The sequence below is a fragment of the Camelus ferus genome, chromosome 8 (genome assembly GCF_009834535.1).
Source record: "Camelus ferus isolate YT-003-E chromosome 8, BCGSAC_Cfer_1.0, whole genome shotgun sequence".
NCBI lineage: Eukaryota > Metazoa > Chordata > Mammalia > Artiodactyla > Camelidae > Camelus > Camelus ferus.
The window spans coordinates 40,315,531-41,447,132 of NC_045703.1; the positions used below are offsets into that span (position 1 = coordinate 40,315,531).

The 1,131,602-nt window shown below is 37.0% G+C and overlaps 2 protein-coding genes, 10 long non-coding RNA genes and 2 pseudogenes across 20 annotated transcripts; 9 read left to right on the forward strand and 5 right to left on the reverse strand.

The window, feature by feature from the left end:
* The first annotated feature begins 566 nt into the window (after positions 1 to 566).
* LOC116665370 lies at positions 567 to 48,276 on the forward strand. The gene is made up of 5 exons (XR_004321962.1): positions 567 to 649; positions 1,514 to 1,566; positions 18,860 to 19,052; positions 30,962 to 31,139; positions 48,002 to 48,276. It is a non-coding gene; the product is annotated as an uncharacterized LOC116665370 (long non-coding RNA).
* Positions 48,277 to 54,007: 5,731 nt separating this feature from the next.
* NKAIN2 (sodium/potassium transporting ATPase interacting 2) lies at positions 54,008 to 908,973 on the forward strand. Of its 7 annotated transcripts, XM_032484810.1 has the most exons (10): positions 54,008 to 56,165; positions 56,245 to 56,436; positions 346,904 to 347,032; positions 462,472 to 462,609; positions 528,269 to 528,349; positions 762,876 to 763,076; positions 794,110 to 794,169; positions 881,975 to 882,035; positions 902,213 to 902,294; positions 906,492 to 908,973. In XM_032484810.1, exons 2-10 carry the CDS (start codon positions 56,383 to 56,385, stop codon positions 906,499 to 906,501), a joined length of 816 nt encoding a protein of 271 aa, XP_032340701.1. In that variant the 5' UTR covers positions 54,008 to 56,165; positions 56,245 to 56,382; the 3' UTR covers positions 906,502 to 908,973. The 7 variants fall into 7 exon arrangements, 6 of the variants coding, with proteins under 6 accessions (XP_032340701.1, XP_032340703.1, XP_014418853.1 ...); XM_032484812.1 differs by lacking the exon at positions 794,110 to 794,169 and having other exon boundaries at positions 54,008 to 56,436; XM_014563367.2 differs by lacking the exon at positions 346,904 to 347,032 and having other exon boundaries at positions 54,008 to 56,436.
* On the forward strand, positions 66,341 to 76,223 carry LOC116665369. Its single transcript, XR_004321961.1, has 3 exons — positions 66,341 to 66,351; positions 72,526 to 72,530; positions 74,904 to 76,223. It is a non-coding gene; the product is annotated as an uncharacterized LOC116665369 (long non-coding RNA).
* LOC102508066 lies at positions 132,970 to 134,100 on the reverse strand (annotated as a pseudogene).
* LOC116665371 lies at positions 199,391 to 218,092 on the reverse strand. The gene is made up of 3 exons (XR_004321963.1): positions 216,814 to 218,092; positions 200,184 to 200,189; positions 199,391 to 199,401 (listed from the first exon to the last, which is right to left on the reverse strand). It is a non-coding gene; the product is annotated as an uncharacterized LOC116665371 (long non-coding RNA).
* On the forward strand, positions 265,755 to 270,126 carry LOC116665374. 2 transcript variants are annotated; one of them, XR_004321967.1, is made up of 3 exons: positions 265,755 to 266,326; positions 269,391 to 269,392; positions 270,114 to 270,126. It is a non-coding gene; the product is annotated as an uncharacterized LOC116665374 (long non-coding RNA). The 2 variants fall into 2 exon arrangements; XR_004321966.1 differs by lacking the exon at positions 265,755 to 266,326 and adding an exon at positions 267,789 to 268,414.
* Positions 323,131 to 332,255, forward strand: LOC116665373. Its single transcript, XR_004321965.1, has 3 exons — positions 323,131 to 323,140; positions 324,800 to 324,806; positions 329,065 to 332,255. It is a non-coding gene; the product is annotated as an uncharacterized LOC116665373 (long non-coding RNA).
* Positions 423,876 to 441,161, reverse strand: LOC116665378. Its single transcript, XR_004321971.1, has 3 exons — positions 440,328 to 441,161; positions 430,191 to 430,198; positions 423,876 to 423,886 (listed from the first exon to the last, which is right to left on the reverse strand). It is a non-coding gene; the product is annotated as an uncharacterized LOC116665378 (long non-coding RNA).
* LOC116665376 lies at positions 614,272 to 625,725 on the reverse strand. The gene is made up of 3 exons (XR_004321969.1): positions 625,658 to 625,725; positions 624,004 to 624,009; positions 614,272 to 614,286 (listed from the first exon to the last, which is right to left on the reverse strand). It is a non-coding gene; the product is annotated as an uncharacterized LOC116665376 (long non-coding RNA).
* LOC116665372 lies at positions 692,491 to 707,942 on the forward strand. The gene is made up of 4 exons (XR_004321964.1): positions 692,491 to 692,501; positions 694,148 to 694,152; positions 701,349 to 701,356; positions 704,370 to 707,942. It is a non-coding gene; the product is annotated as an uncharacterized LOC116665372 (long non-coding RNA).
* LOC116665377 lies at positions 813,870 to 838,476 on the reverse strand. Its single transcript, XR_004321970.1, has 3 exons — positions 838,022 to 838,476; positions 817,286 to 817,290; positions 813,870 to 813,880 (listed from the first exon to the last, which is right to left on the reverse strand). It is a non-coding gene; the product is annotated as an uncharacterized LOC116665377 (long non-coding RNA).
* On the forward strand, positions 820,043 to 824,185 carry LOC116665375. Its single transcript, XR_004321968.1, has 3 exons — positions 820,043 to 820,052; positions 821,588 to 821,589; positions 823,381 to 824,185. It is a non-coding gene; the product is annotated as an uncharacterized LOC116665375 (long non-coding RNA).
* Positions 908,974 to 925,133: 16,160 nt separating the features above from the next.
* Positions 925,134 to 925,719, forward strand: LOC116665391 (annotated as a pseudogene).
* Positions 925,720 to 1,000,387: 74,668 nt separating this feature from the next.
* Positions 1,000,388 to 1,117,804, forward strand: RNF217 (ring finger protein 217). 2 transcript variants are annotated; one of them, XR_004321972.1, is made up of 7 exons: positions 1,000,388 to 1,001,405; positions 1,072,153 to 1,072,386; positions 1,085,721 to 1,085,885; positions 1,101,880 to 1,102,081; positions 1,103,927 to 1,104,411; positions 1,106,595 to 1,106,666; positions 1,108,085 to 1,108,137. XR_004321972.1 is itself a non-coding variant. In XM_032484816.1 (6 exons), the coding sequence occupies exons 1-6, from the start codon at positions 1,000,533 to 1,000,535 to the stop codon at positions 1,108,156 to 1,108,158; spliced, it is 1,620 nt and encodes a 539-aa protein (XP_032340707.1). In that variant the 5' UTR covers positions 1,000,388 to 1,000,532; the 3' UTR covers positions 1,108,159 to 1,117,804. The 2 variants fall into 2 exon arrangements, 1 of the variants encoding a protein (XP_032340707.1); XM_032484816.1 differs by lacking the exon at positions 1,103,927 to 1,104,411 and having other exon boundaries at positions 1,108,085 to 1,117,804.
* The last annotated feature ends 13,798 nt before the right edge of the window (positions 1,117,805 to 1,131,602 follow it).

The following is a 1,131,602-nucleotide window of genomic DNA, read 5'->3' on the forward strand; positions in this document are numbered from 1 at the left end:
TGCAGATTGCAGGCAGAACATGGCGCAGGCTTCACTTCCGGGGTAGGGGGAAGTTAACAGTCACAGGCGGAAATGACGTCTGATTGGCTAATCAGTTACCAGGGAAACCAGCAGGGGGACGGCCGCTTACCACCATGGCTTTGATTAGCATAGTGGAGAGTTCTGATCTAAAATTCGGACAATCACTACCTGGAGCCTGGCAGGAGTATATAGGAAGGTCAGTCATGTGAGTAGGTGTAGGTAAAGCAAGCACTGGAGGAACAGAGGAGGCACAGAGAGCGAGAACAGCCAGCTTGGGTGGCCTAACCATACAGTACCCAATTATTCAATTAAAAACTAAATTGAGGGGTGGGGTATAGCGCAGGCTTAACATGCACAAGGTCCTGGATTCAATCCCCATGTTGGCAGCCTTAAGTGAGTAGGCCGTGGGACCCAGGCCAAAGTTCACAATAGCTTGCACCTGGTCAGAGGTTGATGTACGCATGCGCTGGTAGCATGAGTAAGCATTTTGAATACTACGCATGTGCCAGCATTATAAAAAGGACAAGTGCGCCACGCTGTGGGGTGGGGGTCATCTTGTTGAAGTAGAAGACAGTGTTGAGCGCCACCGCCGCCGCTGCCTCACACCACCTGCTTGTGCTGGAGTAAGGTACTGTTTCGCTCCATGTCTGCTCCTCCTGCAGTCTGTTTCCCGGCATGTCGGCTCCTCACGCATTTTTCCAGTTGGGCAGCTCACCTAGAATCCCTCTCCAGCCTGCCTCGGCTGACATCCCAGTACCTCCATTAAAAAAAAACCAAAAAACAAAAACACAAATTAGGTGTTGTTATGAAGGCATTTTGTAGATGCGGATAAGATCTACAATCAGTTAACTTTAAATAAGGGAGATTATCCTCAATAATCTGCGTGTAACTGATCCAATTAGTTGAAAGTCTTTAAGAGCAAACTGAAAATTCCGAGGAAGAAGAAATTCCATCACAGGATTGCAGTTCCTGCCCGAGAGTTTCCAGCTTGTGAGCTGGCCTTGCAAATTCCGAACTTCCTAGCCCCTGCGATCATGTAAACTAAATCCTTGAAATAAATTCATACACATATATATATGTTTGTTGGTTCTGTTTCTACTCATTTTGTACTATTGGTTCTGTTTCTTGGAGCAACCTGATACAGAATTTAGTTTTTTAATTTAATATTTGGCCTGGAAGCAACTGACATAGTAATAGCCTCTCTGGCATTAGCTCAGTGCCTTGAAAATTAATTTATAGAACACACCTGCAAATGCTAGTCTGCCAGTCATCAATTATCCAGTCCGGAAGACAGCTGAGAGAACCTAGTCTTTGTTTTAGGGTAAGTGGTCCAAACCTCTTGTCCAGCTGATACACGTATCATCATCTATATAATTAGAGCATGTCTCTGATACTCCTGTTTTTAATATGTACCTCTAGATTTGCCAGTTCCTTCAGAAGATAATTACCATCTCTATTTTTGAATCAGTTTTTTTTTCACTCCATACTGCAGGTCACAGTGCTGCATTTCAGACATGGGAGCCACAGCCTGATCAATTCCACTAGGTAGGTCTGGCATTTTCTGATCCACAGCAAATAACAGCCTTGCCATGACGTGGTTCTTATACTACGTCATGATTCATTAGTTGCATGTTGAATAAAATGCTAGCGCTGTCAACTGTCTCTTACTTAATATAGATTTGTGGTGTTTATCTTTCACAGTATTCTATAAATAAAAAGGCCTATTTGATTGAGTCTTTATATAAGGTATTCTAAGTTATCAATTGTCCAATTATTATAATGAAGTAAAATATGCATTACTAGTAACACTACCATTTAGTGTTTCAATTTAATAGATTGAGTTTAGATTCAGAAAGCCCTCAATTTAAAATGTTAGAGATACCACTGTTAACCTCATTGATTATATAAGACTGTAGGTGTGTGGTTCCATTTGATAGAATGTCAGGTGTTGGATAACTTGCTATGTTATTGTAACTCAATTAAAATAATGAATCATTAGATTCTATAACCAAGACAGAGGACTAGAGAATGAACAACACTCCAGAGTCCTGGCTTCATTCCCAGCTCAGTCAATATCTATTACAAATAATCTCACCTGCCTATTTCATTTTCTCCATCCATATATCACAAATGCTTAGAGTTACCAAGTTAAGCCCTCAGAGCAAGTTGTAAAAATTAATAAGTTAATGGTTTTAAAGCAGTTTGTAAATCCTCAATCATAACTTACCATGCAAGGGTTATGATTATGTAGTTACTATTTAAGTAAACAACATAAAATCACATTTAATCTTGAAATAACTGAGCAGATAGGACTGCCATTGTAACACACACACATAATGGCTAGCTTTTTATTTGCATATTTCTGAGACACATTTGAAAGACATAAAAAGGCAATGATTTGCATGTGTTAGCACAAGGTGAAAATGAGAATAAATTCATTATTTGCAAATTTGAGGTCATTACCTGATGGAAGAAAGTTACCTGACATAAGTCAAAATCCGATACAGAATTTAGCATTTGTCTGCAGGACTAATGCTTTAAACTATCTACCAATAGTCCCATAAAAATTCTACTTCTCTCAGGAAAATGTACCTTCAGTTTCATGAAAAACTTCAATGATTATTAAAGCTGATGACCTTTCACATTCAGGTTCCCAAGTATAAAATCCTTGACTTCTTTCACATCAGGCCATAGACCAGCATGCCTCTTCACAGGCTATCATTTTCTTTCTTACAACTAATTTAATTGGATAATTTTTAGTAATATGGGATGAGAGATACTTCAATCAAAAAAGATAAAAGTTTTAAAGTTAAAAAAAAAGCATGACCTTTAAAAGTATTAGAAGGGAAGAAATCTTTGGGAAGGAATTTGTAAGAAACATTATACAAATTGCATTAAAAGATTTAGATAAAAGAAATGTTCATGAGAGAGAATTTTTTTTACAAAGTGGAAAACTGCAGTAAACCCAAATAAGTGACAAAAGAGTAAAAATGAATTAGGTTTTGTGCATATAAAAATTGCTGTACAGCTATTAAGTTGCTGATTTTTTAATACTTTCATACTGTGAAATGCTTAAATGTGTTACTATATAAAAAGTACAGGATACAAAATAGGATAGTCCATAATTTAAAAAAATATTTATGATATAGAAGAGCAACTGTGAGGAAATAAACCAGAAATGACAGTGAAATTATCAAAAATTTTTATTTTCTTTTTTATTCATCTTTAGATTTTTCTGTTTTATTTTTCAAACATTCTTTGTTTCTATAACATCTCGAGGAAAACCCATAAATTTGTGATGTGTCCATGTTCATCAAAATTTCTGCTTTATTTTTATGATGCCATTTTGATAATCAGTTTATGTATTTTCATTTAAAATGATGTCTTTAGCTTTCTGTTCACTTAAAACTTTTAAATACCTCTCACTTCTGTGCTTCAGGAAGCCTGAGAATTTCCTAAAGTCATCAAAATTAAAACAATGTATAAATGAGCGATTTTTGATCTATGACATCTTGCTCTCCTATTCTCTAACAACTTACAAAATAAATTATTCCAGAGATGTGTATTGACCTCCTACTATATTCCAGTTGCTATACATCAAAACTAAATTCTCTAGATTTTTGCTTGACTGATTTAAAATATATTTGAGAATGTTGTGGTATTCCTTGTAATTTGTTCTAAAACATGTTTTTAATCTGCAATCGTAGATACTTAGATTGGCTTCTCAGGCTTTATTTCACATATCTTCTATTTGAAGAAGTCGGAAAGCCAAACGTTGTATTTCAGACTTTCAGGTAGCTCAAATTCTACTAATTAGATACACTTCCACAAAAGCTGGAAAGAGCAAATGAGGTGGAGGTAATCCTGTGATTACTGGCTCCCACCACTGGTTAGGAAGGCCATGCTTTCCCTGTAGTAGGTTCCATTACCCATTTTCAAGAAACAGTACAGTGACTTGACTTGAACCCTAATCCCTAGCTCCCAGGATTAGGTGTCTGTTCTCTGACACCCTTGTGTCTAGAGACTGTCGTGAGGCTGACCACAACTTCAGACCTAGTCTGGTATAACTGGTGGTTACATCAGGCATGGTGGCTCCCTAGTGGGTCAGTTTTGTATTATTTTGGGAGTCATTCCAAGAACCTCAGCCTAGAAACTGCTGGTTTATCCCACCTAGCAATTTTGCAAAGCACTTGAATCCCTGTGTTTTATAATGCTGTGTTCAAGTATCTAATATCTAGAGTGGTTTCTGTCTCCAACATTAAACTCTGCCTGATTATTTTATTTAGCTATTTTACCCATAATATTCACTGAAATACGTAACAACAAAAATTGAAAATGAAACCAAACAAAAATTTTTTTTCAGAAGTCCTCCTTATCTTCATAGTTAAGATCTGTATTTATTAAAATGTCTACTTGAGGTATATTTTCAATCTCTAATTTTAGACAGATAGATGGATAGATAGGTAGAAAACAGTCTCCTGTATCATGAATATAATAATCCTAAAGACACCAAACTTCATGCAAACAGTTTCATAATTCAAAATTATGCCCTATGATAAACATGCAAACAGTTTCATAATTCAAAATTATGCCCCAGTATTCAGTCCCACTGGAAAACTACTTTCTTTGGTCTTTGGAGATTTATGGTTGCTGAATTATCTACTAAAATATTTTAACGTCAGTAAATGCAGCTAGTCATAAAGTAAATGCCAGCGAAATACAAGAGGCTATTTGAAATACTCCGTATATTAATAATCCTAAAAAGTCAAAGATCCTTACGCACATAAGTTACATAGAGAGCTTGTAGAGTTAATAACCAAGTTAAGTACATGTATTGGCCAACAAATCAAGATTTCTATCCAAAGAAAATATATATTTCTTTTTCAATTTTTAATGTTAGTATTTTAAGAAACAATAGATTTTAATCCTCACCACCCTATCAATTAACTTTCAATTCGTTACTTAGAAAGAGTAGTACTATGCACAAAGATTGACTTGTGAAAATACTATTGTCATGTGGTTTGATCAATCAGAAATTTAAAATTATTTGCATACATTTCAGTTATAAATCAAAAAGGAAGCCAAATGCATAAAAGCCAACAGTGTAAACATCAACTGAACTGATATCAATGCATAAAATAGTAGTCTTAAAATAAAAATCATTTTCAAATGTCCATTGTGTAAATTCAAAAGTGAAATTTATAAGCAACTGCTGATTCATTTTCAATCCAAATGTTAGCTGGTATTTAAAGACTCTAGCATCTATGAAACTTCTTTCTAAAGATTATCACTTAATCTCTCCCCAGAATTAAGTTTCACTAATGTAATGATGTATTTAAAGAAGTATAAATTTCATTAAATCTGAATTATTATATGACTGTCTGACTGCAAACCTAAACTAACTCAAACTAACTTAGAAAAATTGTTTACAGTCAGTTACCATATGGACTCCAGGGGTGAATTTTGGAGTTAAAATTCACCAGATAAAATCAAGGACAAGAAAGTCAATAAATAAGCCTGCTGTCTTCATTGCCTGCTTGTAGCTTACTGGAATAGCCTCCCAACTGGTCCTTTTCTACCCTTCTCCAACTACATTCTGTCATCTGTTACCCATGCAGCAACCAATGTCATAAGTGAAATGTCACAAATGAAATCATGTCCTTACTTTCCTCAGGATCTTCCAGAGATTTTCCATCTCATTCAAGTAAAGGCCACATTTCTTCTGTGGCCTCTAAGAACCATTTAATGATCTCTCTGATCTCATTCCCCACTCAACCGAAACTACATCGCCATCCTTGTCTCATACATGGCAATCACTGAAACTGTTAGGTATTATGTATCTCATTCTCTTAAATACTGTACCTATTCCAATTTAGTTTATATTCCACGATTAACAGATTATAAGTTGTTTTCAGTTTTCCACTGTTACAGTAAATCCATGTTCATGGCATGCATGTGTGCTGTTTTCCTTAGGGTATATTACAGGAAGTAAGATTGCTAGCTTGCAGGGAATGCTCAATTTAAATTGTAAAAGATACTGCTTTTCGAAGTAACTGAACCAATTCATACCCACCTGCACTATGAGAGTTCCTCCTTTCATACACTCTTACCAATACTTGATATTGTAAAACTTCTTAATCTTTGCCAATGAAAAGAATGAGAGGTGATGTCATATTATTAATTTAATTTTACCTCATTCTTGCTCTGTAACTTGCTCACTTGTCCATTTTTCTAATTTTTTATGTTTATTAGGAATTCAGTACCTGTAATTGAGTACTATTCTTTTTTGTCATGTATATTAAAATATTACCCCCATCTACCTATCTTTTCACCTATTCTACAGTGGCCTCTGTCATGTTCTTTTACTTTAGATGTAATTAACTGTGTTAATCTCCATTGTGTGTTTTGCTTGTATGTATTTTATGTTGGAGACAGTATTCTCTATTACTGTCTTCTAATAAATATACTGATTTTTGTTGATGGTCTTTAATACATTTAGAATTTATTTTTGTGAAAGGTGGGAGATAGTGATTTGAGCTTACTCATTTTTAAATGGATAATGAATTATGCTAAATTGACTTACCAAATAATCCACCATTTCCTGCTGACTTTATACACCAATTTTATCATCTACATTTCCGCTGTATAAAAGTTTCCACTTTTAGTTTTTATTGATTGTGTTGCATTGAATTTTTATTTACTCCTATTGTAACACCACTCCATTTTACTTATTATGGCTTTATTATACATACAGTACTTTATATGTATTTGGTTATCTGCAAGGGAAAATTTCCCTTTTACATTTCCTTCTAAACATTTTCTTGACTTCTGAATTTAAATTTCTAAGACATCATCTATGTATAATTTGTGACTGTATCAAATTTGTAACTTAGTTTTGGCTTTATAACATTGAGTGTTTCTACTCAAGTTCATAGTATACTTTTTCATTTATCTAGATGTTTTTCACTGTCCTCAAGTAAAGTTATAACATTTTCTCCATTAAATTCTTTCATAGTACAAGATCACAAGAAGGATAATTCTAATCGTATCTTGTAAATCAACTCAGAAAAGTCAACAATAAGATACGTCTTAAAAATAATAATTTGGGCATAGATGTAAGAAGACTAAGTCATTTGTATGGGAAAGGAAATCAGGCTAATGTTAGATTTCTTTACAGCAACAATTCATACCCATTTAATAAAATGATGTAATTCATAATTGCATTCATGATGCTCAAAGGAAGAAAAGTATCAATCAAGAATTTTATATACTATTAAGTTGATTTTCAAGCATAAAAGCCATAAGCAAGTAGTTGTAAATTTGTAAGAACATAGATTTTTATGACCAGTAAGATGTTACAAAGGTAAAATCAGTACAAAAGTCTAACTGAAATCCTGTGCACTTAACTAATAAACTATAAAGAGAAAAGTCAAAGCCAAACTTATTTAAAGATGTAGGAATGATTTATGAGGTCACACCATGGACTGATATTCAATTTGGCATCATTGGCTGTAATTCTAAGACTACACCTTTAACGTGGGCAGCCTTTTTGCAGATACAAGTGTACAGATGGTTTCAAAAGGGCCTTGCAGAGGCCTGGTGTGTAGATGGTTCAGCCAAAACCCATACCCGTGAGTCTACAAATAACTTATGCAACTCTCATCTCTTCTTGGGAGAGTGACATTTTCTTGATCTATTAATAGGTTCTTAATAGCTTAACAAGTGTTCCCATCCAATTATTCTTCAAATAAAGTCTAGATTAGAAAAAAATAAAGTTGTTTTATTCAGAAAAGTTCACAGATAAGACTAATAGATTAAATTATGTAATAAGATAAAATTATTTGTGAAGAATTATAATTTTCCAGCAATGACTTGGTATAATGGGGGACTATAGAAGTAATAGAAGTATTCCAAATCTAAATAAGGAAGAGACTTTTAGTCTATAAAATCAGTGTACAAGAAGAATTGGAGAATTGTATCGACAACAAAGAAAATATAATTTTTAAAAAGACACTTGAAAATAGCATCAAAAACTGTAAGAAACCTAAGCTTATAGCTAACAAAAGTGTGCAAGGCCTTGTATAATAAACTTATAAAACTTTATTTTAAAAAACTTGAGGAAGACATACATAAATGGAGAACTCTTTTACATTTATATATTGGAAGATGCAATATTGTAATGATGTCAATTGTCCCCAAATTTCATCTCTAGATTCTACTACATTCTACTCAACATCCCTACAGAGTTTTTCATGGAATTTGACAAAATGATGTAAGAGTAAAAAGCTAAGAATAACCAAGATAAAAATAACCCTTAAAGTTGGGAAATGATACTGGTATAAGCAATATTGTTTCCCTTATGCCAAAGTCAAAGCTAATTATAATTCTTTAATAATTTAAAATTGTGATATTTACACAGAGTTTGAGAAAATAATCAGAGAAAATAGTAAGTAAAGCTTAGAAAGAGACTCATACAAATTAGAAACTATGACAAAGAGATATTACAGATCAATGAGAAAATAAATGAACAATTATAGACAAGCTGAGTCTTTTTATGATGTTTGCTTTGTCTTGAGTATTTTTCTTGCCTTTTGTCATGACATAATTTTAGGATGAAAGGCAGACGTTTTGTATAGAGTAGTAAGAATTGAGATGAGTAGTCCTCTAGTCTGAGGATTTATGTTAATCATGGTAAGAGTTGAGCTTTGTTTAATATTTGCTGTAGCTTCAAGTGCTAAAAGGTTAAAATCCCTCTAGTGTCCTCAAGTTTATCTCCCCTACGTTAGTTTGCTGGGGGGACGATAACAAAGTACTGCAGGCAGGATGGCTTAAACAACGAGTATTTTCTTACAATTCTGGAGGCTAGAGGTCCAAGGTAAAGGTGTCTGCAGGATCGATTTTTTCCTAAGGTCTCTCTCCTTGGCTTTTTGATGGCCACCTTTCTCCCATATCTTCAAATGATCTTCTCTATGTGTTCATGTGTCCTAATCTCTTTGTATAAAGACACCAGTAATACTGGATGAGGGTCTACCTAGATTGCCTCCTTTCACCTTCATTACCTCTTTAAAGGCCCTATCTTTGAATCAGTCACATTCTGAGGTGCTGGGTTTGTCTTACTTCAACATACAAACTGGCGGGAAGCGGGGCAGACCATTCAGCGGATAGGCTCCCTCTAGACTTTTGTTTCTTCTAAATACTTCCAGAGACAGTCTGTGTCTTGTAGTTTGTTCAGCTATAATCCACTGTCCCTGGAGCCTGTTGGTGGTGTGGTAAGGTGTGGAGGGGGAGCAGTGTTCTATAATCTTCTAATTAAGTCTCAGTCTTTAAGTAACTTTGTGTCTCTGGCCAGTGACCATCACAAGTTTTTCTTTATCACGCCTTCCTCTTTCAGTGAGACTAGGAAGCTCAAGAGGGCTGAAATGAGAAGAATGCCCTTTTCCCATGGCTCCTTGAATAGACTCCAATAGTCATTTCCCCCAAGAGAGTACAGTGTTGTGATGGGGAAAACTATGGGTCTATTTCACAAAGTTTATTCTACCTCTACCTCTGCAGGAACTAAGCGGGGATGTTTCTCTGATTTTCACTGTTAATAACTGGTGGGGTTTTTTTTCGAGTTAAAGCCCTTGAAAATATGAACTCCCCACCCTGCTGCCACCAACACTAAGGCTTCAGGAGTTTCTTGCTTTCACACTAATCCATACTGAGCTTCAAGCAATTTGTCAACATTACCATTTCAGGATTTCTACCTATTTATAGCTCCAGCAGCTTCTGTCCAGATAAGCAGACTCCAGCTGTGATTCTTTGGATTTGCCCTTCTCTCCAGATTTTAGGGTGATGCCCTGCAGCCTCAATTCTTTGATGGGCTCAAAAAAAAGTCAGCTTCAGTGTGTCTGGCTTTTTCTTGTTGTAGAGACGGAACTGATGATGTCTAAACACCTTACATGTTGAAAAAGAAACCAAATCCCCTAATTAACTTTTTATTTACAATTCAGAGGTTATTTCCCAGTCTTCATCTTCCTTGATATCTCTGAGGCTTTCACTGGGTGATCCTTTCCTCCTCCAGTGCCTGTCTATAAACTGTTCGCTGTCTGCAATGAGATAAGGAGCTTGCAGCAGAATGTAAATCTACTACATCAGTAAGCACATGGGTTGCTTAGCTGACATTCATTTTTTTACAGCAAGGCTTCCTTGATGTAGAGGGAGAGTGTCCTACACTCTTGTATAAGTCCCCTGCCCCATTAGGGACTCGTTCACTACCAGTTTGCTGATTGGCTACTTAAAGCAGTGCCACTGAGCCTGATAGCCGGACATATATTTTCTATACTGCTACCTGCGTTACGGAAAATAGGGCATACAAATTCCCAGTCCTTACATCTCTCTTGATGTGTTTGTTCTCTGATTCTGATGTATAGGCCATCTTCCAAGCCATATACACCAGCCTGAGAAGCTCAAGAGGGCTGGTGGTCCAGCTCCAGGGCCAACATTCATTGTTCTTTTCATATGTATTCTAAGATAATACATTTCTCAAACTGCTTAATTGATGAAATGAGTATTCTTTTTCTGTCTGAATGAGAAATTCCTGATATTTTGTTGGCAGGACTCAGTGTTATAGCCTATATATTTAATATTTAAAATTAAAACTATGTAAGTGATGTTGTATATTTTAACCACAGTCAAAATACATGCTGAATTTATATCTTAAGATAGTGTAAAAAGTTGTAAGCTCATGGATTTGTTAACATATTTATGAAATATTAGTAAATATTATTAGTCAATTATTCTCTTGCCTTTATAACCTAAGAATTTTATTATGATATACCTGGAGCTATCAAACAGTTTCAATATTCTAGAACATTCATTTTATCATTGCTATTATATATTGCTAAAAACAATATAAGCAACCAAGTAAGTAAAAATATTCTAACCTTCTAAACTAAAAATGTCTGATAGAATCTGGAATATTTCCCAGAAAGAATCCATTGAATGCAGGTTACCATGGTGATTAGCAAAAATGTGGAATGAAGTTCATTTTGTGATAATTGCTACATATTTGCAGCTGAAGTGCATCTTTCAGTTTCAGTCTCAGACTTTGAGACCATAATAATAGCTGTAGAATCTAAGTTGTATATTTAAACCTGTAATATTGTGCAGGGGCATGTTTCATTCTGTGGAGATTCTTTTTTTGTGGTGACCGACATGGTAATCTTTAAAAGCTTATCCCTATTTATTGGGATTTCCATATATGGTTCATTGAGATTATGTTTGATTGATTCTTAAAAAAAAATAGAATTTATAATGTCCCCAGATCAATTTAAAGATAAAAGGAAAGCATTTTATTTTAAAATCCTCTCCCTTTAGGGAGAAAGCTGAATTTATTTTTGAGGCAGCTGAGTGCTCCTGCTTTGTAATTATTTCTGAAGAAGTTCATGGTCTAATGCCAACTGTTGTGGATTAATAATAAGTTTTGAAAAATGTTGCCAAAATCAGAAAGTTGGTGCTTTGAAAGCCATTTTAACTCTTTGGAGCTAAGTGAAAATTAAATATAAACTGTAGCAAATTGCTGGGGGATCAGTATGTGATATTGTAATTATATAAATAAAGTCAGTCAAAGATTCTTAATAATAGGTACAAAATAGCAATGTCAAATTCACTTTGTAGTAAATACTACTTCAAGTTTGTGAAATGTTTTGATTTTAGTGTCTGTTTTTTCTTAATTCTTACAACCCTCTGAATAAAAATAATATTGAAAATAAAAATAATAACATTCATTGAGAACTTACTATGTCACAGACATGATTCTACATATACTGACTCATTTAGTCCTCAGTAATACTGAGAAGTAGATCATTATTGTTATTATCTTCATTTTATGGATGATGAAATCAAGCCACAGAGAAATGAAGCGATTTTCCTGATGTCACACAGGGTAGGACAGAGCGAGGAATCATACTCAGAGATGCTGACTCTGACTGTATACTATCCTGCTGATCTGAAATTTTTTCTTCTCAATTTATAGAACCCAAAATTAAAGGCTCAAACAAGCCAAGTACCATCAACGTTACATAGTTATCAAATGGCTGAAATGGAGCCGAACTTTGTTTTCTAAATCTATCACTTCATCACAGCTTATGGTCTTCCTTGACTGAAATTCAAAAATAATGTCCTCTACCTGGCTAGTTGGGAAATAAAACAAGCTTAGTTCAAACTGCTTGTTACAGGTATAACCTTCTGACTGGACTCCCCTATGTCATAAGTATATCATATTTGCCCTTTCCATATATTAAACATACAAAATGTAGTATTTATTTATTGTAGTAATTCATATCTCAGGAGACTAAAGGGAGGAAGTGTTATCTGCTATATAGTTATGTATCACTGATGTATTAGCAATGATTATGTATGAGATATATCACCAATATATAAGGATTAAAACCTCAAATAACCAGTTTGCCATTATTAACAACTAGTTCACCACTTAGCATTTCTTATTTTAAAAATTTTGCCTGAAAGTAAAAGGAATGACCTTTCACTATTGAGAAACCTATGGGAGTCAGCCTATACATGTCATAAGGAATTTTCAGTCTGATTGTAATAGTCCTTTGAAAATTAAGAAAAAATGAAAGGAAAGTGTAGCATTGCATAGCTTCAGAGGGCTGAGAAACTAACTTCTTCATGTGATTAGCAGAATGAGGAAGGAAGAATATTAGAATACCTAAGTCTGATCTCTAATAAGCAGCATGGAAGTAACCTTACCCACAAAGTGGTTCAAAAGTCTGGCATTGTGTGTGTGTGTGTGTGTGAAATAGAAGAAATGGAAAGTCATGTCCAAATTTTTAAAACATCAAAACAAAGATAAACAAACAAATCAGAAAAAGGCTGTATGTCATCCCAATCTAGTAAAATGGTCTACAACAGGACGATACAAGGGTCCTGACTGAGAAAAGCAGTTACAGGGCTCCTAGGCGAACCAGAGGACCTGAGCCTTGTGACTCTGGCAGACATATCTAAATACTTCAAATACATTTTTATGTTGTTTTAAATTTTAGGTTAAAGTCAATAATAATCACACACAAGTAATAATTTTTGACTCTGCAATATATTTCATGACATTAAAAGAACAAAGCACTACTAAAACAGCCTCCCTCACAGGTGCTCTATCAGGGATAGCTCATCCAGCATCTATTTAAGGATGTCTGTTTACTTTCTGCTCATGATTATATTTGCATATATCCTAGCAGCATAATTATTTGGCCATATTTAAGAAGAAAATTAGTGTATTAGAACAAAATATGATAAACGTGTTTTTACTGATATTAAATATTTTTATAAAATTAAATTACAGCAACGTGCATAATAGTAGTGAATTTTGATAACTCAAATTAAATACTAAGGTTCAGAATCCTTAATCTTCACAGTGAAATAATTGCAAATGGGAACTCTTTTTAGTACTGACATAATAAATACTTTACCTTTGAGAGTGCTGTGATTGCCTTATCATTAGTGAAGTAATAGGTTAGCCAGTTACTAAATGTCAATCAAAGTCTATGAAACATTTTACAAATTAGTCCTCACTGATATATAAGGATTAAAACTCCCAAATTATAAATTTGTCATTATTAATAACTAGTTGTCTACTTAGCATATCGTTTTTTAATTTTGGTTGTTTATACCCAAAAAATCATTATTGGGCATTGCAATTAGACAAATTATGAAGATTCTTTAGGAGGATTGATTAATATGAAATTCTTTCTGCTTTTATAGTGCCCATTGAGCAAGAATATATTAATTCCTTAGGTTTGGGAAGTACAGGATACACTTTACATTGGCTGAGAAAATAATACAGACTGTTGTTACTCCTCAAATTTGCCAATGACATTTTAATATATAATGTTCCCTATAAAACACATTAAAATACAACTGAACATGTTAAGGAATGACTTCAAATGCTTAAGACATTCAATAAATACAGAGCAGAAATTATGAAGTTATTAAGGTTAATTTCACTACTAAAATAACATGCACCATTGAATGCCTCCTTATATTATTAGCCTATCTAGATGAAGTTGCAAGATTTTTTTCACAGCCCAAGATTTATTGCTGATGTCACAGATAATAAAGTACAACAAATCCTTGTCAGATTGTAGCTAGTGGGAGGTCTCCAGACCCACCCATTAGCTGCATGAGTCATTCCCACACGCCCATCTCACAAAGCTGTGATTCAAGTCTGTGCCTCATCAGAATCGCAAGTGAGTGTGTATCACCAGCCTACTGTTCTCAGGAATAGAAACGCCAAGTGTTAAACTGGCATATGATAAATACATGTTTATAATTGAGACGGTTTCAAAAGAAAAATGATATTCTTTCTGAGCATAAATAATTTAGTTGGCAGAAAGAAGGCTTTCATGAAATACTAAAAACAAACATCATCCAAATTACTACAAAAGTGTAGTACGCATTAAATAGTTCTCTTTCTCCTGTGAGTTTTCTTAAAAAATCGCCTCCTCTGTTAAGTGTTCCTGACTTCCCTCTAAACAAATTAATCACTTCTTCCAGTCTGAATATGTTTCCTTAGCACATCTCAGTATCGGTTTCATATTTTATCTTACTGTGTCTACCCTCAGAATTTGAGAATGTCAACCAGCACAGTAATGTTGTCATATTCATCTTTGTATTTCCTAGTACATTGCCTGAATGTATCACTGCCTATCAGATTGAGTCATTCACAGCAAGCTCTACTGGGTATAGGTTATTAGGCATAAATAATTTTCCTGCCCCTATTTAGTCCAAGAAGATAGTTAGGTGTTGTCTGTAGATTCAGAGTATAAATAGTGGTGTTTAAATACATTTTGCTCAGTTTATCACACTCTCTGGATACCCTGCACACAGATACACAGAAAGATGATATGTATGTCAGAAGAGTATATGTCGATATGGCAGTAGAAGATTCCCTTCAAGAGGAGATGCTGATAGTTTATCTTTGTTTTCTGGTTTCTCTCTAGATGAAAGATTTGCATGTTTGCACTTTCACAGAAGACATAGTACTGTGGCATATTTCATTCTTCACTGTGGATTTATGTATTATGTTTCATTTTCTGTCATGATTCAGACAGTTAGATTTTTTTCCCTTCTGTGACTTCCACATGTCAAGTTGTGATAGCAGGAAGCATTTAGATTCTCCCCGACTATTATCCACCCCCTCACCGGTACCTGCTGATTGCTAGGAAAGAGTGACGGTCTGGACCCACTAAAGCACAAAGGTCAGACACACTCTCTACTACTGAGTCCTGACACTAGGTCCTTAATCAGTAGAGATTAACTGTCATGATTTAATGATTTCTTGTAGTTTTTAAAAATAAAACTACTCATCAGAGAGGAATTCTTACTATGAACAAATTGATCAGAATACTTCTTTTCTGGATTGAAGGAAACTTTGAACTTCCTCAACAGGCTTGTCACAGGAGGAGAGCGTGAATGATGCAATTCATCCTTATCTTCCTGACCTCATGCACTGATTAATTCTGCCATGTGGTTATTTTTAAAGCATCATTAAGAAGAAGAGTTCCAACTGATCCCTTTTCAGTATGTTTTTCCATTATACTTATCATAGCAGGTAGCATTTTGTTACACTAAATGAAAAAAATGTAATAATTACCATTTCATCAACCAATGAAATATTTGCCCTTTCTCTTTGAAATGCTGAAGGATTTCCCCCTGGAATTTTTATTGTAACAGACATGTAATTCTGAGATGATTTTTAGTAAAGAAAGTTTTTATTTTAAACTCCAGAATTTTGACGCTTCATTTACCAACTATTCAGAAATCCTGCTGAGTTGGCACTTGCTTGGCAGCCTAGATGCAGTGGCACTATTGTAGAACCACTTAGCTAATTTAGAGAGTTGTACAGTTTAATTCAACATGATATTTAAACAATATAGAAGCTTTTCAGAAAGAGGAAAATAACGAAGATCTGAATTTGTATCACGCTAAATTATACTAAATATTGATATAATGCCACACAAGCAGGGAGACTTTTGCTGTTTTTCTTGTCAACCCTCACGAGAATCAACATTATCTGTCATTTATTTCTTTGAACTATTTTCAACTTATGTTTTTCTTGGCTATGAAATAATAATTAATGAGCACTTTCTGGTTCCAGAAGTGTTGAAATGTATTTGGTTATTTTCAGAAATACTTTCTTAAAGCCTTCGTTTTCAAGATTAGCAGTAAGAAAAAAAAAGGAGTATGTGGGCTAATAACATAATTTACGTGGATGATAGATATTTGGATAGGGAGATCAATGTCATATAAAATAAAAATTTAAAGATATGTGTAATTTTATATTTAGTGATACAAATATTTTGTCAATTGTCGCTTCAGTAGGTTTAGAAGTTTGAGAAGTCTGAGAGAGAAATTTGCCTTTTTGACTATCCAAAGTTCTAATGGCAAATTGATTCAGATGGCCAATTAGCAGGAGGAAGAAAGACTACCAATTTTTTTTAACTGAAGCAGTATCTAAGTGACTTATTTGTCTAGTTATTAAAGACAAAAAAAAGCAGATGTTAGTTAAAATATTTGTATATTTGTTGATATTCTGTATAGCTTCTTCAGAGTTCTTAGTGACCTACCTAAGATGGCACATAGGTCTCTTCATAAACTCCAGTGATAATCCTGAAACAGGATCTTTACTGTGTACCAGAGTCACCTCAGTAAATAAATATGGAAACAGCTCGGGGTCTGAGAGTGTGATTTTTCTGATCCTAGGTGTTACCTGCTAGAAAGGTTGTGCAATTCTTTCTATATAAAAATCAAGAATATTTGTCAAGGCTGGTTGTGGGGATGGAGGTAAAGGTATAGAATGTTTTCTTATCTGATCTATAGATGTTGGAATCTGAAACTTATTTAACCATGGGTCTTGTCAAAAGTTAATAATTTTCCATCAGCAGTAAGATTAATCATAGATTTCTTTTGCATTTTGAAGCCTAGCTCAATAATGATGGAGTAATGTTAGTGGGAAAAAAATCACTGTTTTGAAATAGAAAATTTTATGAGACAGTAAGAGATTTATAAGCTGAACAGGTAATAAAAATGAGCTTAAAAAGATGAAAGAGCAGGAAGATCAGAACCATGATGCATATAACGGTAAAATCCATGAAAACGGATTATTTTGTAATTTAATCTTTTGCAAAAAAGAAAAAAATATATAGAAAACATTAAAATGGTTGTTTAAATTTCATGTGTGAAACAAAACAAGTTTGTTTTATATCTGAGTTTTATCCCTTCCATTTAATGCCATTGGCCCAGAGAAAGTCTGAGAACTAATAAGCTCTGGTAGAATTGCCTCTTACATACAAGTTACGAATTAACCACAAATAATAATAATGATATTTGACGTTTATTGAAGGGATACCGTGGGCTCTATATAATCACATTTGATCCTTGCAGAAACCTTATGATGTAAGTATTGTTTTATTGATGAAGAAATTGAAGCTCAGGGAGATTGTTACTGACAGGCAGTAAATGACGGAGATAGGAACCAAAATAGATCTAGAGTTCATGTTCCTAAGCTACACAAGTCTGACTCTTCTAAGCAATATCTTTGAATCAACTGCTACAATAGGAAAAAAACAATTGAAATAAGCTCTAGAAGAGCAAGAGTGGAAGATAAGGAGCCAGTTAGGAGACTATTTTGTGGTTAGACCAGGCAGGGATAAAAATGGTTGAGACTAGGGTGGTAGTAGGGAAGGCAGTGAACGTTTATCAGGTGTAGAATACATTTTGAAGATGAAACCAAAAGGATGTGCTGCTTAAACGTAAGTGAGAGCAATAGAAAAGTAAGAAAGAAATTTAAGTCCAAGATAATATTTTTAGACTGGGATTTATGATGCAGTTTCCTGAGATGAGAGCATTTGGGGAAAAGCATGTTTGGTGGAGGAGGTTGACCATCATGAGATGAAGATGATTAAATATCCAAATGGCTATGTCAGCTAGATCTAAAAGTCTGGGGTCTTGGGGAATGGTCAGGCCTGAAGATGCACATTAGGGAATCAGTGACATTTAAAGCTAAAGGAGACATCTTAGCAAATGAATGTGAATGAGAAAAATCTGAGAATAGAGCCTTAGGGACCACCTGAATTTAGAGCAAGAGAAAAAGATCTCATTGAAGAGCCTGAGAAAAAGAGATCAACCAGGGAGTTGGGAGACCAGAGGACAACCTCGTCATGGGGCCTCTGTACTGAAAGGAAAGAAAGAAGACAGCAACAGGAGAGTCCTCTTGCTCTTCTGTTGTCCTCGCCATCACCACTTATATTGCAGAAACTTTCTTGAATGTTAAAGTAAAAAGCTATCCAAACATCCTTTTAGAGGAAACGTTTCATCTGTCTTTTTTTTTAATTTAAATTTTTATTCAGATCATTGTAAAGTCACATGCAGTTTTAAGAAATAATACAGAGACATCCTGTTCCTGTACATACTACCATTTCTCCCTGTGATAACATCTTGCAAAACTAGTACAATATCACAACCAAGTTATTGACTTTGACATTATTCACAAATTTTGTTCAAATTTCTTGGGTTTTGCTTGTACTCAGTGGTGTCTTTCTCTGTATATATTTAGTTCTGTACAATTTTGTGAGTTTATGTAGCTACCACAAGAACCAAGATAAGAATAGCTCTATCGCAAAGATCCCTTACATTATTCTTTTACAACCATCGCTAACCCCTGGTTATCAGTAATCTGTTCATTTCCAAAAGTTTTGTCATTTCAAAAATGTTATATAAGCAGAATCATACAATACGTAACATTTTGTGACTTGATTTTTTTTTTTTTTTTTTTGCTCAGTGTAATTTGCTGGAGATTCATCAAGGTTGTTACATCTATCAAGGATTCATTCTGTTTTATTGATGAATAGTATGGATGTACCACAGCATGTTTAACCATCCACCCATCGAAGGACATCTGACTTGTGTCCTGTTTTTAGCTATTATGAACAAAGCTACTATGAATATTTGCATATAGGTTTTTTTTTACAAAGGTAATTTTTTACTTATATTGCATAAGTGCTCAAGAGTTTAAATTACTGTGTCCTATGATAATTGCATGTTTAGTTTTTTATGAAATGGGTAAACAGTTTTTCAGAGTTAGTGAACCATTTTATATTCTCATCAACAATGTATGAATGGTCCGGATTCTTTGCATCCTCACCAGCATTTATTGTTGTTGCTATTTTCCAATGTTAGCCAGCCTGGTAGATGCATAGTGATATCTTGTTGGGGTTTTAATTTGCATTTCTTTGATGACTAATGGAGGAGAATATCTTTTCATATGCTTTTTTGCTGTTTTACTCCATTTGGGGCTGCTATGACAATACTATAGCAGGTAGTGTAAGCAACAAACATTTATTTCTGCTAGTTCTGAAGGCTGGGAAGTCCAAGATCAAGGCACTAGCAGATTCAGTGTTTAGCCAGGGCCCACCTCTTGTTCATAGACAGCTGTCTTCTCCTTGCTGTGTCCTTACATGGTGGAAGGGGTTAGGGAGCTCTCTGGGGTCTCTTCTTTGAGGGTACTAACCCTGTTCTTGTAGGCTCTACCCTCGTGACCTAATCCCCCCCCGCCGGCCCCACCTCCAAATACAATCACATTTTGGGACTAAGTCTTAACATATGAATTTTGGGGGACGCAGCTCTTCAGTCTATAGCATTTGCTAGCTGTTCATCTTTTTTGGTGAAATGTTTGTTCATCTCCCTTGCTCATTTTCTAATTGGATTTATTTTAATGTTGAGTTTTAAGAATTCTTTTTATATTTTAGATACTCTCCTTTGTCAGATACATGCTGAAAATATCTTCTCCCAACCTATATCTTGTCTTTTCATCCTCTTCACTTGGCCTTACAGAGAACAGGAGTTTTAATTATGATGAGATTCGATTTCTCAATTTTTTTCCTTATGGATCCTGAATTTGGTGTCAATTCTGAAAACTCTTTGCTCAATTCTAGATCCAGAAGATGTTTTCTCCTCTCTTGTTTTCAAAAAGTTTTACAGTTTATGTTTTAAATGTAAATCCATGATCAACATAAAATTAATTTTTGTATGAAAAGTGAGGTTTAGTCAAGAGTCTTTCTTTCTTTTTTCCTGTGGGTCTTCAGTTGTTCTAGCCCCTTTTGTTGAAAAGGCTAGCCTTCCTCCATTTAACTGATTTTGCACCTTTGCAAAAAGCTGATTGTGGGTACTTATGTGCGTCTGTTTCTGGGTTTGCTATTCTGTTCATTGATCTATGTTTATCTCTCCACTGTTTCTTTGCTAAGATTTTTCTGTTTTTTTCATTTGCTTTAAAATGATACTGTAATTAATCCTTGAAGCATAGTTATGTTGATTGCTTTAAAATCTTGTCAAATAACTCTAACATCTGATTTATCTCAGTGTTTCTGTCATTTGATTTTCTTTTCTAATTCAAGTGGTGATTTTCCTTGTCCTTGGTATAATGAGTGATTTTCAGTTGCATCCTAGGTATTTTGTTTATTCTGTGTGGAAACTCTGGGTCTTACTGAGTGAGATCTTTAATTTTTTCAGGCAGTCACTTTCTTTAGGCTTAGCATGCAGGTCCGGGTCTCCTTTGTTGGGCTGTTATTCCAGTGACAGAGCTTTGAGCATTTTATTTTGATTTGCTTGGTTTATCTTGTGGCACTGTGGCCCCCAACTTATCCTGGTGGTGGTGACTGTGGTTAGGAAGAGATTTCCCTAGTCCCAGCTGCCCACTGTCTGCTGGTGAGTGAAGGAAGTCAGATCTGCTAAGGTCAACTTTCTTGACTCTTGGCAAAAGAGGTCAGCATGTAGTCCCAAGATTACAGGAATAGGAGTCACAAGCTGAGTCAGCTCGGAAGACCTTTCCCCCAGAAATACCTCCTTTCTTGTTTTCACTCCTTTTTTTTTTCATTTCTTATTTTTCATTTTATTATATTTTTCTTGTGATTTTTCCACTGGAGCACTTAGGAAAGAACCTCTGCAGCACTTCAGAAAGGGATCCCTCTTCCTGTTCTCACCTTCCAGTCCTCCTCCCACACAGAGCTCAGCCATTGTGGAGGCACTTTGGCCAGTCACCACTGGCCCACACACACACTAAACCAGAGAAGAAGTTTACATGTATTTTAAGATTTGGCAATGCAGAGTTTACATTTCTAGTGCAGAATATAAAAATCAAGCACACACACAAATAATATAATTTCAGATATAGTAAGTGCTATAAAAAAAAAAAGGAAATGATACACACAGTGATTGGGTTTGTGTGTGTGTGTGTGTTTGTAGCTAATTCAGTAGATTTCCAGAAGGGCTTCAGAAATGCTATAACCTGAGGAGAATTTGAACTTGATGAGTTTAAGGGACAGGTAGGAAGGTCAGAGGGGCTGGTGTGTAACTTTCCTCACATCCATGGAACAAAGCAGCACTATTAATCAGGACATGACCCTTTACCAGGGCTCAGGTTAGTTTCTCTGACTTCATCAGACCAACACCAACTAATTTCATACCTGCTGAAATTAACCTTCACAGCACACCTTGTTACCATGATGTTTTCTGAAGGATAACTGAATTTTAAGTGGCTTTTAAGAGGACCATACCACTTAGGCAGAAATGAGAATAAGCTGGGCAATGAGACAAAGGCATATTCTAAAAAAGGCAAAAAACCCCCCAAAACAAAAAAACATTTCTTGGCATCCTAGACAAACAAAATGATTCAAAGAACTGAAGGGATTGGTAATGGAAACGAAAAAAAACAGATTCAAAATTATGATGAGTAGTTATATTGCATCCAGCCAGGATCAACTTTTCATCTAGGAATGTTTTAATTCGAGGTTTAATAGTAATTGAATATATGACAAAGACATGATCAAAAATATGTAATGAAAGTAGTTCTATTATGTACTTCTGTATTCATTCAAAATAAATTTTTTCTGTAAATTCTTTATTGTATTTATAAAACTACAATATAGCTTGGCCTATACAAGGAATAAAAAAGAAAGTATAAGTTCATTTATTCTGCAAACCTTTATTGAACACTAATATATACTGAACATTGTGCTAACTTTATATACTTTATCTAATTTAATGTCCACAAAATGCTTTTTAGGTATACATTACTAGTACACACTTTTTTTCAGATGATGAAACCAATCAACCGTTAAAAAATGGCTGAGTAGGAGTTCGAGTGCATGTGGTCTGAATCTAGAATCCATTCTCTTTATGACCAGGCTATATTTTCTCATTATGTAGTATTAGTAGTTTCTGATCTCAAGGTATTCAAATTAACGGAGAAGACGGACAAATGAAAAATGACAGTACATTACAAAAAAATACATTCTATAGGGTGATATAGAGGCATTTGGAAGGAGTGAGGTAACTAATAGACTTGTTGAAAAGCTTCCTGAAAAAGTAGACTAGGAATTGCTATCTGAGCAAAAAATGGAAATTCACCATAGGATCAGGTGGAAAAAGCATTGTAGGCAAGAAGAGTAAAATGTCTATTACAAAAGTATGAATCTGAGAAAGAAAGTATTAGGGGAATGGAAATTTCTTAGGGGAAAAGTAAGAGAGGTAAAGATGACCACATTAGAGAAAGTTTTATGTGTCCTGTTATGGAATTTTTAAACACTAGTGGCTGTTTCTAAACATTAAAGGATCTTAAATAGTGGAGCTAATAACAAATATATTTGACAGCAACGTGGAAAATAAATTGAAGGAGAGAAACCATAGGCACATGGAAAATAGTAAGTGATTGCACTAAGATATTGGCGAGTGAGAAGTGAGAGAAGATTCCAGAGCTATTAGGAGGAAAAAGCCTTTTGACTTAGAGAATTAATTAATGGATAACCCAAAACAGAGAGAAGACATAGGATCAAAGAAGAGATTTTAAGAGAGCAAATCTTTCACATACTCACAGGTTAAAATGCAAGAAGTTCTGTAAACACAGTGCCATGGAATTTGGCACAGCTGAGCTCAAATCATGACTGTACAGTTTTCAGATCATAAGATCATATGCAGGATACTTGAATTCTACAGGCCAGGGTTTTTTTTTGTTTTGTTTTGTTTTGTTTTAATTCTCTTCTTAATGCCCTTCAGTTAGTCCCCATGTGCTATCACTTCTATTTCTTAAAAACAGTTTGAATCTATAACTTCTTAGCCTTTCTGTTTATTTTCTCTTGCTGGAACTGCAGAATGCTCTTAACCAGTCTTTTTGGCCTCTAATAGCTTCAAAATAAAGAAAGATAATAATTTTCTTTAAAGAACGCTGGCTGCAGTGTGGACAATTTGTAAAGGGAGATGAGAGTTTTCCAGGGAAACTAGCTGGGGTTATTGAAATATTCTAGAAGTGGCTTGATGATTCAGAAGTGATTAGAGAGGTGTACAATGTGGATGGATTTGGAAGAGAGAGTTCTGGATGATATGGGAAGGGAGAGATGTGTAGAAGGTGACTCCTTGATTTCTCATCTGAGATACTGGATGGAAAAGGACCAAATGGGACAGAAAGTTGAGTTTGGTCTTCGACAAACTTATGGAAAAATGACTTTCAGAGCCTCAAGTGAATGTAGAGAGGTAGCAATTGAGTCTGAATCTCAGTTAGGGCAATACATGTGGTGTCACGAGTATATAGGTGCCTGTGAATTTATAGATGACTATTAGATTGCCAAGCAGTGAGTATAAAATGGGACTATGAACAGACAATGACATGAGAAATGCCAACATTTAACGGTAAGTAGAAGAGGAAGAACCTGCAGTAAAAACTAGCCAGAAAGGTAGAAGAAAAACAGAAAGAGTAGGTGTCATGGCAGCTGCCAGAAAGAGTGTTTCTGGAATAACAGAGTAATCCACAACACTGAAAGATGTTGAGCAGTGAAGTGAAAAGAAATCTGAAAAGCCTACCTATTAAATTGAGCAATACGATTGTTATTTAAAGGCGTTCGTGGGTGGTTTTCCCATGGAGTAAGAAGTGTGAAAGTGGAGAGTGGGCTGAAAAGTAAGTTTGAGATGAGGAAAAGGAGACAGTAAAAATAACTTAGAAAGAGTTGAACCATAAAGAAAAGGAGAGAGAGAGAAACTGTGTTCTCTTCGCACACAGTTGATGTAAGAAAAGAAGGCATTAACTTGTGATGTCCATCAGTGCCCAGCTGAGCCATCGTAGTCTGAGATAAAAGCAAATGTGGCATCCCTAATATACTTATCAAAATATCCTCCCATATTTTGACCCATGTGTTAAAACTTAATAGAAACCTTACAGTAAAGTAGAACGACTACACACCAAGCCCCATGCCTCCCAGGCTGTTCACACACCATTGTGAACCCTCATAAACGCACCTGTGCGGGGACTTGGGCACCTCCGGCTGGTTGGAAGCCTGTTGTTTATGTTGCACAATGATGTAAAGTCCTAAAGCAAGCACCCTATCTTTATTTAAAAGGTTGATATTTTGTTTATTATGATTTAAAAAATAGTACCTTAAAATATCGTCTACGTTAATTACTGAGTTTGTTGACACCCCTTTTAACTTTGCACCTCAACTGACTGCAATACCCACCTCACTTTAACATCCATCCTAGTCTAAAGGAAAGGACATCTGGTCTGACAAATATGATTAATAGTGGGGCTAATAGGATTAGGACCACTCATGACAATTTAAGAAGTATGTTAAGTGCAGATGGTCCTTAGAAAGAACTGTAAATAGTGATGATGTAGCTAAAAGGGATGTGTATATTAAAGGAACATTCATTTATTCATTCGAACAGAAAAAACATTTAAAAGTTTCAAAACTCTACCTTGAATTTTAAAACCTCCATATTTACTTATGACCCAGTTCTTTTTCTAAAGAGTCCTGTGGCCTAATTGAATGTTTTTTCCTCCCACACTTTGTAGGTGAGAAATCAGACCTGAGTTAAGAACCCTCAAGTTATAATATATTCTCAAGTGAGAAAGAGGATTGCCTTTCAATGTAAATTAATTAGCACTTAGACTAAGATTGGGTGGAGGGCTACAATTCAATGTCATTTTATTATTAATGTTGAGTCATGTCAATAAAATTCCATCTTACCTCAGAAATAGGTGCTTGATTGTTTCTTTGGTGCACAAAAACACAGTAATTGTACATATGCATTTTTTTCCTTAAGGCCTTATTTTCCAAGTTATTAAGCCTTAAAATACAAACAGTTTTGCAGAGGTCTTTTGAACAATGCTTTTAGTGGTTTGTTTTCATGTTGCTCATCTGTATCAAGCATTTTGCTAGAATAATGTTTGGTGTTAACAAGTGTATTACAAGTCAAACTTGGACCAGCAGGTTTGCTACTTGGTGATTCTCATCCTGGTCTCCTACTCTACTTAGGTACATAATCTGTGTAGAGAAAGTTATGTACTTAAGGAACAGGTGTCCTTTTCACTAAGTATCCCTTTGGTTTGTAAGTCCAAACTGTTCAAAGTTGTTTGCTTTGGCATATGCCTTCTTTCTTGTTTCTTTTAATTTGTATGCATATTCTAGATTATTGATATACATAATTACACATATCCCTAAAATTAAAATCTTACTTAACATCTCAAATGAGAAACCTTTAAAAATTTACTCCCTTGTCACATCTGACATTGTATTTTCAAGGCAATATGGCTTTGGACAGCCCAGCATATGTCCTTCCATTTGCTGGCGTTGAAGGGAGTCAGTAAATAATGCTCATGTCTTCTCCTCTTGTGTTCAAAACTGGTTGAGGGATCAGAACAGCAGCCAGACAGATGGAGATAAATATTTAACATTTTATTTTTCTGATAAATGCTCATCAGGAAAATATGTCTTTAGCTCTGTACAAAATGGACGGTGCTATCCCAGAATTCAGCAGACTTACCCACCCAGAGGTTGCACTAGACCATCCCAAACCACTCCTGGGGGTAGGGGTGGGGGCTCCTGTCCTATAAAATATACAGCATGGAGAGCAGCCCACTTTCTTGTCTGTGTAATCTGTCAGGAAATTCACACTCCTCTCTGGAAGGGAATGACTAGAGATACAAAGATTAGGAGTAGCTCTCAGAGTGTGGTGAGAAGATCTCTGAGGCCTCGTTTGAAGGTCTGCAAGGTCCTCCTTTTCAATCACATGTCTGTGTCGTTCTGGACATTCTTCATTCCACTTCAGCCAACACAACACATTGTGTCCAAGGGAATGAGAAGCAAATCTGAAGACCCAGCTATCTTCCATTAAGTTCAGTCATTAAAAAGATTTGCAAAAAATGTAAAGTGATGCATCTCATCTCACTAATGTTTTGGTTTGAAAAATGTAGTCATTTTATGAAACTATGTTATATATATTAAAATATAAAAAATTTATTATTGCTATTTTAAATGATTTAGTAACTAAGTATTTTTTAAAGTAGATTCTAAGTTCTTTATACAGACAACATAACCCGTGTAAACAAAAGCTCTTTGGTGTCCTCAGTTGTACTGAAAAGTGTACCAATGCTCTGAGATAAAAAGTTGGAGGAAGATAGTTCTAAGGGAAGGTCCTTTATTTGGAAGCATGAGGAGTGGGAAATAACTCTCCTTTGTTTCCTTTTTCTTAACCTGAAGTGTTAGGGATATTTGCTTGTGAAAGAAAAGTACAAGTATTTGCCAAACTTCTTTTTGAATAGATCTTGGTAGTCTTCAACGTTAGCTCATGGTAGATATTGACTCTGTCCTTGACCAAACCCTCTCCTTGACTAGGTCTCACAAGTGGCCTTCTGAGTCCATCTTGTGTTTGCCAAACCTGCATTGCCCAGGCTTAGCAAGAATTCTGCTAAGTCAGTTTGTCAAGAGTCCCCCTACCCTTAATACCTGATCAAGTACCATATCCCCTAACTTTGTCATCTAAGTCCTTGACCTGCCTTTAGCGAGAATTCTATAAAGCCAGTATAGCAAGAATTTCCCTACCCTTGATGTCTCCTTTTAGTAATTTTCCATCCACTGGTCCCCATCACCCTGTTCCACACCTCTCAATCCCCACTTGGCCTTACTGTATTTGGACTTGAGCCCAATCTCTTTCTCCATTACACTACTCCGTTGCAATAGACTTGAGTATCAAGTCTTCCTGACCATTTTAACAAGTCAGAATAACTTTCTCTTTAATAATATCTGGGGTAGACTAAATTAAAATTTTATTTGTGACTTTTCTTTTCAGTACTGTGTTATTGGCTGATGTTGAGGGACATTATGAAAAAAACAAGCAGCTAACGAAATGAAAGTTTTCCCCTGAAAACTTTTGCTTCTTTAACAATTTTCATACAAAATGTAATTGAGGTTTTTTAAATTACCATATAGTGGCATCTTTGGTAGGGCTCAGGAGAACATGGTACTTATTTTAATCTAGTGCTTTTCCTTACATTTAAGAGGTTGTCAGTTGAATTGAGTATCATCATTCACTCTTCGATGGCTGCTGCAATCTTCTGTTAAATGTACTGCCCAGCATAAGGAAGTTGTACGCTAGCCTAATTCCTAGTTTATTAATTCCACTCTCATTTTCCTCTCTATTCATATTCATTTACTCTCTCACCTGTGCTCTTATTTTTCTTGCTTTAGTTTTTTAAGCCATCTTAAATCTCTTCCAGAAACTAGCAGATTTTCAAAAACTGATTTAAAAATAGCAAGTTGAGTGAATCACGTGGGCTAAGAAAGCAGTGGTTTTGAACTCATTCCATATCTAATCTATATTATGTGTTATTAATTTCTCCATATCCCTGGGTCAAAAAAAAATAAATGAAACCAGGTAAATTTGCAAAGCTAATGTTTTTATACTAATTAAACATGGGGACCTCAGGGGTTTTTTGTTTTTTTTCCCCATAATTACTCAAGGATGCTTCTGTTACAGAGTACTGCCACTTTTTCATTTGGAAATTTTTTGGATCAGTGATATAAATGCAAATATAAATGAAAAGACTTAAAACATCCAAACCTCTAGCTTGACTCATTTGCTAAAATATTCTTCCATATTGGCCTTTTTTCTCCCTCTACACAAAAGGTATTTATTTCTTTATTGAAAAACTCATTACATATGCTTGTGCGATGTCAATTAGCCATGGTGTAACAAGAATTTTATGTTTGAGCTACAATGAATTTCTAAGGAAATCTGTTGTTTGCCAGGCTGAAGCTGCAATTGGAGAAGATCCAAATCATTACCTAAATTTACATTCTATTGTTATGCATGAATCTTTGTACAACTTCCTATAGGGTATTTAGAAATAAACAAAGTTTTTTGATTTTTTCTCTTTGCTTCTGTTGTACTAATACCTTTTTATATAGCTCATATTTGGAGGTAAAATCTAAATTAGGAAAGAAAAAAAGCAGAACTAAGTCTCAGAAGGAACTCTACTTGGAAAGAAAGGAAATTGGCTGGTGGGAAGCAGAGCAGCATCAGAAGGGAAACCAAAATCAAAAGTAACACAGTAAAATCTGTGCTTTGCTTTGAGAGTCTGTTTGCATCATTTGGGATGCAATTAAGTTAGCCAGTTATGTCTACATTTTTTTGCATGTGAAATCCATTCTTTAAAAATACTATTTATTTTACAATGAAAAATTAAGCAATTGAGAAAATACCATTAAAGGTTACTGTCTCACACTGTGTCCCCGAGAAAACGGACTCTGATATTGAGATTTGTATGCAGGTTTATTGGGGAGGGCACTCCGCAAATAAGCTTGTACAGGAGCAAGGGCAGCAGTATTGGACAGAGGCAGAATTTGACTGAGATGTAGGTACAACAGAGGCCTCAGCCTATCCCACAGCGACCTCTGGATCTGGAATATTGTTGCCCTAAAACAAACAGATCACCAGTTATTTCAGCTAAAAAAAAAAAGAAGTTTATTTGGGATCAGCAGAGAATTGTAATCGAGGTCTGCAACCGTGGTAAGACTTATGCAAGTCCCTGCATGCCAAGGGAAGGAGAACTCTTTTATAGAAGGGAGAAAAGGCAGTTGGGAGGGCTGGAGTAAACAGTCTATGGCTTTTCATTGGCTGAGTCCTTCCCAGGAAAGAAGGTGAGTCTCTCTTCTTCTTGGGCTCTGTTATTGTCACAGGGTATGAGAGCACCCCATGTTCTTCCCCGACTATTTAATTAGGTTTTTCTTTATTAATTTTTACCATATACTTTCAGAGTTGTGCCAAATTATCTCATATCGAGGCAAGAGACAAGTAAATGAGCCCCCAGCATGGTCCAGTCATTAGATGAGAGCTGACTGGTGTAAGGAGACCTAACCTCAGGCCAGGCAGCTCCTTTCATCTGAGGGCAACTTAGGGGGAGGGACTCAGCTCTGAGCTTTCAGCAGGCAGTGATCCAGGCAGCTGGGGTGGTGGCCTCCGTTGGGGGCAGGAGGGGACGGGGTGGGGAACCTGAGGGACACACCGCAGCATGCACGAGCTGCTTCTATCCACTTGCTTTGTGTAAGTTCAGTCCATCTAGGAACATTTCCTTCGGGTTTCTGGTTGGTCTTTTTTCCCTGGGAGATTTTTAAGAGGAAGATTAGTAAGATAAAGTATAGCTCCTACTGCTACAGCTGGTTTTAAGGCAATGACTGATACTCCTATTTTCTCTCCTCTGCTGTCCATTATGGATTTCCTCTGCCTAGTACCTCTGCTGGTCTAGCTGCTTACCTGGGGCGGAGGGGGAGCGGTGGGTAGCACTGATCTTCTTGAGGTATCTTTATTCCAGATCACCATACCCTTATCAGGCTCTGGCTGCTGCATTTGCCAAGTATTTCTCACAACTGGGCAGCAAAGTTCTAAGAGATATGCCTTGGATGCTAAGCACTTTCTCCCTGCTTCCTTTACAGAACAGGGAGCCTACCTCCTCTTGAGGGTCAAGGTTAATTCCACCTGTGAGAACGGTGACTCAGTTCCTTCTTTCCTGTTAGTCTCATTTCACAAGGAGCCCAAAGTGACTAAGCTGCTGCTGCAGCTCAGCGTTTAACTGGACATTGCTCTGTTCCCTGATGGAATCAGCACATCTAGACCTGCAGAGCCTAGACATGCAGGCGAGGGAAGCACACATTCACCAAGTGACTCCCTGAGAGTGACAGTAAGCAGGGCTACCTCTACCCTCTCCCCGTGGCTCCCAGACCAGAGACAAGTGTTGTCCCTGCTGGGGGCACAGAACCATATAAGGTCAGTGATTTCTTGTGTACAGTAACCCCCTTATCCATGGGAGATACGTTACAAGACCCCAGGGGGTGCCTGAAGCTGTGCATAGTACATATATAAATCCTATATATACTATGTTTTTTTCTTATACATAGATACCTAGGATAAAGTTTAATTTATAAGTTAGGCACAGTAAGAAATTAAAAATAACAACTAATAACAAAACAGAACAATTATAACAATATACTGTAAAAATTATGTGAATGTGGTCTCTCTCTCAAATATTGTATTGTATAGGTCTAATTCCTTTTCCATCTTAATGAAGCACTTAGTCATTCACTGTGGCTGTAACTTTTGCAGTTTGAGGAACCATGGCAAAACTAGCACACGTTGCTTTTTCCTTCTTCACAATTTCATGGATAGAACACTCGTTCTTACCATAGATCTTAGCAATTTCAGAATAAGACTTTTTTCTTATTAAGTGGAGAATGTTCACATTTCCACTTAAAGCAAACACTTTACTCCTCTTTGGCAGATCTGAATTGTCAGCATCACTATTGTTGTGCGTTAGGGCCCTAATTAAGCGAAATAACAGTTACTTGATCATAAGCACTGCATTACCATGACAGCCAGTCTGACCACTGAGATGACTACTCAGTGACTAAGGGGCAGGATGTGTTGGACAAAGGGATGATTCACTTCCTAAACAGGACAGAGTGGGAGGGTGTGGGTTGGCGTGAGATTTTATCAATCTACTTATAATGGCACACAATTTAAGACTTATGAATTGCTTATTTCGGAAACTTTCCATTTAATATCTTAGGACCATGTTTGACCACAAGTAACTGAAACTGAGGAAAGCAAAACTGTGGATAAGGGGGCACCACTGTCTACTGCGTCCTGGAGAATGATGCCCCATCCTTGCAGGATGTAGTCTCCAAGCTGGCACCTCAGAGGCTTTTCCATCACTCTGTCAGGCAGCTTCCGGGAGATGCTGTGTGGTAAGACGGGTGGACCCTATAGGCATGTGCCCACAACCTCACATGTGTTATTTTAGATGATGTGACTGCATAAAGAGTACTGACCACTCTCTAAGCCTAGAATAGCGGTGCTGGCTGAGGCCCTACCAACAGAAAAGGGTTCAAAGTAACCAACTTAACCCCAACTGTCTAGTAGATCTTCTGAAAGAATGGTATCATCTGGGAGGGCTCAGCATTAGTTTCCTTTTCTGGCAGATTGGACATGTGGCAGCAGCGGAAGCTAGACCGTCTTTAGTAAGAGGGCTCCTGTGCTGTACGGCTCATTCAGAGCCTCCATTCCTATCACTACAGCTACAACTTTGATGGGCCCATTGTGCCAGCACTGGGGTGGCTGATGCCAAAGCATAGCTGATGTCAACTGGTTGAATTATTTTGTCACATTTATTTTTTAATATCTTGTCAGGTTCGGGTACTCTTTGAAGGACTTGAATACGTGATACCAAATACTCCAGGTCCACTCCCCTATGCCCCTTCATCCACATGCCCCTTCCCCAGACATCCTTGCCCTTGGTCTCCAAATCTTTCTCCTTGCCACCTAGCTATCGTCAAATGGCCATTGTTTCATATAGTCTAATCTCACACTACTCTTTCCTTGCAAAGGGGATAACCAAGTGCACCATTCAAAGAAATGTCTGTTGGGGAGCATTTCCTTCACTGCTATCTTTCTGGCCCTCCCTTGAGCAGAGCTGAACTGTAGCTACTCTTCATTTTCAGGTTGTAGACGCACAGCAAACCAGTCCATCCTTAAAAGAGCTCAGTCATTTTCTCTTGTCGTTTGATCTTATGAAACCCCTCTCTCCCGCCATGTAGTCATAGATGTTGGCCAGTGGAGTGCTGCTAATGTGACAATGGTGGGTGACATAGGAGTCTGGGCCACTTGTTTTTATGACTTACTTTGCCTTTGGGTCCTAGATGTCCCATTTCTATTTTACAGTGTATTGCTGCTGGGCTAGCCTAACGTGGCTTGATGCATCTGACAATTTCCAGTTCAAGATGGGCAGGTCTTACAGCACAGTCATTTGATTGATTGTCCGTGGTCAGGTGCTCCATCTTAGGACCTAGTAGCAAACCAGGGACTCTTTTTGAGTGTCATATAATTCTTTCCTGTAGATGACGTGTCTTTGCTTCAGAACTCCAGGTATTTATACTGTAATTGTTAATTCATTCTCATCAGTCTGACCTCTAAACACTGGAAACCCCAGGGCTCCCCTCTCAAAAAATACTTTTCTATCTATACTCAATTTCTATACTGTATCTTCCAATTACGTGAAATTAAATACCATCAATAATTTGAGAAGTTTCACATTTTTAAATTCCTTTGGGGAATTTCCCCTAAGCCCCAGCCTGAAATACCCAATTGCCTATTCAACATCTCCACTTGAATATTTAAAAGATACCTCAAAATCAAAATGATCAAAATTAAACTCTTCATTCCTCTTTTCTGTGTCTCCTTTCCACTCCCTGAGTCTTCTTTTCTCTTCCATTTCACACCTCATTCATCAAAAGTTTCTCTAATTTCTTGCTTTGAATTATACCTGATATATGAATATTTTCCCCTATATCTACCACAAACATCCTGTCCAAGCCACCATTATCTCTTGGATTATTGGAAAACATCCTACTTGGTCTCTCATCTTCTCTCCCACTGTCCTTTAAGTACCCAACACCAGAGTGAGCCTTTTACAGTATAAGCCAGATTATGTCCCTTCACAGATCAGATTCTTAAATGGCTTTTTATATTTGGATCAGAATAAAATTTAAATGTATCACTATAGCTCACAGAGCCCTACATGATTTCGTGCCCTGCTATTTCTCTGAATTAATCTCATTCAGTCTGCTTTAGTCACAGAAATTCTTGCACACTCTAAGCCTACTTCCACTGCAGGGCTTTGGCTCTTGTTCTCTTTGCCTGAAGTGTTCTTCCTTATAACTCCTGAAGCCTTTTTAAATGTTTTTTTTTTAAAAAAGATGCCTTTCCTGACCAACTTACATAAAATAATACCCCATCACTGTCTAGCCCTCTTATCCTAACTTAGTTTCCTTTACCGTGCCTGCTGCCACTCGACACCCCTTGATGTACGTTTACTTACTTCCTTTTTTCTTTACTTATTTCTTGTCTATTTCTCCTTTCTAGAATATGAAATCCACAAACAAACTGGTCTTCTCTATTCTGTTTACTTTGGAATCATTGTGCCAAAAACCAGTACTGAGCCCATAGCAGGATCTTAATATGTATTTGTTCAGTAAATGAATGAAAATAACTAGTATTTCTCATAATTCTGGAGGCAGTAAGTTTGAGATCACGGTGCCAGCATGGTGGGTGAGATCCTTCTTCCAGTTTACAGACTTCTCTCTCTGTCCTTACATGGTAGAAGGGACTAGGGAGCTGCCTGGGGTCTCTTTTATAAAGTGTACCAGCCCCATTTATGGCTCTATCCTCATGGCTTAAGCACCTTCCAAAGGCCTCATCTCCTAATACCATCACACTGGGGATTAGAATTTCAACATATAAATAGGAGGTTGCAACAAACATTCAATCATAGCAAATAGTATACAAATACTTTCTAATTTAAGGCTCATGAGCACTCCATGAAGTACATGCTTGTACACTCTCCCATCCAAGAGATGAGCACTCTGGGTCTAAGAGAGTATAGTGAATGGCCCAGTGGCAAATAAATGTTGAAGTCAGGGTTGTCAGCCAGGTTTTCTTACTCCAGAGTCATGTTCTTTACCACTGTGGTAGGAGATAGAGTGCGTTAGTTCTGAACAGAGTATTGGGAGCAGCAGTCTGTCATCTACTGAATATCACATTACTTCAGAATTTACCCTCAACTGGGCATTCCCTAGCTAAGATCTCACTGATGCAGTTAGATAATTACCTATGCTCAAACTATAGCAGTTCTTTAAAATAGAAGGTAAAGAATATTACCCTTGATTATAAAGGAGAAAGTGCTGGAAGTAATTTCATTTTTAATATCATGTAATATGTTTGAATCTGTTGTTATTCTAGCTGATAATGCAGTAAAATATTTTTTTGAGCAAATCCTTGAGTGAAAGCCATGCATATTACCATCATTTAAGTTGGGTAAGAAAACTTCTCAAACAGAAGAGAAATACAGCCATTCCACCAAGTTAGCAACAGCTGGGTAGTAAAGCACCAATGGTATCTGTTGTTAAATTGCCTTTTAGGTGTTTATTTTTAACATTGGAATACCCAAGACAAGGAAGATGAGATGGAATTTAGGAAGTGTCTGAAAAGTTCTTTCAATGTGCAAAGACCAGCACTGAATCCTTTGGTGACACAAAGCAGTTAAGATTTGATCCCTGGCCCTCAAGACGCTTTATTCCATAATATTAATCTTTGAGCAATCTAACTTTGTAATTATACATGAAAGGAATCCACACTAGTCCCACTAGTCCCTGGAAGGGATGGCTTTGTGATCGGAGGCTTAAAAAAAGAAATTGTGTTGGGCGACGTGGGCAACTCAAATCATTCATTGCGATGTAAGTTCTGATGCACAGCGCAGGCTGTTTTTTGTTGTTCTTAGTCTAATAGCTTCAGGCATAAAGCATTAGCCACATGAGGTCACTGTTGTTCATACATGAATTATAACTACTGTATAAATTTTGATTCTCCTGGTTGAGTAGTCTTGGGATCTATGACTTGAATAAACAATGTGTGTGTGGTGGTGGATGGGGACAGGGTAGGATACTTCAGAAAGCATACTTCATGTAAAGTATGTAAAGCATAATTTAGGAACACATTGAGCTTAGTTATATTCTCTCAAATCAAGGACTTCTTTTATAGATAAATCAGTGTTTATTTTGAATAAGTCCAGAATTTATATTTTTAGGATAGTTTGACTAAGGAAACAGATTTATCTGTTTATTTATTTATATTGAAATATTGTTGATTTACAATGTTGTGTTAGTTTCTGGTGTACAGCATACCTGGTGATTCAGTTATACATTTATATATATATGTATATTCTTTTTTGTATTCTTTTTCATTACAGGTTATTACAAGATGTTGAATACAGTTCCCTGTGCTATACAGTATGACCTTGTTGTTTATCTATTTTATATATAGTAATTTGTACTTGCAAATCTCAAACTCCTAATTTATCCTGCCCCTCTTTCCCCTTGGTTAACTGTAAGTTGGCTTTCTGTCAAGAAGACAGATTTGTTAATGTATACAAAAGCTAACTTGGTGCTTAGACTAATTTTGAAATTATTTGCATATGAGACTCAGTCATTTAGTCTTCACTGGTGGGTTTGAAAGAGCATGCTTAGTTTCATAGTCTTAGATGCAGTCAATTATTATGGAGTATCTTGAGCAATATAAGAAGTGAATTATGTAGATAGCTTATTTTAAATCCATGGGGCCAAGACATTGATTGTGGAAAAATAGTAGCTGCTAACATAAGTTGTTACTTCCTCATAATCAGAGGTCCATTTTGAATTAAAGACACTTCAGAATTAAGGCATTTTGAATGGTCACAATGGTCACAGAAATACCAGGCTTTCCAAACAACGGAACATCCTGGATGTACAATATATTACCAGAGGACTTCAGAACCGTTCATGCATGTGCTTGTGCGCACATGTGTGTGTAATTCTCCCACAGTGCCACCAACACTGATTCTGTCAGGGTCACCAACAACCTCAGTGACACAACGTCCAATGTACCTTGCTTAGTTCTCTTTTTACTGGATCTCTCAGGAATCTAATACAGAACTGACCACTTCCTTGTTCTTGAAATACTGCTCCTAATTCTTTTCCTACTTCAGTAGCTGCTCTCTGTCTGTGACACTCCTAAATCCTGGTTTACCTTAGGTTTCCCTATATCCTCTTCTCATGTCTCTCTACTACCTCCGCAGGGATCTGATTTATTTCCATTTTGAAAATACCATCTACATGCTGATGACAACTTAATTTATACCTGCAGCCCAGTTTTTTTTTAGCTCCAAACCAGCTAGCAAATCCAAACTGCCTCCTGTCACACAGACGTTGCACCTCAGAACCAAGTGCATTCCTGTCATGGGGGAAGCATGATGGATATTTCTTGAGCAACTCAGTGAGTTGAGTGTGCAGGCACATCATGCGTGCACCAGCTCAGATACAAGTTACTTGTGTTGGGGTTACCTTAGTTCACGTCCGTGTTAAGACTTCCTGAAGTATCACACAAAATGTAATTGTAGCCTATGTGGAAGAAGCAGCCCCTAATATTCTTCTCTGTGTCAGTATTTTCTGAAGATCTTTAGTAAATCACATAAAATATGCTATCTTATAACATAAAATATAGAGAGTCATAGGGACTGGTAATTGAATTTCTTCCCCCACTTGGTCACTTTTTCATATTCCTGTCCAAATTTCCTAACATCTTTTCCCAAATCTGTTTTCTCAGCTGCCTTCAGAGCTTCACTGTAAAATAGGATGCTTTATTCCATATATTCCCTCTCAAACATTAATGAGAAGAAAGAATAAAGATGCTTGCATTCTGTAGTAACCAGTAATGAAAAAGAGTATGAAAAGGAATATAGGCATGTATGTGTAGGACTGAAACATTATGCTGTACACCAGAAATTGACACAACATTGTAAATTGATTACACTTCAATAAAAAAGATGCTTATATTCTTATAAATATTTCCATTGATTATTTGGCATCTGATTGTTTTTAGAAGACTTTTGAAAAAATAAATTTACCAACTTGATTCAGTGGAGACTTGAACTATGGGATCTTTGTGAAGATTAGAGATACAAAGAAAAAAAAGAAACATTATTTATTAATGAGAGTATCATCCAACATGTTAATATTAGTACCATGTGAGATAAAACTAGTAGACATGTTAGATAGGATAAAATGGGTCTGGGACTTCTTCAGGGCATTTTCATTGTTAGAGAGTCTACCTGCCTATTCATTTCTCTTTTATGATTAGTAGGCTAATTAATTTTGAAGGGCTATATTTGGCAAGCTCTTATTAAAGTAGGATTATGTCATCTCGATTGTCTCTTTTATGGGACCAGAGATGACTAATGAGAAAAATATACTAACTTCAGATTCTGTTAAAGTTTTTTGCCTGATGAGTTCATTCTAGCTGGTTATTTCCAAGGCTTATTTCAGTCACTAATTTTTCCACTTCCTGTTTCTGTAAATTATGGAATACTGAACTTCTTATTACTTACTACTCTTCCATAAGGTTCAGTTCAAGCCTGTTTCTACTTGTAAGTTCTAAGCATTAAATTTTCACCCAATGCAACATACGCTGAAGTCATAAATTAGGGCACTTGACTGTTTTGTGTAAATATTTGGAAGATTGACACTTCTTAGGGTTAAAAGTTATAAGGACACCATTACTGACTACTATTTTGCATTCTCTTGTAATACCTACAACATTCCTGGATGTAAAGTGAACAATAACACATTATAAATCTTTTTTGATTTGGAAAATAACTTACTCCTTTCCTGTTCGGTAATAAATATACTCCCTTACAAAGAGGAACATTTTTCACCTTTCAAATCGGTGCCATCAATTAGAGACAAAACCTATAACATGGCATTACAGATAACAGCTGTCCTTCATGGAATTCTTTTTTTCATTAGTCTCAGACATTATTGCTAACCTAACTGACATCCAATTAAAGACAATGGGAGGCAGTAATCTCAGAGTCTTCAAAAGACTGTTGGTTATTAACAGCTGTGTGGGTGTGTGTGCGCATGCGTGCGTGTGTGTGTCTGGGTTTGCCAGTCCATGTTTTAATACATACCCATGTCTGTTCATTGTTGGTAGAAGAAATAAACAGATGCTGTTCCAATAGAGCTATTTTCTTTCTCTCTGATTTTTAGATCAGAGTTGCCTGATTTCTATTTTAGTGCATGATCAAAATTCATATGCTGTGTTTGCTGTAAGATGTATCATAGGCACTGTGGTAAATTCTACTATTATTCCCAATATACATTGCCCTCCCTGTAAGAGGTTATAGTTCCATGCTCTATTGACATTAGTTTGACCACATGACTTGCTTTGGAAATGATGTTGCCACATCCTAGCAAAAGCTCTAAGAGCCATCCTGTGGTTCTGCCATTGATCATTTTTTTTTTCCTGCCAGCACACAAAGAGTATTTAACATGAGTGAGCTGTATTTAAGTTGAAATATTAGAATAATAACAACGCATTCTACCCAGATAAGGCCTGACCCCTCAGGTAGAAGCTACATGATGCAAGGCTGTAGCTGACCTACAGTTGAGATGTGAGATATAACCAATTAAGAAATAACCTTTTACTGTAGAAGCCACTGAGAATTTCAGGACATTTGTGAATACATGACAACTGAGTGAAAGCTGACTAACACATGCACCCGTAACTTCAGCATAGTAGGCCATAACCCAAACCAAGGGCTGTTCTACTATAGCTGCTTAATTCTCTGACATTAAACATATCAATTAATATAGTTTATGGTTTCCAATGTTTCATAATAAAATAGAGTGTAGTGAACCTGGTCAGCAAGAAGGAATGTTTTCCAGTTCTTCAGATCCCGCCCTGCCCCCCATGCATTCAACTGGCAATAAAGTATCCCCCTCAAAAGGCTTGAATGTTCAAATATTTGCATATATACTTTCCTTTTGTTCTGTAATTAGCCTTGCTCAGTTCTCAAACAACAATGCAAATGAGAACTACTATAGGCCGTATATATACAAAAAGTAGTGTATTTTCTTTATAAGTGGCTTAGAACCCAACCTATAACCACGTTGTATCTTCCCTGTATTAGTGTTAAAACTAATGTTTTGTATGTTGTACCAGTTTAGTGGACTAGAGGTTACAGGAGGCAATTTTTATAACATGTGCAATTTAAGAAAACACATTTTCAGTTCTCAAAAACCCAAACCAAAGTTAGTTAAAAGCCAGCATTATATTCTCCAATGGAGCGTTGTGTTGTGGCAGATTATACTTTTTATGTAATTATCTTTCTCAATTACCATTTGGTTTCTGGAATTTGGGCCAGAATGTCCCCAGAGTCCTTTATCAGTTTAACTAACTCTGTGCCAGTTGTGTGCATCTTGAAATTCTGTGAAAGCTTCTCTTCGTTAATATTCAGGGACGTGCTGATTTGTACTACGGAAGGCAAAAAGGAGTGGAAGTTCTTACATGCACTCTAATCTGTGTTCTTTAAAAAACAATAACTAGCAAACATGTTTCCCATTATACCTGCACAGTACTTCAGTTTTGTCAACATTGATTCAACAGTTACTGAATACCTAAATTGATGAGACTGGAGACATTCAGAGATACATAGAGCTTACATTTAAAGAAGAGAGAAAAAATATTTTTTATGTTCAGCAGAAAATAATCTGTAGTAAGTATCATAGGAGTGGCATAAATACACTAATGAGAGAAGACTGAGTGAAAAAAATGAATTAATTCAAATTGAGCTTTGAAGGGTGGGTTGACTTCAACAGATGGATATAAAGAGTGAATGGAGGGGTCCCTGTGTGATGGTTGTACTCTATCAGTTATAAGCATTGAGTTACCCTATAACTTGTCAAAACTGGGATACTTTTGACTATTAAAGGGGGCATTATTAATAATTATTCTGGGATAATGTGCATTAACTGGTTTGCTTTGGACACACTGATATTTATGGCCAACCTCCTTAGATAATTTGATAAAAGCTCAGGACACTAGGTTAGGAACCCTTGATTATTATGTACCCCCCAATTCTTGAGGAGTCCTCCCCCAAAACTATCCTTTTCAAATTATAAATTATTCCTTTCTTAGCGGCTTTGAAGTCAAGCACACAGAATCTCTGAGTTTCGAGGGTTTTCTTGTTGATTATACGGAGCATGCAGGTCATACAGCTAATTGAGGTAACAAATGAAACCCAGTCTCCTGCTCTAAGAGCATGCAGGGTGAAGGTGCTTTCTCCACCCTTGATTTTAGTCCAGTGAGCATGGACTTTAGATTCAGAGAGACATAAATTGAAAGTTTAGTCTACCACTTATCTGTGCACCTTTGGGTAAATTATTCTCGTTTAACCTCAGTTTTTCCATGTCTAATTTGATGCTGTTGTGAGGATTAAATTGGATGAGAAATGTATAGTGCTTTTAGCCGAATGCAGGTCGAACAATACATGTCCATGAGCAATATTTTATATCATTAATCTCATTACTTCCCAGCAATTCCCTAACTCATGGCAGCGAAGAACAACAGATAAAATATCTCTAGCCCTGACTTCTTCACCCTGAGATCCATACACATATATCCAGCAGCTTACTTGATATCTCAACTTGGTAGTCTAAAGGACACCACAGACATGGAAACAAGCAGAACCATTTGTGCAAGATGAAGCCCAACTGGGTCCTCCAAAAGTCTTCTTTATCTCTGGATATTGTACCCCGTTCACCTAGATGCTCAGGATAAAAATGTAGGAGTTACCCTTAATTCCTGGGGTTGCAACCCTACTCACACCCCATATGTTGTTGTACATAAGTCCTCTTGACTCCCTGGATTTCTCAAGTGGGATCACACCTACACCCCAACAAGGACAACCCTGAATAAGCAGTTATCTTGTGCCTAAGCCACTTCAATTGAGTCTCGTCTGCTGTCTCTGCAATCCTTTCAATCAAAACAGCCAAAGGGAAAATTTAAAAACTGAATTCTGATTATATGCATTCCTAACTTTAAACACTCCAATATATTTTTATTTTGTTTTTGAATAATTTTTCTTTTTTAAATTATGGCCTACAAGTTCTCCTTTCATGATCTAGGTCCCATTGACCTCTCCAGGTCCATGTCTCCTGCTTCTCAATTCCTTTCTGTTATATTCTAGTCACTCTGGTCACCTTTCTGCTGGCTGGATTTGATTAAGTGTTTCCTCTCAGGACCTCTGAAGTTTCTATTTCTTCTACATGGAGTCCTTTCTCCCTAGATAAGATCATGACTACCACTTCATGTTATAGGTCTCGTCAACTTTTATTTCCTTAGAGGAGACTTCCCTAACTGTCCTCCCTAAAGAAGGATTATCTTATCTTTGTAAAACATTTTTACTGAGTGTTCTTATCACTACCAGCTAGTAGCCCATGTATGTATGTGGTATGCATTTACATGTTTGTTTTTTCTCAGTGTAAAGTAGATGCCAGAAAGACAGGGACCATGGCTTTCCACTACAATAATTCCAGTATCCAGAATGTTCCTAGCACATAGGGGCTTCTCAAAATATAGTTACTGAGTGCATGACTCTGCTCTCTATTGTTTCCTAACAATTGATTGATTATCTTCATACACAGGCATTCATAAACCTTCAGTAATAGCTTAGAGAATACAACACAAGCCTTCACCTACAACTTTACAGACCAAAAGCATCGTCCTGAAGGAATAAGTTACTGAATCAGTGTCGCTTGGTGTTGACATGGGTGTAATAAATAGTGTCAACTGAGAAATAATACAATAAATAAGACAACTCAAAGCTAACATAGCATCTTTAGTACTGATAAAGTTAATATTAGAGAATATGTCAGCAGGAAGGTGAGGTTCCTGACACTGAACTGGACAGTCTTACTTAACAAGCCTCAAGCATGGTTGAACAATCAAAGCCTCCCCATACAGAAGCCGGTGTGTAAAATTTAGGGCCTGGTACACGTGGGCATGCTGGCTCCTTAGAGTGAGGAGTGCCTGGGCTGCACTGGCCCAGTTTCTCCTTTTGAACTTACCACTCAGATTAAGCCCCTCCACCTCCCCTGCAGAGGAAGAAGTGAATGAAAGCCCGGAGACAGGCAGCAGTGCTATAACCATGGAACTCTCACCAACCAACAGAAACCTAAGAAGTGATGAAGAGGTACCCCTCACCCTCAGTCTATCACTAACACCGTCACTTTTTTTTAATACATTTTTTTTTATTGAGTTATAGTCTGTTTACAATGTTGTGTCAATTTCCAGTGTAGAGCACAATTTTCAATTATACATGAGCATACATATATTCATTGTCACATTCTTTTTCACCATGAGCTACCACAAGATCTTGTATATATTTCCCTGTGCTATACAGTATAATCTTGTTTATCTATTCTACATATGCCTGTCAGTATCTACAAATTTTGAACTCCCAGTCTGTCCCTTCCCACCCCCCTCCACCCCTGGCAACCACAAGTTTGTATTCTATGTCTGTGAGTCTGTTTCTGTTTTGTATTTATGTTCATTTGTCTTCTTTCTTCCTTTCTTTTTTTTTTAGATTCCACATATGAGCAGTCTCATATGGTATTTTTATTTTTCTGGCTTACTTCACTTAGAACGACATTCTCCAAGGGCATTCATGTTGCTGCAAATGGCATTATGTTGTCAGTTTTTATGGCTGAGTAGTATTCCATTGTATAAATATACCACATCTTCTTTATCCAGTCATCTGTTGATAGACATTTAGGCTGTTGCCATGTCTTGGCTATTGTAAATAGTGCTGCTATGAACATTGGGGTGCAGGTGTCATTTTGAAGTAGGGTTCCTCCTGGATATATGCCCAGGAGTGGGATTTCTGGGTCATAGAGTAAGTCTATTCCTAGTCTTTTGAGGAATCTCCATACTGTTTTCCACAGTGGCTGCACCATACTGCATTGTAGGAGGGTTAAAATATATATATTTTATTAGATTAATGTTTATATATTACCTTTTTTCATTCTTAACTCTTTAAAAATTTTTCACTTATCAGGAAAGTACAGGAGGTAGAACACAGTGTTTACTACTTAAGGTGAACTATCTGTCACTTTAAGGAAATTTTGTGATTTTTTAGGATACCTTTCAAAGATATGCTCCTTAGGAATTATAATAAGACTAATATTTGCAATGTATCAGAGGTCAATATTTTTGCTCTTATAGGCACTTATATGAAAGCTGAAATGGAGAAATTACCCATTTTTATTGAAAAATGATTGCTTGTCATGAGTAAATTTGGGAGCCCTGCATTATTTACCCAGCGTGATAGCAGACATTAAAACGATCATTACTAAAAGGAGGTCTTAGCTTCAATTTTCTCTCCTCTAAACATAACAGAATATATTGAACATGCAGAAGAGCTGTGAGCTCAGTGTGAATTTCTGTTAGTAGTACTATTTTTTTCAAATTTGAAACTAAATGCTTCCAAAATGTCTTTGGAATTTTATGTTACTTTAGTTTTCAAAGATCTTAGCATCTGTCAATGGAGATTATCACTTATGCAAAGCATCATGATGGATGATTAGTGAAGATATTAGTACAATGTTAAGGTTTAAGGAGTAAATGAGGAGTTTGTTGAGAAGAGGCTGTGACACATTACCTCAGTCTCATCCCTAGAGAAAGATTGGTACCATCATGTTGATTCTGCTTTTTCTGGCCACTTTGTGTCCTGCAATTACTCTTCAGTATCTTTCCGACTTTGTGTCTCTGTCAGATGGCTCCTACTAAATAAATCTCATGCCATATATCACTTTCTCTTTCAAATTCCATGTGCAAGTCCAAGAGTGAGTCTCATTGATTACTTCTGTGGTCCCTAGCAGGCAGATCAGGATCTCTTCCCTGTGTTCCTGCCCAGCAGATTTAAAATAATCCTGAGTTTGCCTCTTCGCCTCCTCAGATTATTATGGGATAGCAAATCATCTCACTCCGGGCACACATGATTCTTAATCCAATAATCCAAGTTGTTAAACAACTTGAAGGCCCTGGAATTTCTGCTGAACTCCACTGAGGCACTGGCCACTCTATTTGAACAAAGAGATTGTCATCAGACCATGAAAGAAGTTCTAGATATTAATGATAATAATGACTTGTTTAAGAGCACAACAAACCCAGCTCTTGGTGTTCTAGGCCGTAGGAGTACCACATTGTTTAAAGTCAAGGGGGCTAATATGGCTACTTAAAAAAAGTGTTAACTACCAACTATCTCAGAAAAAAAATCCCAGGTGCCTCAATAAAATACCATGTGGTATGTATGGTGGCCTCTCAAATATATAGGCTGCCCATTTTTCTGGATCCCAGTTCTGTGCACTGAAGCAGTGGAAACATAAATGATGCAATGATGTCTGTGGAGAGTCAGAACCATGGATAAAACCCACACCTGCTGGCAGTTCATGTTCCACCAGAAAGGATCTTGGGCACTCAAGTGGATTTAAAGTAATATCACCAGTGTGTCTTCAGTCCACAATGTGTGGAAGGATGTGGTTTGAATCTGACCTTCTCTATTGACTGTGAGTGATATTACAAACATTCTTTGTAGGATCTGTGGCTATGTTTACTTGCCGTTTTGGAGTGGTATGGTAAGCATGCTTGCAAGTAGGAAAGCATCAGTTTGGTGTGTCTTTAAGCAAAGCAGTTACTACACATTCTGTAGGCTTAAAAAATGGTTTTCTGGCCTCGGACATCTTAGATGTAAGGTTGCACATGACGGTGAAGTGAACTGAATCCACTATCGAGTGCTGGTAATGGTAACTTAGTAATAGGTTTGTAATTAAATGCAAGGGTTGTAAGAGGGTAAGAGAAAAAATAGGAATTAAAAATGTAAAAGGAAATATATATTTTTCCATAATTATTTAATATTTCCCAACAATACCATGCAAACGCTTACTTACCCTGAGGCCTTGGAAATTTTATATTATTTCATTTAATTTTTCCAGAAATCATATGATGTAAGTGCTATGTTATTGTCATATTACAGATAAAGTTACACAGATGTGAAAAATATTAAATGAGATGTCTAAAGCTCCATAGATAATAAACAGCAAAGGGGTATATTGAATGCAGGCTTGACTGTCTCCAAAACCCAGGTTTCATACACTGCCTAGCTTGGCATTGGTGATTTTTTCCTAGTAGGTCTGTGCTGGAATCAGAAAACTGGACTTTGAGCCCTACTCTGACTCTTCTAACTCCTTGATCTTCTGCAAAATGCTTAATGTCTTCAAGTTTTAGTTTCCTGATCTGTGGAATGAAAATATTGGTTAAGATATAATTCAGATAATGATTTCAGATACATTTGTGAGAAATGAGTGAGAATGTACGTAAAGTGATTAGCACAGGGCTTAGAACCTGATAAGCACCCAATAAATTGTAGATGAAAGAATGAAAGAGAAAGAGAGAGGCAGAGAGAGAGAAAGAGAGAAAGAGGAAGAAAAGAAAGAAAAAGAAAAGAAAAGGAAAGGAAAGGAAAGGGGAAGGAAGGAAGGAAGAAAAGGAAAGGAAAAAGAAAGGAAAGGGAAAGAAACAGAAAAGAAAAAATAAAATCTAAGATTGGGTGTAAATCAAATGATGTTAGATTACAACAAGGAGTTCATCTTTTAGAGGAGCTCTGTGACAATATTTTATAAATATTGCTACCTAATTTTGAGTTAAAAACCTGGATTTTCACTTTTTTTGAGTGCATATTCATTTTCCATGTTAATGTTTTACCTAATGAGGCATTGTATTATTTGGATTCAAAGGTACAGAAAACTGGAAGACACTATAGCTTCTATGACACTGAGTCCTTCTGGTTTTGAGGGTGGCAGGTATTATATTCTGCTTGACTCTGCAACAGGATATTAAGCAGTGAAAGATGGAGTCAAGCATGGCGAGAGCACAAAGAATTTGTTCTGCTTTCTATGTGGGCAACAAAAATAAGACTTTGATGTCATAATCACAGAATATCTTTATATTAATAAAAATTATGTCAAAATATGTGTTTTTAGTGTATGAATTTTGTTCTAAGACTATATATGAAATATTTGAAAAAGTGAATTTTTTTGCAGGTAACCTTGAAAATACTTTGTGTATTGTATATATTTGTTAATTACAGCCATTACCCAATTTACTGAACATGAGTACCATCTACTTATTAAGCTTTTATCTTTAACAATACAGTATGATTTTTTTTTCATGTACCTGAATATACAAGGCATTTTTTTCAAAGAAATCAAATCTTCAATGTATGAAAAAATCGGTGCCATTGGGGACCAGAGGTCATGGGACCAGGTGGAAGGTCAACCAGCTTATGGTACTTCTCCTTCCAGCAAAAAACAAATAAACCAAAAAAAAAAAAAAAAAAAAAAAAAAAGAAGAAGAAAACAAAACAATTCCTTTCCAAAGTTTAAAATTTGCTCTTACTTGGTTAAAGTTTTTTTTTGAAGAAAAATCCACTTTTAAGACCTCTTTACAGAAACCACTATTTGGTTAAAAATATTTCAAGCATAAGACAATATGACAATATCACCATGTAAAATGTGAAAAAACTGTAATTAACATAAGGCATTTCACAAAGTATGTGACAATATGAATGTCACTTGGGCAATCAAATCTTGAAGTCCTGTAGGAGAAAGCACTTGGCATTTGAGCTTTATAGGAATCATAAAGTGTTTATCATAATTTGCTATTACTATAACCCTGCTAGAATGAATACAAGCAACTCTAGGAATTATAAACTCCCAATAATTTTATTGTCTTAAATTAATTATGGAAATATTTCTCTTTTCCCCCCACATCATAAACAAATTCTATAGTTTATGATTTTAAATGGCACTTCTTGAAGTCTAACATTGATGCCTAATTATATATTGCCATTGAACCAAAAACATTTAATTCCTATCTTTTCATCCAAATAGTCACATCCTAATGGGAATATATTAAAAACCAAATAAGTTATGTGTATAAGTATCTTCACACATCTGAATACATTTAAGCTTAAGGTATAATGAAGTTATTGAGAGACAAAAATGTGTTCCATGTTTTATTTAGAAATGAAGCTCATGATATATTTGGATCTGAGTATGGTGATACATATGTGACTATAACAAGTGACAGGAAAAGCATATTTTTTTAATTCTTACAATTCACATATTAAAATATTTTGCCAAATGATGTGTAGAATTGAATTCATCATATACATTTCCCTTGGCAAAGGGTTTAAAAAAACACAGAGAAAATGGAATTATCTAATATGTTATGTTAAAAATACTCTTCTGGGTGTCTTGGCCTTAGTATGTACAACATGGAGCAGTGATTTCTGGCTTGAGCTTTTGGTGGCTTCCAACATCGATACTCCCTTCTTTCCCATCCATTTTATGGGATCTTCCTGGGACACAGCTCTTGTCTTCTCTACTCAAGAACTCTAATTGGCCCCTTATTGCCTACTCAATAAGGTCCAGCTCCTCAGATTGACATTCAGACTGGTCATTCCAACCGTGTGGCTCTCTCTTCTCCTCCAGGCTCCTTGCTTAGCTGTAGCTAAACTGACCTACTTGCTGAGTCTGGATCTGTGATTGTTCTGCCTCTAAGACTTGAGCCAGCTTCAGTTCTCTGTTCCTGGTTCACCCAGGTGGCAGCAACTTTCCCTCATCAGAACTGCCATAGTCCTCAGCCCTCAGCTCAACTGATTCATGGCTCTTAATAATTTTTCTTTTTTGCTCTGATCATTTTTAGCCTGTCTCCTAACCTTCCAAATGTTAGCTGCTAAAGGCACCATCTGTGTTTCACTTAACTTGCAGCCCAACTTGCAGCTATGAACAGGTGTGACACTATTTTTCCCTTTCTGCTGGCTGCTCTCTCCCTTAATCCCAACTTCTATCAGTGTCCCTTCTTGTAAGAAAGAAGACATCATTCAGAGGAGGGTTCTGAGTAGGTAGTGAGAAGAAAGGGAAACTCACCGCTTTCAGCCATTGAATAGGTGATGGAAAGTAGATGTGCGGCAGAAGTAGGAATAGCAGACAGACAGAAAGGTGTTTCATGGTCTCTTCCCCACCTGTTCTGGATGAGGCTGAAATTCCTGCATGGTGGGTGTAGACTGAGGGCAAAGTCTAAAGGAGGACTGTCTTTGCCTCATTTCCCACCCCCACAGCCCCAACATGGGCAGCAACATCAGAGTAAAACTGGCGAGATGAAGTGGTTGGACAGAGTGAAGGCCTGGGTACAGTTCTCCAGTGTCTCCTGGACTCCTGAGTCATGTGGACAGTCTCCAGAAATCCTCTATGGCCCCACAGAGGAAGCCTGAGTCAGGTTGGCAGTGCTGGCTGGAGAGGTACAATGACAATGAAGAGAACTTGGTACTGGGCTGAACAATATTATGAGTAATGAGAATTTTATCATGATTTGAAGTTAGTGCTTACGTGGTTTTGCCAAGAAGGCGTATGTGAAGACAAAAATACTGTGGGATGGAGGGATCATTGGCTAGGCTCCCCTCTCAGGACTATTATCAGAAGGTATCAAAGGAACACCCATATTTTCCACAAAATGCCTGGGCAAAGCGTCCTGGAAGCACTGAAGAATGACTGTGTCTTTACTGTAGTTCCAGGATGGGCAGTAGAGGCTGAACTGATTTACAAAGAAGCCATGGTCTTATACTCCAGCTCCTAGCAACAGAAGGTCAACCAGAAATGCCTGCTCCCTTCATCCACCTCCAGATTTACAAAGAGAATTTCAATTCAACACCCCACCTTCTCCCTCAAAAAGGAAAACAAAAATTTGATTAGAATATTGTATTTATATTACTGAACATCTGAAATATAAAAAAAGACAAATGTGTTTAGGGATTTATTTTTCTTCCTTTCAGAAGCTTAAAACATGCCACTGTGTAAGGATTTTGAATTAATCCTATTAAAAGTAAGTGTACTACATCTACTTTCCTGACATTTCTCTCTCATTTTCTCATATTCTATTAAATCGGTATTTATTAGTCTTGTAGAAGGATAAACTGGGGAAAGCATAGAAAATAATTTATACAGTAACTACATTTTTAGTAAAGATACTTTTAAGCCGTGCAATAAATCTTAATTATATAGAAAAAAATGTAGAGTACATATTACTATAGTAAATACTACTAAAAACTAATCATTTGTTTAGTATCATTCCGTTGAATGGTTTAAATACTCTACTCCTCATCTTGCAGTTGTAGGAAATGAATTCCAACTTTTAACTGGCTTCTGAGAATGTGAAGTCATTTGAATGGATGAAATATGTTCTTTCTCCTTACCTCCTCCAGACTATGAAACCCAAAGTCAAATTATTAGGAATCAGTTCTTATTCTGGTTAATTCAGAGTATCACTTTCTTTCATATTCACTCAATAGGTTTCTCTGAGCTGTTAGTATAAAGTTAGCTTTTTTTACTGTGACACAATAGCATTAATGCCTAAATTTTAATTTTTACTTATTTCAATTTTCAGGGTACAGTTAAGTTCCCTTTAATTATGATGCAGTGGTTAAAACAGGTTTGGAAACATGGCCCTCATCCTCTTTGACGTTTCTCCATTCATGGGGTGGGCACCAAGGTCTCCCCCACCTCTAAGTGGGGTGGGCTTGTTGTGCCTTCCTTGGAACTAACAGATTACGGTGGAAGTGGAGCTGGGTGACTTTTGAGGCTGGGTGATAAAAGGCAGTGCAGCCTCTGCCTTGTCTGCTGGAGCCTCGTGATTGGAGCCCTCAGCTCTGACTACTCTGAGGCAGCCATGCTGTGGGGAAGCCAAGCTGCAAGGAGAGGCCACATGTAGGTGATCTGCTCTGCAGTCCTGGCCTTCACAAGTCTTTCCAGCCTGTGTGCCAGGCGTGTGAGGGAAGGACTCTTCAGGTAATCCCTGTCCCCAGCCAGAGCCACCCCCGGCCTTGGAGTCTTTACAGCTTATGCCCCAGACGCTGCGGAGCAGGGAAACTTTCCCCCTGAGCCCTCTCCAAATTCCCAACCTATAGAACCCTTGAGCATAATAAAACCACTATACAAAGCCTTTATGTTTGGAGAGGATTGTTACACAAAAACAGCATCAAGAATTCTTGGCTTATTCTTACACTTATTTCTCAACTTTTCATGTTGAAGAAAAAATCAGCACAACTTAGAAGAAAATAAAAAGATGAAAATATGCATTTTCTAATCTCTGACAAAAGTTTTCATTCCTAAAATTGCATATTTTTCAATGAGATAATTTACTGAACTAATAATGACGAGCCTTATTATTTGTAAAATAATTTTATTAATATGCCTTAGAATACCTCATGACAAATATGATTAAAATGTGAAACATATTTAAGTTAATATGTGCAATTGATCACCAGCCTATAGGTACTGAGATCTCGGCATATTCAGGGCACTTTACCCAATCTCATGAAGTTTACATCGATCACAAATTTAAATAATTTAATTTAGAAGGCTATAACCCAAATGGCATTTAATACAAAAACATGAATGATTAGGCACTGATCGTAACACAGCTCTGATTTTTATCGTGGTATAATCTGTCATCTTGGCTTATCAACATCTCTGAAGGCCAGCATTTTGGTCACATAGATAAATGGATTTTTACTGTTATGGTCTGTACTATAGAATCTGTCACTGGATAATATTATTAGAAATTGACTTGAACTTTCAGGAGGAATCACCAAAGAAAAGTGAGAGTCAGTGTGATATAAAAGCCATGGACCATCTTGGCATATTTAGTAGGTATCTAATAAGTAATCACTGTACAAAAAATGCAAATTAAAATGGAAGATGAAAAAGTTCCTTGAAAATGCTAATATCATTACTTACAAAGGCACAGGGGAAATGGCAAGTACATTCCGTACAGATGTTAACTGATAAAAGTCCTCAGAGGAATTCGGTTTTTATTTATCAAAAGTGCCACAGTCTTGTCCATTCTTGGTCTCACACATTCACCTCTAGAAATGTATCCTAAGGAAATAATCAAAACACAGGAGATAACGTGCCTACAAACTTAATTCTCAAATGTATACTATTGAAACATAGGAAGCAAACTGTATTGGTTTTCTGTTGCTGCTATGACAAATTATCACAAATTCAGTGGCTTAAAATAACACATGAATTGTCTTAGTTTTGTAGGTCAGAAGTCTGACATGCGTGTCAGTTGGCTAAAATCTAGCCATAGGCGTGAATGCATTCCTCCCGGAGGCCACAGGAGAGATTCTGTTCCCTCAATCTTTCCAGCTGTTAGAGGGCACCTACATGGCTTGAATCATAACCTTCGTCCTCCATCTACAAAGCCAGCAATGCTACGTTGACTGTCCTCCCACCTCGCATCTCTTCCCTGACCCTTCTTGCATTAGCCTCTCTTTCTCCATAAGCCTGGAACTGTTAGGCAGCTCTCCCCATCTCAAGGTTCTTAAACTTAATCACATATTCAAAATCTCTTTTGCCATGTTGGGTAACATATTCACAGGTTCTGAGGATTATGGTGAGAACATATTTGAGGGGCCATTATTCTGCCTGCCATAAAACTTTTATTTTCAAGAAAAGGATATGAATTAATAATTGGGATACTTGCTTACATTTGAATGTAATACAGTCATTATAGCTATGTTGTATGCAGAATAATGATAATTAACAATATTAAAGTGTTGACTATGGGCCAGGCATTGTTCTAAAAGCTTTACATATATTAACATAACTTAAGCCTCACAACAACTTTATGATATATGTGCATCGTTACTCCCCGCCCGCTTTTATAAAGAAGCTAAGACACAGAGATGTGACTTGCCTCAGGTTACATAATTGGTAAGTGGCAGAGTTTAGACTATGAAGTTGAAATGACTGCAGAGTCCATGAGCTTACTAAGTTGGACATGTGTTCTTGATCTATTGTTAAGTGCAAAAGAAGTAGATTAAGATACATTATGTATGATATAATCCCATTTTTAAAAAATACATTGGTTTGTGCAAAAATGACAGATTATCTCTGGGTGGAAGGATTATGAGTGATTATTTTATTTTTTATTTCAAAAATACTGTTATTTTCTGAATAGCTGTTTCCAAACAAGAAAAAAAAAGTTCGTTTGCATAAATATTCAGTGAATTAAATTTGTTGGTTTTGCGGCTGTAAAGTTAATTGCTGCCTTTATGTTTTCAAACTGTAATGAATGGAGACTGAGTAAAACTCAGAGTGAAGCTGCTCAGTGGCAGTACAAAGCCAGGCTTGAGCTTTTGCTCCTGCTGAAGTGACTGAGGGTTGAACAGACAGCAGTTCACTTAGTGGCTGTGTACCTATCTCATTCCATGTGCTGTTGTGAGAGGTAAATGAGATAACAGGTGTGAAATAACCTTGAAATGTGCTCTACAGCAGGATGCCAAGGTCACCTTGGAGATGTGGAATATGTAACACATTCTCCCCGCAGAAACAAGAAATTAACAGTAGCTGTGTCACCAGACTAGTCAACCAAAGCCCTTAGCACCTTACACAGCTGAATAGTATACGATTTTACTTCTAAATGAAAGTGCAATTGCCATTCCAGTTTGAGGTCTCCCTCTGCACTGTGCACATCTATAGGACAGTTGGGACTCTCTCTTGTCTTTCCCACTAAGGCGCCAGACATAACAGGAAATGGAAGGGGAAGGGTACGGCCACCACCATAAGGAACGGAGCTGCATCCCTAACCAGGCGCCTTTTCATAAGGCACTTGAGCTAAAAGATGTAATGTGAATTAAGTTTAGAGATAATAAAATATGATCTCAGTAGGGCTGGAAAAAAAGAGACAGGAATATGTGTAATCATCCTTCTAAATATTTTTAAGTCATAACTTCCATGTGGAATTCTAAAAGAACTAAGAACAAGTACAGTAAAATACCAAATGAGAGCACAACAAAGAAAAGCAAATTTGGATGCCCCACAGACATGCCTTCACACTAATTCTGCCATAGAGAACATGTGCCCCTGTGATCAAGGTTCAGCAGCCTCCCTTTATTCATGGGGGATGCCTTCCAAGACCCTCCGTGGATGCCTGGAACCACTGATAGTACAAAACCCAATATATGAGGGTTTGAACCCCGAACACGAGTGCCCTGACACCGTGACTGTCAGTCTACTAACTGCTAAATAACTGATAGGGGGTAAAAGACACTGAAGGACACCTAGACAAGGATGATTCATCTTCCAGGAGGGAGCAAGTGGGTGGATAAGAGATTTCATCATGCTTCAGAAAGGCCCACAATTTAAAACTTATGAATTGTCTATTTCTGGTAGTTTCCATTTAATACTTCAGGACTGAAATTGACTGTGGGCCACTGAAACAGTAGGAAGTGAAACCATGCATAAGGAGGGGAACTGCTCTACTTCCTTTCTCTACACCTTAGTTTCCGTACCTTTAAAATGAGCATTGTACCAACTCACCAGTTTCCGGAGTAATGAACGAGACGATGTAAGTGTAGAATGTAAGGCAGTGGGTGCACGCAGTAAATGTTCAACACCGAACATGCTTCTGGTTTATTCTTCCGATAACACAGTGCCAATGGTGCCAGATCATGAATAAAAGCCCTTGAAAGATTGCCTTCTTCTGGGCTTCTCCAGAGGCAGCCCTGCCACAAGGGTTTGAGTGAAGTGGCTTATTTCTGAGCTGATCCCAGGAAGTTTCCGCAGAGGAGTGAGGAAATGAGGAGGGAAGGGAAGGAAGCTAATTCAGAGTGCATGAATGAGCAGGCTACCGCCGCTGCAACTGTGAGCACTATGCGTTCCCTCCTGCGGGGGAGGTTAATGGTGTAGACGGGAGCATGTCTCAGGGTTTCACATCTCTGGGTTAAGAAAGCTGGGGAATTTACCCACCAACTCCCACCAATTATTGGGTGAGGGTTGCTCTTGAGGCTTACCTTCACTACCAGTCAAGTACCTCCTGTGGGTAGAAAAAGCCTGCAGACAGTCCCAGGTGCATGCAGAAGGAAGATGGCCATATACTGAGTCCAGGGACTATGGGTGGGGTGCTGAGAGTCAGCTACAGCCAGCGTTATGCTTTCCTTTTACGTGTGCAGCCTAAAGACCACCCAGACTGTTGCTGGCTGCAGGGAAACTAATGCAGGATTCCAGAGAGATCCACAAAAATGCACTGTTGCAATTACGAATTTAAAAAGGTAATAGGATGCTTTTCACAACATGGCAGCAGCTTCTTCAAGCACTAGAAAGCATCAACTTACAGCTTTCTTTTTGCTTGGCAATACAAAATACCTGCATCACCAGCAACTATTGGACAGCTAACCTGTGTGTAACAACAGAATAATAATAATTAAAAGAAACACTGCCCCTAGATGCCTCTGGCTTCAGTCTCACTTGCTAGGGCCTGCGATGGCTAAGAGCACATACTGAGCCCTTGTAATTTGACTACACTTTGGAAGACACTGCAGAGAAAAGTCCATTTACAAATGGGGCGATTAAAAGCAGACAGTCTCATTATAGTAATAGAATACCCACATTCTATAAACGTAACAAATCAAATCCCTTTCGGTTGTCTACAACTGACAAGTCATTTCTGAAAATTCAGTTCCAGGCTTCTGGAGACTAGGGTTCCATTCACTTTCTTTATAGTTAGTCATTTTGATATGTCAAAATATTTACTCAAAGGAAGCAGTCATTTGGGATCCTGCTTTGTGGTTCCCAGCATAACATTATCCTACACAAATACCACTTTATCAGTAGGGCCAAATCCCATTTCCTAGGGAAAGCTCTTTGCTCCATGTGGTTTCATCAGTCTTAATCTCTTAAGGGGGTGTGGGAAGACACTGGCTATACAGTTTCCTACAGCGTTCTCTTATCAATTTTGCCACTTCATACCAACGACTCGGTATCTCAGCGGACCTCTACATCACATCTTCACTTCCTGGGAAAATTGGTTAGAATTGCTTTAACAAGTGACCCAGGACTATAAAAGACCTTGACCCTCGGTTCCCGAATACCTAAGCCCCAGGGAACGCCACCTGGACCAGGTACTTCGCTCTTCAGCTTTCGACCCGCAGGTGGCAGCAGCGGGCTCCGAAGCGTGTCTCTCCGCAGGTTACAGGAGCCAAAGCACAGCTTCTGGCCGGCGTTCCACAGCAGGGGCTGGAGCATCCACCTCCGGGAATCCACGCCCAGCCGGGACGGTCCTTGAGGCTGAGGTACTTGAACACAGAAATTGTCTCCGATCCTTTAATTTCTTGAGCGAAAACGAACAACAGTTTGAAGCAGCAAGGGTAACTCCCTAATCCCTCCGGTTCCCAGTTTTCCCACCAACTCCAGCAGCAGCCCGGTCCCTTTTCCGGAGCAGGGTCTATTCCGTAACTCCCCACGCTCCGGCCCTTGCAGGTCCTTGAGAGGCGGGTGCCGGGCGGCGGGCAGTGAGTCGGCGGCTCGGCGTCCCTCCTCCTCCGACCCTTCTGCCACTCGGCCTTCCCGGCCGGTCGGGATCCCAGGGCTGCACCCTATTTCATCACCCATCCCCCTTCCCTAACCCTTCTCTTCGTCCCTTTCCCCCCAAACACACACACACACACACACACACACACACACACACACACACACACACACACGCACGCACACGCAGCTTGCTCGCGCACCGTGCTCCGGGCTCGTCTGCAGGAGCAGAACCGGCACAAGCCCAGCAAGCTACGGACATGCTGCCCGGACTCTTCGCTCGCGGTCCCCCATGCCCCCACCGCCGCAGCCGCCGCTTCCGCGCCGCTACTTCCCGCCTAGACACCGCAGCCAACAGCCCCCTCAGCAGCAGACCCGGCCAGGCCGAAAGAAGTTGACGCTCTGGGAGGGGGGCGGCGGGGAGCAGGTTGAAGGATTTGTTGTGGAAGGATTAACACATCTGGGCGAAGGGGAGGGGCAGCGCCGCTGCAGGACGCGGCGCGGACCCGGCCTCACTGCGCGAAGCAGCCGCCGCCGCAGCCGCCGCCGCCGCCGCCGCCCGGTACCGCGGAGACCGGACGCCCCCGCCCAGCCCGCGCCCCGCCCCCGCCCGCGGGGCCCCCGCAGCGCCGGGCGCAGAGGGGCCGCGGGCGGCGCAGGGAGGCGGGCATCGCGCGCTTCTGTCACCCCCGGAGCCGGCGCGCGGAGGACGCGGGGCGAGCGCGCGTCGGGCGGCGGCCGCGCTGGGGGGCGTGGGGCGAGCCGGCGCGGGGAGCGGCGGGGGCGCAACTTCGCGGCCAGATGCCCGAGGGCGCGGCGGCGCTGCGAGGCTGCCGCTGCTGCCCCTGCGGGCCCGGGGCGCGTCTCCGCAGGCGGCGCTGCCCGCGGCGCGGCGTGTGCACCGAGAGAGTGAAGGTATGTGTGGCGGGCGCGGCTGGAGCTGCCGCCGCCACCGCCGCCGCGCCAGCAGGTCCTAATGCCTGTCACTTCCCAGGACGCTGGCAGCAGCAGCCCGGAGCCCCCGAGCCCTCCGCAGGTTTGCCTGTCCTTCCCCGCGATCTGATTGGATAAAGTGGGGGCTCGACGGTGGCCGACGTGGGACAGTCTGGCTGTGGCAGGGGTCTCGGAAACCATGGGTTATTGCAGTGGCAGGTGCACGCTTATCTTTATCTGTGGCATGCAACTGGTAAGTGACACTTGGGTCCTCTTATTCTGTAATGTGCCTTTGAGATAGTGGGCAGGGGAGTGCAGGAAAAGGTCTGCCTTTGATTAGAATGGAAGAAAAAAGAAAAGGTGACAGATATATTGCCTATATTTCAAATGATTTCAGAGAGACTCACCGTGGGGTACAGGAGAGGTGAGGCTTTCCGTCCCCACCTATTTCTTTCCCTCTGAAGACAATTTGGCAGGTGCGGGTTAAACTTGTCTTTAATTTCTTTAAGCAAAGCAAGATGTAGCTCTTGTTCTTTTATGCTTTGCGTTCCTATTAATGTAACAACGTGGTTGTCACAGAATTTACTATACAGGTGTTAAAACAGAGAAATATGGAATTTTTGACTTTTCTTCTGTATACTAATTTTTGCAGTATCTTTGTTTCTTCACTGACGTGTGTTTTTTCCTAAGGAATATATTGTCTTATAAGTATTACGCTCTAACAAACCACTATGTAGAGCAGATGGTTACCTTACAGCAGTCTGATGTACACGACACACTGAGTTTTAAAAGTATGTAGATTGAAGAGAAATACTTAGATGAACTCAGCAACAGCATGGCTACAAACTGAACCAGTCGCCTTCAAATCACAATTATTACAAACAATTATAAGGAAAAATATTGTATCTTACATTACATGTATAATTGCTCCAGAAATAGCTACTGTCGTCTGATCCCATGGGAAGGAGAATTATGTGTACTTTTTGAGGAATGTTGTACAGTTGCAAAGAGATAAGGAGCCAATAATGGAAAATGTCATGTCACTGAATTTAAATTCCCTAAGGGCAATAGAAGGAGGGGCCAAGGATAGTTTAGAGGTGAAAAATACACCACTTTAAGTAGTTAATTTGAGGTGGGAGGTACTTGCTCCCTCCTGTTATCAAATAGCTTTCCTTGGAAAGAATGTATTAACTTGAATAGCCACCCACATTTCCAGCAATTGTTTTATAAAGGCTGAAAGGACTACAAGACCAAAGAAAATTTCTGAGAGCCCCATCAGTAATCAAAAGGGCAAGGATTTGCTATTGAAACTGACAGAAGAATTTCTTAAGTGTTCTTCATTGTTTATCAGTTGTCATTAAACCCACGAGTGGTTGTTGTTGTTTGGTTTAATATTTAGCTGAAGCAGTGCTTCTAGTTGCGTATTGTCTCAAGGATATTCTTCCTTCCCAGCAAAGTTGTCTGATGATGTATATTTTGATCTGTGAATTACTTATGCACTTGGCTGTGAGAAAAAGAAGATGGAACTATAAATATAATTTTAAGAATGTAACATTTTCTCAATGACGTGTAAAGCAGTCTATTTTTCTGTACCACATATGCAGTTAAGTTCTATAATAAAGGTTTTTTACTCTTAATGATAAAGCTAATCAGAACAATGAGAGAGCTTACTGTGAAGCCACCAGTAACGCCAAGTGTGCCAAACTGTATAAACATTTTCAAAACATTCTCATGTTCATACGTGATTCAGAAAATAAGACATTTGCTGATTCACTGTGTAAAAGGATAAAACTGTGAGAATGAGTGGGTTGGGAAGAGCATTCTTATGTTCTTTACAACTTTCAATTTAAAAAATGATTTAGCTTTTTAATCATTTAACATAGTAGGGCTTTATTATGGTAGATGTAGGCATTAGATCTGCAGGGCATTTTGTGTGATGAATACAAACTCCTCAGGAACTTTAACAGTTTTAGAAAAACATAAATATACAAATGGAAAACTGAATATACATAGTAGCATAATAAGGCTAAAGGTTTGTGTGTGTGTGTGTGTGTGTGTGTGTGTGTGTGTGCGTTTATGTGCATGGATATATGCAATGGTGTGTTAGAGAGGTGCTATGTCACTTATGAAAGAAATTCTGAATCCAAGCTAAATTCTCTAACAAAATAGAAGTAGCTGTAATGTAGAAGTGCTCAATCTAAGCAAGTGTAAATTTGAATCCTACATACATTTATGTTCTATAAGAATCATGTGATATTTCCCATTCAGACTTTATATGCCACCAGGCTAATGTAATTAGCAGCCATGTTAATGCAGATGTAAAAGAAAAAACAACGGTTGAAGAACATCCAATTGATTTGATAGGGTGGAATGATCACATTTAAAGAATTCCAGAGGTTCTTGGTAATTGTTGCTTCTTAGAAATATAGTATTTAATTTTAAATAAATAATTCTTTTGTGAATTAAGAGTTGCAAATCACTGCACATGCACACATGCACACAATGGAGGGGGTGTTTATGTTTTTCTTTGCTCTTGATAATCTTTAAAAAAAACTTTATGTATCTTTGCACTGTTATGAGTAAAGTTTGTTTTGTAAGTAGCCAGGTTTCCAGAATAAGTTATGACTCGTGTACTATTGATGGACACAGAAGTTTAACCAGTTTACTTCTGAAGTGTTCACTATGCCTTCTTGTAACATTTGGGCATTGTTTTGATAGCTGTACAGTAAAATTTTAGATTTAATAAAATTGAAGCCAAAATAGTCTAAGATAGAAACTTTATTAAGTTTCTTTGTTGAATAACTGTTAAGTTTCTAGAAACATTTGACTCCAATTCTGTAAGTAGAGTGTTTGTATTTTAACTAGACTTAAAAGAATATTTATGTCTATATAAACTTGCAGCTAACCTTAGTAGAAGGTGAGGTAGCATTTGTATTGTGGAGATGGGCACCTCATTCGTCAGTATGTTATCAGAGCAGACAGTGTTTCATTCGTTACCGAGTGAAGGACAGAGACAAAGTCTCCAGAGAAACTTACCTGTCAGGATTCTTTATCTTTGCTTTTAATTATGTGAAATGTGCATTTAATTTAATGTTTAGCAGACAAGTGTGGATAACATACATTATTTTAAAAACCAGGAAATCAATTTGTAAGACAAGAAATTAGGATTTCATACCATAGGGACCTAATAGAAAACTTACATTTTATGAAAAAGTGTCTGTCTCTGTGTATCATACATTAAAATCTTTGAGCTAAATGGTTACTCCAACTTCAGATTTTTGGATGATTCCTATGAAAAAGGGGTGTGATCTCTGGAAACAGATTTGCTGCATGTGCAGAATCCAGAGTTTAAGCTCATAATCTCAAGAAGGTAATTTTCTTTTTATCATTGCTGTCCTTAATGCTCAGAAACTGAAGATGTTAGATAGTAGCAAAAATCATCACTGTATTTGCAGGCGTGACTATGGTGGTACAGGACAAGAACAATTTAACTTCTTATTTATGACTTTCAGCAGTTTGTGAAAGAGTTTCTATTTCTTTCTTCAGTGTTCAGTTGAATCAAAGAATACTTTATATAAATGTTGGAAAAAATTACTCAGATATCTCAGATATTTCTCAGTGAGAAGTCACTCAGTTATAATATGGGAGAGCATAATTTATTTTAGTTTGAAAAGACAGCTTTGTTTTCAATAAGGAAATTCAAAATCGCCCACAGTTTTGTACATCAGACTCCTATATGGCACAAAGCAAACGTGTCATAAACTGTTGAAAGAAAGTGCAGATTTACATTGACCAGATTAACACTTGAGAATGCCATTCTTGCCATGTGCTCTATGAACTATTGCTAACTTGGAGCAGGTGCAGCTAACAATTAGGTTAACACACATGTGTGCAGCTGTGTGGAGAAGCAGTTGAAACCATTAAGAATGATCAATTGCTTTCTACGGCACAGTTACTAGGCATTTTTGGAGGTACACATTTATTAGAGAAGGCCATGGATACATAGATGGATGAAGTAAAAATTTTATCATAATTATGAAGTATTTCAGTGGCGTCGATTGTGATTTTATGCAGCGTTCATAGTAACAAGGTCTTCGGCTTCTTAAAATAAAGCATTGACATGAAGTAGCTTGAAAAGTGCAGGTGGAATCTTTTGATTTTCCTAGGGTCCTTTTGACAAGTCTGAAAGTTCTCCAAAAGTGTAGAATGTTACCTGTCACAACCCTTCCTCTCAGAGAATTTAAGGTTTTAGAATCAAATGCCCTCGGTGATAAAATCTTGAGGTCGTTAGCTGAACTGATTCATGGAGAAGACTAAACATTTCCACATTGTATTTCAGAAACTTGTGATTGAAAAATATGCTAAGAGTTTGCTAGGTTACAAGATGATGATAACTTTCTTCCTTTTAAACACTTTCTTTTTCTGCAGCCCAATATCCTCATGTGTGATTTTTGTCTTTAATTTACTCTTTCACGGTAATTCAGCACTACTCTTCTCTGATGTTTATCAAAAAAAGATGTAGAAACCTCTTCCAACATCCAGCTCTCTTGGTTCACAAACAAGTGGCAGCTTCTTTTTCATACACCTGAAATTTCATAGAACCAGTCTCTGCAGAGCTGTTTCCCCTTCTTTCTGAAATAAAGACTTGGATGGGCAGCATCCCCTGTGCAGAATGCCAGAGGCATCTCTGGCTTGGGGCCCATATGTGGGCAATGGCCCAGATATGCAAATGGGCATTGCCACCAGCTTTTCCCTCTGATGCTGCTTTACTTCGGGGTCAGATTCTCCACTTGCCCAGTCAAGAATTTCAGAATGGCAGCCAGAGATGCCTTAAATAGGAAGTCTTTATTTCTTGGTCTGTTTCTATTCTCTGCATGTGCGTACTTGACAGAAATAAAATCTGAGACAGAAACATGGAAATAAAAAATTAAAACTATGGCTTAATTAAATATTTGTATATACGGTTGTCTCTTGGTATCCGCAGGGGATTGTTTCCAGGACCCCACCCCTGTGTGGATTTTGCCTCTGGTGCTCAAGTCTCTTATGTAAAATGGCAGTCAGTCCTCTATTATCTGTGGGTTCCACTGAAATTTTAAAGGATTTATTTCAGTTATTTAGTAGAATTTCAAGCAGCTCAGTGTAATTTTTCCAAAAATAGATTTGAAATTAATATTGCTGATAATTACTCCCCTATTTCCATGCCTTTTAGTGCGCAAATGTCAGAAACCAAACACACAGAGGAGAACTACTTCAATTCTGTGATTTCATGTATATAATGAATTCTTCCAATTTCAGTCACTTTTCCCCCTGGAAACTTGATTATTGTTTATTTTAAATACAGTAAAATACATAGTCCCTCAAGAGACGATGTATTTAGGGTCCCTTTTCTCACCATAACAACAATAGAAGCAAATACTGTGTTTATACCTAGATCACTCCTATTGGTGGGAATAGAAGTGTGTTCATTTGTTCATACCACCCCCAGGAAATTGAAGGCCATTTTAAAATTATGAAAGCACAAGATAAAGTTGTATCCTTTTATTTCTCCAGATTGGGGTAGACAATAAAATTTGTGATCTGATTTTCTCTCCTTTTGATGTGTCACTTATGTTTAGATTAGTAAGCTCTTACTATTTAAAGGACTTATTTGCTTCATCTTCCTAAAATCAGTGTTTTTTCTTTTTTCTTTTTTCTGCTTAAACTCTAAAACAGGTACTGGGTCTGATAGAAATTGTCATAACATTTAATCGAATACAAGCTGTGGACCTTACATTTTTTCAACCTGCAGTAGGAATACAGTGACTTCTAATGCTAATAATTTTTGCCTTTTTAATTACTTATGGATCCTACATGCAAACTTTAAAATCCCTATAAAAACTCTTTTTGAAAAGTTACAAGTAAACTGATTTTTATGTATTCTTTGAAAAAAATTAGTTTTTATAATCTGTTACGCTTTAAAAATTCAACTTTGTAAAATACTTAAAAAATAGTGAAAACTGTTAGTATTTATTGGACTCTTGTCCTGGCCAAACGTCTAAACGTGTATTTTATTCGCTGATTCCTTTCCAATAATCCTATGAGGTAGCTAATAGATATCGATATCCCCATTTTAGAGAGGAGGAAACAGGTTCTGAAAGTTCAAATAACTTACTTAAGTTACCCCCTAAGTAAGAGGCAGAGCTTTTATTCAGACTCGGGTCTAATCTGACTTTAAGCTGGTGGAGGTTGTGCTACTGTGTCTGTCACATCCACATACACCACGGAACGTGAAACGATGTCGGTAGCTTACACCTGATTTACTGATGAAGGCAGTATCGTCCACCTGTTGATTCCCATGCCAACGCTGTAATCAACACAAGACCAAGCAGGCCCAGAGAGGAGGCCTGATGCCCGGCCCCTGTCCACACCTGGCTGGCCCAGGTGGACTTGGGGTTTCAAAACTTTGGACTGCCACCGTGTGGACTAGAGACTGAAAGGAGAGGGTACTCTTGCAGGGTCAGTGTCCCCTGCCGTTCCCATGAGATTTCAAGTATGCCCTAACACTGCAAAGCACGCTTGTAGTTCTACCTTAGAGAAAGAATCTCTCATAAGAAGACTGTGTTTCTGTCATTGCTAAAGAGTGGAAAAAAAAGTTACAGCTAGTCTGCATTTCTGGCCAATCGTTGAGAAATAAGCACTCAATAAGGACTTGGGCACTTTGATAGGTATGTTTAAAAAAGATTCCATGGGAAGGAGAAATGTACTCATTTTTCTCAAATTCCTGTTCTTTTTGAAACAAGTCCCTGATGAATGGCTAATGCAGGCTTTGCCTGTTTTTCTTATTTTCTTTTTTTAACATGCCCCAAATTCTAAGTCCATCCACATCACTATTGGTGAGAATATTAGTTAAAATTATTGTGGTTGGGAATAACTTCAAGTAATAGGGTATTTAAAATGTGCATTGTATTGACTATCCTAGGAAATTCTGGAGCTTAAGTGTGCATCAGAATCACCTGCAGGGCTTTTCCCACACAAATCAGCAGGCCCCACCTCAGTGTTTCTGATTCAGTAGGACATGGACCTTAAATTTGCATTTCTAATGAGTTCCCAGGTGACGCTGAAGCTGCAGAATTCCTGGCCTAGAACATAGGTCTTCATTTAATGATTTTGCAGGAGTGCTTGAACCTGTTTTTGAAATTCTTCAACCCAGCTAGATAATTAGCTCATTTCTCCCTTTTGCCTGTTACTGATGTGAAAGAAAACTTTTCTTTAGGACCAAGTGTGCCTATTTCTGACTTCTAGCTTAGTCCTATTCAGAAGTTTAAATAAGGGAAATGGAAGGTCTTTTCACAGCATTTGTGTCTTTGCGATGAATACAGAGAGGAAAAAAATCTGAAAGCGATTCAGTGCCTCCATTCCATCCTCTCTATGCGTGGAGGTGTCAGCCGCTGCTCTTTGCTAGCCCAGCCCCTCAGTCTGAATTTCTGGAATAGCTTCTGGCTGTGCTAAGCTCTGGACTAAGTGAGAAGGCAGATTTTTCTAGACCTTGTCTAGAGCTTCCATACAGGAACATGAAGTAACTGTGACTTTGCTCAAACCGTTTGTGTTCCTGGGTGCTGTTTCCTCATTTGAAAAATGGAACAAATAATTCCTGACCCATTTACCCCACGGAATGCTTGGGAGCATCCAAGAAGATGTGCTTAAACTTCACATGCAACAGCTTCACAAATGGGAGGCTTTACTGTTGTGTTATTTGCGATACCTAGAAAATCTTTGTAATTATTAATAGTTTAAGAGCTGTTCATCTACTGAGACTGGGAGTAGTTGCAGGGATGCCTATATATCATTTGACCCTTGTTGCAAAAACTAGTTTCTTTGTGGAAACAATTTTTTTTTTCTTTGCCTACGCATCATTTTTGGTGGGCTGTAGGAATAAGGATTACAACACTGGGTGCTAATAGCCTGAAATAGATGAAACAATATGCTTACGCTGATATACCTACTCTAAGTGCTCATTAAGGATTACACTTAGATTTCTCAGACCGGTCAGCATTTCTAAAACTGCATTCCGTGGGTGCTAGTTCTGCAAAATGCTCCCCCTGCACATGAGCTGTGAGGTTAAAGTTGTGGGGCACTATAGTCATTGTCCTCTCTCCTGCCCCCAAGGGTCATGATGCCTGTTAGCATATCCACAGCTCCTAGAAATCTTGCACTAAAGAAACTCCTGTTTAATTCCATTTAGGTCTGCAAATACTTACAGTGAGTTTGCAGTAAACAAGGAACCTCTTTTTCTGATATCCCCTATTGAACTAGTATTTTCAGGAACACTTTTCAGTGAATTATTATTCTGGGCTAGTGATGCAGTCTAAAAGTCCAACAATGTTAAATTATTATCTGAGTAATATTTAATGGCTAAAGATTCAGTTTGGAAAATGAAACTCTTAACCCACTAAACAGGTATCTAACAAGCAATAATACATAAAGACGTTAAGAATGTCAGATATCATTATTACATAATTAAATGAAGGGAACCTTGTTTTCAGATACTTGGCTATTAATTTTTATATGTTTTACTGAAGTTTCTTGAAATTATGTCTTGGCCACTAAAATCACGACCCTTAACTTTGAAATTCGATTAGGTCCAACTGCTGATGTCCCAAAGAGGATGATGCATTGTAGTAGGTTTCCAAGGATGTTTGGAAATTCAGAACCCCTGGGGGAAGGCATCTGCGGAGGCACTTTCTCTTAGAAGCAGTGGAGAGGAGCAATGCCTGTATCCTACATCTCAAACCAAACTCACTCTTCCAGCATCATACCCTAAGCGTTTGCCTTTGCAGGGCCAGTGGTGAAGAGTCCTCATACTGACTTGTGCTTTCTGATCAATGCATACACTCTAAAACAGTAACACATTTAAAACACCCCAACAATGCTGCATTCTTTGAAAACAAATGAGTCTTAGTTTGGAATGGAGGAGTCAAATCTCTCCTGCTAACAGAGTTCTTTGTATGCATCTGTATGGTGCTAATTACACAACAGAATAAGGAGATGTTTCAGATCCTTTAACTGACAGCTGTGTGTCAAGTGATGGACGGGTCAGTGTTATGTGACTTCAGTGGTAGGGAATTCATATGACCCTACTCCATGTGGGCTTCTAGCCCTAGGAGAAATACAAGGCTCATGTCCCAGAGTCTCTGATGCCATGAGGAAAGAAAAGGTGGGGAGGACTTTTACAGTCTGCAGTGAGAACATCAGGGCCTGCTGGTGTGCTGCCTTCTGTGGTCTTGGCCCTGGAGAAGGGCTCTTTCTACTGCCTTGGCATTGAGCAGCCCCTTTGTTAGGGCGCCTGCAGTGGGAGACAGCTTGATCCTGGAAGTCGTAATTTATCCCTGTGGACCTCATTCTCTTAGTCTGTGAGACAGAGATCATGGGCCCTGCAGGAGATGCTGTATCCAAGTGCTGCCTGTTTGCCCTGCTCTAACGCTCTGAGGTGCAGATATGAGATTAGGGTCTATGATGTGTTTAACTCTGGGTATTTGGAAGCAGTTGAGCGAGCTGCCTATTTGAAGGATTTAGAAGCTGTTGTTGGTTCGATAATATACAGGTTGTATATGCAAGGTCCTGGGTCTCTTTTTCCCTTCTTTCTTTTTTTCATAAAGCTTGCTCACAGATTGGGTGACAGTGAATCTATATGCGATTTTCTACAATATTGGCGCTCTGTATAGGATTATGTATTTCTTACCCTTCTCAATGAATGGACTTTCATTGTTGTCCATCTTTCATAAAATGTGGTTCCATTTTATTCAGTCAAAAGATGGTAGTTAAATTATGACTATCAATAGTACTTCGGGACCTAAGTTTTGCTTTTCTTTTGGCCTGGTATTAAAGGCTTTCTACTTTCTTCTATAGGATGGGCAGGAGTGGGGCAACAGGGGAGGGGCTGACTCCTGAATGTCTAACAGTTCAAAAGCAAGTAATACTACTTAAAATGATATGTGTGTGTGTGTGTGTGTGTGTGTATGTATATATATGTGTGTGTGTATGTATATATATATACATACACACTAGCGAAGTCTGTGAAGTTAACTGTGAATTCATTAGTGAATTTTCTCAAGAACGTACTTTTGGTTTTATCTAAAATATTCCTGGGAAGCTCCACAGGCTCTTAGGTGTATGGGACAGTGCTCTCCCGGTTTACCATTTTATAGACTATCTCAGAATAGATTTGCTTTTGTTAAAAAAAAAAAAAACTGCCCTAAAAATCAGGGAAATGGTATAAGTTTAGTTTACATTTATTAAATGTAAATCTTTTAACAGCAGCATTTTGGTGACCTTTAATTATATGCCTACTTTATTTTAATCCTTAGGGGAAACCTGTTGGTTTTCACTTTTTCTCGTCGAGGATGAAGTAGTGATGATCACTCTGTTAACTGCAACTACTTTGACTCTAGGGTTTTGTTAAAAATCTTAGCTTTTACCTTATGCTGAGAGAAATAAACCCCAGTGATTTTTCTTGGAGATTTATATGGGAATTTGGAGCAGACTTTACACACAAAATAGTTCTGTTGCATGTTTGCTGCTGTTAGGCCCATCTTTTAATCTAATCTTCAGTAATGTGAATAAAAATGATACCTGTTGAACTTTAAGGGGAATCCATGGGTGAGAAATGTTAGCAAAGTCACAGGCAGGGGCAGTGATCTTAATTTACAGGAGGAATGTTTGAGTTGAAGTGTAGTTCTGCCATAATAAAATATCTTCTTTTACAAAATAGATCTCTCTGAAAGTCTTTCTGATGGACTAGAGTGCAGCCAGTAGATGGCCCATTACCAGTCATGTGAGTCACGTGCTGAGAGCCAGGTGTTGGGCAGTGGAGAGGACCAAGTAAAACCGCAGGAATTAATTCCTAACCTGCAGTGCTGTGTTCCGGTTATGATCATTTAAAGATGAATGAATGAATGAATAATGGGAGGAAATTAAGCGATTACTAAATCTGCTTTATCAAGTAGGATTTGTGAAAAGTCCACACATGAAAATGACACATTTTCATAAAGACACATCTGAATAAACTAAGTGTATATTTTTCTACCCTTTTGGCAATTAGAACATGATCTGACTGAAAGGGGTGTTCAGCTGTGTTCCTGTCATAAATTGATCGAATGCCTAGTGGTTTTAATAATTGAAGATTATTTTAAATTGCAACCTGATCCTTATTATTTATTAGTTTACTGAGCCATACAGCTTACTTAGTATATGATAGTAGTTAAAAAAGCTGTAATGTTCTCTGTTTATGTGCTATAAGACCACATTTAAGCTGACTGTAAATCAGATTGGTGTTGGTGAAAAGTAGGTGTAGACATAAACCTGAGCCATCATGGTCCATTTTTTAAAAATTTATATTACAATTTTTGTAATATTCATATTATGTAGTTTATCTAGTGTGATTTGAGACATTATTTAGATATTCTTTTTTCTTGATATTCTTAAAGTTAGAAAAAAAGTGAATTCTGTCTTTATATTTTATATGTCTGAAGCAGTAGTTTCTAACTTTTTTGTGTATCATGCACTCTTTGAGAATCTGTTTGAAAGCTATGAACTCTGTCACCAGAAAAATACCCATCCAACTTGAGGAGATTTACAAACTTCTCAACCTGATCCATGAAACATAGGTGAAAAAGCCCTGGTAAAATTGTTTTCTTTCCTTTTTTTTGGGCGGGGAAAGGTGGATCTACAATTTCATCAAGAGCTTCTGCGTATCAACAATATTTATTTATATGTGTGTTTATTATTGAAGTATAATTTTTGCTTATTAGTCATTTAAATTCATCTACATTGAATTCAGGAACATTTGAAGACATATGATATAAACTATAATATATTGGTAAGATATATGCACACATATGTAAGTACGTGTGTGTGTGTGTGTGTGTGTTTAATGCAAGGCAGGAGAAGCCAGGCGTGGATTTGGGCAGTGGAAGCAAACTGGACCTCTGTCAAAGACAGTGAAAGATATGAGAACACATCTGGTGTAGATCCCTGCAGTATGATACAGAATGATTAGAGAAGAAAGAGTGAGGTGCCAAGGAGATTTGGGGGAAGGCACGAGTGATCTCCTAGTAGGCTGGTCGCACAAGGTGTGAGGGGCTGGGGTGTGATGGGGGGATTTCGGTAGCTGGAGGCTGGAGAAAAGAGAATCCCAAGAGGAAGAAATGACGGAGGCAAAAAGGGGAGAATGAAAGAGCGTATGTGTGGGACAGTGAAGAGTCTGACACACTGGCAGCTGGAGGAGAAATGGGAGCTGAGGCTGGGGGTGGGGGTGGGGTGCAGATTGTAGATGGACTCGAGCACTTTGGGAGGGAGTTTACACCTTGTAGGATTTGTGCCTCTGTAGATGTTCATTGTCAAGGTGAATGGCCCGGTTCCCTTATAGATTAAGAAACAACATGATGTTAAGAGTGAGGGCCGAGGTTTGGGACAAGCCCTGTGTGGAACCTGAGGACCAAGCCACAGTAAGGTAAGGGATTGCTGAATTCATCAAAAGCCTTAGTGAAACTGGATGGTGTGCATTTGTAGGGGAACCAGTTACTTCTCTGTCATTACCCAACTTTTTAAGAATTGGAATGGGAAAGCAGCATTGGTAGTTTCCTCGTTCTTAGATTGAACAGAACCAAGGGTCTGTGAGAGCTCTGAGTGGTCGATGAGAATCAAATGACCGATCAGCTGTAGGACTGAGTGGGAAAGACTGATGTCAAAATAGGAAGGGGTAGTTAGATTACTGGAATGTCATTGCAAACCTTTGAAAATAAGATGATGGGCACAGCAGCAGGGAGATAATAGAAAAGGTGACAGGTGAGGTGCTGGTGGGAGAGACAGCAGACACAGAAGTTTAGGTCTGGGAGGAGAGCACTCCCTGGGTGATACAAAGGCCCTTAATTGGCCACCACGTTGAGTGGAAGGTTTTGTTTCCTCAAAGGATGAGCGGCAGCGGAGTCCAGCTGATAGAAGACCTATCCTGCTGTATTTTGGCCTTATTAAAAATGATCAGAAATGTGGGACTGAAAAGGAACACAGCCAGGAGGGAACAAGGGTGTTGTGGGGATTGTAGATATTTGTATAATTTGGGGAGAGCTTGGTTTAAGCAGGTGATTGGAGCTAGAAAAGAAGGATGGTTAGGGAGAGCCAGGAGGCAGCTAGGGCAAGAAGGATGAATTGGGAGGAATGGAAATGTTGGTTTAATGAGTATATGAGTGGAGTGATTAAGGAAGGGAAGAGGCAGGCTGCAGACAAAGCTGTTTCTCAGCTTCAGCAATATTGCCATTTCGGACTGGATGGTTCTCTGCAGTGGGGGCTGTTCTGTGCATTGTGGGATGTGTGGCAGCCTCCCTGGCCTCTGCCCACCAGATGCTGGTCGCATCCTTCCAGTTGTGACAATGAAAAACGTCTGCAGACATTGCCAAATTGCAGAATAGCCCCCTCGTTGAGATCCACTGAGCTAAAAAAAGCAAGGTGCGAGAAAGAGCACTTGGAAATCAAGCAGGTTTCCTCATGATACAATTTTACGTTGTCCAGAGGACAGCGGAGGCCATCATGAAGGGAAGGCTGGAGCCCGGCCGCCATGGACCTGTGAGAGTCCTGCCCTGTGGAGCACCGTGGCCCTGGATCACAGTCGTCCCCTTGATCTATGGGTATAGAATCTTCGGGAAAGCAACCTAGCCATCTAGACATTTTGAGAGCTCTCTAGATGATTTTATTGTGTTTCCAAGCAGCTAGTAAGTACAGAGCAGGCTGGTGGGTTAGCAGCAGTGAAGTTCTAGGGACAGCGGGAGGAAAGATGGAGGGGATGGGAGGTGGTTTGAGACATCCACGAGGGAAGGGGAGTGCCGAGAAGGCATTTGTGGGCATATCGACGGGAGAGGCAACACGGAATCTAGACTTATTTGAAAGCTACTTTTTACGGTCAGTTGTGTGCTCAGCCAAGCTTTTGCATTCTTGGCTGTTTTGCTCGGTTTAGCTTGAGCCAGGTGGATGTTATGTAAGACTCAGGGAATGTCATCTTTCCTTTGGTGCCAGTAAAGACTATCGATGATTATTTGACACTTCTAATTTGTCCTCTTCTGGATCTGCTGGTCTGCTAACATGTGCATGTAGTATGTATATCTTTGTGAAATTTCTTAGTTATGAAAGATTTCAGATAAGGAATACATCTTAATTTTGAGGTAAGTGTGTAATTGTTTACATCAAGAGTGAGGTGTGAGAAGTTTGGGGTCAAGTTATGAATTCTTAATTCAGTAAAAGTTCTGGATACACGTTAATCATGATTTTAACTTAAAAATTAAACAATTTTTAAGACTAAAGAATTGGGAAAGTTTTCCTTGCTCTGCTGGAAACACATGCACACACACATACGCACAAATGGTAATTCCTGCCCTTCAGGAACTTGCAATTAAAAACATTATTTGTATTTCTTAGGTGAGCCCACAAACCAAGCATTTTAATATTTGATATCCTGATTCACCAGAAGGCCCAGTCTTTGCTAAAGAAAGTATAGTAAAACAGCAGAGATTCAGCTTTTAAATTTTCCCCTTAGACTGTGTCATTTCTCTTGTTCCAACTTGACTTCTTTTGGTAACTCAGTCTTGGTGCACTCTACTCCACATGCCTGGAGAGGGGAGTAAATGATAGGCTTTGTGAAGTTCCTTTTAACTTGATTTTATGATTAAATCTTGCATTTAAGAATTGCCTCTTTCTGGGAGATCCAGGCTAGAAGGCGCTTGTCCAGCTTCATATTTGTATAGTGATCAATTAACACAGCACCTTACGCATTTTTCTTTAACACGGTCCAGAGCAAAATAGCAGGAATAGAGGCAAGATTACAAAAAAAACCCCCCAAAACTTAATGAACTTGGAACCAGGTGTATGTGAAATTTTTCTTATTTGCAGTTATGTGCCATCCTCCTCAAGACGTACTTGGATCCTTTGAAGGTTTAGGTGTGTGAAAGGAGTGTGTGTGTGGCGAGAGGTGTAGTGGGTGCAGGGTGAGAGCAAGGGGGAAGATAAAAATGATGCTGTTTATAGGAACTGACTTAGGTGTTCTGGCTATCTGTGTGAAGAGGGAAGTGGGTTTTCTTAGAATACACTCTGCATTTAGTGCATTGTTCTTCTGGATGTGGTAGGTTTCTCTTTAATGGGATGATCTGTAGTACTCAGGGTGAAAAGCGGAGCCCACGTAAAGCATCAGTGCGGAATGAAATAGAGACAGAGAAAGGAGAAGCCTACTGGATTCACAGGAAACCAGTGGAAGCTTAGGTAGGCCAGATTGCATTTCTCCCCCACTGGAATTTAGCCAGGACACACATTAGTGCCTGCTACTTTCTGTCTAGCCTAATTAAAGGATTGTGGAGAACTAACAAAGTTGGCTGACTTGCAAAAGTCAGCACTTGCTAGAATTTGTAAGAACTAAGTGCTTAACAGTACGACCTGATTTTTCTGCTGGGGTCATCTTATTAATTAAAGTTTTCCAATCATCTAATTAGAAACTACTGTCTGAACTGAGTCTGGAGGATTGTCAGTCTTACTTGCTAATTTAAAGAAAAGTGGACACGAAGAATAGCTCTCAAAGCAATGCAATGGAAAGCCAGATTCTGGACATGCCTTCAGAGATGCCCCAGGCCAGGAGGGTGATTATTCAGGCTGAACTTCCAGTTGAGACATTAAAGGGACACCAGTGAGCCAGCTTTTAAATGTAGAAATCTGTGCCAGCCCCCAGATTAACTCTTGGACTAGAATGTAAGTGCATGGTGGAAAGCTGGAAGGCGTGACCAACGTGAACACGACTGATTGAAACTACAAGCAGTTTTTTCACTCACGTCGTGCCTTATTTTTTTCAGCCCGAATAATACTTTGTCAAAATAGCAGAAAGAGAAGGAACAGTCTGATAAGATTTTAGATGGTTACCTGACACTTAAGAACGTCTTCTCTCAGAGAGAGAAAAAAAAGTAGATAAAATATTCTGTGTGTTTTCTAAAGGTAGGGTCCTGTAACTGAGATGTCACATGTAAGTCCTTAAAAACCTGGAGTTTAGTTGTCATCAGTGTCTTTACATTTACACCATGCTGAGGACAGTGCTGTATCCAAAATAAATTAGTAAAAACCTTTCAGAACATTTATTAAATATCTGCATGGCACTCACGGGACTAAGCAGGAGCTATTACAGGAAGGGCGAAAAGGGTGTGGCCGATGCAAAGATGCTTGGGTCAGTGGATATCTGGTAATTAACCATAATTAAAATAAACTAATCATAGTTTCTCATTCTCCCACTTAAGTAGCCAAGCTCGACTCAGTGTTTCTCCAACAGCACTAGAAAATGAAGTTCTGGTACAATGCTTAGGACTACCGTAAGTACTGGTACTTAGCTCTTCACAATGGAGCAAAAAGGATAGGAGAGGACTTTTCATTTTTGTTGGGAATTTAAAAGGACGCTGCCTGTATTCTAGCCACGTCGATCAATTCTCTAGACACGTATTTGCAGATGCATTTCCCATTTATGTGGCAGCCTCAGAGTCCAGCATTGTGGGACACAAATGCCCCCTCAGCCTTTCCACACTGACCACCCAGATGCTTCACAGCTGAATAAATCACGCCCGCATCCAATCCAGGTGGCTCTGCCCAACCAGAAGCTCCCCACAACAGCCATTTCGTAGATCATGGGAGTGGATCACAGGTGACCAGAGTGTATTTCTTTCTGTGTCTTGTGGCTGAATTGAATTTTTAAAAATCTGGTAGAAATTGCTTTAGCAATTAGTTGGGCTGTGGTTGCCAACCCTTTTCTATTTAGCAATCCCCCCTCAACAATTTTTACTTTGTTTAAAGCTTAGAGGGAGATGCTACCTTACCTAATATTTAAAAGTTAAAATATTATGCCTATTCCTCTATCAGAGACTTTTAAATAATACGTGACAAGTTAAAATCACAACTATAGTTCTCTGTCAAGAAACAATTAGAAAGAGGATACTATAGAGGAAAAAACACCGTAGAGGAAACCACAAAGGTCACAGACCATAGAGGAAAAAAATTCTAGCTGTTTCAAAATGATTTGGCCTCAGAAACAAAGCAGCTGATGGTTTATACCAACAATGTTGCTCAGGGCTCATCTGGGCCATTGTTACTGTGTTTTTAGTGAGTAATATTACACGTCAGCCAATCACGTATTACTAGATCATCACATACATTTCCAATGTACAATAAAATAAAGAACGTTGATCCCAAAGGGTAAAAGTGAAACATTTGTGAATCCAATGGATATTTATTTATATCTATATGCATGTATATGTATACTTATGTATACACTTGCATACATATATGTCTCATCAGTTTTTCTTTTCATTAAGAGATTGAAATAAGCCTTTAATGAAACCTGGCTTCTTCATATTGTCCCTCACAGTTTTAGATCAGGCATCTTATTTTTAGCCTGGAAGATGAGAGCAGCTGTGTCAGGCCAGGTGCTGATAAAGTGGATGTAAGATACTGCTCAGATGGAGAGCGCAAAGGGAATCGGCGTCCCTTGATTTGATCCTGCTGGCTCTGAAATTTATTTTTTGATCTGGCATTTGACTTTGCATGATACCCAGAGAGTTGGGAATCACTGAGCCCTGCAGCTGCAGGGTATATATAGACAGAGACCCCATGACACTACCTCACACACCCAGCACTCACTATTAGCTGTCTCTGTAAATGGACGATTCTGTTGTGTAACAAAAGCCAGATGTTTGTCTTCATACTGTAAGAGAGGACTGGAATCTGAACCCACTGTATGGAAGGGGATGGGGCTATGGTAGGGGTAGGGAGCCATTAAATTAAAAAATCCTGTTTTCTTATAAAGTCTTCTTGACCCTGAATGTATATATGGATAAAGTGATTTTAGAATCCGATTAAGATTTTTAATATTGTTCTTAAAGCTGATAGGAATAAAGCTAGCTGAAAACCCAGGAAAAGTTATTATGCATAGAGTGAACTGAATGTGAATATTTTTCTACCATCCTTTTTTATTAGATTTTTTTAGAGTGGGAAAAACGTATATGTAATTGAAATAACCCCTTAAAATAAATTAACTCTTTGAAATCCTAATATGGAATTAAAAATACTTCTTGGAAAGTATTAATTTGTCTCTGTTACCACATTTAATGAGGTAATTTACCGGATCCAGCAGGTGATTTACACTAATGTCATAGTTCTTTGCAGTGGGGTAGCTGTGAAAAAAAGTTACTCACAGGCTTCTGACAACTCATTTTTATGCCTCTGTTGTCTCCTGATCTTTTTTTTTTCTTCCTAACTTTGGGCATTTCTGAAGGCCTAGCTCCCTTTTGGCTGTTCTTAAGTTTTCCCTGTAGAATTATGCATTTTGGAGTGGATAAATCAGTTAGTCAGTACATAATGATTGAATACATACAATGGGGTTTGTACAGAGCTTGGAGTTAGGGAATAAATAGGGAGAAAAAAGTTTTCCTCCCCTCTCTGAAGTCCCTGGCAGAGTCTGGAAATTAAACTATCAAAGACAGAGCAAGAGGAGAAAAGCATGCAGATTTATTTGATATAAGTTTTCCGTGACACAGACACCTTCACAAGGAAAAGAAGCCCTGAAAAAACAGTTTGGCCAGAGCATATGTCTGCTAGGCTGGATGGAGAGTGGTCCACTGTGTGGAAATAGGATAGATTAAGGAGCGTGAGGTGAGCAGAGTAAAATGGGGGAAGCTTGATAAGACCTGTTTGTTAGGATTCTTCTTGGCGTCTCTTCGTCTTCAGAGATAAGAATGCTCTTTTCCTCTGGGTATAGGGAGGGCACCTTCTCCGTGAGGGTTTTATGACCTGTTTCAGGGGAGAAGGGTGAGGGGAAAGTCAGAGTGACCTTCCTTCTTCTGCTGTTTTCTCAGACGCCTTCAGACTAAATTAGTCAGTTTGCCAAGGTGCCATATACTGGGGTAGCATGTCAGGAACCCCATCAGTTTCAAGAAAGAAGATGATGTGGAGTATTCCTTCCATCTGGTCAGCAGGACTAAAATGATTAGACTATCTCAGGGAAGGTTCATTGATGTGGGAAGTCTAGTTGAGTGTTGAAACATGGATAAAATTTAGATGGTTTAGCATTGGAGTTAAAAAGGGAAGCATGGGACTGAGTTGACCTGAGACAGGCTCCTCTCGTTTAGACTGAAGTACTGATGTGGGTGTAGTAGGGGTTATGGGTGGATAGTTAGAGTTAGTTAAGATTATGAATTTTGGAGTTTAGTGTTGTTTTTAAGAGCTTAGCGACTGGAATCAGATTTGAAATACTGACTGTAGAATTTATGTCACGATGCACAGATTGCTTAACTTTTCTGTGCCTCCCTTTCTTAGTCTGTACAAGGAGAACGACAATAGTATTTACCTGAAGGGGCTGTTGGGAGAATTAAAATAATACATGTAAGATGTTTATAACAGTCACTGGCACCTGATAGACCCTCAGTAAGTGTAACTTTGGTCACTATGAAGAGCTTTGAAACCTGACAAAGGAGTTTACGTTTTAGGTGATAAGTGACAGCCAAGAGTTTCTTTATTATATAGTGACGTCTTCAAAGCAACATTTAATGAAAAACAGGTAGAAAATCTAGGACTAGTTCACATGGAGGAAAGCTCCAGTCAGGGAGACCACCTCTGCAGCTGCAGTAGGACATGCCTGGTTTTAAGATAATGAGAGCCTAGGGTAATAGCTACAACGAAAGTGATGGGGACAAAAACCAAGGCTTGTATCTATGGTACACGTGTGACGTCACAGTCTCTCTGTTGATACAACAGTATCTCCAGCTGAGGTATGAAGAAATGGAAACCTGGTGCTGGCTTTCATCATGTGGTGAGAGTGGACAGACAGGGTTCACAGCTGATACTGGAGGATCTGTAAAGAAGCAGTGGTTGAGATGGAATCACAGGGTGGTTGGCTAGAGTGGATGAGAGGGTGCCGGGTTGGCGTTCTCAGGGATGGATGGGGGCGGGCGTCGGGGATGGTGGTGGGGAGGAGTGACCGTATTGGGAGACCAGCAAGTTGGGAGAGGAAACCAGTTCAGTGAGAATGAATAGAAACTTGTTTTGAATTCTTTTTTTTTTCAAAGATCAATACTTTTTTTTTAATTGACATATAGTCAGTTTATAATAATGTCGATTTATAGTGCACAGCATAGTGTTTCAGTCATACATATGCATACATGTATTCCTTTTCATATTCCTTTTCATTATGGATTACTACAAGGTACTGAATATAGTTCCCTGTGCTGTACAGTATGAACTTATTGTTTATTTTATATATAGTAGTTAGTATCTGCAAATCTCGAACTCCCAATTTGCTTGAAGTATCAGTAGTGAGGTGACAGAACTGCCATCCCTTCTTACCCCCCGTCCTGGGCAGTTGCAGCATTGGTTTCAAGGTCAAGCATAGCAACTCCAACTTGGGTCTTTTCCAGCTAGTGGGAGACAAGAAGAGGTCTGGGTACTATGCTTTCAGAAATGCCGCTCATGGGATTTGAAGAGGGAAAGTAATTGTTGAAGAAAAGAGGAGAGAAGTACTTGGAAGAGCTGGAGAAGGACTGGGTAGTGTATCATCAAGGGGTGACAGAAGAGTCGGGAGAAGGACCACCCAGAAGGGTAGCACCCTGAAGAGAAAGTCAAGGAGAAGGGGGGGGGGTGGGCAAGCATTTGGATCTGAAATGCTGGGAATTTTTGATAGAACGGCTTCATTAGAATGGGGAGAATCAGTGTGAGGGATTCAGGAGGAAATAAGTAGTTAGGAAAAGAAGGCAAAATACATGGAACATTTCTTTAAGAAGATAAAAAATCCTGAACTGAGAGGTAGGGGCCTTGGAGTTTAGTTCTGGATTTGCCATTAACTGCATGAACTTGAAAATTGGTCTGTTACTAACAGAATTTATCTGCACGTAACTGAAAGTACTAATTTTTACATTTGGGAAGCACTTTTGACTTTTTGGATAGTCTTAATGTATAGAGTAATATAAAACATAATCAGGACCCTGAAAAGAGGTGGAAGAGGCCCCCGAGCATCCAGGCAGACCCGCCTCACAGAATCCATGCATGAAAGCCCGTGCACTGTGCAAATAAGAGATTACAGCTAATACACACAGACATGATTATGATTTGATATCATAAACCGTGGCGGGCCATTTGACGGGGCAAAGTGAAGAAAGAGCTTTACTGTAGGTGCATTGAAGGCAATAAAAACCATTAACTAGTAAAAAGCTAAAGGGGCAAAGGTAAGTCTAGCAAGTATAAGAATTAAAAAGTGTAGCAGTTTGGGGGCATTTTGGGGGGAGGGTACCATCAGCTCCGATCCACCTGCCTCGCCTTTGACGGCATTATTACAGGAGCTTGAGGTAGTTTAACAGTTCAAAAGTTACTGTCTTATAACCCAGTTAGCAAGCGAAGGGTTTGAGTTTCAGGACTAGATCTCCTGATTTGGAGTCAGACAGCAGGCTGGCTGCCTTTCTGCTTCTCTCTCTGCCCGAATGTAAAGTTGAGTTCAGTGTGCTCTGTTTCAGAAAGCAAGGAAGTCCATGTCCACGATAGGCTTTTTGAAAGATTTCCAGTCATCAAGGCTGGAAAAAGGATTTTTAAAGAGATAATCTGTTATTTGGGAAATAGCAATTGAATTCTTAAGATATTCTAGTTTAGAATAGATTATTGACCCTAGTTACTTGATAAGATTTATCTAAAATTCTGTTTTCAAAGTATGCTAGTATACTGGCACCTATTTTGAACACAAAAGTAGGTATCAGTGTAATAACCTAATCATGAAAAATGCTGAGACACCTCGCCCCAAATCTGCCAAGTACTGCATTTCAGTCTCTAGTTGTTGACAATGGGTAGTTTTTTTCTCCGATACTATTAAAGGGATCATTAGACGCTTCAGGATGGCTTAAAGTGGGCATGTTCAGATGCCCTAAAATTCCAGTTGAAATTTGTTTTGAAAACCACATAAACTGGCTCTGTTGTATAATGCAGTACCTTTGGTTGCACCAAAGCACCTTATCTGTGATCTATTAAAAGCTCCCACTGGGTGTGTTTAAAGACTTCCTTTGCTTTAAAAACAATGATAAAAACCCTTCTGTAGCATTCGGAATGATCTGTGTTTTCAAACAGCAGCCCATCTCATTTCAAGAGATGGAATAAGTATCATTAAAATGGTAACTCAAATCAGTCAAAGCACTTTTGTGGAAGATTTAGATTAAAAGTGATTAAGAACTGCTGTGGTTTGCTGATAGACACTTTTTTGTGTTACATTAATTTCCCCATTTGAAAATAGATGACTGCTTTTAGTGCTTTAGGAGAACATTCAGTATCCCCTGAAATGCGTGGGTTTAGTGGGGTGATCCCATTATATGGTGTCAGTGGCCTGAAAAGAAGAACACTGCTGCTAGAGGACAGCCCCCCAGGGCCGCGCTCTCAACATCAACGGACCCACAGCAACGACTGCATGGAAGAGACACACTTGCCAGCTTTTGCCTCTGAAATGGCCAAGAGAAATCTGAAGAATGAATGTGACTAGTTGAAAACCCTTAAAATATTGTTTTGAACAGACCTGTTTGGATGTTTGGTGTTGAAGAGTGTTAGTAATCTTGGCAAGAGATCAGGCAGATTGAACCAGTGAGTCTCCTGCCCCAGATGTCTGCTGTGCCCCAGAACAGCTCTGGAATAGTTTTGCAGCTTTTATTCATTTGCCTAATTTAGGCTGCTTCTGGGACATTTGTGCTTATGTATGTAAAAAAAGCAATACCATTCAACTGTGTGGTAGCTTTTGCTTTTAGTGAAGTCAATGTCAGCCAATCAGAATTATCAGGTTGTCCAGTAGAGTTGAAAACTAATTATTACTTTGTGCAGCAGATCTTTTGAATAAATCCGAGTTAGAAGAATATGGAATATGTGAAATTACTAACTTATGTGTACTTTTAACAAAGGTATCATTGGCATTTGAACATTTTTTTTAATGAAATGGTATTATGATTAACATAGTAAAATCTAGAAAAATTTAAAAATGTTTTCCAAGATCTTTCATATTTTGAAAGGGCAAAGGTTAAGTCTGAAGCCAGAAGATGAGGATAAAGGAAGAGAAGAGAAATTTTGTAAAAACCCAGCATTGTTGTCGATTAAATTTTTTGGGGCTTGTAGAATTAGGGTTTCAAAACATCGCAGGATAGCAGCCTCATGCATTGTAAATTGCAAAGATGTATTGGACTTGTTACTAGAAATGAAGTTTAAGTAAAAAAAAAAGGATGACTTGTAACCATTTAAAAAGTTTTCTCATATTTTAAAATATTGATCAGTAACACACAGGTACCTAATTAATTCCACATGTATTATCTTTAAGCTTTGAGGGAAATTTCTGGTAATAAACCGCTGAGACAGAAGGCTGCAGCACCCTGGGCTCACCCTCCCAGTCTGCTGGTGTATCCCTGAAGACTGCTGTTTGTTGTTATTGCTGAAGAAACAGCGAATGTTGGTTCTGCTATTGTAAGTTCTGCGGTCTTTCTAACAGGACAGTGGAAGAAGTGTTGTGGGGCACAGAACTGGCAATCTGCAGGGTGAGCTGGACAGTTTTCATCAGAAATCTTTGGAGCCTGCTAGTCAGGGTCAATATATTTCAAAGATCCCTTCATCAGCCTTAGGTACTGAATATATATTGATTCCTCAGCAGTGTGCTCGACCATTTGCAAGACACAGAGAAATCTAAGACAAGGCGACATCTCTGAAGAAGTTAAGCATTCACTTGATTCAGAGGTGTATCATCTGGAGACACCTGGGACAGGCTTGGGAATGGAAGGGAATTGACAGGAAAGGCGTGCCCACTGTGCCTGGGACACCACGTTGAAACTATTTAATCCAAGCTTTAGGATGTGTGCATGGGGTTATTAACTTTGATAACTTGTTAACCCTGAGGCAGTCCTTTATCTTTTATTTATTTTTTTTTGAGTATCAATTTGGAAAATAAGTATCTTACATTTACTAATTAAATATGATGTTGGACCCTGATTATACATGGAAGATCAACTCTCTCATTGTACAGTTGAAATTATGAAGGTGCAGAGGGGTGAGGAGACTTTAAGATGATCTTATTCCTTTATTATTTTATTAATAAACCACATATTGCTACTGAAATTGATTATAATGATGGAGGTTAATGAAAGAATAAAACATTGAAAAGAAGTATTTCTCCAGAGCAGCTCTATGGGGCCTCTTGCTGTAACCACCATGAGGTACCAGGGAGCCACTGTACTGGGCCCTGGTGCTCCCCATGGGAAAAGCAGACAGGAACAGGGATGTCTCTGCCTCCATTTGATGTCTGATGGCCAGCTCTGAGCCCTGGGTTAGAGGTTTGAATTTAGAAGCAATTAAAACGTCATCTCCATTTTCAGGCTGCAAACATTATTGAATTATCTCTTGTGGGTCTTACTTTTTCCTCTGAACATTTATGAAACCGTCTTTCAGGTGTAATTTCAATAATGGCTGTTTGCATCAAGAAGCTACAATTATTTTAAAAAGTAAAGTTCTAAGTACTTCATTAGAATTTAAGTCGTTTTCTCCCTTTATTTCAGAATGAACGGCATTCAAGTCTGTTAAGTAACATATTCACAATCGAAAATAATCTTGCCAACATGTAGTGTGTGTTTGTTCTGTTTTCTGAGGAAGATATCATTAGGGTTATTTCTTGGAAATGTCTGAAAAACATGTGTGAGCATGACTAGCTGTCTAAACCAGCAAATTAAAATGCTCTTTTAATGGACAAAAGGCTAAATGATTGCACCAAGGTTCTCACTTTTACTTCAGCTAATTTTAAAATTACCAATCGAAGACGTGCATTTTGCTAAGTGAAATCTGCTGTACCTCTTTTTTTGTTGCCTGAAAGGAAAGACAGTGTTTAATCTTCTGCAAAGTTTAACACTGAAATAAAAATGAGGCACTAGGGTAAGGATGAAGAGGTAATTGTGATAGACTGTTATGATTTATAATGGCATAAATTAATAAAACCTTGCCAGTCACTCTTTTCTTTATTTTTTATTTAGGACAGCCTGCTTCCTTTTATAAGAAATGCTGCTCAGGCCCAAAGCAGCTACCCTCCTCTCCTAAGTTACTGTTGGAAGCTTTTTCTCTTGTACCTGTGAACCCAAAAGGAATCTGAAAAGCAGATGTAACTGAAGGTTCATAACTTTGAATTTTAGAGAAATATGGTAAAACCTTTAAGCTTTAGAAATAATTTAAAATAAGATCAAGAGATTTTATAGGGCATCAAAATGTTCTCTGTTTAAATCTTTTACCTTCTGAACTTTACCATGGAACTCTAAGCCAGGGATTTGTAGAATTTTACCCCTGCAATAATCTTTACTATTTAAAAAAATGCAGCTTGCTTTGCAGGCCACGCCAATCCACCATAATTGTTTATTTCAGCACTTGCATAAATATGCTTCAGGTACTTCGGCAAGTCCTTCAAACAATTGTCCATTCTTTGAAGTAACTGTTGATGTTTTTATGTCGTGTTTCTTCTGCTTTCCTCCCTCTTTGTCTCCCATTAAACTTCTGGGAAAAGGAATGGAATCATTACTTCTCCCCCTTCATTGTCCCTGAGCATTTCTCATTCACTGAGAAATGCCACTATTCTCCTGGGTAATAAAGTGAAGATTTTACATGCAGACCCTTAGGTAATAAAGTTGCCTAATGCTATTTTATTTCAATTCAGTTACAGAAGAACATTAAAAATGTGTTCACACTCGGACACTTGTAGAATTAGGAAATCAGTAGGAAAGATGACATTATGGAGCGATTTCCCTGTCACATTCAAAAGAGCAGAATGATATCAGTGTCCTGTAAGTGTGGGATTTGATCTCACCTGCTTTACAGACTAGTAAGTTACCCTCTTACTGTGCTGTGGATGCTGCTGGAAGATACGAGACTTCAGGGTCAGAGACAGGAATGCGTTATTCATGGCACCACAAGCAGCATAGGCTTCACTATGTGAATTAGAGCCCCATGTGTTCACGTCCCAAAGAGGGGACAGAGGGGGAGATGGCTCCCTGGTCTAGCTGGATGCTACACACACCATAGGCTCACATCACAATGGAGTAACTCTAAAGTCCCTTTACCAGACTCCCTTTCAGGCAGGAGGCCATGTGCTGGTTTTGGCCAGTAGGCTGTAAGGAGAGGTAATGTGACTTCTTACCAAGGGAGGGGATGTAATTAAAAAACAAACAAACAAACAACCCCCCCTCCATAGCAGCATACTTTAAGTTATAGTAGACACAATGGAGAGAGGCTGCGGGAAGAAATTGTTAGAACCTCTATTTCTAATTATTTTAATTTCTTTTTTTTTTTGAGGGGGAGGTAATTAGATTTGTTATTTATTTATTATGGAGGTACTGGGGATTGAATCCAGGACCTTGGGCATGCTAAGCACATGCTCTACCACTGAGCCATACCTTCCTTCCCCCTTAATTGTTTTAATTTCTTTTTAAAGGAAATGTCTGTTTTGTATGACTTTTATCATGTGTATATTATTATTAGTGTGGTTGAATACAGATATAAATAAGCCCATTTACATATTGAGATATGAAATCAGCCAGTTTTAACTGGTAGGTATGTATGATAAAAACCATTTTGAAGACAGCTGACTCAAAAGATTTTTTTTTTTATTAAACATATTTATTGAGTGTCTACAATGTGCCTGGAACAGATCTAGGTGTTACAGTTACTTCAATGAACAGAACAAAGATCCTGACTGTCCTGGTGGGGGAACTTACATTCTAATAAGTTCGTGAATAAACAACATAAGGAAGATATGAAATAAATGCGATATACGTATAAAGTATGTATTATGTTAGAAGTTAAGTGCTATGTTAGATAGAAAAAGCAAAGCAAGGAAGGAAGGTGGAATTTGCTGTGTGTGCCACTTTATGAAGGTTGTCAATATGGAGAATCCTTTGCCTGGCCTAGAAGACCATTCTTTAATCAACCTACCAATTCATTGTTTAATTCTTTGTGTTTGCCATGAAATTTCATTCTTCATTTGATTTTGCTTTTCTCTTTCTTTGAAATGCCACTATCCCATGCCTGGACTGTTTAATACTCTAATCTTTTGTGATCCTGCTTGAATATCACCTCCTCTGTGAAGCCCTCCCTGCAGCTTCCATGCATCCTCTGTACTTAGGGAGTACTTCAAACTTGTACTTAACGAGTACTTAAAAATGATTCTGGCTTCCTATTGTTTTTCTCTATCTCAAAACAGTAAGCTTCTTGAGGGCGGACACCAGGTCTTGTTTGCCTCTGTATTACCTGGTCTAGTCAGTGTTTGTTGAATTAAGTGCACGATTTTTAAATCATTGGTTAAACTTAATCAAGATGCACACAGGGTGGGTCCAAAATTGTGTTGGCAAAGTTCCATGGAAGCTACAGCGACACTGTATTGCTGACTGAAGAGTACTTGCATGGACAGTGACACTCAAATAACAAAGAATGTGAGTTAACAATAGCTTATAGGGAAGAGGTTAGCACACTGGAAGTTTTCCCTTGGGAGTAAAATACGGTGATGTTGGTTCGCAACCTGGGGAGTTTCCCAGTTGAAATCGGAATCAGGCCCCTGTACGTGGAGGGCAACGGGAGACCAGAGACCACTCTAGATTGGTAGGTGGCAGGTTTGTTTTGGGCAACCAGATGAATAGATCTCTACACCTGCCTGCCAGAATCCTGAGAGTTTACAGAGAGGCCTTATGGGGCTCAATCTTGTATGCTGTCTATATAGTCCCAGCAACACATGACTGTCTCAAGGCTGCATCCCAGTGCAGGAATGGTGGGCAAAGCGTTCATCCCAAGGCCAGGCGAGCAGGTGAAGAGCCTCTGATTGCTCGGGTCCAGCTTGTGGGTCAAGCAGCCATCACGTCCTCTCGATGAGCTCCTCCAACAGGTGGTTGTCGTGTTGAATAGCTCTGAAGAGCCTACTTAAAAACCACAAACATGAAACAAAGTTCTGATGTCATTATTTTATGCCCTTCCTCTGCTTAAAACCGTCAAACTGTGTCTCACCACTTCTAATTAAGTCCAAAATCCTTCATGTAGAGCCTAAGGGGTTCCCGAATGATCTGATCCCTACTTAGCTTTTGGTCCTCTTACCTGCTTACCACATTGTCGCTCTCTTACATCCTAAAATGTCTCAAGCTTCTTCCCATCTCAGAAGCTCCATGCTGTACCCAGGTCAGGAATGGTCTGCCCACCCACCCTCACTGTAGCCAGCCTAGCTCCTACTAAGCCTTTAGGCCTCTGGTTAAAAGATCCTTTGTGAAACTCCCACTGACTCTCCAGCCAGGTCCAGTGCCCTGTTATAAGCAATCCGATGAACATTGCGTCCATGTGCTCTGTACTGTGCCTGGGATATAATAGATGCTCAGTAAATATTCATGGAGTAAATACAGGAATGTGTGGGGCCACTGAACTATCACTGAGTAAATACTTCTGGATGTCAGTAACCATTTAACTAGTAAACGTCTATAAGAAGAAAATGCTTTTATACTTCTATACTGAAGTCTTCTCTACTGTTGAACTATCTAAGGGTCTCTCCCCTTTTAACCATGTTTTCCCTTTAAACAATCTGTATGCCTACAGCTTTAATTATTACCATTACCCAGATGACTCTTAAATTAAAATCTTCAGCCCAGAGTTCTCCCTTGAATTCTAGATCTTGTATCTAATTGTCTATCTGACAGCTTCCCATGAATGTCTCAAAGGTACATCACCCTCCATGTCTTTGTTAGGATATTGCTAGCTCTTGTAACAAACGGAGTCCCAGATTCCAAGGGCATAGCATAATAAAGCTTGGTTTCCCACTCTTGTAATCGCCCAAGTCAGAGCTTCTCGTTGGCAGGCAGCCTTCGACACGGTCATTTGTAGGGAAGCTTACTCCCTTTCACGTGTAGCTTTAGTCTCTCTTAAGGCTTGCAGACTTTTGCATGAGGTCAGGGGACGGGGAACAAGGAGGTGGGAAAACACATGCACTTCTCAGGCTTCCTGGCCCAGTACTACTGTCTGTATTCCTTTAGTGAGAACTGAGCGCATGGCCCCAGCTAGATGGAAAGGAGTGGGGAGGGCTGGGAAAGACAGTCTTTGGTAGAGCGGCTAATTCCTATGATAATTCCCTGCTGTGAAATAAGCACCAATTTTTTACTGACAGCTAATCACCTCTGACACATTCAACATGCCCAAAATTCAGCTAATTTCCTGAAGTAACCAAATAGTCAAGCCAGCAGATAACAGACAGCTCTCCTCCAGTGTTCCTTATTTCCAATAATGCCACATTTCTGCCTAAGCTGGAGACATAGGTATTTTTCTTGACATCCTCTTTCCCTCAGCTCTGTTATCAAAGGGGTCTATAATTCGCTATTTTAATTAATGACCCCAAATCTGGGAATATAAAGAACTTTAAAGGTTAGGGAAATGAGAGTCAAAAGCCTCAGACTCATCCCTGACTCTTTGCTCACCCCATGTGCAGTCATTACCAGGTCCTGTTGATTTTGCCTCCTGAATATATTCCAGTCTCTTTTGCAGCCACTGTCCTCCCATAGACCACAGAACAGCCTAACTGTTCTTCCCATGTCCTCTGGCTCCCTCTTGTCTTCTTTACACTGTGGCCATAGTGAACATTTAAAATGCAGATCTAATCGCATTATCCCCCTTGCTGTTAACGCTTCAAAGCCAGCGTATAGCTCTTAGCATAAAGGCAAAACTCCTTAAAGTAATTTACAGTGACACCCATATCCTGGTTTCTACCTCATCTTATTTTCTGTTATGATTTCCTCTCTTCTCTAACCCCACTGTCTTCTGGTGTTCTCCATAGTCCTCTGCCTCATTTTTAAAATTCTTTCCTCTTTTTCTAACTAGTTAACACTTACATATTCTTAATATCATAGTACATAGTCCCTTCCTATGGAAATCTTTTCCTGAACTCCCTAATCGGGTCAACCTCACCCATTAAGAATTTTTAAAGTAACTTGTATTTCTCTTTTGTAGCACTTGTGATAATTAAGTTGTCACATTTCTTTATGTGATTATTGGATTACTATCTTTGTCTGCCACTGGATTTTATTTTCTTAGTGGACAGAGGTTTGCTCAGTTTTCTCTCTCCAAAATTTTATCACTGCCTGACAAGTGATCAGTTTAATACATTTTTTTGAATGAATGGATCAGTGAATGGCAAATGAATGAATGATGTTGTGTATCAGGTGGTGTTATTAACTGAGGGATGAGGGGCCAGTATCTTTACAGGCATAAAGAGGTACTGATTTAAGAACTTAGACCATCCCTGATATTTTGGTAGATATAGGGTTTTCTCAGTTGCATATTTAAGATTTATTTATGGAACAATGCAGGTCTCAAAAAGGTTAGAGCATAAAGACTTAGAGATTTACATTGGATCTTTACATGGCTGAAAATTTGTTTTTCCCATCTCACTGTTTTCTTAGGAACGTATGTTGCCATTGTGGTGGGACATTCTACAGATAGTGACATCCTTAGTGTCTTTCTGAAGTATTGCGTTTATCTGTTGTGAAATAATATAGTTGCAATCTCATTTCCTAAATATGTATGTTTATATGTATCTGTGCATATTTATTACATTTGCTGAAAATAGTGTCATATGAGCTGCTTATGCGATGTTTAAATCTTTTGAAGCTATAATAAGTGTGGTAATTATGTGTTCAGTTTTCTTGAGTCTTCTGATCAAACGTTTGATTATGAAGTCTTGATAAAACACATATTTCTAGTAACTTGGCCTTTAGACTACATTTTTCATGATGCCTTTTGGACCCTATAATAAAACAAAATAATTTTTTTTTTCAGATTGTTTAATCAATTTGAGGTTCAGAAAGTACAGATTTTCTATAGTAATAAAGTTTTTGGCGTCTATATGCTCTTGCATTTTCCATCCATTTTTTCCTTTAATGCACAAAGTAAGTAAAGTCATGTGGAAGGTGACCACTTAGCTTTCCCTGTCTCCAGAATTGACTGTATGCTTTGATCATTTGCCTCTGAAAGAATGAGTATTATATAAGAAAGCATGGGTAGCTTTTTCATTAAAAAAAAATTCTTTTAAACTTTTCAACAGAGTTTAGGGATTCAGAATGAACTATAGCACTTGTGAACTGTTCTTTGCTTTCAGAATATAAAGGTCTTCTTTCTTTAAAGGGAATTCTATGCTGTGTTGAAATATCAGAGAACTCTGTGGCATCTGATTCCCTGTACTCTGAGCTATTCTGGAAAGACGGAATATTAGTGTTGCTTAAGGTTCTCCATGACCTGATGTTGTTCAGTATCTCTCTGTCGAACTGAAATTAAAAGGCACAGTGTGGGAGCTGTGAGTTTCAGCTGCATTTGGGGACTTACTGAGGACTGTAGCCTGGGGGACAGCCTCTCAGATAGCTCAGATAACTGTTCCAAAGAGGTAAGGGAGGAGGTCAGCACGTGTGTGACTTTGGAGGAGGGGTACGTGCAGTCAAGTGCACATCTTGGTGGAAGGTAACTGCTAGTCATGAGGCACAGGCATCTTAGTTACTGCTTTTAGTGCTTCTCTAAATATGGAAAGAGGCAAGGAACGGAGTCCCTAAAATTTTATCCTGAAAATATTTAGCTATCTGAAGGCCTGTTCTGCCAGTTTTCCCAGAGCACAGAGTGCCTCATTCGGGATCTCTGCCCTGAACTCCCTTCAGAGTGTGTTGAAGGTCAGCGATTGCAGTGGCTGGTGACTCAATCCCTGTAGGACGGGGTGGTGAGTGACATTCTTTAGTTGGTGTCTGTAAAGTTAGGAAACCTCTTGTTCGTGGTACTCACAGTGAACTGGGCTCGAACCTGTTTCCTTGACTTAAGATATCTCATGGACTGATGTAATGTTCCAGGGCAACTAACCCTTGTTTATATCAGGATAGCTTGTATAATAGTTTGGAAGGAATAAGGAAGAAATTAAATTTATGTGTATGTTATATGTAGCTTCATTTGAAGTGAAGAAATGAAATAATAATATTCCATTTAAAATTCATTAGCTCATTGCACTGATTTCTCCCTGTATCCAGTTTTATTCAGTCAGTTGTTATTATTATTGAAACCAAAACAAAAATAGAGAGGCTCTTAAATTTTTACCCTCCCATGTTTGTTAATCAAACTGATCAATTTAATTATGCTTAGGTTTCAGCCTAAGAACTTACTTTTGGTATACATTTCTTAAAGCATCCTGTCATAGTTGTTAGTTTGTAATAAATAGAAAATGAGGTTAATCTATCACCAATCTCCCTGTCTGTCTCTATATCCATCCATCAGGAGAGGTCGGCACTTACGTCCTTGGATGTGCTTTCCACTCATGGCAAAAGAGTAACTTCTTTTTCATGGATACTTTTTCCAGTACATAAGACAAAGTAAATGTGGTTTACCCGTCAGTTTTTGGAAGTGGCTCTCTTTGTGTAAGCAGAGACATCATATTGCATAAATGGGTGTATTCTTTATTTTACGGTTATGACCTTGTAGCTGATTGTTAAGCTGGACTTAAGTGGAAAGAACTCGTGTAGTTCCTATATGACAACTGGTTTAATGCCTGCAACTATTGTCTAGAATTCTGTGGATTTCTATATCTCTTGAAGTGTTATTTTATTATACTGTATTTATTTTTCTGCCCAAGCTATGGAAGGTTCCTATATGGGGCTCCCTCTGACGTTCATGATTATGAATGTGGTGGAAGAAAAATCATTTCCCCTCTACCCTTCTAGGTTCTTGGCTGAAACAGCCACTGTAATACAAGACAGATTAACAAGAGAAAAGCAAACATCTAATAACATGTATGCGACCTGTATTCATGGGAGGTAGCCAGGAAAACTGAATAACTCTCCGAGTGGTTCAAGCTACCATTTTATATGCCATCTCTAGCAAAAGCAAAAGAGAGACATTGGGTGGAGGGAAACAGTTATGGGAGTTTTTCAGGAAAAGCACAGTAAAAAGGGTGTGGTGGTTATGCGGGTTTAAGTCAGTGCCTTCTCCATTAATAAGAGTTTCTGGACATTTAGTCATCCTTGTCTTCCAGGTACAGACAGGGAGACGCTCTCACAGATGGAGATTTCCCTTATAAATACAAATGCCTGTGAAAGAAGTTTAACTTCTACACGGTTTTCAGAGCTGCACCTGTGTCTGCTGTCTCTTAAAAATAACCAGCCCCCCCCAAATCCATATGCAAAAGAGGCGTATTTTGGAGTGGTGTATTTCTCTCCCCTTCAGGAGGCACTCTGTGGTTTTTCTTCACCCTGCATCTCTGTTGTGAATTGTGTGTATTTAAAAGCATTGAACCATACACTCATCTGTAAAATACTGATAAAGATATGCGTCCTCCCTACTTTTACTGTATTTTTGGAAGAATCAAAATTATACACTGTAACAAATAAAATAAATAGCCGTGATTCACGTTAATATTAATAAATGGTCGAATAAAAAAATGAACGGAGAGAAGGCACAACTCTTCCTTACCGAAAAATATCACGTAAGATATAAAGATACTCCCCGTTCCGGAATGTGAAGCTTAATTCCCTCCCCGTGAATGAAGGCTGGAGACAGTGACTCGCTTATAAAAGAAAATGTGTGGAAAGAAAAATAGTGACTTTGCAGCAGAGAAATCTCTATTGTAAATGTAGGGGCACATGGCATGTTGATACCACATACCCTCTGATATGATGTAACAGGAAAGACACTTCACCTCTGTGGTATGCTTCCCCCAAACCCATAACCCTCGTATGATCATGGGAAAAACATTAGGCAGATTCAAGATTCTAGATACCTCACCAGTGGTCTTTGAAACTGCCGAGTTTTTGAAAAACAAGGTAAGATAAGTAACTGTTACAGATTGGAATGAGATAAGAACACAGGATTACTAAATGTAACGGGGTATTCTGGCCTTGATCTTGGAACAGAAAAAGCACGTTAGTGGAGAAACTGGTGAGATATGAATTAAGTGTATGGTTTAGTTAATAGCATTGTACTTATGTTATTTTATTGCTTTTGACAAGTGCACCATCATTATGTAAGATAGTAACATTAGGGGAAGCTTGGTGAGGGGTATATAGGAACTCTGAGATCTTTACAACTTTTCTGTAAGCCTAAAGTTATTCTAAACTAAAACATTTATTAGAAAAAATGAATGCCTCAAGAAATAAGACAAGTTCTAGCTTATTTTTCTGTCCTCACAAAAGATATGCCCTTAAATAATCATGATAAGTGAATGAATAAATGTTGACATATTAAAACATGATCTGAGAATATTGAATATTATATCTGATGAGGTGTTATTTGTTATATTTATTCATATTATAAAATTAGTTTGTGTTCAGTATTAAGTATAGAGAAGAAAATAAAAATCACCTACATTTTGTTTTATCATCTAGAAATAAGTAGTGTTAACTGTTTACACTTAATAAAACCACTGTGTTTTTGGTATGCATGATATTATAAATATTTGAGTTACACTGCACATTTGGTTTTATGCCTGATTGAGAAATATTGCATAATTCCAATATTCTTGGAGAAAGTGATTTTTAAGAATGTATAACTAGACCTGACATGTCAAAGAGGATGTCTTATTATTTGCTTCCAGATCCGTTACTCCCACAGCCTCACATCCTCCCATTCTGCTAGTGGAAATTCCCCCTTCTAGTTGTTAGACCAGACATATGGGATTCATCCTAGGCAACTCTGTTTCTCATCTACCCACATTCGGTCCATCAAGAGATCATGTTGGCTCTACATTCAGAATATATACAGAACCCAGGGTGGGGAGGTATAGCTCAGTGGTAGAGCCCATGCTTAGCATGCACGAGGTCCTGGGTTCAGTTCCCATTACCTCCATTTAAAAAAATATTAAAAAAAAAATCCACAGTCCAGCTATTTCTCATTTCTTCTGCCGCCGCTCTGATCTGAGCCAATCATCCTTCCTTTGGATATTTGCTCAATTTCTACCCATGTGACATTCTCAACACTGCAGTCAGAGTGACTGTGTAAATAAGAATTCATGTCTTTCCCCCATTCAGAATCCTTCACTGGTGTCCCTTATCACTCGGAGTAACAGCAAAGAACTTACTATACTATGACATTTTTCTTTCTGAAAATTTCCCCTGTTCTATTCATTTTACTGTTGGACTTTTTCTTACTTAGAGGAAATCTGAGGCAGTTTGCATTACTGTTCCACTGCGGAACATTCTGTTCTGTGGAAAGTGATGCGAAAACTCTCTCATTATATTCTGTCCAAGAAGTCCTTGTGCCTGGCAGTAGCGGCACTGATTGTGGGAAGTTTTGTAGATGGAACTGGCTTCAATTTGACAGGGAGGGCAACTTTATTTAAAAAAATGCAACTCTACCTGGTCAATACGGGCTTGAGGAAGCAGCAAGACTTTGAAGCAATGGCAGATAATAATAGGAGGAAACATTTACCCTAAGTAATATTTTTCGGAAAAGATTGGCTAAGTACCTAATGCACTGTTCTTAGAAATGAGGTGCCAAAAATGTCTTTCATGAACGCAACAGTGATTTTTAATTTTCTCTTTTATCTCTGAGATAAAGAGATCTGGATTAAAGTAAATACAGTGTTTTAATAAATGAATAGGGAGGAGCTAAAGCTCTGAAGTCAACCTTTTTGTTTCTAACAGAGATGAGAAATTAACTGAAATGATTTTGAATGCTACTTCATAAAATCTCTCCCTTATGGATCTATACCTTTCAGCTTTTATTACCTCATAAATTCTGCGGGATGATTTATATAATTGAACAGTGTCCTTGTCCTTCCATTGTTGATCAAGAGAGCAATAAGCCAGCCTTTGATATAAAAGTTATAATCTTATATATCCTGCTGCTGTCTGAATGAAGGAAGTCGTTTTTTATTATTTGAGTTATGTCAAATTTCTATTCTTAGGAAGGCTTTTGATTTTATATTTGAAAAAAGCACACACAGCAAAATGCCATTTGATAAGAAATAACTAATATATTTATTTCATTTCCCATACAGAGTAAAAATAAATGTGCCTCAGGCAAAACAGTCTATCAACAGAGACACAGTGAGCAAACACAGCACACGGAGGGATCATTCTGTTAAAGCAGGGCTTTTTCTTATTACAGTTCTACTCAGGGGGTGGGGGATCTGGGAATCTTTTTTGAAGGGGTAATTGCCTCTCAAACGTACATTTGAAATCAAGTGTCTTACAAAGAGTGTGGGGTTTCACTTTATGTGTCAGAAAAAGGCAATTTACCTCCCAAGGTTAGGTGAGAGAATTATCTCTTTCTTCCTTTGCATGTATAAGGTTGCTTCGAGCAGTGAGCTTTCCTGGTTGTGGGTGAAGCCCCGGTGTCACACGTTAGCCTGCAGAATTGCCTGTGCTACCTGGCTGCCAGCCCCATCCACCTGCGGGAAAGGGACTTGTCATTTCCTGTTTGGTCAGCTCCATAGGCTGGCAGGACAGAGCACACCCTTACATCTTAAAATTGCAGAAGGCAGAAGTGTCTTGAAAGGTCATAAGGATACTTCAGAACGTGAATACTCAGAAAAAGAAAAAAAAATAAAGAAGCCGTTTCAAAGTAATTTTTCCCAGTGGTAAAATTTATGATTAATATAACTTTTTTAGTAATGTAAGGGAAAATATAATGGAGTTGTTTCAAATGCTTTATAGACCCCTTATATGTAAAAGTTCTACTTTACTTTAACTTGATTTAGGGAACGTCTCCACTTATGAAAATATTGGTAACAGACAATCTTTAGATGCTTGTGTGTCTAGAAAGAGTGTGCATATCGATCCTACTCTTTCTGTAGGGTTACACCCAGACAATACAAAATGAGCATGCATCTGTTTATTTTTTTAAAGTTCTCAAGAGTTCCTAGTTCCCTTTAGTATCCCAGTCTTTTTCTGACTTTCAAGATTTAGTTTCATTTTGATCCTTAAAACCCCCCAACCCCGCTTTCTTTCTTTCTCAGTACTGCTATTAGCTAATAATTCTACTTTTAATAACTGAATGGTTTAAAAGTGTCTCTAATCTCCTTTTTCATTCACAGGGTATTTACTGAGAGCTTATTAACAGAGAAAATATAGAAATGATTATGAAAGGTGTTCCTATGCTCAAAATGTCACTTTTCAAAATGACAGAAGAACCTCTTAAAGGTTTTAAGCAAATTTACCTGGAAAAATGATTCAGACATCAAGAAAAAAAAATACTAAACATAACCCCCTTAAAGACAAATTGACCATTCAGAAACTTTCCTTATAGTTGGACATGACTAAAAATAAATTGGTTTGTTACATTTTTTGTTTTTGTTTTCCATGTTTTCAATTACATAGATTTTTAACATAAAATTTTGGATAAAATAATAACCTCTAAAACATTTTTCTTCAGTAGTTTCCTTATAACCCATAGATTTCATTAAATATGGCAGGACTGTAGTTGACAAATGCTTTGTGTGTATCTTCACATCTAAGGATGGATGTTTGTGTATGTTTAATTACTACTATTATACAAAGAGTACTTAGGCAAATGATGTATTCTTTATGTGATTATATGATGTTCTAAAAATATTTACTTTTTTAAACTATGAAAGTTGTATTCATAAAATTTACATATAAATTATATCTCTTGTGCCAAAAAATTATACACACATAGGAAAAAACTGAAACCCTCAGTTTCTCTTTCACTTAGAGATGGATTTTAAGCTTGCAAAAACTCACATACTTATACGAAAAGGAGTTTTAGATTGAGAGCAAACTTACAATTGATTGATAAGTTTGGTTATATTTTTATAATATAAAAACCTAATTACAGTTTTACAATTGCAACTAATTGTTTATATAGTTATTATCACCCTCAAAATAAAAAACAAAAGAGTTCTGGATGTCAAACATCTAACATGGATTTGAGGTACTTTTCCTGTTTTGAAATACACATTATTAGCCTTTCATGGTACTCAGAAAAACAAATACATCATCTAGGCTTTTATTGAATATCCAAAATGTATTCTGGTTTTGGGGAACAAAGGGGAAATATGTGCAGTAAGACTTCATTTCATCATTCTGGGACTTGCATGTGGTGGAAAGGAACCCCTTCATTAATTTTATTTGGTACTTGAATAATTTATGTACCCCTCTTCAGTGTTTCCGGTAGGGCTGTTAGAAAAATATTCAAAGTGTATTCTAGATAGTATTTTATAGCTTCATGCAAAAGCAAAATGAATTATTTCTTTTAGACCATTAGAATTATTACTGTTCTCTCCATTTCACAATTGGCTAAGGTTGCAAACCTGTAGAACTTCTTCCTTTTATGTGTTTTAAGTACAGTGGCAAATCCAATACAAATCCCCAAACTCAGGTGCCTTTGGACCTTAGCACAACGGCTCTTCTGCACCTGCACTAAGAGAATTGTCCAGTCTGAGAGTTGTGAACTGAGCAGGACATGTATACAAATAGAAGAAGAAGAAAGAGCCTAAACTTTTTTTTCTTTTTTTGGACCATGTCTTTGGAAACTTTAACACAGCACTCTCATTGGGACCAATTTGCAGGTAAGATCATCTCATAACAAGGTACTTTAGATATTCTTAATTAAATTCTCTTGGATGGAGTCCAAAGTAAACTGGCTTAATACCCAACTCTGCTATATAGAGAATGTCATGAAAGTGAGATGTCAGAGTATAGTATATGCTTTTTAAGGCCTAGTAATTAAATCTGGCCAAATAAGGCTGAAGGGAGTGACCTGCTTTACTGGCGCTATATAATACATCTCCTTTGGAAACCAAGCGGGCCTCTGCCCTTATCACAGCAGGGAAAGAATTCAGTTATGACGGTAATTCACACCTCAATAACTTTCTTTTATGGCATCCATCCATCATCAACAGTAAGGCTGTCCACAGGATGAGGAGGTTTCTCAGATGTGACAATCTGGGGAGGGCTCCCATCTCCTGAAGACAGTAATGCAGCCAAGAGCCAGAGGAACCACTTCACTTCAACCACTGCTGAGACAGTCCTAAATAACCCTCAACACCCAGGCTGCTGAGGACTTTTAGAACATTTCGGTCATTTTCATCAGCAAAAGGCAAAACAGCAGGGCTAACAGTAGTGATACCCAAGGGATCCTCTATCATCAATAAGACCTTGGCTTGAATTTTCTTGGGTCAGTTATTGTGCAGCCTTGCCAGTCATGAATTTTTGGAAGCAGCTAAAGCATGACTTTTATAGAATGACAGGTGCAAGATGGGTTCTGAAATCATCATAGAGAGCTCAATGTTATTGGCCACTAAACTGTTGAATATTCGTAGTAGATAATGGCAAATTCCATGGTAGATGAGATGAAAGTGTTAATTAGCCCACTGTGATTTTAGGAGTATTTATCTAGTAATATATCAATGGCTATACAGTTTTGGTCTGTTTCCCTACCTGGTATGATGGTAAAATAATGCTGACAAGACAAACAAACCTTATTCAGTTTATTTTCACACATTTTACACAAAATTAATTTTGGTGTATGTATTAGTCTGTGCAGGCTGCCGTAACAAATACCAGACTGGGTGGCTTAAATAACAGAATTTATTTCTCACCATCCTAGAGGCTGAAAAGTCCAGGATCAATGTGCCCACTGATTTGATTCCTGGTGAATGTTCTCTTCCTGATTTGCAAGTACCTCCTTTTCACTGTGTCCTCATATGGTGGAGTGAGAGGGACCTCTGGTGTCTCTTTCTCTTCCTATAAGGGCACCAGCCCTTTCAAATTAGGGCCCCACCTCTATGATCTCATTTAACCTTTATCACCTCCTCACAGGCCCTGTTGTTACTGAATCAGGTTTGTTTACCCAGCGCACAGCAAGCCAAATGCTGAGACACTGAGGATTACAGCAGGCAAAGGGCTTATTTGTGAGGCAGCCAGGTGAGGAGAGGGGAGAACAAATCTCAGATCTGCTTCCCTAAAGGTGAAGGGCTTGAGGTATTTATGGGATGAAGAAGCACGATGGTTTTAGGTGTGGAAAAGGGTGATCGGAGATAGGGAAAAGGTGAAGTAATGTGTATTCTGCACAGATGTATCTGAGTTACATGATTCTTCATGGGATACGTGTTCAAAAATGAAGGTGCTTGGCTTGGTCTGAAGGGGGACATATCAGCCCTCCGATATCACAGCTGTGAGTAAGAAATTCAGGTTTCAGGATGTAACACTAATGTCTTATCTGCAGGAACTTTAAGCCAACTGGGTATTTTATTTTTCTGGTTACTCTCTGATGTAGAATAGACCTAAATAAATAGGCAATTTCAGTGTAGTGTGCTAAATGTTAAAATGAGGAGGGGTTACAGGATGGTATAACAAAGTAGTGGGATAGCCAGACTTGACTTGGAGACTTGGACAAAGCTTGTTGATCAAACTGATGGTTATTTTAAATCTGGAAGATGAAGTCGTGTTAGCTGAGGAGTTGGGAGGAGAGTGATTCTGACAAGAGGAACTGGATATACAGGACATATTGAAGAATTAAATGTCTGGCTATAGCGTGGGTTGTCAGGGAGGAATTAATTCTGCCTGGTTTTTACTAACATCTTCTAGGTATTGGAACTTGGATTTTGAATCTCCATTTTTGTAGGTTGATTTTTCTCCACTCTCTGCATCTCTTGCCCAAATCCCCTTTAGCTGCTGGTCTCTACCAAATCTCTTATTACATGCCTCCCCTCCTTGGCCATTCCTAGGTAGCTAACATATATATGTGTTTTCTGAACAGAGGATGTAACTTTCAGGCTATGTGGACTGAGATTAGCACCAGGCAGATTTTAAGGGAGAGGATGCAGGGCTTCATCATGGACATAAATGTGCTTGATCATGAATGGCATTGTCTCTGGGAAGTAACCAATCTAGGGTTGAATGCAAAGCTTACATATTTATTCGTATCACACGGGCAGCATAGAATTTTCATACTAGAAAGAAGCTAAAGAGGCCACCTGACCTCAGCTTTGCTGTGTGAGTCTAACAGATTTGATGCTTTCTAAGGTACCACTTTGAGTTTCTTCTATATCACATATGGCTTCCGTATTTATACAGTGTTAGAGCTATATTCTTCGTCAAGAATTATTTACAATTTAGAACCATGTGAGGAGATACTTGCTCTTGTTGGCAGGCCTGTGGCTAAATCTCAACAAGTGAAGCTGGACTAGATACTTATTTTGAGTGGCAGAGGGAATACTGAATGAAGGAATTAAACAAGACCCAAGAAGAAGTCTGAGTTAAGATGTTAATTGGAAGACCACTTTAAATCCCAATTGAATAGATACCTTCTGATTTTGGGGTCATTTTGGGCTTTTGAGACAAATAGATGTTGAAATGGAATATTCTGATTATAGGTTTATATACTCGGAGTATAATCAGTATGTGTACTTTTTTTTCCCTTTGCTGATAGCTTGCTACATTTCTGAATTGGATCTGAATACAAATACTATCAAAAGTGTTATCGTCTGTGGAATGAAACAATTCAATAATATAAAGAATTTAGTCATCTGTGATAGTTTAAAAAAAGGCATGGAATTCAAATAACTTAAAAGCCTTTTGACAGGAATAAAATGTAAAAACTTCCAAACATTTCATAAGTAGATATGCAGTCATCAAAAAGAGTAATACAAAAACGACATGAGAAGTAGAGATTTAACAATTTTTGCTTTATATGATGTATTTTCCTTTTATACTTATGCCAAATATTGTATTATTTATCTCAAGTGAATTGTGTATTTTGTGTTTCTCTTCATTTTCTTGATTTTTATTTTATACCTGTACTTCTGATAGTTATAAAGAAGAGGCCATATCAATGATGAGAAAAGGTTCTAAATAAAAAGACTAGTTTGACAAAGTTATATAAAATCTTGGTTTCTCTTATTCAGCTTATATATAAACCAGTTTTTTTTTTTTCTTTTCAGCCTCCTCAAGTACTCTCCATTCTTCTTCCATGAAAGCTTTACCAAGTCTCTCTGACTCATGCTAATCTCTCTTTTCTTTGAATTCTGCCCACTATAACTATGCTTTTGGAAGCTCACATTTTTACTTGAATATTTTATATGCATCTTATTTTCTCAACTAGAAGGGGACTATCTTTTTTGCTCTATGAATGTGCTACACTTGGAGCAGAGCTCAGTGTGCTGAGTTGGAATTAGACTTTTCAACCCTGTCATTTCTAGGTGTATGTAAACCTAGATGTGACGGGAAAGTCTGTGAAACTGGCCAGAATGAATGGTTTTCCTTGTTAACTTAACTCCTTAGAGGCTAAAGGTACTGCCCTCCTCCTGCCAACCCAACTAGGGTAATGCTTTTGCCTCATTGCTTAAAAATGAGCCTAATATTTGCTTCTTTTCTTATCAGAACATGGGGCCAAGGAAGGGAGAGCTGAAGGTCGCTATGCGCTCTCTTTATGTAATATCTCTACCCCATGGGCTTTTCTTGAAATCATCTAGTCTAACTTGGAGACATCTGTTGCATAGACTTCTAATCCTTTGTGATCTATGTTTTGCCTTTTAGAGGTGATATTATCTCAATTGTGATGACATAAGCGATCAGATGTTAACAGGAATAAAAATGATGTTTATATCAATATTTCATCAAGGAAAATTAGGTTCACTCAGGATGTGAGAGCAGTAAATTCTTCAGAGAAAAAAGTAGCAAGCAGTATTTGCACCTGGGTTCCTTGCCGTCAGAATATTCTTCAAACCCAGACTTCCTGGTGAGGTTGCTAATGGAAAGTACTGTTCGAAATCTTTTTCCTAGATTGTATTTCCATCCCATTAACAGACACACACACACACACACACACACACACACACACACACGTGCACACACCTGTCTCTTGATTATTCTTTCTTTCACAAATATCTAGTGAGTGCTCACTCTGTGCCAGGCATTCTGTGCCTTGTATCCTTGGAGATGGGGATACAAGGATGAACATGCCCTTAGGGGTCATTCGGTATAGCACTGTGTAGGATGGTTAAGAACTGAAGGAAATTGTTGTCTAGGTACAAATTCTTTAACTCAGAGTTCTAGACCTTGATTAGCAGGCTAATAACTCCCAAATGTGCTTGCATCTTTTTAAATCAGCCTGGGTCACCACCATGGTCAATGAATGTGTATCTACCATAGTCAAAGTACTCACTCAATGAACATGGACAAGAGGAAGCATGTTCTACAGTCTTTGAAGGCTTTTATCACAAACTGACTTGGGAGAATTCTCAATATGTTCATACCAACTTGCTGAAAGATGATAGGGATTAAATCTACAGTAGTAATGAGTTTCTTCTCCTTAGCTCATATTACAGTATTTCAGTCAAACCAAAAAACTTAATGTACACAAATTGCTGCACTGTTCAGCAAAGGGATGTGAAGGATGTTATTATTATTAATATTTTTACAATAGACTTAAGTTTTAGACGAATTTTAGGTTCAGAGCAAACTTGAGAGGAAGGGGCAGAGATTTCCCATATACACCCTGTCCCCATTTGTACATAGTTTCTCCTGGTATCAGCATTTCCTTCCAGAGGGGTACATTTGTTACAATTGATGAACTTACATTGAAGCATCATAATCACTCAAAGTCCATAGTTTACATTAGGGTTCACTCTTGCTATTATGAATTCTATGGTTTTGGACAAAAGTATAATGACACGAATCTACCATTATAGTACTATACAGAGTAATTTCACTGTTCTAAAAAATCCTCCATCTTCCACCTGCTCATTCTTCTGTCCCCCTAGGATGTCATGTTCTGATGCATCAAACCAAGTGGGATGTTCCTTTGTAGGCAGAACTCTGTGCCTGGAATTAGGAGTTGTGTCTTGGTTCTACTAGTTATTATAATATGACCCTGAGTATATCACATAAAATTTCTTAGGATTTGTTTCCTCTTCTTTAGAATGATTAAAATAAATATAATTTTTATCTCATAGAGATGGTATTTGTGAGAGTTATTTATAAACTTACAGGAATTATACGTACATATCATTGTGTTTAACTGTTGGGCCAACTGTCACCCCAGACACTCAATTTTAGCATTAAAATTGATGTATCTCAAATTCAGATCTATCAGTCTTAAGTGCTGGTTCTTTACACTGTCTACATTAAGAACCACTTGACTATACTTCAATTTGAAAAAAAGGACAGAAAAAAGAACCACCTGAAAAGCTTTCAGAAAAGACACCATTGCCGAGGTAATTGGGATGGGAAGGAGCCTAGGAGTCTCCATTTATTTATTTTTTTCAAGCTCCCATGTGATTGCACTGTACAGTCAGGATGAGAATTGCTGGTTTAAGTGTCAAATCCTTCAAACATGAGAACTTTTATAAATGGTCAGGAAGAAACATTCTAGTGCCTAGATAATGAACTCCATTTGTAGCCAAAAAATAAATAGGAAATATTCTTTATCAGAAAGCCATCATAACGGTGGAGGAAGGTGGAAATAGTGCCTCGAACAGTATGACGCTGTGGTTATGAAGCTATATTCATCAATGCCTGGAAACATTTTACTGTTGTCTTGTGGCTGAAAGATGAAAGATGCTTTAGAAACCTGTACTGGAGCACATAGTTTGGATTATTAAATAGCCATATACAGCAATGGGATGCTAAGGAAGAAGAGATAAGGAATCTACAGACTGACACCGACTTCCGTGTGACTTTAAAGTGTGAATGTTTATACGTTGCCACGTTCTGTTTAAGGACTGGGGGTGATCTGACAGAGACCAAGGGCATGTGCTCACTTTCAGAGCACACCCACATTTCAGAATAGACAGAATTCTGTGTAGTTGGCCATAGTTTCAAGATATTTCATACCGGCATCTGTATTTAGAGAGGAAGATGCTGTAAAGCAGAGCATCTCTGCAAATTTTGAAGAGGTCCCACTTCCATTCCATCCATAAAAAACAGAAAAGCTGTAGGACTAATGACATTTCTACCGAATTATTCAAGCTAAACTTTGAAAACCATATGACATGGCCTCTCATTTAAAACCTTCCAATAATTTCTCATTTTCTGTCAAATAAGGTACAAGTTCATTTTCTTTTTTTAATTTTTATTTTATTTTTTAATTTTTACTTTTTTTTTATTGAAATATAGTCAGTTTACAATACTGTGTCAATTTCTGGTGTACAGCATAATGTTTCAGACATATATACATACATATATTTGTTTTCATATTCTTTTTCATTATAGGTTACTACAAGATATTGAATATAGTTTCCTGTGCTATGCAGAAGAAACTTGTGTATCTGTTATATATATATATATATATATATATATATATATATATAATATATAATATATACACACATATGTTAGTATCTGCAAATCTCAAACTCCCAGTTTATTCCTTCCAACCCCCTTCCCTCCCTTAACCATAAATTTGTCTTCTGTGTCTGTGAGTCTGTTTCTGTTTTATAAATAAGTTTCTTTATGTCTTTTTTTTTTTAAAGATTCCACATGTGAGTGATGCCATATGGTATTTTTCTTTCTCTTTCTGGCTTAGTTCACTTATGACAATCTAATGACAATCTAATCTTAATTCACTAATGACAGTCTCCAGGTCCATCCATGTTGCTGCAGATGGCATTGTTTTACTCTTTTTTATGGCTGAGTAGTATTCCCTGGTATAAATATACCACAGCTTCTTTATCCAGACATCTGTTGTTGGACATTTAGGTTGTTTCCATGCCTTGACTATTGTAAATAGTGCTGCTGTGAACATTGGGGTGGATGTATCTTTTGAATGAGAGTTCCCTCTAGATATATGCCCAGGAGTGGGATTGCTGGATCATATGGTAAGTCTATTTTTAGTTTCTTGAGGAATTTACATGCTGTTTTCCATAATGGCTGCACCAAAATGCATTCCCACCAACAGTGTAGGAGGGCTCCTTTTTTCCATACCCTCTCCAGCATTTACCATTGTGGCCATTCTGACTGGTGTGAGGTGATACCTCATTGTAGTTTGGATTTCTGTTTCTCCAACAATTAGTGATGTTAAGCATTATTTCATGTGCCTGTTGGCCATGTGTATGTCTTCATTGGAGAATATCTTGTTTAGGTCTTCTGCCCATTTTTGGATTGGGTTGTTTGTTTTTTTGTTATTAAGCTTTATGAGCTATGTATATATTCTGGAAATTAAGCCCTTGCCAGTCTCATCATTTGCAAATATTTCCTCCCATTTCGTAGGTTGTCTTTTTGTTTTGCACAAGCTTGTTTTCTAAACATGCAAGGGCTTTTGAGTGAGAACTTGATTTCCCTTTACTTTGCTATATTTGCTCAATGAGTCCTATTCTTCTGTTTAACTTTCAGGAAAACTATCTCATTCATTTTTGTATCATTTTTCAATTACCCTTAGTAATCATAGAAATAATCTTATTTATAGCTGCCTGTCTCTGTAAGCTGTCCCTGGAATGGGATTCATGTGAAAGTGGTTCTGGATAAAATCGAGTTGCAGGGTGGGGAGGTAGACATGGTATGGAAGGACGACAAGCAAGGTTTGCGATTTCTAGGAGAGTCCCACAGAGGTGGAGGTAACACGACTCGGTCTTGCAGAGTAGTTCTTGAGATAGGTGAGGCATACCATGGAGTTATCCCAATTAGGAGGCACAGAGACTGCAGTGTTTATATCTTCATCCCTTTACTCATTGGCTAAGGGCTCAGGTTAGGTGCTGGCACTCTCCATGGATGTAGGCAGAGCAGTTCTGGCAGCCTTGCAGGCAGCCTTCCAACAAGGAGCTACAGTTGCTGTTGTTGTGGGCAACAGTGCATTGGAGCTGGTGTGCAGAAAGTTGGTAAGGGGATCCCAGGGGATTTGGGCAAGGGTGCCATATTCTTTTAACTTCTCTGTTAAATTACTTCTTGGATTAGAAATTTTTTTGAAAGTAAAACTTTGTGTTATGTCATTTCTTTTCTTTCACTAACCCCTATAACACCTTATCCAAAATATTAAAAAGAGTGCTTTTATCAATATTTATTCAGTGATACGTGGATGAGTCAGGGTTTCCTTTTTTCCTTTTATTCTTCCTTTGAGTGCTTCTTTATATCTGTGCTGGTCCTATATATCAAGCTACAGAATATATGTGCTGGGAGTGCTATTGGATGTGATCAGAGCTCCCTGGTGGTACTTGTTACAGAACACCCCCCTGGGCTCAGTCAAACAGCAAGGATGGCAGGAATCCAGAATAGCTGTTATTAGGGAGCTGACCTGAGATGACTGAGGGTGAAAAGGACTAAATCATATCCCCTACATAGCTGGGAAAGACCAGAAGACAACTGCTGATCTCAGCACTTGCAAGTTGCCAAATTATATAAATTTTCTGAGCTATGGGCCAATGATGGGTCTACAAGTTAAGGTCACCCACAGAGACCAGCATTTTGAATTGAGACAGTGAGTAACCAAGGGGCACTGTACCCATATTCATTGTGGGAAATAACCTTTTCACTGCTGAGTTGCTCTGACTCTTCCTTGCATGAACCACACCCCTTTTATTTAGTAGAAGCTCCTCTTTCCAAGAGTTCACGTCAAATTTTCCTAGTCTCTTCCAGAACTTTACTGTAGATACACATTGTCATTGAAAACCCCTTAAGGAATTTTGGGTGTATAGAGTAGATATGGCACTTCAGAAAAATTTTTGGAATCAAGGAGAGAATAAGTCAAGTGTGTGCTGATAACAGCTTTAATTTAATACAAAAAAAAAAAAAAGCTGCAGCATCTTTTAGAGACTTAGAATGTTAATGCCAAGCACTCTGTAGACTGGTATCCTTATCACGTTGAGTGTCATCACTGATACATCCTAAACAGGCACCACGACTAACTCATAGCCAGCATTTTCTTATACTATGCACCACGCAGTTATAATAAATAAAATTCTATATTTTAATGTGAATGGCAAAAGTTGTTTGATCAGTTTCCTACAACTGGTTAGTTTTACTTTGGGGGAAAAAAAGATTTCTAGTGTGACAGTGGGAATGTAGTAATTACCCCTGTGTGTGTGGGGGGATAAGAAAAAACATCTTACTTCACTGTAACTTACTCACCGTGAATGGATATGTACCAAAGTTTAGTAAAATGCCATGCTCTTTTTATACATACTTTACCAATCTACAATAGAAAAAAACTCAATGGTATCTTCAGCTTGCAGGCAAAGTACATGATAAAAAAAAATTTCTGAGTAAGAATTTCTCTGTTTCTCAAGTGCAGTGGTCACAAAGAAGAGAAATACCTATAGGAAATTTAATATTAATAAAAAGGAAAGCAGAGAATTAGACCTGACATTCCATTCATTCAGTCCACAAACATTTATTATGCCATAATGAAATCTTGGTTATTGCATTATCAGATGAACAGAAACAAAGCACTATGTTAGACACACTAGGCTTTTTATTATATTTATGAAAACATAAGGAAAAAAATACAGGTGACACTCAAGTATTTGGAGTAATGACAAAAAGGAGGAGAATATTCACAAGAGAGAGATCAGCCTTGTGAAATGATTCATTTGTGTGATTTCTCATGTTTATCTGCAGTTTACCTTTGCATAGCGTTGTAAAGGAGAATTTTCCTTTTCTGATTTTTCTTGTAGAGCAGGGTAAGGGGTTTAAAGGTGAACCAGGAGGGGAATTTAATTTCAAAGATGTATGGGAATCAATGCTTTCAAAACAAAATTTGAAATACACTTTGCCATGCCTTTTTATGCTGCACAAAATCCATCATTTATAAAGCTACTGATTTTGACAGTGCCTCTCTGCAACACAGGACATAACGCAGAGCAATCAAAAGACATTTTAATTTTTAAAATGCTCTCATCTGCTTTTCCATTGCCTTTGGTAGCTTATACAATTTTAGAACACATGCCGCATGCCAAGTTGTCTGGCTTTATCTTCTCTATAGAGGAAAAATGTCACCACAGCAGTGTTGACTCTTTGCTGGAAATGGAGATTTTCCGTGGACCAGGCTTATTATGGATATCAAGATATTAACAGTTATGATTATTGGTTAACAATAATTGCTGCACTTATGTACTTTTTACATGCCAGGCGGTGTGCCAGATGCTTTACATACATTATCACCTTTTATCTTCAAAGCAGCCTTCCAAAGTAATCACCAATATCCACATTTTACACATCTGGAAGGTGAGACTCAGGGGTGTACAAGTAATTTGTGCAAGGTCCTGGCTATTACTGGTGAGCAATTGAAGGTCCAGACACCTGGGGGATGTTCTGTAGTCTGGAGAGGGTGTGGGTTTTCCCGAGCTTTACTGAGATGGAACCGTAAGGTCATGAACTTAATGAGATCTTCAGGCCTCTCCTAGAAAGATGCTGCACACTGAGGCAGAGCTATAGTAGCTCTGGTTTCCTGGGCGTTTCCTTGTTGGGGGCAGGACCCCAGGGACTGCTTCTTTTTTCATCCTGACCTGGACCTATCACTGAAACAGAAACATTCTCTTTACAGTCTTTGGAGCAGCATTCATACCTCTCCTTTGTCCTGAATGTTGTTGCAGTCTAAAATCAAAGTCAGCCGTGTGGAGATGAGTTTGGGAAGTGATAAAACTGTACACAAAGAAATAGGATAAACATATCCCTTTCCATAAGCAAATTTAATATCTTCAGCGAAATTTACGTTAAGTCTGAAATCCTCATTACTCGTTGCCATAGGTTTTCAACTTCCTGCACTGGTGAATTTTCCTAATAAGATCTCATCTCTAATTTTCATGAAGTAAAATATTGTGAACAAATATTATTGCCCTTCTATCACAATACATATGGCTGAGGCAAACTTAGTGAAAAATATTCTTGGATGTTTTAAGTCTGACATTTAGAAACTGGGTATCACATAAAAAATACTGCCAAGGTGACATCATATTTCCTGCTGTTTCTGAAAACCAATTCAAATAGCAAACACTTAAATTTGTATTTTTATATGAATGTCATTCAAGAGGGCTTTGACTGTTGCAAAGTGATCAGGGAGTGATGGGTGAAAAACGATATTAGCTAGCATTCTTTCTTTGTGTCTCCCTACTTCTCAGAGCACCGTACTTGCCACCTGTCCTTGTCAGGCTGTTGCAGACTAGCCTGAGTCACTGCTGTGCCCTGTCAGCCCTCCGTATTGTGCTGCATGTGCCCTGTCTGAGGATGATGGAAATGAGACAGATACGCTGGTGTTTGTGCATTAAGGAGGCAGTTCCTGAGTGACAAGGCTGTTTGTGTACCAAGCGCAAAAATATTGCCTGATAATGTCTGAGTTCACGTGCATTCACTGTAAAAACTTGTGTAAGTGCCAAGAAATTAATTGCCTTGCTTAGGCTTCTGGTGACTCGATTAAAATGATGGCGTATTTTGAGGAATTTTAGGTGGGCTTATTAGTTGTACTCTGCAGGGTGTAAATGCATTTTTAGGCAATTATCAGGGTTATATGGTTTTGAAGTTTTACAATGAAGTGCATTTTACCCATCTGTAGTATATGTCAAGATTTTATAATTTCTAATCACAATTATTTAAAGACAACAAATTAGAAACAATAGATAAACTGTTGCCTATACTCTTGATTTCTTTAGATTTCTTACTTTTCCGTTTATTGTAATGAGCTGTCAAATTTATATGGCCTGTTTATTTTAAACCTTGGAATAAAACCTCTCCTTTTTTTTTTTCAGATATGTAAGACTAATAAATACTTGAGAATTAACTAGAAGTCTCATAATTTTTCTGAAAACTTTGTGATCCTATAACCCTAACATTATAGGGATGTAAAAAATTTTATTGTTAAACTGAGACACAGTCTGGAATAGAAAATGTATTTTATTTATGACTTCACTTTCAGTCTCACAGAACCTATAATCTGAACTTGTGATAATCTAGGTGTCATTTATCCTGTTTTAATGAGCGGTAGTTAATAAGATCATGGGTGTTGAGATTATCATTTGATATCATGAACATTGTTGGAGGTAGCATTTGTAGACAAACATTTCTTTCTTCACAAATGTACTCTGGACTATAGCATCTAAGAGAATTGAGGTTGCTTTTTGGAGAAAATGCTAATAAGCAGAATCTTGCCTCAGGGTGCCTGGTTTACAGATTACAACATAGCAAAAACCATTTAAGGAGAAATTGTTAATGGATTGGAAGGAATGTAGTGTTTCTCATCAGGTGTTCTGTTGACTACCTGTGTCCATATCGCCCCCTGTGCTTGGTAAGCGTGCACGTTCCTGGCTGCATGACAGTTCTACGGCTGGGACCAGACACTTGTAACGTCCAAGCCCCCGGGTGATGAAGTGCACTTCAGTTTGAGAATAGCTGGTGTCTTTCAGTGCCCTCCTTCTCTAATTGAGTAAATTTTGTCACACTGGCAATATAAATAGCTTTGTGATTTCTGGCACCTAAGCAAAAAATAAAAAATGAGAGAGAGAGACTGAGATACCTGATTTTCCCTTTCTGACCACAATAATCAGATCTAGATTTAATTCTTCATCTTCTTTCTAATACTTTTTATTTCTCCTAGTTGAAGTATGATATTCTTAATGTATTATTTATTTAGTTTTTGGTAGGGGGAATATGATGGGCTACTTTAGCAATCCAGGAAAGCTGTAGAACCTCTGTCCAGAACAATGCCCGTCACGTTTTTGTGTACAATATCAGGAGTTTATAGAACACCTGGGGCTCATCATGATCTCCAAAATAAGAGTCCCTACGCCAGTAGGATCTGCCTCATAATTAATATAAAACAAGTCTGTGATTTAGAGATTTATTTTTTTCCATATATGGTCATTGTTGGACAGTGCAAGCAAGGGCTTTTCCTTGTGGACATTATTTGCTTGCAGTCTGTACTGGTTCCTAAGGAGCTATAAGGATGTAAAGTTGTAATTATGAAATTAACAAAAAACCTGAACTATACAATTCTTTAGATAATTCATGGTAGCATCAGTTGTGTAAATGTGGTTACATTTGTGCAACAGGCCATGGAAATTTGAAAAAATTCTTCTTTTTCAGTTTGTAGAAAGACTAAAACCAGAGAAAAATTTATATTAAATCAGAGCATATTTTCATATTGACATGAATGTATCTCATAAGAACTTATGATAAATTTTTACATGAGAAGACTTCTTTTTTCAGTTCTTTTGGATAAATACCCAGAAATGGGATTACTGGATCATATGGTAGTTATATTTTTAATTTCTTGAGGCATCTTCATGCTGTTTTCCATAGCAGCTGCACCATTTCACATTGCCACCAACAGCAAGGGTTCCAATTCCTCTAGAAGTGTCTAGAAGTATCTTTTGATACATTGCTGTATTCTGTTTGCTAATTAAAAAAAAATCTGCCTGTGTATTCTCTGATTTTGTAAATCAGAGGATTGATTATATATTTAGTGTTATCAAGTTGTTGTATTATATTTATGCTTGCCTTAAAAAATTGAGAATTTTTTTGGTATTTTTCTATGGTCTAGAAACTTTAAATAATGTTGGAATTGTGTGCTCTTTAAAGGTTACAATATAATTCTTCTCTGATAAAAAGAAGACATTTTTTATGTTCAGAAATTTATTTAACACAGGACAAAACCCACAGTTACCTCGTATATATAGCTCTTCTGAAGGTTCAGCATGCTTAAAGAAGACATGTTTAAATAAATATTTCTTAGGGAAAAAGACCACACGTATCGAAGCACAGAGCTATCTCTTGTATTCATCAGACTCACTGCAGGTCAGAAGATCAAAGCTTCTGCTGTCATAATTTCATTTAACCTCTCCAAAATGTAGTCAGCTGTCCCATGTGTCAGTACAATTGTATTTGAAGAGTGAGAATGACACAGATTATTGGCCTGACAAGGCTAACCTGCTAAACAAAGGTGTATCACATTACTTGATGACTTGGAAAGATAGTGTGAACGCATTGTTTCTTTTGTCCTTTTGAGAGTGCGTTAGGGAGGTGTGAAACTGATAAATGAGAAGTATCCACGCATGGGAAGAAGGAATTTAAGTGTGTTTCCACATATTATGTACTCAACTGTCCTTTCTAGCATTATCTTTTTAATTTTCTAAACCTATTTTACAGATATGAAAATTGAGGCCAAGAGTATTTAAGGGGAAACATAATTAGCTCCAATACATGTGTACATTTAAGGGAGAAGATCCCATGGAGTTACAGTGGGACACAGGCCAGACCTCATTAAAGCATAAAGTGTTGCATTTAGATCAGATAGTTCTCTTCTTGGTAGAAGAACTTGAGCATCTAAGCTAACGGTCTTCAAGTCAGAGTTTGTGGATCCAAAGAAGACCCTGTTGGGCCAGTATTGGAAAATAATGAGCAATGAGCAGGAAATGAGGTTTATCCACTATTGAAGGGGCAGAATTGTGGAGGCCGGTGAGGTCAAAATCAGAAATTTCTGGGAAACACTGGGTGTTGAGCAGGAGGCTTTAAGTAGCAGGGCTGAATAAGGTAATGGGAATAGCTCTGAGGACGGCAAACGTTCAGGTAGGTGAGCTCATTCTTTTGAAAGACATTCATACTCAAAGGGTAAGACTTTCTCTATCTCTTTAAAAGCATATACATAAACATACATATATTGTCTTATTATTTGCATGTGTATGTTTGTAAATTTGTTATTATAATTATATTTAGTTACTAGAATGCTAGTTTACTATTTTGAACAAAGAAATACCACACAGGACACGATGACATGGTTAAGAGCTCATTGTTGTTGAATGATGTAAGAAATTAAATCACAAATAGAAGCTATTCTTTTGAATCACTATAAAAGTTGACTGTCACTGTGAATAGAATTACAAACTCCACATGATAAATGCATTCATTCCATATACCTAGACCTACATGGGATCCAAATCATAATCAAAAAAGTATGTGATGAGTTGGATGAGTCAATAGAGCTGGTCATGACAGACATACTCCAGTGGGGACCACTGGGTTCGAAGACACGCTGTGGCTTCCTAAGGTACAGGACCTCATTTTAAAGAGACAGTCCAATTCGGGACTTAACAGATTCCCCCAAATCTTGTCCGGCAGCATTTTTAAGAGTGTGTGGAGAAGGAATAGTTTAGCAAATGGATACTCATTTGTTTTGTTTTCTCCTCACCATTGCATCTGTAACACTCTCTCATTAATCACTGCTAGGAGTGATCAGCTAGATGTTTGCCTGTTTGTTTGGGGAAGCAGGTTTACCTGCCAAAATGACCCCTTTTATTTAGTTAGAGGACACAAAGTGTCTGATTGATCCTTAGTGCTGCACCCAGTGCCCTAGGAGGACATGCTCTGTGTTCCTGAGGAGAGCACCTGGTCCATGCTCTCACCCAGCTTCCGTGGAGCATCTCCATGCCCACGTGCACAGGTTGGTGAACAATCCATGTATACAAAGTGATGGCTCCATCTCCCCTGAAGAATGAAAAATATGCCAGGAGGTATCCAAAGAAAATATAATCACCAGAAGAAGTAAACAGGGCTAGGGTATAGATTTGATTGAGAATCAACTGCACCAGTGTGTTCCGGAATTTTTAAGGGAAATGTCCATAATAATCTCTAGTAAACTCCCTGGAGCTTTCCATATATGAAATGATCTTTCTCTCCTGCCTCTCCTCTCTCACATTCTCCTCGCCCTTTTGTACTTCTCTCCTTATGTAATGTCTCTTTGCCTCTAATTTAATCCAGCTTGGTGTTTGTCTCCTTGAGGAAGCTAATAGAAGTAAGAGCTAGCATTCTTGGAGTGCCTGCAGTGTGCCAGGGGCATTGCCAGATGCCTTCCCAAAGTCTCTCCTCCTCACCCCAGCACTGCCTGGCGGGTGTTCTTCACAGATGTCTGGTGGGGGACTGGAGGCTTAAAACAGGTGATGTGGTTCCACCCTGACCCGCTCCCAAACCTGTGTTCTCTCCAGATCATGTCCCCTCCTGTACCTGTTCAAGAACTTGGGGCCAATGATGATTTCCATGTAAGTGCTCAGCTGACAAACCTTCTGAATCTACTGTTCACCTTTAGTAAGGACTTCTAGTAAATCATGAGCAGAAGCAGCAAATGTAACATAAACTGAAGCCAGAAGCAAGTAAGAGGAAGCCCATTTTATTTTAGCAGCATTTCTTCGAGGTGGGGAGCACAGTTTCCTAAATGTCTGTTCAGGGCCTCATATTCTATTGTGTGTGTATCCAAAACGAAATCAGTCTATAAAGGGGCAGTCAGGTAAAATGTATTCATGTATTTCAGGTTAAAATTTATGCTGCATCACAAGACGATGATGTCTCATTAGTTTATGACCCCGGTGATACACTATTGGAAGACATTTGGAAGTGACACGATAAAGGCAGATTTTATCATTTCCTAATAGAAACAATAACCTGAAAGTCACACTGGATTTTATTGAGATTCTACCCTAGGTAACATTAAATTAAGTATTTCTGTTTATAATTCTGTTATCTTAGAGGAGATATCTAGAAAATGTGTCAAATAATCTAATAGATAATTCATTTCACTGTTTTCGTCTGTGTAGCAAACACCAGGGTATGAAATGCAACTTTCAGGTTTTTTTTTTTTTCCCTCCAGCTTGTTCTCCTGTCTGGGCTTTAGGCATTGTTCTTTCACACGTTTCTGGTTAAATTTCCTTTCTGTTTTAATTTCCCTTTAATTTATTTTGATACCTGATTTGCATCAAAATCTTATTTCTGCGATAACACTGCCAATTAGCTGTGTATTACAGAAGTGAGGGAGATTAAATAAAGTTAATAGATTTGATATCATGCATTTGATAATTGGATGTCAATTATATATCTGTATGTCTGGGAACAACTTTGAAATGAAAAAATATGGTTCTAATAGTAGTAGTATACCCACCTGTATCCTCCTAGAAGTTACAATTTAGTCAAGCAGTTTTCAATCCAGATTCCAGCTTTGTCAAACTTACTACAGTGTAAGTTGTGTGTCTTCTGTCAGCCTCAGTTTTCTCACACATAAAATGGGAGGATTGTTTATTTCTTGTCGCAAGAAGTGAATGACATAAAGTGCGTAGGAGGGTGCATGGTAACCCTCATGTCACAGAAGCTCGGTATCTCAGAACTGTCACTGACAGGCCTTCCCCAAGTGTCCCTGCAGCCAGCCCTTTGCAAATCCAGTTTTCTCTTCTGTATGAGTTCTATTGCTGTTGCTCATTTTGACTGTCATCAGTTTATTCCAGACCCTTATCACTGCTTGCCTGGGCTATGGTCATTGCATCCTAATGGGCCATCCCGTGTCCTCACTCTCCCGTCTCGGTTCACCCTCACTGCTGTTGGATTACCATTCATCATAGAATAACACAGCGATACCCTTACCTTATTCAGATTCTACCTAATCCTGTCTTGTGCCTATTGAGTTCAAATGTAGCATCTTAGTATTCATGGCCTTCTATGATGCGACCCCCCCCAAGTCTGTTCCCTACTGGTCCACTGCATGTGCTCTGTAACCCAATAAACTGAACTTCTTATTTTCCGTTTTTCTTCCAGATTCCTTTCTTTCGCTTCTGTAGTTCTTTCTTCCAACAATAGCCATTCTTACTATCCGTTTCTCATAATCTGCTTCCTATTGGATCCCACAAATGTATGTAATACCATCTTCTTTGAAATCTCAAGACTTTGGCTCCCATTCCTTCATGGCATATATTTTATCTTTTTCTAGCATGTATTATAGTCAGTCATGTATCTATCATTTTCCTCCTATTATACTGCATTCCACATATACTTCCTACTATACCAAGCCCTCCATGGATAAATTTACTGTTGAGTCCCTGGGAGTAACCAGGGCAGTACGCATAGCATGCGGCCAATGAAGAATTGTTTAACTGAATAGCTGGATCTCAAAGCCCTCCCTCTTCTTCCTATTAGTTCTGTGAGTTTCTGTAGGTATACAAATCATAATAATAAACAAAACATCTTTAAAATGGTCATTTTCTAACGCTAGGTGGCCTCTGCAGGAATCCGCAAGGACAGTGATGTAAGGTCAGAGCTCTGTAGACGTGGAGAGGAAAATGGTTATATTGAAAGAGCTTCTAGTATAATAGTATAAAACCTGAATAATGTGGATTTTTAATTTCTAACTGTATTGTAATAGTTCGGAGGCTGTCTGCAGTGTCAGTGTTTGTCCTGGTCAGGGTTACAGGTAACGATAACAATTAATACCATGATCTGGACTTCAAATTTATACTTACTGCTCTGCCATTTCTTACTTTTACTTCCAAATGAAGTTTCAGTTTGTACCACCTTATTTTTATAGACAACATCGATGAACTTTCCATCTGGACTGGCAAATTGGAGAACTAAGATGTAGAGGGATGAGAAAGCCTTCTGACCTCTTGTGGAGTTTCCAGCTAAGATGTGGGCAAATGATCTCACTCCTGGGGTGATTGTTGTAGCTACAGCATTAATCGACAGAGAAGCTGATTTGTGTTCAGGCCCTCCTGGCCTGGGGGCAACACGCAGAGCAGAGTTGGTACATTCCTTGGTATCTTCCTTGCCTGAAGTTCCTCCTGGGTCTAGAACACCAGCCCCTATGCCCCATGCTCTGTGCTGAACGGCAGTGCAGGGTGCTGAGGGTAAACTCTCCCCATCTCATAATGCAGGCTCTGTCTTCCTCTCTATCTACCTTGACCTTGTGCATCTCAGCTACGGAACGTGATGCTAATTCACCAAAGCCCAGTTATTTCTGCCAGAGCCATAAAGCTGTGTCATAAATTAAGTTGTATAGTTATCATGGGAAGTATATTTAAATGAAGACAGTTCATATATTTGTACACATTTTTTGTTTCATCTATAAAGATCAAAATATTAAAGCAACATGATAGTTTCATAAAGACAGTTTTTACGTCCTCGAGCCTGAGTTTGTGTTTTCTTTTTTGTTGTTGTTTGTTGGCTTGTTTTGTTTTTCTTTTGTTGCTGTTGTCGGAAACATGAGGAAGGCATAAAATAAAATTGGAGACCTGTCAGTATCTCTCAGATTGCTACGACCTGTCTTAAATATTATAAGTAACGAAGCTGTAATTAGTTCCAGTGCTGTGAGCTTTATACTGTAAATAAATTGGTAGGACAAGGTGGATAACTTACAGAGTGAAATTTAATGATCCTGTCCCCTCTGTTTCAAAATTAAATCTATTATCTTTTCATCTCTGGATTCTTCAATTCATTCATTCACAGATATTTATTGATTGTCTTCCGCATACCAAGTGCTGTTGTAGGAGCTGGAGGTATCGGAGTAAACAAAACCACATCCCGATTCTTATGGAGCAGCCCGATTCTTGGGCTGCTTTGACTATTAATGCCATCGACTGGGTGGCTTATAAATGACAGAAATTTGTTTCTCATAGCTCTGGATGCTAGGAAGTCCAGAACCCAAGGCACCAGCAGATTAGATATCGGGTAAAGGACCGCTTCCTAGGGGCAGTCCTTTTGCTGTGTTTTCACGTGGTGGAAGGGGCAATGGAGCTCTCTGGGGTCTCTTTTGTAAGGGTACTAATCATTCATGAGAGCTGCACTCTCACGGCTTAATCACCCCTCAAGGCCCTCACCCCCAAAAGCGTCACATTGGGCAGTTATGTTTCAATATACGAATTCTGGAGGGACACGACATCAGACCATTAACAGGATCTCACGCTTTGTGGAGCAGAGACGCCCTAAACAAATACGCAGCGTGGCGAGGAGTTAGAAGGAGACTCGGAAGGGGAGGTACAGTTTCTTTTAGAGCAGTTAAGTCAAGGCATGTGTTTTTGATAAGGTGACATTTGAGCAAATTCTGAATTATGTGAAGGAGGGAACCATCTGGACATCTGGAGGAGGAATGTTCTGGGCAGAGGGAACAGTAAATGCAAAGGCCCTAAGATGGGACTCTGCATGGATAAGCTAAAAATGTAAAAATATAGTAAGAATAAAGATTAGATAAATCGAACATATTCACTATTCAATTTTTCTCTTTGCCTCTGAAACTAAAAAAAAAAATGCTAGCTGAATCTCAGTTAACCTCCTATAATTAGTTATATAGAACAACTGGTAAAAGCATTTTTAGCAACCTTTAATAATTAAACTTCTACACAGCAATATTCTGGTTAATTATCGTTTGCTTTTGTTGAGGCTTTATTGCATTTTTATGGTCATCTGTGCTCCAAGAATTACTTTCACATTTGTCTCTGTTCCTTTTAATTATGTTAAATGAACTGTCCTAGAAAAGACCAAATATTCTTAGTACCCTTTAAGTCAAAAAAGAAAAATATTGTTAGGAATCTCTTAAAATTGTCAATAAGTGTAACACAATTTCTTTTGATATGAGCAATGCATGGCTATCGACAAATTAATATATAAAATGTCTGTTGTATCATTTATGAAATCAGTCTCTTGGAACTTTTGATAATTTAATCCTGACGCTTAAATTTTTTTCAAAGCAATAAATATTGCAGAAGTTTGCAAAAATCATTAAATGTTAATAAAAAGCTTTGTCTGATACTATATCAGGGTAAGATGTCTTTAATTTCAGTTCATTCTGAAAGAGTCCTGATGGAAAGACAACTATAGAATAGCGTCTATTCTGGTAATAAATGTTTTTACACTATGTATTAAGCTATGGGGAATCTCTACCTCTTCTAAATTTTTCTTATAACCGTGCTTTCATTTTTACAATTGATTCAAAACAAGAGTTAGAGTAGAGATAGATACATTGTATTTTACTTATTTTTGTTATATATTTTATTCTGTATATAGAATAAAACATTTCCAGATATCAGCTTTAATAAATCCAGCTGTGAAGTCTTCTTGATCCTACCTCCGAAAGATCGCTTGACGTTAGGTATCTGTCTTTCATCTCCACTGTTACCAATGTATCTTATTTACTCTCACTTGGAATATTATTGTAACTTTTCTTCAACATATATGATTCCCCATCTTAAAATCTAATTAATGGCTGCTTATGCTGTTGGGAACAAGTCCTTGCTCCTCAGCAGAGTATGAGATCATTATTTGGCTGCATCTGTGTTCTTTAGTCACTTTTCTTGTATTAGCCTTAAGAAAATCCAGTGTATTGGTGGATCAGTTAAGAGAAAAACTTGTGAAATCAAATTACTTGAGTTCAAGTCTAAATTTTATGTGGATTGCACAAGCCTTTGTTTCCTTATGAAAACTATAAGAAGAAAAGTATTTACTTCACCATATTGTTGTTAAAATAATGTTTATTAGTATAGCTGGCACATAAATAGGTACTCAGAAACATGGTAGCTGTTGTTAATTATTTGTCTTTTCCAGGTTGTTTTATGCAATTTCAAATGTGTGCCTTTGCATAAACCATTCCCCAGTCAAGAATGAACTTTCTCACCTTCACTTTAGTGTCCAGGATTTAGCTCAAGCATTTCTTCTTCTCTGAAGCTTTCCCTAAGCTCATTCCATCTCAGCTTCTTTCCCCTGCCTCGCATTGTGTTTCAGATGAAAGCTTTTATGGTGTTTGAGCATCCTTCTACTATTCATTGTTATAAGAGTTCTAATTGTTGGCTCATTCTGTTCTTCATTGAGGTTGTGAGCTCCTTTGGGGCAGGGTAATGTCACATGCATCTCTTACTCTCCAGCATCATTGCCCAGAGTCTGCTGGTACTGAGTAGATTTTCAATTAAAATTTGCAGAAAAAATGACTGATGGAATAAATTAATGAAAATTTTGGAGATACGTGTGTGTGTGTGTGTGTGTGTGTGTGTGTGTGTATGTATGTGTATGTATATGTATGTCTAGCAGGGACTTTTTTGTTGGTTGATTTTCCATTTCAAGTGCTTTGGTACATATTAAGTGATTTTTTAAATTATCAAACTGCTTATGATATTTTTCTGAATGCTAAAAATGGAAGTAAATTTATTCTTTCTGACTACAAATAAGATGTAATCCCTAGTTGAAAATGTCCAGTAAAACATGCATAGAAGATTTGCTGGTAGTATCACTGATTTGGTTAATGTGAACAGACAAGTAAAATGGTTTAGAGATTAATCAGTTTCAAAATTATTTGTAAATATTTGCCTTTAATTTGTATTACATGAATATATGTAAACAGAGAAAAGTTGATTACAAACCAAACTATCCAATTGGTTTCTTCACTTAAGATCTTTCACATTTGATGTAGAAATAGTTATTTCACCACCTGTCCCACTCTACCTATACTCAGAACTCTGAGTAATATTAGGAATTAATAATCATGATAGGATAAATGGTAGAAAACATCTGGTCAGCTCTTATTTGTCTTCCGAAGATGGTGAATAGTTAAAAAAAATTAAAAAGAAGAGATAAACAGAAAAGAAGAAAAACTACCTACAAATAAAGTATAATATTTTCTCAGAAGTTTTCCTGTCCCAAATAAAGTCTGTTATTATTTAGTCTTTAAATCCTAAATGTCTAAAGAACGGAAAAATTTGAAAACTTAATTCATTTAACCCTAAATCTGAAGCACTTGAAAGACAAATTAGAAACCAGGGATATGTGCTTTCAACCAAAGGGAAATAAAACATCGTGGAAAATGACATCTGCTTTCAGTGCCTTTGTCATTAAACCCAGTGACTATATCCATGAAATCAGCCTAAACTTGCCCATTCTAGCCCTTTAATTGACTTTTATCAGAAGGCGCTCGATATGTTTAAGTATGAAAAGGTACTCTTCTTCTGCTGAGGTTATTACACTGGCCATTAGCTATTTACAGCTTGAAAGTTTGGAAAAGATTATAGATTTTTCATCTTTTAGTCTAGCCAACAACAGAATGAGTGGTTTCCCTTCTTCAACCCTTATGTCCCCTTCCAGGACACTAAGTTCATGCACAAATCAGAAAGCTAAGTTATTACCTCGTTATACTTTCATCAATTCTGGACTGCAGTTTGTACATAAAAGAAATAGGAAGAACATAATGATTCCCCATTGTTAAGTGGGAGCTGAACAAATTGCGTAGTTCATCATCGACAGGGACAGGTTTAAGTCGCCAAATTCGATTCATGACTGTGCACTTTCAAGTGCTTTCTGCTGGGAGGACTTTGGGGGAGCATGTGATTTTCTAGTTTACCTGTAAAAAGCTTCCCCCGCGAGGGGCTTGTTCTCTCCTCATGACACCCGCATGCCACGACAGGGCATTTGCTTGTAGTTGGTTATCAGGAAAAGTCAATACTTTGAGAGATAACCCTAGTAAAAGCCAGAGGAAGTCCACTGACTTACCAGCCAGTGCTACAAGCCATTCTGTTACATGGCAAAAAAAGCCGCTGTCTTCATGGACTAGTGGTAGGGCTTGAGTGTCCATAAGAGTGTTTTCCTCCGTGCCGTATTTTTTTAAGTGGAAAGTGTTTTGACAAAACTTGATAATCTCTCCAACATCTCACGATGATTAATTATAGAGTTGACAGTAGAGTGTGATGGTGGTAGAGAGCTCTGAGTCTAGGTTCATGAATTTTCAGCTAATTCAGCAGTTAACTTTTTGACTCATGTGCCAGATGCTCATCTGAGTACTGAGGATATGACAGATCAGAAAAGAGATAATGATCTTTCTTCTTACGGTACCTACATTTACTTGACGAGGCAGACAGTAAACAATATAAATAAATGAGTTACGTCGTATCTCAGATGGAGGAGTGTGGTGAAAAAGATAAAGCACCCAGGAATTAGGGGATGCTAGTGCGAGTGCAAGGGAGAGAATTGGTTTCTATTTCCAATAGGGTGGTCATGGAAGTCCTCTTAAGATGTGATGAGATTTGTACAAAGACCCAAAGGAGCTAGGAGAGCGGGCCACTTGGATTTCTGGGGAACAAGCATTCCCACCAGAGGGAACAGAAGTCTTTCTGGGTGTGAAACTTCGAGTAAAGACTGACATTTTCTAAACCTTAGTTTCCTTCTCTTTAGTATGGGGACAATTGTAGTATGTTCCCACCTCAAGGGGTACTGTGAGAATTAGATAAAGTATGCATTACAGATACACAGTAAACACTGGATAATGTGAAGTATTATTATATTGTTACTTGGAAATCTAGAGTTTCTCTTTCAGATCGCTTTGTTGAAAGCCTTTACCTTTTGATTAGTGCCCTGTGGGATTCCTTGTTTGAATTAATCAGCTATAATAGAAAAGCAGTCTACTCTTTACAGTGGATGTAAATAAATACTAAATGCTCCAATATTAGATGAGAGAGAAATTGCCCAAAGCTCTTTTTTCCCTTTTTAAAAGTTTCATTTTACCAGTTACATATATATGTGTATATATATAAACGCTAGATTTTTTTTCTCACCCCTCTAGTCCAATTTTCCAACCCTTAGAAGCAACTATGTTCAATTCTTTTAGCCATTTCTTTGGATATTTGCTCCCACATATTTAAGGAACAGTGCTTATGTTGCCATGTCTTGATATTTTAATTTCAGACATTATCTATTAATTTCCCAGTATAATTAATGAAAATTTGGCTCCATTATGCCATTGTAGATGTACACTTTTGATACCCCATCTTACCAGTGGTTAGATAAGTATTCAGTGATTGTGTTTTTGTGACTATAGAGTGCTATTAAAGCTACATAATATCTTTCCTTTCTTTTATGCTCTTTTGTTAATAATTGCCTTTTTTGTTGTTAATTTGCTTCACTTGTTTACCACTTCACCCTCAAATACTCTCTCAGAAATATAAATTTCCTTGCAGTGTTTCAACACTTCGGGAGTCCTCTGAGTTTCTTCTTGGAGACACTTTGGTGGAACGTTCCAACCAGCCAGTGTTTGGCCTGACTGATCTCTGGCTCTGAGTCAGCTTCAGAGCCAACCTCTGTCACCAGCGCCTCCTGGAGGCCCTCTTTGCTGCCTCTCTTCTGTTGGATTCTGTTTCTGGAATCCTACATATTCCTTCTCCTTGCTTTATCCTCTTGTTTTAATGGAGTACACAGCCAAGAGCTTCCTGGGAAAAGGTGCCCGAGAGATAAAGTTTGACACCTTTCATGTCTGCATGTGTGTTCCACTCACATTTAATAGTTGCCTGAGTATGGAGTTACAGTATGGAAATAATTTTTCCTTAGGATTTTGGAGACATTTCTTTTGTGTATTCTAGCTTCTAACATTGCTGTTCAAATGTCTGATGCCGTTCTGATTTTTTTTAAATTAAAATTTCTTTTAATTTGAAACATTTATGTAAATATCCATTCACTTGCCAGTATTTTTATTAATTAGGCAAGGTCTTTTCTTTGAATAATAAATCCCTGATTGAATTTCCTTGTCAGAGTCTAACATGAAGCATACCCATAATTCATCATCTATAAATTATGTCTCCTTTTCTTTAAAGTGGAGTAAATCCTAGATTTTTCATGTTTCCCACAGCCTTTTACCACTGAAATACCCATTCCCAATTTGACAACTTTTTAAGCATGCTAAGCTACTCATGGGACTATGTAATATTTTTAGCTGTCCAGGAAGTGAATCCTTGTTATACCATCTAAGATTATTATTGGATAATCGTATGTTTGCAGAAAAATTAATTCTTTTAAGCATTTGTTGAGGGCTTACCTTGTGCTAGGCACTATTTTTGGTGCTGGAGTTAACACTTTGAACGAGACGGATAAGGCCTTTACTCTTAGGGTGTGTACATTCTAGTGGGGAGGGAACAATGAATGAATAATGAGTAAAATGGAAATATCGGACAATGATAAGAACTGTGAAGAGAATGAAATGGAGTGAATGATAAGAGAACACCAGGGAGCTCCTTGGACGTTCAAGGAAGACCTCTCTGAAGTGGTAGTATTTAAGCTAAGGCATGAATGGGAACAAGCATGGGAAATTCTGGGGAAAACTTACTCCAGGAACATGGAACTCAGGTGCAGAGGGAGGAGTGAGCTTGATGGGTTACAGGCTCTGCGAGAGGCGGTGTGTTTGGAGTGTCAGAGCGAACAGATGACGTTCTGAGGACGAAATGATGAAAGCCATGGGAACGGATTTCGTGTTTTAGCACCTTGTTTTAAGAGCCATGGGAAGTCACTGGAGAGTCTTAAACAGAGCAGTGACATGATCTGCTTTAATTTTTGAAAATTCCTCTAAAAATTTTATGGAAAGTTAACTGTTTATCCAGATCCTCTTTGTATTTCATGACTGATGATTTTTGCCTTTTTCCTGGTTTTAAATTTTATTTGGTTAAAATAATTTTTGGCATACAGGAGGAGGAAGGAAAAATTTGCTCATATTATGCCATCTGCTCCTTTTTAATTCCTTTCAAGAATACATTGTCTTATTGATGGCAGTTTCATTGTCAGAGACACCGTGACGTCCCACGTTTCAGCACTGACCTATTGTCCTGTGACCATCAGTGCTGGCTTACTGGATACTTCCTTCTCTGTCATGGAGACCTTCCTGCCAGGCTTTGGGAGAGAGAGCCTTTCCTTCCCACTTCAGATGTGGCTAAAACTTGGTCTGAATTCCTAAATCCTAGTCTGCGACACGATTTTATTGTATTACATCTTTATCTTTGTAGATTCATAAACTATGTCTAATTTAAAAAATCACATTATAAACATTTCAGATTATCTGATTTATCTAAGTAATCTCTTGTCTTTGAATGTCCAGCCTTGATTTCGGAAGCATGCCCCACTGTTTACAGCCCTTTCTGGGAAAAGACAAGATTAGGGGGAAATGGAAGTTCTGTATCATCATTACTGAATGCATTTCAGTAGCCTTGTGAATTAGCATAGTCCCTAATACAGGGCCTGAAGGCACTTATTTTGGCATGAAATGAAATAATGTATTAGAAACAAAAATATTAATGCAATTTACAAATGTAACTCATTGCTCTAAAAATGTATCTTTTCATAAGTATTGATTCTCATTACAATGAGATACAACAACATTACACTGAAAAAGGTTCATAAACCTTGAGTGGGTGTATAAAAACACTTTTACTGCATCTTTAGATGATAAAAATGTCTACTGTGGAAATTGGAAAAATACGTAATTTGAAGAAGAAATTAAAAACAACTTGTAATCCCAGTGCCAGAAGCCAACTATGATCATTATTGGGTAATTCTTTGATCTCTTCTCTCTCTACATATATAGGTGTATGTACACACACATCCATGTAAAATGTATGAAAAATGTTTATGACTACACAAAGGGTTTAAGAATTTGAGATTAGAGAGTTTACGCTTTTTATATCCCAATTTTCCATATAGTTGTAGATACATTGGAAAATTTGATGATTGCATCATATTTAATATACCACAGTACTTTTACTGTCTCCCTATTTAGGGGTATTTAGGTTGTTTCCATTATTTTTAGAAACTTGATTTGTTCTATGATAATAAATGATGTTGAAATGAATAGTTTTAAAAATATATACTTAATAACATTTCTGATTTTTCCTTATCATAAATTCTTAAAATAGAATTCTTTGGTTAAAATGTATGAACATGTTATTAAAGGTTCCATTTATGTATTTCCAAATAACTTTCTATATGCATAAAACATAATATATTTTGCAAATTTTTGGTAATTTAATACATTTTAAAATTTAATTTGCTTATTTGCCTTCCTCTGGTCATTGATGAGGTTAAATCTTTTATTATATACATATAAACATATGTATTTCTTCTGTGATTGCATCCATGTTTGATTATGTTTCTTATTGGGGTTTTCATTGGGATAGTAATATTTTAATTATTCATTTGTAAGGTAAGTACACCTTTCTCATATTTGTTTAAACATTTTTTTTAATTGAACTTAACTTTAAATTTTCTCCAAACTGTTCTCGATATGTAGACATTTTAAGATACTTGTATATAATTTGTTTGCCTTTTTCTTTACAACTTTATTCCATATTGTTATGCTTAGGAGACTTTGAGGTGTGAACAGTGTTACTTGTCTTCTGTAGCTTTATTTAAAAATTTAATCCATCTAGAATATATTTGATATAATTTGGAGACTCTAAAACAGGATTTTATTATTATTTTTTAATAGGTAAGCTTTTCCAGCCTCATTTGTAGAATAATCTAACCTTTTATGAAGTTTTTTTTTTTTTCTTTTAGTTATTACTATTATGACATACCAAGTTCATATGTACTCCTACGAAGTTTCAGGGCAATCTCATTTAGTTATTCTGCTATTCTGTTAATTCTTATGTATGACCACATTGTTTTAATTGTCACTGTGTGTTTGTATCTACACTCTCTAGTCATTTTTCTGATATGTTTAGCTAGTCTCTGTGAATTTAATCTACCAGATAAATACTGCTGAGATCCCTAATTATTTTTCTCACTGAAATTTCATTAAATTTTACTGGAAACTATTGCTATGCTCCCAGAAGTCTGCCAGCTCATACATATCTTCCACCCCAAAATATGGGGTAATTCTCCATTCTTGCAAAATTAGCTTTAGATTTCCTCTGTAAAGTTATATTTTAGCCATATATTTATCCCATTGTATTTTGCTAGAAAATTTTAAGTCTCTTATAATTTATAGCTGTTTGTGTTAGGACTTACTTGATTTACGTTTTAATTAATTTTGCATATTTATAGGATAGACATTAATTTTTGTAATTTGATTTTATTTTCTTATTCATTTAAATGTATATTTTATACTTGTTTTTCTCATATTTTCAGGCATAAAAATTACCTGAAAATATCAGTAATATTATTTTCTTGTTTCCAATACTTCTTTTATTCCTTTTTAAATTTTTGCTTATTTTTATTTTTTATTTTTTAATTGAAATATAGTTGACTTACAGTGTTGTATTAGTTTCTGGTGTACAGCATAGTGATTCAGTTATACATATGTATATGTATACATATTCTTTTTCATGAAATGAAAGATTACTGTAAACCATTGAATACATAGTTCTCTGTGCTATAGGGTAGAAACTTGTTGTTTATCTATTTTATATGTAGTAGTTAGTATCTGCAAATCTTGAACCCCCAGTTTATCCCTGCCCATCCTGTTTCCTCCTGGTAACCATAAGTTTGTTTCCTTTGTCTGTGAATCTGTTTCTGTTTTGTAAATAAGTTCATTTGTGTTTGTTTTTTTTTTTCCAGACTCCACATATGAGTGATATCATATGGTATTTTTCTTTTTCTTTCTGGCTTACTTCACTTAGCCATCCATGTTGCTGCAAATGGCATTGTTTTATTCTTTTTTATGGCTGGGTAGTATTCCATTGTATACATGTATGGTATTTCTTTATCCATTCATCTGTTGATGGACATTTAGGTTGCTTCCATGCCTTGGCTATTGTAAAAAGTGCTGCTGTGAACATTGGGGTGCATGCATCTTTCTGAATTAGAGTTTTTGTCTTTTCTGAATATATGCCCAGGAGTGGGATTGCTGGATCATCTGGTAACTGTTTTTTAAGGAACCTCCATACTGTTCACCATAGTGACTGTACCAATTTGCATTCCCAGCAGAGGTGTAGGAGGGTTCCTTTTTCTCCACATCCTCTCTGGCATTTATTATTTATAGACTTTTTGTTGATGGCCATTCTGACTGGTATGAGATGATACCTCATTGTAGTTTGATTTACATTTCTCAAATAATTAGTGATGTTGAGCATCTTTTCATGTGTTTGTTGGTCATCTGTATGTCTTCTTTGGAGAAATGTCTATTAGATCTTCTGTACATTTTTTGATTGGGTTGTTGGTTGTTTTTTTTTTTTTTTTTTTGATGTTGAGCTATGTGAGCTGCTTGTATAATTTGGAAATTAAGCCTTTGTCAGTCGCATAATTTGCAAATATTTTCTCCCATAGATTTTTTTTGTTTTGTTTGTGGTTTCCTTTGCTGTGCAAAATCTAATACTTCTTATTTCTGTTTCGTATCTGATAGCATTGGCTAAAATTTCTAGAAAGTTATCAAATGACAATAAGAAAAATATTTTTGTTTTGTTCCTGATTTTATCAGAAACATATATTTTGTTTTCTCTTTTAGTATGCTATAGGCTTAGTATTATTTAAAATACCATAATTTTTTCTGTGTTTCTTTTCCTAAAAAGTGTGTTTATTTTTCCAAAAGACTGTGTTCTTTTCATCTTTTAATTTCTAAAGCTTTGAAAAGCAATACTACATACTTATTCTACTGAGAATTTATATTAAGTATATTCTTTTTCTAACTATTGGCTTGCTTCTTGAGAACTGAGTTGAACTGTTGGTGCTAAAGAGCTATTAGAGTTATGCCATCAGTTCAAGATCAGTGGAACTCAATATAAATAATCCAGACATTGTTTCTGAATATGCTTCAAGTCATTTACTCAGATAGATGTGTTGCCTATTGATGAAGAATGGTTATCTCTTAACAAATATATGAAAACCAAGGGTGTAGTTAATCCCAAATGCAGAATTTTATATTGTATCTTTCATGCTTTGTCCCACCCCCATCTCATATTAGGGTGAAGGCTAACTTGCTATAACAAAGAAACCCTGAGATATAGTGCTTTGAGAACATGTACATTCTTACTGCTCATGTAATAATCATGAAGGGAGTGGTCCAAGTTATTGGCACAGCTCTGCTCCTTTTGGTTATTCAGGAACTCAGGTTCCTTCTGCCTGTCTTTCCACCATCACCTGATGGCCTAGTCACAGCTGGAGCATGAGCACCTCAGTGTTCTAGGAGGACTAGGAAAGACAGAAAAGGGGACACATTCCAGGCCCAGAAATGCCACATATCTCTTGTGCTTATGTTCATTTGAGGAGACCTTAGTACCATGAGAACACTTGCAAGGGAGACTTGACATTATAGCTGGGCAGCTGTAGCTGTCTTACTGGTGAAGGACAGAATGGAATTTGATGGTCATGTGTCAACTCCCATCACACTCAAAGACTGTGTATTGGACAAGGACAATTTGAGCCTCAGTGTATTTAAAGAAACCTATAAAGATAGAAGCACAGAAAGTTAGCATTGCCTTTATTTTAGAACTACCAGTTAGTTGGAACTTGCAGGAATTAAAATAATACTTAGACAATATATCTTGATATGCTTTTGTGGAATCATGTGGGTATAATCAAAAGTTGAATGCTGGCTTTCAGAAAGTGTAGCCTTGAACAATAAAGATATTTACATTAAAATTTTTCCACCTCATTTTGTGTCTTCAATCCCTATTTTAATGTAAAAAAATGTCTTTGACAGAATGGTAAATATTTCCCGAAAAGCATCTAATCTGAAGTGTTTTTTTTTTTTTTTTGTATTTTACATCAGCTTTAGTGTGAATGAAAGGAATTACCAGATATGATTCTGCAGATTTCCATCAAAGTCACATTAGGAAATCACAGAGCTGTGAGCAAGGAAAAGACCCAACAGGGACAACCAATGGGGTGCTGATTAGGCTGTGGCTAGGGATTTCATTGTAAAGAATGAGTCAGAAAAATAGAAACAAGTTTGTGTATATCGTTTCCGACCACTGAATGGGAACCTAGGGTGGGCAGAAGGAGAAGCAATATAGTATGTGAAATGAAATGAGGCCATTTACCATGAAACCTGATGTAGTGTATCTGGTGTCTAATTTGGATTGCTCAATAGGGAACTAGCATGATTTTAACTCTATGAAGAGATATTAGGCAACTGATTGCATAGAAAATGCATTATCTTTCTTTCTTAAGGAACTGTTTCTGGAGTCTGTTCTGTGCTTTTTATACCCGTTTAAAAATGTTTCCTAGTTGTACATTTTATACACAATGCTTCACTGTGGTAGTGAAAAAAATACTGCAGTTCAAAACATGAAATCATATTAGGATAGTTCTCTAGTGACTAATATGACAGAAATATGACACTAATGTTTTATTCTATAAACCATTATTATGATACACACAAATATAGACATATTAGATTGTACATAGACCTTCAGTCATACACGAGGGAGCTAGAGTGACCAGGATACTTCCAGACATTTTTCTGTAGATCTTTATTAAGTTTCTGTGCTTAAATTCTATGTTTCCATTACTGTTATTATTGCTACTCATAATATTATTATTAAGATTTAATATATCATATTACTAAAATAGAAGTGACCATACTGAAAATTTTGGGTTAACTTTTATTTGATGAATTATATTTGAATTCATGTATAGAATGCATAGACTAAATGTTTTCTCACACTACTTTAGAATAGGACAATAATTTCACTTTGGTTTTCAGAGATCATTTGTGAGTCTTTATGTAAAATGAAAAGAAGTAAGTAATTTACAGGTGCTGTCAATGAATGTTAATGCAGAATATCTTCTATATTGTTGTGAACTGACTTTAGTAATAACATAGTGCCTTATTTAAGTTAAACTTATCTTTTAGTCAGTATTCAGACAAGATTTATGCATATGTGTATATGTTTGGGGGACATCTTTAAAAGCTTACTTTTTTGTTAACAAAAATGCAGAACACCTTCCTTTAATTAAAAAAAAGTAAATTTTCTATCATGTTATTGGAATAATTGTGTAATTAAAGTTTTGCTAGCTAAAATCTTATGGCACAAATTTGTTGTTCATTAGTTGTGATGATTTGTTTAATGGTATTTCAAAAGAGCACACCAAACCCTTTTAAAAGTTAAAATAAAGAAAAAGAAAATGAAAGCCAAACAAACTATGTAGATATAGTTGCACTTCACATGAATGTGTCTCATGATGTTCAGTAATTTTAAAATACATCAAAATCAGCCAAAAACTAAGTTAGTGAGACTTTGAGGCTTTTTTTTGGGGGGGGAGGGGTGGATCTGAATTGTGTATGTGTGTGTGTGTATAAATCCACATGTATACATTTCTTTCTTTCTTTCTTTCTTTTTTACAAAGCAGAAGTTTTTATTTTATTTTTTAACATTTTTAAATTGACTTATAGTCATTTTACAATGTTGTGTCTAATTCCAGTGTAGAGCACAATTTTTCAGTTATACATGAACATACATATATTCATTGTCACATTTTTTCTCACTGTGAGCTACCACAAGATCTTGTATATATTTACCTGTGCTGTACAGTACAATTATGTTTATCTATTCTGCATTTTGAAATCCCAGTCTGTCCCTTCCCACCCCCTACCCTCTTGGCAACCACAAGTTTGTATTCTATGTCTATGAGTCTATTTCTGTTTTGTATTTATGTTTTTAATTTTATTTTTTTTAGATTCCACATATGAGAGATCTCATATGATATTTTTCTTTCTTTTTCTGGCTTACTTCACTTAGAATGACATTCTCCAGGAACATCCATGTTGCTGCAAATGGTGTTATGTTGTCAATTTTTATGGCTGAATAGTACTCCACTGTATAAATTTACTACATCTTCTTTATCCAGTCATCTGTTGATGGACATTTAGGCTGTTTCCATGTCTTGGCTATTGTAAATAGTGCTGCTATGAACATTAGGGTACAGGTGTCATTTTGAAGTAGGGTTCCTCCTAGTTATATGCCCAGGAGCAGGATTCCTGGGTCATACAGTAAGTCTATTCCTAGTCTTTTGAGGAATCTCCATACTGTTTTCCACAGTGGATGCACCACACTGCATTCCCACCAGCAGTGTAGGTGGGTTCCCTTTTATCCACAGCCTCTCCAGCAGTTGTCATTTGTGGACTTTTGAATGATGGCCATTCTGACTGGTGTGAGGTGACACCTCATTGTAGTTTTGATTTGCATTTCTCTGATAATTAGTGATATTGAGCATTTTTTCATGTGCCTATTGATCATTTGTATTTCTTCCTTGGAGAATTGCTTGTTTAGGTCTTTTGCCCATTTTTGGACTGGGTTTGTTTTTTTCTTATTAATTTTTTTTTCTTAGTAAGCTTATATATAAAGCTGCTTATATATTCTGGAGATCAAGCTTTTGTCAGTTTCACTTGCAAAAATTTTCTCCCATTCTTTAAGTTGTCGTTTTGTTTTACTTATGGTTTACATTTCTTTCTTTTAAGGAAATAAGCATAGGAATTAAGAAGTAATTAGAAAGACTGAATGTAGATAGTGAAAAAAATTTTCAAACCAGTTTGTGTGTATGTCTGTCTGTGTGTATGGTTTGTATGTTACCGGCTAACAACTTTCCTGAATGAATCCCTTACATTTTTAATTTTAGTCCAATTAATACACCAGTAACTTGGCTTAAGTAAGACACATTTAGAAATGAAAAGTAATGACAAAATTGGTCGCTATTCCTGCATTCTTGTAATTCTGATAATCTGTCCAGATACTTACTAGGTTAACAATGAACAGACAGTAAAAGCAATTCATTCTAAAAAATTCATACCTATTGATCATAATATGAAATAAAGCATTCAGCTCAGGGTAGAGACTGGTTACGAAGTCTGTGATAAAATTAACATAGTGCCCTGTTGTACCTTAGATTACCGTTAGAGCTGAGCGACTGGTAATGTGTCAGGTGTACTGTTATCATTTTGGGTGACTGAACAGTGTATTTCTGTATAATTGATTGTATTAAAAATATAGCTCATTTTGTTGTTTGTTTATCTGTGTTCCATATACCTATTCGATTTCTCATTATCTCAGATGCAAGAAGGAAGCAGTTTTAACCTGTTCTGTTCACAAAGTTTGGTCCAGTTTTAAGTGACAGAAAGAGGTGATGATGTCCTTTTAGATCGTATTTTTAAGATACCTTGTTTGATTTTGTGCCTTTTTATGGGTTTACTCACATAGCAATGTGCTAGCATTTTCTTATGCACATTTACCCCCAGACCCTGTATTCTGGATACCTTTCTTTCTGAACAATGTCAAAGGTTCCGGTGTGATTTCACTTTTTAATCAGGCTGCAAGGACAGCTGGCCTCTGATAGGATTACTGGGTAACTTTGTATGAGGTTTACTTCTGATTAGCAGCTACACTATTTGACCTCCTAGAGCTTTAGTGTCTGTCTCTTATTAGTTATTTTGATGGTCCCTCTATAACAAGTATACTGTAATCATTTCTGACATTGGTACTGAGAAGAGAAAAAGATGTTTAGATTGAAATTTTTGTGTTGATCAGATTTTGTAAACGTTTTCTCAGAAAGTTTTAGCTCGGAAATAATATTTAGCTTTAAAAATTTCAAGTTTAAATAATTCACGTGGTAGAGAAATGATCGTGGCTACCGAGTTTTAAGAGCTGTTAGTGATGAATCTCTAAATTCTAAATTTGAAGCAAATATATTTTCTGTGATAGAGGAACAGCCACTGTTGTAAGGACGTACAAGAAAGAGACGTTTGGATTGCTGCGCTATAGAATATTGCTTTTATATTAGTTTAGGAGACAGTTGGCCTGCCATTCAGAGGTCCTGTTTGGTTCATCATTATCTGGTACTTTTTAATGAATGTTGCATTTTGTGCACAAAGACAAGAAAATAAACTCCCAAATGGCTCTTTCTTTTAGTTTGTCTAGGCTAGGGTACTTTCCTAAACTTGTACTTCAGGGTGCTGTAGCCACATCGGTCAATGAAGAGTGAAAAATTCAGCTGATAGAGTAATGATCAAAAGAAAAAGTAACACTCCCAGGAAAAAAAAAATGGCAAGGCTATATAGGCAGTTCAAAGAAGACACAGTACAAATGGTTAATAAACAGTTGACAAGTTTATATTCACTCCTAATAAGGCAGACAGGTTAAATCATTTTTATCCACAAAATTAGCCGGGATAAAACATACTCTTCAGTAGAGGTGAAGAGTGTATGTATCAGCTGATGAAAGAAAAGGTCCACACAACCTTCATGTTGACAGTTTGGCAGAAATTAGTGTAGTCTTTGAAATGTTCAGAACCTTTTGATAAAGGTATTTTATTTTTAGGAAAATATACAGGACAAAATATAGATGATGGTTTGTTTATAAACATATATTAATAGAGTACTATGTTACTCCCACATGAAAGCATATTTTACAGTCATTAAATATTTTGGAATAATATTAAAGAATTAGAATATGCTCAGTATATAATGTGAAATAGGAAACAAAGACATCAAATATACATCTTACTATCTAAATCTTATAAAAATAGATGTACATAGGAACAAATCTGGAAGTAAAATAGAGAATACTGCCTGTTTTATGTATCTGGGATTATGAGTTTCCTGCCACAACCATGTGTTGATTTTGGTGTAATAATGAAAATTGCATATAAAATGAAAAATGGAAACCAAACTCAAGCAAATAAATAGCTATTTTTTCCACCCAGAACATGTTGAATAGAAAGAAGGAAGAAGTAGATAGTTAATTTTTGATGGAATTGTCCATTAAGATAGCCCATCAATTCAGTAAAAAGGAAAATCAATCAGTTGGTCAGTTCTTTCAAAACAGTAAAACATCTTGTCAGTTGCCCCAATGAAATTATTCCTCAATTGACTATATTGACTAACTACTTTGCAGTTGTGTAGACATATTTTTGAAGAAAAATAATATTGCTGAAAAATACTTAGTCAGTGAAACTTAATAACAGGGCACGTGGGAAATCATTAAAATGAATCCTCTTGCTTCACAGAGACCATGTATTGTGATGCAGATTGTATTGATTTACTGCGAATATCTGTATAGAGTTGGTGTTCTCTTCAAGTGAGCCTGTGTATTAAAATCGGTATATTATAAAAGTCAGAATGCAAGTTTGCTTGACAGCGTTTTATTGACCAACTGAGCTAGTTAGATTATCATGTAAGTTGTTGGATCATTTTTAGATTTCTTTCTAGCATCACCCAGGAATTCATTAACTAATTACATCCTCTATTCTCTATCCCTAGTGGGCATTTAGAAGAAGTCTGGGCAGTTCAGTACTTCTCTAAGCTGCTTGTACTGATAGTTCTGTATTTGTGATATTTAGTGGAAATACATTATCCAGGTCTACATTCAGATATAACATGCTGTGTAGTTCCCTGTGGTTAAGAAGAAGCTCACTCTTGTCTGTTCTAGCTTGAAGTGTTTGGCTTATTCACCTAGTTTCTTTACAACAACACTGTTTGACACTTATCTTTACGTTGAGTAGCCATTTTCAACATTAAAACCAGATAGAAAAATCAGGACTACTTAGTGGAAAGCTACAACAGAGGGCATTAATTCTAAAGCAGGTCAAGCTGTGTCCTTGTCTGCGTACCTTCAGCTCTTGGTATCTTTAGTTTTACAAGCCCGGTTGTTGGCAGTGTGTTCATGCTCTTAACCATTGTAAATAAATTTCAGGTGAACAGCTCTGAATTACAGAATTTTAGAGGAAGAAGATCTCTTAATAAAGAGCTTCCATTTCCTTAGTGAGGAATAAGAGGTCCAGAGAATTTATGGAGATTGTGTAAGGTCAGATGTACTTCGTGACAAAAGCAGAATTAGACCTCTGTTCTGTTGCCCTAGTATCCATTATTTCCCCCTTCTTTGAGAGGCTGAAAGGAAAGCCTCTCAATAGCAGGGTGATTAAGACCATGGACTCTGGAAACATACTTTCTTGATTTAAATTCTGGCCCCATTCCTTGTTAGCCTTGTGACTTTGGGAAAATTACTTTACCTTGCTCAGTCCATCAGTTTCCTTATCTGTACAGTTGTGAAGCTTAAATGGGTAAATATATGTAAGGTGTATAAAATAGTACCTGGGATAAATTAAGTGCTCTATAATGTTCCTTAATGTAAGTATCAAGAGGAAAAGCAATCTAGACAAAGAGGACACATTATCCTTTATGTATATATGTCATTTTAATTAATTAATATTAATTACACAATGTTTTAGTAATACTAACTTAATATAAAGGAAATATAGGCAGCATATCACATGAGTTATAAAGATTATCAGAGATCTTGTATGATAACTTTACTTAATATCTTCAGCTCGTAAATTTTTTTAAGTTACCATCAATAAGAAAATTAATTGTTTTTTAAAAAAATCCAAATGCTGGTATTGTCCAGAAAAATTTAACAGGTTTATTTATAATTGTTACAAAGTTGAACTGCTGAAACTTGTTCACTGAAACATTTTGACTTGCTTTAATGCTTCATGTCCCCGCATTTATATTAAAAATTCACACACAAATAAAAAAATAGAAAAACTGCCAATACCTGATTTCTGTCCCCTAGTTTTCCACTTGCAATCATATACTTAGGTACCTTTTGACCCCATGTGGGGAAAAATATCTAACGTTCAGAACTACCAATAACAGGAAGAGGAGAATTTTTTTTTAATGAATGAAACATTTCTATCATAGTGGATTCTTAAGCACGTTCATTCTCCACGAATGCAGCGTGCTAGCTGGATGTCTTTTGGCAAAATTGTTACACGTTTAGCATGGATAGCACACAGGTTGATGTCTTCAAGAAGGCCAACCAGATAGACCTCACTTACCTCCTGCAAAACACCTATAGCTGCACTCTGGAAGCACAGATCGGTTTTGAAGTCCTGAGACCCTGGAAGGGAGGTTTGCGAATCAGAAGTTCAATGGACTTCTGATACGTCTAATTTCACCGCGTGCCACGGTACCAGGCCTGTAACTATGAGGTTTCTTCACCCCTCCAGTTGATGGCGTTCTCTTACGAGCGGCTTTTGTACCCAGTTGCTTCCTCGGTGTTTTACCACCAGTCAATTTGTGGGCAATCTGCTTTGGACAAGCCATGGTATAAAGACCTCCTTACTTACCCCTCTTCTCCCAGCCCGTAAGTTTTCCAAACATACATTTTTTTTTTTATTGCTTAGAAACATGTTTCATTTGGGGCTTTTTAAAATTGATAGTTTTTAATATGTGCTTTCTGATGCAAAGAGAAAATGTTATCTTACCAGAAAGTGTACAGAGGAACCATAAGTAAAAAATAAATACTGAGCTATGTCTAAAACTGATAATGCTTATGTTCTGTTCCTTTGTGAATAAACATTTGACAATATTGTATTTTTAGTCTCTTGTCTTTCCCTTCAGTAATCCCTGAGAGATATTATTGACATAGTCTGTTAATAATATGCAATCAATATTAAAGTTTGTATATAATACCTTAATTTATGTAAGAATATTTTTCTTTGTTCAGACTTTTTCAAAAAGCAACTGGTATTTGTTTCCTTTGGTTTGAAGACTGTCTTTCTGCCTAATTAGAGGCCAAATGACCCTCTACATTAACTCCTTTTTTAAATGACCTCTGTCTGCTGAGAATATTTTAGGGATCAGTTTTGACTATTTCTCTTAGGGACCGTCCACACTTGAGAAAAATAGCCTCAGGCCGAACATTTTCTGTGCATGTTTGAAATGGTAACTTCACCATCATGCAGCCTTCACATTCTTGAGCTATTTTCAGCTCTGGCTGCTTTTAAAACAGAATGGAGAGTGAAACAGCAACTACAGAAGGGCGAGCCGGATCGTGCACTTTCAAGTATAGACCTGGCCTTAAAGAACAATCTGCTGAATGGCATTGAAAGGATAAGACCCCAAAGAGATATTATTTTCTCTATTTTAATGCTTTCTGAGTGCCTTGAAAGTGATGCTTGACCTGTATATCATAAATCCAAACCAGAACATTTTAGAAGAGTCGTTTAGATCTCAGCTTTTCGTGCTTCCGTTACATCCCCTGTATCCCCTGTTAGTGCGTATCATCGTGTTGTTAGTTAGACTGAGTGCTTCCTAGGGGGCATTTTGAGTTGACATATGTGGAGCTAGTTGATCTGAATGGCATATTCTAAATGAGGTGTCCTGCTTAAAGTGACTAAGAGTGGTTTCAGGGTGACCATTATATTTTGCCCTTTTCTACCCCAGAATGACCTGAAATGGAAGACAACAGGGTTTATTCTGTTGAGAGTGAATTTCTTGCTCTGCCCAAATTTCATTTTCTTGGTATTTTTTTTCCAAGTACCAGAGAGAGGAAAGAAGAATCAACTCATTTGCTAATAGTGACATGAGCAGGCTGTCTCCATGGGAATAAAAAAATTGAAAAAATGCAAATAAAAAGAGGAAAAATAATTTGGGGATGGCGGGGAAATTCTCTCATCCTGGATCATGATTGAATGTCCAATACACCTCAAGTAAAAAGAACTCAAAGGAAAGGCTCATTTCTGGCTTCTTTTTGAAATAATAGTTTGTACAAAACAGAACATGGTTAAAAAAAAAACACTGAGTCATTAAGTTTAAAATAATATTAAATCAGCTCATGGAAGTTGGGGATGTACTAGAAGTTAGGAGGAATATGATTCATGCCACCTGACCTCCATGTATTTTCCTATTTTGAAACAAATTCTGTTCCTTCCTGACTTTTTGAACCTACCCAAGACATAGAATTGTCATTCTGGGTGCTTTAATTTCCTCTTATTTGAGGATTGGTTCCTGCTATTTTTCTTCTGACTTGTAAGCCACAAAGATGAAATAAATTTTATGTCATACTTGTATGACTACCATTCATCTGTTTCTGTTCATTGATGAAAATCTGCCATTCCTCTATGGTTCGGCCCATTTGCTGGTCCATATTAAAAGTCCTCTGCTATAATTAAAGCAGATCAATTTGGATGATTTTGAGCTCAGATGCCAGAAACCCCATCTCTTTCTGGCTTTCAAAATAGAGCAGCTTATTACCTCACATAAAACAAGACATCCATAGTTGGAGTGGGTTCTCTGGTTGAGTGATTTTGACTTGAGAATATCATTAAAGATTCAGATTTTTTTCTATCTTTTCTGCTCTGTTGTCATTGGTATTTTGGTCTTGTGCTCAGGCTGGGTCCTCTTGTAGTGATAAGACAATTCCAACAGAAACTAAGGCAGTGTGTTCTCTATTTATAGGATGTGTGGGCAAGGGCTCAGGGGATAGTGAGATAGAGAGAGAGGTCATAGAGCATCTTTCAAGACCTTAAAATCCTTTTATTTTGTCTGACTGAATGTGTCTTGGACCACAGTCAGAAATGGGGAATACCTAGCTATATGTGGCTGACTTAGCATCACCGTCTAGGGCTGGGGACACAGTTGATGGAGCAAAATGGAATTCTTTAGAAAGGAGGAGAGAAGGAGTGGATGTGACCACAATGATAAGCCTCAGCAACAATCCCAGGACAAAAATAAGCTACATCTTTCTGTGAGTCTCTAGTCAGTATTTATTCTCAAATTTCGTCGTCAACATACTGATAAGTTAGAAGACCAGGTATTGAGGGAAATGCCACATCTCTTTCTTGCTTTATTTTCTAAATGAAGTAAAGAATGGATACAAAAAGAAAATGGAGATGAAAGTAATAGCCTGACTATTGGTTGTCATAAATACGTGGTTCCCTCATAACATAGTATTCTGGTAAACTGTATGATATAGTGAGGTTTCTACCGAAAACCCTGGTGGTTACTCCTTTGGAACAGATCTGTGGTCAAGGCCAGCTTTTCAAGGCTTAACCAATCTCAGAAAACGGGAAAGAGAGAGCATTGTGTTCTTTCTTTTTCAGGACAGGACGATCCTACCCAGGTGTGCCTAAAAAGTGAAAGAAAATAATGAGCTGCCTGTTACATCTGAACACAGGCAGGTCACACTGCATTATGTACTTGACCTGAGCTACACAGGAGCAATGACCTTTAATACACAAATCCCATCTAACAGAATATGCTTCATTGACTGTCAGGCTTTCCCCCTTCAGATTAGCTGCTACTCCTTCCTGGGGAGGACCATGCTCTTTTTTACAGTCATAGAGGGGGTGTGGAAACAAGTCTAGACTGTCTTCTGACAGATGCAGCCAGCACGTTAGTGAGCGCGTACAGACTAGGATGTCCAGATCTTCCCAGTGTATCTGCCTGGTGAGGCTCTTCATCCTGGCCTTAATTCTCACACAGCGCTATCCTAAGAGTAAGGGTTCCAGACGTCACTGACTTCAGTTTTATCTCCTCGACGCTGGTGGAGCTCAGTCTCCTAGTATTGTTTCTGAAGTCAAGCTGGACAGCAAGCAGAAGGCAAAACAAACTGAAATTCTGTGGTGCTAATTAGGAAATAACTAAACGGATTTTGATTCTTTATACTGGATATAGGGCATCCTTACCTGCCTCTGTTTTCAAACAATTTGTGGGCAAAAATTTCCAGCTTGCATGGCGCTTTCACTGAAGCGCATTAGTAGAAGACAACGACTTCTTCTGAAAGACTCTCTCAGGTCGACTTCTTTTTTTAGTGTATTAAAAACCAAATAAATGGCCTTAAAGCTCTAAGGGAGTGCAGATATCTGGCTGATCCACTCGTTGTAAGGGATGAGGATGCCTATAGCTTGAAAGTGACTTGTAAGCCGAGCATCCCGTGGTTGCGTCGCGGTAGAGCAAAGCCAGGGATGTGGCTTATTTGTCCCTTTTAGCTGGACTTAGGCAAATATTCAAATGAAAAGCTATGATGGGACCATTGAAAATAGAGAGCTATAATATACCAAGATCCTTGGTTTTCATACCAGGATCATTCTATAAGATTTCTGGCAAGAATTATCCCAGAAGGAGGATGCCCATTTGACCAGAGCCTCCATTCACAGAAGGCCTAGAATTTTAAATTTAGATGTTTCACTTTAATTTTTCTCTGGGTTGTATAAGAATAGTATCTAATGGTTTTAGGTTAGAAGTGTTAATATGTTAATATATAAAAAATTGTTTTAAACTCTGCCTTGGCATTTTTTCCTATCTTTGATGTATCAAGTATGTCAAAAATGGCCGTTGCTGGAGTCTCTCTGAGGCCCTGAGGGGTCTTGTCCGTGGCCATTGGCCACAGAGCCAGGCACGTGCTGCTCACTGTGTGTTGGTGGTTGGTTCTGTGGTTGGACAGCTCTCACTGTCAGAAATTCCAGCTGTCCAGACTCCAGCCTTTTGAATCGTAACAGGCTTTCAGATTTGCTCAGGACTCAGCAATAACTAAAGAAAACCTAGAACCCGTTGCCTTGTTAGTGAAACAGAAGAAACAGCAACGGCAGAGAAGCACACGGGCTGTGAAGATGAGAGAAGATTCGCGGGATGGTGCACAGATTGGCTGTCGATATTTTTAAAGGACCTGTGAAACCCGGGAAGCATTCAAGGACGGGGCTGGGGCTGAAGCTACTGAGAAAAGCAAAGCAGAGGAGAAAAAAGGAAGAGAGTGGGCGAGGGGGAGCAGCAGCAGTGGAGAGAGAGAACCAGGGACGGCGACAGCAGAGGGTGGGCTTTCTGAGGAGGGAGAACCCAGAACCCCAGAAAGTTCTGTGAAGAATATAGCATCTCTATAGTGCAATCTGTGGAAGGGGGAGGGAGCAGGTCATGGAGGAGGAGGTACTTAATCTCCAAGGTCAATCAGAAGCCATGGCAACCATCGCAGTTCAGCACTTTATACACGATGAACTTGACTGAAGCATTGTAAGTTGTGTTTTTGATACCACTGTAATGTATCAGTCAGGCTAAATTGATTGAAAGAAAAAGATCCTCAGGTTACCTCAGGGAAGGGAAAAGCAGTGCATTTTAAAGGAAAATGCAGAGTGGAAGTAGGTCTTTAAAGCTCGTGGGGCTCAAGGCATCTTTAAAGATGAATGTGTTTCTTCTCTGGCCCCTTCACCTCCCTCCTCCCTATCCGCTCCTCCCCCTCCCCTCTCCTCACCAGCAACTCTGATTCCCTCTGCACATCTAATTTATTCTCTGCTCACCACAAAGTGACTTCATTCTCCTCCTCCTTTCTGTATCTTTTCTGGTCCTTTCAAACTTCAGATTACACGTGGCATTATGTCATCATTAGCTCACTGCTAACCGTCAGTGTTTCTTGGTGTTTCCCCTTACACATTTCAAAAATGAAGAATCCAAATGGCTTAGCTCACCCTTTCAGAGCCATGTAGGCTGTGTCATATGCTAGACTGTGAGTCACCTGGCCATTCTTCCTGGTGTTGATTTTAGGGCCACTCACCTGGGGGAAGGGCCAGGGTAGGGTCACAGTGGTATGAAGTGTAGGTGCTTAGGCAGAGGGAATCAGAGTGATTGGAATGAGAAATTAACCAGGAGAGATTCTTTGCCATCTCTCGTGCAGGCTTAAGCTACAAGGTATTGTAAGAAAATGGGCACCAGTGGGGTAGAACAGAGCTGAGTCACAGTGCTGTGGAATGCAGTGGGTGCCGCAGAGATTCCAGACTTCATTTATAAAAGACAAGGCCAGACACAGATGAAAGTTGTGTTAGCTATAAACGAACAAACAAACGTTTGAAAGGTTGATGAATCACTGTAACATTCATTCGCCTCCCTTATACAATATCAAATCTTAGAGAGGCAGCTGTTCACATTTTTGGGTGCCTGGTAAATCATCTCAAGCTGCTGTGGATACAATATCATGCGTACGACAAAATTAGGCAAGTCAACTGTGTGTTACACGAGTGGCTCATTTCGCCTGATGTTCTATTACATTTGCAGCTGCCTCTGCATCTCAGACACGTAACATTAACTGATGTTCATAATGATAACACGGAGTCATTAAGGAAATGTTGTATTATGTCTGGTACAGTAGACTCGAGGAGTACGGAGATGCAGTGGAGAAAGATCTGAGACTTAACAATACCTGCTGAACTGCAGACGCAGAGAGGTGAGCTGCTTCTGCCTTTGCCCTTAAGCAGCAGAATTCCCGTGAAGCAGGCGGTCATACCCGTTTTACAACTGAGAACATGTGCTTAGACAGGTTAAGTAAATTGTCCATAGTCAGAGATCCAATTCCATCTTACTCCAGAACTTGCCCTCTTCCCTTACTCTGCAAATTTGTTCAATTTTTTTTTAAATAAGAAATTTTCAAGTTGGTATTTAAATCAATTACTCTTAGCTAGTCAACCTTTGTTTTTCAACCAGGTTTGGGATTGTCTGCAGTTTGACAAGAGTATTTTCTCTATCTTTCTTACAAATCGCTGATGTAAACACATAAACAGCAGAGTGAATCACAGACCCCTATGTTGCACTACTTTTCCTCTCACTTCGGATTGATTCATTAATCATTGTTTAGGTGCAGATTGTTCGGGTATAAATTCCTGACCCTTGGGGTGTTTTTTTAATTTCCCCCATCTTGTTCTTCTACCTTGTCCACAAGATGTAATTAGAGACTTAATTAAATGCCTTGCTTAAATTAACGCGCACCAGGTCCACAAGTGTGCTTCATCTGTAATTACCTGCTCTTATTAGAAAATCATCATCACCATCGTTGTCATCATTGACATCATTGTCTCATGTATCTTGTGAAATCAGTTTACATGTGTAAACCCCAGTCTTAATTGTTAACTGGGCCTCCGTCCTATATCTTAGAGTTATTTTTAACTTTGATGAGCCTCAAATTCCATGGCTTGGAATGTTCAGGTTCTCTCCAGGCTTTCTCTTGAGACCCAGCAGGGCTCACTCCTAGGACCTCCTTTGCTTCTGTCTCTCTCTCTCAGCTGACTTTATAAACTCAGGGGCAAACTGAAGACTTGATTTCACGGGAAGTCCACTCAGACTGAGCCTTCTGAAAGGTTTCAGGTCCTGGGAAGGTCTGTGTGCACTGAGGTAGGTCAGGTTACATATTGTGTTCCGTCTGCCACGGTGCTGGTGTTGGCACTTGCTCCTCACCTCTGTTCTCATAATTGCCCAGGGCTTCAGTTCCTTCTCTCCCACCCTGCCTAGAAATTCACCTCTCCCTGGTCACCACACATAATTTCTATTGCCAAATACTCCAAAGTCTTTAGCCAACAAAGGCCTTGCTGTTTACGCTCTCTATTTAGAGTCAGTGTTCTGTATATAATAAAACCTTTTTTGCATTATATATGAATTCATTTAATTCTGTGAGATGGGAATTGGTCACATTTTGCATATTGCTAAACTGAAGCTTAGACAGATCAGTTGGCTTTTCTCAGGATCCGTGACACGTGAGCTGTGAGACTGAAATTCGGATCCACGTTTGTGGCTCAGGCACATGTGTGAGCCTTTGAATTAATCCATCTTCTTATCTCCTGAGCACAGATTTCCTTCCTTTTTCCTTCTCTTCCTTCCTTCCCTCTTTTCTTCATCCCCCCACCCCCCTTTTTTTTTTGCTCTGGCTTTCTCGTTCTCTTCTTCTCACAGCACCGGGCTGGATGTGCAGGGAAGAGACATCTAGGAATGTCTAGGGAAGAGGCCCCTGCCCTGGGTTCAGCCCTTACAGGTCGAACCCCCAGACTGGGAATCAGAACATGTGTTCTCTCACCTTTACTTCATATACCTTCCGACAAAAAAAATCTTGCACGATGGAAAAGAGTGTTCTTACTCTCTCTAGATCAATTTCTCCTTTAAAAAAATTTTCCGCCAAGCATTAGTGATGAGGAAAAGAGTCCTCTACAGTCCGGTTAACCCTATGAACCTCTCAGTTCTTCAAGTTGAGTTTCTGACATGGAAAAAAAGAGAAAATGAAGCAATTTGGAGAATACTTTCTCCAGAGAGTTTCCTGGTTTTAATGGCTTTGGCTTCTTGCCTGATCATATTTTTATGTCAGAAACTGACTATTCTTCAGTTTCTCTCTTTACAATACATTTAAAACAAATTTCAATCAGTCCCTAGGCAAAAGGATCCCTTAGAGTAGCACGGAACAGCAAAAGAAAAAAAATAGTAATATTTAAAATGATCCACTTAAGTAAAAGACTGAACATATTTATAAGTTTTAGTTTTATATTTGATTTAATTTGAGGTTGTCTTTGAAAAGATGGAAGATAATAGCAGCTGAGAGGTTACAGTTTTGATTTAACAAGTGTTAGTGTTATATCGTCATCTGATCCATCACTTCCTCGATTGTCTTCTTTTTAAAATGTCTTTGATGTTACTATGATTGGCCTTTGTATTTTTCATAAGTCTCAGTTCATACTGAGCTGCAGTCTCCCTAGTAGAACTCTTACAAGTTTCTGATTTTATTTATGTTCATTGTTTTGTGTTCCTACTGCTTTGTTGTCATATTTTCATGGTGAGTTTATTAGAAAGTAGCCAGTGAAATAGCATTTTTTTTTAAAGTTATTTCACTTTCTTTTCTCTTTAGGATTATTTTCAATTAAACATCTGTATTTGCAGTTTTAGAAACCCTTTATTTTAGAGCCTTGCATGGTGGGATTCAGTTTAATATTTCTTGATTTTTTTTGGAAATGTTTCATACATTCTAACATAAGTGGTTCAGTGTGGCAGACATGTCTTTTGTTTTCAGTTTGCTTTTCCCCCCTCTAATTTCAGTAGGGAATGGTCTTATTCTGAGATGTTTTCATTGCACAATCAGTATTTCCTTATGGGTCAGAAATAAATTTATAGTAGACATTTCCCTTCCTGCTGCCTCTACATATCAGTCATTTTTATGCAAAGAGAGTGAAAATTTATTGAATGGGGAACTTTGAAACATCACACAATTCTCTTTGTATGTTGCAGGCATATTTCATGTCTTAGAATTGAGACTTTTGTTCATTCCCGTATTATAAACGAAGAAGTGTTATAACTGGTCTAAAGCAAGTTTCCAAGAGATAATTGATTAATAATTTTAGAGAACTGAGAGAAAGAGAGCTTAAATTGGCCTTTCCTGGGATACAGTCCTTTCTTTACCCTGAGAAATAAAGACTTTAAATAAGGAGATTGATATTAGTTTTCTTGGTATAGTCTTACTTATATTAAATAAACTTTTGTTTTAGTTGGCTGTTAGACAAGTTTAGGAAGATAAAAACTGTATAGAATTATTTGTGCCTCTATGGAAGCACAGCCTCACATTTATGATCTGGAAATCTAAAAGGGTGGTGAGTAATTTAAATACTGAAGGACACAATTTATCAAATGGTAAGTCAGGTGCAAAAATGGCCTTGTAAAAAGATGACTTTATTAAAGGAGGAAGTAAGCCCTTTAGGGACGCCCCTGCAGCTACACACAAGTGGAAATAGACAACACCACACAAAACTTGGGTCTTACTTGGGATGAGATGGATTTGTTAATAGACACGAGTGGCCCATAGGAATGGAAGTTTCTGTGTTTATTGCCCCTATACACGAGAAGTTGTACTACTCAACCAAACCAAAGTAAAACAAGCTACAAAAAACTTTCATCTTATTTTGCATTAAAAGAGGGATTCCAGATACTAACTACTATATATAAAATAAACAACAATGTCCTACTATATAGCACAGGGAACTATATTCAATATCTTATAATAACCTATAATGAAAAAGAATATGAAAAGGAATATATACATTTATAACTGAAACACTATGCTGTACACCAGAAATTAATACAACATTGTAAACCGACTATACTTCAAATAAAATTTTAAAAAACGGATTCCTACTTCTAGTATGAGATAGGTGGTTCAACTACTTCAAAATCTAAGTTGTTGATATTAATATGTTGCACTATTATTTTCATATTAAATGTCATTCTCAAAAGTTTGACTTGCCTAATATTGATATTGAAAGAGCACTATTTCCAGTTATGCAATTAATCCTAATTAAACATTAGTACAAAATCTGGAAGATCAGGAAGTTTTTAGTGCCATCTGAATCTTATACTGCAGAATTAATTTAACAACCCTGTTTGGGGATAATACATTCCAAAAAGAGATTTAAAGAAGCGTCAATTTATTCGAAGGGGTTCTATCTGCTTCATATGCATTCTTCAGCAGTATTCAGGAAGCAGCTGTCAGATAAATTATAAAAATACATGATAAACAAAACCAACTCATCTTTTTAATTGATTTTAATCTAACTTCATCTAGGCAGCATAATGCTCTTCTCTGATAGTAGGGTGAATAATATGGATGCAATTACTTAGCAATTCACCACAACTTAAAAATATACAGAGCCTTCATCTATTGCTAATATAGTCTAATGTCCACAGTGGCAAATTATTGGTGGGAGCTTTTGAAGATCAACAGATAATTAGTCATACTGCTCTGTTCAAGTTTAATTTCAAGAAACAAAGGAGGAGACTTGATTACTGGTAGCAATGACTTATGGGAAATTGCAACTGAATAATTTATTGATTGATAGCGACTGAAAGTCATTATCCTCTGATGGCTGTTCGAACCACTAATGTGAAACAATGCAACTTATGTCTGTCCCGAAACCCCTGCCTTTTTAGCTCTTGCTTAATTGTTGCATTTATTCCTTGCAGCTAAAATTGGAACATAGATTGAAAAGTCATGACACCAGACTTGATTTTTTGCAGGAGAAAGTGCTTTTCAGTTTTAAATGCCTTCTAAAATAAGAAAGAATAGATTTTATTTAGTTTTACCTGAAGAAGTATTAAATATTAAATGACGACTAGTCTCTTGGTCTCTCAGTGTGATCACGCGCTTTACTAATAGTCAACATCAAAGTTTAGCACAGCCTCTTCTGTGTGGAAATAGTTGAGAGTGGCCTGTGGTATTGCTGTGTACCGCAGAAAAAGAGAGAAGGTTGACTCTAGCAGCTGTCATGTCATTTATTTATCTCTTGTTCAGACTTAGTTCTCTCTCACTTCATAGCAGTTGGCTAGATTTTTCTAGAATTTTGTTCTGCTTACCATGAACTGTCAGGAATACAGTACGCTTTCAGGATAGAATTCACAAAGTAGACCTAATTTTCTTGATAGATCAAATACTGGCAATATGCAGAGGATCTAATCTAAGTATAGTAAATGTCATTTATCAATGGAATTTGAAACATGGTTAATAAACACTAATTTAGTTGCATTCTAACAATGTGATTAAAAACTGATGCACTGAAAGTTGTCAACTGATGATTTTCACATTAAACTGTACACAGCTATTCCAATCCATTATATGGAATTTTCTATGAAGACAACAAGAAAAAAAAATCAATTAAATGTGTCTGATTTAGGAACCAAACATGGACAACTTTTATTTTCTAACAGATTTGGTCCATAATGACAGTTTATCAAAATGTCAGCAGGTTATGGGGGTGCAGTGGCAGGGTATCTTTGTATTCCTGTCATCTTCAGATTGATCAAGTGTTTGTTATCTGCCTGTGTTGTGTGCAGAACTTGACCATTATCATAAGAATAATAGAGTAGAATCTTGTTTATCTATTCTACATTTTGAAGCACAGGGAAATATATACAAGACCTTGTGGTAGTTGACAGCAAAAAAGAAAATGTGACAATGAATATATGTATGTTCATGCATAACTAAGGGATTGTGCTCTACACTGGAATTTGACACATTATAAAATGACTATAACTCAATAAAAAATGTTAAAAACAAACAAACAAACAAAAATAAAGGCTCTTCTGTAACTTTAAAAAAGAAAAAAAAAAGAATAATAGAGTCATCACCTAATAGGTCCAGCTAGTTGTTTCCCAGGTTACCCCCCTCACACCCTTGAGGCGTTCTTCCTTCTTCCTTGCTTTAATGACTTCTCACGACGTACAAGGACATCTTAAATGTAACCCTGGATATTTTTCTCCAGAAGAGTTATATATGGGAGTGTATAGGGAAGAGTGTAATTAAGTAGTTAATAGCTTTTTCACTCAGTGAACATGTTCATGAACCTGATATGCATTTGTTTTGACATCTCAGAAATGACATGCTAAATGACTTCTTTGGCTGCTAATTAGCAACACTCCATCTAAAATTTCCAGTCAAATTTTCCCCCACTCATTTGGATGCAAGGCTAACTAACTGAACTGGGGATGAGAAGGAACGAACAGGTTGGAGGGGCAATCTGGTTTGACCTGTTTTGTGGGGTGTGTCCTGTAAATCTTCATCCATCTGGGCTATAATGACCAGTAATTATATTTTTTTCAGAAATCAAGTCATGAAATTAATCATGTTATTTATATATGTATGAATAATTGCTGAAGAGGTAATTGCTCTTTTATAACTTAAAAAAACCTAGAAATTGGAAACATTGCCAGAAAAATTCATCCATCCCTTTTCTGAGAAATGTTTGGGTTCCTATCAATAATGGGAAGAGTCTGAGATTCTGTCCTACTTTCAGGCCAGCAGGTTAGTGTGCAGCAGCAGTTTCGTGACAGATGCTGGCAGAAGACAGGGTGCTTCTGGATCTTAGACAAAGACTATTTCTCACAGCACAACAAGCTGTAGAAACTTTATGATCCCTCCAAGTACTTTGGGGATAACACGGATAGGCTCGCCCAGTAGACGTAAGTTGGTCTGAGTCACAGCAGAGGAATTCTGAATTTAGGAAATCTGAATCTTTTATAATGGATACTGTGTGAATCTTCCTGAACTTTGTTACGGAGAAAGCTCATATCTTGATTATACTGGACAGTCAACAATCCTGCCCTCTCTTTCCCTGGGAGACACTAATTGTCTTCTGAGGCAGTTTACTAAGGGGGAGTTACTATCTCTGCTCTCAGTATATACAGAAATAAGAGAGACCCATGGCTGTCTAGCTCCCAAGGTACCACTGAAGCGCTAGGGATTGTGCTGGCTGGTGTAAGAGGATGACCAGGACAGACCAGGCTCTTGATGAGCTTGTAGCTTGTGTAAGGTATGTATTTCTGACTCAGGTAAAGTAAAGGGAGTATATGGAGAGCAACGCCAGTGGAGATGAATGTGAGCCATTTTTACCAATAAAATTTTCTAAATAGTTTAACTCTGAATACTTAAAGAGGAGAATATCTTTAACCTCAGTTTGAATTAATAGTCATTATCATCCCATCAAATTTGAGTGCTGTTCATCTTTGACTATATATGTGAACATACATTTTGATCTCATATATTGTGAGTTTAGCATGTATATCATACGTATATACACACACATATATACACACACGTATATATACATATCAAATTAAGGTAGATTTTGGAATTGTTTTTTCCTTTTCAAACAATATAATTTTTTAATTTTTTCAAATTCCTACTATTCCTGGCTGTGATTTTCCATTAACTGTCTATGTGAAAACTGATAGTACTGAAATTCACAGCCTACTATGAAAAATCAGTCTCAACTAGTTCTTGAATTATATAGTAATAAATATATCTGTATAAAATTTCCCTTCATCTCCTTTTTTCCCCCAAATTTAAAAAATTGTTTAACCTTGTATAACTTTGCATAATCTTCCAATGACTTTGGTAAATTAAATTCTGGTGAAATTATCTACCTTAATTGTCATCACTTTCTAAGCACAAGTTAAAAAGCTTACCTTTGCCTAAAATATATTCATTACCACATTCTTTTAACCTTACTAGACTTTTATCCCTTCCCATTGTATCTGTCTGCGTTAAATGAGATCTTTATAGTCAAATTTGATATATGCCTTTTGGTAGATTATTATGGAAATTTTTGTCTGATGATGAGATTTTGCATCAAACTACTTTATAATAATTTCTCATTTACTCATTATTATTGGATAATAAAGTATTCAGGTTTAAAAAACATTCTGGTGGAACAGACATTATTGGCACATATATAGCACAACAGAACATTTACAATACATTTATAACAAATTTTCAAAGGACTCAAAGACAAGTATGTTTTAAACTAAAGTTATGATTTAGTATTTCTCCTTCATTGCATCTAGTCTCTCATTACGAACGATAGTGATTTCTAAATAGTTGTGAAAAATCTAAAATGCTTGACCAAATCTTTACTTATCCAGTATTTCATTTACTATTTGCTCATTTCTGCTATTAGTATTGTTACTGTCATGTTTTACTTTTAAAAGCCTAAATACAAAATTCATAGGGAAAATAATGGTCACTTCTGTTTTATATTTATTAGAATTTCAAATGAATAGAAATTTTAGTTAACTAAATTTTTGTGTGTGTATATATATATATATTTTTAAATAGATTGCAAGTATTTAAAGTTAATAAAAATGTGTAATGTCATAGAACTGGTGGAGACCTGAGCAGTGATCTGTCCTAACAACTTCATTTTACAAGAGAGGAAATTGGGGCCCAGATAGGTTAACAAACTGACCATTGGTTTCCCAGACTGGTGTTTAAAGAGCTGAGACCAGAACCCTTCTGTCTGACAGTTCATTGCTCTTTCATAACGTTATTACACTGAGTCTAATATGACATTAATTATAAGACGTATTATCATTTCACATACCAGTAAGAAAGAAAAAAGAAAGCTTTTCAATAAAATTATGACAGTTTTATTAATGATAGTCCCACCCAATTCATGAATCCGTCACATCTGTCCCTCATTGCTTTGAAACATTTTTTTCATCTATTCTGAGGGATCAGGCAACTTTATCCTTCCGTCAGCTGCACTGAGAGGCATGTGAGACAACCCTTTTGCACAGCTATCAGTAACGAAATGTAACACAGCTTCATGTAATTGTGGATGTCTTTCTTATGTTTCATGGAGCACATGTTTGTTGCTTTGAAGGAAAATCAGTAACTGGTCATCCTTCCAATGAAGAATATTTTACTAAAACCAGAGTTATATTCTGTCCTTTGTTGCCATGAATTTCAGTGTAAACAATAAGTTTTGTTTCAGTGATGAATTGTACTGTAAATATTTTGCAGATATTTTAAACAGCAGTTAAACTCAACACATATTTTACCAACAGTGCACATGGCTTAATCAAGAAGACAGTTTGCTTAGCTATGACCAAGAGTAGGTAACTGCAGCTGTGTAATGTCCCTTGTTTGTCTTCCTAGCATTTAAAAGATGGTACCAATTTTAAGAGGCATCTTGATTTTGGAAATGCTAAAATGTAAAAAACTAATTTAAAAAGAAATCGGAGTTTCGGAATTGGTGAAATATATTTTCCTAAGATTTGCTAGAAGTATACTTCAGAATATGCTTGAATAATATTTTTACGGAATACTATGATTTTTATACATTGCCAAATCTACTAGGTTGCTTATAAATGCTCCCTAATACACAAAGTTCTATGTTTGGTGTGGTGCTCTTAGAAAATTTATTTACATATAATGAATGTCATAAATGACTGAATTTTTTAAGTTGAGAGTGGTTTATTCTTCATTATTTTTCAAAATTGAAATATATTTTGAAAGAACATGATTTCAAAATCATTAAGCCACTCAAAGCAGTTCTAATTTATATAGTGTTTATCTGAATTATGTTGAATATTCCATAATAAAGAGTTTGATTATAATTTTTTTTTTTAAAACAAGCACTTTGGTTGGAATGTACTGAGTCTATACAGAGGACAGGAATTCAGTTTCAAATAAGTTTTCAGACTGTTTCTAGCTCACCAAGTCATAATTACTATTTTGACAGTTATGTCTCATAGACATTTATTTTAATTGCGTATGTTAGCAATTCATTTTGGCATGACAGTCTCTGCCATTGTTGTGTTGCCGAATTATGCTTACAGAAACGATGTCAGAAATTCAGCATGTGGAGAACAGTAATTAACCTGAAACATCAATTAGCTTTTGTGAATACAGATGTCCTATGAATACACTCTAGTTGTTTTTTCTTTTTTAATTAAGTGTAAAATTTCGCTAATCTTAACTATCTCCTCCACCCCCTATTTCTAACCCATCACTAAGTCTTCATGATTTCCTTCCTAAATATGTTTGGACCTGTCCTCTTTAATCTTGCCATCACTACCCTCATGTATCTTTCCACCCTACCTAGCTTTTCTTGGCCAGCTCCCTCTGCTTACACAAGTCACTTCAAACAGTGCCTTCAGTGACCACTCAGACCACGTTAGGTCTTCTTTATATATTCCAACAGAAACTTGAACTTGTCCTACATCATTCTCCTCACAGAGTGCAAACATACATGTCTTCGTTTTAGTAGGATGCCTGTGCTGGCCCACACTGAGCTTCATAAGGGTCGGGATTCTGTCTGTTCACCACAGTTTTCCCAGGCATTGGCACAGCAATTGGCAGAAAATAAGTGTCCAACAGTTACTTGTTAAAAAATGAATAACTCTACTTCAATGAATGGCTGACTATTCAATCTGGGCTAAAGGGAAGGTGATTTTTTAAAAGAAAATTTCACCATGAAAAATAACATGAGCAGTACGGTCGTCCTTTTAAATGGGGTTTGAGGAGTTTAACACCACATCATTTGGAAATGCTCTTAATTAAAAAACGCACCTTATCATTTGTGAGTCAGAAACCTTATATATTTGGTTGGGCACTGCCACTTCCTGGATGTGTAAAGTTGAGCAATTAATTAGCTTTCTCAATCTGCTTCCTGCTCTACCTGCTCTAAATGTTTTTCTGGCTTATTGTTAAGGGAAAATGAGCGGCGTTTGGGGTGGGGTGTGAATGATAAAGCACTGTTTATAAGGTTTAACTATTTAAGTATGCTGAGCAGATTCCCTGGCAGCCACTAATTTGAGTTTTACAATATCCTTGAAAATAACTTCTAAAATGTCTTTAAAATGTTCTGCACTTCAGATTTTCCACTAATTAAAGCTTACTTCCTTAGGATATCATATATGTTTGTTTCGTTAACCATCAATTGTATTGAGGACAATACCTTCGATGTATGCTTTTAAATTTAGAAGTTTCAGCCCACTTGAAGAAGAACTCATAATGAATATAAAATAACTTTAAATTGAGGCTGTTTTCTGCTGTCCTATAAAATCGTATTAAACCTTTCAGCTCTTTCTTGCAGCTAAAGGGTAGTCATGTAGATTACAGCGGACAGGACATAATTAAAGTTAGTACAGTGACTGTTTTAATAATATATGTGTGTTCAGCCCAAGTGTTGATTAGACTTTTATCCAGATTGCCATGTTTGCATTTTGTATACATATGTACCATATTATATGCATATTTTTATAAATACACATTTAAGTACAAGGATAAGTATAAATTTTTCTTTTAATAACTTAACACTTTTGAAAACCTTTTGATTCTGTCCATGTCTTGCTATGCCATTATCTCATGCAAATTTGGAGAAGCATTTGGAGTGCAATGGTCAAAACCCTGTTTGATTAATCTTTATCTTTAGTGTTTTACAATAATAGTTTACAGCAATAAGCACTGTGTTTCACCTGTATTACAGTAAAGTAGTGATATATAAATATATATGTGTATATATCCCTCTGAGAGCATATTTTCCCAACAGAGCATCAACCATTTGACAGACATTTTTCACTGAATTTATTTTGTGTTTTGAATTAAGTTTATAGTTTAGGTTATGTAATAGTATATTAGATACTAAGTAAGATTAACCATGCATCTTACCTCCTGGATGGCCTGGAATCATTAGAGCTCAGACTCTTTTCCCCAAAATGTAGTGAGTTATATTTTCTTGCTTAGTAAACCAGCTCTCATGTTTTACCTCTAATTATGGTAACTAAGTTGATTAAAGGTTTTTCTTATTGCTGAAATGAATAATCTTTTTCCTGTGTCAAAGATATTGTTAAAAGAAACATAAGTCTAATGATTGGAATTCAGATATAACATGCATTTTATAATACATACTAGTTTATATACTTTGAAATTTGTATGTGTGTAATAGTGCAATTTATGTGTGATGCATTGTTATTAAATCCTAGCATTTAACCCTGAATCCATTTCAGTCTGAGTTGAGTTACCAACAGGTTTTCAGCCTGAATTTTATGTTTAAATTCTAAACTAATATTGTATTGACTTTTGTACGTCTTCTCGTGCAAGTATCTGCTTGAGTCCATTAACCACTGCACTTTAGCTTAAGGGTACGTGTTAAAGGGGTTATATGTTCTTATTTATTTGCATTATTTGTATTATTCTCCAAGTTGCAACCTGTAGGTTTCTTAGACATTCCAATAAAGGCTTCTGGAAATACTGAATACGGTATTATAACACCTGGTGGTACAGGCCAATATGTAGTTTCATTCCCAAACATGATGGTTAATTTCATGAAAATGCTTATGAGAATATTGTTGCAGAAGCTATGGTTTGCAGGAACCTTACATGTTCCCCCAGGTTACAGTGCTCCCCAGCTCATCCAACGTAACTTGCTAACACGCAAGGGGTGGTTGACAGTGCGGGTACATTATAGGAATGGCTTTAAACCAATGAGACGTGATGAAACATGAAAACTAATAGTGCCTAAAATCAACCATCTAATTAAGAAATAACCAGAGGATCATATTTTTAATGACAATGCTGGAAATAATTCAGGGAATACCTTGTTCTTTTACAAGTGGTTGGAGTTACTGGGAGGAGAGGGTATAGCTCAGTGGTAGAGTGCCTACTTAGCATGTATGATGTCCTGAGTTCAATCCCCAGTACCTCCATCAAGAAATAAATAAATGAACCTAATTACCTCCTCCCCTAAAAAAAATTTAATTAATTAATTTTAAAGAAAGTGGTTGGAGCTACTGAAAGAAAAGAGAAAGTTTTTTTTTTATTTCTCTCCTGTGATTGAAATTTTTGTGATTATAGGTTAATCTTTATTAAATATAATTAATGTCACAATTCTTCCCATGTCCAAAATGAAGATTTTGTAAGACATCGTATGAGTCAACCCTTAATATTTATTACATGCCTGTGGCCTGTAATGAATTATTTCATTTCATCTTTATAATAACCCTTTGTGTCCATCTGCTCTGGCTACTATAACAAAGTACCACAGACAGTGAGGCTTAAACAATAGAGATGTGTTTTCTCACAGTCCTGGAGGCTGGAAGTCTGAGGTCAGAGTACCAGTATGATCTGACGAGGGAGGCTCTCTTCTGGCTGTATCTTCACATGGCCTCTTCTTTGTGCTCACATGGAAAGAGAGCTCCGTGCTGTCTCTTCTTATAAGAGCACTGATCTTATTATTTGACCAGGGCCCCACACCTATGGCCTAACTTACCCTTAATTTCTTCCTTGGAGGCCCCATCTTCAAATACAGCTACACTAGGGGTAGGGCTACAACATATGAACTTTGGGGAGATAATAAACATTCATTCTGTAACACCCTCCAAAGTAGGTTCTGTTACAGTCAACTCCAATTTACAGAAGAGGCAATTGAGACACAGAAAGTTTGGTGATTTGCCAAATGTCACATAAATGTTGGATTCAAACCCAGGCTATCTCAGTCAAGTCTCATGTCCTTAATCATAACTTTATCCTCTGCACTGGCCCGAGATTACACAGAAAAGGTTAAAAAGTAGAGCTATTCTATGATGTGAAGGATAGATGAAAACAGGGTACTTAGAATATTCAGATGTCTTACTTAAAGTTATAGGACTTGTAAAACTGCTCCAGTCTAGAATAAAATTGATCATGCTTTCTAAATTCTCTATGTGCTTTTTGTCTCCACTGGTTATTTTTAAATCAGCCTTCCTCAGAGGAGAGCCTATAACAGGTTTCAAGCCCACCTCATAACTTACTGAATCAGGATCCCTGGGAGAGTGGCAGCCTGACATTGCATTTTGAGAGTCCCCCAGACACCTCATATGTACTCTTAAGATTTGAGAATCACCATTCCTCAAAGAGACAGCCAATTCAAGTTGGAAGACATATGTTTGAAAGTGACCCATATTTGAGTGAGGCACTTGCTTAAAAGGGTGGGAAAAGGGTGACATGCACCAAACTCTTTAAAGACAGCTCTCAGCTCTTGGAGAGTGATGAAAATGTTAGTTTTCTTAATTGTGGTGGTGGTTTCATTGGTGTATACATCTGTGAAAATTCATCAAATTGTACATCTGAAATATGCATAGTTTACTATACAGGAGCCATACCACAATAAAGGTGTTAAAAATTTAAAAAATTAAAAAAAAATTTTAAAAATTAAAAAATAAAAAACAAAACTAAACTCACACACACACACACACACACACACACACACACACACACACACACACTAAAAAATAAAGACAGCTTTCCAAGGAAAATATATTTAACTTTTAGGTAATCCGTTCCTACTGCCAGCACTGCCCCTCATGTCTCTCACTGTTTGCCTTGGATATTTTCCCAGACCCAAGATTTGGGTCCATTTCATGGTTGCCATTTTGTTAAGTCTTTTGTCCACCCACTTACAAGAACAAGTGTCAGACACAGGATATCATGTACCACTTCACTCAGGGCAGAATCCCTTGTCCTCCTTTTTCTAACTTTGCTATTCCTAATGACCTAGACAGTGGTAAGTCATCCACTTGGCTTGATTTGAGGAGAACTGACAAGCTCACCTGACTCAAAATTATTTGAAAGTTTAATGCCTACAGTTACTCATGGACTGCTTACATTGCATGGAGCACTTATCCCAGGATAGACTCCAATCAAAGTTCCACAATCAGTTTGAGTGGGAAACATGTCAGTTTGGTCTCCATCTTGGAGATTAACAGTGCACATTTAGCATAGTAACAGCTCTAAAAAGAAAAGAACTTTGTCACTGTAGTTTAACCTACAAATTTCCAAACTTCTTGCTCCCAGAAACCATGTTTTCTGTGCAGTTGTGCTGATGTTTTGAGGAACTAATGTTCTGTGGACACGTTTTAGGACTGCACTGAGCTGGTGTGTGCTGGTTCACTGGTGGAGGCTTAACATCTCAAACATCTTTTTAAAAATATAAAGCGCTTACCTTGAGCAGTGGATGGGAGGGATCTATAAATACCTCTTCAAATTTTTTTTTATCACAGAGAGTTTAAAAGATAAGCTAGCAGAGAGTACAGGACAAGGAGAACTTGACTGAGGGCAGATGTATTTTGAGATGAGAGGAAGCATGAAAGAACTAGAATTGAAATTTTGGGTGTAACCAGGGTGATTGTGGATGTTCTGAGTTAACTCCAGTCAACTTGGGAGGAAACAGATGGAAGTAGAATTCAAAGAATGGAGAGGATGAAAGGAAAGATAGTTAAGAAGATGAGGGATTTAAAGGAAGATTTTTATGCTGTTCACAATTTTTTTAGCAGCTAATCCTGTCAGGAAGGTTGAGAATTGAGATGTAAATATAGGTGTGTGTGTGTATTTGTGCTTGCATTTCTGTCTGTCTGTCTATCTATCTATCTATCTATCTATCTATCTATCTATCTATCTATCTTTCTTTAAATTATTCAAGTTAATCATATCAAGGCTCTAAACTTACAGTATGATGTCAATATCATAGTCCTCTCTAAAACTTTCTAAAATTGAGAATTTGCTGAACAAAAGGAGCTCTAACATCCTGCTGTGTGTGAAGACAAGAGCTCAGTCATCAATTAGAACCCAGGGAGCTTTTATTTCTACTTTTACTTTCATTATCTTTCATGCCTGTCCTTTTTATTAGGGTTCTTAGAACCCATTTTTCTGAAGACAGACTTTGAAACTGTCTGTAAACTTTTTAAGAGGCAAGTTCTTTAATAAATTGAATGAAAGCAAGTGAGGTAGGATCTCATCCCCTTTTGATTCTTCCATTAGCGTAAATATAATATACCAGCAAAATTCATATGTATTTTAAGTTGTGACTATACTGCTGGCATCCTTTATTGGCAAATACAGCTTTTTGAAGTAGATATAAAAGTATATTTCCTAAGAACACATCCTGAATTTTAGCTTGAAATCACAAACCTTCCATAGAATGTGTCCTTTCAGGCAAAACTCCAAAACATTTTGTAGTCTATGTAAAAGTTTATAGTAAAACTGAAAACTTTTAAAACTTCTCAGTATTTGCACGTGTGTCCCAGCAGTGTACGACAATGTATGAATGGCGAGTTCTACCCTGCATTTTCAGGTTGGCACACTCTGCTTCTGGGAGAGTCTCCTTCTGGGTCTCTTTCCTTTTTCACTTGTGTTTCTTTCTCATATCCCTTCTCACGTCTCCCCACTGTCATTCTGTTCATCAAAGCCTGCCCTCAAGAAAGGAGCTGATAGGCGACTTCATAATAAGTATTAATAACTGATAAGGTGGGGCACATTACCGGAGGAATTCATTATATTTTATTAATGTTAATCCTTGAATCCAAGTGAATTAAGTTCTTTTTGTAAAATTTTCTCCACCCACGATGTTTAGGAAAAGTAAGCCTACAGTTGTTTGCTCAAGCCAGCTGGTACCAGCTCCTAAGAACTGATGGTTAAATTTTGGGAATGGTTGTGAGCTGGTTGTTAAACACAGCCAGTATTAAAAATATAAACTTATGAATAATGAAATCATGTTAAAAACAAAGATTTTACTGCTAGCTTATCATGTCCTAATTATGCTAATTATTAGTATTAGCTAATTATTTCAACACTATCTACGCTCCTGAGGATGTTTCTGTTTTATCAGGGGCTTGTATAGTTGCACATCCCACCTTTGCTCAAGTGGCATTATATTGGTAGCTTGAAACTGGCCATGGTAGGTGTATTTACCCTGGAAATTAGCACATACTCCAAATCAGAGTTTGCTGATTGTCTAAACTTAAGAAAGTCCTGGAGAAAGTGTTAACAGTGCTGATTCAACTTTAAAGTGTGGTACAGCTATAGGTTTTACATTGTTTAATAGCACAAAAATTAAGGAAATATTCTCTTAGTATTTGTAAACTATTATCCAGTTCAGTGAAGAAGTCACTCATGTGGCTCTGATGCAAATTTTCTTCTTTTCATTTTCTCAGTCTTCATTAAAATAAGAGACAATATCAAGTAACAGTTACGGTGGAAATGCCCTGTTTGTCGGTTGCAACCACAGGTTAGCTACTGTGGTGGTTAATTTTGTGTGTCAAATAGGCTAGTCCATGGCACCCAGATATTTGGTCAAACATTCTTGTAGATGTTTCTCTGAAGTTATTTTTTAGGTGAGCTTTAAATCCATAGACTTTGAGTAAAGCAGATTGCCCTCCATATGTGGGTGGACTTCATCCAATCAGATAAAGGTCTTAATAGAAAAAGACTGCTCTTTCTCAAAGAAGAGGGATTTCTGCCAGCAGACTGACTTCAGATTGCAGTATCAACTCTTCCTAGGATTGCTAGCCTACTGGGCTACCCTGCAGATTTTGGATTTGCCAGTCTGCACAAGCATGTGAGCCAATTTCTAAAAATAAATCTCTCTCTCTCTCTCGTATGTCTCTCAACACACACACACACACACACACCCCCTGTTGGTTCCATTTTCCTGACAAACCCTGACTGATATATCTACTGTTTCAAGAGTTTGGCAAAACAAACTAAGAGTTGTGTGCAAATCAATTGGCTATATGGAATTTGCAATAAATAGCATTATATATTTTAAAATTGTGTGTGACTTGTGTGCTGCATGCTCTGACTATATCTAATATTTATTGTAAACTTATATATGCATATATATGCACATTTTTTCCTTAGAGATCTAGGTGTTAAATATTTAGCAGCAAACCAGTGATAAAAGTGTGTATGAGTTCTCTTAATCAGATTGTCTCTGTGTATGTGAAATTTGCTTTTAAAAGTTTAGAGCTGTTTAAGTTTCATGTTTCCCCAAATGTTTCCCAAAATATTTTTTCACATGGGGAAATAAAAATCATCCTTATCCAGTATTGTTAACATCAATTGAAAGACATACAATTTTTGTTTTCTGAGTATGGAGCAGCTAATATTAACTACATCACATCTTTTAATGCAAAATTCGAAAATCAATTAACTATGGCTTAGTAAATGTAATATTTTCACCAAAAATGCTTTTGGGGTACTAATACTGCAAAGGCAAAGTTCGTGTGTGAACAACTGCAGGTGTTCAGTTTTCAAAGCCTCTAAAACACTTGAACATTGAAACCTACATGGCGTTTCATCTCCTGAAGAGAGATACAGTTTGAGTGGATTCCAGAGTTGTTTGAAGTATGTGGTTTCATAATGCACCAGCATTTCAAATTCAAGATTTAATAATCTCTCACCTGCTAAATCATTAAATGCCCTTTCATAACAGGAAGCTGTAGTACCATTCATTTCAATGGCCGCCATGGGATTATATGGTCTTAAGCCATTGATACTGATAAAGAACTTGCAGAACATCAGGGAAAAAAAAAAAAAAAAAGGAAAGAAAGATCCTACTTGGACTTAATATGTTTTTGCTTCTTCTAAAGGCAGGAGAATATTAACTTTAATTTATTCAGTTATGCATTTTTTTTCAACCTGCAGCATTACAGAATGTGGAAAGTAAAACGAATAGATATGCAAAATAGTAGTAAGCTCTTTGTATGAAGAGTGCTTCCTTAATGTGCAGTTATTGATTTTCTTTGTGTGACTTGACTTTGCAATGAATATGATGGAAAGACAAAATCAATATGAAATAAAATTTACATAAGGGCAGTTTTCTGTGTGATACAGATTTTATGCAGTTCTAGAGTATTTAGGTTTGTCTTTGGAAAGCAGCTTAAAAGGAACCGTGAAGGTGGGAGGGTATAGCTCAGTGGTAGAGTGGCATGAGGTCCTGGGTTCAATCCCCAGTACCTCCATTAAAAAAATTAAAAAAAACCAAAAACAACTAATTACCTCCCCTCACTAAGAAAAATTAAGGAAAAATAAAAAGAAATACATGAAGTCAGTGGCAGCAACACTGTGGCAGAATAAGGACTTTATTTCTAGAATGATGATGATAGAGTCCTGCTCTATAATTGCCACTTGATAGCGCTGATGGGTTTTAAATTGGGCTGATTTAGATGGGAATACTTTAAATAGCCATGGACCTTAAACCCAGACCTAGAGCCAGTGCTCCCTGATATTTGTATACGGTGCTATGAACACAATGTTTCTGTTGCTATTATTTCATTTTAGATGCACAAAAATCTAGGATACAAGAGAGGATAAACAGGTATTAACTGGTCCCTGTATTGCGTATGAGAAACCTGGCAGAGAGTGAGGCCATGTCAGGTCTGAAACTAAGGTTTCTGAACTCTCAGCCTTACTCCAACCACCCAGTCTAGATCATCATTTTCCCCGTGACATCCCAACCAAGAATAAGGAAAACAATTCTGATTTCTTAAATCTTCCTATAGAGCCCACATTCCCATCTTGGCTACATCTATTCAATTGTGACAGGTTCAGACTGCACTGAATTATTTAGCTTCATTACCCCCCTGTGTGTATCAAATGACTATAAGGAACAAAAGTAGGAAATTAGCCACATCTGTATCATTACTCAAATCAACATCTTTGAAAGTCGATAAAAATGTGCTAATATCATTGCAAAACAAACCAGAAAAGAAAAAAAAAAAATACCAGTACATATGGACAGTGTTTGCAGTCTAGGAGCCATTTGGTTCTTTTTCAGTCCTGCTTACCAGGACTTAGCATGTGACTGTGGAGGAGTAGTTAAGAATAAGCGGATGAACAGCTGAAGATTTGTTCTGTTGTAATAGTATGTGTTCCTGTGCGAGGATGGAAGGAAGAATGGATTTTCAGGGCCGAGAGTAAGCCAGAAATAATTAGCTGAAGTGAGAAGCGAGAGCACATAACAGAGAAACTCCAAGAAGAAAGGAAATCACAGCATCAGAGGGGCTCTTCAAAGTCACCAGTCTGCCCATTTGCAGAGCACTCCCTTCCGCAGCAGCCGAGGGAAATGGGCAGAGCTTTGGGGCGTGCTCTCCCTTTAGAGACAGCCCTTTGCATTGTTGGGCAGCTAAAAATTACATATTGTTTCATACATTAAAGAAAAACTCTGCCTTCCTGTAATGTGTACCTAATTCTGTGATTCTAGAGTAATTTTCTGGCTCTGCAAACAATCGGCAAATGATTTGTGTATTAATTGATTCATCTTCTCCATCACAGAGTCAATATTTACTGAGTACCTATAGTGTCTTGGAAATTATGCCAGGTGCTGCATGTATGTAGCTCTTTTTCCATAGGACAAAATTTCAAATATTTGAAGTCCTATAGCCCTGAAAAAATTTATTTCATTTCTCAGATGATGTAATTCCATGTCTTTCACTGTTCTGGCCTCTCCTGCTTGCGTCCAGTTTGTGAGATGGTAAGGGGGAGGCAATTGCTGGACGAATAGATGATTACTGGACATATCTAGTGCAAAAGAAAGATTTCTTATTTCATGAACTGCAGTATGCCTTCTCACTGCAGGAGGTCACATAGTGTGTGTATCAAACATGAGAAGCTCACATTCTGGCATTACCACTTTGTGGTCATTATGCCATTGTTTTGTTTTTAAAATTGCCTCCTGTTGATGCATTTTCACAGTTTATAAACTTTTGAGTGCTTTTGTTTTAAGGTGTATGTCTCTTATGCAGTGCCTGTTAATTTGTCTTAGGGTTTCTGACCTTTACTCTTCATTACAGAGACACCTGCCTAAATGTTTCCCTTTTTTTTTTTTTTTTTACTCAGAGTGAACTTGTCCAGAAACTTAATTCTTTTTCATTTCTTAAGAGATTACCTATTTGAGAAATGTTAATATTTTCAGTTGATAGGCAACTTATGTAAATAGCTAAACAGGTTTTCAGACTCCTCAGTTGCTGAGTATTATTTTAAATTTATGCTATGTAGGCTTTAAGAAGAAATGCCTATGAAAATGGAAAACAGAGAGCTTATGGTCAGGTGATGAAAATAAATCCTTACCTGGATTAAGTCTCATCTGTATGTGTTGTAAATTGTTAGCGAATGAGCTGATTTCACATATGGCAGTTCTTTTGGGCTTTAAGAACTTCTGGTGCTTATTAATTTTTGTAGCACTTTGTCCAGATCCAAAAGCCCCACCGATAGCAAGCTTTTAGATTGATGTTGTAAGCTGGCAATTTTTTCAGGCTGCTTCTTACCGGGTGCCTAGTTCTAGCCTTTCCTGTATACAGCTTTTGGTCTGTTTGGGAGCAGGAAAAGAACAACCTAGAATTTGGGATAATGTGCTATCATCATAGTAAATACTATCTGACTATTTTACTGTTGATTAGGCTCACTTTTCTCAATGTACGTGAATTACAGTGCATAGGAGTCCAATCTATGTTGTTTGCTAAGTAGTATTTTTCAATTACTCTCTTGTTCTGAGAGTCTGTATTGGGTAGAAGTGATGGTTAGGTGGTAAGTAGAAAACTAATATTTTACTGAATTGGCCTCAGTTTACTTTATTGAAATGTAAAGCATAATTTATTTCTAATGATTTTGTTTTTGTTTATAGTTTTTACTTTTTTAGTTAAAAAGTTTTCTCCAGCTTTATTTAAGGTGGCAGTTTTCCTGTTACTCTTTTTAAATGTTGTCTTTCTTTTTAATTTATGATGTATTCTTTTTACTTTTATTCAGGCATAGTTGATTCACATTATTACATTAGTTTCAGGTGTACAATATAGTGATTCAAAATTTTTATAGATTAGACTCATTTAAAATTATTATAAAATATTGGCTGTATTCCTTGTGGTATGCAATATATTTTATAGCCTATTTATTTTATACATAGTATATATTGTACCTCTAATCCCCTACCCTTATCATGCCCCTCTCCCTACTCCCTCCCCACTGGCAACCACTAGTTTGTTCTCTATATCTGTGAGTCACAGATATTTTTTAATATATTTAATATATTTATGGCATACAGCATAATATTTCAGTCATACATATACATACATACATTAGTTTTCATATTCTTTTTCATTACAGGTTACTACAAGATACTGAATATAGTTCCTTGTGTTATACAGAAGAAATTTTTTTTTAATCTAGTTTATATATAGTTAGTATTTACAAATCTCAAGCTCCCAATTTATCCCTTCCCACCCCCTTTCCTTCCTGGTTATTGTAAGTTTATTTACTATGTCTGTGAGTCTGTTCCGGTTTTGTAGGTAAGATCATTAGTCTCTTCTTCTTCTCTTGTTTTCTTTTTTAGATTCCACATATGAATGATATCATATGGTATTTTTCTTTCTCTTTCTGGCTTACTTCACTTATTTTGTTTTTAGTATTAAAGAAATTTACTGTACTGTTGTTAGAACTCAGCTAACTCATGGTAAATTCCAGATCAGATGTTAGGTAATTATTCATTTTATTTATTACACTGGGCTTATTCTTGGAACATGCTTAGCTTCTTTCAGTGGGTAGTGTCTAACTAGAAAGGAAGTGTAGCATTGTGGCTAAATAATGGGGTCTGGAATCAGAGTACTTGGGGTCTTCCCTGCTGTGTGATCCAGTCAAATTTAATGCCTTTGCGTTTCATTTTCCTCTTCTGTTAATGGGTCTATAAGAGTAACTTCTTCCTAGCGTTATTGAAAGGATTAACTAAAATAATATGTGTAAATAGCCAGGTTAATGTTAGTTAATATTATTTGTTTGAAGAAACAAGTTATTGAATTCATTCACTTAATTTTGGTTATGGGAAAAATAAAACAAAGCAGATAATTCTGACAATTAATAAAGCCTGTGGGTGTTTTAGGTTTTATTAAAATTGACATCTGTAACTTTTTAATATAAGCTTTTTTTTTCCTCTCAGTGATTCCAAGGATGTTATTTACTTGCTTTGTGAGAAATGAATTTTGGTTTTTTCTTTTGTTTTGTGCACTCACTGTATTACTGTCTCTAAAGAAAGCCTTTGACATATTTAACACATAGATCAGATTTTTAATGTCCATTCATGGAAGGCAGACATATCCATGTAAGTCTGATCATAATCTGAGAGAAAGAATTTGGTAAAGCAGATAACACATGGACTTAACAATATCAAGAATCTTTTTTAAATGTAAACTATGTTAACATCGCAAATATACAGATGCTTAAGATTCATAGTAACTATGACATTTTAAAATTTTCTTGTCAAGCACCATTCTGTTTGTTTGCAATTAAATTGGAGAAATGCATTTGACGATTACTTAGGCCAGCAGATAGACGAAGACTTCACCTGTGAGGACAGTCGGAGAGTAGGATTGCTGTGTGACAGCCAGACTCATCTTGTGAAACTCCACTGCGCCCTTGCTCTCTGCCCTGTCTTCACTTGCATGGCTTAGTGGTATAAATAGCCACTTTGTATTTAATCTTGCATGTGCATATGTGTAGAATATCAGAAAGAACATTGAATTTACTATCTGTGTGACTTTGAGTAGGTCACTTAACCAGCTGAGCCTGTTTCCTTGTCTATAAAAAAAAAATCATCTTTCCATGATCACGTATCATAGATTTTATAGTAGAGATCAGAGTTCTATAAGGAGTGATATGTTTATAAAGTGATGTTACTTCTGGAACTTGTAATCATCTGCAGAATTTATTTTTTGCCCAAGGACTATTTTTTATTTCTATAGTGGAGATTGAGCATTACAGTAGAAAGAGACTAGGGATAGAATTAAGGAGCCCTGGATCATTCAGTTAAGATCTGTGTCTCCCTCCATTGCTTCATCTGTTGGATGAGTGGATTGGACTCCATGTTGTCTGCTGGTCCTGTCTAGCTCTCAGTTTTAACTGTGATACAGTTTCCTGTTGTCTTCTTAATTTTCCAGGAATTGTTTCTTGCCTAAAATCACAAAATGAAGGAAATGCTTCTGCTCTTTCTACATACTTCAAAAAGAATGAAACTAGGCAGTAATGCATTTATACTTGAAGATCAGATTATATGTATGTGTGTATACATATGTAAACTAATACATGTGTGTTTTTATCTGCAAGTAAGCCTTGTATTTAGGCTTGATTAATAAGTAAAATGCCATAATTATTATCTTATTTTATAATTGAAAAAGCATAATAAAGCTAAAAGAAAACATATTTGGGAACCAGAATATAAAATTTCAACCAATTTTTCATTCAGAATGGAATTTAATTTGATTTTCTAATTACTTGGCTAAATGACCATAATTTCTATTATAGGTGCTACTACACTGGGTATGTTTATTGAAAGCACTCATTTTCCTCATAAGTAAAATGTATGTTTGTTAACTGTGTGAATTCTTTGCCCTGGAGAAGAAAGAAAAGAAATCAATCAGCTCATGTTTTTATGCCCAATGCAAATTTTGAATATAAAACATTGCATTATAAATAATTTGTATTCAAGAAAAAGACCTCAGGATCAAGCCCCAAATAAAAAATGCTCTGGATCCAGGAACACCGGTGGTGTTTCAGAAACGTCCAAAAGCTATACAACAAAGTGGATTTGACTAGAACTGTTTTCAATTTACACTTGCCTCCTGGGTATCTGTTCAAACCTGCTTATGAATAGACTGAGTGATTTGTGGAGGGGGTTTGTTTTTTGTTATAAGCTGCAGCACTTCCTCGTCGCGTTATATATTACGCTGCAAGTTGTCCTCTGTAAATTAAAAAAAGTCATAAAGATAAAAATGCAAACTGGTGTTTGTTACTTTAGCTAGGTTTGCACCTGAAATAGTTCTGAAATCATAACTGTGTGTTATTGAGGGTGCAGGGGACATTTCCGGTGAACTTCTTTCTGCTCTTAGCATTTCTAGGTTGCCTTCTGAACTGTCTGACTGATTGCTTAGTTTTCTTCACTGATTGTTCTTTTCTGCTTTTCTCCAAGCTCTGGCAGCTCACATCCTATTGATTCTTCATCCTCTTTGCTCCTTGCTCTGTTCTGCTCAGGCTTACGCATGGTTGGAGCCATGCTCTAGGAAAGACTAGCTCCTTTATGGATGGCTGGGAGAATATTTACAACTGTCTTTGGGACATTTCTATTTAAATGACCCACAATTACCTTTAAGCAGCCTGTGTTAAACCTAACTCTCTCTTCATGTCTCCAAATTCCTGCTGCAGTGTTTGCTACCTTGGCTTCGTGAGCTCAGAACTGAGTGAGCGTCATGATTTCCCTTTCTCTCTACCTCCCACCAATACTCTTTTCACATTCCCTTTAGCAGTATTGCCCAAAGTTTTTTGGTCTTTATTTTCAAGGTCGTTGCTTTGCTTTAGACTGTATCAGTGCTTTTCTGATCTAAATTAGTGGCCTGCAAAAGCTCTCCTTACCCCTAGTTCTCCTCCAGGCCACCTTTGAACATATAGTCAGATCAGCTATAACCTTGTTGCTTAAAAGGTTTGTTTTGTCACTTAGTCTTTTTTATTTAATTGAAGTATAGTCAGTTTACCTTGTGCCAATTTTTGGTGTACAGCATAAGGTTTCAGTCACATATATGCATATATTCCTTTTCATATTCTTTTTTATTATAGGTTACTACAAGAAATTGAATACAGTTCCCTGTGCTATACAGAAGAAATCTGTTGTTTATCTATTTTGCCACTTAGTCTCTAAAGTCCTTCATAATCTGACCCAAATCCATTTTTTAACATTTTTTATTGATTTATAATCATTTTACAATGTTGTGTCAAATTCCAGTGTAGAACACAATTTTTCAGTTATACATGAACATACATACATTCATTGTCACATTTTTTTCTCTGTGAGCTACCATAAGATCTTGTATATATTTCCCTGTGCTATACAGTATAATCTTGTTTATCTATTCTACAATTTTGAAATCCCAGTCTATCTCTTCCCACCCCCCACCCCCTTGGCAACCACAAGTTTGTATTCTATGCCTGTGAGTCTATTTCTGTTTTGTATTTATGCTTTGTTTGTTTGTTTGTTTTTTAGATTCCACACCTGAACGATCTCATATGGTATTTTTCTTTCTCTTTCTGGCTTACTTCACTTAGAATGACATTCTCCAGGAACATCCATGTTGCTGCAAATGGCGTTATGTTGTCAGTTTTTATGGCTGAGTAGTATTCCATTGTATAAATATACCACCTCTTCTTTATCCAGTCACCTGCTGATGGACATTTAGGCTGTATGGTAAGTCTATTCCTAGCCAAATCCATTTTTGACGTGCATTTTCCCCTCTCTTGGACCTCCCGTTTGTCCTAACGTGGAGGACGCTGCTAGTGGTCTATCAAAACCTATGCTATTCCTCCTGGACACAGGGCAAGACTCTTAGCATTCTCTGCAGTTCAGATGTGGCCATATGGTTAAGTCCGTGGCAATGAAATGGAAATAGAAGTGATATGTAACACCTCTGGGTTTACACTCTAAGACATTTGTACATTCTCTTTTTTCCTTTCCCTTCCTGTTGGCTAGAATCTAAGGCAACCATTTTTGATGACGGAGAAGAAAGTGATGCAAGGAATTTAACTGTCTTGATGATTTCTTGGGACTGAGCTGCCTCCACTAACCTTGACTCTCTCTCTTGGTATTTATTCTATGGACGTGAAATAAGTTTTTTTTTTTTTAAAGCCACTAAATTCTTTATAATCTGAGACTTCTAGACAGTATTTTTTAATTTTTCATTCTGTTTAATTCCTGAGAATTCCGTATCTTTGCAGAATGGAGATCATCAAAAAGCCTCATATTAGTCAATGAAATTATCACCAAGAATAGCAAACTTTTTTTGTAGACATGCTTATTTTATATTCCCATATGAGGGATTACCTCTTTTTTCATGATGAGAGACTTGAAACTAACCTGGCCTCGATCACTGAACTATGTCAGATCTCCGTCTTTAGTATTCCTGTGTTAGGATATCATTTACATTGTTTTAAATTGTTTGAACAGACCAAAATAGAACAAGTTTTTAGTGAGAAGGATGCTTATTTCTCAAGTAAAAGTTTAAAACAATACAGGAGGATAGAGCAGCTCTGTTCTACAGGGTGTGTCTTCAGTCTTGTGGTTCTGCATTCTTGAGTGTATTTTCATATCATCACCACTACATTCTCTTGTCGCTTAATGAGAGGGGAGGAAGAAGTGGAAAGGCTCAACCATTCTTGCCATGGCCTGTAATTTGCAGGATAACTTCTGTTCAGATCCCATTGTTCTGAACTTAATCATATGACTACACCTACCTGCAAGGGAGACCAAGATATGTAGTCTTTAACTGCAAGGCTGTGAGCACAGTTAAAGCTTGGTTCCTTCCATAATTATAAGGAAAAAGAGCATGATGGGTATTGGGGGCAAGCTAGTGATATCTGACATACTGCATGGCTGTATAAAATCTGTAAAATTACCTGCTAAATCTCTCCAAAATGGAAATCATTTCTTCTTCTAAATATTCCTCTCCTATGGTCTATTTGATCTTTGCAAGAAGCACCCGCATCCGCCTAGTCAGCAAAATGAAAAAGCCAAAACACCTCCTTATTCCTCATCCCCACATCTGATTCGTGGCACATTGTATTGATTCCATCTCATTAACATCATGTTCACTCTTTTCCTTTCCTCCCCTCTGTAGAGATTGTAGTACACGCCTTCATCATCATTGTCATCATCTTTCTCTTTGACTGTTACAATGACAGGGGATCTTTAAATGGTATTGAGCTTTAAATATCGTGTCCCTCTAATCCATCCTTCAAAACCATAACAATCTTTCTGTTTAAGTATGTTCATTTTGCTCCTCTGTTAAAAGCTCTTTAATGGTTCCTCTTTGTCTATGCAGTAAAATCCAAAATCCTTAGCCAAGCACTAAAGGCTTTCCATGGTCTTACCCTGTGTTTTAGTATATTTTCATCCCGTTGTAATCTATATATTAGCCTTTCCGGAGTCCCAGTTTTCTAACTGTGACATGCTGGGAAAATCTCGGGTGAGTTTGCTCACAGATTTTCCTCTTCCTAGAAAGTCCTTTCCTTCTGGCAGTAAACCATCTTTAAGGTCAGTCTTAACATTGTTACTCTTGTGAAGACTTTCCTGATTCCTGTGTGTCTCCAGGTTTGACTCAATCATTAATGTCTACATTGTCTCCTGTACAGTCATTTACAACCAGGATAGTGTTGGTCACATTCATGTCGTGGAGACAGAAACAAGGTTAAGTCTATACGGATACTTATATTATATGTTTATTTTGTATAGATGTTAATGTAAGTATTGGATTGGGGTCTTTTGCATGTATTTATATGTCAGTCACCTCTATTTGACTGAGAAGTCCTCAGGAGAATATTCTGTCCCTTAATCATATATGAAGGCTCAGAAATTAACATAGTTTCTGAAATGTAGTAGGTATGTGATAAATGCTTCCTTAAAGATCTAAGAATATACTCTCCAGTACTCTTGGTGGGAAAGTGAATTGGTACAACCACTTCATGAAACAGTCTGACAATGTTTACGAAAGTAGAAAGTAGTCTACCCTAGACCCTGTCATATACCCAACAGAAATGCTTGAGCATGTTTGCCAGGAGACAGGCACAGAAACGTCCATAGCAACATGGTTTCTGATAGTTGAAGAATGGGGAATAAAGCCCAAATGTCTGTCACTATCTGAACAGATAAGGAAATTGTGTTTTATTAGTACAATAGAATTGTATATACAAGGGAAATAAATAAACTGCAGCAACATGTAATAACTTGGATGACTTTCCCAAACAAAAACAAGCAGAAACAATGACTACCTGCCCCCTACAGATGATCCTATGTGTATAAAATTATAAAAGAGAAAGTACAATGTCAGAATTAGGTTAGTAGTTTCTCTGGGAGGTGGAGGAGAGGGTAGTGACCAGGAACAAACAAGAAGTTGGGGTTCTGGTTTACTGAGTGTTGTATGTCCTGACCTGGTAGTTGGTTGCAGGTTCTTTGTGGTAATTCATTGAACTGTTCTATATTTCTTCAGCAAAAAAGGTTTAAAAGTGAAAGACCAAATGATTAATATGCTAGAGTAAGAAGGATTTAGAATGGGTCAGTTTTAATTTGTTTCCATGGCTTTCTGAATAGGTGTCCTGAGACAGACCCTCTGAGAGTCACCTTCTCTGAAAGAGGATGGAGAAGATTGATCTCTGGTCTGCAAAGTTCACTCCAGCTCTGGCATTCTACGCAGAAATTAGAAAGAAGTGAAAGGACTTTATTTCATGTCTTTCTTGAGACTGCCTTTTGCACTAGCTCAGGGTAAATTAATAGAGAAAATTCCAACTTTTTGCTGTGTTCATGCTAAGATCAAGTCAAAGTTCTGAGACGCTTTGACAATAGACAGCCTAAACGATAAATCCATTACAAAGTATTTACACTGCTATTACTTTGATTGTACTATAGATGAAATAAATTTCCCAGTTGACATAGTGAAAGATGTGTACCTCCCTTCCTGCAGAACACAGAGCACATGCTGTGTAGATCTTTATGACTTATAATCTACAAGTGATCACCTGATGGGGACTTTATAGTGAGGATAAACTGCTATAAATAGGAATCATCAGCCTTGATAGTTTCAGTCCATCCAATATTTAGAACCAAGCCCAATGCACAAACTCCTCAAAATTGGAATGAAAGTGAAATAATTGTTCTCTGGATCTGGGTAATGATGATAGTTGACACAGTTGAATCATTTCCAAGTATCAGCTCATACTTTAAAATAAAATGCAAACTGAGATAATTTTAGCAATTAGGAAGAAATTCTCAATTATTGGATATCTCAGAAGAATCAAGTTTTGGCCAGAATTATTTGTATAATTATTTTATTCATAACATGTTAAGTGTATATTTGGGTTTGAATTATCCAGATCACATAGTTATTTAATCTGCTTTTTTCCAGTTTTCCTTTGTCCTTTGTCCTCATGGTAGAATTAGGGATAGAATGTGTAAAAATCCTGCTTTTTTTTTTTGTTTAATTATACTGTATACTCAGTGATTAAACCTGACTCCGGTCCTGTCGTCTACAATATATCTTAAAGGAAAATTTTCTGTAAAATTCTGGAAAGCTAGTGGGGAGAAAAATGACTTATAACTATGAAGTCTCTATTTGAATTCTATAAGCATAGCTTCTGTGGTCTCTTGTTATGTAAAAATCACGTATTAACACACTATTTAGTATTATAAATCTCCTAGAATGATAGAGAGAAATCTTCCCTTTAAATGTTTGTAATACTTCTCCCCTCCTCTGTCAGTCAGTTAGGGAATATATATTGAAAGACTACTCTGCAGACTCATGGAAGGACACGGATTAAGAATAAGGTATGTCTCCCTGTCTTTCCGCAGCCTCTAGTCAGGCACAGATAAGACTCAGAATTAAAAATAGCCAGAGAATGGAGTAGAAGGCTGTATAGGAACATGCAGAACAAACTATGAGGATAATAGAAATTGAGGAAGGAGGGTAATTACTGGGTATGGTTCCAGTCTTAGCTGATTTCAAGAGGAAGAGCAGCTCTTAAAAATAACTAAGTATATTCTTCCTGAGAAGAGGGGTGGATTCACGGAGGCAGTAGGCAGTCGTATTGATCTTTTCTCTGTGGAGGTTCTGGGGCTGTTCTTACCTTCTCTCTCAGTGGGTGAGGTTCCCTCTTCACTCACTGCAACCTTCAAAGCTGTCTGGCTGAGTTCCTTCATCTAGAACAGTTCAGTCTAGCATCTTCTTCTTCCTGACATCGCTCAGTGGTTCCACATCTTCTTGCTCCTTCCTGCTGCTCTTTGAGGAAGAGGTATTAATATTTTAATTCTTGGTCTCTTTTCTTCCCATTTGAAGACCATCCCAGAGTAACCTTTTTAGATTCTTTCATTTCTCACCAGTGAAATATTTACATGGCACTTTGGGATTTAAAAAAATTTTTTTTGCCTTACTTATATGTTCATTTTATTATGACCTTTACTAGATTCTGCTTGCTATTTAGTTAACAGTGGAATTGTAAATACATTCCCCACCGTGAACTCCCTGAGGGCATGTGTTTTCATTCTTGTTTTCCCTCATGGTACCTTTCATATAGCAGATTCGTACTGTTGGATCAGTGAGACTGCACAGGTGCTCATGGTTCATGATGTTTTTCTTTTATCTTTCCTTTGGTTCATCCATCTATCTGTTCCTTGATGATTCAAAGGATTGTTAGTTAGGTGGTCTAAAAATAATATACAACATTAAGATAGAGGTAAAAACATAAACATATATTGATAATGATCACACATTTGCTTGAAAAAAAAACTTTAACTTGATTCTGCTGACCCAGCTCACCTTGCCGCTCTTCTGTTTAACTTTATTCTTACCAGGCACATCTTAACAATGTGCAGTATGACTGCAACCTCTGTTTTATCACCACCCACTCAACCTTTAAACTCTCTCTAGTCTGACAGTTTCTGAAAAACTACTCTACTGAAATTGCTCCCTCCAGGGTCGCTTATGAATATATACTTAAAAATCCAAAACACTTTGATTCACATCACATGCTCTTTGCTCTGTGGCGTACAACACTGTTCTACACAATTCTGACTAAATAAATCTGCTTTTAACTTGGTTTCACTGAGAGTTGCTCTCCTAGGCCTCTTCATACCACTGGCTCGTCCAGCTCTGTTCCAAGGACTGAATCTCTTTTTCCTCTTGCTTCCTAAGCAGCGGTGTCATGTAATAAGGCTTATAAGGCATTTGCGACTTGCATTCTACTTCTGCTATCTTTTCTTTATGATTCTGTTTAATTCGATAGAGAAAATTTATGTCCATGATGGTAGCCAGATTTCCCTTCAGTTCAAATGTGCCGCCCAACAGGTCTGTCTTCCATTTAAAAGTCCACATGTATGAAGTGGAGACCTTTGACTTCCTCTTTAATTCAATAGCATTATTGTGAGCCTGCCACCAAGGTTTTGACGTTTGGAGACTTTTTTATTTTTAATTTTTTAAATTGAAATATAGTCAGTTGCAATGTGTCAATTTCTGGTATACAGCATAATGTCCCAGTCATGCATGTATATACATATATTCATTTTCATACTCTTTTTCATTAAAGGATATTATAAGATACTGAGTATAGTTCCCTGTGCTATACAGAAGAAACTTGTTTCCTATCTATTTTTATATATAGTGGTTTTTATTTTTCCTTTCCCTGCCGTTTTGAGTCACCAGTGCTTTCTTTAGATGCCCTTTTCCTTAACTTCTTCCTTTTCCTTCTTCCCTTTGTACTCACATTAGTGAAGAGACGTCTTCATTCCTCACTTTTCTGTTATAAACATTTCCAATGGGTCTTTTTGCATTTCTGTTATTTACTTCAATCGGGATTCTACATATTAAACTTCGAAATCTCTCCCTCTTCAAGTTCTTTACTGTCTCTGTCACCTACACCAGCACTTCTCAGCCCTGATTATCACATTTACCTAGGCAGGGCCATCCCTGTAATTTGTAAGACCCTGTTCAAGATGAAAATGTGGAGCACCTTCTTCAAAAGCAGGAAAAAAAAATGCCATTAAAGGAACTAGACTGTAAAACTTTTTCTGTTCTTCCATGGTCTCTCAACTTGTCATGGTGTTTTTAAAATTTCTATTTCATGTTGTGCTAGGTAAAGAAAAATTAAAATTGCAAATTATTAGCATGGATTTTACTGGTCATCTTTCTATTGTAAAATGACAGTTTTAAATGCCAATATAAGGCCGTTTAACTCATATACAGAAACATTGATGACAAACATTACACAGTTTGTGTTTTGTGGTTTGTGTGTGCATATGTATTTCTTCCTTACCAGAATAAGAGAAATGGCTAAACAAAACTCACTCAAATGCTTTTATTTAACTTTCTGAGACACTTGCGTTTTACTAACACTCTCATTTGGATTAGAGATGAATAAGGAAGGACTGAAAGGAAAGGAAAGCATAGGTTGCCCTATCACCTTCTTTCCTCCTGTGTCGGCATCTTCAGTGTGAATGGTTGACTAATACAGAGAAGTAGTGTGAACAAGAAGGGATATGACAGGGTCCCTTGATGGTTTCTGTTGCTTAAATGCCTTTCATTGCGTTCTTCTGCCCTCATGCAAATTCTGATTCAAGCAGAAAACATGGCCTCTTGGGGGCTGTCAGCACCACCATGCACTCAGTCATGGATGGAGTCGGATTACCTTATATTTGCTTTGAGTCTTGCTGAGCTCCCATACATTTTGAGTCCACTGGAATACAGCACTCATGGGCCATTGGGAACTCTATATATGTATGGAGTGACAAAAAATGGCAGCAGATAAAAGATTGATAATAAAATTACTAAGAATTTCATGGTGGCTATGGCAAAGTCTTAAACTAAGAATGGGACCCTGTGAGACTGCTTAGGTCACATGCTCATAAAGCCGGTTTTGTATCTGTGGGTCATTTTAAAAATAGTCTCCAGTCCCAGCCTCTGGGAATCAGAATCTCTAGAGTAGATCCTAGACGTGAGTAGTTGAAATTAACAACAGCAACTTCACAAGTGATTCTGTGAGCTGATGTAGAAGTCCATATTCTCTTAGGCTAGCGTTGAAAGGTCTTTATAATCAATTCTTTAACTGCTTAATTTTATCATACTCCTCTCTGCTTTGAGCCCCTTTCTGTGACTAGGACTGTTTGATGTCTGGTTATATTTCCTGTTTTGGTTTACCCAGGATGGCTCTCACCATTATCTCCAATTTCAGTGTTCACCCTCTTCTCACTACTTACGAGCTTTGTACCATCCTTTTTCTCAAATACATATCAAAGCCTAACTTCTCTGTAAAATCTTCCTCCACTATTCCAGCCCATGGTGAACCCTCCTTGCCTCCGTTTTTATAGGTCTTATGTTCTAGGCCATTTATTTTATGTGCAATATTCTACAGTGGGCCATTACTTACCCTTTTATGTGCATGTTCTTTCTTCCTCACTATATTCAGTGTGTCCTGTGCACCTGATCTTCTGTTGAGGTTTAAAATAGCCATGCCGGGGTCTCAGAATTGTGCTTATTCCTAGAAGATCTTAAAGAATAAATAAGTCTAACAAATAAGGTAGCTTCCGTTTCTAAGTTTGATGGCACCCAAGTCCTTTTCAGAAAGGAATTATCACTCAGAATTGATTTTTGTCAGTCACTATAGCAGCACTTTTTAAATTAATTATTTTCTGAAATTTAAATAAAATCATTGAAATTCATCTGAAATGTGATGTTTGAGCAGCACTGTCACAAGTCTCTGCAAGAGTTGTTAAATCTGTTATCTACAAGGTTCCTTTCCAGCCCCTGCCTGCAGGTAACATTTGGGTGGTTTTCCTAAAAGGTAGAATTTTCAAAAAAATTAACAATCACTTTTCAATGAATTAAAAAGATAACTTTATCAGGCTTGTTTCTGCAAACTTGACTTAAAGCCAGAAGAAACAGATATAATTGGAATAGTTTTTTTCTATCTTTCTTGATTTTTAGCTGAAAACAAGTGGCAGGAACCTGATGAAATAATGTTGAGGAAACTTACACAGTAATGTCTTCCCTGGGGAGGAAGTGAGAAGTTATGAAGCTGTGTCCAAGTGGTTCTCTTACAATTTCTATAATTACTGTCAAAGCCATTGTATTATAAAGTGAATTTGAAAATTAAGGTATGTTCCTCTCCAGCAAACCCACACACATTGCATGCATGTGAAATTCTTATGATGAATTAATTAAAATAATCTCATCTTTTGATAAATTATCAGCATATCTAGTTAATGCCTAAGACCTCCCTCTAGTTTGAAAGTTATCTTATGATTCTATGTTTGTGTAAGTGTAGGGGTAGATTTTTTAAAGCTTAGTCCTAAGGAAAATTTTACTACATGTCATTTAGAAGAAAAGGTTTATTTTTTGAGACAGATATGTTCTAATACTATATCAAATTTAGAAAAAATAAATTATATTTTTACATATCAGTTACCTAATGTCATCCAATTGTATAAATAAAATATCTCTGAGTTCTGGTAAGTACAGAATTCTCTTCTATTTAAATGTTAATTGTCTAACCATGTAAGTTGTGCTATATTGATGAGTGCCAAAAGCATCCTGGAAAGTTCTTTTGTGATTTTTCTCCTCGATCATTTAGGGAGACTGGTGGACAGTCATACTAGCTATGGCTCTGCTTTTGTTCATCCTTTCTTTAGGGGGAAAAATAGACAAGAGAAAGAGTGAAAAGAAACACATCCTTGCCGTGGCATTTTATGATATTTTTACATTTGAACATCTGGAAAGCCTAAAGTGACAGTGACAACCAAATTGACAGAGCTGCTGACTGCATCCACAGTCACACACACACACACACACACAAATACAGGCACTAAAAGCACCACTTTAATTCTGAAAAGCTCAATAGAGTTGCTCCCCATTTTGGCCTTGAAGATAGAAAAGGAAGCCACATTTATTTTGAAGATGCACTCTGAGTATTGTACATCACACACATTGGAAAACAACAGTTCTAAAGAAAGAAACAACAGTTCTAATGAAATTACAGGAAAAAGTGAAGAGAGCAGCTGCAGAACCAGCTCTAATTGCAAATCCTGGATGGATTTGATAATCAAATGACTCCTCTGCATAAACTAGGAGTGAAATAGCAAAACATTAATTACTCCTATTATCACTTTTATATATCGAGATGTAGAACAAAATAAATGCATAAACCATTTTAAGGACAGAAATCTAAAGGAAAAGTAAAATTTCCATATGGAAATATCTGCAATGGTGATGAAAAGATGTTGCAGGAAGAAATGACTCCTAAAATAAAATGCTGACAGAAATGAAATAAAAGTTACAGATCTACAATATGCTGTTATTTAAAGAAGTTATTCAATGAGGTAATAATAGAAAGATAGTATTTTAAATGTTTAAAGGAAGGCAACATTACAGAGTGTCTTAGTCTGTTAGGGCTGCTGTAACAAAATGCCACAGCCTGGGTGCCTTATGAGCAACAGGAACATATTTTCCACAGTTCTGTACAGGTGGGAAGTCCCAAGTCATGATGCTCACAGGTCACCTTCTGGTAAGGACTCTCTTCTGGTTCATAGTCAGCACCTTTTTGCTGTATCCTCACATTGTGGAAAGGACTAGTGAGCTCTGTGGAATCTTTTATAAGAGCGCTAAGCCACCCTCGTGACCTAATCACCCCTGAAGGCCTCGCCCTCCAACGCCATTACATTGGGCATTAGGATTCCGACATGTGAAGTTGAAGGGGCACAAACATTCAGACCATAGCTGAGGGAAATGACCTGGCTAATTGGCAGGAATTAAACAAGACTTCTGGTGTAAGGGCTAATTGTGCTAAAGTACTGTTATTTGTGTGGCAATACATTTTATGATTTACCTCTAATTGTGTCTGAAATTTAACGAGCTATGTTCCAGTGTGAGCAATGACAGGGGAACAAAATGAATTGATTTTATAGAACATGGTCTTTAATACTGTAATTCTGGAAGAAATAACTCTTTGATCTACCAGTTTTCTGAAATGGAAATCTGTTCATGAAAAATGGGCATTCTTTTATTGTTGCTAGAATCTGCAGACTGGTTCCCACGTAAGTTCTAGAGAAATCACAGCTAGCTCAGTGACGGTAGTATGCCCATCCCCACCCCCCAGCCCCCGCCAACAGTAGCCAGTTCTCCATGACAAGGAGCAGCAGACCATTGCTACCACCATCATCACCACCACAAAAGGCTTTGCTGTTCTGACACGGGGTCCTTGGAGATGTGTGTTATATTGATTTTTCAGTAAGAATGTTTTGATATAATGGTTCTCTGGTCCTTGAGAAGCCCCATGTCTAGTCCCTGATCCATACATCAGAATCACCTCCTAAACTATTCTGGAGAGCATACTTTGAGCTAGAGCAGATTTATCATTAAATCCAACTTAGCTCTCACTGGAACTGTTTTGATTTCTAGGATTTCTTTGTTGATAAGAGACACAATTGGATCTTGAATCTAGGTGTTCCAATTCCAAATACTGTAAGCTTTCATTTACTCTGCTAGTCAAATTTGAACACTTTCTTTTAAAATTTGAGATTTAGACAACTCTTGGAGAGTGGATTGTTCCAATTTATATATTAAAACCATTAAGAATACACCATTGCATATGAAAATAAGGATGCCATTTCCTAAAAATTGGTCAGTGACCACTCAAGGACTAAGAAATGTTTGGTAGGATCTTGTATTTCACATTATGAAGACTTGACGATTCATGGATATAGACAGAAAATACCTGTGTTCCTTTGACCCATGGACTCAGAGCTGGAGGTGCCATTAGGTGGTAAACTGTTGATTGCTAACTTGATACTCATTTCCACTGTCTTCATTCTTAATTGAACTCAATTTGTTTTGGGTGGTAATATGCCCGACACAAGCAATGGTTTGTTACCTGTTTCAGTTCATCTGCACGATCTTTTTCCTAATTTGTGCAGCCTTATTTGCAGGCGTACATGTCCATGTGACCCCATCTGGCTGCTGGATGGGTTTCTCAAGGAGTGTTTGTCTTCTAGATGAAAGGGGTCAGATGTGGCCAGCACTGTCATTTCTGCTCCCCTGTCTAGTGCCTTGAACATAGGTCTGATGTACAGAGTTTTATGAGGAAACAAATTGGAGGAAAGGCCAAGAGAATCCCAGAAATCTCAGCTTTGATATTTTTGAGTTGCTAAACTAGAACAGCAGCCACCTAGTCTTCTTTTGTGGAAAAATAAACCCTGATTTGTTTAAGGTACTGTTAGCTGGGTTTTCTGTTGCTTATAGCCAAAAGCATTCCTAACTAAAATCACATGGCTTAGAATTGAATAAGCTCATTTCTAACACTAAGGGAAGAGATCAAAGGGAAAGGATAAATGTCCTGAGAACTCACTCTAAAAATTGTTTTGATTTCTTAGCAGTTGATTTGAGTGCTTTGTACTTCCCTAGGATTGCCCTTACAATTCCTTGGTCCAGCGCCCAGGGATGGAACCATCTGTGGTTGCCGTGAAACAAAATTCTTTCACAAGGGCAACCATTAAAGAATGTAACTCTTTTTCTGAAGGAGACTCAGAGGATGACCTACATCTACTGACTACTGTAGACCTGCCTGATACCAAGTGTCCATCTATTAAATCATGGAAAATTATGAAACTTGTCTAATTCAGACAGGCTCTGCTGGACTGATATATTAGGACTTAGACAGTAAAAGTTAGTGAAGGAAGAGTGAGCATTGGCTATGCAGAATGGACCCATGTGGACGGTTAATTCTTAGAGGAGCAGTTATGACCAAACGAAACCCAGGTCCACACTGCTAAGCAAAGACAGTTTGCTGACACCTGGATGTGGGGAAGGAAAGTACAGCATTTATTGCAGGGACCAGCAAGGAGTAGGGGCAGCTCATGCTCAGAAGACCCAGACTCCTTGATGATTTTCAAGGGAACGTTTTTAAAGGCAACATGAGAGTCTGAGGGCTGCAGGATTCATGACCTTCCTCTGATTGGTTGGGGGGTGGGTAACAGGGTGGTGTTTCAAGAATCTCAGTCACCACCCCTCTAGTTCCAGTCTAGTGCTGGGGTCTAGTGCTTGTGTTAGCATGTAGTCACCGTCCTCCACCTGGGTGGAGAGGGTAGATCTTACTTCCTGAAGATGACTCAAAAGAGATCTGTCAAATTGTCATGTACATCCTTTGCGAAGGAACTGTGTGTCTGTTTTAGCTGAACTATTGTCATTACTTTTTTCTTTTAACTGCTTTTCCTTTGTTTCTGCATTCCTTCACTTCCCTAATTAGTAACTGCCTGTGGCTGCTCTTTGGATCTCAGGGAACCTAGGAGACTAAAGCCCTTTTCTACGAACAGGAAATGGGGGACATGGAGCAACTTTTGTACCCAGGGGTGCCCCATAGGATGCTGCTCAGTTTCACAGTCATCAATCTGCCTAGAGTATCAAAAGAATATAGTAAAGTCCAGGCCTATCTATGAGGAAATAAAATTTTGGTGGCTAGGATAAAACAGAAGTAGGTTCCGTGAAGCAGGCAGTGGTTCTGGGATGTCAGGTGGGCCTTGTAGCTATAGTTCTTTTCCCAAGCAGATCACCAGGCAGACTTTGGAAATTTAAACAAAAGCATCTAGGTAATGGGTTAAAATGTCTGGAAGGATCTAGGGTAGACTGTTAAGGTTCCGACCAAGAGAGTTTGGAATCTGGATAGGTCTCCAAACTTGATGAAGTCATAGAGTGTCAACCAGGAAACTGAACCAGAGCCCAAAGATACAGTTACTTACCTGGGGAGAGTGGTGAGGGTGGTCATGGGTGGCTTTTAGCACACAGATATCAATTGCTCAGCAGGGCATAGAAGACATTAATACACAGAGGCACATAAACACCTTACCCTCACATTTCTAGGTAACACCAGAGGGGCCACTTCTGTGTTCACACAGCCAATTTTCTGTGGGGAGTCCATTCCACGGAATGGGGATGCTAACCCAGCACTGCTTGTGTAGTTTATACATAGGTCGTTGGCTTCCGTATGTTTTTAAATGTGACCCATAGATAGACATATGAAATTACAAGACATAAACTAGAAGTGAAGCAAGAATTGCATGGCAATAGTTAACTTTACTGTGAATGAAGTCCTATGATATTTTCATTTTACTCAATTGTATTATAATAGTATGTGGGGGAAAAAAGGAGATCTTGATCCACAAAACTGATTTCACGACCCACTAATAGGTCGGGCCCTACAGTTTGAGAAGTCTGGCTTAGTTCCTATGACGATTTATTCTGGATATGCGATTTTTGTATTCTCTCTTCGGTTTTCTTTGGTTCCTCGAGTCGGGATTCCTCCAGCCACAGTTGCTTCCAGCCACTGTTCCTGCAGCTCCAGGATTCTGTGGTGTCTTTCATAAGCTTTCCCAAGAGGCTCTCCCCAGTCCTGAACTTCCTGAAGATCTTTACCTAACGTTCCTCAACCATTTTCTGGAAGGAACCTGGAGCCATGTTAACATAGGCATGTTGACGACCAGTGCTATGCACTTTCCTTGCTTTCTGTTAGCAGGTCTAGTCTGTATCTGTCTGTCATTATAGGTGCAAACTGCTTGTCAGAACACGAATTAAGTGGCGGGAGAGACACATTAGCAAGAGAAACATACGTTGAAGGAAATACTCCACCCAGAATAAAGTTGTGGAGCCCTATTGACTGAGAGTGTTAGCAGTCTGGTCCTCATGAGCCAAAAGTGACAGTCTGCCAGGCTAACTACCATTGGCTGAAATAGGCAGAAATGCTTAAAGCACAGGAAACGTTCACATAAGCTGTGCACTGCATGGCTTCCATTTATATATACGTATGGAGTTTTTTGGGAAAGTATTTCAGAGTCTAATATTAAAATTATGCAGCACAGCAGTTCTAAGCAGAAGGTTTATTTGATCTGCCCTGCCGCGCTGTAACTTCTGGGATCAACATCTTCAGGCATTTCTTACTCTGCTTCAGAGTTCAGAGAGGAGTCTGAAGAGGGAAGTGAGAAATTCTCTGGTGATTTCCTTTCTGCTGTCAGATTTTAGACATGGACGCATGAAATGTTGCTGGACGCTCCTTCTCTTCCCAAGACCTTCTTTGCAGAGTCTGTCCTTGGCTTCAGCTTCAGTTTGACCTCATCCTACTCTGTGGTTCTGCAGACCAGCCTGAAAGCATCAGAACAAGATGTGGTACTATAAAATAGCTAATTGACTTCTGCTAATATCATCACTTTACGTGTGTGTATAAAGTTTGATCACTTTATCTTTTTTTATATATTGCTGATGCATTTTTAGAAGACCTGTCCCAGTGGCTTCCTGGTCTGAAATTTGTTACTAATTAGCACGTGAGAAATTACTTTCCTGTTTATGAGTCGAAACAAAAACCAAGCATTTTGGAACAAAATGTTCATTTACCTTCTAAACCCCCCCCACACACACACACCCCGTGCAATAAAGCCATTATATATATACATACACAGTGCAATAAGAATAACCAAAATAATAACTGATATTAATAGAAAAAGACATACAAAGAGATTTAATAACTAAATGAATACAAGTGAAAAGTGTTTTCCTCTGTATTATTCTAGAGAGTGAAGAATTCCTGTAAGAGCATGATAAAATAAATATTGTAAAAATATGTGTCCCTGGAGTACAGTTCTGAATTATACTAATGAGATACTGTTTAGGGATTTCGTAGACCAAGTTATATTCTTTGATTTTTTTGCTGTCACAAGGCTGAATTTTGCCCTGGAGCTCAGTATTATTTTCTGCCATGTGTTAATTTCTTGCATGAATGCCTTATTTACCTTCATTTAGACTATGCCGCAGGTGGAATGCAAGCAGTACTTATTGCTGATAAAATTTTGTTGGCCGAAGCTGAAGGACAGCTCAGGGTCTTGTCTAGCTTGAGGATTTTATGACCATGAGGGCAATTTTGAGGTGTGATTTGTCATCATAGAAGATTGGCTTCTTAAATATTATCCTGTGAGTCATGATTTAAATTAATAAACTTTCTCAGTAGCTTCGGAACATTTGGTGTCTGGTTTAAGGACCCTACTTCTTTTTTTTTAATGTAATTTAAAAAAATTTTATTGAAGTATGGTCAGTTTACAACGTTCTGTAAATTTCTGGCATACAGCGTAATGTTTCAGTCATACATATACATTCATATATTCCTTTTCATATTCTTTTTCATTATAGTTACTACAAGATATTGGACATAGTTCCCTGTGCTATGCGGTGTAAACTTGTTGTTTATCTATTTTATATACAGTAGTTAGTATCTGCAAATCTCAAACTCTCAATTTGTCCCCTTCTCACCCCTTTCACCCTCTGGTAACCATACGTTTGTTTTCTGTATCTATGAGTCTGTTTCTCTTTTGTAAATAAGTTCATTTGTGTCTTTTTTTTTTTAGATTCCATATATAAGTGATACCATATGGTATTTTTCTTTCTTTTTCTGGCTTACTTCACTTAGTATGACAATCTCCAGGTCCATCCATGTTGCTGCAAATGGCATTATTTTATTCTTTTTTAAGACTGAGTCGTATTTTATTGTAGAAATATACCACAACTTCTTTATCCAGTCATCTGTTGTTGGACATGTAGTTTGTCTCCGTGTCTCGGCTGTTGTAAACAATGCTGCTATGAACATTGGAATACAAGTATCTTTTTTGAATTAAAGTTCCCTGTGGAAAAATGCCCAGGAATTGGATTGCTAGATCATAGGGTAAGTCAGTTTTTAGTTTTTTAAGGAATCTCCATACTGTTTTCTGTAATGACTGCATCAAAATACAATCCCACCAACAGTGTAGAAGGGTTCCCTTTTCTCCACACCCTCTCCAGCATTTATCATTTGTGGACTTTTTAATGATGGCCATCGTGACTGGTGTGAGGTGACACCTCACTGTAGTTTGGATTTGCATTTCTCTGATAATTAGCAATATTGAGCATCTTTTTTATGTGCCTATTGGTTAATGGCCCTGCTTCTTATTTAAGACTTTATGGTGACTGCATCTGTGTTCATTCCAGCAACTGCTTATTTATTTAATAATTGAGTCAGGTACTCTTACTAAACCATTGTTAGGTTTTAGCTGCTAGGATATATGCTATATTTTTCCTCTCCTAAAGCAGCCAAGTCATTATGTGTTATTCAGTCCTATGTGCCTTACAGAATTTATGGCCATAAAGTTTAGAATGTGGTTTGCTTTAATTCAATTGCATTTGCTTTGGTAGTTTTAGTAATTACATGTTTCCGTCAGGAGTAGCTGGAAGGGAATACAGTTGACAACTATTATATTATAATAGGTTGACAGCCACTGGGCTTATAGAAGAGCCTAGAGTTATCTGTGAGCTATAATTAGTAAATGTGCACAATACATCTAGATTATTTTATGATGCTTCTCATCCTTAAATATGCCTGTTATTCTTTCCTCAAATACTTGTAACCTGGGATAGATACATACAACTTGCTTTCGCCCTATGTGGTAAAAGAGTGCCTTAAAGGGCATTTCTTATGACTTGCATTGTTATTTGAGTCTTCAAGAAAAGTACTGTTGCAAAGGTATGATAGTACCATCTTTAAGAATCCTAGTATTCCTCTGGAGGTGAGGCTTGCTTTATCCCCTTGTGGAAAGGGGACATGCTTTGAAGTAGGTAGTCTTAGGCTCAGGGTTTTTTTTTGTTTTTGGCCCCAGCTTTACTAGGATATAATTGACATATGGCATTATATAATTTTAAGGTGTTGATTGGATACACTTGTATATGGCAAAGTGATTACCACCGTATCAGTAGCTAATACTTCCTCCTATCAAGTAGTTACTACTGTTTTTTCTTGTGGTGAAAACATGTAAGGTATACTCTCTTACAGTATTATTATCCATACTCACTATGCTGTGCATTAGATCCCCACAATTTGTTAATCTTGTAACTGAAAGTTTGTACCCTTTGGCCAGTATCTCCCTATTTTCCACACCCCCAGCTCCTGGTAATCACCATTCTATTCTCTGTTTCTCTGAGTTTGGATTTTTTAGATTCCATATATAAGTGAGATCATACAGTATTTGTCTTTTTCTGCCTGGTTTATCTCACTTAACATAATGCCTTCAAGGTCCATCTGAGTTTCTGAAAAAGGGAGGAATGCCTTCTTTCTCATGGCTGAGTGTCATTGCATGTGTGTGTGTATGTGTGCGTGTGTGTGTATTACATCTTTCATATCCACTCATTCATTGATGGGCACTTAGGTTGTTTCCATATATTGACTATTGTGTACAATGTGGCAGTGAACATGGGACTGCAGGTATCTCTAAGAGATCTTGATTTCAGTTGCTTTGGATTACGTTGGGCCCCATTTTTGGCTCTGTGTCTAAACTCAGCCTCAATGTTCTGGTCTGTAAAATGGAAATTATGCCCACCTCATTAGGTTGTTGGGAAGATTTCAGGAGAAAATAAATGAAGTATCTGACACATAGTAGGTATGCCATAACTATTAGTCTTTCACCATGAACAGAGTCAAGATGACGTTAGTAGGTAGTTATCTCTACCTATTGAAAACTAGATTTTAATAAAGCTTAGCTTGATTGGTTATCCCACTGTTCTAGGTGTGCACCTGAACTGAATAGCTAGACGAGTAATTTAGAGATGCTTTATGGAGGTCAAAACACTTCAGCTTGATAATGCAATTTTCATATATTTATCAAATGCTTAGTGTTGTAATAGCTTTAAAAAAACAAACACAAACAAACCTTCTATTCCCAGGGATGTGTTATTGGACATCATTGAGTTTAAGTATTTACCTGTCAAATATCTTTGAGTGGCTTTTTAGATAAATATCTGTAGACACTAATTGATTCCAAAGGGACTCTTTGAAGTTCACTCTAAAATCCTATGGGATAACTCCAGTTTCTTTCAAAATTTTCTGGGCCTGAAGCAAAAAACAAACAAACAAACAAACAAAAAACAGAAACAAGTATCAGCCCTTTCTTCCTTCGTGTACTTGTGCCTTCCTCTTGTTTGTCACTTGTTGGGTGCCTTTTCCCCAATTTCTGATGCAAGCAGCTTTATCTTCCAACCTCTGTTCCAGTTCATCCCCACCCAAGGTAGGATTGCAAATTAAATCACTTCCAGAAGGGTAGTTACTGTAGTTTAGACAGTGAGGATTACGAGATTCTCACTTTAATCCTAGTTAGACTTTAGATCTTGTCCTACGTGAATGGATAACCCCCAACCTTCTGCTTGAGTCCCAGCTCTGTCCTTTTTGCACCTTCCCCCACCATGATAGCCTTCTGTTGTAGCCTTTTATCCCTCGACCAGTTCACGAAGTTGCCTAGAATCGTATCTTCATAGTGACAAAGCCTTTCTCACCAGCCTTCCTTGGGGATGCTGTTGCAGCCTTGTTCCATATCCTGCTCTTACTAATGCCTAATGGAGAACTGTATTCCTACCCCAGCTCCACTTGGTCTCAGTAGCAAACACTATGATGAAGTAAAACAGAAAACCTGAGAAATTAGTCTCTTGTTTACTAGATAATTTATTTTTGGATACAGAGAAACAATGAAGCAATCCCTTGGACTTGCTGTTTGTGCAGATACACTGCATTAAATATCCCTTCTCAGGGTTATGCCTCATGGTATCTTCAAAACTCTTTCACTGAACCCTGAAATTTAGGTTCAAGATTCGGATTTGCTTTACTTTATTGAGGTCTGTTACCTTTATATTTCTGCCACCTGGATATTTAAGGGATAAGAACAATATCAAATGTATTTTAGAAAAGTGTCAAATCACGGATGTATACATGTGCAGACGTATATATAAATTTTGTATGTGGAAACCTCAAGATTTATGAATCATATTTTCAGTATTTGCACAAAGTTGTAAAGAAAGGGAAAATAGTGGTGGTTCATAAATTGAAGATATTGTTAATACTTCAGATGATAAACCAGTAATACTGAACTCTAGTTTTTTTCTTCCTCACTTCTTTTGTTTTGTTTTTTTGTTCTTTTGTTTTATTTTCAGTAAAACTGCTTATAATTGAGAAAGCAGTTACTTTGCTAAACTCCCCTGATCTGATGGTCGGTATTACTAAACTTACTAATAATGGTATTGATGACTATATCCTGAAGCTAACACAATGTAGAACTTTATCCTCAACATCTACAATTCTCTGTTTCTGGGTTGCTGGGGCCTCTCCAAGGTCAAGATTGCTCCAGCTACTTCCACTGTTTAGACTTCTGGTATATTAGAAAATACAGACATGTCTACCATTCTTAGGAAAACTATGGTGTATTGAGCATTTTAATATGAACACCTCAGTTTATTCCCTTGTTGCACTATATCTGGGACTACGTGGTAAAACTCAAATAGAGATCACAGCCAGGTCTAAATCCAAGGTCCTTCGAGAAGGTGCTTCCAGGCTAAATGGCCTGCTTAGCCCCCTCGGTGTTAGCCCCAACTTCTTCCACAGTGACTGTGTGATGATGAATGTGTACCCTTCGGTTTCTGCATTTACCACAGATCTGGTGGTACCTCTGAGGTCAGCCTGGAGACTGCATTGTCGCCACCATGGCTTGGTGCATCCTGCTTTAGTGTATGAGACTCCCTTCCTTCCTTCTCTCTCTCCCTGTGTTTCACCAAGCAAACCTTCATGACTTGTGTTGCTGTGAGTGAGCCTTGCAGGTGAACTATTTCTACCCAACAATTGAATTTCTGAGATAATCAGTTGTGTCAAATTGAAACTTTTAATCACATATAATTCAAGTGAGATTAAACCATATTTAGAATGTTTAACCCTGATTCCTGTTGGGAAAGTCAGAAAGAAATCCATTATGGATGACTGAGCCTTCAGCACAATTTCACCCTCAAAATTATTAGACTGTATTTTATGATAACATCTGTTTCAGATACCGTGTCATTTCTTTAAACTGCATATTTTCCTTATGTCAATATCAAGTTCATTCAACTTTTATTATGGCATTGGAGAATAATGTGTAATTAGTAACAGTTATTTCAAAATCTGTAACCACCTGTACAGTCTTATTTGCATAATAAAAAGGTAGGGTTATCAGCTGCACAACAGTGTTGCTGTGCTTGTGTAGGTTAATGAGGAATTTAGTTGGCAAGTAGAGAAAAGTAAAGTATTTCTCTAGGAATTAAAAAGAACCTACATTTAAATAATGATTTTAAGAATGAACCCCTATAATTTCAGAGGCATGCATCACTAATTTCCCTGAAGTGGTATTCTTTGCCTATGTTTTTCCTGTAAGTGTTGACTGTTTAAAATGCTATTAAAATATGTTTCTTTGAAATACTTTGCTCTAATGTGCCTGATGGGGTGGATGTACTTTAAATGAAATTTAAACTTTATTTTTTAAATCTAATTTTATAGCGAGCTTCAAAACTCTCACTGTGTTAATGAAATTATCACTGTGGAAATCTTACATGTTTCCCTTAAGGAATTTGAAGTCTTTTCACCATTTTTAAGATGATTTTCCCTAAAGTATTAACTGTGTTGCTTCTGTCTGATGATTAAGTCCTTGACTGTATTGTGCAAAGGAAAAACAATTGGAATTGGGGGCAACCTGCTGAATTGCTGCTAAGCTCTAAAGAACAAGTTAACTGTGATAGAGTAAAACCTGTAAATTCTGTAATAACCTGCCAAATTATTTAGATTCCTAAGAAATCTCTACGTTGATTTCCTACCCCCCCTTTCTTGATGTTTGATGAAGTAGAGAAGTTCAAACCAGTGGTATCCGTGTTCTAGTATCAAAGGGAGAGTAGTAGCATCAATCAAAACATTGATTGACAGTTCCTCCCTACTAGGAAACGATCAGCCTTGGAGATTTGAGATGTAATTATACCTAAAGGAGACCTTTCGTCCTGGAGTCTCCACTAAGCTCCTGTGAATCTTGTCCCTCCAAGCTTGTTTCCTACATTCAAGGAAAGGATGGCGTATCAGACCCGGAGAGGCACTTGTACCTGGACGGCAGTACCTTCAGGGTTCAGTGCCCTGATTGATGTGACAAAGAGAAATGGCTGCGTAATTCAGTTATTCTAGTGCTTTGTCTTCAAGGTCAGAGTTCTAATCTAGCATGCATGTTATAGCTAATATGTATCAAGGTTTACATCATACTTGGACTTTTTCTGAATCTGACTATGACCCCTTTCAGCTTAAACTGAACATATGTGACCATGCTTATCCATGAAAAGCCAGGTCGTTTGAAAAAAAAAATTCGCATGGAGAGAGAGGTAATGGCATTTCAAATATTTTCATGTAAAATTAACTTGTTTTTGTGCCTCTCAAATATTCTTTCATGTTTCTTGTCCTCTGTCTACACTGCAAGAATGTTATTTAGATCCTGTGTTGCAGGTGGCTTTAATCCAAGACACTGTTAAGGACTTTAGCGCATGTATCCGGCATCATCTACTTCTTCTAGCCATCGCCAGAGAGCCGCAGGCATGAGCAGCGAGGGCTTTAAGAGCTCCTCATCAGCCCCGCCCATCCCCTTACTCCGTCTGCTGCAGCTGCCTCAGCCCCAGAACCTCCTATACGCTGAGTCCAGAGGCTCCCAGGCCTCTCTCTGGCTTGTGTTTTTGGTGGGTGTCACACTACCTTGTCCTTTTCTGATCTTCCACCTCAGTATTTGAGCCCTTCGTACCTAGGAGCTGAACTTTCTGACCAGGGAATAGGGAGCAGGAGAGTGTATTAAGAACTTTTCCAGTAAAGCAATCTGGAAGCAGAGAAGAAAATACTGGTTTGGGGGAAGTCTGTTCCAAGACCTGTTATCTGTGATCTGGGAAGCGTCCTGAGGGGAAAAAAAACACAGATGGGGAGAGGACAGAGAGAAAGAAAGAAAAGAGAAGAGAGGAGAGACATACGTACGTAGTCAGAGCTGATTAAACACACCAATAGTAGCTCAATCGGCCTATTGAAGCCAGCATCCATTGTATGACACACTTGTGGTTGTAGGGTAGAAGAGACATAACCGACTCAAGGAGATATTGAGGAATGGTTTTTAAAAAGTCCAAAACTTTGATGGCTATGCAAATGTGGAACTGATTATATTAATTAATGAGAACTGTTTGTCATTTGTAGTTAATTGTCATGTCACAGACTAATTATTATGGATATCATGAATGCAATTTATTTGATTGTTGTGCTAAACTTTGTTCATAATATACTCAGTCTACCTCTGCTTTCATGCTCAGCTGCTCAGAACTTAAATATGTAGAACCGTTTGCATGAGACATCATTCCTTCCTTCAGAGTCTTCATTACTGACATCGCTAGGTAGAGAGGACTGATGAAAGCTGCAGACAGCTACCATGTAATCGTGTTATCCGTGTAAAATTACCGAGGGGTAAATTTAAACTTTAGTATTTAAAAGCATTATTCCATTCATAAATCTGGTTAAAAGTGAATATAAATTGTTGTATGTATTTCTTTAAATACACCTGGAAGCTTCACTTGAAGGAAGGAAGAAAAGAAGGGAGGAAGAAAGGGAAAAAGGAAGGAAGGAAAAAAAAAAAGAGAAGAAAAAGAAAGGAAAGCCAGGGTTTGGTTCTTGTTTCACGAGTGGCGGTTATTATTCTGGAAGATGGATGAGTCTGTACATCGGAGTATCCCCTCCCTTGCTGCCTCTTCAGTCCAGTTCTGACCCGTCATAGTCTCAGAATTTCCTGTGAGCAACCACAATTCCATCCAAGTCAGAAGCTGAATCAGGAGAAAGGAAAGGCTACACATCAGATCTGAGACAGCAGTTATTAGTGTTTCACTGAAGGGATCAGTGTACTGTCTCTGTAGGTCAGTACTGAAAGAACAAAAATGAATTCAGCTAACGATTTCTATGAGTCTACTGCCAAGTCTCCGTGTAAAATCAATCTTTTTTAATACATAAAACTTTGGGTCCAGTTTGGCTGTGGAAGCCCAGCATACCATACAAAAATACTGTCAGCCTATAGAAAAAGGTTATTTAAAACACTCCACCAAAACCCAACTTAAAAATAAACAAGTACATCTTATCACTTATTGCAAGGATTTCTTTTTCCTTTTATTTTTTGTCTACAGGAGATGATGCTTGTTCACTAAACTTACTGTGTTAATCATTTCATGATGTATGTGAGTCAGATCATTGTGCTGCACATCTTAAACTTACAGAGCTGTATGTCAGTTATAACTCAATCAAATTGGAAGCAAGAAGGTTTTTTTAATTTAAAAAAATACACGAATAAGTAAATCATCACTATATTGTATTGCTAACTCTCTAATCTTTTCAAAAAATGTCAGCCTGGAGCTACTTTTTTAGGACATGTCTGAACGTTATCATCAGCACTGGACACAGTGCTGGTTACATCATGGAAACTCAAGAAAAGCACATTGAATAAACAAATACAATTTTGTGTGTGTATATATATTTTTCAATAAATATAACATTTTTGGTTTATGTTATATTTAATAGATGTAGATCAAATTAATTGCTTCTGAAAAATTCTTTAATTTTTACTAGGTAATTATATGTCTAATCATTATCAAGGTTCTTTAACGTTAGCATCTTAGTTTCTTGATACAATTTTTGTTTTCAATTTAGATGTTTACAAGTGTCTCCAAGTAGTATATCCTTGAATTAAACATTAGGAACAATCTGCTTTGTGCTATAATTTATTCTTACAGGAACTGTGTCTTTACCATGACATTGTTTAAGTTAATACATTACTCAAAAAAAAAAAACAAAAAACCTTGTTTCTTAAAATAAGAGGTTAAAATATAATTAAAAAATTAAATTTCTTCTTAACATTAAACCTTAGTATTTTCATTATATGATTTTTTTTCACTGAGATTCTAGTCTTTTAAAATATTCAGTGTGGGCAGGACACTATCATGGTTAGGCTGGATTAACTGCATTTTAGAGAAGGAAAACATATCTATCATGGTTAGGCTGGATTAACTGCATTTTAGAGAAGGAAAACATATAGGTAATTGCAAAGTACAGTGTGTCATGATACTGGTAGCATTTTAGGAGTGGAAGGGGTATATTTGTTGCCAGTGTGTCTTCCCTTAATCATAGCTATTGTCTTTCCAAACTTCTGACCTGAAAAGGCAGAAAGAAGCGAGGTTTTAGGCTGTCAGCTTCCCAATAGCTGGAAAACTGGGCAGTGTAGGTAGGTACTCTTTGGCCCTTTTGATGACTGCTGTATGTGTGACCTTGGACGTTGAAAGAGCTTTTGTAGGGAAAAAAATAATTTGCAAGTTATTAGAAAAATAAACAGGTTTATCAAATCTGACGCCATGTACTGTTCCATCCTTTGTCCTCATCCCCATGACAGCTGCGGGCAACTCCCGGGAGACCAGAGGCCCCAGGGATAGCTGTGTGTGTTCTGCTCCCTTCACTCCATGTGGAGTCATCTGCCACTCCCAGGCCAACAGTGCCCTGTTGGAGTACTTAGTATCTGAGTCTCCTTGAATTTTAAAGTTCCTTGAGTTGGATTGAAAGTTGTTTTAAGTAGCTCTCTTCTCTGTCCACGTATCTTTCTTTTCCAACCTGATGTAAAACATGCCCGGTTTAAATAATGGCCCCATTGAAATTAGATTAAGTTCATTGTTTCTCCACGGCTTGTAAGGCTGCAGTTGGCCTGGACTTGCACACCAGCACCTGCCCCAGTGCCATCTCTATTTCTTCTTATATTCCAGCAGTAAATAATTGAATACAAATAGAAGATCAACTAATATACTACATCAGAAATTTATTTGATGACAACTCTAAACTTTGTCTGTCAGTCAGCATATCCTATTGGTTCTACTTTAGAATTATTTCCCAGATCCAACTACTACTCTCTGTATGTCCAGCGCTTGGTGCAAGCCAGTCTCATTGTTTTTCTCCCAGATTTCTGCAGTGGCCCCTGTTTCCATACTCTTTCTCTCCTGTCTTCCGCAGCGTAGAACCACTCATCTTTTAGAAGCATGATCAGATCATGTCACGCATTTGATGAGAACCCCCAGTGGCTTCTAATTATATGTGACTCTTCTCTGTGGCCTACAGGATCCTAGAGGACTTCGCCGCTGCCTTCCGATTTCACCTCTTAGCCCTCCCTGTCTGTGTCTCGCTCCAGTCCAGCCAGGTAGTGTTAGCCATTCTTCCTCTGGGAGCTTCCCAGTTGTTGTTCCTTTTGACCAGAATATTCTTACGCTAGCCACTTACTTTGACTCTGTTTTCTAGTCAAGTGTCTTCTCCTCAGAAGGCCTTCCCTCTCTGCAATAGCGCTCTGTATCCCGTCAGCCTGTGTCACTTACCTTATTTTAGTTTTCTTTAAAGCGCTTGGCACTGGCTATTGTCTATTTCCTCATCTGTGTATTTGTCTTGAATATAAGCTTCTCAATAGCAGGCCTGTGGGCTGGATTGTTTACTTTATCTTCAGAGTCTACAGCAGTGCCTGGCACGTAATCAGTGTAATCAGATAAATATGTGTGGAGCGAGTGATTGAATGCTTATTCTTCATAAAGTGGAAGAGAAGAAACTGTCCCAAATGAGAAAAGAAATTCCAAATGGCCAGTCATTTCCTTGGAATTTACCGGCAATTCTTCTTGAATATGTGGTTTACCTCCACGAGGCATTTTCTTTGAGACCTACCCCAGAAATGCTTTCAGTCCTAGGGAGAAATGTTTACTCCCGTTATCAGTTTGGTGGGAAGGCACTGGGAGAACGAGAGAGGGAAGAAAAGAGTTCGTGAGAGAGAGTTTATGTATACAGGAGGCCTGTGGGTCTAGAAAACGAGCCAGATTTTGCCAGGTATCTGCATGGCAGAAGAATTAGCTAGAGGATGGCATTCTTCCTTTGGGACTATTTTATGCGTTGATGCTGCAGGGTCCTAAGTTTGCTGTGGCCTGAGGAGTAAGCCTATCTCTGTAAATGCCTCCTTTAAGATTAGGGCGCCGTTGTGGAGTTATTTGGTACAAGGGGGATTCAGAAGACATTGAACCAGAAGGCTGCGACTTCCTGCATGTGGCCAGCCTGCATTTCCAGGAGCCCTTCAGGTGACTGGTGAAGAAAGGAAGAGAAATGAGAAACGGATTTCATACTGGCGACCACTGTGCTCACTTTACAGCGCTTATTTTCAGAAACTGGTTGTGGTAAAAACTGCTTGTCTGTCCTCGAACATGTTCCTTCAGTTCCTCTTGTGATTGCCAGATGGGTGTATTCATACTCCTTTCTAAAGGAAGAAAAGGATTCTCCAGTTCAAATCGGGTTTTGTGTGTTCTTAAACCGGTTAGCATCATGCAGAAATATATTAATAGAACTATGAAAATACTTGCAAACTCATTGTCTAACTCAGGTTTCAAATGACTAGAGTGACTAGGGAAATGAGATTTTTTTTCTCCCCCAAAGACATATTGTCATAGCTCAGGTGGCTATAATGAGATACCATAAACTGGGTGGCTCATAAAACAACAGAATTTATTTCCCACAGTTCTGGAGGCTGGGAAGTTCAGGACCAAGCTGCTGGCTGATTTGACTTCTTGTGGGGACTCACTTCCTGCTTGACACAAAGCCATCTTCTTGCTGTGGACACATCTCACATGGTGGAGGAGGCAAGTGTCTCTTTTATAAGAGAACTAACATCCTTCATGGGGAATCTATCTACATGACCTAATTACCACCCAAAGCCTCCACCCGCTAATGCCTTCATGTTGAGGGTTAGGATTTCAACATATGAATTTTTGGGAGGACACAAACATTCATTCTATAGCATATATCTCTCTTGATCTGCCTTTCGCCCTTTACCTTTTATGTGTGGGCGTGGATAAAACATAAAACACGGTTCATAGTGAAGAGCTGTGGAAATCTAGGGACTGAGAACAATGTGCATTTCTAAAGAGAGAAACTCTACAAACCCCAGCCGATTATTGTCATGTGAGTTTGCTGTGATGCAAGAGTGTATAGTTAAAGGAAATAAACTGGAAATATTATGTAAAAATTGTATATTTTAATGTTAGTATCTAACTCTACTTTTTTAAGAAAACATTTGCAGGCCTATGCTGTGCAGCAGGTCAAGTGAAAGGCACCTGGGAGCTACAATTGGCTTGTGGCCATCATTTTGCAGTCTCCGAAGGACGTCTACTGGGCACGTGGATGTTGGCCCCTCCGCATGCCCACTGTCACCTGTGTGCTCCACAAGCCCTTGCTGTTGCTACTCACCTTGTGGAGGGACCACTCCTCCTACAGATTTTCCCTATTCCTCTTCCCTAAAGCACTCAGGAAGGTCTGCATCACTAGATAGGCTTTTCTTAGAGGCTCCGAGTTTCTGTCCAGAGAGTACCTTCTTCTGAGCTCTCAGTTGGATCTGGTGGGCACAGGTACGTGGAGGACCCTGCCTCAGGTGTACACCTCCTTGAGCCTTGAGCCATTCTTGAAATGAGGGCTTTACATGATTACAACTCTAACGTCCTCCTACAGTGGCCATTCAAACAGCTCTTCTCTTCCCCGCCTGTCCCCTTCATGTGCTCTCCCCTCTTCCAATGCCTGGGACACAGGCATTTGCCATGTGTATTTATCACATAGAAGCAGTGTCCCTGCTCTGCAAGGTAGAGGCTCATATTATCACCATACATGAGAAGCCCTCTAGGCACTGGACCCTGCTACTGCCTGAATGAACATTCCTTAGATTCTTTTTCTCCATGAGTGAGTGCCATGACAATGGACTTCCCTGATAAGTGGTCGGGAGGGTAGGTGATTCTAGCCTTTGTTTATTCTTTTCAGGGATTTCCACCCTAGGTAATAATGTCGAAGTCTTTTGGAGCCGAGGCAGAGAGAAATATGTCTTGAACTCTAGTTCATAATTAAAAAAAAAATAGTTGTGAGTAGCATAACCTAGCTTGACTATCTTTTCCAAACACTGCCCTGGTAGTATTAGAGGCATATGCCGTGGCTGATGCAAAGCAGGAGATGTGTGTGCGTGTGTCTGTGTGTGTGTGTGTTTCCCCGTGTACAGTTCTGTAACTTGCAATTGTAGCTATTGCTCTTGGTGATCGGAAATGCGCATTGGCAACTGTAAATCTGGAAGTGACATTCTAGTAAAGAAGACAAAGCAGGAGAAAAAAACATAGTGCCATAATGCATGAGTTCCCTCCTGTGTCCCATTTTCTACAACAACAACAACAAAAATAAGTCTTAAAACTGCGCATAGAGCCTTCCTTGTCGTATACTACTATTATTCTTGATTCATTAAATACGTCGGTGGCTGTAATCAAACTTGTTTAAAGCTCACGTGCTCATGGGCTAGAAAAACACTTTAGAAGAAATGTGAGCAATCAAAGCACACTTGCCAGCATATTATTATTGGTATTTTTCAGCATAATGCAGTTTCTGTTCTAGTCTACTCCCCTTTCTGAACATTTTGTGTCTGCAGGCATATACAAATGCAAATCCCTAACAGAAGTCTTATTATGCAAGCGCTAAGGCTATATTTGCTTGCCAGAATATTCATAATATTAGATGCCTTGTGAAAGCCATTTTATTTTTATGACTGAGATTGTTTTGGAGAGATAATGGTTTGAATCAAAAATGACCACTGCTGCTTACCATTTGTGGGATGATATAAATTCTTTTCTCTGTTTGACAATAGCTAAGAACTCAGGTAACTCATTTTTAAAGTTTTTCCTCCTTTCAACACCTTCTTATATTATTGTGTTAATATTGATAAGTGTCAGTGTTGAACTTCTGTAATGAAGGACTGCAATGACACCTCACAGGCTGGACACCTGTCCAGCTATCAGGGGAAGTGAATGTGATTGCAAACCACCCTCCTGCCCCTCCTTACCACACAGTATCCTGTTCTGTTCTGTCCTATCCTGCCCTGTCCTAGCCTATCCCATTCCATTCTCTGTACACACACACACACACAGACACACACACACATACAAAGGAGAGAATGAACTCTTGAAAATGCTTTTTGCCCATCCTGAAATAACATTTTCTACAAAAAGAAGCTGGTTCTTGAACCTTTACACTAAGTCCGGAGTCCTATTTGAGTACATATCCAGACTCTCCCACACTTGTGGGACCAGCAGGCTAACTTATGTTAAAGTTCTGCAAGTCGCAGCTAGACTGTTAAATGGAAATAGTAATGTAGATTCTTTAGAGAAATACAAAGGAGAAAGGATGTAAAACAGAGGATGTGATTCAATTTTAAATAGGCAGTCGATATAAAAAAAATTGATGGGAGTGATCTTGCTGAAAGGATGATTAGATTTATAATCTGTTTTAAGTTATATGGAAGAAAATGGAAGGGACACATTAAAAGGTTCCTAATCCTTATAACAGCATTCCATTTTAGCGACAGGATGTTTTGGAGTATACATTATTACACAGGAAACAAACTGAAAAGAAAAAAAAGCTTTATCTTTAATTGGTTTTTCCAGGACCTGTAAATGTTTTGTCTTTATTCAGTGATAACATACATTGAATACTCTAACTCTTATTTTAAAATGAGGGGTTTAATTTTTTCTCAATAAAAATAAGACGCTTATGTACATTTATTGTGCATGTGTTTACATGCATGCATATGAAATTGGCAGTCAGATCCAGTATAACGCTTTCTTGTTAATGAGAAATTTGACATGCTTTTCAGAAATTGGCTAATTAAAATTATTTATGGTAATATAACTGCCCAACATTTAATCACTGTATTATATATTACATATGTGTGATATATATATTATTATATATGATCACAAAGCCATATTATAACTAATATGCATGTGTATGCATGTGATACATATGTGTATATATATTTGAACACAGCTCAAATGTCATTGGAATGCTTCTACTTGGTACAGGGAAGTTTTGAGAGAATAAGCAGTTATTCAGAGAAGTCACATAGAGTAGTAGTTTTGAATATACATATATACATACATATAATGTGTGCATGTAACTTAGCAAAACTTAGCATGTAACTTAGTTGAAAGTCATCATTATTGACCTCTGTTACTTCAAAACTGTTGGTGAATAGAGATTCAGTTATTTTAAGGATGTACAATTGGAGATTAAAGTATACTTTTATAACATAGTTGAAGTATGCCTGTAGGTGATTTATTGAAATTAGTACTTCAGTGAGACAGGAATAGATAATTTAAAAAGAAACCACTTAAATCTCTTCATCAAAGAGCTTAGACATTCATATTGTTCCTTTATCTCTTTTTGTACTGGGTGTTAATAAAAACAAAAAGATAAAATTATTTTTATATGCAATCTAACCATTTCGTAATTAATCTTAAGAGAACTAGGAAATAAACATTTAATTTTTCTGATTGAAAACATCTAACATTATCACACCAACCAGAAACTTAACACCTATTTTCAAATCTTATTTACACTGGAAGAATATGTGGCTTTTCATTTGGGTGTTTGGGGAGATGTGTTGGTGTCGTGGTGTGTTTCATATGGAGTCCCACCAGTCATCACTCTAGTCTAGAATTTAGAATTGGTGTCTGAAGAAAAGTCTTTGATGGAAGCATTCATGAATTTTGGGAGAGCACATTTGACTGTCATTTCAAAGTCAAATGTTTTCCCATTTCCTTATCTCTCCTTACGGAACAGTTAGGAATCAATGAATTTTTTTTTTCTGAGTCCTGTCTATCCTTATATTTTCTTGTTTCTACTGTCTCAGACTTACGAGCACTTTAAGACTTTAATTATCTGTGCCTAACATTGGGGAGTTTCTACTTTTACCGTTTCTTATTTTTTTCAATCCCTTCCTTCATTGCTGGCTGATAAATTCTGAATTCCACCTTTCATCACATATTGGATCCCTGTTATTTTATTCTTGGTGATTGAAGCTTACAGTGGTGGGTGGTCTTTGCTTCATTCAGGAATTCATTGTACAAGTGGAGAAAAAACAGTGATTTTACTGATGTCGAAGCCCTAAAGTATATGCTCTTAGGGTAGCGCCATCCTCCCGGGGCTGAAGACTTGTGCGTCACAATCAGCCGCTTACGAGACACACTCTTTAAGTTGCATTTTTGTGACCAGGCTATGTTTTGTGTTCTATGGTGGGAGGAAATAAAGGGAGAAAAGGTGAACTCGAGAACCAAAAGTACGACTCTTCCCTTCAAGTCTTCAGCAGAAAAGTTGAAGTGATTACTTGAAAAGAAAGAGCCCACCTTTGAACACAGCTCAGAGGTTGTTGGAAAGTTTCTGTTTGTTACAGAGAAGTTCAGAGAGAAAAAGCCATCATCCAGAGAGGTAGCACAGAGTAGTAGTTTGGATCCTGGGCTCGAATCCTGACTGTATCCCTTATCAACTGTGTGACTTCAGACAAGTTGCCTCACCTCTCGGTTGTAAAATGAGTGTAATAATTGCACCAATATTACGGTGTTGTCATGAGGATTAAATCAGTTATTACTTATGAAATGCTTAGAAGAGAACCAGCACCATAGTAAACTTGATAGATATGAATAGAAGGTAAAGAAAGAAAGAAAGAAAAGAAAGAAAAAGAAAGAAAAGAAAGAAAGAAAGGAAGGAAGGAAGGAAGGAAGCAAGGAAGGGAGGAAGGAAACAGATATTCAAGGAAACTTCCTTCCATTATGGCAGTTTCAAGTTCCGGTACTAGCTTTCCAAAATAGCCCATCTGAATTCTAAGAAGGCCCTCAATATAATGTTGTTGGTTAAATATTTAAATAATGCTTATTATAACTAGTTATGTGTTCACTTTTAGATAGGTCAAATTTATAAGGCAGCAACATTATAATATTATGTGTAGTGTGTACAGTTTTATAGTGCATTTGGGCCCCTGGTATAATCAACATGTACTGTTCATTTATGCCCATTTTATAGGACTAGGACTATAATGATGATATTTTAAAGTATTATACAGGCCTAACATTGTTCTGTCTTCACCTTTATAGCATATTGTTGATCATATCTCTGATTTATTTGAAAAACAAACCTTGTTCAGGAACACAATATTCAATTACAAAATTACTCCTAGGGGAAAATACAAGCTGTTTTGTGCTGTGATTTCCAAGAATGCATTGTGGTGTGAAGCAGAAATTACCTACATCAATTTTGCTTTCTCTTATTTATTTGAAAACTATCTCTGCCTTCAAGTTTTACCTTCTTTGTTCTGGTAGCCTTGAATTTACTACCTAAGTCTGCATTTCATCATTCATATACAGCTGTCCATTCATCCCTTGATCCTTCTGTTGCCTTTTTTTGAACCTCTTCTAGTTTCATGTGATTTAATTAGTATCCATTTCCAGCATCAGCAGCATTGGATTGCTTTATAAGGCTGTATGAATGACCTCTGATGACTTTAATGTAAATCCTAGTCCTTCAGTTTAGATACAGGAAAACTTTGCTTTCAAGTGGTCTCTGCTATAAAGACCTAAGGTCCTTCTCATTCCTATGTCGTATCTCAGTGTCCTCATTTCCTTAGAAAGGACATGGAGATGTAGAAAGAGCATATATAAAAGTTCCAAAAATGATTAAAAATTTGAAAAATAAGTCTTAAGCAAACATGTCAAATGGATTTGGAGTGTTGCCCAGCCACCTCCCTGCCCCCACATTCATCCAGTATCCATCGAGTTCCCTTCAGCCCATCTGGAGGCTCAGCTCCACTCCTGGTCCTGGAGTCAGGCCAGCCCACACTGGAAACTCAATGAGCCCTGCAGCCATTTTTTACTGAACAGATCGACGCTAAACATGTTTCCTGGTCCTGTTGTCTGAGCTCTTGCCTTATTCCTTTGCTCGTGTTCTCACCTTGTACCCATCACCAGTCTCCTATCTTTTTGTCCAATTTTAAGTCCTTGCTTAAATGTATTGCACAGGTAACCACTGTTTCCCCCTGGATTTTGTTGTTTATTGTTACTGAGTCCCAGTTTTACGCTGTCAGTCTTCCTTTTAGGCAGAATATCTGTGTCTTTAGCTGCCACCGAACTCAGTGTTTGGAGTGTCTTGATGGTACATGTGGTCTTTTTGTTTTTAAGAGATCCATCCGTCCCTAGCTACTGGAACAGGTTAATGTGAGATCCTTCTTAGCTCCATCCTTCTCACCTATGTTTAATCCAGAAATATCCTAAGATAGCAAGAGATGCTGAAAATCAAAGCTGGACGCTGATAACTTGGACTTGCTTGTTGAGGAGAGACAGTATATTCATCAGGAATAGGTGACTTTTAGTTTATAGTGAAATGTAAGATTAGAAATCTTACAGCATTTGGAGATCTAATTTGATTGAGAGATTAGAACTTGAAATTTCAGCGTGGGAATCATCACACTTATTACCCTTACCCTGAGCCCATGGTCCGAACCCTCTGTTGTCTCCCAGTTCTGCCAGCATTTTGCTCCTAGTCCTTATCAGAGTATTCAAGATTGTTGGTAATCAGTATTCATTCCTTTAACCCCCCACCTGCTTCATTCCCCTACTCATATCTTGTGATCCAGTAAAACTAAAGTACTGCTTTATTTCCCAGATCCCTCACAATAGCTACCTTGGTGCCTTTGTTCATTTTGTTGCCTGTTCTTGGAATTATCTCTTCATTTCTGTCTGTCGGAATACTATTTGGCTTTTGAGGCAGATTTCAAGGGCCGCTTTGTCCGTGATTCATTTCCTCTTTTCTCCAATCAGATGTGAGCTCTTCCTCCTTTGAATTCACATAGTAATTTGTGTTGGCATCTTTTATTGAATCGATTCTTAAACTTTGTCTTGCATTATTGGTGTACAATAAAACACAATCTAATTAATTAGGGGGCTCAAAACATACTTAAAATGCCAAAATGCTTAAAATGTTATCACCCACACTTGGGAGATTAATAAACTAAGTGTAGGCAAGCCCAAGGAAGCTAATTGGCTTGTAGTTCTCAAGGAAGGGCTGGCTGCTAAAAGTACCCCTTCCTGATCTTGGCTATGGTTTTGGTCAAAGCTTGAATATCAGTGGTGATGATTCTGGATCCTGTGGCTGGCTGGAGTTTCCAGGGCAATGGTGGCAATTTCAGGAGGCTTCTCTTTGGTTAATGCCCTTTTATCAGCCTGACCCAGGGAACTCTGGTTGGGAGAATCCTTAGAACGCAGGCAAACCCTCTTCTTTCTCATTATCTGAAGCTCAGTTGCTTATCATCTTCTGACTAGTTGTTCTCTTCCCCTCCACATCTATTCAATCTCTTTCCCCCAGAAGACAGAAACTTTCATTCTAACCAAGATTTTCCTCTGCTACTTTTAGGAAGGGACCTAGGTGATGTGTAGGAGACAATTACAGTTATTTAACGTGGTAAATGGCTTCACTGACAAGGTGCCTTTTCATAGGGTTGTACTTCATACTTGATGGGCCAGGGGATTGTCTCTGTAATCCATCAGCAGGTGGCACAATGCATGGACACACTTTGGGGTCAGTAGTTTGTTATCTGGATTGAAGCTGAGACTGACCGAGCTCTCCAAGCAGGAGAGTTTACAGACAGTGGATTTTCCTAGGAAGAAGTCTAGGGGCAGCTTAGTGATGTCAAAGAAGCAAGATGCTGCAGCTCCTTGTTCCTGTAGCAAAAACACCAAACATAGTTGAGCAAGTCACTTAATTTTGAGTCTCAAGATTGTATTTAAAATGCTGATCTTAGTGCTTATTTCTCACTCAATAAATATTTACTGATCACCTATCATGTGCCAGGGGCTGGGTGTTAGGAATACTTCAGTGAAAACCACAAATAGGGTTCTAGGTCTTATTAAATTTGAAAACCTGAAATAGGGTTATTATTTTATGCTTTAACTATTAACACATTAAGGACATAGATTGTATAAATCTTATAAAAATCCTTCCAGTCCAAAAGAATAAAAAAAATCCTCTGACTTTCAGGGATGATTATTACAGGAAAATCCATACTTACGTTCCCTTCCACCAAGACTCCTGAAGTACTTGTCCAGCGAAAAGTAAACACAGGCTGCTCTTATGTGTAACTGGAATAGGCAACATTTCTTCTACATGTTTGGTGAAGCACTTGGGTACCTTCCTCATCCTTTCCCTCCAATAACTGCCTTATCTACCAATACTGTGAGCTCCAGCTCCACCCTCAGAAATACTTTGTGTGTGTGAGTGTTGCACCCGTGTATATTTTAAGCCATATTAGGAAACTCTGAGGGTTTTCTCTGAAATAGAAAATACTTTTCAAGGGGTAGAACACATTAAATTGTAGTCAGTTATGAATATAATTAGTTTCTCTGATTCTTCTCTTCATGACACCTAGCCTAGATCACTGGGCAGCCAGCTAGTAACGCGGCTAAGCACTGGGCGGGACGGGGGTGCAAATACCATTTGTGCATGTAAGAAACTTCAAAGTTACCCTCTTTTTACTCTACTACTCTCTATTTTATTTTTTGTTACCTTGTCCTATTGGTAATTTCAGCTTTTAGCGTCCTTATTCATGTTGGAAGTCCACTTGGCCAGAAATGGGCCTGGGAGTCCTAACTGGCTTTTCCCTTCCATCTAAAGGCCTTGGTGGAGCACAGGAGTTTAACGTGGTCCATCACCCGTGTTAAACACGCTGACAATGTGTCTGTATGTATACACACACACACGTACATACATAATACATAGACATACAGACATATATGTATTTGTAGACAATATTAGTTCCTAGCGTATACTTTCTACTTATAAGCAAAACAGCAAATTATAGGATTGAGACTCTTTTTCTTTTTTATTGAGCCAACTCTCTGAATATGAGCAAACCACCTCGAGTTACTGAAAGTGCCACGAGGAACGGGTGCGCTCGATCTCCATGGCATCGCAACACTTAACTAATTGTGCCTATAAAGTGACTCTCTGAGGGCTCACTTAAGAAGAGGACAAGAGGGTTCAGGTGCCTCTCAGGCTGTAAAATGATGAATTCTGGATGCACATTTTCAACAGATGGACGCAGCGTTAGGAAGGCAGCCATGAAAGGCAGCAGGTGGAGGAGGCAGCGGGAGAGCACTGCCACTTGCAGGAGCACTTGACATTAATTACACCTGTTGGAATTCTCGCCCAACCTTTTGTTTTCAGATGTGTTCCGAATATCATCGCTGTGAGGATAGAGGGAAAAGAAAAGAAGCCGAGGATTGTAAACAGGAAGTGGAGCGCTGGTGCTGTGAGAACCAGGAGAAAGGGGCTGGGCAGGGCCTCTCTGGCTTAGGGCCTCCAATTAATCACACGTGCAAAAGAGGAGCCAGGGGCTCGATTCCTCGTAGCGATCCGGATGGCTCCATCTGGGGGCTAAGCAGGACGGTTTACAAATTGAATTGTTGAAGCTGGACTATGCACTTAGTACTTTAGAAATTAAACAAGTTCTTCCATGTCTGAAGACATTATATTAAATATATACATTTTTCTTTTTGTATATCTGAACACATTTTAAAAATACTTTGGGGAGGCCATTTGATGCTTTTCTTAATGCTTAAGATTCTTCATTTATTGGTGCCTATAAAATTGGATCTGAACTTCCCCATCAAGCTGTGCCTTGTCAACCAGCACAGCCTGCGTCTTCTGTTACATTGTGGCTCACACTGAGGCTCCGCTCATGACAAATGATGACCCATTGCTTAAAATTGCCTTTCTTCTTGTCTTTGCTCCTGCCTTTCTTTTTCTCTGGAGTGCCCTTGTCTGCTTCTCGATTTTCTGCTCATCGTTAAATGTCAACTCAAGGGTTAAACCTGCAGGGAAGTGTTCAGTGATTGTCCCAGACAGCCTCCAGCCTTCCTCCTCCCCAAAGTCACAGGACCTGCATTCCTCTATATCATACCCAGCGCGTTGCAAGGTCATGGGGCTGCCTCTCTCCCTGTCTTCTGGGCTGTGAACTCCGCAAGGAGAGTCCCATTTCCACTCTTCTGTAAGGCTCCTTCTCTCCAGCTCTTGTTCTATCACTTACTAGTGTCTGAATAAATGTGGTTTGGCTAAAGATTGGACCGCCTTCTGTAGGTGAAGTAGCTTTAAGAGTATCACAATTATCTTCTGAGAAAATAAGCTGTGGATTTCAATATGATCAGTTATCTTCAGGTTTTGCTCACTTTTCAATAAGGCTTACCATGATTATGGTGCTATTAAAAATAGCCAGCACTCCCTTACCCCTTCCTCTAAAGATCTGTGCGTGGTGAGAATTTTGCTTGTCAGGCTATGAAATAATGGGAAGTAGAACATACATTTTCATAAGGAGGAAGGGGCAGAGTTTAAAAGAGAGATCTCTTGAAATGAAGGAAAAAAAGATCATCGAATGGAAATAAATATAACGGTGAAGAAATGGGTAGAGGTTAATAGTGTATTCGGCTGCAAGTATACAGAAACATAACTAACGGTAGTGGTTGAATTTTCTCACCAACAAGACTAGCACAGATTTATGCATGTATAAATGATGGCATGGTTGCATCAGCTCAGAAATTAAAGCCAGCATCTGTGCAGTTTTTTATTTTTGGTTTTTGGGTTTTTTTGGTTTTATTTTTTGGTTTTCCCTCCTGGTTTCAAGATACCTGCCAGAGCTCCAGGCAGTGGGCCCATTTACACAAGGAGGATGGAGATAAGGGAGGATAGTCACACTTGGATCTTTAACCTGTTTCTCAGAAAAGCAAAAACTTTGCCATAGGGTCCACTCTCCAGATAGCTGCCGATGCATAGAGTGGCAGCCTAGTGTCACAAGGCCTCCCGTGGATACAGGAAAGCTAGAGAAAAGGAAAGTTTTGCTTTCTCAGACTCTGTGGTGGAGGGAAGAAAAAGAAACAAAGGATTTGGAATGGGTTTTGGGCTACACAATCAGCAGTGTCTGCCACAGAAATAACGGGTGCATAAAATGAACTGACCAAGGGAAGTAAATTGAAAGGAGACATTCACTTATGGAGGGATATGCGAGAAAAATAAATAATTCCATCGTAGGATGAATTAATACATATTGATAAAAATGCATTACCCTTCTGTATATATCAAATATGTAATATCAAAAAACCAAACATAGCGTGATAGGAAACCAGGTATGTACATTATACTACTCATAGCATTAGAAACATAAAATAGTACTGATTTTTTTTAATGGATCTGTTTAGATATAAAAGTATAACAAGCCGACTAGAAGCTACGCACCAATTCAGCCTCATTTTGCTTACATCGGGAAGGAAGATGGTAGTGGAACTGGGGAGAGGAACAAATGGGACTTCAATTTTATGTGCATTTTCTTTTCTATCATTTTTAAAAACATATGACTAGTGTGTATTTGGGGGTTCGTTGTATATGCTACCTTTTAATGTATTATTAAGAAAAACCAAAGAAACACATAAGAGTTGAGATACGGTTGTTACTGGAAATAAATTTAAAGGAACTAAAATAAAAACACAAGTGGGACTCTCATCGCCACAAATGCCTGGGACACAGAGATATTATTGCAGGAAATAATATCGAATGAGGAAGAAGACCCAGAATCAGCCTTGAGTTACTTTTTTAACTTACTGTCTTTCAAATTCAGTTTTCTCATTTGCGAGATAAGGATTATGTGTTAAATTTATTTTTCTCCACTCTTTAGCAATATTGATCTTTTAAGAATATTAGTCATTTTGTAATAAAAGACATGATTTAAAAGATCTTTACTGTCTAGTAATAAGCTGTGGAGGTCATAGGTTTTATAAAGTGTCAAAATGATTCATTTATTTGATTCGTATTTATGATAGTTTTCTAGTTGGGGGAGAGAGAGAATAAGAGTATACAGGGTATAAATCCATAAAGCAAAAAATGTAGCGGGGTTAGCGAATGCTCAGAACAGGGTGACAGTAGGGTTAAACAGTCTAATTTGGATAGATACAGTTTCTCTGACAAGGCAACATTGAGCATGGAAAGAATATAATAAGAAAATATTTTCCCAAGTAGTATGTGTCAAGGATGACTTTAATCATATATATGTTGCATATATGTTAATTATAATAATTTTCGCTGCCCTGTGTTTTAATACAGGATTATATGTGCTTCATTGGAGTTTGCCACTTCTTATTGCACACACAGTGCTTCTCTTAGAAGAACTCCTGTCCAGCTGCGATGGACACTTGCTGTACTCTTCAGCCAGTCTCTTTCTCTCAGTTTGGATGGAAGCCTGTGGTCTGGTCCTTCCACATTTAATATTCTAAGCAGACATCCCTGGAATACTATGGTGAATGTACCTCCTTTAGGAAAGCTGGTGCCCTCATCACCTCTGTTGTTAAGCAGTCATTGGATATACAGTGTTGGCTGGTAGGGTTTGGAGAATTTTCTTATCAGTTGTCTCCTGCAGAGTGAAATGTAATGAGATCCAGGCAGGTTGTATGTCCTTTTTTCACTTGAAAGTTTAACTCTTGTAATATTAACTCAAGATTAATATGGTTGAAAGTTGATATATTGTGAAAAAGGCTTTAAAAAGGTTAAAAAAGGGCTTTAAAAGTTAATTGTATTCTGGAATGGTCTGGAGAACTAATATAAATTATTATCCAGATTTAATCAATGTGAATTTTTAGTTTGTCTTTGATTTTAGGTCATCACAGAACTCAAGGGGTTCTTGTGACAAATAGCATAGTGGAAGGTTAATTGCAGAACAAAAAGGTCTTAATTTGCTGTGAAAATTGGCAGTAGGAACTAAGGTTTAGCATCTGAGTAACTGAGAATACCCACTTAGCTCAGTGTCTGGAACATGGATATTATTGAATGATTGGAAGGACACATATGTGATTGAACTGTGGGACTCTTTGCATGTTGTAGGAAGCTCTAGAAGACAGGAGAGCACAATGTTAGCTTGGAGTAAGCCCCCCCTTGACCTATTAATATTGACACAACTTTATTCCTACTCAGAAAATATCCATCAGTGTTAAAACGCACGAACATTTTTATGAGCCTTCATCGTTTCCTTTTTAACTTCTAGATGGAAGTCCCCTTCCCTGAAGTGCAGATCCCAGGACCATAGATTCTGGCCTATCATGGATAGATACATGGTTGTTGTGAGGTCTATGTAGATGATTGTGTACACATACAGTGCCTGGAATAGTGCCGGATATGTAGTAAGCACACAGTATCTATAAAATTAATAATTAATATTATTAATCCAATAAACCAGGGACTTAATACTATCAAATCAGAGATCAATGTTTTTTTTTTTTGTTGTTGTTGTTAATGGAGATACTGGGGATTGAACCTAGGGTCTTGTGCCTACTAAGTATACATTCTACCACTGAACTATACCCCCCACTCCGAATATATTTTATAGCTCTTATATTTGCTGCCAGATTTTCTTTTTTCCCCATGTATCAAAACAAATAATGTCTGTTTGAAAAAATCTAACCTATAAAAATTGACCCAGCAGCATTCTGGCTTCATCTATAAGCAGCCTTCTCTGTACTGCAGTGTAATGTGGGCAGAAGGCTTTTCTCTTCCTGGTACCATAAAGTCTAACCTCACCATCAGAATTTAGTGCTTTCTGTCTCTGCATGCATGTAGTTAAGTTATACATACCCCTAAAAGCTATTGGCTTATTATTGGTAGTTAAAGACAGCAGGTAATATATTCCTGAAAGAATGAGAGACAGACTAGGATTTGAGATATGAAGCAAATTTTGGGAGGGGGAGACACCAGGAGGGAGAGAGGAGATGATAAAAGGTAAGAAAGGAGAGCAGTGGGTGTTACACAGACTACATCCTTCTTGTGTCTGGAGCAGGCCACGGCCTGTCTATGTAGAAGATATGGTTACCAGTTACCAGTGGACAATTCACGGTGAAGATTCCTAGATGTCACATTCAAGGATAAAAATCGAAGTTTATCACCATAGCAGGATGGCAGTTTGCTTCCTGGGTTTCTAGGTATTCATAACTCCAGATTCACAATTTTTATTCACTGATACTATAAGTTGTTTCAACATATGTACAAATACAGCTATTCTGTTAGATTCTTGGCCAGAAATATTTGAAGAATTGTTAAGGAACAAATCTTTTCCTCAGATAACATTGTGATAGCTTCAGAGCCCTAATAATAAAGGAAAACTATTTAGGAAAGAGAAGTTCCCCCAAATCTAATTATTTTTTAAAGGAACGAGGTGTATCCTAAAAATCAACTTAGGAAAAAAAGTTCATGAAATTTTTGATATTGACAGCTAAGAGACAGGAAACTTTTACATTGTAAGAAAAAAGAAAAGTGAAGGCAGAAGTGCTTCCACATAAATGATGGAAATGAATCTGTAATACCTACCCATTCATCTATAGAGAATGTTATTAGATCAGAATGGGAACATCCTAATAAAGACAGGAAATTGAATAGGTACGTTATGAAGCATTACAGGATGCACACGAAATGAGCTGGATCTTCTGCGGCTGCCTGAGGTGAGTGTCGTTATAACTTCCAAAATTAGTGAAACTGTAATTCTTCTAAAAAAGGATATTTTCCCTTAAAGATGAGAACAAGTCAAGAAATAAGGTCTTTTTGTGATAAAACTTTGGAGGAAGGGGAACAGGAGGCTTTCTCAGTTCCTGCTGTGTTTCTTTTTTCCTTTAGATTAAAACTACATCTATTCAAGGGGAAAATGGCCGTATCTGTTAAAGTAAAAATTAACATAGTTCTCCCAGGTATCTTTTGCTGGTTTCAAAGAGGCTGTGAGATGTTCAATGGAGATGGTAGACTGTACATGTAAGTATCAGATTCTGTGAATAACAGGAGACAAAGAGCTGATGTCCAAATGTTAGCCTAGTGTATTACCACATTGGTTTGGGAGTTTTCTGCTTGTGTAGGCAAAAGTTTGGCCATTGAACTGAAGAATGTGCTTTTCAGAGTAATCAGTTCTTGTCAGGGAAAGGTCAGCTGACTTAGAGGTAAGATTATGCAGGTGAAGGGGGAGAGCATCAGTTAGGACCCTTGACTGGGAAGTGGTATCATGGCAGGCATTATCTTCTATTTTCTAACAAAAATTTCTAATACAACTTAGAGAAGACTACGTTTATTGCCTGCACACCTCTTATTAACATCTTGTCCTGATTCTCAGAGAGTATGTCCTGCAGAAGGTAAGAGGAGATAAAGCACTTGTAACGTTCATCATAATGAAATGTCAGTGGCTTGACCTCGGCAGCAACACATCATTAAAGAATTAATTTTCTGGACCTGAATCCATTTATTTCCCCATTTTAGCTTAGGTTTGGTTATTAAGAGGAAGGAAGAGGAAAACTAAAAATGGAAGCAGAAAATAAAGTTTTGAACCTGTCTTACCAACAACCCATTCTACATAATATGGAAAACATCGAACTACTCCTTGGGTATTCTTTCTATAAGGTTAAATAGATAAAGTAAAATAGAAGTGTACAATTCTAAGAAGTAACAAGTGGTGAAAAAACTGGGTTTTGAAGAAATATTATAATGTATTTTTTAGAAGAATAGAAAGACTCTGGACATCTACTACTCAATTTATGTTTTCCTTTCTTCATCTGAATGTGAAAAAAAAAAGTATGGCATTTTGTTATTTCCGCTTGGATATGAGAGTGCATAAATGAATCACACGACGACTAAAAGATGTTCTCATATACAAGGAGAGCATTCTGAAACACTAAAACTTAATAATGGACTTAAAAAGTAATTTTTTAGAAAAAAAAATCTAGGAAAGTTACTGATCCATGCACCATTTATTAGTCAGGCTTCTCAGAACCGATAAGATGGTGTGTAAGTATATAGAGAGAAAGAGATTCGCTATAGGGAATTGGCTCATGTGATTGTGGGAGCCGGTGAGTTCAAAATCGGCAATGTGGGCTGGCATGCTGGAGACTCAGGATAGCCAGTGATGCAGTTATAGTCCACAGACAGTTTGCTGGAGGATTCCCTCTTGCTGGAGAAGCCATTGTTTTTGTGCTGGTCAGGCCTTCGACTGATTAGGTGAGGCCCACCCACATCATTGAAAACCATCTAAGCTACCCAAATTCACTGATTTAAATGTTAATCTCATCAAAAAACACCCTCCAGTTAATGCCTAAAGTTAACCACCATTGCCATGTATTCACAGATGACAAAGAATTAGGATGCACTACCTTGCTTCACAACTGTATCAGAAGCAAAGTTTTCTACAAGAGGAATGAGTTCAAAGTCATAGTATACAAAGCATAAAAAGTTGTGAATTTTTCTCCCTTCCATCATTTCAGTGTCATCACCAGTACATTCCAACATCCAAGGATTCAGAAGAATATATAAGAAAGTGGGCAAGGACAATAGCGATGCTCCCTCTCCTCTCTCCACCAGAGCATTTTGGTCTGACTTTTTCTAGCTTAGAACAATTGAAAAGCAGATACCGACCTGGGGTATTAATATACCATTCAGAAATGTGTTTTAGCATGAACATTAATGTTTACTTGAATCCAGAACAGCCAGCTTTCCATTAGTGGGTTAAAAATTGAAGAGAGATAAAACTAGTTCAAGCTTACAAGGACTGTGCATGTCAGGGTCGCATTTTAATCAAACAGTTCTCTTTCTTGAGAGGAAGGCTATAACTCAGTAGTGAAACTGTGAGATATATCTCATTTAGAAAAGATACGCTAACGTGTAGGACAAACTTCCCCGCTAATTACCTATATCTGATGCAAAGCCCTTTCTCTAACAGTAAATTTAATGAATGCTAGAGGGTCTTCTGATATCCCGGTCATGTTTGCACTTCAGACATCTTGGGCAGTCGGTGCAGGAATAACAATGGGTTAGCAGATATTTTTTCCTAAATGCAGAATGTACATCCCTTGCATAGAAAAACTTGCATCATTCATATTTCTATGTCAAACACTTGATTCATTTGTCTTCCTTTTATCTTAACTCCCATTGGATGAAAGCGTGTATTTATATTTAAATTTATTTGAACAAAACTTCAAGTTTCACAGACGTACAGTATATTGTAGGGAACCTTTACAGAGTGTAGCTCATGTGTTTTGAGGAAGAAAATGCAATACTAGATGGCATGATAAGCAAATATAAAAATATGTGTATCAGTTTAAAATATAAAATGCTACTTTTCACTAACATTTATCATTTTTTGGTATTACCATTAAAAAAAGACCCCTCCTTTTACTTATATCTGCACTATACATTTATTTAAAAAGCTTAACTTGTAAGAATCATTTTTTGTTTGTTTATGTTGGATACATACCAAATAAGATCTTGAATTTACTTGTTGAATTGCAACCGGACTTTGTTGGTTTTCTCACATTATATTTAGATCAATAAAGTGAAAAGTCCCAGAAACCTGCTAGACTCCAAAGAGTTTGTTTTTCAAAGTTAGTTAAAATAGAAATTAAATGAATTACTAGTATGTACACCATTTTCCCTCTTGAATTATGAGTCTGTAAAGGCATTAGAATTTGCAGCTTTAAATCACTTTAGAGTTGTCAATTAAACTTCATACTGTGGGGCAAAATGTAAATAGAGTGTAGACTGTTAACAATTATTAATAGGATATCCATGCAAATTCAAGCATCAAAACGGTGAATCTTAGTCCTAACCACCTGTGTGGATACTTGATCTCATCATAGTTTCCCAGAAAATAAATGCATTATTGAATGACTTAATTGAAAACAAAACAAAAAGTAACGTGCATTTTTTTTCTTTCTGTTTGGTTTTTAATTTCTAAAGTTCAAATACGCATGTGTCTGTGTATGAGTAAAGAAACTCATACATATATTACACATGCCCATTTACGTTAGTAAGGCTTGTTCTCAACTGAATGACTGACTTCTACAGGGCAGAGTCATTTGTCAATAAGTTCATGAGTTCAGTGTTTATCCAGCCAGTTAGCTTCATAGTTAAATAGCTTTGGACTGACTGTCTTCTCAGTCAAAGATGACACATTTTTATCTTTAAAACTTTATCACAAAGCATATGTAGGTAACGGATTAGGACTTTATCCTATAGGTATGGTGAATCATTGCACTTTAGCAAGGATTTAATTATGGACTGAACCCTTTCCTTAGGAAATATACTCAGATGAAACACATAATTATTTATCACTTCCAAATGTAAATTCTGAACAATCATATTTGTGACTGTTGCCCAGTATTACTGTATGAGAAGTCCTTTTATATTCTTTATCTCTCTCTCTTTTTTTAAAGAAGGATTCAACATCAATTTTGATTTATACCAGGTAATGCCAAACTTTCAGAAATGCTTCTGTATTTAAAAATATTATTTTTGATACAAATTTAAAACCTTGTTTTAAAAGCTATCATTTTAAGATAAGTCTTGTAAGTTTTGGTGAGGTGATGGCTTTTTTATCATCAGATAATTGAGCTCCAGTCTTTCGAGGTAGTGTGTATGGGGTATGGGTGTACAGACGTGTGCACAAACAGTATATTTCTGACTTAAATTTTCTCCTGCTCTGCAGGAAAATCTTTAAGATCTCTTGGGCTTCACCAGTATTCTGAAGCATCTGAAAATCTTTAGTTCTTTTAGATACTAAATGATATCAGAGCCCAAATCATCTGTAAATGCAGTAATTTATGTCATCCCAAATTCCAGAGAATTCTCTTTAGCTATTTCATTGATTTCTGTCTAAGAAGGATGGCTTGCCTGGCTAGGACTGAGTACAAATACTGTTAAAAGATAAAACCCCATCGTACCATATTATTTTGTCCTTCATCTGTGCCCTGGGTCAAGTTATGTTCCTCACTGTCCCATGCCTTTCGGAAAGTTCAGTTAATTCAAAGAGATGTTGTATAGAATGTGGTTTTCATTCTCTGCATCTCGGTAAAATGTTTTTGAGCCCACGCTGGTTACAATGGGTAATGGGGACCTGACAATGAAACCTGAGTAGAGGATTAGCTCTTGTTTGTGTTTATGTTTTTTTTTTTCTCTCTCTCTGCAAATTAAATGTCATCCAATTATCTCTTGCAACTACCTACAGACTTGTTAGTCAACACTATGATACAGGTATTAGACAGTGATTGGTCTAATTAGTTTTGTGGGCATTTGCATATTCAGAGAGCTCTTAATAAATTGGAGATATTTTTGAACTTGATGTTCCTATGGACTTTTTGTATCCTTGGAGATGCTTTGATAATTGTTCTTAAGATTTTTATATGTTTTATAATAGAAGCCAGATCCTTATTGCTGATAATAACATAGATAAATACTTTGTTATTCCAGTAACACCTCCAAGAGTAAAACAAATTTTCTGGGCATCTCCTGAAATACATGTCTTTTTATTTGAAGATTGGAGGTTGTGAAGCTGTTAATGAGATATGGAAGGGGCATTTTCTAAAAGTGACAAGTTATTTTAATCAAAAAGGTCATGCATGTCAGATAGCATTATTGTTTCCTGAAGAGGCTGGACTCTGCCTAAGTCAGTGAGAATTAAGATTTCAGTTATACACCACTAATGGGTAGGACAGAGAGTGAGTGAGGCAGAAGTTTAAAACCTAAGTGTTACTGAAACTTCTTGATTTACTGGCATCACTGCTAAGTACCCTGTAAATGTTAGCATTTTACACCGTGTCACTAATGCCCAAGAGTAAAGCTACGTTAGAATTACAAACAGAAGGCATTCTACAGTCTGAGCAGCAGAGTTAACTTCCACATGAGATTTGAATACTAAAATGAGTGTCATCTTTGAGGAGGAAAGGCTTTTGAGTGATCAGGTCGGTTCTGTCTAATTATTTAAGTGATAACGTATTCTCTGTAGAATGTCTGATCCTTCAGTGGACTTTCATGATGCTCAACTGGGATCCAAGAATGGAATAAAAGATCCTGGGATTAAGTGGGATCTATGTTTCTTTAAATTATCTTCTTTGTCTGCTTATCCTTCCTTTCATATCGCTGTTCATACAAGTGGTGGATGCTGGTTAAACCAGGGAGAGACTTCAGTGGTGAAGAACCCTTTATCATACAAGTCTGATGAAATGCATGCAAACGTTGTAATGTATGTAGCTAGCTTAACCCATGCTGAAGGAGTGGTGTCGTCTCGTCATGGAGATTATACCTAGACCAGAGCAGTCCTGATTATTTAGAGAGCCTTTCTGACTAGAAATAGAAGATGTTTTCCAGGTAGGAGACCCATGTACTTTGGCATGCCCCACGATGCTGAATTCTAGCTTAGCATAATCCCTCCCTTGGTAAAGACTGCTTTCTGTTGGTCACTTTCTCGTCCCAGTCACTTTGGCTCCATCAAATATGGAAATCAAACCTAATATCCTCAGGAGAGGGAGAACAGGGGTACTCCTGTACAGCTGTGGAGTTTTCGCTCATAATATAGGACTTGGCTGGCGCTTCTTCTAATGGCAAAAGGAGTCAACAGAAGGTGAAATATTGTCCAAACTTGTTTATTGAAAATGATTTATTGATAAAAGAGCACTGGATGTTGAGACAATACTGAACCAAATAAAAGAGGGTTAAGTCTAAAACATCATGATTTTCCTGAGGGAGGGGTGTGTGTGTGTGTGTGTATGTGTAGCTGGGAGAGAGAAAGAGAGGGAAGAAAGGAAGAGAGAGGGAGAGAATGAGAGAATAAGAGTAGAGCTAGACCAAGCAGACAGAGGGAGCAGATGGTAGCGAGGGGATGTTTGTTTTGGGGGGTCAAGATCAGTATGTCTTACATGGTTAGTACTTATTGAAGTTGGTCGTATCAGAGTGATCTGGGGGTGCTGATTACAAATGTAAGGAGCCCTGGAGCATTGAAACATTGTATGAAGGGTCAAGTTAAAACTATATAACCCTTTCGGGGAGATGGGATCAGTTCAGTGGTAGAGTGCATGCTTAGCATGTACAAGGTCCTGGGGTCAATCCCCAGTACCGCTATTAAAAAAACAAACAAAACTATATAACCTTTTTGATAAGTGGAAACATTTTCTTTCAAAATGTTTATCTATCAAAAATATAAATGCTATGTGATCTAATTTTTTTTTTTCTGGAAAAATGTTTCCAGTTTGGCTTTCCGCCAAGTAGGCTGACATTTGCAGAGCTGTTGTTGGCTCTGACTTGGGCATTGGAGGTGTGAAGCTGCAAAAAAGGCAGACCCTGATCAATCTTCAGAGGAGCTGTCACCTTAGGGATTCCTGGACTGTAGGATCATGTGCTTTTACTAATATTGTACTTGTCCTTTAGACTGAAATGAATACTGTATTAGACTTAACAAAATTTTGTAGACATGCAAAGAGGGTGGGGTTTCCTGATTCTGAAAGTTTTGAAGAAGAGCTCATAGATGTACTTTAAGGTTGGCTGTTAAGCAGAGATTTAATTGTATTGAGTTTAGATGAGAAGGAATCAAGTTATGATATTTCAGTTTGTGGACATGTGTGAAGAAGGCTGGCAAGGATGCTGATCTCATTCCGCTTGTGCATCTGTATGGCCTTGGGGTTGATGGGAGTAGGAAGGTGGTTGGGTTTGGGGCTGTTGAAGATGGAAATGTAAAAGCATACTAAGAATAGGATTTAAGAGCCCAAATTAAGCTAAGGAATTTGAACGTGATTTATAAAGAGTGGGATCCATTAAATATATTTTTCAACCAGAGGTGACCACTACTGTTCTGATGGAACTGTTTAGAGAGATGAGAGAATGGTGGCCAGGTGGCAGGAGACAAGTTAGAAGGCTATTGCAGTAATCCGATAAGAGATAGAGTTGCCTGACCAAGGGTCACCAGCGTGGAAATGCAATAGAAACAGAGCCTTTGGGCCTCAATTTAACCCCAAATTGAAAGAAATGCCCTCCTTCCATTTCTCCCTATCCATCTCACTCCCTTCTTCTTTCCCTTTTTCCTCTCCTCCGTTCTTTCCTTTATTTTTTCTTTCTTTTTCATTTACGTATTATTACTCAGTGCCTGCTGTGTGCCAGGCTGTGGGAGTGTGGAAGGGAGTGGATCAGAGATGTTGCCACAAGGTCTAGCTTGGTGGAGTGGTAGGGCTATTAACTGTGACAGGGAACGATTTAGGAAAAGAAACAGTTTTGCAGCAGGGAATAACATGACTTTGAATTTGGACAGATTGATTTGGAAATGCCTGTGGGACTTTCTTATTGAGATGCCCGGTGAAGAGCTGAAAAGCTCCCTGAAATTACTGTGGCGTGTGGAATGAATGGACTGCCTATTGCTAGGAAGGGACATGACTTGGCCAGATGGCCTTGGGTCAGATGTGTTAGAGGGAACTCTGATGAGCGATTATTAGTGATCTTGAACCAAGTGGGATACAGTGTCCCTCCAACCCTACAAATCTGTAAGACTGCAGACAGGCATGTGTACGTGTGCCTGTGTGTATGAGAGGGGGACACACACATACACCCCTTGGTTTCTTTTTCTTGTCTGTGACCATATCTCGTATCTTAAGCATTATTATATCTGTTGTTTTCCATATCACTCCTTTCAACTTTATAACCTCTAAAGTGAATGATGATGCCTGGACTATGAAATATATCTTAATATTCTTTATTTCCCCATTAGCCAGTTGTTTAATTAGCAGGTATTTGCTGCAACCTAAATATCATTTATTACTTTGTATTCTCAGCCAAATGAGGGTAAATAGTTAAGGATACGTTTTCCATTCACAATATTAAGTATATTAGGATATCCTATTATAAATTAAAACTGGACATTTTATGCAGTTGTTCTTGATGAATTTTTGTTGTTGTTGTTAATTTGCCATTAATAAGAAATAAAGGTGAACCAATATTTTGTCAGAGACTCTATTTTCTAAAGTGAAGACTCAAGTTTTATTATTATTATTAATTATTATTATTACTGTTGTTGCTCCTGTTAATTCTTCAGTTGACACTTTTCTGATAGTAATTATACTAACATTTTTACTTCCAAGGCTTTGGCAAATGTGTGAAATGGTATGCTATTCATAACTTCAACATATGTATAAATGCAATAAACATCTTACATAAGGTTCTAAAATGCAGCACTGACCTACACTATAATACCAAAAAGAAAAAAAATGATATTGGGTCTGCCATCTTATTTTTAGTTTTTACATGTACTTCTGAAACTGTTTGCCTCCTACATGTGAAAATTAATTTTAGATCCTGTGAGGTTTTTGCTGGATTAGGTTCCAGTTAAGCAATGTAAATTCTTAGGAAAGCTGTTACTACCATTCAGTTATCTTTCATGAATTTGATAGGTGAGGTAAGATTTAAAATTTTGACCTGGAGACCAATTTTGCACTATTCAATTCTCACAGTTCTGTGAAAGGAATCACTTTGGTGATTACTGAATGATTCATAGCAGTTGATACATATATTGATCAAGATAAATATAAAGGGCTTTTTATAACAGTTAAAATAGATAATGAGTTAACATTTAACAAATAAAATAAAAGATAAAAATTATAATAATTAATACTATTAATGGAAGTATAAATTACAAAGAAGACTTCTGGATAAAAATCTGGTAAAATGTGTCGAAATTAGTGTTAAATTGCAGTGAGAAATTTTTTGACTCAGTGACCTGACTTGAGGGATCTAAGCAAATAAACGTACAGGTGATCTAATACATATGTACCAGGATCTTGATTGCACCATAAATTCCACTGGCAAAAGATTCTATCAAGCTAATTAATAAATATGGTAGAGTATAAACAAACTAACAAAAAGTGGAATTCTACAAAGTTAAAGAATGAGTTAGATTTATATGTACTGACTTGGAAAAGTTCATGACATCCTATTGAATGAAAATAAATACTATATGTATGGAGCTATCCCATTTATAAATATATTTATATGCATTCAAAGTCTGGAAAGATACACACCATCTTGGAAGACATTCCTGAAAAAATTGATGTTTAACTGAAACCAGAAAAGGAAGGATTAACCAGGGAAAAATTAAGGCAGAGGGAATAACATCTAAGAAAGCCTGCAGGCCAGAGAGATTTAATGTATGCAAGAAGCTGAAAAAATTAGGTATGAATGGATTGTAGAGTCTAAGAGAGGTTTACCTTTGGGGTTGGCATTATACATGCAAATTTGCTGTCTACTTTATGCGTTTCTCTTTTTGCTAATGAAGATATTCCTGTTTCGCACAAATAATTAAGAAACTAGCTAAATGTATCACAAAGAAAAAATGATGAAACATTTTAAATAGGATACAGAAAAATAATAAGAAAAGACAAAAGAAGTTGTGAACAGTTAAGTGAAAGCCTAAAAGAAAAGCATAACATTGTATATTAAGCTGAATTAAAGGAGAGGAAAAAGAGGAATAGAAACAGTGATTTCAGAAAATGAAGATACTTCTTTTAAGTAGGCTTAAATGGGAACATTAAATAAGGCAACAGTGTAAATCTTTTAAAATTACACTCTTATAATAGAAAGGACCACAGGAATATCTGGATCAACATAGCTGGGAAACATTTAGCACGTTTAGCTGCGCTTATTTTCCATGATTCTTACAGTGAGGCGGGGGGGCCTCAGCTTCCCCTGGTCGATACCTTGGGGCAAAAGCAGGACCCCGTAGTCTATGTTAGTGTTTCCCTTTTTCCATTGCTTCCAGTCCAGGAATTCCCTGTAAATTCCTTCCAAAGTGTGAGCCAACTCCATATCAGTGGTCCTAATCTTGCCTCCATCTTTGAATCTCTGGGAGAGATTTGAAAAAATTTCAATGCTCAGGCTGCACATTTAGGTGAATCAAACCGTTATCTCTGGCACTGGGGCCCAGGCAGAGTTTTAATGCTCCTGGGTGATTCTCGGGTGCAACTGGGACTGGAAAATCACTGTTCTAGGGAAGTTCAGCCAGTTGACACCATCAGTGTATGAACAAACTCAGGGGACAGCGTGCTCAAATGCATAATTCCAAAGAACCGAGTCAAAAACTAAGAATGAGAGGTCTCAAAATCCACCAACTGCTTTGGTGGTGAGGTGTCGAGGGTGTGGCTGTTAGAAAGGTGTCATATGCAAAGTGAAGATGGAGTCTTTGGTGGAGAGATACTTCAGCTATAAAATACAGGTGAGATATAAGATTAAGAAAATATTAACTATGTTAAAGATAAGTTTCTAGGACTCTGTTTTCTCATCTTTAAAATGAGAGTGTCACTACTTCATGAAGTTGTGGAAGTTAAATTGAGAATGTTTATAGAAGCAAAGTACAAAGGGTCGTTCACTCATGGTTCAGAGGCTCAGTAAACAGAATGAGAAATAAGGAAACAGAATCAGTGTCTTTCATCTTTTAGTTTTCAAATGTAGTATAGCTTCAGTTCTTGGTTCTCCATCAAGGAAGTTTATTTTCTGTTTGGTGGACACTCGTGGACTTTGGCTCACAGTGCAGAGCCAAAACCGATAGATAGACAGGGTATGTATTGCCTTGGATGGTGGAGGAGTAGTGCCCTTTTGGGCGTTTTGAAGGTATTTCCATCTCCCTAATGGTGCATCTGAGAAATGCACATATGTTAGTCTCCTGCTGTTGTGTAGTAAGTTACCGCACACCTAGTGCCTGGTGGAGGAGGTCACCAAGGGGACATGACCCTGGGTGACTGTAAGCTGGACCTAAGCAACCGGAGGCACCTTAGCCCCTCTCCTGTCCTTCGATTGTCTGCTCCGTCCACCGTTCCCACACTAGGAACTGTTCCAAGGACATAGCCTTGTGAGAGTAAAGTGTTGTCGGGACAATCTGGACTGGGTACGTGACTGAGCCCTGTTAACGCCTCTGTAGAAACTTTTAAGATTCTGGCAGGCGGGTGCGGAGATCTCTCAGGCCTAGCCTGCCCGAGACAAGCCCCGTAAGTAAGTTCCTTTTCTTGTGAAACCGCAACATGCGAGTCTGGAGCGGCCTGCCTCTTCCTTCAGTTTCTCCGTGCCCTCCACGTTCCTGGGGGGCCGGTTTTCAAGCCCACGACACCTTAAAACACCTGTTTACAAGCTCACAGTTCTGTAGATGAGATGACTGGGCTGATGAGGCTGGCTTCTCTGCTTCGGGTCTCATGAGGCTAAAATCAAGGTGTCAGCTGGGCTGCATTATCATCTGAACTCGAGGTCCTTCTCCAAGCTCCCAGGATTGTGGCAGAGTTCAGTTCCTGGCACTCAGAGGGCTGAGCTTTTTCTTTCCTTTCCGGCTGCTCTCAGCTTTTAGGGGCAATCTGTCTTCCGTATCAGGTGGTCCCCTCCATCTTCAAAACCAGTGAGGAGGATTTCCTTCTCCTGCTTCAGACCTGTGACTTGCCGTCTACGTGCAGATTTAAAGGGCTCACGTGATTGGACAAGGCCCACGGGGAAGACTCGTGCTTTCTTCACGTCAGCTGTACCCGGTAACCTAATCACCCGAGCGATGCCCACCGTTTTCATAGCTGTGTCTCGTACCAAAGATGGAGATGATTTGACAAGGGTGTGGGTTGTTGAGAATTATCTTAGAAAGCTGCCTACCCCTGCACACAGAAAGGGTGTGTGGACTGCAACATATGTTAAGGTGGTTTTAAAACAAGGCAGGAGAAGACGACCACTCCTCTGCTTTATCAGTGAGTATCGCTTTTCATTTGACATTGCTGGAGAGGGGAGGTCTGCCTCGATTTAGTTCCTGTAGGAAAAATTGGGGAGAAAATCACAGAACGATATTAATTCATAAATTAAAAATATAAACTTTCTTTGCTTTGTGATTTTAGTGTCTAGCAGAAGCCATGTGCTCTCTTATTTCTTATTTTCTTCCTTAGTAAGTAAAATTTCTCATACAGTTTTATCTCATGACAAAGATATGCTAAAAATCCAAATAGAAAATAAACATTTTTAAAGGAGCTACGTTCTACAAAGAAAATTTGACACACTCTCGGTTTTTTGGAGGTTGCGTGGTTGGTACATTGTGTGTCCTAGCTGCCCTGTGTATATCTGGTTGTGTGAGTTCCGTGGATTTGCCACAGAACGAGAAAAGCCTCAGTTTCCAGCCTCGTAAAGCTAGAAAACTGCTCAACACTGCATTAAGTCCTTGGCTGGTTTCTTAATAATCCCCTGTAACTCTTTAAGAAGTGGTGTTTGTAGCCAGGAAACATTGTTTAAGTTTGAGCCAATTTTCTATTTCTCAGAACCCAGCTATGGAAATATACCTTATAGTTGTTGTCCAAAAATGATAACTGAATGGATAAACGGGTATTACTAATAATGCATTCACTGCCTAGTTTGACTGATACAGTCTTGCTGAGGAATGTAAAAATAAATCCTGGCATTCTCTGGAAGATTTCTGCATAACTTGTCTTAAAAACGACTTACTTGTGATAGATATTTGAACCAATAATGTGTGTGTGTTGACTTGCTGATAATAAAACGGAGATCCTTGGGAGAGCTTTCATTTAAAGGTATTTGATTCAAACGTACTGTATGATCCGGGTTTACCTACCGCTATACTTCTAGGGCAACTGAACGTATCTAAATGTAATATAAATTGCTATCATGCTGTTATGTAGCTTACTTTAAACTGGAGCGTGCATACCGTGGGGTTATATGAGGATTTCCCACTGGTATATAGACTCAAAGCTTTGAGGATACCCACTCCCCAAAAAAAGAGTGAGAGAGAAAGAGAGGCAATTTAGTTGTAGTATTGACAGTTGGAATGGCTCTGATGACTGGGTAACAAATCCATTTGCAAGTAAGGTTGTTTACAATTCTCTACTTTAATAGAGTTGTCAGCCAGTATATGATTAAAATAATTTTTGATGAAAGATCACTGACTTTTGGCATGTAACTGAGAAGGAGTTCAAGCATTTGAGTGACATTTCTACAATGGAAGGAGTTTCTTCCATTTCCATCTATTTATGTGAACAAAAAATCACCACAGTTACAGTAATAAAGACAAAACAAACTAAAAAAAAAAAAAAGGGAAGAAAATTGATGCTGATCCCTGTCTCCTTTTAGCACTGAGTAATAGTCACCCATGGAATACATGAAATAAATGAAAAAAAGCCAAACTATCCATGTCATTATGACATTCATTTCCAGTAATTGTGACCTTTGTTTAATAATTATTCATTGCAACTTGAGATACATTTGTGTTGATAATTGTGCTCTTCAAATAATTTATAACTCAATCCAGAAGAAACCTTTTTTTACACTTAGAGTTATAATGTCAAGAGGAATTTTTCTAAACGTCATTTTTACATATTTTTATTGCAGAGAAATATGATCAATAAAAAAAAACTTTCAAGCATAAAACTTAACCATTTTAGGATAAAATTCAATGGGGATAGAAATCTGAGTTCAAAAAGAAATAGGAACAAAGTCAAATTTCCAGCTGTAAATAGGATCTTGTTTATGCAGTTCTCACTAGTATTTAGATTACTCTGGATTATTAAAAGAATTGTGTAAGTTTATCCCAAAACATTAATATTTTAATGTGTTAGAGCTTATACCCCTTGCTATTTAAGCTGGCTATTTAAGCTATTTTTATTTTAAGAAAAAAAAATTAAATGCCAACCTCAAAGTCTGTGAGGGGTGCATAGTTTTATAAAATTACTTTAGAAGGGTACATTAAGTTTGAAGACCATGACTACTGTGGAAAGTCCTGCAACTGTTGGCTTTCTCAGTGCTGCAGTAAAGGATTTAGTATAGGGGCTGAGGCCCCAGATAGCTCTGACACTGACAGCAGCTCTCCTTTCTATGAACTTCTGTGGCCCCTCACTACTCATCCCAAACGTTTGATGCTTTTTGTGTGTATGATGTCAACTCAGAAAATTTGGGTCATATGTTAGACTGGATGTTGCTTACACTTTGAACAAACTCTTAATACACCACCAATACAGTGTCACAGTTGGTTTCAATGCAATAATCAACCAGTTGGATTTCAAGTAGTGAAATCATCTGTTTCATTAAATGTAAGTACAGTGTCTTCCAAGTCATAAACTTAAGGTCATGCTCACAGATATCCAGAATGCTTTTGTGTTTATATATACCATATATTTTAATAACAAGGTGAAAATGGATAGTACAAGCAATTAATAGCAGTAAAGCAATAAAGCCAAGTTCTTCATATTCTTAATTATGTGAAAGGTTAATTGGGGCCAATTTTTTATCTGAAAAATGTTCATTTTTATTAATGTTTTATTTAAACAGTTTACAACTCTGCGGCTGTAATTTTGATTAGTGTATGCTTAATGAGTACCTAAACACTTGATTCCTGTGTTTCCTGAATGGTTCTGTACTTTAGGACTAGTTCTGCTATTTGAATTCAATGGCATAGAGATGGTATTTGAAGTCATGGGCAGGAATGAGATGCGGTAGGCAGGAGTGTCCTGGAGAACAGAAGTGAGGTCCTCTGATATTAAATAATGCTGGGGGAGGAGAAGGTAGGCTTGGAGGGACCTTGGGAAGGATAGCTAGAGGAGAAACCCTGGAGCTTGTGGGGATTTCAAAGCAACAGGAAGAAACAGTGCCATGTAATACTTAGCAATTAAAATGGGGGATGACTATTATCACTGGAATTTTTTAACTTAAAATATTTTCAAGGTAATACAACTTTGTAAACAGACTATATACCTCAATAAAAAAAAAGTTTCCAAGGTCATGAAAAAGATCAAATGGGGAAGGAAAAGCCTCAGTTTCTGCAGGTTGGATAGATTAAAAAGCAAGATGGGGTGGTCTTTTGTGTCCTTTTATAACGTGGTTGAGTCCCAGCTCTGTAGCTTCCCAGCTTAGCGAACCCAGGAAAATTGCATAAACTCTCCAAGCAGTTTATCCCAACATGGTTAAACAGGGCTAATCATACAGCTATCTCAAGGGTGTGTTGTGAGTATGAGCAAGATAAATTATATAACAGACTTAGCATACTCTGTGGCATATAAAAATTCTACAGTTGTGACATATTATTATTAACTTTCTTAAAAGGGTTCTTAAGGCACAAGGGTATTCATCTATCACTATCCACATCATTTTCTGTCATTGTTATACCATGCTAATTAATCTAATTCATTTCATTATAGTAAGTGGCAATACAACTGGGGCATGAAAAACTCATTTTGATCATTATAAAAGAATCAGTATGGTAGCAGCTCTTCAGTTCAGCAGTCTGACCAGCATTCGATGAAGATCAACAGGAGTCTATACATTTCAAAATTTATAAAACACATTAATATATCTAATGTTTTGTTCTTTAATGTACTGAAAAGGAGTTTGTTTTCAGGCCTCAAGATAGGTATGGGTATAAACTATAAAATGTCTTTTATTGGCATCCAATTTGCTTACTTGCTAGCCTTAAAAAAAAAATTAAAGATTGACTCTTGCTGTTGATAATACTAATACCACAGATTAAATGAGAGCCAACCAGGTAGTTATTTTGAAAGTCAGTGCTTCTAGGGTGATCCACATCCAGTCTGCATTTTCCGCAGAGTTACAGTGCTTGTAAATTTTATTTACGATTCATATAAGCTTTTATGTGCCAATATTTTTTCAAAGGACATCCTTTATGTCCGTGCGCCTGCCCTCAGTTATACTGGTAACTGTCCATTTTGTATTAAGGATCACATTGGAAGTAGTTTTTATGATATTTCTGAATTATGAAAGAATTTCATTCATTTTCCAATAGGACTGTGCTGCAGCTGAAATATATTATGGCTGTGCTCTAAGCTAATTGTAGTAAAAATCATCATTTGGGTGACCTTCCTTGGTATTGAAGTGGCTAATAAAACTCACTTTGTCTTGGCCAAGTGGAGATTACAGGTACGGAGCCAGATTGCCCGCAGTCATCTCTGCTGCTTCCCCAGAGAGAGTTCAGACCGTTGGGAAGTTTTCTGTTGAGACTAGAATATGTTTGTCCTTGGGCAATAGTGGCTCTACATTTGGTTGTTCTGCCTACAGGGCTCCCTGAAATAAATTTCAGTTTGGAGAAGGGAGAGGGATGAAGAAAACAAATTTTTTGTTTGTTTGTTTGTTTTTTTGTTTGGTTTTTTTTTCCCTGGATTCTGAGACAGCATCCGCCAGCCTGCTCAGTGCACCTCTGGGGACCCTGAAGAGGGCATAGAAAGGCTGCTTTGTTTTTGTTTGTTTTGAAAATCAATTTGCTTCTAAACTTCCTCAAATATTTACTGTGGATGGAAGGAAAGAAATTTTTTTTTCCTCTCAATTTTGCCTTGGGGAGGAAGCATTTCTGTACTCTCTGTAACCCAAAAGGAAGAGTAGGATTAGTGTGTCTGATCTAGACCTAATTTACCACTTTATTGTAGGTCGTACTCAGCTGCTCTGTAAGCAGATATTTTCCCCAGGGACATGTTCCCCAGGGGGCAGTAAGCTCTCAGCTTACAGCAGGGAGAAAGGCATGATCCATTTAGAACCACTGCTGTCCTCTTATAACCTCCCCCTACCCCACCCCACAATGGCCTGCATGCAGATAAACTCCAGGTGTCTTCTTTCTCATCTTGTCCCTTGCCTTAACTAAAAGCAGCATATTGTTGTTGTTTTTGTTTTAAAGCATTAACTTTTGATTTACTATTAAACGTGATCTCCATCTGTATATATTGAGTATGTGTCCTATGCGTGTACCTGTGTTACTTTTGCAGAAATAATTTAAAACCGATGAACTATGTTAGTCTCTGCTTTGTTATCCTAACATGGTCCTGGGAAACTTTGTCTTTTGCCGTCTGTATTTGTAGTATGGCATATTTGTGGGAGGGTTAAATGCGACCCCCCCCCACACACACACTTTTTAGGTGAGAGCCCAACATAAGGAAGGACCGGCTTGATAAAAAGATCAAATTCTGATTTTTATATGGACATGCATTTTTTTAGTTCTCTACATAAAAAGCACAAAATGGGGAAGGGGATTTGGTTCATTCTGCTAACATTTGGTGAATGTCTACCACATGCCAGGCACTGCTGGCAAGGCTGGGAACCCAAAGGAAAAAAAGGCAAAACCCTGTCCCCAAGGACGTCACAGTCCACTGGGGAAGACGAGTTACAAAGAGTTACTTTTAGAGGGAGGCAAGCATCATAGACACCAAGGATGAGGGGGAGCCTGCCAAGTGACTAAAGGTGACACAAGGCAGTTCCAGGCAAAATATGTAGAAATGGGGAAGGGTAACAAAATACCTGGAGTTGAGAAATAGACAGAATCCCCTTTCACATGACTAAATTGTGTGAGCTTGTCCCCTGATACGTAAAAATAGAGTTAATAATTCTTGTCTACCTAAGGGATTTCCTGAGGGGTAAGCAGAATAACTTATGTGAGGCAGCAAGCCTGGTATGTCGAGTTGCTCGAAAAAGGTGAATTCACTTGTATTCCTTACACTAGTCCTTTAATACTGAGCAGACTGTTTTAAAGTTGATGCAATTTAAATGTGATTGGAAATGAATGAGTAGTCAGATGAATTGGCCCTTTTGTGATGCAGTGAACTCCATCATATAAAAGTCCAAGATAGCTATTTTTTTTTAAAAAAAAGTGTTTATAATTTATCTTTCTTGAGGATTTTCTTGGTAGATGCTTTAAAAGTTACTGAACTCCCAAAGGTTCAGTCCAAAACAGCCACTTGGCTGAGTATACATGGTCTCTGCCATTCATTATTATTGTCTTTGTTATTATTTTAGCCAAGGATTCATGAAATGTATGGCTGGAATCAAGTACCAAACATACTGAGATGAATTTATTTTGACTCTTCAACAGATTAGTTTGTAATCTTGATAAATGGGAAGGTTTTACTTTTAATTACCATCTTCATGAATCAGTGAGATCTAGCTATGAAGTCTAAAAGCTTGTATCTTAACATTTGAAGCAACAGAGGAATATATGAGAAGGGAAAACAATCAACATATATAATATAAATATTTTTCATTAAATGTTCAGTTATTTTTAATCCTTCCTTCCCTCCTTTCTTCCTTCCTTCTTTCCTCTTTCCTTTCTTCTTTCTTTCTTTCTTTCTTACCTTCATTGACTTGTATTCTTTTGTACTGAAAGACAGAATAAATCTCAGGTCTACTAATAAGGATAAATAGTAAACAATTCATTTTTCCCTAGTAAGGCCCTCAGGATTTGGTCATTAATGCTGACCATAGCCTCCGAGTCTCAAAAAAAAAATTCAAGTCAGTATTATGCCATTGTACTCTTAAATAACAGATTATTTTCCAATTAAAAAATGGTTTCCTTAGTAGTTAGAAATTAAAAGTTAGCTAACAAGCTTGTAATATATTAGTACATACTTGATAGCAAATTTTATGTTCTACATTGAATGCTTAAAGTTCAAAAGTTACATTTTCTTAAAGAATTTCAAATTATCAACTAGTAAAGTACTAATAAAAACTTTCCCGTATTTCATTGATTAATGCCTTTGCCTTACTTACGTCTGGGATATCTGAAAACGCTCTGCACTTACTCACATGATTATAGATTATAGATTGTTTCTCTTTAAATCTGAACTTGATTTTTTTTGAGATTAGCACATGTGAGAAATTTCTTAAAATATATATCTTGTCAAATCTTTGAAACTATTTCTAAAAGAAAGATCTTCTGATTAAGAGGTCCTTTGTGCTTTGTTTCAGCATTTGGCTGCTTAGTTTGACAGATCATTTTACATTACTAAAATGGTAAAATACATTTGAAACTTTTATAAATGGAAACAGAGCATTTGAATTGTGGATGCATCTGATACCATTATCAAATGAGCTTTTTAGCTATACAGATTTGTGTTCCAAATTATATATATAAAGGATACTGGAGATTGGATATAATGGGGCTATGCATCTGTGACGCATAGCAGCTTTCAGCACGCGTCAACCGTATCAGTAAATCTAATCTAATATGTGATCAGAAGACGAAGGTATTATATTAAGGCATTTGAATCAAATTCTATTTATTTTAGGCTTGTGTGTTTTTAGTAACCCCAGCTTTCATAGATACCATGCATTAAATACGACCTCTTTTAGGCATTTTCTCATGTAATAGTTCTGTGACTGCTCTCTGTAAACATGGCCAAGTGGAAATAGCCTATAAATTGTTCATCTAATTCATTGCTGCTCATTTATGGCTGCACCGTGTGGTAGGAATCCAGAAACATCAGGTCTGCTGTTCTTGTAACATTCAAGTGGCCTCCAGGTGATAGGCAGAGCCAACTGTCTTGGCCCAGGGCCAAACCACAAGGGTCCGGTCAACCAGCACCACTTAGCAAATTACTTTGAGGCAGTGAATGATCTTACGTGGAACAAGAAGGGATTTTGCAAAGTGGGTATATTTAAGTTCTCCTGTCTGTGAACCAGGAGGTGTCACTAGCTGGAGTTCTTTGTTGAAAGAATAATTTGCTTTTGGGCCTCCCTAGGTTTCTTCACATGGAATAATGAGAACCATTGGGTACCGATCTCCTAGCCTTCATCCTACTTCTCTTTATACTCCACACCTCAGTTAAATTTCTCTGCTTTCCTTTTGCTTTTAATTTGTTTGATCAAGTGCATTTATGTTCATTAGAATTGTGGGTTTTGCTCTCTAAATGACTCACATTGGTTAAGTTTTGATACTTTGAAATACAAAGACATATAGGGGGCCAAAAGGCAGCTTGGCCAGTAATATAATTTGTTGGTGTAAACAGATTATTTAATATTGAGTCTTTCAGTTATATATTCTTCTTTTACTTAGAAGAAATCTCCCAAAGAAAACAATAGGTATTTATATAGTCTTATTGAAAATCTTTATGTACCATGTTAAATAATAGAGAGTAATATGCATATAGGCAGTGTCAACTTAAACGGTGAAAATTATGTCCTCTTTTTTGTGCTGAACTTTGGCTCTTGCCAACTTGGTTCTCTAAAGCAATGGAAACTGGAGGAAGCTATGCTGTATTGTATGCCTTAAAAATGAAAAACTTAAAACAGAAACCTCATTAACTTCAAAATTAGGGACAAAATCTAGACCCTGAAATCAAGATGCACTTGGTAAGATCAGCATTCAACAAGACAAGAATTAGCTGGAATTAAGGCTACATTGTAGGAGGCATGTTAAGAAGTTCCACAGAATTATCATGGGGAAGATTGGCAAATCCAAGTTTAATTCATGTGGGGTGTTGGCAGTGACATCTATTGGAAGGTATTTCAAAGAGACATGGTCAAATTAGTTCTTGTTTTTGAGGAATTTATCATCGAAACATATAAAACATGTAAAAATGCTCATACTACAAGGCAGTAATACTCTGGACTATAAAAATGGTGACAGGCATAGTCACTAGTTGAAGGCAGTCTTAAAAAGTTTGTTCATCTCTGGCCTAAACCCCAGACCCTTTGAACCACCATTGTTCCTGATTGATTTGAGTTAACACTAGACTGCCTCCTGAACTCCATGGTGGTACCAGAATCAGACTATATTTTGGTGGGAACAACCAAAAAGATGAAGAAAATACTCCGCAATTATTCCTTCTCATCTTAAGTTTGCTTTTAGTTTACATTTTTCAAACTTAAAAACCACCCATTTTTGACACTATCTCCGGTATTTAAGACTTTATAGCTTTAATTTTATTTTAATAAACTTAAGCATTTGCTTGCTTTTTAGGAGCTAGGCATAGGCTCCTAAAGTAAATAGTTCATTAATTTTTATGTCAGCCTTGGTGCTATTTACATGCATACAAATGAAACTAAACTACCCCAGGGAAGCTGTAGAGGGTCGGTTTCAAATCCATGAATTAATGCAAATGGTAAGGTTACATCATCTGGGTATAAGCTATAAGCTTTGGAGAATGGAGAATAAGCAATCAAGGTAAAGTAGTCCTAGTGCCTGCATTATTTATGAAAACGAGACCTGAGCATTGATATTCTAAGGTGCTGTTATAGGAGGCAGGGCTACCTTTGTGCAGGTGCACTAGAAAGGTCCGTGTGTGTCTAGGATCAGCTGCACATGTGGGCAGAGTAACTGTTCTGCTGCATCTTTATTCAGAGGAAATCCACAGGGCTTTCATTTGACCTACTATGTTTCCAATTCTTTTTTTTTTTTTTTTTGCTTTCATATCTGAAGTCCCTACAGGTTGAGAGCAATTGTATTTCATTCATTGTAAGTGCCATCAATTCAAAGATGGATTACTGTATTCAATACACCACTAAGAAAGGAAAAGTACTTCCAATTAGAGGATGGCTTTTCATAAACTGAAGATTCATCCCAATATCAACATTGTTAAAATGTGAAAGCTAAAATATCACCTCCGAGTTGTTGAATTCCAGTACTGCTTTTATTTTGTCAAAAGTGCTTTCCAGCTTGGAGGTACAGCTGAAACATTACTTTCAGAGGACTGTCTCTGTTAAACACAGACAATACCTTCAGGGAATGAGAGGTCAGAGACTCTCTCCCATTAGCATATTAGAGAGAGAAATGTGGGAATATTAGAGCTTCATCTAATAGGGTGCTTAGTATTCCTACCTCTGTATTTGTGTCTTCGTATATTTAATTGCTGCCAGTGGGTCTTTGTATGCTACAAATACGTATAAGAACAATTCAGCAGTGTTTCACATACTGGTTATTAATATAATTCTTTAATTTTAAATTTGCTTAAATTAAAAAAAAAAAACAGCTCCGGGCTTCTTAGTAGAATGCCATAATAAGATGTATTTTAGGAACTTGGTTAATAAATAACACAAGCAAAAACCCTGATCTACTTAACATCTCATTCTATACCAAAAAGCCACTTGCTTAAGAATATCAAAGTGACAACTGATGGCTCGGTAAGGATACAGTAACAAGGAATATCTTCTCCATCCTTAAGAGACTCAGAATTTCAATTCTTGCCACACATACATCTACTTTGTTAATGAAAGCAAGAAAGTCCACAGACAAGTTGTAGTCCCCCAAACTTGAATTTTAATAAATGGAAATGAGCCAGAAGTGAGAATAATCAGCTGAGGATCCAGGGCAGAATACTGTCTGGTATTTGCCTTGGAATCCATCCGCTTGTGCTTAGCTGTAACGCAAGCCTCAGGAGAAGATAAAACACAATTATTGCCAGAATCTGGCAACTAACAAACATAGTCTATAAATACTTTGGATTTCAGTGTGGGGAGCAATGTAAACTCCATGAAGCCAGATGAAGAAAGAAAATGGTCCTGTCGTCTCTTTTCCATTTTATTTCAGCTCCATGGATACTGGTTTATTTTTCCCTCATGCGTCTAGGAATCTGGGTTTTAAAATTATCTACTAAAAAGTTTTCTATTGGATTTTTTAGCCATTAAATATCAAGATACTGAGCATATTATTCTCACCAGTTGATGGGTTGCGTTCTTTAGCCCAAACATTCGTGAATTGCCAATCAATTTCCTTCATATTGGCAGGATAAATCCTGTCATTTGTTATTTTTGTTGTTTATGAAGAAAGGAGTACAAAATTACACCAGAAGGACAAAACACTTATTGTTAGTTAGTGGCACTGCTATGAGGTATCCTCTGTCTCATCATAGTGTGATTCCTTGGTTAATTGTTATTCTGCTTTATTAAACTGTAAAAAATCCATAACGGTAAACTACTTGTTTGTCATTGAAGTAAATACTAAATCACCAGCCTTTAGCACACAGCCTGGCACATAAAAGGTGGTCAGGATATTAAAACCTCATGCTTTGGTTTCACTAGTATTGACATGTGATGAGACATCATTTCAGAATGCTCTAGATCAGGCCACATTGGAGATACCATCTAGTGATGCTGAGAATCTCCCAGTATAACCTGGGTTTTCGTTGCCTTGTAACTTTGTTTTGTATATTTTATTTTCCCTTCATTTCTGCTCATTAAAGGGAATGGCTTTTGAGTGTCAGATTAGAAATTAGACTACGTAAAGAACTATTTAGTTCTGAAAACTGTGACTAAAGCTATGTCTATAAAGAGAAAGTGGCAAAGGAGGTGGGCAGTTTTGGAGTAGAGATGAGCTAGTAAGGTCAATTATATGAGAAATGCAGTTATCTTAGAACTATTAAGACAATTGATTTAACTCATTTGCATATAAATATTTTCATATAAATACTTTCAACAGTCACAAACAAGACCAGGTAACATACTGTTTCTTAAGTTGACATCTTCCTTCGTGGCAGAATTTCATACACTGCTTGCTATTTATAGACATCTTATTTTTTTTTAATAATCAGAGTATTTTCTAAAAATAGTCCACTAATGTTCCAACTAAATAAATATATATGAACATATATATGAACAGGTCTAGGAAGAAGCAGAGAAAACCTTGTGCTGGTGCTGATGACTGAAGAAATGACAAAGAACCAAGTCTTCCTCTTTGTTTTTAAATTTATTCTCCTATCCGTGTTCTTCTTTTTTTTTTTAACTACTCACTTAATTCAGACTGTCATTTTTTCCTGAATTATTTTTTTAAGTGTTATCCCAACCATAATCCATCTTGCATATCATCAGCAGTTGAGTCTTCCATAGATCTGCTTTGGCCCTAGAGTTTAGGTTCTACCTGCATTACTTTGGCGTTTAAGGTTGTTCAAAACCTGGCCTGGCTTGCAGGGCTCATTCTCATTTACCTTTGCTTCATCCAGAAGAAGTGCTACATTTTTCTGCTTATTGTAAAAAAAAGAATTAGAAGAGTAATCATGAAAACAGCTTAGTGAAAGAATTGACAACCTTTGCAGTATTATACTGTGTTTGAATTTGCAAATCCACTGAGAATGAGACAGGCCTTCATATGGATTATAAATAGACTTTGGCAGGCTTTGAACTGCCCACACTGCATTCTAAGCTGTGAGCAGTGCTCTGCCGGCATGCTGGACCAACTTCAGCTCTGATGCGAGTTATAAAGAACACAAGGATGTGTGGCCCCGCTTGGAGCATGATGTTAGCCAAGTGGGTAAAATGACCTCATGATTGGACTTTCTCCCCACACTCCTTTCAGAATTATTCTGGTATCCCTTTTTGATCTGAAGCAGGTAAATTCCACTGTTCTTTGTGGAAATAATATTTTATTATTTAAAAGACCAACATGAGGCACCAAGATTCATTTAATTGCCATTCATCTGTGGAAAGAAGAGTAAGATCAGGGTTGTAGATAGAGATCCAGAGTCACGTTTTTGGAGACTTACTAATGGATGGCATAAATTTGGACACTTACATGTGTTAATAGTTTCTAAAAGGCACTCATGGTAAAATTGAATGATCTTACATATTCAAAATTAATATTGTATTCTTGCCCTGGCTATATATGCATAAAGATTGTGTTAATATGTGCTCAACATTAAAGAACCCAAATACCACCTTTGATGGTGCTGTCATCTCCTACCACTGGACATTCTCATCTTTGGTAATGCCAGGCTTGTCCAGAACTTTCTGATGAAATTCACTTGTTTACCAAAAACATTTCTTCGGGGTAACTAATGTGTGTCTGATACTGTTTAAGTAACTGGGTATCTTGTCTTTAGGGACATTGATAAGATGTGTGATTTTTTTTTTAACACACCGAGACAGGACAGATGTGGCAAAGTAAGTGAGAATGACCTAGAATATATCCTGTTGGGCCAAACAGATGGGATGTTGGGGGAAGTACCCACAGCCTCTGCCTGCTGACTTCAGAGATTGAGAGAAGTGACTAAGACAGTGTACAAAGGGTGCAGCCTTCTCAGGGCAGTAGTACGGCTGCAGGGGCTCTAAATGGGGCCGCGGGGATCCCAGAGGGGGACTGGACCTCAGCAGTGGGACATCCAATGATGCCCAGGTATCAGTGAGGCAGAGGATCACTCTGAGGCTTTGGCCAGAGCTCCAGACTTCAAAGACAGCATGCTGAACTGGACTGGAAGTTGAGATAGGAAATTCTAATACTGACTAGAGCTGGAAGTTCATGGAGAGAGTGTGTGGACTTCTGTGTGCATTTCCATAATTTGTGTGGACTAGAACACTGAGCTAGTTCCAAAGCAAGTAGTAACATCTGCTAATTATTTTCTTAGTCATTAACTTTGTTAGGTAAATGCTTTCCCATAATGGGTACATGAACCACATTTAGTATCTTAGAAAAACTATTTGGCTGCTACGCCCATCTCAAGTCTCCTTTGGGGCCCTGCTGTAGCCACTTGGGTGGTGTGGTTGTGGTCCTGTTCTGATGCATGAAGAACCAGTCAGAATCATATCTGTTTATTGAAGCCCAGGAACACTAAAAGACATATTTATGAGAAAGAAGGGAACTTACTTGAATAACTACTTGCCAGCAATAAAATTCGAAGAAGGAGGGACGTTCAAAAGGAAAAGAAAAAGAAGAAGGAAGGAAAAGCAGGCTGAAAAGGGGAAGGGAATGAAAGAACAGACGTTTATCGACCACTCTGTTTCAAAAGTAAATAAAAGTTGAAAGAATGTTCAGGAAAACGGAATAACCTATTTCCACTTATCTAGACACATAAATTCTTCCTTGAATATTTTTGTCAATTTTTTTTTTACAAAAAAAATGTATGGGATGACTACACACATTTGCAACTGTCTAAAACATACTGCTGTAAATGTGTTCTTAGAAAAGTTAACGTGTTTGAACTTTATTTAAATTTAACATATTTATATGCACATTATACAGTTTTCTGTATGTATCATTTTATATGTGACATGTGCTATGTCACAGACATTTAAAAGCCTCGCAGTGTTTCAAGAGGGAGCTCTGAGGTGCTCCCTAGAGGAGGGATAGTTGAGATTTTCGAAAAGATGAATTTCCAGCAGGGACTTTGAGAACAAGTAAAATTTACACAGGAACATATTCCAGGGAAGAGCTATGTCCTGAGCAAGGTTTCAACACTCCTGGCTTTTTCAAGCCACGCTGAGCACACTGAGATGGAGGTCCCAGCACTTGTGGGAGAGAGTTGTTGAGTGGCCCTAAGCCAGCCTGTGCAGGGACAGGCTGTCATGTCCAGTTGGCATGTAACTCTGTAAGCCTCAGGGAGTGGAGGACAGGAGGGGTGCATTCGTACTCTTTCGGTTTCTCCCGATAGAAACACAACTCAAGTTTAGCTTAAAATGTAAAAGGTAGGATTTTATGGGCTCACAAAACTAAGAAGTTTAAAAGGAAAATTGGCACTAGGTCCCGCTGAGCCAAAAAAGCTACATGAAAGAACATTAGAAATCAATTCTCCCTTTCCTCTTTCCTCTCCTGTCCTTTCCTCTGAGACCCAGGGGAGTTGTGCCCTTAGTGCTTGCGAATTCAGAGCTGTTGTTCTCTAATTGTTCTAGCACAAATCGATACTTGCCTCTAATTGGACCCGGCGGAGTAAAGTGTTCCAGTGTCCATACACAGGCCTGAAGCTGGGAGTGGGGTCAGGACACTCCAACCAAGTGGACTTAGGAGAGCAGAACTCGACTCTCCAAAAGGAAAAAGAAATCTTTTATCAGAAGAGGGTATGGGCCATTGAAATTAAGAGAAGCCATTCTGAGTTTCTCAGCAGAATGTTGTGAGTAACATAGCTCTAGTTAACTGACCTAAGCAAATTTGGAGCGCTTGGGAGGGAGGGCTTGCTCTTTGTCTGGTCCAGAGACTGGCAGTGAGTTGAAGATCGCCATCTTGGAAGTGGATACCTCTGACGCGGATGCCTGGACAATCAAAGCTGAAGTCAGGAACTTGCGTTATAAAGAGGATAGCCGACTGTAGGGCTTACCCTACAAGGGGTCGGGTGAAAAAGCGTCCTTGACATAGAGGGACACAGGGCTAATGGGGGTCTGAACACGCCAGCCTGATGGGCGGGCACATCATTCTAACACATCACTTATATTGAACAATTCTTATTTCATCAGTGAAATGCGAATTTTTTGCATCCCTTAAGCTCTTTGGTGTAGGCGTCAGTAATACTTGAAGTGCTTCATTTGATGATTGTGGGGCTTGTTTTTGTTCAGGCCACATCAAAGGCTAATCATTTTGACAATATGGATTAAAGTTGAAAAATACACACATCACAAATTATGATTGGTGGATCATGATATCAGTTTACTGGGTCATAACCACATTTTCCAAAATGAAACTATAGAAGATATCAAAATAGAACAGAGAATTTTAAAATAAAACATTTAACAAGTGTAGTGATGGTTTCGTGGAACTTTAGTTTCAGGTTTTAAAAATCTTATTTGTTCATCATACAGTGTATTTTCAGTGGGCCATAGTTAAAAATGTTGTAAAAGCCACTAATTTAAAGCATGTGGGTGTTTCCCCACCCCTACTTGGTTACTGGCATAGATGCTGGTTGGAGTTTAGTAAATATGTATATTTTATTACAGTTATTTTACATTATGTGCTTTTTAAAGTTAGATTTGAGTGTGTTTATATTGCATCTGTATATTTTTACACAAAATGCCTCTCTGAATTTATCAGAGAATAAATGAGAAATTGAATTTATTTAACAAAATTATATTTAAAAGCAGTTTGGAATGCACCAGTTTTCTCTCGCACTCCCTCACTGTTACCTGTTCCCCTCTCTCTCCCTCTCTTTTCTCTCTTGACTGGTAAGTAGTGAAATGCTGAACACATATATATTATCTCATTTAATCCTCTCCCCAAGGGGTTTATTATTAACCCCACTTTACAGATGGGCATAGCAAGTCTTTAGAGTCTTGATAGTCACTTTTCTAAGGTCACCCAGTTAGTAAGTATATGAACAAGCTGGAAGTTGAACCAGACATTTTGACTCCAGAGTCTGTCATCTTTATTGACTCTTTTTTTTTTTTTTTTTAAGATTCAAAAGACCAAGTTGGATCCCTGGGTCAATGCTTTTTGAATCTGTTTTCCCAGAACACAGGGAAAGAGAGCACTGGGGTGTCTCCACCCCACTGACCCGCACTCTACTCTGCCAACTCTGTGTCCTTGTGTCCCTGGGGCTTTGAGTTTGGGGATCACAGGTGAAAATGCAAAGAAATGAATACAGATAAAAGATTGAAAGGGAGCTGTGCACCTGACAATTCAATAAAGAGCAAATGGACAGTGGCACATGGGACCATACCCTGTTTAAAACCCTTGTCCACCATGTCCTGCTGGCCATGCTGACCCAGCGATGACCCACATGTCAGCCCAGGGCAGAAGGTACAGCTGGGGTGAAGAACCCCAGGCTTTGTTGTGTTTTTAAACTCAAGCTCTCCAATGGCTCTGCTTTGGTCAGATGATTTGAATGGTGTCAACTGGGAAATGTGATCTTTCATCTCACGCCTGCTCATCTTTCCTCCATGCTCTGTGCACACTGCCTGCCAGCCCCGGGTATGTTTACAAACGCCAGTTCCTTTTTTCTTAACAACTAAAGAGTAGAACCTGTGTACAAACCCAACAAAACGTAAACACTTCTGTTCAAAGAGAACCAGGTAATCGTAGGTCATGTCTTCTTTTAGAAAAAGAGAAAATCTATATTATGTGGGTCTCTTTCTAAAATATTAGAGAATCTTTGTCAATGTGAGAGGCATTGTTGTATCTTTTATTTCCTAGAGAACTCGGTGTGCCCCACAGCCCTTTGTGTAGGAGAGGAGATGGGCTGTGGGAAGCAGTCTCAGAGAATCAGCACAAATCCCATTAAGAAGTCACTAATTTAGAAGTAGCCGGGACTGTGGCAAAGTGTGTTTGCTTGATGCATATTTATCGAAACTCGTGCTGATCCCCTTGCTTCTAGAGGAGATACTCAATCACTAGAAATTGGGTCAAGCTTTAAATCTTATCTGTGTCATCCTGAAAAGTGACCCTGCTAGATGGCTGTCTGGGCACCAGAGGACACGCTAAAACAGACACTTGACCGGCCAGATCAGGGAAGCTGGTTAACGCAGCCCAGGTGGACAATAGCACAGGCGATCCTCAGGGAGGCCCTTCAAGCTAACAGATGGGCACCGTGGCATGTGGCCAGTCGCTGTGGCTCTTCTTGGAGAAAAGGTGATAAACTTACCGTGAGGTTTGCGCATGTGTTTTAAGATGGTTTTCCATATCTCTGCCTATGAAAGAAAAACACACATTCAGGTTTAAAAGAAATAAAACATAATACTGGACTCCACTAGATGTGTCAAAATTAAGGCTGATTACAAACTTACGCTGAGCTGTTGTAATCCTGAAATGCAGAGCTTTGTTCTTTCCCTTCTCTGGTTTAATCTGGGGTGCCTACTCCTCAGTGCCCTCTCTCTTTCTGTATCTCTTCTTTCTTGCCTCTGTCTCTTCTGTCTCTGTCTCTTTCTTGTCTCTGTCTGTCTCTCTCTTCTCTGTGTGTCTCTCTGAAGAAGAGTCCCCAGTCTACTTGTTATCTACCTATCTACCTGCCTCATCTTTTCAGTTGATACAGAGAACTTATGTTTTGCATATATAAATGGTGAACATTCATCAGAGGTGATTATTGCATTTTATGGCAGACTCAAAGTCCGGAGTAGTCTGCTTTATTGCTTGTCCTACCACAGATGGGGTGCTTCCTTCACAAATGTGTGGAAACAGTGGTAGGTGGCAGCTTAAGAGGTCCAGCTGCTTCTACCACTCCATGCCTTGCAATGCCCTATCTTTCTCCCTCAGCATTGAGACCTGTAGATTATTCTTTTTCCGGATGGGTACTCGTGACTTTCACTGTTTATATGTCCACACTACTCCTTATACCTCAAGCAGAAGTTAGCTTATGGTTAGGTGCAGTCAGCTTTCCTAATTCTACATTTAATTGTTTTTGGTTGTTTAATAAAGCAAATAATAAGAATATTTGGGAATAAATCCAGGCAATACATGGTACTGAGGAGGCTTTAAAACCACTTTCCCAGTGGTTTTTGGGAAGTGTCCATTTTGGAAAGTGTCTGCAGTCTCCATCTTTTTCTGTCTTTCATACACACACACACACACACACACACACACGCTCACACACACACACGCTCACACGCTCACAGTGGGTGCACTTGCCCATAAATCTCTTGCTCTATTTCACTAACAGTTCATGTGTCCTGACAAATAGACGTAAGCAATTTAAAGGGGATGGTGTCCTTTTTGTACCCCTCTTCAGTACTCAAGAATTTAAAATCAGAGTCGTCAAATACGGGATTAGCAGTACTATACACACGTAGACTCACTCACTTATTGTTATGGTCTCATGGCAGTTCTCAAAGTATGATTTGTGGACCTTTCAAGGGAGCCAGGAAGCTCGAACTGTTTTCCTATTAATACTGAGACGTTTCCTTATTCACCTTGTTGACATTGGTACTGATGGTGCAAAAAGGAACAATGACACAGTCACATTAGCATGAATCAAGGCAGTGGCATCAAACTGCACTAGTCACTGTGTTCTTTACCACCATGTGTTAACACTGTGTGTTTAGAAAAAGGCATTTCACTGAAATCCTTGACAAAGCAGCAGAAATTATAAATTTGTTAATCCTTAACCCTTGAGTAAACATCTTTTAATCTTAATATTCTGTGTGACAAAATGGAAAGCATGCATAAAACACGTTGGCCGTGTACTGAAGTATGATTGTCTGGAGGTAAAACACTCGTGCGGTTGTTTGAGTAGCGAACTGAACAAGACAAATTTTTTCCCCCATATCACATGCCACTTTTACTTGAAAACCGATTGACAGACATGCAATGATTATTTAGACTTGGCTATTTTCAGACATTTTCTTGCAAATGGACAAAGTAAATTTGTGACTTTAAGGAAGACGGTATTTGTTGTCAGTGATACAGTTTGAGTGTTCAGTTTTTCAGTTTTGGAAAATGTCTCTGCCATGATGAGTTTGACAGCCTCCTAGTAGTTGTAGATCCTTATGATGAGATGGAAGGTAATATTACTGAATATGACTTTTAAATATTGTTAAATGAAATGAGTCATCTTTTGGAAAACCTACATAATTCAGCAAACCATTATTTTCCAATTACCAATGCAGAATATTACAAAGTTATTCATGGATGAAAAAAAATCCATTCAAAGTGCAAGATGTACCAACTGACTTTTCATGCTACAAAAAAAGTTACTAATATAATTTCAGATCAGCATTGCAACTTAACTTTATAAAAAGCTACTTTCAATTTTTGATGTAGTAGCAAACATATTAAAAGGCTATTCTGATGTTCCTTTACCAACCACATGTCTGTGAAACTAGATTTTCTATATTATCTTCAACCAAAATGGCAAGTGGCTTGGAGAACCAAATATGAGAATTGGAATTCCTTTCATTAAATCCTGTCATTTTAAGATATGCAAAAAATAGAAAAATATAACACTTTTTCTCACCTATTTTATTTTATTTATTTACTCTTTTTTTAACATTTGTTATTGATTTATAATCATTTTACAATGTTGTGTCAAATTCCAGTGTAGAGCACAATTTTTCAGTTATACATGAACATATATATATTCATTGTCACATTTCTTTCTCTGTGAGCTACCATAAGATCCTGTATATATTTCCCTGTACTATACAGTATAATCTTGTTTATCTATTCTACAATTTTGAAATTCCAGTCTATCTTTTCCCACCCTCTGCCCCCTTGGCAACTACAAGTCTGTATTCTATGTCTATGAGTCTATTTCTGTTCTGTATTTATGCTTTGTTTGTTTGTTTGTTTGTTTTTAGATTCCACATATGAGCGATCTCATATGGTATTTTTCTTTCTCTTTCTGGCTTACTTCACTTAGAATGACATTCTCCAGGAACATCCATGTTGCTGCAAATGGCGTTATGTTGTCAGTTTTTATGGCTGAGTAGTATTCCATTGTATAAATATACCACATCTTCTTTATCCAGTCACCTGTTGATGGACATTTAGGCTGTTTCCATGTCTTGGCTATTGTAAATAATGCTGCTATGAACATTGGGGTGCAGGTGTCATCCTGAAGTAGGGTTCCTTCTGGATATAAGCCCAGGAGTGGGATTCCTGGGTCATACAGTAAGTCTATTCCTAGTCTTTGGAGGAATTTCCATACTGTTTTCCACAGTGGCTGTACCAAACTGCATTCCCACCAGAAGTGTAGGAGTGTTCCCTTTTCTCCACAGCCTTTGTCATTTGTGGACTTTTGAATGATGGTCATTCTGACTGGTGTGAGGTGATACCTCATTGTAGTTTTGATTTGCATTTCTCTGATAATTAGTGATATTGAGCATTTTTTCATGTGTCTATTGATCATTTGTATGTCTTCCTTGGTTTCTCACCTATTTTAATTTTGGAAAACAGATTTTTTTCATAAATACATTAATATATAGTGGGTTTATTTTTGTTATTAAATATGTATTTAAAATTTTCTAACTTCTGATATGGTAAATTTCAATATATATAACTTAAATAAACCACTTTTGGATCCTCACTACAAAGGGATTCTAAGACCAAATAATTTTGAGAACAGCCAGTCTAACATTTCCATATTAAACTACTTGATTTTTTTTTTAACAACAACATACAGAATTGTCACGGGTGATGATGGAGGTTATTCAGTCAGCAAAGAAATTAAGTTGATTTAATAGGAATATACAAAGTCAGGTAATCTTCTGTAGAAAGTAGTATCTTCCAATAGTCTGACTACATGAAATCTCTTCAGAACAATGTCATCATGCAAGGTAGAGCATGAGCCTTTCAATAGGGCATCTCCCCTTTTCATCCCAAAGCCAGAGCGCATCCAAGAAACAAGACTGGCATCTGAAGTATACCATTGGCTTGATGTTTAAGTGAACATCCCAGGTTTTGAGTCAGCCTCTTACAGAACCCAAACTATGCAATCTGTCCTTTAAAATTTCAAGGAAATACACTTTCTTTGGTGAGAAACAGACATTTCCCTCTGAACATCAGAGCAGATCACTCTCATTTCTAATTGAGAGCTTGCTGTCTGCAGAACTGAAGGAGTCAAAGACTTTGTAAAAATGACCTTACTCTCCCCTGAACACAGATCAGAGTAGTCCCTGGGCCTTTTTTCATTGACAGGGGTCTAACCTACTCTCAATACTGGTGGTCAAAGTAAAGTATGAAATAATAACTGAATGAGCATCACTTCAGTAGTTCATAGCTTGGCCTCGGTGAATTTTTTACATTTCTTTCTTTATATTTTAATGTTATAGGTAAATTATTTTGTATGCTTTCATTGTAGATTTAAGAGAATCCTAGGGACAAATTATTGAATGAGTTGGGTGTGTCATACCAGAGCCCTTTCAAATAATAATTATATTTTAGTGTCATAGCTGAGAGTGTTACTCGGACTCAAACACGAGCTCTGTCACCTTCTGTGGACAAGTTACTTAACCTTTCTTTGCCTCAATCCCCTCACTTGTGAAATAGGGATAAAAATGGTTTGTACATCTAGGGGCTTTTTGAAAAGTAAAGCTCATGTGTGCTTACAGTAGTGACTGGAACATAATAAGGAACCAGTCAAATTATTTAGTAGAGTAACAGCTAGAGTGGTAGCACTTAAAGTGATTCTTTCTGTTCTTAGTAATTGTGTTTAAAAAAAAAAAAACAAAGTGGAAAATGGCTGCAACTGTGTTTTTTTAATTTTGTCATACAGGTTTAATCTTCAGGATGATGTCATAATTTATTTTACTCTTATATAATTTTTATTGACCTCCTTACTAATACATTTTTAAAGAGTAATCCCTATTCAGCATCTCCACTTTTTACTGCCCTTAACTCTAGTTTGTTGGTTAAATTCTTTTTGACCAGATTCTGCTCATAAGGTTGTATGGCGACTGCTCTCACCAAGTTCGTAATGACCACCTGTTGCTAAATCCAGAAAATTTGCCTCACGACCAGTTGGCTTCCATCTGCCCATTGTTGAGCATCTCTTCCTCCTTTGGTTCTCCTGTTTCTCTGGTCCACCTTCTCGTGTTGGCTGAATTCTGTCTCCACTCACCCACCCAACCCTTAATGATGTTTTCTGGAGCCCGAAATAGGAGGTCATCTTTTATTTCTCTTTTACACACTCTACCTTTTTTTTTCCATTTGGGAAATACTGTTTCATTGAGTTATATAGATCTTCCAAATTTTGACACATTTAATTATACAATATCAAAAAGTGACATTCATTAGTGTCACCACTTCTTATCAGAACAGTTCTTCCATATCAGGAAATTATCAAACTTCTGGTGGCATATACACAGTTTTCTTTTTCTTTTTTTCCTACTGAAGAGCTTTTTTTTTTTTAACACCTTTATTGTAGTATGGTTCCTGTATAGTAAACTACATATATGTTAGATATATAATTTGATGAATTTTGACAGATGTATACACTCTACCTGAATGATGTCATCCTTCCTTCTATTTTGAACTATTAAGTATTTATTCCCCAATCTACATTTCTGTCCCAACTTCCACTCATATTTTTCACTGACTGCTAGTCTTGTTTGAGTATCATCCCTTCACCTGATCCATTCAACATGTGCAAAACCTCAATCATTATCTCCCTTCCTCAGCCTTGTTTTATACCCCAGTCTTGTGGAATTGTCATGTACTGAGCCTTCCAAACTTAGTACATCTTTGATCTAACACTCTCCAAACGCCCTCAGGTTTCATGGGTCATCAATTCTTATAGACTGAATTCTTAAACTTTATGACTATAGCTCAAATCAGTCTCCCTCACTTTTTCCATTGGCCCTGCTTGACTTAACCTTCATCAGATTTTAATTAAAGAATTGTACATCCTTTCTAACTAGTATGTTCCTAGTACCACATTCTTGCCATTCAAGTTCAAAATCCACACGCTTCCTTCAGGGTATATTCCTTGGTGGTCTGATCAGACCACTTCAGTTTTTTTTATCAATCTCAGTAGGCTCCCCATTACACACAGGACAATTCAAACCTGTGAAAAGTTGTTTGACCATCTATTTTTCCCTCAATTCATAAAGAAACCTATCTTTTTTATTTGTTTTTAAACAATTAATTTAGATATATGTAGTTGACCTGAAATAAAATGTACATAAATTACACTGTCTGATACATTTTGACATGTATATGCAGCCTTGGAACCATGACCACAATCAACATAAGGAACCTACCCATCACCTCCAAAAGGTTCTTTGTGCTCCTTTGTTCTCCTACCCTGTAATCTCACCAATCCCCACCCCTGGAATAACAACAGCGATCCTTTGTGTGACTATATAGTTCCCACTTCTAGAATTTTAATACGAATGGAATCATGGGATTACTTCTGCTTTTGTCTGGGTTCTTTCACTCAACATAGTGATTTTGGGACCCAGTCTATATTGTTATACATATTAAGAGTTCAGTCTTTTTCTCTGCTGAATATTATTCCATTCCATGGATATACCACATTTGTCTATCTAGTCACCTGTTGATGAACATTTGGGTTGTTTCCAGTTTGGAGATTTCAAAAAATAAGCTTTTATGAATATTCCTATACCATTATTTTATGGATGTATGCTTTCTTTTCTCCTAAGTAGATACCTAGGGATGGTAGGCTGGGCTATATGGTATTTATGCTTTACTTTTTATGAAATACTTTCCCACCAGCAGTGTATGAGAGTTGTAGGTAATCTGACTCCTTGTCAGCACTTGAAATGTTCAGTCTTCTTAGTTTTTAGCCATTTAAACAGGTGTCTAGTGGTATCTTATTTTGATTTCATTTGCATTTCCCTAACGACTAATGATATTGAATATCTTTTATGTGTTACTTGCTATAGTCCTTATTTGGTGAATTGTCTATTCAAATATTTTGTCCATTTTTAATTGGAAATTTTACTCTGAGACTGAGTGTTCTTCATGTATTCTACATACAAGTCTTCTGTGAAATATTCATTTGTAAATATTACGAGACTGTCTTTTCATTCTCTGAATAGTGTTTATGAAGAATAAATATTTAACTTTATGAGGTATAATTTATCAATTTTTTTTCTTATATAGACTGTTCTTTTCTTGACTATTTAAGGAATCTTTGCCTAACCGAGAATCACAAAGGTTTTATCCTATGCTTTTGTCTAGAAGTCTTTTGGTTCTGAGATTTACATAGATATGTTCATCCTTTTTCATATCTTTAAGATAGGAGAAACCTAGGATGAGGGAAGGCAAGGAGGAGTTAGTGAATGAGTTGTTTTCTTTGTAAATTTAAGTTTTATTGGTAACAACCATATTTAAAACAGCCATTCCTGATAATTTGTGTAGTGGGCAGAGTAATAGTCCCACAAAGACTGTCCATTTTCTAATCTCCAGAACCTGTCAATGTGTTACCTTACATGCCAAGGGGGATTTGCAGATATGATGAAGGTTCTAGAACTTGAGATGGGAAAATTATCCTTGTGGGCCCAGTCTAATCACATGAGTCCTTAAGGGTAGAGAACCTTTCCTAGCAAAGATCAGAGAGAGATACAGTCACAGACAAAGGATTAGACAGATGTGACCTTGGTGCCTTTGAAGATGGAAGAAGGGCTTTAAGTCAGTGAATGCAGGTGGCTTCTAGAAGTTGGAAGAAGCAAGGAAAGGGAATTATCCTCTAGATTCTAAAAAGGAATGCAGCCCTGTGGACAGCTTGATGATAGTCTGAGGGGTCTTTGTTGGTCTTATGACCTATAGATCTATGAGATAATAAATTCATATTTTTAAGCCACTACATTTGTAGTAATTTGCTACAGCAGAAATAGAAAACTAATACAATTTGCATATTCTCCTTTTTAATCTGTTCTTTCCATTAAACAAGGAAAAAAACCCTTTTTTTACTTAGCAAACTTTCCCCTTTTTTTCAACAAATAATAGAGAACTATAAAATTAACATTCATTGTATGAAAATTAGAGTACAAGGAAAAATTTAAATAATAAAATAGACCTATGGATATCCTACCATTAGAGATAATATCTACCTAACAAATACATATAAAACAAAAATGGCAATGTGCAAAGTCTACAGTATTGTCAGATACTCTTTTCATTCAATTATATGTTGTGATCATCTTTCTATACCAATGTTTCTACAGGTTTCCCCAACAAGGCTTCTAATGTTGGACATTGACATTATTTACAATCCTCTGCTATTATAAAAATATATAAACTTACTGCCTTTAGTATTTAGAAGTTTCTTGTTTCTCTCCCTTCCTTCCCATTGTTTGTTACATGATTAAAATATGTATCAAAAATCCTGTAGAAAATTTTAAAAAGTATAGATAAGAAAATAAGTTACCCCTGGCTTTTGATGTCAAAAATCTTGTGTTTTTTTTTTTTTTTTGATTTTGGTTTTAGAGCATATATTTGAATTAAACAGTTTTAGTATTATTTAACAAACTATGATCAAATTTTTATGTCATTATTTTGTAAGCCTACATTTTATTTAACAGTATAAACATCCCATTATTTGTTTAACATACCTCTTTCAAATTTTCATTATTTTTGATACTTTTAGTATTTCTGAAATCAATAGTCTTATGTAGAATTTTTACACTTTATCTGATTAGTTTCTTAAGATGACATTTTTAGAAGTACATTTCCTTTTCCAATGAAATGTGTACTTTGAAGGACTTGGGTTCATATTACCAGATTATGTTCAAGGAAATTTTAATTTGGATCATGGATAGCAAAGTGTGAAAGGCATATGCTGTCTGCCTGCTCAAATACAATTTCTTCCACTTTCTTTGCTTATAGAATACACATTATATTTGGGTGTTGGCAGCTTAGGGAAAAAGATGTTTACTCTTTCATGAGGGTAAATTCTGACTGGTATAAGCCCACCATGGTTACATGGTTAGCCCACTTCCCTTTGTCAGTGGTTGTTTTAGAGATGAGACTGTAAGCTAGTTTTGGCCAAAATCTTTTTTTACGAAAAGGTTTATTTGCTTTTAAAAAGAGGTAGAGTGAACTCCTTTCCGTCTCCAAACTATATTACATTTATCAACATTTCTGATAGTTTTTCTAAGGTTTTAAGTTTTAATTCGTCATTCGTTTAAATTTTCACATTGAGTCTTGGCTTCTTAAATCCCATCACCATGAAGTCACACAGCTTGACTCATGCTTGAGAGGATCTTATTGGATCATTTCATAGTTCATTAAAAGAACTGCGTTTTAAATGGTTCAGCTGAGAATAAAAACCACCATGAGGTGCTGCAAAGCTGTTCTGTAAGTTTAGCATAACTACCCAGGCCTCTGTTTAGCCATAAAATCATTAGCTGTGACTGGGTCATTAGTAGTGATAACATCTCCTTTGGTACGTACATCAGTCCAAAGATGTTCCGTTTATTTTACCCTGTGCATCTCAGAGAAGGGTCAGTATTTATGAGCTCTTCTCTTGAGAAAGTACCATTCCAGGTGTGCTATTGTTAAGCATTCCCCTAAGTACACTGGGTGTTCTCTGATCTGTAGTGACCAGGACTGTGGATGGATGTGATCACTGAATTTCTCTCCTGGAATAAACCTCTTTGTCTGTCTCTCTTACTTTCTCTCTGTCATCTCCTCCCAACCTGTGATCTCACCACTTCTTGGTGTGCTATCAATCTATACTGCTAAGGTTTCCCTAGTCAAAATTCTGTCTTTTATATATATATATAATATATATATAAAATATATATATATATAAATATATAAATATATATATTTAACTCTGATCTGTAGATTCAGTGATCAATTTATAGAGCAAGTTGCAAATTTAAAAACATTACTTAGAGGGGAGGGTATAGCTCAAGTGGTAGAGTGCATGCTTAGCATGTGTGAGGTGGTCCTGGGTTCAGTCCCCAGTACTTCCTCTAAGAATAAATAAGTAAACTGAGTTACCTCTCCCCACCAAAACAAAACAAAACAAAACATAAAGACTATTTAGAGCTTTCCCGATTTTTAAATTTTAAATTTTATTTTAAATTTTATATCTTAAAATTTTAAGGCAACAGTTTTGGGGTTACTACTATTTAATAAATGGAGTAAAAAGTGCCAATATCAGACCTCTCTTAGCAAAATTTACATGTGCAAAAGAAACCAAATATTCTCTTGTAATTATTAATGAAAGGCCAAGGGATCAGGAACAATTTTTTTTGAAAAATTGGCAAAATTACAACTCTTGAGGAAATTTGTTACAGCTTCAAGAAATTGTACTGTCAAGAACTAGTTAATCATAAACATGATTGTATTGCTGGATTTTTAAAATGTATTTATATACAATGTTTGGTGTACCTTGATTCACTTGGCAGTTTGGTACATGCTTTCCCTGAAAGCAGTGATCAGTTTTTGCTCAAAAGAGATTGAACTGCTGTATGAATTCATGCCACTGTCCACAGTGCTAATAAGTTTTGAAGAAGCTGAAATTATATTTTTAAGTTGACTTTGAAATAAAATTTCTTTGCTCAACTTTCTTCCCTCAAATAATATCACTTTATCTGATGTTACTGATATATCACTTTCTCTGAGGCTGCTTCCCTGGACCACAGGCCTCTTCTGTATACATAAATTAGTCACCTCTGCTCCACCCCTGACCAACAGCCACAACCATCACTCAGCTACGGAGATAACTTTTTGGCCATCTATTTTGTTCCAGGTGTAGTTTCAGATTCTTTACATACCTTTTCTTTTAAAGTCCCTACAGCATCTATGTGAGGTTAGTTTTTTAATTATTTCTTTTTTATAAATTAAATAACCAAAGACCAGAGATTTTAATTTATTTGCCTGTTTAAGGTGCACATTGGAGCCAGTATTTGAAGCCAGGTCTGTACTGCTGCAAATGCCCAGTGCTTGTATCAGAGTTAGAGGACTTACTGCGAGCCTGTCAGCATGCCTGTGGAAACACCACACCTACCCACTCTGATACAGTTTCTCATCATAAAATGTAACCAGTTAGTGGCATGAGATTTGTCTTAACATTCCCATTTTAATGTTCTAACGTTCCCACCTCTTAAAATACAATATTAAAGTGAGACTTCCTTGATTTTTCAGAGTATAATTCCTGACTCCTTTACTATGGAGGTGAAAAGAAAGCATACTGAAGGAAATATTTTTTAATCATTTGAATCATGAAAATCTGTGAATTTTTTTTGTTTTCTTTTATGAGTGTTTGATCTTGCAGTTCAATTTAAATTGTCAAGTTTGAAAACATAAGATTTGTTGTTTTTTTTTTTTAATAAATCCTCATACGTCTGTTTTCTAGAGTAGTAAAATCTCGGTCACTCTGTACTTAATGTCATTTTGTAGGGGAAAAAGGGGGTATCTTAGTAAAAACTTAGTATCATGGATCATCTAGAAAAGATAAAGACTTTGGATCAATTTCAATAGAAGGGTGTCTATTTGGAGGAAATTGTAATCTAATATTAGAGATGTTATATCTAGAAACTCATTCTGATGAAAAGCAATGTTCAATGGAAGCTGTTAAAATGATAGTAAACTTGAATAGCCTAGGTGCTGTAGAAGACAGGCAGCTTATTGCTTATTCATTCATTCTCTTTAATACTGTTGTTCACTTCAGTTTGAGATAATATCAGCACTTTGAGTGCTCTCTCTGTTCCCTTCCTAATATTCAAACAGATAAGGCAGCAGGAAGCAGAGATGACTTTTTTCCCGGAGATCCTGTGAAACATACGTCTGGACCTAAGCTGTCTGTTACTTACTCTTCGTGCTTTCAAAGGCCAGTGTGAAAATGGGTCATTCTCTCCTAGTGAAGGAGCAAATCTTTTTCCTGCCAAAATGAATGGGTATTATATCATTGTTCATTGTCTTTTGCATATTAATATTAGAATAGAGTTTTGAAACTTTTATTGGATCTATTATCTTAGCATCATTTCTCTGTGTGTAAGTTCTCCAGAATTGGAGATCAGGGTCAACACTTCCCGATGTTCTAAATTTTTGTATTTGTATCTTTAGAATAGGCTAAAATAGAAGTAACATAAAAACTGAGTTTTCTGCCCCAACTTCTATATGTTTCAGGAAAGGATTTGGTATATATTATATTGCTGTATGAGGACTATTTAATCTTTTGAAGGAGGGTAAAAACTAACATGAGAACATTTCTTTTGTATTGACTATTAAGTGAATTAATGAATTAAGAATATTCATTCAGCCAATACTTGTTGAGCACCTACTATATTCTGGATAAAGTAATTCCTGAAGATACGGCCTCTCAAAAGCTTGAAATCTAGTCAGAATTCTTACCTATATTATGTCGTTTCAATTTGTATAACATGCATTTCCCACATTGTATCTCTTAGTAACTGAGTATATACACTGAATATTTTCCTTTCAAAAATCATCAGAGATTTTCTCTCCTAAAAATGACTCAGAAAGAAATGCAAGTTTTATGTTTATTTACCTTACATTTTCTATTGAGTTTTTGAATTGTGTAAAGATTTGTATTTTTTTTTTAATTGAAATATAATTGACATACAACATTATATTAGTTTCAGGTGCACAACATAACGATTTGATATTTGAATACATTGTGAGATGATGTAAAGTTTTGTTTTAAAAAGAAAAATTAATTTTTAGATATTCTTGCCTTACAGGTTTGCTATATTAGCATATATTTTGTATGCCTTTGCTGGGAAATTAATTGAGGAATTCTCCCCCTCCCCCTAATTTACTGCCTTTAATTACATCATCTACATTTGCATGAGATTCAGAGTTAATTGAATGCATGTAGAATCTAGTCATTTCATGATCATACTGTTTAACTGGGTAGATATAAAAAAATTGAGTTCCAATTCTAGTGGGTTTAGACATTTTTGACCACTTACTTATTTTTGAAATGAAATAAAAGAAGGATAAATGACAACTTATTCTACTCTTTTCCAATTACAAGCATGGGTTAGAAAAGCCAAGTTCAGTCAGCTAAAGATGAGTTATCTACAAATGAGCCTACTTGGAAACAGATTAGCAATTTAAATGACTAAGTTAATAAGATCCAATTATAGCTAATTTGCCCATCCTTTCTTTCTCCTGCCCTCCCACAGACTTCAGAGGGTGAGTGCCTTGCATGAATTCCCAGAAGCAGTGGGGAGGTTTGCAGGGCAGGCAAGTTTGTGAGGAAAACATGCAGCCACATTTATTACACCTGCTGCAGCGTCATGGGCTCTGCTGCCCCTACATACACGTGTGTGGCTACGTGATTTTTTAGTTAAAATATGTGTGTGTGTGTGTATATCTATATATATCATATAAAGTGTATGTATTATGTCATGTATGTATAATGTGTGTGTTAATATATAGCACATATGTAATTGTATTATAGAATGTGTGTATATCATATAATGTGTATGTAAATATATGCATATGCAGATACACAAACATATGCTAAATGATACTATGCTTGCTTGCCTTCCTGTCTCACCTCTCTGGCTTAACTTTTCCTAACTACTCTTTCAATTCACACTTTTCCCAGTGTGCTGGCATACCGCCTGTTTTACTGTATATTTCAAAGCATTTTCCCCTTATTTTATTTGATAATCACCTTCTACCTTTCAGCTATTAAATCCTCTTGCACTATGCCTTATTTTGTTTTTTTACATGTACTTTTGTTCATTTGTATATTAACATGTATGCCTCTGAAATGTTAACTCATTGATGTTAGTAACACATCTTGTTACGTTATTTAAGAATGTTAGTGTTAACAGTATTAACGTATTTAAAAGAAGTTGAGATTCTAGAGATTTTCTCAACATTTCAGTATAGATTAACTTTACAAGTTTTTCATTACCTCTGCTAAAATACAAATACTACTGTTGCTGAAAAAAGACACTTATAGGTTTGTATTACAGTTTTGAAACTGAAGAGCTACAAGATGTAAAGCCACATAGCTGGGCTAAGCATTATTGTGAAAAAGAACAAGTGTGGTTTCTAGAGTTTACGAGCAGCCTCTGTTAGTTGAGTACCAGGTGGGATCAGAAAAGGAGAAAACTTGATACAGAAAAGCCGCCTGAAATTAATGTTAGGGACACAGTAGAACTATAGTATCCTTAAGAACTCTTAGGAAGCAAAATGTTTTAAGTTAAAAAAAATAAAAATAAATGGGATTATGGGGTACAATTAGTTTTTTAAAATGGGATACTGAAGGTTTGTTAATGAGAGAAACTATGTCCTGCACTCAGACGGTGTCCAGATAATCTTTAGTATAAAAAGAGAGTTTCCAGTTTTCTGATTAATTTTTTTAGCATGATGTATCATTTATTTTAGTCAGTAGGTTATATTCCCCTGACTCAGGAAGTAATAAACACTTACTCTATATATTGAATCAGGCCTTCCAGGTTAGCCCTCAAAAATTTTGCTAGATATAATAGCATACACATATAGATCACTTATATTTTAACATTATTGAGTAGCTTTTTATAAAATAATATGAACTAGAATGCAGAGAGTGAATTGTAGAAAACACACCTGCTGAACGTGGGTGTCCCCCACTGCTGCACTGCATAGTGAAAACAAGTCCTCTCAAGCCAGAGAAGACATTTTTTTAAAAATAAGGAAGAGGAAAAATTAAACATTCTACAAATTAATGCAAGAAGTTGTATAAAATAACATATGGACTTGATTGATATACACTCATTGACTTATTTTTATGTTGAAATGATCAGTTTTAGATATAACAGGCTTTAAGATGATCAATTGTTTATATGATATTATGCATGATTATCAGAAAATAACTATGAAAAGTTAAAAAGAACTCACAACTCTGCCATTTCAACAGAGTGCATTTCCTAATTAAATTACTCAAGTATATTTTATGATTCATTACTGGTGTGCATCTATTTTCTAAATGGCCCACGTTCAGGATAGGCTGTCTGGGATCTGTGTGTATAGTACATCTAGAGTACAGGGAAACGAGTTTGGCTTTAACTAATCTGAGGCCAATTTCTTGGTAGTTTTGTTTCCAGCTCACTAACATAGACTCATTTTTCTCTCCATCTTTTCTCTGTTTCTGAGGTTAAAGATTTGAGGTAGCCATCATTCTTGTGTGTGTGTGTGTGTGTGTGTGTGTGTGTGTGTGTGTGCGTGTGTGCTCACCTCACAGATCCTGCTAAGTATTGATTGTCTGGGACATGCAGTAGATGAGACAGGAGATTGCGATCTGTGATACAGGAGGATCTTTCTGGTTCCAGCCCAGGGTACCCACTGTGCTTGGGAAACAACATCACACAGTTTCGAGAACCCCCCTCCCAGGTTCTTTGTAGCAAAGTCTAGATAAAAAGCAGCAAATGAAAGAAACAAAACAAAACAAAAAACCCACAAGGAATGAATACCTCAAATGAGTGGCGTTCTTTATTTTTTTTAACCTTTTTTGAGATCATTCAAACACATTAATTCGGAAAATAATGCCTTCATGTTTGTGTTTCTCTAATATTCTAGTAACCAGTTTACTGGCTCCTAGGGAAGCTTATTTCTGTAGTAGCTCAGTTGATTGTTAATGCCTTACCAAGATTACCTGGTTCTTCAATTCTCTTTTCCTTTTATAATTAGGAAGCTGTAATGTTTAACGGTGTGTCCAAAGTGTGTCTCATCTTTGAATAATGCCAGACATTTGGAGTAAGCCTCGAAAAGAATGGTGAATCTAGGACATCTTTGCCACTGCTCCCCTCCTCTGCTTGTAGCAGGCACTCGAACTGTCCAGGCGCCACAGCTGTCCGTGACCTTGTGCTCACACAGACACTGCTGATCAGTGTTGGCATGCACACACACAAAACTGTTTCAGATGCCTTTTTCTGTAAACGTGTTAAAACTTTTTCATCCTAGAACAAAACCAGACCTTGAGCCCACCGTGTGCTTTGCTTACTGTCCCTTCACCGCTCCCTTCCTCAGCTCAGCTTCTTGAAGGGGCGTCTACACGAGCCGTCCCAGTGTCCTCACCTCACATTCACTGTGTCACTGCTCGGGCCGCTCAGACCTGCCTCCTGTCCGCACTGCCCCACGGCAGCCATGGTGGGGGTCCCTGATAGTCCTGAGACCACCGATTCTGCAGCTCTTAGCCTCCTGCCACCTCATTTATCCATCCACCTCTTCCTCAGCTCCTTCTTCCCGCCCCTTCTGTTTCTCTTCCTGCTTGTCTTCTGACAACTCGCTCACTTTCCACCTGTCCTGTGTTGGCCTCTCTCGGTGTTGTAGTTCTTACTCACAGCTTGAAGGCTCTCCAGTCTGCAGCCCCTACCTTAGCCTCTCCTCTGGTATTTACTTAGTCTTGTATCAAAGTTGCTGGTGGATGCATCTTCTCCGACAGATAGCCCACAGGAGCCCCCCATGGCATTTATGCTTCCTCTAATCTCCCGTTCAGGGGACCCCGTCGTCAACCACTCGGGCGGGTGTGCAGGACACAGGCGTTGCCCATCATCGTCGCACATCTCCACCTCAGCTCAGTCAGCTGCAAGTTCCAAATGAACTCCAAGTGGTTCTTCATTCGGTTCCCCCTTTCCATTTCTTGTCACCACTGCCCTAAGTCGAGGTTTATAACCACCTACCTAGTATCTTAACTTCTCATTCTGTTGCCCTCATTCACACTCTTTACTTCAGTTAAAGAAAAAAAAAACATATCTTAAGATCCAACCATGCCATTCACCCGATCAAAATCTTTTAATGCCTCCTCGATACCTGTAAAATAAGGACCAGAATCCTTAGCTCAGGCCATGCAGCCTCCAGGATGCAGTTCTGACCCCAGTCTTAGGCTGGACAGGCCCTGGAAGCCCTGTTCTCTCCGCAAACTGTGGCGTTCCATGAGTTTGTATCTTTACGCTTAGCGCTGTTTAGAATACCCTCTCCTATTTTTCCAGTCTAACTTATTCGTCTTCTAGGATTTTATATATGTCTCCTTAGCTCTATAAAACCTTCACTGAGGCCTCAGCCTAGCCTAAAATGCTCTTCTCTAAACCTCCATGGCACTTTTTCTTTTTTTGCTCCCAGTGGGTTGCATCATACATTTAACTTAAAGGCTCCAGTTTCAGAATCTAACTCCCAATGTGGAGTGAAATAAGACCTGACCTGTAGCATCCAAGAGCCTGAGGGAGTGGTGGCTATTAGGTGGGGCCACAGTAAGTGACATCAGTGTGGAAAGACAAAGAAGTATGTGGCCAATTCTTTGCATCTTTCAAAGTTGTAGATCTAGTAAAGATTTAGATCAAACCCAGCAAACATTTGTTGATACGTGCTGTGTGCCAGGCCTTCCTTAACTTAGATCCTTGTCAACATATTGTCATATTTTAAATCTCACAAAAAGAAAATCAAGGTTTTTCTTTAAAGAAGTGAGTTTTTTTAGTATTAAAATAGAATCAAGCGAACATGCAGGCTAGTCGGGATTCTTTAAAATCTTCCATCTTCCCATTCACTTAGTAAATTAATAATAAACTGCTGACCACTCGGTCATTTCCACAAAACCTGTTTTCGTTGCTTCCTTGAGCCCTACTCGGCGGTTCTCACAATGTTGAGTGCAAAATCCTTAAGACGGTGACAGTGTACAGGGTGTTGTGTACTGGATTCCATGGGTGACTTAAGGAATTTACAAGGATATTTTTGTCTCTATGCACCAAATGTGCTTTCTTTAGGAACTGGTCTCACTTAAGACGAGACACCACCTACGGTGTAGCTCTGACCTGTCAGAACTAGCTTTGGGGCAGACAGCTCCACTAAACATTATGCAGGATGCTTCTGGTGTTCTCGAACATATCCTTATGTAGTTCTGTACCCGTAGAGCCAGCTTAGTGCCTAGAATGAGCTAAGTACTCGGTAAATCTTTGTTCAACTCCACTAAACTGGGGGTCAACACTACTAGTACCCAAAATGGAGAAGAGCCGCCTGCTCCCTTCTCTTGATTGGTAACTATGCAATGATTCTTGCACTGTTTCTAGTGTGGAGACTCTTATTCTGCAAGACAAACCAACCAGGTTCTCTAGTGTGTGGTGACAGAGCTGACAGAGGGCCAGGATGAAAAGAAGCAGCACTTTGGAAATTATTTTCTGGAAGAAAGCAAAAAGGGAAAAAAAAAAGAGGCAGCTGAACCATATGTAAGGGTCATGGTGGGGATGGAGGGTGGGATGGAGGTAGCTGTGGGTAGATTTAAAGAAAGTAACAAAGACTGATCAAGCACAAATATAATGCCAGGTATTTAGGACTCTAGCTGACCAGTGTGACTATCTGGTACCTATGTTTCAGTACAACAGGAGATAGCCAGGAAGTAATCACTCCACTATCATCTTCACTAATCTGTGTCTACATATAGTGTTGATCCCCCATTTTTAAAGGTCTTTAGGAAGAAATTGATGATTATCTGTCTGTGGACTTCTAAAACTTTATCTTCTGGAAGTAATATCTTTCTATATACCTTTCAGTTTCCCGTTGTCATGTTTACTATTTGATAAAAGTAGATGAACAGGTAGATAGATAACTCATTCATATTGGAACCTTCAGTAAAAGCCTGGGGGAAAGGCACTATTTCTTAAATTTAAAAGCAGGGACCACAAAGCAATATAAAAATGTTTAGGGTCACCATGTTGATGTAATAGTGGAATAAAACTTTTTACATCATTTGATTTTCCCAATTGAAAAATAATAAAATTAAAAAAATAGGAAATTCAAAGGCAGGATTTTTTTTTTTTTCTGAAACATATGACTGTTTAGTTGTTCCTTCACTGTATTGTCACAGCTACAAACCGATGAAGGTTATACACTGAGAGCATAACAGTATTTCCTTTCACGTAATGACTGTTTGCCTAGTGCCCTATTTTTGTATATAATACTTTGTGTTAGTTCTCCAGGAAAAAAAAAAAATCAATTCAATGTCATTGATTAACAACACCCAGCCTACGTGTTTTAGTAAACTGAACCACTTTGCCTGTTGCTGGCATGACAGACGGTCTTTAATATAAAATGTTGAACCAAAGGAAAGCAAGCGTGTTTCTCTTTTTTATCAAAAATATAGAGAATGGGGAGGCAAGCTATTCACAATAGAAAAAGTTTAAAAAGAAATGGAAATCACTTGAGGCATTAGTCATTTACAAGCATGCAGGAGTAGCGTATTGTCTAGTATTAGGGACGTGAAAAAGGTTGAGATGAGTGTTCTATTATGTAGAGGAAAATGTGTTGCATTAATGCTTTAAAATAACTTGGATGATGATATAAAAAACCAGTTAAGTTTTGAAATACCTGTTGGAACATATCTCAGTAAAGATTATTTTGCCCTTCTCATGTTAGTTATAACACTTAAAAGATATTTAAAATAAATTAGTGATATATAAGCAGGTGGAAGAAAGCCAGCCATTGTATTTTAAGCAGCTGCCTATTTGGAGCCCTAGGACATCCATTGTATCACGTTATAAATGTATTTCTTAATTAGCATCCAGTGTAAGATAATCTGAGAATTGGTTAACAAAGGTTAAATCACATTTGGGACATTGAAAGGAAAACTGATGAACAGATTGTTAATGGCTGATTCCATTCTCACTAAGAGAACATCATCCCGTCAAAGGGAAGAAAGGCCTTTGCATTATTAAAAGCCTATTCTGTAACACTGTTGGGAATTTGGTTGGGTCATGAATGCTGGCAGGTTGTCAGGGAAACAGGAATAATGCAACTGAATGTATAGTCTACTTGCAAAATCGTTTTAGCATGGCTACTTTTGATTGTCTAATAGCTGTTGTGGAATTTCTAAAAGTAACATTAATGGAAAGGAACATATGTTCAGGTTTAATTACATATACCTCTCTGTTGTTATAGTAATAATAAAAATATTTCTCTAGGTATAAAGTATTATGCTTACAATCCAAAGTGAATTTTTTTTTCACAAGAAAAGGTTGAAATTTGTGTTTTGACGATTAACAGCATGTGCTATTTAATCATTGTTGATATTGGTATAACTCACCTATTATCATATGGTGACTGAGTTTCCTCGTAGTCGTTTGAGGGTTTGTGTTAAAGTCAGCCACATTCATATTCTCATGATCTCTTTTTTAATCACTGCTGCTTAGAAAGAGGCCTGGGAGGGTCTCTATCCAATGTTTGTTCTCTGAGAAAAGCTGACTTTATGCTAGCATGATGGGACCCCAATAGTACCTGCAGATACATGAAAATGAACATGTTGTAAATAGCTTTATTTATAAGTACAAATAAATAGCTTTATTTATAAGTACAAATGTTTATAATGATTCAAATTGACAAAAATACAGGAAAAAGAAATTAGGCCCCTCTTGCAAGAGACTCTAATAAAATCTGAGGCTGGAAGAACACTATAAAATGACTCTTCACACATTAGGATGTGATCTTTCCAAAACCAAATAAAAAATCTGACCATAAAGTTAACATGTTTAAATTACGGATCTAAGGGCATTTGCACATGAGCTGAGAAAGCCTTGACATTACGTGATAGTATGTTTGGTGGATATAGCAAATGTATCTTGAGGAATACCTTTTCCCTCAGCTTGCTCAAGCAAACCTTTAATATCTCTTTGATACTTGTAGAGTAAAACTGTGATCTTTACCCTCTACCTGGTGTTCAGGCCCCTGCATCAGCTCTCCTCAGAGTCACCCCCAGACACTCTCCTCCAGTTTCCCTGTGCCTTATTTCTTCAGATACGCACTGTTTTTTCCTAGCTACCCCACTTCCTGTGTAATTCCGTGCAAGTCGCTTCGTCCCTGTGTCCCTTTGCTTTCTCTCTGATTTGGTCTAAATAATAGTGATGATACACAAAAGTGCTTAAAAGCTGCTAGCTAGTTATCATCATTATCATCCTCAACTATGTGGTTGATTCATGCTGTTTCTGCCCCAAATGCCCCATATCCCTTCACCACCATTTGAACCATGACATCCTCTTAAGGAAAGAGTGACGCATTTTATTTAACATTGTGCAGAAGAAATTCAAGACTGTAGCTTTGATAACGGTATTTATCAAGACTGGAAATTCACTGTATTTTAGTATTGCTTGTGAGATGGAAATAATGTGTGGGCTTCCCTTGTCATAGCAGAGAGGACAGACCAAGAGCCCAAGAGCAATTTGTCAACCGGGAGTATTAACGGCGGTATTGGAGGGAAAGCAACAAGGGTGCTGGAAACGTGTTTTGAAAAGCGGGTCATGGTGATAATGTAAAAACAGGCCTAGAATTACTTGGTATTGAGAGAATAAATAATGGCTATTGTCTCTTCCTCAAGATTGATATTATGTGAAGACTGTGTAATTAGGAATTCTCTATTATACCTCAGCCCACATGTTCTATCCATAATATCATTGATCTGATAGCCACAAAACCCACATTGTATCTAGCAGGCAGGACTTTTCTCAAGGCCAGATCTTTGGGTAGGAAATCTCTTAGAGTATATGTGTTGGCACCATGATCTTGACTTTACCTGTTTTCCTGTTTACAAACTGGTATGGCCTTTGAGTTAGGTATTTTGGTTTGAAACACGTGTATTCTCCCATTGGACTCAGCTCACAATAATTTCACTTGTTTTCCGCCCTCTCCCCCTTGCTGAAGTTTTAGGGAGATGGGTTGTAAGTCTCCTGGTTACCAGTCCCACTGCAACTTCTCTACAGTCTAGGCCAAATATTTTTATACTGTGTTTGTTTAAAAATGAAAACAGTGCCTTTACATCCTGCCTAAGGGGACAGTTTCTTTAGAAAGAAGAACCTTTTTCCCTCTGAATATAACAGATACTTATCTTTTATTGCGGGAACTGAATGAGCAGTTCATTAGCTAATCTCTGTCTTATATATCTATTTTGGTGCCTTTACAAACAAAATATTTTACAAGCTCAACAGCAGTAAAAGAAACTCCTGACCTTGACTGTTTTTTGAAAGCCTGGGTAGTTAAACTACACCCCACAGCAATCAGGCGTCAGAATCATTTCTTTTCTACTTCAAAAGTGTGTATGTGGTTTTTTTAAACTGCTAATGAAAGCATTACAAAGATTAGCTTTTGAAGTGGTGAGCAGCTTTCATTTATTTTCCTTCTGGTATTCCCTCTGCCTCCAGCTAAAATTTAGAACCTTAAAAATGTTGCTCTTCGGTGCTAAATTCAGTTGATGTTCTATCAAAGTGCATTTGGATTATCAAAGCTCCGTTCTTATCTTGCAGCTCAGTATTCCTGAGAGATCGCTAGTCAGGTTAGAATTGACAAGCCTGTGTCTGGTCCTTTCAAACTAGGATGCGCTAGGTTCCCTGCCGTGGGCCTATCTACCTGGGCTGGTTAACCCCCCTGCTGCCATACAGGAAGAGGGACGCCCACACTAGTGACAAGCAAGGGAGTGTCCACTTCCAAAAGGCAAAAGAGCAGCTTCAGCCCTTGATACGATGGGAGAGATCCACACAGAAATTATCAGCAGGGAGAGATATGTGATGGCACAAGCAGATTCACAAATCTCTGGAAATTTGGAAACTTTCTGCTGTATTGCATTTACTACCTAAAGGAAAAGGCTTTTTTTTTTTTTTTTTGGATGGAGAAATTTGGAGGTTAATCATTCCAGTGGCAATTCATGTCAATAGTCTTTCTCTTCTTGAATGTTGTAAATTAGCATCAGTGAATTTTGCTTACATAATGTTTCATAGATGTCATTTTTTTTTTTCTGAGTCTTCATAATTACTGGCTCCTGAAAACTTGTGTAATTTGGGATTTCTTTGAAGTTGTCTCCTAAAAAGAATTCTGCTACATTTTAATCATGAAATGAAATCAGATTAAACCAGTATCATCTCCCATACACATGAAAACATCTTGAGGCACATTTGAAACTTGGGTGATTTTACATAAAGGTTTTGTTGATCCTTGGATGTCACACTGTAGTAACATTTATCCAAAGACTAGAAGAACCAACTGGGTTTTGGAATTCTGTAATTTTCTGGGGTTATGATAAAATGGGTACATTTCTGTAGAGTGATGGGAGCAAAAGACAACTTTAAAGGTCTAAAAAGAGCATGGTGGCCTAAGAGAGGGAAGCACCTGGCAGTATATGAAAGGTCCACTATGGGGTAGAAGTTAGAAGGGACACAGGATCATATGGGTGTACTTTAAAGCAGACCTGTCTTGTAAAAGTCAGGGTCACATGATTTCCTCAGGTTGTCTGGTGAGGCCTGAGTCTTTGATGAGTGTGTCCCCTGAAGGAAGAAGAATCATGTGCTTGCTTGAGTTGAGGACAGTGAAAATGGGTTTCAGAGATTTCTTCATTTTACGATCTTGAAATCAGCAGTTGACTACAGACTTCACATTAATTTAGGTGAGGCTGAAATATGGTGGGTATTATAGAGAAATAGCCCACGATTCAGCTGATGGCAAAGTTTCACTTTGACTTGGCTGGTCATTATAGAATCTAGCTTCCCCCGGAACTGACCAGGACTCAAACTGCATACTTTGAAAAGGAAATATGAGACTCAGGAATGACTGTATCGAGGTATTGGCATATTTAATAACTTTATATATTATACTGTAAGTTTTGAGGTAAAATACAAGAAATCACTGGTGGATGCAGAGTCCTGATTTTTAGCAGAACATATTGATGATGAATTTTCTACTTTCCTGCCACCCCTCACTCTCTGTGCTCTTCCAACACATGCGCGCGTGCGCGTAAGCACGTGCCACTGCCTATGAATTTAGTGTGTAGTTCCTGTACTGTAACTGGCTCAGATAAGGATAGATTCAAAGGTAATTTCTCTTGATATATAACTTTAATAAAATGCCCCCAAGAAGTTTCATTTTAATAGGTAGGTACATAAGATCTCGGTACCTTTATTTAGGACTGTGTACGTATTGATACTTTCTAGTTTCATCAAAAGCAAATTAACAGAGTTCAATATTTTATAAGTTATTGCACTTAGAATCAAGGGTGTTTAATCAGCACTGTCTTCCCTCCCTTAGAGGATCTCTGACAACTCTGACAAATTTAAATCGGTCTCCTTTGCAGATAAGTTTTCATGGTCATGAATAATAGGAGTATTTTTACTCTCATACAAAAAGGACATTCTTTCATGAGCGTTTAAACATCTGTCAGAGTTTTAAAGTATTTATTAATGCAGGCTTATTTTAAAAATACAAAAAACCTTGCTAGATATTACCAGTGAAATAAAGAATTATAATTTGAAATAGCAACACCTAGAGATAACTCTATAGATAGGCCAGTATGTTGGTTCTATTTGCAACATAAGATCATACTGTTTTAATTATTATGACTTTATAATATTACTTAATATTAGATAGGGCAAGTAGCATTCAACAATCTTCTATTTCAAATATCAAGGCTATTTCAAGTGTTTTTGAAATTACAAAAAAAAAAAAAAAACCCAACAGTTTCTCTTTGAATACTGGAAATGTATTATACACTCAAATGTGTATGTGTGTATGTATACATATTTACATACATTTATAATATTGGTCATTCATTGACAAATATTGTTTGGTTTTGCCTATACTTAATCATAACATATAAAAAGCAATCACTTTTCTAAACTAAAGAGAAGAATTTCCTCTTCTCTACAATTACATGCCCAATAGGATAGTGATTGAATAAATAAGTAAATGAGTGATTACTTTTTATATGTTAATTGTAAAACCCTCTCTTGGCTGAAATTACATTTTTCTAAAAATAGGTTTTTAACTTTTTTCTCTTAGGATATTTACCTACACTCAGTTTCTACCAAAAAAAAAAAAAAGGCTGTTTGTCTTTATTATTTTTATCTTTGTTTCTTTCTATTGCCTGGTTGCAGTGGCCAGTATTTCCCAGACAACTGTAATATTAGTGGACATCCTTACTATAATAAGAATGCTTCCTAATATTCATAGAATATGAACTCTAGCTTTGGTTGAGATACACATATATACGTCTCCAGCCTTACCATCTCCTCCAACACATATGCATGTAGCAACTTATGTGTGTATGACCTGGCTCAAGAATCCATTTGTTCCTACATAAGAAGTTTGTATGTTCCTTTTTTTCAGGACCTAGCTGGGGGCTAACCTATTAATACATGTCATTTATTAACTGTATTTCCTAATGGGGAATCATTTTTTAAGTGAACCTCACTTAATCATGTTTCATCATTCTTTTTGTTGTTGTTGTTTGGCTTGTTTGTTTTATTAAAGTATAGTCAGTTTACAGTGTTGTGACAATTTCTGGTGTACAGCATAATGTTTCAGGCATACATATACATACATATATTCCTTTTTGTGTCCTTTTTCATTATAGGTTACTACAAAATATTGGATATAGTTCCCTGTGCTGTACAGCATGAACTTGTTCTTTATGTATTTGTGTATAGTAGTTAGTATCCGCAGATCTCCAAATCTCAACCTATCCTTTCCCACCTTCTTACCCCCACTGGTAACCATAAGTTTGTTTTCTATGTCTGTGAGTCTGTTTCTGTTTTGTAGATAAGTTCATTTGTGTCTTCTTTTTTTTCTTTTCTTTTTTTTTTTAGAATTTTTTTAGATTTATGAGTGATATCATATGGTATTTGTCTTTCTCTTTCTGGCTTACTTCACTTAGAATGAAGATTCCCAGTTTCATCCATGTTGCTGCAAATGGCATTATTTTATTCTTTTTTATGGCTAAGTAGTATTCCATTGTATAAATATACCATGGCTTCTTTATCTATTTGTCTGTTGATGGACATTTAGGTTGTTTCTATGTCTTGGCTATTGTAAATAGTGCTGCTATGAACATTGGGGTGCATGTATCTTTTCAAATTAGAGTTCCCTCTGTATATATGCCCAGGAGTGGGATTGCTGGATTATATGGTAAGTCTATTTTTAGTTTTTTGAGGAATCTCCATACTATTTGCCATAATGGCTGCACCAAACTACATTGCCACCAACAGTGTAGGAGGATTCCCTTTTCTCCACACCCTCTCCAGCACTTACTGTTAGACATAATCAGTATTTTGTAGACATTTTGATTTTTGTTGTTGCTTTTGTTGTTTTCTGATTTATCACCATTTATTATTACTATTTTTATTATTATATTAGCATACTTTTGCTAAATATTTGCTAAGTATCAAATTCTGTGCTAAGCCCTTGCTTGATGGCATCACTGACCACTCCCTGGACATCTGTGATCTAGCTGTTTTCAGATAAAGACTCTGAGACACCTATTGACATTTGTCATTAATCATGTGGCTCTGTCAGGGCTAAGCTTCCTGGGTACAAATCATGAAAGCCGTGTACCAGGAACAAGTTACTTAACAGTATAAATCTCCATGTTCTCATCTCTAAAAAGGGGATGAAAGTGGTACCTATTTTAATGAAATGAAAAGTAAATGATATAATGCAAGTAGTTTTCATAGAAACTATGATGCTGCTGATGATGTTTGTCCAAGGTCACGGAGTCAGTGAATGGCAGAGAGGACCAGAGCCTGATTCCAGCGTTCAAGGTCTTACACTCCATTTTGTACCGCTACTGCTGGATTCCACTTCCAGTTTGCTGTTTTGTGTACTTTTACTCATTTGGATAGCTCACAAATTAAGAGGTGAATTTGTAATTATGCATTAACAGGCCACATTTTAGGAAGTCAAGTGAATATGTTTTTGACTGAGCTATTGTTGTAGGAGCATCCTCTGCTTTATTGTTATTTCATTATCTATTGTGCCTTCATTGGCCTTTGATTCATAAGTGTAACCACCCCTCCTGTCAGTGTTATCAACTATGAATGGCTTATGCTTTTAATGATAATTATCTTCATATCATTCTCATACTATTGTTAGAACATTGCTGCCTTATGGGCATAGAAACTGAAACAAGAAAGGAGACTTCTGTCTTTTAAAATTGTGTTGGATAAACAGAAATCCTGAAAACTTGAGGCCAAATTGAGTTTGCTCAGACTAAATGCAAGTACTTATATTTTGTTAATTTTATTCTATTGACTTTTTTTTGGATTTGTAATCATTCAACATTTAGCACCGGTTTCCAGCTTTGAAATACAAACTGTTTTAAATAGATTAATCTCATACCAGCTAAAATGAAGTAAAGTTTTATTACAGTTCAGAAGTTGAAAATCCTTATATTTGTGACTTGAGTTCATTTTACTACTGTTTTGCTATAAAATATTTACACTGGACAATATAAAATAACATTTTTGTTGCTATTAATAAAGAAGAAATGTTGGCTCAGATCTCTGCAATGACTGAATAAAGAGGGAAAGAAAACAATTTATGAATATGTTCATCACTTTCACAATCTCTCAAATTGGGATAAAGATGAAATCATTGAAGTATGATATATGAAGAATAAGTCTGTGTATGTATATAAGTATATGTTTATTAAATAAAACTAAGTTAATTTTTTGTCTAATCAGTAAGTACCCATTGATCTGATTTCCCAAAGACTAATTTGTTTTCTGCAAATTGGCTCTTTTTTAGTTGGTTAAATCATTTGCAGTAATAAGGTGTCCATACCCTTCCTGACTTGGACAAACCTAAAAAATATATATTCTTGCTACTTCTCAGTTCTAAACAAACTGGAGGAAAGCAAACAGTCTTTGTTTTCACCATGTGAATGATATTTGGAAATCCCACATTTTGGTAATGTTGCCGGGATGGGGAGGGGGAGAGGCTGCTTTGATGACGTTGAGCTCACTGCTAGAGAGGAAAGCTTGGACTCAGTTGTGGCTTAATGAATGAGAGTGAGCCAGCGTGTGCGTTGAATGAAACAGAAGGGCCCTTCACTTATCCCCTAGTATATCCTTGTGCCCTTACTAATGTGCTCAGTAGCACAGTGAGCCACTTTTTACCAGGTTGTTTGCTGGCCAGTGTTGGAAGCCAGAGGAGAAAGAAGCATGTTCAGAGAACCTTACGAGGATGGCAGAGATAGTGATACCTCTCCTGACTCAACATGTGGTTCCTACAGCTCTAGGACGTACGCCCAGGACCACACCGGTGGCTGGCCCAGCCGCTGGCTGCTCAGGGCTCTAAAACCGCACTGCGTAAGTCAGAAAATAGAAGCTCAGCTCACTTTATAATTCCTCATTCTGCTCTTGACATAACTTGGGAAATGGAAATTGGTTTCAATATTCACATCAACCATGTCAGGGGGAGAAAATCCACAAACACATCTCTGAAGAGGATAGTTGTGGTCAAATGCAAGTTTGTGTGTCTGACACACAGCAGGGCCAAACAGACTGAAATGTTGGTGTTTGGAGCAGAGAAAGGTTTGTTGCCGGGCTGAGCAAGGAGAATGGGCGGCTTATGCTCAAAAGGCCCAACCCCCCTGTTGGTTTTCAGGGAAGAGTTTTTAAAGGCAAAACTGGGGTGAGGATTGCAGGGCACATGACTTTCTTCTGATTGGTTGGGGGTGAGGTAGCAGGGTAGTGTTCCAGGAATCTCAGTCATCAACCTTCTGGTTCCAGCCAGGCTGGGGTCTGCGTGCTTGTGGTCAGCATGTAGTCACCATCCTCCACGTCGGTGGGGGTCCTAGTTTCTGTAGGAAAATTCAGATATGCGTCGGATTGTTAGCTATACTCCTTCATAAGGAACCGGGAGTTCTAACCCAGATGTCCTGTTAACTGCTTGAACCTGCTCTTTGGAACTTGGGGAAGGCCTCGGAGACTAAAGCCTTTTTTTTTACCCCTACAAACAAGAAATGGGACACGGAGGGGCTTTTGTACCCAGGAGGGTCCTGCTCGGTTTCATGTTTACTGCCTGTCCACCCCTGTAAATTTCGTGGTGCAGCTGTAGGCCTTGTACTAATTCTGAGACCTCAAAGCCCACAGACAGCTGAAATGGGCAGTTTTAGGCCACAGAACTCTTGTGTGCGGCATAGAGCTAGTTAACAGGAATAAATTGTATACTTTACTTTCTAAATATTTATGCTTTTAAAAAAACTATTCAGGGTCAGAATAAATTTTTAAATGACCTGAAATACCAAGTGTCCAAGTGAAAGCTAGAAAAACTATATTTTGAAAAATTTATAATCATATCCTTGTAAATTAGAATTTTCTTTTTGAGAGGAATTTCTCATTCCACTTGGATGAATGGGAAACTGTCAAATGAAATTAATTCCAAATAGAATAACGTGCTTTGATATATTTAGCACGTGTAATAAATCCCTTATTTTGATGAAGAATTAAACATTTCTAATAGAAAAATGTTTTTTACCTATCTCTACTAAAATATTAGGGAGATCACTGCAGGAGATTTATTTGAATCAGTGGTAATTTAGAAACCTTTCCAGCTGTCCACCGTCTGCATTCTACCCTAAATAACAGCAACTAATCTAAAATTTATATTTTCTACAGATATCAAAGGTCTTTTAAAGAGGTTAAAAAAATCCAACTTTGCTTATAAACTTATAATGTACAAGGTATCCTGTAGCCTTTTGGCAGTCAAGATCCATTTTGAGAATATTTAAAATAATACTTCTTAAAACAGAACATGCTTAAACACCTGTCAGACCAAACAACCAGATGGTAAGTGAGATCATATGGCTTTAGATTTATGGCTTTTAAATATTATGGAGTTTGAAGAAGACTTCTAGCAGATCCCTTGATCTCAGCTTGTATCCCTTGAATGCTCAGCTCTCAGACAAATCTATGTTGAGTATTTAGGATGTACTGGACACTATGTCAGACACTGAAGATAGAAGGGAACGAGGTGTTCTTCCCTTAAAGACAATGCATTTGGGGAGTTGTACAACTGTGGGTCGTACATATCATTAAACACTGACTTCCCTGGTGAATGGGAAACAGGACAGCCAATAGTTGACTGCAAAAGGCCGGAAATGCAACAAGTTCTCTGACATCTAGACAAGCATTCTAGACACAAAACTCTGCTAGGTGGCCATTGGATGATAGAAAGAGACTTGGATTGGCAAGCAAGACCCTGCTCTCTGTCCTTTATCTGCCATCTGAGACCTTCAGCAAATTACTTCATGTCTTTCAGTCTTAGTATCTTGCACACAAAGGAAGACGTTACTGTCTCTAGGGCTCCTTGTAAAACATTCAGATCCTGATTTTTTTTACCCACTTTATAATAGCATTAACCAGCCGGGTTGCGTTTCCTCATTATTATATTGTAGGCTTTTACAAGATAGATGTCCAGGTATTTTGAATAGACAGCATTTATGACAAAATTAGTTTTAGGACCAAAGCAAAAGTAGTCATTTTCAACCATAGTAAAACTCTAAAGCTTCTGCAAGAGAAGGCAGTAAAATTCCCCAAATATTAAAACCTCAGAAATGGTTTCCATACAACACCCTCATCGCTCTCCCATCTCAGAAAATGTCCAGTTTACTTCAGGGCCATCAGCGACTATCTTTTGAAGTAGTTTCCACCTTGTTAACTGTTGCTCCTTGGATAAGATACTTCTTTGAGTGTGGGCGGGAGCTGTGAGCGACCAGCCCCGAAGACCGGAAGTTCTCTTTGAGTACTGGACCCATCCTCCTCACTGCTGTGTGAGACACACATCTGCTGTAACACCCACTGCTGGGGCTCGGGGCTCCTGAAGGGCTCTCCCAGCGCTCTGCTCTTCCCTCGTTCCCTGTGCCTTAAACAAGGTCATTCGCCTAGACAGAATTTAAATGGTACTTTTTGACCTCCTACTTTGCAGGTCAGTTGCTATGGCAGAGTACTGACCTTTCTCCAGAGTGCTGATCACTTACTGTAGTTTCTGCAACATCCTCCAGTAACCACTGAAAGATGTTAAGAGTGTAGTTTTCTTACCTGCAATGGAGAAATGAACTCAGAAGGAAACTTCCTTTTAATCAGTACAGCTGAAGTTGACTTTACATAATCACTGTAAAGAAAAGAAGTCAGCCTTCTGCTTTTCACCCCACCTCGACTCCTTCAAGCAGCCTAAACAGGGTTGTCTGATTCTTTGGAAGAGTAGCAGCTTTACCTTCGTGCCTGGAATTATCCAGTTGAGTTAATTTTATAGGCTCATCAAAAAGCTGTCTCTCCATTAATGAAGTTCAGCTTCGTATACAGTTATTTCTTTAAGTCAAAGCCATCCTACAAGTATGTGTGTATACAGACACACATACACACACATATATCCTGTAATATGCAATATAATGTATGTTACATATTGTGTATACTATATATTCTAGTATGTTTCTTTTTCATGTTTTAAGAACATTGTTCATCATCCTTTCATATCATTAGAACTGAATAAATACTGTTTGAACTGATGAGTGAATGAATGAAAGAATGCATGTCTTCTTGCTATGGAAAAATGGGAAGGTTTTACAGAATTTATGTAGTGACATAGAGAGGTAAGAACTTCTTGATTTTACACTTCTAGTTTGTGTTAAACACATTTAAAGGGAGAGGAAATCTTTATAGATGTGGTTATAAAAACACAGTTTTCACTCTCTTGTTTAGAAAACAATTTGTGTCTGCCCTTGTTTAAGAGATCAGTGAAATCCTTGAAATTAAGCACTTAATGCTTATCAAATAGCAAGCAGGGACCACAGCCTAGTAACCTTCGTCTGCAGCGGAGGATTAGAAATGAGGCTAAGTGGTGATTCATGGAGATGGTGATTATGTGTTTTCAGTTTGTTCCAATGTATAAATGACATTTAAACCATGTTCTGTAATTTGAAATTGATACATTATGGTTTTAAAAGGTTTCTAATAGTAATCTTTATCAATCTCTGCCCTTTTAGTAAATATCTAATGTTTAGCTTAATAGCTTAATGATCTTTTGATATAGTATTATAGACTCATGTAAGTTTAAATTGAAATAATTAAGAAAGCCACAAATATGGTTTAAGAATTTAAGGTCTGTCTGGAAATTGAAACTTATAAGTGTTTTGTGAGTCTCCATTTTAACCAACAAGTACAGAATACATTAATTAGCAGGTATTCTAATAGTAACTATCCAGTTCCAAAGAAGGAAAAGAAAGGTATTTCACATTTTTTTCCTGCAGGTTTTTAGGAATTTGGATTCAATGATAGGTCTAGTAAAACCTGATTTCAGTTGTGGGCTTAAATCTATTAGAGTGAAGTTCTTATCTTACAAACTCATCAGTCTTTTTACACACACATACAGTATCCTAATATACAAATAATACCTTTCTTTTTGAACTGATTTAAAAGAAAAATGATCCTACCTAGTTTAAGTCAATCATTTATCTGAGTCCTTGGGGGAAAATGATACTATTTCTCAAATTGTATTCCTAGAACACTAGAGTTCCACCCAAAAAGTATTCCATAATGAAACAAGTTCTGTAAATGATCAAAGCTGTTACTGCTTCCTGGAGAATCTCAATACCCATTAGCTCATTTAACACTGAAAAGGTCTTCAACAAAGAAACTTTAAGTTTGCTTAACCCAGAGTTTCCCAAATTCTCTTGATCACTTGACCCTTCTTGATTCTGCATAAGGCTTTTTAATGTTTCTTATGGTGGTAGATGTCAGAGAAGAATTTGAATTAAATGATAAAGAGTTGATCTTACATGTTTGTTTGCTTAGCTTTTCCCTAAGTGTGTGGTAGAGAAAAAGTGCTCTTTAAATATAAGGAAGGCACTTTTGTTATTGTTTTTCTTCAAATACTTTTTTTTAGAGCAGTTTTCGGTTTAGAGCAAAATTGAGAGGAGAGTGCAGAGATTCCCCACAGCGCCGCCTCTCTCCCCACATGCAGCTCCCGTGGTTACCAGCATCCCTCATCAGAGAGGTTACGGCGGATTGACATGCCGTCATCATCTCAAGTCCATATTTACCTTAGGATTCACTCGTGGTGATATACATTCCATGGGTTTGGGCAAATGTAGGACATGTCCATTATTATGATATCACAGAATATTTTCACTGCACTAAAAATAGAAAAGTGTCTTTTATTTAACTTTGTGCCATGGACACAGCTTCCCAGTTTAAAAAAAAAATGGACGAAGAGAGAAGGAGGGAGGAAGAAATGGAGGTAAAGGTAATATGTGGGTCAAGTAGTCACGGAACCAGGAAATACATTTCAAATCCTGTCTAGAGCAGTGCTTCTCACGATGTGACCCCTGGCCCAGCAGCATGAGACTCACCTGAGATCTTGGTAAAAATGGAGCATCCCAGACCTGTGGAATGGAATTCAGGGGATGGTCCCCAGCAAGCTGAGACTGAATCAGTCGTCCGGGAGATTCTGACGGATGCCACACGTCGGAGTCCACCGGCCCACAGGTGTGATGCTGGGAGAAGAGATTCAGCTCCTCAAGTGTGGGAAGGCCAGCTTTGAGCTCAGGCGTCTCCTTGCGATGAGTGGGCTCCCCCGCCTGGTCTCTGAGTGCTTGCCGAAAAGCTGTCAGGGAGTCGAGTCAGGTAGTTCTGTGGTGTCTGTCGTGATGACAGAGGGTATACCAAGCTGTTCAAAATACCATCCCTGCTTTGTAAAAAGCTCATTTCTTTGTCAGACAAAGCTCTTGGGACCAATCTTAGGTTTGGAGCAAAAGGCCAATACCTGCACTCTTTCTATTTCCTCATGAGATACTTTCCTGTTAACCATTTGTAACCTGGTTGCTGTCACGGAAGACCTTCTGATAAGTACAGTTTGTGAGCTGAGAGTTCTTTGCATTTGTCTTGTGACATCCTTTCCTTCTAGTAGGGCTGTGACTGCACCACTCCATGTGCAGCTGTCAGATCCCCTGCCCTCTTCTAAAAACAGGCTGTACTGACAACAGCTGGCTTCTATCTCATCTCCAAATTCCATGTACTTGTCCCTTTGTTGAAAGATAATCTAAGCTTGCTTTTCATGTATCTACAATATGTGGGGAGAGCAAAATATACAGTAGAATAAGGTGCGGAATATTTATTCTAATAATGTACCAAAGAGCAAGCTGTGTGATCTTAATGAGGCAAGAGCGTCGTCAGGGTCCCACAGTACCACACTGAGGCAAGCTGCATGGAGAACAGAGCTACTGGCCCAGCTATCAGGAGGCATTTTAAGAGGCCCTGCTGTAAATCCAGCCAACTCATTTGTCATCCACTCTTAAAGACTCAGGGAGGGTGTTAGTTCTGGCACCCAAGATATTTTGGTTAGTGACCAATTCCTTCCTTAAGCAGAGAGCAACATACCCAGCTAATTCTTGGGACTGGATTTATTGACAGGGATAAAGAGAGAGTGGAGACCTTTGATCAGTCTGTCTCTTGGCATCCAGCAATATTTACACTATTGCTATAGAAATAATCAAAGCAGTGGCTTGCCTAGGAAGAGGTGTTACTTCTCATTGTGGTAGACCCCCAGAACACCTCTTCCAGATCTCGGGATCCCAGGTCTGTGAATAAAACACCAACTAATTCCAGCTGTTCTTAACTTTGTGCTGGATGTATTTGAGTATGTTCACAGTGATATGCTCATGACTCTCAGTTATCAGCTATATTGCTTTAGTCTTGGGCATCCTTGATATATTTGTAGGACTGAATATCAGACTTTCTGACACACTTGTCTCCATAGCTTCCAGCGTCCCCTTCTGACCCTCCCGACCCATCAGAGCACTTCTGCACACACCATCTGTCTGTGGTCTGTAGATGCTTTCCTCCTGCTTCTGAAGGGAGATATTTCCCTTAACATTAAGAATATTAAGCCATACTCTAGTTGTAGGAATCAAACTATTTTTGTGATCTATACTAAGTTCTTACTCTTGTCTCTTTTATTTTCATAAACATACCTGATGCTTGAATTGCTTCTTCTGTGGACTTGAAGAGAATTTCTTTTATAGGTTGTACTTCCATTGCCCAGAGGTTACCACCATTTGGGCTATTTGTCTATCATTTTTTTCTGGGTGCATACTCACACACTTTATATGTTTGAATATAACATAATACCCCGATGGGTATTCTGCTTGTTCTGACTAACATTATGCATTGCATGTTTTCTCACATATTGAAAAATCTTGGTAAATAGACTCTTGGTGTCTCTATCATCTGCACCATATGGATGCACTTCAGTGATAACTGATGCTCCTAATGATGTCTCAGAAGTGCTGTGTGATCCTAACGGACCTGGTGAGTCATCAAAGAAAGACTGGATTATATTTAGTAATATTTGTGCTTATGATCTATTTCTTTTTAAATTACCATTTTACACATGGCATGTAAGTCATTAATTATACTAAACAGCATACTTAAATAGCATATTTGATAGCTAAACAAAGTCACATACAGTTAGAGACTTGCAAGGGTCATTAATGTCTCATCAATGTTCAAGACATTTTGTGGATTTATGCAGGTTTGATGACTGCTTGGATTATAAATGTTTCAAAGAGAAATATTTAACAAACAATGAGTTGTTTTTAAAAATTAACATTAAGTACATTTTTGAAGTTACTGTTATTCCAGAAAATGGAGAGATTTTCATTGAAGAAAATAGCTAAGATGAATAATTCCTTGAATTGTCTCTATTCTTTGCGCTGATTGATACAGACAGGAAAAAAAGGGACAGTCTGAAACTACATGGTCTTAATTCATTATTACATTGCAGAAAAAAAGAAGAAGCAACTAAGTAGATGTATACAGTTAAATGTAGATGTCTACTAATAAGTTCCTCAACAAAAGTAATGCATTTTCATTAAATTATAAAGTCAAGAACACATAGAATATATTTAGGTAGTAGGAACACAAAGACAGATGTCCAAAACTTAGGAAAACATCAAAAAAAAAATCAGAAAAGATGTGAGCAGTATTCAGATTAGACTTACGTGTCCTCTTGTAGCTGAAAAGTACAAATCTTTATGACATTTCTAATCAATTTATGCCAAAATGAGATTTCTAAACCCAGGAAAATATATTGGAATGATCATTCAACACACTGTACAAAGAGAAAATGACTTACAGTTTGAGGACGTGAGTTTTTGGGCAAAAAATGGATCAACCCTTTCATCGCTCCTTATATTTTTAAAATTCAAATGGGCCCAGCTTCCGTGACAGCTTTGTCTTCAAGCCCTTTTACTTTATGGCACTGTGAAATTCACCAAGGGGTGTTGAAAGGATGTGAAAAAGTTACAAGGTGGAAGGGAGAAAATAGTATGGCTCCGTATGTATCTTCTGAGGTGCTGGAAAGCGAAACTGAAGGGGAAAAGAGAGCCCTGGAGCAGGGTATGTGATGAGTGAAAACGCTTGTGTTATCTGGTGTCTTGACAACGAAATACAAAAGAAAAATTGACCATTTGAGTTACTGATTCTATCTTGACGTGCTCTGGATGGGCCCCCTCTAGAAGTGAAAGTGCCTCTTACTGGATGGGGTGGGAGGAGACACTCCAGGGGGGATAAGTGTCTGAGAAAAGCAGAGAGATGGCAGCAGCCTGTGATTTATAGGAATTGAAGCAGTTGGGATGTAACGTAGGCACAGTGGGCACAGCGCAAAGACACCTGAGCTCAGATGACAGAGGCTTTTGTATGACGTAGCATGGAGTTTGGACTTTCCAATATTCAGTGGAGGGCCAACGTAGGATTTTGAATAGGGAAAACATTTGGTCAGATTTATGTTTGGAGAAAATTTATTCTGATAGAATTATATAGGACCAGGAGACCTGGGATAGAGTCACAGCATTGAAGTTAATCATCTAGATGGTAGAAGAAGCTATGAAGGTGGCTGAGATGGTTCCATGAATGTACTAAATTAGCAGTGAGGCAAGACAGCCTGGATATCACCTGCTTTGTGAGTACACGATTAAAAGGCTTCCATATAATTGTTATAACTAGAATGAGGGAGCTGTAAATATTTCAGGAAGAATTTTCTCTGCCAACTACTGTTAAGACAGTATCAGCGGACATTTCTTTCTGACTGATCAATCTTCCCTTCCAGTAGTGGGAAAATGTGCCAGCATCTACACAAGACTGACGGTTACTTCTGAGAATGTGCAAGAGAATAAAATGCCTTTGGGGTCTAAATTCTTGGGGTTATTTTTGAGTCTCTGTGATGTTTATCAATTAATTGAAAGCTATTTTCATCCTTGATATGAAGAATTATTGGAAAGTTCAGCTGTCAATAGGAAAATAAACAAAGGAAAAGCCATGTGATTTGAAGACACACAGCAAAAGACTTAATCCTGTTACAGTAATTTTCCTAAGTGCATTTCTCAATCATGTTAGGTCTCTATTCTGGACTCTATTGATCATTAAAGGCTGAAGCACTTAATGAATTGAGCATGACTTATAGTATGAATTTATCAAATGTCCTTGAAGAGAGTAAGTAGAATCTGCTTGAAAACATACTTTTATTGTTCCATTTATTAGGTCACATAATTTTTAAAGCACACTTAATTATGGTCAGTATTGACTTTGGAGTTGTCATGGCCTTGGCAGTTTTTGAGTCAAGTCTCTATATTTTATTTTCATAATTGCAGAAATTCCAATATTTAAAATTACAAGGAAGGACTCTTACAGAGCTCTTTTGCGTCACATGCTCATTCACACATGGCATGGCATAGTTTCTTGCATATAACAGGTGTTAAAAGATGAATACTAAGTGATTATGATAAGTAGGGCCTGATGGATTCTCAACTAAAAACAGTTTATGGAAATGTTCCCTAATACATGCCCTAAAATGCAAGGGTGGTTCAGGAAGTCCCTGGGACCCCTCCTCTCTGATTCTTCCAGATCCCTCCCAGACACTGGGATTCTGAAGAGCACCTGGAGGCACAGCTGATAAATGGAGCTACTTCATTTATCTGTCCATCAAAGCCTGTGTCCACCCCTCAGTCTGAATGTATTAAATAATATGCCAAACAGTGTGCTAATTGGAGACTGAAGAGTGTTGTCCTTGATCCCACTGAATTACAGTTCTGTGGAGCATTCATACATTGAAGCAGTAAGTATAAGGACAATGAGTCTTGCCAAAGAAGAAATTCACAGTGGTAGTTTTCTAGTGGAACATATAACAAGGAGATTTCACCTAGGGTAACTGATCAGGGCCCTGGGTGAGGTAAGTGTCTACAGAAGAAGTAAAATATATAATCTTGCCTTCAGGGGAGTTAAAGAGAAGACCTTTGGTTGCATCGTCCAGGCATAATAAGCAGGGTCAGTAGCAGGGTGGGTATCTGTCTCACTTTCCCACATTTTAATATACTCACTCCATTACTGAGAAAGATGGATGTGTCAGCAGGTCCCCTTCAGCCTGGCCTGGGGCTCAGTGGAATTCCTTGGAAAACCCTACCAAAGAGATTCGCTTTGTGGTCTGTAACTTGACTTTCCTCAGCTAGTAATGTTTAACTAAGTTAAATTATGGTCAGTTTGTGCCCTTGCCCTTAACACAAAGAAGGCAGACTAAATTTATTTGTTTTCACAGTCATCTTTATTCCTTGGTTATGTAGGGCTATTTATCCACTTAAATCCAATACTTAAATATAGCATATTCAAAAACATTTTAATCTTTCCTAACTTTCTGAAAGCTGAGTGTTTCAAATGACACAAAGTCTAAAAGTTAGGACTGGGGTTGGGAAAAACCATTTATACGTACTGAATCAGCAAGAAGTTTTAGGAATTTTGCAAATGATTAAGATCTTAACATACTTACACTTTGGTCCTTTTGTTGAGGGAAAGAGAGATACATGTGAGTCAAAATAACTTAAGGACAGGCTTTGGAAGGAATCTGTTTTAACAGGTTAAATTTATGGCACATCATAGTTGTCAATAGAAGTCCGATTTATTTTACAAGCTTCTGAAATTATTTTAAGTGAATTCCTGTGGCTAAAGTCTTGTGTTTTGTGCATGCATTTGAGTGGATAATATTTTAATGATCATCAGGGTGAACTTTATAGACACTTTTTGTCTTCTGAAACACCCCCTTAGAGCCTCTCTGCATGCATTAGGATTAATTAGATAATGTCTCCCAGGTGCTTAGAGCTTTTTGGAGAAAGGGAATGAAGCTTTGTGTTAAAATGATTATTACTGACTTCAAAGACAGCTATATGAGAGTTCAGAAAGAACTTTTTTTTATTAATAGTGACTCATAAATACCATTGAGGGATAGCATTGTGTGATGTTACAAACGATCATTTATTCTGTTAACAAGCCATTGTCTTCTTTTCTTTCACCATGAGTCATCTTGGGGAAGGAACTAGGAGTGTGTGGTACCAAATACAGGGTGGGATGCCATGAAGGGGACCAAAATGATTTGGTCTGATTGGTTAAGCTCATTTAGGGGAATGCAGTGACTTTAACCTTGGCCTCCTGGTGAGCATTGGTCTGGTGGTACTCAGTGAAAGGCCAAACATAGATGAAGCTTACAGCATTTAGCTTCTTCCAGGCATAAGGGAAGTGGAAGTGATGTCACTAAAGGAGGGAGCTTAAAACAGTCAAAAGTAGCACATGACAATAGGTCACTCTCAACTGCTACTGACTGGGTGGGTGGGTTGGCCGGGGGAGGGGAGACTACCAGACTAGATGATACAGAATATTTAAATTGTGGCAGTAATAACATTTTAACAATAGCTTTGTATAGCACTTTGAATTTCACAGAACTTTTATACAGTGATTTGATATGCAGAACAACTCTGTGAGGGGGTGCTGTTATGTTCATTTTTAAAGATGACAAATCTGAAACTCAAATAACTTAATTATCTTTTTCCAGATATGGGTAACCATACTCATAGCCACTCAGATAAATATTTTCATCATCATCCTTTAAAACAACAGGATACCAGAATATCACAATCCAATGGTGTATTGATCTCAGAAGAAAGGGTTAAAATTACAGACTGACACTTTGTGCCTATTCCCCAGACTACGTTATTTGTGATGACTGCAGTCAGATGACCCAGACCCTTTTGCAAGTAGTTCACAAATGTGAAAAAGCACGCCCTACTAGGAAAACAATGTGGAGGAGCATAGATTTTATATATACACACACACAGGTGTATTTCTAAGCATTTTGCTTGAATACTGTTTTAATGTTTCTGTTAGAGAGCAAAAGTTCCTGGAGAGTAGAAATTAAATTTATGTAGATGTTTTATTAAATGATTAACCCAAAGAAATTACAATTTTTGATAAAGGATAGCCTAATACAAAAGTTACAAAAATTAATAAAACATACAAATACAATAAAACATACAAAGTAATAAAATGCTTTTGCCCAAGAACACAAAAATATAAAAGCTGTATGAAAAGGATGAAGCTGTCTGTACAAGGAACAGTAATAGATGGCAGAATGTGGTAAATGCCCAAAATGACCCACCAAAAAGTGCTCAGAGGCATCCAGAGAATGGTGACGACCATTTTCGTTAACTTGAGGATGACGACAGTCAGGAGACGAAGGTTTTTTTTTTAAATTTTTTTACTGAGTTGTAGTCAGTTTACAATGTTGTATCAATTTCTGGTGTACAGCACAATTCTTCAGTCATTACATGAATATACATATATTCATTTTCATATTATTTTTCTCAATGATCTACTATAAAATCTCGAATATATTTTCCTGGGCTATACAGTATAAACTTGTTTATCTATGTTATATACACCAGTCAGTATCTGAAAATCTTCAACTTCCAGTTTGTCCCTTCCCACCCCACCCCCCTTGGCAACCACAAGTCTGTATTCTATGTCTGTGAGTCTATTTCTGTTTTATATATAAGTTCATTTGTCTTTTTTTTTTTTTAAGATTTCAGATATGAGTGATATCATATGGTATTTTTCTTTCTCTTTCTGGCTTACTTCACTTAGAGTGATGTAGGAGAGAAAGTCATACTAGAAGGCATGTGTGAGGTAGCTTTTACATCTGGGGCTTACATCCTTTGATTCATCTTGGACTCCAGTGGTCTGAATATAAAACATTGAAAAGGATGAACAAGGGAAGACTCAGAAATTAGAAGGGAGGCAAACTGAACAAAGAGGAAGAGGGGAAAGGGATGGAGGGAAGGCAGTGAGGGAGTCAAGGAGGAGGAGAGAAGGGGAAAGGAGACGTTGAATGAAGGAGGTAGAGAAGGAGCAAAGATGATTAGCTTCTTAAATTTAACATCTGGGGCACTGGTTGGCACAGGTATGATATATAGTAGTAGGTAAAAATGCCAAATCAGAGGACAAAGCTGGCAGCTCAAGACATGAGGTGCGATAGTGGTTGAAAGCAAGAGACTGAATATTTTTAGACATACCTCTTTTTGGCCTCTGACGTCAGCACTTCATTGGCCATTGAGCATGCCTCTCCTAGACCAGAACCGTCTGCAACGGGCGGTTTGCTACACCTGGAGAGGTGCAAGCAGAATTGTTACAGTGTTAAGTTCCTGAAGTCCTTGTCAAAGGCAATTTATGATTCTGGCAGCTCCCCAAGGAGAGGCAGCATTATTATTTTGTTTAAACAGTGTTCACTGCTTGATCTTTTGTGTGCTGTTAATTCACAATGAAGATCAGTTTTCTAAGGAGTGGATTTGGTTTGCCGAATTATTAGCTCATTTTTCAAGATGGTCTTCTCTCTGTGGTTAGGTTTGAAATGAGTGGAGGAATGAGCATATGAGATTTTATCTGAAGGGCTTGAGGAGAAAACTTTGCCCAAGAAATATGAAAGCTTTACTCTGGGTGAGTCTAGCGGTTCTGAGATTCTGGGAATAGTGAGTTCAGTGTGTTAGACTTGTTATCCTTCCAGATTTCAAAGTCCCTGAGGATGGAGAAGACAACAGTAAGATGGATGCTTACAAATGTAAGGCTGTTGGAAGATAATACAGTCTGTTTAAAAGGAAGTGAAGGAAGTAGTGTAATAAATTGATGGCATGGATAGAAATAATTAATATATTTGGTAAAGCATTTTAGATCTATTATCACTGTTGTCTTCACAAGCACTCCAAAGAGAAGTCAAGCTTGGAAAGTCATTGGGATTTGGATAAAATTACATCAAGTTCAGGTGGTAGGTTTCAAGGCATTTCTGAGTCAAAGCCTTGTTTTTCCTGTAACTTCACATTGCCTCTTAAGGAAAAGTTACTAAAAGAAGACAGATGGGCGATCAAGTAGAGAATTCTGCTGTGTCAGTGGACTGGTCACTGGTAGAGGAGGCCTGGGGGTGTTAGATAGGACAGAGCTAGATGAAAATGAGTTGTTGGAAATAGTAGGATTTGCATCTAAGGTTATATCAACAGCGGACGTAGGGAAACAGCATTGAGCATGAGACAAGGGGCTTTGTCACAGAGGAGGAACATGTATGGGCACACACATTTCATTTTATAAGTTTACTAAGTACTTTTTAAAATTTGGTAAATATATTGCAAGAGTGTTGCTGGGTTCTTCTAATCCTGCTGATAGTGTTACTAGGATAAGTGATCCAACTATAAAAGGAGGAAGTCTAAAATACCGACAGGGACTGCCTTCAGTCCATTGGTAACATCCAGCCAACATGTCAGGTAGCGCTTTCTCTGCCCAGGACTTCTGGGGACAGCACGGTCTGCATTTTGGGCAACTTCTTCCTTCCCCCCACCCCCTAGCCAAAGGGCCAAGATGGTTGACTTTGCCTCTAAGCAAACCTGATTCCCTGTGACCCAGATTCCTGGTTACCGAGCTCAAGAAAGCAATGGGCTCTTTATCTACAGTGAGCATTTCCTAGAAACACATACACACCCCACACAACACAACACACACCAGGCTTTCCTTTCAGACTATGAGAAGCAGGGTGGGAGGTGTGGGCAAGGGACCCTTCCTGCATTCAGGTCCCTGGATCCTTGGTTCAAGTGAGGCTCCATCACTGCCCTTCCCATTGATTAGAGGAACCAACCGTTTCCCCCTCTGTTTTCTTGCGTTTCTGTCACTTATGATTAAAAGTGCTCTGACAAGAAAAAAGACCAAAGAATTTTCTTGATAGAATATTTCAATGTAATTCAACAGTAAATAGTCTTTATTAATATGCCATTGAATGTTCATTTTTAGTGAGAATGAATAATTTCCAAATTTGGTTTAAATTCAGGTGCAATGTATTTCAAATATGATTTCACCTAGATTGTCTTATATATTGCCCAATAAAACAAAACAAAACAAAACAAAACAAAACAACCCTGCCACCTGAACAGAATTTGTCTTCTTTCCTCATAGGGAGGTAAGAGAAATAACTTATCTAAATTTCACAAAGGCTTCAGAATGACTTTCTCCCAAAATACCACTGCATTTAGTTGCTATCTCATGAAATTACAAAAGGCAGCATAAAAAGAATGCATAATTTAAAATATAATAACACTATGGCACTATTGAATGAGTAATATTTTCTTTTCAGACACTAGCACTCTGGGAATCTTTTAAATAAAAACAGTAATTGTATCATAGACTGATAAACCTATTAGTTTTACAAGACTGAAGTTAAAAATGGGCAGGCAATTTGAGAATTAAGTGGAGGGTATTTAGTTGTCGCTTGTTTTTTCTAATTACCCACTGCTTTAGTACACTCAGCAAGACGGTTCACCTTTGAATGAACTCCTCTCTTTTGTCCTCAGAGACTAGACATTTAGGAAAACAGGGAACAAGGGTCTCCTTAGTGAAGTCATGACAGCTCTAGGTGGAATCCCTGATTACTGGATAATTGTGCAACTCGAGAATAACACAGCACAGCTAATCACCATGACCTTCAAGCCCAGGAAGAATCTGAAAATTTTTGCAGAATGTAAGGCATGTTTTCTCGTTGAGACTGACTTTTGTTTTTTAAATCACTTCTGTTATTGTGTGTTGAAATTAACAAGAAATGTGCATCATTTTCATCTGTTTTAGACTATAAATGCCAGGAAATGGGATATTCAAAAAGGAAAGGAGACAAGAGGAATAGCCCCCAGTACCTTAAACTATATGATCTAATATGGCAAAATTTGACTCTTATGGTTGAAATTGTCTTCCGTTTTCTCCTAACTCCTTTCTTGATGAACACCATTTCTCCTATCTGCATAACGTGAGATAACTAAGCAGAGCATTTGCTATGCTCTGATTTTGAGTGTTTGTGCCACTGATTTCAGATGAGCTGATCCAGTGCCCACATTTCTGCAAGTACGCGACAGATTCTGTGCCTAAACACAACCTTGCAGCAGATTTGGCTGAGCAATGCAGGGTAATAAAAGTAATGAGGCCATTGAAATCCCTTTAGCTTTGTGCTGATGCCTGGAAACTGTCATTTATTTTGTAGTGCCTTTAATTCAGAAGGGTTTTTTTTTTTTTAATTCTACACCATAATTGGTACTCCAATTTTTTTCTCATATTAAAAAAAAAATAATGAAGCTGTGTATCTTGTTGGTTGTTAACAAGCACTGATCGTGATTTTGTATAACATTTTATTTCCATTTATTTATTTTGGTGTTATCGTCACAAAAAACTTAAAGATCCTCTTTGGGACAGACAAATGAAAGATACAGGTCAGTTCTCGTGACATTTTATGCACAGAAGACTGAAAACTCACCTCCTTCAACTCAGCAATGCTTCTTTCCCCCATTGCAGTGCATAATACAGACTCTCTAAATATAGGTGAGTAATAAATGTGCATCGTTAATAATTAATAGGACTGTAACAAAACACAGTATCAGCATAATCCTCTAAGACATTGATGGGTACACGTTGCCGCTTTAAATAATAGCATGAAAGGCAGTGGCGCTCTGCAATATGGATTTGCCATAGTAAATGGGTTTGTGTTACTGTATATATTTTGTTCTACATACCCAGTTATCAATAATCGTCTTCATGCCTCGCAAAGGGCAGCACAAGCAGGGAAAGAATAATTGCCACTCTTCATGGAGCCTGCTTATTGATGAGGTGGACACAAGTAATATTTTTAGCCTGCTGGCTGTCCATCTGTAAGCAGTTTCCTGGAGCTATCACTTCTCCTTTCTCTGGAAACTGCTATGGCTCTGTCTGTCCAAGGAAAATAATGAGATCCATCTATCAAGAAAAAAAAATAAACAGTAAACCCTATACCTTCCAATTAATTTGTGTTCACCTATGTTTACCTATGTGCATTCAGTAAACTATCCATCATGTTATATGCATGTGGAGAAGTGTATTTCTCAAAAGGTTGAATCCATTAACCCTTTCGCTAACTAAATATATGGGCACCCCTTCCAGCTAAATCAGAGACTCGTGAAAATCAATCCTCTCAGAAAGCTCATAAACACTCAGCTCTGTCTTTCCCATGTGTCCCTAGTGTTGATAAATATGCACGCTTAATATGAACCAAGCAGGTTGTTCTCATTCATTCCTCCAAACTAAGTGTATGTTTCTCCTTAAGTGCATCTTTGATTTTAACGCCACTCTAACATTTGCAGAAATTGGCATGGATTGAGCAGCTTAAATCAGCAGCTTCAACTTGATTTTTTTTTCCTTTGTTAACAACAATTTAGTGGAAAATGGTACTGTATATCAACAATCAAATGGCATCTTTTTTCTCCTCCTTTAAAAAGTAAATGTTTTTCCAAATAAAAGACACTAAAAAAAATGTGTTGGGCAGTAACTTGTTCATAGGATTTTGCTGACATTTATAAACGATTTGAGCTTCACTGCTGCCTTGTTGCTGGCAAGAAGATTCAATAGGGAAAGTGGCCTTGGAATTAAGTACCATCCTCTTTTTTTATCCATCTGTACTTTCAAAATAGACAGCCACCATTAAATAAATACTCCTCTTTTTTTATCCATCTGTAGTTTCAAAATAGACAGCCACCATAAATAAACACTTATAAAATGCTTTGAAATTGTGAAGGATTGTGGCAGAGTGTACTGAAAGCTCCCAATTTAAAAAACAACCTGTGTTCCAAGAATTCATTTGTAAAGAGAGTTACTTGAAATGCAGAACCTCTAATCCTCAATATAGTGGTAAAATTCCCAGCTTAATGCACTCTAAGGATGGAGTATCATAGATTTAAGAACATGGAGTAACTTATCTGGATTTTGTTTAACTTGACACCATTTAGTTACAGATACAAGGAGAGTGAGGGAATTCGGGATTTGCCCACAGGACAACTGCAAAGGCAAACACAGTTATTTAACTGGTTGTTAAAAGAGAAATGCAAATAATAGATACATTTCTACGTAGAAATCTAGTGCTTAGGTGGAAAACAGGTTTCACTTGAGGAATATGAAGGGAGCAATTATGTTTAGACCTTTTAAGGAAAACTAGAAATATTTGAGTGTAGAGGTTGAAAGGACCGTTCCTTATTCTGTGCAATCTAATTTTTATTTTTTTCTGGTATATAACTAGGTTATAGTCATAATTTTAATAGAATGTGGGAAAAGAGACATAAAGAGAAAGCAAAAGAGAGTAATAAAGAAATAAAGGAAATCTAAAAATATGCAAGAATTAAAAAGATGACAGAGAAGGAAGAATGTCCCTAGGAGGGAGAGAACGGAAGTGTATTGTGATATTACTTAGCAATTTGGTTAAGGATGTTGGCCCCATATCTAAGCTTTCTGCCACTTTCTAGCGTGGAGACCTTGGGTGATGAGTTCCTTAGATTTGCCTCTGTTTATGACTCTGTTTCTTTACTGTAACGCATATATAATATTAGTTTGTAGTATCATAGAGCTGTTGTGAGGATTGCCTGGTCCATAGTAAGCCCCCAGTAAATGCCAGCTATTATAAGGATCACCATCTCTTTTATAATCTAAACAGGAGATCATCAAACAACCACCCTTGGACCACCACCTGTTTTTGTATGGCCCATGAGCTAAGAATTTTATGTTTTTAAATGATTGGAAGAATCAAAAGAAGAATATTTTGTGATACTGAAATTGAATTTCATATGATGTTAATGTATCCACAAAGTTTGATTGGAACACAGCCACCTCCGTTAGTGTACATATTGTCCATGGCTGCCTTTGTGCTATAGTGGCAGAGCTTCATTGCCATCTGGCCTACAGAGACTACTTGCACTTGGGCCCTTTATGGAAAAAGACTGACAACTCTGGTCTCAACCCAGATACATTTGAGGGTGAATGAGGCAACAGGCACAAACTGAGCCAGCCAGTGAGTATGGTCACCTTTAATATATTTATTATGTGCAATAAGAATTAAACATACGAGAATTGTGGGTGGTGAGAAAACTGATAAAAAGCATATTTTATGCAAATGATTTCAACTAGGGTAATTTATTAAAGTATAAATCTTACTGTTTCTCTCCTTCCATTAAATCCACCTACCATTCCAAGTAGAATAATATCCAGACTCATTCTGTACAAGAACCTGTGTAATCCAGTCCCTGCCTACCTCTTGGATTTGTTAACTAAAATTTCAGGAACGGAGATCCGATTGAAATAAAAGGGTGTTTATTTGGGACTTAAGACTGCAGCTCAGGAGGCACGGATTCAAGAAGCACTTGAATTGTGTTCCGCCAGACTACAAAATGGGGGAGACTCACAGGGGCAAAACCCTCAAGGTTGCAGTTAGTTACATGAATTGTTTATCAAGGACTATAATTGGAGCTGGCAAGAAATATGGGTGCTTGTTAAGTCAGGATAGGCTGGGGTCTGAAATGGTTGCATAGTTACAAGGGGGAACAACCTTGAGACATAAGGTTGCAGCTGGCAGATTTGTTTTAAGAAAGGCAGGGTTAGGTGTCGTTCACAGAGAGCTCAAGTTCTCAGTGGTGCCGAGGACATGTCTGAGATCAGATCCTCAGTCACCACCAGACTTCATTTTCCTTTGCTTGGACTATGATTTCTCCATTATAATTTGTTTGCCATCAGACACCTGTTTCAACAGCTTTCCCCATTGTTCACTGTACACGGGTCCTGCTCACTTTTCTGTTCCAGTAAAGGAACAAGCTAGTCAGGCTCTTAGGGCCTTTGCAGTGCTCCCTGCCTGGAACGCTGTGTCCCAAACTTTTGCAAGTCTGGCTCTATTTAACCGCATCTAACCTGGCATCGACCTCCATTCCATTATTGCATTTCAGCTCCTCAAACTGTCACTGTCAGAAACTGGGAGCAGAAGCCCCACGATAGCCAGGCTTTGACATGTCGTCGTGGCCTCTGGCGCTTACTCCTTACCCCTGTTCCTGGCACAGACCGGGTGCTCGGTCCCTGTGACTGCGTCCTCCTGGCGCTGTCGGCATTGCTGCCACTCCTTCTGTGCGGAGCGTATAAGTGGTTCCACTGGCTGCTCTTTCTCATCCTGGTCTTTGGCTCCAGATGGGTAGTTTGGCCTTCACACAAGTTTTAGTCGAAGTCGCTGGTCTAGATGGACTCTCTGGGCACAGATATCTCTTTGATTGCTTTGTTTCTGTCATTTTCTTATTTTTCTGTCTTGCCTGTGCTGGTTTGTGTATACATCTCAGCAGGCCTTTTCTAATGTGGTGCTTCCAAAGACAGGCCTTATTCATTCATCATTTTCATCCCTTGAGGAATAGAGAGGAACACAGCACCTTGTAAAAGAAGTAGCTTCCTTTGAGCTTATGCTGCACTGTTTTCAATTTTGGGGTCTATAAGAGTTTCCATGATTAAGGTGTGAACTCTTGTAGGCAGAGGTCATAACTTTTCAGTTGTATTTCTTTGTATCGGGCACAGCACTGGAGCAGTCAAGGGCATGTGCTCAGGGAATACACATGAAGGAAGAGTATGGTTAACTCTCCATTACTCTCTGGGCTAATGGAATAAGCAGGAAAAACAGACATAATAGAAGATAATATTAAAATAATTTGGCTTTCAGAGACATCCTTTGATCTAGCCAAGCCAGCTCTTGTGCCAATCACAGGTTTTTCTTATTTGCATTTTTGTTGGCTTGGTGATCAATTTGTACTGTCAGTCATGGAAGCCAACCTTACATCATATGAGCCTCTTCAGTTGTTACCAGTTGACTATGGTGCTTGAGAAAAGGGGGATAAAAGTTTCCCCTGTTTCTTGATTTGCAAACTAGCCCCGTACACAGGAGGTAAGGAGAGACCTTAAGATAGAGTCAGGCCACTCCAGGTTAGCAGGTGGCAGGTTTCATAAACAAGGGAACTTACTTATTGTCTTGGGTGGCTGCAGGAGGAGGAGATACCTGAACCCTCCCACCAGAATCTTAAAACTTTATATAGAGACCTTCACTGGGTTCAGTTCCTATACCATCCAGATGGTCTCTGCAGCACCTTCTTGTCTCTAGGCTCTGTCCTTGAACAGTTCCGAACGTGAGGATGCTGGGTGGAGCACACCTTCCAAGGACAAGGCTGAGGGTTAGGAGCCTTCCGTTGCTTGATGCTGCTCGCAGGTCAACCAGAGGTCATGTCCTCTTGATGATTTCCTCCAGGTCTGTTGTACCCACCCCACCCTCAGTGTCCCCCAGCTGAGGCTACATAGAAAAGAGGAAAAGCAGAAAGAAGTGCAGTTAGAGTAGTGAAATCTCCTCTAACTCTGGCAGAATCAAGAAGAAAGCCCCTGGTTCATTTTTTAAACATTTCAAAATGTACCTAATGTCAGAGCTTCCCACTGGACGCCACTCACCAGAATGGCGGCTGCGATGAGAGGGAGTATGTCTCCTTTACTTCACATACCATTTGCTATAAATCCAGTGCCTAGAACAGTAGGGGATCAATAAATATTCATCACATGAGAGAATGACTTTCACCCTTACTTCCTTGCTGGCTTGCTCATCCAGTAAAGTTTAGCAGACTCTGTAGGTAAAAATTACAATTTTATCTTCAACGTTGAATTATAAAATTCTTCAGAGCAGAGCTTTAAAATATGAAACTCAACAATAAAAGAATTAGGCAATATGCAACACATGGTTCTCTCTGGGATGTTGTCAAATGCCTTGGCATGAAAATATCTATCCACTAAAAACAGAATGTCATCCAGCAGTGTAAAAATGCCACAATATGAGAAAGACTTGCTGGACAAAAAAAAAGAGCATTGCTATCATGATTAATGAAAATATGGCTTTTTATTATAAGTACATGTAGTTTAGGAGCAAGCTTTCGGCATACATAACACTTTGAAAATTTCATGTGATTTGATTAAAGATCTCCAAGCTTTGAAAGATAGTGATTAATACAGGGCTTAGAAAATTGCTTTAAACATTTATTTCTCTGATTGGCTAAGATCACTTACAAATTGCTGCACATGTTAGGTATTGATAGCACATGCATCTTGAAAGCAAGTAGAAACCCAGCACCTTTTTAATGCTAGAGATGGGGGAGATAGTCTCAACAGTAATGACATTCTTGTAGGTGTTTGTAATGATTGGTTCCTGAACAGTTTAAAATGTTACTACATTTTCATTAACCTTCACAGGTATTTTGTGGGGAAAGTAGAGACAAGGCATCCTTTCCAAACTTTCTCAAGAAGTCTTTAATCTTTCTTTCTGCCCCGTTTTGTCAAAAATTAGATAATGCATGTAATTCCATAGTGAGGATTCCATTAACTGAGATATAATTTAACTGAAGAAGACCTTCCCCTATTAGGGTCCTTTCTGAAAAGGCAAGCGGGCTTGGTACTCAAACAAAGTAAGTGGAGAATCGTTCAAATATTTCTTCCCGTCCTACTCTTTAGATCCTTTCGTGTTTTAATAGTTATTTTTTTAAAGGTGATTTGAATATTGGGAGATGTACTATCCCCAGGCACTGTCTACGAACTATTGATACAGCTCACACTACTTAGCAACCTTAGACAATTAGAACGGTTGCCAAAGAAGAGATCGATTATAAAAATCTCAGGAGTGAGTCCATAAATACACAATATCAAATGTTACTTTCGGCTCTTTTACAAATAATACTCATTCAGTTAAAAAATTTAGTAATGTCTAAATAATCTTAGCCTTTTAAAAAATGCTCTTCATTGGATTATCAGGATTAAGCCAAGGGAAGTGGAAATAGACAGGAAGGTGCAGAAAATCACAGAGTATCACTATGTGTGTGTTTCAGCTTAAACAGGGCAGGCACTGGAACACCTTTGGTGATGGAAAACAGTCACATTTATTCTACCAACCAAATAAAACCACCATTATACTAGTAAAGCAGTTCTTTCCAACCTGTTACTCAAAGTAGCTTTGTCCATTAAGGTGTTATGTAAATATAAATAAAAATATAAACATAAACATACATGTGAGATTTGCTAACCAGTTTTTTTTCTTTTAAGATTAAAGCCTAAATTGTTTCTACATTTTACACAGCCTTTAAGATCAAGACTTTAACATCAAGATCCTACTAGTTTTAGCATATCCTTCTAATGGGGAAAATACCATGCATTGTTAGGCAATCTTCCTATGGTAGGACATTTCCTTTTCCCTTCATTTTATTGCTATTATAAATATTGTGACAATGAATAGCTTTGTGTCTGTGCATGTGTATATTTCTTCAAAATATGGTATATTTTCCTTAGGGTAGAGTGAGTTTCAGGAATGGATTATTGTCAGTGACTCCCTCTATGACTTCTGAAACATAATTCCAATTTATATTCTAAAATAACTTTTGTCATCAGCAGTGTAGGACAGTTAAAACTTATTGAGTTCTTATGTGCCAAGCACTCTTGTGAATAAACTGTTACATGAATTAGCACTGAATTCTCACAGCAGTTCTTAAGATATATGGCATCATTGCTCTCATTATACAGAAAGAAATTGAAGAATTGAATTTGAAGGTATTGTACCCCTGAGACGTTAATTAACTTGTCTAAGGATGCACAGTTAATAAGTGGTAATGAGAGTACTCATTTCTATGTCTTTTTCAATATTGGACAAAATATATTACAGTTTATTTTTGCGAAGGTAGTGGGCAAAATAATATTTTTATGGTGTTTAACTATCCTTTTTTTCATTAATGACAACTATTTTCTCTGGTTTTGTTTCCAGTTTTTTTTCTTATGAGATTAGTTATCTCATAGGATTGTTGTGGGGAGTAAAATTAATATATGTGAGGGATTAGCCAGTGTCAAAAGTGATCATTGGTCTATACAATGAACAGTGGCTTTTAATGTTGTTATTTTTAGTGAGCCACTGAGGTGGAGTGGGGGTAAGACAAAAATCCCAAACCATGTATCTAGTTCGCTATTTTGTTTTGTTGTGAGACAACTGGTTTTCTAATTAAAAGGAAATTAGTCTTAGTTTAGTTCTTTTATTTTATATATAATTACTCCTGAAATTAAGATAAATTAGTGTAGAGCTAAATGTAATTACTGGAATAGAATAGAGAATTGAAAAGTTTTCTGACCTCCCATCCCTGGCAATGAAATACATTGTAGCACACACTACAAATATATTTATAGTTATTTATACTGTACTAACATATTGTGTACTGAAAAACATATGAAAAGGAAATATAGTAAACAGATTGCATAGGAAATGCATAGAATTTTATGTGAATGAATATTTTAAATCATTTTATTTTCAAGTGTTACAGAATATTTGTTTTTGCTACAAATTATATTTTATAAGAGCCATATCAGATATGCCTAGATTTCATAATTTTTACGGGCAAGGAACTCCTACCAGATCTGTTGTTTTTTTTTTAATTATTTGCTTTCACTTGCTTTATTTAAATTGCTTTCAGTCTGTGGGTTTCTTGGCAGAAATATTTTAGGCAATTTTTGAGGGTGGGGTTTGTCAAACTAGAAAACATCCATTTCTTCCAGCACCAACAAATGGAAAGATGTCAAAATATTCTAGACTTCAATCTTCTCAAGAAATTCATTCTCCTCAAGATAGCTCTAGGAGGTGACTTTTGATGTCGGGACCAAGTGAGAATGCCAATTTAGATATAAATATTTAAAATATAAATATATATATATATATATAAATAAATGATGGAGACCATTTGTATATATACATATATAAATACATACATATAAATGGTGGATAAAATGTGCAATGTTTAAACACATGCAATTTAATGAAATATATGCATACCATATTTCATGATTTTAAACATAAGAACTTCAGTAGGTATATGGTCGGGGTGGCTGAATAGCTTGAATGGTCTGGGAGCCCAGAGTGGGGCCAGAGGCTGTAAATGCGATTAAGATGTCAGTAGTTAATGTCAAACTGTAGAGGAGGGATGCTGATGCAGATTATGGAAGGACTTGGACCGCTGTCCCCAGGTGGTCCTTGGGCATTTTACAGACCAAGGTTTCAGTCCAATCCCTGCCATTAAGAAGGTGTATATTACCTTGGCGGGTGTTAAGCCTCAGTTTACGTACGTGCACAAAAGAAGGTATCAGTCCTCACGGAACTGCAGAAGAATATTCAGCTACATTGTTTCGAGCAGATTCTAGCAAATCGTAAGTGCTCAGCCATCCTTGTTGTTGTGGGCAGCGTAGTGTGGAGCCAGGCTGCCCGGTTCGGATCCTTGCTCCACAATGAACACTTGGGAACCTGGGGCTTAGCACTTCCTCTCTACACTTCATTTCCCTCAGTGGAAGTGGCAATAATAATACCTACTTTACAGGGCTGTTATGAGGGTCAAATTCAACAAGAGTACTTAGAAGTGCCTGCCATTCACCTAATAAACACTAAATAAATGCTTCCTGTTAGTAGCCTTATTGTTTTAATAGCTTCCAGTGTTAACAGCCTCGGAAGAAAAACATTCTCTCCTCTCTGGTTTATCATCGTCTCTCTTCTCTCCATCTCTCTGGTGACATAGGGTGGCATTCATGATATTACATCTGGAAATTTGGTTGTTTGAATTCAACTCTGCCTGGCTTGGACCAAGCAGTATCTCTGGGCGTTAATATGGAGCTTGGTCTGGCTCCTCAATGCTTAGTAGCCCCTGGTACTGAGTCGGTTGCTCTTTTTGATGAACAGAAAAGTGAGACAGTTTTGGCAGGTGAACCATGAAAATCCCACAGACTGGCTTTTATGTGTTCTTCTTTTCTGCACTGCCGTAGGCACTTCTACTCACAGACTAACCCAGAGCACAGCCTTTCATTATTTCTACAGAAGTGAAGATCTTCACAGTATTTCCTTTAACTTCCTAATCTTACCCACCTGCTCTTTCCTCATCTCTCATCTCATTCCTCTTGGTGAACAGACACACATGCACACACGTGAATCCTCAGAAACTGAAGGGCTCCAGTGACTTCCAGTCGGTTTCCTGAGACTCACCCGCGCCTCCCCACAGCATGCAGGTACACCTGCTCCTCCTTGCCCTGGGCGCTTCCACTGGATATATGTTGCTTCTCTCTGTCTTACTCAGATGTCACGTTATATACAGTTTCAAATTTTTTTCACTTGAAATCCACACACTTTTTAAGTTCTTAAATACCAAGGGCATAATTTAAAAAGCTTTCATAGTTTCTGATAGTACAGTGAAGTGAGTGTGTGTATGTATAGATGTGTGTTTATGTAATATACCTCTGCATGTATGTAACACACATCTGCATGTATGTAACACACATCTGCATGTATGTAACTTCTCGGGCACGTGGGAAAGTGAGAGCGTAAGTGGTTGTCTGGGTGGAGGGACACAGCGCAGGAAGGGAGGAAGAACGGAACTTAAGTTACACACGACTTAGCTTTGGACCATTAGCTCCCTGTACCATCTCAGCTTTATGACCACCTTCTCCGGGTCTCAGTACCCAGGAGTCCGAAATGTTTGCCCCACTGAGAACAATGCATAAGGGTGTGACCTCTTACTCTGTCCCTGCCACTTTATTAGAATGGTATTTTTCTGAGTTCTAGGTGTATTTGGGACCTGCAGATAATTATTTTTATTTTCCTGTGTCCCAAGCCATGTGATCACGGTGGCACCCTTTGGTTCTCCTTGTTTGGGTGTGCCTCCTGATTGCTCTGGCAGGAATGTGCACAGCTTTAGCTAATTAATTGCTTCGACAGAGCAGTAAAGTGTACTTACCTAGAATGCACTTCCAGCCAGTGCCGTAGATTTATTAGAAAAGAGTTACGAATCTTGATTCATAGCTCGAATATGCATAAGCACATTTGAATTAGAACTTTTTAGAAATAGTATGTTAATAATCCCTCAGCCATAATTGGTCTTAAGTACATTAGGTATTTGAGAACTAGAAACAGCAGGTCTTAATTGTAAAAATAAAATTATAACATATGATTTTGCCATATGTGTTTATATGTACAAAGCTTGTTATTTAGAATGGGTTTACTTTTGCTCCTGCAACCACTTTAATAAGCAGAAAAGCATATAATCCTTCGAGTGCAGAGCACATTGTAAGGATCCTACCTTGAAACACATTGACACAACTTGAAAGTCTATTTCCACTTGGTGTATTTTTGTTTGTGTTAAAAGCAGCAAACCCTCCAACTCCCAGCTTGAGAATATCTTAAATACAACATGCCCTTTATTTGTAAATATAAGCCAGCTTTCCTGGGCCGGAAGAGAATCTCCTCTCTCTGGCTGATGTGTGAAATGTGACAGAGGCATCTTATAATGGGCATTTTCCATGAGCATACTGTGGCAGGTTTCTCCCTATGTTTTTAATCTGCTTTCTTGTCAGCTACACAGCTCCTTTCAGCCTCTTCCAAGTTCTTGTCTCTGGAGTCTGAGGCAGACCGACAGAGCAGGTTGGACTTCAGTGCGGCAGCTGGGCATTCTTCCTAGAACAGAAACAGTGTGGAGAGCCTGAGTTTTGAATCACGTCTCTCTCATGCTCAGCCCTCACAGGAAAACACTGGTGTGGGTAGCGTGATATCTCGCCACTCTGTAAAGACCATTTCCCTAAGTCTGTCTGTATTTACGTCTGCTTTTGTTCCTGCCCTTCCTCTCCAATCCACAGGCTTTCCTTTTTCCAACCACAGTCCATTATGGGAAACCCTGAGCCTCCCTGTGCTTCACTTGGATGTGCTCATTATAGCAACAGCACACGTGCTAGAAATAGAAGTCTGCGGGTGAGACACCTAATTACCGAATTACAATGAGAATCTCTAAAATGAAACACAACTTAAAAACACTTTGTACTGAACTGTAGTTGTTGGACATTTACCCAAGCAAAGCTTTCATGCAGTTTCTTTCTTTCTTTCTTTTCTTTTTTTTTTTGTATAGCAAGACCTTGCATGCTGCTCCATTTCTCTGTGTGTTACAGTGGGAAGGCTTGGACCCTTGATTTCCCATCTCTGTTCTGCTACTAGCTAGCTCCATTTCTTTTTTGACATGTAACTATATTAAAATGTACAGTGTAATGATTTGATATATGTAAGAACTGTGAAATGATCACCACAATAAGTCTAGTTAACATCCATCACCTTACATAGTTACATATATTTTTTTATGTGATGAGAACTTAAAGATCTACTTTCTCAACAGTTTTCACGTGTGCAATGCAGTACTTACTGCTGACCATAATCACCATGCTGTGCAACAGCTCCCCAGAACTTTATCTTGTAACTGGAAGTTTGTATCTTTTGACCACCTTCGTCCAATTCCCCCACCTCTTTTCCCTCCTGCCTCTGGCAACCACCAATCTGTTCTGTTTCTGTGAGTTTTTTTCCTCTTTGATTCCACGTATAAGTTCATACAATGTATGTCTTTCTCTGACTTATTGTACTTAGCAAAATACCCTCAGGGTCCATCCATGTTGCTGCAAGTGGCAGGATTTCTTTTCTTATGGCTGTACAATATTCTAGTATGTGTGCAGTATGTGTGTTTGTGTCTGTGTGTGTGTATTGGATTCTTAGGTTGTTTTCATGTCTTAGCTATTCTAAGTAATGCTGCAGTGAACTTTATTTTGATATAGTGGTTTTGTTTCCTTCAGCTGTCTACCCAGAAGCAGAATTGCTGGATGATATGGTAGTTCTGTTTTGAAATTTTTGAGCAACCTCCAAAATGTTTTGCATTTCTTATTTTTTAAATTTTTTTATTAATAGTCATTTTACAATGTTTTGTCAAATTCCAGTGTAGAGCACAATTTTTCAGTTATACATGAACATACATATATTCATTGTCACTTTTTTTTTCTCTGTGAGCTACCGCAAGATCTTGTATATATTTCCCTGTGCTATACAGTATAATCTTGTTTATCTATTCTACATTTTGAAATCCCAGTCTGTCCCTTCCCACCTCCCCCGGCCCTTGGCAACCACAATTTTGTATTCTATGTCTATGAGTCTGTTTCTGTTTTGTATTTCTGTTTTTTTTTTTTTTAGATTCCACATATGAGTGATTTCTATATTTCTTCTTGAATTCATAAATTCCTCAGTTACAATCTTAAAATAATGATAATGATATCTACCTCACAGAGCTAATGTGGGGATTAAATTAAATCCATTAACTTATCCATATATTTATTGGGAACCTATTTTGTGGCAGGTATGTAAGTGCCAGAGGTAACAGGAACAGAAATTCCACTTGGGGAAATGGACATGTCAGGAGAGGACAGTAGTATCCCATGCCACACAGTCTAGATCTTTGTGTCCTGACTCGTGTAATCCAGAAGGCGATGTATGAAATAGGCATCGTTATTCTCAACTTACAGGTGGCAAAACTGGGGCACACAGAGTGACAGTGACTTACCTAAGGGCACGTAGTTAGCAAGTGGAAGATGAAGGATACAAACCTAAGCGGTCTGGCCCCACCACTCAACCTCATCTTTGCTTCTTTGTGGGAGCTCTCGAGAGCCTATGGGGCTGGCAGGGCAATTAGTTGGTGGATGTGGGCAGCATGGAAGAATATTTTTCAGCCTGAGGAAAAACATCTTCTTGCCCATGGAGCATTTGAACTTCTTTGGAAGAACTTGAATAATCATGCATCTGAAGGAAGGGGCCCTTCATAACCAAGTCATATGTAGTTTTCTGAGGGGCAGCTCAGCAGATAGTCAAGAAAGGAAGCAAGATGGCAGCCGCCCCTGAGGAGGGACCTTTGAGAGATGAGGAGTGGATAGTGGAGGCTCTAACCCATGTTGTTGGGTCCCCGGGGCCTGGGGCTGACGTGACACAACTTGGAATGCCACGGAGTAGAACCAGTGGTAGGTTAGTCTTGCTTTATTTTAGCTCTTGTCAGTAGAGCCCACAACTCTGGCTTTTTTGTTTCCTTTTATAATTCAGTTACCTATAGGGAGCATCACACTTTGAAAACATCCTTGGCTCTGTCTCTTACATCTCAGGAATTCTGGGTAACCATTCTGCAAACACAGTTGACCACCACATCATCTGTCTCTGTTTTACTGCAGATGGAGTTTCATCTTTATCACTCAGGTTCTATTCCATTTTATTACCTCTTTTTAACATTTTACCTTAGAAACTGTTTCACAGTCAGCTCGATTCCACAGAGCAATGACCTGGCAAAATTTTCACATCTAAACCTAACTTCATTAGAATTGTTGGCTAAAAATCCCTGAGCTTCAGGAGAATTTTGAGTGTGAGGCCGTACGGCTGACTCCCTAGGTAATGAGGGTCATCACTTGGGGCAACAGGCCAGCTCATCTGGCTGCTGTGGGCAGGCCAGTCAAGAGCATGCAAAATCAACCTGGATTCAAGGCATTCAGGAAAGTGGCTCCATTCTGTTTTTTATACCTGGGTGTGAATTTTCAATTGTGTGGTTCAGGGGGCCACAGAAGGAAGGCCGGCTCTAGCACAGAAGCAGGTCCTGGTGTCTGATTAGACAGGTGGCCTGCACACGTGTCCAGGTTGGGTCCGTGGCTTGCTCAGTTCCCGGTTTCCTGTGGAGATGTGGCTCAAGTGTGGCAGGATGGATGAGAGCCATAGGTACAGGTTATGCTGCTATTAATACTCCCCTAGTAGGTGCCACCTGCCTCAACCAAGGGCATCACAGATGGCTGTGGTACCTCAGGAGCCCACCAGGCGGCGTCCTTTCCCTTCAGGCGCTCATGCCAAATTCCAGGTGGTCTCTTGTGAAAGGGACCTCAGATTCCATGCCAAGCTGAGCTGTGACCAATCATAGTTGTATCTGTCATCTATGACATTTTCTACACACTAATGGATGTCAGTTCCCTGGTACAAAATGACACTGAGTCATTTTTATTTTAAGCTGATAAATCGGTTCCTACTCACATTTTACTTTCAGCCACACCCCTGTGAGAACGTTTTTTTCTTTGAAGCTAAAAGCCTATGTCTCATTTATATCTTCTCACCTGTAGCAGCCACGATGCTCACTGCTTTCCTTCAGCTAGGCCACCGGTGAGCTTCTGCTTTATTGATTTACATTGTCAAGGAGGAGGACATTTTCCACATACCCCTTTTGAGTTCTTTTGGCTGGTCTAAGAATTAAATGGACACAAGACAGATTAACAGAAGGAAAAACAATTGAATTTGTACGCACGGAGGTCTCATAAAGATGGGACCCCCAAAGTGACCAAAGCAGGCTGTTTATTTATTATTTTTGGACAAAGAAACAATTATATGTGAAGGTTTAACAAAGGGACTTGTGCTTGGGGTAACAGACGGATGAAGAAGTAACTAAGGTTGTTTATACAGCGTTCTGAGCCTTGAATTCCCTGATTCTGGTGATAAGGGTGCTTTCTGTCCTCCTGGTACAGGGGAAGATACTTTCACGTTGTGGATTTATTTCCTACTTTCAGGGAAAAAGCAGGCTTCAGAATTTTTTTTTTTTTTTTTTTTTTTTTTTGGTATCATTTTTCCCCACCAGCTATTTCTCAAGTAACTTTAATTCAAAATAATCCATACGCTGTTGTGGCAAATGTTGGAGCCGCTTACTCTGAGCTCTAACGTTATATACGTTTTAGGTAACTAATGAACTCGTTTTTGTCCAGAGCATCATGTACAAGCGCACATCCCTTTCTAATTCTCCCAACCAGAGGCTATGCTGGGCCTCTAACCACGAGCCAGAGGCTGCGTGTAAACAGCCCATTATATAATGCAGTGACTTCTAACCTGCCCTAAACTCCTTGAACTTGTTTCTACCCCTGCCTTTTAGTGCTCAGACCTAGATATGTTTCTTCATTCTGGATCTGGGTGTGCTTTTTACAGAGACATCACCAGCCCGTATAAACTGATCTTCCACCCGTGCCTCACCTGAGCCTGCTGTTAGCCGCACTAAGAATCCTTAGCATTTATCCCTGGCTGCTTATCCTGAATGGCATCCTGGAATGGATTAGAACTGGATGAGGTTCTAGAGCCGTGCTGCTGAAGTCTGACTTCCAGCTTTGTTCCTTCTTCTAAGCCCTATCTGAATATATCACGCCTATGTTCAAACGCCTACGAATGGCCATCAGACATTTTGTTGCCTGTTAGAAATACCGTTATCCTCTGGCAGTCACAGCCCATGATTTGGTCACAGCCATGTATACCATTGCTTCCCTCCACCTGCCCCATACAGCAGACCTCTGGCCATTCGCTTTGTTCCCACTGTTTCTTCTGCCTGAATGGCAAACTCACTCTGTAGAAGTGCCGATAGGTTTTAGATTCCTCAAGGACTATTTCAGAATATACCTGTGAAATAATCTCTCTATTCACCCAACCAAATTTTACTTCTTCCTCATTTGACCTCCGTTCTGTTGTTGCCACCCTCACCATCATCTACTTTATAGACTGTTATTCGTTCATTTGTGTCATCTATCCCTGCTTTTGTGGAACTGATGTCCTTGCCCTACTTGGATCTCCATTTAATTTGTAGTTTCCTTAAGGACTGGGACAATGTCAACATTATTTTTAGTCCATCTGTACTGACTCTGTTAGTTCATTTGCCCCAGTAAATGTAGCCTGAAGTGGACTTGCTTGAGGTGGGTTATTGACTAGTCCTCTTAAAGACTTGTGAGGGAGTGAAGGAAGAACGATTGTGCAGAAGATGTTGAAAGCTTCAGCCAGTCCTCCGAGGAGCTCTGGGGCTTCAACAACATTTTGTGTTCTCCAAACGGAGGCAGTGAGGCTGGACTTTTCCATCCCCATGGCGGCCAGTCATTGGTGGCATCCAAGAAGGGGTTGTAACCTTGAGAAAACCCAGGTAGTTCCTGAGAGGGACTCTACTCTTAGCTGTCAGCAGCCAACACTCTGAGCTGCAGCTGGGGGACTGAGTGCTTTAGTCCTAAACAGGGGCCAGTGCAGCGCATGACACCCACTGCCCTAGGACACGTATACATGCAGGTCCAAGGTTCAGGAAATCTGTGCTAAAATGCATTGAAACCGATTCGTAAATGTCTTACATCTTCTAATAAAGGATATTTAAATATCTAGCATATCGGAGATTTTATCACTGCGCCTAAGCAGTGTTGAGAACAGTCTGCCGAGCTATGACCTCACGTACTGTAGTGACTCTGGGTGAAGGTCTACAGAGAGCCCCAGGCTTCTCTCTCAAGTTAAGACCCACAGCCAGCAGCCTTCTGGGCTTTAACCTTCCCATGATAGATGTTTGCACACCTATATTTTGTTAATTAAAGTCATTAGTTTTACCTACTTCCCTTGTATTTGCAAGTTTGTGCCCTTCTAAGTTGTCCCCGAGCTCACTGATACAATGTTGATCAAAGGAACAGATGCCCCTAAGTTTTATAGCTACAGATGCTGTAAGACTTTGTAAAGCAGAGTTTATGTACACGAGTTTGGCCATGACCTACAGAGGCTGTAAAAGACCTCATGTTGCTCTGCCCTCCCCTCTCTCAAACAGCTAATTCCCTTTGGGAAGCATTCTATCATTTTTAATGTAATAGTAACTGTTCCTTGATGTCTAACTTATGTCACGAATCTTGTAGCTATATTTATGGAAAAAATGATACTTGTATCTTTCTACCACATGTTTTGATCTTTGCAGTGGCTATCCTACTGCACGTGTCTCCAATTTAACGTCTGATTACACACTCCACTGGCACCACTGTCCCCTACCCACCTACCTAGAAGAGGATCCAGATTTTGTGAGGCTAAAAGGCTAGAAAATTTAGGGTCCCTCTTTAAGAAAAGGAATACAAACCATTTTACCTTTCATCATTTGATAAAGCATATTATGCTGGTGATCTTAGGAACTCCCAGGGTTGATGATATGCTTGCAGGAGAACTCACGGGACTCAGCACATAATTGTACTCACAGCTTCATGGCTCTGACTTACTATAGTGAAAGGATCCAAGGCCAAATCCAAGGAAAGAAAAGGTTCACTGGACAAAGTCCAGGGTACACCAGGCACAACGTGCACGAGTTCTGTCCCAGTGGAGTCACACAGGATGTGCTTAATTCTTCAGGCAACAATTGTGACAAGTTGGAAACATTGCCCACCAGGAAAAGCTCCTTTGAGACTCAGTGCACAGGCTTTTTACTGGGAGCTGCAGACATCCTCTGCCTAGCATGCACCCAAATCCCAAACTTGAGGAAGGAAAGCAAGTGTTCAGCATAACTCATTTTGTTTCTACAAACAATTTAGGTGCACTGAACCACTCTTATTTACAGAATGATGGAAACCCTCATGAAAGCTAAGTTCCCAGATACTAGCCAAAAGCCAGACTTGCCAACAGGTCATTACACAGAGAGGGGTCTTAGGCCGGCTAGGTTAACTCCTTCCCGTTCACATATAAACGTCTGAACCCACTGCTATGGCTCCTTCCAGGGCTTGGAAATGGCTGACGCATGTGAGGAGTCCTTGGAGCTGAAGCTTCGTTGTCTTCAGTGGTAAGGGCTTCTCTGGTTCCAACCACGCTGAGACCCTTTCAGTGCTAAACTCACTGAGTTCTCGCTCGGCTCTGGCCTTTGCACATGCTAGTGTCTTATCCTTAATCGCTCTGGCTCCTTTTTTCCCGAAATTCTTATTCCCCACTGGGCTTGCAGCTTAGCTGCCACTTCCTCCTGGAAGTCTGTGGATCCCATGGTCCTGATTTATTTTGCCTCCTGCTGTGAACCCATCGGGAACCGTTCCCTCCTTAGCAGAGTCCTTTGCATAGAGTATTACAGTTATTTAATCATGTTCCTCGATGCTCCATGAGAATTGACCTTCTTGAGAGCAAAGCCCATTTATTCCTTCCATCTGTACTCCTGTGCCTAGCACTGTTCCTGGCATATAGCAGATTTATATTAATATTCATTGAATATTACTCACTATTACTGACCATAACCCTGCAAGGAGTCCTCCATTTGATATTAATTTAAATATTTGGGTTAAGTTTTGAGATGGGTGTCAAAAAGCAGTATTAATTGTACACTGGTAACTTCTGCTACTGTCTTCAAACCTTTTGAAAAACCTCTAGGCAGTATTCCACAGCAGCAAATAATCAACTAGAAGAAAAACCTAACAGAGTCACAGGGGAGCTATATGACCAATATAGACTTACTAATGAAAGGCTTGGTAGGTATTCATGTGACTGTGCCACAGAAAGGGCGCTGCTTGGTACTTCTCTCTTTTTTGGTAACATTTAGTTATTTTTCATATCTGTGCATATAAGCGTGTTATCTTAATTGACAGTAATCAGAGTTAGATTAATTTTACTAATTTTTCAGAAATCTCCAAAGCCCATTACTAAAATAGGCATTTTTAGCTGTGTTGTCATCATTTTAAGGCACCCTTCAAGATCTGCTGTAACTCAGGCAGACCTACTGAGAACTCACTCAGTGACTCAAATTTGTGTCACAGATCATTTCTGTAAAACTCAGTGTGGTACTTTAAAACTGCGTCTGTTGTCATGTGGAATACGTACACACACGTGTGCGCGTCTTTATTCATTCATGTATGCGTAAGACAGAGGTGGGAAGAAAGACCATCTCCTGACCCGGCATCCCACAGGCAGGCTCTCCATGGGAGGAGCATGAACGCTGCTGGATGCGGGGGCAGGTGGTGGTGTCGCTAACCCTCAGCATTCGCTGCCAGCAGACATTAGGATTGAGAACGTATCTCTTGAATCTATCATTCATAGTTTCGGTTGGAAATAGTTAATTCTGAAAGAATTTGTGACTGAAGGAGATCATAGGAGGCTGAGGATTCAACGGCAGCAACAAGTTTCCCAGGAGGCGAGAATATTCAAAAGTTGAGGCAGGCGTCAGGCATCTGAGCTGGAAGCAGGGCCTCCGTAAAGGGGGTGATGAGCTGCTTGGCTGGAGACGGATGGAAAAGAGTGTGGAGGTGACTGACATTCCTGAGGGCCCTTTTCACTTGGGTTTGTTTTAAAGGCTTTTTCTGGTGGCATCGATAATTACTGGGTTGAAGGGCTCTGTCTTGCTGGCTGTTTATGAGCAGAGTACTAAGCAAAAGAGAAAGCCAAGTGGAGGTGAAGGAAGGTAAATAAGTAAATCCACCCTCTGCCGCCATCTGTGTAGCATATGCTTCGGATGGAACAGCTGAAGGTGAAAAACAGATCATTTAATATGGTTGACGTTTGTAATATAGGAGTTACAGATGTTTTTCCTTTACCAACACTTCTCAGCTGCATTAAGACTTCACTTATGTGGGGTTGTTCTTATGTGTGAGACGGCAGTCCAAAAAACTGAGTCTTCTGCGTTTAGGCTTGGCCCTTGAAATCTCTGTGAAGGTAAGGGTAAATCTGGAACACAGACATGGGGGTCCCACCTTCCGGCTCTATTGTCAAGCAGCTATGCGGCGTCACAAACGTTGTGTGCTCTCTCACCCTTGGTTAGCTCCTTTGCAAATGGGAGATCATAAACTCTCAGATGCGGCCATGAGAAGAGTCAATGAATTAAGCACTCAGTAGGCACCTTGTAATAATTTACTGATTGAATGTCTGTAAAGCACTTACCACACAAGGCGCATAGTAAGTCCTAAATTAACAGTATGTTGTCGTCTGCCTTGTTAAATGGAGTGTACTTGAGACAAAACAGAGCCATCGTCTTGAGCGTCAGTTGCTGTTCTGCAGTGCGGCAGTCATGAGCCTCCTGCATTGCCGGAGCACATTAGGACAATCGTGTGTAAGCACCAGCACACACGCATGCCCACACATACCCAGTGGTGTTTTGAATCTTTAAATCTCATCAGGAATTATTCCTTCACTCATGCATTTTACTTTGGTCGAGGTTTTTGTATCCATCGTCTCATTCTTCTCCTGTTTTGCTGTTTATAAGCCGCTGTTCGATTGGAAACCATGTAGGAGGCTTGATAGAACTGTGGATAAGCTCAAAATGCACGGTTTCTCAGGAAGAGGGTGAGAGGTTCAGTTCTGACTCACGTGGGTGAAGTTCAATGCATTAGCCACAAGACATCTACCTGATCTTCTCTGTGGCCTTGTAAAATGACTGATTGCTGGGTTTAAAGCATTTCATCAGTGGAGGAGCCAAATAAAGTAAAATTACAAAGTTTGGTTTTCTCATTGCTAGTGCAAGGAAGATCATATAACAAATTTAAAAACCCTTAATTCAGTTTTATTTCATCATGAAAAAGTGAGCTTAATTATGGAAAATACCTTAGCACTGAGGCTAATATTTCTTTTAAATTTGCACTTTACTGTATGTGACTACTAATTCCATTTTTGCCCAGTCTTCTTTATTCTGTTTTCCTTGAGCATATGCACTGTGAGACTAGAATGTAGTTTGTTTCTTGTCAAGTTGGTAGAGTGGTACGTTTTTAAAAGGGGCTGAGCAGGGGGACTAATGTTGAAGATGTGAAGCAAACAGATGTTCTCATAGAAAGCTAACCATCTTAATATAATTTTCCTGTGCAAATGGGCTATTCTTTGCACTGTTAGACTTTTACACTTACTGCTTTTGATCAAGATTTGTCCCAGCTGAAAATGATCTCTTAAAGAGTCACTGTGCAGTGGCACTGTTGTTAACACTTTACAAATATTAACCCACTGAATCTTACAAAAACCCTTTGGAATAGTTGCTACTATTGCTAATGAGTAGGATCTGTAAAATGCTACTTATTTTACAGACGAGGCAACTGTAGCACAGAGAGGTTAAATAACTTGACCAAGGTCACACAGCTAATAAATGGTAAAACACAGGCAGTCTAACACAATGCATTTAACTAAATCTGTGAATTATCTGCAAGAAACAGCAGATTGAAGAACTCTTATCTTCCATATGTTGTGATCTTAGTCTAAAGAAGTTCTTTTTTTTTAATTCCCATGATATTAAATATTTTCACCAGTTTTGAAAATAAGGTACTTAATTTACCATTGACACATTAAGAGAACAAACCAAAGATGACTATGTGGTACTTGCATGTGTGTGTGTAATTATAAATCAAGTAAAATGGGGATTTTATTTTTTTTAAATAGTAGATTATAGGTTTAAATCTTGTATTCCTGATGAAATCATTTAATACTTTATTTTAAAAATCATTTATTAAATTAGTGAAAATGTTGAAGTTATTTGTGTTGCATTTTTATCAATGTGTCCTGAATAATTTTCCTTCTTCCTCTTATTATCTGTGTTAATTCCTCATTACTTGTCTTTAGCAGACATTAGCAATGGGGGTAATCAAAATGGTCAAACTTCAAATTAGTCAATATTGACAAAACTTAGCAGATTGGTGCAAGATTCTTCAGTATGAAGTAGACATCACCAGCAAATATTTTTTTATTTTGAATGCTGTTCTGTCCTATATATGAAAATATAAATTAGAATTTGTTCCTCATCTATGTATGTGTATGTGTGTGAGAGAGAGAAGGAGGATGCATTTTAATTTTGAAAGTATTTATGTCCTTAGTTAATAACGTGATCACTTGAAAAAGAATGAAGTGTTCTAATTTTTCATATAGCTGGAAGCAAGGTATGGTTTACTGACTTGTAACCATCCTCGTTTTTTTTCTGCTTAGCAATTTCACTAAGCCGGCATATAAACAGATAACAGGCTGTGTCCATTTAAAACTTCTTGTTGTGGGCACGCCATTTATTTTGCTAAGCCTATAGCACTGGGAAGTATTAATAAAAGCACAATTTACCCTAAAGTGACAGCCTTCTGAGACACAGGAAACCTGCCTTTCTCCTGTCCCCGAGAGAAGGAAATACTCAAGGCAAAATTAAAGCTAGTGGATAGAGAGGAAAGAATTATTCAGGTGGAAAATACACACACAGACATGCGCGTGCACACACACACACACACACACACACACACACAGATTTGTCCCCAGAGAAATGGGGGGAGGAACGGGATTAAAGACCCAGAAGATAAAGGAAGCTTGGATATCAAAGGATTAAAGAAGTGTGAAATACAGATTAACGCCCACAGGGAGCCTGCCTGATGGAGAAGCTGGGACAGGAGGTTAGCTCAGCAGTCTTCAGAGGAGTCAGGCCTCCGGGGTGGTTCCCTCCACTGGGCATCTTATCTAAGCCCACCTCGGCCAGTGTATTTTCCCATCTCTCCTTGGAGTCTGACATCTGCACGTTGCAGATCCCGTAAGATTTGCCACAGGCATTTGCTTAGTTCTTCAAGGTCTTTCATGAAAGGCTGTCTGGTTCCTAGAAGGTTAGAAATGGTTAGTTGTTCTCCTGCAATTTCTTTTGTATCTACCAGTCAAAATCCACTCAAGGTGCACTTTTATTTTTTATTTAAATACTTCTGATGGTCAGTGATACTCTTAACAAAATTGAATATCACTTTTTACATTTTACTAAATTCTTCTTGTGTATCTTAAATGTTTGTTTTGTCGAATTCCAATTTATATATAATATGCAGATAGACTATAGTTGATGTTTGTTATAATCTTCTGACAGCCATAAAAAATTTTCCATGAGTATATATTATACCAAAATCATTGTAACAACTAAATACCTCTATTAAAAAAAAGAGAAAAAAGGAAGAAAATCAACTGAAGATAGTGATCATTTTAACTTAATGGCCTTCCTTGATTGAATCTAGCTTCATGAGCGCACACACTACTACTAGCAAAAACGTTTTCCCCAGCTCATTATGAGACCTTTTATCTACTTTCTCTTCTTCCCTGCATTTCTATAAAAGATACATTGTTTGGAATAAACATTCTGGGAATATGAACTCTTAACATTTTTTCCAGTACCGTATTGTCAGGTATATCATATTGCCAGAAACTTCAGAGAAATCAGGAGGTCTTTATAAAGTAAATTTTTGATCGTAAATTAACTTGCCTACATCACTGTAAATATCACCATAATATTAAAGCTGCATTGCAGGGCAGTTGGTTTCAAGGATTTATTTATTCATTGACATATGATAGTATAGGTAAAATAAGAATAAACTTTCTGGTCTTAAAAAAGAATTATTTAGTCTGATATTAAAATATTTAGTAGCATATTGATGTTCCTATATGCCACTTTTACTTGGCACCTCTATTTCAAACTTTTTACTTACCAAGGAACTCTTGATGATTGAGGAACTTATTTTATTTACCAGCATAACTGCAGAGAGTATAAGTATGGTGTTCCATATAGTAATGAGATTGATTTTATATGTGATTGGTTGAATCAGACAAGACATTCTGAAATAAGATTATGTTACTAGTTTACTAACATGTCCATATTTCATCTATTTAGGGCTTACCTAAGATTTGATTTGTTTTTATATAACACATTCTGCTTCTGCTTTCTATTAGAATTGAATGGTATTATCTTTAGCATGTCTAAGTATAGTCCTTGTGATATAATTTGGTAATTATTCATAACTCTGTTTTCTTTTGAAGATACATTTTATAAAAGGAACTTAAAGGGAAGGAAAAAATACTTGCTTATGGCTTTTAGTCAAATATACTATATTTCAGTACATTTGAGTTGAATTTTCCAGTATAGCCATAGAATAAATCTTTAAATATACTATGAAGGTTATTGAAAATACTGAGAATCACAAATTTGACTCTTCAAGGCCAATTTGCAATGTGAATCCACAGGACCAGAATTTACTTAAAAAAAAAATCCAATGAAAACATGTCCTATTGTAAGAGGTCCAAAAAATGTTGGATGGCTTTTTTGTTGGATGGCAATATTAGTTGGATCAAATACTAATTATTTTACATTAAATATCATTAACAGTTATCATTAAATTAAAATTCTGACCTCTTTTGTCTTGATAGCTGTATGAGGATCACAGCTAGGTGAATAGATCACACAGGTAGATATGGTCCAGCCCCTGACTTCAAGAGAGACAGAGGAATAAAGCCAATGTCAAGTGTGACAAAGGGTATGGAAAAGGAGTTCTAGGAACTCAGAGAAAGAGACAAATAGTCCAGCCTTAGACGCCAGGGTGGCATGGCAGAAACCACAACCATGAGTAGTGAGAAAGAAATGGAGACTTGAGCCGGATTTTGGATTTTGAATTGGTGGGAAGGACTGAATCTGAAGCATTATTCCTCAGATTCTGACATCAGTGATCTTTCCACTACATTCCTGTGCTAAGCATCAATGAAATTCAAAGTGTTATCATATGAGATATTTACTAGATCCTTTCTTTCCCCAGTTACTTAACATTACGAGCTATTGATGTAAGTGTGCAACTTAATTTCAGTCATATAAATGTAGGTAAGTCCTATTGCATGCAAGAAATTTACATAAACTATAGAATTGGTTTCTATTATGTACTTGTATATAATTTAAGTTGATAACTGTATTGACTTTTGCTCGTTTGTTTTCCCATTGTGGACTCTTTTTATTATTCATTCATTGAGAAATAGAAATTTGGATAAAAAAGCTATTTTATTAGAACTTATAACATTTAGAAAAATAAAATAAGTTATATACTTGCTCCAAATATTTGCTCTTAGCAAATGGTCAATATTAAAAAAAAATGTAATTATTAAAATTCTTCCAAGTTTAGGGAGCCAGTATCACAAGTTTTTAAAATCCAAATTTCAAGTGCATTTTTCTTATAAGTCAGACTCTCTATTAGATTTTCTATGTTATTTGTATCTGAATAGGAGCTCACAAAATAGAAATCAATCTAATTTTGTTGAGAATTGGAAATCTTATACACGTACCCACACACACCCTGTATGTCCAACTTACACAGTCATATTAACAAATGGTATTTATGCAAGGAAAATTACTTAAGATTATTACTTAGCTTTTATTATTATAATAAATAATCCTCATGCCTTTCATATATATTAACTGTTTCATATATATCAAAGAAATATATTCAAATGTAAAAAATATATGTGAAAAATATATTTGGAAGAAAATTAGACTACTTTTTGATTCTTAATAAATTCATACTAGAAAACATACCTTTTTATAAGCCATTATATCCAAGAAGGAAGTTACATCATATATATTATATATTATATGAACTAAACAATATATGCAAAACGTCTAGTAGAGTGCTTGGTATGCAGTTATGCTCAGTAAGTGGTAACTAGTTTTTCTGTCATTGTTATCATTGTCTCTTTTTAAAAATAAAAATATCAGCAAATACTATATGTGTAAATATATATATATATGGAAGATGATAATGGCTGTTTTATTTCTCTCTATATCCCAGATTTCCCTAAATTTTCATGATATAAAATTTATATTTAGCAATGGTTCTTTCATTAATATATACCCTTTCATTGATATTAACATGCATAGATTTCAAATCAGTCTATTAATTTTTATCAAAGTCTTTGACTCTTTCCTTTCCTGTTCTATGCCAAATTCAAGTTGGGATTAAATCTCAATTACTGGGTCTCTGCAGTTCAAATATTTGCAAAAAAGGCACACATCCTTTCTCAAATGTGCTAGTTGTCTGTAAATCTAGGAGAGACTGTGATGACCGTCATGTCTTTACAATTGACATGTTTAATGGCACTTCTAAAGGCCCTAAGGTTATAGGAAGCAAGATGTTTTCACAAAATTGCAAATACCAGCATGGCTGTATCCTAGAGTGAAAAGCAGGGCACTAAAGAGGGACCAGATCAAAAATGACCTTAGAAAACATAATAAAGTGTTTGAACTTGATCCTGAGAGTAACCGGGACCAATTGAAGGTCTTAAACAATGAAGTGACGAAATTAGATTTTCTGTTTAGGAAAGTCATTTTGGCTGCCATGGCAAGGATCCCAGTAGATAGATTATTACAGTCATCTGCACAAGAAATGAGGATGGCCAGTAGTGAAGTGGTGACCATAAAGATACAGAGGAGAGTATAAGCATTCTAGCTGCTTAGGATAATTGTATCTGGAGTGAAGTAGATGTAGTGGGTTTAGATGAGCTCAGGTTGCTGGGTGGAGTAACGTAGTGGGTATGTTCTATATAGGAGAAGAAAAAGGATTCAGAACAGATTGAAGTGGATAGAGGAAAGGTATGCCCTCAGTTTTGAACATTATTTCTCTCAGACCTCAGACCAACACTGTATATTCTCCTGTACAACTTTTATGGGTATTATTAGTCTTATATTTCTACAGAGCCTGACAGTTTCCAAAGAGGTTTCACAAGTGCTGCCTCATCTCCATGAGATACTATGAGAAAAGGAGAGAATGCCCCTTATTTATTTACCTGTAGAAATCAAGACTCAGCAATCAAACACATACAGATTGACATGTCTAAACCTGAAGTCAAGGAAATTGTACTGTAATCAACAAGAATCTTTTTGGGTTATGAAAGTTTACGTGAAGAGAATGCAGCAAGATTTATAAGGATCCTCTCCAGTCTTCGCAGAAAACTAAAAGGAAAAAAATATGCTTAACATTTTGCTAATCTTGCTGAGAAACCCAAAGAGCATTTTCCACCAAAAAGCAGTGCACAGCAGGTGAATGCTATGATGATATTTGCTCAAAGAGTTTAAAATTTGTTAAAAGGAGTCTCACACCAGGATCTTACATGTCAATTTTCTTCATGCATTTTTATAGGTGAATTAGAAATGCTGTAAATAGTGTATTTTGTAGTGAAAAACTGACACAGTGTGTCATCCTCAGTGATGTGAAAGCATACTCAGGGAAAAGCTTTTTAAATAAGATTATGATTACAGTTCAGTAAATTATTTTATGTTCATCAGTTGGAATTCATATTTATGTGGCAATGGGGATGTTTAATGCAACAACTGAATTTAAAAATCCATAAATTTCCCAGAGGTTTATTTCTGAAAGAACTTTGAGACCTCCAGTTTATGCTAAAGAGAAATGAAATAATCCTGAATTTGGCATTTAACAAAAATGCATTGAATAACAAGTTAAAAAAATCATTGTATCAGATGGTATGCACAGTATATACCCTTGCAGAATATCTCTTTGTATCTCTATGGTGGAACTGGCTGGGGAAATAGACAAGTTTGAGGAATAGGCAACAGGTGGCCTTTTGCATCTGGCAGAAGCAGACTTAGGCCCAAGTCCCAGATCTGCCTGTGTCTGGCATGGTATCCTTAGTGTTCACTTTGTTGATGTCCATTCTTTATGAGGAAAGTAAGGATAGTGATATATACTTTATATGGTGTTAAGAGGATTAAATATTGAGGGACCAATATGTGCCAGGCACTGCTTTAGGTGCATATGATGCTTAACTGAATGAACAAGGACACCTGCCCTCCTGGAGACCCTGTACATCAGGAGCTCCACAAAGTGCCAGCACGAGTGCTTAATACATTTTATTTACGAAGAGGGTATAAAGAGTTAGTCAATCTGCTCTTACTTTTATGGAGGAAAGTTAGTTTCTTTATAAATCTCATTCATCTCCATATATCTTCTAATTAATTCATTTCTGGATGCAAATACAAAACTAAAGACATCATATTCTTCCTCCTGGGTAATCTGCTTTCATACTAAACACCATCAGTGTCCTTGCATTCTGGAGGTAAAATAACTTTCAGATCCATCAGTTTTCAAATAGGAGAAGGATTTTCATTACTATAGGTCAATAGTGTTCAATTGATCCAATCACCACTTCATGCTTAAAGAAATACTTCATGCTCTAAAGACTCTATAGATTTTAAATTACTCATTATCATAGGTATTTTCACATCTGTTCTAGCACCCAGCTCATATAAAAATTTCATGATGATAATGGTTGGACTTTTGTGTTTGAGTATGACTGAGAGCTGTACTGTGGAGTCAACTGGCAAAATAAACTATACCTTTCAAATGACATTTTTTGGATCTATATTCATGGGCTGCCTCCCTGATTTTCTGTAAAAAAACAGTGGCATTAGACATGACAGTAAGGAGCTGGAGAGAGCTACATAACTTCAAAAGATACTGAAGCGGTATGCTTTTTTGGTATAGATATTTGTTTTTTCTTCTTGTTTTGCTTCATGTGGGTATTGTAGAAATTTTTTTGTTTGTCTTTTGTTGACAATAACTATTACCAAGTATGTGTAGTACAGTTTAAGCTTTTCAAAGTAAATCCAAGGAGTGTAGTTAAAATACATTTGCTGGGTGTCAGTACAGATCCATGGACATTTAGAGGATAAAAAAGGAATACTATGAACAACTCTATATAAAAAAATTTGGTAACATAGATAAAATGGACCAATTCCTTGAAAGACACAATTTGCCAGAACTCACACAAGGAGAAAATAGATGACTTGAATATGCCTGTTTTTATAAAAGAAATTGAATCAATAATTAATAACCCTCCAAAATAGAAAGCATCAGGCCCAGATGGGTTCACTGGTGAATTCTACCAAACGTTTAAGGAGAACATGCCAATTCCCTACAATCTTAAGAAGACAGAATTAGAGGGAATATGTTTTAACTCATAATATGATGTCAGCATCACTCAAATACCAAAACCAAAGACATTATGAGAAAACTATAGACCAATATCTTTCACAAACATAGATGCAAAAATCCTCAACAAGATATTAGGAAGTCAAATCCAACAATGTGTAAAAAAATTACATACCACAACCAAGTGGATTTATCCCAGATATGCAAGAATGGTTTCACATTTGAAAATCAATTAATGTAATCCATCAAATGAACAGACTAAAAAGGAACATATGATCATATCAATAGATGCAGTAAAAGCATTTAACAAAATCCACCCACTGGTGATTAAAAACTCTCAGCAATGTAGGAATATAGGGGAACTCCATCAACTTGGTAAGGAACATCTACAAAATCCTACAGCTAACAGCATACTTAATGGTGGGAAATTTGAAGCTTTCCCAATAAATCAGGAGCAAGGCCAGGATGTCTCCTCTCATCACTTCTCAACATCTAACTGGAAATTCTACCTAATGAAATGAGATAGGGAAAGAAACAAACCTGTCTTTGTTTGCAGGTGACAGAATTGTCTATGTAGAAAATCCAAAAGAAATGACCCAAAAAAAAAAAAAAAAACAAAAAAACTTCCTAGAACTAATAAGCAGCTATAGCAAAGTTGTAGGATACAAAGTTAATACATACAAGTCAATCATTTCCTACATACCAACAATGAACAAATGGAATTTGAAATTAAAAATGCAATACCATTTACCTTAGCACCCTCCAAAATGAAATACTTAGATGTACATATGTTGCTAGATTTATACCTCTCTATATGAGAAAAACTACAAAACTCTGAAATAAATCAAATAACCAAATAAATGGAGAAATATTGAAAGTTCATGAATAGGAAGACTCAATATTATTAAGGAATCATTTCTTCCAAACTTGATTTATAGATTTAATGCAACCTCAGTAAAAACCCAGCAAGTAATTTTTTTGGATATCCACGAACTGATGTTAAAGTTTATATAGAAAGATGAAAGTCCCAGAACAGTCAACATTAATATTGAAAGAGAACAAAGTCGGATGACTGATGCTTTAAGACTTGTTGTAGAGCTATAGTAATCCTGACAGCAAGATATTGGTGGAAGAATAGAGAAACAGATCAGTGGAACAAAAGAGAGAGCCCCCAAATAGACCCACATAAATATAGCAACTGATCTTTGATAAGGGAGCAAAGGCAGTTCAATGGGGAAATGATAGTTTTTTTCAACAAATGATGCTCAAACAACAGAACATCACATACAAAAAAGTGAATCTAGATACAGACCTTATGCTCTCCACAAAAATTAACTCAAAAATTACAGACTTAAGTGTAAAACACAAAACAATAAAACTCCTAGAAGATAACATAAGAGGAAATCTAAATGACCTTGGGGTAGTAGTAACTTTTTAGAAACAATACCAAAAGTAAGAGCCTTGAAAAAAATGATTGAGAAGCTAGACCTCATTAAAGTGAAAAAAAAAAATTGCTCTGTGAAAGATATTGTGAACAAAATGACAGGCTATAGACTGGGAGAAAATACTTTGTTAAAAAAAAAAACAGATAAAGGACTATTATCTCAAATATAAGAAGAACTCTTCCAACTCAACAACAAGAAAATGAAAACCTTAATTAAAAAAGGGGCCAAAGGTCTTAACAGACATTCAATAAAGAAGAGTATACGCCTGGCAAGTAAGCACATGCAAGATGCTCTACATCATACGTCATCAGGGAAATGCACGTTCAAACAACGGTGAGATACAACTGCTCTTCTATTACAATGGTCAAAATGTGGGCGGCTGACCCCACCAAATGGTGGTTGGGATGTGGAACAACAGGAACTCTCACTCATTGCTGATGTGAACGCAAAACAGTACAACATTGGAAGACAGTTTGGCAGTTTCTCACAAAGCTGAACAGTCTTGTACCGTATGATCTAGCAATCATGCTCCTTGATATTGAAGATGTAGGTCCACACAGAAAACTGCACATGGAAGTTTACAGCAGGTTTATTCATAAAAGCCAAAACTTGAAAGCAACTAAGATGTGAATTGGTAAATAAACTGTGATATCTACAGACAATTTATTATTCAGTGTTAACCAGAAATGAGCTATCAAGCCATGAAAAGACAGGGAGAAACCTTAAATGTCCCATCAGAAATACTATATGATTCTAACTGTGTGACATTCTGAAAAAAGGTAAAACCATGGAGAAAGTAACAAGATCAGGGGTTACCAAGGATTGGGGAAAGGGAGGGGTGACTAGGCAGAGCACAGAGCATCTTTAGGGCAGTGAACTATTCTGTATGACACTGCAGTGGTGGATACATGTCATTATACATTTGTCCAAATCAATAGCATGCCCAACACCAAGCATGAACCGTAATACAAACCCTGGACTTTGGAGGATAATGATGTGTGATTTATCAATGTAGTTTCAGTAATTCTAACAAATGTACCACTGCAGTTGGGGATAATGATAATGAGGGAGGTTTGCATGTTTGAGGGCAAAGATGAAATAGGAACTCTATATTTTTAGTTTAATTTTGCAGCGAACCTAAAACTGCTCTAAACAATAAAGTCTGTTAGAAAAACAAGAAGAAAAAAAGAAAACACACAACTACTTATGTAACAGTAGTGAAAGAGTTCCACATAAAAATCCTGTGTGCTGTGTCTACCTCGAATATCTTAACCAAATTAGCACAGCTTATTAGCAGCTGTAGACATAAATAGTTGGCATGTGACTTCCTTTGGGGAAAAATGTTTTAGCTGTACTCTGAGATCATACACAGTTGAAAATGTTAGTTAATACTCTTTGAAGATTTTATTACAGTGGAACCCACTTAATTCTCATATCCCAGTGGAATCCAAAACTGTGCAGCTTAAGTATTTGCCTCAGTTATTAGAGAGTGTTTATGTTATGTGTATTCAAAGTTTTGCTTTCCAGATTTCTTTCAGAATAAGCAGTATATGTTAGTGACACATCCTTAAAAGCAGTTGTCGTAAAGCAGGTGAGCAACATAATGTTGTGAAAGGTCTGTATGGCACAGAAATATGTCCTGCAGAAGAATACATTCAGTTATTTGCAGAAGAAAATCTTTCAGATGTTTCTGCTGCTGATAATTCAAAACATTGACAAGTAGCTCTACTTGAGGAAATGGAAACCTGACAATCTCAGAACTGTACCTATCAGTCCAGTCACTCATTAACTCACCTACTACCAATTTGGTTACTAAAAAGGTTTTCATTGTTCCTAAAAAATGATTTCACTCTCACGTGCTCAATACAGTCATCTCTAGTACCATTATTTTTTGTAGTAAGTAATGGAACCTGATCAAAACAGAAATACAGAAAATTATTACCAAGTTTAATCATTTAAGCAGAGTCCGTAGGAAGAAAACAGTATTGATGTATTGATTGAGTATATAAGATGGTGAGTTGATTTACATATGGTACATTATTTATTACCGTTTGTGTTTAGCAAAAGCATCTAGTAGGATTTAAATGCTTAAATCTTCTGATCTCACATGTATTCTTGAGTTTATAAAATTCACCAGTACGTACCTGAATACATGATTTGTCTATGTTATTCATTAGCATTAAGAAACTTCATTTTCATGTGACTTAATTTTAGTATACTGATGGGAAATGTTGGTGTAGATATTATCTGTAGGAATTTTGTAAATCCAGGACTTTAACCTTTTGAAAAATGACCTCTCTTTCCTCAAGAAGTGTTGTAAAATTGTGGTAAAAATGGTTGAAGTTAGCTATGATATAGTAATTTTCACTGAATAGAAAACAAAGTCAGTTGCCATTGGCTTCATTGATACATGTCATCTATGTCTTGACTTACTTCTTTTGAAATTGACACTTAGGTTAGTTACTTTCAAGTTAATTGATAATGTGCACTATGCTTGATTAAATTAACTGCAGTGCACAGTTGTGGTCTGCTTCTTCAAAGTGGGCTATCTATAATGATATGAATTACCTTGAAGTCACCATTGATTGTCCATGTTAATGCAGAGGGGCAGAGTTAATTTAAGACAGCATACATTATTTTTATTATAAAATAAGTGGTGTACTTTTTATGTTGAATTATAGCAAAACTGTTTGTTTTGATGGTTTGAAATGAAAGAAGTGATTGACACGCTTTTATAAGAAATACGCAAACTCCCATTTCTAGTGAAGAGTATTTGAAAAAATGCCCATGACATACTGTATGTTGATCAAATGAGCTTATCAAGTTATATACTCATTGTAGAATTTTGACGTTAGTGACAAAATTACTCCAATAAAGGCAGGCTATTATCACTCAGTTGTCAACTTATGGAATATATCCAGCAGGACACACATAACAAGTTAGATCACTTGGTGGTTGTCTTACTTTCTTGTATTCATCAGTGCTACTCAGTGAGCCTTTGTTTACCACTTAATTTGAACAAGCCACAGTTCTACCCAGCAAATGAGTGCTGGTCCTGTGGCTGGGCCTGGGAGGCATGGTCATTCCCCTTGACATGTTCAGCATCTAGTAACTCGGTTGACACTTGAGGGTCCCTGCTGACTGACATTGTGCTCTTTTTGCATTTAGTTTGTTCTATGTCTTTATAATCTGTCTCTTAGCACTTCTTTTATTTCCCTTTTTAACCCTACCATTTTAACCCAAATGCCATGCTCCACCATACTGGAGCACTACCACTTCACCGGTAGTTAATACATTTCTATTTCTTTATGTTCTTGTATAGATGGTTCCCTCTCTCTAGAATATATTCCTACTTCCTGCTCCATACAACCAAACCAAGGCACAGGACTATCACGGTAGAACTCTACAAAGAATCCCCTAACACTAGCTGCCTGCCCTTTTTCCCCTAGAAAGAAGAGATTGGCCAACTTTCCGGTTTCCCACATGACTTTATTCATACACATATAGCACATTCCATGATAATAAATAGAATATATTAGCTATGTAGTAATTGTCAACCACTAGCATTATCTTGGCTAATTTTCAGTATCACCTTATGTAGTTAATAGTCTTATCCTCTTTCTATGCATGAGAAATCTGAATTACACAGTTTGTGTAAGTTTCTCAGTCATACTTGGCTTTTAAAGTGTCTTAGTCATCATCCAAGTCAAAAATTTGCTTCCAGAATCATCTGTCTTAACTAGCTTGCTACTGTACATCTACAAACTGTGTTACAAGTAGTTATATATGTATACTCCATTATATCTTTTTTCCTGCGTCTCAACTTTTTTTAAATTGGAGTATAGTCAGTTTACAATGCTGTGTCAATTTCTGGTGTACAGCATAATGTTTCAGTCATACATATACATACATATATTCATTTTCATATTTTTCATTATAGGTTACTACAAGATATTGAATATAGTTCCTTGTACCATACAGAAGAAACTTGTTGTTTATTTTATATATAGTAGTTGGTATCTGCACATCTTGAACTCCCAATTTATCCCTTCCCACCCACTTTCCACCCTGGTTACCATAAGTTTGATTTTGATGTCTGTGAGTCTGTTTCTGTTTTGCAAATAAGTTCATTTGTGTCTTTTTTTTTTAAGATTTCACATGTGAGTACTATCATATGGTTGATATTATATGGCATTTTTTTTTCTCTTTCTGGCTTACTTCACTTAGAATGATGAGCTCCAGGTCCATCCATGTTGCTGCAAATGGCATTATTTTATTCTTTTTTATGACTGAGTAGTATTTAATTGTATAAATATACTACAGCTTCTTTATCCAGTCATCTGTCAGTGGACATTTAGGTTGTTTCCATGTCTTGGCTATTGTAAATAGAGCTGCTTTGAACATTGGGGTGCAGGTGTCTTTTCAAATTAGAGTTCCCTCTGGATATATGCCCAGGAGTGGGATTGCTGGATCATAGGATAACTCTATTTTTAATTTTTTAAGGTATCTCCATATTGTTTTCCATAATGGCTGCACCAAACTACATTCCTACCAACAGTGTAGGAGGGTTCCCTTTTTTCCACACCCTTTGCAGCATTTATCATTTGTGGACTTTTTAATGATGGCCATTCTGACTGGCATGAGGTGATACCTCACTGTAGTTTTGATTTGCATTTCTCTGATAATTAACGATATTGAACATTTCTTCATGTGCCTATTGGCAATTTTAAGTCTTCATTGGCGGATTGCTTGTTTAGGTCCCACATCTGAATATTGATTTTCTTAACCTCAGAGGATTGTATTTATATCTCTGGTATTCAAAGTACTAATAAGCATTTAATAGATACTTTGTGAATACTTGCAGAATTGTTGAATAGGCAAGCTATAAGTGTGTCATGTCTTATAAAAATGCTTTAGTAATCTTGTTTTGAGAAATTCATAGAAATTTTACTTTTGCCTTCAGCTCTTCTAAACATAACAAAAATATAAAACAGAACCTTTAGCTGTTAAAGTTTTGGTATGAGGACAGAGAAAGGGTCAGAGAATCTTTAATCTGAAAGAAAATTATGTCAGAATATTAAATACTAACTGCAAAATTTGGTGTGTGTGGTGGGGTGTAAACTTTCTGACTGCAATAATTTTGATTTAATGGGAAAATAGTTATAAGAAGTTATAACGCCTCTTGTGTAGATCAATAATGTAGCTTTTACCCTGTTCCGAGTGGTCTGAAAATTGTCCACCTAGAAGTGTCAGATTAAGTGACAATTGCTATAGTGGTTGAGACCAGAGCTTTCAAATCAGCATCTTCCAAAATCTAAGCTCTGTTGTATATTCAGAAAGACACTTAACCTCTGTGAGCCAGGACCTGCCACTTCATTCTCTTCACCTCATGAAACTAGGATAAAAATACAGCCTACTTCACATTTTTTTTTGTTAGATTAAGTCACGGAAAACTCAGCGTATTGTCTTCACATATTACTTGCTGAACTATAATGCTTATTCAATGTATTTACTAATAAAATATAGATAATAACAATATATACCTCATAGAGTCATTTGAAGAATTAAATGAGATAATGAACGTAAGACATATACAACTCTGCCTGGCACATATGCTATAAACCCGTGGTAGCTATAAACCCTTATATTATCAGATAAACATTCTTAAGTTCTTCCAGTTGCACCCTGCTTTAAATCTGAGTCATAACAATCTGATAGCCTATCACACTTTAAATACACTTTTGAATTGAAAATTAGTATAGCACATTCCTGTGATTGTTAATATGGTCTGTGTGACCAAAACTCAAAGTAAAAAGGCAGATAAATTGAATGTGAAATAAACATTAAACTGATTTTAAGCGATGCCTGAGCAAAGCATTGTGGGGTCTAAGGAAGCTGTATGCTGCATTAAAGTACTGAGACCGCATTATAATCCAGCAGACAAAATAAGTAACTCAGGGCTGTGAATTGAGAAGATTATTAAAGCAGGCATGTAAAGACTTGAGGTCTTACCTGGAAAATGTGAGATGTGATTGGCCAGAATTTTCCTTTAATGGTATATTCTAGTTTACCCATAAGTTTGCACCCATATGTTTATGTCAAAGAATGTGAATGTTTAAGTAAAAGAGATGAGATAAATTGTAATTATTAGTAGACTATCTACATTGATAATGGGAAAACTGAGCTTCATTCATATATATGCACATATATATACACATATATATATACACACACACATACATACACATATATATATATGTATATATATAGCCTCTGAATATTGGGTTTTCCATCAAAGACAGTGGGGAATCTGAAATAATATTGTTTGTCCTACAAATTGGTTGAATGTTTGGAATAGAATATCATTATCAAATTCTGCATCATTTACTGTAAGCCAGTCACTTGCTGCCTCACAGAGGGAGCTCCAGGCTGAAGCATTGCTTCCCCCGTTCGACATTCTCCTGTATTTGATCCTCACTTCGGTAATCTATTTAATATAGTGTTGCTGCCTCTCACAAGTAATGTTTACATCATGTCGCTTATTTGCAGTGGTTCCCTTTTCCATGTGCATCCAAGTCCATCTTCCTATCTTTGGCTCTTTCATTTCCTTATTCTTTATTTCCCATATGGCAGACAAATCTTTCATTCTTCCTCACCTTAGACGTTCTGCTGCAGTCAAGGATCTCACAGGCAGACTCCCTCAGGGCATCGCATTCCCGCATTCCCTGCTGCCTAACACTGTTCACAAGTTTGCGTTTTAATTTTCCTGGGGCTGTGTGCTTTGTTAATCTTAAATGTCATTCTTTTTACTTTTTAAATAGTTTAGTCTTCTTCCTGTCTGCCTGTCATATGCCCTTTTCAAAACCCCAAGTACTTTTTGAAGGAATCAAAACAGCACTTACAAACTTTAAATTTCGATGGCCCACATTTTATATTTTATGTCTTGTCCAAGGTGTGAGAAATTGTGGTTCTCAACATGTTTGTGGTTGGTTTCATCTCCAGACATAATGAGAACATGCAGAGATCATCAGAGTTTAGAAAATATATAAGAAATGATTTTCTATAAAAGTATTTTAATGATCATTGTAATTTACCATCTTTTATGATCTCTTTGCTGCTGATCTTCAAAAGGACTTAGAGGCAATATTTTAAAAGATTTTTTTCTGTAGTCCTTTCCTTTATGGAATACTGTTAGTTTTTTTTTTTTTTTTTTACTTAATTATATTACTACAGACTTTGCCACTACGTAACTATCTTACTCGAGCTTACATTAATCAACTTTAGAGTGACCTTGAGTAAGCTTAATTAACCTCTTTTGGTCTCACTTTTTTCTTGATGGGGTTGGATGATACCCCAATTCCTTTCTAGCTCTCAAATTTTGAGCCTTTTTAAATAAAATTCTTTCTGCATGTGGAATTCATCTCAGTCCTATCAGTCTGCATATTCTTGGTTTACCAGAGTGAGTTATCAAAAACTAGAAGAACTGGAAAAAAAAAATCACCTGAATAGGGCTGATCTCAGTAGATATAAAACTATTAACCATTTCCACATCATCAACCTCTATTGTCTTCAGCACTTTGGCTTGATTAAAGATTTCCCTCCCACTGATTTTTCTGTCTATTTAATCCACTTAAATTTGCATCATTTTGTTTTCTTTTATCATCACTGCTTGCAACTTCCTGCCAGTATGAATTTTAAAGTCTTATAGTCCCTAATTCTCATCTGCTTAAATGTTATAAATTTTATGCAGATCTCAGCTGCATGATTCCCTCTGGGTATTTTCTTAAAAGTTTACTTGAAACCATTGAACGCCACTCCCTTCAAATCTACAAATTCAAGTGTGATTTGATACGAATGTCTATGGAAACATGATGGATATAAGAGTAGAAAAATACATGTTTGGTCCCAGGTTGAGAGAAATTTGATCTGTGTGCAGTTTCAGATAAGCAGGTTATTGTTGTGATGATGCTACCGAAAAAGTAAGGGTGAATATAATATTGTAAATGTAGAGCTCTAAAGGCACACTACCCAGGCTCCCGGCCAGGATCCACTGCTTACTAGCTTTGTGACCTTGAACAAGGTGCTTAACCTCTGTCTCGTAGGGTTGTTATGAGAATTAAGTGAAGTGACATACGGTAAAGCAGCTAAAGTAGCACCTAGTACATAGACAGCCTTCAACAGATGTCAGCTGTTGTTGTTGTTATTCTTATTAACACAGGGTAATCCTTTACATAGAGAGTGGGGAAAAGACAGAGCTTTATTTCCCTAAGATTCAGAAGTATGTATTCTTCAGTACACCTATCTAATATATGAGTTTAAATAAATGAAGTTTCATATACAAGCCATGGTTCTAGCAAAATGTATAAGATGGGAATATTGATTATATTCCTTTCCTTAGTCTATAAGAATCCTAAAGAATAGGAAAATGCAAAATTACATAAAGGAGACCACTGAGGCTAAGACGAGCCCGCCTGCCACCTCACTCCTGCTGTGCTGCACGAGGCTTCTCATGGAACACATCAGAAGACAAGGACATGAAGGAAAAGGGTTGTTTTTGCATCACCTGTCTTGTTGAGATTCTCCTTGTCTAAAAGAAACAAACTGATATATAGAAATCAATGTTTATGTGATTTTAAGGACCTGACTTTAACTGAGAAGCAAGTCATTTGATATATGAAACTGGGTTTTTGTCTTTCTTATGTTTCTCTGTCAGAACTACAGAACTACAGCAGAACTGTAGGTGATCTCAGCCTGTCTCATTAAAACCATGATGCAGGTCTGTCATGTTGCACCTGCTTGCAACACAGCCTTAGAAATGTTCATCTTCTCCCCTTGTGGGTATTTTCAGTACTTTTATTTCTACTAACATTCTACCATTTAACACTCTTATCAGAGAACTAGAGATTTGTTTTCTAGTTTTTTTGTATACTTAAGTTTCTTTTAGGGTTCTTTTCTTCATATAGATTAAAATTATTTGAGGATCAGAGCCTTATCTTTTATGTCTTTTAAACCCCTCTTATTTCCTATCCAAACTCTGTAATATTTTTTAGTTAATATTTGATGTAAAAAATTGGCATAGTAATTGTGTCTTTAATGTTCCTTACTCCCCATAAATTGTCTTTGCATTGATTCTCAGGACAATCATGGTATTAAAAAAAAACAAAAACAAAAACTACAGAACTCTACACATTAGATGTTTTTCTTTATCTTCCTTTTTTTTTTTTTTTTAATAAAGACTAAGAATGATGTCATGTCAACCCAATAGTTCTGTGAAAGACTGAATTATGGTAAAGTTAAAACATGTTGGCTAGGTGAGTTTGAACTTTTTAACCTGCTTAGATAATGTTCAGGCGCTCACCATCCATTCATTGAATCTAATTTTATAAATACTGCGTGTATTCCTTGTTTTACGAATACACTTATTAATAAGACCTGTGCAGGTCCCAGCTGAGCAGGAGGCCTACAGTCTTGTAATGCATTTTGAATCCACGTAAGCCTTATGGTGCTCATTTAAAATTTGTGTATTATTTACATGTACTTATTTTTAATTAAATGTGAGTATAATTATGTTGTTATAAAAATCTATGTATATCACCTTTCAAAATTATATGTGAATAGAACCATTTAAGCAGAATGTGGATGTTGCTCTTTGCAAACTAATTTTAATAGATACACTCAAGTTACACTCAAATGTATATTTCATATTCTGTATAATTCTGATGGATATACTAGGCCTACAAGTTTTCTGATAGCATCTTCCATTTACCACCTTTGTAAGTGTACAAACTTCTGTTAGATAAACTCTATGAATATACATTAAATATCTCCTTGGGGCCTCCTTTTTAATTTTATTGCTTTGTAACATCATATGAAGTGATCATATTTTTTCAACAAGCTGGTTTGCCTTAAACATCAAGCTTTCTCATTCCCCTGGGTCCTGTTAAATATACTGTCACAACAGCTTGGCTAATGGTTGAATATCAGAATCCAAAGTTGCATTATCTTCGTATCCATACATGCATGTGACCAGGTACACATGTGTATCCCTGGGCCCAGGGATGTCTTTGCTGTGGCTGATTTAGGAGAACATCTTATTAACCTAAGAAGATCAGGCAAATTATTCCTCTGTGAGCAAGGAGTGAAGAGCGGAAAGCAAAACTGTAGGAAAACCTTGGAACAAGAAAACATTGATCTAATGAAGTGAATAATAGTTTTCACATGAATAAGTAATTGCAGCATCTACTTGCTACTCTGTTTGATTGCAAGGACGGAGGTGAATTATTAAAACTACAGGATTTTCATTGCATTTCCTATAATGTGATATTCTCTAAAATATTGTACAGGATGGCCGAACATTATCAGTCAAACGGAATTGTCAGTTTCTCTTCTCTTTCTTTAGCTGGTTGCAGTCTTTCCAGCTATTCCATGGCCTAATTGGAAAAGTTATTTCTCAAAGGGATGCTCCTCTAGAAACCACACTGCTTTGATGTTTTAATGAACAAGTCTATGGCTCTGTAGACAGACCGTCCTGTTCTGGGAGCTCCATTCTTCACGCTTAGGTCCTCCTAATTCTAAATTGTTTTTAGTTACAGTTAAACACCGTGCTGCTCTACAGCTTTGATCATATTATTTTGGAAAAATCCTTCTTATCTTCTTCTGAAAAAATTCTTACCATCTTTGAAGGTTTACTCCATGCTCGTCTCCCCCAGGAATCCTTCACTGAACTCCAGACTGGGCTGTAGATACATTGTCTTCACATTTCACTCATGTTATTAAAACGATCCATCATGAGTTTGTTCTCTTCACTAGGCTTTTTAGTCCAGGACCTGGAGCAGTTTTTTATTCATATTTAGACTTTAAAAAAATATTTGTTGAACTGAATATGATTTAGGCAAATAGATGAAGCCCCGACAGGACAACTAAATAAGAAAGCATACTTTAGAGCTGATAAGTAATTATACTTGAGATTGTAGGCGCCTTCAAGACCCCGAACAACACAAGAAGTGTCAGTGAAGTTATCTTTAATTTTCCTTCCAGAATATAAGTGATGACCTAACTTAAACACATGTTGAAATACATGTAAATTTCATTTTTTAGGTATTAAGAAGTAGAGTTTTCCAAATTAGATAGATCTAGTGGATTAAAAAAATAGCCCATCATTTTTTGTTTCTTTTTTAAAATTGAAGTATAGTTGATTTGCAATGTGGTGTTATGCTATTTTGCTGGAGTTTAAGTTTATTTGTAAGTGACCAGACTGCTCAGTTAATTGTTAGCTATCGTACAGTTGGCAAGTGTGTCTCCTTAAACCAGAACTCTGGGCAGCAATGCTAGGTGAGGCCAGCAGCCTGGCTAAATTTCCAAACAATGAAAAGTTGATAATTCTACACCTGGAAATGCTAACCCATAAAATTGTCCAGAGCCTTATGCTTTAGACACTAATTGTTAAAATGTGGACATGTTTTGTTTGTGCAAAGTTTATACAGGACAACTGTAGACTGAAGGAAGCTTTACTGCGGGAGGAACTAGCCTAGTCCAGTTGCAAGTTCAGGGCAGAGGACCTACAGAGCTGAGGTACGTCTAAGCTGCGGTCTGACACCTGGGGTGTCATTTGGCACTTTCTCAATCTGGCTGAGGGATGGACTATACACACTATCATTCTTTCCCCTCGACTCGTCACCTGGAAGTGAGGAATCATCTAACTGGTTTCGTGAGCCACTTTGGAGGGTGAGACCAAGGGAACTCTGTAGCACATTAGCCTGGTGAAAGAAGAAGGGAGTATTTTAGTAAAGTGAGGGGAACTTGCATCCTGAAAAAGGTGACTAGGTTGTCTACATGGTTTCTACATTGGGTAGTTATTTCCTGATAAGTAATATGCATTTATTAGAGTTTTGTGGTTGTAATGCAAATTAAGAATTACAATGCATAATTTCCCGCATTACTTAATATGTGATAAGTGTAAGCTCCTTGAAGCCAGGGACTGTGCTTTATTTGAATTTCTTTTTTTAATATATTTTTATTAAAGTATAGTCAGTTTACAATGTTGTGTCAATTTCTGGTGCACAGCATACTGCTTCAGTCATACATGAACGTACATGTATTTGTTTTCTTATTCTTTTTCACCATAAGTTTTTTACATATGAGGAATGCCTCAACAGATTCAACTGTTGTATACAAAATAGAGCGTGTCCTCTGTGATTCCTACTGGAGTATAATACTGAGGAATATACCACACAATATATTTCCAGTTAGTCTCAATAATAGCCATTCCATTGGTTTCATAAAATTGCCTGGGGGAATGGATTTCAGGATGGTCTTGTAAGAATTGGCAGTCCAGATAATTCTTTAGTGAAGTTAAAGACATTGTATCAACAGAAAAAGAAATGTTTTTCCCCCTTAAATACTGTATTTGGAAAGAATACAGCCAGATTCTCCAAGATGAAAGATGAAACCACTGCCACAGTTGTGGTTACCTATGGCTTTATCCATCATAAAAGCAAACTGAGATAAATGTAGTCTTCTGGTTTTAGAAAACTAGAGGGTATTCCAAATGATAGAGTCCTAGTTTCATTATTAAAACCTTGGGAACAAAAGATATGATATTTTGAAGAAAAATACATATAGTAAGTGATGTTTTTATACTTTTATGGTTATAAGCATGAGATAATTGATTATCTAATACGTGGTATGCCCTTTAGAGATGTTATCTCATTTAATCCCTTCAGCAATGTGAAGTAAAGACATTATTGTTATCTGCCTTTCCGATATTTGAAGACTACAGATGCCAGGAATTTAAGTAAGTTAGTCGTGATTGCACAACTTCTAAATGTTAAAAATGAAATTTGAATTTAGGTTGCCTAACCCCAAATCACAGACATTCCTTTAAACACCAAATTACATTCTCTTCAGATGGGAAGAAACCCAAAAGACATCCATGGATTGGATTAGACACATTCCTTAGTTATAGACACCAAATTAAAGATATTGTTCAGTCTTTGCAGCTTTTTATTTTTTATAAACATTAAAAGTCAAATCCTTTCTTTCTCAATAAACAGCTGTGTGAAAGAAACGCCACTGAGAAGCTAGCTGGAAGGGAATGAGATTAAAACAGTGGTTTTAGGGGCAGAGTGAGAGTGGGGTGTAATTTTGCCTCCCAGGAGACATTTGACAGTGTTTGGACATATTGTTGACTGTCACAGTGTGGGGAGGGGGGAGGAGGGCAAAGACAGGGAGGACAAGTGCTACCGGCATCCAGTGGGTAAATCCCAGGGATGCTGCAAAGCATCCTCTGATGCACAGGATAGGCCAAAACAACCAAGAATTTTTCAACTCAAAGTGTCAATAGTGCTGATGTTGAAAACCTGGGATAATGCCTTTGGATGGGACCTACACATTATTAGATTCTTTTTTTATCTTGTTTGCTTTGATTTGAATTTGTATTGGGTTAAAAGATCAGTTACCACCAGTATTGCTGCCTTCTGGGAGACTGATCATCTTCCAGAAGAGACATCTTAATTTTTAAAAAACCTTTTTCTTGTGATGGGATTTTAAATTAAATGCAAGTTAAGGAAATGTTCTTTTACATGTTAAAATTGAACGTGGTTTATTCCTTACTGCAGAAATTTCTTCCTCATTCACTATCTGACAAAGCCACTTATTGTTTCTCATAAGATTTCCTGATCCTTGAGACATAAAGGGATGCTTGAGTGCTTCCTTTGAATTAGCAGATTTTTGAGTATATGCAGGACAAGTAATGAAGGTAGAAAGTAATTTAAATCTAAAAAGAACACTATTAATGAAGTTTATGTAGAAGGAAAATGCTTTGGAAGTTACTATTCTTTAGAAAAAATTAGTCTGATCGTGTTTGAAAAGTAGATACAGATATATAAAATTTATTTTTGCCTTCCAAATATATATGTGTGATTCCTCTCATTGATACATACTGAATTTAACAAACATTTAGTGCCTAGTGTTTATAAAGAGCCAACAGACATCTGTTTAACAACATCTTCTAATGGCAAATTAGCAGCAAATAGAATAATTTATGTGAATGTTAATTTAAGTCTGTAAATAGAGGCTATGCTCTTTAAGATGTGACGATATCAATGTTAAAGGAGGTTTTCTGTCATGCATTTGCCTCATATGCTGTTCCTAGAAAGTGACAATAAAGATCTCTTGCTGCTATGTGGAATGTTGAGGTCACAACATCCATTTTTAGGAGGAACCAGGAAACTCAGTGGCAGGCAGGCCTTGGATAGTTGTGCTGCCCCTGGACTTCAGGCCCCTTGCTTTGTAGAATCTTCCCTCTCTGACTACCTGCACTACCACCGTCTCCCCACCACACACACACAAACACACTTCTCTGCTGTATTGATTGCAAGCTCTGCTTTCTGCTCAGTGTCACAAAAATTGCCGAGGCACGGGAGCTCAAAGAGCTCAAAAAGCTGCCTACTTGGAATTTGGGGTGGGGACAAAACATGAGAAGGAGATGGCAGGGTTATATCTGAATGAAAATATCCTGCCATTGGTGATATATTTACTGGTGCAGTAGAATTTTGCTCACATTTTACATCGGTTGGCTTTTTACCCCATTGACATAATAAGGTCTATTCTGATGTCATCCGATTATCGTGTAGTACCCACCAAACGCATAGTAAAGCCATATGCATGTATTTCAGAAAGCAAAGAGGAGACCATGCCAAGGTGAGAGAGTTAACATAATAGATCTTAAGGTTGGTCCTTGAGGCCCCCGAAGATGGTCACCTAGACATGAAAGTATAGAGGAGCCATCTAGTAATCTGAGACAAAAATGATTATTCTCCCTGAAAGTGATCTCTGAAGATCTACCAGGTACCTGAGGAAAAGTCCTGGGAGAATTTGGCCTCAGACTTGGACCAGCCAGGATGTATTGGTCACCATCCCATTTTAGGTCACAGCTGGCAGGAGGAAAGACTGTCCTTTAGAAATAAAGACTCCAAGAGCAAATCCTCCAGGAAATCACTAACATCCAATTAGCTAGATCATTGCTGACACAGAGTGTCAGGAGTCATCATTTCTATTAAATTCTTGGTGCACTTGACAAAACATTTTTTCCTATCTACTTTCTCCACTGAGACTGAGAACCAACTGACTCTTAGTTTGTTATGATGGAGCTAAAATGTATACGATGGTCCTGGGATGAGGGTGCTCGGGACGGGATGTAAACTAAGATGGGATTCAGTGTTCTGGGGAAGTAACTTACTGGGTGGTGCAGTCATGGGCTCTTGGATCAGGAGGCAAGTGACTGACTTCTGGTGAGTCAAGCTGACCTAGGTGTCAGGTCTGGCGAGCCCTCAAGCCCAGGTGCTGAATGTACACAAGTAAGCTGGGTGGAAACCTACTCACTAAGGCAGAGCAAGGACCAAAGAAAGATGACTTGTTTGCAGAGCCCAAAGCCACCAGGTGTTGTTGGCACACATTGTCTGGGGCCAAACTTCCTGAGTCTCAACTCTAGAAGCTGTCAGCACTCAGATATTGGAGTAAGCAGGGAGAGTGTTCAAAGGATGGCTCAGCACTCGGGATGCAGGAGGGTGGCAAGACTTGTACCAAAAGAATTGACAATTTTAGTACAGGATCCGGCTTCAAAGAAGAAGGCTGTCTGGTGCTAGGCAGACTCTCACCTGAGAGGAACTAGTGGGTACAGTGGAGAAGGAAACCAGCTCCCAGAACCCACAGACTGGAGCTACTCGGGTACAGGATCAGAGAAACCCAACATTGTGTGTGGCCATGATCCCACTTCAGTGCTATGGGTCACCTGGGCATCAGCCTCCATGGTTCAGGTGGCCATGAAGAAGCCTGGGCCCAAGCTTGGGGCCAGACATTGTGGCTAAGAACTTCCTGCCTGAGTTTGGAAATCTAAGTTCATTCTGGGCTCCAGCTCCCATCAGAAATGAAGGGCCAGGAGTTTGGATGCAGAAGCTTTCAGGAGGTGTTAACCTTAGAAACTGGAAATGATTTGATCCAAAAGGCGAATGAATGTGATGCACTAAGGAAGACAGAGTCTGGAGGTGGGGAAGCTCTCTGGGTGAGTGGTGGCAAGATGCCCCAGGAGGGAAGGTTGTGATCGCAACACAAGCTACTTTCTGATGTCAGTCATTGGGCTTACGTTTCTGCTTTAGATTCATTTGTATTGATCCACAGTGATGCTCAAAGGAAGCATGTGACTCTGGGCACACGACAATTCTCTGAAGCGTGTCCTCGTTTGTGAATATATTGTGCTTCTTCAAAGAGCCTTTTATAACTCTTCCATGTTACATCGATTGCTTCCTTTTAAAACATCCTGTAATGCAGCTGGAAAAATGTAATGGACAATTTAAACAGTCCTTGCTTAATAGTCACTAATTGTTTCAAATATGTAACTCTTGTTTTCCTAGAACATTGGTAAGAAGGGCTGTCCTGTTGCTTTTGTTTTTTCTTAGGAGAGACCTAACACAGTGCCAGTCTAAACATGTGATCAAAACATCCCTGTTATTTATTAACTTTTTTGTCAATCGATTATCTGCAGAATTCTGCACATTGCCTGGAAACACTTCTTAAACATGTGACATTGTACTCGGAAAACAGTAGTTTGGAAGTTTGTAGACTAAAAGTTCTAATCCTAAGACTTGAACAAATAATGAGGATTAGGTTATTTATCTGTAAAATAAAGACACTGTGAAGTGTATGTGGTCAAAATGGCTCGTGCATGAAACAGAACTAATTCAGATAACCTGGACGGACTGAAATGGGAGGGAACCAGGCATTGCTTCTAATCCCATTTTCAGTAACATTGTGTAATATGATCTACACTGCAGTTTGACTACAGGAAAAATATGATGTGAATCAAAATGATTTTCCTAAATGATACCAATATGTGGGATTTATTTTGAAGAGTTTGTACATGCATTCACTTTTCCAGAAAAAAACAATGAAAAAGTGAGCTGTGGAGAAGTCCTGTGCAGTATGAAAACCTATATCTGCATTGTCTTCTATTAATTTAATACTTCACAGCATTTTACTATCAGTATTTTTAGTAATATAAGCGAATTAGAATTATCTGGGAAGTGTTATTATAGAGCTAAAGATCGTCTGACCCTGTAATTCATGGAATTATTTTTCTGATAATGACTTCAATTTTATTTCAATGGCAGTTACTAGACGGAATAGTCTTAGAATCATAGAAATCATTACTTTGCATTTTAAAACAAGTATTAATTGACTATGAGGCATAACGGTACTTTTTTCTTATTTTCAAAATGATAAATAATGGAGGAATAAAGCAAAAGTGACCTAAACCTCTTTCTTCTTTTTTAGTCACATCATGAGTTTAGATTTTCTAAGAAAAAAACCTAAACTCTGTAACTTACCCTTTCACTCTCCTTTTCTTCAGATTTTAGAAGTGGCAGGGAAGGAATGGTTTCACTCCTGGCTAAGTTTTAGAGTCATTATCTTCATGGAGAAAAACTTTGAGATCAGCTTGAACTCTGTTATGGTCCTTTCCTGTGGCCTCAGGGTTTTAGAGGAGCACTCTTGTTTTGTTGCCGGGGTGGATGATGATGGTGGTGATGATGATGATATGATGTGATATTTCAGTATTAACAAAATTAAATGCTCACTTGAATATTTTTTCCCCATCAAGAACGGCATATTTTTATGTTTCTATAATTTTTCATCTCAGGTTAAGAATGAGATCTCTTTTCCAGTGATTAGATATGGATTAGGGAATTGTGAGTTTTTTGCATTTTCTTCATTAGCACATATATTTTTTCTAAATTTCCAAAATTTATGTATGTATATCTGAATTATATATACATATATACATATATAATTATATATACATATATAATTATATATACATTATATATACATATATGTTACATTAATGTTAATAAAAATAAAAATTATTTTTAAAAGCACCTAAAATAAAGGGAAGAAAATATAGTAATGGAGATTTGTGAATTAATGTAGCACTCATACTAAGGATCAACCTGAGAAATTAATTCAATCAGATTATTTATCTCTGCTTAGTTTTATGATTATTGCACAACACTAATCTAAAGTAGCCAAGGCATGCCACTAGCATTCTTTCCTGTTGTAGCAGGGTCTCCCTCTGGCCCTGCGCTGTGACACATGGAGCTAAGCAGCTCCCCCTCCTCAAAGTCCATTTAGATGCGCTGATTAACATGAAGACTGAGACACCGCGGCAGTGGAGGAGACAGGGCTTCTGTCCACAGTTGAAGTTTAGATATGTACAAACATATCTGACGGGCTGTGGTTGTGGGGTACTTGTGATAAAAGCAAGATTTGCAAAGAGAGAAACGTTCCCTGTAAGGAATGAGTCTGACATAGTCAGCAGCGGGGGATCGCTGTCTGTCGCCACAGGTACGGTGACCCAAACAAGTATAATTGTGTAAGCAAGAAAAAAGAAAAAAAATCCCACGCTTTCTGGGTGTAAGTCCAAGCAAGCCTGCTTAATCGTAGCCCAGTGGCAGAACGTGTTTGCCCTTCAGAAGGGCTCTTATGGCACAGAATAGGTTGATAGCAGTGTTTGCCTGCTAATTCTGGGTCTAATCTCTAGAAATCTGCACTTTGGTGGGTTTAGGGGCTCACATAGAGCCACTGGGGCCAGTGAAGCGGTCCTGATTTGGTTAGAAGGGGATAACGGTAGCATCAGTGTTTTTACATTGACGGTGATGGAAGAGCAGCAAGAACGAGGGACTGTGTGTCAGTGGTTCTCTGGCGTTGTGGCTGGCATACGGCGACCACCAAGATGCTAGTTGAGGCTGCAGTCCACCCAGAGTGGTCGGGCAGAGAGAGGAAATGTGGCAGAGACTTGACTCTGATCTCCGGAGAGGCACAGGGGCTTTCGTATCGCACGGTAGACTGTTGCTTTATAGAAAGAGGGGTTTCAGGTGCTCACAATTAGACTCTCCAGTGTCAAAATTGGCAACCAAATATTTAACACAAGTAGGAACCCTATCACAAGAGTTATTCAACTTATACGTGCACAGCATTTGTCACTGTTTTCTTATTTTAGCATTTCTTAAAGCCAAGTCATCAGATTGCGAAGGGGAATTCATGAGGATAGAAAACGTGATTGTGCTGTCCCCTTTAAAATTCCACATAAGTGATAGTAATAGCAAACACTGTTGAGCACTTTATATTCAGTATCTCACTGTATGATCTCCACAACCTATGAGGAAGATATTATTTTATCTGCATTTTATAAATGAGGAAAGTAAAGGCAGAGAAAGCTTCAGTAACATGGCCAAGACCTCACAGGTAGCAAATGATAGAAGAGGGATTTGAACCCAGTTAGCATGGGCTCAGCCTCCATGTTAAGCTCCCTCCTGGGAGAAATACATGACACCAGAACATGTTATGTGAGTATCCCATGGCATGTGCCTTTGAGCATTAGTAACAAATACACTGTACTCCTTGAATGTGTTAAAGTGATTTATTTAAATCAAGATGCTATCTTAAGTTCCCTGCTGTCTAATGCTGGTGCAGAGTGACCTCGACACAAGCTAACACTATTGAGTAGCTGGTGGTTTCTGTTAGCAGTCGGTTGACCATATAATGCCCTGGAATGAGTGGAAGAATTGAAAACATTGCTTGGGAAAAACTCTTTCTTCTTTACGAGTTTGGGTTTTGTTGTTGTTGTTGTTCTTGTAGTGTTTGGGAAATGTCTATACTTACTATTGCAATATGCTTTCATTAAAGACCAAATAAGACCACTTATATTTTGTATCTAAGAGAGACTAAGATAAATTTGCTGAATGATATCAGTACAGCAATTGATAAGTGCTTTGACTTTGTTGTACTGCAATAAAAATCTGATTTTGATATAAACTTAAGAGCATTGATTTTGTTGCCCCAGGAAAGGTAGAAAGATATAAACTTGGTAAATAAATCCAAAATCAAGGTTGATTATTCTAATTAGTTAAAGCTTGAGGAATTTCTCTGGTGACCAGCTTTGTGACTGTCCTTTGCTGTCTACATCTACCCCTACATGTTAATGAAGAACAGAATGAGGACGCTGGAGAAACAGTGATCATATTTATAGACCCATCCATCCATTCACTTATACATTAATTCATATTTACTGAGTACCTTCTGTATGTCAGGCACTATTTTAAGCTATGGAGTATAGCAATGAGTCAACAAAATGCAAAAATGTCATTGCCTATGTAAATTTTTACATTTAAATGTGTGATGGGAGCTCCAAAAAACCTCAAATGAACAAATAAGCTATACGGGTACATTAGTTATAGGTCCTGTGAAAACACAAGGAAGGAAGTGGGATCGAAAGTGCTGAGGGCCCGCAGTGTTATGTATAGAGCTAGGTAAGGCCTCGTCCAGTAATCGACATGTGGCAAAGACTTCACAGGTCAGAGGACGTGTTATTCAGATATGTGGGGAGAGAGAAGAGAGAATGGCAAGTGCTAAGGCAAAGCAAGCAGCCCCAAGTGTGGCTAGAAGTGAGTAATAGGGAGCTGGTCAGATGTGAGGCTGGAGAGGTATGGGGTAGAACCAGATTTTGCAGAACCTTGTAAGTCATTAAGGGATGTTGGCTTTACTTCTGAGAGGGACAGTCAAGGGAGGGTTTAGAGCAGGGCTGTTCCATGACTTGGCTTGTTTCTTAAAGGGTATGATTTTGGTTGATAGGTAGGAAACAGAGTGTAGGAAAAATATGCTGTAAACCCATGGAGACCTACTGCAGTAATTCAGGCAAGAGGTGATGGTAGCAATATTGTGCTCAGTTTCTGGATACTTGTAGGTTTATTGTTGAGATAAAATCTGCTCACAATGGTAGTGCAAATCATTTCTTAATTGTGTAATTTCGTGAGTTTTGGCAAGTGTAACCACTCTCCACACATGCAAGTAACTACCCAAACAATTTATAGAAGGTGACCATGGTCACCATGCCTGCAGTTGGCCCCTCACCCCCCTATCCTGTCAATCACCATATTGCCAAAGGCAACCACTGTTATGGTTTCTTTCCCCATAGATTAGTTTTGCACATTCTTGTGTGTGTGTGTGTGTGTAGGATAATACACTGTGTACTCTCTTAAGTCTGGCTTCTTTCAACATCATGTTTGTGAGATGCATCTATATTTTTGTGACCACCAGTAGTACTATCTTTTTATTGCTGAGTAATATTCCATTGCATGGATATACCACATTTTATTTATCCAGTCCCTGTTGATGGACACTTTAATTTGTTCATAGTTTGTGTTTACTATGAATAAAGCTACTAGAAACCTTCTGTGATTATTTTTTGTGGGCATGTTTTTCTTTCTCTTGGGTAAAAACTAGGAATAGAATTGCTGACACACAGGGTAGATATATATTTAACATTTTAAGACTCTTCCAGTTTTTCAAAATGTTTTAACAGTTATACTTGCCCCAGCAACATATGAGATGTCCACTTGCTATGGATCCTTGTAATACATTATTAGTCTTTGTAATTTTAGTGGTTATAATATATAATCATGGTGTTTTAATTGGCATTGTCTGAATTTTCTTATGGAAGAATGAATAGGATTTCTTGATGATTTGGGTATGGTTATGAGAGAAAGAGTGGAGTAAAAGAGGACTGTAAGAATTTTTGGCCTGATTAACTAAAAGTTGTATTGTCTGTTAACTGAGATTGGAAAGACTGAGCTAAGACAAGATGGAAGGAGGGGAAAGAATATCAAAAATCACATATGGTATATGTTATCCTACTAGGTAAGTTCAGGTGGAGACGTCAAGTAGAAAGTTGGTCTGAGAAGTTAAGTGCAAGGAAGATGTCTTTTGGGGAGTCATGATGATACTTAAAGCCACGGGATTGATGATGCCACTAAAGAAGAAAGTGGAAGTGGAGGAAGTGGAAAAGAGATTAGTTCTAAGTACTGAGCTGGAGTGCTTCGCAATTAGATCCATTAAAAGAAACCAGGAGACACTTTGAGATGAAGCAGGAAAGGAAGATGAAAGGAAGGAAGAAACACACAAAAGGGTGGCCCTCCTACACCCAAGACAAGAGATTTCAATAGAGAGGGAGTGATGAAATGTGCCCAGCGTTGCCTAAAGGAATGCTTACTGCTACTAAGGCCTTCGGGGCACAGGAGGTGGTGGTCAGAGAGTGAGACACTGGAAGCTGATGGTCCTCTATAGGGTTCCAGTGGGGGACAGGGAGTGATTGTGGAAACAGCGGCTCTATGAGGCTAAAGGACAAGATCACAGGAAGAAAGGCGTTTAAGGGACAGAAAGGCTAGTGTGTTTGGAAGTACATTGGAACAAATGATGCACAGTTTAGAAAAGTTATATATATCAAAGTAGAATAATAGGCTAAATCTATCAACCTGTCAATTAACAAGGAAAAAAAAGGAAGTTCTGAATTTAGATCTAATATACTAACTGCACCAGGAAAGTCATGATTTAACATTAGACTGTATATACAGAACTTAATGGATTTAGCTGACGGCATACTTAGTAAGGGTTTGCCAATTAGATTATCGATAATATTTTCCAATAAAGTTTCTCAGAAACAATTTGCTAAAAACATTTTCAATTTTAATCTGCATTCAATAATAGCAACCAAAATAAGGAAAGCTATTCCACTTTAACATATGTAAGCAACATTTGTGAAAGAACCATGTTATTTCACTTATTCCATATAGAGCATATCAAAGGAAGAGCGATCAGGGTTATGAGAGAATTTCAAACCATGTCACATTGATGACCATGTTGACAAACACACATTTTCATGTATTTCCCTTAAGAAAAATTTTTTTACAGTAAGGAAAAACAAATGAGTGGGATTTAATATTTTTCCTTGAGAAGTCATGATGAGAAAATATAGAGATACCCCTTTTTGACAGCAGTAAAAAGTTTTCTGTTTTAATAATTCATAACAATGCTTCATTAGCAAGGTAACCCTTGAAAATTTTTGAAAATGAATGAACTTGAGTTAACCTTAGAGAAAAGGCTTATATTTTTCTGGAATCTAAGACATCATCAATTATAAGTTATACCATTATTTTATGTAACAAGTTTTTTTGTTGCCATTAAATCTAAGACATGACTTCACTTTTAAGACCCATCCTGATTTCAGAAATGTTAGAATATGAAAAATGTTTAATTTATATCAATCATAGATAGTAATTAAAAACTACAGTATTTCAACTTCTTGTTTTTAATAATGTTGGTGTTTTAGTGTGCTGTGTATCTTTCCAATAGCCCAAATTGGCATAAAAAATGTATTATGGAAATCCTAAACTTTTCAATGGAATAGCAAATTTTTTACACAAAAATTGTACTTTTTATTATAGTTAGAAGTTCTATGTATTCCCTAAATAAGTTTTTCAAAACATACTTAGCTCTTTGAGATCAGTGACAAACTCTTGCTGGAATGATATCAGTTATCCAGGCAAAATGCTATTCGTGTTGCACTGAGGCCATTTCTTCTGACTATTAGTTAGAACATGGAGGTTTTATAAAGGGTGTATACCATGGATCCTTCATACTCCGTCTGCAGGACCCTCAGCAAGTCTGCACTGAGAAGTCCCTCTGGCTGTGTTGTAAAGTAGTTCACGCTCTTCTTCTGCCTTCTGGCTTACGGATGGATTCTGTCAGCATGTTCCATCTGTATCACCAGGAGATCTTGAGGTCACGTTAGACGATCACAGGAACAGCACGCTTCTGAGATGTTTGTGTCATGTTGATTAATGTGACATTGTGTTGTAACTTACGTGCTAATAGCACATTATCTTTTAAAAACAGCTGAATTAAGGATATTTCAACTTTAATTCAGGCTCTTTTATGAATAAACCTAAACACTTGGCTCTAACGATACAGTTGGATGAACACTGTTTCTGTGTGAATAGCCAGGAGAAAGCTGGATTTGAGCCGCAAGTCATCTCGGTGGAGCATAAGGAAGTAGCACCTGAAGAAGTAGCTGGGAAGGAGATGTTCCTTACAGCAAGACGGGTGCTAACTTGTAGGCTTGATGCTTTTCTAATTACTGAATGCCAGCTACATGGAATCGCAGCGGTTACACGTCCATGATTACATATCACATGAAAGGAAAATGATAAAGATCCAGGCATTATTTAATCTTTCAGTTTATACTTCTTATGAATGAAGAGAAAAATAATTTTTCAAAATTTCTAAAATTCTAAGGACTTTAAAACAGACTTCCCTGTGGAAGTATTCAGAAGTATTTGCACGGGAGTATGTGGGAGCGACATGAAGTTCTGATTAGGTACATAAAATGCCTTCTTGATTCGACTATGTATTTACTTTTCTGATTTGTTACCTGTCCATTATGATGTGCTGGTGGGAGGTGGGGGTGGGTGAGTCAGGTGCTTTTCTGCAGTACTGAAATCGAAGTGAATTCAGTTTTGGTTCAGGTAGAGAAAGCTTTCACAGAAATATTCTCCAGGTAGGTATAATATCAGTGCCCTCGCATATCGTAGTGAGACTTATGGAATGAAGTTCAGCAGTACTGATTACTCATCTCTAAGCAAAACTTGAAGCAGCTTCTCCCAGGTGATCTCTCGGAGGTGTTAGATAGCATCTTTCTTAGCACTTGGGATTGCCCGGGAAGCCAGCTGCAGGGCAGAGTGATCAGCACCATCCTCGTGTTTCATTTGGCAGTGAGACAGACTTGACCTGCACATCTGCCCGTGTCCTACTCTAGTCGGGTTTTAGTAACATCCGTGTGATTCTATATTGGTGTCATCCCCCCTTCCACTTTCTGTGGTGTTGCCTTATAAAGCTGCCATTGCAACATGGATTCTGCCTTAAATCTCATTGGATCTCCGGGTACAAGTGCTTAACTCTATGAGGATGAGACGGCCGTACCTTATAAATGGTCTTACTAACCAGGGAGTGTGATTCTCTTTCTCCTCAAGATACAGCTGCAGAATCTTTCAGCTGAGGTCTTTGTGGGGTCAGTGTGTTTTCCAGAGGTTTAAACTGAACCCTGGGCTAGGGCATGATGCAGTGACAGGGGTGGATTCCTGTGATAGAGCAAAAGATGCCAGTGTCTTTTTTTCAGGCCTTTTCTACATAATGGATACTCTCATTTATTTATGTCCATTGTTAATTTTAAACAATGAGGCATGGCCAAAATAATGCACGCATTGCAATAACATAAAATGAAGAGAGGAAACAAAGGAGAGGGTAGGGTTAGTGAGTTGAAAGATCTGCTCAGCAGTGTAAGTTAGAGGACGGCAGTTTTGGCTTGAAAATTCCCAGCTTCTGAAGGAAAGATTAAACAAATTATTTACAGGATTTGAAGCGGTCACGCTATTAATGTAAACTAATTTCTCACGAGGGAAAAACAGAGACCTTTCCTTGTGTTCCAACTATAGATAGATTGTTCTCACAGAGTGCACTGTGATGAGGTTAACATCCTCAACAAAACCCCTCCAGTGAAGTACAGTAAAAAATTATTGTCGGCATTTTTCGTATTATCTACATTTAATATGAGCCTGTGAGTGATGGAAACGTGGAACCCAGTAAAAACGCAATTGTATGAAGGTCTGTAAAAAGTGATCTCTAAGGACAAAGGGTTATGACAGTCTGATTTTGTTCCCAGTATAAAAAATTAGAAATCTGCAGCAGAACTTGGCAAACTCATCCCTGTAGGCCAAAGCAAATATTTTTGGTCTTGTGTCCAAATGATCTCCGTCACAACCATTCAGCTCTGCTGTGTAGCATGGAAACAGCCACTGGTGGTGTGTAAATGAATGGGTGTAACTGTGTATCAATAAAACTTGATTTACAAAGTCAGGCAGTGAACCAGGTTTGGGTCATGAACCTCAGTTTTCCTGCTCCTGATCTGAATAAATTAGGGCTTTATTCACTTGGAAGTTTTCTCTGTCTCTGTAATTCCTCAGAACGAAAGTTTAATAAGCATTAGAAAGCAAGGATTAGAAATTCAAATGGGTCTTTCAATTTGAGAACCTGAGACAAAAATTCTATTACCATGTAAGGGTAATGTAGGGTACAGTCTCCAACCGAAGTCTGGCTTGACATCTTCAGGTGAAAAGTAAATCATTCAACCAGAGCTTCCTCACCTCTGAATAAGTGAGGTCGAGTGAGTAGAAGTAATCAGAGTCAACATTTTTTGCCCCAAGTTCCACACTGTACTGAAAAGTGAATAAATGCTCATAAGTGTCCACCCAGGAATGGCCAGGTGTGGACCTCGGTGGTTCCTCCTGCCTGATCTGTGAACTTGAGCAAGTTACCTCACCTGTTTGTCTATAACTTGACCTTCTTATCAGAAAACTGGGCGTAGTAATTCCTTCCTCACAGGTCTGCTGTGAGGCAAACTACGTAGCCATTAGCTGAATGATTCATACGCATTAATAGATAATACTTTGGGCCCTTGAAGTCTATGCCAGAAGCCTCAAATTGTTGGCCAGGGGATGGTGTGTGACATGTGGAACAATTTAATTGGCCAGGCAAAATGTGGGCTGTATAAGCACCTGAGATACAAATACGAAAAAACATATGGTGACTATATATGGAAATACGGATCTTAGGGAAGAGAAAAAGAAGTCGAAGCTCTGGCTGCCTTAGGCCTGTAGTGTTGAGCGGGAGTGATCGGCTGTGCACGTCAGCAGGGCATGTGGCCTCCTGTTTGCGCAGCTCCCACCTGCACAGCCCGCCTTCCTGATGCTCAGGCTGGGCTCTGCTGATGCTCATAATCCAGTTTGTCCTGCCACTTTTCTTTCGCTGTGCCCAGAAGGATGAGAAATCCTGCTTAGTACCGTGTCTACATCTTTTCTTTTTCTTCTCTATACGTGGTCCACTTTATTTTTCACATCACATGCATGGTTCTTGTTAGGACCCCAGAGAGCAGTGTCTTAGAGAATACATAAACCAAGAAGTTAATATGAGTTCTGTGGTAAAAGATTTCCGGTTAAATGAGCTTAGAGATGCTGAAAGAAGCAAAGAAACCAGGTGGCTTTCCTGTGGGCCTCTCCTCATTCTTTAATATATTAATATTTCTGTCTCCAAGGCAAGAATGCACTCTTTGGCTTTCTTGAATTGATTTTAACAAAGAAGAAAAATTTAAACAATCATCTTTTGATTTTAATGCTTCATACATCTATGGCCACTTAGCCATTGACCACATTTCTCCCATAGAGTGTGATTTAGGAAACACTGCCGGTACCATTCCAAAAATCCCCATAGAACTTGTAATTTTAAGATGAACATTCTAGATATATTCATTGCAAATAGTATCCACTGATTATCTGATGACCAAACCTACTTTATACTATGGCTGGCTAATAATAGTATCAATAGATAATAGTAAGAGAGTGAAGATTAAATGAATAAGTATAAGCAGTAGTGAAGTACTTTGCTGGATTGTCTCATTTAATACAAGAATGTGAGGTGGTTCATCTCATCCCTGCCCAACAAAGGATGAAAATGTGGCACAGAGAGGGTACACAGCTTGCCGAAGGTCACACAGCTACTGAGTACGGCAACCAAGACCTTTAGCCCTTACTCTTAGCTGCTGGACTCGACTATCTTGGCTCAATGCAGTGACAGCTGGAAAACATCTGCCTCAAATTATATGTAAATTAGTGTGATCTTAGACCATGTGTATTTCACTTCATAATTATGTATAAAGATAAACTGCCTATTGGGAATAATACTAGCTTTTAAGCCTTAAACTTTAATAAAAATAGGAAAGTATACGTTGACCTTTCATTTCTTTTTTTCCAAGACACACATCTGGCTAGTTCAGTAGATTCATAGAATTGCGGTCAAATTTAAAAAGAGGAGGTCATGAAACATAACTACTTAATAGTTTTAAAATGTTATATGATCTGATGAGGTTGTTTCTGAAGACACTGATACTCATGGACCTCTTAAGGCACAGATTTCCTGTATCAGTTCCTGAAGGTCCTGATTAGCCTCAAACTGCTGTCTGTGTGAACCAATAAAGGCCAAGAAAGTTCAATAAAAGCTGCACATAATCTAATGGTCCTCAGAAAGGTGATAGAAATTTAATAGTGCTTAATAAAGAAATAGATATGCCTAAATCCCCTTTGTCCTCGTGTCATCACTGTCCACCTTTCCCTGGAGTCTTGTGTATGGTTTTGCCCAAGAGGTACAAACTTTCACTTAGTTAAAGGGAAAAATATGACAGAGTATTGGAAAGATGTTCAGTGAGGTCCAACAATTGTCAGTAAGTTAGAAGAAAACATTTGGTGGAGAACAAATACACATAATAATCAAAATAATAGTTCTAAGTATACAGATAAATACACAAACATAAAAATATACATATATACATGCTGCATTTCATGGATACCAACATACTGTTCATTGTAATATACAGCATTGATATAATCACAGCTGTTAATAGAAAAGATAAACATTGTATCAAGCATGCAATAACACTTTTTGTAAGATACATTCAGATTTCAGGCACCATAAGAATTCAATAGTATCTTATGACGGAGTCGGCTGAGATGGAATTGATGGATTGTTGACTAATAAGATGTGGCAGTTGGTAGAGTGAGAGAAAAGGAGAAGTTGAGGGTGGTTCCTCAGCCTGTAAAAGGCACGGGTTGGTGGATCTGGGTAGCAAATTGAGATTGTAGGGCACCATGAAGTTTATTTAAGGAGTTCTTAATAATAAGCATCAAATTGTAAGCCTTGTTGGATTAGTTGGGGTTCCCTTTAACTGGGTCACCCTCTAATCATGCCTGATTTGTCCCTCTGATGTATTTACAGGTACTGAAGATGGATGGACATCATTAGGTATCTCTTATTATATTGTCCCACAAATATCTTAACCATGAGTTTTTCAGAGTAATATTTTTCCATTCATGTCTACAGGGTGATATCTATTTGAAGATTTCACGACAATGCCAAAGGGTTCATGTTTCACTGATATTATTCCATTAAATCAAAACATGATTTTCTTCCAGAAAAAGAATTTTTTCTTAAAAAACATGAATTTTTCTAATTCTGAAAATAATTCATGGCAATTGAAGAAAATTTGGGAAATGTTGGTAAAAAAGATGACTTAAAGTCATCTATAATTGCACATCTGCCTACCTATAACTACTTAATTTGAAATGTTTTTAGTCTTTTTTTCTTTATGAACTTTTTTTCACATAAAATTGAGATCGTGTAATATATATAGTTAAAATTTTTTCCCATTTAAAATGGATACTGTGAACATGTCATTATTTTTTTAAAAAAAGATGTTTAGTCTGTGTAGAAGAAAGCATTTATTTCATAGTTTATCTCAATGAAATAATTGTTTATTTCATACAACTGAGACTCATGTTTATCCATGCCATTCAACTCACTTCAGAGAGGAGAGTTTTATAACACATGGTTTTAAGGAAAATCTACTGCTGTATAAAAACTCAGCAAGAGGAAAGGAGAGCTAATTACTACACATCTAACTTGTATTTTGTAATGTTATATAATACAATGAGCTCAGATGACTCCAGAGATTTACAAATTTGAACAAATTAAATTGTACAGGTTGCAATTGGCAGTAACAATCTAAAATTCTGTATTATGTCTGAAAAACTGGTGACTCCCTGTAATTTCAAATCATTTCCAGAAATCTCCTTAAACTTATATTTTCTAGAGAGTCTCTGGACCTTAAAGATCAATAAAAATATTGCAAATTGATAAAACTCTTCAAGTCCTAAGTGTCTACTTCTGAGGAAAGATGTCTCTATAGCATCATAATTCAATATTCTCTTCCCAAAGTATCTCATATCCATGCTGATATTTAAAAAGAGAATTGCTTAGAACTTTTAGAAATGAATTTAATTAAACTGATTTATAGCACTTATCATTGTGCCCATGATTTCCAACTCCATTTAATAAATATTAGATACCATATTTCAAAATAAGCTTCTTTCTTTTGCTTGACCATTTAGAATCTTTCTTAATATAAATGTAAACTTGTTTACTGGCTTGCCAGGGTGCCTCAAAATCTACTGCCTTCAACCATCAGGTAAATGTGTTAAAGGTCACTTTAAAATTTCTGGTACTGGGCAAATAATAGCTGCTTAGTGAATACATGATTGACTACCTGCCAGAAGGCTGCTGAGACAGCCTTCAAAAAGGGATGGGGTGGTATAGAGCCTGGTGGGTAGATCTGGGAGGGCACTTAGGGCACCATGGTTATGTTGAGGGAGGGAAAGCACCTGAAAAAGAACAAGGCAGACTCAAAAAGGAGCCAGAAATTCTAGTATGTAAAGACTAGCTCATTCTTGTTTTTCCCAGAGATGGTATTTTTTAAAAAATACTCTTTTCTTGTGATTTTCCATTTTCTGATCCATACCCTACATATATTGGGGAATTTTTTTTTTGCATGGATGTGTATTTCTTGCACATTTATAATAGACTCTCAGACTGTCCTTTCAGAGATTCTGTCTCAGTCATCAAGCAATTGATGAGAAAAACTATCTAGGATCTATTTCTGAAATTGGATGGTGACAGATTAAAGGAAATAGCTTCTCATTTTAGTTCTGATAATGACTTTGTAGTCCTAGTTATGCTTTAAGTTGACTTCATGGATCACATACTGCCTCACAGCAAGGACTGGGCTCTTTCCTGTGTGTAGTTGGTGACTCAGAAACACTCAAAACTGCAAGGAGATGCCATTGCATTTTAAGACAAAATTGATTGCCTAATCAATGTTAAGAGACATTGAGAGAAAGATCTAAGACTCGACTGTGGTTAATTGGATTGTCTAGTTGTTCTCACAATGCAGGATATTGATTCATCAATATCACTGGCCACTTAGGTTGAACTATTACAGCCCTTTCCCTATCTATCTATCTATCTATCTATCTATCTATCTATCTATCTATCTATTTATCTATTTTTCTATAGATATCTATAGATAGATAGATATATGCTTTACCTTATTACTGCTTTTCACGTTTGGAAGAAGCTATGATGCTATGATTCTTGGTTGGTCTGAGAATGTTCATGATTTATTGATTTAAAGAAAATAATGGAATCTATCAATCTCATTTTTATTTATTTCTAATTACAAAAGGGTGGATTTAATTAAAACATTACACTTGAAAAGGTGCTTTATTTTTGTTTATACCTGGGGGGAAAGAAAGCTTTTACAGCATCTCCATTTGTCTATCAATATATGCAGCTTCCTTGTCTTTTCTTTATTCCAGTAGTTACCTCAATAAATCACTTATTTTTAATGTCATTTATAAAGATTGTACGTTATTGCATTTCCAGTTACAAAGCAGCATTAATGGGAAATTGTTAATGGAAACTTGAATCATCTAAATTATCCAGAATTTCAAAATGACAAATCTATTATTTATTATGAATAATAGTCCTACAGTTTAATATAGCTATGATTTTTTTTTCACACATGATAATCATTCAGCCTGATTCTTTGCACAGTGCAGGAGGAGACAAATGTTACCAAGATAAGAATGTAGATTTTTAAAGATGCCTTCTACTCAGTTCTACATAAAGTCCCACTTCTCATGTTGTGAACCATAACAGAAAATCAAGTTGAAATAATTTTTAGTTTAGTTTCTTTTTATCAGTTTTTTCCTCTTCACTTCCCTTATGCATCACTTCGTGATTTAGTAAATATTGTTCTAGTCAAGATATACAGATGGTATTTACTTTGGAAGTATTATGGAGGTTAATGAATCTGGGCTTGTTTTTATCATTGTCTACAGTTTGCTGTTCTTTTCAGTGTTGCTACTATTACTTTTGCCTCTCTGTACTTCCATCATGAATAGAGCTAATATGGAGTCAATCTCTGCCTTTGTTTGAATAACAGATAATATGCATCTGTTATATCTATCCCATTGTGTCACTGAAACATCCTTTTTCATTTAGATTGATCTTTGAGACTAGGAGTTTATACTTATTGAACATCACCCATAGCTCAGTCATCTCACCTTTCAGCTGTAATAAGGTTTTACCTGCTAGATTGTCAATTCTAAATATTTTTGAACATTAGTGGCTATAAAGGATATAGAAAAAGGCCTTTCCATAAAGAGAAAAATTATATACAAAGTATTTTTGATTGTTACGGGGGATTTACAACACCTTCCTGTGCTTGAGTCACAATTCAGTTTCTGTGTGTGTGTGTGTGTGTGTGTGTGTGTGTGTGCACCCGCACTCATACATGCTTCCAAGTGCACACTGTGTGTATGGATTATTTCATTTTAATCGCATGATAACATTACCTACATTGGCCACTTCTCTGTCTCTCTTTATTCTCTTCTATAAATCTCAAATTACTCTTTAATGTGTGTTTATGAGCTATCAATTTTTATCCCCTCCATATTTTAAGAAAGCAAACACAGTTAAGTCTAGATGACTAATGGGATGATGGGGAGAAGCAGGAACTGATAAAAATTAAATATGGAACAAATGATTCCCCTTCAGAGCCGTTCTTCTAAAATAGCCAGTTATCATGAATAAAAAGCAGCATTATTAAACATTTCTTTTAATAACATTTTATACTAGAGATATGTACCCCTCTACTTTGAAAGCCATATTTTATCTATAGCATGCTTCAGCAGGCATTAACAATTTGAGAGAATATTTAAATTCTAGAACCTGTTACAGAAAGGGAGGAGTCTTCTTTCGTCTGCTTTTAAGGTGTTGATATACACACACATATATATTTAAAAAACACAAAAGGTAATCATTAGTAAAAATCTATGTCTTCATCATTTCTGGGAACATTCTTTCATCTTCCTACTCTCCTCTGACAACACTGCATTCTCAGGAGAATTCGCATGCAGTGGCTCTTTTCTCTTATAGTGCTAAGCATCAGGGAAAGGTTGGTATAATCCTTATCTCTCATTGCCACTGGCTCTTCCAAACATTTCTCTCTCCTTCCCCCACAAAGGCATGTAGCTGTAGGTGACACGTCATCAAGTGAAGTCACCCATGATCTTTCTCGTTCACCCCGAGGTCACATTGCCCCATAGTCTATAGAGTTTAGCCTTTGTCTCAATGGCAGTCTCTTCAGTGCTACTCTTGTCATTACTGTTGTTGATTTCCACATTCAGATAGATGACCCATCCAGTTATTTAGCTTCACAGGTGGACTCACTCTCTTCCCATGATCCTGTCTCATCCTAACTCAGGCACTCACCCCAGAATCATATCCTGCAACTGCTCCACAGTCTCAATTCCAAACTTCCTAATCTCTGGTCACAATATTATCTTTCCATCTTGTTTCCTCTGGTACTCTATCTCCAGAGTGCTTCAATTACACTGGGAATCTGATCCTATCAACTTTTCACGTATCTCATCTTTTTCTTGTCCTCACTTTGCAGCAAAGGTGCCATGGTTTCCTGGTCCATTCTATTTCCTACTTATTAAAAAACTTACTTGATTTTTTCTTGATTTTTCAAACTTCTACTATCTCTTTCCTCACCTTCTTATCTGGCCAACTTGGTTCTTGCTTCACTGAAAAGCTGAATCTGTCACAGACTTCCACAAGCTTTTGTCACCATATTTAAACACATATCTGTGATTACTCTCTATCCACTATTGATGAATTGCAGACTTCCGTATGAGCTCAAATGGAAGTCTTACTCCAAATGTCTACTAGAACCGATTTTTCCTGCTCAAGGATACTGTCCCAGCAAATTAATCATTACCTGGACCTCCAATACAATAGACAATGCAATACAATATATTTGTTCATGGGTTATTTTTCAAAAATCACAATCATTTACCACTATGTGGAATGAAACAAATTCTGTGTTTTTAAGTTAGAAGAATATATGTTATCTACAGAAGATGATATTTGATTTTTTTTTTTTTTTTTGGTTTAGACTTTTTTTTTTTTAGCATCAGTGATGTGAGAGCTATTCAGAAATGGCTTCAGAGAGGTCATTCTTGATCTGGACATTTATGGACGGATAGACTTAGATATATGGAGAGAAAATCAAAGCAGCCACTCCAGGCAGGAGACACAGCATGAGCAAGTGTGCAGTGGTGTAATCATGAGCCAGTGAGCACGGTGTAATCAAGGGTCAAAAAGAAAGTCTGACGAACTAGAATAGAAGCTTCGTGAAAGAGCTCAGGAGAGATGATAGGAAAGGAAGCTTGAATCCTGCTTACTGATGGCCTTGACTTTCAGGATGAATTAACTACTAGATTATAGTAGAGCATCCACATGGAAATATCTTCTAGTGAATTTCGTATTTTTTGAGCTGAGATTGGGTAATAGTGTACACTTAGTTTCACGTCTCCTTCGGCTTTCTGCTTACCTTCCAAACTGAGTTCATGTGTCATATTGTAAGACTGCGGGAAAAGTCATTGGTGCTGGTTTGGTCGACAGTAAGGAGAAGCCTGGGCTTCTCCAAGTTCTCCTCACCCCTTCAGTGAGACACACGAGGGACAGACCTGGTCAGCAAAGCAGGCTTACCCAGGAAACAGGCTCAAAGCTTGAGTTCAGTTTACATTTCAGCCTACCTGGGCTTCAGGGTCCCAGGGGGAGACAGCCGGCCCCTGGAGAAGGGACTGGGCCCTGTAAGTGAGGAGGCTGATGGTTGCCATTTCATGTGATGACAGCATGAAGACCCGAGAGTTAAGTTTTTTCCTAACCAACCAGGTCCCATACCTCACCCTCTCTGACTCCATCGTTAATATCCAAGTCTCACAACATAGAGCATCGGCGTCCAGTACAACTTCCTCTTATGATGGAAATATTCTATAATATATGTGGATGTTGAATGCTTGAAATGAAATGCAACTGATGAACACAGTATTTTATTTTATTTAAATTTTAATCTAAATAGTCACTTGTGCCTATTCATTACTGAATATGGCAGAGCAACTAGAGAGCTAAACTCTAGCAAACTAAGTACATTAATGAGCACATATAATGTACCTGACCTAATCTCAGACCTTTACAGACACTAACTCATCTCATCTCCATAAGAATTCTAAGGAGTCAGCATTATTATTTTCCCCATAATAGAGAAGTGAGAACTGAGGCAGAGAGAGGGTTAGCACAGGAGGAAATGGCAAAGTCGGGATTTAAATCCCAGGCAGTGTATCCTCATAGTTCAAACAACTGTGTCTTTTCATCTTTCAATCCTAAGTTCATCTTGCTCTTCTTCATGTCTTACCCACATTCATTCATTCATTTGTGTATGGTATTACCATGTCTGTTTACCCATAAGTCAGTCCTCTTGAGGCTTTTTCTTTTCGTTTACCACTATCCCTAACACAGCACAAGCTCTCTTAATGTGTCAATCACGGACTAGCTCCCTGACCATTATATCACTCCTCCAAAGCAGTGCTTCTGAAACTGAAGTATGCACCAGAATCACATGGAATACAAGTGATTGTTTCTGATTCAGGAGGCCCAGGGATGGGGCCTGAGAATTTGCACATTCAACAGATCTCCAGGTGAGGCTGATATTGCTCGACGGTCTGGTGACCACACTTGGGGACCCACTGCCCTAAACCATGTCCAGCTCTGCTGTCAGGCTAATTGACTTTACAATAGAATCGTTAATACCTTTAAAATTATTTTAGCTAAAGACGTGATCTTCCGTCATTATTTTGTTTTTTTGTCTTGTATATTGCACTATGTGTAATCTCTTTTTGCCAAGAGACAAAAATCCAACTGAAAATAATGAGGAAAGGAAGGGAAAGAAGAAAGGAAATAAGGAGGGAGGGGAGATGGAAGAAGGAAGGGAAGGAACCAAGGAAAGTAAAGGGAAAGAAGAAAAGTGATTCGTATTTATAGAACCGAAAGGCCAGATGTCGATCACATCAGACCCTCGAAGTTTCACCCAGAGATTGTCCCCTGGTACCACCAGGACAAATCTGGCAACAAAGAATAATATTTGAGGAAAATCAAATTAAATGTTCATGGTTGGAGTGTGTGCTTTTCCTTAGATCCCACCAATCCATTTTGTTTTACAGACACTCCTTTACACATTTATACCATCCCCCTGTCAGTTAAAGACTCTTCAGTTTGCAACTCCAGGTTTAGAACAACAAAAACTGGCATCACGATGGATCACTCCCCATCCAGCTTTTCCTTCCTCAAAGGTAGGCTGTCTTGACATGGTGATGATGCTGACCTTTGTGGGCTTCAAGCTTCCATGATTTCTGTCATGGTAATCTTAGTGAAAGGCGTATGGCGTTTCCCGGGTAGAACTAGCCAAGATCCGCGATTAGGTCTGACTGGTGTAGCTCTAGCCGCATGGTCCTCTCTCTGACGAGGGGGGCTGGGGCTGGGGGAAGGGAGCAGACCCTAGAGGAAGAGTGTGGGGAATCTGGCTACCCAGAGTAAAACTAGGGTGCTGTTACCTGTGCAATGGGGACAGGACTCTGCACAAACAAATGTACCAGATATGTCCACGTCACAGGATATGAACCAGAACCATGTTTTAAAGTGTGATGTTGGTAATATTGTTCTTTTCCCCTGAAATACAGTGACTGTATATTTCATCAGATAAACCTATCCATTATTCATGGTATCTATCAAAGTCTCATCCATAAAAACCTGTTGTAACTACTGCCTGGAATTAATGTTTTTCCCTCCTTTACTGTCACATTCTATTTAAATATCTCATGTGTACCAGATATAAAAATAACTTTGTATCTAGATATTTTCTCTTTTTCTCCCAACATATTTCCAGGTATTTGTAAATAGGAACAGTTTTAATGCATTCCTACATACTGTAGGAATAAGTGAATTAAATGTTTGTGTTCATTTTCCATTCATTTTTTGTAGAATTTTGATTTCTAATATGTAGATCTAGGACCAAATATCACTCTTCTTGCTCATTTTCAGTCTCTTTGAATTACTACTTGAGTGCAATAATCACCTGTCTTGTAGAATGATTTTTACGAAAAGATTACGATTGCATATATAGAAATGTATAAAATATATTATCTGGAGAACAGGAAACAGTTTAATGTGTGTGTTTCAGGTGATGGTGGGTAGTAGAAACTGATACACGTGATCTTATCTGGGATGTGAAGTCAGGATGATTCCCAAAACACTGAACCAAGCTGCTTGTTTTGTGACAAGGGACTTGCATACCAGTACTTACCAGTGTCCTATTTAATTTTGGCGTGATGTCTGTCCAGGTCTTATTACGGTTTGCTTAAGACCATCAAAACTGATAAAGGCACAGTAAGAACTGTGCTAGTTATTAGTTTCCATGATTTTTAGGATATCTTAAAATTATGAACCAGATTTCCATTAACTTTACCTTCCATAAGAAACCCTTACCTGAATTACGTTTTAAAATTATGTCTCCCACCAAATCATATGTTGGTAAAAGAAGGAGCTATGTGAGATATGTATTTCTTACCTAAAACCTAGTTTATATCACTCAGTATCCTTTATGTGAGGATTCACATGATGTCACTTTTAGAAATAAACATAGCTGGAAACAAGTGGTCTTTCTGAAAAAACTGGTATAGATATTTAATTCAAAAAATAAAACTTTCCCATTACAATTGATTAAAAAAATTCAAAATTGAAATTCATGTATAAAGAAAATTATTAAATTACTGAGATTTATGCATAAAAATCTTACCTTTTATCTTTTTAACAACTATTTAGGGTCTTTTTGTAATTTTTTCTGAAAATTCTCTGGAATTGTTTACACCTCATTCTTCCTTAAATTGAAGGATGCAGAAGAGGGGAGAGCAGCTGTATTTGAGAGGAGCAGGGTATTTCTACTCCTTTCCCTCCCTCTTGGAAAATACAAGTTGCAGCCCCAAGTAAAGTTTATTAAAATCCAAATTTTATGGCCAGAACATGTCTGCTTAATTTTAAGATCTGTGTCTCATAAGATGGCACATTTTCAAAAGTTAAGATCTCATTAATTTCCATTTTATTCACTGGAAAACAGAATCCAGAAGAACATCAGCTGTAGGCTGCAGCCAACACTTCCTGGTTGATATCACAAGTAAAATTCATTGAAATAAGAAGTGGGAACTTCAGAAGGAAACTGGCAATACTGAAATTCTTTAATCTGAAACCAGTTATAACACAACATTAGGATGACGAAGCACAGCAAGGCATCACATGTTACTATTAGACATCGATCTTTGCCCTTGAGATCTTCCTTTTGAGTAGTCTAAAACGTTGCTATGGTTTCAAGAATAAGTTCTCTATTTTGGTACCAAGATTAATGCAAAATACATAGTACGTAGGTTTCAAAGCTAACGATAGTTCTGTGAATGATTGAAAAGCATGAAGTCACGATACACATCATATTTATTCATCATTAGAAGAATTGTTGACAATTCTCTTAGTGTGAGGCAATTTGCTATCCATTATCAGATGCTGGTAAAAACATTAAAAAGACATGATTTATGCAGTAGGTTTTATGAGCTGTGTTATTGAGGTGTTGCCTGCCTTTTCAAGAACAATCCAAACAGTGTGCTTCCTTTTTCCCTCCACCAGTTCCTACCTAGTGCGGGTTAATGGACAGAACATTTGGGACCAACTGCCATCTTCTTCATTGACCAGCAGTGTGACTTGGGCCAGGACACTCTCTGGACTTTAATTAACTGGCCTCTAAAATGAGGCATTTGAGCCAGCTGACTATTAAATTCCTATCCAGATGCTCTGAAAAAAAAAATGTTTATCTCTCTATTATGTTTTTATTACCCAAATAGTGTACATTCATTCATTGTAGAAAATATTTTAAATTTCAAAAAGCAAAATTTGAACAAGGGAGGGGTATCTGCAGTTCCATTCTGCAATATAAAATGTTTTGATTCTATCATCATCCTTCTAGCTTGACCCCAGGCATCAATCAATTCTGTAATAATTTATTTCTGCAAACCAGAGACTCATCTCTTGTCATTAAAATATTTTAATAGTATGGGGATAAAATTATAGCAATTCAACGTGAGACCCTCAGCTTTTATAGTCTTTCCTACAGAGAATAGTAATTATTCAGTTAGGCCAAAACTTGTAGCGGCCTCTGCTGTGTGAGATGGTTCCCAGAGTTTGTACTGAGTTGACTGAGCAAGGGGTTATTGAATGTTGAGCCGCTAGGGAAGCTGTCCCTGGCATTTATCATTCAAAGATATCAAGAGGCTTTCACCTTTGTCTAATCAGAGATGGGAAAAAAAAAAATCAAGATATGACCTTAGTTTCCTGGGAAGAGTGAAGATTACCCATGCATATTTCAGGGGGATTTACAATAAAAAATATGTTTTGCTTTAAATGTCTTGGACTGTTAGTTTAAAATGTTTTAGGCAGTCGAACCCAAGCAAAACAAACAACCAATCTTCATAAATTTTTTCATTTTGTGGTGGATTTGAGTTTCACACAGTTATAAAAACTCAAGTATGGAAACGTAAAATACTGCCGGGAAGCTCAATTTGGCTGATGAGTCTGCCTTTCTACCCTACGCAGGGAAGCTTAATGTTGCCATTGATAGTAACTTAGTTGCTTCTGGTTTAAAACTCAGTCAATTTTGGGTTAACGTCATCAGATTTTATTCTATTTCCTTGCCCATTCTTTCCCCCTCCCCTGGGAACTTAGGGAGTTCAGGAGTGTTTTACTAAATAGTGTAGGTGTGGGAACTCGCATGCAATTGATTCTTAGTTATCTTTTTTTGTTGTTGTTGCCAGCTTTTTTTGAGGTGTGACTCATCTTATCAGATCAAAAATGGTTCCCTCAGTCCCTGTTGCATCTACTGCTGAAGAGCAGTTCCCACCCTGACATCCAGTTCTCAGGTCCATATGCACCATGTCTCCTTGGACCCAACCTAAGTGTCTCTTCAGATAATGTTGGTCTGTCAACCACTGCACAACTCTTCTGACGTCTCAAAATTCTCAGCCTTTCTCCCTATAATATGTTGGCTTGTACAGGACTTAGTGAGGCTACGTTCAGCCTCTATCTAGGCACTTTCCTCAGATAATGATTTTTCACCACGTAGGTGCCATGTAAGTTGCAAATTCTCTGTAAGACTTGCAGTATCTCACACAGTATCCTGGACAACTCTTCTTCTCTGGGATTACACCCAAACTTATTGAGATATGTATTGGAGTTTCAGTACTCTTGCCTAACCTTCATATTGGATTTCTACAGTGGGAAGGGCTCTGGGACCCACCACCAGAAATCTTCTAGATCCTGTAACATCACTATTTTTTCTACGCATTGCTGAAATTTTTTTCACCTTTTGATGAGAGAATATCTCTTAGATAATCATAAATTACTTTCCATCCTATGTTTTAGCTGTGATTACTATATTTTAAGTCTTACAGGACTCAGAAATGAAACAAAAACAACTTTTTTCTCTCAAGTTATTTTCTGATACAGACAACCATGACATTCAAGAATGTTTGTTGCTTCTAAATACTTTCCCACATCCTTTAAAGAATGGAAAAGCTCAGAACATAATGATTGTTCTTATTTTATCACCTCTTCCTGAATGTAGTATATTTATTAAAAGAAGATGAGGAAAGGGGAAAAGTAACTGAAGAAAACACACAATTGGATATCAAAATGTTACGCTGCTAAAGTTCAACTTGTATATTCAATGAGTGTTTGAAATATATTTGTTTTAATTTTATTTTAAAAAATAATTTAAATTTTATGATTTTTATTTTTAAGAATGGAGAGTCAGTTTATTATGTTGTGCCTAAAGGAAGGAAAACAATACTTGGCTCACCCATTAGGGGACATCTATATTCTAACCATAGCAAACCCTATCATTTATAGAGTGTTTATTCTTTTCTCAGTTGCTATTTTTGCATTTTATAAGCATTATCACAAAAATAAATAAATAAAATATTTTTCTCTTCCATTTTCTGACTGAAAAATTTTGCTTAAAGAAGATGGAGTTAGCTAAGGTGAATCAACAAATAAATAAGAAAACAAGGATCCAAATCCAGGTCTCTTAACTCCAAAATCCATGTACTTAACAATTATGCTGTATTCCAAGAAGATGACTCAATCTCCTAAATCTTATTATATGCTTTCCACAAATCTTAGGAGAAGCAACAACACCTTACATCTTTAAAATCTCCGTAGCACTTTTCAAAGACCCAAGCACAGTAGTAAATATAAATGTTTGAAAGTTTTTAAGTTTAAAAAAAAAAAAAACCACTCATGATTAAAATAAACTCTTCAGTTAAATAAATATACTCAAATCTACATAGATGAATCTCACAAAAAAGAATATTAAGCAAAAATACAAATAAAAATACGTTCCAATTCACTTCAAAAATTTCAAAGTGGGCAAAACTAAACATATTATTTAGGAATACATAAGTGAAAAGCATCAAGGCAAGTAAGGAAACTATTATAAAATTCAGGACTATGCTCTGGAGAAAAGAAAGAAATGTGACTGGGGAGAGGGTGAGGAGAATTCAAAGGTAATATTAATATTCCAGCTCTTCAGTTGGATAATGGTTACAGTGGCATTAGATTTATTTTTGTCCTTTGAGTGCCTAATCTGTATTACATCTGTTCCTTTTTATGAATGATCTATTTCATAATGAAAAGTACCATTGCCACCCAATTATTTGTCTACTGGAAATACTTTTCAAGACTTTGTAGGATGGTCATAGCATTTGAGATGCTCTGGCTGTGCTTTAAATTGGGGTTCCTCAGTCTCAGTACTGTTGGTATTTTGGGCTGGAGTTTTTGTTATTGTGGGAAGGTATGCTATGCATTGTAGTACATACGGTTTGCGGTACCTTTACCCACAAGATGCCCATAGGGCCCCCTTCCTGAGTTTTGAAAACCAAAAATGTCTTCCAGTATTGCTAAACGTGCCTTGGTGTGGGTGGATTTGGGGGGCAAATTTCCCCCTGGTTGGTGACACTGCTTTGAAGTCTTGTCTTCCCCAGTAATACTTGTGTTTTTCACTGGCTTCAGTACATTTGTACTGCACTTGTCACACTCTTCATTATGTGGTCGTTACTTATTAGCGCCGGATGGAACATGCTGGGGATTTGGAGAAAACATTCCGGCTAACCTTTTCCAGCACATTGTGTATTCTTTCAGGATACACTGAGGTGTGACATTTGGATCCATCATGATGAGTGGTCAGGTCATCCTCACTAACCTGAGAACAGTCAACAACAGCAGTTATTGCACCTTTGCGTGGCTGCAGGTTTACTTTTGACCTGTGGTGGTGAAGGGTCAATTCTAGAGAACAAGCTGTACCACACATGAGCAAGTTGCAAATACAGAAGTGAAAGCAAAAAAAATCAACGCAGAATAATGATAAGATTCAGTTTCTGCACAGAACAGAGGAGATAAAAGGACTAAAATAAATGCTCAGATGAAAGGTTTGCTTTTCCCATAAGAGTTTCAAAAGAACCTTGAGAGTTGATTACACAACCTTATATATTTTGAGATTTAATTAGGTAATGTCTAGGAAAAAAAAGAAAAACAACTGAGCTCCTCAGAGAAAGATGCTATCAAAGTGACTTTTTTATTGACTGTGGTAATTTTGAAACATCTTCAGCTGACGCGTGTTTGCCGTTGAAGCTTGTTCATTTTGCCTCCACAAGCTAGTTCTTTAATCCTTCAGTTTAATTGGCCATTACTTGCACTAGTAAAACTATCAGCACGAAGATATTTTGAAGTAATAGAATACTTAAATTTCAGTTGTTTCTTTTTTCATATAAAGGACCATGAATATTTACATGTATAAAGTCCCCTCCCACCTCAGCATAGAAGCACATAGGCCTACAGTACCCTCTGGGCATAGCTTTTCTCCCCTCTGTAGTTTCTATTGCAATTCCCCCATATATTAATTATGGTTACAATATTTGATATAACTATTCTATAATCATTCATTTTCAGTTTTTAATTTCTGCTCTCTAGGTGTCCTGCCTAAATGTATTTGAATAAAGGCCTTTATTTGTTCATCCATTTAAGTCCTTTAAACATTCAGGAAACCTCTATGAGGCATCTACTTTCTATAAGGAATTATGAGATTCCCTGCATCTTCATTAACACTATATTATGAAATTTTAATAATTGCAAATTGGTAGGTAAACATTTCTCATTGTTATCTAGACATATATTTAGTAGTATATGAGTCTGACCTTTTTAAATACATTTCTAAGTGTCACCTGTAATTATTTTTCTGTGAAATCTCTATTCTTGTCCTCTGTCCATATTTTTCTTGGATTAATGGCATTAATCGACTGAAACTATTTGTATGTTACTGAAGTTAACCCTTTGGCAGGTGTTTCTTTTGCTTGGGAAAAATAATAATTACTAATTTACTCCTCACAACAACACTATCAAGAAATTATCCTCATCCTATTAAAAAAGAGGAACCTGAGTGTTAACCTACATATGCTGCTATTAACAAAGGAAATCTGTTTAGAATCTAACACTTGGATAGGACAGTGAAATCCATAGTAATACATATGTCGACTTTTACTTTCTCAAGTGTATTATTTTTTACTTCTGAATTTGGAAAACAATATCACGTTGTGAAACATGAATTTATTTTTGCAAGTCAAATTAAAGGTGATTTGTATCTCAGAGTACTTTTCCATAGATTTTTTGTGTTTAGATTTCTTCTCGTGGCCTTTGTATTCTAGAATAAGTAAAGAATAATTTGGCTGTTAAGGTAATGTAAATAAAGAAATCATAGTGAGAACCAATCTGTTAGAAAATGAGGAATAAAATCTATCACTTAACCAGCATAATTTCTCTAATGGAAACTTCATAGCATCTCTAACAGAAGATTGATTATCCATGTACATTTGGCAGGGTTGTAGCAGGACAGAAGGAGGGAGGAAGACTACCATTTATTATAACTAGCCAAAAGTTGCAAAATTAATATACATTCTTTCAATATTAACATGAACCCATTTTACCTGATTTTTAATTCCTTTATTGAGGTATAACTTACATAGAGGACTGAACACAAGTCAGAGGTTTACTACTGATCAATTTTTACCTGTGCATATGCCCGTATAACAACTCCCCACATCAAGAGTCACAACTCTTTCAGACCCCTCCTTCACATTCCCATATAAATTTCTAATGGACAATTGGATTATTTCCTATAAGGGGGCTATGATGCCGGGACATATGCAGTGATTTATGATGGATGTCTATGTAGTGTAATTGCTGAGTCATAGGGGTAAGTAGATAATGCCAAACAATTTCCCAAAGCACACTCTCAGCAGCAAAGTATGAGATATCTATTTGCAATGCATTCTTTTATTTTTATTTTTATGTTTTTAAAGGTTGTCTTTTTTGTTTGTTTTCTGTTATCACACTATATTTTTAATTTTCATTTCCCCAGTGACTTACGATGTAAGCACTTTTTAATCATTCTGAATATTTCATGAAGTATTTGATTAAGATTTGCTAACTTTTAAAAATATGATTGACTGCCTATATATTGATTTGTAGAAATGTTTAAATACATTTATGTATGTGAGATATGAGTCTTTTATGTAGTGTTTACTATACAGTTGCCTTTTTACATGATACCTCTTAGATAACAGACATTCTTAATTTTAATGCAGTCCAATGAATCATCTTTTTATGGTTCATATTATATATGTTCTGTTTATGAGATTCTTGTTTACCCAAGACCATGAAGATATTTCCCTATAGTTTATTTTTTCCAGAGAATGTATTATTAACTTAATCTTTCACATTTCGGTTTGTGATCTATCTCACATTATTTGTGTGTGTGTGTGTGTGTGTGTGTGTGTGTATTTGTGTATGTGTATGTGTGGTTCGAGGCAGAGTTTTTTTTCCCAGATACCCAATTGATTCAACAACTTATGTTGAAAAGACCCTTTGTCACTGAATTGCTATGACCCTTTTGTTGTAATTATAAGTGACTGTGAATGTAAAGGTCAACTTCCAGCCTCTCTGTCCTGCTCCAGTGGTCTAGCTGTTAATCCTTGCCCCACCACCACATGATGTAGTTAATATAGCTTCCCAGTAAGTCTTGAAATCTGGTGACGTAAGTCCTGCACTTTGTATGCCTCTTCAGAGATTGCAGTGGAACTCTAGATACTTTGAATTGCCACATTGATTTCAGAATTAGATCTTCAATTTCCACAATAACAAGAACTGTAGCTATCATAACAACAACTGACGTTTTGATTGGGGCTGCACTGAATTTACAGACCAAGTTAAGAGATAATTAACTTCTTAACATTACTGAGTATCCCAATTCATGAACGTGGTATGCCTCTATTTTTTTAAGTCGTCTGTAATTTCTTTCAGCTAGCATTTTGTAATTTTCATTTTTGTAGTCTTATAATATTTCATTACATTTGTTCCCCAAGTATTTGACACTTGTGGTATGTTTTATTTTGGTATTTTTCCTTAATTTCCCAAGAATTTGTTTCTGGAGCATAGGTGTAGATAGGTATAGTCATTATTTTTGTACTTCAACCTTGTTTCTAGTGACCTTATTAAATTCACTTAGTTCTAATTGTTTATAGATTCTTTTGCAAATAAAATCAGTTTTGCTTCTTTTTTCAGGTCCTTGTGTTTTTTTCTTATTACACTGGTTAGAACCTGCAGCATAATGTTAAGAAGTTGTGGCAATAGTGTGCCTTCTTGTCTTGTTTCCAACCTCAGGGGAAAAGCATTCAATATTTCACCATTAAATATGATGTTATCTATAAATGTTTTTGTAGATACACTCTATTGTATTGAAGAAGTTTCCCTTCATTGATTTGGTAAGTTATCTTGATTGATAATTTGGAAATCGCATTGTTAACTGAAAAGATTATCAGACAGATAATAATATACAAATAATAAAATCTGTCAAATAACAATGTACAAAAATAGAAGCATTCTGTTGTAAACTCACATAAAAGTAAATGTTTCCAAAGATGTGTGAGAAGGTTTTGGTTATATGGGTATTAATTGGGAGAGATTCATCGATATGTGACTTTTAATTCAAACTGTAAATAATTTATATACAGTATCTTGTCACGATGCAGGCAAGCAAAAAGTGGAAACTGCATGATGAGTTCTGGCATTTCAGAACTGCTGATTATTCTAGACTAGAAGCCATTTGAATTTCAGCCACAAGGATGTGACACATTTTTGAAAATATGGACTTAGTTTTTGTTTTTGCTTTATCTGTCATGGCTATCCTCACATCTAGCAGGGTGCCCAGAAGATTGCTCAAGAAATGTTTAGTGAATGATAGAATGAACAGATGGATAAGGAGATGCTTAGAATTTATGTTTGGAAAGATCGAGAAATGTCAATAATGAGAGTCTCATTCTAGATCAATGATAAAAGTGTATACATACAATGTATGTTGTCTTTTTTGCTACGTTGTGTCAGAGAGGCAATTGTGATATGATTTAGCAATTACGTGATATGGAGATAAATGGAAAAAACAATTTGAAGGAAAATAAAAAGCAGACTATGCTATGACTTCTGAACAGTTTGGGGAACTGACATGTGAGGATAACAGAAGGAGATAATGTATAGTGATTGGAGGATTCTTAAATCTGCTACTTTCAAGTGTACAAGGACATGGGCGTTAATGAAAAGATGAAATGGCATGAACTCATTCCATGTTACCCTATATACCTTTAGTTTTAAATTGCACCTTAAAGTCCTTTGAACAAGGCTCTAGTAACAATGAGACACTCAGAAATGCGAATGTTGGGAAGGCAGGGAAAGAAAGAAAAAAGGGATAGCAGTCCTGTTTTTCTTAAACTTTGATCTGATGATGCAGCAGAGTGAATGGAGGTTGAGTTGCTTTTGAAAAGGAGTAAAAGGCTGTTTTTGACAACAAGTGCATTGTGAGCTGGGGGCTTCTATTTGGGAGAAATATTTAATTTTAGAAATGTAGAAGGATTAGGCTAGGCACTGGAGAAGAGGAGGCAGATCACTGGATACTGATGGATGACGAAGGTGTAAGGGAGAGCAATAAAGGGAATGGACTTCATGTTTCTTTCTAATTTATGCAGCTTTTCCCAGAGCAGAGGAGGCAGGATGTAGGGTTGGTATCCATGATTTGTGCGGGCATCAATATTTACTGAACTGAACACCTTCCCTGCACCAGAAACTGCTCGAGGTACCAGGATTTCAGCAGTGAGGAAAACACACAAGCTCTGTCATTCTAGGGAAAGGAGAGAAAATAAGCAATCCAAGATAAATACATGAGCAAGATCATCTCTGAGTGAAAAATGTTGTAACAATATTAAGAGGGTGATGCCGTAGAGACTGACAGCTAAGGACTTCTTTAGCTTGGGTACTCAGGGGACTCTCTTCTGAAGATGTGACCTTTACGATGGAAGGTGAGTAGTCAACAATATAGTAGGGAGCCGGCCGAAGAGCGTGCCAGGCAAAAACAATAGCAAGTTAAAGAGCACTAAGGCATTGTTTAGGGACCAGAGAAATCCAGTGTATCTGGCAAAACGTAAAGTCAGCGAAGTAGCATGGCTGGGATTTGCAGGATACAGGCAGATCCCATAGGGCGCTGTAGACCATCGGAGAGAGTTGGGATCCAGCTCTTAAATCAAAGAGACAATTATTGGAAGGCTCTAATCAAAAAAGTGAAGTCATTCCAGTTTACGTTTTAAAAGATCATCGGACTGCTTTGTGGAGAATGCAAAAGTGGAAGTGGGGAACTTAGGCAGTCAGAGTAGTGCACGTGAGAAATAAGGATGGATTTTGACTAAAGCAGTAACGGAAAACATGCAGAATTTCCTGGGATGTATATTAATCAGCAAATAGGAACTGAGCTGTCTGTCAGGTAGCATGGGAGGTGTTTCCAAAAAGAAAAAAATAAGTAAGCATGCATGTATTTTTTTCATGGAGGGGTGTGTGTGTGTGTGTGTCTGTCTGTCTCCCTGAGCCCAGTGTGTTTCTTCCTTTTTATGAATCACAACTATACCTACTATATACAGATAATTTGATCGTATATTAAGGGTTTTTAAAAGCTATTTAAGAAAGTTAAACAACTAGCTTTTACTTTGCTTTTTCATTTTTCGTGTGTGATACATTTTTTGTCTGTCATTTTTCATAAATAAAAGAAGTAACCCTATAAGTAGTAAGACTAAAATTGTTTTTTGAGTGAAGTTTTTACCCCAACCTAGGGAGCCGTTGTTGAAACTGAAAACCTCGTTCTCTCAGAACTGACGTGTTGGTGAAGGGCCAAGCTGTCCTAACTGGGTGGATCTACTGAGTGTTCTCCCTTTTGTGTCTTGTTTCCTCCATTTTTGATCATGTATATATGCTTTTCAAACTCTCCCACTCATGGCTGTAATATGCAGCCTCTTGAGGGTTTTTTTTTAAATTTATTTTGTTTTTATATTGATTCATTAATGTGAATGGAAATTAAACTAACGGGGGTATGGGAGATTGTTTCATTTCTTTTTAAGTTGTGATTTCCTTCTGGTAGTTGCTTTTTTTTTTAATGAATGCATACAACCTGCTTACCATTGTAAAGTGGGATAAGCACAGAGAACAAATTTAGCTGGAGATGGAAGTGATCCATTTGTGTCCACATTTACTCAACCTGCCCACATTTGTCGTTTTGTGCCACAGTTTACGTATCAGAGTTCCTGCGTGGAATCCAGGGCGAAGAATCTGTCTAACTCGTTTTCCCACTTGTATTAGTTTGCTAGGGCTTCCATTACAGATTCTGAAGCCTGAGTGGTGTAAACCACAGAGACTTGCTTTCTAACAAGTCTGGAGGCTACACTGCCAAGGTTCCGGCAGGCTTGGTTTCCTCTGAAACTCGCTCCTTGGCAAGCAGCCGGCTACTGCTTTGCTGCCTCTTCCCTGGCCTTAGTTCCCGGGGCACAGGTGTCTCTGGTGTCTCTCTGAGTGCTCCCATCTCCTCTTTCTGTAAAGGCATGAGTCAGCTTGGATTAGGCCCCTCTATAACAGCCTTATTTAATTTAATCACCTCTTTCAAGGCCCTATATTTAAATATAGTTGCGTTCCAAGAGATGGGCGTTAGAGCTTTAACAGATGCATTTGGGGAGAGATACAATTTAGCCCATAATCCCACTGAAAAATGGAATGAAACAAGTTAAAATTGTAAAATCTCTAAAGTTCTGGCGTGAGGAGGGTGATGTCAGGCACCTTCACTGGTGACATGCACTATTTTCTCCTCTCCCTGTCCAGATACAGAGCAGCTGGGGGGTTAACCCCAAGACCAGCCCACCTGACATTTAAATCTCTTTGACTAAGGAAGACCATACAATATCCATCTTGTTGGACAAAACACAACTTAACTTCATTGAGCATTTATAGTCCGGTACCCTTTCCTACTTGGCAAATCCTCACATTGCATAGAACTTGTCCATCAGATACAACTTTAATAGCTGTTATAATAAGTACCCAACCCTGTGTTTCAAAGAAGCATATGCTTTGGGGGTCACAGAGGCCTGAGTTTATATCCCAGCTGTACCACTTACTTGATCTTCAGCATCAGTTTGCTCATCTGTGAAGTAGGTTTGTCTGTATGCACCTCATAGGGTTTTGATGGGGAGTAACTGAGATGACACAGATGTCAATCCTGGTGCACATATGTATGCTGCACAGATTTTAGGGCAATTAGGATGCAAGGCTATAGCAGACTGCTATCTTTTACTCAATCACTCACTTCTAATTCAGTTTCCCTTGTGGGTGTTTCCATAATTTGTTTATCATTAAACTTAACAATAATATGAAAGGACTTTACGTTTTTGCCACAAGGTATAGCCAGATTCAAAGTAACAGAGGCCTTCAGAATTTTGTGTTAGGTTTGTCATAATTCCAGTGTATACAGACAGTGGTGGATGAACATCTTTATGTATTAATCATTTATTGTCCTACCTGAAGGAAAATTTTATTTCATTGTGACAGGATGTGGTAAAACCACTCAGGGACACTCAAACCCGAAACAACTAATATTTATCATAGTGGCTTATATTGTGCATTGTTCTTGCCAGTTCTTAGCAATGCCTGCCCTTGGAGAGTTGTGTGTATTTGGCGAGAGAAAGGGGTGGAAGAAACTGGGTCATGTCCAATGTGGCTGGTGAACTCACCTGCTGGTCTCAGAGCCATGGAATCAGCAAAATTGAGGAACTAAGAAACAGGATTTGAAGTGGCCTCAGAAACCCAAGAGCAAGAGGCTGTATTTACCACAAATTATACTTACTTAGGTATGTCCAATCGCAAACTGTGCCTATGGAAGAAAAATATAGATAAGCCTGACCTTGTGATACAGCTGACCAGACGGGGAAGCTGCAAGTATTAAACCAAGGGCTTGATGATGGGGGGAGAGCGTTCGGTGTTCCTCAGCCAGCCAGTGTTCGCCTTCCCCTTTTCTCTCTTACTACTTCTTTCTGAAGCCATCAGGGAACTTGGGACTTGGCAAGGATGCTGATTCTAACTAAGCAATGAGGCTCATTTAGCAGGGGGAGGGGGAGGGCCATAAACACTAGATTGCATGTCCCGTCAGAGCGCGATCAGGAAAAGTCTTCCTTCAAGATAATATACCTAGTGGGAAATCCATTCAGTTGAGCGAGGTGATCTGCAGCAGAAAAGGGACAGCGCTGTAGGGTAGGAAAAATAACCCCGCACTTCATCTACACAGCAGTCTCTTCTCTTTTACACTAAACGCTAAGAGCCCCGATCTATTTTCAGTGCCACTCTCACACTCAAGCCAAGGCCCGATCGCTCCCAAGTGCACTTGCTGTATTACAAGCTATCAAGAGGGTACAAGAGTAATTCCACCAGTAAAATATATTTAGGTTTTCTTTTGGAACAGCTGTATTTGGTCATAATGCTATTTCTCACATTAAAAATTGTCATCATTACATGTTACCTACTGTATGTATGCATATATAGTAAATCGGGCCTCTGAATACATTTCTAATTTACATACAGATGTTTATATTTAAAGCCAATGTTTTTGCATATATACAAGTCCACTAGAATAACTATAACTGTTGTTGATTAATTAGAATAAAGGATACCAATGTTACTGTGTTGATTCTAAACTACCAAATCTAGAAATTTCAGATTCAAGAGAAGGGTAATTTATGTATGTCTAGCGTGTATTATGCATGTTTTCATAGGGGTTTTGGGAATATCTGAAATTTCAAATGTATAATCAAACTACAATGAAATGTTAGTTTTATCTGTCAGGTATCTGCTTTCCCACAGGACTTTCACATGAACAGATAGAAACTCCTTTTGTTTTTTCCCCCCAAAGTTTGTTATTGAAGCATAGTTGATTTACAGTGTTATGGCAAAGTGATTCAGTTATACATATACATACATACATATATATATATATATATTTTTTCTTTTCAGATTCTTTTTCATTATATGTTATTACAAGAAATTGAATATAGTTCCCTGGGCTATACAGTAGGTCCGAAACTCCTTTTTGTGTGAATTTCAAGGTCCAATTATTCTCTGGTAAAAGTCACTCAGCAGGGATTTCTTAGATATAAAATTTCTTTATATTGATTATTAATTAAACTCTTTTTATTCACGGTTTTACTGACACTAAATGGAATTATCTTCGAAAGGACTGCTGAGAGTTGTTCCTATGTTATTAAGTTGCAGATTATTACATTGATAGAAAATGAATCCAAAAGTGAGCTGACTTTATCTTTTAAAATTTCTGCTATTTTAATAATATTTTAAATATATTTTAATGATAATACTCATGCCATTGGGAATAACAATGACTCTAAGGTTTTCCCTTCATAAATTGAAACCTAAAGTTTATATATTGAAATATTGAAAAAAGTTTATATATTGAAATATTGAAAAAAAAATCATGCCCAGGACATGTTTTTTAGGAACACCAACTTTCAGAACATGTCTAAGAGATTTAAATTTTAAGATTCTTTGAAGTTTAATAGGGACTCCAAGATTGTTGGGATAGCCTTAGAAAATAAAAATTATATTTCAAATTTCTTTTGGGGAGAGGTCAGAGAGATCTGATGTTAAATCTCAGTGGTACCAGTTACTTGATTTCAGGCAGGTCAGATGATTCTTTAAGTGACACTATCCCTGGTGACGTACTGATATTAGCATGAACCTCATCCGGTTATGTGGGGATTAGCTGAAATGACATGTATAAAGTACCGACACACGTAGTAAGCACATCGTAGGAGTAACAGCAGTTAGAGTGGGCTGGTGGAGGGCTGCTATCTTGTCTCTGATCTGTCATCCACTTATAATCCAATTTCCTTTGGATCTTTCTATTTTTGTGACATCAAGAAATAGACACTCACCAAAAGAGATAGTGTTAAACATGAATGGATGAAGGGTTTTTGTTATTATTGTTTTTACCCTATGGAAGGGAAAAAAATGGTACAGATAAGGTATCAATATAGAGGAGTTGAACTATGTACATGTATAACAGAAAAAGGAGTAGAAATTATGCTGGGTGCCAGCTATAACATCTCACTTTTCCACAACTGTTCAGGTATTCAATTTCCAGAATGTTTATAACACTTGGAAATATAGACTTAGTATTTCTAAGTTGGGTAGTTGATGAACATTGATCACAAACTCAAGGTTGCCGTGGGCCACAGGTCACGTAAAGATGAGAAGTCCTGCTGGAAGAAGTCATAGGGAGTGAAGGCTAACTGGAAGGCTGGCCATCGTCTGTGGCCTGCCAGTTTATACCGTGGAGTGGCATTTAGGGATATGTAGTACCTTTTCTTACCAATCTTTTTTTTTTAACATTTTTTTATTGAATAATAGTCATTTTACAATGTTGTGTCAAATTCCAGTGTAGAGCACAATTTTTCAGTTATACATGAACATACATATATTCATTGTCACATTTTTTTTTTTCGGTGTGAGCTACCACAAGATCTTGTATATATTTCCCTGTGCTGTACAGTATAATCTTGTTTATGTATTCTACATTTTGAAATCCCAGTCTATCCCTTCCCCCTCCCCAGCCCCTTGGCAACCACAAGTTTGTATTCTATGTCTATGTTTAAACAGTTAATATGGTAATACTTCCCCAGATATGAAATCCTTTTAGGCAAAGTTCTGATGCATATGAATTTATTATTTAAATAAGAATGTTCTTAAATCTAGTAGAAATAAATTTTGCTGTCCAAGGCTGTGTTGCAGTTGCATGCTGTGTAGCTTGCAGTAGCCTGGATTTCTGACTCTACCCTTGTCACACAGTTGCTTCCTAAAATGTTGATCACATTTATACATCAAACAAAGTATGCTGTCTTCGATCTTTACGCTATTAATATTGGAACACAAGTTGATGCTTGAATCACCTATGCATTAATACAACATACTTATTAATCTGTGTGAATTAGAGTAATTAGAAATTTGATTCCTAAATATATTTTAAAAACACAAGCAAGTGATTTTTTTTTTCCTCCTTGAGGAAAGAAGTGAGTGTACTGTAATTAGAAGCTAAGCTAAAATAAAAGTTTCTGGTAAATATGCTCAAAGTACAGGAGATAGTGCTACTTGATACTTGTTTGTGAATCTACAATGTGTCCATAAGAAATGTTTTAAAGAGTTAAGATCAGCCTTTGTAAGCCTTTGCTAAAGGCTGACAAGAACATCTCATTTATGTTCTTTTTATGTACTACACTATATTTTTATTGTAACATTAAAAATGCAAGAATTTTCACAACTTTACTCCTAACTAGGATCCTCCAAAAATTTCTCATATAATTCAGTTTTTAAACAGCAAAATATCCTAACACAAGAACTTTTCATATTTATAACCCATGTAAATGGTAAGACATCTCATTGGCTTACAGAAGTCTTTCATATCCTTTTTTTAGTTAATCTCATAAAGCTGTGTTCTATAATTTTACCGTTATATCTAGTGCATTTTCTTTGAGGATTCATTTCATTGAAGAAACTTGGTGATATTGAAGGTAAATCTTAAAAGGAGAAACAACAGCAGTTAAAGGAATGAAAAGTAGAACCTGTGAGTGAAGATTAAAGGAAAACGGGGTCATTTAGTTTGGAGAGAGGTAAAAATGGTCTTCAGTTATGGGGCAGCTTTAATACTGAAGAGAAAGAACAGTCTCCATTTACGCAAATGATGAATTAAGATATAATGAACCGGAAATTGAAGGAAGACATATGAATGATCAGGCTGCTATAAACAAACTTGAGGTCATTTAGTGTAAATGAACTGAATCCTTAATCCTACTTCTTTGACTCAGTCACAATGGGTAGTATTTGGATTTTTTTTTTTATCCCTTTCAACCTGTACAAAAACATGTATGTAAAAAGTTTCATACATTGTAGAGGGGCTTTGTGAGGACTCTTCAGTAGAGACAATTGTAGAAAAGATTTTAACAGACACCTTAGCGCACTTACTTCAGTACCTCAAATGGACTTCTCAGGTCACCTCTCGGTATGCATTCATATTATGGCATGAAAATCAGAAAACCTGGGGTAAAATAGTGTATGTGTTGAGGCACCCCAGGGAACTCACAGGAACACCCAGTATTTTATTTAATTTTCAAGAGGGATAGCGATACTAGACATCTGTGAGACACCACAGAGGCTACCATCACCAGATAGTCCAGATTTAACGTTAGAACTCAGTAACTCCTTTTGATGATCCCATGGTTTGGAGAAGCTAGGTCTTCAGTCATTCCTGTGCTAAAACAAAACAAGCATCATGGGGAAATCAGTGTGGAAAAAGGTGTAAGGCTGATGGTGTCAAATCTGATTTCAAGGTTTAAGAAGTTGCACAGCTCCTAACGGGCACACATATATTACTAATTGTGACTATTTATGAACAAAGTAAACATACTGTTTTCTCTTTCCTTCGTGTGCATTAGTTTTTCAAATGGCTGCTAAGGGTTAGCTCATAATTACTTATAATGTTAAGTTGTTTGGACTTTAATTATTAAACTGAATTGTTAGATTTTTGTGTTTTTTTTTTAATTTATGAGGTGCTGTGAAAAAAATTACAAATCACAAAGGTCACTGTGAAACCAGAACATTGAGAAAATTTATTGTCATTTAAATTTGTTTTTGTTTTATAAGTACAGTGTACATCTCAAATTCTTCATAATTTGCCTACAATGATAAAAGTATGGGTTGAACTCAATTATCATACATTTGTGACAGAATGTGAGATTTAAGGCCGCAACTTAATTGTTCCCTTCAGTGACCTCCATGGTCAGGAGGTGCTCTTTCTGATATTGTGGCGTTTTGAAGGTTTTTCTTATTAATTATCATTGTTTTGCAAAGTCTAGATTCCTTTATTACTTCTTTAAGGCAGGAATTTCACAAATGAATAATACTTTAGAGGTAGCCTGTGTCCTGTTTCCATAGCTCTTGTCTCTATGGTACAAGCAAAAAGCATCTATTGAGACCTTATAAAAATTTTAAACAGTTTGAAATTTAAAAAATGCTTTTAGGTATATCAAGAAACTTTTTTTTAAATAACAGGTTTTTGGTTTTTTTTTTTTCAAATTAGAGATGGAATGTCCCTAGAGGGAAAACTAGAATCACTAATTATATGTTTAATAAAACATTGCTAATAGGCAGGAATATTCAATTCTGAATTAAAACTTACAGTAGTGAGAACATTTGAAAGGATGTAATTCTACAGTTTATTCAATTTGCTCTTTTGTTACATATTCCCAATATGCTGGGGTGTTTGAAAATGATAAGTTAGTAAAGTGTAGCCTCCAACTCTCAAAGTCATTTCATGTGTTTTGACTTCAATGATGCATTGCAGATTCATTTATTTTATTTAATCAGTTGGCCTCCGGAATTTGAGTCCTGAAGTATTGCAGGGTAAAATTTATCAAAGTATGTGTGACCGTAGAGACGGACTCCCAACCATTTCCTTCTCTTTTGAGAATCCCAGTGCCACGTGGTGCTCACAGAAAAATCAGGCGTTTATCCTGCCTCAAAGCCAAATTACTTGCTGTTACATTTGAATCAGAGGTGAAGAGTTTGAAGTGAAATGTAATTAGTATATGTTCTGTCTTATGATATTTTTGCAAATCATGCCGCTTGAACATTTAAATTTTTTAATGATAACGAATAAGATTATATTATATCATTGTCAGTTTGAGTTACTGTTGCCATGTATGCTGGCTGTAATTCTCTGTAAAGCCTGTTAGGGTAACTGGGGGACTAATTACCTGAAATAGGTCACATGCAGCTGACTAGTACAGATGCTGTCAGAGTTATCATATTTTAAACTCCTAAAAATGGTTTGGCATTGTGGGTGTTGAGACTGCAATAGAATCATTTTATCTCTCATTTATCTTAGCTTAAATCATGGTTAAGAATTATATAACAGTGCAGTAGGAATACTGTTGTGTGTATACTGAATTTTAAAGGGAACTTTTTTTGGCTGTATAAGGAATATTAAAAACAGTTAAAATTACAGTTACCTACGGGTTACAGATAATTTCCTCTTATGTAAAAATATGATATAATGCATATAACAGGAGATAAAGTCTGTTAACTTTACTTTTTTTAAAATTTGTCATTGCATATCAAGAATTGCATATCTGTCATAAACCATTCTTTGAATAATATGAATGTTTTAAATACTGCCTGTTTGCTGACCACTTAGATTTATACATGTTTGAGTATCATGAAATTAGCCCTAATAGCAACATTTTATCTTGAAAGCAAATGCAATATGTAGTAACAGGCTCTTGTAAATGTTATCAAGTGTATTAAAGCTAATTTCCTTTGTAGCCATGTCATTTAAGGGTTGAAAGGTGGAAGGATTTCCTAGAAGAGTGGGAACACAGCCAAATGAGTTTCTAAGTTGAAGCTTTTACCATTTCCTCTTGATGTATCTTCCTTCCTGTAAATCCTCACCTGGCTTGTTTCCTCATTGCATTCAGATTTCAGCTGAAATATCACCATCCTGTTTTATCATCTAATATTTTCCACCCACCTCTTTGCACTCCATGCTCTACATGGTTTTATTGTTTCCTCACAGAACTACTTGGCATTATTTAATTGTTCATTTATTTTTCTATTGTGCAGCTGTCTCTCATTTCATGGGTATAGGACCTTTGTCTTGTTCAGTAAACCTGGAATAGTACCTGGCATATAGTAGGTTTTCTAGAAATACTTACTGAATGACTGAAAAAAAGATGCTGTATCATTTCCATATACAGCTCTCTTTACTTAGCCTAACTTGAATTTATCCCCAGTAAGCAGAAGGCATGCAGGGAGAAGTATCTCTGGTATGTGGCAAAAGATGTCTGACCAGACAAAATCATTAAATTTAATAGCTAGAGTTGGATGATGAAAGTGTGCAGTAACTCATTATAGAAAATTTTTTCTGTATTGCATCCTGTTCACACAGTGAACTGATTTTATCTTAAATGAGGAGATCTGTGGCTTCTTGGATTCTACAAAATCCTTTGATATTTTCTGTAAATACAGTGAACTTGGCCTTAAAGAAGCCACAGTTTATGAGCAGTATATGGATTTAGACCACAAAAGTGTAATTGCAAAGAGAACAATAAGTGTTCTAGTTCCACGGATGTTCTTAATACACACTTCATGGTACCTAGAGTGTTTATACCTAGCTAAACTGACTAATGGAGTCACATCCTTTGTCTTTTTCAATAAACTGATCATTTGCTAATAGAACTGATCACAATTAACTGGCCTGTACTTCATGAGCCTTTCCTAACTCAAAGCTGAAATTTTGACCATAGTGAAGGAAATTTGGTATAATTCTTCAGAAGCGTTCACTGTTAAAAAAAAAAGTTATAATGCTGGATTTCTTTATATAAGGAAATTTGATTTATGTCTGAGAGAGATAAAAATAATAAAGATCCTCTCACTAGATTAGCATTTTTGCCACTAAATATAGGTTTTATCACAGTTTCTACAGCCTTATCTGTATCACTGAATCTTATACCTTTTTATAGACATAGTGTCTAGGAACTTTATTTTTTCTCTTCCTTTTATAAAAGCATGATTAGCCTTTAAATAGAAATGAAAACTGGTTGGGTTTATTCTTTTTTTCCCTTTTTTTTAATAGCATCTTAAAAAAATTGGGGGGAGGAGATAATTAGGTTTATTTATTTACTTTATTTATTAATTTTTTTTAATGGAAGTGCTGGGGATTGACGCCAGGAGCTCATACATACTAAGTGCATGTTCTACCACTGAGCAATATCCTCTCACATTTGAGTTTATTCTTAATATTCCTTAACATGAACCTTGTTCTACTCATTCATCGTAACATGCATTATCATAGCATACATAACATTCGTTTAATATACATTTAGCATTTAATATGTGTATATTAGCATACACAATATACGTTACATGTGTTACGTTTAACACATGAATGGGAGTTTTACTGGAACTGCTTTTGTCTTCCACACTCTAGCAACTTTAAAATAATAATCTAAGTGCAGTTATAAAGTGACATAAGCTACCCCTACCTCAAAAACTCCTGCTTACAAAGATTAAATATCATACAAAGTTGAGCCTTAAAGAAGTAACAAAAAATGTTATGCATACAAAATACCAAGTTGATTCTTTACAAAATACTCTTCAGTCCTGTGGAGAAATTCAAGTAGAAAGCTGCAAAGTGACAAGAAAGGAGGATATAATGTTCTAACTGCTACAAATCCAATTCTTTCTAAAATAAAATTGAATTTAGGTGAATGTTGGTTTCATAGTTTAGTAGATGTTATTTTATCTTGTTTTCTCTGAAAGTATGGGGAAAGTGAAATAATTTGAATGTTTCCATGTGATTTTTTTTTTAAGTTTTTCAAGGTTAATGCAGTAGAGTTGAGCAAGCATTATTCGTGTCATAACTAATGGAAGGTTCTCATTTTTCAGGTTTTTAAATTCACCTGAGATTGACAGCTTGCTAATTATTGGTTACTAAGGTGATAGATATTCCTTTGAAAACAAGGGATTAATGCTTTTAGACTGAAGAATTTGATTCTGTTTATATTTCTAACATGCAGTAGAGATTTGTTTATCTGGCCATTTTAAGGCTGAAAGAGATGTTATGTTGAAAAATTTATTATTTCTACATTATAGTGTCATTGCAGCCTGTTTTGTGTTAAACAGAGGAAAACTGAGCATAGGCGTTCATAGAATTTAAAGAAATATTTGATATGTGCCAGATGACATCGATGATAAATAGATAAATAAAGAATGCTTTAAAAAGCTTCCACAGAAGAGTTCCCACAAAAAAACGAGCTAATTAGAGTCTTCACCTTGTACAATGTCAAAGAATCTTAGCTTTGGAAGGAAGCTCAGGGATTGTCCATCCCGACTGCACACTACAAGCATATTTTAGTTCAAAGGATTAGTCATCATTTTAAACCAAACTTCATTAAGCTCCTCCTTAAATCCAAGGCACACTTCTAGATTCAGGAAAAATGAAGGAAAAAATACACCTCTCTGTCTTGCAGGAGTGTATTGGTCAGGACAGGCTAACTATATAAAATACATCTCCTTTTGTAGCTTAACACAATAAATGATTATTTCTTTTCACACCAGAGCAGGTGCAGCACTCTGCTCTATGTAGTTGTTCTGGGATTCAGCATCCTTTTCAATCAGGCAGTACTCATACCTAATTCCAGAAAGTCCTGTCCATTCCACTAGGGGATGGGCAAAGAGAGTGGGAACAGGATCGCACTGGGAGATGTTTATGCGCCAAGTCGAGAAGTGCGTACCGATTCTGCCCACATTTGATTGACCGGAAGGTACCGATGCCAACCAGCACAGAAAACAGGAAAGGAAGCAAGTTTGGTGCCCAGGCAGTAGAAAAAATGAGTTTGGTAACAAATTAGTCAGTCTCTCCTACAAAGCCTTTGCAGATTACTAATATTGCTAAATGATTATCCTCTAGCTCCTTTTTAACCTCTTACATGTCACCACTTAAGTAAGAAAGAAGAACCATGTATGTATGATTTTCAATTAAATCTGGGGATTTTAATAAAAATTCCAATTAGTAAAATGATTCTTCTCTTACTTTTCGAGTACCTGTATCTGACTTATTGAAATAAGGTCATTTGCAGTTGAAGCAATAAATAGAAAATGTTTTAAAAGTGTCACTGTCACTTGAGTTATTAAAATATGTGTGATGAATGGTATTAACACAAATGATTTTTTTTGCACTTTGAATTCTATTAAGCAGCAGTTACTGTGTGGTTCTCATCTAGTAGACAACTGTGAAGTGCTTGTATAAACCTGTGGTTCAACCTGGGTGACAGATAATACACTCACACATGCTGGACAGCACATCTATAAAGAGGCATTACCGTTTATAGAAAAAAATTAAAAACATTATGCTTCAGGCAAGGAATGTTATAATAGCCAAAGTCAATACTAAGACAGTCCAGATGATATTCCAAAACAGATTTGCTTAGTTCATCTGGCATAAATTTCAGTAGTTGAATGCCCCAAATATATTCGTAAGTTAAAACAAGTACTTAAAATATGTAACAGGAGCTGCACGTAGTACAGACTGCTCATACCTAAAGGGAAAAAGACAACTGCATATGTTTGGGATCTGATTGATTCACCCGTTTCAATGACCACCCATTTATTAGGTACATACATTGTTCATATAGCGTGACCTTTATACAATGGGAAGTTAGTAATAAACTTATCCACATGCCCCCAATGTTTCACTGTTTCCCTTCTGTTTACAGAATGAACTGCAAACTCGTAGCTTGTCATTCCAGATTTTCTTCAATCTGGCCTCACTGTTTTCAACAGTCTTCTCCAATCTGCTAAATAAACTTGTTAGTCTACAGAAACTGTTTTCCTGGTGTGGCTGTATTCTCATTCTCTCTCTCTGTCTCTTTTGTTTATCACATGTGTAAAGTTATCATGATCTGCTTTTAAATATTCCTTTTAGGTAATAAGGCTCCTATGTCATGTTTCTGTCTCATCAGAAAACCTTTAATTCGTGGGGTTTCAGGACTAGCCCGTCTTTAACAACTAGCTCGACAAGTTTTTTGGTGGATTCTTTGGATTTACTGTATATATAGGACATGTCTTCTCAAAAAAAGAGATTGTTTTACCTCTTCTTATCCAATTTGGATATCTTTTATTTCCTACTACATTGTTCTGGCTACAACTTCCTGTGCAATATCGAATAGGAGCAGTGAGAACAGACATCTTTTTATTGTTTCGGATCTTAGGAGTCTTAGGGGGAAACATATGATGCGTTTAAATAGTGTTTCCAACTGAACTGTTTTCCCTTCCTTATTCTATAGTAAGAATATTCCTATACAAAGAAACAAATAAATAAATAAACAAAAGCTTTATAGAAGACAAGCTAAGCATGGAAATTTGGGGCATGTTAATACATAGTTTAAAAACAAAATAATATGTCTGTGTCACAATGTATGATAGAGGACATCACATTATAATTTAACTAGAATTTGATTATTAATGAGATTGACTATCTTTCCTGTGTTTCCTGCATGCATTCTTTGGTCAATTTGTTATTCATATATTTGTCTGTTTTTCATTTTTGTGTTTGTATTTATCCATTAATATGCAATGTTTAACATTAAGACTATTACCTGTTGCCTATTTTATATCACCTGAAAGTGTTTCCAAGTGTGATTTATATTCCAGTTGTTTTTTTAATGCTTTTCCTTATAGTTTTTAAACTCTGTGGCATAAAATTTATTCCTCATTTTATTGTTTTGGCTTCACATTCTGCTTTAAGTGTACTATCATGATAAAATAAAAAGTGAGTAATGTCAGGATGTTCTCTCAAAGTATTTTTGGAAATGTTACAAAACCTTGAAGTCAAAATCCAGGAGAATTTTAGACCAATTACAATTAATAAATTGACAGTAACATTTTTTTTTAAATCTGAGCAATTTTAGTGTTCTCGGAGATAAGTAGATTCAAGAAGCATAGACAGAAACAGTAAATTTTATCTCACATATAAGGTTTAGACATTTCCTAATAAGGGAAAAACAAAGTCTGGAACATGAACTGCACAATTGTGAGTTTAGAGTTTGGTGGCTCCTGACTCAGTGTGATTTCCTCAAGACTGACACTTCTGTGGTGACCCTGCCACAGTTCTGCAAGTGACCACCATTGGCATCCTTCTTTGTGGCTCAGATACTGATTTTCAGAACCTCTTGTTAAAACAAATATCTATGACTTGAGCATATTATCACTTATATAGCATATAACACTAACATATCATACATTATTATAATTATCTGGAGAAAATGGGAAGTATAATAAAAGCTAATCCTTGTTTAATCAGACCTGATTTTATTTTTTTTTAATTTTTCTTTATTTCTTTTTACTTTTTTGTTGAGTATAGTTGTACAATACAATATTATATGTTATAGGTGTACAATATAGTGATTCACAATTTTTAAAGGTAATACTCCATTTATAGTTATTATAAAATATTGCTATATTCCCCATATTGTACAATGTATCCTTGTAGCTTATTTTATACCTAATAGCTTGTACCTTTTAACCCCCTACTGCTGTCTGCCCCCCTGCCTTCCCTCTCCACACTGATAACCACCAGTACTTCTCTATATCTGTGAGTCTACTTCTTTTTTGTTGTATTTTTGAGATTACACATATAAATGATATATTTGTCTTTCTCTGACTTCTTTCACTTAGCAAATGCCCTCCAAGTCCATCCATGTTGCTGCAGATGACAAACTTCATTCTTTTTTATGGCCAAATAATATTCCATTGTGTATATATATCACATCATCTTTATCCATTCATCTGTTGATGGGCACTTAGGTTGTTTCCATACATTTGCAATTATAAATAATGCTGCTATGAACATAGGGGTGCATGTATCTTTTCAAATGAGTATTTTGGTTTTGTTTTGGTTTTTGGATATATACTCAGCAGTGGAATTGCTAGATAATATGGTAGTTCTATTTTTAGTTTTTTGAGAAAATTCCATACTGTTTTCCATAGAGACTGCATGAATTTACAGTTCCACCAATAGTGTGTAAGGGTTCCCTTTTCTTTACATCCTTGACAACATGTGTTATCTGTGTTCTTTTTGATGCTAGCCGTTCTGACAAGTGTTAAATGATATCTTATTTTGGTTTTGATTTACATTTCCCTGATTATTAGTGATGTTGAACATCTATTCATGTGCCTATTGAACGTCTGCATTTCCTCTTTGGAAAAATGTTTATTCAGTTCTTCTGCCTATTTTTCAGTCAGGTTGTTCTGTAATGTTGGTATGAACTGTTTAAATATGTTGGATTATTAACCTAGTATTGCTCATATCATTTGCAAATATTTTCTCCCATTTAGTAGATTGTCAGACATGATTTTAAGTGTGCTGTATACATTAACTTTTAAATTGTCACATCATCCTTTTGAAACAAATACTATGAAATAGCCCCATGTTATGGATGAGGAAACCAGGACATAGCATGGTTGAGAAAATTCTTCAAGGTCACAAAGCTAGGCTGTCAGAAAGCCAGTATTCTGACCTAAGCAGTCTGGCTCTAGACTATGCTTTCCACATGACTGGCTCATTTGGATTGGAAGAGTAATTCAGGAAATGTTTTGAGCACAATGTGCTTAAATAGAAAAGATCCAATTCTGACTAGAATACAAAGAATGAATTCAGATTTTTAAATATAGTACAAAACTAAGAACTTTAAGTAACCTATACCAGGTATAGTACTATATTTGGTGAGGGAATGTGCTTTTGCTTCAGATATTGATCATTGACCCAACAGTTGGTACACCACATAGGTACTAGAACATTATTACAATTAGCAAAGATTGTAATAGTGTTACCCTGAACATAAAAATAAAATAATAAAATAAAATAAATTCCTAGGTCAGGAATTTAAAACCATGATGAGGAATTAAAATATTGAACTGTCATGTTACATATAACATTTGTGCCAAGTCATGACCAGGTCTAAGCACAACTTAGTAAAGACCAATGAACTACAGACCTGGACATACCAGAAGGGAAAAGATTACTGATACAGGCGATGCAGACTTTTCTTATCTTATTGAAAACTGAGCATTTCGTCCATTTATCTCATGTGTGAGCAGTGACGAATTTGGAATTGGAAAGAAGTGAACTCAAATACAGTGAGTTTAAGTTAGCTGTCTTAAAGTGTTATAGCGCCTGTCTTATTTTGTAGAGATAACATAAAGGCATGTAAAAACAATGGACAGAAATGTAAAGCTCTATACAATTTTAATTAATTCAGTAATTAAAGTTTAAGTGGAGAGCCAGAGAAGTTACAAGAGGGAAAAGGGAGGGAAGCAGGGAAGGAGAAAGGCAGTGAGGACAGCAGAGGGACCACAGGGAGAGTAGTACAGTACTCAGGGTGTATTTTCTCCATTTCACTGATGACCCCTGGGTAGACCCTGGATATTGGATCTTTTCTCCACAGTCTTACATTCTGAGGGGAATTGTTATTGTGACTGTTACATTGGTTTCTTTTCCTGTGAAGTGATGTGCAAACATCAAAGAAGTTTCCTATTAGAATCAAAGTACTCCTCAGTTGGAATCCTCCTTAAATAATAGATGGCACTTGAAGATGTTAGTTGTCATTTTTAATAATTAGCTGTGTCTAATTTTGGCAGCAACTGAACTTTTATTTTCTGTAAGAGCTTGACACACTACTTGATTTAGAGAAGCAAGGGATTTAAATATTGCACATTGCTTACAGCCACAGATTCTGAATAAATGTCCTACTGCCGTGCCCTGTATGACACTTTTTCAAATGGATTTTTGCCTTTTCATAGGTAAATGGATAGATATGTGTAGGTGGGTAGATAAATTAATTGATAGATCAGTCTAAATAAGATATAAACGTCTAATTGAGTTTTGTAATAAGGAATCACTGTATAATTGCAGATTTTTAAAAAAATCACTATCTTCTTATGGATTAAAATAAATAACCCATAATTGTTACCATACTGTACCATAAAAAGGGGCTTCATCTTGTCCAACTGCATATTCTTGGAAGTTACCAGCAAACTATTTTAAACATGGCAGCTTCTCAATAAAGAGTTGCTGAAATGGATTGATATTTTTTACTGTTATTATGCAAGTGATTTTCATGAAATTAAATTTGCTTGTATTTGCATATGGGAAATTTTAGTTCTAGGTGGTTTTGCTTAATAAGAAGCCAATAATTTACTTCCAACTTTGCTCCTTGTAGGAGCTTGCTCTCAAACAAGAGAGACTTGTTTATATCCATATTTTAATATTTTGAACTTGAAACTAAAAGGCTTGATTGAGAAAGTAATTCAGTTGGCAGATGGTTATTATATTTTATATAACACACATTCATAGTGGATGTCTATGCCAGGCACTGTTCTAAACACTTTAAGAATTATTGGGAAAGTATAGATAGATCAAGCAGATACATGTAGGAAAACATTCAGTTTATGAGAAGTCTGAAAATATGCTCTATGCTCTATTATTTTCATATTTCCAAAATATAGCTATTAATAGATTCCATGTTATTTATTACAACTATGAAATCTAGACATTACTAGAATCAAACTGTTAAATATGAAAGATATATTTTTGCAAGATTAGGAATTAATTATCATCATTTTAATTTAGCACCTGTCCACTAATTCATGACCTTTACTGCCTTTGGAAAATGTAGATAGGGAGTTTTGACTGTCTGCCCTATGGGAAGAGCCAAGGTAGGAATCTCTTGGGTAGATTTTCACGTTGGAGTTAAGCGGTCAAAGATCCTTTTTTTTTCAGGTCTTGGCATAAAAGAGGCTGAATAGGTTTATAATAATGGAAGGAGGAAATAGACATCCAAATTTACAATCATAAGCAACTAGTGAGAATTTAGGAATAAATTAGTGATTACACCTCCATGATCTTGTTCAAATACACACATACACACACAAATATAAATATTTATACTTACTACTAATTTAGTGCTTATATATTTTGTTCTATTCTTCTATTACTAATAAAAGTAGAGCAACAAGTTGACCTGATTTATGTTAGCAAGCTTCATAAATGTGATCAGCAAAGAGTAAATCGTTAGACTGAGTATAGTCTCTGTATTGAGTCTGTTAATGACATTTGAGAACTTAATCCTTGAATATAAGTTTCTTGCATGGCATGAAATCTATTATGTTCTAAAGAATAGTCTCATTTTCTTGAGGTATAAATTTACTTTTGGTAGTTGATGGATCATGACTAATTTTGATGTTAATGTTTATTAGAATTTCTGCCTAAAATTCCTTTTCCTAAACATTGCCTCTTTTTCCTTCAAAGCTGTAAATAATTGATGTAGCATCTTTTGATGGTTTTCAAGAGTTCATTTTATATCCTTCCTAATTAACTGAGCTGCTGGGTTTCACCCAGGAAATTTCATGTCCTACAAGTTTTTCCACGTAACTATGAAGTATCAGAATGTGGTAGATTATTTCATTTGCAGATGCATGTATCTCATTAGAAAACCCTGTTAGTTTTTCACGATTGAAATTTTACACTGTCACCTTCAGTACAGAAAATGTTTTTCTTATGATGCATGTTTGATTGTCATTTAAAACCTCAGAACTAGTGATGAGTACAGACATCTGCCACCATGCATGCAGACTGATAATGACTTTATTTCTACTTTGGCCTAATGCGTATCCTGTCAGATCATCAAAACAAGAAAAGGAAGAGCTGATCAGACAGTAAGAAATGGCCAGATGCTCACAGAATGATGAAAAGCCGTTGTCTCTTATCTTTTAATATTCAAATTATGCAGAGAAAACACTATTTTGTTAGAAACTTTAAGAAGAATCTAACTTATGAAATGTGTCTGCTGCTTTGAGAATATGTTAAGCATCTTGGTCTCAAAATGTCTGCTTCTCTTCAGTTCCCATGTTCATTCCCTCCTCTATACTGTCAGGTCTTCAGCAAACTAGGTGATATCTCTGTCTTGGAACGCTGAGGATCTCAAAGGTTCCCATCTTTTTTAAAATCATTTCCCTGCACTTCATTTTCCACCCAGGCTTAACACATCTATTCAATAACTTCATGACTTTTAGACTCTTCCTTATGCCTTAGTCTGTCATACTCCTTCTAGCAACATTTTGTTTTATTTTGTTTTTATGTCATACTGGGCTGAATAATCAGCCAGTTAGCTTTGTTTTTATCATTACCTAAAGTCCACCTTGATCCACTGATCTTCCACCACTGGTATCTTAGCAGAGAGCTCTGAGTATCTGGTGTTATCTGTCCGTACTCTCCTTCCTGGAGGGACATTGCCCTTTTAGAGTGCTAAAAGAAGTAATAGGACTACACTAGTGGAGTCACTGTAAAATCACTTATTTTCATAATTAGTTGATTTAATTCTGGAGGGAGAAACAACTTATGCAGGTCTATACTTTAACTATGGAGCCTAAAAAAGATGTCCTCTTAATTTGGGGGAGGGGGGTGGAAATCTAAGCTCTAACAAAACATCTTTCCTCACTACTCAAATTAAAAAGACTGGGCAAACCTAAAATACATTTTTGTTCAATATAGACTTACATAATTATATTTCTTCAACAACTGTGAACCATGGATTTAAATGGATGGAGCAATAGACTGGGGATAAGGGAATTAATTAGTAGAAATTGGAGTTAATTATCATACAGGGTACATCTATTCCTATCATTGGTTGGAAGAACAAATGAAAGCATTTTCTTTACGTTAAAATTTATGACATACTAATTCCTCTATCTTGAAATACATCATTTACTTGATGTTTGTGTTCATTAGCTTCCAACATAACAATTTGAGGGTAAAACCTATCTGTGTTTGGGCTATGCCAGGGCCCTTTGACTTTGAAATGACATCCATGACAAAATGCTACTATATTTAATATCTTAAACTTCAATTGAACTCTTTTATATTATGGAACTCTCAGATACATCATTATCCTACAGTAGCTTTATGCAAGTAAATTACTCATTTTGTTAGTACTGTATCTAAAACAAAACATTCTCAATTTTCACATAATGCAGTTTAAAATGAGCTTTGGTTCTTTGGGGAATTCTTTAAATTGTAGAAGTTATAGAAATACCCTGCGTCAGCTACAAAGCCCTAGGGATCTTAACAGAGATACATCCCCCAATGAAACATAAAAATAAAGGCTGATGCAAAGAATGTCCTTTGTGCTCAAAGAAAGAAGGACTTTATATAATGAATGGTAAAAGATTATATCTAATATCTGTTTTATTTTGTCTGCACTAAATATAATGAATGGTAAAAGATTATATCTAATATCTGTTTTATTTTGTCTGCACTAAGTTGTCCTATAACAAATCTGAAGAGTCTAATCTGTATGATTATTCCACTGAGCACTTTGCTTAGGAAGTTAACTCCAGAAAATTCAGGAATGTAACAGTTCTTCTCCCTTAATATATTTTCAAAAATAGGCATTATGTGTATGTAAATGTACTTGTTATTTATATATATATATATATGAAAGCTCATAATGATAGTCCAGAATTGTACATCTGCTTCTTTATGAGGTTAAAAGAAGCTGTTTGTTTATTGCGGCACCTCTTATTTGGAATTAAGTTTGGTGAATTCCTTGTGTGACAGTATTGCATATTTTATAGAAACAATACCAACATCAAGTAATTTGGGGAAGACATATGGAAAATCAAATGGCAAAACTTTCTCCTTAGATTGTAATTCCCTGTTGAAAGATAAATAATACATACTATATTTTGGATTTTTAAACTTTTGATCAGGAGTACCATTTGGAAATTTCTCCTGTTTGTTAGGTGGCCTTTTCATTTTGTTGATGGTTTCCTTCACTGTGGAAAAGATTTTAAGTTTGATTAGATTTCATTTGTTTATTTTCACTTTTGTTTCCCTTGCCTGAGAAGACAGATCCAAAAAAAAATATATATATATATATTGCTAAGACCAGTGTCAAAGAACATATTGTCTATGTTTTCTTCTAGGAGTTTTATGGTTTCAGGTTTTCATTTAGGTCTTTAGTCCATTTTTAGTTAATTTTTGTATATGAGGATTTTCTGATTTCATGCTTTTACATGTAGCTGTCCAGTTTTCCCAGCACCACTTATTGAAGAGGCTGTCTTTTCCCCATCATATACTCTGGCATCCTTTGTTGTAAATGAATTGACCGTACTCTGGAGAATTTATTTCTGGGCTCTCTATTCTGATCCACTGATCGGTGTGTCTGTTTTTGTGCTGGTACTACACTGTTTTGATTACTGTAGTCTTGTAGTATATAGCCTGAAGTCAGGGAATGTGATACCTTAAGCTTTGTTCTTTTTTTCTTAAGATTGCTTTGGCTATACAGGGTCTTTTATGGTTCCATACAAATTTTACAATTATTTGTTCTAGTTCTGTAAACAATGTCATTGGTATTTTGATAGGGATTGCATTAAATCCAAAATACATAGAGAACTCGTATAATCAATATGTTAAAAAAAGAACATGATTAAAAAATGGATAGAGGACCTGAACAGGCATTTTTCCAAAGAAGACATACAGATGGACAACAGACACGTGAAAAGATGCTTAACATGATTAATTATCAGGGAAATGCAAATCAAAAATCACAATAATATATCACCTCATACCTGTCAGAGTGGCTCCCATCAAAAAGACAAGAATATGGAGAAAAGGAAACTCTAGTATACTGTTGGTGGGAATGTATATTGGTAGAACTACTATGGAAAACAGTGTGGAGATTGCTCAGAAAATTAAAAATAGAACTATGATCCAGCAGTTCTACTCCTGGATATTTATTGAAGAACATGAAGACTCTGATTTGAAAAGATACATGCATCCCAATGTTCATAGCAGCATCATTTACAATAGCCAAGATATGGAAGCAACCTCAGTGTCCATCAACAGATGAATAGTTAAATAAGATGTTGTGTATATAGTATACAATGGCATGCTTTTTTTTTTGTAACTCAGAAATAAAAGCAGAGAGTTTGAATCTATGATTCAAATATAATCATTGTTAATACTTGCATCAGAATCATTAATGGCATTTGCTTAAAGACTCAGGATTTCTGGGTCCTACTACATACATGTTGAATAAGAATCTCTGGAGGCAGGGTAGAGGAGACTGCATTCCTGACATTGTTTTCAAGGAAAGTTTGAAGACCACTTTTGGAAAAGCATATTTTTGCCTACCAAAACAGCTTAGTTGACTTTATGTTTCTCTGTCAACCATCTCACTGCCTGCCTCTTATTCTTTTTAACCTCAATTTGCCACCCATATTTCATGCTTGTGAAATCACTTCTTACATCCCACACAACTGTTCTTATCAAATTCAGTGTTCCTCTGTCCAAACCATCTTACTCCTCTCGACCTTCCTTCTAAGAATTTTCACTAAGCCATTTTGAATTCTTGCCCTGTTGAGGAATATCTACATGTCCTTAACTATTTCCACAATTGTTTTAACAAACCTTTCCTTTTCCTTAACCAAGACCTATTCAATAAGAATGATGCTATTTGACCTGAAACATGCTCAAAATGAAACTGCATATTATTACTTGTCTCTGGGTCATGGAATCAATAGACCATCATGGCTTTCTTTGTCTTCCTACCATAGATTTAATAACTGTATTCTTCTACAATACTTCAAAAAACATACAAATAATATAATTATTGAAGAAAATTAAAATGTCCCATGATTCTAGGGCTGAGAGCTAAAAGTATGTTAAAACTCATTGATTCTACATTTCACATGAATTTAGTCCTATAGCCTTGTAAGAGATTCAACCAGAAAAGCAAAACCATTAGTCCAAAATCCTTAAAGGCATGCTGTCAGAGAAGAGAAGACTAGAACTTTCAAGCACTGGCTGAAGCTTCTGGTCTACAGGGGTAATTTGTTTTCTCAGGGAATCTTAGATCTGCCTCCCAGCTTATTAAATCAGGCTAACCCAAATTATCTAAAATAATCTCCCTACTTGAGTCAACATATCGTGGACTTTCATCATATCTAACCAATACTTTCACAGCAACATCACAGTTAGTATTTGATTCAGTAATGGAGGATGGCAGTCTAGCCAAGTTAACACATCAGAAAGATCATCACAAGCAAAATGTGAACTTCTATTTATTTGACATGGTGCTTTGTGTATTGGTGTTTGTAGTAAATTGTTGACTAAATCGAAGTTCTTATGCATTTGAAATGCCTGCTTAAGTTTATCTTTTTTCTGGAAATGATTCCTCCAGAGAATACTATAAGCCTATGATATGCTGGTGAGCCTGTTCAATAGTTTGATAGAATTTATAGCTGTGTTTCCAGTCTTTTAATGGCTTTCTCAGAGTCATCAAAATCCATACTTAAATGCCATGTTCAATATAATTAAATATTTAACAGTTGAAGAAAATCTCTTAGCTTTGTCCTGATTCTTCCTATAACTGCTTGATTAGGGGAAACACAGCTACTTACAAAGAGCTCTGGGCAGTATTTAAAAAGCATTATTCCTGAAGTATTTATAATAATTTGGAGAAATGTTTTAACTAAGCATCCAATTTCCTAGTATATCACTGATTCACATGACAGCCACATCATCATTTTTGTTGTCAATGGAAAGCATACATACTTAGGGATTCTTTTGTATTAATAGGTGCTAACATGAAAAGGAAAAAAAAATTCCACGCTATCAGAAATCATCCAAGTAACAAAACATGAGATTGTTGAAAAAATATAATAATTCACAAATATATACACGATAAGTTTGGTGTAAAAAATAGGAATGTTTTTTAAGGGTTTTGTCTCTGAACCAGCTGTGTCCTTTGACCATTTAAATGAGTACAACCCACAGAAATGGAACTCCATATTGGACCAAATTCTTTTTTGCTTGTTAATGTTGCAGAAAAAATTGCTAACTGTGCAAATGTGGTTATCCAGTTAAAAAAAAAAAAGAATGCAAAACACTTGATGCAAAACTGTCCTGGGGCAAATTAATAACAGCAAAATGCCAGAAACAAGCATGTCTTCCCTCTTTTGTGGTAATTACCATCCTTTTGCGTGTTGTACATGGAGAGAGGAAAGCTTTTCATCGTTGTTCTCCAACTCAGACGTGGTAAAACAGGCTGTCAGGAGCACAATGAGCCTTCACATCATGGACACTTGGTACTTTGATGCCCATATTATTTTTTGAAGATATTCCTTTTACTAAAAACCATGAGGATCAGAGGGCAGTTTTCCTAAAAATGTAATTATGCTAGATGTATTAACTATGGTTTCCTTGTTCCCAAACTCCCTGCACATGCACACAGACACACAAAATCTTTACTATTTCAAGAAATAGTAAAAGACTGAGATCTTGGCCTGTGGGTTGCTCCTCTTGTGGCTTTTTCTTCAAGGAGACCATCTCCAGTTTGTAAATTTTATATTGAGTTAGCAGATCTTCCCCCGCCCCACCCCATTTAATCTAAGCTTCTATTTCTTTACTTAGGTATAGGCTTAATTATTACCTATTGCAGGGATTTCTAGAGGCTTAATGAGGTGAGGTGTGTAAAGCACTTGGTGAATTATAAAGCACAACCCAAACGTTAATAACTGTATTAGAAGATTTTAACCACGCAGATGAAAAGTGAGGCATACAGTCTTGTACGCAGATGTTTGGCATCTTATAGACAAACCATTTGAATGACTGATTTTTCTCACTTGTCTTGTGGAAACTTGACATCACATAACTGTTTTGAACATACTGGAACGTTTTGTCAAGTAGTAACTAGTCTGGCAGGTTGTTTTGTGAAGACATTTGTTGGAAGAGTGCGTTCCTTTTACACTGGCCCTATAATTGACATTTTAAAATTTCCTTTTGCTTTAAATATATTTAGTATGGCATATTTTGGGGAGCTGCAAATTTTAATAAGCATATACCCAGATTGTTAATAAGCTTATACAGCGGTAAGTGATTCAGTGTAAAATAGAACCAGAAATTAACCATCTTCTCAGATGACAGGGTGTCAGACAAGACAAATTACATGTAAAATTAAGACACTAATAGAGAATTTATTTCTGACACCTCCTACCCTGCCATTTCCACTCCACTGTTTGTTAGATATGTGGTCAATTTTTTTAAAATCTTTTTTTAAACTTTATTTCTTTTTAGAGCATTTTAGGTTCACAACAAAATTGAACAGAGAATAGAGATTTCATATTTCCTCTTCCCTCTTTACGAGAACAGGCTCCCCAACCATCAGCGATCCCCCACCAGACTGGTACATTCGGTACAATTGATGAAACAACACTGATACATCATCATCCCCCAAAAGTCCATGGTTTACATTAGGGATCATCCTTGGTGTACATTCTCTGTATACTAACATTTATCCACCGTTATACTATAAGGCATGGTGGTTACACTGCCCTGAAAATTCTCTGTCCTCTACATATTCATCCCTCTCTCTCTACTGCCATGCTGTTGGTAACCGCTGGTCTATTTATTATTTCTGTAGTTTTGCCTTTTCCAGAACGTTGTGTAGTCAAAATCATACTAACCTTTTGGATTATATTCCTTTGGAGACTGGCTTCTTTCACTCAGTGATACACATTTAAGTTTCTTCCATGTCTTTTCATGGCTTGATAGCTATATACTTTTTAGTGATGAATAATGTTTCATTGTCTGGATGTACCGCACCCATTGAAGGACATCTTGCTTGTTTCCAAGTTTTGGCAATTACAAATAAAGCTGCTGTAAACATTGATATGCAAGGATTTGTGTGATGTACATTTTCAGTACCTTTTGATGAATACCAAGCGGTACAATTGCTGGATCATGTTGTAAGAGTATGTTCATTTTCTAAGAAACTGCCAAACTGTCTTACAAAGTAGCCGTAACATTTTGCCTTCCCACTGGCAGTGAATGAAAAGTTCTTGCTCCTTATCAGCCTTTGGGGTTGTCAGTGTTCTAGATTTTGGCTGTTTTAATAGGTGTGTATTGATATCTCATTTTTGTTTTAATTTGCATTTTCCTGATAACATATGATGTGGGGCATCTTTTCATATACTTATTTTCATATACTTATCTGTATGTCTGTTTTGGTGAGGTGTCTTTTAAGATCTTTGACATATTTTTTAATTGTATTGTTTTCTTATTGTCGAGTGTTAAGAATTTTTTTATATATATTTTGGATAACAGTTCTTTATTGGATATGACCTTTGCAAATATTTTCTGACGATATGTGTCCTTTTACTCTCTTGAAATTGTCTTCCAAAGGACAGAAGTTTTAATGTTATCAGTTTTTGAGTTCTATCTAAAAACCCCAAGGTCATCTAGATTTTCTTCTTTATTATTCTAGGAGTTTTGTAATTTTGCATTTATATTTAGGTAAATGGCCCATTTTGAATTAATTTTTGTGAAATGGGTAAGATCTCTGTCTAGATTTTTTTTCTTTTGCCTGTGGTTGTCTAGCTGTTCCAGAACTGTTTATTATAAAGACAGTTTTTCTCTGTTGTATTGCCTTTGCTCTTTTGTCAAAGATCAGTTGACTCTGCTCTATTTCTGGGCTCTCTCATCTGTTCCATTATCTATTTCTATTTTTCACCAGTACCACAAATTCTTGGTTACTGTAGCTTTATGGTAAGTTTTAAAGTTATGTAGTTTTAGTCCTCCAACTTTGTTCTCCTTCAATATTGTGTTGGCTATTTTGGGTCTTCTGCCTCTTTTTATGCTATGGTCTGAATATTTGTGTCTCCCCCAAACCTTTGTGTTGAAACCTAACCCCCAAGGTGATGGTATTAGGAGATGGGGACTTTGAGAGGTGATTAGGTCATGGGGGTAGAGCCTTCATGAATGGGATTTGTGTCCTTATAAAAGAGGCCCTAGAGTTCTCTCTCACCCCTTCCACCATGTGATGATATGGGAAGCCTGCAGCCCTGAAGAGGGCACTCACCCAACCTTGATATACCCTGATCTTTGTCTGCCAGCCTCCAGAACTGTTAAGAAATAAATGTATGTTGAATGTAAGCCACCCAGTTGATGGTATATCATTATAGCAGCCAAAGGAACTGAGACGCCGTATAAACTTTATAGTCACTTTGTTAATATCCACAAAATAACTTGTTGGGATTTTAATTGAGACTGTATTGAATCTATGGGTCAAGTTGGGAAGAACTAAAATCTGATCCGATCTTCCTATCCGTTAACATGGACTATCTCTCCATTCATTTCTTTTTTGATTTCTTTCATCAGAGTATTGCTGTTCTTTTTCATATAGTTCCTCTAGTTGTGTTCATCTTTAAAGTGTATAAAAATTTCAAAAATAAACTTGTATCTAAGATAATGCAAAAAGACTTGAAAAAATATTTAATTTTCTATATAATTAGAGTTACATAAATCAATTATTTCACAAACTCTGGAACAATAAGTAATAATATACCTCTCCTTGCACATTCTGGTAAATGTATATAAAATGAGTTTTTGAATCTCTTTCAGTCTGTGGATGTGTGACTGGGTTATACCATATTTTTTTGTTAGTTGTTTTTCATCTAGGTGGCTTCACCTAGTCTAAAATAGAATTTTCTTTCTTTTATGGTTAGTGTTTTTGAGTGTTGTTTCTAAAAATCTTTGCTATCTCAAGGACTCAAATATTCTGTTTAGATCCATGATGTATTTCATATATGGAATATTTAGAGTTAGAGACTGAAGTTCTTTTTCCCCCTTTATTGAATTACCCTGAGATTTTTATTGAAACTCAATTGACTGTATATGCCTAGGTCTATTTCTGGACTATTTATTGTTTTCCACTATCTTATGTTTGTCCTTGTGACAATGCTATACATGAGTGTTACAGTAAATCTCAAAATCAGGAAAGATAAGTCCTCTAATTTTTTCTTTTTAAAAATTATTTTGTCTATTTCAGGTCCTTTGGATTTTAATATCTCTTGTCATTTTACAAAAAAAACTTGCAAGTATTCTAATGGGAATTGCATGGAATATGTAGTCTTCCAGTCCAGGAGTACAGTATGAGTATCTATTTAGATCTTTTAAAATTTCTGTCAGCAATGTTTTACAGTTTTCTGAGTATAGGTTTTGACATCTTTTGTTAAATGTATCATAGATTTTTTGGTGTTATAAATTATATTTTTATTAGTTAAATTTGAAATTTTTCTACTGTTAAAGAAAGGCTTTTTTTTTTTTTTTTTTGCATATCAACTTTACATCCTACAACCTTGTAAACTTATTTACTGATTCCAGTGTTATCGTCTTAGTACTTAGGCTCCTTTACAGAGAAGGTCATGTCACTGGAGAATAAAGTTTTGTGTCTTCCTTTCCAAAATTTACGCTTTTATTCCTTCTGACTTTATGTCTATTTTCATGAGGGTTTTTGGTCTGTAATTTTCCTTTCTCATAATGTCTTAACAGATATGGAATCAGGGTCAATATTGCAACTCCTCTGTTTTCTGAGAGAGTTTATATAAAAATGATACTGTTTTTTCTTAAATGTTTCATAGAATTCACAAGAGCCTGCACCTTGAGTTTTCTTTGTATGGAAGGTTTTGATTGCAAATTAAATTTTTGTAATATATAGAGCTAATGAAATTTTCTGTCACTTGTTAGTTTTGATAATTTGCTTTTTTCTCCCACATAATCTTCCGTTATATGTAAGTTATCATATTTATTGGCCTAAAGTTGTTCATAATATCCTCTTTCCTTTTGATATCTGTAAGATCCAAAGTGGTTGATATTGGTAATTTTTATTTTCACTCTATTCTGAATTATTCTTGCAAATCAAATTTATTAATATTTTCTATGTTAATTTTTCTCTATTATTTGTCTGTTTTCTATTTCACTTATTTTTGTTCTTAATCATTTCTTTCTACCCACTTACTTTAGACTACTTTGTTCTTCTTTTACTTTCTTCTTAGAGTTTTAAATTAGGTCGTTGCTTGCAAACTTTTCTCCTTTTCTGCTTTATCATGCAGTCATTGATAGTGGTATTTTATTATCATTCTATTGGAAAGATTTTCTAGTATTTCATTGTGATGACTTCCTTGATTCATGAATTATTTAACGCTATGTTATTTACAAATTATTTGATGGTTTTCCACACATTTTATTGTTAGTGAGTTCTAACTGAATTATTTTGATCAAAGAATGTATTCTGTAAGATATCAGTCTTTTAAAATTGTGGATTATTTTATGGCCAGGCATATGGTCTATTTTGGTAAACATTTTCTTTATACTTGAAAAGAATGTGTATTCTTCTGTTGTTGTGTGCAGTGTTCTATGAAAGTTAATTAGGTCAAGGTGATCAATATTATTGTTTAGATGATACGTATCCATACTGATTTTTAGCCTGTGTGTTATCTCAGGGTCACAGAGTGGAATTTTAATATCTGCCATTATCCCATTATCACAAAACTGTGATTTTTGTCCATTTTTCTCATTAGCTCTACCAGCTTTTGTTTAATGCATTTTGAAACTCTTATTAGATTATATACACATATAATATTATGTCTTCTTGATTAATTGCCACTTTTTTCATTATTTCTCACTCTCTCATAATATTTTGTCTTGATTTTATTTAAATGTTAATAAAGCCAGACCATCTTTTTTGTGTTTACTATGTGTTATTTCTGCATGCACTGTTACTTGAGTAATTTATAAGATATTTGAAATATTTTTTCCATTTTACTACATATAGTGGGAAGGAAAAAGAGGAGTTAAGAATTACTCTCACATTTTTGATAAACTCTCATTCACACTGGAGGATGAGAAGCAAGAATTCTTGGATTCAATTTTGTACATATATAGTTTGAGATACCTGTAAAATATTGAAAAGAATATGTCAAGGAGTACCCTGCAAACAAGATTGTGAGAATTAGAAGTGAAAATTTCATATTATTTGTTTTTAAATATTATTTAACTTTTTTCATGTTTAATCTTTATGTGTAGCAATGTAAAGAGATGGAATGAATTTTTATTATTCAGTTTCTATTAAATAAATATTTATAAAATAAATTTATAATTTAAGTTAAATAAGAGTAATACATTTTTACTGTATTTATTATATTTCTTTGAATAGCTTTTCTGTCTTCCTTCAAATATAGTTTTAAAAGTAAATCAGCCTCTACAAATAAAATGCTTCTGTTCCATAGTGATCATAGAGCAAAGCAGTTCCATTTTGTGTCTCTTCTGTGAGATCTCATTAAATCTAGATCAGTTTTCATAGAATGCACCTATCCTAAAGATTACTTTGTCAGGTTTAAGCATAACAACTTAACTTGTATTATTTTCTTAAAACTAGTTACCTCAATGAAGTGTATACAAATTTGAATCTCTTTACAATGAGAAAGAAATTCAGTGTTTTTCCCCTTCTATTCAGTATCTTGCCCAAAAGATATAGCAAAATGTTCATTCAAACACTTGCACAGCATTCGATTTAAGAGTTCCACATACAAATATACTTCCTTGAAAGGATCCCTGAAGACTTCTCATTTGCATTTGAGTAAACTGAATCCCAAAGAGTTGAGTGATTTTTTTGACAGTGAAGTCACCATAGGGTGAGACTTGAGTAAAGCAAGGTTTTCTCACTTTTCCTCTCCTATTTTATTTTCCTAACAATTTCTCAATGGAGGTTAATTTTTGCACGACCTAAAAAAGTTATGGATCTATGAGCTATTGAGTTGCAAGGTTAATTTGTTCCTCGATGAATAACTTTAAACTGCTATTGTGTGTGTTTTATATTCATTTCCCTTTCCTTCACTCTCATCTTATCTCACCTAATTTGCTACTTCCAGTTTGTTTAAGAAACATTGATATTAACCCTAATTTCTCCAATATATAATTTTCCTTTAATTTGTATCACAATTTCTTCAGTCCTTAATGAAGATATATACATATGTTACTAAAAATTATGGGTTTAAGAAAATCTGCTCCTTTATAACAAATTGGTGATTAAACCTCATTCCCAGATTTGAGATTCCAGTCTTGTTATATCTAAACATATTTTTGAAATACTAGCTCCTTTTCATTTATCAATGACTATTCAAGACAAGCAAAGGGTTATCTTGAATAAATAAGTAATTATCTTACCAAGTAAACGTAACTCGAAGTCAACACTTGACTCTTCTATATATTAGCAAAATTATTAATCATAGATAACACAACAGCAACAATTAACATACGTTGAATGCTTTCTAAGTTATTTATAATATACACATTATTCATCATAACAACTCTATATATAAGAAAAGTACTATTATATCCCCATTTTATAGATATAGAAACGGATGATTGAAAAGACTGTAAAAATTACCAATGTAACTCATATAGTAAGTGATACAGTCATCATTTAAACAGAGCTGGTTTTACCCCTGAGCCTGAACTTGAGTCTTCCAACTACCATGTTTCTGCTACCTGTTAATCCTGGAACAGGTTTCAACTTGCTTGTTTGTATACTCAACATTTGCATCTTAGACAGGCAGATTGTTATTTTTTTTGCACTAACATTCTCACACATTCAATTTTACACTAGCTTTTAAAAAAGGTCTTTACTGTCCAAATTCCCAAAACATTTGAAATCATATATTTTGATGTTAATTATTTTTGCAAACTTCATTGAACTCTGTTAGTATTGATCATCAAACAAGACTCAAAGTAAAATATATTTTATCATGGTCATTTTTAGTTCATTTTATAAAAGCTTTCTTTATTAATAAGTTTTGACTGTTACACGAAGTAACTGGACTAAAATTTGTGGACTTTTCTTACTACACACAGTTGAATTCATTGCCATGAGATACAGGACTATGTAAGAAAAATATTCAAGAATTCTTCATTTAAGTAAGTAAAAGTATTAAGAGGTGTGTTATCTATAATACAGAGGAAAAATAAAATATTTCTCACTTGTGGAATAGTAAGCTTATTGGTGTCCTTGTCAATGTTCTTTCTAATTTTCTTAGCAATGTGTTTGTTTAAAAGGTACAAAATATGAAAAATATTTCTTTTCACAACTGAATTCTATATCCAGCTTTTATTTTAAAGTGTTGTATGTATTTTTTAACAAATTTTTTGTCCAAAATTCAGAAATGTTGGTAGATTTCCTTCCCCTTTTCCTTTCTTCTTTCTTTATCCCTTACTCCTATTGTCTCTTTTTCTGTCTTCTTCTTCTGTGGCTTTCTGTGTACTACATTCTTTATATTGATTTTTGAAGTCAAATTCATTGAGATTATTTTCACAAAGTAAAATTCAGCCTTTAGGGATTACTGTTACATGAATGTTGACAACATATGCAGCCATATAAATACCACTACAGTTAAGATAACCGAATATATTACAATCACACGAAAAAGTTCCTCCATGTCCCTTTGTAATCAGTATCCCTTTCCCTTGACAACCCAGGAAACCACGGATTCATTTTTTATACCTAGAGTTTTGCCTTTTTCAGAATGACACATTTAGTCTTATATGCCTGTTTTGTTGTCATTGTTGTTCTGTTTGTTTGTTTGTGGGGTTTTTTTTTTTTTGCATTTTTACATTGCTTATGAGATTCACTATATTGCTCTATTTATCAATGCCTCCTTTTTATTACCGATGCCATTCTATCATATGGCTGTAGAAACTCAGTAGCTACTGATGTATACGATATTTACCTTTGGGGATGGGCAGGTTTCAACATTTGCCAGGCCACTGGTGTGGTAGATTGAGTCACTCTGGTTACGAATTGCTGGGTTTGGGTTTTGACATTGATATGTTTCCTGGTGGTATACTGCTGGCTTGAAATTCCTCTCGAGATGGGCTATCTCTGCCTTGTGCTTAAGGTGAGAGCTGGGGTGATAGAGGGTCTTCTCCACCCTCACCTTTCTGTCATCCCTGCAGATCTGTAGCACAGAGGCAGCGTTCTGCTGATGTTCTTGCTTCCCCAGTGGTAGACTGCCGTTGCCTGGTACCCCGTGATAGGCCTGTGTTGTGGGAGCAGTGGTTCTCTGTTGTTCTGGCTCAGCCATCGTTTGGGGAAAGACTTGCACCCTGAGTTCTGGCTGGGATTTCTCAGCATGCCTACCACTCTTCCTCTTGTCAGTCAGACTCCCTTGCCTTGTATGCATCTGTTGTTGACTTTGACCTTGAATGAGTGTTTATGTTCTTTCTTCAGTGATAGGAGATCTAAGCTTTGAGTAGGGTATAGGAGCTTAGATCCAAGACAGTTTCTTGCCCCTCCCTTAAGCCTAGAGGGTTTTGTTTTTCTACTCTTTCCCCACCCACAATGCATCTTTGCTGTCTCTCTCATGTGTTTTAAGGCTTTTGTTTGGCATAAAAAAAGAGTCTGGAAAACTACAAGGCATTTGGACTTATACCCACAGCTGCTGACCTCCTCCAGAACCCTGCCCTACCTAAGATGTCTTTCTTCAGACTCCTGTCCTGCCTCCAGTCTTTCTAATGAGCACCAAGTGTACACTAACTGGAGAGAGTGTGCAAATGAGTTTAGACTCCCCTTGTGTCTAGGATCTCCCAGTATTCCAAATGGATACACTTAGCCCAAACTTCTTGGTCTCCTTTGTTAAAGTTTTAGCTAATGTTGTTCGGGTCTCACTTATGGAGGCCCTTGCGTCAAGCCTCCATGTTCTCTGACAGGCAAGACAGTTTGTGAGTCCTGTATCTCATCAGAGGGGCTTGTCTCTCTTTGGAATTCAGATTTCTTGGTTGCATGATGACTACAGCTTTCTGATGGATTCAAGAAAATTTATTTTGTAGGAGGATATCTGACCTATTTTCATTGTTTGGGTGGGAGGGACAATTTTGCAGCTTTCTGTATCCTAAGTAGGAATCTACACCCTCCTCCTTGTATGATTTCATAATCCACTTTTTAATTACAAATATATTCTAAGCAACATTCCTTTATAGTAATGAAGTGGGGTGTCACCCAATTTATTTCATCAACATGCTAGTTTTGGATTTACTTTTCAAAGCCTTCTACTAAAATTTGAATTAGACGACAGGATTATACTTCACACAAATAGTAGCAGTGACAGTACCTTACCTAAAATGTGGCTGCATATAATTCTTTTGAACTGAGAAGTAAAAGAAAAGGAGGGGGTTGGGGAGGAATAGAAAAATCCATTCCATTAGTAATAAGTTTCCTTCCAAATGAGTTGGTACAATGTGGTCTTTTAAAGAATCATGACAGGAGAGTTTAAACTCTGGCTGTGGTCCCATGTCCTTGCCCTCTGCAGCAGATTTCTTGTCTGGAATACACATTAAGTTTTCTGCTTCAAGGATGACCAGTATTCAGGGCTCACATTCATTCTCACTCCTAAATTATGTGATGCTGCTTTTCCTCGTTTGACATCTTCAAAGTGAAAAGTGTCATTGCCAGGGAAGCATGAAGATATAGTCAGTCCCAAAGGCTGCCTTGGAAAACCTACAGAAAGGTCTGATCTTATTGCAGCAAAAAAAATAACATGAGAGAAAAGTATTCACATGTATTTCTACATAAAGAATTTGCTCTCTCTTAATCGTTTAAAGATCACCTTTTGTAAAATTTTATAATATGGGATGGAACTGTATGAGTTTAGCATTTTGAATGCAATAACTAGAAAATAAGTGATCCAAAAATTAACTCGGTGCTTAGAATTTAATCAAGAAATAGGAGTTCTGTTTGATTTAATTGCTAAGACATTATTTTAGCAGAGTGTACCAAAGCATATTTCATAAGACTAGTGATGGGTCAACCAAAACAAATATGTGTTCAAGGAGAAATAGAGTCTTGAAATAAATATTCCTTGTTTCAAATCTTTTATAAATATTATACTTTAACATTCTGAAATCCTCTTTTAAGTGATTTTAAAAATTTAAGTAGGGATGAAGATATAAGGGAAGTTAGTTAAAAATCAATAAAGAAAAGACCTTGTTCACAAATAGCTAAGACTTGAACGTTGCGTGCTTTATGTAAGCTCTCTCATATTTTGATTATCCGCATCCAGATGACAACAAAATAAAGTGAACTATGAATTGTCAATGAACCCTTACCACCTGCTTACTTACTTTCACTTGCCTAAGGCAGCCCATGGCTCAGGAGATAACAAAATAGTCATTTTGTTAAACTCGGGAATATTTTTTGTAAGAGCATAAATATTTAAACTTTTCATAACCTTTCTTCAGGTTAAGGGGAAACCCTGTCTATCGCGTAGAGTAAGGAACAGGAAAGTGCTGCTCTCAGGAAGGATTTTCTTCCTTACTCTTTTGTTCAGTGTCCCTTATTCCCATTTGAAGTACTATGTGTTTATTATTTTCAGATTTTTATATTCAAATAAAACACTCAAATTGCATTTCTAAAACAAGTCTATTACGGTAGGGAGGGCATAGCTCAGTGGTAGAGTACATGCTTATCATGCACGAGGTCCTGAGTTCAATCACCAATACCTCCAGTAAAAAAAAATTAAGTAAACCTAATTACTTCCCTGCCCAAGAAAAAAAAAAAATTTAATTCTCATCCTGGGTCCTGGGTTCAATCTTCAGTACCTACATTAAAAAAAAAAAAAAAAAACTTAATTACTTCCCCCATAAAACATTTTAAAAGATAAGACAAATGGATATAGTATTTCTCTGCTTTTCCTTTAAACCACAATATATTTACATTGCCAATCAAATCATGAGTATCTTAGATAAATTTCGTGTGTACATTTCCTTTTCCAAGAATTAAGAATTAAATTATAAGAACAGCACAATAAATTGTGCCTAGTCTTTTCTCAATGAAGCTTGTCCAATTATGTGAGTGCACTGTACTTTGAAGTTCATAATCATTACCTTCTTTTTCTTCTAACTTTCAAAAGTGAGGACCTGATTACTGCCATACGACTTGTGCAAATATTCCACTTTGCAATATGTGCTGCATATAAATGTGCGGTTTGTATAGTAGGGGGTAAAATGGGCAGCCTCCCTGCCATCTGCGTGCTAATTAACCAGTGTCGAACACAGTCTTGTCATAGGAAGAAGTCATCTTCGTTTCTACAGGGTGCAAATTATGTTGCCAAGAAGATCACAAGGACAGGGTCAAAGTTGGCTGTCAGCAGTGGTTCTTGATTTAGTTTGCACTTTGAAAAGTTGCAGTAATTTTCAAATAAAACATAGACTAACTGTACTTCTTTATCTGTTTTACACACCTACATAATAAAGTTATAAGCATAAATAAAAAAACAGTCCTTTTATAAACTAGTATGTATTTTTAACTGGCTCTTTTTCTTTTAGCATCTTATTTTCTCTGAGACTTAACATACCTGAGGGAGGGGTTAAAATATTACATTAACTATACATAGAAACGTACTTAAAATAAGTCTGTATTTATGGTTCTTTTGCTTTTCAGCGCTGGGAGATAGATGGACCAAATGCTCAATTAAGTAAAGTTTAGCTTTAAAAAGCACGGTATTTGTAATTTTAAATTCAGTGACCCATGAATTAACTCTTTGGTAAAATAAATAATAAAACTTAAACACTTTAAGGCATATATTAGTGTTAAAATTCAAGTCAGCTCCAGTGATTCTAATTAGTAGGAATCCTAGCTGGAGAAGTACTTAAGGGAAATTAGTTACCTATTGTTGTTAACTATAATTTAAAAATTTAGTTATGTTTGGCAATGGATTGTTAGCAAACATGAATGTACGCATATCTGTAATTTGTGCCCTAGTCTGCCAATAGTGCTAAATAATTGAAAATGAAATATCACAACATTTTGCACATTATGTCAACATAATTACTCTCATAATTAAAACCTCGGAAGAGTTGGGAGGATAACACTTTACTCCTGTGGGCATACATAGAGGAATAATATTATTCCTCACATCTTTTCAAGCACATGCTACAAAGATGAGGGAAATAAAAGAATTCTCATCAAATGGTAGCTAAGTGGTCTGCCTATATTGTTATATGATTTATTTTAAGTGAAATGTTTTCAGTTTGGAACTTAAAATGTTGACTTGTTTTCTATGAAAGTGGGAGAAGAATTATGTTGAACAGAATAACATATTATTTATTTTCTGTATGCCATTTTTCTTTGGTACGTTTTTGGAACAAATCTCCATTAACGTTTGAGTTTTTTTAAAAGTATATTTTATCAACAAATGTGTTTAGCTATAATTTTTATACTACATGTAAAAAATATTTAAGACTATTTTTGCTTATGGGAAAAGTGGCAGTGAGTGATACGACTGGAGAAACACTGAAATATGCTTATCCATAAAATGAGTATTCCTAAAAAATATGAACCTTTTAACATGTAGGACTATTATTTTGACTTAAGGGGCTCTGGAATGTCCCTGAAAAAAAAAAATAAGAATGTGATATTTCCCAAGATTACACGTTCTTCCTTTAAGCTAAGCACCCATCAGTACATTACTTTATTCCGAAAAAAACTCACTTGAGATACCAGTTCCTCTATTAATCTACCCTTGTTCCCAGTCCTCCTTAGTATTAGTAGCACAGCAATTGGTTTATAGTCCTCTAAGGACAAGGACCAGGTCCAATTCTCTTTTTCATGCCCCGGACCTAACAAAGACCGTTAAGTGCACACACTCATGCTGAATAAATGAATAAAAGAACATAAAGCCATTAACCTGTTAAACTGTTATTCTAACATAGAGAAAATCCTTGAGGGAATGGGTTTAAGATAAGATCTGGATGAAAGGTCTTATCCTGCAGGGAAAATGTCCAGATTTTGGAATTAGACAGGCCTGGTTTGGAACTCTGGTTCCATCATTTATTGGCTGTGAAAAATCATTTAACACCTCTGAATCTCAGTTTTGTCTTTCTAAAGAATAGTGCCAAATTGTTTGAAGAGTTGGACATCTTGTTTCTGAAATGCCTGAAAAAGTGCCTTCTTTCACACAATACGTTCTTGACAATTGATAGCTCTTTTTTAATGAATGAAGATTTCCAGACCTAGCAAGAATCACAAGAGCTTCAGGAGAAACTTATAAGATGGATTACATATAGGATTCTTGTAGGCTTTTTGTAGCTTTTCTTAGCTGAAGACATGAAAAGAAAGAAAAAAATGATTGGTGGTAGCGATCTGGGCTTCTATGAGAGTGCTACTATGGCTGTGTGATCTCGAAAGCAATATCATAGGCACGTGATATATTTGTTGGTTAGAGTTTTAAATAAGCTTTATCATGTATTATAGCTTTGTCATGTAATGCATCATGTCTGCTTAAATGTTCAAAACAGAATATGAAAGCAGAATGTTACATGTGATTTAAAATTTCCCTTCCAGCCCCACTAGTCTGTTTGGTATTTTGATAGATGTTAAGATACATTCCCTATAGAATATGAATACCAATTAGAATCGTAGTTTGCTAGTTGGTTTGTTGAGGGGTCTACATGGTGCTGGAACGTTATTCCTTATCCTGGCCCTTCTACCCATGAGATTATCAGTGATGTCCAATGCTTGATTTCAGAATGGAGAAGAGCTGAAAAGGGAAGAACCATGTATTGTGTTAATAGGCTGTTGTCATTGAGAGAGCTATGTTAAAATTGTGTTTTTATGCTGTTTCATGGGACTATCAAAGGGGTCATCACAGGCTTCAAAATGTATATCCCAGGTAAAATTCAAAATATTAATTAGGAAAATACTCTAATTTTCTTATTTTCCCTTCAGAGAATTTTATTGCAAATTCTGCCTATCTTAACTCTGATAGGTAAATCTAAATAAATGTGCACAAATAGAAAGGACATTAAGAATGTAAGGGTGATGTGGATTGTTTGAATGACTAGTTTAGTTCCGAGGATACATCTGTAATTTGCTGTTATGGAGAACATCCAAGGTATTCCCGCTAAACAGCAATGGGTCAAGCATTTTCTGAAAAGGTCATAGTGAGAATTAGAGAGAGGATACAGTATGAAACCTGGGCAAATTATAGCCACTCATAACATTATACATTCTCTTTTTTTCTTGAAGTACCAGCTTAGTAGGTGTGAGTACAATGAAGATGAGATATCCAAAAAGTAACAAATTGAGCCCTCTTTAAAAGTGGTAATAAGATCATTTAATAGATGTGTAAAACTGCTAAGTGATTTCATAGAAGTATTGCCTCACTTCTGAGTGGATCATAAACTCATAAGCAAGGATTTAACAGGAGATCAATACTGTTTTGTGGTGTTCATGCTACTGCAGACTCTGCTCCAATACAAAGACAACTCCAGTGCAAACCATGCATTTAACTTTTTGGCTTCATATCCTTATCCTGCTTCTCTTATTGCACCTAAACTACAGACTTCAACGACCCTATGTCTGATGAAAGAGAAGTCAGTTGCTGATGCACACATTCTCTATATTTGTCTCAAGATGAATGAGGGCATAAGACTAAAACATAAATTCTAAAGTAAGAGACACTCTGTATGTTGTAAAAGTTTGCTGCAGTAAATCATTGAAATTTAGTGTAAGAAAAAAATCAGGAAAAAAGACAGGTAAATAAAAATAGCTTTATATTAATTCATGATATGTTGGAGAAATGGTTTTGATAGAGAAGAGAATAAATCACACACATAAACAAATACAACTGAATTTCTATCTAACCTCAGTTTTTCCATATTGATAATTTGCCCTGTACTGAAAACACATATATCATTTAAAACTAAAAAGTTACCTTCAGTGGAATTTATACCATCATTCATACCTTCCAAGGTTATAGAGACCAAAGCATAGAATAGGCAGGGAAGGACAAAGGCAAACAAATACATTAGTACCATTTATTAAGTGAACCCTGTTTGTCAGAAATTGTAAATATCAGCTTATTTTGTCTTCACAACAGCCCAATTACTTGGGTATTATTAAGAAACATGAAGGAAAAGTAAAAACAGAAAACAAGATAAGTTGAACAAACAGCTGGTTGTATGTTAAAATTTCTTATTAAAAATCAAAGACTTACATGTTGGGTCAAAACTGTATACTATTTATGCAATTTGCAAGACACTTACATATTAAAATGACAAATGTTACATATAAATGGTGACAGATGTATAGCAGATGAACACAAACATGAAATGAAGAGTGGGCATTTTAATATCAGACAGCATAGGATTCAAGAACACCATTAAATGTAACAGAGAGGATATTTTGTATTGATGAAGGAATCAACTATATTTGAGAACCCTTAAGAATTTTTATGTATTTTATAATGCAGTATTGTAATATATTTATTTAAAAATTGGATAGAATACAAGTAGAAATTCTCAGAATCTTAATGGTAGAGGGAGTTAAATGTTCCACACTCAGTGTTTGAAAGATCAAATTGATCAAGAAAAAGAAAAAAGAAATGAATACTTAAATATTTTTGATTATATAGTTAGTAAGGTTGATTATATAAATATATGTTAAACTTTTTACTTTAAGAATGATTCTTTTTTAAAAAGAATTGTCAGTGGAAAAATGCAAAGACATATTTGTTAGTGGAATATAAGAAAACTTGGAAATTTTCTGAAAAACAAAAATTATATAATCATATTCACTGGCAACCATAAATCAAAACTAAAAATTTTTTAAAGTAGATTTAAAATAAAGATATCTAATAATTTTAAAATTAAAAACATACTTCATTAATATTTATCTTGGAGAATTGTTAAAATTTAACAAAAAATCTCTGATGTTAAACAATTTCACATGCCAAGAATGTTGGTCAAATAGTCACAGGTTTTCTTAAGCTTTAACCTAATACAGTCTAGCTCAGTCCAAACTGGATTTTTATATGTTTCAATATGAAATATTTTAAAACAGAAGAAAGTCTAAAAATTAACATAACGCTATCACAAACTCACCACTCAGGTTTATATAGTGACATTTTAACATATTTGCTTCAGGTAGCCTTATTTTTAAGAAATAAAAGATTATAGATACATCTGAATTTCTCTCTGTAATCTCTTTCTCCTGTCTTACTCCCCAGTAGCTGAAGCAGAGTGGTGTTGGCACACAATGCAACAAATAAACCAATGGCAGTTAATATAACATCTAAAAATAAAACATTTACATATGGGGGCCAGGAATAGGTCAGATCTCTTAGGTTTTAAATCAGATGGACACTTTTAATGACTTACTTTAAAGATGTAACTGACAAAAGGATTATGATAAAACATAACAATATGCAAAATTTCTATTTGAGACCATGAGCCTAAGAGGTTACTTCTTTAGAATAACTCATTAAGTGTGATATTATTAAACGCAGACAATAATGATCAGTACCTACATATTGCTAAGGGCAGGCTTGATTCTTTTATTTTTTCTTTATTTGGACTAAGTGGTAATATAAGAAATGGGACAACTATACTAACCATTGGATGTGATGAACTAGAGTATAGTTGTTAATCAGGAAATATATTCTAATATCAGACTTAATGTCTAATGTGACCTTAAAATTGTTCATGATTAGATTGTCAGCATATTTTAGTTACGAAAATGAAACTTCTCTCAGACAAGAATGAACTGGAAATCACAAAATTCAAATCCAGGTTATATCTGGTGCTTACCAATTGTTGCTAATGTGGAGTGTCTCTTACTCCTCCAGAGAGTAGAGTTCCTTAGCAGAATACTATAATAATATAGACTGTTTGCCTAACAACTATAGGGAATATTATGAAAGAGATTTTTAATATAATTAACTTTACTCATATCAAGCACTTATCCTCTATACCTAAAAAAATAAATAAATAAAAAATAAATAAAATAAAAAGTACCTATATAAGTACCTAAAGTGCCAACTTTTATTATTATTATGGTATTGATTCATTATAGACGGCAAAAACAAATAAAAAGAAACATCCTGGTTAACCATTTTACAATTATACACTGCAGTGTGTTAGCTCATTTGAATATTTTCCAAAGGATATACTGAGAAAAGACCATAGGCCAGACAACCATGCTAGTTGAAGTTAGTTGTTAAGATGAATAAGATATGGACAATACCCTGGGGAAGGTCACAGTTTATCTGGATATGTTCCATGATTTGTTTTTATAGGAAATTTCAAAATTGTAGTAGTGGGTTTTTTAAATGTTTGGACAGCAATTATAGGCTACTCTGGGTTATTTTGCACTGTCTTCAGTCCTAAGAAATAAGGTCCCTTAGTTGGCATCTCGCTGGCAGTCTTACATAATCCTTATGTAATGCCTTGACAGTTCTTTGTGTCATCCTTCTGTGTCTTACTCATGCATTTCAGAATTCATATTCTGCTGGTACCCCAAGCCACTCACTTCATGTTTAACTCTCCAAAAGGCATCTCAAGTGTTTGATTTTTTTCACTCATTCATCCATGTCCTTTACTCAGTCTTCAAAATCGACTGTTCCTCTCTATCAGTCTATATATAAACCTATAAACCGAGCTGCTATTCTTATTCACAATGAGTGGCTACTAGGTTAACTTGTGACTCTTCTAAAGATATTTAGATTTAAAGAAGTTTCTTTGTGACATCATATTTTAACTCAAGGGCATGGATCTCACAATAAGAAAGTAAAGAGGAAGATATCTTAGGGCTGAAGTCTTTGAAAATCTCTTCAGAACATAGCCCTCCTTGATGTATGAATCAATCTAAATTTGCCCTACACATTTGTTTGTGTAAGTATACATAACTGCTATGATTAACAAAAAGTATCTTTAATGTCCCATGCTTTTTCTTTTTTTAAAGAACAGATTTAATGTTATCTATAGTATACTTTAGTATGTGTGCAAAAGCAAAGTAAACAAATGCATGCACTGGAATAAAACATGTGTTACTCCCCTAATTCTGATTTTCCTGAGGTAAATGGTCATAAATGGTCACAATCTAGAAATCCTTCTGGAAACAGAGACATACAACCCAAGTGGGAACCTATAATTCCTTCGCAACTCCAGCAGTACATTTTGAAGTGTGTGTAAGCACCTCCAGCACTCCTGTCTCTGAGTGTCATGTGTAGCCATTAAGTGTAGCTTTCTGTTTACTGTTCACGCATCCTTAAGCACAAGTTCATCCCTGGGGACTTAACCATTTGCAGTGCCAGTAGTCTCATTGTATATGTGTTTCTTTTAATTTTTTTAATACAGTGGTCTTTGATCTCAATGATGTCAAAAGCAAAATATATAAAATAAAAAAAGGATTTAGGGTATGAACAAACTAGAAAGTAGTTTTTTTTAACTGAGGAAACACAGATCCTTTAATAAACCAGAAAGGTTTCCAGTTGAGAGTATACCAGATTCCAAGAATGCTAAATTTAAGAAATTGTTCTTTGATATTAATAAACTCTGCCTATGTGTAATATTGGTGTGTTGTAGGCTTCCAATAGACCTTAAAAATTTTAAACACTACTGAGTACTATATTGTTATTTTTAGTTTCTTTATTATCACTCTTTTTTTCTGAATCATCACAATATTAGAAAAATTTCACTTACATGGATTCATATCCCCTACCTTTTTCTTCTCAGAGTCGTATTGCTACTTCTGCTCACAATTCATGTTTTTCTTATTTTTGTGCCTTTTTAAAGTTTTTTTTTTCCTAACCTCCCTTTTAAAGATGATCTTAAAGGAGCTATGTTCAAATGATAGGAAATAGAAAACAATCCATAAAAACAGGGTTAGCTCAGTGACTGCAGTCAATTGGCCAGACTAGTTTCTGCTCTCAGAAATGGAAGGATTGGATCTCTATGTGATATAATGGTAATATTTCATTTGTTATCATTAATAAGGTAGTAATAAGATGGGATGTTATACAATTCCAGTTAATAAATCGAAACAACTCCAGTTATATTATATCATATTATATTATCTTTATGTTGTTTTAGACAATATTTTAGCCTATGCAATATTTAATTTAAAACATCTTTATTTCTGTTATATTTGGGTGATTTTCTGAAGAATTGTATTTGAATGGAACTATATATATATATTCCCCTGCATGCATAGGGGAAATGATTTAAAATGTAACTAGAAGGTGACACTATGATAAATATGACAGTAACAATAAAAAATTAGATGCTATTCAATATTTATTGAATTTTCCTTGATTCTTCAAAAAAGAAAACCCCCAATTTTGCCAATAAGATGATCTTGTTTCTCACAGCGTATAATAGCCTCTCTCATGGGAAATTTCAAAAAAGCTTTGAACATAGTAGGTATTCAGAAAATGTTACAGAACTAAGTAGATCTGATCTTTCAAGTCATTCAGATTATCTCCCCAAAGTTGTTATTTTCCTGAGTCTACATAGTTTTCTTCTGGGATAATAGAAATCATCAACATTTCAGAGTACTTAATATTTGCCAGACATTAGCACAAACTGAGTTTGGCAGGAAGTAAGATAAAGGTATATTTTAAATTAAATCACTTTAATTTTTGGTGGCATGATCCACCTAGATCTTGCAGCTGTCTAGTTCTTTGCTCCCTTCACACATGGACTGAGAGGCTCTTTGAGGTCTTGGTGGGGCAGTAGCCTATTCCTAACAGGATGATTCGTCAGCAAATAGATTAAAATTGGGATTTAGGTAGGAAACCTGTGCTTTCAGTCAGTGAATAGAGGGATGGCTATTCATATTTGAAACTATAATTGATCTTTGGATTTTTGCCTGTGCAGTGACAAAATATTTTAATGGAAAATATAAAAAGGCAATAAAATGTGAGCTTTGCTTAAATAATGCTAAGTGTACAAATGTTTCACCATTTCTGAAAATCAAGTTGATCTATTCACTTTCCTTTGGATTTTGGTATTGTTCAAATACAGTGTTAGTCATGTTTAACACATGCTTAGAACAATGGGCTTTTGTCTCTAATGGAATATTTTGTGTTTGTTTAGCCCAGTTTTGTGAGGTTTGCAGTTTATTGACTGAGAATAGAATACAACCACTTGTTTTTAATAAGACATGAATAGTACACATGGGAATGCATTGCTTTTAAAAAGTACCTGTTCATTCAGGTGACTTTTAGGACCTAGTTCAGTTCTCCAGTGACATTTGCAATGCCTTGCCTAAACCATTCATTCTAATCACCTTGTCATTATGTGTGGTTTTATTTTAAGCACATTTTAAAAATTAATTATCCTTCCTATTTTTGTTTAAAAAATAATATATGCTTCTCTTTTAAATTATCTTTAATGATTTCAACTGAAACCATCTAATAAAGAGGGGGAAAGGGATGCCTTTAAAATGCAGTAATGCTGAGGCTTTCATGAACCATAGTCATTACAGAATACTTAGTATAATTTGGTCAGTCTTGAATCATGTCTCAGTAATATTAGTTAATAGAGCATTAGAGAGTTTTGCTTTATGACGCTCTCACCAGGGGAGCGGCTTCCTGGCAGCTACTGGGAGGCCAGCATCCCAGCGAGGCCCCGTGAAGGCCCTGCTCGGTGTCAGTGAAGCACAACTGGCATCTGGAACCGGCCACATCTGTCCTTTCCTAGTCGTCGTTTTAGATCTCCACAATTCCAAGTCAGAAAATCTTGTCTTGTTGCACTGTTAAAGTTCAGAAGTCAAATATGTTATTTTTAAAGAAATCTAGTATGAATATTGATTCAAATATTAACATTGGCTTCTCTGCAGTATCTCTTTTTCACGTAAAGAGAAGCATTGGATCATGGATTAAAATGGTCCTCACAGTGTTTAAAGCTTTATTTACTTTTCTGATTATTTTACTGAATATTCATTTGATTTTGTAATTAAACTCAAAATCAGGAAACTTCCGCTCTTCTTTAGAGTAGTAAAGATTTCAGGAATGGCATTCATGCAAGAAAATGAGAGAACAAAAATCAGTTTATTGATAGCTCTCCTCTGGGCATGTTCATGATGGAAATTAAATTGCTCAACATTTAAATCACTATAACCTTGCATATTTCTGTGCCTTTATTCACCCTCCTTGAAGCAGTGACGCCTTCTGCCTGTGGGTCTTCATTCTCCATATCCAAGTCCTACCTATTTTTTTCAAATTCAGATCTTGCATCACGTCAACCTTAATGGGATGCTTAATGATGTCCCCAGCTGTTAATAATCACCTTCTCTGAATTTCTCTTGGCACAGTATCTGTACCTTTTATGGTATATATCACTTTTTAACCTTTCATTGTAGTATTTGCATACCTCTGTCCTTTCTCTATTTTGGTTTTCTTGAGGGCAGATTTTGTATTTTATAAATCTACATTGGGTACTCAGTATTTGTCAAGTAACAACAAATGAATAAGCTATATTAAAATTACATTAGTTACAGGACTCAGTTAAATATAGTTGTGTACAAACATTTTTATTTTTGTTCTTCCTCATGAAACTCCACTAAGATTAAAAAAGAACCCTAACATTAACACCACACCCACTAGAACAAAGAGAATAGATGAGAAATGAAAGGAGAGGAGGGCGAGAAGCACATTTTTAAACATGGAATTTATAGAAATTAAACAGATGATCAGAGGGAGAAAGCTTTCAAATAAGTGCCTACATTGCTATTGAATATTTAACAACTGGCTCTCTAGAAAAACTATGCATGTGTATGTGTTCTTACATTTATTAGTACAGTTTATAGTAATAATAAAATAATATATTAATAGTTAGCATTAAATAATAAGTAAACATCCTTTTTGTAAAATCTATACAGTAACTTTATTCTCACGGAATGTTTTTGTTGATTTTTGCGAAATCCTGGTATCCATAGCCAATGTATTGTGGCAGACAATGCACTGGTCTATTTCTTACATGAATGGTGTTGACATTTATCGTTACATGAATAAGTAAATTAGGCAATGAGTACATCTGTGGGAACTTTAACTGTTAAACAATGATGTGGGCAAGTTCCTTGTTGAAGTGGAATAGCTTTTAAATACTGGAAGAATGTTTCCTCAATTTGTTATATATTATTCACAATGTAATACTCCAGAGATGCTAACATTTTAAATTTAATCTGTATTATCCACATTTTCTTCATCATTCTTACATCTAGACAATTGACAAAACAATTAATCAAGTACCAGCTTGTGGCCTTTGCCAATTTCTATGTTGTAAACACTCCTACCTTGGTCAATTCCAAGCTATTGAAGTGATGTCACTGGATGTGAATTTGGGAAGAGATGTGCAATAGCTCACCATTATGCAGCATCCTCATCCACACACATGTCCAGTTCAATCCACAGTACCTCCATTAAAAAAAAAAGAATAAATAAATAAACTAATTACCTCCCCCAAAATAAAAAAAATTAAAATGTTATTCAACCACACACAGAATAGATGTAAATAATAGTAGTAAAATGGTTAGTAAAATAATTAGGAAGTGATGAGTTTAGAATATATATTTATTTTGCATACACATATTTATGTTTTAATATAATTTGACAGTACATCATATAATATGTTAATAATTGCTGTGTTTAGCAATGAACATGCACAATTCCTGCTTGAACACATTTGATCTCACAGAAAATGGGCTTGAAGGTGGGAAAGAAACAGGCTAATGATTAGAAAGGCTTTTCTAAGTGTTCTCCTCCCTACACCCCCATGCATAGCCCCACCCCCATCCACAGCCCCACCCCCATCACACCAGCAGTCAGGCATCTATCCGTTCTGTTTCTGCAGGAGCAAGCTGTTGTCTGTGTCCATCGAGTCTAGTCAGTTTTCTAGAGCTTCACTCGTTAGTTTAAAGAGCCAACCGAAAGGAGCAGCTTCTAAGAAAAGCCTGCTATATATGAAACAAAAATACAAAACAAACAAAAAACAAACTCACAGGCAAGAAAAAGAAGTGAGAGGACTCAGTCAAGAGATGCAGGAAATGTTTGCATGACACAAGAGAACGATGCTACTGGAAAAACAATAATCATAGATCATTTTTAATAAGAAAACCGGAAAAACATTTTGGAATTCAAATTTCATGGCTAGTTATTTTTTAAAGATCAATAGAATATTTGAGACATCAACCAAAATAAATCTCTCAGAATGTAACCAAATCGTTTGAAAAATAAGGGATGAAAGATTTTTAAAAATTAGAAGATCAATCAAGGCGATCCCATATCTAATTTATTGCAATTTTATAAAGTCAGACAAGAACAGAGGAAAGTGATTTTCACACAATGCACGAAATAATTCCAGATTTAAATAATAAGCATCTCCAATATGAAGAGCTCCATCTCTGTATGCTACATATTATAAATTTTAAAAGATTTACACGTGGTACATCATTTTGTCACATCAGAGTCACTGGATCTTTAAAGTGTCCATAGGGAAAAAGCAAAGATTAAAACTGAAAACGGGTATGACTGAAAATAAGAAAAGCTTTTAGTTTTTGTACTGAATGTTACAAGTCAACAAAACAAGAAATTTTAACTAAAGAAAAATTATTCTCAATATAGAATTTTACACCTGACTTAACCATCATTAAGAGAGTATAATAAAGATTCTCTCACATATTTAAGTTCTGAACATGCTTAGCTATAAGCTGTTCTTATTTAGGAAGCCACTGTTAGGTGTCCTCACAAAATCAGGCAAAAAGACTTGAGACTAAGGAACTAGATGATGACACCCATTAGGCTGGGTAGTCCCCAGACCACACCAGTAGTACCCAGTCTAGGTAGGAGCATTATTGGGAGTTAGGGATGCTAGGAGATGTCTGTGAAAGTTTGAAAAGAATTAGGGGTTGAAAACCAGTGAAATCTAAAGGGAAGAGAAGTTCCTCAGGAAGAATTCTAAGTACAGTCTGTCTTCATTATTCACTACTTCTGTATTCGCAGATTTGCCTATCACTACAGTTGATTTGTAACCTCAAAATCAATACTCATGGCACATCTGCATTCACTTACAGACGAGCGCCGAGCAGTCTGTAACTAATTTGAGTTGCTTGACGTGCACATTCCCATTTGAGATCAAACACGTAGATATTCTGCTTGTTTTTGCTCTTGTAACTTAAGTGTCCTTTTCTCTGTGTATCTAGTGCCATTTTTTAAAATATTTTTTGTTTGTGATTTCACTGTTTCACATGACCTCCAAGTGTAGTGCTGAAGTGCTATCTAGTGTTCCTAAGTGCAGGAAGGCTGAACTGTGCTTCATGGAGAAAATGTAGGTGTTAGAGAAGCTTCATTCAAGCACTAGCTGTAGGGCTGTTGGTTGTGACTTCAGTGTCAGTGTTTCAACAGTATCATTAAATAATTAAGGTTGATTGATTGCTATGTTGTGACAGAAGTCTTGCAAGAACCTAACCCTGTATTGTACCCAGGAGCAATGGTTCAGTGTCCACTAATTCTGTGTTTGCAGCTACTTTATAAAATGGAACTATGGCCAATAACAATAATTAATTGTATATTATAACATATGATCTGACAATGAACAGTTTTTGTTAATAAATATAAAAATATAAATTTGATGTTAATATGATTAAAGTGTGTTAGATAACCAAGCTGAGAAAATGGTAGAAAGGAAGACAAAAATAGAAAATAAATAGGCAATGTCTAAAATTAATGTCAGGAAACACTAGTATAAGCATAATTTTTGTAATTACGTACTTTAATATCAGGAGAAACAAAGACTTGAAAGTGGTGGTTTATGGAAGCAGACTAGGAGATGGGAAAGAGTGAGGTAGGAGAATGTGGTTTGTAATGTAAATTTTTGAAATTACATGTGGTTATAAATCATAGGTAAGTATTTGCTTGAGAGAAATAAATTGATATTTAAAAAATTTAAAAATAAAAACAGTTTTTGATAATATAATTAAAACTTAAAACACAGCTACACAATTAAAACTTTGGATTTTAAAGTAACAGGCTTTTTTGTTTTTTTTAATCTATGGAAGGAAAGAAAATTTGTTTGGAGGTTTTATTGTTTTGTTTTGTTTTTCTTTTTTTTGGTGACACTAAAAACCATCTGTAAGATGTTATATGATTGCATTTTTTAAAATGGAGATTAAATATTGATAAATATATATACACATTTCTGCGTTTTGTATATTTGCTTTGTTTACTCAAAAGCATTTTGGGTGTTTGCTATTGTGAAAGCATGACTATTGAGATCGTTATCTTACCTTAGAATTCCAATTTACACTCTCAACTGCATGAATAAATGATCCTACTGGATTTAGTCTTCCATTGTGTCGTGTATTACAAGGCAGTGTTGCATCTTGGCAGAAATTCCGCTGGCAGATGTAAAACTCAAATTTACATGAAGTATTCTTGCCGGTAGCTTCTAAGATATACATAAAACTAAATCAATTGAGCTTCACATAATGCCATTAACACTATTTCTATGGAATAAGAATGGAAAATAGCTTGGTTGAAAGTTCTGAAAGCTGCATTTCCAGAGGAACAAAAGGAAAAAGCAACTCTTCTAGTAAAAGATAATTGGCAAAGTGATATATAAAAAATGGAAAAGGCATTATTGGCTTGCAGAGTGTTCTAAAAATACCTCATTCAGTAAGTACATCTTGCTAGTTGACACACAATTATGTTAATGTAGTAAGAGTTGAAGAATAATTTAAATATAATTAGGGCTCAAAAAATAAATGGCATAGAATATGAAAATTGTTTTCCTATTTGTGGAGATTTTTTTTTTACACAAATGAAAAATAAAAGTAAAAGTAATCTGTAAATGAAAATTCCTGCTTTATTTTCAGTTTGGTTTGGGTTTATTCTTGCTTGGCTGATGAAGATGATGAAACAAAGGAGTTTCATTTTGAATTTATTCTCTAATAAATGACATTTTCCAACATCTTGTTTTGCAAAAAAAAGAATGAAAAACGTTTCTTTATTCTTCATAAAACACCTTTTTTTCCATGCACATTTATTTTCATGCAGTGTCTGGAGCTGCATCCATAAAAGAACAAAATAACTGATTGAAAAGGAGAAATTTAGTTTACCAATGACAAATAGCTAAATCATGATATAAAAATCACATTATTTGATATTTATTTTCAGTGGGTTTATGGACTGTTTTAGGGAGTTGAATTGTTTTGACATAACCCGTGATCAATTTTAATATGAAATAGAAAGATTGAATTAGTAAGTTCTGTGAAAAATCACTAGACTGAGTTTCTTTGTTTCGTGACAGTACAATTAAATCAAGTGTAACTCCTGGTGATAGCCATAAAGTGGGCATGCACAGCGATCCATTTCTAGAACTCTATTTCAGATTTAAAAAATTATATTAAGACTGTTTATTTCTTAGCTCATTCAGCAAACATGTATTGAATATGCACTGTAGTTCAAGGATCTACTAGATGTCGAGGATAAGGCAGAAGATAAATAAAATCATGAGAAATACCACAGTGTTAATCTTGCTATGATAGGGGACTGTGGGAACCTATAGGAAGGAGATGATGCCTTGAGTCCTAAAGGTTGGCTTTCAGGTAGAGTACATTTTGAAGCCTTAGAAACAATATCAGTGAAATGATTCAGGGGTAGGACATTCCTATTTATTCCAACACCCTTACTTATAGCCTGATTTGAAAGATAAGGGATAGGTGAGCAAATTAAAGAACATAATAAAATGAGAGGAAATATCAAATAAATTATAGATATGAAAGATAAAGGAATGCAAAAAAATAGTATGTGCTATCCTGTGTTTCATGTTACATTATCTCATAAGCATCTTTCCATGACTTTAAGTTTGGAGAGCACCAAGTGGAAAGGCTTCCTAATCTACGGTCTTGTTTTGTATGTGCCCTCACATTTCACCATCCCCTTTTGTTGGCCATGTAAGTTATTTACAAAATGGTACTGATATATTTTGTGATGATTAACATATGTATATGTACACATATGTATAATACAGGCAGACCTCAGAGATATTGCAGGTTCAGTTCCAGACCACCGCAATAAAGCAGATATCACACACGTTTTTTGTTTTCCCAGTGGATATTAAAGTTATGTTTACACTATAGTCTATTAAGTGTACAATAGCATTATGTCTAAGAAAGTATGTACATAACCTTAATTAAAAATACTTTATTGCTAAAAATTATTAGCCATCTTCTGACAACAGGGTTGCCACAAGCCTTCAGTTTGTAAAAAAAGTTTAAAAAAAAAACAGCATAGTATCTGTGAAACATAATAAAATGAGCTATGCCTGTATATATCTTGTGTGCCTTCTCGATTTTTCCTAAAATCGTACAATTTTAATGATGTCATCAAAGAATATGGCCTAAGTCCCTTCTTATTTATTGATGAATTGCTTCTAGTAAATTTGTCCCAAATTATATGTAAAGAGTTGTAGCAATATATGTGTGTGTTGATTTGTTGATTGTCTTTCTCTCCCACCAGAATGTAAGCCTCATGAGGATGGGAAGCTTTGGTTTAATTCAAACAGGCCTGGAATACTTCCCAGAGTATAGTAAGAGGTCCATAAATACTTATTTGCTCAAATGAATTAATTTTTAAAGGAATTAATTTTAAGCCAAACTATCCGCATATTTGGATTCAAAATCTCGCTGATCTGTGTAAAATAAGTAATCTTTCTTAGAGAGAAACCAAAATAATTAACACAAATTTTCTTCAAAGGAATGTATCTAGATATGACTCCAACCAAGTGCTAAGAATGGAAACTATTCTGGGGGTGGAATTTAGCTTTTAAATAGAAAGACAGGTAATTAGAAGAGGGAATTTTCAGTAAGAGGTTTTGGGACTCAGCAAAACTGACTTGTATAGAGCACTATATATTAGCATCACAGAACAGGCTGTTGGGTATAAAGGGTCAGAAATGTTGCTAGAAAGTGGATCACAGAATTCTGTGAACCTTAATTTCATGTGTGTAGGGGCTATAACCATCTGGAATTATGATGCTATCTTTATCTTCTTTGCTCTCTCTTCTGTTAAGGGTGTTCACAGGAAGAATTAATTTTTAGTAAGATGCGTGTTACAGAAACACTACTATACATGTTTAGAATTAAATAGATTTTCACCATTAGAAAGAGTATTAGCTCCAGCTTATACTGGTTGACTGAGATTACTTTGTTTGCTTAATATTGTCTTTCTATCACAAAATTGTTTTCTGAGAAAAATATGCTCTTGGACAGGAATCAATCAGATATTTTTATGCCTTTTCACTGAAAAATTAGTATCTCCTAGAGGAGCATTTGTTCTCTTTCATTCTGTCTTTTACGTCTCGATAGGAGACAAGACCTCAGTTCCTGTTTTAACATTATATATTTTCATCAGAATAGCTAACTTCTACCTGTCCCATAAAGAATTATATGGATAGGCAGCTCGTGATGGATTTTTAAGTCCAGTTGGTTTAAATAAACCTGTTAGAAAATCTGTGTTATGATGCAAGAGGAACAAGGAAAGGCAAGTGGTTGTTACAGGGTGAATCCCTTGCTGACAAGCCAACACAGGTACAGATATGATAGCAATTTGCCAGCCTGCCAGAGTGCAATAGCAGTTGTATCTTTGAAGCAAATATTCTACACTCATGAAATACAAAAAACATGCGAAATACAGAAGAATAGTTATCTCTGATTGTTAAGGAGCTTTTTATCTAGTAAGGAAAAGATAAGTATACCCCCATAGTATAAGTCACTTGTGTTTTTGTTTTGTTTCCTTCTTTTGTTAAATTCAATATTGCTCCATGCTGAAAGGGACAAGGACAAGACTTATGTAGGATCCAGGGTGGGGCGGTTTTGCATTCATGCTTTACCTAAGTCATTACCTCATTTCATTCAGTATTAGTTGCATCCATCAACAAAAAGAAATATATTGTCCTCATGGAGATTACACCCTAGTTTGGGGAAAACAGATAATAAACTAGCTAAAAACTTAGCAAATTATTAACTAAATACATATAAACATATATACATACATATATACCATCATAATAAGAAAGGTTGTGTCCGATGGTAAATAGTGCTATGGAGGAAAGGGAAAGAGGTGGGAGTATTGGTGGGAGTGGATACAAATTTAAATTGAATAATCAGGGAATGCCTGACTGAGAAGAGGCATTTGGGTAGAGAGCTGAGGGAGGAGAGGGAATGGGGTGAGTGAACACTTAAGGAAAATGGAAATAACAAGACCATAGACCCAGCAAGGAGGTTGATGAGATTACTCAGAACTGAGCTCTGGTCACCCCACAGCAAGAGGTCAAGTTGATGAGGTAGAACCAGCAAAGGAGACTGATGAGGAGACAGAGTCCCAGTGAGGTGGGAAGAGACCCAAGTGTATGGAAAGCCAAGTGAAGGTGTGTCAAGGCAGCGTCACTATGTCACTTTCTGCTAAATCATGTAAAAGACTGAGAATCGACCTTTTGGCTGTGCGACAGTCAGTGATGATGGCAAGAGTGCTTTTTGTTCCACGGTGGGAGTGAAAGCCTGACCGATACACGTTCCAAAGAGAGTGGGAAGAAAGAAATGGTAGAGAGAAGGTATAGCCAGTATTGAGGAATTTTGCATGATAGAGAATTTTGCTGCTGTAATTGGAGGGGGAAATGGGCGCAAGAGTAAGCTTTTTTGCTGTTGTTCCTTTTGGGAGGAGAAGTAAGGGTATCTTCGTGTGCTTATCGGAAAGATCCAGTAAAGAGAAGGACGATTGATGATGCAGGAGAGAGGGAAGAATCACTAAAGCAAGATCCCCAAAGCAAAGTAAAAGGGAGTAGAATCTAGGGTGTGACTGGGTATCCTCTCCCCACCCTTCCTGAAATCTTTGCTTTTGTTCTGTTATTTATACAAGATGTTACAATTGTAAAAGCATGTGCAAGAATTCCATTAGGCATTTTTCTGTGATTTAATTCTACTTGGGACTTGACATTAACAGATAGATAAAGGAACATAAACCAATTTTCTTTTTGGACCACTCTGAGGGTTCTATACAAAATATAAAGTTAGCTTTAGTTTTTTGTTTTGTTTCTTTTGGCAGCTTGCATGGACAAATTGAACTCAGTGTTGTTTTATTTTTGCTGTCCCATTTAGACATTTTTTTCCTACTGAGATTCAGTTAGAACATTTGCTTCCAGTGAATCATCTGCTGACTTGGGATAGTTACCACCTATTAGTACATGACAAAGACAATGAAAATATTGAGATCTGAAGAGAAATACAGAATGAGAGTATTTACTGCCTGTTTATATTCATGTCCAGAAAAAAAAAAAAATGCAGATAGAAAATGCTGAAAATGAGATGGTCCCTGGGGAGGATAGTTTTGTTAATCTAATTTGAGTTGTTAGGAGTATGGGATTTTGGAGTTTGTTATTAATTGAGCTTCCATTCTGTCACAGTCAAGAATAAGGCACTGTTGGAGGGTAACACTTTTGTGTGTGTGTGTGTGTGTGTGTGTGTATGCATACACACATACACAGCTGCATGCATGCATACATATATGTGCATACCTTCACATGTGTACATATTTGTATCTATGTTTTAAGTAAGGGTAAACTATTCTTTTATTCTTTTGTTTTTGTTTTTTTCATTTGACTTTTTTATTGAAGTATAGTCAGTTTACATGTGTCAATTTCTGGTGTACAGCATAATGATTCAGTCACACATAAGCATATATATATTGGTTTTCATATTCTTTTTCATTATAAGTTGCTACAAGATATTGAATATAGATCCCTGTGCTATACAGAAGAAACTTCTTGTTTATCTATTTTATATTAGTTTAGTTAGTTTCATTATATGATTATTCTTTTTAGTTAAACTAAGTAACTGATTCTTTGAAAACATTCAGTTCCATAAACGAAGCTGGTAATATACCAAACATCACAATTGTACTAAAATATAGCCGTACTTCAAATGAATTATTTGACCCAAAGTCATTGTGGGACTGGTCCTGCTAATATACATGAGGGACAAGTCATTAAAACATACATTGATTAATGAAGGCTGCTTTTGTGTGTCTTTTGGAAACATCAGTTTAGGTGGCCTAAGCCAATAGAATCCCCTGTCTGAGGACTGCATATTTTTCTCAGTCTTGTGTTGTTCCTAAGTGCTAGTAAGCAATTTGTAACTCCCCAGAAATAGCCTAAGTACACCTGCTTGGGAAATACTGTTCTGGAAAAAAAAAATCATTGTAATTCTGATTGATGACCAGCATAGCAAGCAGCCTTTCAGATGCCTCCTTTTCAGCCTTGAATAAACAAAACTAGAGAATGATTTTTGAATTCATTTTCTGTCCAAAGATTTCAAGGAATTTTGTCTTTTCAAATTACACCAAAAAAATGTCCCTAGATGTGGATCACTGGCATTCACAGAAGTGATGTCCTCAGTTTTCTGAAATCTCTGAAAACCTTGAACCCGTTCTAGGCATTTAGGACACTTTTTAGTGTTTGTGGACATTAGGTATAGTATTTTAGGATTTTCCACCCCTTGAACTAGAATAAATGCTGACTTGGGGCTATAAGCTACTTTTCTCATCATATTCAAGTCAAGTACCACACTAGGCCCTGAGGTAACTAAGAAAATGAAGACTTCCTCTCTAGGTTAAAATGCATATCTAGTCGTTACAGCTACTAATCATGTATTTATTCTTTCATTCATTCTGTACATGTTTGTAGGGCATTCAGCATGGATTGCTTTGTGTTGCGCTATCCATTAAAAATAGAGATGAAATTTTAAGATATTCAACTAAAATGCTTCCAACTCTTTGTTGTGATAAATTTTCTCCTAATTAAAACATAACTTTCAAATCTTTTAATTTATTTTTAGGAGGCCAGGTTTCTCAAGAAAAACAAATTGATAAATTTACCTTAATGGTACTTCTTTTTTTCTGAGGATAGTGTGAAATGGCAGCAACATTTTAATTTTATATCTGTTTTTATTTCCTAGTCATTTATGATACTATGTCCTTATAAAAGTTTCATACTGTTTTCTTCTTGATTATCTGAAATCATGAGACTGTTTCTGTTCTACTTGATTATTACTGTCTGCTCTCATTTTATAAAATAATCAATTTTAAACATTATTTTTCCCTAAGATATTCCTGCCATTCAAAGAAAGTCTTTTAGAGTCACCATTAATTTCAACTTGGCTTAAAGATCAGAAAGTAAATTACTTCTCTCTATAACTTGTAATTCGGAGTCTTTATGACATTACAAATCATGTGCTATTTTCAAGAGTCATAATAATGTATTTGCAATGAAATTGAATATGGAAAATATACGTATCAATATTACAACATTTAAGATACTCATTTTACTGGTTATTTTCAGGTGGGTATACTACCCCTACAAAATATAAGCCATCTACTAGTGTGCAGTTTTTTTTTTCCATTTCAGTTGAAGAATTTCTTGTCCAGATGCCCAAATACCTCTGAGACGTGGGAAGAATTATGTCACACCAGCCAGAAAACCCTTATCAAAACAAAGCTCTTTTCTCTGGTGGCGTGAGGTATAGGGTATGATGAGTGGTTCTGTTTTGCTGTTTGTACACTGGTCATTCTAGCAGAGGCTAGTTATTAAGGAAACAGATGGGGAAACATCAGTTATATTTTGTGCCTTCTGCTAACTATAAAATGTTGGGAGACTTGGAAAGCAGAACTAAAATAATTGATGGCGTCAAAGAATAAGTCAGGTGTGATAGGAGACAATGGATATTCTCAATTCTAGCACAGGCAGGATTTTTTTTTCACTACTAAAAGCATTGGAATAACCTTTAATTTGTATTTTTTTCCTCTGTAAGCTGTTAGGTCAGTGGGTATTTTGTGAACTTTTTTTAAAAAATTACTTTCATGTGAACTTGGCAGTTGACTATCTTCCGGGAACCATTTACTTATTTGTGGAATACATTGGTAGGTTGTAAAAGAACTCCCAAAACCAAGAGGTCTTTTAGTAGTAAGTCAGTGAGATTTGATATCCTTTCTTGGTCAGAATCTTTTTTGTTGTTATTCATAGCAATTTAGTTAATACATACATTTCCAAGAAGTGGTGTTTCTTGAAAATAAGTTTATTTCCTGCAAAATTGCTTTAGTTTCACACGATTATACACGTGTTCTGTCTGATATTCAAGACCTGGGTGTCCTTCTGAGAATTCTATTGCTGAGTCATTAACAACAGATAATGTGCCACTGCTGTTATCAAAGGCATGGCTTTCCCCCAGTGATTAGATCTAATTCCTGTCCACGTTGTTGTGAACCTCTGACGTTTTCCTCTTCTTCCTCTCTCGTCTTCTTCATATTCTATTTTTATTTTATTAGTTATTGACTCGACACTTGCCTGCATCCACTTATTTGACAAGTCATTGTGTCAGGGACTAGACTTTGGGCCAACCTCCGTCCTTTGCTGACCACAAGAATATGTGGTGTCTTCTTTTAACAAATAAGAACTGTTTCCAGCAACGCTAATAAATCTTCCAGGTAAGATGTTAGGGGGTAATTAGGGAAGTATTTCAACTTTATTTATTGTGTTAATACTTTTGATGAATTTAGCACTTACACACAAGAGCCTTTTAGTAAGAAGCACTTTACAAATATCTGAGTTCTCCCAGTGACCCTGTAAGAAATAGACATAGAGTATTTACAACCCCCATTTCACAGGGGAAGCTGCTGAAACCACATATTTTTATTCTTGTGTGCTTAACTCTTTGAAAGGAATGTCTCTTCAGATTTGGAAGATTCACCATAACTGCTCTCCTGAAAGCCAAAAAAAAAACAAAAGCAAATAATACTCTGCATCTGATGGCCTGAAGTCAAACCTCTTTATTGAGTGTATTTAAGCCACTTAAAGGGACTGATCGCATATTTCTTTTTACAGATCCTTTTCTTGTTGATTGTGGACTGATTTTTCGTACAGTTTAGACCCTGTGTAGCTGAGGCTTTTGCTACGAGATGATTCATATGTTTGATTTTTTTTAAAGTAGAACTATAACTTTGCTGTCTTGCAAAACTATTTTAATACTGAAGCTGGCATTTACATTTACACACATTCCTCCAAGGATTTCAATGCCTCTGTGTTTATGTAAGCTCTATGACTATTTTTCTTTTAATCTGTTTTTTATTGTAAAACAGTTAGAATATTTGCAGATTCAAATACCCTTAAATTAAAGGGGTGGTATTAATACCAGTGTTGTAATTTTAGATTTAGAGAGCATTCTTACCTCTAGTAGATAATCATAAACCACCCAGTTTTCTGAAGATGCCACAAGTTTCATCTGTATCTGCTTTTCATTAATGACCTGCTGTTTTGGGTGGACTCAGCTCCCATGCATCTTTCCCAGCCCATCCCTGTAGTGACCACTTAGGCTCAGTGATGATTTCTTAGATCATGGGAGATAATACGTCACAGCTGAGGGAAGGTGGGCTCTGGGCTAACATGGAATACACAAGTAATCCCGTGGTGGAGGGAAGCAAAGAAAATAAATATGGGACTAACCATGGTAGTGGCCAGTTTCCTGGCTCCTACTTGCTACAGCATGTACTGTCCTTCTTTAAAAGCCTGTTCCATGCTCAGCAGTCCTGTTGAGTGGGAGCTCGTACACTCCAGAAAGCAACTCTGCTACCCACTTGTGTATTTACTGTAGGTGTATATCCAGCCCTTACCCTTTCACTGAAATCAATCTTTAATATGCAACAAAATCACTTTTAAATGAGATGGTATTTTTAAAGTATTCACCAGTGCAAAGATGTATACAACAGAAAAAATATGTAGTGTCTAATGTCTGATATTTTTCATTCCACTGTGGGTAGCTTTTTATCACAAAAACATAGGGGAAGACATGCTAATAACCAAACCCTTATATTATGAGTTGAGAGACCACATAATACTATTAGTCAAATAATAAACAGAGCACAATTGAAGGTGTATTTATTACATCCTAGTGGGCACAGAGTTAGGAAACGATGTGTAGTGACAGAGAGGTATCCAGAATACTTCAACGCATTTCCTACAATAGCCCAGCTCAGATGAGCATATTTAAAGATAGTAATCTTCTGACTGGCAGAGAAGATGGAAGAACAGTAGCAAAGGGTAAAAGAAACGGGAGAATGCAAGCATGTCACGAGTTAATAGCTGATGAATAAAGGGAAACGTGTGGTTGTGGTGGGCAGCTATTCACTACGGAGTAAGTGCAACCAGTGGAAGATTCACTTCATCTTGTCTTCGTAGTAGATGGACTGCCTACCAGACAGTCTCTAGTACGGGGCTTTAATTCTAAATATGTCATGAAAAGTTGTCTCACAATGTATAAAATCATACAATTTTCTAATAGTGTATCATGTTCACATTATTTCCAAGTATTTTCAAAAATATCTGCATATATATATCTATATCTGTAGATAGATAGATAGATGTTAATGCACATAGACACACATGTTTCTGGAAAGAATAATTAAAATACATAAAGAAAAGACATGAATTCATTTCTTAATTAGATCCTACCTTCTCTGTTGTCCCTCTTTTAACCTCTATAACTTGTTACAATATAACATTTTAGATATCAAAATCCCTTAACTTTGTTTTTATAGGCAAATATGATCTAGACAAGAGCTCCCAAACTTCTTTAAATCTGTCATCATTCAAGAATTTTCTTCCCTTCCCTTTCTAATTTCTCAGGGTCGTATTAGACATGCCAGCTGTGGAGTCTTCCAGTTCCCTAGCGATCCCTCTGGCTATGACTGACGGGACTTCAGTGGGCAAATAGCTCAAGGGTGTTTCATCCATGGGGTACTCAGTGACCTATAAGATGGCCTGGTTGGAAAATATTTGTTGAATGAACTAGAAAATGCCAAGTGAACACAATGGTTATTAGGCTAAAAGGAAATATATAGAGAAGAGCCATAACAGAGCATATGCCATGAAAAATCATGACAAGCCTAAGTACTAAGGAAGGCAGAACTACAAGTGAGCAGGATCTTTGAGATAAGATATGTATATAAATTCAGTGGAAAGAACAAGCCGATTAGAATTAAGAGAAACAAACAGTTCTTAGAAGCTGAAGCACAGTACAAAAGAAACTGGCGATTAAAGGAAGAGACACTGATCCTTAATCCCAGTCTGTGTTTATTCTAAAACCCATCCCCGTTTCCCTGATTAAGTCTATGTATTTTCCTCTGAAATTTGCTTAGATAAATATCCTCCAACGGCACTGCTTACGAATGTTGTAATTCAGAACACTGCAGGAATGTCATAACTGTTGAGGAAAAACAACCATGTTTGGAGGAGACTGCAACTACTATTTTCCAATATGTTATGATGCTGACAGGTCTTCCCTCAGTCTCCTCATTGTACAAACTTAAGAAGACGTATAGATCCCTCCACCTTGCAACTAATATATGACAGTTTTATGTTATTTGTAATATTGGGAGATTACATTCTTTCCATGCTGATGTTTTAGAGAAGGAAGACACAAGAAATAGACTGGGTGGGACCTTTAAATGGAAGAAGGCAAAAAGTCTGAACAATTGGGGTGCTTTGGGAGCCAGTCTGGGTCTGAGAAAGAACTACTCAGTCTTTATAGTTGGAAGGCTTATGAAGTCCCATAGTATTAGCGCATGTGTTCCCATATCAAATTCTTTGTGTTATACATCACCTAGTAGACTGTAATGTTAGTCCTCTAAAATGATCCTTCTTGAGCCAATGATAGAAAACAAAGCTGCCTTTTTATGAGAAAACAGAAGTTGTTCTATGTTTAATTTTGATTTTGAGAATTCTGCACAGATCATCGTTATGTAACATCATAACATTTGCTGCACTAACATGGAAACACAATAGATTGGATCCACTGCCTCCTTGACAAGAGCCATTGCCTCCTGGATACACAGGTGTCCTAGCTCTGCAGTTCTGTTCCCGACTGTGAGCCCTGATGGTGACTGTGATGCTGCCAAGGCAGGATGAGTCAGATCTTGCCTGTGACCCATCTTCCTATTCCAGGCTTCGGATGGAGCTAGGAATATGCTTGTTTCTTTGTATTTGTCTCCCTTTCCTCAGGATTCACACTTATGTATAAGAAAACTTAGTGGAAATGGGTCCAAACAAGTCATCTCTACTTCCTTCACATTTTAAGATGTGATATACTTTGAATCTGTATAGGTTTTATTCTCCATGTTCCCAGGACCTTTGTAATTTATGACCTTTTTACTTTCATGTGATGTCAATTCTAAATGCCCAGCAAAAGTAGACAGAGCTCCAAAAAATTCTGAAATAACCTAAGTGAGATCTTCTAAAGCCTCCCCATTTATATGCTAAATTATGCACACTTGCTATTCTGTATTAACATGCCCGAATCTTTCCAATAGCATCACCATTTGTTTTTAAAGTATTTCCTTTATTAATCAATGAAAGCTTTGCTTTTAATAGTCAGTTTTTAATATCATTCACTTTTTCCTTGGTGTCTTATTAGGCTTTGCAGCTCATTCCCTTCTTCACAGTTTTCCTGGAATTTGGGTCACATCTGTATGCACTCTGAACTTCATCAGGCCAACCTAACTCTCCAGCTTTCTCCAGCTCTTCTTTGTGACTGTTCCGTCCTCTAAGGAGTCTCTGCACACTTACTTTTCAGCATCAGGTTTGTCCAAACATTTCTGTCTCTGAGGCATCCTTGAGTCTGAATATGACACTTCAATGCTATAGTTCCCCAAATCTTAATTCCTCCTCCCTTCACACATTTCCTGAAATGCTGTTTCTTTCACAGTCCTTTTTCGGGCAAATAAGAATTTAATTCAACGTGAACTTTATGAATCATCTATTTGGATTCAACACAAGGCTAGCTGTGGCCTCACAGTCATTGATAAGCCCTTAATAACCAGGAGGTATAGTTAGGAAAAAATAATTCTAAATAAAATGAGAGAGCTCAATTAGAGGTGCATAATCATGTGCTCAGTTCTGCTATGTGTACCATGTATTCTTTTTCTTAATTGAAGTATAGTCAGTTACAATGTGTCAATTTCTGGTATATGGCATAATATCCCAGTTATGTATATATATACATATATTCATTTTCATATTCTTTTTCATTAAAGGTTATTACAAATATTGAATATAGTTCCCTGTGCTACACAGAAGCAATTTGTTTTTTATCTACTTTTATAAATGATGGTTAGCATTTACAAAAGTTCGTTAGAAAGGTAAGTACTATATCCTCATTCATCTCTCTATATTTAACCAATTGCCCATCACGACCCTAGCCTTAAAGCCACCACACAAGATGGATATAATGCATGTCTCTGTACGTACTGATAGAATGTTAACCATTCGCATACTTCATGTTCGTATCTGTTAAAACATTTTTCTTCATCCTCCACCAGTGTTAATCTGCCTGAGGTAATCAGCTTGTATGGAGTCTGTCCATGTAAGCTCTACTAACGGTACATTTAGCTCAGTGCTCTCCATACATTCTAAATCATGTTCTGTAACTAACAAAAACATCGTAAACATTTAAAATTTTATTAATTGAATGAAGAATGTTGGATTGCCAACTTTTCATTACAAGTGCAGTCTGTATTTTGATACTTATAACAAGCTTTAATTATCATTAACTTCAAGAAGAATGGTTCCCCAGTAGTGCCAGTCTTTCCATCATGCGACTTAATAAGGTAGAGTTGTGATGCTGGCTACCATTCAGATGGTGACAGGTGGCAGAGAAAGCACACAATGGAATTTTCCATCTGTTCTCTACTTTCTATCCAAGGCTGAAAGGGCAGTGTGTGTTTTGCTATATACTGTTCAAACACTTTTCTCCATCTAAACACCATTTTTTCTTTATATACTTTAGCTTACAGGAGACTTATAAATCGTGAAGGTCAAAATCACATGCTCATCTTTCCTCACCTTTTTTTGAAAAAGCTCCCAGCATTATTCCTTATGAACAGCTGAATTCTGGCTTGGGCTTTTACGCTTTATCCTTGGAAAATATCTTCTAAAAGATTTACAAAAAGCAGAATGTATGTATCCATAAACAGTAATACATATAAATAAGATGGGTATACTTCATACACACTGAATTGTTGAAGACATTAAAGACAGCCACACTTTGTTATTACTAATAGTTTTGTATGGTTTAGATTTTGATGGTACTCATTATGGAAACAAGATTATAATACTTACAAAGAACATAACTTACAATAGATGGAGGGCTGCCAGTTTTAAATTTTGCATACAAGGGGAAATATTGTCTATTTTAGATGAGAATGGTGAGCTTTTGAATTAAAATTTTAGTTCTTTTCCTATTTAATTTTCCATGAGCCTTTTTAAAAAATATAGGCTATCTGTACCATTATAATGCAGTAAAATTTAAGAACCATAAAGGAGGCAGAAAATATGTTGTTATAAAATTTTTGTAGGGAAATTGCCCTTCTTTCTCTGAATAATTAGGGAGTATTCTTAGATAGCAAATAGTAAAAATATGTACATATATTTTAATATGTTTACTTGTAAGTAACTTTATCTGAATGAGTGGGTTCAATCTAGTAATTCTATTTTTTAAACAATTATTAAATACTTTATATATATATTATATATATATATATATATATATATATATATATATATATATATAATATATAAAGTCTTGTGCTATGTGCCAAATAATGTATAAAGTTAAGACACTAAAGGTTTTTGAAAAGATAAATGATACATTAACAGAAGAGTACTTTCAGAAGATTCTTCTGGTGTGAGGAAAAATGGGTTGTGGGGCTGAAAATGCAGTGGAGAAGAGGGACATGTGAAATAAACATCGGACACATTGCATGTTTAGGTCTTGGCAAGAAGTTGGCTATGTGGGAAGAAGGAAAACTGGGGTATATTTGACAACAGTTTCTACTGACATGGAGAGTGGAATGGTAGACATAGGTAGTCAACTGGCTACTGGGTTTGACCTAGAATATAAAATTGCTTTTGCATGTGTTGCATTTAAGACAGAGGTGTCTATTAGGTACTTGTGATCACACCTCTGACAGTCAAAAATGAGGGAAAAAATTGGATGATCCACCTGAGTATTCTAGGTTCATACATAGAAACACACGATCTGAGAGAAACTGTAGAAAAACAATTCAAATTAAGAATTTTGACAACTTCTACATAATGAATCAAGAGAGAGTAATCTATGTAGAACGAGATGTGTTAACCTAGTAGGACCAGTAGAGAAATGCACATGGTAGAGATCAGGCATGGACTTTGAGGAACTGGGTGTAGTTGGCAACGTGAACATCACAAAACGGTTGAGGAAGGGGAGTCTTAGGAAGGTTCAGACTTGCTGTACTGAAAGTCAAGAATTACTCAAGGAAGAACATTTTTCATTTGCAATCCTGGAACCAAACAAATTACAATTGGTTAAGGAATGAGTGACTAGTTGGCAACTGGAGGCTGAGGTGTAGAAAGTGTTTATTTTTTGTTTTATTTTGTTGCAGAAGGGAACAATAGGACAAGAAGTTAATAAAATGCTATTAGAAAAAACATAACCAAAAGAACTACACCCAGGAATGCTAGATGTGTGTGATTGTGTGTGTGTGTGTGTGTGTGTGTGTGTGTCTGTATGGATGTATAAACAGCTTTCCAATGGAATATAGCGTTGACGAGGTGGGAGGAGTTCTTCCACAGGCAAATCAGTGTCTAAAGAAAAAAAATACAAATACGAAGAAAATATGGTTAAAATAAATTAAAACTTATGGGGCTTGAATAACATTATAGCAATGTCTTGGTTGTATGGGGCAAGAAAAGGATTCTTACATAACCCTGATATTTTGAACTTGCTAACTAATGAAAAGATGATGCTATTATTAGGATTAGAAGCACAAAGAGGGATTGCATTGAGGAGAAAGATGATGTGATTGCCTTGGGGGGTGGGGTGTTTGAGGTGCCATGAGGGCGCCTGCAGGATACGTCCAGCAGACAATTGAATGTATGTAGCTCAAGGGAACCAGCGTGTTCCCAGAGACTCATTTAACAGTCATTTGCAAAGAAGTGAGAGTCGAACCCATGAAATATGATAAAATGAAACAAATGACAAAGTGGAGAAAAAGAGACGGGGAAAAAGCTCAGTAGTACCTTGTCATTTTCTGACATCTGAAAGGTAGGTAGGATGAAGCTTAGACAAGGGAGAAACTGGGAAGAAATGGGAATTAGGGAAAGAGAAAATCCTGGAGATATTCAAGACAACTGAAAAAGGAGAGATTTCAAGGAGATGACAGTATTTAATTATAGAAACATAGCCAAGATATTAAGAATCAAGGAAAAAAATTTTAAATATGTAATCTTATGCTTTTTAATGTCATTTGATGCCTTCATGAGAGCTATTTTAATTAAGTAGAAAAAAAGGAAGCAAGACTAAAATAGGTGAAAAGTGAATGTCAGGCAAATAGCAAATGTGGAAGTCACTGAATATAGACTATTTTTTGAAATTTTGATTGTGAAAAAATACAGGGTAACTTATAAAAAGAAGGTTTTGAAATATAAAAAAAAGTTAGTTTACCATATAGAGAAAAATCTTTAATAAGCCTACCTCTGCATTATGTTTCATCACTATCAAGTGTTACATTTCCTTGTATCTGTCACACATTTTCACTTTTATTATGGTAGTGCTTTTTAAATGGTGATATTAAATACATTTTACAAAGGAAGGTATCTTACGGTGGAGGCATTTATGGTTATTCTTCCCATGGAAAGCTTTCCTCAAGTATAGGAAGCACGAGAAGGAAAACTGAGGAGAAATAGAAGATAAAAGTGAGAAAGAGGAGTGATCCTCAGAAGGGATTTGGTGAGAGAGGTTCAGGGACAGAAGTGGGTTTGCAAACAAGTGGGATATGTTCTGAAACAGAAGGTTAAAGAGGAGAGAATGGAGAGGAAGATGTCGAAATTGAGAAAGATGAGGAATTTGGCAGCCAGGATATTGGTAATGTCACCCTCATGGATCTTAAAATCGATGAGATTATTGGAACCATGGCCTCCATAAATGTTGTTGTTGTTTTATAGTAATTGTTTGTGTGTGAGGACTGTATGAATCCTCCAGTCAAACTCTCATCTTTATTGATTTGGCTTTTCCTACAATCACTCTGCAGCAGCAGAACAGTATCCTAGATTATTGGATAAGGTGAAACTTTCAGCAATTCTAGTTTGTTAATTGCTTTTCTTATCTATTGTAGACTCTGTGCACAGAGTCACCACGTTACGTACAAGGGATTTTACAATCACATGCCAGATTTTGGTTCCAAAGTACTATTCATTTCTCAAAATATCATGACAAGTCCTTTGTGAGAATCAGCAATATATTATCATTTACAATGGTGATGATATGAAAAGAGTTTTAGTATGCCATAAGCATATCTGGTGCCTCCAAAAGTTTCCTCCCATGTTCTTTAGTTATTATTTTATGTGTATGTGTGTAGGACAATCCCTTAACATGTGAGATCTACCCTCTTAGCAAATTTCTAAGTATTTAATACAGTATTGTTAACCATAGGCTTTGTGCAGTACAGTAGATCTTTAGGACTTACTCATCTTGTATAACTGAAACTTTATAATCTTTGACTAATATTTCCATGTTTTCCATCCCCCCAGCTCCTAACAACCACTATTCTATTCTCTGGTTGTTTGAGCTTAACCATTTTAGATTTTTTCATGTAAGTGGTAGCATGTAGTATTTTTCCTTCCGTGTCTGGTTTATTTCACTTAGCATAATGTCCTCCAGCCTGTAGCAAGTGTCAGAATCTTCTTCTCTTTTAAGGCTGAATAACATTATTGTACACATATACCACATTGTCTTTAACCATCACCTGTTGATAGACATTTAGGTCGCTTCTGTGTCTTGACTTGTAAATGATGCTGTGGAGAGCATCATAGTGCAGATAACCTCTTTGAGATCCTGAGTTCCATTCCTTTGGATGTATACCCAGAAATATGGCACACAGGACAATGGAACAGAATACAGAGCCCAGAAATAAACCCATGCCTTAACGGCCAGCTAATCTGCTACAAGGTTGCCAAGAACACACGATGGGGAAAGCATAGTCTCTCCAAAATGGTATTTGGAAAACTGGATATCTATATGCAGAAACATTAAATTGGAACATTTATTTTGCACCTCAACTACACACAAAAATTAATTCAACATGGATTAAACACTTCAATGTAAGACCTGAAACTGTAAAACTTCTAGAAGAAAGCATAGGGAAAAAGCTCCTTGACATTAGTCTTGGCAGTGATTTCTTGGATATGACACCAAAGCACAAGCATTACAAAAGCAATTATAGAAAAGTGAGACTATCAAACTAAAAAGTTCTGCACAGCAAAGGAAACCATCAACAAAATGAAAAAGCAATCTACAGAATGGGAGAAAATAATTGCAGACCGTGTAACTGATAAAGGGTTAATATCCAAAATATATAAGAAACTCCTACAACTCAATAACAAAGGCAGATAACTGACTCTAAATATGAGCAAAAGAACTGAATAGACATGTCTCCAAAGAAAGCATGCATATGAAAAGGTGTTCAGCATCACTATTCATCCCTAATTACCAAATAATTGCAAATCAAAACCACAATGAGACATCACCTCACACTTGTTAAATGGCTTTAAAAAAAAAAGGTAGCAGGTGTTGGGAAGTATGTGGAGAAAAGGGAACCCTTGTACACTATAGGTGGGATTGTCATTTGGTACAGGCATCATGGAAAACAGTATGGAGGTTCCTCAAAAATTCAAAATAAAACTGCTCAGTAATTTTAAAATCTACAGCTCAACCACTCTCTATCCATTCCTGCTGCATGTTTGCTCCCTCCTCAAAGTGTATTTTAATTAAAGTTCTACTTCTTTGGTGCATTAATTAGACAGAGATAAGCCAGAACATTTTTACTTTGGAAATATGTCTCACGCTATTTCTCAGATATTTGCTCTTGGTCAATCATAGTGACATTTTCTTATGTTCTTTTTTTTTCATTGAAGTGTGTTTCTCTTAGCTTTTAAACCTGATAGTATTTTGAGAGACATTTAATCCATGTGGTTTATCAGCTCTTACACATCCCATTTTGTCACTTCAGTGTATTATAAAAGTTCTTTGATTCAAAAGATACTAAGCAGCTTAGTGAGTTTTTAAAGTGTCTCACTCTTGGGAGAAATAAAATTTGGCAATTTATACCAATTCCATAATTTTGACTTGATTTAGCACAGAATTTAGAATCCACAGGAGTGGTATATATATATATATTTATGGTTTCATTAGCTTTCAATCTTGCAGTTTAGCTGCTACAAGTTACTAGGCTATCTACATTTGTTAAAAAATAAAGAAATTCATACTATTCCCCAGCTTGAACTTGTATTTTCCCCTAGCTGACAGATAAACCAGAGTAAAAAAAAAAAATACTTCTAATGCTCCAGTAAGAGATATTCAAAATAATAAAATTAACTTCCTCTGAAATCCAAAGCTTTACCAAAGCATAATACAACATTGTGTCAAGAATTGGCAGACCACGTCTGCAGTTTAATGGTTGGGACTTCCAACTCAGATAGCTCTGAGCTTGAATCCTGTCTTTGTTATTTACTAGTTTCATGATCACGAGCGTAGTTTGCATCCTTTCTGCACCTCAGTATCAAAATCTGTGAAGGGGACATATTACTAGTACCTCTCTCATAAATCTGTTCTGAGGTGAATGTGAGAAAATAAGTGTACTTAAAGCAGAGTCCAAAACAGTGTTTAGTGAAATGTTAATTGCTAATAGAATTTATATAAGCTGGTTAAAAGAGTACCTGGTAAATGGTCACAAAATGATGGTTGGTAGAAGTCTCAGATAATGAAATGTCCTTTCTCCCCTGTACCCTGCATCCAGCATTCCTCTTCAAACCAGTTTTTGTTTGTTTTTTTATCTCAAAGCTGCCATTCCCTCTACTTCGTAGTCATAGTTTCAGTTTTCATTACAGTTTATTGGAACTAAGAACATAGTGTCCCAATAGTTCAGGGATTTCTTATTTATAGTCTGTTCCTATTGCATTTTTTTCTCCAGAGTGCCACTGGGTCAGTCATTTTCATGCACATGTTTAAGAAGGCACGCTCTTGTTCAAGAGACATTGATACCTCTCCACTGTCTGTTGAACATAGCAAGTATGTTTACCATAGCATTCACTATTGCCCAACCTGAGTCATGTCACCATCACCAACCTCACCCCTGCCTCCTGTTTCTCAAGGACCAGTGACCCTGGATCTCCTCCAGGTGTTCCTCCAAAACAGGTTGATTTTCCGCACCTCTGAGACGATGCCCAGTCTGCCTTGACCAACCGTAATTCACTTGTCCCCGTGTCTGTGTTTCGCAGCCTCATTGTCTTTGTGACCTGGTATTTTGGGGGTAGTCTGAATGAGTCAGCGTTGCCTCAACACTTCTTCCTTAAAGGTATTCCCTGGAGAAGCAGTGCAGTGGACCTGGGTTTAGGTGGCAGGACCTTGCGTCCTTATACCACTCCCCGTTAGCAGAGGGACCTTTGAGAAATTCTCTCAGTGATCTGAGAACTAGTTCTTGCAATTTTAAAAAAAGAGACACCAACTGTTTTCTCCCTCCTCACAAGGTTGTTCTGGGGAATTGGGCTGAATTAGTTTTTCTCTTGCTGCTGTAACAAAGTCCCACAAATTTAATGGCTTAAGACAACACGGATTTGTTATCTTATACTACTGTTGGTCAGAAGTTCAACAGGAGTTTCATTGGGCTAAAATCAAGGTGTTGGCAAGGCCATGTTCCTTTCTGAAAGATTAAGGGAACAGTCCGTTTCTTTACCCTTTTCAGCTTCTGAAGGCCTCTGAGGTTTTTGCACATAGCCGTACATTTTAGAATCAACAAGAATGGGTCATCACGCTCCCGTCTTTCTCTGCCATCTTCTCAGGCTGTCATCTCTCTGACCTCAACTGGGAAAGGTTTGCCACTTGCAAAGGCTCATATGTTTAGGCTGACCCCACCCAGAATCCAGAATAATCTCCCCATCTTGATGTCCTTAATGTTAATTATCTCTGCAAAATTAGTTTTGTGATACAAGGCAGTGTACTCACAGATTCCAAGGGTTGAGGCATGGACATTTGAGGGAGACATTATTCTAGGTACCATAAATACAAAATGACGCATTAACACGAGCAGTTACCAGTGATGCAGTGAAGAGCCAAAAATGTGCTTGAGAGTAACATTTGTTCATCCCTTAGTGTTCTGACCACCTGCCATACCTATATTTCTTGCCACCTGCCATAATTTATTTTTCTTTTCAGGAATATGAAAGTTGAGAGTTCTGTTTGCGTTTGTATGTGCTTAGACATTAAAAAAGGTGTTCTCTGAAAACAACTCAGAAGATACTGACTAATAACAAGAAATGATAGTGAAGTTAAAAAGGGGTTTGAATTCTTTTATTTTCTACAAATTTTATTCAACCTCGTAAACCAGAGTGTTTCATTTAGTTCCAATAATACAAAACAATTTGAGTGAGCAGGTGTTCAGATCTATATGGTTTTGCTGGATCATGATGTGAAACACTTGGGGTTCTCACGTGAAAGGAGGATTCTCCTGATGACGTGCAGGAGGTGAATGGAAGGTGACTGCTCTTTCTGTGAGAACAGCAAGAGTGGGCTTTCTCTCCTACTTTTAACAGCAAGATTGCCTAAGGATGGAATCTGAAGTGTGTATTCGTGTGACGCACCTGCTCTTCTATTTCGTTCTGTGGATTAAATTACATATTAATGGGAAACTCACATAACTATATTTTGTATGCATTCAGCAGACTGAATTGGATCACATAAGTTTTCCTTTGCTGTAATGCAATCATCTTTAATTTAAGGATTTACTATACTATTGATTTTACCAAATCAAGTAGGAAGATGATTCTTTCTAAGGCAAATTAAAGAACTGTAAGATGTAACTGAAATAATTAATGCACAGAGCACCTTAACAAAAATTGAATGTTTTTATGCTCTTAAAAATTGTAGCCTTTGCTTCATTAGAATTATGAAGAATTTCCTGTGAACATATGTAATAGGGAAAAAAGAAGACATGAGCTCCGCAATACATTATGTTAACAAAATTCTAATAAAGAGATTATTTTTCTAATAATTTTGGTGCTCAAATGATAGATTAGAGTTCAGGTAGTATTCTTCCATTAATCTTCCCTTGGCCTCAGCTTCTTCACCTTTAAAATAGGATTGAATAGAAAAAAAATAGTTTTTGAATTACTTTCCACTTAGATGGAGTGTCTTGGTGCTTGGGCAGAGCTCACTTAGAGGAGTTCTTATGCATAGAATGTCCATTGTTAAGCGATGACTTAATACACTTGTTTTTTTTTTTAATAAATCCTGCTTTTCCCCCATTTATCTCATGAGTACTTTGCTTATATAGTTATAGTTCAAAAGTGACTTAAATAATTATGCTCATTACTTGTAAACACCAAGGATGTTTTCAAAAGCTTCTTTGAAGGCATGCTTTTCTGCCTAGAACACTATCACAAATTCCTTAGTCCCTGTGATACATTTTTCATTAATTAAATATAAATGACTTTATGTTTAGCTATAATTTAATGCACACAAGTGTAATTTGCCCATAGTAGATTGAGGGGTAAAACCGTATCTTTGTTACCCTTGTGTAATGTCACTGAACTATTTCTAATCAGTACACCCTAAATCCTAACCTACAATGCATTGCTTGGCTCTCCAAGGCATGTTTCTTGTCATGCAGGCTCGTGATCTAAAATCAATGTTGTGCTAACGTTGCACAAAAAAAGGGAGGAATCATAGGAAACATCCTCCTGTGCTAGATATTATATAACCTCAGAGCCTAACCATCCCTGCAGAGCATCAGACTCTATGTGCAGATGTTAGAAAATAAAGTGAGAATAACAGGCAAATGGATTAAATGGTTTGATGAAAAGATAAAGGACATCCTCAGGTCCTAAATTTCAGTAAATAGCGAAGGGGGAACTGTTTGGTCCAGTCCTTAAGGCAAGGTATCATGAAGTATAAAGGCAGAGCCCATTGACACGTAATTAGTACAGTTTTTAAGTGTCTACTGTGTGGCTGTAGCACCTCTGTCAATGGATTAGCCTCCTCTGAGAAAAGTGTGTTTCAGACATGAAGTGATGGCACCGGGATATGAGGTTTGCTTGACAACAAAGTACCTGCTTTTTCCTCTTTCAGAGTAAATGGATTCTACAAAATAGAGGTCATTACAAAGAATCAAAGGATGTTCTTGATACTCAGATTAGAAGCGGCTGCTGGTGGCAAAAGACTCTTTCTAAGGAGAGGTGTGGGGGTTTAGTTTAGTTCTATAGGTCTCATTGCATTGGATCAATAAAGTAAATATTTTATACGTGTCTATTCATATTTCTAGATTCCTTACTAAGAAGATAGGATGAGGTTTCCATTTTCCACTAGTATGATGGATTAGATGTCCTGAGCAACTCTTATTGAACAATAACATGCTGGATAAAAATTTTTATAAAATTTTGTTTAAATGCACTGGTTGGGCAACACACACACACACACACAAGAATCCAAGAATACTGAAATAAAATGGGACTTAGAACTATGGAAGTTGTGTGAACACCAAGATTTCTTTCACCCTGAGGGTTTTCACTGAAGTCTCATGACCTGGAGTCTATATTTTAAAGGCTGCCTGAGGAGAGGGCAGGAGTGAAGACATAGAGTTAGCCGAATGTATGGGATCTAAATCGAGATCGCAACAAAAAGCTGGAAACCCCAAAGACTGCCTCCTTGTATAGGGTGAAGGAGGGCCACATCCCATCATATAGAAGGTGATAGCAAAGAAACTTCCCTTTCTCAACCTGGATGCAGAACAAGGGGAAAAGGTGTACTTTGAGAATCATAACCACAGATTTTGGGTGGGTGAGGATTCATAAGCACACAAAGCTTTATGCTACTTTTTAATCCAAATAACACCACCTATTTGAGGAGCAGAGATGAATCTCATGGGAGAATTTAACTTAAAGTTGTCCTTTTTTTGTTGTGCCACCAGCCAACAGCAATAAAGCATACAGTTCCTTTTGCAGGGATTCAGCTTTACCCTGGTTTCAAAGAATTACCATAGTTCTCATTAAATGAATAAGAGCAGTTTGCAGAATACACCAAGTTAACAAGACAATATAACTGAGAATGTGCAGAAACAACAGGCCAGGGAAGCAGATCGATAGAGACTTCGCATATTGGAAATGATGAAGTACGAAATGCATACATCTTCTTGGTTGAACAAGGGGCAAGAGACTATAAAGAACAACCAAGCAGACCAAAAGATTATTAAATGGAATAAAATTCAAATATAGTAATGGAAGTTAAGAAGATAATAACGAATTACAGCAGGCTAGACAAAAATAAAGATATGAAATCACGTCCAGGAAAATTGATTCAGAGTAATAATGCAGCATGAAGTCCAGGGAAATGACAAGATGAAAAATAGGAAAGGAGAATGAGAAGATAGGCAGGATCAAATGAAAGGTTCTCATCTATGACTATTCAGAGTTCTAAAGACACTGATACAGAGAAAAGGAGATAATGAGAAAGTGTTTAACAGAAGTTTTGAAAGATCCCAATCCTAAAATGTATTAATCCCAAAGAATTCCAAGAAGAATAAATAAAAAGATAGTTTTTAAACTGGATGTATCAGAGTAAAACTGTAGAATCCAAATACAAAAAGAAGATCTTGAAAACTTCCTGGAAAAAAATCGTTTGGTGTAAAAGTATCAGTAACTCAGCTGATGGTAGACTTTCCAATAGCAACAATGTAAATAAGAAGACAGTGCCTTCAATCTGTTGAGAGAGAATCATTATGAATCCAGAATTCCATACCCAGGAAAACTGTCTTGATAGCATTAGGTAAAAATGAAGATCTTTTAACAACCAAGAAGTGAGAGAATTTATACTCACTAACACCAAAGGAAAGTCTGAAGGAAGTACGTCAGATAGAAGGATTATGCTCACAGGTTTACGGGCTGAAGTTTAAGAAGACAGAGTGAGTGATGATACAGGCAAATGCTGAGTAAATGGAAGTAAACATTGAATGAATACAAACTAGTCCTAATCTCTAATTCATGAAGAGGAAGAAGAGCCGGGTGGTGACAACAGTACGTATGTTGGAAAGAGCTGATCGGAGGTCTTGGTATTTAAAGACTTGGTGTTATCTGAAGGAAGGTAAAGATACTAATTAAATTTAAATGATGGCAAATAAAGTATGTGTTCTAAAACAGCAAAGGTAATTTTTTAAAAAAATAAACAAGGGCTAGACTTTCTAAACAGAATGAAAACATGAAATGGGGAAAATTCTATTCTTTCAAAATAGGGCAATAAACAAGAAAAGGATAGAAATAGAAAACATAAAATAATTTTGTAGAAATAATAATAGCAAGTTTTTAGAAATAATATATGTAAATTGACTAATGCCTCTAGTTAATAGAAAAGAATTGTTGGACTGCATTTTTTTTTTAACAATTCAGCTATATTCGGTCTAAACTTAAAATATGAGGAGACAGAGACTGAAAGTCTAAAGGACAGGAGAATACATATCATATAAATTCTATCCAAAGGTAATATAACATATATCTCTATTAGTCAAATGACGTAAGAATGAAAAAGGCATGTCAAATCTAGAAGTTATTTCAACAACATGACCGCCACCACAATGAAAAGATTAATTTGTCAACTACATAAACAGCATCTATGAAAATACACTCAGCTAAAGAAATGAACAGGCATTTTACCAAAGAGGAATTTAAAATTGTTAATAACCACCTGCGTTGATATTAAAGCTATTTAGCAATAAGGAAAATGATTATTAAATCTACACTGAGAACCCATTATTAAACCACCAGATTGGGGAGCTTTATAAAGCCAGTCAATGCTGTTGGTCTCGTTTGCGTGCACTATATTGGCGATGAGTGCTCGCGAGGATATGGAGCAGAGGGACCCCTCCGCCTCCTCTGGTGGGAATTCAAGCTGACAGAACCCTTTGGGAAAATGTTTGGCATTCCCTAAAAAATATTAAAGATTTATGGGTCCTACTGCCTAACAATTCCACTCCAAAATTTGAAGCCTATGGAAATGCGTGTACCTGTGAAGAAGGTATATGTAAGAATATTTCTGACAGTGACACTTGTAACAGTGGGTTTGCATGTGTGTGCTTATGCATGCTTACACACACACATGAATACACGCCCAAAGCTGGAAACCATGCAGAAGTCTGTTAACAGGAGAAGGGATAAATACACATCGTATTCATTAGTGAAATGGATGAAAATCTACAGCTAAATGCATGATATGACCAATATCAAAAGCCTAGCAAAAAGAACAAATCATAGAAGGACATCTCAGCTGCAAATCATTTTATAACATATAATACAAGCTTAAACTAAAATATATTATTTAGTGATACAAACATAGGTGGCAGAAACTATTGAAAAGGTAGTAAAATCATTTAAAAATTTTCAGGATAGTTGTTTCCTAAAGCAGGAAGATGAGATTATAAAATGGGGGAGGACATGGGGGGCTTCTGAGTTACTGGCTATAATCTATTTCTTAGTCTTGATAAGTGTTTTTATTATTTAAAATACATATATATAAAAATAAAAATATATAAAGGATATATTTTTATTATTTAAAAAATATATATAGTTTATTATTTAAGATATAATATATATTTAAATAATACATATTTAAGATATGTATATTTAAAATATGAAAAATATATAATTATATAAAACATTATTTAAAATAAAATATATTATTAAAATACATATTAAAATGTATATTTCAAATATAAATTTTATTATTTAAGATATATATATATAAAATATATATATTAATGCATAGCATAAACTTTTATGTCTAATTCACAATTAAGCATGTACTAAAGGAAGTTAGACATGTAGTACGTTCCAAATTTATCATAGTATTTCTTCACTTTTCAGTGTTAGTGGTTAAAAGCAAAATCTCAGAAACTCTGGGTTCAATTTACTACCTTTGTGACTTTTGGCAAGCTCCTTGGCGTCTCTGTGCTTCAGTAACCTTATCTCTAAATTGGAGGTAATACAGTACCCAGTTCATGAGGTTTTTATGAGGGTCACATCAGTTCATATTTGTAAGCACTCAGAGCAATACCTGCCACAGAGCACCAGCTATATACAAATTAGGTAAATAAAATTTATAAAAGTAAATCCACTTGTCTTCTTTCTTGCACAGTTACATATTTACTTCTCAAAATCAGTAGGATAATAAAGATAGTGAAAAATCAACAGAGATTTTGGTTGGTTATGCACTGAACCTATAACCAGTTTGGGGACGAATTGACCTTTGACAATACTGGGCTCTGCAGTTCATGGTTGTGGTCTATCCCTATGCTTATTTAGGTTAGACATTTCAATAATGTTTATGAATTTCTAAATCCATTGCTGTTGAGATGATATCTTTCTCAAAATGTTGTTTTAAAATACTTGTTGTTGCTGAGTATAAATACCATTTGCTTTTATATGCATCAAATTTGCTAACCACACATTCTAATTCTATTAATTTTCTGGTTTTTTTTTAAAATCTTCTGCATAGGAAATCATGTCTTCTACGAATAGTGATAATGTTATTTTTTCCCCAAATGAAGGAATTGAAAAAGATAAGATGGGGAAAGAATTATATTGTTAGAGTATTCTCTGACAAAACGAAGATTCAGTATCAGCACATCCAGGGTAGTTTGTTAGCTTGGAGGTCGCTTTACCTGCTCCCTACCTCTTGTGGTAAGAGCATGTGTGTGTGTGTTCAAATCATTACTATTATTTACTGTGAAAATCAGAAGCGAACCTTGACTACTTTCCAATCACATTTATTATAAAATTTGCATGACGAACGTGGACGCTGTTTGAAAGATTGCAATGGCATACCCATTTTCTTCTAGGAGACGTTTGATAACTCACTCTATGACTCTAGAATTTGCGTGTCTTTCTGTATCATCGTTTCAATGACATTTGTTGTTTGTGTGCAGCTGTTATTTTATTAAATGTTCTACTTTCAATTGAAGTCATTTTCCCAATCTAGCAAACTCTCATTCCTGTTTTGTTCTGTATGGCTGATGTTGGAGGCCATCCCTAGGAGACCAGCATCTGCCAAGTATCTGCTTTGTAAAGATGCGGCTTTTAGGAAATGGTAAATTGCTTCCTTCTTATTTTTAGGGGGCCTAGAGAGTATAGCAGTGCTGCGTATATTGATTTGTACTTCTTCCTTTTCTTCTGTGGTGGGTTTTATTGGTTTCACTATAAAAGCCAACATCATGGTAGTTTTTTAAAAAATGAGAGGCTATGACAAATATAGCTATGGTGCAGCCCGAGATAATGATTTTGAATAGGAAGAAGCCCTACAGGAAGGACTTGGAAGTCTTTATATTACTCCATCTTTAAATGGACATTACAGTTTGATGCAGTTTCCTCTTAAGCGCTGCTTCTCTCTTTCCTTAAATATTGATACTTGAAAGTTAAAAGTAGGTAATAAAACTCTTTAACCAAAGAAGCATTACAAAACAACAGTGCAGCCTAACCCATGCCTCATCTTTTCATGAACATCTAATCATTACTCTAATGTAGTCGCCTCTATTTATAGTCAGCTTTTGATTGTGCTTAATATGCTTTCTTGTTAAGCCCCCTGACTGCCTTAGTCCTCACACTGAGTGGAATTCTCTAAAATTGAGGCCAGGTGGTGAATTAGACCCCTTGACTCTGATAGTGAACTGGTTGTGTCCGGTTGTCTAAAGTGCTTTTCTGTTCCGTTGTGTCATTTGTGTTTCCCTCCAGAGTGATAATTGCTCAGGCCACATTGTGGCTCATTTCTTTATAATGCCCAGAACAGTGCTTTTTCAAGGGAAGGAATTGCATGTTTTAGTGCCGTGATAAAATGCAAGAAGGCATGCTGCTGTAGTGCAGTTGGCCCCGTCTTGTGTACAGCTATGAACATTCGTATTTATGGCAATCATTTCACACTTGTATATTTGGAAAACAGTAAAATGTTTATGTGCTCGTATACCAGAATTTGTGAATTTTCCATATTCTGCTCAGGATAAAGAACACTTGTCTAATTTCAAACATTTGTTTGAACAGTGTACACCTTGGGGGTGAAGGCAAAGTGGTTGTCTACATCTTCACTCTGTAAAGATAACGTGCATGTTAATTTGAACAAGGCAGAGCTGCTGGGTAGCCACGTGATCCTTCCATCTCACAGAGGATGCTGCATTTTCATGCAGACAGGCATGGAGCAATACAAGTAAAGCTTTCATTTCAGAAATTTGTTGCGGACAGAGAATAAGAGGAAAGGAGGCTCACCTGTGATCACCAAGTGAGAGAAATCCCATCACAGTCAGTGATCAGAATGTCCAGAGTCCTTTTTGTTGTCACTGGTACCCAAACAAACCTTGTGAAGTCCTATTGCTCAAACCATCTAATTGAAACCATCACCCTAACTGTAGTCAGTTACAGGACACTTGCTTTAAAATACATCCTTACTTGTCCTTTGCTTTAGAGATCCCACAGCCTCTGTTCTGTTTCCCCTTTATCTACCCACGTCGTAAACACTCCGTGGTGCGGGTTTCCTTGCTCAGCCTGCTGCTCTCCAAAACCTTTCATTATCATCAAGGAGCAGCATCACCTGTCTTCTGAGGCTCCTCTCCACTGAAGAAATGAATACAGAATAAAAAGTTTATTTCAGATATCTAATTAAACCATCCCTTTACAAGAGTTTCTTACCCCTTGGAGTGTTGACACGCTACTCTATTCTCAGCAAGTCAGTTGGCAGGAAGGAAACTTTAATCCTTGGGCTCTGAGATCATCATTTGGGCAAAATACTTTGAAGATAGGGAGGTGTTCCTGCGGCAAAAATCCAAAGGTCTTCACCCACAGATACAGATCAGAGATTTATCTTAGGAAAGCTGCATTGGTTTCTGATGAAGGGTGGTTTTCCTTCACATAGTTCTGTGAAAAATGAGATAGTGTGGAGAGCCCTTGCATGTCGATGTATAATTCATAATCTTGTTAAAGAATGTGTAGCAGTCTGATCAATCTTAAATGTAACCAGCCACCACTGCCATTTCAGAGCCCGTTGAAAGGTAACCCAGGGACTAGATAGAAACTGACAATCATTAACACATTTCTGTAACTTCAACACCACTACCAGAAAAAGAGAAAAAGAAAAGAAATACAATCCTAAATCTAACAGCTGCATACCAGAAACATTTTTTCCCCAATAGCTTAGCATGGCTAGTAAGAGTATTTGCAGATACTAATTACTATATCTAAATCGGATCAACAACAAGTCTACTGTATAGCACAGGGAACTAGATCCAATATCTTGCAGTAACCTATTATGAAAAAGAATATAAAAACGAATGTATGCATATTTATATATGACTGAACTATTATGCTGTATACCAGAAATTGACACAACATTGTAAACTGACTATAATTCAATTAGAAAAAAAAGAGAATATCGTCAGAATTCAGCAAATCTTGGTTTCAAATTTCTCCTCTGATGTTTGGTCCTGTGTACTTTAATTGAAATATCTATGCCTCAGTTTCTTCATCTTGGCAACAGCTTAATAGCCTATGTTTTAGGATTCTTGAGGAGTAAAGCAAAGGTAAGTATTCCAAATCCTGATGCATTTTAAACACTAATAAACAATAGCAAATAAAATTTATGTGTGGATGTGTCAAGAGGATAGAATTCATCTTCACATTATTTTTTCCATAATGTCTTTCCTCCTAGGATAAACAATGTCTCATTAGCATTCTTTTCTTGATAAAAAGTTACGTAAGAAACAATACACAGCAGCATTTAAAAGCAACAAATTCTTTTAGAAGTGAGCAATAGAATTGTGTGCCTGAGATTGCTCATGCTTTTACTCTTAGGCTGTGTCACTGAATGAATTTCTTTTCCAAAGGATCACTTTCCACATCCCTGATCAGGCTGGTCATCTAAAAAAATCCAGTCCATTGTCAAGATGGATGAAAGCAGATGACCGACGAGTTTTGAGCTGATGTTTTTTATCACCTCCGTTATGCTATAGTCAACTAACCAAAGGGGGAAACACGCTCTGTGAGTCTCTGCCCTCGAGCCTGCCATGCTCTTGCATACTCTTCTTGAAAATGCTTCATTGACAGAACCCCTAACTGATGGAGCCAGGTTCCAGGTCTGTGGTTTACGATTTGCTTCAGGAATCAGGCTGCCCAAACTTCCTAGAGCTCTCACAGCCTCAGAGCATGGAATTCATCCTGCACATCACCCAGAACTAATTTATGAGACCAGTATTTTCAGACCAGTGAATTTTCTCTTGGATTATACCATATTTAATTGGAGTCTTCATGATTGTCAAATTAGAAATTACTAGTGTTAATGAAAATTCCTTAATTTTCCTGAACCATTTTTAGAGATCTATTTGAAATAAAACAGGATAAAATGTGACTTACATAAGGCCTACTTATATTTCCCAGATATGAGAGAATATGATTTGAAATATTGCCTGTGTTAAAACCTAGCCCACACCTTAAAGCACTCACAAGTTGCCAGTGGTCCTCTGTGCACCTGACATAGGTTTGCTCATTTAATTCTCAAGCTGCCATATGAAGTAGGTGCTACTGTGATACTGAATAACCTGAGTATAGACAGAGGAATGAAATCCGTCAGTCACGCAGTGTTAAACAGTGAAGCTGGTAACATGTCCCCAGAGTCGGCCCTCGTACAACTCTGTACCTGTGTATATTTGCATTAATCAGTTGTTCCATTATGCCCTACTTCAAAAGGAAATGAAGAATCAGAACTTGCATCATGGATTGGATCTTCATTCATTCTTTAATTTTTTGGTGCAAACATTTAGGTCAATGCAAAAATATCCAATCATAAAGGCATTATTTTGTTTTTTAAAAAAGGCTTTGTTTTCTTAGCTTCTTGATTCAGTGTATCCAGGGAACCATGGAAAGCAAAATAATAACTTGAAACTATATAATATCTAACAGTATAAAATTAACAAGACTTGAAGCTATGTGTTGCAAAGATTAAGAACATGACTCTGAACCAGTTAGACCTTTAGGCAAGTAACAACCTTTCTGGGCACCAATCTTCTCAACTGTAAACTAGAAAAAGATAGGAGCTCCCCCTACATAGGACTGGTTTGGAATGGAAGTAAAATAGTGCACATGTAGCAGGTATGAATCTCAGGTGCACATGGGATCTATTCTTTACTTTCTACAAAACAAAATCAACAAAAACCTGAATTTCTGTTTTGAATTTTTATTCTTCTTAACTGGTGGAAAATTTAACCCAAGTCATTTGAGGAGTTCTCCCCTCTGTGCATTCTCGTCAAGGCTGCAGTAGCTTTGTAGAGTCAAGTTATTTTGAGAGCAGTGGCAGTCCCTCTGGTGATATTTATCAGGTTATCAGGATAATTGAATAGTTGATACTTTCTCAGTTTTCTATCAGATCCTTTGCAAACCCAGATTAAAGCTGAGCCTTCCGTCCAGGTTAGGGCTACTGCATCTAACTAACAACAACATGTGGGGGTGGAGTGGAGAGGGAGGGGTGGTCACCTCCAGTCAGTAAGTCGTCTGTTCACTCAGTGTCCCAGTGACGCATCCATCATCGCTGTCCACCTGCCTCCTCACGTGTGCTGGCTCCCTGATAATTCCTCTTCCGATCTTACCATATTTCCATTGTCATTATGTAACTTTCTTCCAGAGATCTCTCACATCCTGTGGCTTCCCCATCCTGGATGGAAATGCTTTCTATTTTGTGGTGGTGGTGATGTGTGCACTTGCAGGGGAGGACCAAGGCAATCTAGTGCTCATGCATTCTCTGTCTTATAAGGACTTAGCCTTTTGAACACAGAGTCTCAAGCAACTCCCTGGCTAATTCTAACCCTGTCTCTTTCATACACCTGTGTGAGGGAATGATGAGAGCAGGTGAAACAGGGAGGAGGATGTTAAAAGAGGAAAATAAAATAGAGGAAGGAGAGAAGTACAGACACATATCTTAAAACATGATATTACTCAATATTGCTCAAAGGTTTAACCTAAAGATGTCAGTGTTCAATAAACGATTGCTTTGGTTACTACTCCTCTTGCTTTCATTGTCATTATTGGTAAATAATGATTGGTAGGTAAATAAATAAAGAAAAACAGACCAGAAGACAGGACACATGCCCTTAAAATGAAGCCTAAGGCAGAATGGGTCCACCTAATTCTCCAAGGGGAGCTGATGCCTGGTGATTCTTGACTATCCTTACTCCTGCCTGAGGTGGGATCTCCCTCTAGACACTGGTGCCTTCTTCCCTTTCATAATTCTTCAAGCTTATACACGAATATAGTTTTGTAGATTCATTCTAAGGATAAGACATCCTAACACCAAGGGGTTTCTGCTTTCTGGCAAAGTGTAGGATAGATGAGATTAATGATTAATATTCTTTATTGATTCTCACTGGTAATGATTTTGTTGAAGATAGTGAACCAAGAGATCGGTAATGCTTATACAGCTAGTTATAGTTAGAACAGAATCGGTAAATCACTATAGTAGCAAGCAAGTACTCTTCCTAATTTTTAGCTTGTTATTTCAAAAAATATTTTCTTATTATTACTGAGATTCATTCAGTCCTTCAGGAATGTGTACTAAGCACCTTCAAAGTGTTAAGCACCGTTCTAGGCACTGAGAATAAATTAGTAAGCCAAAGAGGAAAACCCTAGCCCTCATGGTGCTCACATGCCAGTGGGGAGGACAGGAAATAAACAAGACACAAAGGTAACGTACACAATGTGTCAGCAAGTAGTCAGTGCTAAGGAGAAATAATAAAGCCGATTGGGGAGGTTCAGAACGCAAGGTGGGGGTGAGATTGTAAATTTAGATAAAGTGATTAGGAAGCCCTGAATGAGACGACGAATTTTGAGTTAATAACTGAAGGCAATAACGGAGTGAGGCATACAGGTATCTGGGGAAGGGTTCTTCCAGGCAGAGAAGACGAAACATGTGAAAGCGTTGAAGCAGGGGAGTATCTGCTGTGTTGGGGAAGCTCGGAGCCCAGCATGCTTGTAGCGGAGTGAGTTCAGGGAGAGTTGTAGGTGGAATCAAAGAGGAGAGAAGTGGGTAGCGAGCCAGGTCATGGAGGGACTTAGGCCGTTGCATTTATTCCCAGATGGAAAGCCTTGGAGAATTTTGAGTGGAGGGTGACATGATCTGAATATTTTTTAAGAGGATCACACTGGCTTTTGTCTTGAAAAGAGACTGCAAAGGAACAAGGGCATGAAGAAAATTTCTAATTTATGAGCTATTATAGAGGACATTTTAATGTAGTGGAGACCCACTGAATTCTAATTCTATAAATTCTCCTTTTGTTTTACTGCAATCTGAGGATCTTGCAAAGTGAAATTCTGACTTTTACACTTGTAACTACTTCTACTCGGTACTCAGTGATTGGGCTGAGGGTGGTAAGTGTGAGATGCGGTTCCTGGCACTGAGAGTGAAACCCTGATGAACCGAGAGAACATCATGTTTCAGAAACCATGACAGAACATGTAAGTAAGTGGTCAGGCTTCTAAAACACTGACAGAGAAGGAAAACAACAAAGACTGGCTGCAGCGTTCTGGCTGTGCAGGTCTCCGACAAAAATGCTTGGGCCTCGAATGTCGTCTACAAATATTATGTATATGAGAAATATCCAAATAAGTCTTTGGCCCAATCGTCTTGTTTCATTTCTGTTTGTTTTCTTCTTTTTTCCTTCTCTCCCTCTCTCTTCATTGTGAAGGGAAACTAAGCTTGTTGACATCTATGTCGACAGCATAATTGGGGAGTTTGCCAAATCGCTAAATTTGTGGATGACTATCCATTTTCCATTTTGGGATGATCAGGGAGTGCACACTTCAACAGGACTAGTTACATCTTTGGATCTCTCAGACCACGATGGAACTACCTTAGTAACAACCTGACTGTCATGGTTATGACAAAATGGGCAGACTGCAGCTGTTAGGTGAAAAGCATTCCACTTTATTAGTGATTGAGGTTTAAATGGGCAAGTTGAGAGGAAATAGCCTTAATATCTATGCTCTCTTTTTCCCTCCTCAGCCTGGGCTAAGTGGCCCTCTTCTGTGTCTATCTAATACCCTGTGAATAACTGTGTTAGTGGAAAGTGTCAAAATTAACTAGGAAGGGGCCTGGGCTGCTTTGCCGTTTCTTCAAGGGCAGGGCCATTTGCGTTTCACACCACAGTGCCGGCCAGACATAAACGTTTTTTGAACTGAATCATTGAATTGGGTGTTAATATGGTACTTAAAGAAGTTTCATATGGAAAACAACTTGGCATTGAATAAATGCTTTTGAGGGTCAAATATTTGCCAGATATCAGTTACTTCTCACCCAAGACTGCATTAAATTCCATTCTCATCCTGGAAGAGCTCACTCCAGTGATGGGGAGAGATCTGAAAACTGATATAGTGGGATGTGACCATAGCAAGTTTAATCTGAGACATGGGCAGCCCAGTTCAGGGCTACCTGACTCTCTTGAGACTGTGACAAGCTTCACTGGAAGTTTGACCAGTATCTTGAAGAGTGGGTATTGCTTGCCTGGTGAAGAGTGGAAAATTCCTTCCAGGAAATGTGCACGGGATATGGAAAGCTGTGAAGGTATAAGGTGAAATGTATCGTTGATTCCTAAGAGAAAGGTTAGGCTGTGTTTGTGAGCTTATTGGGCAAGTGGAATGAGAACTTCAGCCAGAAGCTAACGGATATTATCAGACGTGAAAACAAGTTTGACTGCAGAGATCTAGTGAGAACAGAGTGAAACTTAATAAAAAAATAATGGATTATGATTGTATTTCAGAAAGGTCATTTTGGTGGTATATGGAGGTTGGATTAGAAAAGGAAGAGACTGAATACTGAGCGACCAGTTAAGTTAATAACAAGCTATGATGGGATATTACACAGTGTGATGTTGTGATTGGAATGTGGACTCTGGATGCAGACTATCTGGATTTGACTTAAGGTCTCCATGACTTTGTGCAAGTTACTTAACTACTCAGTGCTTCAATTTTCTTATCTATAAAATGGGGATAATGATGAAACCTACATACGTTTTAGGTATTAAATTAAGTAATGTATATAAAGTGCATGAAATATAGTTAGCACTTGATAAGTTTTATTTATTGTCATCAATATCTCATTCAAACGCCATAAAAACCCCATGAGGGAGATGCAGTGTTTGTACCCATTTTACAGATATGAATACTAAGGCTTCCAGAATTTAAATTATTATGATGGTCGATCACTGCATTTCATGTGTTTACATGTTAAATATGCATTCAGCAGGTCACAAGATGATGGGTGAAATAAAGGTTTCCAATTTATTAATACCTATTAATGGATTTTGAATTCATTGGATTTATTATATTTGTGCAATTATGAAACTGCTCACTCTCTTTACAGTTGCTATGAATTCACGAGATTAGGATGGAACTTAAGTGACCACATGATATTTTTAGAAAATAACATTTGGCACACTAAAACTGAAAAGTATAGACTATAAATGGTAGCATTTGTTCACTGGCCTTGCAGAGCAGAGACAACCCCCATCTGCCTGTCTGGGTGCCTACCTCACAGCTGCCCACTGAAGAGGCACTCTCTGGAGACCCTCCGTTTCACAATATGGTCATGTTCTGACATTTTAACAAAATTGCATTTCTTGTCAAGAAGAAAATAAAATTCATCATGTGGTTAATTCCTAGCTTTCTATCAAACTAACAGCCCAGATGAGGTCAACATTACTCCTGGTTTATAAATCATATGATCTATTCTGCAGTGTCTGTTTGTTTTTCCATTTGTTTATCATAACAGGTGACAACACCATCTGCCAGCTTTACGAATGTTGTATAGCCCCCACGGTTCTTTTCAGACATGTAACTCTTTGTCATATCCTTCCTCAGACAGGCGCAATATTCCTTGGTCAATGAGGAAATTCAAATTTGAGAAGTACCTATGCTTTGTCAAGTGCTTCATAATGGGTGAGGTTTATTTGTTTCTGAAGTGCACACAATAGAAAATGGCAATTTTGAAGCCGTTATAAGTTGCAATTTCAGAAATGTTTAGAAGGAGCTCATAAAAATCTGTCTTCTTTGTAGAGAATGAGGGATATAGGTCACCTCATGCATAGGACCTAACTATCTCTTAATATTTCTCTTAGCCTTTGCAGTTATAAGTTTAATGTCTTGCATTTCCCCAGCTCACATGGGTTCAAGGCATCCCAGCTTCACAGAGTAAAAACTTCTTTCCATTTTCAAAATACCAATGTATATGTGTAGCAGGGGTAAGTGGAATGACAAGCTATTCAAAATTGGAGAGTTATGTTAAAATTATGCATTTGACTTTATCTAGTAGCAACTTGTTTAAACCCTCCTTTCAGATCATAAATTCCGCAGCCTCTAGTATGCAGATGTTGTATCTCAGCACCCTCTATGTGCACTCGTACCGCGGCCTCTGTCAGGGCCAAGTCTGAGAGGTGTCCTGCTCAAGTCAGGCTCCAAAACATTAACTGGACAGTGTGTGTGATGATAAGCCATAGCAGGAAAATATACATCAAACTTTTAATACTGATTAAAGATTATTACCTTTTTTCTTTATATAGTTCCAAATCCTAGTTTGATTTGTGTGTGCAATCATGTTACTTTTCTAATTAAAAATAAGCCTAACATAGAAAAAAAATCTATAGTTATTCCATCCAGCCATATACTTTCGATGAAATTGCTCTGTAAAATAGATATAAAGTCTCCTATATCACTAAATCTCAATTACGTTATGGAATGTGAAAACTGACATGAGTCAGGAACCTTCGAATGAGATTGAACTCCAGTGAGAATGGAGGCTGAATAGCAGGTTGGAATGCCTTATCAATTTTGTACTTTTTGAATTAAAAAAAAAAGTTTCAGCTTTATTGAGGTATGATTGACAAATTAAAAAATTGAACACATTTAAGGTGAACAACATGCTATTTTGATGCGAGTATACTTTGTGTAATGATTACCACAGCCAAGCTAATTAACATACCCATGGCATCACACAGTTACCATTTGACCTCACATAGTTATCATTTGGTGAATTCTTGAATAGTTCCAGCACCAAAGTATGGTTTTTAATTTTTGGTTGCTATTTTGAAAATGTGTAACTTCTATAATGTTGGCTAATATTTAAAATCAATAGTATTTGGGCTTTTGTGTGCCAGCTCTATAGTTGGGGAATAAAACATTGCTCTAGCCCTTAATATATTGAGTCTAGGTACATATCATGTTATAATTTATACCTTTTAATTTGCATAGTCTGTTTGTTGATAGAAGTCACTGCATTAATGTCATTATTTCATGCAGTCAGGTCCACACACAAAGTATATGGAAATATAAATTGCATGTATATTATATACATAGATATAGACATAGGTTATATACATGTAGATAATAGAAACAGAAATAAATCTGGATATATACATATGCATTTCCAGAATTCATTGAAACCTATGGTGTTTGATTAGCTTTTAGTAGCTTCATTCAAATATCCTAAAATTAATAGAAAGATATCTTACATAATTTTCATTATGTTGGTTAAACTTTACCTTATGTCTGTGTTTTTGGTTCATGTTTTTGAATTCTCAAGAAATAACTTCATTCATGAGTATTTCCAAAACTACAGGCAACATTAAACAATTTAATTTAAAAATTATCATTGTCTTAGATGTATTAGAATATGGACACATTATTTTCTTACAGTTTTTTCCAGTACTATTGTGTACCAAAGTAGCTCAGTGAGCTCCATGCAGGACTTCTAGCACGTATCATTACTGTAAATATAGCCAATTTTAAAGTATAATTCAAACTTAGAACTTTTAGAAGGGATAAATTGAAATAGATAGCTGAAAATTGTCAACATATTTTGAAACAAGATAACAGAGGGGAGTTCAGGCAATGTTGCTGCCTTTTATCCACAGACCCATGATTATTTTCCTATAGAAAAACCATCAGTGCAAAGTAATTAGTAGAGTGTGCTTTACTGACCAGGCTGCTTTCTAATTCCCACCATGATGCTGTTTGATTCTCTGTGCGTTTCCGGAACTATAATTACAGTGAGGGTTTAGACTTTGCCAGGCCAGCAAGGTGATCCACTCTCTTGGAACAGTTGGGCACGGGAAAGAGGCAGGAGAGGACAGCACCTTGGTGATGTCACACCAGGAAAGCCTGCTCGTAAGTTAACTGTTGAGATTGTGACTAATGGAGGACTTGGCCGAGCTCAGCTGGAGCCCGGGGACTGAGGTCTGGGACTCACATTGTTCCCTTCAAAGTGGAATGTGAAATGTGATTGTCAGCGAAGCAAATAAAGCCAGTCAGGGAAAGTTAAAAGCAAAAAAAACAACAGCAACAAACCCTGGGATTAAAAAGTCAAGGTAGCAGGAAACAGCATTATTTCACGACTTGGTTGCAGTTTTTATTGTGTCGACTTGATTGTTCACATGTGAAACAAAACGCTTTTTGCATTACTTAAGGTAATATATTTTTTGGAAACTAAATCATAAAATTTGGTTTGTGACCTGTGACCCATGATACCCGTAATGATAATTTATATAAAGAAACAGTTTAAAGATTTGTATTGACAAATAATTTCTTACAAATGTTCTGTAACTTTTTGAGTATGATCTCTCTAACAGGTAAAACATTATGTATCTGGCTGGGACATAGCTGGCTTCTCAGTGTTAATGGAAGGCTCTCTCTCATGCACACACACACAGATGTACACATATACATATACATATATAGTTTTACTTGCTATGATATTTTCTCCTAACTTTGTTGAATTAGATAGATAAGCTTTAGACTGTTTTTCAAGAGTTTACAGTACACAATAAGTTTAATGGAAATTTTTGCCTTTTTGCCAATGACATTTTACTACTTTGGGCAAACCGTTTCCCAAGATATGTAACTGGTTAAAACAGAGATAGAAGAAATCTTTGAGGTATACAAGACTCTTATACAGATCAAAGTTTCTCAAACACTGTTTGGCATATTGGGGTAATATCATATGGAGAGAGAGTGTGGATGTCAGTCATCAAGTGTACCTCTACTGCTTACTTTTTTTAAGTAAGATATGTAATTTTCAGATTAGTCAGTTATTCATCCATCAAATGGGAATTTTGACATCTGTCTTGAAAGTTTAAATAATTATATGAGATACCAACTAACAGTGTCTGTGTGTATGTGTGTATATATAATATGTATTGGTGTATATACACACACACAATTTACAATTCTTGGTCTTAATCAACACACAAGGGAAAGGGCTGCTTACTCATCATTTTCAAGCATTTCTTTCTCTTCTGTGGTTATCATACTTGAAGAATAAAGAAACTTCAGTGTACCCCACTTACATCAACTTGTATAGCATCCAGAGAGATATCAATAAGGAAACATTGGACTTAAAAGACACATTAGACCAAATGGACCTAATATACAAACAGAGAGCTATCTATAGCTAGGTATAGATATTCCATACTCATGGATTAGAACAATTCATATTGTTAAAATGTTTGTACCACCCAAGGCAATCTACAGATTCAGTGAAATCACTATCAAAATTCCAATGGCATATTTCTCAGAACTAGAACAAATAATTCTACAATTCGTGTGACACTACAAAAGACCTTGAATAGACAAGACAGTCTTGAGAAAGACAGCCAGGCGGGCGGTATTGCGTTGCCTGACTCCAAGCTAAAATAATTTAAGCACCATGATGATGGCACAAAACCAGAGGCATACATCCATGGAACAGAATTGAAGGCCCAGAAATAAACCCATACACGTATAGTCAATTCATTCATGACAGAGAAGCAAAGAACATACAATGGAATAAGGACAGTCTGTTCAATAAATGGTGTTGGGAAAACTGGATAACCATGTGCAAAAGAAGCTAGGCCTCTGTCTTTCACTATAAACAAAAATTAAATCAAAATTGATTAAACACTTCAATATAAGACCTGAAACCATAAAATTCCTAGAAGAAAACATATGAGTGGTAACCTCATTATCATTAGTCTTAGCAGTGTTTTTGTGGACCTGACTCCAAAGATAAGGAAAACAAAAGCAAAAATAAACAAATGGGACTACATCAAACTAAAAAGCTTAGGCAGAGTGAAGGGAACCATTACCAAAGTGAAAAGGAAATCTAAGTAATGGGAGAATTTCCTTGTCTTTTAACTGTAAAAAGTTAAAACCATTTTCATGAAGGAAGTCAAGAATGCTTCTGGTTTCTACTCTTCTGGCATCCCTTTGCTCCATAGTATGAGATATTGGTCCAAATTTGTCTTTCCTAAACAGTATAATGAATTAAGCTCTAGAGAATTATTTAAATGCTTTAGATTATGATGTAATGCAGTAGATATGTTATTTACTTTATACACAGAATTATAAGAAATGTGTTGTGTCCCAGAACAAGGGTAGAATACAACCTTTCCTTTCGACATTGTGTCAATTAATCTAAAATATTTTTAAGACAGTGAAACATACACACCTGACACACTTTACTTTAATTCAGACTATAAAAGGCTCTTCTTTTGATGTAAGACTAAAGACTCTTCTGTGTGTGTGGAATCAGTAACTGGCATTTCCTTTTTATATACAAAAATCCATAATTTATTGTCTATGGATTTTTTTGTGTTGGTTTCTTCACAGTGGAATAAGAACTTAAAGACACAAAATCATTTGGGAAGATATTTCTTTTAGATTTCTTCATTGTTTTTATGAATATCCTTTAGAAATTCACTCTTATGCCTTATATCTTTCCAAAATGTTAAATATAGTTTTTATTTTTTAAAAAATCTTTATTTTGCACTCAGTTAATTGCATATGTAAAAATTAAGTTGTATGCTGGTACACATTACAAGGACAACTCATATAACCACATTTGAGTTTGCATTTGTAACTGACACTATATAAACAAGTAAATCAGGTGATGGGAGCAAACACATGCAGGCAGAACTCTCAGCATTCAGTTCAACCAATCAGAACAAAAGCATGTGGGAATAGTCTGGCAGCCTATTATTTATGATGAAGTCTTGCTGAACTTCTACTGCTTGACACTGAACTCAAGGCAACAGTAGAAGATTCATATTTGTAAGTAGTTTTTTGCTTTGGAAAGCCCATAAGTGATTTGAACCACTTAAAAAGGTTTAGCATCCTAATTTTCAGAGTTGTTGTCTGATTTATCCCCCATTGCCAATAGAATGAAACTGCATATCACTGGGAAATAGAATACCTAGCATTGCAAGAATATGGTACCATGCTGAGAGCTACATTATGTGGAAAGAACTCCATTACTTAAAAATTTGTATTAGGTAGGTGTTTGATGTGGTTTCCTCAACTTATTAATGAACCCACTGAAAAGAAATGGTATGATGAGTTCATGAAACTAAAAATTAAAAAAAAAATTTGAAACAAAGTATGACAAAAATGTATATATACATTTGTATATGTATAACAACATACATGTGATACACAAATACACACATATATTCTATACAGACATATACATTTTTAGTATCACATGAGAGGTGATATGATTGTGGTTCAAAGCTTGGACTCTGAACAAATCATTCTTACCAATCAATAGTCATAGTTCTTTGAGAAAATTAATCTCTCTCTCTGCCTCAATTTTCTCATTTTAAAAGGATGATAATAATATTATCTACCTCATTAAATGAGCTCCTATGTATAAAATGCTTGGAATTGTGCTATGAGTAGTAAGTGTAGTGTATAAAATATGTGTGCATATGACCAGAGAAACCATGTATATGATTTAGGAGTGCCTGTAATGCTTTGACTTTTTAAGTCTAAGGTATGAAATATACTTCATAGCTTAACAAAATTTATCATTTTAAGCCTGTACCAGTTATCTGTGCTACATTAATGGAGTCTATGGTAGAACTCCTAAAGCTGATGGCAAATATCATCTCTTATTACATTCAGCCATGGACAGCCACAGACACCTCCTGTCAACAGGACAACAAATATCATGACTGCCTCTTTTCAGAACAGCATCTCCATATCTGTGTTGAATTCAATAATATGGTTATTTTGAAGGGCACAGAAGACATGGTATTTACCATGCCAGAAATAGCGTACCTCATGACAAATTCTAAAATGTGCCTGTAGCCATCTGAAATGGTATTCTCTTGTATTCCTACTTGCAATTTCTGATATAACCCACTGCCACAGTGACTGCCAGTATATGGTAGTGATCTTGATAACATTTCTGCTTTCATTTCAACTCTTGATTGGCCTTTAGCAGTCAGAGTAAGTGAGGCTGTCATTCCATCTCCCATCCTTATGAAATTGAATTTTATGAAAGAGATGTAACCTAGAGTTTGAGAGGTTTGATTGACATCTTCCATATGGCTGCCTCACTGTAGTCAAAGAAACAGTGCCCTGAAGTCTCTTCTGGTGCCTTCGTTTAAGTAGGGGAAGAGCAAATGGGAGGGAAAGAGCCGGGAAAGACACCAGAGTGCTGGACTCTGTGACATCCACTCTGTTCCCCGTGACAGTAAGCACACTCCACCTCCAATCCTGTACAACATGTGCTTAACATGGAACACTGATGACAGGAATCATATTATTAATTCACTGCCTTAAATGGGGAGGCCAGGGGGACTGGAGTGACATTTTAACTTATTTTGAATTCACAAAATAAAAATCTTTACAAATATACACAAACATTAGGACCAAAACTGAAAGCTGCCTAGACATCGCTTCTCTGATAATGATATATGAGGTCTCTTTATCAGCTTTTCAGAAAAAAAAAAGATGTGTATCTGCATTTTCACCTAGTTGACAAATTTCAGATTCTCCAGATGGCAGCTTTAATATGTTTAATACGATTGTGCTGTTAAAAAATAGCAATAGAATTTTCTCTAGAGAAAGTCATTTGCTATGAGAAAGCGATACCATATGATACATGAAAATAAGAACATTGCAAGCTATTTTTATTATTTGGATTTCACTGAGCTCTTAATGAATAACAAAATCAGTAGTGAACAAACAGATGATACCACTGAGGAATTTAGCAACTTATTCTACCCAATTCCTTAAGTCCTTTATTAAAATAGTCATCCCATCCCTCATCTGCTTTTCTGTGTATCGGTAATATGTCATGTCGTGATGTTTTTTGTTTATATACACTTGCTAGGTGGATCAGAACCAGATATATAGGTCACAGCAGGGGTGCCATTTGAATACCTGGGCCCTCTTGAGAGTTTTGAGAATTTCTGCCTTAAGAACCATTTCAGATATTTGCGTATCTCATAGTGTAAGGCTAGTTCGGCCAGGCAATATGAAAATTGTCTGATTCATCTTATCCCAGTCCCACACCTCACTAGTGCCTCAAACAGTACTCGGCATTGCTCAGTACCTACAATACACCATCGGTGCTCACAGGATGCATGATTTAAAAATCCAAGGCCAAGGTCTTCTGAATATTGGGCATTTTCTTCCTATGTTGTGAATATTTAAACCATTTGTGCATTAGCTTGACCCTAAATCAGTTAAGACATTTTTGTTGGCATACTGGAAACTCAAGGTCAGATGGATGCATTCTAACTCATACCTGTCATGTACTTTGAGGGCTCCATGAAAACTACCTAGAACAGCTGTCATTTTGATGTGTTCTGATTCTTCTGGGAAGTTAAATTTCCACTGAGTAAAATGATGGACTCTGTGGAAAAATCAAAACAGTGATCCATCTACCAAAGGACCTGGACTGTAATCTTTTTAGCTCATTTTATATGAACATAGGGAGACTTCAAACTTCATAAATGAGAGTTTGGCCACTAAGGTATGAAAGCTCTTCACAGCACAACTCCAGATAGATGTCATTTTGCTGTGACTTTGCAGGATTATTAGTCTACCAACTGCATCAATAATACACATTTTCAGTGTATTTTCAAAAAGGTTCTGTCTTAACTGTAAACTTGTCTGTGGAGTACATTACATAATTTGTAGAAATAGAGTCAAAATAATGATGATTATTTTATGGGGTTGTCATAATGATTCTGTGAGTCAAATCATAGAGCTATATATAAAAATAGTTGCTAGTATATCCTTTTGATCTTTTGTACTGAAAACAAATTTTTTTTATGTTTACATGTTTAATTAGGGAAGTATTGGTAGTGAAGCAGAATTGATGCCCTTAAATTTTTGAAATTAGTACCCATAAGGTTCTAGTGTGTTTAGCTGTAAATTGTTTGTGGCTGAAAACATGGACATTCATATTAGAATGACTAGGATTAGATCCCAGCTCTATAACCATGGTCTTGAACGATGGATCTATTTCCTCATCTATACAATAAAGATAATGTTAGATAATCCTTGTAGAATGCATGATTTAAAAGTAAGCATAAAAAATTTTAAAAATTAAATAAAGAAATCAAATTTTTAAGTAAGCATTAACTGCTAGATTAAAGTGTTTATGAGATTGACTGGGATATAATAAACACTCAGTGAATTTTGAATAATTACTATACCAGAAACCAAACTCACTCTTTATTCAGTCAGAGGGCAGAGACATGTGCTATCATAAAGAGGTATTGTTTATATTTTTAAATCCTTACTACTGAAAATCAAATGTTTAGTGATTACACACACACACACACACACACACACACACACACAATTTGGTGTATGAACACACAGAACAAGCAATCATTTGACTTGGTAAGTTCAGTTCAACAACAACCAAACAATAGTTTTATTTGTGTTCTAATGTTAACTTATTGTGCTACCTTGTAGAATATTTTCTGTTTTTTCAGAATCTAATGTAATACGCTAGTCATCAACTTGTCTTTTGATAGCATGAGTGTTCACTATGAAATAGTTATAAATTGCTGTGCAGAATGAGCAGCTGTGAGAAATAATAAATGATTCCGTTATCAAAACAGCTAGAATGTTAGCTGGCATATTTAGAATTATATATAAGTGGCGGTATTACACAAAACAGTGGAAAAGGTCCTAAAATATACTATTTGATTCCTATGTGGGTCAATTAAATAACCCTATTAATTCAACCTCAGAAATATGTGACTGACTCTGCATTTCAATAAAGCTCTGTAGAAACACCATGTATTGTGTTTTGGTAATGCAGCGTATAAGAAAATGTACTTTCGTAAGAAATGTAAACACTTGTTTTCATTTAGTTCCTTTGAGCTTATGCCAAATCTTCACCAGAACTTTCCTTAAATCTTTACTTTGCAGAACTATATGGAGATAGAGTATTTTTTAATATATGTTGATTTTTATCCCATTTGAAAGATGAGGAGAATGACAGAAAATAACAGAGGAAATGATTTTTTAAAACCGTTTTTTTTAGCATAGTACTACAAATAGTACTACAATAGATTAGATACATGGGATATTGAAACAAGCAGGAAAACATTAAGAAAGACCCCTTTGAACAGGGGGTTAATTGAATAGCTAAGGTTATCCATGTCTGCCATGTTATTATTTGCATTTGTGACCAAGAGAATGAGAAATATGTGACTATCTCTAACTGAAATATTCAGTCAAGAGTATTAGTCTAGGATGACGTTTTCACTAAAGTCTAGTATCCAAATTGTTGTTTGACAGTTTGTTGAAATATAAGCAATAGCAGCCATTTTAGGAAACAGCCTAGGCATTTTAATAAGTATTCTATGTACATTATTTAATCTTCATGGAGTCTTTGGAGCTATGTACTGCAGTATCCTCATTTTGTAGATGAAGAAACTGAGATTCATAGATTAGGGTACCTCTTGTGGTAACATAGTGAATTGGAGTTCAAACATGATTTTCTAATTGTAAAACTCAAGTTCTGAACCACTATGACACATTGATTTCTATTATAATCAGAGCCATTGAAGCCAAATGTCCTTTTGGTGGTATTTTTGTTGTTGTTTTTTAATTTTTTTATTTTGCTTTTAAAGAAAAGCAGTTATGTGGAAGGAGACAGAAAATCCTTGGTTCAATTGAGTTAGGATAAATTGTTATTTGTGACCCATTTTTACCAAACATCTTAGAGTTTCATTTTGTACCCTTTAGTGAACAAATACATATACACCAATATACATAAACACACACACACACTTGAATAATTCCTGTTACTTAAGAGTAGCTAAAACTCTTTAAGTAAAACTCCGTGCTTAGTTTTGTCCATATACATGTGTAATCATTGCAGACCCTACTTCAAGTGTATTCTCTTCATTTCATATGTGAATCAGATAGATCACTTGGTGAAATGAAAGAAATTTGTCTCTAGTATTTCACCTGCACATCAGCACCCCAGCAATGTTGTAAAGACCCAGAATACCTCTGAAGTCTTTTGAGCTTCCTTGGGGATTGGCTTAAACAAAAGAGATGCCAAATTGTCTGATTCTGGAGCAGACAAGTCCAGAGTACGCACAAGATTACAGCTCACTGTAGGAGACTGCAGGGGAGGGTAAGTGACCAGATTGCGTTTGAGGTCTAGTGTGGCAAGATCCAGCAAAGGGGCAGGATAAACACAGACAGAATTAGCAGCTTTACGGGAATGAGCTGACAGCAAAGACAGAAAATGCTGCACCAGGGAGTCAGACCCAGGAGAAACATAGATCCGAGGCAAGATCGCGGGGCAGGAACAGGAACATCTTACTGAAGGAACAGATCGAGTATATGGATCAAGCAGGCAGTACCAGAACTATTTCTTCATCTTCTTCAGTGTTCTTTAAAGTTTTCTCTGGGACAGGAAAGAGGGAATACAACCAGAAATAATAAATTGACCATACTCTACTGGAGTGTAGGGGAAACAGTTAGCAGCAATTTCTATCGACAAAATTCTGACAAACGGATAGCACTACTCTATGTCTGCTTGGACGTTTATCTAAACTTTCATTGTCCTTATGAATGAAATAAGAACTTTGGACCCATTGTGGGAACTTTTAATGCCTATTTTAATTATCGTTTTGATTTTCCCTTGTGTGTCCTATTTTTTTATACTAAAAGCTAATTTTACTAGTTATCTTCTGCAAACAACTAAAATACAAATCATTTCTTTATTGATTCCTGAAATTTCACAGTATATGTGTTACTAACTTTTAAGTAACTTTGTCGTTTCTTTTTGTCTTTGATGTTGCAAAGAAACTTTGAGTAGGGGAACATACCTGCCTAGCATCTGAATCTGAGTCTACCTTATCTCTTTTCTCAGAGACTTGAGAGTTGAGAATGGTGCCAATTAGGTTTTTGTCTTGTCACAGAAAGAATTCAGAGACGAGACAAAGAGGTTAAGAAATTAAAGCGAGGATTTATTAAGGGCTGGATAATACACTCTTAAGGGGAGAGTGGGCAGGCTCAGGTGAGCAGCTGTGCTGAGTTTCTTTGGCAAGTTGATTACATAGGGTATAGAAATGAATGGGTGAAATATTCACTGGGGAGGGAAGGGTTGAGGGTCGTATGTATTCCCTGATTTCCATCCCAGCTCCACCCTCCTGAAGGGAGGAGGAACTTTCGTCCTTTAGTCTGGATCAGAAGTGTCACGGTGTTGATGCATGATGGTACTTCTAATCTGCAAGGCTAATTTTATTGTATTGAGGGTATAATGAACAAAATGTTACATTCAGACACTGTAGATTCCTGCCCTTTTCCACTTTCTTTGTTGTCCTCCAGGCCATTTGTCACCTCAAAGTGTGTGATTTCTTATCAATCCAGTTCCTGCTTTTGTCTGTATCCCCAAGGACCCCCTGCTGTTTACATGCTGTATGGTTTCCTGCATTTGGCCTATGTCCCACCTTTTTTGCCCAGGTCTTGCCATTTGGCCTCTGTCCCCCTTTCTCTGCTCATATCTAGCTATCTGCCTGCTCTAACAAGAAGATCTGAAACCTTACGTTCCTGAAGGGGAGAGGAGACACAGAAAAGGGAGAAAGTACAGAGAGGAGAAAAAGATACCCATAGATAAGTGCAATTTCAATTTATAATTTAGCAGAATTATAGTAGAAATTTAATTTGGTTGTTTCTAGCATTTAACAACACACTCATCTTTTTTTTAATCAAGGAACCCACGCTCTATCACAATAGAATAAAATCTTATTGCTTTTCTCTCAAAGACCATGTTTAAGTTTTATTTAGGATTATTTGTATAACTCACAAGTTAAATTTTAAGGACATAAGAAAATTATGGCAATATTTGGGAGAAAAATGTACTGAGAAATCTCAGTTGTAATTAGCAAAATGCAATATCTCAAGGAAACCAATTCCACATCCCACCAGTTGAAAACAACTATCTGTAAATATATAATTAGAGTTTTTAAAGAATACATATTTTAATATATTCACCTGCATGTAATTTCCTTGTAAAAAAATTAAATGACAATATCTACCAAGGAAATATGAAGACTTTCCCATTTGCCATGCAAGCATTTGAAGCAGATTTGTTTCAGATTTAATACTCTCCTACTAAGAGGTCAAACTTTATTTTAACGAACTATTAACTTAATGGGGCCCAGTTTTCTCAGATGTAAATTGTTGAATGTGGAGTGAGTCTCTTCCAGTTTGAAAAGTCAATTAATTTATTTATCATGAAGACATTACACAGATATGTTTTATGAACACTTGTGGTCATAGAAAGTAAGATAAATTTTACTTAATGGTACTTAGCAGAAAGGTTTTTGAAAACTTTTTGGCTTAAGCATACTCTACTAGAATTACAGTACTGTAAGAATTCACAATTACTAGAATGCAAAAGAGAAAAGTAAATTTTCTCTCTTATCAGTACGTATGTACATACCAAAGAATAATTAATAACAGCTGTTACAGTGCTTGACATTTTACAACTAGAATTTGACCCAGAATTTCCAATTTTGGAGATCTAGCCTCTGGATATAGCAACACACATATGCAGGGTTGTTTAATACACCCGTGTGTGTAAAACTCAAAAACTGGAAACAGATTAAATATCTATTAAAGTGGACTATTTAAATAAGGGTATAAGGAGGTAGACCTATGAATGCAGAATGTGTTAATGTAGACAAACCTCCACAACACATTACTAAGTGAGGAGGGCAAGGTGAAAAGTCATATTTACATTGCAATCTCATTTATAAAAATAAAATGAAATGAAAAGAATATATATCTGTGTGTATATGTATGTGTGTACATATGTGTGTGGGTGTGTGTGTATATATGTATAACAAGTATACACCTATTTGCTGGCGTCTACCTAACAGTGTTTTCCTGAAATCTATGAACTTTACTGTGTTTCCCTAGGTTGACACAGGTTGCTTTTGGGGGGGAGAGAGTAGAATTGGCTGATTTCTTCAGAGTTTATGTGTCTAAATAAATGTTGAGCCTTATGTATGTTTCAAGGCCAGTGCAACCTTTATAACAGGATCAGAGAATGAGGGAAAAAGAAAATTGAACTCTACATCAGTTTATAAATACAATGCTCTGAAATAAAATTGTATTTAACCTGAACTGAAAATGTGATAAAAATAATGTTCTCTTTCAAGGAGAGATTTTTCTCAGAAAAAAATGATAATTGAACCAGGCAAAAGCTGTCAATATAAGCATTTACGTTAATGATCTAAAAGAATAACGTGACAATCTCTGATGCAGAAATAATCATTGACAAAGATTAGCCTCTATTTATGTCTAGAAAAAGCCTCATAAAAATAGTTGTGGAAGGGTACAGAATTCTTTGTGGAAAGCAGCAAGTTATGCATTTGTAATGGTCTACTATGCAGAAGCCAAACAACAAAGAACCAAAATTTATATACAGCAAAATAGACTTGCATGAAAGAGACATACTCCATACGACTTCTGTGATCTGTCTCACACACAGACAACAACAGCAGTGTTTCCCAGGGCCAAATGCATACGTGGTGTCAGGTGTTTGAAAGGGCATAAAGTAAGTATATTAGAGAGAGTCCAAAGGGCAAGAGGGGATAACATTGCAGACATAGGTTAAAGGAGGCAAATAAGAAAATAAACAAAAGAAAAGAAAACAGAGCTCTGCCTTGACCAATGGTGATATAATTTCATGAAGTGACAAGTATGATCAAAGAGATTCTCTACACTAATCCAAAATAAATAAGTTAGGTAAAAAAAAGGTAGCTTATACCTGTACCCAGCATTGGCTGCCAACAGAATCTCTGAAAGCTTGTTTTTTCTCTTTTTTCTTTTTTCTTTTTTTCCTGGACTAAATGTGGGTTCAAGAGCAGGGACACAGCCCGAGTCTTGCACAGAGGCCTGCATATACCACTTCTGAGACCACTTAGCCATTCTACATCTTCGATCTCTTAGTCTGAAAAATAAGACAGTAATATCTACCTCCCCAGGTTTCATGTAGCATCAGTAAGACCATTTATGTCTGCAGGATAGTATGAATGCCTGGTACATCGTAAGTGTTTTAAGACATACCCACTCTCTTCCCTCCAACCCCACAACCTCCTAGTGATTTCATAGTTAATACACTTCCTGTTGGAAGGAATTCTTAGGAAAGACTGCACCTACTTCTGAAAGCTGTTACTCCGTTTATAGTCACTGAATTTTTCAGAAAATCTTCCAGTCTTCAGCCCTCGCTCTAAATAACAGAACCTGTGATAAAGCTACGTAGGATGGCTAATAGAGCCAGTCAAAAAGAGGGAATAAAGCAGAAACATTATACGTGAAGAATGGCACATTAGCTTATTTGGTCTGCAGAACTTCATGAGCAATGTTTGATGGAACTATTAGTTCTGTCATAGGAAAAGGCTGATAAATGTTTATGCAGCTTCATTTTAGCCTTGCAGACTTAGCAAGTATATTATTGTCTATATATTTGTTACAATTAACGATGGTACTGCTATTTTCTTCCATAATTAGAGCATTTATTGGGAGATTTCCCGCTGTTTGACTGATGCGCTTCATCCTCTCTACTCTTTCCCTGCTGTGTCCCCACAGTTATGATGCTCAAAATTTATAGAGTTTAGATTCTTCTTGCTGCTGGTTTACATTTCTACTTACTGCTTATTCATAGGATAAGAATAAGAGAGTTCTGCTTTGGAGGGAGCTTTTACATAGATGATTAGCAACAGTGCTCTGAGAACAACCACTTAGCTTTTGGTAACATTGGTTGATTCCAATAAGGCATGTGTACTACTGCTTAACATCACAAATGGGTCTCCTTGATGAGAAGTGTTGACTGCATGGTAACAGTTGAAGGAATGTTTCATCAGGAGACAAATTCAAGGTTTACGAGCCTGGGGTTACATGCAATGTTCTATGAGTGTTCATCAATTAGAATATTGTGTTCCATTCTTGGGACTCTGGTGGGTATTCTGGATTTAGAATATGAGGATAGAACAGACCTAGATCCTCTCTATGTCTTTTTTTTTTATTCACTGCCAAGACTAAATGAAATGAAGATTTGACTAGGCTGGGCTATTACTGTTACAGCGTTGCTTGGCACCCAGTGCGCCTTAGGAAATAGAGGTGTTGTGCAAACAGTTGTCATGAGTTTATTTTTTGTTTCAATACCTGATGAGAAAATGTGCTGTCAGTTAAAGAAATGCTGTGGGAATAATGATTGTTCAAGAAGTCTTCAAACTGGGCTACAGGTATTTAATTTAAAAGCAAACAGTCTATTTCAAGAGTTCGTATGTCCTTCTGACATGAAATATCATTCAAGCAGAGTGATAAAGCATGGTTTGTAACTTAGGGGTTTTAAAACAGTTTCTTTTAAAAGCCAACTGAAGAGAAAGTGTTGACTCTCCTTGCAGAACAGCAGGTCCTCTTACAGCGTTTCACTCTGAACAGTTTGTCATCGTTCCACCTGAGGGCAGGCAGGAAAAATAATGCTGAGTTTAACTCACACCATTCCCTTTTGCTTTGTTAGAACTGATGAGAGTCTTTTACCAGCTCTCCAGGTGTCATTTGTCAATGTAAGATGGCATTTTGGTACTGCTGGCCAATCTCAGAGTTTTTGGTTGGTTGCTTGGTAAGTGGGCTGGTTGATGGGTGTTACTTTTCTCTTCTCACTGCTCAGATTTTACATATGACTTGATTGCAAATTTGTAAGCACAGATGAATATAGAAGACTTTGAAATGCCTTACGTTTCTTATTTTTAGACTTATGCTTTGTTTTTATTTTTGTTTTCCATTGTTTTAATTTCCTTTTAGAGCCCTTCTTTTTCCTGGTTACTATAGGTAACTGGATATGATAAAAAAAATCATATTTGATTTATAAGCTAAACTATTAAGGTAAGAAGGACCCTAGACATTAGTCAGTCTTACATTTTACAAACGAGAAATCAGATCCTCGGAGAAGGGAAATGATTTACCCTGGGCACCGCAGCTGCTAAGTGGCAGATCTACATTCAAAATCTGGTCTCTGGACTTGCAGAAGAAGTCTTTTCCCTCTGTATCAACCCCATTTGTTCTATTTCGAACATATATAATGACATTTGAGCAGATCCTAACAACAAACCCTTCGTGCAGACGTAATTTCCTGAACTTGCTGGTTGATGACTTTAAGTGTTTGACAGTGCATGTGACAGTATAATTTATCCTGTGACTGCACAGATGACATCCTGTGAATACTACTTGATGCCTCCATAAAACCATCCCTGAAAGGATTGTTGCTGTTTCTGGATCCACAGCTTCCATAGTCTTCCATTGAAATATACCTGAAAATGTCATTCTCACATTTAATAAGACAAATGCCAGATATGGTAACACAGTTATAATTGCTAATTATAGCATCAGTGTGACGCTTTTTTCCTGTCACCACTGTGCTTATCTGTATATCCTGTTTTGCTGTTCTAGGTTTGTGTGCTGGAGAGGCAAATATTTGACTTCCTTGGATACCAGTGGGCACCTATCCTGGCAAATTTTGTACATATTATTATCGTCATTCTTGGTTTATTTGGAACTATTCAATACAGACCTCGTTACATAACAGGAGTAAGTACCCTTCTTGCCTTTTAAAAATTTTACTGAAATAGAGAAAGATGTGCAAACTACAAATGTCTCGAACAATTATATGTATACCTTCTCCTTAAAATATGTATTTGTTTACGTAGTTTCAGATTGTATCTACAGTAATCAAGAATGTCAAGTTTAAAACACTTGGCAGTGAATGTAATCAGATTGTATTTTCATAAATTGCATTTTTGGCAAATATTTGCTTGTAATTACAAGCAGAACTATGCCCTTAAATGTATAAATTATAAAGTCATGGCTTCTGATTTAACAGATTTTAATGGGACTTGTTCCCATTTTAAATAACTATATTTTATAAATTGAATAAAAGTAGTTTAAAATTGATACAAATGAATACAGTATTGCTGTGAAAATGTTAATACATGTTAGAGTTAATATTTGACATACTTGAAAGCCAGAATAGTCAGGACCATAGTCTCTGTGTTCTCCATAATTCTCTTTTTGGCTCAGAGAAAGAATTTTGCATTCCCACTCAAGTTAAACTTACTTAACATAAAAGTGAAATCCAACTGTGTTACAGTTGCTATGGGAACCATAACTTAGGATGCTTTTTTTTTTGCTTTCGTATGTGCCTCAGATCTCAGCTATAGCTCTTCATTAATGTAGGTTTTTTTTAGTTTCATCATTTTTTTCTATTTCTTCTATTTTTGTCAAAGGAAAAAGCTATAGGCATTTATTTAAAATTATAAAGCAAGTTTGTGGTAAAGGCGTTTTTATAAGATTGTGCGGCTAAATAGCCGCCTTATTTGACACAAACCAGCAGGCTTTCTCGGATTTCACGAAGGCCTCCTCCACATAAAAGGTGCCCTCTTATGACCTGTTCTCCCTGTCATCTGGAACCCAGATAAAGCTCGCTGATGCTGAAACAGGCAACGTGGTGGCAGCTGGGACCAAGGGGTCCACTGTCTGGCTAAGCTGAGCGAGAAACCCATGGTTTTCTCCTCTGGGTGCATTTCCAGAAATGAGTGTACGTCACCTCTAAGGGTATGTTCTCATGTAAATCTTAATCTTTTTTACGAGGCTACAAGTAGGATGTGTTCTTTTGCAGAGTGAAGTTTTTCAATGCCTAAGATAAGATGGTAGTGTTCATTTTCTTTTATAAATTGTGATTTGAACCAATATAAGAAAGGTAATAACAGTGCTTGGGAGTGGGTTTTCTGAAATCATACCAAGGGTGAAATCTTTCATCTACCAAATTCTCTGTGACTTTTGATAGCACAACCTTAGTTTTCCTACGTTTAAAATGAAAGTAATAATTATATTAACTCATATGCTTTAATTGATTGGAACACTATAAACCATTACGTGAAAGATTCTCAATTTACCTTTCTTCTTTCATTTGGCTTTGAGGCTCCTTCATGATTTTTATCCTTATAAATAATATTGCTCTGAATATTATCATATAAATATGTGTCATCTCCATTTCTGATGAAGTCCTGGGATAAAAATCTAGATGTGGATCAAAATGTTTGAACAGTTTAAAAACTCGAAGTTTTGTTTTTTTGTTTTTTTTTTGAGGAGTAAGTGGGATATTCTATAAAAATGTTCTTAGCACAATCCTTGGTATTTAAAAAGTGTTCAGTAAATGATAGGTATAATATTTTCCTGATTATTGTTTTCGTTATCATTTGAAAATAATACTGAACTGTATAGACTAGTAATAGGCTGAGAGGCAATTTAAAATACACCATGGTATTCTAAGCTGTTAGTTGAACTCCTTCTGCCCCTTTTATTTGAAGCTGCTCTAGCTCTCAGAAACTTTTGTGGGATTTCTGTGTGCCAAATTATAATCCCATCCCCTTAAATAAAATACATACCCACAAAACTTTTCAAGGCTGGACACACTGTCTAGTATTACATTAGAGTTAGGATGCCATGAGACACCTTTAAGATTGTTAGAACTTTCATGTAACTGAGAGCATCTCTGAAATCTTTCTAAGGTCTTAACAGTGTGTCTTTGAGCCACTTATTTGATTTGATCTTGGTTTGCAGACAGCACTCTGAGTTTGATCTTTTCTTTGAGACAATGTCTAACTTGGAAAATCTTTTGCCAGCTGGAGATGCTGTAAACGTGAAACTTGCATTTTCCAACGTATCAAGTCCTGAGTTAGCAGGATAGCCTCTAAATTCAAAAATGGGATTATTCTTTCTTTAGCTCATCTCTCTTGTGATATGTTATGTGTGGCTAAAAGATGACAAATAACACTGTCAACTGTTTGCTTGGAAATCCCCTTAGCCAGGTCCACAAGCTTACAGGCCTATATTCTACCTTCCAAGTTACTGCAAGCAATAGTTAAGCTAATTGTTCCAACAGTGATTATTGTGAGTCCTCTTCCCTCCCTCAAAGCCAGCTTCTTTACTGCTCTTCCTGTCTTCACTGATAGTCTTCTTGCTGCCCTTCTGGACTCCAGCTGCCACTTTGTCTCAGAATCGATGCTGCGTGTTCTAGGTTTGTGTTATAGACCACTCAGTTTCTGTTCTAGTTAATCTATTTCTGTGCAATTTCTGTATAACAAACCATTTCTATGTAATAAAATTTATGGAATCTAATGGCCATGACACCATGTTGGAAGTCAAAAGGACATTCAGGAAAATAGAGAATTTGCCATAAGAATGGAATTTAGATTTTTCAGTTTGCCTAAAGGTGGCAAAAGGAATTACAATGAAAAGAAACTTGAATGGGATCAGAGATGACAGAAATTTTGGTCAGTGAAGGATCTGGGTTTAGAGGGAAAACACATCATGGGGGATGAGCTGTAACTAACACTGTGCTGCTCCAAATAAGAAGTGTCCACGGGCACTCTGTACACTGGAGACTTAGGTACTAACAACGAAATTTACTTTCCTCTCCCCTGAAGATGTAGGCTTTTATGATTTCTCTATTTGTCATTTTATATTGCAATATAAAACAATTTGGTATAAAAATAGAGATATGCAAACACTCATAATTTCCCAACTGAAACTTAGTTATTGATATTTTTGCATATTTCCTTCATGTATGTGCAACTGAAACATTTCTGATTATTACATCTTAAAATGTGTCTATTTAATGTGATAGCTAACAATTTTGAAGTTCATATGGCTATTTCATTGTTCATTTAACCTTTTACACTACTGTTATATATTATACCATATAACAAAACATATAATATATATTATGGTGTGTTATATATTATTATATATTATACTATTTCCATGTTTTTATAAAAAATATTTCCCGGTAATCATTGCCATAAAAAAATACTATCATCTTCATTTTGATTTAATTCCTTAGAAGAAATACCTAGGTATAACTAAGTGATATGAATAATTTTAAGCCTTTTAGTATATAATTGATAATTACCTATTCAAAATCATTTTACTGAATTAGCCTCTCATCAGTGTACAGCAGAGTCTACTTCACTACACTCTTGCTAACCTTTTTCTTGCTAACCTGTTTTCATATTTTTTTTAATCTGCTTAGAGAAAAAAATGTCATTTTTTTGAATTGAATTTCTTCTCTTTATTGAGTTGGACTTTTTCATATGTTCATTAACCATTTTTATTTCCTTTCTGAGGGGTTCTCATTTGGTATTCTCCACTCATTTTTTTCCCCCAGAGTCTTAGCATTTATCATAACGATTTTTATATATGGATCACACAGTAAAGATATTTACCCTTTAAATATCATCAATTTTCATTTTGATTTTTATTATTTTTCTCTTATTAAAATTAACTCCTTTTCCCTTTATGATATCTTCTGTTGTTTTAAATGTCATTTTGAAAAGCATAACTCCTCATTATCTTTAGGTTTAATTTTGTTAAAACCAAAAGGCAGATGCCCTGAAATAGAGTCTAAGGAAAAAGTGTCCCTTTCTATACTTGCTATTTGTAAAGAGTTTCAATTTATTGATGGGGTATTTTACTCTATTTAATCGAAAATAGCCTCCCCTCCAAAAATGCATGTGGGCATCCTTTGAAAAACTGCCACAGAAACAACAAATAAAATTTAAAGAGTATTGGTAACAAGTTTTGTTTCCTTTGCTAATCTTCTCTTTCATAAGAGCAAAGAAGAAATATTTAAAAATTTAAAACAGTTAATTGGAACAAGAACTCATTAGTACCCTTTGAGGGCCTCTGGCATTTCAAGGAATATAATATGTTGAAGGAAAATTAAATAGATGATTTTAGTTCCAAGCAAAGGAAATCTGAAGCAAAAATCCATAGAAAGCTTCTGTATTGTATAATTCTCTACAGCATCAAGAGTCCCAAAGAAAAGGCCAGATTAACTCTGGTGAAATAATTTATAAATAAATACATACAAATGGCTCCCATGAAAGCATTACCTTATGTCATAAATGGAATTGCCCAATTCATCTTCATTTGGGCTAAAGACACTGGCAAGGAGAATATGATTTGAGATATCCAGTGGTTATTAGTTAATGACACACACACACAAAAAACCTTAATGAGTTGTACTGCTTTAAATTGCCTAAGAATAATCTGAGGAGTGAAAAGGTTTCTCACTGCTAAAAGCACAGCAGGTTTTTGGTGATATTGCCGCAGGACATGTTGCCATAACTCATAATTTTCTTTTTCTGTTTTTTCTTCCCTCCCTCCCTCTGGCCTCCCTCCCTCCTTTCCTTTGTTTCTCTCTATTTAACCAAGTTATTTTGAAAGAAAAAAAGAATACCTTCTAGCTGGGACCAAATGGCTTGATCAGTGAAACCCAATCCCAAAACTAGAAATAAATTCAAAATAGGTGAGAATCCATCACTCAGAGTTCATAAAAACAGAGAAAATGACAGCATACCAAAATCACAGTGGTTTTCATAAGAATCACATTTCTTTTTTTTCTTGCCACTTTAGTGACCCTCCACAGATGCTACTAGATGCTTTTCCTCTACAAGCTTTATAAACTTCAAAACTTTTGTCCAAACTCATATGGCTAGGAACCAGCAGAGTCAGAATGTAGACCCCATGCTCTTAACCAAACCCCTGCTCTTAACCCCTGTGCTGAACTGCCTCTCAGGTGCACAGCTCAGAGGGCCACAGTCTATCTGACAAATGAAGACAGGTTTCGATAAGTTGTGGGCAAATTCAAAATCCATCATGGCATTTGAATTTGAAGAGCATTTAGATTTTAAATCATAGTCTAGCATTCCCATATCAAGGACTGTGGCTTTAGCTCTGTATTTAAGTGAGGAAATGACTGTGTATCTCAAGAACTGAGAATACAAAACCTTTAGTGATGGACATTTTATTTTTGCAGAAGGACAATATCACAGGGTATGCTTAATTTCCAGAAATAGTGAGTTAGAATGGTATTTTTTAAATTTTCTCATAGCAATCAGCACTTTGATGATGGTGATTCACATGTATGCATATGTACATATGTGTATATAACATAATTTATATCTAATGTATGTTATCATTATATATTAATTAAGGATAAGGATATCTCTTTCCACATTTGTTATTTGCCGAGTGCTTTAAATAACTAATGAAAGAATTTTGTGTATGTAATTGAAAAAAACACCCATATTATATACCAAAAGTATGTATGGAAGTATATTATTATACCTATTGCAGAGTTTTTCCATGACATCAGTTCAGGCTACAATAACTAATCCAAAATTAAATGAGAGGGAAAGATTGGGACTGGTTTCTGTTTTGTTTCCGAAAACAACAAGAGAGTAAAATAATGTACTTAAAGCTAATTTCAGAAAGCAGGGCTGCGATGGTTAGAAAGGGAAGGCAATATTCATGAATCTTCATTCCTTGGGTTTTAAAAATAATGAACTATTAGACTGTGTCATTATACCTCTACTCATTCTTTCAAAGTAATAAAGAATTAAATACTTCTATTAGTTTACATATGAAAGTTTAGATGGATAACTTTTGATTGTCACTGAGCACTAAACTTTGGTTCCTCAATTTGGGCCATTCTGTTTTGTTTTGTTTTTACTACAGTTGTTTTTTCAACGTATTATATGAGCTTGTCAATGAGTGTTGCTTTGCCAGTTGACACACATCCTTTTTCCCTGTTGAGGGAGGGCACAGCATAGAAAGTCAACAGTGAGGCATTTTCAGACAAAGCATCACCTGCTTTGACTTCCTTGAGTTCCGCTTTCCCTTGAGCCAGCATATCAAAGGAAAGGATCCCCGTGTCATCCTGGGCAAGTCTTGAGGGCCACGTGGTGACTGGAGCACGAGAAAACAAAGCTAAGACCTATTTTATAAAAACATTCTGATGTGACAATTTGAGAAATGTTTAGACTCCTTAGAGAGTCTGTAAAAGCAAGTAGTCACAAACTCAATTTGTGTTGGGAGGAAAAAAATGCAACATTTCTGAAAGCACTATTTATTGATGATCAGCCATGATTTGAATTTTGAGGGTTCATGGAGCTCAGGTCCCCATGGGACCAACAGCAATAGATGAGGAGTACCTTCCATTTGCCCTGTTTCCAGGTGATTGTCCTTCTTTCACGATAGTAATGTTACCTCCCTAAAAATGTGTGTGCTCCTTGCAGTCATTTCTAGGAAGTTATTAATCTGTGTTTAGGCAGTTGTTTTGACTCTTTTATTACATTTTTGTAGGAGAAAAAAAAAGTCCAGAAGAAAATGTATTACAGCTGAAGCATTAAAAATGCACACTTTCTCTTTAGGACAGAAAATCAATATAGATTAGAGATGAAAAGACTTGAGATAGTAGTAAATTAACATTGCCTCTAATGACTAAGAGTAGTCATGAAAATAAGTCTTTTCCCATAAGCCTGGGAGGGGAAAAAAAAAATCATTACAAGTTTTATGGATTTAGCCTGTAGTCCTAAAATAAATGTAATAATGCAACATGGTGAATGCAATTTATTCTCAAAAGGATGTGTTCCCTTAGGGAAGTGTGGGCCATTTATTCTACAAGAAGATTCTTTGTGTTCACATTCTGATATTAGGCTGTGACTAAAGATTTATCGAACATGGCAAATATAAGTAATTATATCTCAGCAGTCTAAATTCATGTTTGTGAGTCACCTGATCATTTTGGAAAAAAAATTGAGAAGAATCATGTGGTTTTATATATATATATATATATATATATGTGCACGCACACACACATACATATATGTATGCATTACCTCACTAAAATTTAAAAAATCAAATTAATTCATGAAGATTTATTTAAAATGAAAAAGTAAAATGTGACTTACGTAAAATAAAAGTCCTAGTCTTTACCCTTAACTGCTGTTCTTAATCTCTTTATAGTTCGTCTGTGGTATATATATATAGAGACATCTCAGAGGGTCTGTAAAAGCAACTAGTCTAATTTATTTTTGAATCATGCCTTGCTTTGTTTTTACAATCCCTACCAAGCCCACTCCTCCCATCTCCCAGAGTTTGTTTTTCTTTTATTCTTGAAAGTGAGAAAACAGTTTGTTTTTCTTACTATATCCTAAGTATATTCCAATTTTTACTCATTTTACCTATTGTTTGATATTCATTCTACTCGTATTTTGGAAACCCACTGCTTTCCTGTTTGAATTTAGACCATGTGCTTTACATTTGACCACGGTTTTATCTGCAGCTTTTTGTTGAAGGCTGTGCCCTTCTCCCCTGGAGAGTTCCGTCTCAGGACCCTCTCCTGCCCCCACCTACATCAGTGGCTCTCTGGGCCTGTTGCATCTTCCCTGCGCTCCGCCCCGCCAAGTTAGATCCGAGCTTTGTTAGATCTGTGTTTTCTTTCTGATGTTCTTCACACAACTTCCTGAAAAAGCATGTTCACAAAGTAAACTTTCCGAGTTTAGCCTCCCTTCGCCCGTGAGAAAGAGTTTTACTAGATGCAGAATCCGGGGTGAGAGTCATTTTTCCCTCGAGCACTGGAATAATTGTTCGGTTGTATTCTAGGAAGCAGTGTTACTAATGGGAAGGCTGCTATCAAGCTGTTCTTCATAATTTTGTAGATAACTTTTTACAAATTCTTGAAACATTCATTTCATACTTGTCTTACCATTTCCAAATGAGGGGTCTAAGTGTGGACCTAATTTAAAATTTTGTAGGCCCTTTTGATTTGAAAATATGAATATCTTCAGCTGTGAACTTTGCATGTATCATTTTGATGATTCTCTATGCTTTAGACATTTGACTTTGTCATCCCCAGAAAATTTCATTTAACAGTTGTTTTATATTATAGCTGTTTGTTTATTTACTTATTAGAAATTCTCTCTCTTTTTTTTTTTTCTCTAGTAGAGTTAATACTTGGCTGGTTCTAAATGTGGTGGAGGGATTACCCTGTTTTCCAGCCCACTTTTACCTTCATTGTTGTTCATACATTCCTTCCTCAAGGCTCCAGGTTATAGAGAAATCTGGCTGGAAGTTAGGCTTCCTTTGTGCCTCCCCGCTCCACCCCAAACACATACTGTGGACTGCCGATTGTTCCACTCTGCTTCTGAATCAGTACTTAAATGTCTGGTCCTCTTCTTCCAGCAATTGGCTGAAATAGCTCTGCTGCTGATGTTTTACTGTTAATAACTGTAGGACTGTGCAGGTTGCATGCTCACTTTGCCTTGTTGAATCAAAAGTTGAGCAGTAACCATACAAGTGCATTAAACATGGTTTACTTTGGAATCATTTTCTTTTTTCAGTGAGATTTGGGCAAATGGCTTTGTTATACAAAGGTGTGAAAATCCAATGACTATTAGAATCTCTTCACCCTTTAAAAACCGTTAAGTGCCTATTATATGGTAAGCTCTATGCTGCATTCAAGGCATTCCATAAAAACAAAGCTTCCGAATGTTTACATTTTAATGGAGAGGGAAAGGAACGTGTAACCAAGTAAACACTTTTCATAAATCCTATGAGAGAAGTATGTACAGGGTATAATAAGACCCCGAGAACAGGTTGGGCAAGTCAACCTGAGGACTGGGAAGTTTCAGGAGACGCTTCATAGAGGAAATGACACATGAGCTAAGACTTAGAGTATGAGTAGCGTATCAGTGGGAAGACAGGAAGAGGGGAGAATTTCAGGTGAATGATAACAGAAGTGAAAGCATGGAGGTGTTTAAAAATATAACTGTATTTTCATTAATTTTTATTAGATCCACATGGATGCTTCACAGAGGCTGGGCTGGTTGAAGATAAGAAAAATTTGTAGACAAGGACCAGATTGTGGAGAAAATACTTGCCCATACTGAATGGTTTATATAAGACATTCTGTAGGATTTTATGTAGGTAGTGGTCCTAAGTGTCTAGATCGTGGCAAGGAAGGGGAAGTGAAAAGACAGATGTATTTGTAGATGTTTTCAAGAAGAGACTGGGAAATGGTGGAGCCATTTGACAAGGCAGGGATTAAAGCAAGAAGGATAACAACTTGGGGGAAAAGTTTAAGAACTCAGTTCTGAACTTTTCAACTTCTTATTAGTTACATGGGTGTGACCAAATATGTTTATGTCCCAGACCCTTTGGAGACTGTTCCTGAATCATTTGACACCAATTTTAGATAAAAATAGTAAATGTTACTTAGTATGTAGAGGGAGTGATTTTGTCATCTTAAACTAAGAGTGCCTCTAATGAGTATCTTTATTGGACATCTGGTATGTTAAGTAATTAGTATCAAAATATAGTTACACAATTCTATTTTTCTAAAATTATAGTTAGTATTTGGGGGGAAGCCTATATGTGGTTACCCTATGCAGAGAGTTGTATCATGTAATTACTTACGTATACATTTTACAACCAATTTATTTTGCAAGTTATGCCAGCCTATATCTAGGCATCCTGTTTTGTTTTGGTTTGATTTTTGTTTTTTGTTTGTTTGTTTGTTATGTTTTATTTTAATGACTAAAGGAGTTTGACTACATGCACTGAAAATAATTGTCTAGCTTAAAGTGAAATGCAGCAAATTTTTATGGTATAGATTTTGTGGGACACAGATTGTCCTTTTGTCTGTAAGGATAAACCCAATATTTTCTGTAGAGCAGAACCATGATTCTGCGGTTGACCTTCATTAGCCTGCTTGTGTGCCAAAGTGTGGGTGGTTTAGTCAAGTACAAGTTTGTCTGAATTCTCAGCTTCCTGGTATCATTCTAACCACCAGTCAACTGTCCATTAAAATCCCTGGGCCCCCAGTTAACCAGTATTACAGACTATCTGCATGCCTAGTGCTTTTCAGGAAAACCTCAAAATCACTGCCACTCAATACCTATCAAAAGTTGAGATAAGAAGGATGATATCTATGGAGAATCGTCTAAAGGATAAGTGGTCCATTTGTTCTGCCGGACTCTGTGACCCGTCCCACACAAACAGCACTTCACACGTGTACAGCATCAGTTTAGGATTTGCAAGATAATTTTTACTTCTGAATTGCATTTTAGCAATATGTCAGTAAAATTACCGTAAGTGATTTTATGAGAAACAGACTTACGACATTTATTTATTATAAAGATATCAACAGACTCACAGAAAAATGTCTCTCTTGTATCTGTAGGGGAGGAAAACTTCTTTTCTCTTCTCCTATTAGGATTAGAGTTGAAATCACTTTTTTTTAAAAGTTAATTTTTTGAGAGAGATACTTCATGAGATGTAGGGTCCCCATCCAACAACTTAGTATCCCCTTCATTCTAATTTCACTTGTTTTAATTTGATCTTCAATAAGACTTTGTGCACTTTTTCATATAGATTTTATACTTTTCTTGTTAAGTTTATTTCTGTATATTTTGTATGTTTTATAACAATTGTGAATGGAATATTTTCCCCTTTCTAAGTGCTTATTATGAAAATAGAGAAAATATATTGCTTTGGTATATTTATCATGTTCAAATTCTCATATTTAAATATCACAGCTTTTTAAATAATATATTTAAAAATATTTTATGTCTAATATTAGTAGTATTTATTTTATATAGGTATCACCTGTAGGATAATTGTGCTCACAAGACTCTCTAAGACAGAGTTAAATATAAGTGGCAATTGCAGGAATCTCAGTCAAGTTCCTGAATTTAAATATAAAGATTTTATTATTTCACATTTTATTGTGTGATTGCTATTAGTATTCATTAAATAGCCTCTACCATATTTAAATAGTTTCCATCAATTATCAAGAATGGTAATGCATTTTATTAAATGTTTTTGAACCTACATTAATGTGATAATATTTCTTTTTAAAATTTCAGATATATTCAATTAAGTTGATAAATGTTCTAAGTATTAACCAAACCTTCCTTTACTAGACTATACCATATTTGTAATATATTATTTTTTGCTTCAATTACTAAATTCTATTCTGATATTTTTAGTTTAATTTTTTAATATCTTCTTCAAAAATGAGATTGATTCATAGCTTTTCACTTATAATATTTTGAAAATTATATAAGCTCCATAAAATAAATTGGGGAGATTTCCTTCTGTGATCTGGAATAGTTCAAGTAGGATTGGAGCTGTTCGTGTTTCCTAGAACTCATCTGTGAAATCGTCTAGTCCTAGTACTTTCATGAATGGGAACTATTTAATCATCTTTCCAATCTATTCTACAGTAATTGGTCTGTTCAGTTTTCCACTTCTTGCATGATTTTGATAATATAAATTTTGACAGAGCATCTATTTTCTGGAGCCTTTGTTTTATGTTATTGTCTTAGAGTTCCAGTAATATTTGATTTATTTCTTTTTAAAATTTCTTCTTTATTCCTGGGTTGTCTCTTTTCTCATTCCTTTTTCTTTCTCACTCTATGTATTATTATCTCTGAATAAAGGAAACAGCTAATATCAAATGCATCTCATTTCTCTTTTGCCCTCTTCCCTTACTCCACAGGAATAAAAGGAGGCAGGATCTTGACAGAGAATGGGTATCACCTGTAGGATATTTGCCAATTTTGATGGTAATACATGTAGCAAATTGATAATGTGGATTTATTACTTTCTTGATTTGGGTTTCCATACCTTAGTCTGTATGTTAAATAACAATTATAGACAATCATTTTAAGAGGAAAAATAGAAGATGCGACTGAACAAAGGATTCAGCTTCAAGTTATTTAATTCTGAAATTCTCTAGTAATTTTCATTTTACCCTGTCAATAAAATTGACACTAAATAAACAAATAGTATTTGAAGGTTATAATAATTATAAAATAATTTTTGTATAATATTCTCTATACTGTTGATTTTAAAATAAATCTTTCTTTGCAACAGTGTCACAGAGTACTCTGAAGCCGACCCTTCAGATACCTTGTGAACAGCTTTAGTTGCAAGATGCTTTTTGATTGCCCAGCTGTCTCCTTAATGGAATAGTTGTCATTTTCCTGGTCATCTCTGTGCTGTATTTGTAGACATCTTGTCAGTACTTTTGGGAAACATTGACTCATCTGGGAACTCCATGCTCAAGAACATGTTATCTAAACTCCAGAGTTAAACCTCTGCCTGACTAAACCTGTCATTTTCTGAAAAGCAATGGAATCAATTTCTTTTTTTCCTTCCCACCCACCCCTTTTAAATGCACCACGTATGTTGAAGGAATTTTATAAAAGAAATGTTTTGCTACATGTATGAAACACATTTATTCTAAATTTTTTTTCTCTGGGGGGCACCATGGAGTGAAGAATTGGCAAGTGTGTGCAAGAAGACGCCCCCTGATGTAACCTGTTGTTTTCTAAATAATTTCATTTCACAGCCCAGTAAAATTGGAAACAGGAGACATCTTGAATTTTAGTTATCTTATCATTGTTTTGAAATGTTAGTGTTTGATGAAGGGCTCAAATACTTACATTTACACTTAAAGTTACACTTTGAGTGTTTGTGTCTAAAACTTTATAATGAGGACAAATTATAATTTGGCACAGTTGCCATTCCATCTTCTAAAACCGTTGTTTCTTCTTCCTCCTCATCCTCTTTTGCTTGTTCTTCTTACTACTTTTATTATTTCATTAGTATGATTTTAATGCAGGACATTTAACCAAAGGCATGGGAATGTGTGTGGACATTTTGAGGGGTGTCTGGCATGGTGATATTCACCTAGCAACTTAGTAAAAGTAGGACAAACTTAGCGCCATTAGCTCAGTCTAGAACAATGATGTGAATATACTTTTTCGTACCAGTCCTGTGCATCAGTACAGAGTGAGTGCTGTGGGCATGAGACTCACTGATAAAGAAGAGGTTAAAAATACATCAGTCAATTTTAACAATCTTGATACAGTTTTATTCAAGGGGAAATCGGTGTCATTTGTAATGTTTTCGATGCCCCCACTGCTGTCAATGCATTAGGGTTGAGCGTGAATGAATTTCAATACTCGCACACTTGTCTTTAGATGTCTAATACTCACCCATATTCCCAAGGCAAAATATAATTAAGCCTTTTCTGAACTAAGAAATACATGTTGAACTTGGAAAAGGTTTCAAAAATTGTATTTCTTTTTCACCAAAGGCAATTTTCTGGTTTGAACTCACTTTCACTGTTCTTCAAATAATAGTAAAAATAAACAGGACTTCAGGAAACATCCATCATTTAGCTGGTGATTCCTCCTCCTCTGTAACATTGCTGCCCCCATCCCGACCATTACAGTAAAAAGACTATCTGCTATTGTATAACTCTACCACATTTTCAATATGCAACATCACTGTTAATACACAAAGAATAGCATTATTATTTTTTTACAAATTTAAAGATTTTTTAATTTTAGCTTTCCAGTATGATTTAGGTAATGTATCATTATTTCCACCAAATTGCTTTTCTTTAGCACTGATCACCTTGGATTCAGATTTACTTATGGTTAAGCATCCACTCAGTCTTTACTTCTCCTTGAATATCAGAGCATCATAAACTCAATTTTTTCCTGCTAGTTTGCTTTAAGTCATAGTGATATATATACAAAATAAGATACATTTGAGGTTTATAAAGCAAGAAACACTGCCACAGACAGCACTGCTGGGCAAAAGTATCTTTAGTTATGTTTTCTCTTAAACTATATTTGATGACCCTATTTTATCTGATAGTTCTTGAGAATATTTTATATTGTAGTTTCTATTGTTTCCTTTACCATTTTATGCAGCTAGATGTATACAAATGAATGCCTAAGCAGAATTATATTAAAATTTGGATTGTAGGAAAGTTCATGAGTTCAGATATTCTCATGAAACATGCAAAATATTTATTAATTGACTGGTGCAAAAACTATATAACTAAAAAAGAAAAAAAGAAACAGACCACTGAGTCTAACTAAGTCTATAGAGCAAAGCTAAAATAAAAGTAAAGAAAATAAACTTGTGGATATATATAAAAAAGAAAAACTATATAACTAAAAATTGCATTAAAATCTGGTTACATAGAAGTTAGAAAAAGGTGTACAAAATAATGGCAATATGCGACACAAATAAAAAAGCATAAAGAACCTACAGCCAGCATAGTACTCAACGGTGAAAAACTCAAAAGCTTCCCACTAAAATCTGGGACAAGACAAGGATGCCCACTATCACCACTCCTATTCAACATAGTCCTGGAAGTCCTAGCCACAGCAGTCAGGCAAGAGAAAGAAATAAAAGGGATCCAAATTGGAAAAGAAGAGGTAAAAGTGTCATTATATGCTGATGACATGTTACTATATATAGAAAACCCTAAAAGGTCCACACAAAAGCTACTAGAGCTGATTGAAGAATTCAGCAAGGTAGCAGGTTACAAAATTAACGTTCAAAAATCAGTTGCATTTCTTTACACTAACGATAAATCAACAGAAGAAGAAAGTAAAGAAACAATCCCCTTTAAAATAGCACCCAAAGTAATAAAATATCTGGGAATAAATCTAACCAAGGAGGTGAAACAATTATACACAGAAAACTATAAACCATTGACGAAGGAAATTAAAGAAGACTTTAAAAAATGGAAAGATATTCCATGCTCTTGGATTGGAAGAATCAATATTGTTAAAATGGTCACACTGCCCAAGGCAATCACAGATTTAATGCAGTCCCTATCCAATTACCCAGGACATATTTCACAGAACTAGAACAAATCATAATAAAATTCATATGGAACCATCAAAGACCTAGAATTGCCAAAGCATTACTGAAGAGAAGGAAAGAGGCTGGAGGAATAACTCTCCCAGACTTCAGACAATACTGTAGAGCTACAGTCATCAAGACAGCATGGTATTGGTACCAAAACAGACATATAGACCAATGGAACAGAATAGAGAGCCCAGAAATGAACCCACAAACTTTTGGTCAACTCATCTTCGACAAAGGAGGCAAGAATACACGTTGGAATAAAGACAGTCTCTTCAGCAAATGGTGTTGGGAAAACTGGACAGCAGCATGTAAAACAATAAGCTAGAACACTCCCTTACACCATATACAAAAATCAACTCAAAATGGATTAAAGACTTAAACATAAGACAAGATACAATCAACCTCCTAGAGGAAAACATAGGCAAAACATTATCTGACATACATTTAAAAAATTTTCTCCTAGAAGAAATAAAAGCAAGAATAAACAAATGGGACCTAATGAAACTTACAAGCTTCTGCACAGCAAAGGAAACCAGAAGTAAAACAAGAAGAAAACCTACGGAATGGGAGAAAATTTTTGCAAGTGAAACCGACAAAGGCTTGATCTCCAGAATATATAAGCAGCTCATACGACTCAATAAGAAAAAAATAAACAACCCAATCCAAAAATGGGCAGAAGACCTAAACAAGCAATTCTCCAAGGAAGACATACAAATGATCAAAAAGCACATGAAAAAATGCTCAATATCACTAATTATCAGAGAAATGCAAATCAAAACTACAATGAGGTATCACCTCACACCAGTCAGAATGGCCGTCATTCAAAAATCCACAAATGACAAATGCTGGAGAGGCTGTGGAGAAAGGGGAACCCTCCGACACTGCTGGTGGGAATGCAGTTTGGTGCAGCCACTATGGAAAACAGTGTGAAGATTCCTCAAAAGACTAGGAATAGACTTACCATATGACCCAGGAATCCCACTCCTGGGCTTGTATCCAGAAGGAAATCTACTTCAGGATGACACCTGCACCCCAAAGTTCATAGCAGCACTATTTACAATAGCCAAAACATGGAAACAGCCTAAATGTCCATCAACAGGTGACTGGATAAAGAAGAGGTGGTATATTTATACAATGGAATACTAGTCAGCCATAAAAACCGACAACATAATGCCATTTGCAGCAACATGGATGCTCCTGGAGAATGTCATTCTAAGTGAAGTAAGCCAGAAAGAGAAAGAAAAATACCATATGAGATTGCTCATATGTGGAATCTAAAAAACAAAAACAAAAACAAACAAACAAACAAAAACAAAGAGTAAATACAGGACAGAAATAGACTTACAGACAGAGAATACAGACTTTTGGTTACCAGGGGGGTGGAGGGTGGGAAGGGGAAAAAAAAAAAAAAGCATAAAGACTCTATCAAACGAATCTCATCAAAATACCGAGGTCTTCATATTTCCCAATGTGATCTGTGAATAAATTATACAGCAGTGAAATAATTTTAAATTAATATTTACTTTTCCCACAAACATTAGGAGCAAATAATAAAATTATGAAAATAAGAATTATTTAGAAGAAAAACATTGAACTAAAATCCAGGATCTGTTTTCAGCTTTTTGGTGTACTATTTGCACACAGGCAAAAAAGGAGTCGTCTTTGGTTAGGCAAAATCTTTCACGGTGTACTTTGTACTAAGATCTGTCAAACTAGCACAAGGGTAGTCCCTCTCTCCTCTTTCTTCTTTTTCTTTCCTTTCTTCCTCCTCCTCCTCTTCCCTCTTTCCTCCTCCTCCTCCCTAGGAAATACTGCACATGTTTTACTAGAAATTCATTAAACCAGAAATAATGACAATAATAACAATTACTGTGATGCCTAATACGTGATAATATTCACTGTAGTGGAAACTTTCATGTATATATAGATCTTCCTATGCCTTCAGCATAGTCACTCGAGGTAGCATTTGAATTTTATAGAGGACAACTGATGCTCGGAGAAGCTAAGTAACATCCCCAGAACATCAGGTTGCCTTTAGGTCGAAGATCTGGATTCGTCCTAGGTCTATCTGTTTTCAGAATTTTTACCTTTTCTTCCAAGTTACATGGCCTCTCCAAGGAATGAAAGGGCACACAACAGTGAATCACACACAGCTTATGACACAGAACACACACCCAGGCAAACTGCTAATGACATACTAAAGTCACAAGTGGTGTCTGGTGTTAATTACTAATTCCCACAGCTAACACGTCACTGAAACCTTGAACCACAAACGGTATCTGACCGAATTCTGCCTTCCGACTCCTGCTGGGCCCCAATTCTGCATGCTGTGCTTCTGTGTACATGCTTCCGAGTATCAGCCTGATTACTTCTGATTTCAGAGCTGAAAGAACAACAGTAAAGAATACCTAGCATTTACATTTCCGATTCCTTAAAGTCTACAAGAAAATCATCAAGCAACAGGTTCACAGACTCTATTTGTGTGGCTCTATTACTGCTCCCATTTTTTTCTGAACAGATCTTTCTAGGTCTGTAGAGTTGTTGTGTCTCCCTCCTCCAGTGTAGACAGATTCAGCTAATACCTGGTGCACAATGTGGCTTTTACTGAATTGTTGAGGTTATAGATTTGAAAAGCCTTGCTGGCTCAGTAGGTAGGAAAGGAAACACCCCCTTCACTCTCTGTGCCTCATTGTTACTTCCTGTTAGCAGCCCCAACTGTGGCTACACATTGTTTTCTTCTCTTTTCTAGAAGTTTCTTGGATTACACTGGGGCAATTACTTCAGTTTCTTTGAATTTATTAACCTGTAGAATGGGATGCTAAGGCTTACTCTATCCACCAAGAGTAGGTAGAAAAAAACCTTATAAAGTATAAAGCACAAATACTTGGAATGCTGCAATAGGAGGCTTCTGCTCCTATGACTGATCAATGGCATGTCTATTAAGAAAATTATGTTTCTCTGCATAATCGAATTCCATGTAAATCAACAGTTTCCCAGGGTGAGAACCTGAAAATGCTGCTAAGTGACAAATAGCCAAAGCCAAGTAAATAGCCAAAGACCTATTTTAAGACCTATTTTAAGTGTTGTTTTGGTTTGATATTCAAAATGCAATTTAATGACTACTTACTACATTATTTTCTTCAGTGTATTTCCACATAGAAAGTACCTCCTTCTTTCCTCTTTAACTCACAAAATGCTTTCCTGCATTTCAGCCACTTTGTTTTGCCATCTGAACATTTTCAACCTCTCTAATCATATTAAAGTTGAAGGGCTGCAAGGTCTATTAAGAACATAAAGAAACTTAAGTGTAGATTATGTTATAACCCTCATGTACCATTTACCCCATATGCTTTTATTCTGTGAAGAGCCTGTACTTTTAATACTGTTTTTCCTTTATATCCCCTAGTACATTTGATTTCAAAATTTATCTTTTATTGTCCCTACAACCTATTTTTAATAATTAGAGTTATGGGAGTTTGGTAATTATATCCTTACATGGAGAAGAATAATTTTTAAGAAACACCTCTTACAAGCTCTTTTGTAGAGGTAGACAGGGATACAAAGATGATATTCATCAAATATATTTGAGAATTTGCAAAATAATTATATGATACTAGTTGAACAGATTCACATATTTATATAAGCATATTTACAGCTCTGCTATCTGGACAGAACGGACCATAGTAAATAAAGAAGAAAAATTTTGATATTGTTTTCAGAGGAATCAGAATATAGATGAGTCAGCCCTTATAAGTGTTATATATAATACATTTATCTTCTTTCATCAGTGACTATATCTCTTCTCTCAAAAATTATTGATACATTTTCCAAAGTCTGTCTTTACATGGGGTTGTGGAGTAATGAGAGATGGGGCAGCTTTTTTTTTTTTTTTTTTTTTTTTTTAGTAAGTGAAATCAGTTTAGAATTGCTGGGCTTTGATTTCAGAAGTAGAAAAGTTAGAATTATTTCATTTCACTTATTAAATAATAAAGTTTCAATTTTTAAAAATGCTATGATGGAAACCATTTTTGATATTTAGATGATTTTTCACAGCATAAAATTTTGTTTATATGATATTGGTAACAATTTAATTGTTAAGAATATGGAAGCAGTCAAGCCCCCTACTGCTTTTATTTTGTCTTGTTAGTAATCAACAGTTAAGGAAATCCTGACCTGTTATTATACTTATATTTTCATCTAGTTAGCTTCTGTTTTATACATTGATGGCTGTGACATATAGTAAATAGGAACTTTTATTTTAATTCAATCTCATATTCTAGGAAATAGGCAAGTCAAAATATACATTCTTGGGAAGAGACAGGCTCCCTGTTTATCACCATAGAAACAATACATCTTTAGTTCTTCCTGTTTTTTGCTCCCCTTTCTTCCTTACAGATACTCTCAAGCCTGCTGGTTAATATCATCATCGTCTAGTGGGTCCATTATAACCATGATACCAAAGTAAGTTCAGGACAGGTAATTCTCTAGTCAACAGTGTTCATGTTGTTTCAGGATTACTTGTGTTCTTTTTTCTTTAGCTTTTGAAGATAATAGGTTTGTACCTTTCTTAATTTCTTGGTAAAGCAAGAGGATGTTAAATTTGTGGTGTGGAAGTTGACTGCAAATAAATGAAACACAATTTTTTTTAATAAAGGAAAAAAATTAAGCTCCGTTCTGAGTAAGATGATTTAACAGTATAACATTTTTTTTTCCTTTTGTCTTTATAGGTTCACTTTCTTCAGAGATATTTTTTAATATACTTTTAATTCCTTCCAATTCCAGCATTGTTTTTGGATCTATCTATGTATGTTATAAATTGGTTTACTAATATCCTTACTTTGTTCCAAAATTAATTAAGATGACTTTCACAGTACAAACCAATCTTTTCAATTAACTTCTCCTCTTTGAATTCTTCCAAGACTCGGAGCTTGTGTAGACCATGAAAGACTGAGCTGTTTTTAAGTGATGAGATCTCAGGCATCTGGCTAACAAACAATGAGTCAGTATGTAAGTGTTTTTCTGTCACAGATTTCCTTAACTCTTCAAGTTGCTGGACAGAATTACCATCCCTCAGATGAAAGAGTTAAGACTCCTTAAAACAGTGGTTCTTAGAGCATCCCCAGGCAACTGTTAGCAATGCAAATTACCTATAAGCCCCACCTGCTGAGTTAGTAGCTGGAAGCGGGAGGCCACCCTGCAGCTTTGAAACAAAGCCCTCCAGGTAAATCTGTAATGTAATGATTTATGACATCTTTTTTGAGGGCTGACTTAGAAGAGGTTTTTAGTTTGTTTGCTTTGCTTGTTTTGTTTTCCTGCAATATATTTCAGGAAAATAGATTTTTTAAATTAATCTGTAAATTGATCAGTCACTTCATTATTTTTATTTATGATTATACTCTTTTAGGTGTCTTAGCTAAAAGTAAGGCTCTGGCTTACTTTTTTATAATTCAGGTACTGAATATTTTCTCTGCTTTCCTAAGAAGGGAGAGGAAGAGACTGTCTCACTGTTGTCCTGTAGGAACCTCCTCTAGAGTCACAGCCTTCGGAGCAGTTTATACCTAAACTAACTTGGATTTTACTTGGTTTTGCTATTTAAAAACTTAGTGTCATCAGAGAAAAATGTTCAGTCTCGGAAATGCAAATTATATAAAAGTGAAGACAGCTTTTGGCAATGTTGAATTACCAAAGGGAAAGCCTTCAGATGAAGGCAGTCGTTACTACCCTATTAGGGCTCAAAGCCTTCCTGTGTTTTACTCTCAGCCCCACAGGCTGCGGGCTGCCAGGCCCTGGTGACAGGCTTTGGCTCCTGCGTTTAGGATTTCAGCTACAATTTAGCAGACTTCAGTCGGTCAGGTCATGGTTACCCTGACTTCAATAATTTACTTTCTGCTTTTTTTTTTTCCCAAGAGCTCCACCTTATCATCTGTGACAAATCCTCTGACTCTGACTCCACAGTCAGACAAGGGTATTTTCTGTTTTAGTGAGAATGGATATATGAAATTTAAGTATTGTGACTATTAATATTCCCATAGCAATCAGCTGATATTTGTTTCATTATTTAAATTGACTCCCGTTGATATTCTGATTTGCTCTTTTGTCAGTAGGATTTGTCACTTAAATCATAAAGTGAATATTCTGAGAAGTAGACAGTTTACTGTCATATTGAAAGGCAGGTCTCCATGACTTTCCTCTTTACCTTTAGCACAGGAACAGTGATTTGTAACTGGCATTACAGATGATTACTTCATTGAGCTATGAACACATCAGAAAAAATAATTCATGTCAAAGTTTACATAAAAATATTCAATACATTTGATATGTCCCTAAACTTGATCCAGGTTGTGGGGATTTAACTAAAAGTGATGGTGTATATTTGTCTTAATTCTGTCTACTAATCTCACCTCTAAAATGTTAGTGAAGAAGAATCTGTTACATGCACACCTCTGTTGATAGTATTTTGAACTTGGTTAAAAAAAAGTCCCGGTTACGTATTAACTTGCCCTCGAAACAAATATTGCTGAACCAAGTCTGGCTGATATAACAATGCAGCTTGTGCTGTTAAATCATAATCCTTTAAATATGGAATGCTCATGGGAACTCTGCCACCTGCCGAGGAACAGAATTGCCATGGTTTTACATGTACTTACTTACTTGAAATTAGGTGCCTCTTGATCTCATCAGTGTGCAACAAAATAAAATTATAGGTTTTTTAATATCCAAATTATAAGGACTCCAAATTCACATCCACCTAGATTAGAGCAAGGTGCAATTTCTTCCACTCCATCATGCCCTCTCATGTTATATCCCAGCATGCCCAGGGCTGCTTACCCGTGTCCCAGAAGTTATCCTGATTATTTTACCTCACTGATGATGTCGGTACTCAAATACACTACAGCATGGCTGAAGGACCACGCAGTCTCTACCAGGAACAATGGGTGTGCCATTCAGTACCACGACCCGCTGCAGCAGGATGACTGCACCCAGACAGTCCAGTTAATCTGCCCTTTTCCATCTGTGCTGCTGCCATAGCTACTAGGGGACAGAGATTAGTGTCCCCAATACCTGCTGTCACAGAATTACTCCAAGCCTCCTCAGTCACTAGGGTAGGTCCCTGCCGAGTGATTCAGGTTTTGATGCCAATCGGTCCTCAAAGAGCCCCATCCAGCTCTACCATGCCCAGTCTGCCCTGGACATGTCAGTTGCCTGTGCCAAGTATTGTGACTGTCACCATTCACTCAGCTCCCTAAGGCTCCTCCAGAGTGCCTCAGGGAGGAGGGTTAGAATCAGGGCAGTTAGAGCTTCTTCTTAGACCCAGCACTTCCCTCTGATTTCTTCAGCCCTAGCATTGCACTTGGGTCACTAGTCCACATTTTTCTTATGTTGAGTTTCCTCTTAGGACCCCTGTTTTCCTTCCTCTCATTTATTGTTACCTGGAGCTACCGTAGTACATCAGGCAGATTCAAAGGATATTGATTCTCAGATGGAAAGGAAGTGGATGGAGACCCTTTCAGTCTCCATCCTCTCAGGAATGACTTTAGCCTATCAATACAGTGACTCTTATAGATTCCTGGCGGTGGTGGGGGGATATTGAATAATTTACGTACTAGCCAATAGCATATAAGTATTTGCCTTTGTTTGACCAAACTAGATCTTGTTATAATTTCACTTTCTCCACTGACTTTAAATGAATTTAAGTGTGTGCTTGGCTCATATAACTAAAAGATTGTATTCACAGAATTAATGGAGTGTCTGCCCCAATAGTACAGAGACCTTCCCTCTAGCCAGATAGCCATTTTTATTCTTCAATAATTTTAATGCCCAGCCTCCCCTGCGCAGTCTATAAGCCAGGGAGGTGATCCAGCAGAGCATCTGAACACTAACCACATGCCTCCTGAATAGAATGGTATTGGTCAGTAATTTTTATGACTTTCTCTCCATATGGGAAAATATTGGACATTTGTCTGAAATTGCCAGTTCACTTAACATATTTTTCCGTAAAAATCATAAAATGTGATAAGAGTCATGATTTTTTGCAGTGTGAAAATAAGGATCTGGCTCTTATTTCTGCAGTGTGTTGGCTTGCCCATTCCTATCCAAGACAGATAAACTCTTTAAGCTTTGCCTTCTTCTTCATACCAGTTATTAGTTGTTGTGAGTATGGAATGAAAGATTAATATTAAATTTTGACCATGTGCCTGGCACAGGTAGGCTCTCAAATGATTATGTATCACATTAAAAAGTTTCATTTCTTTGTCTGTTTCAGCACCACCCTTGACCATGCTTTGCTGAGACTTAGAGAGTAGCAGAGACGTATCATCTAGGAATCAGAAAGTCGTTGAACTAAGAGATAATCAAAATTCAAAATTAAGTCCTTTTCTGAATAGGGTTCCAATACTCTTCTTCCAGACCTTTATTTAAAAATGTTCTTTACGTATCTCCTAGTCACGATTTTATAACAAAACTTTGAGTAGTAATAGACGAGCTTTCCTCCCCCTCTTTGTCTCTTTCCATTTTTAATGTTTCCATTATGATTTCCAACTTTCAGGGCTTAGCAGAAAAAGGACCACTGCTTTTTCAGACCTTGCTTCTTGCCATGGGTACCATTAGCAGGAATGAAACATTTTCAATCTGACACTGAAAAGCAAGATAAATAACACGTATGGTTGTAAACTGTGGTACTAAAGTTGTTCCAAAATGTCCATTGCTCACCATTTCCATAATTTACCTATCAACAACTCTATTTATTTGAGGATTATTTTTATGGGTTATTGTCTACACTCAGGCATAGATGATAAGGCCACATGCAATCATCTGGGATGACAGAACCAAAAATAATATGTAATTTTAACTGTAAAACAATAAAGATCCCAGAAAAACAGCATCTCCTTTTTTGTGAACTCAGCAGATAATGCGTGAATTGGTAATGCTTGGAAGTATCGAAGACCATTGTACAGTGAACGAGCTATCAGTAGAGATGCGTTGTTAAACCATTTTAGAATAACACAGCCAATGGTTGCATGTAGTGCTGTAGTGAGTGCCACAGGAATTTAGTGGAGTCCTCAGAGAGTCTTGTGGTTTTAGTATGCCCGGGGCTAAGGGTGTATCAAGTGTCTCTCCAGAGTAATCATGTGTGGTAGTTTTTGGAGGGGCCTTGTGATCACTAAAGAAAGTCTTCCAAGTTGCTGAATTGAGTGAATAAGCATCTTAATCCACTTAAATATTTTTAGATCTAATTGAGTATGGAGGCAATGGGGGCCCTGTGCCAGGCGCAAAGAGGTGCTGACACTCTATTAAGTTTAGAAAACACCTACGGAGAGTCGGCCACCACCGGGAGAATACAAGGCTTCTTTGGGAAGGGCTTTAACTGCATTAATAGCAACAGGAATAGTAAGCACAGGAGAGCTCAGAATAGCAGTCCCTACAAGACATAAATGAGAAAATTAGGGAAACAGAATTGTAGTAAATATGATTTCTAAAATTCTCTTTAGGAATCACATAGATTTCTATGAATTTCCCATCACCTATAATTTGAGTATTGAAACTGATAAAATGTGAACCTTTTAAATATTACTAGATTCCAGAGTGATATTTTTCCATTTAGATATATTTTTCCTATATTTTCTCTAAATCAGACCATTGCTCTGAAAAGAAAAATGGCAGTTTTAAAAAGCTGATCTTCCTAAATGTAGCATTTCCAGGGATCTTTCACAATGTACATTGTGTTTTGACAGTAGTGAAGACAAGCAAATTTGTTTGAAATAGTAAGGAAAGCGTTGTTTTTATGTCATAAAAAAAGAGACCATCATAGATATCAGTGTGCATATATTCCAAATTCCATAACCTTTCTTCAACATTTCCCCCACAAGCATACACTACCACTGTTGACCTGAAATATATAGACTGCCTGTTACTTCTCCAGTAAAGATGAGTCAGTGGGCATTGGCAGAGAAATTACAATTTGTGGTCTGCAACCATGGTGAGCCACTTTAAGTTCCTGCATGGCAAGGGAAGGAGGACACTTTTATAAAGAGGAAAGGAAGTTGGGGGTGGGGGGCTATGGTAAAAAGGAGTCCAGGAGTTTTCATTGGCTGAGTACTTGCCAGGAAAGAAGAGGAGTCTTTCTTCTTCCTGTTGGTCTTGGCTATTGTCAAAGTGTGTGAGAGCTCCCCCTTCTGGTCTCCTGACTCTATTTAGTTGAAGATCCTGTTAATTTTTCACACCACTTATTTCTAGTTCTAGTTCTCTTTTCTGTTATCCTCTATTTTTTTCTATTCTGAATAAGGACTGACGTTAATTCTGTTAAAATTAATTATTCAGTGAAAAGTTTCTTAAAGTTGTTTACTAAAATCTATAAAAATGCTTAATTTAAAAGTATAACTCACCAATTAAGAGTGTTGTACTTCGTTAAGTGAAAAGTTTCACATTTCTTTCACAGTAAGAGGAAGATTTCAAAACCTTTTCTGATGTTGCTCTATGACTGTGGCATTGCTCAGCTCAGCCTTCAAGGGGCATAGCTGAGAGACCTAGCATTGGCTGGATGTTCACTTGGCAGAAATGTAGGATAGAGGATTCACACACTGGCAGCATGCTTGGAAGAAATGATATTTAGAATTCCTTCCACCTGCAAATCCTCTGATTCCTGTATTTCTGGATGTTATAATGACTTTTTACAAAGTTTTCTTCTGTGACACAGACAATAGATTGCAAATATTTTAATGAAGATTTGTCTGCTAATCATTATTTATTGATTATATTGTTTTTATGATTTTTTGAATATACTAACATGTCAATATGGGTGATGCTTTAAAGTCATCTTATACGTGGAATAGCGTTGTCATTCAAACTAAGAAACTCTATGATTTTTGCATAGTTAAGTCTTCACTGTTATCATCAGGTGAAAATTAATTAAAGCAACATACACAAAAAATGATTATCTATCATATTCCAGTCATATACTTTACTACATACAAGGTATACAATATCTAAAATATCTTTTTCAACTTCAAAAGGCTCACACAACAAATAAACAGTAATGTCAGGTACCATATTAGAGAAACATAAGAAGAAGAAATATCCACGCTTCTCTTAGGGAGCTAACAAAGATTCTGTAGAGAAGGTCAAATTTGGGCTGTAACTAGCAGAATGCGTAGTATTTTGGCCAGTCAGGAAAGAATCTAAGAAGGAAATCAGATTATGCAGAGGCAAAGAGGAAAGAAAGAACTTGTCACAAGATTAAAAGGACTCCTGCCCAGGGCTTCTGAATTAAAGTAGCAGGAGTCATTTGGGCTCTTTCTTCTCCCTTCCCCCTTCCCTTCTTCTTATCCCTTCAGGAATCTCGGGCTTCTGATTTTTATTTAGTTCCTGCCAATCGTCCTTGCTCTTCAGGGTACTAATAGATGATTTCTACAATCACTACTCCTACCCCCAACACCAACACTGCTGGAACTCCAAATTAGTTTACTTGATTTTCACAATCAAAATCCACAAGCATTTATTGAGCAAAAGCATTTTGAAATAAAGTATTATATGTTTTAAGGAAGGAGGTCTCTTTACTTTTCTGGTATGGTAAATCACTTCTTATAACTCAAGAGTTGACAGGCAAGAAAATTAGGGAGCGGAGCTTTGGAAAATAAATGTTCTACATTGGATTCCAATTTTCAGCTTTCACAGGCACAGGAAAGACTAGGTGGCTAGGTAACATCTCACTAGCCTTTACATCTGTAAACTGCAAATAGCCTTTATAACCTATATAACGTACTCCTATGTGAATATGTATATTTGATGTGTATAGGAGAAGCATTGTGAAAATGAAAGCAAGAAGCTTTTACCATTTAAAAAACAAAGTATGGACCATAACTCCTCATGCATAAGGTAGATCTGTCAGGAATTTTAATGTGAACAAGTGTCATTCCAATCTAAACAATTTATGATTAAAGAAAAACAAATCTGCCATGACTCAGCACTTTTACTGATCAATATAATACCTGCCTTTGAAATTTATATGCTGAGGGTTTAAATGTACAAATGAAATAGGTTCCAGATCACCCTAATGCTTAGCCATGGAGCCATGGCATATGTATTCTTTATTATTATTATATTATTGCAACTTCCATTCATTCCATGTCTAACAATTGTCAGGAGTTTTACACAAGCCATGCTTATCTTTCCAATATACTAAGTGGGTTCTGTTATCACAGTGAGGAAATGGACACGCCTTAATCTTAACTGGCTCAAAGTCACAGGATTAACTAGTACTGATTATGATTACAGATACTAGAACAAGTCATTGTTTCTCAAGATATTGGTGAAAATCAGAGGCCCATAGTTCTGACATTATTCAAATAAAGTTTTGTCTAGTGTCAGGGAACTTGATGGACACATGAGATTATTTTGAGTATCCTGATACCAGGAATGCACACAGATCTCAACCCAAGGTCAAGTCCTTGATGTATGTGAACCTTTATGGGAAGTACTTTTGTTTTTCTTGTTCATCATTGGATATCAGTTTATATTGTTTAAATATTAGTGAATATATTACATATATTAACATATGAGTATGTCAAAAAACAAAAATTCAGTCGAGTAAATGTGGGAATCTAATTGGCTTTATAAAATGATTCTTGAATCAGGCAGCACCCCGTCTAGTAACTAGAAGGGTGCTCAGAGGACCAGTGCAAAATGGAAGGCTTTTATAGAAAGGGGTGTGGGGTGAGGAAGTCACATCAGCAAAGGAAAAGAAAAGGTTATTTTGGGTCAGGACATCTTTTAGGGGAAGAGGGAATGGGTGGGGTTTTTTTGTTTTCTTTTGTTTGTTTTTAAAATTTTTGTTGTTGTTTTGCTTTTCTTGGGGCAGGGGAAGGAGGGAGTAATTAGGTTTATTTATTTATTTATTTAATGGAAGTGCTGGGGATTAAACCCTGGACCTCTTGCATACTAAGCTTGTGCTCTGCCACTGAACTACACTCTTCCCTTGTTTGTTTGGTTTTTAATCATACAGATGGCTTGTTTCCCCCCGCCCCCCCGGGGGCTGGAGAGGGTACAGGTGACTGACTGACTACTTCGTTGGTGCTGACCAGAAAATTCCAAACTGGTTAAGATTATATTTCTGGGAAAGGTCAAAACTGCAGTTGGGTTAGGTATTAATCTAAGTTTGGTATCATGGGCTTTAGTACAAGTGACACAATTTTGGGCTTGTGATTTTTCCATTTAAAAAACTATATACATGCACATAGTTATATACATAACATACATGTATGTATATGTCAAACTTTTGCTGCTAATTTAATTTAATCTAATCTTTATCACTAAATAGAAAATAAAAATCAATAATTTAATTTTTGCTATAAAATGTGGAGGACCTCTATATGAAAATTGTTTTTCTGACATAAATTCAGTACATATCTTAGTTAATATGGATCAGATGATTCCTCTGATAGCAGATTATATATTGAATAGGAGAAAAGGCAAATGAGTTGGATTTGCCCATGCTTATTTTAAGGCAGCCAGCAGACATTTTAACAATTCACTAATAAAAATAAGCTGTCAAATGTCCTGGCTAAATAAAGGTTTAGAAAAATATGATTTCTTGAACAGCTCAGGTATCAGGATGTGTAATTAATGTGCTTTTGTTTAAATTATTGTTCATCAGTTTATTTCTTATTCCACAAGGAACTATTTCAAGAAACCTCTAGGGAAAAGTGGTAGGTGGGTGAATGGGATTGGATATTGTTAATGGATGTTTAACAGTTTGAGGGTTTGATGAGCTCAGGTTGAAATATTTATATTTACGGGAGAAGAAACCATTAATCCATCCTGTACAAATAGCTTACAATCAATAACCATATGTATCCTGTGGTCATCACTGATGGAAGTGGAAAGCTTTTAATATACATAAAGGTTGACAATTATAATTGAATTTCTTGTTCTTTATTACCATAATCCATAGGAAAATATCTTCTTACAGCAATGCAAATTACTATGTTTTGAAATTATCTACTAAAATATGCTGCAGTTTTTGTACTTTTAAAACTGAATGTGTCAGAATACAAGTTATTCAAAGTGAGCATTTCTCAGAAATTTCATATTAATCTTTAACAAATTTAACAAGTTTGTTGAAACTAAATATAGGTATTCTTTCTAAATATAATAGTAAAGTATCAGAACTTGTCATTTCAACATATAATATGTGAAGCATAGTAGAAAATGTATTTATAGCTTTAAATGAAAACTATAAGCAACTAGTCCACCATGAGTTATAGACTGTTGTGTTACTTGATAGAGGATTCATCAAACCCCATAACCACAATGCTTACACACCTAAGGAATAATATTTATCTGCTAAATATACACCAAGTTTACATGAGATCTAAATATAATCAAAGTTAATATTTAGTAAACAGATATAAAGTTCAAAACTGAAATGTTTCCTGAGTAATTATTGACCCAAGTCTGTTATTCCCCACAACAGTGAATGTTGGAGTGAAAAACAAAGGTTTGCTCTACTTTAGAAAAAGGTTCAGATTCAATTATTTAATCTTAGCATTCTCTTGCCTATTTTAGGAAAATAGATCGACATTCTCTTCTTAAACGTTTTCACCCATCTTATGGTCATAGCTGGATATTAGAGTGATATCTTACCTATTTCATTTGCACATTTAAACTCATTCATGTGGGATGTGGGCAAATGAATTCAGGGCCAAAATCTCCTAACAAGGAAAGGACAACACTTGAGTCTTCCATACAAATCACAGAGGATTTAACAGATGGTGTAGTTGAATCCATTATGCCAACATAGCCTTTTATTTGAAAATTTGAACTATTACACACTACTACAGAATAGTAATACCTTTTGACTTAAAAAACAGATGAGATTAGAGAAACTGAGGAAAAGTACCCTTCATGGTAGATTTTAGCTTAGAAGTCTGGCTTTTTTTTTTTTTTTTTTTTTCTGGAAAGAAGAAATGTATTAAATCTAGAAGAATCAAAAGTTTATACTAAATACAATAGTCAAGACATGGAAGCAACCTAAATGTCCATCTGGGTTACTGGATAAAGAAGTTGTGGTACATTTATATAATCGAATCCTACTCAGCCATAAAAAAGAATAAAATAATGCCATTTGCAGCAACATGGATGGACCTAGAGATTGTAATTCTAAGTGAAGTAAGTCAGAAAGAGAAAGAAAAATACCATGTGTATCAAACATATGTGGACTCTAATAAAAAGAAAAAAAGAGGACACTAGTGAACTCATCTACAAAACAGAAACAGACTAGCAGACATAGTAAACAATCTTATTGTTACTGGGGAAAGGAGGTGGGAGGGGATAAATTTGGGAGTTTTGAGATTTGCAAATGTTAGCCCCTATGTATAAAAGAAACAGATTTCTTCTGTATAGCACAGGGAACTATATTCAATATCTTGTAGTAACCGTTAATGGAAAAGAATATGGAAATGAATATAAGTATGCATATGCATGACTAGGACATTGTGCTGTACACCAGAAACTGACACATTGTAACTGACTATACTTCAATTAAAAAAAAAAGTTTATACTAATTTAATTTATAGAAAGTTAAAGTGGGCAGGGAACTTAAGAGTCCTCAATTCCAAACCATTAATTTTAGATGAATTATTGGAAGCTGAAAAAGGGTAGATCATTTTGCTGAAACTGTACAGAGCTTATAAAAGACTCAAGCCTAGAATTTGTTCTCTGGTAGTTTTTCAAGTATACCAGGCTATTTGAAGTTGTAAGTCACACCAAGAGCGTTTTCTAAATTAAAAATCTGTTTGGCTAACTTATTACTTTGCAATAACAACATGTTTATCTCTGAGATCAAGTTGGCATTCTAATGACTAATGAAACTATAACTTTATGTTCACTTCTCTTATTGAGGTTTTTCATTGTCTATACCTGCTAAATTTTTTTATTTTATTTTATTAAGTCTTCCAACTATCATTCTGACAGCTTACTTTGCATATATTTATTTAAACAATTCATTATTATTTGCAATTTCTCTCTTTATATTTCTTGATTTTCTACCCAGAATCCTGAACTAGACACTAGGAGTTTAGAGTTTAGAGCTCTGCTACAAAATAAGTGTATGATCTCAGGCAAAACTACATTCTCAAGGTCTTTTTTTTCTCAGTTGTGAATGGATTGAGTTGAAGAGTGTGATTCTATAGACTTATTACAGCCACAGGAATTGACATAGTATTTTATAATTCTTTGGCATTTTTATTGGACCCTTTTAATGACACATTCCAGCCTTCCTTGATCCATGCACTCTACCCCAGGATGTTGGTCAAATGACATTCCTTCTCTCTGACTTTCTCTCCTTTGTTACTTACATGTCTTTCCTCTCTTCTCAGCGTTTACTTTTGGTCTCTTCTCACTTTCCTTCTCACTCCTGGGATTTACAATCTCAAACAGTAGTAAAAAAGGTCACACTACGTAGGTAACCTTTTTTGGATACATGGGTCGTTTTAAAATACCTGTTCTTCATAGAAACTTTACATTCGTCAGGTTAATAGGGCTTGGTGAAAAGACATTGGGTTCATTACAGAAGCATGCAACCAATTAAACGCTAAAATGAGATCAAACCACTAAGCCAAACGGAGAAAAGTGCATTGAAAGGATCATATCCATTTTGCTAGGGTTGACGTGGGGTAGAAGGTGATTTACATGACTAAGCTAGCACGTTCACTTACACAGATAAGTTTTGTTGTGATTTTAGTTTTACTATTTGTGCAGGGGCACTGGGAGGGCCTTGAATTGCCATCCCTGCTTATAATGGCATTGCTGACATGTCACTAGTGCTGACTTTTAAACTTTATAAGGCAACTACTTTATACTCTGTTTTGAAGCTGTGATTAGAAAGTTAATATTTGAAATACATTTGATGTGTTACCAAACAGAATGGGGGCTGCAGATTCTTTTTTGTTGTTGTTGTTGTACTTACAATTCACAGAAACACCAAATATATCTCCCTGAGTTATGTTCATTAGAATTGACTACAAAATATGATTGTTTCTTGGAAGCCAAGAAACATACAGAGCAACTGGAACATGACCATACAGTTTTCACAGGATGAATACATTCATTAGGAAGTGGACTTAAATCTGAAAGTAGCTATTCTATGAAATATGACTAAAATCTCTACTGCAGTCAGAGGTGGTTTTAGTGAGGAACTACGGTCTTGACTCCTAGATTCTCGGGGCCCACTTCTCGCAATCATTTTGACCAAAAATATTCAGAAGATAGAAGTGTCCTTGGAAGATAGAAGTGATACTAACAATGAAATGAGAGGCAAAAGGGAGGCAGCAGAATCAGGTGGAACTCACTGACCTGAGGGTGAAATGCCATGGCCCTGGGATTACGTCACAGTGTCTGGCATTGAATCCTTTGAACAAAACACTCAAACAAAAACTGTGTTTCCTCAAATATGAAGTTGTGCAGGTATAAGGTTTTCAAATTTCCTTCTATGAAAGTTTGAACAGCCGATTCCCTTTTTCATCAACTTATTAAAAGATTTTACTATAGAGAGCCAAGAAAAGTGGAGATATTCAGGTGAAAACAGAAGGAGGGCACAAGAGACCCCCCCCTACTCTGTGAGATTCCTCAGGGGCACATAGCAGTGGCTTCAGGACACCTCCGTGGGGTCTGGGAATACTGAGAAACCCTGATTTTGGACAGGATCTTATAGTAACACTGACAGATGGATAAAACTATATCCTATTTCAAAAATATGCGGAGAAGAAAATGCCACAAACTCCCATTAGAAATCCATTTTAATAGAATTAAAGGTGTAGCAAGAAGACTCCCCAGTCATCCAGCCTCACTGCTGTCATGTGGTGCTCACCTGCACCCAGTGTGGTAACATTTCTGGGCCGCCCTGGAAGCATTTGTATGTCCACTGCCACCATCGAGAAGTATAGATTTGTTTTCATGTTTTTTAAAATAGGGAATGGCAGATTAGCCCATTTCCAAAGTCCATACCTCCTACATTAATTTATGTGAAACCAAATGTAAGCAGAAAGCTAGAAGCAAATAGGAAGGAACCATGGAGTTAATAAGGTGTCAGGCATGTTTTGTTATTGGATTTTCTTTTATGTGCTCGGTAGAGCCCCATCTTAATTGGTATCTCTAGTGATTATAGAGTCATGACATGTTCACCAATGTCTGAAGAGACCTGCATGCAGACAACAGACCCCTGCCTGCCTGATGAATCTATTCCTTTGAGTCTATTTTCATGTTTTTTAAAAATATGTACTATTTTTTACTTTCAGAAGTTAAACATATGTGTTATCAAAAAATGGAAATGGCATAAATAAAGCAAAAACTTAGTCTCCCTTCGCTCCCACCCAAGTAAGCCTGATAACCACTCTTAGCCACGGTTTACTTCTAGTTTTAAACTTAGAGAGAGAAATACAGAAAACACACAGAAACACAGAATTATGCACTTTTTATTTGTGTCATTTCAGCAATCTCACCGTGGCAAAATCAGCCTTCATGGCAGAAAATCCACTCTGGGTCCAAGTCTTTTAACCTCTTCTCCCAACTCCAACTTCAAGGGACTGAGGGCCATCAGCAGGTTGCCTGCCAAAATGTCCTGTTGAATGAGATGCCAGCCTCTCTTTGTTGTGATTATCTCAATCTCTGCAAGGGATTCTCTTGGACCTCCCAGGGGAGGTAGAAGTTTGGGGAAAGCTAGGGCAGTCTCTACCTAGACCAAGGCTTCCTCTTCAGACCTTCAGCTTCTGCTTAAAGAGGCTGGAGGAGAGGACTGAGGTGAAGATTGAGGGAGTAGAGGTGGATGGGCTGCCAGGGGTATAGAAACCCATTGCTTTTGCCTTTTTTAGAATGGGAGGTACTTTCTCCCTGTCTTTGTTTCCTAGCATTGTCAGATAGTGCAGACTACTGGAAAAGTCTTCCTCAGCATCCATTACATAAGCAGAAATTAAAGAAAATCACAGAGTGATTTGCTTTGCCTTTTAAAGCAGAGTAAGTCATTCATGGAAAATGAGTCAAACGTGCAGGACTTTTTGTTTGACACTTTGTGTTTGGTGCTTTCTTTGAACAAATTGCCCCTAAATATTACTCCTGGGAAGTTTGGCAGATGACAAGGGTTAGAAGTTTTCTTTGATTGTGTTACAGGGAAACATACTCGAGGTGCAGAGCGCTGACTGGGAGGTGCTGTGGAGACACGCCTACAGGGAAGTCAGGGAGGCAGGACAGGGCAGAGGGAGAAGCTGCAATGCTCATCTTATGAGGATTTCTGGAGCAGCCATAGCCCTTCAGAATTGTGCCACATTGAGGCAAGGCAAGGCTGAAGCCTTTCTTTGCCCAGTTCAGCCAGTCAGGCGCTGAGTCCTGTCCCCATGAAAGGGATGCAGCCTTGGGCAAGGCAGTTCCCTGAGGCCAGGGTCCATGCTCAGTGAGAGACTTAGCCATGAGCCTCCCACAGACAGTATTCCCAGGAGCTGGGCGAGTGCCTTTACCTACAGAGGGGACGCAGAAGGACACCACATCCGTGTCCAATGGTACAGAGAGTGATGAACTCATTCTAATTTTCCATTGGAATAAGTTGCTTCTGTTTGAACATACATTAATCAGATATCCTATCACATGAGTGCCTGGGACATAGTGTGAATATATCATTTTATATAAGGAGGCCTCGCCTCAGTTTCTCCAACTATAAAATGAAAATTCTCACTGGGATATTTAATATAACGATCATATTAGTTCTTTATATAGAACATGATTAATATAAGCTTGAAGTGGTAACGGGCATAACATAGTATTTTCAGAATACTATTATTAATGAAAATCCCTATAGTTTGTGTTTTGGGAAGGGCTGAATTTCTCTTATAGATGATAAGGTTGATGCATCTACATTTGTAAGACCTTCAGGGCATCCAGAATCAGCATGTCTGGCATCTTGTGCTTGTTAACTAATCAACAAAGCCATCCAGGCTTCCCTGGCACATGGTGACAAAGTGACAAGAATTCAGAGATAAAGCTATGGAGTTTTTCCAATAGGATGTTACAGAAAGCAAATGAGCAGATACCGTTTATAGAAAGAAATAGTTACAGTGTTAGAGAAGGTAGTGAAAACACTAAAAGCTGATTTCTCTCAGGATAGCAGCACAAAAAGAAAACCTCATAAAACTGAAGAAACTCTTACAGTTTTGGAAGCAATTGACATGTGTAAAATTATTCATGGATCAAAAGTTGCTAAGAGCCTAAAATCTTTTCTGGTTTCTAGAGAATCAACATATTGAAGACATGACTTCAATTGTAAGGGCTTAGCATATGAATAGAATTGGCGGAGGATTAATGTTCCGAAGTGCTGAATCTCCAAATATAAATTATACTGCACCGGCCCTTTTCCGCTGATTTCAGTAGAGAAAAGACACTATCCTGTTAGATGTCCTTGTTTTGCCTCCCAAAATAACACATTTAGTGCAATGTCCAGTCCTTTTTTGTATTCTGGGAAGAAATGGAGAATGTACAGATGTATTACCATTAACTCTTATTTGCTTGTATCTCTTCTTATTCAAAACAGATCTTATTTTCCTGTTAAAATTAAAACAGTTATTTGAAACTCAAAATTGATGGGGTCAACCTAACTTAAAATATTTCTGTCACAAGATGGGTGATTTTTTTTCCTTAAATATTGCATCTGGAAGGCTCCGTATCAAGAAAGAAAAGTCAACAGACTGAATTGTAATCAACTAGCCATTAAATTTTGTATTCAATCTCAATTACTGTAGGTATATTTGTAGGAGACAGAAACAAACATCAACATATAGAAAGAGATGATTGATAGGTGGGTGGATAGAGTTAGTGTAATTAATGTAAATAAAGCAGGCTGTATGTTATATCCACATCTGATTCATTAAGACATGCAATAATCTTCACAGTCAAATTTTATATACTGAGTCTCTGAAAGTTATAAGGTTAGAGAAGTAGGTCTTTGAGTTGCTATTCATGAAAACTATAAAGATAAATGAAAGTGGAAAAGAGGGATATTGATAGTTTTATAAAAATCACAAGAGAAAGTTAAGAAAAAGAAAAGTTAGGGATATCAGGTAAAATTTCCCAGTGCAATTATAACATTCTAGAAAAGTCTCTAGTTGTTAGTAGCAGATATGCTACTAGAGAGATCAGTTAAAGTGCAATAGAGTGACTTATTCCACTCTGAGTACCTTGCAGAATTTAAGGAGTCAGGTGGGCTGGGGAAGCAGCATTATATTTGACATGCGCTATGTTGCTCCGTGTTTTCCCACTGGCGATCGTGGATGGGAAGGAGCAGCTGTGGTTCACCAGCAGCAGGGCTCTAACTGAAGTAAATTTAAGGAGACTTGTGCTGAGCTCTTGCGGAGGCAGAGTTCAGGAGAGGTGCCTGCAACTTAGAGAAGGCAAGCCCTGGTTAGCATTATTTCCAAGCTTATTAGAACAAGGCACTGTTGTCTTGTCTCAAGTTTGAATTCTGATTTTCATATTGACGCATCAAGCACCTCTTGAGGTGTAACTCCACTCAAGTCTTTGAACTGAAGTCTATCCTGAACAAACTCTTATACGATATAAGGAAGAACTTCTTCTTCGATTTTGGGGTTTATTTTGTTGTTGTTGTTTAATTTCAGAGAGACCAGTTTGGACACTAGGTACTAATTCAGTGTTTCTAAAGGACTGCTTGCATTTCTACTACTTAGATGACATTAACAACATGACAGGAGATATGGCTAGTGCTGTACGAAGCGGGCTGTTCTCATGGCTTTGAACATGTGTGCTGATCTGTGAATTCATCACCATTTTCCCATCCTATGATTTTTACTGGGGTCATTGAGTTAGGTTATGATAAAAATCATTCTTTGTCATTTCATAGGTAATATTTTTACACCAACTAGATAGGAGAGAAGAAAAATATCTGATTTTCATAAGTTGCAGGTCACATTCAGAGAAATAATAGAGCAAAATATTCTTTCATATATTTTGATCATTAAGTTACTGGGCTATTCACAGCTTGTGGAACTTTAGTTGACAAATTCACCAACAGTCTCTCAAGATTGACTCAATATACTTATGAGCACTTTTCCAAATATGTCTGATACGTAGGCCCATTTTTTTTATAACACTAGTAAATGGTGCCTTTTACTTTTTCTGTAACTTTCTTGTTTAATGAAGTTTGCTGGTTGGATTTGTTCTGATCATCCTTAAATCCTTCCATGCTGACAGTTTTAATTAAAAGAAAAAATTCCAATCATCTCTGTAATGCCAGAGAAATGCTAAGTAAAAATCATTTCTATTCAGAATTTCAGTACCATCTCCTCTGCTAAAGCCTCATGAAATAGTTTTGGCATTTATAGAGTTTTTCATAGATTGCATAGTAAATGTGAGCAATGCTTCTCCTTGTAAAAGAAATATTATCCAGGACCTGAAGACATCATAAATGTAGTAGAAATGAATACTGATGTTTTGTTCTTTTATTCTTGTTATAGGTTTAGACCCCACCAATTCTGAAATTTTGTCAGATTTTCCATGATTTCCCTCAGCCATTCAAATAATTACTTACCTTGTTTGTTGACTGTTATGTCTGTTTCTGACATTTACTCTAAATCATCTTTGGAGAGAGTGAAAAAAATATGGGTTTTCACTTTAGCAACATTTTCCTCATCTACCAATAAATTGTTCCCAATAATTCTTAACATAGGGATAGCCTCTTGATAGACTTTGGAGTGTTTCTTTTTTTTACATTTAATGAATATTTAAGATATTTAAGATAGTGTCTTAACCTGATTGTTTATCCTTTATTGTTGATTTTAAAATTTCCCCTGTCCCTTCACATTTATTTTCTCCACTTCAATTTATTTTTCTTTGACTTTCAACTTTTCAACGTAACTAAGAATCTGATGACCCAATCAAAAGAAATAAAAATGTCTTTTTAAATCAAATGGGAAAGTTGTACTGAGACTAAAATGACAGAATCATAATGCTCAATGTAGAAAAACAGGGTGTAGCCCAGTTACAGGAGCAAGTAGTTTAACTTATTTTGGTCAAAGCCTGACCCTCACGTAAAAAGGCAAATTATTGCATTTCATACTCTGACCCCAAGGAAAAGAGATCGTAAAGCTCACTGAGTGCACAACTCTGGAGTTTATACTGAACCGAGAGGCATTAGTGAACATTTGCTTTATTGGAGTTTTTCTTGTTTACTATAATTGTAGGTATTTAGCACAGAATTTTGTTAGAGGTGCTTTGCTTGTTTACCTTGAGCAGTGGTGGGCTATCCAGGCTATTTCTGGGCTACAGGTCCTATTAAGGTCAACGTGCCCTGTTGAGTTAGCATACACTGTGTAGACCAAACTGCAGTCTGTCCGCCCAGTCCCCAGAAGGAAGTGATAAGCCTCCATCAACCCATTTTACGAATAGGAACACTATGGCCCAGAGAATCTGTGACTCTCTGAAAATTATAAAAACAGTACATAGAAAAGCACACATTTAAATCAAAATCAAACTTCATGCCTACTTGTATTTCCAGTCATAGCCAAAATTTCAGCTTGTTTCCTTTCGGTATTCAACGGCTGATTCCATACCCATTTTGCCAAAAAATATGGGGACATATTTTATCAGCTAACAAATCAGAGAGGTCTAGTTACCTCCTCACTTTCAGCAACAGAAAATCCTGAAGACGTCGAAGACATGTAGAGAACCCATATTGCATTTCATTGCTGACAGGGTGATTTTTGTTAGATGATTTATTTAATGTTCCCTGAAGTATGGCAATATAATTAACTATGCCATTATCTTTGCTATAAATGTTTTCATTGCTTAGAAAATTATTCTATTCTTTTTGAATCCCAAGTATTTTTTATTTGTTTTCCATGACCTCCAGTAACTGAGGGTGCTAAAATATTATTATACGTGCTGGGCAAATAAATATGTCCATTCATTTTAAGTATCTTGCCCTTTAATTTCATTGAGTTTGTCCCCTCAATCTCTTATTATGCATCAGGGTACAAGGGCAGAACAAACTCATTTTCATTCTGCCCTTTGTTATTTTGAAAAATCAAAGTCAACTCTTTTTATCTTCCATTTTTATGGATTTCTAATTCTGTATTTTTCATGTTTAGTTTTAAGCTTTTTAATTAGTGGCAGCCAGATCATTCGATAGTGAAATCAGCAGCAATAAACTAACGGTTTAAAAAGAAGGCTTTAAAAATTATGACCAGACCTTTAAAAAAAAAAAAAAAAGGTGATCAGCTCCAATACACTGCACTTTCACTATGGGATTTGTGGAGGATCCATTTGGCTCATGAGCCTTATGCCCTTGAATAGAAATCTGGGTTAATTGAAGCAAAGCTGAACTTGCTCTTTTGCAAAATATGTGCAAGGCTACTGCTCTTTTAATTGCTAAAATCATCAATACTGTCTTGACATTTGGATATATTCCCATTTTATTTAAAGCGTCAGCTGTTTGCTCTCATATTTAGTTGCCTCTTGCCCTATCAGGTTTTTGAGTTAAATTTTTATCCAAAATGGCACTTATCTCTAATGTCATAAGAAAAACATTCTTGTAATTGCTGTCCAGTTCCACAAAACCGAGAGCCTAGTTCAAATGAGAGAATTTTTGAAATGTTTCTTCTTTGGAAGGTCTTTAAATTAAGAAGAGATAAAAAGCAGTTGAGTAATGACATTCTGCAATCCTCTACACATTCCTAAGGATAAGATTTATTCTAAACCAAAAAAAGCTACTCCCTTTATTCCTCGTAACATGTTTCCACATATGAAAATCACCCATTCACTTGCCTGCACCTCCCCCAATAAACTGAGCTCTTTGAAGGCAAAATGCTTATTGTTTATTGCTGTAGCTGCAGCTCTCAGCCCAATTTATGGACTCAATAAATGTTTGTTATGAGAATAAATATTTAGCCATAATGGTGAGAATGTAGCAAAAATAGTTGACCATTTTGATTTAAAACATTTCATCCATGATAGTCAGTGAATACCCTGAGGTCCAATGACTGCCTTATCCATTGTTTGAAGTGGTGAACTTGATGGAGCTGTGAAGACTTTTAGGGTGCTTGTGGGTTCTCAAACAGCTAATAGTTTCTACTCTAAACCAGAACTGCTTTTGTGCAGAGGATGACAAATGAGGACATTAAAGGCAGCTTTAGCTAGGAAATAGAGACTTGTTGGCTCACTGAATTTGGAGGCGACCTGAGTGAGTCTTCACATTGACAGCAATACATTGTTAGGGCCCTAAGTGTTTCCAGTGCCTCCTGAGCTAACTTCTATCACCTGATCTAAATAACATACTAATTACTAAATAATCTGTAACTATCCAGCATTTCCATGCTGAGTATGGACTATGAGCCACGTGAGAGCAGGCAGTGTATGAGGTTTTGTCTCAGAGTTAGCACCTACCAGAGTGCCTGAAACAAGTGATCAATAATTCAGTATTTCTTGGGCACTTGGTGAACTGCAGAATGGCTGGAATACATATTTTCACTGAAATCATCCAAACCATGTCAGTCTTGCCTTCCTTTTATCACTTTTTTTGGTCTCTTCTTTCACTGATTACTTTAAAATTTTCCATGACCCTTTTACTGTTTTCCTAAGAAACTCATCAGGGATAGGTTGATGGCCAAGATGGTGGAGTAGGAAGACCCTGGGTTTACCCCGTCCCACAGGTACATTAAAATTACAATTGTAGCAACTCTTCAGAAGAATGACCTCATGATTACCAGAAAAGATTTTCCATAATTAAAGCTATAAAGAAGGATTGCAGTAGATAGACATTTGGGGGCAGAGATGTGACATAGTGAAGACCCACACCTCTGGGTAGGTTACCCGAAAATGGGAGGATAATCACAATTGTAGAAGTGAGGGGTCTGAGCTCCACATTGAGCCCCACAGCCTAAGGGTCACACAACAGGAAGATGAGCCCCCAGAACATCTGGCTTTGAAGGCCAGTTGGGCTTCTGTGTGGGAGAGCTGGAGGAAATAGAGACTCCTCTCTTACAGGGTATGTGCAAAAACCTCACACACTCCCAAGTCCCAGCACAGAGGCAGTAATTTGAATGGAGCATAGATCAGACCTACTTGCTGATCTTTGCGAGCTTCCCAGAGAGGCCAGAGGCAACCGGGCCTCCCCCTGGGAACACAGATGCTGGCAGCAGCCATTTCTGGGAGCTTATTCTGTCTTAAGGACACTGGCCCTGCAGTTGCTATTTTGGAGTCCTCCCTCAAGCCTATTCGTGTCCAAGGATTACTCACCCACCAGGAGGCCCACACCAGTCCCAGGAACTCCTAGGCCATGTGGGGACCCAGCCCCACCAACTAGCAAGCTGTCAGACACTGCCCAAGGCACCCACAGTAGTCAGCCCACCAGCAACAGGAGGTCCCATGCAGCCCCTACATAGGGGCACCCCTAGAGCATGTAGCTCTGGTGGCTAGAGGAGGGTGTTCTGCTCAGTCCCATAGGATGTCTCCTACATAAGGCTATTTCTCCAAGACTGAGAAATGTAACCAGTGTTACCTAATACATCAAAATAAACACAGGGAATTAAACAAAATGAGGAGATGGGGTAATATGTTCCAAACAAAGAAACAAGACAAAAACCTTAGAAAAAGAACTAAATGAAATGGAGATCTGAAGTCTTCAGGGTAAGGAGTTCAGTGTAATGATCATGATCATAAAAATGATCAAAGAAATTGAGAGAAGAATGTATGAACACAGTGAGAATTTTAACAAAGAGAAAATATATAGAGTTAACAGGGCTGAGGAATACAATAACTGAAATAAAAAACACATTAAAAGGAATCAACAGTAGATTAGATGATACATGGGAATGAATCAGTGAATTAGAAGACAGAGTAGGAGTAATCACCCAAACTGAACAGAAAAGAGTAAAAAGAAAAAAGAAAAAAAAAAAAAAAAAAAGGATAGTTTGAGAGACCTCCGAGACAATATCAAGTGTATTAACAGTCAATTATAAGGGTCCCAGTAAGAGGAGGGGAGTGCAGAAAACTTATTTGAAGAAATAATTGCTGAAAAATTCCCTAATTTGGGAAACGAAACAGACATCCAGGTCCCAGAAGCACAGAGAGTCTCAAAAAAGATCATAGAGCCACATATTAATAAAATTCCAGCCAAAATATAAGCACCTTATATTTGAATAGACATATTGTGCTAAAAATCTTTATAAACCAGGTTCATTAGAATATATTCTTTGCTTCTTAAGATGAAAATATTTATTTAAAAAGAAAATTAGAAAGCATTACACTTGAGTTTGTTCATTTTGTAAATTGGCTCAAATTAGTAAGCATCAATTACTGATTAAAAAAGATAAAATAGATTTTAACTTAACATTTTGAATTAATTGTAGGTTCCCAGAGGTTGCAAAGATAGTCTGGGGATCTCCTGCATCTTTCACTCAGTTTTCCCTAATGGTTTATATATATATAAAATGAGACAGTACAATATCAGAAATGAGAAATTGACATTGGCACACTGTGTGGTTCCATACCATTGTGTTACCTCTGCAGATTTGTGTACCTACCACTGTAATCAAGATGCCAAACAATTCCATCACCATAGAAATCCCTGTCATGTTGATACTTTATGCTCACACCCACCTTCCTCTTCTTCACCATCCCTTAACCCTAGCAATCACTAATTTGTTCATCTTTGTAATTGTGTCATTTCTAGTATATTGTGTAAATAGAATCATTTGTCACCTTTTGATATTGACATTTTTTTCATTCAGCATAAGGCCTTCGAGATCTATTCAAGTAGTTGTGTGTATCAGTAATGTGTTCCTTTTTATTTCATGATATGTATGTACCATATGTATTTCATGATATGTGTGTACCTTAGTTTGTTTAGCCGTTCACCCATTGTTAGGACATTTAGTTTGATTCCACTTACAGGCTGTTAACATATAAAGTTGCTATGGACAATCATATACAGGTTTTTGTGTGGACATGATTTTTATTTCTTGGGATAAAGACTCAGAAGTGTGATTACTATATCAGATACTAAGTAGTTTTTTTTGTTTTCTTTTGTTTTTGTTTTTTAAGAAATTGCCAAGTTACTTTCAAAGTTGCAGTCCAATTTCACAACCCTACCAGAAATGTGTGAGAGATCCAATTTTTCCACACCCTCACAAGCATTTTGTGTTATGATTTTTTTAAGCTTATCTATTCTAAGATAATGTAGTAATATCTCATCATGTAATATCTCATCATGTTCTTAATTTGTACTTTCCTAATGTCTAGTGATGTTAGTAATGTTATTCTTGTGTTTTTTTCCCCTATCTGTATATCCTCTTTGGTGAAATGTCTCTTATATCTTTTGCCCATATTCTAATCGTGTTGTTTGCTTTTATACTATGGAATTTTAATGGTTATTTATATATCCTAAATATAAGTTCTTTGTCAGATATGTGGTTTGAAAATATTTTCTCCCACTGTGCGTCTAATCTTTTCATCCTTTCAGCACAGTCTTTCACAGAAGAAAGTTTCTAAATCAGATGATGTCCAATTTATCCTTTTTTTTTTGAATCATGCTTGTGGTATCATCTAAGAACTCCCTACCGAGTCCTTATTCCCAAGGATCTCTCTCCTACCCTGTCTTCTAAAAGTTTTATAGATTTATGCTTTGCATATAAGTCCATGATCCATTTTGAATATATTTGTGTAAATGTGTAAGGTTTAGGTTCAAGCTCATTTATTGCCTATGGATAATTTATTTGCTCTCATAACATTTGTGAAAAGACTTTCCTTCCCCAACTTAATTGCTTTTGTACCTTTGTCAAAAATTAGTTGGATATATTTGTGTGGTGCTTTTTGTGAGTTCATTGTTATGATCCATTGATCTTTGTGTTCATCTCTCTGACAGGACTACATTGTCTTGATTACTGTAAATATATCAGTATCGTCATTCCTCTCACTTTATTCTTCTTTTTCAAGTTTGCTTTAGTTATTTTATTTAATTTTCCATATAAATTGTATAATAATCTTGTCTATATGTACAAAAAGATCTTGCTGGGATTTGGACAGTAATTATTTCAACTGCATTAAATCTGTAACGAGGATAATTTGGAATCTTCCAATTCATGAATATGGTATATCTCTCCATTCATTTAGATCATCTTTGATTTCTTTCATCAGCATTTTATAATTTTCATCATATAAATTCTGTACATGTTTTTATAGACTTACACCTGAATATTTTGGGGTTTTTGAGTGATTATAAATGGTTTATATTTTAAATTTTTATGTTTACTGCTAGTATACAGAAATACAAAATGTTTATTTTGTAGCCTTTTTATCTACCATAACTCACTCATTATTCTAGGAGGATTTTTGTAGAGTCTTTCTGAGTTCTGCATATGCCATCATGTCATCTACAAGTAGGGGCAATTATCTTCATTTCTGATCTTATTTTTTAATTAACTTTTCTTATATTATTCTTTTGGCTAGAAATTTCAATACTTTGTTTAATAGGAATGGTGGGAACAAACATTCTTGGCATATTACCACTCTTAGAGAGAAAACATTCAGTAGTTCACCATAAAGTACAATTTTAGTTGTAGGCATTTTTTAGATGGTCTTTATCACACTGAGGAAGTTAACTTCTATTCCTGTTTTTTAAATCATAAATTAGTGTTGAATTTTGTCAAATGCCTTTTTGTATTAATTTGTATAATCATGTTATTTTTACCCATTAATGTAATGGATTACATTGATCACTTTTTGAAATAGCCTTACATCCCTTGAATAAACACTAGTTGATCATAGTTGATTATTATATTTCCATATTGCTGAATTTCATGGACTAATATTTTGTAGGATTTTTACATCTGTATTTATAAGGATTTTATACAGTTTTATGCAATTTTCTTTGTTTCTGTCCCTTTGTTTTTTCATCTTTGTTAGTGTGTTTGTTTTTTAGCACTGTAGTCTGGGGTTTTGTTATCAGGGTTAATAGTGACTTCATAGTATGAATTGGAAAGTGTTTCCATATCTTATATTTTCTGGAAGAAATTTTGTGGAATCAGTGTTAAATCTTCTTTAAAGTCTTCTTTAAATGTTCTGAAGAATTTTATTTGTGAAGAACTTTAAATATTCTTCACAAACTGGAATAACTAAAATTAAAAATACTGGCAATACCAATTGCTGGAGAGGATCTGCAGCGAATAGAATTCTCATGCCTTGCTTGTAAGAATATAAAATGGTTCAAACATTGTAGAAAACACTGTAGAAAATAGTTTGGCAATTGTTTTTAAATGGCATACTCTATGACCCAGTAATCCCACTCCTAAGTATTTATCCAAGAAAAATAGAAAATTTATGTCACCAAAAAGTCTTGTGCATGAATATGGATAGCAGCTTTATGCATAATACCTAAAAAGCAGGAAAGAAAACAAATATCTATCAACAGATTAATGGGTAAACATATTGGATGTATTCATAAAATGTAATGCAATAAAAGAGAACAAACTACTGACACATGCAATAACACTGATTAATCTCAGAAACACTTTGTGAAACCAAAGAAGGCAGACATTGTACCCCTTATGATTCCATTTACATTACGTTCTAGAAAAAGGAAAACTGAGCTATACTGATAAAATCAAAAAAGTAGAATCTTATGTTGGGGGTGATTATTAGGGGTGCTGCTTACATGGGCTTATACAATTGCCAAAATTAATACAACTGCATGCTTAAAATGTATACATTTTGTCACATATAAATTTTATCTCAATTTACAAAAGTAATACTTTTACTGGTGTATTTCTCCTTTATGTTTAAGTTGATTTTGGTTTTCAACATGTGGAATTCAGTTTTATTTTATTTCAAGAAAGTGTTTATTGAATTAAGGATTTAAATATTCTTCTATTCCTTTCTTTGATTTCATTCTTTGGTGACTCCTGTTTTCTCTCTGTGTGTGTATAATTTACTTAAATCATTTTGAACTCCTTCTTTTTTGTATTTTATCCTTTACACTTTTCTATACATCACTTGTTTACTTTATAGTCAATTTTATTTTTGACTATGCATCCTTCAAGTCTATCGTCCTTTCCGAAGGTTTTTTTCTTAATCTTCCTTGAGAACTGTCAGTTCTTTTATTTTGCAAGTGTTTTCTTCTATAATCATCCATTTTCTGAGCTTTTCTATTTCTTTGATTCCCATTCTTTCTCTGGTCTATTTTCTTAATTTCTTTTATTTTATTGTGGACAATTAGAATTTAGCTTTTCCTTTTGTGGCTACATGTTTTGGTGGTGATTTTATTTTCATCCTTTTTTCCCTCTAGCTTGAATAAAATAGAATTTCCAAGACTTTTAGGAAGAGGCTTCTGTGAAGAATGCAGAGTTGGATCAAAAATAGCTTTTAATGCTTTACCACTCTAGGAGTGCCTCTCCTCAAATTATGGTCTTTCTGTGTAACCATGTCTCTGTCTCTGAGCTATGCCTGATTCAGGAAGGTTAACTTTTTAAGATAACCTTGTGATTGAAGACAGAGGTCCAATCTTTGGATGGTAGATATTGTAGTTACAAGCTTTTGGGAGATCTCCTATCTCTTGACTTACTCCCTCTAGTATTTATCTCTCTCAGTTCCAGTATTCTTTCTCTGCTCATTTTTGTTTGACTTCCAGTGATGTTAACTCAGTGTGAGGTTCTGTACTTCTAGACATTTCTGATACTCTGGAGGTAGAGTTACCAGATAAAATATAGATGCCTGGTTTAATTTGATTTTCCAATAGAAAACAATTTTTTGAGTGTAAAGATGTTCCATACAATGTTTTATTTGCAGAATCAGGTAATTGTCTCTGGAGGATATACATGGCCACAGCTATATCCATGTTCCCCATCTACCTCCCTTCCCCCACTAAATTACCTTAGCCACTCAGTTTTTGCACCCACACGTGACTCCCCGTATTTGGTTGACGTTTCCAAAAACCTGAAGCCCAGGATTATGTTCAGTGTGAGGTCCTTGACTTCTAGAGATGGGTTTTATTTATGATTTAGAGGTTCTGTGGCCCATGGGATTTATCAGACATTCCTTTTCATTTCCTGTAACTTCCATTGCTCTGCTCTGTTAATGGTTTGGCCACATCCACCCATAGTTTGAGGTTTATATATGGTGAATCTTTGTCAGCAAGTCTTGTTGAAGATGCTATGTATTTTCTTTCCCTACCCTGGTTGATATGTTTGGTTTCTAAAGAAATGTTGGAAAGAATAAAAAACTGCATAGTTACATCTCATGTATAAGCCAGAAATCCAGAACCAATAGCTTTTAAAATGACAATGTTCCTGCTATTTTTCCTTGTTTATATGAACACAATTGATTTTTTATATTGATCATCCTTCATTGTTTAACTCTTAATTAGTTCTAATAATTTTTTTCTGCCAATTCTCTTGTAAGTAATCATATCATCTGTGAATAATGAAAGTTTAGTTTTTTTTCTTCTTAACTTTTTATTTATTTCTTGTTCTTTTGTGCTGCCTAGGTTATATAGTATAATGTTGAACAGGAAAAGTAGTAGCAAGCATTCTAGTATTGTATCTATTCACTCAATTTTGTAATGTGAATCATAATGGTACCCACTTGATAGGATTGTTTGAGGATTGAACAAGGCAATCATGTAAAATTATTTTATCAGTATTTAGTACATATTGAATTGGTAATAAATGATAGCTATTTGTATCTTTAAGCATCAATACAAGCATTGTATATTATACTCATTAAAGTATAAAGTGGAAGAGATAAATTAAAGGGCTTAGGAAATAATAATTAGAATATGTATGTGGATGCCTTCACAAACAACCATATTACTTTGGGCTACTCTGCACTGAGAAAGAGAATATGTTTGGAATAAAAAAATAGATATATAGTGATTTATTTAATGAATTGTGGTTTTTCATATTATTATCTTCAAAAATAGAACTAGTCACTTTTAAATATTTAAAATAATAACTAATTTTAAAGTACAGGATATTATCACTTCCCTTACAGTATGGGGTGAGCATATGATTTTATAGGTGTGTATGGGAAGTGAAAGGACAGGAAAGGGAAAAAAATCTAAATGGAAAGGAAGACCCAGCTGAAGAAGCCAAAAGGGAATGGAAAAAAATATTGTTTAGGAACAGGCTGTGTGTACCACACACTGGGGGCAGCTTATTGAGATTATGGTACAGATGTTATTAATATGTTATTGGACATTTGGACGGTATAACCTTTAAATGGTCATAAACTGTGTGATTTTCTAAAATATCTGTAATATATTTGTAAAATAATAGGGTGTTTTAGATATTGATCATGGCTTTTAAATTTTCACATGTAGTTGAGCCCTATTCTTGCTTATTTCTTATGGTGTCATTAGTATTTCATTTATGCTTATGGTATTTTCATCAAAGTGATTTATGAAGTCTCATTTTTTTGCTGAAGAAATTCAGAGGGCTTTTTGTTTTTCTATAACCTGTAGTGATTTCAGCACATAGGTCAGCTTCCCTGGGATACCAACCCAGAGGCAGAGGTTTATATGCTGCAAGTTTATGGGAGTGTGCTCTTAAGAACAGGACTGAGTTGAAAAATTCGAACTGCAATGCAGTTGCAACCCTTTTGTGTTATGGGGTACTCTAAAGCCATGATGATCTTTCATATATGTCCAAATTTGGGAGCATGATGAGCAGACCTTTGGATTCCCCTGTGGACCTGTCATTGGATATATGCTGCCTATAGGAGTGGGGACAGGACCTTGAGTTAGGCAACTCCATTTAACCAGGGGGTGATTACTCTAGAGGGACTTAGCTGTGAGACATTAACTAATCACTCTGAAAGAATAAGCACTTAATGCTAAAGGGAGTGATCTAGGTGCAATACCATGAATTTCTTGCACTCCACAGATCCATCCCCTGCTTCAAATAATACTGTCATCCCATCTAGAAACATCCCCTCTACTAGTTGGTTCTTTTTCCAAGGTAAGCTTATAAGATGAGTGGGACAAACTTCTGGAGTTGGCCTTGGAGCATTCTTTACTATTCATTTTGTCTAAATTCTCTGGACTCTCAAGGATCTTTCTGTCTAGGTGGCTTACCTACTGGTGTAATCCAGACCCTCAGCCCTAAGGGATACAAGTCACTGTTCACAATGCTTGCCATGGCTGCTTCTCTGATACATTGCCATCAAAACTGGGTAGGGAATTAGTAAGAGATGCCCCACTGTTTTGCCAGGGTGCCAAACATATTATTCCCTGGCCCCACTGATAACCAGCATCTACTGCCCCTGTCAGGATGATGACTCTTTTCATCGCTGCTGGTCTCTTGAATCAGAGAATCAAAAGTGATTGGGTGGCAGCCGTAGCTTACATTTAGTGGAAATTTTGCTTTTTCATTGAGTCGGAGCATTTCCCTTTGGAAGCCAAGACATATAGATCCACAAAGGCTAACTTGTGGGGACAGGAAGCAGAAATTCTCTAAATACATCACTGTGAGTGACAGTCAGCAGAGGCACTCCTGCTTTTACTCCTCCACTCCCAGACTCATGTAGTCTACCTATTGGACACCCAACACCATATAATAGTCATTCAAATAGAGCATTTACTACATCCTGAAGGAAGACACTTAGCCTTGTACAGTATCATCTCCAAGTTAGCACCTCATCTGCATATTCAAAAGCAAGATGGGTCTGTCTGTTATACTGACAAATTCTGGGTGCTATGACACCAGTAGATCCCATAGGCATTTGTTGACTTTCACCTTTCTTAACTATAAAGTGTGTCCTTTGTACCAATGCAGTGCTTTTGGGGATCCTGTGCTGGTGAATCAAACATCCTTTAAGAGCTCAGTTAGTAAGCGGTTCTTCCAAAGCCTATAAGAAGGAAAGACAATCCATGCTTAGAATGTTTCAGTTTATGCCAGATAAATCCCTCCCACTTCTAGGGTAGAAGGGGTCCAATGTAACCATCTGTTACAGACTGGCTTTTGGTCTTCTCAAGGAGTAGTAACACAGTAGGGACTCAGCATTGCCCTGTTGCTGACGGGTTAGTTATTCATTGGTGGCTAAATAAGTCATTCCAGTTCACCACTAGTACAAAAGTTAATAGTTTCAGTACTACTGTATTCCAAGAGCTATCATTGCACCATCTATTCCAATCGTGAGGTCCTCATTGCCAGCCATCAGGATCTAGGTCCAAAATTCTCCTTTAACATCTGCTTTCCAGGACCACTCCAGTTTTCAATCATTGTTAGTCAAGGTTTTCTGGTAGTAAACTCTGACGTGGGGATTCACTTGCAGGTCATTTATAGGGGAGTGTTCTCAGGGACAACACCTGTAATGGAGTGAGGGAAGTAAGGCCGGTCCGACGAAGTTGATCTTCAGTACAGCAGCATCAGAAGCCTCAGCTGATCCCACGTAGAGCCCTGAAGCTGCACTGGTCTTTCATAAATGTCCAGAATTGAGACAAAGCCTGGGAGCTTTGAACTTTAGCAGTAACCACTCATGAGTTGAAGATTACTCCTGGAGGTGAGCATAAATCATAAGTAAAGTAGCTCATTTTGACCAAGGGTAATTACTGAGAAGGGCTTGGGTGTGAGCTATAAAATTCTGGCAGCTGGACAATGATTAGTGCTTCACTCCTAAAGGGTCACCCGGGCAGTGCCCACCCACCAGACAGTATCCACCTCAGTGAGTTCTAAAATGCTTTATTTGAATTCTATTTGTTTCAGATACATGTTTGTTACCCTGATATTTTATACAGAAATAAGTTTGTCCTGAAATACATTGATGAAAAGTTTTTCAATCTACATATATGATCTATTAGAATAGTATCATTTCTATATGAATGCAACACTATTAATGAACCAACTATAAATAGGGCACATGGTTTTACAAGTAATTCAGATGGATTTTCACCATTCTTCACATTCACTTACCTTGTAACACATTGTGTCCTTACATTTACAAAGCATGTGTCTCTGCTAAGATTTATGTTCCATAAACAATGAGCAGAAAAAACTCTAAGGAGTCTATGTGTGCATTCAATGCAAGACCATGGCCTTATTAGTAAAGTACTCTAAACACTTGGGCTAAATAGTCATAGATTTGCATACTAATTTGATGAAGATACAATAACTATTTTAGAGCCAAATATAAAACTTGATTTGTTAGATTGATTTGGACCAAACTCAATTTTACCCTAGAGAAGGAGAAAACATTTTTAAGAAGAGCATAGTTTTTAAAATTTTATCGTTGAGTCCCATGTTTAAGCTGACAATTAGTCATTTTAGCCATAGGGTGTTTTTAAAAAATAAACACAAGATTGAAAGAAACTCATATGTATAATGAGACATAATTGTCCATTGTTGAGACTCGCAGATTATTTGACCTTGTTTTCATCTTTCTGAAAAGTTAATCTATATTAAGCCCTCATTCAAAGGGCATCTTAGTATTACATGTACATTAAAATATACACATTTGGGGGGAATCATTTTAACATATTCTCCAAGGCACTATCTACCAACAACAACATAGTTGATCAAATAATATCAGTCTTGCAAAGAATGTATCTACTTGATGGCCATTAAGAAGGCTGATTTTTTTTTTTTTAAGACATACTCCTTAAGAAATGGTGAATGCATTCTTTACAAAAGAGTTCTTGTATAATGATACAAAAAGTGCTTGCCAGTGCTAATGCTTTTGGTTGATACCACTCTGCAATCATTATATCCAATAAAAATGATTGACTGTCTTAAGCGGTTGACATAAGGGGTGAAACATTCTGTTTATTGCTATCGCCATTGTTGGACTAGCCCATGGGCACTGCAGCTAACACTTGTTAGGTGAGAAAGGATATATTTCTCTGGAAAAAATAACAATAAAATCACCTTGCATTCATCCAGTAATATTAGTTTCCAAATTAGATTGAAATACCAATATTGTCCAGATTATAGAGGTAGATTCATTATGGGGTTAGGGTTTAAACCCAGGTCTCCTAACTTCTACATATACCTCTCTATGAAAAGCTGATTTAAATAAATAATCATAACAATTTTATTTCTGTAAATCAGTATAGGCAAATTAATGTAGCATATCAAAATATCTGAAAATTCAAAACAAAATACATGTGTCAAAAGTCAGCCTGAAAGATGCTGTTAAATCCAGTGTATTTAACATACAATGGGTTTATAGCACTTAGCCCTTGCGGGAAATTACTTGACAGTTAAAAATAGTTTTTTAAAAAGTGAAAACCCCAGTATTAATGCGTCAGGTTCCTTTTGCTGCATAACAAATTACCACAAACTTAGCAACTTCAGGTAACACCCGTTCATTTATTCTGTCACAGTTCTCTAAGTCAGAAGTCCAGGTGGGCTCGGCTGATTTCTGTGCCTAGAGTCTAAGGGGACAGAAATCAAGATAGTGACTGTCCTGGGCTCCTGTCTGGGGCCCCTGGGGTTCAGTTTTCCTCCAGCTCATTCAGGTTTGGGGTAGAATTCAATTTGTTTGTTTGCGGGAATGAGGTCCTCATTTCCTTCTTGACTATTTGCCAGGGATTGTTTTCAGCTTCACGTGCTTTGTATCTTTGTCTTCTCCTGCCACCAGCCAGAGAAAGCTATCTGCTTCGCAAGACTCGTGGGATTAGATTAGGCTCACCAAGATAACCTCCTCATGTCAGTCAACACTGCCTATGGCAAAACAGTCATGGGAGTGATAGTTCATCGTATTCACGGGTTCTGGGGAGTAGGGTGGGACATATTTGAGGGGCCATCATTCTGCCCACCGCAGTTAAAATAAGAAGTAAAAAAGAAACGAATTGAAGAAAACGGCTCAATTAATTTTTAAAAACGCACTTTGTGAATTAGTATTCCATTTATGAATCAAAGTTTGCTCTTAGAATTAAAGACTTAATGAAGAAGGTAAGCCTATAACTTTACCTTTATGTTCTTAAAAGCCAGAAATGAAATCAAAAGGACGTACTGGACACTATTACTGTTATTTTCAGAATATCTTTTACACAGTGAAAAGATGCATAATTTAAAACTAAATTATGATCTTCATCGGACCAAGTGCTTGTAACAGACTTTTCCCTTTTAAACCAACTGATTTAAAAAAAAAATTCCTATCACCATGATGATTCATTTTAGCTGTTATGAGGGTAAGTGTTTTATAATATTTAATGCTTCTGTCTTAAATAGTGTATATTTAAATATAGATATTTAACTAATTAAAAGTCTAGTGATTTTAAGCCTTCTTTCTAACATTCAGTTACTAACATTTAGATTTGAATATATGGTTATCTCTTTAAGAAGCTTCATTTCTCTGGGCTTCTTAGCACATTGGAACTCTTGATCCCAAAATACCAGTATAGCAAGTAGTATTCACCAGATATGGCATGACTAAGCTTTTACTATTGATAATATCCAACCACGGGAAGACAGTTATTCATAAGATACATACCACATGAAATATTGGTAAATGACTATCTTGTCACTTATGTAGGCAGAAAAAAATTTCCCAAAAAATTTTGATAGAAATCTTTTTATCCAAAAGCAAGTTAGGATGTTGTATTATTGTATCAATTTTAAATGCTTGGAAGATCTTTATACTTATCCTACACTTAATCTAATGTCATACAAAGGACCCAAGAGGGATGAAGTTTCCTTAATGTGTCAGCCTAAAATAAGACCAAATATAATATCTATATTATTTTTGAGCTGTATAATATATACAGGTATCTGTTTGAATGCTTTTAAACCAAGCATAGCAACTAGACATTTTTAAAGGTTATATTAATAGATTTACCATACCTCAATTAGGACAATTTACATATTTTAGACAGTTGTTTACTTGACTATTAGACTTGCTTTGAATTTGAGATGAAGGCAAAGGGGACAGAAAAGCTAAGAAGAGATTAAAACCTTTCTGGTTGAAGGAGACAAGATATTTTCTAATTTTAAAAGGAAGAAAAGTGGTAGAGTATGCTTACTCAATCAAAATTCTTAACTGCCACATAGCTACCACATCTTAGTGAAGCACATTTATATCAATTTTAAAAATGCCATTGTTAACTTGCTACTTTTAATTCTTTACAGGGTCCTGTTTTCCTTGATTTAAAATTCTTAATATTTCCATAATATTTTCTTCTTTCTCAAATCATAGATGTTTTACATGTCCAATGAAACAACTAACATTCTGTGTGCTACTTTTTCTCATTGCATATTTCTTAAGTTGAATCTTGTACATTGTTTATAAAACACTCCATTTGATTTGTGTGTTTCCTCCATGCATGCTCTGAAATCTTTACTTTCTTTGGGTGTAATACTAAATTACTTCTCTATTTAGTTTAATATATAGAGTCTTAGTGAAGCAAAGGGTTGAGTACTTCTCTAGGAAACAAGAGACACATAAGAAATGTTAAATAGTAATTATTCACTTCTGTATATAAAGGAAACAAAAAATTAGGATGTGCATAGGTTATAGTAGCAGACAACTCTGCATTCTCCCCATTCTCTGCTAAAAGAATCCCAATATTGTCCAGATATTTGGATGGGCAGAGATCTCAGTGGGGTCTGATTTTCTCTTAGGTCAAGAGGATGAAGTATAACTGGTATAAAACAAATATGATAATCCTAATCCTCTTTGCCAGTGATTGGGCTCAGGAAAGTAGGCTTGTGACATAGTTCCACTTAATGGGATGTGAGGAAGTCTGCTTAGTGTACCTGGGAAGTTTTCTCTTTCCTGAAAGAGCAAAGTGTTGCAGAGGAAGTGATATTTTCTGCTCAGTACCCTTCTGCTTGCAAGGTGCGTTAACTACGTGAGAATTTAAAAGAAAATCCCAAAGGTATAGCTCTAGAGCCATGGAAGCATGGAGGTAACAGCAGCCCACTTCCAGACTTCACATATGGGAAAAAAAAAGATTTTGAAAACCCTAGTATTTAAACCACCTGTAGTTTACTGTTCTGTTACTTGCAACCTAAAGCATTTCTAACTGATGTTGTGATTTTTGTTTTGCTTTCACTTTTATCCATCTTACCAAAGTGATCCTGAAGCTGATAGACTTGAGCCCTGCTTTTGAGATAGTAAATGGAAAGCTTTTTGACAAATTGAAAAAAAAAAGTGCTTTTAAGATGGGAAAAAAAAACTATGTAGTTTTTCATAAGGATCCATGTACAGATATATTAGTATCTATAACTTTGGAACTTCATTCTCCACATAAATATTGCAATCTAAAAAATAGTAGCTAAACACCTAGTTCAGAATACGGTACTATAAATATACATTTATGTTTGCAGGTGGCTACTGAGTTGAACATTGTCTCATTGATTTGTCCTGATTTTCTACAATTGCTACACAATTTATTGGATCACCAGTGTGATATTCAGAACCACCTTTTAGATGACTGTATGGAGTGTAAAGACTTATACCATACTGAGCAGGTGGATCAGGCAGAGTTTATTTTTGATGCATGAACAAGACCATCTTTTTGAAAAGAAAATGTGTAGTGTATACGTTTTTTTTTCTGGGCAGAACTTCTCAACAGTGTTGCAACTAATAGTTGGCAGATGTGCTGGTATGTTGAGCTCTTCAGGAAAGTAGGGTGTCCAGAGGCCCTGAGTCAGTGGCTTTCAGTTGCAAGCCACTGCCTTTGTTTATATCATCTGGCCTTGCAAGTAGGACCATCGTCTATGTGTGCCATGAATTCTCTGATAAAGCACAGTTGAAAGCCTGTAATTCAATATATGGATGATAATTCATGATTTTGAATCAATTATTTGTTATAAGGAGAGGGAAGTCAACATTTTGAAGTATCCTAGGGTACATTAATCGACTAGAATCATAGATGGCTTCAAAGTGGTCAAAATAGTCATAAAAATATATGCATGTGGCTAAAAGTAATACATTCCACTCAATCTACTGGGTCAGATATGGCCATATTCACTCAGGGTTAAATGCTAATAATTGTTAAATTGCTAAAAAGTGCTACTGAAGAGTATTTGGATTGACATATATTAAGTAATTAGTAATTTAACACCTTTCTAAATTTTCAAGGTAATTATGATGGCTGATAAATTTAGGGCTGCTACTTGTTTATTAGAATTTTTAATATCTTAATGATATCATGCAGTTCATTTTTCCAACTAAGTATTATCAATCCATTGAAATTGATATTGATTATCACCTGCTTTTCTCTTTCCTTGCTTCCAAAGTTAGTTGTAATAAACCTTTACTTGAATTGTATCTTTCTCCAGGTATTAAACTCATTTTGACAATTTTTTTTTAAAGTCTGTAAATATTCAGGACTCTAAGTATATTGATTACTGCATCTTAAAACTTTATGCAATAATTTCTGAAAACATAAAACAACTTTATATTGTTAGAATGTTGGAAATATACTACAAACAGTTTGAAACTCATAAAGCCAAAATACTTCATTTCCCATCAGAGGCTTGTTACAGGAATTGCATAAGGCATGTAAGTAAAACAAGGTATTTATATTTGCATGATATTCAGAGATTAGCAATAGACTACTGCTGAAGCTGTGATATAATTGCTCCAAAAGAGTGGATCTTAATTTTGAAGATAATTGCATTTCTCCACAAGTATTTAGGGTTGCATTTCATTGATAGGTCAATGGAAGAAGGAAGGGAAGATTTGGATGGGTGTATTAGTTTCCTGTGCTGCTATAACAAATTCACACAGACTTGGTGACTTAAAACAGCAGAAATTCATTCTCTCACATTTCTGGAGTCCAAAAGGCTGAAGTCATTATCACTGAGCCCGACTCAAGGCTCAATACCTCCAGAGGCTCTAAGGAGAAATCTGGTTCTTGCCTCTTCCAGCTTCTGGTAGCTATAGGATGCCTTGGCTTGTGGCCACATCACTACAATCTTTAAATGTGTCTGCTCTCTTCATATTTTCTATTTATGTGTGTAAGCTTTTCATCTGCCTCCCACCTACAAGATATACATGATTACCTTGGGGCTACCCAGCTAATCCAGGATAATCTCCCCTCACAAAATCTTTAGCAATCACATCTACTAAGTTTTTGTTTGTTTGTTTTGCTATGTAAAGTAACATTCACAAGTCCCAGGAATTTGAATGTGAATACCCTTGGGAAGGCCATTTTTCAGTCTGCCATTTTGTGCACAGAAAGTTGGGGACATCAAAGTAATGGAATAAAAACAGTATTAGATATATAAAAATTGTTGAATTCACATGATAATTTTTTTAATGAATTATATTATCGCCTTGACTGCGATCTTCAGATTCCTAGATAACGAGAACCAGGGGCAATTTCATTTCCTTTAGTGTTGCTGGGCTAGCTCAAGAAGCTTCAACCCAGGAAAAACCACTCTTTAGAGTTCTTTAACTGAGATTTCAAAAATCAAGATCAATAAATATGACTTCTAAATTATTTGCTGATTGGAAAAAAATGAATACTGCTGTTTGATGTCACTTCTAAGCACGAGGTGTGAAAATGTGACAATATTTTTCAGTAGATTGAAGGAGATCTTTTTCTCTCACATATCATTTTAAGATCTATGTATTACATGTCTACATCTTAAAACCCTGCTATATGAACAAATATACATAAATAAAATTAATATTATTCTTAAGCTGCACAAATTTCAGCTTTTAAAAGTGTAGACTGGTATTTTCTCACTAGTTCTTATGTTTTATTAGCCCTTCAAATCTCTTATTTGCTATGTCAATTAGAATATTCCAATATAACTTGATTTATTATTATTTAGTATCGAAAGTTCTTTCAGTGGAGTTCTTCTAGCCTTAGGAGTGTAGGGCTGTAAATATCTTTGAAATATTTTGCATGATTTAAAAGGAAGGAAATTAGTTATATACAGGTGTCTTCATGCTGAATGAGTATCATTGTTTTTTCAATCAAAGGGAATTATTTTTCTACTTTTTGCTTCAAGAAGAATAGAATGCCTTTGGGGATTCTGTTTTTATTTGGAGTTGTGTAAAATTTAATAGCCATGTTTATATGTTCATTAAAATAATGCCTGTTGGATATTCTAACATTTATAATCTGTCTTAGAAATAGCCCATTTAAGCAAAATCTTTTCAGGTATGATTTAATATGTCAAAGTAAACTAAACATTTTTTAAGCAAAATCCAAATTTATGGGAATTGAACAAAATAGAACAATAAGAAAAGCACAAGAACTTAAATAATAGGGAATTAGTTGAATGTTTCCTAGCACATCGTTGAACTGCAACATATGTTGCGGAATACTCAGAGACATTTTAATCATGTGTAAAAAAATCAGGTAACAGAATATAGAGCAAGGGATACCTATTTAATTTAAACATATGTAATTTAAACATATATTCATAGAAAAAAGAATGGAAACATGTACACTAAAATGATACCAGTGATTATATCTAAGTATAGAATTTTCTTAGCTTCTCATTTCTGATGCTCAAAATTTTAAATATTTTCTACAGTAAGAAATTTCTGGGGCAAGAGGATATAGCTGAATGGTAGAGTACATGCCTTGCATGCATGAGGTCCTGGATTCAATCCCCTACCCTCCACTAAAAAATAATAATAAATAAATAAACATAATTACCTCCCCCCAAACCATAAGATTTTCTTAAAAATTAAAAAAACAAATTTCTATAACTGAAGGAAAATTTAATAAATTATTATAAAATGAACTAAAAGCTATATGTTTTAAAATATGTACGTAAACAAAAAATCACAAGCACGCTTGAACACATATTATAGCAGTATTGGTAAAATAAGAAGGTAGAAATCTGTCTTCCTCTATGATCTGCAGCATGATGTATAATTAGAATTGGAATTTTATCAGATTCTGACTGATTGCTTGATCAGAGCCTTCATCCTTGGTCAAACAAATAATTATAAGAGTATTTTACTTTATTTAGTTATCTCACTTAAGTGAAGATCTTTATAGCATGAAGCTGATGTAACAGGATTTATGAATTAGGAGACAGTATTTACATCATGAAGCAGACAGTCATTGGTCATAAGATCATCAAAAATTAGAAAATAAGCTGCTTTTGGGGGGCCACTTGTGTTCTTTTTTATCCTAACAATAGATGAGAAAGTTACGAGAATGCCTCAGCAGGTTAAATGATGCTGCTGTTGAAGATGAGGAAATAAAGCGAAAATAGAATTAACTTTGAGCAAAAGATGAATATAGTCCAATCATTTTCACCAGGGGTATTTGTTTTGTGAGCATACATTTATATCTATTAAAATATTTTCATGGTAAAATATTAAAACACTTGATTGTTAATAATTCTAAACTGTTGCTTAAAGGAGTTGTTTTTTTAAGACATAATTTGCTAATACAGTGCTCCTTAGAAGTGCTTCTATCACAGTTCATTAGACCTGATTACCTTTACACTTTTGTACTATCAGCAAAATATCAGTGATATTGGTGAGCTGATGTGAGTGTTATTTCCCGGTAAAAATAATCATACCTGAAACCATTTCCATAGATCGCACCAACTGCACATTGATGATAAACACAAGTTGTTTTAGGGAAGTTAAGTCACTCAGTTACATCCTGTAATATTTCTCTCCAGCATCAGTTGTAGTCACTTACCTCCAGTTGGTGCTTAATAAATATGAACTGATTCAATGCCACAACTCCTTTTCTACTTTAAGCATTTATTAAATAACGTGACTGATGCTTGGATTGTACTAGCCATTTGTATCTTCTAGTAATTATGATAATATTATTGAATAATAGTTTTCTAAACTGTAGTAGTTTTTAAGAGAAAGTCACTAATATAATTTAACTGTTTATATATATTTACATGTTTCATTCTTTCTCTCTCTCTCTCTCTTTCTCTCATCCTCTCTCACTCTCTCATACATATGTTATACTAGGCTTTTTGTGTGTGTATGCTAACAAAAATAGAATCTCTACCCTCAAGAAGTTTGCAGTCCAACTGCAGCCTAAATGTATTATAGGAAAAAAAAAAAAAAAAGAATGGAAAAAAGGAAGGAGGAAATGAAGGAGAAAGAAAACAAATAATAAAAAAGAGAAATTTGTAAGAAAGATACTTCTTTGAGAATCCAAGAAAAATCATTTTCATGCAGAAACATTTTTAAAGGTGCAAGTTAAACATAATTAGAATAATAATATAGTTATTATTCAGTATTTAACTTAGTAACGTTTTGCATGAGAAGTTCTCTGGTATCAAAAAAATGCCTAAATAAAAAAAGAATTTCCTTTGAAAAAAGTAATATTTTCTATTAATACATTATTCCAGTATTTCTCCATCTCCAGACATAAAGGAAAAACAGATTATAAATTTTAAAATCCAGATACACCAAAAATTTAATTTTAAATTTCCATTTCAAGTAATGCTTGCTTCTGAACCATTAAAATTATAAAGGTAACTCTGGTTTCTCCAGAAATTGATTTTAGAATTAGTATGAATTAGTGAGAAAGATAGGAAAAATCATTTGTTTTAAATAATAGCCTCATTTTACCAGAATCTTTTCGAAGAAGGAATTATTTGAAATACAATGCCATAAAAATTCCAGTTTTTCTCAAAGTGGTTTATAAATTGAATGTAATTCAAATAAAAATGGAAAAACTGTATCTGTGTATGTGTGTACAAGAAAATTTGAAAAATTGATGCTAAAACTCATGTTTTGTGTATGTTAAATATGCTTTAAAAATAAAAATAAATACGGACTTCAGGCAGCTTTATTTTAAGAGAGAGAGAGATGGAAAACGGTGGCACTGTCATTAAGATGTGACTCATTACTTTCCAATAAAATGTTTATCAGGCTTTCAGTTTGAGGCAACATCCTTCTGATTATTATGTAATAACGACAAAGTCATACAATGGTTGCTATACCTTGTTTCTGGACCTGGCCAATATTTTGGCCTCTCATGATTGACAGCCTTAACTAACTTTCATGTTATACAGCTAATTTGACTTTGTCATTGTGTTACTTAACCAAACTTGGGGCCGCTCACCTGGACACAGCAAAGCCAATCTGCAGACACCAGGCTGTGGTGAAGGGAAATGCAGCATTTATTGTAAAGGCACCAGCACAAGGACAGGTAGCCTGTGCTCCCAAATTCCCTGAAGGGTTTCAGCAAGATTTTTAAAGGCCAGGTGAGGGAGAGCGGTCGCCTGTGTGATCAGCTTGTGCACAGATCTCTGGTTGGTTGGTAGCGAGGTAACAGGGCAGTGTCACGGGGGTTATATCAACCCTTGGACTCCAGGAGGCCTGGGGGCTCTGTGCACATGGTCATCATGTAGTTAACATCTTCCACTTGGTGGAGGCTTTCGCTTCTGTAAAACAAGTCGGGAAATGTGCATCAGATACTTCAGAGAGGAGATAAAGCAGAGACCATGGCACAAGGGTCTGCACTGAAGGCCCCAGAGGGACCTGCTCAGTTACAACTGGAGCCCCAAATACAACAAGGAATCCATGATGATTCACTTCAACCTTTTTCAGCTGGTGATTTTAGCCATTTAGCTGGAGACTCAAGTTGAATCAACCTCTCGCCTGGTCTACTTAGTCCTACAGAAATCAACCCTTAAAAAGTGAATTTCATCATACAATGAATTAGTCTATCATCACAGATAATATCTCATAGCTTAAACATAAAATGTCATTTTTTTTACAAGAAAAGTTTAAGCTAAAAAAAACATAGTCTTATAGCAGAAAACAAGTTACGTGCTGTCTGGCAAGTGTGGTACTTTGTTATCATGTTAGCTGATCTCTCCTAGGCAGGACATCATTTTCAATTATATTCAAACTGAGCAATTGTCAATTATATCACATCAACTAGCTGTAGCACCTGGGAAGTTAGTACTGAATCTTTACGCTTAAATAATTATGCTGAGCAATTTTAAGAACAGTGTGAATGACAGAGTTCATTGACAAAAGTCATTCATAGGCCAAATTACAAGGGAATGCAAACTCCTCATCGATATTTAGACAACTAAGCACCATCCAATTAGAAAAGATTTTATTTACATAAATGCCACTACTAAAATGAGAAAAGCAAGTACAGAAAAGGATAATAAAAAGAAAAGGGAATGAACAAAGGAAGTATAAGAAAGTTAAATGAGAGAAAGTTAATGAGTCAAGTTAAGTGAGATAAAGTTAAATTAGGTAAAACCCTTCCTTTGGATAATGATCCAAATGCAGGACTACCCTCTATAGCATTGGTATGGGCATCTGTGTGTTATTAAAGTGCCACACCACTAAAGATGCTAATTCTCTTTTGTAAATCTCTAATGAAGTAGAGTGTATTGCAGGCTAACTGGTTGGTAATGAAGTATGCAATAAAATGAAAATAATGCAAGTAAATGCTGGATTACTGTAGGACAAATGGGACAAAAAAGAACAAAACTGTTACTAGTAAATGCCGTGAAAGAGCAACTCATAAAGTATGATATAGAAAATGCTTTATAATTATGTAGTGTGGCTAATCAGAAATAATAAATTATTGTTTTAATGAAGCCAAATGAAAAAAGATTTGTTTCATCCATCAATATTAGCATTAATGTATCAAAAAAGAAACTTATTCTAGGGAAGAATATGTTTCATGCAAGTTCATTTAGATGGAAAAATATTTTGCATAAATTAATGTAAAACGTATATTTTTTAGTATTCTAAAGAAATAAAAATGTGGAGATTACTGACGTATTACTGAAATAAGGAGAGGAGATGATGTAACGTAATTATCATAATAAAATAGCAACATGTAGTAAGAACTCAAACGTTGAGTACTTTCAAACATTCTGTCAATCCATCTCCATATAAACCACATGAGTTTGCTACTATTACTAAGACTGTTTTACATTTGAGGAAAGTGAACTGTAGTGAGACTCGAATGTAGCCACAGAGCTCCTAAGTGACCCAGACTTTTGGTCCCAAGTTCTTCTTAATCTCTACACGCAATTTATTTGCATGTAACCTATTATCTTACCTATCTTTCCATAAAATTATTAACTTTGGTGACTACAGCATAAATTTTTCAGCTCAAATTTTTAACAAAACTAAGTATAATTTACATTTGCACATACACATACATATGGCTATAAGTAACTTTGTACGAGTGATATTTAAATTAATCTGAATGAAAATTCCAAATTCTCATTATGTATTTAATATATAGTGAAGTAGTGATTATAGCCGTGGGTACTACATGGATACAGAGAATATTTTCAGCATTTTACGATCTTAGAATATAATTTCAGTTGCAAAATAGAAAAGCTATACCTTTTCTATTGACATTCTTTAATGCCTCATTAGGAAACCTGCCTACCAATGACAAGTTTTCAGGAATATTTAATGTATGTAATACAGTCTGTTTCAACCACCCTTACCAAGTATTTTACTTATCCTGCTACTTTGGCTTTTAGTAAATTGTGCTTATTTAGCTCTCCATTTAAAAGTAAGGTAGGGAAAGTGTGCCACGAGGAACAAAGAACATGATAAAACACTTCGACCAATCATGTTTTCTTTCTTTCTTACAAACACTTAAACCAAATCACAGGAACTTATGGGCACTTTTTCCCCCTTCACCTATTTACTCTTAAAGTAGGACACAGCGCTCCATTATATTCTAAAACTAATACCAAAATCTGAAAAACAGTCCAATAAGTTTAGATTTTAGCATTTAAAAAAATTTTGTGAGGTGAATTCACACCTTATAATGCTGAGCAAACTTAGATGTCTCATGAGATCTCTGTTCTAGAACTGAAGTTCCTTACCACAGCCTGTTCAGCTTCTTGACCCTATTTCCAGTCCACAGCCCTCACCTCCCAAACCCCTTCTTTTGTCTTGGACCATTTAATTTTGCCCTTACTTTATTCTCACTGAGCAATGCACATATTCAGCAGTCAGATGAACACATCACCTGGAAAACAGCTGAGTCACAATTTATTATTACATAAACTCATCATTTAGGGCTCTCAGTCTTCACACTACATAAATGATCTTAGTGTTCTCATAAAAGCCTGATCTGGGAGGGGTGGAAGGAGTTTTGCTTCTGAAAATAGTTAAGATTTTCTCCAGGCTGTGCCTCATTCAATTATTGACTAACAAAGTGTTTTCTGGGTACCTTTTTTGTGCAAAGTACTAAGTTAGCAACGTGGGGATATAAACATAAATTGAAATAATTGTTTTCCCTCAAGGAGCTTATCATTGTGCACTGGAAGAAAATACACAATTAGATATAAGACATTTGGAATGAAATTTGAGGAAGCAAGATCTTATTGTAGTAGGAGTATGCTGTTTCCAGTTGGATATCACTCATGAGATGATATTTATATTGACCTCTGAAGAAAAATGAAATATTGATGGGTGGTAAGAGGAGTACCTTGGGAAAAGAAAAATTATTAAAGGATAAAGAATAACATACAAAATGGCACAGAGGTGAGAAATATCTTTCCATGTGCATGGAGCAGCAAGTAATCCAATGTATATGTAATCCATAATGATTTGAGAGATGAACTAAAACACGTGTCTGGAAAGATAACATGGCACAAGATTATGGAGGTCCTTGAACTATAAAATAAAAACTTTGGATCTCACCATATAAAGAATGGGCACCATTGATATTCATTTAGCAGAGGACTGACATGGTAGCCTCTTGTCCCGTTTTTTAAAAATTTACACTTGCAGCTTTCTTTCTTTACGGCACCCCCACCACTGTAGCCCTTCTGACCCCTTACATTTTTATTTGGTAAAATTCGTAAGTCAACTTGGTCCACCTCTTATGGAAAGTGGAAAGTTCTGTTAAACTTTGCAGGACTACCTTCTCTCAGGATAGGTTAACCACTCCTCCCTGTCTTCCTTACTTGAGCTCAGACTACATATCTTTTTTTATAATTCTTGTGTAAGAATCGTCTCTTTTCTTGTCTTTTCACTTGACTTGAATTCACAGAGAATTTATCATTGGTTTTTGTGTCTTCAGTGTCTGTCTAGCATGTTTCCTTCTAGGGGCTTAATAAGTTTTAGTTAATTGAATGCTCAGGACTATGTCTTGGTAAGAAAAATCTGTTATTGGTGAAGAAAGCACACTGAATAGACAACAGAATAAAATCAGGAATAAAAACTAGATGATCAATGTAATGGGAGATCATGAGAGAAAAAAATAAGAAGGCGAAGAGATCAATGAAAAGAAGATGCCAGAGAGGGAAAGCTGATTAGATGGGACAGAGGTATGAAGACTGATTTGAAGATGACCCTAGATAACTTGTGGAAAGATTCTATGTTATCGCACATGGGGCTGATCTTGCTAAAGGAAGATGAGGGTTCTCTTTCTGACAAATTGTGGTTGGTATATCTGTTGGGGCATCATGTTTGTAGATGTGTGGAAACCATAAGCATTCCTCCTTGAAACAGAAATGTGGGATACTGTTTCTTTTGTCTAACCCCCCCAAAATAATTGTCCCTAAGCAAATTTGAGCTGTAATATTGTAAGCGTTCATAACAGTGAAGAAAAAAAATCAAACTAGAGATAAATGTACATCTCATCCTATTCCCTAGAAAGAAGCAATATCTAGTATTTCCCACTCATCTTAAGATCTGGTGTTCAAAAGTTCAAGTTCTATTTAAATCTTACTCAGCTGATTCAAAATTAATTATACGTTATTTCACTCTTGCTTTTCTGCAGTATGCTGTCTGGCTGGTCCTCTGGGTTACATGGAACGTGTTTGTTATCTGCTTCTATTTGGAGGCTGGGGACCTCTCAAAGGTAATTTGCCATCTGATTTGCCTGAGTCATCAGTTTTGTGTTAACAAGCCTCTTCCTAAGTAAGGCAGAGTCTCACCCTGCTCTTGTCACTTAGATGCACCTCGAATGAAGGTAAATTGAAAGGTGTCTTCCTCTACCTCTCTGCATTTCTCCCATCCAAGACATGTTTCAGTGTGTCATTAAAAAGTGTTTTTATTATCTTACACAAAACTAATGTGAAATATTGATTATTACAATGACCATGCTGTGTACTTTTAAGATATTGACTGATGAGAGATTTCTGAAGCAGAATAGGAATTTTTTCAGAGATAAAATCTTGAAGGTTTTTGAAATCACTTAGTTTGCTTATTACTCTAAAAAATTTTTCCTGATTGGACCCAAATAGTAGCATAATAATTCAAACAATTAATGGGTTTTATTTGAATAAAATATTACCAGAGGGATGTAATTTATTTACATAAATGATATAAAATAGTCTAGGAAAGACTTAAAATACTTTTTCGTTTAGGTTTCTTTATTTTGTGCTGTCCTCATGTGAGTGTGTTTTTGTGTTTGAATGAGTGTGTTGCTTTTATATTTCTAACATCGATGGCTTTCCTACTGAAATAATGCCGTTTGTAGAGTTCTAAAACCAACATCCTTCTGTCGGAACGCCATTGACAGCATATAAATCAAATGAGATAATCCATTCAGAATAGTAATTAATCTTGTTTGAGACACTTGAGAGAGTTGTAGACTTGTACTACTTCATACTGACTTTCAAAGATACATATTGTAAAATGTTCTTTTACCTCTCTGTCCCTTAGAGCAGGAAGACCCTGTGAAGATGTTGACATTTTTAAAGCCCAGAGATGATAATCTGCTTTAAAAGGCTAAAACAGCTAAAAAGTTGCCAGAAACTACCTTTGCAGGACTATGTATCTTGTGGGGCAGGGGGTGGGGATAATGGTAATACACATTTATAATCTAGCATCCAGGAGTTTCAAAAATCACACTGAGCATTTTCAGGTATGTGTATTTATTATTCAACTGCAATACTGAATATAAATAATCTTAACTTTTTTTTTTCTTTTCAGTGGAAAATGATGAGGGATAAAATAAGAGGTTAATGTTACAGTATGAGATAGACCCAACGTTTTTGGAACCTATAGTTTTATAATAAGATTTTGGACAAGTCCTCACTGTGGCCTCCTGCAAAATCTGCCCTGGTGGATGGCCTTTCTGCGATTCTTGCTGGGCATCGTGTTGCACGCTCTTAGCAGCAGGTAGTCCTTTCCCAAAGATGCCGTGAACAATAAAAAGGAATTGTTCAAGCAGATCTAGGAAGGACACTTAATTTCCTACTTCAAACTCACATTCCCTCTATGCCAGGAAAGCAAACGTGCTTCCCGAGACTTGAATTCCTTTACCCAATTTATACATCTCTGCTGTATAATCCACTTTGTTCAAAGAGATTCCTCACTAAAATGACTTATAATGACATTTTTGATTTTAAATAATCACCTCAATAATTGGAAGACAGGTATTCAGGCTTAAAATGATCCAGCAGACCAGAGAGTTTGTTTAATATTAAAAAAAAAATGGAGAGAGATTTGAGCTAACCTGGCTGCACAAATGTTCTGTGATTTTGCTTATTGTTCCACACGATGACTGCAGGCACAGAATAAAGCTTGCGATCTCGTGACCTTGGACATGGGCATTGAAACCACAGTGAGGGCACATCCTAAACATTAGGGTTCAAGACAGTTACAACCCAAACGAGTAAGAATTCTTCTGATGCACATAGGCAGGTAACGACTCTCCCGTGGCAATGAAGCAGTTAATAATAGTTCCTTTACTTTTCATTTTATAAACCAAGGCTAGGCTCTGCAGAGCACGTGAAAATTTAGTAATTTCCTTTTAACAAATAATCTAAAGGAAAACCATAAAGGGCAAAGTTATATTGTTATCTTTACCGGTTTTTCCTCCCTTTCCTACTCAGAGGGTTTGAGAAAGGTGTATTTATGCCGTTTAATTCTTTAGCTTCTGCAACTGCCTCACATTCTTCAAGTAATACAGTGCCAGAAGGAAGCAGTGGTGATTGAAAAATGTACCAATATATGAAAGCTCAAAAATGGGAGTTCTGAAACTGCTGATAATACTTAGATTACAGAATATAAACTGCTTTTTTTTCCCTCACCTCACCAAAAAAATAAAATCGTTTGACCATATGAATGGGTCAGTTTGTTTGAGGCTAAAAGAGAAATATGGGAAGTAGAATCAGGGAGGAAATTCTGTGGTTTTTATATAGGCGAAAGAAGTGTATTTATTTCCGTAAAACATTTTGTAAAGAGGTGATTCCTTCATAATAAGTATTGGCAAGAAGTGATGAAAAGAGGTAAAACAGTAAGGCAAACTTTAGTCATCCCTTAAAGGTTAGAATTTTGTGCTGTCATTTTCCAGTGTCTTTCTGCTTTTACTGATAAACTGCCTCCCATGTACTTATAAGAGGGACGGGTGTTAGCGTCATTAACCAACCTGGTTAGGAATGAAAATGACTTAATTACAATAATATGATACACAGGACTGACCTGGCTGACCTTCAGTTCTCTTCGTACACATAACTGTATAGATAATACATTTTGTTCATCAAAAATTCTATGTGAATCCAGCATTACTATTAAATTATCAATTAATACATTTTAATTATTATACCCATGAGATTTAAGAAAAAGTAAAACAAATCAACTCGAGAAACTGCTTTTAAAAAATTTTATCTCAGTGATATCAAAAAAATTTTGGAATATCATAAGTTAGTACATAATATGACAGCAACAAATAAACATATATTGCATAATAATTATTTCCACATTATTTCCATTAATGGTTTAGATATTAGTGTTGTAACCAAATATCTTAAAACATTCTACAGTGTGTTACTTTCTGGGATGATATTTTAATAGATGTTCTGTTAATGAAACAGAGATGGCATAATTTATAACCCAAAGTGTTTGCTAACTTTGTAGGCAGCTGCCTTTGAGTATTGAATGTGACCTGCTCTATTGGGTTAATAGTTTTGAGAACTCCTAATGTAAATAGTCTTATTGTTCTGTGGTATTATTCTGGTTAGTCGTGATTCTCTTGCTCACAAATCAAATAGAGAGAAATAGGAACTAATTCCAACTATCTACTTAGTTGAGTAATTTTGAAAATAGAAGAGATCTGCTATTTGTTCTGTAGTTAACGTCAAAGTACATTGTTAGAAGGAAAACACATAGAACACGGCAACTCACCTATTAGGTACATCAGTTGGGAAAATGAAATTTATGAAATAGTTTTTGAATAGTTATACACAGGATAAAATGAGTGCTCTTGTGGTATCTGAAAAAACTGTATTCTGTTGAAATTGGTATTACAATTGTAAATTACTCATAGGCTGAGATTCTACACTAACACTTTTTTTATATGACTCTTTTGAGATCTAGGTTTCTACTTTTGTAAGTCATGGGCACGGTTAATAAATGATGTACTGCCTATCTTTAGAAATAAGGCAATTAACTTACAGATCATGAAGGAGTAACCAAGGGATTATTTTACACTTAAAACAACCCAATTTGTTGGTATTTAACCCTTTGATACTAGGGATGCAGGTATATATCTCTCAGGCTTCATTATATTGTCAGGAACTTATCTTGTTAAACATAGCCTAAAGCAATCAATTAAACCTAATGAATGCTTTTAATAGCAACGTCGAGGAAGCTGTCATGTTTTAATAATTTTGATAGTTGCTTCTGAGATCTAGATATAAATTTTTATTTAAAAAAATTGGTATATAAAAAGGCCATGTAAGAATGTGGCCTATTTAAGCTTTGAGGAATGAAAGTCTTGCAAATGTAAGAGACAGGAAGAGGAAAAAACCTGTCATACAGTGTAGGAAATAGGAAATAAATCCTTAAAACCACATGCAAGTGCTGTGTGGAACAATGTACTATTGCAACAATCCCAGTTTTATTCCTTGTATAAAAAATGAATTATTCATTTGAGAGGCATCTGCTGTTTGGATATTTTCTTCTCAGTGAAATCAATGCTTGTATCAAAATTTGCTGTTATGATTTCATATGGAAAAAGGTGGTAGGGAGAGACATCTGTTATAGTCATTTTTTTATTTGAATTGATGCTGTTCTTCAAAAAGTAAAAAATCTTTGCAATTACTAATGAAGAATACCTCTGATAATTGACTTAAGGCTAAAAGAGGTAATTAATTAGATTCATTTTTTAAAATATTTTACTTTTCTTACTATAAAATGCAGGTAGTCTAAGAAAACTTCAATTAACTATCTCTAAATAAATTAGAAAAAATTTATTTTCCAATCATCAATATTGATTTTTCTTTCGGATGTAGGGTAAGTGTACTACATGTTATTAACAATTAAATATGATATAATTTCCCCCCAAAATAGAAACGAACCAACTTATGATAATTTGGCCAAACTGTAACTGCCTCTATTCTCTTGTTTCTGTTAATAGTGCATTGACTTAAACTGCTCATTTTCTTCTTCAGGTCTCTTTTGTTTGTTTACTTTTTTCCACTTCCTTTTAAGACCCCTAAAATGAGGAATAGGGTCTTTGGATATTTCTGTTTCTCTGTTTACAGTCTTTTACTTGAAAATGCAATTCACTGCCATAATTTAAACTATCATCTCTACACATGTATCTACCAGATTTGTATCTTCAGTCCTGACCTTGTTGCTAAGTTAAAATCACACATCTCCAACTTTCTGCTTGTGTCATGTCAATTCCATTGTCACCTTAAATTCAACATGTCCAAAAAGATTTATCATCATCCCCAAAGAATCCAACTGCCTTAATTCACTTCTTACTCAGAGAAGAAGAGAAAAAAAATGCAAAATTCATTTCAAAAAATAAATAAAAGAAGAAAAAAATTTTTGTGTTGGAGAGGCTACAGAAATCTTTACAGATTGACCATGAGATGAAGCAAGAAGCACATGTTTTTATTATTTACATAGTGTTTGTGTGTGTGTGTATGTGTGTGTGTTGTAAACCTTGGACAACAACAAATCAAAAACAGTAGAGATGTGCTGAAGTAATGATACTTGGGGAAAAGACAAGGTAACCTTTAGAAGGTGCTATACTCTGGGGGCATTTGCTGATTCTGGTTGGAGAAGGAGGCTAAGAATCCCAGCTTGAAACCCACAGAAGGTTATTTCTGGGCTATGTATAAATCAGCATAGCTTTAAGGGAAAGGGCCTCCAACACACAGACGATTTTCTTGTTAGGGCGTTTGATGAATTCTGTATAAGGCTGAAAGTCTAAATGGAAAGATTGAAAAGCAGAGTTAAAATTTTTTGACAATCTTACAAAATGGAGATTGAAGATCAGAGAGGGGCTATGCAGAATAAACTAGAGTTACAGTTGAGAAATCCTGGGTAACAAGTCAGGCAGAAAGGAGAGGTACACTAAACATTACCAGGGCTAAAATCCAGGCTCAACTCAGCACAGTCCTTGAGTGAAATAAAGCTAATCAGCCATCACTTTTTCTGTCTAGCATAGGGAAAGGGAAAAATACCCTACTAGAAAGATAGCATCGTCTTATAATTTATTTATATGGATGATATCAGGTAACTGAAAGTTCCTACACATGCTAAAAGAGAGAACCTCAGTACTAAGAGTGAAGAAAAAAATAGACAATGGAAACAGACCAACAGGTGACTCAGACATTGTAATTACCTGGTAAGTTCTTAAAATGTTGAAGGAAAAAATGGGAAAAACTAGAACTAATATATTGAAAGGTGAAGAATTTACCCTAAGAGGATTGGAATCTAAAGAAAGAATAAAATGGAAATTCCATAACTGAAAAAATGTAATATTTAAAATTAAGAACACATTAGCTGTGTTTGATAGTAGATTTAAAATGGTGGAGGACAAGATAGGTGAACTGGAGGATGATGGGTCAATAGAAAATATCCAACTGAAGCCCTGAGAGAGGTTGATAAACACAAAAAGGTAAGAATAAAACTATTAAAAGGATGTCAGAAACATATGGGACTCAGCTAAAGATGCAATATACAAATAGTTGAATCACTTGAAGGAGAGGAAAGATAGAATTGGACAGAAGCAACATCTGAAGTGATAACGACAGTTTTCCAAAACTGATTACATCAACCCACAGATTGAAGAATTTCAGATCTCAAGTGGAATAAATATGAAGAAAATCACATCCAGATGTAGACTCGTAGCACTGTTGAAAATTAAAGTCCAAGAAAAAAATCTTAAAAGCCACCAAAGATAAAATACGTATTACCTTCAAAGGAACTACAAAGAGACCGACCGACAATTGACTTTTCAACGGAAATAGTGACTCCAGAAGGCAATTGAATGGCACCTGTAATGTGCTTTAAAAGTGACAGCCTAGAATCCAATACTCTGCAAAAATATTCTTCAATAATAAAAGCGAAATAAAAGCATTTTCAGACAACAAGAACTAAGATAATTCATTAGTAGCGAACATGCACTAAAAGAAATACTAAAAGAAGTTCTTCAGACAGAAGGGAAAACATCCTAGAGAGATAAATGAATTTTCAGGAAAGAAAAAAGATAATAGAAAGGATAAATATGTGAGTAAAATAACACAAAATCTTACTAGTAAAATCTTTCAGAATTCATATTTTGTAGAACTAAAATGGGTGACAACAATAATACAAAAGGTTGAAAGGAGTGAAAGTGTTCTAAGTTTCTAGCATTATAGAAACGGTAAAGGTAATGTTTATATTAGATTATAATATTTCAAAGATTAATAATTTCTAGAGTAATGACTAAAAGAAAGCATAGGTACCAAAGACCAACTATGGGTGAAAAAATTAAATAGAAATAACTGATTAACAAGTGGAACTAAGGAGAGAAGCTCACAAAAAAAGGGCAGTTCAACAAGAGAAAAATACCAAGATAGATGAAATAATCCCAATATATCTATAATTATATTAAATGTAAATAAATAAAATACTCCAGTTAAAAGACTAAGATTGTCAATCTAGATGAAGATACAAAACCTGTGTATATGTTGTCTATAAGAGATAAACCTTGAATATAAGTATTTAAATTAAAAAGTTTAGAAAATATATACCATGGGAACACACACAAAAAGTGTAATAATTTTCATATTACACATAGTAGTGTTTAAGGCAAGAAGCATTACTAAAAACTAAAAAGAGGGTACGTCATAAAAAGGTCAATCCACATGAAGATAATTGCCATCAGAATTACGTGAATAAAATAGCTTCAAAATATATACAGCAAAAATTGACAGAATTAAAAGGAGAAATAGCCATATCCACAATCACAGTGGGAGATTTTAAAACTCCTCTCTGAATACATCAATCAGATCAAAATTCAGAGGATGTGAAATATATACATAACCCAGCAGACTTAATTGGCATACATAGAATGCTATACCAAAAAATAAATATGAATATATTATTTTCAAAGGCATATAGAATATTCAGTTATAAAATGATTCAAAACATAGAATTGTCAAAATATAGGACGATTTACCATTATTTAGCCAGCATTCCCTGACCACTGTGGAATTAAGCTAGAAAACCTGATTGCTTAGAAATTAAGCAGTACACTCTCAAATAAATTATGGGCCCAATAGGTTATAATGAAGATTAAAAAATGTTTTGAACAGATCAAATCTTGGGGACATGAAGCTAAAGAGTTACTTAGAGTAAACTGTATGGCCTTCTATGTAGATATTAAAAGAGAAGAAATGCTGAATAATTAATGATCTAAGCTTCCGTATCCAGAAGTTAGTACAGGAACAGCAAATGAACTCCCCCCAAAGTAGAAGGATTGAAATAATGAATATTAGAGAAGAGCTCAATGAACATACAGCAGGAAAAAAATTAGTAAAGCCAAATTATTTCTTTAAAAATGTTCATAAAATTGATTTTTAAAAACCCTATCAAGAAAGATCAAGGGAAAATTAAGTAAAACCATATTTTACTAATATTACAAAGGACCATATAGATTAGGTAGTGAGAGAGTATATTATGAAAAAGATTAAGCCAATACATCTGACAATCAGAATGAAGTGGACACATTTTTTGAAAAATACAACTTAAAATAAATTATGAACCTGAATACTCTTTTATCCATTAAGGGCCTGAATCATTAATCAAAACCTTTTGACAGAAAAAAAAATCATGTCCACATAGCTTCACTAGTGAATTCCTAAAAACATGTAAAATTGTTATAGTAAATTTACACAAACTTTTTCAAAGAATGAGATGGGAATGTCTCCCATCTCATCTTATGAATCCAATATAACATTTATTGGAGACATATGTGATTGTCAAATAACTTACAGATTACTGGATTAAATGTTTTTAGATGTTTCTAAATAAACCCATTTGATACATCATAAAACAAATGTTAACAGGTTGCTCTTATCAATGTATTCTAATGACCTGTTTGCTTAACTGTCCCTTCTTCAATGTAGGGAACATGTTTCATTCATCCTCAAGACAAAGGGAAATGCCAGATATATGAACAGTGTTCACTGGGATGAAATCAAATTGTAGTAAAGTAGATTTCAGTAACTGTCTAGCTCCCCCAAATAAAGCTGCTGGAAGTGCTCCCTCCTACTGCACTGTTGCATGGAATCTGCATCTGTCAGGGCTGTGCCCAGCGCTCTGTGGTAGGAGGGCAAGGAAAAAGCTGAGCAGCTGGTCAGTACTTCTCCAGAGTAACGATCATATGAATCATTTAGAGGTCTTTTTAAAGTACAGGTGCTGACTCCTTTGGCGTGAGGCCTGAGTTGTTTTACCCCTAACAAACTCCCGCGTGATGACGTTCTTATTTGTTCATTGAATATTCTTTGCTTTGTAAGGATTAAATTACCTGGGACCTTTAGACAGAGCACAAGGAATGTTCCTGGTTTCTGGCTTCTTTCTATTACTTAACACTGACTCTAACCCAGGTGTCAAGTGAAGCAAGAAACTGGATTGTCCAGAGCTCTGGGGAGAATTTGTGCTTCAATTCATCTTTTAATACCCAAATCATACATATTCTTCATTTATGTGGCAGAATCCTTTCCAGAAACCTCCCCATACCTTTGTACACAGTATAGCTGACTAGACCATGAATGGCCATGCCTCTGATTTTATTTTATGTGCATACTTTTCTAAAAATTATAATTGAATTTCCAGAAGCTGAGGACACCTATTCCCAGTGTTACAGAAGTCTTATATATACTCCATGAAGCCCTCATTGAGAGTCACAAAGGTACTGAGAATTCTCGCTTGGATTTCTGCCTTCTTACTCTTGTGGTTAAAACAGTGTAAACCATTTCACATGCCTACTATTTCCTCTAATACTTGATTTGCTTTCTCTTTCTCCACAAGAGCTAGATGGCATACACAGTGTCTGTGACTCTGGTAAATTAGCTGCCCTAATTTGTACTTTCTTACTTTGATGTCTTTCCCTCTTGGTAATTCCCCCATCAAAGGCCCCTGTGGGTGTTAAGAATCTCATCCTTTCTTTTGTGGGGCTTAAAAGCATCTTGCGTATTGAAAGGAGAATGAACCTTCCACACGGTAGAATCTCCGTGAGTATTAGTAGAGTCTTGGGGCGTGAGCAGGCACTGTTTCTATTGGGTGATTCACAGGCGCCATGCATGTAAGATGTTGGTAGAAGGTCTTCCCGCAGAGCAATGAGAACAGTCAACCTGTGCTCCCTGGAATAGCAGAATGGTCTCCAGGTATTGACTTGACTCCTCTGGGTCTCCATGCTGCTGGCAGAGTTCAACGTGACAGCCTCAGAATGTTGACTCTGCTGCTCTCCACGTTGAAGAGCTTCTACTCATTCAAAGGCACATCCTCTCCCCGCTACTCCAGCTCCTCCTAATCTGTTCTCCCTAGATTTGGGCTTTTTTGGCCTTATCTGTTCTCTTTCTAATTCATTCTTAATAAGTACACTACGTGCAGTTTTCCTTACCCAAACTTTTTTCAGTTAACCTTTTATTTTCTCTTATAAATCAAAAGCTTTGGTTTCAAAGCTTTTATTTCTGATGTGGGCTTTGAGAGTTTCTTTTGGAGGTCAAAACAAATGATTAAGCATCAACCACTTTTTTTCTTTTTGCATTCTTATTAAAACAATGGTTTAATTCTCCTTGAAGCAAGAAGGATGTCACTGACTCAACAGGTAAAGTTTGCAAAAGTTAAGTACGGAAAATAAAAGCACAGAGATAAATATTCAAAGATAGCATCCTGCTGGAAATAAAAAGAAAACAGATACAAATGTGGTCTAAGTAATTGCCATCCCTTTTGTCTTCAAAGCCTAGTCAGGGATCACCTAGAACAGCAATTTTTTATTCTGTGCCACATTAAAACAGCTATGCTGTTTCTGGGTTTATCATTCAGAAAGCCGTGTAAAAATAAAGAATTTGTTTGCATTAAGAATTCCATGGCTTTAAATTTAGAAATATTTGGATTTAAAAAAGAAACTGAAAACCACTATAATTTTTTTTAAAAACTATGAAATAATTTGTCTAGATTAGAATGATCTTGTATTAAGTGGGCTCTTAGATCCTGAAATAGTGACAGAATTTACTAAAGAATTATGTCCAATTCAGGATGGTCCACCCCAGCCCTGAGTGTGTTTTCAGGCTGGGATAACCTTATCAAAATCCCCGTCTTCAATGTAAAGCATCATCCTAACATGACCCCTGGAACTCATTTGGCAACTAAATTGGGATTGACAGTTGCCAGATTAGCTTTGGAGGGCAGAATGTCAATCTCTTTGTCTGTGAATTCACTCAGGGACAATTGATGCTTTGATGAACTGTGGGAAATTATAGAAAAATACAACTCAAGGGATATTAAATAGTGAAATAAATCAATTTTTTCTGCTTCTAGCAGCCAGGGTTATTTGGCCAAAAAGAGCAAATAAGTTCCATGCCTTTGATATGGTAACAAACCTCCTCTATTCTGTCCTATATTTAAAATTTACATGGAAAATGCAGTTAAACATTTGGATCAGTAGTTCATTTCACTATAGGTAACCAGGGAGCAATGTTTAGTAAATACCGCGATTAGATGTAAAGCAATACAAAGAAAATGAGGCTCTTTGAATCTCTTTCCTGATTGAGAACTGTATGAAGAAATTTTAAAATATTGACGTTGCTCTACATTCCAAAGTAGCATTCGAAGTGTTACTCCCCCTTCTCCTCTTTAAAGATTCGTTTTCAACATTTAAAAAAGCAGAATGTGTATACAGCCTGATGCAGCCAGAAAAGTAGCTTAGAAGGGTAAAAGGAGGAGGGTGACTCACTGATAAACAGCCATTTATAGAATTATAATTAGGTTTTTTCCTTCATTAGCACATGTAACCTGCTAGAGGAACGAGTCTAATGGTAATTGCAGGACTCTAGGGTTTTCACACTCACAGGTAGTATAATATATAAAACTGAAGTAATTAGGAGGTATTTCAAGAAATGTCATCCTTTCTCATGGTGTAAAAACTAGGCATCTTATAGTGAAGGAGCTGCATTGATACCATAGAGACACTCTGTCCCTCTTCCACTCTGCCCGAAAAATCTCCAGTGACAGGTCCTCAAATCTTTTATTTGAATCACAAGTGAGAATGAGTTTGGTGCTCTCAGTTAGTCCCGAGAGGGGAACCAATGTCACACAATTTGGCACACTCCGCAGTTGCTCCTGAAGAGAGCTGTAGCTGGCGAGGCCCTCAGAAGGGCTGAGGTCCCCATGAGGGTGCGCCCCATGCACTAGATTTGTCAGGCAGCCTGCGAAATGGATGGATTGGAGCTTTTGCACTCCCAACTTCATGAGCGCAAAAATTAATCCATTAAACTTTCTGTACATCCAGATCCCCTACTGCTGACTTTTTAACGCATTTATATAGTATGTTAACTGTGGCATCATAGCGTGAGGCGTAATGAGTCCAATTCTTCTTGTCCTTTTGCTTCCTGTTTCCTTCTTCTCAATGGGGGAAAAAAAAAGCTGAGTTTAATATTGCCAAACAACCAAATAATCAGAACTACTGGGAATTTTTTTCTCTTTAAGATATTCCTCAAAAGTTGTAAAGCCAGAAGCACCATTTTCAAAACAAAGATAGCAGAATATTATCTAATCAGCATAATGAAAGATAGCAGAATATGATCTAATAGAATATTATCTAATAAACATGTTATCTAATAGGCATAATGGATGTGAATGTACAATGTAAAAAAATTCATAATTGCTTATGCAATGATAAGAAAAGAGTGTTTTGCTGCAATCTTCTAACCTTGGAAAGATGGGCCCCCCCGTCTGTGACTAATTACATCATTTATTAAAAATGAGAGTTGTAGCAGTTTTATAGGTTTCTTTTAGAAAAGTGAAAAAAAGAGAGGAGAGTGTATAGCTCAGTGGTGGAGTGTGTGCTTAGCATGCACAAGGTCTTAGGTTCAATCCCTACTTAAAAAAAGATAAACAACCCTAATTCCTTCCCCCCAACCAAAAAAAAAAGCCAGTCCAGGTCATGCGAGAAAAAAAAAGAAAGAAAGAAAGAAAGAAAGACATCATAAATGTGATTTATAAGGGTTATAATATTTTCCAGGTTTAGATCACTTTCCTGGTTGTAAGTATTTTATTTTCTGAATGATTCCATTCTCTTGAGTATTGCATAAGATCAAAATCTCTCTACGGGGGCAGAAGGGACATGATCCCATTTGGAAAAGATTATCAAACAGTCAAACTAAAATGCAAATGAAATGAAAACCCTAGTATTTTCCCTGACAACTCTGGAATTACTCAATCTGAAGACATAGGTAGTTTGAAAAAGGAGGAAAATAAAATTGCATATTCAGAAAAAAGAAGAAACTGGAATTCACTGGTGCTACAAAAAACTCTCACGACAAAGTAATGTAAATGATCATACAAAATATTGTTAATGAAAGAAATTTAGCCTTGGAATTTCACATTCTCACAGAATATTCTGTAATCCAAATCATTATTTGATCATGTTTTGGACCAAATTTCAAATTATATTCTCCCAGAATGTGTTTGAAGGAAAAACAACATGGAGAGGAAAGACTTGGAGCATAGGCAGGCAGTCTGTCTGTGACATCTATCACCTCTTAGATCTCCAGAGTCTGTTGGATCTGCAATTGTTTTTCCTGAAGCTCTCCACTTGCTGGAGGAGGTGCCCTTCCTAGAGAGAGGGATGATAAATTGTGAGAAGAATGAGGATTGGAAACTGAATATTAAATATGGCAAAGTGGAAGTTATCCTTGACTTTGCAAACAGTGAATTTGGCAGAGGAATACTAACAAAAGCTTTATTAAAGGAGCTGAGGTGAGAAAATGAAGACAGTAAGTACAGCCAGCTTCTTCAAGGATTGTAAGGAGTAGAGAAATAGGGCTGCAGCGAGAGACGGAGGGACGTCTAGGGAGGTTTGCTTGTGTTCATATGCTTTGTTGAGTGCAGATATTGTAGCACGTTTGCATGCTGATGGAAACAATCTAATGAGGGGGAGAAATGATTGGTGTAAGAACTAAGTTCTTGAGTAGCTGAGAGAAGACAGGGTCCAGTGCTAAGGTGGAGGGTTTGACCTTAGATAGGAACAGGGACAGTGCAGTGCATCTACTGCAAGGAGAAAATTCAGAGCTGATGGGTATAGATGCAGGCAATCTGGTAGACTTGGTGGTGAGACAATAAACAAACTCTTTCAGTTGTTTCAATGTGCTCCAGTAAAATAAAAGGCATGAATCATCCATCTGGGTGGTAAAGGGGTAAGGAGTCAGGGATTGGGGGGGGGGGGGGGTGCGGAGAGGAAGTGTCTATGGATGGATTGAGCCAGGAGAATGGACTTAACATTGATTTTCTAATAATAGTGATAGGGACATGCTGAGCCATCAGCATGGTTGACAAGTGTTACTTATGACCTATGAAACTTAGAGATGCTGGCTGGTTAGGCTGAGCCGCAGTGCTGTAAACCAACACAGCCATTCGCCTGTAACTGTTACTGCTTTAGCACCATGTTCTTTTGAACCACTTAAGCAAATTAGACTCAGAGAACTGACTTTGAATAAGCTTATTTAGCGTCAGCTTTCTATATTATTTCTCTACAATGAGGTTTTAAGTCATGTTTGTTTTTAAACAAGTTATTGGTAATTAAGAAGCAACTTTAAAGTGTCCTGCCATAGCTATAATTAGAAACTGGGACAGAGTGTTATGTGCAAAGTTGTAAAAGCCTTACACATATATATTGGGGGGGATATCTGGTAACAACCTAAATATCCAACAGTTAGAGTATGTTTTAGTAAGATATGAGTTACCCATATGTGGCTTAATTTACCGTCCTTTTAAAATCAGAAAAATAGTTCTAAAGCTATAATAAGGAAGATTCTTCTGTAGGAAAGCATTTAACACAATGGCGTGCAAGGCACCATCTGAAATGACTCCTGCTGGGCTCCGCTGCTTCTTCCTGCCCCTGTGCACCTTGCAGCCTCCTCTCCAGCCTGCTCCCTTCTGCTGTTCCTCAACCCTCCGTGAACATTCTTGTCTCAGGTCCTTATTATGGGTAATTTCCTCAGCCCAGAGCCTTGTTCTCAGACCTTTTCATGCCCGAGGACGCTTCATTTAGGCCTCCAGTAAAGGGTCCCCTCTTCAAAAAGATCTTCTTAGACTATTGGGTCAAAAATGGCTCCTCCAGCTCTCACTTCTGTTATCTATCTTTACTTCTAATGATAGCACTTACCGTAGTCTGGCATTTCTTCTTACATTTATTTGTTGACTTGTGTAATGTCTATTTCTCCCTTTAAAAAAGGGGCTTTTCTTTTTCATTTTTTCATTTGAGTCTTCTAAGCACTGAGAACAGTGCCAGTAGGTGCTCTCTATATATTTGTTACATAAACAGGCTAACAAATTGATCAATTATATGCATTAATTAAATGAATATTGCATTAACGTGAATTAATGAAGTGGTAACACTTTAATAAGCTCAATAAAGGTATTACTGTGCTCTGACATCTGCTTTTGCTCAACCAGATGGATTTCATCTCATTTAGGTATCAGTACCTATTCCAAAAAGAACTTTCACAGATTCTACATAACAGATGAAGAATCAAACCAGAAAAAATATTGAGGTAGAGCAGATGATAATTGGAAAAGCTGTTTCTCATTCAGCCAGGGTAATGATATTCTCTGTTAGCTTCCATCAGTTCGTGAGACGATATGGTTGATACCATCATCATCTTAGGAAGTGAAAGAAATGCAGAATTCAGGAAGAAAGGGGAGAAGGACATTTTCTGAATGAAGAAGCAGAGAACTCTCTAGTCAGAGGAAGCACCTCTTTCCTCAGAGCATGACTCCCAGGCCTCCATCAGGAACCTAATGGCTCAAAAGCTTCAGGGCTGCCTTGCATTTTATCTAGAACTTAATCTCTAGGTTAAGCCTTTGCTCTTGGTTCAAATATAGACCCCCCGAGAGACATCGCATCTACGGGTGCATGTGCGTGGCTTATACTGGAGTCTGAATGTAGAATGTAAGGAAGAATTCTGATTGTAGATAGCAGGAAAGGCCATAGGAACAGTGAACAGTTTTAAGATTTGGGGAGGAATTTGAAGATATTTCAGAGCCCCCTAACTGGAGATATAATACTGCTTAAACAAAAAAAGTTACAAATTCACAACTCTGACAAAAACCAGGCCCTGCTAAAACACAAATCACATACCATATTCACTTCCTTTGAGCCACATGCATACATGCAAAGACATACAAAATGATTTCCTTTTATCCAAGTATGATTAAATGAGATTCGGAAAATGGCTTCTCAGTGAGATTATTGTAATACATTTGAGTCAACAATTTTTACAGCAAAGAACATAAGTTGTTTTTGATCTACTGTTTATTTTTTGGTTTGAATAATGCAAAATGTTTTTATAAAAAAATGGGCAAATGCTAAGCAGATAGAACCCCACAGTGTGAAATACATTCGTACATTAAAAGATTGTATTAAATACCTCCTTACAAGGAGAATTAGTCTCGAATGTGTGCACTATATATTTCCTCAAAGCAAATTTAATTTGATCCATATTTTCAAATTTGAAGGTTTTTTTCTCTTTATTAAATCCAAGAACACACGACAGGGATAAATGTTCTTATGTCAGTGCCTATAAGCTTGCCGCACATTTAAATGCCCTCCTCACAACCAGCTCCATTCTTCCCAACACAATACAAGACAAATAATAAGATGCCTCTTAGAGCCACGTTTTTAAAGAAGTATTTGTCTAATATTAAGTATAATTTATCTTTGATGTTTAGTGTTTTATGGGAAAATGACATAAAAATCCAGGCTATTAATGATGTTTGTTTTTATCTAGAGGTGTTCTAATTTATAAAAGAAGACATGTTGCCTTTAAAATGGATCTATTGGTTAAATTTGACCTTACTTCCCTACAAATTAACTTCTTAATCAACAAATCCTTCTCAGTGAAGGAACTTTGGTATTGTCAGCACTGTTGATGGATGCTTGGTAAACAATATTATATTATGTCATTCATTTAATATGGGTTTTGGATTACAAATAAAGTTTCCTGATCCATGGAGCCAGCAAAATGTTGCTTTAGCAAGAAGTTTAGTCAAGCCTTATAGATGGAAGACATAAACTATCACTAAAAACAGGTGTCATTCAATGTCAGCATCGTCTTTGACATTGGATGCTTTGAAACAATGTTTCAAAAATCTTCATATCATGTCATTCACCAATATTCTATCATGGCAATCCTCAGTTCCTTTCTTTTTGTCAATAAATATTTTTGAGCATTAATCCTGTACCTAGGCCCAAGGGTCATGGCAACAAGCAAATCAGACCCAGGTCTTCTGCTCATATTTTCTAGTCTAGCAGGGAAGATGAGTAATTAAAATGTAATTGCAGTGCTGTGTGATGAGTACCATAATAGAGCATGTATAAGATGGAAATGACTTTAGGACCTCACTGAAGTTCAGAGAAGGACTCTAAGAGCTCGCATTAGACCCCAGCCTCCTTTCGTTTACATGTCTGGGGTGTCTGTGCCTTCTAGAATCAGAGAGAAAAGCTGGGCTTATCTGAACTCTGCACGTGTGTCAACCATGCCCCTTGCACCAGCACTGATGCCCTCCTGGTTGGTGGGGATGGAGATGGCGAGGCAGCTGCAGTTTGGATTTGTGGCACTACACAGCTGTGTGGTTTTAAATTTCTGTTCCGTTAAAGACCGAGGTAGTCATGAGCCTGTCCAAGCAGGGGTGGCGAAGTAAGGCCTCCTCATGAGGTAACAGGGCTTGTGCAAGTCCTTCCCTGGGAAACGTGAAACCCTTCATGAACCCGGCTGCAGCAGAGTCACTGATTTTGCACAAGCTGCAGAGAAGGAATGTGTTACCTGAACTGCCGGGGCTATCCTCAAGGTCAGTTCTGTCGTGTAGTGGGAAGGCTGAAGCCTCTGGTCTAGCTGCCAGCTTGGGTGCTGGAGTAGACACGCTGATTCCACAGGGAAAGCAGTGTCTCAGCTATGCCTGATGGAAATTCCTCATGCTCTGATAGGTGCAAGACCCAAACAATGTGGCATCTATCAAACATCGTTTTTGCTAGTGGAGGCTAAACGCAGGAGGTCTAGATCCTACCACCTCTGATACTCAGATCCACTTCCTCCATCGTCTTTTTTTTTTTTTTCTTTTCACTCTGTGTCCTCTTTCCATCCTCAGATTTTTACGTCAATGGCCCTGTGCCCTTCTCTGACCATTGGGCATTGGCTAGGCTCATGCTGGTCTACCCTGCCGGGTCTCCTGTCATTGGATCTCTGTGAACCGGGAATAGGACCCTGGGATATTAGTGTTCTGCTTTAAATCTCAAGAGACCTGACCTTTTCAGGCTCCATATCACCTGGCTTCTCTCTAAGTTTAGCCAGTGGTGCTCTTCTGATTGGTGGAAAATTGGCAAAAAAAAAAAAAAAATGAGAATCCATATATCTCATTTCCTCTCCCCGAATGCCAGCGATCCTAGGCATGACCCCATCTCCTCTGTGTCCTGCTGGTTGTACTTAACTGTGGTTGCAGGTTCTAACAGAAGCCTCCGGTCGGGGTTCCATCAGCACTGCCTCTGTTCTCTGTCTCCAGTCTGGAACTGGGAGTGGTTTTCTGTTCCTGCTAGTTTTTGCTCGTCCTCAACATTCCCGGTGCCACTTCTCCATTCTGCCATCATGTATGTAATCAGTTCCCTTCTTTATAAATTCAGTTTACAAAACTCCTAGAGTACTTTCTCTTTTTCTGATTGGACCCTAACTGATACAGGTTTTAGATATAGTAAAGATTATGGCACAGCAGTTCAAAGCAGAAAAAAGGCAGGATATTACCTGTAGCTTTGAAAGAAGTCTGGGAGTGCAGAAGCTTAACTCTCTGACTGCAGAATCAATGCTGTACTTGCTTATTTCTATAATAAGAAAAGACTCCTAACAGAAGGAAGTGTACCAGATATCCATTTAAAAGTTATCAAGAGCAACAATGTCACTTATGCATTGGAAAGACATTATGAAAGGAACCTGCCTTATCTTTGTGAAATATTATTCTAGCCCCATTATCTTGTAAGATCCCAATGTTCCCTATCTCTGGTAGTAATTTCTGTTAGTGTGACTTTTTAAGTTTTAAGGAAATAAACAGAACTTCTAGGAGAAGCTGCCAGAAGTTTCACTGAGCTTACCAAAGGGATGGGTAAAGGATGAATTACTAAAGGGGAGGGAGAATTTTACTTTTCAACTTAGTATATTTTTGAAACTATTTTTACACATTTTTACTCCATGCACTTATTACTTTTCTCATAAAATTGCAAGAAAGAAACCCTGAGAAATCTGCTGCATGGTTGGATGTTTAATGTAAGAATGAACAGAAACGAGGCTACTTGTGTCCCGGGGATTCAGTGAAGAGGCAGGTCTATGGCCACATCTCATTTGTGAAGACCTGCCTTCTCTTTGTTCACTCACATTTAGAACTTCCTTAAGAAGTAACTCTGGGCTTATCAAGAAGCTAAGGCTGAAGAATTCCTCCTGTTGCCTTACGCACGTACAGCTGTGATATGAGAGCATTCTAGCAACAAGATGATAAGATATTTCCCAGGGGCTACATTTCTGGCCCCACTCCCTTACACCTGCATGTGATGATATAAATAGTTTACACTAATGGAATACAAGCAGAAATAATGTGTGTCATTTCAGGGAAATGAATTTTTTTTTTTTTTTTTTTTTTTTTTTTTTAGAATCAAGTGTGCTATCTAGCCTCTTTCTTCAACTGGCTGGATATAGACAAAATGATGAGGTCTTAGCAGAGAACAGTGAAGCCACAATCTAGGAGCCAAGGTCTCTGAGTCATCATATGGGGTGGTGGTGCATTAAGTGTTATTTGAGAACACCTGGGGGTTTCAGAGATCCTTTCAGGAAGTTTGCAAACTCAAAACTATGTTCTTAATAACACTGGAAAAAAAAATCAGTGATATTAGTAAATGTGACTTTTTGATATTGTGTAATAAGTTAATATTTGGGAGATTGCATAACTCAACAAACCAGTAATTTCCAAATGACCCACACAGGATGTTACAAATCAACCAGGGGTAAAAGATCCATTCAAAGTGCAAAACACCAACAGATATTAATATAAAAGAGTATGAATGCTCATTGATATGGTCCAGATTCCACATTGCAACTAACCTTTAAAAACTACCACCTGTCAAGTTTGGGTATAGTATCAGAGAAGAATATCCACTTGTGTTTGATATATTCATAAATATCTGAAAGGGCTGTGAAATTTCTCTTCCCTTGTTCAGTAGCTTTCATTGTGAGACTCTGTTTGTAATGTGATAAAACAGCATATATTACAAGAGATTAAATGAAGAAACACGCATGAAGTCCAGCTTCTTCTATTAAGCCGGAAATTAAAGAAATTCACAAAAATGTAAAACAACATCACTCTTCTCACCATATAACTGTTTGGGAGGTTTGAGATAAAAAATTTTGAGACCCACTGCTGTGGAAGAAAACCACTTGTAGCTCGGGAACTGTTAACGGTACAAGAAATAAACTCGAGTTTGAGGCATTGTATATTTTGGGGTCTACATGTTACATCATTTAACTATATTCTAACTAAGGCACACCCTTGGGGTCCCCACTGCATATCCAAGAGTGAGATATCATACATTGAACTTGTCTGTAGCACCTAGTTGATACAGACTTGAATATCTTCATGTCTACCAGTAAGGAGAATCGATTGATGTTGCTGAATAATAAAAATCAGCAGAAAGAAAAGGTCTTGAGAACTTTTAAAAATACTAAATACTTGTGTTCTTTAGGGACAAAAAGTAATTTAATTTCCACTTAATGCTGGTCAGGAATTTTCATCTGTAAATGTTACTTTTAAGCCAGACATATGTATTTGCATACTATAACATATGCATTGTTCCAGCCTAAGCTTCTCAGTGCTTTCGTATGAGCACACATATTTTGTCCTTATCCCCTCACTGTAAGGTAAAGTATGTCTTCTCTTTGTTTTCAGACACTTCAAATTAATCGATCACCTTATTTACAGTTGTAAATGGTGGAACCAAAATGGTGTGTTTGCATTTAGAGGTATCTTAGGCTGTAGGTAGTTTTTAGGAACAGTATTTCCTTTGATCTCTTTGTCAGATTTATGATTGAGGTAATGCAGATACCTAATTCTTTTTGCATTCATGTAAAAGGTATAAGACAATTGCTTTACTGTAATCCTATATCCAATCAATATATTATTTAAAAGACTACTGACTGTGGGAAGAAGAAAGTGCAGTTTATATTGTTTATATCCTTGATGGATGCATCTTCTCCAAGAGGAAAAAAGGGAAAAATTAATTTATGGGTAATCTATATTTTATTCATTTTCCAACTTTTCTCTTTCTGTCAGTTGTAACTGAAGTCATCAGCAGATAGGCGCCTAGCCAAATTGAAACAAATGTGGGCTAAAACTCCTCTGTCTGATGGGTTCAGTCCCATTCCGGGACAGCTCTGGATAAAGTGCTCATGGCTTGGAAGATTTATCTTGAGGATATGCTCTGATAGGTCTTTTCAAATCTGCTCGAGCTACACAGTATTGAGGTGGTTCATGTCATAAGATTCTCTGTCAGAAGCTCAGAGCTAATGACAGAGAATGTAAAGCAGGCAGGTTTGGTGGAGCTATGGAATTTCTCTGTCCTCAACTGTGTCCCACATGCAGAGTAAACAGAATAATCCTCTCATAGCTATTAAAGGGACTAAAACATGCTATATAATGTAATGTCCCAGGAAAGCAACAACAGTGATTTCCTCTTATAAGTTTCAGATTTCATATTGTCAACTTTATTTGGGGGCGATAACTTAATCATGAATGTAAGTGATCCTTAACCATTGTGAGGGAAAGAGCATGCAGCAAAATTATGTACAATCTGTTGCTTGTGTCTTTGATAGAGTTAATGGTTTTTCTGGCTGAGGCCCAGAATTATCCTAAATGGCTGAGATATTTTACAACGCGTTGGTCTTCACCACAATCCGTGAGGTAAATGTGGTATTTCTCATCTTCCAGATGAGGAAACCAAAACCTAGCAGTTAGCAATCTGCCTGATCTCCTTCACCCGATTCTGTTGTTCCTCCATTAGTTACTGCCATTCAACCAGTCCCTCAAGCCAGAAACTGGGGAATCCACCGTGACTGCTCCCCCACACCCCCTTCCCACCGCAGGCATTAAGTTGTAATGCTTCTGCTTCCCTCATAGCATTACCAGAGATGATGACCATCTCCACAGTTGCTGGCTGACATAAATCACCAACTCTTCTTTCTTTTAATGGTTCAAAAGAGTTATTCATTTGACCAGATAGTAAGTTATCATTCTTTTTTTTTTTTCAAATTGTAGTATAGTCAGTGTACAATGTTGTCAGTTTCTGGTGTACAGCATAAATCATCAACCCTTTACTGACCCACAGATAAACTTTCCCAAACTTTTTTCTGGCTGCCTGTCTGCCTCCAGTCTACTTTGGACACTAGGAAGAGGGTGATCTTTCTAAAAGGACAAATCGTATAAGGTCATTTACCAGCTTGAAACACTTCAGTGGCTCCCTGTTAGCTACAGAGTAAAATCAAACTCTCTAACATGGCATACAAGACCCTCCACAGTTTGACCTCTGCCTGTGTCTACTTTCAACCCTCCCTGACCTCCCCACCTCCTGCAGCTCCTGTGCTTACACTCCTGTCTCACCGGAGGGATGGACAGGCTCTTGCCGCCACACACATGCTGTTCCCTCTGCCTGCAATGTCCCTTCATCCTTACTTCTCTTGGCTAAACTCTAACCGCTCACTTGGCTCCAGTGTCAATCTCCAGGGAAGTTTTTCTGATGCTCCTCTCTTATGTTTCCACCCCATTCCAGTCTATACTTGTCATAAATTTACTGCTCAGCTGTTTTGTTTTCATCACTCTATCTTCTGTACATGGACTTGCATGAGAAGCTTGGACCATTATCTGGCTTGTCTTTAAACCTTGGCTCTTCCCCTTAATATATGAATGAGACTTTAGTTGCTCTTTTCTCTCTTAGGCTCACCATTAGTAAAAAAAAAAAAAATATTGATTATACTAACTTCAAAAAGTTTATGTAAATCTGACATAGTTTTATGGGAGTAACATTCTTAGTTATGGGCTCATATAGTGATTCAATAAACATGAATTATTAGTATTACCTATTCTCTGAGAACATAATAGAAATAGTTTTATCCCAATGAGCTGTCTTCATAGTACTTATCATTCTCTGAAATTGTCTTGTCTGTATGTATTAAATATCTGTCTCCCTAGACCCAGAAACTAAAATTCATAGAACAGTGAACTTGGTAAACATATTCACTATTATAATCTCATCACCTCGCATGTCATGGGAAATCAATATATGTCATTTGAATAAATGAAAAAAACAAGTAGAATATGGCAGCAACTTAAAATATCTGACATGGGCAGGGAATTGAGAAGTATTAAATTGGATTAAAGACACATTAAAATATTGTACAAAGTTACTCTGGATTATCTTCACCAAGAATAAATGGTGCTATATAAGAGTGTATAAGATTATATTGATAACTTAATGTCACTTAATAATTAAATTATTGATAATTTGATGTCACTTGATAATTAAATTGTGTGCCTCTTTGTCAGGTCCAATCGATAGCCCACATGAATCACAAAAAGTATTGAGGTGAACAAGGGCTAATGTTTTAAGGGCAGTGTTTGCTTGTGATACACAGTTGCTTACAGTGACTTGACTCTTTTACTCACTTTTTAAATTCCTTTTAACTTGACTTCTAGCTATAAGCCATTGATGTTGGTGAATGGCCAAGACTCATTAATTCCACTTTTGCTGACTGTTTAAAAGTAACATCCCTGAAATTGTAAGGATAGCATCCAAAGGAGAGAATAACATCATGGTACCAAGTATCTGGCCAAGTGAGACTTGTGTCTCAAGTGGAAAAGGCTCCACACCTGGGTACAAGGTATAAAAGTTTCTGCTGGACATTTTTAAAAATTAAAAAAAAATTTAATTGAAGTATAGTTTACAATGCAATGTCAATTTCCAGTATACAGCATAATGTTTCAGTCATACATGTACATACATATATTCCTTATCATATTCTTTTTCATTATAGGCTATTACAAGGGATTCAATAATATAGTTCCCTGTGCTAAACAGTAGGACCTTTCTCTTTGTCTATTTTATATATAATAGTTAGTATCTGCAAATCCTGAATTCCCAATTTATTCCTCCCTACGCTCTTCCCTGCTGGTAACCAACCATAAGTTTGTTTGCTATGTCTGTGAGTCTGTTTCTGTTTTGTAAATAAGTATATTTGTGTCTTTTTTTTTTTTTTTTTTTTAGATTCTACATATAAGTGGTATCATATGGTATTTTTCTTTCTTTTTCTGGCTTACTACACTTAGAATGACAATCTCCAGGTCCACCCAATATTGCTCTGCTGGATGTTTTTGAAGGCTAGGTGTAGGACAAGACCATCAGCAGGACTGGGCATGTCAGGGTGCTTTGAAAGGAGAAACAGGAGTCCCTTCCCCACTAACAGCCCTCTCACAATTCCTTGAGTCTGTTTAATGATCTGCTGGGAGGCTTCCCTCCTCTAGTGTCTCTCTGTACCCACGCAGCCAGACTTTGTCTCTCAGCAATGCACGGTTATAACTGCTGATAGATCTTTTTAAGGATAAAGATACCCAGAGTCCTGGCCAGACTCATTGAATCAGTATCTCCCAAAACTACGAAATTGAATTTTTAATTCTCTGTAACTAAAGTGATCATAAATTCTGTTTGCCCTGCTCAGTCTTCATCTTCCCTTGTTTTTCTACTGTAATTCACTCTAAACATGACCTGGTTTGGAAATAAATTCTTTGTCCACCTTATCTACAGGCAATTCTGTTGAGAGGCCAAGATCAAGACTTCCTCTCAACTACTGTTTCTCATTTATATGCTCTATGTTTATGGCACTCTTGCTAAAAACTTCCTTTGATATGTCATATATATATATATATACATATATATATATACACACACACACACACACATACATATACATATATATACACATAGACATATGCATGCATAACTGCATATATATGCATATTTTGACTCCGATTTCACAGTAGAGAAATGATAAGCAGGCAGTGATGTTGTTTTGGTTCCTCACTATTTTATTCTATAAAATGAAGTTTTGGCCTAATTAAAGTTTTCTTCAATCACTACAATTCTTGCAGAGTGAACGAAAGGACTCCCCTGCCCCCTTGCTTGAAACTGAATTCATGAACGGAACTGCTTCAGAATGTTTAGCACCAGCGCCTAGTCATTTGAACGAAGCATCAGACCCAAAGGGCAAGGAATAGTATGCTAATGTCTGGCTGATTACCTCATCCTGTTTACCCACTGCTTTGTGTTCAGTGATGGCAAAGATTAGATGAAGCTTGAAATGACAAAACAGGCCACACAAAAACTGAAGCGTCTCAGTAACAGAGTGCCAGTCTAGCATCTGTGGACAGCTCTGTGGTTTCAAAATTGGATTTTTCTCACATCTACAGTGCCAACAACTAAATCTATAGGTTGATGGCTTAATCTATATACAATTTGAGTAAGGCCACTTATTTCCCACCTTTTAAAGATGGGTTAATTGGTTTCTAAGATTGAAAACCTCCGGGAAAAAAGTCAAAACAAACTGTGCCTTGTTTATCTCTGCATCTCTAACCTCAGCCCCGTTTGAGACCTAATTGGTGGTTAATAAATGCTAGCTGAATTAAATTGAGTAAATTAATAAACGAAAAAGCACTGCTCTAAGTCAGTAGTTCTCAACCAGGAGCAATTTTTCATCCAAGGGGATATTTGGTAGTAACTGGAGACATTTTTGGTTGTCATATCCAGGGGAGGTACTATTAGCATCTAGTGAGTGGAGTCCTGGGATGCTTCTAAATACCCTACAAGGCACAGAACAGTCTCTCACAACATAAAAATGTCCAACCCAAGATGTCAGTAGTGCCTTTGTGGAGAGCTCCTGCTCTAGATCGCTACTCTGGATCTGGATTACTTCTGATTTTTCAACTTTAATTATCAATTTTACAAACTTGTTTTCCTTCTGTAAAGCAAAACCAAAAACTGCTCACAATCTGATTACTACTGGATAAAGACTAGTTTCATTGACTTGGCCATCAGGACACTGAGAATTTTATTACACCCTAACCTACTGCCCTTATTTCCTATTATAACTCTTCAACTAGATCCATCCATAGTGGTGGTTCTCTGAACCACACACACCTGGAAGACTTGTTAAACCATAGACTGCTGAGTTTCTTCCCTAGAGAGTTTAGCAGGTCTGGGGTGGGACCTAAGAATTTGCATTTCTAAGGAGTCTCTTCAGCGGATGCTGCTGATCCAGGTATCACTCTTTCAAAAACACTGATCTACAGCAAGATGATCCACTTCTTCACAAAGTCCTCAAATTACCGTGCCTCTCTCCATCTTTCCAATTATTTTTGATGAAGACTGCTGGCTTCCCTTTGTAAATACAACCAGTCTTCATTATTAGTGGATTCTATATTTCCAAATTTGCCTACCCACTAAAATTTTTTTATGACCCCAGAATTGATACTCATGGTGCTTTCATGGTTATTCATCGACATGTGCAGATCACTGAAAAAAAATGAGTCATCCAATGTTCATGTTCTTAGCTGAGGTTGAACAAGGCAATGCTCTGCTTTTGCTTCTCATACTGAAAACATGTGCCCTTTTTTTTTTTACAGTCTATTTAGTGCCATGTATTTCTACATTTGTGTGCTTTTCGTTGGTGATTTTTCTGGTTAAAATACCCCCCAAGCATATTACAGAAGTGCTGACTAGTGTTTCTAAGCACATGAAGACTCTGATGTGCCTTATGGAAAAAATGCTTGTGTTAGATAAGTTTCCTTCAGGCATGAGTTATAGTGCTGTTGGCCATGAGTTCAATGTTAATGAATATATATATATATATATAATTATTATATATTAAATATGTTATATTATTATCATATATAATGATATATATATTATATGTATATATAATAAGATGTTTTTAAACAGAAACACACATAAAACAAGATTAATGAAAATGTGACAGGGGCTCATAGGAACCTAAGCCTGTTTTTCCTGTAGGAGCAATGATTCAGTATTCACTAATTCAGTGCTTTAAGGGACTTTATAGAACATAACTACTGCAAGTACAAAGTAACAAATCAACTGTAAATAAAGCTTTCTCATCCACCTTCCCCATTACTTTTTCCAACTGCCCTGTACACAAAAAGCTTCCTTTCTTTATGCTTAAAAATCTCCTTCCCACCTGCAGGATTCTTTAAGCAATCAAGGACTCCCCTGCAGCAATGCACTTGTCACTTTGTATTTTTTTTTTAACATTTTTTATTGATTTATAATCATTTTACAATGTTGTGTCAAATTCCAGTGTTCAGCACAATTTTTCAGTTATTCATGGACATATACACACTCATTGTCACATTTTTTTCTCTGTGAGTTATAACATTTTGTGTATATTTCCCTGTGCTATACAGTGTAGTCTATTCTACAGTTTTGAAATCCCCGTCTATCCCTTCCCACCCTCCACCCCCCTGGTAACCACAAGTCTGTATTCTCTGTCTGTGAGTCTATTTCTGTCCTTTATTTACGCTTTGTTTTTGTTTTTGTTTGTTTGTTTGTTTTTGTTTTTTAGATTCCACATATGAGCGATCTCATATGGTATTTTTCTTTCTCTTTCTGGCTTACTTCACTTAGAATGACATTCTCCAGGAGCATCCATGTTGCTGCAAATGGCATTATGTTGTCGGTTTTTATGGCTGAGTAGTATTCCATTGTATAAATATACCACCTCTTCTTTATCCAGTCACCTGTTGATGGACATTTAGGCTGTTTCCATGTTTTGGCTATTGTAAATAGTGCTGCTATGAACATTGGGGTGCAGGTGTCATCCTGAAGTAGATTTCCTTCTGGATACAAGCCCAGGAGTGGGATTCCTGGGTCATATGGTAAGTCTTTTCCTAGTCTTTTGAGGAATCTCCACACTGTTTTCCATAGTGGCTGCACCAAACTGCATTCCCACCAGCAGTGTCGGAGGGTTCCCCTTTCTCCACAGCCTCTCCAGCATTTGTCATTTGTGGATTTTTGAATGACGGCCATTCTGACTGGTGTGAGGTGATACCTCATTGTAGTTTTGATTTGCATTTCTCTGATAATTAGTGATATTGAGCATTTTTTCATGTGCTTTTTGATCATTTGTATGTCTTCCTTGGAGAATTGCTTGTTTAGGTCTTCTGCCCATTTTTGGATTGGGTTGTTTATTTTTTTCTTATTGAGTTGTATGAGCTGCTTATATATTCTGGAGATCAAGCCTTTGTCGGTTTCACTTGCAAAAATTTTCTCCCATTCCGTAGGTTTTCTTCTTGTTCTATTTCTGGTTTTCTTTGCTGTGCAGAAGCTTGTAAGTTTCATTAGGTCCCATTTGTTTATTCTTGCTTTTATTTCGTCTAGGAGAAAATTTTTTAAATGTATGTCAGATAATGTTTTGCCTATGTTTTCCTCTAGGAGGTTTATTGTATCTTGTCTTATGTTTAAGTCTTTAATCCATTTTGAGTTGATTTTTGTATATGGTGTAAGGGAGTGTTCTAGCTTCATTGTTTTACATGCTGCTGTCCAGTTTTCGCAACACCATTTGCTGAAGAGACTGTCTTTATTCCAACGTGTATTCTTGCCTCCTTTGTCGAAGATGAGTTGACCAAAAGTTTGTGGGTTCATTTCTGGGCTCTCTATTCTGTTCCATTGGTCTATATGTCTGTTTTGGTACCAATACCATGCTGTCTTGATGACTGTAGCTCTACAGTATTGTCTGAAGTCTGGGAGAGTTATTCCTCCAGCCTCTTTCCTTCTCTTCAGTAATGCTTTGGCAATTCTAGGTCTTTGATGGTTCCATATGAATTTTATTATGATTTGTTCTAGTTCTGTGAAATATGTCCTGGGTAATTGGATAGGGATTGCATTAAATCTGTAGATTGCCTTGGGCAGTGTGACCATTTTAACAATATTGATTCTTCCAATCCAAGAGCATGGAATATCTTTCCATTTTTTAAAGTCTTCTTTAATTTCCTTCATCAATGGTTTATAGTTTTCTGTGTATAATTGTTTCACCTCCTTGGTTAGATTTATTCCCAGATATTTTATTACTTTGGGTGCTATTTTAAAGGGGATTGTTTCTTTACTTTCTTCTTCTGTTGATTTATCGTTAGTGTAAAGAAATGCAACTGATTTTTGAACGTTAATTTTGTAACCTGCTACCTTGCTGAATTCTTCAATCAGCTCTAGTAGCTTTTGTGTGGACCTTTTAGGGTTTTCTATATATAGTAACATGTCATCAGCATATAATGACACTTTTACCTCTTCTTTTCCAATTTGGATCCCTTTTATTTCTTTCTCTTGCCTGACTGCTGTGGCTAGGACTTCCAGGACTATGTTGAATAGGAGTGGTGACTTGTCACTTTGTAATGCCCTGCAGAGCTGGGTTTGTGTTTTATATTCTTTCGTTCTCTCCTTTGTTAAGCATAGTGCTGGGTACTTAATGGGTGTTTACTAAATACCACTAGATAAATTAATTCAAATGCAAATACGTTGTCTCTGTAGAGAGACTTCACAGTGTTAGCATGGATTAGTTTGCTTATTCCACAGAATCAAATAAAGCCCTGAGGAAAGAGGCCACCTCACAAGTCAGTGTTAAAGGATAAATAACAGAATGTATTTTTCCCCCTTTGGCAAAAGGTTAAGTCCTTAAATCCTATTTCTTTCTTCCCTCTTCTCTCTCCCTCTTCCCTCCCTCCCTCCCTTCTCTCTCATTCTCTGTATGGGTTTGAAACAATTATATGGTTCAACTGAATTAAGTGCTTTTGCAGCAGTGAACCTTATTGGCATGTCAGAAAAGGGGAACAAATCAACATGACACTAATTGCCAAACAGTGTACTCATTTTCCTTCCCTGTGCATTTCTGGATTCTAGATTTAGTTGGAGCTGGACATTTGGCCTTGGAGTAGAAACCTCCCATAGGTGGATATTGCTTACGGAAGAGGTCATGGTAATGGTTATTCCTGGGCTGTGGAAAAACTGCATGGGGGGGTCACCATCTTTCACCCTCTGAAGACACTGGAAGGCTTAGATTATGCTGACAGTGTCAGCCAGACAGGATGATGTAGGGCCAACTGCAGTATACCTGGTAGACTTCCCACAGCTCTGAAAATGTATAATGTTCTTTCATCTTTACCATCATTGCAAAATTCTTTTTTCCCTTTAGTGATTTCCCTCAAAAGAGCTCATATCAAAAACTCAGAGGCGGCTGGGTTGGGGGGGATGTAGCTTTCGTGAGCTTATTCTCACCTAAGACTGAAGCAGAAGATTTTAATGAATTTTTCTTACTTGAGATAAACAGGGTTAATATTCCAAACATGAACAAAACACATGAATACTGCTGGAGCACAAAGCAGTCAGAGCTGATGCCAACCACAGAGCGAGCAGGATCCCAGAAGCCCTGTGTTGTGCTAAGCATGGATTGTAGTCTCTGGATCCTTAGGAGGGTGTGGGGGAGGCGTCTGAGAAGAGGAGCCAGGACAGTGGCACAGCACGCAGGGAGCGCGGGACAGCTTTGCACAGTGCTGCTTACTAACCGTTTGGGAAGTATTTCAATATTGTATCAATTAGACAGACTGAAGCGAGCAGGCTGGAGATCAGCTATGAGGACAGGTTTACCAAATCAGAGCATTATTCTGTCTGAGAAGTGCTAACCAGAAGAAAACTGGCTTGTATCCTTTAGGACGCTATCTGAACACTAGAGTTGGCATCTGCCTTTTCCAGTGGGACAAATGCCATCTGCAGATGAAAACTGTTTAATGCAGACAGAAGCCTGCTTCATGTTTTCCATTCCAGTCCCAAGGTTAAGTGAACAAAACTCTAAGAACAGAAGTTTAAGAACTATTCACGATGGAAGAGATTTGGAAGGGCTCAGCACTGTAATTTGCAGGGAAGTTAAACGTAGTAGAATCACTGAGGCGGCTTTTCATTGCACCTTCCCCAGAAGGCGGCCATGTGCTTCTCTGTCTCAGGGCCTGTCTGTGAACTGGTGGGCGTGGCCACGTGCACGGGACTGAGGTCGTGGATGAAAGCATGAGAGGGGCAAGTCCAGAATTTGTCTATTGATTAAGGAAGGGACTAGTCTGCTCCTGGGTCTATTATCATAGACTCTAGGAAGTTAGGGCATGTGGCACAAGGTCATTGCAAGTACTAAGGGGAACTAGAGAAAAAGAAACATAGAAGCATCTGAAAAATATGTTAAAAAGCCAAACTTAAGGAACTGTTGGGTATTATGATGAAAAATTCTTCTTAGTTGATACAATATGTTTGAAGGAAATTTTCACTTTCTGGCCCTGGTTTCCATGAGATGAATAATGGCACTGCAGCACTGTGCTGTGCACAGGGGTAGACAATCAATACATGCACACTGAGCGATGAAAGCCATGCCACCCAGCATAAAACCGTGCAAATGCCAATGCTCACCGAGAAGTAGCGGTTAAAGCTCCCAGATAGACGCAGACTGCAGTGAGGGCTGATGTTCTGATAATTATTCTTGTCGCACACATACCTGTCGGCTGATGAGGCGATGTGTTTATATGTGTGGGCAAAAGGGGTTAGCAGGGATCTGTAATCATTCTGGCTTTCTGGCTTTTTGTTTTCTTAATCTGTCATTGGCAGTTTGGCATGACATAACCTTTTGAAGTCCAGGACTCTGCCTGTCGTGTTCACCAAGTCCTGACACAGGGTAGCTACTCAACAAATATTTGTTCAGTGAACAAGGAGCCCTTTAACAGCTGGGAGCATATACCTCTGCAGAGCAATAGACTCTGAACGTTCTGAAATCACTTCTGCTTTCTTGCCTCTTGAAATCCGAGAGTCAGAACACAGAGAGGGAACACTCCATCCAGTCAAAATTCCCCAGTGACTGTAGAGCCTAAGGTTAAATATAACTTTTTCAAGTTGTCTTCTAGGAGTCAGAGTTCTTAGTTTCAGCTCAGTGGTCCCAGAGGAAGCTCAAAGAACAGGGGAAAAAAATGTGATAAGACTGAGTCTATTTATAAATCACTTGTGGGGCTGCACAGAATGTGGTCAAAACTGGAACTTGTTGTGGTCTTATGAACCCTCAACAGCCGTGTTTTTAACCCTCCACCTCCCTACCTCAGGGAGAGGGTCTGATAGATTCTGTTGTTACTAATCTCTGTTTAGCAATCCGGCCCTTGTGATCGTTTCTTTGAAACTAGAGCCTCAAAGTAAAAACTGATTTATCTGGTTCCGTGATGCCAGGCAACCAATAAAAGGTCCATCAAGTACACTGAACATCTGTGCTTCTTTACATAGGGCAGGACTCAGGGCAGTGTGTCTGTCTATTATGTGAGTGGTATTTATGTCTTCTTTTCTGACACCGTTACTCCACCCCCATATTGAAAGCACTTTAAAAACTGGAAAATACATTCTGATATATTTTAAATTTCTAATTACTTTAAGACAGTTAGACTTCATTCAGGGCAACTGGGTTCTTAGAATAATAGTTCACACAGACTGTAAGCTTTGCAAGGACCCTCTGCTCTGGTTTACCGTAGTATCTAGTACCAACTCTAACGCTGTGTACGCTGTGTACGTAGTAGATACTCAGTAAGTAATTGCTAAATTAACAAATGAATGCCTTTTGTGATGCTTCTGTTTCCTCCATTGCTTCTTAGCTATGGACACAGAAGAATAAACTGAACAGAAATGACTCCTTAAGGTTTTAAATCATATGCAAACAGAGGTTGGTTTTTCAGTCCTCGAAAGATCAGGTGAGAACTTTTCTAGCAGAAGGCATAGTGAGGAGTACTTCTGTTGCTCTGAGCTGAAGAGTTTAAGACAGCTTGATGGTGGCAGTCACCATCAGAAGGGCTGTCAAAGCATACTCACTGTACTTGGATTTTTCATGGCTTTGCCCCAATCACATAGAAAAAGTATATTTATGATAGAAGAGAATACAGTTCTTCCTTCTATTGATTTTTGAAGGGCGGAACAATTTAAAAGATGTTACATTTGACAGAAATGTCAGAAACTTAGCAGAATTTTAAAATTATTCAGTGAAAGCCTGGAGGTCTTATGAAAAATAGGTTCTCTGGTCTATGGTTAGTCATTAGCTGGGACGCCAAGCTCCTAGTCTTTTGTTATGTCCTCCTTCTCTAGAAAGTTTGCTCTTTGTGCCTTTTTTTTTGGACCTTGCTCCCTGTCAGACTGTCATTAAGTAAATAAAACTGAGAAGTTGGAAACAGCTGTGATTCAATAGAGCATTGTTGGGGTTAAAAGTAATGAAAACCAGGTTAGTTTGACTCTCTTACTTGAGCAACAGGGAAAAACCGTCAGGCATGTGAAATCAACACACCTCTAATTAACTTATAAAGCCCTACACAGTTACTCATTTATTGGCATTACTGTTTGTTACAAAATGGTCCAATACATGAGATGCAACTGTCAGCTGATGAGAATAATTTTTATGGCACTTAATACACTATGTTTTATTTCTTTGTGGAAATATCTCATGTAATCTCCCTTACATGATATTTATATATTAACAAGACTATGGGTAATGGAAAGAATTAGAATCCAAAGATCTGGTTTCTAAGCTAAAACATTTGCTAGGTTTATGATATGGACAAATCATTTTCCTCTAATTTCTTTTATAAAATTAAGACAAACATAATACTCAGAGCACTTCTGAAATTTCAAATATGAAACTGAGTGATTGTTGAAAAGAATTCCATTACTGTAAATAATTAAAGGAATGAATCATAATGAAATGCCAGGTACTGGTAGAACTGGTGAGAAGTTAAGTCTTCAAACCTCACCTGCCTGCAAACACTCCATACCCAGCAAAGAGCACCTGTAAATTCCAACTGGAGCCCAGTATTCATCACACATATGTAATGGCTGTAAAATATAGTTGTACAACTGTAATAAGCACATGTGTCCATTATGTGCCACTCAGTGAGAATTTTGATATTGTCTCATTTAACCCTCACTATACACATAAAAAGTAAATGTCATCTCCCCACTTTATAAATGAGGGAATGAAGGCCAGAAGAGGTAAAATCAGTTGACTAAGGTTAGACAATTTCTTTGCATCAGCGAAAGAATGAAATCCAATCTTCTTAAGTCTAAAATCTATGCTATTTCCTGGTATACTCAGGGCCTAAACACCTTAAGGATGCCAACCTAGATATTATGTTCTGGGCATAGCACTTATATTGCCTAATATTTCAAGAGCCATATCTTTAATGTGTAGATGTCTTGTTTATTTTTGCTTTATTCTAATGATTCATTACTCTGCACAAATGACTTTGGAAAATCATATGAAGAAATTGGGCTCCATGAGCTCATCTGTAAAATGGCTTAGTTCTGTTCTCTCTAGCTTTTCTCGTTCTATAATTCTGGTAAGGGAATTTTATAAGCATACTTTCTCAGTCAATTTCTTCACTTTTTCTTGGCTTCCTTTAACAATATTATAGGATCAAAAAAATAAAATAAAACATGACCTCTTAATATAAAAATGCCCCTTGTATTCATCAGGGTTTTCCAGAGAAACAGAACCAAGAGGAAATATACCTTTGTTTAACCACTATAGCTATATCTATCTGTCTAAAAGAATATTTATTATAATTAATTGGCTTATGCAGTTATGGAAGTTGAAATCCCAACATCTGCAGCTGGCAAACTGGAGAACCAGGAGAGCTGATGTGTAGTTTCAGTTCGAGTCCAGAGGCTGAAAACCAGGGGAACTTAGGGTGTAAGTTCTAGTCCAAGTGCCAGCAAGCTCAAAGCCCAAGCAGAGCCAATGTTTCAATCCAAGTCCAAAGGCCAGAAAAGAGTGTCTCAGCTCAACCATCAGGCAGGAGGAGTTTCCTCTAATTCAGCCTTTTTGTTCAATTTGGACCTTCAGCTGATTGGATGGTGCCCCCTCACATTAAGGAGGACAGTCTGCTGTACTCAGGTTCCTGATTCAGATGCTACTTCTCTCCAGAAACACTCTCACAGAGACGCTCAGAATGATGTTTGACCAAATGCCCAGATACCTCATGGCTTAGTCAAGTTAACGCATAAAATTAACCATCACCCCCCCACCCCCCAGAATACAGCGCTTAATTGTTCAGAGACACTGTCTCTGTCCATGGCTTTGAAGACATCAGGAAGATGAGTAACAATATGGGCTTAGACTTCCTGAACGGCAGTTTGATTTCTCCAACCCCTCCCCCTGCCACAGAGGGCCAGAATAAGACCTTTCAGTGGGCTACCATTAGAGACAATTTATAATATTTTTTTTGGTGTATAATTTAAAATTAAAAAAAAACCACTAAAACAAAAAATAGGTACAAAGAAATGGAAAGAAGTCTGATCTTCTCATGAAGATTATTTCAATGCTTAAGTTTTGAGGGTGTGCCCCTATTTTGCTGATATTCTCAAAATGCTTAATCTGTTCTTTTGATAGTCAGCACTGTCCTCTGTTCCTACAGAATGACCATCCAGACCCAATTTGAGTCTTAGGCAACCGAAGGCAGAAATCTTGTGTGAAATGCTTTCATCTGTCATTTGTTGAATTTTAGATTTTTAAAAATTTTTTTGAAAAAAAAATCTTTCTTTTTATTTAACAGAGTGTATGCTTTATTTGTAACTGATATATCTAACAATTTATTTCTAATAAGTGACTAACAACACTACAAATTCACCAGATGCAGTAGCAAACATGTAATGTTGCATTCTAATATTCCAAAAGAGAAAAAAAAGATTAATAAAAGTATGATGCTCATGGATATTTCTAATACTGCCTGACTTGGAAAGATAAATATCTTGGCCACAACTGATAATTTGGCATGTGACTTACAGGAATGTAGAATTAAATCCCTCCCTCAAATTTTAAAAGATAATTACCCCCATTCCATTTCTAGGTGAAGCGACATCAGTGATTTTTAAATTTTCATTTGATTAGTCCCTTGACTAATGCTTAGTTTGTCTCTCCAACATCTACATGTTGAAATCTAATCCCTAATGTAATGGTATTTGGCAGTGGGTCCTTTGGGAAATGGTTAAACCACGAAGGTAGAGCCCTCAAGAATGGTATTGGTGCCCTTAAAGAGACTCCAGAGAATTATTTGGTCCCTTGCACTATGTGAGGATGCAGGAGGAAAAAAAAAAAATCAGCTCTCTTGAATCAGAAGGTAGACCTTCACCAGACGTAGAATCTGCCACAGCCTTGATCTTGGACTTTCCACCCTCCAGAACAGTGAGAAATACATTTCTGTTGGGTATAAGCCACCCAGTCTCTATGTCATCCTGTTAGAGCAGACCAAACATACTAAGATCACTGCTTTCTCATACAGCATGATATGTGGAATGTGCTAAGTATTTGAATGAATAGCTGCTGACCTTGCATCACAGGCAAGTAGGTGTAGTTACATTTCATGCTGAGAATATTACCACATGCTCTGTACAGAGTCTCTGCATGGGGAGTATAGATCAATCTTGCGGGGGTATATGTGTTCATTTATTCACTCCATGTGCTCAACAAATATTTACTGAGTGACTACTATATGCTAAGACTCTAGGTTCTGGAGCTACAGCAGTGAACACAACAGGCAAAACCCCTGCCCTCAGGAGCTTATGTTCTACTTGGATTTCATGGTGCTCTGTACTTGCATACACCTTCCCATGCCCCAGGTGCGGCCAGAAGGCACTCTTGTTTTGCCCTCTAGAACTCCATCTTATTAAGCACTGGAGGTTAGAGGTACTTCTCCATTCTAAAGAAAACAATGTATGCCTCACAGTACTTTGTTGGACATGCCATTTACACCATGTAGGAGGCAAGGGGAATATTTAAAATAAATTGCAAATAAGGCTGGAATGTTAAAAAGGGAAAGGTAGTACCAAGAGATGAAGAATAATTTTTGGAGCAGAGAGGGTGTCTGAGGAATGAGAAAGGAACTGGAGAAAAATAATGCAGGGAAATGCATGGAGGTTTGAGTAAGCTTTATTACCCAAATTTGATAGAAGGGTATCAGCTGACTAGTGGAGAGACTTCAGGGGAGTCATTTTAGTGAAATACAATAGTGAATCAGAAAAATGTGATTTTAGCTATGTCATTTTGGTTTAATTAGAGGGGAGAAGGCTTAGAAGCAGAGCTGCTGATTCGGAATATGTTTCAGCGATTCAGGCCAGAGATCATTAAGAATGTGTAGAGACGGAAAGGAAGAAATAACGGTTAGAGATGTTGTTGAATGAAAATTATATGTGGGAGGAGTACGAGTACGAAGAATCAAAGATGTCTTACAGAGTTACTCATCTTAGATGAGTACATCCCACTGTGATGGAAATGTTACATAGAAAAGAGAGGAACTTAATTTTTTACAATTTATTTTTAACTCTACAACAGGCATCATTGAGACTTCTTTATGCAGAAGTGTTAGTTGTCATTGGAACATTAGAACTTTATGTTTTTTATAAATTGTGAAGATACTGAAATGCATTATAAAATAATTTCATTCTTTAGCTAGAACAGGAGCAGTTGACCAAACCACTGACAGTACTGGTTGACATTTCAGCAGGTCTCATCAAATAAGTATGGTCTTTTGTTTTCTATTCATGTCTGTGGGATAATTATGTAACATATCCCTCAATATAATTCTAAGTAATCACAGTAAGAGGAATTATGCTGATGATTTGAACATTTACAGCATAGTGTCCCTCCTTTGAAATTTCGTTCAAGGGAATTAACTTAGAATTTGAATAAATTGCATTATAATTTAAATAATACAGATAAATATAATTATACTTTTTCAGCAACTAATGATAGTTCTTTACTGTTTTCTAAAGCGCTTTATGGTAGAAATCAATTCAAACATTATTCAGTGCTTACCAATAGTAATGATCTCTAATAAGAGTAACAGTGATAAAAATGGCTTTTAATGGCTAACAGCTGTTGAGCATTTATTGTGTACCTGCCATTGGGCTAAGTGCTTTGTCTCATTTCATAATAGATGTTGGTTTTGTCCCTGTTTTATGGATTGAGATACTGAGGCATGGACAGTTTATTTATTTATGTATTTATTTATTCTGGTGATTAGGTTTCCATTGGAACCAGGTTTTGAACCCAAGAATTTGCACCAGTGGTGCTGAAATGAGGTTGGGGGGAGAAGGAACTTAAAAAACTCAAGTTGTATATATGTCAAATATTATTCTCATGGAATTTTTTTTATCGATCCATATGACAAGCATGTCAGGTAGACAGGTGCTATTATCTCCCTTCAAACACAAAAACTTGATTCAAGAAGATTAATGAATTGTCAAAACCACTGTTTTTAACTTGTAGAGTCAGAATTTAAGTGCTCTTCGTGTGTGTGTATGTAGTTTTTAAATGTTTTAAGTTGCATGTATCTTTATGTTTATGATGTTTGTCAGTCCTGGCAGCTCTCCAACTTACAATGGGTGGGATCTACCTAGTGTTTTTGGAATCTCTTTTAAGAGTTGAAGATCAATTATTTGGGATTCTTGAATCTTTTTTACTGGATTCCTCTAGGGCCAAGTGGCAGTATCCAATTCTACAGGATGCATTAAGGAATAGGGTCATAGGGTTTGCAGAGAAAGTTTCAGCAACCCATAGAGCCTTCCTGTGATGTTAAACTTGGGTGAGGCCATTTAGGTTTCAGATGGGTGAAAGCTCTCATGAGGTCAGCAAGATGGGTATTCAGAGGGTAGAGAAAGGGTTTAGGTTGTGGGGAAGAAGGATCAGGGAAGCACGACGTACCAAAACTATACTGCAAGTCTTGGCAAACTACCTCTCATGGTATCTAAGTGCAACCAACAGACGGGAATTCCTTAGTGAAGCAGAGGGCAAGATTAAAGGAAGGACAGCTTTGGCCAAGTTATTAGGCACAATGAATGGTCTCCTCTTTATGAAAACTATTCCTGACAAATGCAGGTAAAGGAGACCATTGGAAAGACGCAAGTAGCATGCTGGGGCCAAAGGAATAAGAAACTGATAGCATGGATCAGTTAATCTTTTTTTTTTTTTTTTAACAACTTTTGTGGATAAATGCTAAATATTCTGAAAGGGGAGACATATATATGTATTTTTTAATTTGTAAGCTTTAAAAAAATGCCTTCTCATCATTGATAAAAATAAACTAGCTGCTATGTGAGAAATATTGGCCTTTATCAGAATCATTATTTTTTTCTGCCTAATTCTACACTGAGGCAAACTGAACATTTCTGACTTAATTATGCATACTTCAGAGGGGGCCATCGGACAGATCAGTGATTCTCAAACCTGCTACACATTAGAATCTTTCTGGGGAATTTTAAAAACACCTGGGCCACACCCCAAGAGAGCCTGATTTAATTAGTCTGAGCTAGATTTAGGCCATAGATTTTTTTTTTTTCCCTTAAGTTGCCCGTTGATTTTAATATGCTGAGAACCAATGAGATGGATAAATGTCAGCACTTCAGCGCTAACTAGTACAAAACCGTATTTTTTCATAGGACCAGTGACTCAAAGCATTGAGCAAAATGCACACAGTAAGGATGGAAAAATTGGAAAAATCAACTATATTACCAATTTTTTATTTGTTTGTAAGATTCTGCTACTTGGCTTGATACAATCACAGGAGAAGAGAAATACTTGGCATGCCGTGAATTTGGCCCAGGCTGCTGCATCCAACATCCTTGTAGGAGAGGAAACTTTCTTATTCGAGGTCTGCTGTAATCCAAGTCTGCCTTACATGGATACTCATACTGCTTTCACCTTAACAACAAAGAAGAAGGAAATCATACAATGTCAGTAAATTGTGTTTAAAAACTATTTTTATTTGAGAAGTTAACGCTCAAGCAAAAATGTGAGTATGTGCAAGAAACAAAGCAAATTCTTGTGCAAGCATCATCCAGGTCAAGAAACAGGAAAAAGATAACATCTCACAACTCTTCAGTGTTCCTTCCCCCAAACTTACAATGATATCCTGACATTAATGGTAATATATATTTCCTTTTATGAATGCTTTTTATGGGCTAAGCATTGCTAAACTCTATACTATTACTGAACACATTCATGTATTTTTTTTTAAAGAATAAAAGACAGGTTTTTGATAACAGTTTATGAGAAATTACTCTTTTCTGTCTGGCTTCTTTCAAATATCATTATGGTTGTTTGAGTTAACTCATTGGTTTAGTCTTTTTTTGTTGCTGTAAAATATTTCACTTTTAGTGCATTACAGTATATGTGTCCCTTTGACCAAAGGGACATCATCAATAGATGTATGAGATACTTCTATTCCTTTTCACTGACAAAAATACTGCCAATAATTTCTTGTACCTTTCTCTCAGTACATAGGTTGCTTACACTTCTGACAAGTATATAACTTAAGAGGGAAATTGCTGAGAGGGCCTGGATGAGGTAGAAGGATATCTAATTTAGAAGATAATGACAAACTGTTTTCCAAATTTCTTGTACCAATTTACACTCCCACAAGCAACATATGAGCATTCTGGTTGTTCTACACCAGAAGTCTGCAAACTATGGCTTGCTGGCCAAATCTGTCCTGCCACTGATATTTAAGAATAAGAGTTTTTTTGGAACACAGCGATGCTCATTCATTTACACATTCTCTTTGGCTGCTTTTGTGGTACACAGCAGAATTGAGTACTTTTCTTTAAATTGAAATATAGTTGATTAACAATGTTGTGTTCTTTTCAGGTGTACAGTGAAGTGATTCAGCTATACATATATACTCTTTTTTCAAATTTTTTCCATTATAGATTATTACAAGATATTGAATATAGTTCCCTGTATGTACAGTAGGTCCTTGTTGTTCATCTATTTTATACATAGTAGTGTATATATGTTAATCCCAAACCCCTAATTTATCCCTCCATCCCCCTTTCCCCTTTGGTAACCATAAGTTTGTTTTCTACGTCTGTGAGTCTGCTTCTGTTTTGTAAACAAGTTCACTTGTATGATTTTTTCTAAAAAATCCCACATATAAATGATATCATATGATATTTGTCTTTCTCTGTGTGACTTACTTTATCTAGTATAATCTCTAGGTCCATCCACATTGCTGAGAACTGCTTTATTTCATTCATTTTTATGGCTGAATAATACTCCATTATATGTATGTGTATATATGTATACACACCACATCACCTTTATACATTCCTGTGTTAATGGCCACTTAGGTTGCTTCCATGTCTTGGCTATTGTACATAATGCTGCTATGAACATTGGTGTGCATGTATCTTTTTGACTTAGAGTTTTCATCTTTTCCAGATATATGTCCAGGAGTGGGGTTGATGGATCAAGTGGCAAGTATAGCTTTAGTTTTTTAAGGAACCTCTATACTGTTTTCCATAGTGGCTGCACCAATTTACCTTCCCACCAATAGTGTAAGAGGGTTCCCTTTACTCCACACCCTCTCCAGTATTTATTATTTGTAGACTTTTTGATGATGACCATTCTCACCACTGTGAAGTGATACCTCATTAGGTAATTTTGACAAAGACCATATAGCCTGCAATGCCTAAAATACCATCCATCTCTTGACAGTTAAAGTGCATTGACCCCTGCACTACGTCCTCAGTCACTCTCGGTGTTGTTGGCTTTTCATTTTGCCATTTCTGATGGAGATGTAGAATTTCATTTTGATTTATTTGCATTTTCCTCATCACTAGTGATTCTTTTTTTTAACATTTTTTTAATTGAGTAATAATCATTTTACAATGTTGTGTCAAATTCCAGTGTAGAGCACAATTTTTCAGTTATACATGAACATACATATATTCATTGTCACATTTTTTTTTCTCTGTGAGCGTCATCACTAGTGATTCTGAACACTTTTCCGTATCTTTCTTGGTTGTTTGGATATCTTCATTTTGTGAAGGTCTCTTGATCATTTTTCTATTGTTTTCATCATTTTCTCATTGAGTTCTTTATAAAATCTGGTTGTGAGCCCCTTGCCAGTTAGACAGCTCTTACTTTCTCCCTCTCTATGGTTTGCCTATTCACTCTCCTGAAGATGTTTTCAGTGACCAGAATTTCTTCTATTTTAAAGTAGCCACACTGAGAATTTTTTATATTTGGTTAGAGTATTTTGTGTCCTTTTTAAGAAGTTGTTCTTTATCCCAAATAATAAGTATTCTTTGACATACTCTCCTAGAACAGTAGTTTTTAACTGAAGGCAGTTTTGCACCAGGGGACATTTGTCAATGTCTGGAGACATTTTTGGTTGTCACGACTGAGGATGTACTACTGGCATTGAGTGCTTAGAGTCCAGGGATGCTGCCAGACATACCATAAGGCACAGGACAGCTTTTCAATGAAGAATTATCTGGCCCAAGTGGCAACAGTCTGCTGTTGAGAAACCCAATCCTAAAAGATGTATTCACTTTCCTTTACTTACATTATCTGTAGTCTGATAAAGAATTTTATGAATGGAGTGAAGTAGTATTCAGGTTTCACTTTTTTCCGTATGCATTTCTGATTGTCCTAGAATGAATTACTAAAATGACTGCCCTTTCCTGTCACATCTGCTTTGTGATAAGTCAAGTGTTCATGTATACAAATTTCCCTGGGTTTTCCATGCTATTCCAGTAGTCTACTTGTCTGGCCTTCTGTCCTTGTACTAAAACGCCCTCTCTTAAATTTACAGTTTAGCTAAAGTCCCTCTAGTAGTATAAGTAGTACCTTTATACATTCTTCCTCGTTAAGAATTTATGTAATTTATTTCCATTTTAATGCTTTTCTGTTGGGTAGCATACACATTGTATTTTAATATTTTTGCAGGTGTTTCACATTTTGATACTCTTATACATCTCTTTAAATTCCATTTTCTAATTATTTATTTCTAGCATAGGTTTATGAATTTGGATTTTTCATGTGCATTGATCTTAAATCCAGCAACATTTCTAAATCCACTAATTCTAATAACTTACGTGCAGGCCACGTTGGTTATCATACATTCACAATGATATAATGTGTGAATAACATCAGTCTTGTCTTCCTCTCTTCCTCCCTGCTCAGTACCTTTTATTTCCTTTTCCCCCTTCCTTCACCACTTAAGAATTATTCTGTAAAATTATTTCAGTATAGTCAACCATATTTAGTCAACACACTCTCTGTCAAGATTATTGCCTTGACAGTTAGGATAGAAGTGAAATTTCCTAACCAAATACTTCTTTTATCAACAATCATTTAATGAATATTCACTACATGCTAAGAATTCTACTAGGCACCAGTGAAACCACAGTGAGCAAGACATGATCCTAGGACTCAGGGAGTTTACACTTTGGTAGGAGGAAATAACTAAAAACAAATAAATGGAGAAAATAAATTGCTTTATTCTGTATATATTCTTCTATGTCAGCTTTTAGTTTACTCATTTTCGTTTCCATTGTGTGTAATCTGCTATTAAACATATCCTTTGAGTTCTTAATTTTGATAACTGTACTTTTCAGTTCTAGGATTTCAGTTTGGTTCTTTTCAAATTTATTTTGTCCTTTCCTTTATTATCTCTATTTCTGTGTCAAAATTCTTAAATTTGCATTTTATTTCTTATATATATTTATATATAAAACTTTAACATTTAAGGCACCTAAATATTGAGAATATTGGGTGTGTTTTTATTTTCTACTGTTTCTGTTAATTCATGTTTGCCTCCTTGTATATCTGTGTGTGTGTGTGTTTTTACATTTTTATTAAGACTACATTTTTTTAGAGCAGTTTTAGGTTCAGAGCAAAATTGAGGAGAAGGTATAGAGACTCCTCATATCGCTGAGCCCCCAAATGTGCATACCTTCCCCCATTATCAAAGTCCCCAACCAGAGTTGGTACATTTGTTACAATTGATGAACCTATAATGACATAGTCACCCAAGGTCTATAGTTTACACTATGGTTCTTTCTTGGTGTTATACATGCTGTGATTTTGGATAAATGTATGATGACATGTACCCATCATTATGAAATCATATATGGTTGTTTTAAAATATGTACCAGATATTGTATCTGAAAATATTTGTAGAAGTAAATTAGAGTCTAGGATGGTTTTATCATCATTTATAGAGGATTTACATTTGTTTCTGTTAGTTTTCTGGGCACTAGCAATCCTGGATCACCTTTACCCGTTTTTAGAAATGAAGATGATTGGAAGGTAAATGACTGTTCCTGAAAAGAACTCTACTTCTGGTTAACTTTTATCTTTGTGGGGTAGGGTGAGAGGGGGGATTATTTGAGATCTTAATCCAAAGGATGGAGGGTTCACTACGGAACACTTCTTGGTGACCCCTGAACAACATCACTGTGCCCAAGCCAAGCCAAGAGAGGCTGCTAACATCTCCTCTCAGCACCCATCTCAGGGATCAGCAAATGCCTGCAAAGGAGTGGTGCCACCAAGTCCCTGACGTGTTTTTCTTTTCTAAATCCTTACTCAGTAATCCTTCCCGACCTTGTCAGATCTCAGATCCCTTCAGGTGCTTTTATAACTTGTTCTGTTTTTCTGGAAGTACTCAGTAGGAGAGTTGGTCAGAGTTACCTAGTTCACTGTTACTGGAAGGAAAGTCTTCAAGAATTATTTGTTTGTATAAAAGATGAAAGAGTACTAGAATTAAATTTTCTCAAAAAGCTTATTTTTTAATACTTTATATATACTTTCAAAAGTTATACAGTAACTATGCCCTATACATATTTTAACCACATTAAATTCATATTGATTACATTAGAATTTAAGATATGTTTAATTTTTTACTATATAATTAAGATGTAAATCCTGTATCCAGTATATCAAGAGAGTCTTTTAATTAATTTCATTCTTAATGAAATATACTTAGTAGGGAAAAATTATTTGGTCTTCATCCTCCCATTGCAGTGTTAACACCATGAAGTCCCGGATTATGTCTTTTTTTGTTGACCCTTATGTCCCAGTGCATAGTGGTATCTACCCTGGTCCACATGGGAAACTCAAATGAATATTTGTTAAGTAAATGAATGCTGTTGTTCAAACTATTTGTTTCTATAATTATGCCTACTGCAACAGTTTTTGACAGGTTGCATGCTCAATAAAAATGGTTGATGATCATACTGGAAGAATTTTCTAACATAAATTATAGGCATAGTTGAGTGGAAGGCCATTTTTCACGATTTATTGGGTTCTAAATATATGCAAATATATATCTTTTTTAGCTTAAGTTTTACAAAGTATGGTAAAAACCACAGATAATCTCAATGATACTTGGATTCTTGACAGAAAATAATAAATATGTTGCTAGAGAATTCATGGGTTCTTATCATAAGTCTGAGGAACCCATGGAAATGGTACACAGTTTTTGTGGGACAATTTTCAGACCTTAAAACGTATTCTCTTCTTTATCCAGATATGTAAGAAGGAGTATTTATTTTTAAAGCCTTAGTAGTGAAGTTGTTTCACCAAGATAAATATAGAAACTTTTTTATTATTCTAAAATATTAGGAGACACAGATTGATTCTTTTATTAGTGAAACAGTACAGAATACCCCTGAAAATATTATTTAAATTCAAATAATATAAAGATTAATGCATATTTCAGTGCCAGACCTGAGACTTCTAGGACAAAGTAGTATAAAACAACAGCAGAAAAATATCAGGTAACATGACTTCATTACTAGGCCTTTGAAAGAAGTCCTACCTGTCTAAAAGTAGAATTTTTCTTAAATTAAGTTTAAGATAGGCTAGCCTCAACTTAACTGGATTCATTGTAAGCCTGTTCCTTTTACCCCATCCATTAATTACTGCCACTGTGTGTGTGTATGTGTAAATCTATATAGTTTTTTTAAAAGCTTGAGGCATAATTAACATACAATAAATGTCCATATTTAAATGTACAATTTGGTAAGTTTTGACATACGTACATACCTGAGAAGCCATCACCACAATCAAGGTAATGGATATATCCATCACAACTAAAAGGTATCTACATATCCCTTTGTAATCTTCACTCTTATAGCTCCACACACACCTAAGTTATCCCAAAGCAACTGTCATTCGTTTTTCTATTACTATAAATTAGTCTGCATTTTTCCATTGTGGTGATTATGCTAAATCCATAGGTAAAATTTGTGGGAATTGACATTCTAATAATATTGTGTATTCTGAACTACAAAAGCCATAAGTCTTTCCATTTACGTGGGTTACTTTCAGTTTCTCTCAGTAGCGTTTTGTACCTCTAAGCATGCAAAGTCTTCACATCATTTATCATATTATACCTAAGTATTTTGTATTTTTGACCATATTGTAAATGATATTCTTACTTCACTATCTGGTTGTCCATTGCTAATATATAGAAATTCAGTTGATTTTTAATATTTAATTTGTATTCTACAATCATACCATCTCATAAGATTAGATCTGGTGATTTATTTTTTACAAATCCTTTAGGATTTCACTTCTTCCTCTCCAGCCTGTGTGCTTTGTTGTATTGCTTGTGTGTTTTATTGCACTGCACTGGATAGAACCTCAGTACCATGTTGAATTAAAGTGCTGAGAGTAAATATCCTTATCTTATTCCTGAACTTAGGGGGAAAGTATTCATTCCTTTATTGTTAAATTTGATGTTAGCTATAGGCTTTTGTTAAATATTCTTTATCTGGTTGAGAAAGTTTCTTTCCATTTCTTCTTTGCCAAGACTTTTTATCAAAATGGGTAAATAGACTTTATCAAAAGCTTTCTCTTCATCTATTGAGATGATCAAATGACTTTTCGTTTTTGGTTTGATAATATCATAAATTACGTTGATTTTTATTTAAAATTCTAAGCAAATGCTGCGTTCCTAGGAAATTGTCCATTGTATATAGTGTTGGACTCTATGTGCTAAGTTTTGTTTAGAATTTTTCTTTGTATATTCATGAGGGATAATTGTATGTAGCTTTCTTTGCTTATATCACCTTACTTGAAGGTAATCAGAGTGGACAAAGGTTGCTCATCCATCTCAGGATTTCTTTGGCCCAGAATTGTTGAGCAGAAATTCCAGAGACTCTTTCATATTCTCTGTTTTACTCCCTCTTCAAATGCTGCTATATGATAATCTGAGGTAGCAGGGAATTAAAAGACAGACAATTGCCCGATTTCCTTTTCTTTATGTCCATTGTTTTTGGAGAAAGTACAAAGTGGTAGTGAGGGGAATAAGATTCCAAATCAGTCAGAGTTTAAATTCCACCACTCTCACTTCCTGAATGTGTAATACTGGACAAGGTGCTTAACCACTTGCTCATGACCCAGTCTCCCATGTGTAAAAGTCTAGCAAAGTGAGAGGCAATATTAGTCATTTAATAAATGTCAGTTCCATTTTCTATTTCATGGAAAACAACTAAGAAAAATCTTACAAATTTGAAGAACCAGAGTAACTTGTAAAGCAAAACTACTTTGAAACCAGGTTAAGACAAAATTCTGTAAGGCAACTACATACCTAGTCTTTCTTTCTTTCTTGAACATGAAATTGTACTTTATTATAAAAAATAGGTAGAATCTTTCAAGGCTGTTTTTACACATCAATACCATGGGACTCTCTGAGGACAATACAGCATTTTGTTAGAGTAACTAAACGTATTACTAGAGTTTTATCATTTTGTTAGAGTAACTTTCAAATGGGAAGTACATGCATTACTATATTGGTGAGCATCTAATATACAACAAATTAAAAATATTTTGTAATGCATGCTAATAATAATGTGCACTTTTTCCTTGTTCAGAAACTAAAAACATTTTCTCATCCCTTGAATCCAAGAGAACAAGGTATTCTGTTTCTTTGGATTCCCAGGACAATATGTTATCCCAGTGTTGCTCATTGATGTGCCCTTAGCATTCTTATCCCACTTTGTCCTGGGCTTGAATGATGGATTATTTGATTTGGTTCTCTTACTAGTGCTTAATCTTTTGCATATGTGAATGATTTATGTTATATATAATCTACATCAAACTATTGATGAAACGGCTTTACGTCTTTCCCATATGCTTCTCAAAATTCTTCCTCTGTATTTTTGTTTAACTAAAATGATTCTCTGTGAATGAGAATCCATCATCTGTGTACCCATATTCCATACTGTGATTGGCATTCACTCTGACCATTTAACATTTTTTTTTCTGAGACAAATTGGGACCAAATAAGTTTAATGTTACCTTTAAAAGCAGCTATGCCTCATGAAGGAATACAGCCAATCATCACACTTTCTCTCCATCTTCTCGGCTTTTCTGTGTGCATCTACTTGATTATCCTTTGCCGTTCTGCGTACCCCAAACTCCAGAGCTCTGTTACTTGTAAAGTTCCTCCACTAATCTATTAAAGTTAGCTTTGTTAGAAGCACTGTCTGTGTATAAATGACTCTGAAGTCACACCTGATCACCTGCTGTACCATTTTACGCCTCTAATACCAGATTAGTGTTGGGGAGGAGGAACTTTTCTCTACCCTCTTAGATTCCATGCAAATTAAACTAACGAAATACAGTTTAAGAGGAGAAAAAGCACACAATCTTTATTAATACTTATGTGTATGGGACTTTACAGAAAAGAAGTGCAACTCAATGAAGTGGTTAATTCAGTGATTATATACTCCTTTAAAAAGGAAAAGAGGTTGAGTTTCAAAGGAGGCTACATTGTGGGGAAATGACTAGGAAGTATGGGGGATCTAGTGGAAGATAAGGCTATTGTAGTAGATTTTGTTTATGCCAACTTACCTCAGTGTTGACTCTCTGTCTTTCACAGTGAGAGTCACTCTCCTCTGCCTGGTATGAGGTGGGGCACCTTCTTTAAAGGGAAATTTATGCCCTGCTTTTAGGCAGATAAGGGGAAGAGCTGAGACCTATTCCTACATCTTTTAATCTTGAATTGCCTTCATCTTAAAAATAATCCTTATGCTAAAGCGGCATATTTTAGGGTGGCATATTCTGATCCCTCATCAGTCATGACAAATTCCGTAAAATTCATTGTGAAATGAAACTCATTAGCTAAGGGGCTTTGTTCATTGTAGTTTGGTGGGACTGTTATTAGCCAAGCAATGTACACCCATTGCTGCTAGGGAGCTAGGACTTTGATTTGGTTCAGTTAAACACATGTTAAAATTTGCAAATGCACAGTTACCTAAGACTGACGGTTACTGAATCCCAAATTTTATGCCAGAAACATGCACATACAATTTGGTTAAGGAGACTCCTATCTTTTCCTATGATGTGGATTAACCATTGTTGTTACTCAGAAAGCAACAAGTTCCTAGTCTTGAAATGACCCATTCATTCAGAAACAATAGAAGACGTAAGATAATACTTCATTGCAAATAAATAGTCTACATCTGCTATTTCTTCCTGCCTGAATTACTTTCCAGGTCTGGCAGTGCTTTAACCTTTCTGTTGCACAGGTTAGTTTTTGAAAGTCCCTCATCTTACTACAGAGAGGAGCAGAAAATGACCTTAATTGTGATCTCATTGTATTTATAATACCTTTAATTGCAAATACAAGATTCTGAAGCCTGCTGATAGTGTGAAGAGGTTGCAAACTGTCTTGTCAGCAAGATTTCTCCCTTTATGTCCTGGTTATTCTGGAATATGATCATTTGAACAGAGTGTTCTTATAAAGGGAAGATGAATTGATGAAGAAGAATTTAAAAAATACTACAATTAAATTAGCCAGGGTGAATTAAAGATCATTAAACTCTGTAAAATACAGTTTAAAGAAAAGACAAATCAAACAATAATTTTAGAAAAATAGTTATTCGAAAAGACAGGTTTTGATGACAGCTTATGAAAAATTAAATCAAATAGTCCACCAGCTCTGTGGGCATTAATGCATTATGAAGGAATCCCTTTTGTTCTGACAGTTGAAATAGGGAACTATTTGCTTTGTCTTGCCCTTAGTCTCTCCATCGTTGCCTAGAAACCGAGTCTCCTAGAGGCATTTGCCCATCAAAGTGCAGTTAAGGTAACATATTTGGTTTTCAGATAAGAGATAATTATAGAAAGAAGTGGAGTGAGGGTAGGTTAAACAAAATGAGTTTTTTGTTTATGTGTAGGTAGAGTCTAAATTTGCTCACAATACTTGAGTACAAATACAGAAGAACTGAGTAGAATTACAAAGAAAAGAATAGAGCTATAGGGTAATTTCTTTCCTAAGAGAACAAAAATATAAGCTTCACAGTAGTTAAAATTGTTAAGGAACCATGTGTAGAAGCTTATTATCTGCACAGTAAAACAATTAGCAATTGACTGTGTGCCAAGCACTTTCTCTTTGAATATTCCAAGACTGCCCCAGATTGGTTCAGATTGGCCAACTATATTGCTTAATCCAATTGCTTTCTGGAATCACAACAAAGACATCCAAAGAATCTGGACAAATGATGAGGTTCTGTTTGTATGTGGATTATCTTATATTGTTTCTGCTTCATTTGGCTTTTACATAGCTTTATATTTTTTCTAATAATATAGAATTACTAATAAAGCACTGTGAAAATAAAATTATAATTACACATTCTGCTGTCTGGGGTTTCCAAGCAGAAAAAAAGTAACTGCCTACAACAAGTATTTCATGACACACATACATAATATTATATTCACTTCCTGTATTTATCCCCCATCAGAGTTTTAGGCAATAAATAGCATTTTGAAAAAAACTTTAGAGGACCAGACAGTGCTGCCACTGTGAAAACTTGAAAAGATGTATACTCTCTTTCAGTTGGTCCCATTATGCTTGACAAAATGTTGTGAGTGGTTAATCAACCTTGGTTTTTTCTTCAGAAAGCAAGGGCTGCCTACTTCTTCCAACTGCTGTTCACATGGAGGGCTTGGCTATTACTGGCATTCAAAAGACTACTGAATCTTGTAACTGCCCTCAAATTTTGGAGAAGGAGATGGTTTTTACTTCTAACAAATGGTATGTATTAAGACCCACCTGGGGCATTAGTAGTAACTGAACATGCAGATGACTTCTGAGAGTTACCTAAAATCTATTCCTGTGAAGCTGCTTCTGTGGGGCATGTCTTTGCATGCCATCCATGCACATTAGAAATATGCTGACTTCTCTTACAAAATCCTTTGTGTTGAATCCAGCAGCATTTATCACAGTAACTCTGACATGGACTTAACTGTAACATTTCTAATAAGTGCTTCAGTAAATGGATTATCTCCTGTTCATTGTTCTGGACTAGTAGGGATAATCTTTTGGGATTCAGTGTTGTAACTCATACCAGGGTTAAAGTACAACAGTGAACAGGCAACATGAGTTCACTTTATATGGACTATCGCCTGTCATCCTTCACAAAAAAACTCTTTTCTTTTGTAATACTAAGGCTGAGCTGTTGTGCATTATCAGATTTATTCATCAGTGCCCACTGCTTCTATACATGCAACTCAGAAGACATTTCTCAGTTACAGAGATGGACTCCATAGAGCAAATGACAATATACTAATAGTAGTCAAACAGAAGTGTTTACTACATAATGGGAACTGTTAATTATGATTAACACATGCCTGGCACTGAATTGTAAATCATTCTAAATAAATTAATGAATTGAATTTAAGGGGAGAGTTTGAAACAAGATACAAGTGAAATAGCCCTGTAGAGTGACAGGAAAAGCAAAAGTATGACTTGGTGTGGTAGGATTAAATAGTTTATAATATCAACATTAAATGATATTATTGTGATTTATTATTAGTTTCATTTGCTCTGCCATTTGGCCCAAAACACACACTTAAACTGAACTTGTTATTTGAGTGGCAGCTGAATAGGACACACTGATGACTGGCTTCTTTGGGAACTGTCTTAATTTTATTTTACCAAATTGAAAAGACAACAGTAGATAATCCACATACTTGTAAGGGCCAAAAGAAAAGGACTGCGAAAACCTGGAAGGCATTTATAAAGATGGAACATACAAAGAAAGATGTATCTCATTGCCGGCATCGCCTGTTGCTGGTGGATGCAACCAGTGTTCCAGGGTCTTGTCCCGTCCCAGAAAGAATTCAGAGACAAGATGTAGTGGTTAAAAAAAGTAAAGTGAGAATTTATTGAAGGATGAATGTTACACTCTCAAGGGGAGAGCGGGCAAACTCAGGTGAGTGGCTGCCCTGTGTTTTTTTGGCAAGTTAGTTACATAGGGTGTAAAAATGAATGGGCAGAATATTCATTGAGGAGGGAAGGATCTGGGGTCATATTCCCTGAGTTTCATCCCAACTCCACCTTCCCAAAGGGAGGAGGGATTTTTGTCCTTATTTAGTCTGGATCAGAGGTGTCATGGCGTCGGTGCATGATGGGTACTTCTGATCTGCAAGGCTAATTTTATTGAAACGAGGGCATAATGAGCAAAAGGTTACATTCGGACACTGGAAATTCCTGCCTTTTCTCACCTTTCTTTGTTGGTCTCCAGGCCACCCATCACCCCAAAAGGTGTGACCCTTTATCAGCCCAAAGTTTCCTGCTTTTCTCTCTGCCCAGGGACCCCTGGTGCTTACACGATGTGTGTATTTTTGCATTTGGCTTGTGCCCCTCCTTTCTGCCCAATTTCTGCCATTTGATCTGTGTCCCCTTTTCTCTGCTCATATCTAGCTACCTGCCTGCTCTAACATAACCAGGGTTTATTTAGCTACTAATTCCCTTGTTTAAGTTATTACTATGTGCTACATCAGAAAGACTATTTTGGGAGGGTCTTTGTTTTGAATTTAAAAGTGAGATTAGCACACTCAAATTAAGCTTAGTAGGTTATTCATGCCTAACTAATGAACGAACTGAATTTTGTCTTTGGCTTTAGCCTGTGAAGAAAACCAAAACCAAAACCATAACAACAAAAGTAGCTCACTTGCAACCTGGATCAGATATCCTCTTTATTTTACAGTTTTCAACTGTGTTGGGATTGCGTTGAGACAAGACGTAGCAGTGCCTGTGTTGAAATTGTTTGTCTTTTAAGGTTCAGTGAAAATCCTGTGAGGTTCTGACCTTTCCCACAGATAGGATGTGTCTGAGGCTGTTTCAGTATTTGCTATGAGTTCCTCAGGATCCTATTATAAATGGTTGAGAAAATCCCCAAACCCTCAACTTCCTGTCATACAAAAGAAAATTATTTCCAAAATAACAAATAATTCCCAAGGTATATGTGAGAACACACATACATTTTAACAAACTAGTCGAGAAAATATTTGGATTTAAGTGCAATTTTTTTTTGCAGGTCCAAACAGTTTAAACATTTCTGTTGCTGACACTGATGGTCAAGTACAGATGCCACCTGGGCTCTTTCCTGTGAGCCTTCAGAGAGATGAAGCAATACTAAAAACTGCATTTTCCATTTTTTTCACTTTTTAGTGATGAAACCTATTAAATGTTTGGGTGGACTATTACTTTGAATATTAATTGATAAATAATAAGGAGAAGAAGAATTTGCAATCATTGATCTTACAGCCAGTCAAGCATAGCAGGAAAAGAGGGGACTCTGGACTCAGAAAAACCTAGACCTTGTTTTTGTTTTTTTGTTTTTCTTCTTTTTTTTTTTCTTTTTTTTTAAATTTTATTTGAGAATGACCTGGACTTTGAAATGAGGTTTTGTTTCAAGAGGACAGAATGCTAAAAACATATTTTCCTGAACTTTCTAAAGACATTTTCCATATCTCCTCATTTACTTTCTGTCTAGATTCTATGGCAGTATAACATTCCTTAGCTCAACAGAATGCCTCTTCTATATCCCTACAAATAGTGGAGCCAGCGGTTGTTCCATTGCCAGTTACCATTCAGCGATTTTATTGTTGTTACAGAATTGTTTATTCTGGAATTCCTTCCACTCATACCATCTCTTAAGTACCATAAACTAAGTTTGTAAAGATAAATTTCCATGCAGTCAGTACTTCTTATAAAACAGAAAATAGCATCAAAGAGCTGGAGACATGTTTCCCTCCAACCCCAGATTTCTGGCAGTAACAAAGATTCTTCCACACTACATACAGCGTTTCATTAACAGTGTCACTGGGCTGAGATGCCATATCTGAGGGACCAAACGAAGTAGGCTTGGATTTTTATTTAGTCGATGGAAGCAGCTGCATTTCTGTTTGAATTGCTCCCTGAGCTCTCCTGCAAATATATAAAAGGATGTTATAAATAAGTTAGGAGTTGATGATCCTCATTTGTCAGGGAGGGCAGCCCAAGTGAAAGCTGCAGGAGGGAAGAATAGAGGCAAAATATTCGGAAATCCTTCATAATTGTAGAGTGAGTTAATCATTCAGAGGATATTCTCAGGGAACCTGAGGAAATACTTAAGGCTAAGGATAATATCTTGTCTTTGGAAGAGATAGAAAGAAAGAGATACATCGTTTCTAAGTTAGAACCAGTATGTTATAACGTGAGTCTCTGGCATTACTACATCAGTTTTAACACTGAATGACACCTCAGCCCTACCCATATGTGCATCTGTGAGTGCGCATGCATGTGCCCGTGTGCCTATGTGGAATTGTGTATTATATACAAAGAACAGAGAATTTGCGGAGTGTGCAAGGCTTTTACCATCCAGCCCTTACTCACTTGTTCTCCCAGAGCATGGCTCAAACTTACTCTCTCCTGTACCCCTCAGAAGCCCTCCGGTTTCAGCAGACCCAGTTACTTGTTTATTCCCTAAACGTGAACTTTTGGTATCCATCTTGTTCTCATGCATGTGAACTCATGTTCTTTTTTTTTTTTTGAATTTCCATTTCCATTCTTTGATTATCAGTTCCGGTGTTGCTTTATCTGCAATATCTTCTCCAGTCTCTCTAGGCTGACGTGGGAACTCCCTCCTCTGTGTTCCCACAGCATTCCATGCGTACTTCTGTTGCGCCCCGCCATTCACCAGAATCACTGGAGTTGGCTCTTTCAGAAGGAAGCTTTCACAGACAGGAGTAACATTTTATCTTTCTTTTTACTGTTGGTGCTAAGCCAGGATTTGGCATTGTGGTTAGTGTTCTTTATAGGCTTGTGGAATGAATGAATGAATGACTAAGTAAATAGATGAACAGCCCTGGAACGTGGGACCTCAAGAGGCAGAAAACAAGTGCAGTACTCTGGGGGACTTTAATGAGCTGATGCTGGCACTGGTGGCACAGACATTAGTTTACCGTGCTGGTCTCTGGCAGCTACTCCTGTCCTTGCTGCCAGGGCTCCTCGTGTCCCTCAGCCAATCCTGAATTATTGCGGAGTCTGGCTTTGCCATCATGTGAATATGTTTTTTTTCAAAAAGTGCTTGATGTTGGAAAGAATCAGCAGCAGGAACTGAGCTAAAATAAGATGATCTGCATGGTCGAAGAGACATTGAAGTCAGGTAGATGAAATCAGGAAATGAAAAAGTCCAAGGGGGAAAATGTAAAAAGAAAAGAAAAGACTATGAAATGAAGACAAATATTTTAAAGTTTTGAAATACTTTAGATAAAATATATAATGTAAGTTACCAAGTTCAGTTATTTTTTAAGGAAAATAAACTTTTGGAATAATTCTTTGATGCAATTTACAATATAGAGGATTGATCCATTCGGGTTAAAAAAAAATCTTCATTTATGCAATAATATTCCAGAAAATAGCTCAAGTTATTTTTTTAAAAAAAAGTTTCTCTGGAAATGTATGAGCATCATAGAATCACTCTCACTTGGTATGTGAGATCACCTGTTCCCAGTATCTACCACTGTATAGCAGCCTACCCCCAAATTCTATAGTTTGTTGATTTACAACAGCAGGTGTTTTATCATTACCTCTTATGGAGATTGGCCGGACTCAGGTTGGCTCTTCTCACTTGGGTCCTTCACGTGACTGCAGTCTGAGGGTGAGTCAGGTGGCAGTCGCCTAAGGCGCGTTCCCGTCTGGCATTTCAGCTGCGAGCGGGCACCACCTGGGCATCTCTTTCTGTCTCCTTGGAGTATCTCCGTGCGGTTTCTCCCACATGGCAGCTCCAGGAGTAATTCTGACATAGTGGCTTGGAGCTCCAAAGGTGTGTATCCCCCGAAAAGTGGAGGTGCATTTCCCTTATGGCTTCAGAAGTCATGCAGTGTCACTTCCACCATATCTGTTTATCAACCTTCACAAAAACCCTCTCAAGTTCAAGGGGAAGTGACAGAATCCTTCTCTTGATGGGCAGACATTTAAAACCATCATATGCTGGTTTTAAGTACAGATCAAAACATGCGCACACACCCACACACAATTCATTCCAAACGTTCAGTTACTTGGGTGTCATGGATTTTCAATATGATTCAGACATGCTTTTAGAACTGCTCATGTCTTGCTTATGTGCATGACCTCCTTAGGCATTTAAATGGAACTTTATCAAGTGAAAATGACAATAAATTAGAATGAGATAATAACTTCTTTATTGCCTATTTTTAGAGAGACTAGTTCCTAGAGAGATTTTATAAAGTGCATACGATTGCAATGGGATTGAGACTCACTCTGACACTTTATCACAGGCAAAGGTTGCTTGGGAAACAGAAACTGCCAACTGTTTTGCATCCAGGGGCTGGTTTGATGGGATAACTGATTTTTCCCGGTCCCTGTTCTCTACTTACTCACTGCAGTATCTCTGGCCAGATTTCCACGTGTAGATTTTATATTTATGCCTTATTTTTGGCTCTCTTCAGAAAAATGACTGGAGCTACTATCACTCCACTGCAAATCAAAATAAAACCATGAAAGCCAGAACAGTCACCAGGATTATTTTATTAAAAAAGATAATTACTCACTATTCATTGAGACCGCTACAGATGACCCATGGCAGTGTTGTCAATCTTATTTTCCCCATTTTTGTCCCCTAAGGATTCCCTCTTCTATGAAGTTTAATACTGCAGGTGTCCTTATGTCTGTTTGTGTTATATGCATATTTGTGCTTCATACGTAAAGGTGAGTAATAATATCCCCTCCCCAAGAATTGATTTTTCCTCTTTAGGGGTGAGGTCACCTCTGGTGAAATGCATGCCCTATAGGTATATCTTTAATCTAATGGTACAGTCGTATGGAGTCAAGTTCCAGATTAGATGGTCAAGTAGAACATTCAGGTCAGAATGTTCATGACATACCATTAGCCATAAAGGAGAGTTTAATGCTAGGATCGTGAGTCCTGGAATGTGATTGTCACACCACACGTGCAGTGTTTTCTGTCTCGTTACTAGGGTGTTCAGTTGTATGATATTATAGATTTTCAGTGTATATCTTGAATACAAGTTTGTGTAACCTTACATTGTGTTGAGCATTTTTAGAGGACTCTCTTCAAAATTATGCAGTTTGAATGAACCATTGACTAGAGAAAGGTTTAAGTTTAGATTACAATGAAGGTAAAATAAACTCACTAGACTTCCAGTTCCTGTGGCCACCACTAGGAGAGTCACTGGTCTGCCTGGTGGAAAGACTGAATTATCATCCCAGATTGGACTTAAACTCACTCCACTTCGAGGAGTCTCCTGACCCCTTCTTCCCTCACCCCAACAACTGACCACCCTTCCTGTGTCTCAAATGTACCAGATGCCCTTTGCGTGCATCCTCCTTGTAGATATACCTTCCCAACTCCCCACTCCAGACCAATGAACCTGGGAGCCCCTAAATAGTCCAACATCTCCGTTGTTTTGCTATCCCTATTTGGCAGCAGAGTGACGCACTTGTAAAATAGTTTTGAAGTAAGGAAGGCACACTGGTAGGTTGTTCTAAATAAGTTTAACAGATTTTCTTCACAGTAAACCTGGTGAGGCCTCAGTATCAGCTCCCAATGCTCTGACCCTTCTCACTCTGAAGACAACAGGGCTGGAAGCAGGTAGAAGCAGCATTAAACTGGATGGGGTATGTTAGAACAAAGGCATAATTATATTCCATAACTCCATTCTCCTCATCTTTGTCTTGCTCTGGAGGAAAAAAAAATAAAGCTGATGGGGGTCTGTCAAAGGGGAGAGAATTTGTTTTTAGTTGAGTCGCGATTGTATTTTTATGGTGGCATTAATGTCTTTGGAGGGACAGTCCTCTTCAGCTACAGGATAGAACTTGTCTCATTTTCTATCACCAGCCTCTACGACTTCATATAGAATTCCAGAATTCTGATAAACTGTCATGTGGAAAAACGATAAAGTGATTTATGCTCAATTTTGCTGGAAGGAAAAAATGCAAGGGCTGTCAGTCTGGGTCTTGAGAACAAATGAGTTACAGTTCATGAGGCAGCTCAATAAGGCTATCATTTCCCATCAGCTCCCATCACTGACAGCCAAGATTTACTAGCTGGAGAATGGGAAGGGGGCTGAGATTTGGTGCCAGGTGAATCGGCACTATTATTCTATCAGCCAGGCTCATAGAGACGTGACGCTACCATGAATATTTGATGGTAGTGTCTTCCCAGAAATGCTTGTGAAACACAGCATTACTTTTTTTCCATTTGCCAGGAGCCTCTCCACTCTATCCACGTGCTTTTTTTTTGAAAAATGACCACTTGTAAACCACAAAGGCATTTGGGATTGTTTGTTTTTGCTGCTCCAGCTGGTGGCGTGCTCCTCTTGGCAGCCTGTGCAGGCGGTACTCTAATTCATTGTCTACCGTCCTCAATGGATGAAGTGAAAAATCCCTCATCTACCGAGATGCTATCTCCATCACATCTGTCATTATCCATCTGATACGGTGGCAGTGAGGGGACAGCCTTCAAGCCCCTGTGTGCTCAGAGAAAACAGACTTTGATCTATGGCATTTGCTGTGTTCCCAAGGAAAACAAAAGGTGGAGAGGTGGAGATAGATTTAGATCAGGCCTAAAAATAGTTCCTGTTGATTTTCTTTGAAGTCAAAATATATAATTTTGTAAATTCTAAACTGTTATAGGCCTCTTGCCTGAGACATTTGTTTTCAGTGGGAGAAGAGCCTACCTTGGCATTTCATATGGGTTGGGTTATTTTTAAAAGAAAGCACGTTAAACTTTGCTCTCTGGAGCTAGGAAAATGTATTTCTAAAATCTCTAGGGGGAAGTTTAGTGTTTCTTTTGCTTTCAAAATCATCTCTAGTTGACTTCAAATAAGCCTTATCTATTTCATTCTTTCCCCAATTGTAATCTTTGGCGTACTAGTTCAAAAAGATAATGAGAGGTGCTTTGGGAACATATGGGAAATTTAAGGCATACAATAAGGGGGAAATTTTTGAGCTACTGGATATTTTGTTTGCCTTTCTACTGGCACTACATAAGCAGATTGCATCATTGAATCATGAAATTTTAGCTTCTCTTGAGAAATTAAAATTCAGTCTAGTGAAATTTTGAACAAAAATATGTTCCCCTATGTGAGTACGCTGCTGGCCGCTGACCACCCATTGTTTCTGCACTGTGAGTTCTTTCATCTACGAGCAGTACACGTTTAAGGCTGCCAGAGCCGGGTGCTTACATGGGGCGATGTTGTGAGACACGCAGAGTCAAGGAGGCAAAGGGCGGACCGAAAAGTCGAAGCTAAGAAAATAAAAGTTTTGAGTTTTAACTCGTTTGTTCATTTGTTCAACAAACAGTTATTCAAGAAATATTGTATACATCACTGTTCTTGCTCATCTGAATAGAGTTTTCAGTTTTGTAGCTTATAAGTTAATCAAGAGGGACAGAAATAAAAACAAATTATCAAGAAAAGTTTCAGAAAGTCACAGACACTGGGCCAGAATGAATGAAAGCGAGGTGAAGGAGTGACTGGCTGTTGACTTCCATCTGGGAGTCAAGGACGTTTCCCTGAGGCTGTGACTTAAACTGAAAATTGAATGACTAGAAGGAATATGGCATCCCAAGCTCTCCAGGAAAGGCATTCCCAGGGGAGGGATCGCTAGCACAGTGCCCTAGGGTAGGAACTGATTAGCATGTTTGAGAAATCAAAAGAAAGTTTGAGGTCAGACCGTGGAGGTCTCAGTAAGCCATTAAGTTGGTCTAGAGCCGAAGCCCTCAAGTTCTCTTTCTGACCCCTGGGAGTCAGATATGTTTAATAAGCTTCCTTAAAAAGGAAAAGGAATGTTTTTTTGATGAGTACTCTGAACAACCATTATAGCTAATGTGAAATGAGTGTTTATGACGTGTCAAATATGGTTCTAAGTGCTTTATTTATACAGTAAATCTTTACATCCTCACAACAGCCCTATGATGTCAGTATTTTTATTAACCGTCTTACGATACAGGAGGAAAGAGAATCAAAGAGTTTAAATGGACTTTCCAGCCTCACAGTCAGTAAATGGCTGAGCTGGAATTTGAACCTCGGTGTTTTGACGCCAAAGCCCATGTCCTTACTGGAAGATTTGTCACAGACTGAGAGGAAGTTTTTCCTGGATTTTTTTTTTTTTTTTTTTCTGAATGGCATGTGACTGTACAACTTTGCCACTGAGATCAAACAGTAATAAAGTGTTACGTTTTTCTCAAATGCATCTTTCATAGGCTTAATGAATCCTTTGTATTAAAAAATTTCAAAACCTAACCTTTTTAAGAGACGACCAGAGAGATCCAGTGGGAAGTCTGGTCTTCAGAAATACAAATTATAAAATGAAAACACTGGGTTGCATCTGAGTAATTACTTTATAGTTCTTTAATTCAAAATTCCCAGTGTAAAGTTCTCAGTGGAAGAATTACTGGATTTTATCACTTATTTAAACTTAAGCCAACCACAAAATTGATTCAAATGATAGGCATTAAACTGGCAAAATTTTATTTTTATTTTTAATCCATGAAATTTTATCTTTTTGCTTTATCAACAATTAAAATATTTTATGCCTTAAGTGCTTCCATTTGGTACATTGATGTAAATGATGTGCTGAGTGTTGTTATAGTCTACATACTTTTATTTGATGACAAAATTTCGTTTGTTAAAACTAGTCCCAAAAAAGACCCTCAAATGTTCCTTTGCATAAGATCATTTGAGATGCTCCTCTTAGCCCTTTCTTAGAAGAAGTTTAAGTCAGAAATGAGGATTTTCCAATTAGAATCAGTCTTCCAAATCCATAAATGTTAGTTTTTCTACCATTAAAATATCTTAAAATACAGTATGGTTTTTTACTTATCAAATTCAGTGCTGATCCAATTCATAATAATCAGTAATAGGCGGCAATAAAAAGAGTTTCAAGTTTGTGTCCATTCATACAAATAAATGACTGCTTTTCAGAAACGGAAACATACTTGAATAAAACTTCCATTCCCAGTATTGGAATTTAGATAGAAGGAGATTTCTCCTGGTGCCTCTTCCCTACAGCTGACTCCACTCTGCCCTCAAGGTGTGTCCAGAGTCCCCACCACTTCCCCCACCCCTGCTGCTGCCACCCTGGTCCCAGCTACTGTTATCTCTTTCCTGTCCTCTCACTGGTCCCTTGCTTGTATTCACAATGCAGCAGCCAGAGTTGTTACTAAAGTCTAGACCAGATCATGCCACTCCTCTGCTAAACACCCTCATATGGCTTCCAACTGCCTCAAGGAGAAGTCTGCAGTCCTTCCTTGATCTGCTGCATCTCCCCAACCCGTGTACACCTTACTCTCTCCTCTTCTCACTCCACTTAATCACCTGGCCTCCAGCCCTCCAAGCACACCCTGGACTCACAGACTAAGGACTTTTCCACTTACTGTTCCCTCATCTTGGGGATGTCTTTCCTCTAGGAAATAAGCCTGACTGACTCTGTAAATCAAATAGATGCTAAATCCTGGGCTTAGGAGAGGCTTGGTCCTAGGCTGCCTCCTTTTTTTCTCTGTTTTTTTTGTTTTTGTTTTCCTTCATGCTATCCTGTGTGATCTCATCCACATCTGGAGCTTCAGCTGCCTCTTACTGATCTGCTCAGATGATTTCCAAAACTGTATCTCTAGCACGTACTTCTTTGCTGAACCTTAGAATGACATAAAAAACATTTTACTTGCCATTTCTTCTCAAATAGCTAATGACATCTCCAAAGTTACAGTATTAAACAGCTCCCGATTTTCAAATATATGCTTCCCCTCTGAAGAAACCTGACGTGGTTTGCATCCAATGTTCCTTATTTTATGAATGGAACCACCAGTCACCTGGTTGCTAATCTAAGAACAGGATTCACTGCCTGCTCCTCATGTTTATTCTAAATCTTGCTACAGTTTTCACTTGCTAAATATCTCTCAGATTTATCTGTCTGCTTGTCTTTAATCACTACCTTCTCTCTCTTTTTTTGGCATGGACTACATGAGGCCTGCACATGAGTTTATCAGTCCTTACTTCGTCCTATGATAGTTGAAATGTTTTTGCCTTATCTTATTATCTTATTATTAGAATCAGTATGAAGCCCTTTAAAAATCCTCCAAACTCCAGCAAGTCTGGATTCTAAATTCTTCTTCCCTTGCTTTATTTTTTCTTTAGTCAAATCTACTATGTTTTGGATATAAGACACATTGTTAATTAATGGGTTGTGGAGGGAAGGAAAAACTTTCTTTTACTCTCTTAAATTCTTTGGCCTGGCCTGAGAATTAAACTGACATAACGCAGATTAATAGGAGAAAAACATACAAATTGTATTAAATATTTTTACATGCATATGAGATTCTTCATAAGGAAAATGAAGACTAAAGAAGCAGTTAAGACCAAGAGGTTTTATACCTTTTAGACAAAGAAGTGATAAATTTGTAGAGAAATAACCAAAGTGGTTTGGGCTAGGGGCAATAAATTGTGGGACAGTGGAAAATACATGAGGAGAACTAATGGAAGATAAGGATTATTTTAAAGGGTTTGTTTGTGCAGATCCATTTTGGCATGGACTATCAGTCTCTGTGATAAGAATGTTCTTCTTTTCATGGTACAAGAAGGGCACTTTTCTCACAGGAAATTTTACGACCTGCTTTTAGGTAGAAAGGGGGAGGTCAGAAAGTCCTTCATGTGTATGCTTGTTCTTAAGTGCCTTCGGCTGAAAATAATCAGTATGCCAAAGCAGCATATTTTGGGTAATATGTTCTCATCCTCAGCTTGCCCGATGAGATGTCTGAACTCGTGACTACCATATTATTCTCAAGCCATACCTGCTGCACATTTCAATTTGCTATCAAAACTGGGCAGTTGAATACCATGAAATGCTCGTCTGGATCACCTGACTTCCCAGTATATTGTCCTAGATCCATTGTGTATCATCAGTTGACCTTTTCCTGATGATCAGTGTCATTTAGCCTTTCTAGGACATGGATTTCTCTCTTTGCTTGCTAGTTTTTTGTTCTGTTTGTTTGTTTGTTTTTTAGAACAAGGAGTCCTAAGTAACTGGGCAAAACCTAAAGCTTGAGACCTAATGGGAATTTTATTGTGTCCTGTGGTGTAAGTGTACCCTCTCTGAGAATTGAGACCTGGAAATCCATGCAGTCTAGAGTTGTGAGGGTGAGAAACACAAATCCCCACACCCCCAGTTGTTCACTGGGAATGATGGTACGTGGGACCATTCCGGCTTCAGCTCTCTAGTTTCCAGACACATGAATTCCAGTTAAAGGGGACACACAGTACCATACACTTATACATATACCATAAATTGATCCAGAGTATACATTGTCATTCTTTCAGGGTGTCATCTCCAAGATCATGTTTAACAAGTCATTGCTTCCCTCTGTAAACCTGGCAGCTTCTGAATGGCTAGTATAGGATATAGCCAGTGTATCTTAGGGTTTATACCTACTACTGTCACTCGTTTCCTATACAGTGGATCAGTTCATCCAGTGTGATTTTATGCAGGATCCTGTGTCAAGAATCAAACCCTAGAAATATTCAGATAGTGGTGCTAAGTTCCTGCAGATGGGAAAGAATAATCTATTTTCAGAATATGCCTGAATTCCAATCAAGGTGAATGTGAGAATTTAAAGCATGTCCACAAATTCTTTGATATTCCTCCATCTAAAAGTAGAATCTAATATACCTTCTCTTGAATATGATATGGCTTTCGTCACCTGCTCCTAATGAATAGAATGTGGCAAAGTGAGGTTGAGTGACTTCCAGAGCTAGGTTAGAAAAGATGATATTTTTTTGCTTTTGGGACATTTGTCTTTGGAACCCATCACTATGCTCTGAGGAGGCCAAGCAGCTTCATGGAAAGATCCCATGAAGAAGTTTCAGCTACAGCCTTAGCTGAAGTTTCAGCTAACAGTCAGCATCAACCACCACGAGTGAGTGAGTGAGCTTTCAGGTGATTGCATCCCCCAGCCTCTGAGTTGCCCTAGCTGATGTGTAGTGGAACAGAGAATAGCTGCTGATATATGAGAAAAATCAATGTTGTTATTGTTTAAGCTACTAGTTTTGGGATGATTTTCTGTGAGACAGTGGATAACCAAAATATTGAATTACTGCCCATTCTAGGTGGAAAGGGTCCAATGTTGCCACCCTTCTACCATATTCACAGAATGTCTTTTCAAGGGATGGTGCTATATTAGGCGCTGAGTATTTTCTATTTCTAGTAGATTGAATATTTGACAGTGGCAGTAGCTAAATAAGTCTTTGTGAATAAAAGCCTGTGCTCCTGGACCCATGAGTAGCTTCTGCCTCGGCCGTCAAGACCCTGCTCCGAGTCTTAGCGCATAAAGCTGGCACTTGGGGTGTTTGTACTGAGACATTCTGTCTGCTTGGCAGATGCTTTCTGGTGATATTAATGTTAGCACAACGATCTTTATACATTGCGCCTATTCTCGTTCGCCCATCCACACCCCTCTGTCCTTGACCTCCTTATCCCTCACCGTCCAGCTTTTCTGTTCCAGACCCCTAACGAACCAGGCAGACCATTCGCCACTGCGCGTGAATCAGTATGTGCTCTCACCTCGAGCCACTTGCATTTCCAGAGCGATCAACCACGTACTGCAAACGTGCTAATGACTGGAGAATTTCCTCCTACTGCTGTGTTTTCCAGGCACGGGCTCAGTGTAGTTAGTGCTTGTTTTTGTTTTGTACTCACAAATGAATGAGCCAATCCATTCATGGTCCAAGTTTGACCTTTTTCTTCCTCTTTCAGCTGATTATAAGGGGCCTCCCATTTAGCCATATCAGCTGAGAGGTACTGGTGCAAAACCTGTGGATGGCCATGGGGTGTGGGATGCCTGCTCATGCATCTGGTAACCTCTAGTCTTATTCATGCCCCTGAAGTACTGCTTTCACCGTACAGTGGATTGTCACTGGGCCCCTACCTAATTTATGACTTAGCAGTTCTGATGGAACCCGATCATGGTAGGCACTTCTGACAGCATAGTCATGTTGTGTTCCCTGTTCAGGCACTTCATCTCTTCCAGGTCCCAGGAGCATCTCAGAGGCATAGTCTTACATTTTTGGCATGGTCTTGTAAATGGTATAGTTTTGCTCCAGGACCCTAAAGATGTATGTTATGATTTTTTTTTTTTTTTGAGTTTGCCAGATATCTCTGGTATTATAAAGTCTTCTGGATCCTATGGTCCTAGGGACAAGACCATCTACATTACTGCCTGAATCTGCTTTAGGTCCCACTCAAAGCTGGAAGCCTTTTTTTGTCATATGGTAAGTGGGTTTGGGTTGTATTTCCAAGTATGAGATATGTGACGTTTAGAGGATGACGAGGGCCACAAGGTGTCTCTCTCTTCTTGGTAGTGATGGTTGCAAGATGAAATAATTTGCTCCTTACTTTCGGGGAATGTCCCATTTAGCCATAGACCATTGGAGTTCTAAAACTTCATTTATGTGTTGGGCCGCTCAATCTTTCTAGGGCTTATTTCTTATCATACCACATGTAACTTCCCAAGCATCCATTGTATTTGCTGTTTTTCCTCATCTGTTTTGGTTAGCATATTATTGATATGGTTCCGTCAGTGTAGTGGATCAATGTGATATTCTTTTGGAATCTCCAACAAACCAGTTCCAGTCAGACTATATTTTGACAAAAGCAGGAAGAATTCACATAGCTCTGGAGCAAGAGAATAGATATATAATATGCTATTTCTGATTCTCATTTCTGATTGGGGTAGAGAAGAATATATATGACCTTCCAGAGGCAGTGTTAACTGTTCTAGCAAAGATACCATGTTTGAGATGGTGGCTGCAACTGGGGCTACCACTTGGCCCTTATGGCTTTCCTAGAATCCAAACTCATGAATCATATGGAGGTGTGATAGAGCCATCAGAAGGGTGGCTCTAATCTTTGCTATTTCCTGCAGGAGGTGCTGCTGTTTTTCATTTATGTTCTTGATAGAGGTGTCCACTTGGACTTCCTCTACAGTAGTTCTCGCCCCACATACCATGGAGCGTGTTTGGAATTTCCCAACGGCAAAGACTGTCCATCCCAGCTGTACATTCAGGGACTGGGTAAACGACCCTCACAAGGTCTTTGCAGATGCTATTTGTTCTCTAGGGATGCTGTCCATTGCCCTTTTTGCTTCTTTAATTCTTATTTATACTTTAAACCTCAAGTGAGAGAAATCTTCCTGAATAGGTAAATTCTCACATCATGTTCTCTTATATGGCCTGTAACTCTCCTTTTCAGTGTATAGCAGAGTTTTGATTTTATCATTATTTGCATAATTATTTGAGTAATATTTATTTTGCTGACTAAACTGTAATTTCACTGAAACGCAGGGAGAATGTTTGTATTTACAGCATCTACTGTAGTACCTGGCATGCAATCGGTATTTAATGTCAGCATTTATATAGTTTATATAAAAGAAAAACATGAAAATATTAATGTATCAGGAGGTGCACTAGAATTTTGATTAGAAACTTCAAATTCTGTCTCACAAAAATTGATTTATAAGACCTCAAAATGAAAAAAGAAATTAATTAGTGCCTGGTACTAATTAATTTGTGCCAGTATCGATGGCACAAATATTTTTGACAATGAATGGTGTCCAGATTTGAAATATTCCACATATTTTTGCCAAACTCATGTTTAACTAGCTTGAATAGCTCAAAGTCACTTTAAATGCTTAACTGAATGATTGTGCTGTAATGGCTGAAGCTTTCAAACTATCTTTAACCATAGGACACACATAGAAGATTATTTGAAGGAAATCAGAGCAAGCATGTTCTATGTGTTTTAAATCGTTTATTTGGTCAGTGTATTCACTTATGTTCAATAATAACTATTCTAATCTAAACTATAAAACTTTCTTATTTAAACATTATATCATTGAATTTCTTATATTAAACATTATATTATTGAATTAGGTCTTCATTCTATATGTGGTATATTATATAACATTCTAGGACATATTAAATGTAAGAACATGAATTTCTAGCTCCTAAGATTTTCGCATCCCAGTGAAATTCCAAACCCAAATTAGACAAAAAGGAATAATTTCTTATTGTAAGAAGTGTCTAATTCAAAGAGCATTTTGGATATTGAAGAAATTGAATAAATTTCATATTTGGAATAAATTCTATAAATATTTTTAGAGAACAGCTTAAGGATGTATGTACAAAATTTATAGCAAAAATTATACATACACAAAGAAACTGAAATCTGTAACTTTCTGTAAAAGGAGTTGTTAAAAACAAATACTACACACATGCAATAGAATATATACCACATTTTATATTTTGCAGATGATGAGGTCATTATAAAGAGTAGAGTAGATAAATCAGTTACAATATGAAAATTCTGCAACATGTTTTTTAAGTGAAAAAGCAAGGTGCAGAGCAACACTATGTAGATTTGTCCTTTCTGTGAGAACAAAATTTTCTGGAAAGGTATATAAAATTTGCTAATACTTCCTGGGGAAAAGATTTGGAGTTGGAAAAGGGAGGATACCATTCACTTTTTAAGAATTTTTTTGCCTCTCTTTACTGTTTGAGCTTTTATGTTGTACATATACTACTTTTACTGTAAAAAATTACTTTAATGTTTAAACACTTTATTATTCCATTACCTCAGAAAACAAAAAAATTAACATAAACATTCCAATTTGTGTTAAGGAATGAAGTTCTAAAGTGTTATCTAAAAATACTTTATATTTTATTTATCAGATCATTCAATATTTGATTTTCTCTGAAAGAGTAGCTTTCTAAAAGAATTAATAAGACTCTACCATTGTTTCAGTGTTATACATGCAACCAAAATTTTCCTCAATTCTCATACCGCTGTTGGGTCAGATTTCAGAATCTCATGCAACAACATTTTGTTTGTGTTTAACACCTCTAATTTTTTCCCATAGCAACAATGACATAATAAATGCCAAAGGAAGCATTGACTGAAAACCAAGGATTATTGCCAAGTGTTGGGACATTAAAAAGAAAAACAAAACCAGAAACAAAAAGCCAGGAGCTACTACCCATGTTTGGCATGCCATCAAAGGGTGCTATGTGGCCTCCTTGCTGTCTTTGCAAAAAAAAAAAAAAAATATATATATATATATATATATACACATATATATATATCTATGTGTGTGTGTGTGTGTATATATATATATATATATAAAAGATTGCCAGTGGGCCACTCATTTGGCTAATTCTTGCTGTTCGTATTAGAACATTTTTTGCTTTGTAAGAATTCATCAATATCAAAACAAAGAAGTGTCATTTTCATTTAATTTTATATGCATTCAAAATAAGGTGGGGCAAGAATCTTTGTACAATAAATTGCTTACTTTAATGTGAAATAACTGCACAGCTTTCGTCTTTTTGGGTGTCTTGCTCTATCTGGAGTGCTGCTTACTGAGAAGCGGCAGGACTCACATCTTGCTTATTATTTTATTCCCATTGTCTTGAAAGTTGTTATTTTGTTGCTTAACATTTGCTTCCATAAGAAGGTTGCATTCGTGGGGAGTATTTGGTAATCACCAACATTTCTAGTGGTTCATGATAATTGAGAAATTTAGATCCCCTTTGACAAGGGCAAAGCTCAAGCCTCCCTCTCCAGAACTGTATATTCAAAATATACATGTTTTGTAAAATTTCATAAAATGTCAAGTGCTGTATGAACTTGGACTGGAAAGGCAGTGGGGTCTCTGTGACATCTCGTCGCCTCATTTACTATGTATGGGGTGACACCTAGACTCCTTTTCATGGCGTGTACGACCTTTGGTGACCTAGCTTCTACCAGTTGTCCAATGGTTTCAGCTAAGGACATTTCTGTCCACCAGGGGACCTATGGAAAGGTCTGGAGACATTTTATTTTCTTAACTATGGTGGTGATGGGGGTGAGAGGGAAGATGTTCAACCGGCAGTTAGTGGGTAGACCCCAGAATGTCTGCTAAACTCTGCTAAAAATACACAGGTCAGTCTCAAAAACAAAATTATCAGGTCTAAAAAGTCAGTAGTACCAAGGCTGAGATATACTTACTGGACTGCTTTAACTCCTGCTATTTTCCATATCTTGCTCAGCCCCTAAATCACACAGACCACTTGCCATTCTCATGAAAATGCCCTCTTTCTACAATGCCCTTCCCCCTTGACCACATAGTCACTTATGTTTAAAGTATTTCCTTTCGCGTGACCCCTCGTCAGTGTTTGCATAGAACTCTTGTGTGAATGCCTCGATGTAATGCTGTATTGTAATATTTACTAGCATATATATCTTGCCTACCAGGCCTTGAGCTCTTTCAGGGATACTGAAACCCTAGTGCCTGGCAGATGGTAACCACTCAATAACTATTTGTTGACCCGTAACAGAATAAAGACAAAATTTTAAAGGTTAAAATATATTCGAATTTTGATTGATGTTTTCATGAAAGAAGGGTAATGTTTTTGACAGTTATTCTTGTAATGGATCTAGGAGGTGACTGTTATGAAATCGGTAGCAGTGAGGGAGATGACCTATTACAGGAAATAAAATTCCAATCACGACAAAGAAGTGCTCTGTTTGCAAGTTAAATCAGAGCCTCTGCAGTTGCAGGTGTTTTCATTATGCAGAAGATGTAAAATACAGTGATTGGATGGCACTCTGGTAGCCCAGAGATGACACAAGAGTAGGTCGTAGAATCTTAATTGCCTTCAACTCTTTTAAGCATTCTCCTATCCTGAGGTCATTCCACCCTGACTTCTGCTTAATAGCCTCCCATTTCTGCCAGGCACAGTAACTCTGGGAGCTTCTCTAGGACTGTAAGTTTTTACATTCCATTGAGTTTGTGGACATGTAACTGAAACTCATTCTTTTCGTTTCTCACCCCCATGGCACACATTAACACTGTGACCCGCTGTTTCCGCATTGCTCTGTAAGGGGCCATCACCCCTTCAAGCCATTAGGGTGCCCTTTGCACTAGAGTAAATTCACTCATATGATGTGTGAAGCGATGCAGTGCATCAGGCTCTCCAGTTTCTCTAGTGCTGGCATCTATTTTCCATTTCCATTGCAATGCTGTGTACGCCCCACTTGTCAAACACCCGGTCTGAGTTCAGGCTCTGCTGTTTGTCCACTGAATGACTCTTTGCATGTCACTTGCTACCTTGTGCTTCAGTTTATCTGTAAAATGAGGCATTGGATTAAATGTTCTCTAAGATTACTCATAGGTCCAACTTCCTTTAATTCTGTGATAAGTATTGATAAAGGAAATCTCTGCTCAAATTTTGCATGTGCACATGAGGGCTTGGTCATGGCTTGACGCTAAGCCTAGTTGATCTTCAAACAATTCATCATCGGACCTTTCTGAGAACTAGGTTAATTTATTGCCCACCCAAATGAATTTGCACTCAAATAGGGATTCATACTAAGAAAGACTTGCCAGTCCGCTATAATAACCAATCAAAAAATGCCTTCTTCTATTTGGGGGGAATTTACTCCTTCTTACCCTGTATCTAGTCCCTACAATCCACATTCAGAGGGAGTGAGTAACCAACAGAGGGACACTGCCCTCTTTTGCCTGGCAAGTTAATAAATTCAACTTCTAGATAAGCTTATTTTGGGGTTTGGTTATACTTCCACAGCGTAGAATCAGGAAATATTGAGCTGAATATATAGGAAGCTACAGATTTCCTTTACTGGGATGTTTTTAATGCATCATTAACCATTTAGTCTCTACTGGCTGTCCTGACTTGAAGAAACAGTGAATCCTGAGAGCAGAATTGGGGCCCTGAGGCATAGATCCAAATCTGATGTTAACTTTTTTTAAAAAAGCAAATGCCTGCTAATTGTCTCTGTGTAGAGTGAATAGAATTCTTGATCAGAATTTAAAACATCAATCCCTGTCCCTACCTGCTCTACTGACTTGTACAAAAAGACATCTGGCCTCTTTAAATTTAAAGATTGATTGTTTATGCCTTAACTCATGCCTGATCAAGCTTTTTATATATATATGGGGGAAAATACATATGTAACCACTTTTGAAGGAGAAGGAATTATTAATTAAATAAGTCTTAAATAAATGGAAATAGATACATAAGGCTACCTTACTGAATACATTCCATAATACTCAGAGGCATCCACATAAATATGTAGGGGACTCTCTTAAGGAATTTTTTTACATTCAGGTTAAGCCTTTTAAAAAACTCACAAGAATTCAGATAAGAAACCAGTTTTAATATAAGAAATATTCAGTGTTTTAGTGTTTTTTAGTGGTAATTCATAGTTTTATAAAGTAGCTGTCTACCTACGGTGTGCTTCCAAAATGGTTTCCATAAAATATAATTTAATCTGGTTTCAATGATTTTCTGTTTCTATAATGGCTATATTTTGGAAAAGAACGATTTGCAAAACAAAGCCATATCTAAGGAGGAATCAGTAGCCTTAGGGCTGAACAACGTGCTCCAGCCAGAGCCCAGGATATCTTTCAGATGTAACCAGCCAATATTGTAAGTAGAAAGCAGTAGAGAAGCATGCACCATTTTTGCACGTGACCAACAATATAGATAAATGACAAATCTAGAGATTGAAAAGTCAACGAGTTATTTTTCAAGCCAGGAAAAGATGGACATAAATTAGTGCAGAGGAAGATTAAGTATTGTGGTGCTAGAAAGGACAGTTTTATGCTTAGACCTTGTGAGTAATACATCCCTCAACTTCAAGAAACTTTTACACGTACAGTTACACATCAAATTTCAAACTTGTGAATTATTATGAAGTTTTAAAGAGGATATCCAGTGTAATGTAAAATAACTGTTAAAATAGTCCTGATAGTCTAGAATACTTAGATGACCAAATACGTGGCACTGTAGATCATATCAAGAAATGATATTTGGATTTGGGTTATAAATTAGCTGCAAGTGCCAGATTGACTGTATGGTGTTGATTTTTGGTTAGATTGTTTTATTTGCTTTATTTTTCAATCCACTATAGCCAAAGATTGAAGTAATTTAAACTGAATAAATTTGACTTTAAATAGGTACAATCGGTAAATTATAATCTCCAGAATGAATCTTCAGCTTGCGATGCTAATTTTGGATTTTCTTATTGTAATTGAAGGGAAGAATTGCTTTCACATGGGAAGAAACAGATGTTTTCAATATCAACTCTTCACTCAGTTGTACTTGTTTTCTCCCTTTCATGTTTATCCTCGTTACCACTTCTCTCAAAATACAACATTTAGATTTTATGATCCACTAAACCAACCAGTTCGAAGACTACCAAATATTAATAGAATAAATTTTTGACCTATTTTTATTTTCTATTTTCTACGTCATCTTATATCACAGGAAAAACTTTAGAATGTGCCTGTACATAGATATAATTTTGTATGTTTTCTAAGTGTTAAAAGTAGGCTATTTGCAATTCTTAAAACTTTGCTTATTTTAGTATGAAAACTTCCTTCTTGTGTGTGTGCATGTATGATAAATTTTTGATATCCAAGTTTTGTATGATTAAAGATATTAATCTAAACATTAATAATCCACATCAACACTGCCATATAATAAGACATTCTTATTAATAATGTAAGCCTACAGTTATAATTGTCACTCTCAATTCTGTAAGGATGATGACTTTTTTTCCCATAACGAAAATAAGTTCTTCACAATGGAGAGCAAAAGAAGAGACAATTTCACTTAATAGATTCTGCATATCTTCATAGAAGTATTAATTGATTCTGAGACTGGTTAAACATTTAAATATACAGTGGAAATACCAAGCTATCAATTTCTTCCTCACATTTGAACCTGAGGTTGTTAAGACGATTGAGCATTTTTTTCACAAAGCATAATTTTAAGTTAATTTTGACCAAAATAACTTAACATTTCTACTCAAGGAATGATTTTTTTGTTTGTTTGAATTCCATCAATTGCTTACCTCCATGTAATTTAAATATTTAAATATGTATGATTCAAATTACTTAAGGTTTGTAAATTTGCAACCTAGGAAGATAATATAAAAAGTCAGTAATGATTCATAAAAACTATTTAACCTAGCTATGCAGGAATACCAAAAAAAAAAAAAAGGCTAAGACATACAGCAATAAAACCAGAAATAGAAAAAAAAAAAATCTGTTGAAATAATACAACATTTTAGCCCAGGCACACTTTCTATAAAGTAATTTTATTGTGATTATTCTAGGTCCTTCCACATGAAATAACTTATCTATATTCATTGAAAGAAAAGTCAACTGCATTATCTGTAGGGACCTAGTGGATTCATATTTATTTTTCCATTTTATTTTAGGTCCATTGATTTTTTGCTCCTTGCAAGTGTTTTATTTATTTTTTTAATAACATGCCACAGTAGATGTTTAAGATGCAACATTGTGATGTAATAAATTTGCTGTTTGCCTTTGAGACTCATGAAGACAAATAATTGTATTTCCAAAAAAACTATTCATTTAATTTAGCTGTATAAAATGGATTATTGATAAATGGAGGTTATAAGCCTCTAATTTTGAGGTGATCAGACCCTATCTAGAGTGATGTTTGCATTTCTTGGTTTCCCATTTTCAGATATTCATAAGCAAGTGATGCTCAGAGAAAAATGGGAGAGAGAGCAATTGTGGTTTAGAAAATATAGCTCATAAAGGACAGTTGAAGCAAGTGAATATGTACAACTTGGAGGCAGATCAGTAAGAGGAGCCTTATGCTGGTTTCTTCAAATATGTGAAAGGCTACCATGAAAAAGAGTGACTAGATTGGTTTCTTTATACATGACCAAACCTATGACTGCTAAACAGACAGTGGAATTTCTAAATGGACCCTAAGTTCATCAGTCTAATGGTGGACATCCTAACAGTGGTGTCCAACAAGAAGAGGGTTTCAGGGGAAGGGATGGATTTATTTTTGTTTGTTTAAATCTTTTCCCCAGCTTTATTGGGATAAAATTGACAAACAACCATTATTTATATTTATGATATGCAATATGATGTCTTGATATACATACACATTGTGAAATTCTACCATCTAGTTAATTAGCATATCCATCACCTGACAGTTACCATTTGTGTGTGTGTAGTGAGAATATTTATAATCTGTTCTCTTAGGAAAATTCAAGTATAAAATACAGTATTTCTTGTACTGATTTTCCATCTGTCATGGAGGTGGTAGAAGAGATGTACTGGGTGAACCCTTGAGATCCCTTCCAACTCTTAATTTTATGCATCTGAATTGTATTGAGATAAAAGGATCAGCGGGTGCTGAATTTCTCCTTTGCAAACCTCAATCTGTTGACCAGAGCTTCCCTCTACAAAGAGAAGTGAGCCCACCCCATAGTGTGTGCAAGACAACCCGTTGGGATGGAGCATGAAAGCATTAAAACTCCAATTAGGATTTATTTTATCTACTTTTCTACTTCTATATGTTTTAATGATCAGTAGACCATTAGTACAGGTACACATGATTAAGATTTGTAAATGTTTAAAATGTATAAATAGCCAAAGTGTTTTCATTGATAAGGATGTGATATAAAATAAAGAAATAATTTGGGGACCACACAAATGAAGATACGAAGTAGAGGGAAGTTAGTTTGGAATAATTGCACTGGAATTTCATGTATCTAATGACAGAAATAGAGTACGACTCATAGACAACTTAACCTTCAGATTTTTAAAGTTTTCAAGTTCATGCCACTAAGACTATGCTAGGATGAAAAACTGAGAGCACAGTGGAAGGACAGGTCTTGTTAGCCGTATTAATGTTAATAGGTTCATACACTGTCACAAAATTAATTGTGTATGTAAATTGGGATGCAGTAATAATGGCATCGTAGATGAAGCACTACCCTCTCACATCTGGGGTCATTCTACATCTAACCCAAGGTTTTAACCACAATTAGTTTAGTGGTTTGGGGTTATTACCTGCTAGGCAGTAATTCTCCATCAAAATGAATATAAAGCACATAATTTATCACAATTAGGCTTAATTGGCTTAGTCTTTGTTCAGTAGATGCCAAGAACAGAGACAGCTTGGACAACAATTCTCATCTCAGAACCCAAAAAGGACAGTTTTAGGTCATTTCCTGACAAGTTCAGTGATGGATATGGTCGAATTTCACTCTCAAGTATTCAGAGGGCATTCACATCTTACAATAACATATTTAATTTTGTCTTCCTGAGAGTTATTTACTTTATTTTTTCTTGCTCCAACTTCTTTTCTCCCTCTTCTCTTCACTTGCATTCTCTCTCTCTCTCTTCCTCTTTCCTTCCTTAACCCCTCTCTTCCTCCCCCACCTCTGTCTCTCTCTCTCTTTCCTTCTCACACACACACGCACACGCACACGTGCACACACATACACAGTTTCCAAAGTCAATCAGGAGACTCCAATCAAGCAATGAATATACAAGAAAGAATATGACTGTAACTGTGTGATATGCAATTTACGTAAATAAATGTCACTCTTGCTTTTATATTGAATATGGAAAGATTTTCTACATGATGAGGACAAAAAAGTGAACATTTTTAGCTAAATGTTTCAAAAACATCCTTTCCATTATTCAGCATTCTTCACCCAAAGACTATTAAAAGAGAGGAAAAAACAATCATTTTTAGTTTTTAATATTGAGAGCTCTTGGCAGAGTTGTTAGAAGTACTGTTACCTACAGTACAAATGACATTGGAATTTTATATCATCTTTATGATCAAGTGTTTCTGAAGTACTTAAAGTCAAGAGAAATCAATGAAACAAATTATTGGATGAGGGCAGTGGATTTTCCTCATCTACAAGGATACAGTTTTTTTAAGTCACACATTGATTAAGAGATCTAGCACCACCATAGTTGAAGAAAGTGTTGATTTCTCTTTCAGGTGTATGTAAGACAAAACACTAATATTAAGTATATAAAAGTAAATGTATTGGGACTACGCTGAGAAAAAAAAAAGACCAAAACAACTTCAAAGCCAGAAAATCAGGATCAACACTATCTAGTAAATATGTTATCCAGTGGCTGTGCCAAAGATTGTTCCTAACTAAACCAAAAGAGCCTACTTATGTCAATATATTTAACTCAGTATGTTTCCCTCTTTCAGAATTACTGGTTTACATGCTGACTTTCTTGGGTACATGTAGACCAGACTATGACTTAGATCTAGACCACTTTGAGACCTGTGCGTAACATGGATGGTGATTATATTAAAAGGATGTTTGTATCTAGTTTTCATCATAAAAATAATGTTTATTTACTTGTGCTCTTCATGTATACTTAAGTTCTCTGGTGATTACAGTATAAATAAAATTTTAGAGTGTAAGGTGAAGTGACAGATGCAATGCCTTATACTGATGTAAGTGATAATTTTTGTATTGCTTGAGGTGAATGATAGCACATAGGTAAACAAATTGAGGAGAGCCATGAGGATTTTATTTTCTGAAAACTTGCTCAGAGAATGACTGAATGATTGTCATTGTGTTGTAGGACAAATGGCATGAGTGGACAGTGGGTGGTGGTGTCTTGTCATGAATTGGAATGTATATGAGTAAAACCTAGAATTCTATTACCATTCAGTTTCTTTCAGGACAATTTAATAACACAAAATAAATGATATTCTCTTTACTCATTGGACATTGCATCTAAGTATGTCCATAGATATCACCACCCCACCCTGATAACACACAAGTTACCAGAAAAGGAGAATGAAGCATAGGCAATCTGATTTTGTCTATTCTACACTCTATTTCTGTCAACCTGTAACTATTTAGACTTTTAAAATATTAAAATCAAACACATACAGTCATCTTAGCACTGTCATGTGTGTTGAAATCAGGTTTATGAAGTTTTGAACTTTACCTGCACAGGTTACTCAGTCATGTTCTGAGACAAGTGCATACAGTGTTCATGTCGGGCATCACTGAGAGACAATGAATATTTCACTTTTGATAAATACAAATGTACCTACTGTCTGGAAATAGTCACTATGAAGATGGTGGGTGCCTGCGAATAGGCTGGCCCTTGAACATGAGCTGCCCAGCCCTCACAGATGGGTGCAGCCCCTTGTCAGTTAAAGAATTTAAGATGAAACACTTGAAAACAAAAGTACTACTGGCTGAAGTACAAACACACTTAGGAAATACAAATAATGTTGTTCTAGTTTATTAAACAGTATTGAACACTTAGAGAAAATGAGCAAGTGGAAAGTGAATAGTTTATTCTTCAGAGAAGCCCTGAATTTGTAATTCAGCCCTCAGCTGTAAACAGTGTTCATCAAGGAAACGTATGGATGGGAAACCACTATGATGACGTTAGAGAAAAGCCTAAGAGTTCCCATTTGCATTTTTGATTTTATTTCTTTTAGAAATAAAATAATATTTCTTCTAATTATAATAGCAATAAGTTTAGTATTAAAAAATGATGGAAAAAATACTGCTTACCCCAGCCCTCCACGTTAATAATGTTAGGTTGGCATGCATCCTTGTAGACATTTGTGTACATCCATATAAGTACACAAACATAAACAAACATATAATGTAACAGCTGTCCCTTCAGGCTGATTAGCCCCATGGCTGAAAGCCCTCTGAGATTGCTTAGTAGTCTAAAAATAAAATTAAAAAGCCCTATCTCCTTCAGTGCAGTCTGGACAGATTCCTCCCCAGATTTTCTTTTCTTCTCTTTTCTTTTTTTTTAAAGTGAAGAGCTGCTTGGCAGAGTGATGGAGGTGGTGAAGGGGTGGAGACACTGCAGTGGAAACAGCATCAGGGGTTATTTTAAGTTGTTTTTTCTTTCTGGTATACCCATATGCATATATATATATATATATATATATATATATATATATATATATATATATATATATATATATATATATATATATATATATATATATATATACACATACATACATACACACACACAAGTGTCACCAGACATACACGCAAACTTTTAAAATAATAGTGCATATCTGTTTCTGCTTGTTGCTTATTGCCCTTAATACATTTTGGACAGTTTCATTGTCAAAACATGTAAAACTCTTTCTCTCTGTCTCACCAATGGATAGTATTTCATTAACTACAATGTACCAAAGTTTATTTTCATTTTCCCTTTTTAGTGATCATTCCATTATTCCTGGATTTTTGTTATTGGATACAACTTTAAAAAAATCTACTTTTATGTGAATATACAGTTGACCGTTGAACAGCTTGGGGTTGTTCTCCCATACAACTGAAAGTTCACACATTGCTTCTGACTCCCCACAACTTAACTGCTGATAGCCTGCTGTTGACTGGAGACCTCAACAATGACGTGAACAGTACTGGGTGTAATGAGCCTTAAAGATTCTTATGACCCTTAGATCTAGAGGCTGAATTAGAGATACTATGTTTGAGGGGAGGCAGACCATTTCGACACCTTCGGAACTCACAGGGTTCTGGGTGGCCAGGGGCATTGTCTGATACCAAAAAGCTTTAAGAGGTAATTTATTACTGGTACTTCTCAACTTCAGGGACAAGGCATGGATAGAACCAATTCAGAAAAAGCATTCTTGCTGTCCACGCATCCTTGTTAAATAATCAGAAACTGGCAGCTGGTGATTCTCTTTCCCTTCAAGGCTTGGAGTTAGCAACTTTATAGATAAGAGCAGTCCTGTTCATAAACCTGACTGTATTTCCACAAACAGTCGGGTTATCCTGTCCCTTCCTGCCTTCAGTGCTGGTGCTCACTTCTCTTTCTTACTAACAAATGTCCTTTGTAGCAGTTTTGTTTTTTTTTTTCCTAGAAAATACACCTTAATCTGCATTAAAAACCTGTCTGGTCAGATATCCTTTCTCCTCAGTAATTTTCTTAATGGCTCTGGGAACGTGTCTGCTGCTTCTTAGTCAGCAGAAGCTGCTTCTTTTATCTTGACATTTTTAAAGCCAAACTTCTTTCTAAAATGATCAAACCATCCTATGCTGGCTTTAAGTTCTCCAGCTTTAGCTCCTTCACCTTCCTTTTGCTTTAAGGTGTCATATAATGACTTTGCCTTTTCTCATATCATATGAAAGTCTGTAGGTAGCCTTTCTTATAGCAATCCTGCACCCACATAATAGCCACATTATTAATATGAGATAAAAAGGTATTTCACAGAAGTATGAGGTTTTCTCATCTGCCAGTGTAGCTGCAGCTATGACTTATGCTTAGAAATATCCTCTTTACTCACATACTACAGACAAATTTCTCCTGTGTGTTTGTAGTACTTAACTGGTTTGTTGGTTAATTCCTGGGTCCTTAATCTCTCTTATCTGTTGTGGTATATGGTATAAAATAGGGATTTACTTGGGTCAGTATGTTTAAAACATTTAGATAAGTACCTGGGACATTGGAAGCTCTCAGTGAGTGTATTTTAATTTGTATTATTTACCTTTTGGATTAGGTTAAGTTGCAACTCCTTGTAGGATCTGCTCTGTGTACTGCTTTCATAGGAAGTAGGGCTATTTATTAGAATGAATGCTGGCAGAAAATTGTCTAGATTCTAGATCTTTCTCAGCCAGTTACTAGTTAGTAACCCTGCTAAAGTAACTTAGTGTCTAGGCCTCAGTTTCTTTCCTGAGAAGTCAAGAATCAATCTCCCTGTCGTTTCTCAAACTGTCTTCTCCCAGGCACTGATTGTGTCGGGTGTTTGTTTATTTTAAGACAATGAAAGTGAAATAAGTGATAGAAATGCTGGATTAAAGAAAGAGAGACAGGTGTGTATGAGAGAGTTTTATTTGCTTTTAACAATGTGCCTTCTCGAAGCCATTACAATTATATGTGTTGTGAATCGACGTGTATTGTACAGAATTTTTTAAACTTATCTAACCACCTACCCTTTTTTTCCCCTCAGAAAATCCCACAAAAAATAGTAACTTGTGAAAGGCTGAATTAAATGATCTCTGAATCTCCTTTCTTCTCTAATGTTCAGGAAATATCATATTCTGAGGCCAAGCCATGCTATGATATGCAGATCTTGATTTCTCAAGTTATTCCACAGGATGTATATACTATTAACACCCATTTTCAACAATGACAGTATTTCTTGGTTTGGCTCCAGATACACATGTAGTAGTTAACAGTGTTAATTGCGTCCATTGCCAGCTGCCAAGGAAGGTGCTAAGCATACAGACACATAAGACCAGGTGCCTTCCTTTAGGACCCCGAGTACCTCAGCATTGTGTGGGGAGCACAATTCACTTCTTAATTTTAGAGCCAAATCCACTTAATTGAATCAGTTACTCAGTAACCTTTGTGCGTGAATGGTGCATAGTGTTTTAATACCGCAAGATGCTAAAGGGATGAATTTTGTTGGTTTTTAGAAAATTACCTTTTTTGCAGTGTAAGAAGTATTTATGCTTTGTCTTTTGATAGCCTTTAAATTGGGACCTAAGTTGTTTCCGTATCATATTTGCTTAAAAGAATTCTATTTTCAGAGCTCTGTATTTAGTATGGTTTATGTAGATTTACTGCCGACATTTCTATGGAAGTTTATGGCAAAAATAAAGCATCCAATTTATTGAAATATTACAGAGTCATTTAAAAAGTAAATAAGCCATATGATCAAGGAGCCATTCTGTAGAGCTGTTTTGTGACTTAATTATTTTAAGGGAGAACATAAACTCAACGCAAATCTAAATAAATCGGTAGCAGCAGACTTAACATTCTTTTTTTGTTGAAACTCTGACAGGATATTTAATAGTAGTAGGAACTGAAAAGTGTACCATTGTTTTGTGCACTCTTAAAGGAAACTACAGCAGTGTATTGGATGAAAGGAGCAACTGTAGGACTGTAGCTTTTAATCTGCTGTGGGGGTCTGTACATCACTCATTGCAAACACTATGACCCACTGAAAGAACACGGTACATATCTGTTCATTCTGTACCATCCTCATTATCATTAATGAGACTCGCTATGCTTACATTTAAAATGAGCTACTCTGCAAGAAGCAAAATTAAAAAATACATATATAGGGAAAAATACAATCTAGAATCTTGATAGTGTCAGATATAATAAGAAAAACTATAGGGCTATAATGTTCTGAGGTATCTGCTTTTAAGACTATTCCTAAACAATACACATCTAGAGATTTGCAAAAGATAGTTATCCTACTCTCAAAGCTGAGGACCAGAAAGAAATATGTCATCCTTGACCCTCACAGCTGCCTACTGGCAACATGTTTTGAAGTCTTAGCACAGTTTCAAGTGATCAAATGCAGAAAAGGGGCCAAGCAGACCCTTGATCCCTACCATAAAGAAACAACCATTGCAGGGACTGAATAAATTCCTTCCATAAGTCCTCATGACTTCTGACTCAGACCTGTGGGTCAGGCCACCAGATTAATGGTCCCTGAAATTTAATGATCTATAGTGAATGTTGACTGACTTTCTAGTTTTTGATCACCAAAGGCAAGTATAAAGTGGAAACATTAATATCCTCCTGATATTGTATCTTAGAAAATTTATTCTAAACATTACAACTTTTTTGGCCACTGAGATGTAGAAAGAAAAAGTCCTCAGGGACAAATAAAAGAACAAATTAACCTAGGCCTTGGGAGACTGATTGGCTCATTCAGTCCTATGTTTGTGACTTCAGTAGCCTGAACAAAGTCCACAAAAAAGCCAATGCTTGGCTCCTGCGGCTTACTTGTCCTTGAACAAAGCATCTTGCTGATGCATTGTAATGTGAATTGCATTAGCACATTTCCATTAAAATGTGACATGATATGAAAAGATTATAAGATTGCAAATCTTTGGCATACTATCTGGAAAAAAACTGAGGATAAGTGTCATGTTAAAAATCTCGTTCTCTCACTATTATAAGTGGAGTAGTAATCACAAATGACAACTTAAAGAGGATTAAAAAAATCTTGCCACCTAAGTGATGATATTATCTGTGTTCTGAATAATTTTACTTATAACAGGTATTGTTCTGTAAATTTGTCTTATGATCCATATTTTCATTATGAAGAGAGAGCATTCATGTTCCTTAGGATTTGTTTACCCTGATGCTAATATTGCTTCATCAGCTTTCATTTAATTGGTATAATACAACTCATTTTCTTACCTTTAATGTAAAATGTCCTAGATCATTTTGCTAAAGTTTGTGTACTATAAGCAGTGTACAGCTGGATTTTATTTTATTATCATTTTAAACAGTTTCCATCTTTTAAGAGACAAGTCTAATATTTATATTTATATTTTTTATTATTATTGATATAGATGACAATTTATGTGAATCTTTATGTAGATGTATGTGTTTATGCATTATGTTCTTTTTTAATTTTCTTTTATCTAGTCCCACTTTATACTGGATTTGTGAGTTTTTTTAATTTCCCTTTTCCTTCTTCCAGTGGTTTGGAAGCTATGTATTCTATTTCTTTTTCCAGGTTTACACTTAATGTGAGTACTTACTTAATAGGCCTATGGTTGATCGTTATCACTGTGTTCTTTCCAAGTAATACGAGGAATGAAATTTCTCTAACCCTAACTTTCACACACCCCACTCAATGTTATCTTTTTTGTTTTCTAGTTTCACTTTTTAAAAGCTCTCCAAATTAGTCATTTGCTTTTACCAATGTATTGTTTTTGCACTAATCAATAAGTTGAATGATTAAATTGCTCACAATTGCTTCTTTCATTCTATTTCTTCATTCTGAGTTCAGTTTTCTTGTTACTAAAGTACATCCTTTAGAAAGTTCCTTACATGAGGGTTTGTAAATGGTAATACACTTTTGCCTCTAAAAATGTCTTTAGTTAGTCTTCATCCTTTTCAATGCTAGCTAGCTGTGCAGGGTATGGAATTCAGAACTGATAGGCTAACAATTATCTTTACTCAGAACTATTCACATATTTCATTCTGTTTTTCCCTTATGGTTGCTGATGAGATGCTACTGCTGCTGTCTGTTTCTTCATCATGATATTATGATGATGTATTTTTATTTGTTTTGCTTTTAAAGGATTTTTTGTTTGTGTTCTAAAATCTCACCGTGGTTTCCTAAAAGTGATTTGTTTTGTTATACTTGAAACTTGGCATGCTACTTCAACTTGAAGTCACTTGCCTTTCTTCAACTCTAAAAATTAATTGCGCATTTTCTGAATGATTATTGCCTCCCTTTTATTCCGTCTGTTCTCACCATCTGGAATTCCTATTAGATGTGTGTCACTTCAGCTTCTATTTCACTTAACCACACTTTCGTATTTTCCCTCCCTTTAATTGTCCTTGCTGCATTCTGGGTGGTTCCTTTGGGTTTCTAATACCTAGAACTTTTCCTTTCCTTCTCAGAAATATGGTTTTTTTAAACTTTTAAAGTCAAATTTTATTCAGCATTTCTAGGTACTGGTAATAAGAGAGGGGCCATTTGTATTAATTCAGTATGCCATGATGCTAGATTTAGCTGAATTCTTTACACTAAGTAGTCACACAGGATGTGACTTCATGCTACGCCCAGATGTCAAAAGCTTCTGAAACTGCAAAACTCTGCCAATTCCTCGATCCATCAAAATCACCCTGACTTAGGAAAGTGCTGAAAGTATAAGATGACTCAACAAAATTATTGGGCACGTACAGGATTTTCTCTTTAGTGTAGCCTAATTATAACTCTTTGAGAACTGTGCACGTGCATGTGTGTGTGTGTGTAGATACATGCATATATACGAAAAGGTTCCTTTCCTTCCAAATTTCCCATCAGTTGAGGAGATGCAGGCTATGCTGTTCCATCTTTCTACTTCTTTCTTGTGCATGTTTTCCTCCTCCCCTAAATTTGATAGAGAACTTTTGATTTAATACTAGACAACCTTCTTCTTAATCTGTTTTGTGTTTTAGCTCCTCCTGCATTACTTTTAGAAAATTCTCTTCCTCACTCCCTATTTTGACCTCTCCATTCAATTTATAAGAAAAGTGTCTCCAAAATGATGGCTTTTTGTACTTTAAAAATTATATATACATTTTTAAACTGTAATTTTTGAATTAGAATAATGAAAAGCAATACTGTCATCATGAAAACCCTTGAGAATGCCTTGATCATTGGAGTATTGACAGGAGTTAATTGGCCAGTGTACTTAGAGAGGGAGGGCTTAATTTCACTACCATATTTTTATCAGGAGCTTTGGGAGAAGTAAAGGTAAATTTGATCTGCTACCTGCCATCTAGGGCTTTATACTAATAGGAAAAGGAACATTGAAAATTAAAACAGAAAGTTTGAAATTAAAGGAAAAATTATATAGCTGTCATCTACTTTTAATCACTTAGAACATACTCATAAATCTCCTCTGGTTCCCAGTGTTTTTGTTTGCTTCTTTATGCTTCATTAACCTCAATCCTCTGAATTAGAGACTTTGAGATTTTCTTTTTCTTTCTTTCTTGTTTTGTTTTGTCTAAGTGCTGATACGATAGCAATACTGAATTCTATCAAAAAGACATAATATTTCAGCCACAGCATAAATTCCAAATGTTTTCAGTATGCTTATCTTGGGAGAAATCTGTCATTTACAGTCTTAGTTCCCTGAGAAGGTACATTCTGGCTTCTAAAAAATGACTTTCAAAGAAATTGAGAGAACGGTGGAAGGGAAGAGAAGGAAGGAAAGAGAAAGTAAGAGAGTGCATGTGATGACAGACAATATACTGTCCAAAGAGACTGAAAATATCATAATCCAAAACTCTCAGTTTTAATCAGTTAAGCTTAACTTCAGAGGGTAGTCTTACTTTGTTGTTAATCTGAGCATTTTTTAAACCAGTACATTTAATAAGCATTTAGAAAAAAATATTTAATAGGCTATATGCATTTACTTCAGAGTATAGACCTCTTCATCCTTTTCCCCAAGTACTGACCTCCCCCCGTAGGACAAAAAGCATCACACTCCCCATGTAAGATCCCTGATTTTTACTTCCTGTTCAACCTTCGTATTGGCACTTCCCAAACTGGAAGTAGGTACCAGCGTTCAATAGGAAATACCACTTCTATTTAACTCAGGTTGGCTGGCTGCACTAATCTAGAACAAGCATCCTGATAGTTCAATATTATAACCTTCTTTCACATCAAATTTTTGAAGTACTTCTTTGACTTTGTTACGCAGTGTGCTTATTTAGGATTTTAGAGAAGAGGACTTCATCTACAAAACATTTCTTGCAAAATGTTTGCCGTATTTTAATCCGTACATTTCTGCATATCTCTACTGAGAACTATATTGGAGAAGATGTAGCATATGAATATTATGACTTGCAGGGATCAGAAAATACTCTGACTTATGATTGAAATCTGCCTAATGGAAGTAAAGTGAATCTTAAGAAGAAAATCCTGAGCCTTTATCCCACAACTCTGCAAAACATTTCTACGCTGAACCTCTGAGCCAGGAATGGAAGAAAATATAGTGATTGAAGGCTGTCAGCAAAGAAAATCAGCTAGCGGAGTGATGATTCCCCGTACAAGAAAAAGACTTCTCTGAAAACAAACTCACAGATAAAGACACATATCAACATTTCCTGTACATCCTCTTTATTTCTAAATCATGAATCATACTTCTTTAACAGGTTGCCATCTTTGTTAATGGGATAAGTGTAACGTTTTACACGTTTGGCTGACAGTAATTGGCAATTTCATTAAGAATCCCAACTCAAGCACAAATCCCTGGACAGCACCAGGAATCCCTGGTCCTTGATCTAAGGCAACTAATTTCTCCAAGTTTTGTAAAAGGGAGTCACTTATAGCTAACCATGATATTATAACTCTTATAATACGGTGCTCAGTGAGAGAACAGGCTACTCCAAGTGGCAAAGTGTTGAAAACTGAAGACTTTTATATAAAATTATAAGCTACTTTTAAATTGCTGTCACAAGGAGCTTGAAAAATAAACACCAGTAATTCAGGCTTAAAATTATAGTGTTCAGTTGTTAAAAGGTCGCCTGCCCTTGGCCTCATTCCCACTTAATTGGGACAGGTTAATCCTCTTTTCTGTTCTTACAAGTTGGAATGAAACTAGGATCTCTGTTAGTGCTCCTCATCCATCAAATCTTGTGACCTTGAAAGAAGATGCCAGCTCTCCTTCTCAAGAGAGAGTCTGAAAATGAGAATTAAAATAGGGCTTCTCAGTGGAGACCCATAGCAACATGTAATAAGACATGTAAAAAAAGATCCTATCACTGCAGACATTCTGTAATATTTCTCAAAGTAACATATGGAGTCAAAATGAGAATTCATTTCATCTCATAGTAAAAAAAAAAGTAAAAGATGTTAAATCTTCTAAAAATCAACTAAAATCGTCTGAGAAAATTTTTAATGTAAGTCAACAATTTTGTAATTTGTTTCTTTTCTAGTCTTATAAAAATTTTACACCTCAGAGTATGAAGTATTTTAAACTCTGACTTTCTAGAAAGAATCCCCAAAAGGATAATAGAGATATTAGCAAAAGGTGTGAGTAATGATGTAATTTTCATTCTTGTAATTTAAAAAATATTAAAAGGTAAGTGGACATTTCTAAGTAACCCCAGGGAGGACTGCTTTTATGATAATAAATGTACAATTATAATAAGTATATAATGAGCACTGCCATAGCAGCAGTATTGAATGTCTAAGAATCAACATTATTTCACTGTTTTCAGTGTATTAAGGAAAATTCACATGATCCCAGAACACTGTGGAAAATTTATGAAAGTATCATTTGATTTCACAATAAGCAACCTGTAGAAGTGCATAATGTTCACCAGGTAAATTCTTATTCCTCTTCTAGAATTATCCAACCAAAAAAAAATCGTGTGTATGTGTGTGTGTGTGTGCGTGCGTGCGTGTGTGTGTGTGTGTATATATATATGTATCAGGACTAAGAATGAGTTTCATGAATTTAAGACTAAAGGGCTTTTGATACAATTGAGGCCTACAGAGATTTAGTCTGACTAAATTAAAAGAAAAACAGTATTATTGTAATTTTATTTAATAGCAGCTTTATGTGAGACCATTATCTGTGAATAAGACTCCACTACAGGCAGGTGTTCTCCATGCTTCCTGTAACTAAAGCCATACATGTGCATCCCCACATCTCCAAAGTCAGTGTTGTTGTCTATTTACAAGTTGCTCCATTTACAAGGAAAAGCCAGACAGTGCTCTCCAAAAATGACTCAGGGTCTAGGGAAATTTAATGATAATCCAATGCAAGATTATCTTTCCGTTAACATTGCAATAACCAATCTCACATACACCGATTTATTATTAACTATAAAATTATCTGGGAAGAGCAAGTATATTCTTAACATCTGGTCCAAATAAAACATCAAAAGGATAGTAATTATAACATTTATGCTTTATTCATTTTAAAAGAAAGTGTTTACTGTGAAAATATTATTGGAAATTTAATCAGTCAAAACTCAGACTGGGTCAACTCAGAAAAAATCCATATTCCAGTTTCACTACTTTCTGGCTGGTGGCCTTGGGAAAATTACTTAATCTCTTTAAACTTCAGTGTCCTCATGTATAAGCTTGTGATAATAGAACCTACTCATCAGACTGTTGTAAAGATTAAATGTGAAATGCTACTTGGTTAAAGTAAAGAATGTAGTGCTAAGTACATAGTAAGTGTTCAATAAATGTAATTCAAAATTGTTCTAACTTTATTTTGACTCTCACATGGAATAATATGAGTATGTCTTAAGAATCCAATGCACAGATTTTATATCTTCCAATATTGATAAAGGAAGCAACCTATTTTAAACTACTTAAAGCCTCAGTAGGATTTTTAAGATAAACTTGAGCAGGGTGATGTAGATATGAGTGATCTCATAGCCCAGACCAATTAAGTGTTATAAATATCAACCAAAGGAAATAAAATGATAGCAAAATTCTGAAATCTTGATTTAGAAGATTCCTCAATGAGCAGAGATTATGCTGATAGTGAAAGGAAAGAAAGGGGGAGGATAGTAGTGAACATTATAATCTAGAATTGAGGAAATGATAAAAATATAAATAGCTAAATTTATTGAACATTTATGTCATGCTCCAGCAAAATTATAGTAAATGCCTTACACGTATTCTCTTATTTAACTCTTCTAATAATCCTACCCTTTATTTCAGAGGAAATAACTTTAGATATTTAGATTACACTTTTCAAGGAGAATTCTTTTTTTAATTGAAGTATATTTGATATATAACACTGTGTAAATTTAGGGTGTGCAACATGTTAATTTGATACATTTATGTAATGTAATATGACTGCCATTGTAGTGATACTTGTCATCTCTATCACATTACATAACTATCCTTTCGTTATAGTGGTTGGAATAATTAAGTTCTAGTCTCTTAGCAAGTTTGATGATTATAATACAATATTGTTGTCTGTATTTGCTATGCTGTGAATTAGATTTCTAGGGTTTATTTACTACTCAGTGTAAGTTTGGCTCTTATACAACATCTGTCCTACCCATCCTCCACCCCTGCCCCACCCTAGTCCCTGGTAACCACTGTTTCATTCTGTTTTTACAGACCTGGTTTATTAGGTTTCTCATATAGATTATAAAGTTACCAATACTTGTCTTTCTCTGTCTGATTTGTCTCACTCAACATAATGTGCTCAACTTTCATCTGTGTTGTTGCAAATGGCAGGATGTTCTTCTTCCTTATGGATGGAAAATATTCCGTTGTATAAAAGCTTTCGCACAGCAAAAGAAACAATTTACAAAATGAAAAGACAATCTACAGAATGGAAGAAAATTTTTACAGAGCATATATCAGATAAAGGGTTAATATCCAGAATATAAAAATGACTCACAAAATTAAATAACAACAAGAAAAAAATCCAATTAAAAGTGAGTAGAGGAACTAAATAGACATTTATATCAAATGGCGAATATATGCATGAAAAGATGTGAATATCTGAAGATCAGGAGATACAAATCAAAACCGCAGTAAGCTATCAAGTCACACCTGTTAGAACAGCAACCATCAAGAGGATAAGAGATTTAAAGTACTGGTGAGGATGTGGAGAAAATACAGTCCTTGTACACTATTCAAGTTTCAACCATTATGGAAAACAATTAAAAATAAATCTACCATATAATTCAGCAATTTCACTCCTGGATATATATCCTCAAAAATGAAAATAGGGTATCAACTAGATATCTGCACTCCTATGTTTACTGCAGCGTAATTTACAATAGCCAAGACAGGAAGACAACTCAAGAATTCTTATGCTGATTAATTCATCATTTATTGAGAGCCTAATATGTGCCAGATGCCCAGTTAGATGTTAGGGTGGCACTGACTATCCAGCTCTCAAACTGATGTCCATAATAGTATTGTTTATCTTAGCTAAAGTTTGCAATTCAAACTCTTCTGATGTTTTGTTCTACGGTGGGAAATGTCTTTACCTAAACTGTTTTAGCTCAAATTGCATAAAAATAACAGTTATTACTCTACTCTCTTAATCTTTGTGTTTATAGGATGCACATATATTTAGACTTCTGCTCCACTGATTTCATAATTTGAAAGAAAAATAAAAACATGATAACTCTACTAATTATTTCCATTATGCATTTAGTTCTATCAGATACTGAAAAACAGTATATAAGAAACACTGACTAATGAAACTTGTATGGGTGAGGTTGCTTTTGGAGTGTGGAGCTTGCATCCTGAGGCAGAGTGCAATTATACTGTAGCAAATAAATAAACTGGCATTTTGAACCAAACTATGTATGAGACTAGAAAATGTTATGACGTAGGAGCAGGTAGTTTTAGTAAAATTGAGAGGTGGCTTATCCTTTTGATAATTTAATTTTTATCTTTTAATTATGTAAAAGCTCAAGATAAATTTCTGTCTTACTTTCCAACAAGATCTAACCTATTTATAACAATTCTGCCCTTCAGGGCCACCCACCCACATCATATAACTACAAAGACCAATATTCCCAGATTATAGTAGTTTCCCCTTATCCCCAGGGAATATGTTCCAAGACCCCCAGTTGATGCCTGAAACCATGGATGGTACCCAAATCCTATACGGTTGACCCCTGAACAACACTGAGTCATCAATTGCCCTGCACAGTCAAAAATCCATGTATAACTTTTCACTCTCCCAAAATTTAAATAATAGTTTACTGTTGACCAGAAGTCTTACCTATAACAAATGGTCCATTAACACATAATTTGTGTGTTTTATGTATTATATACTGTATTCTTACAATAAAGTTAGCTAGAGAAAATAAAATGTTATTAAGAAAATCATAAGAGAGAGACATTTGCAGTACTGTATTTATTGATTCCATAGGTTTACAACATCTGTTTACAAGGTGAATTATCTGCCAGTGCCTACATCAATACTGTCTTACATGATATAAAACGCTGTAGATGTTACACATATACTAACACTAGACATCAAAAATGAAAAGATAATGTGAAAAAGAAATTCATATTTATTTACAGATATAATGATTCAGGAATTGATAATGAAGAAGCAGCAATATGATTGCTTTTTGGTGCCTGGTGTAGCTGATACAATTCTTCCACAGTATTCCAGTTACACACTAATGAGTAAATCATTATAAAATTTTATGGCATATATTATTATAGCCATATTCATAATACAATATTGGAAACATTGTTACATTTTTAAAAAGCAGTCACCTGCCTGTGATGATAGGCTGATAAACAGTTCCTCCAGTTAGAGAGGCGTACAATACAGTAATGTAATTCTTTGAAAGCAAAGTTATAAAACAGTAAGAAAACTAACACATTATTAATTGTATATTAAATATCACTCACCTTATGCCTTCATAAGGATAGACTATTATCTATATATGTTTTTTATACATTCATGACATAGCTAGCGTTTTCTTAATTTTTCCCATATTTCTAGGTCATGCAGTTTTTGTCTGCAAGTTTTTTTCAAATTGTCACAAATCTGCCAAGATTTTCCAAAATGTTTATTGAAAAAAGCTCTGTATAAGTGGGCTTGTGCAATTCAAATCCATGTTGTTCAAGGGTCAAGTGTATGTGCTATATTTTTCCCTATACATACCTGTGATAAAGTTCAATTTATAAATTAGCACAGTAAAAAAATATCTAAACTGCCAGCATCACTGTGCCTTGGAGCCGTTATTAAGTAGAATAAAGTTTACTTAAACACAAGCACCGTGATGCTGCAGCAACAAGTCAGACACCCAGGACGATTACTAAGTGACTAGTGGGCAGGATACGCCAGACCAAGGGATGATTCACATCCACGGCCTGGGCTGGACAGAGCAGGAGGGTGCAAACTCTCACCATGCTACTCAGCATGGTGAGCAATTTAAGACTTATGAATTGTTTATTTCTGGAATTTTGCATTTAATATTTTCGGACTGCAGTTGACCACAGGTAACTGAAACTGCAGAAAGCTAAACCACAGATAAGAGGAGATGACTGGATACCACTGGATGGTGTTTCTGGAATTGCTCAGTGTAGCAGCCCTGCTCGTGTCCATGTGCTCTGAATATTTGAATTGTTTCCAAGATCTTAGTTTTTTCTCAGAGTAGCTGTTGCCTACAAACGTTCCCTTGGGTGATTCCTCCCTTCCTTCTTCCCTCTCTCCCTTTCTTCCTTCCTCCCTCCCTCCCTTTCTTCCTTCCTGTGGAGCAGTGTGCAAAGTTGTGGTGTTACAAAGTTATAGTATTTTGGCAATAAATTTTAGAACAAAAAGATAAAACAACTTAAAACTCAACTAGTCTATGAAATATAATTCTGCTTGGTGAGGTTTTCTTTTTCAAGATATCCAAGATCTTCGTGATGGAATGGATATATATTAATAGACCCATGGTCAATATAATCATATGACCCTTTAAAGAAATCAAGTCATCTCTTCCAAATAGTACATTTTAATTGATTAATGCATGTTATCTCCTTGTATCTTTGTACTCTTCCCTCCAAAACCAGATGGTGAACTTTGTCATTGCAGCCAAAATATAAGGGTCTAAGTTACATGTGTGAGTGTGTGTGGATGAATATATTCAATCTGTACATATTCAGGGAATGAAAAGTAATCTCTGTGGTTCTAAATCGTACCAGTTTTATTCAGGGTGATCACGACAATCACTGCACATAACAAAGGCCTATTCTGGTCCTTTTTAATATTTTTGCTAATGGAAACAGTGATATAATATATTCTTGTGCTGTGTACCTGCTTAGAAGTGTGTTTAAAATTGAGCAGCGTTTCATTTTAAAATAGAAAAGTCACGCTTCACCCAAACTCCGTGCAGAGCCCTCCTTATAGATCTTATTTTGTCAGTTTTACAGGGGCAGCTTTTTACAATAAGGATCCCAGAGACTCCACAACAGAATATAAAATGTGGGCTTAACATGAGGGAGAGGAGTGATACCTATTTCTCATCCCCATACTGTGGATCCTGAACTGGTCTGGAATTACACATGATTAGGTGTTCTGCTCTCGGTCCCCTCTTCTTATCTCTCTGAAGACAATAACCCTGAACTCCCATGGCCCTGAGAGTGAGTGCATCCTTAGTGCTTCGGGTGTCCCACCTTCGTCCAGGCTCTAATGGTGCAAAGATTCCAAATAGGAAAGGCTTGAACTAGTCAGTGAGGTCAGGGAAGGATTCACTGGGGAAGTGGAACTTAGGATAAGCTCTGAAGGATGAGTAGAAATTATCTAGGTAAGGGGATGGAGGGAGACTGTTCTAGGTAAAGTAGAATGTGCAAAGGTCCTTTGGTGGCAGCGAGGATGACAAGTATGAGGAACCAAGTATAAGCCACTGTGACCAAAGGACAGAGCATTCTCTGTACATGTGAGAGATCAGACAGGAGAGGATTGCAGGAACCCAGTCAAGCAGAGCTGTGGAGCCTCATGAAGGGTGTCACTTTTTATATTAATTAAAGGGAAAGAACTTAGGCAGAGTAGCTCTATCTTTTGAAAGTTACCACTGAAGCTGGAGTGTCCAGGAAGCATGGGGTTGGGTTCCAATCAAGGGGGACTTGCAGGAGTCTAGACAAAAAATAGTGATGTTGGATACAGCAAGGGCTCTTTAGGAAGTGAATCAAGAGAAAGACTAAACTGTGTAAGAAAGTTGAAAGAGGTGTGACGCATAACTGTGATTGCAATCAGAAGAGATACGGTAGGTCAATATATTGAACACACATGGGCATGCACAGAGAAACAGAAAATCTTTTCTCTGGTTAGAGAATGGCTACCCAGTCATCATTATATTTGTAATTGGGAGAAGATAAACTCAACGAGTCCCAAACGTGAAGATGTTCTCCACGCTATGTAGCAAATATTCTCATAATTTTAAATGATCGGGATAATATTAGTCGAGTGAAAAGATAGGTGAACTCTGTTATTGTAAAACACAATCCCTCAGTTAAACCATTTTAAACTCACTTAGCTTTACTAAAATAATATTTTTTGTCCTTTATTCACTCTTTCCTATTTAAAACAAGGGTTGATGAAATACTGCCCAAGGTCAAATCTGGCCCTCAGTCTGTTTTTGTAAACAAAGTTTTATTGAAACACACCAGACGCATTCGTTTACCTCTTGTCTGTGGCTTCTTTTAGGCCGCAAAGGCACAATGGAAGAGTTGCAACAGAGACTATGTGGCCTATGAAGTTTAAAATATTTGGCCGTGCATGGGACCTCAAAACACTAAATTTTAAATACATAATAACAAAGTGTATTTTTGAAAAACTATATTTTCTGCCTTAATATGAATTTCTTGTTTCCTTAGAACAAACATAATTTTGTATATATTTTGGGGGCCCTGGAATAACTATCCTTCTAGTCCACCATTCTTAAATTACGCTTTCTGTTGTTTTTCTCTTTTTCTAATATATAACTCATTAATCAATCTCTGACACATTCAGAGGCGGGCCTAGTCCCAAGACAACTGCATGTATGTAACTCTCAATTTTTATAGTACACATTTCATATTAATGCATTAGCTGGCTTATTAAAATATTTGTAGAATATTTGTACTCCAAAATGTATTCTGAGGCTAAGTGATTCAGTGAGGAATAAATAAAAGCTGTCCTCCCAAAGGTAAAAACAGAGCATCGACACTGCTGAGAGTCTACCTTTTATGCTAAGTACTCTGGTAGTCTGTGGATCCAAGGAACTCAGTGAGAACTTCTGTTTAATAATTTAGGCACAAATATATAGATATAGAGAGATGGGAGCTGACCAGGAGGTGAGAAGGATGAGATGGCCAGATTACCATTAGAGCAGTTTCCACAGGAAAAACTGTTACAAGTACGGTTCTTAGTAAGATTGACTTTGAAACAAAGTGCTCCTTCGCTTTAGAATTTGAGAAAGCACTGCACTATCTAATAAGATACACAAAATGCAGTTCCTAAATTCAAAAACATTTATGGCTTTGCTATTTATTTCATTCATTGTAGTAATCATTTTTTGAGATTTAGGGCAAATTCTTAAAGAGTAAATGTTCATGTTTGCTGGTACTTTTCCTTATATTAATGCTCTACAAATACACTAGACTAAATAGAACATGTAAAATGCTGTTGGAAACGTCCTGTGAGAATTTTGTGTTCTTCCGTATGCCTCATTGCAGAGGAATTAGGTGGCTGTCCTGAAAAGAAACTCTGTGGACCTTTTGTCTAAGGCTGTGGACTTGTGAGGTACCAGTCCACCCTCATTCCCATATCCAACCATTCATGTAGAACTCACAGAATGTACCATTATCAGTTATGCTAAACTTTGTGTGAAAACCTGGGAAAGAGCAAAAGAAAACAAAAAGTTCTTAAGACACAGTTGGTAAATAGAGTCATTAAAAGCAGCAGTTATAGCCACAGATAAAAGAACAATCTTCAGGTACTAACCTGTAACAGCTCTTTTCAACTACACGCACATGTATGAGAAATCATCAAAGTCAGCATTATCATCTATTAATACAAATCACTGTTGCCCATCAGTGGGAGCCAAAGTATAGTATCAGTAAATATTTATGCTTTAGGTTTTCTTAGAGTTGAAAAAAGAAAAAAATTGTTCAAGGTAGTACCTGTCAAATTTCATTATTTCAGTGGTGCCCTTTCCCCTTTGTGAGCATTTTAAGTTCTTTATCACAAAGAAGGGAAAGGAAATAAACAAATTGAGCAAAATCAACACAGACTAAATTAAAGCAAACACCCCCTGAGCTTGCTTCTCCTAGGGTTGGGCTCTATTTCCCATGAGCAGGCCATACAAGCTGATTAATGCATCTCTTTGTCCCATTTGGGAGAATTAAGTGATTCTTCAGAGACACCCACAGCATTAAAAAATACCTGTGATATTTGTCCTCAGGATATTTGTTGCAGCAGTATATATGTGATTGTGTGTATGCATGTGTGTGCAAAACCTTCTTTATATGCACATAGATATTTTCAATTAAAAATGAAAAAATATAGATATTTTAAAGAAGGCCAAAAAAAGTATGGCTAACACATACTAGGTATTAAATATTTGATAAATGTTGGTGTCTAAGTAACTTTCTTTGACATAAATTTTGTCAATAACTGTGTTTACAAGTTGTAAGCGACAGAACTATTTTGGGGACTCTCTGTGACATATGTTTCCTATACATAGCTAGAGGAAGATTTTATTATTCCTTACATATAGGTAATCTGTTCAAGAGTAGATCCATAGTTCTTTTGATCCAATCGACATCAAGGAATACATCGGTCTAGACTAGAACATTCTAGAGCTATCCCAAAATAAGTTCTTTGAAAGTTTGTGGACAAACTTCTCAAGTCATAAGAACTGGATATTAGATATGCCACACAACTGATTTTGACATGAAGAGAAATCACCAAAATTAAAAGATGGATTTCAGTTAACACGTGCATCTCTCTTGTGTGGGCCTGAGCAGGATGGCCTCACTGTATCTGTCTTTTTCTAATTATGAATTATTTTCAGTACCAGGCATCTAGAGCACATGTGTCTGGCTTCTGCTAAGAATCAGTCTAACACTTAATACTTATGCTACAGCATAATATCACTTTCTAAAACAACCTAACAGTTTTTTTTAAGCCAAGCAAAATGGTGAAGCTTGCAAATTTAACAGCACCTAAAGATAGAAAATGTAAAAGACCTGTGGATTTTCTTCCATGAGTAGATGTAAATGCTAATGAAATGTTCCTTAAAACACATTTAAATGAAACCATGAGCTGCCTTCCACGAATATATGAAAGTTCAAGAAGGACTGAAAATGCACTGCCATTGTGATAAGACCGAGTACTGATGGTGGACCACGTTCTCAGGCTCAACGTAGTTTTCCTTCTCCTGCATATTAATAATGACAGGTGGTGCTGGAGATAATTTTAACCAGATTATGGCGAGCTGTAGTTCTGATTCAAAGACTTTTTTTTTTTTCACTGCTTTGCTTGAATAGAGTATGACTGAACACACTTTAAAATTCATTTCTTTCCCAAAAGCATTTGAAGATTTTTGTGAGAGAACTGATGAGACACTTGCTTTCTTACATAAATAAATAAATAAGCAAGCAAGCAAGCAGATAAATAAATAAATAAAACTTTGAAAAACTTAAAGCACTGATTTTTAAAGGGCTTCTCAGACATTTATGTGAAGATAGCTTTTTCTAATTCCGGAATATGAAGACACCTGTTCATAGAGCTCCCAGATCTGAAGTGTGTGTGCGTGTGCGTGTGTAAAGAATGCATAGAAAAAGAATTTCTCATCCTTGGACTTTAAAATAAAGCTTCTCCTAATTGGCAAGATGTGGAAATCATTTCAGCCAAGAAGTTAACACTATATCTCTTTGGTGTTTACATCTTACAAGTAAGCTAAGCTTTGACTAGCATCTTCCTCTTGGTCAAATTCTGAGGTATGTGAATTTCATTTACAAGGCTTGAAGGAAGCTTTAAATCAATCAAATCTGTTTCTTTTACTGAACTCAGGCACCCGTACATGCACGTGTGTGTGTGTGTGTGTGTGTGTGTGTGTATGCACATGTTTGAGAACATAAGGAAAAAATAGACTCTTCTGATTTTTGACAGGCACGTTTAAGGCATGCTCTAATGTGCTAAAGCAATCAGAAGCAAAAATCTAATCAAAATTCTCAGATACCAAGTTTGGAAACCAATTAAATATTGGTCAGTGTTAGGACTTTACATTGCTCAGAAAAGAATTTCCTTTCTTAAAGCAATGCTATGTGCATTGTGATAACAAAGGAAGTATATGTGAAGACAGCATCAAATCATCGTAGTTCAAGTCACTTATTTTTACTTAACAGTCACTTAAATCTTGCTTACTATACTCTAATTCTTTGCAAACATGAACTCACTCAATCCTCTTAATACAATGAGGTGAAGACTATTTGCACCCCTATTTTATTTCTTTTAGGCACATGACATTGAAACACAGACAACCCAAGTTCCTACAGTTCATGAAATTCTGGACCTCAGATAGGAATTTAAGCAACCTTCTGTTTATTGCAATTATTCTGACAACATCAAAATCTTTATTCTTAACTACATACTTAACCTCCTTAATCACTGTCACCCTTTGAGCTGAAAGCACTTTATAAATTCTGGGCCTGGAACTTCCAACCAAAATTAAGTAATCCTGAAAAAGAAAGGAGAAAGCTATACCACTCTGCATTAATTCTTTCTGCCAAACATCCCAGCTACTTAAAAGGCATGCCTTATAAAGCTCTTTCAAGGGGTGATAGATTTGCTTTAATCCTTAACCAAAGTAAGAAGAATGTAAGAGCTACTGTGGGTATAAGTCTGAGTCCACAAGGGCTAATAAGCTAGCAGTATGCCTTAGCGCTCCAAAGCCCAACTTAGCTTCTAACTCGGACCCTCCCTTTCAGGGTCCACACCAGGTTTCTGCTCTATCCCTGGAGTCTTCCACAGTGTCGAGTTGTTGGGGAGGAGGAGGGAGTTGGACCATCTGCTCTTAACCCATACAGGTTATCAATGAGATGCCTGTTTTTCCAGTTCTAAGAGCCTGTGGGTTTTCTGCTGCTTAGTGATGCCTGCAAGAGCCAAGAATCCTTTGCCAGGCTGCCTGCTTGGGGGTGTCTGTCGCGCATTTCCCCAGTAGTGCTACGCCTGCCTAGTCTTCTCAAACAGTTTCTCTCTCCCTCTCTCTGTCTCCCTTTCTCTTTTGATGTTTGGGAGAGAATTCCAGTGTTTTCTCCCATGATCTGCTCAGAACTTTCTGAAAGATGCCAATAATTACCCGTTTACAAAGACCTTCATTGCTTTGAACACAATCCAGGGAGACTGACAAGTTATTTTGAGCTTCTGCCCTGCTACAATTTCTTCCTTGAGGCAATGAGCACAAAGCCAATTTATCTGCTAACATGGGTGAAAAGTGAAGAGGAAAATTCTAGCCCAAGCGTGTAAGTTTCCTTCTACAAATATTATACTCATCTCAGAATGATTGCCCTTCTCTTAAAGAAAGCACAAAGAACATTTTTTTCTAAAGCCCAGCTTTTAGAAGTTAAGTTTCATATATGTTGTATTCACGGGTTTAAGAAAAGGGCTTTTAACAGAAGGGTATTTATCCTAATACTAGTTTCACTGTTAGATCAGAAAACAGTGTTTGAAAAAAATTACTGTATTTATCAAATAAAAAGTAGGTGATAACATTTGGCATACAGATCTGTCTTTTTAAAATACCACTCTCACATGAAAGGAGCCAAGGGTTCCTTGAAGAAATGGCTGATTCTTGGGTTACAGCAAGAACATGCGAGATGAGCCTGAAACACCGAGTACGCAGGAAGTAAGAAAGTGTTACATACACACACACACACACACACACACACACACACACACGCACACACACACACCAGTGAGGGCATGTCAGAGGGATATAGGAGCTAACAGAAAGAGCTCCAAATGGCCAAAGCTGGAACAATTTAAGCAACAAAATAAATATTGGATTATAACCCAAAGTATGAAGTAAATATTGATGAGTCTGTACCAATTTAAATAAGTGATTAAGTAGACAGGTTAGAGAGAACAGACCTGTCTCCTGAGCAGAAGAACCGCAAATAACATTTGTGGATACTATGCCCTCCAGGAGGTGGAACAAAACTGTCCGTTCTCAGAGCATAGGCCGTCCACAGTGACTTCTGTCCACAGTGACTCCCTTCCAGAGAGTATGGTATGGAAATGCGGGAAAAAGTAACTATACAGTGAAGACACCTGACAAATACCATCTCAGCCAGGTGATCAAGGTTGCTATCAACAGCCATACATCGTGCTGGGAGCGTGTATTCTTGACATGATGTGATAAGAAGGGTGCTTTCCCTTTGTGGTCTTCCCCCCAGAAACCACATTACCTCAGTCTCATCATAAGGTTGACAGATACACACAAATTGAGGGCCATGCTGCAAATTGTCTGACCAGTGTACTCAGAGCTGTCAAGGTCATCCGAAGCAAGGAAAGGCTAAGAAACTGTCGCAGTCCAGAGGATTATGTAGAGATATGACAGCTAAATGTGACTTGGTTCTCTGATGGGATCCTGGAACAGAAAAAGGAAATTAGGTGAAAACTAAGGATATCTGAATAGAGTGTGGATATTGGTTATAAGAACATATTGGTATGTATTCAGTAGTTGTGACGAATGAACCATGCTGATTGATGTAAGATGTTAGTAACAAGGGACCTGGTTGTGAGGTATACAGCACCTGTCTGCACTATCTTCACAACCTTTCTGTACACTTAAGGCTTTTCTAAAATAAAAGATTTATTTTAAGAGTCCAAATGGTAACCAAACAATCTAACCAAACAACATATGGGGTGGAATGGGGCACCTCACTAAGCTCGCCCCACCATGTTGTCTCAGCAAAGGTGAGCCCCCCAGACAGGCCCTCACACACTGGTGTGGTGCAAAGAATTCTGTCACTGGCAAAAAGCATGGCCTGGGAGAGGATTAAAATGAAAAGCTTTAAATTGTAATGTTTCTTATTGAATCACTTATGTGCTTAAATCAATATATGGCAAGAAAGTAAAAAAGAAAATCTTCAAGCAGCATGTTTTCTTTAATGGTAGTTTGGCTTCTTTTGTTTGTTTGAGGGTCTGTCATAGAATATAATTTGAGAGCTTATGGAGAAATTATAACTACTGTTAAAGTTACTTTTTTCCTATTCAGGCATGTAAAGGAATACTAGTGTGAATTTTGTCTTCTTTTTTTTAAAGAAAGAAAAACAAACAAACAACAAAACCCGTAGTAGATTGAATACTGATAAAGGTACTAAACCCAATTAGACAAAACATTAAAAACCAAGAACAAAAACCAAAAAAAGAAAAAAAAAAAAAAGAGCAAGCATTCTTCTCCTTAGATGGAATCACAGCTGTGCAGTGCTGGGACACTAATGCATTCTGCATCAAACAGATTACAGAGGAAAAGACACTCTTATTTTGGATGCAGTTCAGAATTTGGCATCGTCTCTCACCTTTTGAGGCCACTCGCTTTTTTGTGCGTTACAACGCGTAGACTTTGCTCATACCTTGTTAAATGCCCGTTCAGTGTAAGTGAGGTAATGAAGGTTTTGGGGTTTTTTGTTTGTTTTTGTTTTTGAATGTCTGCGCAACATATTGAGAGGCTTTTTCGTTTCAGGACTTAAAATATTTAGTGAACAGGTGGCTTACTGCCAGCTACAATTTACCACTCATCAGCTTTAAAGAGAAAAAAACTCAAGTTCAACATCCGCTGCTCTTACAGCCCCTTCAAGGCCGAGGTTTGTAGGTTTGCAAGTACATTAAGAAAAGCCTATAGTGTGTGAAAAGACAAGAGTATGTGAAACAGAAGGAGCAGAGATTGTTCAGATAGATGCCAGTGTTTGACCTTTCAGCTCATACCTCTCTATTCTCGATGATTACTAGAATTTATAGTATTTTCTAACTGAAAATGCAACTCTAGGCTTGCTCTCCCTCCAAGATGTTGTAGTATTATTATTATCATCTCATCATAATTAGTAATGGTTTATTTTTATCATCAACTTTATTAGAGGTAGGACCTTAAATTCCTGCCCTTGAATTTGCTTTGAAAAATTGTCTCTAGGGATATTTTTATTCTTAAACTCTTTGGTGTTCTTTAACTTATTGTTATAGATATGTTACTAGAAAACTGTAATTTCTGACACTGCTTGATAGTGTGAAGTGCCTGTCAATGACAAATTTCTGAAACCCAGTAACTTTAGGGAATCTAACAAGAATGACGCTTTAAGTTCCTTTATGAATGGTCAGTTAATGTAAGACTTATACACATCAAAGAAGAGACTTTGCAACCCAAAGAGTGTTCACAGATGCTTGTAAACCCTTATGGGAGGTGACACTGGACACTTAGAAGAAAATTGTTTATAAATGATTTATTTCCTGGCAAGTTAAGAGTTACCAAATTTTTGTCAGGTGGGACACTCCAAAGGAAAGAAATTATCTTAAGAATTATGACAAGTACTCTGGACTGTGAAGAAGAAAATCTTACTCCCAGCCTCGCACTGGCATTGTATGACTCATAATACCCTTGGGTCTCAAATTCTGCATCATTTTTAAAGAATTGGGGAAGAATGCACTGTTAGATCTGTTCCAGCTGTAAAAATGTTTTATTCTATAAACGCAGATAGGTTTGTTCTCTACAACATAATTAGTGCTATGTATCATTTTGTGAAATCTGCTTAAGAGTAGTTGAATCACATCTGCCATTATCGAATAGAAAGTTGCAATTCACTTTAATCTATGACAGTATTTTAATCAGCTACTAATAAATCAATTGTTCTAAATTCTATTTCCCAAATCTTTGATACCGACTTTTATCAGTAGGGAAATTTAAGTACAGAAGTGTTTTCTATTTCAAAGATTTAATGAAATATTATTTTGAAAGGTTCTTATTACCAGGTAACTTTATATCAAAGCAAGTCATAACTGAACTTCATTCTTAAATCATTTTCTCTGACTTTGAAAAATTCCTTTACATATTCACTAATAAATAGAGAAATCTTGAAATCTGTGTATCCCCAGCGACCCGTAAGGTTTTTATAGATCATGCGTGTTCTCAAGGAGGGGTGCTGTTTTCTCTGAAGACAGCAAAGATTGGTTTATTGAGGAAAGATAAAAAAACAATTTAGCTATTATGATTGTTTAAAGACTTTCAAAGAGCCTTCGTACATAAACAGATATAAGTATATCAGTAGTATTACAATTTTATGGAGACTGATTAGAAAAAAAAAGTCTCGATGGTTTGTGAGGGGGACAATAAGGAAGAAAAAGTCATATCACTGAAAAGCCAAAGCAATTTAAATATATATTTTTAAACCCTCCAAAATGTATCTGGGTTAGAAAGCATAGGGCCAAGTCTCTTCCCAAAGCAAATTAAACTGCCTGAGTTACAAAACTTTCAAAAATTAGACTTATAATGAGCATGCAGACAGACCTTTAACTCTCGCATTCCCTTCAAGGACTGAACCACACTAACAGGAACCTGATAGGAACTGAGTATGGTTGGCACTTCATCATTGACTTTAGTTTAAATGATCTCTTTTTGGCTCTAAAAACAGGTTTAGTCTGGTGTATTTCTAAAGTATGCAAAAAAAATCCTTTATAATTTAATAGCAATAGGATGTCTACAACGTTGGATTTCTAACAGTGTGTCCAGCTGCCTTTTGAAACACAAGCAGGAACTAAACCAAACTCTGCGACACACAAGTCACGCTTCTCCATCTCCACTGGGTGTCTGTGTGGACTAGTGAACTCCTGGGAGTTTTACTTTCTGACAGGTGAACTCTTTGAGAGGATCTTTTCCTTTAATTCTGTTTTTAAGCAAAACCTAAGGGAAAGTAACAGTTTCCATCTTCATAACTTATTTCATTTTGTAGGTATATTTGAGAAAATTAAGAATTTTCTTATACTTAAAGACTTGCTTCTGTTGGTGCATCATTATCAAGGAAGATGTGCAATTCTGATATATTTGATTCTGTTGAAAATACATACAGGTGGTGTATGACCAAATGGTTTCGTATGACAGCAATTTTCCTTTTATGTTATTTAGGTTAAGCGTTTTTGCCGGTAACAATGGCAATCAGCTCTACTCTATCAGAAATGCAGTATGCACTCTGTAATACCAGTCATACTAACAAAGCATCAATCAGAACCGCATCATTGCAAAATGCTTCTATCGCAGTGGGTCTGTCAAGTTCTGATCATGTGAATTTTGTTTTTGCCAGCATCACTTCATATGCCATAGCCATGAAAGAGAGAAAGGAAAGAAAATATGTTTTGCATCTAGGTGTCATATGCATTTCACTAAGACATAATCACATCCAAGAAAGTGGGAATTGAGTCACAAAACAGTAAGTGCGGGTAATAGAGCAAATCAAGTCAGAAAATAGGGTGAAAATAGCATTACAGCTTATCTTTCCAACTCTGAGCATTAAGACTTATATCTCTTAGCACTCATATTTTCCACCTAAATGAAGGTAAATATATTTTAAACTTTTGACTTCCTAATTCAGACCTGGGAAAAGAGAGAAACCTGCTTAGTCTGTACTTATGACTAGAAACATGTCATGCAATAGAAAAAAGAAAACAAATATGAATAATGAGATAAACTATGAATAAGAATATAGATTCTATAATCCGTCACAGTTCATAAAATTGGATTTTAAGTCTGTGTAAGGACAGAAGTGGAAACCATATCGGAATCTTGATATTTTAGACTCTCTAAAGAAATGAAAATTATGTAGAGTAGCAAAAAGAAGTAACAGCCAGGATCATAAATAAATAATTTTATTAAATGGTGTAAATAATATTTTATATAAATCAAATAAAATTAGATGAGATGGCTTTTTAATATTTTACAACCAATAGGTATGTTTACAAAACCAAAATATTGATTAAAACTACAGATAACTTCCCAGCATTTTGCTATGACATCTTCAACAGCTCTAGAGCTTAGGACAATTTCGACAGTTTTACATTAGAAGTCAACGCAGGACACGTCAAGAATCCTAGACTAGAGTCACTGGTGCACTAGCTAACTGCCAGAGTGACATCTCTTGGTAAGTTTCCCTTTTTTTTTTTAAAAGGAGGTAGTTGGACTAATGCATGTTTCTGAAATCATTAGATCATGGCCAGGTCTGAAAAAATGGTATTAGCTGTGGAATGGTTCCTCAGAATAATCCACATGCTCAAAAATATTTTCATTTCAAAAAGTTTCTGTGTGTCCCTGGAGCCACTTTGTGGAAACTTCAGGACCCATTGGTTTCATGGACAAAGGATTCAAGGACCTTGAATTGGAATTACTTTAAAGATTTCTTTCATCTATGATATTTATGATCTGTGTTTCTAAACCAAGTTTATTCCAAGTACCATGGATTGTCTAAACTTGTATTTTGAACCAGAAATCAAATGGAATCTTTTTACTTTATTACCTTTATGATATACAATACATGTGGATCCAAGATTACTCAAGGAGAAGTCAACCACCCAAATTCAAGGGGAATCTTACATATGTAATTGGTTAAACTCTGAAACTCTCTGAGTGATCCAGAATCACAAGTCCGTTCCTAAATCATTCTCTGCTCCAATCAGAAGGCCAGGTTATTGTTTAGTTTTTTTTTTTTTTAATTATTGTTTCTATCCCTCAATCAGAATTTCTGGGCTTCCAACCCCATGTGGAGGTGAAAAAGACAAGTTACTAATATCTGGCATCAACACCTTAGACGGTAGTAAGAAAAAAGATTCTGTGGCAGTTATAGACTTGAGTCAGAATTCCACTGCTTTCTTTTGATGGTTGGGTAACTATGGCGATTTAATTTCTGCCTCCAAACTGTCATTTTCTTTACTGTAAAATAGAGTATAAACCTCCAAGGCAGGTTTCTATGAGATAACAGATTACAGGCATACCTTGTTTTATTGTCCTTTTCTTTATTGCATTTCACAGGTATTGCATTTTTACAAATTGAAAGTTTGTGGCAACCCTGCAGTGTCAGATGATGGTTAGCGCTTTTTTTGTAATAAAGTATTTTATAATTATAGTGTGTACATTTTTAGGCATATTTTATTGTACACTTGATAGACTACAGTACAGTGCAAACATAACATTTACTTCTTATTTTCTTATTGAATATATTTGATTTACAATATATTGGTTTCAGGTGTTTAACATAGTGATCCAATGTTTTTATAGATTATACTCCATTTAAAATTATTATAAAATAATGACTATATTTCCCTGTGCTATATTTCCTTGTAGCTAATTTATTTTATATAAAATAGTTTGTATCTCATATTTCCCCATCTCTATCTTGCCCCTCCCCCTTTCCTGTTCTCACTGGCAACCACCAGTTTGTTCTCTAAATCTGTGAGTCTGTTTCTGTTTTGTTATATTTATTCCTTTTTATTTTTTTTTAGAATCCATATATAAGTTATAATATATAGTATCTTTATTTCTCTGTCTGACTTACTTCATTGAGCATAGTACACTCCAGGTTCATTCATGTTGTTGCATATGGCAGAATTTCATTCTTTTTTGTGGCTTAGTAATACTCCATTATATATATACATTACGTCTTCTGTATCCATTCGTCAGATGATGGACACTTAAGTTGCTTCCATATCTTGGCTATTGTAAATAATGCTCCTATAAACAAGGTGGTACATGTATCTTCCTGTTAGTGTTTTTGGTTTCTTTGGCTATATACCCAGGAGTGAAATTGCTGGATCATATTTTTGTTCTATTTTTAGTTTTTTGAGGAACCTTCCTAATATTTTCCATAGTGGCTGCACTGATTTACATTCCCACCAACCCTGTACTAGGGTTCCCTTTTCTCTTCATCCTCACTACCATTTGTTATTTGTGGTCTTTTTGATGATAGCCATTCTAAGTGTGAGGTGATATCTCATTGTGGTTTTGATTTTCATTTCTCTGATTAGCAATGATGAGTATCTTTTGACATCCTTGATGACAATCTGTGTATCTTCTTTGGAAAAATGTCTGTTCAGGTCTTCTGTTAACTTTTTTTTTTATATTAAGTTGTATGTGTTATTTATATACTAAGGGTATTAACTCTTTTTCAGTCATATCATTTGCAATTTTTTTCTCCTACTCAGTAGGTTGTCTTTTCATTTTGTCAATGGTTAAACATAAACTTTTCTGCCCTGGGAAACCAAAAAATGACTTGCTTTATTTCGATATTCACTTTATTGCAATAGTCTGGAACTGAACCTTCGATATCTCTGACATATGCTTGTACATACATGCACACACACATATATACATATGTATAAAAATCTTCCGAGGCAGAGTTTTTCAGAGATAAAAGAATATATACAAAAATATATATGTACATGCATACATGTCTGAATGAGTATACATAGGTGTGTCTATGAATAGACAAGTATACTTGAATATGTACATACATGTGAACATGTGCTCTGTGTATATGTTCTAGCAATGTGCCCAGCATATAAAAATGCCCTAAACAAGATAGCTTATACTGTTCTCAGTAAGGCCTCTGGTAGCATATAAAGCACCTTGTGTACATAACAAAATAAAGCTCCTTCTGAATGAGTACATTATCAAAAGATGCCATTGCCTCCTGGCTTATATATATAAGCCAGTCCCCAGGGCTACTGGGTTTCAGCCATTATTCATGCCTTAAGCTGGGCATCAGAAATGGCTCTGCTAGATATTAAGCTTCTCTCGCTCTACCTCTTGTATGCCATACACCACTAACTCTCAAAGGATGGTCCCAAGAGCAGAGCAGCATCACTTGGAAACTTGTTAGAAATACACATTCTCAGACTCCACTTTTGACTCCACTTTCTGAGTCAGAAACCCTTGGATGAGGCCAGCAATCTGTGTTTCATCAGCCCTCCAAGTGATTCAGATGCTTGGTAAAGTTTGAGAATCACTGCTGTACACCAGGTTCCACTCCCCATTACACCCACAAGTGATAAGTAGTTTGAGAGAGCAGACCTCCTCCTACTCGTCCTTCTGTTCCTTCTCCTCTTCTCTGTACTTCTCAACCAAAGAGGATTTACCATGCCATGCTGAGGAGCTATGAGGGCATCTGTGTATTCTAAAGAATAAAAGTTTCTTCAGCCTGGTGTTATACATTTTATTTCTTCTACATGTTGCCTCTCCTACATCAGACACCTGGTTATGTTCTCATGGGGTTCCCTCAGGTGACCTCCTGGCTCTCTGATCTCCATTTGTCTCTGCCTGAACCCTCTTCTAAGAAAGCCCTGCCTATGAGCTGGTCAGTAACTCAAATCCCCATCTGTAGAGTGAAGCATTTGGGCAGGAGCATATCTTCAAGTCAATATCAAAGCTCTTGCTTTCTGTCTGGGGTCCTAGGAGTTGTACAGGCAACTAGGTTGGTGCTGTGAAACCCGAAAGAAGTACAGTGACCTGGATGAGAACTCTGCCTCTTAAGTCTAACAAGTGTGGATTTCTTTCCTAGAGTTGAGGGGAAGTGTGATATCTTACTTATTGTCTCTGACCCACCTTCATCTTTAACAAGCTAACTCTAAAGATTGCTGAGTTTCCATTCTCAGTGTTGGTGTTAGCTCTTAACCCAGGGCTCTTCTCACTCCTCCCTTGCTTGTTATAAGGAGTAGAGAGTAATAAGAGAGTAGGGACTTCAGTAAAACAAAATGAAATAGATTGAAACAAAGGAAGTGTGCTGAATATTTCCTAAAACTCCTTTGCTAGTCAGCTGAAAGAAATATGAAGTTTGTCTCCTCAACATCAGAATGTTACAACAGCAGAATTTCATAATGCATTTGTGAAATATTCGGTGTAATAAAAAAGGACAGGTTATAAAGTAGAAATAGAAATGAGAAGTAGATAAATGTCTCCAACAGGGAAATACTGAAAGAGAAAAAAAATAAAATAAAAAACCTCTTACTCTTCTATTTTGAATGTGTGCAATGTATTTCTTTTTGTTTGTTTTTAGTAAGATTATTTTTTCACATTTATTTGCTCTTCTCCTTTACGTTTGACTATTGATCTTGGCTTTACCAATTTTCTCTCCTGCTTTATACTAAGATAACACTTTTAAAAGCCATACAACACCATGATATGAGCTACAAGTCTATAGGTTGTGTGCCACCCATTCTTAATGTTGTCTAACATTCCAGGAATTCCTGATGTTTTTCATTACTATAGTCAGTAAACTTTTTGAAAGATTTTAGGACCTATCCTTTACAAAATTTAAAAAAAAAAGTTTATTCTTAGTTTTATCATCTTTTCTATTTCCCCACGTACCCATCCCCTTCATGCAGTTGCTTAGTTCCTCAGAGAACCAACTGGGATACCTCACTGGATGTGACCAAGTCCAGCTCTTGTTTGCCTACCACCTGAATTGCGATTTTTCATCATATGTATATTTCTTCACAAATCCTATTTCTGACTACTATGATAATCTAATTTAAGCTCAGATAGCGGTTTAAATGTATATTTTCCCAAGGTGATAGATAAGTCTTCAGTAGTTAATGCATAAAGTCAGCTCAAGACAGGAATCAAAGGAAGCACGGGGAGGTTTACTGGGCCCCTCCCAGTAACTTTCAAGCAGTGTGCTTTATTATAACTTGGGAATTTAAGGAGTTTATGCTAAATTATTTAATAAAACAAATCATCATAGAAAAAAACTGATATCCCCTCCCATTCATAAACAGTATTATTAGTCATTGTGCCCAGAGGTCTCTAAATTTCTCACTTACGTTCTTGATATGTTTATATTCTTTGTTTCCAATGATTCTGTCCATTGAGGGTCTCTACTCTAGAAGCTTATAGTCTTCTGATTTACCAAGGTCCTTTCAATGCACAAAACCCATCATACCATGCAAGAAGATGAGACTCCAGCCTTATGAGAATAGCAATTATCTGGTTATGGAGACAGCCATTTGGTCCAAGAAACTCTTCCTTTTAGAAAATTTCTGAATTATGCAAATATGCCCACTCTTAAAATTCCAACAGTTTAATTTACTAAGAATTTTAATATATTAATCTTCGCAAATGACATGACCTTTTAACAAGGGATTTCCAAGGAGTGACTAATAGGAGAATTGCAGAGCATGTGGCAAGTCCATGAGGAATATCTGTTTGAACAGTTGGATTTCTCTTTTCCAGCAGTAATTGTTAGAGATTTAATATATCTCCTTATAAAAGAGAAATGACAGGATCCTTGCATATTGGAGATCATGCTCTTCGTACCTTAATGTTTCTATTTCATATTTAGAGGTAAACAAGAGGTTTCTTTTATAAGGTTCTTATAATGCCTTCGTGGTGTTTTGAAGTAACAAGACTATAAGAGAGCTCAGAGAATATCTATTCCCAGGGTATTAAGCCCCAGAAAGTGTACTTGCCCAAGGTTGCAGAGGAAATTAACAATGTGAAAGCATCGGACCTCTTGCCACGTCCAGTGCTCTGCCCTTTACCCTGTGATTCCCTTCATGTGATTTTGTTTTCCTCTCTTCCAAGAGTTATTCAGAATGATGTTTGTTTATATTCTTGGTGTTAATGACAATGTCAGCTAATACACTGGAAATTTCCTTAAGTAAGTTAACAGCCATCTATGTGACATTGTACATCATTAAATTGAGAAAAAAGTATGACTAATGCAGCATGCGTCAAAATTAATTCTGTCATGAACTGCTGTGTGTGAGTCATAGAAGCCACAATACTGTATTTAGAATAATAATAAGACAAGGAATAATGGCATCCTAAAATTTAATGAGGTAGTTTAGTTTAAATGTACATTGTTAGTTTGTGTCAACCTACTGCCCATTGCAAGCAGCACATTTTTTTAACAACCTTGTGCAATGGGGCTGTAAATTACTATAATTAAATTAAGCCATAACCTTATCCAGGCAATATGAGGTATTCGTACTTTGTTTCTGTAACCATATTATCTGCTCAGAACAGAAACCACAGTGGAATAAAAAAATCAAACAGCTCAATCAACCATGTCATTTATAAGTTTTCAAAAGGAAAATAAAGTTGCTTGGGATTATCAATCCATTTTCCAGGTATGTCCATCACAAATCTCTTGATGTAAGCAATTACCATTTAATGCATCTCTGTTAACTGGTTGTTAAATTTAAAAGCAGAGCACAGTGTGGGATAAAAATGCTTGCCTCAAATAAGCATATCTGCATGCCTTTTGGTTTTTTTCCAATCTCATTTTAAGATTATAGGCAGATGGAGAGAGATTACTAGTTTGATTTCATGGGATGGTAGAGATTCTGAGAGACAGCTATGAATCCTGGAAGCAATATAATGAAATTAGCTTTTTTTGATTACTACTTCATTATAGTTTTCATAAAATTTGTGTTGTGCTGGGACTTTTGCATGGATTATTTTACTGGGTATGTGCTGTTTTCCCCTGGGCACAGTAATTAGAGTTAGAAGGGGGTGCGTGTTAATAAAATGGGGAAAAAGGATTAATTATTTTCTCCTCTCTGTTGTTTGGATTGTTTGTAACATCTGATAGCATTTGTCATATATTATAACCAGTAATATATTCAGGTCTGACTTCCCAATAGCGAGTAAGTTCTTTGAAGTTGGAACTATAATTTACTTCACGACTGTAAGTGGCTAGTGCAGTACACAGTACAAAATAAGCTCTCAATAAATATCTATCAAAAGGATAAAAGTTAAGGAAAGAAATGAGATTTTTTTCAGATGTTATGGTTTACAAACTCTAAACCTTATTTTTTCACTTTTAAGTTCTGGAAAACTTCCTTGTGTGGGTTAAAAGTCTTAGTAGTGGGAACTGAACAGTCATGTAATTTGTACCTTCCACCACCACTTTTAGTGTTGAGAAAATTAGGACCGCAAATTTTTGCTTTTAACTCCTGGTTTCTGATCACAACTGTTGCCTTGTCTAATTCACTCAGGGTATTGAAAAACTATGGATGGAGGAGTCAACATATATATTCACAACATATTCACATTTCTTTATCACGGTAAAGAATATTGATCTCTAAGAAAATTACCGTACTGTGTTCCTGACCCTCTTTTCCATGACGGATACCAAGTAGGGCACAGTTGAGATCTTTCATGACCTCATTGTCTTTGCACTTCACCTTTTAAAGTTATATGTAGTGTTACAGTCACACAAGAACTGGATTTGACAACAGAAAACAGGAGGTGAACAGATATTTCTAGAAATATTGAATGTCTGTCTCTGGGACTGAGCTATGTTTTGACTAGTTATAATCTTAAGGCCAAAGTTAGATTGTTACTTGGACCTGGTTACACTTTGACCTTGTTCAGCAGAACTTCAAATGCATAGTATTAGTTGTAAAAAAAAAAAAAAAATTCAGCAAGAGTGCTTGTGAGTCAATCACAGTTCTTGGAACATCCTGAAAGAAACAAAAACAAAACAAGAAAGAAAACAGGTCAGTTCCCAGTAGAATATGAGTTGATATTTTATCATCATTAATGAAAAGAGTAAGGCCAAATGAGTTGTTTCTAAATGGAGTTATATGCATGTGCCAAGGGATTGTGGAATTTCTCTCAAAGGATAAAGAATATATAGAATCATACATTTGTTTTTTTAATAATGCTTGATCATGTTCACTGTTCATTGTTATCACATTAATAGCTAATAGTTTAAAATGTGAAAAAAATTGTATTTAAACACAAATAATCAAATGTTCAGTAGTGGGATTATGTTGCTTTGTACATTATTCTCCCAAGTGGTAAAATAGCAGATAGTAATACCATTAATTTCAGTCGTGTGAGTTTAAATAAATCATGATGTACTATTTATTTTTCTTGTCATTGAGTATGTCAGACAGGAGGCTAATTAGTTTGAAAAATCTCATTTAGAATATCTTCTACTTTATAATCCCTATGCATGGAAATTGACAGTGTTTAGTAAAAGAGAACTCAGTGCCATGCCATTAGGAAAAAATTGTTCTTGTATTTATCTTCCTGTAAATCAGAGCAACGAGCTGGAGACCATTTTGTCTAATTACTATATTATTCAAAATTGATGATGTTTTCTAAGACCTGGAGATTATATTTGATATTCAACTGAAGCTCTAGGAGGGAAGATATTTTCTGGAAAGAGTTCATTTTTTTTTAGAAACAACTTACTTATTTTCTCTTATTATCATGAGTATATATGCCAAGTTGCAATACGTTATTTTTTACATTTAGAAAATTCTTACTGCAATGTTTAGGTTGAAATTCCTTAAAATTAATATCTTCAGAGAAAATAAATACCAATTTTTAGAAAATGGTGAGCCCTCATTAGTAAGCCAAGCATTTGATAAATGCTAGACATGTGTTATCTATTTATTTTTCAAAAATAACTTATAAATAGTTACTGTTATGTCCATTTTACAGATGAGAAGATCAGAGTCACAGGCCAGTGAATGGGAGGGACGGGATTAGAACTCACTGTATGACACTAGTATGACTCACTAGTCACTAGTGTGACTCAAGAGCTTGAGCTGTGTAGTATTATGCTGTCCTTTAGCCCTGAATTCTATGTTTTGTTCTCAAATCTACTAATTTATTCATTGGACAGTAATCTTTATGAAATTCAATTCTTTGATAAGATGGGTAGCTTAGCACTACTGAAAAGAAATGCTGTGGAATGTTGTTGAGGTTGCTATGAGAAAGACACTATTGTGTCCTACATTTGGCATGCAAATGGCCATAATCTTTTCTAAGGGCAATTTGGAAATATGAATCAAGGGCCCTAAAAGTTTTTGTATCCTTTTCTTTTTTAACTTTGCACTTCCGTAGCTGGTAACGTATCCCAAAGGAATAATCACATAAATGATTTATGTGTATCCTATAACCATCTTTGAAGAGAATGTTCAATAATATGTTCAAATAAATTTAAGATTTATAAGTTACTAGATAAGTTGATATGACAGAGAATGTCATCCATTCCAAAAAGCTCAAGTAATGAAGTTTGTACCTGAGATTCGTGACAACGTATGAAAGTCACAACCAGTTGACTGCTTTGATTGGTTGTCTCTAGGAAACGTAAAGTGTTGTTTTAAAGAACAAAAACCAAAGAGTAGCATTTGCATAAGGACATGTTCACATTTGTCTGGGGAAGTCCTCCGGAGCTTAGATTAAATTTAAAATGGAAAATTAGGACCAACAGTCATGGTGCGTGGAGAACATGAAAGCCGATAATGATGACAGATTAAAAAAGAACGAGATTAACATCAGTAAAAACAAGAGAATAAAGTAGAGGAAAAGCCTTTGAATTTGATTGTAATAGCTAACCTGTTACTGGCATGTATAGCTTACAAAACCTTTTAATATATTTTCATGATCTTCACACAACTTTGTGCAGTATGTATTATCTCTAAAAGAATAGTTTCATTAGTGTCACTGGGACAGAAGCCAGATTTCTGAGGAGTGGGCAGATAATTTAAATTGATAAGTAATATATTTTTGCATGTCTTGGTATTATGTTTTAGTCTATATCCTAGAGTTTTAATTAATTTACTATATGCCATTCCTTTGATCCTTACAATAGGCTGTCCTTACAACCTGTGGGATATTCAGTGTAAAATAACCTTATTTCACAGATGCCGTATTCAAATAATTTAAGACATAATTTTTAACATGCACACACATATGTCAAATGTAACTTGAATCATCCAAGATCAACTTGAATGAAAATGAACATACTGAAAATTTTTGCCTCCAGTCATTTCCTGTCCCTTTAGTTTCTTGGGAACAGCACACTGTGATGGTCAACAGACAGACTTGCACACCAAAGGGATGAGTTCAGGGAAGACGCTAACCTCTGTAAGCTTACTTTTTCATCAGTAAGATGGAGTTAAGTATGGTATGTATTAATAGGGTTGTTACAGTGATTAAATTAGAACATAAATGTGAAGGATTTAGCACTATACCCAGCACACAGTAAGTATGCTTGTAAAATATTAGCTGTTATTATTATTCTTGAGACTATTTGAGGGAAAATTGAATCAATCACACATTATTTTATTACAATGGAGCTTTATTAAAGCATAATGAGCTAGATCAGAAGCACATAAGAGCTTATTTAGCCTGAGTATTGTGCTTGGCACATATTAAGGCTTCAGATGAATATGTCAATTTATTGACAGTCAGTGAATTTGACACCCCTAACCTATAGAAATGTCATAGAACTATTTCTCCATTATAGAAATGATAATAAGAAGAAGTACACTTTAAGCATTATCTCTGTTGGGAAATACTCCTGTGGGTTCAGGATAATATAAATTGAAATAGGTTTTGTCTTGAACATCCAAACCGTATTAGATGTGCTATCATATAATTGACTGATAATGATCAGGAAGCATGTCCTCTGGGTTTCTTCTGCTAACGTTACATGAACTAATTTCTATGGTTAATAGCTAATTGTCAGTTGAAATGACTTTTTCCCTGTATTTCTTGAAAATTCCTTGACCATTACATATAGGGACTATTATTTCCTATTTCTACATCTTCACCTTATTTATACCATCTGCTATGCTAGATGTGTCTTCTTTTTCCCTCTCTGATAAATTCCAACATGACTAGTCCCATGAATCTTTCTAGAGAGAACCTTGTCACTGCCCCCCGCCTCCACCAGTAGTCCATAGCCTGTCGGTTGACACAGCCCCTTGCTACGGTGGGAACTAAGGTAAGAGCCTCCCTGGAGACCGGGCTGGAACTTTTCTTCAGATGAGACCACATCCGTACGTAGCTATCCCCACTCCTATTCCGCTTTCTCCATTCCTCCTCCCCGGAGCGCATTCTTTCTAGAAATCACTTTCTCAAGAATCTCTGTCTCAGGCTCTGCTTCTAGAAAATGTAACCCAAGACAACTTTCTGACTTCTCTAGACCTCTCCTTAGACAGCAGACTCCATCATGGATGTGCCTGTTTCAACACCTCTATTGTAATGCAAAATGCACTGATTTAACTGCCTTCCTTTACTTACAAGACTGAACTCCTTGAGAGAAGGAACTGTGTCATATTGTCTTTGGATTCTTAAAGTTTTGCATAGTGCCTGGCACACAGTTGCTAAGTAAATGTTTGTTGAGTGAATAACTCAAAATATGCTCCTCTATGGTAGCACTAAGATTGCATCATTTTAAAATATATTTATTCACATGCACAAGAATATTCACAAATGCCTTTAAATATAAACAGAAGTATTTCAAGTATAATTAAGATTCTAATTTTCAAAACAAATCTTACACTGCTCCTTAAAATCTGAGTGTTTGGCTTTTATTAAACCTGTGACCTTTTAATCAGGATTCTCATGAACTTAATATAACACTTAATGGGAGAATACCACACATGCAGTTTGATAAACAATATTGTGTAAGTATATATGTATATATTATTTTTATTATTATATAGTGGCAAATAAATCTTATTGAAGTGAATAGTGAATTCCATTTAGGTTGAAATACAATAAGAGGCCAAAATATATTTAATTTTGAACTGAACTCCAAACAACATAATGTGAGTACCTAAAAGTCATTTGATTGCCATCTAAAGTTCTTTTGTATATTTTAAGTGAGTACATGTTTGTTTTTATGAGTGTTGCTTTGATTGAGGGAAAACCTGATTCTGAAATCCATATTTCTTTAGGAAAAAAATAAAAACAGGCATTAGCCTTAGCAAACTAGGAAAGTAGGAAACTCATTATATAAATACTTTTCCAAAGTCATTTTATTCTCACTATTATAAAAAATACTGTATTTAGGATTTTAAATATCTCTCTGTAATTGCAATGGAATTAATATTCTATAGTGATTGGTTAACTCTACGCCTTATGATGATGTATAATAAATGCCTATTAACTATAATTGACTAGAAAGGAACAGGAAACCAGCATGTCTAATGGCTAATTTGGGGTGTTCTGAACAAGCACTTATATATTTTCAGTAATTCTGTACTCAGATGACAATATTTCTGAAAGGAAATGAAGTACACTGATTATCACAAGCAATATCTTAGGGTACAGGTTTATTTTCTCCTTTGTTTCTCTTTTAATTATACAGCTTTATTTTCTTTAGGTTTGAAAAGTATTCTTCAATTAAAAATATCTTCATTAGATAAATTGACTGAGAAATTGTGCTTCTATATTTTCAAAAATTTTTATAATCAAAATGCGGTACAAAAACTTTTGGTGTTTTGTTTGTTTGCTTTTTCTTGGCCATCCCCTGCCTTCAAGTGGTGTCTCTCAAAGTCTAATGTGAGTATGAATCACATAGGATCCTGTTAAAATGCAGAATCTTACTGAGTAAATGTGGATGGTGGCTTGAGAGTCTGCATTTCTAAGTAGCCCCAGGGTGGCGGCAAGGCTGCTGGTCTGCAGACCACACTCGAGGAGACAGGTCTGAGTTGCTTATCCTTTGCAGACCCAGACTTAGTCTTTACATGAATTCTTTCCAAATAAGGGAACTTTTGAATGATTTCAAGGGATGATGCCTCTGCAGAGTTACTGTGACGTTCTCCCTGACTTGGACCTCTTAGCAGTTGTTCAGCATCAGCATTTCATTTCTGATTCCTTTGCCTTTCCACCAGGGATGGTGCCAAAGCACAGACAACTTGAGCAGTGACCCTCTAACACACTGGCCTGCAGCAGCGGCTTTTTCAAACTTTGGTGACATTTTGTAGCTACCAAGAAAGTGCAGTTGGCACAATGTATAGAAACTTTTCTATGACGAGAAGGCAAGATAGTTAGTGGCAGTTTGACAAGTCTCTCTGCATGAAAACAAATTAAGACGCCTTGACAGCTCTGAAAAAGCTGTTCTTCTTGGCATTTTGCTTCTTCCAATGTTCTCCGAGCATGTTATCTCAATTTCTTGTAAAGCTATACTTACAGCCCAGGAATTCCTTTAGTAGCCAAGTCACACCTCAGAGTTCTGTCAAGTTGTGAATAACCCTCAAGGATTTTTATTTCCTTGTCAAACGTGCCTGTATAGTATTCCAGCCATCATCCCTTTCGTCTCAATAAAACTTTTACTTTCCCAAGGCTTTCACGACTCTGATCTTATATCTTCTTATCTTCCTACGGAATAAAATAGTATAGATAACCCTTTTTTACATTCAGTGACACAATAAGCAGTAATTAAATTCCTGCTACAGGCTAGGCTATGATCAGTACCAAGGAAGATATAAAAATGAGTAAGTCATGGCACTGCCCTCAGAGAACCTATAATGTAGCAGAGAGAGAAAAGCATGCATGTGAATTGAAAGGTAGAAAGGGATAAGTGCTTCAGTGAGTTACATATCACATACTAGGAGAATTTATCAAAGCGTGTGATGATTTCCAGCCCAGAGCAGTCTGTGGGAGGGTAGAAGTCCCCATAGCACGGTAGCTTCATAGCTGGACTTTGAAAATGAGTAGAATTTAGAGCTGGGGGTAGGGGCAGGAGCTACACATTATGGAGCTGGGGAACTAGGGCTGCTGCTTGAGGAGTAAGTAGAATGCCATCTATTTTTATCGTGGCTGCGGCTGTTGTATTTGAAGCATGAAGAAAGCGGGTTGACACTGGAACATAGATGGGTGATGCTGGAAAGAGGAGGGCTTACACTTGTACTCATAGCCCTAAAAGTCTTCTTTAACAGCTGAGTAAAGTGAGGGCCCAGAAGAGGAGAGAACTGGAGTAGGGTCAGAAGGCTTATAAAGGGCAGTGCTGTATCTTCAACCCAGTACTGGGGCTCCCAGTTCTGCACTCAAGAATAGTGCTGTGGTAGAGCCTAACTCTGCCCCTTCACTGCAGCCCGAAGGCCCCTTCCCAATCCTGGAGGCTCAGAGGAGGGAGGGAAAGACAGTCACTTCACACTCCAGGGAAAGTGGGTAAAAGGCAACAGGTTTTTATCTGAAAAAAAAAAAAAAAAAAAAAAAAAAAGTATCATTTAACACTCATTTGGTTTGCCTTAGGAACTTTTTGTTCTAAAATAGCTAGATTTCATGCAGCCCTTTTTGATGTATTTTTATTTTTGTAAAACTACAAGCTTTTTTTTTCCTCTCCTCCTGCTTCAGGTGCATTCCTTTTTACAAGATACATGACTTGCCACCAAAAAAACACAAATGTGTAAATTGCATTTGGCTAGCCATCATATTTAATTTTTTTCTTAAACTGTGTTATTACCTCCTAGGCACTTTCTGCAGCACGTTTGTTCAAAATAGATAATACATCATCACGGCTTTTCACAGCAAAGAGGGAGATTTTAATGAAAATGCCACTTTTAATAAGAAACCTCAATAATACGTGGTCTTGCTTGTTCCAGCTGAGATATTAATGTCTGGCACTTTTTTCTAGAATTCAGTAACAAAAACGTGGGAGGAGTTTGATTTGAAACACAATGCAAAAGAAGTTGGAAAAATAATTGTCTTGAGATAGAACATTCAATGTATGTAAAGTAATATTCTCAACATTTACTGCATGCTATGTACTATTTCTTCTGGGTTTTTTTTTTTTCCTTATTGATACCCAGCCTTAAAGTTAAAAAATAAAATAAAATTAATAGATAAAACGAATAATTGTCAGGCAAGTTTTAATGAATATACTTTTATGAAATTTTAATGAAAAAACATTTCAAATTTTAAGGTATTAGATTTATCTCTAGAAGAAGAAAATAGGCAAAGATTTAAAAATCTTCACTGTTCTGTTCTAAAGAGGTTTGTCTCCACACTAAGGGAAACGTGAGCATCTCAGTATGTACATATAAGAAATCCTAAAAATGTCGATTTCCACTTTTTGTTTTTTTCCCCCTCTCCAACCCCACCAAGTGGCCATATAAACTGTTCAGTAAGAAAATATACAGTAAAGAAGGACAGGATGGGTAATATACCTTCCCATTTTTTAAATAGCCTAAATGAGGAAGAAAGGCAAGAATGTTTGAAGTAGGAGAAAGTTACAAAAAAAGTCATTCATTCATTCACACAATGATGAGTGTGCCAGGTGGCAGTACTGTGTATCAGGTGATGTGTGGCAGAGGGGCAGTGCAAAGCTTGGCAGGGGCCCTGCTAGAAGGGCCTGGAAGCCAAGAAAGCAGATTGAATTGTATTCTCAGTCTGGAAGCTTTAGAGTAATGGGGCACAGAGAAATGCCCTTGACTGTTTGTGAAGGGAAGGACTTGGCAGGAAAGGAGGGGCAGATATAAGCATGGATATGCTGTAGAAACTAGCAAAACTGAGGTGCAGAGCTCAGTGAGCACTTAGCATGCGATTGTTAGCTGACGGAGAGACTGGGAATTTCACAGGATAGGGGCTGTGTCTGTTTCATTTACTGTTGCCCTCCTCCCAGTGAAGCACATGGAGATCTGGCACACAGTAGGTGCTTCTTATGTATTGACTGCCCCAACTCTCAAGTTGATAATTGGCTAATAGTCATTCTGAAGCTTTTTAAAAATGTCTTACAGAAACATTTTGAATTCCTTGTTAAACATTCATTGTACTGCATTTGATAGTAATTATTACCAACTGTAAATGAGTTATACTAAATTACTACTAAATTATACCAATTGAAACAAAAATAGGCAAAAGAAGAAAGCAAGTGAGAAGTCTAGTAGGACTTCCACTGAAGTCACACATCACAAATTCTCAGAAACATCTCTTTCCTAGGAGGGCAGAGGTAGGGTTGTCCTGAATGATAGAAACTACACAGCGTCTCAACATAACGACCCAGAATAGGGGATAATTATATTGGCTGAAATATGGTAGAGCTCTCAGAAGTGCATGGAGCCAGATACATACATTGCAAAACACATAATCACAGTTGTATTAGTGTTCTGATAGTGAAAACATAAATTTTTGTCAAGATAAAAATCAAAGAAAATCGGAATGTCTTCTTGGGGAAAGATTTTTCTATCATGTCTGAGATTATCTTAGCCATTCTTACTATTCTCCTTTTCGCTGTATGTCAGTGTTACTCACTGTCTGATAGTCTCTTATTTTAAATGCTATGGGTGGTACTTCGGACATTTATGGTAATTAATGTATATTTTAAAATAATTTTTTTCATTAAAGTACTGCTAAAACAGATTGTTATTAAAAGGGCATTGGATAAACAAGGATAACAGGATTTATACCTGGCTCATCTACTAACTTACCATGTCATTAAGTAAAATCTTCACATAAAGAGAGACTGGATTAGATGATTGTTACAAGTCTTTTTAGGTGTAACATTTTGTAATCCTAGTCATAAATTCTGAACTTTTTAAAATAACTTTTGGCTTTCCATTTTTATAGGCATAAATATATATATACCCCAAATACTTGTAGACAAGTCTTATTGGAAATTGTGGCTCTTGTAGTCCATGCAAAGATAAAACAGAAACAAAAAACCCCACAAGTTAAGAGAGTTCCATATCCAAAGTGGGCTTAAGAAAAGTCAAAAGTTAACAAATTATTAAATTACCAAGTCATTTAAATAATTTTCTTTATTATTATCCCAGCTATCTTATTCCTCTTGTGTTTCTGGCTGAAATGAAGACCATATTACGGTTTAGACAGCTCATCTCAGACACATAGGCCAACTTATTACAGCCAGTATTTTTCTCTGTAGGTGAAAGATGGGTAACTCAGCTAAAGCTGGAAGAAAACCTTTGCACCCCTTCACAAGGCTTTGGGATTCCAGGGGATAAAAAAGGTCAAAAATGGAAGGACCCTTGGTCTCAGTTAGATTTATGAGTCTTTGTGATCATATCCAAAGCTCTGTGAAGGATTTATATAGCATTATGTATATGGAAGAAAGAAAGACTCTCTAAGCCAAGAATTCCCACTACTGTAATTTGTTTAAAAATATACTCTGCTTTCAAGTTTAGGTCCCTAATTATTCTCCACATTCACTTAGTTGGACAGAAAAAGAGTATGCAAATAGAAGTCATTACCTGAGTGTCTTTATGAATATATCTGGATGAGCTTTTTCTAAGCTATCTTTCTGAAAGTGGTAGTATTCCAAGAGTTACAAAACAGTCCTGAATGAGGTGATGAATGGCAAAGGCTTAACACAGTATCAGAAATATAGTCTACATGCAATAAATGTTACTAATCTTTATTGCTGTTGTTATATTGTGCTTTTAAAAGAAGTGAGGGAGCTTTGTAGTGAAATCAAATACAATTTATTCTGTCTCCCACTTCATTGTTAGCATATGAAAGTTTCTGAAAAACTTGTTTACATTTTTTAACTATTTTTTTTCCTCAAATGTGAACAGTCTTGTTTTCAAGGGATGAGTTGAGAGCCAAGTTTGGGAAACATCGATCTAGCAAAAGCTCTTGAGTAAAAACATTTCAGTTACTTGTGTATGTACTGACTTACTGCTACATGTCGGGGCTGCAGCAAAGAAATGAGACAGAGATGCTAATTTTAAAAAAATGTAAAATGGGAAAATAGGACTGATGCACACAAAATAAAGTTAAGATAATACATGCTGGAGTGTTTAATACTGAGTGCATTAGCTTGTGGGAGATAGAAGAAAGGATTTTAGAGTAAAAGTCTGATTGTCATGATTTATCAAAATGGGGGCCTTGAAGGAGAGATTGAATTTGAGTGCGTCTAAAGGACTGGGAGTTCCACTATACGCAAAGGTTTGGACACAGGGATGCTAAATAACTAAGAAAACTTCAGTGATGAGCAGTATTGCTTCCTATAACATAAAGCAGAAAAGTGAAGTGATGAAGCAAGGCTTCATGCAGATTCCTTCAAAAGAGGCTGATTGGTTGAGCTGAAATTGGCAGTCATAAGAGACACAGAAGACCTTCAAGTTGTCATCAAAGAAGTCCTGGCCCATGAAGAACCACTGCAGCCTAGAGGGGGAGAGGAGTGGTTCTGGACACATGTGCTGGTCCACACGCTCCTTCCATCACTTACTGCATGAACCTTGGCTCATTTGTGAACCTTCAGTGACAGTTTTCCTTCAGCTGAATGGGGATAAGGATGTTATCTATGCCATAAGGTCATTGCAAGGTATAAATGAAGTATGTGAAGCAGTGTTAGAACAGTGTATGCCACATAATTAATGTGCCACAAATAATTTAGCTCCGATTAAATGTGATGGAAGGGAAAGAAAGGAGAAACACTTCAAGGTGTTAATTAAATAGAGTATGTGAACTACTGTAGTATGGGAGATAGTCCAGTCTACTGTCTGGCAGCCCCTTACTCCTCTGATGTTGCTACCTCCCCGCCCCCTCCATACAATCAGTTTTCTACTCTCAGCCAGAGTTACCTTTCTAAAATGCAAATGGGATGACTCTATTCCCCACTTCAGTGGTTCTCTGCAGCCCCCAAGATCAAGTCTAACCCCTTGACATAGATCTCAGAGTCCTGTTTGTCCTGACCCACCTCTCTATTTTTTTCTCCCACCACTCCCTTCCCTACAATCTTCATGCCTGAAAGTGCCATGAACTCCTACTGGAGGGATAGCCCCCATGAAGGAATATTCCCCTTTCTTCCTTTGTCTGGTTGTACATATTAGCACAGGGCATATACTATAAATTTAGAGACATGGAGACCTTTTGCAGTTGTGTGTAAAGATACCAAGAAATGACTTGAAAGAGGGTGGTGCGTAGCAGCATGCCAAGAAGGAAGCTTTTCTTTCAGATGTGGGTTGTCTTGGTTACACTGCAGATTAAATGTGGGATCATTTCACGCTGTCTCAGAGTTATATGTGCATTTTCCCTTATGCTACAGTCCTCTTAAATAATAAGTGATGTATATTCAGACGATAAATCGATGTATGATGAAAAGTCCCCCTGCCACCCATTGAGGGTCCTTCCTGCAGTGATTCACTGTCAGTTTATTGTGAATTCTTCTAGATAAACTTTGTGCATTTTGAGAGAACTATATACATATGCAAATCCCCCACTTACAGAAATGTGTAACTTGTTATGCCATCAAATCTGTCAATGTTTTTTGAATTAAGAAGTCCATGGTTGGACTTTACTTACTCTAAGGTTGTAGGAAAATATTCTCATCCAAGCTAGTACATTTATGGGTTATTTTTATATTTAAATTTTTGATGCTTGTTGTATAAGATGTAAGATGTTGATCTAACCTGACTTTTTCAGAAGTTTTACTATTTCTTTAATAAATCCATTATTTTGCTACTGATTTGAAATGTTCCCTGAATTTCAAACTGCAGTCTTACATGGACTTTCTTTGCTGTTACATTGATCTGTTTAATCTATTCATGTGCATCACCATTCTTTCAATGAGTTATGCCTTATAAAATGTTTTACCATCTGCTAAGGATAGTCACTTATTTTTGCCAGCCTTTTCCAGAATTTTCCTGCAATTCTCACTTCTTATTTTTCTAGATGAATTCCAGTATCTTCATTTCTAAGCGAATACTAGTATCTAGTATCCAGGATTAGAAGAAAATTCATGGTGTTATTAGAATGGCATTAAATGTAGGCATTAATTTTTAGATAGATAGTTAACACCTTCATAACCCTGAGCTTCTTGTCCAAGGAAATAGTATATCTTCTTATTTTTTCATTGTTCATTTAAGGATTTTTACATGGAACATTGCACATTCCTAGTTTGTCTTGTTACCGATTTTAATGAAGCATTTAATCAATTATAACCTTTAACTAGTGTTTGTAGATTACATTGAGCTCTCTACCCATGCCCAAAATGCAACCAGTCAAGCCAAGTCTAAAACAAACATTATAGGGATTTTATCAAAGACTGCCACTTTCAGAAATTGCCTTGGGAAAAGATCCTCTGGATACATTCACAGGTGTCCCCAGGCTATGATTTCTATTTGGCACACTCTTAGTTTTGTAATGTAAATAATAGTGATAAGGTTACTTGTGCTGAGGTGAAAAGAGCCCAAAATTACCCCAAAATATTTTCTACTTACACAATATTGAGTCAAACAAAAATTTTCACAAAATAAAAACTAGGTGAGTGAAGCAGTTTGTATAGATAAAAAATGGTATTAGGTAAGGAAGACGTACAGTAACATTCAAATGTCCTTCTGTAGAGCTTTGTGTCAATCAGAAGGCCCCTTAGTTTCTGTATGAATTAGTAGTTCTTCCCTTAAAACAGAAGTATATATCAAATATCCACCATATAGCAGTAGCTGTCCTAGGTCCTGAAGATACAAGAAGAAAATCTGATTCAGTCATTGCCAATGAACATTTCATATTTTTAAGAACAATAGTCTAAGTCTTCGAAATTAGAATAAAATATTTCTGTTTGCCTTTTCAATATCATAGCAGAGCATTCTGAGGAAAATTTGACATTCTAAATGGGAAGATAATTTTGTTTGATTTGCTGTGTACTATTGATAAGGGCATAGATTCTAATAAATTATGTGTTAATCTGAGAAGATTGATAAATAGTAAGTGATTTTTTTTGTGCAGTAGAGCTGTAAATGATTTCTAATAGGAAATCACAGAGATTGTTTTATTACTGTCCCAGCATTCTTTATTTTTCACCACTGAGAGAATATATATATACACACATATACATATATATAAAACCAATATGTATATGTATAAACAATGTGTATGATTGTATGAGTCACTTCCAGTTTCTTGTACCCTCCTTTGAGCCAGCTTTACTGTTCTGTTGGTTCCATCATTAATACACTAAATAACCATTGATGTATGCTGACTATATTTTTGCATGAGAATGATGTTTTGAACTTTATTAGAATTATACTTTAACAACATTGATAAAGCTTCATTTACTTTTTTCTTTTTTATACTTGGGCTGATTTCCAGTACCACTGCAAAAGAATGACAGCATGTTATTTAAGAAATCTTGACGTTAACTTTTGCTTTATAATGATTATAAAATCCTTTAAAATTCTTTCACTGCTTTTTGAACACAAATAGATGGAGGAAGAATAACTCATCGATAGCATACTCATGTTATTGTTTCTCAACACTGAATTCTAAATTTTAAAATGAGAACATTTTAAATTATTTTGAGCACAAGCTAGTCAGTTTTCATATAATCAACTATGCCCCATCATATTAGAATAAAAAATACAAAATTGAAGTGAGCTGAGTTGAAAGTATCCACAGGCATTGCACACAGCAAGAGTAAGGCTATATGTCTAGAGTGTGCATTAGATCTTTTGTAGTGGGGTTACAATCAAAAGAGTTTAAAAGCCAGTGGTTTAAACATCCTTTGCTGCAGACCATTACAAGATAAGTGATTTTAGGCATATGAGTCGACTCTGGAAAGTATGAACTGAATAATCATGCCTCGTTTAACATCAGAGGACTCAGAGGGGCCGGGGTAGCAGCTAAGGAAGCTGTGCTTTCTGCCTACATCCTTGCATGTCCTTTATGTGGACACATTGTCCTATAGGATGAGCATTTTACTGAAGGACTTGCTCATCAACTCTGCTTTCCAACTCTGGTACTTATGATGCCCTGATCATGGAAACAGAAGGGAAGTCTTTATAAAGTCATCCCAAAACTGTATCATTACATATCAGAATATAACTCATACAAGGTGACAGTTAGATCTAAACTGAAAATTAAACCTATGCCAACAGGTTCTGACATATGTATTAGAGAAATAAAAACTAAATGAAGTCCCATTCCACATTTGAGGTGAAAAAAAAAATGCTCATGCTTATCTGTATTTTATATTCAGTGAGTGTAGTGTGGAATACTCTGCTTTATTTCACTTTCCTAATGTATCCTTGAAGTTCAAGTAGCATTTGGCCTTCTTCAATTGAGAGAGCTCTGCATAGCTGGTCTAGCAAATTCAATGTATTTAAATGAAAATATGTTATAAAGCCAACCAGGGAAAAGACGTCAAGTGTCTCTTAATATCAGAACCTCTTCCACCAAATTGCCACTCATAATTGTGGCACAGACTTTTACTTTTGTGTAGAAAGAAGAAGCTTTTGTTGAAATAATTCCATACTGAGACAGCTCTTTAATTGAGAACTACTACTAGTCTAGAGATTATGTTCAAGGCCAGCATGAGATTCAGGATGGTAAATGACCTGCCTTTTTGTAAATGACTAAGTTCTATCACCATATTAAATCTGTCAAATATTTTTAAATCCAAAAAAGGAGGGACATAAGTTCAGATGCTCTTTTAACACAGTGAAATTTTCATTCTGTCATCACTTTCTGGGATAGTGGCTCTGGACCCACAGGGAAGCATTCTGGGTTCAAGTGAGTGGAGCATGTGTTCAAATCACCAGAGGTATTTTTCAAATTATTTTGGCCTTCCCCAGAATTTCTGTAGGCTCTTCCTTTAGCTAACTGCCTGCCCTGACACTCAGCACCTCTAATGACAGCTTTAGTGAGCCACTCTGAGGATTGTTACCCTCTGGTATGTTCAGGTATAAAACAGAACCTTTCATTTTTCTAGTATGGAAGATATATTCAAAAGTTATTCTTGCTTTTTTATATTACCTTATATCTGAACTGCATCCTTGTCAAGTTCAAATTTGGAGGTGGTCAAAGGAAGTGTTCCATGAAGCTTTGCTGTTGAGAGTGCAAAGCAGTCAGGGCTGATCAAGTGCACCTTAATGTGCAGTCTCTCCGCAGGAGTGAGAGTGGATTTGGCACATCCCAAAAGGGTCAGTGAATTGAAGAGCTGTTAAATTTGCCAGAATGGCCCCAATTGAGCTTTTCATGCCTTTCTTCCCTCACAGACAGTAGAGTTTAACTCAATGATGGCAGTCAAGTTTAAGAATGTTTTTAGGGCAGTTGCAAGTGGAAACTTTCCCAGGGCAAAGAAATAATGAGCTCCAAAGCCCAGGAGACATTGTTTTAGCAGAACTATTTTCTCTGTAAACCACTGATATCAGAGTTCCATGTGGGAGGAAGAAAGAGGGACAAGGTTAAGAAATACATGTACTTCACTAACTATTTAGACTTCATATGTGTGTGTCTGAAGATGTTACTGGGGCTTTTGCAGGGTACTTTTGGCGATGGTCTAGAAGGCATCGCTACTCAAGATGTGACCCCGCTGACCAGATGCATAGACATTACCTGGGAGCTAGGCAGAAATGCAGAATCTCGGCTCCCCCTCCAAGGCTCCTGAATCAGGATCTGCAGCCTTAAGATCTCTAGGGGACTCATGTGCACACTGAAGCCTCCAAAGCTGTGGTGGAAATGACATTGCTCTCCTGCTACTACAATACTTGCTAAAGTTAATTGCTGCAAGGATAAAATAACTGAAGAAGAAAGAATAAGCATTTTAAAAGTTCTTTGCACACGTTACCAGATTTCACCTGGTAGTGCAAAATCAGAAGGGCTAACTGGTATTTATTTACACCAGCAGAGTATGAAAGAGTCCGTTTCAATTTAATTCTTGTCGGTGTTGGGCATTATTACTATTTTAGTTGTGAAAGTTGCAATTTTAATCCATATGGTGTATGATGAGGTAAGGATCTAGCTTTCATAATTCTTAAATTGTTAATTGGTTTTCCCAGAATCAGTAAATGAATAAATCTCTTTTTGTATGGAATTGAAATGCTGCCTTTGTTATATTTTTGATATAGAGTTTTAAATTTTGAATTTTTTTCCATGGATATGTCTTTCTATTCTGACATCAGTACCATGATATTTTAATTATGGTGATTTTATGCCAGGTTTAAATATATGCTTTTTGGTAGTTATCTTATCCATATTGTACTGTGTCTAAATATTTCTCATATTCTCAGCTATAATATGAATCCCTATAGCATTCTATGTATATTTTTATAATGAGTAGAGATATAAAAGGGGTTCAGCTTTCAATATCACTTATTTTATAAACACACAGTAAAGAAAGAGGATTTGATCATAACACTCAAAATATTAGCATTTTTTCTATTATTCCACTACATTCTGATTTCTCTTTACCGCATTTGTCATATGAGGTTCAGTGAGACAACAAAATCTGCTGAATCCCTGCATTGAACATGACACCAAGCCGAGTGGCATGGTAAAAAAGGGATTCAAAGTGAGGAAAAAATAAGGAAATAGAATTTAGGGGCTCTGCTTTTAGGGAGGTTGCAATATAACCAAAAATTTAAGTTAGATTTAAGACACAGATTCAGCTACATGTGAAAGTACCCAATTAGAGGAAACTAAATGAACTTGTATTAATTTTCTAAGGCTTCTGTAACAAAAGATCAGCAATCTAAACAACAGAAGATTATTCTTACACAGTTTTAGAAACCAGAAGTCTGAATTAAGGTGTCAGGCGAGCTGTGTTATCTCTCTTAGCTTCTGGGTGTTACAGGCAACCCCTGGTGTCCCTTGGCCTCCAGCTGCACCATTTCAGTCTCTGTCTCCATCGTCACATGACTGTCTTCTCTCTGTGTATCTGTCTCCATGTGGCATTCTCCTCCCTGTGTCTCTTCTCTTACTAGATTAAGGGCACACCCTGCACAAATATGACCCCATCTTAATTGATTCCATCTTCAATGACTCTGTTTCTAAGTCAGGTCACATTCTCAGCTACTAGGGGTTAGTACTTCCAGGTTTATTTTCAGAAGACAAAATCCAACCCCAAACAGAGTTCTTTAAGGCAAAAGGATGACCCAGATGAGACTGAAGTTGTTGATTGCTTTGGATTCCCTAACAGGAGAATCACACAGTCTTACCACTGGTAAATAAGACAATAGAAACCACATAAGAAGGATTTCCACACCCTTCCTCACCCCAGCAGATAAATACAAATTCAACTTAATGATCGAGGGGATATGTCTCACTGAGCAATCAGCATGAAGACAGTTCCATTGGTGGTTAAGATTCAGGAGAATATGCTATTATCAACAGGAGTTAGAAATGGTGGAGGAAGGAAAGAGTTAATGAATAACTGCAAAGGTTATGGTCCTGGAGAACTGAAAGAAGGCAATGCCAATTCTATGGATGGGTAGTAAACTTTACCCAAGGCTTTGGGGATATACGCTTTGTTTTGTTCTTCTATCAATATAATTAACAGACTGCCATTTTATAGGTCATTGTTAGTTATTGTTAATTCCTTTTCCTGTGGCTTATCTGGCTAGTTAAAACTCTATATTTTGTTCCAGTACACTTGCATTTCTGAACAAAAGTGTTTTCTAAGCCCATGACTTGTCTAACTATCTGCCACTCACTCAGGAAATTACCACATTTACACGTATATCCACCCAGTAATTTGCGAGTAAGATGCCAAGGTGCTTGATTAAAGCAATTAATTTTCTCACATCATCCTTAAAATGGGCAAGATGCAGAGCCAGGTGGTTTGGCTGATGTCTTCTAAGTCTACCCTCAATTATTTTGTTGTTCTAATCATGTGATTGAATACATTTCTAAAAAGCAGCATATTAAAGGGCTGCATCATACAAATTAGACTTAAAGAAGCTATAACCGAATAAATATAGACATTAATTTTAAGCTCTTTCGAAATGAAGATCCAAGTAAATGGCGATTTGGGATTTGGAGTTGTTCTTTAGAACAAGTGTCGGAAGAAACATTACCTAACCACCGAGACGTACACAAAGGCATGTTATTCTAAATCTATTCAAACCAAAAAAAAAACTTTAACACATGAACAATTCATTTAATCTCTGTCATTTTCCCATTGTTCCCTGACTAAGGACAACTCCCTCAGAGCAATAATTACCGTGGTTTTTGAAATTTAGTAAAATCTTAGAGCTTTGGTAAAAGAAATGATAACATTTATAATTATATGGAATGCTGGATCTCATAGAACTTTAGAAATGACCAAGTCTAACAGTTAATTTTTTTTTCAAGTTCCTTCAATCTATTTTTAAAGACAGAATTTCACTTGTTGTCTAAGGGAATTTGAATAAGATGTTATATTCAATACTGTTTTAAATTACTTCGAGAAGTTATCTGAGTCTTTTCTTTAACCAGGACCTTTAACATCATGGTAGAATCTGTATGACATTTTGACCTATATATAATTGATCAAGAGGGATCCAGTGTAATGCTTAAATGCACTCTTCCTCATAAATGCTAGTGACTTAATTTTCCCAAAATGTTAGAGTCTGCATGCCATCTTTATGGAGTTTAAAAGATTCATGCTGTCCTTTACGCATTTGATATTTACAGTTGAAAGGCCTGTATCGTAAGCAGTCTGGTTCACAGTTAGGCGTTTAACTTGACATTTTATAAAGTATGGACATTTGAGTTGTCAGTCCTTTCAGCTTATTTTCAGCTAATTATGAATTAAATGATGGGTATAGAGGCTATGCATGATATTTTAATTAACAGCTTTTCTTGTCATAATTGTTTTTTTATCTGACTCCTCAAAAACTGAATTTTGTTGAACAACAGTTCTATTTTTACCCATATCTAGAAAATATTTCAGGTAACTCCTTCCCACAAAATATTGAGGGAAAATTCTAGATGCATATTTTCAGCATTACCTATTAAATATATGTAAAATGAGTTTTTAAAATATACATATGTGTTTGATGATAAGACAATAACTTCATCTCAATACGCATATATGTTCTTAGAAGACCTGGAAACAAGGTTCTGCATATATTCTGATAACTATGTGCTGCCGAGGACAGAATCAATGGTACCAGTTTCAATGAGTCACACCAGCAGTGCTGAGATTGAAAAAAACAAAGCCCAATAATGCATCCTAGGTCCTCAGCAGGATAAATGTAATTGACTTACAGTTTATTTCCTGACCAGAGACTGGTTTTTAAAATCTGCAAACTTATATCTATGACATATCTTGAGTATCTTAGTTTAGAGATTATAAATGCAACTTTAGATCAAGTAGAGAGAAAAATAGGCTAAAGCCATTTTTAACCTTAAGTCTGGTAAAAAACATGATGAGTTCTACCCTAGAGCCGTTCTGAGAGCTGACTGTGCCCTGAGTTTAGGGTGTTTTTCTTCAAATAGGACAGAAAATCATGTCCCTTTGTACCTTCTTCTAAAGACTGCCCACACACGAGAGCCCAAGGCAATTAAAAATAGAAAAAGTGATTCCCTCCGTCCGGTTTGTGTGTGGTTTACTCAGTTTCTCCTTTCTGTGCATCTCTAATACTACCCCAGTGAATCCTGCCTTCCTATTTTCTTTAAGTACCATTTTTCCAAATACTGTTCTCAGAAAATACCTGACAAAAATAATTCACAATAATAATAATATGAATACAAACAACTGAAAGTAATTCAAACTAATATGTGAATGAGTCATCACTTTTCTAGGTGGTACTTTAATAAGTGTCCATCCTCTGGGTCTTGAGAGACTTCAGGCATGAGCAAGCCAAGGGAGGAAATACTTGGGGTGATTAAGGGGTCATCCTTGTGCTCCCCAGATTCCACTGAGTCAATCAGCAACAACAAACAAGCAAGGAAATGGTCACCAAACCTCATTTTGCTGAACCCCCTTTCCAAGCTGTTGTCCCTTGTAACGCAGCAGCCAAGTACGCTTAAGGAGAGGGGAGCAATTATTTCCTCAATTTGACAAATGCAGTATGTCAAACATGCACCCTTGCTGACCCTCAAAAGGGCTCACTACTTTTGAAGTAATTCTCCAAATGTATTTATAAAACCATTCATGTGTGTGAAAAAGCGAGAAGTTCAAAAGTAATTTCCTTTTGCTCTCTCTACTGATTTTATTCTTGAATTTGCCTTAGGGATGATTTATGCCAAGTTCTACTTTAATTTAAATGTGGCCTAACTGATCCCTTGGCTAACACAGCTACGTAAAAGCATTTGTATACAGATCGATTACAGTAGTCATCCTTTGGAGAATAATGGAAAGGACGTGATTTGACAATATGCACAAGTCGTGTCACAAATTGCAGCTTCACAGGAAGCAGAATGGCCCCCAAACATGCCATGGGGTGGTCATCTTCCTATTTCATCTCTCCGAGAGGCTCCACTTCCTTCCACAGATTTTTCAACTTCATCTCTCATTGACAGACCAGAGAAGAGTTTAACCAAGAACGCGTGTGCTTTATGTTCCACTAAGACTAAAAATAAATGTAAATGGATGAGAGGCGAGGCCCGAATAAACTTATGTTGAACGACTCTCAGTTGCTTAAATTATCTGAATTTTAGAAAGTAGTCAGAGAGAACAGGAAGCCAACAGTGAGTCACAGAGAAGTAGCCATGAAGAAAATTAAAATAGCTCTAAGAACATAAACACTGGAAGAGCATCCTCCCACTGAGCAACAGGAGCAGGACTCAATGCAGAAGTCAGCCTGCTGCCATACGGTCTCCATTTACAGCCACAGCCGGTCTAACCAGCGCCCCGCGACGCAGACACAGCCGCCTGCACCCAGACCCCTACAAGCAAATGTGGTCTGTGTCTCATTTTGGTGGGGGGATGGTGGAAACCTGTGGGAGGACTGTCAACAATGGGTGAAAGTTGGTGGGTCACTCCAAGAATTTTGCTGCAGTTTGTATGTTGTTTTGTTGTTACTGGCCAGAGGGACATTTAGTTAGGAGTGCGGATAGATGGTAGTCCCAGGCTTCTAAATCTACAAGATGTTAAAAAAAAAATCAAGATTTTATAAAAGACTCAAAATTGAAAGAAAGACAATATTTATGGCATCCTGAGTCTCTTAAGAAAACCAGCACAATGACAGGTGTTTTTCCAGTCAGAGTTCATCACCTGAAAATGCAGAAATGTTCTCCAGGAGATAAAAGCATTATGTATCAGATGAAAAGAATCGCAAAGTCTTTAGTCTGGTGTTGTGGCCACAGAAACATCTTGTCAATAGCCTAAGTATTATAAAAAAATATTAAACTGCAATGATGTGAAGAGTTTCTAATATATGACTAAGGTATGTTGATTCACAATTTCAGAGATATTTGGAATTTTCATCTCGTATTAATATTACTTATACCCTAGTATTAGAAACATTAGAATTTCTACTAGGCAAAAATCCTGTCCTTAATTTTTCCTTTCAAACACATCTGTGTAAGAAGGTGCCTAATTTGGCAAGTGCAAAAAGTACACAGCAAAAGACAAAGCCTCCCCTTACACGTATTAGCATTTAGTGGCAATTTAGTGATTATATCAAGAGGCTATTTTCTTGGTGTCATTGGGGACTTCTTTTAATTCCTTAGTTTAGCCTCAAATAGAGACTCCCTTTTTTTCTGTTTGAAGCAATGATCTTGTTCAAGACCATTCCAAGCAGAAATGTCATCCCATATGGGTTGTAATCATGCTTACCAGGACCATGCTTACCAATGAATACATTTAGGAAAACCACTTTGCACTCCCTAATAATTTTATGTGGGTTAATTAAAGCTCTAAAGGCAATAAAAGAAATATTTAATAGGAAGAGAATCACAAAGTGTCTATTTGAGAGGCACATGGAAAGCTGAGAACCATTTTTGCCTTGATGAGCTATTGAGCTGGTTATATAAATAGTTACTGTTTTAATCAGTGCTAATTCTATATCCTTTTATCTTACTAGCTCCTATATGGAATCATAATTCAAAATGTGGGAATCATGGACATTTCCATGAAGGATTCTTTAGATCTATAATGTGTGCTTAATATTCTGTTAAGTGCGATTTTGAAGATGAAGATGGCAGGCCCTGCTCCAAGCAGTGCAGAATCTAGCAAGGGTGAGAGATGCGAATTAGGCTTCATTCCTGAAGTGCCTGAACGAAGACATCCATGAGCCAAATGTTACTGGCACATAGAGAGGACTAGCAATCAGAAACATATCACAGGAATTGGAAACACATCACACATGGGCATGTAACTGATGTGGGGGATGGCTCTGTTAATTACACATGGGAGAATGTATACTGTCCAGCCTATGGTTCTTACAAATAATCCATTTTAGAACTGGGCCATCCTTGAAGATTTTGAGTCAGCTAGGATTCTGAGAAATCAGCTGTTGAGGTTCACTGGAGATTCATAATGGGAAGGTTGGAATGGAAATATGATCACCCACCCCTGGAGTTCCCCCAGAGCCACCAGAGCAGGCTGATGACCTCTGTCCCACAGGTCCCTTTCTTTAGGGCAATGGCTTTCAAACTTAAGTTTGTAAATGGATCACCTGGAAGATCATTAGAAAGAAAATTTTCAAGTCCCACCCCAGACCTACTGAATCAGAATTTCTAGAAGACACAGGAATCCTCACTCTCATAAGCTCTCTAGGTAACTCTAGGGCAGGCTAAACACTTCAGTGTTTGTTTTTCAGCCTGAGTTCGGGGTAGATGGCTGATAGCCACCAGATTCAAAAGTTTCTCCAGTAAAGGGAGTTTGAAGGATTCATGCAGTAATTTAGTAAATATGGAATTTTCAGTATAGTCATCCCCTATATCTGTGGGTTCCACATCCATAAATTCAACCCATGAATACAGAGGGTCGACTGTACCAGGACATTTTATACCAGGAACTTGGGTGGGAATCCTGGAGCTAATCCCCCACAGATATCGAGGGATGACTGTCGTTGTCCAAGTTGGCTGTGTGTTGGGTGGCTTAAGAAAAAACACCCTGGATCTCACCCCTGGAGTTCTCACTTAACAGTTTCAGAACTTTTAGAAGCTCCCCAGATCATCCTAATCTGCAGTCAAACTTGATACCACTGCAAGAAAGTGGTTCACCAACCTCTTCCCACGAAGATCCTATGGGAGCTGGCAAAGGACACAATTTTTGACAGCAAAAAGAAACAAAGGGAAATATATATTTAAAATATATTGAATTTTTTTCCTGGGTTATGTAGCATTTTTGAGACTTCTATCTAGAGATATCCCTAAAGAATCTTACTCTGTAATGACTGAGCAGCATAAATATTTCAGGAAGATTAAGGGTCTATCTAGGATCATTATTGACATTATACTCACGTTTATCAAAACCTTGAGGCATCTGAATAAACTGTTCTCTTTTCTTCGAGGCATTCCTACTTCCTATTTCTTCACTTTTCCCCTTTTTCCTCATTTTCCAACCGTTGGTTGTCCCCTGCTCTACCTTTAGCACCTGATAATCTTATTCTGCCATCACAGAATGATTTCTTTCGGAAGCTTCAGTATTCTATGATCGCACTATTAAATATTTACTGAGCAACTCTTTTGAGGGTCATGGTGATTTTCATAGTCATATGATGATCTCTTCAAATTTCTTTGAAAGTTTTTTTGCGTTCCTATTACATTCCAGGCACTGCTGTAGGTACTTAGGAAACAAAAGATCCCAAAATCTTGCCTTTGAGGGAGCTTAACTCTGATGAACCAAGGGGCAATCAATAAGCAACATGCAAGACAGTATAGAGCATGATAGAAAATATAGACTATGATAAATGCTATCAAAAGAGAGAACAGAATAGATTAAAGAAGATGGATAGTACAGGGGTGAGGAATGGGAATTTTACACGGGGTGTTTAGGGAAGGTCACATAGAGAAGGGAAAATCTGAGTCAAGACTTGAAGGAAGTACAATTATTTGAGGGAAGAACATATCAGGTAGTATGTTTCATGAAAGATTGGACAACAAATACTTTTTAATGTTTTGTTTATTACAGTAAAGAAAATAGCAATGCTTCCCTGATCACTCTAGACTGCTCTGCTCCCATCTTTCAACCTGTTCCATGTTACTAGATTTTTTTAAGCTAATGATTAATTCCTGCCTTAGGATGTTCATTTTTGTTCATTTTCCGTGGCGCACCTGGAAATCACAAAGTTCATGTTATTACTGTGTTGTCATCGGCAGCGTCTCAGCAGGCATTTACATTGTCTTTCACCAAACACATTAACAGTTTTCAGCAGCCCAAGGTTGTGTGTATGTGTCTCTCTGTGTGTGTAGGTTTTAGTCACACACAGAGTACCCTAATGAGATCTGTATCACAACCAGTTAGACACCTGTGGTAGAGTCATACCATGTCCCAAATGCTCTTTTCCTCTGCTCCTTAGAGTTCAAACCAAATCACCTAAATCAAGTCAATGTGGCTTTTGACTAGAATCTTGGAGTTGCATGGGGCTTTACTTTTTGGCTCAAACTGATTTTTGTAAACATTGGGTACATAAAAATATCTTCAGACATAAAATTCAGTTAATTAATTAATCTCATAAATTTATACTGAATCTACTCTATAAGGAGCATTTTGGCTAGCTTTTGCCAGCACAGAGGATACACTCTGAGTTAGCATTACTTCCCATGCGCTCTAAGGAACAGCCCCCACCCTCAGTTTTAGAGGTACCTTGGGAAGCTTATTGTGATTAGATTTTCACATTACATTTTTCTGGTAATTATATCTTAAAGCCCTTAAGTTCAAGTGAAATTCACAGAAGTCACAGGTGATGCAGCTAAATTATTGGTCATGAGTGTATATATAACATTGGAAATAAATCTTGTTTTATCTTCAGTAATTAGAAGTGGTCCTTTAGGGAGTCACTCAGAAACTAAAGAGGGAGCAGCAATATAAAACCTTCTTTAGGGCAGAAGAGTAGTTTAATTTATAGTTCTATCTTTATTTGGTACAGTAACTGATAGGCTTCAGATTGCATGTGCAAAAAAAAAATATGATGTGTAGTCCCAGAACTGACTTATTTTTTGTTTCCCAGATTTATTCCCAAAGTACTCCAAACGGCACTCCCATAGCAATGCCCTTCATCAACAGTACTGATCAGTTTTGTTACTCAGGCTTTGAGGGAAATTGACTGCTGGCAGAGTCAACTGGGAAAGCAAGGCCGAGGCTCTGCTCCTTGCCCCTCGGCCGTCCTGCCTTTTGCCTCCTAGACAGCTCTGACTTATTTTGCAATGTTCACCCAAAGTGGTTATTCAACTGCAAATTTCTATAAAGCAACTATTCAGAAGAAATATAATCATTATATTTGATTTTGGATTTCAAATACAAATAAGTGTTAAATTATTTCTACTTATTATTTTGTTGTATTTACAAGAGAGAGAGAATTCTAATATTTACCATTCTCCATTTAAACTTTTTTTTTTTTACATGAAGCTTTCTAGGAGATTCAGATAACACTTGATTTGAATTAATTTAAACATTCATGTTAAATTTGCGACATTTTTATGTTGTTAAAAATTTCCAGGAGGACTACAGAGAAAATCTACTCAGACAAAATTTATTTTAGATTTCCAATGAATATGTTCTAAAATGCATAGTTTAGATTTTTATTTCTTTACAAATTTTATTGTATCGTGAAGGGTAAGTCCTTTGTTTGTTTGTTTTCAAGGAGCAGTTAATTATATCATGATACTAATTACGTGAACTTGGGCAGAAATTCTCTCTGCACATTTCGTTGAGGTGACCATATTTGGATAATTGGCAATATAAGAATTCATAAAGCCTAGGTCATTGCTATAGTAAGCAGTGTAGACTCTAGTTAAAAAGAAAGAAAGAAAAGGAAAAAAGAGGCTCAGGGCTTCAGATTCTAGTGTGAATGAAATGGAGGACATTCCCTGCAGTGTTGTGCACATATGCTTCTTCCTGCCAGGATCATCCTGACAGTACTGAGCACGTGAAGAGAGACACACAGAGTGAGGGGACACTGAGAGATCATCACTTGATTCAGCTGATATACTGACACGTACATCTTTGTGGTCTTCGGTACCTTAGACCATGTTCTGATAGAACACCGTTCATCCAGCAAACGTTTAGGAATTCCTAAAAGAAGGTGAATTCTTCTTGGACCCAGAAGAATTAGAAGAACCAGGATGGAATTAGTGGATGAGGGGGAGAGGTCATCAAGACAGGTGTGGACAGACAATTCCCTCAAAATCAGACCAAGAAATACAAAGCAGAAAGTGATTGAAGAAAGGATACGGGTTGTGAGATCAGTGAAACAAAATCCAGAAACTAAGTCAATGTCTTAACCAAAATGACACAGAGATGGAGGGAAAAAAAAAGGCAAACGAAGGTACTACAAAAAAAAAAACCAAAACCCAAATAAGTAAATAAGTACAGGATTTATATGGGTTTTGATGGGTGAATTAAGGAAAAAAAACTTGCCTAGAATGTCTCTTAGCAGGATGTAGTCCCCAGCTGGCAGTCAAGAGAAACTGACCGTGAATTGATGGAAATATGTGTGGGTTAACAGTTGGACTGAGCATTCTAGGATAATAAAAACAGCACAAAAATATTACACTGTTAAAGAGAATCTGTGTAATTTGTAGGTGTAAAAAGTATGAAGTCAGAATCTCATATCTGAGATATAGAAATCACACTCTTACTTTCTCCAGCCTACTGAGAACAACGTCACTGTAGCTAAGCAACTCAAAATTTCTGCATAAACATAATGATCTCTACAGATTTTGAAAGCTTAATTCAAGTTTCCAGAGTCTGAATTAAATTAAGAATCACTACAATGTTGAAGAATTAATAAGTACCTATAGAGAAGATGAATCCCGTATCTGCAATAGTGCTTAAGTATTTTAAAGGAATGTAAGTAGTAAATTTGAAAGTCAGCAATTCTAGTTTATGGAGGACATAGAAGAAGAAATCTATATTTATATCTTAATACTTACATATCTTACTACTTACATATAGACCCCCAAAAGAAGAGAAATAATATATAAAATATTTGTGTGCTTTAATCAGGTACCCAGTGCCATATCAGGTTGTTTATAGGCATGGTCTCATTTAATCTGTAAAACATCTCAATTGAGGTGACTATGACTACACATTTCAGAGATAAGAAAACTGAGGCTAGAGGGTTCGAGCAAGGTCACAGGCTGGTGAGTGTCAGAGCACAGCTGCTGCAAGCACTTTTAACTGCTTTATTAAACTGCCTAGCCAGACAGAAAACCAGAAAGGCCAACAAGAAAAGGAGCCCTCCCTATGTATTCTCAAAATGCGCAATGTATTTTTTAGGAAGGAATGGAACAAGAGGCTAAAAGGCGGAGTGAGCCCTTTCTCATTTCTGTTTATTTGTTTTTCCTCAGTGATGCTTGTGATCCTGTTAATGTCATTCTCGATTAAGATGTTTGTTGTTAAGATCTAGGTTGTTTGTCTTCAATGAAAGATAAATTTCCTTCCATTGACCTCTGTGAGGTCCCAAAAATTACTGTATAGAGAGTTTTCTTACCAAGAACTATGAGTAGACTACTAATAATTTCTAGTAATTTTTAAATTGTTTAACATTAACACCGAGTTTATTTTAAAATTGCAGTACTTTTATCAACTCTAGTAACCCTAACCACTTTCGCAGTTATTTTTAAAAGATTACAGAGGAGAAGAAGACTTGAAATGTATTGCCACTCGACTTATGCATCAGCATATTTGCCAACATTAGCAAGTACCATAAGAAAGAGAAACATCTCAAATAAGACAGTGACTTAAAATGACAAAATTGTAGTCTAAGCTTTGGAACTAGTTTTGTGGGTTTGCTAAGTCACTTTACTTCTCTGAATTCTTATTCATTATTTACATAAAGGGAAATCACTTCCTGTTCCAATTTCTGTGACTTGGTTATCATATTTCCACAAAGAAGAAACTGGAAATTAAATAATTTGAGCAATGAAGATACACCTTTTGTTGATTTGACCTGAACAAAATCATTTCAATTTCTGAGGAGAAGATAAACAGAATCTTTAAACCCGGACCCCTAAATAGTCAGTTTCCAGTTGTTCATTGCTGCCATGTGAAAAACAATTGATTTTTATGTTAAACTTGTATTCTAGGTTTTTGCTAAAATAACTGATTATTTCTAGTAGTGTGCTTTTTGTAGATTCTTAAGGCTTTTCTTTGTAGAGAAATCATGGGGTCTACAAATAGTTTTATTTCTCCCTCCCAATCTCTATTACATTTATTTATTTTCCTTGCCTTATTGCACTGGCTAGGACTGCTCGTGCAATGCCAAATAGTAGTGGTGAGAGCAGACATCCTTGCCTTGTTCCTCATCTTAAGAGAAAAGCACTCAGTGTTTTGCCATTAAATATGATGTTGGCTGTGGGTTTTTTCTAGATATTCTTTATTAGGAAGTTTCCATTTATTACTAGTTTGCAGTGAATTGGTTTTATAAAGGGATATGAATTTTGCTAAATGCTTTTTTCTGCATTTATTGGGATGATCATGTGGTTTATATTCTTTAATATTTTGACTATTCATTTGCATTCATCTCCCTAAATGTTCCTTTACCATATACCTTGGTATTTAGCATAGTACCTGGAATATAGTAGGAAATTAATGGATACCTATTCCATGACTAATACATGAATGCTGGTCACTGTGCTAAGTGCTCACAGTTCCCTAGGCTACATGCTTTGTTTCCCATCTCTTAAGTACAGCTCTTGTTTCTGCAAATATATGAAAACTAATTTAAATTAATTATATTCATAAGTAATTGAGAATATGATTTTCTCCTTATAACTCTGAAATCAAGCCTAGGTAAAATATTTTGTATACAGGCCCAATTATTCCCTTGAAATTCTCAAGTATAAGAAGTGAATAGTAGACACAGTTCATGTGTCTGTACTAAAAACTACACAAGCACAGAGATATAATGCTCTTTTTTAGCAAATTAATTATTTAGAGGCATGTGTATATGTTTATATCTCAGTGTGTATATATACATTTTCCTGCCCTTAAAATCATTTTTTTTTCCCTCTTCAATGAGCCGCCTTCAGTTTGGTTTCCTAATCACCAATGGAAAATGAAACCATATCTTGCTTAGTGAACCTTTCTCAGTAACAACCCACCGGATATTTCTACTGCTTCTTGGCTTTCTGCTCTCTATTTATTTTCCTCTCCTATACAACTCACTTGCTTATGATATCTTTTATTAGGAATGATGGATTGTTTTGCTGAATTGCTGTAAACCATTAAATGATATTTTTCTGACCCAGAGTTCAGTGTATAAAGTCACTAACATATATAATGGAGTATCTATAAAGTTATGTTATATTCTCTAGTAAGAATAGTGTGGAAGTAATGTAAAACTGCTTTCATGTGATCTAGGATATAAAATGTTACTACTCAATCTCATATATGCTCTTCATTACACACAACATGACATTTAGTGTAGTTGTGAGGGCTTCTCACAGGAGAGTGTGATGAAATACATGTCCTGAAGTGGTGAGCATTCTTTCGGGGGTAGACGCATTAATAATATGGCTTGGGATGTGGCTGTGCACATGAATAAATATAAAATGCTTCGGTGAATGGAGTGTTACCACTGAGTTTATTCTCCAGCTGGGTACTATGATTTTCTTGTCAGCTTATAGTGTCACCTACTTAAGTGACAGGAAACCTGTGGTTTCCTCTTATTTTCTATTACAAATGGAAGCCTAGAAAGATGCAAACTATCCACAGGTTTTGTCTTGTATATGAATTTGCGATTCTGTAGGAACCCTCTGATTGATCCCTGTGCAGGGTTTTCTTTTAGTTCATTAGTTTAAAATAAATGCTTCCGTTTAAATCAAGATGGAAAATCTATTTCAATAAAACTCGTTTCCTGTTACTATTTCAGGGGAGAAAGGGCATGTCAGTTTTATGACGGATTTTTGTAGGTTAACAGAGAATTACTTTTAAGTATTGTTTTCTTACAATCTCACTATTCATTTCCATAATCCTCTTTTTGGTTAACAATAGCCGTATTCCATATCACAAAACAAGTTCAGGATTATGTTCATATGTTTTACCTGCCTCATAGAAATGAATGGAATAGGTCCTTTCATACTGTCTGGTACAAGAAAATGATTATCATTCTACTCCTTTGTGCTTCTTTCTTACCATGTTTGTTTGTTTGTTTGTTTTGGGCAATATCATTGTCTTTAGGAGCCATAGAGTATGACTATACCCATACAGAATTTTTCTATAAGAAATACCATTTTCACACTTTTCCCCGAGGATTCACTGGTAATGAGAAACAAACGAGAGTCGTAATGAAAAGTTAGGGTAGAAATGAAATAAATATGGTGGATACAATGACACCATCTAATCACTTTATTAGTGTAAGTTACTTACTGTGATTTGAAAGCTGGCAGAATTAAAAACACTTTAATAAAATTTTATCAGTTTGATGTATAAAAAGGAGATTATCTCCTGAGACATATGTGAAGAAGCGAAACTATGCTCTGTTCTCTCTACACAAACTCTGGCCAACTGACAGAAAACATAGACCAGAAGAGGACAGGAAAGAAAGTGGGGGGGAAGAACAGTATTCATAAGGGTTTGAAGCATGGATTATAGAAGTATTACCCTGATCAGAAGGTCTTCAAAGAAGACACAAATCTTCACTTATTACATGTGTTTAAAAAATATTCCTACTGTAGTGTATCTGTAATATTGTAAAGCCATAGCAAACAACACTCTGTGGATTAATCGGTGAATTAATTTCTTAGCTCTGTAGTAATCTAGTTCTGCATGAGTGGAACAAAGAGAGCTGTATGTAGAGAAAGTCTGGGAATGGCATGCTTTGTTTAGAATGTTCCATAAATGACTACTTATTTAAAAGAGCTTAATAATATTTTCACTCAGCAGTTACTATTTTTTTTCAGATGTTGTATATAGAAAAACTGAGTCCGTCTTGACAAGGTGGTATTGATTTGGCTGAAACAAGATCAATAGGTATTACAGTTACTCAGTGACTAGGTTATTAGAAAAATAAATTTGGATTTATTCTACCAGCAAATAAGCACAAATTTTTCAAGAAAAGCTCAAATTTGTTTATACATTACAGTGTATTTATTGTTCATTTCAAAATACAAATAAGCCTTTCCTAATGTTGTAAACTTTTTTTATCAAACACTACAATTATGTATTTGCTTGGAGAAATGTTGTTGGTCTACATAAGACAACTTTATATAATTTACTGTTACAATACTGCTTAATGTATCAAATTTCACTCTGCCATTTTACCAAAAGTAATGAAAATAGGAATGTAGTAATACTACCTTTTTATGTAAAGCTCACACTGTACATACATATCTCTATCCGCAAATGTTTTTCCAATATTTTCACAAGCACTGTTGATTTGTGTCCCAGAAAAACCTCCAGAAAAAGTAGGGTATCATTAGCCTCTTGTTTGATGAGTACATTTGAGTGACAAAAATTCAAGGGAATTTCTTAAACTGACCGAGCCAGTTGGTGACAGACGTAGACTCCTGATCCACTTTCTTAAATTTGCATGTGCTTGTCAGACTCCCTAGCTTTTTACATCCCCCTTTTCCCCATGACGTCTCTCTCTGCTTAATTGAATAAGTGTACTTTTTTCACGTCGTAGTGATTACCGTAGGCAATTTTGACATTATCACTGGCTGTCTGTAGTGTAAGATGCAAAGGAGCTAGCGTCTGAAGCTCCAAGGCTGAGGAACTTTCAGAGGCATTAGGGCTCTCCCCAGTCCACGCATTTTCTGTACCTGGACAGGAAAAGCCCCACCGCGGCGAGGCTGCACTAGTGAACAACAGCCCAGCCGGCAAGCATTCCTCAGGGTGAGACTTGCAAGCTTTCTAGACTTGGAAGATGAGAATTGCAGTTAAGTGACACAACTGGTTTCTGAAGAAAAAGGATGGGTTTCTTTTTATGCTCTGTGGGAATCTTTTGTAACCCAGTGAACCATTGACAGAAAATGAGACAACAGCTTAGAGAGAGACAGAAGGAGAATGTGAGGGAATATCTGAAAGGTCACCACCAGGACCTTATACACTGTATGTGTGTGTCTCTCTGGGCTCAGAATTGATTTTTCTATTAATTAGAATTGTCTGTTTATTTCACATAGGGAGTGAGTTTTAACCTTTTTTTACACTATGTAAAAAAACCCCAAATGAGATATTTTCTGATAAAATTCATATCTATTATTAATGGCAGAAATGGTTTATGAGTTGCTTTTTTCATGTAACATAGTAAGTAAAACAAAACTAGAACCTAGCCAGAAAGTGAAATTAGCTCTTTGTACAACTTTTAATTTAGTGATTCTAGCATCTTCATGTGCGTTATAATAATTTGATGAGAGGTGGAAAGAGACGTATGTGACCATGACATTCTCCTTTTTTAAACATGGATTAGAATGTTGTCCTCTGTTATAATAATGTATAAACAGAGGTTAGTTTTAATTTCTCTACTATAAATGTATAGGCATTGAAGGAATATAATTCAGAGGGGTTTTTTGTTGTTTTGTTTTAAAATATTAAGCTATATATGCAGAAAATACAGGGTTAAGAGTGAGGACTTTATTAAACACTACATTATTAGAGGTTCTCTGAGGGTAAAAGATGCTAAGAATCTGGAATCTGTGATTCCCAACCTGAGCAGCTTTCAAAAAAGTTATATTGGGAAAATGAAATAAATGAAGAAGAAATGGCTTAGGAGAACTTACCAAGTTCTGTATCAGCACATGCAAGGCAACATAGCTCCAGGATGTTCAGAGCATGCAGAGATACAGCAGTACTTGAAAAAAAAAAAAAAGGAAAAAAGGAGCGATTGATAAAGTGATGGATCAGGCTTAACCAGAGAGGTGAATTTCAATTCAAATTTTGAGGTAGGTGTTGCATGTGAAGTAGAATGTGGAGTGGGTGCGTTCTAGATAGAAGGAACGATGATATACATAAAGGTGCAAGAGCAGGGCATGGTGAGCCATGTGAACGAGATCGTCAGGAGAAGCTAGGATAGAGGAGTGGTTCTGAAAACGAAGTTATAAACCTGTAAGGCAAGTGCAATTAGCAGGACAGGAGATGGGCAGAATTAACAGCAGACAACATAGGAGGTTAGGTTAATATGGTTAGGAGTTTAGAGTTAATATGGTAGGCAAAGGGAGCCCTTGAAAAGCCTTGAACATGACAATTACATGGGTTAAATACATCTTACTGATGAAAAGAAAAGGGTACTTGATAAACTGAGTACCATGTGAGGTTCTTTCTTTCTGCCAAATGGAAGTGGAGAATGACTTTAGGCCTTTTACATGATAATTGAAGCTGAGTATTAGAGGACTTAAAATAAATAGAAGGAGATACACATCCAGGAAAAGGATAATAGAAGCCAATAATAGGTTATGTCTGATAGAGTCAGAGACAAGAGAATGGTTAAAAAATGAATCTGTGATCTTTGAGGCCAGGAAACTAGGAGGAAGCTGCAACTGCAAATAATCAGAAATTATGACTCTGTCAACTAATTTATTAAGCACCATCTTTAGAAGGCAATATGTAAGCATTATGCCTGAGTCAAAGAAAGGTAGGGCAAATAGCATTTTCTTCATGACTGATGGAGAGGTGGGAGGGGTGTGTGTGTGTAAGGAGTTATATGTTAATGTGTAATACTCAACTATCAACACAGTAGCCACAAAGATAGAACCTCAGTACTAGTCTTCTGGTCTGATTTTTTATTCCTTATTAACTTCAGCTGTTGTAAGAATAGGTTTTGTGTACTTTGTGTCTTGAATTAAGTACCACAGCACTTAGCAACCATGGTCATCTAGAAACCTGGAAGTTACTACTATAGCATTCCTTCCTTCCTGTAGAAAACTGGAAGTAAGTATCCTACCCAGAGCTATCTGTTACATAACCCACAGTCTAATGTAATTAGAACAAACAGGCAAATCAATACAGGGTCTTGTATTTACAGAATCACTGAATGCATGGTCAATACAGTTCCATGTGGAATAAAAGCAAGCCACAATGAAGTTTTAGTTGGGTTTTTTTGGAGGGGTAGGGTATAACTTGAATTATTATTCTTTTGTGCTTATTCTGGCGAAAGTGTCACATGACATTTAAGAATGTCAGAAAAAATGTGATTTTCTCCTTGCCATTGTGTTCTTATTCTCAGCCCTGTTCAAAACAACTGCTCTGAAATACTCAAAGTGCCTAAAGCGTCACTGTCTCTCTTACAGCAACACCGTGTACTGTTCCCGAACTTCTCTAAATGACCAGCATTTCTAAGGCATATCATTAACACTAGAATTTGCTCCTGATGTTTGTTTCACATTATATACGTATTTTTTCATTGTGGGGGTTAAATGATGGATTCCGCATTCATCTGTTATATGGACAACTTACTTAAATAAAACTATTCATTTAATCATAAATTTAGCTATGTTGATTGCATACAGTAACCCATAGCACAGAGTCCTGCGATCATGTGGGAAAGGCAAACATTATAAAGCATGATGAGTGGTATGATTTTGCATCAATAGAGAGCCATTGGGCCACTAAAGTGACACAAATCACCCAGTCTGAGTGTAGTAGGGTGGACAGGAATATGCCGGGGAAGGCATAACATACCCCTAAACTGGAGGCTGCACAGGGCAAGGGAGCTGGACGGTATTTACAAGCAAATGGTGAAGTTGGTGAGTTCAACAGCCACCAGATTATGAACTATCTTACATCCCAGGCCAAGAAGTTTACACTCCACCCGAAAGGGACTTGGAGGGGAGGAGCGTGAGGAGTGTGGCATGATTAGCTTCACGCTGGGGAAGATCAGTGGCAATGTGAGATCTGCTTGGAGGGAATAGACTGGAGTAGTGGGATCCATTAAGAGGCTGTTAAAGCAGTGCACAGAGAGATGCTGATGGCCCGAGCAGAGACAGTACCAGTGGGACGGAGACGGAAAGACGTGTTCAACAGCTGTGAAGAAATGAGAATCAAAGGGAATCTAGGTGTTTCTGCTACAGAAAGTATTAAATTCTTCATTCTATCTCGACACCTTGCTTTGTCCTCTATTTACCTGAGATTCTTTTATATATGCTGATGGATATTTTTTCTGTTTTTATTAAACAATGGGTCAAATGCCGTGGTACAGTATTTTGTCTTTTTAAGGAAACATCTACCAGAAGCTTGATACCTTGCAAAAATGTGCTAAGTATTTGCTCCCTCAAGGTAGTTCCTTAAATATAATTGACTTAAATATAAATGTCACTGGATTATTTTAGCCCATTGTCCTAAAAAAATCTGCTACCCTGTAATAGTTTCAACTGGGATTATCACACATAGAAAAATATGATCAAGTCCTTGGGGTTGTAATTTTCTCTAAGATCTGTGCCTGGGGGGATATGAAACCATCAAATTTTTGGAGGATTAATAACTTTCTATATCCTCTAAAGAAACCAAGTATGTAGAAATCCTCAAAGGAAAACAATAAATTAGAAAAAATGTCTTTTCAACTGTACCGACTATTTAATCAAGTAAAAAGATGAGCTGTTATTCACGCTGCAGAACCTAGCAATAAAAATCAATGACCAACAAAGATTATCTTTTTTTAAATTAAGAGATACCATTAGGATAAACTAAGATTACAGACCCATAGAATTTTAGAGTTAGAAGGGATCCCTGAAATCAAGTGTTCATACAGAAATATTTAGTTAGGGATAAAGCTAGAGCTTTTGTGAATTTAAAGAGTCCAGACAACTTGGAAAACATACCCTCTATGCTGAAAAATGTAGTTTGGGGCATATTTCACTATAAAATTATATTCATGTTTGACTCAATTAAATGATTGACTACCATGGCAATAGCAAATTATATGTTCTTTTTAGATAAAGAAATCATCTGTTACACCTTTGGTACTAATCTTAGTGCCTAGCATCAGCTTCTGCCTTCACATTTGCTGTTTAGGCATATGTAACAGAAACTCACCTCAAACTAGGATAAGCCGTCAAACAAAGTTGCGGGCAGGGTAGTGTAGGGGATGCTCATGTTACCAGAAAGCCCAGGGCCCAGCTGGATCTAGGCGCTCAAGCAGTGTCACCAAGGCTTCACCTCTCTTTTTATCCCTCTGCGTTGGCTTCTCTCTCAGGCAGGTTTTCCTTTCAATCAATCAGCAAAATAACTCAGGAAATTGAAACCAGCTTCTCTTGCCCAGTAGTGGCGGAACACTAAGAATTTGGTCTCCTTGAACCACCTGGGGCCACCAGAGCCAGATTTACTTTCCCTTGAAGGCTCTACTCAGGCCGCCCTGCAGAGCGGCGCTGTCTGAGGGAAGGAAAGCTCTGACTGGCCAGGTGCAGAGCACACGCGTACTCCTGGTCAGCAGACTAGCACCACCTGGAATGAGACTTGGTGGTTCCCCAAGAAAAGCACTGGTGGCCTTAGCAGAAAGAGAAGGAGCGACGGCTAATGGTCTGGTAGAAACATCAGATGTCCTCTACACTGCCATTTTGTGATTCTCCTCCTTCCTTGTCTTTACCATTCATGATTTTTTCCTTGTCTCTGTGCCAACTCTTACAAACATCAAAATCAGCTTTATCGAGTTAGGGCTTTTTTCAGACCAAAACTTGTTCCTGATGAGGAAATGCCCCTGTTGTCCTAATCCAGACAGGTACTTCTATCTCATTCTACATGCAATCCCCAAATCCTTGGGTGGCCAGAGCTGGAGGTTATTAGAGACAGCATGAGAGAGTGGAGAGGCATGGTGAGGTCATGGCCAGTGCGCTGATTCAGATTCCAGAGACCAAGGTGCTAGTTCTAGTATTCACCACCATGGGGTTCCTCTTGTCCATAGTGAGGATGCTGGGATCACAATGATCTCTTTCAGCTCTAATGTTTCATGATTCCTGCAAAGAAAATAGGTGTGTGTCTACAATATAAGAGTTAGAACCACATCAGGTTTCTTCTTCCTTCCCCATGGTCTGACTAGTCCCCTAATACGTGAACCCCCCTTCTATGGTCTCTTCTTGCTTAATGCTCAGGCTGGGTCTTCCTCAAATGCAGAAAATGAACAAAGACATATATGCAGTTAGCTATCTGGGAAGAGACCCCAGGGAGCAGGAATAAGGAGCCAGGAAAATGAAATAAAGAAGGAGAAAAGCTAATAAGAGGGTGAATTATTGAGTTCTCAGGGTAACTGGGGCTAGATCTTACCAGGACCTTCTGAGGAAACTATAGACTGCCTGAGAGTGACAGGGAGAAGCATGTCCCTGTGGGTCTCGCCGTGAACATAGAGGATTTTCCTTTGGGGCACAGACATTCCTGCTCACACAAAAGATTCCAGGTCAGAAAATAAAAGACAGGAATGCACATCTGAGACAAGATGATGTCAGCATACAGTGAAGCCTTATTGGAACTGTCTGCTGCCACCAGGGCTGGAGTCAGAAATGAGGCCAAGAGAATGTGAGGTGGAGACCAGTTTTCCAGTACACCAGCCTTGCTCCCTGGGTTTTGAAAGCTCCATCCCATGCATGAAGGTCTAATGCCGATTGTCTGCTACACTTTAACACGTCCCTCACCTGGACACTTAGCTCTTTAGCGACTGGCCTGCTCCTGGCTCTTTTGTCTTTTTTTGCTTATCTTTTCGTAGTCTCTCCTGGCTTAGCCAATCCCTTGCACTTAATTTGATGCTGCTCCTGAAAGACGTGATGTGTCCCAGGCGAACAAATCCCCGCCACTTTGACTAATGTGGGTTACCTGTAGTCTCCTGGTTATAATCATTATTCTAAGAAAAGGTCATATGCGTATTCTATGCTCGTATTCTCTTCTGCTTCTATTGGTCTTCCCACTTAAATACCTGTCTCCACCAACTCTCTAAATGATCCACATCCTTCAAAGTTTAAGTCATCTGAGTCTTTTTTCTCACTGGAATCCACATTGCTTCTGTTATAGTTCCTTCAAAATTTCTTGCCTGCTTCCATTAGTAATACATACTTATCACTAGCTTTCTCATATGTTCATTTTAACTCAGGTAAATCATAAGGGCTCGAGGCATAGTAAAGCACAATATATTTTGTATTCACTTGAACACCTTGGTCAGTGTTGAGCAGGTTATGGCAATTTTAAAGTTTCTGCTGATTAGTTGATATTGCTTCCATGAATGGGGGAGGCTAGGTTAGTGGCGAGAATTTATATCTTCTTCCACCACTAAGTGACTGATGGCATTTTATCAGTATCTCAGGTTCTTTATCTGTAAGTGGATCTAATAAGAGTACTTGACTCAGAGTGTGGAAAATAAATAATGTATGTGAAGTACTTAGCCTGGTGTTCAGCACAGAGATGTTTGGTCCTGCATTTATGGGCTATTATAATTGCCCTTAAATAATAACCACCAGCGCTTCTGTGGTGCATGTGTTTGGGTTTTTTTTTCCCCCTAACTAATTAGGTTGAAATTAGCCAAATTAGCCTATTGCTTCATGGAGATTAATAGCTGATTATGAAATGCATGTGAAGCCAAGAATTGATAGCTATTTTTGAGAATGATATGTATGTTGGTTTAGATTTCAGGATACCTTAGTGTTTTGTGCCAGGACACAAAGATTGGAATATGTAAGAAAGACGCTTGGACTTCATTCACATGATTCCTTCTGCCCAGAGTCCCCTATCTGCTTTCCTTCACTTGTCCCATTTCATCAGTCCTTTCATGGCCACCTCCTTCAGGAAGCTTATTCTTTTCCCCAGCCCACATTGTCATCTCCCACCTCTTACTGCATTTGACAGTCTTGCCATAGTATTTGGCTCTTACCTTTTTCTCTAAGGCTTTATCTGTACTAATTATATTTTTCCAACTAGATTTTAAGCTGCCCCAGGGCAAGGATCACATCCAATCCATGCTTTATCTAGGGCAAGAGTGAGGACACCACTGAGTCCACCAGAGACTCAGAAAAGACTGGCTGAGTGTTTTACTAATTAAATCACACTGAATGTCTAAATTTGTAGTTCAACTTACTAGTTTATTTGTAGTCAGTACTCGAGTCAGTAGTTCTATTTCGAAATGCTGCACCACTGGCCTTTAAAGCGTGACAGTTGTGCTACAGAGTGTTAGTGGTGTGGAATCTCTGAATCATTTATTGGAATGAAAAAGTAAACAAAGCCAACGACTTCCTTTAATGAGAAAGCCTTTGAAATTACAGTGCATGAATCACCAGGTTGCCCTTCAGAAATACTGGATTTTTGCCGTTTAAATGCTCTGAACCCAATAGTTCATTAGACTTACTGTCACTTCCATGTGCCTGTTTACACCGAAGAATACAATGATAACACCAGTGACCTGAAATAATTGCCGTGGAAGTTTGCTTCTGATGAAAGTTCAATTTTTGCTGAAGGATGCCTGGAGCTCCAACTGCTGCACTGACAGCAGCCTGCGAGTCTCTCTTTTTCTGGCCTCGTGAAGAAGGAATGGGAGCAGCTCAGGAAGACAGGCCTGTGAACGCCCTCCTGCCCTCCTCACCGCTTGCCTCCGGCCTGAAGCAACAGTTCTGGCTTAAGGAAGTAATGAACCATGATTCTACTTTGTGATAAGGCAGAGGATGCTGACGCACCACCTAGTGATGGGCAGCTGGTCCCGGCCGGTCAGAGGGCAGGTCTCGGGGGGACTGCCCTTCCACGGAGCGACACAGCAGAGGGCGACGCTGGACTTTACGAGTGGAAGAGAACCACTGAACTGGAAATCGCTCAATAAAACATTCAAACTCCCAAGTAATGACTATCGAACGCCAGAAACACATAAGAAAAAAGGGAAATGAGAAAGAATGGTAGAACTGGAGACATGAAATGGTTTCTCTTTAGCAGGGCTCCCTAAGTATTTTCTGCCCTGGAGCTCTTCCACTGAGTCTTTACTGTGTATGATTTATTCATTTGTTTACACCTTCAGCTGGCCAGCCCTGGGCAAAGCTCCTAAAGTAGAAATCATCACTGCAGCATCCTCCCCAGGTCCTCTAGCCGGGGTCATCTTAAGCCTCCTCTGTGACCTCGTGCTGCCCCCTGAATGCCCAGGTCCTGTGTCCTGTCCAGGGATGCTCCAGAGGTGTGCGGGTGATTCATGCCCTGAACATTTGCCACCTCTTTGACCCCTTCCACGTACATTGTCCCCATTCCTTTCGAGCCCTGCCAGAATTAGTTAGGACTCTCCCAATTGCTACTAACAGAAAAATGCATGAGCTAGCTAACCCGAAAGGAGAATTTATCATAAGGATGCAGGGATGTTTCATGCACTTCAAGGGCTGGGGAGCTGCCAGGCTTCAAAGACTGGAATTGCAGATTATCAGGCTCTCTCTCAGGCTCTTTTGCTGCATCTCATAGGATTTCAGTTCCTTTTTTTTTTTTTTCCTCTCTGTCTCTGTGAAATACCGTCCTCTGTGGAATCCATGTGGCAAACAAACAAATAAACACACAGGCAGAACAAGTGGGAAACAGAAGCCAATAAGCATGACTCACAGCCAAGTACACATTACACAGCTAGCAACCAGGGGCAGGGTTCACTCATTTGAAACTTCAGCTTTATGAGAAAAGGATGGGTGAGCTATAATCATAAAGGCTGCCCTTGCCCCGACTCCAAATGCCAAACTCAGCCACCACCTCTGTGACCACAGGGAAGGGAAAAAGCAGTTTCTATAAAACAGGGGCAAAAGCAAAAGGTGGTCACTTTTACATCTTTGTCTACAAAGCCACTGCGCTGCTGTGTACCCACAAGTAGACACTACAAGCTCACTGCTACTTCATTCCTGTTAACAAAGTGTTTCAGAAAGAATGTAGGAAAATTCTCCTAAATTGAGAAGAAGAAATTAAATTTCCTCAAATCATACTGAGTAGCTGGAGTGTTCCTCTTTTGACCTTGATTTAGCTTGTTTGACATGTGATAAAATTGACTTAAATAATGAACATCCACAAACTCATTACTGTCCCCTTCTTGGTGAAATCTGGTTGTAGTGCCCCTAGGTGTAGCCCCACAGATTTTCTTTCTTCCATGAACTCTGTTGCTTGCTTTAGTAAATGTTGTATTTATATTTTAAAAAATACACATTTTTCACTTTATTGGGCACAATAGTTTTTATACACACACAGGTGTATGCATGTGTATCTCCATGGGCATTAAAACAGGTGTGTTGTTCAAATCTCTATATTTACTGTCTTTTGAGTGTGCCTGATTTTTCAGTTTCTGACTCTATTAACTGTTGATTTGTCAATTGCTTTGTCAAATTCTGCCAGATTCTTTCTTCCTGTTTATCTCTCTGTCTCTGTATTTAGCCATGTGTTAGACACAAGTTCATGATCATTGTATCTGCCTTGTAAATATTCCCTTTTATTCATATGTACTGTGTCATTTTACCCCTGTTGGTGCTTTTCGCTTAAATTCTGTATTGATTGAGAATAATACAGCTACATTTTGGTGGTAACTAATGCTCTTGTTACTAGTATTTACCTGGTGAGTCTTTTTAATTACTGTATTTTTAGTATTTTTATGTAATTTTATCTTTTTAGAGATGTGTTTTTTAAGCAGTGAGTGGAATGATAAATAATATCTTTTTTATTTATTCACTTTTATATTCTCTGCTTTTAAAGGGGAGTCAAATCTGCTTATATTTGTTGTCATTATGGCTATATTTTCACTTATTTCAAATGGTTTATTTAATGCTATCTTTTCCCCACCCTTTTGCAGACTATGGCTAATTAAATTTAACACGTTATGTAAGTTTAATTTTGTATGTGCCCTGTGCTTTCTTAAAGACCATCTTTTCTTCTGTGTCTATGTTTCCTCTGGATAAGTGAATATTTTATATATATATATATATATATTTTTTTTTTTTTTTTTTTTTTTTTTTTTTTTTGCAGAGGAATGGTCTGTAGGGATGACTACCTTAGATATTTTCTGAGATAGCTTTAATTTGCCTTCATTCCAATGATAGTTTAGCAGGGCAAAAATATCTGAAGTTACTTAGCAGTACGGAGACATTACTCTTTTCTTCTAGCATGTGAAAAAAAAATCTGTTTTTGGTCTGATTGTTGCCTCTTTGCAAATAATCTTTCCTTTTCATCTACGGCTTTCTTTCGTTTTCTTTTTTTTTTTTTAATGCTGAAGGTCATTTTGTTATATTTAGATGTAGCATCCACCTACTGTTTGAAAAACACTTTTCAAACGCAATTCAAAAACACATCCATTTGGAAAATCCACAGTTTTCATTCTTCAGATGTTGTTTCTCTACCACTGCCTCCATTCTCTTGATTGAAAACTCATTTTTGCCTTTGAAAATATGCTCATAACGTTAATTGTGTCTCAGCTGCTTTCTAGTGTAATTTTAATGATTGTGTCTTTCCGTGCTGTGTTCGGAATTAATTCTGCTGGGCTATATTCTAATACATTTATCTTCTCATTTGCTTAGTTAAACTATATTTATCTATATTTAGTTCCTATTTACTCCATGAGAATATTTTTTCAAAATATTTCATTGCGTATTTTATAATCAATTGTTCCTGTTTTATTTCTGCTTGTGTTTGTTTTTTAATATTGCTCTATGCTACTGGAAGTGACATATTCATTTGTCACATCAGAGTTCTTGTAATATATTCCTTTACATAATCTCTGTCAGCCTTTTCCATGAACTTTATTTCACTTGGAATGAATGGTAAGGCCAGGGTCCTATTTTAAACGTCTACATTCCTGATGCATCGCGTAAGTTAGACACTTAGTAGTGATTCAGAAAAACGTTCAATGAATAAAGTTATCAACGTCCTATTTTTGTGTAATCGGAGATATTTAATGTTCGTCCAGAGTTTAGGGCATACATAGTTCACTACTACTCTTGTTCAGTGCTAAGAGAACTGTGATTTAGGATCATTGCATCACTTTTCTCAGTTAAACAAACACTCCTGAGTCAGAGCCGTGAGTGAAGCAAATGTCACTCCCTCTGCCTTTATCCTGTTCTGCCTCAAGATACTCTTTTTTCGTTCAGTCATTTATTTATTCAAGCATGCATGTACGCTTTCATTCATTTTTAGGATCTTTCTTTTACGTGTATACAGATTAATCAAATCAATTATCTGGAATAAATTATCCACTTAGCATTATATTTTATAATATAAATTAAATCTAGATAATGTATTTGTTACTTTAAAATAAATAGCTTGTTAAAATTACGCCAGAACACTTTAAATTATGTTTTAATTAATTTATTCAGTTGTTTTAATAAATATATTTAATAGTGATTAAAGAAAGAAAATGACAAAACCCATTATGGATTTTCAAGCCATATTCTAGTCAATCTTAAATTTGTTGTTTAAACACCAAGGTTTAAAATATTTATGCATTAAATATGCTCAGTGTCTTCTGTAGCAGAAAGGATGTGGATTTTACATTTGATTTCTAAGCAAATTAATGATGTAACCCAGAAAGCATAGCAGAATATAGTGGGCTATAAAGAAACCAATTTAAGTAATTTGTGCAAATACTTAAAAGTTTTATGAATTAAATTTCAGACAAATTTCCTATGACAAGGCAACTTCCTCACAGAGCACAGCTCCAGTCATTTTGATGTACAGATAGGCAATTTAAAAATTCAAATTAAGAAATTAACGTTCATAGGTCTAAATCAGCCAATTTTGCAATTTGCTCTTTTCTTTGAAAACAGTTTCCTTCAATTAAATATGCCAGCACTTATCAATCTTTTTCTTCCCTGTTATCACTGGTGATTTTTGCACATCTGTAATGATTCCCGTTCCTTTTCTTTTAAGGAAATATTTTTCACTAGAGTGATGGAGAACAAAATTACTGCATTCAGGCAGACCTAAGCTTCAATCCTAGCTTAGCCATATGCTGGCTATATGGTGGCATGTAAGTTACACAACTTCTTTAAGCCTCCATTTACAAGTCTGTGAAATCGGGATAAGAATATATACGCCACAGTGTTTTTATGAAGAGAAAATGAAATAATGTGTTATCAAGTATTTAGAACTCAATAAATTTTACCCTGCTCTTTCTAGTTATTTCCACTTCTACACACACACACCTAGACACCTTTGTACTAGCCTGTATTTCTAAAATATGGATACTATTACCAAAGACTATTTAAAAAAACATTGTCTTACTGACTTTAAAAATCTTCTCCAGAGGAGAACTATGCAACATTTTAGCACGTCAGGCAGTGTATTTTAGAGGTTGACATCTTGAGCATTTCAGTCAGACATAGAAGACTGAGATAGAGGACAGCATGAGCAACGAATTTAACTTCTTTAAGCCCCAATTTCCTCATTTTTACAATGAAAAAGATAATGGAACTATATAAGTTGCTGAGTGGATTAATTAGTGTAAAGGGAACATAGTAAGTATTCATTTAACATAACTTTCTCAAATTATGACCAATATAATAAAATATATAATGTGTGTGTGTGTGTGTGTGGGTGTGGGTGTGGGTGTGTATATAGCCTATAAAACATATTTTGGAAAATGTATACAGAAAGATGCATTTGGGAGAAAGTACGTGCTTTGCTTGGTGTTAGAGCTAATACATTGGCAAATGTCTTAAATACTGTGACATTCAACTGTGAAAACCAATTATTACACAATTAGAAACCTCCTCAATTAGGGAGAGATTAGGTCATGTTTCTAAAACACACACCAGTATTTTCTGCCAATCCCATCTGTGACACACATTAGGAGACCCCAGTTAGCAGTTGCTGAAGTCATTTTCCTAACACTGGCATCCGTCTCCTTGGAGGCATCCGTCAGAGACTTGTGTTCACATCTTTCAAGTTGCATCTGGATAGGACCGATATGTGATCAGCCTCTTGCTACATTTCATTGACAGACAGTATAACATTTGCTTTTCATTCTATCTTTAAGCTTGTTTGTAATAAATAAATGCTTCACTAGGTATATACCCATTCTTAAAATGATACAACCATGATGACTAAGTATATTGACTATCTAGAAAAGAGATAATTATATATTTAACAATTTACCATCTGGGAATAAGAAATTTATTTCAGGATTAAATTTTAGATATAAATAAAAGTGACCATGATTTTCAAAAAATAAGGAATACAGATAAACACAGTGTTGTAAATTTAAGGTAAAAGGAAAATGGAATGCTTTCCAAAAATATACTATTTATCTTTAAGGGGCAGCCTTATTTTCTTAATTTAATGGTGTAGTCATAGCTACACCATTCATTTTAGGTTAAATAAAACTAGGATTTAAAAGTCAAAATACTCTAGCATCTCCTGTTATCTTTTAGGTTCAAGGAGGATAACGTATGGTGGTAGGCAAGTGTGAAAAAATAAAAATACTTAACACTGGTGTACAATTTTGTAGTTTTCGTATAAATTATTTCATGCCTCTGAAAGTTTGATATTTGTAGCCTCACTTAAGTGAAGAAATAGAGGCTTGGATAGGTGTTTTGGCCAACTTGTAAAAGATGGAGCAGACAAATGAACTCAAATCTGGTCCCAAGTTCTGTTTAAAGACCTTCACTACTGTCTAACAAAAAATTAAAAAAACAGGTCACACTATGGGGTTAGATTAGAAAAAGGCACTTCTCAGTCTTAAAATCCTCAGCGAAATAACGACATTGCTTGTCTAAAATGCTAAAGGCAGGAGAAAAGATTGGATGACCTCAAAAGGGTCTTCACAGACCCAAGTCAAGTGCAAGAGCCCCTCAGCTTTGACTTTGTCATATGTTCATGGTCATCAATATAATGCAATAGTTATTGAATTCTTATTTGACTAATCATACTAAACTGATCTATGATACTAAAGAAAAATATGGCTGTAAAAATCCATAATATTTATAAGAACTAAACTTTTAAAAGAAGAATAAAATAAGAAGTAATAAAAAAATAAAACATGTGTTCACCAGACATTTTGATGAATAGATAGTCTGAATTTCTAAATACAATAATCCTAGATTGGTCTCCTTTATCTAAGTACTTCACAGCACTTGATAAACATTAAATTAGAGCTTTGCTCAGCATGGCTGCTTGGTGAATATTAAATAATAATAAAAATAATCAAAATACCACTGTGAAGTCAAAAGAATATTTCTTTTTACTAGCTATTTCCCCCATGTTCACAATTTTAATAGAACTTAAATGGTAGACACTGCATACCAACTGTTCTAAAAATTAGGAAATGTCGTAGATGTTTTGACATCTTAATCAAAATTTGTATTCCATTTTCCTTGGGAAACTCTACATGCTGTTATACAACTAATCTTTTCACTACCTAACCAAATAATTAATACGTTTACAAGAACATCATAAAATATAGATTAGTAAATAACTCATTATGTACTTAATCTCAATACCAATTGCCTGCAGGCTTAATGAGCTCCTTCATTGTAATAAGGAAACTGATGTTTATTTTTATTAGATAGAACTTCAAAACAAAACACACTTTGCCAATCTATGACCCAATTTGACATTTAATAAGAATTTTCAAGGAGAAAATCTTGCCATTGACTAGTGTTAGATGACTTAAATAAATATTGTGTAATAGAACATTAAAGTAGAAAATTTAGCTGATGAGCCAAACACAAAAGATGTTGAGTTCTGAAATGGTACAATTCTGTATGTTGGATTTATAGAAGTGGTACAAAACCATGCTAAGTGGATAGGGGGTGAGATGATGGGATTTGAGAGGAGGTAGTAAAGGAGATATGAGTGGAGTAGGAGGACAGTCCCACTCCTCCAACGGAAAAGGATGTGGTGCCCTTGAAGACAGAAAGGCCTTCAGCTGGAGACTTGGAGAATTCGAGCTGTGAGCTCTGCTATCAGTGGGCACATTGGACTAGCATCTAGCCCTGCCCAGAAATCTCTAAGAGGAAGACAAGTCAGGTAGCACTGACCAAAGAGTGAGAAGAGTTGCTACTACATTGGTATCAACCTGCTCCCAGTGTTTGTTGAGGCAAAAATGCACCCTTGTCTTCCCAGGAGAAGATGCAGGCCAGTCTTCAGAGAGAACCAGCTGCAGGTCACATTAGATTCTACCAAATGAGGTCTCCTAGGGGTTAACGGCTCTTGGTAGAGAAGAAGCCGCTAGTAGAGCCTTAGAATCCCGGAGTGGAAGAGAGTACATTTGCACTGGTCAAGTAAACTGCATTGTGAGAGACCCACCATGGATTGGGGTCCTTGAATAACTCGCAGAGACTCAGCTCCAAATAGCTCTCAGACCCTGAGACCAGGGAACCAGCCAGTGATGTGTCAGTCAAGTAAGAACTTAGCCTCCCTACTTCTCACCCCTCATCTCCAGCTGCAGGAGGGTCAGAAATCTCTTGTTTCAAGATGAAGGATGAGGAGCTGTGAAGTAAAGAATGACCAGCCACTCCACTTCCCGACCTTGCCAGCCCCAGACTCTCCCCACTAGCAGGCACAACTGTGGAACTTGTAAGCAACAGCAGTTTTGCATGAATATGAAGCTTTTGAAAATTACATGGAACTGGGCATTCTAATTGTGGAATTTAATTTGGGTTTTACCACTTAGCGTGAGCTTTTTAGTGACTAACAGAGAGCAGAAATGTCACAGAAGAGCCTGTGTTCTAATCCAGAGGCAGGGAATGTTTTCCTCACCTCAATAAATTCGGAGTGACAATAGGAAGAAAAACTTAGATGGTATCTGATTAAATTCAGTGACACCTGCCTGTTCAACATACCCATTACAATTGTTGTATTTAAATAAAAATAATTTACTGATATTTTGAAAACTTTCTAAAACTTGTATTTCCTAGCTTTTAAATTGAGAACTATGAGGTTAAAGAACCAACATTTTTAAGTACACTTGAAATCCTAGTACTCTCCAGAAATTATTTATTGTATTGCTAGATAAAGATGAACATAATGTGATGACAAAAAGTTCTATAGGTAGATCCTTTTAAAGCTGTAAATGACAAATCAAGCAAATCATGGAGAAATCAATATTTCTCCTACTCTGGGCAGTGACATAAAACCCTTCTATTTGGATGCAGTAAGGTCTTCTCACTTCCTTTAAAAAGGAGAGGGGGAATGCTCAAATTTTACATCAAATAAATTGCCTCCAGAGATTTGCGACTGAACACTTACTGTGGCACATCTTGTGTATGCAGAGTTGCTCCAATGCCTGCCCTGAAAATAGCTAAAACTTTGAGTCGCTTGCTCTTTAAATGAAAGCTAGAAGCTGTTTGACTTGGAAATAATCTCTAACTCTTAGAAAGGAGAGCTAGCTTCCTTTCATTAGAAATGATGGAAATAACAGAATGCTATTCTCTTCTCCCTGCTAAAACTGTAGCCCCTTCCCATAAAGACACACAGTGGATTAAATCTCTGCAAGAGACAAGATCACTGTTGGGATAACATCAGATATATTTCAGCAACACAGCTAGTTTCTGTCAGCCAAGTCTTATGGTGAGGTTCTTAACATGACTGAGACAGCTTATAGCATGGGTTATTTTGTCTTTTCTAAGTGTTTGCTCTTTGACAAACATCAACTTATTTAACTATCTTTTCCTCCATTTTCAAGTTTACAGTAAATAACCTGGAAAGAGTACATCTCTAGGATATACGTGTATTTACTATATTCTTTTGTATTATAATTTATTATTAAAGCTGATTCCTTACCTTTGAGTGCACCCATCAAATGCTAACTACTTTACCCAATGACACTGATATAGTTGTTTATGTGCAATGTACTAAATGATGGTAATGTAATTGGTAAAATTGGCTTTCACTTACCCGCAGAACAACTACAAAATGAAATGACACAAACATTAGTCTCAGGAATTCTGCCATGAAATTTGATTATTTGATTCTGTGTTAGTGACAGTTACTGTATATTCTAGTGACACGTTAGAAGTAAATAGCATCATTTAAAGACTGCTCTCTCCAGCTATTTTTAATGTTTTGTTTTGAACAAGGTTTCTCAGAAAAAAAATAACAACAGTGCAGAAAAACACCAATTTGTTGCTTTCTGATTTCTTCATCTTTATTTCTGATCACAGTTCTGCTTTATACATAGAATGAAACAGTATTATGGGTAAAGAATAACATGTGCATCAAGGTGCAAGCGATACTGTTAATCTCATACACACAGCCAATTTCAGATTTATGAGCCAAGAATACAGAACTTAGCACAAGCAAACTTAATAGAACAGGAATAGAGGAGAGTGTAAGTGTGGTTTTTGCCCCTTTAGTGTGGTCCCTTGGTGCCCCACCAGGGTTCTTGAGTTTCCAGACTCGGCAGGCGATTACAGGTGATAGTCTCCATACAGACATTGTCCGCTGAGAGTTCTGACAACTGCTGACTTGTTGAGAAACTGCTTTTTATGTCACCAGCAAGGGCATATTCTCAAACTCAGTACTCAGGTATCCCTGAACAAGATCTCAAGTTATCTAGGACGTGTGTGTGTGTGTGTGTGTGTGTGTGTGTGTATCCATCCTATCTCACTTAATGTATTTTGAGCATGTCTTTATTTATTGAACTCATTGGGAGGCTCAATAGAAGTAAATATAATTCTGTCCTGTCTTTGGCAGTTCAGGCTGCTATAACAAATATCCCACAGTTGGGTGGTTTAAACAACACACATTAATACTTCACAGTTATGGGAGCTGAGAAGTCCAAGATCAAGGTGTTGGCAGAGCTGGTGTCTGGAGAGAACCTGCTTCCTGGTTTGCAATGTTAGACTCTTGTATCCTCACCTGGCAGAGAGCAGAGCGGGTGGCATCAAGGTCCCTTGTGTTTCTTCTTATCTAAGGCACTCATTTATGAGGGCTTCACCCTCATGAGGGAATCGCCTCCTCAAAAGCCCCCACCTCCAGATACCGTCACATTTAGGGATTAGGCTTCAGCATGCGAATTTTGGGAGCACGCAAACATTCCGTCCACAGCACACCGTCAAGATATTTGCAGCCAAATTCTAATTACGGGTAGAAGAGAGGAACTCACCGTGACTTTGAGAACTCAGATAAGTCATCAGTGAGCAGGAAATAGTGAAAGTAGGCTTTAAAGTGGTGCTTTTGGTTGAGATAGTGGGGATGGAAACAAGAGAGGCAATAGTGAGTAGGAGAAGAAAATTCCAGGCGGAGAAGTGAGCAAAGAGAAAGTGGATAACTCATTGCAAAACATCCGAAGGCACATTCTCAGCCTCACAGACCGGGTACGTGGAGCCCTGAAGCTTCTGAGTGTGAAGTGCACAGCAATCTTCCCTTGCCTGGTGGACAAGTCAGGCCAGCTCAGTACACGGAATTATACCTGAATAGAAATGCATCCCTGGCAAGTTACAGGACTATTGCATATGAACATCAAGACCTTTTTCACATTTTTGTTTGGATATAGAAAATGTGGTTCTTTTTAGAACTGATCATGTGAAGAAAAAAGTTTTTTTTTTAATTTTGAAGAGAAACAAAATAAGGAATGGTTATTCATTGTAATGGTATTAGAGAAATGCCTAAAATGCATTTGGACAAGAATACCAGAAACTGTTAGCGTATCACCTTTTTTTTTTTTTTCGGCTTTGCTATAATTCTTGATTTATTCATAGTTCAAGTAAAGTAGGAAGAGAACATTCTATTGCTTTTTGGTGGAAGTATCTAACATACTCGAACTAATTGAATACTATGGAGTATTATTCTAAGTTATGTTTTACTGTAGCATTTTAGATGTTAATGTAATAACATTTGCAAGACTTGACCATTCGATTATAAATACATATAGAAAGTACTTTAAAGTCTGGGACATTGCAAAACATCTATCTTCTGCATTTGCTCAGCCAGGAGCTTAAGAACAAAGCTATTTGTAACAGCTGGAGCCTATAACTGACATTGTAATACACAGAGGCAGTTGTTTAAAAATTGTACTTAAAGCCCTGTGGTATACTATTTGTTATATGTTTTTGTCTCCTGAAAATATAGTTTAAAAATGTTCTTTAAGAGTCAAGCAAGGGGTGGAAGTCAGTTTGTGTTCTTGATCTCAGGCAGCAAGAGCAAGTTCTAATGTACCTGCAGCCCCCATCCCTCTCTTTCCATTTATAGTGCTGCCAGTTTAACTCTAACACTGCTGCCTGAACTAAAGCACAGGAACTTAATTAATTGCTTCCCACTCCCTTTCCACACGGCCCCACCCCTGCTTTCTCTACACACATCAATAACAAGCAAACTGAGAGCCATTTATTTAGGTCAGTGAAAAACCACAAATTTCTTTTTGATAATGTCACAGATCTCCTAATGTTTCTTGGATTCAGCATTATTCTTATATGAAATTTGCAATGAAAGTCTCAAAATGAACCATCAGAGGTTCATGATGCTAGCCATGTGATACTTCCTCTTTCTTAAGGAAGCAGAGGATATTATTAACATATTTGCCATGTTTCCTAAGCAAAATATGCCAAAGAATTGATCCAGTCCAGTATGTATTATATCTGTGGAATCACTTGTTAGGGAATAATATAGAAATAATCTCATCCTTGAAATAGTTTATTTGTATAGGGCTCTTACTAACTTATCCTATTATCATGTGTGGCCTGCTAAATATATTAGGAAGAAAAATATGTCTTGGAATTACCAATAAAGTAACAGTAACAGGAAGCAGTAACAGGACTGGATTGGGCAGGGAATGTAATTATGTTCTTCCAGTGGCGTATGATCATCACCCTAGAAAATACTGAAATGATCGTATCTTGCCTTCCCTTTTACTGAAAAGGAAATGATGAATATTCCAGAAATGTAGCCACAAAACTCAGGTGCCCCCTCTGTCTTCATCCAGCCCTTATTGCTGAAGAAGAAAGCCAAGATCCTTCAGGCAATCGAAGATTGTCACTGGTGACCATTTTAGACGATGGGTCCATCCAAAGTCTGACTGAAGGTGAGGAGGTGGAGTCAGGAGCCCCAGGCCACTCTTTCAAGCAGCTTTGCTGTGTTGTAGCTGGAAGAAGATATTAGGACAAAGGTGGCTTTTAAAATTTGTGTATTTTGAAATAATTTTAGGCTTAGAGAAGAATTACAAAATAGTACAGAGTTCCCATACGCCCTTCATCCATCTCCCTCTTATGTTAATATCTGATAGAACTAGAGAGCATCCCTCAGTTTGGGTTTGTTTGCTGTTTTCTCATTAGATTGAGGGTGTGTATTATTGAAAAGGGTACCACAAAGATGATATGCCCTTCTCAGAGCTTCTAATCAGGGAATACATGATGTTGAACTTTATTTCTGGTTATTCTGACCATGATTACTCGGCTAAGGTGGTGTCTTCGCCACGGCCTTCCTCTGTAACGTTACTATTTTTTGCTTTGTAATTACTGAATGTTTTGGGGGAGACACTTTGGGAACCATGCAGGGATGCTGTTTCTCCTTAAACGTTTGTGTGTAAGTTTTAGCCTCATCGGTGGATCTTGCCTGTGACAAATATTACTGAAGAGTCCTAGTGGTACTTTTTGTTTTCCTCATTCATCCTACATTTATTACTTGGAATTCTTCCGTAGGAAAGAGATGTCACTTCCCATTTACCCAGGTAGCTCATTAGTTACTCCAGTATTTATATATATCAGTATGAACTCCAGAGTATTGACTGTATTCTTTGGCTTATAATCCAATCCTGTCATTTATTCTGTTACCCCCTTTGTTTTTACTTTAGCCATTGAAGGCTTTTTCAGGTTGCCTCTTAGGACTTTTTCATTTGTCCCAATCCTTTTCATTTTTCTTTTCTTTTTAAAATTTATTTTCTTTTCTGTGTGTGTGTGTGTGTGTGTGTGTGTGTACGTGTGTACTTGTATATGTGTACATTTACTCATCTTCTGGCACCACACGATGTTCAGCCTGTATTTTCACTAATTTAGGCCTATGATTAACCAGTTCTCCAAGGAGCTCCAGTTCTTTTTATTGAAGAATGGTATTGAGAAAATACTGTCTGGCCCTAGGTGTGCTCATTGTTACTGGAGTGTCATTGCTTCTAGCCTCAAGGATGACTTTTAAGATGAAAGATAAAAGAGTTTTTATATGTATCTTTTTGATCCAAAAGCAAGCAAGAAATTGACTATGCAGGACTGGTAATACTTTTAGGAACAAAGTCCTTGAGAAGGAAATGGTGATGAGCTTCAGAGCATAGGTGGAGGGGTTGGCCTTTGATAGAAACTGGGACACTATTCATTGTAAAGAATAGAAGAGAGAACATGGGTTCAGATTCAAATAGATTTTTATTTTGGTAGAAAATAAGAAAATTCCTATTTCCTGGTGTTGCTAGTGATGTATTGGGCAAGATCTTTAGTTAAAAGTAAAGGAGGACACAAATGAACTTATTTACAAAGCATAAACAGACTCACAGACATGGAAAATAAACTTATGGTTTCCAGAGTAGGGGAAGGGGGTGGGAAGGGATAGACTGGGAGTTTGAGATTTGCAGATATATATAAAATAGATATATATATATATATATTTGAGATTTGAGATATATATATATATAAAATAAACAAGTTTCTATTGTTTAGCACAGGGAATTGTTATATTCAATACCTTGTAATGGCCTATAATGAAAAAGAATATGAAAAGGAATATATGTATGTACATGTATGACTGAAACATTATGCTGTACACCAGAAATTGGCACAATATTGTAAACTGACTACTTCAATAAAAAAAAAAGTAAAGTAGGAAGTGATGGAAGATTGAGGAGAGAGAAGGTGCTGGAGAACATGAAATCTAATATATTAAATAATTAAAGTAGAATTGCAGAGCATCGTGGATTGCCATTTTGGGATTTGTGCATGAATATAAAATGTCACAGCATGGTTGTCTGATGCAGGCATGGAGTCAGCAGATAAATTTGATTAACCTAGAACTGAGCTTTTTCCAGGTGACTATAATTGAAAGGGAAGTGGGCAAAGGAGGTGAAGGTTTTTGTAAGTCAGTGTTCCAGTGTTGTAATGGTGAGCCATGGCATTAAACTAGATAAGGGAATAAAAAGGATAAAATGATGTTAGTGTTATCAGTCTGTTGTCATGGGAAAAAAAATTAGTTTTGTTTATAGCTATGAATTCATTTACATAATTTAGTTGATGACTGTGTAACTGAAATATGTATCAGGATCTTTCCTTTCTTTTTAAATAGAGTCCACACCAGCAGTGCTACCATCCTCTCTAAGACTTTATCCCTTGACCTTGTCAGTCGACCTCCTATCTCTTATCCGTCTTAGTCTTTGAGTCTTTTTTTCTCATCATCCTCCTTTTCTACCAAATCTCGGCATTACAAGACCATTTCTCCAGTGAGAACACAATCATTTCCTGAACAGTTAAAGCACACACAAAAAGATACTGCTTTCAAAGTCACAGACATCTCACCCAAGTTTCTGTCAGGTGACACGATATTTAGCTTGGGAATCACAGTGCTCTTCCACAAGGTCACTACAATAACAAACCTGAGAATTACTGACAGCATCATTGCCAATATTCTATCTGAAAGCATTTCCTCCATCCCAATCAAGGTCATATACATGAAGCCAGAAAAATAAAAATAAAACCTATTCTGTAGGAGACTCCATTAACTGATCTGAAAACAAATTGATGAGAGGATGTGGTTTAATTTTTCACTAGTCAGAGTCATTACTTTGTGAGACATGTTTGGTCACCTTTGATGTGTCAGCTAAATGGCTGTTTCTAAAATTACCTTGACCATTATTCATGAGAGTGTTGGTAATTACTCAGTGGTTAATGAAGTTGGTTTCCAGTTGACGGTCGTTAGAAACTGAGCGTGACCCGTTGCACAACAGAAGTCTCAGATACGCCCAGCCTCTGCTCACTGGACTCGGTTCTGACCCGAAAACACTATTAATAGCTCTGAAGAGAGAACGTTTGCTAAAATAAACATTGGTGTGCAGAAGCTTCAATTTCAGTTGTTTACTATTGATACTACTGGTATTATTCTCACGTTCTCTCTTTGCTCTAAATCCTATATGTACTTTAGGGTATGCAGTAGTTTTATATCTGCCCCTCTCATCTGAACTTCAAAGTCTGTGAGGGTGGAGACTTCCTTGGATTCTAGAGTCTGGGTAATGCTGGATGCACAGCAGCCACTTAAATTGGAATAAGGCAGGCAAGCACTTCTCTCATATCCGAAGTTAGAGGAGCTGGGGCACTCTTAAGCTCAGGTGCTTTAAATCTAAGTCACTCAACAACTCATACCATTTCTTTCTACACACAACTAGGTGCACATAGGGTCACAGTATTTTAGATGCAGAAGAAACATCAAAGCCCATCTATCCTGGCATATTCTTTTACATAAAGGAATAAAAAATTATCCAAAAGAGTTAAATGAGTTTCCCAATATTACACAGCTAGTGTAATCAAGCCAGTGAAGCCACTGAGCTGACTATATAGGAGAAAAATACTGATGCTCACTTGGCCAACAAAAAGCAGATTTTGAAAAAAAAAATTACTTATTTCCCAATCGATAGCTCAGACCTTAACATCTCAGTGGTTTAAGGTTAGGCATCATACTGAGTCCCAGAATGTATTTACAAAACTAGGAATCCCTAACAATTTAAAAGAGATGCTACTTTGGTGCCATTATTTGCATAATTTTATATTTCATTGTCATTTACTTCAAACTTCTCAAAGACTGTGCTTTAGAAGGAGAAGAGAAAGATAAAAAAAAAAAGAAAACAACAAAACCCTGTTTCTTTCCTCTCCTTGATTGAAAGACAAAAACAAAAAGTTTCCTATGCAATTTTTTTTTAAGGAAACAAGAATGTCTATAGAGTTCCAAGTCCTTTCTTTGTGCTCAAAAATGTTTAATAACAAGTGGAAGAGAAATTTCAAAATCAGAATTCCTTTGGCAAAATATCTTGAAATTCAACATGAGTCTTTGGGCAGAACCTCAAGTGATTTCAGATTTGTTTTCAGAATTTAGTCCAGGATTCTGTTATGATCCCTAAATTATAACAAGAGGGACAGAACTAATGTTTATTGAATTTCTACTATGTGCCAAACACTTGGGGGTTTTATAAACTTACCTCACTTGATCCTCACAGAAATCCAATGAAGAATATATTCTGGAACATTAGCCCTGTTTTTCAGCTGTGTTTACATCAGAGACGTGGCTTGACTAATGCCATACGTAAAGCAGGATTGAATTTAATCATTAGTCTGTCCAACTGCAAAGGTTTTACCTGGTAGAAAGTATTTAGATTCAGCAAACACTGTTTTCCTGCGGGAGCCTGGGGAGGAGGCATAACTTGACAGGTGCTTCTTAAAACACTATTTCATTAAATCACCAGAATCCCATCTTCTCTGTCAGATATTTAATAAATACACTGATATTTCTTTGTGAGACTGGAGTGTGCCATTCTACCAGAGGAAAATGGAAAGATAAGTGTTCTCCTTTATGCCAATGACAAAATTTTACTATCATGAGCCAAGAGGATTCCCCAGAGACAGGTCATCTTGGTGTATCGCTATAGGCAGAAATAATAGCTCAACTTTAGTCATGTCAAAAACTACAATTATTGTCTTTGCTAAACTCTCTTCAGAATTCAGTTGGTCAGTACCAAATCACTCTATCAAGCTTGTGAACTCATTCTCTTCCCCGGGGGTACATTTCATGGCTAACTCCTCCCGGCAGGCCCACCAAGAAGCAGTGCTGCTCTAAATCAGACGTTGCATCGAAGCCCGGCAGCAGCTTTTCTGCTGCTGGTGTGGGGGACCCTTCTCCCAGCGTGAAGCGGCTTTGAGCCAGGAGCGTTTCTGCCGTGTTCTCTGATGTGAGTGTGGTGTTCCAGTCAAATGTTTATCTAAGGGCCCAAACCAATCTAAACTTTCTCCTGGAGAAGGACCCTAGGCTGACTCCAAGTAGCCTGGCTCTCTGTGCTTCTGCACAGGGGACCACCAGAATTGAAAACTCTCCTTGACTTACTCTGAGTCAGTATTTTTTCCGTGCAGCCCAGATCTTGTGTGGAACGGTAAACTTACTTTCCGTAGCTGGTGCTAGCTTTTCCTCATGAGCCTCACCATAGTGGGAAGAAAAGACACATTGCAAAATTGGCAGTGAACGGTATCCATTTTTGGTTAACAAGGGTTTAAATTTGGTACAATGTTTGCCAATTCAAAGTTCAACTCAAGACTGGCACTATTTCTCCTCTCTTCTTCCCACTTCCCAAGATGATTTCTGCACTTTAGGGAGAAACAGTACAAAGCTCTTAGGCATAGAGGCAGGCGAGTGGAGAGTCTCTGGTTTTGCCCTGGTCTGTGTGCTGGTCTGCTCTGTAAGGCGGAGGCGTAGTCTTTCTGTGCATCCTGCTGGCCTCTACTTTTGAATCCCTCAGGTTGATGTCATCTCTTCCTTCAGGGACTTTGGCCATCACCTCTTGTTACCTGCACACAGTAGGTCTGATTCTTATTCGGCTCCTTGGACATCCCACAGTGAAACCTTCGGACTTGGGGTGACTTCTCTTGTGAAACCCCTATCATGTTCCCCACCTGGAATCCCAGTTTCTTTCTAGGGATTTTTTTTTAGGGGGGAGGGAGGCTACAGAGGAACCTCTAGATCACTTCCACACTGTACACAAGCTGTTGGTGCAGGCTACCTCGGGTGGCATGGTACTTAGTCTCCAGATGCCAAAGAGAATAAGATGAAAGTTCCTCCTGCTTTTAGCTTTCTGTTAAGCCAGTCACACAGCTAAGCCTCTGGGACTGTGGACACTGCTGCCTGTGTCTCTCCTGCCTGTGTCTTACAGTCCCCAGAGCTGAAGAAGTGGACCTCCCCGCCTATACTATGTGACAAGGACTTAACCAAGGTTCTATCTACCTCTGACAGGCAATAAAATTCTATGATATGCTCTCTGCCTCTGCCATGTAAAATTCTACCATGTGGTTAGCTCTTAATGTAGAAACAGATGGTGAAAAAAATAGAAAATCATATTCTCTTTCCCTTGATCATGGATTTTAAAGCCATGTATTCCTGTAACTCAGGAATTCTCTTCTGTGTATCTAACTCATAGTTCCATCTCTTTGTTCTCCTTTGTGTTTTTGTTTCAAGTAGCCTTATTTTCCCAAAGGCAAATGAATGATCCTTGTTTAATAGAAGGCAAATAAGTTTAAAAACAAAAAATATATTAAGGTGTTTAGTCAGGGAGGGTATAACTCAGTGGTAGAGTGTGTGCTTAGGAAGTACAATGTACTGGGTTCAATCCCCAGTAGCTCCATTAAAGAAAGAAGGAAGGAAAGAGAGAAAGAGAGAAAGATTACCTCCCCTCAAAAATGTTTCTAATAAATAAATAAATTTTTTAAAGGTGTTTAAAAATGTTACACTAGATAATTCAGAAAAAACCTATCTAAACTGCTTTCCAAATTATGAAATTATACGGACCAATCTGCTGTCACTAAAGGAACAAAAGGAAATAAGAAACACAAATTATCTCCTACTTAGGTCCTTTTAAAAGCAGACCAAGAAATTACTTATCAAAGTTAACTAAAGGTTGTGTCACCATACCTCCAGACTTTTATCTATGTGATAAGTTAAATCATCAGCTAGTTAAATCGCATACTGTTTGACCTTTAGTGAGTTGTTTAACTGGTGCTCTTGACTTTTATCAGTAGGAAAGTCATAAACAGACTTTTTACAATTTTGCTTCTGTTGTTTCATCCATTATATTATTGAGTTTGCTATGTGAACGTGTAGAATCTAATAATAGGAAAACATCTGTATCTTTTGAGAAATTAGTTTACTTTTACCTGACTTTCTCCTCGTTCTGTTAATGAGTCTGTGTATTACTTCCTATTTCCACTTTTCTCTTGACTTGCAGGAAACTCAAAGATGAATGTGGCATTTAATCATTCCATATTTTTTCCTTAGGAAGACCTATTAACATTATTCCATAAACGTTCTTCTTAGCCATTGCAAACTCTTGAGGTGTAGGTAGGATATAATGAATGTAAAATTACCTATAAAATGTAAATTTGTGTGTAAAATTAACCTATAAAAAACTCCAGGAGATATGTATTATATGTTTTACAGAGGAGGAAACTGTAATTTATAAAATTTCATAGCTTGTTAAGATCTTGTCACTGGTAATTGGTAAGGCTGGGTTAAGAATCTGGCTTTCAGACTCTTTATCAAGTGCTCCTGAAGCTCTACCAAGAATGTTTCCATTTTAAAACAAACAAAACTCCACCAAATCTTAACTGTTCAATTTGTAGTGTAAAAAAAAAAATTGAGAAATAATTTTGAAAACGTGCTTATAAATGTTTGAAAAATCATATTCTTTTTTCTTTACCCTTATTTCAAAGTAACTTTCATGATGTAAAGCTTCAGACACAGATACCACATGCATATTATTGACAATTTAAGATGGAGAAGATTCATACATAACATTAATATAGGCAAATGTTGATGACTTTTCTTGTGTTGGCATAGATTGTCTCCAGTTAATCACGGTGACAGCAGTCCCATTACAGAGGAAAGCCTCTACAACGTGTTTCATAGAACAGTACAGAATGGAAATGTAGACTTAACATTTGAAACTTTAATATCCAGAGTACAAAGAGGTAGAGATTTTTTTCTAAAGATGGCTTGCCTTTCCCTAGGAAAATCTCCTGTGGTTACATTTTGCTTTAGAGTCCCACACTAAAAAGGCACAATTTTCCTTTATCAAGGTAACCCTACTTTTCCAATTGTGTCTGTGCACAAAGGCTCCCTTTTGATTCCAGTAATTGTGCTGATTAAGGAAAGCAAAACAAAACAAAACAAAAGGCCCAAACTTCTATCAACTGAGTTTTTTAAACAAATTCTAACTATCCCTACAGACAATATGAACCTTGATAGGAAAAGAGAGAAGAATTAAGTAGCACTCTCAGTGACGAGTTCCCACCGTGGGACTTTCTGCAGGATCCTGTGTAATCTGAGCTTTTTAATGTTTATTTTGCTTCTCCTCTGAGATAATCCTGCTCTATTTGAGGTCAGACATAAAGCCTAATTTATGATGCCTGACTGCTTTAAGAAAACTAAAAGCTTCCTACATAGTTCTTTTATGTACGATTGTTTAAGGAAAAGGCTTTCTTATTAGAAACGCTTTTCCCTCCATTATTAACAGTGTATCCCTTTGACTTAATACTACTAGATTTCTAAAGTGACTTGTTCTGATGAAAAATGAAGGTGCTGTGATTTTAAATTATCATAGAAATGTGAGTTTAAGTATTAGTAATTATCCCAAATTTGCACATGACCTAGTAACTCACACATTACATGACATAGAATGCATTGCTTTTTAGATCAAACAAAAAAGTCAGTGTAGTATCCTTGTGCTTCAGAATCCATTAACTCCATTAGCTCTTCTATCCCAGGAGAATGTAGTCTAAATCCAAATCTTTCTCCATGCAGTTTATGATGGTGATGGGGTCTGGGTGGGGGAAAAGCAACAGATGATGATGCTACTTAAAGATAGCCATACATATTGCTTTTATGTCTTTGCATCAGGTTCGTCCTGTTCATGATTTTGGTGCATTTCTCATGGGTCCCACGAACGTATTCAGACCACCGTGGGCATGAAATCCAAAATCTAGATGTAACAGAAGATCCTTGGTTGAAAAGATATATATAAGCTGAGGCTCATAGCAACATTTAAAATTCCAAATTAGTCACCTCACCTCCAGACTCTTCTTTCTACTCCATTTTCCCCCCACATTGGCCTTCCTTCCCTTTAAAAAGTCTAGTCTTCTGGCTTTCTAAGTTGATATCCCTATTAAACCAGGAAAATAATTACTTTGATTGTAATTCATGTTGATGGGACAACTCACCCAGATATTTACATTTTTATTCCTTTAAGCTCTCTTTGTGGAATGAAAGACCTGGTCTCTTGTTCAAGATATCCTAAGTGGTGGTGGGCAGGAACTGGAGAACTTTCTGGTTGTCTCAAAAATTGTGCTAGGGTGTAAACTTGCTGGCTGGGGATGGTTCTGTTTCATCAGGTAAGGTCCTTAAGTGAAACTGGCTCAAAAAGGCAGCGGGTGCCAGGTACAGATTCTTTTCCTTATTTCTCTCCCTAGCTTAACACATATTTACTGGCTTAATATTTATTGAGCTGATTTGAATCAGAAAGTACCAAAGTAGAGTGGAGGATGGCTGACTATGGCAATGACCAATACAAATTTAGTCTCTGCCTTCATGGATTTTATACAAAATCTTATGCAGAGAATAAATAATGACAAATATGATGAGTGATATGAAAAAAAAAAAAAGCAGGTGTTACGGGAGTGTATAGCAGGGCCTCTAGCCTAGGGTTGCGTGGTCATAAATAAATGTTGTCCCAAAGACGTGACACACTGAAACTAAGATGACTCTCAGGTGCTGTCTCAACTAACCCCTTCTCAACATGATCGTGCTGAGATTGTCCCTAGGATTGTTTACAGATAGCCCAACTTTCTCTCCTTCAGGGCACATGAGAGGGCTGTACTTCCTCTCGGAGCTAGATGGGGTGATATGATTCTGTTAGGCCAATAAAATGTGAGGGAAAATGACATAGATCAGCTCCAGGCAGAAGCTTTAATGGTTGGCAAATGCTTTGTCACATTCTTTCTTCCTCCAACCTTGTTACCATGGAGTGGATACCAAGTCCTGGGTCTTCCTGGGTTTTGGTGTGAGGACAATGCCAATTTGGAGCAGAGCCCCCAGCTAGCCTATGACGGACAGGAAACAGGAGTGAGTAATAAACCTTTGTTGCCTTAAGCCACCGAGATAATAAGGCTGTCTGTTACCACAACATAACCTAGCCCAGTCTGACTGATACATCTGCCCACATTTCAGTGTGTGCTGTCTCAAGTCCTCTAGCTCAGCACCAGTACCCAGTCAAAGGACCTTTAGGTCAGAAGTTGAGATTAATGACTATATATGGTTTTACAAACGTGGCATTGTGTTTTTGAGTATTGTATTATTTACTAGCAGGGCAATATATCATCATCATTAAAAGCATGAACTCTTTGCCATTGTGAATTTGAATCCTGAATCTCATACTTGTTAGCTGTGTGGCCTTGGTAAAGTTATATAACTTCTCTGTGTCTCAGTTTCCTCATGTTTAAAATGAATATAACAATGAGGCCACCCATGTGTATGTTACAAGGATTAAATGAGAACAAGGCTTGGCACATAGTAATCACAATATAAGAGTTGGCTATTATTGTTGTAACACTAAATTCATATGAAAAAAAATCTCACCTTCAAATTCAGAGGTGTAAACTATAGTGATTTTTGGTTTTTATCACATCATATCTCAAAGGAAACACTGGAATAGTCTACGCAGTATTGTTCTTTCTTGGAATCAAGACCTGAAAAATGACATAGAATGTGTATATCATTTAATGCCAGGATCATTTGAAACTTTCCACGTCCTGAATGTGACTCTGCTTTTTAGAAGATGCCTCAGAAGTAGGCAGATGATTAAGGAGGCATCAGGCAGACCCAGCAACCTTCTAGACCCAGAGGTGATGCGAAGGCAAGAATTTCTAGGCAGGTCACCTAGAAGCAGAGGCTAAATTATCTGTTGTGCCCTCATCAGCCTTGATGTGAGTCATTGTCTTGCTTCGGGGCACAGAGCAACATTGACGCAAGCAGAGTGATGACTGGAGGAAAGTCTGGAGCAAGACAAACTACGCTACCCTAGGAGAGACCTTAGGACCCCAGATGCCTGCAATACAAGAAGCTGTTGGGGGCCCAAATCTGTAACTGAAATAATCAGTTTTAACAGATTTTCCTTCAGCAGTTTAGCCAACATATCTATAGAGTGTATATAAATATCCCACAGCCATTCATCATTTCTTTCCGGTGACATTTGCAATCTCATGTTTTACGCAGCCAGCTATTATGTTAAACCTGGCCAATTTTGCGTTTAGGCGGCATTGTGAAGTGTCGCAGCATTTGATGTAATGGCATGATTGTAAATTGCAATCTGGTCTGCGGGAAAAAAAAAATTTAAAAAACATTAAATTTGTTTTTGTTGTTTAGCTGTGTGTCTCTCTCTCCTCTCCCTCTCTCTCTTTGTCTCCCTCTGTCTCAGTACAATTCTCTATGTAACAAGGCTTAATGAGAGAAGGATCACAGTGGTTAAGATGTACTATTTTTTATTTTTCTTAATCTCTAGCTGGAAAAAAAAAAAGTAAGATTTACCCCACAAGCTAGAGCAAGTGGGAGGCAGTTTTTGTGTAAAGCCGTTGCATTATTTTAACGCTAAATGTATTCTGAAAGGAGACAAGTCTTACATTATTTTCTGCTGAAATAGCCCATGTTTTTAAAAATATACTGGGTGCCTCTTTTGTACTTTGGACTATTAACAACAAGCAGATCCATCCGCAGCTGTCAGCTCTCTGGAAAGCAGTCAACAAATTCATGGCCATGAATTCTTCCCATAATAAGTCAAAGTGATGCACATGGCGCCTTCCATTCGAGTGAACGGACCTCAATCTGGGCAGATCTCATATTTTATCTCTGTGCTGTTTTAGTGTCTGCCATTGTAGAGAAATTTGCCATTAAGATTTAAGTCTCTGGGATCTGGTGCCTTTGGGAGTTTTCTGAAAGCTCAGTTCATAGTTATGTAAATGTGTAGTGACTTTTCAAGTTACTTCTGAGAGTCTAACAATCAACATAAATTCCTTTAAATTTCAGCATTTGGAAATACACATAATACTGTGGAATGAATGCTGGATATGCTAAGTCATCAAAAAGAGAAGTTTACCACTGTAGAAAGAGTAAAAAGGTTTTTCCCTCCAGTCTAGTGCCATTGAGACACCATCTCATTCAAATAAAAAATGAAGTGCAAATTCGCCAGTACCTTCAGACCCCCTTAGAGCAACAGTCTCAGCCTGCAATGGAAGAGGCACACATGAAACTGACTTTCCTCCATGGCTTAGTTTAATTCAAACAGAAGAAAATAAATGGGTAGTGTCAAATTATCTGACTGGACTGGATGTTCTCAAACTTTTTTGGTCTCAAGACCTTTTTATCCTCTTAAAAATTATGGAGGACCACAAAGAGCTGTGGTTTTGGTATTGATTACCATATTAAAAATTAAAATGCAGAATGTTTAAAATTTTTATCAATTCATTTTAAAGAATAAAAATAAGCCTATTAGACTTTCTTATAAGAAACATATTTTCATGAAAAATAATTATTATCCAAAGCAAAAAAAAAAAAAAATCATGAAAAGAGTGGCATGGTTTCATCCTTTGCAAATCTCTTTACTGCTTGCTTTAGTAGAAAATTGTTCATTTTAATATCTGCTTCTGCATTTACTCTGTTGCAATATCATATATCAGGTAGTTTTTGCAAGACTCTACTGTCCTTTTAGCAGAGAACAACAACAAAAAAAGGGCAAATGAAGTCTAAGTATTTTAATGAAAATAGTTTTGCAGAAAGGGTCCCTGGATCACACTTTGAGACCTCTACACTAGACTCTAGAGATTTCTAAAAAGATTTGAATCCCTGGATAATTTGTGAACATTAGTATTATTTTGATTAGCTGTAAAATGAGACCTAAAGCAACAGTAGCACTAATCAAGAATAAAATATTTCAAGGTAATCTTTCTATTTTTAAAATAAATTTGCATTCAGTTTTCCACTGCTCCTGTCTTTGTACGTCACCTCTCTGAACCTCCTCTCAGATTGCGTCTGCTCTAGTTCATACCCTCCTCTCACCCTTTGCAGGATAGAAACACGGTTGGCGTATTTATAAGTAGCAAAATGGTTGCAAAAGGGAAAGATGTGCATCTTGTTAGAAACTGATTCTCCACATTAAATATACACGAAGTACACAGGACCCACATGTTTTCATTCCAGTTACTATCTCCCCCAGTTTTCTCATACTGACTCTTATTGCTTACAGACTATACAAGCTTCTCACATTTCACCACCCAAATCTCAACAGTTTATATAAAAGCTCCCACATTTCCCATTTTTCCAACGGTTCCCATAAGAGCAGGAGATTTTTCTGGGATCGGGGGTTGGAGGGTCGCTGAACTCAGGGAGAGTCTCACAGGGCAGTAGAGGCACAAGAGCCAAGGTTCTGACCCTCTGCTTTGCATGTATAGGAACTTGATTTTTTGAGTGCAGGTAGAATTGACCAGACTCAGTGGAATGTTCAATATTAACCTTCCCAAAGAGACTGAACCTACACCAGAATGCCAATGCATTACATTTTACTGAGCAATATGATTTCCAAAGAGACTTCAATCATTGCATTAGCTGGTTCATTCACTCACTTTAATACAATCTCTATGAGATGCCAGCATATAATCAAAGCAAAGGAAATCAGTGGGATTGTCTAAATGGGTGTTTTTTATCAGACTACTGTAATCTGATGTGTCTGTTGCCACTCTAAAAAGATATTGTATCTCAATGTGATTAAGGCCCAGTTTTCCCTGGGTAGTGCTAAAGATTTAATCTTCCTCTTTCAATTCACTTCTCCCTTCATCCTGTGTGAAACCACTTAGAATTCCCTGAATTTATAAGGCTGTTTCATGCCATCCCTGCATCTTTCCAGAGTTTGTTAGACACTGACCTCATATGATTTGCCCTTGCATAGGTTTCCTTTTGGTGGGTGTGGGTGGTGGATGAAGAGGCCTGAGATGAGTGAGACGGGAAATCTTTCTAACAATGGCTGCATCCAGGATTTCCATGGAAGCGTATTAAAAGCTTGATTTCAAAGGGTAAATGCTTCAGATCCCATTCATAGGATAGGATATGTCTCTAACATGTTTTAGCCAATCTTGAATATATTTAATCTCACCAATGAGTGCTTCTGTCTCATATTCCTTACGATAAATAAAACACAGTAAATTCAGCAATAAAAATATATTAGTTCTGCTAAGCCTGTAGTCCTGATCAAGATCTGATTAATGGAAGACTTTCAGTACCACCTCTGGAGTACGGCTTTTCTAATAAAACTCTACCACTGGAGTGAGGATTCTCTCCAATCCTGATTGCCCCCCAACCTGAAACTTAAACCAACCAGCAATTAGTATCAACCTGTCTGTGTGCAAAAATTTTAAAGTAAATTACAGATAAGGCAGCCCAGTTCAAGTCCTACCTCCTCCTATAAAGCATTTTCTTCCCTTTTTCACTCAGCCCCGCCCTACCCCAAGTCCAGTAGAGAGGCAGGTTCCTCTTCCTGGAAAGAGCTCAGTATAGACCTTTATTAGCACTCACCGTTCTGAGTGGGAGCTCTTCATTTTGTCAGTTTGTGCCTCTGTCTCTCTAATTAGCTTGTGGGTAGAGGCAGTGCTGTACTTGCTGTGTTCTGCGGGGGCAGGTAGCAGGTGCTCAGAAACTGTCAAAGGCATGAATCAGTGAATTAATTGCTCTGGGGCTCCTCTTTTTTGACTCAATGAATCCCTTTTTCCTCCTGTTGACACAGTATTTCCTCAGATACATTAATACAATTGATTAGCTGACATCACTGTTGGCTAAAGTGTTTTCCTCAGCAGGATAATAGAATTAAGCAATGGAAGGTTTTGGTGGTCAAAAATGGCTGTGAAACCCTGAGTTAAAGTTTTACAAGACTCTTTACTGCAGGACTTCTTAGGATATAATGCACTAATATGTATTTGAAATCTTTTCATAGATAGTTTATCTACTGCTTATTCCCCGCCCCTTCTCCTACTCACTCCACCCTTGCAATTTGGTTTCCGATTCCCTCATTTGATTTAATCTTCTGTTTTGGGAGTGATCGGTGACCACCACTGCCAAGACCAGTGACATTTTCCTAATCTTCATCCTCCTACAGCACTTGTTGTTGAAACACTCACCCTGTGTGTTTTTTCTCTCTTGATTCTTATACTATGCTGGTTCTTTTGTTACCTTTCAGGACTGTTTGCTGTGTGTTCAATGGATTCTTGTCTTTCTCCCAGCATACGAGCATTTTCTCCTTTCTTCTCCTGTACCTTTTCTTTCAGCAATGTGTAGTGATTTTTCAATACAGCACCATTTGCTGAGGACCTACTGCGTGCCAGTCACTGGATACAGTGATTAAACAGAATGTTACCCAACCATGGCAGACTCACAGTGACTGAAAGTAAACAATCACTGAATTCCACTTGGTATCTGTAGTAAAGGAATATATATATATATATATATCCCACGAAGTGTGGAGGAGGTACAGGGAAGTAATGGCTCACCTGGTGCCTGCAGGGGATGGGTGTAGCAGGGGTAGAAAAAGAGCAGTTCAAAGTGAAGAATGTCCAGGGAAAGTTTCCCAAAAGATCACCAAGAAATGAGTCAAAGTTCAAACTTCATAATGTGGCTGTGCAAGAGGAATGGAGTCTAGAATCTAACTGTGTCTCTCTGTCCCATTCCTGTCTCAAAAGACAGGCCCCTCAAGTATTACTGAATCAAGCCTCAGTCTGCTCACCCTCGCACAGTAAAGCCAATCTACTGAAACCAGGTTGTGGCGATGGAAAGTGTAGTTTATTGTAAGGGGTCATATAAGTGGTCTGGGACAGCCAGTGCTGAAAAAGCCTGAGCTCCCTGAAGGGTTTCAGGAAAGCATTTTTAAAGGTCGGGTGAGGGAGGGGCATTGCAGGGTGTGTGATCATCTTCTGCACAGTTCTCTGATTGGTTGGTGGCGAGGTAACAGGGCAGTGTCACAGGGGTCATATCAATCCTTGGACTCCAGGAAGCCTGGGGGCTCTGTGCTCATGGTCATCGAGTTGTTAACATTTTCCACTTGGTGGAGGGTTTCGCATCTGTAAAACAAGCCAGGAATTGTGCATCAGATACTATTATCTCGGTACTTCAGAGAGGAGATAAAGCAGAGACCATGGCAGGAGGGTCTGCCCCAAAAGCCCCCCCCCCCCGATCCTGCTTTGTTACATAAGGATGTGCCACAGAGACGCAGTCCCAGCTGAGGTGTTTACCCAGTGACATTCTCCTTATTTACCTTGTGGCCTGAACTTTCTGGCTCTCAGGATATACATTTAGACTTTCTTATGTTGGCAGCTTTCCATCCTCCTTGCCAGGATGAGCTTTATTGGAACCAAACAGTATCAGATAGCGGAGGCAACTCTTGATCTCACAAAGACTAAATGACCACTCTAACTTTGGAAACAAAAATAGTTGGAGAAATCTAGAAAATGAAGGTTTAGTTTTTCAAATCAGATTTCTGATCCCAAATTAGGGACCAGAATAAGGGAAATGGAATAGAGAAGGCAAAATATTTAAACCCTTCATCTTCCATAAGTGGAGTGCTTAAGTTATTGTTTGGCTTTCAAATTTTAGAATTAAATAAATATGGATTTAAGAAGATTCATGAACAAAACAAGTTTATAACTAGTAATTTTAAAATGACCATCTACTTTTCCATATCATTGCAGAACAGATAGAAAATAAAACTCTTTTCTTTATAAAAAGACAAAAATAGGGGGGAAAAGGCACTAAAACATGCTTTAAAGCACAAAACAAAGAAGGACAGTCAGATCATATTTTTACAGTAAGCATAAGCAATTTAAACTTCTTTATGAGAGGGTAAGAAATCTCAGATTTTAACATTTTGGTTTTAATCCAGTCTATTCTTTACAAGAGATATAATAAATAAAAATACATACAAGTTCTATATACAACATAGGAAATTGTATTTCAAAGAAACATGAACAAAAAGGGGCTAGGAAAAGTCCTATCTAACAACAAAGAATTTAAGACCTAAAGATTTTATATTTTAAAACCTCAATAGCATGGTATAGTCACAAAGAGGTGAAACAATATATTGCACGGGCTTTTACTCTTGCCGTAATATTGTTTGGGAAGTTCTAGCCCCAGCGTATGCCCTTCCTCAGTGTTTCCTGTTGGAGTTGGAACCAAGATCTAAAAGACCAGAAGGATATCTTACCCCGTTATTTCTCCCGTGTTCCATGCACTGAGACCTATGATTCCCTCTTTCCTGACTTTCCGCGATTCACTTCCCGCTTCTGCCCTCTTGTCAAAATGTTGAAACTGACTCCTCATATCTCACCTTTTTTTCTGGGCTTTTGAAATGGCCTTCTTCCCTCTAGCCTTATCTCCATCTAACTGCTAATGTAAATTCTTGACAAAGTAATACTTCTCAAAGGCAAAGCTGTTCATAGTTTTCTTCCTGTTTTTAATCTTTTTATTGCTTCGTGGCAAGGAAATTTTAAGGTTGATTTTAAGACAGAACAACCCAGTGGGATCCCTGTCAGATCTGAAGCTGAGGCCTGGCATGACATAGACAAGTACCCAGCATCATGTAACAAATACCAAATCTGCAGACGACAGACCGCACAGTGTGAGATTCATGGATGTTGCAGTGATGTTAACTTCTCCTTCTAGATAAAGTGCGCCACTCAGATCCTTCTGTCAGTGCAGCTAACTTTATTCAGAGCCAGGCTGGGTGGAAAAGCCACTTGTGCCTTCCAGCTTGGATAACAAAGGGGTCGAGGCCTATTTGCTCTGCTAACGGAGGCTTTTCCACTTGTGTGCAGTTAGATATAACCAGAAGCAGTTCCTTCAGCTTGGGTATAAATTGGAAACGCTCCATGCATTGGCATGAACAATCTTAGGCATTGAGGGCAATTTAAAAAAGCGAGCGAGAGAGAGGCGAAAAATCAAGTAGCAGATGTCAAACCAGAGACGGCACGTCGAGCAGGCAGCTGCGGGGCAGCTGCTTTCTGTCTGGAGAGCCCTTTGGAAGTGCTTTTGAGGTTCTTCAAATATTTGATTAGGATTTCATGGATGTTGATGCCATATAAGGAGCTTTAACATTTTAGTGTTCTGTTTCAAGTTTGTGTTTTTTTTTTAATTCTGCTAAAACAAAATAAAACTGTGGTTTAAAAAATATACTGGTGAAAATGGAAAATTTATGGGCTTTAGAGTCTGACTGACCTGGGTTTAATTCCAGGCTTTAACTGGCAAGTGTCATCTTGGGCTCCTTAACCTCTCTCAACCAGAATTCCCTCATCTATAAAATTTGACACTTATCTCATGGGGTTATTGGAGTGACTAATTTTTTTTTTAAGTACACAAAATGCCTAGTGCCTGGTGAAGGGTCGATTAGTTAGTTTTCACTATTTATCTACCAGTCACCATTGTAAGACATGCTGAGTCACACATCCATTCACGGTGTCTCTGAAGGGCAGAAGGATTAGCGTTCGCTCTGTGAGCACCACAGGGTCGGGATACCACAGTATCAGTGTATAAAAATCTGCCATAGGCCTGTCCTTGAGATACAAGATGTAAATGCCAAAATATTTCTATGCCCAACTCATCAAGAGTTACACTGCAAAGTTATTTTTCTGAAAAGAAGGAAAGCAAACAACTTCCTTTTGTAAGCTTGTTGCTTAAGCCTGGACTTCTAAACCCTGGGGAAGATGGCAGTGCCTAATTCATCCTGGCCTCCACGACCTAGGGACCGCCACGATCCCAGGAGGTACTTGTAAACCCCAGCCCTTCTGCGATGGATTTTCTTAGATCTGTGAAAATCCTTTCCATTGTGTGTTATTTCAGGTGTGTACAATCATCATAGCTTGGATAAAAATGTAAATGCCTCCATCCAAACTGTCCTCTCTCTGAAGGTGGCAGCTGCAAAGTTGCTGTCATGGTGCAACGTTTAGACACCAGCAGCCGTGGGAGCCCCAGGCCTTGACCGCTTCTAAGGTGTGTGTCTTGCCTTCTGAAACCTCCTGACTTTCCGTTTTCCCTTTGAGCCATGACTTTCTGTCACCTGCCTCTGCAGTGAATGTGCGCCCTGTCAGCTGACACAGCTCTGCTATCTCTTGTGAGCAGACATTTCCAGTCTTGTGCCACTAGGCCGGTTTCCCATGCCTCCTGCTAGGGAACCGCTTGTGCCTGTGAACGTTGCCTTCTAAGGAAGGTTCTTTTTTTCATCTATGTTTGGGTAGAGTCCTGAAATGGGGCTTTCGTGGATGTTTCTAAAGCTGGTACTGCTTCTCTTTTATTCTTCTCGCCTTTTCAATATCCGAGGCCAGTGTTTCTCAGTGTGGTCCGTGAACCCCTGCAGGTCCCCAAGACTCCTTTTGGGGGCCCCTGAGGTAAAAATTATTTTCTTTTGAGTGCTAAGATGTTATTTACCTTTTGCACAGTGTTGATATGTGCATTGGAAGTGCAAAAGCAGTGGTAAATTAAACTGCTGGCCCAGACAGACAGTGGCACTAAGTGTCCTGGTAAGTACTGGCGTCTTCACCAACCTGCATTTACAGAAAAGAAAAGGCCAATTCCACTTAGTGATACCTTGGATCAAGCAGTGAAAATTATTAATTTTATAAAATTTCAACCCTGGATGACACATCCTTTTAGTGTTCTGTGTCACAAAATGGGAAGTATGCATAAAACATTCCTACCATGTACTGAAGTATGGTGGCTTTCTGGAAGGAAAAGTATTTGTCTGATTGAACTACAAGCTGAACTAGCCACTTTTTTCATAGAAAATGATATTTACTTTAAAAAACTAACTGATGAAATATGGTTATACAAACTTATGTTGTGCAGACATTTTTTAAAAAAGAACAAAAATACCTGTTACTTGAAGGCAAAAATCTTAAATCTGATGCCAATGATAATATCTGAACTTTCAAGCAAGAAGTAGACTTTTTCTTTTGAAACTTACATCAACCACAGTGAGCATGACAGAGATTTATAGAGATATAGAGATTTTGATGCGATCCAAAAATGTATGACTTTTTGATATCTTACAACGAAGTGTGTCAAGATTTTTGAAAATCTGAAGAATTCAGTAAATCAGTATGTCCCAAATGAGCAATATATGATTTCACAAAATTGTGCATTGGGTAAAAGACCCATGTAACATGCAAGATAGACCAGTAAATTGTACTGTAACAAACATTGGGAAGTTCACTGTTAGGGTTGCAAATATTTGTACATTGCAACTAACCTTTAAGAAACTAATAATTATTGACTATAGTATTGAGTCAAAAAAGAGCCATTCCTCAAACCATATATAGAAGTGAAGTCAAAATGGATTTTAGGCCTAAATGTAAAACCTACATGACTTTAAATATAAAATTTCTAGAAGACAACATAGGAGAAAGTCTTCATGAGCTTTATTTAGGCAAAGGTTTCTTAGAGAAGACACCAAAAGTACAATCTATTTAAAAAAAAAAAACTGTGAAAATTGAACTTTGTCAAAATTTAAACCTTCAAATATGGAGAAGCAAATAAAGAGAAATATTTTCAAATTATATATATGATAAAAGACTTTAGCCAGACAGTAACAAGAATTCTCAAAGCCAAAAATTAAGAAAGTAAATACCCAGTTAAAAAAATGAACAAAATATTTGATCAGCCACTTTATCAAAGAAGATGAACACATGGCAGATCATCATATGAAAGATGTCCAAAATTATTAATCATTGGAGAAATGCAAATTAAAAGCACAGTCAGTGAGCTATCACTACAGACTTAGTGAAAAGGCTAAACTGTTTAAAATGAAAAAGAAAACCAACAATGACAAGCACTGGCAACTGTGCAAAGGGAATGAAACTCTCTCACACTGCCGGGCGAAATGCAGGTTGGCACAGCCAGTTTGGAACGCAGTTTGTCGGTGTCTAGCAAAGTTCAATATGCAGTTACCATGTTGTTGTTGGAAAATAGGTACTTGCCTCACACGGGAAAGAATTCACGGCATAGGAAAGTGAAAGCAAGTTTATTTAGAGAGATACACACTCCATAGACAGTGCGGGCAGTCCCAGAAGGCAAGAGAGAGAGTGACCACGAGGCTTGGAGTTGTTAGGTTTTATGGACTCAGTAATTTTATATACTAATGAGTAGGAGAGCTATTCCAACTACTTTGGGCAAGGGGCAGAGGTTTCCAGGAACTGGGCCCCTGCCTACTTTTTAACCCTTTACGGTCAGCCTAGAAACTGTCATGGCACCTGTAGGGTGCTATGAGGCTCAGGGTCTACTGGAAGTTGAATCTTCTGCTGTCTTGGTTCTAACCAATTTGTCCTGTCCTCAATGGCTGTGTCATTTCTTCAGTGGTTGTGCCCTGCCCCTTCCCTCCTGTCTCAATGTGACCCAGCAATCTCATGCCTAAATATTTGTCTAAGTGAAATAAAAACTTATGATCACACAAAAATCTGTGAATGTTAATAGCAGCTGTATTCATAATCATCAATGACTGAAAAAAAAACGTATTTCTTTTAACCATACTACTTCCATACAGTGGAATATTACTTAGCAATAAAATGGGACAAACTACAACATGGATAGCTCTCAAATGTCTGATGCCGAGTGAAAGAAGCCACACTGCAAAGGGTTCAGTCCCGTTGATATGACTCCATTTATATGACATTCTGGAAAAGGCACAACTGCAGAGGCAGAGAACACACCTGTTGTTCCCTCGGGTAGGAGGAGGAGGTGACCACAAAGGGGCACAGGGGGATTTTGAACTGGAGGGTGGAGAGTGATGGAACTCTGCTATCTATTGACTTGTCAAAATTCACGGAATTACACTGAAAAGAGCAAATTTTGCTGCATGTAAATTATGTAGTAGTAGTAGTAGTAATAATAATAATAATAATAATAATAATAATAATAATAATAATAATAATAATAATAATAATAATACTACTACTGGAAGGAAAAGTAAAAAATACAAAGGAGGGAGGAAGGGGCAAGGTAGAGGGAAGACCCCAATCCCAATTCCTCTTTTATTACTGCTAAGGCTAATAGCAGAGAATGCAGTGTCCATCTGTAGGCAAGTTACTGAAGTCACAGACTTTGGTCAGCAAGAGCCAGACCTTACTGCAGGGCCAGGCTGCTGAGTTTAAGCCCATTGAATGACTCATGCCGATCAGAACACATGCTGTCTGCAAGTAGACTCCAAAGAGAAGGCTGGGGCAGAAGCTGACCTTCAGGTACCATGGTCTTCTCCCAGACCTCCAATCAGGTAACTTGCTTCACTTCCATTGGAGGAGTAGGAGGTAGGGAATGAGGCTGGATTGTTCCAGGGAAAATCTCTCTTTGTAGGAAACAAAAATGGGAAAGAAAATTTCTCTGCTCATATTGCCAAACACTTTTTTTTAATGAAAAATTTAAATATATTGGAACCTAACAAACCATAACTAGCAGGGCTTATAAAAAGAGGATTTTTGCAGCAAGTGCCCAATCCTCCTAATAGCACTATCTCTAGAAAACTCCTTTTCCTGCAAGAAATCACTAAATGAGCTTTCTCTATTGCTTACATGTAGCCCAAGTAAATTATGTAGGTTCCACTGTAATATCCCCTTGACTACATGTCATTTAAGTCTCAGTGACTTCTCATGGTCTCAGATTTTACAGCAGCCCAGGATACATCTGTGTAATTATCAATGAATAGTGCCTAATACAGCATCATGGACATAATATAATTAATTAAAAATTACTTCTGTTAAAAGGATGGTATAGCTACAAATATGTATCTCCTATAATTTAGTTTTCTTCATCCATCACCTGACCTCCCTCTGCTCCCAAGAATTTGTTAAGATTCTTTACTAAGATTCTCATAATTTAAGAAAATTTTTATTTTAAAAATATTCACGCACAATTAGAAATTGGAAAATACAAGAATTGTAAAATATAAGGCCTGTGTTAATCATTGTTATGGTAATCATCATGCACTTAATTTATTGAACACTTTTATGTTTTCTTTGAATTCACTATTTCTGAATTTTTGCCTCCATTTTAAATGATACATCAGGTTTTCAAATGAACCAGTAGGACGGGTCAGCTCAATAAATGAAATTCACTTTCAGTTATGTAGACTAATAACTGGGTGAGCTATGGTAAGTTATTTGGGACTTTGGGCCCATATATCCTTCTCAAGAAAGTGAGCCCAGAGATGCTCAGAGGTGCTACCAATTTGGGATTGTGATGGAGCTCCTGATTCTATTACATGCATCACAGACTTTCTAGTGTACCCCCGGCTGAAAGCTCCTTTAAAATAAGCCTCGGGGACCATAGAGAGATTGATCATTTATCTGAAATAATGTTGTTTCTGTGGTTTAGTCTGTTTGTGCAACCTCTGGAAAATATTTCCTATCTTCACTTATAATAAAAAAGTATTGTTCACAATTGGGAGAAACGACTTTGGTGACCTATTTTGGGTATTTTCTCATTATGGTAAATAAAATATTATACTTCTTTAATGTCTTCTTATAATGGTGCTATTACGTTCCTTATTCATCTGTATATAGAATAGATACATCTCTCTACCGTACAATCATTTAAAAGCAAAAGGCAAAAGATATACTCACGAATCAGAGAAATATATATATTTATACAGTTAAATATAGCATGCTAATCTTTTATAAATCAATATAAAAGGAACAGAAATTGAGCAAAAACGCTTTAACAGAATATAGGTCATTTTGCAGAATGTCTTCTTTTCACTTGTTAAAGGAGGGCACTAGTTTCTGAAGCACTAGATTTTATTCAGCATAAACCTTTTCAGCTGCTGCTGGAGAATTCTGTAAGTGAATTTCCCAGATAACTGAACTAGAATTTCAATAATCTTCAAAACTACTTGCTTAAGCTCTTTTCCCCTGTGGGAAATGTTCTAATATTCATTAAATATTGTAAGATCATCCCTAGTAAAACAAACAAACAAACAAAAAACATTGGCCACAATTTAAACTTTTTTAATAATTTGGGGTCACTATTAAATATCCCATTTCCTCAATTTTAAGACTTCTTCATACTAGGGAATACCATTGCAGCCAAAACAAGTCTTCCTAAAGAAATAAACTGATATTAAATACACTAATTGACAAGATGCATGCATGTCAATTTCAAACATTAAGACATGGAGGAAATTACATCTTCAGTTGCAGACTATGAATTCTTAAAATGCTCCCCAACATGCAGCAAAATGCTCTTGCTTTTGGTCCTCCTCTCACTCCTCACCAGATGCTCAGTTGTCACGTCTCACCTTCATTGCCTCCAGGGGTAAATGCCTGTCCATTTCCTCCTATTTTGCTGCTACCCTGAGCTGCTGGCTATGAGTTGAGAAACCCAGATCACAAATTAATCAATGATTATGTGCTAATTGTAGCAGTCAGTTTCTTCCAGGAGACTTTAAGGCCATACTTTAGTGCTGAAGTTTTGGGACAATTGCTTCTGTGCTTAGAGATTTCGTGTCATGTCCAGTGTCAGGACTATGTTCCAGTGACCACGAACTTGCACTTTGGAGGAAGAGCGTGTTAACTGCATTAGGAATTTTGGAATAATTTTTATATAGACTACTGAAGTTTGTACAATCCCGTGCTCTCATCACTTGAAAGAAATTTATAAAGTGTCAACACTATAGGTGTGCATTTCAGAGCTGACTCTATCAGGAGGTATGCTGGGATCTCAGGGACAAGGGTACGTGGGGTGGAGGGGTGCCACCTTCACCTTGCTGTAAGGACCAGTGGCCTTGAGGCCCCTGGCACTGTGCCTTATATCTGTGGCAAGCATTATGGTGATGTTTCCAGAGGGTGGAAGAGAATGAGAACTTAAGTCAGAGGGGAAATGCAAGTCTTGGGTGACTCTCAAAGTCATGAAGGAAGCATTGGCATGAGTTCTTTATAGCAGGACTTGAGCCAGTAGCTTCTTGGAAGTTGAAGAAAGGAGGGAACAACTTCTATCACCCCAGGGACAGTAGATAACAAAGCTGGCCAAGGTCTTTAAGCTCCACAGAAGCAGGCCGTGGTTCCACTTAGGTGGCTAGGTTCCAGCTGTGATTAGAATCCCTGAAGGGAAACTCTGGAAAGTCCCAGTTTTTCTAACTGCATCAACAAGATAAGAGTAGAGAATATAATCACTTACGCTGGGATTTCTCTCTTCTGTGAGACAGACACCAGGTGTGTCAGCAACAGAGAGCAAACCCAGCCATCACCAATGAGGATGAGCGGTCGGGGTGGGGGTCTGGGTGTGGGGCCCTGATCTGCTTTTTGTTCAGGAGCAGGTCAGTCGGAACTTGAAGGTCACGGACACTTGTACCAGACCTTCCTTGTGAGAACTTGGAAAATTCTAGAGAAGTCAAGAAATGACAAACATGTGATAGTTTTCAAAGTTTATGGTGTCCCAAACTGGAATGTACCATCGTTGTGAGGGAAAACACGGAGTAACCAAAGTTCTACTCCTGGTCCGGGGCAAGAAACTCTTGAGGGAAGGCAGACAGAAATGCCCATATGACAGGTAGGGAAGGAACTTACCTCACTGGGTGTGAAGGGTAGAGAGGAAAACTCTCGGGAGAGTATGAGATTGAATATGGAAAAGATGGAAAGATGAAGGAATGAAGAACTGTGGGAGCCAAGCCCTCCAGCCAGTATATTCTTTTGAGGATGTTCCACATCCTTTAGTCATTTGCACCCATACTCTGCCTTTTGGTCCACTGAGACTGGTTTGTCTGCTCCTTTCCCTGTCTCTACTTACCGCTGCTCATTGCTCATACAATTTTCTGCCTCTCTTCTGTTACCAAAGCAATTTGAAAAGATTTTTGTTGTTCCTGTTTTTGATACTGTTGTGTTAAGGATATTAATAAAACAAATAGAGAACCAGATACGTAATAACTATTTTTCTCTGCTTTCTTTTCCCCATTGTCACTGTATGTTCCACTGTCATTTCACATATCCTGTGAATAAAGGAACTCTGCCAAGCTCTGAGGCTAAAAAAAGGGAAAATGATTGCAGTGTCCTCTTGAAACATATAGTCTAGAAGAGAGAAGTGCACAGAATCACAATGAAATGCCTAGTTGTTACAATATTAAGTGCATTCTAAGTACATCAGAAATCTAGAAGAAAAAGCACTGGTCGAGGTCATAGTATCAGCAAACTGGTCACAGAAAAGGAAATTCTTAGCTGAAAACCAAATCAGAACAAACAAACAAAAATCCCCACCACAACCATCACCGACGTGAACAACAAAACAAGAATGGAAGTACACCAAGTGTCTTAGGTCAGGTTCCCTAGAAGTCGAGTTTGGGACAAGGATTTGATTTGTGGGATTTATTAGGGAAGTACACTTCAAGAAATGCCTATCACAGAGTGAGTGAAGCAGGAGAGGGAATGGATGAAGAGTGAGCAAGGATGTGGTCTCAGGTAAAGCCCTAACCAGCTTAGAATTTTAGTGACCTGCCTAAGGTCACATAGTTAATAAAGAGTAAAAACCAAGGGTAGAACTTGATGAATAAGAAAAAGAAAATACACTTTCCCCCACACCAATCTTTCTTCTGCAGAGAATAGACCCAAAAGAGTCAAGAATTCATGCCTGCTCAACTTTGATGAGGATGAAGCAAGGTCACTTTAATGAAAATGTCCTTAACTTAGAGTTTGAGCTAAGTTTGGAGTCTGCTAAACATTGTATTCATTAGGCTTGATGGCAGAAGAAAACAATGTGACCAACAACAAAAATACTTTGGGAATTGGCCAGATTTTAGAATTTTAGATAGTTGTTTTTACATGATCACAGTCTAACATACATAATATTTTCTTCACTGGTATCTGTTACAGGCCAGAAAATACTTCAGTGAGGGTTTACATTAATACATGGTTAATGTCGTTGGTGAAATGCAGGAATTGAGGACCCTCTGAACCCTGGAAATACACAGGTCACCATTTAAACCATAATAGAGTTGTTCTGCATGATCTTTTCCATAATTATTTTGATTCCTAACACTTAACTGTGGAAAGGGCATAAATTGACTATAAGGGAAGCCAAAGTTTGCCTGAGCTATAAAGCTTTGGAAAGCTCTGCTTTAGGGAATTTTAAAGAGATCTAATTCACATTCTCCTTTCACCCAGAGCTAAGTTGCAGAAGCAATGAAAATATTTATTCCAATACTTGGTCCCAAGCCATGCTAGCAAAATGCCCACCTAACAATGCGGTTCTCTTACCGTACAGTGGTTAGGTTTGCTCCTGCAGTTGCCACTTTGTAGCTATGCCAGTTTAAGCATGTTTCTCTGTTTTAGTTTTTGTCACCTGAAACGTGAAAGCAGAATATTCCAGGTAAAGTGCTTGGACAAATTCTGGGCATATAGTAAGAACTCAGAAATAACTACTAGCCATTCCTCCCCCAAAATCCAAATAAAATTTCCTCCAAGGATCTTTATTTTCTTTTTTCTATCAGCAAACCATTGTACTGTTCCCTCTGGCAACATCTTCTCACTATTGCCCATTTGTTCTCTGCATCCTATGCCTGTGCCCTCTGGAACTTCACTTTGATTGTATACAAATTCTTCTAAACCCTTAGTTTCTTCCCCAGAGAATTCTTAACTGAAATTGAGCTTTATTTCTAATGGCTATACTTTCTGTTCAGCCATCCAAAGGAGGGGGCTTTTCTGTGCCTCACCTAGCAAAAGGCCAAAAAGGTGAGGAAAGGAATAAGGGATTCTCAGCATTCTTATTCCTCATGACCTTGGTCTTTCACCCTCTTCCCTAAAACCTTTGTTTTCTCCAAGATTTTTGCCCTCTGTATGTATCACTCTGCATAAATATCCAAAGTGTGAACCTCTGCTGATCTTTTTCCCAGTCTTATCCATTAGTTTGAGAAGGGGAAAGGAAGGGAGCAGTGGACACAGAAGGAAGAAACTGTCTTTACATCACCTTCCAAAGGGCTGAAGTTCATCGTCCTTCCAAAGACAAGGAGGCACTTCCTTCCAAAGTGAGAAAATTGATAGAAAAATAGAATCAGTTCTTAAACAATTTTCTAAGCTAAGAAATTTGAACTTTATTCTAAAAGGTATAAGGAGCTACTCAAGAGTTTTGAACATCAAGGTGAAGTAATCAGATTTGAATTTTAAATTCCTGTGACTACACTGTGGAAGTTGTTACAGAAACTATTGCTGCATATGACTTAACGGCTCTACCTAATTAGGCTGGAGATAAAGGGAGAATTCGAGAGGTATTATGGAAGTAGATTAAGGAAGACATGGGGAAAGCTTAGGGTATTAGTGGGAAGGAAGCCTGAAGTAACCTCAGGGTTTCTGTTTTGAGCAAGAAGGTAAATACTAATGCTATTATATTTTGTCATAATTAGAGTTCCTAATATATGGGGTTATTGAAAGGATTAAATGAGCTAGTACAGTTAAAGTGCCTTAAACCATTCTTGGCATGAAGACTTCTATGTGCAGAGATGCTGACTATAAAGAGGAGGTTAAGGTTAGTGTGAGGGAGAAGAGGGAAGGTAAGAACCCATGATCAACTGAGTTTCAGTCTTTTTGAGTTAGAAGTGGGCCCCCTCTAGGATGCTCGGTCAGATGTGCAGAACCTAACACTCGACTAAACAAGTTAGTCTGGGGCTATGTATTGAAGAGTCTTAAGTACAGTGAAAATCATTAATTTAAATCATTAAATCTACCTAAGTATAAATAGAGTGAAATGATGATTGAACTAAGAACAAAGCCCTGAGCAAATCAATGTTTAGGGAGGAGGCAGAGCCAGAGGAACCTAAGACAGGTGAAACGTGGTAGACAGACGTTCAGAGGATAACCGCAAACATTGAGAGAGAAGAGTTCAGAAAAGGAGGGAATGTCAGCACTGCAAAGTGCTGCAGAAATTTAATGAGAGTAAGAACTGAAGTGTGTGTAACGAATTCGGTCAAAAGGGGGATGCTGATCAGTACACCTGGGGTTATTTCCATGGAGTAACGGGATGCGGTGCCTGATTTAGGCATGTTGAGGTCTGTGGAAGAGAGGCAACAAGAGAATGAGACTTCTTTCTCCAAATTTTGGTTGAGAGAAAAAAGAAAGAGAGATGAGTGTGGCTAGAGGGAAATGTTAGTTCTTTTTTTTTTTTTTTTTTTAACTGGAAGGATTTTAACTCTCCTGTTTTTATTTGTGTATGTGTGTGTGAAAGAGCAAGGCAGAGGAGAGCAGGGGAGACTGGGGACAGAGGACAGGATGGAGATTCAGAGAAAGGGAAGAGGAATGACATTAGACAGGAAGAAGAGCACCTCCGCCCCGTCCCAGGAGGGAAGGTGAAAAGATAAACACAGGTAGTGACATAAATATTGTTGCTAAGGGAGAAAATTGAGATACTTTTCTCCTGACGGGCTCAGTGAAGTGAGAACCAGAGTCATCGACTGAGAGACAGGTGAAGAGTGTTGGAAGTTTGAAGAGAAATCTAAAAGTTGGAAATAAACGCAGAATAAAAGAAGAGCTATCTAGGTTGATGGAAGAAGATTTGGGGACAGCCCTAAAGACCCAACTGAGGTTAGAAATCATCAGTTTCTGGTGGCTGCTTTTCACGAGGTCTGTTGTTTTCACCGTGCAGCTTTCTTCTTACTGCAGATGCCTAGGATTATTGCTCCGACTCCTTGCCTAGATTCTGATCTCTATGCTTTTCCACTTTACCTGGACCACTCATCTTTGATCTCAGTCTCCCAAGTCAACTCCTTCTCAACACTGCTTCAGTCTGGGGCTCCAGATCGCTGATCTAGCCTTGTCCACAGACCCTGCCTGCCCTCTCCTGGTCGTGCGTGTTAACACTGCAGGACCTGACTTCTGATCCACCTGATGTCCTGACAACTAACTGCAGGCTAACTCTTGCCTGAAGACAGGCTCCCAGCCAAGCTCCTCCTGAGAATCTGAAAGAGCAACCCTTTCTTGAGCAAGTGATCACCAATGTTGGTCTGATGAAGCCTCGGGGCATTTCTAGATATATCAGGGAACTTCTTGAAATTATTTTTTTTTTCAGTACAATGTTAAATTCACTTTAATATCTACACTTAGGGAAAAGAGAAGGAAAAATAAAAACCAAATTAAACATGATAAGGAATGCAACTTCTAATAAAATTTAGCCTCTTTTTGATAATAGGATGTTGTGTGTTCCTTATTGACATCTTTCCCACCCAGGTAAGTAGTGAGTAGTGCAGAGATTACAGCAGAGCTTTGAGAATGATGGAAGGATGATGTTACTGACTTCTCCAGAGTCAGTTTCACAGAAGGTCCATTCCTTAATGTACAACTGCCAAGGTTCCCAGCAACTAGAGAGATCAAACTGATTTGGCCATCAGATATTTAAAGCAGGGGTGGGGCTGGGTGGGGAGGCTGGGAGGGGAGGAAGGGGAGTTTGAAGAGCTGTCCAGTTGGGAAAGTGCAGTATCCAAAGTGGCTCTCATCTCATGCCCTCCCAGAGGCTGGGCCAGTTGTTGTCCTTGGGAAAGCGCATGGGAACCCCAGCAGAATTACTGGGCATGTTTGCTTGCCTGCAAGAGAGAAAGACTGATGTCTTGGCCTTCCAGATGATGTCTGCTTAACCTTGGCTTTAATGACTTGCCCAGTTACTATCTAAATTTGTGGAGGAATGTTGGTAAGGAAGGTAGAGGTCATCAAATATTACCCTCTAGAGGTCCCAGTGCCCCAAGTGTATGTGAAGTGAAAATTGATATGTTTTCTCAGCATTGGGTCCTAGACTGTGGATGGGATTAGGAATTGCAGATTTACAGGGTAAATAGAAAGGTTTACACTTTTCTGTGTGAGCAGTATGCTGGGTTAGAACCCCAAGTGGTAGTGGCTGCTTGTTGTGGCTGAATGTCAGAAGAGACAACCTATGCTCAGGAAAGTTGCCTGAGACTGGGTCCCCCCAGGAGCAGAGCGTACTGAGGTCCCTGCCCTCCCCCACAACAAACCCACGTACAATACGCAGGATTAGCAGAGCAGACCGACAGAGGGCACGGCGAATCTGCTATCTTCGGTTATACTAAGAGTGTATTTCTTCTTTCTTCTTCCCATTAGTATTAGGCAGGGTTCTCCAGGGAAACAGAACCAATAGAGTGTGTATATAAAAAGTGATTATTATAGAGAATTGGCTCACACAAATGTGGAGGCTGAGAAGTCCAGACCTAGGTGGTACAGTTTCAGTCTGAGTCCAGAGTCCTGGAGAGCCAGTGGTGTAAATTCCTGTTTGAGTCCTAGTCCAAAGGCAGGAGTAGACTGATGACCATCCTTGAAGGCAATCCAGCAGAGAGAGCAAATACTCCTTACTCAGCTTTTTGGTTCTGTTCAGGCCCTCAGCAGACTGGAAGAAGCCCACCTACACTAGAAAGGGCTGTCTGCTTACTCTATAATTCTAATGTTAATCTCATCCAGAATCACCCTTATGGACACAGCCAGAAATAATGTTTAACCAAATATCTGGACACCCTGTGGCCCAGTAAGCTGACACATAAAATTAACCACCACACCATTCCAATTCCAGAAGTTTAAAAATGAACATAATTTGTCTTCATAATTAGTTAAAACTCTTTTAAAGGCTGACAATGACTAAAAACCTCTTTAATGAGACCATGATGTTAAGGGAGCTATGCAATATTTGGGACCTACTTACATTAAAGTATTATTTATGATTTCCCTGAAATTCAAATTTAAATGAGCATCCCCTGTTGTTTCTGGCAACCTTACTACTTTCTCGTATACCAGAATGAATGATAATTTGAGTCAGGAAATTAGACAGGTATGCTGATTTCATTCTTTTGATAGCCTGTATAGGAAAAATAAATTATAGTTGTACTCTGTGTTGTGGTGGAAATGCATTGGGAATAGCAGCCATTTAATGCTTGTGGTTAATGAGTTAACATTTATGTGAGACCATTTAATTGTCCACCTCAGAGTGACCCCCGGAATTCTAAGGGACTTTTGATATCCAGATTTCCAGTTCAGAGAGAAATAACAGAAGTGAAATTCTGACTTCCTCTAACCTTGAACAAATGGTTTGAACTCATAAAATCATAACGTTTTAGAGCTATAAGGGATATTAGGAATCATCATTTGATTAAAACGACTTGTGCTTTTAAATGAAAAATTGCTGGTTTTACAGAGGAGAAGTTATTCAGATGATCTTTCAGCTCTGCTGTCTGACATTCAATAGAGCAGAGCGTCTGTGTCTTACTATCAAACAGCTCTAACCATGCTGTCAAGTACGACTTTTTAAACCTGTCAAACAGTCATTAGTTCTCCCTTCTTAAAACATCTAACTTTGAAGCTGTCTAACTTTCCCTGAGAAAATTCAAAGCATACGTTCGTTTTATGAAAAATTACCTAGATAGTGACTTCTTCTTTAAAAAGTACTTCTGAGAAACTACAGATGAAACCATTTTAATTATTACATTTCCAGGAAAAAGTAGTTGTGAATCTTGCTGAATGGAATGGCTCTATGTTTATTGGTTATATCTTTGTAAATAATGGAATGTTTCATATGATAATTTTCATCTTTTTTTTTTCATAAGGAATCAGGAGCCTAACACTTCTTTGGTTTTATCAGGATCCATAAAATTGTCAGCTCTCCATCACTTCATGAATCAATATTTTATGTCTTAGGATGGTGAATACCTCTTGGGCGAGGGTTAGAAATAAAAATAGGCAGAGTAGTTGAGATGCCATTTTTATAAAAGCTGCTCTTTGCTCTTCTCTGAATATCATTAAATGGCTAAGAAATAGCCCACAAGGCACCAAGCAGCTTTCTTTTGCAGCCAAAGAGAAGCCCAGCTGTGAATGGCAGAGCCCATCTACCTCTCCTGTCCTTTCAGCTCTGCATGATGATAAGTGACATCCTTGGGGTATGAGGAAATGTAGAATATAAGGCTCTGGAATATATGAGACAAACTTTGTTTGTGTCAGAGGCTCTGTCTAAATCAAAGTGGTGCAGAGCATCAAATAGCCTGTTACAGGGTCTGGCAGCATGACTTCTTGAATCTTTGCTGGTTAAGGTTTCCAGAGCTCCCGGATGGATTTCATTATCCTGGGGAATATATGTGAAAGCAGAAGGATTGAGCCACTGTTTGAGTGAGAACCTTTACAGTGAGCAAAAGAATCTTAACATTCACTTCAGCAAACCAAGCAGCTGTGGAGGGACTGCACACCATCACTGCAGTAATGGGTGTTGTTTATAGGAGGCTGTAATAAGTGACTGCTTATGGACACCCACAGATTAGTGAACATTTAGAGGTTACCATCCGGCTAAGTTTTAAATGCCATCCATGTATGTAGCTTTTTCAAGTGGAAACAACTATTTTTCAAGGCAACCCATAAAAGCATATGAAACCAATGGCATATTTATGTGCTCTTATAATATAAGTTCAGTCAACCTTATTGAACCTAAATTTTATTTTTACGAAGGAAATTTATTTTTCAATCATGATTTATCTTGTATTAAACACTTTATGTGACAGTGAGCTGCTCCAGAACCCTACTAAAGATATTTATTTTCAGGAATCCATGTTTACAATTCATTTTTTGTATCCTCATTTTTATGTTTAGTCCTTTAAAACAAGATAATTTACTTTGAAATTATTTCAGTACTTGAGGAATCCATGGGTAGCAGCAAATAGGATTCAAAGGATGAAATCTGTCTAGCCTATATTGGATATTTGAATTTTTACAGTTGCAGAATATTTTGATGAACCCCTTTTATTTTTATTTGTCACAGAAGAAATTCCATGTAAACCTGTAGATAATAATTCAGTCACATATTTTGGCAAAACAAACATTTTTATGGGTAGAAGAGTAAGAGAATTCTCTCAGTTTTGACTAGAAATATTTTTGTCAGTAAATAACAGTGCCCTGCATTTCATAAGCCTTCTCTATATTTTTCTTAAATGAATCAGCAAAGGAGAAGAACCATCAGACAAATGATAATCTAAAAAAAAAAATCACAAATGGTATTATTACTAGTATATGAATCACACACTGAAAGAATTGAGCTCCCACTGCAGATGGCAGTTTTTGAGTCCCCAGTGAGTTCCATTTTGAAGGTTCAAATCATGATCATATAGGTAGGGAGGATAATATGGCATTCAGTTTACAAAAGAGGAAAGAGAAGAAATTTAAGTCACTCTGATCAATGCAAGTTCTACGCATAATGCTCTGTCAATAGACACGCCATGTGGCAGCTCCAGTTGAATGCTAATCCTTCCATTTTAAAAAGGTTACATGGCATGTTAGCTTCATGACTTCCATTAAAGCCAAAGGGAGTTATACCATTACCATTCTTTGGAAAGAATGCTCTCTAATGCTATTGATTTTGATCTTTTGAACTCAAGCTCTGATGCCTGTGTCCATTGACAACTACCCTGCCTAGTTCTTACAAGATTCTGTGCTACTGAAGTGCTGGATTAGCAAGTAAGCTACTTTTTCAAATTAATCAGCTTGTCCATCTGAGACAAATGTTTTTATCTTAATACTCTTAGACATGCCACATTTCAAGCTTATTTCCCATAGTTAATGTATACAGTTCAGAAGTGCCAGCCATGGGTTTTGCAAAAGTAAATGGAAAGCTTAGCTCAGGATGAGGGAACCATAGTGACATGGTCACGTTTTTATTGTAGGAAGTGCAGTATGTCTGAACAGTAGCTGTTTGATTAGTAAATGTGGGTGTCAGGGCAAGATAGAAAGCAGAGGTACCAGCTGGAAGGTTACTGAAGATATCCAGGCTGCAGATAATGGCAGTGGACTGGGATCTAGGTATTGGAGATGCAGGGAAAATGAAGGAATTCCAGTGATGCTTAGGTTGTAGAATTGACATGGTCCAGGCTTGTAAAGCAACTGAGTGAAAAGGGCATCACTGACAGTCAGATAACGAGGACTGGCGGGCCATGTAGCAAACTGGAGCACCCCACCCATGGAGGCAGCAACAACTCAGGTTCAGCCATTTATTCCCAAGCAGGAGTTTAGAACTAGTGCTGTCATTCCTTCCAACTACAAAATAAGCCCCACATTTGGATACTGATGTGAATCTCCCAACTTCTAGGTATTAGGACCATTGTGTAGGCATCAGAGAAATTGTCTGGAGGCTAAATCTGCCCATGGGCTGCCATTTGGGGTCCTCTACCTTTATCCCTGGCATATGATCAGGACTCACTAAATCTGAATATACATTGGATGAATGAATGACTAAATGAATGAATAGAGTGCAGTGGCTCTAAGGTTTTATGTGGTCTCATGTGCTTGCAATTTTAAAACTGAATCTATATCAGTACATGTTTCATACAAACTGCATTTGAGAAAAAAATCCTTTTTGATAGGGTAAAGATTAAATAGCCTTTACGATTTCTTCACGTACAACTTGTGTTTATATTTTGTATTTAACATCTTTTTACTCTGGTTTACTGAGGCAGTTTTCTATTTGTAACAGGTATAAATGATAAATACCTAACAGCTACTACCAGGGTTCTCTGAGCAATATCTTTTTAGGTAACACATCATAAGCCATTTTTAGAAAAACTTTGAGGATTGAAATAAAGGCCTTTATAAAGTGCTCTGCATAAGAAAAAGAGAAAGGAAGGCAAGATTATGAGAAGGGAAAAGAAAAGAAAACGCTAAGGAAGAGGCCAGAAACTATGACAGTGAAGGAAGTTTTGATTTAATTTTATTTTCTTTGGGATTAAACTCAGGCATTGTTGACTCACTTTTCTTTTTCTAATACATGTATTTTAGGATTCAAATGTCCTAAATACTTCTTTACCTGCATCACTCACAATCTGCTATGTAGAACTTTCATTGTCCATAACCTCCCTGAAACCAAGTCCTTCTGCACCCCCCCCCCCATCTCTGCAGGGTCCTTATGTCACATGTGCTTGCTGCTCTTGATATTTAATCCAAAGTCAGCACACCTAGGAAGTCTTCAGCTACCATCATACATCATGAAAGGGTCCCATCTAGTGACAAAAACACTGAGCAATGGAAATGAAGAGCATGAAGATTAGACAAGCTTGTGCTTTGTAACCAGGATTTACAGAGTATTTATGATATGTACTACTTGATTTCACCTTTGTAATTTAATCATCACAAAAACCCTCATAGAAGATATGATCCCCACTTTGCGGAAGACAAAAGGACAGTCACGAAGATTAAATGAGCCCAAATTATAAAAAATGTTTAAAAAAAGAGCGCCCCCCCCAAAAATGAGCCCAAATTCACAAAAGCCCCATAACTTTATAAGATCTCGTAACTCCATGTATCCTGTTACTTTCCCTTCCCTGCTTCTGAAAATGATTCTGCATGGCAATTTCAAAGGAAAATGGTGCTCTTATCAAATATACATGAATATATTCATATTACTACTGTCATTTGAAATGGTTTTGTTTATAGTCAATTTTTATATTAATTTCCCTCAAGTTTCTGCATCTCCATTTTCATCACATATATTTTAGCTAACAGTATATAATTCTCTTCAGAGAAATAAATCAAGAATTACTTGTTCAACTGTCTCATGTATATAAAATTCAGAAATTACTTCATCAGTTTAGCTTTAATTCTGTGTCTGTATGTCAGCTCAAAATGATTTAAGGTTATAAATTGATAGAATATTTGATAAACCAAGGTACATCAAAATTCACTTTTCCTCATTGAGTTATTCCACAAATCAGGGTTTTCATAGTTTCACTTCCCTCTTCCCATTTATTATATTTACATAAAGTGACCATATAATTTATTGTCTGATCTGGTACATTTTAAGAGCAAAAGAAGGAACAAGGAAATGGGACAATAGGGCTAAATAGACTCTCCGGAGAAAACCAAGGTGCATGGTCACCTGAGACTGAAGTCACATTACAGCAATGAATATGATTGTTTCCCTTTACCTAAACTCAAGAGGATCAATCCAAGATCATTCTCAGCAATGCTGGTCTCAGGAAATAAAGTGTCATCAAGCTTTAACTTCACAGGGGCCTTAATCACTTTCTCAAAATAGTCTCAGCTAATGGGGTTTTGCTGTCATTGGAGGACAGCAATGTCATAGCTGTAGGTCTGAGATATAAACAGTGTATAAAATACATTTTTCTTTGAGGATCAAGGTCGTAGCTTTCTCCCAAGGGCTAGACCAGAGCAAAGCCTTAAGCAGTATTTCTCGTACTCCTCCTAGCTCAGGACTACTGGATGATTTTTAGACCCCACCCCACACCCACTGAGTTATAAATTCTAGGAAAAGGCCCAAGAACCTGAAATTTTAACCAAATCCATAAGTGATTCATAGTCACACTACATTTTGAGAACCACTGATTTATATTGAATACAAATACTAAAATGTGATGCAATTCCTAATTGCTACGTTCTTAATCCTTTCCTTCGTTTATTTGCAATCTTAGTATCAAAACTCTCCACTAATTTGCATTTAATCCATAAATTCAGATTAAATTAAAGCATTTTCAGGCTTTCTAAAATTCTTTCTTTCCCAGCGTCTCTGTCTTTCCCTCTCCCTTTCCTTCTTTCTTTTCTTTTATTTCTTTTCCTGCCTTCTTTCTCTTTTAATAAGAATTAAATAGGTCATTATTAGCTCTTTCTTTCCATGCCTGATCATTTCTCCTCATTATTTCCACCAGAAAAAGATAAAATGTGTTTTTAATAAATATTAATAAAAATATAAAATGGAAAAGTGACAATACACACTCCTTTCCCCAACTGAAAGGTACTCCTCTAAGCGTTTTATCTATTTGAGTTGAACAATGAAATCCACTCTTGCAGTTACTTTACTCATTTGCATGTAACGCTCTAAGAAATCTGTTGGTTACAGATTTCAGGACTCTAGTCTCAGTGGCCTTACCACCTGGCTTTGACAGTGTTCCGTACAACAAAGCATCATAAGACTTCAGGGCAAGAACTCTGATGATTCATCTTGTATCCTGAATAGCTCTTAGCAGAATGTCTTGTACAGGGAAGACACCCATTAATATTTGTCAGATGAATGAACAGAGGAAAAGAAAAACCTGGGCTTTTTCTTAACGTGTCACACTGGCCTCAGGAGTGAATCCAACACATAAAGAAACTCTTTCATGGCATAAATCAGAATAATCACCCCTGCTCTGTGTGGATTTCTGACAATATTTTTAACAGGAAAGTTTAATCTTTGTAAGTGTTATGACTTGGAAAATAGAACAGAATGTTTTGAAGAAACAAATAATTTGAAATATTGCCAGGAAACGTATGGACTGGTGGTTGTTATTTTTATTCCCTGAATCTCAGAGAAGGTTGGTAGGATACAGTTAGGGAACTTTGAGAGTACTTACTGAATCCTTACTGTTAGCAAGGTACTATTTAAAAAATTTTTAAATGACATTAGCTAATTTAAAAGAGATGAAGTACATGACATATTTCCTTCCTCTGTAGTGTGCAACCTTGATGGGAGGCAAGATTCAGAGCATAATTAAAGAACAGTGTAAGACTGTGTACGACTAAGTGCTAAATTGTATGTAATTAAGCACATTTTTCCTTAATAATTCTGAAAGAAAAGAAGTCAGAGGGGGAGAGACTGATGCTGGCTGCCAATATAGTGAAGCATGCCAAAATCAATTAAAGGTGGAAGACACGGGATTTCAAACGGTATTATGGGGAAGATAATGGGGGGTATTTCCCCAGTAAAATTTTTATCTCAAGCGTTCCATGTAAAATGATGAGAAAATGTGCTTCTATATCATAGTCTTTCTCTGCGTATTATTTTAAAGAACCCCCTATTTCATGAATTTAGGACAGGCTACCGCAGCTACCTAAAAACAAACAAAACAAATCTGATTTTCTTTAAAAATGTCTGTGTTTGCTGACAATGCTTGTTCTGAATGCCTTTAGTTTACAGAACAGAGGCCAGTCTTTTTGGTGGAGTTGCTATAGCAGGAAGTGCCAGGTAACCTGTGCCTCCAACAGTTGTTTTCTGTGTGATGATCCTAATGTCCACGTCTTTTTCCTGAGATAAATGTTTTAGGGATACACAAGGTTTTGAAAGATAAGAGTCTGGATTTTAGGAAAGAATTTTTAAAAGTAAAAGTCTCACGTTAGGTTGGTGCTATTTTTTTTCATCATTTAGGTTTTATACAGATTTGAAATTTCCATTTGTCCTGTATTATAAATCCTCCCAAAGTGGCAGTACCTCTTCTCACCTCTTACAACTATGTATTCATAAATATTCTATTTCTTGGAAATGCCTTGATCTCGGAGCAAAGAAAAGGAGATAACATCCCAGGGCTGACTTTTCCCAGAAGACTTCTGCTTTTTTTTTTTTTTTTTAATTTCATGCCAACTTCATTTTCTATCCAAAGGAGACATTTTTTTACAGGGGGAAAGAGCAGAAGCAGAAAGTTGAATAAGTTCAAAATCATATCTCTACTTGCTCTGTTCATTTCATTAGTAATATCTCAGTGCTGTAGTTTTCAATACTGTAGCTTTTTAAAAAATGTAACTATTAAAAGAGTTTTGCATTACTGAACAGTTTCATAAAATTTTTCAACAATGTCTTTAGTTGTACACCTATAAGAGATATCGAAAAAGAAGAGAACTTTTCAGTGAGGAAGAAAGTGAAAATTTCACAATTTCTAGCATTTAAAGTAGGTGATAAATGCATAATAATAATATATCCTAAAACATACTCTAGTAGTTTAGATAGATGGAATGAGGAAAAGTGGAGAAGTAAAAGGAAAGAGAACTTACGGTAGTTTTATCCTCATGAAGTAAGTCAGTAATGGTAATAGTAAACAGCAGTCATAAAAGTGAATCAGTGAATCACCAGCTCTGTTCTTGCTCCTTCGAAAGAAAGGGTTTAGGATCCATACTTTTGAATGACATTTCAATAAAGGACCTCAGTTAAATTGGTTAACAATTAAGTAGGGCAACCATCGGCTCACATAAATGGGGAATTAACTATCGTTTCCTAGGCTGCTAAGCAGATGGCACTGTCAGGTCATCCATCAAGGTAAGGTTGAACTGTCAGCAGCAGAGAAAAGTGAAATGGAGGGGAAAGTCTGAAGCTCCTTGGACTTCAAGTTGTTTCTGAAAAACACAAATTAAATGGGATAAAGAGAGAGAGAAGTGAACTTGGGATGCCGTGAAAACCCACTGTCACTTATAATTTAGATCAGTTTTACAATAGTTCAGTGTCTCTATAAAGATACTAGACTCTAATGCTCATTGTAAATGATTGTAGAGCATGATTTTACTATATACCTATGACCTTCAGCTTAACTGCTGCCCCGCTTGATGGCAAAGCATAATCTTTGTTACGCACACATACATGTGCGTGTGTCTGTATGTGAATAAGTAGATGTCTATGTGTATGGAGATAGGTAGATGTATGGATATAGATGTCTTTCTCACAATCATGAGCTAAAGAGGGAACTGACTGTGATAACTTTATGTTTTCATTACCAATTGAATCAAAGCTTTTTGCTTTACTATGATCTTCTGTCAACGTTGTTTGTTTTCCTTCTACCATTAGTCTATAAGTTCCTTAAAGGTAAAAATATTTTACCCATGTCAGCGTCTCCCTACCCTCAGTGCTTAATATATTATTGGCACGAACCAGGCACTAGGGAAGTATTTCATGGATTAAACTCAATTGCCTTCCTTATCTTTCCCCTCCACAAGATGGAGGTAATAAATGGTAATATATTGAGGGGAGAAAAGTGTAACCATCTGAAGTAGCAGAAGCAACAGAGGGCAATAATTCAAATATCTTCTAGGGCTAGGCAGGCAACGTAGTCACGAAAAGGGACGGTGATTAGAGTGAAAGGAATGTGTCTTCCCTAAAGTGGGCTGTGGACATTCAGTTCCAGCTGATTTCCTACAGAACCCTATGCTGCCAAATCTTCCAAGTTTTGCAAAGAAGCTAGCTATTCCAATATTTATGTGGAAACTTCTAATTTTTAAATATTGGCTAACAATTTAAAATATTTTTTTAACTGCTGCTTTTGAACCCCTGCACCATGACCGCTGGGTCTTAGAAGTACTGAAGTTTTAGCCTGGGAAGTTTTATGTGTTTTAAGTTTTCTAGAGAAACTTAAAGACGTTTTACTTGTAAATGTCTCTTCATTTATTCACTAAGACAATAAATCTTGATTTTAATAGGAAAAAATAAAAGATAAAGTAGTTCTGTGGCTTACATCCTACCCTGGACCTGACAATTTTCGCTCTCGCTCAGGGAAGCGGAAAAAGCCTGACCCAGAGGGTCAAAATGTTCATTAAGCAGCACTGCTGGCCACAGGCAGGTGCCCAGAGATGGTAATTCTTCACCTCACTGTCACCTGGCTGCAGGATGGTAGCGTTAAGGACATTTGAGCAAGGAAATGCATATGTCCATGAAGATTTGTCAATCTGTGTGTAGTCTCATAATGGCTGAAAATCAGCTGTCTCTTATTTGCTGTTATGGTTTGTCTGGCGAGACACTGGGTTGGGGAGTGTCTGTGGTTTAAGAGCTGGGAAACCTCAGTGTAAGTGAACATAGGAGCTACTTGGGGAGGAGATGTACGAGTGAGGCAGGAAACCGGGATGCCGCCTCTAATTTCACTTGTCTGGAATGCGAACAATGCTTCTACTTACCTGACCAATATTTCTGCTCAATTTCAATGATTTGATGAAGAAAAAATACTGTTTCTCACACCTCCAAGAAAAGGCAAAAATCCTCTTATGGCCATATTGAGAGAGGGAAAATAAAAAAGGAAAAGAAAGATTGCCAAAATAATCACTGCAGAGCTTGAGGCTAAAGTCAGTTTTACTTTATTCTTTCATCATTCACTCTAGAATGGTTTTTTAGGAGGTTTTGAAAGAATCTGTGATGAAGAGAAATCATAGACTCTCCAATGGTTAAAAACTGTTTAATAGAATATTTCTAAAACTCATTCAGTTGTTGGGCTGCTAGAAGTCATGATACAGGGGAAGTTTAAAAAGACACCTGGAGAACTTGGCATGTGGGATAGGAGGAAGGGAAGATGGATGACCTGGAGTCTCCAGTTCTGTCCCCTCCTGGCCTTCTGATTCCTCCCTTGCCTCCATCACCGGTGGGTACCCAGCCTCCAGACACCCCACATGTCTTACTTTTCCATGACATAGCCCATCCCTTTTGAACTCACATACTCTGCATCCATGTGGCTAAGACTCTCCTCTATCTGGACACGCCTTTCTTCACCTTTCAAAACCCATCTCCTAAAAGCACTGGAAAGAGACAGAATGGTGGTTGAGAGTTCAGACTCTGGGGTTAGACTGCCTGAGATTTTTCTCCGTCTGCATCCTTTGCACTTGTGTGACCTCGTGCCTCAGTTTCCTGTCTTTACAATAAAGACGATAATAGTAGAACCTACCTCACAGGGCAGCTTGGAAGTTTAAATTACGTAGTAGCTGTGAAGTACTTGGGGGCGTTCTAGCCACGCAGGAAACACAGAGTAGGGCTAACTGTTGTCCTTCTCTCTCGCATCTCTTCCTCCATGAAGCTCGCCTGAGCCCCAGGCCAAAGGAAGTTCACAGCACTGTCAGGCAGCTGCTTTCTAAAACAAACTGCTATGTTTGACCTTTTACTAACAAATGCTTAAGACGATGTACTGTACTATCTACTTACATATCATCCTAAGCTGTGGGCTACTCAGGGCACAAACAAGATTTTATGCTTTTGTTATATTATCCAGTACTCATCCCAGTGCCTAACACTTAACAGACACTCACAAAAGATCAGCTGGATCCTCACCATCTTTCACATCTTGCATTCGGATTAAATATACATCGGAATGAATACTGTGTTTCTGTGAGTTCTGACTTCATAAGTGTCACAGCACGGGGTGCCCTAACAGCTTTTCCAGGGAGACATTATCTTTACTGGGTAAAATGTTGGTTCACGTCACCATTTCACACACTCTTGCTAGTAAACTGACTCTCCCAATTTTGAATACAATTTTATCCTGCATTTTGCTCTAAGCTCATAATATCAATGCTGTTGACTTTAGTTTTCTAGAGTGCAAGAGGATCATTGGAGCCTTATCTCCCAAACACAGCCTTGCTCTGTCTCAGTTCACACTGAAAGAGGAAGCAGGTAACAACTTTACGTACTTTACTTCCCTGAGATCAGTAAATGTGACCACACTGTAGGTGAGATTAAAAATGAATAAAATTCTAAGTGGTACTTCTCCTGATGCAGTATATTTTATGTCTTTTCTGCAAGGAAGGTGCTTGGCCATCAATAGAATATTTATAATTCAGAAAAGATGACTCAGAATAAGTTACACTGTAATATTATACATCACCATTGGCCTATTTTAATAAGTATACACATAAAGGATAGACTTTTCTTACCATTTTTGAATTCCTGACTTCAGTCTAAAAAAACTCTTACTTGCATTAAATCAAAGGCCATTTAGAAAAATTTAGAGAACACTATTTTATGCCTGAAAATATTTCAACCAAGCATCTTTAACTGTTTCTTAATTAGAAATAACTCATTTAATATGATCCAAATTCTACTTCTTTTTAAATAAATTTTCATTAGTTTGTTGTGATTAGTTGGTTATCTTCTTTAATGACATTAAAGAATTATGAATTATTAACCTTTGAGAAGAAAGAGATAAAGAAAATAAATAATATGAAAAACAGGTTCAGAGGTGAACATTCTGTTTTAAATTGTAGACAGAATAGATAGGGTAGAATGCAACAATCATCTGTGTAGATATGTCTCACCAAGGAGATACAGTTGGCCCCACCTGTCCACAGGTTTCACACCTGCAGGTTCAACCAATCATGGATTGAAATTTCATGATTTTGCATTTGGTTGGTTGAATCCACAGATGTGAAACTGGTGGGCAAGGAGGGCCACTCTGTTCATTGTGCCACACTGCTTTATATAAGGATTTTGGTATCTGTAGGAGTCCTGAAACCAATCCCCCACAGATAACAAGGGCTGTATTTATATATAATACACACTAGCAGAAATTCTGGTCTCCTTTCCCTTGGATGTTTATAATATAAAGAGCTTTGCTAAGACAGCTTGCGTGTGGCTCCCTCTTGAGGCCAAACTGCACCTGCCATTCTCTCCTGCGATCCCCATAATCTGACTGGGACTCAAGATGGGGGGTGTTTTGAGTGCATTACTGTCAGTACAGTTTAGAAGGTAAATTATTTATCAACTTCAATCTCTACAGGATGTGTAGGCATCAGTGGATTTCAGTCTCGCAGGTGAAGAAACAAGCAGTGGGTATTTCCACTGGAATTTTTTCTCACTTCTTGGAACTGCCATCCATTCTCAAAGTTCGTATGAAGACTGTTGTTTATACTTTTCAGTAAATATTCACCTCCTTCCCATAATTTATAGGTATTTTGGTTTGATTATATAATTCGCGCTGAGTTTTCATTTGAGTCAACCCATGTCATTGTAATAGATGAAGGTCTTATTTAAAGAAACACAGTTTTTATCTGAAAACTGCTAGGAAAAAAAAAATCAGGATCAAGTACTAAAGGTTTCTCTGCATTAATCAAAGAAGGAAAAAAATTTCTTCCTTATTATTTGTGATGTAGCAGCAATTTATTTTAGATAAACTAAATTCATATAACTAACAGCAGTATTGCCTGGTTTGATCTGTTTAATGTGCTCAAGCTGGGTGAGAAATATTAAAAAACAAAAATATTCAAAAGATAGATTTACCAGCCTGAAGAATACAGGGTAAATCTCTAGGGAAATCTAATTCTTGAGGTCTTATGCCCCTAAGGTAGCAGAGAATAGGGGAGGCTAAAAGTCAGTGGACCCTGACTTTACTTTCCAGTATGTATAATTTATATATTGTACTCAAAATTTCTGAAGCAGAACTTTTCTCTCCTATAAAGAGAAGCTATTGAGTTAGATGATCTCTAATGTCACTTTTATGAGTATATGGATTAAAAGGAAAAATAAAAAGCCTGGGAAAGATATAATCACATTACCCAAAAGTAAGTAGAAATCTTAAAGAGTATTTGGTTTCAAATCATTTCCAACTATGTATCTCTGATGATAAGGACTGATGTGGTTATTATCTGTTATCTGCATGGGAGAGTCTGGAGGAACATCTGAGTTTTGGGAGAATCAACCACAAAAATGAGATAAAGAGGATAATCTTTGGGGAATTACACTGTCAAAGTGACATGTTCAGGAGCTGAAAAATACAAAAGTCACCCAACAGGGAGCAGGTGGTTCTCACACCAGCAGGACTGGAATGTAACTTTTTGAATGTTTCAGTATATCCAAAGCATGAATGTGCAGTAGTGGAATTAATCAGCCTTCGAAGAATAGAAAAAAGGAGAGTTAGTGCACAAATGGTGGCAGAGCCCCTGCAAGCATAATCCAGTGGGGAGTGAGAATGAGCACTTTAAGTATTTCCATGTCAATAACAAGATCATTGTGAGATAAATACATCAGGTTATCTTACCCTGGTGCTCTTAGACCTTCCATTCATCTGACTCCCTTTGTTCTGACTTCCTGCTCACCAAGCTGCCTTCTGATTATAAGCTAGTATTTCATGCATGTCTGCCTTCTGGAAGAAAGCATACTGAGGATTCGCACTTTGAATATTTCCTGTGCCTATCAGTGATTTCTTGTGGAAAATTAAAATGAGTTTCTGATTATTATTTGACTTCTCATGTGCTTGATCACAGGGAAGAGATAATGCCAGTGCGACTATTCTTGTCTATATAAGTGTATGTCTCATTATAAATTAATAAACAAGCACTCCATTCTTATATGACATTTAGTTAACATAAACTGACACTTAGAGCACGAAAAGTCATAGATGCCAAGAAATGTCTGGTCATCCAAAGCAGAAAGCCAGATTTTAGGATGAGGCAGTTAATCAAGGCACTACCCAGGGAATTCTTACCCAGACCTGGTTGGCTTTTGTTTAGATGGCACTGCATTCATCAACCGTTCTTTTTTTTAAATACAGAGAGAAGATCCACCAAGAGAATCTAAATAATCTGATTTTATGTATGTCAGCACCCAGTTAATTTTGGAGTAGGAGGATGCCCAAATAGGAGGGCACATTCAATATCTTTCAGGCTATACTGACCCAATATATGTAAAGACTTCAAGCAGAATTACGAAATAATAAATATTTAATTTCTTTGTTTTTAATTCCCCACAAGAATGTAAGAGGAAAGGCTTGGTTTTGTTCATCATCCTTTGTTTGGTACTTAAAGCAGTGCCTGAAACACAGAATATGCCATTGAATACCTGTGGAATAAACAAATGGGGCTATTCACACTGGCTACTATTTCAGTCTTTCAGCTTTATTGCTACACCAGTTTTAAGCAGGTAATCTCAATTCCGTTGTTTCTGATGCAAAGTATGTCATCGGAAATCTCTTTATTTTTGCTTTTTAGCAGCTTATCTATGAAATGCCTAGATGTGGTTTTCTTTGTATCTTTCCTATTTGAATTGGTATGTCTTTCCCCAGACTTGGGAAATTTTCAGCCATAATTTCTTCAAATATTTTTCTTCCAGTGCAGTCTCTTTCCTCTCCTCTTGGGATTGCAATTACGTGGATATTACTTTTTGTTATTATAACACAAATTCCTAAAGTTCTTTCTGGTCGTTTTTCTCTTTTAGCTTTTTCTGTTCTTCAGTTCCCTGACTCATTCATCTGCCATCTTTATTCTGATATTAAGCCTGTCCAGTGGGTGTTTTTCCCATATATTGTATATTTTAGTTCCAGAATTTATATATATATATAGCTTTTCCTTCTCTACTGAGATTTCCTATATTTTCATTCATTATGAACATATTTTCATTCCCATCATTAAGCATGGTTATAAAGGCTATTTTAAAATTCTGTCTGTTAGTTCCAAAATTTGAGTTATCACAGAATTGATTTCAGTTGATTTTCTCCCCAGAATGAGTAATATTTTCTTGAATCTTCACATGTAAATTTATTGTGGACTTTAACCTGGCTATTGTCATTTTTATATTGTGGAGTCTCAGAATTTTGTTATCTTACTCTGAAGAGTGTTGACATCTCATTTATGTATTAGTTTTAATAGTCAATTAATTTGATTGGATTCAAACTGCAAATCAAATCCCATCTCTTGAGAAGTGTCTCAAATCTCTATTTTGTTCTTTAATTCTTCATTATACAGCTTGGAGTCTGCCCTGTGCCTTTGTGTTTCAGGGCACAGCCAAGAGATTTTGGCAGATTTATACATGGAATTTGGGGGTTTCCCTCTCGGGTTAGCTTCTTTTTTTGTATTCTCTCCCTATTTCCCAGCATCTGTGGTTGTCCTGTACTTTGTCCTCTGGTTCTTCTGGCCAGAAACTCTGAATTTTATTAGAGTTTTATATATTGCATGCAATATGCCATTCCCTTCGTCCAAGTGTCAACTCTTCTCCACTTTTGACTGTGTTTTTTTCACTCCCTAGTGCCTTCAGGCTTTTTGTATTTTGCTTAAAGTTTATTTATTTGCAAAAGTGTTGGTCTGGCAGCAGCTTACTCAACTATTTTGGAAACCAAAATATATCCCTGTTGTTTTCATTGAAAGTATTCAACACATAAGTCCTATTTTTGGTAAATTCTTATTACTTCTATATCCTATTCTCTGCTGTATCTTTTTTGGGTAAAACTCTTCTTGCCTCATATCTATATTTAGAAATCTTGCTTTTTACCCTACACACCACTGGCAGATTATCCTCCTTGGTACACCGCTGTGGCCATGTTACTTCCTAAAGATTGTGCAAGAGAATGACTCTGGTTGCGATATGCCCTTCTTCAGAAGTGTTCAAAATCTTTTAATTTCCTAAAGAATAAAGGCCAATAATGTGATGTGATGGATAGGACACAGTCTTTTGAGTCATGTAAATCTGGGTTTGAGTTCAAGATCTGTCACTGTCCATATAACCCTAGGCAAAATATTTATCTGAATATTAGTTTCATCACTTTAAACAGGGAGAATAATATCTATCTCAAAGAATTGTTATGAGAATTGATAGATATGTTACAAATAAAATCTCTCTCTTAGTGCTTGGTACATAGTCAGTGATCAGTGACTGGTAGCTACTTTAAAATAAAAGACATAAAACAAAACTTCTTCCTTCTGGATTCAAGTTCTTTTGTGATCTCATTCCAAAGTAGTTTCCCATCTATTCTCACATTAAAAAAAAAAATTCATCTACACAATTCAAACCACACTGTTCTCTTTAACCCAAACATGTCTCATGCTTGCCCAGTACAATAACATTGTTCAAAACCATGGTTTTTTTTTCTTTTCTTTTCTCATTTCTACTTGATGTATTCCTAAATATCCCTTAAGGGCTAGCTTAAATATAATATCTACACTGGAACCCTCTATAATCTTCCTTTCTTGGAAATCTCTTCAGCAGAATTTTACATTCCTTATGTATCTTTCAGGTTCTAGCTCATATTATAGTACTTCATAGACATATGTTAGCTGCCTTATCTGCTGAATTATTAGCTCCTTCAGTACAAGGACTCACTCGTGTCCAGTACTTTTGCTAGATGAGTGAACAAAGAGGATATACGCTGCTTATAAAAGTCATAACTGGGATTGTAAATTCAAAAACCTTAGTGTGGTCATACAAATGGCAACTATTATAACTCTCCATGATTTGAGTGCCATGTATTAGAAGAATTGTATTGAGGGGACTTACTAATATATATGGGCTTAATAAAAGATTAAATTTTCTTTGTATTTATAACTATCTGTGGATAATTCAAATCTCCAGCTGAACCTAGACATTCAAATGGAGAATTCTAAGGTATACCTGGGCTCCAGGAAGAGTCTAATTAAGGCAACTTTGGAGTGGGTAAGGCAGAGAATGAAGTATTTGTTTCTTGCAGTTTGATAAATGAATACAGAAGCAAATACTTTATTCATAATAATGAATGTAGTGCATAACAGGGCACAGTTCCTGTGCAGGTTTCTATCATCAATAGCACCTGTTCAAAAGTCACTAATTCTTTAGTAATTCTCATTGAATGACTCTGGTAGTAAGATATTATATTATCTTGTTGCAAATTGTTTGAATAAGAAAACAAATTCTTTTTCCTTTTTTTTTTTTTTTTTTTTGGCATTTCCCTACAAATTGCTTTCTTATGTCCATGGTTAGATACTTAGATGTTCCTGCCAGTATATTTTGCTTTATAAGGTTGTTCTCCAAATAAGACAAAAGCCAATAAATCTGAAATCCTCTTAATAATGAATCTAAATTTTGAAAGGAACAAAACATACTACAATTCCAAAAGACAAAGATAGTTATAAGCAGGTGGCTATGAGAAGCAATTGTCATAGGTTATTTAAATAACTTGATGAGGTTGTGGGGAAACAGCTGATGAAAAAATGGTTTTGAGACTGTGGCAGGGCAAGATTGTGGGCCCACTAAATGCGAAGGAGTCAGAGATAAAACTGGTTGATATAGTATGCCCATAAAGCATTTTTTCTGAATAGTTCATTGCAACATTGTTAATACATTAATCATTTTCTGGGCCAGATGTTTCTGTGTAAATGAGTTTTTTAAAATAAAATACCGGTTTCCTTTTGGTGAATTTAAAATTAAAAGGCACTGAATCTAAGATTTCTACAAATTTTTTTAATACAAAACACTTCCTCTCCTCCCAGAATTTCCCGAAAAGGTTTTCACATTAATCATCACATTTAAAGAAGAGAATTACAATGCATAATTAGAACATGAATACAAAGTTATTTTTACTTTTGATTCATTACCTGAGGATCAAGGAGATATGACAGGTACCTGAGCTGGGGTGGTGGGGTCCCATTTCCTCAGGTTTGCAAAGATTCTCAACCTGTGCCCTGTTAACAATTATAATTCTCTTCCTGTTAAAATGGAAGAGAAGGTTTATTACCAAGTAAGTCATTTTTTTATACTCCTTGGAAGCCAGTGGGACTTTTTGAAGATTGTGGGTAAAGAAAAGGTTTTACCAAATTAAGAGATATGTTTCTTCCATTGCTGCAAATTCCTAAGCTTCAAATATCTTTCTTTTGAAACTGAGATAGAATATTTCATTTTCACAGTATAATCTCTGAAACAAATTTAATGGATAAGAGAAGCATTCAATTCTTTGACCTGGTCATTCCACTTCACTTACGGGAAAGAAATCCAAAATGCCTAAAAGAAGTATTTTTGGTTAGAAACCAGAATGCATACATTTTGCAAAATCCTCTTACTTTTACAGAGGCAAGTATCTCTGAAAAGCACTACTTCTTTGGTGATGAGAGCTTCAGTGAGATGCTAAGATGACAAACTAAAATCCGACAAACAGTTTGTCCTGGGGAACAAGGAATCTTCACCAGTACATCCCCTGCATTGAATTGTACCTTCCAAACCCGCAGTATGAAAAATAATTGCTAGGAAAAATGTGTGATAATTGCCAGTGTATCCTATCTCTTTTTAGATGAAAAACTGTCTTTGTGCTAGAACTGGGAATCAGGGTGACATCATTGCCAACAAATGGCTATAGATTTAAAACCTGATTTTAAATTCTGATTCTGCCATTTATTTCTAATATAGCCTTACATTTCCTAACATCCGTTGGGTTCCTCGCCTACTTGCTAGGAGGATTAAATGAGACAGTGCCTGCTACCTATCAGGCCCTCAAATAAATAATGTTAAATTAATGATGTTTTAAAACTGCCTGGCTCATTATAGATGCCTACGAATATCAGGCCTTTCCCTTTGATGTGACTGACAATGAACAGAAACAAATGACACGATACCATAGACCCAGATAATTTCTGCAGACTTCGATTCTTCTCTGACCCACAAGACATGACCTTTGGGACAAGTATTAGTTAAGTATTTATTGAAGCATCTTTATTCTTCAAACCATACAGGTACAACCCACATATATGGTGATTCTATTTTTCCAAAATTTCTGACATATTTTATCTTTATTTTTGGTTTACAAACTTTATCCATCCAAATAACTGTAGCTTATTTATCCTGTAAGAGTTATAGATGAAGTATTACTCACTTTGTTTTAAAGATGAAAAAAACTGAAGCTCAAAGTAGCAAACACAGCTACTCAGTGGTAGAAAGAACTGTCTTATAACTTGAAATCCATTGCTTGCTCTTGTGCCGCACACGAGCTTCAGATTCCCACTGTTCTAGACGTGTCTAGGGTCATCATAAGGATCTCCAGTATTGTATGTGCCATAGGGGCTGGGACCTAAAAAATGTATAATTTGCACACAGTTTAACATCAGCTATTAATGTAGCACTAATACCGTCCATAAACTAAGCTGGAGGGTTTAAGGATAACACAGTCCGTTGGCCTGCCTCATCTGGAAGACTGTGTCTTTTGGCAGTGTGGATGGGCAAGTTAAATTTATTAGTCTCTAATAAAATAACGAGCTCGAAAGCTTGGAGGGGTTTTCACAGAACAAAAATAAATGAGCGTAGCCTAGTAAGGCTAAAAAGGTATTCTCCTAACTCCTGCTAAAGAAAACTAGTAACAGTTTGCCAGAGGAACAAAAACAAGATTAGAAGCTGTCTCCACAGAGGTAGTGAACTTCAAAATCTTGACACAATAAATAGGCAATACTTAGGGTTGCTATTTAAAGTAAAAGCCTTCTTTGTTTTTTGTTTTTTTCCTTTCCCTACAAATCCTGTTTGTGAGGTAGCTGTAAAACAGTGGTTCTAAACTTTGACTGCATATTTGAATCACCTAGGGAGTTTTAAGAATATAGTGAGGCCTGAATCTCACTCAGACTTATCCATCTGGGAGGCTACTGAGTGTGGGGACTTCCTAAGAGCTGGTCAGGTGGTTCTAATGTGGAACCAAGGCTGAAAAATCACTACTCCAAGGCAATTTCTTTGGAAAAACATTGGTGGAATTCCAGGACACTGATATTTATAATGTATACACTTCATTTTAGGAACTGTCTTAAGTGGCTTTACATAGTATACTAACACTCTTTGGGCTAAGTGTCTTGGACAAAATATGATTTTAGCAATTGTAACTAAAAAACTCTAGAGGGGGTTACAGCAGAGCTGAATTCAAAATCTTAGATCGTGTAACTAATGTCTCACTTCTGTCTCAGTCTTGGTTTCAATTTTCTGGTTGTCTCCATTCTAAGACGAGGTGTCCCTTCAGAGCCCGGAGATAAATCAGCGACTCTCAGTCCTACCTTCTTCTCGCACTGGAATCTGTAAAAGAAGAGCAAGGGTTTCTTTCCCAGACTCTGAGCAGAAGTCCCGTTTGCTCTGCGGGATCAGAGACTATTCAGAGCGGAGGCTGGCGCTGTACTTTACACCCAGGCCTGTCTGATGATAGGGCACCTGTTACCACACATCACTGTCTCAGGAAAGGGTTATCGGCTCGATTGCAGGGGAATACTTCTCACCTAATGAAGAATTTGAGAATTAATAAGCCCCTGCTTATATCTGAAAACCTCTCCCCACTCTGTAGCTGGAGGCACTTCCCCTCCTCACTGCTCTGCATTTATTTTTCTTCCCTCTCCTTGCTCCAGACCTGATTCTGTCCAAAAACAGGCCACGGCTGTGTCCTAGGCTGAGAACCTCAGGGACAAAAATAACAACCTACATATTCTTTGGTCCTAAAGTAATCATTTCTACATTTATGTTTTATAATGCCCATATTCATTTCCTGTGGCTCTGACAAAAAAAAAAGAAAAAAATCACAAACAACGGAAGTGTTCTCTCACAGTTCTGGAGGTCAGAAGTCTGAAATCAAGGCACAGGCAGGGCCCTGGCTTCCCTGGCTTCCCTGGCTCTTCCTCCCTCTCTGCTAGCTCCAGGCTTCCTTGGCTTGTAGAGCTACAGCTCCCATCTCTGCCTCCATCTTCATGTGGTCTTCTCCTCTGTATCTCGTGTCTTCCCTTCTGGCTCTTACAAGGGCATTTGTCACTGGATGTAGAATGTGCCCAAGTAATCCAGAATGATCTCACCTTGAGATCTTGAACTTAATTACATCTGAAAAGACCCTTCCCCCCCCCAAAAAAGGTCGTATTTATAGGTTCTGGAGATTCAGATATGGATATATTTCAGGAGTCCACCATTCAACCCATCACAATGCTCCTTGCCCTTCAGCTTATTTTATGCTGGGAAGTAAAACATGTTACAGGTTTTCACTTGAGAACTGTTCTTGGCTCGCCACATGCCTCAGTGTGCTGCAAGGGAAGGGGTAGGTTGGACACCTCATCTGCAGGGAAAGGGAACACTCACTTGTGAGAAGAGGAAACTCCCTACGCAGGCAGAGCTTATCAGCAGAAGACAAAAACAAGTTCCTCAGGGCTTAACACACAGCACTGAACTTAAAAATGTTAGTAGAAAAGGAAAAACAAAAGGAGGCTTAGTTCCTTAGATCTTAGAGTTGTAGAGGATAATGACTGTGTGTATTAACAGTTAGTTATAGAAAATTTGAAGATGCAAATAAAGAATGCAATCGTATTAAAACTTTTTAAGTCCGCGTGCCAGGAATTCAACCCAAGATGGTTTAAGAGGAAAAGAGGGAAGGCATTGGCTCATGAACTGGAAAATGTAAGGAGCTGGTGCTGTCTGCAGGATCGGCAGAATCCAATGACACAAGATATGGACTTATCAGGAATTTGTCTTTCCTTCTCTTCATTTGTTGTCCTGATGTGTTTCCTTCTGTGTTGCTGCTTCACTCTTAGACATGCTCCCTGGTATGGTAGGAAAGATGGCACTAGGTTTTCTCTGCAGGTTTTCACAATCTTCAGTATATTCAGTTTTGGAAAAAGAGACACTCACTCTTCTGAGGTCCACCTCAGCCCACCAGAATGGGCTCTGATAGTTTCTACTTGAAACAGGGCCTTCCCTTTTTTACAAATCACTGTGTTTAGGAGGATGAAGTACTGTGATTGGTCAACTTAACATCATGTGGCAAGGCAGTTACCAAAGCAAAAGTAGTAACCCTGTTATCAGAAAAAGGAAAAAGGGGTGTCAGACAGGTAAATATAAACAAATACCTTGTTATATGCTCTTAAGAAGAGAAAACCTCCTTGGACTTGTGTGAAGTGAAGACATCAGTGTAAGGGATCAATAAAAGTAATTAGCGAGCTGACTTACAGATAGCAAATTCCAGATGTTGGAGAAAAGAAGAGAAAAAGGAGGGCATTTTGCTTAAATGATGCTCCCTGTAAGGTTGATAGGATGAGTGCATGGTTTATTCGGTCTAGAAGAATGAAAAGGAACATGGGAATAAGATTTAGGAGATTTGGGACTTCCATCTGGTTGTGCTCCTTACCAGGAGATACTGTAATCTCTGTGGCGTTAAGACTCTAAGGGCTACACAAATCAGAGAAGATAGGAATAGAGTCAGCTCAGTTCTAATGCTTAAGTATTAATTTACTTATCATGAGATGGTGGGATGATTTGAAAAGAGAGGAATAAGTTTAGCAAAAGGTCTTCTCATAGGCATACTTTTTTTTTTTAATCCCAACCATGGGGAGGCCTTACAAATTATGGTCAGAAGATTGTTTATTCTCTAAACTTTTCCAGAAGCAGGGAACAGAATTGCCCTTTTTAAGACAGGACTTCTAATTCTGGCAATATGTTGTCCTCAAGAAGTTTGATCCTATTTGTGGTATGTGTTTGTCATATTTATTAAAATTAGAGATTTGAATTCTGAAAAGATCACTAGAGCAAATGGTTATAGGTTATTTAAATTAAAAAATGAAATCCATCATCGTATTTCCTCATTAGTTCTTTTAAATAGACTAAAGTGGCTCATTTCTATTGCTTAGTGACTTAAAATGTTCCATCTTAACTTCTTGATTTCTCAAATATGGCTTTTCTATATTTATTTTGTTATAAATGAAAAGAATGAAATCACTAAGATGCATCATTCACATATTAAAAATACCAGGTAGGAAGAAAAGTCATTTCCTTGAGCATCCCCCGTCATATTGATCTGTGTTGGCCTCCTCCATCTTCCTGACACTAAAGTTTCCTTCATTCCGCTTAGGCAGTAAATACAATCATCAGAATGTCTAAACGTAAATCGCAAAATCATAGTTGAGCATAATTTCTTTCATTCCCTGGGACATATCCTCTCTTAAAAATCTAATTTTTAAACCACGCAAGTTCTATGGGAGATTGGACAACATGTGAGTCTCTTAAGTCAAGTTCCCCTCACTGCCACAGCAGGGGGCTGGGTGCCTGCAGCAGATTCTGCTTTTCCCGAAGGTTGTGACCCTAGTGACCAGGGAAAGAAAATGCTGGATCTTATGATTCAGGCATGTGAAATCATAGTCCCTTGTTTTATTTTTTATCTGGTGAGAGGTAGTTGCTTGAAATGATAGCAAGCTGGAAATATCTTGTTCATTTAATAATACCAAGTAGTTGGGTGTGAACCAGCCGTACATCAAAAGTGTTTTTCAGAATTCTTTGATAGCTTATCTCACTTCACTTTGTACAATTTGAAGTTACTGTGAAAGGAGAAAATTTATTTTCATTGAGCACCTACTTTGGTCTCACAGAAAAACTTAAAAATATTATCCACATTTTAAAGAGGAAGACAGAAAGGTTAATTAACTTGGCTAAGGTTACATAGGAACCATCAAATGCCAGATTCAAGTCTCATTCCAAAGCCCCTACTCTTTTTACTGTGACACACTGTCTTCTTTAAATACATATCCAGAATCACCAGATTTACTTTGTGTTACCACTTGAAAATAGGAAAAAGAATATTTTTTGCTTTTTGCATGAATTTCTAAAGTGGAAGTAATTGCCAGGATCTGAGCTAAGAAGAAATACAGCGAACTAAACGCAGAGGTGAAGGACCAGATTCGAAAAGTCCCATTGTGTTGTGATCAGCTCTGAATTAACGAATTTCTGAAATTTCTGACAAAATATGCAGCAAATAAATCACTGAGTCACAATATGACCATATGAAGAAGCAGGTCCGAGGATACCTGAGCTGTTATTATCAACTTTATACAATGGAGATTCATGGACCAAAGAGGCAGCATTTACAGATCCATGTATTTCACACACAAAATTGAAAGATGTGCTAACATCTAGGACATCCATTCTGTGAAATGGTTCATACCTCCTTAAATGCTTCCCTTTTGTAAGTAGTGGTCTGAAAGAGGAATTCACAGATATCAAAACAAATGACCAGCCCCATCTTATTCTGTGAAATGCAGTACTTCCTTAAGAGTGCTAGATTATATTGGGGACCATTGGCCAGGCAGGTTTTTTTGTTTTCAATTTAATAGGTTTAATAAGGGCCGCTACATACAACTGTGCATACAGACCTGCCCCCAAGGCACCTGCCTGAAGGGGTAAGTGGAGGCTGAAATACAGTCTTAGTTTTGCTCACCAAGCCCCATCTTTAATCAGAGCTAAGCTAAGCCAGAATCCTTGGGGCCAGGGGGCATCGTCGGGTTATTACAGTGATCCCTGTGTGCTGGCTAGAGGATGCTATGTTATAGAAGAACGCTCATTTGCAGTGAAAAAGCATAACCAACACATCAAATAGTGATATGAATTTACTTTTCAAAATAAATTAATTAAATTATAAGTATATGTTAATTACAAGAAAAATATTAAGAAACTAGTGCAAATAGTAATAAGGCAAACCAAGGAAGATATTTTGCAAGTAATTAAAACTGGGAAATCACTGGTACTGCCGGGATACTATGAACTTTGGAGTAAGACAAGTGTGCATTCATCAGGTCCTGGTTGTCCTTTAGCAAGTCACTTGATCACTTATCTTCAGTGGTCTCTCATTCTGTGTAAGAATGTTCTCTCCAAAGCACTGTAGTGAGAATGAGATGAGATAATGTCAACAGATGTCATTTCCATCCATCACCTTTCCTTATGCAGGGCAAGTCTAAATCCTCAGTCCTCCAAGCTGGATTCCTAGACTGTGTTAACTCAAAATCCCAGTTACATGTGGGAATCATATTCAGAAGGATGCCTTCCTTATTGGTTCCAAGGCAGGCAGTCCTCTTGGCCATTTCTGCTTTTGTCCTGTGATTCACATCTCTCCTATAGCACACCCCACTCACTGGCTTATTACCGCCACAGTGATGCCCCAGGGGCCGTGTGCATACTCACACACTCACACTCACACATTTACACACACACTCATATATACATGCTTGCATGTGCCCACTCACACATATTTACACACTTGTGCCCACACATACACACACATGCAAAAGCAAACCACTGTAGCCCCAACTCACCATTTCTTACTTTCTTTCTGAATTACTTTGTTCACTTTGTACCTTCGCCCACAGTTCCCTTCTTACTTAAATCTTCTCTGTTCTTTAAGGCCTAGTTTAAAATATCAACTCCTTATTACGCCTTTCATGATAACTCAACCAGATGTGACCTTATCTTCAAAAGTGGTTTTGTTTTGTTTTTTTCATCTTTCCTAAGGTTACAGCCATGGTCTCCCTGATGATGTAATTGCTTGTGCTGTTTGACTGCATATCAGATTGCACAGTCTTTGAAGGCTATAATCATGTCTTATTTATATTTTATCTTTCCTAGTGATGGCCTTCATTATCTAGAAGAACTGTAATCTCAGTTAATTTTCATAAAATTGTGAGGTCCTTTCAAGTTCCCAGGAACCAAGACATATTTAGAATCCTAATGACGTGGGGATGGATGTTTTAGTAATACGCAGCTAATTTTACCTGAATGTACTATGTTCAGCCTGGGCAAGAGACAGAATCTAACCGATTCTGTTGATCCTTGTCTAGTATAAGATTTCCATTTGTATAGGTTATGGATTTTGGGTCTCACACTCAGGATTCATCAAAAGTGGGCCACAGGCATGGTGGGCCCTTGGAGTGTTTTAGACTTCTGGTCAATACTTGTGAAAACTGGCCCTCCTGTTTCCATGCCCCAACCTGCATTTCAGTATCACTCAGCTTGCAGGCGTAAATTCAGCTGACTTGCATATCTTTACAAAGGGTAACAATATAAAACTGTTCTTATTTTTATGAAATATCCATGTGGATAGTACTACAGAGAAGATGTAGCATGTGCCTTTGATTTCATCCTGTGGAGTTATAAAAACTGTGTGCATCCTCCAGATGGGCAGCTCCGGATAAGAGAGGTGTGACCGAGCCACACATGCTCAGGCCCTTTGCCAAACTTCTCCATCAAATAAGGCACTCTTCATGGAGCTGGTAGGGCTAAGTGAGAGGAGAGACAGACATGCAAGGGACACGTCTCCCATGCGTCTCCCTGAGGAAGAATGGAACGGAATTTCTTTCATCTCTGAAAACTGAAGAGTGGCAAATGAGTACATTTTCTTTCCTCCTAATTTATTGAGTTCTAGGAAGTTAAGCCCCAGGGAAATAATCATTCCAGGGGAGGGGATCAGAAGTCAACTGGAACAGTCCTTCTGCTTTCACTTTTGTCCCAAAAACTAACTTTTGAAAATTTAGGCATTTTCCTCAGATACTGATAAACAGTTTATCTTTTATGTCTAGAAGGTTCTGAAATGATTTCTATCAGACTCCACTAGCCCCCAAATGCATACTCAGTCCTATTTCCCATATCAAAGGATGCCCCCAAAAAACTAGTGTATCAAGATGTTTTTCTTATTTATTTTGGCCCATGGGAAGGGATAATTTACCCATGTGAACAAGAGAAATGTTGTTTTCTGTTTACATTGAGGAAGAAAATAAGTACCTTGGAGCTTAAGAGAAGTAAAGCTGTACTTACTTGGGATCATTAATCTAACTGAACAAAAGTTTATTTTTCTTTAAATTGAAATACAGTCAGTTACAATGTATCAATTTCTAGTGTACAGCACAATGTCCCAGTCATGCATACATGTGCATACATTCATTTTCATATTTTTCATTAAATGGTATTACAAGATATTGAATATAGTTCCCTTAATTCAGCACAAGTTTCTTATTCATTTCCTTTAGCTGCTTTGTTTGTGGTTTAAATCTTTGAAACCTTTTTCATCATTAAGATATAGCAAAAAAGTTATATGTTTTCCAGCAATCCATTTTAGTCAAAAGGAAAGGTTAAACCAAGTTATAAAGAGACAGCACTCACATGACAATTAAATATTCATTCTGAGTACATGAAACCTATTGACTCAATAAATGTCAACTCAGAATGTACACTAGACAATTGCAGTGTCCTAGAGACATTTATGCTGGTAATTAGTTATTGAATATATTAGACCAGGTTCTATGCTGATGCGCATGGGGTCTTGGAAAGCAGTGGAGCGCAGAAGGACTATAGGCCCAGGATTGGAATCCAGATCACGCTGGCCAGAAGTTACAGGTAGGAATACAGCTAGCCTGGGAAGGTGTTGTGTAGGTACTGTGACTCCGTGTACGGAGTCTGGAGTGTTGGGTTAGAGTGGAGAGGAGAAGGTTTCGAGCGGGGTAGGTAAGCCAATATTGTGTTTAGAGACGTGTAGAGGTAAATGTAGGCTCCTTGCACTCAGGCAGAGGTCAGGATAGAGTGGGTGATGGGGGAGAGTCCTCTTGCATCTCCTCTGGCTGAGACTGAGAGGGGAAACGTTGCACGTTCTGGAGTTTCTCCTCAGAGGAACCCAGGCGCGGACTGTGCCCGCACCAAACCCCCTCCTGTAGCCCAGGCTCGGCCTGAACTCCCAGGCGCCGCCCCGTGGACAAAGTGACAAAGTGGAGTAGCAGGGGAACAGGATCTGGGCGCTAATCCTGTAAAAGCATGTCAAGACTATTCTTTGCTATAGAGGGAAGTGTCTCAAAGTGATGGGAAAAGTTTCTCAGCTTTCTGCAAATTTCCACTTATAGGTAGGATTCTTCAATTTAAAATGGTTAATTATTACAAATTGCCAGAAGTCTCCTTATTTCCATATCCTGCAGAATTTTACCACTGAGACCAAATTCATCCTAATTCAAGGTAACAATTCCTATTACACTTGTCTTGTTCTCAGTTATCTGGAAAGTGATCATTATCTCCTCTGTATAACGGAGTGAGAGAGCAACGTAGAGAATGATGGCCGAGGCCGTGAGCTCAAATTTTCTCATTCATAGTCTTACTTTTCCCACCAGCCCTGCTATCTTAGTTTCCACTGGTGAACAGAGCAGAGAAAGTGCACAATTATCTGGATAATTAGGCCAGGAAAAGAAAAAACATGATTGCCATGAATTACATGAGCTCTTTCAAAATTTTCCTGGACATGAAATATTTTTAATCTTTTCTTTTCTCTTATTCTCAGTGATCTCAGACAGGCGCATACATCTTTCTTTATGGAGAACGATTAACGTGGACTCAACTAGGGAGAAATCAAATGATACAGTTAATAAAAACTAAAGCTTCAATCCGTGCTAAGTGACAATGTATTACCAGGAAAAATTAATTACTGCATTTCAGAGTGAAAGGAGTCAGATATGTCAGGTTTGAATTTAGCCTTAGGATCTACAATAAATTTCAGTTCTTTTGTGACTGGATTTTTTAAAGTGCAAAGTTACTCAAAACCATGTAGCTATGTTCTAAAATGGCAAGTAACCTTTATGATATTCTAACTAGGTTAAATTCTTAAATTGCTTGAGTTTTGTAGGACTCTTTTCAGATTCAGTGTGTAAATTCAAGTCATCCCCTTGGTTCCAATTGTGACCAATCACTGGTGAGAAATTATCAAAAGTATTCCTTTTCATAAGAGTGTTTAAATGATTTTGATGCTCCTAAAGAGATTCTCCAAGTGTCTGATGCTGAGAATTTATATGTAATCATTGTCAAGTACAGCACAGTATATTTAAGAGCTAAAAGGAGTAGTTGTCAATAAAGGCAGATTATTAACAGGTTGGGCATAAACTAGTCATTTGTCGACTTAAAACTATAGTTTATTTTTGTAAGTTACTTCATATGAGCTAGATAGAGTGATACACTCAGAAGTTTACATTCGCCTGTCTATTTCAGTGGTACTGAATAAACCTAGGCAACAGATAATCATATCATATACGATCTTTAGTTTCTCTCTGCTCTCATAATTACAGAATCATTTTGAGGGAGGAGACTGTAAGTTTTGAGTGCAGCCTTCACTTATAAAGGACCATCCAGTCTATGCTTGGATACCACTAGCCACAGGAATTCATTACTCAGAACACCACCCATTCTATTTGGGAGCACTTCCAATCCTCAAAGGATTATCTGCCTTATGTCCAGATAAATTCATCAGCTTGAATCATTGGCTCCTCCCATAAATTAACTATAAATGAGTCTGATCCCTCTGATTTTTTATATATTTTTGAAATAATTGAATGCAATTATAAGGATCCTTTCAGTCTTTTCCAGACAATTCAACACAAATTCTCGCAAAATTCCTCATATGATATGGTTTTTTAAAGACCCTACAACTACCTTGGACAAAGTCAGGGTGCAGTTTTGTGTCTGTTTTCAGATGCAAACTCTGAAACAGTCTGACCAGGAGGGTGTAAATAATCCATTAGGTGAATGAGAAGATTAGATATCACACTTCATTGAAGTAGCTTAACAAAATCCACCCGTGACTTAAAATTATACCATGATGTTTTTCTTTATGAGATTTCCAGCCTTGCTTTGGACATGCTAACATGTATGATGTAAATTCAAATGGCCCCTTTGCTTATGGCTATGAACATTCGGACGGGGAATTATTAAGCTATTTCTCTTTTCACAAGACTTCTCAAATCATTTTTTGGTCCTCTTAAGAAGATAGTCATCAATAAATAGAAAAGGCCATTTTGATAAATGATAATGCCTCTCTGTAGGCAAAGTGAAGAAAGAAAAGAGTTGGAAGGAATCACATTTTTTTAAATAAGAGGGACCAAGTTGTGACCAATGCTGCTGCAGTGACAGCACCATCCACCCACTTCATGCTCGTCTTCTCACCACTGCAGCAAAATTATTGAATTGTTTCTTTCCCCATAGTTGTGTCCCCAGCTTCTACTTTGATGTCCCCTTATACTTCTGGGAAGAATATCCCCTCTTTGTAAAGGAGACTAAGGAACTAAATGCTCTCTCTATAAAAGTAAGGATGAATATTTTTCTGTTTCTCAATGTTTTTTCTACACAGTGACTTTTCCACCAGTAGCCTCTTGGCCTTGTGTGCTACAAAAGCTACAAAGAGCTCTTTGGAAGCAGTCCAAATGAAATAGATACATACACTTACAGGTGTTTTGTTTAGACTTAGAGGTTTATTTATATTTGTCTCCACAAATTCTAAGCAGTATTGATCTATGTACTTGCCAGGATAAAACAAGACAAGAGACAAATCTTACTACTTAAAAAAAAAATTCTCTCATGAGAATAAAGAACAACTAAAATATCTGTAAAAGCTTCTTCATTCCAAATGCATGACTAATATAACTCTACTGTAAATACCGAGTGCAATGAATTTTGGATCAGTGTTGATAAACCACCTAAGAGGACATGTCAAGGTCTTGTAGAGTGCCGTGTTGGTTTCTGAATAGCACTTGGAAAATTTTTAAATAAATTGTATGAATTATGAATCCATCTTTTTTTTTTTCTGGAACATTCTCCTAAAGAACACCAAATATGGTGTTTTGGCAATGATTGATTAGGTGGCCAAGAGAATTTCCTTAAGAGGCAACAAAGCCCAGTGGGAAAGCATGAAGTCAGACAAAATAGGTTTGAAACCTAGTTTCATCCTTAATAAAAATAACTTGATGCAGGTATATATGCACTCTCAGCCTCATTTTTTCTTTTGTTAGATAAGGATGATAATCTCTCAATTTCTAAATGTTGTTGAGGTATATACTAGGTAATAGATGCGTAAGTTTTATTTCCTTTCTTTTTTGCAGTATATGTTGTATCCTATTTAACAATAAGCTAAAGAATTTATGATGGAGTAAGAGATGTATTTATCTTCAAAATGAAAACCTTTACAGAGACTTTACAAAGAGAAATTTTCTGTTAATTAGTGTCATTTCATCTCTAGTTATGGTCAGTCTCAGTAATGGAAAAATGACTCTATGAAGTCCTGCATAAATAACATTAAGGCTTGACTCATGTCCCTCTTGCTACCATTTTTGCACATTTCCCATGAATTGTTCTCTCCCAGAGAATGAATGAAGAAGTGAAAGGACATAAAACTTTATTAGCATTCCTGGTAATAAATTTAACTGAGACATTTTGAACTATGTATCAAAATATGATTGGTCTCCCAATTCAATTCTGTTGACAAGTTAAAGTCTTTGGAGGCAAGCTCAGATATTATCCAAGCCAGAATTTCCAGTGCTAGGAAAATGAGTGTCAGTACCAGGGGTGGGCTGCACGTGTAGGTGGGGTAATGATGGCAGTAATGGTGGGGAACAATTGAGGACACTGCAGTGTTCCTGAAATGTTACCAAGCCTTCAGTATCATTAGCACCACTGTGCCTCCATGTGGATTAAAAAAATCCACATAAATGTGCTTCTAAAACAAAGGAAATGGTGGCCTTCAGGTGAGTGCCAAAATGGCAGTAACATCTTCACTTGAGATAGCTATCCTGGTCTTTGCCTCCCTAAGCCCCTAGAGTGAATGCAGATCACTTTCCAAAGCTCTTAGACAGGAAAGGAACACTCGCAAGATAGGAAAAGTTACCTACAGGGTGGGAACAAACGAGAAAGTGAGAAAACAGCAGGAAAAGCTGCCTGAAGAGGTTTCAGTACATCGAAGACGATAAAGTCAGTGAGAAGTTGATCTTTCATTATTGCAACCAGCTGAGAAAATTCTGCCTCTAGCATCTGCTAGTAAGGGTGTGAAAGAGAAGGGAGAAGACTCATTTTGCCAAACTCAGTTTCCACTCATAGCTGATGAGTCCTAACTTTAGAAGTAAAAAAATAATCAAGACTTTTGAGCCTGGAGGTTCTATTACCTTCAACATAGCTTGGCAGCTTCTTATTGAATTCTTTCTTTTCCTCTTCATCTCTTCCTTTCCTTTCCTTCCCTCTCTCCCTTCCTTCCTTCCTTCCTTCCTCCCTCCCTTCCAGCTCTTTCAGAACATTACAAGGACCACCTTAAAACAAAACTCTTCTTATTATAGATGCAGAGCTAATATGCATTTCTCGAACAGGCACTGTGACTACATTGGAGTTTAACATACCCCTTGACCCTCAAGAAGAAAGCAATGGACCAAGATAATTTTGCTCTTTATATATATAAAACAATGAAACCGTATAATAATAATGATATTTAAGCATTTTACTACACTAAATCTTTTATGAATATTTCTACATAGTGGGGCGAAACATGTTTTGTTTTTAAGACTCTAGATTTTAGAAATCCAAATATCATCAGACTTTTCTCATCTGATTTTAGAGCAATGGTTATAATGTTTTTCATGCTCACAGAAATATTTTCTTAACCCTTTCTTGAATAACTAATGACAGGAACCAGGAACTGGAGTTAACACTAACTATGGTGTCATATTGAATTATGATCCACAGTCAGCCAAATCCCAAAATTATCTATAGCTGAGGATGCCAGAAGAAAGTAGGGGCACAAATGCATAGTTGATATTCCATCTACTTTTCTTAAGTTCATCATATAATAGGATGAATCACATCTTTGGATTTTGGAGTTGTAGATGGAAACTTCCTTCTGTTCTGAGCCACATTCCTATAGCTGCAACATTCATTCAACATGTTAAATAAAGTGTATTTGTACTTTTGCTTATCTCCTCAAAACCATATTTTCTCAGTTCCTACTTCCTGGCATCTTGAAAACTATGATTTGCTGTCCCTGATTCTCATGTGTTACCAGGATAAACTCAGTGTTAGGGTTTTTATACGTATGAGCAGGTTTGCATAGATGTGTGCATGTGTTAACAGAGGAAAACATCTATATTCAGGTTTAGAATGTTAAGTTCACCAGCTGGAAATAAGCCACAAATGATGATAATTTTGAAGAATTATTTAGGATTTCCCATGAATTAGTATCTACATGTAGATATTGGCAATGAGATGTAACACAGTGCTTTCTGATGATATTTTAAACTTTAATCCAGTGTTTATTGGTTGTAAATAAATAAGAGTTCACTGAGAAAAAAACAATTCTTAATGTCAAGTGCAGCCCTCCTCACTATCCCAACTCCTGCATCCTGAGCTAATTATAGGTGTCACTCAATCACAAGGTCTTCTAACTACTTCTCTTAGTCCCAGTGACTAAATATATATCCTTTTATTAATACAAATATATTGACCTTCCAAAGTATGTTAGTGGTTGTTAAAGTTTGCTTCTTACCATTAAATTTGCTTGCTTCGCATTCCTCTAATATCATCATCAGAATTGTGGTTTAAGGAAAGGCAAATGCTGACTAGTTCCCATTCCTTCTCTGAGAGTATTAAAGCTAAACGGTCCTGGTCCTACACCCCGGGACTCTTAGGGAACTCAGCAGAATAGTCTGGGGTGATCAAGGTCAAGCATTGGTCACAGGATCTGTGTCATCACCTCCATCGTGACTGTTGTGTAATACAGCACCTAAACTGGTCTCACCATGTGTTTCCTGCACTGTCCAGTCCAGTCCTGCAGGAGACTTGATGGTTTATTATAGTATCTCCTGGTTCATGATTGATAGTGCCAATGTCCTGTCACTAATCAAAAATCTTTCAATAAGCTAGGATGCTTGGTCTGGCACTTAAATCACCCCCAATCTGTCCCCAGCTTTTCTTTCCAAAGCATTTGATACTACTCCTTCTTTCAAACTTTCATCTCATAAAATTAAGACCTACTTACTTGCCCTTAAATATACAAGTATCCTTAGCTCTACAATTTTGATTATTTGGTCCACTCTACTTAAAATGGTCTTTTCCCCCAGACTGTGGACCTATCTAACCTGACTTACTTTAGGCCCCAGCTAGAATTCCCATCTCTAAGAGGCTGTCCCACCAGAGTCCACAGGCATTACACCCTCCGAGTTCCTGTACACAGATTGTCCCCATCTCTCATTAGGTACCTACCAAATGCTTCCTTGTATTGTTATGTTTTGTCTCCACATCTTGTTCCTCAAAAGCGACAACAGCCCCACAATGTTAGGGATTGCACTTTAGGTCTCTCCACATAGTTATGGCCTGGTAGAGTGCTTTGCATATGGTATATGACTAATTAATATTTCTTAGTAACTGTACTGATCACTATAACCTAATTGTCATTTACTAAGAAGTGTGATTTCTTGCCTTTAGATAGTAACTAAGTAATCTATAAATAGGAAAATGTCAATTTTCAATATTGTTCCAAAAGAAGAACAAAGTAATAGAAAACTCTGGAAATGAAAGAAAATATTTCAGATTTCTTAAACTGCAACTCAGAGCTTCTCACTCTTAGTTTCACCTTCTAATCTCTGCACAGATCCTCCATATCTTACTAGTAGAGCAGATATATGTTTCAAATGCCATAAACTGTGAAAGTAAATTTTAGTTTTTTGTTGAAGTTCTTAGTTGTTAGTAGTATCATTTTCTCATTTACTTGCTGACCTTTTTTTTTTTTTATCAAATGCTTATTATTTGGTGAGTAATTAAGCTTCTTGTGTTGACCTGAATATGTACAACCCCATCAGAAACTTTTAGTGCTAATAGAAGCTTTCATGCAACACATCAGACCCTGCTATTTTGGAAAATGACAGGACCAATGATGGGGCCCTTTAATCTGAACTTTTTGAAGATTTACTAAGAGAGATGAATAAATACATTGGTACAAAGGTGCTTTTTGTCATTACACTGATCTGGACATATAATTATTAAGGATTTTTTAGATATAAAATTTTTTGAATCTTGCGATTCTGAGCCTATCTGTTTTGAATTAGGAATTCATAATGTACAAGATTTAGTTTGTGGTTTTCTGCCTTATTTTGTGCCATCAAGACTCATTCTTTGTCTCAGAAGTCCTTATAATTTTGAACTCAAACTTACAAAATATATGGGAATTAAATAATCTATTGATTATGCGTGGAGCATATCACACTCAGGAATTTCTTTTACATTTAAAAGAGGACTTCAAGGAAGCCTTTCTACTGTCTATTTTACAAGCAGGAATTTATATTTTGTGGTTAAAATAATGCACACATACCCACAGAGACTTTTTGTTTAAACGTCTACAAGGTAATAAATAAGGATATAAGATAATGCCAGAAACCTTCCGTTAATGATTTCTGGTTGAATATATGTACTTACATTTCATCCTGAAATTCCACCAAGTGATATTAAAGAATAAAAAAATGAAAAACACATAGTAAAAAGGACAAGAATTGTCAACAGTTTTTGGAAGATAGAACATAGACAGAGGATTAGCAAGTGACTTAGCAAAGTGGAAAAACCTTAAAGTTTTGATCATGCAGTGGGTTCCACTGTACAGATTTGACCTATAAAACCCTTGGAAAGTCAAGATTTAGAGGTTGAAGGAGTATGTGAGGTACAGGATTGAAAATGGTAATGAATTGAATAATCTGTTCAAGGGGCAGTTAGACTGGCCCAGGCTCTCCCTTTAGTCTGTGCAACCAGGCTTCTCCTCTGAACAAGGAAGACTCTTGAAGTTCAAGTCACTTGAGCTAAGTTTTTGACTACATGAGCTTTAAGTTAAAGACTGCATACTGAAAAAAAAGTCAACATGTTATGTAGACAGACCATCAGCTCCTTCCCAGTTCAGACTAAGGATGCTGTAGTCTGGTGTCTACCCCATATGTAAACTGGAGGTCCCAGAACGAAGTCCTACTGATTCCTACAGACTAAGCAATTGGAAGGCACTCCCCAGTCATCATATGTGAAGGAAACCAGCTGACCACTAATGCATTACAAACTGCCAATCAAGTCTTAGTTTCTCTTTGGTATGAAAGGACAACATTTATGAAGGACTTCTAAAGAGCAGCTCTAACAGGAAAATAGGAAATAGAAAATTTCTCAGGACATTCCCACTAGCTATTCCCTCTGCTTGGAGTGCTCTTCCCAATGTCTGCTCTCTTTACTCCAACACATCATTCAGAACTCTGTGCAAATGCAAAATAACGTGATATCTTTTCTTAAATTATTATCTCTAATATGGTGTTACACTCTCCCTCACACCCAATTCTTGGTCATTCTAATTTCTTTACTTAAGTTTATATTTCTCAATAAATTAATCACTATAGATATTTTGATATATTTATGTATTTGTTGTACATTTCCCACACCCCAAAATGAACACTCATAAGGGTAAGGACTTTGCCTATGACACATAGTAGATCCTTGGTAAATATTGTTTATTTATCTGCTTAATTATTTAGTAAAATAAGTAACTTGCATGAAGCAAAAACAATGTAAGAAACATAATTTTAAAAGACTACATATTCAGAGAACTAAGAAAAGTTATAGCCCAGAAACAATTCAAAAATATTAACTATACAAAAGCAACAATTAGAGAAGAATTAACTCTTAAAAGTTCAAAATATTACAAATTAAAGATATAGTTCAATTTAAGTGTGGGAAAATAGATAAAGAAAATTACTTTCCAAGTAAAAGAAAATTTTGGTAAAAAGAAATGTAAGATATGAACAATAGAAAAGAAAAAAATAAGAATGTAAGAGATTAATCCTGGAAGTCAAATGTTGGACTATTAGGAGTTCCTATAGTAACAGAAAAAGTAGAGTGGAAGGAACAATGAAAGATATAATGCAGTTATTTTCTAGAATTTAAGGAAAGGGCTCTTGGATGGAAAGGCCTTCCAGATGCTCTATAAACTAAGTGAAAAAGAAACTCATCAAGGTATTGTCTTGCAGAATTTCAGAACTTGGAGCTGAAAAGATCTTCAACATTGATAAACCTCAAAAATATAATATAAACCAAAATAAGTCATAGAGTATATATACATTGTAAAACCTAAAAATCAGCATTTTATATTATTAATGAATGTGTAAATATTCAGTAAAACTACAAAACTCTCTCATGAAAGTAATAATACCAAAATCATGATAGTAATTTTCTGTGGAGAGAGAGACAGAAATCATATTTAGGAGGATTACATCATCTATATGTGTAAAATTTTGTTTAGAAAATGACTAAGCAAAAATAGCATAAGATTTAATGAGACTGAGTGGTGGGTATAATGATATTATTATAATATGCTCTACACTTTTTTGATGTTTTTGAAATATTTCACTGTTTAAACAAAAGACACAAGGGACCAGAAGAAAGAAAAGAGGTCACATAAAAAATTGCAGGAAACAAAATTTATCAGATATCTTAATTGTAAAACTAGAAGATAATGGAGAAATATCTATCCAGCAAGAGAGCAAACAAATGAAAAAGGAATTGATTGATTCTGAAGTGTTAGATCATGTAGAAATTCATATTGAATGAGTACATACAGTTCTATAGGTCAATTTAAAAATACTAGTGACAGTGAAAAATATGCCACAAAAAATGGAAAGGAATCAAAAATAGAAATATAATTATAAAAATCCCCAAATATTTGAAGATTAAACAACAAATTTCTAAATAACACATCAGTCAGAGAAAAAATCTCAAGAGAAACAAAATTATTTTGAACTAAATGTAATGAAATATCAAATTTTGTGGGATGCAGTGAAAGTGCATAAGGGAAATTTATAGAATTGATTGCATGTTTTAGAAAAGAAGAAAGATTTAAAATCAATAACTTAAGCTTCTACCTTAAGATACTTGAAAAGAAGAGCAAATTAAATTGAAAATAAGCGAAAGAAAAGAAAAATATAAATTAGAAAATAAATAAATATAATTGAAAACAAAAAATCAATAGAGAAAGTCAAATGAAAAGATTTTTGAAAAGATCTTTGAAAAGATCAATAAAATCAATAAGCCTTTAGCCAGCGTAACTAGGAGAAAATTAGAGAAGACACAAATTACTAATATCAGAAATGAAAGCAGGGGCAACACTACAGATCCCATGGACACTGAAAGGATAATAAAAGAATATTAACAACTCTATGTCTACAGATTTGCTAACCTAGATGAAACAGGCACATTTCTTTAAAGTCACAATCCTCCAAAATTCACACAAGAAGAAATTTGAATAACCCTACATCTGTTAAATAAATTGAAAATATATATATATGCATATTATTAAATTAATAACTTTTCAAAACAGAAAGCACCAAGCCCAGACGGGTTCATTGGTGAATTCTATCGAGCATTTAAAAGAGAAATTATTCCAATTTTCTGCACTCTCTTCCAGAGGATAGAAGAAGATGGAAAACTTCTTAACTCATTCTATGAGGCAGCATTAACCTAATACCAAAACCAAAGACATTACAGGAAAAGAGAACTATCTATTGATACCTTCTGTAAATACAGATCCAAATATCCCCAATAAAATGCTAACAAAATGAATTCATCAATATACAAAAATAATTACATGCCTCAACCAAGTGGGATTTATGCAAGACTAGTTCACCATTCAAAAATCAACTAACACAATCAATTAACAGACAATTTTTTTTGGCCACTTAGTAGGTAGCTTCAGCCACAAGATTTATCAGTCCTGAGTCAGAAACTAGTCTACTGTATCTCCCACATCCCAAGGGATATTTGAAGCCTTTCTCAATGAGCTTGAAGAGAAATAAATTACCCTCTCCCCACCACCACTTTATGGAGACAATGAGACTCATAACAGCTTTCTCCAAAGGAATACCCTTTCCCATTTCCAAATTCGCTGACCACTTCTGCTCAGCCCTTTCCTATGTCTGGTGTAAGTAAACATCAATATTTTCTATGCAGGATCTGCCTGGTCAATCTAGCACCTCGTTTGGGAGTGAGAGTAGTTGGCATCTATTATCTGGTGGCTCTACCACTGAGACTGAATAACTCCTTTTCCACCATTCCTCTCTGTTAGGATTCATCTTCCCTCATGACTTGCTGAATAATAGAATGTGTTTGATGCGTTCTTTTTAGCCGTTCTCTTCCCGGAAGACAGCACTTGTCCATGTCCTGCTGATAGCTCCACATCTGTGCATGTGATTTCAGGTCTCTACTGCAGAAACTTCCTTTCCTTCCATTTGAAGCTGCACATCACCTGAACCTCATCTAACAAGTTGCTGATTTACTGTCTTCATCCTTTAATAATCTGCTAATGATATTTTCTAAGAAATATTCTGACCAACTTTGCAGTAAGAGTTGGCAAGATTGGAAAGATCCTGATTTTCTAAAAAAAAAAAATGAGGGAAAAGTAATACTGTGTTTTATTAAGTAAAGGTCTTACATATTTTAACACTAGCCACAATATTGTGTTCAATTTTGCCAAACTGATGTATAATTTTAATATTTAAAATGTGCAAAAGGTAAATATTCTGAGAAAAAAGAAAATAGCAGATTTAAAATAAGATGAACTTCACTTGATAAAATAGTTTAAATCACTCCCTTTGTAATATTTACAAGTCCTAAAAACTGACTCTCCAGTGTTACAATTAATGTAAGTCATTGATAATTTTACTAATAAATATGTTTATTTATATTATTGTAGTGAGGCAGACCTTCATAAATGAAGTCAATAGACATAATTTTCAGGTGGGACTGATAGTTTTACCTTAGATGCTTTCTTTCTGCCTATAAAATACAGCAAAGGGAAGGGGAAAAAACATATTTCAAAATGGGAAACTCAAAGCCAGTCAGTCCAAATAAGCTAACTAACATTTATAAAATAATTCTCATTCCTTATAAATTGCCTTTTTGCAGGAAACAGACCTAATCCTGACTTTTAATATTTCAATGCACCGATCTTGGTGGATGGAGAATGGACCAGGATGTACGGTGACATCAGTGACACCTGCCCCCGACTGGGCCCCAGAAGACCATCGCTACATCACGGTCTCAGGGTGTTTTCTGGAGTACCAGTACATAGAAGTGGCTCACAGTTCCCTCCAGATTGTCCTCGCAGTAAGTGTTGACAGCCAACCATTCCTTCTAGTGCTTCTGGAATTGTTTCCCTTCTGCGCAAAGTCAGTGCACACAGTCGGAACCTGTGGGTAAAATGTGGCTGTTTGCTTTTCCTAACTAGTGCCACCTTTAATAAGAATTTGTCAGGTTAGACCAGCCCGTGCCCTGGACTGAATGTGCCGATTTTCTTCAACGATCAGTAAGTAGACTTTAGTATCAACACAGCATTTTGTGTAAAAACTCCAATCAGTCAAGGTTCTATTATTTGGCTTTTCGTAGACTTCCAAAGATGCTGGAGGGAAGATCAGAGAGTTTTCACAACTAACACGGTACCATACCCTAACTTACAGGATTCAATGGATATCTTCTTCCTCGGTATTTCTTTCTGGCTGTGCTGCTAGTCCTTTGAATTTTCTTCTCCCTTTCCTCCATCTTCTTCCTAGATTTCCCCCAGGTACTACCCATCACCTTTTCTGACCTCCCTTCTTTTTACAAAACAATTCATCTTTTCCATAAATTCTACTTCTAGACCATCATGCCCCCATTTTCCATAGTATTATGCTGATAAAAAAACCCTTCCTCTACAAGAAGGCAACAGAAGTTAGAAATAGCTCCTTTGTATTTATATATTTATAGAACATATTTGTTTATTTCTGTGTTACATGAAACATATTATTTACCCTGCATCACTATGGAAAGAATATAAATAAACATACCCCCTTCTCAAGAACTTCCACTAAGACTAAATGCATAATTTTGTGGGATTCATAAGGCAACTTTATTATACATGTCTCCATTTATTTATTACAGATTGTGTATGTGTAGATCTATGTAATTTTTCTTAGACTCCATGTAGACCTGCAATTGATGTGCACAGTCTTACAACTGTTAACAACAAATAATACAAGTGGAATCTGCTTTTTACTTCTGCCTTTAGTTAATTACTTTGAGAATGATATTAACTCACAATTCTTAAATAATAAGACATAAAAGGTTCTGGGTAGAATAGTATAAATTGGTTCATGTAAAATTCTTCTGGAATTAAAAAAAACTATATGGGGGTGTGTGTATGTTAGATTATGTAACTAATATATAGTTTTTAGATTTTTTAAAATGATAAATATCTATGTAACATTTATACACACACACATATATAATTACAATAGGCTATGTATGCTATTGCTAGTAAACACTTCCAAAATCTCTATGACCAAAAATCACAACTGTTTATTCTCATGGGTCAAGAAGAATCACTGTCACTAAGGAAACAAGGCTGGTGGTAAAGCCATCATCTCAATCGTCATGGGGTTGCCATGCCAGAGAGCAAAGGCAGATCTGGAGTGCCTACATTGGCACGAAACAGCTCCTCCTTGGGAGAAGCTCATTGTTTATAGCTCATTTTCTAGAACTAGGCACCCAGCCCCACCCAATCACAAATTGGCCAGGAAGGAGGGAGAACTGTAAATATTTGGAGAGCAGCATAAATTCTACAATATATGAATTATGTTCTTGGCTAAAGCAATGAATGATCTCTCTTGAATCTGTCCAACCTGAAGCACTTCTTCATAATATTTTTTTTAAAAAAACCTTCCAAAATAGTTTTAAACTCTAAAACTGTTCATTTTGATTCTCTTAAAGTAAAGATAAGTTAGATTTGACGGGATGGAAGTAGTCATTTCATTATTTAAAATTCATTTACATGAAGTATTCATTCTCATATAGGAAAAGTAAAATATTTCTGGTATTTGGCGGCAGATAAAATGTCTTCATGTATGTGTCAGAGAGGAGTCTTAGGTAAATGATCCCCTCCTTGGAACTCCCTTTTTTGCTGTACCCACACTTTTTGGAAAACTTCCACTCATGTGTCAGGGATGCTGTAAACATATAGTTTGTTTGCATAGCTGGCTATATGTGACTGTTTTGGAGAGTTATTTGAATTAATGTGTGTATGTATAAGCTATATTCACAGACTTAATGAACCCCACATAAAGTTTTGGCTCACAGGTAATCTAAAAAAAAATACATTTGGACACAGAAGCATATGTTAAGGCTGACATACTGTCCCAGGAAAAAATATTTTTACATAAGTAAAAACCATCTGTAAAGACATAGAGGCTAGAGTACAAAGAAGATGGATGGCATGTCCCTATGAGCAGATGTGACCAATATATCAAGCTGCTGGCACTCACTTTTCCTGTCTACATGGCCCCCAGCTGAGTGGAGAAACAGTCTGAGAGGCCATCACAGGATGTGGCACCTTCACCTCTCCCCTTTCCACCTGGTCTGCCTTCTAGGGGCGTTCTTTTGCTATGCTGACTGGATAACCTGAAAGAGTATGTTAGTGACAGCATGCCCAAGCCAACTTCTTGGAGACGTTTCAACACATTTTCTGTCTCTGGGTTTGCTATTGTCTAACCAGCCTTGGGCTGGAAGCATCTGCCATGCAGAAAACTTAGCTAATCTTAACTAGAGTTTTGGAAATGCAAACCAAAATGGGGCTTGTCTTGAACAATTTGCTCCACCTAGTGATTGGAAGCGTCCCAATTCAACGTTCCTATAGTCATTGTGATCACTTCTGCTATCCTGTTTAAGGGCTGAAATACGGCTTGATTCTCTACATCTCCCCTTTATGTGTTACCCAAGTCATCTTCCTGACAATCCAATATTTTGTTCCATCCAGTGGACACTTCCTGAGTGCCTGGCCCCTGCTGGCATCTAGAAGAAAAGATAACAGGATCTCTGACCTTGAGTATGTCATAGTCAGAAATGGGCATGGTTCCTCAGGGTACAAACCAGGTGCAAACAGACACATTTCGGGAATGCAGTAGACAGAGAATACTGTTGGTGCCGTTGCTGGCATAATCGTGGCTTCTTAGTTGCATCCTGACTTTGTAACGTCAGCCAAACTCTCGCCTCTCTGTTTCACCAGTCTTTAAAGCTGCCCTCCCTCTTCTAGGATAACTGGCTTAGATCTGCTTTCGTAAACTGCTGCAGTCCCAGCCACTGCTTTTGGTTAACTCCAAATCTCTTTAGCTCTTTTTCTCCACCTTCACTCAGCCTCTCTTTCACAGCTTCCTGACCCCCAGCAAGCCTGTCACCCCATTGTTCTGTTTTCTGCCAATCAACTGCTAGCTGATTTTGAAATTAGCATTTACAAAGCCCAAATTTGCATCACACATGCATAAGATATCTCCCATCTCCAGCCAAAGGAAGACGAGTATAATATCCATATAATTGGGAAGAAGGGCCATTAATCACACAGCCTCTGACCGAGCAGAAAGGACTGCCAGAACACCATAATGACGAGCCAGGTGTGAAATTTCGAGTTTCTCCTCCTCCAGGAGCATTTTCTTCTAGTTAGGATCAAATATCGCATTCAAAAGGAATACAGGTGTGCAGTTTTAATAAACCAAAAATTAAAAAAAAATTCGTACTTACAAAATAGATAAAATAAATATGTTTGGGGAGAGCCAGGGAGGAGATTAACTAGAGAGATGGTGCTGTTCATATTATAAAAAAATTAATCCGATTTCTTCAAACAGTGTGTAATGGCAACTGCACGGTTTACAAATGCATTCAAAGGAATTAAATCTTTTGACTTGTGTAACAGTCCTGTGAGGGCAGCAGGACAGATTAAAAGCCTTCCTCAAGATTTCTTAGCTAGTCAATAGGGAGGATGGACATACTGACCTAAGTTTTTCTCTGGTACAAATGAAAGGAAATAGGCTTAGACTTGCATGCCAGCATCAGCTGATGGACAACAGATTCCTGAAACCCAGAAATGCAGACTTCTTCAGTAGCAAAGGATGCCATGATTGATTAGCTATGTCTGCCACAAGTGAGGGGAAGAAGGCGTGTAGATACCTGATATTTATTAAGCACACATTATACCTCACCTCCTGTAACCAACAAAATGAAGAGGGAGTCTGTTTTACAAAAAAATATAATAAGTGAACCATTAAAGTGAACTTTTATTACAATAATTGAAATAACTATATTTTGAAACATATATTAAAATTCCAAATAACTCGTCGGAAAGCAAAAGCAAATACTTAATCCCTTTTTCTCAAGCTACCTCCAGAGGACCAGTATCTCTAAATAGAATATGAATCTCTCCAATCAAAATTGCTGGGCTCTGTTTTCCTTTATTTCCTTTACTTCTGACGCACTTCTAAGTTCATAGCAGATGAACTATTATTTTTTTTTAGGAGACCAGTGGAGGATATTGGTAAAAATATAAATAATCTGACTATTTCCCACAGCCATTAAAATTGGCTTAGGGATTGTATACAAGTTATCAGAGGAGTCATGGAAGACTTTAGAAAAGGTTCTGGTTTGCTGTTCATAGCTAAAAGTAGATTCACTGTCAAGTTTATGCTTCAGTTATTTCTATTCCCTACTCATAACTCTTTGTACTTTGTAAAGTGCATAAAATGATGGAAATCATTGTTCAACATACTGTGGTAAAAGATTTTGAAGGTAAAATATGTGCCTTTCAGAAGGATGGAGTCACTGATGTTTCCACTTATTCCCAGTTAATGATACACGTTTGCCATTTGGTTTCTAAGACTTGCCTCGGAATACCATTGGTAAAGAAATTTGCAAAATTTCAAATGCCTTTATCCAAGTTGCCTTGAGGTTGTGTGAGCATGGCACACGGTGTTTCTCTGGATGTTGCTGAAGTGTGTTACGCACGCATGAGGGTGAAGGGTCTAATTGCTCACGCTAAATTTTACTCCTACAATCTGGAAGCACTTATTCTTAGAGGTTTGATTGTCAAAGATTTGGGTTCAGGTCTTCATGTAGCCTAGAATATTGTTATTAAAGTGGTAAATATTAAATCTAAGCTGTGAACTCCTTTTAAAGGGCTAGGTGGGGCAATGGTATGAGCTGCTGCCCAGCTATTGCTGCATTCAGAAATGCAGTGGTTGCAAAGTGGATATTCTTTGTTATATTTATTTGAGTTGAAAAACTAAGATAGATTTCTTAAGACAAAAAGTAAGTTTGATGTGGTTGATTTATTTCACAGTGAAAAATGATTTAGCCATTAAGGTTATGTTACTGGTTTTTGCCATTTTTCATAAACTAAATTAGCCAGACCTATAGCTCCATAGTTTGATAAAAGTACACTCAAAGCACATATTTTTTTAAATTGACATAAAGTATTATATCAACAAATATACTGAAATTAAATAATATTTCCCACACACTTTTTATATACATCATGTTAATCTAGATGCCTCTAAGAGGAGTTAGGAGTGTAATGGTTGTTTTATGTCTTGGTGATATTTTTTGTATATTGCCCAGAAGTTACTGTTGCAAATTGGGCAATTTCCAATTCTTTGCTTTCATTAAAATGGAAAGAAAACCTAATAGATTTGTCAGTTGTTAAATTATGTGAAATAATTTTTATGATAGATAAATATGTAAATGTGGGACCCAATTCAGAAGGATTTGCAGAAGTTGGGTGATGTCATTATAACAAAAGGCCTTCAATACTTGTCTGTTTTTGAGAGAACAAGACTTTTCCATACTTAAATCTAAAACAAAAACAAACTAGAATAGAATTCATGCTGAACTCTTCCTCATTCTAGTATCAATAAGAAATGCATTTCAAATAAATTTGTATCCTTTATGTAATGATTTTGATCAACATTTTTCATAGACTACAGTGTTTTGATCTATTCTGTAAAATAATAATTGTGGTGATGGCTCAAATAAGAATATACTTTTATGTTCTCACTCCTTCAAAAAAAGGTAAATATGTGAGATGATGAATGTGTTAGTTAACTAGATAGTGGGAATCCTTTCATAATGTATATGAATATCAAATCACCACAATGTACACTTTAAATATCATAATTTTATTTGTCAGGTATACCTCAATAAAGCTGAAAAAAATTTAAATGTCAAAAAATCCCATTTTTAACACTTAATGCCTTATGGACATGGGAAAGAATGATCAAATTTAAATTTATACATATTCGATTTTACACATATAAATTTATATATATATTATATATATAGTTGTCTAGAGAAGTATGGTAGAATGATCAATATAAAACTTTCAAGTAAATAAACATACTACATTAGGTGATAAATCTATGGAAGCAGTGGTGTGGAAATACAATTTCAAAAAGAAATAGAACTACATAAAATTTATGATCATTATAGAAAAGTATGTACAGATGTTTTTAAATGAAAGTAAGTGAACTCCAAATCATAGTGGTATTTAAATTCCATTGGATGTCTTTATGAGTAAATAATATCTCTCTTTAAAATATATTAATATTGATAATATGCCAAAATAAATAGCGCTTTTGAAGCCATTTAAACTAATGATGAAAAATATCAAACATGAGTCTCAAATGTACATAGTTTCAAGTGAATATTTAAAAATTTCTTTCAGGATATATGGGAGCAGAAATGTTCCAAGATAATTATTCTGAAGCAGGGGCTCACTCTTTCTCTTTCTTTCGTTTTTTCTTTCTTCTTTCCCCCACAGTCCCCAAAGACAGAGCCACGGAGTGGGGAATAGGCATTTAATCATTAGGGAGGGCTAACAGCCCTGTCCCCTGTCCCCTTAGAGCTCCTACCCGTCCCCCTAAAACAGTGGTTCTAACACTGGCTGAGAATAGGAATTACCTGCCCAATTGTTTAAAGAATTACCATAACATAACGTACTTCTAGAAAGTTTTGTCCTCAGGCATTGGGTAGGGCCTAGATGGGTATATTTTTTCAAAATTTTACCAGAAATATTAGTCCCAGACCTTTCTTTTCAGTACTGATTCGTCTAACGTCCTGAATTGCACAGAAACACAAGGTGTTTGGCCAGGAAGATGATTCTATATGCTAATGTGGTACCACAGCTCTGGCTGTTCCATCATCTCCTTTCTGGGCTTTCAGAGTCCTTTCCTTTCCAGTGCTGCAGGGCCAAGCCCATCACATTGGTAACCTGTGAATCTGTGTAACTACACTGTGTCTACTATGTCTCCACACTGTAGAGCTAGGACTGCAAACTGAGTCTTTTTTTTTTTTAGAAGCAGCAGTTGATCTTTATTTTCATTCTCTCTTTTTTTAAAATTGAATCATCGTCAGTTTACAATGTTGTGTCAATTTCTGGTGTACAGCATAATGTTTCAGTCATACATGTATATACATTTATTACTTTTCATACTGTTTTTCATTATAGGTTACTGCAAGATATTGAACATAGTTCCCTGTACTATACAGTAGAAACTTACTTATCTATTTTATATATAGTAGTTGGTATCTACAAATCATGAACTCCCAGTTTATCCCTTCCCACCCTCTTTTCCTCTGGTAACTATAAGTTTGTTTTCTACTTTGTAAAGTCTATTTCTATTTTGTAAATAAGTTTATTTATTTGTTTGTTTATTTATTTATTTATTTTTTTAGATTCCACATGTAAGTGATATCATACGGTATTTTCCTCTCTCTTTCTGGCTTACTTTACTTGGAATGACAATCTCGAAGTCCATCCATATTGCAGCAAATGGCATTATTTTATTCTTTTTTTAAATGGATGAGTAGTATTCCATTGTATAAATATACCACAACTTCTTTATCCAGTCATCTGTCAATTCTCATTTTGGTTGTTTCCACATCTTGGCTAATGAAAATAATGCTGCTATGAGCTTTGGAATCCATGTATCTTTTTGAATTAGAGTTCCCTCCAGATATGCTCAAGAGTGGCATTAGTGATATTGAGCATTTTTTCTTGTGTCTATTGGCCATTTGTATGTCTTCATTGGAGAATTGCTTGTTTAGGACTTCTACCCATTCTTAGATTGGGTTATTTGTTTTTTTGTTATTAAGTTGTATGAGCTGTTTATATATTCTGGAAATTAAACCCTTCTAAGTTGCATCATTTGCAAATATTTTCTCCCATTCCATAGATTGTCTGTTTTGTTTATGGTTTCTTTTGCTATGCAAAAGCTTATAATTTTAATTAGGCCTCTCATTTGTCTATTTTTGGTTTTATTTCTATTGCTTGGGTAGACTGCCCTAGGAGAACATTGCTAAGATTTATGTCAGAAAATGTTTTGCCTATGTTTTTTTCTATGAAGTTTATAGTATCTTGTCTTATGTTTAAGTCTTTAAGCCATTTTGACTTTATTTTTGTGTATGGTGTGAGGGAGTGTTCTAACTTCATTGATTTACATGCAGCTGTCCAGTTCTTCCAACACCACTTGCTGAAAAGACTGTCTTTGCTCCATTGTATATTCTTGTCTCCTTTGTCAAAGATCAATTGACCATAAGTCTGTGGGTTTATTTCTGGGCTCTCTATTCTGTTCCATTGATCCATGTGTCTGGTTTTGTCTCAATACCATGTTGTTTTGATTACTGTAGCTCTGTAGTATTGTCTAAAGTCTAGGAGGGTTATTCCTCCAGCTTCATTCTTTTTCTTCAGTATTGCTTTGGCAGTTCTGGGTCTTTTGTGATTCCATATAAATTTTAGGATTATTTGTTCTAGTTCTGTGAAGAATGACCTGGATAATTTGATAGGGATCGCAATAAATCTGTAGATTGCTTTGGGTAGTATGGCCATTTTAACAATATTAATTCTTCCAATCCAAGAGCATGGGAAATCTTTCCATTCATTTAGGTCATCTTTAATTTCCTTACTCAACATTTTGTAGTTTTCCATGTATAAGTCTTTCACTTCCTTGATCAGAGTTATTCCTAAGTATTTTATTGTTTTGGATGTGATTTTAAAAGGGATTTTTTTTTTTTTTTACTATCCTTTTCTGACATTTCATTGTTAGTGTAAAGAAATGCAACTGATTTGTATATGTTAATCTTGTATACCGTTACCTTGCCATTTTTTTTTTATCAGCTCTAGTAATTTGTGTGTGGAGCGTTTAGGGATTTTTATATACAGTATCATATAATTTGCATATAGTGACAATTTTACCTTTTCTCTTCCAATTTGGATCCCTTTTATTTCTTTTCCTTGTCTGATTTCTATGGCTAGGATGTCCATTACTGTGTTGAGTAGAAGTGATGAAAGTGGGCATCCTTGTCTTGTTCCAGATTTTAGTGAGAAGGCTTTCAGCCTTTCCTCACTGCATGTTACACTGGCTGTGTGTTTGTCATAAATAGCTTTTATTATGTTGAGGTATGTTCCCTCTATACCCACTTTGATAAGAGTTTTTACCATAAATGTGTGTTGAATTTTATCAAATGCTTTTTCTACATCTATGGAGATGATCATGTGATCTTTTGTTGATGTAGTGTATCCCGTTGATTAATTTGCATATATTGAACCATCCATGTGTCCCTGGGATGAATCCAACTTGATCATAGTGTATGATCTATCTTATATGTTGTTGATTCTGTTTGCTAACATTTTGTTGAGAATTTTTGCATCTGTGTTCATCAACGATATTGGCTTGTAATTTTATTTTTTTGGTGGTGTCTTTGTCTGGTTTTGGTATAAGGGTGATGGTGGCTTCATAGAATGAGTTTGGGAGTACTCCCTCCTTTTCAATCTTTTGGAAGAGTTTGAAAAGGATTGGTATGAGTTCTTTGTATATTTGGTAGAATTCCCCAGTGAAGCCATCTGGTCCTGGACTTTTGTTTGCAGGGAAGTTTTTTATTGCTGATTCTATTCACTTCTAGTGATTGATCTCTTCAAATTATCTATTTCTTCTTGAGTCAGTCTTGGTGGACAATGTATTTCTAGAAGTCTGTCCATTTCTTCTAGATTGTCCAGTTTGTTGCCATATATTTGTTCATAGCATTCTCTTATTTTTTTTTTTTTTTTATATTTCTGTGGTGTTGGTTGTAATTTCTCCATTTTACTTCCTTATTTTATTTATTGTGTCCTCTCTCTTTTCTTCTTGGCAAGCCTGGTCAGAGGTTTGTCCATTTTGTTTACTCTTTCCAAAAACAGCTTTTGATTTAATTGATTTTTCTATTTTTTATCTCTATTTTATTTATTTCCTCCCTGATCTTTATTATTTCTTACTTTCTGCTTGCTTTAGGATTTGTTTGTTCTTCTTTTTCTAATTCTTTTAGGTAGTAGGTTAGGTTGTCATTTGAGATTGTTCTTGTTTTTTTGAGGAAGGCCTCTATTACTGTGAAATTCCTTCTTAGGACTGCTTTTGCTGCCTCCCATAGATTTTGTGTGGCTATGTTTTCATTGTCATTTGTCCCAAGGTATTTTTTAATTTCTTTGATTTCATTGTTGACCCAGTGGCTCATTAGTAGCATATTGTTTAGTCTCCATGCAGTCGTTTTTTTTCTCGTGTTTCAACTAGGTTGATTTCTAGTTTCATGTCATTGTGGTCAGAAAAGTTGCTTGAAATCATTTCTATCCTCTTAAATTTGTTGAGGCTCCTTTTGTGCCCGAGTATGTGGTCTATGTTAGAGAATGTTCCACGTGCACTTGAAAAGAATGTATATCCTGGTTTTGGGGTATGTAATGTCCTAAAAATATCAACTTAAGTTCAACTGTTCTATTGTGTCATTTAGTATCTCCATTGCCTTATTGATTTTCTGTCTGAAATATCTGTCTAATGATGTTAGTAGGGTGTTAAAGTCTCCTACTCTTATTGTGTTGCCATCAATTTCTCCCATTTTATATTTAGGTGCTTCCATATTGGGTGCACATATATTAAGGAGTGTAATATCCTCTTCTTGTATTGCTCCTTTTATCATTGTATGGTGTCCTTTATCTTTTTTATGGCCTTTGTTTTAAAGTCTATTTTGTCTGATATGAGTATTTCTACCCTGCTTTCTTGTCATTTTCATTTGCATGAAATATTTTTTTCCATCCTCTTACTTTCATCTATGTGTGTTCTTTACCCTAAAGTGGGTCTCTTATAGGCAACATATTTGTAGGCTTTTATTTTATTATCAAATCTGCCACTCTGTGTCTTTTGATTGGAGCATTTAGTTCACTGACATTTACAGTAATTATTGATAGATGTGTCTGTATTGCCATTTTAAACTTTATTTTCCAGTTGATTTTGTATTTCTTTTTTGTTCCTTTCTTTTTCTTTTTGCTTTTCCTTTTGTGATTTGATAGTTTTGTTTTGTATTAACTTGGTTTCTTTTCTTTTTGGTTTTTGTGACTCTGTTGTAGGCTTTTGATTTGTAGTTACCCTGTTTTTCAAGTATTTAACCCATTACTATATCTATTTGCTTTAGACTGGTAATCATACAGGTTTATACACATCCTAAGAAGAACAAAAAGAAAATCTACATTTTCTTACTCCTTTCTCCCAAATTTTATGATTTTGATTTCCTCCTTTAGATCTCCATGTTTATTCTCTTAAACAAACTGAGTCTTCTGATTCTGGTCCAATGTCAAAAACTGTACAACAGTTTTCTGCTTAGGGTAAAACTGCTTGCTGCCTGCCGTGGAAATGGACAGAATGTTAAGCACTCATCATCTTTCCTAGCTCCTAGGATGGGTCAACAACTTTGCTACTTGGCTTCAAATATTAATATGCTCTGCTCCAAATCTTATTCACTTGGGTAACCAGATATACAAATCTACTTGTCAATAAAAAAATAAATGTGATTTGTCTTTCTGTAACATCAGAAGAGTTTATACAAATGTTCACAAAAATAAGGAAAAGAGAACCACATCACAATTGTAAACAAGGGATTTTTCCAAGGGACAAAATTGCTTAATTAGGAGAATGAAGGTGTTAAATAGATTCAGGAAAGGACTTTTCTTGGCACAGTTGAATGCTGCGAAACATATAGACAGTGTTCCACAGAGTAAGTTTAAAACTCCAACTGGATTTATCCCTAAATAGTAAGAAATATCAAGACTAATTGATACTTTTGAAATGGGCACATGTTTACATTTCTAATCTATTCTCAATTCCTCTAGACAATAACAAATTCATTTGAACACTCCCTTCAGAGCGTAACACCTTAATGTCTCAGCCACAGATGTCAATCAAGTTTTGGTAAAAATAAACCCTGAACAATCAGTTATCATGCCCTTTATTTTATTTTGCTTTATTCCTGAAAGGTGACCTTGTAAATTGGTGAGTAGTTCTGTGAGTCTGTGAACAAGCAGAACGCAAGAACTTGAACAGCCTCTAAAGTCAAATTAAATCTAAGTTTGTTTTTTTTTTTTTTTTTGCCTTTAATATTCACTGGTATTCCCTACATGCAAATTCAGAAATATCGGGTAAAATATTCACAGTCTGGGAATAACAATCCTTAAATCTTACACCCAGCTGTATAATAAACTATTTTGTAATTATGAACTAAATGAGATAATGTCTAAGAAACTGCCTTAAAACAATAAGGGTGGTATTATTTATTTTCTCCTTAGCTCAGTTTCTTCCACTGCTCATGGAACATACCTTTATTTTTTCAGGCTAACTCACAGTGATGTGCAAAAATGAACAAAATCCTACTAAGTTTACTTACTCCCCAGATACAACTGTGATTCTTAAAGCTATTGTGATGCTATTTATTGTCCTGACACACTGGTCTACATAGTGGCAAATTTTATCCCATATCAACCATCATCATCCATGTGCAATATCTGCTTCTGTATGTCATGTCTGAAGCACTTGCTTACCCCTAACGCATAAAATCTCTTGATCTATGACAATGCTTAGAAACATCATGGAATAAAAATACCAGTGGTAGTGAGGATTATAGCCTGTTGCAAATCACCATTAATTGGATTTTCTTGAATAATATTAGATTTAAGTCAAAATTATCTCCATAAAATATTGTGCATTGAACCATGTATGATCCTATTTCTTACATTTAATTTTATAATCATAAAATTATTTCAGAACAAAATAAGTATATAAAATATAATAAAATAGAGTATTTTTTGAAAAGCATGACAAGCTTTTGAACAAGATTACCATCTTCCTTTATCATATATAATATTATTGCTTTTAAAATGTCTTCCCGGTCATGATCAATTATTATGACAAAAAAAATTTTTAAGAAAGAAGTCTTTGATGACCATTCCCTCTTCACAGAAACATCTACACACAGTTATAGATAGAATAATAGTAGAATGTGTTAATGTTTTCAAATAACAGCAAGGCATTCTCAAAAGTAGGATGTAAAGATGATTTATAATGACAGATATAATATGAGGGATAATTTATTGTTTAGCATGTTATACTTGAGTGAAAAAGAACAAAACTATGGGCAAGCACACTTAAGCTAAATATTGTTTACACAGTAGGAAAAAAAAGAGCCAACTGTAATGTTCCTTCTGTACGCTTTGCTTTTACCTATCCTACAAATTAGATTTAAACCTGTTGTTCTCAACCCACACATCCTCCCAAACAACCGAGTCTATGATTCCCAGTTCTCTGTTTCTCTTGCCTATTCCTGTCCTTGTGGCTCCATGGCTGCATTTGTCCTGACTCTATTTGTTCCCCTCTGCCATTTGTCCCGACTCCCACCCATTGTCAAATTCCTCGCAAACAGCAAATCTTCGAGTCAACATCACATCTTTCCATATACGTATGTTTTTCCCTTGTCTTCTTCTCCTAACAATTCACAATATTTTATTTTATTGTACTTAATAAGGTGGTTCTTTCTCACATGATTATTTTGATTAATGCTAACTGCAAATATGGCTCCATCCATGTTAATAACCCAGTGCATTTCTGTATCACTGAATTTTAGAAAAATATTAGTTATTTGATGGCTGTAAGTCAATATTTTTTTCAAATTTTCTTTAGAAAACCCTTTCTAGTGTTATATTTTACTTGTTCATCTATTAGATTATAAAATCTGTTCCTCACAAGCCCATTGATGTTAAGTAAGATTTACAGTAAGCAATGCCTTGCCAAAGGTTAATCGTCCTGACTCTGTCATCAGTGATCCCTTTGTCCCAATTAGTTCATATAAATCTTGAAATTTGCAGAGTGTTTTTTAAAGTTTCATTCAATGGGAAAAGTCTAGAGTAATATTAATGAAAATATAAATTTGTGTATCATTATTTTAACTACAGTGTGTATTTTCACATACAAATTATTCTATTATATTCACCAATAATAAAATAAACAGGATTAACTCTGAATGCCCTGCCAATGTGTCTCTAATGATTACTTGATCATTTAAGTTACAAATAAAAAAACCTTTGAAAGCCCTATTTAAATGTATCTACTTGAACATTTACCTGAAATGAATCTTCACATTTATTTTCCTTTTGTGATCCATTACAGTTTTTTTTTCCCCTTTAAACCCCATATGCTTACAGATGTTAATCTCCAGAGAAGCATAATGATTCTCCCAACAAAGGCAGTTTGTTGCTTGGCTTTGCTTGGCTGAAACCCAGTCAGAGGCTTTGATGACAGATAGTCTGCTTGTCAGCTTTGCTTCATGAATCCAAAGAATATGGAACTTATCAGAAGATGAGCCTTGAGCACTGCCGGTGCCTCTGTTTGGGCCCTTCCATGCTAGCTTGGCAGAGGTCTCAGTCTTTCATCATGCGGTTCACTGACAGAAGGAGAAGGGAGCTGTTGCACTTTTAGGTGCCACTCTGCAGACTGCTATATTGCAAAATAAACAAACAATATATTTTTAGGGCACCACCTGCAGCAAGCAGCTGTACCAAACAGAGCAGAACCACGAAGGATGTGATTTGTTCCATTTAACGTGAAGCCTTGAGGTTTGAGAAGAAAGGGAGGAGAAGGTTCTATGTATACAACCCACACATCTGCAATTTAAACTGAAGCTGATTTTCTCTTTTAGATAGGAATTGAGGTATCATTATATCTCTCCCCCTTCCTCACCCGGCAACCTCTGGTTGAAAACAATTCTATTATTGGGGTTATAACTGTTAACTGAGAAAATCATTTTTCTCTGCCAGTAAACTTCCTCTTCCATTCAAGGGCAATTTTCTCTCAGAGCAACCTATACTTAAATGCCAACATCTGCTGTATCTAAGCTGTATACAGAATGGTGTCTGGCATTTACATGATGCCAATGACATGATTAGATTAACTCAGACACTTGGCTTACATAGAATTTTCTTCTTATCTATAGGTTTCATCTATTTCAGTCCGTCTTTGGGATCTGTCTGCCTCTCTAAACATGCCACACAAGTCCAGAACACTCTGAAAGCTGAACTTCTAGCTCATATTATAATTGACAATCAGTCTTTGTATTAACTCCTCTCTCTCCAGACATAGTGCATCATGATAAAATTCTATCATGTCTGCATTGTCTGAGTACCTAGAACTTTGAGGCTGATGCAAGGGATATTTTTAAGTACTTGCTTTCCCCCCAGATTTAGAAATCTCCTCATTCTCTTAATGGCTATTGATTCTGACCTCAGAAACCAAAGTCACCATTTCATTTTGAGTTCTAGGTGAGCTGGGATAAACATAATTAAATTATAGATGATTCTGGAGGCAATCCAGGTAGTTACAAACTGAGGTCATTTTAAGTACAGAAATAGTTACTTTTAATATTAGGTTGTCCACCAAGAACTATATAATAACTTTTCTTTTTTCTTGACAATGAGCACATTTTAAAGAGAAAGAGAAAACTCCTCTGAATATTTGAGAGGTGAACTAGAATACCATTCTTACGTCTCCCACCACTGATTCGTTTCTTAAATGTAGAAGGAAAAGTTTGTTATACATTTTTTGTGCCTCATTAACATCTTTGGTAGGACTTGTAGATATTGCTCTAGGACTCAGAGAGATTAGATGAAGGAATTACAAATCGGCAATGAGGCATGATTTTAGCTAATAGCAGAAATCAAATCTTGTGAGCCAGGAAACTTAAGTTACCTTCATTATCATCACGGTCATCATTAAGATGATGACTTTTGAGAGTATTGGGCACAAAATAAATTCCTGCCAAAGTGTCTCCAAGAATGTTTATGTAGGCACTGCTTCCATCTATTTCTAACATATTAAAAGGAATTTTCTGGAAAAAAATTCCGAAACTAGGTTTTGCTAAAGTATGTTTGCTTCTGAATCCTCACCAGTTGTCTTTCTAGTTTACAACAATGGGGCAGTGCTTTTCACTGTATGTTCTTGAAACTTTGGAAGAAGGAAAAGAAATATCTCCAGTTCCAAAGAACAGAAGAGGATCTTTAATTGTAGCATGTTTATGTTACACAAAACTGAACATCAGATTGATCTTGAATGAGTAATTACAGTATATGGAATCTTTCGGGGCTCTCTGGCAAATAGTAAAACAAAAGAGAGAGCATAAGCCTTCATGACTGCAAATCTTGTCCCTGTAGAGTCTAACTTAAAAATGAGAGCCTTGTCCAATAACAAACACAACTCTGCAAGAATGTCCAACTAACTGATTTTTAGTCTGCCAATATTGGAAAGTTCTCTCTGAGCCAAAATGTACTTTGATTATTTAATTGAAAATATATGGACATTTCATAACACCAAGACCAGAGAGTGGATGAAGAGTTCAACAAATTCAATGATTAATTTTGCCCCCATAACAACTCAGGCCAAAGCTGGGAATCTCCAATTCGCTGAGGGATTTGCTCCTGTATTCCACAAATGGCATTGTTCACTCTGGCTGAAAAAAAGATGGAAAATCATATCCTCAAACTCCTGTCTCAGCAAGTTTGCCCAGACTCCAATTCAGCAAAAGAGAAACCTGCAATGACCCTTCGTATCCTCTGTCTGGGATAAGATAGCAGGCCCATGATGCAATTTGATCACAAATTACACCCATGATGTAATCTCATTTCACTTTTATTTTGCTTTATTTTGTAATCAAAGGGCAAGTCTTTAAGTAGATAAGAAACATGAGTCAAAGGAGATTAAATAAAGTGACCTCCAACTAGATGCTCTCTGTATTAGTCATTTATGTTCAGTGCATAGGGATCTTGGGAAGAGTTCAGCAAGATTTAATTACCTTTATTAAAAATGTTGGTCATTCTTCAGATCCTTTCAGAAGGGAAAAAAAAACCTTTACACATCTAGTACCAGCTTTATATCAGGTCCCATTTGGAGATTTACCTAAAAAGTAGGCTAGCACTGGCATTTTTCTTTCCTAGGCTCCGGGCTCATCCTCAGCATCATGGTACAGCCTCCTTTCTCCCTTTGTCCTTTCCTGTTAACTACCCACCCCGCAGTGCAGCTTGCTGATGCCCCCAAATGCCCACAGGTCAATCAGGAAATGATCAAAACGACAACAAATCCTAATGTAGCTCTCCTCTCTAAGACCTTAAAAGCTAAGAGAAGTAAAACTGAAAAGTTTCTCCATAATCTCAGAATGGACATTGTTAGCCTGTTTCAGTCTATTCCCTTAGTTAATAGGAAACATAAGAATCTTTCCATACACTTTGCAGAAATTCAGGTTTTACTTTCTGTGAGCTCTCTAGGCATACTCTGTCCATTTTTCAGATTAAAAAAATATTCGTTAGTTTTAAAGCATATATTCTAAAAAAAAATCTTTTTGAGGTCATTATTATTCCAGTCTTTCCCTTATCTTTTAGCTTTATGTTTTCTTCCATCATGCCAAATATTTTATCTTGATGTGGTCAAATTTATCAAATATATTCCTTTAAGGCATGTGTTTTTTTAAACCTTACTTAAGGAATATTTTACCCACCTAGATATCTTAAAAATACACTCCTATTTATTCTAAACAAATATTCTAAACATTTGCTTTTCACACTTACCCTTTTAATTTATCTTGAATTTACTTTCCGTTTTTAGTGTGATGCTTGAATAACACCCAATTGATTTTTTTTCCCATAAGAATAGACAGTTGTCCTAACATCGTTTAGTGAACAATTTTTGTTTCCCTGCTGATTGCTAATTCTATTATTTTCATTTAGCTATGTGCTTGGGTTTGTTTCCAGGCTCTCTACTCTGTTCTGCTGCTCTGACTACGTCTGTATTTACGCCTGACTTCTTTAATTATTATAGCTTTGTAGTATGTTTTGATATCTGATAGGAGAACTCCTCATTCCTTGTTTCTCCTTCAGAATCATGTAGCTCTTCATAGGCTTTCATTCCTCCATATGAATTTTAGATTAGTGCATTAAGTTCTGTGAAAAACAGTATTGGAAGTTGCGCTAACTTTCCAGACTGATTAAGAAATAAATAATATCTTATGATGTTAAGTAGAGACAAATTCTTTGTGTTATTATTGATTATTCCAACTATGAATGTCATATCTCTGTAATTTTCAGGTCTTTTATATAGCAACAAATTTAATAATAATCTCCACTAAAGACTAGCACAGCTTTTATTGTATCTAGCAGACATCAATAGGTATCTGAAATGTTATTAGAACTATGAATTTGATTTTTTTAATTCTATTACTTCTTACAACTGTACATATTGGGATTTAGAAATAATTTTGATTTTATGCTCAGCAACCTTCATGAACTCTGTCATGTTCTAAAAGCATGCCAAACATTTTCTTGGATTTTCAATGTAGGTGGACATAGCAAGTAATGATAATAGGTTTCCTTCCTCTCTTTTCCTTTGACTTACGTCTCTGTGTGGTATTCTTGTATTTGCCAGCGTGATAATGAACTGTAGACTTAACAGCAGGAATCTGGCATGTTTGTCTCATTTTTGGCTTTTATTGTAAGTGCTCTAAAATTTAGTATTAAGGATGGTATTTACTGGGGTTTTTTTTCTGGTATTATACTCTTTATCAAGTCAAGTTTCCTTCTCTTCTTTGTTAAAAATAGTTGTGAAATTATTGTACATTTCCATTTACCTTGATGATCATATAATTTTTTATCTTTGAATCTTTAATGTGGTTAATTATGATAAATTTTCTAAATTGAACTATCTTTGCATTCCTCAGAAAAATCAGGTATTTTCATTTTGTTGTTGTTTTGTTATAAATAAATAGATTAACTATGATGTTTTAATTGACATATTTAATCTATGTTTATAGATTAAATTATCTATGATTTTCTATTGTACAATCTGTCACTGTATTAGTATTAAGGTCATAGTGGAGTCTCAAAAAGCATTAGATTTCACTTCCTCTTTTTCAAAAACCTAAAAGAACTCATGTCACATAGACATTTTCTGTATATTTGAAATTTATTAAAATCACCTGAAGAAAATTTGGCCTGCTACTTCTGTTAGAAATGAAATAAAAATGCAGACTTCTTACTATGAATTTCATATATCTAATTGTTATATATATATCTTCATATTTTCTATCACTTCTTGAGACTACAGAAATTGGTAATTTATGTTGTTCTAAAATTTTTTTATTTTATTGAAATTCTGAAAATATTTGGAAAAATATTTTATACTGTCTTATTTTTTAAATATGTAGCTCATACGTGATGTTTTTTACTATTACTGTGTATTTTTAAGCTTCATAAAATTTGCTTTTAGCTTTATTATTTACTTTAACTTTTATTGTATCTTTTCTGCCATTATTTTTCCAGTTCCTTGAGGTGTTATTGTGTCCTATTATCTTCATATTTTTCTAATTTAAAAATTTTAAGGATAATATTAGCTGCTTTACCAAAGATGTGTTATATAATAATGTTTTGTCATTCAGTTCTAAGCAATTTATAATTTACATTAAAACTATCCCTTAGTTTATGCCTTAATTTGGAGTTTGTGCTTTGGGTTTTCAAACATAAGGGAGGTTTTTTTTTATTTCAAAACTTTTATTTTATTTTGGTCAGATAATTTTTTCTTTGATATTTCTGTTCAGCCTACATGACCCTACAACATGGTCAATTCTTATAAATGTACCATATGTGTGTATTTTTTTTTTAGATAATGTGTATTCTTTTTAGATTGGATGCAGGTTTCTATATCATCACTATCATATACATTTACTTATTCTATTGTTTAAACCTTTGATACACCCTAAATTTTTTTTTAGTTTGCTTAATATATCAGGTGTTGATAATTTGCTAAAAGCTTATACTGTGTTTATGAACAGATTGTTTTTCTTTACAATTCAGTAATATTTGCTTTATATGTTTTTAATTTATTTTAAAATTCTAAACATGTAACATAATGATAATTTCTTCATGGATTATTTATTTTATCATTATGAAGTGGTTCCTTAACTATTAATGTTTTCATTGAATTCCTTTGGGTCTAGATTTAGTATTACCACATCACCTTTTTCTTAATATTTGCTTACAAATCTAAATCTATTACATTAATTTCAATATCATTGGCATTATATAAACAGTATACAGCAGGATTTTAAAAGTCTTAGGAGTTACTGAGATATTTATCATATTTACCATCTCCTTTTGTGTTTTTGATTTACTATGATTTTCTTTTGTTGTTTTTACTTTTTTTGAGTGCCTTATTTGGATTTTTTGAATTTTACATTCTTCTTCTGTTCTGTACTTAGGGAGTTATATTTTCTAACTTGCTTTTATTAGTGGTTAGCACTATATTTTACCCTGCGTCCTCAGCAAAGCTGTATATAAACAGTACATATACATTCAGGAGTAGCATCTTCCTGAATAATACAATGCATTTATAATGCTCTAAGTTCCCCCAAACACTCTAACCTTCTGTATCCTTTGATTTGCTGTCTGTTATTTTATATCTACTTTATTTCTACAACTTTTCTAATTCACTGTTACTTTTATTATTTTTAATTCTTTATGTTTTCCTGCATGTTTTGAATAACTCTGTCTTGTATTGCTTCTTAGTGTCACACTCCATTCATCTATAATCAATTTTCTTGTTGCTAGTATATCATTTTTCTGTCTCTAACAAGCTTCTGTGGGTAATGAATGTTCAGTCTTCATATATCAAAACCATTGTCTATTTTATCCTCACTTCTTAATGATAATTTGTTTGGTGTAGTATTCTAGGTTGATAGCTATTTTTCCTAAGCACTTAAAACAATTATTCTATTGTTGTCTGGCATTAGTTGTTTCAAAGAAGCAGTTGGCTCTGAATCCACTTGTCATTGCATTATAGGTAATGTGTCTATTTCCTTCAGAAGCTTTAAAAATGCTGTCTTTATCTTTGATATTCTGAAATATCACTGAAGGACATAATTAGACACGGATTTTTAAAACTTATTTTCTGCTTGATACTCAGAACTTGCCTTTTCACGTCCTCCTTTAATTCAGGAAAATGCTACATCATTTTCTTTTCAAATATTGTTTTATATTTTCCTCCAGAAAATTCATTTGTGTGTTGGTGCTTCTTGTACTTAACTTTTATTTCATATTTTTTAACATTTTTCTCTCTGTGATGGACTTTTTGTTTTAGTAGGTGTATTTTTCTTTTATATAATTTCCTTTAAATAAATTTATATAAATTCTTTTAAAAATCTGCTCCATTTGTTAAATATTCTTCTTTTGGTTTTTCTTCCTTTTTTGCATATTTTCAATGTATTCATTTTAAAGCATACTTTATTTGCTCTGTTATCTTTAGGTAATAGATCTAGACACTAGGCTGAGGATCCTTGTTGTATCTGCTATCTGTTCCACAGCTGGGGGTACCTTACACACTTTGTAATTAATTGCTGTTAGCATCTCATTATCAGGAGTTGTCTTGAGTAAGACTCTACCATTGCTTTGACGTGGGAAGGCAGTTTTGTGTTTACCTAGCCTAGTGTCCTACAGCTATGTGTGCGGTTCAAATCTAGCCCCCCTCTTTATGCATAGCTGCAGTATAGGGCTTCAGTTTTCATGGTGATTGTGTTACCGAGTCTAAACTCATTCTGCTCGCCACGCGACAGGCCAGTAAATCGGGAGGCAAGGTGTTGGAGCAAGGAATAGTGACTTTATTCAGAATGCTGGCAGACTGAGAAGATGGCAGACTAATGTCTTGGAGGACCGTCTTACTCAAGTCAGAATTCAGGCTCCTATTATACTAAAAAGAGGAGGGGGTGTGGTTGGTTGTTGCAAACTTCATGATGTAGGAATTCTTTGTTCTTGTAGCTGTCCATGTAGATCAGATCATGGTGCACCTGTAAAACCTCACAAAACAAATATTATTTTCCATTCTGCAACTTGTTATCTTTACGTAAGTGCAAAAGTGTTAATATCCTTAAAGGTCAGAGCCTTGAAAATAGGCTTTCCTGTATATTTCAGGCTAAAGGCAATATTCTTTTACAAAAGATGCAGAGCTAACAAGACTAAGCCTAGAAAACAGGGCACAGGGTTAAAGCCAAAGAAACAGATCTACTATGGAGTCAGATTTGTTCTTTTCTGTTGCAGCTGGCCCTATCCACCTATAATCCAAGGCCACTCCTTAAATTAGTCCCCAATCATGGTCAGAACTGCCATATTCCATCTCCTCTCTTTTTGAAACAAAGCACACTTCCATCTCTTCACTGTACTGGAGTCTTTTGATCCCAGTTCCCGTAGTGCAGTGAAACTCTTTTTCTTAGGGTGCATATTTAATCTCCATACCCCCAAAGATTAAAACTTTAGCTCCATTCATTGTGATGGTTTTAATTCCATTGTTCACTAGTCTTGAAGCTTTCCTTTTTTTTCCTTTTAAACTTAGCCATGACTTTCTTTTAATTCCATATCACCTGAGGGAATTCCTATTTGTGTTCCATTCACTATATTGACTAGAAACATCTTATAAATGACTACAATGATTTTGGTAGGAATTGTCCTAAAATATGTGACGTATTTTCATGATTTTTTAAACAGAGGAAAGTGGATATAATTCTATCTTTTAAAAAAAAAATTGTTTTCCAGCCAGATATAAGAGAAAAGAGTGCTGTCTTCAGAGACAATTAGGTCCTGTCTAATATTAGGCACTGCTATTTCGCTCTTGCCACTTGAGCAAATAACAGTACAGTTTCCAGTTTCTCCATCTGCAAAATGAACATTATAATATTAACCTTAAAATATTTTGCATGCTATTACAAATATTATTTAAAAGGTTTTTAAAGTTTTTTTTAAAATTAAAAGTAACATCTTTTAAGCAATTAAGATACTACGTAGTAGACTTTCAGTAAAGACATCAGTTATTTAATGAACTGTTTTGAAATACGACAGCATGTTCAAGGCCTATTGAAAATGTGTTGGAATGCTTTTCTTGAATCACATGGCTATAGATAGGAATTTTTGTGTCCTTATATATGGTAGCTATATTTTTGTCTGTCATTTTCCAATAGATCTGTCATAATTCACTTTTTGTCATTTGAGTTATGTCTGTCTCATTTGACCAAAATCATCTTTTTTCTGCTTATCCAGCTTCTATATGTTTCCTATTTTTAGTCTTCTGTGGACAGGAAAACTAAGATTATCAGAATTATTTTTAAAAAACAATGATTCATTTTTAGGTCACAGAATGAGGGCCATCCCAAAGAAGAAAATGCATAGGATTGGTGAAGTGTTTCAGATGCTGAAGGTGTTTTTGCACATTTCCTAACTTGTGACTGTATTCTAGTTAACGCCCTTGATTAAGAAGCAATTTAAGAGTAAGTAAAGTGTTTATGTATAGAAATAAGACCCCAACAGTACATATTTCCTTGTTACAGATCTGTGAAAATCTCCATTTTGCTGGCCCAACAATTAGTGGCTGAGATTGCACTGGAATCCAGTTATATTCTACAGCCCTATATTCTTTCCAAATCCTTGTATTGTTTCTATTATTCACCTACTATCTTGTTAGCACTGTAAGAAATATGACCTAGGGGTCTATTTACATATTATTTATTTTCAAGGCCAACTATAAAGCAGTAGAAATTTGTTTTAACATCTTTTTCCCATCTTTTCTACTTTCCACTAAGAATATCATCTTGTTTAATAGCGATCACACCACTTAACTGCTTTCTACCATCTTTTTGGGAAAATGTTATTTAGGAAAACACCTCTGAATGAATATAGATTACATGTTCGAATCATCTAAGTTCATAGAATAATAGTTTGATGCATCATGTTGGTATATTGTTAATCTAGCAATTTAATTGGTGTTTTCAGATAACTGTCTTTGCTGCCTTTGGCTGATGCTTGCTATGGGATGATGTCTTTTCCGGAGGGGTTAATTATGTTGTGATTGTTGTTCCATCCTGGTTACTTTGCATATGGCCAAGGTATATGCGTAGTGTATGTGCTCTGCTGCTATAGATAGGACTGAAGAGAGGAGATGGAGACATATGGGGATAGAGAAAATGAATGCTTGAGAAATCTATAATTGGATATAATTTAGAATCCCTCTGGTTTCCTTTCCATGTGAGAAAAACTTCTGTGTTTCTTACAATTCTATCTTTTAAGCACCCTCACCTATAAACAAGTGAGAAACCAGAAATAGAAATAAAGGCTTGAGAGATCATTGAAATTCAGACTCGATATCTTGAGCACCGGTGAAGCAGACAAACTTGCAGGAAAGAGAAACACAGTGAAAGAAAGGAATGGAGGGAGGGGCACAGTGATGAGAAAGGCGGGGGAGATGTCAGAGAAAGGGAAAGAGGAGGGCAGACACTGGCAAAGAATGCAACGTGCACGTCCTTCCAGAAAGCGAAGATTTACTTCAAACCCCCAAAGCATGTATATACATGGAGTCATCCAAGCTTTTCTCTTAGGAATAAAATTTTTCAGTGGCACATTTAAGTAAAATGGTGAGCAGATTCAGAGGACAAATGATCATGAAATGGCTAATCGTGAAATAGCCAGAGGACTATGACCAGAGACACAGCAGATTTTAATCACTAGCATCCCGTGTAGAATGGAGAAAGTTAGAGTCATAAGTTAGAAAACTTTAAAACGGCTATTTGAAAGAGATGCTGATACCATACACTTGAAAATAGTCACAGTATTAATTTGTTTATGGCCTGTAAAAGGGTCACACTATTTGACGAGGGGCAAAAACATTAAAAATCTTTTATTAGCTGAAACTTTAAGACTATGTGACATAAAGTCCCTATAGTAGAGGCCAATATCTTTGTAAGAACTCACAACTATAGGGCATTATTGTATCAGCTCGGTATTGTCTCACAAAGAATTGTGTAAACAAACTAATATTTAAAGTCACTTCAGCCCAGAGAGGAAACTACTCCCAGCACCTGTGATAAAGCACAAACACAATTTGCTGACTTGACTGAAAATTTTTCCTCTCGATCTCCATTTTAAGGGTAGTATAAATCCATGTTCGCTAATAAAAAGGTTGACATATTCCAACTTAAAATTATGACCAATTCTCATTAAAGAGCTATAAACTGGATAAAACAATGCTTTTTAAAAAATATTTTGTGAACTGAGATTAAGAAAAAAAAAACCTCCCTAATCACTCTACACGGGGAAGGCCCAGCTCAAAGCATTACCTCCACCTTACTCAAGTCCTGTACTTGGCACAGCAAACTGCACCTGCCGAGGCAGCAGCCCCCACAGAGCGATCCTGTCGTGCTTTGGAAGCTGTGGGCGGTGAGAAGTGTTGACTGTGCAGTCAGCATATGTCAGGCTAAATTTTCAGCTCTACGTGAAGAATGCACCCTGTTCTCTGATCACGATCAGACTTGATTTCCCACCCACCCTCTTCCCTCAAACACATTTTAGAACAAACGTAAGTAAACTCTTGACAGGTGAAATGTCACCTGGGCCATGCGCTGAATCAGGATGAGCTGTAAGTAGAAAGTGTTAATTCACTACTGCAGTCACATCCCATTGGCAGGAAAAGGATCACCTATTCCCGTCCCTTTTGATGTCACCATGGGAAGCAGGAACTTTTCTGTTGCTCTGGGTGACAGGGTAAGTTAGATATTTCAGTGTGGACTCAATGGGGACTCTTTAATGAGACTTCTTCACATCTCCACATACTATTTTTTATTATTGAAGTATAGTCTGTTTACAATGTTGTGTTAATTTCTGGTGTACAGCATAATGATTCATATATATATATATATATATACATATATATATACACACACACACATATTATATATATATGTATATATATACACACATTCCTTTTCATATTCTTTTTCATTATAGGCTATAACAAGGTATAGAATACAGCTCCCTGTGCTACACAGTAGAACCTTGTTATTTATCTGTTTTATATATACTCGTTAGTATCTGCAAATCCCAAATACCAATTCATCCCTCCACCTCCCCCTTTCCTCTCTGGTAACCAAAGCTTTGATTTCTATGTCTGTATCTCCATATACTTTAAAGTGCCTATGTTCATCTGAATAACCTCTTTATCTAAATCCGAATCCCTTTGTCATTCCTGTGCTGCCCACATGTCAAAATTTCCCCCAGGAGTTTAATAATGCATCTACCAAGCAGATTCCACATGAAAGGCTCAGAGAGATAGGAACCCCATCTAGAGGACAGTGTGTGAGAACTGGGCACCAGCACGTCACACACTGTCATCAGCTCCGTGGGTGGGTACTTGACCAGAGTGCAAGCACTAGATTTGATCTCCCTCCTGCTTTAGCACATGAAGAACTGACACCAGCCTCTGCTCAGTCACTCAAGCATATGCACTGGCTTCAAAAGCAAAGACAAAAGGGGCAGCTGTTCTTATTCCCAGCAAGTGGGAAAAACAGTCACTATTCAGAGAGATCTGGGACTTGGCACTAAATCATGAAACCCACATGTCTCTGGCTCCTTTACATGGGACTCTGAGAGTATCGTAGAAAGTTGGGGCCCCCTGTGATCCAGGAAAAATCACTGCATTTCTAAAGAAGAATGGGCTCTTTACATGTGAGTCCCCATATAAGAGGCAATTAAGTTTCAAAACAATAAAAACATACAAACCAGCGAATTAGGGAGGAGTGCTTCTATCATAAAATTTTTTTTCTCTCTTGATAATTCAACCAAAGTTTGTTTCCTTAGTGATGTAAAGTGGAATTCAACATATGAATAAAGTTTCAGCAATGTACCAATTCCACAAAATTGATTATACTTGCAATCTGGTATCTTCAAAGGCAATAAGAAAATAACTATATGTCTGCTTGAAGTTTTGCATTTATACAAATCTACTGAAAATATTTTGCATTTTAAAAAATAATAGAACTGCAGTTAGGAGCCTAATGACTTGTAGTGGAGATTTCTTAGCACTGGGTCTATCAAAATGTGGCCTCTGGATCAAGGAGCATTAGCAGCACCTGGGAACTTATTAAAAATGCAAATTCTCAGACCCCACCCCAGACCACTAAGTCAGAAATGGTGTGATGGGCCCAGCAATCTGCTTTAACAACTCCTCCAGACAACTCTGCTGCACACTAAAGTTTGACAACCCTGCCTTAGCAAATGCGAAATGTTAACGAACAGTTCCCATCGTATGTTATTTTGAAACATTTTAGGGGGACCGTGAATAGAAAGAAATTTCATAACACATATAAAGAACCCATCAAACAGAAACCAGAATGAAAATTTGATTAATCATTGCAATGGGTTTCTGCTAGCCAAGAGGGTGAAAATACAAGTTGCTTAGTCTGATACATGAGGTTCTTCACAATACGGTCCCTATCTATGTCTCTAGCCTTTTTCTTTAGGAAGCCAGTCACTTCATCATATTTCTGAGCTCCCGATACATTTGGACACATCTGTTTAGAGGTTTAAAATCCACTAGGTTGGGGACTTCTGAAGTTAAGAAACTGGCAAATTAAATAAATAATTAGGTGCTTGGAATATTTCTCATATCACACAAGAAATTTGAAGTAAACATATGGAAGGCTACTACAGAGACCTGAGCAGCATAAAAGTTCTGCCTATTTCAATCCCTGTGGAGAGGGGAAGGATTCTACTTTAAGCTAAAAGATACAGAATAATTACAATAAATAGTAAAATATACATTAACTATGAAATGTAGTTGTTTAAGGCAAAGTATTTCTCAAAGTATGATCAATCTGTCATTGTTCAAAAATCAACACAAAAGAATTGTAAACCATATTATATATGAAATTGTTCGCAAGAAGTTGTACAAAACAAGTCATCTGAGTCATACCACAGAGGACATGGAAACTGGAAGACATTTTCCAGAATTTTTCTGGTCAACCCGTGATGGCAGTGAAGTGACTTCAAAAGGATGCTTTTCAAAGAAGAAAGCCAAAATATGGAGAAAAAACCCTAAAGATTTTTAGGCTCCTCTAGGAATTTCAATAATCATATTGATCACATGTAAAATTCATAGATTCTCTTCCAGAATCTACTTGGCCCTGGCTTCCTCAGGAATCCATAAAGGCAAAGTTTATTTCTAGTCTGAACTATCCTCCAATCATTATATCTTCTCGTAGAGGGGGTCAGTTAATAGCATGGACTTGATGATTGTATAGATCTGCATGCAAATCATAGCTCTGATACACATTAGCTCTGTGCATTTGTTAAATATGAATATCCTCTGATGTTAGCATTCTCATGGTTTTATTTATTTATTTATTTTTAAAGTATAGTTGATTTACAATGTTGTGTTAGTTTCAGGTGTATAGCAAAGTGATTCAGATATATATATATGTATAAATGTATTTCTTTTCAAATCATTTTAGCTTATTACAAGATATTGAATATAGTTCCCTGTGCTATATAGTGAGATCTTGTTGTTTATCTATTTTTTATATTGTAGTGTGCATATGTTAATCCCAAACTCCTAATTTATCCCTCCCCCATACCCCGTTCCACTTTGGTAACCATAGTTTGTTTTTCTATGTCTATGAATCTATTTTTGGTTTGTAAATAAGTTCATTTGTATCATTTTCTTTAGACTCCACATATAAGTGATATCATAAGGTATTTTTCTTTCTCTTTCTGGCTTACTCCACTTAGAATGATGATCTCGAGGTCCATCCATGTCGCTGCAAATGGCATTATTTTATTCTTTTTTATGGTTGAGTAGTATTCCACTGTATAAATATACTACAGCTTCTTTACCCAGTCAACTGTCAATGGTCATTTAGGTTGTTTCCATGTCCTGGCTATTGTAAATAGTGCTGCTATGAACATTGGGGTGTATGTATCTTTTCGAATTAGAATTTCCTCCAGATATATGCCCAGGAGTGGGATTGCTGGATCATATGGCAACTCTATTTTTAGTTTTTTAAGGAACCTGTGTACTGTTCTCCATAGTGGATGCACCAATTTGCATTCCCACCAACAGCGTAGGAGGATTCCCTTTTCTTCACACCCTCTTCAGCATTTATTATTTGTAGACTTTTTAGTGGTGGCCATTCTGACCAGTGTGAGGTGATACCTCATTGTAGTTTTGATTTTCATTTCTCAAATAATTAGTGATATTGAGCATCTTTTCACGTGCCTGTTGGCCATCTTGATGTCTTCTTTGGAAAAATGTCTATTTAGATCTTCTGCCCATTTTTTTGATTAGGGTGTTTGTTTTTTGATATTAAGCTATATGAGCTGTTTGTATATTTTGGAAATTAATCCTTTGTCAGTCTCATTGTTTGTAAATTTCTCCCATTTTGTAGGTTGTCTTTTCATTTTGTTTATGGTTTCATTCACTGTGTAAAAGCTTTTAAGCTTAATCAGGCCCCATTTTCTTATTTTTGCTTTTATTTCCATTACTCTAGGAGAGTCATGTTGTGATTACTCCAAAAAAATATTGCTGCAATTTATGTCAAAGAGTGTTCTGCCTATGTTTCTTTCTAGTTGTTTTAGAGTATCTGATCTAACATTTAGGTCTTTAATCCATTTTGAGTTTATTTTTGTATATGTTGTTAGAGATCATTTTAATCTCATTCTTTTACAGACAGCTGTCCAGTTTTCCCAGCACCACTTATTGAAGAGGTTGTCTTTTCTCCATTGTATATTCTTGCTTCCTTTGTCATAGATTAATTGACCATAAGTGTGTGGGTTTATTTCTGGGCTTTCCATCTCATCTTTTAGAATGAGGGTAATAATAAAAAAAATTTGGAGAAATCAAAATGAAAATATATATAAAGAGGTGCCTAGCAAAATATACAAATACACAATATTTTAAAATCTCTATATAGACAATATTATCAAAGCTTCTTAACTAGAAAACTTCATTTAGGTCAAATTCAGGCTAGAAAGGACATGAGAGATATTCTAGTCCAACTCCCTCACATTATGAATAAGGCAAACCATGACTGGGACAGGTAATGTACCTTGACTACTAAAATACAGTTTTTTTTTTTCTTATTAGGCCAGAAATTTCATCATACCATGGTGTCTGCAATAATTATCTACTGCTACTGTATCACCTTCCCAGAAATGAAGCAGCTTAAAACAACACACACTTATTATCTAACAGTTTCTGTGGGAAAGAATTCTAGCATATGTTGGGTTTGTCCTCCACTTCAGAGTTTCTCACACAGTGATAACCAAGGGCAGTGGTCTCTTCTGAGGATTGGTTGAGGAAGGATTCACTTACAAGCTCAGTGAGGCAGTTCTGTGGGGATATAGGACTGAGGGCTTCTGTTTCTTGCTGGCTGGCTGTCAGTGGTCTCAGCCTCAGAGGCTGCCCGCATGCAATCCATTGTCCTGTGGGTCTCCTGTTGATGGACTAATTGTGTTCCCCTCAAAATTCATGTTGAGTTCCTAATCCCCAATTTGATAGAATTAGAAGGTAGGGTCTTTAAGAGGTACTTAAGTCATGAAGGTGGAGTCCTTGTGAATGGGTCTAGTGCCCTTATAAGAAGAGACACGAGAGCTTGCTCTAGCTCTGTGTGCTCTCAGCCATGTGAGGATACAAGAAGTTGGTCATCTGCAACACAGAAGAGGGCACTCACTAGAACCCAACCATGCTGGGACCTTGATCTAGGAGTTCCAACCTCCAGAGCTGTGAGATATAAACTTCTGTTGGTTATAAGCCCCCTAGTCTATGGAATTTTGTTATAGAAGTGCAAACTGGCGAAGATACATCTTTGTGTAGGCAGTCCACAACATGGTGGCTTGCTTCTTAAAGCCAGCAAGAAAAGAGAGAGAATCCTGCAAGGCAGGCCCTACAATCTGATGTAGATAATTGTGAATATGCAATCCCATACGTCTCATCACCTTCACTATGTTCTGTTGGTTAGAAGCAAGCCACAGGCCACACTCAAACCCTATGTAAGACCGTAAACTGGGGCCGGCCTGGAGTCTCTGCTACAAGAGCTTATAGAGCTTCAGTTTATTCAATACTCCTGCTCCTTCAATACTGACTAATTCTTTTCTTGTTTCTAGCAGTCAACTGACTATTACTTTTCTGGAAAACGGTTTGATAGCCAACTTCATTCAGCACAGGTCAGTTGTCCTCTACCTTGAGAATGAGTGTCCTCTGGATACAAAACATTTCTAATGTCTCCAGTTTAATGATGTCACTGATTTTCTGTTAACTTTCTTCTGTTTTGCTGTTTTCCAAGTGTTAACAAAAATAACAATATAGCTGACTGTCATTCTTTTGGCCCATTCAGTGCTTTACCTCAGCAGATTTTACATTTACATCCTTTTACTCTGTCTTTAAGTTTGAATGTGTCTTTTTGAGCCACATGTTTTTTTGATTCCTCAGGTCTTCTTAACATTAAGAGAATTCTTCCCAGCCCCTTTATGCTCCTGTTGATTCTTCCTACCTATCCTTCATCTACGATGCATCTCAGGTTGAGCCTTCCTCCCTTTCGCCATCCTTGCTCTCTCATCTCGTCTCACTTGGGTGGTTTTAACAGCGTTCTTTTCCACGATACTGATTCCACTTCCTCCCTCTTCTGTTCTGTCATTCTATACATCTTAGTCATACTTTTCCTCCTAAGAACTGTGTTCATATTGTCACATAACTTCCTTTTGCCTGTCATTTCAGAATCAAATATTTAAGCCCCACTGTCTATTTACCTTATGCTACTCTCTCAACTTCTTGCAAAGGAAAAGGATACAAAACAAAAGGCTGCAGATTAACTGGTAACTTTTTATATTTCCCTTTAACATCCCCCTTTTCCAAATTGCACTATAGGAAATTTTACTTTTATTCCAAGCATGGAATTAAGCTTGTCTTTACCTCCATATTTGTTATGCCTCATTCAGATTGTTCAAAAATCCCCGATCACCTCTACCAAAAGGTAGAAATAGCCTCTCCATCCCCATTGAACAGATGGTGATCTCCACTCTCATCACTACACTCCTGGACCACTTCAACTTAATTTTCATTTAACCTCCCTGCTCTCAATTTATCTCATTTCCAATCAGCACAAAATACTGCTGCCAAAACCAGCTTTATTGCCTGCCAGTCCCCAAATTCTGTTTGCTCCCTATCACTCCTGTATAAAATTCAAATTCTTCACAATTGATTTTTCTGGCCCTTCGGATGAGTGGCTTTACTGGGAGTTCAGGGAAACCCAAGTCCATGGCCTCTTATGTTGTTTCCATCTCTGTCCCTTATCTTCAGGTTGTGTAGCCACTGGTTCCTACATCAATTCACTAGCTTGACATTTCTCTTTTCCCTTCTGCATTATGCAGGACTCCTTTTTATGCTGACCCTTTAGGAACTCCATCCTGACCACATAAGCCTAGAGAAAAATTATATACCCAGAATTATCCATGGAAAAATTTGATCTATTTGATTTTTCAACTCTGAAAGATTCACCACCTCTTGTAATACAGAACAACCAAACAACCACAGTCAGGAAACACACAGTGGAAAAAGGCACGTAGTGACAAATTTTAATGTGCTTTATAGTTTCTCTTTTGAATATAAGTCTTAAAGAACTCAGATCACTGCTTTCTAACCTCTTTCCTATGTCTGGTGTACTATGATTGCCCTATAGTCATCAGATGATCAAAATGTAGTTAGTTATCTTTTGGTACTTAAAGGTACAGGATAAAAATCGGGAATGTGTTATTTGGACAAAACTGAATGTTTAGCTATCTCTTATTAAAGGGACCTAAAACCACCTGTATTATAAAATGTACTACATTTACTAATACACTTGCCCTTCTTTGAAATAGTGGTTTAACTCCTATTATAACTAGTAAATCATAATTCACTAATACATCAGAGAAGTAATATTTCATGCCAGCTCTACTTTTTAATATTTTCATGAACCATAAAAATAGGGTGGAAGGAATAAGCAAAAATATCTTTTCTATTTTTTCTCAGATTTTTATGTGAACAACTTCAAATTTGTAGATGATGTAACAGTCACTGAGTTAAAGTATTCATATTCTCAAAAAGGTGCTATTTGACCCTCCCCCATATCATAAAATAAAAATAAAGTTAACTGAGTTAAGTGGGCATGAAATAAAATTACTTTTAAAAAATAAGGTAGTTGTTTCTCTCATAGAAACTAAGATTTTTTTTTAATGAATATGATGAAGGCCCTGAGGACCCCATGTATTAATATCACTTACTATGAAAAAGTCAGTTATGGGGGGCAGACTCCAGTATTAACCCAAGATAAACTATGCATTTGATATGGGAAACATAATTGTTTCATGGTTTTAAATACCCAACATGCTCGTTGGAGCAATTAGTATAATTTGGACTCATTACAATGAGGGGGCCACATCACAATGCAGGTGTTAGGAAATCATGATCTAGCCTGTGCTTTACCCTGTATGTCTCTCTCAAGTCACATTCTTAGAAAAGCATTCATTTGGAAGTCACCAAGGTCAGGAGAGCATCATTTTGTGTACAAATATACAACCGGCTGCCCTTGGGAGCATCTTCAAAGGCAATATTACAAGGTGTTGTATGTAGTATTACAGGAAAAGGCTCAGAAAATAAGGGAACTCAGATAAGGAACACTTAACTCACTTGAGATTAGGAAAACAAGGGTGAAGGTCCCTCTGACTCAGCCTTGAAGATGAGAAGTAGCTGTCCAGGAGCAGCAGGTAAAGGAGAAAAGAGAAAAGCCAGTGTTTGTGTGGCTGGCACATAGGGACTGCTCTGTGGGACACGTGCCACGAGAAGCCAAAAGGGTCCAGACACACTGGACATGGATGCATGAGCACATCCTTCTTTCCAACCCCCACTATTTGTACACTTCATGTCTAAGGACTTGTGGGGAAAGTACCCTAAGAATCCAGGGGGACCTGGCGTGAGAAATAAAGTTCCTAAGTTGCATCTGTTTCAGTCCGACCTACCTTCTTGCAAATTGTAAGATGAATAAAGGTCCATTTTAAAAACAATTTTTAAAACATATTAAAGAAAAAAAGGAAGGGAAGCAGATACTATTGCCATGAAGTCGGTTATCCGAAGTGATTAGCATAAATCTGCATCTCATACACACACACCGTTATATCAAGTGTTTTAGGCATTTGCTTAAAAGCACTTCTGTTTGTGTATATGAACACTTAATAGATGAAATGTAGTTAAACAAGTATATGTGTGTGTGTATATATATGTGTTTGTGTGTGTATATATATATATATAATCTTTAGCAAAAAAATAATGGAATGTCCTGCACCCCGGCATCCACAGTTCTGCTGTCTTGGCACACATGGTTAGTAGGAATAGTAGTGGAGGCTCACTCATGCAATCATTTTAATGAAACCATCACAATCAGGCACTCTGCAAAGCAGCATTTCATTCTTCTGTCCATTAAATACATAGCTCATCCCTTTCAACTCTGCATAAATTGCATAGGCAGTGTTATTTACCAATTGGAACTGGCAGCATTAAATTAGCACCGGCTGATTACTAGACTTTTGTCCAGTGAACTTTATCTTCCCCCATTGAATCCGCTTATTGTTGCTATTCCTGCTTTGGAACATGACTTCCCTAGAAAGCATTTCTTCATTCAGCCTCTGTGCTGGAAACAGACAACAGCTTGAAGCCAGCAGCTGCTGTTGAACAAAGCAGGTAGAGAGGCAAGAAAGGCTGCTGAATCCATAACAATAGGCACATCATGACATAATTACCGTAAATCCCCACAGTGACCTGCACACATTCAGTGCCATATGGTTATTTTTGGTGCTGGAAACGTGTAGCCGGGAGCCATAGTTTAATCCAACCACTTTCCACATTATCTGGCTAGCATGAAATTGATTTTTTATCCAGAAAATTAACATGAATATTTATTGACAGAAATGAAGATTACATTTGCACAGTCAGCTAAATGTGCCAATAACTTTAATGAAAATGTTTGAATTTTGTTTTACCTGAAATATATAAGTAGGTGACTAAAAGTTTCATCTTCTTTTTTTGAGTTGGGTTTGTTTATTTTGTTTTCATTTCTAGTAGTACTTTTATGATATGCAATGCATGCCTTTGAACCTCTCTGCCCCACCCCCTTTTTTTGGAGAGTGCTTTTTCAGCAGTGCATGGAAAGACTGTTCTCTGTTCTCTTAATGTCTTCATTTGACTTTGACCAGGTTAATAAGATTTACTGCTACTATAGCCTGCCCAGGAAAAACAGATTGTCAATATGGACAACACCTTGTGGTCTGTCAGGAATTAATAAACTGCCCTCTCTACCCTGCTTCTGAAAATAACTTATTCCGCAGAAGATTTAGATACATACAGATGTCAGAGTGGTGAACCAGCCTAGAATCCCAGCTTCCTAAACTCACTGAGGGGTTTCCTGGGGCAAGTCTAGTCTTCCCTGCACAATAGAATGAATCTCAGGTAAATATAAACATTCCACTACTTTGTTATAAATATTTTTAATGCAGTCCCACCTATTGACTTGATTTGTGAGAACTTCAAGGGGATTCAATATTCTTGTTCTGTGCATTTATGAAGTCACTAGTCCCGTCTTGATACCAGTGGCCGAAACAACCAAATTCTAGACCATGTCCATCCTAAGCCAAGACTCCTAGAGGACTCTGGGCAACCTTCCCTGTGACTTAAGAGGGAATTTACTTCCAGAAGACTATGGTGCATAAAAATTACCCCATTTTAGAATCACATTAAGAGAAAATGAAAATGGAAGGCAAATTTTGCTAACGTGGGAGGACTCAAAGAACACCTGGCTCATAGAAGAAAGGGAGCCAGAGGCAGAGTTCTCTCCCTGCCCTGTGTCCTAGCCACGCACCCCAGTGCCCGGAGGCCTATGGGATTGAAAATGTGCCCCCAGGTGGATAATGGGCGTTCCCCTCTCCCGCCCAATAGTGTTACATGGCAGGCTTTTCTTGGGCCATCATCATGGGACGCCAAACAAATCCCCTGTAACAGCAGCAAACACTTAACTCTCTTTGTCACCCCAACAAGCTAAATTACTGAAACTGCAACCACTTTTAAGTCTTTTTTGGAGAATCAAAGAAACTGACATGTTATCTCATGAGCCTGAGTGAGTGTGTGTGTGTGTGTATAAATATATATATATATATACAAAAAGAAGTAAGAGGGTCTATTTCATGTAGGAAAAAATCTAGCAGTGTCTGTATAGATCAAAAAGACTGAAATAAAACAATTTAGGTAATTTGTTCAACAGTTGGCAAAACCAGGACTCATTTAGGCCATTGTTCTTCCTTTGTCACTTTGGTGCGTGTGGGCTCTAAACAGACTCACTCAGGACGTAGTAAGTAAGTGTCTCAGTCAGCAAACAAGGCTAAAAAAAAAAGGAATCTTTTCTTGTCTGTTGACTCATTGCATGACCCTTAGTGAGTTATTTTCACATCACCTCCGTCACCTCCATTATAAACTAGAAATCATAATATTAATCAGTTTTCTCCCAGGGCCTTCTTAAGCCTTGAAAAGCTTTTTTTTAAAATTAAAGTGCAGTAAAATCACTAAAAGTCTAATAGTCAGAACACATAGCCTTAGCTTCTGCAGAATCCCTCGGCTTTATCGTGGCCAAAGCAAATCAACTAGATTTCAGAATGCAAATGGAAGTGACTGGCCAAAGGTAACACACAGGACAAGAACGGTGGCAGAATGTGTGGGACTCAGAAGAAAAATAAGGAGAAAATGTTTTGTGTTGATAAAGGTAATTAAATTAATTAGATAATGTTTCTGGCTTACTACTTGGTTACTCAATAGATTTTTAATCTAATGGCTCATTAACTACCTAACACCTAACATAGATCCTGAGTTCTTAGCTCATCATTTGTTCCGTTATATGAAATATTTATTGTTTTTATATTACAGCTATAAGTACACTTATGTGTGTCTATTACACTAGAGCTCTCCTAAATGACAAACATCATGACACTTTAATACTTAGTCTGCATAAGCAGCGCTTTTGTGAAACACGGTAGAAACTAACACAGGATCTCAGGCAAAATAAATGTAGGTTAACAGGCATTTGTTACTCAGAGCACTTAAGCTAACATTTCCTACCTGTATTGTTTCTACGCCAAATTGCTAAATGTTATCATTCCTATCAAGCTACGGATAGTACTATTTCTGTTGTGAACTAACAGAAATCAATACAGGATTATTTCAGGAAACACTTCTGTTGCCGATAGATTAAACAGGTGTTCCAGGTTCTTGTCCCATCCCAGAAAGAATTCAGAGACAAGACGTAGTGGTTAAAAAAAGGTAAAGTGAGGATTTATTAAAGGATGGATAGTACAAAGGGAGAGCGGGCAGGCTCAGGTGAGCGGCTGCCCTGAGTTTCATTGGCAAGTTAGTTACATAGGGTGTAAAAATGAATGAGCAGAATATTCACTGGGGAGGGAAGGGTTTGGGGTCGTATTCTCTGATTATCATCCCAACTCCACCTTCCCTAAGGGGGAGGGAATTTTGTCCTTATTTAGTCTGGATCAGAAGTGTCATGGCGTCAGTACATGATGGGTACTTCTGATCTGCAAGGCTAATTTTATTGAAACGAGGGCATAATGAGCAAAAGGTTGCATTCGGACACTGGAAATTCCTGTCTTTTCTCACCTTACTTTGTTCTTCTCCAGGCCACTTGTCACCCCAAAAACCATGATCCCTTATCAGCCCAAAGGTTCCTGCTTTTCTTTCTCTGCCCAAGGACCACTGCTGCTTACATGATGTGTGGTTTCCTGCATTTGGCTTGTGCCCCTCCTTTCTGCCCAATTCGTGCCATTTGGTCTGTGTCCCCCTTTCTCTGCTCATATGTAGCTATCTGCCTGCTCTAACACTTCCTCTAGAAAGAACCCAGGCCTCAGTCTGTCCTGCTCTTTAAATTCTTATATCTCACAAGCTGGCAGTACATGGACTTGTAAGCTGTGCATCTGGTCAATCTCAATGGTCCGGAAATGACATCTGTGTGTCCTACACTCAGAAGTCTTAGTGAGGAGGGGTTGTGCCGTCTCTGATTTGATTAAAAGTACACCTGTGACCATACAGGTGATGAAACATGAAGTGAATACACAGAGACAGATGGATTAAGATTGTCACAATTGTAAGTTTTACTTGATTATCATTTTCCCAGGTTCCAGGTGATTTCTATATTTTTATGGCTTCACTCGGCTCAGGAAGTCCCAGTGGACCTTGAGACAGAAGAGAGATGCTTCCTGGGTTTTGTCTAGGCCAGTTTGCTGTGTGGGCACTTGAGAGAGTTGTGCTGTGAAAAAGCAATTAGCTTCTTGAGGCTAGGGTGCCATTTAGAATATCTAAGCTACTGTGCTACCTCGTAAAATTGACCTTTTTAATTTTTTATGTCAGAAATTTCCACTAAACGTGTTAGCGTAAAAAAAAAGTACAGCTTCAGGGAAAATAAGAAAGACATGGGAAGGAATCATGAACGGCTGTGCTACCCTGAGGAAAAGCTGAAACCATCTCCACTTGGATATAATAAATACCATGTCATGAAGTACCCTGTGCTTAATTTTTAAATAATTGGTATCATTAAGTAACATAACAATGACATAGAAACACCAGGTCTGTGTAAGAAGCAGGCAGACAGTGGGTCTTAGATTTACAGCCAACTTACAATCGTGCAGGATAATTGCTTTGCTCTCTAGGAAGAGGTCCTTTTCTCATTACTTTTGACTGTCACTTCTATGCTGTAATCATCTTAATGTGATAGTAATTTATGTACTGTATTTTTCAGAGCTGTATCAGATTTGCCATTTTCATTTCCCTGTCCAACTCCAATGTTTCAGCAGCAAAAAAACAAGTCACTGTCAATAGAAAAAAAGGAAGGGACGCTCTTTAAGAACAGAAGAATTGCCCCAGAAGGTCATCCGAGTCATCCATGCAGTCTACAGTGCTGTCACTGCCAGTAACAACACAGAATATTTTCTAGAATGGTGTAAGGGGAGTGTAGGGTAACACTGGAGAGTTGTTACCTGTGTTCCAGTCCTAGCAACCCCAATTATTAGCTGTGGGACATTGCGTACACTTTTTAACCTTTTGGTGTTTCAGCTTTCCTGTCTGTGAAATGGGAAAGCAATCTAGTTGCTTGTAGTTATATATGGACCCCAAAGATTAGTGGTTTAAAGCAATAATGTATTATCTCTGAGGGTTCTGTGGGTTGATGGAGCTCGGTCAGATGAAGGGTGGGGCTGGGGCTGCAGTAGTCTGGACTGGGCATCCCAGAAGGGTGGCAGTTGAGGCCAGCTGCCACTGGGGCACAGCCAGGAGGTGAACCAGAGTGCCTGCCTACTCACCTACTCCGCATACCTTGAACTTCTCAGCATGGCAGCTTAGTTTGGAGGGCAAGAGTATTTCAAGTGGGTGCCTTCTTAGAGACTCGAGAGGAAGCTGCAAATCTTTTATGACCTAGGCTTCTAAGCCCCAGATTCATGGGGTGAAGAATTAGACTCCACACCCTGACAGAGGGAGTGGCAAGATCACTTTGTAGAAGAGCATGTGGGCTGGGAGAGGTCATTGCAATCAAATTTGGGAAATAAAATCTGCCACAGGCTAATAATTACAGCATCTACCTCATAAGGCTTGGGGGAGGATTAGATGAGTTAGCAATACCAGGCCAATATTTAGAGCAGAGCCTGACGTATCTTGAGCTCTCAATAAATGGTGCATATTAATATTGCCCTCTAAAGCCTGGAATATTTGTCACTGTGTCCTGGTCTCTTTATCCTCTGTGCTATTTGTAACTCTGATCATTTTTTCCAATATTTTGAAATTAACATTTTCAACCTGTACCAACTCTTGCAGACAGGGGAAAAGAAACATTTACTGATTTTTCAGGCTTGGGTGAATATGTAATCATTCACTCTGTTCATATTCTTCATAGCCTATCAGTGGTGTAAATTTTCCTCTTGAGCAGCTTTCCGTATTGCTGAGTCACAATACATTCCTCTGTGCCCTTTTCCAGCACTCTGTCGCCTCTAGCTGTGAGGACTGATGATGGCATGGGGAGTCTCTGTTCTGTAATGGGTCAATGCCAGTAGTTTATCAAATCTTACTTAAGTGATGAAAAGGTGATCATATTTTAAAAAATTGAAACAGCTCTCAGGCCAAAGCATAGTATTTTTATTTGAACTTCACATTGCTGGAAAAAGAACTCGATTTAATATGCAAAATCTTATTCTTATAGTCAAAAATACTGCCAAAAATATAATAAAGATAAACAATGTTGATAAACTACATTGGTACAATCTTATTGGTGTTAGATCTAAAAACAAATAAAGGGAAAATTAAGTTTTCTTTTTCTTAAACTGTGCTATTTAAGTAAGACTTAGAATCCACCAGAATTCTTTGCCCATAGCAAATAGAAAAAGGAATATGTGTCTATAAAAATGATTCACTGATATATTTTTAATTTCACATTTTGATGACTTCCAACACATCTCATTACTATTATTCAGAATAACCTATTTTCACTCTTTGAGTAAGTTACTCTAATCATTGTTCTACAGATGAACATTATGGGAGTTAGATGAAAAATCAGGCAAAATCATGGAAGTCACAAGGGAAAATAAACCATGCATTAAATATTTTAATAGGACCTCACCAAGATGTGGGAAAGAGCATTTAAAAATATACTTCCCTCTGAATTGATTAGTATTACTTTTGTTCTCTCAGAATCTCATTAATAGAAACCCAAGGTGTTGAGTTACATCAGTAACTCTGCTAAAAGCAAATGATTCATCATAACTGAGAAATTAAATTATAGTCACAAGATGGAGCACTTTATGTCTAAAACACAGTTCAGCCTCTTGTGAATGTCAGATAATTGACTAGGGCCCCAATTTGCAAATTGTTAGCACAATTTTCTTTTTACCAGACTTCTTCAAAGATAAACTAATAATTAAGCTAAATGATAGAAGCCACCACTGACCAAAGATGTGAAAGGGTGTCCCCCAAAACCAATATAAGTCAGCTTAGTGACGTTTACCTAGAAGCTGGCTTACAGACATTTAGAATAAGTGACATGTATGATACTTTACAGAGACTAAACTAAAGGAAAAAGACGCACCTCATTTCCCAAGCTCAGATAACATAATATTAGGGTACTTTCCTTGGATTCCAAGGAAAAGAAATTCTCAGGCTCTTCCTGCAGAAATCACCTTCCTGATATGTAAATACTGAAATTAGAACATTTTTTAGATAGTGCTTTACAATTTTGAAACTGTGAAGACTGAATTCTGTACAGCTTCAAAACTAAGCTTATTGTAAATTATTTTATTTACTCATGGAGTACGGTCATCTAGAAATTTTAGCATAGAAAGTAAAAACCTGGTTAATAAAATTAAATATATATACATCTATAAGCCAGACCACATACCTATAAAAAAAATCTGGACTGTAAGTTTGGAATTTTATTCCTTTTTTATAATGTCTTATCTTTGTTTTCCTTTATTCATTTCTGTTGTAATATTTTAATGATAGAAAAGGAAAGTAAACTGTGTCATCTTATAAATTCTTTCCTAGGGACATTTCATTGACCATGACTTCTTTTGTTTGAGCTGCTTCACCTCAAACATCTGTCCATAATATGGGTTTTATATCTATTGTTGAAAAATAGTCAGATTAGTTATGTATATATTTATTTATGATTTGTTCTCTGCCTACTGAAAATCTAAGAAAACTTTATAAAAACCAAACACCACCACATAATACCATCAAAAAATAAATGGAAAAGCAAGTAATTAAAAGAAACAGAAGTTAAGCAGATATAATTGCTTAACTGGAATCTATTACCTATAACATTGATTTAACAATAGTTTCTGAGGGGAAAAAGGAACATGATAATAAGTGTGAACAAAATATTCTTTTTTGAGTCAACGTATTTTAATATATGTTGATTTTCTTTGTGTCATTACCAAAGTTTGAGTTTTTTGTATTTTTCACATTAAAAATCTGGTAGCTTTTGGAATTGCTTTTGGCCATCACCAGTTCTGCCATGAGGACCATTTACTTTATGTATTTATCAGGATTATTGCATAACCCAATAAAAATATCTAAATAAAGATGTCACACCATTTTAGGATGCTTTGTGAATGAGATTAGCTCTGTCTCTCCATCCCAAATTGGACTATGGATTCATGCTGACCTCTGGAATTACATGAGCCCACCCAGTATGGCTCTGGAGAGTCAAAGACCTTGAACGTCGCTATAGTTTGATCCGTTTGGATGTTTAAAACAGTCCCACTTAGAGAATAGTTTAAAATTGGGTTGATGGGGGAGTCGGGAGTATAGCTTAGTGGTAGAGTATGTACTTAGCATGCACGAGGTCCTGTGTTTAATCCCCAGTGCCTCCTTTAAAAAGGAGAGAAAAGAAATATTAGGTTACATTTAACTGACAGATACAAATAAATGCAAGTACTGCTAAATATACATATCTGCCTGTATACCAAATATACATGATAAAAATGCCATAAAATATCCAAATCAGACACACATAGCATTCTGAACCGCTTTAGAATCCTTTCTGAATATTTAATATTTATTTTCTCTATAGATAAACAAAAAATGTATGTTTTAAATTTCATGAAAATCTTCACCTTAGATATGAAAGTTCAAATTTATGGAAGTGACATATTTGTACTTAAATGTATAAGGACAGACAACAAAAAGACCTTTGTTGACTTGAATCATTAGTGTTTAGTAAGCATTGTGAATTGTCTTCATGAATCTCGTATCTAGCTAACATGAAGAGCCAGAAAATTCTTGCCAACATTGTTTTCATTTTCTTTCACAATAGGGCTTCTTTAGATACATTCCAGAGTTTAAGCAAAGTGTCCAGAAAAAGGCAGTTTGTAGCCAAGAAAATGTGGAGAAGAGGGAGAAAAAAAATAGACTCATGACACTTTCCAACTTTCGTATTCAATTCATCAAACTCCCGATTCACCTGCCTTGATGCTAGTATTGTCCTTTTCCTGTTAAATCAGCAATGTTTATTAGCTTTCTGGGAGCTGCAAAATGTAAAATGTCAAAAGATAAACTGACAGCACAAATGCCCTGGTACTGGTCATTATATCTCTGTGCCCCAGCGACAGTCAGAGTCTCTGGTCATTAAAAATGCAAACATGGCATTGAAAATACGTGAGATTATTTCAGTGCTATGTGGGTAATTTTCCAAATCGAATCTATTCCTTAAATGCATGGTTTCATAAAGTTAAATTTGGCTCACTGCTCTACTGACATGATAACATTTTTATTTAAAAAAGAATTAAAAATAAGCTCTGTGGGTTAGAAGTCATCTCGAGCTCATGTGCTGAATAGGGTAAATATTGCATGCAAGAAAAAGGCATTACTACTGGTTTCCATCATTCTACTGGGTATATTTAAATTCAGATTCAGCCAGTACTGTGCCTGTCAGGAAAGTCATAAGCTTTTTTATAAATGTATTGTCACGAAAAAATAAAAACTGCTTTCTCAAACAAACCAATGATCCTTCAAGACTGTGGGAATCTTCAGAGGTGGGTATAACTCTCCAAAGTGAGAACAACTGAAAGAGGGGGAAAAAATTACTGTGTGGGAGAATTCCTTCCAGATCTCAAAAAGTCAGCATAATTTTTGAAACATGAGCAATAATCACTCTTTATCATCCTTTCCTTTCTTGGGCAACTTTGGAACCTGTTTGCCTAGGATGACTTTGTATAGCAGAAAATTCTATTTTCTTGAGTTACTTAATGCACACATTTCTTTGATTTTCACATGGTGTTTTAATAACATTAATTCCTGCATTCAGTTGAATGCTGTACCTTAAGCTGTGGTACTATAAGCAAGAGAAAAGTAACACTAGAAGATTATACATGCCTTAAACTGGCAGCTCTGACAAGTGTGCAGAAAATAGCTGTTAGTCCCAGGAGCGCAAGACTAGTCATCAGGGTTTGTGCCTTTAGCTGAGGAGTAAGAAAGTGACCCCACACGAGCTCTGACACGTCTGTTGAGATAAGCTATCTTGCCAGAATACAAATGTGAGACATAATTGAGAACCTACCGAGAATATAAAACGTACTAACAAATATTTACTTCTGATAGTTTGTGGGTAAATCGGAAATATGCCAAAAGAGATATGGATATATGTTTAGTAAATTCAGTGTCATATAGGGAAGAAAAATACTTTGGAGCATATAAGTGCGATTTTTATCTCTACCATTTGAGTTTTACCTCTGGACCAAAAAAAAAAAAAAAAAATTTTAAAGAAGAGGGAGAGAAACAAAGAACTGACTATATAGATACACATATTTGGTGCTAGAAAGCAGTATATTTGTTTTTCTGGACCATGATTACAGATAACAAAATGGGAATTCCTAGAAAATATTTGTGTCAATCACAAGGATGGTCCAATATTCCTTTTGGGATGATGCTCACTAAAGCATGGAAGAGATTTTGAGGGGAGAAAAATTCACCACCTCTCTGAATTAAAACCAATAAGAAATGTGACAGAGATTAAAGCATAAAATTAATGTATTTATTCAAACATTTGCTGAAATAATCCTATGTAATAGAGACAGTGTTAGGAACTTCCTAGAAAAACATTAGAAAAAAATTAGAAGAAATGAAGCTCACTGGTCATAAATGCTCTAACTACAATATCTGTATTCCAATTCATGGAATTTAAATAAACAATGTAAGTTGAAATAGGTAACCACAACTGACCAGAATAGTCTATGACTAGTGAATAGCAATGGAAGGCTAATTTTTTCCTCAAAACATCATAATGAAGAAGGAGTGTATATTCCAATATATAACTATAAGGGGAGACCATAATCATCTTACTGTGGGAGAATAATGGATATCATTTGATTAGGAACACAAGACAAGCGTGAGAGCGAGCGAGAGAGAGAGACTGAGAAATAAGTGACCCCACAATCCTTCTGGTTATGTGGTTAGATTCTCCTAATACCAGTTATGAAACAAAATATCTTAATCCTGACAGACTTTCATTATCTGGATAGCTATGATAATTTATATCCTGATAGAACTGGAGGATCTAAAAAATTCGCTACTTACCTTCCTGATGATTTTGCTTGTCAACAGAAAGAGGAAACAACAGGCGGAGTGTTATCTGCACTCAATTCTGGCTACCCAAGAGGAACCAATTAACAGTAAAATGGAAGCATGGCAACTCTCTGCGAATGTGATAATATTATCTTAATATTCGTAACAGCTATGGAAAGAAATGTGTGATTGAGTCACAAATACATCCTCTGCTCTTAAAAATGTTTCTGCTGAAAGACAGATAGGAGCCAATGGCCAAAAGCTCTTACACAAATATTGCTCAGAAAGAAACTAGATGCACCCCAGAACAAAATCTTGATCATACTAAGACATATTTGATAATACTAGGGAGAGTTAGCTTAGTAGATGAATGATCTGGATGCGAAGAGTTCTCTGTGAAGTCTCACTGAAAAGGAATACATATAAAAGATTGGAAGTACTTTAGTTATTATTAAGTAGAACAAGCTACAGCCTTTGAAAAATAAATAGAATAATAAAAATGACTTTTTAGTATGTTCAGAACAAGATACAAATAAGAGAAATCTGCTGTTAAGATGGTTGACAAAGTGGTATCAGATGACATGGAAAATGCAAGAAATTCCAAGCCACTTTCTTGTTCTTGTCTTCTTTGTTATGGACTGATGTGAGGAGAGAGAACCTTGGTAAAAAAGAATTGAACCCTGGGTGGATAAAAGAATATCTAGAAACTCTAAATATATTCAAGTCTCTTGCTTAGTGAATTGCATCCTAGGGTATTGAAAAACTTTGTGAATGAGATTGCTGAGATGCTATCAGTAACTTCTGGGGAATTACTAGGATATAGGCATTGGGAGATTAGAAACAGGCAAACTATGTACTAATTTTCAGAAGCTATAACAAGATTTTTCAGGGAAAAAAAGACAAATAAGCTTTTTAGAGTCACAGTAAAATCATAAGACATACTATTAAACCTAGAATTTTGAACACCTAATGGAGATGGTGATAACTAAGGCTGAAAATAGTAGGGCTGGAAAAGAGTTTATGGAAATAACTTAATTAAGCATGTATTATATATAAGAAAAAAAGAGAAAAAGTCAAAGATAGCATTAAAAGCTATGAAGCAAAAGAGCTAAGCTTAGTGAGAATGTGGACTCACTAAACTGAGGTACCTACAAATTCCTCTACATGTATTGTTGACAGCCTTTGGGTCTTTAAAGAAATTGATGATAATGACAACAAAAACAAGGCAATGATGACTTGGCGATGATGATGATGATGATGATGATGATGATGATGATGATGATGGTGGTGGTGATGATGGTGTTGGTGATGATGGTGATGGTGATAGGGCCAAGGATCCATGAGCTCCTGAGAACAGGAGCCATTTTTGTTTTGTCCATTGTCATGGTTCAGTGTTTAGTACTTAGTAGGACATCAATATGTTTTAATTTAATTACATAATAACTAATAATAACTCTGTTCAAGAAGTTTCTAAATATCTTACAATGCTTTATTTCACTTCATCACATGCCTTTAAGATCAAGGTAATATTATTACCTCTATTTTACAGATGAGAAAATAAGGCTTAGCCATATCCTTAGTCAAGGTCACCCCCAATTAAGTGGGGAAGTTCTAATTCAAATCCAAGGCTTTCTGATTCAAAGGCTTAAGCTGCCCACTGTTATTATATCTTTTATGCTACTGAGCAACATTCTATCCTGCCTGATTCTACAGCAGCTGAGATAGTTTTCTTTGCTCTATAAATGACTGGAGGGAAAAAAGAGTAAATGACAGGAGATCCAGGTAGAGAGGTACCAGAAAATCTGGAAATTCTAGAGAACAAAATGAATAAACTGACAGGTTCAAAGAAATTCAGACTCAAGGAGCTGGATGCAGGAATCAAGGCTAGTGGAAGCAGGTAGAAAACTGTCACTGTAAATAAGAGGCCAAAGAGCATGAAGGCACTCAGTGTGGCCACCACAACCACGTGGCACCAGATCGTCACTTGACCCTAACACTTTACTTGGGATAATGAATGCCCAAATGAAAAAAAAAAAAAAAAAATAGGGTTAAATTAAATTAAACTAAATTAAATTAATAAAATGACTGAACTTGTTAAAGGGAGTTTTCTCTTTTTATACCTTGTTTTAAGAAACTCTACTGTTAAATGGAATAGCATCACATCTAACTATATAAGAAAAGAGATCAAGTTTCACGGTAGGTAGTGAAAAAGAGGCTTAGATCTTAAGTTACAGTGTTTGAGGGTTTTTTGTCTTAGTTATACTTGAAATATTTATCTCTGCCTTATGTAAAGAAATAGTAGAGATAGGGGAAAAAACTCCAATATATACATGACAGAGTGAACATTTAAAATAATAACATTAGTGTACATTTATGGATGCTATGAATCAAACACTCCAAAGCAACACTTTACAAAGCTCATTTAATCCTCACAGCAATCCTCAGATATAGGTGTTATTATGATCCCTCTTATATAGATAAGGAAATTGAGGCTCAGCAAGATTAAATTCCTTCTATTTGGTCGTGGCTATTAAGCAGAGAAGCAAACTTTCAAATCCAGAAAACTCTTAATCACCCTAATAATAATAAACTGGTATTAAGCTTTGTTCCCTCCTAAGAAAGCCTGTAAGAATAGCCTCAGAGTATGGGATAGGATTGATATGGTTTAATAGAGATCAAATAAAATGCCTCATAGATTTTTAGTTGACAGCCAGTCTAATAGGGGTCAACATGTGCTGAAGATTTCAAATAAAGACAAAACAAGTTTAAGTGCATTGAAATCTTTCAGAATTTCAAACAATAGAGGTGGTTAGCACTCACCCCTCACATTTGGAGTACTGTGGTCACTTCTGAACATCACATGTTAGGTGGAACATTAGGAAATGGAAATACAACTTAAAGATGGAGATGTGGAAGAGATTTTCAGAGCCATCGTGCATGAAAAATCATATCCTTGAGCCGAGTAAACTCAAGAGATTAGGTTGACTGTCTTCGAATATTCGAAAGGCTGTCACCCGGAAGAGGTGTAAGGTTTACTCTGTGTAGTTCCAGGGGTAGGAGGCAAAATTTTACGCTGAATGAAAAATAATTCTGATCATCAAAACCACTTCAAAATATAATGCAAGTGAGCACTCCATCATTATCAAGATTCAAGGAAACATCTGGTCACCTGCCAGAGATGACTATGAGGAGGATAAGCAAGGGACCTGGAGGAGTTTTATCTCCAAGAAGCCTTTTTGCTCATTTAGCAAATTTGAAATTGACTTGGACAAGGTCTAGCTGTTCCTGAGGCCCAACTACATCATCCTCAAGAGCTTCTCCTGAATGAGTCCTTTCTGTCAATGTAACTTTTCCTCCTGAAGATCGTATACCTGACCCTGACACGTCATTTCCAGCCCTTTCAAATGTCTGCTTTGTGAACCCCTTCAATTGCTCTACCTTCAAGGGATTGAGATGTAATCTGTATAACTGCTGAAGCTGAGGGAGCTAAATCAAGCTAAAGCCTCTTGGTTTCCTTTAAAAAACAGCCCAGAGTTATGAATAGAGCCATAAGCACAGTCATGAGTTATTCAACCAGAGGTAGCTCTTTGATTGATAAATCAATTTTCAGGAATATATTAAATGATTAATGAATCTGTCATATCAAGCTAGGACACTTGCTAATTGTTTTCAAGGTTCCAATAAATGTAATGGCAATTAATTGCACCTGCTAGAATCCACTTCATGCTTGGAGCTGGCATGGAGTTGAACGTTCATTTTTCACTGGCGAAAAGACCTTTGTCTATGCTGCGGCTTTCTCCACACCTGCCTGATATAGAAAAACAATATGTGTGTTCAGCAGACTCCTGCTTATCAATGGCTATAAATTTAAAGCCCTTGCAGTCCTTTCTACAAACAAAGGTGAGAAGAAGTTTTGCAGGGCACCCAGGGAAGAGAGTGGTGTACTTACAAATCTAATTTCCATCTGCGTGTAGTATATTGTGGCTCCCTGAGGCAGGCCTTGATATCACAAAAGCAATTTCTGGCAGATTGGAAGGATTATTCCCTTCTGGGTTTCCAGCATCTGACAGGAGATCAGAGTGGAGGTCCTCCTCTCCAGGGACTGGCAGCTTCATGAAGCAGATGGGACCTGACAGGTTATTTCCAAGAAACGGAGGCTCCGAAGCAGGAAGCAGGTATGCCTGACTGAGTAATGGGAGTCTCCTCATTTGAACTGGGAGAGCCAGAGCCCAGCTGTGGCAGGCGGCATTTATTCATGTCAGAGGAGCGATGCCAGTATCCCAGGACCCTTGAGAAAACAGAATGGTTCAGGGTGCTGAGCACCCAGGCTACGGAATTCATTAGGCAGTTTCACCCTGTTAATGCCATCCACTTCCTGCAAATGCTCTGAAAAAGTGGGTTTCATTCCATTATACCCGGTGCCCTTCACCCTTGAAGCTCTCTCCAGGACAGACAGTTTCCGTTTTCTTTTCTCCTAGCTGGGTCACGCCTGCTACTTTCCCTAATTTGTAGCTTTAACTACTATATATAAAATAGATAAACAACAAGGTCCTAACGTATAGCACAGGGAACAATATTCAATATCTCGTAATAGCCTATAATGAAAAAAGAATATGAAAAGGAATATATATATATATATATATATATATATATATATATATATATATATAACTGAATCACCATGCTGTACACCAGAAATTAACACAACATTGTAAACCAACTATACTTCAATAATAATAATAATAATAATAATAGAATGAGAATCAGCTGTAGAGTCTCTCTCCACCCTCCAGAACAAGGTGCAGCAGGCTTGGGGTGGGGTGAAGGGGTCAGGGAGGTCACATGGCCTGCCAGCCCTAACATGGTTGCTCGGCCACCTCTTTGAGGAAGAGGTGTCTGGTACTCTGTATATGGCTAGGTTAAGGAAATATGGCTGTTAAAGGAGATATGCCCTGAAATAATTTCACTGCACATTTTTTTGCCCAGAATAAGAGCAATGTCTACAAGCAGAGCCCTTGTTTGGGCTATTCCTTGATATTTTCCTGTCAACTTGATAAAGTTTCTTTTTGTTTCCTCTTTTCATGGCAATAGGCTCTGAAATCAAGGATTTGAGGTCTATTGGTAAACAAAGGTTATTTTTTAAAACACACACATGGGGATAACCTAAGATGCTAAAAGAAGCTAGACACTTGTATAATTAAGACTTCATCTTGCTTTGTGATTATAGTTCAAGGTTCAGGACATAATATTTAGGTAATGGACATTCTTTTGACTTCTGCACATATCTACTGCACCCACAAGGTACAGGAATTACAGGGTAGTTTCCACCTTGGGTTCCCATGTAAACTTTTATATATTACTCCCTAAAGCAGGGAAGCTGGGGGGAGCTTTATGAATGGGCAGAGCCAGAGACACTTGAGTCCAAACTGTGGTGTGAGGAGCACTAAAACTGCCGAGTCTGAGAATATCAGCTGTGATCCTGGAATAAAGAGATGGTTCCTTAGGAAACATGCCGTTGCCCCACTTCAGTCTAAACACAACTGAATGCTGATCCCTTTAAAACATGAGTTTTATTGTATCGCTCCTCTCCTTAAAAGCCTGCAGTGGCTCCCCCATGTTATTTCGTTACAGCCGAAGCCAAATTCAGTGTGGTGTCTACATCACCTTCATTATCTGGTTCTGTTATCTCCGTGCCCACTTCTCCTGGAATGTGCCAGGAGCACGCCAGTCTTAGGGCTTGGCCTGGGCTCTTCCCTCTGCCTGGAACTCTCCCCCTCGATTATTCCCCATGGCCTTTTCCCTCACCTCTTTGTTTATTTTTTTAAGACTTTATATTTTTTTTTAATTGAAGTGTAGCCAGTTTACAATGTTGTATTAATTTCTGGTGTACAGCATAGTGATCCAGTTATACACATATATACATATGTCTTTCTGTATTCTTTTTCATCATAGGCTATTACAAGGTATTGAATATAGTTCCCTGTGCTATACAGTAGGACCTTGCTGTTTATCTGTTTTATATACAGTAGTTAGTATAGATTCCCTCACCTCTTGCTTTCTTTTTCTCCATAGCACTTGTGCTGTCTAACATACTATATATTTTGCTAATTTGCCTTGTTTATGGTCATCTTCTCTGCTAGGTGATAAACTCCATGAAGGCAGGAATACAAAATACAAAATACTTTGATTCTCTGCTGTATTCCTAGCATCTGGAACAGTGCCTGGCACATAGTAGGCCTTCAGTAAATATTTGTTGAGTGAATGAATGAATGAATGAATGCCATCATATATGTGTAGGTGTAGCTAAACAAGTGTTATCTTGTAAAATTGTAGTGCAAGGTAACATCTTAATCAAAGAGAAAGGTGCAGAACTGTTGTACACACATCTAGTTTTGAGCCCTGCTCTGTTACTCTCTCATTATTGTTTAATTTACTCACAATTAAAGTGGGATATAAAAAGCTTGCAGCTTTTCTAAGAATTTTTGAGATAAATTGTGAAAATTGTTTTATAAATTGTACTGCTAGTAAATGTTCATTAGTCTTCTCTCCACTGATGTCACCTTATATAACAATACATTTTCCCAGTGTTTAAGGATATTGTTGAGACCCAATAAATACATGTGATGTATCAAGTGAATGGCACAGCAATTACTCAAAATAATTTGGAATTCCTCCTTTGGAGAAGCCAGATATTGATTTTTGAACCCAAAGGGCATTACTCACTGTGATTACTAGTCATATTCATTTGCTTTGAATTCTAATAACTTTTGAAACCCCTCAAAAATAAAATTCAGCCCCTAAAGAAGTTATTTCCACTGTTCAAGAGAAAATATCAAAACTTTCTAAAACAATTCCAGAGTGACAGTAACAATCATTGTAATAATAATAAGCACTACAATCAATAGACATATTTAGAGCATGTATAGATCCACCCTGGGTAACGACCTTGAAAGGAATAGCACTAATTCAGCCACATTATATTAGCAAGTATATCTCTCCCAGCAGGATGATTGGGACGCTACAATTAAAAGCCTGTATTTATGAATTAATCGTGTGTTCTGGGATTCATAAACACGAGAGGGTGGCGCACTCCCATTCTGACCATCAGTAAAGCACTCTGCCTGCTCTATAGGAGGAAGGTCAACGTTGGATTTTTTTCTGTAAAATAAAAGAGTAAAGGGGAGTGAGGAGGGAAGCTGACTGTTCAGAATTCTAGTAGAGATGTGACTCCCAGGCATGTTCACAAATGATCTCTGAGTTACATTTTATCTCTGAGGACATATCTACTTAATATTGTAGAAGGAAGAAGAATCCTGGGATTATTGTGACATTTAATAACCAAATTATTTTTTAACAACTTATTGAGACATAATTCACATACCATAAAATTCATCCATTTCAAGGGTACAATTCAATGACTTTTAATGTAATCACAGTTGTGCAACCATAACAATAGTTTAAGTTTGGAACATTTTTATCACTCCAAATAGAGGTCTGTGCCCATTAGCAGTCGCCCCCACCCCCATCTCTGCCTCCCCAGCCCCTGGAAACCATAAATCTGCATTCTAGCTCTATAGGTTTGCCTACTCTGGATATTTCATGTAAGTGTAATCATACAGTATGTGATCTTTTGTGACTGACTCCTTTTATTTAGCATAAAGTTTTTAAGGTTCATCCATGTTGTACTATATCAGTACTTCATTAATTTTTATCAGCAAATATGTTCCGTTGCAGAATGTGCCACATTTTGTTTATTCATTCATCAGTTGATAGACATTTGGGTGTTCCTACTTCTTGGCCACTCTGAATAATGCAGCTGGGAACATTTGTGCGTGACTTTTTGTTCATTGTCTTTTAATATCAGGTACTATGAGAAAAATCATAAACTTTGCAACTATGCCATCTAGCACTCAAACCCCAATTTGCTGTATGGTTTTGCATACAATGTTTAACTTCTCTGTGGCTCTGTTTCCTCATCTGCAACATGTCCTAGCAGTAAATAAGTGCTAAGAAAATGATGTTTATGTAGGAGATTCAAAAAACTTACGAACATTTTATCCTGTCTGTCTTCACAGCTATCTTACAAGATGGCTGGTTGAGAAGGACTTCTCTTAGTCAAAACAAATAACCTAAATTTTGTGGTAAAATTTGAAGAACTAAAAAGCTGCAGTCCATAATGTTTGTTAATACTGTAAAAATTCAATTTAACATGCCATTTTTGACAAATGAAAATGACTGACTAGTAAAGATTTAAATATGAGTTTAAATGTAATTTTATTGCATTTTTTGTGTGTACTAATTTATCAATGTAGAAGGAAAAAGGAGAAATTGTGGTGTGTTTTATCATCTATCTTAGTCACATAGACTATTTTTTTCAGTAACATTCTTAGGATAAATTGCTAATTTCTATTTTGTGTCAAAATCAATTTTTATGTAGCAGACTTGGTCTCAACCTATTCCATAAAACTGAAATTTACTATATTCAAGTGCTGATGACAATGATTCAAATTTTAATAGGAGAATATATGGGAAATGTTTTTCTTTCTTTTTTTTTTTTCCTGACTATGGTACATTAAGTCTCCAGAGGGGGCAAATGTTTAGCAACATGTTACTTATCACTATGTGACTGTATTAGAATCTAACTCAGAAATGTCTTTTACAATCAGCAATGACTTCTTCCTGAATTGCTCCTACCAGGCAGTCATAAGCAAATTCTGTACCTTTTGAGACAATCTGTAGACAAATAGTTTTCTTTATTTATGATCTGCTTTACTAAGGTAAAGTCAGCCCAAGAGGACTTTTATTACTTTCCAAGGACACCATCATTTTTTCCTCCCGTTTGTACCCTAAAGAGAGCTTTCTCTTCCTGGAACGTAAACACCACAGCAGACCTATAAACCAGATATTTCTGTTCATTAAACCTATCCTGCTAATCAAGAGAAATAGGGAAGTTTGTGTGCACTGGCACACTATTAATATTGAGACTTATTCTTTCTCGTTCGCATTATAATGGAATTGTTCCCCCACTGGTTCATTCATCACTTTAAAAAATTAAGCCAATTTAGAAATATAATTTGAATGTATAATTGAATTTGTCAGTTGATCTTAGCCTTTACAAGTTAATCAAATAACAGAGACTTAAGGAAGTTTCCCACACACGCTCTCTCATTTATGGGCAGCCAATCATCCCCTAAAGAGAATGTCAGGTTCTTTTAGGACGTTATGTTGATTAGATCTTCATTTTTTCTCTTTAGAGGACTGAATTATTTTTCCCCAGCAATCAGAATTCCTGCTATCAGTCAAACTGAAAGAAAGAAAATGGCATCATTTTAGCTAAAATATTAGAAATGACAAATAAGTGAAATATGTTAACGAGTGGAAAAGAAATGTGTAATTAAGCAGTACAAGGACCACATGTCAGATTCTTCTATAGTAATAGATGGGTGGAGAACTTAGACTTTTTGCAAAGACCAACATAGCTGTCAGGAAATTTTAGTCCTCTTTATGATTCCCTGGACTCCTTGAGGACTTCACACCTCAATCAGCAACTGACAAGTTAGTTGTTGTTGTTTTTCACTAAATATAGGAGAGTAGATCGATTAATTGTAAGCTCTGGCAAATTAAGTGGAACAAATTATAATGGGAAAAAGATATATGCATGGTTTAAATGATGTAAATATATGCAAAAATAGGTTTATTTAGGATCTTGAAATATCTAAATTGCTACCTTTCAAATACTCCTCAGCCCTGTGTCAAGCACATTTTGAAATTTCTAGTGGCAATGTGTGCCCTTCTGAAAATAACATCTACTTCCTAGTGTTCCAGTGGTGCACTAGGTGTAGAATACTCTTTACATTTTCTCTAGAGACCTAGGAGGCTGGCCAAGATGAATGCTTTAGTCCTGCTTTGTGCGTGCAAAGAAGCACCTTGGCTCTAGATGACCTCCCCTCCCCAGAGCCCAGAGAAGCTCGGGAGAGAGACTGTTCCATTTGGAGGAAAGAATGGGATGATCTAGAAGCTTCAATATGAGAACATTTCTAGACTCTCTCCCAGTATTGGAATTTGTGTTCTTTATCCTCAGCAGTATAGTGAGATTGCCAAAGTTACTATGTCAAGAAATATTAGTCACCTTTTTGTTCATAAAATCATTATCATTAACTCATTTTATGAATAAGAGTGTGCAGGGCAAGAGCAATGACATGAACCTCGTTTTACATTTGGCATTTCTGAAACTGATAATAAAACATTCAGCATTTCAGTGCTAGCACAGGTCCAGTCACATGACAGGATTTTGACTATGATACCCACCCATTTTCTCTTAGGTCTTGGGAGTATGGAAAGTTGGAATGTCTCTCAGACATTTTACCTAATTCACTCTCTGATGCAAAGTGCACATGAAAAGATTAAGGATATCGCAAACCTACCAGGTGCCAAGTTTTACCTGTGAATTACAAATATGTTTTACATATGTTATGTTACATTCAATTCTCTTGGGTTATCAACATTTCTCTCTTCACTGAGTCCTTTCCTTCAGTTTAGTCTTTTACAAGACATTTCCTTTCAAAAAAAGAAATCCTTTTATCTTTGTTCTCCTTCCAACCACTGTCCATCCCCACTTCCCCTTCACAGCCAATATAAGATAAAATTTACTGTCTTAACTGCTTTTAAGTGTACAGTTCAGGAGTGTTAAGTACATTCACATCAATGTGCAACCAGCCTCCAGAACTCTTTTCACCTGTACCAAATAAACAACTCCCCCATTCCTCTTCCCCAGTTGGCTCCTGACAAACATCATTCTACTTTCTGTCTCCATGAATTTGACTACTTTAGGTCCTATTAGTGGGATCATAAAATATTTGTCCATTTGTGTGGCTTGTTTTATTTAGTATAACATCCCCAAGGGTCATCTAAGTTGTAGCATGTGTCAGAATTTCCTTTCTTTTTAAGATTGAATAATATTTCATCATATGTATATACCACAGTTTGCTTTTCCATTCATCCATTTCATCGTCAATGAATACTGGTGTTGCTTCCACCTCTTGGCTATTGTGAATAATGCTACTGTGAACATAGGTATACAGATATGTCTTTAAGACTCTGTTTTCAATACTTTCGAATATATATCCAAAATGAAATTTCTGGATCATATGGTAATCCTAGTTTTAATTTTTAAGTAATTACCATACTGTTTTCCATGCTAGCTGCACCATTTTACATTCCCAACTGTGCACCAGGGTTTCTCCACATCCTTACCAACACTTATTTTCTTTCTTTTTTTATAGTAGCCATCCTAATAGCTATGAAGTAGCAGTTCATTTTTAAACCTATGATTTTAGACAGCCTTTCAAAGTGTGGTTTGCAAATGCCATACTATCAGAATCACTTAATTAACATATTAGAAACATTCCGATTCCTGAATTAAATATCTGGAAACTGGATCTCAACATATTTTAACAAGTTCCTCAGATGATTCTCTTGAGGAGTTTTGACATTGAACTCAGTTCATTGGATGGATGTGGTGTTAAAGCAATTCAAGTTAATAAAGAAAACACCTCGCCAGTCCTATAGATACTGTGTTGAATAGAACACTTGCTATCAAAACTCACTTTTAGTCTGGATAAATAGAGAATCCATGGAAATAACTAATAATTTGTCAACCTCTTGATGTGTAATTTTGCAAATATAACTAAGTCCTTGAGCCACATGGGGACACTTTACAGTGCTTGTTGAATGTTACTGTTATCACCACTGAATTGATGGAAAATTATAAGCACTTTCATTATGTTCATTTTATGAGCGTGTGTGTGTGAGTGAGACATATAATGAGCTCTGACTTACTTCTGCACTGGCAATGATTTTTATTTGTATCTATTTCCTTTCTTTTGAACAGTACAAGTCAGAGTTGAAATTTTGGCTCTTTTCCGATGTTTTGAGTCCCTCACACTGACTACCACGCTAGGCGCTGTTCATTTTCTATAAACAGAGTACACAGTGCCTTAGACCTTAGCTTTTTGGGAAGGTGCTTGTTTATTATGAGAGAAGACCTTAGGAACCAAAATGAAATTGTGTCCAAAGTGACAGCAGGTAGGGACATGAGCCGAACAGGAATAAAATCAGTTTCCACTGTGTATGAAGAATAAGCTAAAAGGTGCTTAATGTCAAGATTTGAATTAAGAAGCTTTAGTTTAGGCCAAAGGATTTTTAAAAATTCAGACTACTTATACTGATTTTGCATCAGCAAAATTAGATTTGTGAAATCATGTATAAGCAGGCCCTTCACTTCCAAAATACTGGGCATCTTTCCAAACCTAGTCTTCAAATTTATTGTGTTTCTGTAGTTCTTTGCTGGTACTTTTGTGCTTCTGAAACCCGGTCTGCTTTCAGCAATTAATAAAAATGTTATGGGTTTTGATTTGCATCACTGCAGCATATGAACTAAATTACTTTTCATCTGCAGGTTTAAAGCAGAATAGAACTCTTTGTGATAAAGTTTCATACTGTTCAGCTATGAGTCACTGAACCGTGGAATCCAATGAGCCAACACCAAGGCAGCCAGGAAGAGTGGCTGTCTTTTGTTCCAGTTTATATCATTCCAGCTAAACAGTCTGCTCTTCTAGGAGGTTTTAAATGCTAAGCCCCTATGTGGCTTTTAGAAATTGATGAATAATTTTCTGACCAAAGCAACCACTGAGCTATACCAGAACACAGCAAGGGATGGCCCCACGACTTGTCTGTCATAGCTTAACAAGTGCAGTTGCCAATTCAGTGTGGAAAACTTTGCTCTCAGGGGTATTTAAAGAACAGATATTAGAGGTGATGATTATCTTTACTAGGATATAATTCACATTCTCGGTTCAGTGCCTTCACCCAAGGGTAAAATCAAAGTTATTTCTCCTTCTACTGGGTGTCCCTGCCTTTCTTCATTGCTTCTTCCATTTGCTCTAGTTCAGTTTAATATAGTTACTGTCTCAACATCATTACAAAGATAGGGAGCAATTCATTAATAATATAAGAATTAAGGATAGAGATTATGTTTTATTTATATGCATACCTCTCGGTGTTTGGCACAGTTTGTTACATGTAATAAAGAATCAAACTCTAAATGCATGAATTAATTAAGCAGAGTTTGCTGGGTTAGTTTTGTCTTGGTTTTAATAGTCCCCTTTGGTCCATAAATCCTTTCACAGACCTTGGCCTTCACTTTCTTGTTCTTCTGAATAATCTTCCCTAAATTCCTGCAGTCCCAGGTTGAGATACTCTCTTTTAATAGCTATTTTATCCTCTTAGAATGGAAGAATCACTTATAAAACTGAAATGATTTTTGGTGCAACTCTCTCACAAACTCCGCTACAATTTGCCTAAAGTCTACTAGGAATTCTGTCTTCTCCCTTTCTTCTCTCTATAGCTTTTGGCTTAGACCCACTTTCTGCATTTTTCCAAATGAGCCATTATGTTCACTAGCTGTCTTGAATTACCCACTGTGCCTCCCATCACCCACAAATATCCCACTCTTAGGTCACAATTTGGATGCTGGCAAACTGACTCGGGTGTTTGCTTTGAGCTATGTTTGAGGGCTCTCACCACCCCAGAATATTTCTGTTCCCTGTTCTGTTTATAGTTCCTTTTCAAAAAGAGGACTTCTGGTGTTTCCTAGCTTTCCCTGAATATCATATGCCAAGTTGATTTTCCTTTATCACCCATCCCTGGCTGTGACAGTTCCTTTAAAGCAAGAGTATTCCACAGGGTACAAGGGGGTTGTGTTCTGAAAGTCTAAGCAGGTCTTTACACGCTAGAACACTACTCCAAATAAAAACTAAGACGGAAGCTTTGTGGGGGCAGGGACTTCTTTTACTTTCTTTATTACAGCTAGAGCTAATCATCTACCTGCCTTACATGCAAGAAGAGATCTTGAATCACTGCTTCCTCTGTGTCTATATAACAATATAACACTAGATCGCGTCTATGGAACTATAAGCAGTGTCTACATAACAGTGTCTGTAAAGTCCACATACAATAAACACACAAGAAGTACTGAATTAACGTTGGTTGTTAGATTGACTATAATAAATGAATCTCAGGCAATGCTTTAAAGGCCTACTCTACTTAGCCTACATGCAGGTGCATCATCATTCTAATAGTGTCATACACTGTAACCTCCATTTATCAACGTATTTCTCATGAAAAGTCTATAGAACTTCAAAATAGGTATAAAAGACATGCATCTTTCTCTGCTACAATTTTAGCACAATGTCCAGCTCTCCCTTTACTGTCTCTATCTCTCTCTTTATCTCTTGAGTGGAAATAGCCTCCCTCAATCCTACTGAACCTCTGGGCATTCCAGACAGGAAGAGATCATTAGAACATACTAGGTACCGCAGAAAAAAAGAGCAAGGAGTGGAGATTTAGGTTTTTACAGGGAGATGAGGAATAGGACAGAGTTTGGTGACATGAGAAACAGGAGGGAAGTTAAGCACAGGGCTAGGGCTGGAGGGAAATAAGAACAGAAGGTTGGATCATGGTGATGGATGGAAGAGGGGATATTTGCATGGTCACTACGTGCCAAGACTGAGATAAGCATGCTAAATGATTAGCTCATTTAGTCCCTATAGGAGTCTAGCAAATTTGTATTATTACTCCCTATTATATAGATGAAGAGACTGTGACTGAAAAATATCCCTTTTCTGTAGTTCCCCATTAAAAAAATAATGGCACAGGTGAGTACCAGTAAAACCGTTGCTAATGAAATCTGAATAGGATCGGTAGATTGCATCAATGTCAGTATCCTGGTTGTGATAGTTTACTGCAGTTTTGCAAGATATTACCTTTGGGGTAAACCATGTAAAACAATGCACCCTCTATTTTTAGGAATTCTTCATTTATTTTAGGAATATCTATTTATGTTATAAATATTAGCCCTTTGTCATATATGTTGTGAATATTTTTACCCAGTTTTTCATCGGTCTTTTCTCCTTGTTTATGGTGTTCTTGGTGATGGAAAAAAATTTAATTTTCTGTGGCCAAAATTATTAAGAGTTTTTAATTATTATGCCTGGAATTTTGAGTCATAGAAAGCCCTTCCCTACACCAGTGTTAAAGAGCAGTTTACCCACGTTGTCTTTGGTACCTGTGTGGTTTCATTGCTTACATTTAGATACCTACATCCATCCATTCTCAGGATATAGTGCAAGTTCAGTCTCTTAGGAAAACTGCTGAGAGGTTTCGAGATGACATTTTTTACTCATTAGTCATGAAAGGTTTTCTTAGCACATTGATCTACGCACATTTTTTCCCTGCATGATCAGTACCAGATAACTAATGGTATTTGATTATTGCTCCTGCAGGCCTTCCACAGAAAGAATGCAATCAGGAACAAACTTTCAATGACCAGTAAAATTATCATTAGTTCCCTAGACTCATGGGATCTTTGTCAGAGCTGTCTGGATTAGAATGTGGTTTTAAATTCACATGAATTTCTAATGCAGACAAAGAGGTTATCAACTGGCTCCTTTTTAAAAATCTTGAGGAATTTCTACACTGGAAGTATGGATTATATTATCTGTGGCTGTTTTGGGGGTTTGGCTTGGTAAGAGGAAGACAATAGTCATGGCAAAGTAGATCATAAAGTCAAGAGCTTTGTGGGCACCTGGTAAGCATTCAGCTCACCTTGGATGAGAAGTCAGTATTTTGCTAGCAACTTCTCACCCCAAGTACTGATTTCTGCTCTACGTATATTACTACATTATGTACAGCATTTATTTTAAGAAATATATTGCATATTACTTATCACCACTTCTAGATGTTGCAGAACAACGCTTAGTAGTTAGGGCAGTAGATGTGGCAATCCACACATCATTAGCAAATTGCCATTATTTAAGTCATACCTCTCTCATAAAGAACAGCAATATAATGAGGTTGAGATAAGGGACTGAGCTGAAGTAGAAATAAAACACCATAAATAACAGCATAAAGTAAGTTAAAATCAATTTCAATTTCTAATGGATCATTTGGGAATCTTCCAACTTTAATATCTAATTTGCTTTCCCAGTGAATAGAGCTAAATACAGGGAAATCTTTATATTTATTTTGCTGTTCTTTTGAAATTTACATTGTATAACAATGAAAACTGTTACAGGAAGTATTTTCATAAAAAATAAACATATACATAGATATAAAATATTCAACAGAATCTTAAATTTCCACTATCATAAATTTTAAGACTATAGCAATAATTATAATGAATTATTGAAGTCAAAACACTTTTATCATCAACTAGGATTAGAACAGTATATTGTAGAATTATTTGTATCACAAACAGAGGTGGCTCTTACAAATCACCAATACGCACAAGAGGAACTTAATTTCTTCAGCATCCAGTTCAACTTTAACTTTTTATGAGTATATTTCCATAAGAAATCCAATGTAGCCAACTCTTGCTTTTTGCATATTGTAGTATCTTTGGAGCTGTTTAATCCAAGGTAGTTCCTGGAACTATCATTCCATCTCCACCTGTTGGTTGGTGTGTAGAAAGAATGCAAAAACTACGTTAATTTTGCCTAAACTTGAAGCTACACATTCTCAGATCAGAACGTTAAAGATAAATGTAGTAAGTTAAATTTAATTAATTATGCAAACCAATTAGTAAGAAACTAGCTATTTTGGCAATATATAGCTATGATGATTTTCAAAGTTACCATAATTACAAGAGTAATTTTGACATTACAAAATGGATCATAAAATGCATTCAAAAGGTTAACACAATTCATATTTAGATTATCTCCCTTTGGATTATTTATACTACTGATCCCCATATATAAATGTGTTTAATTGATCCTTGGGTATAAGTTAAAGTGCTATAAAATTAAATATTTTGATAACAACTTTCTATTTGGAAAATAACCCAATATCTGATTAACTGGAATGCAAGGATTTTGCCACCTTTAAAATGGGTATTATTTCTATTTATTATAACAATTATTTTAAAAGTTAAGATAACTACTACACACAGAAGAGAGTGGCTAAGAAAATTTTTAAACAGGCAAACCAAATTCCAACATGGATCTGAAAAACAGGAAAAATTTGCTGGTGAGAATGCAAACTGGCATGGCTACTTTGGAAAACAGTTGACAATTTCTCACAAAACTAAACAGTCTTGCCGTATCATCCAGTAGTCATTCTACTAGGCATTTACCCACCTGATTTGAAAACTTATGTCCGCACAAAACCTACACACTGTTTATAGATGCCTTATTCAACATTGCTAAAAATTGGAAGCAGCCAACATGTCCTTCAATGGAGAATGGATAAACAAACAGTGATATGTCCAAACTATTGAATATTATTCAGAATTAAAAGAAAATGAGCCACAAAAGGCATGGATGGATCTTAAATGCATATACTAAATGAAAGAGCCATTTAGAAAGGCTGTGTACTGTATGATTCCGATTATATTGCATTCCAGAAAAGACAAAACTATAGCACAGTGAAAAATATCAGTAATTGCCAAGAGAGAGTGGATATAGGGGGTAAAACTGAATGGGTAAATTTCAAGGGCTACTTGAGGTTGGTGAGACTATTCTTTATGATATAGTAATGGAGGATACATGAAATTATACATTTGTTAAAACCCATACCATATTGCAGCATAAAGAGTAAACCTTAATGTATGAAAAAATGTTTTGAAGGTTCAGCAATGCCAGGAAGAAATGCAGCCTGCGAGGAGAGAATTGAACCATTACAAATGTATGAAACAACTTCACTGAAGGGAATGGGGGAAAGGTGCTAAGTAACTTTGGAAATGAGTCTGTGAGACTGAAAAAAAAAAGAAACTGTGCATAAGCATTGTACTCTAGTTGATAAAGTTGCTTCCTGAGGGGGCAAAGTTTAATAATTCTGATATTGCTACACATGTGTACTGAAATTGAACAATTAAGAAAATGGCTGTAGATAATAGGAGTGAGATTTCTCACTGCAGTAGCGGGAGGTTACAGATAAAAGAGAAGAGAAGATCATTAGAATGATCTAATCTATTAGCGTTGGCGATATCAGTACAAACCCCTGTTTAGCTTAATATAGATACATATAGTTATATATATAAATATATATTCAGTTATGCATATACACACATGTATACATACATACATATACACATGTTAGTATATACACATATATTTCCTTGCTGTTAGCTAAGAGGACCTAAAGAAATGACATGCCCATAGAAATGAGTACATCTTATGCCAAGACACTAGCTTCTAATCCATTCCCCACTAAGAAAAACCAGGGTTCCTTGAAAAAATAAGTGATTCTAGGACTGGGACAGGAGATATTAAGTGAGCCTGGAATACTGTGTAATACCAAAGTAAGGAAATGTATACATATGTTTAAAACCAACAATTGGGGGCATGTTAAAAATGCAAGCACCAACTATTAATGGCCAACGTTGGAACAATTTACACAATAAAATAAAGTAGTTGTATTAATCTGGTCTGGCTGCCATAATAAAGTATCATAGATTAGGAGGCTTAAAAACAGGCACTTGTTCTCTCACAGTTCTGGAGGCTGGATGTCTGAGATCAGGCTGCCAGCATGGTCGAGCTCTGGTGAGAGCTCTTTTCCTGGCTTGCAGATGGCTGCCTTCTTGCTGCGTACTCTCATGGCCTTTACTCAGCGTGTGCACACATTAGAGAGAGAAACTCTCTGGTGTCTCTTCCTACAAAGGCACTAATGCCATCAAACAAGGTTCCCAACCTCACTACTTCATCTAACCCTAATTGCCTCCCAAAAGCATTGGAGTTTCAACATATAAATTTGGGGGCCAGGGGCGGGGAGAGCAGACACAAACATTCAGCCATTCAGTCCATAATAACAGTGTTGGATTTTAATCCTCATTTCCCATATCCAACAGGTATGTCAATTCCACTCTAAATTTCTCTCTCTTGGATCTTGACCCTATTTGCTATTATCTCTGCTGGGTTTTATTATCTCCCCTTGAACTACTATCACAGCCTCAGAACTGGGCCCCCTGCCTTTAGCCTTGTCTACAATTTGCTGTATTTTGCAAAGTGAGCCAGAATCACCTCTTTAACTATAGCTCTCACTATGTTGCTCCTTCACTTAAAACCCTTCAATGGCTCCTCCCTACCCAAATTCCTTAATGTAGCCATTTACAATCTGACCCCAGATTACCTTATCAGTGGTTTCCTCCCTTTCTCCCTGACAGAACACAGACATCCTATAATCCAGGACAAAAGCAGTTTACATCCAAAGAGAGCTTCCAGAAGAGACTTTCTAACAGATCTTGACTGACACTCCAAGAGTAGATAGTAGAAAGTAATGAGGAAAATTGGTGGAATGTCTGAAAAATTAGTAGCAGGCAAATGATAGACACCATCTAGTTCAAGGCACAGAGTAAATGGGTAATGTTCCATAAGTATTTATTGAAAAGAACTGAAATCAGTTCAAAAAGGTGGAAAATAGAAATAAGAACATTTCTGCTTACGTCATGATTCATGGGAAAAGATGGTAACAATGTACTTTACACAGAGCATGTGCTTTATACATTTTGCATGGAAATTCTCTTTCAGACTTTTGAAAATACTTTACATGATGTGTTTAGAATATCTGTGAAGTTTCCCCCATCCTTATTCCTCTTGCCTTCTCTACTGTTCTAGAAAGGCTGACTGGCACGACCATTATAGGACAGAACGGAATCTGATGGCATATACTTATAGTTTCTTGGCCACCACAATGTTTAAGTAATAAAAATTTGAGCAACCATTTTAAAAATGGAGAATTCACATTTAAATCTGGATTTCTGGCTTCCTTTGAAAAATGTGAAGATCTATGATTCAGAGATTATATTTATGCACAGCAACATTCTGTGAGAAGAGAGTGGTACTTGCAGCTGGCCAAATCCTCTCAAATACTTACCTCTCTCGCTTCTGTAGACTTTTGAGTTTGAGTCAGACAGACTTTCATGAGTCTTGATTCTACCAGGTACCAACAGGGTGGACCTAGGTGTATTATATGAGCTCTCTGTACCCTACTGTCCTCAGCTGTAAAGTTGGGATAATCATCTCTCAAAAATAGTGTCATTTTTGTGATGAATAAGTGAAATGGTTTCTGTAAAGAATTTTAGCATACAGTAATCACTCTAGAAACTTTAGTTACTTAAAAACAATGCCACTGTCCTTTTGTTTTGTCATTACTAACAAAGGTATAGAATTAAAAATAAAAGTAATAGAACGTTGGAAGAAACAAACTGCAGATTAGTTTTCCTAGGGAGCATGGTTCTGCTATTAATATTAGACGTAAATTTGGAATAAAGGACCGAAATCCTAAATCATCCTCTTAAAAACCGTTTTTATGATTTCCTTCATAGTTACTCACTATCCTGGTCCTAATGCCTGGCTAGTCACTTTGTTGTCTCATTTGATGTTACCATTTCCTCCATGTGTGCCCTAAATATGAATATACCACAGTCATGGTATGCTGAAAACAATGCAAACCAGCTCATAAAGAGTCACTTGTTAAATTTTTGTGAATTTTGCAACCCAGTGACATCAGCCATGATGGGATTATTTATACCATGGAATGAGCAAATGCTGGATATTAGGACTTTTTTTTTTCTTGGAGAGTGTGGTTAAACATTTATCAGCACACCACTGACCCAAGTCTTAACTGTGGTTTTATGTAAGTTTCCTCCCTTAAGAAATCCTTTCATCCTCATGGTTTCAACTCTCACTTAAATTCAGACTTCTCCCACATCTCAAACTAAAAAGCTTCCGCACGACAAAGGAAACAATCAACAAAATGAGATGACAACCTACATACAGAATGAGAGAAAATATTTGCAAACTATATATCTGATAAGAATTAATTTTCAAAATATACAAGGAACTCACAACTCAATAGCAAATGATGATGATGATCCAATTAAAAAATGGGCAAAGGACCTGAATTAACATTTCTCCAAAGAATACATACAAATGGCCAACAGCTTTATTAAAAAGTGTTCAATGACACCAATCATCAGGAAAATACAAATCAAAAGCACAATGAGATATCACCTCATACCTGTTACATGGCTATTATTTTAGAAAGAAAAGAAGATAAGTGCTGGCAAGGATGTGGCGACAAAGGAACCCTTGTACACTGCTGGTGGAAATGTAGACTGGTATAGCCATTATGGACAACAGTATAGAGGGTTCTTACAAAGTTAAAAATAGAACTACCATATGATCCAGTAATCCTGCTACTGAATATACATGAAGGAACTGAAATCAGGATCTCAAAGAGAGACCTACACTCTCATGTCCATTGCAGCATTACTGACAATAGCTACAATATGAAACAACCTAAATATCTATAGACAGATTAGTGGATAAAGAATATGTGATACACACACACACAAAATTGGATATTATTCATCCTTTAAAAAGCAGGAAGTTCTGTCATTTGTGATGGCATGGATGGAATGGAGGGCATCATGCTAAGTGAAGTAAGCCAGACATAGGAAGACAAATACTCCGTGATCTTATTTATATGTGATATCAAAAATAGTCAAATTCAGAGAAGCAGAGAGTAGAATGATGGTTACCAGAGGCTGGGGGGAGGGGAAAATTGGGAGGTGATGATCAAAGTGTACAAAGTTTCAGTTGTCCAAGTAAATAAGTTCTGAAGATTTACTATACAGTACAGTGCCTACAGCTTTCTATACTATATCATATACTTAAAATTCTCTAAGTCAGTAGATCTTACATTGTGTTCTTACCACGTATACATACTAATGCTAATGCTAAAAAATAATAATAATGAGGGTGGGAGGAAATTTTGGGAAGTGATAGTTTTATCTATGACCTCGATGGTGGTGATGGTTTCGTGGGTGTATATCTACAAAGTTACTGAGCTGTATACATTAAATGTGTATAGCCTTTTTAAACGTTAATCATACCTCAGTGAAGTGGTTAAAAAAAACTTAGCCTTAAACTCACCTCTTACCTCCACTGTTGTGTTTAACAACCTGGTAAATATTTCCACATAGACATCCCGCTCGGGACTCAGCATTACTGTTTTTGTTTCTTAGGGCTGCCATAACAAAGTGTCACAAACTGGTTGGCTCAAAACAACAAAAAATATATTATCCCATAGTTCTGGAGGCCAAAATCTGGAATTTAGCCACGCTCCCTCTGAAACCTGAAGGCGAGAATCCTCCCTTGTTTCTTCCTAGCTGCTGGTGGTGGCCAACAAGTCTTTGCATTCTTTGGCTTAGAGCTGCCTCACTCCACTCTCTGCTTCTTTGTTACGTGGCATTTCCCTCTCTGTGTCCAAACTTCCTTCTTCTTTTAAGGACATCAGTCATATTGGATTAGGACTCACCCTACTGACCTCATCTTGTCTTGATTGTTTATGCAAGACCTTATTTCCTAATAAGGTCACATTCACTGGTACTGGGGGTTGGGATTTCAACCTATCTGTTGAGGGGACAAAATTCAACCTAAAACAATGGCTAAAACCAGACTTTCAATCAAATAATCTCTTCTAGATTTACTCACTTCTTCCAGGTTATACATGTTGGTGACCTTTCTGAAATCTTCATGTTCCTGGTTCTCCATTGTCTGCACCCACTCATCAGATTCTTTGTAGTGTGCATACTATGCTAGTGCTTTAACTATCGCAATAATTCCCTAAAGGTCTTTGCATCTACTGCCATCTATCTTTCCTCCCAAGCCAAACTGCACTGCATTTTTACCACCCATCCTTTTCAAAGCATTTTAGTGCCCACCATATAACATTTGAATGCCATAGGCTGGTTTGAAAAGCTCTCTACACCGAAGCCTTGGTTTATGTTTCTTAGTCACAGTTTTTCAGATTCACTCAAGGCATCCTGCTTTTCAGTAAAAAGTGCTGGACTTCTTCCATGACCCTTCACCAAAGCCCGCAAACCTTTTACTCTGAATATGCATAGGACTTATTTTCCAATTCATTCACTTGGCTCATGTGACATAGAACAATTTGATTATTTATTCTGTGCCGTTTACGCCCCCATTCCTCACCCAAAGCTGTAGGAACTTTAAGGCAAAGACTTTGTTCCCCCACCCAGGCATCCTTCCTTGCTACTGGTAGACATCTGTAGATGCTATTTGGTTCTGTATCAAGATTGTTGTCAGTGAGGGCGTTAGCGGGAGGTTAAATGGGTGACCTTAGGGTCAAAATATTAAATGATCTTATGGGACATCACAACTACTTCAAAATGACAAGTCTAAGAATTGCTGAAATACCATATGTAGTAAATTTTTAAAGATGAGAAAGTAGCTAATCATAGCTAATCACTCATTATGCATTCACTAAGGGTTTATTTTCCCTACTATGGGCCTGGTGCTGTATTAAACAGCAGGAATACAGCATTCTTCCTTCAGTTATCTCCCTATCTACAGAGAAGATCAGAATTTACATATGCACATACAAGATATTTATAAATATATATATATATATAAATGTGTTTATATGCATGTATGCATGTGTATATACACACAGACACAGAGAGAGAGAGAGTTTTTTTACTAACTTTTCAAGGAAGGAGGAATAGTTACACTGCTCTCTCTTGTATAGCCAATGCACTTGCTATATAGCACTCTTTGAAATATATGCAAATAAAATTTTACAAAGAGTCAAATCAGATAGGAGCTGCACTATTCAGACTCATGAGATTCATATTCTATTTGTTCCCCCCTGTAGGAAAAATCCACAAACATTTTATTGTTCTTCAGAGAAAAATATTCCATTCAAGTTGAAAATAGTTTAAATTCACAAGCAAAATGAAAGTAAAGCATGAGATTTCTTTGTAATGGGCCAAGAAAAACTCCTAAAGCACGATAGGAACATATTTTAGAGGGCATAATTCAGGCTAGAACCACAGAGAGGTTATTAAAAGTGAACATTCACAGAACATAAAATATACTTTGCTGCAGAAACTTAACAGTGGTGTAAATGTGGAAGTTATACAGGGCATTGTATTTTGAAAAGATCATAGGACAGCAAAGTCAAAACAGAAAAGACATCTGCAGTATACAAGCCTTCAACACCCATGTGCTCTGTACATAAATTCATGGAGAGGACTGGCCAACATGAGGAACATGAGGCCAGGAGTCAAGTTCATATTTCTCTTATCACCAGCCAAAAACTTAGGCAGGTTGGCCTTAAGCTGACAGCTTTCTGTACTCCCTGTAGAGAAATTCTTATTTTTAACAATACCCACATTTTGAAAGAGATTAGATTATTATTTTTTTCTCTTCCTCAGATTAAAAAAAAAAAAAAAGAAACACAAACCTTTACATATATAAAGAACCAAACAGGTCTAATTTAATTTTCTCAAAATATAGATGAGGAAAGGGAGGCCCAAGAAAGTCAGGTGACTTGCCTGAAAGAGTGATGTGATGACTGAATCCACTGTGTGTGTGTGTGTCTGTGTGTGAGAGAGAGAGAGAGGAGCTAGTTACCTTAACTTTGTGTGTACATATGGATATATGCATACATATACTGAACAAACAGGTATATGAGAAAATAAATATAAATAACACAAAGCAGAGCTAATATACAATTACATAATGTGGCTTATATGCTTCATTCATTAGAAAAACAGTGGAGATATATATTGTCATATCTAAATCGTATCTTTTTTATTTTTTTATTGACGTATATAGTCAGTTTACAATGTGTTAATTTACGGTGTATAGCAAAATGTTTCAGTCATACACGTACATAATCCTTATCTTTTTTTATCCATTGTAGTTCTGTCTCTCTCACTTATTATTTGTGTCCTATCTGTGTACATACCATATCATCCTGCATTAAAATAATTATTTCCTTGAAACTTGGATTTTATTTTGATTGTCCTACATTCTCTGTCCTGCCTTCTACAGTAGCTCAGAGTTGAAGGCATGAAGTCCAGGTCCTTCCCCACCTGTGCTTCAGTGCTTCTGGTCAGCCCTTCCCACGGCTGCTGTCAGGCGGCTGCTGCAGATGCTCGACTGTGCAGGGCATACGCTGCAGAATGCCTGCACCTGCTGTGGCCTGGACAGCCTTCTCGAGCTGATCTATGTCTGCTCTCTGTGCTCGGACATCCCTGCTCAGTCTCACTCTGACCTGTAAGGGGGACCAGCTACCTAATTTGGAAAGCCCCATGTAAAATGCAAAGGCAGAGATCCTTGTTTAAAAATTATGAAGAATTTCAAGACAGAAAAGCAGTGTAAGCCAAGTATTGGGTCCTTCTGAGCATGAGGCCTTGTGTGACTGCCTGGATCTCATGCCCATGAAGCCAGCCCTGCCTGCAAGGGTGCACAAAAGGGTTGGAGTGCTGTTATGGCTTTTGGCAAGAATAGAATTGCTTCCAAGCTAAATACAGCCTACTGTGCAGAAGCCATTGACTGAATGATGCTTCCCATCTCGCCTTACTGCGCATCCCCCCTGCTGCCCTGCCATCTGGGGTATTGCTCTTTGGCTGTTTCTTGTGCATTTCCACATAGGAATCTCCGGGGCCAGAACTGAAGTTGCCTGAATAATTCCATGTGCTTTTCAACTCGATTACCTTTCTTCTGATTTTTGTTGATCTTGAGATAATATCCGTGAAACTCTCTAACACAGTCCTTGGCATCGAAGAGATACTCAGTATGACTTTTCATTAAAATACTCACAGATTCATAGACAGATAAGAGAGGGACCTAAACCAGCCTCCTCATTTTCCAGAGAAGCAGATCCTCTAGAATCTGTATCTGAATCGCTGAATCATAGATTAAGATGCTCAAAATCACAAAGAATTCCTGACACAGCTCACCCCACCCACCATTTCTCTTTCCTTTTGCCAAATGCTCGCCTTCAGGGAATTCTGTTCCTCCTTGATTCTGTGCTGGAAGTTTTCTTATCCCAGTTTTAAACCTGTTCTGCTTGGAAGTATGATATACTTATTTTCTTCTCCATTATTACCTGACTATCTTAAACATAAAGAAGCAAACACTATAATTTTCTTTACTCAGCAAGTCGTAAGTGAGCAATTACTAGGCATTACACTAAGGGATGGCATAAGCCCACGAGAAAATATCAAAAGGGCTCGTGATACTCAGAAGCGTAATGTAGCCATGAAGCAGCTAAGTAGCCCTGGAAGGCAGGAGATAATTGCCTGCCAAATGTTTGTTAGAGAAAATTACAGGGGTCCACTGATGAGGGAGGGTGAATGAGGGGAGATGGACTGGGGAGGACCTTCTGGACTCCCAAATAACGGGAAGTACACATCAAGGTGGTGGGGAGGGGCTAACTACAGGATTAGGGGCCTTGAGACCAGTTAGCATGATTGTTCAATTGACAGTGGAGCTGTTTGGTGTTTTTCTCCCATTAGGCTTACATGTATTTTGCAAAACAAGTGAAGTGAAGGACTGAAATAAATCAAAATCTTTTCAAGAAAGCAGAATTATAAAACATTCAATAATAAAGGATTCTATAGTGTAGATTTCTAATTTTCGAGTCCTAAGAAATTGCTGCCTTCTGATCTTGATGGAAGTTAACCAAGCACAACATTAACCTTGGTAAGAAACAGCCCAAACTGTATACCAACACATTCACAGCTACCTTTTCTCAAAAATTCCAAGATGGTTAGAACTGTGTGAAAATGTATAAGGAAGAAGAGGTAAGAGGAGCCCTTCTGAGAAAAGAATTCTTATTTTCACCTATAGCCCACATTTATAACAGCAGCAAACCAATTGCTTGGGCTTAACAGCATGATACATTCTCAGTTACAGTTATCCACACACATCAGCCAGTGATAGCTGCTCTGTCAGTATCTTCCAATCTGGCTTAGCTAGGGAACGATTAGAATATGTCATCTTGTCACGGTTAAAAATAAACCCTTGGAATTTAGAACTTCATACAGTTTGTCAGCTGTATTTAATTGAGTTAAAGAAGCCATTCCACAGATCAAATCCCAATGGCATTATGATAACATAATAAGTAACAATATGCACAAACACAGAGGAAGTGCAGGGTAATGGAAATATATGAGGACATAAATACTTCAAGGGAAAGAGGAACAGTAAAATAAAATGTGATTTAAGGTTCAAATGGTCTGTGAGGGCTAATGAATGTGGTCTAACACTGAGCCTAGATCCTGTAGAAGAATAATCTTGGTACTGTATTTATCTCCATCCATATCCTATTTGATATTGGCATTAGATCAATTAGCATCAAACCTTGAGTATTAAAAAAGTTGCAGAAATATTGGCTATGATAAACAGTAAGCTCAACTATTTTTTAAAATATTTTGCTATGCTAGGCATAATGCCTGCCATTTTAAAAGTTGTTACATAAGCAGTCTAATTAAATAAGTCAAGATAGTATGAACACAGTTCTTCCCCTTGGGTAATAAAATATAACAAGGGAAAAATGAAAATACCTTTTAAAATAAAATAATTTTTAAACATTTTTTATTGACTTATAGTCATTTTACAATGTTGTGTCAAATTCCAGTGTAGAGCACAATTTTTCAGTTATACATGAACATACTTACATTCATTGTCAAATTCTCTTTTGCTGTGAAATAAAATCATTTTTAATCTCCAAGAGTGGTTCGATAATGTATGGCTTCAAAAAATGCATTCCCTATTTTTAGTCCACAAAGCAAAATCATAGTATTATCTTGTAAATGCAATATTTTGGGGTCTAAAAGTGGAAAAACAATGGAAATTATATTGTTACACAATTTAGCAATATGTCATACTGTTCTTATCAATCACAAATTTTGCAACTTCTCTTCACCTAGACTGTGCATCTATGAAGAGCAATTACCAGAAGACCTTAATTGGCATCCTGATTCTGAGAGTCATTTGGGGAAAATCACTTAATCTCTTTCAATCTCATTTTTGTCATAACAAAATACAGCTCAACATCTCTATTATAACATTGTTACAAGAATTAACAGATAAATTGTATGAGAAAATGATCTGCAACTTGCAATGTATTGCACACATTAGTGATTATTTATATCTTTGGGTTTTTTAATGGATTTTTTTCACAATGATTCCCAGTGACTTTCAACTCAAAATTATGTTCATTAATTCTTAAATTTTTATTTTTACATAATGCTTATGACTACCAAAAACAATTACTGAAAAATGTGTAAAAACTTATCATCATCTATTCATATTTTGATTTTTGAGGTATTGGCAGCCAAGCATGGACCGAATTTGATCTTAAGCCATTTAGAAGTTCTGTTTTCTTCCCTGTGTGTGTGTCTGTGTGTATCACCCTTCACAGGTAACTGGGAAGTGACTTACAGTGGTGGCTTACAGAGTATTGTGGCCAGAGGCCCTTTCATACTGTGATCATTGAGAGGCATCCCTGGTGATGCTTGGGGCCAGCATAGGCCTACACATTCCACTGTCATTGAGGCATATCTCTGAGGGTACTGGGGGAGGTGGAAGGCATGAAGGCTTAGTTGACTGTGTTGAGGGCCTGAGAAGAAATGTAGGGGCACCATACACAACTTGAAGATGGGTTGAGTTTATGATCTTTTCAACCAGGCCACGAATGGAATCAAAGGCTTAGCACCAGCAGCACCCTGACTCCCAGGCCAGCAGAAGAACAACACACTTCATGACTCCAAAAGAGCCTGGGTGTTCCTGCTGCCTCTGTGGGAGATGGTCGGTTCTCCTAAAGGGACCTCATGGTGTCTGAGTAGCCCCCTCACAATTAGTGTGTAATGGCAGAAGGAAGGTGGGTGGGAGACAGGCTGCTCCAGTCATCAAGGAAAGCCTGGGACAGCTGTGAGTGCCCTGTGGTCTTGGGGGCGCTCCTCCAGCTTAGTTTTGTCTGAGACAAAGGGGCCGAGAGAGGCACCTGGTTAATGGCTGGTGCTTCCATTCGTGCCCAGACGTCAATTATATTTCCTCTAGTGTTCCCTTAAAGGTTCCCGTTCAAAATAACCAAAGGTTGGTTACCCCTCTTCTTCCCTTTCCATCATCTCAGTGTGACTGAAGTGTGCAGTGTATTATAATAGCTAGGGAAGGAAAAGTAGTAGTAAGGAGCCGGTAGTGAAGGCATGGTTAGTTCATAGCCCGCATAGTCTACACCCAGAGAATCAATGTGTGTAAGTATTTATTTATTCCACCAAATATTTCCTGAGTGCCTAATTAGTACTAATCACTGAGGGCCAAAGAATACATTAGAGAACAAGACAGACAAAGATCATACCCTCTGGAGCTCACATTTCAATGAAGGAGACAGAAAATGAACATATACATAATACAATGTCAGGCAGTGACAGGTGCTTTGCAGACAAATAGAGAAATGTACAGAAACAAATGAAAAATGTTGGGAGGGGTTTGATCTGGAAGGGCAGGGAAGACATCTCTGATGACATTGGAGTGAGGACCTGAATAAAGTGGCAGTGAACCATGTTAATATCTACGGAAAGGAAATTCCAAGCTAAGAGGAAAGCAAGAGTAAAGTCCAAAGAAGAACAGGAGTTTGTCATTCTCAGGAAACTGCAAGATGGCCAGTGTCTGTGAAGAGCTGTGAGTGAGAAGCAAGCCCGTAGGTGACAGATCTGAGGAAGAAGCCAGATCAAGTGAGATGGTGAAGGCTGTGATAAAGACCCACTAGATTGGATCTAATTATATAATAGGAAGATTTTTTTTTTTAAGATTTTGAACCACAGTGTAAAGAATTCATTATGCGAAGAGTGGAATTCCAAAGGGATACCAGTTTGGATGCAGTCAAATTTAAGTTAGCTGAGAAAAGATGATGTCTTAAACCAGAGTGGTAAAACAGAGGAGCAGCAAAAAAAAAATGTTCAGATTCTGGCTATATTTTGGGATTTTCCCCCAATGGCCACATGAGAAGAAGAGAAATCACAGATAACTCCTAAATAGATAACAGTCAAATAGTGATGGTATTTATTTAGACGGGAGAGATGTGAAGGAGCCGAGTCAGTAATTCTGGACTGAACACAGCAAGTTAGATGTCTACCACACAGGCCAGCACAGATGTTCAGCAGGCAGGTGGACGTATCAATCTGAGCTCAATGGAGAGGTCGGTGCTGGAAAAAAGAAAATTGGGGTTCATCAGCATTTAGATCCAAAAGATTAAATATTAAAGGATAATGACTCAGTTTTGCCGTTAAAATTCATTCAAAGAAGAAGTAGAAATATGGCTGAAATTGTTCGCTGGTGTTACAGGAGCTACAACTCAGGATATTTAAGTAATAGAGATAAATGCTGAAAATAAGACCAGCATGAATCACAAATACTGCGCTACCCAGGCTCTGACTTATCCGCTACTGAAGTGCAAGGCCCCTCAGACAGGAGCGCAATGCGTGCTTATCTCTGACTAGAAACGCTAAGTCAGGTGAGAACCAAAAACGAGGGGCTGAACTTGCACTGAACCTCAGGGCAAAAGCAGCTGAGGACGGCTATTGTCATTATGTATCATGATTATGATTCCGTGTTGCACCTTCTTCTTGCAATCTGCGAAGGCACACTGCTTTATAATTGATTTTACTAATCCATCACAGCCTACTCTCTTTGTGTGCTTTTTGGTCTCTTTGATTGTCCTAATTCATGTCTATTTTATCATGTAAGCCACTGTGATCCTCCTTAGAATACAAATCACAGAAACAAATGTTTTGTAATAAGCAAGTTGAGTCAGTTAGTGGGTAAGCAGTACAAGTTTAACTTGATCGGTGAAGGGTAGAGGCCTCTGGAGGTTCACTGACTTGCCTTGTGCCGCCAGCAAGCCAGCAGCAAGCGTGGAGCCCTCATATCCCCACAGGGTCAGCATCAGGGCTGGGATGCTGCCCTCGCTGACTCCTGACTTCCTGTAAGCCACGCCGTAGCTAGGCTCTCAAATGCAGCAAACAAGACCTCCTTGGGATCCTGTGCGCCCCTGGCTCTGATTTTATCACTTAGACAGATTGCCTTTACCTGACTCCTTCAGTCACAAATACACTGGGTCCTCCCCTCCCCAGCAGCTTCCACTGCAGTCCCCTGACGTGTGCCTTTTCAGCCCTCCATCACACCCTGACCCAGAACACCACCCCAGCCATGGGCCTCTGTGTGCCTGGGGTTCTGCTCCCTGGAAGAAGGTCAGATTTTAAAAGCACAGAGCTATTTCTTTCAAAAGAGACGATGGAGATTTTATAACATGATCAAAATATTAAAAATATAACTCATTCAAAAAGTCAATTCCTTCAGAATTCAGAAGCGTTGGTCTGAGCCTCCAAGAGGAGGGACCGTGTGAGTGTTTTTCACTGCTTCATACTTGGCTTCCGGCATTATGCCCGGGCCCGTTGTGGGCCATTGATAACAGGCACCGTGGCATCTCAGAGGCAGGCATCGTGCAGACTCTGGTGTCAGATCCAGTGGGACAAACCGTAGCTCTGCCCCTTCCTGGCCATGTGACCTTGGCAAACTACCTAACCTCGCTGTACGGAAACATCCTAGTCTGTGAAAGCAAAGAGCACCTGCCCCAAAAGATTTTTGTCAGATTCAGTAAACCACGACACAAATAAAACTTAGAATGCCATAAGCCCTCAACGTGTTGTAAATATTGAAGATGAATCATTTAAGATTTGAGAACAATGTGTGTGTGATGAGTTAAAAATCCCTGCCTCCCCATTTATTCCAGCTTTTATTTATTTTTTAACATTTTTTATTGATTTATAATCATTTTACAATGTTGTATCAAATTCCAATGCTTCAGTTATACATGAACATATATATATTCATTGTCACATTTTTTTCTCTTTGGGCTACCATAAGATCCTGTATATATTTCCCTGTGCTCTACAGTATAATCCTGTTTATCTATTCTACAATTTTGAAATTCCAGTCTATTCCACCTTTTAAAGTTGTGCCATGTGTGGAAAGATGTAGCCAGCTGTTTCTGCTCTCTTTCCTGTTTCTCCCCTTCTGTGAATTCCTTGACCCTTGAGAGGCCGTGTTGACATTAGAGAAGTTAGAGGTATTGTATTGGTAAGCTCTCTGCTCCCCAACCCAAAGAAGGGGATATTATCCATTCCTGTCAGTCTATTTAGCTTACTGTTCAAGATTCTCAGACATTCAAGGCAGCCAGAGGAGATGAGGGGCGGTGGACTCACTAAATTCACAGACAAAGATCACAGCCAGAAGAATGTGTTTGCAGAGTCAATGGTATTTATTAACTTATAAAAATGTTAATAATGACTCATTTATCCACTTCTAGTGAAAAATAAAACTACCCAGCAGACAAGGTAATTGTGACCAGTTGGTTTTATTAGGAAAATTATTGGGAAAATATACATTAAAAAGCAAGTTACAGCAAGAAAAATTTTTATTTCTTTTTTTTTCTGCTTTTCTCTTTTCTTTGAAGATGAGCTTGGAAACAGAGCACAGTGATTATTCTGATTAATGGCTGATGGAATTGTAACAGGGTGGCCTGATTCATCCCTTTGTACTGCAGGGATAAATCAGAATAATATTTTTGGTGCCACTGCACACAAATTTTCCTGTCTTATGTACTTTTGTGCTAGAGGAATACAGACACATTCTTACCCTCTGGACTTTTATTTTTATTAATTTGGTGGGAAGAGGGGTGGATCTGGATTACAGGAAGACCATTTGAGTCACTTAAGATGGTGAGTATATATAACTTTCCTGGTTACATTGTAGTAATGCCTCCATCATATTTCATCCAAATGACTTTGATTGAACTTGTGACTTTCTAAATTTCCTCTGCTACTCTGTTTAAAAAAAAACTAGTAGGTCTACATCTGTTTATTTTTTTCTGTTTTCTCTCAAACTTTGGGGGTATGGAGAGGTCCTACTTTATACCCATGTAATGGCCATCAGACATTTCCAGAAAGCTTGTAATTTAATAATTAACTCTCAACCATCTCGAAACCAAATAACATAACGCATAGTCCATTTTATGCATTTGGGGTCACAGAGGGGCCCCGTCAACTGATTAAATGGTGATGCACATCCTTTCTATTAAGTTAACAATGGTGATGATTAGGGAACACAGAGATTTCAGCAGAGATGTTTTTCAACATCTTCTTATCAGCACTTTCCTATTGGCACTAAAGAGATAGATGCTATCCATTTAGAAACATAAAACTAAAATGTTTTCCAAGAAGTGTCTTCAAGATGGTGAAGTTCAAACAGGGGAGATGTCGTCCTTGGCTACATGTTAACTCCATTTTCCAGTAAAGGGCAAAAGTCCCTCACAATTAACAAAGATTCTATCAACTCATAAAATGCCTGGCTTGGATGCCAACCACTTTCAGATTGCTGCGAGATCTTTGGATGCACTTCTGATTTTTTTTTCCCCAATTAATTTTCTTCAGACACCTATTACTATAGTGGAGAAGATAAATTAGTCTAATGCAGGATACTGTAAAATGTTCAATTACTGCAAAAGATATGGCCAGGTCCCAAAGGAAGGAATTTAATCAAAACTAGATCGAAATGGGAAAGTGAATGACAGAATATGTAAATATTCTCACATAAAGTTAAAGATGATTTGACAAAAAGGCTTAAAAATGAAAATATCAAAGTAGATGTACAAACACGTAGAGGCATTCAATTTGTCCATCACCTCGTGGGATTTTAACAAACGTTTAATGTGACAAAATTTCTGAGACTTAAATTTAAAGATGAATCTAATATTTAGGATATTTGTCATTAGTGGAAATTTTATAGGTATCAGAAATTTACTAAAATCTTGTATTTTGAACTATGAATTTCTAATACTTTTTAAATTGTCCTTGTTTTTCAAAACAAAAATTATTGTAGAATTAAAAACATGATAATATTACAAATTTTCAAGTTTCTTTCTTGCTTTTAAAAATTATTTTAAAAACTGTTTACTGAGATCTGTGGTAATATCAAATTTAGAACAATCATAGATACTGAAATAAGAACACACATATCTCCAAAAAGGATATGAATGATTCTCTTATTTCTCAATTGTATTTATGTATATTCTTTACTTAGACATTGCTGTGTTCCAAAGATCAGACAAATCATTAGTCCATAAATCCATATAAACATTCTCTCTTAGATTCCCCAGTTATCAAAATGATAATAATAATAATAATAATAATAATAATAATAATATAAAAATAGGTTATGGAGTTATTCATTAATCTTGAGACATCCTGTGGCATAAATGGAAAAGAAAAGTTGAGTTATTAGACAAATGTCACTCTTAATGTTGAACAATATGGGGATCTTTTCAGTTCCAGGTATCGAAGAGAATCAAAATGAAAAGTAAAAGATATAGGTTATTGAATTGCTAGTTACTTCTTGTCAGAATGGTTTACCAATTGTATTGTAAATCTCTCATTGGCTGTCCAGCAATTGGGTATAAGCCCTACTTTTCAGATCTCTGCTATACAGGAAAGCAGTGTCGCATACTAGGAAAGAGCTAGGTTTTGGTATGACACACTTGCTTTTTCAATGACAGGTCTGCCTCTTACAGCTGTGTGATCTTGGCAAGTTATTTAACCCGTAATATAGCTTATGGTAAGAGCTGAAATTCAAAATGGTGACCCAGAATCATAAGAAAAAATTAAAGTTTTCTAATCCTCTATTTATGAAGGTAGGAGAAAAGAGAATTACTGTCCTTGATAGGTAGAGAACATTTAAGTCACTGAAAATAATGATATGATCCAAAATGGGGAAAAAATGGAAAAAGGAAAGTAATAAGACTAGTTTAAAAAGAAGTATAGGGAGCTAACAGTCTTCCCCTTCACCAGTGACCAAAGTATTTATACTTATTGTGCCATGTTGACAATAAATATTATTCAGTTATTAAAAACATAGCCTAGAGAATTTTTTAATGACAGTGAAAAAAGTTTTTGACATATTAATGTTGAACGAAAGAGGAGGATAAAAAACTATGGAATTAAATCCTAATTTCAGAGGAAAATTTTATATCTATATCTATGTACAGTAAGAAATTTTTAAGAATGCAGAGCTCTGAATTGTGGGACTATACCAGATTTAATTTATTTCTACACCTTCTGCATGTCCCAAGTTTTCTACAATAAGCATTTATTACTTTTTAAATCATAGAAAGAAATTTTCAGGCCATGAAATAAGAAAACTTCTAGACTTGGTTCTACCATTAATAAGCTAAGTGACCTAGGGGAAGTCACTTAATCTCACAGAGTCTCAGCTTCCTTATCTATAAAATGAGAAAATTGAACTTGATCACCTCCTAAGGATGCTTTCACTTGAATAATTTTATGAATCTATAATGTATTCCTAACTGTGTGATAGCCAAAGAAAATAAAGACTAATTGAAGTATTAGTAGCAACAAAAGTTATCTCATATGCAGTAAGCCTAGTAGGCATTTTTAGCAAACCACAACTCAGTGGCTACTTCTCTCTATGAATAATATCTTTAATCAATTTATAATAATATTACATTTCCAAAATAATTTTAACAGCAATAGTCAATACTTTTATATAATAGCTCATAAGATTTGTAGGACAAAGGCACCCAAGGTGGAGACATGTGGCATAAGATCAGAGCTGGGGGACACAGTTACCTGATGGTGACCTCCAACAGGACTCTCAGTTCCCAGAATCCCATCAAATCATGTGTTGCTTTCTTCATTGTGCCATTTTCATAACCAGTGTTTCAGAAAACACTGTTTTTCTATGATTTGGAGGATTCTTCCAGTAATGACTTTGTAGCCATAATTAAGAAATATGTTAAGCCTTCTGTCAATTAACTTAACTGATGTGAAAACCTGACTGGTCCAAAGAGGAATGGTTTTCCCCAGCTGCACCTTATCAGAGAACAGCGTAGTGTAAAGGAGAGAAGTTATGCTGAAGCCAGAGCTGCAGAAATGCCAGAAAAATTAGCACAAGCTCCTAGGACAGAGGGTGAAGAGGGAAACGTGCTCAGCTACTGGATGAGTGTTACTTAAACAGGAACTATTTCAAAAACTTTAATTGATAGGATGAAGTTGCATGCATTTTTGCAATGTGCAAGTTTCTCCAAAGAATTGAGCCCACAGAAGAAATGGTGGAGGGGGACCTACATACAAACAGAGAGTCATTGGCTGCTGCAAGGATATTCCTTATATTTTTCTATAATGTGGCTTCCTGAAAGTATAAAAAACTCAGACCAAATCAAGAGCTGAGAGAGGACAACCCCGACTTCCCCTCCTTCCCTCTATTTTCACCTGGTCTAGTCTTGATAACTCTTAAATTCTAGACCAGGGCTTCTCAAACTCTCTCTCTCTTTTTTTTTTTTTTTTTTTTTTCATTTTCCCAATCCATCACAGCAGATGTTTTTATAAAGTGGAAGAAAAATAAATTACTACGAATATTAAATTTAAAAAACATTAAAATAAGCCCATTTTTATTACTGGCTTCAACAGCCATAAAATCACTCTGTCGATTTGCTATAAAGTTTCTTAACATTTAGCTCTGCACACTATTACAACAGACCGGTAACACTCAACTCCCAGACAGGCGCTTTTGAACAGCACTGTCATCAGCAATTACAGTAAAAACTTAACTCAGCTTTTTCCACATTGCAACTGTTTATAGTTTGGCACACCCTCATTAGACTGGGAGGTGCCGGGCAAGTATTTATTGAATGAATGAATGAATGAATGAATAAGGAACACAAACATTTCTGCTAATATGTATCACACCTTTCTACCCCCTAGAGTAGCTGGTACGCTCTCCTCACTTCCTTCAAAAGATTCCAGAATATAGCAGACGTGGCCTTTTGGTTCCTGCTGTTCCGAGATCTTAAAAATGCTGGACTCTTGCACTTTTATTTTTGGGTTTCTCTCTTTTCCCTGTTTGGTTTACTGCACCTCTGTGAAAATATTTCATATCTCTTCTTGGCACCATTTAATGCTTCCCTCAGCGCTGACATTAAGGATACAAGTGTGTCAGTTTTCTGTTACTGCAGTAACAAATTACCATAAACTTAATGGTTTAAAACAACAAAAATGTATTATGTCATAACTTCTGTAGGTCAGAAGTCTAACACACAGTCTCACTGAGCTGAAATCATAGCATCAACAGGGCTGCATCTCGAGGCTTTCAGGGAACAATTTGTGTCTTTTCTTATTCAGGTGATTGGAAGAATTCAGGTCTTAGAGGTGGCATACCTGAGGTTCCCAGTTCCCTTCCTGTCATCTGAGAGCTATCCGCAGCTTCTAAAGGCCACCGGTTCCCTTGGCTTGTGGCTTCCTTCTACATTGTCAAATCTAGCAATGATGGGTGGAGTCCTTCTCATGCTGCATCTTTCTGGCCATCACTGAATAAGGTGCTCTGCTTTTAAGGGATTGTGCGATCACACCGGGCTCACCTGGACAATACAAGATAATTTCCCCAGCTCCAGGTGTGTAACTGCAATCATATCTACAAAGATCCTTTTGGCACATAATGTAACATGTTCACAGGTTCCAGGAAATGGGAGGTGGCACATTTAGGAGCCTTATTCTGCCTACCACGACAGGAAATCCATGAATTTATGCTGGATAAAAACTTAAAAACATACATCAGTACCTTTACATTTTTGGATGAGATCCTAATTATATGAGGACTCCCCAGAAAGGTCAAAGAGCCCTTATGGTGGGTGGGGTCTCTGCTGGGATCATCCTGGTACGCCGACCTTTTTGGATTGTTCTCCAAATACTCTTCCAGTTCCAATGCAGCCTCCAGATAGCCACCATAGATAACCCACACCCTAGTCCTCTGTCTAAAATTCTTTATTGTAGATACAAATTCTACAGTATAAAATCCAACTTATTTTGTCTGGCAAACCTGATAATTGATAAATTGGGCCCATCCCACTCTTGAGCCCCTATTCTCACGATTTCTAATTCATGGCCTCCAATCCACCAAAACTCTTGAAAATTCTGTTCCCTGCTCCTCTTTGCATGTGCTCTTCTTCCTGCCTGGATGGAACTTTCTCTGCTCTCCTTTTTGGGGACATGTGGTGTAATTGAAATAGAACAAGCCTGGAAGTCACTTTGGTTTGAATGTAAACTACTCACCCTGTTACTTACTAGACCTGAAGCTGCCAGATGCCTCCTTGGCCTGGGGAGTAAAATGTGATTAAAACCTACTTTGCAGGGATATTTTGAGGCTTTCAAATAATATACATAAAAGCATATAACAGATGTCATACGATAGACCTTAATTAAATGTTATTCTTTTGCCCTAGAGAAACTCATTCTTCCTTCAGGCCTCAGCTCACCATGTCTTCTGTCAAGTAGTCCCTGATCCCTCGGGTCAAGCTTCAGCCTTGGCTCATCCATAACTGTGTGTATTTAGTTCTGTCATTTTTAGGGTGAAGTCTATACCTCTCCACGCCGTCTAGTATATTACGAACATCCTGAATGCAAGAATGTCTTGTTTATCACTTTATTCATAACACTTAACCAAAGGTACAAGTTAGTCATCCATAAAAGGTTTGGATGGATGGAAGGATGGATGGATGAAGGAGTTAATGTAGAACCTAGAGTGGTAACTAACACACAGCACATACTTAATAAATATATGCTGAATTTAAATTAAATATATCTGTTTTGTAGGCATACTATTCTGACTATGTGTTATTTTATCTTTTTATCTTTTTCACTGCCTTGCTTACTCAGTGGCAATTCTTGTCTGTTTGTATTTTTATCCCTGTAACAATAGTAAATTCCTAAAAGGTTGTGTCTTTCATTTCTCTGTTACCTTCATTCATACAAGCCTATGTATTCTATACTTAGTGAGTGTTCAGAGTGGTCAAAAAAGATACTACAATTTTTTTTAAACTAATATTTAGGCTTTCTAGGTAGACAAGAGCTGACGCTCTTGGTGGTGCACTTACTAAGGGCTGACCTAAATACAATGAGAAATATTTGGGTATTTGGTGGCATCAAAGCCACCAGTATTTGTTAATTGGCCTTAGCCAGAGAAAAAGTAAACTTTCTAGTAACTTTAGACAGGAGAAGGTTTTACAATGTTCAGGAAGGTGCCCTGTGAAGTTAAGCTCGTATCTTCCCACAGAAACTAGAAGATAGAGGTGCTGTCTTCCTTGATCATTACTTTTCAAAGGGATGGCTCCCAGGACCTTGAGAAAGACATTCCTATGCTATAAAATTGTCAAGAAGCTTTTAAAAAAGATTTATATCCCAAAGGGACAGAGAAAGAATTTACAAATGTAAGTTTTCTCAAGTAAGTGGTCAGGGGCATAGAGTCTGGAAGAAGTGTGTCTAAAGTTGAGTCAAGCCGAGGAGAATGTAAAGGCCCTCTTGGTTAGTGGGAACCTAAGTGTGTATTTCAGGAGGGATGAGTTAGAAATGTCCCTTGAAAAACAGGTGAAGCATGGGTGAGTGAATTCCTTAATGGGATCTATCCATCTTGGTTCACCTCAGCAGTCTATTGACATGCAAACTGAACCTAGCAAGCCCTTGGCTGAGGTGGAGCAGGTATATGCCCAAACCCTTAGGTGCAAAGGAATACTAGGGTTAAAAAATAGATTTTTAAACTTGACATCATGTGAACATATATACAAAAGTGTCTATATTTCAGAAAATATTATTGCTTCAGAAAATGTTACATAGTTTTGTTTTTCAACTCCCATTTTCTCAATTAAAAGGCAGCGGAGGGCACAACCCTCTATCTGGCCCACATCCTCAGTTCGTTCCTGTTCTTCTAATGGCAGGAAGAGATGAGATAGAAGAGGAAGCCAGGGTAGCACTCTTGGGAGAGATTGTGATTGACCTCAGGCATCTTCTGGAAGAATTTTTAAATCCTAGTATCTTAGGCAGCTTTCCCCTCTACTCTTCACAGTTACACTTACTCAGAGCTCCTGATTCTGCAGTTCCCTAAAACATACTCTAGGCATTAAATGAAAAGTGGAGACTGAGGGGAAAACAGTTATTTGCTTCTCTTCTTCCCAGTTTATATTCTTTTAATTTCTTCAGATTTTCTTTTCTTTTTCTCTTTATTCTTACACCCATTCACTCCTTATTATTTCCTCTATTCTGAACATGATCAACTTTCCTATTATCAAAATGATATTGATTAATGATATAGTGTGTGTGCATGCCTGTCTGTTTGGAGAATGTGATGGTTTATATTAACCAACCAATTTTGTAGAGAAGCAATTCCACAGTTATCTCACTACTACTTAATGACTGCTTGGCAGAGCTTGGCCAGAGTTCTGGTTGGGTCAGCAGAACTCATGCACATCTCCCTATGCTCATAAAACAATGATGGGTTAGACAAAAAATATATATGTAAGCACACATTCTATAAAGGTAGAAATGAATTCTGTTGATGAAACAAGTGAATTCTATTTATGAAAAAAATCTACTTATGAAATTATACTTATGAGATGAATTCTTTTTGTCTAATTGATATTTTTTAAAATGTTTATTGAAGTGTAGTTGATTTACAATGTTAGTTTCAAGTGTCCAGCAAAGTGATTCAGTTATACATACACATGCATATATACATTTTCTGTGTCTCCTAGACTACGCATCAACAGAATGAACAAGAAAATATCCAAATTACTCATCCTCGCTCTCTTGTCCTCTTGGCTCTTAATGCCCATATTCAGCCATAATTTTTAAACACTATTTTTTAGCCAGTTTTCACTGAAGAGGTCAGGTGAGGTTAGGGTCTTTATAGTAAGTCACACTCTATCAGTGTGAAATTGTGTCCTATTCGTCATTTCTCGGTTAATTAAGCCAGATATCGCCTTAGAGATCTTTCTCATGTGAAATTGGAAACTGGCTTCATGTTAGTGATTGTACCAAAATGGGCTTTAAAATGTAAAAGGCTCTAATCCTCTTTTAGAAGGGCAAGTGTTTCATGTCACCTTGTCTATAGAGCGGAATCTCTTTCTGAATGAAGGACGCAGCTTTGCTAAACTGCACACTCTGATTATAAATCAACTAGTACAATAACAGTACTGCAGACACAACCTCCTAAGATAATCTCTTTAGCACAAAATTGTATTCAGCAAGACGAAAATCCTAAAGAGAGTGTGATTTCTATCAGGTTAGCTTTTCATACGTGCCATTTCCACTAAGATTTTTTTCACATTCCTATTGCCAGTTCAACCTGGAGAAAAATGGCTTAGGTTCTGATCAGGGTTCACATGCATGGACCACAATGAGTATAAAGCATATGAGGATTTATATCAAGAGTCACAATTCCTAGAGATTACAGAGTAGTCCAAGAAAGGAGATAAAAATGATTAGAAGGCCACGATTGGCCCTTGAACACGACTAAAGGAACTCAGTTGCACAGCCGGGCTCCATCATGCCAGGTGAAGAGTAGGGGATCTCTGAAGAGTGCAATGTCAGAGGAGAAGCTGAAATTGTTTAGTGTTGCCCCAGGGAGGTGTAATTGGGGTTAATGGGATGATATTCAACAAAGAAAAATTCAGGATGTATATCAGGAAACACTTCTTAATAATGAGGTCTTTTATAATATTGTCCCACTGGAAGTATTAGAAGCCCTTTTGTTTGAGTCATTCAAACTTCAAGTAGAAAAATATATGGAAAAATAGGCAGTAAAAGACAATCTCATACCAGTCCTCAGGGGATGGATTACAGAGCACAATCAGATCTTCCTTAGCACTAATTTCCATGACTCAGTAAATCCCTCAAAGGCTTAATTTTCAAAACACTTGTTCGATTGCTTCTCCTGTGCACTTGCATCAGTAGCAGGTTCCAAGTAACTGAGCTTGCAAATTCTGCACCGAAGCTATTGAGAGATTTGCCAGGGAGCCTTGGAAACCTGAAGTCAGTTGGGATGACCTCAGCCAGTATTTACGGTGGTAAATGTAGTTAATGTAAAACTCAGTATAATAAACAAAGTTCTGAAGAACGCCACCAGCAAACTGAACTAATTGGCACACTGAATTCCTTGTCTCACTTGATTTCTCATCACATCCTTTAATTCATTAAATTGGAATTTATTCAGAATCTCCTATCTGCTGGTCACTGAGTAAATGCTGGGCATAAAAACTGAAAATATTAAATAAGGTGTTCCTTATTTGATTCTTCCATCCACTTTGAAATGCTTTCTGGCTACAGATTATGTCTCTCCTGCCATTTCCTGCTCTGATACCTAAGCCAGTGTCTGGCACATATATATTTATTGAGTTAATTAATACCCACACTTGAGACTAACACATTTGGAGAATTACCTTAATTTGCGTAACGAAACTCATTTTGTGCCTCTTTGTCAATGTACTCATTAGAAAAGATATACAGTTGACCCTTGAAGGACAGGAATTTGAACTGTGAGGGTCCACTTATAGGCGGACTTTTTTCAGCAGTAAATCTAGGATACTACACGTGGTTGTTTGAATTCAAGTGCGGAACCGTGGATAGGGAGAAATTGCAAATACAGAGGGCCGATTATACATCATATGCGGATTTTCAAATGTGGGGCTGGCGGGGTGGAGGGGTGGGGGGAACAGGGTTAAGCATCTCTAACCTCCAGCCATTGTTCAAGGATCAACTGTATTTTTTTTTAATTAATTAAGCAACCAAACAAAAGAAGTGATGGCTTAGGTGTGTTACCCAAGATCTTCCACCTCTTTTTATTCCAAAATTTCTGGATTAGAAGACCCAAAATAATAGAAAAGCCAGGGCTGGCTGCCTAAGTCCCTTTCCTCATTGTTAGTGTGACAGTGAGGCAGTAGGGTCAGGAAAAGTTCTTTCCTCCACTTTTAACACGGGATATTTTAAAGTCACTGGAGTAAACTCATTTGTGTTTCTTTGGAGAAGCGGGGAAAGATTAGGACCTAGGACTTAACCTATCCTGCCACTACGACCAGCTCTGCAAATTCCCAAAGTCAAGAATGCTAGCCCTCTATACGAGTGGATACTAAAAGAATATTTATATGGCAGAAGGGCAACTTACAGTAAGGAAAATCAAGACGTGCAATGACGGAATGTACAGTAGATTAGAATGGTGGCATTGATTCGACTGTGAGCTCTGGTGATTTTCAGACTGTTGAAAGCCGCTCCTTTTTTCTTTACTTTTGGTTCCTTTCATGTCATTGGTCTCCTTCATATTATGTATTATAGAAGTGTCATTTAGTTTTGTTTCTTTGCTCTGTGGTTGCAAAACACGTTTAAGTATTTTAAAATCGTTGCTTTGTTTTTAAATTTTATTTTGGCTCTCATAGAATTTTCGATCTTTTTCTACAGATGTTCAAAAATCATTTGCTTCATTTTTGTTTTTTTCTACTTTGTATCTATATTTTTCATGAAATCAGTGTGAAAGAAAATTTAGTGAATTGTCAGAACTCTGTGTATTCATTTGTAATCTTTTTTTAATTCTGTCCACTATCCTCCTTTTTATTGGCAAAGAAGAACTCTGCTGCTAACAAACTGGAATTTTATACTAGAGGTCATTTTATTCCACTAGGTTTAAAATATGTATTTGAAGCATCATTTATTTAGGTGGCCTCTGATGCGATCATCCTCTGGTTTTCCACATTTGTTTTTCCTGCATTTCTTTTTGTTCAACAGAGTATAGACTTGTTCGTGGTTTTTGACACCTTATTTGCTTTGCCATGATATTGCTCTGCACACCTCAACATTCCTGTCACTGTCATATATTGATTCATATTGAAATCTACTGGAATATCTGTTTTCATTTCTTCCCCAATTTCCAAAATACATGTACTTTGTGAAAGGTTCACAAGGTACCCTTTATACTTTATTCAACTAAATATTCTCAGGAGTTGAAGAAAATAATTTTTCTTTAACTGATAGGTTCTTAACATGGGGTTCTTGAAGACTGAGAAGAAAATGATTCCATGTTTTGCTTTCACTAGCTTGTAACTGAAACATAACATTTCTTTCTACAATAAATATGGGTGACACAAAAAGATTTTCATAGGGCATTACAATTATTGTCTAGATCTTGTTATTTATTGTGTTAGTAAATGTGCACCTCTACTAACCACAATGACTTTTTAATATTTTGATTATTATAATTCTGTATAATTGATTTTCTCTGTAAGTCTTTCAGTTTAATTTTTATGCTTTTAAAAACATTATTCTGAGAAGGTCCATAAGCTCCACCAGACTGCCAAAGGATTCTATGAGTTAAAAATGGTTAAGAATCCATGCTTTAGAAGGAGTCTATAAATTACTCAAGTACAGAGGGGGAGGCAGAGAGAACTGCCTTGTATTACTGCTTCTCCTTGCTGTAAGAAACCTGTATTTAGGCTTGTGCTTTGCCTACTAAACCATCTATTTCTGTATTTATCAGACTTCTTTGAGTCGATGCCTCTGAGCCTTCCTAGACAGCTTCTTATCACTTGAAAGTTGACTGCAAATGGATTCTTTTATTTCGTTTACCCTGGAGTCAAACAGGCAGGAGGAAATCGGGTTGAGAGGAGTAAAGCAGACTAAGGAAAAATTCTATCAATTAAATGTTAATGCAAAAAAACTTTATTTATTCTCTTGATTTTTATTACTTCAAGGTGAAATTCAGCATTAAAGACACTTATCACAAGTTTGCCTAAATGCTTGCAACTTTCTGGCATATCCTTTAACTGAGTTCCACGAGGGATAAAATGTAAATATATAGTTTCCACTTAACCAACCTCCAGATAATATTTTTAAAGGTAATGAAATAATGTCTGAGTACCTCAGATGGCAGCTGCTGTAGAAGTACAAACTACAAGTCATTATTATTTTCATAAATATTTGGATATTCGGATCTCACGGAAACATTTACCATTCTTTGCAAATGACCTGAGCATAGGAAAATGCAATCAAGGCAGGTTGCGGTAGAAATAACCTGCTCCTCTTCCTTTCTGTGAGAAGGAATAGAGGCTCAGTAAATAGCGTGCTGAAATCCCAGTGGCTTTAACCAATGAGACCCTGACCAGTTTGTTCAACAATATTTAAAGCTTCCCTTAGTGATTTCACTGCGTTTACAGAGACACCTCAACAGTCAAGGGGGAAATGTGTGTTTTGCTGTTTCTTGGCTCACTTTAGCACCTGGTTTTATCAAGCTGCTGCACAGCCCTTCTGTCCTAAAAGATGCCTGTGTGACTTGGATACCATTTCATATAGTCACACAGGACCCTCTGATGTCTCGCCAGTTAAATTATCTTCCCCAGCCTTTATTCCTGCCAAAGAGGTCCAGGCTGAGATTAGGTCACACTCCTCTTAAGATGTTCTGTGAAAGACTGTGGAAGGCCTGCTGGCGAATATGAACATACACAAGCCTTCATGCCTGGTCATCCCAGCCTCCGTGGTCGACAACCGAATTTCTTTGCAGAAGTTCCTCCTCTTCTGTACCACCACTTGAATCTCTAAAAACTGAAGTGTTCTCTTTAGTGTTATTAAATTAAATTATAGTGCTACCAAAAAAACATGTGGTAAATGTGGGATTTACGATTGCTGCTCAACTGAATTACACATCAGGCCAGGAGCTGAAAGGGAGCTCTTAAATTGGTCTTCTTACGGGGCTCTGGGGAAATCAATAATTGATTCTACCTTGTGTCTTTATGAAGCCGTCCCTATCCTGCTACACGTCTAAAACAAAATTAAATTTTTGTGAGCTATCTAGATATTTGCTGCTTTGTGTTTTGCATCCTGCCCTTGACCTCAACTTCTTCTTTCCCCATCAGAATGTTTCGTGAAGACACAACTAAAATAATGGGTGTTATTTTAAAAGAGAATGAGGGTATGATAACTGAGCTTTTAGCTGATTTCACATTATCACCAGGGTGCTAGCTTTCTAAGCTCTGGACTCTCAGGAGACCAGACAGCCTTCTCTAAGACACTTGCCCAAAGTACCTCTTAAGACTTTTGAGATTGTCAAGATGAACTTTACTTTTGTTGCCCAAAATGAGAGGAAAAGGCTCCCAAGTTGCCTCGTAATAGTAGACACAGGGACAAGAAGCCCTGGGGGTGTGGTGCTTGATTCCACTCACAAATATTCCAACTGCTGAAACCTAATCATTCTCTGACACTTGTCCCTCCCCCTCCTCCCCTCCGCCACCTACTAATAAAACCGCAATCATGGGTCATGTATCTGCCTAGATTACACTCTGTTTCTGCTGAGACATTCAGACCCTTAGTGCTCTGTTCCAGCACCCCTGAGGGAGCGTCCTTGCATTGGGGACACGCTGCCCACACGGCAGTTCTCGCTTAAATGTTTACTTACACAATTTCCGGCATGGTGGAACAGTTGTCACGAAGGAAAGACAGGCTCTAGATTACATGCTTTTCCAGAATTGTCTCCCTTTATTAAGTACTCTCACTCCAAAGGACACACTTGGTGCTTCACACGTCTCAAACTGTGCTTCATGCCCACTTCCCATGTTACTTCGGGTGTTAATGAGGGAGAAGGGGAAGGAAAAGACGCAACACTGTTCGTATTCCTGATTTTTTGGCACTGCTGTTTCAAGACACTTCTCGATGGAATATAGATTTTGCTTTGCAATTCCATAAGATCGTATTCCATGAAGAAATACTCAGGGAAGGAGGCAACAGGATGTGCTTTTGCTTTCATGGTTAAGGACATTGTCATATTCAAATTCCACATGAATGTTCTGTTTGTTTTACTTTTAAATCTTGGAGAAGGGGTATGTGAGATGTCAGATGCTCAAAAATGCTTCCTTTTTCCCCTTGCCGGCTCCCCCCCCCACTCCTTCTCTCATACACGCACGCACACGCACACACAACTTGTAAAAGATTCTGCAGGGCTTTGCTTCCCACCCAGGTCTTCTCAAGCCCTGTCTTTCTGTCATGTGCTCCCTTTCCTTGCTTTCTCCATATCTTTTCTCTATATCCTGCCATTCTAGGCAACCAGACAACTTTACAAAATGCTTAGTGATACAGGTCCCAATAGTTTACTTGCTAGTTTTAATTATGCTAGCTAAAAATAAAGTGAAATCACAGCTATGTTCAGATATGTAAAAATTAAATTACCAATGACTAATAGAACCAAGCACTAATATCCTTCTATAGGTTAAATTCATATTCTAATAGAAGGCTTGCATGTTTTCTTTCAAATTCCTAACTGGTTCCTGCCTTCCCTTTCAAACCCTGCTCCCACCACACACTGACTCAAGGAGTTCTAACCCCACTGATTTTTCTCTCTGGTGCTCAAATGATGCCAGACTTTTTCCTACCTTGGAGCCTTTGCATATGCTGAGCCCTATACCCAGAAAGCACTGTCGCCAGATTTACACATTGCCGGTTCCTTGTTGCCAGTTAGGTCACAGTTTAAATGTTACCCTCTCAGGAGAGTCTTTAATAATATCCAACTCAAATACAGTTTTTCTCGCTCTTTTTTGTTATTGAAGTATAATTGATTTATAATATTGTGTTTAGTTTCAGGTGTACAGCAAAGTGATTTAGTTTTATATATATATACATATATATTAATTTTCAGATTTGTTTCCATTATAGGTTATTACAACATATTGAATATAGTTCCCTGTGCTACACAGTAGGTCCTTGTTGTTCATCTATTTTATATATAGTAGTGTGTGTCTATTAATCTCAAATTCTTAATGTATCACTTGCCCCTCTTCCTCTTGGGTAACCATAAGTTTGTTTCCTATGTCTGTGATACTCTCCCAAACATTATTGAATCTTTCTTTAATTGTTTTCCATTTTATTCTCTCTGTGCTTCAACTTGGATAGCATATATATTGTGCTGTTTATGTATGTTATTAAACTACAAGTTTAATGATCCTTTCTTCTGTTGTTACATAGAGTGTGTTGATCCCATCCAATAAATATTTTATTTCAGATTTGTATTTTTTGGTTCTAAGGTTTCTATTTGGTTCTTTTTACAAATCTCTCCTGAAATTCTCCCATCTCATCATCTATTATAAAATTCTTTCTGTATAGTGTCTTTAACACATTATTAATAGTTTTAATTCTTTATTACAAAATTCCAAAATCTGGGTCATATTCTACTCTGTTTCTATTTTCCTCTTTCTCACATTTTCCTATTTCTTCACATGCCTATTAATTCCTGATGTATTCTAGACACTGTAAATAATATGTTGTCAAATCTTAAGATTTTGTAATTTCCCCTGAAGATTACTGAGTTCTTTTCTACCAGGAAGTTAAAATGACTACCAGATTATTTTCAGTTTGTAGGGGTTGATCTTATGTGTGGGACTATGTTGATTTATCTCCTAATCCAAGGAAATTACTTAGTCCTTGATGTAATCTTCATGTGGAACATCTGAGTATTTACCAAGCCCCTTAAGCTTGGCTAGATTTGAACTCCAAATTTCCTTACCTTTGTTTTTAAAATATCTTCTCAGTTCTTTTAGCCTTCCAGCTATTGTTTTCTCCCTGGGCAACTTGGAACATCATATGCATATGTGCAGTGAAAGGGTAAACCAAGGACTGGAAAGAATTTTGTAGGTAAATTTTGTTATCTTTCACTGTTGCTCTCTCCTTTCCAACGCTCTGGAGATCCTGAACTCATCCTCTGACCCCTGAAGCAAATAAGGCTGTGGTTTCCTATGTCAGTTTTAGGTGGTGCACCTTTCTCTTGCCCATTTATTTATTGGACCATTCATATTTTATTTGTATTTTTGTCTGGCTTCTTCTACTAAAGTATAATCTCTAGAAGAACAGATTTCTCTACCTGGCACTACTATATTTCAGCACATGATGTCATGTATAATACCTAGTAGATATTCAAGAAATAATTACCTGACCTGACTATTAATATCTTACATCACACCATATGACAAAGGCTTTATGTTAGTTAAAATCATAATCATGTTAATCTTTGCAATACTATTCAAAGTAAATCTTTGTGTCCAAGACATTTAAAATAAAAATGCTAACTATTTAAAGAAGATGTCTTTAAAAATTGCATGTAAATTTATATTATTTTTAACTTGTATACCACTGTAATCTGCGGAAGTATTGAATATAACAGACCAGGATGGAACTAATGAACCCTTTATTAAGGTTCCGCATCCAATTATATTGCAAAGGAAGCATGTACAAACTCTGCATTTCTGTCAGTGTGGAGAAGTAATAAATTTTCCCTGCGATAATGCTGCACAGCCCCTCAGCTAACTTCTTTCCTCTCCATCTAGACATCAGTTTAATCTGTCATCATAGCAGCACTCACTGGCCATTCTGTGAAGCATCCTTCCAACAGTAGCTTCCAACCTTCACTATCAGAAAAATAACAGATCAGGGTAGTCTGATCCTACAGAGCTTCTTAAGCCAAAAAAGTGGTATCAAAACCTTCATATACAACATGTTTGAGGTAATTACAAACAGATTTCAATCACCAAATACATCTTCTCAATCGCTTCCTAGATAGAGGAATCATCTACTCATACTTCAAATTTTTCTATCTAGGGTTAAAAAAAAAAAAAAAACTCTTCGGTTTGATTTTCTCTGCCTTATTTGCAGTATTTTAATAATCGAAATGGTATATGAATTACAAATGCAGCCCTTGTCCTCAAATGGGCTGTGCTTCTTTCAGAGATGGAAATATTGATATAAATGTCATTTAAATACCCATTTTTTGGCTTCACATTTATGAAGATGTTTTTGGGTCACAAAAATTATTGGAATTCACTCACCCCCTCAGGAAATATTTCATTCTGGTCATAACATCACATTTTTCCTCTCAAGCAAAAGAAACAGTCCACAGTCATATGTTGTTTCTTTCTTTAAGCCACAGTTTCTAAATTGAGTGTCTAGCATTTATAATCAACTGCTTCATTTAATTAAGGTCGATTTTAAATGCTAGGCATTCATGTGATGGGCTGCGAGCAGCCTGTGGTTTTGTTAGATCTACAGCATAAAGAAACAATTTTTCTTATCCCTGATCCTATAGCTGTCTGGGAAAGGTGACACACGGCGAAACATAGTGACAAGAAAGGCTACAGCTGCCCTAGGCCGTCAGATACCAAAGCCAGATGATTAAACCATTCTGTTGTAATTCCCCAAAGACAAAGCAGTAAAAAAAAAAAAAAAAAAAAAAAAAAAAATGTTTAGAATACTTAGTGCTAAAAAAAAAACTCTCCAGAACAGAACTCACACATTCTGTATGTGCTTCTGTCCCTCCAACTCCCATCCTCTGCCTCTGTCGTTCCTGCTATTACATTAATAAAGAATTCAGAAAGGGAGAAATGATCACTTTTTAAGTGTCTGCTTCCTGGGAATTCGTGTCTTGATCTGTTGTGTGGGAAGATCAACCAGATTAACTTCGAAAGAGTGTAAAAGGGCTCAGAGTTTCCCATGTCTTCCCATGAGGGAGACTGTTTTCCCGCTTTCAAGTCACCCGCCTAAGAGATACACTCATTCATTTTCTTGGTTTTTTCTTATCTATTGTTCTAATTCAGGCGCATGAAAGCAGAAAACGAACTGAAATTATATTCAAGGCTGTTGAGATTGCTGGAATAATTACAAGGGACTGATGGTTTTACCTGGCAACTTCAAGACCTATTTGCTTTTTAAAAAGAAAGCCCTTAATCCTAAATCTAACATGAAGAGTCACACCTTGGGGAGACCATTCTCGGTCCATGGAGCACACTCTAAATGACACTCCTGTTTTACACTTAGGAGCAGGGAAGAAGGAGGAATGGTCCATGCAGGCTTAATTCTCACCTGCTGCTGGAAATTCAGGAGTTAAGTCCTTTCCTTCAGTGTCTTCCCCCCGTGGAAGGCAGGCTGCAGTCCTCTCTAGAGACGGATTCTGTCAGCACTTCAATAACTCCCTCAGATGAGAGGAGTCACGTTCAATAGGGGTTAGAGAAAACAGGGAACATATTTGCTTTAACAGGAGAAGAGGAAAACATTAACAAACTAAACTGCTCCTTTAAACATATGGAAGCACCAAGTTTTAAAGTTCAAAATGCCTACCTCCATCTGCAATCTGGTACTGGTGCCCCCGTACCTCGAGCAAGCTCAGCCCTCCTCCGGCCGGGCTCTGCTTCCCTCCTGCCAGACAGTCCGGCCCCTGGGAATGTCCTACTTGCCGCTTATTGGTCTCCATTCACAGTCTCAAACTAATTTCAGTCTTTCTGAGAAAGGAGGTAATAAAACTTCACTAATCTCTTAGCAAAATTCTAGCTGTGTATTTGCGGACAATGTGCTGATAAACACCTTAAAATCCCATCTGGATTTCCACACAGAATTGGACCTCCTGGAGTGAGGTATTAAGGGATTTGGCTTCCATTTTTTTTAAGGATGACAATGTCTTTTATTTTAGCTGCCTCTGCAGGTCATCCATTTCCAGATTTCATTGTGTAGCTTACACATTTAATTTCCTTTCTTCTCTTTCTTTTATTTTTTCCCGTTTTCTCTTTACTGCCTAAAATCTGCCTTTGCTTCTTAACTGCCCTCTGATTCATTATTTCATCTCCTATCATCTGAGTCTACCAGAGGCTACTTAAAAGACTATTAAACCTCCAGAGGACTGAGTGGCACTCTCTCATTAGGCCAATGATTCTCACTTGTTTTCTGTCTGATGCCCTCATTGGGGCTTTCTTTCCACGTGTACCCTTGTCCCTCCTTGACTAAAATAATATCCAAAAAAAAAATAAATTATCCACAGTTCTTCCTTTTGCCACATCAGGAGAACCACTACGTTGTGAAAAAACAAACAGAACAAGAGGAAATCTAGGAATAGCCCTCCTCACCATTACTTAACAACCACTGGTTAGTCCAAGTTTCAGTTTTTAAAACTTCTCACACTCCTCCATGGCTTCCCTGAAGTCCCACGAGCATGTTGGCCAGTCCAGCAGCCCTTGTGTCTAATTGCATCCAGAACCAACAGAAAAATGGGTGTTGTCTAAGACAGCTTCTTTACTATAAGACATTTTGAAGAACCTGTACCTTTAAAGTAGTTCAAAAAGTATTCTGATATGATTTATCTAGTTTAGGCTATGTTTAAAATACAGTTTGAAATTGTTTATAGAAGGATTAAATGAAAATTTGCAAAAGATGTGAAATTTTTAAAGTGTCCATGCCAGCAATTCCATTCTAAATATGTCCTAAAGAAATAATTAGATAATTTAACCAACAGGTATGTTTTAATAGGCTGTCTTTAATGGAAAAAAATTGAAGCTACCTGAAAATGATAGGGGATTGAGTGAATTATACTGATATATATAATGGAGAAAATATAACCATTACCCCAAAAATGATCAAGAGTTCTATTTATTGTCATTGAAAGAGTTTCATGACATTTTTGCTTAGAGGAAAAAGTGGGCTCCCAGCAGCATATATAATACGGTATGTAACATTTTTCAAAATTATAGGTTTATATGTATATTATAGATACATTTTAATGGATAGATAGGTTAATAGATAAATAAATAAAATAGGTAAGAGTATGTTGACAGAGTAAGTATATGGCTGAAGTATCAGTAATTTCTATTTTTCTAGTTTATGTGTAATGAAACTAGCTTAATTATGAACTTAATGAAATTTAAATCCAAATTTTAAAAAGAAGGTTTTCTCTCATAAAGTAAGGACCCCAAACAAAGACTGAAGAGCTGATGTCTAAGCTGAGTGTTGAAGAAACAGGAGGAGTTCTCAAGTTGAACACAAGAGTTCCCTTTCAGGCCGAAGGAAGAGCAGGGACAAGGGCTGTTAGAGGTGGAGGGAGCTGTAGGAGAGAATGGCATTTATGAACAACTCAAGTTGCTCAGTGTGGCTAGAACGTACAGTGCAAAGGAAATCAAGTTGGTATGATAAGCAGGAGGCAAATCTTGAAATACCATATGTGCCAGTGAAAGAGTTTGAATTTAGTCCTGAGAGAATATGAACGCTTCTTTCGAAAGAAGACTGACATGATGAGATTGCATTTGCAGAAAGATCACTCCGGCAGCACTGTGAAAAATGAATTGGCAACTTATTGCAGTAAACTCTGCAAGAAATGGCAAAGTCCCAGACTGAAGCAGTGGCAATGTGTTTGGAAAAAAGAGAACAGAGCTTATAGATACTGAGTAAGTAGAAACTTAGGACTTAGTAAACTGGAAGTAAGGCTGCAGGTGTCAGCAGTAAAGCTTGAAATTCAGGCGAGTGCCATGGAATAGATAACAGTGCAATTTGCTGAGACAGGGAGTACAAGAGGAGGGCAGGAGTTGAAGGCAAAGAGGACTCAAGACTGAACAAGATGCATTTGAGATACCCCCAGCTCACCCAAGGGAAGATGCCCATAGGCTGCTGCACACTACAGTCTGGAGTACTGGAGGGAGATCGGGCAGCAGATATGAGTTTGGAAGTCTTCCCATTTGCAGCCATGTTTCTGATGGATTATTCTGTACTTGTGTCTTCATATGACTTTCATACCACAAACCAGAGCAATCAGATTTTCACCTTCTTCTCTATGTGTAATACTGTTCTCATTAAAATTGTATCCAAAGTTCATAGACAGTACAAAATGTAAAAATGAATACAGAAGTATGTGAAGTGAGAAGAAAAGAAGGCCCAGGAGGCAACTTTGGAATCACAATTACTTAATGTTCTGTTAATAGAAAAAGAACTCGGAAAGAAGACTGAAATTTATCAAAAGGTGGGAGAAAAACCAGAAGTGACTGTCATCACTAAGGTGAAGGGATGTGAGAATTTCAAGACACTAGGCATTTTTCAGTGGTGTTGGAACTGAAGCCAAGCCAAGTAATCGTCATTTGCCCATGACAAATACTAAATATCGTCCATGGTCTCAGCATCCTGAAAGTCATCAGGATATCATCTTGTTACCGAAACTCAGGTCCAGCTGCTCACCACACGAAAGCCAATAGTCAAGAGGCAAGTGTTGGTGGAAAGGAAAGTTTTCTTTATTCTAGAGGCTGGCAACTGGGAGAGAGGGTGAACTCATGTCCAAAGGCCAACACCCCTCTACTGATCAGTGGGCAAGAGCTTTTAAAGGGGCATTCCAGGGATGTATAGGCAGAGGGAGGGGGCTACCTAAGACAGCAGAGACAGCTCTAAAAATCATCTTGAAATTAGTTATGTGGCAGCCTGAACAATGGCATCTTAATTTTTTAAAGTACAGTTAATATTCAGTTCTAGCATCAGTTTGTTCCCATTTCTTCGAGGACAGTTCTCAGCCCTGTGGCAGCTTATGTCATGGCTACAGTCTGGTCATCGTGTAGTTAACTTCTTCCATCTTGTGAGGGTTTCAGTATCTCTAAGACTAGCCAAAGGATATGGCTCAGAATATTATGTATGGCCCTTGAGGAGAAACTAAAGGTCCTTGCCTTTGCTTGATGACTAAACTGTTATTACTTTGTTTTGCTTGACTATTTCCCTTTGTTTCTGTGTTTTATTATTTCTCTGATTAAATTTATTCTGTGACTAAAGTTTTTCTACAGACAAGAGACAGGCAGAGGACATGGAGGGTGAGGTCTGTCCTGAGAAGTACCCATAGGGTCCTTCTCCATTTCAGTCTTAGTGAGAAGAGTTTTAATAGAGGAGAAGATAGAAGCCCAATTTCTCTAGATTGTGGGGTGAAAGACATAAAGAGCAAGTATGAAATAATCCTTAAAAAACCTGGTTGCAAATGGGAAAGAGAGATAGACAGAGGCAGACATAGATCAATGGAAGGCTTTTTAAATTTTCAGTGGCTTTTTCCTGAGAGGGGAAAAAACAATGGAGTGGGAACATTTAAGGGTAGAGGTGGAGGTAAAAGTAGGTGAAGAAAAAAGGAAGCAGGGGGATCCAGCATCTAAACCATGGTGGAAGGATCAGTTATGGCCCAGAGGATGAAGGCTCCACTTTTAGGGAATCATAGGCCTTCAGGATGGATAGGATAGGGATGGAGGTAGGTTTGAACACAGAAGAGATTTGGTGGAATTTTCTCAAAGTAGGACTCTAGGACCAATTATAGCTTACATTCAGTTTCCCCAAGAGGAACCAGACCCAACAATTTCCATCTAGATCATTAGTGCCAAAATAACCCAGGTCAACCACACAATTAAATTTGGAAATAGAATAAAAAGGACTTGTTCATGCATCAGATGAAATCACCATGGAAAAATAATAGAGCAGGGTTAGAGGTATTGAAAGTGCCAAGGAAGTGCAATTGAAAATAGGCAGCTAAGATAAGAAGGTGACACTGAGAAGGTGACATTTGTACAAAACTTGAAAGAGGTACAGAGAGAACATGCAATGCTTAAAGGCTACCATTGGCCTGTTTCTTCAAGCGATAGCCAGAAAGCTCATGGTGGCAAGAGAAGAGTGAACAAAGGGAACAGGAGGAAAGGATCGGGTCAGAGAGGTAACGAGGGGACAGATTATGTTCTATTTGGGCCCCATTGTAATAACTTTGTTCTTTACCCTGAACAAACTGGAGAGCAGGGAGGGTTTTGATCAAAGAAGTGACATGATCTGACTTACATCCTATAATGGTCATGCTGGCTGCTGTGTGTTACAAGTAGATCATGGGTAGAGGTGGGGAGATGAATTAGGAGACCACTGCAGCAGTCCAGGTGAGAGAAATGGCAATTTGGACCTGGGAGACAACAGGGGCTAAAAGTGTTCAGAATCTAGAGATCCTTTGGAGGCAGATCCTACAGTGTTTCCTGACAGATCGGTCCTGTGGTCTGACAGAAGAGTTCAGGAGGAATCCACTGGCTTTGGGGCTTAACATCTGGAAGGATGGCATGTCATCTCCTGAAACAAAACTGCTGTGGTTACACTCCGGTATTAGGGAGAAGAGCAGGAGGAATTTAGTCTGGGGCATGGGAAGTTTGTAATGTCTACTGGGTCACCCGAGGGGAGGTGCCTGGTAGGCAGTTGGAAAGACAAGTATGAGGCTCTAGAGATTCTGTCAAGGAACCTGATGATTATTTTTAAAAAGCAAATTTACCAACTCTAAAAGGAACAGGAGAGAAAACGTTAATTTCCCAATCTCTCAATTCTTAGTACTCCCACTGCTCTAGGGCATAACATGTGGAAAGGGCTCAGTCTGTATTTTGTAAACAAGTAACTCAAGCACATTTTTTTTTTACTTCCATGAAGAGAAAATGCTTCCTCTCTTTCAACTACAGGGTTTTGGAATATTAAGTATTCGATGGACTGAACGGTAAAGGCAAGAGCAGGTATGCGACAGTTTTGAGACAGACAAAAATGGAACTCAGAAGCCAGTTCTGTATCTGACAGTGTTCCAGGAGACTAATTGGGCCAAGTCACCCCAAAATTTCTTTTGCAGCGTTCTTGGTATAAAGACAGCCTTTAATCTTCTCAAAGGGAATTCCTATTTTCACCCATTGGATTAACGGTTTAAATAAGAAATTGATAGAGGACAGGTTTTAAAACCTACATTATAAATGGAGATCATCTCCAAACAATATATTCAAGTTCTAAAGTATTTAGGAAACTTTGACCGCCCAGAAAACATTGCATCACTTTTGTTCATTTAATCCCATTTCATTCCCAGTACCCGGCCCCCAACCCCCGCCAAAATCTCTTTGAATAGGATAGTTTTATACAGGTAAAACTTTGCAATTTATCATGAAAAAATGTGTTATAATTCCATGTGACCATAAAGAGAACATTATCCCTGAAGTGTGAAAATGCTCGTAGCTCCAGTCCTTCATTCATCTTGAGCAGTGACCCTGCCATCCTAAGATAACACTGGGAGGCATCAGGCTGTATCAGTCAAGGTTATTGCAATGAGCAGCCTGACACTGGTTTAATTGAAATAAAGATTTTTTTTTCTTTTACTATCCTGAACATTTCTGTTCTCTTAAAAAGGTCAAACTGCTGAAATACTGAGAATATCCAAAGAGTCAGGGCCAGGAGGACCAGAAAGAAATCTGAAGTGGTCCATCCTGGGAAGGTTGAGTAACTGACGTGGAAGTGCCCCGGTTGCCGTGCCAGCTTCAATACCCGGCTCCTTTTGATTAAAGCTGACATCTCTGGCAGAAAAGAAAATCAGCTCTCATCCGCCTGAGCCTGTTTGTAGTTGGTTTGGGGGAATTTCCGTCCTGAGACGGTGTGCAGGGATCTCTGCTCACAGTCATTCCACCCTGTGAGAGATGACTGAACCTAGCTTGCCTTGGTTGTTCATTAACCCTCCACAGGTGCATCTGCATAACTTCGGACTTCATATCTCTACCCAATAGTATAGTGTTGGATTTTCTCTGGTAATGCCAGAGAAACCCTGGGGTTTATTGCACACTACACTCGGTTTCTACTGAACACACCATGCTTGAGACTGACGTTATTGCATTTGAAAAAGAGCAGAAATTCGAGGCTAGAAGAGCTGAGAACAGGAAGTAGATTTTTTCAGCTCTCTTTTTCATCCATCCTCCAATCACTCCATACACCCCTTTACGGTGGGAAAAGGAACCATAGCCACAGAGAGGTAGTGAAAAAGTGCACCATCCCTCCAGTCCTTTGTTCCGCCTGATTCAAGTAGTATGTGATGTATGTGTGTCTGTATATCTGTGTGTTTCCCTTGCCTCCCAAGTAGTGTAAGCTTTTGAGTCTGTGGCCGTGTGTTTTAGTCCTATGATTGCCTTGTGTTCCCCAGCACTGATACTGAGAATGGCCCCCATGTAGCAATTTTAAAAATTAATTATTTAAAAATTGTGATCCAGGTGCTCTAAGAATCAAGTTTTTGTTTCTTTAATTCAGCATATTCGTATTTACATTAACTTTCTCCAACAATAGGCGGAGTACGTCAAATTACAGGAACTCTATATTGACAATTTTCATGTATTTTTGTGCCCTTTTTTTTCAGTGACTTTGCCTTCAGGAAAATTGAAAGTTTCCTTTCTTTCTACTGCTAGGTGTCTATATTTCATCTTCACCACAGTTTGTTTCCTCTTACATGTAGATATGCAACTTAAGTTAGAGGTTTCGGTGTATGTTTGATTTGTTGATTGTGACTAATAAATAGAAATAGTTGATTTGAGCCTGAAATTTTTACCGCAGCAAAATAAAATGTAATCAGGAAATATATTGCCATGCGGTCCGATTTTTTTAATTGCCTAAGCATTTAAATATAAGAAATAATTCAGGTTTTTAATAAATAATGCTGAAGCCCAGAGAGAATGTCATGCTTGTGGGTACTTATTTATGCTTCCTTTCTTAACCGGCCACATTTCAAAGGACAGATTTCATTCATGAAGTGAGTATTCTACAAAGCCGCAGTGCCTGGAGAACGCAGTCTTTTGTGTCCTAGGTTGGAATGGCAGCACAGAGTAGCTGTTAAGAGTGGGTATTTTGGGGCCAGCTAGCTTGGGTTTGAATCTCAGCTCTACGCCTTGATACCAAGTGACTGCAAGGAAGTCATTTAATTTCTCTATAACCCGAACACAAAGAAGATGTAATAATTATGCCTACCTCATAAAGATTGTGAGGAGATTGAAAGATGTTAATTTTGTTATTTATTAATACTCTCAGATTGAAGATGTTCATCAGAGATGAGGAGCAGCAAGGTCTGCCTTCTTTTTCAGGAAGCTGTGAAAATTGAGGATGGTATCCCATGGGGCTAGTGAAGTTGCAAACAATTGGAATCAGCTATCTAAAGAAGGGGTTTTAGAAGGCATCATACTTAGTCACCAACAAATTCTAGATGGGCACTTTTGAATTGGATGAGGGAAGTTAGGGGTAGAAAATGTACCTCTTAAATTGTCTTAATTTTAGCAAATTGATCTGGAGAAGCAGACGGGGCTTAATTTTAGAACTCAGTCAACCTTCATAAAGACCATGAAAATCAACAGAATGTCATCTCTTACTCAGTATTTTTTGCTCTCTTAAGACCCACATTCATACTCATATGCACGTATATACACACGTGCAGCCACGACATTCAGTAATGAGGTTTCAACAATGTTGAAGTCATTAAGGTAAATTGAGAAGACAGACTGTCATCAAGCCTCACTTTTCTGCGAGAACAACTGATAATGGTAGCATCTTTAAAGGTAAGAAAAAGCAGACGGCTCTCTCTCCCTCTGAGCTGAGGCTGTGGCCGTGAAGAGCACGCTCCTTTATGTATTTTCAAATATAATAAATAATATGATGGAATGAAAAACATTTTCCCCAGATTAGAGGGAAAGAGCTACAAGTCAATGTAAATGTGAATATGCTGAATTAAAGAGACAAAAACTTGATTCTTACAGCATCTGGATCACAATTTTTAAATAATGATTTTTTTTTTAAATTGTTGCATGGGGGCCATTCTCAGCAGTCTTTTTTTTTTATCTTTACAAACTTACCAAATCCTATTTTTTTCTCTTTTGTTTTCTTTTCCCCTCTTGTTTCTTTAATGGAGTCATCAATGTTGTACTCTCTTTGATAATTTTTGACAAGTGTATAATGAGAAAGTTTTAATGATATAATATTTAGAGGGAGAAAATAAAAACTAGTAATCCAGATAGAATTAGTTTGATATAAATATAGTAATACTTGAGCTCAGAAATATGAATGACATTTACTAATAAAGAATAAGTAGATATCTTTCAAAGTCCTTTTAAAATTTGGGGAAGTAAGAGAAACAATTCTAATCCTTATGCTTATACTTCAATTTTAGAAGATATTTCCACAAATATAAATTAGCTGACAGTTTTCAACTTCTGCATCCTTTAAGTTCAACAAAAGAGGGGAAAGAAACAGAAACCACTTGAAACAATACATCTGGGGACAAGAAAAAAATAAATAAAAAGACCTCCTTCCTTCTTGGGGAGAATGGTTGAATAGAGTCTAAGTCTGATGAGATGATGTGAATGATTAAATCATAGGATATTCTCCTAGGAGCTCAAAGTACATTCATAGTTATGACTTCATTTGTCTTCACGTTGACCTGTAAACTGTATGAAACATATCTTCCTATTGCTATTTAATCAGAAAATCTTAAAGTATAATTATGTGAGTTAGCCCAAGATGCAAGATTGGAACTAGATGGGAACAGAACCTAGTCAATCCTGGAGAGTTTACTAAGTGCTAGGCATTATGCTTGTTCATTTGCCAATGAGAGCCTTCCATCTGCTGGGATAAACTTGTTCTCTGGGATTAAAAAGTAGTCCAAACTCCCATCCCAGACACAGTGCATTCTGCAATATCCCGGGGGGAATCTTAGGGCCTTTCTTGACACTCCTAGTTCCACTCTTTCAATTGAATTCTCAGTCATCTCTTTACATCTCTTCTTTGTACATTGTCACCTTGATTCCTTTAGTTCCCCAAAGTACTGCTAATGTAAGAACGCAGAGCAAAATTTTACTGAGGTTTAGGGCATAATGAGATGTTGAGAAGATGATCACATTGTACAAACATACCAAAAATTTAAAATAAAGATAAAATTTGGATAACAGTAATCTATATTCTTGAAGAATCTACTGTTAATTCTCTCTGCTAATTATTTCCAAAAGTCCAGACCTCTTCTGTCCAGCCAAGGTCCTTACCCTGAAATGACCCAGCAATTTCACTAATGGGTATCCCTTTAAGGTGAAAGAAAATATATGTTCACAAAGAGATCTTTAGAAAATATTTAGGGCATAGTACCCCCCAAACCTGGAGGCAACAATAATTTCCTTCAACAGATAAATAGATAAGTAAATTGTGGTAACATGGGAGATTTTTTTCTGTAATGACAATCCATTCATTTTGACATTGGGATGATAGGAAAAATAATACAAACAGAAATTTGGAAAGTTCAGCCTACTATTAACTGCTCTGAGAATCTGCCATATCAACTTGAACAAGCCAGATTTCCCTGATGGATGATTAAATATGTGAGACCACAAATATGTGGTCCATTTGTTCTCATCATCTCAACTAACAATCAGCCAACTCCAAGGAAAGAGCTACCTAGATGATTGACAGTCAACCACAGATGCATGAGTGAACTCAACCAAGTCTAGCAAAAGGACTGTCCATCTGAACTCAGCCCAAATTGCCAACCCACAGAACAATGAGCAAAAAATGAATAGTTGCTGTTTCAAACCCTAAATTTTGGGGTGGTTTGTTATGTAGCAAAAGTTAACTGATATATGAATATTCATATGATGGAATGCCAGTTGAAACTAAAAGAGAATAAATTACTGACACATGCAATATCTTGAATTAATCTCAAAAATGATATGTTCAATGGAAGAAGCTAGACACAAAGCAGTGAGATTCTATTGGTATGAAAAATTATTATATGGCCATTGCAATCCAAACACTGGTTGCCTGGTGGGTGGTGTAGGAATGGGAGGAATGGTGGCAAGAAAGGGTCCAGAGGGAACTTTCTGGGATAATAGAAATATTCATGGGGAATTTTGAGGATGCTCATAGCCCAGTTTAAGAGTTAATATGCAAAACAAAATTAAAATAAAGTGAATTAAGTTGTATAACAGTATTTAACAAGGTGCTATATGAGTAGAGAGCAAAGAGTACCCATCTGTGCCTTTTGACATTTTGGGAATACCTCCCTGAAAAGCAGCCTTCAAGTAGCCCATGCTGCATGTAGGCACTCACTATATAGTGTTACATTTTATTTGTTGGATAGGAAGATGCCATAATCAAAAGCATGAAGGTATCAAACAGTATGAGATATATGTGGGGGTAACTGCCCAGAGATTTAATATGAAGAATAAAGGGAAGTCACAAGAGTTGGGGCTGGAATCATAAGATGGAACCAGTCGTGCATGTTCTTGAATGCTTTGGTGTCAAGTCTTAATCTTATGAGCAAGGAGAGCCATTGATTAGATTTTTCAGGCTTTTAAAACCATACCACCCCTATAACCATCCAGCTAATGTGAGGCTTGCCTTGCTCACCAGCAGTAAACTGACGGTAATTAGTGGCTCACCAATATATTCTAATATAAGAAGCCCACTCTGGTGTGTAGGAGCGTATATAAACAATTCAGAGGAGGACTATAAAATCATGATGAGTTGGAACCACCGTAAGAGAACTGAAATGGTAATTAAATGAGTAGGAGGGACACTCCAGTTTTCCTGTATACTCCAGGTTCCCCACGAGTGGCATTAAACTCCTCTGTGGTTTGTCTGCTAGCTGAGCTGGGTTTTTTCTTCCTGATTTCCAAGCTCTGCTAATGCAAATCTCAATACTATCCTCTCTGTTCAAATTTCCAACTTGGGAAAGTAGGTGAACTTAATTTTATGATTTTCCTTCCTGAGTGTGAATTCACTTAGGGTTTTAGAATCTTATTTTCCCCTCACGTGAGAGTATTGTCAGTTTTGCCTGTTAGAGAAATTAACAATACCATGTAAGAGTGAAAAACAGGATTTCAGGTTTACAGACCTGGACTGAAGTCCTTTCCTTACTCTCTCTTAATCTTGGAGCATCACTTAATTCCCCTAAGCCTCAGCTTTCTCATTTATAAATTATGGTCAATGACAGAAAAATCTCTCCTTGGTTTTGGAAAGAATAGGTAGGACAAATCTGTAAAGATATGAGCTTATGCCCAGAATACAGTGAGCACTTCAACAATGCCAGCTATTACCCTGCAGAGTAATAACTAGCCTTTCCTTTTCTACCTCCCAGGATGTGAGGGGCTAGTTAGATGATTGGTTGCTTGAAGTTTAAACATTGGAAAATGAAAAAGTAAAACACACAAATAGTGCTGCAGTTTTTCCTAGTTTATATATTCCCAAGATGGCAACGATCTTGTTACGTTAATTAATGAAATCCTTTTATTCTGAGGGTGTTGACGCTGTATCTTTCACCCTCATATTGGCTGTGTGATCTGTAGAAAGGAGGTAATCTAGGATTTATCCTGAAAAGAAGGCAACTGAGAAAAGAAGAGAGGACAGTGAAGAACACCATTCATAGCTGAGTTCTGACTCCAAAGTTATTCAATCCAACTAGATTGCCCTGCCACCCGTGGACAGAGCTGACAGGCCTTTTAAGTGACACTTTAATTCAGTTTTGTGCCTTTCAAAATTGCTCCCCTTGGGGGGTTCTTTTTCTGTTACTACCTTCACTCCCATTCATCCTCCCCTGCCACATATTACAGCAACAACTTGGCTTCAGATGGAAGCTTCATTGAATGCTCCATAAAATACCTTTTCATAAGCATAAAGCTTATTCCCACAGACGTCATGGTAAAGGGACCAGTTGCTCTAAGCGTCCTATTTAACCATATTTTCAAAACCTTAACAATACATCTAAGTTTACTATAACATTTTGAAGCAAGTTTTCTCTCTAGCTAGTATACATTGATGTTTCCTTTTTATTTAGTTTCTTTTTTCTTTTTTAGTACAGTGAGAATACTGTTCTTATTGACATCGTGTTGATATAATGTTAATCAATATCTTTCATAATGATGAATTTGTCATTTAACACTTCTTCTGACACTCATTATCTGCCAAAAAAGGAAATGATTTATGAGGATTCATCAAAGTTGGGTACCATTAGCTCTTTCTTACCCCCCACCACATAACCAGCCAGGCTGGACTAAAATTCTGGTCTATGAGAAGATAGTATGTGCTTGCAAGCCATGGGGACATTCCAGCTGGCCATGACAAAGCATCCACAGAGCCAGCAAGGAGTTTGAGGTCAGACTTGCAGTTTGTCCAATGAGGTTTATGAGTCTCAGCTGTATTTCTTGACTCAACTCCTGTTTTTGTTAAAAAAAAAAAAAAAAAAAAAAAAACACTCAAAGGGAAGTCAGCTTCCAGTCTGGAAGATGATAACTGGTCATTTCCAGAAAGTTCTCCAGTGGAGTCCAATCTGCTTAGTATCCTCAGATGAAATTGGAAGGAATGACTTCTGCCTAAACAGAGGAATTGTGCCCACGTAAATACAGCTGTGTTATTCTAAGGATCCTAGACTCCCCTGGAAACGTGGATAAGACAGAATCTTACAGACAGAGACAATGTCTGATTCACCATCACCAAAATATTAACTGGCCTACTGTATTTCATCACATTTACTTTAACATGGAAAAATACAGTATATTTACTAAATTAAAATGGGTAGAAATGTTCACTTTTCTCTTTGTTAAATGTTAATTTAACATCATCTATACAGAAAACATATGAATGGACTATTTCTAAATTTTTATTTCTAAACAATGATAATTTACTCATTCCTTATTTTTAAAATCTCTGGAGGAAGTGATCACAGGGTCATGTGGTTTTCAGTGATGTTCCCAGGAAGCAGGCAACCATCGGTTGCATGGGGAATTCTCTATCATCATCATCAACATCATCACCATCATCACAATGTTTATTGATAACTTCCTATGAACTGGGAAGTTTACTCATCATATCTCATTCCTCTGTCTCCCTTCATTGTGTGGTTACAATTCTGTTGAGTATCTCTTCAGCTGTGGCACCAGCATTGAACACTGTCAGCATTTTGACTGACAAGACCCGAAGGAAGTGGGGCTGGTCACCTCTCTTGTTCTACATGCAGTCATTCTCTTCAGATAACTTAGGACCAAACTGCTGGTTCAGGCATCCTTCATATTTTAGAGAATTTGATCATCAGATCATTGTTGTTCTTTCTCAAGAATTTTTAAATGACATGCAGAACAAGACTTAAAGTGAGACACCTAAAGCATGCTTCTTAAAACTGTCCTCCAGTTCTAAACTGATCTCTTCATCATGGCCCTTTTCAGGGTCTAGATCTTTAACCAGGTACAGATCCCGTGTACAGTCTCCATGCATATTCTATACACTTACATATACATATTCTCATGATGTCATCTTATTGAGGATTTCTTGAAATATGGTGGTATGATATAATAATATGTAATGTTAAGTCCCAGGTGAGTTTTATATTCCACATTTTCCTTATCTTCTATCTAGCACCTCTGAAAAAGAGAGAAATGTTAGCATAGTTTTAGCACCTTTTTAAAAAATATGGGTTATTTTTGCAACTGGTATTCCAGTACAGTTCTCCCAGTCTCTTCAGAAGAATCTGGCCTTATATTCCCACTGTCATCACTGGAACATCACACCCTCTCCAATGAACACACTGAACATATTTAGCCTTGTCTGTTAATGTTGACAGACCTAAGATGGGCTAATTTATTTTGGCATATGTCTCACTTGTTGTACAATTAATTTTGCTTTAGGTTCCTTATTATCTCTGAGCAAAAATTATGCTATTTGTACCATTTGCTCACAAGAGAATTATGTACTTATTTGTTCAAAGTTGCTGTTGGACAGTATCGATTGTTTACATTGTACAAAATACTGTAAAATTGCACTTTCTCAAATGCTTCACTGTAAATAAATCAGGGTCCCTATTACATGTGACACATACACAATATTAAAGTTTTATTAACAGAATAGCAGGGTGTTGTGGATAGATTGCTTTTTTGCATTTCCCAATCATTTTTTTTTTCCAACTGAGATGTAAGGGATATATAACATGTTATCAGTTTTAAGTGTATAACACAATGCCGGTTATTTTTAACGAACAGTTTTGGTTACACACTCCCATTATGGGTCCTGCCTCAAAGACTGAAGGCATCTTGTGGCAGCTCTGCTGCACTAGATCGGCCATTGCCTTGATCACCTCCCAGCTGGCATCTGCACAGAGTGGTAGAGCCACTGCTCTCAACACAATTTTTAAAACTAATGTGATATTTAAACTCTGAGAGAGGTATTAACCATGCTGACATTTGAATTTTACCAGTCATCTTTTACCCTGCCTGAATCTCTCTTGCTCTGCCAATGTTGCTAATACATTAGGCTCTTGTGAACTCGGGTAACTTTTTGATAAGATTGGCCTGAAGAAATCTACCAGGCTCCAGAGACCAATGTACAACGGGAATTACTGGTTAAGCCAGTGTTGGCATTTGGCTCAGTCTGTTTCCCAGCCTTAAGTAGATAATACAAGTTTGCATGGACATCTACTTTTATTTAATCTTTTAGAAAGTGTTTAATACGGTCATGCTTGATGATGCAGCACAATACCTAAAGGCTGGTATTAAGGTATGTTTCTGATCCTCTGAAAAGCTTTTCTGACTCAGTAGGCTGTGAACATTCACAATAGCCCTAAAGGCAATCCTCCAAGAGTTACTGCAGGTTGATAACTGCACCTGGATTATTCGTAGCAAAGAAAATTTGCAACATGATCCTTAATAGTCCAGCCAGTGCAGTAGTTTGGGAGAAGAATTACTAGTGAACGACTGAAATGATACACCAGCCCTCATAAAAAATACTTCATATAAAAAACTTTCATTAATAAAACTGACATAATCATATTAGAACACGTCACAAAAGCAATCTCAAAATATATAAACGGAATAAGATGCAAAAGAATCAGTAAGATCATTTGCAACTTAAAAGTATATTTTGTGAGGGCATAATATCCTGTTCAAATTCATAGTACAAAAAGCACGGGATGATAGAATCTGAATTATGAATTCTAAACAAAAATAGGTGATTTTATTTGAAACATAGAGCTAATCTATTTGAGAACGGGATAACTGCAGATAAAAAACTAATGTTTGCTACCCTCATCTCCACTCTCAGTCAGAAAAGAGTGTTGAATAATAATTTTATATTGTATCAGCATCAAAAACTATTATGGACTTCTTTGTTGATATAAGTGCCCAGAATTAAAATGTGTCTTTGTACTTAAGAAAACAAGTACACTCCTCTTGTTAAATACATTTGCAAATTTAGAAATTATAATACAAAAGGCCTTTTTAACATAAATGACAGTTGCCTAAAATATAGTATTTTAAATTAAGTTTTCATTGGGAAATAATTATAGAAATACACAGAAAATAATTGTGAGATATATAATGCAATTATATGAAATAATACAGAGAAATCTTATGTACCCTTTATCTAGTTTCCCCCACTGGTAATATCTTGCAAAACTTCAGTACAATATCTCTATTGAGGTGCTGACACTGATGCAGTCAAGGTATTGAACAGTTTCATCACCTCAAGGATCCCTCATGTTGCTTTGTTTTATGGCCACATCCTGTGACTCTCTACCCACCTTAATCCTGACAACCACTAATCTGTTCTTCATTTCTATAATTTTGTCATTTCAAGAATTTCAACCAAATGGAATATATAAGGGAATTGACTTTTTTCACTTAGCATAATTCTATGGAAATTTATGCAGGTTGTTGCATATATCAATAGTCCTTTCTTGTATTCCTGAGTAGTGTTCCATGATATATACCAGTTTGTTTAACAATTCACCCACTGAAGGACATCTGCATTGTGTCCAGTTTGGGGCTATTATGAATAAAGCTGCTGTAAACTTTAGTGTACATGTTTTTGGGTGAGCATGTCTTCCTTTCTCTGGGATAAATGGCCAGGAGAGCATTGCTGGGTCATATTGTAGTTGTGTGTTTAGTTTTCTTAAGAAACCTTCCACCTGTTTTCTAGAGTAGCTATACATGAATGTTTCCATCTTTCTACTTTCAAGATTTCTGTCATTGGTTTTCCAAAATTTGACTGTCATGGATCTTGGAATGAATTTCTTTGAATTTGTCCTGTTTGGGCTTCACTCAACTTCTTGAATATATAAGTTTAGATCTTTTGTCAAGTTTAGGAGGTTTATAGTCACTATTTCTTCAAGTATTTTTTCAATACTGCTTTTTCCTTTCCTTTCAGTACTCCAGTGACACAAACATTAGATGTTTTATTATTGTCCCATGGGTCCCTCAGACTCTCTTCATTTTTTTCTACTTTTTCTCTTATCCACATCGGGTAATTTCTTTTGTTCTGTCTTCAAGTTCATTGATTCTGTCCTCTGACTCCTCCATTCTGTGGTTGAGGTTTTTTGGGTTTTGGGGGGGTTTTTTTTTGGTTATTTGCATTTTTTTTTCAGTTCTAACTTTTTAGTTTAGTTCTCTATATCTTCTATTTCTTTGCTGAGACTTTTTCATTTATCTTAAATGTGCTCATAATTTTTTATTGAAGCATTTTGTGACAGCTACTTTAAGATATTTACTAGGTAATTCTAACATCTCTGTCATTCAGCTCTGTATTGGCTTCTGTTGATTGTCTTTTTTCATACATGTTGAGAACCTTATCCTTATTGGTATGATAAGGAATTTTAAATTGAAACATGGACATTTTGGATATTATGTTATGAGACTCTAGATCTTTCTTAAACTTTCTGTTTGGCTGGCTCCTCTGATAGTGGCAGGGGAAGGAGAGACACTGACTCATTACTTCTGAGTAGGGTTTAGAAGTCCAGGTTCCCCTCTCAGACTCTGTTGAAACCCAAGAAAGAAAGGGCTTCGCATTAAGGTTCAGAGGCAATGGAAGTTCCTGCTCTCTACTCGGCCTTCACTGGTATTTCCATGGCTGAGGGGGTGGGTAGGAGTACCTTGTTGTGGCTCCCACTTGGCCTCATCTGATACTGTGGGGGCAGGGCTTTGAACTCATTACTGCTGAGCATTGGTAAGAGTCCTGATTCTTCACTAAGCCTCCTCTGGCACAGCCTAGTCGGGAAGGGAGGGGTGCCTTCTGTCTGCATTGTGAGGTTAGAAGTCTAGACCCCCTTTGTGGTCTCTACAGACACTAGGGAGGGGGGCTTCCTCCTTCCTGACAGGAGTAAAGACCAGGCTCCCTGCCTGGCTTCTCAGACACCACAGCCTGGCCAGGTGGGAAGATCTGTGGCTGGGGAGTAGGGCTGCAGTTTTTTCTGTGATGTTGGCTAAAGAAGGGCTCTATTGTCTTAATTTTTGTTTTGTTTTGTTTTATTAGTGTTTCCCTTTCCTGGTCCTTTGGTTAGAGAGAGCAGGCTTTCTAATCTGTGTCCCTTGGCATTTCTGGGCTGTAGGCTCCTTCAACTTCAAGAATGGTACGTATGAGACAAAAGAAAAATGGGGAACTTACTCCCCTGTCCTTCCTTGGGTTCCCAAGGTTCCTAGCAAGTCTACCTTCTTTCCACCTTTCAGAGTGGTAGAATGTTTGTTTCATGTATGTAATGTCCAGGGTTTTCAGCTGTACTTTGGCGGGTGGGGATAGGGAAAAGTATCTGTCTCCAACTTCCTGAAAACAGAAGTCCAAAAGATAGTATGTTAAGCACTAAGGTTGTTACATTTTCAATTACCACAATTGAATCTTTTTAAAATACTTACCAAAAGGCTTCAGTTTCCTCTTATCTATTAGCTTCTAAGTGAATTTCTGAGACATACAATCATAATTTGGTTTGTAGATACAAAAAAGAATTTTAATCTGATTTAGTCATAGAGAGAAAATAATATTTCCTTTCAGCCAGTAATGATATCAAGATGATACATGTAATTCCCTATCAGGTGAATTAGAAGTGAATAAATCAAATTAGATGTATCAAGGTGAAAAGATGAATAAAAATAAAAACATGTAGGCTTAGCTCTGCTTTAAATGCCAAAGACTAAAATAACTGGAATATTCTGGATTTTTACAAGTGGATAATTGTATGTTTGCCCGTGTAATTCCACTGGTATCTTTTGTTATTACTCTAGCCATTTTTTTTTAATTGAAGTATAATCAGTTACAATATGTCAGTTTCTGGTGAGCAGCATAATGTTTGCCATACATATACATACATATGTTTTTTCATATTCTTTTTTATTTTAAGTTATTACAAGGTATTAAATATAGTTCCCTGTGCTATACAGAAGAAATTTGTTTTTTATCTATTTTATATATAGTAGCTAGTATTTGCACATCTTGAACTCCCAATTTATCCTTTCCCATCTCCTTCCCCACACCCAGTAACCATAAGTTTGTTTACTATGTCTGTGAGTCTGTTTCTGCTTTGTAGATAAGTTCATTAGTGTCTTGTTTTTTCTTTTTTTTTTTTCTTTAGATTCCATGTATGAGTCATATCATATGGTATTTTTCTTTCTCTTTCTGACTTACTTCACTTAGAATGACATTCTCCAGGAACATCTATGTTGCTGTAAATGGCAATATTTTATTCTTTTATATGGTGAAATAGTATTCCATTGTATAAATATACCACAGCTTCTATATCCAGTCATCTGTCAATGGCCATTTAGGTTGTGTCCATGTCTTGGCTATTGTATATAGTGCTGCTTTGAACATTGGGGTGTATGTATCTTTTCAATCCTTAAATAAGGAACAAAATAAAATATTTTTTTAATTCCACTTATTTGTAGGTATTCCTCATGACAACGTGGGTCACTTTTTCCTGCTTTGGGTACCATTACTCCCCTTAACGTTGCCCAAACGCTCTGAACTGGGGCCATTTGTTCCTCCCTGAACATAATCCACATCTTGGCAGAGGTTGCCTGAGCTCTGCTTGGAAGATAATCTCACCTTTCCCCTTGTTATTCCCTCTCAAAGTCCCCCATCCCCATCTCTCCATGTCTATCTCCACAATGCCACCCTACCACCTACCCTGGGAATGGATTACCAGTTCTTTGGAAAGGCAACACTTTAATCCAGTCTCAAAGGATGAGTTCGAATTATCCCAAGGTGCAAGGCTGAGTGGAGAAGGAAGGGAGGAGATGTAGGGCATTTGCATGTTTTGTTGGCAGGACTATTAATGAGTGAAAGAACAGAGGGCAACCACCTGATATATGTCAGCCAACTACTAACCTCTTAATAATATTGGCATCAATTCTGAGACTAGGAGTGGTGGGAAATGAGGCTAGAAAGGGAGCTATGTATCACATTAGGAAGAGATGGTATTTTATAAAAAAATTGACACTTTTTCAGTAGAAGATGGGATGCTCCTTAAGTGTATTGTGTAGAAATGACATAGTTAGAATTTCAATTTGATACACACTGAAAGCCCTCTGATTCTGGCTCTAATCTGCCTTCCCAGCTTTTATTTCCAGTGCTCTAATATGAAGTCCACAAACTCATCAGATGGAACTACTGACTCTTCCTTGAACACAACCTATAATTTGCCTGCTTGATGAAGTCCCTCAGGAAAAACAAGTCGCATTTTACCTCTCCTTTGCAAAAACACCTACAATGTTCTTCCAAAGGTGGTTGTTAGGATTAATGAGCTAACCAAGAAAGAACCCAGTTTACTGTTGGTCAGTCAGGAGACAATCAATTTCCTTCCTTCCTCCTGACACTTATCTTAATCTACTTTGAATTACAATTATATGTGTATCCCTGTTACAGGACTGCAAAATCCTTTAGACTGTATCTAAAACAATGGCTCTAAGGGGGGGCAATTTTGCCTTTTAAGGGATGTATGGCAATGTCTGGAGACATTTTTGGATTATCTCAGTTACCAATTTTCTTAATTGTAGGATGTTGGTAGTTAAATATGCTATAATGCACCACAGAGCCCACAAAAAATTACTCAACCCCAAAATGTCAGTGGTGCAGAGGTTGAGAAACCCTGGGTTGATTCATCTTTGTAGCCTGGGTAGCAGTTAGCAGAGTTGCACATCATAGAAAGTATTCAGAGCTATATTTGAAACCACTTTTCCGTAGGTAAATTTATAAATTGCTGTAAGGGAATAAAAAATTAAATTAGAAATTTACTTGTTGTAGGAAAATTGAAACATAACAGGGGTTTATGAATCTTGATTAATTGGGGGGAAACCAATTTCCATTTGTATTTAGAGGTGAACAATTTAAAAGCTGAAGTTCTCTTAATCAGCAAGCTTTTGTAATGAAATGCAGCAGGATTTACTTTTATATCAAAGCAGCTCCCCTGATAGTTAGAGAATGCCACCGAATACAATTAAAAGATCACTGGTAAGCAGAATACAGTACCTTGGCTGCATTCTGGGAGAGGAGTGCAGTTAATAATGTAGATTCTAGTGACACTTTAATGAGAAGTTTAAACCCATTGGACCTGAATCTCAGAATTTATCAACCTAGGTAAATTTGTTATTTACCTAGATTTTCATTTCAAAGTAGTTAAGTGATGAGTGAAAATCAACAGGAAAGTTTGTGATTAGGAGAAAAGTTGCTTTGTAGATAATTCAAGGAGTAAGTATTTTAAACTGAAAAGAAGAGATTACGGATAAATCGATGGCACTTAACCACAGTGGTAAGGACTTCATGTGGAGGAAGAGATAAATGCAGAACCCAGGGGATTTAATCAAACCCATAGCCTCTTTACCTAGCCAATCAGATCCAGTACCCACAGCAGAGTACCCACGGGACCGGGGTCACTAGGTGATTAGAGCATTTTCATGGGCCCTGGTAGATAAAGGATTAAAAAGTGTTAACATCATCTATTTTTCCATTACTCATGAAAATGCCCAAATCACGGTATGATTTTTTTGGTCAAATCAAAACCTTTGCTAGAGCCACATAGGAGACATACACATAGTACCCTGTACTGTAAAAACACGTCCCATAAAAATAGTGACCCTGGAGATTCTATTATATAAGAAAATAGTTTTTATTATCACAATTTTATTGCCAATACAACATATAATTCTAAGAGAAAAATGCTCACTTGATGACTTTTCTAATATATTTTTTTAAAAACCTAAGGGCTATTGTAGCATCAATAGTACGTACTCTATCTGTCTATTATTTGTGTAATGGTTCAGATACTACACTTGGCGGATGGGAGGGAGGGGGTCCCCAGTCTCTCTCATCCGGAATCTGAAAACAAAAGCCCATGAAGAAAGGTTGCACAGGTCTTCTTCCTCATCCATTTCTCTCTCAAGCAGGGTCACTGCTTCTGTGCCAGGAAAACCACGGTTTTGCCACGTGCCAGCTCTCTTTGGCAGAGAGCTAGCGCCTGCCAGAGCATGCTTCTTTCTTAAATCCAAGTCAGAGACTTTCTAAAGTTCCTTTTCCCTGGACCTCTCTTTGTCGCCAAAGAGTTCTGCTGATTAAAGACCTATCAGTTTATGCTCTGACTTAAAATGTCCCATTCACATCTTCCAGAAAGACTGCTCTCTGTCAGCTCATGGAAAACAATTCTTAGGCTTATCACAACAGCAATTTTTTTGCCCTGTGCCTTAGCTTCCTGGTTGAAAATTGTAGCCTTTTTCCTAAGATTCTCTTCCTCACTGCCAAATATTATCATGAAGGGTTAATACTTAGATCAATGCCTGTCTGAAATATCATCGTGAATAATTTTCATCACTGTCCTGAGGACATACCTTGAAGGATTCCCCCAAACTAGATTATTCTGGGGAAAAAATGTTTTCTACATATCAGGAAATTATATTAGTTTGCTCCCTCCACCAGTGCTCATTAATATGACTAAATAATTACAGTACATGAGGGATACAAAACCACACCATCTGAGGGGTAGATGTCAAAGGGCTTTGCGTGCTCCTTCCCAGGTCCTGATTTCAGTGAGCAAAGGCTTCCCTGAGCACAGGGACCTCCCTGTTGCATGTTTCAGAAAGACGATGTGATGTGTGCAGTCCCAGTCCCGTGCACTGTGAGGCTCCTCACCCGGGAAGGTGCCTGGCCCGTTGCTCCTCTGTAACATGTCATGTCATCTTAATCATACTTGGCATGTCCCGCTTCTTGTTACTGGTCTAAATAAGAGTTTCCCTTACTTCCAAAGTGTTCATGCAACATTCCATGGAATCCTCTTAATATTTTTCTCTCAAACCATTTCTTTCTGATAGTCAGCAGGAGTCCAATTTTTGAATCTTAGGTTCTGGGATAATGAAAAGAGAATTAGAAGTTGATTGGCACAAATAGAAATGTTAATCCATTAATGAATGGCCGTATTTCTTTTTTTTCTCAAGACCTAAAATAATTCGTTATAGATTGCCTGGCAATTAACAAATCTTACACATAAAAGCAGAGCGGAGGAAAACAGAGCACTGTATTCATGTGTAAGGCAGGTAGACATTACATGAATCAAGAATCCACACTGGAGTCCAGATCCAGCCTGATGAACCATTTTGGAACACTGAATCTAGTCACAGACTGCCCGCCTTCAAAAAGTCACTCCCCAGTGAGTTCCAGTCGTGTTGCCTTTGCCTCGTGTCTAAAGCATCTTTGTTTTGTTTCAGCTGGCAGGGTTCATCTACGCCTGTTATGTTGTGAAATGTATAACTGAAGAAGAGGACAGCTGTAAGTATTAAAGCTCTATTCTGTTTCTTTCAAGTTCAGAGCATCTTCTTTACTGCCTCCTACCTAGCCTTGCTACCTCTCAGACCACATCCCCTAACACATCATTAGAACAGGGACTAAGCCCTTTGTGCTCACCAGGCTAAAGTGTTTTTCATAAAAGTATCCAGCATATAGGTCACGAATCAGTCTCACCCAGGACTACAAATCCCAACAATTGACAATTCACGATAGTTCCTAAAACTCTCACAAGAACCGACTTCAGATTAATTCAAGAAATTAGTCTTCATAAAACCAAATGTTCATATTTCCTTTTTGTTCTTACAATTTGATACAAATGGCTGGACCTTTATGTCAGATTCTCAGCAGTCAGTGCCGTTGCTTGATCCAGAGTTTAGACAGCAGTGCCTTCCCACAAGCCTCTGGGTGAGTCCCTTGTCCTCTGCTCTTCTTAAAAAATGGCAGGTAGGAGGTTTCACTCTTTCCTTGCCCCTTAAGGATCTGAAACAGGAGGTCAGGCAACAGTACTTCTGTGCTCTCTGGGAACTTGCCCATGCAGCTGTATTTCCTCTGAGGAAAAGTCAGGGTCGGAGATCATTTTTCTTGGTTGCCAAAAATATTCATAATGATTGGGATTTTGAGACAGTGAGGGAAAGATGAGAATCCACTGCTCTGTTATAGGATGATTTGAGGAAAATATCCAAAGAGAAATATGTGTTTCTTCTTTACTTTCCAGTCATACTGGAAAGGAGGAGGCAGTACCCTGTGATTCGTTTAGAGGAAGCAGCCTCTCAGCCATCCTCACACGTGGTGTAAAGTCAGGAACATATAGTGTATAATTTGTATTATGTTGTGTGCAAAAGGAAATGATAGTCCTTTACAAATAAGCATTCGTAAACACTCCTCAGTGTATCAGGTGCCATGTCAGACTCTGGATATTTGAAGATGAGTAATATGCAGTCTTACCTCTAGGAATTAACCATTTTGTAGGGGAAAATGTGAACAAAGAAGTATAATAAAACCCTGTAGAATGTATAATGTTGGGGGTAAGAAAGGAATCAGGACAGGTTTCGTTGACAAAGAGGCTCTTGAGCTTGGTCTTGAAAGATGAGGAGGTATTTGTTGGATAGCTGATGTGCGAGCAAGGGAATCCCAGGCCAGAGGTAACAAACGCCACGACGTATCACAGCTTGCCGTGTTGGGGGCTGGGCAGCCAGGTTAATGTGACTGAATTATTCTCTGTGCTAGAGGTTTGTGCCCAGAGAAGACTGCAAGCAAGCACAGATGAGATCATAGAAAAAAGATTACGACAGAGTAAAGAGTTTGGAGGTTATTTTGTAGAGCATGACGGCAAATCAATTGGCAGGTAGTTAACAGAAAGAGAATAACATAATCAGAAATGCACTTTAGAAAAAAACACAATGGTATCAGTACGAAGGACAGATTTGGATGGGAGGGGCAAGATTAGGGAAAGGGAGAGCGATCGGGACACCATGAGGAGGACTGTGCTATGAGAGGATGAGGGTCTGGACTAGGACCAGTGCTGGAGATGGAGAGGATAGATGCGTTATTAAACGTAAAAACAGTAGTGGCTAATGGGCCATGGGTGGGTACTCTGTAAAGGACAAGGAAGGGATGGATGGATTTCTGGGTTTCTGATATGAGTGAATGGGCAGATGGAAATGTCACTTGGGGAAAGTAGAATGGAGATGCAACAGCTGGTTCAGCTTGGGGAGACTGAGTTTGAGGTGTTTAATGAAGATGCATGAGAAGACACTAAGTAGCCACCTGTCCTATCCCCAAAAGTTTTATTCAAAGATTAGGAAGCATAAAAGATACATGAATTTTAAAATGTATGGACTCCACAAACTATGTGAGTTTACTCAGATATTACCATTCAGCGTCATTGTGCCAGGTCCTTGATGAGTCTATAGGTTAAATTTCACGTGGGAGTTGAGCTTTCCCTAAACTATAATGTTTGATTTTATTTCACAATGATGTCTGCATTTTTATCATCAGAAAATACTGACACGTCAAGTCGCCTAGACAGATAATCGGTATCTCTCCAGACTAGTGCCTCCCTAAGGGGATCCCAGAAATGCTAGTCTGTAAAATATACTGCTCAAAAAAAAAAAAAAAAAAAAAAAAATTCCAAAGCCGAGTAAGTTTGACACTGAACATTTAGAATGCACGTTTACATATTAACATTTCTGAGAGTATTTCAATAAAGAAGTATGTCCAATTTGTCCTAATCTACACTTTGTTTTAACCATATTACATTGGGTGAGAGATAGTGAGGCCAGAAGCAGATGGAAGAGAGAAACCAGAAAGGGTTTTACTATACTCACGGTTCCCTGGGGAGAACACAGCGTGCCACACCGGGCCACTCAAGGGAAGCACCAGGTGGGTCACGAGGCAGAGAGAGAGAGCAGAACTCTGGGCAAGTACTTTTACTGTGGTTCCCAGGGACAGGAACAGGCGAGGCAGGCTGGCGCGTTTAGGATTGGCTAAGTTTGAAAGCGGTCCCCATGAAATTCTTTTTCACTGTGACTGTCAGAGAATAAGGTTTGGGGCTTTTCAGTGAGCCAGGGTTCACTTGGGAGCAGCCAGTGGTCATTTTGTAGCTGTTAAGGCATTTTACAGAAATTAAAAGTATGCTTAATATCACAAACATTTGAACATCAAACCTTTTTTCATAAGAAATCTGAGTATTCCAGAGAATTAGACTTCCAGGGAACTCATTTTAGGAAATTCTGCCCTAGGTCAAATGTTGGTCAAAGCCATGTAAGTCCAAGGGAATATGAACTCACAAATAGCTTTTTGAAGATCAGGTTTACCTTTCAAGCATCTTATAAACAATGTTCCAAAAAACTCGAAAAAATAATGCTTATGTCTTTATATGTATTTTGACCACAACCCCTTATCTGCCTTTATTAATATAAAATACAAGCAGACGTTTCACAGATAATTTTTCTAATTCTTGTCATTTTGCTTAGTGGGTGAGGTATGAGCTACTTTCTTATTTTTCTTATGAGTCAAGTAGACTACTACATAGCCCGGAGGAGATGCTCGTTTGGGCTGGTTCTGTCCAGTTAGGTTCGTTTACTTGTGGTCACTGTGTGTGGTCACACACAGACATTTATGAATATTTGTTCAGTGAAATGTTTTAGATTCACATTTACCCTTTTTTATCATTATTTTAATCACTTGCCTGTATGTTCACCTCCAGACCTTGTGGAACATATGACTTCCAACGCTCAAGAGTAAAAAAAGGTTGCAATTTCTATCTAATATTTGGTAATTATAAAGAAAATTATTTTGATCCTTTAAAGGTGTTCTGGTTTGATGAAAGTAAAACACACACACACACACACACACACACACACACACACACACACACAGAGGTTCTCAGAAAGGAAACCCTGAAATATGAGAAAAGTTTAATGAATATACAAACAGGGAAAGGAGCCTCTGTGGGACTATCCTTATCTGCTACGGATTTGCAGTGAAGCATCCTAATGAGGGTACAGTGCAGGAGGAGGGACCAGCTCCCCACTCGCCATATTAGTTAAGTTTCCATTCCTAAGAGCCTCGCGAGGAACAGAGGATAGTTTGGGTTCCATAACTGTGCTGAGAATGGACTGTGGAGATAAGGTCCTAATCGTGGCTCTTGGAAGACTGAAGTATCCTTGACGTCAGTAGGAAACAGACCAGCTCTGTGCTCAGCTGCATTATCTCAGGCTCGCTGGCAAGTGTGGCCAGAAAGCCTTAGGGGCTCAAGCCTCCTGACAGCTAAGGCGAGGGTCCAGGCTCCATGAGCGAACTCTCAAACTTAGACTCCACAAAATAACCATAAATCAGCATTGAACTAGAGGGAGTTAGACGTCAGGCACATCAAATGCCTGATTTCTTCCCCTGATTTCTCCTTTTAAATAGTATCTCATTTACTTTTCTAGAGGCCAGTTTGATTGATATTTATACAGACACTTCAAAGCAAAGTTGTTATTTTCCCAATGAAAAGCCTGGACCTTGGAGTTTACGGTTCTGACCCTTCCTTTAACTAAGCCGGAGCCCCAGGCTGACCAGAGGCCGGCTGTGCACAGTCACAGGGCACCACTGCCCTCTGCTGTGCCTCCCGGGGGGTGACATCCACCCTTCGACCAGAGATCTCAACCAGGAAGATGTGGGCCCTCCTGCTCCCTTGTATCGGTCGCCTAGGGCTGCAATGACAGCATGTCATAGAGTGGGTAGTTTACACCATACATGTGTATCTTCTCACAGCTCTGGGGGCTGGAAGTCCAAGATCAAGGTGTCGGCAGGTTTGGCTTCTTCTGAAACCTCTCTCTCTGGCTTGTAGAAGGCTGAGTTCTCACTTTGCCCTTTTTTCTCTGTCTGTGAGTGCCCTTGGGCCTCTTCCTCTTCTTCTAAGGACATCAGTCCTACTGAATTAGGGTCCCACTTTTATGTCCTCTTTAACCTTAATTCCATCTTTAAAGGCCCCATCTCCAAATACAATCACATGAGGAGTTGGGTCTTGAAGACATAAATTTGGAAGGGGACACAATTCAGTCCATAACATCCCATATCTGTAGACACACACACACACACACACACACACACACACACACACACACCCCATGGGGCTCCTGGCTATTTGAAAATACCTAAGGGGAACAGAGTGGGGCTAGCTTCAGCTCACTGGCCCATCAAACGCCTGGGGGTAAGAAGCTCCAATCTGTAATAAGACCCACCTCCCGGATCCAGGCTCCCTGCCAAGAGGCAGGCGTTCTGGTCAGCATCTCCTGTTGTGGGCTGGGGTGATCTGCCTTCAGATGAGAGGCTCCACACCAGAAAAAAAGCTGGGACGTGCTCCAGAGGGTGTGCCTTGATACTTGAACTTTATTTGAATGGGGCAACCCTCACAACATACTTTTCTGTATTTGTGCATGAAAAGGCAGCGATATGTCTTAGGGGAAAAGGCTTCCTCCAGGAGAGCGGGCACGCCTGGCGGAGCTGTCTCTGTGGTCGGGCTCTCCCCTGTATCATCTGTCGCCAGCGACGCTGAGTTCTCCTTATGCCCTCCAGTTTTCTCTGTTCCCCTCTGCTTGCTCTTTCGGACGATATTCTGTGAAGGAAATCAAATGTTCCAGGATTTATCATCTGGTGTGTAGCTCTCTTCTCCCTTAATCCTCAGCAATTCTGCACCAGAATCCAACCTCCGCTTACAGAGATAGAACTAAGAACCTATCCTTCTGCTTCATTAGTGCTGTTACATGTGACAATTAAAAGGAAGATGTGCAGCTGTGGAAAATATGGCTAATCCATCATAGGAACAAAAGCCATCATATGATGTCTCAATTTTTACTATGTTTTCTTATAAACCTTTGCCTTAGCAGTTAAACTAAAACTAAACATCAGTCCTTGAGAAAATGGATCCATTTTTCTAAGCAGTCACTGTCTTTTCTAAAACAGATCCAATGTGTTTGCAAATGTTATTAAATATTCAAATATCCCGGGAAAATATGCAGAATGCCATTTAAAAAATATCTTAAGGGGACTTATTTTGGAAGAAAATATTGAAAAATTAATTCTAGATGTTTAAACTTGTAGATGCACACATGCATGAACCCACCAACCAAGTGCGAATGCATAAAAACATGTCCTGAATTCTCCAAAATAAACTGGCCTTGGGATAAAAGTCGTAATCAATTTACAGAACCTTTCATTTGAAAAGCAAACTGGAGGAAATTATTCACTTCTCTGAGGCTAATAATTTTCTGTTATTTTTGTTTGATTTTTCTTCTAAAGCCTGCTGGCCCACACTTCTGTGTATTGAACTCCATTCTGTATGTTTTGATCATTTTTCCAGTTTAACAGGATCATTGAGTTTTGATGCGATTCTTTGAGCACATGGCCACTCTCTCCCACCTATGGGGAAGGGTGGAGGTGGGCAAGGAGGAGTACTCAGCCATTAAAAAGTATTTGGTTCTTTCTATTTATAAAGGAATGTAAGTTTACTGCAGAATGTGTAGAAAATACAGATAAACAAACAGAAAAGAAAAATAGAATGATTTCACAATTTTGAATTCTGGTTCTCAGTTAACATTTGGGTATATGTCTCCTGGTCTTCCTTCCTTCCCCACTTCCTTCTGTCCTTCCTCCCTAGCTTGCTTGCTTTCTTTCTCTCTCTTTTTTCTATCTGGTTGTTAGAGCCATACTAAACATTCTTTTCGGTGACCTGAGCTTGCTTTCTTGTTATTTATAAATCACTCTTCAAACATAACCTAAGGGGCGGGCAATTAGCAGTTCAGAAAAGGTGCCAAGTTCTTAAGCGCGAGGTTGACAAGCAGAGTTATGAGAATGATGTGTCTATGTCAGTTTTCAAGTCTCCTCCTCAAGCAAATGAAAGAACAGTATATTATTGTTTTCTTTATATAACATTTGCTTTTTTCTGAAGGTGACTGACTGAAATGATTGTGTCCATATCTGCCTGCCTCCCACAAAACCAAAATTTGCCATTTCTTATTCTCCATCTCTGGACAGAATCACGTATTATTAGAGTCTGGAGCCCCAGACTTCAGATGCTGCTCATCTCTAGCTAATGCTCTGCAGCATCATGGTGGGACCAACATAGAAGGTGTCCCCTTGCTCCTGCCCCAGACCCCAGAAGCACAGGAGCTCTGTGTTTATTTTATTTTACAACGTTTGATTCTGCTTAAGATTTCTTTTGAACTAAGAATACTGCAGAGTTGAGAAAGGATGGAAGACTACTGCCTACCACTCTATTTCAACAGTTGAATTTTAAAGATTCATAGAGATTTGATGACTTGCCCAAGGTCACTGAGCTTACCGGTGAACTTCTAACATAACACAGCACATAGTGACTCCCTCAGGAGAGCAGAGTGTCAGGGGATGCCATTGGGGACCACACCGGTCATGACCATTGCTGTATCCTCAGCATTTAGCATCCCCAGCCTGGAGTAGGACTCAGTAAGTATCTGGGAAGTAAATGAATCAACAAATCAGCTCTTCACAGCCATTTCCTGGACTACATGGAAACTGCTAAGGAAATGTGACATTTTCTTAGACCCCAGTTTATTCTAAGTAAATGAATAACCAATTAGACTAAAGCACCTTTTGTCATTTTTTAAACAAATGGAGAAAACAAGATATGCTGTCATATGTAGAAATAAAAGGCAGAAGAGACGATCAACCCCTGAAACCAATGCCTGCCTATTTGTGTGCCTCCTGTCAGTCACGTGTGAGTTTCTATTGGTGACAGTAGCATTTCCTAACAGTGAGATATAATTTTTACAGTAAGTCTCCCAAAATTAGTGCTGGTCTCTTTTTCAGCCTCCTGTTAAATTGCTCCCTCTTGTGGTCACTAAAGAGAAAACATATGCCCTTTATTTTTAAAACTGGACATTCAGGTCTGAGTTGAGTCTGCTTCTTTAACAATCACAACGTATTTTCTCCCTTCTCTCTTTATGTCTCGTCCATTATACTCTACTGCTTATCACATACATTCACTCACACACACACACACACACACATACACACACACACACACACACACACACACACACACACCCCTACTCATGTGCATACGTGATTATCATCTTTAAAAATAAATGATTGTCTTTAAATAAATCCAGTGTTCCAAAATTAAAAATACCAGGGAAGGAAATTGATTCATTCTCTATCCTTTGCTGATTTGAAACAATCAGGACCCTGTTTCTGAAGAATCAATGTTGAAGTAACAGTACTAAGACTAGCAAAGGAAGACCTTTAACTGGGGTGTCGTGAAGAGGGTGTGTTATGCAGAAGACTGAAATGATCCAGTAGATGAATAATATCCAAGTTGTTTTAATCAGCCTCAGTGGAAAAGAAAGCCGGATCACGTGAAAGGGAGAAGTGGTGACATTTACAGAAATGATTCAAAGAAACCTCTTCCATTTTGATTATTCTGCTTCCTCCAGTTCTGAAGCACCTAGTCCACTGGCATTGGGTGTCCTGCACGCGTTTCCTCACCATCTCTCCCTGGGCCCCTGTCGATAATGGAAAGCAGCTAAGTTGCAGAAAAAGTCGGATGCCTTTAGTGCCTATGTGCATGCTCACAAAGTCAAGCTGCTGGGATCCCTTAGTCCTACCTTGAAAGAACAAATGAGAACAAGACAAAGAGCCGGCACAGGAAACAACTCGAAACACCCTCCACAGCTGAGCCGTGCTGAGACAGAGGACTGTATATTCAAACTTAGTCTTTTGATAAATGACGCTGGCCATTGCCAACTTCATTACAACCAGTTGTGCTGTCGTGGTGGAAATGGCATCTAATAGAAACAGAAGGCCAGGCTTAGTTATCTCCTTAACAGCAGGAGGACTGCAAATCACTGCATCTCTAAGGATGGCCACCAGGTAGGCGGAACGAAAACATCTGAGCAGAGCAGCCTAACACAGAGCGCCGAAAGAATGCCTTGTAAATAGGCAGCGTAGGGCGAGCCCTCAATCCTGTGTGACATTTAAATGAGGCCGTTCCAGTCGCAGAGCATCAGGGAGGCCTCCGTGAGGATGGGCTGGCACTGTGGCAGGGAGGGAAGGAGAAACAAACTTAAAGCTCACAGGAGGTAAGGTTTGTTTAAATAATAGAAAGTAATTAGGCTGAAGACAAAAATCAGTGATGGCATTTTATAATTACAATTAATTTAAAGGTTAATTTCCTTTGGTGCTAAAATCTTATTTAAAACATTTACCAGGAAAGGAAATGAGGATGTTACTATCAAGAGGCGACGAGTGCTTCTGGGAATCCTATTATCGCTGGAAAATTAGGTTAGACCCAAAGTGGAAATTTCAATTCATTTTTGTGTATAATAGATGGTGGTCCGGCCTCAGAGTCAGTGGGGTTGGCTAGGGCAGTGCAAGATTTGCATTTTTTGTCTGTTTGTTTATGGGATTAATTGCAAAGGTTTCCAACAAAGGAGGCTAGTTTATACATGAACAACCCTGACACAAAAAGAAAATTGGATATGGATTGCTGCCTTTGTAACTAATGAAGCTGATGTTAAAGGAATTCCCAAGAGCAGAGAGGCAAAATGACGCACATAGTCACTCATCCATACACCTTCGTCTCGGCAGGAAATTGAATGGGGGGCAACAGTATTGCTGTTGGCTCCAAACCTGTCAATCCTATTCTCCTCTCCCAGGTCCCACCTTTTTCATCACTCTGTTTTCCATTTGGGAATTGTCAGGTCTCATGTCGCAGGTTCCTATACTCTATTCAGCAGTTCAGCTCCCTGGAAACTTGCTTAGGGAAGCCACTGTATAATAGTAGTAACAGCCAGAGGGGAAACAACTCCTTCACACTAATTTTTTCCATTCATTATGCCTTTGCAGATTTGTTCATTCTAAATATTTGACTGCTATTATCGGTATGTAAACCAATCCCACAAATACGGAATTGTGCAGATCGCAGAGCGATGAACAATATTAGCAATTACCTGCTTTAATCTTCTAATTCTACAGCTGAGGAAAGGAACACTGAAATTGACTTGCTCCAAGTCAATCATTTGGAGGCAGTGCTGGGAGCAGAACTTAAGTCTCCTGGTGCCAGGTCTATGTCCCACATCATTTCACTGTGAGACTCGAGATAGATTCTTCCAACACGTATTTGTTGAGCAGCCTGTGTGTTAGTCACTAGGGATGCAGAAGACACTGTGTGCCTTCCTGATGCTTACAGTCCAGCACACAGTTCACACAAGGAAACACACCAAAGTGTGATGACGTTCAGACAAGGAGACTAGAGGGGGCGGTGGGAATGCACCCCAGGTGTGCCTCATCCAGTTAAGAAGACCAGGAGATTCTTCACTGAAGGAATGACGTTTCCACTGAAACCTAAAGGCTAAATCAGAGGGAGATGTAGAATTTAACAAAAATAAGTGTCTTTTTTAAAGACAACTAGTTTTTCCATCCATATTAACCAAATGGATACCGTAATCCACACAATAATAATCTTACATGTTTTTAATGAACCCCATATAGCAAATCTAGTTCCAACTTTCCCAAATATCAGTCAAGATGTTAGAGTAACCCCTGCACATTCTCTTACTTCAAACCGCTATTGTCCTTCTATAAAGATGATTCATTTAAGTTCAGTCCTTTCTGGAGGCTGCAAAACGATGCGAAGATCATGTTAGCAAAAATTACAAGGGGAGGAATAGTTCTCTATTGGGTGATTTTAGCATACATGCTTGATTTTTTATTTTCCTTAATATATATACATTGATATGCCCACACCCTAATTAAAACCACCGCATTTCCATGGGCTGTGCACTCTAGATATATCCTGGATGCCAGCAGAGAAGATATGCCCTATCACGTCTCACCAGCTCGCCTTTAGCTTGTAATAACTGTGCTCTCCAATTTCAACTGAAAGGCATGTCACCTGTAATTGAAAGCCGTTCTAACAGGGGAGCACGAAATAGAGATGAATCTATGGTGACTCTCATCCAGCCAAATGGCATGGCACCTTTAAAGTCACTTCTGCTTAGTCATTTCATCATATTCTGCACGCACCCCCACATCTGTTGAAAGTATTAAAGATACCTGGATGCACCATTTCCCGTCTCCAGCTTTACCACTGCTTGACCTTCTCAGCTCTGCCGCCGCTCACCCCACCGGCCGCTTGGTTCCCTTCATCAAGGGGGCTGATTGGGTCGCCTTCGTTACGGAGGAAGAAGGCTGCTCTAAAATCGCCGGTTCTGAAGTTCTCCGCCTGACTGTAAACGCCCGTTTTCCTCCCTCCGTGTTCTCCTGCCTGCCTCCTGGAGGCGTGTTTCTTCGCCTTTGTTTAGGAGCTCCCCTCCACTGGGAACGTCGTTTCTCCTTCTACTCATCATGCGGCTCCGGGTCCGCAGCGGCAGTGACGCTCTCCCGCGCACCCTTGGTTTCCTTCCTTGCGGTCTCCTCCCTCATGCCTGGAGTTTCAACAGCCTTGCCTGACACGGCTCAGGTGCAGTTGTCCTCTCCCAGTCCTGGGCTGCCGCACACGGCGGGAGAGAGCGCCCAGGCCCAGCGGAGGCCCGCTCCTGCTCAGCGAGGCTTTCGCTCTCTCCCACGGACCGTGGGCCGTATTCACCACAGGGCCTGTTCCAAATCCTTCCAGGTTCCTTAAGCACAGGAGCCAAACCTGAGAAAACCAAAGCCATCAAACATAAACGCCTTCCCTTTTTCCCTCAGACCCTCAACATTTTTCTATGCTGGCAAGTACCCTTTTGTCGTCTTGAAACCCTGCCCCAACCTGAGAGGCGCGTTAAGCTTTTCCTGTCCAGAGAACCCTTCCGCCGAGCGTTGGCCTCACCCCTCTGCTGAGCCCGGCCGTGGGCTCTCGGCGTCTTCACCTTCGCCCACCCCATCGGCTAGTTCCTTTTCCCTGCCTCTGGGCCAAAGCCTCGTTGACCACAAACCAGGCCAGGCCGAGCCTCTCCCCAGCCTGTCAGATAATATACAAAGTGATTTCCAAAAACATTTGAAATATGGAAACTCAGTTCAGTGGAGTTTTTTAAAAACACAAAAGATCTTCCCTTTTTCCTACCTCATGTCACACAGGCCATTCCTGCTGCTTGTCAGGCCACAGTTAACTGAGTGGGCACCTGAAGGGTTTCCTTAAACCCACCTCGCTCTCCTCAGCTTCTGCTGATGACTTCCACGCTTCCGTCGTTCCACACAAAATTCCAGGACCTTCGAATATCAGGTTCCCTTCGTTGTACCTTATCTCCACCTGCTCTCCTGGCCTGAAAGTTCTCATTCTCTCAGTAAAGAACCTAAATATGCATTTTAAAGCATAATTCGAATCACTCTCTTTAGATAAATCCCTTGCTAAAAGAGATGAAATCTACAGCGAGTCCATAAAATACACACATCTAAGTATTACACACATATAACTCTGTGGAGTTGGAATTGTTTTTTACCCCCACTTCACAGAGGAAGAAATTAAGGCTCAGAGCAACTGCGACCTGCCTGTGGGTTTGATGTTAGTAAGACGAGAAAGCATTCCTGAGCCCAGGCTTTCTGACTCCCAAGCCCTGGATCTTGACACTACTTCGCGGCTTCCCTGTGGTGTACCAGCGACGGCAGCAGATTACTAGAACATGATTCAATAGCAAGACCCCGGTCTCAGCAGAAAACCAGCATGTGTTTCTTCAAATTTCACCTAAGGTACCAGCCTCACAGAGAATTGGCAGAAAGAGACAAGAGCAAAAAGACAAAACAGTTTCTCAAATGGAAACTGATACTTCACTTTTTAGTTTTTTAAGTTTTTAAAACCAACAGCTTAAAGTGGTTACTCAAATGTTGTCTAACTAAAGAAATATTTCATTCTTACACCATTGTGGTCATTGCTTTCCAGTTTCGTTTTTTAGCATATGTAAAATGTGTAACCACGTATAGAAGATTGAAGATCTGGCTCTGATACAACTAAGAGGGAAGCATGGAAAGTAGGACCCTAAGACCCCAAGAAAATGTTATTTGCTGAACAAGGTTAGGACGGGAAGCATCTGCAGTGATTTAGCTAATCAGTCTCATTCCATTCCACGTGTGCTTCGCCTGCCAGGAGCTCTCTGTAGCATCACACTTGAGTGACCTTTCAGGCAACAAAGAACAAAATACCCCTACCAAGGGTTGTGTTTTCCTAATCAGAAAAAAAGAAAAAGGCTCTGAGTCCACTCAGAGATATTAGTCCAGGCTGAACACGCCAGGCTCACATGGAAGCTGCAATGCTGCTACCAAATCAGTCTGCGCGGGAGAAAGCTGGGTCTTTTGAATCTGGCCCATGGTTGGTTATGCTCTAAATGCCTTTTGTGCAGCTGGAGATTAGTACCCTTGAAATGCTCACCTGCAGAGCTAATGGATTTACACTCTATTTTCCTAGGCCCACACAAATTCTTTCACGTCTTTCAGTGAGTTCTTCCAAATACTGAGGTTTGGCTTACTGTGACCTGCTTTTTTAAACTCCCCTTCATGGTCTTTTCCAGCTCTGCCTCCAAAAGAGAGTTATGTTGACTAGTGGCTTTGTCGTTAATAACCAAGTTCCAATTTTATATTACAATACCTCACTGCCAACGTGTATTGAAAAAAAAAACCAGTTTGATTTGCTGAACTCTGTGTTCACGATTAAAAGGTTTAAATAGAAGGGAAGCTCACCACAGGGGAACATATTAGAGTGAAGCATATTTATTCCAGAAGCGTTTTTCTCTTACTTGGTAATTTCTAAATTCCACTATTATTAATGTTATTAAACAATAGTTATTAAACTGATATGGCACTTTAGTCATTTAAAATAATTGGACCTCCCCTTGCCTCCATAGGTCAGTAGATACAAACACACCCATATTGCAGACAGGAAAACTAAGGCAAAGAGAAAATGCAGTAACAATTGCAGAGAAAGTGATAACATTCCCGAGTTGTCTTCAAAGGACCAAAGGCAAATCGCTCCAATGAGGCAAAGATTAAGCAAGTACCAATTTTATTTCATTTTGTCACCATCGACTCAGTCATGTACCTCTGTTTAGGATGCTATGAACTGGCCAGAAAGAAAACAATGTTTTTCCTACCAGTGATTGACATTTGCAACACTCGATAGCATTCATCAGTGGATGCCTCTCTCCCCCTAGCCATTTTGATGCCAAAGGATGTCCCAGCCTCTTTCCTTCTACTTCTCTAGACCAAAGAGACTACAGTGGTGGCTCCTTCCCATTTGTATCCAAAAGGTTTCTTTTATCTCATAGGACCCAAGCAATCAGTGACATTCCAGATTTTCTGTAAAAGGTCTTCCCTTTCATTCAAGACCTTATTGAGGGTCAATGCACTCAGTCAAATTTCACCTAGAAATTTTACCAGCATCTTCCATGCTTCAATCAATTGCCTTATTTTTTTCTTTTTTTTTTTTTTACAGCTTAATGGGCTTAAAGAGTTTGTTCAGTAAATATGTATTGAGGGTCTTCTATGAGACAAACACTGTTCTGGGTTCTGGGCTACTGTAGTAAACAGTAAATCCCATGCAGCTTTTATTATAGTGATGGAATCAACCACACACAAAAAAGTAGATTCATAATATGTCAGGTGGAGACAGGTTTCAATGAAGCACAATAAAGCTGGGTGAAGAAAAAGAAATTCATCTCTAAAATCCCAGCAAGTGTCCAAGTCACCTTGCAGCAATTACAATTACATTTCCCTTTTCTAAGTGTTTCCTGGGCTTTGCCATTTGTATGTGCCACTGACAGCTTGCATGCTGCATTTCCCAATGAAGCCAACTGCCAAGTCCCTCCTGTCACTCCTTTTTGTTCTGTTAAAGGCAGCAACATTCTCCTAGACAACACACTTCTGAGTTGATTTTGAATCTTGCCTTTTCCTCCCCTTCTGTCAAATTAAAATACTTGGCATGTCCTATTTTTTCTACCTCTTTATCCATTGATCTCACACTGATTGTCACCTTTTCTTTCTCATTCTTGAAATTCTAATTCAGGCCTTCAATAATTCTTCTGTCTTTCACATTTTCTGATAAATATTGAAATAACTATACATTATGCCAAAGGGCTATAAAGAAAACATCCTCTCTCACTTTGAAAAAACATCATTGTAATCAGCAGTATTGCAAGAGAGGGCTGAGCATATAAATAGATTTCAGAAGAAAGGATTGTTTGAATGTTTATGTGGTGCCCTCATCAGTTATCAGGCACAAAGGAAATGAAGTAAGACTTGAGGGATGTTCACCTTATCTCATCTGAAAGATCTGTTACGGAAAACCAAGGCATCTCATTAGCAGCTATTACTGGCAAAATCTAATACAGCTGTTTTTTTCTTCAGTTATTGTTCACATCAAAATGTTCCTAGAACATTAGATTGGAGATGAGAAGAAGATGAAAGAGCAAATTTTCTAGAAAGAACAGAGGAAAGATACTGGAGAATAAACACGAGAGGCATCTACAACCAATAGAAGACTCAAAGCAAGCGCTCAGAACTTTCACTAAATGAATCATATAAAGAGGAAACAAGAGAGGGGAGTGTATGGCTCAGTGATAGAGCACGTGCTTAACATGCGTGAAGTCCTAGGTTCAATCCCCAGTACCACCATTAAAATATATATATGTATGTATAAATTAATACACCTAATTATCCCCCAGAAAAGAAAACAATAGACTTAAGATTTTAGATATAATCCAAAATGTGATGCAAAACCTTTGATAAACTTCCAGGAGCTTACTGGAAGGGCATAAGTGAAAAGAAATCACTTTTCAGTATACTTAGGAAGAAAAGAGACCGCCTGGCTTCTACTTCCACCCTCAGCTGCTGTGTGCCCCCCAAAACTAGTCAAGTAAATCTGTGTTTGTCTGTAAGGTGAGGATAATTATTCCCACCTACCTTACTGTAATACTGTAAAGATAAATGATATCACCTAAAGGCGCTCTAGGGACAATCAAGTATTTTGCATTTGTAGGGAATTCATTTTCATTTTCAGGAATTAAGGAGATTCCTGACTAATAAAAGATCTTCTTTTCTAAATGATGCAGAGATAAGCCATGAGCCAAACGTCTAGGATCATCGCAATCACTTGGAGGAGTACCTGTTAGATGTTCCATGACTCCTACTGCTCAGAAAAGGTTCACAATATTCAGTAGCCTCTTTAGAGCCTAAATTAATGTAATTATATAAAAGAAACAGAAAACAGACCAAAGTGGTGTTAAGGGTATTTTAAAAATGTAAGCTAACCCAGTCATTCAATTTTTGGATAGAGAACAACATAATTTCTTCTACTTATGATCTCTACCCACATGGCATCCCCCAAAGAGTTCCTGATGTAGTTGACGCATCATTTTGTAAACAATACCAAAAATCAAGTCTACCTACCCTGACCACCATACTCTTAATTCCAGTGGTCAGTTAGACCCAGCTCTTCTTATTCCTCTCCTTAGGTCTTTAGGAAAGCATCCAAACAGTTACTGAGAAGGAGAATATGTGGAAGTTGACCTTACATAAGTTCCTTGGCTGTGAACTCAGGCATGCATATAAAATACACTACAGAAAATACACCCTTTGATTCTGGTTGAAATGTGAAGCCCCCTCGTGAGTGAAATGGTAAAAATCCATCCTGGTTACATTCAGATCCTCTTCTTTTCTCGTCTTGGTTCTGAGTCACCCGCTGTGGCAGCCCCTTCCATGGCCCCAGCTGATCTGAGTGATCAGAATGATCAGAATGATAGCAGTCCTTCCACCAAAGCTCTCATCCTACCTTCCCTGGTGGGGTAGTTGTAAACCGGATCTACCAGTCAACCCACCCACCAGACAAGTGGCTAATAAGAGCAAGACCCAGACAACTCAAGCTCCATTTAGCAGCACATTCTCAGACACATCTCAGTTCCCTCTGGCCTTTTCTTGTGTCTCAGAAGGTCTACCTTGCTCTGGACCCAAGTTTTGTTTCCCATTTTTGTCCTGATTCTGTCTGTTGGACCTGAAGATTGCTTTCAGTCTTGCCTTCTTCAAGTTATCACTTGGTTCGCTCCACAATTTCTGACTCATAATTACCATCTCGCTTTTTCTGCCATCCATTTCAAATCTCTAGAATCGGGCTAAGGAAATATTTCAAAACAACAATAGCAACACTAATAACCCTCGGCTTGACTTGGATCTCGCTTTCAGTGGAGGAGACCATGGTAGTTGCATCTGCCCTGAACTTGGCTTGCTCTAACCCCCTCAAGTTCTCTAGTACCAGGGTGGGGACCGTCTTACTAAGGGAACCTCAGAACGAGGAAACTCTCATGCTGTGAATAACTCTGAGGAAACTAAGTCTCAATGTTGACAAGAGTGAACCCTAATGAACAGGAATTTAGGCACTATCTGCAATGAGTCCCCGGTCATGGAAAATAATATCTCAAAATGCAAACTTTAAATATAGTTGCCACTCAATTATTGTACAACTCTTCCGATATCATTTATATTAGCTAATGTGCATATGTGGGCAATTCAGAAAATGAAAGAAGTTTTCTCCTTTTTAACTCGTTTTTGATAAAAATACTTGGTAGAGTTCTATAGTCCCAAATTAAATGCTTTCTGTCTTTCTTTCTCCTACCCTGCATGGCTTAGAAGAATTATAAAGAAAACACTGAATTTTTTTCAAGAGCTTTTAATTTTCTTCTTCCACACCTGGTCTCACCCAGGACTCTACACTCCTTACTTTATCCTCATACTAATAGTATAAGTATTACTAAGTATAAGAAGTTACGTGATTTTTCTAAGGTCCCACAGCTGACAAGTGGTCAAAGCAGTTTTGAACCCTGATCCTTCTAGCATCGGGGTCACTGTTCTTTTCATTATACCATAGTCCCTCCTTATCTGTAGTTTCCTTTTCCAGGGTTCCAGTTACCTGTGGTCAACTGCAGTATGGAAAGATTAAATGGAGTAAACAATTCATAAGTTTTAAATTGTGAGCCATTCTGAGTAGTGCGATGAAATCTCATACCATTCTGCTTTGTCCTTCCAGGGACATAAATCATCTCTCTGTCCAGCACATTCATGCTGTGTATGCTACCCATCCATAAGCATGGGAAAAAATATAGTATGTGTACATATAGGGTTTGGTACTATTCATGATTCAAGTGTCCACTAAGGGTCTTGGAATGAACCCCCTGCAGATAACAGGGGACTGCTGTGCTATACCACTTTTGACCAGAAGACAAATTCTTCCTTGGTAAAAGGGTTTTTATGATAAAAAGAAATGATATCACTCATATGTAGAATCTAAAAAAAAAAAAAAAGAAAAAAAGGAAAAAAGAAGACATTAATGAACTCACCTACAAAACAGAAACAGACTTGCAGACATAGTAAACAATCATGGTTACTGGGGGAAAGGGGTTGGAAAGGGATAAATTTGGGGGGTTGAGATTTGCAAATGTTAACCACTATATATAAAAATAGACAAAAATACAAATTTCTTCTGTATAGCACAGGGAGCTATATTCAGTATCTTGAAATAACCTTTAATGAAAGAGAATATGAAAACAAATATATGTATATATATGCATGACTGGGACATTATGCTGTATACCAGAAATTGACACAATGTAACTGAATATACTTCAATAAATAAATAAATAAGAAATGAGATTTTAAATTATAAGACTTGGAGGCAACTTAAATGCATATTGCTAAGTTAAAGAGGCCAATCAGAAAAGGCTAGATCATGTAGGAGTCCAACTCTATGACATTCTGATAAAGGCAAAATTATGGAGACAGTAAAAAGATCAGTGGTTGCTAGAGACCAGGGGAGATGGAAGGATAAAAAGGCAGAACACAGGGGATTTTTAGGGCAGTGAAACTATTCTGGGTGATACTAAAATTGTGGATACAATTGTGGATACAAAAATGTCATTACATATTTGTTGAAACCTATAGAATATAAAATACCAAAAGTGCATCTTAATGCAAACTCTGGTCTTTGGGTGATAACAATGTGTCAGTGTCGGTTTCATAAGTTGTAACAAATGCACCTCTCTGGTGTGGGATGTTGACAGTAGGGGAGGTTGTGCGCATGTGGGGATGAGGATGGGGGTAAATAAACCTCTCAATACTGTCTTCTCAATTTTGCTGTCAACCTGGAACTGCTCTAAAAAATAAAATATTTAAAAAAAAAAAGATTTCCCCACCCAACAGACATCATGGACTTTATGTTAGTTGCTCCAATTTCTACCTGTAGCACTTAGGATACCAAAAAGAGAACAAAAACTAGTCAAAGCTAAGCCAATAGAATACGGTTTTAGAAAAAAGTAAAGATATCCTCTAGCATCCTAAAGTCTATAGTTCCCCTTCTTTCTCCTTCCTGTCATCTATCTTGTCAGCTTTTGTTTTGCCTCTTGTAGCCCCACCATACAACCTCCACATCCAGGAATGGAAAAGAAAAAACAAACACAAAACTTTGCGCAGTACTCTCACTAATTACCGTTCCAGTTACTATCACGTCCAAAGCATAGTGGTTTAAAATAACCATTATTATGCTCATGGATTCTGTGGGTTAAGAATTCAGACAGGGCACAGTGATGCTGGCTTGTCTCCTAGCCCTGATGTCAGGGGCCTCAGCTGGGAAGACTCCAACACTGGGTTGACTCAATGGCTTGGGGCTGGAATCATTTGGAGGCAGCTTTTCTCACGTGACCAGAGGTTGATGCTGACTATCAGCTGGGACCTCAGCTAGCCTGTCAGCCAAAATCATACCCAGAGGTCCTCCGTTGATCTCTCCACGCCAGCCGGTTTGGACTTCTAGTTCAGGCGTGGTGACTGTGTTCCAGAAGAGAGCATCCCACAAGAGTAAAGGGACGTGCAAGACCTTTTTTGATCTAGCTTTGGAAGTCACATAGTGTCAATTCCACCACACTCTATTGGTCACAGTGGCCACAAAGCTCTACCCAGGTTTTAGAAGAAGGGACAGAGACCCAAACCACAGGATAAGATGAGTGTCAAGGTCACATTATGAGCAGATACGGAATAGGAGATATTGTTGCAGCCATTCTGGATAAGATAACCTACTATAGTAACTCTTGTTATATAGCTCATTGTATCTTAAATATCTAGGTGTGTATTGCATTTGAATGTTTGGTTAGACTTTGCTCCACATCTTTATTTCTGATTGTCTGTCTGAGATCATGAACCACATAATGGCAGGGACAGCCATGTTGGGTTAATTTACATGAGCTCCGCCACAGCATCTTGCACTTGACATTCACAGCACATGATATTATTACTAGTGCCGCAATTGCCGATAGATACATGCACTTGAGCGATCGTTATTTTTTATATTGTCATGTGTTGCAGAAAATCTTCACGCTAACCAAAAAGACATAGAGCATCCTTACGGTGCAAGTGAATTTTATGACTCCAATTAGGTCTTGGTTGCTTCAAAGGAGTACATAATGTCTTCTTCCAAGTGGATACATTCTTGTAAAGCAGTATTTGAATCTCACAGTTGAGGGGACTAAAAACATCACTGCCTTGAAGGAACTATCTTTTTTTCCTCCACAATTAGCTACTTCTGGTTTAATAGATTATTAAAAGGTTTATATTAGTAATTTGTATAAGACCTTGATCGTGAATGTTTATCTCTTTGGAAACATTAACTAACTAAGGCAATTGTCCCTTTCCAGTTGATTTCATAGGTGGCTTTGACTCTTATGGCTATCAGGGGCCTCAGAAGACATCTCATTTACAACTACAGCCTATGTACATGTAAGTACCCCACTGCGGAGACGCTCTTCTGGGATACTAACATTGACTCAGTAAATGTGACTGTGGCACAAGCTAGATGGCGTGTAGCTCCCTCATATCCTTCCAGTAGTTTCTCTTCTGTTAATATTGTTTTGACTGAGCTAATTCTGATAACATTTTATTCATAACTTTTTTTAAATTAACTTACCAGAAAAGCCATCTCTAAAGTTACCTATAGTCTTACATAAGTATCAACTACATAGCTAAAACTCCAATATAATGTACAACTTCTTTGAATTACCCAAAAGTTGTGTATTTTGAAAATGATATAACATGCTAGGTAGTTATACGTAATGATATATAAACCATATATTCTGGTTTTCCCAGTATAGTCTCAGTTTACACGGGTTGTCCTGGTGGCATTATTACCAGCACTCCCTACTACTCACAAAAGTGTTCTCATTTGGATGATAAATGACAGCTTATCACTTTCATTCTGTGTAGTGTTTAAAAAGTGAAGAACTGAGCAATAATACTCTTTATCCTTGTTCTAGTGTGAAAAGTGAAAATGAAACCAGAATATTAACACTGAAACTTACCAGACCCTTAACTCTAGCACTCAAGACAGCAGACATACAATCAGAGCCTGATTTTTATATCTGTGTTTAGGCAAATTCCCTTGGATAACAACTGATAACAAATTCTATATATCAGCATCACGTGATATGCTGAATTGCAAGCGAAGAGCAAAATAGAAAGTAAGATTCCAATTCATTTTGAAATGTGAGCTTCTCTCTTTGAAGATATGTGTTTGTCGTCGTCGTCCTCCACCATTGAATCATTTTACCTTTCAGTATTGTTAGTGTATAGGATAATAAATATAGGATTTGGGGGCATATTTCTCCTCCACAGAGATGAAAGTAATCCTTATACATCCCCGTTTAAGCTTCTCTTTACAAAGGGAATGATCTATGCGTCATGCCTGCATTTTGTGTGTGTCTGTCTTGTAGTTCCCTAAAAGCATTGGGTAACACCACGCATAAAAAAAGGCTCTATCAGTTCAGAAGTCAGCCAATACTATACATCATTCAAAGCATCCTTTCTGTAAACAGTATAGCACACATCCTCTCTTTTACATCCATACAACCACTGCCCTAATTCAGGCATTTATTACTTTCAGTTTTCCAGTCTCTTTCTTATTTTAGAACTCCCGCCCATCTTCCATGTAACTGCCAAATTAATCTTCTTAAGGTACCACTCTGATTACATTAGGCCCCTGCCCCAAAACCATCTTGCTGGGGGACACTGGGGAAATGTAATGATGAATAAGAACAGTCCCCTGCTTCCTGAAGCTTGTCATCTATTGAGGGCACACGTAGTCTGATATCGCCCTTGATATATTTTTTTCCAACCAAACTAAAACTCTTGCCTTCTGCAAATATGACGTGTATTTTTCCAATTGCCCATGCAGTTCTCTTGACACTAAATTTCTTTTTTTTTTCAAATTCCATTCTTTCGAATCCTATGACCCTTCAAATTGTATCTTAAGTTGTACTTCCTTTATGAAACATTTCTTAATCTCTTTCTCCTTTGATATTTCTTCTTTCTTTTGTCCCATATTATAGTTGTTTTCAATTTATTGCCATACCTTTCCTATCTTCCCAAAAGGACTTGATAGCTCAAACAAAAATTAAAATGATAAATCCTTTCAACTATTTACCATTCTTCTCAATATTGTAATATAGCCTTGTATAAAGTGTTCTATTACAATATAAGGGCACAGCAGTAAGGAGTAGTGGTTAAGATAACCTACTGAAGGCAGACGGCATAAGATAAAATTCTTTGTGACCTTGGACATATAACTTTATTTGAATAACTTTATGTATTCTCACCAAGCCTAAGTTTCCTCACCTGCAAAATAGAGATGGTAGTTTTTGTACTTCATGTAATTGTTCTGAATTTGTATAAAATAATGCTTGTAGACCATGTATGATGTATGACATGTCACATACGAAACCTTAATAAACATAATTTATTAGTTGTAGTAACAATGCTTATGTTAACTGACGTTACTCATGAAAAGACTTTCCCAAGTCAGAAATCAGCATATACTATATTTCATTCCCAAAAGATTTCTGTAAACAACATATCACATATATCAGCCCAAGTAACATGTAGCAATATGTCTGTGCTCAAGAGTAGAGACCAGAATACCTGTGAGTCCTGGAATTTCTTGCTTCTGACAATATCGCGTACTGTTTTTAATCACATAACATTCCATTGTGGCGGTCAATATGAATGATCAATACATATGATCAAAATAGAATAAATCAGCTATAACCACTATGTAAGGCCCAGCTATGATAATAATGTAAGAATTCTAATTATACATAATCAAGTATATAGTTTCCAATCAGGCATTTATCATCCTAATATCATCTTTAAAGAAAGGATTCTTCAAATTTAATATCCAGCATGAAATTCCTTGGAGACAAAACTTCTCATGTTTATTAAATAGGGCACTTTAAATGCCAAACCAAAGATAATAAAAATATTATTTGCCTCCTTACTGCCTGGGAATGGTAAAATTATATAAAAGCTTTCAAGTCGCATGAATTAAGCTAAATGTTTAACAGAATTCAAATTTAAAAATTTCACAATACTTAAGGTGTTTAACAAACCACCAGTCAAAATACTACTACCATCCCTTCTACAAAACATCCCCCAGGGGACCTCAAGTACTAGGACACTAGGATTTCACGTCGAGATGAGGAAACTGGATGAAAGGAAAGGAAAACACAGGTCATGCAACTTGTCAGTTGAGCAGCCCTGATTATCAGCCAGTTTTCCTGACCCCTAAATTTTTTTTCAAATTCCTGGATGGACTGTGAGTTTGCTCTAGCATCTTATTTATTTTTGTTTTTTGTTTTGCTTTCTTTTATTTTATGAGGGGGCGGTAATTAGGTTTATTCATTTATTTCTATTTGGAGGAGGCACTGGGGATTGAACCCAGGACCTCGTGCATGCTAAGCATGCCCTCTACTGCTTCAGCTATACCCTCTCCCCAACCCCTGATTTTAAAACTACTTATCTTTACTTGCTCACAGTAACTTAGCTGTCATACTTCCATACGTGCCTGCACCCTCCCCTTCTCCTGCATTCCCTTTATTCCCTTTTGATTTCACATTATGTGGTGTTGAAGAGCTTTTTCAACTGTGTAATCCTCAGAAACAGTCATGGGAGAGCCACTGCCTATTAAAGTCCTATGCAAAACCAAAACTGATTCCTGCATAAACTTCATCCCCTGCTGGAAGGCAGAGACCTGAGCATCTCCTGTGTCTTTGTCCTTTGGGGTGGAACTTCTCCTGTCAACCTGCCATAAAGAACTCTCATAAAGCGAGAGTAATCTAGCATCATGGGCCACTGCAAGCACCCCAATGATATTATATAGAAACTGGAAATAAAAGCAGTTCCCTAGAAGGAAAGCAAATGCTTAAAAGCAATGCACAGTTTTAGCTGTAGGGTTTCCATTATACCCAGTAAATCTTCTGTGGCTGAGAGCCTGGATGAAGCTTTGAAAACTGCCCTGACTTCCGTTCAGCCCTCTTTCTGTTCCTGGAGTCAATGAATAGACAATCCTCTTTTTTAAGTTAAGTTGAATGAATGTTCTTGGCCTATAATTCTTCTGATTATCTCTAATCCACCTAAAAAGGAAAAAGTTTTTGTTGATTTTTTCTTAGTTTGGTAAAGCTTTTTGAAACAAATAATGACTATGAAGTTGCTGCACAGAAACATGCCCACATCCACAGGGTAATTTTCTAACAAAGTAGGTGCTTTGACCACCACCTAACCTATGTGCCAAAGCAGGCCGCGATCTGTTTGGGCTCCCTGCAGTGTAAGTGTAAGGCTATCCCATGGGATATCAGACCACATCTGACCACATTTGAAAACATTGCATTCTTTTTGGTAGCCTAATTGTACAGCCATACATATTCATTTGACCCCAGAAAATGGATTTCATATGACCATAAGTGGCCTCTCTATCCAGAAGGTTGCACTGAGAAAAAAGGAGAGGAAAATTGTCTATTTAAAGCACAATTTGGGCTTAAGACTTTTTTTTTTTTTTTTTTTTTTGGCTTACTCTTGTGCTTGGAGAGGTGAGGAAAGAGGCTGAGCTCTCCCTCTTGACTAAAAACATCTTTTCTGTCTCTCTCTTAGGTCGAAATAATACAAATGGCTTCCGTATATCAGCTCCTGGACCTTTCAAAGAACTTGTTTCGCAGTGGCCTCCTGCATTTTTTTGAAGCGCAAGAAGCAACTGAGTTTAAATATATACATATTAACAAAACAAAACATAAAGCCTCCACATACACTAGGACACACACACATACACATGCACACACACGCACACACACACCCAGGCCGGCACACATCAATTCTACTTGGCCTCCTCTTTCTAACTGAAACAGACAAATATGCAGGACACGCCCATGGTGGATTTCGTGAAAGCAGGCTGCTTTCTCCCAGGCCTTTGGAAAGTTCATAAGGAGACGTGTTGGTGCCCTCTGCTGGCCGTCACTCACTCCTCAGCAGCCCAGCCAGTCGGCCTCTGCCAGCTGCAAATTCATCCGGGGCACGTTAGTTTGAGAGCCCTGTCTTCTGCACTCCATAAGTCTCAACAGCACCACAGCTATGTAGGCAATGTAATTGCAAAAACAAACAAACAAAACATGCCATGACGACCTTGTATTCCAAATGGCAGATTGTTTGCCCTAAAGGCTGTACCGTCCATACTTGCCTTAACCCACCTAAGTTGTGCGCCTGAGAATCTCAGTGCAGACATCCCCCAGTCACTTCCTTTAGGCTAACACACTGCTGTTAATTCCGAATGAGTTCAAGTCTGTGTGTCTCACGTCAAGAAACAAGACTGCATAGCTCAGCAGCTCCAGTGTGTCTGTGTATGAAAACTGCCAGCTGTCAGCCAAGTGCTTTTACCATTGAGCCTCCATGGTGGCCAAAAAGAGACAAGTGACAATAACAACAACAGTAATAATCTTCATCTTTATAATTCTTCCATAAGGTCTTCTTGAAGGGGTTGGGTGGGACAACGTAAAACATATTAATCTACTAAACTCATTAATCTACTGGAAGCAGAGAGCAGAAATGTCTTGACTCACTGATTTTATTTATTGCACTCTAGGTGCTTTTATAAGTATCTACAAATGTCTTTTATTAACACAGAAACAGCTGTGGATTTCTATCAACAGAGGCCAACTGATTATGTATTAGCTATGTTTACTCTTTTATATCTAATTCAAATCAAAGACCCTATGTAGGTGAACTTTTTTTCCTAACTTCAGCGTACGAGATTATTTTTGGGGTGGGCGGGGGGGGGGAGCAATAGTTACCTTGGTGAAATATTTGAGATCTCTTTGTGGTATTTGGGGGATCTGTTGTGTGTTAGAGTGTATTTTAATCCTCCTGTATTATTGTGGCAGAAAAAACTGTGCTGTTAAAGTAGTTGGCAACAAGATGCCTTTGGAAACTTAATAGTAGGTCAATGTGTTTATGGAATATTCTGAATTCCTAGGAAATTTTGTTCTATATATTCAAGCATTATTTGGTTTTCATTAGTGGAAAACATAATTAGCTCAGGCTTGTCAGTAACTCAGATGAGTCATGGTTTTTTGTTTTGTTTTGTTTTGTTTTTGATCCACCTGAGACACTAAAATCAAGTTTTTTAACTAATACACCATCCTTAAATGCAGTGAAATTCAGACTTGAAAAGTTATAAATTGGCATGAAACAACTTTTTCTCTTTGTTTCTATGAAGTTTCAGTCATTGGATTAGCCTACTTTGGATATTAACCCATCCAAATCTACATAAATCTGTCCCATTCCTGTGTCTGCATGATGTCTGTGATCTCCACACATATACATTTGAAAATGATAAAGTAACAAAGGTTACTACTAGAACATAAGCTACAAAAAAAAAAAAAAAAAAAAGGTTCCAGCACTTGTGCTTGAATTTTCTCGGTGGTTTGTATATGTTTGTCCATATATACATGTATAAAATACACAATTGCAAACATGTCAGTGAAACCTCAAATAATGATTTTATAGTGACATGCATGTTTAATGTATGAGAAAAATATTTACCAATATATCGTCCTTTGAGTCTTAAAATATAAATACTATACATGCCAGAAACTATCCTAATGTGACTATTAATGTGACTATTAGAATGAGGTTTCACTGTACATTCGTGCTGTGATGAGATTCCACCTTAGAAGACATGTATATGGATAGAGATTCAAATGCACAGAGAAATAAACCCTCATAGTCCTGCTTTAAGTTGCAGCCAAGTCACCATCTAATCACTACTCATCACTACCAAAATTTTCAAAAACAGTTGTTGACTACTAAAAAGGAATCAGTGGACAGGGAGCACAGTAGTGTGATTCTATCTGGAAAAAACATCTAAGTTGTACAGCTATATCCTCCTCAAAATCTGGTGAAGAATGCTATTTTTCTAGGCTGAGCTTTTGTTATAAACCTAATATTCAGAAGGCAAGAGTTAACAATCCTGATGTGTCTTTTTTTTTTTTTTGCGTTTGTTAATTCTGAATGTATTTTTAACAGAGTGATTTTTTTGACTTACTAGTGTAATTTGCATTTTAAAAATAAATGGAAAAACCAATCAAGTTTCTGAGCCATCCCTGAAAGCCCTTGTTCCTTCTCAAAGTGTATTTGATAGTGTCACTGACAGGGAAACCCTATTCCATTTACGTGGAGGTGGTGCTGCTGTTCGATGCTGTGCGGGGATGTGTCTGCCGTAAAAAGGAATTGCCAGGTCATGGCACCATTTTAGCTCTGTCATAGGTAACGCGTACTTTCATTATCTCCTGACACTAAGGGTTCTTTTACAAGACTATCTGGAATAGACTTGCTGACATTTGGAGAACTTTTCTTTCCTCTTCTGCCTGGAATTCAGAGTTAGCATTGGGCTAATAGCTGACAGAAGGCACTATATTCAAAACCTTTGGTTAACATAGGTAGAGTTTCTCATTTTGGGGATGCCAACTTACTTAAAATCAAATCATTTAAACTATTCATTTATTACCCCTTTGATGACAGCTATGGTGAAGCATGTAGGGGTAGGAATAGGCAAGGAGAAAAGCTTAACCCTTGGCATTTGTGATAGAATAGCTGCAATTTCTGCTGAGGTTACTGCATGTGCTCAAGGGACCGAGGGCTGGGCTGTCCCCAGCTGATGAGGTTGCATCCTTCCTCTCACAGCACACAGACACACACCAGCCCCCAGAAGCTGAAATGCCAGAATTGATTGAGAATAAGACTTTGAGGCAGCATTCCAAGAAGCTGAAGATCAACTTGGAGCAGTTCACATGGTGAGAGCCTTGTAAATGATCAAGCCTGTTTTCACTTTTGTTCCCCATGTGAAAAGGATGCTGATGCAGGTTCATGGCAGGAGGTGCGGATGACTTCAGGATGGTGCTTCCTGCTGCAAGGGCAAATGCATGCAAGATCTCAGTTATGTAAAAAGAGACAACAGTTAATAGATCAACTCTTAAGAATAGACCATACGTACATATATATACACAGGATATGCACATATGTATATATGATCTAAAGGAAATATTCTTTATTCTGGAGTTCTCCATTAAATAAGGAGTGTATTTGGTAAATACCATGTGGCACCTGGATCTTCATCTGGTAACTATTAAAAAACATAATCTCTGATACAGTGAAGCAAATATTCAACACTCCACTGTAGTATAACAAGTGGACTATTTAAACTCAGAAATAAAAACTCATTTTAAATAGATCACTTTGTAGAACAAACTTCTGAGATATAAACCCATTCACTACAAAAAACATTAGACTAAGGCCCACAGAGGTTAAGAGATTACTCAAGATTACCATTTATCATGAAAATGCAAATACCTCATCATCTACAACACATCCTAGTGTGTGTACTCTGGTCAGAATAGAATAAACTAGATCCCAGAAAACAGATTTGCCAAGTGACTCTGGACTGTGGAAATCACAATGGACCCTGATAAGGAAAACTCTAAGGCAGTGTAAGATGAGGAAATGCTTGTCAATCATTGTGCATTAAGTTCAGTATAGTCTCAATGTTAAATATGCTTTTTATGTTATAGTTCTTTTAAATACAAATAACACATATCCATATGTAAACATGCATATATGATATGTTCTTACATATTAGTCAACCAATTTTGTTCAGTTTTGGGGTTAGAAGTTTTTCTATTTCTTTTATAACACATTTATGAATAGCTAATATTAGAAAGATTAAGATTACTTAAACTCTTCCATCTTCAATACTTTCTATGATTGTCAAGATAATCTTTCTTCAGACATTTTATCAGTCTTGGGTAAAATTACTGCACTCAATGCCTGTAATTAGGAAGCTTTGATATTAAAATCCTTACATTACCAAAAAAAAAAAAAAAAAAAAAAGATGAAGCCCAAATTGTTACTGGGAAAGGGGAAATAAGAATTACCTCAATTCTTAGTCACACGAAAAAAAAGAAATTTTGACAAGAGACAAAAAGCATGATATAAGAAAGATTTTTATTTGTGAAGTAAAGAAATAGTGAAAGATAGTACCCTCCTGAGAGAACTGGGAGTGGGCCACTCCAGGAGAGGAAAAATGGTGCCATTCCTTTGTTTTTCCTGTTTTTATATCCTGGTTTCATGATTGATTGATTGAATGATTGGTTGGTTGGTTGATTGATTGACAACTCAGGTTCCCTGCACTCTGGTTGACTGACAGCTCAGGTTCCTTGTGCTCTGGATTGTTCCTTTTCCCTTCCTCTCCCCCTGCCCCATGCTCATTTCTATCTAAACTACCTAACATTCCCCCCTCTAGTCATAGGACCCCAAATCTTTGGGACATATAGGGTGATGACCACTCTAGCTTCCTGCTGATCTGGGGCTATGATGGAGCTTGTTGGGGTCCCAGAATTGCTGGCTGTCACTGGGCAGGTGGTGAGTGAAGGGTCAGTGTCCATCGAGGGGCTTGTATAAAAGATGTCTTGGCTGATTGGTTGATTACCTTGTTGTATAGCCATTTGAAGTTGATCTCTAGACAAGAAACACATTTCATAGGAAGGTTGAAAAGATAGAGGTCAAATATATAGAGCTAATCCTAGCCAAGGAATGAAGGAGGCAAACAAGGGTCACACCTACTTAAATGGAAAAATTGTCTTTAAAAGATTAATTTCTGTGCTTTTTGTTGGTTTAGGTTTTAGAAAGCAGATGTTGGAATGTTAGTCCAGTGAACTAAAGGAAGAGTAAAAAGAGGGACCCTTATGTCAGAGACATTTTAAATTAGTATTAAAACACTTTGATGGGATCCCTAAAAGAGAAAAGATTAGAGCCAGTAGACATTTAAGAAAGAGATTTATCTAACAGGGATCCATAGTCCCCTAGGGCGATGTAACAGTCTCACCGGAGTGTTGCTAGGAGATTCACAAGAATATGTGGCTCCCATCGGTGAATCAGATCTCATCAGGGTTTTCCAGGGGTTGGTTGGTGAGATCTGTTCTAGCTCCTAGAGAAATGGATAGGGTCTCATGACATAGGTGAAAAGGAAGAGACTCATCTGGTGATGGTAATAGTGTAGCAGGATTGAGTGTCCCACAAACAGAGACAGTGACATCTGGGTTTTCCAATAATAATGCCTGATATTTAAGAAGCTGAGCATCTGAGAGCCAGAAATGTCCCTTGCCTTTAAAAGATCAGAAACTTGGTGGTTAGCGTATGTCCGTATAGGGGCCCCAGATTTAGTTTAAAAGCTTCCTCCAGGAGACTGGAGAGGGCTCCCAACACTCAGGCAGGAAGGCCAGCCTCAAGCAGTGGGATCTAGCTGCTTGGAGAGGTATCCCATGGGCTGTTGGGTAGGACCTAGCCGTTGGGTGAGGACCCCCAAGGCTATTCCTCCTCTCTCATGAACATAGAACTGGAAGGGCCTTGTGGGATCTGGAAGCCCCCAGGCCAGGGGTCCTTGGAGGTGGCTTCTCCAGTCCCAGACAACCACCTGCAGATCGCAGGCCAGTTCTCCTTCATGGGCCATCTGGCTGGAGGGACAGAGGGCCACCCAATGACCTTGTTTGTTACACCAAAAACAGGTAGATCTTGAAGGTATGTCCTTATGGGGACATTTCTTGGCCCACTGACCAGGTCAGTGGCAGATGTTGTATTGATCATCAGGCTTGTCTGAGGCTGCTGGGGGCCAGGGGTTTAGGGACGGTGGCTGCCCTTGAAGGGTTGTAATCACTTGGGCATGCCTGGCCCCTTTCCTTCTTTCCTTCTCCTGAAAAAACAAAACAAACAAACAAATCTGTGGCAGCAATGGTTAACATTTATCAAGAGTTACTCTGGGTTCCTGGATTGCCTTTTAGAGTTCTTGTCTAATATTGGGGGCAGATTGGGTGAGAAATTTATCCTTTAAATGAGGGGTATATGGTAGGGAGAGCAGGGGAGGACATACGTTTAAGAGAGTCCCCCCCTCAAGGAGGTGTTGGGGACAGCAGGTCACTGATAGTAACCATGGCCAAGGTGGTTATTTGCATTTCTTTAGGAGATCATTGCTGTCCCTCAGCAAATAAAAAATCTGGATATACAGTATTTTAGACCATTTGCCTTGTGTATTGTAGAAGAGATTAATCTGGAGCAAAGTGGTTGAATTTATGCTCCTATTTATGGGCCATGCTTTTGGCTGAGATGCAGCCCAGGGGAGTCCCAGCAGGGATCAACTGTTGGCTTTCCCTCTGAAGGGCAGGATACTGCGGGGAAGGGGGGTCTTCAGAGCTCAGCATCCCGAGGTGATGTCCACAGGCTATAGTCTGACACCTCAGTCTTCTGCCTGTAGCCAAGAGTACCCTGAAGCCATGGACTGAAAAAGGCCTGGCTTCCCAGGGTCATTGGCCCATGGAAGGAGGACCAGGCATCCTGGCGTTCTCTCTGAATGGGGAAAGCGGCTGCAGTCTTACTATGAGCTGGGAGTCTCCGCAGCCCAAGGAAATAGTTTTAATCCCGCAGATGGTCAGTGATCCAGGAGCAGGAGAGCTGCTCTACCGGGACAGCCAGAGAAAGGGGAGCATAAATAGAGTGAGTTAAGCTTAGAGGGTCCACATGGAAGCTCCTGAACGGGGAAGGCAGCAGGAGAGGAGAACTTGAGCTAGAACTCCAGCAGCTCAGTTTTCTAAGGCAGAGATGTTTTCTTGCCTGAGCAAGTGTCCCTAGAGGGATATGAAGCCAGAAAGGAGTCAGACATTACAGCCCATGATTACTGTCCTCGGTGGTGTTTTCTAGAAAAGGCCACCAGGGACAATGTTACTCAAGCCACGTACGAGAGAGGTGGCCAAATACTTACTGGCCCATTGAATAAGACAAATGGTATGGTTATAAGAGTTCCCAGGGCACCACAGGTTGAAATAGTGGTAACAGGGGCATGGCCCCAGCCGCCTCAGGGAACTAAGAGTTTCCTCTTAGGTTGCAGAGTAAGTTAGAAATAGCCCAAGAGGGAGGAACCCTTGTCAGAGCCATAGGACCCTGTGGTGACCAGTGGGAGAAAGAGAGAGATTGAAGGAGGATGTTTTTTTGAGAACTCCATAGCAGAGGTCAGAAAGCAGAAGTAAGGATCCTCAGCAAAGGATGGAGGCCAGAACATAAATGTGTGAGTGATGAAGTAATTGGTATATGGGCCTGGTCCGGCACCCGGGGTCAGCTGCCCACCCCAAATGTCATCTTCCTTCTCTTCCTGGTTTGGTAGCTTCTCCTTCGTTTGAACATTGTTTAAGGTGGTCAGTAGTCTTCTCTATAGGCCAGACCAGTGTAAGGGCCAGGAGTGGTCAGTTTACTGTGGCTCTGGAGTAAGCCTGGTCATCTCCACTTGGAGCTCCCTGGCGGGCGGGTCTGGGGGTGCAGAGCCCGCTGAGGCCCTCCTCCAGCCTCCCCAACCGCCCAGGAGCTTGTGCTCTGCTGGTCTTGGGGTGGGGGTGGGGGATGAAGGAGGAAAGATTAGGTTTAAGCATGCCATCAAGTCATGGCACCAAAATTAATGCTACTGAGAAAAGGGAAATAAGAATTACCTTGGTTCTTAGTCACCCCCCAAAAAAGAATTTTTGACAAGAGACAAAATGCATGATATAAGCAAGATTTTTATTAGTGAAATAAAAAAATATAGTGAAAGCTAGTACCCTCCCGAGAACTGGGAGCGGGCCACTCCAAGAGAGGAAAAATGGCGTCTTTCCTTTGTTTTTCCTGTTTTTATATATCCTGGTTTCATGGTTGATTGATTGATTGATTGATTGACAACTCAGGTTCCCCACGCTCTGGTTGATTGACAGCTCAGGTTCCTTGTGTTCTGGATTATTCCTTTCCCCTTCCCCTCCCCCTGCCCCATGCTCATTTCTATCTAAACTACCTAACAAAATCATTCTCATGATGTGTGAATCTTTACTAGGATCCATGTTCAGTCTTCTTTTCCTTGTATTACATCTACCTTCCACCCACTCCCAAGGAAGGAGAGAACAAAATCTGTGATTGATATATTATGTCCAACTTAAAACATACTAATGTCTTGAAACAATCACTTGTAATAGCAATGACAGCAAAATCTCCAAGACATGCATATACTCTATGCCTTTTAATTCAATAAAAGCTTGAACTAGAGAATATATTCAAGGGCCTCATTAACTGCTGAAATCTGCACAAGCATCATGAGCTACGACTGCCAGTGACCAGAAAGAAAACGGGGATGAGTCCCTCCTAAAGGGGATAAAGACAGATCTTTTCATATTCTCTAGAATTATAAAGAAGATTGTTTTTCAAAAATCCTTAAACATTATGGAGTTTGGGAGCAAATGAGCTTAAAATTTTGATGGGTACTGAAAGTTGATTTCTGTAAGACAAATTCAGAGAGGAAATAATCCACATGTTGATGTTCTGACACAGTTTACACCATTATTAAAATCACTATAAGCCTTTTCTACAATGAGAGCACAGAATTATGGTACCTTAATAATAAAACAGGTGTATATTTTTAACCTCTCATTCTGCCCTCATAAGAATTTAAGCTGTAACAGCAATGGAATAAAACAACTCCCAAAAAAGATTGCAAATTGATGCTGTCACCCCAAGGATGATGGATTGATTCAATTAATCAGTAAGTCTTTTCTAAGAGTCCTTCAGGGAGTTATTTACCAGAGGCATACCCTGTTTGTTCCCCCTCCATGCACCTGTCATTTTTCTTCATTATTCTTCCAGTTTTACTCGTCATATCCTTTGGGGATATGTTGATCTTCATGTGCAGAGAGGTTTTTGCACACAGCTGTCTAGACATAAATCTTCCAAGCCTCACACTGGAGACCACCAGAACACCTGAGCTTGTCATCCTTATGTCAGGCTGGCCAAGACTCTCAGGAGGAAGTCAAACACATGGACATGGAATTGTGAATGAGGGGGTCAATGGGGAAGTATCAAAATGAGTGAAATCTATGAAAAATCCTCCATTGGTAAGGAGGCAACAATCTTGTGTTCCACACACCACGAAACTAGCCTTCCTGTCTCCAAAAGTGGGCAGGTAAAGAAGAGCCAGAGGGCTGAGATGCTGAGGCCTAGGCTGTAACTCATAGAAAAACAAAGCAAATTCTGTGAATGTGTTTTTTGAGTGTTAAAAGGCAAATATTCCTAAACATGAAACATTTCTATTTCTAATGGGCAAAGTTATCTGTCAGTTCCAGTTGTAAAGAATAAGAACTCAAGGAGAAGACATCTGCAGGGGAGCATCAATGCTAAATCTTGCTATCAGGGTTGACTACATAGTTTGTGGGGCTCAGTGCAAAATAAAAATGTGGGTTTCCCTTGTTCAAAGAGTAGGAAAAAAGAGCTGCTAAAGGTACTAAAAATATAAAGATTTTTCCTTAAAAGATTTTCCTACTTATAAAATATAATAAAGGTAATAGTCACACAAATAACAATATAAAATATAAATCATAAAAAATAATATTCTGGTATTATAATTTTAAATAATACAATAAATATATTAGTCTATTAAGTGGGTATCTTGATGGATCATAATATTTTTGACTCATCTTTCTACAACTATATTTATTGTCATCAAAATGTATGATTTTAACCAATTCATTTTTAATTGATATAAATAAATATGGTATCAGTCACTCTTGGCCAATGGACCACAACTGATTTTTTATAATTTTTTAATTTTGAAAAGAATCTTTCTACTGATACAGCTATTACTGGAGCTGTGAAGAATATTTTATAAACAGTGACAGCACTAGATATATTTCTGACAAATTATTTTGAAATACAAATTTTACTTATTTAAGCTAATGGTTCACAGGACAATTTTTTTTAAAAGATTTAACTTTTCATAAAATCAGTTTCAGGGAATTTAAATTTAATTTTACATAAAAATTATACAGTGACATTTTATTATTTTCTCTGACATTTCCTGTAACTTGTAGAGGTTGTTCAAGAAGCTGAAAATAGCTTCATAATTTCTATATAATTGAAAACACCTACTTATGTTATCAATGCTATATCTTCAATTACAAGAAAAATAATTTTGAAACTGTCTTCCTAGTTAGTAATTTGTTCATTCATAGGAAAATAGAGCTCACTTCTGTTTACTGCTAGCTACAAACTTTTTAATTTCTATGTATAAGCCTGCAGATACTTGTTTTACAATGTTGCAGCAGTTTTCAAACCCAGAGATTCTAAACTCCTTGAATAATTCTAATAATGCTCTGATATGCTTTATTGCAACATCCATGTGTATGCTTTTCTTTTGTGATGATTTATTGACAAAGTCTACGGCCTGAGCACCAGCAGTTCCTGTCCCAGCACGAAAGCATAGTTAATATTCGTGCAGAAGCTACAGGGGCCGGCTCTCTGGGGGAATTACCTGGCAAGCCGGCCTCCCACAGTTCCCAGGGCTGCCTGGGGCCTCTGCTTTCCCCTGGGGTACGGTAGTCACTTCTGCTGCTGCTGCTGCCACTGTCACCACTGACACTCAGGTCCCAGGACCCTTCCCAGTCACCCATTCAGCCCAGTGGCTCCTGAGATTGCCCTAAGGCTGGCCAGGCCAATTGCTCTGCCTGTACCTCGCTGTGCCCAGGGGCCTGAGTCAGAGCCACCGGGCACTCATGCTAGATCACAAACATTCATGTGGGCTGCCCCCTAGGGTATCTCCTCTGCTCACCACATGCTCAAAAATTATATAGTAAGAATTTCATGGGGAGAATAGTAGAGCGTTATACCAAGCACCAGACTCCGAGAGTGAGGATCAGTGTGTGATACACACTGTGTCCCCATAAAGCTAGCCCCATTGGCTATAAAAGCTGAGAGTAAAAATTTCTTCTGTCTCTACCCCCATTTCACACTTATCCCCATTTTGCTACTGAGATAGACAGAATAAAGACATATTTCATTTATTATTAAAAATATCCTTGGTATTTTTTTGAGTGAAAGAATGATTATGGTTTAAAAAAAAATAGATTGCATACCTTGGATACCAAAGCTGGTGTGTATTTTGAGAACTTCAAATGAATTGGATCAAATACTGTTTATTTGTATGATTAGTTGGGTTTTTATTACACTTCTAATTAAGAAAGAGATTTTGTTTGGATAACTGAAATCCAGTGCCGTGCCTGGGCACTGACAACGATTCATGGCTCTAATTCAACCTGGTAACATGAGTTTAAGAATAAGTTACAGGAATAACAGCAAGGGTTGTTTCTCAGTCCCTCCCAGTAAAATTCCAAAATAAGAATTTTTGCAGTTAGTGATAGGATATGCCCACTACATTTAAAATCAGACGGATTTCTTGTTAAAATGAATTTAGAAATGGAACATGTACCTAATTATAATGCATCATGAATCAAGACACTATGCATCAAAAGAGTAAATTGAGATGATACATTTTATGTAATTGAGAGATGTAGCATTTTCTTCCATCACAGTTCCCTATGTGGGCACATATCGGAAGTGTTAGAGTAGCAAGTTTACCTCTCTTACTCTTTTTTCTATGGTCAACAGTCTGCAGTGTAAGATAATATTAAGGATATGCTAAGCACCACACAATATTCTACATCGTCACAGCATCTAAGTGACAAATGCAAATTTTAGACAGAGAGCCTGTCCACAGAGTCCACAGTTCTAACCTCTAATAAAGTCTCCTGAGAGCAGTAGGCAGATGTGAGTAGCCAGGTTTTCCTTTGACATCCAAGAAGATCTCTCTCTCTGATTGTAGTTGATTCGTATTCATTCATTCACAGAGTTTGTGGTCCTGACCCTAAACAAGGAACTCACTTCCTTCCACCCACCCTACCCCTTCAAATACGTTTCATTGGAACATGAAATGAAATGAGATTTTTTGACACTAGGCAGAGGGTAGACTTCAGAGGAAAACTCTGGAATTATCCTTCCCCAAGGACCTCCATGGCTTAAAAGTGTCTTGACCATAGGACCTTTCTCATCAATATTCTTTCACTGTCTGTAGAGGGAGAGGGATGGGGGGAAGCACAGGGAGAAAGAAAAGCACAATAAATCTTGGTAAACACAGTCAATCCTGAAAGAAAACAAGACACTTGTAATATGTTTATAAATTACCTTCTCCATAAGTCCCACTTGGGTTATGCTTGACATTTAAATTTGAAACTAACTGAGCAGTACTGAGCTACAGTAGAAAGGGATACGGATGGACAGTAAACCAGGACTTGTTAAGTATTTGGTACCAGTGTCATTCATTCTTACAGGCAGGATTTAGTACCACTACAAAAAGTCACAGCTTCCTAAATGACTATTTACATTAGAAAGCTAGGAAAAAATTGAAACCATCCGCTACAATTTTCCACCATCCATCCCCAGCTTAATGGTAGTCCCTCATTCTTTCTCTCATCAAATAGCTGTCAGCAATTTCTCCTCCTGAAATAGTGTACATTTACAATGAAAAGCCAAGCAAGTTCCTTTAAAAACTTACCTATTGATTTATCTTTTCTTATATTTTATCCATAAAAGTCAACAGCATTTTATATGTATTATTGATTGTTAGTAAGTGGTCACACATCTTCTTCAGTCTTGCTTTGGTTGGCAATTTCTATTTGTAGCAAAAGGCAGTGGAAACACACAATTGCTATGACCCTCAAATTGTAATTCTAGATGTAAATCCCTGTGTTAGTTTCCTACTGCTGCTATCACAAATTACTACAACTTAGTGATTTACAACAATATAAACGTATTAAGATATTAAGACACCCTTCTGGAAATCAGAAGTCCAAAATAGGTTTCACTGGGCTAAAATCAAGTTGTCAGCAGGCTTTTGTTCCTTCTGGAGGCTCAAGAGAAGAATCTGTTTCTTTGCCTTTTCCAGCTTCTAGAGGCTTCCTGCATTCCTTGGCTGGAAGTCCTTTCTTCTAGCTTCAAAGTCTGAAGTGTAGCATCTTCAAATTTCTCTCTGACTCTATGACCTGTGATTTCACCTTCACATTCCCTGCTCTGACACTGACCATCCTGCCTCCTCCCCCTTACAAAGATGCTTGTGATTATGATATTCCAGGATAATCTTCCCATCTCAAAATCCTTCAAGTAATCTCATCTGCAAAAGGGACTACAAAATGCTGTGTAAGGAAATGTGCTCATGGGCTTCAGGGAGTGAAGCATGGTCGTCTTTGGAAAGCCATTATCCTACCAGCCATGATCACCTACCTCTCCACCTAGGCACTGCCCCACACACCCTGGGGAAAGAGCCAGCATTCTTAACTGCTGATTTGTAATATCATCTAGGATATTAAAAATTTTACAGAGTTCATTGAACTACTTAAATCAGCATCGAATCCTCTGCTTTCTAGCAACAAGTTAGAATCCTGAAATTCAAAGGTGCAACGGAATCTTAAAGATGAACCAGTCATCTCGTCTTTTTAGCATGGAAGATTGCTGCATCTTAGGCTGAAGATGCCCAAGTGAAAGTCACAGTGAGACTTTCAGTCTCCTGCTATTTCCACTGCATCATTTTGTTGCTAATAATTTGGGAAATCCAATCATTTTTAATAAATCACTTCTAAAGACTGTGTGTCTGAAAAAAAGAAAAGAAAATGAAAGTGTCCAGAAAGGATTAGCTACTATTTCCTTGTGAAAATTTTACAGGCATTTTCTATGATATTATATAACACACCCACTTGGATTCTTATCAGTTTAGAAAATATGGAACAGGTCACCGAACATTTTTCACAGAAGCAAAACATAAATCAACTTATAAGTGTTCATTAAATAAAAATAATATACACATATATTAGAAATACTCAAAAATTTATAAGATGACAATAAAATCATCCTCCTCATATGCAGACCCTATATTCTCTCCCCACAGTTAATCCCTATTCATCCTTTCATGTGTGTCCTTCTAGAAAAGAACACTGGCATAGGGGATAGCATATGTACATAATGTTCTTTGAGTGATTCTTAAAAATGTACAGAAATGAGACTTTGCACATACCTCACTTTGCTTTTGTTCACTTACTAATTCATCTGTGCCTAGCTACTGCACTCTTTTTAATAGATAAAGAGTTTATTCCAGTAGATGGAGCATTTCTAACAACTTCCCTATTGATCAACATTAGATGGATTCAGGGTGTTTTGTTATTGTTGTTTAGTAACGAAGGGCTTTTTACATTTGATTCTTTTCATTTCAGAATAGGCAATACATGCACCTGGTTCAGAATCAAAAAGTCTCTCCCACACCCCTGTCCTCTAATGCTCGACTTTCCTTTTCTGAAGGTAGCCAGTTATACATGCCCTGAGGGCACCTTGCTTTTTTTCACTTAACAAAATTCCTTGAAGATCTTTCCAGAGCAGCACTCATGGGTCTTCAGTGAAATCTAGTCCACTGCCTTTGATTATCACTAGTTCTGGGAAGATTTGAGGCCTTTGAGGAAGGACATTTTGGTGAGAAATTTTGGTTTTATTTTTAAAATATGAGACATGCACATTTGTCTATAATCATTCATATCTTATCAAGTAAGACACTCAAGATTTATTAATAAAAATCTATTCTGGGGTGACTTACCTCCTGTGTCACCCATTCAAGAGCCTAACGACTCTCCCTACAGAGAAACGCGTCCTCGTGTCCATTCTAGGTACACTTTCCGCAGTTTAAACATATGGACAATTACTTTGTCCTCAGTGAAGACAGAATAGCTTCTTATCACTCCCATAACGGTAATAAACATGTCTTTAAAAAAATCTCTGCCAAAGGGGTTTCCATTTGTTTCTTAATATTTCAAAATAGTCCCAATGTTTAATGTAACAACTCAGAAAGAGAAACATTTATATCCAGAAACAAAGCAAAGAAAATCCTATGTGGGTACTGCCTAGGACGGAGCACACAGAAGACAAACAGTGTTACTGACAGACGCCGTCTATGTCTAAGGTGTGGTCGGCAAGGGAGGCAACAATCGCTGTGTCTCCATCAATAAGAAGAAATTGATAACCAAAGTTCTCTGGAGAGTATCTGTGTAAGAAAACGGCAGCAAAGATTGCGGTGAAACACCGTGTTTGATTCCAAAAAGGATTTATAACATATATCTTTTTCTCTAACTTGGGAAAATGCTTAAGAATACAAATCTTATAAAGACAAGCTTTGAAATACAGCACTATTCTTTTGTAAATTTCTCATTGCCCAATTTTCAGAAATAATTTTTGCTAGACTAGTCTCATATTCCCCACCAGAAACTCCACTTATAAATGTTCATCCATGTGCAATTGCCCAGCCCTCCTTTTTTCCCAGTGGGATTATCAATGAATTTGAAACTATTCCTCTTTCACAGCTGTATACATTAACTCATAAGTATTGAGGATTCAATATATACCGTAAATCTAATGGGATACAAAGGAATACTAAGACTGAGATACCTGCCTTGGTGAACAAAAGAATTAATAATGTGTGGTAAATATGCAGTGCTACCGATGCGCGTGCTGGTCAGAACCACTCATGGCTAAAAACAAATAGTCTAAATTTCAATGATTTTTGCATGTTACTGCAATTTTGTTGTCGAAAGATCAGCCCCCGTCCCTGATGAGCCAAATAACTCAGAGACCGGGTCTTGGAGCTTAGAAGAAAAGAAGCAGCTTTATTGCTTTGCCGGGCAAAGGGGACTCACAGCCGGCTAGTGCCTGCAAAACTGTGAACCCAACTTGGGGATGGGGTGGGGTGGTTATATAGCCAGAGCTCAAACAACAAAGCATCGATAACAATCAACAGAATCATTTTCTCATCAGAATACTTAGAATGGCATCATGATGCCTCCAGGTGACCAATTCTATAGAGGCTAGTGGTTGTCACTTTTTCAATCTCTTTATCTCCTAAGCACTCAAGGTGTGGTCTTCCTGGTATTTAGCCTACTTTGTAAGGTTACAGTTCTCTGACCTTCTCCCTGGAGACTCAGAGACCAAGCATGATTATAGCTTTTGATTAATGGAATAAAGTAGAAGCAGTAAGATCAATAGCTTATAGTTTTCACAATGGGCCTGGAGCTGTGAGTGGCAACCGGTCAGTCAACGTCAGTTGACTGTTGCAAGGGCAAGCATAAGAATAAGCGATCTGTTAGCCTACATGTGGCCATTTTATTAATTCTCCTTCAATGTCACTAAGCAAGTAAGAGTGAATGGTCTTAGTGAGGGAAAACAGAATAGCTTTGATGATGATAGGCACTTATAGAAAAACTTTCAAACTGTTCATAATCTGGTATCAGTAAGCAGTAGAAAGAACAAAGCAGTCAAATGAAGAAAATGTAAAATTCATTTTGCTCTCTTTTTTTTTCTCCTTCTATCCCATCTTGTATCTTTCCTCCAAGCCTACTGTTGCCGATAGATACAACTGCTGTTCCAGGTTCTTGTCCCATCTAGCTATCTGCCTGCTCTAACGCTACTACAGGGTGGCCAGGAGATGAGGGAGCGGAGACCAAAATAACTTGCAATTATGCAAAGGTTTCTATCTTTTTGTATTGTCTTGTCTTACTTTCAGAATAGTTGAAGAATCAGAAACCTCTATCCTGGTTCTGGTTAGATGGTGCCAGAGGGCTTGACTCAAGCATGTGTTATGTGTTGGCTAACTAGTTCTAGAGGATTTAGACCAAAGGGGGCTCAAAATTAAAAATGGAAAAAAAAAAGTTCCCTATTCCAGGTGTTGACTGAAATAAATGCATAGCCTAAAAGTTAAGAGTTATGTTTTATTTAGTGGGAGGACCCGAGCCAGGATGACAGCCTCTCAGATGGCTCTGAGGGACTGCTCCCCAAAGGTAGGGGAGGAGCTAGGATATATAGGAGCTTTACAACAAAGACCAAGTTGTTGGAACAATAAAAGATTACTTGTTATCTAAAGAAAACCAGGCATCTCAAGTTAAAGAATTTAGTGTTTTTCTATGTATGGGAGGAAGCAAACATTTGGGCTCACTGAACTCATTCCTTTGACAAGCACCTGGCTATCTAGGGCCAGTATCCTGTCCTTACTTATTCTGAGTCTGCTCAGAGTGCACCCTTGTGAGTGGCTGCAGAGGCTGGGCTGCAGGCCTGTCCTCACTGGGGTGTGGCAGCAGCCGCTGATGACTTAGTTTCAGCATTCTTTGTTTACTGATATGGTTGCAGTGTTTTCATTCACATTGCAGTATTTTCATTCACATAGGTATTGAGAAAAATACATTCGTTTTCATGTTAGACACACTTGAAACACGAGACTCGAGGAAGCTGAAGTGTGTGTTCTTTGAATAGTAAGAGCAATAACTTCAATTTTGGTGCGACCGCAGTTAGACCTGGTGGGAGCTAGTAGATCTACAATTATGACTGGATCTTCAATAGAGTGTTTTTCACAGCTAAGTGCAATTTTATTCTCATTTCAATTATTTCAGACACATCACCTCTAATACTTGTTACTGAGATTCTTCCTAAACACCCCAGACCCAAGTTCACCCTCCCAGAGCCCATCAGAGTCCAGATGCTAGACGCCTGTGTGAACGAAAAATACTGCTAACAGTATCAGTAAACAAAGAATGCTGAAACCATCAAGTCATCAGCGGCTGCTGCCACCCCCCAGTGAAAACAAGCCTCAGCCTGGCCTCTACAGCCACTCACAATGGTGCACCCTGAGGGGCCTCAGAATAAGAAAGGACAGGATACTGGCCCTAGGTAGCCAGGTGCTTGTCAAAGGAATGAATTCAATGACCCCAAATGTTTGCTTCCTCCCATGCATAGAAAAACACTAAATTCTTTAAATTGAGATGCCTGGTTTTCTTTAGATAACAAGTAATCTTTTATTGTTCCAACAACTTGGTCTTTGTTGTAAAGCTCCTGTATATCCTAGCTCCTCCCCTACCTCTTCGGAGTAGTCCCTCAGAGCGGTCTGAGAGGCTGTCATCCTGGATCGAGTCCTCCCGCCAAATAAAACATAACTCTCAACTTCTAGGCTGCGCATTTATTTTAGTTGACACCTGACATCTTGCCCATAACCCAGTCCTTTCTCAAATCCCACTCTCCCTCCACTCTCTTAAACCTGCCCAGTGTGCGCTTTGGAAGTGGCAGGTCTGCCATCAGCAAGCTCTCTTCCATGCTTATAAATTTACTTCTCTAAACATGCTCCTCACCCTCTTGCGCTACCTACATCACAATTTTCAAACCTTGATGTGATAAGCATCACCTGGAGTGCTGGAGAAGCTGTAGGAGCCTCTCCTCCTGCCCCTCATTTGCCCCCAGACTTCTCAGGGGCCAGCAACCACCCTATCAGGGGCTCAACCAACTCCCATGGACTTAGTGTCTGGCCAACAGTTCGTAGGTGGCAGCGCCAAGGCGCCCGAGGAGGCATGGAGGACGCGGCACTGGCAGCAGAGAGCTGCTGCTGCAGCCTGGGGCCAGCCCTGTAAGTGGTCCCACCAGACGCCTGGGTTGTGCCTTCCTGTTTGTCACCACCAGCACCAAGGTTGCACTGTACTTTGTGCCCCAGAATAAACTGCACCTGGAGGGCTTCTGGAACCTGAAGGAGGGTGAGGCAGTGGAGTTCACTTTTAAGGAGTTTCCTTAAGAACTGGAATCTCTCAGTGTCAGTGGCCCTGATGCGTGTTCGGTGTTGTGAGTGAGAGGTGGCCAAACAGGAGGAACATGCAGAGGAAAGTCAAAGGGAGACAGATGTTCCAACTGTGGAGGTTGAGACTATCAGGCTTGGGAGTGCACACTGCCACCCCTGGCCCAGATGTGCCACATCTGCCAGAGCATCAGCCATGTGCTGGTCTCCTGTCCACTGAAAGCCCCCAGCTCACAGGGGAGACCAGCCTACTTCCTGGGGGAAGAAGAGATCCACTGCCCTTTCCTGTTTCCAGAGGCGGAGATTTGAGCCTCAGTGTGGGGGTGATCCTTTTGCCATCGGGAGGGTGTTGAGGAGCAGGCATCCATCCATCTGCTGAGTGGAGAAAGTGGGGACAGGGTGGGTAGGGGCAGCTGGCACTGTCCCATCTCTCAGGACAGGTCAGGTCCACACCATCGCCCCCTCCTCCCACTCGGGTTAGGGTAGTACTCAGGCAAAGAACTCCAACCCCGCTCTGTCCAAACGCACAGGAGGGCTTCGGGGGAAGCCCCTCTAGAGGCTGCCTGTTTTATCAGAGTCTCTACTCTCCGAATCTCCTGCTTTTGAAAGTGGCCTGAGTAGAGAAGTTGTTTTCCTTTTAAAGAAGGCTATGTAACAATAATGTTTGCTTTGCCAGAGTGAAAAGAGTAAGCATGCGACCAGGTTGATGGGTCCAACCCCCCAGCCACTACATTCTGTAGGAGGGAATATCCTAGGAGTAAGGCCAGATTTTTCCACATCTTGTCTCTTCATAAACCACTCTTGGGATACGGTGGCAGGAACTGTCCCAAGAAACGGGTTGTGATGATAAGCCAAAGGGGTGGCTGAGGGAGCATCTGCAGACCTACTGTCCCGTGCCCTCTCCCACCCACATGGCACACTGGGCCAGTATGCTTGCATTTATTTGCTCCCTTGAATAAACTGCACCTCCTTGGGTCCTGCTGTCTCAGGATGCCAACTGCACTAGTTGTGTGCAAATGGCATATCTTGAGCATTTTATCTTGTTTTCTTAATATTAATATTCTGATTTGTGTTTTAATCTAACACCCTCATTCCTGCATGGCGTTCTCAGGTATGTGAGAAACTTCAGGCATGAGTAGGCAGCAGCTCCGGATCGGCACAGCAGGGATGCTTTTTGACTTTTTGTTGTCATTCTGTCACCGTGGAGAACAACTATCTGGAGTGCATAGCCTATTGAACTGCCTCATTTTTGCCAGTGAGAGCTGGCTTTTCTGCTATAGTGTCCTCCTGAAACCCCTCCACCTTTGATGTTTCCTGGGAGAGTAGGTTTTAACTGGACTTGATTCTCTTCCTGGAAGATTGGAAATTGGTCTGAAGAGGAACAGGTGGTGCAGAGAGGTTAGGAGAGTCTGGGCCAGGTGCCAGGCACCAAGGGGAAGCCAAGCATAGCTGCAGGTTGTCTATGTGATAAAGGTCTCCCGTTCCAGAACTCTCATCTCAGGGCACAGCACTCACTCTACATACCAGAGCCATCCTTCACTGGACTGGGCCAGGCCTACCAAGCACACCAGGGAATATGTGTGTGTGTTTGTTAAAATATATATATAGAGGGAGAGAGAGTTGAGGGAAGGTATAGCTCAGTGGTAGAATGCGTGCTTAGCATGCACAAGGTCCTGAGTTCAATCCCCAGTGCCTCCATTAAATAAACAAACAAACAAACAGACATAATTACCTCCTCTCCCCACCAAAAAATGCGACCTGATAAGGATGGGTTTGAAGAACAACACCCTCTGGTGCTGCCCGGGGATGGATACATGAAGTAAGGACTGAAATCCTTACCCTTTAAAAATTCTGGACTTTTTCTCCTTGGCTTCCAGAGAGCTGACAGCGATGGCTTCTTCGTGGGGCCAGGAGCCAGCGGCCTGCCCTGCTGCAGCAGCTAACAGTGCTGGTAGCTCAGGGAGAAAAGGGGTTTCGTTCACATGCTGCGAGATCACCGCAAACCTGCCTCACTGTGTTGAAAGGGGCGAATGTAACAGCGCATTGGGTGCTGTGTGTCTGACCCTGGATTAACCGCTGCCCCCTCTAGTTGAGGCATTTGTCTGGGCTTTGTAGGACTTCACAAGTTACTGACTTGGCGATTGCTAGTTGGCCTACTTTGTGGAAATATAATGTGTTGGTCTTTCTCCATGTTCTTTTGAGGTTTTATTGTTTACAAACTTCTTTTTTGGATTGAGAGAAAAATAGCTAAAGCATCTTTGACAATAGTCTCTGCACCAGGAAGAGGAACTGAAATGTAAGCTCAGGGGCTCTGCTTCTCAAAGTAGGGGTCTTAAAGCATTCTTTCATTTGTGTTCCCCTTCCCCTATTTCCTATTTTCAACCATTTTTTTGACTTCTACCATACCCTCCTTCACTTACCCAAGAGCCACATTTTAAAAACCACTCCTCTATGAAAATCTCTGAGGGCTCTCTTTCCCTTCGTGTGTGAAGACTTTGCATTCCCATACCTTATATTTCTTAAGGCATGCTGGTTGGGTGTATCCTTTCTCACCAATAGCACTTAACCATTCTTATTAAAAATCCCAGATCATCTGCAGTGTATGTCAGCTTTACCATGGAACCATTCTTCCTGGTTATCATCTTGTATCTCCTAGTCTGTCTCCCTCTTTTGGTGCTGACTTCAGCATCTCTCTCCAGCCCAACTCCATCCTTACTCCTGCAGACTTCAACATCCAGGTAGACGATCCACCCAACAACCTGGTTTCCTCTTGTATTGACTCCAGATGCCCTTGGCGTCTCTGTTCTGCACTACCAAGGTCATACTCCTGCTGGTTGCCTTGGGACCCAATCTTTTTTTTTTCCCCCAAGGCTTTATCCCTTTGCATAGAGTTTTTTTTTTTTTTTTCCAATTGAAGTATAGTCAATTTACAATGTTGATTTCTGGTGCACAGCATAAAGTTTCAGTCATACATATACATACATATATTCATTTTCATATTCTTTTTCATTATGGGTTACTATAGGATATTGAATACAATTCCCTGTGCTATACAGAAGAAACTTGTCATTTATCTATTTTATATATATTAATTAGTATCTGCAAACCCCAAACTCCCAATTTATCCCTTCCCGCCTCTTTTCCCTTTGGTAACCGTAGTTGGTTTTCTATGTCTGTGAATCTGTTTCTGTTTTGTAAATAAGTTCATTTGTCTCATTTTTCTCAGATTCTACGTATTTCCATGATATTTTTCTTTCCCTTTCTGGCTCACTTCACTTAGAATGACGATCTCCAGGTCCATCCACATTGCTGCAAATGGCATTATTTTATTCTTTTTTATGGCTGAGTAGTATTACTTAGGTATGTGTATACACACACACACACACACACACATATATATATGTATATATATGTATCACAACTTCTTTATGGGATCCAACCTTGATCTTTGACACCCAGTCAGATAACATACTGGCTGAGCCATTCCTCTGCCAAGGCTAGCTCTCAGACTGGAGAGCCTGGCCCACTGTACTACAATCCAGGGTTCATTTCCTATATTCCTGCTGGGTCCCTTCTGATTCAGCTTCTCTAAACTGATCTCCCTCTTGCTTCAATGCAGCCACTTGCTGCAATGTACCCTAACCCCACCCCCATCTTTTGCTAAGGGCTAGCGCTGACAGCATTTACTGTACAGAATGATTTTGGGGATTTCCTAGAATATGCACTGTACAAATGAGATTACACAATAACAGGTTGTGTGATCATAAACAAGTCTTTGAATCATTTATTTATTCTCTGTGTCAGTTTCCATATTTATAAAATAAAAGGGTGGATAATATGAATTACATTATCTCTCATGTTGCTCCAAGTTCCAGCATAAATCATTTGGTATTGATTCCCAAGCTTAAGAAGAAGAATCAAGCTACACCCCTACAACTTACAGTCCAAAGAAGAAAACAAATAAAAAATACATTTATAAATAGACAATAAAAATATTTAATTTTATAGGAAGCATTACACAAGAACAAATACAACCAGAGCAAAGGAGCAATCAGCATTAGGTGAATGTTGTCAATAATACTTTCTTAGAGAAGGTAAATTCCGAATAAAGTGTTGTCCATGGAGTAGCAAGTGTGCAGTGAGAACAAAGTTCTCCAAGTTAACCTGATCACTTCTCTGAACCTCATGACAAAGTAAAGCTGACCTAGGAGACCCAATTAGGACAGTCGTCCCCATCTCTACTCTAGGATTAGAGATGAAAGAAGATTAATAATTATAAAAACACAGTAAGTTCAGAAATCATAGAATAGGAATCACCAAAAAAGTGCCATATTTCTTGTGTACCTACTCCGTATTCTTTTTTGGGCTTATTACAGAAGATATTAAAGAAAAAAAAAAGTTGTCTTTGGGAATAAAAATAAAACTTCCTGCCATTTGAGTGTATAAGAATTAAATAACAAGAAACAGTTTAAAACTAGCTAGGAATATATATATATATAATTAAATGCTTAATTAAAGTTATATAAAATGTTCAGGACTTTTAGAAAGAAAGAACAACAAATTTAACAGCTCTCATAAAGAATTTATTTCTTAAACTATTAAGATGGATTAGCTTTCAAATTAGCTACTCATCTTCTTTGGGTAGAGAGCTCTCACCACTGAAATGCACACATTCATGTCTCAGGGAAGTCCTGACAGCAATCAGAGCTCATATTTTTGTATCCAAACACCAGAAGAGATGGCCCTACCTAAGAGGAGGGCTGTCACCCCCATTTCCACTCCAGTGATTCTCAGGCTGCCTCCTAGTTCTTCTCATAACCAGGATTTGCTCCATCTCAGAAACATTAAGCTTCAGTTGTCCACTCTCTGACCATACTGTCTTGTCATTACTGTCCCTCTCATGCCCCCAAGACTTCTATGCAGCCTTTGACCTCAAAGAGATCTCTAGTCCACGGGTCCTTCCATTTTATTCCAATCTATCAGTTCCTTGTTCAGCTCTCTTAAGTCCCTGGTTATCATGGGCTCTGAGATCATCAGTAGTTCCTTGAAATATTTAGCATGACTAGCTTCCAGTCACTCTCATGGAGCAAAACTTCTCTCTACGACTTTTTGTTGAATACTACCAAAAGTTCTATTTAAAAGAATAAGAAAAAAATTCCAGGAGATTTAATAATGTGGTGCCGCTAAAAACTCACACTCTTTATTCTCAGATGGGTCTGTTTTTGACCATCATCTGTATTACCTGCATGCTGATGTCACTGTTGCATCTATATGGCCATGGCAGTATGGTTGGCTAAAGTAGAATGAGGTGGAGAAGGAAGTTATCCAAGACGAAGAAATCAAAGAATCAAGCAGCTAGGATTATTTTATGGGATACTTACATGGAAGTTTAAGTCATTAAGGGATGACCTGAGGACTCTGTGTGTTAAGGTTGATCGTGACCCAGAGGTCATCAGTGATGAGGAGGAACTGATGTGAGCCTAGCAGATTAGCATAAAACTGGAGCTGGAGTTGGAGAAGGCAAGATCAGTGAAGCAACATTTCTTGAGAAATAGGGAGGGCACTTAACCACATCTCAGACCTGAGACAAATGTGATGTAGGAGAACCTGGCACTTACTCATAGTCTTCCTCCTGACATTCCCGTCTTGACATCATCTTTGATGACCTCCAACCATGTGAATAATCCACCCAACCCTATGGCCTCTTGGTTCCCTGATTGCCCCATATTTAGGGACCTTTCCTACCCTTCTCTTTAGCTATCCAGCCCATGGCCAATCCTAGAATATATCAGCAGAGGGGGAGATATCATGAACTATCTAGGATCCCCCTTCAGGACTGAAACAATGATTACTCTAGCTTCTGAGAGCATCAGTGGCTGGAAGCTTTCTACCATGACCTTCCCTTGGACATCTCCTTGGCTAAAGAGAGCCACTTAATCCACGATCATACCACCCTCCCAGTCACCAAAGCCCACAATCAATGACTGCACAACATGGAGACATAATAGCCCAGCCCCCTTGCCTCAACTTTGAAGCTCCATCCCAACCCCAAAGCTCCCTGTAGAATTAACTGAGGCTTTTGTTTTGATTTCATCACAGTTCAGCTTCTCTGGCTGCCCAAGTCCTGCTTCCATCCCTCTCCCTCAGGTATTAATTCCCAGAGCTCTCTCTAGTAAGTTTCCTGCACTCTAATCTCTTTCTCAGGCACTGATTCCCAGGAAACATAAGCTGTGGCAATATCAATGACTAAAATTGTTGCATGTCTAAAATGTCACTTTAGTCAAATCTCTAACTACAGCGTTCTCCCTTCAGCACTCTCAGTAAGATATTCCCCTTACATTTGTTTACTGACTGCATAAATCACTCATTTCTTGACTATTCTGCCCATCATTCTCTTCCTGTTTTTAATGCCTTTCTTGTCCAGGTGCAATTCTAAGGTGAAGAATTCTAACCCTTCTCTTGCAAATACCTGATATTCACTCCGTACTGTATTTCTACTAAATCTGTCTGAGATTCAGCTATGCTCCATCTCTAGGCTTATATCAAAGGCACTGAGAAAACTATTGTGAAAATCTATGATTTTCAGTCGCATTGGTCTCTGAATGACCCTTTTGTGTGTGTGTGTGTGTTGTTGTTGTTGTTGTTTTGGCTAGCTTATTCTCTTATTCTCCCACAGTAACAACGTCAAATACACCGCACATGTCACAAAACTCCTACTTGCTAATCCCTTCTCATTCTCAGCAGATGATCTTTTAAAGCATAACTTACCTAGAGTAACTATGAATTTGCAGTGTATAGCTCAAAAGGTTTTTATGCTGATTACACCTATGTAATTGCCTCCCAAATTAAAATGTACATTTCCAGCACCACATTTCCATCAGGATTTCCTCATGTCCCTGTTTAGTCGTACACCCTTTCCCTATCCTTCCAAATAAACCACTACTCTGATCTCAGTGATCATAAACTAGTTTTGCCTATTCTTGGACTTCATGTAAATGGAATGACACAGCACGTATTCTTTTGAGCCAGCATTCTTTTGTTCAGTATTACGTCTGTGATTACTCAGGTTGTTTCCATAGGCTGTATTTGATTATTTTTCTTGCTACTTAATACACCATTGTGTGAATATACCACAACATCATTATTCATTCTGCTACTGAAGATATTTGGGTAGTGTCAGGATTGAAGCTGTTAAGAGTAACTGCTATATATTCAGGAGTAGAGTTGCTCAGTTATTGGAGACAGGTAGGTAGGTAAGTAGATAAATAGATGAATAGATAGTAAGTATTGGATACACATTCAATTACAAATTGGTTCTTTTGAAAACTGCTTGGTAGTATCTGTCTGTCTGTCTGCCTGTCCGACTGCCTATCTATCTATCTATCTGTCATCTATTTTAGAAGATATTGCCAAGTGGTTTTCCAATCTTTTGTACCAATTTACTTTCTGACCAGCAAAGATGCTCCACATCTTCCCCAACAGTTATTATTGTTCACAAGTTCTTCTAGTTTGTCACTGCAGTGGGTATGTAGTCGTGTCTCAATCTGGTTTTTATACTATTTCTCTCATGACTAGTGACGTTGGGCACCTTTTCATTTGTTGATTGGTAATCTGGATATCTTCTTTGGAAAAGTCTTTGCTTTTTAATTTTGTTTTGTGTTCTTATCTAATTGATTTGAATGAGTTGGTTATATTTCTGTGTACAAAGTTTTTTTGACATATATGTTGTAAATATCTTGTCCTAATCTGTGGCTTGGTTTGGCTTGGCTTTTTCTCTTTTTGTATTGTCTTTTGATGAACACAGCTTCTTAAAGGAAGTCCAATCTATCAAACTTTCCTTTTAAGGATGGTGCCTTTTGAGTCCTGTTTAAGAAATCTTTGCCTACCCCAGTTTCATGAAGATATTCTCCTATGTTTTCTTCCAAAGCTTCATTGTTCTTCCTTTATCATTTAGGTTTATGATGTATTTTGAATTGCTTTTTTTTTTTTTTGTATAGTTAAGGTAGGAACAAGGGATCATTTTTTCCAAGTGAATATCCTGTCAATCTGGTACCAATTTATAAAAAGGCCATTCTTCTCCCAGTAAGTTGCAGTCGCACTTTTGTTTTAAACCAGGTATCTGGTATCTGTATATGTGAGGGTCTACTTCTGAGCTCTGTATTCTGTTCCATTGGTCTATCTGTCTATCTTCACAGCAATATCACATTGTCCTAAATATTCCACGTTTATAATACAACTTAATATTCGGTAGTGACCTACACCTTTGTTATTCATTAAGGTTACCTAAACTGTTCTGGGTCCTTTTCATTTCCATATAAAATTTAGAAGCAGCATACCAATGTCTTAAAAATATTAAAATAAAATCCACTTGATGCTAATTATAATTACATTGCATCTATATATGAATTTGGGGAAAGTTGAGCCTTTCTATCAATGAATATGAACATCTCCCTGTTTATTTGGAGTTTCTGTAATTTGTCTCAGAAACTCATTTTCCTCAATGTAGACATCTATACATCTCTCTTTAGATTTATTCCAAGATATTTGATGGTGATGTGTGCTAATTTACATAGGTGTGTGTATACAAATAAAAATACAAAAATTAAATATATAGAAATTAATACATAGGAGTAAAATTAGTTTTTGTATGTTGACTTAGTAAGAAGCCAAGGCAGTGTTTGAAGAAGGTGGAGATGGTCAACAGTGTAGGGAGACCAACAGCTGGTTGGAGTTTGCACTTAATGTTTGGGAGTCAATTTTTAATGCACTAAGTTAAGCTATATAAGAGGAAATAGATTCTTTCAGGATATATGTTATAATCTGATGTCATCTTTCTATTGCACATACTCATAAATTTCTATTACAAATACATATAAACTTATAACACACTAATACAGTAACACTATAGGAAATGGTGCATTTCCTGTTAATGTACTAATGTTTTGGCTATTAATATATCACCTATTGGAAGGGAGATAATGTGACTTTATTCCTTTGCACAGACCTAAGTAAAATCCATTGAGTTATTTTGGGGTTTACAAAGGTTCCACTAAGAAAAATTAACCCTACTTCCATACCAAACTTAAGCAAAGAGAAACAAAAATGCTACAAAACACCTTCTGTCCTTCCCGTCCCTCGGTGGAGCAGTTCCCACTACCCAGTGAGATGAGCACACTCCAAGAGGACACTAACCTCTCACTCACTCTGAAAAAGTGATAGCGCCAAAACTGAAGTGTTAGTAGTTCTCTTATTCCCACCTCATTTTGAAAAAGAAAAGCTTTGGACTCTCTTTTCTAGTCAGCCACCTACGTAGCTACCAACAAGATTTAGATTAGAGGTCAGCAAAACTTTTTAAATTAAAAGGCCAGATGGTAAAAATTTTAGGTTTTGCTCACTGAATAGTCTCTGTCGCAACTATTCAACTTTGCTATTGTGGCTTGAAAACAGCCACAGACATGAGAAAAATGAATGAGTGTAGCTGTGTTTCAGTAAAACTTTATTTACAGAAACAGGCAGCTGGCTGAATTTAGCCCAAGGACTGTAGTTTGCTGTCTTCTGATATAGACTAAAAATATGCAGGAAAAAGGAACTGGGGTCTTGTAATGTTGCCTGTCTATAGAGATATCAAGATAGGACTATGATTCCTTATAAAAATAAAAGAAAATACCCTGCTTTATTTCCTCCAAGAGTCTCTGGTTGTTGCATATGTTATTTTAAATATAAGCATACACCTAAGACAAGAATATTCAGAGTTCAAAAACAGAGAGAAAAATTTATGCTGTGACCCTCAGATCAAACAATGTTCATGCTTTCATTAATTTATTCTGCACATGCTTGCGGGTTGCCTATGATGTACTAAATTACTGTGCTAGGTACTACATAGGATGCAAATATGGGTAAGATTTAGTACTCTTTCATCCAGAAGTTAAGAGCCCAATAGGGAAAATAACACATATTCATAAATAAACATAATACAAGATATACAAGGAAATATGTCACAGGGAAATAAAAATACATTTTTCTAGATGAGAGAGAAATTACTCTTGACTGACTGGAGGAATTGTGGAAGTTTGGGAGAGAGAGCAGAACCCTTTTTTGAAGAAAATGATATATGTACCAGATCCTGTAGACCTAAGCAAGTAGAAATTAGAAAGGCAATACTGAGAGAAAGGGCATAAAAAACAGAAAGAATATACACAAAAGTCCAATAGTGGAAAAAAAAAAAGATAGACTAATGGAATAAAAATGCATAATTACTTTGTGTGATCTGAAGCTCACGTAGTTTTTGAGCCCTATTTAAAAAAAGAATACAAAATTGCATACAAAAACGAATGCATATTTGTAATGAGAAAAGAAATCACAACAAATGAGAAACTTTTAAAAGCAGGCAAATACTTCAAATATCACAAGATCCAGAAACTATGAAACACTTGAATTATGTTACTGTCTAATGCACCTCTCCCCAGTGACTGGCTACAATCTTCAATCCTGCCTCCATATGACCAGGAAGATAACTCAGGCTTTCCTCTAGCACAGCAGCTAATCAAAATGTGTTCATTAGCAATAGGACATAAAAGTTTCTTTCAGCTTTACAAAATATCTATTAATAACAGATAAAATGTTAGGAACACTGTCAAATTTAGGAAACCCTTTAAATTGTATGATATTTTGGGTCATTTCGAAGCCTTCTGTGCGGTGACTAATTGTAAATATTCCTAGGATTGATGACAAATCAATCATGAGTCACTCATGATGTCCTCCTGTAGTGGCATGTCATTAGTTTTATGTTGTCTTTGTTGGTGGAAGTATTATGTGTCAAGACTTAAAATCTCTTACCAATGTGTTCATACATCATGCCTCATCATTAATCAGATTATCAAACAGTTCAAGAACCTATTCATTATTTCCATTTGTAAAGTATTTTTTCCTATTAGTGCATAGGGAGAGGAGAAACCTCCAGTGATGAAGAAGCTTGCTGTAAGGCAATATTTATGGGGCACTGAAGTAATACTTTGAACAATTTTAATTACAAATTATATATTTCTACAGTTTGGTGATTTTTGTTACCTATTTCAATAATCAATTGCACTAGTAGCACTTAAGTTGTTTTAAATGTTTAAAAAGTATAAGCAAAGAAATGTGTCAACTTAGGTCATAAAATTAATATTTCCTCCTGATGAATAACAGAATTTATCATGACATATTTTAGTGCCATCTAGTGTTTAAAAGACTCCATAGATGTAAATAAATAAGCAAACAACTTACTTTTAAATTTTTTGTCAACATATATTCTTTGATTCTACATCCCAGTCATTCCATCTAAAATTTTATATTAAATGCTGACAATAAAACAATTGATTGTAAGGTCATATGAGCTTCTAGAAATTAAATTAATTATTATGCAGTGAAAAGCGTGAAATCATTCCTTCATCATTCTTACAGGACATGTCAGTCAGGACCTCACCTGCCATAAGACAAAGGGACTAGTTCCTACTGAAATGCACATTTTTTTATAGACTCTTAGGTCTAGAAGGTTATGTTTGATTCAAACTAAGCTGAAATAAGCTGTATATGATTTTTATAAATCTATTAAAAGCAAAAGGTTTTATTTAGCAAATCAGAAGATCTGTGATCACCATCACCAAAACCAAATGTTTAAGTTCTTTAATTTTATCACAACAACATAGCTTGCTTGGTTTTACTATTTTTATCTTATAACAGAAAACACTAGCTTAACAAAACAAATGTATTTAAACTATGTTATTATGATGTGTGAAACATTAAACTAAAAATTTTTAAAAAAGTTCTACAGTCACCATGAGAAATCTCAAGGGATAGGCAACAGAGTCTTTCTCTTCCTTTTACTATTAATTTGTTGACCATATAAAACAACTGAATTTACAGGCTATTCAATTCATATTGCTCTTAGAATCAGACGATTCAGACTGAGAAACAAAGTCAAAGCAAATTACAAATTTTTGAAAGCTATAAATACCACAAGATCCAGAAAATATTCTAATTTTACCCTAGACTAATTTTTTTTTTATTAATTCAGAGTAGCAAACGGCACTCCCCTAAGCTCACAAAGGCATTGGTAAGGATGCCGCAGTGTGACCCAGCAATGGCTCCCACTGGATGGAAGTTGGTGCTTTAAGTGGAGGTGGTTACTCCCTCTTCAGTCCTCAGTCACACAGTCACACGTCTCAGTTTGCCTGTCTCAGCAGAGGCAGCCACTCCCAGACTGCTCGGTCTAGTCCAAGCCTGCACATGCCAGGAACCACTATACCAGGTATTACAGGACTTAATGTTTATGGTCCCCCAGGAAGTTACGGAAACAGCAGATAAGTTACTTCAAGAAGTTATCAATCAAGAGTGTGACATACTGAAAGCTGGTCAGTCCCAAGGGAGGAGAACAGGAGAGCATGGCAAGTGAGCAGGCCTGGCTGGAAATTCCCTTGATTGAAGCCGAATCTTGGGGAGCAGCAGCAGCAGTAGGCATGGGTGTATGAGAATCTGTGTGTATTAAGTGACAAGCAACACAGATAAGCCTCTGACTAGTGGCACCACAGAATACATTTTGTTGTGAATTCATCTCTGATCCAAAAGCATTTATATTTTGTGTCATGTGGGAGGCTCTCACCTAATTTGCTATACCTTCTAGGTACTCAAAAAATATACTCTGAATGATTTCTCCCTTTAAACATTCCTAGCGCAAATGAGAAAAAATTTGTACGTAGAAAGGAAGCAATTTTTACTTCATTAGTTTCTGCTTAATCCAGGTGCTATTACATTCCACCTGCTGATTAGAGTTGCAACATGAAAAGAACTTCCCCCAAATATTTCTTTTAATTTTACATCTTTAACTCTAATATGCATTCTGGTTTTAGTGGATGGTTGAATCTGGTCTTGCAAGTCTAACTTATAATCAGTTAGAACACTAGTCTTCAAGCTGACTATAGAGACAGAAGCAAGAAAAAAACTCATAAATTTGACTTGTTATTCTGTTTTGCTCATAATTCATGATTTTTTCTTTTAAATATCCCATTAAAAATTGCTTCAACTGTGATACGATGCTATTATATAACCAAAAGTTTTATCTTTAAAACCAAATGCTATTATAAAAAAAATTTTCCCCAAATAAATTTATTGGAAAGTCACATATTATTTGTATCTTTTATTTGTAAAAATTATTTTTGTTTGACCAATCTATTCTATCTTCCTTTCCACATAGAATTGCAAGTCTCAGGCAGAAGAAAACACATTATTTTAAAGAATCATCTAAAAAGACCAAATCACAACTACTTTCATTAATTCTTTCCAATATTTCACAATTTTCTTTGTACAAAAATTATTCCTAATAAGTACATATTCTATTCTTGGGTATTTATGATTTTTCTCAAGATCATACAGATGCTAATTATCGCTACAATGCAATCATGTTACAATATATAAAAATATCAAGTTAACATGTTGTACACTTTAAATTTATACAGTGTTTTATGTCAAATATATTTCAGTTTGAAGAAATATCCAAGATCATTTTCTGAGGCCCTGTATTCAAAGAAATTCAATATTATTTCATCATTCCCTTTCATACACATAAAAATAAACTTCAAGATGCCTCATAAAGATTTCCTCTATAATGTAAATAATTGTTTCTTTTTTCTAGGTCTTCACTGCAAACTCTCCAAGACAAAGTGTTTTACCTACTTAAATATTCATTCATTTGTTCATTCATGTAACATTGAAATCCTTTCTTCATTACAAAAGAGCTTGAGGCATTTTACAGATTTAAAGGACAATTTTTAGGACAAAGTATAAAGGATGACAAAGGTAAATAAATATTTAAATATTAAATAAATGTGTCATTATAAAAGGAGGAAAAAATGCCTTCAGATATAAGACAGTGAATCTTAGTGTACAATTCACCATAAGTCAGTTTCATTTTTTAAAGTTCTAAGATTCCTGCAATGGTGAAAATCATTAACTGGTGTTCCGGAGCTTATGGATAACTGTCCCCCAAAGATTCTCAACGTTCTCTTGCCCACGCTGCCTCAGGGACTCCGGGGGGAGCAGGCTGACATTGGGTAGTGCCCCTACAGGACACATCCACTACTGCCTGGAGAGCAGAGGGATGGGGTCAGCAGGGACTTTTGGCTTAAGAGACCAAGAAGCATCGTGGAGAAAAAAATCTCTTGATGACGGTGAAACTTCTACTCATTCTTCAGATCTGTAATAGGTTCTTTTACAAAAATGGTCATAATAATACTTCGTGCCCCCTGTGGGCTTCCCCAGAACCTCGCATTTCTCTGTAAAGAGGCAGAGTCGATTTCCCCTTCCCTTGTTCCTAGGCTGGCCATTGTGGCTGCCTTGAGAACAGGATGTAGGAGAAGGAACGCCGTGCGTGATACAGCTTCTGTCTGGCTCGTTCTCTCTCAGGATGCTGGCACCTGGAACCCAGCCATTATGCGTGGGGAAGTCCAGGCTTTATGGAGAGACTACCTGTGGGTACTCTGGTCAAAAGCCTCGACAGAAGTCCCAGCCTATAGCCAGTGGGTGACTGAGTACTCAGGACACTTCGACTTCCAGCCTTAGAATCCACCCTACACACCCACAGACACACACAGAGCAGGTCTTTGGATCTTTCATTTGAGCCTCCAGACTTTACGGAGCAGGAACAATCAAATTCTGCTATGTCCTGACCAAATTCATGACCCACAGAATTTATGAGCAAAATAAATGGTTGTCTCATGTCATCAAACTGGGCCAATTTTTTACCTAACAGCAGACAAAGGTATCTCACTCAAAGTTCCCATAGCCTCCTCTAGCTGGTGCAAAACCTTCTTTCAGAACTCTATATACCTCTCTCTTCAAGGAAAATTTTATGTTTATTTTTGTGGTTATTTGACTTTAAATTCTTAGGAATGGTGGGTCTATCTTTAACTCACTGGTTTCCATCTTTTGACTTGATTCATTAAATCAAATAAAATCAGAAAGCAGGATGTTGAGGTTTGTTTTTTTTTTTTAATTTTAATGTAAGTGACAATTCTAGGTGACCTGTTGCTCAAGATTTATGACTCATCTTTGGATGAAAGTCTACCATTTATTTACCATTTCTCTATCTTAGTTATCATATCTGCAATATTTTTTTATATCACTGTAAAATTTTAAAATATTACTTAACATTAATATATACTTTTATTAGCTAATATCTGGTTATTAATATTTTAATACCCTCAAATATCTGGTAAAGATTAAACAATTTAATGACCTCTTATTCTTATTCATATCCAAAATTTTGTTTCAATAGTTGCTCTGATTATGTTAGCAAATATGAGGTCTGATTATATCTACTCTGGGTATTATTTCAGAGTTTCCTAATAAATTTTTTTAAGATATAATAGTAAGAGCATGGACACTGGAGATAAAAATGCCTAGATTTAAATCCTGTTCGAGCCATCCAACATCTGTGTGATCTTGGGAAAGGAATTTACTTTTTCTAAAGCATATTATCTTCATAGAAATCAACCTAGAAGTTAATATCCACCTAGTTTATAAGGCAGTTATGAGAAAATACCCAGTAAAAAGTAATTGCTTAACAAGTGGTAAGTAGCCACCTTATCTTGAGTCACATATACATGTATTTTTTTTAAAGCATTTTTTTTGAATAGCACAGCAAAAATTGTCTGTTTATGGTTGTTTTCTAAAATGTTCCATTTGGGGAAATGGATTTGTCTTCTGTCTTTTTAAATTGAAATATAGTCAGTTTACAATGCTGTGTCAGTTTCTGGTGTACAACATAATGTTTCAGTCATACATGTACATACATATATTCCTTTTCACATTCTGTTTCCTTATAGGTCACTACAAGATATTGAGTATAGTTCACTGTGCTATACAGTAGCAGCCTGTTGTCTATCTATTTTACATATAGTAGTTAATCTGCAAATCTCAAACTCCCAAATTTATCCCTTCCCACCCCCTTTCCCCAGCAACCATAGATTGTTTACTATGTCTGCAAGAAATGTTAGCCACTATATATAAAAATAGATTTTAAAAAAGTTTCTGCTGTATAGCACAGGGAACTATATTTAATATCTTGTAATAACCTTTAATAAAAAAGAATATGAAAATGAATATATGCACTGTATGCATGACTGGGACATTGTGCTGTACACTAGAAATTAACACATTGAAACTGACTGTACTTCAATAAAAAAGAACTATATAGTCACAAAAAGATAAATGCTATATATTTCCACTTATATGAGGTACCTCAAATTCATGGAGACAAAAAATAGAATGGTAGTTGCCAGGAGCTGAGGAGGGGACAATGGAGATTTATTACTTAATGGGTACAGAGTTTCAGTTTTGGGAGATGAAAAGAACTCTGGAGATGGATGATGGTGATGGTTGCACAACAATATCAATATACTTAATAACACCAAATTGTACAATTAAAAATGGTTAAAGGTAAGTTTTATGTTTTATATATATATATTTTACAACAGTTTTTTTAAATGGAGGAGGAGAAAAAACTATGCACTAGTCTTCCCCAAGTACCTTTGTGGGGGGCAGTTGAGAACTCAGAAGAAAACGGCAGCCACCTTGGAGTCAGAAAGCATTAATGTCTCATCTTCACCACTTCTTAATGAGGGACCTTTGGCAAGTGATGTAACTATCTGAGACTTGGCTTCTTTCAATTTGTAACATGGAAATAATAATGATATCTCCCTAACAGTGCTCTTATGAGAAATACAGTTTTATATGTGAGAATTTTAAAAATAAATTCTAAAGCTCTCTACATTCACTAAGTATTTTTAGTATCATTAATAACAGTGATTAAAAGTCCAGCTCCAGGAAATTCTTTATTCTAAGCTGTACATTCTCGCATTATACACTATTGTCCTTCGATCACCCTTTCGTGTATCAAGTGTAAACTTTTATTACCCCAGTGCGATAATTTCCAGCATAGGAGTCTCCTTCCTCTATGATCAGCTTAGACTTTATGGTGCAAAATTGTGCTCGCTGTTTTGCAAATATCCTCTACTCCCAAAATGCTCATCTGGAAAAACCTCTGCTTATTTAAATTTGAGCTGCTGAATATGCTGAAGAGAAAACACAACCAAGACAGATTGGTTTCCAGAGAGGCCCCAACACTGAGACATCTACTAGGGTCTTGCAGGATATGGTCTAACTCTCCAGATCCATTTCACCTCCCACTTAAACATATCAAAATCCTTCTATCATCAGCTGTTTTTATCTAAGGGAGGCATTTGTCTTCTGAGGATGTCATCTACACTACAGTACTGCAGTCGAGCTGGGGACTTCACATGTTGAACATCAACCCATTAAGATGAGGAAATCTCGATGGCAAATGCAGACATTGGGCACTAATGACTCTGACCTTGATGAGGACATTCATAGATTTCCATCTTTCTTACAAACTGATGATTGCAAATCACCTCTGCTATGTTTTACGAAAATAAGCAAGTGCTACATTAGAAACGAGTTATTCTTAAGAGACTTTCACCTTTTTCCTTTGTTTTAATTCAAGCTTACTTTAACCTAAGAACAGAGTATGGGGGTCAGGGAAGGGGGCTGCGAGAAGAAACAAGTAAAATGTTTCTTCCCTCATGCCCTAAATAATCGTGGTCATACTTCTGCTCATCACAGCCTACCTATCACTTTGAACCTGCCAGAGAAAGAGGGGACAAGGATCAACAAAACTAGGGAGAGGAAGAAAAAGGAGTGTGGGAGAAATGAGCACTCTGAAAAGGGCAGGGGCAGAAAAAGACTCTAAAAATAGAGTAAGATTTGTTTTCTCTTACTTCTTCTGATTGCATGTAACAACAAATTAAGGTTACCAATAAGGGAGGAAGAGGACAATGATGAATCAGTGGATGGACTTGGGTTGGGGGGAAGAAAAGGGAAGACATCTATTGATCTTTCCTTTGTGCCTGTATTAGTTTTCTATTGATGCCATAACAAATTACCACAAATTTCAGCTATTTAAAACAATACGAGTTTATTATCTCATAGTTCTGGAAGTCAGATCATTTTTCTGGGTCCCACAAGGCTGAAATTAAGGTTTAGCAGGGCTGCATTCCTTTCTGAAAGCCCTGGAGAGACATCTGCTTCCAAGCTCCCTTGGTGGTTGGTGGAACTCAGCTTCACACAGTTGTAGGACTGGAGAACCTATTTCCATGCTGTCTGCTGTCCAGAGGCAGCTTCTAGGAAGCAGCCCACATTCCTTGGCTCATAAACATTGGACTGAGTTTTTCTCACACTTCAGATAGCTCCGACTTCTTCTGCCACATCTCTGATGTTTCTGCCTTCCTCTTCTGCTTTTAAGGGCTCAGATGATTACAGCGGGCCCATCCAGGTAATCCAGAACAATCTATATTAGGGTCAGCTGATTAGTAACCTTAATTACATCTGTAAAGCCTCTTCTAGACTGCTTTATAGAGCAATGTCTAGGTTAGTCTCTAGTTGAATAACCAGGGGTTGGAAGTCCTAAGGGGAAGTTTTAGAAATCTTCCTACTACACCATGAATGCTTGGCATATATTATAGTATTTAATTATTCTAAAATAATATAACCAGGAAATAGGTACTGTTATCATTGACAACAATAGTAACAATAAAAAAACCACATTTTATTTGTTTCCAGAATAGCTGACTATAACTATCAGGCTACTTTAACATACCTATAACAGGATTTTATTTTTTTAAGTTATATATGAAAAATAAACTTTTTGAAGGACATGTCTGTTGCATAAGCAAGGGACAAGTATCACTGAGGTTATTTGGGATCCTTTTAAAGAAAATCTCAACTTGCTTGCTCTCTATGCTTATCTTCACAGTATGGCCAAAAATCCTAATGCTGAATCAGTGCTCCTGGCATTTCCATGGCAACACACCAGGGAACTTTCAGCATAAGACCATCTTCACTTAACAGCAGCATAAACAATTCACCTGATTATGGGCTATTAAGGGCTAGACACAAGGACATGTGAGCAGAAAAAGAAAAGGAGGCATTTTAAAATGTATTTTGGAATACATTTTTGGCAATCCCTAACAAGCCAAGATAAGAAAGAAGATGCTGATAAATAATTCTTCCAGTTGGATTTTGCAAAAACTTGGAGAGCATCTCAGCTTGCTGACATTGTAACTGTGCTTTTGAGAAATCCAGGATGGTTTTTCTCTGTACAAAGCACAGATTTTGAAATATTTCTCTCTCCTTCTCCTTCATTATCCACCCAAAAAATCCTTTTCTCCCTACATAAAACACAAATTGTTTCTCACACAAAAGGGAGAAAGCTTATGATACACTTACATTATGTATATGTTATGTTAAGTCAAGAGAGAGAAAAGAAAAGGCATATATAATTGAGAATTTTATGTCAGGAACAGTGCCCTGAAAGGGAGCTTTTAAAAATCGTCATTCACGGTGTTTCTTTTAGCCCATCCAAATGCATGCTGCTGCCCTGAGAGGCATGCTACCAACTGTCAGTGTAGACAGCCTTCACCTCTGAACTGAGATTTTCCAGGTAGACCCCTCACTGAAATATGTCTAGGCTGTCAACCGAAGTTGAAATTTCTGTTTATATTCTCAGTTTTTAAAATATTCCTGGGAGAAGAAATGTGTTAAGTCACATTAAAGTTGATGAGTTTTATAAGTATAGTATTTTACTCTCTGGCTGTTCAGAGCCCCCTCCCTCAGCTATCTTGAAGCAAAAGAGGTACACACCTTCTATACAGGCCCTACGATGACTTTCTGTAAGTTCTTCCCCCAAGGGTGTCCTTGCTGCATTTTGGCTTCAACGTTTTGGCTTCAATTTACTCCCCACCCTCCACCTCCGACTCTGCGTTCACACAGCATGCTTCACCTGCAGCCCAGTGTCCTGAGGATGAATTGCAAGGATCCGACTTACTTGACACTTGACGATCCCAGCACTGAAGGTTTTAACACAAAGGATTCTCTCCCCTCTAACAATGACATGATTTTACCAGGAACTCATTAGTAAAATTTTTATTCAACAAGGTTAACACTTTGATCCAAGAGAGCACTGCAGAAAGGGCAGAATATCAAATAAAGCAAGCACAACCTTTCAGTATCACAAGAACCTTTTGATATGAACTGTTTAAGCACTGTATGGTGATCGCTTTACAAAGAACTCAAGGCAGCAGTTACAAAGGCTGTCAGCATTCGCGGGTGGTCCTATCAGCAAGATCTGGGTTTCCTTTTGAAAACAGAATTATATTTTACGTGAGAAATTTAATCACAGTTATGACTTGGCCTATAAAGCTACAAGACAAGAATGAAAGCATATGCCTCAGGAGGCAAGGGAGAGTCAAAAAGGCCCTGAAGAAATTCTGAAGACGTGACAGACACAACCTTGGCTCGGCAAGAAGCGTGTGTATGTGCTTTAAGGTCAGGCAGAATTTTCCCCCAGGCCTCACGTGGCAGCTTGCAAACTGGTCACTTTGGACAAGTTGTTTAACTTCTCTGGGTCCTGGTTTCCACAAGTTAAAAACATAGATAATTGGAAGGACATACAATACATTGTCCAAATGGAGATATTTTGGAGAATGAAAGGAGGCACTATTAATAATTATCCCAGGACAATAGGAGTAAACCAAGACTGTCCAGCAAGCCAGGATGTATGGTTATCTTATTGGGATGATTAAAAATCAGTGCTGCACATCACCGGGTTGTTGCGACAATTAATAAAAATAACATAAATAAAACACTTAGCATCTAGTCAGCACTAGGTAAACAGCATTGTATTTCTATCCATCTCTTTTTTTTCCCCCCTTCCTCTGGGAAAAAAGAAAAAGACAATTTTTAGTGTTACAAAGAAATAAGAAGAATGCAATTTGTTCTTAGTTGTTCTTATTTGTTACTTTGTGTTATTATTGTGTAATGAAGAGATTATCTGACTTCTGGCAATATTTATAGCTAAATCTATCAGCCTACTAAAATAGTGTAAATTAAAAGACATTTAAATTATTTTTAACAATATATTCTCTACAATTCACAAATCGAATCATGCTTGTTAAATGAGTGAGTAAATGAATCACAAACTGTTCTCTGTCATACATCACTCTTTTTCTGCTTCTCTACCTCTTATTATGTATTAATGGAGACAGATCAGGATTTGGAGTCAAGAAAACCTCAGACGCCTGGCTCTACCAGTTATGTGATCTTGGGGAATTCACTTAAACTCTTTGCACCTCAATTTTCCTTTTTTGTCAAATCAGCAACCGTTGACCTTTTTGAGATGATGGCTGGGGAATACCTAGCACTTCACTTAATATATATCAACTGCTGAGTTATATCTGTTTTCTTCCTTCTTCTTCCCTTATGGTGTCCCCATTTGATCCCTAAGAGTCAAAGCATCTTGGCTCCAAGATGTAAGCTACTTAGAGATTCCAGTGCATACAAATGGTTCCTGATCATCACACACTGTATTTCAGGTAAACTGGTCAATCACCAACTATCAAAAGTGGTGATTTACAGTCACATTTCAGAAGCTTAACTATAAAAATAGTGAATAGGAATGTTGACACAAATCTTGAAATCCACTGATCAAATTTTAAAATGTTTATACTTATCAGTAACCAGAAGAGGGAGCACTAAGATTGGGATACAAACTCCAGCCTTCTTAAAGCTGAAACTTCATCAAATTTTCAATATAAGCAAACTCTGAACTCAAAACACCTAAATTTATAATAAACTCAGAAAAACATAAAAAATCTGTCTTCATCCAATATTTAAGTATTGAATAATTTATTTTTTCAAATGCAATATAAACTCTAATTTTATTAACATCAAAGTATTTCTTCGATGAATGCTTATAAAACAGCATGTCTACTGTTTGAATGTACAAGTATTTAAAAGTTTTCCGAGCTTATTGTGATATGTCATTTTTGATGTTTAAAATGTTTGGGAATTGTGGAGGGTGGGGTCATTTTCCCCTCTGTTGCATCCTTCTGCTAGTTTAACTTCTGGTTGCTAAAGTGTAGGGGCACATTCCTAAGGCTTTACAAATGCCCAAGCTCTGTGATTCTCAGCAAAATTAGTCTTTTATCCATTTATGGTCAAACTAGACTGGTTCTTACTTTTCCTAGAAGCTATATGTATCTATTGTCTGTCTGTCTGTCTGTCTATCTATCTATCTATCTATCTATCTATCTATCTATCTATCTAACTATAATTTCATAAGTCAAACCTTGTAACCTATATATTGACAATTTATGAAATCAACCGGAACTATGGAAACAATAATTATTTCTGACTTATTTCCAGCATAGTTACATACACAACAACAGGAGCAGAAGATCATATCATGAACTGCTTCAATCAGTTAAACTAGTGGAAGCATGAAAAGGAGGAAAAGTTAATCTCCAATCAAAATTATGGCTTAATCACATTTTCTACAAGGAAGTAAAAATAGAGGCTTGGGGGATTTGAATATGATTCTACCACTGTGTATCTGTGTGGCTCTTGAAACAGGATTTCTCTTATCTCAGTTCTGTCATGAAAACAACAGTGCTATCCCACGTGACACTTGTGCATACAAAGTGGCATAATACATGTGAAATCTGAGATAATAATGAGATAAAGTATGTGAAAGTTCTTCACACAGTGCCTGTCACACAACAGCTCAATATAAACGGCTTTCTTATTTTCTAATGTTATGAGACTTTCATCATTAAAGTTTGCATTTTCATACCAACCACATACTGAAAACTCTATTAATCAGATGTCCATATCAAAACTTTCTCAAACATAGAATTGATAGTTGATTGTTTTATGCACACTTCAGCAGCACATATACTAAAAACAGAGAGTTGTTTATATCATGATAATGGTAAGTCAATGTCAAATTCTAATAAAACCTAACATTTTTTTTGAGCAGTTTATCAGGCACTGCATGTCCCAAGCTGGAGTTAATTCAGTCATCAGAATTTTTTGAGCTAAGTCCTCTGTCATCCTTGTACCCATGAAGCCATGAAAAGGCTACTTTAATTGACTCAAAACCACACAACTAGTGATCAACAGAGCAGATATGTTTGACCACAAAAGCTAGAATTCTTAAAAGCTTCTTTTCAGACTGCTCTATTTCAAATTGTTAGATATGCATTTTACATTTATTATATCTGCTGGCTTTTTCATAGTAGTTCATTTTCTCATGTGATTGGAAATTTTTTTAAATTTTGGGGTGGGTAATTAAGTTTTTATTTATTTTTTTTAATGGTGGTACTGGGGATTGAAGCCAGGACCTCATGCATGCTAGGCATGCACTCTATCACTGAGCTCTACCCTCCCCGCAGCTATACCCTCCCCCCAGTGACTGGAAATTTTTGACTATAAGCTCCTTTTCAATGATGTTGTTTTCATGAACCGGAAGTCTCAAGGGGCCTACTTTGTGGAAACATTTCTATGGAATCACTTCTCATTATTCTCTGCCAAGACTCTAATGGTTTCACAATTTCAGGACCAATTTTTAGAGATAATTGTACATTCACATGCAGTTGTAAGAAATAATACTGAGAGATTTCACGTGCCCTCTCCTTGATTTCTCCCAAAGGTAACATCTTGCAAAATGATAATAGAGGGTCATAACCAAAATACTGACGTTGATACAATCCACCCAGTTGACTGAGATTCCCACCCACCCCACCCCCCGCCGTTATTGTATACCTCTGTGTTTGTTTGGTATATTATTTACATGTATCTGCATAGAAAAATATGTACTTAGCTCTATAGTTTTATCTTTTACATTAAACTAGATTTTAGTTTGCATTTTATACGAAGTGTGAGGTTGAGGTGGAGGTTCATTTCTTTGCCTGTGGATGTTCAGTTGCTCCAGCATCTTTTGTAGAGAAGACCATCTTTCCTCCGTTGAACTGTTTTGTACCTTTGTTAAAAATCAGTTGAGCATATTTGAGTGAGTCAGTTTCTGGTTTCTCTCTTTTGTCCTATAGGCCTGTGTCTGGCCCTCTGCCAACCACATTGTCCAGATTACTATGTGGGGAGCCTGGTCATCAGGTTGAGTCATTCCTCTTGTGTTCTTCTTCTTTGTAAAGGTTGCTTTAACTACTGTAAGTCCTGCATCGTTCCATATAATTTTTCAAATAAATTTGTCTATGTGTAATGAATAATACTATTACGATTTTGATTGAAATTGTGTTGAATCAATATATCAATTTGAGGAGAATTAACATTTTTACTACAATGAATCTTTCAATCCATGAATTAAGATGTGTCCATTTATTTAGGTCTTCTTTGATTTCTTTCAGGTCTTCTTTGATTTCTCTCATCAGCATTTTTTAATTTTCTGCATATGGAGACTACATGTTTCAAGTAGATACCTAAGTATTTAATTTTGTTTTGAATGTTTATAAATGTTATTGTGTCTAATTTCTGCTTCCATATCTGCATTGTTAGGATATAGAAATACTGTTAAGTTTTCTTTGTTATTCCTATATTGTACAACCTTGCTGAACTGCCTTGTTAGTTATAGGAAGGGCATTGTGTGTGTGTGTAGGCTGCGGGGGGTGGGGGTCCTCTGGCATTTTCTACATAGACAATAATTTTATGTCCAAATTGGGGCAGTTTTATTTCTTCATTTCTAACCTGCATGCATTTTATTTCTTTTTCTTACATTATTGCTTTCAACCAGTACTATGTTGAATTCAGAGTGGCGATGGGGCACACCCCTGCCTCACTTTCTATCTTATTTAGTTATTCAAACCAAGTATGAAGTTAGATGTGGATTTTTTGTATTTGTTCTTTAACAAGTTGAGGTCATTTCCGTCTATTCCTAATGGCCAAGTTTTTCTTTGTTTCTTTGTTTTTATTTCATTGATCACAAATAAGTGCTAGATTTTGTCAAATGCTTTTTTTCTGTGTTGACTGATGTGATTATATGCGTTTTCTCCTCTACCTGTTCATACGGCAGGTTATGTGGAGTAATTCTCAAACGCTGAACTAGCCTTGCAAATCTGGAACAAATCCCACTCAGACATGGCTTATTATTTTTGACACATTGTTAGATTTCATTTGCTAATGTTTTGCTGGAGAGTTTTGCACCTAGGTTCATGGGAGAAATTGGTCCGTAGTTTTTTGTTTGATTTTTCTGTACTATATTTGACTGGTTTGGTGCCAGAGTTATACTGGCCTCACAAAATGAATTGGAAAGTATTTTTCCTCTTCTGTTTTCTGAAAGAGATTGTGTAAAACTGATGTTAATTCTTCTTTAAATGTTTGGTAGCATTCACCACTGAAACCATCTGGGCCTAGAGATCTTTTTCTAAGAGATTTTTAATTATGAATTTCATTTCTTTACTGATTATAAGACTAATTGAATTAACTGTTTCTATATGGCAGAGTTGCACTAGTTTGAGTTTTTCAAAGAATTAGTCAATTTCTTCCAAACTGTAAAGTTAGTGAGCATAACATTGTCTGTAATATTTGTTTATTATCCTTTTAATGGCTGCTGCATAAGGAGTGATGCCACCTATTTTATTCTTGATATTGTTGGTATCTCTTTTTCACTTTCTGTTTTCATCAGTCCTACTAGAAGTTTATCAATTTATTGGTTTTGTTTTGAAAAACTAGCTTTTGGTTTAATTTTCTCTATTTTCTACCTATTTTCAATTTTACCGATTTCTGCTCTGTATTAACTTATTTCTTCCACTGCTTTGGATTTATTTTGCTTTTCTTTTTCTAGTTTCTTGATGTAGAAACCTAAATTAATGATTTGAAAACTTTCTTCATTCCTCGTGTAAGCACTTAATGCTTTAAATTTCTCTCTCAGAACTCCTTAACGACATCCCACATAGTGTTTAGATACACTGTGCTTTCGTTTTCATTCTGTTCTTTTTTGTTGTTGTTTTCATCTGGACTTGCTCTTTGGCCCATGGAATTGTTAGAAGTGTGTTGTTTTATTTATATGTGTCTGAAAATATTCCTATTGACTTTCTATTGTTGATCTCTAGTTTGATTTCTTTACGATGAGAAAATACACTCTACGTGATTTCAGTTTGTTGTGTTATAGCCCAAGGTATAGTCTATCTTGGATACTCTTCCATGGGAGATTTTTAAAGTGTTTTCTGCTGTTGCTGAGCGAAGTGCTCTACAGTGTCAGTTAGATTCATTCGCTGATTGCATTGTTCAGCTCATCCATATTCTAGATAAGTATAATTTATCTGCTTCCCTTTTCAGCTATATCTTTCTTTGCTTCATTTTTTTCCCTTCATATATGTTGTTTCATATGTACACAATTTGGTTTGTTACGTTTCCCTGGTGAATTTGTCCTTTTATCATAATGTAATGTCAGTCCTGTCCAGAGTAATTTTGATTGTTCTGAAGTCTACTTTGTCAGATATGAACAGAACCACTGCTTTTGAAAAAATTAACATTGGCATGGTATAACTTTTTCTATCTTTTTACTTTCAACCTACTCACAGCATTGAATTTGAAGTGTGTTTCTCATACAGCACATAGTTGAGTTGTTCAAGAATGCTTTTTATGTTCATTTCATTGGCTTAAAATCTCCATACATCACAGGTAATATTCATTAGAACACCGTAACTGCTTTGCACAGCTTTTTTTTTTTTTTTTTTTTGGCAGATGACACTTTTTCCATCTATGGAACTGTATAGGATAAAAATGTTCTTGTCACATTCCCCAGGCCAGTAGATAAAGATTTTCTGGCCCCACTTTCATAGCTTGAGCAGCTCTTCAATGCTTCTAGCTTTATATAGATAGGTTAATTCAGCTGTCTGTGTGCTTATGTCTTGAAGTTTGACATCTCCATCTCTTGCTGGTCCCAGTCCCCAACAACAGGACCTAGATCTGGTTTGCATCTACTATGTGTTCTGGTGTATTTGCACCCTCTCACTGATCGTTTCATGCTCACCTATGTTTTAAGAAACACTGTTGTCTTGCTCAGATTTCTCTGTGTTTTGGACCAGAGGAATTTCCTTCTGCATTACTATAGTCCACTAACATGACTGTCTAATTCTGAGACCTGATCCTCACCTGCCTCTACGCCATCCACTTTCTATTTTGTATTATGATTTAACCAACACTTACTTAGATACTTCTTGTGTGCCAGGCACCATTCTAATCATAGGTTAACTCATTTAAACCTCATAATAACTCTATGATGTATCTTTACTATCCCCATTTTACAGCTGGGAAAACTGAGCCACAGAGAGATGCGGTAACTTGCCTGAAAGTCATAAACTAGTAAATAGCAGAAGCAAGATTTTAACGCAAGCCTTCTAGCTCTCGAGTCCATCCTTTTAACCACTATGCTATTATTCACACTCCTTCCCAAGCTGATTTCCTAAAACTTGGGTCTAATTACAGAAAATTAAATCAAATTCCTTGGCTTACCATACAAGTTCCCTCACATTTGTCTTCAAAATTTTCCCCACTTCTTCAGCCTCTTCTCTCCCACCTCCACTTTTACTCAACCCCCATCAAAGCTTCTGGTCACTCTGAACTTCTGTTTCATGAATATCCACTGCCTAAAATGACCTTCTTAGTTTTAAGCCTGGTACACTTATACCCATTCTTCAAGTCTGATATCAAAATTCCATTCTCTAGGATGTCTTCCTGGAGTATCCTTGGAGGAAGTTAATCACCATGTTCCTAAGCACTTTATTCATTTATCATTATCACGCAGTTGCTTTATATTCGTTTATTTAAGTGCTGTGACTGTTGGTGTTTGACGGTAAAGTCAATGTATTATTCATTTTTAGTGTCTCTGTCACTTAACTCCCATGTTAATAATCCAATACTAATAATTGACAAGTTTGAGTAGAGTACTTACAAAGTGCAGAAATTTTCAGTGCTTTTTATAGGCTCTCTTGAATATTATTAACTCTTCCAAAGGTAAATATTATCCCCATTTTATACATGAGAAACCTGAAGATCAGAAAAGATACACAACAAACTGGAAAGAAAAAATGAATACAGATGCGAAAAAATTATTAGTGTCCATGCAAAAGAAGCTCAGTGATAAGAAATTTTTTTGGAATGCTCTAGCCATCCCTACTGAGCAAAAAGTAATCAAAAAGCTATTTACAATCTGGAAATATTATTGAAATTGTCTTTAAAATTATGCTTCTGAAATTTAATAATTCAGTTCAACAATAATACTAGTAGAATACCAAGGATATATAAGGAATTAGAGCTGAAGGCAACCTCAAATAAAAATGATGATGCAGACCACAAAGTTCACGTTTTCTGATCTGTGGGAACAGCATATAAGAACATTTACCAAGGAATAGTGGTCTGTCTCTGACATCAGGAGGACCTGAGGACCTGACGCTAACCACCACAGTCAGTAGCTGTTATGAAATGGCTTGAGGACAGAGACTTTACCTTCGTCCCTCTACTGCATGCAATATACATTTCTGTTATTAAAGGTGAGGAAAAAAGAAATTACTGGGAGAGTTTGCCCAGTCTTCTTCCTTTTTCTTCCCAGAATAAAACCAAAAGCTCCTCCTGAAAATCTACAATTTATTTGCTTATTCATTCATTCATGCTTTCCTTCCATAAATATGACATAGTTCCTGTCTCATGCCAGGCACTGTTCTATGTGTCAGAGACATGGGGAAGACAAGGCAAATCATCTTTGCTTATGCAGTGGGCCCATGTCCTCTTCCTTGGAAGGAAAATCCCTGTAGAGGAAGTTCATCACATTAGGACCTCAGTTTCTCCTGCTTGTGCTTTCGCTTAATGAAAATCCTTAATGGTCCCAGAATTCCGCAAAGTTCCAAAAGTATGAAATACCATTTAGGTTGAGAGTCAAGATACACAGTCAACAAAACAAGGGAGAAATACAGCTTTTGAAATTGTGAACTCTGTGCTATGATCTTACTATTGTCATGCTCACACTTTCTCAAGTGACAAAAACAGCAAATTTGGGAAGCAGCTATAGAAAGAGAAAATCAGATCAGGAGACTGCAAAGTCTGCCTTCTTTACAGAAAAAAAAAAAAGGAATTTGAGACTGAGTGCCATTTAAATACCCAGTAACAATCATAGACAAACATATATATAATAGGAAAAGTGTGATTTTCTGTCTCTAGATTACAACAACAATGCTTCCTTCCAAGTAAAATTTGTTTAGAGCAGTTGGCTTGACTTACTAATTCTTCATTCCCAGGTAGGTAACAAGTGACTCCCATCCTCCCCAGGACAGAATATGTTACACGCAGAACGCTAATGGTTGACAGTTACTGGAGAATAGATGTGCCGCCAGATTACCATTTATAGGACTGACTCACCATGTGTCCTTAGACGGGCTGGGGAGTTTCCCTATTTATAACGCGGGGTTCATAGAACTTGTCAGTAGGAATGTGTGAACCCTCATGTAAAACTGACTACAACGGCGCCTAGTGCTCAGAGTTATATTCTTACTCAAATTGGAATTGGCTTTGTGACAGATTTCAAATACCAGAATCCTGCAAAACAACTGCAACAAGTCCGTACATTCCTAGCAAACCTGACAGCACGTTCAAAATATTGGTGCATCTGGTTTTCCCTCAGGCGGCAGCTGCAGCTGCTCACGTTGCTGTGGAATCTGAAGTGACAGCCCCCTCCTGGCTGGCAGCATCGCTGTCAGTCAGGAGAGAGATCACAGAGCCCTGATCCTTTCTGCCATTGACGCACAGCTCACAGACGTCAACGGGAGACCTGATGGCATGTCAGGCAAGAGATTAGAAACCTGCAAAGCTGTGATGCCTTCTCCAGCACATGGGGATTCAGCCACCCCTCTTGAGACTGGATAGACCTAGAAATGAGGGGAAAATGCATCTGAAATCTTTACCTTCTTAGCTTTTCATCAACAAGAGAAATACGAACTTTGGTGCTAACATCTGTGGTTAAAAAAAAAAAAAAAAGTAAGACCTTATTTTAAATGTCTCCCTGGGTGGGGCAGGGGAAGTTTAAGAAAACATAACGGGCTACATTTTCCCCCTTCCTTTTTCTGCAACTTTTTTCTACAACAGGATTTCCTGATCACATCATGAGGAACTATGTAAATATGCCTCCTTTGACTTGGTGGCAAGAATCATTTCCTGTCAGGGTCTTTCAAGGAAGAAAAAAGACCAGACCCCCGAAACAGCCCAAAATAGAAATGTTCAAATTGTCACATAAAATCTGATCAGGAAAATAATTTTTAAGAGAGATAAGCACTATTCTATAGTTTGCTCTTTAACTTGGTTGCTTTTGTTCTGTTGTGTTTTGTATTGTTCCTTTGGTCAACTATACTACTTACATTGTTATGAACTGGTATTTCCATCTTGTAATCATTGCTCAAAATAAATTTCACTTATTAAAAAGTTTAGGCTTTATATCAAACCCTGGGTGACTTACTGTTAAAAACACTGTCTCTCTCCAATCTCATCCCTGTCTTGTTTTTGTTCATTGTGAAAGTAGGAAATCTTCAGTTGACACAGATGTGGGTATTTAGTTTAAGAAAGAAAAATTTTCCAAAATGTTTTTCCACACCAAGAAAAAAATAAATAAATAAATTCATGGAACTAGGTGGGTCATTTGCCTTCTTACCTAGATGATTCTCTCTCTCTCTTTTACTCAATCTCTGACGTACAATATTTAATACTTCCACATCAGTGCCATTCAAATCCTTTAAGCAGTAGCCTGAAGGTCTCAGCCATTTCTGCTTACTTGAAGTGTTCTTGGCATTTCCCTAGCTCAACAATTCATTACAGTTGCTGAGTTGTTCACTGCCACTCTCTCTCTCTCTCTCTCAGTATATCTAGGAGGTACTACTGTAAAATGAAACACTCTTTGGGAAAAGCTGTTCTAAAGAGCTTTAGAAGAATTTAATTCCTTATAACTACACCACACTCATATTATACCAGTTGTAACATTTTGTCTCAAGCAAATATGTGTATAAACACTAAGTATCCACTAGCTTCCCACTTTTGCTAGCTAAACCAAGATTAAATCTAACAGCATCATGTCATGTCAGCTTGCTTACATTTTTTTGTTTTTTCTTTTAAATCAGGCGAAGACAGAATAGTAATTGCCTGTACAATTTATATCCAGATGAACATCAACATACAAGATAGCTTTCTCTGATGCTCAGGTGCTATGGTCTGAATGTTTGTTCCTCTCAAATTCATATGTTAAAATCCTAATCCCCAAAGATAGCAATATTATCTTTAATAAGATGGGAACTTGGGAGGTGCTTAGGCTATGAGGGTGGGGCCCTCATGAAGGGAATTAGTGCCCTTATAAAAGAATTAGTGCCCTTATAAAAGAAGCTCCAGAGAGATCCCTAGCCCCCTCCACTATGTGAGGATGCAGTAAGAAGGTACTAGCTTTAGAAAAGGAAGAGATCCCTCATGAGAGTGCAACCATGCTGGCATCTTAATCTTAGATTTCTCCACCTCCAGAGCAGTGGTAAATACATTTCTGTTGTTTATAAACCACCTAGTCTGTGGGTTTTTTTTTTTTTTTTTATTGTTGTTGTTACAGCAGCTGAATAGACTAAGGTATCAAGTCACAGTTAAAGAAAGCAAGAGAGTTTTCTATCTATAGTATCATGTCATCTGCATATAATGACCATTTTACCTCTTCTCTTCCCATTTGGATCCCTTTTATTTATTTATTTATTTTTGTCTAATTGCTGTGGCTAGGACTTTTAATACTATATTGAAGAGAAATAGTGAGAGTGGGCATCCTTGTCTTGTTCCAGATTTTAGCAGAAAGGTTTTTAGCTTTTTACCATTGAATATTATGCTGGCTGTAGGTTTGTCATATATAGCTTTTACTATGTTGAGATATATTCCCCCTATACCCACTTTGGTTAGAGTTTTTATCATAAATGGATGTTGAATTTTATCAAATGCTTTTCCTGCAACTATTGAGATGATCATGTGATTTTTGTCCTTTCTCTTGTTGATGTGGTATATCACATTGATTGATTTGTGTATGTTGAACCATCCTTGTGTCCCCGGAATGAACCCAACTTGATCACGGTGTATAATTTCTTGTGTGTTTTTGGATTCTGTTTGCTAATATTTTGTTGAGAATTTTTGCATCTATGTTCATCAACAATATTGGACTATAGTTTTCTTTTTTGGTGATGTCTTTGTCTGGCTTTGGTATCAGGGTGATGGTGGCTTCATAGAATGAGTTTGGGAGTATTCCCACCTCTTCAATCATTTGGAAGAGTTTGAAAAGGATCAGTATGAGCTCTTCTTTGTATGTTTGACAGAATTCCCCAGTGAAGTCATCTGGTCCTGGATTTTTGTTTGCAAGGAGGTCTTTTATTGTTGATTCTATTTCACTTCTAGTGATTGGTCTGTTCAAATAATCTATTTCTTCTTGATTCAGTTTTGGTGGACTATATGTTTCTAGAAACGTTTCCATTTCTTCTAAGTTGTCCAATTTATTACCATATAGTTGCTCATAGTATTCTCTTATGATTTTTTGTACAGAAAACTCTAAAGGCAGCATACAAAAACGACTAGAGCTGATAAAAGAATTCAGCAAGGTAGCAGGACACAAGATTAACATGCAGAAATCAGTTGCATTTCTTTACATTAACAATTAAATATCAGAAAAAGAAGGAAACAGTCCCTTTAAAAATTGCATCCAAAAAAAAAAAAATACTTAGGAATAAATCTGACCAAGGAAGTGAAAGACTTCTACATGGAGAACTACAAAACATTGACTGAGAACATTAAAGATGACTTGAAGAAATGGAAAGATATCTCATGTTCTTGGATTGGAAGAATGAATGTTGTTAAAATGGCCATACTGCCCAAAGCCATCTATGGATTTAATTCAATCCCTATCAAATTACCCAGGACATTTTTCACAGAGCTAGAACAAATAATCCTATGGAATTTATATGGAATCACAAAAGACTCAGAATTGCCAAAGCAATACTGAAGAAAAAGAATGAAGCTGGAGGAACAACCCTCCCAGACTTCAGACAGTAATACTACAGAGCTACAGTAATCAAAGCAGCATGATATTGTTACAAAAATTGACATATAGACCAATGTAACAGAACAGAGAGCCAGAAATAACTCACAAACTTTTGGTTAATTAATCTTTGACAAAGGAAGCAAGAACATACAATGGAGTAAAGACAGTTTCTTCAGCAGATGGCGTTGGGCTAACTGGACAGCTGCATGTAAATCAATGAATTTAGAACAGTCCCTCACACCATACTCACAAATAAACTCAAAATGGCTTAAAAACTTAAATATAAGACAAGACACTGTAAATCTCTTAGAAGAAAACATAGGCAAAACATTATCTGACATAAATCTTAGCAATGTTCTCCTAGGGCAGTCTAGTCAGGCAATAGAAAAATAAAAGCAAAACTAAACAAATGGAACCTAATTAAACTTACAAGCTTTCTCACAGCAAAGGAAACCATAAGCAAAACAAAAGACAACCTACAGAATGGAGGAATATATTGGCAAAAGAGGAGACTGAGAGGGGCTTAATTTCCAGAATATATAAACAGCTCATGCAATTTAATAATAAAAAAACAAGCAACCCAATCCAAAACTGGGCAGAAGACCTAAACAAGCAATTCTCCAATGAATACATACAAATGGCCAAAGGGCACATGAAAAAAATTCTCAGCACTGCTAATTATCAGAGAAATGCAAATCAAAACTATAATGAGGTACCACCTCACACCAGTCAGAATGGCCATCATTCAAAACTCCACAAAAGATAAATGCTGGAGAGGGTATGGAGAAAATGGAACCCTCCTACACTACACTGCTAATGGGAATATAGTTTGGTGCGGCCATTATGGAAAACAGCATGAAATTTCCTCAAAAAACTAAAAACTGACTTATCATACGATCCAGCAATCACACTCCTGGGCATATATCCAGAGGGAACTTTAATTCAAAAAGATACATGCACTCCAATGTTCATAGCAGCACTGTTTACAATAGCCAAGACATGGAAGCAACCTAAATGTCTATCGACAGATGACTGGATAAAGAAGTTGTGGCATATTTACACAATGGAATACTACTCATTCATAAAAAAAAAAGAATAAAATAATGATTTTTGCTGCAATATGGATGGACCTGTCATTCTAAGTGGAGTAAGCCAGAAAGAGAAAGAAAAATACCATATGATACCACTTATATGTGGAATCTAAAAAACAAACAAACAAACAAACAAAAAGACAAATGAACTTATTTACAAAACAGAAACAGACTCACAGACGGAAAACAAACCAATGGTTACTGGTGGGAAAGGGGGTGGGAAGGGATAAATTGGAAGTTCGTGATTTGCAGATACTAACTAATATACATAAAATAGGTAAACAGCAAGTTCATACTGTATAGTACAGGGAACTATATTCAATATCTTGTAGTAACTTATGGTGAAAAAGAATATGAAAATGAATATATGTATGACTGAAGCATTACACCAGAAACTGACACCACATTGTAAACTGACTATACTTCAGTAAATACACACACACACACACACAAAGAAAGCAAGAGAGAGTGAGATATCTATTGCAAAGAAAATTTAAAACTTCTCTACACCACATACATCTCTTGGAGATTTATAATGCATCACCCAGTGTTAAAAACAATAATAGAGAAATTACTTTCATTCCTTTTTAATCCAATGTTTCTTAAGTTGACAATGAAACTTAAAAAAATGCTTATGAATACTCTACAGAGTCTGTGTTCTTTAAAATACCTTTTAATAATAATGAACTTGGAACATATGTAAACTGTGCTTGAAAAATTCTTATCATAAAATCAGTTGGCTTTAATATTCAAGATTAAAAATTACATATTTTTTCCTGGTTAGCTCACTGCATTGGGCTGCCATGCTGTGGCTGCTAGGACACTTGCCATCATTTTAAATTATTCTTTCAAGTTCAACCCAAGAAATTTTATTGTGCTTTTATGCATGTTCTTCTACTGAAATGACTGAAGGATTCCATCACAACCACAAGAGCATTCTTCAAGTGATCCAAAACGCAAGTCCCATGTCTTATCAGAGAATAAGCCACCAATTAATATCTCTGTTAAACTGAACTGTTTATTAAGTCAAGCTCTATAAGAACTATTTTAAAACTATGGATATACTAGAGCAAATTTTTCTGAGACATCAACACTGCTCCTTCTCCATTGCTCCTATATATTTACTGAATATATATATATATATATATATATATATATATATATAAATTTACTAGCTATCCTCAGATTTTAGCCCCTTTTTAATTCACTCAACTCCTATCACACAGTCATATTTCTCTCCAGTGGACACCTAGTTCATAAATTAAATGATGTTCAATGTGAAAATACGTGGGCGCTGTCACTTAACTACAAAAATTATTGAGGTAGGCTCTTTTGCCTCAATGAGCTTAAAAACTAGAGATGGAGAAAATGCATAAACAGATAATGACTGAGCAGTGTAATCAGCCCTGTAGTGAGGGTCTGTAGGAAGCTCCTTGTCAGTACAGTGGAGAGTAATTCAGCCTCGGGGAACTCCGGGAGATTCACAGAGGAGATGAAGTGTGATGTGGACCATGAAGACAGAGGCATAAAACATGATTGTGTATTTGGGGTTTTCTGTGTAGTTGAGATAGAGAGTATGGGTTAAATTTGATGCAAGAGTTATGTTGGGGTTAACAGATAAGACCATCCATCTGCCAAGCTAGGAGATCTAGACTCTTCCCCGAAGGAGATAAAAGCTTCAGGGAAGTTTTAACCATCTTCTTTAAACAGCTCATGATAATTAAAGGTATTCTTTTTGTTTGCCTTTTTTAAAAAGTTTTGATCAGATGCATTGCCTCTGAGTCTCCTTTACATTCTCTTAGGAACACAGTGAAAAACAATAAAAGACAAATCTCTCACCCATGTTTCTAATGGGAGAGAACTGCTCTTGATTAAAGCACTCAAATAAAAATTACTGCCCTATTTCACTCTTAAATAAATATACTTTCCCAATAGCAGCATTACTTACAATAGCCAAGATATGAAAGCAGCATAAGTGCCCATCAATAGAAGCATGGATAAAGAAGATGTGGAGATATAGATATAGTAGAATATTACTCAGCCATAAAAAGGAATGAAACTTTGCCATTTGCCGGAACACTAATGGATCTGGAAGATATTATGCTTGGTGAAATAAGTCAGAGAAAGACAAACACTGCACATTATCACTTACATGTGGAATCTAGAAAATAAAACAAAACAGAAGCAGACTCATAAATATAGAGACCAAAGCAGTGGTTACCAGTGGGGAGAGGGATGAGGGGAAGGGTAAGATGGGGTGGGGATTAAGAAGTACAAACTATTATATATAAAATAAAAAAGATACAAGGATATAGTGTACAGCACAGGGAATATAGCCAAAATTTTATAAGAACTTTAAATGAAGTATAATCTATCAAAATATTGAATCACTATGTTGTACACCTGAAATTGATATAATGTTGTAAGTCAACTATACTTTCATGAAAAAGAAACATACTTTTCTCAACAGTTTTTATGTGGAAGCTACCAGTAAGGTATAGCTTCATCTACATGTAAGTTTCCCTTATTATTCCAAAATCTGCTGCTATCAATAGGGTTCCAAATTCTTCCTCTCCTTCAGTGACAAAATAGCCTCTTTAAGATCAGAGAGACACAAAATCTACACTAGGAATAAGGCATAAGATTTGACCCAAAATATAATTTTCTGACTTGGGAACATGGTCAGGAAAGCAGCTTTGAAAACTCTTTCTTTCTATTCTTTCTTGGCCAAGGGTGAATTTTTAAAGCATCACATAGTCCTAGGGCAACTGAATTCAATTCAGCAAAATTTGATGATGGGTTTAAAAAAAACAGGGAGGTGGAACCTGGTTATAACTGGAAGGGAACTATGTTGCAAACTCTTACATGCAGCTTTAAGAACATGGAAAGACAAAGTTGAAGGGCCACAAAACATAGAACTGAGAGCCCCAGAAAAGTAATCATCTTTTTATTTCAGTTACTTCATTGTCAATGCATGAAATGAGAGTAAGAGGAGAGTCTTCTTTACGTGACACATGTTGGAGCATAAAGGAGGTAATATGCTCAAGAAAAGCACTCTGGAAACAAGACCGTGTTTTACAACTTTGGGTTGTTCTCACTACATGTAAACATATGCCTCTGCCTTTTAAACATTGGCTTACAGACTCATATCTCTTCTGCTGTCACCCTGTGAATCAGTGTGTATGTCCTTTTTGCAAGGAAAAGTCCTGCTTCCAGAATTTTCTATGTGATCATGCCCTGGGGTCAAGGCATTTTCTTCCCCTCATATTCAAGCACTATGAGAAAGGTTTTCAGTTACAGGTATAGGCCTATTTATTTTCTATTCTAATCTCAAAGTTTTTTCTACCTGTGGGTCTCCACGTCATTCCTTTCTCTTAAGACCCTCCTACCCACTTTCCCAACTGTTTCTCTTCCGAACTGTTCACCTTTCCTGACCGTTTCTTACACATTCCTTTCTGCACGGCTTTTCCTTCCTTTCACTGAGCTGAGTGCCCTCAAATCAAGGATTACTGATTATTTTCTTCCTTTCTTGAGAAAGTCTATCTGTTTCAGGTCTGTAGCCATCGTTGTGTGTGTGTGTGTGTGTGTGTGTGTGTGTGTGCGCGTGCACGTGTCTGTGTGTGAATGATGTACCCACTGACCCCTGACCCCATCCAGCCCCACATTTCTTCCTGCTTTCTGATGCTGACACCCTCTAACTATCCTCTCAGTTGAAAAAAATAAACATCGAAGTCTCCGTTTCCTCCCAAGTTTTGTCCAGTCTCACAAGAGAACACTTCTCAATTATGCTGACTCTGTAGAATCATCTCTCCATTCTCTTCTGTCTCCTAGAAGCTTTTATTTTTCTATTACACTTTATCAGTTGCCAGATTCTACTGTTATTTCCTCTGTATTATCTTGGAGATCTGTTCCTTCCTCTCAACAGAGCAGACAGATACCTGAATCAGATTTTCTTGTCTTTGACTAAATTGGCTTTTTCCTGAGCCACAAGTTCTCACTTTCGAAGTTTTGAATTTTTTTAATTATCAGTCTGTAGCACATTTTCCACCCACTTATTTGTTCACATTTTCCTCCAGCCTTTCTTTTCCCCTTGCATTCAGTTCTATTTCATTTGTACTTGGTTTGGAGACCTTCTTTCAAAGCATTCTGCAGACATTATCTGTCTTCTTCACACTCCTTTCCTTTGCAATCCAGTTGAGAGAATTTTCAGTACTTCATAACTAACTTAATTTGTAGTCTGCACATAGCGTCAATGTCTGTACTTCTAGGGCTAACACTGGCCTGGATCAGCACTGTCCAATAAAACTTTCTATGATGATGGAAATGTTCTATACCAGCATTCTTCAATATGGTAGCCATTAAACACACGTAGCTAATGGACACTTGAAATATAGCTAGTGCATCTAAGGAACTGAATTTTAAATTTTACTTAATTTTAAATAATTTTAATTTAAATAGCCACATGTGCCAAGTGGTTACTACTGGACAGCAGTCTAATTCTAGGCCCTAAGCTATCAAATGATTCTATGAGAGTTCAACCCATTAAACACAATAAGCTCTTCAAGGATCTGGGAAAATACATGAGACCTTAAGAAAATATTCTTACAAAATAACAATAAACCTCAAATTCAAAATTAATAAATGTTTAAATATTACAAAACATACTATGTCAGTTTTAAACAATCATTTAAGGACTCAAGAAAATAGCATTATATCGCCAAATAATTTATTGTTTATTCTTTCCCCGTCACAAGAATCCCAAGTATACATAATAATTGCCAAGAAATCAAATCATAGCCAATGGTAAATTAAATGAGTCCCCCATGGCCAAATTCTATGTAAAACAGAACTCTAGAATTTTTATAGCAAAAATTAGTATTTAACAGGTACCTTTTTATATGTTTGATATGATATGAGGTGGGGCGTCTGCAAGTGTGCCTAGTTTATGTTCAAAAGTAACGACTAAGCCACCTAACTAAAAGCAGTTTCCAAACTATGCACCCAGTCTCTTTGTCCCTTTACTCAGGCTCATCCTTAACATTTATAGGACAAGGCAGAATATAATGGGTTTTCTTGCCCCATGACCCCATTCCTTCCCCATTCCACTTCATCCTGCACCAAGAAAGAACGCATACACTAACAGACAGCTCAGTCCAGACTCTTTGCCTCAAAATCACCTTAGGAATGTCCACAGTTGTGGCTCATTCTTCCCTTTAGAACACAAACACCATTAGGAGGCGCTGGGAGTGGGGCATTCTGGGACTGCTGACTTGGGGTGGCCTGGCTGCGTGGACTCCTTGCTTTGTGGGCAGAGGCTAAAGAACCACCGTGGAGTCCTTTAAAATGTGAGGCCTGCATGGTACTACTCTTCCCTTTCTATATACTATCGTAGGCGTTAATGCTATATGAAAAATTATTTTGCTTGCTTTTTTATCTACTTTTTAAAAAATAATGCTACCATTGGACTAATAGCAGATTTTGCCTCTTATAAGACCTAGAATAACAGGAATCCTGATGATAAATAGCTTCTGGCTTATAGCAGATACCCAACAGATATTTGTTGAAAAAATAAATGATCATTTTTTCACAGCAATTTCCTGTGAAAGGATGGCATTTATATCAGAAAAAATACGATCTTTTGAAATTGGATAAACTTAAATTAAATTTCCTCTCTTCCAAATATTAGCCATGACCTTGGTTGGTGGGGATAAAATTAAAATCTAGTTCAGTGATATTTATTTCATTTTCTTCAAATTTCTTTCTTTTTTAAATTTTCCTGCCTTAGCATGCTCTCTATGTCAAACTGTGGTTTGCCACCTGTTAGTGGGTTGCCAAACCAATTTAGCATTGCAGTTCCCAAAGTGTGATCTGTGGAACCCAGGGCTGGTGGGGGTTGGAGGTGGGTCCCAAGATATTTTCAGGAGATCCATGAGGTCAAAACTACTTTTCTGATTAAATAGATGGTGCTACTAACAAATGTAATTTTTTTGATATTATATAATAAAATGTATAAACATCTGGAAAATCTTCATAACTCAGTGAACCAGTTTCCTAATGACCAATGCATGATATTCCAATATTATGCATGAGTAAAAGATTCATCTAAAGTGCAAGACAGGCCAATGGATTTAAATTAAAATGTACTAAAAGTTCATAGACACAGTTTCAGATTTTATGATGCAAGTGACGTTTAAGAAACTACCACTCATTGAATTGTGATGTAGTAACAAAGTATGTGCTAATTACCTTCAAAAGACCGTTAGAATGCTCCTTCCTTTTCTAACTAGTATCTGTATAAAGCCAGACTTTCTTCATATACAGTCTATCCTTGAACAACACAAGTTGGAACTTCAAGGGTCCACTTACACATGGATATTTTTCAACAGTAAATGCTGCAGTACTACATAGTCCGTGGTTGGTTGAATACATGGATGTAGAGGAACTGCAAATGAGGAGGGCTGACTCTAAATTAAATGCAGATTAAACTCTGCATTGTTGAAGGGTCAAATGCACTTCAATTTAAATAGCACATCTCAACCAACTGAACTCAGAAATGGGTATGAAAATCTAGCTGTCTTATACATCAAAGGGATTTTCAAAAATGTAAAACAATGTCTCATTTTTCCTAATTTTTTATAGCTTTCCTTAAGAACATTTTTCATTAAAAAAATCAGTTATGTTAACATATAATGGGTTTATTATTGTCATTTTTAGGTCAATTAAATATTTTTAGTTACCCCTTTTAATTTATGATGTGGTAAATCAATAGGTGTAGCCCAGATAAACAAAAGATCTTTAGAGTCTTACTAATTTTTAGGAGTGTAAAGAGTTCTTGAAATCAAAATGTTTGAGAACCACTGATTTAATGGATTGTGACCAGTATTTTTTCATGAAATAGAATATTAAAAATTTTTTATTTTGTAATTACTAAAATCATATTTTACATTAATTTTTAAGTTATGCAGATATATGTATGTGCATACTGGGCTACAAGGAAAAATTTACTTTTCACTGCTGCAGTCAAAAAGTTCAGGGAAAACAATGTATTAGGTCATCTGTTTCTTAAGAGCAGGGATTGTGCTTTTTTATCTTTCTGGGCCAAAATACTTAGCACAATGTCTGACACAAATACTGACTCAATAAATATAGAATGGATCCTCACTTTCTCTTAATTTCCACACCTTAAGTATCAGCAAATCCTGTTGGCTTTGCCTTCAAAACCTACCTAGTATTTAACCACTTGTCACTAAATCAATGCCACTCGCATTTCCACCCTGCAGTATTGCAGTGGCCTCCCATTTGTTCATCCTTGACTCAACTTTGTCGCCCAGAGTCTGCTCTTAACACAGACCCCACAATGATCCTGTTACCTATCTCTGATGTCATCTCCTATTATTCCTGCTCTTTGCTCTTCCCCTTCAGCTTGTTCCTAGAACATGCAGGCCTCTCAATGGGACTTAGATTTCATTATCATAAATTCTCTGTTTGCATCGAGGACAATCAATTACCACCCCCTCCGTAGTTGCCTTTCGCCACCTGCTTCCCCACATCACATTTTCCATATCTTTGCATGAGTTGTTCCACTATTCCCTTGAACTCTGTGTTGCCAATTGCACTCATCGTCTTAGTGCTGAGTAAATGGTAATGCCCAGGCATGTCACTGAATTACCTTAACTAAATGCTAATGAGAGCTTGGCAGAAAGCCGTTGAGAAATTAGCAGCCCTTGCTTCTGGCGATTGCCCAGAAATCCGATGTCAACATGAACCAAAGGGAAGCTTAACTGAGGTAACGACAAATTCAGTAATAACTCAAATAACATTTTCTGGATAAAAAGCAAATTTTTTCAAATGGGCCAGATCTAAAATAGACAATAGGGAAGTTAGACAATAGAAATAGGAAAATTAGAAAACAGAAATACAAATCAGTATTTCAAGGAAGTAATTTCAGTAAATTAACCCATGTCTTAATTAGGAGAGATCCATGAGTTTATCAATAAAATGGTGCTAGAGAAAGACATGTGACCAGGGTCACAGAGGTGCTGACTCTCTACCTTTTCCTTAACATCAACCGAATTCTTCAAGTTCTTCTTATTTTAAAAATAGCTTAGCGTTTAAATGTTAAATTGTTTGACCAACTAGGCTTTTAGAAATTTTTTATTTAATTATGCTTCTATATTTCCCAAACGTTTATATATCCTTCTGTCAAATGGAGTTTGTAATTATTTTTTCTAGAAGTAATATATGACTATACCTTTAATTTCTGTGATAATTGTAATCCTTTTCTTGGAAAAGTCACACAGAACAGTAGACTTAAAAGTTATTTCCCAGACAAAAGCAAACAATTATTTTTTTCTATACAAGAGTAATTATTGGTTCTACTCCAGCTCCAAAATGATTGTAAATCATGTCAGATATCTGCAACATTTTCTTCACAAAGTAATTGCATTTTGTGAATATTTTTATAGGCTTTGAGGGTCAGAAAACAATGCCAGAAGAAACTTTTATCTTATTTATGATACAAGAAAAAGCCAAAAACAGAAAGTGGGGGGCAAAAGAAAAAAAAATCAATAATCAGACAAATATAAATTAATGTAAAAAATTTATCAATTAAGATGGCTAAAGAAAGAAAGAAAGCAAGTTCACAATAGGCAAGTGGCAGCTTTTTCAGACCAGTCCCCACGGCTGTCTGATACTCATTGATTCACCTTAAACTTGAGATCTATTTCTACGTATTTTGTAAGTTCATTGCTTCAACTCTCTCTGGGATGTCCTCCAACTGCTTTTTTCCCTACTCCAGTCTCTGGGATGCTGTATGTTCTTAATGAACACAGGATTTGGGGTTGTGGCCAGGATGAATATGTTTTGTAGAACAGAGATACTGAGGCCTGGGTTAAAGAATGCCCAGCATTGCGGCATTATTGCCTTAACTAATTTTTTAATGAAAGACCTTAATCAAAATGATAGTACATAAAAGATGAATGGGAAATACACATGAGAAAAAATAATCAGGGCTATACTGATGTTATGAACAATGAACAGGCAGCTCAATATTTCTCTATTCATTCTTTTACTTATCTGACCACTCAACAATCACCTAGCATAGCTTACAACTACTATTAGAGAAGCATAGATGAGATAATGTTCTTTTCCTTAAAGATTTTACAGTCTAGTATCTGGTTGTACCTGCAAACCTTACTACCACAGATAATAAGTTTAATACATTTCCAGCAGGCTTAAATAATTGCGAATTAGCTGACTATTTAATACTTCTTAAGTCTTTCAAATTCTGTAGAAAATATCTAAGAATAATATCTCTTAGCACTATTTCAGACATTTAAGGCAGCAAATTGGTAAACAAAATCCATAAATAAGAAAAAACCCACCAAGATTATAGCACAATCATTTTATGGTTTGGAGGTTGTGAAATCATACCCATTTTATGAATTTGGGTTGCTCCATTTTCAGAACAAAAGAAGCAGAAACAACAATACTAGACCATTCCACAGAGCCATCTAAAAGCACAATCTCATCTAAAAGCATGATCTCATTTAGTCTCACAGGAGCTCTGTGACAGATGCCCTGCAATTAAACTCAATTTGCCGCAGAAGGAAGTGAGCAGTTGCGTGTCCCTGGTCATGCAACTGTTGAGTATTGTGACTGGGGATCAAAGCCTTGAACATCTTAAAATGTACTGCCCTGAGGCTTCTTTGAGCCCTTCCCTAATCCTGTTTTCCTAATGGCTGTTTTGTTTACTGCATTTGTCAGTACTTTATTTTCCTGGCTGATATGATTTGCACCGTAAGAAGTGTACAGCCTGTAAACCTGGCTTCTGTTAGAGCAGTGATGCCAGTGGACCCACATCATCAAAGAGCAACTGTGTTATCTCCCCAAGTCACGAAATCCCCCTCCGGTCTCAGCATCTTTGTCTGTAAAACACAGGAGTTAGATTAGATTGATTAGATTATCTAACTTTGAGCTCAAGGGTTCTGTTGCTGATTTTCCATTCTGGGAAAAATTATCTACGTCACAGATGCTTCCAGAGTATAATTGATTAAATCTCACTAGGTCATTTTTGTTCAAGAGCAAGGTCCAGAAAGATGCTAGTAAACATAAAAAGAAAAAATTTCTCTTGATTTCTCATCATCTAAAAGTACTGTCTACTTTTAGACAGCTAGAAAAATAAATAAAAGGCTGAACAGCAAAAATTAAATTTTTGTGGTAAAATTAACATAACATTGACGTTTTGACCATTTTTAAGTGTGCAGTTCTGTGGCATTCAGTACATTCAGATGGTTATGCAATCACTACCACCACCCATCTTTTCCCATCTTCTTCCCGAACTGAAGTGCTTTAAACATTAACTCCTCATTCCTCTTTCCCCAGCCCCTGGCAACAATCATTCTACTATTTGTCTCTATGAATCTGACTACACTAGGAACTTCATGTAAGTGAAATCATACAATATTTGTCTTTTAGTGATTGGCTTTATCACTTATAATGTTTGCAAAATTCATCCATGTTGTAGGATGTCAGAATGTCCTTCCACTTTAAGACTGAATGATATACTATTGTATGTATATTCCACAGTTTGTTTATCCATTTGTCACCAAATACATGAGTTGCTTCCAACTTTTGGCCATTGTGAATAATGCTGCTGTGAATATGAGTGTGCAAATATCAATTTGAGTTCCTGCTTTCACTTCTTTGGGGTATATACCCAGAAGTGAAATTGTTGGATCATATGGTAATTCTATGATTAATTTCCTGAGGAATGCCAGTGGCTGCACCATTTCATATTCCCCTTAGCAATACACAAAGTTTTTAATTTTTCCACATTCTCCCCAACACTTAGCATTTTTCTGGGTGTTTTCATAAAAGCTTTATAATGGGTGTGAAGTGCTAGCTCACTGTGGTTTTGATTTGCTTGTCCCTAATGACTAGTGATGTTGAGCATTTCTTTACGGGCTTGTTGACTATTTGTTTACCTTCTTCAGAGAAATGTCAATTCAAATCTTTTGCCCATTTTTTAATCAGGTTTTTTAGGGTTTTTGCTGTTGTTGTAGTTCTTTATATGTTCTGATATCAATCCCTTATCAACTATAGGATTTGCAATTTTTGTCTCCCATTCTGTGAGCTATGTTTTCACTCTGTTGCTATTGTCCTCTGATCCACAAAAGTTCTTAATTTTAATGAGGTCCAATGTATCTATTTTTTCTTTTGTTTCTTAGGATTTTAATGTTATATCCAAGAAATCATGGCCAAATTCAATGTCATGAAGTTTTCCCCTATGTTTTCTTTTTAGAAATTAATAATTGTAGCTGTTATGCTTAAGTCTTCGATCCATTTTGAGTTAATTTTTGTATATGGCAAAAGGTAAAAGTACAGCTTCATTTTGCTGCATGTGTATATCCAGCTTTTCTACTATCATTTGTTGAAAAGAGTGTCCTTTGTCCCTTAAGAGACCTTGGCACTCTTGTCTAAAATCTTTTGACTGTGTACATGAGGGTTTACTTCTGGGCTCTCTACTTTATTTCGTTGGTCTAATGTCTGTCTTTATGCCAGTACCACACTGTTTTGACTACTGTGGCTTTGCAGTAAATTTTGAAATCAGGAAGTGTGAGACTGATTGTTCTTTTTTTAAAAGATTCTTTTGGCTATTTTGGAAAAACTGATTTTTTTAATGGAAAAGCAAACGCACTTAGAAGTAAGATTAAGATAAGCATTTTATCATAGGCATACAATAAAATATTCTATTCATGAACAAGAACTTGTTCTCAAGGAGCTAGCTCTCTGGTGGGAGAGATATATTCCAAATAAGATACAAAATAAAAGTGTAATAAAAAAAAAACCTAATAACTAAGCCCATTTCACAGACATAAGAAAGTATTTCTGGTGAAAATTAACAAGGAAGACTTCTTTAAGGAAGTACAATTTGAACTAGGTCTAAAAAAATAGGAGACCAAGTTGAGGAAAGGTATGTTTTTTGATTAACCGGTTCGTCTACTTCTATTTTTACCTTGGGTCTACATGCAGTGTAAGATGTTTCCAATTTGTCCTTATATTATTTTAAAAGCTGTGGTTAAAAAAGAAAACACAAATAACTGCTTAGCTAATGTTCTATACTTTGCCTCCTCATGTACTTTGCCAACTTTAAGGAAAAACTGTGTAAGTATTTCAACATGCTTTCTGAATTAATGATTTTTTAAAGCTTATTTAAAAATCCTTTTTTAACACATCATCAAAGAAAATATACAGATGGCAAATAAGCAAATGAAAAGATGCTGTGAATCACATGTCATCAGGGAAATGTAAATTTAAGCAATGAGATACTGCTACATACCTATTAGAATGGCCCGAATCCCAAACACTGACAACACCAAATGCTGGCAAGGATATGGAGCAACAGGAATGCTCATTCATTGCCAATAAAAACACAAAATAGTACTGCTACCTTGGAAACAGTTTGATGGTTTCTTACAAGCCTATATTCTTACCATATGACTCAACAATCATTGCTCCTCGGTATTTACCCAAAGGAGCTAAAAACTTCCGTCTACACAAAAACTTACACATGGATTTATAGAAACTTTGTTCACAATTACCAATACTTAGAAGCAATTAAGATGTCCTTCAATAGGTGAATGGATAAATAAACTGTGGTATATCCAGACAATAGATTATTCTGTACTAAAAAGAAATAAATCTGAAGAAGCTAATCTGGAAAGGCTACATACTGTATGACTTCAACTATATGACACTCTGGAAGAGGCAAACCTATGGAGACAGTGAAAAGATCAGTGTTTTCCAGGGACTGGGGGAGGAGGAATGAATAGGTGGAGCACAGAGGGTATTTAGGGCAGTGAAAATACTCCAGATGTTATCATAAAGATGGACACATGTTATTATACTTTTGTCCAAACCCATAGAATGTACACCACCAAGAGTGAACCCCAATGTAGACTGTGGACTTTGGGTGATTATGATGCATCAATGTAGGTTCATCAAGTGTAAAAAATGTACCCCTCTGGTGGGAAATGTTGACAATGAGAGAAGCTAGGCATGTGAGGGGGTATATGTAAGTCTGTGGGAAATCTCTGTACTTTCCACACAGTTTTGCTGTGAATCTAAAACTGCTCTATAAAATAAAGTCTGTTTAAAACAAAACAGTCCTGGGGAGAGGGTATAGCTCCGCGGTAGAGTGTCTGCGTAGCATGCATGAGGTCCTGGGTTCAATCCCCAGTACCTCCATTTAAAAATAAATAAATAAACCTAATTACTATCCCTCCTCAAAATAAAAAGCCCCATTGTAAGTTTCTGTTTAGGATCACAAAAAAGTTCTGGGAATAGTGGTGATGGTTACATGACATTTTGAGTACTTAATGCCACTGTATTATACTCTACTTAAGTATGTACAGTTTAAGGTAGGTCAAAATTCTTCAATAAATCTCTAAAAATAAATTTAAAATAAATACATTTAAATAGTGTTTTTTTGTTTTTTTTTTTTAAAGAAGTTGCTCCTTCTGATTCCTTCCCACTGAAGTAAAGATTAGCTCTGGGCTTGACTAGATTAGGAGCATGCTTATATATTTACCAAGTTTTGGTTAAGACCAAAACTTTGTGTGCTGAAGGGAAGAAAATGGACAGGACAAGGAGGCCACTGTCTTCAAGAAGCTTTTAGCACAAAAGGAACTTGACATGCCTTTGCAAGGCAGCTCCATATGTATTGGCTCTACGGTCTTTTCATGCACTCAGTAGTCACTGATTGAGCACCTTCCAGGAGCCACGACCAGCTCTAAGATTTGGAAGGATACAGATCGGTCCCATGGCTTATGCCATCCTGGAGCCCTAGAGATGAAGGGCAACCAGAGAAGGGAAAGTGAGCTCACCTGGGGATAATGTTCAGCATTACTGAGCCCTTTCCATATTTCAGTCTCTCCCCTAAGCACTTGGCTTTTGTTAATTCATTGACTCCTCATCACATTTCTTTGAAATAAGAATTAACATCCTTATTTTAAAGTTGAGAACTCTAAGGCTTAGTGAGGCTAAGTAATTCAACCAGCCAATGACATAATTTTCAGTAGAAGTATTTCTGTAAAAGAAATAAAATCCTTTTTGTTTTTGTTGCTTAAAAAAGTAGCATCCACATGACAGCAAAAAGGATGTGTATAGAATCAGGTCCCTGTGGGCATATTGCAAATGTGGTTTTCTCTGGGCAGTCAGAGTGAAAGAGAAAAAGAAATGATCAGTCTTCACCCTGTATTTGTTAGATATGGTTTGAATAATTTTATTACAACTATCATGCGTTGTTTTATAGCAAAAGTGTTTTGCTTAAAAAAAAAAAAAAAGTTCTCCAAGGTCACACAGCAAGAGTAATACAAACTGTGAATTCTCTTACTGCAAATGTTATACCCTTAGGCATCATACTGAGTCTCAACTCCAGTATAAAATATGTAGAAGACAAATCTTTACTCCCTTCTTTTTGACTCATTCATCAAAGTTCTTGAGCTCCTGTCTGACCATAACGAAGTGCTGTTTACTGAAAGATATGTAAGAAATCCCTAATGTTATTAAAACACGTGAAAATGCTCCTGCTGAGCCTTCTGAGACTGGCTCTCGCAGTCCCCCAGGAGCCAATGGAAAGACCTTGCCTCGTGACACAGCGGGGAAATGATGCTCTGAGAGAGCGCCAGTGGAAGGTCTGCATCATTCGTCCGTTCTTTGCTTGGTTTTGAATTTATTTTCTTGACAGTTGGAAGCACTTTATCTATATAATTCTCTGAGATTTACTTACCATCTCAGTAACAAAAGAGACCTAGAAAAACAGAAAAAGATGGCAAGTCTTTACATTTGCAGAACTATTTTCTCTGCACAAAAGCAGAAGGTTGATTCTCTAGTCTCCTCCGTCTAAGCTGGGTTAGAATTATCTTCCCTTAGAAAACAAAATACTGGGGAAAAAAAATTAAACAATTGGCATACAGTTAAAGAGAACAATGAATATGTGAATATTAAGTATGGGAAGCCGGTTATGATTCCAACCCTAAAGTCATTCTCTTTCTACATTTAGTTGTCAGAAGAGAGATTTTCATTGCATACACATAAAAAGAACTTTTTAACAGAAAAAGTAAAACTAGAGGTTTCAGGGAATTGAGATATGACTCCAGCGTCACAGTAATAACAGGTTTTAAATGGTAAACTTTGTAATGCATTAATAAATTTAGAATTAGAATTTTGTAGTGTAACCTCCCTTGAGCGTCCTCGCTCTGAAGTAAAAGCCAGCATCACCGATCCACTTTCCCTTTCCCTGAAGCTTGCCTTCTCTAATTAAGGGAGATAGTAATGGCACTTAGATTTCATCTAATCTGGCTTTAGGTAATTACGGTTCATTGTCGCAATTACAAGTTACATTTATAATGAACAATAAAAGGAAAAAAACCTTTCAAATTCAGTTTGTCAGGCTTTGGAAACCTGAGACAGAACGAGCAGTCAAGATATATTTACTGGGCAATCAAATATGCAGTGAGAATGTTGAACTAAGTCTAAGAAATTCATGCCAAAGGCTCTCTTTAAACTGTAACTCTAAACCCACTTTCTCCACAATCCTCCTCTAATTTAACCCAGAGTAGCACTGCCGTTCTAATGCTTCTTCAGCATTGTAGAGAGATAGTCCACAATATTAATTTGCACTGTCCACAAAATTGGGTTCTTTTAAATATTTCATGGGATTTTTTTTCTCTGCAAATAGTCTTTCATTAATATGCAAATTTTATGAGGGCAGAAATCATCTCTATTGCTTTTGTTTCTATTTGCAGCCCCTATGCAGTGTTGTCCACACATCTCACTGAAATTCCTGCAGGAAGAGGGCCCCTCAGTCAATTCAAGATCCAAATGGAACCCTAATTCCTTTCTGAAGTTTTTCCCAACTGTTCTAAAACCAGATCTTCCCTCTACTGGAGACCTACCACATTTCCCGCATCTAACACTTGCACATTGTCTCATATTATTAAGAATTTTTAGTTCCTTAAAAAGAAAAAAAAAAATCAGCTCATCAGCTTGTCCTGTATTATCAAACTTTGCCCATGAATTCAGAGAGCATTTACTAGTTTTGCTTAAAAAAAAATTACGACACAGAACATTAGCTACTATAAGTGTATTTGTCTAAACATTGCCACTTTTTAAACAATTAATTTATGCACATCTTCAAATTTTCTATCAATGAAAGATTGATGTCATATGGGTGATTTTTTACTAAACTGTCCCTAAGTCCTGATACTTAAACAAATTTTTTTTGAGTTATGATTGTAAACTCTAAATAAAGCATACATTAATAGAAATTCCTTTGAACACTTCTATTATTTTCCAGATGCTGCTTATAATTGATGTGGTAAACTTTAAAATTTGTTTGACTAAATTTATTCTTCAATATATTTAAGTCATTGTGCTACCATGACAAAATATAATTGGGTAAGTTCTGCTTCTGCTATATGTTCTCTTGCCAAGATGTTCTGCTTGTCTGTTTTTAAAGTTATGCAACCTTTAAGGAACAGTGAATTAGGTCCCATCTGTTTGGCTGAAAAATCTGGTTGTGATCTTGGAATTTGAAAATAAGGTAATTATTATCTTTTTACACCCCCACATGCCAAGAACTCACCAAAATCTTCTCTTGGTGGAAAGGCCTTCACCACTTCTCAAAGATGTTAAGTCAATACTGAAAACACAGTCTTATGGCAGCTGGTTATGGAGCTAAACTGTACATTCCCAAATAATAAAATAAAACAGTAGATGTGTAATCATGCTGATCTTTAAGTCTTTGCAATGTGTCTCCCTTCTGGGAGAAATCACTTAAAAACCAAATTAATCTCTTTGGTACATTTACATAGTACTTTCCTGGATAAGGTCCAGTATTGATTGGAGTGAAACCAAAGTCTGTTCTTAGGAAGGAGTGTCACCACGAGGTCCTGGTGTCTCCTTTGGAAATACAATGCCGAGTTCAGGACAGTCCCGCTTCGGCCATGCTCCCGGCCCTGCTAAGGGGATCTGCCTGGCTAGCAGCCCTTAGTGTTAAAGCAGCCCGTGGCCAATCTTGTTTTTTGCTATGTTTAACCACCCTCCAGACACATCTTCAAATTATTATGCCCACTCTCATCTGCATACATTCCTTCATGTTTAGGGGCCTGTAGACACAACCCCAAAGACTTTGCAAATGAAATATAGTCTTCATATATATTTGATTCTCCACTCCGCTAGGCTTTACAGCAATAGTGTGAAGGATTTTACAAATGGATCATGAAGAACAGTTTTCTTTCCAGTTCTAGGTAGAGTCTTCCACTCTCTTCCTGTCTGAGAGGGAAAATTCATAGCAATAAACAAAGTTAGGATGTTCACTTTACTTAGGTCTTTTTTAATCTCCAAAATAAGTGTTTCAAACACTGAGTATTTTGGTTTATAACAGTTTGATCATTCCGGTTCAAGATGGTGACATATGATTCTGAACTCACTTCCTCCCACAGACGTACTGATTTTACAGCTATATATGGCATAATTTCCTCTGGGGAAAAAAAACCCTGAAACCTGGCAGAGCAACCCCTTCACACTGGGCAAACAAGAAGGAAACCGCAACCAAGCAGCTGGCGCCTCTACCCTGCCTGGTTCTGGTGGCCAGTCGGGCTTATGCTTATGGGTCCCACAGGGAGAAGGCACCCTTAAACAGTGACCACCCCTAGTGCACCAGAGGCAACAGTAACGGGCGACAGACCCAGGAGCTCAGTCCTTCTGTGGAAGAAGCCCATTAGCTTATTATCATAACTACAGCCTGAGGGGCAGGCTCCCAATTAAACACACAACTAAGGACTGACTGTAAACCTTTTCTGAGACCTTGGAGGATGGGCATTACCGTCACACTCTTCCTCTGTCGCCCTCCAGAGCACCAGCATCTCTCAGAAGGGAGTTCTTCTATGTGTCTGGTGTCCCAGACTTTATACCTGGTGCCCTGGTTTTTGCGGCTGCTGCCCAAGAGATACCCCGTGATTGGCTGGCTCTGGTGCCAGTGGTCCTTGTATTCCTGGGTCTCACAGGACAGTAACAGTTGGAAAGAGATTTTGGAAGGTTACCACCCCAGGGCACTGCACAGCCAGCAGAATGAAACACACCTCAGCCTTGCTGTGAAAGATGCCTTCTTGCTTGTCCTGGAGCTTCGGCCTTAGGGGCAGGCTTCAGGTCTGGCACATGATCAGACGCTACTGGGCCACTCTCAGGGAACACAGACCGGGGGTGCTGTCTTTGCACTGTCCCCTACCTCACTACAGCTCACTAGTATCTCTCAGAAAAGAATTCATACTTTTGTCTGGAGTCCCAGTTTGTGCAGCTGCTACCCAGGGGACGCCTCCAGATTGCCTAGATCTGGAGGCCAGCAGGGCTTACCCTTGTGGCCCCAGAGAAGTGCATACATTTGCATTCTTTAAAAGCTGCTGCCCAGGTCTGGCTTCCAACCAGCCTGACTCTAGGTGCTGACTGAGATCCTCCTGTTTGGGACACTGACTGGTCTTGGCACACCTTCAACTCCTGGGAGCTATTAAAAATAAAACAGGCTGCTTGGACAATCACAAAGGTCTGCAAGACAACCAAGAACTAGGGCAGGGTTGAAGGATATGTTTCATTTCCCACACAAGGTCACACCTTCAAGGCTGGGAGTAGTGGCTGTTTCATCTAATGCATAGAAACCAACACAGAGAGTCAAGCAATGTGAAGAAACAGAAGAATATGTTCCAAACAGAAGAACCAGATAAAACTTCAGGAAAAAATAAATAAACCTGAATCAAACAGAGATAAGCAATTCACCTGACAAAGTAATGGTCATATAGATGTTCACTGAATTTGGGAGACAAATGGATGAACACAGTGAGAAAGAGAGACAGAAAACATAGGAAAGTACCACACAGAAGTCACACAGCTAAAGAATACAATAACTGGACTGAAAAGCATATTAGAGTCATTCAAGAGCAGACTAGATGAGGCAGAGGGAGGATCAGTGAACTCAAAGACAGGGCAGAGAGACTTACCCAGTCAGAGCAGAAAAAGAGAAGAGAATAAAAAAACTAGTTTAAGGGACTTATGGTACAACACCGGGTAGACTAACATTCACATTATAGGAGTCTCAGAAGGAAAAGAGAAAGAAAAAGGGGCAGAAGATTTATTTAAAGAAATAATGGCTGAAAACTTCCCTAACCTGGAAAAGGAAACCGATATACAGATCCAGGAAGCCTGCAGAGTTCCAAAAAAGATGAAACTACACAGAACCACACCAAGGTACATTATAATCAAAAGTTAAAGACAAGGAGAGAATCTTAAAAGCGGCAAGAGAAAAACAACTTGATACATACTAGGGAACCCCCATAAGAGCATGAGGAGATTTTTGAGCAGAAATGTTGCAGGTCAGAGGGAGTTGCATGTTATAGTCAAAGTGCTGAAAGAACTTTGAATATATCATGGCTCCAACCAAGAAAACAGAGGTCTTCCCTTATCCATAGTCACACTTGCCATAGTTTCAGTTACTCATGGTCAACCGCAGTCCAAAAATATTAGATGGAAAATTTCAGAAATAAACAACTCATAAGTTTTAAATTGTGCACCATCTATGCAGTGAGATGAAATCTCACATCATCCCTCTCTGTTTCGCCTGGGATCCCCAACCACTGACCTGGTCTGCTTCTGACATCCACCACCGGCATTGTCACAGCTCTATGATCTGGGATCATCCAAAGCAGATGACCCTCCTTCTGACACCCTGTCAGGAGGTCTGTAGTAGCCTAACATTACATCGGAATGTCAGCGTCATTCACCTCACTTCATTTTATCATGTAGGTATTGCATCATCTCTTATCATCACAAGAAGAAGGGTGAGCACAGTACAATAAGATATTCTAGAGACAGAGAGAACCACTTTCACATAACCTTTATTACATCATATTGTTTTAATTGTTCTATTTTATTATCAGTTATTGTTGTTAATTCTTACTGTGCCTGTTTTATAAATTAAACTCTATCATAGGTATGTATGTGCAGGAAAAAACATGGTGTGTATATGTATGTGGGTGTGAGTGTGTGTGTGTGTGTGTGTGTGTGTGTGTATTTAGGGTTCAGTACTATCTGAAGCTCCAGGCATCCACTGGGGGTCTTAGAATGTTTCCCTTGTGGATACGGGGGGGTTACTGTACTCTACCCAGGAAAGTTATCATTCAGAATTGAAGGAGAGATTAAAAGTTTTCCAGACAAGCAAAAGCTAAAGGAGTCCATTATCACTAAACTGATCTTACAAGAAATGTTACAGGTATTTTTTTTTTAAGCTGGAAAGAAAGGATGTTAATTAGTAACAAGAAAGCATATGAAAGTCTAAGTCTTACTGGTAAAGCTAAATATACTGCAAATGTAGTGGATGAATCACTTATAAGCTAGTATGAAGGTTAAAAGACAAAACTAGTAAAAATAACTAAAACTACAATAATTGCTAAGGGATACAAATGATAAAAAGATGTAAAATGTGACATCAAAAACCTAAAACATGGCAGGGGAAGTAAAAATGTAGAGTTTTAGAATGTGTTCAAACTTAAGTTGTCATCAAATTAAAATAGACCCTTAGAGATACAAGGTGTTATATGTAAACGTGATAGTAACCACAAAGCAAAAACCTACAGCAGATACACAGAAGATAATGAGAAAGCATCTCAGCATACCGCTGAAGAAAATCACCAAACCACAAAGGAAGAGAGCAGGAGAAGAAGAGAGGAACAGAGAAACTACAAAACAGCCAGAAAACAAGCAACAAAATATGTAAATAGACTAAATGCTTCAATCAAAAGACACAGAGTGGCTAAATGAAAAAAAGATATATATTGCTATATACTGCTTCCAAGAGACTCACTTTAGATGTAAGGACACATACAGACTGAAAGCGAAGAAATGGACAAAGGTATTCTATGCAAAGGAAAACCAAAAGAAAGCCAGAGTAGCTATACTTTATGTCAGACAAAATAGACTTTAAGACAAAGATTGTAATAACGAAGAAGGGCATTACATAATGATAAAGGGGTCAACCCAACAGGAGGATATAGCACTTGTAAATATTTATGTATCTAACATAGGAACACCTAAACGTATAAAGCAACTATTCATAGACCTAAAGGGAGAAGTGGGCAGCAATACAGTAATAATAGGGGACTCTAATACCCCCGTTCATTTCAGTGGATAGCTCATCCAAACAGAAAATCAATAAGGAAATATCAGCCTTGAACGACACGTTAGTCCGATGGAAAATAGCTTGATTCATAATATTAAAGTGGCAGAAGCAAAATTAAGGGTGAGGAGGTACTAAACAGAGCTCCTAAAGCGCAGCCTGGGCATCTTATCCCATTAAACTCCAACGGTGCAGTGACTGGGTGACGGCTTGGAACTGTGGTTGTGCTATGACTCTAAGAGGACTCAAATGATGAGCAAATTATGTTAAAGGACACCAACAAGTGCCTTCAGTAAACAGTATATCCTTTAAACCTTTTCATTGCTTGTGAAATTCGTCTTGAAGCAGCAAAATTATAACCAAAATGCACAGCAATTTTGCTTGCCCCTCTGCTTTCAAACACAGCAATGCTGTTTATCAACCTTCAATCTAAAATCCTTCAGTTCGAGGATTATTAGCAATTATTTCAAGAGAATTGAAGCTATTTCTCCAATCACTATCACTTACAGCAGAGCTGGTAGTGTTGAGAATCACTCCTCATGGGCCTGGACTCCAGTCCGACTTGGAGGGTTACTGAACTGAAGGGTGTGGCCAATCATCCCATCCCTTTCTGCATCCCCATTGCTCCCCATGGATTAAGGCCCCCAGGAGGAGTCATTAGTCTTCCCATCCTCCCCCATGCACCTTGCTGGACACTGCTGCCCACTCCACTCTGGAAGACACTCCAGCTTCTGTAAAAACCCGTCTCATCTACCTTAGGGCACATCTATGTCCTGCACCTACGTAAGCATTTCAATCCACTGGCTTATATAATTCCACTTACAAGCAATGGCATTGAGAATGTTTAAACAAAGTGCGCCCTGCTATAAATGCTGTAGAAGTAAAACCAGTAGGTCATACACAGAACTGCCAGCATTCTACACTGTAGAACGGTGAAGGAGGGCATTCCTTGCAGGGCTGAGGTATAGCAAACCTCACAATGGGGTTTCTTTTGAAAACGTGTGGGCTGTTTCTGCTCTGCACTCTGAATACCCTGCAGAAGGTCGGGATTTAATTTGCCAGCCTTCCATTTCATGCTTTTTTAGAGCTCCCCCCCTCACCCAATATGATGAAATTTAGCCCGTAGAGAATATTTCCACGAGAAAGAGACATCTGTAGTTCTGCCGTCACACAGGCGTCACCTCAGCATTCCTTTCTACCTACCGAAAACTTTTTGAAAAAGGGATTCATTTAATCTCCTTTTTAATGTGACCCAATGTGTTTTCACAAATGGGAGATTTTCTCAAATGTGGCGTTCATAACAGTCTGCGTGGGTTTGGGTGGCATGCGTAAATCAAACAGGGAAACTCGCCATTTTGACAGTCTGATCTGACTGGACCATTTTAAAGCACCTGTGAGCAGCAAAAGCAAATACAGACAAGCCAACCAAGGAATTTCTGTGTGGATCCAATTGAACCGCATGTCTATTCACACAGACAACCTCAATCACCTGAATAACTCTGAATTTAATTATACTCCATGTTTTTAGGGATTTCATTAGAGATTTTAAAGACAAGAATCACTTTGTGCCCTAAGAAAAAAAATATTTGTGGTTAGTGTAGATGTGCTTGTATGGTCTAGTGCCATAGCACCCACTCTTAATCACTGCATCCTCTATCCAAATCCCCTGAGAGCATGTTTGGGCCAGGACTAGGTATCGTTGTCTGATTCATTCCATAGGAAGCCCGATTCACTGAAGTTAATTTGAGCCCATCTATACTATTGATTTTCTATTTAAGCATCAAAAGGCAAATGAGCCAATTGCGTTTCATGTAGAATAATTAGCTTGCAATCTGTGCATTAAAACAGAAGGCAGACTTGGGGGAACTCGCTTTAATCAGGCTTATTTAGCCAAAATGGATTGAACTTCCGTCCCAGTCCTCTAATTTGGTGACTTTGGCAGTTGATGCTGCAGTCTAGTGTTGCCAGGACTTAAGTCTTCTGAAGATGTACTCCAGAATCCATGAGGATCCCAAAGGGATAACCAAGAAAACGTACTCACGCCAGAAACCAGTTAGTAATTTCCCAACTGCTCCAGAGACAAGAGAAATTCTTTCACACCTTGCAGCCAGCTCTTAAGCTTCATGGTTCAAGGAAAGAGAGGAACTGGTTACTAAGAAACAAAGGGTCTCTTTACTGCCAATAGAATTGGATAGAAGTTCTAGAGCATAGAAGTTCTAGTAAATAGAAGACATCTGTAATTAAGATGAGTTATGATAAGAAAACATAGATCAATTGTTCTCCCAACTCCACAAATACATTCACCAAAAGAAAGAAACTTCATTCAGAAAAATTAAGTACAGGTAAAAAGAGGGAAGGATTTATTTGATAAAAAGAAAGAAAAGAAAAATCTACTCCAGGAATATTTAATACACGAAGAGTCTCTCTCCGCTATTTTAGATACTAGCCTCACTGAGGCAGGAAGCCCAAGCATGAGGAGATCTTTTGTCCACTTCTAAGGATCCATAATTCTATATTCAGACATGACAGTACACTGGATTTGATAATAGCATAAAAATTTTTTTTGCATCAAGTAAGCAAATATTTTTAGGAGCTTACTGTGTTTTCAGCTTTGCTTATCTTAGACGACATAATATATTTTTTTGTGTGGTCTGTGTTAAAATTCTCTTCGTGATTCTATTCTCTGAAAATCACTATATACACATATCGCTTTAGTCCTATCACTGTATATACAAGAGTGATTATGTCACTTACCTGCTTTGAAACCCCAGTTTCCTTACTGCTTTCAGTTCAAGGTCTAAAACCCAAAAGACCAAAGTTTGAATCCTGTCCCAAATATATAGCAGTAGATAACTTAATTCCAGGTGGTGGTAAGTGCTGGGTAGGAAATAAAACAGGATAAAGATTCCAGAGTGATAGAGTTGTGTGGGAGGATGTTCTAGATAGGGAAGTCTGCTCTGCAAGGGGGAGATCTGCAGAGAGATCTAAGTGGCGTGCCAGAAGTCAGCCATGCTGTTATCTGGGCGCAAAGCAAGAAAGGCAGCAGGAAGGGAAGTACATAGGCCCTGAGGAGGAAATGACTTTGGGGAAAAAAGCCAAGGTATTCACAGGAGAGGAGGAGAGAAGGGCCATCTCAGTGGAGGCAGGCTGACCTTGTAGGCCACGAGAAAGGCTTTTTGTTTACTCAGCTTTGAAAAGCTAATGAACAGTTTTGAGCAAGAGCAAGACTTGATCTGTTTTGTATTTAAAAATCATTCTGTGGCTTTTTTTAATCACTATTTAATGCTTTTAATTATTATTACTTTTCATTGAAGTGTAGTTGATTTACAATGTTGCATTAACTTCTGGTGTACAGTCTAGTGATTCATTTACATATATACTCCTTTTCATATTTTTTTCACTACAGGCTGTTACAAGGTATTGAATATAGTTCCCTGTGATATACAGTAGGTCCTTTTTGTATATCTATTTTATATGTAATAGTTAGTATCTGCAAATCCTGAACTCCAATTTATCCCTCCCAACACTCTTTCCCCAGGGCTTCTTTAAACTAAAGGATAACTGTATCATGTTTTTGTTTGTTTGTTTTCTTTCTTTCTCTCTTTCCTGTGCCTTTATGTATCTTTTCCCAAGCACCCATTTTCTTTCCAAAAAGACTTCTGTTTCTGTCTGAAAACAATTTCAAGAGAAAATAAATTTTCTTTTCATATTTCTGATGGGGAAATATTCTTGGCTTCAGGATGTCTTGGGACGAAATGGCATTTTTTGCAATCGAATATGCTACATTAACATTTTAAAATGAAACTGATCATTTTAGTTAGGCTAATAAAGTGTTTTGTGTGTTTTCTCCACATTATTATTAATATTTACAAGTTTGCTCAAATACTCATATAATGTATCAGTTAGGATGTTATTGGAAGCTAATTATTCTATACATGTGAAAAATATATTCTTTAATCAAAATGCTGGAATTTGTAACTGTTTTCGACATTATTGGTTAAAGGTTTGTTTTTCAATGTGTAACTTTTTATTATCTGCTCTACTAAGCATTAGATCAGGAGCCAAGAAATCAATCCAACCATTCAACCATACCGGCTGTGTGGCAGCAAGTGTCTCTTACTCTTTTACTGCCTGGGTTTCCTCATCTTCAAAACGAGGATGCCAGATAGAAAATGATCGGTTTTTTCCTATGAATGTTATATCTAGACAAGTTGCAAACATTCAACTTAACATATACAGCATGTCAATTACTCATTTATTTTTATCATTTAGTCTGACTTTCTCTAATATATCCCTTAACTTATTGTTTTCAAACTTTTTATATAGGGCATTCTTTCATAGGTAACACCTGAGTAGCTTTCTGTAGGGTGAAAATGAAATTTTTAAATAAATATTATTTGTTGATCTGTATTACATTCTACTAAAGTTAACCTTCTTGATTTTTCTATATGATAATATACTGCTTTCAAATCTCAATGGAAAAATGTATCTTGAACAAATCCCTGGGAAATGATGTAATGGTACTGTATTACCATTAAATAAACAAGTTCCTCCTGAACCTAAAAATTTCTTTCTATGCTGATTATATTCCCCAACCTAAGTGTTCTTCATATTAAACTGCAAAGTAGCTTGTAATTCTGAAAGTTAAAACTTATTTTAACTCCTCATATTATAAGCACATATTGAACATCTAAATAATATGTTTCTTGAAATCTTGTGCTTGGAAAATTCTTACTGCTAAATTTCTTCTTCTGGAAATCTGGCCTTAATTTACATTGAATTTCAATGACTTCCTTAAGCAAACACCTGGAGGTCCTCCAGTCTAATGGAAATGTGGGTCCACAGACACAATTCTGCAAAAAAACAGTGAGCTCTTTGGCAGTTTTAGAAAGGTTGAAGGTTGGCCATCATCCAGACCTCAAGCTGTTCACACTGTTTTTTCCAGACAGTCAGTGCACAAGGTACAATATTGCCTGTGCTTGAGCGAAAGGATTAGAGCCTAGATACTGCTGGTGTTTGTACAGTGGAGCAGTTTCACTGTCGTGATGAGTCATGCTTATGACTTGGGATGCTCCTAAGCACTGTGGTTTTGGACCCCCTCCAAGCCTCCCAGCCTCAAACTGGAACTGCCTCCAGAGCCACTCGAACGGTCTAGATTTTAGACCATGTTAAGAATGGAAGAGAAACGCGCAACCCAGACACTGCTATGTTTTTCTGCCCCATCCTAGGAGCCTAAATCCAAAGATTTCTTAATTTCCCTTCTAGCTCTATTATAAATCGACTACAAGAGTTGGAGTGAGTCCAAAGAAAAGTAATCATTGGTAGTGGATTCAGAAAAAAAGAGAATTAGAAGGGCTCCTTCTCGACAGCAACAAAAATGAGGAAATGAAGCCAAGCTCACTGCATGTCTGGAAAACATTAAATGATGCAGAACAATAGGAAATTCAGAGAGAGTACAAAAGCATAAGGCAGAAGGAAAGGAAATGGACACGAAAGACTAAATCCAGAAGAGTGTTTCTCGTGCTGTGTTCCGTGGTCTCCCTGGGGACTTCAAAGTGCTCTGAAGGGCACTGTGAGATTTTTTATACCGTGGAAAATCATTTCTGTTAGAAATGAAGCTACATAAATATTACTGTGTGAACACTTGGATGAGTAACTTAGATGATAAAGCTGGCTCTAAGGGAAGAAAGCATATTATAATGCTTTCTGGTTTTAAAGAAACATCATGTATTTACAAGGATAGTCAATGAAATTAGCTTTGTGGGTGTATGGCAGAGTTCATAGCAGTAAAGAATGTTTCTCAGAAGCATGTTTCAGAAAACCATCAAATAAATAATGTGGTTCTACAGATGTTTTTCTAAGCACTGTGGGATCTTGTTATATGCAGGATGTTTTTATTGTACATTTTGCTGATTTGTTTTGAGACTTTTAATTGTTCCAAATTTTCAACATTTTTGTATTCAAAAGGATGTCTCAAGTGCAAAAAGTGTGTAAAGCAATGACCTAGAAGAGTAATTTTAATTTGAGGTGACAGAGATATGCATCACCCCAGGCGCAGTTTCTGACACATTCCCCAGTGGACCAGGCCACCAAGACCCTCCCTAAATTGTTTACATGTGCTGATGAAAACAAAAATCTAGGGGAAGGGGGGAATCTGATCTAAAAACTATTTCTAACATTGTGATCAATCTGATTGTGATTACCTGGTCAGTTTTTTAAGACATCATTGGATTATTTTAAATGAAATGTAAAAAGATACGTAGATAATATATCCGGGGGATTAAGCTATTCATAAGAAGTAGCTACATAAACTACATAACTACATAAACTACAATTTTTTCCTTATTAATCAAAGATAATTTTATTTTTGGATTTGTATAACATGGGGAATTAACTTTAAATTTATTGAAATTTAGCTATTGTTATTTGAAGATGTGCACTGTAATTAGCAGAAAAGCTTTGCAGAATAAGTTCTAGGAAACAAATAGATTATATAAAGTCAAGTGATAAAGGAAGTTTTATTTTATCTCTTCATGTAAGTATAAAGGCTTTAAAAAACATCTAATTCTGAAATTTTTGCCTGAAACAGAATAGGAATACAATTTGAGCCATCCCATGTATCCATACAGATTGATCATATTTAACTGCTTAGTTTGATTATCTTCTAGAATAGTTTACAATTACTAATATTAGGAAATATATTCTGAATGACGAAATGAAGTTTTTGTAATATTACCACTCTAAATGATTTTCTTACCAATGTTCAGTGCTTAATAAGGCTTCAAGTAAGAAAAAAAGGAATAAAAGAGGGAAATGATAAGCTGTTCTGCTGAGAATTATACATGATCTAATTTGGATAATACAGTGACTTAGTCTTAATTTATTCCAACATTCACTTGTATATTAGAGTGAACAGCTGGTTAATTTAATAATGTCTGCTATAATTCACTTGCTTCTTGGTTATAGTTTTCATCTGCCCCTTATTTGCCATGTAATATTATGAAAATATTTCTTAATTTTAATACAGCATAAAAAACTATTCCCAGTGTTTCTCTCTTTATGGAACAAAAAATCACTCTTAGTGTACAGATTCTCCGTGTGACGGCAACTCTCAGCAAATTAGATTATCATTTTAGATTTCTCTAAAAGCTTTTCCAAAAAACATAAAGTCAAGCAACTCTATTCATCCTGATTTTACAATTCTAGTTCTATGCTCTCTCTTTATTGGACTATTTTAGGGAGGACATAAAGTCAAGTAATGCAACGATAACAGAGTCTTCCATGTCTTTGCCATCATTGCCAACAAAGGTTCCTCTCTTTCACTTACTTTTCTCAGGTCCGTGTTGCAATTCTGGCACTATTAAACTTCTAAATTCTTGAAAAATTTCTGCATGCAGGAAAGCATTCACAGAGTAACTATAACACATCAAACATGATTATTTGGGAGGGGGCCATGAGACATAGAGAGGCAGGAGTGGCCAGTTTAAGTGGATTCACAGTGAAAGCACTGTGCTATAATCCAACTGGTCCACGTTAGCAATGGTGAGCTTTGAAAAATGTACCCAATTAGATAGTGCATATGAGATCTTTAGAGATATTTCCTATGACTACTGACCTATAGACTGATGTCTGATTTGTTGCATTAATAAAACCATGGGTACCTATAAGAAATAATTGTTAAATGAAATAAATTGTGGTTATCTGTCATTACATTGCTGATCTCCAAAGCAAATTAACATATTTATAGTAGACAACAGTTTAATATCTTTAATATATATAAATCAGTACATAGAAAAATGGCCAGAGATTATGACAGGAGAACTACAATTAGTGAATAAAGATAAGCTAAGACATTCAATGTTACTAGCAAACAAAGAATTACAATTTACCTAGGAAAGGGAGGAGGGGTTCAGTAAATTAAAAAGGCAAGCAGGTCAATCTCTCACTGTCTGTGGGCTTAGATGGAAGAAATGTGTCTCTTTGTACTATGTCATGTCATTTGTGGATTTTTTCCCCTTCTTTTCCTTGTAGCAATCAAAATCAATTCTTGCCTCATTTCTCTCTTTTGCTTTGACTATACATTTTTGGTCTTTAATAGTAAATATAACTTAGGAATAAACTTAGTTGGGAAATTTTATTTGGCATTTTATCTTCTTTTATTTTTGAGAATTCTTAGTGTACTACATGTTTTATTTTTCTGGCAGAAAAGAGAAGAAATATGAAATTTCTCAATGAAAATAATTCAGAAGTTAAGAAATGATTAAGGGATCTAGAAATGTGGAAACTAAAAGAAAAAAAAAAAGAGAAAGAAAGATCATTCAGTGGGTTCTATAACCACACAGGAAAGCTAATAGGCTGATTTTTCCATTTATTTATTTATTATTTATTTTGGCATATTCCAAGTTTCTTCTCCAAGGAATCAGCAAATGTTAGGTTTCAATGAGACCTTAAAGGTCACCTTGTCCAACCCCTCTTGACTTAAACATGAGAACTGAAGATGTGAAAGTTTAATGACTTGTCTAAATCATCTAACCAGTCCATGACAGATTTGGCAGTAGAACCCTAACTTGATTGGATTGATAAATTAATTGCTTTGAAAGAAGCACAATTCTGTGTATATTTTCACACTTGCTCCGAGGTTCTATTATTCCTGGAAAGCTCTGTCCCCTCCCAGTCACTTTCTCAAGGGCATCCCAGCATACCCTGGGTAGCTCTCCAGTGGGCATAGCATGCTTCCCTTGGTGAAGTGAGAGTGGAGCAACGTTACCTACTGTATTTTACCTCCTCCTCTGTGGACATGAAGTCTCTTCTCTGAGATCTCTTTAATATTTCCCAAGGAAGCATCAACCCCCCTTGGCATTTTAAAATGACTTCAGGAGTGGTGTAGAGGCAGAAAAAAAAAAAAAAAAAAGCAAAAGAAAAAGCAGTTAAAAACTATAAGGCTATCACAAAAGGAAATGTTTAAAGCAGAGATAAATGGAGAACATCCAGATACCATTACAGTTGGAACCAATAAATCTAAGGCAAGAGAAAGAACTTTGTGTGGATTTTCCTTCTGGAAAATCAGGTCAGACAACTTAGTCCATTAACTTATAATAATTTAGTCAATATTTTGCTTGCTAAGGAAGTAAAGAAGGAATTTTGAATGTCAAATATATGGCTGAACACTCTCTCTGTTCCAGAACACTTTGCAATCATGAATTGACCCCGCAGCTTTGGAGAAAATACTTCTTCTAGCCAAATCACTATTAATTACTCCATAGAACTACCTTCCTTTACATTCTACTGCCCCACCCCCAACATCTTTCTTCCACCAAGTCAGGATGCTCCTGTTTTCCTTCTTACCTCTCCTACTTTCCCAGCTAAGATTCTCTGCTCTTTGCCCTCTGCACTCAACTGTCCCTGAGAGTTTCGTCCCCTAGTTTCATCCCTGTGTTTGTAATCCCAACCTGAATGCCCTGTTCCTTACTGCAGAGTAGGTTCATGTTTCCAGCTGATTGCAGGCACCTCCCCTTGCACGGACCTCCATCAAACAATCAACACACATTCACTACTGAGGAGGCCATCCAGGCATGCCTCGGAGATACTGCCAACTCCACAGTAAAGCCAATATCACAAAAAAGCAAATCACACTAATTTTTGGTTTCCCAGTGCATATAAAAGTTATGTTTACACTATACTCAATCCAGTCTGTTAAGTGTGCAATAGCATTATGTCTTAAAGAAGGTACCTCCCTAAACTAAAAAGTACTTTACTGCTAACAAATGCTAACCATCACCTGAGTCTTCAGCAAGTCGTAATCTTTTTGCTGTGAAAGTGAATATCAATACAATCCAAGGATAACTTCAAATCAATCCAGAGAGAATAGGAAAAATGAGGGCACACTTTGCTTAAAGACACAATTATAAACTTTAAACATTAAACTTTTCTTTCCCTAATACTAAGAACATGATTCTATTGATAAATAATAAAATATACAATTTAAATAATTTTTAGGAAATAAATATTTGGAGAAAAATGTATTTAAAGTCAGTAGCAGCATCATTGTGAATTTGATTTAGAATATATCTCTTAGTCACACCTAAATCTGAAGGCAAGTAATTAAGTAACAAATATCATGCATCACAAAAAGAAAAAAAATGCATCACAGAACAAGCTGAGTAATCATGTCAAACACATTGACTGATTCTCTAACTTAACTATTTGACGTACAGAGGGAAGTGTGAGTCAGCTGATGAGGCATAAGAAGACTGTTACATGAAGTTGAAAGAAAGGCAACAAAAAGCACTAGAACTCCCCACCACAACCCACAGACAGAATCATACCCACAGAATCTGATAACAGAATAACAGCGTACGAATCAGAAGCATCACCTTAAAAATGCATTTATGAGTCACAAGCTACTCACATTCCTCATAGGAATTACTGATTTCTATGACTAACATAGACTTTTAAAATGACATTGAAGATAAAAAAAAATTTTCTTGCGATGCAAAATGAAAAAATAACTAAATTGGGTTAGTACACATTGCTGGTTTTGAAAGGCATAAAAATTAACCTGTATGAAATCAGATTTACCTAAGAGGAAAAAAACTCCTTGGAGCCACATCAATTCCTTTTTGTCACCTTTTCCACCATGTTACATCTATTACCACATCCCACAGATTCCACCTCTAATGGTGACCACCATTTAATAAGTGCTTGTTGAGAGCCTCCTATATGCCAGACACAGATCTATCCACTGGGGACAGACCGGCGGACAAACAGAAAGTATCCCTGATCTTCATGGAGCTTAAAGAAATAAAGGCCCTGCCACTTGGTGATGATTGTGATGAAAAATAAAGAGCTAGAGATGGCTGGGGACGAGGCATATGAGGTGGTCTTATGTTATCAAAGTTGGTTAAGAAAGACCTTCTACAAAGGAACATCTGGAGCAGAGAGCAGAAGACAGTAAGAGGGGGTCAGGCATATGCCAGGAAGCAAGAACGCTCCTGGCAGAGGGAATATGGATCAAGGCCCTGGGGTAAGAGTATGACGCGGGCATTTGAGGAAAAGCGAAGGGCCAGTGAGAGTCTGTGTGGTAAGTGAGGGGGACATGAGGGTCTGGGGTGGAAAAAGGTGAAATCATGAGCAAATCCTTGAGGAAGACTTTGGATTTTACTCTGGGATACAGGAAATCACTGGTGCCCCTTCCCACCTGAGACCCCATCATGTCCCAACATGGCAGCGTAACATAACAATAGGCCACTCCTTTATATCTTGCCTCCTGTGTCTCCTTCCTCTAATGCACATTTTACTTTGCTACAATATCTATTTTTCTAAAGCCCAGAACTGATCATTTTCTACTGAATATATCCAACTATCTAAAACAAAACAAAACCCCTGGTCCAATCATTGTCATGGAAATCAAATCTATATAATCAGAATCTCTGAATAAAAGAGACGGTACAAACACACAGGGTAACACAGCAGGGGTTAGTAATGGGACTGATTACGAAGGTGTGGACAGGGTTTAGGACTTGCATGAAAGACAGCACAGTGCCTGGGGATTAGCAACTGTGGAGAGCCTTCCCTCCTGTTATGGGTTGAACTGCATCCCCAAACAGACATGTGAAGTCCCAACCCTCAGCACTTCAGAATGTTATCTTGTTGCAGGCTTTTAGCCTCTAAAACTATGAGACAATATATTTTTGCTGTTTAAAGCCTTTCCATTTGCAATATTTTGTTATAGCAGCCCCGGAAAATGAATACACCTCCCCTTGGGCTGAAAAGAGAAATTCTCAGAGCCCAGATGATAGCACCTGTGGCCTTTGATAGAGGGGCACAGACAGCATACAGGGACCTGGCAGATTGAGAGCCAGAAACATAAACACGCCAAACTTCTGATCACCTCCCACTGCCTTCCCTTGGTTGACTTGCATTGGAAGACAAAGGACAATTAAGGCCATTGATGTGTTCCCTATGGGTCAGCCTCCAGAGGCAGAGAGGGTAGACAAAACTGGAAAGGGATCTAAGAGAATAAATAGAACTATGCAGTTCGCAGTCCCTAAACAACTTTGTGTCAGCTTATCTTTTCTGCTTCATCTCCCATCCTTCCTCTCTGCGTTGCATATGATCAAACACCCAGGACGACAAGCTGCCACTCGAGGCATCATATGTGATCTGCCATCAAGTGTTTGCTCATCTAGTCTCCCTGCTGAAATGTTTACTATTCTCACCAGCTTCTCCATCTGTAAGAATCTAATTTATCTTCCAGGCCTTCTAAGAACCACCAGGGCAGAAATCCCTCTGCATTAAAGCTCCCACAAGTCCTGAATTTATGGTTCTATGGCATCTGCCAAAAGCCATCTGACATTATCATTAGGCCTCTGTCTTCTCTATTTAATTGCAACATTCTTCAGGGCATAAATTGAGTTATATTCACCATTTATAAGCCCTATACATTTCACAACAATGCAGTTGTGAAACACATAGTAGGGATTAATAGTAGAGATTAATATCTGTTGGTTAAATTGAAAATGATGTTGAAATGAGTCCTTCAGTTCAACCCGCCCATTTTATAGAAGGAAAACCTGAGGCCCGGGACTAGACAATTAATGGCAAAATATGACTAGGATGCAAAATTAATATGTCCAGTCTTGTGCTCTTTCTGTTATATCATTATGGAATAAGGCATCATTCTAATAAAGCTTACAATAACAACTCCAAAGTCTTACAAAGATAAGAAAATATAAAATGTAAATAAGCTAAGAATTTGTGAATAGAAAGCTTTTTAAGATACTTGCATGCTGAGGAACTTTTTTCAAGTATTCGAGAAAATATTTTGAGCTTTATTGTTTGCTTTGACAGTGTTTGACAAACAGCTTGTGATATTTAACATCCCCCAAAGGCACCTGGGTTCTCCCATGCCAACTTGGTAGCAAGTGTGTTAAGAGATAAATAGATAAAATTATTTGCCATAACTTAAAAATAAATATAACTGAATGGCTTAAACTGTCATCTTAGAAAATTTCAGAATCACTTAATCTTTCACTAGATTTTGTCAAGCAAACTGTCATAACCAATTTCAAGCAGTTTATAAATTAAAAAGGGTCAGTTACTTATCTATATTTGCTGAGAAAATCAACTTTCATGTATGACAACAGCAAGGTAATGCATTTTCTCTTACGCTTTTTTTTTTAATAGTAGACTTGTCTTATTCTTGCATTAGTGTATTAGTGAATACCATACCTTCCCCATAATATCTTTCTGCTGGGGAGAGCAGGGCAAATGAAAACCCATGAAAGTTAACAAACTTCCATTTTTGTAGTGATTTAGTTCAGGAAAGTCCCAAGACCATCTCAGGCTCAATAATTCTCTAGAAGGGCTTTCAGAATTTAGCAAAAACTGTTACTCACAGTTATGGTTTACTATAATGAAAGGACACAGATTAAAGTCAGCAACAGATGAAGGAACACAGGGCAGGGTCCAGGGGAGATCGGACATGGAGCCACCAGTCATCCCCTCCCAGGGGAGCTGTGCGGACAGTGTTTATTTCTCCCGGCAATGATGTGTGACAACATACATGGAATACTGTCAACCACAGAAGCTTACCAAGCCTTGGCGTCCAGGGTTTTTATGGGAGATCAATGATATAGACGTGGCAGACTACCCACGTGGCTCACCTTAGTTCCCAGCCCCTCCAGAGGTCAAGCTACCATGTGGCCCAAGCCCCACCCACTCCCCACCTCCATACCTGACATTGTTAACAAGAATATGTGGCATGGCCTAAGGTCCCCATGTAAACAGAAAGACTCATTCCTGCAGTCAGGGCCTAGAGTTACCTTCCAGGAGCTGGCAGCAAGGACCAAATCTTTTCTTAGGTAAGGTTAATCCTTTACAATAGCGGTATCTCGTAAATTTAAAATATAAATCTCTAACAGATTAGGGTCCCGACCTTGTTGCTTCTACCCTATACCTGGGGTTTCCAAACTTTCCCAGATGACAGCACCCTTGTGTCTCAGTTATTTTTCAAGGTGCCCTTGAGTCCAAAAGAAATTCCTGGCCATGATTAGGTCCAAGCTCAACGGTAGTAGTTTGTGTGATGTCCAAAGGGTGATGCTCTAGCTCCCTGAAGAATTTTAAATATCCCAAGAGTTTTAATAAATTAAAAGCTAGGAGTTTACTGCTGTGCCTCAGGGGCCCTTTGCACACAATTTAAGAACCACAGCTCTATACAATGCTTAAGTCACTACAAAAAACTATTCTTTCGTGGTTTCTTTCCTTTAAAAAAATGTTCTGTTGAGAATGAAATACGTGCAGAATGCTAGGAACTGAGCTTCCATATATAGTTAAGCTATGCTTTGGCTCCGGACAGTTTAAAGTGTTTCATAGATGTTATGAAGTCAAATTTTTTTTTTAAATTTGGGGCAAGTATTATTTTCTCCATTGAACAAATTGGTAAATTGTATTTTCCCAAGTTTGACACAGTATCTAATAGACTTTAAGGAACTATCTGTTGAATTGAATTGTAACACAAATAGGAAGTCTTGCTTATCTTAACTGCCATGAGTGTGGATACAAATAACATCTATTAACACCAAATCAATTTCCCTCTTCATTAAGATGAAACTGTTTCACTCTTTAAAAAAAAAAATCTGGTTCTTCTCTTTTGTTCACTGTAAAATTTAGAAATTTTAAGAAATGGAGAAGAAAATCATAACCTCATCACCCTCAAACAATAACTCTTATTACTTTTGTCCTTATTTTATCTTATACATGCCTACACAGTTGTAATCATATTATACTTTAGATTTGTTTCTGTCTTTATTTAGCATAGTTTTGTAAGCACTGCTCCATTACTCTTAATAAATCTCTAAATTACCTTTTACTTCTTCCCTAATTTAGAAGAGATTTACTTTTCTTTTTGTTAAGAAAATCTCTACTCTTTTCAGAATTAAAGTGTCATTTTGTACAAGTGCATCTTCAGCTCTGTAATGTTGACATTTGATCATCCTTTAGTTTGGACAAAATGATTTCCTTCACTGTGAATCACCCAGCAATGAGGTACTACATACTGTGGGTTGTACAAGAAGAGATTTATCTTACTCTTGCTTACCAAACCAAAGAGGCATTCCAGTCTTAGGGCCAGGGAGGACCAGGCTGTAAATTTTTCTGACTCCTGCTATAAACAAAGCTTGTCAGGAGGAGGCTGTGACTTGACACCCCTTGCAGAAAGGGAAGCTGGGAAGCAGAGAAAACGTGCCTCTCTCTGTATGTCACTCGGTGCCTTGGGGAGAGGAGACCAGAGATTCCTAGATGCACAGCCAGGGCTGATATCTTTCTGGTAAACCAAAGCCACTGTAGTGGAAACTTTGAGTTGCCTTTAAACTGCAAGGTCTCAATGACTCCTTCTGTGAGAAGGGAACTGGTTATCTCAGGTCAGGAAGGGTCAGTCTTACACTGTTAGTAGACCTCTTCTTGTCTTAATTCAAAGAGCTTCTACAGTGTGGGCTGAGGGATGGGATGTCCTTGGCACAGTATTCATTTGGGAATGAGTTTGGGGCACTCAAATAAGTGTACCTGTATTCAGGAAATGAGGGATTGGTATCATGGATTTAGAAGGATTACCTATGACTGAGGTTATTTTTGAATATTTTAGAGCACACTGTCACTGGAAGAGGTAATGTGGAGATTTTTTAAAAGACGAGGAAAGAAAGCTGTTAGCATCATAACCTCAGGAATAGAGAACTGACAGTTAATATTTGATTTTGCCCTTTTTATTTAACAGAATGTGCTAATTATTTAAAAAGTAAGGATATGATTTACAGCATTTTTAATTTTTTAAAATCTCCTTAGAATGATTAGGGAAGTAGATTTTCATACCCTCACTGTTAGTGGGATTATAAATTGGTGCTAAATTTCTATGATACTGTGTGCCAAAAACCTCAAAATTACATCCATCCTTTTCAGCAGCAATTTAATTTTTAGGACTTTATGCTATGATGTATTAGGAATATACACAAAGGTTACAATACATATTAATGTATATAGTATTTATATGTTTTCTAAAAACAGTAATCTTATTTTTAAAAATAAAATGGAATTGGTTAAATAAATTGTGATGCATCAGTATGGTAAAATTCTATATAGTCACAGATCATTATAACGTACAGATGTCTTACTGTGAAAAAATGGTCAGTATATATTATTAAGTTAAAAAAGGAAAAAAATAAAAATCATATACTATTTGGTTTGTCTTTTATACACATAGATGCAAACACTAGAATGAAATTTATCAATATGTCACAGTAGTCTAAGTGCTTATTTTGGGTAGTGGATAACAAAGTCCTTCCCTTCTTCTTTCCCTCCTCTCTCTCTCCCTTTCTCTTCCCTTCCTTTTTCTTCCTCCCTTCCATTTGTCCTCTTTTTCCCTCCTCATCCTCCTTCTTAGTCCTGGTTTCATGTTTTCTAAGCATTTGGGCTTTTATTTTATAATTTGAATGAATATACCATTTTGTTTTATTTTCAACTTTATCTCATAAAATCTGCTGTTTGGATTTTCCTTAGGGAATTTAGGTGGAAAGTGAAAACAATTGTTTTCCTCTTTTGTACTATTTAGTACAAAATGTTATTTTTCTTAATGATTCCAAGTTCTCTTCCTCCATGAGTGAAGAAGAGAGAAAATAAGAAAGTGAAGACCAACATTCTGCTGTGTCTTTCAGAAGCAGACCTAGAAAATTATTCCATCACATTCACTCCTCTTTGGAAGATGAATTTTTTAAATTAAATTATATCGGTCTTTTACCTGTTTTGATAGTTGAAGGACGGATAGAAAAACAAGTCAGGTATCTGCTGTATAATTATTTCACGGTATTTAAACATCATGTATTTCTTCTCCACAACAGTTGTGAAGAAATTAACTTTGCTTTTAATATGTAAAATTAAAGTGATTCACAGCTTTTCTGATATTTTATAAGTTTTCTAATAAATTAATAAATCTAGGCTCTTTAATAATCTAATTAAAGTCTGAATAAAAATTTCCAGGGAAGCAAAATCAAGTCATGTTTGAAGACCAGGATAGGAAAGGTGGTAACAGAAAAAATACTGTTCAGTAACCGTCACAAACAGTTGACTGCAGTTGTCTATGTCAGTTCTCAAACTTGACATTGTCTCCTGATATTCAAGTCTTGGTTTTAGGGAAGGTACATGGCTCACTGCAAATTACAAAATATTGGAAGTTGAAACTAGTAGTGGCAGAATATTGGTGAGAGCATTTAGAATGTTCTAACAACTATATACAGCCTGATACATATACAGATTTGAGAATATTAAGCTTGTGTTAGATAAGTGAAAATTTTACTATGAAAACTGTATTTTCAACCAATATTTTTTTTTGTTTGTTTTTAAATGAATCCTATCAGCACAATTATCATAGGTGCTTCATGTATTTCATTTCAGGGAAAACTGATGATAGGATCACCATTTTAACTTCAAGCTACTGGTGTCCCAAGGTTGCCAGATTGAACACCAGGGGTGCTGGGCTCAGGACTGAGGCAAGTCTGAGTCTGTCTGGAGGGTGGAGATATGGCCTGCCATGGTTCTATTTTCACAAAGGCTGGATGAATTCCATCAGGAAGAAGTCATGGCACGGAGAAAGGCTACAGAACTATGGGCAGCCTTCAGGAATTCTAGCAGTGACTTGGTTCAGTGTCAAGCAAAGTCACTCACTGCCAGTGAACTGCACCTGAGGGATAAGGAACAAAATGGTGAGCATTGCAAGAACAAGTTCTTGGAACACCTATGACAAATATGTGCTGGGGAGGGAATCCAAAAACCATAGAAGGACCTTGAGGGGTTTGATTCCTATGGACACTATGTAGATATACTTTTCTGTATCCATTATTGTCACTCTGGTCTTACTCTCAGCCTTCTGTCACCCAGAAAACACAGATTACTTTTATATCCCTTTAGAAACAATAGAAAAGTAGTTATCAGATGGCATACACAAAATACAGATACATGTGGGCTTCTTGTCCCTGCCTTTAAAACAATAAACACTGGGATCATTTGGAGAAAACAGCAGTTACCAGGAAATCAATTAGCCAAGATGACAAAAATCCCTGATAGCATTTAATCTTCCAAGTAAGAATTCTTTATTCTTGGGTCAGACTGATAAATGAGGTGGCATTTAGGCTGACTGATTGGATTCATCCCTTTGTGGTGCCACTGAACATCAGACACACATGATGGAAAGGTTCTTTGGTGTTATTCTGCTTTCTTAGTACAGCATAGCTAGTCACCTTTCTAGAATTTGTATCTGATTTGGAAAATATTTTAGAACAACCCAATAACAACCACGAGATAAAAAAAATTCTACACACTTCACAGTTCCTTCCTATTACATGAATGTGTAAATTGAATTCCCTCTCAAGATGAAAACAAACAAAGGTTGGCTTCCCAAAAATGTTTTCATTGGCTTTGGGGAACTAAAATGCACCAGTCTGGGTGACTAACACTTCCTGTAAAATAAAGATAGATCAACACATAATTAAGTTCTGGCTCAAACGTAATTGTTGTCTTGGAAACAGTTTGGGAGATTAATATGGTTACGCTAATGAAACTTTTCATGATTTCCACCAATGATCTCGTTTATTAATTAGGCCAGACCATCTTACTAATTTATGCTACCCATTTTGTAATATTCAAAGGATTAAAAAAAAAGTTCCTAAGAGGATACTGAAAAGAAGGAAAAAGGAATAAATCTTAAATTCGCTATTTATCAGCTCTCGTAAAGATTCCAGTTGGATAACCCCTAGGTAGGTTAAAAGCACTTTTTGGTATATTTGTGGGTTTCAAACATCCTTCCTATCTCATTAAGCAGAAAACAGTTGTGTATACAGCATTCTGAATAATTCCTAGCGTCATTTCTCTGAACTCCCTGTTTGGAGGATTTAAAATTGGACGAACCCAAGAGAAACAAGCGAAACCAAAATCCTAAGTAGCCAGTGTTTTCTAGTTCCAGCTTTCAGCAAAGAGGAGTTTCGAAGGAAGTTCTACTCACAGCCTAGCCCTGAGGGCCGTCTGCCTCCTCTGGACGGTTTGGTTGAGACCGAGTGTGAACTCTGGGCGCGAGAGCGCATCGTGGCTCTGAGATCACACCCACTCCGGGTGTGCGTGAGTGAGTGCGCGGTGGCCGCGCGCGTGTGTACGTGTGGGGAGGTGTGCGCCAAAAGGGTGGGGTGAGGGGCGGCGAGGAGGCTCTAGGTGAAGCACCGGGAGCGGGAGAGGGAGGTGGCGCGCTCCGGCCTCTCCCCGAGGGGCCGCGGCAGCTGGCTCGCGCCCCGGCTGCCCCTCCCGGTGCGCGCCGCGGCGACGCCACAGGCCCCTTGACTCTGACCACCGCCCTCCGGCCGCTGGGCCCGCAGCGGGAACTGGCCATGGCGCGTGACTGACGGCTGCCTCCCTCCAGACCCTTCTGTCCCGCCTGGGGCTCCCGGGGGCCGCGGCGCCGCCCGGACCTGCATGTGGGGCGGGCGCGCCGGCAACTGGAGCGAGCGGCCCTCGGCGCCCCCGAGGCGGTGCCCCGCCGCGCGGGAGGACGAGAAGGAGGAGGAGGAGGAGCAGCGGGCCGGGCCGGGCTCCCAGCGCGCCGCCGCCCGGGAGCACGGGCTCCCCGGAGGGAGCTCGGGGCGTCCCAGCCCCGGAGGAGGGACCCGGAAGCAGAAGCGGAGCCTCGAGTCGAGCCGAGCCGCTGCCCCCGCTGCCCGCCGGCTCCGGGTGGGGGTCCCGGCGGCTGGATGGGCAGCGGCGGCGCGGGCCGCGGGCGGCGATGGGCGAGGAGCAGAGCACCGTGAGCGGCGACGGCGGGCCCCAGGAGGCGTGGGCCCCTGCTGGCGGCGTCACGGGCCACCCCGAGCCCCCGAGGCCGCGGGGAGACAGCCCCGGGGCTCCAGGGCCCCTCGCCGCCTCCTCCGACCCGAGCGGCTGCAGCTGCGGAAGCGACTCGGGGTGCGGGGACCCGAGCACCCCGGAGCCCGCGAGAAGCCGGGGGACACAGAGCTGGAGGAAGAGCCACGCACCGGGGCGGCCCGCGGGACTGGCCATCCTTGGGCCCCTCAACCCCCAGGCTTTGCAACAGCAGCTGGTGAAGGAGGTGGAGGAAGCAGGGGACCGAAACGAGGGAGAGGATGAACAGCAGGAGGCGCCCCCCGGCGAGGAGCCGGAGCCCAGGACCCGCGGGACCCCGGACGGACTGGTCCTGGACGTACTGGGCCATCGGCGCCCGCCCCCCGCCAAGAGACAAGTCTTCTGCTCCGTGTTCTGCGTGGAGAACGACCTGCCCGAGGTCCCCTCTGCGGAGCGGCTCTCGCTGCCTGCGTCGCCACCTCGGGCTCCGCCGGTGACCAACCCTCCCAGCACGCCCTCCTCCTTCCCCAGCCCCGCGCTGTCGCTCCCATCGGACCCCCTGTCCCCCGACGGTGGCAGCATCGAGCTGGAGTTCTACCTGGCGCCCGAGCCGTTCTCCGTGCCCAGCCTGCTGGGATCTCCACCCTACTCTGGCTTGGGTGGGGTTGGGGATCCCTATGCGCCCCTCATGGTGCTGATGTGCCGGGTGTGCCTGGAAGACAAGCCCATCAAGCCCTTGCCCTGCTGCAAGAAGGCCGTGTGCGAGGAGTGCCTCCGAGTCTACTTGAGCTCCCAGGTAACCTCAGCCCCCCGTCCCTCCTCTGTTCCCCGTTCAGCGTTCCAGATCGCTGGCCAGGAAGTCCGGCTCGCCAGCTCCCTGCTCACAGGAAGAGGTGATGAACACCATTACCCAGGACCTCTACCAGTTTCTCAGTTGTTGTCCTTAGAAAAGTGTGTTTGTCTTCACCGGTTAACTAAACTGGAATTTAACTCTGCGTGAGCTGCAGGCTTTGATTGGCAACCTTAGAAGGAACAGGTACAAGTGAATTGCCCTCTGCTGCTTTCTTTTATTAGGTTGCAGCCAAGTGCTTGCTCAAAGAGGAGGGCAGTAAGAGTACCTCAGAGGCCTGGTATGCCAGAAACTAACAAACAGTGGACGGAAAATAAATGTGTATTGAGTTGATGAAGAGAAGGTTTGCAATGCATGATAACTGAATTTGAAGTTTTGTTCCACCTAAATAGTCCAGAAAAAAAAGTGTTATTAATTTGTTTATTCCTCAGACCTGGTCCACTTTTCAGTTTCTTTTTCCACGGTGAAGTTGAAGTATTTTTTTCTCACTGAAGTTTACGCCAGCAGAGTGCTTATTTCTTTAAGAGGGAACAAAACAGAAAGAGCAAAACAAAGCTAAGCAAAGCTCAGAGGTTTAACAAAACAAGCACTGGTCAGACTTTTCCTCCCTCAGCTCCTTATTTGAAAGCCTGTTTTTTTCTTTTTTTCTTGGAAAGTTTAAGAGTGCAGTAGACAGACTTTCCTTTGCGGGTGGTGAATGTGTCCTTCCAGCAGTTTTCAGTCTGCTGTGTTTCTGCCAGTGTTTTGCACAATCCGGAATGCCCTTTGATCCCATGTCTGATTGTCCCAGGCCTATTCATCTTTCAAAACCTGAGGCTGTTCAGGTGCCAGCTTTTCTGTGAAGCCTTACCTCCCCCTCCAGGCCACTGCTTGTGTACTTTCAAAATAACTTCTGCGTGTCTTGCATGCACTGAGGTGTTCCTTATGTGTCTGTTTGTCTGGCTGAACTCTATGGGACAATGTTTTATAGCCCCTGTGTCTGGTAGTTTCATGTCGGTATTCCAGTAATAGTGTTTAATTACATTGGCTGAAGGGTTTCACAAGGTGCAGTTCCTCTGTGTATTGTGGCTAATCCATGCTTGTGTCTGGACTGAAAGTGCGTCCTGTGCCCAACGGAAAACGAAAAGGGGAATTTAGACAGAATGGAATGTTACACAAACAGTGGCTTGGCCAAGATGGTTGAGTTTATCCAAACGCCAGTTAAGGGACTATGTCTCTTTCATGCTTTATCCATAAACAGATACTTCAAACAAGAGGAAAGCCCACTGCTCATTGTGGCAGTTCCTATGACATCACTGTCAAACAGATATCAGTGCCATCCGTGTGAAAAGCCCTGTGGTGGGATTCAGACATTCCCAAGGTGTGGGCCCTGCTTCAGGGTAGCCACCTTGTGTGTATACAAGATGTGTGTGTAGGTAAGAACAATACAAGGTAGCATATAATCAGATAGAGAAACAATACTATGTAGCACTTACTCTTAAATGCTGGATACAAATTCAGTGGGTTTAGAAGTTTAGGTGAGGTCATTGTAGGTTGGGGGACTCTGCCTTGCAGTTTGATTTCCTTAAGGTGGCCCTTTCCCCAAAGCAAAAATAATTTTTTTTTTTACCTCCATAAGTTAGTTTTAGGAAGTCAGAGTTTTGATCTCCAGTGGAGGAGGAATGAGTGAGGGGAGGATGGCAAGGTGAGTGAAGTGTCATTGCAATGCACAACCACTAAAACCTCCTCTGGAGTGACATAGTATCTGAAGGTTGTCTGCAGTATTGATGGCGGTGTGTATGTTCCTGACCTTCTTCCAAGTATTTGACAGAACTTCCAATAAAGAAAAATATATTTAAAATAATAAACAACAACAGAAAGATGAGTCACTCAGGCCAGGCATGCTTCTACTTCAGGGCTTTGCATGTGTTATTCCCTGTGCCTGGAATATCCTCCTTGAGGGCCTCCCCTTTGCTTGCTTACGCCTCCCCCTTCTCCCTTTTAGTTCTGTATGCTGATGTCACTGTGTGGCCTTCACTGACCACCCTTCTTAAAGCTGAGCCCCGCGCTCCAGATCTCCTTTCCTGCTCTTTATTTTCTCCACAGTGCTAAAAAAACTCTATATCTTCTACCTACGTAATTAATTTCCATGAAGACAGGAGATTTCACATGACTTCTTCCCTACCATGTGTTTAGCCCCTAGAGTGTTGTCTGACACATAATACATGCTCAACTAATAGTTACCAAGTTTGTGAAGAGCTGAGTGACAAAGAGAGGATGAAATTGCCCCAGAAACCACGGCTAGAAAGTGGTGTCCTGCTTAAGCACTAAATTCTATTCTGAGACTCCTGGTGTTTAAGACAAGAGACAAAGACCTAAAGTAGACAAAAATAATAGGTTTGCTCTAAGTTTGTTATTAAACTTAGAATGAAAGAGCTTTTAAACAAGCTTTTAGCTTATATGAAAATGTTATTTTTTTCACTTGGGTAAAACGAAGCTTGTGTTTGTAATTCTGATCTTTGTTAATTCTAAAGTCTCTTCTACTCAGAGGGTCTGTGTTTCCATGTCACTTGACTTCTCTGTGTCTTAATTTCTTCATCAATGAAATGGAATTACAGACCATGATCTGTAATGACACACCAATTCTAAAGCAGAACAAAATCAAACTGCAGAGTTGTTTTCTTGCCTTACTGAATCAGATCAAAAGGGCATAGTGAGAGCCCTCTTCTTATTTTATAAGGTTTCTTGGGTTTGACAGAAGGAAATCTGTCAGGCTTGAACTTGCAGGGATCTTAAGACCTTCTAAAGTAAAATGACATATTTGAAATAAAAAGTCTTTGGTGATTTTTTTTTCATCATTTTTGAGTCTGTGCCAAATAGTGCATTATTTAACATCATTTAAGAAAATAGATCAGAGTCCCTATTAAGCGTTTTATGCAAACATTAAAAATGCATACTAAATGTGAGTTGGAATATTGCCTAGTTAAATTAATATTCTTCAAAAAGGAGATGCTGAGTTCTTTGAGAGAAAGTATGAAGTTAGAAGCTAGGGATGCAGATTTTTAGATGATGTTTTGTTTGTGCTAGTGCCATGGACTGAATATGTGGCAAAGGCCGATGGGTGTGTCTTCATTATTTCAGTATAGACCTAGCAGATTAGGTGGTGACCTAAATACCTCCATTCTGTGGTTTTAAAATAATAGTTTTATTTTTTTCAAAATGTAATTCTTCTCCCATTATCACAGTGACTGGGGCTGTGGAGAACCCTTCTTAGTGGAAATTCTTACAGGCTGGTAGCTACCATCCAGTTTCCAGTTGCCATGGTGAAGGGTTGTACTGACACTTTATAATCTTTGGCACTACATAGAGGTGGACTTAAAGGTCCTAAGGCACCATGGCAGAGATAGTGGGAATTTAATTGTTTTATATTGCCTGGGTACGTAAATCTTTGGTACCTAAATTTTAGAAGTACATTTCCCAGTGACCTATGCATGCATGCATGTATGACAGCGGCCAAAGCATGCAGCCCCAGGGATGTCTGCAGCCTCGCAGGTCACTGACCATTATGAGTCCTGACCTTCCTGGCTGGTTTGGCCTTTACCACATTTTCCAGGAGGAAAGATTGTTGCCTTCTTTGTTTCATAGAATCATATTGCAGTCATTTCAGAAATCCTCCACAGGTACTTTTTCTTTATGATTTTGGTTTTAGACAGTAAAATCTGTTGGGATGTGAAATATTAATATTTAGCAGTTTACATGAAGGAAGGAGAGAGTTGGGCATGCTCAGGGCTTTCTAAAGGTAACAGCTGTTGCTGTTTTCATCGCCCTGCTTCAAAGTGCTCGCGATTGGCAGATGCATATGAATTGGAATGTACACACCTGTCAGATGAGTATTAATAGAGACAAGCAACACACTTCTTCTACAGTTTGTGAACAAAACAGCTGCTAGCTGGTAATGTCCTAAAATGACTGTCTACTCTAGTTACCCTAGAATCAGTGACCTAGGGGTGAAGGCTTCTCTATCCTATTATTACACTCTGAGTCATCCAGACTTTTATGGGTAAAAGTGTAACCTACTTTTCCCCCTTTACACCTTAAAGCTACCTGCATATTTTTAGAAACTGTCATGTTCAGTATGGAGTTTGCACGCAGCTCCTTCACACAGGTGAATTTACAGATCCTGTCATGCCAGGTGTGATTTTGGTAGTCCTGAAAATGTGAGGAATGAGACTGAACACTGTTAAATCACTCTACCACTTTGAAAAATGAGAATTAAGGCGTATGTAAGTTTATTCTTCTGTGTACAGAATGAGTGTGTGTGTGCGTGTGTTTGGAGTGTGTGTGTGCGTAACATTTGCTCCCACCCCTGCTGACTCATGCACTTTTTTTCCTCTTCTGTCTCTTTTATGATAGCCCTTTTAATAATGTCTTCATTTCTCTTTAATAATTTTTTTCTTTTTTTTCTTACTTTTTCAAAATTTGATTTTGAATGCCACTTGATTTCTACAGAAGAATCAATCCCTTGTCAAGGGCTGATCTCTGGGCCAGCAGGACCTGATCCGGGCTCTGCCTGGGTGTCTCCCTTCCCATCTCTTCCAACATCTGGAGATGACAGTGCCACGTGGAAAAACCCTGCGTTGTGGGCCACTGCCTACCAGATCTCAAATAACAAGACTAGTACTGCTTACCTCAGGCGTCAGCTGAAACCTTTAGAGTACTGATTTTTTTTCCCTAGAGTAGAGCTCAACTTTCATACTTGAAGGCTCTTCCTTACTCCTCATGTGAGAGACAGAAAAAGGAGAACATTAGAACTTGAGCTCCTAACTTTTTATTAAGAATTTGTGTTGGGCATGTAGACAAATACTTGAGTGATAATTTCTTATAATTAACTTATTTATTTATTAAGGTACCATTGACCATTTAACAAACCTTTATTGGTTACCTGCATGTCAAGGACCTTGAGATACTCTATAAATGTATTAAGGAGCCACATTACAGCCTGGTTGGCAGTATTTCTTTCAAGCTTTGTCTGGTGGCATAGATGAGCTTTCCTTTAAGTACCCAGTCAGCTGTGGGTCTCTTTTTCTCTTCTGCTTTCTTTCTGGGAGGATTTTATCTAGGCAATTCTGGAACACCAGCTAACCTTTTGGTAGGAATATTACAATTCCTCCTATGGTGTTTATTTCAAAGTAATAAATCTGTTCATTACTTTTTTCTTAATACACATATGTCTCAGAGCTCTTTCTAATTGTTAGAAATAGAATGTTAGTAAATAATTTTCTTCTTTCAAAATATTTATTACCTTTATTTAAAAGAAAACATAATTTTGCTAAGATTGTTTTGGATCGTTCATGATACCATGCCAAATCTTTAAAGTTATGATACTTTAAAAAAATTGTTTTTTTTCAAATTCACTTTATCAGAAGGGTTTTATGTGATAAACTAAATGAACCTTCCCAAGTCAAGTTCTGTCTTAAAATAAAATTTCAGTGTCTAGAGGAAAATAATTTCTAGAATATAACATTCTCTTTCAACTTTATCAGTACCATTTGCCCCATCAATTTTGGGGTAATTATACTTGAATTTTTAAGTTTTCACAAATAATAACCATTTATTGAACATCTATATTCTAATCATTTTTACACATTTTATTATTTAATTTTGATTCCCTTACATAGTAAATACTTATTACATATGAGGCACTGTTAGCAGTGTTGGGGATACAGAGAACTGAAACAGATAAAGCCCCTCACTTCACGGAGTTTATATATTAGGCTGGGGGGTGGGTGATTGATAGTAAAATAAGTAAATTAGTACTTTAGGGGGTAATAAGGGCTATAGAGAAAAAGAAACAAGGTAAGGGTGATAAGAAGTATTGGGGAGGAGGTTTTTCTTTGTATATGTATAGTGTTTTTAGGAGTTGTCAGGGAGGGTTTGTTTCACAAGGTGACTTTCGAGCAGAGATCTTCAATGGCAACAGTGAGAGAGCAAACCATGAGGCTGTCTAAGGGAACAGCAAGTATAAAGTTCCAGAGCCAGGAGCATGCTTGGGGGTGTTCCAGGAATGGTAGCGGGATCCACGTGGCTGGAGCACAATGGATGAGGCGGGAGCGATAAGGAGACAGCAGAAGGAAGGGGAACGCTGATCAGAAAGGGCTTTAAGGCCGTAGAGAATCTGCATTTCCTCTGAGTGAAATGAGAAGGTAGAAGAGGGTTTTGAGCTAATCAGGTACGATTTAAGCTTTAAGAGCGATTACTCTGGCTCTTTTTGGAGAATTATCTATGGGAGTCAAGAATGGAAGTACAAAGATCCATTAGAAGACTATGCCAGTTACTCAGAGGGGAGATGTGATAGTTCAGACCAAGGTGATAGAGGTGAATATGGTTTGAACCTGTTGAATTTTGTATATATCGTGACAATCAGGCTGACAGGGTGCGCTGATGGCTGGGTGTGGGCTGAGAGAAGAAGAGTCCAGGATGACTCAGGCTTTGAGCCCAAGCAATCGGAAGAATGGGTTTGCCATTTAATAAGGTGAGGAATAGTGTAGGAGGACTAGTTTTAAGGAAAATCAGGAGTTCGTGCTAAGTTTGAAAAGCTGTTTAGACATTCACAAAAAGATATCGAATAGGCAGTTGGTGTGTGGCATTCAGCAGAGATCTGAGCAGAAGATGTAAATTTGAATGCTTTTGACAGAAAGATGATAAAGCCATGAGGCCAGATGGGGCGTGATAGCAGACAGCGAAGGAGGGTTGAGGACTGAGTCTGGGCATACCAGTGCTGACACCTACAGAGCCTGGGGCATATGAAAGGACCACCAAGGAGTCTGAAAGGGAATGGGCTGGTTAGGCAAGAAGAAGACCAAGGTAGAGCAGTTACCCAAAGGCCAAAAAAAGTTGATGTTTTAAAAAGGAAAGAGTATTCATTTTTGTCTAATGTTTCTGATAGTTTCAGCAGGATGTGGATTAAAATTGACCATCAGATTTCCCCACAGAGAGGTTATTTGTAACTGTGAACAGTGCTGTTTTCATTGGCACTGGTGGGGTTGGCCTTCTGAGTAGAATGAGTTCAAGAAAACAGGAACAGCTCAATTTCTGTGTTGTAGGTAGTAGAATGTTACATGAGGAAACTCAAGGTTAGAGAGATTAAATAACTTGCCCTAAATCACAGAGCTAGGAAGGCAAAGGTGGGATTTCAGTTCAGGGCCACTTGGCTCTAAAACCCATGGCCTTTTTACAGTCTTGTATTTATTATCTTATTTATAGGTTAAATATGTTTATTTTATTTTTCTTTTGAGTTTATATCTATATTGTACAAAAATCCCAAGTCTTCCAGTCCAAAAAGAAGAACTTAATTACATGTTTTGAGGAAGTGGAAGGCTCTTGCCCAAATTTAGATCCAGAGAAAGATCCCTAAGAAGTCAAGAGGGATTGAGTTTAAAAGAGCTATGGTTTGATCTAATGTTAAGTTTTAACGGCAGCACACTCTCCTGTTTTCTTCCTCACTCCCTTGGCCTTTCCTTTTGTTTCCATTTGATCTCTCTCTTATGTTACCATCTCTTAATGTTGGTGTCGGCATGTTCCTTACTGAACCCTCTCTCTTCTCACATTGGGTATTATTAGTGGGACCATGTCATCCACTCCCATGGTTTCAGGTAACACCTATGTGCTCTTGTCTTCCAAATCTTTATCTCTAACCGAGATCACTCTTCTCACCTCTGGTACCATATAGTTGTCCCTCCCCTCGACATGCCCACCCGCAGGTTCCACCACAGCCACCTTACACTTCTCAAAATTAAATCTCCCTTTCCTCCTCTTCCTTCCCATACCCTTCAAGTGTTGCTCTCCCTTTGGGGTTCCCTGTTTCCATCAGTTATACCCAAGCTGGAAACTTGGGAGTCATCATGGAGTTCTTCCTCTTCCTACCTCCCACCTCTAATTAATCACCAATTTTTTTTTTCAATTCTACCTCCTAAAATTATTTCTATATTCTCCTCTACTTTTCTCCATTTCTGCTGGCATTACCCTTGCTTAAGTCTCCACTATTTCCTGGATTATAACCATGGTTTCCTACTTGGCCCTAGTGCTCCAGTCTTGACCATTTCCAACCTATTCTTCACACTACAGCCAGAGTTGCTTTATAAGATGCAAGACTGATCTTGGCACTCCCCTCGTTTGCCTTTCAGTGTCTGCCTCTTGCTTTTAGATTAGAATCTAAACATGGTTTACATGTGCCTGAGTGAGCTGAATCCCGTTTACCACTCTTAACTTTGTTTCTTATCAAGTGCCCACCCCAAGGCTATAGCCATATTTAACTTCTTTTTATTCATTGAACACTCTGTGACTCTCTTAATGAAGAGCCTTCAGTTGAGTGACATGAGATTCTGTCTTAGGGAGATCTACTTTCGTTTCTTTACTCCCCTGCCTCTGTTTGCTTCTTTCACACTCACTCATTCTTCTCTCAGCTTAGACATTTCTTCCTTTGAGATTTCTGCTTGACCCCCTAGGTCTGAATTAAGCATCCTTCCTATATTCTTTGACAACCTTTTGACTCACTATGAGATTCTTCTTATATCACTATTTTTAAACTGCCTCATGTATGTTCCCACTAAACTGTAAAGTTTGATGCGTGTAGAGCCCTTATTCATTTTTTTTTTCCTGATTTATTTCTTAGCCCTTGGCATGTTGCAGGCATGAAATGAATACTTGTGTAGTGGACTTATATAGTTATTCTATAAATAATAAATCAGAGGCTAGTGTTGTCAATATAAAGCATCCGAATAGATAGCCAGGATGGTGTTTAAAGTGAAAATCTCAACATTTTGTTATCTTACTTAAAAACCTGCAAGACTTTCCCATTTCTGTACAGAAAGATTCCAGTTCATAACACGGCCGATGAGGTTGGCCTCTGCTCCTCTCGGTTGTCTCTTCTCTGTCACTCCAGCTTGCTACTCTCCAGGCGTAGTGTCCTTCCCTCTGTTCATTTCTCCTCATCCTTCAGATCTCAGCCTTCCTTTGGGCTCCAGACTGAACCAGTCCTGCTGTTAATGCTTTTAGAGTCCTTTTTACTCTGCAGCCATTGTATTTGTGTCCCCTTTTGTAATTATATGTTTGTGTGATGATATGATGTTTGATTAATTATCTCCCCCTTGCCAGCATTATTTGAGCTGCTTTTATAAACTGGCACTTAGCACAGAGCCTAAAATAGAGTAGGTGCTCAATAAATGTTTGTTAAAAAGACCGAGTGAATGATTGAGAGTAAACTATAGTGTATTTAGGTTGGTAGAAACACTAAGGTAGATTTTTGAACCTGAATTTTTGATGTCTTACTTTGCAATATATTTACATTTTTCATGCAGTGGGATGCTGTGTCCTGAGTCTGTCCTGGCGTCCCATCTATCCCTGAGATGCTTCTTTAACTACAAAACCCATCTGGTTACTACGCCTTCTGCTTAACAGATTCCTCCAGAACCTAGGGACTTGAGACAACCATTTTATTTTGGTCATGACATGTGGGTCAGGAATTTGGGAAGGGCTCAGCTGGTCAGTTCACACTTGGGCCTCTCATGCGGCCGTCGTCAGATGTGAGCTCGCTCACTTGGCTGGCAGCTGATGTGGTTGTTGTCAGGATGCTCAGCTGTGGCTGCCTGCAGACGTGCTGACACGTGGCCTTGACAGCATCGCATGGCAATCTCAGGGCAGCGGGCTTCTTACATGGAGGCTGGCTTCCCCAGGGCAAGTTCTCGAGGGAGCCAGGAAGAGGCTGCATGATCTCTTCTGCCTAAACTTTGGAAGTCACTCAGCATCACTTGGGCAAAGAGTCACAATCTGCCTAGATTCAAGGTGAAGAGACTTAGACCCCAACTTTTTTTGTGAACATATAAAAGGATTGGGGGTCGTATTTTTAAACCACTACACTACCTCAAATAAAAATCAAGAATGTTATGAATTTAGGTAGTAAAGCTTTTGACCTGAACTTCAACATTTTTAATATTTCATGTCCTGTCAACCATTTAATTGCGTATTTCCTATTCATATTATTATATTGATTAATATACTTTGCTGTTGTGGGAGGTTTTTTGGTGCTTTATCCTTGAATAATTTAGTAATAAAGCTTCACTTAGTTTTAAGCAAAGCTTACATAAAAGCTATCTCCATTTAAAATTAAATATTTTACATAATTTCATTGTAACTGAAATATCTTGAGATCAGGGGCAGCTTTTAATTATTCTGATTATTGACACCACTTAAAATTATTCTATGTCATGTAATTTCATTTCCATTATGTCAAAACTTCAGCTTCAGTAGTGGTTAAAATAATATTTGGGAAACTTGAATAGTTTTCTGAATAAAAAGACTTGATGTAACAGTTTTGTAATCGGGGGATATTCTATACAGAAATTACATTATACCTAATGACATCTTAGAATTAATGACCCTAGCTAATATTTGTTAAATTGGTCCACTGTTGGATTTTTATGGTTTATGATATTCTGCTTTGGGTGACTTTATCATTTGATTAGTGTCCTCTCAAATAGGTAACCGCTTGGGTTTCCAGAGCGTATATGTTATGCTCAGAAATCTCTTCCTGGTTCAGGATCCGTGCACCCTGAAACAGAAGGGGTGTATTGCTTTTATGATGTGCCTTTTCTTAGTCCCCAGCTCAGGTAACTAAATTCTGTGCTTATTCATTCACGTAAATGACTAATCCCTTTTTAAATCTTCCTAAACCATTTGCCTCAGTAATATTCTCTACTGTAAGGTTCAGAGGCTAATTGTAGGCTATCTAGCAAATTATTTCCCTTTTGTGGTGTTGATTCTTGCCTTATTTCCTCACATGATTATTGGCCATACACAGTGTTCCTGAGGCTCTGAGATGCCAGCGGCAAGTTAAATCACCACAGCTTTTGCCCCTGGTTGCTTAACTTAAAACAACAGGTAAAATAAGACAGTTGGTCATCGTGTTTCACTAGTGTTTTGTTTCCTTTGATAATGCCATTTCCCCTAATGTTTACAGTTTAGTTATTAGTTTGTGTCTAGGTAGAGCTGTTGGATCAAATCAGAAATGACTTTGAGATGGCCGGATCTTGCTGCGCCATTTTTGTATGAACGTGAGACCTTGGTGGGGAAGGTGAAATTCTTTCATTAGTTCTATAGAGAGTAGGGGGTTTTTATTCTTCCAGAGGTGCCCTTGGTGGCAAGTGACAGGTCCAATCCCAAGAGTTCTAGTTCAATCCTGCTTGTAACTAGTCTCACCATTAACGTCAGTGTTTTTTTTTTTTTTCCTTAAATTACCATTTTTCCTTCTCAAGGTTGTTTGTTTGCAAAAGAAACACTTCAAAATGAATAGGCTCCTAAAAACAAATACGCTTTGTGGCCAGTGTGTTGGTGCTTTATGTGGCAACTGTGTGTGTGTGTGTGAAAGTCTCAAGGTTATTTATTTGTGTGTCACAAGAAGATTATTTGCTGATCTTGTTTTGTATAAATCTAAGTATAGTCATTTCCAGGTAAATTCATATATTTCAGGTTTAGTTGGAATCAACCAAAAATAGATATCCCTTGGGTGTAGCTTTTTTGTTGTTGTTCTTAGTTTTTAATATGTCACTTTGTGAGGCACTGAGACTTCACCCTTAAGATAAAGGGAGAGCTTAGAGGAATGCTTGAAAAGAAAACATTTGAAACAATAGTAATTCTTTTCCCAAGAATTTGCTGCTGCTGCTTTTTGGGTTTTTTTTTGTTTTTTGTTTTTTTTTTTTTAGTTTTTAGGACTTCTGAAAAATACTGTTTGTTCAGATATGACTTTTCTCTTTAAAATCACTACAAACTTACAAAATTTGGAAGCAGAATTTTCAATCATGCTTAAAAATTACCCAAATAAATTGCTTCAGAGAGTTTTTGACCCCATTTGTTTAAAAAATAGCACTTTATGATTAGCTGCAAGAATAGCTGACATTGGGGAAGATGTACTTCTACTAGCTGAATTTCATCAACAATTTTTGAATACTTGGTTGGTGAGACATAAAAATAAGTTTAATGATTTAGTAAGCACAGGCAACAAGGTATCTTTTTGCAGCTCTGTCTGTGTGGGTGCTTTTTCAGTATATACAGTCATTAAAACCATGTATCAAAATAAATTGAATATAGACGTCAGAGGCCCAGTGTCACTAAATGCTGAACGAAGATTTTTAAAAAGAAGGAAGCTGGTTCTAAAACATTGCTATAATGTTATTAGTGATGGTAAGATGTTTTTGTATCATTAACTAATAAAATTAAGATGTTAAAAAAAATCACAGAAATTTTGGATTCTTTTGGTTTGTTATAATCTACACAGATCTGATAAAACCCTGTTGGTTTGCTCAGGGTGCTGTTGCGGCCAAGGTCAAGCTGGCAGTCTCATCACAGGCTGGCTAACGACACGCTGATCTGGGGCCATAAACTACCCTAACCCTACACAGTCATATTACAGCGTGTCTGCTTCTGACCATAAAACTGTAGCTACCACAAGATGGAAGAATTACTAGTAACCTCATCACCACTTCTGGAAAAACAAATTGAAGCACAGGTTCTGATAGATAATTAGTGAGTTGCAGAGGTTTTTGCAAAGAGAAATCTTTTCCACTGGTCAAGACTTTTCTTTCTCTGTAGTCACACTGTAGAATATCCATTCTCTAGTACTCAGCTGGCTTAAGGGAATCAAAGCACAGGGGGAGCTAAGATCGTTCTTATTCTATTAAAAACATTTACTGAGCATGGAATTTGTCTAGTACTATGCTGATCACTATGTGAAGAGACAGTATAGTCCATGATCCATCCTCTTAGCAAGTTTTGAAATTGAATAGGTGAAAAGTAAGCTCTCCAGGCAAAGATTAGGGAAATGTTATAACTGCTGAATTGTTGACTTAAGTGGATCTCAGAAGAAGAAGCTGTGTTTATGGGAGTAGAAAAAACTGGAACTTGGCTATTGTCTGAGTGGTTGTTGATGCACACACAGGGAGAGCAGGAGAAGGGTGGTAGGGTGGGGCATCTCTCCAAGTGAGGTGGAGTGAGCCGGTACACACATGCACTCAAAAATACATCAGTGGAAATAAGGAGGGAGAGTGCGCAGATGACCCAGGCTAGAGAGAAGGGGCTCAGGACAGTGTGACCAATACAGGTGGAGAGGTGGGAGCTGAATGGTGAGCAGCTGGAGGCTGTGGAACAGAGGCCTGGGCACAGAGCAGAGCATCACAGGCAGCGGGACCGAGAGTCTGTCTACAAAACCAGGACCACAGGTGTGCTGTGCTTAGGAACAGGGAGCAGAGGCAGCCTGGCTGGAGGTGGCTCCCGGAGGTGGGTGTGGGCCAGAACACGCAGAGCCGGCTTGCCCTCTGTGGAGCTGATCTCTGTTCCAACTATGATAAGGAGTCATTGGATGGTTTAGTAGAGCTGTAAATGAAAATTAATGCTTTGGAAAGAGTCTGGCTTCGGTGTGGAGAATAAACTGTGTTTGAGGAGCAGGGTGGCAGGAAGAGAACTGGGGACGTGGGCTGGGGGCAGCTGCGATGTCCAGGGCAGAGGTCTATGGTCTGCGTTGGCGTGGAGGTGGTTCTGTCTCCTGTCCTGTCACTTACTGGGCTTTTGGTGTTAAAAGGTGTAGAGGGCTTTGCCTTGTGTCCAGCCAGTCCTTGCAGCTTTTACTGTTCAGAGGTCCCTGTTGTGTAGCTCCGTGGACCAGCTGCCGTCTTTATTTTTCACGCAGCGTAGGATTAACCTCTGTCCGACATGATTCCCTCTGGCACTTTGCCTGTCTGCAATGGGTTTGTTGGTTTGATTTTAATTGTTTGGTTCCAGAGAGACTGTGTAGAAATTCACTGACAGAAAAATATAAAGACATCTTTTGAATAGGTGTCCATAGTTGTTATTTTATTGATTGTCAGAATCACTTTATCAGAGAAGTTGAGCCTATCCTCTGCTACCTAGTTTATTGCAATTTGCTGTTTTCAGTCTTTCGTCATTTTACTCTCAACCGTTTGCTTGCATCATTACTTAAAACAAATAGGAATTCCCACTCTCCCCTTCTCACAGATGACAAGGGACTTACTGGTCTACAAGTTCTGAGAGGAAGTTAGAACTTCTTTGTAATCTGTTGAGTTTTTGTCCTTACATTTTTCAGTTGTTTTGAGGGGCTGTCCTTTGCCTCCTCAATTAATATCTATCTAATTACACATATTCACCTCTTTCTTCTAATTCTTGTTTTTGTAACAGTGTTCTCTTTTGGGGTCAGTTCCACTTCCTCTGCCTTTAATGGGAAAGGCCCTGGGGTCATGGTGTAACTGTACAACGGCTGTTTTGTTTTGATGGTGACTGTCCTTTGTTTTAGTAAGGATACACTGATAAAGTAATTACTTAAACAAAGATTTGCTTCATTGATTTTATGCTGTGTAACTGAGTTCCCCCTCCCTCCTATATGAACTTCCATTTTATTTCAAAGTCCTGAAGTGTTTCTTCTAATTACATCTACTATTCGTCATAAAACCAGTAATATTTCAGTTGGAGGTAATAAAATATCGATGTGATTTTTTTTAATATTTAAGAGAAAACCTCAAGTAGATTTGTTCCACGTGTAGACTGTGTACATTTTAGAAGATTATACACCTAATACATTTGTACCATGACAGGTTTTTCAGTTCTCTTGCCATGTAACACTTACACTGGATAAAAGTAATTTAAGGACCAGTAGCACTTAACTACATTTAAAATATTTCCAGATCAGGTAGTGTGAGCAATCACAGATACCAGGTAGCATCTAGAAGTACTTTAATCTTTGTAAAACAATTTGAGAAAAATTTAAGTAGTTAGAAAAAATGGACTTTATATTTTATGTTTAGAACACCCATTAAGCTTGTAATATCTCATTTCAATTCCTGGCAAAGAATTTAGCTCTTTTTTCCTCTGTATTAATCTTCTTGTCAAGAACAACTCATTTCAGAGTGAATTCATTGTTTTTTTCTATAAGTATGAATGGGATTTAATTTTGGATCTCAACACTTTAACATTTTTTGTTAGAAATACCTCTTTTATTGAAAAATAAAAGCTAATTCATAAAGTGATACAAGATATGTTTTCAGTGTTTTTCTCACTTTATAGATGCTTTGAGTTTCCTATAGCAAAAATGTGGTTGATGCCTCAAAAATTCCATAGTCTAAATTCCATCCCCAACCACCAAAAAAAGTATTCCTGCATTGTATTTTGTATAAATAACACATTTTACATAATAATTATAGCCATTGTCATCTTGTAGACTATTCATCGTTAATAATCTGTTTACATAAAATTCTATGGTGGATTCTACCTGAAAACAAATTTTAAAATTGTTTTACCTACCTACCTACTCTCTCAAGGCTTTAAAAATTTCTATATGATATGCAAACACTTGTTTACCAGATCACCTGTCTACACCATTGATAAATTTGTAAAAAAAAAAAATCAAAAGTTGATGACTTTATAGTCTGTGAAAGTTATTTACTCAGTTCCTGGTGAGAAGAATGAAAATGGGCTCTTATTACTTGCATGTTTTCTTTGAATAAGACTGAAGAACTGTGAAGGGAAGTCATTCATCTTTCCTTGGCTAGCAGGTTTGTTGTTGGGTGGGAAAAGGGAAGACACAGATATAACTGTCAGAGTGGAAGGGACACTCTGCAGGCTCCTTAGTTTGTTTTAAAGGAAAAGAAAGCCTTTCTATGTATTTCCTGTTCAACATCAACAACTGCCTTCCCAAATAGGGGTTCTTAACTTGGTGGTCTTGTTAGTTCATTGGTTGTCTTCAGAAGGGTTATAAATGCCTTGAAATCTTCTGCAAAATCCATTGTCTCTTGTGAGTAGGTCATTTACTGAGTTTTCAGAAAATTACCCAAAAAAGGTTTAGAGCCACGACCTTTGAAAGGTTTTCATGTCTTAGGAACTAAAGACAATCAAATTTTGGTGTTGGTTTTCATGATAACCAAGATATGGGCTAGAACTTTGAATATTCAGTCTATTTAGTGGACAGAGGAAGTCACAACAGTTAGAAGATTCAGGTAGTGGATGGAATATGGCAAGGAAAAGTGTAAATTTAGAGCAGGAGTGGCAGTTCAGTGGATTTATGTTGTAACCTCGCACAGCTGAAAAGAACCTTAGAGGTCATCTAATTTGGGGGTATCAAAGCTACTTTCTTTCCAGTCATACATTTAGGTGGACAGAGATGACCAGTAAGAAATACTAACACTAATATGGGTCATTCTATTCCTTAGCCTATGGTAGCCTTTGCTTTTGTAAAGGGAGGGAGGGTGCATAATAGTGACCTTTCACCCCTAGGAAAATAATTAATTAATTTCCTTCAGTGCTTTGTGGACCTATTTCAAATGTAGTGCTTCCATACTGGACCAGTAATAAGAGGTTTGGAGTTAGAACATTTAAATTTCGATCTTTGCCATGTAATAATCCTTTGACTATACGTGAAACCTCTACACGTGGTAAAGTGCTTATATTATGAAGTTAGTATGAGCTTGTTAAATACAGGTGGACTTGGAGAATACAAAAATAAGAGTAAGAGAAAGGATATTGTAGTCCCGTTTCCATCATTAGTAATAATTTTAAAAATCCTAAATAAAATGCCAGCAAATAAAATCCAGCAAATGGTTTTTAAAAAACCACAGTTACATCATGATCAAGGACTGTTTATCTCAGGAATGCAAAATGCTTTATTTAACACTGAGAAATCTATTTCACATTATTTATCATATTAATAGATTGAAATAGAGAAACCAAATAATAATTTCAATAGATGAAGAAAAAGCATTCTTTAAAATTAAAAGTAAGAATTTCATTAGGCCTTTAAGGATGTATCAAAAACTTACAGTAAATATCAAACTCAGTGGTGAAACCTTAGAAGTATTTCCACTAAGTTATAAAAGAGACACTGATTCTTGCTGTCACTGTTACTGTTTATCTTTACTGTGTAGTGCTTAGCCAATGTAATATAAAAAAGACAGACATTTAGTTTGAAAAGGAAGAGAGAAAATGGCCATTATTTTTAGAGGATAAGATTACTTACATGGAATATCCAGGAGAATCTAGAGATGAACTATCAGAAACAACAAGAAGGTTATTTTTGCTGGATATAGGAGTAGCCCGCAGAAGTCTTGGTGTACTATTCACCAGCCAGAACCAAGAGGAGAAACAAATTACATTCAAATAGATTCCCAGAAGTAAATCTGAAAACACACATGATCTTTACAGAGAAAATGATTAATCACTGAGGGAAATAAAAGAATATGTGAATTAATAGATATGTCCCATTGGGAAGATGCAATATTATAAAGATGTCAGTTTTTCTGAATTAATCTACAAATTTAATGTACGTCAAGAGGTTTATATGTGTTGAAGAATAAAGGTACAAGATTAACAAAGAAGATTCTGTGTAAGGAGGAAGGGCAGATTTGCCCCAGTGAATATCAAGACATGTTTTAAGGATAAGTCAACTAAGGCAGTGTAGTATTTTTATAGACACAGTCAAATCCATGAAACAGAAGAAAGAGCTTAGAATGAAACCTAGTTGTATAAGGGAACTGGGGACATAATGGAGATTGCCCCATAAATCAGTGAGGATAGAGTGGATATTCAGTAAATGTGCAAGGATGATTGGCTTTCCATATAAAAAGTAAGTAAGATTTTTTAATCTCAACACATGAAGAAAAATAAGGTCCATGTATATTAAAGGTCTGTATGTGTAAATCAAATTTAAAGTCTGTTAGTAGAATAGATTTTCAGATGTCTGTGTAACCTTGGTGTAAGAAAAGATTTCTTAGGTAAAACCTGAGAAATACAACTCTAAAAGAAAATGGCTGTTTGATTCCATCTAAGTGAAAAATCTGTGAGGGAGGAAAATCATACTCTAAATTTTAAGTCACATTCTGGGAAAATCATTTTATAAAGTATATAAGTCATTAAGGATTATTATCCTGTGTATAAAAACTCTTACAAATGAATAAGGAAAAGATGAACTACTCATTGGAAAATGTAAAGCTTAATTTCATAATGGCCATTAAGTGTATACAAAAATTCAGACTCATTATTAGGTCACATTTTGAGTCATACTAATGAGGAAAAACGCAAATTAGCAACAGCAAAACAAGATAGTATTTCACTCTTAAAAGTAGCAAGATCGAAAAGTCTGAAACAAACCAAGTGCTGGTTAAGATGTGGGGCAAAGGGATGGATGTTTAGACACTGCTTATTCCCCAAAAAACTCCTACACATTGTGTGTGAGAGAAATATGTATTGCAATATTATTTATAATAGTTGAAAAATTCAAAACACATTTCTGTCATTAGGAAATTGATAAGTGAATTCTAGTATATTATAAAGTAGACTATTAAACTGCACTAAAACTTAACTAAATCTCTATATTTATTAATGTAAATATATATACTTAAAATATAGTATTAAGTAAAAACAACCAAATTTCAGAATTTAAGCAGTTTCAATGCAATAAAATTTTAAAGAACATATAAAGTCATGATGTATTGTTCAAATATATGTTTCTACTATAATATTAAAAAATAAACATAAACCAGATTTATAAAAGTGAATAATTCTGGGAAGGAAGAGAAGAATGATAAGGAGTTGTACTTTTTATCTGTAATGTTCTATTTTTTATATAAAAAATAGGGAGCAGAATGATGAAGTGTTAACATATGTTAATAGTGTTGAGAACATATGTATGTGACATTAATTTACTTTTTAAAATGTGTTTGATTTTTGGAAAGTAAGTATTTTTATTTTTTAAGTGTATTTTAACCTCTCTGTGGTACCCTTCTAGAATCAGGGGTATGAATGCTACAATCTCCAGGATTTCTTCTAACTCTAACATTCTGTAATCATTGTCCTTTTATGGCATCCCTGGTGACGATAATCTAGGTTTATCTTGGAAGTAAACTAGCATTTTTGACTAGCTAGTGCACATCTGCAAAGTATGATGCAGCATGTCACGGTAGAGATAATTGGGTTTAAACTCACCCTCCTGGGTCTATTGTGCTACCAGTGTAAGCCTGCATGTAGACCAGTAAGTCTCTGAAGGAAGTTACGGATGATAGTCCATAATTATTCACCATGTTTTTAATTAAAATCGTACCTTTCACCTTTCTCTGCCTTCAGTTCTTTCAGTTTTTAAAAAATGAATTTTAAGTAGATTACTAAAGTGTCAATACTCATCTCCATTAAATGAGCATAATTCTCAATTTCCCTTCCAAGTGGAAGTACACATCTGTCTTCACTGTCAAGTTGGTATTATTCTTGATCTTAAACTATTTCTATTTATAAAGCCAAAGATCACTGTTTCTATAAATGCCTTACCTTCTTCTGTGACCTTGTTTTTGGTTATTGCCATGTTGGCATTTTTTTTTTTGCACATTTAGAAAACGCAGTTTTGTGGTTCGAGGAAAAGAAGGACAACCATCAGACTACAAACTTCCTTTGATATTGTTCTCGAATACTGATCTCAAGTATCCTCTGGGTTTTTACGTAGATATTATACGTGTGGCTTCCATCACTGATTCCTTCCCCTTAGTTGTTTCTGGCCTTTGCTGCAGTCTATTTTGGTTATTGTAAGTCCTATCTGCATGCTAGTCATTGTGCCCAATCATTTCAAATAGATTTTTTTAAAGTCTGAATTAAACCAATCTCTCCATTGGTTCAAGAACTCCCTGAACTTCCTTTTTTTTTTTGCTTACTCAGAATAATTTTCTAACATCTATATCTTCTTTCTTCTGTATCATGGGTTGACAAGACATTTTCAGTTAAAGGGCTAGATAGTAAATATTTTAGGTTTTGCAGGCCAAGAGGCAAAATCAAGAATATTTCTGTGCTGTACACCAGAAATTGACACATTGTAATTGATTGTACTTCAGTTTAAAAAAAGAATATTATAGAAGAACTTAGGAGAATAAAACAAATTTCAACATATTTTTGTTGACAAACTTGAAAATAAAAAGGATATTTTTACATGTAATACAGATCACTAATAAGAGTAGAATCTTTCTTTTGAGATAACATTTTGCTTAATTGGGGTTCAAAGTTGCTGGTATCTATCATCAATATTAATTGCAAATAATTTTTCTCACAATGCTGACCTGTGTTGAAATTTTACGTATTTCATCTTTAAAATGTCTTTCCACACAGATAGGCATTGTCAGACGCTGGTATTAGCCTGCCAGCACGCATGTATACTCATCTTTGTAAGTCCTTTATGGGATTTATTAGATTTTTCTCTTGATTATTTGCCTTTCAGCACGTCATTACATTGCATATTAATTACCTCGCATTGAAGGTTAGATGGAAGCTTCTCAACGCACAGTTAAATGAATTTTTAAAGACATCTTAATTGAAATGTATTTCATGTATCATACAGTTCACCTGAAGTTCACCTAAACATTATTTAATATATTGGCAGCATTGTAAAAGCATTACCACTATCTGATTTTATAACAGTTGAGTTCTCTCTTAAAGATACCTCATACCCTTTAGCGGTCTGCATCCCTCCCAGTCCTCAGGAGCTGTTCATCTGCTTTCTGTCTGTATAGATTTGCTTATGCTGGACATTTCGTGTGAGTAGCATCATGCAACATGGGGTCTTTCATGACTGACTTAAATGAATTTTGAAATGCGACATTTTCCTTGCACTGTAATCAGGGTCCAAAAAATGCTGATGGAGTCGTCATTTGAGCTCAGAAAGTGTATCAGCTGCAAATTTGTGCAGGAACACACGACTTCTTGTTTTAATTGTTAACAGTACAAGAAGTTTATAGAACAACTCGACATTACTTGTGATTCAGACAGTGGTTGTCAAAATGATTTTACTTTACTACAGTCTAACTTTTTCAAACAAGTGCTGTAGTTCCTGTGATTTTGGGTTGAATTCATTAATAAACATACAATTTTCAGCAAAATCTGATGGTTGAAGGTGGGTTGTCTCATTCAGAAAAATTTCAACCTAATCTGAGCTAAAAAATAATTGCAGTTAAATTTGCACTGCGAGCCCATCACACTGCTGTGTGATGAGTCAGGTTAATCAGCTTATATTTCTGACAAGATACACAGAGCTAATCAGAGTTAACTTTATGAAAGCAAATGAATTCTACTGTTAACACTACTAGTTCAATAACATGATAGATTTAAATATGTTTCACAAAGTACCTGTTGATGAGTAATACAATGAGTAATCCTAGCCTGTAAAAACTTTAAACTTTCACTAGCTTTTATAAATTTGTCAAACTAAGCCTTTTTCTATTCTACACATAATTTACCACAAATCCATTTTAACATATCTTAGCAGATTGTTTAGGTCGTACTGAATTTATGTTTTCTCAACTTCTTTAAAAATATCCTTGCCTGTAGGTTATTTCATGCAGACTGTTTATAGAAGCTAATTTTCCTATCACTTCAAACTCTGCATTGACTCCTTAAAAAAAAAAACATAGCAATTAAGTGGTATCTGTACCTCTATTGACACAGAAAGAGCTAAGGAAAATGACTTGAAATCATTTGCCTTGTTTTTAAATTGATTGTTGATGTCACTTCCAATTTCCTCAACTCTTTGTGAGTTGTGTCCTCATCAAAAGGTTAATTGTCTTTATTTTCTCTAGAAACATTTATTTGACACCTGCAGTATAATATAATTTGATTAATGTACAATTAGTAAACAGCTTTCTTTGCTTGTCTAACAGATGTGCCATTTGAAAACTTTGGTTAGTTACATACAGTCTCATTTTAGTTTTTACATTTTGTGAAGAAGTTCTGCTGTAATGGGAAATTCTAAATTTTCTAATTTTCCTGACTGTTACTTTCCTGTGAGTTGGGAATATTTTGATGAGTGCGTAGGCTGGTAATGTTGACATGTACTGTATTCTTTTAGCATAGCTATGGTGTTACTACATAGCAAACAAAATGCTTTCCCATCAAATTCAATAACAAAATAATCCGCACTCCCCTGTGACGTCAAAGCATGACATTGCAAGTCCATTTTATCTCCTTTTGCATCAGTAAATAAATAAGTAAAGGTCAGTGTACGGCAATACACATGGCACTTGTAATGCCGTCAAGTTGTAACTCCATCATGATTCACAGAGCACGGTGCAGCAGTGGGAATCAATGAAAGTGTTACATGTAATCTCTTACCACGACAACTCAGCTCGGCCATTGTGGAGCAAAAGCAGTCATACACAATGCACAGTGAGCATGGCTGTGTTGCAGTAAAGCTCTATTTGTGGACAGCGACATTTGAATTTGACATCATTTTCTTATTTCATGAAATATTATTCTTCTCCTGATTTTTCTTTTCAACCACTTAGAAGTGTAGAAATCATTTTTAGCTCATGGGATGTAAAAATAGTTAACAGGTCAGATTGAGCCCATGTGCCAAGTAGTTTGCTGAACTCTGTCCTACATCATTGATTTTTCCCTTTATTGGATCTCTCATCAGCATACAAACTCTGTTATTGCTCTTTTCTCTTAAAAAAAAAAACAAACAGCAACAACAAAATAAAAACAAAAACTCTCATCTGGCCCCATTTTTCCTTGCAGCTAGTATTCCTTTTCTCCACTCTCCTTACAGGCCAGTTCTTTGCAAAAGTGCACCCCTCATCTCTATGCTCCTCATCTCTTATTTCCTTTCTTTTCATCGTCTCTTGAACACGCTTCAGTCAAGCTTTGCCTCTACCTCTCCACTGTAACTGCTCTTGTAAAAGTCACCATTGGCCTCGATATTTGCTTAATCTGACGGTCTTTTTTTGCTCTCACATTACTTAATTTCTTAACACTACTTGACGGAATCGATCACTCTCTCTCTCTCTTTTGAAACGATCTTCACTTTACTTCAAGGACACCGTAGTCTCTTGACTTTTTTCCCTTCTACTTTGGATATTTCTTTTATGATTCTTTTAAAATTCCTCCCCTTCTGAGTTACTTCTTAACTTTTGTTTTAACTCCCAACAGTCTTGGTCCTCTTCTCTTCTCTGTTTGTGTTCACTGCTCTTGTCATCTTGTCCAGTTTCTGGCAGGTATTCTCCGTATGCCTTGAATTCTCTAATTTATATCTCCAGCTCAGGCTGTTCCATTGAAATCCAGACTGGTTAATCCTTCTGTGTGACACTTCTCTCCACTTGGATGTGAAACAGGCACATCAAATTTAACATCCTAAAAACTCACCTCTCTATATTTCCCTCTAACTGTGCTACACCCGTAGTTTTTCCCATCTCAGTTGACGGCCATTACACTTTCCTAGTTGTTTAGACAAAAGCTCTGGAATCAGCTTTGAATATTCTCTTTCTCTCTTGCTACATTCTTGTATTTCATGCACTGTTGTTAGCACTACCTTTAAAATAGATCCAGAATCCAGCCGCTTTTCACCGTTTCCCCTGCTTTCCGTGAACCAAGCCACTATCTCTTCTGACCAGGAATCCAGCATTAAGATCCTAACTATTCCTCCTGCTTCTGCCCTGGTATCTTTGTGGAATGATTTCGAGAGTGAAGCCAGAGAGGTCATGTAACAGTGTGTGATTTGACACATCACTCCTTTACAGTGGCTCCTCAGAGTCAAGGTCAAAGACTCACAGTGGCCCAAACACCCTGCAGGGTCCATGACCCTCCTCCCTGCTGTGTCATCTCCGACTCCATCTCCCATTAGTTTGTCCGAGTCTTACTCAGATCCAGCTTCCTGGAACTCTACTGTTTCTCACTCACATCAGGCTCTTACTGACATTGTGACGTTTGCAGGAGACTTTTACTCTCTCTGGATGCATTCTTCCTCCTGAAAGTTACGTGTTGAAGTCTTGTCTGCTTCCAGGCCATGCTCCAGTGTCAGCTTCTCCTGGTGGCCTTGTCTTAGCAAGCACTTCCTGTGTAAATGCTACCAGCCCTCATCCTTGCGCCAGCATTCTTCACTCTTTGTTATCTGCTCCTTTTTCCCATGGCCTTATTATCTTCTAATAATGTTACATTTTATCTACTGTATTCATTTTTATTGTTTTTCTCTCCTAGCAAGATTATAAGACATGAGGACAAAGATTTTGTTCCATTTTGTTCACTGACGAAGCCCGAGCACTTGACACACAGTAAGAACTCGACAGGTACTTGTTTTAAATACAGTCCTGAATATGATTTTGTAAATCATTTTTCTAGATCTAGTTTGTAAGATTTTAGAGCTGGAAGGGATTTTATACTATCGGTAGGCTCTAGGTTGACACTAATAGTCACATGGCACTATTTAAATATAAATTGAAACTTCAGTAAAATTGAAGATTCATTTCCTTTGTCTCAATAGCATTTCAAGTGCTTGTGTGATCAGTGGCTGCTGTGTTTGACAGCCCACATATAGAACATCCCCATCATCACAGAAAGTTCTATTGGACAGCACTGCTTAGGGCCTTCGGGGTCAGATGGATTTCCCCAAGGTCACAGAGGTCATCAGTCCAGAACTGGGATGGAACTCAGGGGACACAAGTGATTTATGACATCTATAAAGCAGTGCTTCTCATGTGACGGCCCAGGGGATCTTGTTCACATTGCAGATTCTGATTCAGTAGGTCCGGGATGGGGCCCAAGCTCTGCATTTCTCCCAAGCTCCAAGGTGATGCCAGTGCTGCTGGTCTGGGGCATCGCACGTTGAGTAGCAAGGTTAGAGCACTCTATAAATATTGAGGAATACTTCATTTTGAAATTATTTTAGTAGGACACTTATTCACTGTTATCAGAAAGGTGTACTTTTGTAATTAGGATAATGTTTCTCGAAAAAAACTAGCTGGTATCTTAAACACTGGTCTCACAGACAGCTACTTATATTAAAACATGTTCCCTATTCTTAAATGAAAACTTCGTAAATAATACATAGTCAATCAGGAGCAAGCAAGAAACTGGGGAGCTGTAGCACGTTCATTTTAAGAATGCATTTGATAGGATGCTTCGTGGTGCGTATATTTCTAATGGTGTGTAGCTGTGACATAATGGCCACTTTGCTGATTCCTAGAGCAAAATAATGAAAGTTTAGAATAGTGGGAGGAGGGGGGCATTTTCTTTTTGAAATTGGCATTTTTTGTATTTGTTTTTGTTGTTTTTATTCAGAATTTGTATTTGGTTTCAAGAAGTAGGAAATTAACTTTTGAATGATAAAACATTGGAGATTTCTATTCCAAATCTTTATAAATTATTCAACAGGATATTTTTCTTTGTTGCAATGTAATTTGTTGTCAAATTCTGATTTTATTGGATTCTAATTGAATTCTAACTAATTGACAGTTTAATGATCTTATCCTTGTTCACAAAGCTGACCAGCCATCTTTTACCTAAAGCAGTTTGCTTCTCTGATGGTATCAGAGAGATCAGAAAAAGGCAACACTATGAAGCCTCTTAAGTTCTCCAATTTAATAGGATATTTCTCCATTTAATAGGCTAAGAAGCCAGTGTCATTGGCTCTGTCTACATTAGTATTAGTCACAAACTTATAGAATGTCATGGAATAATAAATACTATGTAACAGTGCACCACGAAAGGAAAAATGTACATGGTGTCATAAGAGCTTTCTTTGGCTCTGTACTACTTAGGCCAGTTATTCCTAAAGCTGACTTAACATCAGAAATGCATGAGGCACCTGTTAAAAATAGATTCCTGAGCCCTGCCCTAAGAACTTCTGATTCAGTAATTCTGGGATAGGCCCAGGAATCTGTATCTTTAACAAGTGTCCTGGGTTTTCTGGTTAAATGAATTAATATAAATGGAATGCTTAGACCAATGATTGGCAAGTAGTAAGCTCTAATCAATACGATCTCTTCTCTCCCTCCTTTCTCTTGTTATTATTAAAATTATTATCATTAGTCCATCTGTTGGCTAGCATTTGGTTAGTTCTTCCTTTTTTGATGAAAAGGCTAAGGAAATATGAGAGAATAAGATTATTCCCTAATTGCACAAATATTCACTGAGTGCTTTCTAGATACCACATATACTAGCGCAGGTCCTTGGGCGGCAAAACAATCATATCATGTTTTTTCAGTCGAGGAATTACAGACTAGACAGGTAGACCTGTAAGGGGAAGTACCTGTCCTGCAGTGTAGTAGGTGCTGCGGGAGAGGTGGGTGCAGGTGCTGGGACAGCACACAGGAGGGATAGGTAGGCTGTTTGTTAGGAAAGGTTTTGTAAAGAGCAGTGAGGCCTCAGGTGAGATCTGAGGGTAAGAATAAATTAGCCAGGTGTGGAAGGGGCTACCGAAGAGTGTCCAGGCCTGAGGGAATCACGGCTGCAAGAACATAGCTCTTCCATGAACTGAAGTGACTCCAGTAGAAGCAAGAGAAACTGGAGGCGTGAGGAGGACTCAGTCACAGAGAGCTCTGTCTGTCGTTGAGGGCAGGGCCTTTATCCTGCAGGCAGTGAGGAGTCATTGAAGCCACAGTGTTTTGCATTTTAGAAAATGAATTACTCTCCCTGGAGTGTACAGAGATGGGAGAAAGGGAGGGGGTCATGATGGGAGGAGGAGGAAAAAGTGAGGCTAGCAGAAATGGTAATTTTTCAATGTTAGCCTAGAGAAAAAAATATGTAAGGGATATGTGTGTGTTATGAATATGTGTATGCATATTTTTATCATGGAAAATTTCCAACATAAAAAATGAACAGATTTAGTGTAACCCCCATGTGCCCATCACCCAACTGCAGTCGTGCCCTGTGACCAATTTTGTTCCATCTCTATTCCCACTTCCCCTCCCTTTATTATTTTGAAACAAATTTCCTGACATTATTTCATCTTCAAATATTTCAGTATCTTTCTCTATAAAGTAAGGACTTTAAAAAAACAAACCCCAAATCTATTATTACACAAACAATTAGCAATAATTTCTTAATATCATCATATATTTAGTTAGTGTTCACATTTTCAGTTGCCTCAGAAGTGCCATAATTCACAGACTTGTCAGTGAAATAACTAAGATCACCCAGACTTCTGATTCCAAATCTCCAATTCTGACTCAGTTGCAATTGCTGCTTCTAACTTGGGGAAGTTTAGTTACTAGCATGACTTAAAGTCGGTAACAAAAATTTCTACAGTGTACTTTTGAATGTGTTTTGAAACTAACGTATTGTAAGCTGCCTCGTGTTTCCTTCAGTGTTCATAGCACTACAGTGGGTAGTTGTGTGGCATCATATTTCTAATTATGCTTTCATCTTTTTTGGAATAAGAATTGTACTTGAAAATTGACACCTGCTAACTTGAGTCTGAATTTTATAGCTCTGTGGCTGACTGTTGGCAGCCTCAGGGATTTGGAGCTCACTGTCTGAAAGAGATAACATCGAGACAGTCAAAGATAAAGTACAAGAATTTCTGACGATCTAGGAATATAGAACATCATTTGTAAATCCAAGCTGCTAGTATTGTGCAAAACTGTGATGTTAAGCACTCAAATATTACCTAAGGAAAACATATTTCCATTAAGAAAGAACTGAAACAAGATTACTGCAAGGTTTGACTGTATTTATAAACCCAAATAGGGAGATGTTTATGGCTTGTTTACCCTTACCTTCTTGACTCTGTTTTTTGAAGTTAATATACTTTATTGCCTTTCTCTGATCTTTTTCAGTTTTTGTCTTGTGAAATTTTGTCTCTATGAAACACATAGAAAGGAGTGTATATAACACATGGTTAGAGCTTAAAAAAACTGGTAAAATGAATCCTTGTCTAGTCACCCTCTGCCTAAGAAACAGAACAACAATAATGCTCTGTTCTGTCCACTTCATCTTGGTTCCCATCCAAAACATTCTGTGCTCTTTCTTGAGAGAGAATTAGTATCCTGGATTTTATTGCATCATTTTTTAATATGGTTTCACTCCAGATGTATGTATCACTAAACAGAGTTGCTTGTTTTCTCCTGACTTCACCTTTATATAAATGAAAACATATGTTGTATATTCTTTTATGCCAGGCTTTTTAAATTCAAAGTTAAACTCCTGAGATTCATCCGTGTTGAAGTGTGTGACAGCAGTCTGCTCATTCTCACTGCTGTTTTGTGTCATTTGTTGTATGAATAAACCCCAACGGACTTAGACATTATACTGTTGATAAACGTTTGAATTGTTTCTGGTGTTATTATTTGCTGTTTCTATTATGGACAACACACATGGACAGGAATTTCTCCAGGGTTTATGTCTGGGAAAGGTACTGATGCTTCACAAGAATGCACATCTTTGGCTTGGCTTGGGATTGCCAGATTGTTTCCCAAAGTCATTGTGCCGGTTTATACCTGCTCTCACAGCTGACGGAAGTCCTGCTGCTCTATAACCTCAGCAGGGTCTTGTAGTATGCTACTTTGGGTTTGACCGATCTGGTGGGTATGAAACACATCTTATAATTTGATTTCCATCACAGTAGGGTTGAGCATTCTTGAATTCTGGACATTATGGTTCATTCATGTTTTCTTTAAAGTGTCTTTTCACATCTAGCACATTTTTCTGTTTGTCTCTTGGGTTATTTGTCTTTTCTTTATTGATTCATAGCAGTTCTATTTTTATACTCAGAGTACTAATCCTTTGTTAGTTATGTGTTGAGAAATATCTTTCCCCAGTTCCTGGTTTTCTTTTTGTTATTTTTATCATGTTCTGTTTACACAGAGCTTTAATTCTCTTTAATCCATTGTAATCTGAGTTCTGCCCCCATCATTCTGATACTGATACTCTCCTCTCAAAGATAAGGTCCGTAACCAGGGGGTAGATCCAGATTTTGTGGAATCTGAAGCTTACACCACGTGGGTGTACTCTTTAAGACAAGGAACCCTACGTTGTGAATATAAAATTAGGTACAAAAGAAAATGGTTGGGGAAAAAAATTACAAACTCAAAAAGCTGAATACTACTACCAAGTCACACAACTTGGAATGTAACATGGCATGAACTGCTCCGTACACCTGTAATAGGTTTCTAGAATTGATAGTTGGGCTGCGTGAAGCATGCACCTCCTCATACTGACCTGTCTGTGGACTCCTACAAATTTGTGTCTGACAGACACAGGCGTGCTAACAAATTCTATGTCATATTTCTGTGAAAAATAAGAAAACGTGTGATGTGTTTTCACTTGTTAAGCTGGTTGAAGAGAACTTCTGTTTTGATGTAGGCTTAGGGAACAGCATCCCTTAAATGTTTTGTGCTTGATGATGAGAAGGAGGTTTCCACAGATAAATTCCTGTCTCCATATACTTCAAACTTTGTTTCTCCTGCACGGCATGCTTATTTCCTACCCTGGGCTCTGTAGGACATGACTGTGTGTGATACAGTCCTTGTACCTTAATGTCGTGATCCAGGTGATTCATTACAGAAGGAAGTAAGACATTCCTGGCAGTTGCTCCTACCCCGCGGCCCTACCAGTTAGTTAGCTCTTCTCAGTAGTGACTGCAAATCACATAGACATATCCCCCAAACTCAGACTTATTAGATCCCCAGCTCAGTGCTCCTCAGGCACATCTGAGAAACGTTCACTCGGGCATTAATGACAGCAGAGCCAGTGATGGAGGGGCAGTCAGAGTGGAAGGGGACAGGGGTGTTAGCCAACTGCAGTTGAAACATTTCTGCAAAAACATGACCATGTGAGTACACTCCTGGGTCCCTGCAGGGAGCCTGTGCACATGAGAGATCCTGGCGTTGGTGTCTCCCGTCTGCTCACTCCCTGCAGCCCTGAACACTGCTGTCTTTGCTGTCTTTCCATTCTCTCTACCTCTGGCTTGACTGTTGTCTCCCTCTGGATGGCATCTCTTGACCCTGTCTTCTCAATTAATCTATCTCTCCACGGTCTGCCTCCAGACTTTTGTTTTTCCACCCTGTACATACTCCTTTGACCTCATTGTTCCCATCACTTCAGCTGCCCTCATGCAGGGGGTCTCCCCAATTTCTGTGTTCAGCCCTGATATGTCTTGCATGCTCCAGAGTCCCTTTCCTGACCAAGAGCTGGGGGGGCCCTACCTAAGAGCACCTCCTCACATATTGCAGATTAAATACGTCCAGAGAGGAAGTTTTTATGTTTTCTCTAGAACATTCACCACTTCATCCTCCTCCATTCCTTTCTCAGTTACTGTTATCTTCATTCTCCCAGTCGCTTAGCCTCCAGTCTTGGTCATCTCTGTTACCTTGCTTCTTCATACTTCACTTCCCCCTCTGCCCCTTCGTTATCCCATCCTAGGGAGAACACCTTCTGAGTCACTCATGTCTGCCTTTTTCCCCCACCTCCATTCCCCAGTTTTGGACTCTGACAGGTACACCATGCCGTGGGATATGGACAAGGGGGAGTGAAGACTAATTTGACCACAGGTTTCATAAATGCCCACGTAAATTGCTAAGCTCACCTAGATCTTTACTTTGCACAACATCCCAAAATTCTGAATTCTGTGAATACCATTTTCCATACACATTGTTTATATTGATCATAGCCCTTATCAAATTTATAGTAACCATTTGTCAACATAAGATTATAAGCACCTATCAGGTGTAAGCTTGTAGTTGCCAAGGAACCGCATCGCCGTTTCGGTGAAGACAATACCTTCCGCACAATGGGCGCTAAATAAGCACTCCTTGAACTAGTGCTTCGTAAGTGCGTTTCACCACCACTGTTTGTTTCCAAGTATAAATACGTCTTCCTACACCTTTGCCTGTGGTCCAGACCCGCAGTTGATGTACAGCAGGGTTTGACATCAAGCACACCTTCATGTGTCAAGGTGACTCGGGTCCTGTGATGGTCGCACAGGGAGAGCACTGCGTGTTTGGTGAGGACCAGCAGGGCCTGCCGGCTCCTGGGAGCTCTGGTTCTCAGCCTCCTCATCGAGCCCTGAGCATGGTTGGTCTTGGGATTTTTTTTTTTTTTTTTAATTACCTCTTGCAGGAACGCCATTCCATCTTCAGCCTGCTCGTGACCCCGCGCCCCCCGCAGCGCTCGGGCGGCGGCCCTGGAGCTGGCGGGCCGGCGGAGCTCCTCTCCTGTTTCACGGGGCACCTTGTGCCACGTGCATCCCTCCAATGTATCTCTTCTCTCGCTTCTCCCACTTCTTTTAGAAAAACAGCGAATAAAAATGGTCTCTGTCTTTTTCCCTCCCAAGGTTTAGAAGTGTGCTTCAGACTCCCTGGTATGTCTGTGGGACTGTGGGCAGAGCGCCGCACGGAGCCAGAGCCGAGTGCCCCTGCAGGCAGGGCAGCCGGCCCTGCTGTGCCCCGCTTCCTGATCCTGAAATGTGGAGATAAGCCCTGCAGGGCTGCTCCGAGGGTCAGACGAAGTGATAAAGCTGCTTCGGAAAGTATGCAGCAGTATTTCTTAAAGTTGAGAAACATTCAGACTACCTTTAAAGGAAAAAATTACCATGGGCTCCCTGCGGTTGACGTAACACCATGATACACGCAAGCATCCAGGTATACTTTCCACGTACTTCGCACTGACTCCTCCCACAAAGCTCCACAGCTGTACACCTGAAACGAATTATAACACAGGTCCCAACACAGCTGCACAGCCAGTAACCTAACTGCGAATTAACAGGTCAGTTTAATGTAATGAATATTTTTTTTCCTGAAACTAAACCAGTGCAGGTGAATATTAGCCATAGTATCCTGCCATTGGTCGTGTGATGACTCAGTTCTCTCAAGCCTTTCTCCACTCCGACTACTGAGAAACCCTGGTCTATATAATGGGGTCTCATCATCAATATTTACTTTCTGCATTAACATCTCTGTTCCTTTCTCTTTAGCCCCGGCAATTGGTAATACAAAACCTTGCCATGTGGTACCATTATCTTGATATTAAATCAGTGTTCTAATTTTTTTAAGAATCTGGAAGCTAAAAACATAAGTCTATTTCAGTGGGGTAAGACATGGATGATCACCCAAAAAGGAGTTGTGTTTTTAAAACTGTTTCTTTAAAAAAAAAAAAAAAACTCTGAGTACATTGGTGGTCACTGTTTATTGGGTTCCAATTTGAGAAACACTAACACATAATGTTATAACACATGATGTGTTATGTATAACACACACTGGATAAATGCAAGGCATGATAGAGGTGTCAGACAGCAGTTACAATTTGTTCACTGTCATTTTTGTATCAATATAAATGCTGTAAAGAAAACTTCTTACTATTTTTTAAAAAACACAACTGTTGATTTTTTTCATCCTTAAATATTGGTCTTCCATGATTTCCCAAGAAAATTTTGTTCCTTTGTTTGGTCCTATGTTAATCAGGTATTCTAGGAAAACATGGTGCATTTTAGATTTGTATTCATAGTAGAGAAATAGGCACTCCAGAATGTATTATATCTTAATATGTTGACAAAAATATGGCACGTCTGCATGTTTTAAAAGGAATGGAAATAATTTTGTGGCCCCATACATTTTGAGGAAGTTTTCCTTATTTGAAAATGAATCAGGCTTTATTGTCCAGCAGCATGTTTCACTAGTGGGAAGAGATAGTTCTGAATGATTATGTAAAAAGAATTTTTAAAAAATAGAGTAAGTTTAAATCTTAAGTTTGAAGAGTAACATACTTTTAGCAAACATTTTTTGTTCTTTCATTTTTAATATTATAAGGTGTTTCAAATGTATACAGGTTTAATATATGAGAACTATATTTCAGTTACACATAATTTAAACCTTCCAAAACGACTTTGGAATGTAGAGCCTCAAATTTTCAATCATCAACTCAGAGCTTACTTTTTACTTATTGATTTGACATTTTGAAAACTATTAATTTTTAAATTGTCCTTTGAATTCCTTATTTTTTTAACTTTTTTTATTGAGCTATAGTCATTTTACAATGTTGTGTCAATTTCCAGTGTAGAGCACAATTTTTCAGTTATATATGAACATGCATATATTCACTGTCACAGTTTTCCCCTGTGAGCTACCACAAGATCTTGTATATATTTCCCTGTGCTATACAGTATAATCTTGTTTATCTATTCTGCATATGCCTGTCAGTATCTACAAATTTTGAACTCCCAGTCTGTCCCTTCCCACCCTGCTCCCCGCTGACAACCACAAGTTTGTATTCTATGTCCATGAGTCTGTTTCTGTTTTGTATTTATGTTCACTTTTTCTTTTTTAGATTCCACATATGAGCGATCTCATGGTATTTTTCTTTCTCTTTCTGATTCCTTATTGATTAATGTTCACCTACTGTTTATTTATGAGATTTTTCTCATGAGGAAAATAAAAGAAGGCAAAAGTATTCTGAAGTTTTGAATTCTGTTAGGGAGTGCTGAATCCAATATTTATGTGGAATTTTAAATTAATTTTCCAGTATTCTCACTGTGTTTTTTTCTTGTGACTGGTCTTTCTGTGTTTTAAGAACAGAGATTCTTGCTACCATTTATTTTAGAGGCTATGTGCCTTTGAGGTCAGTGATAAACAGAATTGTGCTTTTAGGCTTGTGGGACTTCATTTAAGAACTATGGGATGAAGGATGTGGTAAAGGCTGAGGTACGTAAGTCCCATGCAGATTGTTACCAACTATTAGTATCTGATGATATGGTAAAGATGTAATAACTGGTAATTAAAATGTGACAATAGATATAAGTTGAAATAAGTTAGTTTCATCTTAATTATAAATACACTTTCATACACTCTTTTAGTGCTAACATGTGAGGCTAAAACTTGAATCATGGTTGTTCATATGAGGGATTATTTGCTTCTGAGTCCAGAATTCACACACTTGTCCTGGATTTCTCCTTTAATTTTACAAATTTTGAACGAAGTGTAGGATTTCTCCTTGTGTGATAGGAATGCACCGTGGTGGAGTCCTCTGTGTATCACTGCATGGATTTTGTATTATTTGTGCTGAGAGAGGGAAACAGAATGATTATCTTTTAATCCTGAGTGGTGCGATTCAGAGCAGCGATAAGTGAAAAAATGTGCAGCAGCTGAAGGACAAATGTTGGCGCATCAATTATCCCTGACAGATGAGGGGTGTTCTGAGTGAGGCGGACTTCTAGAATTACCGTGTTTCCATCCAGGCAGGGTATACTAAAACAATGGGTGCAGGCATATTTTAAGCGCTTTTGTGTTCTAAATATGAAATAGGATTTTAAGTGACAGAAATTTTATAAGCTCCAAACTCCTAAGGGTGGCACACCTTGAATTATTTCGGTATTATGAGAGAGTGAAGCACTGGAAGGAATAACAATTTTCACAGTGGCCTACTTTGGTTATCGTGACTGGAACGTCTTTGTCTAGTGGTTAGCTTCTAAATGAAGTGTCTTTCTGTCTGGTCTGTTGCTACTGAGTGTAAGGAAGCTTGCTCGGCTGCTGAGGAATTTAGCTGCCACTTTCCAGGCACTGGAACAATGTGCTAGTTTGTGGATTAAGTAAACCATGACCTTAAGGCTTCTAATCCTGTTCATCAGGCTTCATGGTCTCTAGCTGCCCAGGTCGCTGGGAGGGACTGCCCTGCTTCGGCCTCCAGCTCAGTGTCTGAATGCTCTTCCGGCCGCTCCTCATCTGCCTGTGGGACTTAGAAGAATCGCTTGCTTCTCTGTGCTTTGTTTTGGTTTCATTTCCTCATTTACCTCCAGTCTGGATATCCTCCCTGAATTTTATCCCCAAAGTCATTATTTCTTTTGACCCTATTACTTACTGCTACCTACTGCTGCCCCCTGTTTTGCTCTGTTGCTCTCCGTCATCAGCTCACACCTCTGGCCCCGCGTGTCCCTGCTGGAAGTCTCACCGAACCCTCCGTCCTCTTCTCTCTCTCTGCAATGTCCCTGTGACTTTTGTGCTGGCCTGTGAAACTTCATAGCTTTATTATAGTAGCCTCTTCCCTGTTATGTTATTTTTGTAACTAAGTACTGAATGTGTGTGTGTGGGGGGGGTATGTGTATATATGTAGAGTGGTTTCCTCTTTACTGGTGTGCTTGCTACCTTCCCCCTGACAATTTCAGTCTCTTCCATCTATCCCAAAAATAAGGTAGTGAAAAGAAGGGATTGTTGGGATTCTGAGCCCCTTGGGCAGTTAGAAAGGGAACAGAAATCAAAACAATCACTGATGTGACAGAGATTGACAATCAAGGAATGTGGAGTAGAGTGAGAAAGGTGGTAATGAAAGGGGAAGGGCGGAGGAAGGAGACATGCTGGAGGCCGTCTCCCCCATTAGCCCTCATGTTAAGAGGGGCCAGAGGAGAGTCTCAAAATTAAGAAATGCAGGTCCTGAGGAAAGGAGGTGGTGTTTGAGGCCCAAGGAGGAGTAGGTCAAGGAAGGGGGACCACTTCTCTCTTTGTAGAATGGGACCCCTCGTCAGGGGCCACAGCTTCACAGATCACAGACACTTTCATCACTGGAGGCAATGTTTAGAAAGAAGTCTTCTTCGTGGTGCTCCTGGCATAGCTGACCCGCCGTGGCACTGGTGGGTGTAGAACCTGTTTGGTTCTATTGTAGGCAGTTGGAGGAGTCTTGCTGACTTGATTAGTTGGAGGAGGCTACTTGTTATACTGTTACAGCTCTGGAGTCATAGGTATCAGGTAGATGTGTCAGATAATTAAGAGCAACCAGCATGCCATGGAGTCTGGAAACCTTATTGTAGGATAAGGAGAAAGTGAGAATGTGTGGTTGTATATTGGAAAGATTGATTTAGTAATAGTGGTGGCCAAAGATGGAGTGGTTTACCCTGGTGAAGAGCGAGCTTCCTGTGATTTTACAGACACACACGCGCACATACATATGCACACTCGTGTTCAGACATGTTAAGGTGGCTGAGACTCAGATATGTGGATAATAGTCGATGAAGGTTTAAAGCCTTGACTTGCAGTGTTGTGATCATATGATATAGTGATTAGCATTTGCATTTGGTCTAGAATGCACTGATCAGAATGAAACAGAAATCTCATTTTTTTCATCTTTTTCTCCCATTTGAATATATTTCTGTATTTGTTATCAAAGTGTGGCATACATAACTGTGATTGGCAACCGAGGATTTATACTTTTAAAATCAATCTGAAGTGCATTGTTATACATGGTAGGCTTATTCAGGTTCAGGTCAGTGAGAAGCAGAATGGGGAGGCTACATGTTTCTATAATAACTGGTAAGTAAAGAGAGGAAGCATATCCTAGGGGCAGCAGGACTGGAGTCTGGCAGTTATGGATTAAACTCCCAGCACTGCTGCTTGTGGCCTTGTGACCTTGGAAAAGGTATTTAACTTCCCCAAGTCCCAGGGTCCTCATGTTATAGTGGAGAAACAGTAGCTAGTGCATGATAAACACTCAAGGATTGGTAGTCAGCAGCATCATCGTCATTATCATCAAAAGGTAATTGTAACAAAGGCAAAGCCAAATATTCATTGTGAGTCTAAGAGTAGCTGCTGTCAGATCTCACACTGTGCCCCTTCATTTATGCTGTCCTTTTTAGTCCTGGAAGTCTCCTTGTGAGGTATGTGGTTTGGGGAAAAGACATTGAGGTTCACAGAAGTTAGCAAAGGCCTGTGATGGGAACTGAGAACTAATTGATTCCAGCCTCTATGTGTAGTCTTGTTGTCCAGCAGCCAAATGACAGACGTCAGGCTCTGCAAACCTCTGCACTTGAAGTGCATGTTTCAGAGTTGCTTCTGATCTCTTTACTGGTGAGTTAAAGTTTTTTTCTATAAAATTCAGCAATCAAATAAGGTTACCTTTCTCAGAGGTAGTTTTGGAAAAAATCCAGTAGGAATGTTTTAGAGACTATATATAAATAATAGTTCCAAAAGCAATTATTAAAAGAAACAAGGCATACCAATGATATTATTTTTCTTTTGACGAAGGGTCCACATCCTGTCTTAACCCTGTTACTGAGGTACCATCTAGTTGTGTACCTAAGAGTAGGAGGCGGCTGGGGCAGGAATGGCTGTCATCATGGGACAGTTCTGCCCTGCATCTGAGCCTTTTCCTCTGCCTTCATCCTCAAACAGCACCCACCAGCGTCCAGCTAGGATGGTTTTCCTGTGGCCGGTGAGTCACATGGTAAGAGATATGGGGGTGGAAGTTGAAGGGAGAAAAGCAGAGCAATAAGGCCCCAGCCTGAGGGAGAATAAATGCCTGGCAGATTCAGGGTAATGAGAATGATATTCTTGCCTGGCTAGGAAATTATCCCCAAAGGCAAGTATAGAAGCATCCTGAATCCTGATAGCATCGTTGGAAAGAGAACAAGGCTCTTAGTGAGGTTCTCAGAGGGTCTGAATCTTTTTTAGTGATCCTCTGTCATGTTCATACAAGCCTTTTAGTGTAAAGGTAGAGGTAAATTATAAATGCAAAATATATGTACAAAGGACAAGGGCCACATCTCATTTTGAAATATTAATTCTGACTTGTTCCTTTGAAAGTTAGTCACACTAGGTTATTTTTAATTTTTTAAATAGCTTTTTATTTTAGGACAGTTGTAGATTTACAGAATTATTGCAAAGATAGCAGTTTCTGTATACCCCATACTCAGTGCCCCCTGTTATTAACATCTTACATCAGTATGGTACATTTGTCACTTGAACCAATATTGATACATTGTTATTTACCAAAGTACATACTTGACTCAGATTTCCTCAGTTTGTCCCTAATGTCCTTTTTTCTCTTCCAAGATCCCATCCAGGTTACCAGCCTACACTTAGTTATCATGTCTCTTTAGGTTCCTCTTGGCTGTGACAGTTTTTCAGACTTTCCCTGTTTGTTTGGGTTTTTTCAATGCAATTTTATTACGACTATGTGTACAGTATTATATTTCAACTTCTGTATACACTCTAGTGGTCTTACTACTTCATAGTCACATGAATATTTAGGCTTTTTCAATAGGTGACAAAAGGAAGACAAATAAAAGATTGTTTTTTTGAAGGTCTGTATGTAGGATTTATAGCTGCAATGGAAAGGACTGAGTTTGTAAACTCAGCCTCAAACGTGGTGCCTCAGGTCATTGAGGGAAGTATCTGAAGCTTTTTGACATTGAAATATCAGCATATTGAGACATCAAAGGATAAAAAATTCCGTGCAAGAATGTTGACTCTGCAATTTAAAGATAGATCTTGCATAACATAAGGGTATAAGGGGAACCGTCTTAATGATGATGAGAAAGCAGAAAGACTTGCTGTTTTGCAGGCAAAGAAACTTGATCTTTGCAGGAAAATTTTTCATGATAAAAGCAGATATCTGGGTTGGGTTTTCAGTCATCACCCAGTCATCCCCTCAGCTTCCAATAACAGATCTTCAAAGTTTCCTTTGAAAATCTTTTGAAAGAATTTTTTCCTTAAATCCAAATCTTTGAAATCTTGAAGAAACAATCTTCAAGAATTTTTAAGAGGTAACAGTAGAAATTCATGTACCATGTTACATTCTAAAAATTCAAATTTCACTCCATTTTCTTTGAATTGTAACATGCAGTAGAAAGCTTTCAAGTATAGATTGCTAATTAGTTACGTATGGTTTTCTCTAGAGCATAAGGCATTCAAGCTTAATTGGGAATTATGGGAAATTATTATTTATGTAGCAAATTCAGGCTTGATTCATATCACACTTTCCAGGAGTAATATTTAAGCTGCCCGTAAAAATGATTTATACTGTGTCCTACAGCCTTGAAAAATAGAAAAGAAAAGGTGTCCATTTCTAAGGACCCAGTGATGGGCTCTTGTTCCAGCAGATAACTTGAGGCACTCTGCCAGGCCTCGGAGAGTACTGTCTAAGTTGGCACCATCTCTGGCAGTTCCTGCAAATGAACAGCAGCCTGAGAATACTTCCTAGGGAGCTCCTGCTTCCTCAGAGAGGCCTTTCACCCCCGTTGGTGTCATTCAAAGTGTGAAGGAAGAATGGGGCATGGAAGTAGAGTAGCCCTTTATGTTGGAGATGTTAAGTTGTACTTAATGAAGAGAAAAGAGGCCTGAACATTTTTCTTGAGATTCCAAAATTTACATGATAACTGTGATGTGGGAGTTGAGAAATTTTAAAGGAGTTATTTAATAGAGGCGATCAGTAAGACTCAACTCCTAAGTACAGGACTACAGAAAAGATGAAAGTATGTAAGCCCACTTCCCTAGCATAGTCACTGGCATGACGTTGTTTTACTATATATGCTATTTTTCTGTATGTTATATAGGTTTAATGAATGTATAGAAACTACTAGCCTTTTTTTTCACTTAGATTTATTTCATATGAATTTATCAATTTGCTCCACAGACTTTAATTTTAATGAAAGCATGCTATTCTACTAAATGGATTTATAACAATTTAATAGTCTTTTATCAATGTATGTTAAAATTATTCTTTTTTTTTTTTTTTAATGGAATTACTGGGGATTGAACCCAGGACCTTACACATACTAAGCACATGCTCTACCACTGAACTATACCCCCCATTCTTGGGTTTGATTTTTATTATTAATATAGAATTTGGTGATGAACATCTTTGTATATATAGCTTTATCAATATTTTGGATTCATTCTGTTTGGCTAAATATAGTTATTGAATGTATACATATACTATATATATTCAATGTGTATATAAAATTAAATTCTAGGTAATTTTCTGAGATCTATCTTCTAATTCTCTGATTTTGTCTTCAACTCTGTTGGGCTTATAAATCAACTTGTTGGTTGAATTATTTCAATGACTATACTTTTCATCTAGAGTTTCTATATGCTTTGTTTTAACTTCTTTTATTTTTTTCCTGCGGCAACTTTATTCTTGCCTAGTACTTTCTGTTCTTCCTTTACTCAATTTGAAGGTTTTAAACTTACTTATTTTAAAATCTTTTTTCATTCATTCTGCTGTGTCCATTACTTGGGATGCAGAAATCTCTTGCTTGTGGTGACTTGCTTCATGCTTGTGTATTTCCTTGTGCTTAACCTTGCACTTTCTTATGGCTACATGCGTCATTACTGGGACTGTGTTCCATAGACATCCCTAGTACTCCAGGTCAGAGAGCCATACTCACAAAGAAGTTAAGCATTAACTAATCCCAGACTAGTCATCATATCCAGTTTCTGCTCAGAGTCTAACAGAATACTGAGTCTGGACATCTCTATCCTGAGCACAGCTCACACCTTGGTTTCCAACTTAATTGAATGATTCTCTTTCTACCCTTATTCAAGGCTGATGGGAAGCCTCTTGCCCTTGGTGGGGTGTTGGCTAGTCCTGCAAATGGAGCAGCCCTCTGTGGCCCTGTGCATTTAGCTCAGGTCAAGGTCTCTTGAGGCTGGTTCCTTTCTCTTCCTTTGAATGCCCTCACCGATAGCTTGTATCTGGCCCTTTCCTTAGAGATCCCTCTTTCTTCTGGATCCTGGAGTTTTCCCTCTCTTGGTTTCAAGCTTAATTCAGTATTTAAAATGTTTTATTTTATTTAGTATTTTTATGTGTTCATGTGTAATAGATTTTTCATGTCAGCTCAGTTCATCATATTGAGCTGAAGTCACTAAATTATTTCCAAAAAAGGTTTATGATTTACTGTGCCACTAGCAATACATGAGAATATTTATTAGTTTCTTCATTCTGACATTAGCATTCAGTGTTATTATTTTAAATGTTTTTTCTTCTTAAATAGCTGTGTCTCGGGGCCAGTATATATTTAAACAAAAGCACTTGCTTTTTTTTCCCCTTAGATTCTAAACGGTACACCATTTTTTACACAACAAACTTTTTATTGAATTAAACAAAAACCTCATTGAAGCATTTTTGAACAAAATTTCCTAGAGATTCAATGTGGAATAGTTTGTTTATCAGAACAGAAATTGGTATCGGCATTCGAATCTGCAAAATTCAATGCTCCCTTGAGTTACTTCATGAACTGCTTATTTTAAAGGCAGTTACAGTAATGCAGATATTTAAGTAAATATTAAATATAAAATCAGCTCATCCATTATACTTAATTAGCACACTACAACAAGTGAAGACAAGCATGAACCAAAAAAAAAAAAAAAACCGACTTACTGAAACTAGTCTAAAATAACTAGAGCAACATAGGAATCTGACCATTTTTAAAGACTCTATAATATAACATGGCCCTGAGACCCAGCTGTTTAATACCTTAAGCAAAATTTTATAGAAAGAATACTTTTCTGCTTCCTTGCTCCTAGCCACCCCACGACATCACAGTTAAACCAGGGACGCAGAGGTTCAAGTTTAGTAATCTCCCTAGCTGCTACGCTTGGTCCGTGAAGCAAACTAGAGATCTGAGAAATGGTTTAAGATCTGCCAGCTCCCAAGTCCAACCCTCTCTGGGCTGCCATGGATCCTAAAATTCTGCTATTAAATTCATGATTTCAATTTAGATGTGCCTTCAAAAAGATTGGGGGTGAAAATCAGTAATCACCTTGGAAGTTTCACCCACTAAGCTAATAGCATGCAGACACATTGGCAACCACCACCCCCCCAGTCTTAAATCACTCTGGAAAGCAATGATTTTGAAGGGATACCTATGGTACTGATAAAAGGGAACCAAAGACTCAAAAAATGACACGGAAAAGTTAAAAGGGAAGGAAGCAGAACACGTAAGACAAATTTTTCTTATTTTAAAGTTTGCCTACGTCTTTCTCCACATAAATTTTAATCTTCAGGGATGGTAGAAAGCTAGAGACTAAACGCAAATACCAAGTGTAAGTGGGCTCTCGCTTTCGATGATACAGATGATAGTAATAGCCACTGTTTACTGAGGATCTGCTGTGTGTCAGATGCCACTGTCTGTGATTTTCAGTTTCTCGATCTGATTATCTTAGCCTTGTTAACAGTTTTCTTTATGTAATTACTCAAAAATCACTTGGTTAGGTAATGTCTTAAAGCATCTGCCAACATTCATTAGTTTGGATGCATCTTTCATTGAATTAGATCCAAAAGTTTCACATGAGAGAACAAGGAAATGTTAGGATCTGAAAAAGTCACTTTTAATTTAAAAATGAGTGTTTAATGGGAACCAAGTATTATTTCTGTCATGGTATTTTTCCATATAGTTCTCTATTTGCCATTGCATTTTGTTTTTTCTTTACTCTTCCTCTTCTGTATCTACTTCCATCAGCTCTGGTATTTAAAGAAATTCTTCCTGGTAGGATATGAACTGCCAGCCCTAGTTTTTGGTGCTGAGTTCTTATCTTTTTTCCTTTGTCTTCACTTGCATTTTAGTGGGAAAGAGTCACATCAGGAGGTGCTGGCCAGATGTCCATTTTAAATCGAAAGCTACTTTCTTCTTTTAAAAGGACACTCATTGAACAAATATACTGTATTTGATTAAAGGCCTTGATTAAATAAAAGAGATAATAGAAGTAGTTTGATATCTTGTTCTTTAAAAGAGAAAACATCCTTAAAACGAAGCAATAAGAAATTTCCAAGAAATAAAAAGGAAGTGAGGCATTCTAGATGTTTCCAAATATTTAAAATATATTTAAGTATATATAATACTAAAATAGAAAGCATTAAAAACACTTTTCCTGGTAAGCATGACAGAATGAAGATTTCTAAGTCTGAGTAGCTCATCTGACAGAATTTGGGAAGTTTTTGTAAATAAACATTCACTGATAAATATAAGGTAGCTATAATAAATATAATATTTTAAATGTACTCCATTATATCCGGAGTGTGCTTTTCCATATTAGTTGTGTTAACATTACACAGACCCATTATGCCTAGTGGTTCACAATCTTGTGTACTGCATTTGGGCTTCTATTTAAAATAGATTTTAATAGTTACCATAATTTAACATGAGTTTTATTGATAAAGGTGGATTTATAACTCAGGTATTTTTATATATTTTTAGAAACATTAATTTTTTTGTTTTAGCAAAATTTTTTCTATTCAAAGTTTTCCAAGAATTTATCACATTTTTTCCCTTGGTAATTCTTAGCAAAATATGGCAACAGACAGCCTGTGGGATTTAAAGTTATATTTTACTTTTGTAATGTCCTTGTGTCATTAGCATTTAAATAAATTAGAAATAATCGTTCAGTTTAAATTGATTTTTGGCTTTATTGAGAAATCTGTGATCATCTTTGAATTTCCTACTCATGTTCGTTACATTTTGATGACTATATACTGTGTCCTTTTTGAATGCCTATTTTGTAACTCCTTAAGTTGAAAGTATCCATTCAGAGCTTCAAGTAAAGTATCTTTGAACAACACATTAATTTGACAGGGTGGTTTTTCAGACATAGAATATTAAATGTTTGTTCCCTGAAACTTAGCATTTCTTAAAGATTATTCTTAAAGACCCATAAGAAAAAGAATATAGAAAAGTATTTGAAATAATTGATATTTAATTTTGATGTTTTTATTGATTCAGCATCATTATATTATTGAGCACCTACTATATATAACATAAATTGGTCATGGTTCTAAGGATACAGGAGGTAACCAAAAGGAGTCCCTGCTCAGTTTTTGGAGTTTACATTCTAGTAATAAATAAATACAGATAGCAGGACAGTGGTGATAATGGTTATTGGCAGAAGAACAAGACCAAGGTAGAGAGGTAGGTCAGGTAGGTGTGTGTGTGCCCATGTGCTGTATTTGAGAGTGTGGTCATGGAAGGCTTCATGGGTGTGGGATGGTTCAGAAGAGCCCTGAGTGAAGCAAGGGAATGAGACATGTGCACACCCGGAGGAGGAGCCTTCCAGGCAGAAGGGTCAGCAGGAACAAGAGTGCTGAGGCCAGAGTATACTTGAGCTAAAAAAAGCCTAGAAGCTTTGGCTGTGTTTAATGCCCATTTATTCACTGCACAGTTCTTATTCATCTATAATGTCTAATTCATATTAGATAAAATAGTAAAAGAGAAGTATGCGGATTCTGAAAGAAAGGGCGTAGCAAGAATACTCCATGTGTACTCATTGCATTTTAATCATTCAGTGTGCCATCTCACTGAGTGGCAGCCGGAAAAAGCACTGTATTTTTCATCTAGCAGATCAAGGTCCAAATCACCACCTGGCCATTATTTACCTACTGAGTAATGTTTATAAGGTAAATGACATACAACAGCACCAAGAAATAAATGCAGTTATTTGTTGCTGTAAGATAGAAAATTAATTTGTAAAACATCAGTGTAAATCTGAGACATATAATGCTCTCCAAGCTACACATGCAGGTTATGTATCCTGAATCAGCCAGCCCTTTTTACTCTTCAGCTTGTTATTCTCTAAGTGGGAACTGTCACTGGACCAAAGTCAGGGCTAATATGTTACACAACTCCAGAGGGCACTGTTTAGGTAGACAGCCCCAGGTAGTACCATTCATATTGTATTCCCTGGCTTTGGGCAGAATGATGGCCCTGACTAAACTAAGTGATCCCAGAATAGATTGGAAGCTCTTCTGTGCTTTTATCAAAGTACTACTGTGGAGTAGATGGGAAGAGATTTTGAATAATGACGATAATAACTAACTCTTATTGAGTTTGTACTGCATTCCAGGCTCTGCTATAAATGCCTTGCATGGATTAACTCACTAAATCCTTGGAAAAACTCTATGAGGTACATATAGATGACAAAACTAAGGTATGGGTAGAAAACATAAAATTATAATTGCTATTGAGCTCTGCTTTCCCATATTTAAAATTATGATTGAATTATTTGGTATGGCTATTAACTGAACAGTATCCTTTCTTGGAAATAGGATGTGGATTCTTCTCTATACAGATTACATCATCCAACAATTGATAAGATAACTAGCCTCAAGAGATAACTGAATCTTCCAGCCAATTATTGTCAGGAACTGTTCAAAAATCAAACACATCAAAACCAAGCTTTTCATATTGGTTAGAAGCTTGGCATTCTGATGAACAGTAATAAAGACTCCCATTCCTCCAGTGGCTCATTCATTTACCTGGGGTACAATTGTCTGAAGAATCCATTTTTTTTAATGAAGGGAAATTACATTTTTAATTAAAAATTAATACTATTTCAAGTTAAGATGATCTCTTAATATGCAGTATAGTTTAGTATTGATAGGAACTTAGTCATTTGCTTGATTGAACTTTTGAGCAAATCCAAAATTGCTTCCTGATGAATCATACTGACCCTGCTTGTGGTATTGTTTGGGCCACCTGCTGCCTGAGATGGACTGGTCCTGCGACTATACACCTTTATTAACCGCATGTTCTCATTTTCACAGAAAGCCACTGGCATTACCATTTAAAACCTACTGCCTAAATTTACAGACTTTCACCTAACACTTAGTGGCCACTTAGCAGTTTTCTTGGTATCAATGTGTGTGCTATCTAGTTTTTATTAGAGGGTCAATAAAATATGTTGATACTCCAAAAGAGGAAGCAAAGGGACCCGTTAAGTGTCCTGTCTGAAGTCACATCTTCAGAAAACCACAAACCTGGACTGCATTACTTTATGTCCTTGTAAAAAAAAATCTCTTCATAGATCTGGTGTTGATTTTTAAAATAGCTATATTAGATGCATCAGATGTCTTTAAAAATTCATACTTTTAAAGTCAGCAATTTTATGAATTTTGCTAAGAAAATAATCAGAAATGCACACACACACACACAAATCCTTGTCACGTAGGGTATTCATCACTATATTATATAATAGAGAAAACATGGAAAAACTCTAAGTGCTGCATGGTAGATATTGGTTAAATAAGTAATGGGACACCCATATATGCAGACACTTTAAAATATTTTAGAAAATATGGTTATGATATAATACATGTAAATGCAAGTTATAATAGTACATATAGTGTGATTCCTAATTTATTTAAATTATATATTCATATATAATCATATAGGGTTATAAATATGGATACAGTAGAATTATAAATGTAGTTACTACTATATATTGGATTTTTTTGTATTTTCCATATTTTCCTAAAGACAACAGTAATGTAGAAAGAGACATTGTTCCCCCAAGATCCAAGAATTTTACTTCTGAAGATACTCACTCACATGTATTAACATGTACAGGGATTTTCATTGTTGTACCGTTTCGAAGAACTAACCTTGGAAACAACCTCAAGTCCACCAAAAACATATTGGATTAATAAAATATGACAAATTTGGGTAATAAAATATAGCATTTCAACCAAAAATAAAACTTTATCTACAAACATAAGTAGGTCTCAAAAAATGTTGAGTGAAAAAAGGCACAGTATAGAACAGTGTATGTCAACTATACAGTCAAATGGATGTACTTTTACATAAAAGTATAAAGAGGGCTTGAAGGAGGCCTGCCAGTCTCATGACAGGAGATACTACTGAGAAAAGAAATAAGGAAATGAGAGTAATGAGTCTAGTTAGGGTGACTTCAGTATTTGTACTATTTTCTTTCTTTAAGTCAACCAATCAGTCATACATAACACATACATGAAGTCTAAGCAAATGTAATAACTTAATGATTATTATTACTGGGTAACAGGAATATGCTGCTTTTATTATTTTGTAGTTTTCTAGATTTTAAAATTTTTACAGTGAAAGCAGAGGGTAAAAAACAAGCTTTCAGGAAATGTGGTGTCAAGAAAGGGATTTTTTGTTTGTTTAAGATGGAAAATATTAAAGCTGGATTTTTCAAACTGTCATGACTCATTAATGGGTTGTGGGTCAATTTAGTGGGTCATTAGTGCATTATTTTCATGGAATCTGTGCAGAAAGGATTTAAGATAGCAGGCTTGAGTCTGATCAGCTTAGAAAGCTCTACTTGCAAGTTGGACCCTTGGCTGACATACGGGAACTTGAGTGGGAAGCATTTTCTTACACTGATGTAAACCTTTCCTCAAATGGTAAGAGTGGGTCACTGTTCCTAAATTGTTTGTGCACAGAAGACAGTTTCTCCTGATAACCTGCCTGTCTTCTGAGAGTCTGGAGTTTTGGTACGTGCTGGGCAGAGGGAGCTAGCATGAGCGGTCCCCAGGAAAGCCTTGGGCACTGAGTCTCTGATGGACTACTTCACACACATTGTCTGTTGGAGGAATTGCTGGAGGAATCCCACGCCTTCTGTGTGTCTGCACTGGGAGAGCACTCAGACACGTGCACCTGGTTTCCCCTGGACTTGACTCCATGTGCCTTTTCCTTTGCTTGTTTCCCCTTTTGCTGGAATAAGCTTTAGCTGTGAGCACAACTAAAAAGGAAAAAAAAGACATGCCATTTGGAAACATCTTTCAAAAACTATTTTTGATGACTCTGCCTTTCATGGTAGTCGATGTTTTATATGAAGAGTCATACAAGTTTTCTTAGAATTTTATGTAGAAAAAAATATTTCCTCTCTCCCAGTAAGTTGTTATGCTTTTCTTTATTGGACACTAATAGATGCTTACTCCATTGCTTTTCACGTTTGTCTTTGCACTGGGAAGCAGAACTAAATTAGGAGATTAATTGGAGTTGTCCTGAGCAAGGTGTTCCAATAAATAGTAATAGCTCTTTGATGAACAGGCAGGGGATATTTTGTCTTTATTTTGCAGCTTTATTTTATTTGTCTGTCTTATCATAAGCTGCTTTAGGATTCTGTGGAATTTAAATTAGGTATAGAACACATACAAGGAGTCATAAAATGATGAAAGCAACCTACATGGAGTAAAAAAGATTTCTGAGTAGGTAATGTTATTTTAGGAAATGTACATATTTCTCTCCACATGGTACTAGGATCATATGTTTTTTAGGCCTTTAAGCTCACGTGCATATAATCCTATGATTAAAATGGGGTTAAATTCTTTCCTTAGTTATGTATATTTAAATGCCGTTGACTTTTTGGGAAATTATTATTAAATTTTAACTGAGTGTATATTTTCACAGTGTGGGCACCAATCACTTTAATCTTTCGATTCAGATTGTATTCAGTAGTATTTTGGCACAAGCATAGCATTGTAAATGGTTTATCATTTTCACTGGTGAAAGGTTGAGATAAAACATACAGAATTACAAAGCCACTGATAGAAGCATTTATTCACTTTACAAAAAAGGTTACCACTTATTTCTTAAAACTAGGCTTTCTGATACATTTAAACTATTTGTTTATACCCAGCCTTCTAACAGTACACAATCAGTAAAATTAGAGTTTTTATGGTATAACCATTGGCCATTTCTAATGCTGGCTATTCAAGAGTTTGTGATAGAGTAACATGTAAGTATTAAAGATAAGTTTTATATTCTTTGTAGAGGCATGGTAGGAGAGCTCCCTTCTTTGGCATTCGCATCAAAACAGTTAAGTACGGAACCAAAAAGTGCTACTGCCTTGTATCTGTATTTTGTACAGTATTTTTAATAATTTCTTAGTCAAGCCTTCCATTTTACCTTTGAAGTTACAATTATCTTTATTTTCATAAGACACGTGACTTGCTGGAAATATTGGGGTCATTGGTATTGTGTAAAAAATTAGGATTATTTACCTTTTTTTTTCCCCAAAACTTGGCTGAATTCATACCTCATTTTGATACAATAGAATGAGCTCGTTGGATTATTTCAAGGACACATCTCCTTGAGTTCAAGAATTTTCATTGAAAACATAACATCTTGTTTGTTTTAGTTGAAGGCTCTCCAAATACATTAGCATTCACAAAACTTGGATTTTAACTCACAAGGACCATGAGAACAAGGGAAAGACAACACTGGACCAGAAATCCAAACCCATTTTTAAAAGGAGAAAATGGATGGAGGGATAACTGACTTAGGGCTAGTTGAAACTTAGATGATTAAAACAAGGAAAGAGGTCAGTCTGCACCAATGAATCTCAGAAAGTCTTTGGAATAGGAAGCATCAGACTACTTTTAAAATGATGGTGATTTGTGGGGCTGAAGGTAGTAGGATTAGCTGAAAATCTGAATAAAATGTAGGAACCCCCCTCCCCTGACCTTTCTGAACCCTGTACAGAAAGATGATTATGCCTCTCCCAGCGTCCTCAGAGGTCTAGCAGGGATGCTGCAGGACCAGTGTGATGAGATAGAGACACTGCACTGAAAGCTGATCTGTGGGCAAGTCCACATAAATAGCAGCGACTCCCCCAAGACCCTGTTTGGCCACATGCTCCACCACTGGCAGTTGGACATATGATTCCAGGCATAATAATACCAGAGGGTTCTTCTCTGGAGAAAGAGTTTAGCTCCAGGGAAAATACCTAAGGTTACTGGTACTTGGTGATTTCACAGAAAAAAAAAAAAAAAAAGAAGCCAGCTTGCCACTTGATCACAGCAGTGCAATCAGCCAGTGAGGCTGGCTCACAGATGTCCCCATCAACTTCTTACTGCCTCGCTCTGAAGTGTGGTTTGCAGGACTCCTCCACGGAGATGTTCTTCAACAAAACAGTGAAAATGAAGCCAGAGAGTGGGTAGCATGGACTCCAGAAAGCTAAGGGCTCCAATATAGGAGAAAAGTAGCAAGCTTAGCACCAGCCCATGCTGAAGCAGGACACAGCCTCTGGAAAGTGCTCTGAGAAAGAAGAAATGGAGCCTGATAAACTAGTTCATCTGATCATGTGCAAAAAAGTCTTCAAGGGACGCTTATAATTCAGCTGGAAAGTTGTAGGAAATGTTAGTAATAGGGAGATAGAAAACTAAATACTAAAAATAAATAAATTATAAGCCCTAGAAATGCAAGAGTTATGTGAGAAATGAAGTAGCATTGTTATATACTAGTAGGCTCAGCAGTACATAGTAAATGTGACTGAGATAGTCACAATGTTTTAAATGTGAATTTTTAATTAAGAAAAACTTATGCTATAACTATAGGGAGGATGGAAATAAGTAAAATGGTGAGAAAAGTATAAGAATTTTAGATTCTAATCTTCTAATATTAGGAGCATAAGCATATTCTTTAGACCCAAAAAGGTAGAAACAAAAGAAATGGATGTGTCAAAAACTGTTTCCCTCTCAGAACAGAGTTAGAGTTGGATCTCTGTTTTTATGATCTACCTTATAAGAATCATTTGACTTTTTAAAATAATACACAAGTATAATATTAATAAAATAGAGTGAACAGGCATCTATAGGTGACTTACCTGATTTTTCAGTTGCATAGACAGTACTGTGTTGCTCTGTGACCTTGGGAAAGCTACTTAACTTTTGAGAAGCCTTAGTTGCCATCATTTGCAAAATGGAGACAATTACAATAATTGTAACAATAAAAAAAACCCTTATATGAGTGTTATAAAGAGAGAACTAAATGACGCATGCAAAGCATTTGGTCTAGTTCTTGGTACATATTATCAATGTTGGGTATTAATGCTACTTTAATACAGATGTATTTGGCTCTCTAATCCATTAAGGTTTTGATAAACTATTGAAAATCAGATTACATCTGAATAGCACTTTGGCTTTACTTAATTAACCTTTAAAGCCAGAAATGATTGTGTCTAGATATTTAATCAATTTCCAGCTAAAGGACATATCACTAATAAAGTGTTTACTCCTAAAGCCAGAGTTATTTATGAGAACTCTTTAAGTTTACAAATTTCAAATAAATTTTGATCTTTCTACAGTGGTTTGTTGTTGCTAATTTGTTGGTATGGTAATAAGGAAATTCTTATGTATGTGTTGGAAGATAAAGTAAATATTGATGTCGGTTTTCTAACCACTGCAGAAGAATTATGAATATGGACTATGGGAATGTGAGAAAGAACCCTTGTAGTATTGGGTTAAAAGTGGAAGCATCAGTATGAAATGGTGATTTAAAGTAAATGAAAAATTTAATAATATACATTTATATTTTAAAATATATTACATGTATATAATATAAATCTATAAAATTATATGTGTGTGTGTATATATACATATACATATACACATATTTCATAACTGATGACTGAAAGGGCCTATAGACAACGATACCCCAGTAGAAATAAGAGTATCTAAAGTTTGGATCTGGATTTCGAGGTATCATTTCCCATTAAAAGAAGAGGTGTTCTTTGGAGACTCAGCTAATTCCAGCTCTAAAACAAGGAATTATTCAAGACTAATGCAGACTTTTCAAAAGACGTCCCCAATGGCCAAATTTGGGACAGTTTGATTGATGGTAATGGATTGTAACACAATGAATTAAAAAATCTATCATTCTCATAAATCTGTAAGTCTATAATGATTTTTTTAAATGTGATGTGAAAAATGCTCTTTAAGAAGAATGCCAGCTAATATGTGCAGGAGGAGTCACAGAACTAGAAAAATCACCATTTTGCAGCCCCTGGAGCAATATCTGATTTAGGAAAGGATCATCAATGGATGGTGAAACCCCTGTGTAAAGTGTCGTTGGGGAACAAAATACAGTCACATGGTCAAGCATCAATCACAGATTACATATTAATTACAAGGGGGGAAAGTACTTTCACGATAGAGAAAGCTGGCAGGCATCACCATAACCAAGTGATCAAATTTTCATCATGCGTAATGGAGTAGACTCAAAAGTTTGGCTTCTTGATCGGACACCATGGGAAGTACACATCACCTAAAATGTTTAAGTCAGATTTGTTTATGGGGAAATATGAACAGTTCCAGATTGTGAGACATTCTATGAAACAATTGGCCTCGATTTCTTAAAATGATAATAACAAATTGTTTTATCTTATTAAAAAAACAAGGATTCAAATAGATGAAAGAGAAATGACAACCAAATGGACTAAATGATCTCTGACTGGATCCTGAATGATTTTTAAAAATCAGCTATGAAGAATATTTTGGGGACAATTAGGGAAATATGAAGATAGGTTGTGTATTGGATAGGAATATTTTATGTGCACTGAGTTTTTTGATGAGATGATTATATTGTGATTAAGTAAAATAAAGCCCCTATTCTCTTAAATGATAAAGCAAAAAAGAAGAAAAATATGAGAGGTGTGTGTGTGAGAGTGTGTGTGTTTTGACTTCTGAACCATGTTAATGTTTTACTTATTGTTAAAGTGTGTGTGAGAGAGAGAGAGACAGTTGAAATGCTTCACAATTGAAAGCTGAAAAGAAATAATTTGAGGGACAGATTATGCCATGCATTCTTTTTTTCTTTTAAAGTACTTTAGCAAATTCTTTGCCAGTACAGATTTAGTGACTATTTTGATTTTGCAAAAGAAATGGCATAGATTGGATGTAGTTAGCATATTTCCTAGAATGTGGGATAGATGTTAGCTAAATGTTTTGAAAATATGTGATCAAATAATACTGAGACATTAAAATGTAAATCTCTCTACGTTGCTAATGCAGGTTGGACACTCCCCTCTTTCCTGTAGAGAATTACCTGTCACCATCTGTTTATTGGGGAAATGAATAAACCTTGGCTAAAATAATATATATTAAAATAATAATATATTGCCAGTTGGCATATGAAATTGAAGTCACCATTTGCCTCCCAGCTCAGTCAGCTTTACCAAGAACCACATAGGGAACCACATGGCCAAGCACTATGCGTGTTGCAAAGGCGCTCCACCTGCCTCAGAGCCAAGCGCTATTCTCTCTTTGCGTGTGCTGCTGTGCGCTTCCTGTGCCAGACTTCCCACCACCAGCAGGGCTTTAGACAGAACTGTTTATCCTAATGATAAACAACTACCAGTGCAATTAAGAGACACCCTCTGGCTTGGGGTCAGACATCTGCCAAGGGTTTGATTATTCTATTTCAATTTATTTCAATAAACAAATACACAGTGCTTTCTGTATGCAAGGCAGGGTCCTGCTGCTCCCTAGGATACCAAGATAAATAAAATGTGGTGTGTGCCTGTGAGAAAGACATAATCCAGGGAAAGAGGGCTTGAGACAGTTACATCAATATCTTTTATTAAAAGGTGGAGAATGAGAAGTGATTGAAGAGGCAGACAATGTCCTGTGAGCATTTGGTAGTCAGAGGTCCCTTGTCTTTAGGACTATCATGTGGGTCTTGCTCAGAATGGAGGCTTGGAGCCCAGTCACCCAGATGGTTGGAGACATTTACAGAACCATGATGCATGGATGTGAGATCTGGTTGTATTTTTTTTTAATTGCCCTGCTTTCTGATGTTAATTATTCCAAGTAGGCTGCCAAGCAGACATCTGTTCAGGGTTGGATTCTGGATACAGGCTTGTTGCTTTGGCGCATCTTGCTGGAAACTATTCTTACTTCACGTGGAGTTTTATATAATCTCCGTGAATAATGCATAGCGTGTATAGATCATCAAGCTCTTACAGGTCAGTACATGGCTAAAAGATTCACAGAAGAAAACAACAAACAAATATACAAATATATACTGAAGTTTACAATTAGTGAAAAAATTGTTTAAACCACACACATTAAAAGAAAAATTTTGCCATTTTTGCTTATTGCATTAAAGGCAAAAGTTTTGAAGGGTTTTCATGCTGTTTTCGTTTGCATGCATTTTTTTTTTTAACGATGGCACTCACCAGAGCAAGTGTGGTAAAGTGGTTACTATCATGGACTGTAAACAAATATAGCTTTTGAAGAGTAGTTTGGCATTATGTGTCGAGTCTTTTTAATAATCATGTTCTTTGACCCAGTAATTCCAGTTTTGGGAACCTCTCCTAAGGAAATAATCTGAAATACAGAAGAAGCTTCATGCATACAGTTATTCAGCACCACATTATTTATAATAGCATTCAATTGGAAACAGCCTCCACAGGTTAACTGGAGCCTCTACTTTCTGAAATATTATATGACATTCAGAAACAGTGATTATAAATGGTAATAATGTGGAAAATGCTCATGTTGTGTTATGTGGAAAGGCAAGATACAAAATGAATTTTGAGTGCGTGTGGAATACAGTATATTCTAGAAGGAAATATATGAAACTGTTAATATTGTTCACATGTGGATGATAAGACATGTCCTAATTTTTTCCCTTTTTGTGTCTTCCAAGTTTCATTTATAAAATCATTTATTAGCTGCATAAACACAAGAGCCCCCAAGACTGTCAGCAAACACTTCCCGACACTCCAGGCCCCCAGTAAGACTAGTATCTGTTTTCCAACTAGTTCTAGTGAGGCTCGAACCAGACCTATTTGGTTTAAGGGGAGAAAATATGTTTCTGTTCTTCCTCAAGATGAGATTATTCAACAGGTAAAATTTACGTAGTTCCATTATGTATAGTAAGGACCCAGTGAAAGTCTGATCAGCCAGTAGCAGTTTTGGCAACTGGTGCATTAAAACAAAAACAAAAGCAAAAAAAAAAAAAAAAAATCGGTGTCCTTTAATCAAAGCAGCCTAGGAATACTTTAGAGGAGCTGGATTAGGAAGGATGGGCTGACCAACAGAGGGGCCAAGAAGCATTTCCTTACCTACGTCCCAACCTTTTTTCTTTCCGTTAACACACTGAGTGCAGCAGCTGAGCCTGTGGCCGGCCAAGGATGTGTCTGTTTCCCTTAAGGAAGGCTGGGCTTCTAGCCCGTGGAAGTTCTCTGCCCTGATAGTTACAACTGATCATTTTTATCTTCTTAGAACTGCTGATCGAGGTTAATTTGACTGTCACCTCCCCGCCTTACTCCTGGAACCCCTTAAAATGGTTCAGAACAGGACATTAATTATTCTACGCACAAAGCTACATTATACACCAGACAAAACAAACAAACCAAATCATATTTCCTCCCCTATGATTGATGCTACCCTTGGGCACATGGCTCCATGCTCCCTTGTATCTAAATCTAGTATCTCCCTACTTGACCTGTAGCCTTCTGTGGCTGGAGACCCATTACATTACATAGAAAACCAACACTAGTTATATTAGCTCTTTTTGAATTTCAGCAAATATTCATTAAGCACCTACCTCGTTCCAGGGGGTGAGTGAGATATTTGAGATGCAAGAATAGACAAGGCACAGTTCCTGCCCTCACAGATTTTATAAGGTAATAGGAAAAATAGCAGTCACTCTGGAGTAGGATAAATAAAATGACAGGAGTGAGCACAGGCTGCTACAGGTGATAAAGGATGCAGTTTTGAGGGATTGGGAAAGTCTTCCAAAAAGGATTTGACATCTAAGCTAAGACCTGCAGAATTTAGGCAACACAAGTGTGTATGACTAATGTCCCAGGTGGAAGGAACAGCAGGTCCCAGAGGCAAACCACTGTATGACTGGGGCAAAGCCTGCCCCTACAATGGGGAAGTGGCAATAGGGAATCCAGAAAAGTCGTCAGATCACTAATCGGAGCTTTATTTCACATTCTAGGGGTTTTTCACTTAATCCTGAGCCAGAGGGCATTATTGAAGTTTTAATTAGTGGAGGGTCAGAATCAGATTTGTGTTTTAGAAAGGGTACTCCAGAACCTGGGCTAACTTAGTGGCCGTGGAGATCAAAAGATGTAAGTGGTTCTTTGAAGTGTGAATGAAGTAGTCTTGATGACTGATTGGTTGAGGGAGAGATGAGGCAAAGAAAAGTCAGGAGAGAGAATACTTTGTTTTCTGGTTTCTGGGCCATTCACTGTGACAAGGAACAGGAGGGAAAGTGGGCTGTCAGGGAGAGATGAGGTGGCGGTGAGTTCGGTTTTAGGCTGAGTTTGAGGTATTTGACTGGAGATATCAAGTAGGGAATTGCACATTGGTGTCAGAAGCTAAGCAGAGAGAGCAGGGCCGGAGGTTTACAGGGGGAAGCCTTCAGCATCTGTGTGAAGTTGAACATGGGTGTGGAGGAGTAACACTCAGAGCAGTTACTCAGAGAACAATCTGTTGTAAATGGAGCCGTGGAGACTCACGAAGTGTTATGAGACAGACATAGGAAGAATCCACAAAGGGGACAGAAGGAAATACAGAGAACCAAGATATCATGATGTCCGAAGAGTCAAGAAAGCAGAGATCAGCAGTGTCAGTGCTGCAGAGGAGGCGAGTTAAGATAGGGATTCACAAGGGCATTTAGTAAGGAGATCATTGGTAATTTTGTAGAGAGTGACAAAGTGGAGGGGTGAGACAGATAGTAGTGGGTTTTTTAATGTAGACAGAGACAAGAACATAAATAATCTTTCATTTAGCTTGGTTGAAAATGGAGGGAGACTAAGACATAGAGACTAAGGCATATAGGGGTCTGAATGAGTTTTTATTTTGTTTTGCTTTTATGATGGGAAAAACTTGAGCATGTTTATATGCTTGATCATCTGGAGTTACCAAAGAGAGTTGAGATCTCTGACAAGATGAGTAGAAATACTTATCTAAGGAAGCTTGGAAGGTCCTGCTTTCTACCAAAGAGGAAGGAAGGATGAAAGAGGACGCACCTTGTTATGGATGGAGAACAGAAATTTGAAGGGGTTCTCACCTGACCACCTTGGAATTTACCCTGTCAAGTGGGAGGTGAGGTTATTGATTGCGTGTATATGAGTCAGCAGAAAGGGAAGGTTGAGGGTGAAGCCTTGAGGAGGAGGTGGAAATTGGAAACGGTTCATAAAAAAGGGAGGAGTGACCCACAGGGACCCAGAGAAGGGCTCCTGCTGGATGCTGACAGCCCGGATGAGCTTGGAGACCCTTTGCTTTTCTGCAGGACTGCGTGAGGAGGAAGATGAGGGCGAGGCTGCTTATGCTTGCCCAAGTATCATGTTTAGAAAGGCATGTACTGCTTTTGATTAAGCATTTAAGAATTCTCGGTGGCCACTAGCAACATGGCATTGTTATTCTAAGTGACTAATTTTGCCAAGTCTGGCTAGGCATCTTCAGGGTTTAGTGACAGTGCATCCAGGCTCTGGCAGTGATTAGGTCTGGATTAAAGCTTCAATAAATGTTAGCTGCTAATATCATCATCACCATCATTCAGTTCACTGTGACAGTACCAGAAGTTTCTGGAAGGTTTACAATTTAAACCTTTACTATAGAGCAGGAACATGTCCTCCATGCTTCACTTTTCTGTGGTAGAAAGAATGACACAAGGGACTGTGCATTCCTGTGTTGAGAGGACAAAACTAAAACAATATTAAAAACCTTTCTTTGAAAAAAAAGAGAGAGAGACCAAAGTTAGATGAGTCTTTTTGGTAGACAGGCTTCCATATCCAATCCCTACTCTCTAGAAAGTACATTGCTTTCCTGAGTGACCCTTGATTTCATGGAAGAGCAGGATGGGTGTGTGAATGATGTAACTGTTCAAAATTATCTCCCTTGCTGGATAAAAAAAGTTAAAACGAATACAAAAGAACCATGATGTGCTAATAGTACAGTAGCATTGCTTTCACATGCAAAGAGTAACGGTAAAGTAATGGTAATAGTAAAAAGGTAATTTCAGGCCCCCAGGTTAAGATCCCCTGATTTATATACATTCTGTGTAGTTCCAAGAAGACTTAATTTCTAGAATATATATTATGGCAAAATTTATTGTGATTCAATATAAAAAAGAGGTAAGAACATATAATAAACCTGGAAATGCTAATACAAAATAGTACAATTATGTATAATTTATGTATAGCATTTAAATACTCTATCTAAACTTTTAAAAAATCATGTTATTAGTTATTCTTCCTTTACATTTTTTCCTGTGTTTGGTTTAGAAGAGAAAGGTGTAAGAGTTTTTAAAAACAACTTGATTTTCACTTTTCCTCCAATTGCTTTCTGTGTTAGAAGGCCATGGTGTGTTCTACTGTTCCCAGAGTGCACCATCTTCTGATGTGGGCTCTGTGTTTCCATCTTCCTATCTACTTTATCTTAGCTAATTTTCTTAAGTGAATTGTTATTTCAGTCAAACACCTCCCGTTTGAGCTGTCTCAATTCTAATGCATGAGCAGTATTTACCTTGTTGGCAAAGTCAGTAGCTTCTCATCTGTGTATTGCAGGCACCTAAAGTAGTGAAAATGCTCAGTTGAAGCAGAGTGGGATTTTCTAAAATGTATTTGCAGTAAATCAAGACATTTAACACTGTGGGTGTTCCAGCTATTCCAGGCCTTTTTCAGTCTAATCACAAACCTTTTCAGAGAGCATGCATAGTCTATTCATTCACCATCAGGTCTCGGGGATGCCTCTCTTGCCTGATCACACTTTTAAAAGAGGTTGCTATACTCCTGGGATAAAATTTCTCCCTACTTTGGAGGTATTAAAATTCAAACATCAAAAGAGGAGACCAATTTTTTTTAAAATACATTTTTTCTCTTTTCATAGTTATGAACACTGTAACTTTGTTCCTGGGAGATAGAAAGGAAAATTTGGCCACTCTACACTAAACAATGTTTTATATCTGGAAATAATGAATAAAAGCCAGGAAGGGAATTATATTTTTCTTTATTGAATCTAAAAACTCCAGGTAGTGAACAGACTATTCCTAGAACTGGGTAGATGGTGCACAAAGATACTTTGTTTTGGCATGAAAAGGCTCTGTTGAAATTGCTTTTTTAAGTTAAATACTATGTTAACTTGGTTTAATGTCTAGGAAAGTATTGATGCTTGCCAATATTGAAAGCGCAAAACCTGTAGGGGGAAAAAACCCCAAACATTCAAATGCTTGTGAATAAAACTACAGAACATATATTTTTAAAGTGTGTCAAACTTGGACCACCTCCAGGTTTACAAGTAGTATTGCAAGGAATGATTTATTGTTCTATTTGTTAAACGGTTTTCAAGAAAAAAGGTTTCTGGATTTAAAAAAAAAAAAAAAAACTATTTTGACATCAGCTCCATGAAAGGAATGTTGCTTTCTGTGAATGAGCCGAGATGATGGCAGAGCTGCGTGCGGTGAGATTCCCCAGGGCTTAGTTTATTAGGCAATGTCTGCTTTCTCCCTGGCACGCCGCGTAAGATCAGGACAGAGCCTGGGACTCATGAGTGCAGTGGTTAGGCTAGGAACTGAGACTACCAAGTGTTTTCAGAAGCAAACTTGAGTAACGCTCACAATTCAGTTTTGATAAGTAAAATCCTGTACCCATAATTCTCAGTATTCTGTCTTGTTTTCAAGACCAGTGCAAAAAGTTTGGGTTTACTGGTTTTGCTATCAATTCCAGATCTGTCATCTATTATAGTTCAAAAAACACTTTTGCAAAAAAAAATTTACTGTTGAATAAAAGTTTTAACAAAAGTACTAGAACATTAAATATGAAAAAAATAATTCCATGGAAAAAAAATAATTTTTAATGATTTTTCTTCTTCCCTCTCAGTTTCTGGTTTTTTCACATATACGTTTTACATACTTATAATATATGAGTACAATGTTTACTAGGTTTTCTTACCTAATATTATCAGATTGTATTTTATATTATTTTTTATATTTTTTTCTATTTAAGAAATAAGACATAGTTAAATCTACTCATTGCGATCCTTTTCATTCTTCATGGTTTAGCTAAAATATCTCCTTTTCCATGAGCGGTCAAAACCAAAACTCCTTTGTGCTTCTCTGCCTGAACCATGGTTATTCATGCTCAAGTCTGTCTCCCCTAATAAACTGAAAGTCACCTGAAGCTAGTTTATTCATCTGTAAATTCCCCCCAGTAGCTAGTACAGTGCCTTGCCCACAGTAGGCACTGAATAAATATTTGAGTACTGAATTAACTCACAGAATCATTGACAGCAAAAGTGATTTAAACTGAAGTTGAGGAGAGAAGAAAGGAGCAGAGCCACAGGAGGAAAATGACGATAACAAGAGGGAAGAAGTGGTAGTATTAATTTCTGATGAGGTAGCGGTAGAATTTAAAAGTAAAAACACCAAATAGAGAGAAGGCTATTTGTGAAGCGGTGCCATAAGCCTGGATGCACCAAGCAATGTTGTACTCAAATATATAAACCCCAAATATATAAACTAGAAGTGCAGAGATCATGTGAAAAAGTTATAGTAAGCAATTTCAATATTCCTCTTTCAGAATCAGATTGAGTAGGTAAATAATTAATGAGCCTATAAAAATTTGACTAAACATCAAAGCAGTGACTTAATGGAAACCTATGTAGAATCTTATATAGGTTAAATATTTTAATGTCCCAGAAACGTTTTTTAAAGATTATGTAATTGGCTAGAAAAGAACCTTAATATTTCAAAATTAGTATTTTTACAGTCCACTTACTCTATTCATAATCAAGTGTAGTTGAAAATAAATTTTAGAAACAGTTACCACAAAAAGTTTTAGCTTCATAGAAATTAAGAAAGACTTAAAGAGAAAGTAAAAACAGATCATAAACTGCCTAGAAAATAATGAAGAGAGAACATTTCATACCAGAATTTTTGGAACGTAACAAAAACCGTATTCATTACTAAAGAGTAAAAAGCAGAAAACAAAGTGATCTTAAGAAACTAGGAAAAGACAACAAAATGAAACAATAAAAGCAGGAAGTTTTTTTATTGAATTAAAAATCAAAAGAAAGGAAAACTAAAAGAAAAAAATATAAAGGATAAGCAAGCTCAAAAGCTAATTATTTTAAGAAACAAAAGACTGATTATTTTAGGAGCCTAATTTAAGGACCAAAGTAAAAGTAATGAAAATGAGAAAGAGACAAGGTGAGAAAAACAGACAAGATGAGAAAGATTAAACCCTCTGAAAGAAAGAATATCAGTAAGAGAATATTCAGTTGCAACAAAGATGAAAATCTAGGAAATAGATGCTTTCCTAGGAGACATACCCAGATGTCTTCTGTTATAATTGGCCTGTTCAGATTTTCCACTTCTTAGGCTAACTTTGGTAACTTATCATTCCTGGGAGCTATTTTTCTTTTGGTTTTCCTTTCCTTCGGTTTTTACTGTGGTTGAGGATAAAACTGTTTCCCTCGTGGCCAGACCACACCTGCACGATGGCTTTGGTTTCTGAGTTATCACATTTTTACAAACCAACAAGGTAGGAAGAAGGGAAGTCTTCAAACAATAGTTGAGGAATAGTTAAAGGAGTGGGATGTTTACCTGGGAAAAAAGACTAAAGGGACATGATAGCTGTCTGCAAGTGCTTAACAATCCCTTACCAAGAAGAATGGTTAAACACATTCTATAAGACCCAAGAGGGAATTAAAACTACCTTGTTGTGTACAGACGAAAAACTATGGGAGCTACTGCATTACTCTTCTGGGCCAACATGTCTGTTTTGCAATAATTTTCCTCTAATCAATTACCTTAAATATGCCCACACTTGAGTCAATGGCTCTAATTAGGTACTAATACTTGTAAATCCTCAAAATCACCTGTATTTGCAAAATTTTGCTTTCTTATTTCACTTTTCAGTCTTGTTAAACAAATTTAATATGATTTGTGGAAGAGCAGAATAGTTTTCCATAACTAAACCACCAATGGCTTTTGCTTTTGTTTGCTTTTGGCATTTTTCGGATATTTAAGCATATTTTGAAGGCCAAGGGAAAGACATGAATGAAGAGAGGGAGAGAGAAGTTATAAAAGGTTTCTTGTGAGCTCTGTAAACTTTTTTTAAAGCTTAAAGTTGTTTCTAGTCTCTGAAATCTTCACTTGCCCCTTTTAACTGAAATTAAACTTCTGGGTAACATAAAATTTAAGATTTCCCTCTCCCACTAGAGTAAAGCTGATTATTACTCTGTGGTACTGGATCGACTGAAATATTTCCAATGCTATTTCATGTCTGTTACCATGAATGACATATCTACGTTTCCATAACTATGCATCTGTATTTCCATTTTGGGTTAAATTTACTTTATACTTTTGATGTAAACATATATGATTTGTTTTTCTTCTGTATCCCAGCATCCTGTTCTACTTATTAGAATACAGTATATTCAGGTAGTTTGTACTTTTATTTACCTTCTTTTAAATATTTGCTTTGGAGGAGGAACACTGAATTATGAATGAGAATACTGAATTATGAATTACGAGTGATTATAGAATTTGAAATGGTCTTACATAAGAAATAAGCATAGAAGAGTTTTTAATCTCTGAAATTAATTTTGTGAAATACTGCTTTCTGAATGTCAACGAAGATAAACGTTAGCAGACTTAACTGAGTGTTCCCTATCAGGTACAGTTCCAGGTATTTTATGTAAATTAATTTACACAGTCCTCTAAACAACCAAATTTGCTTGGTCAATTTACAGACGTAGACGCTGCACAAGGGAGAGTTGAGGAACTAGCAGTGAGGTGCAGAGCCCCTTTGAGTCTGGAATCTACTTTTAACTACTACACTCTACAGCTTTTTGAGCTAGAGCTAAACCTTCAGAGCTCACATGCACTTTCGGTCTTTCTGTAAGTTACAGCGCATATTCTAATTATACAATCTTAGAGCCAGCAGGGAATCTTCGAGGAATTAGTCCATCTCTAAGAGATTTGGTTGCGTGTATCCTTGGAACTCAAGGACATGCAGCCACATAAATAGCACCAGAATCTTGTGTTTGATTCCCCTTTTGGGGTTCTTTTCGTAAGTCACCTGTGTAGTGTATTTTCTGATTGTTATAAATTGGAATATCTGATTTAAATTAATGTAATGATGGAAAAGAAGAGTTGATTTAAGAAAGCCTAAATGTTTTCTTTTAGAAATATTTCCCTCTCTAAAGAGTAACCAAATATCTAGTCTGTTTTAAAATTTCTGCCTTTCAAAAGGCAACTTTTATCATAGTTAAATGAATATATATTCATTCTGTTTATCTGAGCACACATTATACATTTCTCTTTCAGTCTAAATAGCCACTCGGTAATTTGCATTGAAAAATCCATTCATACTAATATTCTTTGGGGACTGATTAGAATTTGTTATCTTCTTAAAGAATCAAGATATGCTATTGAATCCCCCCAAATTATTTGCTTATAATCTAACAATATATATAAGTGTACTTTTCAAGGAGAAAAATTGGATTAAGTTTATAATTCTTTCCAAAAATTAAGGAACAAACATTTATTGCCTTTTGAATTCCCAAGTCTGAATGTGTAATTCACCTATTGGATAAAACTTTATTGTAAGCATTCACAAATTATTCCTTTTGTGCTACATTGTTTTATCTTCAGTGTGAGTTTTATATCTGTTTAATTGTCCAATTGAAAGCAAATTAGGACTGTCCATTAAAGATACAAGTATGTTCCCTTTGATTCGCAATTCTAATTTAAGGGATTTGTCTTACTGATATACTTGCACACATGTGAATAATTTACGTATAAGATAATTCATTGCAGCATTATTTTCTATAGCAAAATATATGCTAGAAACCATCTAAATGTCCATCTATAAGGGAAATAATAAGAGTGGCTATAGAACAGTGGAATACTAGGCAGTTATTAAAAACAAACAAAAAACAAGGAAGCTCTTCATATGTGATATGAAATATCTCCACAGTATATTGTCAAATAAAGAAAACAAGGTGAACATTATTTGCTAACATTTGGGTTGAAAGAGACAAATTATATATATATATATATATTTATTTACATTTCTTATATAGCCTTAAAAAATTAAATAGCAACCATTTGGTGGGATGGATAGAAAAAGAGTACAGTTGTAAGAAACTTGCTAATTTAGATCTACTTTGCACTTTTTGGTTTTTGAACTATCTCATAGTTTGTGATCTTATTCAAAAAACTGAATTAAAATTTTAAGAATTTCCTTAAGCAGATAAGACGTCATGAAAGTTTGGGTAGAGAGGAAAGAGGAAAGAAGTTTAGGTAACATAAAGGGATGAGTATACATAGAAAAATACATTTGAAGTGATTGAATAGAAAATTAATATTGCAATTGTATAGTTATTGTTTTAACTATTTTAACACTATTTTCCTGAATCTTTAAGAGTTTTGAGAACTCAATTCCTTCAAAATTATATGTCATTTTGGTTGTAATATTCATGTTTCTAACAACTCATGAAGTGAAACATTTTTTCATATGTTTATTGGTCATTTGAACATCCTTTTTTGTGGAATGCCTTGACCATTTTTCTTCTGGGTTGGTTGTCTGCCTCTTTCTTATGGATTTGGAGAGGCTCTTTATATATTCTGGATGAGCAAAATCTTGTTCTTTATATATTGCAAATATCTTCTCCAAATATAATTTGCATCTTTATTCTCTTAACAGTATCTATTGATGAACAGAGGTTTTTAATTATTTTTAGTCAAATTTATCAATTTTTAAAATGTTGAGTTTTTTTTTAATGTGTAAGAAATCTTTCCCTTCCCTAAGGTCATGAAAATACTCTTCTTGATCATCTTTAGAAATGCCATTATTTCACCTTTTATCATTATAGCTGCACTCTACCTGGTTTGGGGTAGAAATCAAGACAGATTTTTTTTAAATAGATATTTATGTGACCCAACACACTTTATTGAAAAAAGCTATCCTCCTCACTGCTCTATAGTGTTGAAACATCAGGTGTCCATATGTAAGTGGCTCTGTTCTGTACCCTTTTCCGTTCTGTTGTTCTGTTATCTATCCTTGTACCAGTGTTGCACTGTTGTACTTAGTGTAGCTTTATGATTCATTTTATATCTGGTAGAACATCTTACTACTTTGCTTTTCTAGATCAGGCATATCATGACTATCCATATATATTTTAGAATCAGCCTATGATTTTAAATCCACCTTCACCTCATAAAAGACAGAGAGAGAGAGAATGAGAGAGAGAGAGAAAACTACTGGAAATTTTATTGAAATGGTTCTGGAATCTATAGGGCAATCTGGACTGAACTTACATCTTTACTATATTAAATCTTCCAATTCAAGAACCTCTTATATTCCTCCATTCATTTTCTTCTTTTCATTTTCCCCAAAATATTTCAGATATTTCTATTTAAGAGTATTGAACATCTTTTGTTGCATTTATTCACATTTGATATTTTAATATTAAAAATGATATTATTTCTTAAATATTGTTTTGAAATTGCCTGCTATTAGTGGATGCAAGTACTTTTGATTTTTGTATATTGACCTGTCAGCAAATTTCCTAAATTCATTTATTTATCCCGATAGTTTATCTGTAGATTATTTTCAATTGTCTGTATATACAATTATGCAGTCTGCAAGAAATGGGGGATTTTATATCTTTGTTTCTAATAATTTTATTTTCATTTCTCTTTTTCTCTTCTTACACTGGCTGTGCACTCTAGTCAATATTTAATAATGGTGGCAGTGCATACTTGCCCCATTTCCAGTCTTAAGAAAAAAGCTATCAATATTTCACCATTGAGTATTATGTTTACTATAGGTTTTCTTATATATACTCTATATTAGATTAAGGAAGTTTTTAATCTCTTCCTAGTTTGCTAAGATTTTAACATGAATCAATGTTGAAATTATAAATAACCTTTTCTCTTCCTATGGAGATAATCATATGCTGTTTTTCCTTTATTTTATTAATATGTGAGTTATAGCAATTGATTTTTGAATGTTAAACCAACCTTGCATTCTTGGAATAAAGCCGTTTCGATTATGATATATATATATATATATTTTTTATGCATTGTCCAGTTTGGTTTGCTGATATTTTGTTTAGGACTTTTGCATCTCTGTTTACAAAAAGATCAGTCAGTAATTTTCCATTCTACCAATGTCCTTCTCAGGTTTTGGTATCATGATTTTGCTGGCCTCATAAAACTTGAGTAGTGATCCTCTCTTCTTTCTATACTAGTCACTAAGAGTAGTTGTATAATATCAGTGTTATTTCATTCTTAAATTCTCAGTAGAATTTATGAGCTAGGCACCTGAGGCTGAAGTTTTCTATGTGGGAATGTCCCTTTTCTTCTCTTGCTTTTAAGATACTTTCTTTGTTTTTGGTACTTGGGACTTTTACTTGATGTGCCTAAGAGTGATTTTCTTTATATTTTTCTTGCTTGAGGTTAAGAGAACTTCTGGCATATTTGGCTTGATGTTTTTCCATAGTTTTTTGGGTTTTTTGTTTTGTTTTAGTTATAAAGGCATCTAGCACAATGCTCTGTAATATCTGCTGAGTAAACAAGCATATTTATCAATACAGCAGCCATCTTGTTATAATCACTAATGATAAAATTATGGGGAAATCCATGAACCTGAAAATGAACCTGCCTCTGTGGTGCTCCACAAAGTAATTGATGCACAGGAAGTGTTTCTAACAGTGCCTGGCGTGGAGGAGGTGCTGTATCCATTTCATGTTTGTTGTTATTGCTTTTGTTGTGGTATATTCTCTTCTCTGCCATATTAATGTGTTCCTTTTTAATGCTAGAGGAAATTTGAAATCTCTTGTTATTAAGTGAACAAAGGCCAAGGTTCTCTCTAAACTATCATGACCAATTCTTAAAACCAGGATCAGACTTGTAAACCATACACTTGATAAAGTGAGCTTCGAAGTGCAAAGTTTATGCTTTCTCTATCCTTTTCTTTGGAGGATTTTATTAATTAATCTGTCACTTTTCTAGAGGTCTCCCTCACCTGTGTCACTAAATTACTTTTGAGTTCTCCCAGTTGGCAAATTAGCCATCTAGCTTGAGTATTAAGTAGATAATAGTGTCTCTTACTAATACCCTTGGCGATTCTTTTAGAATTAAGTAATTTTGCCTTACAAGAGTGGGCATGTTTTTGTTCAGAATTGGAGAGCATATTTTCCTGTGATATAAATGGTGATATTAGCATTGAACACAACAGAAATTTAGGCCTTTGTTTTACCTATATAAAATACATAAAATCCTATAAGTAGAAGTTAGATGATGTTTTTTAAACTGTTAAATTGATATTAAAGAATTATTGTCATTTTGGGAAATACTTTGTATCATGGTTGTTTTTTTTAAAACACTTCTTATTTTCTTTAGACCCAAACTGAAATATTTATGAGTGAAATAACATGATGTCTGGTATTTGCTTCAAAATAATATGGGAGGGTCATATGGGTCAGAGCAGAGAAAAAATAGAATTGGCCAAGAGTTGATAATTGTTAAAGCTGAAGAAGGGGTACTTAAGGATTCATAATACCAATCTGCCAACTTTTGTATATGTTTATGATTATTCATAATAATTTTTAAAATTTTGGGTAGAATATAAAATAAGTTATTACCATTAAATCCTGAGTTGCTAGAAGAAGCTATCAACACAAATCTAATTACTCTATTTTCAAGTTCCATTAGGGTAGGATTCGTGACTTAATAAGCTACTCTATATCCCTTACGTGTAATATTGTAGGAGTTCAATATATGTTTTGGGGTGAATTAATCATCTTCACTATACTAAATTTGCAGTGAATCACTTCCAGCAAATATCACATATCCACGTAAACTGAATTTTATTAGAAATGTCTCAGTAAGTATCACCCACCAATCATCAGATTATTCAAGCCCAAAGCCTAGAGTCGTCCTTGATTCCTCCCCTTACTTCATCCCCCATATCTGGTCCGTCACGAAACCCCACTGGTTCCACTTCCACAGTACACCCCATGTCTGGCTACCTCTTGCAGCCTAGTTCAATCATCTGTCGTCTACTGCGCAGACAGCTGCCACGGTCAGAAGCACTGCTAGGAAGAACAGGTGCGGTGAGGAGGTCTACTATTTCCCTAAGATCCCCTTTTGTCCTTCTTCAGTCTATTCTCCAGGAAGAGCCTGAATGATTTTTTTTTAATGGAAGTCAGGGTATGTCACTCCTTCTCTCCAAATCAATGTTTCATAGTAAACTTAGAATAAAATCCACGCTTCCTATCACAGCTAACAAGGCCCGTGCTTCTGGCTCACTTAGTATGTGTTTCAGTCGCTCAACTCTGTTTCCAGCACAAGGCGCATCAGGCACTTTCTGCCCTGGAGCTATCGTCCTTGTTTCCTTTGCCAAGTGGTCCCTTCCCCAAGTTCTCTGCATGACAGACCCTTTTTGTTCTTAGTTACCCCATCCTCAGAAGATGCCTTCCCCAATGTGTAGTTCCTTCATAACAATGATTATAGTCTGCCTGATTTATTTACTTCTCTAGCATATATTTCCTCCAATAGAAGCCCCGTGTCTCTCTCTTCTCATCTCCCCAGAATCCATCACAAAGCCTAACCCATAAAAACCACCTTTCATTGAAATCTAAGATGTGATCAGTTGTAGGATGCAGTATCATATGATGTGTCACAAAAAAATAAAAACACTGCAAAATTAAACTATGGCACAATGTGAAAGATTATCATCAATTGAAAGACAGTCTTGACTTTTGAAATATTAATCCGCTGAAAATAGATCCTTGAATTAATGAAATAGGTATCTTGTTGAGTAAATAAATGAATATACTTGGCTTAACCATGATTATTGTTTTCTAGTGATATTTTGAGGAAATTATTCTGAAAAGATAGACATGTAGAGGCCAAGAGATTACAGAGGTTGTGAGTAGCATTTTACTATGAAAAAGGGGATATTATTAGTATGAAGAAGTATGAGTAATTCAAAAGCTTGTATGAGTAATTGTTCCAAACTGCCAATTATTAGCTCACCAGCAATGATTCAAATTTTATAGGCCCTAGGTGGGCCAGGAAACTTGAATTCTCAACAGACACTTCAAGAGACTCACACAATCATCCTGGAAGTAGATTCAGGCCCTATGTTGTAAAAGGAGGGAAGACAGAGATGATGAGGACAGACACAGACTGGGAGAGTTGGCCGTGGGAGGCTAAGGAAATATGATCATATTGCTTCTATCTGTTTAATAAAACATGAGATCCTTTGGCTTACGGTAGCGGAGTAGGGATTTTGGAGATTTCAGAAAGAAGAGAAGGCATGGAATAGCAGAATGCAGAGGGTGTAAAACATACAAAATTGTGTTTTCTATAGAAATGGAATAGATTTTCAGGCGGATTTGAGAAACACTGAGGAAGACGACAAGAGACTTGCCTGGATGTTAGCTGTAGGTATCCCAATGTGGTGTGGTGTGGTGTGGTTACATCCGCTGCTGAAGGAGTAATAAGTTACCTGCTCCCTTGAGCTTCCTTGGGTTGCTCTGGTCCCTAAACTACATTCCATTTCTATAAGACCTGTCTCTCTGGATGGCTGTGAAATTACTGCTTCCATTGTTCTCATTTATACAGTTTAAGTAAATAAACTTATTGGTAAGGGAGGCCAGATTAAAACATTGACCTGAAAGTAAAATATTCCAGCTCTTGCACCCCAAAGTATGTGGCTCACCAATAAGCAAGAGTCATATGAGATGGCGCAGGGCTCAAGGGAACTCCTTTGTGGAACAAAAAGAAATTGTCTTTTACGTGCTAAAGATTGAAGTTTTCTATTTTCATAGGAATAAAGTACAGACTCCTAAGATGTCTTCATGCTCTGCCCTCCTGCTCTGACCCCAATTCATCTGTACAGCCTCTGCCTTAAGCTGTAACTGAAAATAATTTATTATAAAACATAATGTGGGTTATAATAACCATGCAATAAGTGCAATAATAAAATCTGATTGTAACTACAGGGAGGGTATAGCTCAGTGGTAGAGTGCATGCCTAGCATGCACGAGGTCCTGGGTTCAATTCCTAGTACCTCTATTTAAACAAACAAACAAACAAACAAAAACAAATAAACCAAAAAGTATGTCCCCTCATTTAAAAAATATACTTAAAATAAGAAACTAACTAAATAAAATATGATTGTAATTATAAGCAGACTCATCAAAAAAGTAGAAAAATTGTTTTGAGCTAATATTTAAAAAACCTCTCTGGGCCATATTCTGTACAAAAGTAGCATAAAATGATGTAGCATCTTCCATTTCAACAGGTCAGTACTATAACAAGGTGGTTTATCCAAAGCCTGATTTTTTTTTTTAATTTCATTATCGGTCTGGCTTGTGTCCTTTACTAGTATTAAATATATCATCGCTAGGCAGCTTATGTCTCCTCAAGTCTGTGCCAGATAAACAGCAAAGTTGAGGGGAAAAAAAGTCACTATGAGTTTAGGGTTTTTGTTAATTGCTTGTAGTAGAGGCTTTTTTTTTTCTCAGATCATGAGACTTTTCCTCATTCCTCCCTTGGTCTTCATAGTGGGCTTTTCTCATTAAAGTCAGTGTGTTTTGCTTTCTCAGAATGTCAAGGTCACCCACGTGAAAAATAAGTTATTTAGTATTGTTTGCCATTTGCAGCCTTCACTGCCTCCCTTTGCTACACTAAGTTGGGCAAAAAGAGATTATGGTGCCATGAACGTAAAGAGTTCTCATCCACTGCTTATGGAAAACAGTTCTAGGTCTTCCCTATTTCAACGTAGTTTATTTTCTTCATATTTTAAAACTTAATTGTGTCCACACTTTGTACCTGAATCTTATACTGTAACTTTCAATGCTAGCCACATCTAGTATCCCCTACCAAATGAATGGTAAGTGTAGTATTCCAGTATATTCCTCCTCCTCTCTCCTTATCCAGCTCTGTGATTATCTGAAGAAATTCATTTTATTAATTACCTCAGTAATTAGCCAGATCTCATAGGGATTTTTTTTAAATGAAATTGGTTTAATTTTCTTCCTTGTTCTTACTTACCTGCTCCTATGATTCTGATGACATAGGAACAGTTATATGTTCTTTACCTGGAAGAATCAGGAAAAATAGAGGGGTTTTTTTTAGTGATGATTTTTAAACTACTGGATGCTGTTTATATAAATACTTTCAAAATTTTCTTTGTCTGCCTTTTTAAAGTAGTTAAATGTGCCCTAAGTTTAGTGCTGAGTTAGGTTGTGGTAAGGCTGAAAAATCTGAAACACCTTTTCATCCTGCTGTTCCTTTATTTAGCTCAGTGTCTAAATGCTGTCTCACCCTGTGGTTTCCAGAGGATGGGATGATAATTTGCTGCTTTGGTGAGCCTGTGGCTTAGGTCCTTTTAAGCTCTAATATTTGATTATCATTATATTTCATGATAGAGAATGTTTAAACATGCTATCAATCATTTTGGAAATATTAGATAGTAATTAATTATTTTGGTACCACCTGAGATAGGGACTGAAATGATTATCATTTATTATGTTAGGAATCATGAAAAAGGACAGATAATCCTTTATTATAGTCATGAAATAAGCAATACCGTATGAAAAAAAAGAAAAAAAAGTGAAATTTAATAACCAGTGCCTTTTTTTCTCTTTCATACAGGTACAACTTGGCCAAGTGGAAATCAAATGCCCCATCACAGAATGTTTTGAATTCCTGGAAGAAACAACAGTTATCTATAACTTAACGCATGAAGACTCCATCAAATACAAGTACTTCCTGGAACTTGGCCGTATTGATTCCAGCACCAAGCCATGTCCTCAGTGCAAGCACTTTACAACCTTCAAGAAAAAAGGACATATTCCCACCCCTTCCAGATCAGAAAGCAAATACAAAGTAAGCATGTTCACCAGAGTTGTGGGTTAGATGTCACATGATGGGAGCAGCCAAATTAGGCCAACTGGTGGTAGGCAGTAAGTGGGCTTCCTTCTCTTATCGGAGTCCAAGGTGAGTATATACTGGCTGTGATTCTGAAAATGTGTGGTTTGGGGATGCTGCTGATACGAGAATATTTTTGAGGTTTAATTAAAGTTTTTCTTTGACTTTAGCCTGTTTAAAATTCATCTAGGAGCCTAACTGAAAGGCTAGTCTTTAAAGTAATTGTCATTGCTACTATTGAATATTAAACAAATACTAAGACTTTTTAAAAACCTTAGTACAAGCTTGACTTTTTCAGTGGACCCAGTGTGAGTCCCCTGGTTCTGTCTGTAATAAGTGAAAATAGTATAACGTGCTATTCGTTCATTTATTCAGCAAATGCAAAGTGCCAGTATATGCTAGGCAGTGTGTTAAGTCTGGGGGATACAGTAGCAAATGTGACATAGTCCTTGCTCAGAAGTGTCTAATGAAGGTGAGAGAGACATATGTTCTAAACAAAACACAAAAACGTGAAACCCAGCACACTTGTGCCTTGAGAACACTGACGGAGGAGGGGAAGCTAGCATGTCAGGAAAGGGTCGTGGAGAAGATGTTGTTCTCCAGGCGGATAAGCAGATAAACAGTGGAGAGCATTTCAGAGCAAGGGATAAGTAAGCTTCGGGCATAGAGGCTGAGGCAGCCAAGATGGAAATGAGTGCTTGGTAGAGCTGCGGGAAGGAGAAGGCGGGAGGAGGCTGGTCAAGTATTTAAGAGCACATCATGTTGAGTCTTTTATACTGTGCTCAGGTTTGAATTTCATTTGTAGGCATCCCAGAAAGATCATTCTGGCAGCATAATAGAGGATGTCACAGGAAGGCAAGACTGAAGGCAGGGAAACCACAGCAACAACTGTGGGAGCAACTCATTGATTCACAGCCTTGACTGCACATTAGAATCACCTGGAGAGCTTTGAGACACATCAGAGCCCAGCCCCCAGGCTCACCCCTGGACAAACGTCTTGCACATTTTTTAACCTCGCCAGGTGACTCTAATGTGCCGCAGAATTGGAAACCTTTGCAGTGAATGAAGCAGAAAAATGATGAGGCCAGTGGCGGTAGTTTTCATCCTTGTCATTACAGCAGAATGGCAAGATGAAGTGGTTTCAAAGGCTCTGTAAGGTAAGTTTTTGCCCTTGTTTGGTGTCTTGGAAGTGGTAGTCGCTACATTATTCACTCTGTCACTTTGAGGGGACCATGATTTAGCAAGTGTCTTCCTGCACTTTTGCAATGATGGACTGGTAGAGTAAGTTAGTCAAAGCCTCTTAATGAGTGATTGATCTTTGAAACTGCTTGACTCTCATAGTTAAATTTTTTTAAACGAAGTACTAGGGAGTGAACCCAGGACCTCTTGCATGCTACGCATGTGCTCTACCACTGAACTATACCTGCCGACTAATTTTTTTGTCTACTATTTCTGGGCAGGCTAGTTACTTCACGGCATAACTGTTAGGAAAAATTTTTTTTTCCTCTAAAAAGTGTATTTATGAGGTTACAAAATTGTGTAACTAAAATAATACATAGCTTCACAGTGATTTTGAATGCTGACAATAACAATAGAATACTTTTATTTGACTGTATATTCTTAGGTAATTTTAAATTATTTTTATTCCAGTTATATGTTACTGATGTTATCAGAAATTGCTAGTTTTAGAAGGACTTGTTATTCCATAACTTAGAACATTTGATTTTTTATAAATGATGTTTACAGTTTTATCTGCTATATTTTATATGTTTATATTATTTATATGTTTATAAAATATATACATAGTTAATACATACATACAAACACATATATACACAACTCAGGCTATACTATTCTGGAATTTGTGGTAATTAAAACATGTATATGTAATTGAATCAAAGTGGAAATAATTTTTAAATATATTGTTCTTAATGGGTGAAAGGTAGTATAATTTAAGGGGCAATCATAACTTTAATTTTAAAAAAAGAAAAAAATTTTTTGGAAGGGGCAATTATCACAATAGTAAAATGTTACAGGTCTCATTTCATTCAAAGCATCAAATTATGTTGGGATGAGCATAATTTATCACAATGCACATGTATTGAGAGTGAAATGGGAACACTTAAAAATATAAGCTCCTGTATTTGTATAATTTGAGTGAACCTAGGGCACTCTTATAGCATTTCTCAACGTCAGGCTTCCTCCGGTGTTGGGTTGTAGGTGAGAAGAGAAGCAGGGACACAACAGTACTTCTGTTTTTGTGTTTTATTTACTTTTTGATGAGCAAGGTCATAGGAAATTTGCTTCTGGGAGAAGAGGAATTCAATTCAAACTAAATGTTATCGGTTATGTAGCAGAATCCTTAGAACGGGAGAGAGATGAAAATCATAATACAAAGTGAATCTATTAAGCAATTTTCAAGAAAAACAAAGCCAGCGCAGACTTTGGGGATGGTTACTGCTGTTTTCTTCTTTACTCTTGTAGAGAAGATGATCTGTAACAGAAAAGGCGAATAACCCCCTTTCTGTATTCTACGGAGTTCCAGGGATAATGTGAACAATTTCCGAAGCAATGATTTTTAATACTTAGTACAATGTTTACGCAACATTTTTGTCGTTAATCTCCAAGCTCTCACATTACCATTAACTACCTGCCCACATGTGTCTGGATGTCGTGAGCAAGGGGAGTGGGGGGCCGACGTGGATACTCCAGCAAACCAACCATGACATTCGTGATTACAATATAGCACCCTAAACTGAGAGTAGTATCTTCATTCTTTGTGGTTAATAAATGGATTTTTTTTTTTTAGATTTGCTGTATTTTTTTTAAATTTAGTTTCCCCAATAATAGTACTCATTTCCAAATTGGAGTAATTTGTCATAACTTTAAGAGCAGTGAATTCAAGTACTTGAATGCAATAAACTGAGTCGTAAGAAAACAGAAACAGAAAAAAAGTTTACTACTAATGTCTATCATGTCTGAGCAATTTAAAACCTCTTCATAATACTACTTACAGCCGAAATTGGGTTTTGTATCAATTGATAAAATCCTTGTAATGTATATTTCAATATTAAACTTTTTGAGTCATTGAGTTACAATATCCTGATCCAAGATATCATTATTTGAGCATTAATTATGATTTCCGCTGTCAATTCAGAAACACTTAACATGCAAATATTATAGCTATTTTCAGCAGGAAATACCTTTGAGTGTATCATGAATGAAATTTGAGAAATAAAATATTATATTTGGGGATTTCATTTGAATAGGTTTTTGTAACTTTTTTGTGCTCCACAGATGGAAAAGTGATAAACAGAATATATCAACAAGCAGTAACAAGAAATCTCAGGGACCAGTTTGTCCTCCTAAGTGCTCATTCAGCGTCTCCTTCTGGCAAAAGCTTGAGTAAATAGAGCTTTTCATTATGTTCTAAATTCTGTCGAAACTCATACTATGTGAAGTAGAACAAGTGCATTCCTGAACTGAGAAATTTATATTGAAGGCAACCTTGCCTTTGGTCAAATCCAGTCTTTCCCATTCATAATATTTGTCTTCTTGTCCCTACAACTCATGAGGCCAAAAAGTTTTACCATTCCATTTCTACAAGCTTGATTTCAATTTCCAATCAGAAATCTAATTTCTAACCTAAACAGTTCTTATAATTTATTAATGCAGTTCCAACTACATGTCAATACGGGGGACAAGTTAGCATCAAGAAAATAAAAATGTTGAAGTTATGGCTGGGCTGTAATGGTGCTCATGTGATGCCTGGAGACAGACACATCACGAGCACGTGAAGGTTTTCTGCATAGCCATTATCATCTGGGATTTTATGGTGTATTTGCGTGGTTGTTTGCTTAAAGTCTCTCCTTCCCACTGGTCTCTAGGAGGCCAGGTCCAGGCTTGCTTACTGCTGATAACCTGTGCCAAGCACTGCGTCTGGTAGAGTGTTCTCTCAAAACATATTTGTTGAGGGAAATAATAAATGGGCAACGCATAAATAATACTGTGTACTGTATTAAAGGTGGGTGGAAAAGGCTGAGAGCATAGAAGAAAGGCCAGGAGAGATTGGGAAGGCTTCCTTAAAGGGCAGACACATTAAACTAAGCCTTGAAATGTTGAATTTGCCGTGCTGGAAAAGGTGAGTCAGAACACATGCTTCAAACCAGATTTAAACTTTCAGCCCACCACATGCTAGCTCTATAGCCCTGAGTAGTTTCTGCATCTTTTACTGGTGGTAGTGATGGTACCTGTCATAAGAGTGTAATAAGGATTAAACAAGATCACGTGTATAAAGTGCTTAGCACCGTGTCTAACGTATCCTAAGTGCTCAACAGCGCTGGAAATCATTGTGCTTGTTATCATTATTAGGCAAAGGCAGCAGGATGAACAGCCCTAGGTTGTTAGGAAGCAGATGGAGGAGTCAGTAGAGGTGGAATAAAAGACTGGGTGACTGATGGATAGTCAGAGTAAAGGAGGGATGGAACAGGTTATGTCTTGAGGGAGAGGAGCAGGTTTGGGGAGTGGAAAACTAATTCATTTTGACATGTGTGATAATACCATGTTTGGAGAACCCTTAGGGCATCAAAGAGATGTCCAAGAAGCATGGATCTAATGCTAGGAGTGATCTGATGGAAACCATTATTTGAGGAGGGGAGGAAGTCATTGAATTCACAGAGATGAAAAAATACATATTTGGGGAGGTAGGAAAGGTTAGTTTTGCATGAAAGAGAGGAGAGGATTGCAAATAATTAAATGCAGTTATTTTACTCCTAGGAGTTTAACTGAGGTAGGGGTAGTTCTGGGTGATCTGAACTTCTTATTTGCAAGAGTAGATCAAGAAACCATCCCCCTTTCATACTGATTTGGAGTGAGTTGAAGAGCAGGCATGTATCTACTTAGGGAACATGTTGGAGGTAATTCTCTTTATGGTTTCCTTGAGGCAAAACTAGTAATAATCCCCACTGTCCCCATGAATATTAAGCAGAACCCTGATAATTCACAGAATGGTGCTTTGACTCATCATCAGGTTAAAAAATTCAATAAAATGTCCTGGGGAAACTCCATGTTCCTACCTATATCTTATGCATTACTTTTTCTCTCTTGTAATCATACATCCTCTGGGTAGAAATCACATTTTCTATAGCGATGCAAATGCATTCTTTTCTCATGTAGAGAAGAACTTTTCTAAGAATTTATTTTTTAATAATATAATTCAGTCAACAGGTTTGTCGTTCCTAATTGGTATACTTTAGAATGTGCTCAGGTGAAAGGCTGGAATTCTGGTAATACCCAGTTTACTCTCTGTGTCTGTTAGTCAACCCTCGATGACCTGTCTTGTACTCCAGAAAGTCGCCTCTTTGAACTGCTTCTCCAGACTCCCTTACCATCTCAGTTTCTATTGGGGTTCAGCCAGCGGTTGGCACTGGCAGGAAATCAGAGGATGAAAAGAGACATAGTAGATGCATTATTTCCTCACTCCCTTCCTAATTCAGTGCAAAGCTCTGGCAGTAGCTGTGTCCTTCCAGGACTGTGGCTCCCCTAGGTGGTCCCTCCCCCATGTTTCTAATTCTCACCGGGCTCTGGAAGCTTCTTTCTTCCCTTCCCTTGTCTCTTGGGCTCCAGGGGTGTTGATGGCTTCCCACTATTTCTGCTTCTGGGGGGTCCTTGTTTGTCCAAAGCCCAGCTGCTCCTCTTCAGTTGTACTTCAGTGAACAATTTTCATTTATAAATAAACAGATACCAAGTAAATAAATAAAATGAGTTTTAGCTTCCTTCTAGTAAAGACGATTTGAGAATTTTTTTTCCACCCATAAAAATATTGAGAGCTTTCCCATGAAAGTGCAGTAAGCATGCCGCTTTGCTTTTCAGTTTTCCCTTGACACCATCACTTTCAGTTGACAGTGTCTACAAACTGAGAATCAGATTCTGCATCAGCCCAACAAGATCAGTTTAGCTTGTGACACTCACTGAATGCTCTTGGCAGTAACACATCATTGACGTCAGGAGCTGACAGAAAACAAGTGTAGTTTCTTAAATGATTGTTGCTAGCATAGAGTTGTGAGGGAGATAAAGATAAAGTCGTCAAGCCCAGTTCAAAGAAGCCAGCTTAAACAAGAGCTGTGTTATACACGTGACCTTTGAAAAGACACGCAGCACTCACCTACGATGCAGGCCCTCTGAATTTTATTAGGATGCATTTCTCCCTCTATTCCTAGTGAGGTGCTTTGCTAAAGTTGCTCGGTGTTTTCTTTCTTGTTGCATAAATTAGCCGTAATATTTTATAGACTCTTTATTTGTGCTTGGAACTTCTGACAACCAAAGCCAGATATTGGAATTCATTTGAAATTTGAGTCTATATCTGACTTTTAAAAAACAACAATAAGTGTAAAATTGTAATAATAGAGGCTCACAGGTACCATAAATTGACCTTCCACGGCATTGAGAAGTGTTTGGTTTTTTTGACTTCATCATGTGATCCCTTGGATCTTCAGCACAAGAGACAAGTGAAGAATCATTTGTCTCTGATGACCTGTGAAGACTGGGTAAAAGTAAGCCAAGTCTGGTGCTCATTTCAAAATGGGCTGGAAGACGTTACAACTGTCCATTTCTCACCTACCGTACTCTGAATTCCTATCTTGCCATATTTACCCTCTCAGAACTGTAAGGAAACCTCATGCATCAGTCTACATGTGCATAAATCCTCTACAAAATGCCTACCAAGTGGCCATTCAGACACTGATTGAACACTTCCGTTGTTAAGGAACTTGCTGCTTAGGGAATTGATCCCTTCCACTTTGAAAGATTCAGTGTAACCTTCAGGCAGACATCTTTCTCCTGCTTCACCTACTGGTCACAGAGAACACTCCCATTTTCTCGTGTATGCTGTATACTTAATACAGCCCTTGTACTTTTTTACGTTGGTATCTCTGTGAGATGTTAGCCTTTTGTGTTGTATTCAGCATAGGGTACCCTTTTGAAAACAGGATGATGCTATACTGTTCTGGCTAGTGAGTCTGAGTTATGCAAGTCAGAGCAGAATCTTCCAGTACCCTTTATATTCATCTCTGATGAAGGGGGTCCTCAGGTAAGAAACAGACTCAGATACTTCTCTGGGCCTTGCTTTCTAGGTTTAGAGAAAGAATCTATAAATATTTAAAGATGTTTCCAGGCAGTAGAAGCAAGATGGATTGGTATGAAGTAGTGATTCTCAAATTGGAGACCAAGGAAGGACTCTTTTCAAAGGACAAAGTGCCCATTCCCAAGACTGGACATACTGCCCAGGAAGCAAGCATGCCTCTTGGGTGAGAATAAAAGCTAGTATTGGAGTGATTGTATTGCACAATAAATAGTGTGTTGCATATGTAAAAGGAGCCTGGAAACCAGTATGAAGGTGGTCAGTAATATTACTTATATGAATAAACATTCTATGTCCATATAGGTTATTCTGCCATGTGTTAATTCTGCATTTTTGTCCACATTAGATCCTCAATCTTCAGGGAAGTTTCCCTTTCATTTCCAGTTTAGTTGAAGCTATGTTGTGAGAAATTTAGGGAAGGGTCACTTGGCCATGTTTGGACTATGTTCAGGGAGCAGTGCCTCCTGGAAGCCCATGTGTTATTGGCACTATCTTCGGGGAGAAATTCCCAAGTAGGAGGTAAAATCTGAGGGCCTAAAAATCAAGGCAAGAAGTCAAGTCATCTTTCCCACGTGGAGAACCTTTCTCCACTACCACTCTTGCTGTGGGATTTAATCTTAGGGAGCAGATGATGCTTCCTTGAAAGTTTTTAAAGCCATGACTCAGACTTCTTTTCTTCTCTCTGTTATACCCAGCCCTTCTTCATAATCTTTTCTTCAAGAAAACCACCTTAAGTTGTTACAAAACTTTTTATAACTACAATATGTCTCTACTATTTACATACATATAGATCAGTTTCTTTAGGATACACTCTAGTCTAACAGCCATAAACTTTACATGGTTCATATAAGGAGTTTCTGGACCACAGCATATTCTGAGAGACACATCAAGAGTCTAGGAACCTTGAATATTTATACCACATCTTCTTTATCCAGTTATCTGTCGATGGATATTTAGGTTGCTTCCGTGTCTTGGCCGTTGTAAATAATGCTGCTGTGAACATTGTGGTGCTTGTATCTTTTCAAATTAGAGTTTTCCCTGGATATATGTGTAGAAGTGGGATTGCTGGATCCTATGGTAACTCTAGTTTTTTGAGGAAACTCCATGCTGTTCCCCAGACTGGCTGCACCAATTTACATTCCCACAAACAGTTTAGGAGGGTTCCTTTTTCTCCACACCCTCTCCAACATTTATTACTTGTAGACTTTTTGATAATGTCCATTCTGACTGGTGTGAAATGATACCTCATTGTAGTTTTGGTTTGTATTTCTCTAATAATTAGCAGTATTGAGCATCTTTTCATGTGCCTGTTGGCCATCTGCATGTCTTCATTGGAGAAATGTCTGTTGAGGTCTTCTGCCCACTTTTTGATCGAGTTGTTTGTTTTTCTGTTATTGAGTTATATGAGCTGTTTGTGTATTTTGGAAGTTAAACCCTTGTCAGTCACATTGTTTGCAAATATTTTCTCCTAGTTCATAGGTTGTCTTTTCATTTTGTTTATGGTTTCCTTTGCTGTGCAAAAGCTTGTAAGTTCAATTATTTGTTTATTTTTGCTCTTAATTCTATTGCCTTGGTAGACTGACCTAGGAGAACATTGCTACGATTTATCTCAGAGAATGTTTTGCCTACTCTCTTCTAGGAGATTTATGATGTCCTGACTTAGGTTTAAGTCATTAAGTCATTTAGAGTTTATTTTTGTGTAGATGTGAGGGAGTGTTCAGACTTCATTGATTGACCTGTGGCTGTCCAACTTTCCTGACACCACTTGCTGAAGAGACTGTCTTTTCTCCATTGTATATTCTTGTATACTTTGTTGAAGATTAATTGACTGTAGGTGTGTGTATTCTTGGAAAACTGAATTAGTTAGTTCATATTGTCAATGCTACATTTATACAGGGATATTGTGTAATTTTTTGAGTTGATAAGTAACCATTTTGTGACTTACTTAAAATAATTATAGATAGATAGGTAGATAGATAGATATACATAAGTGTATGGTATTTAGGCAAGAAAAGACTTATCTGAGGTGTTCTTTGGCTTTGAATTCTGTTTTTATTTTGTAGGTTATTTTTTAATTGGCATGATGAACTGTCAAGAGAAAGTACCAATCGCTTAGGGCAAGTGGGTTAGTTTAATTGGTCATCTGAGTGTCATTGTAGCCCAGGATTAGAAAAAGCTAAGAGAACTCAAAAGTAAAAACTGTAATATGAAGTTATTTTATCTTTCATGGGTTCTGGAACAAGTTAATCAAGATTCCTAACTCTAATAACTTTATTTTTGAAATACTTGTAGCCTTGCCTCTTGTAGAAGAGTTGCACATTCATCATGATGTTCAGTAACGTGTCATGTGGATAAAATATTTAGTAAGCATCAGCTGGTAATCTAAGAAGTAATGATACCATCTCAACCGCTGGTCATAAATTAGATGTGTTAGTTTTTCTTAGAATTCACATAATGTTAGCCATATGTAGTACTCACTCTGTGCAAAATAATTCACATTACAAAGAACTTAACTGAGTGCCTACCATGTGCCAGAAGTTCCGTGTTACTTAACTCAGGAAATGCAGAATGAGTGAGATACAGTGAACTTGCAGGCTGCTAGGGAGATTAGGCATCCACATGTCTAAGGTAAGTTCTACAGGACAGGTACTGAATGTGGTCGGGAGAAATAGGGAAGACATCTTGAAGCAAGTAGCATTTGATCTGGTTAAGATTTCAATAGACAGAGTGTGTTCTTTGGACTTTCTCCAATTACAAGAAGCAGAGCTATGCTCTCTCAAGCTCCCTCACTTAATGCCTTTTACTATAAGGCTGCACAGGAAGCAGGAAGAACAGGAAAGCAGTCTCAGCAGCCACCCGGGTGGGCCTCACGGAGAGTCGGACACTAGCTCTGGTAGCATGAGGGCCCCCATTGTCTTCCTAGGAGTGAGTGTCTGCTGTTCCCTTCTCCAGTGATCTGCACTGTGCTCACTCAGCTTTTCTCTGTCTTTGCCTGCACAGCAAGGATAGGGTGCCTGTGTATCTCTTTTTCACTCCTTAAGACAGAAGAGCTGTCTTGGCTAATCTCTGTTCAACAAGGAGATCTCTCTACACACAGCTCCTGCCGTCCAGTAGATACATGCTTTTAGCTTAGACTCAAAGCAAGCTCTTTAATCTTTGTGAGCATTAGTTTCCTTGTCTGTAAACTTACAATGTCCTGGTGTAACCAGTTGTGGCCAGTGTGATAGGGTCACATGGTATAGAGTAGTGCTTCTCAAATTTTAACGTGGGGACCTTGAGAAAACGTAGACTCTGGCTCCGTAGGTCTGGGGAGTGACGTGAATTCTTTGTCTCCAACAAGCTCCCAAGTGATGCTGACGTTGCTGCTCCTCCAGCTACACTTTGAGTGGCAAGTACAGGGTGTGGTGACCACTGTATGAATAGAATTACTCAGAAAGCAGGCACTCCAGGCAGGAGGTCTGTGGTTGTGAGAGTGCGGTTCGTGCAGAGGAAGATGCAGTGTTAATGTCTACACGTGTTTTATTAGAAGGCCAATTTTGAATATGGTTAAGATCAGAAAGAGTAAGGCCTCTTCAAACCAAAAAGTCAGTATGTAAACAATTCAGGCGTAGTCTCGGAATAACACGATTGTTGGGATGGGTCATTAGTCTTTATATTATTTGAGTCTAAAGCAAGGCAGTGGTTATTTTAATGTTTTCAGTGAGAAACAGTAAGCAGGTGAGTCTGAATTTAAATTATTTATCTTCACTTGAGAGCTTGCTGCAAAACTCCTTTCTCAGTTTGCCACCAAAGTCTGTGTTGTGTGTCAGGATTGGCAGGAGGATCCCCAGTGGGACTTAGTTGTTTATTATGTGAACTTGGAAGCCAGAGTCCCTGGTGTGGACACTGAGTATCCTTTTCGTTATCGTTCTGGTGCCTTAGGAGAATCATGCATCTCTGATTGTCTTCAGTAGAAATCCATGGATATGATAGCTCAGAAACTCGGTCACGAAGCTCCTTGAACCATTATAATGTCAGACGTCCTTTGAGTTAATTCCAGTTTCAAAGCACCCATTACAGTCATTCTCCTACTATTCATTTCATAAATGTAATCTAAGACTGACTGATTAAAAACTAAAGGGCTTTTTAAAAAAGTTAACAGTGCTAGAGTTCAGTAGTGATTTTGAATTATGTGTAAGTGTAACAGAAGAGAACTGAATTAAATATCTAAGCCTTTCTGACCTAATAGGAGAAGCATGAGGCAAAGTGAATCTTTTTAACTTTTTCTCCATTTCAGTCATTACATTCAAAAATTACATTCATATAGGCCCTGTGTGATATTTACACCTGCTCTTCATTGTTTTTGAATGATCATTTCCCATTGTTTCATTATCTGGAGCATACCCACTTCATCACATTCTTTCTACCTTAGAAATAACTTATTTTAACTTTAATGATAAGAAGAGGCAGAAATGATCAATTTTAATGATTAAATAGTATCGTCCCTTTAAAAAAAAAAAACCAGGAGTCTCCTAATTTATCTGAGTAAAATCTTGAAAAGGATTTTCAAAATTCACCTTATGTTGATAGTCATGTAGAATTCTGACTCACTGAATAGATTTACCACATGACCTTCTTTGACTTCTGTATTTTGGTTTTCAGCTGTCAAGGCAAGAGTGCTGTTTAGTATGAGGAAGTGTTTTAGTACAGTGAAAAGAATGCTGGCCTTGGAGTCAGACAAACTTATGTTTAAATTTCTTCTTAACACATACTTCCTATGTTTCTTTGGGCAAGTTATTTAATCTCTGTGAGCATTAGTTTCCTTGTCTGTAAACCTACGATGTCCATACTCACTTTGCAGCATTATTTTGTTGATAAAAATAAATAATGCATGTAATACAGCAGTATAAACATTACCATGTAACAGAATTTCAATAAACAGGAAGATTCTTAAAATTTTATGACAAAATACTATTGTGTTTTGATGTAAAGTAGAAGCAAAATTGCTTTTGTCACACGCATTTGCATAGGAAGAACATTTGCATTGTCATCTATTCTTGACATAGGTGAATGCTGTGGTGCTTCGAGTTACAAACGGAAGTGCTGTGATTGTAACTGCCGCAAAGTTAATCTATAGATTGGAACCACCATTGTCAAAAAAGTGGTTTTCAGAAAAAGAAAGCAATGATATTGTGCACAGTTTACCAAAAGAAATTCTAACTAATCTTCAAAATACTGTCAGTCAGTTCACTCAGGCTCAGTGAAGTAATAAACAGGAGCACAGGGAAGAGTCAGTTATCCCTGTTGTTTGTAGTGAGACATTTTATTAATTCACAAATAGGGCTAGGAAGGTCAAGTGATGCCCGTGTGCTTTTAGAGAGTGCGGGCGGGAAGTACTGTGTGAGAATGGGACACTCCGCTGTTGTTCAAAAGAAAGTCAGATAAGATGTCCTCCATGTCAAGTGGAAGACAAGTATTTTCCATGAACATACACATGCTCACACACACCTCCACGTGGTGAATGTACAAAGGCATCTTCCTGATGTTTTCCTAGGTACAGGCCACAGGACCACCATACATATATGTTTCTAATATGATTCTTTGTATTATTTTTATAATTAACCTTCCTTAGATTAATAGCAAGCCAGGGACATGCATTATTTTAGATGGTGTTTCATAGCAAATGCTGGTATAGCAGTTTATTTGCCAGCATGGTTTTCATTTGATGAAGCATCTGTGGGGCTTTGATTTTATAAAAGTAAATGAAGCCATTAGTAAGAAGAGTAATGAAAGTGCCTGGGAAATTGGTTCAAGGGACAGGTGAATTCACGGGCCGCAGCCTGAGTGTGGATTTGGGGCGTCACGAGCCTTCAGATTTTACTCTGTCCTTCAATCTAGGAGGTTTTCTTAAGGCCAAATTGATTTCCAGAATATCTCGAGTGTTTAATTCTCGTGTGGTCTACAAACAGCCACTTATCCATGTGAAAACAATTCTTTCCTCCTTTAATAACAGAGTAGTCATATCTTATCGTAGTTTTGGTCTTGAATGGGGGAGGTATTTTACATCTGGACATATTATAGCCTTGTAGCTAATTTCCCTGTGCATCACCATGCTTATCTTTTTAGCCACTTCAACTATATCTCCTAGTACTTAATATTACTTTTCCTTACGCAGATCCAGTGCCCCACTTGCCAATTCGTCTGGTGTTTCAAGTGCCACTCTCCTTGGCATGAAGGAGTTAGCTGCAAGGAATACAAAAAAGGAGACAAATTGTTGCGCCACTGGGCCAGCGAGATTGAACATGGGCAGAGGAATGCCCAGAAGTGTCCAAAATGCAAGGTGAGACAACCCTTAGGAGGAAAGGAAAGGAACATGTGCGTGTGGATATCACTGAGCAATACTGCGTACTATATTGAAGTGGATTCTGCGTGTAACTTTCTTAATGCAGGTGTGGAGAAAAGAATATTTGGTGTTTCATTTTAGAAGAGTAATTATATTACATAACTAAAATTGAAGATTTTATATATAAACAATGTATATTCTTATTCGCATTACATTTCCAAATTTAAGGAGGCTACATATAAATATGGACCTTAAACTTCAGAATTCTTATTTCCCATTTAAAAATCGAGATGTGTATACGGGAAACAGCTAGTATGAAAATGATATGAAAGTATTATTTCTAGTTTGTCAACATGTACTAAAATCACTTTTGAGTTGGATAGACTCTGAATCCTTGCAATGCTTTGCTTTTTTGTTTTTCCCTCTGCCATTGCTTATTGCTTTAGGATTACATTAAACTGGTCATTTCCCTTTTTGCAACTCTGGTGAGGTGGATGCTAATAGCTAAAATCAGGACTTTCTGAATCTCATTTTTCAGTTTTCTCTTGATAATTATGCAAGTAGTCAAGAGTTAGCAGGCATTTGAGCAGAGACCTAGATGTTAAAATTCAACCACGCAGACGGCCAGGGAATAGTCGCCTATAGAGAAATCAGCAAGTAAATCCAGCCAGAAAACTTTGAATTTGATGTTTACAGGATAGGGATCTGCTGAAGTTTGAAGTTTTTTTTTTTTTAAGCTCACTTTAGAAAATGATATGTGTGTATACGTGTATGTGCAGTCGAGCATATGTGATTTCCATTTTTTGCCGTATTTATTTTTGGAAATCATGTCTAAACTGGGCCTGTTTTCTTTCAAGAACAATTCGGCAGTTTCTTCCTGGAGACTTAGCACCAAGGTAAATGAAATTTAAATTATTAGAAAAAAATTTTTTAAATTAATCATGTGACCCCCAACTTGAAGTTAGTAAAAGTGTATTCTGAAGTCTATAAACGAGCATAAATACAATGCACAGATTCACTATACCAAAATCACATACCAGTTTATATATATAGTAAGTCAGAGCATTGCCTGAAATAACACGCTGCATTCTTAACAATTGGAAGACATTTTTGAAATAGTTTGGATGGCCTGGCTCTCTTAAAAATTATGTCTACAGATGTTTGAGCTAAAGCTTCCTTTGTTTTCCCTGTAGAAGGCAAATGCATCCACAGCTATCCTTTTGATTTTAGAGCTACTTCAGATCACTGCATCAATTGCTCTATACACTTTGATTTTTCAGCCACTGAAGAACAATGGGAAAATGAGGCCTTGCCCCCTTTCTCTTGCCTTCTCAGTTTATTCAAAGCTACTGCTCAGTTTCATACTAAATATAGGCTGGCAGGAATTCGGGCCTGCTGTTTAAGCCATTCTGCTTTAACACTGCTCAGAAGTATACTTTATATCTCTCTGGAAAGTTGTGAAACAACTACCAGTTAGCCTGGCTGCTCTACGCGTCTGTGCTAAATGAAGAATACTGCAGCACTCTGTGTTAGGGAAAATCTGAACAGGTTGAGGTAATACAGAAAAATATACATTTATTACTGTTATCCCACAATCTGACATTAAATGGACTCTGATGTTTTGAAAGAAAAAGCACCCAATTGTCAAGAATTTACTGAATGCACTAACAGCTGCCCACAGTTTTTACAAACATGGACAAGCAGTTAAAGAAAACATACATGCTGGTTCTTTTTTGAAATTATAGCCAAAAGGTCAGGCTTTTAAAAGGAATTACCTTTTTAAAAGCTGAAGGGAAAGGAGCCAAGGAACTATGGAATCAGTTTACATGACTACCTTGTAGCAGAGAATCTACTTTCTGGGAAGATTCAGGTTCAATAAAATTTATGTCGGTTTAAGTCATATTTTATGATTTGTTCTGAATACAGATAGTTTCAGGGATTTTTTTAAGCGTACGACTTTAAAGTTTTACAGTTTCTTAATTGTGATTTTTTTTTTAATTGGACCATAAAATTGTATTTTCCCATGAGAAGGCTTTCTACTCTTATAAAAGAAATCCATGAGATGTTACTTGATGAATTAATATTTATTTTATACTCCAAAGCTTTATTTCATAAATAATCCTTTAAAATTTATAAATATGAAAAAGGAAGATGCTAGGCGTTAATGAAAAAAAATCACACAATGTTTCCAGGTGAACAATTATCATAAATTTTCATATGAATATGTTTTCAATAATGATAATCAAATGTGTTTAAAATTTTGTTGTGACCAAAGTATATTTATGTACCCTACATAGGTAGGTATACTTGCTTAAATTGATTCATAATATTAACAATTATTCTGATTTTTAAATGATTGTTTGGGTTACAAAGGTCATATGACATATGATAGAAATTTGGAAGAAAGGGAAAAAATTCATCCAGAATCCTGCCACTCCAGTACACTCACTAATAACATTTTAATGTCTCCTCCATCTTTCCCCTTTTTAAGTAACTTAAAAAAACAAGTTTTAATTGTAGTATGAAGATAATCTGATATCCTTTGTTTTTCCACTTAACATGTCAAGCTTTTCTTATGTTAGTCGTTTTCATGTAACATTTATTATCTATGTAATATTTGTTTAAATATCCTTCTGCTATTAGATACTAAAGCTGGCTTTGAGTTTGGGATATTTTTGAAATCTGTATTTTTTATAAGTAATGTATTGATGACATTCATCTTGAGTATGTATTTTTCCATATTTTGGGCCTTTAAAAGCTTATATTTCTAAAGGTAGAATCCCTAGACTAAGGAATATCAATGCTTTTAGCATTTGGCACATACTGCCAATTTGCTTTCTAAAAAGATTGAAACTTTATAATTCCACCAGAAAATCTGAGAACCTATTTTTGTATGATCGTTCCTTATTCAAGCATTTTTAAAATACTGATTTAATAGTTTAAAAATATTTTGTTCTTATATTTTGAATTGTCTTATTTGCTTTTGTATTGAGTATAAGTTCATGTATTTTTGAGTTTGAAATATCCCTTTTTGAGTATCTGTTCATATCCTTTGCCCATTTGTTTCAGTCAGGTTGTGGATATTTTTTATTATCAAATTATATGAGCTCTTTATTTGAAAATATTAATTCCTTTTCTGACAATTTTCTCTGGTCTTCTGTTACTTTCTTTTATGCCAGTACAGGTTTTTGTTTGTTTTTTTTTTCCTAACTTAATATGTGTGTGTATTTTTTTTTAATTTAAAAAAATTTTTGTTTGACCAAAAACATCACTCTTCGTTTTTGGAAAGAAAGAACACAAACACACACATATATGTATTTACACACATATATATGTTTACATTATTCTATGAATATTTTGTTCCTAAGCTTAGAAATTATCTATCATCCAGAAGTTTGATAAATGGTCTATTTCTTTTCTTTTTTGTAAATCTATTTTATTTCTAAATATTTTAGCTCTTTGATCCACACATTACTTGTTTTGATGCTTATTATGCATTGGATATCTACACTAATTTTTTTCAAATTAAAACTAGCTAATATAATTGTGTCCCCCTACTCAGTGATTTGCGATTTTTCTCAAAAAAACATGTTAAATTAATAAATATAATAGTCTCTTTTCTGAGCTCCCTAATCTTACTATCGCTAATTTTTGAAGAAAATTTTGTGCTTTTAGTGGTGAGAGTTAAATGATTATGCTTTTGTAAAATTTGCCCATCCATACAAGGTTTGATAAACAATTCGTTATTTTAATTAGTAATCCAAATAAATCAACTTTTCTTTCATTCACTTATAATTCTTGTTTCTCCCATAATGACTTTTTATCTTTATCTCAAGTGGAAAGACCAGTTTAATATATGGTATAGTATTATGAAGAGATTTGACTTATGCTGAGAAATCAAAATTTTTATTTACATATGAATTTGGCGGATAATCAGTATGAATATTAAAATTTTTTTCCTCCCATACATGATCAAGATACTTATTCCTAAGTGTGATATCTTTATACTAGGGTAAAGGTATATGAACATTTCTGGAAGTTATTTATTTATAGGGTATTTTTATGAAAAGTTAATAGCACCATAGTAAGCTCAACTTTACTTAGCCATTTTTATTTGAGTCTCATTGCTTCTTAAGTCATCGTATTTTTCAATCACTTGTGAGACACCGTTTTTTATCTAAAAATGTTTTCTATTTTCAAATTCTTAACCTACAGAAAAATACATGCTAATTTTAAAATGTCTTTCTTGAAAATAATTATGACAAAACTAAATCTAGTTTATGATCATTTTAAGTTTAAATTATATTTAAAGCAAGTAGCAGATTTAAATTTTGTTGGAGGTATTAGAATATTTAATATTATGCAATTTATTTTGATACTAGTGTCTTATAGCACAGATTAGATATTAAACTCTTAGTTAATAAGAAAAGAATTGCTAAGTCAAAGAAAGGGAAAAATGAGATGCATACCTAAAAAATTAACAAACATGAGGTTATAAATATAACAAATAAGTAAACACTGTTGTAAGCATTTCCACTTGTACACTTTAGATTTAAATTTTTTATGAAAATTTTTGGAAACAGTATTGAGTCAGATAGTGCTTTTTCATATTGCGGTAAAAAAGACACATAAAACTTACCACCTTAACCTTTTTAAAGTGTGAATGTTTATTAAATTTATGTTTTTATTTGAAAGTTTGAAATACTTAAACTATTCCAAAGAGTACACTGATAGTTCTTTAAATGGTAGAGTAATACACCACTAACTAAATTAAAATTTTTTAAAAAGTAATTATTTTATTGTTTCCTTTTTTCCAGAAGCAGCCGCTACCTATGATTTTATTGTTCAACACATACTTTTTAAAAAGTCTCTTTATTTAAAGGAAATTTTAAAATAAATACTTACTTTAATTTATTAATAAATATGTGTCAGGTTGTAGAAAAACCCCAGCTGGATGTTTCTACAGGCCTGAAAAATTTTAGATTTTAGAAAAATTAGAAATCACTAATATTATTATCTAATATTATAACAAGCATCATTAAAGATAAAACCAGTCATGAAACCTTCAAGAATGTGAATAATTGTAACAATTGTTAATGATCCAATCTCCAATGTTCAAAAGGTTGAATACTGGTCAATTAGTGTTACTTATCTTAACCAGGTTTCGTATATTAGCTATATCATGTTTTTCTGTTTAAAATGTTAAAAAAAAAATGGGGTTTTAATATTCAAAACTTCACAAAGGTCAGATTTCTGCCTGAGTGTATTTTTTTAACGTATGTACTTTCAAAAGAGAGGTGGACACACCTTCAGGCCCTTTTACCGGATAATTTAAGGCAAGCCAATTTAAAGCAAGCAGGAAGTTAAAAGTTAAGAAACAACTATATTAAAAAAGGCAGTATATAAAGAAAGTGTTATCTCTTCAAAGAATATTTCTAAAAGAAATATCATAATATGTTAACATAATTAAATATGGGTGGCAAATCCATGCATGTCTGGTATGTCATTATCTTTAATTTTTTAAATGTTGTAAATGGCTCATGATAAAATTAAAATCTAACAAGGAACAGAGGGACTTGAACATCACAGCATTCTGGAGCTACTTTACACGCCTCTGTTTGCCTATGCAATCTCTAAAGATTTGGCTGTTATATTTTGTTCCCTTCCTTAGGTAAAAGTTAAATGTTACTCAGAATACTGGGCTTACTGAAGCAAAATTGGGGTTAATATTTCTCAGAATAGTTAGCTTTTTTAAAATTTGGAAAATTAAAGGGGAATTCCTCAAACCTCCCTCCCCAAATTACCTTCTTCCTTAATGTCAGATAAGAGAAGTATTTATATAAACATTTATATAATATGGTACAAATATAGTCATAGCCAACTAGATGACATGTAGCTGACCCCCTTTTATTCCTTTTATATAAATGATCTCATATTTCTATTTTGGACATTTTATAAGACATTGCATAGAGATAATTAGGAAATTATACATTTTCATAGGCTAATTTATAAGTAATATGGTTTATGAATTAATGGATCATTGAGTCATTTGTTTTATTTCAGAGTGTGAGCATAGTTCTTATATGTAGGAGGCAGGACATTTCTTTTTAAAAGAAATGCCAAGATATGAAAAGCGAGTGCTGAGTTCTGATATGCCATCTTTATTTTCTTCTGAAAATGCCTTTGTACAATGTTCTTCCTTTGTAATGATAACAGCAATACTACCTAACGTATACCTATGTTTACTACATATCACTCTCTATTGTAGTTATATACATATGCCGTCTCATCAGATCTTCAGATGTGATACTAAGATGCTCAGTTCCAATGTGCCATCCAGATCGTAATTATTGAGTGCCTTTCGGTAAAACTTTAAGGTGTTCCACAGTAATAATAAAACGATAGGCTTGAGTACGTAAGTCACATTTGCTGTCTCATTTAAATCTCAAAAGAAAGTTGTGAAAAGGGGGTAATTACCACCATTTCAAAATATAGAAACAGTTTCAGAGAGGTTAAGTAACTGGACCAAAGGGCAGGCAGGGGAAAGTGAATTATATTCATCCATAATTTATTGTGAATTTGGAATTAAAGGGATTTACTTCTCATGGTATTTCCCTTCAGGTATTGCATTCTCTTCAATCCTGTAGTAGGATGCTTTGGGCAAGAATGTACTGATTCAGAGAAAATGATTGATTTGATCCTATTCACATCAAATTAGCACAAAAAAGCCATGTCTGTGGGCTCTTATAACTGAGCTATAGCTATGTCACCTACGGTGGCTGAAGAAGGAATTTAGGGAATTGATGTTGGATTTTACAGTTAATCCCGGAAGTCTCTAGCACTTTACACACCACTTCAAAAGCAGTCAGGGGCTGGTGACTTTTTAAATAGTGCCCATTAAGAAAAAAATAACTTCTTCTTGACCACTATTTATCCATTTTAACTCTCCAGATTGCTTGAAATCACTAAATTTGAAGCAGTGGTTATCACTGCTACTGTTTTCTTGGAGTGTCAAAGTCTAGCCCTTAGTTGTGTGAAGACCCTGATCGTTTAATGGAAAATATCTTTTGATCTGCTTTGATCCTTGAGATACCTTTGGCATCTAAAGCAGTGCTGGGCACAGTGTAGCACTAAATAGAAAATTGTCGAATGAATGAATGTCACTTTTCTTTCCTCCTTGTATGCGCTTTTAGAATCCATTTTGTGCTCTGTACAACATGGTCCTTTTTCTCCTGAAACTCACAGAAGGGGAGACAGTCTTTAAACTGAAAATGATAAAACACTGTTGCACTTCAGTAGGGATTTGCATGAAGTGTTATAAGGAAGTTTATGATAATGGGAACATCTCAGTTCATCTTGGGGAAACCAGGGAGAGCTAGGCTGTTGAAGATTATTGGGTGGATTTTGGCAGGATGAAAGATATCCAGGGATGGGAGTATTGCCCTGGAAAGTACAGGGCACAGAGCCAGGAAATGAGTGCTGCATACCGGAGCCACGGGCACTCTGCGGTTCCCTTAGAGTAAGGTTCACAGAAGGAAGTGGTGAAAGATGAGGCTATAGAAATGAACAGAAGCCTGGGCTTTGCAAGCAATGTTAAGAAACTTGGATTTTACCCTCCAGACTGAAAAGTTATAAACAAGGAAATGGTGGTATCCAATTATATTTTAGGTTGGTTGGTGTTGGTTATCCGAAGGTAGTTGTAGACATCTAGAAGGAAGTGATGACTGTATGAGCTAAGGTCATGATCAAAGGCTGGAGAAAAAGAGAAGGATTAGATCAACATCCTGGGGCTAAAACTGTCTAATTTTGATGAATATCTGGAGGTGGGAAGTAAGAAGAGGATGGCAGCCGGCTATTTAGGTTGAGTATCTAAATGGATGGTGATACCATAAACTGAGATAAAATGATGGAGATGGACCTAGTTTTGTTGTTGTTGGGCCAGGAGGCCATGGAATGATGATGCGTTTGGTTTTGCTTATTTGACTTTGAAATGGTTGTAAGGCATAAGGTTTATGTGACCCCAAAACAGTTGCTACATGATTCTGCGGCTCAGGAGCCAGATCCACAGTAGAAATTAAGAAATAAGATCTAGAGGAGGGAGGTTGAAACCATTTGAGTATAGAAGAGTTCACCCAAAGAGTATGTGCAGAGTGGTGACTGATGAACAGAATGAAGAGACAGGTGAAGAAATAGGAACCTAAGAGAGATAAGAGAAGTACCTGAAAAAAAGTTGTCATTGAAGCAAGAGTATATCAGAGGTCAGAAGGAAGTAGTGATCAAGTGATTAAATGACACTGAGAGATACAATAAGATAAGAATTTAAAACATGGTCTTTGGATTTGGCAATTAAAGGGTCATGGATAATACTCATTTGTTCTTTTAATAAATATTTGCTAAGAACATGCTATTTGATAGGTTCTGTACAAGTCTCTTTACTAAAATAACGAACAAGATGTCCATGATCTGTGTCCTTTCAAATCTCATCAACTCTGAGAGGAGAGGGTTGGAGCAGAGAGAGAAACAGATAATTAAAAAGTGTTAAAATGGAGAGCGAGGAATGCTGTGACCGGTCTAGTACAGCTTGTTTCTCGTTTCCCAAGTATGCTGTGCTGGGAATAGTCTCCCTCCCTCTGAGTCTTCATAACTGTTGAAGTGAAGACCCACTTGTTCCTCATTTCTCAGATCAACTGTCACTTCCTTAGAGGAGCCTCTTGTGACCCTTAGACCAGATCAAGCTCCTCCTACTAAGTACTCTCTTCATACCTTGTTCTTTTCTTTCATAGCATTTGTCGTGGCTTCTGAGTGTATAGTTATTTGTACAATTGATTACATCTACTCCTTAGACTAAAAGCTCTTTAAGGGCTGAAGCTGTGTCAGATTTTTATCAATGAACAAATAAATATTGACTGACTGAATGAATGAATGGTTCCTGGAGAAACACAGCTGATCTGGATGTTTCAGTAACATGGGGTTGCAGTCAACTGAGGAAGAATTGAGACATTAGTAAGAAAAGCAGAGAGTATCGAGTATTGTTTTAAGAAGCTTGGTTAAAATGGAAAGGAGAGGGCAAACATTGGCTATATGGTCATTTGGAATCAAAGGAAGGATTTACTAGGATGAGGAGATACCTGAATTATTAGCCGGCTAAGCCGTCACAGTCCCAGAGGGGAAAGGGTGAGGATGAACGGAAAGGAGGGGGAAACTGGCATCTGAAGATTTCTTCTCAAAGAAAGGGCAGGGCATGGGGTTAAGGGAAGTATGGTAAAGAAGAAGGTAAAAACTTAGGGGCTAAATTGTAATACAGCTCTACCCTGAGAAATGAGAATTGCACAGTACAGTCTCCTTCAAAGAATTTGTCATAAATCAATCATGAGACAAATATGTATGAAATTTCCTATTACAAAGAAAGCCAGTACCTTGGAGGACAATTAAAATCAGAGTATTTGCTTTAAAAAACTGACATGGCAGGAGACACTGAATAGTTTTGAAATCAATGCCTTATTTATTTTTTGCAATATGATTTACCATAATAGAGGCAGCCACTTTTAATTTGACACAACAGATGAGGATTCATTCCACTTATTTGTCCCTTCCCTTTCTTCTCCTTCCAGTTTTTGATACTTATTATTTTAGTTCTTCTTTTGATTATATTTTACCTTTAAATAGTATACTGAAACCCCTGTTCAGTATTTAACAATTTTGGATGATGTATGAGGGTGTAGCCCTTCTGCAGTTCTTTTCCGCTGCTTCTCTATTTCTTCCCATTTTCTGTAAGCCATAACTTTGTTTGTACATTGTCAAATTTAATTATATTCTCTTCTAATGTAATTTTTAATACTTGCATCTTTTCTAAAGGACAGGTCTAACATTTGAAAATCAATTGAGTGTTTACAAAATCAAGAACATGTAATTATGGAACAAGGATTACATTTCTTTTTCTATAAGATCAAAATTTCTGGGAAAAATGCCCCTTGTACACTTGCTCACTGTCAATTACTCAGTCATGCCTTATTTGTTTATGCCTCTTATTTGGAACTTACACACTTTTCATTTTGTTTTGTTTTGTCTGAAACTTCTCATTGTTCGTCCTTCTTCCGTATTGGGGGCAGAAATAAGCACTTCATTTTCATGTTATTTAATATTTAGCTCCTCAGGAACTTTATTGCCTGGTGTATATTCCATTGTTATTTTTTTGAAGATGTTCTTGAAACCAGCTGACTTCCTGTTCTAAACTGGACTGATTGTGTTTTAGCTCTTTCTCTGAAATTTCTACACTGTTTTTTGTATGTGCTAACATTGTCTTTTCTTGACTTGCACATTCACATAATGAAGTGCTTCCATATGTCATGGTCCCAGAAAAGGAACAGAGAAGTCTTAGCATCTCTGGAACTGTTTGAATTTTGCCCCCATTATTATTTACTTTATAGGTGGACAAGAATTCTAGGTTCATAATATTTTAAATCAGATTTTCAAAGGCTTTGTGTATATGTTTGCTTTTTCAAAATCCCAGTGTTGTGGAGAATTGGTATAGTGACCCAAGTAAAGAACTCAAGAGTTATTCATGGGACTTTTTTTTTTTTAACTTTCCTCATAATTGTTGCTTCTAATGAATTCCTCCAAATATCAGAGCCATTAAGGCAAGCACATATGTTAAAAAAAAAAAGGCTTTTAAACATATAGTAAATTATTTGTTGATGACAATAATACGTAACAATTAATTTAGTTACCAATTTCTGCTTAAAGTAAAATAAGCCTTCAGTTCTTCGTGAAAGGGGAGATAAATACTTATGGGCAGACTGTACTGATTTAATTATAAAATGGATTGGATATTTAGCAGTTCATTTATTGTTATTCTTCCACCTTATAATTAAGTAGAATCTGTATGAAAGTAACAAGCTGAATTCTTTTTTTAAAAACACCTTTATTGTGGTATGATTCCTGTACCCTGAACTACACATATTTCAGATGTACAATTTGATGAATTTTGATACATGTGTACACCAATGAAACCACCACCACAATCAAGACAGCTAGCATTTCCATTCACTCCCCAAGGGATGCAAATTTTGAATTCCCAATTTATGCCTTCCTACCCCCTTTACCCACTGGTAACCATAAAGCTGTTCTCTATGTCTGTGAGTCTGTTTCTGTTTTGTACATAACTTCATTATGTCCTTTTTTTAGATTCCACAGTATAAGTGATATTATGTGTTATTTTTCTTTCTCTTTCTGGCTTACTTCACTTAGAATGATAATCTCCAGGTTCATCCATGTTGCTGCAAATAGCATTATTTTATTCTTTTTTATGGCTGAGTAGTATTCCAGTGTGTGTGTGTGTGTGTGTGTGTGTGTGTGTGTGTGTATTCCACATCTTCTTTATCCAGTCCTCTGTTGATGGACATTTGGGTTGTTGTACTTTTTAGTAATTTGTGGTCATTTTATTAAACTAAATGTAAACTTGAAGAAGTCATGTACATATGTTGATTAATCTCTTATTACAGGTATTGATATGAATTATGAAGGCTGTCATAGGCTCAAACAGGGTCCACATTGTCATTTCTGTCTACTACAATGTGGACTTAATATCAAACTCTTATTAAAGAAATATCTGGCATATCCTTAACAATTTATCTCATGACTTATAAGTGTAGAGAGGTATAAGCAGCATTTAGTGTTTAAATATTCAACTCCTTGCATACCAGCCATCCTTATTCAGTATAGATGGTGAGAAGAAACCTTGTGGGTGATAACAAATCAAATGATGTTTGTGGTTTATGAGTAGTCAACTTTAATCTAATGGATTAGAAATATCTCATCTATCCTGCTCTGTCTCCATCTCTTAAGTAAAAACAGAATTTTGATACTAAATTATAGCCACTTGGGTGATTCGTTTGTGTTTTTAGAAGAGCTAAAGTGATTAATGTTTTGAAGCTATAATTAACATTTTTTAAAGCTTCACTGAGAAATAAAATGGACTTTGCATAAGTATAATTTAAACCTACTTTTTAAGGCTCTATGTTTTGGAAACAGAGGGCATTGTCAAAGTGTGACCTTTAAAGATATTCTCAGGGAACTCATTTAGCATATGAAATTTGTTATCCCCTGGGTGTTAGGAGTTCAAAATTACAACTCACTTAGTAAATGTGAAAAGTAATATCTCCTGTTACAAGTTAACCTGCATTATGTCAGTTCATTTCTCTTTTAGCATGTAGTTATAAAATATTCATATATAATCGATATATATTTGCAGTCATATTAAAGGAAGCACTGTGTACTTGAGAGCTAGAAATTAGCCACTGTGTGTGTGAAATATTCAGGTTAATCCATAGGACCATAAAATCCTTCAACGTACAAGGTTCCTATATTGTCAGGGCTTAGAATTTTATCACTTCCTATGCAGAAATATTATTGGACTAACAGTATTTTAGTTGCCTGCCGCGTTTCAAATATTCTTTTAGAAATAAGAAAAGGCTGTTAAAAGAGGCTAGAAATTGCAGTCTTCACTATTTAAATAATAGGTGTACCACATAAAGATTTTAGAACACAATGAAACAATATTACAAGCAGATATAAAAAGACAGTGAAAATTGTATGTGCAATTTTGAGGCAAATGAACTGTCCGTGACAAGTTTAACTTATTGGAACAAATTTCCAGTCAGAGAAAGTTTTGATATTATTTTAACGAAGAATGTGAATTGGCCTAGAGAGCAACTAAAATAAGCAGAAAGACTCGGACATGCCTTGTGCCGGAGAGAGGGCATGATTGTGCGGTCAGTTAGCAAAGAGTGCCATTGACCCTCTGCTTTTATCTGTAAGTTTATAACAAGAGGCTGCTTAGCATAATAAAGAAACAGACAGAAGTCAAAATCCCCTCTCCATTCACTCAAGCAGATTAGTTTTCTGAGCCCTGGTTATGAATAAGAATGCCAGTCTCGTGGTGCGGTTTTGAGGCTTAAAGGTGCTAATCTATGTACAATGCTTGGCATATAATGGGCTCTAAACAAATATTAGTCCTTTTCCATTTATAGGTCACACACAACACAATGTTATGTGACCAGGAAATTTGTTAAGCTTTGTTATCTCCCTATTAAGATCTGATTCAACATACGGTTAAAACGTTGAGCACATGATGAAGTAACTTTTATTTTGGGTGCTCAGTGGTTGCCTCTGAGCATGTGTTCCCCTAGTGCTTGGGAGGTCTAAAGGATGAGAAATAGTTCAAGGATTCAGTAGGGCCTTGGCCTAAGTGTTCCTTAATGCCGTCTGCTGTGCTAAGTGGATATGGTCACAGGGATCATTCTTCAGAATCACTCACATCACAACGGGGAGAAGTGCTGGACCAGGGGAGAGATTACCAGGAAGCTACAGGGCTTCAGCTTCAGAGACCTTCCCCTGCACAGGTCCCTTCTTACACCTTGTGTCTACTTTATGTTTGTAAATTTGCATGCTTCTACTTTAAGAGGACCTCTCCAATTAGATAACCTTCAAGCCCCTCAAATCTGGATCCACTCTGACCAGATTGTAGGTAAAAGAAAAAAAATTCAATGTAATTTGAAAAGATGAAATGGCCAATGGCAGGAAAAGCAAGTTTTGCTTCTATTGACAAAATAACGATTGGTCATTACCCTTGACCATAGATGCTCATATGACCTTGACCACAAGCTAGCCCTGGCCTATCCAGGAAGGCGCTGTCTAGTCCAGGGTCAGCCTAAGAACCACCGATATGAAGAAGTGAGAAAGGGGACCACCTGGCAATCAGGGGGTGTGCAGTTACATTGCCCAGGTGTTTGGTTTCTGACATTTTTAGGTGGGTAAAGGGGAAGAAATAGATGGAACCAATATTATATTGATCCGACTCAGTATGTGCTAAACAGTGGGTTAGACACTGTACATATTTATCACATTTTTATTCTCATATAAGTAATATCATCTAAATTGTAGCTTGGGAGACAAGAAGTAACCTCTTTTTCTTACAGCTAGTGGAGCCAAAATTCAAACACAGGGCTTCTTGAAGTCAAAGCTCAGGTCCTTTCAGCCTCCCTGTGGGGCTGAGGCTTACCTGCCCAAGAATCAATCAGCCAGTGGGAAGGAATGGACATTTAACCTACAGTCTACCCAGATTTTGAATACCTAAGATCCTGCCAGCCATTTAGTAAACTTTTCTTTTTTGGTTTGTTCATCTATCATTTATTAAGTGCCTGCTGTGTGCCAGTGATTGTTCTGCCTGCAATGTGCTGCCCTTTATGTAGTTATTACATCTTCAGAATTTGTCATCATCACTTAAAAACTCTCCAGGTTGGTAGGTAGGTAAGTAGGTTAAATGAATGGTTGGATGAATGAATGGATGGATGGATGGATTCACATATATGTATATTACTCCAATGAAAATTTCACACTTACTATGATATCTGTTGTTATTTTCAAAGCCTCAGAAGTCCTTTTAAAATTGATATTGTTCCTTTAAATTGAAGTGTGCAATTTTGGTTAATCACTAAAACTTAAATATTGCTCATGATCTGGAGTTAGCAACTTCAACATTTTTATTCACAAAACCTATAAAATAAGGCTGTATTTTGAAATGGATAATTTTCTTTAACTCTCAACTTTTTAATTTCTCTTTTCACATTAAAGATCTTGTCTTTTTCCTGGATGCTTTTTTATCCCATGTCCATAATCATTGGCTAGTTTTTGAAAAAATATAACTGCTCTACTGCAGAAGCTCAGGAAGCTACACTGTGCAGCAGGGGAAGGAAAGCTTGATTTCAAATGAAATCTGTAAAGGTGTGGACTGTGGCCAAGGCTTAACTGGAAAGAATCAAGCAGCCACTGAAGGGTTTGTCTCACAGGTTACCTGTGACATTCCCAATCACATTAAAATATTCCCTGACACACTGGTCCTAAAGCAAAGTCACGGATAGAAACTGAAAGTAGTCAAAATAGCACTGGGAACATTTTAAATAAATTTTCTAAGGGAAAAACTTACAAGTAAATATATGTGTATATAAATAAATCAGGATGAATGAGATGTGGCTTGAGTGTAGTAAGTACCTACTCTATGGTGAAATGGGAAGACTGTTGTTTCAGGAGATCCTGTTTTAATCACAGGAAAGTTGGGCCAAGTAACCAAATTTTTTTTAAATGAAATAATGTTAAGTTTTGTTTCATAATTATTCCCCTAACAAACAAAGCATACACATACTTGAGTGAAAGATGTCTCTGGTGTATACGCAGTGTCCGTGAGGATTCTGAGTCAAATATCCAGTTATACCTCAACGGGTAGTAACTTGATTGTAATGTGGCCTCAGTGCTTTGAGACGGTGACTACCCCATTGAGGTGGGCTATTCAAGAGGAAAATCCTTGTTACACTCTGAGTGAAGCTGTATTCACATGGAACTTGATAGCAACAGTAGCAGGAGGTGTTTAGTTGCACAGGTGGCATTTGTCTACACAGTCCTGTAAAGGCATCTGCAAATGGTATTTGAGCTGGAATCTAAAATAGTATTGTGAATACACTTTCACCTGCTGTCATTTCCTCCCGCGAAAAGAGACATCTGCTCCTTGATTTTCACAAAAAGTTTTACATCATCCTTTCTTCTAAGGAATCCTCTTCATCTCTTCTTATTCCCCAAGTCACCTTTCCTTGCTGATCATGGCATCGACAAAATATACTTTCACAGCATTTTAAATTGCCTTGCAATGATTGAGTTAGGTCTGCGTCTAGAAAGATAATCGAGTTTCCTTTGGGAAGTGGTTGTTTATATCTGTATTAGTCAAAATAAGCCAACAGCTTGAGCCACCTGAAATATTGAGCTTTATATGTGTTAAAGGGTTTGATACAAAAATGGCCTTGGAGACAAGCCAACAGCCTCAGAAATACAATGTAAGGCTTTTATTTTGGTGAAACTTGTAAGTGTTGTTCCACACATTTGCCAGATTTTGCTTTTTAAAAAATTTAATAACTTGTTTTCTTCCCCTCTTTCACTGGTACAGATCCACATCCAGAGAACTGAAGGGTGTGACCATATGACCTGCTCACAATGTAACACTAATTTTTGTTATCGATGTGGGGAGAGATACCGCCAGCTCCGTTTCTTTGGAGACCACACATCAAACCTCAGTATATTTGGATGCAAATATCGCTACCTCCCAGAGAGACCTCATCTAAGGAGACTAGTGCGAGGGTCAGTCTGTGGTGAGTGTCGGACATGACTTGCAAGATTCTTCCCTGGGAAGTGAGCAATGATGATAACAGAACTCAGGAATGTAACAGAGTAGCCATGGTAAATCTGGGCACCTGCCAGGTATCCTAGTAGAACCTTAACCCCCCACAATAGTTGGAGAGGTATTTTCTGTCCCTTTGAGTTTAAAATTTAAAAGTTTGTTAGCAGGACATTACTTACATGAGCAAGCAGACTTTGATCGAGAAACAAATAACTATTTACACTGCAGAAATATGAAGTCATTAATCTTCTGAAACCCTACTGTAAACCTCTTGATGGGAGAGGACAGTGTCATTTATTTTTATTTTTATTTTTCTAGTGGCAGTATCTAGCAGCAGGTCCTCTGTTCATCCATGGAAGACTTGTAGTCCAATTTGAAAAATCCCTGTGTTTCAGAGTCTGTGATGAAGTTCCATTTTATCTATATAGTTGATAAGCCATTGTATATATTTGTGTATATTTTCTACTGTATTAATAGTTAATAGTAATAGCTAACAGTTAGTGAAGTGACCATCTAATGCCCACATTGCATATAAACTCAAGTTTAAACATCCAAGTGCAATGCTTTTATGGATGGACTTTTATACCCCTGCCTTCATCCTCTGCAATATATAGTCTTATAAACAAATACACAGACATAAACACAGATTCCTGCTCTGGCCTCATGTCACCACCTCTTTGCAGTGCAGTTTTCTTCTGGCCTAATAGTTCTCCCAATAGCTCCCTACTCCTCTGGAACAGACCTGACACACATTTCTTTTTCATCATGTAGAGCTTCATTCTTTCTTTCTCTGGCAGTCTTTCACATGTATAGGCAATACTTTCTAACATTTTTCACATTTCTCCCTTTCCACTTGTTGTGCTAATTATAATTCATAAAGCTCTCTTTATATCTCTCTTTCATCCTCCATCACTTCATTACTGTTGTGAACCACTCCTCTCGCTAGAATCGTGTGATGGCAAATCGGAACAAAGCTAGTGGTAATGATATACTTCGGTCAGATAAATGATAGAACATATATTTTAGATTTCACTTCGTCGTGTAGAAACCAGTGCCATCATTTTCTAAAGTCTTTCCTAATCTCTATAAAAACACCATTTCTGAGCTTTAATTAAGCATAATTTTCCACAGCCAACAGCATTCAATATAGACAAAATTGGTTTTAATGATTTTCAGTGCTTTTCTGTTTATTTGTTGTGATGGTATATATTATAATTATACAACCAATGTGCACTTATTAGTTAAATACACTTTGGAGAAATAGCTAAGGAATCTAATCCCTATTTATAACAGTACTCCCATGAGAAAACTAACTGCAAATTAAGTTTTGAGCTGTAACCTACTTGTAAGCCTATATATACTATGAGCAACCCAACCACCAAACCCTAAATTTCCTACATTGTTAGTTATTTTCTTCCCTAGTTCAATGTCACTTTGAGGCAAGATGTTTCCTTCCATTTTTTATTTTAAATAATCTTTGATTTGACCATCTTTTTTTCCCTTCTTGTTTTTTCTGTTTAGTCATTCTTAAATAAGGAAAGTTATTTCCTGCACAGTTTGTCCAGTAATATTTTGGATGCATTCTCTTTGAGTCTTCTCACTGTTTGCCTAGATGCCACTAGAATCCTCTTCTCGGGTCAATAAAAATTAAAGGCCAGTTATTGAATAGCCTGTGGAATGGACAGCCTATAAACATTGTCAGCAGGGAACTATTTTCTTTGTACAGTCTTTTCTGTTTTTATTGAAATGTTTTATGGTCAGCTTTCTGTAAATGGTTCTCTTTTTGGCCTGTTTTCTTCTCTGTATGTGTGTGTAGTTGTGTGTGTCAGGACAAGCCTGACAAAGTAGGAAGCAGCTGGCCTTACAATGAGCTCTTCGCCCTGCACACACTAGCCCGCCTCTAGCTTGGCTGCCTCCAACTGCAGGTGGACTACCGCTGCAAGCAGATGGTCCCCACTGCTCCCATCCCCACAAAAGGCAGGGAAAGGAGTCACTCTGGAAGTCTCAAGCTTTACCTTTTCCCTGCCATGTAAGAGAGAAGATGGATTATAGCAAAGCCTCCTGTCCACCATCCTTGTGTGATGTAACCCAGTTTGCTCCTCAGTTTGGGACCACAGCCTCCAGAGGTCCTTGGACAGAGACAGAGAAAGGGCCTGCCCTCCTCTCACAGCTGGAGGATGGAAAAATGGTCTACATTCCATGTGATCATGTGCCCAACTACAGAGGTTCTACCCCTACAGAATAAGGGAGAAGAGAGATTTGAGGATACATAGCAGCTTCTGACATGGAGGTGTCTCCCTGGTAAGAAGTAGGGAGGTTATTCAGTGAATACTGTTGGGGATAAAAGTGACAGAATAAATGCTGAATTCTCTTATTATTCCATACAAATATTCAAAGTATTAAATCATAAAATAGTAAAGGAAATACAGGTCTTTAACTGATTTCTAGATGGCAAATAATTTATATGATGAACAAAAGCAATGGAAACCCCTCCAAAAATAAATATCAATATTTTTGTAGAAAGAAAAGAAGTAGGAACCAAAGTTGAAGAAATACAAATAGCCAATAAACATGTTTTAAAAGGTTGAATGTTATTACCACTCAGAGAAATGTAAATTAAAATAAAATGAAATTTTTTTTTGACTATTGGTTAGCAAATATTTTGTCAAGTTAATACGAAATGCTGGCCTTCCATACTCTACTGAATGAAATGGAAATTTTGTGCAATTCTTTAAGAAAGAAATGTGACAGTAATATGAAGGACATTTTAAAACATGATAAATCTAGGCTGATAGTAGTTTATTCACAAGTATAATTTAAAATGGCAGAAAAGGGAACAAAAATTAAGACTAAAATATTTACATGAGTTAGGGTATATGGATGTGATAGAACATTGTTTCAGCTGTTGAGAATGGTATTTTAAAAGAATTGTTACTGATCTACAAATAAGAGAGTCCGCTTAACTGTCCTCAAGACAGTTTCAAAAGTAGACTTAAACATGTATCAAACATTGATTACATGATTGTAGTAAGTTTATTACTTCCCAAAGAGAGAGTGTGCATGTCTGGTTCTTTGAGTTCTGTGATATTTGGAGGGAAAAAAAAATTCAGTGCCATTACTGTATAGTCATGTTCCATCACTATTATGAAAATATATTGATAATTACCTAAAAAGGAAGCATAAATGAACATACTGAGCTACATGTACAGAAAAAAACAGATTCTTTTAGAATATGCAAGTCAATATTTCTAAACTCAAGCATAGCTTTAAGAATGTATGAAATGTAACTGTTCAGTGAGATTTCGTATTACTTGATTGATTCTGTCCGTGCTGAAAAATGTAGGTAAAAACACAGACATTGTGTCAACTGAATGGCAATTTTTCAAAATTAGTTATTAAAAACTGTATTTTCTATCTGTTTTTTATGGTTTCAAAGACTGTTTCTTAAGAATAAAAAGGTTAATATTTTTCCGACAAACTTCCAACAAACGACTGCATTCTGTTTCTATTTTTTAATGTGATTGGTTATTCCAAGTTACTGTCCTTTTGAATGGTGTCACTGCTTTATTCTTCAACAGCTATGTAATCTGCTGTGAAGTCCCTCCGTCCCTTCCTCACCTCTTGTTGTGTTTGGGTTGTGCAGATGTACTGTTGCATCACATGCCTTAAGGGCAAGACTACTACATAATGACAAGATGTTAACTACTAGCCTCCACTGTTGTGCTAGTGCCTTTCAGCATCAGTGGGATTCCAGCTGTGAACTCTGTGCTGGAACTAGAGTTTCTTCTAATCATCTCTCAGTTATTCACTTAGGATGCCAGATGGCATCAGCCAGCATCCAGCCCTCTAAAAAGTGCTTCCATTTAAAGTTTGTTTAATGATTCACCTGAATAACCTTTAATATAATGTATGTTTATTGGTAATTTTCTTAAACAATGGTGTTGAAACATCCCCTTTGTAAGCCAGTGTATTAAGTGTTCATGGTGTTAGCTTCCTTTGGATGGAAGAAGTAAATAAATCACTTTCTCAGATGTGAGCTTGGGCAGAGCCCTCTGTGACTCCTACCTGCTAGCTCTCCATTTTGCAAACTAATTAGATTTTCTGCTACCAATTCAGAATGTGTCACTCCTTTCTTAAATCTTTCAGAATATTAAAAATTAAAAATGGAAGAGATCTAAAGGAAAAACACAAAGATGAATGGTTGTGGTAGAATAAAGTGAGCCAGTAGCTTTGGAATTTTTTTGGTCATAAAGGATAAGTGATCTATGAGATGTCTGACTCATGTGCCCAGGACTTGAGTCAAGTAACTGAACTTACATGTGTATGTTTGTTCTACCCCTGATACGTTTCCTTAGAGAAATACTGCCTTAATTATAAACAGACTCCTTAAAATAACATATGCTGTGATATTAAAAAGCATTGCGGAAATTGTTTTTAGTTTTAGTTTTAAAACTCTCTAAATGGTTTTGCCTTTTATTTTCCAGCTGGAAAACTATTCGTTGCACCTCTAATCCTGGTCTTGGGATTAGCACTAGGGGCCATAGCAGTTGTAATCGGTAAGAAGCACTTAACGTATCTGAGATAAGCGTTCTCTGAGTGCCACAGACAGAATATGAGTGTAAATGTAACAGTGTGAGCCGGTGATTAAGTGGACACAGTACCTGCTCCATGCTTGCTCTAGATAAGACATCAGCTTGTGATTTACAGTTTCAGAGAAGCTTGTATCACATAGGATGTATTTGTATTTTTCAGTTCATGAACACTTTGATTCATATTTCTTATAAAGCATTATTAAGCCCTTTTTAATTCCAAAACTAGTATTTTAGCAAAAGAGTCCAGTGAACTAGAACCCAGATTTTCCAATTCTGAGTTCAGGTTGGAGCATCAAAGAAAAGAGGCCTTGGTGCACCTTTAGGTGTTCGGTTTGTTCTGATAAAAGGGTTCCCTGGGTCAAAAAGATGCTTTTGATGTGTATAAAAACACATTCCCAACATATGCTAGAGCACTGACGAATAGAAAATATATCAGTGATAAATATAGTTTTATTCATACAAGTATATTAAAATGTGTATTTTAAATGAATGGTTCTCAGACTCTAGAGTACTTCATAATAACCTTGAGGGCTGGATAAAAAACAGGTTGCTGGTTCCATACCCACAGTTTCTGACTCAGTATAGGTTCAGGGCACATGATTTCTCACTCTAAAGAGTTAGGTGATGCTCATGTGATGGTCCAGGGACCACAGTTTGGGAACCATTGCCTTAGAGAATTTTAAATTAAACACTATACCTACAGGCTGTTTTGGTGATTATTCCACGTGGTTGATGGGATTTCTTTTTTGTCCTAAATACAGTGATTTTTATAGATAAAGTTCTATTTAGCAAGTAATTTGTATGTGCAGAACAGCTAGAATTATAAAGTAACTGATACTTTAGTTCTTACAGTAAATGAGACTTTCTGAAGTAGATACTGTTACTATCTGCATTTTACAGTCAAGGAAATGAAGGCCGACTAGGACCTCAGAAGAGGGTAGAACTGGGGAACAAACATGACATTTGCTCCCCAGCACATTTCTAAGTAATGTGCTACACTGCCTGAAACTGAGATGTGAATACCAGTATGCAAGTGACGTGACAAAGGCTGATAAAGAAGACTTAGACCTGACTTTGGATATTTTGATTTAAAAAAAAAAACTATTTCATATTCACACTGGTGTTACAGAGGTTGTTAAAAGGGAGAGAGAGACCTAACACAAAATAATAAAGAATGAAATCTTGAGGAATTAAGTACATTTCATAGCAAAGGTATCTTCCCTCTTTTTGTCTTCCTGTCTTACTAAATAATGATGATTTATAAACAGTTTTGCAAAGTGAAAATTTAAAACTAGAAAATTTTCAAATGTGTAAAACTAAATGCCTGTCCTCTGAATTAGCTTTAATCTTGTTTTTTTTTTTTTTTTTTTTTTAATCCCCAGGTTTATTTGTATTTCCTATCTATTGCCTTTGTAAAAAACAGAGAAAACGATCACGGACAGGAATGCACTGGTGAATGCAGACGACCTCACCTAAGTCAGCAGGGCCGGGTAGGAGCTGCACAGAATTGTACACTCGTCCTGAAAACCGCCAAGAGGACCCTTCCACCATCTCTTCTCCACAATGCCTCTAGCTCCGGTGCATTCCCACCATGGTATCCTGTCCTTTCCTTATACAGATTGCTGCTTTTACAAAATGGTCACTTTTGTAGACTAGAAACATCTGTATCATAACTCTGATCTTCTTAATGGTTCTTGGAAGAAAATATTTTCATTAAGAACCAGTTATCCTCAGCACTGTCTGAGCATGCCTCTCCTGAGCATTGCTTGGACTGTCTTTGTACCTGAACTTCCCTCCAGGCCCTCTTCTGAGACTTGGTGTGAATAACTGAAGCCCCACCTGTACGAACAAGCAAGGCCATTTTTCAGAAGATGAAGGCTCACCGTATGCCCTTGTTTCCATCTGTGGCCCAAGCAGTGTAATTCCTTCATCCTTCAAATGCTATCTCTGTTAAAAAAAAAAATCTCAATGCCCAAAAGGGAACTAATGAAACTAAATTAATGAGAAGAATCGTGAGTTACTGAGGCGTATATGTGCAGGGCTGTGAATGTGTGTATCCATATCTATACTAAAACTAGGTCCAATAACTTGTACTTGTCAAGTTCCATGCCTCTACACTATTTTTCCACATTTTCATAGAAATATTTAAAGATGATCGTTCGTTCCTTTGTGGGCATAATCTGCTCTCATACTGAATTAAAGCCAACATAGACAACAGGTTACTTCAATGTTGAGCCTTTCTTTTCCTTCTCTCTGTCCGTCTCACACACACACAGACACTTGTGCAATGTCTCCTCAAGGATTATCAAACTTTATAAACTGAAAAAACCGATAGACTGCTTTTAGGAAATGCTCAGGACCTGACCATCAGTCTTTTCAGATTTCTTATTTGTTGGCATACTTGCTTTACTCTATATTTAATTTAAATAACAAGTTTGCTGTAGAGAGAACTGATGAAAGCAGCCTTTAAACAAATCCCTATTCTGCTAATTTTTTAACCAACATAGAATTACAATAATTAAGCTTTAGGTTAAACATATATTATTTAAAACCCCACCCTCTACCTCTGCTCTCTTTGTCTCTCTCATTTGTCCCCAAGTTTTTCATAAAAACAAATACTATTTTTGAAGGATTTCTATGTTTACTGCTTAAACACATAATAAATGTGTTGGTATCTTCTTACAGAGGGATGATTTGAAACGAAACTTTGTGTTTTTGGGCTTATCTAAAATATAAACTTCTTTTGGAGAAGAAAACAAAAATAAAAAATGAAGGAAATATTTTCAGGACATTTTACCAAGCTGAGAAGTCTTTAAAAATAAGAAAAGAACAAGTAACAAAACTATGGGGTTTGTTTGTTTTCGTCACGAATGTTCATCAGCAGAAGGGAAGTAAAGACTCTAAGAAGCCTGTCCCATTTGTCTCCAAATCCTTAGCATTAGCTATTGGCATAGATGTAGCATTTATCTGTCAGCAACCTCTTCTGAATTGAAATAGATTATGTGATAAAACATGCATTAACATGGATGGTTTCTCTTGTTGGGCTCCAGAATATAAGAACATGTATCTTTTTTATTTGATCTAAAAAGTCCATGATTGTGAAGATTACTTGCTTGGATAAACAAGCCAGCACTTCCATTCTTTCTGAATGACACTCAGAAAAGCTAGACTGCTCGACGGGTCTATTTCCAGTTAGAGGAGGGTGTACCACTGATGGTCCCGGAATAGCAATTTCTAAAGCATAGTATGATAACAAGAAGGAGCAATGCCTTGGCTTCACAAATTCATCTTTCCATTCATCCAACCATCTATCCATCCAACAAATATTTATTGAGTGCCTATTCTATGTGCTCTAGTATTAAAGCTGAGAGAATAGAATTTCTAGCCCTAAATCTATGTAATTCTGTTGTAAGAGTGCTTAATTTTTGTAAATCGGTCTCTCTTTTCCTGGACTTAGGTGTTAGTTTGATGATGTGTGCATATGATGAATTCTAAATCTAGTGGGTGTGTTTATGTATGGTATATGTATGTGTCTATATTTAGATATATGTACATAGCTGCATATGAATACATATATACCAACTGGCTAAATAATATACTCTCTGGTCCTGGATAATCTATTTTCTTAGGTTATTGTATCTGTTGTCTTTTGCCTTCTCAGGGATTTTTATTCCTTTCTTTGAATAACTTATCTTTTGGAGGTATTTTTATATTATTTGGAAACGTTCCAATTTTCCAGTTACAGAGTGGCATCTGTCATCAGCCAATGCTCTTTCCTCAACGCTTGCAATAGTGTGCACAGTGTTGCACAGGATTTTCATTTTTCTATTGCATAAAATTAACGTAGCCATTTTTGCTTTCAAAGTTGGTATATATTAGGCCTTTCCCTGCTAGTGACTTAAAGCAGTTATTTGTGAATTTTTTTTTTTTTACTAAGTATCATCAAGATCTTAAAAAGGGAGAAGAAAAATAAAAGAGATTATTTATATGTTAGTGCCAACATTGAAGGTAAAACAATCGTACCTTTTGGGATAAATTCTAAAAACGACTTTAGAAAAAAAGAAGCATGCACTTACAATGAAGACCTTTTTTATACAAGGCTTGTCATTTTTTTTTATATGTTTTCACTGTAAATTTAATATATGCTCCTTTTAAAAAAGTCAAACTGTAGAGAATTATAAAACACAAATTCCTCTGCTTTTCCTCACCCCTTATTTTCTAGGGGTGACCACTGTTAATGATTTGGTCTAAGTGTCCTTCCAGACACTTTTTACAAATATACAAGTAAGTAAACAAGTGTGTGTGTTGTGTATCTGTGTGTGTTGGTTTTGTATGAAGAGAATAATAATATTCTTACTGCCCTGTGACTATTGTTCATTTTACGATGTATTGGTAGACACCCTTCCATAAAATCTTAAATAGATTTACCTCATTCTTTTATAAATTACTACATATTCTGTTGTGGGGCTATACTTTAATTTATTTAATTAGTCCCCCATTGAATGGACATCCGTATCTTTTTCCCTTCTCTGTTACAAAGCGTTAGTGAAAATCCTTTATATATGTATTTGTCACTGTGTGAACATTTCCGTAAGTTTTTTAATTTGGTTTTTATATTTGCAATAAAATTTTAATGCATTTTCAGTGAACGAGATCATAGAGATAATATACTTTAGACAATTTTCTTGGAGAAAGAATGTGTAAAATGGCATAATTTTTAAAGAAAAGCATCTTGTGCAGGATAATTTCTTCCTGTGCTTGATTAGCCAAATAAATATCTTGCCAACACATAAAAGAAAATTCATCTTATTCTAATAAAAATAAAATGCAGTGAGATGTCTGTAAGATAATGTGAGAAAGATGCATTGATATTTGGATTGCCTAGTTTTAAAACTTGAGGGATTTAAATGAAATAGCCAAAGTGGTCATGTTTGTCACATTTTTTAAAAACACTATCCATGTTCATGCATGTTGCTCCCCAAAGGAACTTAATTATGCCGTTGTGAAAAGTAGGAAGCAATACGTTGGCAATTAGGAATGACCACAGTTATCCACAGAAAAATAAATTTGACTATATGTAAGGCTTGGTGGTTTGTTGGGATGCTAATAAATTTGGAATAATATGAAACATTTATTTTATAATGAATCTCATCAGTTCCCTAAGAACTTCTGTATGTGGAGTTAGGAATAAAAAAAGGGGTCAAATCTTTTGGCACAAACAGCATTCTGTTGCCATCACCTTGATTTTCTGATAGGTGCTATTGTACCCTAAAGGTAGAACAGACTGGAAAACAATCAGAGATCATCAAACAGGCTACAACCTATCAGGCTACAACCTGATATCTTTAATTGTACTATTCTCTGCCATGATATCAGGATTCAGTGGTGCCTGTCAGGAAATTCCCTGTCCTGCACCACCCCCGATCTCTTAAATCCTAAGTCCCCAGATGAGTCTTTACTTTTCAATCCTACCCCCCAAATGTATGGCCCATCGCTCCCCTAAAAGACCTTCAAACTACACTTCCGGTTCCTAGTGACTCATCCCCGACTTCATTTTTCTACACTCCTCTGAGACTCTAACAGCTCCTGCACTAGGAAAGACAAGGAGAGACCGGGGGAGTGGGGGGGGGGGGGTGAAACACTCACTCCAGCACAGGCAAAGCATTAGCATTCCTTCTCAACCATTTTCAAACTTGAGGACATCCCCCCATAGCCCAACACATCGATCCAGTTTCTCCTGTGTTCAACAATGCAGTTGTTCCATGCTATCTGCTCAATTCATAATTATAAAAAAGTTAGTGGCCTAAATAACATTTATTGGTATATTTCATTAAGTACCAAAATAAAAAAATTCATGCCAAATGCCATTTTATATTTGAATTTTATAAGCAAGCTGCACATATGCCTTAATGTCAATCTTCCCATTGGACTGGATGCTTGTCCTCAAATCTTGTGGCTGAAATCTAGCCCAGCTATTGAAAGTAATCTTACTCATAGTCAGCTTTATTGTTTTGTGTTAATGTCTATTAAAAATATAGCCTTAAGATCCAATAATGCACTTTAAAAAGTTGTGCCATTTGAATAATTTGACAGAGTTGAAGATACTAATTACGATATTTTGAAGAGACAGTAGAATAACCGTTAGCCAATTTATGTCACCTCTTTAAATTGCTGGGGAGGGGTAGAATCAGAAGCTAAAAATTTTAAACAGTAAAACATACCTGAAAAAGATGTGGCCAAGTTTCTAAAATTACAGTAAGCCTAGAAATTGGTATTAGGAGCTGAAACATAGCAAGTAATTAATAAATGTTACCTAATAACCTAGTTGGAATGTTTGTTTAAAATGTTAACTTTTACTGCAAGTTTTAATGGCATTTTCATTTTTCATGAAATCTATAACATTAAAATCTATAAAAATAAAAAATGAAATCTCTAAATTCTACTGACTAGTAATCAACACTACCATTAACTGCCAGTTTGAGCATATTTTGTTTTACAGATCATTGTATTTTAATTGACATTTTCCTCCTCCTTTGGAAAATAAGTTGCAAATCCCATTTTAGTATGAATATTTATAATTCTTACTTTAATAAAACTGAAATAATGTTATATTCTCATTAAAAAATAGTCTGAACAAAATCACAGTTCCAAATTTGGGGAGTATTCAAGATTGTGAAATGGTACCTTTTCAATGCAAACCAAGGATATAAACCTTTAAAACAGAAAGGCACTCCTTTGTAGCTCTGGTTTAGAGGGTAGAACTAATACTCATTTCATAGCCAGCTGTTATGTGGGGCTTTTATTGTACATCACTGTTCTGGGGCTGGAACTGTAGTCACCTTTATCAAAACCCAAGAAGCAAGAGAGTCACAGTAGTGTGAGACTTGTAACTGTCTGTTTGGAGCATTAGCTGAAGCCTCCGTATATCACATACTTTACATATCCCTATACGTAGTGCTAATTTTAGCAGCATGTAATTATGCATATTCTGAACTATATTCTTTTTTTGGCTAAAGAAGTGACTATTTTGAGAAAAACAATATAGACTTAAAGGCAATAAATCAAAAACAAAAACCCATGGAAGATTGCTACTGCCTTTTTTTTTTTTTTGCCACTTCCTTTTAGCTTATAAAAGAAATTCTAGTAGGTGTATTAAACTCTGAATCACTTAGATTGCACAGTCTTAATAGCATAGAAAATTTTTTGTTTGTTTTTCAGGTGTATCTCACATTTTTGTCACTCTATTCCATCATATTAAATGACTTTCTTCCCTGCTTGTTAAATGACACATACTTCAACATCAAGTTTCTGTTTTCTTTTTAGATTTCCTATTTATCTTGCTTTTTTCATCTGCAATCCCCTATCCCATCTTGACCAAGTGTGGGGTGAATTCTGTCTCACCATTAACTCTTGACTCTAATGAAATAACATTCAAACTGAAAGGACTCTGTAATTTGGCCTGCATAGTAAACATAATTTATCTTGGTTTCTTTCATCTGTAAGTTGAAGCATCTCAGGATACCTGGAACACTGTTCCTCTTCTTCATAGGGGTTGGAGAACCCTGCCTAGCCCTCTGACAAGAAGTAAAATGAATGAAAAGATGTCAGTTGGATCAAAGAGCCTAGAAGTACTCTATAACCAAGCTTCAGAAGTTGATTCATGAATATTGTAAGGTCCATATTGTGTTTTCATATTGGTTGGACAGAAAGCATTTGTGGTCAATCATCCAGTCTGACCACAAGTCATTCTTGATGCATCCAGGATGGCCAGATGTGTGGTTTGGGGTTTTTGTTTTAACAGAAAGTCCTACAGCTTAGCTTAGGGCTGGTTAATAATAGTGTAGCATTTGTATGTAAGACTTGACCATGGATTCTTACTCCGTAAACATTATTAGACTTTTTGATTATCTAAAGTAGGTGGCATTGGCTATAACTGATAATCAGCCCTATTCTAGAGAAACCATGTGCCATTTGCAAATGTTCTACTTTTTCATATGACTTAGATATAAAACACACTCAAGATATAGTTAGTATAGGTTTATTATATGATATGGAAAAGTTCAAGGGAGAATCAAACTTGGGTGTTAAAAAGCCTCAAAAATTGCTCGGATAATGTCACTTCAGTTTCTTCCTTATATCTGGCAGGTCATTGACTGCTGGAGGTCATTGGTTCCATATAAAGTTAGGCGGTCACCTCATGCCCTGGGTGGAGAAGTAGTCTCAATGATAGAGCCAAGTTCCTAAAAAGAATATTTTTCATTAACGTATTACTTCCTCTGTGTCCACATATTACATTTTTATTGTTTCTAAATATTTGATAGAAATATCTGATTTTTTTCAGTTTATATAAAATTAGCATGCTTTATGTTCCTTTATAAATAAAATTCTAGATAAATTATGAATTTATATCAACTGATTCCAAACCCTATTTCTAAGGCCATGTTTTAAAGTTCTGTACAGCAACAGATTAATTTTGTTATTTGATCATTTTCATCATAATTAAAATTCTATAGATGATGGTGAAAAAAGTAAACCAAACATTTCATATGAAACCTAGAACACTAACTGATACATATATATAACTATTTACCTTGACAAAGACAATCTTTTACAGATTTTTAATATGAAAATTAATTGACAGTCTTGTTGCTTATGAAAGAAATTTTTAACTTAATAAATAGTAAATTCTGAGAGGTCACAGAATAACTGTGTAGAAGGAACACGAACACAGTAGCATAAAAATGTTAACACATTATTTATTAAAAAGCCACAACAGTTAGTTGTCTTGTTTCTATTTTAAACAAATTGATTATCAGATATATTCGTGAAACAAATATATTTATATGTATATATATATTGAGAAACTGTGGGCCTATTATTCATAGTCTCTTTTTCCACAAAGAATTTAAAATGCTAAAAAGAAAAATGTTTGGGTGTTTAATCTCATTACTGTATGTTTAGAAACTGCAGTTCTAAAGAGTATTGTCATCTCCTGTTTGAATTACAAGAATATATCCCATTTTAATTACATTCTGACAAATAATTGCAAATGAGAAGAATTTCTTAATTTTAAGATGAATGACTTTAACTAGTACTTTGTACGAGATCTTGTCCATAGTTTCATTACATTACATGTTTTTCATTTTCTGTAAAATATGTAGCCATTTTCTAAATAGTATGTCATAATATTTTCCATATTTATATACAAGCCAGGTTGAAAAGAGATTTTCTTTACTTTTTCAATGATATTGGAAAATATTTATGTAATTTTATTTTTTAACTTTTTCTACATTTCATTAGTCATACTATTAACTTTGGTATTCATAAAACTATGTGGAGGAAACCATTTTGAATGTATTTTAAGAAAGAAGCATGTAGAAATAAAATTTTAAAATTAGAAAATATTACTAATACCTTATGTAGAAATCCATAAAAGAAAATTGGAAAGGAAAAAACAAAGTCTGTGGCGATGAAAATGTTAAAAAAAATCAGGAGTATTTAAGACTTTAATTTCTTACATTTTTAGAGTAATCAACATTTTATTTCCAAATGATTATTTAATGCTGCCGGTTCCATGAATTATGCTTTTAGCATAATACGTAATTTCCCCTGCTATTTTAGTGTTTTTACATTAATTACTGAAAAGGAAAGAAGAAATTAGTGAATAGAAGTCAGGGGAAACTAGGTTTATTTCCATTTTAAAATAGCACTAATACATAGTCCCTTTAACCTTCCATATGGTGCTTTGTGTGATGAGAGTATAAAACATTTATATACATTATTAGTGCCTTATTTTTTTCACTTGACTTTATTTCTTATCTAAAGAGCCATAATTTTTTTGTGAGTGTTCCTTGATCCCTCTGTTTAAAGTGCTGATGAGACAGTGTATCTTTAGGAATATATATAGAGAGACTGCATTCGCTACTTTCATTCACTGTATTAGCTCTAGAACAGCAGGTTAGCCGATATATTTTTCTTAAATTCATTGCTCATTTTTAAGCTAAGTATTTTTTAAAAGAATATTGAAGCCATTATAATTGAAATGTGTTTTTAAACCACCAAAAAGAATGCTGATTATTAAAGTTTAAAATGGGAGTTAGAATGGCTATCAATCTTTATAGCTCCAATTAGGACAAAATTACTTTACAAAAAGTATTAGAAATAAAAGTAATCATATGGTACTTCAAGAGTATGACCCATTTCCTACCTTTGTCTGTGGCAATATTTTATCTGTAATCTACTTCACACGGATGCTGAAGAATGATGGTGTTTGCTATTTACACAAAGTTATTCATTCACAGTGGGCTTTATCGACATTGAGACATTTTGTACAATATATTACCTTGCTCTTCTTGGTCTTTGTCTTTTGTGTTAGTTTTATACAAAAAGCTGATTTTGTTGTATTCTTTATGTAGCATAGAATATAACTCAACTTTTCCTGATGAATGTATAATGAATAATTAAAATAAATCATGTGCTTAGAAAAGACAAAGACACAGGTTGTATATGCAAATATGTGTAAATATTTGACAAAGAAAAAAGAGGAAACAAATCTTCCTGCCAACAGATAAGTCCTGCTGGACAGGACGTGGAAATTTACAGATCTTTTTTTTTTTAAGCAGTGAAATTAAAAAATCTATTACCTCAAGAATTTTCAATGGATATGTATCCATGTACTGCTCCTTCTTCATAAATACAATCTCACCTGCTGCTGGCGGTAAAAGCAACCCAAGTGTCAGATCACACAAATTTTAAGGACAAATCTTTCAAAAGATGGATACCTTGTGATGTTTTCGAGTTCAATTTTGAACTTTCGGTAAGGTCTCTATGGCTTTTTGTTGTGGTTGGGCTTCTTTGTTTAATTGTTTTTGGTTGATTGTTTTAGAATGGAAGAGTAATCTTAATCCTGAGATTAGATCTCATGGTGGGGTATAACAACATTCTTTCTGCTTGGATGAAAACTATGATGAGAATCAACTACTTTGGTTGTCACTGTATGAACTGTTGTATGGATTCCTGTGGAGTGCTGTTTACTTGCATGATGTGTGCAAGACATGTGCTGCATCATCTAGCAATGCCTAATAAAAGTTTTTAAGAGAAGACTCTTGGGGTTTTTTTTTCCCCCAATAGACTTGGGAGTTAAAGAAATTAAACAGTAAAATTTGGCAGAGCCAAAATCACATGTATGTAAATCTGGAAAGTTACCTGAGTTAGTGACCATTTCATTATGAACGTGTCGGCCAACGCAAATGATTCTTTGATATCCGTCACAAGTAGTGGAAAATGCTAGCTTAGTATCATTCATAGACACCGTCTTTTGCAGAAAGGCAAATTATTTTAATGGATAATGCTTGACATGCACCTGCTATGTGTTCATATAGGATATGTGTTCACATAGTATGTTCACATGTATTCTTATACAGTCCTTACAGCCACCCTGTGGTGGTATATTATCCCCGTTTTACCAACTTTACAAAAGAAATGAAAAATAAAAATTCAGAGATCTGTTTGAAGTCACGGGGCAAAGGTTTCATTCATACTCGGGGCTGCTGCCTGCCAGTAGGTAGTGCGTTCCCCTGTGAAAATTCTGACATCCTTTAAGAAGAAAAAAGGAAAGAAAGAAAGGAAGGAGGAGAAGGAGGGAGAAAGGGAGAGAGAAAGAAAGAAAAGAAAAAAGAAAAGAGAGGGCAGGAAGAGGAAGGAGGGAGGAAGGAAGGGGGAGATATTCTTTCACAATTTCAACATCCTTTTCCCCAGTCCCTGACAAAAACTAATCGGGATTGCCTTTGTCCAAAGCAGAGACGGCGGCTCCGGGCAGGCGTCTCCACGCGGAGACCCGCACTGCGCATCCTCTCCCAGCGCGCCCAGCAGGCCGGGCCAGGCACACCCGGTCCAGGGGGAGGCGCCCCGAGGACCGGTACAGCCCTGGGATCCAGGGGGGCAAAAGCCTTCCTCTGGGGAGGCGGAGCCGGTGCTCAGGGGCACCTTGGTCCCCAGCAACCCCCGCACGAGACCAGCGGCTGCCCGAGCGCAGGCAGTCGGGTTGGGTGCGAGAGGGCGGAGACCACCTTCCTCCGGTGTCGGGCTCGCCGCTCCCTCCCCCGGCTCGTCTCCACTGTTGCTCCCTCATCTGGACGAGGGTCCCAGGAGACGCGGGTCTCCGTGTGCACAAGCGGAACGACATCTGGGCTCCAGCAACACATCCTAAGGCTATCTCCTTTACCTGAGTGTTTAAAGGAAGAAAGTTGTTTCGTTTGTTTTTTAATTGAGAAGGTGAATTTTAAAATTAAATTAAGCTGATTCTTGGGGAGGCTAGAAGACGTTTGCCTGAAAGTGTCCTGGTTGCATCTTCCATTTGCCAGATCCTTTCTCATCAACCTGGCCGATTAATTTCCTACATCTCATTTAAAAAGTTACTTAAAAGAAAAGGAACAGAAGGAGAACAGGATGAAAGGGAGAAGGGAAAGGAAAGAGGAAAGAATGGGAAATTTAAGAAGCTAGACCAGGAAAGAGGAGCCAGGAGTTACCTGGAAGAGCCTAGATCCTGGTGGGGTTGAGGGGAAGTCAGGACAGTTGCAAACCCCATCTGATTTCAATCCCAAAAGCAATTTTCTCTCCAGTACATCAACAGGTACTGACCCAACCCCCAGCAAAACGTTAAAATTACCACTGTTAACATACTTATTAATGTTGACTGAGTCTGAACAACTTGCCCTGTCACACGGCCTGCCCAGGACAGAGCTAAGACCTGAATCCAGGCTGAGACCCCTGAGCCACAGCACTGCACCGCTTCTCAGTCTCCTCATATTACCCAGGGAATTGGAGGCAAGTTACCCAAATGTCTTGTAATGTCTGCAGTTTTTACAAAGGAAACTTGGAAAATAAGGAATAAAAACACATAAAGAGTTGAGGCTCCCATTGAGACAGTGTATCTGCAAGCACACAGTCTAAAGCCAATTATTTTCTCTTTGATTTATTCATTTGTTGAAAAAATCTTTGCAATATTTGTATTCAGTTAATTATTTTTTAATAAAGATGTATTGAACCCCTCCTGTGTTCTAAGAAATATAATGTATTTGCATTTAGGAGAAGGCCAGGCCTCAACACTAGTCTAGAGGAGACAGTGTTAGCCAGATGTTTAGGACAAATGGATTCCATTCTTGAATTCTTTGTTTCATTTGCTCTGTGATATCTGGTTAGCCACATACCTTTCCAGGCTTCAGTCTAAATTAAGGAGTGCAATGGCAATCTTTAAGTTCTCTTTTGGTGATTAAATTTGGATCTGGGCAACCTATTTTTAAAGTTAGTTCAAACTATTCAGTTCTAGTATTTCTCCAGCCTGGACAGGCAGTGGATGGCAAGCCCCATTGCTTTTGCACAGACCAGCTCTCTACCTACTCTTGCTTTACCGAACCCCCTCAGCTCCATCGTCCTCAGGCCCAGCATCTTACCCAGCAGGATGCCGTCCTGCCCGTACCTCACAAGGCATATCACCCGAGCCTCTGTGGACAAGCACTCTGCAAATCACTACTGAGCAAGGCCCTTGTGTTCATTCCCTAGGGCTGCCATGATGAAGTACTCCAAGCTCAGTGGCTTATAATCACAGAATTGTGTTTTCCCAAAGTCCCGGAGGCCAGAAGTTCAAAATCAAAGTATCAACAAGGTTGGCTCCTTCTGGAGTTTCTGAGGGAGAATGTGTTTCATGCCTCTCTCCCGGCTTCTGATGGTTACCAGCAGTGTTTGGTGTGCTGTCTCTTGTAGATTCTTCACTGCAATCATTGGATTTAGGTCCCACTCTCACCCAGTATGACCTTGCTATGGGCTGTATTGTGTCCCCTGCAAACTTATATGTTGAATTTCTAAATAGCAGAAACTCAGAATGTGACTATATTGGGAGATGGGGTCTTTAAAGTAAAATGAGATCAGATGGGTGAGCCCTAATCCAATATGAAAAAAAAAAAAAATGGGAGCAACAAGAGGACATCCTGTTGCCTCCTTTCTGGAGTGAGAACACTCTGCTAGGGTTACCAGACTGAATACAGGGCATTCAGTTAAATTTTGACTGTAGATCAACCAACAATTTTTAATATAACTATGTTCCAAATATTTTATATTTATAGGAGATATGTATCTAGTTATAGATTAGATAGATAGATATAGATTATATCTATATTATATCATAAATATATATAATATATATATATATATTTATGCCAGGCTTAATAGAAAGAGCATAGACAGACATTGGACTCAGGCAGGCAAGGTCACAAATTTAGGGTTGCTTTTTAGCTCAGGGAACTGGGACTAGTTACATAACTTCTTTGTACCTCAAATTCTTCATCGGTAAAATCAAAATACACTTACCTGGAAGGGTTGTTATGGAATTAAAACATCTGGTATGTGGTGCCTCAGTCACTAGAACATTGATACATAGCAATCAAAGGCTGAACAAATACTTTCTGAAGGAGTGAAAGAACACTTTCCCTTCTTCCCTATATGGAACTCTCTGGAAGACTGGGAGAGTTTCCAGCCACCCCTAAGACAGAACATAGGACAGGCCACAGCACAATCTGGGGAGCACCCCAGGCTTCTGCTGGAAAATCCACTCCACATCCTCTGTTCCCCGGAATAGCCCACCTCTAGGATGCAGGGGAATTCTTTCCTAAGACTACCACCTGTTGGACACAGGCATTTCCTTCTACAAAATGTGTGACTGCTTGTTACATACAAAAGCAGCAACATCTCACATTAAAAAGCCACCTAACCTTTCAGGGCCTGTTTCTAAGTGTGTTGCATGGAAATTAAAAGCACCCTCCTACTTGTGAAGATGATCCTAACTAATTGAAATGAACCTAAACTGTTGTTAGACAGCAATACAGGCAAACCCCCTTTCATAAAGAAATCATTTATTTTCTAGATCTGGGATCAAATTTTTCTGCTTCCCTTTACAGGATGCACTTTTGTATGATCAATTATTAACAGTGAAAATTACCAAAAAATTATATTATTTATAGACATAAGGTTGTTTTTTTCAGAAATAAAATTCATTGTAAAAGAATTTTTTCTTAATGCTACTTTCAACTAGGAATTTTGCTCTTGACTTGCATTTTTTTATTTTGAAAAATCATTTATTTTCATAGTATATTTTTATTAAGAAAATAATGTATGCTGATTATAGCAAATTTCAGACTACAGAAACATAGGAGAAAAAATATAAATCACCCATAGTTCCAGCCCCTAGTGTATTTTCTATTCCAATTTTTATGTATATATAATCTTGCTTTTAAATTTATATTTATTGTACAATATCAGTGTGTACTACTATATGTAAAGTAGATGAACAACAAGGACCTACTGTATAGCACAAGGAACTATATTCAATTTTTTATAATAAGCTATAATGGAAAAGAATCTGAAAATATATATATTTGTACATATATGTATAACTGAATTGCTTTGCTGTACACCTGAAACTAACATTGTAGATCAACTACACTTCAAAAAAAAAAAATAATAATAATAAAATAAAATATCAGTGTGTAAACATAACAGTAATAAAAAATTTTAAAGATCGCTCTCGATTTACTTGCTCTAATAAATCTACTGTTACTGAACTTTAATCCTTTCTAGCCCTGATCCACGTGCAAATGGCAACTTAGGTATGATTTGTAGCATCAGTACAGTTTCTTTTTTCTTTTCAATTTCTACAGAAGCTATTTCCATTAATCACTTTTCTTCCAGTTTGATTGAGATATAACTGACATATGGTACTGTGTAAGTTTAAGGTGCTGTAGAAGTTTAACATCGTGATCTGACTCACATATATCATGAAATGATGACCACAATAAGTTTAGTGAACATCCATCATATAGATACAAAATGTTTAAAAGTAGAAAAAAAATTTTCTTTGTGATGAGAACTCTTAAGATTTATTTTTCTAAGCTTTCATATATGAGATGCAGCAGTATTAATTATATTTATCATATTGTACATTACATCCCTAGTACTTATTTATCTTATAACTGGAAGCTTGTACCTTTTGACCACCTTCATCCAGTCCCCTTCCCCTGACTCCCTGTCTCTGGTAACCACAAATCTGATCTCTTTTTCTGTGAGTTCGTTTGTTTGCTTTTGAAGTATAATTGACCTACAACTACTATGTTAGTTCCCATTTCACAGCATAGTAATTCAGTATTTCTATATACTTCAAAGTGATCACAACTGTTAAATCCAGTTACCATATGTTGACAAAGATCTTACATATTTACTGAGTATATTCCCCATACTGTACATTTCACACCTGTGACTCGCTTATCTTGCAACTGGAAGTTTGCAGAGAGATGCAAACTCCCAGCTGACTAAGTTCCTCCAACCAAGGAACACATGAATAAGGTGGTCTCGGGTAGTGAAAGAGCATGTCTTGAGTCCAAAGTCCTGGCCTCCATTGCCTGCTCATGGGTGTTGTGGCCTTGGAGCAGCTGTTCAATCTCTAACCAAGTTCCCTTCCTTGAATACGGGCGTACTTAGATCTCTAATACACGATCACATATCACACAAACAGTAATACATAATAAGATCAAACAGCAATTAAAAAGCCTCTTTCACAATTTTACAAAGTTCAATTTTGCTTGAACAACTTCACAATGTAAATAAATATACCATGGATACTGTTCATACAGGAGGCGCAAAGTAGTATTCAATGAATGGAAACACCTTTTTCCCTTCCCTCAAGCAAATCACTCTTGACCCAAGGAATATTCTTAACAATCACTGGGTTGTAACAGTGACCCCAAATTAACATGCTTATGACCCTGGTCATTAATTCAACATTGAATCACACATATTGGCTTAAAGAAGTAGAATTTTGGTTTGCCAAGTTAGACATGATTGCATACTTCAGGACGTTTTAAGGCCTGTTTCTCTTAACCTATCTGCTATTTAAATTGGGTACAGGAAGTGCCCGGATGAGGACAGCCCGAGAAATCATCCAGGCATTCCATGAGGGAGGTTGGATGATTTCCCCCCTCAGCCAGCAGCACAGAGGCCCTTTCAACATCCAGAAATAGCTCTCCCATTGAGCCACTGTTTATCTCCTCTGACCATAAAAAGCAGCTGGCCCTGCAGGAAAACCTGGCTGCTGAAATTAACTCCAGGAGGCCATAAGCCCGAGTCCCCAGCGACATGAATAAAGGCTGCTCAAAGAACCTTTGGAGTCATGTGGCTAGCTCATTGCTAGAACCATTTGGTCCTCTGAGGAGGAAATCTGTGAGCTCAACAGCACACACGTCACTGCAACATTTCCTGGAACCACCAGGGGCACTCAGAATCATTCCGTTATTCTCAGAGTTGCTTCAGAACGACCATCAAATATCTACAATACGGTTAAATGCTGATGGTGCTTTGTTAAAAGAAAAGCAGGGGTTAAAAAAAAAAAAGGATTGATCCAATTGTTCTTATTGTCCATGACTTTGTATTCAAACGTTGCCCAGTATTAGACTAACACTAATGATTAAAAAATGAATCAGATTTTTAAGGCCACTCGAGGCAATAAGAGGTTATTATGGACACTTCACACATTGCTGCTAAACAATTAGCAGGTCATTAGGAAACAGCATCAAACATCTCTCATATCCTTGCTGAGAGCCCTTAAAAACACTATTCTTGTTGCTTATTTTCTATACAAATGAGTTAACAAAGGACTGGAAAATTGCAGTAATATAATTCATTAGTCACGGGCCCAGGAGCAGAACCAGGAAGTCTCAAGTGTGACCTAATGACCATCTGAAACTTACTTCAACTATTTTAACTTGATGCTATTGCTATTAAATAAGCCAGAAAAGACCCCAAGTCTTTACATCAAAACATTCTTTGGAACTGAACAAATGTGCTTAAAGCTACAGGCAGCCATTTTTTATTATAAAAGTCTAGCTCTTTGCTTTTGTTTCATCTAAAATTTGCTTTATAAAGCAAAAATAAATGTTTCTGCTAGGATGGTTTAAATCCCTTATAGCTGGTGCTGGCCCCTCCCTGTTGAGTACAACAAAAATAAAAAACAGCTACCTGAAAAGGTCAGAATAAATAAGATCAAGCAGATTGTGGTGGGGAATCAAAACAAGAAGAAGCAACCCTCAAGGTGGTAAGGGTTTCCATTGTTCTGCTCTAATGTTTTGCCCCAAAGGCATGGTTGTAGAGGACACAGCTGCTCAAATTCCCATAGAACCCTCTGCCCTCTTTATCTGCCTTCAGAACCACAGAAATAAGACAGGGCGGGAGCGGAGACTGGAGGGGAAAAAGTGGAGAAGGAGAAATAAATGAAGAGAGGAAATCTCAGCAGAGAAATAAAAACTATTTTTTAAAGAACCAAACTAAAATTTTAGAATTGAAAGATGCAATATCTGGAAAAATTCACTGGATGAATTCAAAAGTTCATAATGGAGATAGCAGAGTAAAAAGTTGATAAACTTGAAAATAGATCAATAAAAATTATTCTATCTGAAGAACAGAAAGAAAAATGATTTGAGGAAAATGAATAGAATCTGAAGAATCTGTGGGACAATATCAAAAGTTCTAATGTATGTGCACTTGGACCCCCAGACAGAGAGAAGACAGAGATTGGAGGACATTAACTTGATTGTGGTGATGATTTATGCATGTGTGGAAACTCATTCAATAGTACCCTTTAAATTTGAATATAAAATTTAATGTCAATTGTACTTCAATAAAGTTGTTTTAGAAGTTTAAAATTACATGTACATGGAAAGAAAGAAGAAAAATAAATGTTCTTACACCCAAATAAGATTAGAGTGATTTTTGTTTTCTTGTGTATTCTTTTTTGTATTTTCTAAATTCTCATTATATACATGTCCTTATTTTGTATTCAGTTTCTATGTTTTAAAATTGGGAAAAATTAAAACTATTTTATTCTAAATAAATGAGTTAGGTTAAATATAGTATCATTCATCTGGCTATGAATTTGGGTACTTTCCATTAACGTTTTAAAGAAGACTTAAATTTTATATTTGTCTTATCTATTGGATATGTTGCATGATTAGTGTTTTTTGTTTTAGTTTACTTGAATTAGCACGCCTTAGAATAAAGTTTTGATTTGTGGTATCTGAAAGAGAAGAAAATCACAAAAATGCATGAATCAAAAATAGTGTTTTACCATTTGTAAAGGGTTCAAACTAAGCCCAAAATAGTATATCCCAATCTATAACCCAAAATGTGTATGGGTTAAAATTACCTTCTAAGTTAACGATTAATTTTTTTTACTTACAATGTGAAAACCGGCACAATCACCACGCTTTCCTATTATAAAACTATGACAGTTGTTTCCACTGGCATTTTAAACATTACGTAAGAATTCTGTGTGTTCTTAAAACTGTTAGTTTCCATATGTAACTATAAGAACTCACACTTTGTGAATGTGGGCAGGAGGAATAGATCACTTATTGAGGAAGTGTGTATTTCTTTGTCTTTGACAATTGGCTGGTATATAAACCTTAAATAGAAGAAGCCCAAGGCAACGGATTTTATAAACCATTGTATTGCAAGTATTTTCTTCTTTATATGGGGCCATTTGGATTTTATCACATAGCTATCTTTTTCTTTATTAGAAGTTACAGACTAAGCCAAGTGGTCTTAATTTGCAGTTAAACTGAAGAGAAAGCAAATTAAGTATTAGACAACAATTTAGCAATAACCTATTCAGTGTTGCCGGTGGTGATTACATTTCCTCACCTCACTATCATATTAGCCTTAGCACTAGGCCTAGGGTCTCAGGCCATGCCCTCCAAAAAAGCAGAGCCCAAGATTCCATCTTGCTTGAAGGTCATAGTTTATTCTGGGGATATGAATTCAAGAAAGAGAAGTGAATTTGCCCACACTAACTACTATATATAAAATAGATAAACAGCAAGTTCATACTGTATAGCACAAGGAACTATATTCAATATCTTATAGTAACTTACAGTGAAAAATATGGAAAAGAATATATGCATGTTCATGCATGCTGTACACCAGAAATTGACACAGCATTGTAAACTGACTATACTCAATAAAAATATATATAGAAATTTTTTTTTTAAAAGAGAAGTGAGCAGCTGGGAGAATGAAACAGGAAAGGAGGGCAGGCTTATTTAAGGATGCCTTATCCAGGCACAGGTGCCTCTGTGAGTACCAAGCCTCCATCAATCTACAGGTCCCTCTGAAGAGCCAGGTAAGATGTGCCTCAGGGATGCCCACCCCAAAGGCAGAAGTTTATTCAACCTGCTCTGATATTCATCCATCTGCTTTAATCCCCACTAGTTGAGGGTTGCTCCATGGAACAGTAACTCCCTTATGCTTCCACGTACACGAATCTCAAGGACTCAACAGTCTCTTCAGGGCATCCAATGAAGTAAAAGTAGAGAACTCCCAAGATGGAAATCTGAGGCAGTTGCCGCCAGGTTACTCCTGCCAGCAACTGATGGCTTCCGTGTGGCTGAAGTCAAAGGATGGGCTAAGGAGACGTGAGAGCATAAGAGGCAGCAATGTAACGGTGTAGGGATAAACAAACCAGCCAAAAAGAGAAATAAGACAATTTGTTAGGCATTTTAGGCAAGAAAAATCACATCAGCCTCCGATACACACACACACACACACACACACACACACAAAACACACACACACACACAAGTACATGTGCTTATGCACGTCCCGACGCTGGCTTCCATCAGATTTTGAGAGTCAGTTATGTTCATCTCTTTCAGATCCCCTGTTCAATATCAAGTCAGTAGTTTCAAATCAGACAAGATGAGAGTGTTTACACTACAAAAACTGGCGATCTCTACACACCAGAGCACTTTTGTTTATTTGATGAGAGTGGGGCAGAGAGCTGGTTTGCTGGTGCCCAACTACTATGTGTGTGTATATGTTTGCACGTGCGTGTGGACACATAGACACACATAATAAGGACATATAACTTATTTGAAAATTGTACTTTACTAAAATAATAAAAATAAATTAAAATTTTTAAATAGTACCATGTTGGTTTGAAAATAGAAACTATCACAGGAGACTTTCCTTGAAGGAATAAACTTGAAAACATGAGTAAAATGTTAATGCCACCACCTACCAACCCACAGATTAAATGGAGGAGGAGAGAAAGGGCCCTGCTGAGGTAACAGTCACATGACAACCTGTTACGGCCTGAACAATGCACTCATGAAATTTATCAGACATTCAAGGACGGAGCCACATGGTACCAGTAGCCCTCTAATCCTTTCAAAGTTTCTCATTTAAAACCAAGTGTGCTTTTATCATTCAAACATAGCCATTTGGGGTCTAAATTCAAAGTATTAAACTCATCATATGGCTTATTACTTCTGGCACTTAGAAAGATTTTACTTAAAACTTACGATCCACAAGCTTCAATCAATTTAGAGGACAATGTGGTGGCCAAAGGCAGCAAGGCTTGTCACAGAAAAGTATCTGTCCAAAGAGCCAGAACATATGAAAAGGGGAAAAACTTGACAAAAGCCACTACTTCAATTCTGTGATTATCTTTGCTGTCAGGAACCAGGGCTATTCTATTCACGTTTTTACCGAGCGATTTTTTAGTAAATATTCTAATGTAGGACTACTACCACATTTTAAATTCCACAAATTAAATTTCTTTCGTGATAATTCCACTTCAATATAAACTTAAAATGGAAGCTTCTTGTGGGGAACACTTTAGCTTCTGGTGAAATGCAGTCAGCCGCATATAGTAGCTGAACGAAGACATGATTATTAAAACCATAATAATTATAGTGATTACAATGGAATCTCTCTTTGGATCTCTATCTCTTTTCTTTAATAGAGTACTCTCTTGGTCCTGATAAAAAGGCATTCAGTCTTCTTACTTCCAAAATGACGCAGAGTCATATAGCCAACAACGACTTTCGGTTTGAATTTATTCCTACCTTGTTACATGTCACTTTATTATATCATGAAACACATCCAGTGTACAATGGTGAACTTAAGTGGCTTCTTCTCTTGCTTCTTTATTTTTCTCTGAAAAATAAGCAAAAGAATATTGTAACAAACTTCCAACACTTGTATTGACATTGTTATTGCTTGTGTGATGACTGCTTTTAACACTTTAGCATAATATTACACTGCTATAGGCCAGATGTAATGAATATGCTAAATGTGATGTATTTAATGCACATGAAGAGAAGAAGAGATGAACTTAAAGATGTATGGTGAGGTCCTTGAGAAGCTGGTTGACAGTGAAATTGGAAGCTTTAGTTTCAGACAGAATTGTCTCAACTAATAACTGCCTTACCATGTAATTTGGGGCAAATTAATCTCTCTAAGCCTCAGTCTCTTTGTCTATAAACAAGGAATGCAAAGAATGCAATATAACCGAACTCACATCTTAGTTATAATTCTTGTAAATTATAACTCAGATGATCTATATCAAAGCCTAAGCACAGTGTATGGAACAATGTCAAATTCAAAAGATCAAATCGAAACAATGCATTTTTATTATCAGAAATAATCTCATCTATAAAATAGAGATAATAATAGCTCTTTTCAAGGGATATTGTGAGGAGTAAATGAATTTATATATGTAAATTGCCTAGCAAAATGCTTAAAACAAAATAGATAATCAAGAAATGATAGCTATTGTCATCATTGCATTTGTTGCCACTGAAATAAGGTCATCTTTTACAAGCTTATGTTTTCAAGACATAAGCTTTGGAGCCCTCTGGCGTTTATATTATACACTGCAATTTTGAATTGGTAGAATTAAGCTAATTTAGGTCCATATTTTCTCAAAGTATCATTTACATAAGACTTTGCCATATCCAAAAGAGCAGCTACTTTTAAAATATTTTTATTTAATCTGACATTTATTAAGGGAAAATCAATATATTTCCAACCAGTTTTCTATCATGTTAAACGGAAAAACAGTATTTTTTAACATTTGTTAAATACATAACTGCTAACAGAGAAAATTGCAATTTGGGTACCAACCAGAATTATATCTCATACAACACTTGAGAAATCTTATTTTATATTAGTAGATTTCATGATATGAAGTGTTAGGGGAGTCTTCAAAGAGGGAGCAATTTTTAAAACTTGAATCTTAAAGAATTATGAGACATTAGTTTGATGGACACGAGGACGAAAGACTCTCCCAACAGAAATTAAAGTACGTGTAAATGTAGAGATCTGTGGAAGCACTTGCCTCGTTGCAGAAACTGCAAAAGGTTACAGATGGTTGGACCCCAGGGTACCAGTGAGTAATTGGCATGGACGTGGCCATACCAGGGACGGCCTCCTGTGTCATGCAGAAGACTGTGGATTTGTTTCAAGTAAAGTCATCATTTTCCCAAGAATAGAGTTTCCCAAGATTTTAGCAAATACTTCTCCTCACACCCCTCAAAATGTGTGTGTGTGTCAAGTTTGTAAAACGCTGAGTTAAACCAAATTACACAGTATTTTTTTTAATGCAGAAATAGTAACAGCACAGTAAAATTCTGAGAATTATAATATGCATATGTCATGAATTTTAAACTATAAGAGCTAAAAATGGTTCTAGGGCAACACCAGTTTGAAGTCAGTAACATAGGCCTTTAAAAAAGTAAAAAGAAATTCATTAAATAAAGTAACAGAGCTTATTGAAAGACATGACAAAACCTAAGAGATAAAAAGAACAGATAGAAGGAGAGACTTCTTAGGACAAGAGAGAAAAATCACACGCCAAGCAGAAATTAGTACAACAACAAGTAAATCTGAGTAACAGAAAACAGAGAATCACGATGATAGAATAAAAGGTATCATAAATGCTCAACAGTAACACTCAAATTATAGAAAAATTATTTCCTTTTTATTTGAATAATTATATTTTGCACTTCAAAAGTCTTTTGCTGCTTTTATGGAAGATGACAGATGTAGGTGGAACACTTCAGCTTATGAAAAGCAGAAATCAGTTGTGACTCCTAGCTGTGAGTTATCAGAACCAGAGGGCATGTGAGTGCGTGTACGTCTGTGCAGGGCAGTGTTTTGACAAAAGTGAGCTGGAGATAAAGAGAGGTGGAATGAAAAAATCTAATAAGGTAGGAAGAAAAGCTCCTTGAATATATGAAGAGAACAGGGGAGGAAAATCCTTTTTCCGGCAGATATTGAATTATTCAAGCAGTTTGATGGATCCTGTTTGCTCTCAAATTGATTTTATTAACTAGCATTTAGAGTGGCTGCTCTCCTCATTTGACAGTTATGGGGAATAATTACTCATTTTCCGTTCTGAACTGGTTTGGAATGTCACACTGCTTGAGAGTTCCTGCAGCTTGTCAGATCATGTTAATGCTCTTCATTTTTCCTAGTGAATGTTTTAAACTGTTAACCCAGCTCATGAATAGAATAGCCCTTTTCTTCCTCCTCCGAACAAAGATGATTGGTTAACAGATGTCATTGGATATGCAGAAAGTGAAGCATCCTGGTATAGATGTAAGTCAATATTTTTAAGAGAAAGTCAGCATATTTTTTCTTTTCTTTCAAATTCTTCCACTGATGTTATGCAACATTTATTTCAGATGAATTTTGTCAATTAAATTTGGTTTTTAATTTATATTTTCACTGAATATCCCCTATATTTTCACTGAAAAGTTTACATGGTGAACTCTGATTGTAATTTTTTTAAGTGTTCCCAGGAATGAAGGGAAAGAAAATTAGAAATTGGAGGCAGTCTGGCATCTGTGTTAAGAGCACAGGCTGAGGAATTTAATCTGGGTTCACAGACCAGCTCCATTGTCATCAGCTGTCTGACCTAAGCCAGTTAAACAATCTAAGACTCAGTTTCTTTGTTTGTAAGATGGGTTAAAATAATACCTCCCTCCAAGGAGATTTTATGTGTGTGAGGTTATTTTA

Bases quoted from the DNA above. Each gene is read 5' to 3' on its own strand.
- NKAIN2 (XM_032484810.1), top strand. From the start codon at position 56,383: ATGGGTTATTGCAGTGGCAGGTGCACGCTTATCTTTATCTGTGGCATG. The intron at 794,170-881,974 runs GTCAGTTGTCCT...GTTTTGTTTCAG, and splicing joins GCCAACTTCATTCAGCACAG to CTGGCAGGGTTCATCTACGC. The intron at 882,036-902,212 runs GTAAGTATTAAA...GTCCCTTTCCAG, and splicing joins AACTGAAGAAGAGGACAGCT to TTGATTTCATAGGTGGCTTT.
- RNF217 (XM_032484816.1), top strand. From the start codon at position 1,000,533: ATGGGCGAGGAGCAGAGCACCGTGAGCGGCGACGGCGGGCCCCAGGAG. The intron at 1,001,406-1,072,152 runs GTAACCTCAGCC...TCTTTCATACAG, and splicing joins GAGTCTACTTGAGCTCCCAG to GTACAACTTGGCCAAGTGGA. The intron at 1,102,082-1,106,594 runs GTGAGTGTCGGA...TTTATTTTCCAG, and splicing joins AGTGCGAGGGTCAGTCTGTG to CTGGAAAACTATTCGTTGCA.